Genomic DNA, 1,153,433 nt, shown 5'->3' with positions numbered 1-1,153,433 from the left:
CTTTTTGCAATGGGACAGTTCAACACCAAATTATCCAGTTTAACACAGTTCTGTAAGTGCACAGTACCCGGTTTAATGAGCACGATATCCTGTTCGTGACGCCAAATATAGCTCCCCATCGGTGTTTTGAGAGAAAAGGAGTGAGAGTCCTATTTCTAGGGTGTCCCCCTCCGCAGTTAGGTACCCTGGCTGAGCTCCTTCTCAAAGCCCCTGGGCCCAGTAAAGGCCAAGTTTTCCAGAGATGTCTTGCCAGAACTATGGTCCTGACGGGTCTTCTTTTGATGTGCGTGTGTTGTGCCTATTTCTACCCCAAGTGGAACCCGCCCCTCCCAGGTGGCTGGCTTCAGTGACCAGGAAGTCCCATGATCGTATGGCCACCAGTCTGCCTACCCTGAGCCAACCCACTCTGAAGACTCCTAAGTAGAGTTGAGCGCGGTTCGTGGTTCGTGGTTCTCCAGTTCGCGGCTCGAGTGATTTTGGGGCATGTTCTAGATCGAACTAGAACTCAAGCTTTTTGCAAAAGCTCGGTAGTTCTAGAAACGTTCGAGAACGGTTCTAGCAGCCAAAAAACAGCTAAATCATAGCTTGGTTTCTGCTGTAATAGTGTAAGTCACTCTGTGAATCAAACTATTATCACATTTCAGTGTATAGTGTGCGTGAACAGCGCCTTCAGATCACTGCTGTTTCTATAATGGCGATCGCCATTTTTTTTTTTTTTTTTTCTTGTCTTCCTTCCCTAAGCGCGCGCGTCTTGTGGGGCGGGCCAGCATGTCAGCCAATCCCAGACACACACACAGCTAAGTGGACTTTGAGCCAGAGAAGCAACGGCATGTGTGATAGGATCTGCATGTCACATGTCCCTGCATTATAAAACCGGACATTTTCTTCACGGACGCCATTATCTGCCTTCTGCGTCTTTGGTGTCAGACATCACTGTCGCAGCTCCGTCTTCCTGAGTCCTATAGCCGATACAGCTGTATGCGCTGCATACACAGCGTTAGACAGCTTAGGGAGAGCACTTTATAGCAGTCCTTTTAAGGGCTCCAACCGGCAGGGTCAGAGAGCCATAGGTGACAGGTCCTGCAAACAGCAACAGCGTCTGTGTAGCCCAGGTCAGGGATTTCCTACCTGCATTTCACCATTAGGAGGGAATAGAAAGGCAGTCTTCCATTCCTCTACCCAGAGCACCACAATCCTGCCACTGTACCCTCTTGTCCTCTGCACACTCCAACTGATAACTAAGCCATTATACTAGCAAACACTCAGTGTACCTAGTGGCATCCTATACGTGGCTATTGGACTTTGCTATAGTCCCACTAGTGCAAAGACATTTGCAGAGCGCGTCTGCCTGCATTGCACACTACAACTCATTCTAACCAAGCCATTATACTAGCAAACACTCAGTGTACCTAGTGGCATCCTATACGTGGCTATTGGACTTTGCTATAGTCCCACTAGTGCAAAGACATTTGCAGAGCGCGTCTGCCTGCGTTGCACACTACAACTCATTCTAACCAAGCCATTATACTAGCAAACACTCAGTGTACCTAGTGGCATCCTATACGTGGCTATTGGACTTTGCTATAGTCCCACTAGTGCAAAGACATTTGCAGAGCGCGTCTGCCTGCGTTGCACACTACAACTCATTCTAACCAAGCCATTATACTAGCAAACACTCAGTGTACCTAGTGGCATCCTATACGTGGCTATTGGACTTTGCTATAGTCCCACTAGTGCAAAGACATTTGCAGAGCGCGTCTGCCTGCGTTGCACACTACAACTCATTCTAACCAAGCCATTATACTAGCAAACACTCAGTGTACCTAGTGGCATCCTATACGTGGCTATTGGACTTTGCTATAGTCCCACTAGTGCAAAGACATTTGCAGAGCGCGTCTGCCTGCGTTGCACACTACAACTCATTCTAACCAAGCCATTATACTAGCAAACACTCAGTGTACCTAGTGGCATCCTATACGTGGCTATTGGACTTTGCTATAGTCCCACTAGTGCAAAGACATTTGCAGAGCGCGTCTGCCTGCGTTGCACACTACAACTCATTCTAACCAAGCCATTATACTAGCAAACACTCAGTGTACCTAGTGGCATCCTATACGTGGCTATTGGACTTTGCTATAGTCCCACTAGTGCAAAGACATTTGCAGAGCGCGTCTGCCTGCGTTGCACACTACAACTCATTCTAACCAAGCCATTATACTAGCAAACACTCAGTGTACCTAGTGGCATCCTATACGTGGCTATTGGACTTTGCTATAGTCCCACTAGTGCAAAGACATTTGCAGAGCGCGTCTGCCTGCGTTGCACACTACAACTCATTCTAACCAAGCCATTATACTAGCAAACACTCAGTGTACCTAGTGGCATCCTATACGTGGCTATTGGACTTTGCTATAGTCCCACTAGTGCAAAGACATTTGCAGAGCGCGTCTGCCTGCGTTGCACACTACAACTCATTCTAACCAAGCCATTATACTAGCAAACACTCAGTGTACCTAGTGGCATCCTATACGTGGCTATTGGACTTTGCTATAGTCCCACTAGTGCAAAGACATTTGCAGAGCGCGTCTGCCTGCGTTGCACACTACAACTCATTCTAACCAAGCCATTATACTAGCAAACACTCAGTGTACCTAGTGGCATCCTATACGTGGCTATTGGACTTTGCTATAGTCCCACTAGTGCAAAGACATTTGCAGAGCGCGTCTGCCTGCGTTGCACACTACAACTCATTCTAACCAAGCCATTATACTAGCAAACACTCAGTGTACCTAGTGGCATCCTATACGTGGCTATTGGACTTTGCTATAGTCCCACTAGTGCAAAGACATTTGCAGAGCGCGTCTGCCTGCGTTGCACACTACAACTCATTCTAACCAAGCCATTATACTAGCAAACACTCAGTGTACCTAGTGGCATCCTATACGTGGCTATTGGACTTTGCTATAGTCCCACTAGTGCAAAGACATTTGCAGAGCGCGTCTGCCTGCGTTGCACACTACAACTCATTCTAACCAAGCCATTATACTAGCAAACACTCAGTGTACCTAGTGGCATCCTATACGTGGCTATTGGACTTTGCTATAGTCCCACTAGTGCAAAGACATTTGCAGAGCGCGTCTGCCTGCGTTGCACACTACAACTCATTCTAACCAAGCCATTATACTAGCAAACACTCAGTGTACCTAGTGGCATCCTATACGTGGCTATTGGACTTTGCTATAGTCCCACTAGTGCAAAGACATTTGCAGAGCGCGTCTGCCTGCGTTGCACACTACAACTCATTCTAACCAAGCCATTATACTAGCAAACACTCAGTGTACCTAGTGGCATCCTATACGTGGCTATTGGACTTTGCTATAGTCCCACTAGTGCAAAGACATTTGCAGAGCGCGTCTGCCTGCGTTGCACACTACAACTCATTCTAACCAAGCCATTATACTAGCAAACACTCAGTGTACCTAGTGGCATCCTATACGTGGCTATTGGACTTTGCTATAGTCCCACTAGTGCAAAGACATTTGCAGAGCGCGTCTGCCTGCGTTGCACACTACAACTCATTCTAACCAAGCCATTATACTAGCAAACACTCAGTGTACCTAGTGGCATCCTATACGTGGCTATTGGACTTTGCTATAGTCCCACTAGTGCAAAGACATTTGCAGAGCGCGTCTGCCTGCGTTGCACACTACAACTCATTCTAACCAAGCCATTATACTAGCAAACACTCAGTGTACCTAGTGGCATCCTATACGTGGCTATTGGACTTTGCTATAGTCCCACTAGTGCAAAGACATTTGCAGAGCGCGTCTGCCTGCGTTGCACACTACAACTCATTCTAACCAAGCCATTATACTAGCAAACACTCAGTGTACCTAGTGGCATCCTATACGTGGCTATTGGACTTTGCTATAGTCCCACTAGTGCAAAGACATTTGCAGAGCGCGTCTGCCTGCGTTGCACACTACAACTCATTCTAACCAAGCCATTATACTAGCAAACACTCAGTGTACCTAGTGGCATCCTATACGTGGCTATTGGACTTTGCTATAGTCCCACTAGTGCAAAGACATTTGCAGCACGTCTGCCTGCGTTGCACACTCCAACTAATTATAACTAAGTTGCATTGTCAGGGATATTTATTCTTTATTATTCTGCTGTTAATAAAGCTAGACCACCACTGCAATCTTCACCACCTCTCAATTTTTACTACCACATTTTCAGTCCACAATCTTGTCGCAATCAACATGAGTGGCAAAATGACAGATGCTGGTGGAAAGGGGAAGAGGCGTGGTGGAAAAGGCAAAAAAGGTTTTGTCCGTGGGGAAGGTGGCAAAGCTCCATTATCATCTGCTGAAGATAGACCATCTACCAGCAAAAGTAAGATGTCTACTACTTACCGTGGACAATCCGATGTGCTCCCTTTTTTACGGACACGAACAACAGGAAGAAAGGTAGATGATGGGCAAAAAAGGAAAATGCTTGAATGGATCTCAAGTGGTCCAACAAGTGCCCTCTCAGCCACTTCAAGTACCGCATCCAAAAAACACCAGTCCTCTGAGTTGTCATCCCAATCACACTTGATTTCTCCCAGCTCTGAAGTCTCCATCAGCCCTGCACAGTATGGTGGAACTGAGATGGCTGAGTCTGCAGAGCTGTTCAGTCACACTATAGCCTGGGAATCAGAGGTCTGCTCCCAAGCTACAGTGAGTACAGAACAGGAAATGGTCTGCAGTGATGCCCAGAACCTTTGTGACTCAGATTCAGGCCGTGAGGACCAAGTTTCTGAGCATAATGTTGACCCTTTGTCACAAACTGTAACACCTGTGGTTATAGACAATGAGGAACATACTGATGAAGATGAGACGCAGATACCCGATTGGGATGACAACTTAAATATTCCGTCAGGGCAAGAAGAGGCTCGGTCTGAGGGGGAGGGGAGTGCAAACACAACAATTGATGATGACGTTCTAGATCCCACCTACTGTCAACCCCCAGTCAGGCACTCGAGGAGGTCAACAGAGGCGGTGGAGGAGGATGCAACCGACGACGAAGTTACCTTGCGCCTTCCTGGACAGAGTCGGAGCACTGGTAGCACGTCTACAACTGCATCCTCAGCCACCACTCTGCCTATGAGCATTATTCGGGGTGGATCAACAGGTCGCATGGCCTCTAAGCCTTGCCTAGCCTGGTCCTTTTTTCACATCGAAAAAGATCGCCCAACTCATGTGATATGTAACATTTGTCATGATTCTCTTAGTAGAGGTCAAAAGCTCAGCAGTTTGACAACTTCTTCCATGAATCGTCACATGAATAAATATCATAAGTCCCGGTGGGAAGCTCACCGTGCTGCAATGCGGCCTAGCGGAGCGAACCATCCACCGCCCGCCCCTTCCACTGCATCCGCGCGCTCTTCATCTTCTAGGACTGTGGGGACAGCTGCCACACCTGTTTTTCCACGCAAAACTTCCACCACTGTAACCGCAACAGGCAGTTTGCTTGTAAGGTCGTCAGTTGGTTTGGAAGGGGAAACAAGTGAGTGTGTACAGCTCTCTCAGACATCGATAGCACCAACGTTGGATGAAGGCAACATCATGTCTCCGCCTGCACTTTCCTCACAAACCTGCATTTTTCCAGGGACACCCTACTCAACACCGTCTACACACAGCAGCCAGATCTCTGTCCCTCAGATGTGGTCAAATAAAAGGCCACTTCCTCCGACCCATGACAAAGCTAAGAGGTTGACTCTATCCCTCTGTAAGCTGTTGGCTACCGAAATGCTGCCTTTCCGCCTAGTGGACACACAGGATTTTAGAGACCTTATGTCTGTCGCTGTGCCCCAGTACCAGATGCCTAGTCGCCACTACTTCTCTAAGAAAGGTGTGCCCGCGCTACACCAGCATGTCGCACACAACATCACCGCTTCCTTGAGAAACTCTGTGTGTGAACGGGTGCATTTCACCACCGATACTTGGACCAGTAAGCATGGACAGGGACGTTACATGTCGCTGACTGGGCACTGGGTAACTATGGTGATAGATGGTGAAGGGTCTGCTGCACAAGTCTTGCCGTCCCCACGACTTGTGTGTCAATCCTCTGTCTGTCCAAGTTCCGCCACTGCTTCTGCATCCTCCACCTCATCTGGGTCCTCCACCTCCGCCCCAAGCCTGCCTGGTCAGGCCACCAGCGTTCTCACTGCGCAGAAGGAATCACGCACCCCTCATTACTATGCTGGCAGCAGAGCGCAACGGCATCAGGCGGTCTTTAGCTTGACATGTCTTGGTAATAAGAGTCACACAGCTGAGGAGTTGTGGTCAGCTTTGCGGTCCGAGTTTAATAAATGGTTGTCTCCACTCAAACTGCAGCCTGGTAAGGCCGTGTGCGACAATGCTGCAAACCTGGGTGCGGCACTTCGCCTGGGCAAGGTGACACACGTACCTTGTATGGCTCACGTGTTGAACCTTGTCGTGCAGCAATTTTTAACACACTATCCCGGCCTAGATGGCCTTCTGAACAGGGCACGAAAACTGTCAGCTCACTTCCGCCGTTCAAGCGCCGCAGCAGAGCGACTTGCATCGCTCCAGAAGTCTTTCGGCCTGCCGGTTCATCGCCTGAAATGCGATGTGGCGACACGCTGGAATTCAACTCTCCACATGTTACAGCGACTGTGGCAGCACCGCAGAGCCCTGGTGCAATACGTCATGACGTATAGCCTGGGCCAACGAGATGCAGAGGTGGGGCAGATCACCCTGATGGAGTGGTCTCAGATCAAGGACCTATGCACCCTTCTGCACAGTTTCGACATGGCGACGAATATGTTTAGCGCTGACAATGCCATTATCAGCATGACGATTCCAGTCATTTACATGCTGGAGCACACGCTAAACACTATTCGGAGTCAGGGGGTGGGACAACATGAAGGGGAGGAACTACAGGAGGATTCATATGCGCAAGGGACAACAACATCACCAAGGTCCAGACGTTCATCATCACCAACGCAGCAGGCATGGGACCATGGGGGACAGGGATCGACAAGGGCGCATAGTAGCAGGCGAAATGTTGAGCAAGGTGCAGGAGAACATGAAGAAATGGAGGACGAACTGTCCATGGACATGGAAGACTCAGCGGATGAGGGAGACCTTGGTCAAATTTCAGTTGAAAGAGGTTGGGGTCAGATGTCAGAGGAAGAAAGAACGGGTAGCACCTCTATGCCACAAACACAGCATGGACTTGGTCCGCATGGCTGCGCAAGACACATGAGTGCCTTTTTGTTGCACTACCTCCAACATGACAGTCGTATTGTCAAAATTAGAAGTGATGATGACTACTGGATTGCCACACTATTAGATCCCCGGTACAAGTCCAAATTTTGTGACATAATTCCAGCCATAGAAAGGGACGCACGTATGCAGGAGTATCAGCAGAAGCTGTTACTAGATCTTAGCTCGGCTTTTCCACCAAACAACCGTGCAGGTGCAGGGAGTGAATCTCCCAGTTGTAACTTGACAAACATGGGACGGTCTCGTCATCTTCAACAGTCTACCCGTACCAGTAGGACCTTTTCTGGTGCCGGTAACAGCAATTTTATGGAATCTTTTCATAATTTTTTTAGACCCTCTTTTGCAAGGCCACCAGAGACAACAAGTCTGACACATAGTCAACGGCTGGAGAGGATGATACAGGAGTATCTCCAAATGAACATCGATGCCATGACTGTGCAACTGGAGCCTTGCTCCTTTTGGGCTTCAAACCTACAAAAATGGCCAGAGCTCGCAACTTACGCCTTGGAGATTTTGTCGTGTCCAGCTGCCAGCGTTGTCTCTGAACGTGTATTCAGTGCTGCTGGGTGTGTGCTGACAGATAAGCGCACGCGTCTGTCCAGTGACAATGTGGACAGACTGACGTTCATCAAAATGAACAAGTCATGGATCCAGAAGGAATTTACTACCCCTGTGTCATCCTGGGGAGAGTAAATGCTTGTGGATTTGGAATGTGCTTGATGCAAATCAAAACATCCTGTTTGCAACTAGGGCCCAAGTGCTGCCACTGATGGGGTGGGTGTCTGTGTGGCCCAATTTTTGGAAAAAAGGGAGACTCCGCTTGGAGTAACCCTTGCTTGCTGTGTTTTTAAAAGAAGCCAAGATGAACAGAGCTGGGATCAGGAAAGACTTTGCTACCTACCCCGGTGTCATCCTGGGGACGGCTAAGAATAGCGTATTTTTGAATGTGCTTGATGCAAATCAAAACATCCTGTTTGCAACTAGGGCCCAAGTGCTGCCACTGATGGGGTGGGTGTCTGTGTGGCCCAATTTTTGGAAAAAAGGGAGACTCCGCTTGGAGTAACCCTTGCTTGCTGTGTTTTTAAAAGAAGCCAAGATGAACAGAGCTGGGATCAGGAAAGACTTTGCTACCTACCCCGGTGTCATCCTGTGGACGGCTAAGAATAGCGTATTTTTGAATGTGCTTGATGCAAATCAAAACATCCTGTTTGCAACTAGGGCCCAAGTGCTGCCACTGATGGGGTGGGTGTCTGTGTGGCCCAATTTTTGGAAAAAAGGGAGACTCCGCTTGGAGTAACCCTTGCTTGCTGTGTTTTTAAAAGAAGCCAAGATGAACAGAGCTGGGATCAGGAAAGACTTTGCTACCTACCCCGGTGTCATCCTGGGGACGGCTAAGAATAGCGTATTTTTGAATGTGCTTGATGCAAATCAAAACATCCTGTTTGCAACTAGGGCCCAAGTGCTGCCACTGATGGGGTGGGTGTCTGTGTGGCCCAATTTTTGGAAAAAAGGGAGACTCCGCTTGGAGTAACCCTTGCTTGCTGTGTTTTTAAAAGAAGCCAAGATGAACAGAGCTGGGATCAGGAAAGACTTTGCTACCTACCCCGGTGTCATCCTGTGGACGGCTAAGAATAGCGTATTTTTGAATGTGCTTGATGCAAATCAAAACATCCTGTTTGCAACTAGGGCCCAAGTGCTGCCACTGATGGGGTGGGTGTCTGTGTGGCCCAATTTTTGGAAAAAAGGGAGACTCCGCTTGGAGTAACCCTTGCTTACATTGTTTTTAAAAGAAGCCAAGATGAACAAGTCATGGGTCAGCAAAGACTTTGCTACCTACCCCGGTGTCATCCTGGGGACGGCTAAGAATAGCGTATTTTTGAATGTGCTTGATGCAAATCAAAACATCCTGTTTGCAACTAGGGCCCAAGTGCTGCCACTGATGGGGTGGGTGTCTGTGTGGCCCAATTTTTGGAAAAAAGGGAGACTCCGCTTGGAGTAACCCTTGCTTGCTGTGTTTTTAAAAGAAGCCAAGATGAACAGAGCTGGGATCAGGAAAGACTTTGCTACCTACCCCGGTGTCATCCTGGGGACGGATAAGAATGGCGTATTTTTGAATGTGCTTGATGCAAATCTAGCTGTGAAGTGTACAACTGGGGCACAACTGCTGCCACTGAAGGGGTGGGTGTGTGGGGCCCAATTTTTGGAAAAAAGGGAGACTCCGCTTGGAGTCACCTTGCGGTGTTTTACATGACTTTAGAAGGGCGTGCCATGCCTATATCTGTGTGTCCTCCTCTTTTTCCTTGTCCAGCTGTTTTGTTTTCGCATGAGTACATGTCCTTGTCACTTTCCCATGTGTTTGTGTTGTGTTGTGAGTTGTTTGTCACCTTTTGGACACCTTTGAGGGTGTTTTCTAGGTGTTTTACTGTGTTTGTGATTGCCTGCCATTGTTTCCTATGGGCTCGAGTTCGGTTCGTCGAACGTTCGACGAGCCGAACTCGAGCCAGACCCCCCGTTCGGCGAACCGCCTCGAGCCGAACCGGGACCGGTTCGCTCATCTCTACTCCTAAGCTGTATGTAGTATGTGAATGTGGAACACTGGTGATTAAACCCCCTGAGATAGATACAGCACCTTAATTGAGGTGCAGTACCCTGTGGCGACCAGAGCCTCAGGAACCCCACACTACCACCCCTATTATCCTCCCTGGGGACAAGCTCTGCCTGTGGAGAGCTGTGACACCAGAGCTGCATTACCATCCACCCCAGAAGAGAGATGTCCCGCAGCGGTGGCTAATAATTGTCTGCACACCACAGGTGGCGTCACTAACAACTACCCCCATCGTCCCCATCTCCAGCTTTATTGACACCGCCGGTCACGGAACCGGGCAAGGCCATCACGGTGACCCAGGAGAAGAACCGCGTGTAACAGTGTGCCCCCCCAGCCTGCACCATAATGTAAGCAAGCCTCCAGCAGTATTGTAACAGCATGTCCCTCCCTGGCCTATGTCTCTAGACTTTTATGTAATCAGTTATTCAACTAGGGGTCCTTAGTTAATGTGCACACTTCATTGAACACTATTACCACAAACCAGTCTGGGGTCAACCCCAGCTGGGAAAGAAGTGAATATACACCACAAAGTTTCTAGAAATATAATTCAATTTTTATTCATAATAAGTTTCATTCATATACAAAAACAGAAGTGCCACCTGGGGGGCGCAGTGAAATCCAGATATAATTATTACAACTTATATCTACCAATCTACCAATATAGAAGGAAAAACCCATTCACGTATTACAATTGCCATGTCACCAGACAATTACTCTAACTATTGGCTCACATGGCATAAAATATCTATAAATTAGATTACATTTTTATCATATACCGCCATATTTTTGCCATTGATTATAATAAGTTATTAGAGATCTATTAAACAGGTAATAACAACAATTAATGCATTAGTGACCCCGAAATTGATAGAATAATACACAGTATTGCTAAATAGTTATAACATATACACAGTATATAGTAGAAAAAAATTATGCACATTACTTCAGTATCTAGGAAAGCTTACCGAAAGTCAGCTATATTATGTGCTAAAATCAATCTCCACTTAAACTGTTTATTTAGATAATCCAATGTTAACCCTACATACATTGTCATATATCTCTGTATAATTGTTTGAAAAAGGTATCAGGTGTATATTAATCAATCACACAGCAGCCAGTTAGTGACATGTGTGTCCATAGCAGTTATATAAAGACTTATACAGCCATGGTATCAGTGACAACATATGCCGGGTACACAACTCTATCAAACCTGGTTTCACACAATAATAATTCAATACTACTGAACAAATCATATAGTGAATTGACTACCTGGATAAGTGGTTCCTTAATGGAGTATCTGGCCACGCGTCCCGCCACACCTGATGTATGTTTTGCCGTTCGCTTTCTCAAAATACTGTGTATATGTTATAACTATTTAGCAATACCGTGTATTATTCTATCAATTTTGGGGTCACTAATGCATTAATTGTTGTTATTACCTGTTTAATAGATCTCTAATAACTTATTATAATCTAATTTATAGATATTTTTTGCCATGTGAGCCAATAGTTAAGGGTACTTTACACACTGCGATATTGGTATCGATATCGCTAGCGAGCATACCCGCCCCCGTCGGTTGTGCGTCACGGGCAAATCGCTGCCCGTGGCGCACAACAGCGCTAACACCCGTCACACTACTTACCTTCCCTGCGACGTCGCTGTTGCCGGCGAACCACCTCCTTTCTCAGGGGGCGGTTCGTGGTGCGGCGTCACAGCGATGTCACACGGCAGCCATCCAATAGCAGAGGAGGGGCGGAGATGAGCGGCTGGAACATGCCGCACACCTCCTTCCTTCCTCATTGCCGGTGGACGGTGGTAAGGAGATGTCGCTCCTGCGGTGTCACACATAGCAATGTGTGCTGCCGCAGGAACGAGGAACAACATCGCTACTCACCAGACAACTATATTTGGTGTTTGGACGACCTCTCCAACACCAACGATTTTTACCACTTTTGCGATCGTTGAAGGTCGCTCGTACGTGTCACACGCTGCGATGTCGCTAACGACGCCGGATGTGCGTCATAAACACCGTGACCCCGACGATAAATCGTTAGCGATATCGCAGCGTGTAAAGCACCCTTCAGAGTAACTGTCTGGTGACATGGTAATTGTAATATATGGATGGGTTGTTCCTTCTATATTGGTAGATATAATTTGTAATAATTATATCTGGATTTCACTGCGCCCACTAGGTGGCACTTCTGTTTTTGTATATGAATGAAACTTATTATGAATAAAAATTGAATTATATTTCTAGAAACTTTGTGGTGTATATTCACTTCTTTCCCAGCTGGGGTTGATCCCAGACTGGTTTAATGTAATCAGGCATAGGTCAACATCTAGTGGGTGACTGTGTCTTTGTTCTTCTCCACATGGGACTCATCCAATAGCAGCCTGTAGTTCCTGGAAACCTGTCCATATAAAGTCACATACTCAAAAGTGGGTGTGAACCCTTTCCCATCCAGTGGGTGGATCTAAGGAGAGGTGGAAGAATCAGCCACATGTTTTTTAGTTTAGTGGATGCTTTGTTGGGTGAACGGTGAGGATCTGTGCTGAGGGCAGGTCCTGGTGCCTGTGTATGGACTATGGGACATTGAAGATCAGCTGCTATGTGGGATTGTGTTGTCTCAGCCACACTACCGGATTTAAGGAACTCATCTAAGGCTGGTTTCACACTACGTTTATTTAACATCCGTCCTTAACGTTATTTTAGCGGACAAGCGGATCCAGTGCAAATGCGTTTTCATTTCAATGCATTTGCAATGGACTCGCGTTAACATCCGTTCACCTGCGTTTGCGTGCGTTATAGTGAGGATCCAGTGACTTGCAGTTTTTTAACATGTTTCAAAAACGCTACTTGTAGCGTTTTTGAGCTCCGTCCAAATACTGCAAATTGCTGGATCCTGACTATAACGCACGCAAACGCAGGTGAACGCTGGCGTGCTGATAGACAGGATCCTGCTTTTGTACTGAGCATGCCCAGAAAGTACTGAGCATGCCCAGAACCAGTCTCGCGTGATCTGTCTCTCTCCTCCTCCCTCCCTCACCCTCTCTCTCTCTCTATCTCTGTCTTTCCCCCTTCCTCCCCTTCCTCTCTCTCCCACCTGAGAGCTGCGGACACTCGTAACTAAGGTAAATATCGCGTAAACACTTCTCTTAGTTACCCGATGTTTACGTTGGTTACGTGTGCAGGCAGCCCTGCTCCTAGCAGCTGCAGACACTCGTAACCAAGATAAATATCGGGTATCCAAGCCCGATGTTTACCTTGGTTACCAGTGTCTGCAGCTGTCAGAAGCCTCCTCCCAGTCTAGTTCCCCTCACTCCCGATCACATGACTCCAATGCCCGCCCCTAAACATCCAGTGCAGGATCCTGCAAAATAACAGATGCGTTTGCATACGTTATTTGCTGTAAAAGCAGGATCCGTATTTCCGCTAAAAAAACGTTTTCAACGGATGTTAAAAAGACGTAGTGTGAAACCAGCCTAAGGACTGTTGTTGCATTTTCCTTGGCGTCGGATTGCTGGGTGGTGCCCCGGATTTGGTTTCTTTGTGTGGACTTATTGTGGACTCTAAAGAACCATTTTGGATATTGGATGTTTTATGCTCCCTGCCCCAATAAAACTTGTTGAATTGTTCATCGGCCTGGTGTCCCTGCCTGCTCTGTCGCATAACCCATCACAAACTGGTTAGCAGTGGAGGGATCAGAGCAGAAGGAATGGAGGACACCAGCCCATCAACATCTGGAACCAGAACCTCAGAGTACATGAACTGGACTTTGTTGAGCCTACAAACAAAGGCCCGTGAATTAGGAATTCGCTACAAAGGACTCTCCAAGGAGCAACTAATTGAGGCTTTAGAACAGGGGTGGGCAATTAATTTTCCCATGGGGCCGCATGGGAAATTGGGATGGTTTTAGAGGGCCGGACTAATATAATTAACTCAGTTTTACCCAATACTGTATATAGTATATATATTATCCATTCATAAACAAACAGTGAGTTAAACAATACAAAGATTGAATGATAATATGGAGGTCCTAATTACATCATTATTTAATGAGATAATGAACTTTAATGAACTTGTCATTGTTCACTTTAGAAAATTGACAACTTTACAGTGTTTAATAAACTAAACATCACATCTTGACCTAAAATAGCAAGTTTTTCAAAGACCGGCATCCCTTTAATAGATTTTTTGCAACTATATTAGTAAACAATATGTGATAACTACAGAGCAACAAATATTATACCGGACGAATATTATCCTGTATATAATATCTGTATATAATATCTGCAGGGGCATAACAATCAAGGTAGCAGAGGGAGACATCATGACGAGGCCTGTGGAGTTAGGGGGCTGCCAGTGGTATCTCTGTCTTCAGCTTCAGGGTATGTGCACACGTGTGCGTATTACATGCAGTTACGCTGCGTTCTGCACCGCAGCGTAACTGCATGCGTCCTGCGTCCCCTACACAGTCTATGGAGATTGTGCAGGGGCTGTGCGCACGTGGCATGTTAGAACGCAGCGATTCGGCTGCTTGCCGAATCGCTGCGTTCTAAGAAGTGACATGTCACTTCTTTCGTGCGTTCTGCATGCTGTCTATAGGGAGAGGCAGCATGCAGAGCGCACAAATCTGCCGGCACCATGCGCTTCAGAACGCAGCTTTTCAGCTGCGCTCTGAAGCGCACATTTTCGGTGCGGTGCAGAGCGCACACGTGCGCACATACCCTAATGTTTTGTAGTGACCGCACACCTATCAGAGACCGGCAGCTGACGTTAGCATGCTCATCATACAGGGCATGAGATCACTGCCAGGTGCTGCTCACCATCCCCTTTGCGTCTATTATGGAGGAGAAAGAAGAAGCTGCTCGCCGCAGGATCAAGGAAAGATGAGAGGAATTGTTTATTTCTTGTGTTTAAATGTGTTTGAGGAAAGTGCCAGGATGGTGGCATTATTGTTTGAAGGGCCCATGAAGGGACATTATAAGATAACGGGTGATATTATTACACACAGGGCCTAGGACAGGGACCTTATTACATGACGAGGACGTTATTACATATAGGCCCAGGACAGAAAAGTTATTACAGGACGGAGACATTATTATATACAGGGCCAGGACAGACACGGCGGAGACATTATTATATATGGAGAGCACAGTAAAGGGACATTATTACAGGAAGGGGACATTGTTACAGATGGGGGACCTTATTATAGGATTTGACTAACATGCTGGTGGGGGCCCTGCATCAATTTTTGGACCATATTTATGCACAGACATCAGATGGTGAAAGGTGTACATTACAGCACAGCTAGTATTCAGATTAGTATATACTATACAGTGGCTACAGACATCAGAATGTATATAATGTGTACACTGGAAGTGTTATACTGGGCACAGATGTACAATGATTTGTGCAGTGACTGATCTGATACCTGCACCAGGAGCTCACATGCTGTAATATCTGGGTCTATAAACTTTATACTATATGACGTCTTGTAGCCAGGCTGAGGATCAGACCGTGCAGGACGCTGTGCTCTACTGTCTGCCGTCTCTATACTTTCACTGTGAGTTATTGCTGCAGACTTATTGTGATGCTGGAGCCGATGACTCCCACTGACAGCCGACGAGATCTGTGTCAAAGTTCACCTGTTGGAATATATCAGAGTATGCCTCAGATAGAGCGACTGCCCTGCAGAAAGCTGCTGAGAGCATACCGGGAGAGCCGGGTCCTGTCACCTCGTCACTGTGGGAACATCTGAGACTTCCTGCCTGCCCGACCCTGTGCTCACCTCCTCCTGCACACAGACTCCTCTCCTGCCGCAGGCACGCTGGGTGAGAACAGCAGACGCTGCCAACCACCCAGTACAGTGTGGGCGTGTCTGCTGTACTGGGTTGCGGCCGGCGCTTTTGCAAGTTTAAATAAACAGTGTGCGGTCAAAATCAAGAGACACCTGCTGAGACTCCAGCCCAGGCCAGCCCGCCCGCAGGACAACTACGACGCTTGATCTGGCTCTGTAATAGCAGTCTACCTGGCAACGGTGTATCTGGTCGGTATCTGCGTCTGCTCTCAGTAGTGTAGATCAGGCCACGCCCCCAACTCTGAGCTAAGACAGAGGGGCCGGTCACAGACAGTAGGCGGGCCGTATGCGGCCCACGGGCCGCACCTTGCCCAGGTCTGCTTTAGAAGATGCTAGCCTGCATGATGGCACTGAGGAAGTATTTCCACAGCAAGGGGAGGAAAGACGGGAGCTGGAGGTAAATACCCAAAAAAGTCAGTGGCTTCTGTTGTATGAGGAGGAGGCACTGCTTGGAGATGAGGTCACCATTGAATATAAGATGGATGTGTGAAGCCCCGCCGGTGCTGTATCAGTGCATACCTTCAGGGACTCCACGTAGCTGGTGCTGGTCACAGGTAGGGAATCTTCAGTTTTGATCGTGACGCCACTCTCAGATTTGCGGTCAGAGGGGACCGCCACTGCAGATTAGGAGGCACCTGGGGCTGATGGTGGGTGCAGTCGGGTGTAGTAGCCTCCTGAGAGTGAGGCAAGCCCCAGGGCCCTTTGTAAAGCTGTAGTACCACAAGTCGCAGAATGACCACACACAGGCAAAGTGTCTTTCAGGGTTTTTACTCACTTCAGGTGGCAGGGTGAGTAACCCGGGCGTAGCTGGGATGAACCAGGTGGGAACCAGGTATCCTTCCGGCTGACTGTATGAGGGTGACTACAAACTCGCCTTCCTTAGCCCTTGGTGGTTTGGGGTGACCCCGACTTTGAGTCCCTATGGGGGTCACCCAGGGAAGATGCTCCAAGCCTCTCTCCCCTTCTTGTTTTGCCGTGTGCTTGTTCCCCGGGCCAGGCCACTCCAGCCTCTTGCCTCCTGTGACCTATGGGCCCTACTTGCGGTTACGTGGCTGCGGCTTTTGGTTGTTGTGGTGTGGGCTGTAAGAGCCCCACACCGGCAGGTTTAGCAGGGAAAGGTGAATCTATCCTCGCTTCGGGATCTGCCGCCCGGTTGGGCCTGGTGCTCTCTAGAAGTCTCCTTACTTCCCACTCCGTGCACTCTCTAGCTGAAGCTGGCTTTCAGGCAGCACTTCTAGTTGACCGTTCTCCCCCGTCTGTAGCCACTGCGCGGGCGCTGTTAGACAGCATCAACCCCACAGGTCTGCTCCTCACTGAGCCCTCTGGAGTTCTGCTCTAACCGACTCACTGGTGGGTTTTTCCATCTCTGCTCTTTCTGCTGACATCTCCTCAGTCCGAGCTCCCAGCTCTAACTAACTCCTCCTATCTCTCTTTCCTTCCCCACTTGTGTCTGCCTACGCCACCTAGCAACCAGACTCTCCACCACACCCCTTGAGAGGAGATGGAGGCTTTTTTAACCCCCTGCCACTATTCCAGTGGAGGTATAGGCTTTGCCCCCTCCTGGGATCCCCAGGGGTCCTCTCATGGGTACATGTGTGAGACCTGATCACTATGCGCCTGTGTTCCACACCCCTGTCAGCCTTCTGGATTACCTGTATTGTACTGTCCCCAGCATGGGTGCAGTACTCAGTGGTGCCTGACCAGGTCAGGGGCGCCACAGATGCCATTCGCAAAGCTCAAGAGAGGGCATTTTTGGAGAGGAGGCTTGCTGTGGAAGCAGCTAGAACCTCCAGACAGACTGTACCCACAGCACCTACCATGAGGGAATTCTCCAGAGTGTCCCGCAAGGACTTTAAGCCATTTAATGAGGCTACAAACGACATTGATAACTTCTTCCAGGACTTTGAGCATCAGTGCCGTTTGGGAGAAGTCCCAGGAAGGGAGAGAGTCCGACATCTGGTGGTGCTCTTAGAGGGTGGAGCTGCTGAAGCTTATAGAGCTATAGACCCTCGGTGGAACTGCGATTATGGAACCATTAAATAAACCATATTGGAACATTATGCCGTGACCCCAAATACATACAGCGCTCAGTTCCGTACTTTAGCCTGTGATGGGGAAGGGTCTTTCAAAATGTATGCCCACAGACTCAAACAAATATGCCATCACTGGCTGGAGGGAGAGGGGATCTTAACTTGGGAGACCTTCTTCCATGTCAACCTAAAAGAACAGTTCTATGCTAAGTGCCCTACTGAGATCTGGGAATGGGTGATTGAGAGGAGACCAGAGACAGTGGAACAAGCTGCCGCTCTAACTGATGAGGTTCTCACCATTAAACCACAGTGGAAAAAACTACTAGTCGGTGAGAAAAAAGCTACCAGCTCCCCAACACTGACAACCCCTTCTCCTTCGGCCTCTAATGTCCACTGTCCCACTAGACTACCAACGCATGGCGAACCCTGTGGGAATGTGCCTCCTATTACTCCTGCCTCCTCTTTGGGAATATGACGTGGAGAAAAAATCATAGAACGCAGATGTTATGGATGTGGGCAGCCTGGTCATCTGCAAGCTCACTGTCCAGATGTTCGGAGGCAGAACAGTTACAGACCCCCTTTGCCTGTCTATTATCTACAGACACCCTGAACAGGAGAAGAGCTGGATTCACTCCCTGATGATTTGCCAAGTGACTCTGATATGTTAACTTCCCTACCAGGAGTCTATGGGGTGTGAGCCACAGCCACCTGTTCCTCTGATCTTCAGCATAAACATCTACAGGTGGTCATGCTGCATGGCCAAAAAGTTGTTGGCTTTCGTGACACTGGGGCTTTTCTCACCATAGCCGATCCTCGAGTAATTCAACCAGAAGCAATTCAAAAGGGACCAGGAATTGCTATTGAATTGGCTGGAGGTACTCAGAGATATGTTCCAAGAGCGAGTGTAACCCTGGATTATGGCTTTGGGGCAAAACAATGCATAATCAGTGTGATGAGCCGCCTTCCTGCAGAAGTTCTTCTAGGAAACAATGTGGGGAACCTTCAATGACACTTTGTCGGTGTGGTAACCCAAAGTCAAGCCAAGAGAGCAGCAGATGTGGACGTGTTCAGCCCATCAATGGAGATTAGGCCACCAGAACCGTCACAGCCGGTGAGTGATTCTTCTTGTGGGGATCATATGAATGTCACTTGGGATAAAGTTCAGTTTTGATGATAGGTAGAGACTGACCCCACCCTAGATAGCTTTAGAGCTCAGGCTGAAATAGGGCAGTTAGGGGAAACCGGGGAAAAAATTATCAGAGAAAATGGACTTCTATATCGGGTTACCAATCCGGACTCCCTAGATAAACCCTGGACTTATAGCAAACAGCTGATTGTTCCCCAGAAATACAGAGTTTCCCTATTACATCTTGCCCATGACATCCCTACTGCTGGCCACCAAGCGAATATCCGCACCGAGAGATGATTGACTCAAATTTTCTATTGGCCTGGGATTTCTCAAACAGTGGCGCATTTTTGCTGAACTTGCGACATATGTCAGCGAAGAGGGCGGCCAGGAGATAACCCAAAGGCACCTTTGTAACCGCTCTCCATAACAGAAGAACCCTTTCAAAGAGTAGCTGTTGATATCATTGGACCCCTGGCTAAACCAAGTAAATCTGGAAAGCAGTACATTCTCACTGTTGTGGAATATGCCACCCGATATCTAGAAGTCGTGGCCTTATCAAGGATTTCTGCAGCCAAGGTGGCCAAGGCCCTGGTTACCATTTTCAACAGAGTAGGATTCCCAAGTGAGATCCTGTCAGACCAAGGCTCCCAGTTCATGTTGGAGTTGGTGCAGTTTCTGTGGCCACTTGTGGAGTAGGAGCAATCCAAACAACACGTTATCATCCTCAAACAAATGGACTTTGTGAACGATTCAATGGCACTCTGAAGAATATGCTAAGGGCCTTCACTGACAGGGATTCAGACTGGGAGAAGTACCCGTCTCCTATTTGCCTATCGGTAAGATCCCCAGGAGTCCACTGGGTTTTCTCCCTTTGAGCTACTCTATGGAAGAAAGTTCAGAGGGCCCTTAACCCTGCTGAAAGAATATTGGAAGGGCCAAGTTGAGGATATAGGAACCCCTGTCATCCCATATGTCTTAAAGCTTCGGGAAACTCTGGCTCAACTTGCTAGTTTTGCTCAGGATCATGTGCGGATGACTCAAACGAGACAGAAGACATGGTATGACCGCAGAGCATGTTATTGGGAGTTTGCAGAAGGACAACAGGTCTTAATGATTGTTCCCCATCGGCAAAATAAACTGCAGACAACATGGGAGGGTCCCTTCCGGGTTCTCAGAAAACTTAATGATACTAATTACCTTCTTGCTAAGACAAAAGACTGTCCATGTGAATATGATTAAGGAGTACCATGACCAGACACTACCAATGATAGCAAGCTGTCGGCTGGCTTCAGAGAACAGTCAGGAGGAGGATGACTCACTACCTGATCTTGTGGAAGCTGCAACATGTGTCGCGGGCGGACGAGGGGACGCCACGCTCTCCCACTGCTACTCGGGTCCGGCTGCTGCGGCTGCTGCGGCCTGCCGCTGCTCGGTGGCTCGAGCGATGGGCCGGATCCCGGGGACTCGAGCGGCGCTCCTCGCCCGTGAGTGAAGGGGGGTTTTTGGGTGTGGGAATTGTTTATTGTCCGTGACGCCACCCACGGTTGTGGTGATTTGTTGACACCACCGCTGCTCTGTATGGGGATCCCGGGAGGGATGGTATGGAGCAGCCAGTTGTTGTGTTGCCCCTCCGTGGGTAGGGGTTGGTGATCCCGGGGCCCAGTGATGAGGTGGGAGATGCAGGGCTTGGTGGGCGCAGGGACGCGGCGGCAGCGCTGTGCCTTGCGGCACTGTGGTACTCACTCAGCCTGAGACGATGACACAGTTCTCGGTAAAACACACGGCTGGAAAGACGGTTCCCACGGACGGCTGCACTTGCTTTCCCCAGTAGGTGACGGTGACGGTCCCTCTGTCCTGCACCTAAGTTGATAATGGTTGCGATGGGTTCCCACCGGTAACCCGCTCCCCGGCTTGGATATGGGCCGGAGGAGCCCTACTTTGCCCGCAGGCGCTGGCCCTGAGAAACTGATGCCCTGGCGGTGGCGGCGTCTCTCTGTTACGGTTGGACTGTTGCCTTCAATCGGGACTTGGTTGTTAGGAGACAGACGTCCCCTTCACTGACGGATTTGGCAAATTATGGCGACTCCTAGCCTTGCCGGGATCCGAAAGGCCCCTGCCCTGGTGCTGACTGTTCTTCGTATACTGCTCCAGACCGTCGGGCCACCACCCGTCCGCGGTCCTTCCAGCAACCTCCGAGCAGTCCCCCTGCAGACTATCACCGCCGTCTGCTGACCTTGCTGTCACTGTCCGGGGCACACACCCGGACCAACTTCAGGCTCTCTTACTGTCACTTTTACTCCTTTTCTCAAGCTCCTCTACTACTTCCTTCTACTTCCTCCTCCTAAACTGAACTCCTCCTCAGACTCTAGTCTGGCTTCAACTGCCTGGTTCTCCCGCCTCCAGGGCTGTGAACTCCTCGGTGGGCGGAGCCAACCGCCTGGCCCACCCCCTGGTGTGAACATCAGCCCCTGGAGGAAGGCAACAAGGATTTTGGTAGCCTTGGTGTTCCTAACTGGGGTGTAGGGTGTGGTGGTGTGATGACCTGTGACCCCTGGCTTGCCCAGGGCATCACACATGTTCCTCTGAGAGATCACCTGAATTCCTTACAGGAAAAACAAATGCTGGGAGTGCTCCATCAGAGACGGGCTGCTTTCTCATCCCAACCAGGTCGAACCACAGTAACCCAACATCATGTGGACAGTTCGGACATCCGTCCCATACAACAGGCTCCTTACCGGGTACCAGAATCCGTTAGAAACACCATGCAGCACGAAATTGAAGAGATGTTACAACTTGGGGTAATTCAGGCCTCACATAGCCCTTGGGCCTCTCCTGTGGTGTTATTACCCAAGAAAGATGGGAGTACTAGATTTTGTGTGGACTATAGATGACTAAATGACCGTACCATCAGTGATCCTCACCCAATGCCCCGTATTGATCAACTCCTAGACCGGCTAGCTGGGGCCCGATATGTCACTACCTTGGATCTCAGTAAGGGATACTGGCAAATCCCTCTAACGGAGGGAGGGAGAGAAAGGTCAGCTTTTATAACCCCCTTTGGCCTGTATGAATTTCTAAATATGCCTTTCAGAATGAAGAACGCCCCGCAACCTTTTAGAGAATGGTGGACCAGATCCTCCGGGGATGCGGTGACTTTGCTTGTGCCTACTTGGATAATATCGCTATCTTCAGCCACACGTGGGAGAAACATCTGAATCAAGTAGCTGTTGTTCTTGACCGGATTCTCGCAGCAGTCCTAACCATTCGACCCGATAAATGCCAGTTGGGAATGGGTGAAGTACAGTACCTATGGTATAGAGTAGGAGGAAGGAGCTACGTCCTGAACCTGCCAAAATCCAGGCTATTAAAGATTGGTCTGTACCCCAAACCAAGAAACAAGTTATGGCTTTTTTGGGCACTGCCAGTTATTACTGAAAATTCGTTTCTCATTTCAGCACTGTGGCCAAGCCCCTTACAGATCTCACCAAGAAAATGATGCCTCGAGTGGTGACCTGGACTCCAGCCTGTGATGAGGCTTTTAACCTGCTGAAGGACGCCTTGTTCTGTGACCCTATTCTGGCTGCTCCAGACTACAAGAGGAGATCCATTGTGCAGACAGATGCCTCTTCTTATGGACTGGGAGCTGTACTCAGCCAGGTGAATGCAGATGAGAGGAGCACCCCATTGCCTACCTCAGCAGGAAGCTGCTGGAACGAGAAGTGGCCTATGCAACTGTTGAGAAGGAATGCCTGGCAGTAGTATGGGCCCTTAGAAAACTAAGGCCGTACCTGTATGGACGAGAATTCACTGTGGTTACTGATCACAATCCACTCACTTGGCTGAACAGAGTCTCTGGGGACAATGGACGCTTACTACGATGGAGCCTTGCTCTTCAATCCTATAATTTTACCATACAATATAGAAGAGGCAGCCAACACCAAAATGCAGACGGATTATCCAGGCAGGAGGAACCCTGAGTCATGTCACCCATGACTCGTGTACTTGACAAGCAACCTGTAGACGTCACTAGTCCGTACACAACTTGAGGGGGGAAGGTGTTGTAACAGTGTGTCCCCCCAGCCTACACCATAATGTAAGCAAGCCTCCAGCAGTATTGTAACAGCGTGTCCCTCCCTGGCCTATGTGTCTAGACTTTAATGTAATCAGGCCTAGGTCAACATCTAGTGGGCGACTGTGTCTTTCTTCTTCTCCACATGGGACTCATCCAATACCAGCTTGTAGTTCCTGGAAACTTCTCCATATAAAGTCACATACTCAAAAGTGGGTGTGAACCCTTTCACATCCAGTGGGTGGATCTAAGGAGAGATGGAAGAATCAGCCACATGTTTTTTAGTTTAGTTGATGTTTTGTTGGATGAAAGGCGAGGATCTGTGCTGAGGGCAGGTCCTGGTGCCTGTGTATGGACTATGGGACATTGAAGATATGCTCCCTGCCTCAATAAAACTTGTTGGATTGTTCATCGGCCTGGTGTCCCTGCCTGCTCTGTCGCATATCCCTTCACACCCAGTGTGACGGAGTAACCCCCAGACCCGGTAGGGGTGTCATATGGTCCATGGAAAATCGTGGAGTTTTTGATTGAAGAGTTGTATCAAAATCGGCAATGCAAATCTATAGGCCTTCAAACTGTCAGAAAGGAGGTTATAAAATCTCTTTTTTCTCTACTTACTAGAAAAGCTGATGACGGTCAGATCAAACACTGATCAAAGTCTCATCAAAAAAATAGGTCTCTTTTTTTTCTCATGCATGGAAAAATCGAGCAGTTGAATCAGCCTTTATTTTGTTTTGTATTCTCATTTCAGCACTCACTGTATGGGATAGTTAAAAAGCATATGAATTGAGATGTTATCAGGGGGCTGTCTGTTACTATCAGTCAGGAGCAGGCCCCTGATCTGGGATGTAATGTCCCAGAAGGGAGGGGAAGCACCAAGGAGCAGATCCCCAGTCACACACAGCAAGCACTGTCATCATTAGAAACAACACTACTCATGTTTTTATAGTTCATGAACATACGACCATACTTTTTATCTCCTCGGAGTACCCCTTTACGGTTAGCGAAAGGATGGCAGAACTCACAATCCAGCAAATTAAAAATAGGAAGAGAAAGCCCTAAAGCAAATACAAATATAGTAGTATGTGAATAATAAAAAGATTTAATTAATAAAGTTAGAGAGAAATAGGAGAGGTGCAGGCAGCAGTGCCAGACTAGGTGTGATCAGTGATATAGTGAGGCTGGCATTTGTACATCCTGCATTTGAGTTATCATTGCAAAAAATCTGAAATTAATGTCAGACGGTGTTCTTGCTTGTCACAAGTGACTGTACTGCAATTCGGAATTTTTTGTACAATTGTTTTTGTGAAGTGGGTAGAATTGTTTTATAAACTTGCAAAAGAAAATTCCCTAAAATCCATACATTTAAATGGCAGTCTGTCACCTTGGCTATACAGTGTTGTAGGGGACTTAAGCACTATAATATAATAACCATATTGGCACTATACCTGTTACTAGTACAGTGCATGAAAAATAGCTTTTAATCCATATGCAAATGAGCGGGCTTTGGTGCACCCTTGGCTTGGCCAACAGTTTAGTGCACTGCTTAATTTACATATTAGGGCTTTCTTCCACTTCTGAGTGAATGTGCTTGCTTTCCAGAGCGAGCACTGTCTGAGTGCTGCCACCGATATGTGTGCGGCTGTGCCTCTGCACACAGTGGAACATGTGTTCTGTGCCTCACTGTGTCCTTTTGAAGTGGCCGCAGGTCTGACCGCGTCTGAGTTCCCATAATCTGCGCCAACAAAATCCCCACGCTCAGATTTTATGCAAGGGTACATTTCTTTACTGGTAAACATTTCAATGACACACGCAGCTGGCTTAGCAGCGCACATAATCAGAGTTTGCTATCCGGGTCTCTTACCTCGGACACACGGCACAGAACACAAAAAAAACAGCAATGATAAACAAGAATTCTGTCCCTGACTTGCCCTATGGGTTACATTACCAGTCCAAAACACAAGGAGGGAGGGCTCCCACGTAGCAGGCCTGGACTCCGGGTAAACAGCGGCGACTCCAAGGAGCAGAGATGGGGAAATCTTCAGCCCTCTCACCAGAGGACTAGCATACAGTCTCTTGGAATGGAGGAAGGAGGCGGTCCGGAGGTCCCTTGAATCCAGTATCACATCTGCAGCAGTTCTGGCAATCCCTCACACTTCAGCGATGAGGGCAGTCCGAGGCAGGTCTGCTCTGATACAGCTCCAGTGGCTCAGTGTCCTTTTTCCCACACTTTTTCCTGAACAACCAGTGTCTGTGGGAGGGGATCAGATTTTACAGTGTCCGCCCCTCGAGCAATTTCAGCACTTGTCCACAAGGTGGCAGCACCATCCTGTGTAATGTCAGTCTCCATGTCCTTTTCAGTCCAAAAACAGTCAGAGCTGCTCGCCTCATTACATATCCCCCCACTGAAAGGTTGGCAGTCCCTGTCAACATTCACAGGTTCCAGGGCAGCGAGGACTGAGGCTGTAGCAGGGGGAGGCTGAGAAGCGGGCCATACACACTGGTCCCTATAAGACTGCCCAGGAGGAATCCCGGCAGTGGTGCGGGTAGTACGCCGCAGAGGTTGATTTCCCTCCACTCTATCACCGGTTACAGTCTCTACCTCCGTCAGTTCCCTAGAGGGAGAGCCAGTCTGCGCAGGTGGGTAACCAGTCCCGGAGTCAACAAGGTCACTATGCTGAGTAATGTCAATGGTGTCAGTCATGTCAGCAGTGTCGTCCTCACCGGGTACTGTGGTCAGGGGGTCAGGCTGGGATCGGCAGGTGCGCAACATATTCCGGTGCAAGGTGCGAGAGTTGCCGCTATCTTCGCCCCGGACTCTGTACACATGACCATCAGGGTAGGGGCGCTCAACTATCCGATAGACTTCAGCTTCCCACTTAGCTCGGAGTTTTCCTTGAGGCTTCTTAATACAAACCAGGACTAGCTGTCCTACTTCTAAGGGTTCTTCCTGTACGGGGAGCGGGTCAGCATGTCTCTGGCCCCGGATTTGTTGGCCTACCAGTCGGTATACAGTTTCCATCTTCTGACGATGAGTGTGTAGCCAGGATGGATAGGTACCGCTGGTATCTTTTTCAGGACTGGTCAGGTTTAGGTCATGGACCCCTTTTCCTGGGCGGCCAAAGAGAAGGGTGTGTGGGGTAAAACCCGTCACAGAGTGGACTTGATTGTTGTAGGCCCACACTAGATCCGGGAGGAATTGGGGCCATTGGTCTTTCTTGTCATCGGCTAAGGTGCGGATCAACTGCAGTAGAGTCCGGTTAAAACGCTCACATGCACCATTGCCCTGTGCGTGGTAAGGGGTGGTTCTGGACTTCTGGATCCCATACATCCGATGCAGCTCCTCGATAATTTGACCTTCAAAACAAGCCCCCTGATCAGAGTGCAACTTCTCCGGACACCCATAGACCTGGATGAACTGTCGACAGATGGCCCGCGCAGCTGACTCGGCAGTCTGATCTTTGGTAGCAACAGCAACTGCGAATTTTGTGAAATGGTCTACCATAACCAGACAGTATTGGTAGCCACCACTCGCCGTCCCAATTGACAGGTAGTTCACCATCAACAGCTCAAGGGGCCGGGATGTCTCAACTGTTTGGACAGGTGCACGCTGTTCAGCGGACTTGTAAAGCTCACAGGTGCGACAGGCTTGCAGACATCTTCAACCAGCTTGCGGAGTCCCGGACAGTAGATGGACTGTTGGATCCACCGGAAGGTCTTGTCTATTCCAAAGTGGCCGTTCCTCTTGTGTGCTTCTCCCACCATCTCACGGGCCATTTGGGCCGGCACTACAACCTGTAGGCACTCCTCCAGCATGTGGGATAGGAAGATCCTCCGGTATAGCACTCCTTCTCTCAGAATCAGATGATTCCATTGGCTGAGCAGGGTCAGGGCACTGGTGGACAGTCGTGACCGCGTGTCAGAGGACGGCTTCTGCTGCTGCTTCACCCATTGTTTAAGTAGGGCACATTCAGCATTCCGGTCCTGGATTCTGCACCATTCCTATGGGGACAGTGGGAACCCTACTGGAGTGCCAGCCTCATCCACAGCATACTGGCGGCAATCCATCATCTGCCGGGCTAATCTTGCGAAGTCAGGCATCTCGTCTCCTTCCAGCTCTTCGTCCCGGTCCTTAGTGGGCGAGGGGGATGTCCTTCTGGACAGGCTGTCCGCATTCTGATTTTCAGCCCCAGCTCTATATTTAATCTTGTAGTTAAACTTGGAGAGCAGAGCCATCCATCGCTGCTCCATAGCCCCAAGTTTCGCATTTTCTAAGTGGGCCAACGGGTTGTTGTCCATCAGGACTAGTACTTCTGCCCCCGTCAGATATCCTGCAAATTTCTTAGTCATTGCCCACATCAAGGCCAACAGCTCCAGCCGGAATGAACTGTAATTGGTGGGATTCTTTTCACCTTCATGTAGGGACCTACTGGCATAGGCTACAACATGTTCCTTGCCTTCTTGTACCTGTGAGAGTACTGCCCCCAGACCCTGTAGGCTGGCGTCAGTACGTAATTGAAAGGGTAGGGTGTAATCTGCATATGCCAGGATGGGGGACGACGTCAACCCTTTAGAGCTTGGAAGGACTCTTCTTGGGTAGGCCCCCAATTGATGCGGCGTCCTCTGGGACTGTTGGTGGTCCCTCGAAGCAGGTCATGCAGTGGTGCGGCAAGCCGGGCGAAGTTCTTGACGAACCGACGGTAGTAGCCTGCCAGTCCCAGGAAAGCCCGGACCTCCTTGACAGTTGTGGGCTGTGGCCAGTCCCGTACAGCGGCTATTTTCTCCGGCGATGGTTGTACACCTTCGGCCGAGATCCTGTGCCCCAGGTAATCGATCTCCTGCTGTAGAAGACGGCACTTGCTGGGTTTCAACTTCAGGCCATGTTCCCTTAGCCTCTGGAACACGTGGCCCAGCTTCTGTAGATGTTCTTCGAACGTGGCTGAATAGACCACAATGTCATCAAGGTAGATGAGGGTGAAGTCGAAATTGAAGTCTCCCAAGCAGCGCTCCATCAGCCTCTGGAAAGTTCCCGGCGCGTTGTTCAGGCCAAAGGGCATCCTGTCAAACTCGTACAGGCCCATGGGTAGGACGAAAGCGGTCTTTTCTCTGTCCTTTTCGCTCATGGGTACCTGCCAATAGCCGCTGGCCAGATCCAGGGAGGAAAAGTACTTGGCTTTCTTCAGAGCCGTCAGGGATTCTTCGATCCTCGGCAAAGGGTATGAGTCCCGGGTGGTGCAAGCATTCAGGCGGCGGTAGTCCACACAGAACCTCAGGGATCCGTCTTTCTTTTCAACTATTACCACCGGTGCAGCCCAGGGGCTCTGGCTCTCTCGTACCACTCCGGCATGGAGCATGGAATTCAGGAGGCTTTTCACTTCTTGGTATTGCTGGGGTGGTATCTGCCGGTATCTCTCACAGATAGGAGAAGCGTTACCCGTAGGGATCTCGTGTTGGATACTGGTGGTGCATCCAAAGTCGGTGTCATGCCGGGCAAAGGACGCCTGGTGTTCCTGTAGTAGTTTTTCCACCTGTGACACTTCCTGTTTAGAGTATTGGGATGTATCCAGCTGACACTTCTCTAGCAGCTCCTTTCCAGCTTCAGTGTCATCTGTGGCGGTGGCCATGGCGGAGACAGTCACTGTCCAGTCTCCCTCTGTCGATGGGGCAAACTGGAAGGGGCCCCTGGGATTCACCTCTGTAGGTAGGGCATAGACTCTGGTGAGCTGTGTCCCCGCTTCTAGGTCGACGCCTACACTACCCGTATTGCTCAGACGGACAGGGATCCTTCCCCTCCTCACGACAGCCAGAGTGCGAGCGACTAATGGGTTCAATTTTCCCTCCCTCGGGGTTTGCGGCTCAATCAGTACCTCCACGCCTTCAAGCGGTCTTGTGGTGCTAAGGGGTAGCGAGATAATTGTCTCCTTTTCAGCCGGTAAGGTGATCCTAGTGTGGCGAGGCACGGTGATAGTGGCTATGGGCCGTTGTTCCTCTGCCATTTGCTGTAGGCTGCAGGCCCGAACCACTCTTCGGAATGCTCGGCGGGTGGCCCCGTGTGTGGTAACTTACTGCCAGTACTTGGGTCCCCGCTTGGTAAACAATACCAGGTCCAGGTCTTTCAGGATGTTCATCCCAATAATCATGGGCGTGTCCGAACCGAAGCCTTCTTTGACCACGATTATCCACCTCTTCCCGAGGTCCTGTCCACACATTTCGGTGCTCATCCAAGCTACTCCCGTTACTGGAATGGGTATATTATTGGCCGCTTTGATCTTGATGACGGTATTCGGGTCATAAGCAGCCCGTGGTTGTAGATATTTCTCGTAAAACTGTTCTGAGATGGTGGACACCTGGGATCCAGTGTCCATTAGTCCTTGCACGGCAACCCCCTCTAGCATTACTTTCAGTGTAGGGCTGTTTGATGCAAGCTTGCTCCTTTGTTGGCTCCTTTTCTCCGTGGTCTTCCCGGTCGAGTGAGCCTCCTCAGCCGGGGTGTCTAGTTTAAAGGTGCCCGCTGTTGAGTGGCATGGCTTGGCGGTTCTAGTGGATAGGCCTGGGGTTCCATCCGCTGTTTCGAGTGAAACTCCGCTTGCTGGGGTGTTTGAGAGTCCATTTGAACGGCTGCGGGTCGGGTTGGAAGGAGTTCTGGGGGCAACGGTTTGCTCTGTGACGGGGGTCACCACATGTCCAGCACTTCCCCATAGGCCGGCTAGGTTGCCGTTTCACTTGCCTATCCGCCTGTTGGTCTAATGGGAGCTGCAGCACCTGCTTCTGTAAATCCGCCACCATCTGCTTCAGTTCCTCCGTGTCACTGTTCGGAGTATTTGTACTGTACATGGATTTGCAAGTAGCGGTATAAGTCTCTGTTCCCGTAACAGGTCCCCTAGAACGTTCTATGGCTTCTTGTTTAACCTCAGCAAATGTAAGGGCTGGATTTATCCGGAGTAAGTCCTGCAATGAGCGGTTGAGATACGGATCTCTCAGTCCTATTACGAATTGGTCCCTCAGCACCAGGTCGCTGGAGGATGTACCAGCTAGATTTTCTCCATTTTTGCAGGCTTGTTCCAGCAGTACTTGGAGGGCGTTCGCATATCGGGGAATGTCCTCCCACTCGAGCTGTGTACGCTGGAAGAACATGTAGCGCAGTGTTCCCAGGTATCTGGTCGGCCCATAGGTGTTCTCTAGCACCCGCACCAAGTCACCAAGTACGCTGGCCCCTAACCGTCTCCAGTCTGACCGTCGTCCATGCCTCCCCCTCTAACGTCAGCATAGCCATTTCCGCTAGGGTCTTAGGATCAACATTATACATTTCCCCCACTATCCTAAGTTGTTCCGCCCATTCAGGTACAGGGTAATTCCGTCCATTAAACTTTCTCACTTGATTTACAATAGACGCCGGAGGAGCTGTCTGACTATAAGCTACCACCGGGAGGGGATTTTGCTGGTCACAGATCCTGCCGACTACGCCAGATGAAGTGTCCGCAGGTCTGACCAGGGCTGAGTTGCCATAATCTGCGCCAACAAAATCCCCACGCTCAGATTTTATGCAAGGGTACATTTCTTCACTGGTAAACATTTCAATGACACACGCAGCTGGCTTAGCAGCACACATAATCAGAGTTTGCTATCCGGGTCTCTAACTTCGGACACACGGCACAGAACACAAAAAAAACAGCAATGATAAACCAGAATTCTGTCCCTGACTTGCCCTATGGGTTACATTACCAGTCCGAAACACAAGGAGGGAGGGCTCCCACGTTGCAGGTCTGGACTCCGGGTAAACAGCGGCGACTCCAAGGAGCAGAGATGGGGAAATCTTCAGCCCTCTCACCAGAGGACTAGCATACAGTCTCTTGGAATGGAGGAAGGAGACGGTCTGGAGGTCCCTTGAATCCAGTATCACATCTGCAGCAGTTCTGGAAATCCCTCACACTTCAGCGATGAGGGCAGTCTGAGGCAGGTCTGCTCTGATACAGCTCCAGTGGCTCAGTGTCCTTTTTCCCGCACTTTTTCCTGTACAACCAGTGTCTGTGGGAGGGGATCAGATTTTACAGTGTCCGCCCCTCGAGCAATTTCAGCACTTGTCCACAAGGTGGCAGCACCATCCTGTGTAATGTCAGTCTCCATGTCCTTTTCAGTCAAAAAACAGTCAGAGCTGCTCGCCTCATTACACTTTCTCCTGACACTGCTCGGTACACTAATACACCCAGAAGTGCTGAAAGCCCCAGCAAATAACAGCTGACTAGTGGGGTTACCGGGTGTCGAATCTCCAAATGCATACATTTTAGGTTAGCTAGTACTCATGCACAAATACTGGGCCCGGAGTTCCTTCTCTTCTCCACATATTGAAAGAAAGAGAATAGGGATAGAGCACGCGCATTATACTTACCAGTCTCTACGGCTGTAACGCTACTTCCGGGGTCGCTCATTAACCTCATGCATATGCACTGCTTCCCCCTCCCACCGGCAGTCCTGATGTCTCTGATTGGTTGCAGTCAGACCGTGCAGGCAATTGAAGGCAGGTAGTTGGGTAGAGGTGTGAGGAGTCTTCCCTTCCTTTCCACTAGGTGAAGCAGACATGACCAGAGCGCTCCAGGGTGGATGGATTCAAATGTACACACGCTGAGGTGAAGCAACGGTGATTTATTTTTCCTCCATGAACAAAAACGTGCAGCAGTACAGTGATCAAGTGGCTATAACAGTGGTATTCATGTAATGATTTTCCTAGAGCTGCTACTGGTCAAAAATAGAAGAGATGGAGGGCGTGGCTAGCTATGGAGGTGTAAGGCTGCTTTTTCTGGAGCTCCTGCTTCACCCTAACAAATCCACCGGCATCCACCTTCATTATGGGTAAATCGACCCGGAAAACCAGGTCCAGGGCTTCCTCACAGCCCCCCACCATTAAGGGGGAAATCGTTACACTGCTCACCCGGCCCAATCCCCCCCGCATGAGCTCCATGATCCCCCGTCGGAGACGCATGGAGGAGACTCACCACGCGGCAGGCACATGGAGGAGCCCGCGGTCAGTGCGTCCATCCACCAGACTCCCCTGAGGCAGACCGCATCCCCGCCACCGCTGACTTGCAGTGACGGAGCAGCCCTCCGGCGGTCACCCACGCGGCTGGAGGAAGGAAGGGAGGCAGCAGCTCAGGATGGCGGCCCCCCACGTGACGGAGCGGCCGCTAACACGGAGGCGTTTGTTCGTGTACAGGTCGGAGCGCACGGGGGAGGGCCTGGGGGAAAGTCCCAACCGCCGACCGAGGCACAGCAGCAGCCGGACCCCGCACAGAGAAGGGGCAGCATGGAGAACCGGCAGGATGCGGAGGCGCTGGATGAGGTGAGGCGCAGGGAGGGAGGGAATGGTAGCGCTCCCCCGACCCACATAACAGAGGCCCACAGGGAAACACATGTCTCCCCACCACAATCACCAGGGGAGAGACAGGTGTGCAGGGGGCCGCAGGGTGCTGGAAGTACCTCTAAAAACATAGGGCCCCCCCCAAGCCTTGCAACCGTGGGGTGGAATTGCAGGAGTGGGGAACGGCTGAGGGGGGGTCGTTGCCTACCTGTTCCTTGCGCCCACCCACAGAGGCACCTGAAAAACGCATATAATTTCCCAGATGCAGCTGAGGCCCCAGGGCTAACTCCACAAGAGCCCACGTTGCAGGAAATGTGGACCGACCCCCCTGGTTTACACACCACTACATCTCTGGCTCGGTGGTCAACGGGATCCTCGTGGCCCTCGGTCTCCCCCAGGGATAGTAGTGAGATAGAGATTGAGATGAGGCCAACACCACCTCGACAAGAGAAACAGATGACAATAACGTGTCCAGAACACAGTGAGGCCTCGGCGGGCCTGATAAGCAAACCCTCATCTCCCACCAGTGGTGACCGGAGATCCCCTGTGAATACAATGATGCCTAAACTCACAACATCAGAGGAAAACAGACCGGTAACCCTGGCAGATCTTCGCATACTATTAAAATCGCTCCCCACTAAACAGGACATAACTAACCTAACAACTCAGATTGTCTCTCAATGCAAACAAGATTTTGCCATATTTCGCTCTGAGTTATCGGATCTCTCAACAAAAGTTGACTCAATCAACTAATCTCGTGACTCCACGACAATTACCTTACAAACACTGACGGAAACAGTTAACCGTGATTCTTCTCAAATACAAAACCTCCAATCCACCCTAGACGACCTCGAAAACAGGAATAGGAGGAACAACTTAAGGATTAGGGGCCTGCCAGAATCCATCTCTACTGCAGATATCCCGGCCACACTGACTTCCCTTTTCAATGGCCTACTACGGCGCCCTCCGGGCACTTTCATTGAGCTAGACAGGGCCCACAGAGCCCTCAGGCCCCCAGATCCAAAAAACCCACAACCAAGAGACATAATCTGCCGGATCCATTTTTTCCAGCTAAAAGAATTAATCCTACAAGCAGCACGCCAGAAACGATCACTTTCTTATCAAGGCCAGCCTATCCGAATCATGCCGGACTTATCCCGCTATACATTGGCCCAGAGAGCGGCTCTCAAACCGTTACTCACCCTCTTACAGGAGAGGGAGATTCCCTTTAGATGGGGGTTTCCCTTCTCCCTGTCGGTACGAAAGGGCCCACAGACTTTTACGCTACGCACACCAGGAGACCTGCGGGATTTCCTATCCGGACTGGGCCTACCTACTATCACATTGCCTGACTGGGTGGTTCTCACGGAGAGCGGCATGAGCCTTCCTGGGAGACCCCCAAAATCAAGGGATCATCCTCCCCTGGGCCCTCCCCCCAGAGACAGATCAAAGGGAGGAGATAAAAGAGAACCGACAGCGGGTCGACGTATCACAACCTAACGCTTTAACCTTTACGGGAGACAATAGCACCACTTTAGAACTGTACATAAACCTCATGTGACCAACTGCCAGGAAAGGCCAAGAGGTGTAAATGGAAGAAGAAAGAAGGAAATGAACCTGAAATCTGCAATTTTGACATTACTTGTTGTGTCGGTCGTTCCTTCCTTGGACTTACCGGATACCTTATAGTATTTAGTAACAAGGAGACCGATATATAATACATAACTCTCTTCAAGTTTAACGGTTATCTTTTACAGGACCTGAGATATAATTCTCCTCTTACCCAAAGACTAATTGCCATATCACTTAGCCGGTGGATATTCAGTTATATCAGGTTATAATGTTATACTAATTACAGTGTGTCGCAGGCTCCTGTGCTACCTTGTCACTTGCTAGACTAGACTTCGCCCCACATAGGGTGTGAGCCTCTGTCCCACCTTTCAGGGTTGCACAAGCTCCTGTTCTACGTTAGTACCTTTATAGTTTTTCTACTCAGAGGCTATACCTCTGTTTCTTGTCGTTATCTGAAACTCTGTCTCTTTGGTTCTACTATACGCCCTAATCTATCTGCCTTTACTTCCCTTACGACATCGCACGAAACCCTACATTCATCGGAATCACTCTACTGTTCAGCCTGAATGACAGAAGTAAGAATTGCCTCCTTCAACGCCAAAGGTCTGAATACACCGGAAAAAAGAGCACAAATCCTACAACATTTTCACCGACAAAAGGTACAGATAATATGTTTCCAAGAAACACACTTCAAAGAAAATCATACACCTAATATTAAACACAAACACTATACCACTTGGCATTTTGCCAATAATCCCCTCAATAAATCTAAGGGAGTTGCCATTGCCATCCACAGATCCCTCCCCCACCAACTGATCAGCTGCACGGTAGACAGAGAGGCCAGATACATTATTCACACTTTAAAAATCGAAGGCCAAACATTAACCTTGCTAAATGTATACGCCCCTAATCAGGATCAAGTCAACTTCATATCAAACCTGGTAGATGTCTCCTCCCCCTTGATACAGGGGACAGTAATCTTATGCGCCGATCTCAACCTCACACTAGACCCAGTACTAGATAACTCAAAGAAAAAAATCGCACCTTTTGTATAGAACCATTAAATACATCAAGAAAGCCCTTCTTAGGCTACAGCTTTGAGATGCCTGGAGACTACAACACCCAGCGGTCAGGGACTATACTTTTTATTCTACACCACACGATTCCCATAGCTGGATTGATTATATCCTAGTCCAACACTCAGCCCTCCCATGGGTATCCTCCACGGCAATCGGTAACATACTCTGGTTGGACCATGCTCCAATCTACTGCTCCCTGGCGATCCCCTCCCACTCTAAAACGGTACGCCCTTGGCGCTTAAATGAAAACCTGCTTACTGATCCTGTATGTCGGTCAGACATACAGGACACCATAGAACACTTTATCACAGACCACTCCTCCGACACAACTGCCCCTATTTTCAAATGGGAGGCACTCAAATGTGTGCTAAGAGGGGTCTTTATCAAACACGGCTCACGCCTGAAAAAAGCAAAAGCCCAAGCCTTGTGCTCTGCCCTACAAACCATTGCCAAACTTGAATTAGCCCATAAAAATGCGCTCTCGACAGAAACATTAAGAAATCTCCTCAAAGCAAGACAGGAAGTTAAAAAATTATTAGACGATTCTTATAAGCGATACCTCCAAATAGGACACAGCCGCTTTTATGAATTCGGCAATAAACCTGGGAGGATGCTTGCTAGAGCTTTACGCTCGCAATGCACCCAAAATTTTATCCCCTGTGTCAAGGGACCTACTGATACCATGGTCCATACAACAGCGGAGATATCAGACACTTTTCGTACATACTACTTGAATTTATACAACCTCCCCAAGCCGGTGAACACCTCTCACTCAATCACATCCCCCTTCAACATCCCGAGTCCGGAAGCGATAGCGGACATAGAAAACCCTTTTGACCACTCAGAATTATCAGATGTAATAAAAAACCTACCGAGCAATAAAAGCCCGGGACCGGATGGACTTACAGGGAAATTCTACAAAACATTTGCAGACCTATTGTCTCCATTGATGATGGTCGCATTCAACGCTATCTCCGAGTCCTGCCCATTCCCGGGTCAATCCTCGGCTGCTTATGTAACAGTAATCCCTAAACCAGGAAAAGATCCGCATATCTGTAAAAGTTACCGTCCTATTTCCCTTTTAAATATTGATTTAAAAATGTTCGCTAAATTAATAGCTAATAGGCTAAATTCACTGCTCCCCTCACTGATCCATGCGGATCAGGTGGGCTTTGTCCCGGGAAGAGAGGCAAGGGACAATACCCTAAAAACTATTGATATTATACACTACGCAAAGACCCATAAAATACCGCTGATGGTTCTATCCCTTGATGCCGAGAAGGCATTCGATAGAATCTCATGGCCTTCCCTCTCACAAACTCTTACACATATTGACCTCGGTCCCTCTTTTTGCGCTAAAATTCTCTCACTATACAAATCTCCAGCAGCCAGTTTAAAAATTAATGGTTCGATTTCAACCCCCTTTGCCATCCATAACGGTACCCGACAGGGCTGCCCCCTAACCCCCCTTCTTTATATACTAATCATGGAACACCTTTTGACCGCCATCTGTAACAACCCTGAGATTCGTGGAATCAAAGTAGCTGGTAAAGAATATAAATGCTCCGCATTTGCCGACGATCTCTTAGGCGGGCTTTGCACACTACGACATCGCAGGTGCGATGTCGGTGGGGTCAAATTGAAAATGACGCACTTCCGGCATCACATGCGACATCGTAGTGTGTAAAGGCTCGATGATACGATTAACGAGCGCAAAAGCGTCGTAATCGTATCATCGGTGCAGCGTCGGCGTAATCCATAATTACGCTGACGCGACAGTCCGATGTTGTTCCTCGCTCCTATGGCAGCACACATCGCTGTGTGTGAAGCCGCAGGAGCGAGGAACATCTCCTACCGGCGTCACTGCGGCTTCCGTAGGATATGCGGAAGGAAGGAGGTGGGCGGGATGTTTACATCCTGCTCATCTCCGCCCCTCCGCTCCTATTGGCCGCCTGCCGTGTGACGTCGCAGTGACGCCGCACGACCCGCCCCCTTAACAAGGAGGCGGGTCGCCGGCCAGAGCGACGGTCGCAGGACAGGTGAGTCCATGTGAAGCTGCCGTAGCGATAATGTTCGCTACGGCAGCTATCACAAGGATATCGCTGCTGCGACGGGGGCGGGGACTATCGCACTCGGCATCGCAGCATCAGCCTGCGATGTCGCAGCGTGCAAAGTACCCCTTAATCTATATAACCAACCCAACGTCCTCCCTACCTAACTTGGTGGATCTCCTGGAGGGATTCGGTAGATGGTCCAATTTTAAGATCAATATGGACAAGTCCGAGGCCTTGAATGTGTCTCTCTCCAACGAGACGGTTCAGGTCCTGAGGTCGCACTATCCCTTTAAGTGGCTTACGGACAATGTAATAACCTACTTGGGCATTCGACTACCCTTGGATCTCTCCAGATTGTTCCCTCTGAACTTTCAGCCTTTTCTCTCCAGACTGGACACTAATATAGCCACATGGGAGCGGAGGAGTTTCTCATGGTTCGGTCGCATTAACATATTAAAGATGACCATTCTGCCCAGACTATTGTACTTACTTCACACAATCCCCACCTACATTCCAGCATCGTTTTGGGATGGAATTCGGCGACAATTTAGGAACTTCGTATGGGCGTTAAAACACCCGAGACTCCGTTGGGAAACATTAACTCGACCCAAAGACGCGGGTAGGACGGGCTTACCGGATTGTCGTCGTTACTATCAAGCAGCAGCTCATGCTCGAGTATTGGACCTAATCCACAATTATTCGACGAAAATGTGGGTCCGCATGGCAACGGATAGATGCCAGATCTCAGTGGGAACCCTGCCCTGGCTTCGCTCTCCCTCATTGCCAAACAACCTAGAAATATCTTATACAACAGCCAATACGCTAAAGACTCTGAATGTCCCCTCTATGAAAAAAGGGTTGGTGGACAGGAATGGTCCCCTGTTTCCTATTTCAGGCAACCCCAAGTTCGAACCAGGTTGTGTCGCTCCGATATTTCTAGGCCACCCCAAATCCCGCCTTCTGCGTTTTCACCAGGTGGCCCCAAACGGGATATTACTGTCTCTTAACACGATCCTGGGAGAAACCCCCCCACGCCACGACAAGAATATGAATATACCCAGCTCCAGCACTTTTTTACATCAATCCCCGAAAAAGAAACATTGATACGCCCATTATCTACTTTTGAAACGCTGTGCCTCACAAAACCTATTATCCCACATACGACCTCGGTTATCTACAGGCTGCTCTCGGAAAAAGATCTCCTCTCCCTGCCCTCTTATTGTAAAGCATGGGAGTCAGAACTGAATAAAACCTTCACGAAAACCAAATGGGACAAGTGTTTCTCCCTCTCTCATAAATCAATCATAGCATCTAAATCACAAGAAACGAGTTATAAAATAGTATCGAGATGGTACAGGGTTCCAGTAACATTGAACAAATGGTTTCCAGGGGTGCCGGATACGTGTTGGCGATGCGGGGCAGAGGCGGGAACGATGGTACACATATGGTGGTCATGCCCAACCCTGAACACTTTTTGGAACGGAGTCCTCAGGATAGTGCTGGAAGTGACGGGAATTTCAGTCCCTCCGTCCCCGGAAGCAATTTTGCTTTATATGTTCCCCATATCCAAATCTAAATATAAAAAATCACTGCTTAGACATTTACTGCAGGCAGCGAAAACCGTGATCCCCAGACATTGGAGATCCATGGATCCCCCGTCTCTGGAGGAATGGTTTGCGGAGGTGGGCCTGACACACCGCATGGAATTACTGGTGGCTGGGTCCCAACAGGAAAGGGATACAGTAGCAAAGACCTGGTTTCACTGGGAGGCATTCTTGTCTTCTCCATTATACCACCACATCTTGAAATAATGTGCGATGTCCTAAACTCCTTCTGTCTTAATTCTTCTCTTACTTTCTAGCTCGCTATATTTCTTGCTCTACTTTAGTTGTTCTCTCTCTTCTGGTTTAATGTAGAGTAGATTACGATTGGAAATTTATATGATTATATATAAGACCAGAAAAATTGTTTTTGCAGTTCCATCCTATTACCAGACTGTGAATATCAGTTTTATCAGAAATGGTTTATAATGTGATACCGTGTTTCCCCGAAAGTAAGACAGTGTCTTACATTCTTTTTACCCCCAAAAGTGCCACTATGTCTTACTTTCGGGGTATGTCTTATATTGGAAAAAATCCCACAGCAATCGCAGCAAGTCTCCATGCAATGTACCGTATGGGGACTTGCCGCGATTGCGCCCTAAGTGTACCGCAAGTTAAGGAAACTTAACCACCAGCAGCTGCACATGAGGGCACTGAGGCTGCGTGATTTTGTATGTTGTCCATGGTCCTGATGGACCACGGACAACATTACTGCAACATTTCAACATTTCCCGGTAGCCGAGCATTCAGCTGAGCGCCTCGGCATGTATCAGCTCTCAGCTGAGCGCTCAGCCGCCGGCATGTCAGGGCATTCAGCTGAGCGCCAGACCGCCGGCATGTGTCAGCTCTCAGCTGAGCGCTAAGCCGCCGGCATGTCAGGGCGCTCAGCTGAGCGCCCGACCGCCGGCATGTGTCAGCTCTCAGCTGAGCGCTAAGCCGCCGGCTTCTCAGGGCGCTCAGCTGAGCGCCCGACCGCCGGCATGTGTCAGCTCTCAGCTGAGCGCTCAGCCGCCGGCATGTCAGGGCGTTCAGCTGAGCGCTCGGCCGCCGACATGTGACAGCTCTCAGCTGAGCGCTCTGCCGCCGGCATGTCAGGGCGCTCAGCTGAGCGCTCGGCCGCCGGCATGTCAGGGCATTCAGCTGAGCGCTCGGCCGCCGACATGTGACAGCTCTCAGCTGAGCGCTCTGCCGCCGGCATGTTAGGGCGCTCAGCTGAGCGCTCGGCCGCCTGCATGTTAGGGCGCTCAGCTGAGAGCTGTCACATGCCGGCGGCATGTCAGGGCGCTCAGCTGAGCGCTCGGCCGCCGGCATGTTAGGGCGCTCAGCTGAGCGCTTTGCCGCCGGCAAGTCAGGGCGCTCAGCTGAGCTTTGCCGCCGGCAAGTCATGGCGCTCAGCTGAGCGCTTTGCCGCCGGCAAGTCAGGGCGCTCAGCTGAGAGCTGTCACATGCCGGCGGCATGTCAGGGCGCTCAGTTGAGCGCTCGGCCGCCGGCATGTTAGGGCGTTCAGCTGAGCACTTTGCCGCCGGCAAGTCAGGGCGCTCAGCTGAGCGCTAGGCCGCCAGCATGTCAGGGCTCTCAGCTGAGCGCTCGGCCGCCGGCATGTCAGGGCGCTCAGCTGAGCGCTCGGCCGCTGTAACTGTACTGTAAAGAAGAAAAAAAAAAAATTTTTGCTAAGTCTTACTTTCGGGGTACGTCTTACATTAGCCGACCCCCCCAAAACCCCCACTACGTCTTACTATCGGGGGTGTCTTACTATCGGGGAAACACGGTAGATTAGATAGCCAAAATGGCTTCAGTCGAATTTCACGGTATATTAAATGTTTATGACTTACTCCAATCTATACGTGAATCAATCATCATTCTTTAATGTTTTCCATTTCCTGTATTAATAATTTGAAACTCAATAAAAATGTATTGTTTAATAAGTAAAAAATAGAAGAGATGAATCCAGCGAGCCAAAGTTGTAGTAGATAAAAAGTTTCTTTAGTCTTTATTTCAATCATTGCCATTATCAATTGCCAAGGCAATGATAAAGGTTTAGCCGAAACGCGTCTTGCCATGCGCCAGCAGTAACTTTTCCTACCTCTGTCTGTCATCATTTATGCTGCTATGGACAAAGACTTTTTTTAATATGATTGAAATAAAGACTAAAGAAACTTTTTATCTACTACAACTTTGGCTTGCTGGATTCATCTCTTCTATTTGTGCTGGTAAGAGCTTCTACCATATACCCGTGCTAAGAGCCTCTATAATCATAGCAGCTTGATCCTACAATATATTGGGTAAGCTGGAAAAACTTTTTCTTTTTTATACTGGTCAAAAATGTTTCATTTCTGAAGCCCACGATGCACTGACTAAAAGTGAAACTAACCTGGCGGCAGGATGTTAGGTCATCTATAGGGCTGAAAACACTCCCACAGGCTGGACTAAAAAGAACAATTGGAGCAGAATGGTCTGACTAGTAGATGGCAGCAAAGGACAAACATGAATGTATATACATTGAATAACATTAATTAAATAACAGTGGATATGATAATTAAAGGTTTTAAAGAAAAACAGGTAGGAACAGCACATTCCCCGTCTGAAATTCACTTTTGGGGATTTCACTATTAAGTCCTTGAAATAACAACCTGTAAGAAAAGGCATGTTAAAATGCAACATTAAACAGTCCATATCACTGACGATGACTCAAAGTTCAGGTCCCGTAGCGTTCATCCCATAGGGACAATCTCTATGGGCAACAGCAGAACACGTTAGTGGATTGGCCCTGCAAAGATCTTCGTCTCACCTTTCCTGATGACCTTCAGTTCCACTTTCTGTACGTTGCCGTCCTGGCTAGGCAGTATCCTAGTAATCAGTCCCATAGGCCAGTTAGTCCTTTCTGTGGTCTGGGCTTTCATGAAGACTTAAGTCCCCGTTACACGCGTTGATTTATCGGGAGATATGTCGTCGGGGTCACGGATTCCGTGACGCACATCCGGCATCGTTTGCAACGTCGTTGTGTGTGACACCTACGAGCGACTCTGAACGATCGCAAATAGGATGAAAATCATGGATCGTTGACACATCGTTTATTTTTAAAAAATTGTTCGTTTTGGGGAAGCAGCCGACATATTGTTCCGTTTGACACCCTGCTAACATCGAACAACATTCAAACGACCGCCTGGGTCCAACAATATATCATTGATTGCTGATGCGTCGATTTTGAGATCGTTACGTGTGACAGCAAATAAAAGACCAATATGCGATACCAGCAAATCGTAAATACGATCTGGGTGTGTCACGTCGCACATGCGATCACCCGATAAATCGACGCGTGTAAAGCGGCCTTAGGTCTTCTTCTTTGAGGTTCAGCTTGTGATGTCGCCACTTCCTTCTTCCTTGAAGAGCGTTAAGGTATTCCTTCCTCCATCGGTTCCAGAAGTAGAAGCCAAGTATTGAACCCGTTTCCATTGTTTTTGATAAGTGTTTCCATGGATGGACTCTCCACTGGGCATTACCGCGTTGCCAGTCTTTGTGGTAATAAGAATGGCAGGAGTCAATATGGTTGGTGTTTCTGGATCCATGGTCACCAACACAAGGGGTCTTGAGTTGATGATGGCTGAGACTTCAGCTAGAAGGGTGACTAGGGTCTCATGTGTGAGTCTTGAGGAGTTGACGTCCATTAGCATGGAGTTCAAGATGTTGTGTGAAATCCTGATTATCGTCTTCCATGTGAGAACTGTGAGGGGGATTAAAGATCCAGGTGCAACCTTTCTCTGCCACTTGATCTTGGATAGGCTTGGTGTCGATGTACAGTTCTCTACATGCACCAACGAAGTTGCTTCCACGGTCAGAACTCAGCTGTTTCACTGGTCCTCTGATGGCCAGGAACCTTCTCAAGGCATTAATTAGGCTGGAGATGTCCATGGACTCTAACACCTCAATGTGAACGGCTCAAAACCTCATGCAGGTGAATAATACAGCCCACTGCTTACTGTTTGCTTGGCCGCTGCGAGTTCTGCGCGTGGACACCATCCATGGTTCGAAAACGTCTAGGCCAACGTAGGTGAAAGGTGGCTCTGTAGAAAGTCTGTAGGCAAGTCAGCCATTTGTTGGTAGTCGTTTTCCCCTTGATTTACGGCAGTGCACACAATTGTGCAGTATTTGTGCTACACGTCTCTTCATTCCAATAATCCAGAGGCCTGCAGACCGTAACGTGCCCTCAGTGATTTGCCTGCCTTGGTGTTCAGTCTTTTCATGGTGGTGTCGGATCAGCAAGACTGTAACATGATGTTTGTTGGGAATGATGAAAGGATTTTGTTCTGCAACTCTGAGATGAGCTTGGTTTAAATGACCACCAACTCTCAGTAAGCTGAAACTGTCCATAACTGGGTTTAAATTGATGATAGGGCTTCTTAATGGAATCTGCTGTTTGTTGTATAAACACTTCCATTCCGTGGCAAATTCACTCTGTTGGAGGTGGAGTACTATGAGGAATTCACTATCGGAGATGTCCTCAGCAGAAAAGGGTTTGTGGCAGACATGCCGGCGATGACAGTCTTTATATTCAAGGTCCTTACGATAGCATCTGGCGCTATGCACTAACCTTGCGACAGTCCTGACTAGTCTCATCCAGCTGGAGAAACGTTCAAAATGTTGGCAACCGAGGCTGGAGGTTTTCTTTGCACTAGTGGCCAGGATGTTGACTTCAGCTTGGACTTCTGGTTCGTTGTCTGGATCTAGGATGCTGAAGGCTTCCTGGACACTTTCTTCTGACTGTCTCAGCAGGAACTCTGGACCTGTAAGCCAAGAAGAGTTAGCAAAAGAACTAATGGGTGGTTGTTGCAACAACTGTGTGGTTGTTGCAGACTTCCTTGTCCATACAGGCGATACTGTGTTCTCTCATTTCAGGCTTGCTGTTCATGGAACGCTGAAGAGAGTTACACCTAGTCTGAGCACATTCTCAGTTGTTTGGGAGTCTTACCCTGGTAGATCGGAAGGGTAATGGAGAGACCCAGTGGTTGGTTTCATCCTTTGAAAACTCAGAGTCCATTATTTTGACAAATTCTTTGTCCTCTACTGACGAGGCTACTTTATCATTATTCTTGGTTGTGAGGAAGACTGATCTTCCCATGTTGCCGATATGCAGAGAAGAAGTCATGTCAAGTAGCTGTATGGAGTGTGGAGACTTCTCTTTCACTCCATAGTGATGAGGACATGGCTTTAAACAGGTGGTGCGCCCATCTCCACGCATATAAGTCTTGAAGGAGTAAATTCCAGATCGATCAACGCACACATTTCCTATGACTACCCATCGCAAGTCCAGTCTCTGGGCGTATGGTGCATAGTCAGGCCCATTATACTGTTGTCGAACCTTGTGTACCCTTAGATTGTCTCTGCCGAGCAGGAGTAGAATTTCTGCATTGTTGTCCATAGGTGGGATAACACTTGCCAGGTGTCTTAGGTGTGATTGATGAAGTGCAGCTTCGGGGGTAGGAATCTCATCCCTGTGGTTTGGGTATTTGGTCACATTCAACGAGTGTTGGTTAATGGTATTTCGATCTTCCCGCTGATAGGAGAAGCAATGAATTCCTGTGCTCTTCTGCCGCTAGTTTCTATGCAACCCAAGCAGTTGTTGAAGGTGTATGGTTCTGACGGTCCTTTAATTCCAAAGGCTTCAAAGAATTTCTATCCTGCAAGGGGTCGCTTGCTTTGGTTGTCTATGATGGCATACACCTTCATTGCCTTTTCTGGATGTCCCTCTGGATAAACCTTGATTAGGCAAATTCAGGCACAACATTTCTCCATTTGGCCCTCTCCACATACCTCTGAGCATGAGCAGGAGACGGCTGTGGTGGTTACATAGTTACATAGTTACTTAGGTTGAAAAAAGACCTAGGTCCATCTAGTTCAACCTTCCTCCACCAGTTCTACATTTGGTCACTAAGTCATTTATAACCAACAATGTTTTGTGTACTGAGGAAATCATCGAGCCCTTTTCTAAAAGCTATTATAGTATGTGCCATTACTACCTCTTGTGGTAGGGCATTACACAGTCTGACTGCTCTAACGGTAAAGAACCCTTTCCTATTTAGCTGTCGGAATCACTTTTCTTCCACTCGCAGTAAGTGCCCCCTGGTCCTTAGTATTGTCTTTTGAAGAAATAAGTCATGTGCCAGTCCTTTATATTGACCACACATATATTTATACATATAAATGAGATCTCCTCTGAGACGTCTTTTTTCTAAGCTAAACATATCTAACTTTTTCACCCTGTCATCATATGGGAGGCCTTCCATTCCTTGTAGTAGTCTAGTTGCCCGCCTTTGAACTGACTCTAACTTCTGAATGTCCTTTTTAAAATGTGGAGCCCAAAACTGGATCCTATATTCCAAATGTGGCCTTACAAGTGATTTATAGAGGGGTAACAATACGTTGGGATCACGGGATCTACTCTCTCTTTTTATACACCCTAGAATCTTGTTTGCTTTTGCAGCTGCTGCTTGACATTGAGTGCTGCTGCTCAGCTTATTTGTAATGAGAATACCCAAGTCCTTCTCCTGTTCTGTAGTCTCGAGTTTACTTCCATTTAATGTATACGCAGTTATAGTCAGTCTGGTGTCAGTCTGATTCTTGGGAGCAGTGGTGACTGCAGCCGGTGTGTCTTTAGCGACTGGGGTTTTACTGGGGTTGATGGATTTACAGTCCTTGGCCATGTGTTCCAGGGATTCGCAGCATTTGAAAAATACCCCAATCTTGGTGAGGACTGTCATGCTCTCCTGTAAGGTTTTGGACCTAAACCCTCTGCACTTGTTCAGTGAGTGTGTTTTTTTTATGGATAGGACATTCTTGATTGAAAGATTTGGCTCCTGATGAGTTGGTGTACTGTTTATTGGAGGGTTTTGTAGGTGATGGTAGCTCAGTCTTCCTAACACTCACAGCACTCTTAACATCTCTGTGTTTGTGTATGTGTCACGCTCCCCGGGTCCCCTGCTCTGCTCCCCGGCTCACCTGCCACGCTCCCCGGCTTCCCTGCGTCGCTCCCCGGTTCTTCTGTCCGGTCTCCGCCACTCCCCGGTCTCCAGCCTCCATTGCCTGCGCTTCCCAGGCGTCCTGGTCCCCGCTCCCGGCGCCCGTCGGCTTCTCAGCCCCAGCCCGGCTCTGCTGCTTCCTCCTCACCGCTTCCTGCTCTGGCTTCTGGCGCCCGGGACTCGCGCATGCGCATTAGGGCGCGCGCGCGGTCATTGACCCTTTCTTAAAGGGCCAGCGTCCACTGACAGGAAATGAAGCACACAGGTACAGGGTATAAAGGGGTTTAGTGTCCAAGTGGGCGGGGCCTGTTCTTCGTGTTTCCCAAGCTAGGAGTCAGGTCTCCTTGTGTTCCTGTGAGATACTCACCTCTCTCTCTTCTAGAGCCGATCCTGCCTTGCCATCCGGTCCTGCCGAATCCCGAACCCCGAACGCTGCCTATCTGCCATCCTGACAGTCCGTACCATCTCTGATCCCTGCGGTGACCTGTCATCTTGCTCCATTGGTTCCGGACTCCGCCTGACAACATCTCGGCTTCCGAACCTGAGCTCCGTCACCCGGACTACCATCAGTGACTCTGTGGTCCCAGGGACTTCTCCATTATACTCTTGTGCACGGACTGTCTTGCTACCTGTAGTGCTCCAGCTACTGGACCCCTTACCATCATCAAGGAGTTCGGCCCAGTGGATCCACCTCCTGGGTCTGCCCGTCCACCTGGCCCTAACAGTAAGAACAGGCCATGGATCCCGCTGAAGCACTAGCAGCCTTGCAGGAGGAACTCACACGCCAGCGTGAGACTCAGACCCGCATGGTGCAATTCATGTCTTCTGTGGACGCCCGCCTGAACACGCTACAAGCGTCAGTTACATCTTCAGCATCTCGGGCTTCCACTAGACAATCCACGGCTCCAGCTCCCGTGGCAGCCTCTTCGGATGCTTCCAGACTTCGTTTGGCCTCACCACCCCGGTACGCCGGAGATCCCAAGACCTGCAGGGGATTCATAAACCAATGCTCCCTCCATTTCACGCAGCTGCCGCATTTGTTTGCCTCCGACCAAGCCAAGGTCGCCTTCATCATGTCCCATCTAGAGGGTGAGGCACTGGCGTGGATGAACCCCTTGTGGGAAAGGGAGGATCCTGTGACCACGAACATCCAGGAGTTCCTGCAGGCATTTCGTGGCACCTTTGACGAGCCCGGACGCGCCTCCGCGTCTGCCTCATCTCTTCTCCGGTTACGTCAGGGGACTCTGACGGTGGGTCAATACGCCATCCGTTTTCGCACCTTGGCTTCGGAACTCGGGTGGAACAACGAGGCCCTAACCGCCGCCTTCTGGGAAGGACTCTCGGGTCGAATTAAAGATGAGCTGGCTGGTCGTGACGTACCGTCCACCCTGGATGCCCTGATTACCCTAGCGACTCGAGTGGACATTCGCTTTCAGGAGCGATCCAAAGAGGTGTCCCGTGAGAGACGTCCGGTACGGCATTCTTCTCCTCCGCAGAAGCCCACCGTACTTCAGTCAACGGCATCTGGTGTCTCCGTCCACGAGCCCATGCAGATCGACCGTGTGCGGCAGTCTGAACAACGTCGAGCAGAGCGGCTCGCCAAGGGCCTCTGCTTCTACTGCGGAGAGGGCACACACCTGCTACGCTCCTGTCCAGAGAGGCCGGGAAATTCCAAAGCCTAGGGTTGGTAGGAGAGGCCACCCTAGGTGCTGGGACTCTCTCAGACCCGGTTACGTGGACTGTGCAAGTGACAACGGGAGAGACGCGGTTCACGGCTGAGGCGTACCTCGATTCTGGGGCAGCAGGCAATTTCATCCAGCAGGCCACGGTGGACAAGTACCAGGTGCCTGTTACTCCACTCGACAAACCCCTCGTGATTGCTTCTGTGGATGGGAGACCCCTTTCTGACACCATCTCCTGGATCACCAGGCCGGTCGAACTGCGTATCGGTGCCCTGCACACCGAGAACATCGCTCTCTACGTCCTTCCACACATGTCCCATCAAATCCTGCTGGGACTTCCCTGGTTACGGACACACGAACCATCAGTCAGCTGGGGCACTGGTGAAATCACCCGATGGGGCTCTTCTTGCCATGAGAACTGTTTGAAGACCATACAACCCATCCGACGACCTCCGGTTCCAGAGTCCCTACCGGGACTGCCCTCGGCCTATTGGTCCTTCGCGGACGTCTTTGATAAAAAGGAGTCAGAGGTACTTCCGCCACATCATCCTTACGATTGTGCCATCGACCTGCTCCCGGGAACTACACCACCTCGAGGACGGATATATCCACTGTCTCCAGCCGAAACAGGGGCCATGTCTACTTACATCACAGAGAGCCTGGCAAGGGGATTCATTCGGAGATCCTCCTCTCCTGCTGGAGCAGACTTCTTCTTCGTTAAGAAGAAAGAAGGCGACTTACGCCCATGCATAGACTACCGGGGATTGAACCAAATCACCGTGAAAAACAAGTACCCCCTGCCGCTCATCCCCGAATTGTTTGATCGGCTTAGAGGAGCTCGTGTGTTCACCAAGTTGGATCTTCGGGGTGCCTACAACCTGGTCCGCATCCCCTCTGGGGACGAATGGAAGACCGCATTCAATACTCGCGATGGGCACTATTAATACTGTGTGATGCCCTTCGGCCAGTGTAACGCACCAGAAGTCTTTCAAGAATTGGTGAACGACGTTTTCCGGGACCTTCTCTACGTCTGTGTGGTGGTGTATCTTGATGATATCCTTTGTCTTCTCTCCGGACCTCCAGACCCACAGAGAGAACGTGCAGCTGGTTCTACAAAGACTGAGAGAGAATCGTCTGTACGCCAAGTACGAGAAGTGTGTCTTTGAGCAGTCTTCTCTCCCCTTCCTGGGTTACATCATCTCCGATACCGGACTGCAGATGGATCCAAAGAAGGTCTCCTCCATTCTCAACTGGCCTCCTCCTTCTGGACTGAAGGCAATCCAACGCTTTCTGGGATTCGCCAACTATTACCGCCAGTTCATCCCTCACTTCTCTGCTCTGACTGCTCCTCTCTCCGCCTTGACCAAGAAGGGGGCTAATCCAAAGGACTGGTCACCTGCGGCCGACGCCGCGTTTGGCTCTCTGAAGCGGGCATTTGCCTCCTCTCCTGTACTCCACCGTCCGGAGTTAAACCGACAGTTCACCTTGGAGGTGGATGCCTCCTCCTCGGGAGCCGGAGCAGTGCTCATGCAGAAGTCCTCCTCCGGGAAGATGGTGACTTGCGGTTTCTTCTCCAAGAGCTTCTCAGCGCCTGAACGCAACTACACCATCGGTGACCGAGAGCTATTGGCAGTCAAACTGGCTCTGGAGGAATGGCGCTACCTTCTGGAAGGAGCAGTGTACCCAGTTATTATTTACATGGACCACAAGAACCTGGAATACCTGCGGTCTGCTCAGCGACTGAACCCACGGCAAGCCAGGTGGTCCTTGTTCTTTGCCAGATTCGATTTCCAGCTCCATTTCCGACCCGCGGACAAGAATGTACGCGCTGATGCCTTGTCCAGGTCTTTCATGCCCATGGAGCAGGAGGAGGAGACATCCCAACCCATCATCTGTCCTAGTAAAATCATTCCGGTGGCCCCTGTCACCCTGGCCCAGATACCGCCCGGGAAGACCTATGTCTCTGAGACTGACAGGCAAAAAGTGTTACACTGGGGCCATGCCTCGAAAACAGCCGGTCATGCTGGTCAGAAGAGAACATGGAGTGCGATTGTACGTCATTACTGGTGGCCATCCCTTCGCACGGACGTCGCTTCTTTTGTCTCTGCCTGCTCCTCTTGTGCCAGGAACAAGACGCCCAAACACCTGCCATATGGCCGTCTTCTGCCTCTGCCTATACCCTCAGTTCCGTGGCAACACATTGCTATGGACTTTATTACGGACTTGCCATTGTCCTCCGGACACACAGTCATATGGGTCGTGGTGGATCGGTTCTCCAAAATGGCTCATTTCATCCCTATGGCTGAACTGCCCTCTGCCCAGGAACTCGCTGACGCCTATATACATCACATCTTCCGCTTGCATGGCTTTCCATCACACATTGTGTCCGACAGAGGAACTCAGTTCACCTCCCGCTTCTGGAGGGCTCTCTGCAAACATCTGGGAGTGACTCTGGACTTTTCTTCAGCCTACCATCCTCAGTTGAACGGCCAAGTGGAACGGGTCAACCAGATCTTGACCTCCTTCTTACGTCACTACGTCAACGCCCATCATGACGACTGGTCCACGCTTCTTCCTTGGGCTGAATTCTCCCATAACCACCACGTCAGTGAGTCCTCCTCCAGCTCTCCCTTCCATGTCGTTTACGGACTTCAGCCTTCCATCCCATTGCCTGTATCCTCTTCCTCGGATGTCCCTGCTGCTGATGCTGTAGCCCGTGACTTTACAACCATTTGGGACTCTGTTAAGGCGTCCCTTGCACGTGCCTCCCTGCGGATGAAGAGACATGCAGACAAGAGACGTCTGGACCCTCCGTGTTTCTCTCCTGGAGATCTCGTCTGGCTTGCTTCCAAGTACGTCCGATTGAAGCTACCATCCTACAAGCTGGGACCTCGCTACATCGGGCCGTTTAAAGTCCTCAGCAAGATCAATGAGGTCTCCTACAAGCTACAGCTCCCGGCCACGATGAGGATACCCAACTCCTTCCACGTCTCCCTGCTCAAGCCGGTTGTCCTTGGTCCCTTCTCCGCTGCTGCCAGTTCGGCTCCTCCTCCTATTGCCGATGACGACATCTATGCGGTAAGGGATATCGTGGCCATGAAAACCGTACGGGGTCGACAGTTCTTCCTGGTGGACTGGGCAGGGTATGGTCCTGAGGATAGGTCCTGGGAGCCCCGGGAGAATGTGGGCACTCCTCTGATCTGTGCCTTCCTGTCCCGGTTGCGGGGAGGGGGGCGTGGGGGGGGTACTGTCACGCTCCCCGGGTCCCCTGCTCTGCTCCCCGGCTCACCTGCCACGCTCCCCGGCTTCCCTGCGTCGCTCCCCGGTTCTTCTGTCCGGTCTCCGCCACTCCCCGGTCTCCAGCCTCCATTGCCTGCGCTTCCCAGGCGTCCTGGTCCCCGCTCCCGGCGCTTGTCGGCTTCTCAGCCCCAGCCCGGCTCTGCTGCTTCCTCCTCACCGCTTCCTGCTCTGGCTTCTGGCACCCGGGACTCGCGCATGCGCATTAGGGCGCGCGCGCGGTCATTGACCCTTTCTTAAAGGGCCAGCGTCCACTGACAGGAAATGAAGCACACAGGTACAGGGTATAAAGGGGTTTAGTGTCCAAGTGGGCGGGGCCTGTTCTTCGTGTTTCCCAAGCTAGGAGTCAGGTCTCCTTGTGTTCCTGTGAGATACTCACCTCTCTCTCTTCTAGAGCCGATCCTGCCTTGCCATCCGGTCCTGCCGAATCCCGAACACCGAACGCTGCCTATCTGCCATCCTGACAGTCCATACCATCTCTGATCCCTGCGGTGACCTGTCATCTCGCTCCATCGGTTCCGGACTCCGCCTAACAACATCTCGGCTTCCGAACCTGAGCTCCGTCACCCGGACTACCATCAGTGACTCCGTGGTCCCAGGGACTTCTCCATTATACTCTTGTGCGCGGACTGTCTTGCTACCTGTAGTGCTCCAGCTACCGGACCCCTTACCATCATCAAGGAGTTCGGCCCAGTGGATCCACCTCCTGGGTCTGCCCGTCCACCTGGCCCTAACAGTATGGCACCTTCATACCTTGACGATGATGTAGTTGCAGCTGCAGTGTTGAACTCTAGGAAGTCGAGGCTGGGGTCGTTCCTCATCTGGGCCTGCTGGTCGATGAACCTGCAGAAGTGAATAAATGGGGGAAAGGTGACGTCATGCACTCTTTTGTACCTTGAGACTGACGTTGCCCACTTCTCTTGCAGACTGTATGGCAGCTTCACCACGATTGGGTTAACTCCATGGACTGTATCCAGATAGCATAGCCCGGACAGACGAGGATCTGTTTTGGCGAGCTCCAGCTCCATTAGCAGATCACTTAGGTCTTGCAGCTTGTGGACTTCTTTAAGGTTGATTTTTGAGATGTCCGGCAGTCTTTTGAATAGGGCTTTCTCTAATGCGCTGCCAAAGGTGCGTTCCAGTCTTTGCCAGGCAGCAGCGAGACCTGTTTCTGCTTGTCCCACATAGACGGTTCTGAGGCTCTTGATTCGGTTTGTAGAGCCTGGGCCCAACCACTTGATCATGAGGTTGAGCTCCTGTTCTGCAGTTAACCCATTACTTGCCAAATTAGCAATTTTCATTTTTTTTTATTAAATGACAGATTTTTAATGATTTGGGTCCTAATGAATCAGAAACATAATTTGCCAAATTTTGAAAAAAAACTCGAAAATAGCTGTTTTGAAAACTCTTTGGGTGGAAGAATATTCAATTAAAAATGACAATGACATGATTTCCTGTTTTGTAAACATTCTTTTTACAAAAACAACACAAAAAATTGGACCTAATTATAAAATCTTAGTTGCTAGAAGTAAAAGATTAGGCGTCCCAAAAAAAGGACATTGGTAGATAATAGGTTAAGCTGAGATTGGCGATGGCTGTCTTGAAAGTAACTTTCCAGGCCCTGTAGTTCTCTGCATGATCATCAAATTTTGTGAGACTAGTATTGATCAGTTCTCTGCTCACCATGAACCTGGCAAACTCAGACATATCTGATTTCTCACCGCTTGTTGCTACGACGACTCGTGATGCCCTTGGGGCGTATGGGCTGCCTGGCATGAAAGGATGAGATGTTCCCGGGTAGAACGATGTTGCTGCAGGGTTGAGCTGTGGTTTAGCCTCTGTTGATTCTGATGACTGCTGCTTGAGCTGTGGAGGTGGGTCAGGAAACACTTGATTGCCATCTTGCTGTGACTGTGCTTGAGAAGGCACCTCTTGGTGACTGTTATTGACTTGCTCGGGTGCTGTTGACGGCACTGGCGCTTGTAGGGCTGATTTGGAGGTTTCAGTGTTGTCGGCTTGGACGGTACTGCAAACCGGGGTTGCTGCACTTAACTGATTCAGTACATAGTCTCTGGTGCGATCAACTAAATTGTCTGTTTCCAGTGGTGGCGAGTAGTCTGGATCAGGGCCTTGCCTCAAAGCTTGCTCAAGTAGTCTTACTTTAGCTAGCACAACTTCCTCTTCCATCTGAGACCAAATGATCTTTATCCGAGCCTCTGCTTCTGGCCTTTTGGCTTCTGCCTCTGCTCTAGCAAGGGCTTCCGCTTCTGCCCTCTTAGCTTCTTCTTCTACTTCTCTGTCTGTGAAGGAACGTCTCACCTTGGATTCCTCTGCTCTTATGCAGGCCTTTAGTTTTCTGTCGCTCAGGGCTGAGCTTCTTGAGGATGATGGCACAGATGATCGAGAGGAATGTCTAGATGAGGTTGATCGGTGTGATCTGGTTTCTTGCTAGTGAGAGATGCGGTGTTCTACTTTGTCAATGGCATCTTGCACCTTGGCGTCTCTTTCCCTGTCCACCTCTTCTGCATCGCTCAGGTCTGAAAGAGCTTCATCAATTTTAGAGTCTTTTAGAAAGGTAGTGTACCTTGTGGACAGTTTCTTGTATCTTTCTTGATCTGTATTCAGTCGTTCAATAGTGGCTTGTAAGCTTGCAGCATCACCTGAAGAGGATTCAAGTCTTGACATGTGATAGGAGACTCATTCCCATTGTCTTCCACGTATTCACATAGCTCATCTTTCATAGTGTGGTAGTTTTCATTGGCCTTTATCGTTGGTATGGACAACTTGGTCTGCTGGAAGCGTGGGATCTGCCTCCGGGGTTTCATAATGGACAGTATCAGGTTGTATTTGCTATGTTTCAGCAGTGAGGATCTGTCTGAGGTCTTTTTCAGCCATTTTGATTTAAGGTGTACTGTCTCTTTAACCCCTTCAGCCCCCAGCCTGTTTTCACCTTAAAGACCCAGCCATTTTTTGCAATTTTGACCAGTGTCAATTTATGAGGTTATAACTCTGGAATGCTTCAATGGATCCTGGCAATTCTGACATTTATTTTTTGTGACATATTGTACTTCATGTCAGTGGTAAATTTAGGCCGATATGTGTTGCGTTTGTTAAAATTTCGTAAATTTGGCGAAAATTTTGAAAATTTTGCAATTTTCAAAATTTGAAATTTTATGCCCATAAATCTGAGAGATATGTCACACAAAATAGTTACTAAATAACATTTACCACTTGTCTACTTTACACCAGCACAATTTTTGAAACAATTTTTTTTTTCGTTAGGAAGTTTGAAGGGTTCAAAGTTCATTAGCAATTTTTCATTTTTCCAACAAAATTTACAAAAAACATTTTTTAGGTACCACATCACATTTGGAGTGATTTGAGAAACCTAGGCGACAGAAAATACCCAAAAGTGACCTCATTCTAAAATCTGCACCCCACATTCTGATACCTCATATGTGGTGGAAAGTAATTATTTGGGTGCACGGAGGGGCTCAGAAGAGAAGGAGCGCCATTTCACAGTAAAATTGGTTGGAATTATTAGTGGACGCCATGTTGCGTTTGGAGACCCCCTGAGGTGCCTAAACAATGGAGCTCTCCCACATGTGACCCCATTTTGGAAACTAGACTCCCCCATACAAAAAAATATTAGTTTGGAAAAATAAAAAATACAGACGTCAGTAAAAAAAAAAAAAAAAAAAGGGCAAATATGAGCGCCTGCAACTGACACTAAGGCAAGTGCCACACGTAAGAGCGATGCACGACTCTCGCATCGCATCATCCAGCACAGCCGCACACTCCTGTCTGGAAGAAAGCGAACGTGCAGGATGATGCGATGTGAGACTCATGCATCGCTCTCACGTGTGGCACTGGGCTGACCCTTACAATATTCAGTAAAAAATACTGTAGCTGACGATTACTACAGCATAATTTTACTGGCCCTAAACTAAGTTTATTTGTATTTCTTTCTTAGTTTACAGAAAAAAAATCAGGACGCACGCATGGATGTGCTGCAAAAAGGGGGGGAGGACTAAGTGGGATGAAAAAAAAGATGGATGTAGGATGGGAGAGTGCGCGGCAGATGGAGGCGTGGCGAAGGATGGGAGAGTGCATGGCAGAGGATGGCAGAGGATGGGAGGGGGCTGGCAGCAGATCAGGGTGAGAGGTGGTGAAGGGGGCAGCAGATCAGGGAGGGTGAGAGGGGGTGGAGAGGGCAGAAGATCAGGAAGGGTGAGAGGTGGGGGAGGGGGAAGCAGATTGGGGAGGGTGAGAGGGGGCAGCAGATGAAAAGGATGGGAGGGAGCAGGCACCAGATCAGGGAGGATGAGAGGTGGGAGAGGGGGCAGCAGATGCAGGAGGGTGAGAGGTGGGAGAGGGGGCAGCAGATGCAGCAGATGCAGGAGGGTGAGAGGTGGGGGAGGGGGCAGCAGATGCAGGAGGGTGAGAGGTGAGGGAGGGGGCAGCAGATACAAGTGGGTGAGAGGTGGGGGAGGGGGAAGCAGATGCAGGAGGGTGAGAGGAGGGGGAGGGGGAAGCAGATGCAGGAGGGTGAGAGGTGGGGGAGGGGGAAGCATATGCAGCAGATGCAGGAGGGTGCGAGGTGGGGGACGGGGCAGCAGATGCTGGAGGGTGAGAGGTGGGGGGGGGCAACAGATGGCCAGATGCAGGAGGGTGAGAGGTGGGGGAGGGGGCAGCAGATGCGGAAGGGTGAGAGGTGGGGGCAGAATATGCGGGAGGGTGAGAGGTGGGAGAAAGCGGGCAGCAGATCGGGGAGGGGGGCAGCAGCTGATGGGGAGACCGGTGGCAAATGAAGGGGGGCAGCGGCTGATGGGGAGAGTGGTGGCGGATGGAGGGGAGCAGAGGCTGATGGGCAGAACGGTGGCAGATGAAGGAGAACAGCGGCTGATGGGGAGAGCGGTGGCAGATGGAGGGGGCAGCGGCTGATGGGGAGAGTGGTGGCGGATGAAGGGGGGTAGCAGCTGATGGGGAGAACAGTGGCGGATGGAAGGGGGCAGCGGCTGATGGGGAGAGTGGTGGCGGATGGAGGGGGGCAGTGGCTGATGGGGAGAGTGGTGGCGGATGGAGGGGAGCAGCGGCTGATGGGGAGAACGGTTTCGGATGATGGAGAACAGCGGCTGATGGGGAGAGCAGTGTCAGATGGAGGGGGTAGCGGCTGATGGGGAGAGCGGTGGCAGATGAAGGGGGGCAGCGGCTGATGGGGAGAACAGTGGCAGATGGAAGGGGGCAGCGGCTGATGGGGAGAGCGGTGGCAGGTGGAGGGGGGCAGCAGATGGCGGAGGGCGGTGGCAGAACGGAGGCAGTAGCGGTGGTGGATCGGGAGTGGTGAAAACTGCTGCTGCTACTGCGGTGGCTGAAAGTTGGCAGTGGCGGGGGCTGATCGGTTGTGGGGGCTGATCGAGGTAGACGTGGATCGGGGGCTGATCGGAGGCAGTGGTGGATTGGGGGCACTTACCAAATGGCACTTGCAGGGATCACTCTCCTTAGCTTCCACAGATGGAGTGAAACTGAGGGGAGTAGTCACCTACAAGTCACCGGCCCCAGATCCAAGGTTATTGGAGAGATCGGTAAAAAGGCCGGTCTCTCCAATCAGAGCTGGGGGCAGGTGAAACAGAGATCACCCAGCTCCAGCCAATGATCAGTGCTATAGCTGCACTGATCATGGCTGGATTTCAATGTTTCAGCCATTTTCAATGGCTAAAAACATCACAGTGGCTGTGATTGACTGAGCGGCATTCGTCAGAGAATCATAGCCTCCGTAGGTCAGGGGGAGAGACACCACTCCTCCAGAGTTCAGGCAGAGGTCCCCTCCTCCCCGAATCTAAGGTTTTTGCCCACCGATCGCAGCCACCGAGGCTCTGGGGCCGCAATTTTGCCATGACGTACTGTGTGCGTCATGGGTCGTTAAGTACCAGGTCACCATGACGTACCCAGTACATCATGGGTCGTTAAGGGGTTAAGAAACTCGACTTTAAAATTTGGGTCTGAAAACTGTTGTGCAGATCCATAAGGACTCCCTAATGAGATTCCCAAGGTGTTTTTAGCGAATCTTGGGGGTTTGCAGTCTGGCAATCTGCAGCGATGAGGTATAATATACTGCAAGCCTATAGAAGGGGTATGGCTAGAGGGAAACAGCAGGTGTATAAACTGTTCCTTTACAATGCAGGCAGGGGAGACTCAGGACGTGGCAGATGGGAGGACTTCCCCTTAAAGGCCCCGTCACACTAAGCAACATCGCTAGCAACATCGCTGCTAACGAACAACGTTTGTGACGTTGCTAGCGATGTTGCTGTGTGTGACATCCAGCAACAACCTGGCCCCTGCTGTGAGGTTGTTGGTTGTTGCTGAATGTCCTGGGCCATTTTTTAGTTGTTGCTGTCCTGCTGTGAAGCACAGATCGCTGTGTGTGACAGCGAGACAGCAACAACTAAATGTGCAGGCAGCAGGAGCCGGCTTCTGCAGAGGCTGGTAACCAATGTAAACATCGGGTAACCAAGAAGCCCTGTCCTTGGTTACCCGATATTTACCTTTGATACCAGCCTCCCCCGCTCTCACTGTCAGTGCCGGCTCCTGCTCTGTGCACATGTAGCTAGCTGCAGGACACATCGGGTTAATTAACCTGATGTGTGCTGTAAGTAGGAGAGCAGGGAGCCAGCGCTAAGCAGTGTGCACTGCTCCCTGCTCTGTGCACATTTAGCTGCAGCACACATCAGGTAATTAACCCCATGTGTGCTGTAGCTAGGAGAGCAAGGAGCCAGCGCTCAGTGTGCGCTGCTCCCTGCTCTGTGCACATGTAGCTGCAGCACACATCGGGTAATTAACCCGATGTGTGCTGTACTAGGAGAGCAAGGAGCCAGCGCTCAGTGTGCGCTGCTCCCTGCTCTCTGCACGTGTAGCTGGTCACTGGTTGCTGGTGAGCTCACCAGCAACTCGTGTAGCCACGCTCCAGCGATCCCTGCCAGGTCAGGTTGCTGGTGGGATCGCTGGAGCGTCGCAGTGTGACAGCTCACCAGCAACCTCCTAGCAACTTACCAGCGATCCCTATCGTTGTTGGGATCGCTGGTAAGTTGCTTAGTGTGACGGTACCTTAAGGCCCCGTCACACTAAGCAACATCGCTAGCAACATCGCTGCTAACGAACAACTTTTGTGACGTTGCTAGCGATGTTGCTGTGTGTGACATCCAGCAACAACCTGGCCCCTGCTGTGAGGTCGTTGGTTGTTGCTGAATGTCCTGGGCCATTTTTTAGTTGTTGCTGTCCTGTTGTGAAGCACAGATCGCTGTGTGTGACAGCGAGACAGCAACAACTAAATGTGCAGGCAGCAGGAGCCGGCTTCTGTGGAGGCTGGTAACCAATGTAAACATCGGGTAACCAAGAAGCCCTGTCCTTGGTTACCCGATATTTACCTTTGATACCAGCCTCCACCGCTCTCACTGCCTGTGCTGCCGGCTCCTGCTGTGTGCACATGTAGCTGCAGGACACATCGGGTTAATTAACCCGATGTGTGCTGTAACTAGGAGAGCAAGGAGCCAGCGCTAAGCATTGTGCGCTGCTCCCTGCTCTGTGCACATTTAGCTGCAGCACACATCGGGAAATTAACCCCATGTGTGCTGTAACTAGGAGAGCAAGGAGCCAGCGCTAAGCAGTGTGCGCTGCTCCTTGCTCTGTGCACATGTAGCTGCAGCACACATCGGGAAATTAACCCGATGTGTGCTGTAACTAGGAGAGCAGGGAGCCAGCGCTCAGTGTGCGCTGCTCCCTGCTCTCTGCACGTGTAGCTCCGTGCGGTGGTAACCAAGGTAAATATCGGGTTGGTTACCCGATATTTACCTTAGTTACCAAGCGCAGCAGCTTCCACGCGGCGCTGGGGGCTTGTCACTGGTTGCTGGTGAGCTCACCAGCAACTTGTGTAGCCACGCTCCAGCGATCCCTGCCAGGTCAGGTTGCTGGTGGGATCGCTGGAGCGTTGCAGTGTGACATCTCACCAGCAACCTCCTAGCAACTTACCAGCGATCCCTATCGTTGTTGGGATCGCTGGTAAGTTGCTTAGTGTGACTGGACCTTTAGGCTTGTCCAGGCATGCACTGTTGCAGGCAGATTACTGCATGAGCCCTGTTGCCAGCCAGATTACAGAGAGAGATACAAGGTCCTTAGGGATCTGAAGCCATCATATTGGGCTGATAATAAGTCTTCTGACTGATTTGGGCTCTAAGGAAGTTCTTGACTTCAGGCTGTAAAGGAGTTTTTGACTGATTTGGGCTCTAAGGAAGTTTTTGACTGTTCTGTCCCTACTTAGAGGCGATTGAAGGCAGGTAGTTGGGTAGAGGTGTGAGGAGTCTTACCTTCGTTTCCACTAGGTGAGGCAGACATGACCAGAGCACTCCAGGGTGGATAGATTCAAATGTACACACGCTGAGGTGAAGCAACGGTGGTTTATTTTTCCTCCATGAACAATGTTAGGTTGACCAAACGGTCACAGCTGTTGCCAGCGATGTCCGAATGCGGAGAGAGTACCGGTGACACCCCCCCCCCTCGGCTATTCCAGCTCAATGAAAACAGGCAGACGCTGTTAAACACATAAGAGTGGAGATGTGTGGCTCCCAATTAGAACTGTATTGATTTTGTTTACATTACAAAGTTATACAAAGTTGATTAAGGCGTAACTATGCAACATACATATTCATTAAAGGCGTGAATTACATATTCCCAGCAAGAGAAATTAACATAATGACTTATACTCCCATAACAGTCTATAACGTTTCTTCTTCCCATAACAAGATGTTTGTCAGTCGTTTCTAAGTCAAAACATTCTGCGTCCTTGAGTTTGGTCTCAGAATTTATTACGTAAATAAGTCTGGTTTGGTCTTGCAAGGGAGAATGAATTTCTATTATTTTTCTAAGCCAGTGAAAAAGGTTAACTCTTTCCTCACAACAAAAATGTGCAGCAGTACAGTGATCAAGTGGCTATAACTGTGGTAGTCTTAAGATGATTGTCCTAGAGCTGCTACTGGTCAAAAACCTTTCCTTTCTGAAGCCCAAAGGACAGAGATGTGCTCCTCATGATGCACTGACTAAAAGTGAAACTAACCTGGAGGCAGGATGTGAGGTCATCTATAGGGCTGAAAACACTCCCACAGGCTGGACTAAAAAGAACCAGGGGAACCGAATGGTCTGACCAGTAGATGGCAGCAAAGGACAAGCATGAATGTATGTACATTGAATAACATTAATTAAATAACAGTGGATATGATCATTAAAGGTTTTTAAGAAAACAGGTAGGAACAGCACACCCCCACCCTGTGTGACAGCATGTCTGACTGCAACCAATCCCAGACGCTAGGTGTATCCCTATTGTGGTGTAGAAATAAATTAATTAACTAAAACATTGGCGTAGAGTTCCCTCATATTATGATGACCAGCACAGATAAAGCATAAGGTTACAAGCTGCAGCCCCCAGCCCTGTGCTTATTTTGGCTGTGTATCAAAATGAGTAGGACCCCATGCAGCTTTTTTTTTAATTGTTTAAACAAATAATTTTAAAAACAGCATGCAGTTGTATCTATTAGGTATGACAATCCCGGAACTTTATCCTGCTCATACAGATTGCCCTGGTGCAGTGGCAATTGAGGTTATAAGGGGTTAATGACAGGTCATTCTTGCCACTAAACCCTAGATTAGTAATGGGAGGCATCTATGAGACCCCCCCACTATAAATCTATAAGTGAAAAGAAATAAACTCTCTCTCTCTTTCTCTCTCTCCCTCTCTTTCTCTCTCCTCCCGATCACATTGTCGACTTCCACTGACTCCCGATATCACATGACTCCAACGCCCGCCCATACACTGCAAGTGAAAGGAACCTGTCAAATAACACTTGCGTTTGCATCCGTTCAACAGGATCCAAACATATGTGGTTTGCGTTTTTTGGACGTCCTTCAAAAAAATGCTGATGTGAAACCAGCCTTACAGATTTAGTTAAAGCTGTTGTCCAAGACTTTAACATTGATGACCTATTCTTAGGATAGGTCGTCAAATGTACGATATACTTCACCCCTGCTGATCATCAGTTCCCAGTGCCACCGCCGTTTGGTCAGAACTGCTTAGCTGCAGAACTGCACAGCACAACTCCGGCAATGGAATAGTCAGCAGGGTTCCCCAACTCCAGTCCTCGAGGGCCGCCAACAGTGTATGTTTTCAGGATTTCCTTAGCATTGCATGGGTGTTGGAATCATCAACTGTGCAGGTGATTAAATTATCACATGTGCAATTGTCGCGGGCAGAGGAGGGGACGCTGCGCTCACCCACTGCTCGGGTCCGGCTGCTGCTGCTGCTGCTCGGTGGTGGCTCGAGCGGTGGGCCGGATCCCGGGGACTCGAGCGGCGTTCCTCGCCCGTGAGTGAAAAGGGGATTTGATTGGATGGTGGGGATTTGGTCATTGTCCGTGACGCCACCCACGGTTGTGGTGATATTGGTGACACCACCGCTGCTCTAGACGGGGATCACGGGAGTGGTGACAGGGAGCAGCTTTGTTGTTAGTTCTCCCCTCCGTGGGTAGGGGGTTGGTTCTCCCGGGGCCCGGTGATGGGGTAGGGATGGATGACAGGCGGGTTACAGGGCCTGGTGAGGTGCAGGGTCGCGGGGGCAGCGCTGTGCCGCACGGCACGGTGGTACTCACTCAGCCAATGATGAGGACACAGTTCTCGGTAAAACACACGACTGGATGGACAGGTCCCACAGACGGCTGCGGTGTTGTTTCTCCCGGCAGGTTGATGGTGACTGCCTTTCCCTGCACCTATGTACGGTAAATGGTTCCAATGGGTTCCCACCGGTAACCCGCTCCCCAGCTTGGATATGGGCCGGAGGAGCCCCTTTTGCCCGCAGGCTCTGGCCCTGGGAACGGTAGCCTTGGCGGTGGCTGTGTTTCCCTCTCATGGTTGGACTGTTGCCTTCTGTCGGGACTTGGCTGCTGGGAAACCCAGGAGGTTCCCTTCGCTGACGGATTTGGCAAATTCACGGCGACTCCTAGCCTTGCCGGGGTCCGTAAGCCCCTGCCAGATGGTGCTGACTTCTCTTTGTGTACCGGTCCGGAACCGCCGGGCCACCACCCGTCCACGGTCCTTACGGTAGACTCCGATAGGCCACTCCTGCAGACGGTCACCACCGTCTGCCAACCTTGCTGTACCGGGCCACACACCCGGACGCTGTCAGTTAGTTGCTCCACTACCATTTTCCTTCCTTCCACTTTCACCTCCAAAACTAAACTGTCTGCTTTTCCCGCCTCCAGGACTGTGAACTCCTCGGTAGGCGGGGCCAACCGCCTGGCCCACCCCCCTGGTGTGAACATCAGCCCCTGGAGGAAAGCAACAAGGGTTTTGTGTCTGACTTCGGTGTGCCTGACCGGGAGTGTGGGGTGTGTAGGTGTTGTTCTCTGTGGCCCCTGGCTTGTCCAGGCCGCCACATTCCCCCTTAGTAAAATGCAGACCGTCCGCGGGCTGCCCGTCCATCACCGGTTTTATTTTCACAACTGAAAAAGATAACGGTAAAACAGGGATTACAAGTAAAATAACATCTTCCCACATCGGGAGGTACTCTTACTTAAAACGTTGCTTAACGGTTACGGCTTCCGCTCTCTCCCACCCAAGTAACCTGGCCCTGATGCTGCCCCTAAGCAAACAGGCAGCACCCCTTGACCCCAGTCCAGCACAAGTTGCCCGAGCATGTTCTGTCCTCTTCAGGGGACCCACGTCCATGGGGAGCCCCTGAAACCCCCAGAGGATCGCCACCGGTTCCGGTGGTGGCTGGGCCCCAGCCTGCTCCACTGCGGGCCCTTCCTCCAATCTGCCTCTCCGGAGGCGGTAACGGTGAAAGCCACAGCAACATTTTTATTTACATGCCACAAGTTTGTGGTTGCCCTGCTAGTTCTCGGGCCTGTTCGTAGTAGTTTCTACGCATAATTTGAAAAGGGGGGTCCCAACGGGGACCAGTTGCCGGCCACGACCGGTTCTAATCAAGCTGCAAATCAGGTGAATCTTCTCGGGTAATTATTCTTTTTATTCATTTTCATACCTTTAACAGCACTTTTAACACACACACACCTTCTCCCCCTTTTAAAGAACAGTTTCCCTGTACCTAAGTGGGGGTCTACCTAGGTTGGGACGAGTGGACCTCCGGGGTCCAGTGTCAGTGGGGACAGGCAGCGGGGCAGAAGGAACAATCAGTTCCTCTTCCTTGCTATCGTGTGCGGAGGCATAGGGGAGCTGGGTACAGGTTCATCCCTGGGCACTGGCTCATGGTTGACCACTTCCATCACTTCCTCATCCACGGGTTGTGGGAACAGTATCACTGGAAGAATCACCGCGCCATTCTGTGTAGGCCAGTCCGCTGGAAAGTCACCCATCATGGTGTGGATTACCTCTTTTGCCTTCTCCGTCGGTCTAGGAACCGGAGCTTCAGCCGCTGCCCTCAATGCTGGTGGGCACCTCTTTAGATGGTCCCGGGAAATCGTGGCCAACGTGCCCCCTTGGTCACGACTGATCGGGTAGGCCTTCCCATCTTCCCATCCTGTGGGCTGTATGACATATGGGGTTTGCTCCCATTGATCATCCAGCTTGTGGGTCCTCCTCTTGCGCTTCAGCACTACATCTCCAGGCTGGAAAGGACCAGCAGGCGCCTTCTGGTTGAAGCGCTGCTCCTGTTGTTCCCGACTCCGACTCAAGTTCTTCTCAACATATTCCTGAATCTGTCGGTACTGCACCCTCCGCCGAGTGTCCCATTCAGCTGTCGAAGGGAGTGCTTCTGGGGCTTCCAGTCCCATGTCCAGATCCACCGGTAGCCGGCCGGGGCGAGCCCTCATCAGGTATGCTGGGGTGCATTTCGTTGAGCTGGAAGGGATATTATTGTACATATCGACCAAGTCAGGTAGCTTCTCCGGCCACAGGTTCCACTCTTCTAGCGGCAACGTCTTGAGGAGGCCCAGGACCAGGTGGTTCATCTTTTCACACATGCCGTTGGTTTGGGCATGGTAAGGCGTGGTCCGGATCTTCTTGCAGCCGTACAACTGACAAAATTCATGGAACACCTCCGCTTCAAAGGCTGGGCCTTGGTCAGTAAGCACCTTCTCAGGGTATCCATGTGGTCGGCAGAAATAAGCCTGGAACGCTCTAGCGGCGGTACGGCCAGTTAGGTCTTCGACTGGGACAACCACCATGAACCTTGAATAGTGGTCTACAATGGTTAGAGCGTAGGTGTACCCACTTCGGCTGGGGGTGAGCTCTACATGGTCCAGGGCAACCAGCTCCAGCGGTTGATGTAACGATCGGGTGTAGGGGCGCCTTCTGGCTGGCCTCGTCCTTCCTTCTCAGCGTGCAAGGGCCACACTCTCGGCACCAGGCCTCTACAGATTCCCGCATTCCACTCCAATAGAACCGCTCTCTCAACAGCATCTCTAGTTTCTTCCATCCGAAGTGTCCAGCACCATCATGGTATGCTTGCAGTACTGTGGGCACGTTAGCTTGGGGAATCACCAACTGGCGGATCTTCTCATGGGTCTTCGGGTTAATCAGCTCACGGTACAACTTCCCCTGGTGTAGATACAGCCGAGTCCGTTCTCGCCACAGGCGTTGGGCTTCAGCGGGGGCGGCAGGGTCTATTCCAGCAGTGCCTTGTTCCACCAAGATCTTGACTAAGCGGACAGTGGGTGCCTGGTCCTGAGCTTCTTGCCACTCCTGGCTGGGCAGCGGGTCCAGGTTTACCCGTTGTTGATAGACATGCACCTTCTCAGTTGGTGGCTGATGAAATGAGGGCAGCTCAATCTCTTCGAGGTCGTCATCCTCAGGCCCTTCTTCCGACAAGTGGGGCATCCGAGAGAGTGCAACGGCATTAACGTTGGCACGGCCGGCCCTGTACTTGATGGTGAAATCGTCTAGCCTAGCCACCCACCGCTGTTCCAACGCGCCCAGCTTGGCCGTGTCCAGGTGGGTCAGCGGGTTATTATCCGTGAAAGCAGTGAACTTAGCCGCTGCCAGGTAATGGCGGAACCGCTCGGTGATAGCCCACACCAGTGCCAGGAGTTCAAGCTTGAAAGAGCTGTAGTTCTCGAGGTTCCTCTCAGTCGGTCGAAGCCTTCGGCTCGCATAAGCAATCACTTTCTCTTTTCCGTCTTGGACCTGGGATAGGACTGCCCCTAAGCCTACATTGCTGGCATCGGTGTAAAGGATGAAGAGGTGGTTGTAGTCAGGGTATGCTAGGATTTCTTCTCCGGTCAGGGCCGCTCTCAGCTGACGGAAGGATTCCTCATGCCTTTCTTCCCACACCAATGGGGCTCCTAGGGGTCTACCACCTTTGGTCTGTCCCACGAGGAGGTCTTGCATGGGGGCAGCCATCTTCGTGTACCCCTTGATGAAGCGACGGTAATACCCCACCAGGCCCAGAAACTGCCTCACCTCCTTCACCGTGGTCGGCCTCGGCAAGTCCTGAATGGCGGGGATTGTATCAGGGTCAGGGGCGACACCCTCTGCACCGACCACATGCCCTAGGTACTGCACTTTGGGTTTCAGCAGATGACACTTTGAGGGCTTCAACTTCATCCCATATTTGGCAAGGGACGCGAACACCTCGGCTAGGTGCTCCAGGTGGGCTTCATATGTCTGGGAGTACACAATCACATCATCCAGGTACAGCAGGACGGTCACAAAGGTTAGATGCCCCAGACAGCATTCCATCAGCCGTTGGAAGGTTCCAGGGGCATTGCACAGCCCGAACGGCATGCTATTAAACTCACAGAGTCCCATGGGGGTAGCAAATGCAGTCTTCTCTCGGTCTTCTGGTGCCACAGCCACCTGCCAGTACCCACTGGTGAGGTCAAGGGTGGAGAAGTAATTAGCGGTTCTCAGCGCAGCCAGAGATTCCTCAATGCGGGACAGAGGGTAAGCATTCTTATGTGTTATCTGGTTAATTTTTCGGTAATCCACACACATCCGCATGGTGCCATCCTTCTTCTTAACCAGTACCAACGGAGCGGCCCAGGGACTACAGCTGTCCCTACTAACCCCTGCCTCCTTCATGTTCCTCAACATGTCCTTGGCACATTGGTAGTGTGCAGGGGGAATAGGCCTGTACCTCTCTTTGATAGGGGGATGCTCACCGGTGGGGATATGGTGTTGGACCCCTTTTATCTGCCCAAAGTCTAGGGGATGTTTGCTAAAAACCCGCTCATACTCCCGTACCACCCGGTATACCCCTTCTTTGTGATGTGTAGGGGTATCGTCAGTGCCTACGTGTAGTTGTCGACACCACTCGTCTAACTCCCCTTGGGATGGGTGAGTGCTGGCAGTAGGTGGTGAGGTTGGGGGAATGGCCTCGTGGATGGTATGGGGATCCAAAGTGAACAACTTGGCAAGGGTAGCGTACCGGGGAAGCCTGACTTCTTCCTCCCCGCAGTTCAGCACCCTCACGGGCACTCTCCCCTTCTTTACATCCACCACCCCTCGGGCGGCCATTACTGTGGGCCAGTGTTCAGAGGGCATGGGCTCTAACATGGCGGGGTAGTCACGCCCCTGGGGCCCCACCGCTGCCCTACACCAAATCATCATCTCGCTCCTGGGAGGCACAATCAAAGGGGCAACATCCATCACTCTCACCCCACCAATCTCTCCTCCTGTCGAGTTCACATGTTGGCGGTACATCAAGGCTCGGATCTCACGCTGCACAGCTCTCTGTCGGCTCCCCGCCGCCGTGGCGGCCAGCTGCTGCAGTAGGGTCAGCACGTCAATCGTACAATGCTCCATCACGTTGGTCCCTAGCACTACCTTCGGGTTATGATCACTGGGTTCATTCATTATCACAATCATACCCTGGTGTTGCAGTTCAGCTCGCCCCACAGTCATGGCCACTTGTTTGTATCCCACTTGGGTCAATGGGAGTCCATCAGCAGCAATCAGTGTTATACTGGCATCTGGGGGAGCCAATTCGTCTTTTCCCCAATACCGTTGATATAGTGTGTATGGTATGGTGGTTACCTGTGATCCAGTGTCCAGGAGAGCCATCACCGGTATGCGGTCCACAGCCACGGGGATGATGGGCCGGGCCCCGATGTACCGGTCTTGCCAGTCTGGGGGGCCATGGGGTTCTACTCCTGAGGATTGGCCCGTGGCCCCATGGGTTGCTCGTTTAACGGACACTGTCGGGAGTAGTGGCCGGGTTTGCTGCACCTGTAACAGATTGGGGGTCCATTCCGTGAATCATTGGCCCTTCTCCGCTGCATCCAGGGGACGTCCTCAGGGCTGTCGGCGAGCTGCATCTTCACCGGGGCCTGGGATCTGGTCGGAGGCTGGAGTGCGGCGAGGATCTTAGCGAGGTCCCCATCCATGCGGCGAACTTGAGCGGCAAGCTCTTCCATCGTTCCGCTTGGGGCTGCAGGCACTGGAGGTGCTGATGGGGTAGGGGCCACCACGACGGGAGCAGTCTCAATCGGCCACGGGGCTGGCTCAGGAGCTTCAAATGCGGGGGGGTTGCAGAGCTTTGATGGCCCGTTCCTTTAATATGGCAAAGTCCACATCAGGGTGTTCTAGGGCCCACAGCTGAAGCTGTTTGCGGTCCTCTGAGGACCTCATTCCCTGCACAAACTGCTCACTTAACATTTTGTTACTGTCCGCACTGTTGATGGTGTCCACCCGCTTCAGTGTGCGGAGTGCGGATTGCAGGTGCAGGGCATAGTCCCGAATGCTATCTACGGGCCGTTACCGGCATTGATAGAACTGCATCCGCAACTCGGCCTCGGTACGGGTCTCAAATGCAGTCTGCAGCTTTTCAAATATGGTGGCTACAGAGGACCGGTCCCCCTCGGCCCAGGACTCCGCCTCTTGCTCAGCCGCGCCGGTTAGCTGCCCCAGCACTAGCGCTGCACGTTGCTTATCAGTCAGGGGGTACAGTTCTAGTAGTGGACTAAGTTTCTTCCGGAAAACCTGCAAGGCATCAAGTTTCCCGTCGTACTGCGGTAGCCAGGCAGCTCCGGGCACATAGGGCAAAGAGAACGGCATCACCTGAGCGAGAGCTGGGGCCGCGGCGCCCCCCGCCAGCGCGGCCGGGACCTGGACAGGCCCATTCCCATCTACGGGTGCTCCCGCGGCTGCGTCCGCCTCTCTTCCAGCGGCTCCGTCGGGCGCAGACATCTTGTTTCCGTCCCCCTTAGTCTCTTTCCGGCTCCTCCTCTACAGGGGCGGGGTTTTGGCCTTCGCGCCTCCACTACTCGAGGACACGCTCGAGCGGGAATTCTTCGCTTCACAAATTTTTCAGCCGGACACCTCTGGTGGTCACACAAGGCGCACTTCCACCAGTTGGTAGAACGGTAGGATCCTGTTCGTGACGCCAAGTTGTCGCGGGCGGAGGAGGGGACGCTGCGCTCACCCACTGCTCGGGTCCGGCTGCTGCTGCTGCTGCTGCTCGGTGGTGGCTCGAGCGGTGGGCCGGATCCCGGGGACTCGAGCGGCATTCCTCGCCCATGAGTGAAAAGGGGATTTGATTGGATGGTGGGGATTTGGTTATTGTCCGTGACACCACCCACGGTTGTGGTGATATTGGTGACACCACCGCTGCTCTAGACGGGGATCCTGGGAGCGGTAACAGGGAGCAGCTTTGTTGTTAGTTCTCCCCTCCGTGGGTAGGGGGTTGGTTGTCCCGGGGCCCGGGGATGGGGTAGGGATGGATGACAGGCGGGTACGGGGCCTGGTGAGGTGCAGGGTCGCGGGGGCAGCACTGTGCCACACGGCACGGTGGTATTCACTCAGCCAATGATGAGGACACAGTTCTCGGTAAAACACACGGCTGGATGGACAGGTCCCACAGACGGCTGCGGTGTTGTTTCTCCCGGCAGGTTGATGGTGACTGCCTTTCCCTGCACCTATGTACGGTAAACGGTTCCAATGGGTTCCCACCGGTAACCCGCTCCCCAGCTTGGATATGGGCCGGAGGAGCCCCTTTTGCCCGCAGGCTCTGGCCCTGGGAACGGTAGCCTTGGCGGTGGCTGTGTTTCCCTCTCACGGTTGGACTGTTGCCTTCTGTCGGGACTTGGCTGCTGGGAAACCCAGGAGGTTCGTTTCGCTGATGGATTTGGCAAATTCACGGCGACTCCTAGCCTTGCCGGGGTCCGTAAGCCCCTGCCAGATGGTGCTGACTTCTTTTTGTGTACCGGTCCGGTACCGCCGGGCCACCGCCCATCCACGGTCCTTACGGTAGACTCCGATAGGCCACTCCTGCAGACGGTCACCACCGTCTGCCAACCTTGCTGTACCGCCCGGGCCACACACCTGGACGCTGTCAGTTAGTTGCTCCACTACCACTTTCCTTCCTTCCACTTTCACCTCCAAAACTGAACTGTCTGCTTTTCCCGCCTCCAGGACTGTGAACTCCTCGGTGGGCGGGGCCAACCGCCTGGCCCACCCCCCTGGTGTGAACATCAGTACCCTGGAGGAAGGCAACAAGGGTTTTGTGTCTGACTTCGGTGTGCCTGACCGGGAGTGTGGGGTGTGTAGGTGTTGTTCTCTGTGGCCCCTGGCTTGTCCAGGGAACCACACAATACTAAGGAAATCCTGAAAACATGCACTGTTTGCGGCCCTTGAGGACTGGAGTTGGGGATCCATGGAATAGTGGCAGCATGAAGGTACTCCATGTAGGCCCTCTATTGATTCGAATGGGGGATGGATATGCAGTATCCAGCCGCGACCATTATACAGTTGACAAAGCTGTGCAGCTCTGCAACTAAGTAGTTCCGGACGGCGGCAGTACTAGGAAGAGATGATTTGTGGGGGTGAAGGGTACCGCACCCTCACCGATCTAACATTCCAGTGTTAAACCCCTTTAATCTCATTTTATAGACAACAATGAGCAGGAAACAAACAAATGGTGAAAATTTTTAATGAAACAAAATTTAGCCCAATATACATGAATTTAGGTAAAAATAAAAAAAAAACTTTTTTCTGTAACATGAATCATGGACAATAATAAGATAGATAATAATGCTTCTCCAAAACATTAGTGATGACCAATATTTTTTTCCACACTGGACCTTTTACAAGCCCTGCGTCATGTATAGGCAGCCAGATAACTTGAAAAAGGTCCAGAATGGACAGAAATGTTGGCCATCACTAATGTTTACTATACCTAACACATGATAATGTCCCCAAAAAAACAGGTTTATCTGGAACTGCATATTCACTGTGATGGGTTTTCTCATATAATTACCTCTAAATAACAAAATCTTATTGAGCACCTCTGAAGAAAGGCCATGTTTGCCAACTAACCCTTTCCTTGTATATAACAATGTGTTAATAGCACAGAATATTTGATAGTTTACATATCACCAGCTCTTGTCTCCCTGCCGCCAATCCCTATCTGCTCTTATTCCTAAAATAACAATTTCACTGCCCATTAAGCTGTGCTCTGTGCTACTGGCAAAGATCAGGCCTAAATTACCAGATTATATTTTTCAAGAAGATGGATAAATGCCATGATGGAAATCCCACGCTCTTATAGTCAATGCTATTCATAGGGTGCCATTGGTGTCCCTCATTTAATGGATCTAGCACTGCCTTCAGGAAGTCTAATGGAATGCCTGGCCATTGCCTGTTATTTATTCTTTCTGTCATTAAAGGGTCTTCCAACAGGGCCTCCACCATGAGTGTGAGCGCATTTTCAATTAACATTTACAATGCATCACTTCCTTGATTAGATCTTCTTATCACTAGGGGGTATTATTCAAATTATCTCTCCAGGAATGGAGACAAACTCTAGCGCAGTGCCACCTATTGGAAGTAGCGATCCTAAAAGTCAAATGTGGATTTTTAACAATCCTTTGCATATGACTTAAGGTCCAGTCACACTAAGCAACTTACCAGCGATCCCAACAACGATAGGGATTGCTGGTAAGTTGCTAGGAGGTTGCTGGTGAGATGTCACACTGCGACGCTCCAGCGATCCCACCAGCAACCTGACCTGGCAGGGATCGCTGGAGCGTGGCTACACGAGTTGCTGGTGAGCTCACCAGCAACCAGTGACCAGCCCCCAGCGCCGCGTGGAAGATGTTGCGCTTGGTAACTAAGGTAAATATCGGGTAACCAACCCGATATTTACCTTGGTTACCAGCGCACGGAGCTACACGTGCAGAGAGCAGGGAGCAGCGCACACTGAGCGCTGGCTCCCTGCTCTCCTAGTTACAGCACACATCGGGTTAATTACCCGATGTGTGCTGCAGCTACATGTGCACAGAGCATGGAGCAGCGCACAATGCTTAGCGCTGGCTCCCTGCTTTCCTAGCTACAGCACACATCGGGTTAATTAACCTGATGTGTCCTGCAGCTACATGTGCACAGAGCAGGAGCCGGCACTGACAGTGAGAGCGGCGGAGGCTGGTAACAAAGGTAAATATCGGGTAACCAAGGACAGGGCTTCTTGGTTACCCGATGTTTACTGTGGTTACCAGCCTCCGCAGAAGCCGGCTCCTGTTGCCTGCACATTTAGTTGTTGCTGTCTCGCTGTCACACACACACAGCGATCTGTGCTTCACAGCGGGACAGCAACAACTAAAAAATGGCCCAGGACATTCAGCAACAACCAACGACCTCACAGCAGGGGCCAGGTTGTTGCTGGATGGCACACACAGCAACATCGTTAGCAACGTCACAAAAGTTGTTCGTTAGCAGCGATGTTGCTAGCGATGTTGCTTAGTGTGACGGGGCCTTTAGGACAGAGGTTCCCAACTCCAGTCCTCAAGGCACACCAACAGTGCAGGTTTTCAGGATTTCTTTAGCATTGCATGGGTGTTGGATTCAGCACCTTTGCAGGTGATTAAATTATCACCTTTGCAATACTAAGGAAATCCTGAAAACATGCACTGTTGGTGTGCCTTGAGGACTGGAGTTGGGAACCTCTGTCTTAGGATATACAGTGCCTACAAGTAGTATTCAACCCCCTGCAGATTTAGCAGGTTTGATAAGATGCAAATAAGGGTACCTTCACACTTTAGCGATGCAGCAGCGATCCGACCAGCGATCTGAAAAAAGGTCCGCTTCAGAGCGCAGCTGAAAAGCTGCGTTCTGAAGCACCTCACAACGTCTGTCATTCACTAATCTCTGTCAGTCGGTCACTATCTATGTCCCTCTCTCTCTGTCCATGTCAGGCTCTCTCTCTTACCCCCTCTTTCATATACTCACCGATCCCCGGCGCGGCACTGCACGGTATTCACACTGCTCCGGCGGCTTTTACTATTTTGAAAAAGCCGGCCGCTCAATAAACAATCTCGTATTTCCTGCTTTCCCCGCCCACCGGCGCCTATGATTGGTTGCAGTGAGACACGCCCCCCACGCTGAGTGACAGGTGTCTCACTGCACCCAATCACAGCAGCCGGTGGGCTGAGTTGTCACTGAGGTTACCCGCGACCACCGCTGTATCCAGTGACAGCGGGTAACCTCAGTGACAGCTCAAGCATATGAGAGAGGGCTGCTCACTTCAGTCACTCAGAAGTTTAGCGGTCACCGGTGAGCCCTTCACAAGTGACCGCTAATCAGGACGCGACACAGACAGAGCCACAGCAGGACCATGAAGTCGGGTGAAGTTCACCCGAGTTCATTCTGATCGTGCGGCTCTTTCTGTGTCTGCTGTCATCTGCCATTCAGCTCTGCTACATGGCTGTCTGTGTCTGCTGTTAGCGGCCATGTAGCAGAGCTGAATGGCAGATGACATAGTAAAAACGCATCACTACACATTACACGCGCTTGGCAAGTCAATAAATAAAAAAAAAAAAAAAAAAGGGTGCCCAATGCATACGTCACAGAACACATTATCTAAAGGATCGCACGCAAAATTGATCAATTTAACATAGACTACTAACGCTCGTGTGACAGCAAATGAACGACCTACGTGCAATCTCATAAGATCCCGTATGCAACCTGGGCGTGTCACATCGCAAATGCGATTGTACAACTAATTGCAACTTGTAAAGCAGGCTTTAAAGGGTATTAGGCATCTAAAGGAAAGGCTATTTTCCATTCATCCCCTTTCCTAATCTGAATCTATATGTATAAGAGCCGTTATGATTACTCACCAATCACGGCTCCCGCATATTACCACACGCAGTTACGCCCCCTGCACCCATTGCCACACGCAGCTCCGCCCCCCCCCACCATTACCACACGCGACTACGCCCCCCCTCCCGCCCATTACACACACATCTCTGCTACATCCACACTCTAAGGCCTTGTGCGCACTAGGCGTTTTTGCCGCATTTTTAGCGGCGTTTTTTACCGCGTTTTTGTGCTGAAAACGCTGTGACATTGCTTCCCCAGCAATGTCTATGGGTTTTCAGAAGTGCTGTCCGCACACAGCGTTTTTTTGTAGCTGCATTTTTGTGGTGACCACAAAAATGCAGCATGTGAATTATTTCAGCGTTTTTCACTGCGTTTTTCACCCATTGAGTTCAATGAATGTTCAACAACGCAATGAAAAACGCATATAGCCGCGTTTCTATGACTAAAAACGCAGCTATAAACGCAAGGGGTGGGTACTACAGTGACGTGTACAGGAAGAGGATTCCTTCTGTTGGTAAACACAGAAGCATGAATCCTCCCGGTACCGTCACCGCTGCTTCCACAACCCGCCCGGTGCCATGTCAGCTCCGTGCGGCGCCATGTCTGGGCGGGATGTGGAGGCAGCGGCGAAAACAAAAGTGAACAGGAGAAAAAAAAATGTCATATATACTCACCTGTCTGCAGGGTCCCGGTGCCATGCCCGCTCCCATCTCCTCCCGGTACCGCCGCTCTGGCTGTGTGCAGTCTCCCTGGGGCAGGACCTTGCTTGCAGGACCTGGCGGTGGATCACCTGATGCAGTCACCTGACGCATCAGCTGATCGTAGTCTCGCCGGCTTTTTCGCGCCCTGCCGGCTATCAGCTGATCCTGCCGTCAGGGGACTTCATCAGCTGATTACCGGCAGCTCCTGCAGCGATCGGACGGGATCAGACTCCTGTCCAATTGATCGCTCCAGGAGCTGCCGGTAATCAGCACAGCACATAAGGGGTGCTTCACACACAGCGAGCTCGCTGCCGAGATCGCTGCTGAGTCACGCTTTTTGTGACGCAGCAGTGACCTCATTAGCGATCTCGCTGTGTGTGACAATGAGCAGCAATCTGGCCCCTGCTGCGAGATCGCTGCTCGTTACACACAGCCCTGGTTCGTTTTCTTCAAAGCCGCTCTCCTGCTGTGACACACAGATCGCTGTGTGTGACAGCAAGAGAGCGACAAATGAAGCGAGCAGGGAGCAGGAGCCGGCGTCTGACAGCTGAGGTAAGCTGTATCCAAGATAAACATCGGGTAACCAAGGTGGTTACCCGATATTTACCTTAGTTACCAGCCTCCGCAGCTCTCACGCTGCCTGTGCTGCCGGCTCCGGCTCTCTGCACATGTAGCTGCTGTACACATCGGGTTAATTAACCCGATGTGTACAGCAGCTAGGAGAGCAAGGAGCCAGCGCTCAGTGTGCGCGGCTCCCTGCTCTCTGCACATGTAGCTGCATTACACATCGGGTTAATTAACCTGATGTGTAATGCAGCTAGGAGAGCAAGGAGCCAGCGCTCAGTGTGCGCGGCTCCCTGCTCCCTGCTCACACTGGTAACTAATGTAAACATCGGGTAACCATACCCGATGTTTACCTTAGTTACCAGTCTCCGCAGCTTCCAGACGGTGGCTCCGTGCAAGCGCAGCGTCGCTTGCACGTCGCTGCTGGCTGGGGGCTGTTCACTGGTCGCTGGTGAGATCTGCCTGTTTGACAGCTCACCAGCGACCATGTAGCGATGCAGCAGCGATCCTGACCAGGTCAGATCGCTGGTCGGATCGCTGCTGCATCGCTAAAGTGTGAAGGTACCCTAAGTGAGTATTATTTTTTTTTTCTACTGATGCATCAGCTGATTGTATAATCGGCTTTTATACAATCAGCTGATGTGTGATGTGATTCAGGCACTTGATCCTGACACATCATCTGATCGCTTTGCCTTCCAGCAAACCGATCAGATGATATTGGATCCGGATTGGACGGCGCGGGACCCTGACCCAGGATTACTGCGGAGGGGGGTTCTTTATTTCAATAAAGATGGAGTCACTAATTGTGTTGTGTTTTATTTCTAATAAAAATATTTTTCTGTGTGTTGTTGTTTTTTTTTTTTTATCATTACTAGAAATTCATGGTGACCTTGTCTAATATTGGTGTGACACCATGAATTTCGGGCTTAGGGCCAGCTGATAATATACAGCTAGCCCTAACTCCATTATTACCTAGCTAGCCACCCGGCATCAGGGCAGCTGGAAGAGTTGGATACAGCGCCAGAAGATGGCGCTTCTATGAAAGCGCCATTTTCTGGGGTGGCTGCGGACTGCAATTCGCAGTGGGGTGCCCAGAAATTTTGGGCACCCTGCACTGTGGATTCCAATCCCCAGCTGCCTAGTTGTACCCGGCTGGACTCAAAAATTAGGCGAAGCCCACGTCATTTTTTTTTTTTTTAATTATTTCATGAAATTCATGAAATAATTAAAAAAAAAGGGCTTCTCTATATTTTTGGTTCCCAGCCGGGTACAAATAGGTAGCTGGGGGTTGGGGGCAGCCCGTACCTGCCTGCTGTACCCGGCTAGCATACAAAAATATGGCGAAGCCCATGTCATTTTTTTTTTCTTTTTGGGCAAAAAACTGCATACAGTCCTGGATGGAGGATGCTGAGCCTTGTAGTTCTGCAGCTGCTGTCTGCTCTCCTGCATACACTAGTGAATGGAGGATGCTGAGCCTTGTAGTTCTGCAGCTGCTGTCTGCTCTCCTGCATACACTAGTTCTGCAGCTGTCTGCTCTCCTGCATACAATGAACATTTTGAAGAAGGAAATGACATCAGACCTTTTTTTTTTTTTCATCAACAATCTTTAATGGCATTGTGCACTGATTAAAAATGCAGTGAGCAAAAACGCAGCAAAAAACGCACCAAATCGCGGCAAAAACGCATGCATTTTTGCCGCGTTTTTTAGCCGCGGGTGCGTTTTTTGAGACAAAAACGCACATAAAAACGCAGCGTGAAAAAAACGCCTAGTGCGCACATACCCTAAACCCCTCCTGACCCCACACATAAACTTCACCTCATCCAGCACCATGACAACCAGCACAGCAGAGTCCTGCGCTGAGGAACTGATCTCGTGACCCCCTGACTCCTCCCCTCCATGTGTAGTGTAGTGTCAGGGTGATTATCCTGTCACAGTGATTAATCCTTACACCCCCAGCTATATACAGCTAGCTGTATACAGATCGAGGGGCTGTATACCCTTAGGGGGAGCTTTCAGAAAGGAAAATTAAAAAAAATTCCAGCATCCAGTTCCAGTAATTATATTAAAAAATTCTTATTTCAAAAAAGTTTAAAAAGTCATCCTTACATATTAAAATACATGCATCATAGCAGTATATAGAAATAGGTACGCGTTTCTGACAAACTGAGTCCTTAATCTAGTCTGGTCTCAGATTAAAGACGCAGATTGTCACAAACGCGTACCTATTTCTATATACTGCTATGCTGCATGTATTTTAATATGGAAGGATGACTTTTTAAACTTTTTTGAAATAAAGAAGAATTTTTTAATATAATTGCTAGAACTAGATGCTGGGAAAAAAAATTATTTGCCTTTCTGAAAGTTTATCAGCACTGGGCTGCTGCTTATAAATATCCGTGTACCGTCCTGGCTTCAATTAATCTATTTTCCTTTGAACCCTGGGGGCGCTGTATACCCTTTGGGGGAAGGACAGCTGTATACCATTGGGGGGAGGGGAGCTGAATACCCTTGGTGGGAGAGCTGTACACCTTTGGGGGGAGAGCAGTATACCAGGGAGGTGAGCTGTATACCCTTGGGAGGGAAGAGAGCTGTATACCTTTAGGGGGAGAGCTATATACCCTTGGGGGAGGGGGAGCTGTATACCCCTGGTGGAAATCTGTATACCCTTGGAGGGAGGGGAGCTGTATACCCTTGGAGGGAGGAGAGCTGTATACCCTTGGGGGAGGGGAGCTGTATACCCTTGAAGGGACAGCTGTATACCCTTGTGGGGAGGACAGCTGTATACCTTTGGTGGAGCTATATACCAGGGAGGTGAGCTGTATACTCTTAGGGGGAGAGCTGTATACCCTTGGAGAGGTGAGCTGTATACCCTTGGGGAGGAAAGCTGTATACCCTTGGGGAGGACAGCTGTATACCCTTGGGGAGGAGAGCTGTATACCCTTGGGGAGGAGAGCTGTATACCCTTGGGGGAGGGGAGCTATATAACCTTGGGGGAGGGGAGCTGTATACCCTTGGGGAGATGGGAGCTGTATACCCTTGGGGGGAAGAGAGCCGTATACCCTTGGGGGAAGAGAGCTGTATACTCTTTGGGGGGGAAGGACAGCTGTATACCATTGGGGGGAGGGGAGCTGAATACCCTTGGTGGGAGAGCTGTACACTTTTGGGGGGAGAGCTGTATACCAGGGAGGTGAGCTGTATACCCTTGGGGAGGAAAGCTGTATACCCTTGGGGAGGAGAGCTGTATACCCTTGGGGAGAAGAGCTGTATACCCTTAGGGAGAGAGGGCAGCTGTATACCCTTGGGGGGAGGGGAGCTATATAACCTTGGGGGGAGGGGAGCTGTATACCCTTGGGGAAATGGGAGCTGTATACCCTTGGGGGGAAGAGAGCTGTATACCCGTTGGGGGAAGGACAGCTGTATACCATAGGGGAGAGGACAGCTGTTTACCTTTGGGGAGCTATATACCAGGGAGGTGAGCTGTATACCCTTGGGAGGGAAGAGAGATGTATACCTTTAGGGGGAGAGCTGTATACCCTTGGGGGAGGAGGGATCTGTATACCCCTGGTGGAAATCTGTATACCCTTGGAGGGAGGGGAGCTGTATACCCTTGGAGGGAGGAGAGCTGTATACCCTTGGGGGGAGGGGAGCTGTATACCCTTGAAGGGACAGCTGTATACCCTTGTGGGGAGGAGTACCTTTGGGGGAGCTATATACCAGGGAGGTGAGCTGTATACCCTTGGGGGGAGAGCTGTATACCCTTGGAGAGGTAAGCTGTATACCCTTGGGGAGGAAAGCTGTATACCCTTGGGGAGGAGAGCTGTATACCCTTGGGGAGAAGAGCTGTATACCCTTAGGGAGAGAGGGCAGCTGTATACCCTTGGGGGGAGGGGAGCTATATAACCTTGGGGGGAGGGGAGCTGTATACCCTTGGGGAAATGGGAGCTGTATACCCTTGGGGGGAAGAGAGCTGTATACCCGTTGGGGGAAGGACAGCTGTATACCATAGGGGGAGGACAGCTGTTTACCTTTGGGGAGCTATATACCAGGGAGGTGAGCTGTATACCCTTGGGAGGGAAGAGAGCTGTATACCTTTAGGGGGAGAGCTGTATAACCTTGGGGGAGGGGGAGCTGTATACCCCTGGTGGAAATCTGTATACCCTTGGAGGGAGGGGAGCTGTATACCCTTGAAGGGACAACTGTATACCCTTGTGGGGAGGACAGCTGTATACCTTTGGTGGAGCTATATACCAGGGAGGTGAGCTGTATACCCTTGGGGGAAGAGCTGTATACCCTTGGAGAGGTGAGCTGTATACCCTTGGGGGAGGGGAGCTATATAACCTTGGGGGGAGGGGAGCTGTATACCCTTGGGGGGAAGAGAGCTGTATACCCGTTGGGGGAAGGACAGCTGTATACCATAGGGGGGAGGACATCTGTTTACCTTTGGGGAGCTATATACCAGGGAGGTGAGCTGTATACCCTTGGGAGGGAAGAGAGCTGTATACCTTTAGGGGGAGAGCTGTATAACCTTGGGGGAGGGGGAGCTGTATACCCCTGGTGGAAATCTGTATACCCTTGGAGGGAGGGGAGCTGTATACCCTTGGAGGGAGGAGAGCTGTATACCCTTGGGGGAGGGGAGCTGTATACCCTTGAAGGGACAACTGTATACCCTTGTGGGGAGGACAGCTGTATACCTTTGGTGGAGCTATATACCAGGGAGGTGAGCGGTATACCCTTGGGGGGAGAGCTGTATACCCTTTGAGAGGTGAGCTGTATACCCTTGGGGAGGAAAGCTGTATACCCTTGGGGAGGAGAGCTGTATACCCTTAGGGAGAGAGGGGAGCTGTATACCCTTGGGGGGAAGAGAGCCGTATACCCTTGGGGGAAGAGAGCTGTATACTCTTTGGGGGGGAAGGACAGCTGTATACCATTGGGGGAGGGGAGCTGAATACTCTTGGTGGGAGAGCTGTACACTTTTGGGGGGAGAGCTGTATACCAGGGAGGTGAGCTGTATACCCTTGGGAGGGAAGAGAGATGTATACCTTTAGGGGGAGAGCTGTATACCCTTGGGGAAGGGGGTATCTGTATACCCCTGGTGGAAATCTGTATACCCTTGAAGGGAGGGGAGCTGTATACCCTTGGAGGGAGGAGAGCTGTATACCCTTGGGGGGAGGGGAGCTGTATACCCTTGAAGGGACAGCTGTATACCCTTGTGGGGAGGAGTACCTTTGGGGGAGCTATATACCAGGGAGGTGAGCTGTATACCCTTGGGGGGAGAGCTGTATACCCTTGGAGAGGTAAGCTGTATACCCTTGGGGAGGAAAGCTGTATACCCTTGGGGAGGAGAGCTGTATACCCTTGGGGAGAAGAGCTGTATACCCTTAGGGAGAGAGGGCAGCTGTATACCCTTGGGGGAGGGGAGCTATATAACCTTGGGGGGAGGGGAGCTGTATACCCTTGGGGAAATGGGAGCTGTATACCCTTGGGGGGAAGAGAGCTGTATACCCGTTGGGGGAAGGACAGCTGTATACCATAGGGGGGAGGACAGCTGTTTACCTTTGGGGAGCTATATACCAGGGAGGTGAGCTGTATACCCATGGGGGGAGGAGAGCTGTATACTCTTGAGGGAGAAAGCTGTTACCTTTGAGGGGAGTTATATACCAGGGAGGTGAGCTGTAAACTTTGGGGGCAGGAGAGCTGTATACCCTTGAGGGGGACAGCTGTATACTTTTGGGGGGAGCCATATACCAGGGAGGTGAGCTGTAAACCTTTGGGGGGAGAACAGCTGTATACCCTTGGGAGAAAACTGTATACCCTTCGGGGGGAGAGCTTTATACGCAAAGCAGAGTCCTGCATACACTGAGGAGCTGACCATAAAGGGCATTAGCTGGCTGGAAACAGCTAGTAATTTTATATGCAGTATTCGATCTCATTTGGTTAGCCAATGTGTCCTTTAATAACTAATTGTAGAGATTAAGGATGAGAGGTAAGGTGTATTGATTTTCACCATATATTTAAATTTATATCATGATAGTAGAAGCACAGTCTCAGACCACCATATTTTTTTTACCAAAGAAAAGGTATTCCATACAAAAGAAGGAGATTGTATGCTATATAATCTATCATAGCCTAATGTACGAGCCACAATAAAATATAAAGCAGTTTACATGAGCAACCTAGTTTTTACCATCACCTCTGTATAGGGATCTGCACTTCACTGTATTGGTTCCTGCGGTACCTGCAGGCTCATGTAAAAGGCAGGTCAGAACCACACAGGTGAGGACAAAGACAAAATCCAACCAAAATTATAGTCAAGGAATAGCTATGTTCATATAGGGGGCTTAAAAAAAAAACACTAGGCAAAAAAATAGTAAAACAATTGACAAGGTCAAATCTGTATAGTTAGTTACACATACTATGCTGCTGAGTTAAATAGGTTGTCAAGAGTATAAATTGGATGATGAACCCACGCGTAATTGGCCCGTTGAAAAACAACCATTTTTATCGCTTGAAGAATTGTCAGTTATGGTGGCTTTCCTGGTGAGGAGCACTTCGAAACGCGTTAATAAACCACATTACACTAGTTGCGGCAGAGAACACGGGCCATGAGGCTGAGAGGAATCCAAAAGGAACCAGAATGGTGATGAGGTTGCCTATACATGATGAAATAGCCAATACGTAGAAACTGTCGCTTGATTCAGGGTTGTGTGATCCACAACCACACAATGCCCTATTTGCGCTTGTTTGTCAACAGTTCTTTTCATCAGAAGTTTATTGATTCAATGTCATGCAAATACAATGTCCATTGTTATAGTGTATCTGCATAGTGTATCTACACTGTCTCTGCAACACGAAATCCACTTGAGAATTGATGTTAATTAACATCACCATTGGAACACTATCTGAGGAGCGATTCCACAAACCACAAAGTTTACAACAAAGGAGAAAATAGTGGAAAATAGATGCAAAAGTGTGAGTATTTCCAAAAACAAAAATTAAAATATTGATATTACAATCAATAATTTAAATACAGTATGGGATGACAGGCAAAACACAACTGGTTGTTTACACAGCAAACACTAGATGCATAAATGCACCGTGGTCCCAATATTTAAATAATAAGATTAACCTCCTGAAACAACATGATATATAACTGAGACATGTGTAGAACAACAACCTGCCATTCAGTAATGCAATAACAGTCTGGCCTGGGGTAGGGTGACTTGTGTTTATCATCAAACCGCTTTCGGACTAGAAAAGCTTGAGAAAGATCCTTAGGCCATGTGCCCACGCTGCGGAAAATGCGCGGATTTCTCGCGGAAAAGCCGCGGATTTTCCGAAAATCTGCAGCAGCGCCACTTCCCAGCCATTTCAATGGCATTTTGGAAATGCTGTGTCCATGCTGCGGATTTTTCCGCGGCGGATTTGCCGCGGATTTTGATCCGGAAAAATCTGCAGCATGTATTATTGTTGCGGATTTTGGTGCGGATTTTTCCCATGCAAGTCAATGCAAGGTCGCTTATTCGGACTAGAAAAGCTTGAGAAAGATCCTTAGGCTATGTGCCCACGCTGCGGATTTACTGCGGATTTTGCCGCGGATTTACCGCGGATTTGCCGAAAATCTGCAGCAGCGGCACTTCCAAGCCATTTCAATGGCATTTTGGAAATGCTGTGCCCATGCTGCGGATTTTTCCGAGGTGGATTGGCCGCGGATTTTGATCCGGAAAAATCTGCAGCATGTCAATTGTTTGTTGCGGATTTTGGTGCGGATTTGGGTATAGAATGGGAAAAAAAAAAAAAATCTGCATCAAAATCCGCGGCAAATCCGCGGCAAATCCGCGGGTGCGGATTTACCACGAAAGTCGCGGATTTTCAGGCAGAAAAATCCGCAGGTACATTCTACCGTGGACACGCTGCGGATTTACCGCGGATTTTGCGCGGATTTTGCCGCGGATTTGCCGCGGATTTCCCGAAAATCTGCAGCAGCGGCACTTCCAAGCCATTTCAATGGCATTTTGGAAATGCTGTGTCCATGCTGCGGATTTTTCCGCTGCGGATTTGCCGCGGATTTTGATCCGGAAAAATCTGCAGCATGTCAATTGTTTGGTGCAGATTTGGTCCGGATTTTTGGTTTTGAATGGGGGAAAAAAAAAAAATGAAATCCGCATCAAAATCCGCGGTAAATTCGCGGTAAATCCGCGGGTGCGAATTTGCCGCGAAAGTCGCGGATTTTCAGGCAGAAAAATCCGCAGGGACATTCTAGCGTGGGCACATAGCCTAAGGTCTGATTATCACTAGTTTGGAGGGCTGCCTTCATTTTTTTTGTTCTAGATAGATAGATAAATGATAAATAGTAGATAGAATATAGATTGATTGATAGATAATGATTAATAGATTTATAGATAGATAATAGATAGATAACGATAGATAGATAGATAGATAGATAATAGATAGATAATGATAGATAGATAATAGATAGATAGATAATGATAGATAATAGATAGATAGATAGATAATGATTGATAGATAGATAATAGAATATAGATAAATAGATAGATAATGATAGATAAATGTGTAGATAGATAATAGATAGGATATAAATAGATAATAGAGATAGCTAGATAATGATATATAGATAAAGACAGACAGACATAGATAGATGGATAAATAGATAATGATAGATAAATGTGTATATAGATAATTGAATATAAATAGATAATAAATAGAGCATAGATAGCTAGATAATTATATATATATATATATATATATATATATATATATATATAGATATAGATAGATAGACAGATAATGATAGATAAATATGTAGGTAAGATAACAGATGGAATATAAATAGATAATAAATAGATGGAGAATATATAGTTATTTAATGATATATAGATACATAGATAGATAAAGACAGACATATAGATAGATAAATCGATAATAGATAGATATGATAGATAGATAGATAGATAATAGATAGATAGATATATGTAGGTAATGGATAAATTATAGATACACAGATAGTCAACTGCACTGCTGTAATATTGTCTATTCATGAATGATATTAAAATCTATACTTATTAATCTCTAGGTAGTGATGTCACTAGTGACAATTCCATCCCATAAGGCCCTATTAGACAGGAAAAATTTGAAATATAGCAATTGACGAGCGAATATTTATCGTGTGATCATGCATCCAAGCTCATTATTACACAAGCAAATGTTCACTGGAAAGATCGCTGTTGCGGTCGGTGGACAGTCGGTAAAAGCAGGTGGTAGCGACTTATCCACGGTGGAATTTTATGCTGAAAAGTGATCTTTTTTAAGCAAGTTGATAGATCTGGTTTTGCGATGATCCAATCATATTCCGATCACTAGCAGGTATTCTATACACTGCGCATATCGCTAATTTTCCAACAATATTGCGATTTATTTTTTTTGTGCGATTTTTGCCCCGTCTAATAAGGGCTTAAACTGTTTGTCATGTGTAAGAAAACCTCACAATGAGTTTCAGTGCAGTATTGTCTCCTTAGACCCTCCCCCAGGACAAAGTGTGGGTATTTATCACCTTCCACCACACAGTCCCTCAATATAATATACCATTCATTGGTAGGGACTCTACAACTGGCTTCAGATATTCTAAACATACTATATAGGCCTAAGAGGGACGCAACATACAGATGACAGGTGACATAACACGGCCTCATCTCTGAGCACTTCATCCTTAGTAGCCTATTCTTATTTGTAGCGTAATAAACAATATGTGTAAAGGATGATGATGACGATGGTGGCCATAGAGGAGGACGCTGCTTCAACCGGTCCTGATACTGCCTCATCTTCACTAATACAGGTCCTGTACTTATTTAAACGTGCCTTCATACGTTCAGCCTCCATACGTTCAGTCTCCTTACGTTAAGCCTCCATACTTTCAGTCTCCATACGTTCAGCCTCCAAACGTCCAGCCTCCATACTTTCAGTCTCCATACATTCAGCTTCCATACGTCCAGCCTCCTTACATTCAGCCTCCATATGTTTAGACTCCATACGTTTAGCCTCCATACTTTCAGTCTCCATACGTTTAGCCTCCATACATTCAGTCTCCATACGTTTAGCCTCCATACATTCAGCCTCCATACGTCCAGCCTCCATACGTTCAGCCTCCATACGTTCAGCCTCCACACGTCCAGCCTCCACACGTCCAGCCTCCACATGTTCAGCCTCCATACGTTCAGCCTCCATATGTCCAGCCTCCATACGGTCAGTTCATACTCAGTGTTATTCTGTGTATACGCTTGATTCATACCTTCTTATGGTATGTATGCCATTTTCGGAAATTCTCCAGCTCTGTGTATTCATTGTTGTTTGAATACAGTAAATCTCTCCTCATTATCATCTTCAAAACATGGCTGATATAAATAAATTGGAATAAACTAGAAAGAAGGAAGCTCGAAGACAAAAGCAGCGCAAAATAGCGTCTAATCTGGAGGATATTAAGGGGAGACACTAGAGAGGCTCACCACGATGGGGCTGTAAGTCACAACCAACTGTATCGGCAGAAACACACGAGTGCTGCAGCCCCACATGGAGCAAAGGAAAGCTGGGAACAGACAGGGTCCGATGCCCGCGCCATGAGAAAACACGAGCCCCGACAATTTGATGGAGATATATTTATCTATGCTTTTCGAAGAAAGCTTTATCATTCTGCAGGAAAATCACATACCTGGTTTTCCGGAAGGAGAAACTCTTCTCCGAAACCCATAGGAAAATAAATCACCATCAGATCATCCGAGATTGTTTTTATCATGGCGGCGGGATCAGACCCTGACTGTTCACCACTTTTACTTTAAATATGCTACTGCTAGTATACTTCATATTGAGTTTGTTCTAGTAAGACTGTGAAGGATTAGATAAATGTAAAAATATACTTCTCTCAATCTATATACCTGATATCTGTATCACCCCATCTATCTATCTATCTATCTATCTATCTATCTATCTTTCATCTATCTACCTATCTATCCAATAGCTATTTATTATTAATTATCTCTCTATCTATCCAATATCTATTATCTATATTCTATCTATCTATCTATCTATCCAATATCTAACTCTATATTTTATCTATCTATCTGTCTCTTCTATTAGCTATCTATCTATATCTTTCATCTATCTACCTACCTATCTATCCAATATCTATTATCTATTTTTTTATCTATTATCTATCTATCTATATATCATACATCTATTATCTATATATCTTTCATCTATATCTATTTATCATCTGTTTTTCTATCAATCTATCTACCTATCTATTATCTATTATCTATCATCCATGTATCCTTCTCCCTATCATCTATCTCTTTATTATCTAACTATTATCTATCATCCATCTAACCATCTCTCTATTATGTATCTATTTCTCTATTAGCTATCATCTATTTATTATCTATCATCCATCTATCTATTATCTATCTTTCATTTATGTATGTATCTATCAGCTATCAGCTATCTATCAATTTATCATCTATCTATCTATCTACCATTTATCAATCATCTATCTATGTATTATTTACCATCTATGTATTATCTATCTAACTAAAAATGAGGAAGATGATAAAGTAAAAGACATGGGCTAAAGGAAGATAGAGATAGATAGATATCGGATTGGTAGATTACTTATTGAATACTTTTTTTATCTGCATCAAATATTGTTCACAGACTCCTCAGCTACATTATTTTTTATACATTTTTGTATGTATATCTAGATTATTTATTGATTTAGCTCTATTTATTCTTTTTTTTGTTTGATTGTCTTTGTTTTACAAATGATAGTTCGACCGTCATGCAACATTTTATTTTAAACTACTAATGAATAATAATATCTTCACTCTGTAACTGAAGAATGTTTATTTTAAAAATATAGAGTTTCTTTCAGGTCATTGCAGGTATGATCTATACACATATTATATATATATATATATATCTATATATATATATCTATATATATATATATATATATATATATATATATATATATATGTGTGCGTGTGTGTGTGCACATAGATTTTTGGCAGGTCATGATTGTAATATATATGTAATATTAAAAACTGATAAACAGAAAACTAAGTGCATATAAAAATCTATTGTAACAGTGTAATGCTGCTGAATATTTATACTGTATATGCTGTCTGTGTGTGTGTGTGTGTGTGTGTGTATATATATATTATATATATATATATATATATATATATATATATATATATATATATATATATATATATATATATATATATATATATATATATATCATTTTGGTGTCTAAATATGTATATGTAATTATATATATGAAGCCATCCGTACACATACATGCATTATATTGTATATTACATTATACATTTAGTTAGTGAACATCGCATTTTTAAAATAGATTTTTTTCAGGTCATAGCTGCAATATATATATATACGGTGTGCGTGTGTGTATGTGTGTAAATGTATGTGTGTACATGTATGTGTGTGTGTGTGTGTACATGTATGTGTGTGTGTGTGTGTGTGTGTGTGTGTGTGTGTGTGTGTGTGTGTTGCAATCTTGACCTTAGAATCCAATGTTTTCGTTATGTGAATACAAAACATTAGCATAATGACATGTGATAAAGAGTGGGGATAGCGTTCGGGCAACCTTTAGCACCGATGAGTTAATAAACCACTCCTGGCAGGTAACATAAACATAGGAAATGTACAATTTGTTCATTTCAATATTTTTTTTACTCCATATGGAGAAAACACATATAAACAATAACAATAAATAATATATTAGATTAAATATTTACAACGAATACACAAAACTGAACATTTAAATAAGCATCATCCAAATAATCTCAAGTCCACTCAAAGCCACAAAACATACCACAACCATTCCCTTCCATAGTAGTGCTTGCAGAAAGTTCCATACATACATATATATGCATATGTAAGTCATTTCAAAGTTTTCACAGTCCATACTGGTGCAAGACCAAAGAGCTGCATTTCCTTGAGTCCGATAACAATTGCTCAGGTTCTGGTAATGTCCAGGTCCATAGAGCTCCTAGAAGCCACCAGGAAACCGCATGTGGCAGTACTGTCTGTTCCCATAGGAGCTGATCAGTGGCCCTCCACCTATGTTTAGGACTGCTGGGAGCATGGTGGCTGGTCTGTGAAGAAACTGGTTGTAGTTCCATGGCTGGGGAAAGCTTGGCACAGACCTCTCAGGTTCACTTTTCTTCATGATATTCTCTATAGTGAAGGACTTGCTTGGAGAACCACCTTGTTGACTGCCTAGAATCTGAGGCTTTAGATCTGTGTTGAGTCCTTGGATGTTGCTGGAAAGTCTCCCCCTTATAACATCCTGATAGGGAATATGATGACCAGGGATGACTAATCTTTCAGTTATTGGCACTGGTGCCAGGGCATTTGGTTGTACAAACGTTTGTGGTTGAATAGGTCTGAAGGACCTATAGCAATGCAAAGGAGGGTAGACCATTAAGTTGTCTTTAAAGAATTCGTTGTGATGTCTTTTAAATCTTTTCCTCCTTCTAAGAAAGCTCCCATTGTCAAACATGTCTTCAGAGGCAGGGTCCAGCGTCCAGTAATTGCCCTTGCCAGGGTTGCCCGGCTCCCTGGGAATCTTGATGAAACAGTCATTAAGAGACAAGTTGTGCCTAATGGAGTTCTGCCAGGCTGGGAATTTATCTTTGTAATATGGGAACTTGTTGCTGATGAAGTCACAGATGCCGCTCAGAGTAAGTTTCTTGTGGGGGCTTTGCAGAATAGCCATGGTGATCAGGGCTATATAGGAGTATGGGGGCTTCACCAGGGTCCTTTTGGATTTGCCCCCAACATTTAGAGTAGTGTCCTTAGTCTCACTCTCTCCAGAAGAGTCACTCTCTGACTCCAGGCAGCAGGGCTTTGTGGGGGACAGCTCACCAGCATCCGAGTCTGAGGATCTACTCTGCAGAAAATCACAGCTGTCATCATCTCCCAAGATATCAATCTCATCCTCCTCCTCCTGCATTCTGGAAAAGAGCTGCTGCTGTTCATCCATGGTGTCTTGTAGGGGCTTGGTAACGATATTGTGCTCAAGACCACTTCTCCAGTAGTGCCTAGTGGCTGGGGCTGACTGATCCAAGTACTTCTCCCCCTCCTCTTTATAAGCAATGTCTCCTAATGCATAGGCTCTTCCCTGTAGCCACTCAGCCCTGTCAGGTAGTCATCTGCACTTGAATTGGAGATAATCCGCTAAATAGGCCTTTTGAAGGGGTCTTGCACCTGGAAGGAGGGGCTGGGATCTATGCAGTGTCTGGTACTGGGTTGAGAATTAACACTTGCTGTGAATATCAATGCACTATAGCAAGTTTACTTATTCACAAAACATGCAATGGTTTGTTAGATCCAGTATTGTGGATTATTGTTTGTTCAAACTGTTTAATTAAATAACAATAGTGATTTTACATATCAGGATCAACAGAATAAACTGATTGCTAACCATGATTATAGTCAGAAATATTGTCTGATACATACATTATTACTATTGACTGATTCATCACAGAGATTATAGTAAGATTATTAATAAATCACATGTCAGGAAAATATGTTAGCACGAATTCTAATACCAATTATGTATGTATATAGTGGCCTTCACATAAAATCAATGAATCAATGCCATAACACTTCACTTATAATCCTAACTTCACCGATTTGCTAACTGTGAGGAATTTTATGTGCTGGAATGTTACATGGCAATATGTATATAAATATATATATATATATATATATATATATATATATATATATATATATATATATATATATATATATACACATACACACACACTACAGTTCAAAAAAGTCTGGGGTCACCCAGACAATTTTGACTTTTCCATGAAAAAATCATACTTTTATTTATCAAATGAGTTGCATAGTGAATAGAAAATATAGTCCAGACAATGAGTAGGTTACAAATAATGATTTTTACTTGAAATAATTTTTTCCTTCAAACTTTGCTTTCGGCACAGAATGCTCCTTTGCAGCAATTCCAGCTTTGCAGACCTTTGGCATTCTATCTGTTAATTTGGTGAGGTAATCTGGAGATATTTCACCCCATGCTTCCAGAAGCCCCTCCCACAAGTTGTATTGGCTTGATGGGCACTTTTTGCAACCATACAGTCAAGCTGCTCCCACAACAGCCCATTGGGTTGAGATCTAATGACTGGGCTGGCTATGCCATTACAGATAGAATAACAGCTGCCTGCTTCTTCTCAAAATAGTTCAATGTGGAGGTGTGCTTTGGGTCATTGTCTTGTTGTAGGATGAAATTGGCTCCAACCAAGTGCTGTCCACAGGGTATGTATGGCATGGTGTTGCAAAATGGAGTGATAGCCTTCCATATTCAAAATCCCTTTTACCTTGTACAAATCTCCCACTTTACCAGCACCAAAGCAACCCCAGACTATCACATTACCTCCACCATGCTTGACAGATGGCGTTAGGCACTCTTCCAGCATCTTTTCAGTTGTTCTGCGTCTAACAAATATTCTTCTGTGTGATCCAAACACCTCAAACTTTGATTCGTCTGTCCATAACACTTTTTTCCAATTTTCCTCTGTCCAATGTTTGTGTTCTTTTGCCCATATTAATCTTTTCCATTTATTAACCAGTCTCAGATATTGCTTTTTCTTTGCCACTCGGCCCTAAAGGCCAGCATCCTGGAGTCTCCTCTTCACTGTAGACGTTGACACTGGCGTTTTGCAAGTACTATTTAATGAAGCTGCCAGTTGAGGACTTGTGAGGCGTTGATTTCTCAAACGAGAAACTCATGTACTTGTATTGTTGCTCAGTTGTGCAGCGGGGCCTTCCACTTCTCTTTCTACTCTGGTTAGAGCTTGTGCTCTCCTCTGAAGGGAGTAGTACTGTAATGCCTGCCTGGATCAACAGACTCAGGTGGGATGTAATGGACAGACTAGAGGGAAGCCACTCACCAAGCAGGACACCCAGAACCCTGAAATCCTTTAACCCCTATACAGGGATTTGGAATTACACAGGGCCCTGGAGATCACTACCTTTGGAAGGCAGCAGTCCGATGAGAGTAGTCGTCAGGCAGGGTCAAACCAGGAATAGCAGAACAGGGACAGAATCGGCAGACAAGGACGTAATCAGAAAACATAGCAGAGGTCAAATCCAGATCGGGCAGCGACATACAAAAACAGCAGGCAGTAGGGTAGTCAGAAAACACGCAGAAGTCAGCACACAGGAATCACAAAACAGAATAGGGCAGACCAGGAGCCAGGAAATCAGAACTATCTCTGGCAGTGGTCATGTGACAGGAGGGGGAAGAAGAAGAGTGTGGTGTCTTCCCATTGGCTGCAGGTGAATGTTGGCAACTTCAGCTGGAAGACACACACCACCTACAGTCAGCCAGTGGTACTGCAGGTTCCAGGGAAACCCAGCCTAGTGGATGAGCGGAGCCTGTGCTCCGCAGAGCCACGGGCGCCGATTCCTCTCCCATCACCAGCACTATCCATGGTGGGAACATGGCGTCATCTGGCAATCGGAGCAGAAGTCGCAGGAGCGGATTCCAGTGGGGACATGACAAGTACACACCGTTGTAGGAAATCTTCAGTTTCTTGGCAATTTCTCGCATGGAATATCCTTCATTTCTAAGAACAAAAATAGACTGTCGAGTTTCACATGAAAGTTCTCTTTTTCTGGCAATTTTGAGAGTTTAATGGAACCAACAAATGTAATGCTCCACATTCTCAACTAGCTCAAAGAAAGGTCAGTTTTATAGCTTCTCTAATCAGCAAAACTCTTTTCAGCTGTGCTACCATACTTGCACAAGGGTTTTCAAGGGATTTCTAAACATCCATTAGCCTTCTATATATATATGTGTGTGTATGTATGTATGTATGTATGTATGTATGTATGTGTGTATATATATATATATATATACTAGAAGGTGGCCCGATTCTACGCATCGGGTATTCTAGAATTTACGTATTGTGTAGTTCATGTATGATTTTTGTTATAGATATATATATATATATAGATGTTGTTGTGTGTAGTTACCAAGTGTTTGTGTAGGGCGCTGTACATGTTCTGGGTGTTGTCTGGATGTGACGGGGGGTGAGAGCGGTGTTGTATGTGTGTTGCGTGTGTTGCGTTGTTTGTGGAGCGCTGTGTGTCTGTAGCGTTGTGTGTGTGTTGCGCGGTTTGTGTGTGTGTGGTGTGTTTTGGGGGGAGGTATGTTTTGTGCAATGTGTGTGTTGTGCGGTATGTGCGTATATTTGTGTGTGCCGCGGTGTTTGTGTGTTGGGTGTTGTGTGTGTGCAGCGTTGTCTGTGTGTGTGGGTGTCTGTGTAGGGCAGTTGTTTGTGGTTCCCAGTGTGTGTGTGTAAGGTGTGTGGTGTGTTGTGCAGTGCGCGCGCGTGTGTGTGTGTGTGTTGGGGGGAGGTGCGCACTCCCAAACGTGCTCCATCCCCCATGCAGCGCACTCCCCATCGTGCTCCATCCCCCATGCAGCGCACTCCCCATCGTGCGCCATCCCCTATGCTGCGCACCCCCCATCGTGCTCCATCTCCCATGCTGCGCACTCCCAAACGTGCTCCATCCGCCATGCTGCGCACTCCCAAACGTGCTCCATCCGCCATGCTGCGCACTCCCAAATGTGCTCCATCCGCCATACTCCGCACTCCCCATCGTGCTCCATCCCCGATGCTGCGCACCCCCCATCATGCTCCATCCCCGATGCTGCGCACCCCCCCATCGTGCTCCATCCCCCATGCTGCACCAGCATCAGCCTCTCTGCCCACAGCATCAGCTTCTCTGCCCCCAGCATCAGCCTCTCTCCTCCCAGCATCAGCCTCTCTCCTCCCAGCATCAGCCTCTCTCCTCCCAGCATCAGCCTCTCTCATCCTAGCATCAGCCTCTCTCCTCCCAGCATCAGCCTCTCCTCTCTGTCCCCAGCATCAGCCTCTCTCCTCCCAGCCTTCCCCAGCATCAGCCTCTCTCCTCCCAGCCTCCCACCCTCCCCCAGCATCAGCCTCCCTCTCCCAGCCTCCCCCAGCATCAGCCTCCCCCAGCATCAGCCTCTCTTCTCTCAGCCTACCTCTCCCAGCCTCCCTCCTCCCAGCCTCCCTCAGCATCAGCCTCCCTCTCCCAGCCTCCCCAAGCATCAGCCTCCACCAGCATCAGCCTCTCTCCTTCCAGCCTCCCCCAGCATCAGCCTCCGCCAGCATCAGCCTCTCTCCTTACAGCCTCCTCCAGCATCAGCCTCCCTCTCCCAGCCTTTCCCAGGATCAGCCTCTCTCCTCCCAGCCTCAGCCTCTCTCCTTCCAGCCTCCCCCAGCATCAGCCTCTCTCCTTCCAGCCTCCCTCAGCATCAGCCTCCCCTTCCCAGCCTTCCCCAGGATCAGCCTCTCTCCTCCCAGCCTCCTTCCTCCCAGCCTCCCCCTCCCAGCCTCCCTCAGCATCAGCCTTCCGCTCCCAGTCTCCCCCAGCATCAGCCTCCCCAAGCATCAGCCTCCACCAGCATCAGCCTCTCTCCTTCCAGCCTCCCCCAGCATCAGCCTCTTTCCTTCCAGCCTCCCTCAGCATCAGCCTCCCGTTCCCAGCCTTCCCCAGGATCAGCCTCTCTCCTCCCAGCCTCCTTCCTCCCAGCCTCCCCCTCCCAGCCTCCCTCAGCATCAGCCTTCCCCTCCCAGTCTCCCCCAGCATCAGCCTCCCCAAGCATCAGCCTCCACCAGCATCAGCCTCTCTCCTTCAAGCCTCCCCCAGCATCAGCCTCCCCAAGCATCAGCCTCCACCAGCATCAGCCTCCCTCGTCCCAGCCTCCCCCAGCATCAGCCTCCTCCTCCCAGCCTCCCCCAGCATCAGCCTCTCTCCTCCCAGCATCAGCCTCTCTCCTCCCAGCATCAGCCTCTCTCCTCCCAGCATCAGCCTCTCTCCTCCCAGCATCAGCCTCTCCTCTCTGTCTCCAGCATCAGCCTCTCTCCTCCCAGCCTTCCCCAGCATCAGCCTCTCTCCTCCTAGCCTCCCCCAGCATCAGCCTCCCCCAGCATCAGCCTCTCTTCTTCCAGCCTCCCCCAGCATCAGCCTCTCTCCTTCCAGCCTCCCCCAGCATCAGCCTCTCTTCTTCCAGCCTCCCCCAGCATCAGCCTCTCTCCTTCCAGCCTCCCCCAGCATCAGCCTCCCTCTCCCAGCCTTCCCCAGGATCAGCCTCTCTCCTCCCAGCCTCCGTCCTCCCAGCCTTCCCAGCATCAGCTTTCCCCTCCCAGCCTCCCTCAGCATCAGCCTTCCCCAGCATCAGCCTCTCTCCTCCCAGCCTCAGCCTCTCTCCTTTCAGCCTCCCCCAGCATCAGCCTCTCTCCTTCCAGCCTCCCTCAGCATCAGCCTCCCCTTCCCAGCCTTCCCCAGGATCAGCCTCTCTCCTCCCAGCCTCCTTCCTCCCAGCCTCCTTCCTCCCAGCCTCCCCCTCCCAGCCTCCTTCAGCATCAGCCTTCCCCTCCCAGTCTCCCCCAGCATCAGCCTCCCCCTCCCAGCCTTCCCCATGATCAGCCTCTCTGCTCCCAGCCTCCTCCAGCACGCCGTGCTCCTCTGCCGACACTCACACACCCGATCGCATCCACTCACACACACCCGATCGCATCCACTCACACACACCCGATCGCATCCACTCACACACACCCGATCGCATCCACTCACACACACCCGATCGCATACACTCACACACACAGACACTGACGATATCCCACATACGCGCTCACACTCACAACATCCGGAGATACCACATGCCTCTGGCCATGTGATCCTCCGTCAGGTCCTGGAAGGTCACAACAGCACAGTATCGAGGCCGAGAAGCAAGCGATATCGCCGGATGCTGTGAGTGTGTGGATGCGATGTGAGGTGTGTGTGAGAGTGAGTGTGATCTGATGTGTGTGTATGTTTGTGTGTGTGCTGTCATGTGTGTGCGTGTGGATCTTCCGCCGCAGCAGGACCTTGATGCGCTTGTAACCATGCGAGCATGGTTACCAACGTATCCACACCACTCCCGTGCGAGCGGGGGGCCGGGGGGGGGGGGAGTACAGTACTCACCTCCGTGACAGCCGTGTCAGTTCGGGGAATGCGCGGGGGGGGGGAAGGGGAGGGGGGAGTACAGTACTCACCTCCGTGACAGCCGTGTCAGTTCGGGGAATGCGCGGGGGGAGGGAGGGGGCGGGGCCAGAGCTAGCGTGCATTGCGTGAGGGGGGCGGGGCGGGGCCGAATTGCCAATGCCTGCAGGGTGTCGGGGCGAGAGGCCAATCTGTGGGGGGGGCGGAGCCTGGGCGAGCGGCTGGCCAATCCGTGTGGGGGCGCAGCCTGGGCGAGCGGCCAATCCGTGTGGGGGGGCGGGGCCATGGCGAGCCCAGCGGCCAATCAGCTTTGTGTCACCGTAAGGACACAATTTTGGAGCATGACAGACAGACAGATAGACAGACAGATAGACAGACAGACAGAATAAGGCAATTATATATATATAGAGATATATATATATATATATATCATTTTTATTTTCTGCATCTGTGTGTGTGGATAGATATATAGATAGATAGATAGATAAATAGATTTAACATTCAGTTACAATTAGGACATACATAAAATAAGGCATATGAGGGAATTTTCAGGGTAATAATTTTATGTAGGAATATTACATGATAATTGTAGTCATTTGTACATTGAAGTTTAAATATATTAGGGGAAATTTTCAGGTAGTGTAATTTTTTTTATGGAAAATATAGATAGATAGAGGTAGTAGATATGTAGATAGATACACAGACAGATGATAGATTAATAGACAAATAGATAGAAGGATGGATAGATAGATAGATAGACATGTAATAGATAGATAATAGACCGACAGACAAATAGATAGGCATATACAAACAGATGATAGATAGTTAAATAGATAGATAAATAGTTAGCTAATTAGATAGATAGATAGAAAGATAGATATATAGATATGTCTATAAACAATTGCCATTTAACATTCAGTTACATTTAGGAAATAAATAAAATAAGGCATATAAGGGAATTATCAGGGCAATAATTTTATGTAGGAATAGTACATGATAATTGTAGTCAGTCATTTGTACATTGAAGTGTAAATATATTAGGGGAAATGATTTGGTACTGTAAGTTTTTTTTATGGAAAATATAGGTAGATAGACAAACAATGATAGATTAATAGATAGATAGATAGATAGATAGATAGACGTAATAGATAGATAGTAGACAGATAGACAAATAGACATATACAAACAGATGATGAATAGTTAAACAGATAGATAGAAAGATAGATGATAAATAGATGATAGATATATAGATAGATAGATAATAGATAGATGATAAATAGATAGATGATAGATAGATAATAGATAGATAGATAGATAGATAGATAATAGATAGATGATAAATAGATAGATGATAGATAGATAATAGATAGATGATAAATAGATAACTAGATAGATGATAGATAGATCGATAAATAGATATATAGATGAATAGATAGATAGATGAATAGATAATGGATATATAGATAGATAGATAAATAGATGAATAGATAGATAGAGGGATAGATAGATGAATAGATAATGGATATATAGATAGATAGATAAATAGATGAATAGATAGATAGAGGGATAGATAGATGAATAGATAATGGTAAGATAGATAGATAAATAGATAGATGAATAGATAGATAATGGATAGACAGATTGATAAATAGATGAATAAATAGAGATAAATAGATAGATGAATAGATAGACAGATAGATGAATAGATAGATAGAAAGATAGATAATAGATAGATGAATAGATAATGGATAGATAAATAGATCGATAGATGAATATCTTGAGCATTTATATTGCGACCATTTGAATAGGATGATCTTTAATGTAGAATCTATCACAAAACCATGGATTGATTGATTGATTTCTACATTTTAAAGTTGCTCTTGTTGTTGTTTCTTTGGTTTTCTCTCAGTCTTGCTGGTTTATTTGCGGTTTCTTTTCAATCATTGAGCCCAGAAACCGCATAACTAGAGTATGCAAACTATAAGCGCTCTCCGGCGCTGCACAACTCTTATCATTCATCACAACTTCGTAATAAAGCATTCTCCTTATATTTACAAGTGCAAATAGAGTGATAGTATCTTTCGGCATTGTGCTGGACTGGAAATTAGCGGGGTTCTCAGCGTAGCCTTTTGTATGCAGTGCTGTGCATGGGGCGTGCAGCGCATAGAGATGAATGAGCAGGCACTTTACATAAGAACACAGGCTGCAGACCACGCCCGTCATTACTATGATGTGTGGAAAGCTCTCATGTTTTGCAAGTGTTTTGGGCAATGGAAATGGTAACCTGTAATAGGAGAACATCAGGCTTCCAGCTCTGCATAAGAAGACATTATAGGAAATGACTACCCAGCTGCAGTTTACTGATCACTCCAGGGGGAAGACACTCATAGACTAGGAGCAAAAACAGCTGAAAGCCCCCTATTCCTGGCCTAAGCAATCTGCATGGGGCTCACGCTGACCTCAATTACAGGCAATCCCTTGCTTTTTAATAGGAAAATACGACATGAACGTTATTGCCCAGTTGTCAATGCTGTTACCAACTGAACCCATTATTTACAGTATTTTACTACAAATTATTTGATTGGCAGAATACATTTACAAATGGGAATTTACCCAATCTTGTGTCAAGTCTACATGTTGTATACTTATTAGCTACTTACTAAGGCCCGCAACACACATCCGTGCCTCCGGTATGTGTTTGGTACGTTTTTGCACGTACCGGAGACACGTTGACCAATGTTACCCTATGGTGGATGGCACACACACGTAAAATCACACGGAACGTGTGTCTGTGTGCTTAGTACATGTGTGCGTTTTTCTGCACGGACAACATGTCCGTTTTTGGCCGTCAACATGCAGGAACGGACCCGCTATAGACAATGGGTCCGTGCCTGCACGGACGGCACACGTAGCATGTCCGTGTTCACCACGTACTGTCCGTGTGCGTTTTTAAACGAACGATGTCGGTTTTTTTTTTTTTTTTTTTTTTAATGTCAGTCTACTTACCTTTTTTCTGCTGTTCTCAATCATCGTCCCTTTGGCGCTCGGTCTGTATCTTCCCCTGTCACATAGTCACCGATCCCCGATCATCAGTGCGGCGAGGAACAGCTGTGCCAAAGATACGCGGCTTCAATTAATTTGAAAATGCCGGCCGCTTATTATTCAATCTACTATTCCATGCTTCCCCCGCCCACAGGCGAGGCGCCTATGATTGGTTGCAGTTAGACACGCCCACATGCTGAGTGACAGCTGTCTCACTGCAACCAATCAAAGCCGCCGGTGGGCGGGTATATACTGTGCAGTTAAATAAATAATTAATTAAAATAAAAAGACGTGCGGTCCCCCCAATTTTGATACCAGCCAGGGTAAAGCCATACGGCTGAAGGCTGGTATTCTCAGGATGGGAAGCTCCATGTTATGGGGAGCCCCCCAGCCTAAAACTATCAGCCAGCAGCTGCCCAGAATAGCCGCATCCATTAGATGTGACTGTTCTGGGACTCTACCCGGCTCTTCCTGATTTGCCCTGGTGCGTTGGCAATCAGGGTAATAAGGAGTTAATGGCAGCAACCCATAGCTGCCACTACGTCCAAGATTAATCATTGCAGGTGTCTATGAGACACCCCCAATGAATAAACTGTAATTTAAAGTTAATAAACACACACAACGAAAAATCCTTTATTTGCAATAAAAAACACAAACAAATACCCTCGTTCACCACTTTATTAAGCCCCAAAAACCCATCCATGTCCAGCGTAATCCACGGAGGTCCCGCGTTGCTGCCAGCTCTGCTACATGAAGGTGACAGGAGCTGCAGAAGAACACCGCTGCTCCTGTCAGCTCCACGCAGCAACTGAGGTGAGTAGCGCGATCAGCGATGACGTCACTGAGGTAACTCGCGGCCACCGCTGGATCCTCCAACTGTGACAGCAAGTCTCCCGAGTGACAGCAATGAAGTCACAGGTGAGTTGCGGTCTCGGGGGGAGGACTCCAGCTGGCCGCGGGTAACCTGAGTGACGGCAGCGCTAATCGCGCTGCTCACTTCAGTCACTCAGGGGATTTGCGGTCAGTCCTTCACGGGTGACCGCTAATCAGTATGCGACATCCAGACAGAGCCGCGGTATGACAATGAAGTCAGGAGAAGTTCACCCGAGTTCATTCTCATCGCGCAACTCTGTCTGCTGTCAGCCGACATGTATCAACGACATTTAGCACCACACACAGATCATTTCACACGGACATTACACGTACGCATAAACAGCCATTCCACACACACACAAGGCAAGCATACACCATCACACGGATGTCATACGTACCGGAATAACACCCATAAAAAACGGAACATGGACCCGAAAAACGGAACGTGTCACAAGTACGTTTTTTTATGCGAAAGTGTGTTTTAGGCCTAAATGACATTTTTTTTTAACCAGATGGAAAGAAATAGCTAAGGCTAAATGTAGGTCTTGGTTCGCACAGACAATATGTTCATGGAGTCTGCATGTTTATGTCAAGGTTACCCAGTTTTTCTTCCACATCCAACAATAAAGAAAAAAGTACTAAGATAGTCAAGTATTCTGGTATTCGCCCATTGAGCTTCAAGCACCCTCCCTGCATGTTTGGCGTCTCATTTTAAGCCACTAACATGCAGAGATTGCCTGCTAATACAGTAATACCGTAGCCATCTTTGCTACTGGCATTACTGGCAGGCGCAGGGAAAAAAAAAAATGACATGCAGTTCTCCTGGCTATTTGTGCTAACCAGCGCACGTAAAGTAGACAGCTGGGGACTGCAACCCAGCTGTGTGCTTTATTTTGGCTGGTTATCACAAATAGAGGTTTCTCCAGGATGTGTGGTTTTTTTTATTATTTAAATAAATAAAAAATAACAACTTGGGCTGCTGCCCATTTTTGATAACCAGTGTAGATAAATTACACAGCTGGGGATTAGTATTCTCAGGCTTGGAAGGTCCTAAAAATAGCAGCCCACAGCCACCCCACAAATTGTGGTAGCAATCGGGGTAATTTATGGGGCTGATGTCAGCTGTGATTTATCAAAAATCACAACTGCCACCAAGCCCTGGGTTGGTAAAGGAGAGACGTCTATGAAACATCCCCCATTACCAACCCTATAAGTAAAATAAAAATAAAATAAAAATGCTTAGCTGCTGAGGCATGGAGATGTACTGTGGACTAGCTGGACTACTGGGGGTCTACTGGGTGGTTGTGTGACGCCCTGGACTAGCCAGGTAGTCACAGGTAGGCCCTTACACAAACACCTTCCCCCCCTTAATAAAGTGAGAGCAGCCAAACTACAAAATCCTTGTCACCTCCCTCCGGGTTTGATGTTCACACCAGGGGGCGGAGCAAGGCGGTTGGCTCCACCCACCAAGGAGTTCACAGGCCCGGAGGCGGGAAAAACAGGAATCTAGTTGAGCTTTGACAGTGGAGTGGAGTGGAGTGACGTTCAAGGGCAGACCTGTGTCCAGGTCTGCTATAGTCTACAACAGGTGTCTGGGTTGGAGCCCAGTCACCTCTGGCAAGGAGGCAGACGGTGGTGACCGCCTGCAAGAGCTGGGATTACAGCCGGTGGAACCATAAGGACCGGGGACGGGTGGTGGCCCGCCGGTACTGAACCGGGGAACCGATTGGAAACCGGAGCACCAGAAGGGGTACTCAGACCCAGTACAAAGCCCAGAAACAACTGGGTTGAGTCAAATCAACTGATTGAGGACTGGACTTTAGGCCCTTTCCCACCTAAGACCCGACTGAAGACAACAGCCCAACCATAAGGGTAGAAAGCCACCGCTCAGGTATAGAGACCCAACGGGCCAGCGTCTGCGGGCAAAAAGGGTTCTCCCGGCACACACCAGGCTGGGGAGCGGAATACCATTGCTCAGGCATAGAAGTCATCATTTCTACACAAGTGAGGTGCAGGAGAAAAGCGGAAACCACCAACCTGAAAAGCGCAGCCGGCTGCGGGCACCGTCCACCATCTTGTTTGGTTTACCAGAGACTCCAGCGTGTTTGTGATACTGAGTACAGCAGTGCCTTCGGGCTGCGCACCGCACCACACCGCACCGCACCGACACGCCAGCACCATCCATTCCCCCGCCTCAGCACCTCCCTTGGGCCCCCGGGACCATCATCCCCCCTACCCACGGAGGGGTCAACACCAAGCTGCGACACACCGTCCCCGGGAGCCTAGTAAACGGCAGCGGTGGTGTCCATCCATTCACCACAACCCATGGGTGGCGTCACAAACTCAAATCCCCTACAAACAACCGCGGCTCCAGCCGTGAACCTCCCCACCGAAGTCCCTACGTGTAGCGCCAACACCCCCTTTTCAGAGCAACGGGACCCCCAGGTCCGTGAGGAGCTCGAGCGACCCACCGACAAGCACAGACCTGAGCGTCTCGGCAGCCGGCCAGCCCCGGGGCGGTACACATCGACTCTTCTGGCGTCACAAACAGGATTGAACCCATCCACTTACCTGTGGAAGTGCGCCTTGAAGTTCTTGTCAGCGGCGTCCCGCTGAAAAATTTCAGAATCCGCCATCTTGAAAAAATTCTTTCGGTCTAATATAGCGCAATAAGGATATATGCTGATATTAGTTATTTAAACTTTATTAATTAGGCGCTCCTATTATTACAACGCGTTTCAGCGGAATTGCTTTCATCAGGTAAAATAGGAGCAGTGACCTGATGAAAGCAATTCCGCTGAAACGCGTTGTAATAATAGGAGCGCCTAATTAATAAAGTTTAAATAACTAATATCAGCATATATCCTTATTGCGCTATATTAGACCGAATGAATTTTTTCATATACCCCCTCCCCATTGGGAATCGGTAATAGCTGCAAAGGACCTGCTGACATATCAAAAAATCCAGCTGGTAGCTAGAGGATTGGAGGAAAAAAAAAACTGAATTCCATGGTGCCGGTGGAAATCAGTAGCTGACAACGTTACCCCAAATCTGGACTCCTGAAGCCTGGTTACAGGATCTGCTCGGAGGAACTCCAGACTGATAAGCTTACACTGAAGTTGTGCGGGGGCGCACAACCAACAAAGGTGAGCAATTCTAATATTATAAACGCTAAAAGGATTCCACGGGTGCTTCTCATAGTGCGCTTGTTTTATCTATCTATTTAAGAATCCGCCATCTTGTCACTATCCTGTGGCGCAAAGTTTCCCGCCCAAGCCGTCTTCTCCAAGCAAAAGGGCGCGAAAGTAAAGCCCCGTCCCCTGAGAACAGAGCAGTGCAGAAAGAAAGCAGAGTGCCCCGAAAAGACCATGGGGGGGACGCATGGAAAAATGTACGCGTTCCCGGACGGGAGTGGAGAGGCGACCGCTGCTGGAGCGGCGGGACCCAGAAGGAGCAGAGGTGGAGTAGCCTTTGAGGATGAGGACTGCGGCCCGGGTGAGCTCCCTGCCGGAACCGCTGCCTGGTTGGAGCGGGAGCTGGGTCGATTCTGTGTGAAGGTGAGGGCGCAAAGTTTGCAGCAGGTGCTCGACTGGAAAGCGGAGGTACGGAGGATGGTTGCCGTGGTGTGGGCCCATGAGCAGAGGGCTGCCGCAGCCGTGCAGCGCCGAGATAAAGCCACGCAGACCCCCATTTCGTCCCTCATCAGCTGGGAGCTGGAGCCCGCCAGTACCGTGACCAGCGAGCCCGGGGTAGCACAACTCATGGAGGAAGAGGTACCGGCTACTCTGCCCCCGCCGCAGTTCCCGGTAGCAGCCTACAGCCCCGGAACTCACTGCACTTGGAAGGGGAAGCCGATAAACCGTCCGACGATGACGACGATGGCGCAGTACGGCCCCCTGCAATGGTGAGAAGTACTGCAAGTTAACCCCTGAAGTTTCAACGTTTTAAAGTTGCAATTTTTAAAAGAACCGCTCCTGTAGTAAACCCTCCTGCCTTTGTTGAACGTCCCCATGTTCCCGGGAGACGCCATCCAGCACACAGGTGGAAGGAGGAGGACCCTGCCCGACTTGTTGAACGCCGCTGCAGTTGGAGTCCCAGTGGGCGCCATCAGGGGTCGGAGCCCCTGGTGGAGGACAGCAGGGAGTTGAAGGAGAGAGGACAGTTCCCGTATCAGAGTCCGGTCTACCGTACCCGCACCGCAGGCAGTGGAAGACGGGGTCTTTGTGGACAGTGTCACCGTGAGTGAGTGTGGCATTGGGGACCCGTGCTGTCCTGTGGTGGACTGAGGGAAAGTGGCTGGAGGAGGCTGTGACGGCAGCGGAGTTTACCCTGTTGTAAATAATCCTTGGACCGGCCTGTTCCGCTTCACGACCTCCGGAGAGGCAGACTGGAGGATGGGCCTGCGGGAAAGTGATGGCCGAGGTCCCGTCACCAATGCAACCGGTGGCGATCCTCCGGGTCAGGGGTCCCCTGGACGTGGGGCCTCTGAGAGACAAACATGTGTGGAACCCTGTACCCGTTCCGTAAAGCAAACCTGGGCCCATTCCTGGACTGGGGAAAAGGGGTGCTGCCCGTTTTTTAAGGGCAGCATCAAGGCTAGGTTTGTTTGGGTGGGCAAACAGAAGGACCCTTTCCCGTTCCCGTTATTAATAAAAATGTTTGATTTTTGCAACGCTTAAGAATATGCCTCCTGTAAGGGAAGATTCCAAAATATGCTTGAATTGTACAAAGTTTATTATACTTGTAACATGTTTTACTCTTTTCCAGTTATAAAGCAACAAAATAAACCGGTGGTGGACGGGCAGCCCGCGGACGGTCTGCATTAAACCAAGGGGGAATGTGACGCCCTGGACTAGCCAGGTAGTCACAGGTAGGCCTTTACACAAACACCTCCCCCCCCTTAATAAGGTGACAGCAGCCAAACTACAAAATCCTTGTCACCTCCCTCCGGGTTTGATGTTCACACCAGGGGGGCGGAGCCAGGTGGTTGGCTCCACCCACCGAGGAGTTCACAGGCCCGGAGGTGGGAAAAACAGGAGCCTAGTTGAGCTTTGACAGTGGAGTGGAGTGGAATGAAGTTCAAGGGTAGACCTGTGTCCAGGTCTGCCATAGTCTACAACAGGTGTCTGGGTTGGAGCCCAGTCACCTCTGGCAAGGAGGCAGACGGTGGTGGCTGCCTGCAGGAGCTGGGATTACAGCTGGTGGAACTGTAAGGATCGGGGACGGGTGGTGGCCCGCCGGTACCGAATCGGGGAACCGATTGGAACCTGGAGCACCAGAAGGGGTACTCAGACCCAGTACGAGGCCCAGAAACAACTGGGTTGAGTCAAATCAACTGATTGAGGACTGGACTTTAGGCTCTTTCCCACCTAAGACCCGACTGAAGACAACAGCCCAACCATAAGGGTAGAAAGCCACCGCCCAGGTATAGAGACCCGATGGGCCAGCGTCTGCGGGCAAAAAGGGCTTTCCCGATACACAACAGGCTGGGGAGTGGACTACCGTTGCTCAGGCATAAGAGTCATCATTTCTACACAAGTGAGGTGCAGGAGAAAGGCGGAAACCACCATCTTGTTTGGTTTACCAGAGACTCCAGCGTGTTTGTAAATAGTGAGTACAACAGTGCCTTCGGGCCGCGCACTGCGCCGCACCACACCGACACGCCAGCACCATCCATTCCCCCGCCTCAGCACCACACTCGGGTCCCCTGGACCATTATCCCCCCTACCCACAGAGGGGTCAACACCATGCTGCGCAACACCGTCCCCGGGAGCCTAGTCAACAGCAGCGGTGGTGTCCATCCATTCACCACAACCCGTGGGTGGCATCACAAACTCAAATCCCCTACAAACAACAGCGGCTCCGGCCGTGGACCTCCCCACCGAAGTCCCTACGTGTAGCACCAACACCCCCCTTTCAGAGTGACATGACCCCGGGTCCATGAGGAGCTTGAGCCACCCACCGACGAGCACGGATCCGAGCGGATCGGCAGCCGGCCGAGCCCCGGGGCGGTACAGTAGCAGATTACCCGATGCAGCAAGAAACCAGAGAGGAATTGGAGAAAATAGAAGATGGTTTATTGAGGAATTGGTTAACAGACCAAATGGTGAGAGAGCCCAAATGGTCACGATGCAGAGCACCGGCGAGGGAAGCCCTATACAAGGTTTATCACAACACAACGATAATCCCTGTATAGGGGTTCCCACGCCAGTAACCCCCCTGGGGGGGCTCAGTATGAGTTGTCCTAGGAATCAGAAGAGTTCCAGAAGGAGCTGAAGGTTCAGACGGCAGTAAAGGAATCCAGAGCATAAGGTGAGACCAGGTTTAATGGACTGGCTGCTGAAAGTTCTGTGGAGAAAAATAAGTATCTTTGCAGAGCAGAATGCCGCACAGTCAGAAAGCGCAGAGCACAGCAAAAACGGGCCTTCACCCTAGCGATGTTCAAAAGGAATGAGCACGTTGCCCAGGCACCACCCATTGGGTACAGGTGCCTTATAAGCAGGAAGCAATCCTGCAATCAGAAACAGCACAAGCAGGAACAGGTGTACTGTTCCTTCAAATTACAGCTGGGTGTGGCGCTCGCTGCCTAAGTGTGCTCCCAGAGAACCTGCTGAGGTCACGCAGGTTTCTGGAGAAGAAGAAGGCAGGGTAATGCTCAGCATGGTGGACCGGGAGAGTGACATGCTGCGCTGCAGCGGTGGAGCCAGAGGCAGTGTCAGAGGAAGGAGTGGAGAACATCAATCTCCCTGTCCAGGGGAGACCGACCCCGCAACCAAGGGCATGACAAACAAACACACAAAATCCTGAATCCTAAATGGACTCGCTGCTGGACTGCCAGACTGCTGGATTGCAGGACATGTCGGCACAGCAGTCCAATAATCCAGCAGTAAGGTAGACATGTCCAACAATCCAGCAGTAAGGTATCCAGAGTTCACACTTTGGGCTCCCCCGCTGCACTCATAGAACTCAGTTGAATTCGCTGGCGGATTGCAAGACTGCTGTGCAGCCGTGTCCCACAATCCAACAGTGGATTCAGCTGAGAGCACCAGAGGAGCCCGCGAGTGTGAACTCCAGTGACCTGACTGATGGATTATGGACTGTCATATTGCAGGACACAATGGCACAGCAGTCTGACAAGCCAGTAGCTGTGAGATCTGGAAACCTTAAATGAGCCTTTATGGTTCCTGGCATTTCCAGCTGCTGGGACATCTGGAGGCTGTGAACTCTAGCGGTTGGTCCTGGTCCTGATGGCCCAGCAGTTGGTACCTCCAGGAACCTTAAAGGCTCCCTAAAAGGAGCCTTTACGGGAGACTTGTTTCCAGCTGCTGGGACATCTGGAGGCTCTAAACTTTTACCAGAATTCACAGCCTCCAGGAGTCTCAACAGCTGGAGACTCCAGGAACGTTAAAATCTACCTCAAAGGCTCCTTTAAAGGGGGCTTTACACGCAATGATATTGCTAGCGATATAGCTAGCGAGTGTACCCACCCCTGTCGGTTGTGCGTCACGGGCAAATCGCTGCCCGTGGTGCACAATATCGTTAGGAGCCATCACACGGACTTACCTGCCTAGCGACGTCGCTGTGGCCAGCGAACCGCCTCCTTTCTAAGGGGGCGGTTCGTGCTGCGTAACAGCAGCGTCACTAAGTGGCCGCCCAATAGAAGCAGAGGGGCGGAGATGAGCGGGCCGAACATCCCACCCACCTCCTTCCTTCCGCATTGCCGGCAGCCGCAGGTAAGCTGTAGTTCGTCGTTCCCGAGGTGTCACACATAGCGATGTGTGCTTCCTCGGGAATGACGAACAACCTGCGTCCTCAACAATCAACGATTTTTTGAAAAGGAACGACATGTAAACGATGGACGATTAGGTGACAGCCGGGACCACCCACAGTACGAGCACGGATCCGAGCGGCTCGGCAGTCACAGCCGAGCCCGCGGGGCAGTACACATCGACTCTTCTGGCGTCTGCGAACAGGATAAAACCATCCACTTACCTGTCGAAGTGCGCCTTCAGATCATCGCCAGCGGCGTCCCGCTGAAAAATTGGAGAATCCGGCATCTTGGGTGCGAAAAGTTCCCGCCCGAGCCGTCTTCCCTGAACAGAAAGGGCGCGAAAACGAAGCCCCGCCCCCTGAGAGCGGAGCAGAGCAAAAAGCAGGCGAAGTGTTCGGAAAACACCAATGGGGGGCGGGTGAAGATTCGGCCTCATGTGACTGAGGAGATAAAAGGCAGGGACGCCAGGATTCTGCTACCCGTCTGGTTCCTGGACATCCGACAAGCAACATGTCCATCCCGTCTGGCAAGCCCGCAACCCCGGAGCCCGCACCTGGAACAGCGGCGTGGATGGAAGCTCGGACTACCTTGATTTGTTGCCGCTTGCAGGCCCAGGTGCGATGCCTCATGGAGCGGTGGGTGGCCGAGATGAGGGAGATCGCGGCGGCCGTGCGAGCACATGAAGTGGAGGCAGAGTTTGGAGAGTGGGTAAGCGACCCACGCCCCTGTGTCCTTGAGGGACTGGTCATCGCGGCTGAGGGACCCGGTCTGCTGCCACTCCCGTTGCTGCTTCGCTCATCGCTCGTGCCGGTTGCCGCTGCACCCCCACTTGGTCTGCTGCCCACGCGACTGGCAGCGGAGCCCGTCCCGTCCGCCTGTGAGGACTCACCTGGGGAGGCAGCCCGCGGACGACCGCTTGCCCGGTCGGCACCGATCCTGCTTCCATGGAAGGTGCCCGTTCCCCAAGGAGAGCAGCCGGTCCCGGAAGTGACCACGCCCAGAGAAGTCCCGGCCCCGACAGTCCACCCGGCCAGGAAAATGAAGCATGCTGACTGGAAGGAAGCCCAGAGGGTAATGCTGGCCGCTCCCAGGTCCCAGGCCTCGGCTGAGGCAGCGGAGGCTTGTTGCTGCAAGGCAGCACGGCAGGCCACGACACAGCGGGGTTCCCCAGCTCAGATGATGCCGGTCGTAGCCGGCGCGGGGGAGCTCCGGCTGGGCCCGACCCCCGAGAAAGAGGAGCAGGCAGACGCTCCATATTGTGAGCGGCAGCAGAACCCACTGGGCCGGGAGATCGAGGCCCGGGAGAGACAGAAGGCCGAGGTGTTGGCCTGTACCATCCGGGAGAAGGAGCATCTCCGGAGCGCTACCTACAGGGTACGTGGCCCGAACTACGAGGGCCAGGTCCGGCAATTTGACCCCCGGCGGGGATGGGGGTTCATCTTTGAACTGGGCCTGAAGGCCGAAGTTTTCTTATCCCGGCGGGACGTCAACCCTCATCTCCCCCTGGGTCACCTGGATCGTGACCTGAAGCCCGGTGAGCTTGTCACCTACACCCGGCACTGCGGGGAGAGGAGCTGGTTCGCCCTGGATGTAAAGAGGAGGGCGAGCCGCAGCGTTCCTAGGCGGTTCCAGTCCCCTCCCCCACCATACAGCTCCCCAGAAAAAAGTTAAAGTGCGGTAGCGGTTCCCGGCTACCATGTTGAAGTCCCCGTTGGGACCCTGACTGCCCGTCCCTGTTGGGACTTTTGTTGCCCCGTTTTGCAAAAGACAAGGCCGAAAACTTGCAGGCCAACCCAAAAACTATTGGGCATGTAAATAATCCTTCCCTTAATCGGCCGTCCGGTTTCACCGGTTCCGGAGAGGCAGACTGGAGGATGGGCCTGCAGGAAGCTGTTGGCCAAGGCCCGCCACCACTACAACCGGTGGCCATCCTCAGAGTCAGGGGTCCCCTGGACGTGGGGCCTCTGAAAAGACGGTGAAACCTGCACCCGTCCCGTTAAACACATCTGGGCCCGTTCCTGGACTGGGGAAAAGGGGTGCTGCCCACTTCTTAGGGGCAGCATCAAGGTCTAGGTTGTTTGGGTGGGTGACTGAGGACCCGGTTCCTGTGTTATTAAAAATGTTATCGTAACGTTTAAGTATGTGCCTCCCGCAAGGGAAGATCCAAGAGATAAAAATGTTGAAATGTTATTATGCTTGTATTGTTTTTCCCGTTTTCTATTTTATAGAAACAACCAAAAAAAAAATAAACCGGTGATGGACGGGCAGCCCGTGGATGGTCTGCATTAAACCAAGGGGAAATGTGACGCCCTGGACTATTCAGGTCGTCCCAGGTAGTCACACACAACACCACACCCCCCTCCCGATTAGGTAACACCAGTCAAACTAAAAACCTTGTCACCACCCTCCAAGTTTGATGTCCACACCAAGGGGGCGGAGCCATGTGGTCAGCTCCGCCCACCGAGGAGTTCACAGGCCTGGAGGCGGGAACCTAAGTAGTCAAGTTCAAGTTGACAGTGCAGAGTAGTTTTCACAGTGAAGGAGAAAGGTTGAGTCCAGAGGCAGACCTGCGCTCAGGCCTGCCATAGACTACTCCGATGGCTGGGTCGGAGCCCAGTCACCATTGGCAAGGAGGCAGACGGTGGTGGCTGCCTGCAGGAGACCGGGAAAACGACTGGTGGAACCGTAAGGGACCGGGACAGGGTAGTGGCCCGCCGGAACCAAACCGGGGAGCCAACTGGATATCGGAGCACCAGGCAGGGTACTCAGACTCAGTGCAAAGCCCTGAACTGACAGGGCCGAGTCGAATCAACTGATTGCGGACTGGACTTAAGGACCTATCCCACACAAGTCCCTTTAGAAGATAACAGCCCAACCATACAGGGTAAAGCCACCGCCAAGACATAGAGACCCAAAGGGCCAGCGTCTGCGGGCAAACGGGCTCCTACGGCATAAACAAGTCAAGGAGCGGACTACCGGTGTCTAGGCATAGGAGTCAAACATTTACACACATAGGTGCAGGAGAAAGGCGGAAACCACCAACCTATTCTGGGAGAAGCTGCAGCCGGCTGCGGGCCCCGTTCATCACTCCATTTGGTTTACCAGAGACTGCAGTGTCTTGTGTCAGAGTGAGTACACCAGTGCCATCAGGCACTGCACCGCACTGCACCCCAACACTTCACCCTGCACCCAGGCCCTCGCCTACCGGGCCCCGGGACCAACACCCCCTACCCACGGAGGGGTCAACTCCTAGCTGCACCATTACATCGTTCCCTGGAGCCCCATACCTTCACCGCAGCGGTGGTGTCCATAATCACCACAACCCGTGGGTGGCGTCACGAACTATCATCCCAAACCAAACACCCAAATCCCGGCGTGTAGCGCCAACTCCCTTGCAGAGCGACGTGACCCCCGGGTCCGTGAGAGGCTCGAGCCACCACCTGCAGGACGAGCACGGATCCGAGCGGCTCGGCGGTCGCAGCCGAGCCCGCGGGGCGGTACACATCCCCTTCTTTGAATAAATACGGTGAATGTATGAATATGAATATATGGTGAGAGATGGCCCAGCTATTAAGGCAACGTTCACGCATTGCATTTTTGCAGGGGTTTTTTTGCACTGTTTTTTCATGAGTTTTATGCAAATTAAAAGCTGTTTTTTTAGCACTACCAGCAAAAGCTAGGAGATTTCATAAATCTAATAGACACAATTGTTTTTTTTCCTAACTGAAATGTAAATCTGCTTTGTTTTTTAAAGAAGCAGCATGTCAATTCTTTTAGCGTTTTTGCAGCATTTTCACAGCATTTTTTTTAATATCGAATGCAATGAGAAAGTGCAAAAATGCTACTTGTGAACGGAGTCTAAGGGATGGAAGAGGCGCTTTTTTTCTTCTTCACTTTTTAAATTGCCTTATATATTGTACAAGTCATCATACAAGAAAGGATGTTTCCTACAAAATTTTTGCTATAAAATCTATTTTATCTTCGGTTTTGTATGTTATATTGTTAATCTGTAAAAGTGGTAAAATACTCAGACAACATTGTTCACAGCAGCGACCTGGGAATCAGAGATGCAGCCAAGCGTTTTCTCCATGCTGGTCCCCTTCCTTTTGAGCGCTATTTCCATCTATTTTATAAATTTTACTGTTCCCCCAGACTACCTGGGAGGGTCTGCCAGAAAAATGCTCAAGTTTCCCATGGACTTCCACTAGATTATGTGCCAGCGGTGCTTTTCTTTTAGCACAACAAAGCATATCTTGACAAGAAAAAAAGCTGCTCAAAAATGTGCTTTTTTTTCCATACGTTTTTGAGTTTTTTCATGCTTTTTTTTTCATGCCTTTTCATATGTTTTATTTCATGTTTTTTTTGTGCTTTTTTTTGTCATGGCAGCCGCGGGGTTTCAGGCGCTGTACTCCTGCAGTTGCCACAGAGTTTCCAGCTGATGTTATAGCCGGGACCCAGATCTCTCTGCTCAGAGCGGTGCTCGCACCACTCCTGGCAATTTAACCCCCTGAATGCTGCGATCAGTGCGATTGCAGCAAATTAGAAGGCAGGGAGAGGGATCTTTTACCTTTCCCTGGCGATTGGGTCCCTGGAAAGTGATCACAGGGGCCCGATCGCTACTATAGTAACCCTGAGTCATCACTATGACGACCCAGGCTTACTGAACTAGGGATCGCCTTACAGACCAGGGCACCTATGTCACCGAACTTCCCTCCAGCAAAGTCCCACGGTAAAGACCGCGAGGCCTAGGTGTAAGGAAACCCAGTGATGTCACAAGGTGAATCGCGTTCATGCCGGTGGATCTGCAGGAAACCCTGGTGATCCAACAGCATGAATGTTATTCGCCTTGTGACGTCACTCAGGTTGCCTGCGGTCACACGTGAATGTCCAACTGTGACCGACACTAATCTGAGTGACGTCACCGCTGATCACGGCTCACTCTCTGCTTCATGATCATGTTTCATGATTGCGTGTTGTAATTTCAGATGTAGTAGTTTTGGAATCATCGTGGGACCTCGTGTGGATTATGTCAGACCTGCAGGGGTGTTTTGGAGGTTAATAAACTGGTGATATATGGTGTTTCTTTTATTTCAAATAAAGGATTTTTCTGTTGTTTTTGTTTATTTACTTTAACTTACAGAGTAGTGATGGGGGTGTCATAGATGCCTGCTATCACTAATCTAGAGCTTAGTGGCAGCTATAGGCTGTTATTAACCTCTCATATTACCCTGATTGCAACCGCACCAGGGCAGTCAGGAAGATCTTGGTAAAGTGCTGGGCTTGTCACATCTTATGGATGTGAAAATCCTGGGTGGCTGCAGGTTGCTATTCTTAGAATGAGAGGTGGCCTAATAACCATAGGACTCCCCAGGCTGAAAATACCAGCCCCCAGCTGTCAGGCTTTATCATGGCTGGATATCAAAATTAGGGGTGACCGCACGCTGTATTTTTAAATTATTTATTTAAATCATTTTTAAAAAGCCGCATGTGGTTCCTTTTGATACACAGCCAAGATAGGCGCAGAGCTGGGGTCTGCAGCTTGTAGCTGGCTTTATCTGTGTTGGTATCAATATGGGAGGAACCCTCCGCCAACTCTTTTATTTATTTATTTTATATCACGATATAGACCCTGAGACAGTGCCTGTGATTCGAACCAATCAACAGATGCTGTCTGGGGCGGGATCTGACTGAAGCCAATCAGATACTCCGGTGGGCGGGGAAAGTAGTGAATATTCATTGTCGGGCTGGGAAGTAATGGTGCAGCCGCTGGGACTCTAAGTATGTACTGCTTTAACCCTATTGCTTCCTTTTATTTTCTTTTTTTCTTTTTTACAGTGGACACTCAAGGCCATGCTTATACTTGACATGGCTGTGATGGGCAGGGAGAGGACGTTTTTTGCCATTTGATCATTTACCGATTCTTGGTAAGATCTTTCGCGGTAAATGATCGGATGACCAATCCCGATACGGCCAAAGATCGTAAGATTTTTTCCGATCTTTGCCTATCAGGATCGATCATCTCTATTGCAGGGAACGCCAGTGACATCAAAAAGCTCATAAAAAAGCAACGTGGGCATTACACATGCGTTTTTTTCCTGCATTTTTCACTGACTCCATTGAAGTCAATTGGGGGAAAAAAAGCAGGAAAAATTGCTAAAACTATTGACATGCTGCTTCTTTTTTCAGCAACAAAAAAGCAATTGTAAAGGCCCCGTCACACACAAAGATAAATCTTTGGCAGATCTGTGGTTGTGAAATCATGGACATATTGTTACATTTGTACACAGCAACAAACCTGGCACTGATTGTCCACAATTTCACTGCAACCACAGATCTGCTGCAGATTTATCTCTGTGTGTGACAGGGCCTAAAAAAAAAAAAAAGAAACGTGGGCACAGCAAGTCACGATTTTCATAGACTTTGCTAGGATGATTCTTCCTTGCTTTTATTGATTAAAAAAGCAAGGAAAAAAAGCTAGAAAAAAATGCAAAAAACCCCACTCTGTGGGCACAAGGCTTTATACTCTTTATGCGAGTAAAGGCCCCGTCACATACTCCGATATATCGTGCGATCGCACCCACCCCCGTCGTTTGTGCGTCACGGGCAATTCATTGCCCGTGGCGCACAATGTCGTTAACCCCCATCAAACGTACTTACCTCCCTCACGACGTTGCTGTGGGCTCTTCCTGAAGGGGGAGGGACGTTCGGCGTCACAGCGATATCACACAGCGGCCGCCCAATAGAAGCGGAGGGGCGGACATGAGCGGGACATAACATCCCACCTCCTTCCTTCCTCATTGCCGGAGGGATGCAGGTAAGCTGTGTTCGGCATTCCCGAGGTGTCACACGTAGCGATGTGTGCTGCTTCAGGAACGACGAACAAGCGGCGCGCAGAAGGGAACTGTGATGCCCTGGCCTAATAGGTCGTCACAAGGGTGCCGTGTAATCTTCCCTTCTGCATGGTACCCGCTTCTCCTTGGTTACGGGTCCTGTCACTTTGGTGTTGCTACCAACAGGAGTACACAAATCCTGAGGAACACTCTGCACCACACCCACTAAACACCCATTGGGCAGCCTGAGGGGAATAGGGCCACCCAGATAGGGGGCTGGTAGAAGGAGGGCAGAAGTGTCAGTGCAGTTGGAGAAGTTGAAGTTCAGCGGTGATAGTGAGAGGTCACGCTAAGGAGCTGGGCTCCTGTACCTGTCCCAGGTGCCAGACGTTGGCCTGGCCAGAAGGAGCTGGAACCCCGGTCGCAGGGGGTAGTGACAGGGAGCACGGTGCTGCTACAGAGAGCGGGCCGGCTACCTTGTGCTACAACCAGGCAGGGACCAGGGCACGATGGGGTACGCGGACCCCAGGCTGGGAAGTAGCTTTACGCAGCCCAGTAATTCACCCGACGGGAACGGAATATTCAATAACCGTTCCCCAACCACTCCAGAGGATAGGACTTCCCACAACCGTCCAGAAAATCCCAAGCGTGAACCCTGAGAGAAAGCTCACCCTGCTAGCCACGCAGGTGAGCGGGACCCGAAATGCTTCAAGTGTAAGGGATCCACATGTAGGACACACAGTGCCAAGGGACAAGGCTTCAGGTCAACCAGCAACACTAAAAGGGCACGGACCCAGCGTGCTCGCGCAAGGACTACAGAGTGCTCAAGAGTTTGGTTTACCTGGTGTCAGTGTGGCGCCCCTGAGGCTTCCGTCGCCACAGGTCATTGCACCCCATCCAGCGGTGTGATGCCCCATTCTGGGAGAGGAAGAGAGTGAACTCCGGTCCCCTGGTAAATCCACACTACACCCATTGCTAGGAACACACTGGGACCAGGGAAAGTGGCAGACAACCCTCTCATGCTGCATGCTGGGAGGGGTCGTAAGACCCATCCCTGCTCCAATAGGGTAGAACAGGGCAATTGGGGAGGTGGGAGGAGCCATCTGAGAGCAGACACAGAGAGGAAGGTCAAGTTTGGTCAGTTTAGAGAGAGAGTGGGGAGGAGGAGGAGGCCTGCTGGAGGCAGGCAAGGAGGAGAAGTAAAGAGGAGAGAAAAGCCCCAAGTCAGTCAGGGGCTAGAAAGAAGAAAAGAGACACTTCCTGGTGAAGATCCTGGGACCCAGAGGTCCAGGTGACACCACACAGAGAACAGAAGGAGTCGCAGGGCCACGGGTAGTCTGTAGAGCTGTCCAGGGCAGTTTAGAGCTGCGGTGGCCTGTTCCACAAGAACATCGGTGGAGGGATCAAGCTGCCACAGGGGACGGTCCCTAGAGACTGGAGGAGTGCAAAGATCATCTCCAAACAGTAAAAACCGAGGCCCAGGGAATGTTGTAAACTCCCCGGGCCAGAACCCATAGCAGACCTTTCAGAAAAGGGGTAATCAGCCGACAGGTGACCCCCCAGCCTGGAGGCTGTAGTGGAGGCCAAGCCAGGTTTATCCTATCAAGGGCAAGGCTAAGGAAGACAGCAGAAGATAGAGACACTAAAGAGAAGGGTACCGGCTTTTACTCTCAGAATCACCCAGAAACGGCGGAGGTCCCTGACAGTGGTCCCAGCAGTCCAAGGGCCCTGGGCCCAGACAAGAATTGTGAGTAAAGAACTTGAACTGCACCCTTGAAGTTGCCTCTGTTATTTCATCTGCATAGACACTCACAAGCACCAACAGTGCCCCGGGCATTGCTCCACCTGTGGGGAGCAGTACCACCATTGCTGCTATAACATCCCCCGGAGGCCTCATACAGCAGAGGCGGCCTATTAGCCGCATACCACAGGTGGCGTCACGAACACAAACTTTATTCATCTAGCCACATATAAAACTGACACCCACCAGGGCCACGGAGCCAGGCCCAGCCACCACTGACTACCACCGGACTAGTCCGGCCCGGCACCGGGTGTCCCACAGCCCTGGGGTGGAAGAGTCAACTTTGGCGTCACGAACAGGATTTCGTGCCCGGTCACACCGGGTACTGTGCGCCTGAAGAATCGTGAAATAGCCTGTGTTTACTGTGAGAAACTGCCGCCATTGAAGTCACTGAGCGCGGGAAGAAGGGGGGCGTGAAAGAAGAAAGGGCGCGAAGAGAAGCCCCGCCCCCTTGTCCAAGAAAAGAGCGCGAAGCGGTGCCCGCCATAGAAGGCGGAGGAAGAAGAAATGGCGACTAGATAAGCTGGCCGGCTGGCAGAAAGAGTCTAAATGCCAGACCAGCAGATAAAGAAAATGTACCTTATCGCAAGCGGAGTGGTGCCGGCCGTGATGGGCTGGGCGCCAGTCTGGCGCCAGATACTAGTGCAGCCTCCGGCCCCGCCTCCAAAAGGGAAAGGATGCAGCCGAGTGGCGTGGTCGAGCACCCGAGCAGTGTTCCAGTAAGTATTCCCCAGGTCGGCAGCATGGCGGAGGAGCTGCAGCAAGGTGCACCAGGGACCGGAAAAATGGATCCTGAGCTGGACCTGCTCCGGGAGGAGATGCGAATCCTGGCTCGGAGGCTGAGCAACGTGGAAGTATAGGCGGACCGGCAGAGGGAAACACCGCTGGTGCCGGAGGGCCTAGGTCAGTGGATGGATGCCGCGGAGCAGCAGCAGGGTGAGCAAAATGAACCCCCGACCCGTCCGGACCCATGGCCCCGCCAAGCGCCATCGCCTAGCCCCTTCACCGACCCACTGGCCTTCCCCGCCAGCCCCGCTGACGCCCGGTGGGGTACCGGAGGCCTGCCGGAGACCCCCGCAGACGGCGCCTGGGGTGGGGTGGACCCCGAACAGCTAGCGGGCCCCCTACCGAGTCCCCCTGTGAGCCTCCTGGGAATGACATCCCCGGGAGTGAACTGGGACGCAGCGCCCATTGCAAGTGGGGGACTTCAGCAGCCACTGCGCCCCAAGGAGACTCCTCTAGCAAACGAGCTGACTTGCCGGAGACTGGTGGCAGAGTACCAGAGGGAGCGGAAGGTCCGGGAGGAGAAGCGGAAGGCCAAAGAAGCCGCTAACCTGGCCTCCAAGGAACAGGTCAGGAAGGCCCTGAAGGGATCCGAGGGCCCAGTGAGACGGGGCCTAGTCATCGATTTCCGTCAAAAAGGCGGCTGGGGCTTCATCAGGGAGCCCGGTCTGGGCAAAGACGTATTTGTGGCCCGACGCTACATTGAGGAGCACCTGCCCAGAGGCCACCCAGGGAGAGATGCTAAGCCAGGTGATGTTGTGGAGTACACACGGCTGATGGGGAGCCGTGGCTGGTACGCGCTGCACGTGCGTATCCTAAGGGAAGAAGCGGCCCCAGAAGAACCGGAGTGGCGCCGCACGATGCAAGCGCGCAGCATCTCCCCTAGCAGCAGCACTACCTCAAGGCAGGCCCAGGCCGCAGAACTGAGCAGCGGTCCTGCAACAGCCACGCAGGAGACACAGACGCGGATCTCCATGGCTTGTGTGATGCAGGGTGAAAGACCAAAACAAGACCCAAAGGACCACAGCAACAGCCCCCTGCAGACGAGCAGCCCCCTGCAGCAACGCCGTATTGTGCCTGCAAGCAGCCCCACTCCAATCCAGGTTGCAGAGCAGCGCAGAAGGTCAGGGACCAGCGCCCAGGGGACCCAGACGATAATCTCGTCGGCATACCTGCTGCCAGGAGCAATGCCGGAGTGGGACCCCCGCATCTACCCTCGTGAGTAAAGAAGAAGAGATGCTGAACTGTAAATAGCCCCTGTCTGCCCCTCATTCTTTGTGAAGATGTCCCTTTTGTGCTGCCCTTATGTTCTTTTTGAAGATGACACCCTTTCCTGCCTTACTGCCCCTTGTACTTTTTGAAGATGTCACCCCCCCATGTTTATATGTACCGGGCCACGGAACTGGAATGTGGTCCCCGGTGAATGTTTTTGTGTCATGTCTTACCAGGCCACTGGACTTAGTGGCTGGTGTGTTGTTTATGTGCCTTGCGTTTAAAATGAAGCTGAACGAACTGCCAGGCTACTGGACTTGTTGTAGCCAAGAAATGTATATAGTTGCACCCGTTGTGCCCCCTACCAGAATTATGGGGGATGTGCCCGAACCGTGCAATGGCCTGGAAGTGCACACTTAGAGTTTTCTTTATAAGAAGTTCGTAACGTTCAAATCATTGTGCCTCCCATAAAGGGAAGAGATGTTTACTGTTTTACTGTTGTTCATAGCAAAAATGTTTTGCAGTTCTTCCACATGTTTTTGTTGTTTTTCAGCCCGAGGACGTGCTGGGATTTGCTGTGGGGGAGTGTGGCGCCCCTGAGGCTTCCGTCGCCACAGGTCATTGCACCCCATCCAGCGGTGTGATGCCCCATTCTGGGAGAGGAAGAGAGTGAACTCCGGTCCCCTGGTAAATCCACACTACACCCATTGCTAGGAACACACTGGGACCAGGGAAAGTGGCAGACAACCCTCCCATGCTGCATGCTGGGAGGGGTCGTAAGACCCATCACTGCTCCAATAGGGTAGAACAGGGCAATTGGGGAGGTGGGAGGAGCCATCTGAGAGCAGACACAGAGAGGAAGGTCAAGTTTGGTCAGTTTAGAGAGAGAGTGGGGAGGAGGAGGAGGCCTGCTGGAGGCAGGCAAGGAGGAGAAGTAAAGAGGAGAGAAAAGCCCCAAGTCAGTCAGGGGCTAGAAAGAAGAAAAGAGACACTTCCTGGTGAAGATCCTGGGACCCAGAGGTCCAGGTGACACCACGCAGAGAACAGAAGGAGTCACAGGGCCACGGGTAGTCTGTAGAGCTGTCCAGGGCAGTTTAGAGCTGCGGTGGCCTGTTCCACAAGAACATCGGTGGAGGGATCAAGCTGCCACAGGGGACGGTCCCTAGAGACTGGAGGAGTGCAAAGATCATCTCCAAACAGTAAAAACCGAGGCCCAGGGAATGTTGTAAACTCCCCGGGCCAGAACCCATAGCAGACCTTTCAGAAAAGGGGTAATCAGCCGACAGGTGACCCCCCAGCCTGGAGGCTGTAGTGGAGGCCAAGCCAGGTTTATCCTATCAAGGGCAAGGCTAAGGAAGACAGCAGAAGATAGAGACACTAAAGAGAAGGGTACCGGCTTTTACTCTCAGAATCACCCAGAAATGGCGGAGGTCCCTGACAGTGGTCCCAGCAGTCCAAGGGCCCTGGGCCCAGACAAGAATTGTGAGTAAAGAACTTGAACTGCACCCTTGAAGTTGCCTCTCTTATTTCGTCTGAATAGACACTCACAAGCACCAACAGTGCCCCGGGCATTGCTCCACCTGTGGGGAGCAATACCACCATTGCTGCTATAACATCCCCCGGAGGCCTCATACAGCAGAGGCGGCCTATTAGCCGCATACCACAGGTGGCGTCACGAACACAAACTTTATTCATCTAGCTGTAAGGGGTGGGCAGACCCCTTACAAAGGAAGCATAGTCTACCCGGAATGCTGTTATTAATAAAAATGTTTTTATTATTATTGTATTGTGTTAGTGGGTCCCCCTAGTGGCCGGGTGGGACGGCTGTCACCACAGTGGAAAGGAGGAGCCGGCAGAAGCAAGGGGAGGGAGGAGTAGTGTTAGAAAGAAAAGTTTGAGATCTGCAAGGCAGTTGTGTCCGGGACGGGAGAAAGAGAGCAGAGCCGGGGCAGAGTGTGGGAGCTGGAAGAATTGGGAAGCCGGAGAGAACAGGAGAGGACGGAATCTCAAGAGCGAAGCAGACTGGTGTGGGTCCGGTTTGTGGGTAGCCATAGTGGGAGCCGGGTGAAGCAGAGTAGCCGGGCACATCCCCACTGGAGAGGACGTCAGGGCAGGCTTTCCCCCAGCTAAGGAAGAACAACGTGAAGACATCTGCACCACCACACTCTGCCCCACCAAGACATCTCCTGTCCCCAAAGTGACGGCGGAGCCAGGGGTAAGCCTGATAGCAAGGGCCACGACTACAACCCCGGAGGCACCCCTGGCACCCCGTTACATGTGGCGTAGTCGGCAGGATACGGATTGTATGCAAAGGGTCCCACAAGAAGATGGAGATCAAGTGGTGCCTAGGGCACAGGATCCAGATTATTGGAGAAGATTCCCGATCCCATGGTGGGAAGAAGAAGCGGTGCCTGCAGCGTTGGACCGGGCACAAGATGGCGGCAAGATGGCCGTCGTCTTCAAGGACGTAGAAAGCGCGCGAAAAGTTGGCGCCAAAAGAAGAGCCTGGGGCTGGCCGGTGCCGAAAAAGAAGTTCGGAGTACTCCGCCCAAAGAGGGGAGGTGCCGGTCCCAGGGCACGAGTGAAGATATGTGAAGTGGGCGGTGTTCCAGAGAAAAAGAAGAACCGCCGCGGAGGGGTCGACCTGATGTGTGAGACTGGGGGTGGAGTATGCCCAAGAGCGGGAAAAACAGGCCCGCCTCCACTTCCTCCAGCATCTCCACTGACCCGGCCGCCATTACCAGAGTTGCCGAGTGCTAATGAGATGGAGACTTCCAGACAGCAGCAAGATGTGGTGGCCGCGCTGGCAGCCACTAACCTGGGCCGTGGACGTCCTAAGCAGGCTGCAGCTGCGGAAGCACTTTCTAGCAACATACCGGCTGTACCAGGAGGGCAAGAGCGCCCGACCAAAGTGACCTGGGTGACAACGTGGGACGCTGTGACCGGAGAGACCACGACTGAGGTCCGGGCGACGTACACCGCTCGGCTGCCGTTGGGGAATCGGCCCCTGGGAATCCCATACCCCTACCCAGACCTGGAGACACCCCCGCCAGTCGCGGTGGGACCGTCGACACCTGTTCCAGTGCAAGCTCCGGAAGATCCACACGCCCGGAAGCTGGAAAGAGACAACTGGGTTTTTTTTTTGGGACCCAATACAGCCGTCACCCCTACCTCAACGGAAGTCCCCGTCCCCAGAACCGGACCCGGTGAAGGAGCGACGTCTTGCCGAGACCGTGGCCCGGGAAATGATGGCCGGTTCCCAGAGTGAGGAGTTTGAGCAGCAGTGCTCCACAGGAGTTGTGGTGAAATTCAATCAAAAGGAGGGTTACAGCTTCATTAAAGACGAAGAGACCGGCGATGACTATTTTTATAACCGGGTACACCTGGATGTTGAAGGCTTACCCCAGCGCCTGCACACGTTGTATCCGGGGGAAAAGGTCCGGTTTATGCGAGAGGTGGGCTGCCGAGGCCTCTTAGCAGTCGGCGTAACCCGGATGCCTACCCCACAAGAGGCTGCTCAATGGCAGCAAGAGCTGGAGTGGGAGGAGTGCCAGTACCGGCGGCGGTCGCAGCCAAGACCGGTGCTGGCTGAACTCTTCTACCCGAGACGCACCTTAGCCGTAAACCCTGAAGTGATGCCCGGACCGACCGCTGACCCGGAGAAGGGAACCCCGGCGGTGCTGGCTATTAGTCAGAACATCACCACACATCCGGTAATAGTCATGGACATACCTCAGCCGCTGCGTGCAGCGACCCCGTCACCCCCATCGGGGGATGAGGAGACCAAAACACTGGAGCCCACCGTCGGGTACGAGCCTTTCCAGAGATTGCGACGGCTGCCCGGGCAGTCCCTGTCGGACTATGTGAGGGCTCAACGAGCCGAATGGAAACGAGTCTTACACCCGGAGTGAAGTGCCCTGATCGGCTTGTTTGAAGACCGGCGTTGTTTTGAACCGGCAGAAGTTTCACTGTTAATTACCGTTCAAGTTGTTAAGCGCGGAGAGAGCCTGCTGCTGGACTGAGCCAGGGGCTCCCTCCGCGTCATTGAAGAAGATGTTGCCGCTGTGTGTTCCCGCCATTTACCAACCAAGACCGGGAGTGCCTGCCGACGGCCTCCGGGCACGACTAAGACCGGGAGCTTCCAGGAGGAACTCCGGGCGCTGGACTGGTGCGCCCCTCGCGGTTGCACAAAGGTGACCTTGCTTGCAGTTTTATTGGAATGATGTTGTTTCTTTTTATGTGTAGTTTTAGATGTATGCCTTGCCGGGAGGCTCAGGCTTTAAGAGGGGAGGTATGTAAGGGGTGGGCAGACCCCTTACAAAGGAAGCATAGTCTACCCGGAATGCTGTTATTAATAAAAATGTTTTTATTATTATTGTATTGTGTTAGTGGGTCCCCCTAGTGGCCGGGTGGGACGGCTGTCACCACAGTGGAAAGGAGGAGCCGGCAGAAGCAAGGGGAGGGAGGAGTAGTGTTAGAAAGAAAAGTGTGAGATCTGCAAGGCAGTTGTGTCCGGGACGGGAGAAAGAGAGCAGAGCCGGGGCAGAGTGTGGGAGCTGGAAGAATTGGGAAGCCGGAGAGAACAGGAGAGGACGGAATCTCAAGAGCAAAGCAGACTGGTGTGGGTCCGGTTTGTGGGTAGCCATAGTGGGAGCCGGGTGAAGCAGAGTAGCCGGGCACATCCCCACTGGAGAGGACGTCAGGGCAGGCTTTCCCCCAGCTAAGGAAGAACAACGTGAAGACATCTGCACCACCACACTCTGCCCCACCAAGACATCTCCTGTCCCCAAAGTGACGGCGGAGCCAGGGGTAAGCCTGATAGCAAGGGCCACGACTACAACCCCGGAGGCACCCCTGGCACCCCGTTACATAGCCACATATAAAACTGACACCCACCAGGGCCACGGAGCCGGGCCCAGCCACCACTGACTACCACCGGACTAGTCCGGCCCGGCACCGGGTGTCCCACAGCCCTGGGGTGGGCGAGTCATCAGCGTCAGGGGATTTGGACTGTGTGAGTACACGTTATCCCCCTTGCACCCGACGGGCTCCCCACTCCATCCATCATCGGACCCCGGGACACCACTCCCCTGCCCACAGAGGGGTTAACAACTTAAGCTGCCACACACCAGCGTCCCCGGGCTCCCCAAACTGGCAGCGGTGGTCCCTCACATTACAACACACCGTGGGTGGCGTCACGAACATTACCCCAAAACCCCAAACTATCCCCCCATTTATTTCCGAGGGTGCCGCGTGACGCCGCCTCAGATCCGGAGACCCCTCGAGCCACTGCGGATCCAGGTCCGAGCAGCCCGCCGGCTGTCGCGGGGACGGCACAGAACGACATTATGAAAATGAACGACGTGTCAACGAGCAACGATAAGGTGAGTATGTTTGCTCGTTAACAGTCTTCAGAGGTGTCACACGGTACGACATCTCTAACAATGACGGATGTGCGTCACAAATTCCGTGACCCCCAACGACATATCGTTAGATATATCGTAGCGTGTAACGCCGCCTTTAAACCTGTACGAGCATCTGACCTGCTCAATTCGAGTAATGAACATTCAAGCATTTCAGTGCTCGCTCATCACTAGTTTCTATAAATGATGTCCACATTGCTAGAAATGTAAAATTCTGTGTTTATGACATAGCAAAAAAATTATACTTCAAAACTCACAAGTTCATTGTGGGTAACCTGATGGTTCAGACCTGCAAGGAACAAATAAGCAGCGTATGATTGAGATTGGAGAAATCTCATTCACTATGCTGGTAATGTAAAAAGCTGCATTTTTGTCTATGGAAAAAGCTTAGCAAAAAAAGCAGCATGTGAAGAAGCCTCAATCTACAGTGAGAATCCACAAGGAGTCCACATGTCCCCATGCTGCAGATTTTCAGCGCTGATTTTTTTTTTAATTCACATCTGGTTTTGTGTATCTGCATTTCCTTCCAGTGGTCACATTAAGGCTAGTACTCTTTATACTTATGGTTCACATCCTAGAGGAACATTTATTTTGTTAGCCAATATGCAATCAATCAGGAAACGTGTTTTCGGAGTAAAGTATATCATGGACATAACCTAAACCACTCTTTGTTTTCTTTGGGAAAAGCTTTGTTATCCTTTGGGTGATACGGGCCACAAAGGTGTAAGGGGCCAAGTACACAGAGCTTTCTTATACAAAAGAAAGTTAATTTCCCAAAGTCCACGGGGACAACCCCCTTCCTGTAGTGTGAAGTAGCAGCCCCATAGTGTTAGTAATCCTTATGGGTCCTTCCTGCAGACTTTCCATAAGAAAGGCCTCCTAGACACAGGTGCCAAGCTTTGCAAAGGTGCAGGTGCTAATCTGTGAAATGCCACATTGATGATGAGAACATTAGTCTCAGCTTGTGACTTTTGACATTGCTGGGTTGGAAGCAGGATCTATTTTCAGACATTTGACTAGTCTTTGCAGGGGGCTGCATGTTTTTTCTTTACTGGAGGTAAAACTGTAAGAATACATTAGTTTAGTTTATTTACCTTACTTCTTGTGATGTAAAACCATAATACAGAGGACAACTTAGAAGAAAATGTAGCCATGTCACCCACTTCAATACCACTCGCTCTATATACGGATCAAAGAAAGGCTCGGAGTATTGTACGTCCCATGTGTGAAGTAGATAAATCCAGCATGTAGGTCCATTCCATTTAGAAAAAGTCTTCTTTATTCCAGCATATTAAAAAGGGAACCAGCCAGCCGGATTGTCCCAAATAAAGTAAGGGCAGTGCCATACTGGCACTAACAAGGTGTATAAAATCATACTTTCAATTTTCAGATTGGCTTTTAGATTGCAGAATAAAATGTTGATAAAAGGTCCAAAAATTGGTGTATTGCTTGATTGACGTGTGCAATTGGCGGGTCTTTTTTTTGGGGGGGGGCAAATTCCTCCTCCAAGCTTGCCCCTTTTCTTTATTTAAATTTTGCACCGTGCCGCTGTTGCCAAGCACATGTGCATTGGTACAGTAATGATGTCTTCATTAAAATGGTGCGAGAATCAGCGCATGCGTGTACCGCGATCTCCGGCATCATTTTATTGAAGACACTGCAGAATACTATGAGCGGCATCGGTGCTTGCGCAGATTTACATTTTTTTTTCATCTACGCATGTGCCGATGACACTCCACAGTGTCTTCAATAAAATGGCTCCAGATATCGCTGTATGTGCATGCATTGACTCCGGCACCATCTTAATGAAGACATCATTACTGTACCAATGCGCACAGACAGACCATGGTATTGTAAGCAAATTGCCAAAGTGCCCCCTCAAAACCAACATGTTTCGGCAGTGCCATACGGCTATGCTTTAATCATTATTGGGCACTTTTGGAATTTGCTTACAATTTTTCTAATGTCACGGTCTGTCTGGATGGTTTAACTTTTGTTTTGGTACATTAAAAGCTTTTGGGGGAGGGTTACGTCTGCTAAATTGATTTTCCTGAAATCGCTGGATTTCTTTTATTCTCGGTATGATTTTAAGGTTGGGGCCACACGGGGATTAATGCAATCCTTGCATGACACTCACCTCACGCTGGCAGTACAGCAGGAGCAGAGTGTCATGCAAGTGTTACTGCGACTGAGGTCCGATCATGCAGGGGGACTGGCTGGCACTGAGGAGGGTGGGATTTCGCTCCCTCTCTCCTCCGTAGCCGGCTATTGCCATTCTCGCTCTGCACTCACAGTACACCATTGTACTGCGAGTGCAGTGCAATTTTTCTCTCACCCCGTAGACTTGAACGGGTACGAGAGAAAGTCTTGCATTAAAATCTCAACATGCTGCGATTGTTTTCTTGGTCCGATTGGGGCCGAGAGAATAATCGCTCGTGTGCTGGTACATAGGGTAATATTGGTCCGAGTGGAATGCAATGTTTTATCGCATTCTACTCTGTCCAATTTTCATGCCGTGTGGCTTAGGCCTAATCACCATGATAGCGCCAGTATGGCATTGCCTTTACTTTATATGGTAAAATCTGGGTGGTTGGTTCCTTTTAAATATCATGGTCTAAACCACAAGTACAAATTAAAACTGCAAATGCATTTCAGACGTCATTAAATATAGCCCATGGTTTTTTAGTTACCGTACAAATAAGTTTCATAAATAAAATGGGTCTAGATACAAGTGCTTCTCAATAAATTAGATCAAAACGTTTTTCAGTAATTCAATACAAAAAGGGAAACATGATATAGAGTCATTACAGAGTGATTATTTCAAGTGTTTATTTCTGTTAATGTGGATTATGGCTTACAGCCAATGAAAACCCAAAAGACAATGTCTCAGAAAATTATATTATATTATATAAAACCAAATTAAAACATTGGCCCACTGAAAAGTCTGCACAATAAATGCACAATACTTGGTCGGGGCTCCTTTTGCATGAATTGCTGCATCAATGTGGCATGGCCTGGAGGCGATCAGCCTGTGGCACTGCTGAGATGGTATGGAAGCCCAGGTTGCTTTGATACCAGACCAACAATGCAGACAAGCTGAAGGCTGCCATCTCATCTTCCTCTTGACAATATGCTATAGATTCTCTATTGGGTTTAGGTCAGGCGAGTTTGCTGGCCAATCAAATACAGTGATACTGTGGTTAATAAACCAGGTATTGGTACTTTTGGCAGTGTGGACAAGTGCCAAGTCCAGCTCAAAAATGACATTTCCATCTCCATAAAGCTTGTTGGCATATATACTTTTTTTAAAATGCTTTTAACCATGTGCTGTTTTCAATAAAAGCATTATTTATATTTAATTCTTTCATTATCAGCTGGTGTGCATTCTTGTGTATGAGCTTTTTTTTTTCTTTCTCCTTGGTTACATCTGTGTATAGTGTCTTGAAGCACTGACTCCAGCAGCAGTCCACTTCTTGTGAATCTCCCCCAAACTTTTGAATGGCCTTTTCTTAATCCTTTCAAGGCAGTAGTTATCCTGGTTGCTTGTGCTTCTTTTCCTACCACACTTTTTCCTTCCACTTAACGTTCCATTAATATGCTTGGATACAGCACTCTGAACAGTCAGCTTCTTTAGCAATGACCTTTTGTGGCTTACCCTCCTTGTGGAGTGTGTCAGTGACTGCATTTTAGACATTATCAAATCAGCAGTCTTCCCCACGATTGTGTAGCCAACTTAACCAGACTAAGCCCTGTTTCAGACGTCCATGTTTCAGGTACGTGTAACATCAGTTTTTAACACTGATGCCACACATACCCATGTTATTCTGTGGAGTTACTCATACGGCCGTGTTTTCACATGGACAGTGTGACCCCCTGTGGCCCCACACGCAGACATTTGTTTTCTGCAGCAGCACAGGTGTCACACGGATTGCACACTGATGTGATCCGTGTAATGTCAGTGTGACATGTACCGGAGAAAACATGTCTTTTAAAGAAAAAGATATTCTATATTTCCCTGTATTCAGTGCCGCTGTCTTTAACTCTGCTGCCTCCCGCTACTGATCGCCGCTCCTTATACGCATTGATTATTCACTGCGCTGACGAGCTGGAAGCCATAGCAGCGCTGGGGACTGCAGTGTTAGGGACCGCATCGCTGGGGCCAGGTGCACGCCTGCGCGTCAGTGTATGCACACCTACACGCAGTGAGGACCTATAAGCTGGAGCATCGCGGGGACAGCATCCAGGACTCAGTTCGCAATGAACTCTGATGAACCCGTGAAGTCACCGTCCTGACACCCGCTGTAGCGCAGGTATGTCAGAGTTCATTGACAAACACCAATGACCTCCTGGATGTCACTGCACACACAGATGATTGCTTGCTGACTACTCCCCTGTCCCCACAGTACTGTCCTCACTGGCACTGTCCCCGCAATGCTCCAGCTTCCAGCTCCTCAGTGCGGTGAATAATCAATGAATATAATGAGCTAGGGTCAGAAGCAGGAGGCAGCAGAGCCGAAGAAAACAGCGCTGGATACAGATAAATATATAGATAATCTTTTTTTCTTAGACCATTGTTTTCTCCAGTACCTGCACACGTATGCAAACAGATGACACACGTATGACCATAACCATGCGCGTTGCTTGTACCTGATTAAACACTGACATCTGAAACCGGCCTAAGGGACCATTTTAAACGCTTAGGAAGCCTTTGCAGGTGTAGTTTGGTAATTATTCGAATTTCCTGAGATAATTATGACTTTTGGGTTTTCATTGGCTGTAACCCATAATCATCAACAGTAACAGAAATAAACACTTGAAATAGATCACTACGATTGTAATTACTATATAATATGTGTTTCCCTTTGTATTGAACTACTGAAAAAAAAATTCCTTTGATATTCTAATTTATTGATATGCACCTGTAAATGCAAACAGTTTTCCTCTTAGGTTCTTGGTGTAGTTTTATGTACATTTACTCACTTAAGTAAGTCTTCTAGAGGAGAGTAATAGAGCAATATGTAGAAGTACTGTATATTCTGTGGGGGTTTTTTTGTGGAATGACGATTTACAGCATCAAAATCTCAATGTAGGAACTTGGCCTAAAAACTATTTGAGCTGCAGTCACCATTGGCAAACCCACCTATATCTGTACAGCCATCACCTGCATTGTGCGACCACCACCACATTAGGAAAGATATGAAATCCAAAATGATGAAGCAGCACAGAAGAGTATTACCATCAAAGGCCTGAAGCTTTATTTTAATAGTTTACATATTCATATTAATAACTATATACATAAACTGAAAAAATACAAAAAAAAACAACTAAAACCAGACAAACCAAAATAAAATAAAGCAAATCAGGAAAAAAAAAAAAAATATTTAAGTTTAGGAGATCCATGTTTTTCTTGAGGAGGACTTTGAAATGTATAACCTCCTTCCCTGGGTGGCAATCAGATCCCCATACACAAGGGATCATACATAAGGACACAAAAGCTGAGCCCTTAGAAAGTACATCTTTAAAAGCAGGCACTTCCTAAAGATTTTCAATGAGCCCCATACTATTTAGAGTAGACAACATTCATACCGTGACTTTTTTTTTATTTTGTTTTACACCTATATAGATTTTTGCTTTGTTTTTTTCCCCTTGGGACAGGTTTCTTTCTTTGCAAAAAAAAGTCTATAGACCTACTGCAAATTGTGACTACATACCAAGAACTTTACTCAAGGTGTCATGGAAAGTTCTAGAAGTTGAATAATTCAACACAAGAAGAAATTTATGGCGTTTATAAGTGAAGGCAGCCTCTTCTTGTAACCATTACCAAAGGAAAGTTGAATATCAGAAGGACAGAATTTAAGAAGTGCATATACTATTAATTGAAATACTATGTCCCAAGAATGACCAAAGTATTTTAGGAGTGATACCTTTATAGGCTAACCAGAAAAATTATATTCGCAAGCTTTCAGAGCATCAAGGCTCCTTCAGGCTAAAAAGCCTGAAGGAGCCTTGATGCTCTGAAAGCTTGCTTATACTTTTTTATAGGCTAACCAGATAAATTATATCACTCCTAAAATTCTTTTGTCATTCTTGGGACATAGTATTGCAATAGATTTTTCTGGCTAACACGGTACGACAATATTACCTTGTATTGCACAATATACTATTAAACTGAGTTGTGGACAAGGTTTTCTAAAGATTCGATGAGCCAAATCTCAAGTTGTAAAACCAACACCTAACTGATGTCTGGGCATGCTAGGAGTTGTAATCTCAAAGTAGTAGTAGAACCATAGTTGGCAGACGTTTTTTCCCACATTTGGAAAAGATTAGGCATGTTTTTGGAATCCTGTCCTATCCCTTCAATAATTAAAGTTTCAGTACATTGAACATCTAGGAAACAAAGTGTAAGATATTTATTGAATAGCAACTATAGTAAAATATTGTTGTAACCACTGCATCAAGATAGAACCTGTCTATCTGTTGAAATTATTTACTTTTAGAATTTTTTATAAAATTTTTAATAAAATACAAATTCCATGTTTTTGAGAAAACTGACATCACTCGAGGCAGAAACTGCCACAATGAGTTTGAGCCAGCACAAAACTATGGAGCGGCTGCAACGCCATTCAACTCCTTCACAGGAACTTCACCTCTTATGGCTTTTTTTTTTTTTCTTATATATTTACAGTTTTTTTTTCCATTTTTGATCATTAACAACATGATCTATTATTTATGACTGCATATCCACAGTGAATGCATATAATTAAATACTAAAAACATAACATTTAAAAAGGGAAAAATTCACTTCCTGACTTGTCAAAAAACAGCCGTTGTCTAATCAAATGGCAGGTCTAGGATGATGAAACCTAAAGGTGACTTCAGCAGATTTTCCCCTTAAAGTTTTTGCTCTCCTATGTCTTTACCGTATTCCATCTGTTATTGCACAGCCATTTTAAATTTTTAAATTGCCAGCTTTTAACATTTTAGATAAAGAGAATTTAATATATGATTACCACGCTAATGTTCAATGGTTAAAGTGCATTTTTTAGGTTCATCAGAGGAAACCACACAAGTAATGTTACTCAAAGCAGAGTTCGCCGCTTGTGGAAGAAGCATACAGGTTGACGACATACTACATGACCTCTCCTGTAACGCAGACATTGCATTTTTGTTTGTGAAATAAACAGTGGACTTCCTTCTACCACTTTTCCGATGGGACCAGCAACACGATCTCCATGGACACAACCTTCGGCCAAGTTGACGAAATTTATGCCGAAAGCTCCTATTGATCCAGAAGTAAACAAAGCAGTTGAGGAAGCCATTTCCACTTGGAAGCCACAAGGACACAAATTCCACCCACTCAGGAACTCTCTCACGGGAAATTGCTATAAAATAAAAAATAAATAAAATTCTAAATACGTGGTTAAACAACTTTGCTTTCAAATTTCAGTGCAAGCCTTCAAATAAAAAAGTTATAAGCTGCCTGACTTTTATAATTAAGCGTCCCTGATAACTGATATGTGCCAAGCAGCGATTATGTGAAATGATTAGTAGGGCCCAGTCCATGTCAGCAATCTGGGCCTGCTGGACAGGAGACCTGAGAGCCACCTCCCAGCATCTGAAGCTCTTTTATTAGTGTTCTGGTGTGACATATGTGCATCATGCTGCAACAGTGATGTCATACCAGAAGGACTAATAAAAAAAGAGAAGCAGATGGTGTCAGTTAAGAGGCAAATCGCAGTGCTCCTGTCCAACAGCCACTGATTAACAGTTCTAGTTGATAAACTAGCTAAATCAACTCACACCACCTCAAGAACTAAATAAGTAGTAGTTAAATTAGATAAAATAACGCTGACAAAATTAAAAAGGTTTTCCCACAAGACATTTATCAGTTATTTTTCAGATCCACCACAGGAACCCACAAATCACTAGAATGAAAATACTGAGCCCACCCACCCCTGGTCCTCCTCCATGAACTTCTCAGACTCCATTCCTCAACACAGTGAGCAAAAAAATTCAATAGAGCATATATCAGGCATCAGCCTGACTCTCCTTTTAATGTCTGCAAGACTGAGTGAAACAGTGGAGAACTCTACTTTGCTGTCTCAATCAACCTTATTGACTTAAAATGAAGCAGCATCATGAGTGCTCAACCACTGCCTATTTGAAGTAGTTTTCATGGCAGTTTTATTCATGATCATGAGGATCCCAATGGTAGTAATCAATCATTAATCCCAGTGGATTATCCTAAAAATGATGGGCCCATATGCAAAATGTTCAGCAGTGTTCCTACAGTACTGGTGTTACTATGCAAGCCAAAGACCTTTTGGGCTCCTCTATGCTCAAGGGTCCAGGTACAACCCAAATTTAACACCCATCTTTTGGATAGGTGATAAAGGTCTATGGTGGGAAAACTAACACCAGAAAACTCATCTTGATTAGATCCTTTTAGCGCAATTTAAGAGGGGTATCAGCACATTTTACTTGGTAAAGGAATGCACAGATTGTGGGAGCATTGTGAATAGTGTTTGACCACATTAGGGTAAAAATGAACAGGAATCTTTATACTAAGATATACAAAGTTCCATTTTAGATACTATGTTTAATACAAATTACTGATCTTGGGTTCCAAGGTAGACTGGTAAGGAAACAATTAAAAATACATATTAAAGGAACAAGGTGACTTACCATTATACAGGATAGTGACCATACATGGTGTCCAACATGCGTAGAATACACAGACTACTGGAACCAAGACCCTAGATGCAGCATCTCCCTTTCGTTGTCCTTTTTCTCCCACTTCCTTGGCTATAGGCACACTGGTATTTACCCCAAACACTTTTCTTGAAGGCACATTTTCACACACTGTAGGAAGTTCCCTTTTCTGATTTCTGCCAGCTAAGCACACACTCATCCGTCGGCTTTGCTTTTTTGCCACCAGCCATAGTCGAAGGTTGGCAAATGTGACTATAGCTGAACAAGGGAAAAAAATGAATGTTGTGAGGAGTAGCGAGTAAGTCATGTTACTGGCATAGTCTGGGTTACAAATAAGAGATGCCCGGGAAAAATAGACACGTATTACTCTTCCACCAGGGATGGAAATAGGAAACAAAAAGATTGGTGGCAACAACCAAGCTGCAGCAATCAATAACTTGACCCGGCGGCGGCTCATTACTCTGTTGTAGTGTAAGGGAAAGAAAACAGCCACATAGCGCTCCAGGCTAATGGTTGCCAGTGAGTAGATTGATGAGGCAAATACAGAAGAATTAACAAAGGCCACTGCATGACAATATGATCCAAGAGTAGAATTCATAGCATCTTCATCACCAGGTTCTAAGACAATGCTTCCATATAAATTGAGTGGGACCACTATCAAGGCCAAAGTGACATCGGTGCCAGTCAAGGAGATTAGAATATACCGGCTATTACTGGACCAGCCAGAAACTGATGAGGCAATGACTAAAAGAACAAAAGCATTCCCTAAGATTATTAGACAGCCCAGTGCTGTGATGATGCCCATTTTCAGTGCATGATTACCATCACTGCACCACCCTCCGGCCATGCGCTCCTGATTCATCTCAATGGAGCTTGCATTCCATGTTGATAGATTGGCTAAGGCTTTGACAAAAATTGATAGCATAATTGCATCAGAAACAGGTAGCCCAATGCAAGGAGTTCAGGAGATTGGCATATTCTCTACAAAGAAAGATGTGCAGAATTAGCATAACCATATTAGAAATAGGTTAAAAAAGGTTTCCCACATTATAAAGTGATAACATAGCTAGATCAAAATCCTGATACCCTACAAATCCTGAAAATGAAGTGGCGGCAGTGCTAGTTTAGGGCTGATTCGGCCAAGTTTCCTTCCATGGTGGTGCTGTGCAGGGAACTGCACCTGGCCTAATTGACTTCTAAAAAGCTGTGTTACATTCCCCAGTTATGCCCCAGGTAACTACTGTGCTGAGGAAACATTAAAAAGGGGACAGCACTGCACACCATTTATTTTCAAAGTTAATAGGGGTCTCAGATCAGATTCCAATGGATCATAAAGTGATTGGCTATCCTAGAGATTTGCAATCTAGTAGCCAAATGCTTGAATGGACCGTCTATAACAAATGATTATATATTAACTTAGCTGCATAGGTTTTGCATGGAATTTTGTTTTGTGCTTCCACAACAGCATTGGTTTCCTATAATGTAAGTGGATCGGCAACATTTTTTTTTAATAAAAATTTTCGCACTCAGCGCACAAATACGCTAGCTGTATGTGCATACAACCCCATCAGGTGCAAGACAGAATAATCACTAATTATTTTGTTTTTGCTGCAACTTCTACCTTAGACGTGTTTTTGGTGTGGACTCAAGGCAGCATTTCAATGGGGTTTTTTTTAAAAAAAAAACAAAAAACCCAAAACAGAAAAGCTTTGTTCTGAGCTCGAAAATACACCTGCATTTTTAATTTTGTCCCCTCTTATTTTACATGCCTCCCCTCCAGCACAAATACCTATGAAGGAAAAAAAAACAAAAAAACAAAAACCAAAACATAAACACCCCCCCCCCCCCCCAAAAAAAAAAAAATGAATACAGCTCATTGTGTAATGTGGGCATGAGTTTTTAGGAAGTCACTTTGCTGGGATAGTGAAACACCAGCTTTTCTGTTCAAAGAAATGTAATTGAGACGAAAATAAGTTATTTACTTACTTTAGGAACATGGCCTTATGGTTGTAGTGTAGTTTTAAGCTGCATAGTATGTAACTAGACTTAAAATATCCCCTTGGAAATATTTCAGTGTTCTAAATCTTGTACTATTTTCAGAGCAGAAGATTTTAATAAATTCCTACAAATCATGCAGGGAATGGCGCTAGGCGCTGAAGACAAACTTTAAATTGCCAGGTATAGGAGTACAGATATACAAAACTACAATCTCCAGGCTTGGAAAAAATACCTTAGCGCACACAGATAATTGTAAAAATTATATTAAAAATCATTCACACAAGTATTTTTGACCAGTGATTTTTCAGTACCTGGATGCCAAAGCCAGGAGCTTGTCCAAAACACAGAACAGGCCTCAATCTTTCAGTTTGCCCCTGTAAGGGGTGCTTCACACATAGAGAGATCGCTACCGAAATCGCTGCTACGGCACGGTTTTGGTGACGCAACAGTAACCTCATTAGCGATCTCGCTGTGTGTGACACTGAGCAGCGATCTGGCCCCTGCTGCGAGATCGCTGCTCGTTACACACAGCCCTGGTTCGTTTTCTTCAAAGGCGCTCTCCCGCTGTGACACACAGATCGCTGTGTGTGACAGCGAGAGAGCGACGAAATGAAGCGAGCAGGGAGCAGGAGCCGGCATCTGGCAGCTGCGGAAAGCTGTAACCAAGGTAAACATCGGGTAACCAAGGTGGTTACCCGATATTTACCTTAGTTACCAGCCTCCGCAGCTCTCACACTGCCTGTGCCTCCGGCTCCGGCTCTCTGCACATGTAGCTGCAGTACACATCAGGTAATTAACCCGATGTGTACTGTAGCTAGGAGAGCAAGGAGCCAGCGCTAAGCAGTGTGCGCGGCTCCCTGCTCTCGCGGTATGATCGCGGCTTCGGCTGCGGTGTTTGACAGCTAAGCAGCGATCATAACAGCGACTTACAAGGTCGCTGTTACGTCACAGAAAATGGTAACGTAACAGCGACCTCGTTGTCGCTGTCGCTTAGTGTGAACCAGCCCTTAGTTTCACTCCTGGCTTTGTCATACAAACACTGATGTGTGAATGAGGCCGTAAGGAATGTACACGCAACATCTTTTCCAGGAGAGTCTGCTCTGAAACCTTCCTGAAAAAGCAAAAATAAAATGTTAAAAATTGTGCATATGTTCAGACTTTGAGTTTCTCAATCACTTTCAAAAGAACCCTACCTTAAGGGTATGTTCACACAGATTTTTGAGGCACAAAAATATAGCACGTTTTCAAGAGAAATCCAGTTTTTGACAAGGTTCCCATTTTTCATGGATTTTTTTTGCCTTTCGTAAATAGATATTTATCTTAACTTTTCTCTTGCAGCCATTTAACAAAGTGTCAGGTTTGGTGCAGATTCCAAAAAGAATCCACAAAGTAGTAACAGGTCACATTTCCCATGATACTACTTTGTAAAACTATGTAAAAGGAGGAAGGTTGGTGTGTGCGCGTGGTGTGCGTGTGCGTGGCCCTACAGTTACTGCAAGGAGTACAAAGTACTTGGGTGAGGGAGGACATTATCTGCTACAATTCTAAACGTTTCCCCATCAGGTCTGCTTTGAGTCTGTAGGTGACAAAAAAAAAAAACCCCACAAAACAGCTTTATACACCATGCACTGCAGCATTAAAGCCCAGTGCAAGCTGGTAAAAAAAAAAAAAAAAAAAATTCATATGGAATTGTTAAAAAGAGGTCCCGGTCCCCACATTGTAGGGGGACTTACCAAAACTAGTGCCAGGAGATAGACAAACCGATGTCTAACGTTTTGATCAGGTGTGAATTGAGACACTTTGTACCTGGTGGCTCCATTTCTCCTGCATCAGTTTTTGTAAAAATTTGCAAAGTACAGATGATAACAATAGCACTAATGTCAATTACATACACATTATACATATGCAGTATATAACAGCGCAACACGATGAGCTTGATTTAGGACACAATAGAAGAGCTTTGCGTTGAGTTCTTACTTTTGGCTCTCTTGCAATCCTGCCTCACAAGTGCAGCCTTCTGTCATCATGAAATCCTTACCTGACACACAGAGGGGAGTCTGGGCAATAAAAGATTCCCAGCTGCCTTTAATTGCCTTTTATAGATCATCAAGACCAGCAGGGGCAGCAGAGAGCCCTACGTATCTGACCTCAAATCATACACAATTCTATGTTGTTCCTGTGCCAGAAACAGTGATGTAACAATACCCCTAACTTTTGAAGACTAGAAAGAGGGACAAAGAATGTGGCAGGCACCGTGGCAAATTTTGATAGCGACCATAGCCACACCCCAAGCCACACCAATTTGGCAGTGAGGGACATTCAGCAGATGCCCTGGACTGTTCATTAATTCATAGTCGTATCAGCCAGAACTTTTCATATTTATGTAAGCTTCACCATATGACATGTTGCTTTTTTGTGTCTGTGAGGCCCCCTTCACACATCCGTGTCTCCGGTACGTGTGACGTCCGTTTTCACACATACCGGAGACATGGGCACACGTCGACCCATTAAAATCAATGGATTTGCTCACATGTACGTGTTTTCACATGGACCATGTGTTCATGTGGAGCATACGTGTGTCCGTGTGCTCCACACGTAGACATGTCCGTTTTTGTCCGGAAGCAGGGGTGTCACACGGATGTGATCCGTGTGACATCAGAGTGACACGTACCAGAGAAAACACACGTGTCTGCGAAATAAAATGAATTTCTACACTCACCTTCTCTGGCACTGCTGTCTCTGCCACTGCTGTCACTTGTTTCCGACCCCCGCTCATAATGCTCATCGCATATGCACGACTCAGAGGACCGGAAGCAGCAGCAGCGGGGAGTCAACGGAGACCGTAGATCAGCACCACAGACAGCAATGCCAGGAGCAGGTGAGCAGAGAGTTGCTGTTCTCCGTGTGTTATCACGGATAGCACACGGAGAACACACATGTGCCAAAATCACGGCACACGGAGGGCCATATGCACCTTTTACACGTTCGTGCAAAACATGCGTGGTTTTCACGGACATGTGAAAGAGGCCTAAGGCCGTATTCACATTTTGCAGAAATTCGGTGTTTTTTGTTTTCTGCTACTTTTCGCACCAAATTATACAATAACAATCTTCTCTGATTATTGCATCTTTGCCGCATTTCTTATGCCTTTTCTCCACATTTTTTCATTTTTTTCATGCGCTTTTGATGCAGATGTGAAGGCACGTTTTTAAGTGTTTTATAGTACAGAAAAGCTTGGATTTTGCACTTAAAAAAATAACTGCAGTTTTTTCTATGCATTTTTTAAGGTCCACATAGAAGGATCTAGAGAAAAAAAAAGCATCAAAACTGCGGAGTTCAGCGGCGTCTTTTTCATGAAATCACCTTCACTTTGCTTGGACAGTTAAACATAGCAGAATTTAGGTGCAAAAAAAAGCTGCAGAAAAAAACGGCATTTACGCTACATGTGAACACGGACTAAATGTTCAAGCAAAAAGTGGATGTAATTAAATGAAATCTCCGCCCTCGGTTCATCTAAAGATGCTGCTGACCTGTGCAATTTGGTGTTTTTCTTTCTCTATATGATTCTTTGTGGAGCCTAAAAAAACCCACAAGCAAAACAATGCCATTGCCTTTTTAAATGCAGAGTCAAAGCTTTTCTGTAGTATTAAAATGCATTAAATACCCAGATTCACATCTGCATCAAACATGTATCAAATATCTGGGAAAGCGCATAAAAAACGCAGCAAACACACAATAATCAGAGAAGATTGTTATTGTGTTGCGTGGTGCGGATACCTGAAGAAAAAAATGCAGAATTTATGGCCTCAGTGATACATTTTGATTACATTTTTTATGGGTTTAATATAGAAAAATAATTAATTGTGCAATTTATTTCTGCCATTTACCAATCCCCATAAATAATTTCATCACTGTGTTGTTTGGGTCATACGATTACAGGGACATCAAATATGTCCTTGTTATTTGCTGATTTGTGATATTTATTTATTTTTTTTTAAATCGCAATAAAAATGATATTATACTATATTTTTATTATGTTTAGTAATCGTATTAGAAGAAAAAAAAATCTCTTACTCTCCCTATAGAATACAGACCATAGAGATGCACTGCTGTGTTCAATGATTTTCTATGTCCAGTGTAATCTGCAGCTTCAACTATAGAAAATCCTCCCCCTGACTTCAGCAGAGCTTGTTGCTCAATAGTTAGGGCTGCTGGAACATGTTTTAGACCCGCAACACACATCCGTGTAATTTGTACGTGTGTGGTACGTATTTGCACGTACCGGAGACACGTACACACGGAGTCCCATGTTATTCAATGGAAGATGGCACACGTACGTAAAATCACACGGCACGTGTGTCCATGTCGTAAGTACGTGTGTGCGCTTTTCTACACGGACGACATGTCCGTTTTTGGCCGGCAACAAGCAAGCACGGACCCGCTTTAGTCTATGGGTCCGTGCCTGCACGGACCGCACACGGAGTATGTCCGTGTTCAGCACGTATCGTCCGTGTCCGTTTTTCCAATTTAAATTTTTATTGAATTTTCATAAGCATACAATAAAAGAGCATGGGACCATGTAATGATAGATAGATTTCATCAAACATCTGGACAAAATTAAACTGTCATAGGAGTCATAATGGATTATAAGTCATTGTGGTGACACATAGATCCTCATTTTAAACCGTAGAAACCAGAAACACAGAGAGGAAAGACAGAAGAGAGTAGCAGTCATGATATGTAGGAAAGATAGCGTAAGTCGGAGAGAAAGGAGGAAAAATAGAAAGTAGAGCGCGGTGACCGGGGCTGATACACTGTCCGCTGGACCAAGACCATTCGAAAAGATGGTGTATGTCGTCTGAAGAAGGGAGGGGGCCGGGGGTTCCTGTTCCTCGGGAGTCATATTAGATCCAAGAATTTTTTACTAGACAGAAAAGATTCCCACTGGAGCCATTTGGTGGCTGTCTCCACTGTCTGCCCGCATGACTGAGCCATCACCACCTCCATACGGTGAATCACATTTACCTCCAATACCCACTCTTCCAACGAAGGGGGAACAGAGTCCTTCCATCGTCGTGGGATCACTGTCTTAGCTGCCTGGAGAAGATGGCCTAGGATAGAATTTTTATAGACCTTTTCGGATACATTAAAGATGTACAATAATACCGCCTCTGGGCGGCTCGGGACCACAACCCCGGTGACCTCATGAATGGCCACCAGTATTTTATTCCAAAAGGCCGACAAGCTCGGGCAGTACCACCAGATATGCGACATAGTGCCTCCCTGCGCTCCACATCGCCAACACGTGTCAGGGATTTCGGGATACCATGCATGAAGAGATGCTGGGACCCTATACCATCTAGAAAGTATTTTATAGCTGGTTTCTTGCATCCTGGTGGCCACCACGGACCTGTGGGTCAAACGGAAACAGCGTTTCCACTGATTCTCAGGGAAAGTCTGGCCGAGCTCCTCTTCCCATGCCGCACAGAAGCGGGGGGGAGACGTCTCCGCCTCGTTCGTCATACATTTGTACACCTTTGAGATTGCATGGCGTGCACCAGAGGACCCACCACAAAGGTTTTCAAAAGGCGTTTGGGGCGAGTGGTGGGCTATGTCAATGTCCTGGGAGGTTATGAAGTGTTTGAGCTGGGCATATTCAAAGTGGAACCGCAGTTTGAAGTTGCGGTTCTCTACAATCTCCCGGAGTGGAAGGAGGGATCCTCCCGAAACTACCTGGTTTAGTCTCAGGGGGTTTAGTTTCGTGCAACCCAGAAAGTTGTTAGACGATGCTCCCGGTAGAAACTCCGGGTTGTCAGTTAGTGGCATAAGGGGTCCCCTAGGCTGGATCATGAGGTTGCGTGATGATATAGAGTGTATCGTTCGTAGTGTTTGTTTGGTACTATAGGACATCTCAATTTTATGTTTGGTGAGGAGGGGCCAGGTCCACGGCAAGGTCGATGTCGATAAAGGGCACAGATCCTGTGCCAGGCAGACCCAGAGCTTAGACTTAGAGCAGTGCAAAAGGTCCAAGACCCTGGCATAAGCGGCTGCCATATAATATCGCCTACAATCGGGCAGACCTGTTCCCCCCGCGTTTTTGGTCCTGGTTAAAACGCTGCATCTCAAGCGAGCGCGTTTTTTGGACCAGACAAATTGGTTAAATATGCGTTGTATCTTGGCCCAATATGCTGCCGGGATATATACCGGGACCGTCTGGACCAGGTACAGTAATCGCGGCAGGGCGGTCATCCTGAGAGCGCCAATCCTGCCAAACCACGAAAGAGTGCCTTTTTGCCATGAGGCTAGGTCTCCCTCGAGTCTTGACAGAAAGGTTTGATAGTTTAATTGAAAGAGCCTAGTCAGATCGGAGGGAATCTTTATGCCCAGGTATTCAATGCTACCATGGGATGGCCATTTAAAGGGAAAGCTTGGTTTTAGGGCGTTTACCATTGTGTGGGGCAGAGAGATATTCAGCGCCTCCGACTTGTCAAAATTAATTTTGAAGTTGGACCATTTACTAAAGCGGTTTAGCTCCACTAGCAGGGACGGAAGGGATGTGAGAGGGTTACATAAATAAATAAGGAGATCATCGGCAAATGCGGCACATTTATGTTCCCGGTTGGCAACCCGAATGCCCTGAATATCCGGGTTAGCCCTAATGGCCGACAGTAAGTGTTCCATTACTAACACGTATAATAAAGGTGATAGGGGGCATCCTTGCCGGGTCCCATTCCGGATGGGGAAGGGCCTCGACAGAGTGCCATTAATCTTAATGTATGCAGTCGGAGAGTGATATAAAGCCATAATCTTAGAGGAGCAAATGGGTCCCAGGCCCATATGCTCCAATGTCTGTGAAAGTGACTGCCATGAGACTCTGTCGAAGGCCTTCTCAGCATCCAAAGATAACAGCATCAGAGAGAGTTTTTTAGTGTGTGCGTGTTGGATTAGGTCTAAGGTCTTTATAGTATTGTCCCTAGCTTCTCTGCCCTGGACAAACCCGACCTGTTCTGGATGGATCAGGTCAGGAAGCAAAGGGCCCAGTCTATTTGCCAAAAGCTTGGCATAGATTTTTAAATCTACATTAAGGAGTGATATCGGTCTGAAACTGCTACATATTGTGGGGTCCTTTCCAGCCTTACGAATCAGAGAAATATGGGCAGTGGTTGAATGGGGCGGGAAAGGGACCGAGTCCGAGATTGAGTTGAAAGAGAGGAGCATTAAGGGAGCTAACTGTTCCGAGAAGGCTTTATAAAATTTAGCGGGGAATCCGTCAGGTCCAGGACTCTTATTACCCGGTGTGTCACGAATCACCATCAACAATTCATTCAATAAAAATGGACTTTCCAGGTCCTCAATTGTGGAGCTACTAAGGCGCGTAAAGGGTGAGGGCATTGAGGGGCCTTCGGCAGGTAAATTATATAGCTTGGAATAGTAGTCATGAAACGTGTTGGAGATGTCGGGGGTGGCATAGAGTAGCTCGTCACGTGAGTTCTTGATCCAAGGTATAAGGGTGTGGGCTCTTCCCTCTCTCAATGCGTTGGCCAGTAATCTGCCCGGTTTATCTCCAAACTCATAAAACCTCCCTTTCCCTACCTGTATCAGGCGCTTATAAGAGGAATCCAACAACTTTTTGACCTCCATCCTGGCCTGTAGAAGGGCCTGTAGGTTCGTGGCCGATAGTGCTCGTTTGTGGATAAGCTCACGTTCAGAGACCCTACGAAGGGCTGTTACTATATCTTGGGCCCGTTCTTTTTTGATTCGGGACCCATGCTTAATAAAAATACCCCGTATGACACATTTCAATGCTTCCCACTTATAAGTGGGGGCTGTGTCATCAGTAAAGTGGTCTGCTACGAACCCCGTGATAGAGGTCTGAACGTCGGAAACACAAAGCTCATCCAGCAACAACGACTCATTTAGCCGCCACGAACCCCTGGGGGTCGGGAGGGAGGGTATCTCAACTGTACAATAGACCGGAGCATGGTCCGACCATAGTATGTTGTCCATCCCAGTGTGTCGAATCCAGGGGAGAGCGTTGTGTTGTAAAAGTATATAGTCTATGCGACTGTATGAGTCTTGAGTATGGGAATAGAAACTATAGTCCCTGTCGGACGGGTGTTTCAGTCTCCAGGTGTCAAACAGTTGAATACGCAATAGAGCTTTTTTGATACGTTTGATCGTGCTGTAGGCAATGTTAGATTTCCCCCTGGAGTTGTCCAATGTGGGGTCGAGGGTGACATTGAGGTCGCCACACAGAACCACTGTACCCTGTATCAGAGGGACCGCAGCGTCTACCAGGTGGGTGACAAAGCCGTCTTGTTTTTGGTTTGGGGCATATGCGTTAATGACTGTGAGTGTTTGATCTCCTACCTTCAGCGAGAGGATGATATACCGTCCAAGACTATCAGTCGTACAATTTAGGATTTGATGTGGGAGGGATTTATGGATGGCTATCGCCACCCCTTTAGATCGGGAATCCGGGTTGTCTGAGGATACCCATGTCTGATAAAACTTATTTTTGAAAATGGGGGCATGCCCTTGTTTGAAGTGGGTCTCCTGGAAACACACCATGCTCACCTTCTGTTTATGGAAGTGGTACAAGATCTGTGTTCGTTTCTCCGGAACATTGAGGCCCCTGGCATTAAAAGAGGCAATAGTCAGGTCCACCATCTAAAAGAGAGTGTGACATTAAAGATAAATGAGAGAGGGGATCGAACACGATCAGCCCGGCCGCCAAGAGAGGAAGGAGGAAGAGAGTTGAAAGAGGTAGAGTATGGCGAAGAAGAAAACAAAGAGAACATCAAAGCACAAAACCTTGTATGATAAACTAGATTCGAACAAACGTTCCTAGGGAACATATCCGCCTTTGCATGGCAGGACAGGGGATCCCAACCTATTTGGGGAAAAAGGATGTCAGACATAGCAAAGCAAAACAGAACTCCGGATATACTAAAAACATTAAGGATGACCATAAGCACCGGCTAAGGAATTGATGACCAATGTAATACGGGCAATGAATAGGTTTAAACTCAGCAGATGAACGTCACTTAGCTGTAAATAACTGTAAATAACTGTGTGTAGAATAAGTCATAAAGGCACACACGGCCTCAGGGCTTCTCTATGTCGGGTATTGAGAGCGTCCTGGGCCCTGGGAATGAGGTTGGTCTGGTGGATGTGATCCTTTCCCTGGGGGTCCAGGTCTGAAGCAGAGTAGTTGGCCAGGCTGCTATAGAAATTGTAGGTAGGCCCAGGCTCCTGATGAATGCCGGGAGGTCCTCTGGGGAGCGCAAGACCCGCCATTGAGAGTCTTTTTGCACCGCCAAGGAGAATGGGAACCCCCACCGGAACGGGAGTCCCTTTTCTTTCAGAACATCCAGAAGGGGCTTCAAAGTAGCGCGTTGGGCTAGAGTGTGTCTTGAGAGATCTGGCATTATGCGGATGGCAGATCCATTGTATGACAAGTTTGGCTTCTTCCTGGCTGCCTGTAGAATAGCCTCCTTTGCCACAAAGAAATGCACCCTACAGATCACATCTCTTGGGCGGGGATCATCCGGATCTGGGGGACGTAGAGCCCTATGTGCTCTATCGAGCTCTAGAGGGGCACCAGGCGGTTTCTTTAACAAATTATTAAAAATGGAACGGAGGACGCCAGGGATGTCAGGAGCAGCTATAGATTCAGGAAGGCCTCTAATTCTTAAATTGTTCCTTCTATTTCTATTCTCTTGATCATCCACGTGTTGTTGAAGGGCAAATAGCTGCTTAGACTGGTTTTGTACTGTCTCTTGGATAGATTGTATAGAGACTTGTGAATTTGATTGCTGCTCAGTGAGGGTATCAACCCTATGGGTGAGTGAGGAAAGATCAGATCGCAGTTGGATAAATTCTTGCTTACATTCCGCCACCACTTGATTAGCCAGTGCTGCAATGTCATTCTTGGTGGGGATCGCTTGTAGTAGTGATCGCAGATCTGCCAAGGACGCCGGGCGGTCCTCCCTTGTCGAGGCGGCAGCGTAGGATATATTGGGGTATGCACAGAAAGAGTCCTGTACAGCTGGACCGTATATCATTTGCTGTGTACTTTGGGGATTATTTATGCCGCTCCATGATGGTGATACGGTTACAAGACGAAGTGGGGCTACCCCTGACACCATGGGCCCCTTATTCATGGGCATCAGTGCACCCCCTTCCGGAACCCCGTCTGTGTCCCCCAGGCTCTCAGCCCAGGAGGATCCTGTGCACCAACTATTGGGTGAGGTGGGGGGCATTTCCATCTGGGGCGTCCCCCAGAACTCGGTGGCCGTCTCCCTGGATTCATGCGGTCCCCCTCCAGTCACTGGGTCCCCCAGGGGTTTTGTGTCCCTCGGCGAGGAAGTGTGGCTTATGTTGTTATTGCCACTACCAATATGGGCCCTCGTCAGCAAGTCCCCCCTCCAGCCCTGCACTGGGGGCCTGTGATCAGGCAGTCTGTTAGGGGTATCCGCTGCTCCCGTCTGGGCCTCAGCCGCTCTGCATGGAGCCTGTTCTCCCTGAGTCCGGGGCTGGAGCGGTGACTCATCCTCCAGGCCCGATCTCGCGTGCAATCCACGGCTGCACGCCGAGATCTCCCTGATCCCGCCGACACCAGCTGCGGGTGGGCTGCGAGGACTCACCGCTCCCATCCGCGATACAGCAGAGCGTGAGGCAGGCGAAGTCGCGGCTGCGAGTGTCCCGTCTTCCAGCTCCGGACCCTTGGGCTGCGGTTCAGGTAGGTGGGCGCCATCTTGTAATGGCGTCTGCAGCTTCACTAATTCCTCCGCCGCAGGGCTTTGTTTCTTGCTCACCGCTGCTGTGGGTCTCCCGGTGGGTCCTCTCGCATCATGGGGGGTCTCAGCTGCTTCACCCCTCTTTCGGGTCTCCGGCATTGCTGTGTCCTCAGGCATCCGGACAGGGGCAGGATTCATTTCAGATTCTGCAGGCCGCAATTCTTGCTCTGGCTGCGAGGTTGCCCCCGATTCCTTGGAGCGGGTAAAGTAGGCTCCAATATTATTCAGGGGTGCAGGTGGCCGTCCTGGGGTGCAGGGCTTGCCCTTTTTGGCCGATGATTTGCCCATTTTATGTATATAATAGCCGGCTTTATGGGGGATTATAAGGAGCTCCAGAGAAGCACGTCTTTACCCAGCCATGTCCAGCTCCGCCCCCCCCGTGTCCGTTTTTCATCACAAAATCTGAAATACTTGTTACCAAGCTATCAGGTCAATTGATGGTCATTAATTCTGGCGCCAAACATACATTTCCTGTCTCATTTGCACGCCAGACAGCAGCTGAGCACCTGTCCTCTCACTGCAAGGGAACTTTGAGCACAGAGAACAACACAGGTACTGAGCATGGTGCCCAGAAACGATACAGAGAGGCTGATTGGAGAAGTAGAGAGGCATCCAGAGCTGTGGGACACACGTGTTGATGGCTATCATGACAGGTTAATGGTGGAACGAGCATGGATGGCTGTGGCAGAGATAGTCTACCCTAGGAATGGATGGTCTCAATGTACCCCTGGAAAGAAAAATAGATATGGTGAGTACAGATATTTGCATTGCTCCTGTGTTTACCTACATGTGCACATTCTGTAGGCAGATTAGAAACATATCTGTATAGTTTGTTTTTGCATTTATTAACCCTTTAGTGACGGAGCTAATTTTCACCTTAATGAACAGACCAAATTTTGCAATTCTGACCAGTGTCACTTCATGAGGTTATAACTCTAGAACGCTTCAACGGATCCCGGTGATTCTGAGATTGTTTTTTCGTCACGTATTGGACTTCATGTTAGTACCAAATTTAGGACAATATTTTTTGCGTTTATTTATGAAAAAAATTGAATATTGGCAAAAATTTTGAAAATGTGCAATTTTCAACTTTTGAATTTTTATACCGTTAAACCAGAGATTTCTGTGACACAAAATAGTTAATAAATAACATTTCCCACTTATCTACTTTACATCAGCACAATTTTGGAAACAAAATTTTTTTTCGTTAGGAAGTTAGAGGGGTTCAAAGTTTATCAGCGATTTCTTATTTTTACATCAAAATTTACAAAACCATTTTTTTAGGGACCACATCACATTTGAAGTGACTTTGAGGGGCCTAGATGACAGAAAATACCCAAAAGTGACACCATTATAAAAACTGCACCCCCCAAAGTACTCAAAACCACATTCAAGAAGTTTATTAACCCTTCAGGTGCTTCACATGAACAAAAGCAATGTGGAATGAAAAAAAGCAAAAATTAAATTTTACCTAAAAATGTTGCTCTAACCCAAATTTATTCACTTTTAGAAGAAATAACACAACAAAATGGACCCCAAAACTTGTTCCCCACTTTCTTATGAGCACGCCGATACCCCACATGTGGTCAGAAACCTCTGTTTGGACAAATGGGAGGGCTCGGAACAGAAGGAGCAATATTTGAATTTTGGAAAGCAAATTTGGCTGAAATAGATTGCGGGCACCATGTTGCATTTACAGGTCCGCTAAGGTACCTAAACAGAAGAAATCCCTCCCAAGTGACACCATTTTGGAAACTAGACCCCTCAAGGCTTCTATCTAGGGGTATAGTGAGCATTTTAGATCCACAGGTACTTCACAGATTTTGTTAACGTTACGTTGTCATATTGAAAATTTTAATAATTTTCTCAAAAATGTTACTTTAGCATCAATTTTCTCACTTTTTCAAGAGGTAATTCCAAAAATTTGACCTCAAGGTTTGTTAACCACTTTTTTATGAGCGCGGTGATACCTCACATGTGGTCTGAAACCTTTGTTTGGACAAATGGGAGGGCTTGGAACGAAAGGAGCAATATTTGAATTTTCGAAAGGAAATTTGGCTGAAAAAGATTGCGGGCACCATGTCACATTTGGAGGACCCCTAAGGTACCTAAACAGCAGAAACCCCACACAAGTGACCCCATTTTGGAAACTAGGCCCCTCAAGGAATTTATCTAGATGTTTGGTGAGTACCCTGAACCCCCAGGTGCTTCACAGAATTTTATAACGTTGAGCCATGAAAAAAAAAAAAAAAATTTACCACAAAATTGTTATTTCAACCAGGTAGCTTTTTTTTTACAAGAGTAAAAGGAAAAAATTCAGCATAACATTTATTGTGCAATTTCTCCTGAGTTTGGCGATACCTTATATGTGGTGGAAATCAACTGTTTGGGTGCACAGCAGGGCTCGGAAGGGAAGGAGTGCCATTTGACTGCAAAATTGGCTGGAATCAATAGCGGACGTCAGGTTGCATTTGGAGAGCCCCTGAGGTGCCTAAACAGTGGCTGTCCCCCACAAGTGACTCCATTCTGGAAACAAGACACCTCAAGGCTTTTATCTAGGTGTATAGTGAGCAGTTTGAATCCACGAATACTTCACAGAATTTGATAAGCTTAGGTTGCCATATTGAAAATTTTCATTTTTTTCACAAAAATGTTGCTTCAGCATCAAATTTCTCACTTTTTCAAGAGACAACAACAAACCGTGGACCCAACAGGTTGTTATCCAATGTCTTATGAGCACAGGGATACCCCACATGTGGCCAAAAACCTCTGTTTGGATAAATGGGAGGGCTTGGAATGGAAGGAGCACCATTTGAATTCTGGAAAAGTTGAGATAAATTGCGGGCACCATGTCACATTTGCAGGGCCCCTTGGGTACCTATACAGCAGAAACCCCCCCACAAGTGACCCCATTTTGGAAACTGGATTTTATTCAGGAGTATAGTAAGCATTTTGAATCCACAGGTACTTCACAAAAATGTTGCTGTAGCAACAAATGTCTCACTTTTAGGCTATGTGGCCATGATCCAGCGACACGGCGTCTAGTATACAGTGTCAGCCTTCCTGCAGAGATGTGAGTGTTGTCCACGGGAGAACGCAGCTGCCCATGCCCACGATTTGGGTTCAGGCCGCTGTGGAGCTCTATGCTACCTGCAGAGCACACTCATCTCCGCAGCATAAATTGACATGCTGAGGCTCGGGAAGCTGCACCACAGGTCGGTTTATGCTGCGGAGAAGAGAAGCACAGTGGGCACGGGATTTCTAAAAATCCTTCCACTGTGCTTCTACTGCACAACGCAGCGCTATGGACGCAGGGAAAACACTCTGCGCCCAAAACGCTGCAAATCCCGATTGTGGGCGCACAGCCTAAAATGCTACAATGGATGAATGGATAGATGTCAAACAAATATAACGTCCCACCCCCTGCATATTCTAAGCTGGCGCCCTTTAGTGCCTTTCATGTGGCACTAAAGGGTGCCTAGCCTTGTATTTAGCCCCCCAAAAAATTAATAATTAAAATAAACGACGTGGGGTCCCCCCTATTTTTGATAGCCAGCTAGGGTAAAGCAGACAGCTGTAGCCTGCAAACCACAGCTGACAGCTTCACCTTGGCTGGTGATCAATTTGGAGGGCTCCCCAGGCGTTTTTTTAAAAAAAAAAACGTGGGGTCCCCCCCAAATTAGATCACCAGCCAAGGTGAAGCAGACAGCTGGGGTCTGGTATTCTCAGGGTGGGAAGAGCCATGGTTATTGGACTCTTCCCAGCCTAAAAATAGCAGGCCGCAGCCGCCCCAGAAGTGGCGCATCCATTAGATGTGCCAATCCTGGCGCTTCGCTCCAGCTCATCCCGCGCCCTGGTGCGGTGGCAGACGGGGTAATATATGGGGTTGATACCAGCTGTAATGTCACCTGGCATCAAGCCCTGGGGTTAGTGATGTCACGGCATCTGAACAGATACCCGACATTACTAACCCAGTCAAGTAATAGAAAAAAATAAAGACAAAAAAAAAATTTATTTGAAAAAAAAACTCCCCGAAACATTCCTCTTTTACCAATTTATTGAAAATAAATAAATTTCGGTCGCTGTAATCCATTTTGGAGGTCCCACGCCGACTCTGGATCTTCTAGAATATGGGGGGCACGTTCAGGGAACGTATCCCCCATTTTCTGGAAGAGCAAGCTCTCCATGAGCAGTGTGGGTGCAGTAATCTGAGAATACTGCACTCACACTGCCCCGGTCCAACCTAGGGCAGAGTGACCTGCAGTAACCTCATTCTAGAATATGAGGGGCACGCTCACAGAACGTACCCCCCATTTGCTAGAACAGCAGGCTCTCCATGTGAGGAGTGTGGCTGCAGATTACCGCACTCACCCTCCCCCGGTCCACAGTGGAGCAGCCTGTGCAGTAGCGACGTCATCATCCCTGCTTGCAGGGATCCAGCTGACAGCCGCTGTCTGCGCATGCGCCGCCAGCTTTCAAGAAGGAGGCGGCGTGATCGCGGGGCCGGAGCACCAGCAGCCAGGTAACGTAAAACCGGGGGCTGGGGGGGGTGACGGGGGGGGTGACGGGGGGACCTGGGGACTTGGGGACAACTTTCTGCCGCATGTGACGTGTCACATGCGGCAGAAAGAGCAGGATGAATGCGGCCGCCATCTTCCACACTCCGGAGGGGGGAGGGGGGGAGGGGGGAGGCGGCTCTGGAGAACCGGAGGGGGCTCCGGGGACCAGATATCTCCGGTGTACCGGAGGAGAGGTCAGGGGGAGGACATTTCCCTCCGATCTGAAATGTTTGATCATTTCAGATCGGAGGGAAATGAATGCAGAGGCGGCGGCGGTGGGAGTTTTCAGCGCGCGGCGGCGCCATCTTGGATTTTCCGGAGGGGGGGGGTAGGGGTGGTGGGGGGACTCTCCAGTACCGGGGGCTTTGGGGGCACTAAGGGCTCATATTTATTTCTCATCTGACATGTTTGATCACGTCAGATGAGAAATAAATCAATTTTACCGGCCATTTATTTTTTTTTAATGTTGTCGCCGGTTTACGGTGTATACCGGCAATCGCATTAACGGGGTCCAAAAAAAACACCCCGATTCATAATCTTGGGGGTCTCAGCTACCTCCGGTAGCTGAAACCCCCGAGAGTTTTCGTCACTGGGGGGCGCTACAAGCTTTTTCCAGCCTGACGTCTCAAGACGTCGGAACAGAATACGTACCCTGTTTTTCCGACGTCTTGAGACGTTAGGCCGTCGCTATGGGGTTAATGGGCCTGACTCATTTTGAGCTACACTGGAGACTCACAAACAGGAGAGTGTATTTATTTGGCCTTTTGAAGTATTCATTGCAGTTTACTAGTAATGTCAGCATGTGTATATGTGGTCCGCAAAGCATTTTATGCATGTACAAAAGGCATTTCAGGGTGGGGAAGCCACTATTAAACATGTTTTGGGTTTGTTTTGGTTTGCATTTCTGTGCTTTTTCTATTGCTAATGTGCTGTGAAATGTCTATACTTTTTGAGTTGTATTTCTATGTTTGGTTTATTATGCATGTTCCTTGGTGTCACCATGTCTGGAATGGTAACAGTAATGTGTAGTGTGTAATGGAAAATATATGTGGAACATATGGCACTTCATGGGTTAGTAGTCATTTTGTTGCTCATGGCTTACTGTAGGATAATTTTATTTTTTGTTTAAAAATTAAAAGGAGATGAATTCAGTGGTTTAAGATTTTTACTGGTGAACTTTTTTTCTTTCCCATGGTTATTGTGTTGTTATGTCACTATATGAGTGTAATGGGTTGTTGTTTTCATACACATGGATGTGTGTTCCTATTTTTTACAAATGCTGGAATACAAGACTAATGTCTAATTTCTTGGAATCTACAATTGTTAGAATTTGTGTTTTTTTTTTTTTGTTTTTTTTTACAGTGGATCTTGTCAAACGGCGATGGCGCTCAGCCCGTGACCAGTTCCGCAGAGAGTATAACTCTGTGGCCACCACAGCTGCCGCTGCAAAAAAGAAAAAATATGTCCATTATGAAAAACTGAGCTTCCTTATGCCCATTATGGAAGTACCAAAGTAAGTTTCTACCATTACATCACATGGTGGTTTTATTTAAAAGGCACACACTAATTTTTTTTTGTCATCAAAGTACAGAGGATAACCTGGAAGATAGTGAGGAAGCCCAGTCAGCAGTATTAACAGCGACCTCTGCTTCTGAGATGGAGCCAACCTCATATCAACCTCCACCAATCCCCAACACCAGCCAGCCAGACGCAGAAGAAATGTCCTCTGATTTGGGTTTGGGCACAAGTCAATCCACTAATGTAATTTCAGACCAGTCTACAGGGCAACAAAGTGGCCCTTCACCAGTTCTTGCAGAGAGTAGTCCACAGCAACATGCAGGCACACAGCCAAGAATATCAACTAATACCATGCGCACAGTAGCACAATCTATCCGTGGTCGCAGACATAGGCGTTATGAAGTTTTACGTTCACTGCCAGATATCATTGATACCAGAATTATACACATGATGAATTCACTGATACCTCTCTTGCATTGGTTGCACCTGATAGGCAGGACAGATTGAGGGCGCCCTTAATAACACTAATATCTGCTACCCAACGTGAGCCAGAACCCATTTATTGTTTTGAAGTGATAGAACAATGGAGAGCCAATCCACGTGGCCCACACACAAACACAACTCAACAAACTGTGGAAAGCCAAACTGATGAACATTACTCTAATTTTCAACTTAATCCTGTAGTGCAACAAACACATATACAGTGTCCATCTTCTTCTATGGTAACTGAAGTACAAATTAGGCCAACAGTTGTCCCACACCAAACAGGTACATTAATGACACAAAGGCCATCTCAACAGCCAACATTTTTCCCACAAATACCCCAACAAACACCAATGCAAACCTCTTTTAACTATCCTAGTATTGTTAGTAATGTTCATAGACTACCTCAAATGATTCAACAACCAACAGCATACCATGTTCCTAATAATCCACAACAACAGTACTTTCAACAACAGACTTACCCAAGTAACTTCACATACACACATACTCAGCCTCTTCCAACACATCATTATGTACCACCTACACTTGGTCTTCCATCTGCTCAAACAACTGCCTCATTATTTGTTCCAAGTACAACAACTGTTACTAGTGGAAACACTGATCAGTCACTCACTACAACATCTACGGTTGTGCAGCAAACATATTCTGTAGATGTCAATGCAATGGAGCCTACACAGGAAAACATCACTAGCCTAGAGGATTTAGTTGAATCATAATGTGATATTGTGTCACGCTCCCCGGGTCCCCTGCCCTGCTCCCCGGCTCACCTGCCACGCTCCCTGGCTTCCCTGCGTCGCTTCCCGGTTCTTCTGTCCGGTCTCTGCCGCTCCCCGGTCTCCAGCCCCCATTGCCTGCGCTTCCCAGGCGTCCTGGTCCCCGCTCCCGGCGCCCGTCGGTTTCTCAGCCCCAGCCCGGCTCTGCTGCTTCCTCCTCACCGCTTCCTGCTCTGGCTTCTGGCACCCGGGACTCGCGCATGCGCATTAGGGCGCGCGCGCGGTCATTGACCCTTTCTTAAAGGGCCAGCGTCCACTGACAAGAAATGAAGCACACAGGTACAGGGTATAAAGGGGTTTAGTGTCCAAGTGGGCAGGGCCTGTTCTTCGTGTTTCCCAAGCTAGGAGTCAGGTCTCCTTGTGTTCCTGTGAGATACTCACCTCTCTCTCTTCTAGAGCCGATCCTGCCTTGCCATCCGGTCCTGCCGAATCCCGAACCCCGAACGCTGTCTATCTGCCATCCTGACAGTCCGTACCATCTCTGATCCCTGCGGTGACCCGTCATCTCGCTCCAACGGTTCCGGACTCCGCCTGACATCATCTCGGCTTCCGAACCTGAGCTTCGTCACCCGGACTACCATCAGTGACTCCGTGGTCCCAGGGACTTCTCCATTATACTCTGTTGCACGGACTGTCCTGCTACCTGTAGTGCTCCAGCTACCGGACCCCTTACCATCATCAAGGAGTTCGGCCCAGTGGATCCACCTCCTGGGTCTGCCCGTCCACCTGGCCCTAACATATTGTATGTATTATATTACATTTTGGTATGTTTTCTAGGGTATTGCTGGTGGGGAAACATATCAAAATGTAACACATTACTTACGCTATATACATGTGGTCATATTTTTTGTTTTCATTTACAAAAATTCAATACAAATTACTCTTTCACTTCAAAAACAATACCTGCCTGTTAGAATGATGCCTTGCTCTGGACATGTTGTTTGGACCATCCATTAGAATAAACTGGGTTTAGGGAAAAAATGCACGCACATAAACTACTACACTAACATTCAGACACCTTTATTATTAAAAATCCAGCCACTATGCAGTATCTGCATATGGTCTGGTCCCATACTTGTATTCCAATAGTGTCAAACAAATTATGTTTGCGTGACATTATTGCATAATAAAGTATGATGTTTTGTATGGGCTAATGTCCCTGACAAAATTGTATTAAAAAAAAAAAAAATACAGGGTGTCTTGCAAAAGATAACATACATACATAGGTAAAATAATAATTCTGGACTAACTTTTTCAAAACAAAATTGCCATAATTTTATTAGTCATGTACATTCAGTAGTACTGTTTTTAGATTAACAAAAATTTCTGATGTTAAAACAATATAGTTATATCACAATAGCTTATGGGGACCATAAACACAACCAACCAACCAACCAAAAAACCACAAATTATACCTATGTATGGTCATTTTCTCTTTTGTAATACATATGTGTTTGTGCTTATGTACCCAAGTGTTAAAAAACTATAACAATGTCAAAATTATACATGACTATGGCGATTTAAACTAAAATAATCTTTAAACTGATTCCTCACTTGTAGACCAGAAGTGGACACAGTGGTTATGACACTACCATTCTCTACAAATGGTGCATTTAAAGCAGGCAACTCCTCAATGTCTTCGTCATTGCTTTCATGTAATCTACAGTAATTATGTAACACTACTGTCGATTTAATGACAGCCTTGACGGTGGTTGGTTGGAGTTGGATGGTGGTTTGATAAATGCGCCATCTTGAGACCAAAATGCCAAAGGCACGTTCAACATAGCAACGTGCTCTGGCCAATTTGCTATTAAATAGGGCTTTTGATCTGTCCAGCCCCCTTCTGGGATATGGACGCATCAAATGCCTAGACAATGCAAACCCCTGATCTGCAACCATTACAAAAGGGACAATTGGGCCATTATTACCAGACAATGGTCTTGGTGCAGGCAAACTTAAACTATCAGACATTAATCGTCTTGCTAAACGTGAGCTTTGGAAAATGCGTGCATCTGCGGCACTGCCATAGGCCCCAATATCAACAAATAAAAAGCAGTAGTTTGTATCTACCATGGCCAAAATAACTACAGAAAAAAACTTATGATAATTAAAATATTTTGATGCAGAGTTCGGTGGTTTCTTCACTCTAATGTGTTTTCCGTCAATGGCACCAATACAATTAGGGAAAGCTGTTTTCTCCAAAAAATCATCTGAAATGTGCATCCATTCCTGTGTTGAAGGCAGCTGCATAACATGATGCCTAAGGGTCTCCCATAGCACAGTGCAGGTATGCAGGATAATCTTGCCAATTGTGGACCTTCCCAATAAGAATTCGAATGTAGACTGCTGATGGATTGTCCAGTTGCTAGGTAACTGAAATAGAATAAAAACATGACATTACTTTGACTATTCATCAAATTGTCTCTCCAGTAAAGGAGACAAACTCTAGCACAGCGCCACCTATTGGAAGTAGCGATGCTAAAAGTCACAAGTGGATTTTTAACAATCCTTTGCAATATGACTCAGGATATATAAGCCAGATCAGAATCCCAATTAATTGGGATTCTGATCTGGCTTATATATCCTGAGTCATATTGCAAAGGATTGTTAAAAATCCACTTGTGACTTTTAGCATCGCTACTTCCAATAGGTGGCGCTGTGCTAGAGTTTGTCTCCTTTACTGGAGAGACAATTTGAATATTTCTTAGAGGGGCGTGGCAGCTATAAGTCCCCTTACTTGGCAGCCAGACTGGCTTGCAAAGTCTCCTTAAGGAGAATAGTGTTCCCCCGTGGTCCCCACATAGCTTTCTCATGAGCCAGATCAGACACCCCCATACTTTGCACTGACGAGGGGCAAGCACCCCGGAACACCGTGTCTGCAAATTGGGATTCTGATCTGGCTTATATATCCTGAGTCATATTGCAAAGGATTGTTAAAAATCCACTTGTGACTTTTAGGATCACTACTACCAATAGGTGGCGCTGTGCTAGAGTTTGTCTCCTTTACTGGAGAGACAATTTGAATATTTCTTAGAGGGGCGTGGCAGCTATAAGTCCGCTTACTTGGCAGCCAGACTGGCTTGCAAAGTCTCCTCTTTGACTATTCATGTAATTTGTATTTCACACCAAATATTTGTATCATCCAATGACTGGCGAGATACTGTGTATGTTTTTTTATTATTTCTTTGGTTGGTAAAAGCATATGTGATCTTTACTTTCCATATTGGAAAAATATTTAATTTTGTGTTTAATAAACAAGCTTGTTTGAGTTAAGCCTCTTGTTTCTTCAATTTTGGTAGAGAGAGAATGGTAGATGTGACTTCTCAGATCTTAATTTTAAATTGCACTATGGTTAAGTGATCTATAAAATGATGCCTTAGCGACTTAACATGTATTTCAATATAATCGTTAAAGCATGAGTATACATGACAACACCTACCGTAAAGTCACCAACAGTCGTTCCTCAGGGGAGATGCTAAGGCGCATAGAGGTGTCCTGATGCTTCAAACGATGGTACACAAGGCCAAGGATGTTGTCAAATGAATTCATGGTGAGATGGCAGTAGGCTTGGAATTTAGGAGGAAATTTCCGCATTTCTCCATATAAAATATTAAAATGCCATGTGTTTTCCTGAGCTTCACAAGGGGGTGAATCCACATCCTTTTCTCCAGTGGTGGCTCTTCTTCAATCATATGTCGCCTAACCCCAAATCTCCTAGATATCAACCAGAGCAAATACATGGTTGCTTCATTGGAGAGAGACATTTTGTAGTGTGTCTAATGTGAGAATGAGCTCTGAAGCCATGTTTTTAAGGTGTTTTAAACAAACTAAACAAATTGGGTAGTTAATTGACCAATTTAACACACAAGGAGCACATTTAGAAGGGCTAACAAGGTTATGTGTGTGAAAATATGTATCTGAAAAAACGGACGGCATACGTACTGCACACGTACGTATTTTGTGTCAATACGGACATTCCACACGTACACACGGCTCGCATACGCCATCACACGGATGCCATACGTACCGGAGAAACACCCCAAAAATACGGAACACGGACCCGAAAAACGGACCGTGTCATACGGACTTTTTTTTTGCGGAAGTGTGTTTTAGGCCTAAGAGAGGCTTTTTGAGTCCAAGAGGTGTTGAAAATATATATATATATTTTTGTAATTTTTTTCTAATTTTTTTGTAGTAGTTTTAAAGAAACAAAAGACTCTGACTTTTTCCTTCACCTACATAAAGATACAGTATACATCTATCTATATCTCTATGTAGCTGAATAATCTGCTTCTGGTTACTCAGCCTGCAATACAGGTCAAGATTACCAAATACTGCTAGGACCATTAGCATAGGCAGTGGCTATGGTCAAAGAGCTCATGAGCTCTAATCTAGAAAACCAGAGCAGATGAGAATTTAATTTATGCACTGTACAGAGTTAATTTATTCACTTCACTGAGAGGAGGAGCCAGGACAAGAGCAGTAAACAACGGGACTGTGGGAGTGAGCCCTCAAGTTGGAACAGTCCCACTGAATCCGGGACAGTTGAGAGGTATGTGTGTGGCGCCCTGGACAAGCCAGGTCGTCACAGGTACTACAACAACACACCCCACACCCCGAGATAGGCACATCAGTCACACACAAATCCTTGTTGCCTCCCTCCAGGGGCTGATGTCCACACCAGCTGGGGTGTAGCCAGGCGGTTGGCCCCACCCACTGAGGAGTTCACAGTCCTGGAGGCGGGAAAGGAAATCAGTGAACAGTTAGGGAGAGTGAAGTGGAGGAGTGAAGTGGCAAGTGAGGAGCAAACTGATCGTGTCCGGGTACGTGGCCCGGGCACCAAGAGCAAGGTTGGCAGACGGTGGTGGCCGTCTGCAGGAGAGGCCGATCGACGCGGAACCGTACGACCGGAGTTGGGCGGTGGCCCGCCGGTACCGAACCAGGGAGCGAAGAGAAGCCAGCACAAACCGGCAGGGCCTACGGACCCCGACCAGGCTTGGAGTCGCCGTTAAACCAGTCAAATCCGTTAGCGACTGGAACCTCCGGGGTTTCCTAGCAGCAAAGACCCGATAGAAGGCAACCGTCCAAACCGAGAAGGGGAATACAGCTACCGCCAAGGCTAAAATTCCCAGGGCCAGAGCCTGCGGGCAAAAGGGGCTCCTCCAGCCCATATCTAAGCTGGGGAGCGGGTTACTGGTGGGAAACCATCGGGACCGAAGATACACAACAGGTGCAGGGAAAGGCAGAGCCACCACCACCCGTCCTGGAGTAACCACCGCAGCCGGCTGCGGGACCCGTCCATCCAGCCGTTTGTTTTACCGGAGACTCCGTATACGTTATTGGCTGAGTGAGTACCTCCGTGCCGTCCGGCACCGCGCTGCCCCCGCGACCCTGCACCTCACCTACCCTGCCTCCCCATCTCATCATCGGGCCCCGGGACCACCGACCCCTACCCACAGAAGGGGAAAACAACATCCCAGGTGCTCCCTACCATCGCTCCCGGTATCCCCGTCACCAGCAGCGGTGGTGTCCCAACCTCACCACAAACCGTGGGTGGCGTCACTGACCAACTCCCCAAACCCAAACTACCCCCTTTCACTCACAGGCGAGGAGCGCCGCTCGAGTCCCCGGATCCGGTCCACCGGTCGAGCCACCGAGAAGCCATCGCAGCAGCGCCGGACCCAAGCGTTAGCGAGAGTGCAGCGGTGGCCTCCTCCCCGCCCGCGACATGTGTAACACATGTCATAAGACACACAAATTCAGTAAATTGATCTAATTGATTTACTAATGTTCACAACATTATTCTTCATATACTATCCATCCATTAACAGCTTTAGAGTTGCCACATTTATGTACTGTGAAAATACGTCAGAAATAACGGTAGGGGCAAATAGCTGGTGGTAAAAATGGACCGGTCTTGTCTGCAGATTGAGAACTTTTCTGGCCCCTTGCTTTTCTCAGTATAGACAGTTGTGTACCACCAATAGTGGCAGGGAACGCAAATGTTTTGGGGCTTGTGATCATGGAGAACCTGGTGCCAAATACCCCACCTCCTGCCTGGTGTCCAGTCACTTATAATGCTAATTCCACTCAGGGCCGGACTGGGACTGAAAATCAGCCCTGGCATTTGAGAGCAGACAAGCCCACCTACTATGAAGTGAATGTGAAGTATATTTGTTTGTTTGCTGATTGCTTGAGGGCTATAGCACAATTACAGCATCCAAACTGCTGTAACACAGAATTACACTGTATGTAATTTAAGTCGCACTACAGAAAATTTATATTGTTCTTAAAAGGACTCTGTCAAGAGGCAGGACTATATTTGTAATAAAAACCTCAATGGTCTTTATTACATACTGTCAAAAACAATTGCATGACATTCCAGGAGGGATTTTTCAATCATTGATTCCTGAATTACTCTCAATTACCACTACCCTGTATAAATAATACATGGACACTGCTTATGAATTGGTTGAATTGGCCACAGCAGCCCCTTTATTGCCTATTGTTTACACACTTAAGCTGGTGTCACACACAGCGACAACGACAACGACGTCGCTGCTACGTCACCATTTTCTGTGACGTTGCAGCGACGTCCCGGCGCTGTCGCTGTGTGTGACATCCAGCAACGACCTGGCCCCTGCTGTGAGGTCGCCGGTCGTTGCTGAATGTCCAGCTTCATTTTTTGGTCGTCACTCTCCCGCTGTGACACACACATCGCTGTGTGTGACAGCGAGAGAGCGACGAAATGAAGCGAGCAGGGAGCAGGAGCCGGCGTCTGGCAGCTGCGGTCAGCTGTAACCAGCGTAAACATCGGGTAACCAAGGGAAGACCTTTCCCTGGTTACCCGATATTTACCTTCGTTACCAGCCTCCGCCCTTGCTGCCAGTGCCGGCTCCTGCTCTGTGCACATGTGGCTGCAGTACACATCGGGTAATTAACCCTATGTGTACTGTAGCTAGGAGAGCAAGGAGCCAGCGCTAAGCAGTGTGCGCGGCTCTCTGCACTGTGACATGTAGCTGCAGTACACATCGGGTTAATTAACCCGATGTGTTCTGTACCTAGGAGAGCAAGGAGCCAGCGCTAAGCGCGGCTCCCTGCTCTCTGCACATGTAGCACAGCGACGTTATGATCGCTGCTGCGTCGCAGTGTTTGACAGCTAAGCAGCGATCATAACAGCGACTTACAAGGTCGCTGTTACATCACAGAAAATGGTGACGTAACAGCGACGTCGTTGTCACTGTCGCTTAGTGTGAACCCAGCTTAACACAAGGGGGTGCCGTGCAACGGGCGTCCCCAACATTTAACAATAGGTAATGGCATAATAATACAGTACGTAATACAATACGTAACCCTGGGTAGGCCCAGTCCAGAAACCACCTTCCACCACCAAAACATGATCCCTGGCCGCAACACACACCGGGCCGGAGATGAGGTATTAATCACCTACAGATCAATACCCCAACCTTGCAGGACCCCATGCCTGCAAGATCCCTGTAACTGGAGCCACTATATCCTACAAGTGACTCTCCAATCAAATAACATTATCCGTTAAACCGCCTCTGGACCAGACCTACCCCCACCACAGGACAGGCCACGTGACACCTTGTGTGGCCTGGACCCCCACAACTCCAACGCTAGCTCCTCCATCCTGCAAGCCAAAACCAACCGTCAAACCCTTCCATCCTTCAACTTAAACTCTGAGCCTCCCATATATTCACTAGCCAACGTTACCAATTCACCTTACAGCACCACACTCCCCTCATCCTTGGTGGCAGGACACCCCAACATAAATCACTTCGAACCTACCCGTGTCACAATTTATTTATTTTTTAAAACTGCCCTACAATACGGGCCACGCTGAACGACACACCATGACCACCCCATAACATGGCCACCAACTCATACCAAAACACTCTTGACAACACAATTTGGCTCCCAAGACAAATGTTCCAGAAACCACCTCATTGCTTTCCACACCATCATAATTAGAATCTGGTACCACCCCATAATACTAAACAACTTTAAAAGAACCCTGCCTCCTGCTAGACGGAAACACAGCCATGTCACTGGCTCCCTCTGGCTCCCTGGCTCCCTCTGAAGGCCACTGGCTCCCTCTGACGGCCTGACGGCCACTCAGGCACACCATGTCACAAGCTCCCAAACCATTCCTGAATCCCCGCCATGCCCCACCGGCATCAGTTAAACCAATTAAATGCAATACCGACGTACCGTCAGCCTCCCCATTGCTCACCAGATAACCAGTGTACTGTCACCATGCCCCTCCTCCTGTCACCAGCTGAACTCAACCGCAACTGGAGTTGAAACACAACAAACAGGATCACACTCACACTGCCTACTCGACAGGGCCACTTCGTACCCTGAACCAAGTTCCCCCTGGAAAATGGCTAAAGTGGCCCCCACTTGGTAATAATTGCGATCCATAGCCTCCCAATCTCCCCTAAAGCTGTCCTTGCAGCCTAACCAAGAGGTGAGGGAAATAGCCGGGGGGGGGGGTTCCGTCCATGCCCCCCGCAGACTCCCTAACACATGCATTAGACATACCGCTCCCCCAGACCAATAAAACACTACCGGTCTCTCCCGACCGATGTATTCCGTCATCAAACACTCTGAAAACAACAGAGGCTCAAGCTGTCTTACCCAGAAAAATTCCAAGAACCTTCCCACGTACTCAACCACCACACTATCGGACATTCTTCATCCAAATTCGGGCCCCCTTAACTTTCCATGAAGCCCACCCGGCCTAAGAGAAGCATGTCCACACCAAAGTTAGCACGCCCTCAAAACCAGATTGCAATCACCACCTTCGCCCTGCACCCATTGCTGAGGCAAATATGCCGAAGCATTACTTTCGATCCCCAAGGTCCCCAACAACACCTCACCAAACAATAATTCACGTTCCACTTCCCTCCATAAACACACCAACGACAAGTTCCCTGTACAACAATGCACACCGTAAAATTGCCCCCACACCACTAGCCCAATTGACTCCATATGCAACTATGGGCATCAGGAGACACAAACGTTTCCAAACACCATGTCCGGGCATTGTGTTCTTAAAGGAAACCCTGTAACACACAACCCCCTTTCAGCCTTCATATTACACCCCATGATAAATTAAAAAACCTGGCCACCCCGTAGTACCCGCTCAAAGCTGACCACCGTAAGGTGCACCACTTTTTCCGTAATGCATAACTGCACCCTCCAAACCAAATACCCTTCTGCCGTGAGACTGGAGTACCACAACTCCCTATGTAAACCCTTACCAAGAGCCACATTCCTACCTCCAGGCCACTCATTTTTCACACTTTTTTTTTTTTTAAATGTATACAAATATATAATAGAACTCCAACAGCCCGAATATGCCATTAGCCCAACCACTCAAAACACATAATAATAACAGATGTCCGTAAGCCGCATGACTTACACTCCATAAACCACACGGACCCAATCCTGAAGTCCGAACCATAACTTGTATAGCCCCCCCCCCCATAATCATGGATGTCCGAGGAACTCCATTGATCCATCTGCAGCCCACCATTGCTGATTAATCGAGTTCACCAGCAGCCCAAAGCTGCCCACCACCTGCGGCACCACCGATTCAGGCCCGCCGGATCCTCATTCCTCCCAGCATCAAACTCCATAATGGGATAACATGCTATCTACCCACGAATTAGCCACTTTGCTACCATCCACTAACACAATCCATCCAGCTCCCAGGACCAAGCCATGCTGCCCTCGTACTAACAATACCTGAAATGGTACCAAACAAGCCACACCCAAGATGCGGTTTTTAAACCCACAAACTCATTACCGCAATCAACATCTCACCTTCTCCCACATTTCCGCCCTCCTTTCTCCAATTATCCACAGCAACCCTTATGCTATACCGGAGCATCGCCCCCACACTCATCACTCACGAAATCCCCTGAAAACGTCCCGCACACTCCGTACCACGGGACCCCTTGCCCATTTACCTTGCCCATAGTAATTCATCCGATATGAACCACCGTGCATTATAAGATTCCCAATAAAAAATCACACCAGCGAACCTTCAAAACAAATGCTCAGTCTCCCCCCGCTCACACGTGCCGCAATCGTCAGCACCCATAACCAAGTCTCAAATTACCTAAAATGCGGCACAAGCCGGACCTCTCCATCCCCCATCCTGAAACTGTGACCACCGGACCTGACGCCACCTACGCCCTCACTGCTATACCGCCACAACACCACCCTGTCCATAACTCTGCCCCCCGGCCTCCAAGACATGACCCACACCCCCCAGGGACGTCACCAACCGACCTAAGAACTAACCACATGCTCCAACCCCCCAGCTGCTAAACATGTCACTAGTCACTTCTACACTATAGCGACCGTACCCACCACTACAAAAAGCTAAATACTTATGTGACGCCCTGGCATCGCCAGGTGGTCACACATAGAATAGGCCCCCGCATAACACCATCCCTCACCAGGTTACATCATGCCAATAAAAACCCTAGTCACCCCCCCAAGGAAGGAAAGGCACACCAGTTGGCGGGACCAGGCGGATGGAGAACGCGCACCTAGGGGTCTGGAGAACCCGGGGCGGGAAAAGAGGCAGTTAAGAGTTAGGAGTTAGGAGTTGAGTGGAGTGGAGCAGGAGGAGAGGAGAAAGTGAAGCTCAAGTGAAAAGGCAGAAAGGAAAGGCGTTGGGGTAGGAGCCCTGGAGTACTGGCTAGGAGGCAGACGGTGGTGCGTGTCTGTCAGGAGACGGGAAGACAGCAGCCGGAGATCCGAGGTGGACCAGGACATGGTAGGAGCCTGCCAGTACAGACACCGGAGAACCGACCCGGAAACCGTGCACAGAGGGAGTACTTGCACCCTGAAGCCAGGACCGGACCAACGGCCTCACTAATTAACCAATTGAGGGCAGGATTATAGGTCCTGTCCCAACCAAAGTCCCAAAAGCAGACAACAGCCCACCGCGGGGGATAGGGTTACCCCTTTTGCATTCCACAGTTGCTGAAAAATAAACGTTGGTGGTCGGACAGCCCGCGGATGGTCTGTATTAAATCAAGGGGGAGTGTGACACCCTGGCACCGCCAGGTGGTCACACATAGAATAGGCCCCTGCATAACACCATCCCTCACCAGGTTACATCATGCCAACAAAAACCCTAGTCACCCCCGCAGGGAAGGAAACGCACACCAGTGGGCGGGACCAGGAGAATGGCCACCTAGGGGTCTGGAGAACCCAGGGCGGGAAAAAAGGCAGTTAAGAGTTAGGAGTTGAGTGGAGTGGAGTGCAGCAGGAGGAGAGGAGAAAGTGAAGCTCAAGTGAAAAGACAGAAAGGAAAGGCATCGGGGTAGGAGCCCCGGAGTACTGGCTAGGTGGCAGACGGTGGTTCGTGTATCTCAGGAGATGGGAAGATGGCAGCCGGATATCCGAGGTAGACCGGGACAGGGTAGGAGCCCGCTGGTACCGACACTGGAGAACCGACCCGGAAACCGTGCACAGAGGGGGCACTTGGACCCTGAAGCCAGGACCGGAACCAACGGCCTCGCTAATTAACAAATTGAGGGCAGGATTATAGGTCCTGTCCCAACCAAAGTCCCAAAAGCAGACAACAGCCCACCGCGGGGGATAGGGCATCCGCCAGGGCCCGGTAGATCCCAAGGGCCAGCGTCAGCGGGAAAGGCACCCTACAAAAGTACCTGGAGCGGACTCCCGTGTTCCATACCGGGACGTCCAGAAACACCAAAACAGTGCAGAGGAAAGTAACACAGACCATCACTCCGGCTGAGGGACCAGAATACACCCGGCCACGGTGAACGCCCACCGACACCTTGGTTTACTGATTGGACTTGTGTGATTCATTGACTGTGAGTACACCAATATCCCCCGGTCTGACCGGGCGCGCTGGCCCCTGTAATCACCATCCTCAGCACAGAGACACTGGGCCCCGGGGCATCCATCCCTACCCATGGAGGGGTACACTCTCACAGGTGTAGAAAGCTAAGGTTAGCTGAGTTCATCATTTGCTTTTCCGGGAACAACAAAGTTTCTGAATCTGGGCCAAGTTTGCCTGTGACCTGATTGGCTCAGATTTAGTGTCAACGTGATAAGCAGATTGAGGACAAGGTACAACACAAACATGTGCAATAAAATCAGTGCATTCTTCCCTAAAAGTTCGGTTAAGTTTTTTTATATTTTGTACATTGTTGTAATACTGAGCATGACTTTTATGCATTGCTAACAGTTCTGCTTTTGCTCTGGGTGACCCATACAAAGTATATTTGCTGAAAAAGTTACAAAATGTTATTCAATTTCATGGCGCTGCAGATGCCGGGAGTCTCACCCAAGTGCAGAAGATTTCCTTTTAAATAGTTAAATAGTTTAAATAGTTAAATAGCTGTCTCTGCTATGTGACACTATCTATAACATTTCGTTTATATAAATTATATCTGATACATAACACAATTATCTATCACTTACATGGGTGCAATAATTATGGTCACAGGGATGAAATCATGAAAATTTTAAATTTGGAACTAAAGCAAAATGCTAGTGGAATCAACTGAATTTTTCATTCTTATGGCCCACTGTTTTAAAATTCTGTCAATCAACTGTGTTTTGCAAATACTCATTACACCACTATACTGTGTGCACAGTTATTAGGCAAGTGAGGTTTTTTTTATCATATACAGTAATCATTTTTATACATACTTCAAGCTATATACACTTGCATACTTAGGGTATGTTCACACAGGGCTTTTTTGGTGTGTTTTTGCTGTGTTTTGTAGCTGCAGATTTGCCTTGGTTTTATGCAGTGGCGTAACTGTGGCCAGGTCGTCACAGATAACACACAAACACCCCACCCCCACTAGACAGGGACACCAGCCAAACACAAAACCCTTGTTGCCTCCCTTCAGTGTCTGATGTCCACACCAGGTGGGGTGGGGCTAAGCGGTTGGCTGCACCCACCGAGGAGTTCACAGGCCTGGAGGCGGGAAAAGTGACAGATCAGTGTAGGAGTTTGAAGTGAGCACTTGGGTGTCTGGGTAGTGGCCCAGGCACCGACAGCAAGGTTGGCAGATGGTGGTGGCCGTCTGCAGGAGTGGTGGATCGATGCGGAACCGTAGGACCGGGGATGGGTGACGGCCCGCCGGTACTGACCGGGAGCAAAGTGAAGCCAGCACACACAGGCAGGGCCATCGGACCCCGACCAGGCTTGGAGCCGCCGACAATAGTCAGATCCGAATGTGACTGGAACCCCAGGGGTTTCACAACAGCAAAAGTCCCGATTGAAGGCAACCGCCCACACCGTGAGGGTATACAGCTACCGCATAAGGCTAGAGACCCAAGGGCCAGCGCCTGCGGGCAAACGGGCTCCTCCGGTACCCATACACCGGGGAGCGGACTACTGTTGGGAATCCATAGTAGTCAGAAAGAAGAACATCAAGGTGCAGGGAAAGACAGCCGCCATCACCTGTCCGGGGAGAAACACTGCAGCCGGCTGCGGGACCCGTCCATCCAGCCCTTTGGTTTACCGAGGACTTTGTACCTTTCTTGCTGAGTGAGTACATCCGTGCCATCCGGCACCGAGCCGCGCTGTCCCTGCGACCCTGCACCTCACCGACCCTGCCTCCCCGTCACAACATCACCGGGCCCCGGGACCACCGACCCCTACCCACGGAGGGGGAAAACAACATCCCAGCTGCTCCCTACCATCGCTCCCGGGATCCCCGTCACCAGCAGCGGTGGTGCCTATCTTCACCACGACCTGTGGGTGGTGTCACGGACTAAATCCCCCAAACCAACCACCCCTTTCACTCACGGGCGAGGAGCGCCGCTCGAGTCCTCGGATCCGGCCCACCGCTCGAGCCACCGAGCAGCCATCGCAGCAGCGCCGGACCCGAGCGTTAGCGAGTGCGCGGCAGTGGCGTCCTCCCCGCCCGCGACATAATAGAGTTTGATGGGCCCTGGTGCAAAATTTGGACCGGGGCCCCCCCTTCACGTACACCGACACTTAGGGTACGGGATTATGACACTGACACTCGGGGTACAGGATAATGATGCTGACACTTGGCTCTTACCCTCAGCACCCAGATTTCTCATGATCTGAAATCCCTCTATCAGCACCCAGCTCTCCTATGTTCTGATATCCATCTTGTCCTCGGCACCCAGCTTTCCCTTGCTCTGCTATACATCATTCCCTCAGCACCCAGCATTCCCATATCAGAGCATGGGAAAGTTGGGTGCTGGAAGATGTACAGCAGAGCATGGAAAAGCCGGGTGCTGAGGGAAAGAGCCTTTTTCCATCAGCACAAAACATTCCCATCCCATGCTTGTATCTTTGTCCCCACTCATATATAGTTCTCCAAATACTATAATGACCCTCACATAGCCTTCCATATAGTATAAAGGGTCCCACATAACCCTTCATATATTAGAATGCATCTCCATAGTCCTACATGTATTATAATGCATTTCCCATAGTCCCCTCCAGGGCCTCCATGTGTCCTGAAGCCAGCCCCCCCCCCAGGGCCTCCATGTGTCCTGCAGCCAGGCCCCCCCAAGGACTCCATGTGTCCTGCAGCCAGGGCCCTCCCAATGACTCCATGTGTCCAGCAGTCAGCCGCCCCAGGGCCTCCATGTGTCCTGCAGCCAGGCCCCCCCAGGGCCTCCTTGTGTCCTGCAGCCAGGCCCCCCCAAGGACTCCATGTGTCCTGCATCCAGGGCCCTCCCAAGGACTCTATGTGTCCTGCATCCAGCCCCCCCAAGGCCTCCATGTGTCCTGCAGCCAGGCCCCCTCCAAGGACTCCATGTGTCCTGTAGCCAGGCCCCCTCCCAGGACTCCATGTCTCCTGCAGCCAGGCCCCCTCCAAGGACTCCATGTGTTCTGCAGCCAAGCCCCCTCCAAGGACTCCATGTGTCCTGCAGCCAGGGCCCCCCCCAAGGACTCCATGTATCCTGCAGCCAGGCCTCCTCCAAGGACTCCATGTGTCCTGCAGCCAGGGCCCCCCCAGGGCCTCCATGTGTCATGCAGCCAGCCCCCCAGGGCCTCCATGTGTCATGCAGCCATGGCCCCCTCCAAGGACTCCTTTTGTCCTGCAGCCAGGCCCCCTCCAAGGACTCCATGTATCCTGCAGCCAGCCTCCCCATGTACTCACTGATTTATAAAAAAAAACTAAAAAAAACAAGTACTCACCTCTCTTCTCCTTCCACCGCAGTTCTGTCCTCACCTCTGCTTGTTTCACCGCTGCCCATCCTCACTTCTGTCCTAGTTTCCCCGGGGCTCCAGTCGGCGTCCTCCTGTGCTCTATGCTTTCACCCCACATAGCAGTCGCACAGGAGTGAAGTCACCGCACAGGCATGGGGGAAGCCTGATGATGCATAGAAAAGCGCCTGCCGCTCTATGCAATATCAAAGCAGTGCGTGGTGACGGGAGCGCGGTGAGTGATGGGAGCGCGGTGACAGGAGCGTGGTGACGGGAGCGCGGTGAGTGACGGGAGCATGGTGACGGAAGCGTGGTGATGGGAGCGCGGTGAGTGACGGGAGCGCGGTGACGGGAGCGTGGTGAGTGACGGGAGCGCGGTGACGGGAGCGCGGTGACAGGAGCGCGGTGAGTGATGGGAGCGCGGTGACGCCACCACTGACACCAGGCGGCGACCGGGTCATATAGCAGCCGCCGCGCTGCGTGGTCTGCGGCAGAACAGCGCAGCTCCTCTCACAGAAAGGAGTTGGCTGCTGATCTGCCGGGCGGCCGCGGGCCCCCAACCTCCTGGGCCTGGTCGCAATCGCGACCGCTGTGACCGCAGTAGTTACGCCCCTGGTTTTATGCAAATCCATGCTAGTAAACATATGCTATTTAGAGTCCCAGCAAAGTAACACAAACACTTGCAGATTTTTTCCTGTTTTGTCAAATACTTGTGTTTTTGCTGCAGATTTCAAAGAATGAGCATGTCAATTCTTTGCAGCGGTTTTTGCAACATTTTTTCATTGATACAACCCATTTTGTAGAAAAAAAGCACCAAAAATGCACCAAAAATGCTACTAAAAACGCACCAAAAACGCAGATGACTCAAAAGAGATTTCCTGCCACAAAATCAGGTTTTGGTCAGGGAAAAAATTTACCAAAAAAAGCCCTGTGTGAACAGCCTAAATGTGATATACCAGACAAGACTCTTGGTTACTCATATACAGTGGGGAAAAAAGTATTTAGCCAGCCACCAATTGGGCAAGTTCTCCCACTTAAAAAGATGAGAGAGGCCTGTAATTTACATCATAGGTAGACCCAGGGCCAGATTAAGGTTGGTGGGGGCCCCCAGGCAAAAAATCTGGTGGGGGCCAAATAACGTTAACATTTTTAGTCATAACATTAGAGTGCGAACTGTAGCATTTAGATATATATATATATATATATATACATATATATATATATATATATATATATGTATATAATTGCCTTATTCTGTCTGTCTGTCTGTCTGTCTGTCTGTCTGTCTTGCTCCAAAATTGTGTCCTTACAGTGACAACTTTCGGATTGGCCGCCAGGCTCGGCCTGGCCCCGCCCACCCCCACGGATTGGCTGCTTGCCTCCGCCTGGCCCCGCCCCCCGCATGGATTGGCCGCTCGCCCCGACACTCCGCACGCATCGACCGCTCGGCCACGCCCATTCCCCCGAATTCAAACGAAGTCCCGACTCCCCCAGCCCAGACATAACCTTGCGATGCTGGGACGTGATGGAGGCGGTGTACGCTGGTAACCATGATAAACATCGGGTAACTATATCATGGTTACCAGCGTACACCGGTGCGGTCAATAATGAAGTGTCATGCAGCGGTGAAAGAGTTAAAGACACTGCAAGACACTTCATCATAGGCAGCGGGCACCCCCAGAAGAGAGAAGATAGAAGAAAGAAGACCCCGCAGTCATACTCACCAGACGCCGACCGGGAGCAGGTGAGCGCATCAAGGTCCTGCAGCGACGGAACACACACACACACACACACACATAAGAACAGACACACACACATCAGATCACACTCACTCACTCTCACACACACCTCACACACACATCAGATCACATCCACACACTCACAACATCCGGCGATATCGCTTACTTCTCGGCGGCGATACTGTGCCCTGTGCAGTGACCTTCCAGGACCTGCCGGAGGATCACATGGCCGGAAGCATGTGGTATCTCCGGATGTTGGGAGTGTGTGAGCGCGTGTGTGCGTGTATGCGATCGGGTGTGTACGTGTATGCGATCGGGTGTGTGCGTGTATGCGATCGGGTGTGTGCGTGTATGCGATCGGGTGTGTGCGTGTATGCAATCGGGTGTGTGACTGTGGAGCACGATGGGGAGTGCGCAGCATGGCGGATGGAGCACGATGGGGGGTGCGCAGCATGGGGGATGGAGCACGATGGGGAGTGCGCAGCATGGGGGATGGAGCACGATGAGGAGTGCGCAGCATGGGGGATGGAGCACGATGGGGTTTGCGCAGCATGGGGGATGGAGCACGATGGGGAGTGCGCAGCATGGGGGATGGAGCACGATGGGGAGTGCGCAGCATGGGGGATGAAGCACGATGAGGGGTGCGCAGCATGGGGGATGGAGCACAATGGGGGTGCGCAGCATGGAGGATGGAGCATGATGGGGGGTGCACAGCATGGGGGATGGAGCACGATGGGGAGTGCGCAGCATGGGGGATGGAGCACGATGGGGAGTGAGCAGCATGGGGGATGGAGCACGATGGGGGGTGCGCAGCATGGGGGATGGAGCATGATGGGGGGTGCGCACAACACCCAACACACAAACACCGCGGCACACACAAATATACGCACATACTGCACAACACACACATTGCACAAAACATACCTCCCCCCAAAACACACACACGCACCCCACACCCACACAGACAACACTGCAGACACACAGCGCTCCACAAACAACACAACACACACAACGCAACACACATACAACACCGCTCACACCCGCCGCCACACCCAGACAACACCCAGAACATGTACAGCCCCTACACAAACACTTGGCAACTACACACAACATCTATATATATAATTTTTCAATAAAAAAGAGATTAAACATATATATAAGAAAAATCATACATTAACTACACAATACGTGAATTCTAGAATACCCGATGCATAAAATCGGGCCACCTTCTAGTATATATATTTTTATATATATATATATATATATATATATATATACAGTCAGGGCCAGAAATATTTGGACAGTGACACAAGTTTTGTTATTTTAGCTGTTTACAAAAACATGTTCAGAAATACAATTATATATATAATATGGGCTGAAAGTGCACACTCCCAGCTGCAATATGAGAGTTTTCACATCCAAATCGGAGAAAGGGTTTAGGAATCATAGCTCTGTAATGCATGGCCTCCTCTTTTTCAAGGGACCAAAAGTAATTGGACAAGGGACTCTAAGGGCTGCAATTAACTCTTAAGGCGTCTCCCTCGTTAACCTGTAATCAATGAAGTAGTTAAAAGGTCTGGGGTTGATTACAGGTGTGTGGTTTTGCATTTGGAAGCTGTTGCTGTGACCAGACAACATGCGGTCTAAGGAACTCTCAATTGAGGTGAAGCAGAACATCCTGAGGCTGAAAAAAAATAAAAAATCCATCAGAGAGATAGCAGACATGCTTGGAGTAGCAAAATCAACAGTCGGGTACATTCTGAGAAAAAAGGAATTGACTGGTGAGCTTGGGAACTCAAAAAGGCCTGGGCATCCACGGATGACAACAGTGGTGGATGATCGCCGCATACTTTCTTTGGTGAAGAAGAACCCGTTCACAACATCAACTGAAGTCCAGAACACTCTCAGTGAAGTAGGTGTATCTGTCTCTAAGTCAACAGTAAAGAGAAGACTCCATGAAAGTAAATACAAAGGGTTCACATCTAGATGCAAACCATTCATCAATTCCAAAAATAGACAGGCCAGAGTTAAATTTGCTGAAAAACACCTCATGAAGCCAGCTCAGTTCTGGAAAAGTATTCTATGGACAGATGAGACAAAGATCAACCTGTACCAGAATGATGGGAAGAAAAAAGTTTGGAGAAGAAAGGGAACGGCACATGATCCAAGGCACACCACATCCTCTGTAAAACATGGTGGAGGCAACGTGATGGCATGGGCATGCATGGCTTTCAATGGCACTGTGTCACTTGTGTTTATTGATGACATAACAGCAGACAAGAGTAGCCGGATGAATTCTGAAGTGTACCGGGTTATACTTTCAGCCCAGATTCAGCCAAATGCCGCAAAGTTGATCGGACGGCGCTTCATAGTACAGATGGACAATGACCCCAAGCATACAGCCAAAGCTACCCAGGAGTTCATGAGTGCAAAAAAGTGGAACACTCTGCAATAGCCAAGTCAATCACCAGATCTTAACCCAATTGAGCATGCATTTCACTTGCTCAAATCCAGACTTAAGACGGAAACACCCACAAACAAGCAAGACCTGAAGGCTGCGGCTGTAAAGGCCTGGCAAAGCATTAAGAAGGAGGAAACCCAGCGTTTGGTGATGTCCATGGTTTCCAGACTTAAGGCAGTGATTGCCTCCAAAGGATTCGCAACAAAATATTGAAAATAAAAATATTTTGTTTGGGTTTGGTTTATTTTTCCAATTACTTTTGACCTCCTAAAATGTGGAGTGTTTGTAAAGAAATGTGTACAATTCCTACAATTTCAATAAGATATTTTTGTTCAAACCTTCAAATTAAACGTTACAATCTGCGCTTGAATTCTGTTGTAGAGGTTTCATTTCAAATCCAATGTGGTGGCATGCAGAGCCCAACTCGCGAAAATTGTGTCACTGTCCAAATATTTCTGGACCTAACTGTATATATATATATATAAATCCAATGAGCATGTATCTTATCCTGTTCTGCCACATTCAGATTTACAGTACTACAATACAGACACAGTCCAGGATAACTCACAGCCATCACTTATACACAGAAAGTAGAGTTTCTCATATTTTTTTTTATTGATCCCAATATTAAGACAGCCAAGGAATAGTAAAAATACAGAAAGGGAAAGTTTTCAGCGGCAGCAATGGTCGCTAAAAATAACAATGTGCTCTCTATTGTATTATCTCCGGAGTAGTACATAACAGCTGAAGTCTGTACACAGTTTACCATATATACTGTGTGCAGAATTATTAGGCAAATGAGTATTTTGATCACATGATACTTTTTATACATGTTGTCCTACGCCAAGCTGTATAGGCTTGAGAGCCAACTACCAATTAAGTAAATCAGGTGATGTGCATCTCTGTAATGAGGAGGGGTGTGGTGTAATGACATCAACACCCTATATAAGGTGTGCTTAATTATTAGGCAACTTCCTTTCCTTTGGCAAAATGGGTCAGAAGAGAGATTTGACGAACTCTGAAAAGTCCAAAATTGTGAGATGTCTTGCAGAGGGATGCAGCAGTCTTGAAATTGCCAAACTTTTGAAGCATGATCACCAAACAATCAAGCGTTTCATGGCAAATAGCCAACAGGGTCGCAAGAAGTGTGTTGGGCAAAAAAGGCGCAAGATAACTGCCCATGAATTGAGGAAAATCAAGTGTGAAGCTGCCAAGATGCCATTTGCCACCAGTTTGGCCATATTTCAGAGCTGCAACATTACTGGAGTATCAAAAAGCACAATGTGTGCCATACTCTGGAACATGGCCAATGTAAGGAAGGCTGAAAGACGACCACCTTTGAACAAGAAACATAAGATAAAACGTCAAGACTGGGCCAAGAAATATCTTAAGACTGATTTTTCAAAGGTTTTATGGACTGATGAAATGAGAGTGACTCTTGATGGCCCAGATGGATGAGCCAGAGGCTGAATGTCACGGTCCCGCCTCCCCTTCCACATGACTAGGGGGAGGAGCCTTCTCCCGAGCCTCACTTCCGGAGCTTGGATGCTTTAAAAACTGACATCTCCAGTGAACCAGCGTCGGCTATATGCTTAGCGCTGCTTTGCCTGTGATTGCTGGTCCTGTAAGTGCTATCCTGATCCATCTGTGCCTGTTCCCCCGTGCCCTGTCTGTGTTTCATCCCCTTGTCGTAACCCCATTCCTCTGTCCCCTCTCCTACCTCCCCACTCGGTTGCTTCCTCTGGTACGGACCTCGGCCTGACCTCGACTTCACTTCTGCTCTTTCCTCCGGTGCTTCTTCTGCCCGTACTGTGCTTGACCCGACCCACCTGACCATTCTTCGCACACCCCGCAGCTCTGCTCCACAGCTGTGCTGTGAGGCAGTGTACGAGCACACACTGTGTATCTACGTCCTCGTTCTTGTTGATCCATGTAGTGTCTTCTGCTGCAGAGCTCCAGCTCCCCCTGGTGGCAGCTTGAGACTGGATCAGTAAAGGGCAGAGAGCTCCACTCCGACTCAGATGCCAGCAAGGTGGAGGTGGGGTACTAATATGGGCTGGTATCATTAAAGATGAACTTGTGGGACCTTTTCGGGTTGAGGATGGAGTGAAGCTCAACTCCCATACCTACTTCCAGTTTCTGGAAGACAACTTCTTTAAGCAGTGGTGCAGGAAGAAATCGGTATCGTTCAAGAAAAACATGATTTTCATGCAGGACAATACTCCATCACATGCATCCAACTACTCCACAGCGTGGCTGGCCAGTAAAGGTCTAAAAGATGAAAAAATAATGACATGGCCCCCTTGTTCACCTGATCTGAACCCCATAGAGAACCTGTGGTCCCTCAAAAAATGTAAGACCTACAGGGAGCCAAAACAGTACACCTTTTGGAACAGATTCTGGGAGGCTGTGGTGGCTGCTGCATGCAATGTTGATCGTAAACAGATTACGCAACTGACAGAATCTATGGATGGTAGGCTGTTGAGTGTCATCAGAAAGAAAGGTGGCTATATTGGTCACTATTTTTTGGGGGGGTTTGTTTTTGCATGTCAGAAATGTTTATTTCTAAATTTTGTGCAGTTATATTTGTTTACCTGGTGAAAATAAACAAGTGAGATGGGAATATATTTGGTTTTTATTAATTTGCCTAATAAATTCTGCACAGTAATAGTTATCTGCACAAATAGATATCCTCCTAAGATAGCCAAATCTAAAAAGAAAAACACTCCAACTTCCAAAAATATTAAGCTTTGATATTTATGAGTCTTTTGGGTTCATTGAGAACATAGTTGTTGATCAATAATAAAAAAATCCTCTAAAATACAACTTGCCTAATAATTCTGGACACAGTGTATAGTATCAGAGGTGGATCTAGGTTTTCCTGCCCCACAGGGTAAAAGTTCAGTTTGGTGCCCTTTCCTATACATGGCTTATGCGGTTTGAGTAGTCATCATGTGTACGCTCATGTCCCATTTTCACACTTAGCCACGTGCCAATGAGCTGCTTTTCCTAATGCGGGCGTCACACGATACGATCTATCGTGCAATCGCACGAGCGATCATACCCGCCCCCGTCGTTTGTGCGTCACGGGCAATTAGTTGCCCGTGGCGCACAAAGTCGTTAAACCGCCGTCACACGTACTTACCTGCTGAGCGCCGTCGCTGTGGGCGGCGAACATCCACTTCCTGAAGGGGGTGGGACGTTCGGCGTCACAGCGACGTCACACAGCGGCCAGCCAATAGAAGCGGAGGGGCGGAGATGAGCGGGACATAAACATCCCGCCCACCTCCTTCCTTCCGCATAGCCGGCGGGAGCCACGGGACGCAGGTAAGCTGTGTTCATCGTTTCCGGGGTGTCACATGGAGCGATGTGTGCTGCCCCGGGTACGATGAACAACCGGCGCAAAGAAAAATAAACGACTTTTTAAAAATGAGCGACATGTCAACGATACACGATTTGCGAACATTCTGCGTCGCTCGTAGGTGTCACAACGACGTCGTAAATTATGCCGGATATGCGTCACGAAATCCGTGACCCGACGACATATCGCACGATAGATCGTCTCGTGTGACGCCCACATAATTCTCTCAATATTTAGTGAAATACTACAGCCTATAAAGAGAAGCAGGAAGAGAAGCTTATTGTGACTAGAAGTATGAACATGACCTGCAAGTGGTCATGTGACGACTTCTGGAATTGGCAAGCAGAGCTGAATCCTTACATTGAGTATATTACAGATTGCTAGGATTGGGCATGCTAAGGGGCTTGATTTTTTTATTAAAGGGGTTGTCCAGGTCCACAATGAAAATTTGTAGTTATTCTGCAGACTTCTGAATTCTCACAGCTTAAGGACTGCACATTGTCATGATTTTCCCTTGCCATGATCACTTAGTTACGGGAGTGCAAGTATGCGATTTGTCTACTTCCGGCCACATTCAAATTAGACGTGTGCAGCCTTACTCAATATAAATGAATTGTGATTATACTTTTGTGGTTACGTGCACTCAAGCTCTCACTTCTGGCATCATAGTGTCCTGACAGTGTGCAGTGTGCACACGGAGGATTCAGAAGTCTGCAGTCACAGAGACTTTCATCACAAACCTGGACAACCCTTTTAATGCTACTAAAATAAATACTAATGTAGAAACCCTTGTGGTAATGTAATTTTACAAATTATAGATTGCTACATGTGTACAGGATAAGAACCAGTAAAATATAGGTATAAAAATACATCACCAGAATCATCAGCAGTACCAAAATAAATCACTAGCACCCTCATCAGTAAAGGAATATAGCACGAGAACCACCAATACATGACTACAGCAGCAAGTTTACTACAACAACATATTGTAATTTCATATCCCCATATACTTTTGTATAACATGAATTAACAACTCCCAGTATGTCCTTAACAATTGTAAGAAAATGCTGGGAGTTGTTATCAGTATTTATCAGATTTTGGACCATACAGGAACCACAGTACTGATGAGAAGCACTGAGTATCACAAACATACATTTACATCCAGGTACCTTGTGGGTGAAATCTTCTCTGATCGGAGTCATCTTATTCTTTCTTTTCCATCTTGTCCAGACGTCATGATGACTTTTCACATCCACAGCTCATCTCTGCAGACTTCCCTCACCCTCAGTACCAAAATCACTATACTGCACCTCAGTTTCACTTTCCCCCTTCTCAGCATACTGTGCCCTCCATACTGTGCCCTCACACTGGCCACCATGCTGCCCCTTTTCTAAACTGCTCCTCAGTCTCACATTCCCCCTCCTACGCATACTGTGCCATCACACTGGAAACCATGCTGCCCCTTCTCTATACTGCCTACCTCCTACACTATCCAGTCACTATACTGCACCTCAGTCTCACTTTCCCCCTCCTCAGCATACTGTAACCTCCATACTGTGCCCTCACACTGGCCACCATGCTGCCCCTTCTCTGTACTGCCTACCTCCTTCACTATCCATTCACTATACTGCACCTCAGTCTCACATTCCCCCTCCTCAGCATACTGTGCCCTTCATACTGTGCCCTCACACTGGCCACCATGCTGCCCTTTCTCTGTACTGCCTACCTCCTTCACTATCCAGTCAATATGCTGCACCTCAGTCTCATTTTCCCCTTTCTCAACATACTGTGCCCTACACACTGTGTCCTCACACTAGCCACCATGCTGCCCCTTCTCTATACTGCCTACCTCCTTCATTAGCAAGTCACTATACTGTACCTTCATCTCATATTCCCCCTTCTCAGTATACTGTGCCCTCCATACTGTGCCCTTATACTGGCCACCATGCTGCCCCTTCTCTATACTGCCTATTTCCTTCACTATCCAGTTACTATACTGCACCTTAGTCTCACATTCCCCCTCCTCAGCATACTGTGCCCTCCACACTGTGTCCTCACACTAGCCACCATGCTGCCCCTTCTCTATACTGCCTACCTCCTTCATTATCAAGTCACTATACTGTACCTTCATCTCACATTCCCCCTCCTCAGTATACTGTGCCCTTCGTACTGTGCCCTCACACTGGCCATCATGCTGCCCCTTCTCTGTACTGCCTACTTCCTTCACTATCCAGTCAATATACTGCACCTCAGTCTCATTTTCCCCTTTCTCAGCATACTGTGCCCTCCACACTGTGTCCTCACACTAGCCACCATGCTGCCCCTTCTCTATACTGCCTACTTCCTTCATTATCAAGTCACTATACTGTACCTTCATCTCACATTCCCCCTTCTAAGTATACTGCGCCCTCCATACTGTGCCCTCATACTGGCCACCATGCTGCCCCTTCTCTATACTGCCTATTTCCTTCACTATCCAGTTACTATACTGCACCTTAGTCTCACATTCCCCCTCCTCAGCATACTGTGCCCTCCATACTGTGCCCTCACACTGGCCACCATATTGACCCTTCTCTAAACTGCCTACCTCCTTGACTATCCAGTCACTATACTGCACCTCAGTCTTACATTCCCCCTCCTCAGCATACTGTGCCCTCACACTGGCCACCATGCTGTCCCTTCTCTATACTGCCTACCTCTTTCACTATCACTATCCAGTCACTAAACGTTTTCTGTAAGTCTTCACAAGGTTGGCACACACTTTTGGTGGTATGTTGGCCCATTCCTCCATGCAGATCTCCTCTAGAGCAGTGATGTTTTGGGCCTGTCGCTGGGCAACACGGACTTTAAACTCCCTCCAAAGATTTTCTATGGGGTTGAGATCTAGAGACTCGCTAGGCCACTCCAGGACCTTCATATGCTTCTTACAAAGCCACTTCTTCGTTGCCCTGGTGATGTGCTTGGGATCATTTTCATGCTGAAAAACCCAGCCACTTTTCATCTTCAATGCTCTTGCTGATGGAAGAAGGTTTGCACTTAAACTCTCACGATACATGGCCCCATTCATTTTTTCATGTACACGGATCAGTCGTCATGGTCCCTTTTCAGAGAAACAGCCCCAAAGCATGATGTTGCCACTCCCATGCTTCACAGTAGGTATGGTGTTCTCAGCATTCTGTCTTCTCCAAACACGATGAGTTGTGTTTCTACCAAACAGTTCTACTTTGGTTTCATCAGACCATATGACATTCTCCCAATACTCTTCTGGATAATCCAAATGCTCTCTCACAAACTTCAGACGGGCCCGGACATGTACTGCAGGATCTGAGTCCATGGCGGCGTTGTGTGTTACTGAAGGTTGCCTTTGTTACGGTGCTCCCAGCTCTATGCAGGTCATTCACTAGGTTCCCCCGTGTGTTTCTGGGATTTTTGCTCACCGTTCTTGTGATCATCTTGACCCCACGGGGTGAGATATTGCGTGGAGCCCCAGATCGAGGGACATTATCAATGGTTTGTATGTCTTTTCATTTTCTTATTATTGCTCCCACAATTGATTTCATCACACCAAGCTGCTTGCCTATTGCAAATTCAGTCTTCCCAGCCTGATGCAGGGCTACAATTTTGTTTCTGGTGTCCTTCGACAGCTCTTTGGTTTTCACCATAGTGGAGTTTGGAGTGTGACTGTTTGAGGTTGTGGACAGGTGCCTGTTATACTGATAACAAGTTCAAACATATGCCATTACTACAGGTAATGAGTGGAGGACAGAGGAGCCCCTTAAAGTAGTTACCTTGGATATTTGGTTACCATGGATATGGAAGCACCATGGATATTTGGCGGCTGTAACTCTGGTACTGGCACCCCTGCACTGTCCTGCCCTCCTCCCCCGGCAGGGATGGTGGCACACACGCCTACTGCTGAGAGATACTAGATATTTAAGGCATTCTTCCCCTATGGGAAGTGCCTGGGCAATGTGGTCTAATCTTAGAGATGCAGTGTTAGTTGTCAGGTCCCTTACATGTGTGCTGCTGCTTCTCCTGTATTTATTACACTTAAAATGTATTCTAGTACCTGCCGTACCACTGCTGCACCAATCCAAACCATCCATGCCTGTTGTAACAGTCATATCTGCCATACCTGCTGCACCAGCTGTCCTGTCCATATCTGCTGTACCAGGGCGTACCTTCTGCACCTGTCAGTACCTGCCATCCCGGCTACACCTGCTGTATCCGGCGATCCCTACTGTCCAGTCTGCATCAGCCTTCTGGCTGTACTTGTCCACATCAGACTGTCTGTGTCCATAGCTTGACTCCTTTGGCCAGCTATCGCAGTATTATGTCTCCTTGAGTAGTACCTGATGGCTACTGGCAGCCCAGACTATCCTCACCATCAGATCCTTGGGTCAAAACTAGGTGCGCCGCTGCTGCAGCCCAGTGGATCCACTCCCGCTCAAACTTGCAATAATTACAGCGGTGATAATTAGAGTAATTTGTTATGGGGTTGATGTCAGCTGTGAATTGACAACTGGCATCAAGCCCAGGGGTTAGTAATGGAGAGGCATGTATCAGATAGCCCCATTACTAATTCGGCAAGTAAATCCAATGGAGTCTAATAATGGGAACGTTAAAGAGATAAAAACAGAAAGGTTAAATAAATAAATAAATAAATAAAAACAAGACATAGTCACTTTATTAACTCCCAAAAAAACCCACAGTTTTTCTTTTAAATAGCTTTATGGATATGTCTATTAGTAATGGCTAGGGAGCTGTAAAATGGGGGTGTTAGAGTAAGGAAGGAGTTAAAAGTCCTCAAACCTGCCAAAACCTGTTTATAGGTGGTGAGAGTCAACTCTTTGGACAAAGAACTGCTTGAGGGGGGGTTGACTAAGCTGGCTGGATGCTGGGAGTGTTTTTACTTATTATGCAGTTATGTAGTCTACTATTTGCTATCATGTACAAAATGCCTACATTTATGCATAATATGACTATATTTCTGAGGACTATAAAAAGATGATGTTCATTAAAATAATTTGGAGAGCTTCAGAAATCACATGCCTGGGTATTTAATACTCATGGGTGCTGTACAATGAATCCCAGAAACTTTTAATTAAGTGATATATTTCAAGTGTTTATTTCTGTTAATGTTGATGATTAGGACTTACATGATGCGCTGATAAACGATCGCAAAAGCATCGTAAATCGGGGATCTGTGTAGCGTCAGACATTTTCATAATGTCGCACCAATAGGAGATACGATGTTGTTCCTCGTTCCTGTGGCAAAACACATCGCTGTGTGTGAAGCCACATGAGCGAGAACATCTCCTTACCTACCTCCACCGCCAATGCGGAAAGAAGGAGGTGGGCGGGATGTTTACGTCCCGCTCATCTCCGCCCCTCCGCTTCTATTGGCCGCCTACCGTTTGACGTCGCTGTGACTCCGCTGTGACTTAGGAAGAAGGCGGGTCGCCGGCCAGAGCGACGTCGCAGGGCACGTAAGTGCGTGTGAAGCTGCCGTAGCGATAATGTTCGCTACGGCAGCTATTACAAGATATCGCATGTGCGACGGGGGCGGGTACTATCGCGTTCGGCATCGCTAGCAACGGCTAGCGATGTCACAGCCTGCAAAGTACCCCTTAGTCTGGTTCAGTAGGCTACACAATCATGGGGAAGACTGATGACTAGAAAAATGTATAGAAGGCAGTCATTGACACACTCCATAAGGAGGGTAAGCCACAAAAGTTCTTTGCTAAAGAAGCTGGCTGTTCACAGAGTACTGTATACAAACATATTAATGGAAAGTTGAGTGGAAGCAAAAAGTGTGGTAGGAAAAGGTGCAAAAGCAACCGAGATAGCCGCAGCCTTGATAGGATTGTTAAGAAAAGGCCATTCAAAAATTTGGGGAAGATTCACAAGGAGTGGAATCTAATGGATGCGATAATCCTGGGCGGCTGCCGGCTGCTATTTTTAGCCTGGGGGGACCCAATAAGCATGTGTCTAACCAGCCTGAGAATACCAGCCCCCAGCTGTCAGGTTTTATCATGGCTGTGTATCAAAATTTAGGGGAACACACTCTGGGTTTTTTAATTAATTATTTAAATAATTAAAAAAAGAAATTTAAAAAGTTGCATGTGGTCCCTCTTATTTTGATACACAGACAATATAAGCGCATATTTATCTGTGCTGGGTATCCCTATTTATCTGTGCTGGGGGACCCTGCGCCAATTTTTTTAATTTATTTATTTTTACAATAATAGAAAGAGACACACAGTGTCTGTGATTGAAAGCAGTCAGACATGCTGTCACACAGGGTAGGAGCGCGTCTGACTGCAACCAATTATAGACGCGAGGACTACAGGTGGGCTGGGGAAGCAGTGCATATGTATTAGATTAATGAGTGGCCCCGGAGGTATAGCCGCGTGGGGACTCTGTAAGTATAACAAGCCTGCTCCAATCCCACGATCCCTTCTACCATATTTTTAAGCTCCTGATTTGGGTCCATAGACTTATCTGGGGGCCGGCATCCGACCAGATATTCGGGATCAATTCTGGGCTCAGACCAGGGGGGGTTTTATACCCGGTTATATCCGCTGATACCTGGTATGCAAATTTATCAATCACTAGTCATTGACATCAGACACCTCCCTGAGGCAGACATAGAAAAGATGCATTCAATTTTTCAAGTCCATTCTTGGATACCATACAGGTGCACAAAAGGCACAACTTTTACATCAGTTGTATCTGGCTAATGAGGAATAAAACTGGACACAAATGATGTACTATGAAAAATATAGTGTCTCTAAGGCAGACTACAATATCAATAAAGGAGATTTATGCACTTGGAAACTTAAAAAGACTCAATATCTGCCAAGGTTTAAAGGTAGAAATCGAGTCCAAAACTATCGAAAACAACTTTGATTTGTCCCCATATAAGCAATTTGATCAATAGTTGTACACAGTTCATAAAAGTTGAAAGATTTTTCAATATACAGGTATGTTAATCATTTACAATGAGAGGAATCAGTATGCCAGTATAAAAATGCGAAAAGCTAGAGGAGAAATTGGCATATCCCTGTTGTGTTCTCTCTGCATAGACCATGTGGTTTGTTCAACAGTTCCTATTAGTGTTTGTATTCTTTCTCATTTTTTTTAAGTACTTAAAATTGAGATGGAAGGCAAGAAGTCTTCCTCCTGGACCTTCTCCATTTCCATTAATTGGGAATCTTTGGACCATGCGCTTTAATTTGCATCCAGAAACATTCAATAAGGTACAGTATTGTCATTATTTTATATTTTTATCCAAAGTAATTCAACTTTATTATATATAACAAGTAAAAAGTTAAAGGGGACCTCTCAGACATTTTATGCAACTCCTACCATGGGCAGGATGAAACAGACACAGGCTTTTACTTTTCACTAAGAATTTCTGCAGCATTTCAAAGAAAACAAAGGGTTGTCCAGCCACAAGATATTGATGTGCTATCCCTAGGATAGGTCATCTTTAGCTGATCAGTTTAGGTACAATGCTCTGCCCCCTGACAGCCAGAAGCTTGGGCGGCAGCTGGATGTAAACATGCGCTGCTCCAGACTATAGTAGAGAACACAGGCTGTTCTGCAGTACCTGGCGACTGCTGCTACACATTGGCACCGACCCAACAATCAGCTGCTATTAGCTCTGGCAGGAGGTATCAGAGTTTATAACAACTTGCCAGTGATTTTTCCCATCCGTTATTGAAAAATAAAGCATGTGGTTTTTTTTAATCCATTTTAAGGAGAGAATACGCTCATTAACGTCTGTATACAATGCTTACAATATAGATGCATCAGTGCTCCTCAGTATATGCATTCATTGCTAAAATTTGTAAATGTTTTATAATTATGATGATCATTAAATGAAAAACAATCAATGCAAACACGTATCAAATATTTTTGAAATATTGATGCATCCAGTTAAATCATACATCCGCATTGCTATATCTGTATATGTTCATGTAAAAGTGGTCTAAAAAATTAGCTGCTCCATCTGATTTCTCCTGGCCCAGCATGGCTTCATTGATAGGTCTCTCTCCAGTTAGTGAACATTTAGGGGGCTACCTGTCAATCAAGCTGTGCTATGCAGACAGGAGCCAGACAGAAATGGTTATCTGCTTCCCTTTAAACTATAACTACATTTCTGCATAAGGGGCACGTTAGATCCCTTTATATTGAACCAATGGTTGAATATTATTCTTAAGCCTTCTCAAAATCCAAACTATCCCCTATCCCAGTGGTCAGAACCCTAGTGATCCCCGGAGCAAGGCTACAGAACACCGAGAATGGGAAACCCTGTCTCAAATGGAGCAGTGATGCTCATGCTCAGCCTCCACTCCATTCATTTTTATGGGGGAGCAGGAGAAAGTTTATGGCTATCCAATTGACAATGAATGGAGCAAAGGCTGAGCATGCGCATCTCTGCTCCATTCAAGACATGGCTTTGAAGAGCCCTATTCTCAATATTGTTGTGATTGACCCCCTAGAGATTAGCCAACAACAGTCCCAGGAGGTTGGACTCTTTCCTATCCTAAAATCTAAAATTTTTGTTACAGTTGACTAAACATTATGGGAACATGTACACTGTTTGGCTTGGTGAGACTCCTCTTATAGTACTACATGGATACAAGGCGGTGAAGAATGCACTTGTCTCTCACTCAGAAGAGATGTCAGGACGCCCAGTCACCAACCTTATGGCTGATGTTTCACATGGAAAAGGTAGGTTTCCTTCTCACTTGTCAAGTGCTAAGTGAGATAGTATACTAGTCAAAGGTACAAAACACTAACTTACACTTAGCCCCAACTTCTAAGGTAAAACATAACTATGCTCAAAATAGTGAAAAGTAACATTTTAATGTAAAAGTTTTTTTATAGGAGACTATATTACTAAAATGGAACATTTAACCCCTTAATACCACTTGATGAGTATAGCTTATCATGAGCAAGAGTCATTTCCTGCATCATGACATACCATACCAATCATGTACTTTAACTGTCACTGTGTGAAAACACACAGTGACAGCTCTGTGCAGGCAGCAGTCACTGACAGCTGACCGTCACTGCTAGAGTTGCAAGGCCAAGTACAGTGATCCCCATTTTCTGATTGCTATGTTTGTTGAGTCAAACTAAATGACCGATTACAGCATGGGATTGGCAAAAGGTGCTGAAATATTAGCACTTCCTGCATGATCACCGCCAGAGCTCGGCATAGCTGACAGCCAAGCTTTGGCGGTTAAAGACAAGGTCACTGCCAGCAGTGCCACAGCTGATTAACACTTCAGATGCCACAATCGATCGCAATTGTGGCATTTAGAAGGTTGGGAGAAGGAGGGGGCTCCCTCTATCACCCGCATCGCCCCCCCGTGATGACATCACAGGGAGCCGATGGTTGTCATTGCACCTGGAGGTCAAACAATGACCTTCTGGTGTGCCAGGTATGGTGGTACAACATAGGCAGGAAATAACAGGTGATCTACAGTGCCTACAAGTAGTATTCAACCCCCTGCAGATTTAGCAGGTTTGATAAGATGCAAATAAGTTAGGGCCTGCAAACTTCAAACAGGAGCAGGATTTATTAACAGATGCATAAATCTTACAAACCAACAAGTTATGTTGCTCAGTTAAATTTTAATAAATTTTCAACATAAAAGTGTGGGTCAATTATTATTCAACCCCTAGGTTTAATATTTTGTGGAATAACCCTTGTTTGCAATTACAGCTAATAATCGTCTTTTATAAGACCTGATCAGGCCGGCACAGGTCTCTGGAGTTATCTTGGCCCACTCCTCCATGCAGATCTTCTCCAAGTTATCTAGGTTCTTTGGGTGTCTCATGTGGACTTTAATCTTGAGCTCCTTCCACAAGTTTTCAATTGGGTTAATGTCAGGAGACTGACTAGGCCACTGCAACACCTTGATTTTTTCCCTCTTGAACCAGGCCTTGGTTTTCTTGGCTGTGTGCTTTGGGTCGTTGTCTTGTTGGAAGATGAAATGATGACCCATCTTAAGATCCTTGATGGAGGAGCGGAGGTTCTTGGCCACAATCTCCAGGTAGGCCGTGCTATCCATCTTCCCATGGATGCGGACCAGATGGCCAGGCCCCTTGGCTGAGAAACAGCCCCACAGCATGATGCTGCCACCACCATGCTTGACTGTAGGGATGGTATTCTTGGGGTCGTATGCAGTGCCATCCAGTCTCCAAACGTCACGTGTGTGGTTGGCACCAAAGATCTCGATCTTGGTCTCATCAGACCAGAGAACCTTGAACCAGTCTGTCTCAGAGTCCTCCAAGTGATCATGAGCAAACTGTAGACGAGCCTTTACATGACGCTTTGAAAGTAAAGGTATCTTACGGGCTCGTCTGGAACAGAGACCATTGCGGTGGAGTACGTTACTTATGGTATTGACTGAAACCAATGTCCCCACTGCCATGAGATCTTCCCGGAGCTCCTTCCTTGTTGTCCTTGGGTTAGCCTTGACTCTTCGGACAAGCCTGGCCTCGGCACGGGTGGAAACTTTCAAAGACTGTCCAGGCCGTGGAAGGCTAACAGTAGTTCCATAAGCCTTCCACTTCCGGATGATGCTCCCAACAGTGCAGACAGGTAGGCCCAACTCCTTGGAAAGGGTTTTGTACCCCTTGCCAGCCTTGTGACCCTCCACGATCTTGTCTCTGATGGCCTTGGAATGCTCCTTTGTCTTTCCCATGTTGACCAAGTATGAGTGCTGTTCACAAGTTTGGGGAGGGTCTTAATTAGTCAGAAAAGGCTGGAAAAAGAGATAATTAATCCAAACATGTGAAGCTCATTGTTCTTTGTGCCTGAAATACTTCTCAATACTTTAGGGGAACCAAACAGAATTCTGGTGGATTGAGGGGTTGAATAATAAATTACACTCTGAATAAACTTTTCACAATTTAAAAAAAAAAAAAAAAGAAATAACATTCTTTTTTGCTGAAGTGCATTTCACACTTCCAGGCTGATCTACAGTCCAAATGTCACAATGCCAAGTTAATTCCGAATGTGTAAACCTGCTAAATCTGCAGGGGGTAGAATACTACTTGTAGGCACTGTATATATCTATTACAATGCATTAGAAAAATATTAAAGTAAGTATATAAAGTTAAACTCCCATAGAGGGACAAAGTAAGCAAGTTAAAAAAGTAAACAAAAAAAAGCAAAATTTATTTAAAAATAAAAACCTACAAAATAAAGAACAAAATATATTACACCAATAAATATGAATATTTATGAAAAAACAAAAGTAAACTAATAAAGTACACGTTTGGTATTGCTGCGTCCAGAACCCACAGATCTATAAAACTGTCACACTATTGAACTACATAGTGAACACAGTAAAATAAGATAAAAACTATGCTTTTTTCATTGTACCGTCAAAAAAGAATGGATTAAAACGCATTTTAAAAAAACGAATGTACATAAAAATGGAACCTCTGAAACATCATTTTCTCCTGCAAAAAACAAACCACCATACAGCATCAGTGCAAAGAAAAAACTATAGCTCTCAGAATTCAGCATTGCAAAACAATATTTTCCTATAAAATTGTTTTTATTGTGTAGAAACGGAAATACATTAAGAAACTGATATAAATGTGGCATCTCTGTATTCATACTGACCCAAAGCATAAAGGCTTTTTCTTCTCATTTTTACCACATGGTCAACTGCATACATAGAGAAGGAAGCAATTTCTGAATTGATGTTTTTTCTTCATTCTGCTTCTCAAACCCTTGTTAAAATGTACGTTTTATTGATAATCATTAAAATCCCAAATTTACCACAAAACAGAAAAACACAAAATATAAATAGATATATAAATACTGGATCAGGTAAACCTTGTAATCACTCAAGTTAGAGCAACAAGGGCAAACGAATGGGGGGCTGCCATTAAGGGAAGTGCATTATCCAGTTTTCTTCCTATATTTATCCTGTTTTCTGGTATTTTTATTTGGGATAGATGCTATTGGCATATGTACTTAGTGGAGTGGTAGTAAATTTTCTGCAAAATCTTTATATATCCCAATGATTCAGATATATTATATACTAGCTATAGTACCCAGGCGTTGCCCAGGATAGTAACTGTCTCTCTCCCAGTCTCTGTCTGTGTGTCGCTGTCTGTCTGTCTCTCTGTCTGTCTCTTTCCTTATCGGTCTGTGTCTATGTCTCTGTCTGTCTATTTCTATCAGTATTTGTATCAGTCTATCTGTCTCCATCTCTGTGTCTGTCTGTCTCTATATCTCTGTGTCTGTCTCTATGTGTGTGTCTGTCTGTCTCTTTCCCCATTTGTCTCTTTCCCGTCTGTCTTTGTCTGTATCTTTCCAGGTCTGTCTCTTTCCAAGTCTGTCTCTTTCCCCGGCTGTCTCTTTCCCCGGCTGTCTCTTTCCCCGGCTGTCTCTTTCCCCGGCTATCTCTTTCCCTGGCTGTCTCTTTCCAGGTCCGTCTCTTTGCCCGGCTGTCTCTTTCCAGGGCTGTCTCTTTCAAGGGCTGTCTCTTTCTAGGGCTGTCTCTTTCCAGGACTGTCTCTTTCCAGGGCTGTCGCTTTGCCTGTCTTTCTCTTTGCCCGTCTGTCTCTTTGCCCGTCTGTCTATTTCCACGGCTGTCTCTTTTCAGGGCTGTCTCTTTCCAGGTCTGTCTCTTTCCAGGTCCGTCTCTTTGCCCGTCTGTCTCTTTCCAGGGCTGTCTCTTTCCAGGGCTGTCTCTTTCAAGGTCCGTCTCTTTGCCCGGCTGTCTCTTTCCAGGGCTGTCTCTTTCCAGGGCTGTCTCTTTCCAGGTCCATCTCTTTGCCCATCTGTCTCTTTCCAGGGCTGTCTCTTTGCCCATCTGTCTCTTTCCAGGTCTGTCTCTTTCCAGGTCTGTCTCTTTCCAGGTCTGTCTCTTTGCCCGTCTGTCTCTTTCCAGGTCTGTCATTTTGCCCGTCTGTCTCTTTCCAGGGCTGTCTCTTTCCAGGTCCGTCTCTTTGCCCGTCTGTCTCTTTGCCCGTCTGTCTCTTTCCAAGGCTGTCTCTGTCCAGGGCTGTCTCTTTGCCCGTCTGTCTCTTTTCAGGTCTGTCTCTTTACAGGTCCGTCTCTTTGCCCATCTGTCTCTTTCCAGGGCTGTCTCTTTCCAGGGCTGTCTCTTTCCAGGGCTGTCTCTTTCCAGGTCCGTCTCTTTGCCCATCTGTCTCTTTCCAGGGCTGTCTCTTTGCCCGTCTGTCTCTTTCCAGGTCTGTCTCTTTCCAGGTCTGTCTCTTTGCCCGTCTGTCTCTTTCCAGGTCTGTCTCTTTGCCCGTCTGTCTCTTTCCAGGGCTGTCTCTTTCCAGGGCTGTCTCGTTGCCCGTCTGTCTCTTTGCCCGTCTGTCTCTTTCCAAGGCTGTCTCTTTCCAGGGCTGTCTCTTTGCCCTTCTGTCTCTTTCCAGGTCTGTCTCTTTGCCCGTCTGTCTCTTTGCCCATCTGTCTCTTTGCCCGTCTGTCTTTTTACCCGTCTGTCTCTTTGCCCGTCTGTCTCTTTCCAGGGCTGTCTCTTTCCAGGGCTGTCTCTTTCCAGGGCTGTCTGTTTGCCCGGCTGTCTCTTTGCCCGGCTGTCTCTTTCCAGGGCTGTCTCTTTCCAGGGATGTCTCTTTCCAGGTCTGTCTCTTTGCCCGTCTGTCTCTTTCCAGGTCTGTCTCTTTCCAGGTCTGTCTCTTTGCCCGTCTGTCTCTTTTCAGGTCTGTCTCTTTACAGGTCCGTCTCTTTGCCCATCTGTCTCTTTCCAGGGCTGTCTCTTTCCAGGGCTGTCTCTTTCCAGGGCTGTCTCCTTGCCCGGCTGTCTCTTTGCCCATCTGTCTCTTTGCCCGTCTGTCTCTTTCCAGGTCTGTCTCTTTGCCCGTCTGTCTCTTTCCAGGGCTGTCTCTTTCCAGGGCTGTCTCTTTCCAGGTCTGTCTCTTTGCCCATCTGTCTCTTTTCAGGTCAGTCTCTTTACAGGTCCATCTCTTTGCCCGTCTGTCTCTTTCCAGGGCTGTCTCTTTCCAGGGCTGTCTCTTTCCAGGCCTGTCTCTTTGCCCGTCTGTCTCTTTCCAGGGCTGTCTCTTTCCAGGTCAGTCTCTTTTCCCGTCTGTCTCTTTGCCCCTCTGTCTCTTTCCAGGGCTGTCTCTTTCCAGGGTTGTCTCTTTGCCCTTCTGTCTCTTTCCAGGTCTGTCTCTTTGCCCGTCTGTCTCTTTGCCCATCTGTTTCTTTGCCCATCTGTCTCTTTACCCGTCTGTTTCTTTCCTGGTCTGTCTCTTTGCCCGTCTGTCTCTTTTCAGGGCTGTCTCTTTCCAGGTCTGTCTCTTTGCCCGTCTGTCTCTTTCCAGGTCTGTCTCTTTCCAGGTCTGTCTCTTTGCCAGACTGTCTCTTTGCTCGTCTGTCTCTTTCCCCATCTGTCTCTTTCCAGGTCTGTCTCTTTGCCCGTCTGTCTCTTTCCAGGGCTGTCTCTTTCCAGGTCCGTCTCTTTGCCCGCCTGTCTCTTTGCCCGTCTGTCTCTTTCCAAGGCTGTCTCTTTCCAGGGCTGTCTCTTTGCCCGTCTGTCTCTTTCCAGGGCTGTCTCTTTCCAGGGCTGTCTCTTTCCAGGTCTGTCTCTTTGCCCGTCTGTCTCTTTTCAGGTCTGTCTCTTTACAGGTCCGTCTCTTTGCCCATCTGTCTCTTTCCAGGGCTGTCTCTTTCCAGGGCTGTCTCTTTCCAGGTCCGTCTCTTTGCCCATCTGTCTCTTTCCAGGGCTGTCTCTTTGCCCGTCTGTCTCTTTCCAGGTCTGTCTCTTTCCAGGTCTGTCTCTTTGCCCGTCTGTCTCTTTCCAGGTCTGTCTCTTTGCCCGTCTGTCTCTTTCCAGGGCTGTCTCTTTCCAGGTCCATCTCTTTGCCCGTCTGTCTCTTTGCCCGTCTGTCTCTTTCCAAAGCTGTCTCTTTCCAGGGCTGTCTCTTTGCCCTTCTGTCTCTTTCCAGGTCTGTCTCTTTGCCCGTCTGTCTCTTTGCCCATCTGTCTCTTTGCCCGTCTGTCTTTTTACCCGTCTGTCTCTTTGCCCGTCTGTCTCTTTCCAGGGCTGTCTCTTTCCAGGGCTGTCTCTTTCCAGGGCTGTCTGTTTGCCCGGCTGTCTCTTTGCCCGGCTGTCTCTTTGCCCATCTGTCTCTTTGCCCGTCTGTCTCTTTCCAGGACTGTCTCTTTCCAGGGATGTCTCTTTCCAGGTCTGTCTCTTTGCCCGTCTGTCTCTTTCCAGGTCTGTCTCTTTGCCAGTCTGTCTCTTTGCTCGTCTGTCTCTTTTCCCGTCTGTCTCTTTCCAGGTCTGTCTCTTTGCCCGTCTGTCTCTTTCCAGGGCTGTCTCTTTCCAGGTCCGTCTCTTTGCCCGTCTGTCTCTTTGCCCGTCTGTCTCTTTCCAAGGCTGTCTCTTTCCAGGGCTGTCTCTTTGCCCATCTGTCTCTTTCCAGGGCTGTCTCTTTCCAGGGCTGTCTCTTTCCAGGTCTGTCTCTTTGCCCGTCTGTCTCTTTTCAGGTCTGTCTCTTTACAGGTCCGTCTCTTTGCCCATCTGTCTCTTTCCAGGGCTGTCTCTTTCCAGGGCTGTCTCTTTCCAGGTCCGTCTCTTTGCCCATCTGTCTCTTTCCAGGGCTGTCTCTTTGCCCGTCTGTCTCTTTCCAGGTCTGTCTCTTTGCCCGTCTGTCTCTTTCCAGGTCTGTCTCTTTGCCCGTCTGTCTCTTTCCAGGGCTGTCTCTTTCCAGGTCCATCTCTTTGCCCGTCTGTCTCTTTCCAGGGCTGTCTCTTTCCAAGGCTCTCTCTTTCCAGGGCTGTCTCTTTGCCCTTCTGTCTCTTTCCAGGTCTGTCTCTTTGCCCGTCTGTCTCTTTGCCCATCTGTCTCTTTGCCCGTCTGTCTTTTTACCCGTCTGTCTCTTTGCCCGTCTGTCTCTTTCCAGGGCTGTCTCTTTCCAGGGCTGTCTCTTTCCAGGGCTGTCTGTTTGCCCGGCTGTCTCTTTGCCCGGCTGTCTCTTTGCCCATCTGTCTCTTTGCCCGTCTGTCTCTTTCCAGGGCTGTCTCTTTCCAGGGATGTCTCTTTCCAGGTCTGTCTCTTTGCCCGTCTGTCTCTTTTCAGGTCTGTCTCTTTACAGGTCCGTCTCTTTGCCCATCTGTCTCTTTCCAGGGCTGTCTCTTTCCAGGGCTGTCTCTTTCCAGGGCTGTCTCCTTGCCCGGCTGTCTCTTTGCCCATCTGTCTCTTTGCCTGTCTGTCTCTTTGCCCGTCTGTCTCTTTACCCGTCTGTCTCTTTCCAGGTATGTCTCTTTGCCCGTCTGTCTCTTTCCAGGGCTGTCTCTTTCCAGGGCTGTCTCTTTCCAGGTCTGTCTCTTTGCCTGTCAGTCTCTTTCCAGGGCTGTCTCTTTCCAAGTCCATCTCTTTGCCCGTCTGTCTCTTTGCCCGTCTGTCTCTTTCCAAGGCTGTCTCTTTCCAGGGCTGTCTCTTTGCCCTTCTGTCTCTTTCCAGGTCTGTCTCTTTGCCCGTCTGTCTCTTTGCCCATCTGTCTCTTTGCCCGTCTGTCTTTTTACCCGTCTGTCTCTTTGCCCGTCTGTCTATTTCCAGGGCTGTCTCTTTCCAGGGCTGTCTCTTTCCAGGGCTGTCTGTTTGCCCGGCTGTCTCTTTGCCCGGCTGTCTCTTTGCCCATCTGTCTCTTTGCCCGTCTGTCTCTTTCCAGGGCTGTCTCTTTCCAGGGATGTCTCTTTCCAGGTCTATCTCTTTGCCCGTCTGTCTCTTTCCAGGTCTGTCTCTTTCCAGGTCTGTCTCTTTGCCAGTCTGTCTATTTGCTCGTCTGTCTCTTTGCCCGTCTGTCTCTTTCCAGGTCTGTCTCTTTGCCCGTCTGTCTCTTTGCCCATCTGTCTCTTTGCCCGTCTGTCTTTTTACCCGTCTGTCTCTTTGCCCGTCTGTCTCTTTCCAGGGCTGTCTCTTTCCAGGGCTGTCTGTTTGCCCGGCTGTCTCTTTGCCCGGCTGTCTCTTTGCCCACCTGTCTCTTTGCCCGTCTGTCTCTTTCCAGGGCTGTCTCTTTCCAGGGATGTCTCTTTCCAGGTCTGTCTCTTTGCCCGTCTGTCTCTTTTCAGGTCTGTCTCTTTACAGGTCCGTCTCTTTGCCCATCTGTCTCTTTACAGGGCTGTCTCTTTCCAGGGCTGTCTCTTTCCAGGGCTGTCTCCTTGCCCGGCTGTCTCTTTGCCCATCTGTCTCTTTGCCTGTCTGTCTCTTTGCCCGTCTGTCTCTTTACCCGTCTGTCTCTTTCCAGGTATGTCTCTTTGCCCGTCTGTCTCCTTCCAGGGCTGTCTCTTTCCAGGGCTGTCTCTTTCCAGGACTGTCTCTTTGCCTGTCTGTCTCTTTCCAGGGCTGTCTCTTTCCAGGTCCATCTCTTTGCCCGTATGTCTCTTTGCCCGTCTGTCTCTTTCCAAGGCTGTCTCTTTCCAGGGCTGTCTCTTTGCCCTTCTGTCTCTTTCCAGGTCTGTCTCTTTGCCCTTCTGTCTCTTTGCCCATCTGTCTCTTTGCCCGTCTGTCTTTTTACCCGTCTGTCTCTTTGCCCGTCTGTCTCTTTCCAGGGCTGTCTCTTTCCAGGGCTGTCTCTTTCCAGGGCTGTCTGTTTGCCCGGCTGTCTCTTTGCCCGGCTGTCTCTTTGCCCATCTGTCTCTTTGCCCGTCTGTCTCTTTCCAGGGCTGTCTCTTTCCAGGGATGTCTCTTTCCAGGTCTGTCTCTTTGCCCATCTGTCTCTTTCCAGGTCTGTCTCTTTCCAGGTCTGTCTCTTTGCCAGTCTGTCTCTTTGCTCGTCTGTCTCTTTGCCCGTCTGTCTCTTTCCAGGTCTGTCTCTTTGCCCGTCTGTCTTTTTCCAGGGCTGTCTCTTTCCAGGTCCGTCTCTTTGCCCGTCTGTCTCTTTGCCCGTCTGTCTCTTTCCAGGGCTGTCTCTTTGCCCATCTGTCTCTTTCCAGGGCTGTCTCTTTCCAGGGCTGTCTCTTTCCAGGTCTGTCTCTTTGCCCGTCTGTCTCTTTTCAGGTCTGTCTCTTTACAGGTCCGTCTCTTTGCCCATCTGTCTCTTTCCAGGGCTGTCTCTTTCCAGGGCTGTCTCTTTCCAGGGCTGTCTCTTTCCAGGTCCGTCTCTTTGCCCATCTGTCTCTTTCCAGGGCTGTCTCTTTGCCCGTCTGTCTCTTTCCAGGTCTGTCTCTTTCCAGGTCTGTCTCTTTGCCCGTCTGTCTCTTTCCAGGTCTGTCTCTTTCCAAGGCTCTCTCTTTCCAGGGCTGTCTCTTTCCAGGTCCATCTCTTTGCCCGTCTGTCTCTTTCCAGGGCTGTCTCTTTCCAAGGCTCTCTCTTTCCAGGGCTGTCTCTTTGCCCTTCTGTCTCTTTCCAGGTCTGTCTCTTTGCCCGTCTGCCTCTTTGCCCATCTGTCTCTTTGCCCGTCTGTCTTTTTACCCGTCTGTCTCTTTGCCCGTCTGTCTCTTTCCAGGGCTGTCTCTTTCCAGGGCTGTCTCTTTCCAGGGCTGTCTGTTTGCCCGGCTGTCTCTTTGCCCGGCTGTCTTTTTGCCCATCTGTCTCTTTTCCCGTCTGTCTCTTTCCAGGGCTGTCTCTTTCCAGGGATGTCTCTTTCCAGGTCTGTCTCTTTACAGGTCCGTCTCTTTGCCCATCTGTCTCTTTCCAGGGCTGTCTCTTTCCAAGGCTGTCTCTTTCCAGGGCTGTCTCCTTGCCCGGCTGTCTCTTTGCCCATCTGTCTCTTTGCCTGTCTGTCTCTTTGCCCGTCTGTCTCTTTACCCGTCTGTCTCTTTCCAGGTATGTCTCTTTGCCCGTCTGTCTCTTTCCAGGGCTGTCTCTTTCCAGGGCTGTCTCTTTCCAGGTCTGTCTCTTTCCAGGTCTGTCTCTTTTCCCGTCTGTCTCTTTTCAGGTCGGTCTCTTTACAGGTCCGTCTCTTTGCCCGTCTGTCTCTTTCCAGGGCTGTCTCTTTCCAGGGCTGTCTCTTTCCCCGTCTGTCTCTTTCCAGGGCTGTCTCTTTCCAGGTCCGTTTCTTTTCCCGTCTGTCTCTTTGCCCCTCTGTCTCTTTCCAGGGCTGTCTCTTTCCAGGGCTGTCTCTTTGCCCGTCTGTCTCTTTGCCCATCTGTCTCTTTGCCCGTCTGTCTCTTTACCCGTCTGTTTCTTTCTCGGTCTGTCTCTTTGCCCGTCTGTCTTTTTTCAGGGCTGTCTCTTTTTCCAGGTCTGTCTCTTTGCCCGTCTGTCTCTTTCCAGGTCTGTCTCTTTCCAGGTCTGTCTCTTTGCCAGTCTGTCTCTTTGCTCGTCTGTCTCTTTGCCCATCTGTCGCTTTCCAAGGCTGTCTCTTTGCCCGTCTGTCTCTTTCCAGGGCTGTCTCTTTCCAGGGCTGTCTCTTTCCAGGGCTGTCTCTTTCCAGGTCTGTCTCTTTGCCCGTCTGTCTCTTTTCAGGTCTGTCTCTTTACAGGTCCATCTCTTTGCCCGTCTGTCTCTTTCCAGGGCTGTCTCTTTCCAGGGCTGTCTCTTTCCAGGTCCGTCTCTTTGCCCATCTGTCTCTTTCCAGGGCTGTCTCTTTGCCCGTCTGTCTCTTTCCAGGTCTGTCTCTTTCCAGGTCTGTCTCTTTGCCCGTCTGTCTCTTTCCAGGTCTGTCTCTTTGCCCATCTGTCTCTTTCCAGGGCTGTATCTTTTCAGGTCTGTCTCTTTGCCCGTCTGTCTCTTTCCAAGGCTGTCTCTTTCCAGGGCTGTCTCTTTGCCCTTCTGTCTCTTTCCAGGTCTGCCTTTTTGCCCGTCTGTCTTTTTGCCCATCTGTCTCTTTGCCCGTCTGTCTCTTTACCCGTCTGTCTCTTTGCCCGTTTGTCTCTTTGCCCGTCTGTCTCTTTCCAGGGCTGTCTCTTTCCAGGGCTGTCTCTTTCCAGGTCTGTCTCTTTGCCCGTCGGTCTCTTTCCAGGGCTGTCTCTTTGCCCGGCTGTCTCTTTGCCCGGCTGTCTCTTTGCCCATCTGTCTCTTTGCCCGTCTGTCTCTTTGCCCATCTGTCTCTTTTCCCGTCTGTCTCTTTACCCATCTGTCTCTTTGCCCGTTTGTCTCTTTGCCCGTCTGTCTCTTTCCAGGGCTGTCTCTTTCCAGGGCTGTCTCTTTCCAGGTCTGTCTCTTTGCCCGTCGGTCTCTTGCCAGGGCTGTCTCTTTCCAGGGCTGTCTCTTTGCCCGGCTGTCTCTTTGCCCAGCTGTCTCTTTGCCCGTCTGTCTTTTTACCCGTCTGTCTCTTTGCCCGTCTGTCTCTTTCCAGGGCTGTCTCTTTCCAGGGCTGTCTCTTTCCAGGGCTGTCTGTTTGCCCGGCTGTCTCTTTGCCCGGCTGTCTCTTTGCCCATCTGTCTCTTTGCCCGTCTGTCTCTTTCCAGGACTGTCTCTTTCCAGGGATGTCTCTTTCCAGGTCTGTCTCTTTGCCCGTCTGTCTCTTTCCAGGTCTGTCTCTTTGCCAGTCTGTCTCTTTGCTCGTCTGTCTCTTTTCCCGTCTGTCTCTTTCCAGGTCTGTCTCTTTGCCCGTCTGTCTCTTTCCAGGGCTGTCTCTTTCCAGGTCCGTCTCTTTGCCCGTCTGTCTCTTTGCCCGTCTGTCTCTTTCCAAGGCTGTCTCTTTCTAGGGCTGTCTCTTTGCCCATCTGTCTCTTTCCAGGGCTGTCTCTTTCCAGGGCTGTCTCTTTCCAGGTCTGTCTCTTTGCCCGTCTGTCTCTTTTCAGGTCTGTCTCTTTACAGGTCCGTCTCTTTGCCCATCTGTCTCTTTCCAGGGCTGTCTCTTTCCAGGGCTGTCTCTTTCCAGGTCCGTCTCTTTGCCCATCTGTCTCTTTCCAGGGCTGTCTCTTTGCCCGTCTGTCTCTTTCCAGGTCTGTCTCTTTCCAGGTCTGTCTCTTTGCCCGTCTGTCTCTTTCCAGGTCTGTCTCTTTGCCCGTCTGTCTCTTTCCAGGGCTGTCTCTTTCCAGGTCCATCTCTTTGCCCGTCTGTCTCTTTCCATGGCTGTCTCTTTCCAAGGCTCTCTCTTTCCAGGGCTGTCTCTTTGCCCTTCTGTCTCTTTCCAGGTCTGTCTCTTTGCCCGTCTGTCTCTTTGCCCATCTGTCTCTTTGCCCGTCTGCCTTTTTACCCGTCTGTCTCTTTGCCCGTCTGTCTCTTTCCAGGGCTGTCTCTTTCCAGGGCTGTCTCTTTCCAGGGCTGTCTGTTTGCCCGGCTGTCTCTTTGCCCGGCTGTCTCTTTGCCCATCTGTCTCTTTGCCCGTCTGTCTCTTTCCAGGGCTGTCTCTTTCCAGGGATGTCTCTTTCCAGGTCTGTCTCTTTGCCCGTCTGTCTCTTTTCAGGTCTGTCTCTTTACAGGTCCGTCTCTTTGCCCATCTGTCTCTTTCCAGGGCTGTCTCTTTCCAGGGCTGTCTCTTTCCAGGGCTGTCTCCTTGCCCGGCTGTCTCTTTGCCCATCTGTCTCTTTGCCTGTCTGTCTCTTTGCCCGTCTGTCTCTTTACCCGTCTGTCTCTTTCCAGGTATGTCTCTTTGCCCGTCTGTCTCTTTCCAGGGCTGTCTCTTTCCAGGGCTGTCTCTTTCCAGGTCTGTCTCTTTGCCTGTCAGTCTCTTTCCAGGGCTGTCTCTTTCCAAGTCCATCTCTTTGCCCGTCTGTCTCTTTGCCCGTCTGTCTCTTTCCAAGGCTGTCTCTTTCCAGGGCTGTCTCTTTGCCCTTCTGTCTCTTTCCAGGTCTGTCTCTTTGCCCGTCTGTCTCTTTGCCCATCTGTCTCTTTGCCCGTCTGTCTTTTTACCCGTCTGTCTCTTTGCCCGTCTGTCTCTTTCCAGGGCTGTCTCTTTCCAGGGCTGTCTCTTTCCAGGGCTGTCTGTTTGCCCGGCTGTCTCTTTGCCCGGCTGTCTCTTTGCCCATCTGTCTCTTTGCCCGTCTGTCTCTTTCCAGGGCTGTCTCTTTCCAGGGATGTCTCTTTCCAGGTCTATCTCTTTGCCCGTCTGTCTCTTTCCAGGTCTGTCTCTTTCCAGGTCTGTCTCTTTGCCAGTCTGTCTCTTTGCTCGTCTGTCTCTTTGCCCGTCTGTCTCTTTCCAGGTCTGTCTCTTTGCCCGTCTGTCTCTTTGCCCATCTGTCTCTTTGCCCGTCTGTCTTTTTACCCGTCTGTCTCTTTGCCCATCTGTCTCTTTCCAGGGCTGTCTCTTTCCAGGGCTGTCTGTTTGCCCGGCTGTCTCTTTGCCCGGCTGTCTCTTTGCCCATCTGTCTCTTTGCCCGTCTGTCTCTTTCCAGGGCTGTCTCTTTCCAGGGATGTCTCTTTCCAGGTCTGTCTCTTTGCCCGTCTGTCTCTTTTCAGGTCTGTCTCTTTACAGGTCCGTCTCTTTGCCCATCTGTCTCTTTACAGGGCTGTCTCTTTCCCGGGCTGTCTCTTTCCAGGGCTGTCTCCTTGCCCGGCTGTCTCTTTGCCCATCTGTCTCTTTGCCTGTCTGTCTCTTTGCCCGTCTGTCTCTTTACCCGTCTGTCTCTTTCCAGGTATGTCTCTTTGCCCGTCTGTCTCTTTCCAGGGCTGTCTCTTTCCAGGGCTGTCTCTTTCCAGGACTGTCTCTTTGCCTGTCTGTCTCTTTCCAGGGCTGTCTCTTTCCAGGTCCATCTCTTTGCCCGTATGTCTCTTTGCCCGTCTGTCTCTTTCCAAGGCTGTCTCTTTCCAGGGCTGTCTCTTTGCCCTTCTGTCTCTTTCCAGGTCTGTCTCTTTGCCCTTCTGTCTCTTTGCCCATCTGTCTCTTTGCCCGTCTGTCTTTTTACCCGTCTGTCTCTTTGCCCGTCTGTCTCTTTCCAGGGCTGTCTCTTTCCAGGGCTGTCTCTTTCCAGGGCTGTCTGTTTGCCCGGCTGTCTCTTTGCCCGGCTGTCTCTTTGCCCATCTGTCTCTTTGCCCGTCTGTCTCTTTCCAGGGCTGTCTCTTTCCAGGGATGTCTCTTTCCAGGTCTGTCTCTTTGCCCATCTGTCTCTTTCCAGGTCTGTCTCTGTCCAGGTCTGTCTCTTTGCCAGTCTGTCTCTTTGCTCGTCTGTCTCTTTGCCCGTCTGTCTCTTTCCAGGTCTGTCTCTTTGCCCGTCTGTCTTTTTCCAGGGCTGTCTCTTTCCAGGTCCGTCTCTTTGCCCGTCTGTCTCTTTGCCCGTCTGTCTCTTTCCAGGGCTGTCTCTTTGCCCATCTGTCTCTTTCCAGGGCTGTCTCTTTCCAGGGCTGTCTCTTTCCAGGTCTGTCTCTTTGCCCGTCTGTCTCTTTTCAGGTCTGTCTCTTTACAGGTCCGTCTCTTTGCCCATCTGTCTCTTTCCAGGGCTGTCTCTTTCCAGGGCTGTCTCTTTCCAGGGCTGTCTCTTTCCAGGTCCGTCTCTTTGCCCATCTGTCTCTTTCCAGGGCTGTCTCTTTGCCCGTCTGTCTCTTTCCAGGTCTGTCTCTTTCCAGGTCTGTCTCTTTGCCCGTCTGTCTCTTTCCAGGTCTGTCTCTTTCCAAGGCTCTCTCTTTCCAGGGCTGTCTCTTTCCAGGTCCATCTCTTTGCCCGTCTGTCTCTTTCCAGGGCTGTCTCTTTCCAAGGCTCTCTCTTTCCAGGGCTGTCTCTTTGCCCTTCTGTCTCTTTCCAGGTCTGTCTCTTTGCCCGTCTGCCTCTTTGCCCATCTGTCTCTTTGCCCGTCTGTCTTTTTACCCGTCTGTCTCTTTGCCCGTCTGTCTCTTTCCAGGGCTGTCTCTTTCCAGGGCTGTCTCTTTCCAGGGCTGTCTGTTTGCCCGGCTGTCTCTTTGCCCGGCTGTCTTTTTGCCCATCTGTCTCTTTTCCCGTCTGTCTCTTTCCAGGGCTGTCTCTTTCCAGGGATGTCTCTTTCCAGGTCTGTCTCTTTACAGGTCCGTCTCTTTGCCCATCTGTCTCTTTCCAGGGCTGTCTCTTTCCAAGGCTGTCTCTTTCCAGGGCTGTCTCCTTGCCCGGCTGTCTCTTTGCCCATCTGTCTCTTTGCCTGTCTGTCTCTTTGCCCGTCTGTCTCTTTACCCGTCTGTCTCTTTCCAGGTATGTCTCTTTGCCCGTCTGTCTCTTTCCAGGGCTGTCTCTTTCCAGGGCTGTCTCTTTCCAGGTCTGTCTCTTTTCCCGTCTGTCTCTTTTCAGGTCGGTCTCTTTACAGGTCCGTCTCTTTGCCCGTCTGTCTCTTTCCAGGGCTGTCTCTTTCCAGGGCTGTCTCTTTCCCCGTCTGTCTCTTTCCAGGGCTGTCTCTTTCCAGGTCCGTTTCTTTTCCCGTCTGTCTCTTTGCCCCTCTGTCTCTTTCCAGGGCTGTCTCTTTCCAGGGCTGTCTCTTTGCCCGTCTGTCTCTTTGCCCATCTGTCTCTTTGCCCGTCTGTCTCTTTACCCGTCTGTTTCTTTCTCGGTCTGTCTCTTTGCCCGTCTGTCTTTTTTCAGGGCTGTCTCTTTTTCCAGGTCTGTCTCTTTGCCCGTCTGTCTCTTTCCAGGTCTGTCTCTTTCCAGGTCTGTCTCTTTGCCAGTCTGTCTCTTTGCTCGTCTGTCTCTTTGCCCATCTGTCGCTTTCCAAGGCTGTCTCTTTGCCCGTCTGTCTCTTTCCAGGGCTGTCTCTTTCCAGGGCTGTCTCTTTCCAGGGCTGTCTCTTTCCAGGTCTGTCTCTTTGCCCGTCTGTCTCTTTTCAGGTCTGTCTCTTTACAGGTCCATCTCTTTGCCCGTCTGTCTCTTTCCAGGGCTGTCTCTTTCCAGGGCTGTCTCTTTCCAGGTCCGTCTCTTTGCCCATCTGTCTCTTTCCAGGGCTGTCTCTTTGCCCGTCTGTCTCTTTCCAGGTCTGTCTCTTTCCAGGTCTGTCTCTTTGCCCGTCTGTCTCTTTCCAGGTCTGTCTCTTTGCCCATCTGTCTCTTTCCAGGGCTGTATCTTTTCAGGTCTGTCTCTTTGCCCATCTGTCTCTTTCCAAGGCTGTCTCTTTCCAGGGCTGTCTCTTTGCCCTTCTGTCTCTTTCCAGGTCTGTCTTTTTGCCCGTCTGTCTTTTTGCCCATCTGTCTCTTTGCCCGTCTGTCTCTTTACCCGTCTGTCTCTTTGCCCGTTTGTCTCTTTGCCCGTCTGTCTCTTTCCAGGGCTGTCTCTTTCCAGGGCTGTCTCTTTCCAGGTCTGTCTCTTTGCCCGTCGGTCTCTTTCCAGGGCTGTCTCTTTGCCCGGCTGTCTCTTTGCCCGGCTGTCTCTTTGCCCATCTGTCTCTTTGCCCGTCTGTCTCTTTGCCCATCTGTCTCTTTGCCCGTCTGTCTCTTTACCCATCTGTCTCTTTGCCCGTTTGTCTCTTTGCCCGTCTGTCTCTTTCCAGGGCTGTCTCTTTCCAGGGCTGTCTCTTTCCAGGTCTGTCTCTTTGCCCGTCGGTCTCTTGCCAGGGCTGTCTCTTTCCAGGGCTGTCTCTTTGCCCGGCTGTCTCTTTGCCCAGCTGTCTCTTTGCCCATCTGTCTCTTTGCCCGTCTGTCTCTTTCCTGGTCTGTCTCTTTGCCCATCTGTCTCTTTCCAGGGCTGTCTCTTTCCAGGGCTGTCTCCTTGCCCGGCTGTCTCTTTGCCCATCTGTCTCTTTGCCTGTCTGTCTCTTTGCCCGTCTGTCTCTTTACCCGTCTGTTTCTTTCCAGGTCTGTCTCTTTGCCCGTCTGTCTCTTTCCAGGGCTGTCTCTTTCCAGGTCTGTCTCTTTCCAGGTCTGTCTCTTTGCCCGTCTGTCTCTTTTCAGGTCGGTCTCTTTACAGGTCCGTATCTTTGCCCGTCTGTCTCTTTCCAGGGCTGTCTCTTTCCAGGGCTGTCTCTTTCCAGGTCCGTCTCTTTTCCCGTCTGTCTCTTTGCCCCTCTGTCTCCTTCCAGGGCTGTCTCTTTCCAGGGCTGTCTCTTTCCAGGACTGTCTCTTTGCCTGTCTGTCTCTTTCCAGGGCTGTCTCTTTCCAGGTCCATCTCTTTGCCCGTATGTCTCTTTGCCCGTCTGTCTCTTTCCAAGGCTGTCTCTTTCCAGGGCTGTCTCTTTGCCCTTCTGTCTCTTTCCAGGTCTGTCTCTTTGCCCTTCTGTCTCTTTGCCCATCTGTCTCTTTGCCCGTCTGTCTTTTTACCCGTCTGTCTCTTTGCCCGTCTGTCTCTTTCCAGGGCTGTCTCTTTCCAGGGCTGTCTCTTTCCAGGGCTGTCTGTTTGCCCGGCTGTCTCTTTGCCCGGCTGTCTCTTTGCCCATCTGTCTCTTTGCCCGTCTGTCTCTTTCCAGGGCTGTCTCTTTCCAGGGATGTCTCTTTCCAGGTCTGTCTCTTTGCCCATCTGTCTCTTTCCAGGTCTGTCTCTTTCCAGGTCTGTCTCTTTGCCAGTCTGTCTCTTTGCTCGTCTGTCTCTTTGCCCGTCTGTCTCTTTCCAGGTCTGTCTCTTTGCCCGTCTGTCTTTTTCCAGGGCTGTCTCTTTCCAGGTCCGTCTCTTTGCCCATCTGTCTCTTTCCAGGGCTGTCTCTTTGCCCGTCTGTCTCTTTCCAGGTCTGTCTCTTTCCAGGTCTGTCTCTTTGCCCGTCTGTCTCTTTCCAGGTCTGTCTCTTTGCCCGTCTGTCTCTTTCCAGGGCTGTCTCTTTCCAGGGCTGTCTCGTTGCCCGTCTGTCTCTTTGCCCGTCTGTCTCTTTCCAAGGCTGTCTCTTTCCAGGGCTGTCTCTTTGCCCTTCTGTCTCTTTCCAGGTCTGTCTCTTTGCCCGTCTGTCTCTTTGCCCATCTGTCTCTTTGCCCGTCTGTCTTTTTACCCGTCTGTCTCTTTGCCCGTCTGTCTCTTTCCAGGGCTGTCTCTTTCCAGGGCTGTCTCTTTCCAGGGCTGTCTGTTTGCCCGGCTGTCTCTTTGCCCGGCTGTCTCTTTCCAGGGCTGTCTCTTTCCAGGGATGTCTCTTTCCAGGTCTGTCTCTTTGCCCGTCTGTCTCTTTCCAGGTCTGTCTCTTTCCAGGTCTGTCTCTTTGCCCGTCTGTCTCTTTTCAGGTCTGTCTCTTTACAGGTCCGTCTCTTTGCCCATCTGTCTCTTTCCAGGGCTGTCTCTTTCCAGGGCTGTCTCTTTCCAGGGCTGTCTCCTTGCCCGGCTGTCTCTTTGCCCATCTGTCTCTTTGCCCGTCTGTCTCTTTCCAGGTCTGTCTCTTTGCCCGTCTGTCTCTTTCCAGGGCTGTCTCTTTCCAGGGCTGTCTCTTTCCAGGTCTGTCTCTTTGCCCATCTGTCTCTTTTCAGGTCAGTCTCTTTACAGGTCCATCTCTTTGCCCGTCTGTCTCTTTCCAGGGCTGTCTCTTTCCAGGGCTGTCTCTTTCCAGGCCTGTCTCTTTGCCCGTCTGTCTCTTTCCAGGGCTGTCTCTTTCCAGGTCAGTCTCTTTTCCCGTCTGTCTCTTTGCCCCTCTGTCTCTTTCCAGGGCTGTCTCTTTCCAGGGTTGTCTCTTTGCCCTTCTGTCTCTTTCCAGGTCTGTCTCTTTGCCCGTCTGTCTCTTTGCCCATCTGTTTCTTTGCCCATCTGTCTCTTTACCCGTCTGTTTCTTTCCTGGTCTGTCTCTTTGCCCGTCTGTCTCTTTTCAGGGCTGTCTCTTTCCAGGTCTGTCTCTTTGCCCGTCTGTCTCTTTCCAGGTCTGTCTCTTTCCAGGTCTGTCTCTTTGCCAGACTGTCTCTTTGCTCGTCTGTCTCTTTCCCCATCTGTCTCTTTCCAGGTCTGTCTCTTTGCCCGTCTGTCTCTTTCCAGGGCTGTCTCTTTCCAGGTCCGTCTCTTTGCCCGCCTGTCTCTTTGCCCGTCTGTCTCTTTCCAAGGCTGTCTCTTTCCAGGGCTGTCTCTTTGCCCGTCTGTCTCTTTCCAGGGCTGTCTCTTTCCAGGGCTGTCTCTTTCCAGGTCTGTCTCTTTGCCCGTCTGTCTCTTTTCAGGTCTGTCTCTTTACAGGTCCGTCTCTTTGCCCATCTGTCTCTTTCCAGGGCTGTCTCTTTCCAGGGCTGTCTCTTTCCAGGTCCGTCTCTTTGCCCATCTGTCTCTTTCCAGGGCTGTCTCTTTGCCCGTCTGTCTCTTTCCAGGTCTGTCTCTTTCCAGGTCTGTCTCTTTGCCCGTCTGTCTCTTTCCAGGTCTGTCTCTTTGCCCGTCTGTCTCTTTCCAGGGCTGTCTCTTTCCAGGTCCATCTCTTTGCCCGTCTGTCTCTTTGCCCGTCTGTCTCTTTCCAAAGCTGTCTCTTTCCAGGGCTGTCTCTTTGCCCTTCTGTCTCTTTCCAGGTCTGTCTCTTTGCCCGTCTGTCTCTTTGCCCATCTGTCTCTTTGCCCGTCTGTCTTTTTACCCGTCTGTCTCTTTGCCCGTCTGTCTCTTTCCAGGGCTGTCTCTTTCCAGGGCTGTCTCTTTCCAGGGCTGTCTGTTTGCCCGGCTGTCTCTTTGCCCGGCTGTCTCTTTGCCCATCTGTCTCTTTGCCCGTCTGTCTCTTTCCAGGACTGTCTCTTTCCAGGGATGTCTCTTTCCAGGTCTGTCTCTTTGCCCGTCTGTCTCTTTCCAGGTCTGTCTCTTTGCCAGTCTGTCTCTTTGCTCGTCTGTCTCTTTTCCCGTCTGTCTCTTTCCAGGTCTGTCTCTTTGCCCGTCTGTCTCTTTCCAGGGCTGTCTCTTTCCAGGTCCGTCTCTTTGCCCGTCTGTCTCTTTGCCCGTCTGTCTCTTTCCAAGGCTGTCTCTTTCCAGGGCTGTCTCTTTGCCCATCTGTCTCTTTCCAGGGCTGTCTCTTTCCAGGGCTGTCTCTTTCCAGGTCTGTCTCTTTGCCCGTCTGTCTCTTTTCAGGTCTGTCTCTTTACAGGTCCGTCTCTTTGCCCATCTGTCTCTTTCCAGGGCTGTCTCTTTCCAGGGCTGTCTCTTTCCAGGTCCGTCTCTTTGCCCATCTGTCTCTTTCCAGGGCTGTCTCTTTGCCCGTCTGTCTCTTTCCAGGTCTGTCTCTTTGCCCGTCTGTCTCTTTCCAGGTCTGTCTCTTTGCCCGTCTGTCTCTTTCCAGGGCTGTCTCTTTCCAGGTCCATCTCTTTGCCCGTCTGTCTCTTTCCAGGGCTGTCTCTTTCCAAGGCTCTCTCTTTCCAGGGCTGTCTCTTTGCCCTTCTGTCTCTTTCCAGGTCTGTCTCTTTGCCCGTCTGTCTCTTTGCCCATCTGTCTCTTTGCCCGTCTGTCTTTTTACCCGTCTGTCTCTTTGCCCGTCTGTCTCTTTCCAGGGCTGTCTCTTTCCAGGGCTGTCTCTTTCCAGGGCTGTCTGTTTGCCCGGCTGTCTCTTTGCCCGGCTGTCTCTTTGCCCATCTGTCTCTTTGCCCGTCTGTCTCTTTCCAGGGCTGTCTCTTTCCAGGGATGTCTCTTTCCAGGTCTGTCTCTTTGCCCGTCTGTCTCTTTTCAGGTCTGTCTCTTTACAGGTCCGTCTCTTTGCCCATCTGTCTCTTTCCAGGGCTGTCTCTTTCCAGGGCTGTCTCTTTCCAGGGCTGTCTCCTTGCCCGGCTGTCTCTTTGCCCATCTGTCTCTTTGCCTGTCTGTCTCTTTGCCCGTCTGTCTCTTTACCCGTCTGTCTCTTTCCAGGTATGTCTCTTTGCCCGTCTGTCTCTTTCCAGGGCTGTCTCTTTCCAGGGCTGTCTCTTTCCAGGTCTGTCTCTTTGCCTGTCAGTCTCTTTCCAGGGCTGTCTCTTTCCAAGTCCATCTCTTTGCCCGTCTGTCTCTTTGCCCGTCTGTCTCTTTCCAAGGCTGTCTCTTTCCAGGGCTGTCTCTTTGCCCTTCTGTCTCTTTCCAGGTCTGTCTCTTTGCCCGTCTGTCTCTTTGCCCATCTGTCTCTTTACCCGTCTGTCTTTTTACCCGTCTGTCTCTTTGCCCGTCTGTCTCTTTCCAGGGCTGTCTCTTTCCAGGGCTGTCTCTTTCCAGGGCTGTCTGTTTGCCCGGCTGTCTCTTTGCCCGGCTGTCTCTTTGCCCATCTGTCTCTTTGCCCGTCTGTCTCTTTCCAGGGCTGTCTCTTTCCAGGGATGTCTCTTTCCAGGTCTATCTCTTTGCCCGTCTGTCTCTTTCCAGGTCTGTCTCTTTCCAGGTCTGTCTCTTTGCCAGTCTGTCTATTTGCTCGTCTGTCTCTTTGCCCGTCTGTCTCTTTCCAGGTCTGTCTCTTTGCCCGTCTGTCTCTTTGCCCATCTGTCTCTTTGCCCGTCTGTCTTTTTACCCGTCTGTCTCTTTGCCCGTCTGTCTCTTTCCAGGGCTGTCTCTTTCCAGGGCTGTCTGTTTGCCCGGCTGTCTCTTTGCCCGGCTGTCTCTTTGCCCACCTGTCTCTTTGCCCGTCTGTCTCTTTCCAGGGCTGTCTCTTTCCAGGGATGTCTCTTTCCAGGTCTGTCTCTTTGCCCGTCTGTCTCTTTTCAGGTCTGTCTCTTTACAGGTCCGTCTCTTTGCCCATCTGTCTCTTTACAGGGCTGTCTCTTTCCAGGGCTGTCTCTTTCCAGGGCTGTCTCCTTGCCCGGCTGTCTCTTTGCCCATCTGTCTCTTTGCCTGTCTGTCTCTTTGCCCGTCTGTCTCTTTACCCGTCTGTCTCTTTCCAGGTATGTCTCTTTGCCCGTCTGTCTCCTTCCAGGGCTGTCTCTTTCCAGGGCTGTCTCTTTCCAGGACTGTCTCTTTGCCTGTCTGTCTCTTTCCAGGGCTGTCTCTTTCCAGGTCCATCTCTTTGCCCGTATGTCTCTTTGCCCGTCTGTCTCTTTCCAAGGCTGTCTCTTTCCAGGGCTGTCTCTTTGCCCTTCTGTCTCTTTCCAGGTCTGTCTCTTTGCCCTTCTGTCTCTTTGCCCATCTGTCTCTTTGCCCGTCTGTCTTTTTACCCGTCTGTCTCTTTGCCCGTCTGTCTCTTTCCAGGGCTGTCTCTTTCCAGGGCTGTCTCTTTCCAGGGCTGTCTGTTTGCCCGGCTGTCTCTTTGCCCGGCTGTCTCTTTGCCCATCTGTCTCTTTGCCCGTCTGTCTCTTTCCAGGGCTGTCTCTTTCCAGGGATGTCTCTTTCCAGGTCTGTCTCTTTGCCCATCTGTCTCTTTCCAGGTCTGTCTCTTTCCAGGTCTGTCTCTTTGCCAGTCTGTCTCTTTGCTCGTCTGTCTCTTTGCCCGTCTGTCTCTTTCCAGGTCTGTCTCTTTGCCCGTCTGTCTTTTTCCAGGGCTGTCTCTTTCCAGGTCCGTCTCTTTGCCCGTCTGTCTCTTTGCCCGTCTGTCTCTTTCCAGGGCTGTCTCTTTGCCCATCTGTCTCTTTCCAGGGCTGTCTCTTTCCAGGGCTGTCTCTTTCCAGGTCTGTCTCTTTGCCCGTCTGTCTCTTTTCAGGTCTGTCTCTTTACAGGTCCGTCTCTTTGCCCATCTGTCTCTTTCCAGGGCTGTCTCTTTCCAGGGCTGTCTCTTTCCAGGGCTGTCTCTTTCCAGGTCCGTCTCTTTGCCCATCTGTCTCTTTCCAGGGCTGTCTCTTTGCCCGTCTGTCTCTTTCCAGGTCTGTCTCTTTCCAGGTCTGTCTCTTTGCCCGTCTGTCTCTTTCCAGGTCTGTCTCTTTCCAAGGCTCTCTCTTTCCAGGGCTGTCTCTTTCCAGGTCCATCTCTTTGCCCGTCTGTCTCTTTCCAGGGCTGTCTCTTTCCAAGGCTCTCTCTTTCCAGGGCTGTCTCTTTGCCCTTCTGTCTCTTTCCAGGTCTGTCTCTTTGCCCGTCTGCCTCTTTGCCCATCTGTCTCTTTGCCCGTCTGTCTTTTTACCCGTCTGTCTCTTTGCCCGTCTGTCTCTTTCCAGGGCTGTCTCTTTCCAGGGCTGTCTCTTTCCAGGGCTGTCTGTTTGCCCGGCTGTCTCTTTGCCCGGCTGTCTTTTTGCCCATCTGTCTCTTTTCCCGTCTGTCTCTTTCCAGGGCTGTCTCTTTCCAGGGATGTCTCTTTCCAGGTCTGTCTCTTTACAGGTCCGTCTCTTTGCCCATCTGTCTCTTTCCAGGGCTGTCTCTTTCCAAGGCTGTCTCTTTCCAGGGCTGTCTCCTTGCCCGGCTGTCTCTTTGCCCATCTGTCTCTTTGCCTGTCTGTCTCTTTGCCCGTCTGTCTCTTTACCCGTCTGTCTCTTTCCAGGTATGTCTCTTTGCCCGTCTGTCTCTTTCCAGGGCTGTCTCTTTCCAGGGCTGTCTCTTTCCAGGTCTGTCTCTTTCCAGGTCTGTCTCTTTTCCCGTCTGTCTCTTTTCAGGTCGGTCTCTTTACAGGTCCGTCTCTTTGCCCGTCTGTCTCTTTCCAGGGCTGTCTCTTTCCAGGGCTGTCTCTTTCCCCGTCTGTCTCTTTCCAGGGCTGTCTCTTTCCAGGTCCGTTTCTTTTCCCGTCTGTCTCTTTGCCCCTCTGTCTCTTTCCAGGGCTGTCTCTTTCCAGGGCTGTCTCTTTGCCCGTCTGTCTCTTTGCCCATCTGTCTCTTTGCCCGTCTGTCTCTTTACCCGTCTGTTTCTTTCTCGGTCTGTCTCTTTGCCCGTCTGTCTTTTTTCAGGGCTGTCTCTTTTTCCAGGTCTGTCTCTTTGCCCGTCTGTCTCTTTCCAGGTCTGTCTCTTTCCAGGTCTGTCTCTTTGCCAGTCTGTCTCTTTGCTCGTCTGTCTCTTTGCCCATCTGTCGCTTTCCAAGGCTGTCTCTTTGCCCGTCTGTCTCTTTCCAGGGCTGTCTCTTTCCAGGGCTGTCTCTTTCCAGGGCTGTCTCTTTCCAGGTCTGTCTCTTTGCCCGTCTGTCTCTTTTCAGGTCTGTCTCTTTACAGGTCCATCTCTTTGCCCGTCTGTCTCTTTCCAGGGCTGTCTCTTTCCAGGGCTGTCTCTTTCCAGGTCCGTCTCTTTGCCCATCTGTCTCTTTCCAGGGCTGTCTCTTTGCCCGTCTGTCTCTTTCCAGGTCTGTCTCTTTCCAGGTCTGTCTCTTTGCCCGTCTGTCTCTTTCCAGGTCTGTCTCTTTGCCCATCTGTCTCTTTCCAGGGCTGTATCTTTTCAGGTCTGTCTCTTTGCCCGTCTGTCTCTTTCCAAGGCTGTCTCTTTCCAGGGCTGTCTCTTTGCCCTTCTGTCTCTTTCCAGGTCTGCCTTTTTGCCCGTCTGTCTTTTTGCCCATCTGTCTCTTTGCCCGTCTGTCTCTTTACCCGTCTGTCTCTTTGCCCGTTTGTCTCTTTGCCCGTCTGTCTCTTTCCAGGGCTGTCTCTTTCCAGGGCTGTCTCTTTCCAGGTCTGTCTCTTTGCCCGTCGGTCTCTTTCCAGGGCTGTCTCTTTGCCCGGCTGTCTCTTTGCCCGGCTGTCTCTTTGCCCATCTGTCTCTTTGCCCGTCTGTCTCTTTGCCCATCTGTCTCTTTTCCCGTCTGTCTCTTTACCCATCTGTCTCTTTGCCCGTTTGTCTCTTTGCCCGTCTGTCTCTTTCCAGGGCTGTCTCTTTCCAGGGCTGTCTCTTTCCAGGTCTGTCTCTTTGCCCGTCGGTCTCTTGCCAGGGCTGTCTCTTTCCAGGGCTGTCTCTTTGCCCGGCTGTCTCTTTGCCCAGCTGTCTCTTTGCCCGTCTGTCTTTTTACCCGTCTGTCTCTTTGCCCGTCTGTCTCTTTCCAGGGCTGTCTCTTTCCAGGGCTGTCTCTTTCCAGGGCTGTCTGTTTGCCCGGCTGTCTCTTTGCCCGGCTGTCTCTTTGCCCATCTGTCTCTTTGCCCGTCTGTCTCTTTCCAGGACTGTCTCTTTCCAGGGATGTCTCTTTCCAGGTCTGTCTCTTTGCCCGTCTGTCTCTTTCCAGGTCTGTCTCTTTGCCAGTCTGTCTCTTTGCTCGTCTGTCTCTTTTCCCGTCTGTCTCTTTCCAGGTCTGTCTCTTTGCCCGTCTGTCTCTTTCCAGGGCTGTCTCTTTCCAGGTCCGTCTCTTTGCCCGTCTGTCTCTTTGCCCGTCTGTCTCTTTCCAAGGCTGTCTCTTTCTAGGGCTGTCTCTTTGCCCATCTGTCTCTTTCCAGGGCTGTCTCTTTCCAGGGCTGTCTCTTTCCAGGTCTGTCTCTTTGCCCGTCTGTCTCTTTTCAGGTCTGTCTCTTTACAGGTCCGTCTCTTTGCCCATCTGTCTCTTTCCAGGGCTGTCTCTTTCCAGGGCTGTCTCTTTCCAGGTCCGTCTCTTTGCCCATCTGTCTCTTTCCAGGGCTGTCTCTTTGCCCGTCTGTCTCTTTCCAGGTCTGTCTCTTTCCAGGTCTGTCTCTTTGCCCGTCTGTCTCTTTCCAGGTCTGTCTCTTTGCCCGTCTGTCTCTTTCCAGGGCTGTCTCTTTCCAGGTCCATCTCTTTGCCCGTCTGTCTCTTTCCATGGCTGTCTCTTTCCAAGGCTCTCTCTTTCCAGGGCTGTCTCTTTGCCCTTCTGTCTCTTTCCAGGTCTGTCTCTTTGCCCGTCTGTCTCTTTGCCCATCTGTCTCTTTGCCCGTCTGCCTTTTTACCCGTCTGTCTCTTTGCCCGTCTGTCTCTTTCCAGGGCTGTCTCTTTCCAGGGCTGTCTCTTTCCAGGGCTGTCTGTTTGCCCGGCTGTCTCTTTGCCCGGCTGTCTCTTTGCCCATCTGTCTCTTTGCCCGTCTGTCTCTTTCCAGGGCTGTCTCTTTCCAGGGATGTCTCTTTCCAGGTCTGTCTCTTTGCCCGTCTGTCTCTTTTCAGGTCTGTCTCTTTACAGGTCCGTCTCTTTGCCCATCTGTCTCTTTCCAGGGCTGTCTCTTTCCAGGGCTGTCTCTTTCCAGGGCTGTCTCCTTGCCCGGCTGTCTCTTTGCCCATCTGTCTCTTTGCCTGTCTGTCTCTTTGCCCGTCTGTCTCTTTACCCGTCTGTCTCTTTCCAGGTATGTCTCTTTGCCCGTCTGTCTCTTTCCAGGGCTGTCTCTTTCCAGGGCTGTCTCTTTCCAGGTCTGTCACTTTGCCTGTCAGTCTCTTTCCAGGGCTGTCTCTTTCCAAGTCCATCTCTTTGCCCGTCTGTCTCTTTGCCCGTCTGTCTCTTTCCAAGGCTGTCTCTTTCCAGGGCTGTCTCTTTGCCCTTCTGTCTCTTTCCAGGTCTGTCTCTTTGCCCGTCTGTCTCTTTGCCCATCTGTCTCTTTGCCCGTCTGTCTTTTTACCCGTCTGTCTCTTTGCCCGTCTGTCTCTTTCCAGGGCTGTCTCTTTCCAGGGCTGTCTCTTTCCAGGGCTGTCTGTTTGCCCGGCTGTCTCTTTGCCCGGCTGTCTCTTTGCCCATCTGTCTCTTTGCCCGTCTGTCTCTTTCCAGGGCTGTCTCTTTCCAGGGATGTCTCTTTCCAGGTCTATCTCTTTGCCCGTCTGTCTCTTTCCAGGTCTGTCTCTTTCCAGGTCTGTCTCTTTGCCAGTCTGTCTCTTTGCTCGTCTGTCTCTTTGCCCGTCTGTCTCTTTCCAGGTCTGTCTCTTTGCCCGTCTGTCTCTTTGCCCATCTGTCTCTTTGCCCGTCTGTCTTTTTACCCGTCTGTCTCTTTGCCCGTCTGTCTCTTTCCAGGGCTGTCTCTTTCCAGGGCTGTCTGTTTGCCCGGCTGTCTCTTTGCCCGGCTGTCTCTTTGCCCATCTGTCTCTTTGCCCGTCTGTCTCTTTCCAGGGCTGTCTCTTTCCAGGGATGTCTCTTTCCAGGTCTGTCTCTTTGCCCGTCTGTCTCTTTTCAGGTCTGTCTCTTTACAGGTCCGTCTCTTTGCCCATCTGTCTCTTTACAGGGCTGTCTCTTTCCCGGGCTGTCTCTTTCCAGGGCTGTCTCCTTGCCCGGCTGTCTCTTTGCCCATCTGTCTCTTTGCCTGTCTGTCTCTTTGCCCGTCTGTCTCTTTACCCGTCTGTCTCTTTCCAGGTATGTCTCTTTGCCCGTCTGTCTCTTTCCAGGGCTGTCTCTTTCCAGGGCTGTCTCTTTCCAGGACTGTCTCTTTGCCTGTCTGTCTCTTTCCAGGGCTGTCTCTTTCCAGGTCCATCTCTTTGCCCGTATGTCTCTTTGCCCGTCTGTCTCTTTCCAAGGCTGTCTCTTTCCAGGGCTGTCTCTTTGCCCTTCTGTCTCTTTCCAGGTCTGTCTCTTTGCCCTTCTGTCTCTTTGCCCATCTGTCTCTTTGCCCGTCTGTCTTTTTACCCGTCTGTCTCTTTGCCCGTCTGTCTCTTTCCAGGGCTGTCTCTTTCCAGGGCTGTCTCTTTCCAGGGCTGTCTGTTTGCCCGGCTGTCTCTTTGCCCGGCTGTCTCTTTGCCCATCTGTCTCTTTGCCCGTCTGTCTCTTTCCAGGGCTGTCTCTTTCCAGGGATGTCTCTTTCCAGGTCTGTCTCTTTGCCCATCTGTCTCTGTCCAGGTCTGTCTCTTTGCCAGTCTGTCTCTTTGCTCGTCTGTCTCTTTGCCCGTCTGTCTCTTTCCAGGTCTGTCTCTTTGCCCGTCTGTCTTTTTCCAGGGCTGTCTCTTTCCAGGTCCGTCTCTTTGCCCGTCTGTCTCTTTGCCCGTCTGTCTCTTTCCAGGGCTGTCTCTTTGCCCATCTGTCTCTTTCCAGGGCTGTCTCTTTCCAGGGCTGTCTCTTTCCAGGTCTGTCTCTTTGCCCGTCTGTCTCTTTTCAGGTCTGTCTCTTTACAGGTCCGTCTCTTTGCCCATCTGTCTCTTTCCAGGGCTGTCTCTTTCCAGGGCTGTCTCTTTCCAGGGCTGTCTCTTTCCAGGTCCGTCTCTTTGCCCATCTGTCTCTTTCCAGGGCTGTCTCTTTGCCCGTCTGTCTCTTTCCAGGTCTGTCTCTTTCCAGGTCTGTCTCTTTGCCCGTCTGTCTCTTTCCAGGTCTGTCTCTTTCCAAGGCTCTCTCTTTCCAGGGCTGTCTCTTTCCAGGTCCATCTCTTTGCCCGTCTGTCTCTTTCCAGGGCTGTCTCTTTCCAAGGCTCTCTCTTTCCAGGGCTGTCTCTTTGCCCTTCTGTCTCTTTCCAGGTCTGTCTCTTTGCCCGTCTGCCTCTTTGCCCATCTGTCTCTTTGCCCGTCTGTCTTTTTACCCGTCTGTCTCTTTGCCCGTCTGTCTCTTTCCAGGGCTGTCTCTTTCCAGGGCTGTCTCTTTCCAGGGCTGTCTGTTTGCCCGGCTGTCTCTTTGCCCGGCTGTCTTTTTGCCCATCTGTCTCTTTTCCCGTCTGTCTCTTTCCAGGGCTGTCTCTTTCCAGGGATGTCTCTTTCCAGGTCTGTCTCTTTACAGGTCCGTCTCTTTGCCCATCTGTCTCTTTCCAGGGCTGTCTCTTTCCAAGGCTGTCTCTTTCCAGGGCTGTCTCCTTGCCCGGCTGTCTCTTTGCCCATCTGTCTCTTTGCCTGTCTGTCTCTTTGCCCGTCTGTCTCTTTACCCGTCTGTCTCTTTCCAGGTATGTCTCTTTGCCCGTCTGTCTCTTTCCAGGGCTGTCTCTTTCCAGGGCTGTCTCTTTCCAGGTCTGTCTCTTTTCCCGTCTGTCTCTTTTCAGGTCGGTCTCTTTACAGGTCCGTCTCTTTGCCCGTCTGTCTCTTTCCAGGGCTGTCTCTTTCCAGGGCTGTCTCTTTCCCCGTCTGTCTCTTTCCAGGGCTGTCTCTTTCCAGGTCCGTTTCTTTTCCCGTCTGTCTCTTTGCCCCTCTGTCTCTTTCCAGGGCTGTCTCTTTCCAGGGCTGTCTCTTTGCCCGTCTGTCTCTTTGCCCATCTGTCTCTTTGCCCGTCTGTCTCTTTACCCGTCTGTTTCTTTCTCGGTCTGTCTCTTTGCCCGTCTGTCTTTTTTCAGGGCTGTCTCTTTTTCCAGGTCTGTCTCTTTGCCCGTCTGTCTCTTTCCAGGTCTGTCTCTTTCCAGGTCTGTCTCTTTGCCAGTCTGTCTCTTTGCTCGTCTGTCTCTTTGCCCATCTGTCGCTTTCCAAGGCTGTCTCTTTGCCCGTCTGTCTCTTTCCAGGGCTGTCTCTTTCCAGGGCTGTCTCTTTCCAGGGCTGTCTCTTTCCAGGTCTGTCTCTTTGCCCGTCTGTCTCTTTTCAGGTCTGTCTCTTTACAGGTCCATCTCTTTGCCCGTCTGTCTCTTTCCAGGGCTGTCTCTTTCCAGGGCTGTCTCTTTCCAGGTCCGTCTCTTTGCCCATCTGTCTCTTTCCAGGGCTGTCTCTTTGCCCGTCTGTCTCTTTCCAGGTCTGTCTCTTTCCAGGTCTGTCTCTTTGCCCGTCTGTCTCTTTCCAGGTCTGTCTCTTTGCCCATCTGTCTCTTTCCAGGGCTGTATCTTTTCAGGTCTGTCTCTTTGCCCATCTGTCTCTTTCCAAGGCTGTCTCTTTCCAGGGCTGTCTCTTTGCCCTTCTGTCTCTTTCCAGGTCTGTCTTTTTGCCCGTCTGTCTTTTTGCCCATCTGTCTCTTTGCCCGTCTGTCTCTTTACCCGTCTGTCTCTTTGCCCGTTTGTCTCTTTGCCCGTCTGTCTCTTTCCAGGGCTGTCTCTTTCCAGGGCTGTCTCTTTCCAGGTCTGTCTCTTTGCCCGTCGGTCTCTTTCCAGGGCTGTCTCTTTGCCCGGCTGTCTCTTTGCCCGGCTGTCTCTTTGCCCATCTGTCTCTTTGCCCGTCTGTCTCTTTGCCCATCTGTCTCTTTGCCCGTCTGTCTCTTTACCCATCTGTCTCTTTGCCCGTTTGTCTCTTTGCCCGTCTGTCTCTTTCCAGGGCTGTCTCTTTCCAGGGCTGTCTCTTTCCAGGTCTGTCTCTTTGCCCGTCGGTCTCTTGCCAGGGCTGTCTCTTTCCAGGGCTGTCTCTTTGCCCGGCTGTCTCTTTGCCCAGCTGTCTCTTTGCCCATCTGTCTCTTTGCCCGTCTGTCTCTTTCCTGGTCTGTCTCTTTGCCCATCTGTCTCTTTCCAGGGCTGTCTCTTTCCAGGGCTGTCTCCTTGCCCGGCTGTCTCTTTGCCCATCTGTCTCTTTGCCTGTCTGTCTCTTTGCCCGTCTGTCTCTTTACCCGTCTGTTTCTTTCCAGGTCTGTCTCTTTGCCCGTCTGTCTCTTTCCAGGGCTGTCTCTTTCCAGGTCTGTCTCTTTCCAGGTCTGTCTCTTTGCCCGTCTGTCTCTTTTCAGGTCGGTCTCTTTACAGGTCCGTATCTTTGCCCGTCTGTCTCTTTCCAGGGCTGTCTCTTTCCAGGGCTGTCTCTTTCCAGGTCCGTCTCTTTTCCCGTCTGTCTCTTTGCCCCTCTGTCTCCTTCCAGGGCTGTCTCTTTCCAGGGCTGTCTCTTTCCAGGACTGTCTCTTTGCCTGTCTGTCTCTTTCCAGGGCTGTCTCTTTCCAGGTCCATCTCTTTGCCCGTATGTCTCTTTGCCCGTCTGTCTCTTTCCAAGGCTGTCTCTTTCCAGGGCTGTCTCTTTGCCCTTCTGTCTCTTTCCAGGTCTGTCTCTTTGCCCTTCTGTCTCTTTGCCCATCTGTCTCTTTGCCCGTCTGTCTTTTTACCCGTCTGTCTCTTTGCCCGTCTGTCTCTTTCCAGGGCTGTCTCTTTCCAGGGCTGTCTCTTTCCAGGGCTGTCTGTTTGCCCGGCTGTCTCTTTGCCCGGCTGTCTCTTTGCCCATCTGTCTCTTTGCCCGTCTGTCTCTTTCCAGGGCTGTCTCTTTCCAGGGATGTCTCTTTCCAGGTCTGTCTCTTTGCCCATCTGTCTCTTTCCAGGTCTGTCTCTTTCCAGGTCTGTCTCTTTGCCAGTCTGTCTCTTTGCTCGTCTGTCTCTTTGCCCGTCTGTCTCTTTCCAGGTCTGTCTCTTTGCCCGTCTGTCTTTTTCCAGGGCTGTCTCTTTCCAGGTCCGTCTCTTTGCCCGTCTGTCTCTTTGCCCGTCTGTCTCTTTCCAGGGCTGTCTCTTTGCCCATCTGTCTCTTTCCAGGGCTGTCTCTTTCCAGGGCTGTCTCTTTCCAGGTCTGTCTCTTTGCCCGTCTGTCTCTTTTCAGGTCTGTCTCTTTACAGGTCCGTCTCTTTGCCCATCTGTCTCTTTCCAGGGCTGTCTCTTTCCAGGGCTGTCTCTTTCCAGGGCTGTCTCTTTCCAGGTCCGTCTCTTTGCCCATCTGTCTCTTTCCAGGGCTGTCTCTTTGCCCGTCTGTCTCTTTCCAGGTCTGTCTCTTTCCAGGTCTGTCTCTTTGCCCGTCTGTCTCTTTCCAGGTCTGTCTCTTTCCAAGGCTCTCTCTTTCCAGGGCTGTCTCTTTCCAGGTCCATCTCTTTGCCCGTCTGTCTCTTTCCAGGGCTGTCTCTTTCCAAGGCTCTCTCTTTCCAGGGCTGTCTCTTTGCCCTTCTGTCTCTTTCCAGGTCTGTCTCTTTGCCCGTCTGCCTCTTTGCCCATCTGTCTCTTTGCCCGTCTGTCTTTTTACCCGTCTGTCTCTTTGCCCGTCTGTCTCTTTCCAGGGCTGTCTCTTTCCAGGGCTGTCTCTTTCCAGGGCTGTCTGTTTGCCCGGCTGTCTCTTTGCCCGGCTGTCTTTTTGCCCATCTGTCTCTTTTCCCGTCTGTCTCTTTCCAGGGCTGTCTCTTTCCAGGGATGTCTCTTTCCAGGTCTGTCTCTTTACAGGTCCGTCTCTTTGCCCATCTGTCTCTTTCCAGGGCTGTCTCTTTCCAAGGCTGTCTCTTTCCAGGGCTGTCTCCTTGCCCGGCTGTCTCTTTGCCCATCTGTCTCTTTGCCTGTCTGTCTCTTTGCCCGTCTGTCTCTTTACCCGTCTGTCTCTTTTCAGGTATGTCTCTTTGCCCGTCTGTCTCTTTCCAGGGCTGTCTCTTTCCAGGGCTGTCTCTTTCCAGGTCTGTCTCTTTTCCCGTCTGTCTCTTTTCAGGTCGGTCTCTTTACAGGTCCGTCTCTTTGCCCGTCTGTCTCTTTCCAGGGCTGTCTCTTTCCAGGGCTGTCTCTTTCCCCGTCTGTCTCTTTCCAGGGCTGTCTCTTTCCAGGTCCGTTTCTTTTCCTGTCTGTCTCTTTGCCCCTCTGTCTCTTTCCAGGGCTGTCTCTTTCCAGGGCTGTCTCTTTGCCCGTCTGTCTCTTTGCCCATCTGTCTCTTTGCCCGTCTGTCTCTTTACCCGTCTGTTTCTTTCTCGGTCTGTCTCTTTGCCCGTCTGTCTTTTTTCAGGGCTGTCTCTTTTTCCAGGTCTGTCTCTTTGCCCGTCTGTCTCTTTCCAGGTCTGTCTCTTTCCAGGTCTGTCTCTTTGCCAGTCTGTCTCTTTGCTCGTCTGTCTCTTTGCCCATCTGTCGCTTTCCAAGGCTGTCTCTTTGCCCGTCTGTCTCTTTCCAGGGCTGTCTCTTTCCAGGGCTGTCTCTTTCCAGGGCTGTCTCTTTCCAGGTCTGTCTCTTTGCCCGTCTGTCTCTTTTCAGGTCTGTCTCTTTACAGGTCCATCTCTTTGCCCGTCTGTCTCTTTCCAGGGCTGTCTCTTTCCAGTGCTGTCTCTTTCCAGGTCCGTCTCTTTGCCCATCTGTCTCTTTCCAGGGCTGTCTCTTTGCCCGTCTGTCTCTTTCCAGGTCTGTCTCTTTCCAGGTCTGTCTCTTTGCCCGTCTGTCTCTTTCCAGGTCTGTCTCTTTGCCCATCTGTCTCTTTCCAGGGCTGTATCTTTTCAGGTCTGTCTCTTTGCCCGTCTGTCTCTTTCCAAGGCTGTCTCTTTCCAGGGCTGTCTCTTTGCCCTTCTGTCTCTTTCCAGGTCTGTCTTTTTGCCCGTCTGTCTTTTTGCCCATCTGTCTCTTTGCCCGTCTGTCTCTTTACCCGTCTGTCTCTTTGCCCGTTTGTCTCTTTGCCCGTCTGTCTCTTTCCAGGGCTGTCTCTTTCCAGGGCTGTCTCTTTCCAGGTCTGTCTCTTTGCCCGTCGGTCTCTTTCCAGGGCTGTCTCTTTGCCCGGCTGTCTCTTTGCCCGGCTGTCTCTTTGCCCATCTGTCTCTTTGCCCGTCTGTCTCTTTGCCCATCTGTCTCTTTGCCCGTCTGTCTCTTTACCCATCTGTCTCTTTGCCCGTTTGTCTCTTTGCCCGTCTGTCTCTTTCCAGGGCTGTCTCTTTCCAGGGCTGTCTCTTTCCAGGTCTGTCTCTTTGCCCGTCGGTCTCTTGCCAGGGCTGTCTCTTTCCAGGGCTGTCGCTTTGCCCGGCTGTCTCTTTGCCCAGCTGTCTCTTTGCCCGTCTGTCTTTTTACCCGTCTGTCTCTTTGCCCGTCTGTCTCTTTCCAGGGCTGTCTCTTTCCAGGGCTGTCTCTTTCCAGGGCTGTCTGTTTGCCCGGCTGTCTCTTTGCCCGGCTGTCTCTTTGCCCATCTGTCTCTTTGCCCGTCTGTCTCTTTCCAGGACTGTCTCTTTCCAGGGATGTCTCTTTCCAGGTCTGTCTCTTTGCCCGTCTGTCTCTTTCCAGGTCTGTCTCTTTGCCAGTCTGTCTCTTTGCTCGTCTGTCTCTTTTCCCGTCTGTCTCTTTCCAGGTCTGTCTCTTTGCCCGTCTGTCTCTTTCCAGGGCTGTCTCTTTCCAGGTCCGTCTCTTTGCCCGTCTGTCTCTTTGCCCGTCTGTCTCTTTCCAAGGCTGTCTCTTTCCAGGGCTGTCTCTTTGCCCATCTGTCTCTTTCCAGGGCTGTCTCTTTCCAGGGCTGTCTCTTTCCAGGTCTGTCTCTTTGCCCGTCTGTCTCTTTTCATGTCTGTCTCTTTACAGGTCCGTCTCTTTGCCCATCTGTCTCTTTCCAGGGCTGTCTCTTTCCAGGGCTGTCTCTTTCCAGGTCCGTCTCTTTGCCCATCTGTCTCTTTCCAGGGCTGTCTCTTTGCCCGTCTGTCTCTTTCCAGGTCTGTCTCTTTCCAGGTCTGTCTCTTTGCCCGTCTGTCTCTTTCCAGGTCTGTCTCTTTGCCCGTCTGTCTCTTTCCAGGGCTGTCTCTTTCCAGGTCCATCTCTTTGCCCGTCTGTCTCTTTCCATGGCTGTCTCTTTCCAAGGCTCTCTCTTTCCAGGGCTGTCTCTTTGCCCTTCTGTCTCTTTCCAGGTCTGTCTCTTTGCCCGTCTGTCTCTTTGCCCATCTGTCTCTTTGCCCGTCTGTCTTTTTACCCGTCTGTCTCTTTGCCCGTCTGTCTCTTTCCAGGGCTGTCTCTTTCCAGGGCTGTCTCTTTCCAGGGCTGTCTGTTTGCCCGGCTGTCTCTTTGCCCGGCTGTCTTTTTGCCCATCTGTCTCTTTGCCCGTCTGTCTCTTTCCAGGGCTGTCTCTTTCCAGGGATGTCTCTTTCCAGGTCTGTCTCTTTGCCCGTCTGTCTCTTTTCAGGTCTGTCTCTTTACAGGTCCGTCTCTTTGCCCATCTGTCTCTTTCCAGGGCTGTCTCTTTCCAGGGCTGTCTCTTTCCAGGGCTGTCTCCTTGCCCGGCTGTCTCTTTGCCCATCTGTCTCTTTGCCTGTCTGTCTCTTTGCCCGTCTGTCTCTTTACCCTTCTGTCTCTTTCCAGGTATGTCTCTTTGCCCGTCTGTCTCTTTCCAGGGCTGTCTCTTTCCAGGGCTGTCTCTTTCCAGGTCTGTCTCTTTGCCTGTCAGTCTCTTTCCAGGGCTGTCTCTTTCCAAGTCCATCTCTTTGCCCGTCTGTCTCTTTGCCCGTCTGTCTCTTTCCAAGGCTGTCTCTTTCCAGGGCTGTCTCTTTGCCCTTCTGTCTCTTTCCAGGTCTGTCTCTTTGCCCGTCTGTCTCTTTGCCCATCTGTCTCTTTGCCCGTCTGTCTTTTTACCCGTCTGTCTCTTTGCCCGTCTGTCTCTTTCCAGGGCTGTCTCTTTCCAGGGCTGTCTCTTTCCAGGGCTGTCTGTTTGCCCGGCTGTCTCTTTGCCCGGCTGTCTCTTTGCCCATCTGTCTCTTTGCCCGTCTGTCTCTTTCCAGGGCTGTCTCTTTCCAGGGATGTCTCTTTCCAGGTCTATCTCTTTGCCCGTCTGTCTCTTTCCAGGTCTGTCTCTTTCCAGGTCTGTCTCTTTGCCAGTCTGTCTCTTTGCTCGTCTGTCTCTTTGCCCGTCTGTCTCTTTCCAGGTCTGTCTCTTTGCCCGTCTGTCTCTTTGCCCATCTGTCTCTTTGCCCGGCTGTCTCTTTGCCCATCTGTCTCTTTGCCCGTCTGTCTCTTTCCAGGGCTGTCTCTTTCCAGGGATGTCTCTTTCCAGGTCTGTCTCTTTGCCCGTCTGTCTCTTTTCAGGTCTGTCTCTTTACAGGTCCGTCTCTTTGCCCATCTGTCTCTTTCCAGGGCTGTCTCTTTCCAGGGCTGTCTCTTTCCAGGGCTGTCTCCTTGCCCGGCTGTCTCTTTGCCCATCTGTCTCTTTGCCTGTCTGTCTCTTTGCCCGTCTGTCTCTTTACCCGTCTGTCTCTTTCCAGGTATGTCTCTTTGCCCGTCTGTCTCTTTCCAGGGCTGTCTCTTTCCAGGTCCGTCTCTTTGCCCATCTGTCTCTTTCCAGGTCTGTCTCTTTGCCCATCTGTCTCTTTCCAGGTCTGTCTCTTTCCAGGTCTGTCTCTTTGCCAGTCTGTCTCTTTGCTCGTCTGTCTCTTTGCCCGTCTGTCTCTTTCCAGGTCTGTCTCTTTGCCCGTCTGTCTTTTTCCAGGGCTGTCTCTTTCCAGGTCCGTCTCTTTGCCCGTCTGTCTCTTTGCCCGTCTGTCTCTTTCCAGGGCTGTCTCTTTGCCCATCTGTCTCTTTCCAGGGCTGTCTCTTTCCAGGGCTGTCTCTTTCCAGGTCTGTCTCTTTTTCCGTCTGTCTCTTTTCAGGTCTGTCTCTTTACAGGTCCGTCTCTTTGCCCATCTGTCTCTTTCCAGGGCTGTCTCTTTCCAGGGCTGTCTCTTTCCAGGGCTGTCTCTTTCCAGGTCCGTCTCTTTGCCCATCTGTCTCTTTCCAGGGCTGTCTCTTTGCCCGTCTGTCTCTTTCCAGGTCTGTCTCTTTCCAGGTCTGTCTCTTTGCCCGTCTGTCTCTTTCCAGGTCTGTCTCTTTCCAAGGCTCTCTCTTTCCAGGGCTGTCTCTTTCCAGGTCCATCTCTTTGCCCGTCTGTCTCTTTCCAGGGCTGTCTCTTTCCAAGGCTCTCTCTTTCCAGGGCTGTCTCTTTGCCCGGCTGTCTCTTTCCAGGTCTGTCTCTTTGCCCGTCTGCCTCTTTGCCCATCTGTCTCTTTGCCCGTCTGTCTTTTTACCCGTCTGTCTCTTTGCCCGTCTGTCTCTTTCCAGGGCTGTCTCTTTCCAGGGCTGTCTCTTTCCAGGGCTGTCTGTTTGCCCGGCTGTCTCTTTGCCCGGCTGTCTTTTTGCCCATCTGTCTCTTTTCCCGTCTGTCTCTTTCCAGGGCTGTCTCTTTCCAGGGATGTCTCTTTCCAGGTCTGTCTCTTTACAGGTCCGTCTCTTTGCCCATCTGTCTCTTTCCAGGGCTGTCTCTTTCCAAGGCTGTCTCTTTCCAGGGCTGTCTCCTTGCCCGGCTGTCTCTTTGCCCATCTGTCTCTTTGCCTGTCTGTCTCTTTGCCCGTCTGTCTCTTTACCCGTCTGTCTCTTTCCAGGTATGTCTCTTTGCCCGTCTGTCTCTTTCCAGGGCTGTCTCTTTCCAGGGCTGTCTCTTTCCAGGTCTGTCTCTTTTCCCGTCTGTCTCTTTTCAGGTCGGTCTCTTTACAGGTCCGTCTCTTTGCCCATCTGTCTCTTTCCAGGGCTGTCTCTTTCCAGGGCTGTCTCTTTCCCCGTCTGTCTCTTTCCAGGGCTGTCTCTTTCCAGGTCCGTTTCTTTTCCCGTCTGTCTCTTTGCCCCTCTGTCTCTTTCCAGGGCTGCCTCTTTCCAGGGCTGTCTCTTTGCCCGTCTGTCTCTTTGCCCATCTGTCTCTTTGCCCGTCTGTCTCTTTACCCGTCTGTTTCTTTCTCGGTCTGTCTCTTTGCCCGTCTGTCTTTTTTCAGGGCTGTCTCTTTTTCCAGGTCTGTCTCTTTGCCCGTCTGTCTCTTTCCAGGTCTGTCTCTTTCCAGGTCTGTCTCTTTGCCAGTCTGTCTCTTTGCTCGTCTGTCTCTTTGCCCATCTGTCGCTTTCCAAGGCTGTCTCTTTGCCCGTCTGTCTCTTTCCAGGGCTGTCTCTTTCCAGGGCTGTCTCTTTCCAGGGCTGTCTCTTTCCAGGTCTGTCTCTTTGCCCGTCTGTCTCTTTTCAGGTCTGTCTCTTTACAGGTCCATCTCTTTGCCCGTCTGTCTCTTTCCAGGGCTGTCTCTTTCCAGGGCTGTCTCTTTCCAGGTCCGTCTCTTTGCCCATCTGTCTCTTTCCAGGGCTGTCTCTTTGCCCGTCTGTCTCTTTCCAGGTCTGTCTCTTTCCAGGTCTGTCTCTTTGCCCGTCTGTCTCTTTCCAGGTCTGTCTCTTTGCCCATCTGTCTCTTTCCAGGGCTGTATCTTTTCAGGTCTGTCTCTTTGCCCGTCTGTCTCTTTCCAAGGCTGTCTCTTTCCAGGGCTGTCTCTTTGCCCTTCTGTCTCTTTCCAGGTCTGTCTTTTTGCCCGTCTGTCTTTTTGCCCATCTGTCTCTTTGCCCGTCTGTCTCTTTACCCGTCTGTCTCTTTGCCCGTTTGTCTCTTTGCCCGTCTGTCTCTTTCCAGGGCTGTCTCTTTCCAGGGCTGTCTCTTTCCAGGTCTGTCTCTTTGCCCGTCGGTCTCTTTCCAGGGCTGTCTCTTTGCCCGGCTGTCTCTTTGCCCGGCTGTCTCTTTGCCCATCTGTCTCTTTGCCCGTCTGTCTCTTTGCCCATCTGTCTCTTTGCCCGTCTGTCTCTTTACCCATCTGTCTCTTTGCCCGTTTGTCTCTTTGCCCGTCTGTCTCTTTCCAGGGCTGTCTCTTTCCAGGGCTGTCTCTTTCCAGGTCTGTCTCTTTGCCCGTCGGTCTCTTGCCAGGGCTGTCTCTTTCCAGGGCTGTCTCTTTGCCCGGCTGTCTCTTTGCCCAGCTGTCTCTTTGCCCATCTGTCTCTTTGCCCGTCTGTCTCTTTCCTGGTCTGTCTCTTTGCCCATCTGTCTCTTTCCAGGGCTGTCTCTTTCCAGGGCTGTCTCCTTGCCCGGCTGTCTCTTTGCCCATCTGTCTCTTTGCCTGTCTGTCTCTCTGCCCGTCTGTCTCTTTACCCGTCTGTTTCTTTCCAGGTCTGTCTCTTTGCCCGTCTGTCTCTTTCCAGGGCTGTCTCTTTCCAGGTCTGTCTCTTTCCAGGTCTGTCTCTTTGCCCGTCTGTCTCTTTTCAGGTCGGTCTCTTTACAGGTCCGTATCTTTGCCCGTCTGTCTCTTTCCAGGGCTGTCTCTTTCCAGGGCTGTCTCTTTCCAGGTCCGTCTCTTTTCCCGTCTGTCTCTTTGCCCCTCTGTCTCTTTCCAGGGCTGTCTCTTTCCAGGGCTGTCTCTTTGCCCTTCTGTCTCTTTTCAGGTCTGTCTCTTTGCCCGTCTGTCTCTTTGCCCATCTGTCTCTTTGCCCGTCTGTCTCTTTACCCGTCTGTCTCTTTTCTGGTCTGTCTCTTTGCCCGTCTGTCTCTTTCTAGGGCTGTCTCTTTCCAGGTCTGTCTCTTTGCCCGTTTGTCTCTTTCCAGGTCTGTCTCTTTCCAGGTCTGTCTCTTTGCCAGTCTGTCTCTTTGCCCATCCTTCTCTTTGCCCGTCGGTCTCTTTCCAGGGCTGTCTCTTTCCAGGGCTGTCTCTTTCCAAGTCCGTCTCTTTTCCCGTCTGTCTCTTTGTCCCTCTGTCTCTTTCCAGGGCTGTCTCTTTCCAGGGCTGTCTCTTTGCCCTTCTGTCTCTTTCCAAGTCTGTCTCTTTGCCCGTCTGTCTCTTTGCCCATCTGTCTCTTTGCCCGTCTGTCTCTTTACCCGTCTGTCTCTTTCCAGGTCTGTCTCTTTGCCCGTCTGTCTCTTTTCCCGTCTGTCTCTTTCCAGGTCTGTCTCTTTGCCCGTCTGTCTCTTTCCAGGGCTGTCTCTTTCCAGGTCCGTCTCTTTGCCCGTCTGTCTCTTTGCCCGTCTGTCTCTTTCCAGGGCTGTCTCTTTCCAGGGCTGTCTCTTTCCAGGGCTGTCTCTGTGAAGCCCCGAGAACGCTGTGTCGGTGCATTACCTTCAGGGACTCCACTCTGCTGGATCCTGTCACAGGTAGGAAATCTTCTATTTGTCGTGACGCCACTCTCAGAATTGCGGTCAGTGGTGACCGCCACTGCAGGTTGAGGGTCGCCTGGGGCTGATGGTGTGTGCAGTCAGTTGGGATAGCCTCCTGAGAGTGAGGCAAGCCCCAGGGCCCTGTGTAGGTGTGTAGAACCACAAGGCGCAGAATAACTCCACACAAGCAGGATGTCTTTCAGGGGTTTTACTCACAGTTGATGGCAGGGTGAGTAACCCGGGCGTAGCTGGGATGAACCAGGCTGGAACCAGGTATCCTTCAGGCTGACTTCTGATGGTGACTACCAACTCGCCTTCCTTAGCCCTTGGTGGTTTGGGGTAACCCCGACTTTTAGTCCCTATGGGGGTCACCCAGGGAAGTTGCCGAAGCCTCTCTCCCCTTCGTTTGCCGTTTGCTTGTTGCCTGGACCAGATCACTCCAGCTGCTTGCCTCCTGTGAACTATGGGCCCTAACTGTGGCTACGTGGCTGCGGCTTTTGGGTGTTGTGGTGTGGGCTTTGAGGGCCCCACACCGGCAGGTTTAGCGAGGAAAGGTAGATCTATCCCCGCTCCGGGATCTGCCGCCCGTTTGGGCCTGGTACTCCTTACTTCCCACTCTGTGCTCTCTCTTTAGCTGGAGACGGGTTTCGGGTAGCACTCCTAGGTGACCGTTCTCCCCCGTCGGTAGCCACTGCGCGGGCGCTGTCAGACTGCAACAGCCCCAGGGGTAGGGGTCAGCTCCTCTCGGAGCTCCCTGGACTCTGCACTGAACCGGCTCACTGCTCCTCCTCTCCTGTTCTTGCCTACGCCACCTAGCAACCAGGCTCTCTTACCACACCCCTTGAGTGGAGATGGAGGCTTTTGGCCCCCTCCACTATTCCAGTGGAGGTGAAGGCTTTGCCCCCTCCTGGGATCCCCAGGGGTCCTCCCAAAGGTACATGTGTGAGACCTGATCACTATGCGCCTGTGTAGTCACACCTCGGTCAGCCTTCTGGATTACCTGTATTGTACTGTCCCCAGCATGGGTGCAGTACTCAGTGGTGCCTGACCAGGTCAGGGGCGCCACATCTCTTTCCAGGTCTGTCTCTTTGCCCATCTGTCTCTTTGCCCCTCTGTCTCTTTCCAGGGCTGTCTCTTTCCAGGGCTGTCTCTTTGCCCTTCTGTCTCTTTTCAGGTCTGTCTCTTTTCCCGTCTGTCTCTTTGCCCATCTGTCTCTTTGCCCGTCTGTCTCTTTACCCGTCTGTCTGTTTCCTGGTCTGTCTCTTTGCCCGTCTGTCTCTTTCCAGGGCTGTCTCTTTCCAGGTCTGTCTCTTTGCCCATCTGTCTCTTTGCCCCTCTGTCTCTTTCCAGGGCTGTCTCTTTCCAGGGCTGTCTCTTTGCCCTTCTGTCTCTTTTCAGGTCTGTCTCTTTTCCCGTCTGTCTCTTTGCCCATCTGTCTCTTTGCCCGTCTGTCTCTTTACCCGTCTGTCTGTTTCCTGGTCTGTCTCTTTGCCCGTCTGTCTCTTTCCAGGGCTGTCTCTTTCCAGGTCTGTCTCTTTGCCAGTCTGTCTCTTTGCCCATCTGTCTCTTTGCCGGTCGGTCTCTTTCCAGGGCTGTCTCTTTCCAGGGCTGTCTCTTTCCAGGTCCGTCTCTTTTCCCGTCTGTCTCTTTGTCCCTCTGTCTCTGTCCAGGGCTGTCTATTTGCCCTTCTGTCTCTTTGCCCATCTGTCTCTTTGCCCGTCTGTCTCTTTACCCGTCTGTCTCTTTCCAGGTCTGTCTCTTTGCCCGTCTGTCTCTTTCCAGGGCTGTCTCTTTCCAGGTCCGTCTCTTTGTCCGTCTGTCTCTTTGCCCGTCTGTCTCTTTCCAAGGCTGTCTCTTTCCAGGGCTGTCTCTTTGCCCGTCTGTCTCTTTCCAGGGCTGTCTCTTTCCAGGGCTGTCTCTTTGCCCATCTGTCTCTTTCCAGGGCTGTCTCTTTGCCCGTCTGTCTCTTTCCAGGTCTGTCTCTTTCCAGGTCTGTCTCTTTGCCCGTCTGTCTCTTTCCAGGTCTGTCTCTTTGCCCGTCTGTCTCTTTCCAGGGCTTTCTCTTTTCAGGTCTGTCTCTTTGCCCGTCTGTCTCTTTCCAAGGCTGTCTCTTTCCAGGGCTGTCTCTTTGCCCTTCTGTCTCTTTCCAGGTCTGTCTCTTTGCCCGTCTGTCTCTTTGCCCATCTGTCTCTTTGCCCGTCTGTCTCTTTACCCGTCTGTCTCTTTGCCCGTTTGTCTCTTTGCCCGTCTGTCTCTTTGCCCATCTGTCTCTTTGCCCGTCGGTCTCTTTCCAGGGCTGTCTATTTGCCCATCTGTCTCTTTGCCCGTCGGTCTGTTTCCAGGGCTGTCTCTTTCCAGGGCTGTCTCTTTCCAGGTCCGTCTCTTTTCCCGTCTGTCTCTTTGTCCCTCTGTCTCTTTCCAGGGCTGTCTCTTTCCAGGGCTGTCTCTTTGCCCTTCTGTCTCTTTGCCCGTCTGTCTCTTTCCAGGGCTGTCTCTTTCCAGGTCCGTCTCTTTGCCCGTCTTTCTCCTTGCCCGTCTGTCTCTTTCCAGGGCTGTCTCTTCCCAGGTCTGTCTCTTTGCCCGTTTGTCTCTTTCCAGGTCTGTCTCTTTCCAGGTCTGTCTCTTTGTCAGTCTGTCTCTTTGCCCATCTGTCTCTTTGCCCATCTGTCTCTTTCCAGGGCTGTCTCTTTCCAGGGCTGTCTCTTTCCAGGGCTGTCTCTTTCCAGGGCTGTCTCTTTCCAGGTCTGTCTCTTTGCCCGTCTGTCTCTTTTCAGGTCTGTCTCTTTACAGGTCCGTCTCTTTGCCCTTCTGTCTCTTTCCAGGGCTGTCTCTTTGCCCGTCTGACTCTTTGCCCATCTGTCTCTTTCCAGGGCTGTCTCTTTCCAGGGCTGTCTCTTTCCAGGGCTGTCTCTTTGCCCGTCGGTCTCTTTCCAGGGCTGTCTCTTTCCAGAGCTGTCTCTTTGCCCGGCTGTCTCTTTGTCCATCTGTCTCTTTGCCCGTCTGTCTCTTTGCCCGTCTGTCTCTTTCCAAGGCTGTCTCTTTCCAGGTCTGACTCTTTCCAGGGCTGTCTCTTTCCAGGGCTGTCTCTTTCCAGGGCTGTCTCTTTCCAGGTCTGTCTCTTTGCCCATCTGTCTCTTCCAGGGCTGTCTCTTTGCCCCTCTGTCTCTTTCCAGGGCTGTCTCTTTCCAGGGCTGTCTCTTTGCCCTTCTGTCTCTTTTCAGGTCTGTCTTTTTGCCCGTCTGTCTCTTTGCCCATCTGTCTCTTTGCCCGTCTGTCTCTTTACCCGTCTGTCTGTTTCCTGGTCTGTCTCTTTGCCCGTCTGTCTCTTTCCAGGGCTGTCTCTTCCCAGGTCTGTCTCTTTGCCCGTTTGTCTCTTTCCAGGTCTGTCTCTTTCCAGGTCTGTCTCTTTGTCAGTCTGTCTCTTTGCCCATCTGTCTCTTTGCCCGTCGGTCTCTTTCCAGGGCTGTCTCTTTCCAGGGCTGTCTCTTTCCAGGTCCGTCTCTTTTCCCGTCTGTCTCTTTGTCCCTCTGTCTCGTTCCAGGGCTGTCTCTTTCCAGGGCTGTCTCTTTGCCCGTCTGTCTCTTTCCAGGGCTGTCTCTTTCCAGGGCTGTCTCTTTCCAGGGCTGTCTCTTTCCAGGTCTGTCTCTTTGCCCATCTGTCTCTTCCAGGGCTGTCTCTTTGCTCCTCAGTCTCTTTCCAGGGCTGTCTCTTTCCAGGGCTGTCTCTTTGCCCTTCTGTCTCTTTTCAGGTCTGTCTTTTTGCCCGTCTGTCTCGTTACCCGTCTGTCTGTTTCCTGGTCTGTCTCTTTGCCCGTCTGTCTCTTTCCAGGGCTGTCTCTTTCCAGGTCTGTCTCTTTGCCCGTTTGTCTCTTTCGAGGTCTGTCTCTTTCCAGGTCTGTCTCTTTGCCCATCTGTCTCTTTGCCCGTCGGTCTCTTTCCAGGGCTGTCTCTTTCCAGGGCTGTCTCTTTCCAGGTCCGTCTCTTTTCCCGTCTGTCTCTTTGTCCCTCTGTCTCGTTCCAGGGCTGTCTCTTTCCAGGGCTGTCTCTTTGCCCTTCTTTCTCTTTCCAAGTCTGTCTCTTTGCCCGTCTGTCTCTTTGCCCATCTGTCTCTTTGCCCGTCTGTCTCTTTACCCGTCTGTCTCTTTCCAGGTCTGTCTCTTTGCCCGTCTGTCTCTTTCCAGGGCTGTCTCTTTCCAGGTCCGTCTCTTTGCCCGTCTGTCTCTTTCCAAGGCTGTCTCTTTCCAGGGCTGTCTCTTTGCCCGTCTGTCTCTTTCCAGGGCTGTCTCTTTCCAGGGCTGTCTCTTTGCCCATCTGTCTCTTTCCAGGGCTGTCTCTTTGCCCCTCTGTCTCTTTCCAGGGCTGTCTCTTTCCAGGGCTGTCTCTTTGCCCTTCTGTCTCTTTTCAGGTCTGTCTCTTTGCCCGTCTGTCTCTTTGCCCATCTGTCTCTTTGCCCGTCTGTCTCTTTACCCGTCTGTCTGTTTCCTGGTCTGTCTCTTTGCCCGTCTGTCTCTTTCCAGGGCTGTCTCTTTCCAGGTCTGTCTCTTTGCCCGTCTGTCTCTTTGCCCATCTGTCTCTTTGCCCGTCTGTCTCTTTACCCATCTGTCTGTTTCCTGGTCTGTCTCTTTGCCCGTCTGTCTCTTTCCAGGGCTGTCTCTTTCCAGGTCTGTCTCTTTGCCCGTTTGTCTCTTTCCAGGTCTGTCTCTTTCCAGGTCTGTCTCTTTACCAGTCTGTCTCTTTGCCCATCTGTCTCTTTGCCCGTCGGTCTCTTTCCAGGGCTGTCTGTTTCCAGGGCTGTCTCTTTACAGGTCCGTCTCTTTTCCCGTCTGTCTCTTTGTCCCTCTGTCTCTTTCCAGGGCTGTCTCTTTCCAGGGCTGTCTCTTTGCCCTTCTGTCTCTTTCCAAGTCTGTCTCTTTGCCCGTCTGTCTCTTTGCCCATCTGTCTCTTTGCCCGTCTGTCTCTTTACCCGTCTGTCTCTTTCCAGGTCTGTCTCTTTGCCCGTCTGTCTCTTTCCAGGGCTGTCTCTTTCCAGGTCCGTCTCTTGGCCCGTCTGTCTCTTTGCCCGTCTGTCTCTTTCCAAGGCTGTCTCTTTCCAGGGCTGTCTCTTTGCCCGTCTGTCTCTTTCCAGGGCTGTCTCTTTCCAGGGCTGTCTCTTTCCAGGTCTGTCTCTTTGCCCATCTGTCTCTTTCCAGGGCTGTCTCTTTGCCCGTCTGTCTCTTTCCAGGTCTGTCTCTTTCCAGGTCTGTCTCTTTGCCCGCCTGTCTCTTTCCAGGTCTGTCTCTTTGCCCGTCTGTCTCTTTCCAGGGCTGTCTCTTTTCAGGTCTGTCTCTTTGCCCGTCTGTCTCTTTCCAGGGCTGTCTCTTTGCCCTTCTGTCTCTTTCCAGGTCTGTCTCTTTGCCCGTCTGTCTCTTTGCCCATCTGTCTCTTTGCCCGTCTGTCTCTTTACCCGTCTGTCTCTTTGCCCGTTTGTCTCTTTGCCCGTCTGTCTCTTTGCCCATCTGTCTCTTTGCCCGTCGGTCTCTTTCCAGGGCTTTCTATTTGCCCTTCTGTCTCTTTGCCCGTCTGTCTCTTTACCCGTCTGTCTCTTTGCCCGTTTGTCTCTTTGCCCGTCTGTCTCTTTGCCCATCTGTCTCTTTGCCCGTCGGTCTCTTTCCAGGGCTGTCTATTTGCCCATCTGTCTCTTTGCCCGTCGGTCTCTTTCCAGGGCTGTCTCTTTCCAGGGCTGTCTCTTTCCAGGTCCGTCTGTTTTCCCGTCTGTCTCTTTGTCCCTCTGTCTCTTTCCAGGGCTGTCTCTTTCCAGGGCTGTCTCTTTGCCCTTCTGTCTCTTTGCCCGTCTGTCTCTTTCCAGGGCTGTCTCTTTCCAGGTCCGTCTCTTTGCCCGTCTGTCTCTTTGCCCGTCTGTCTCTTTCCAAGGCTGTCTCTTTCCAGGGCTGTCTCTTTGCCCATCTGTCTCTTTCCAGGGCTGTCTCTTTCCAGGGCTGTCTCTTTCCAGGGCTGTCTCTTTCCAGGTCTGTCTCTTTGCCCGTCTGTCTCTTTTCAGGTCTGTCTCTTTACAGGTCCGTCTCTTTGCCCTTCTGTCTCTTTCCAGGGCTGTCTCTTTGCCCGTCTGTCTCTTTGCCCATCTGTCTCTTTCCAGGGCTGTCTCTTTCCAGGGCTGTCTCTTTCCAGGGCTGTCTCTTTGCCCGTCGGTCTCTTTCCAGGGCTGTCTCTTTCCAGAGCTGTCTCTTTGCCCGGCTGTCTCTTTGTCCATCTGTCTCTTTGCCCGTCTGTCTCTTTGCCCGTCTGTCTCTTTCCTGGTCTGTCTCTTTGCCCATCTGTCTCTTTCCAGGGCTGTCTCTTTCCAGGGCTGTCTCCTTGCCCGGCTGTCTCTTTGCCCATATGTCTCTTTGCCTGTCTGTCTCTTTGCCCGTCTGTCTCTTTACCCGTCTGTTTCTTTCCAGGTCTGTCTCTTTGCCTGTCTGTCTCTTTCCAGGGCTGTCTCTTTCCAGGTCTGTCTCTTTCCAGGTCTGTCTCTTTGCCCGTCTGTCTCTTTTCAGGTCGGTCTCTTTACAGGTCCGTCTCTTTGCCCGTCTGTCTCTTTCCAGGGCTGTCTCTTTCCAGGCCTGTCTCTTGACAGGTCCGTCTCTTTTCCCGTCTGTCTCTTTGCCCCTCTGTCTCTTTCCACAGCTGTCTTTTTCCAGGGCTGTCTCTTTGCCCTTCTGTCTCTTTCCAGGTCTGTCTCTTTGCCCGTCTGTCTCTTTGCCCATCTGTCTCTTTGCCCATCTGTCTCTTTACCCGTCTGTCTCTTTCCTGGTCTGTCTCTTTGCCCGTCTGTCTCTTTCCAGGGCTGTATCTTTCCAGGTCTTTCTCTTTGCCCGTTTGTCTCTTTCCAGGTCTGTCTCTTTCCAGGTCTGTCTGTTTGCCAGTCTGTCTCTTTGCCCATCTGTCTCTTTGCCCGTCGGTCTCTTTCCAGGGCTGTCTCTTTCCAGGGCTGTCTCTTTGCCTGGCTGTCTCATTGCCCAGCTGTCTCTTTGCCCATCTGTCTCTTTGCCCGTCTGTCTCTTTGCCCGTCTGTCTCTTTCCAGGGCTGTCTCTTTGCAGGGCTGTCTCTTTCCAGGGCTGTCTCTTTCCAGGTCTGTCTCTTTGCCTGTCTGTCTCTTTTCAGGTCTGTCTCTTTACAGGTCCGTCTCTTTGCCCTTCTGTCTCTTTCCAGGGCTGTCTCTTTGCCCGTCTGTCTATTTGCCCGTCTGTCTCTTTGCCCGTCTGTCTCTTTCCAGGGCTGTCTCTTTCCAGGTCTGTCTCTTTGCCCGTCGGTCTCTTTCCAGGGCTGTCTCTTTCCAGGGCTGTCTCTTTGCCCGGCTGTCTCTTTGCCCGGCTGTCTCTTTGCCCATCTGTATCTTTGCCCGTCTGTCTCTTTGCCCGTCTGTCTCTTTCCAGGGCTGTCTCTTTCCAGGGCTGTCTCTTTCCAGGGCTGTCTCTTTCCAGGTCTGTCTCTTTGCCCGTCGGTCTCTTTCCAGGGCTGTCTCTTTCCAGAGCTGTCTCTTTGCCCGGCTGTCTCTTTGCCCATCTGTCTCTTTGCCCGTCTGTCTCTTTGCCCGTCTGTCTCTTTCCTGGTCTGTCTCTTTGCCCATATGTCTCTTTCCAGGTCTGTCTCTTTGCCCGTCGGTCTCTTTCCAGGGCTGTCTCTTTCCAGGGCTGTCTCTTTGCCCAGCTGTCTCTTTGCCCGGCTGTCTCTTTGCCTATCTGTCTCTTTGTCCGTCTGTCTCTTTGCCCGTCTGTCTCTTTCCAGGGCTGTCTCTTTCCAGGTCTGTCTCTTTGCCCGTCTGTCTCTTTTCAGGTCTGTCTCTTTACAGGTCCGTCTCTTTGCCGTTCTGTCTATTTCCAGGGCTGTCTCTTTGCCCTTCTGTCTCTTTGCCCATCTGTCTCTTTGCCCGTCTGTCTCTTTACCCGTCTGTCTCTTTGCCCATTTGCCTCTTTGCCCGTCTGTCTCTTTCCAGGGCTGTCTCTTTCCAGGGCTGTCTCTTTCCAGGTCTGTCTCTTTGCCCGTCGATCTCTTTCCAGGGCTGTCTCTTTCCAGGGCTGTCTCTCTGCCCGGCTGTCTCTTTGCCCGGCTGTCTCTTTGCCCATCTGTCTCTTTGCCCGTCTGTCTCTTTGCCCGTCTGTCTCTTTCCAGGGCTGTCTCTTTCCAGGGATGTCTCTTTCCAGGGCTGTCTCTTTCCAGGGCTGTCTCTTTCCAGGTCTGTCTCTTTGCCCGTCGGTCTCTTTCCAGGGCTGTCTCTTTCCAGAGCTGTCTCTTTGCCCGGCTGTCTCTTTGCCCATCTGTCTCTTTGCCCGTCTGTCTCTTTGCCCGTCTGTCTCTTTCCTGGTCTGTCTCTTTGCCCATCTGTCTCTTTCCAGGGCTGTCTCTTTCCAGGGCTGTCTCCTTGCCCGGCTGTCTCTTTGCCCATCTGTCTCTTTGCCTGTCTGTCTCTTTACCCATCTGTTTCTTTCCAGGTCTGTCTCTTTGCCCTTCTGTCTCTTTCCAGGGCTGTCTCTTTCCAGGTCTGTCTCTTTCCAGGTCTGTCTCTTTGCCCGTCTGTCTCTTTTCAGGTCGGTCTCTTTACAGGTCCGTATCTTTGCCCGTCTGTCTCTTTCCAGGGCTGTCTCTTTCCAGGGCTGTCTCTTTTTAGGTCTGTCTCTTTTCCCGTCTGTCTCTTTGCCCCTCTGTCTCTTTCCAGGGCTGTCTCTTTCCAGGGCTGTCTCTTTGCCCTTCTGTCTCTTTCCAGGTCTGTCTCTTTGCCCATCTGTCTCTTTGCCCGTCTGTCTCTTTACCCGTCTGTCTCTTTCCTGGTCTGTCTCTTTGCCTGTCTGTCTCTTTCCAGGGCTTTCTCTTTCCAGGTCTGTCTCTTTGCCAGTCTGTCTCTTTGCCCATCTGTCTCTTTGCCCATCTGTATCTTTCCAAGGCTGTCTCTTTCCAGGGCTGTCTCTTTGCCCGTCTGTCTCTTTCCAGGGCTGTCTCTTTCCAGGGCTGTCTGTTTCCAGGGCTGTCTCTTTCCAGGTCTGTCTCTTTGTCCGTCTGTCTCTTTTCAGGTCTGTCTCTTTCCAGATCTGTCTCTTTGCCAGTCTGTCTCTTTGCCCATCTGTCTCTTTGCCCGTCTGTCTCTTTCCAAGGCTGTCTCTTTCCAGGGCTGTCTCTTTGCCCGTCTGTCTCTTTGCCTGTCTGTCTCTTTCCAGGGCTGTCTCTTTCCAGGTCTGTCTCTTTGCCCGTCGGTCTCTTTCCAGGGCTGTCTCTTTCCAGAGCTGTCTCTTTGCCCGGCTGTCTCTTTGCCCGTCTGTCTCTTTGCCCGTCTGTCTCTTTGCCCGTCTGTCTCTTTCTAGGGCTGTCTCTTTCCAGGGCTGTCTCTATTCAGGGCTGTCTCTTTCCAGGTCTGTCTCTTTGCCCGTCTGTCTCTTTTCAGGTCTGTCTCTTTACAGGTCCGTCTCTTTGCCCGTCTGTCTCTTTCCAGGGCTGTCTCTTTCCAGGTCTGTCTCTTTGCCCGTCTGTCTTTTTCCAGGGCTGTCTCTTTCCAGGTCTGTCTCTTTGCCCGTCTGTCTTTTTCCAGGGCTGTCTCTTTCCAGGGCTGTCTCTTTCCAGGTTTGTCTCTTTGCCCATCTATCTCTTTGCCCGTCTGTCTCTTTGCCCGCCTGTCTCTTTGCCCGGCTGTCTCTTTGCCCGGTTGTCTCTTTGCCCGGCTGTCTCTTTGCCCGGCTGTCTCTTTCCATGGCTGTCTCTTTCCAGGTCTGTCTCTTTCCCCGTCTGTCTGTCTGTTTGTCTCTTTCCCCATCTGTCTCTGTCTGTGTCTTTGTCTGTCTGTCTTTTTCTGTCTCTCTATCCATCTCTCCACTAACATCATATAACCTCACGCATAAGCTTCAACTAACAGTTTATTTTGTTCCTATAGCAACCACTGACAGTTGTTATTAATAACCTATAGCTCCCCCCTCCATTCAGTTTAATGGCAGAAGGATTTTAGAGACTAACTGTAAAGCACAAGGTTAAATTTTTCTGTCAAAACATAGTCTACGACGTTCCCTGGGTCACATGGGGCGTCTGTGCAAAATTTCGTGATTGTAAATGCGACAGTGCGGATTCCTTTAGCGGACATACACACATACCCATACACTCAGCTTTATATATTGGATTAAAGCGTGCCAGAGTTATAACCTCATAAAGGGACACTGGTCAGATTTGAAAAATGAGGCTCGGTTATTAACGTACAAAGTGGCTTGGTCCTTAACCCTTTCACGACCGGCCGATTTTTCGCTTTCCGTTTTTTTTTCGCCATTCTTTTTCTGAGAGACGTAACTTTTTTATTTTTCAGTCAATATGGTCATGTGAGGGCTCATTTTTTTGCGGAACGAGCTGTACTTTTAAATGAAACCATCAGTTTTACCATATTGTGTACTAGAAAATGGCAAAAAAATTCCAAATGCTGAAAAATTGCAAAAAAAGTGCGATAGCACTATGGTTTTTGAGATATTTTATTCACTGTGTTCACTATATGGTAAAACTGATGTGTGGGTGTGATGCCTCAGGTCACTGCGAGTTCGTAGACACCAAACATGTATAGGTTTACTTTTATATAAGGGGTTAAAAAAAAATCGGAAGTTTGTCCAAAAAAAGTGGCGCACGTTTTACGCCATATTCCGTGACCCGTAGCGTTCTCATTTTTCGGGATCTTAGGCTCAATGACGGCTTATTTTTTGCGTCTCAAGCTGACGTTTTTAACGGTACCAGATGCTACGTTTTGATCGCCTCTTATTGCATTTTGCGCAAAAGTTGTGGCGACAAAAAAACGTCGTTTTGGCGTTTGGAATTTTTTTGCCGCTACGCCGTTTACTGATCAGATTAATTGATTTTATAGTTTGATAGATTGGGCGTTTCTGAACGCGGCGATACCAAATGTGTGTATATTTTTTATTTTTTTAACCCTTTAATTTTCAATGGGGCGAATGGGGGGTGATTTGAACTTTTAGGTTTTTTTGTTTTTTTTTAATTTTTTAAAACTTATTTTTTTACTTTTTTTTTTTATTTTACTAGTCCCCCTAGGGGGCTATTGCGATCAGCATTCCGATCGCTCTGCAGTATCTGCTGATCACAGCTGGAAGGCTGTAAACAGCAGATACGCTGTCTTTCTCTTTTGCTGTGCCCCGGGCACAGCGAAAGTGAAACCAATTCATGTGTAGTACAGGAGTCATCACATGACCCTGTGCTACCATGACAACTATCGGGAGTCACGTGATCGCGTCACGTGACTTCCGGTTTCGGCGGTAAGTAAAACTTTACCGCGATCGCGCTTATAATGGCGCTGTCAGGTTTCCGGGTTTTCCAGTTCTCTGTTGAAAAAGCTTGCCCTCAGTTAACATGGAGTTTACTGTTCTGTTGCCCTACTTCCTGTCCAGCTGCTTAAAAGGCCGCCTCTAAACCTAGTCCAGTGCCTGAGTATACTGCTTGCTGTGTGCTCCTGCTTTGCTGCTGCTAATCCTGTTAGCCTTTGGATCCTCCTAAAGACTACCGACCGACCGACTCTGGACCTTACCCGGTTTCTCAAGTTGTGCCCGGATTCCGTCTGCCATCTTCGGTTAGCACTCTGCCCGGTTCTCTCTGGTTCGTAACCACTCTGGACATTCATCCCGTACGGACACTCCTGGACTTTTACCGTTTGCCCCTTGTGTCCCGGCTGCTGCGCATTTAGGCCTTCCGGGGTGATTGCCGGACAGTCCCTGTATAGGGGTTCGCTCTGGTGGTCTCCCTGGGGGAGTCCGGTGCGTGGCCCCGGGAATTCCCTTCGCTCCGTTTTGGGAAAGTATTGTGTGTATTTGTACTGCTGTGTTTTCCGTTGTGTATCCGTGGTTACATATTATAAAATATCTTGTACCAAGAACTCGTCTCTGATTGTCATTGCCCTACGCTATCGAAATCCTCAGAACATATATAAGTATTACAGGCGCTGTCATGTATTGACAGCGCCATATAAGGGGTTAATCGGCATGAGCAGATAACGATTCTGCTCGTGCCTAGCAGGCACACATCTCAGCTGTGAAAATCAGCTGAGATGTGTGCCGATCGCGGCATGCTGCCGCCGGAGGACCGCGGGCAGTAAGATTATGTCATTTAGGACGTAATTTTACGGCCCGCGGTCGTTAAGGGGTTAAAGGCTTAAGATATTTCTCTAACAGTAAAACCACCCCTTAAAGGGAACCAATCACCAGGATTTTCATATATAAGCTAAAGCCAGTGCTATACTGGCACTATCAGGCTGATTCTCTACATACCTGTAGTGGGCAGCTCGGATGTTTAGGTTTTGAAATCCAAAAAAGTGACGTTTATAAAATGAGCAGCTTCTTGAGTGACAGTTGCACTGGAGCAGATCAAATATTCATAGTTATCCCCTCCCCCTGTTAGAATTAGCATATGTATTATACAAACTGCTCACTTTGTCTAGCAGGACCTGTGTGAGCTCATACCCATGTGACCTGGTATCCAGCTTTGGTGGCTGAGGCCCCGCCCCTTCTGGTCACATGGGTGTGACCTCACACAGGTCCTGCTAGACAAAGTGAGTCGTTTTTATAATGCTTATGCAAATTCTAACAAAGGGAGGGGATAACTCTGAATATATGATCTGCTCCAGTGCAACTGTCACTCAAGAAGCAGCTAATTTTATAAACTTCACTTTCTTGGATTTCAAAACCTAAACATCCGAGCTGACCACTACAGGTATGTAGAGAATCAGCCTAATAGTGCCAGTATAGCACTGGCTTTAGCTTATATACGATCATATTGGTGATTGGTTCCCTTTAACACCTTTAGCTATTGACCTTCTTATCTTATTCTCTTAGGAATTGTAGTGTCAAATGGACATAGCTGGAGACAGCAAAGACGATTTGGCTTAATGACCTTAAGAAATCTTGGATTAGGAAAACGTGGATTGGAATCACGAATACAAGAAGAAGCGCAGAATCTTCTTGAGATCTTAGCAGCACAAAATGGTAATTTTTATGACAATTTCTTTCCATGATTCCGATATGAATAGAAAGTTGGATCTTATTTGTGATACATCCATTAAGTGGATACATGAGAAAACTTTCCACACATATTCTATATTTCCACTTTAATACCTAAGTATTTCAGTGTGTAATCTCAGTTTTTTAATAATAAACCAATTTTATAAACTGCGCAATCTATTCATTTTGCTACTGTATGAGGCAGGGTAGGAGGATACTCGAATTACTTCACTCTTTCACTCTCATCTGTTGAGGAACACAGCTAAAACAAATTGAAGGGGTTTTCATTGAACAAAGGGATTGGAGCACCAGGAAACTAATCTGCAGATTCCCATTCTGGGAAGAAAGAAGAGTCTATTTTAGCTGAATGATTGCTGGGATTAGCTGGGTCTCGCTGCTTTGGCGACATTGCAAAACCAGGGATTGGAGCACCAGGAACTAATATGCATATTCTCAGTGCATTCTGGGAAGAAAGAAGAGTCTCCTTAAACTGAACAATTTCTGGGATTAGCCAGGTCTCGCTGCTTTTAGGACAGATCAAATCCAGGAATTGGAGCACCAAGACAATAAGCAAAGAATTGAGCCAAGTTAAAGGAAACCAAGTCCCCAGGTCCAGATGATTTACACCCTAGAGTCCTGAAAAAGATAGCTGAGGAAATAATAGTACCGCTTACAATAATCTTCAATAAATCATGGGAAAAAGGAGATGTCCCTCTAAATTGGAAAAGGACAAATGTGGTTCCTATCTACAAAAAGGGGGGAAAGGAGAATCCAGGGAATTACAGGCCAGTAAGCCTGACCTGTATTGCAGGAAAAAATCTTTGAGTAAATTGTCAAAGAACATTTACTTAGGTACCTGGATGGAAAGTCATTAATCAACCAAAGCCAGCATAGCTTTATGACTAATAAATCTTGTCAGACCAACCTGATTTCCTTCTACAACAAAGTCACTGAATGGTTGGACCAGTGGAATGCTGAAGATATAGTATACCTTGACTTAAGTAAGGCATTTAATAAAGTATCACATAACATACTCATTGAAAAAATGACCAAGTACGGAATTGACAAAAACTCAGTTAGATGGATTCACAACTGGCTTAATGATCGGGCGTAACGAGTAATGCTAAATGGATACACATCAACCGGGAGGAAAGTAAAAAGCGGGGGTGCCGGAAGGCTCGGTCCTGGGGCCAGTGCTGTTTAATATCTTTTTAAATGATCTGGATAACGGAATTATTGGGAAACTCATAACATTTGCCGATGATACTAAGATAGGAGGAGTAGCCAACACTAGAAAGGAAACAGAGCGTATTCAAAAGGATCTAGAACAATGGGCTGAGGAGAACATAATGGTTTTTAACAGGGACAAATGCAAAGTCCTACATCTGCATAAAAGAAATGTAAAAAGCATATATAATATGGGAGGAATAGAACTAGGTGATAGCACCGGGGAAAAGGACTTGGGCATAATAGTGGATCTCAGATTCAACAAGAGCCAACAGTGCGGAGCTGCAGCTAAAAAGGCCAACGAAATTCTGGGATGTATCAAGACAAGCATTGAATCTAGATCAAGAGAAGTAATTATTTCGCTATACTCTGCCCTGGTCAGACCCCACCTGGAATACTGTGTACAGTTCTGGGTGCCCCAATTCAAGAAAGACATCAATATATTGGAGCAAGTCCAGAGAAGAACAACCAAGATGGTAGTAGGTCTGCAAACCATGTCCTATGAAGACCGGCTAAAAGAATTAGGGATGTTTAGTTTGAAAAAGATGGCTGAGAGGAGACTTAATAGCGGTCTACAAATATCTGAAAGGTAGTCACAGTGCAGAGGGAACTACCCTGTTCTCATTAGCACAAGAAAGTACAAGAAGCAATGGGATGAAACTTAAAGGAAGGAGATTCAGATTAGACATTAGGAAAAACTTTAAAAATGAGGGCAGTCAGGGAGTGGAACAGGCTACCACAGGAGGTGGTGAGCGCTCCATCAATGGAAATCTTCAAGCGGAAACTGGATAAACATATAGCTGGGAGGATTTAGGAAAGCCTGCACTCACAGGGGGTTGGACCCGATGGCCCTTGAGGTCCCTTCCAACTTTACCATTCTATGATTCTATGAAAGTTAATTTCATTTTTATCATTAGATTTTGAAATAATAATAAGTTTCACAATTGGATGTGTTTAAAAAAATGTTCCTGTGCTGAGATAATCTTATTTATGTGCCCCTGCTATGTACTGTGTAATGGCTGTGTCTGACAATACAGGGACATGGTCTGATCATACCACATATCCTGGGCAGGGAAAGATGGAAAGAAGTATAAAGACATTACAGCACAAGATCACAGCTGATACATTTTGTGAGGTAAAACATTTCTCTGCCTGTTTTAAAAAAATGTTTTACCTCAAAGAATTATTTGCAATACCATGCTGTTGTGACGCCCTGGCCTATCAGGTTGTCACAGCGTATTGTGCAATCTGCCCTTCTGCACAGTATCCACTACTCCGTGGTTATGGATCCTGGTCCATTGGTGTTGCTAACAGCTTAGCCAGTCAAAATCCTATGAACACTTTGCACCGAACCTACCAGATACACCATTGGGGGGCCTGAAGGGAATAGGGCCGCCCACATGGGGGTTGGTAGGGGAAAGTGAGAAAGTGACTGAGAAGTGAAACAGGAGTGAAAGGAGTAGGAGGTGGAAGGTGACTCTCCGAGAGGGTGAGGTCACTGGTCTGAGCAGGGCTCCTGAAGTTTAGTAGGTGGCAGACGTTGGTCTGGGCCTGGTAGAAGCTGGAACCCCGGTCGCAGGGGATCGCGTCAAGGGGCACGGACAGCCGAGGAGGGCAGCCGACGGCCTTGAGCCATCACCGGTCAGGGGCCAGGGCACGACAGGGTACGTGGACCCTAGGCCGGGAAGTAGCTTCACGTGTCTCGGTAATTTACCCGACGGCGGTGAAGACTTCAAGATTCATCCCCAACCAGCTCCAAAATCGGGGTACTAGCGCACCGATAGGATAGGACTTTCCCAAATACAGTCCAAAGAAATCCTACGTGTGAACCCTGAGAGCAAGCTCACTCCGTTAGCCATACGTGTGAGCGGGACCTGAAAAGTTTCAAGGTTGAGGGTCTAACTAGTGAGAAGGAGCCACGGAAAAGGCCACAGGCTAACAGCAACACCAAGGGCACGGGTCCACATGTGCTCCCTCCATGCTGCAGCGGAGCAAAGAATTCTGGTTTACAAGTCATAGTTGTTATTCTTGGACTGAGTTTGTACGCTGAAAAGCCCCTTTCCCTCTACCCAACGACACCCCAGTCACCAACACCCAACGGGCCCCGGGGCACAAACCCCCTACCCACGGAGGGGTTCAACATCTGGCTGCTACACCTTCGCCACCGGGCTCCCCAACAGCAGCGGGGGTCTCCTACATTACCACACACTGTGGGTAGCGTCACAAACTTACACATCCCCTGTACATATCTATCCCCTCTCTTTTGAATTCGAGTGTCCGCGCGAACCCCCGGGTCCGGAGACCCCTCGGGCTACCGCGGCTCCGGATCCGAGCGGGAGGAGCATTTTTTATTTTTTAAACACATCCAATTGTGGAAATTATTATCCCAAGATCTGTTGATTACAATGAACCTTGTTCGTGGGAAACCCCCTTTAAATACCTTACTCAAACAGGGAATTACAAGTAGACAGTGTTTCAAATGTCCTATCTAATAAAGACCTGTAAGTTCAGCAGCATCAGCACTGAATCAAACAGGCAGCCTTTCTCTGCAGTGTCAGAGGGATGTGAGCACAGAAGAGTGCTAAAAGGCATAAAGGGGAAGATGTGTCAAACATGAAGGGGATTTTATTCATTTTTTATTTTTTAAATGTGCCGAAGCACTATCAGGCAGGTAGTTGCTAACTACCTTTTGTGCCCGGTGCCATTCTCCTTCAGCACAGATTGATCACAGACCCCTCAAGGCTTCCTGTGATTCAGCTGCTTCCATTGACGTTGCGTCAACAGAGTGGCAGCTTCTCATCCGCTCTGCTCTGTAGATGGGGTGGGACAGCCGATGTCATGCTTATTGATAGCCAATTCTCCCAGTTACGCAGCGGAGAGATGGCTTTCAATCAGCATGACATCGGCTGTGCCACTCAGTCTACAGAGCTGAGCAGAAAAGAACCACTGTTCGAACTGGTTATGCTATGTGCGCACTAGTGCGTTTTACCCGCGGATTTACCCGCGGATTTGCCGCGGAAATTTCTTGAGAAATGTCTGCAATCTGTGTGCAGACATTTCCCAGCAAATCCTATGTGAAAAAAAAATAGCTGTCTGCACGCTGCGGATTTTTCTCAAGAAATTTCCTTGAGAAGAATTTCTTGAGAAAATTTCTTGAGAAAATGAGCATGTCCATTATTTTCCGCAGGTACCTGTGGAATACCCCCGGAATTTCACTCCATTCACTGTAATGTAATCGCGAAATTCCGGGGGTATACCGCAGGTAGCAAATGATGTGCGGTATACCCCCGGTATAGCCGCGATTTACCTGCGGTAATGCTCATCGCTGCCTGCGGTTTTGCAGGAAGCGACGTCATTATGACAGAAGAGGAAGCGGAGCAGAGTAAACACAGACGTCACACTGCCTGGACGCCGCACAGAAGCACTTCCGTGCGACCTCCAGGTGCCCGTGCAGTCTGTGTCCCGCTCCAGCCTCGCGGCTGCCTGCACTGCAGCGTGTCAGTGTCTGCCCGCAGTGTCAGCAGCTTGTCACGCTGTAGCACAGGCAGACACTGACACAGGCAGACACTGACACTGCACTGCAGGGTGTCAGTGTCTGCCCGCAGTGTCAGCAGGCTGTCACGCGGCAGCGCAGGCAGACACTGACACCCTGCAGTGCTGGCAGCCGCGGGGATGACGATCGCTGCTGTCAGGAGGTGAGATCATTACCTGCTGTGACGATCTCCTGCCTCCTGATGTCTACGCGGTCACTGCTGTCTATGCCCGTCTCGCAAGCGGCCCGAGACTGTCACTAGCGGTGATGTCACGGGCTCTCGCCATACTTCTGACAACGCGGCGGGCATAGAAGTCAATGACAGCGCTGACGTCAGCAGTACAGGAGATGATCACAGCAGGTAATGATCTCATCTATCCTCCTGACAGCAGCGCTCTCCATCCCATGCAGTGACCTGGGCTATTGATGTTAGCTCAGGTCACTGCATTGCTCTCCCAGCCAATGGGGAACATTCTGTTCTTCATTGACTGGGACAGCGACTATGATATGGATCGCCGTGGGCCCCCCCTTATTGGATTACGCTGCACGTGGAATTGATTGTTCTTTTCAATAAATTGGTGAAAGAGGGAATGTTTTGGGGAGTGTTTTTTCAAATAAAACTTTTTTTGTTGTCTATTTTTTATTTCTTACTGACTGGGTTGGTGATGTCGGGTATCTGATAGACGCCTGACCTCACCAACCCCAGGGCTTGATGCCAGGTGACATTACACATCTGGCATCAACCCCATATATTACCTCGTTTGCCAATGCACCAGGGCAACGGGATGAGTTGGGGCGAAGCGCCAGGATGGCACGTCTAAAGGATGTGCCACTTCTGGGGCGGCTGCGGCCTGCTATTTTTAGGCTGGGGAGTGTCCAATAACAGTGGACCTCCCTAGTCTCAGAATACCAGACCACATCTGTCCGCTTTACCTCGGCTGGTGATGCAATTTGGGGGGGACCCCACGTTTTTTGTTTTAAATTATTTATTTAATGTAAAATAACAGCGTGGGGTGCCCTCTGTTTTGGATTACCAGCCAAGGTGAAGCTGCCAGCTGTGGTCTGCAGGCTGCAGTCATCTGCTTTACCCTAGCTGGCTACAAAAGATGGGGGGACCTCACGTTGTTTTTTTTTTTTAATTATTTATTTATTTTATGGCTTTAGTGCCACATGAAAGTCACTAAAGGGTGCCAGCTTAGAAAATGCAGGGAGGTGGGACATTATATAGGTCTTTCTCATCTATCTATCTATCTATCTATCTATTCATCTATCCATCTTTCCCTCTATCCATTATCTGTCTATCGATTATCTATATTATTTATTGCAAAACCGCAGGGACCAACCTGCAAATCCGCGGCAAATCTGCATGCGTTTTTCCCGCGGATTTTTCCGCAGGTGCGGAAATCTTCAACTCCCAGAAGTTTCTCAAGAAATTTTCTTGAGAAAAATCACTTTTCTAGTGCGCACATAGAGCCATTGCATCACAAGCAGGAGCGGTCCGTGACTGCTCCGTGCCAGTGAAGAATGGTGCCAGGCACAACAGGCAGGTATGAAGAAACTACCTGCCTGTTAGTACTTAGGCAAATTTTTTATTTTTTTTTATTTTGTATATACCCTATGTAATAGCATATTAGTTGAAACTGTGACTGTAAGGCCAAGTTCACATGACTATATTTTTCGGTTTGATTGCTGTTGTGAAAAAGTTAACTCTAACAACAGCAGTAGGACCAATGCTATTCAATTAGGCTGTTCTGATGAACATTTTTATTTTTCACTGACCAAATCTGCAAGTGGAAAAAATATTGCAGCACGCACTAGCTATTTCAATGTGTTGGATGAGGCTACGCAAAAAAAATTTTTTATCCCATACAGATCAACCGCATAGAAACTGATTTTTATGGATGCATGGTAATTCTTTAACATATGGAACTCTTCATTTTTATAATGGCTGATGTATAAAAAACAGATTTGAAAACTCTTGACACACCGAGAGTAATACTGCAGATCCAGGATCCAGAATGTGGGGCACCTGAAACAACGGATACAGGAGGCCTGTGGTAGCATTTCTTCTGTGTTATTGCTCTCAGTGTGTCAAGAGTGGGAGAAGAAACTCGCGTTGACAATTCAGCACAATGTGCAGCACTTTGAGAACATCCTTTAGTGGGTTACTGTCGTTGTTCCATGTCACAAACGTGTCAATAACTCGATAATGAATAAAGCTTCGTTAAAAATGAGCACACAGTTATTTTTCTTGTGCAATTCTCTATGTGTTTGATGTGTCACATGACCCACTTGCCATTGAAAAAAATTTAAATTGAATTCAAAATGGCGGCTTTGCAGATGGCTACCATGGACGTCACCCGGCCTCAAATGTTTGGCCCCTCCCATGTACTAAAATGCCACAAACGGTAAGGTGATATCAGCAACCACTTCCATTTTATCAGGGTGTATCCATACTTATGACCCACCCTGTACATTTCTAATTGAAGGTATTTGCTAATATTATTATTATTACACCTACTACATTTTGGGATAAGATTTTGGGAATACCCATTTAAGATAAGTGAGGGTCCCACAGTTCAGAACGTCTGTTATTTTGACAAGTTTATATTCTATATGAAATATGATGTTAAAATAGAAAAAAATATCATTGTTCAGAATATAAATTATAAATTTGCAAAGTGTGTTGTTAAGTTTAAGAGCTTAATGTATTTCTTTTGCATATAGGTGAACCAATGGATGTGTCAGAATTTATTACACATGCTGTTGCGAATGTCATTTCTGCAGCTGTTTTTGGACATCGTTTCTCCATTGATGATCCAACTTTCCAAAAACTCGTAGCAATAAACCAAGAACTCATAGAGGGCTTGGGCTCTAAATGGGGGATAGTAAGTAAATTTGTGTAGCTATCAATCTTTTATAAATAGTTACCGCAATGTAATTTCTAACATATCCAAAGTATATTTTACAAGTGTCATGAAAAAAAAGAAGCTTTTAAAGGGCTAGACAACCCCTTAAGCCTGCTTTACACGTTGCAATTAGTTGTACAATCGCATTTGCGATGTGACACGCCCAGGTTGCATACGGGATCTTATGAGATTGCACGTAGGTCGTTCATTTGCTGTCACACGTGCGTTAGTAGTCTATGTTAAATTGATCAATTTTGTGTGCGATCCTTTAGATCATGTGTTCTGTGACGTATGCATTGGGCACCTTTTTTTTTTTTTATTTATTGACTTGCCAAGCGTGTGTAATGTGTAGGGATGCGTTTTTACTATGTCATCTGCCATTCAGCTCTGCTACATGGCCGCTAACAGCAGACACAGACAGCCATGTAGCAGAGCTGAATGGCAGATGACAGCAGACACAGACAGAGCCGCACTGTCAGAATGAACTCGGGTGAACTTCACCCGACTTCATGGTCATGCTGCGGCTCTGTCTGTGTCGCGTCCTGATTAGCGGTCACCTGTGAAGGGCTCACCGGTGACCGCTAAACTCCTGAGTGACTGAAGTTAGCAGCCCTCTCTCATACTCACCAATCCCCGATCCCCGGCACTGCACGGCGTTCACACTGCTCCGGCGGCTTTTACTGTTTTGAAAAAGCCGGCCGCCCATTAAACAATCTCGTATTCCCTGCTTTCCCCGCCCACCGGCGCCTATGATTGGTTACAGTGAGACACGCCCCCACGCTGAGTGACAGGTGTCACACTGCACCCAATCACAGCAGTCGGTGGGCGTGTCTATACTGTGTAGTGAAATAAATAATTAAATAATTAAAAAAAACGGTGTGCGGTCCCCCCCAATTTTAAAACCAGCCAGATAAAGCCATACGGCTGAAGGCTGGTATTCTCAGAATGGGGAGCTCCACGTTATGGGGAGCCCCCCAGCCTAACAATATCAGCCAACAGCCGCCCAGAATTGCCGCATACATTATATGCGACAGTTCTGGGACTGTACCCGGCTCTTCCCGATTTGCCCTGGTGCGTTGACAAATCGGGGTAATAAGGAGTTATTGGCAGCCCATAGCTGCCAATAAGTCCTAGATTAATCATGTCAGGCGTCTATGAGACACCTTCCATGATTAATCTGTAAATTACAGTAAATAAACACACACACCCGAAAAAAATCCTTTATTAGAAATAAAAAACACAAACATATAGCCTGGTTAACCACTTTAACCAGCCCAAAAAAGCCCTCCATGTCCGCCGGAATCCAGGATGATCCAGCGTCGCTTCCAGCGCTGCTGCATGGAGGTGACCGGAGCTGCAGAATACACCGCCGCTCCGGTCACCTCCACACAGCAACTGAAGACAGCCGTGCGATCGGCTGAGCTGTCACTGAGGTTACCCGCTGTCACTGGATCCAGCGGTGGCCGCGGGTAACCTCAGTGACAGCTCATCTGATCGCGCTACTCACCGCCGCTCCTCTCACCTCCACGCAGCAACTGAGGTGAGTAGCGCGATCAGCTGAGCTGTCACTGAGGTTACCCGCGGCCACCGCTGGATCCAGTGACAGAGGGTGACCTCAGTGACAGCTCAGCTGATCGCACGGCTGTCTTCATTAGCTGCGTGGAGGTGACAGGAGCGGCTGTGTCTGCTGCAGCTCCGGTCACCTCCATGCAGCAGCGCTGGAAGCGACGCTGGAGCATCCTGGATTACGCCGGACATGGAGGGCTTTTTGGAGCTGATTAAAGTGGTTAACCAGGGTATATGTTTGTGTTTTTTATTTCTAATAAATGATTTTTTCGGGTGTGTGTGTTTATTTACTGTAATTTACAGATTAATCATGGAAGGTATCTCGGGGAGACGCCTGACATGATTAATCTAGGACTTATTGGCAGCTATGGGCTGCCAATAACTCCTTATTACCCCGATTTGCCAACGCACCAGGGCAAATCGGGAAGAGCCGGGTACAGTCCCAGAACTGTCGCATCTAATGTATGCGGCAATTCTGGGCGGCTGCTGGCTGATATTGTTAGGCTGGGGGGCTCCCCATAACGTGGAGCTCCCCATCCTGAGAATACCAGCCTTCAGCCGTATGGCTTTATCTGGCTGGTTTTAAAATTGGGGGGGACCGCACGCCGTTTTTTAAAATTATTTAATTATTTATTTCACTACACAGTATAGACACGCCCACCGGCTGCTGTGATTGGGTGCAGTGTGACACCTGTCACTCAGCGTGGGGGCGTGTCTCACTGTAACCAATCATAGGCGCCGGTGGGCGGGGAAAGCAGGGAATACGAGATTGTTTAATGGGCCGCCGGCTGTTTCAAAACAGTAAAAGCCGCCGGAGCAGTGTGAACGCCGTGCAGCGCCGGGGATCGGTGAGTATATGAGAGAGGGGGATAGACTGACATGGACAGAGAGTGAGGGACAGAGATAGTGACCGACTGACAGAGATTAGTGAATGACAGACATTGTGAGGCGCTTCAGAACGCAGCTCTTCAGCTGCGCTCTGAAGCGGACCTTTTTTAAGCTGCGGTGCAGAGCGCACACCTGCGCACATAGCCTCAGACACCAAAATCGTATGAGGGATGTCACACGTTGCAATTGACTAGGTTCGTGCAACAAAACGCTCAATTCTAGACAAAGATACGATGTGTTTGCGATCAACGGTTTTGCGTTCAATCCTGATCGCACGTAGCTGTCACACGCAGATACCTCACAAATGATGCCGGATGTGCGTCACTTACAACTTGACCCCAACGACGGATTGTGAGATATATTGAAGCGTGTAAAGTGGGCTTTAGGGGTACTTTACACGTTACGACATCGCTAGCATCGGCTAGCGATGTCGAGCGTGATAGTACCCGCCCCCATCGCACATGCGATATCTTGTGATTGCTGCCGTAGCGAACATTATCGCTACAGCAGCATCACACGCAGATACCTGGTCGGTGACGTCACGGTGACCAACGAACAGTCCCTCCTTCAAGGGGGAGGTGCGTTCGGCGTCACCGCAACGTCACTAAGTGGCCGGGCAATAGAAGCGGAAGGGCGGAGATGAGCAGGACGTAACATCCCGCCCACCTTCTTCCTTCTGCATTGACGGTGGACGCAGGTAAGGAGATGTTTGTCGTTCCTGTGGCTTCACACACAGCGATGTGTGACGCCGCTGGAGTGACAAATAACATCGTACCTGCAGCAGGAGCGACATTATGAAAATGAACAACGTGACACAGATCAGCGATTTTTGACTGTTTTGCGCTCGTTCATCGTCGCTCCTAGGATTTACACATTACGATGTCGCTACCGGCGCCGGATGTGCGTCACAACAACCGTGACCCCGACGATATATCGGTAGCGATGTCGCAACATGTAAAGCACCCCTTACAGTAGCATACAGAGCAATAGTCGTCTACTCTACAGTCAAAGGGCCATATAAAATATTCCACCCAGGCTGTGTCGAAAGTTGTCTTTTTATAAACAGTTTTAGTTGTATCTGTTAAGTTTTCTATGCGTTTTTTATTGATGTATTTGGACAAATATAAAATATAAAAATAGTTATTTTTGGTAAATACACATTAGTATAGGCATACATATGTGGCGCCCTGGACTAGCCAGGTCGTCACAGGTAACACACACACACCCCCACCCCCATTAGACAGTAACATTAGCCAAACACAAAACCCTTGTTGCGTCCCTCCAGGGTCTGATGTCCACACCAGGTGGGGCGGAGCCAAGCGGTTGGCCCCACCCACCGAGGAGTTCACAGGCCTGGAGGTGGGAAAAGTGTCAGCTAGAAGTTGGAGTTCAGTGGAGGAGGTTGAAGTGAGAGGAGAAAAGTGAAGAGTGTCTGGGTTTGTGGCCCAGGCACTGACAACAAGGTTAGCAGACGGTGGTGGCCGTCTGCAGGAGTGGTGAATCAACGCGGAACCGTAGGACCTGGGTCGGGCGGTGGCCCGCTGGTACCGACCGGGGAGCGAAGTGAAGCCAGCACAAACAGGCAGGGCCATTGGACCCCGACTAGGCTTGGAGTCGTCGTCAACAGTCAAATCCGAGTGTGACAGGAACCCCAGGGGTTTCCTAACAGCCAAAGACCCGTTAGAAGGCAACCGTCTGCACTGTGAGGGTATACAGCTACCGCCTAAGGCTAGAGACCCAAGGGCCAGTGCCTGCGGGCAACGGGCTCTTCCGGCACCCATACATCGGGGAGCGGACTACCGTTAGGGACCCATTGTAGTCAAAACAGTACACAAAGGTGCAGGGAAAGACAACCGCCATCACCTGTCCGGGGAGAGACACAGCAGCCGGCTGCGGGACCCGTCCATCCAGCCGTTTGGTTTACCGGAGACTTTGTGCATCTCTTGCTGAGTGAGTACATCCGTGCCATCCGGCACCGCGCCGCGCTGTCCCTGCAACCCTGCACCTCACCGACCCTGCCCCGTCACACCACCGGGCTCCAGGACCACCGAACCCTACCCACGGAGGGGGAAAACAACATCCCAGCTGCTCCCTGCCATCGCTCCCGGGTGTCCCCGTCACCAGCAGCGATGGTGCCCATCTTCACCACAACCCGTGGGTGGCGTCACGGACTAAATCCCCCAATCCAACCACCCTTTTCACTCACGGGCGAGAAGCGCCGCTCGAGTCCCCGGATCCGGCCCACCACTCGAGCCACCGAGCAGCAGCCACAGCAGCGCTGGACCCGAGCGTTAGCGAGCGCAGCGCCCCGCCGCCTTCGATACATACATGTACATAATGATACACGTCACAATGTAAAATATATCTCAGTTTCTACATATGCATATATATATATTTTTGCTTCTCCAGGGGTGTAAATGAGGTAGTATATAGGGCCCATCAGTAAAGTATCACTGATATACTGTACATACATTGCATCCCAACTATTTCCATAGCATTTGCATTGCATACTACCCTGCTACAGTTTATTATATGAACAAATGTATTGGTACCCACCAATTCTTCATTCAGTCCCATTTCCATAGGTGTATAAAATTTAACCTTTCACCATGCAGTCTGTGTTTAAATAATATTTCAGAAAGAATCTGTCAATCTAATGAGCTCACTGAATTTGAGTGTGGTGCTGAAATAGGATGTCACCAGTTCATAAAATGTAATTTCTTTTAACTATTCCACATGCAACTGTGATTAGTGTTATTGAAAGTGGAAGTGTTGAGGAACCACAGAGGCTCAGCCACAAAGTAGCAAACTATGTAAAGTTAAAGAGAAGGGTCCCCAACTGTTGAGGCACATAATGCTTAAAAGTCACCAATGCTCTGGTGACTCAATATCTGCAGATTCAAGTAAAGACCTCCACTGCTGCTGCAATGGTGGGCTACATTTTTCATATAACCCAAACCTGAGAACAGACAAGTTGAAGGAGTTACTCTGCTCCTTTCATCACAATTTTCTTTCCAGGTTATTTCTCAGTACTCTTGCTTGTGTTCCCACTTTTAAACATCCATACCATTAGAGTTTTTAAACATCTTTCCTGCAAGTGGTGGTTGTGTATCGCTATGGCCCCCATTACCAACCTCAGTGCTAATGACCTAGCCTCCTTTTTACAAGAAAAATATCAACCAAACCCATCAGTACATCTTCTCCCAATCTCATCACAGCTTGGATCCCTTTGCCTCTAATACCTCAAGTTCATTCCCCACCTTTGAACCTGTCAAAGAAGAAGTTAAAAGGATCCTCACTTCTAGGCCTACAACCTGCACCAGTGATCATATTCCCTCATATTTTCTTTAGTCTCTTTTCCCGGCTGTCACTTCCCACCTAACTAAATATTTAACCTCTTTCTTCTGGAATCTGCACATCCTCCTTCAAATATGCAGTGATAACCCATTTACTGGAAGAAAAAAAAAACATCCCTTGACCACAACTGATCTGCTAACTAAAGACCTGTGTTTCATCTCTCTTTCATTTCTAAATGCCTGGAATGCTTGGATTGTCTCTCCAGGGAGGAAGGATACAAACGCGCCACCTATTGGAAGTAGCAATCCTAACAGTCAAAAGTGGCCCTTTAACAAGCCTTTTCATATGACTTAGGATTTATGCCAGATCAGAACTCCAATTCACAGACACGTTGTTTTGGGGTGATTGCCCCTCATCAGTGCAAAGTATGGATAACTGATCTGGCTTATGAGAAGCTATAGTGGGGACCACGGGGATGACTATTCTCCTTGCGGAGACCTGACAAACCAGTCTGCCTGCCAGTGAGGGGACTTATAGCTGCAATGCCCCTCTGGGAAATATTCAAATTGTCTCTCCAGGGAAGAAGGAGGCAAACTCTAGCGCCACCTATTGAAAGTAGAATGCTTGGTTCACTCTTGTCTAATCTCTCAGAAAACTCTTTTCTTGACTGCTTACAATCCATTTTCTGCTTTTTACATTCTATTGAAACTGCCCTTACTAAAGTCTCCAACTAGGGACGCAACGTTCGCGGTCGCAGCTGAAATGCTTTTTGGCGGAAAAACCGTTGGGTCCCTGTACTGTGATACACACTGCCAGCCAAACAAAAGCCAGCAGCTTTCATCTGCACCCCAGTGACTTACGGCTGCACATGACAATGACATCATGCATTGCCATACCACCGATGACGATTAAAGCTGCCGGCCACTGTGCGCTGGCTATACAGGAGGACGCCACGCAATGTGGGAGCCAGGGAGGGTGAATTTAATGGGGAGGGGGGTTGCATTAGACAGAACAGAGACATATTTACCAGGATGGGGACATATAAACCAGGAGAAGGACAGTATATACCAGGAGGGCCTCAGCAGGGGGGCAGCATATACCAGGAGGGGGACAGTAGATACTAGGAGGAGCACAATATACACAAAGAGGTGCCAAGGAGGTGGACAGTATATACCAGGAGGGGAAGACTATATACCAGGAGGTGGAAAGTATATACAGTATATACCAGGAGCGGGACATAGATATCAAGAGGACAGGAGTGCCCCAGGTGGGTGACAGTATATATTAGGAGGGGGACAGTAGATACCAGGAGGGGTCAGTATATATCAGGAGGGGGACGGGACAGTAGATACCAGGTGGATGACAGTATATACCAGGATGGGGACATATATACCAGGATGGGGACATATACTTTCTGTATACCAGGATGGGGAATATTTTTACCAGAATGTGGCCTAGAATGGGGAACATATATATTAGGATGGGGGGCATATATTCCAGGATGGGGGACATATTTGACATGAAGGAGCCCAGGATGGGGTACATTAGAACAGAATGGTGGAAACGAATACATAATGGGCGGTAGGGCAACTCGTATGTCTTTATAGGATTTAGAATGCTAAATGTATACATATATATACATACATCTAACCAACATGTGTGGGAAGGCAGGTCCAAATTTTGCACTGTAGCCCATCGAACTTTAGTTACGCCACTGTCTCTAATGATCTATTAACAGCTAACAGTAATGGTCACTACTCACTGCTGATTCTTTGCTGAGTCTCTTGGATTTCTCTGCTGCACTTGACACCATGGCTCACAAGTTCCCACTGTGTTCCACTCTCTCAGCCTCAAAGAAAATGCTTTCTCTTAGTTTTCCTTCTACATCTCCTATCGCTCTTTCATTTTATCATTTGCCTGCTCTTCTTCCTCTCCCCTTCCCCTTACTGTTAGCTTTCCTCAAAGTTCAGTCTTAGGTCCCAATGTCTGTTCTCGATACAATGGCCGTATTGGTCAAACTATCAGCAGATTTAGTTTTGGTACCATCTATATGCTGATAACACTCATTTTTACACCTCTTCTCCTGACATCACTGCCACTCTAATACCAAATACCAGGTATTGTCTGTCTACTGGCTCTAACATCATGTCCTCAAAATATCTGAAACTGAATCTGTCTAAAACTGAGCTTCCTGTTTTACCCTCCTCTACTAAGCTACTTAAACCTGATATTGTGTTGGGTGGTTCAACTATAAATTCCAACCAATCACACTCACTGTCTTGGAGTCATATTTGACGCAGACCTTTACTCCCTATATCCAATCACTTGCTTGCTCATGCCTCCTGCATCTTATAAGCATCTCCAGAATACAAACTTTTCTTACCTTTAAAACTCTTACAGTTGCTCATGTTTATTCTCGTCTGGACTGCTGCAACCCTCTATAATAGGTCCCGCTCTTACTAAACTTTCTCCTCTCCAATCCATCATGAATGCTGCAGCCAAGATCTTGTTTCTATCTAGCTGATACACAGATGCCTACACCCTGTGCCAGTCATTGCACCGGTTGCCAATCCATTTCAGAGTACAATATAAACTTATCACCCTCACCCACAAAACTCTCCACAGTTCTGCACTGCCCTACATCTCCTCCCTTAACTCAGATTATCACCCTACCCATGCCCTCCATTATCCTAAAGACCTAATTATAACATCCATCATAATATGAACCTCCCACTTCAATCTCCAAGTCTTCTCTCAGGCTGTATGAGTTCTCTGGAAGACAATACTTCAAACAATCAGATTAATACTTAAGGGGATTTACATGCAGCGACATCGCTAGCGATGTCGCTGGTGAAAGCACCCGCCCCCGTCTGTTGTGTGTCATGGGCAAATCGCTGCCCGTGGCACACAACATCGTTAGGACCCGTCACACAGATTTACCTGCCTAGCGACGTCGCTGTGGCCGGCGAACCGCCTCCTTTCTAAGGGGGAGGTTCGTTCGGCATCACAGCGGCATCACTAAGCAGCCGCCCAATAGAAGCGGAGGGGCGGAGATGAGCGGGCGGAATGTCCCGCCCACCTCCTTCCTTCCTCATTGTGGGCGGCCGCAGATACAGTGTTGTTCCTCGTTCCTGCAGTGTCACACATAGCGATGTGTGCTGCCACAGGAACGACGAACAACCTGCAACCTCAACAACCAACGATTTTTTGAAAATGAACGACGTGTCAGCAATGGGCGATTTGGTGAGTATTTTCCATCGTTAACGGCCGCTCTTTGGTGTCACATGCAACGACGTTGATAACAATGCCGGATGTGCGTCACGGAATCCGTGACCCCAGCGATATATCGTTAGATACGTCGTTGCGTGTAACGGGTCCTTTAGACCCCACATGTTGAAGCATGCTTTAAAAACAAACCTCTTCCTAAATTTTTCTAAGACTCTGGCCGTTGCTACTCATCTATTTCCTCATCCTCTATGCACCCAATAGCACTTGGTAACTGTACTGATACAGATACTGGCTGATGACGGCTCATGCAACGTTATTTGAAGCCATATCATAATGATGGCTGGACCATACATGACAAACACTTTTTACCTACACCATGTTCCAAATTATTAGGCAAATTGGATTTAAGTATCATGGCGATTAATTTTTTTTTTTTTCAATGAAACTCATTGATGGTATTGTGTCTCAGGGTTTTTTGGATCACTGAAATCAATCTCAGATACCTTTGATAATTAGTTTGCCAGGTGAGCCCAATAAAAGGAAAACTGGATGTTCCACAATATTAAGCAGGCCACAGTTTTTAAGTAACATGGGAAAGAAAAAGGATCTCTCTGCTGCCGAAGAGCATCAAATAGTGCAACGCCTTGGACAAGGGATGAAAACATTAGATATTTCACAAAAACTTAAGCGTGATCATCGTACTGGGAAGAGATTTGTGGCTGATTCAGAGCACATACGTGTTCGTGCTGATTTAGGGCTCATGCGCACGTTGCCGAATTTCATGCATTTACGCTGCGTATTGCACCGCAGCGTAAATGCATGCGACCTGCGTCCCCTGCACAATATATGTAAATTGTGCATGAGACGTGCGCACGTTGCATTTGAGAGCGCAGAGATTTGGATGCCAAAATGTGGTTCCAAATCGCTGCGTTCTAAGAAGCAACATGTCACTTATTCCATGCGCTTTGGATGCAGCTCCTGTTCTGTCTATGGGAGAAGCTGCATCCATAGCACATGAAATCGGCTTTTTTTCTGCAGAAACATTGCATTCATTATGCAGTGTTTCTGCAGCGGTTTGAAATTTCTGCAGGGACACGACGCAACGTGCACATACAGCCAAAGGCAGAATGAGGAAGGTTTCTGTCAGGCAAATCCACCGGATTAAGAGAGCAGCTGCTAAAAAGCCATTACAAACCAGCAAACAGATATTTGAAGCTGCTGGTGCCTCTGGAGTCCCTTGAACCTCAAGGTGTAGAATCCTTCAAAGGCTTGCTATGGTGCATAAACCTACTATTCGGACACCCCTAACCAGTGCTCACAAGCCTAAACAGTTGCAGTGGGCCCAGACATACATGAAGACTAATTTTCAAACATTATTTTTTACTGATGAGTGTCGAGCACCCCTGGATGGTCCAGATGGATGGAATAGTGGATGATTAGTGGATGATTAGTGGATGGCGACCATGTCCCAACAAGGCTGCAACGTCAGCAAGAAGGTGGAGGAGTCATGTTTTGGGCCGGAATCATGGGGAGACATCTGGTAGGCCCCTTTAGGGTTCCTGAAGGTGTGAAAATGACCTCTGCAAAGTATATAGAGTTTCTGACTGACAACTTTCTTCCATGGTACAAAAAGCAGAAACGTGCCTTCAGGAACAAAATCATCTTCATGCATGACAATGCACCATCTCATGCTGCAAAGAATACCTCTGTGTCATTGGCTGCTATGGGCATAAAAGGACATAAACTCATGGTGTAGCCACCATCTTCCCCTGACCTCAACCCTATAGAGAACCTTTGGAGTATCATCAAGCAAAAGATCTATGAGGGTGGGAGGCAGTTCACATCAAAACAGCAGCTCTGGGAGGCTATTCTGACATCATGCAAAGAAATTCAAGCAGAAACTCTCCAAAAACTCAGTTCAATGTTCAATGGATGCAAGAATTGTGAAGGTGATATCAAAGAAGGGTTCCTTTGTTAACATGTAACTTGGTCTGTTAGGATGTTTTGGATTTAAATAGCTTTTTATTTCAGTGAATGTGACCTCCTAATGAGCATTTTCAGTTCTTTAAAACATATAAAATGTTTAGAAACTACTGTGCCTAATAATTTGGAACAGTGCATTTTGAGTTTTTTTAAATTTTGAAGATTATACTGTTATCATTGGGAGGTTTCTCGATGTATACTCTAATAGGTGATGACTGTTATTAGACTGACTGTCATTTACACCAACCATTAGGAAAAATCAGAGAAAAATATAATTTGCATAATAATTTGGAACATGGTGTATTGTGTCCCTCCAATTCCTTATACATTGTAAGCTTGTAAGCAGGGCCCTCACTCCTCCCTGTTATTGTTGAACTGTATTCTCTGTACATGTCCCTGTTTAATTGTAAATTGTTACGGAATAACATTATATGGTTATGTATAATACTAACATCACTGATTTTGCTTCACAGCTTTATGATGCCTTTCCTTGGCTGATGAAGCGCTTACCAGGTCCCCATCAGAAAATATTTAAAAATCAAGAATTCATGTACAACTTCATAAGAAATGAAATAAGAATTCACCAACAAAATGAATCGCTGGAGGAGCCTGATGATCTCATCGACCACTATTTGGCACAGATTGCAAAGGTATATAATGGCTAAATTTTGTAAAAAGAAATGGCTCCATGTATATCCATGAGCAGTGTCTGTTAATGTAATTTATCCTCTATTACTTGCATTCAGGATGCATTTACACAAACATATCGGACCAATTTTTGTCCAATTTGACCAAAATTGGTGTGTGAAAAATATCATTTTATCAGACAGAAAACACAGATGTGCTTAAAAATCTGTCAAAACATAATGTATCATGTATCATGTCAATGGATATCTGAAAGACAAATCCAATATATGGAATAGGAAGGTTTTATTTTAGGATAATTATAAAGGCTGAAGAAGAGAAGAAAATTAGTGTAAATGAATAAATTAGACCAGTTTTAGAATCTGTAAGATTGGTCTAATTGGTCAGAATTCTGTGCATTGTCACTCAGTCTCTGGACAGGTGTACAGTTGTTTTAGGGAGAAAAAAATAAATTTTTACAAATTACAAATTAATTGTACAAATTATGAATTTGTACAATTCAATTAAAGGGAATCTGTCACCAGGTTTTTGCTCCTCCATCTGAGAGCAGCATAATGTAGAGACAGAGACCCTGATTCCAGCAGTGTGTCAGTTACTGAGCTGTTTGATGTCATTTTGATAAAATCAGTGTTTACTCTGCTCCAGATTTAGCAGATATACAGAGCAAGTGAATATACTAGACTACCTGCCGGCAGACCAAGGAATCCATAATCTATCAAATTTATCAAAAACAGCCCTTTAATGATAATCTACTGCTGATTAATCAATGATTTTATCAAAATTACACTAAGCAGCTGAGTAAGTGTCACATTGCTGGAATCAGGATCTCTGCCACTACGTTATGCTGCTCTCAGAATACATAACCGGCCGAGCAAGAGGTGTGAATAAATGGGGTAACAATTTAAAATGTAACCTTAAATAAACCGATTAAAAGAGTAATAACCACACAACATAAATGGTTGTAATAAGATTTAGTAAGTGTTGTCTATATGACCCCGCTGAACACTGGTGACTGTGTCTGACAACCTTTTCAGTGTTGTCTCCATTTTCATTACCACAGAGGGAGGAAATCGGTTGTTCTTTCCCGCTTAATGTGCAGTTTGTCCTGAATTGGTAATATCAGGAGCCTGCAAAATTGCTCCTTTCTATTGGGTTGGTTTTACAACCATTTATGTTGTGTGGTTATTACTCTTTTAATCGGTTTATTAAAGGTTACATTTTAAATTGTTACCACATTTATTCACACCTCTTGCTCGGCTGGTTATGTAATATTGGTGGAGCATACGACACTATATTTATTGCTCTCAGAATAGGTGGCAAAAACCATGTGACAGATTCCTTTTATAGATCATACCTTCTGAAAAGTGCTATAATACAAACAGTGTTTCAGTTTGATGGAAGGTCTGTTTATATGGGTTGCTCCTCATATGCAGTATTGTGACACACATTATGATATATCTCAAATATTCATGCCATCCATGCATCGTAATTCATATACTAGTCATTAAAAAAATATGTATATATTTTACTTCCAGACAAGTGGTGATCCTGACTCCACATTTGATACACCAAATCTGCTTCAAGTAGTGGTGGATCTATTCACTGCAGGGACTGAAAGTACGGCCATCAGTTTGCAGTGGGCGATCTTGCTCATGCTGGCTTATCCTGATATACAAGGTGTGTAATCCTGAACTGAGGTTTAAGTGAAGTTCAAGTGAGGAAGGAAAAAAGATAATAGGATTGAGGTAGAGGAACAGCAATAATTCATGACCCAGTCTGCCCTAATAAGTAGGCTTTCTCCACTTGATCCTGAATGTCAGTCGATTGGATCCAGCTACAAAACAAACATTTAACACATGTATTTGTTATTTTCTTCTAAAAGTGTGGCGCCCCTGACCTGGTCAGGCACCACTGAGTACTGCACCCGTGCTGGGGGCAGTACAACACAGGTAAACCAGAAGGCTGACCGAGGTGTGATTACACAGGCGCATAGTAATCAGGTCTCCCGCATGGACCTTTGAGTGGACCCCTGGGGAATCCAGGAGGGGGCGTGGCCTCCATCTCCACTCAAGGGGTGTGGTAGAGAGCCTGGTTCCTAGGTTGCGTAGGCAGGCAAAGAGGGGAGGAAGTAGTGAGCTAGTTAGTTAGTGCAGGTCAGGGAGAGCAGACGCAGGAAGCAGACCCTGGAGCCTGGCACAATCTGACAACGCACGTGCAGTGGCTACCGACGGGGGAGATCGGTCACCTGGTAGTGCCGCCCGAAATCCACCCAAGGCTAGAAAGAGCAGAGGGGTGGCTGAGTACGGGGACTGCCAGGGAGGTACCAGGCCTGCTCAACCTGTAGGTGGAGGGGGTACTTGATACCCTCCACCCAACAACACAGAGTCTGGAGCCACGTAGCAAAGAGAGGGCCCATAGCTCACAGGAGGCAAGTAGCCAGAGTGACCTGGTCCAGGCTACAAGCAAACGGGCCGAAACGAGGGGAGAATAGGCTGCAGCAACTTCCCTTGGCCACCCCAGCAGAACTACAAGTCGGGGTCACCCCAAAAACACCAGGGCTAGGAGGGCGAGTCGGTAGTCACCCTCACAAGTCAGTCTGATGGAGTGCCTGGTTTCCTCTGGTTCATCCCAGCTACGCCCAGGTACTCACCCTGCCACCAATTGTGAGTAAAAAACCCTGAAAGACTGTCTGGACTGTGCCTGAGTCATTCTGCTACTTGTGGTTCTACACACACTCCAACCGGACCCTGGGGCTTGCCTCACTCTCGGGAGGCCACGACACCCAGCTGCACACAACACCAGCCCCAGGCGTCCCCTAACCTGCAGCGGTGGTCCCCTGACCACAATACCGAGAGTGGCGTCACGAAAATCCTAAAGAAGCAACCTACCTTTGACCAGACCATTCCATGTGGAGTCCCTGAAGGTAAATGCACCGCTACACATGTGGGGCTTCAAAAAAGCATATAAGCCTGGCTATGATTAGTTCCTGATACAAGCTGTTACACAGATTCCTAGTTCTTCTGGTACATAGCATTTGAGTTTTGCCTCTTATGGCATTGAACCGATGTTTCTATAGATAGAGGGAGTGCCCCTTTGTCTTTTGAGAGAGTTTAACATGAAATAGTTTTTGAAAATACTTTTTGTATGGACCATTTATGTACTTGTACCAATTAATAATGCAATAATGCCCTGCCCTTTAGATGTCTTTTCTCAAGACTAAATCAGTTGAATTATTTTAATTTTTCCTCATAGCCAAGGTCATCCTAAAAGCCCCTTATCAGTTTTGTGTCTCTTCTTTGAAATTTTCTAATGCCAGTATAGTCTCTCTATAAAATGCTGTCCAGAACTGAACTGCATACTAAAGATGAGGCTGAACTTTTTGAAAAGTGGCAGTATATCCTTATCTTGCAAGTCTATGTCTAAGGCCACTATCACATGTTCAGTATTTGGTGAGTTTTTTACCTCAGTATTTGTAAGGTTATGTGTCCACGATCAGGACCCGCTGCGTCCTGGACGCGGCGGATCCTGACCTGCGGGACCGCGAGTCTTCTCCACAGAAGAACACAGGATCACAGCTGCCCGTGCCCACGATCCGGGCTTGGGGTGCTGCAATCTCTCTCTTCTGTTCTCCCTGCAAAGGACGCATGCGACTCCGCAGCAAACAATTGACATGCTGCTGCTCGGAAAGCAGCACCACAGGTCAGTGGTTGTTGCAGAAAAAACAAGCACAGTGGGCATGTGATTTCTAGAAATCCCATTCACTGTGCTTGAACTGTACATCGCAGCGTTTTGGACGCAGCTGAAGCATGCTGCATTCAAAACGCTGTGAAAATTGATAGTGGGCACGCAGCCTAAGTAGTGATGGGCGGACCCGGACTGTAAAAGTCTGTATCCGCACAGTTTTAAACTTATCCGAGTGCTGGACCCGAGCTTGGGCGTTGATCTGTATGTGGCAACTCGGAAAATTAAAAAAAAAAAAGGAAAAGATAAGAATGAAGCAAGCGCATCATACTTACCAAGGCTCCAACACAGCTGTAAACTGCTCCTGCATCCTCTCCTTCACTTTAGGGGCCACTCATTGTTGCTCATCTATATGCACTACTTTCCCTGCTTTCCCCGCACACTGGCCATTCTAGCAGCTGTAACTGGTTGCAGTCAGACACGCTCCTAGCCTGTGACGTCTGCATGCAACCAATCACAAGCGCTATCTGCGGGTCTATATCGTACAGTAAAAATAAATAAATAAAACATTTACCCCCAATATTATAATACCAAGCACAAATAGCTACTTTTTATCTTCTTTAATTGTCCCCATAAAATAAACTTTTGCATATATCCATGCATTTTGCATATTTAAATAGTTAATGAATATTTTTTATGTAAATGAGTTCATTATCTCGTCAATTCTGCAGGAGTTTTCTGTGACTAGTCATTACGAGGGGCTGCTGATAAGTCTTTTACTTTTTGACCTTTTTTGTTTCTATGGTAACGAATGTTACATCACATGAAAGTCTCATGTGTCTAATCTATGTTTTCAAAATTTTGTGTTTGTTGCTTATGGCAACAGTGTTCTACGCATGCGGGAAAACAAAATGGCAGAGTATAGTGCGATATTCACAGCAACAGAGCAGAGGAGTGATAAAATACTTGTTTCTGCAAGGAACGTCCTTGAAGGATATTCATGGTGATATGACGCAGACATTGGGGGATCAATGCCCTTCATATTTCACAGTTAAGAACTGAGTTGCCAAATTTAAAATGGGCCACTTCAGCACCAATGACGAGGAACGTCCTGGACAACCAAGAGTTGTTGTTGTTCCGGAGATCGTCGATGCTGCGCTCAACCTCATACTGAAGAATTGACGAATTTCAGCTAAAGCAATAGCAAGCATCATTGGGATTTCCCGCGAACGTGTTTGTGTCATTATCCATGAACATTTGGACATGAGGAAGCTATCTGCAAAGTGGGTCCCCAAATGTTTGACAACAGATCAGAGAAGCATGCGACTGAAAACTTCCCGGTCCATTTATCAGCCTTTCCGGACTGATAAGAACTTCCTGGATCGACTGGTCACTATGGATGAGACCTGGATTTATGGAGTGGTTCTCCTTGTCCAAAGAAGTTCAGAGTGCAAAAATCTGCCACTAAGGTGATGGTGTCTGTGTTCTGGGATAAGGAGGGCGTGCTGCTAGTGGACTACCTTCAAAAGGGTTCCATCATCAATGCAAGGTATTAGATTGAACTTCTGGACCAATTGAAGGCAGCTCTGAAGGCCAAAAGGCGTGGCAAGCAGTGCAAAGGAATCTTGTTCCTGTAAGACAACGCCTCCGCTCACACTACACAAGCCACCACGGCAAAACTGGGAGAGCTGGGCATCTAGCAGGTTGACCACCCACCTTATTCACCAGATCTAGCTCCCTTCGACTATCATCTGTTTCCAAACCTCAAGAAACACCTCAAGGGTACCAAATTTCATACCATTTCTAATGCCAAGGCTGCTACAGTTGTCTGGTTTGAGGCACAACCGAAATCCTTCTTTTTGCTTGGCTTACAGAACTTGGAATACCAATGTAAGAAGTGTGTTGACATCAGTGGAGAGTATATGGAATAAATGTAAAGTTTCATCATCCTATCTCATTTCTTTCTGGGTAAAGCCAAAGACTTATCAGCAGCCCTCATATAAAAGCAATGGTGATATATATATACACGTGCTATGAGTAAGAACTACACATCCGAAATGTGTGATTCTTAAGCTTGCTTTACATGCTGCAATATATCTTACAATGTGTCGGCGGGGTCACGTCGTAAGTGACGCACATCCGGCATTGTAAGTTAGTGTGTGACAGGTAAGTGCGATTGCGATTGAACGTTAAAATGTTCATCGCATGCACATCGTTCATTTCTCTAGAATTGAACGTCAGATTGTTCAACGTTCCCGGGGTAGCGCACATCGCAGTGTGTGACACCCCGGGAACGATGAACAGATCTTACCTGCGTCCTGCGGCTCCCGGCCCACAATGCGGAAGGAAGGAGGTGGGCGGGATGTTTACGTCCCGCTTAGCTCCGCCCCTCCGCTTCTATTGGCCGGCTGCCGCGTGACGTCGCTGTGACACCGAACGTCCCTCCCACTCCAGGAAGTGGACGTTCGCTGCCTACATCAAGGTCGTATGGAAGGTAAGTACGTGTAACGGGGGTTAATCATTTGTGCGGCACGTTCAACAAATTGAACGTGCTGCACATACGATGGGGGCATTGCAAATCGCATACAATATTGTATGCGAAATTGCAATGTGTAAAGCAGGCTTTAGTATCCCTGAGGGGTATGAGGGAATGGACCCCCTCTTTTGTATATTGATGTCTTATTTTTAATCGACTATAGAATAAAGATTGATTTTATATGACCGGATGTGCTGCTGGAAAACCTCCTTTTGCCTTGGACCAAGTATACAGGTTCAGGCTGCAGCCCCAAGCCGTGCACTTATCTTGGGTGTGTATCAAAATAGGAGGAATCGTCTGCAGCTTTTTCTTTTCTTTTTTTTTTTTTTTAAATCTTGAAATAAATAATAAAAAAAAAAAACAGAGTGCGGCCCCCCCCCCAATTTTGATACCCAGCCATGAAAAAGCCCGACAGCTGGGGACTGGTATTCTCAGGCTGGGGAGACCCATGGTTATTGGGAGCCCCCCAGCCTTAAAATAGCAGCCTGCAGCCGCCCCAAAATTGTTGCATTCATTAGATGGATACCCGGCTCTTCCCGATTGCCCTGGTGCGGTAGCAATTGGGGTAATAAGGGGTTAAATGACAGACCACAACTGTCATCAAGCCCAAATTTAGTGATAGGTATGGGTCTATGAGACCCCCATCACTAATCCTATAAGTCAAAAGAAGTAAACACAGAGAAAAATCCTTTATTTGAAATAAAATATAGCACCCTCTTTCCCCTCTTTATTAACCCCAAAAAGATCGTTGAAGTTTCACCATAATCCAGCCCCGCACTCCCTCCCTCCGGCAGGCACTGTCACTGTTAAAGAGCTGGCGGGGTGAGGGGCACGGCCCTTCACTTTAAAAGTGACAGTGCCAGCCGGGGGATTAGTGATGGGAGGTCTACCCATCACTAATTTTGGGCTTGTTGACAATTGTGCGCTATCATTAACCCATGATATTACCTCGACTGCCACCGCACCAGGGAAATCGGGAAGAGTCGGGTAAAGCGCCGGGATTGTCGCACCTAATGGATGTGTTGTACCTATTCTGCTCTGACTCAAAGGTCAGCTTACGGGATCACCCGTCAGGTCCAAATTGAATTAGGCCTCTTAGATATCAAGAACTGGAGAAAGGATGATTCACACTTGTGAGCAAAACCAGTTTCTGTTTATTTACCAGTGCACAGATAATTTATACCATTTACAGTCCAATGTGATATTGCATAAATGCTTCTAGTGGAAATTTACCAATTAACCCCCTCCTGCAGCCTCATATGACCTGTAAGTCTCAGAAATACAGAGCTGAGTCTTGCATATGAGATAAGAAACAAAAAAAATAAGACCTTGAATTTTCAGACAGACTAGACTGCGGCTAGTATGTACTTAAACAAAATGTAGTAATGTAATAATAAAGTATTTAAAATCTAGAAATATAGAAACTATTAAACCTTTTATATCAGATGCAATAATTTTGGGGTGGCTGCAGGCTGCTATTTTTTGAGAATACCAGCCCCCAGGTGTCAGGCTTTATCATGGCTGGGTATCAAATTTGGGAGGGACCGTACGCTGTTTTTTAAAATCATTTAAATTATTAAAAAAAAAGTCGCATGCGGTTCCTCCTATTTTGATACACAGCAAAGATTAGGGCACGGCTCAGGGCTGCAACCTGTAGCCATAGGCTTTATTGATGCTTGGTGTCATTATATGAGTGGACCCTATGCCAAATATTTTATTTATTTATTAATTTTTACTGTACAATATAGACCCACAGACAGCGCCTGTGATTAGTTGCAGGCATGCACTGTCACACAGGCTGGGGCGCATCTGACTGCAACCAATCACAGACGCTAGGACGGCCGGTGGGCAGTGAAAGCAGTGCATGTACAATGAAAGTAATGAGAAGCCCCTGAAGTGAAGGAGAGGCCGTGGGGCCAGTGTTCAGCAATCCCAGAGCCTCGGTAAGTACAGCGACCCTGCTCCTATCCCCCTATCCTTTTCTATCAACATTTTTAATTGCCGGATTCTGATCCCCATAGACTTATATGGGGACTGGTATCCATCCGGGATCCAGATTTTAAAAACCAGATAAGAGGGACCCGCCGGTCTCGGTTATCTGCGAGTCTGCTCTTCACTATTTGTAAGCCAAAAAGCAAGACTGGATCAATCATAGGAAAGTATAATAGAAACATGGCATCACTGCTGTATTTTTCACCCACTCCTGGTTTTGGCTTACAAATACTGAGTTAAAATACTGACCAAATGATGAACATGTGAATGTAGACTGAGGCCGGTGTCACACTTGTGAGTGCCTTGAGTGTATCTCACACGAGTCTCATGTTGCATCACCCATCACAGCCACACACTCTCCGGACAGGAGCGTCTCAGCTGCATAGAGATGCATGCAACCGACCCGCTCCTGTGAGGAGAGTGTGAGTCCATGCCAGGTGATGCAATGCGAGACTCACGCGAGATACACGTGAGGCACTTGCAAGTGTGACACCGGCCCTATACTTTTCCTCTGATTGTTCCATTCCTGATTTTGGCTTTCAAATACTAATGTCAAACACTGACCAAATACTGAACATGTGAATGTGGGCTAATTTAGTACATGACAATATCCTGCAAGCCTTAGAAGCCGCTGATTGACATTGCAGGCTGGCATTTAGGCGGGCTTTGCACACTACGACATCGCAGGTGCGATGTCGGTGGGGTAAAATCGAAAGTGACGCACATCCGGCGTCACAGTCGATATCGTAGTGTGCAAATCCTTTTTGATACGATTAACGAGCGCAAAAGCGTCGTTATCGTATCATCGGTGTAGGTTCCGACTTTTCCATAATGCCGGTGCAGCGACAGGTACGATGTAGTTCCTCGTTCCTGCGGCATCACACATCGCTGTGTGTGAAGCCGCAGAAGTGAGGAACATCTCCTACCTGCGTCCCGGCTGCAATGAGGAAGGAAGCAGGTGGGCGGGATGTTTACATCCTGATCATCTCCGCCCCTCCGCTGCTATTGGCCGCCTGCCGTGTGACGGCGCTGTGACGCCGCACGACCTGCCCCCTTAAGAAGGAGGCGGATCGCAGGCCAGAGCGACGTCGCAGGACAGGTAAGTGCATGTGAAGCTGGCATAGCGATAATGTTCGCTACGCCAGCAATCACAAGATATTGCTGCTGCGATGGGGGCGGGGACTATCGCGCTCGACATAGCAGCATCGGCTTGTGATGTCGCAGCGTGCAAAGTACTCTTTAGACTGGGATCTACAAATACACCCAGATCCTTCTCTACAAGTGACTCGCCTAGTTTTACTCCCCCAAAGACATATGGTACAAGCAGTGTATCAGTGCCCAGATGCATTACTTTAGATATATCCACATTAAACCTCATCTGCCAAGTGGATGCCCAAACACTCAGTTTGTCTACGTTCGCTTGCAACTAATAAAAAATGACAATTAAATAATAATGATAACATATTATGTAAATACTTAATGAGAACCTGTCAAACTCTATGTCTAACTACACAGAGAAAGACAAAAAAAGACTATGATTGCTTCACACCTGGGTTTTCGATCAAGTAAAGAAAAGTTGTATATCAGCGCACGACAGTCCCCAGAAAATTGTCCACAAGTTCCAAGGTTGATGCAAGGATCTTCAAGGCCAGCGTCCGTAAAATTCCACAGGATAAGAAACAAGTGATGCAATCCAGCACCCAAAAAATATGGTTAAATAGTGAATTCATTTATTGGAATGTTTAAAATCCCAACATTGGAATAAGTGAAAAAACAGGTTCGCCCAGAAGGTGTACACTGTACACTGTACACCTTCTGGACTAACATGTGTTTTCACTTATTCCCATTTTTTTGGGTGCTGAATCACCTTACTTCTTTCATAACCTGTGTCTTAGATCTTCGACTAGTTTTGGTTTACAAACTGATTAAACAGTAGTGAAAAAACTGACCTGTGACTAAGACCTAAAAAAATTCTGTCACACTTAGGCTATGTGCCCATGGGACTATGTACCCGCGGATATATCCGCAGGTACGTCCGCAGGTTTCCCACAGCTGATCCTCGGAATCCGCAGCTATCCATTGCTGTGGGATTCCAGCGAAATATCTGCGGTAAACCTGCGGACATTCATGCGACTTACCTGCGGAAATCCCAGCCTCTATCTCCGTAGTGGAGGGTCGGGAATACCGCAGATATTTGCGCATGAATAATTGGCATGCAGTTACGTGCGGCTGCAGGACATCCGCAGCATATTCCGCAGCTGCACATACCGCAGCATGGACACAGACACTCCCCATGTCCCATAGGATAACATGGAGAGTGTCTGTACTTGCTAAAACCTGCAGATTTATCTAGAAAATGCAGATGAATCCGCAGGTTTTCCACAGCAAAATCCGCGGGTACATAGTCCCATGGGCACATAGCCTTAAAATGGTGTCTGGTCTGTAAGCAGCATGTTCTGAGCTATACCAACGGAGCCTAGGTACGGGAGTGCTGGCCATTTCACCCTACCAGTATACAAACCTTGGGCCTGTAGCCACTGCATGCCTGCATACCCCATTGAATCACCTATAACAGTAAGGCTGGAAACACATCTATGCGAGTAAAATCGATCCGACTGGGCTGAAAAAAACTCGGCTGATTTTAGTTCACGTTAGGTCCGAGTGCAACGCAAGTGCGATGCTTTTTCTGAATAAATTAATGATTTTACTAGCGTGTGTAATGCGTGTGTAATGCGTATTTTTTACTATGTCATCTGCCATTCAGCTCTGCTACATGGCCGCTGACAGCAGCCACAGACAGCCATGTAGCAGAGCTGAATGGCAGATGACAGCAGACACAGACAGAGCCGCACGATCAGAATGAACTCCGGTGAACTTCACCCGACTTCATTGTCATGCTGCGGCTCTGTCTGTGCCGCGTCCTGATTAGCGGTCACCTGTGAAGGGCTCACTGGTGACCGCTAATCCCCTGAGTGACTGAAGTTAGCAGCCCTCTCTCATACTCACCAAGCCCCGATCCCCGACGCGGCGCTGCACGGCATTCACACTGCTGCGGCGGCTTTTACTATTTTGAAAAAGCCGGCCGCTCATTAAACAATCTCGTATTCCCTTCTTAACCCGCCCACAGGCACCTATGATTGGTTGCAGTGAGACACGCCCCCACGCTGAGTGACAGGTGTCTCACTGCACCCAATCACAGCAGCCGGTGGGCGTGTCTATACTGTGCAGTGAAATAAATAATTAAATAATTAAAAAAACGGCGTGCGGTCCCCCCAATTTTAATACCAGCCAGATAAAGCCATACGGCTGAAGGCTGGTATTCTCAGGATGGGGAGCTCCACGTTATGGGGAGCCCCTCAGCCTAACAATATCAGTCAGCAGCCGCCCAGAATTGCCGCATACATTAGATGCGACAGTTCTGGGACTGTACCCGGCTCTTCCCGATTTCCCTGGTGCGTTGGCAAATCGGGGTAATAAGAAGTTAATGGAAGGCCATAGCTGCCACTAAATCCTAGATTAATCATGTCAGGCATCTCCACGAGATACCTTCCATGATTAATCTGTAAGTTACAGTAAATAAACACACACACACCTGAAAAAATCATTTATTAGGAATAAAAAACACTAACAAATTCCCTGGTTCACCAATTTAATAAGCCTCAAAAAGCCCTCCATGTCCGGCGTAATCCAGGATGGTCCAGGTCGCTTCCAGCTCTGCTGCATGAAGGTGACCGGAGCTGCAGAAGACACCGCCGCTCCTGTCAGCTCCACGCAGCAACTGAAGAGAGCCGCGCGATCAGCTCAGCTGTCACTGAGGTTACCCGCTGTCACTGTTGGAGGATCCAGCGGTGGCCGCGGGTAACCTCAGTGACAGCTCAGCTGATCGCGCTACTCACCTCAGTTGCTGCGTGGAGCTGACAGGAGCGGCAGTGTCTTCTGCAGCTCCGGTCACCTTCATGCAGCAGAGCTGGAAGCGACGCTGGACCATCCTGGATTACGCCGGACATGGAGGGCTTTTTGGGGCTTATTAAATTGGTGAACCAGGGAATTTGTTAGTGTTTTTTATTTCTAATAAATGATTTTTTCAGGTGTGTGTGTGTGTTTATTTACTGTAACTTACAGATTAATCATGGAAGGTATCTCGTGGAGACGCCTGACTTGATTAATCTAGGATTTAGTGGCAGCTATGGGCTTCCATTAACTCCTTATTACCCCGATTTGCCAACGCACCAGGGCAAATCGGGAAGAGCCGGGTACAGTCCCAGAACTGTCGCATCTAATGTATGCGGCAATTCTGGGCGGCTGCTGACTGATATTGTTAGGCTGGGGGGCTCCCCATAACGTAGAGCTCCCCATCCTGAGAATACCAGCCTTCAGCCGTATGGCTTTATCTGGCTGGTATTAAAATTGGGGGGACCGCACGCCATTTTTTTTAATTATTTAATTATTTATTTCACTGCACAGTATAGACACGCCCACCGGCTGCTGTGATTGGGTGCAGTGAGACACCTGTCACTCAGCGTGGGGGCGTGTCTCACTGCAACTAATCATTGGCGCCTGTGGGCGGGGAAAGCAGGGAATACGAGATTGTTTAATGAGCGGCCGGCTTTTTCAAAATAGTAAAAGCCGCCGCAGCAGTGTGACCGCCGTGCAGCGCCGCGCCGGGGATCGGAGAACGGTGAGTATGAGAGAGGAGGGGAAAATGACTGACAGACTGTGAGCGAGGGACAGAGATAGTGACGGACCAACAGAGAGAGAATAGAGACCGAGAGGGAGAGAATAGTGATTGACAGACATTGTGACATATCACTCGTTTCCAGTGTTTTAGGAAACATGCGAGAAATGTATTTAGAAAATCGCATGTCACTAGGATGGTGTGAGTGCCGTCCCGTGACATCCGATTTTTTTACACGCTCCCATAGACTTGCATTGGAGAGATTCGCAGTAGAAACTCGCAAAAAAGCAGCATGCTGCGATTTTTTTCTCAGTCCCATTTGGACTGAGGAAAAAAATCGCAAATGCGAGCTGAATCATTGACTAACATGTGTCCGATTCCAATGTGAGTTTTTCTCGCATTGCTGTACTGCGAGAAACTCGCAAGTGAGAAGCAGTCCTAATTCTGTGAACAAGGCAAAATGTTAGAGTGTGCTCATATATACAAAGCCATCACGTGGTCTTTTCCCTTTTTGGCATGTTTGGCTCTGTGAAAATTCACCATTAAAATTTTTCTCGAATTTCACTGGAGCAAAAAGACATCAGAAAATTGATATATAATTTTGTACAGGAAGATTCATAAAAATTGTATGTCATTCATTGAAATCCCTGCTCTGTCAATGCCTAGGAGTCCAGAAGGTAGTCCTGCTCAGTAACTGTTTAGGCTCTCAGATACTGATTAGTACCACCAAATGGACTTCTAACTAGAGATGAGCGAACCGGTCGCGGTTCGGCTTGAGGTCGGTTCGCCGAACGGAGCTCCCGTTCGAGTTCGGTTCGTCGAACGTTCGACGAACCGAACTCGAACTGCATAGGAAACAATGGCAGGCATTCACAAACACATAAAAACACCTAGAAAACACCCTCAAAGGTGTCCAAAAGGTGACAAACAACTCACAACACAACACAAACACAGGGGAAAGTGACAAGGACATATACTCATGCGAAAACAAAAGAGCTGGACAAGGAAAAAGAGGAGGACACACAGATATATGAGTATATGCAAGGAAACATCGATGCCATTACTGTGCAACTTGAGCCCTGCTCATTTTAGGCTTCCAATCTGGATAAATTGCCTGAGATTGCCACGTACGCCTTGGGGATCTTGTCGTGTCCTGCAGCCAGCGTTCTCTCGGAACCTGTCTTCAGTGCTGCTGGGGTCTGCTGGCAGATAAGCACACGTGTCTGTCCACTGACAATGTGGACATGGCTCTCAGAGGACTTTTCTTCCCCTGGGTCAGCCAGGGGAGGCGAAAGGCACGCGTATTTCTGAGAGTGCTTCATGCAAAGCATCTTTTTCTTTTTCAAAAGGGGAATTAACTGATGCCAGTCAAGTGGGGTGTGTGTGGCCCAATTAGTGGAAACGAGGGAGACTGTGGTTGGAGTCCCCTCGCTGTGTTTCTAAAAGAACCAAGATGAACAAGTCATGGCTCTCAGAGGACTTTTCTTCCCCTGGGTCAGCCAGGGGAGGCGAAAGGCACGCGTATTTTTGAGAGTGCTTCATGCAAAGCATCTTTTTCATTTTGAATAGCGGGGTCAAGTGATGCCAGTCAAGTGGGGTGTGTGTGGCCCAATTAGTGGCAACGAGGGAGACTGTGGTTGGAGTCCCCTCGCTGTGTTTCTAAAAGAACCAAGATGAACAAGTCATGGCTCTCAGAGGACTTTTCTTCCCCTGGGTCAGCCAGGGGAGGCGAAAGGCACGCGTATTTTTGAGAGTGCTTCATTCAAAGCATCTTTTTCTTTTTCAAAAGGGGGGTCAACTGATGCCAGTCAAGTGGGGTGTGTGTGGCCCAATTAGTGGCAATGAGGGAGACTGTGGTTGGAGTCCCCTCGCTGTGTTTCTAAAAGAACCAAGATGAACAAGTCATGGCTCTCAGAGGACTTTTCTTCCCCTGGGTCAGCCAGGGGAGGCGAAAGGCACGCGTATTTTTGAGAGTGCTTCATGCAAAGCATCTTTTTCATTTTGAATAGGGGGGTCAACTGATGCCAGTCAAGTGGGGTGTGTGTGGCCCAATTAGTGGCAACGAGGGAGACTGTGGTTGGAGTCCCCTCGCTGTGTTTGTAAAAGAACCAAGATGAACAAGTCATGGCTCTCAGAGGACTTTTCTTCCCCTGGGTCATCCAGGGGAGGTGAAAGGCACGCGTATTTTTGAGAGTGCTTCATGCCAAGCATCTTTTTCTTTTTCAAAAGGGGGGTCAACTGATGCAAGTCAAGTGGGGTGTGTGTGGCCCAATTAAAGGAAACGAGGGAGACTGTGGTTGGAGTCCCCTCGCTGTGTTTCTAAAAGAACCAAGATGAACAAGTAATGGCTCTCAGAGGACTTTTCTTCCCCTGGGTCATCCAGGGGAGGCGAAAGGCACGCATATTTTTGAGAGTGCTTCATGCAAAGCATCTTTTTCATTTTGAATAGGGGGGTCAAGTGATGCCAGTCAAGTGGGGTGTGTGTGGCCCAATTAGTGGCAACGAGGGAGACTGTGGTTGGAGTCCCCTCGCTGTGTTTTACATGATTTTCGAAGGGCATGACATGCCTAAGAGGTTGAGTTTCATCATCTACAACTTGTTGGCAACAGAAAGGCTGCCTTTACACCCTTTTGAGATCGAGGATTTTCGAGACCTTATGCCCATTGCAGTGCCCCAAGAGCCGATGGCCAGTCGTCACTCCTTCTCCAAGAAAGGCGCTACCACACCAGGTCGCACACAACCTCACCGATTCCTTGAGAAGCTCTGTGTGTGTGACAGGGTGCATTTCACCACAGATACTTGGACCAGTAAGCATGGACAGGAGAGTTACATGTTGCTGACTGGGCACTGGGTAACTATGGTGAGAGATGGAGAAGGGTTTGCTGTACAAGTCTTGCCGTCCACACGACTTGTGTGTCAATCCTTCATCTGTATGTACAAGTTCCTCCACTGCTTCTGCCTCCTCAACCTCGTGTGGGTCCTCCACCTCGGCCCAAACCCTGTGTGGTCAGGCCACCCGCGTTGTAACTGCGCCCAAGGAATCCCACACACCTCCTTACTATGCTGGCAGCAGAGCTCAAGGCCATCAGGCGGTCAAATGTTTACTTTGAAATGTAGGGGAAATGTGAGACACCGCTGAGGAATTGTGGATGGTTAGCTCTGGAGAGTGAGACCGAGTTTCATCAATGGTTGTCTCCACTCAACCAGCAGCCAGGGAAGGTCGGGTGCGACAATGATGCAAACCAGTCTGCGACCCTTCTTCAGGGCAATGTGGCACACGTGCCTTGTATGGCTCACGTGTTGAACCTGGTTGTCCAGCAATTTTTAAAACACTATCCCGGCTAACATGGCCTTCTGCAGAGGGCACGGTGTAACGCCTGCCTGGATCGACACACTCAGATGGGCTGTAAAGGATAGGCTAGAGGCAAGCCACTCACCAAGCTGGACACCCAGAACCCTGAAACCCTTTAACCCCTATACAGTGATTTGGAATTACACAGGGCCCAAGTTGATCAATACCTGTGGAAGGCTGCAGTTCCAGAGAATAGTAGTCATGCAGGGTCAAAAACATTAATTGAGGAAGAGGAACAGAATGGGATGGCCAGGACTTAATCAGAAAACAAGCAGAGGTGAAATGCGGATCGGCCAACGAGGTACATAAACAGCAAGCAGGAAAAGTAGTCAGGTAACAAGCACACAAACTCATAAAACTGAACTGGGGGTAACAGTAACAAGAGGTTCATAGCTTTGTCTGGCAGTGGTCTGCAGACAGGAGGGGCCTAAAAAAGGGTGTGGTGTCTTCCCATTGGTTGTAGCTGAATGATGGTACTTCATCTGTGAGATACCCACCACCAACATTCAGCCTGTGGTTCTGTATCTGTCAAGGTAACGCAACCCAGTGGGTGACCATAACCTGCGTCCACCTGCGCCGCAGGCATCGACTCCTTTCCCATCATCAGCACTATGCACGAAAGGAACACGTTGTCACCTGGCGACCGGAGTACAAATTGATTGAGTGGACTACGTTGGTGACTTAACAGCCGTGTGCGGCAATGATGCAAACCTGTCTGCGGCCCTTCGTCAGGGCAATGTGACACACGTGCCTTGTATGGCTCACGTGTTGAATCTGATTCTCCAGCAATTTTTAAAATACCATCCCGGCCTACATGGCCTTGTGCAGCGGGCACGCTGCTATGTGCTCACTTTCATCCTTCGCACCCAGCAGCTCAACAACTTTCATCGCTCCTGAAGTCTTGGGGTCTGGCGGTTAAACGCCGGAAATGCGATGTTCCGACACGCAGGAATTGGAATCTGCACATGTTGCAGCGTCTGTGGCAGCACCGCAGAGCCCTGCTGAAATACGGTATGATGTATACCCTGGGCTAACTTGATCCAGAGGTGGTGCAGATCACGCTGCTGGAGTGGTGTCAGATCAAGGACCTATGCACCCTTCTACACAGTTTACAAAGGTCGACGAAGATGTTTAGCACTAGCGATGCCATTATCAGCGTGACAATTTTGGTCATCTACAAGATGGAGCACACTGTAAGCATTATTCGGAGTCAGGTGTTGGTCCAAGAGGAAGGGGAGGAAGTACAGGAGGAGTCATATGCAGAAGGGATAATAAGATGTACAAGGTCCATACGTTGAGCGGCACCTAGGCGGCAGTCATGGTGGGGGATAGGGATTAACAAGGGCGCATAGTATCAGCAAAAATTGTTGAGGAAGGTGCAGGAGCCCATGAAGAAATGGAGGACGAACTTGCGATGGGCATGGAAGACTCAGCAGATGAGCTTGCTCACATTTCGGTTGTGCGAGGTTGGGGGGAGAGGGCAGAGGAAGGAGGCACAATTCTCACCTCTCTGCCACCAACAAACCAAGGACTTGGTCCTCCTGGATGCACAAGACACATGAGCGCCTTCTTGCTGCACTACCTACAACATGACCCTCGGATTGTACGAATTCGAAGTAATGCTAACTACTGGGTTGCCACACTGTTAGATCCCCGGTACAAGACAAAATTTGGCGAAATAATTCCAGCCATAGAAAGGGACGCACGTATACAGGAGTATCTGCAGAAGGTGGTACGGATTCTTAGATCTGCTTTTCCAGTAAACACCAGTGCTGCACAGAGTGAATCTCAACGCTTTGTCATGGATAGGAGGAAATGGGCTTTTACTTGTCCACATCTGAGGGACCGAGGGCTGGCTGCTGGGCTGAGATGGCATTGAGTACGGTGTCCCTGCAGAGTTGCACTTTTGGTCATATACCAAATGAGTTGAAAAAGGACAAATGCTGGTGGAAAGGGGAACAGGTGTGTTGGAAAGGGGAAAAAAGTTTTTGTCCGTGGGTTTGGTGGTTAAGCAAAAGTAACATTCGATGAAGAAACACCATCTGTTACGGTGGGACTGGCAGATTTGGATAAGGTGGTATATACTATGTTACCGGTATATAACGAAAATTAATAAGAAAAGAAAGAGAAAGGTATATATCCCCATCAGCAGTCAATGTCCACCGTGCTCCCAGATGGAAAAGGAGAGGTTGGCAAATGGAAGGTTAGGTGGAGGATACAGATCTGTGTGGCTATGAAACTAAGGCTATGTGCGCACGTTGCGTAAATACATGCAGTTACGCTGCGCTTTGTAGCGCAGCGTAACTGCATGCGTCCTGCGTCCCCTGCACAGTCTATGGAGATTGTGCAGGGGCCGTGCGCACGTGGCGTTTTAGAGCGCAGCGCTTCGGCTAGTGCCGAAGCGCTGCGTAAAAAGAAGTGACAGTCACTTCTTTCCTGCGCTTTGCCGGCAGCTCCTGCTCTGTCTATGGGAGGAGCTGCAGGCAGAGCGCATGGAATCGGCTTCACTACGGACATTTCTGCAGCGATTTAAAGCGCACATGTGCTCTTCAGATCGCTGCAGAAATTTCTGCAGTGAACTGTACGCAACGTGCGCACATAGCCTAATAGTTGCCTGAACCGAGTTAGACGCCACTCGGATCTTGAGACTGGGAGCCCTGTTAGTTTCACAGGGTCCACACGCCCACCCAGCCCAGGAACTCCCTGTTAACATCACAGGGGCCATTGAGTACGCTGACCGTGTGCATTGGGGCCACATCTGTGGACAGCAGGCGCATCAGCAGCAGCAGGCCTTTAATGCCACTGGACTGCACAAGCAGGACTTGTAGGACAGGAGCTGGTCTTAACCGTTCTGCGTTACCAACTGTGGTGGCGGCCTGCATCGACGCCCTATCCCTGCCTACCTCTGGCCTAAAGCCGCAATGGGTTCAACACATGGAGGTGTGCTCTTTCGGAGCATAATAGAAGACTGCGCACCTCCTTGTTGGCTCCAGCCCGTTTTATAACCTGGGTCCGCCCCAAACCAGGGTGGACCACAATGCACCTCCTGGAGACAAAAGCAGAGTGACACGTCATGAGTGGCATAACTAGCGTCCTATTTGGAACCGCAACTTCAATAATGACCTCATGGCTGCCACGACACAAACACCTCACCAGTCATCGTCTGACCATCAATAATGAGGTGACAAGTCATAGGGGCGGGCCTCTGCAAGCCATTTGGGAGTGGCCTGGCCACATCGTCAGGACACCTGATGCCCTGTGGTCTATATGGGCCCCCCCACATCAGGGGCAGGGCCAAAGAGTTCATTACCGGACCTAGTTTCTGATGCAGTAAGTGCCTGAGCATGGTCAGTTGCATGAAATAGAGTCTCTGAAAAAAGACTATCAGCTTTAGCATGGTGTCTCGGCACAAAACAGGACTTAGACCTGGCACGGAATGCAAGTACCTGTGCAAAGAGGCTTTTCACACTAAGTGTGGGAGCATGCGCTGTATCCCGAAATGAAGACTTAGCCTCAGGAATGGCACAGTCAGGCTGAGCATACTCACTAGGCGAAACACTATAGTTAGGCTGCAGCTGGGTTAAATCGGCACACGCATGCGCACTAGCTGCCTCTCCACACTTACACGTGGAGGAGAAATTGCTCTTCGGGTGTGGACTTGGAGATGCTGTCTATGAACAGAAGGAAAAGCTAAAAGGAAGCCTCACTTTCTATTCCTCTGAATTATCAAATGCAGCAATGAATTCCCTGAGTTTGCTATAACAATAGCGTAGCAAAATGTGCATGAGGGTGTCATGTAGAGGTGCTAGAAATAGCTTGGCATCAGTGGGACAATAATGGAATACAACATCCAGTTCTATGATGCCACTAAATGGCAGTATTTTTTGCTATCATTAGAGCTTATTAAAAACAGAGCAGGAGGGTGTCATGCAGAGGTGCTAGAAATAGCTTGGCACCAGTGGGGCACTAATGGAATATAACAGCCAGTTCTATGATGCCACTAAATGGCAGTATTTTTTGCTACCATTAGAGCTTATTAAAAACAGAGCAGGAGGGTGTCATGCAGAGGTGCTAGAAATAGCTTGGCACCAGTGGGACAATAATGAAATACAACAGCCAGTTCTATGATGCCACTAAATGGCAGTATTTTTTGCTATCATTATAGCTTATTAAAAACAGAGCAGGAGGGTGTCCTGCAGAGGTGCTGCACATAGATTTGCACCAGTGGGGCACTAATGGAGTACAACAGCCACTTCTTGTATGCCACTAAGTTTACTCAATTTTTGGTATTATAATGTCTTAGTAAGTAACAATGAGTTGGAGTGTGCAATGCAGGCAGACGTGCTGCAAATATCTGTGCACTAGTGGGACAATACAGAAGTCCAACAGCCACTTTTAGGATGCCACTAAGTTTCCTCAGTGTTTGCTAGTATAATGGCTTAGTAGCAATGAGTTTGAGTGTGTGTGGCGCCCCTGACTTGGTCAGGCACCACTGAGTACTGCACCCATGCTGGGGACAGTACAATACAGGTAATCCAGAAGGCTGACAGGGGTGTGGAACACAGGCGCATAGTGATCAGGTCTCACACATGTACCCATGAGAGGACCCCTGGGGATCCCAGGAGGGGGAAAAGCCTTGACCTTCACTGGAATAGTGGAGGGGGCCAAAAGCCTCCATCTCCTCTCAAGGGGTGTGGTGGAGAGTCTGGTTGCTAGGTGGCGTAGGCAAGAACAGGAGAGGAGGGGCAGTGAGTCAGTTAGAGCAGAGAACTCCAGAGGGCTCAGTGAGGAGCAGACCTGTGGGGCTGTTGCTGTCTAACAGCGCCCGCGCAGTGGCTACTGACGGGGGAGAACGGTCAACTAGGAGTGCTGCCTGAAAGCCAGCTTCAGCTAGAGAGAAAGCACGGAGTGGGAAGTAAGGAGACTGCTAGAGAGCACCAGGCCCAACCGGGCGGCAGATCCCGAAGCGAAGATAGATCTAGCTTTCTTCTGCTAAACCTGCCGGTGTGGGGCTCTCAAAGCCCACACCACAACACCACAAAAGCCGCAGCCACGTAACCGCAGTGAGGGCCCATAGGTCACAGGAGGCAAGAAGCTGGAGTGGCCTGGTCCGGGGAACAAGCAAACGGCAAACAAAAGGGGGAGAGAGGCTGCAGCATCTTCCCTGGGCGACCCCCATAGGGACTAAAAGTCGGGGTCACCCCAAACCACCAAGGGCTAAGGAAGGCGAGTCAGTAGTCACCCTCATAAAGTCAGCCTGAAGGATACCTGGTTCCCATCTGGTTCATCTCAGCTACGCCCGGGCTACTCACCCTGCCATCAATTGTGAGTAAAGCCCTTGAAAGACAATTCTGCCTGTGTGGAGTTATTCTGCGCCTTGTGGTACTACAAACCTACACCGGGCCCCGGGGGCTTGCCTCACTCTCAGGAGGCTATTCCAACTAACTGCACACACCATCAGCCCCAGGCGTCCCCTAACCTGCAGTGGCGGTCCCCACTGACCGCAATACTGAGAGTGGCGTCACGATCAAAACTGAAGATTCCCTACCTGTGACCAGCACCAGCTACGTGGAGTCCCTGAAGGTATGCACCGATACAGCACCGGCGGGGCTTCACATCTGGCGTCACGAACAGGATAAGGACTAGACCTGTCCAGACAGGTGACCATGTGCCTGGGCGGTCCGCTTGGAAAATTGGAAGCGCCGCCATATTGCCACCATGAAAAGCGCGCTGAAAAACAACAGCAGCCCGCGCTGGGAGAAGTTACCGCCCACGAAGAGGTGTGGCTACCCAGAGATCCCCTGCAGAGTTCTGACCTTGCCAGCTATGAGAGCGGAAGCGTCCAGAGACGGCGGGAAGGAAAGAGGGCCACAAGCCTGCTGCTGGGAGAGGAGCTGCTGAAAGAGGCAGAGCAGAAACTGAACAGCTTGCTATCAGAGGCAACGGCGAGTCCACAGCTGGAGAGTCGTGCAGAAGAGGGCGCAGAAGAAATGGCGTCTGACCGCAGAAATCCAGAACCGGGCTCCGCTGCCTGGTGGTATCGGGAGCTGGCCCAGTTCTGTGACCGACTGGAGAACCGGGTTGTGGAGCAGATCCGGGAAGAACGGATGGAAATGCTGGAGATGACCGCGGCGGTTCGGGCCTATGAAAGGAGAGCCGCGCGCCGAGTGCCAGACAGGACGGCGATGACGCAGACCCCGATGCTGCCACCGGTGGGTGAGTCGAGTGATGCCCCGGCCAGCGCAAGTGCCCCGACCCCTGCTGCCACGCCCGCGGTCCCCGAAGAGGCGTCCGGTGCGGCGACGCTGAAGCAGGCCGCAGCCACGCCAGGTGCGGCCTTCCAAGCCCCAGCGGCCGCAGCGGTGCCCTGCTCGGCCTACCAAGACCCGGTCCCTGCAGCAACGCCCAGTCCGGCCCGCAAAGAACCGGCTGCCACCGCGACCCTCATCCGCGCCGCAGGCGTAACGCTGACCCAGGCCGCCGCCCTGTTAGGCCCGGCCCGCCGAGACCCCACCGCCGCAGCAACGCTCGTCCGCGCCGCAAGTGAGGTGCTGAACCAGGCCGCAGCCACGCCAGGCGCGGCCCGCCAAGCCCAGACTGCTGCAGCGACGTCCAGCCCAGCCTGCACAGAGCCCCCTGCAACAGCGACACAGATCCAGGCCGCCGCCATGCCGGGCGCGGCCCGCCAAGACCAGGCCGCCGCCATGCCAGGCCCGGCCCGCCAAGACCAGGCCGCCGCCAGCCAGGGCGCGGCCCGCCAAGACCAGGCCGCCGCCATGCCAGGCCCGGCCCGCCAAGACCAGGCCGCCGCCATCCAGGGCGCGGCCCGCCAAGACCAGGCCGCCGCCATGCCAGGCGCGGCCCGCCAAGAAGAGATTACCTCATCGTTTACCCCGGCCTGCAAGGCCAGAGCAGACACCGCTCCCCAGTCCAGAGAGGTCCCTGCTAGGAAGACCCTGATAGGAGAGGACCCCGAATACTGGAAGCTGAAGGCTGATCTAGAGGCCCAGTTCCCACAAGAGATGGTGGATCGGTATCTGCTCCCTCCGCATACCCCCAAGGAGATTCAGGCAACCCCTGCAGCCGCGCCAGAGAGTCCACCGCCCAGACCAACTGAAGAAAGCCCATCCCCAGCACTGCCACAACCAGAGTGCAGCGAAGAACTAAGGGGGAGAGGAGGCCAGGAAGCTGAGGAGCTGACTCCGGAGCCACCAGCAGTGGATCTATACTCAGAGCCGGAGATGTTGCCCTATTCCCGTTGGGATGAGGAGGACTTGACACCGTCCGCTGACGAAGATCTGCCTAAAAGTCTCACATGGGAGTTTGCAAGCTGTACCACGCAGAGTTCAGGTCGCAGGACAAGGCGTCGCAACAGAACAACGCTGTCCCCTGCACCACAGTCTCCAGAGCAGAGAGAAGTCACAGCCAGAGACCTACAGGAGAAGAGGTTACTGAGAAGGTCCAAAGCCCAGGTTAGAGGACCCCTTTGCAGAGGAGTTGTGGAAGATTTCAACTTGAAAAGCGGATACGGCTTTATTGTAGCCCCTGGTATCAAAGAAGGATATTTGTCAACAGAAGAGATGTGAGCGCTCATCTGCCTAGAGGACACCCTGGCAGAAATCTAAAGATGGGAGATTCAGTCCAGTTCACTATGCATGAAGGCGAAAGAGGATTGTACGCGCTTGACGTAGCACTATGCACCAGCAAACCTTACAGCCACCCCATGCTACAAGAAAGAAAAGACAGAGATAAAGACACAGATGAAGATCAAGAGAGAAAAGACAAGGAACCTACAGATGAAACTACCTCAGACGACGACAAAGAGCAAGAAAGCAGCAGGTGCCGCAGCCCAACAGGCCAAAGCCCTGGTATGGAGGAGTAGAGAAAAGTAAAGTAAGAAGAGAAGTTAAAGTTTTGACCAGTTTGTTTTGCAACGTTCCCAAGTTTAAGCATGTGCCCACAAAAACTATTGTGAGAAAACCATAAACCTTAAGGCTATGAACTGGCTATAGCCACAAACTCTCGCAGTGTAAATAGTTACACCAAAGGGCACCACCGCCACCAGAGTCAGCCTGTTTAGGGGCTTGGCTCGTCTGCAACCAGGAGGAGCCCGTCCGTATATAGGGCCTTGGCTCACCTGCAACCAGAGAGCACGCCTGTTTATGGGGCCTTGGCTCACCACCACAAAGAGGGTACCTGGTCAGCACCAACTGTGGAGGCCGCCTCTGCATCCTGCCAGAAGAGGCTGAAGGCGCGGATCCACCAGGCCAGGTATACCCTGAAAACCACCAGCCCAGGAAAGCCGCCTCTACATCCTGCCAGAAGTGGCTGAAGTCGCGGCCAACGTGAAAGGGTTTTGGGTGGGTTAACGGACTTGTGGGTGGAGGGTGGTGATGTATGGTACCTGGTGCTTTTAAAAATGTTTTACATGTTTTAATGTTTATGCATTTTAAAATGTTGTCTTGCAGCCCGAGGACGTGCTGGTGATAACTAAGGGGGAATGTGGCGCCCCTGACTTGGTCAGGCACCACTGAGTACTGCACCCATGCTGGGGACAGTACAATACAGGTAATCCAGAAGGCTGACAGGGGTGTGGAACACAGGCGCATAGTGATCAGGTCTCACACATGTACCCATGAGAGGACCCCTGGGGATCCCAGGAGGGGGAAAAGCCTTGACCTTCACTGGAATAGTGGAGGGGGCCAAAAGCCTCCATCTCCTCTCAAGGGGTGTGGTGGAGAGTCTGGTTGCTAGGTGGCGTAGGCAAGAACAGGAGAGGAGGGGCAGTGAGTCAGTTAGAGCAGAGAACTCCAGAGGGCTCAGTGAGGAGCAGACCTGTGGGGCTGTTGCTGTCTAACAGCGCCCGCGCAGTGGCTACTGACGGGGGAGAACGGTCAACTAGGAGTGCTGCCTGAAAGCCAGCTTCAGCTAGAGAGAAAGCACGGAGTGGGAAGTAAGGAGACTGCTAGAGAGCACCAGGCCCAACCGGGCGGCAGATCCCGAAGCGAAGATAGATCTAGCTTTCTTCTGCTAAACCTGCCGGTGTGGGGCTCTCAAAGCCCACACCACAACACCACAAAAGCCGCAGCCACGTAACCGCAGTGAGGGCCCATAGGTCACAGGAGGCAAGAAGCTGGAGTGGCCTGGTCCGGGGAACAAGCAAACGGCAAACAAAAGGGGGAGAGAGGCTGCAGCATCTTCCCTGGGCGACCCCCATAGGGACTAAAAGTCGGGGTCACCCCAAACCACCAAGGGCTAAGGAAGGCGAGTCAGTAGTCACCCTCATAAAGTCAGCCTGAAGGATACCTGGTTCCCATCTGGTTCATCTCAGCTACGCCCGGGCTACTCACCCTGCCATCAATTGTGAGTAAAGCCCTTGAAAGACAATTCTGCCTGTGTGGAGTTATTCTGCGCCTTGTGGTACTACAAACCTACACCGGGCCCCGGGGGCTTGCCTCACTCTCAGGAGGCTATTCCAACTAACTGCACACACCATCAGCCCCAGGCGTCCCCTAACCTGCAGTGGCGGTCCCCACTGACCGCAATACTGAGAGTGGCGTCACGATCAAAACTGAAGATTCCCTACCTGTGACCAGCACCAGCTACGTGGAGTCCCTGAAGGTATGCACCGATACAGCACCGGCGGGGCTTCACATGTGCAATGCAGGCAGAGGTGCTGCAAATATCTGTGCACTAGTGGGACAATACAGAAGTCCAACAGCCACTTTTAGGATGCCACTAAGTTCACTCAGTGTTTGCTAGTATAATGGCTTAGTTATAATGAGTTTGAGTGTGCAATGCAGGCAGACATGCTGCAAATATCTGTGCACTACTGGGACTATACAGAAGTCCAATAGCCACGTTTAGGATGCCACTAAGTTCACTAAGTGTTTGCTAGTATAATGGCTTAGTTATAATGAGTTTGAGTGTGCAATGCAGCCAGACGTGCTGCAAATATCTTTGCACTACTGGGACTATACAGAAGTCCAATAGCCACGTTTAGGATGCCACTAGGTTCACTCAGTGTTTGCTAGTATAATGGCTTAGCTACAATGAGTTGGAGTGTGCAAAGGGCAGGAGGGTACAGTGTCAGGGTTGTGGGTCTCTGGGTACAGGAAAGGAAGCCTGCCTTTCTATCCCTCCTAATGGGGAAATGCAGCGAGGAAATCCCTGACCTTAGCTACACAGACACTGTCATCTTGTGTAGCTGTTAAACTCTGTTTTCAGGACCTGTCACCTATGGCTCTGACCCTGCCGGTATGAGCCCTTAAAAGGACTGATAGAAAGTGCTATCCCTAAGCTGTACAGCGCTGTGTATAGAGCGTACACAGCAGTATCGGAGATAGGAGCTGCGCCAGTGATGTCTGACACCAAGGACGCAGAAGGCAGATAATGGCGTGCTGGAGGAAAATGTCCGTTTTTATAATGCAGGGACATGTGACATGGACATCCTATCACACATGCCGTTGCTTCTCTGGCTAAAAGTCCACTTAGCTGTGTGTGTGTCTGGGATTGGCTGACATGCTGGCCCTCCCCACTACACGCGCGTGCTTAGGGAAGGAAGACAAGGAAAAAAAAAAGAAAATGGTGATCGCCATTATCCATACAGCAGTGATCTGAACGCGCTGTTCCCGCACACTATACACTGAAATGTCATAATAGTGTGAGTCACAGAGTGACTTACACTATTACAGCGGAAAGCCAGCTGGGAATTAGCTGTTTTTTTTGCTGCTAGAACCGTTCTCGAACGTATCTAGAACTATCGAGCTTTTGCAAAAAAGCTCGAGTTCTAGTTCGATCTAGAACAGCCCCCAAAATCACTCGAGCCGCGAACTGGAGAACCACGAACCGCGCTCAACTCTACTTCTAACCAAATAATAAGGAGAAATTTCTTTGACTAAAATACAATTTATACAATTTATTTTCCTACAAAACTGCTCAGCGCCTTCTGCTCTATACAATGGTGACCACAGATTTGACTTCCATGTACAAGGTGACTGGTTCCCTTTACGTTAATATATATTGTATGCAATTTACCTAATTAAAATTAATACATATGTGTCAAACTATGCCAGACATGTAGGATACTGACCGGCTAAATTTTCTAATCACAGAAAACATACACAAAGAGATAGATCAAGTTCTTCAGGACTCTTCTGCAATTACATATGAAGACAGGAAGAGGCTTCCTTACACCAATGCAGTAATTCATGAAATTCAACGATTTGGAAATATTGCAGCTGCTGGAGTCATTAGGCGCAGTGTAAAGGACATTTCTCTTGATGGTTTTTCTATAAAAAAGGTAAGTCAAAAAGTAAGGTAATGCTGAAACCATGAAGAAAACCTAAAAGACACTGTAAATAATATGGGCTATCACTAGCATATATATTTCTATCTATCTATATGTCACGGGTGTGTCACAGGTGAGACAGTATTGTGGTGTCCGGCAATAGAAGGTCAAAGCGTTTGGCTGCACAAAATGCTCCCTGACTTTCTATTGTTCCTGTTATCAGTATTCAGTATACTACTGTAGGAACTCCTCTGCTGGATTTTCATCCTTTTCCCTTTAAGACCCAGCAGAGCTCCTCTTCACGTTAGCTGCTAATTATCTGTATTTCCCCTTGGGTTTAAATACTCTCATTTTCCCTGGACTTGTGCTGATGATATTCAGTTAATTCAAGCTCTGGATGTGTGCCGCCCCCGTGTCAGCAGCCGGAACTGCTTGGATCCGGATCCGCGGTTCTGCCGCCTCGGGGGTCGTGCAACCACTCAAAACAAAAAAAAGGGAGGTATTTACAGGGGACAGTATGCTTAAAGTTCGTGACGCCACCCACGGTGTGTGGTAAGGTGGAGTACCACCGCTGCCGTTGGGAGCACCCGGTGGCGATGGGATGGCAGCCAGGTGTTTAACCACTCCGTGGGTAGGGGGGGATGCCCCGGGGCTCGGCGATGCTGGCAGAGGGATACCGTTAGGGAGGTAAGGGTCACTGCGTAATCACTCAGTCCAATAACGCTGACACCGACAACTTGTAAACCAAAGTTCTGAGCACCACTGCAGCAGGGAGGGAGCACGCCTGGATCCCGTGCCCATTGGTGTTGCTTGATAGCCTGTGGCCTTTTCCTTGGCACCTTTCTACACATTGGCCCCTGTAGTGTAGAACTAGTCGGGTCCCGCTCACCAGTGTGGCTAACTGGGTGAGCTTGCTCTCAGGGTTCACACTTGGGATTTTCTGGACTACGGATTGGGAAAGTCCTATCCCTCTTGTTGCGCTAGTACCCCGATTTTGGAGCTGGTGGAGAACAAATCCGTCCTCCTCAGGTAAATTACCAGGACGCTTAAAGCTACTTCCCAGCCTAGGGTCCACGTACCCTGTTATGCCCTGGCCCCTACCCGGAGATGGCACAAGGCCGCCGGCTGCCCTCCTCGGCAGTTCTGTGCCCCTTGTCACAATCCCCTGCGACCGGGGTTCCAGCTTTTACCAGGCCCAGACCAACGTCTGCCACCTAGTAAACGAGGAGCCCAGCTCCCAACCTCCTCTCACTTTCAACTCCAACACAACACTCTCTGACTTTTGACCTCTCCTCCTGAGAGTCATTCCTCAACTGACTGCTCCTGACCCTCCCTAACCAACCCCCTAAGTAGGCGGCCCTATTCCCTTCAGGCTACCCATTGGTGTGTCTGGTGGGTGTGGTGCAGAGTGTTCCTAGGATTTTGATTAGCTAGTTCTTAGCAACACCAAAGGCCAGGGACCCGTAACCAAGGAGGATGTGGATACTGTGCAGAAGGGCAGATTGCACAATACCCTGTGATGACCTGATAGACCAGGGCGTCACAGATGCAAGCAGGCAGCTTGCACTCATCTGAGGTATTGTTGCTGTAACTTTGCTGAACTTATGCCCCTGCCGTTTTCCAACATTTGTGAATTATATTTTTCACCATTTGGTGGGCAGGTTTGTGGTGGTTTATTTGGACGATATTGTGATCTATTCACCCGATATGGAGACACATCAGCTACATGTAAGGCCTAAAACACACTTCCGCATAAAAAACGTACGTGTGACACAGTCCGTTTTTCGGGTCCGTGTTCCGTTTTTTATGGGTGTTTCTCCGGTACGTTTGTCATCCGTGTGATGGCGTATGCTATCCGTGTGTGCGTGTAAAATGTCCGTGTGTGCGTGTTAAATGTACGTGTATGTGTACATGGAATGTCCGTGTGGAATGTCCATGTGTGTGATGTAAACTGTCGTTGATACATACCCGCTGACAGCAGACAGAGTTGCGCGATGAGAATGAACTCGGGTGAACTTCACCCGACTTCATTGTCATACCGCGGCTCTGTCTGTGTCGCGTACTGATTAGTGGTCACCCGTGAAGGACTCTCTGGGGACCGCTAATCCCCTGAGTGACTGAATTGAGCAGTGCGATTAGTGCTGCTGTCACTCAGGTTACCCGCGGCTAGCTGGATCCTCCCCCCGAGACCGCAACTCACCTGTGACTTCATCGCTGTCACTCGGGCAACTTGCTGTCATTGACTGGGATCGTCCAGAAAGCCTGAAAGCGTTACAGCACTTTCTAGGGTTTGCCAACTTTTACTGGAAATTTATTCAGAACTATTCGGTAATTGTAAAGACTCTCACTGACATGGCAAAGAAAGGGATAGATTTCTCTAAATGGTCGGACTCCGCCCAGCAGGCTTTTTCTGCTTTATAAAGATGTTTTTCCACAGCACCTATACTCAGTCAGCCTGATGTTTTGCAGCCTTTTATCATGGAGGTTGATGCATCTGAGGTGAGAGTTAGGGCTGTGTTGTCACAAGGTCTCTCGCCTGGTAAATGGCGTCCTTGTGCTTTCTTTTCCAAGAAATGGTCCTTGGCCAAGAGAAATTTTGGCAATAGAGAGCTTTTGGCAATAAAGTTAGCTTTCGAGGAATGGTACCATTGCCTGGAGGGGGCAGTTCATTCCATTATGGTAATCACAGACCATACAAATCTGTCATATTCTGAGTCTGCTAAGCATCTCAATCCCAAGCAGGCTAGATGGTCTTTGTTTTTTACAAGGTTTAATTTTACTGTCACTTACCGTCCAGGCATTAAAAACATCAAAGCAGATGCATTATTCTTCTCCCTGGTGGTGGTGATCATGTAAACACGGTATCCATTTTGCAAAAGGGATTAGTAATCTCAGCCTTGTGCCCAGACCTGAAGGGGGAGGTGTTGGAAGCTCAGGGGGAGGCCTCGGCTTCTCACCCTTCAGGGAGGTTGTTTGTGCTACCTAATTTGCTCCTTAATCTTATTGGGGAACATCAGGGATCTTTCCGGCCATTGGCTTTTCCGAATAGACCATGGACGCATTTATCCATGGATTTCCTTACTGACCTACCTTTGTCTTCGGGAAAGACTTGGTTTTGGTGGTTGTGGATAGTTTCAGCAAGCAGACACATTTCATCACGTTGCCAGCACTTCCAAATACCAAGACTCTGGCTCATGTGTTCATCAATGAGATTGTGAAGCTTCACAGGGTTCCTTACGATGTGGTCTCAGATCGGACAACCCAGTTTGTTTCCAAATTTTGGAAAGCATTTTCTGATCGACTGGGAATGCAGTTGTCTTTCTCTCCTGCCTTTCATCCTCGGTCGAATGGGCAGACTGAGCGCTTAAATCAAAATATGGAAACTGACTTTCCAGCTGCTTTGTCTCCGAGAACCAGGAGGATTGGGCGGATGTGCTGGTCTGCATGGAAGAAAAGATTTCCAAAGAATCTGGAGTATAATGAATGATAAACTGTTTTTTTCTCAATGCGCTTTGAACTATCTACTATAATGTCTTTATCAGAAGAAACCACAGAGAGACTATCATTCATTGTACCCTGGATTTTTGGATATCTTTTCTTCCATATTGACTAGCACACCCACATCCAACCGATCTCTACATTACAATGCACGACCGGTGGAACAGCAGCTGTATTTATATCTGGTGCCTATAAAGTATTGTGCTTTCTCACAACAACACCAGCTGAGCACTACCACATCACCACTTAACCCTGTTGTTTGGGTAATGCCCTATTGCACTTTTGCGTCCCATCCAGCTTTCAGTTATTACTCTAATGTGAACAGTGTTATACTGTACAAACAATTAAATGTGTATAAAATGTAAAATATTTTCTAAAAGGGGTGGTGCCACCATAAATGATAACTTAATTAAGCAGAAAACTTGTAAATTAATATTTTTGGAATTTACTGTACAACTATTCAAAATTATGCTCCGTTAAAGTAACAAACTTTCATCTTCTGAAATGTGTACCCTGTCGTTACTCCATCCATGAGTTTTAGCCTTCCATCCTAGAGGCTTTTCAGTTGGCCGAGCATGCGCAGTTCATTTCATCATAACAAATAACTCTTTGCATTTACATGGCTTTAAGCATGTGCACGATGCAGAATGCTGGTAAGCACAGAGAGTAGTGACTGTAGGCAGACACAGATCTCACAGTTGGGTGAGATCATCCTGCTTCATTTGCAAACACTGTCTGAGATCACGTTAGGTACTTTCTGCATCCTGCATGTGCTTTCAGAACTGTGTGATAGGTCATCATTAGGGATGAGTGAATGTATTCGACACCATTCGGTATCCAACAGATAACAGGCTATTCGCACCATTCGGTATCCGACGGATGAAACAACATTCGCTACGATATTTTCATTTCTGTCTTCCTGGCGCTTGTTTTCCAGCCAATGAACACATCTGATGTTGCTTACTCTCACAGTAACGCCGCAGCCATTTTTTTTGTGGTGTTACTCTGATTGGTTTGGCTGCACAGCGTCATCTACATACACGTTTTGCGCAATTTCCAGGAACGATACATATATAGTCCCCGCTGCTCCGGCTTCCAGCTCCACGGAGGGAAGAGAGAGAGAGAGAGACTGCGTTTTCCCATCCATTTCGGCCTTTTCCTTAGTCACCACAGCTCGCCGTTAGGTCCAACGTGAAATAATTCGGGTTTCCCATAAACTTGCATTGCGCGTCAAATATTCGCAAATAGTCGAATAGCGGTGACCTATTCATCGGATATTCGCGAAGTCGGATATTTTGGTATTCGATCATCAATTGTTCAGTCCTGGACAACTACTTTAAAGAAATATTATAATGTGTAGGTTTTCAGAGATATATTATAAGTAATATGTATTTTCTGGCTATCCTTGTTGTTTCAGGACATAAATATTTTACCCAATATTGACTCTGTGCTACATGACCCCATGTACTGGGAAACGCCATATAAGTTCAACCCCAAACATTTCTTAGACAAGGATGGAAACTTTAAACCAAATGAGGCCTTCCTGCCATTTTCTGCTGGTGAGTTGATATCAGTCTCCTTACATTACCGTGCGATGAGCCGAATACTTTCAGGACTAGCATTTCCATGTCAATTGGCTTCTGAAAGCTTTTGGGTTATTCTCAGCTCACACAGTTTCGAAAATAGGATGTGCACATTGTGCAGACTGGATGTTGACGTTTTCATTTTTATTTTTACTAAACAAATTGTTTCCAAACAAGCTAAAATAAAATAATAATATATACAGTATATATTGTAATATATTTCCTTTTCTGCTGTTACGGTCTACTGTTAAAGCCAAAATAAGGATTTCCATTTTAGAGACAGTTGACCTATAGATAAAGGATTCTGCCATAGCAGAGCAAAATGTTTTCTGACTCAGAGCCATGATACCTTTCATATGTCATTTCACCATACACTTCCAATACAGAGTGAACATAAAAATAAGACATCACTACATGATGTCATCAGCAACATATCCACTAACTGTCCAGAGGATGGGTGTACCCCAACTGTAGTGTGCAGTTACAATCACTGGCTGGCTGATGTGGATTTTTAAAATGAACACTATGCATTTGCCATTATGAAAACATCACCACAATGATGTCACCACACCACCTCTACATTGGCACCAATGTACACCAAAGCAATGACATGGCTCTGTGACGACAGCATGGGCTCTGGAATAACACTAATATAATGGGTGTGTCCCGCTCTGGGGGGTTACCTGTCGAGTGTGGGAGCAGAAGGTCACAGCACCTTAATGTGCACAGGTGTGCATCTTATATTTAAAGGGAACCTGTCACCAGATTTTTACCTATTAAACTAAAAGAATCCCCTTCTGCAGCTCCTTGCCTGCATTCTATGAAGGTGCACCTGATTCCCCTTCCAGACCCCAAAAATAACTTTATAAAACTTTGACGTTAAATATGCTAGTTACATGTGTTGGCCAGATGGGCGGGCTCATTTTCTGTTCCTTTCTCCCCTCCAGCCGCTGATCGCCGTCCTCCTTGCTTGATTGACGGGATGACACCTCCGTCATCCTTCTCGTCGTATTTTCAAATCTCGCGCCTGTGCAGTTAGGTTGGCTCGCGCAGGTGCAGTTCGCTCTGCCATATCGCGGGCAGAGCAGAAAACATAACTGCCCTTGCTTGCCCCGGTGAGCTAAATGTGCAGGCGCGACATTATGGGTATGTGACAGGTGCAGCTGTTTGTGACCATTCCCTTTCACTATAAGTAGTCACATGTCTAAACATATGATGTCGGTTATAGATTCTCTTATACAGTCCCTGACAGAAGTTTCGTTGCTTATCACTGTTATGTAAATAAAAGCTTAGAACCTGACTTTAAATTCATCCATTGGTTTCATAAATTACTCTTTTGAAAGCAGAAACCCTCCCAAATTTGGTTTAGGTTATGAAAATAGAGTTGCTGCAAAGCTAAAATATTGATCATTTAATGAACACAGAAAGGTCAGATTTTGGCAAGACAAAAGTTTTGTCGCCCACAGAAAGTAATGTGAAAGTCAAACAAATAATTAACTTCTAATACAAAGATATGTTGCATAACAATGGAGAATGAAGTTGTGGTGCTATTATATTTAATATTTTGTGTGACTTCCATGAGCTTGAGGGGCTGCATCCATGCGGTTCAACAATGATTCATAGAATTTATTGATGAAGCCATCAGGAATAGCAAAGAATGCAGTCTTACATACCTCCCAGAGTTCATCTAGATTCTTTGGTTTTGTCTTCCAAGCTTCCTCTTTCATTATACCCCAAACATGGTCAATGATGTTCATGTCTGGTGACTGGGCTGGCCAGTCCTTGAGCACCTTGATCTTCTTTTCCAGGAGGAACTTTGTTGTAGAGATGGATGTATGAGATGGAGCACCATCATGCTGCAGAATTTTACCCCTTTTATGATTGGGAATTTAAGAGGTAGCAAATACTTCTTGATATTTTAGGCTATTGATATTGCCTTCCACCTTGCAAATCTTTCGCACACTCACATACTGAATGTAACCTCAGACCATGATCTTTCCACCACCAACCTTAACTGTTTTCTGGATCCATATGGGCTCCAGTAGGTCTCCTGCAGTATTTGCGGCGGCTGTGGTGTAATTCAACTGAAAATTCATCAGAGAAAGCCACCTTCTGCCACTTTTTCCAGCATCCATCTGTTTAGCAGGCTGTGGGACTTGGCAAATGCCACACATTTTTTTAATTGCCTTTTGTTTAGTGCTGGCTTCTGGGCACTGATTCGACCATGGAGGCCATTTCGAGACAGAATCCTATAAACTGTTCTAGTTGACACAAGGATCTGAGGTGACCAGGCCTTTTGGAGATCTTCTGCAGTGGAAGAGGGGCTGGCTTTGGATTTTCTAACCAACAAATGTTCCTCTTGAGCAGTTGTCTTGCGGGGTCTGCTGGACCTGGGCTTGTCAAAAACATCTCCAGTCTCTTCAAATCTTTTTTTTAATTTTTTGTACTTGACGTTGAGACATATTAAAGGTGCCAGCTACCTCTGCAGTGGATCTGGTCTTAAGCCTCTTGATAATCAAGGCTTTGGTCGCAGGGTGGATTTTTGGCATGTTGTCAGAGGTCAAGTTGCAGTTCAACTGAAGGTCTGGGGTGCTGGGTTTCTTTTTATAAACACCCACTAATTAACCAAATATTTAGTGAGCACAGGTGAGGATGTAAACCAGGATTGGGTGCATTATATGACAAGGCGACAAAGCTTTTGTCTTGCCAAAATCTGACCTTTCTGTGTTCATTAAATGATCAATATTTCAGTTTTGCAACAACTTTATTTTCATAACCTGAATCAAATTTGGGAGGGTTTCAACTTTTAAAAGAGTAATTTATGAAACCAATGGATGAATTTAAAGTCAGGTTATAAGCTTTTATTTATATAACATGGATAAGCGAGAGAACTACTGTCAGGGACTGTATAAGATGTCAACTTTGGAAGGTGACAGTCTTTGGAAGAAGCTGAAGTTTTGTGACTATTGCAGATGCAGTGTTAGCTGCACTGAAGTTGCTTGGAGTGTTTTCCTTTTGTGTCTATTTTCCCCTGTCTGTCTTCCTACCCTTGTGTTGGAATAGATGGTAAGAAGGATCAAGACACCACGCTGCAATATTGAAGACACTGTCAGATATTATATTCAGTAATTTTATTTTCTACGCATTTCAGAGAACCTTTCTCCTTCCTCAGGAAAAATCACATACCTGGTATTTAATTTTTCCCGAGGAAGGAGAAAGGTACTCCACAAAACGCGTAAACAAATAAAATCACTAAATATAATATGTGACAGTGTCTCCAATATGGCAGCGTGGGTCTTGACCCTTTTTACTGTCTATCTCCATCTCCACATGGGTCAACAACCATTGCTGATGCTCATATAGTGGTTTTGTCTGACACAACCTTTCAAAATAAGGTTATTATAGTTGCAGTTATTATAGCTACAATATACCCGTGGTAAGACCTGATTTTGCAATCTCTCTGGTCTTTCAGCTATCCAAAGTACTGGTTATTCTGGTTATGGGTATTGCTTTCAACATTGCCTGACAACCATCCCTCCCAATGAAATCAGTAAGGCAAATACATTGGTCTTAGTTATGTTACCACATGGACTAATGTCCCAACAACTTATGTCCTATAGAATCCCCCGAATTGTGTCATCTCTTAGAAAGCAGGAATTTTGGCTCCCCTTTAACATCAAGCAATGAACCAAAACGGCTGCAGCCATTCCCAGCTGTAGTCATTTGACATGATCTCATTATAGATCACTCATCTTTACAGTGAGGACTGATGAAGATACATAGTAGGATATAACTGTAACAAAAAGTATATTCCAAAATTTTATTTTTTTTTATTTTGAAAATTTCTTTAGTTTTTTTTATTACAAAAAATGAGTCTACAAGGAATTGTCCAATAACAATAACCAGCAATTTAACTGTATGCACAAGATGCATGTCTATTACTTTATCCTACGCTCTATACACAATCCCTAACTTGCGTAATGAAGGGAAAGTGTATTTAACCACATTTCTTAACAAAGTTATTTTAAAAATGCACAAAAAAGATATGCAGGCTATCCTGGCTCATGGTGTAACAAAAGTTGGCGTACGGTGAGCCCAAAGAATTTTTAATTACATTCAATGTAAACGCCAACCTCAGTTCTCATCTTCAATACAATACGTTCACTTTTCATTGCAGAGTTGAGAAAATAAAGTGAATATCTGTTTTACTAAATGCATAGGTAATATCTCTTAACAAATCTATATATTGCATGTTTTTACAGGACACAGAGTATGTCTGGGAGAACAATTAGCGCGATTTGAATTGGTCATTTTCGTTATTACACTAATGAGGGCATTCAGATTCCGTCTTCCAAAAGGAGTGACAGAAGTTAATACAAACTATGTATTCAAATTGACCTTACAGCCTTATCCTTATAAAGTCTGTATAATTCAGAGATGAGACCTTGTCTATCCTTGACGTGCAGAAGAAAAACAACAGACGTCCAGAAAATCACTGCACACTATTTTAGAAATGTTAACTTTTAGGAAAATGTAAAGAAAAGCTGATAAATGACTTGCTCAATTAATTGCAAAATTTGCTCAGTATTGTGTAAGTTTATTAATACATTACATAACTTTTGTTATAATAATGAGTTACAACCGGTAACGCGAGCAGCATTCACAATTTTGAAGACTTCAGAGCTGTATTCCTAAACAATCCTTGCTATGTTTACAATGTACTATAAAAAATGACTTATTGTTTATTTCACTTTTACTGTGATTGTTTTATTATACAAATTTTGATCATATTTAGTATATTTTTCCATATTCTTATCTGTAGAAAAAAGAAGAAATCTTGCCATTTTCACATTGGACTCTTAGCCTAATAATAGACTCTTAAGTGGGCTTTACACGCAACGACATCGCTAACGAGATGTCGTTGGGAGTCACGGAATTCGTGATACACATCCAGCCTCGTTAGCGGCGTCATTGCGTGAGAAACGCACGAACGACAGTTAACGTTTACTAACCTAATCGTTGATCGTTGACACGTCGTTCTAATTTCAATTATCATTGCTGTTGCAGGACGCGGGTTGTTCGTCGTTCCTGCGGCAGCACACATCGCTACGTGTGACACCGTAGGAACGAGGAACATCACCGTACCTGCGGCCGCCCGCAATGAAGAAGGAAGTGGGCGGGATGTTCGGCCCGCTCATCTCTGCCCCTCCGCTTCTATTGGGCGGCTGCTTAGTGATGCTGCTATGACGCCGAACGAACCGCCCCCTTAAAAAGGAGGCGGTTCGCCGGCCACAGCGACGTCGTTGGCAAGTAAATACGTGTGACGGGTGTTAGTGATGTTGTGCGCCACGGGCAGCAATTTGCCCGTGACGCACAACTGACGGGGGCAGATGCTTTCACCAGCGACATCGCTAGCGATCTCGCTGTGTGTAAAGCCCGCTATACAGCCTGTTTTTTACAGGTGACTAGTCAGAGACAGTCGGCCTGTAGCCATGTGGCTCCTGAACAATACAGAAAGCATGAGCAATAGAGGAGGATGATATCACACTGTACAGCATATGAGAAGCCTAGTACTCCAACATGGTTTCTTATTGTCCCTTTATTTGTATACCAGTGGCCATTATTAAAATGTCAGGATTGTTTTCACATATTTTTTTAACATATATACACAAATAATAAAAAAAAATGATTTAACCCCTTATCTCTGCAGCCAATCTTTACTTTTATATGTTTCCTTCCCCTTCTTCTAAGGGCTATAGCTTTTTTAGTTTTCTTTGTACATAGATGTATGTGGCTTGTGATTTTTTAAGACTAGTTGTAAATTTGAAGGATATGGTAAAAATTACCGAAAAAACGAATTCTCTAGGTCAGATGAATACACGATACCAAACTTGCATTGATTTTTGTTTAAAGAGAACCTTTCTTATGGTCTTTGCCAAGGGGCTATATATTTATGCCGCTCTACATTATTACCCTGTTAGCCATACACCACTTTCTTAGGGCTGAATATATAGATCAATATATCTGGAATGATATTACAGATTTTAAAGAAAACCGAATACTCCTAGAAGCATAAACTAAAATAAAAGCAAACACTGGTCACTTTTGACTGGTCCTCATTATATTTCTTTGTCCCCTGCCATAGATTTTGCAGACGATGTCATAGAAATTCTCTAAGTAGTTGATGTTCCTCCTCAATTACATCACTCTTAAACATCACATATGCCGCAAAGTTTGCTGTGGTCAAGCCCGCAGAGTAATTTCTGCTTCTCTGTCTACAATTTTCTTGTTGCACCCCATGGCAGAAAAAAGGTGATAAAGGGAGATTGCATAAAGTGCCTTGCGAAAGTATTCGGCCCCCTTAATTTTTTTCAACCTTTTCCCACATTTCAGGATTCAAACATAAAAATAAAAATATAATCCTCCTGTGTGTAATCAAGTTTCTTTATAAATGCACCTGCTCTGTGATAGTTTCAGTGTTCTGTTTAAAGCGCAGATAGCATCATGAAGACCAAGGAACACAACAGGCAGGTCCGTGATACTGTTGTGGAGAAGTTTAAAGTCGGATTTGGTTACAAAAAGATTTCCAAAACTTTAAACATCCCAAAACGCACTGTGCAAGCAAGTAATGATATTGAAATGGAACCTCACTCAGCTCGAGCTGTTTGCAAAGGAAGAATGGGCAAGAATTTCACTCTCTCTATGTGCAAAACTGATAGAGACATACCCCAAGTGACTTGCAGATGTAATCACAGCAAAAGGTGGAGCTACAAAGTATTAACTTAAAGGAGACAAATAATATTGCACGCCCCACTTTTCAGTTATTTATTTTTTTTAAAAGTTTAAAATAAGCAATAAATTTTGTTCAACTTCACAATTGTGTCCCACTTGTTGTTGATTCTTCACCATAACATTAACATTTTTATCTTTATATTTGAAGCCTGAAAAGTGGGAAAAGGTTGAAAAATTCAAGGGAGCCGAATACTTTCGCAAGGCACTGAAGCTGCCAATGTGAGTATAGTATGTATCAACCGATCACAATAGGTAGGGAAAAAAATGTCCATATTATACTCCTAAATTATGGCCCTATCAAGCTGCAGAAGTTGGCACCCTATAAAATGCAAATGGTGCCCTTTCTCAACATAGACTGACCTTGAGGGTCCCTATTAATGGAACTATACAAGGAAGGGGGAATGGAAAACAATGGCCCATAGACAATGACACATGTATGCTTATTTCTCCCCAAAATGGCAGTAAAAATATTCAAGGCTTCAAGTGCAACACTGAAATAGGATTGATTTGCCAATCGCAAACAAATGTAAAGGTTTAGAATGATAAACAAGGCAAAATAGACCAATCAGCTATTATGAGGGGCTGCTGATAAGTCTTTGGCTTTGTGATTTTTTTTGTTTCTATGGTAACGAATGTTACATCACATGAAAGCCTTATATGTCTAACATTTTGTGTTTGTTGCTTATGGCAACAGTGTTCTACACACGCGGGAAAACAAAATGGCAGAGTATAGTGCGATATTCACAGCAACAGAGCAGAGGAGTGATAAAATTCTTGTTTCTGCAAGGAAAGTCTGAGAAGGATATTCATGGTGATGTGTCACAGACATTAGTGGATCAATGCCCTTCATATTCCACAGTTAAGAACTGGGTTGCCAAATTTAAAACGAGTCACTTCAGCACCAATGATGAGGAACGTCCTGGACGACCAAGAGTGGTTGTTATTCCGGAGATGATCAATACTGTACACAATCTCATACTGGAGAATTCCCAAATTTCAGCTAAAGCAATAGTAGACATCATGGGGATTTCCCATGAACATGTTTGTCTGATTACCCATGGACATTTGGACATGAGGAAGCTATCTGCAAAGCGAGTCCCCAAATGTTTGACAACAGATTAGAGAAGCATGTGAGTAAAAACTTACCGGTCCATTTGTCAGCATTTCCGGACTGATAAGAACTTCCTTGATTGACTGGTCACTATGGATGAGACCTGGTTTTATTTGTATGACCCTGAAAACAAAAAGCAGTCATACGAGTTGAGGCACAGTGGTTCTCCTCGTCCAAAAAAGTTCAGAATGCAAAAATCAGCCACTAAGGTGATGACATCTGTGTTCTGGGATAAGGAGGGCATGTTGCTATTGGACTACCTTCAAAAGGGTTCCACCATCAATACAGGGTATTACATTGAACTTTTGGACCAATTGAAGGCAGCTCTGAAGGCCAAAAGGCATGGTAAACTGTTCAAAGGAATCTTGTTCCTGCAAGACAACGCCTCTGCTCACACTGCACAAGCGACCACGGCAAAACTGGCAGAGCTGGGCTTCCAGTTGATTGACCACCCACCTTATTCCTAGATCTAGTGCCCTCCGACTATCATCTGTTTCCAAACCTGAAGAAACATCTCAAGGGTACCAAATTTCACACCATTTCTGATGCCATGGCTGCTGCGGATGCCTGGTTTGAGACAGAACCAAAATCCTTCTTTTTTTCTGGGTCTACAGAAATTGGAATACCTATGTAAGAAGTGTGTTGACATCAGTGGAGAGTACGTGGAATAAATGTAAAGTTTCATCATCCTAGCTCGTTTCTTTCTGGGTTAAGCCAAAGACTTATCAGCAGCCCCTTGTAGCTCCTCATACTGTATATATGCTTGACAGTATGCCAAATATAGAGCACAAAAGAATTATGATTGCTGTGTTATACTATTAGAGAAGAAAAAGCTAATACATCATCTTGCTCCAAGTGCACTTACTGAAAGTATGATAGATATGGGACATTACCATGATATACCAGTAATACATAAATACATTTTCATTCTTAGCTGAATTTTGGATTAAAAAATGCCACTATACAATGATAAGGTGCTGTAGTGTATATAACTACATAACCTTTAGCTTAACTATTCAGGATAAGGTGCAATAGGTTTTAGCGATAAATTTAAGTGTTCCTATATAATGATAAGGTGCTATAGTGCATAAATGGACATGGTGTCCTCAATCTCAAATACTTAGCTTTAGATTAAATAAGTCCAATACAGTGACAAGATGCTGCTCTTCAAGACAGACATGGTAACAGACAGTTGCTGATTAGTCCGGTGTTAACTTGTATGCATGTGGATGATGCCCATAACATAATTTACAAAAGAGCCAAGAGTGTGGATCCAGAAATAGTTCCAAGAGCAGAAGTGATATACAACTGGCATTCTAGTCAGGGCCGGCTCCAGGTTTTTGTGGGCCCCGGGCGGAAGAGTCCCAGTGGGCCTCATCCACACACAGACACCAATACGAACACGTACATATACATATTTAAAGACAAACTCACAAAAATACATATAAACAGACAAATCTATACAGTCATATACACTTACAGACACACACACACACACACAACTCTGCTACATACATACAGACAGACAAACACACACAACTCTGCTACATACAGGCAGACAAACACACACAACTCTGCTACATACAGACAGACAAACACACACAACTCTGCTACATACAGACAGACAAGCACACACACACACACAAGTCTGCTGCATACAGACAGACACACACACACAACTCTGCTACATACAGACAAACACACACAACTCTGCTGCTTTGTTGGGCCCGCACCCGCGGCTCGGCGGGGACAGCACCCGCGGCATCGGCTGGGACAGCACCCGCGGCATCGGCGGGGACAGCACCCGCGGCATCGGCGGGGACAGCACCCGCGGCAACGGCTGGCACAGCACCCGCGGCTCTGCGGGGACAACACCCGCGGCATCGGCGGGGACAGCACCCGCGGCTCTGCGGGGCCCGCACCCGCGGCTCGGCTGGCACAGCACCCGCGGCTCTGCGGGGACAGCACCCGCGGCATCGGCGGAGACAGCACCCGCGGCTCTGCGGGGCCCGCACCCGCGGCTCGGCGGGGACAGCACCCGCGGCATCGGCGGGGACAGCACCCACGGCATTGGCGGGGGGGGGGATTGGCAGGGCATACATCTGGGGGGGTAGAAGCAGCTCACGGGGACCCATAATGGGGAGGCGGGGAGGGCACTTACCCGATTAGGTCACGGTGGAGAGGGGGCCCACACAGCGCCGGACAGAAGCTCGCCTCCTTCATCTGTGGGACTGAGAAGGCGGTAGCTCCGCCCACAGATGAAGTTCAAACCAGGATGTCTGCGCGCCTTAAAGTGACGGCGCCGCAGATTGCTGCCGAGGACTGCGGTCCCCGGAACTCGGCCGGGGGCAGCAGAACTGTAAAGGCGAGTGGGCCCCGGCCAAGGGACAGGAGAACTGACGAGGCCGAGTGGGCCCCCCCGGCTCTCCAGGGCCCCGGCATTTGCCCGGGTTTGCCGGGTGCTGACGCCGGCCCTGATTCTAGTACAGGGGCACAAGCCCCAGAAGTGATTTATACCCCAAATCCAACCTGTCCGCATAATATAGACCCATGCTGAAATGCACCGCACTCCAGTCAGGTAGCACATGAACCAAAAGTTACTAACTCCTCGGTTTCATTGATCGATCGGGTGACCTCTTCTTAAATGGGTTTCCCTCTCTGCTCAGCCACAGCCTGTTTTGGTCTGTGTCCAACTGACTGCCGATGGTTCTTTTGTCTTTTCTTTCCTTTCAGGTGTCTCCTCTTCACTTTTTGAGTCTGTTCTAATGCATCTTGGGAGTGGCCATTTATACTCACCTTGCACAGGTCTTCTTTACTGTTGTTATGCCTCGGGATTTGATCCGCCAATCCTCTATGTTGTGATCTGTTTCCCTCTGCCTCATTATATTGTAATGTAGTTTTTCCTAATAAAGAGGTTGGAATACTTTGAAACGTATAGAAAATAAATCGCAAGAACAATCTTGTGTCTCCTGCATCTTTTTATCGGACATTCTCAGCAGCGCACATAGAAGTCACATTCATTTTCTATATTTATCTGTCACAATCCAGTTCGGTCTCTGTCACGGTAATGGTCATCTTTTGTTTGTGCTCATTCCTTTTCTGCCAGTAGGTGTTTTCCATGCTGTAATTCACCCTGCCTTATTACCTGGTGGGTGTAAGTATTTACAGCTTACCCTGGCTTTTCTTTCAGGCTGGTGATATTTTGAAGTGGACCCTGCTTTGAATTACAGTCTTTCAGCCAAATGCTATTCTTTGGTAGATTGTGATGTCTTTTGGTTTAACTTATTTTTTACGCTGCACCTTCCCCAGGAATCTTTAACAGGTATGTGATAGTGTCCTAATCAGCCATCAAGGGTATGATCTGAGAGGTCACCTTAGTCAGCCAGTTAGTGTTGTTTCAGTCTGCACAGGGGCCTTTAGGGACTGCGCAGCTGCAACATTTAGTCTGTACTAGAACCAGGCGGGTCAGATATTTTGGTGTTGAGTTAGACCTTAGTTTACATAATTTTGTCATGTGTGCACTATTATGCACATAACAACTGGCTATATTTCCAGGTGGATAGCTGTAGTTTCAGGTCTTTAGGTAAGGCATACCTCCCAACTTTTAAAGAAGGAAAAGAGGGACAAAGTTTGCGGCGCGCCTAGCGCGCCGCGGCAAATTTTTAGGCCACGCCCCCTAACCACACCCATTTCACAGTCACGCCCATATCCACTCCCCATCCACACCCATTCAGCACAAACACGCAGGCAGCCGGCGGGCCTCCAGCACGGACACGCAGGCAGCCAGCGGGCCTCCAGCACGGACACGCAGGCAGCCGGCGGGCCTCCAGCACGGACACGCAGGCAGCCGGCGGGCCTCCAGCACGGACACGCAGGCAGCCACAGTGAGGCGGCCGGTCGCCTTCACAGACAGGCGGCCGGCCGCCTTCACAGACAGGCGGCGGGCCGCCCGCACAGAGAGGCGGCCAGCCGCCCGCAGAGAGAGGCGGCCGCCCGCCCGCACAATGAGGCGGCGGGCCGCCCGCACAGACAGGCGGCAGGGGGGCGCCCGCACAGACAGGCGGCAGGGGGGCGCCCGCACAGACAGGCGGCAGGGGGGCGCCCGCACAGACAGGCGGCAGGGGGGCGCCCGCACAGACAGGCGGCAGGGGGTGAGGGGGGAGGGAGGGAAATCAGCGCTGGGGAGATTAGTTTACTGTACCAGCAGCAGCACAGGCAGCGCTCCTCTCTATGCCACGTCTACTAGGATGGTAGGAGGGAAAAGCAGGGAGGCGGAGAGAGAGTGGGTGGGCGGAGCCCGGGAGCCGGCCGTCCCGCCCGTGGCAACGGGACAAACAACGTAAAGCGTGAAAGTCCCGCTGTATCCGGGACGGTTGGGAGGTATGCAGCATGTTAGAATGTGTACATAAGATCCCGCTGGTGGTGGCCGCAGCTTATAGGCCCCAAATCTGGTGACAGGTTCCCTTTAAAGTGAACCTGTCAGGTGCAATATGCACTCAGAGCCAGGAGCAGTTCTGGGTGTATATTGCTAATCCCTGCCTAACCGTCCCTGTATACACTAGCATAGATAAAGAGATCAAGAACAAATATTTTTAAAGATCTTATATCTTATGCTAATGAGCGCGGGGACTAGTCACAAGGGCGTTACTTCACTTGGCTAGTCGGCTCGCATAGCATGTTAGCATGTTATTACGCCCCTGTGTGAGTACTAACACGCTATATGAGCCGACTAGCCAAGTGAAGTAACGCCCTTGGGACTAGTCCCCGCGCTAATTAGCATAAGATATAAGCTCTTTAAAAATACTTTTTCTATAGATGCCTTTATCTATGCTAGTGTATACAGGGACAGTTAGGGAGGGATTAGCAATATACACCCAGGACTGCTCCTGGCTCTGAGTGCAGATTGCACCTGATAGGTTCCCTTTAAAGGGAACCTGTCACCAGAAATTTAGCAAAAAAAATAAAAGATTCCCCTCTGCAGCTCCTGGGATGAATTCTGGAAAGGTTCCTGTTGCTATTGTGCCCCCTTTGAGACCTAAAATAATACTTTATGAAGTCTTACCTTTTTGTATGCAAATCTGTTTTTATGGTCACGGGGGCGGGCTGCCTGGCGTCCGTTATTCCCCCTCCTGCCGTTGTACGCCGTCCCCCATTGCTCATTTCCATACATGAGGACGCCTTCCTCATGTAACTGTCCTCCTGAAGTTTTGTGCATGCCCAGTGCCACTCTCGCGGGAGTAAGCACTGTGCAAAGTGTGAACGCTTTTGAGGTGATTGCGAAGGCGCGAGATTATGGGCTGCGCTGTGATTGTCATCAGCAGCGTCATCCAAGTACCTGCCCATAATCTTGTGCCCGCGCTTCTCACTCTGCCTCCACCGTTATGCGCAAGCACTGGCCATATGAACCACGTTACCTATTACCATGGGCGCGAGATTATGGGCGGCGCTGTGATTGTCATCAGCAAAGTCATCCAAGTACCCGCCCATAATCTCGTGCCCGCGCTTCTCACTCTGCCTCCACCGTTATGCGCAAGCACTGGCCATATGAACCACGTTACCTATTACCATGGGCGCGAGATTATGGGCGGCGCTGTGATTGTCATCAGCAAAGTCATCCAAGTACCCGCCCATAATCTCGTGCAAGCAGTAATAGGTAACATGGTTCATATGGCCAGCACTTGCGCATAACGGTGGAGTCAGAGGGAAAAGTGCGGGCACGAGATTATGGGCGGGTACTTGGTTAACGCTGCTGATGACAATCACAGCGCCGCCCATAATCTCGTGCCTGCACAATCACCTGAAAAAGCGTTCACATGCGCAAAACTTCGGGAGGACAGTTACATGAGGAAGGCGTCCTTGTGTATGTAAATGAGCAATGGGGGACTGCGTAAAGCGGCAGGAGGGGGAATAACGGACGCCAGACAGCCCGCCCCCGTGACCATAAAAACATATTTGCATACAAAAAGGTAAGACTTCATAAAGTATTTTTGTAGGTCTCAAAGGGGGCACAATAACAACAGGAACCTTTCTAGAAGCAGCCCAGGAGCTGCAGAGGGGAATCTTTTATTTTTATTGTGAAATTTCTGCTGACATGTTCCCTTTAACTGGTAGGGGAGCCAGGATAAAGCAGAGCTGAACCTGTTGGGAAGCTAGGACCCAGCAGCTCTGCTCCACAGGCAGGAGACCACTGATCGGTAATAGAAGCCTGCAGATGCCACTCTGCATAGGTTATTGTCACTGCTATCTGCAGGAGATAAGTGCTGATTGCACGGTCTCCTCAGCGTCCTGACTCCCCGCGTGTCTGCAGCAGTGAGAAGCCGCACACGGGGAGTCAGAGAACAGCTGCAGAGAAACGCAGGCTCCAGGACTGGGGGGGTCGGCTCTGGTGCAGGGGGGGGGGGGGCTCTGCTGCAGGGGGGGGTCGCTCTGCTGCAGGGGGGGTCGCTCTGCTGCAGGGGGTGATTCATACCTCAGCAGCAGTCACAGGAGTAGGTGCGCGCTCGGCTCTGTAATGAATAGTAGAAGGGAGAAACAGCGAGGCGGGGCTACAGTGGGTGGGTGGAGCCGTGACAAACAGCCTCACGGGCGGGACCCGGGATCAAAGGCTCAGAAGAGGGACTGTCCCGCTGTATCCGGGACGGTTGGGAGGTATGGGTAAGGGTTAAGGTGGCTTTACACACTGCAACATCGCAAACGACATCGCTGTAACGTCACCGGTTTTGTGACGTTACAGCGACCTCCCCAGCGACATTGCAGTGTGTGAAACACATCAGCGACCTGGCCCCTGCTGTGAAGTTGCTGATCGCTACAAATCGTTCAGGACCATTCTTTGGTCCTTTGTTTCCTGCTGTGCAGCAAAGTCTCAGTGTGTAAAGGGGACTTTACAGCAACTTCGTTAGCAACTTCCCTTTCAAAAAGCTGCTTTAGGCCTGCAACACACATCCATTTAAAACGTACGTGTTTGGTCCGTTTCCGTACATACCGGAGATACGACCAAACGTGCACATATTTTTTTTATGTTTAAAGGCACACGTGCGTGTTATTTGATCTTCCGAGAAATGTCCGTGTGTGATGCAAAATGTCGTTACTACATGTCGGAAGACAGAGTAGCGGGATGAGAATGAACTCGGGTGAACTTCACCCGACTTCATTGTCATGCCGCGGCTCTGTTTGTGTGCCGTGTACTGATTAGCGGTCACCTGTGAAGGATTCACCTTTGACCGCTAATCCCCCGAGTGACTGAAGTGTCCCCCCCTCTCTCATACTCACCGATCACCGGCGCTGCACGGCGTTCACACTGCTCCGGCGGATTTTTCTAATTTGAAAAAGCCGGCCGCTAATTAAACAATCTCGTATTCTCTGCTTTCCCCGCCCACCGGTGCCTATGATTGGTTGCAGTGAGACACGCCCCCACGCTGAGTGACAGGTGTCTCACTGCACCCAATCACAGCAGCCGGTGGGCGTGTCACTATGGAGTATAAAAATAAATAAATAAATAATTTAAAAAAACGGCTTGCGGTTCCCCCCAAATTTAATACCAGCCAGATAAAGCCATACAGCTGAAGGCTGGTATTCTCAGGATGGGGAGCTCCATGTTATGGGGAGCCCCCCAGCCTAACAATATCAGTCAGCAGCCGCCCAGAATGGCCGCATACATTAGATGCGACTGTTCTGGGACAGTACCCGGCTCTTCCCGATTTGCCCTGGTGCGTTGGCAAATCGGGGTAATAAGGAGTTATTGGCAGCCCATCCAATAAGTCCTAGATGGCGTCTCCCCGAGATACCTTCCATGATTAATCTGTAAATTACAGTAAATAAACACACACAACTGAAAAATTCTTTATTAGAAATAAAAAACACAAACACAAGCCCTGGTTCACCACTTTAATCAGCCCCAAAAAGCCCTCCATGTCCGGCGGAATCCAGGATGGTCCAACGTCGCTTCCAGCTGTGCTGCATGGAGGTGACCGGAGCAGCAGAAGAAACCGCCGCTCCTGTCACCTCCACGCAGCAAATGAAGAGAGCCGCGTGATCGGCTGAGCTGTCACTGAGGTTACCTGGATCTAGCGGTGGATGCAGCGGTGGCCGCAAGTAACCTCAGTGACAGCTCAGCTGATCGCGATACTAACCTCAGTTGCTGCGTGGAGCTGACCGGAGCGGCGGCGAGTAGCGCGATCAGCTGAGCTGTCACTGAGGTTACCCGCGGCCACCGCTGCATCCACCGCTGGATCCAGGTAACCTCAGTGACAGCTCAGCCGATCACGCGGCTCTCTTCATTTGCTGCGTGGAGGTGACAGGAGCGGCGGTGTCTTCTGCAGCTCCGGTCACCTCCATGCAGCAGAGCTGGAAGCGACGCTGGACCATCCTGGATTCCGCCGGACATGGAGGGCTTTTTGGGGCTGATTAAAGTGGTGAACCAGGGTATATGTTTGTGTTTTTTATTTCTAATAAAGGATTTTTCAGTTGTGTGTATTTATTTACTGTATTTACAGATTAATCATGGAAGGTATCTCGGGGAGACGCCTGACATGATTAATCTAGGACTTATTGGCAGCTATGGGCTGCCAATAACTCCTTATTACCCCGTTTTGCCAACGCACCAGGGCAAATCGGGAAGAGCCGGGTACTGTCCCAGAACAGTCGCATCTAATGTATGCGGCCATTCTGGGCGGCTGCTGACTGATATTGTTTGGCTTGGGGGCTCTCCATAACGTGGAGCTCCCCATCCTGAGAATACCAGCCTTCAGCCGTATGGCTTTATCTGGCTGGTATTAAATTTGGGGGGAACCGCACGCCGTTTTTTTTAATTATTTATTTATTTATTTCCATACTCCATAGTGACACGCCCACCGGCTGCTGTGATTGGGTGCAGTGAGACACCTGTCACTCAGCGTGGGGGCGTGTCTCACTGCAACCAATCATAGGCGCCGGTGGGCGGGGAAAGCAGGGAATACGAGATTGTTTAATGAGCGGCCGGCTTTTTCAAATTAGAAAAAGCCGCCGGAGCAGTGTGAACGCCGTGCAGCGCCGGTGATCGGGGATCGGTGAGTATGAGAGAGGGGGGGACACTTCAGTCACTGGGGGGATTAGCGGTCACTGGTGAATCCTTCACAGGTGACCGCTAATCAGTACACGGCACACAAACAGAGCCGCGGCATGACAATGAAGTCGGGTGAAGTTCACCCGAGTTCATTCTCATCCCGCTACTCTGTCTTCCGACATGTAGTAACGACATTTTGCATCACACACGGACATTTCTCGGAAGATCAAATAACACGCACGTGTGCCTTTAAACATAAAAAAACATATGTGCACGTTTGGTCGTATCTCCGGTATGTACGGAAACGGACCAAACACGCACGTTTTAAACGGATGTGTGTTGCAGGCCTAAAGCAGCTTTTTGAAAGGGAAGTTGCTAACGAAGTCGCTGTAAAGTCCCCTTTACACACTGAGACTTTGCTGCACAGCGGGAAACAAAGGACCAAGGAATGGTCCTGAACGATTTGTAGCGATCAGCAACTTCACAGCAGGGGCCAGGTCGCTGATGTGTTTCACACACTGCAATGTCGCTCGGGAAGTCGCTATAACGTCACAAAACCGGTGACGTTACAGCGATGTCGTTTGCGATGTTGCAGTGTGTAAAGCCACCTTTAGTCCTTCATGTTAAATTCCAGTTGTTTTCCCTGCAGAGAATCTGTGAATGATTCCCCTCCCGGCACCCCTTCCCTATCTTTTAGTTTTGGTGTCTGTGTTCTTTTGTTCTGTTATTTTCTTCTGTCTGTCCTGGGTTACTAGGTGAACACGTTCCTAACCCTGTGCCTCATCGTTTAGATATGTGTATGTACCGCCCCAGCAGCGGTCGAACCGCGTGGATCCGGGTGTCGCGCTACTCGTGGCTCGAGGGTCTCCGGACCCATGGGCTCAGGGTCACTCTAAGTCTGATTTCAGACGTCCGTGTTTAAGTACGTGTGACATCCGTTTTTAACACGGATGTCACATGTACCCATGTTACCCTATTGTGCACTCTCACACGGCCGTGTTTTCACACGGACGTTGTGGTCCCGCTATTTCACACGGAGACGTGCCCATTTTTTTCTCCAGCAGCACGGATGTCACACGGACCGCACACTGATGTGATCCGTGTGACATCAGTGTGACACGTACCGGAGAAAACACGGGTTTTTAAATAAAAAGATTTTCTATAGTTACCTGTATCCAGCGATTCTGTCTCCGACTCTGCTGCCTCCCGCTACTGACTGCCGCATATTATTTTCATGGATAATTCACTGCAGTGAGCAGCTGAGAGCAGGGGCATCGTGGTGATAGCGCTGGAGACAGCACCGCCGAGGACAGCATCGCCGAGGACATCACCACCAAGGACAGCATTGCTGGGGACATCGCTAGTGACAGGGGAGTATGCTGCCAGCAGTGTGTACGCAGGGACGTCCAAGAGGTCATCGGATTTCCCAATGAACTCTGATGACCTCCTGATGACACCCCTGCGACAACTGCGCTACAGCGAGTGTCATAATGGTGACTTCTAGGGGTTCATGAGAGTTCATTGGGAACTCTGATGACCCCCCCTGGATGTCACTGCACAAACTGCTGTATACTCACCTATCACCGGCGATGTCCCCAGTGATGTCCCCAGCGATGCTGTCCTCGGCTTTACTGTACCCAGCCTGCCCACGTGATGTTCTGGCTTCCAGATCCTCAGGCAGTGAATAATCAATGAAAATAATGAGCGGGGATCAGGAGCGGGACGCAGCAGAGCCGGAGACAGCATCGCTGGACACAGGTAAATATAGAACATCTTTTCATTGCAGAGACACGTGTTTTACCCGGTAAGTGTCACACGTATGCAAACACGGATGTCACACGTGTGACACACGCGTGACACACGTGTGACACACATGTAACACGTATGACACACATATGACCATAACCATGCGTGTGACTGGTACCTGATTAAACACGGACGTCTGAAACCAGCCTACAATGTGATGGGGGATTATTTACAGGGGATTAGATAGTTTGTGACGCCACCCATGGTGTGCGGTAATAGGGAGTACCGCCGCTGCCATTGGGAATACCTGGGGTGATGGAATGGGGGCAGCCATATGATGTTACCCTCCACAGGTAGGGAAGGCCCTGGAACTTTGGACGGTGGGATGGATTGCAGGGGAGCGCAGGCTCGCTGGGTGCAGGGGGATGATCAGATACTCACTCAGAAGGAAAGCAGACGCTGACAACATAGTAAACAAAGTCTCTGGGTGCCGCTGCCCTTTTGGGGAAGCTTGTCCAGGTCTCCATCTCCTGCAGTACTGCCTGATGGTCCGGAGCCTGCCTCCGTGCACAAATTTTAGTAGTGTCCAAGTTGCCCGTAAGCTTGAATCTGTCCGGGCCCTGCTCCCCAATTTTTTTGTGTGAAGGAACTGTGCTCTCAGGAGCTCACGCTTGGGATTTCAGTGGGCTTCTTTGTTTGGAAAGCCCTATACCCCTCGTTGCGCTAGTGCCCCCGATCTCTGAGCTTCGTGGGGATAGTCCATAAAGGCCCTATCCTCCGCAGGTTAATTGCCGGGTTGCTTGAAGCCTCTCCTCGACCTAGAGTCCAGTACCCCGACGTGCTTTCGATCCCGGACCAGCTATTGTACTTGAACTACCGACCGTCCTCCAAGACTAAGTCCAGGTACCCAGTCCCAATATCCCGCGTCCGGGTCTCCGACTCCTCCGGGGTCTGCAACCCAATCTTCTCCTCCCCCGGGAGCCACACGCTCCCTCCTAGCTCCTCACTGCTAGAGGGCTACCACTTCACTCTCTCTTCGCTCCCCTGGAGCCAACTGACTTGTCACCTCCCACCTCCCTGCCTGACCCCTAGGTGGGCGACCCTATTCCAGCTTAGCAGCCCACTGGTGTGCCTGACAAGGTGTGGTGCGAGGTGTGATTGAGATTTTTGGATGCTAATGGAGGCAGCGCTGCAGGTTGGGAACCTGGAACCAAGAGGGGTTGAGTCCTGCACTAAGAATAAAGAGCGTGCAGTCCCCTGTGACACCCTGACTAGTCAGGGACGTCACATGTATTTCATTTTTCTGTTATCCCTGTTTTCTGTAATGCACATTGACTAGTTAGGGTGAAGTTAAGGACACTCAAGGTCAGCCAATGTTAAGTGAAAGCGCCATTGCGTATGTTTAGAGTGCCAACCTCCACCGTTATGCAGGGACAAATCAGGGTCAGATTATAGACTTAATCTGAACAGGGTCCTGTTGGGCACAGGTGTTGTGTTTGTCATTTACTGTATGTAACCCATGTGAGTGTATTGGCACAATCGTAATAGTAACGAAGTGCCGGAGGTGACATTGCACCCCCCAACCAGAAGTGACACTGCGCTGCAATACTGGACGCAACTCCGGTTTGAAGAGAGTTATGAAAGGCAAGATGCCCTTCATTTGTAATGCGCAAGTGGTGGATATAATGTAACGGTCACCATGGTCGATCATTCACCAGACGCAGGCAAAAAGTGTGATCTTTCAGCCTCCATGTCTCCATGTGGCTGGTATTCAATTATGTAACTGTATAGAAAAGAGCATTAAATTATACTTTCCTATACAGGAGAAGACTACAAAGAGATGTATACCATGCTGTATACATCTCTTTAAAGTGGATCCCTATGGTGAACGGATGTCTCGAGATCCGTCCTGAAGGTGCACATTGATGGGCGCATACCCCCCAAGCATATGCACAAAAGCAATATACATCTGGCCTTAAGGGCACTTTACACAAAGCGACATCGCTAGCGATGTCGCTCGCGAAAGCACCCGCCCCCGTCGTTTGTGCGTCACGGGCAAATCGCTGCCCGTGGCGCACAATATCGTTAGTCTCTGTCACACGGACTTACCTACCTAGCTACGTCGCTGTGGCCAGCGAACTGCCTCCTTTCTAAAGGCCACTTTACACACAAAGATAAATTTGCGGCAGATCTGTGGTTGCAGTGAAATTGTGGACAATCAGTGCCAGGTTTGTGGCTGTGTACAAATGGAACAATATGTCCATGATTTCACTGCAACCACAGATCTGCCAAAGATTTATCTCAGTGTGTAAACTGGCCTTTAGGGGGCGGCTCGTGCGGCGTCACAGTGACGTCACACGGCAGCCGTCCAATAGAAGCGGAGGGCAGCCGAAAGAAAGTGACACCCACCTCGTTGCCGTAGGACGCAGGTAAGATGTTGTTCGTCGCTCCTGGGGTGTCACACGTAGCAATGTGTGCTGCCTCAGGAACGACGAACAACCTGCATCCAGCACCATCAACGATATTTCGGATTAGAACGACGTGTCAACGATCAACGGTAAGGTGAGTATTTTTGATCGTTAGTGGTCGTTCGAACCTTTCAGACGCAACGACATCGCTAACGAGGCCGGATGTGCGTCACGAATTGCCGTGACCCCAACGACATCTCGTTAGCGATGTCGTGGCGTGTAAAGCGGCCTTTAGTTAGGGTTGCTTCCGGAGCAGTATTAGCTGATCGAAAGTGTCAGACCCCACCAATTTTATTTTGAGATGAGTCATCAATTGTTAGGTCATGGACAATCCTTTTAACAATCTATGCAGCACATTTACAGCAGCACAAGTCAGCAGTATGTATTGGGTACTAAAATGATTGGGCACTAAAATGGCATATTTGGGGGGGGGCGTGTCCTGGCTATGGAGGAGTGAGGACGTGTTTGTCTCAGCTCCTGCCACCGGACTACATTACTGACAATTAAACCAGCCCAAGAGCCTGGAAGAAAAGGATATGCAGCGGAAGAGAAGGGAGAGCTCCCAGGGGCCCAGGAGAGGAGCGTCACGGACAGAGGAGAAGGGAATCAGAGGCTTCCTTACCGGGCCGAAGCAGAGGACCGCACAGCAGACATCTTCCAAGATGGAGAGGCAGGGGAAGCCCCAGCAGCAGCAGAGACAGAGGGAGGAAACCACCCGGGCAGTGGAGCAGAGGCAGCTGATAACCCCAGACAGCCAGCGTGCAAGGTCTCAGGTACAGGGGATCCCTGGAGCAGGGAGCATGGGTACAACCCCCACCATTGCTGATTGCAGACCTGCAGTGGGGAGGCCTCAGGGGGAGGAGAGGTGCCCTTACCCCTGTCACAGAAGGAGGACAATAATAAATCTCAAGCAGAGGCTGTTAATGCTGCAAATGGGGAACAGGGCCCTGCTAGTGGAAATCTCCTATCTTCAGTGAGACACAGCCTGAGTCAAAGTGTGTATGATATGGAAATGCAAGCAGAGTTAGAGCCTGCCACAAGTACAATAAGATCACATGAACCAGGAGTGCTGACAGAACTTAATGAAATCCGGGCACACATCTCTTCTATGCCCACCAGAAAAGAAATGGAGACATATATAGCAAGGCTGGAACAGGCATACCGCACAGAGCTGTCGGCCCTGAGAGGGGAGGTGGAAAGATTGGACACTCAGAACCAAATACAGGCAGCTAAAATACAGAATATAGAAGACACCACTCAGGCACAAGGGGCCATTTTGGATCAACACTCCCGCCAAATACAATATATGGTGGAAGCAATGGACGATGCTGAAAACAGGGGCCGGAGAAACAATTTAAGGGTCCGGGGTTTACCAGAGTCTGTTGAACCTAAGGATCTCCAGAGAGCCCTCCAAGTGATGTTTAATGAGATCCTGGGTGAACCATCAAGCCAACCCCTGGAGCTAGACAGTGTGCATAGAGCGCTTGGCCCTAGACCTACACAGAATGACAGACCTCGAGATGTGATTTGCAGGGTCCACCGTTATGTCCTTAAAGAGGCCATCCTGTTTAAGCTGCGCAGTGGAGTTTCACCAGCATACGAGGGGAGCCCAGTCCAGATTCTGTAGGACTTATCCCGTTTCACTTTACAAAGAAGGAGAGCACTGAAACCTCTCCTGGACATGCTCTGTTCATATGAGTTTAAATACAGCTGGGGATTTCCCTTCCGCCTGCAGGTCCGACACGCGGGAAGAATGCATGTTCTTAGGAACCCGACTGATATGCCATCGTTTGCTGCAGCCCTGGACATTCTGTTGGTGCCTATAGAGGAATGGCCGGTGTTTCCAATGGGGGGATGGGGTGCTGCCCCAGATGGTGATCGGATGCGTGGCCCTCGAAGAGGAAGACCAGTCTGATGTTTAAGGAGTTATTGGTTTATAAACAAAAATTCATTGGGTTGTTTCTCAATAGAATGTAGCTCCCAGTTTTGCCATAATTTTTTGTCAGGGGGGATTAAGTCTTTCTGATTATGAGGGAGGGGGGTTCCCTCCCGCCTTCCTGGAAGGGGGGGGCTGGGGGGCACCCCTTGACGGTGTATAACACAATATTCTCTCTAGACCTTATCTCCTCACATTATATAGGGCTCTGGCTGACAAACTAAGTTGAATAATTGCTTATTAGTCCGGGGCAGGGGGCTCCTTTGTAGAAAGTTCCCTCCCTGATTGCGATAACACGCCATAAAGGAGTGGCGTAGTCTCACCATCCCTAGGTTAGACAGTTTGGTATTCTCTTATACCTATACAGTCACTTTTAGTCTTTTTAGACCCGACGTTAGGGTCTTGTTGTGACCTTGCAGGCGGGAGGCACTCTGACCTCCTTGCCTTTGGTTTCTACTGCTTTGTTGGTAGTTTCTTTTGTATTCTCGACCTTCTTACCTCTTCTCTTTTATTTTCTCTTCTCTTTCCCTGCTCTTCCTATCCTACTTGCCTGCACATCTCTCTCTCTCCCTAATCCCCGAACCTATCCCTAGAGTCCCCACCATTCCTCCGCATTGGAATGACGCAGATTAATTGGGGTTCACTAAATGTGAGGGGACTTAATGTCCCGCAAAAACGCTCCCAGATATTTTTTGACATGCACAAAAAAAGAGTCCATATACTATTGATCCAAGAAACACATTTTAAAACGGGTCACCTCCCCCTCTTTAGAGACAGATATTACACTAACTGGGTCCACAGTTCCAACCCAGAGTCAAAATCCAAGGGAGTGTCTATAGGCATCCATAAGTCCTTAGTGCGCACAGCTCTAGATACACGGGTGGACACGGAGGGAAGATTTATATTCCTGACAATTAATGTTAACTCATCCATTTTTACCATTGTCAATTGGTATCTACCGAATAGAGATCCGGCGATGACCTGCTCCTCTCTCTTGTCATCACTGGATGAATTCGCAGAAGGGACCGTGATCGTGGGCGGTGATTTAAACTTCACTTTGGACCCTAAGGTAGACACAACGTCGGGACATAACTTTCTCTCAATAAGGAAACTAACAAAGGTTAAACGTTGTATACAGGAACTCAGATTAGTGGATGCATGGAGAACACACCCAGTAGACCGTGACTACACATATTTTTCCCCGGCTCACTCTTCGTACAGCCGCATAGACCTATTCCTTGTAAGTCAGAAGGCCCTCACATGGCAGATACAGGCCTCTATAGGCAGTATCTCTTGGTCAGATCATGCCCCCATATTTTTGAGCCTCACTATCCCGGATGGGCCTGGAAGGCCGTGGTCTTGGCGGTTGAATGATAGTCTGGTGAGGGACCAGGGATGCTTGAAAGACCTGCAGAACACAATAGATGAATTCTTGGAGATACACTCAGGAGACACTACTACCCTACCTGTTCAATGGGAGACACTCAAGTGTGTGTTGAGAGGGATTCTGATCAAACATGGTTCTAGGATTAAGAGGGAGAGAGCCCAAACCATTCTGTCTCTACTTCAGAATATTTCAGACCTAGAGAAGATCCATAAGCAGACATTATTCCCGGCGACACTGACAAAGCTAGTGAAAAACAGAGAGGAACTTAAATCCATTCTGGACCGACAATACGAGCGCCACAGGAATAGACTAAAAAGATTAATGTATGAATATGCGGACAAATGTGGCAGACCACTAGCTAGGTTATGACATCCGAGGGGGGACCCCAGTCACATCCCTACGATCAAAAAAATCGGACGGCCTTTTGACTCAGAAGCCAATCCACATAGCGGAGCAGTTTAAAAAATATTATAGTGACCTTTACAACATAAGGGGCAAATTTGGGGATATGCCACAAGAAGCTTTGGAGACTAAAATAAATGATTACATACTTAAAACAGCCCTGCCGACTATACCCAATACTGAAGTTGAAAACCTAGAAGCAGACTTTACAGAGACAGAAGTGGCATCTATTATCAGGGATTCTCCCTCAGGCAAAAGCCCAGGTCCGGACAGGTTTACCCCTAAGTTCTATAAAATTTTTCAGACTCAGTTATCCCCGTTCATGACCAAAGTATTTAACTCCATATCTGAAAACTCCCAGTGGGTAGCACAGTCTCTTGAAGCACACATGTGTTATCCCCAAACTGGGAAAGGACCACTTGCTGGTTACGAATTACAAACCCATCTCACTGATTAATTAAGATTTGAAATTTTTCTCTAAAGCACTTGCCAACAGACTTGCCCCATCCCTGCCTGGGATAATACATACGGACCAGGTGGGATTCGTAAAAGGCTGGGAGGCACGGGACAACACCAACAAATTGTTCCTCCTGATGGCTCGGTCGAAGGCTCAGTCTCTCCCCATGTGTTTACTTTCAGTGGACGCAGAGAAGGCCTTCGACCGGGTCAGTTGGAGCTTTATGATGGCAGCCTTGAGACAGGTGGGTTTGGGTCAGAAATGTTTGGGTAGAATTGCGTCCCTGTATACGAGACCCTCAGCAAAAGTCAGGACAAATGGGTTTCTATCATCATCCTTTCTGGTCCACAATGGAACGAGACAGGGATGTCCACTGTCGCCCCTCTTATACGTCATAGTCATGGATCACCTTGCGGTAGCCCTGAGAAACAACACAAGCATCCACGGGATAGAGGCGGGGGGAGAACCGTAAGCTGGCTCTATTCGCGGATGACCTTCTCATGTTCATTTCCCAACCACACATATCCTTCCCATCCTTGCTCAAGGAGTTCGAAGAGTTTGGCAACTTAAGCAACTTCAAAGTAAATTTTTCTAAATCAGAGGCCATGAACGTGACTTTATCGGCAGAAGACCTTGCGAGAGTATCACAAAACTTCCCTTTTAAGTGGTAACCGTCAGTTTTAAAATATCTGGGAGTTATGGTACCTAGGGATCCAGCAAAAATTGTACATCACAATTTTTTCCCCTTATTAGAAAGGAGAATCAGGGACTTAAAGAAATATGACAAAAAGAGATTGACGTGGTTTGGGCATATAAACGCGATAAAAATGGATGTGTTACCGAGGTTCCTGTTCCTGTTTCAGACAATACCCATACAGCTACCGCTAAGTTACTTCTCCAAGATCCGGACAGCCTTGTCTGGGTTTGTCTGGGGGAACAGGAGACCCCGAACAGGAATTAAAACTCTGACCAGACACAAAAGTGACGGGGGGCGGGGCTCCCAAATTTTCAGTTATATTACAAGGCAGCTATCCTAACGAGATTACTGGACTGGCATTTTCATGGTAATTCGAAACAATGGGTGGTGATTGAACAGGATATGCTGGGAACTCCCTTACATTAAAGGTCCAGTCACACTAAGCAACTTACCAGCGATCCCAACAACGATAGGGATCGCTGGTAAGTTGCTAGGAGGTTGCTGGTGAGATGTCACACTGCGACGCTCCAGCGATCCCACCAGCAACCTGACCTGGCAGGGATCGCTGGATCGTCACTACACGAGTTGCTGGTGAGCTCACCAGCAACCAGTGACCAGCCCCCAGCGCCGCGTGGAAGATGCTGTGCTTGGTAACTAAGGTAAATATCGGGTAACCAACCCGATATTTACCTTGGTTACCAGCGCACGCAGCTACACGTGCAGAGAGCAGGGAGCAGCGCATACTGAGCGCTGGCTCCCTGCTCTCCTAGTACAGCACACATCGGGTTAATTACCCGATGTGTGCTGCAGCTACATGTGCACAGAGCAGGGAGCAGCGCACACCGCTTAGCGCTGGCTCCTTGCTCTCCTAGTTACAGCACACATCGGGTTAATTACCCGATGTGTGCTGCAGCTAAATGTGCACAGAGCAGGGAGCAGCGCACACCACTTAGCGCTGGCTCCTTGCTCTCCTAGTTACAGCACACATCGGGTTATTTACCCGATGTGTGCTGCAGCTAAATGTGCACAGAGCAGGGAGCAGCGCACAATGCTTAGCGCTGGCTCCTTGCTCTCCTAGCTACAGCACACATCGGGTTAATTAACCCGATGTGTCCTGCAGCTACATGTGCACAGAGCAGGAGTGACTGTCACTGACAGTGAGAGCGGGGGAGGCTGGTAACAAAGGTAAATATCGGGTAACCAAGGACAGGGCTTCTTGGTTACCCGATGTTTACATTGGTTACCAGCCTCCGCAGAAGCCGGCTCCTGCTGCCTGCACATTTAGTTGTTGCTGTCTCGCTGTCACACACAGCGATGTGTGCTTCACAGCGGGACAGCAACAACTAAAAAATGGCCCAGGACATTCAGCAACAACCAACGACCTCACAGCAGGGGCCAGGTTGTTGCTGGATGTCACACACAGCAACATCGCTAGCAACGTCACAAAAGTTGTTCGTTAGCAGCGATGTTGCTAGCGATGTTGCTTAGTGTGACGGGGCCTTTACTTCCATGGTTGGAGAAAGAAAGTAGGATCCAGATAGCGAAAGGAATGGAGTTCACTTGGACAGCGATGGGGATGTGGGATGGAGAGATAAAAAAGGGATCTCTCTCTCAGGAGCAGGGCCCACTTACCCCCGTATTCGGTAATAAGAAGGTCCCCCAGGACTCCACTCCCATAGATTCGGGGGATTTACTCGGGCGGATGATACTCGTTTTTGTCACGTGCTCCAGGGCCACACCCTACCAACTTATACTTCCATGCAGGCCACAGGGAAAGAGATTTCCTGGATGGAATATATGCAGTTGATATCTTTCCTCTCGTACCAGGACAGGGAGAGAAGGATGAGGACACCCCCTACTCCTTTTGAGAAAGTATTTTTACAGGGGTCATCACCTGGACATGGCATCTCACTCATTTATAAAATGCTGAACCAGAGAAATAGGGTGGATAAACCTCACTTTGTCTGTAGGTGGGGAGAGGAACTGGGAGAGGATATTCCAGAGGACGATTGGAGCAGAGCGTACCTGTGGACCCACAAGCTTTCCTTGGCGTGCGCTGCTCAAGAGAAAAGCTATAAAATTCTCTCAAGGTGGTACCATTACCCGACTAAATTACATGCTATATTTCCCTCCGTGTCTGATGTGTGCTGGAGGTGTGGAACAGACACAGGTACGATGCTACACATATGGTGGAGCTGTACTAAGCTGCAACCCTTTTGGGACTCAGTGTTCTACCTGTACAAAAAGATGAGCGGAGGTGAAATAGAAAAGTCCCCCCCAGGTTGCCCTTCTTTCTATGCTCCCAGGAGCTATTAAAACACAAAGAAGGGACATGTTGCAATTTTTCCTGGCGGCTGCCCGTATGATTATCCCACGATTTTGGAAACAGACTAGATGCCCTATGGTGCTGGATTGGTTGGAGATGACAAACCTCCAGAGAATGGAGGAGCTGACAGCAGAACTAAATGGGAAGACAGAAAATTTACTACAGTTTGGGGACCATGGATTATGTTCATGGAGTCCCCAGAGTTTGTGGAGAGTTTGGCGAGTTTTTTGAACTGAGAAACGGTGGGGAGTCTCATTCCTTCCCCCCCTTTTTTCTTTTCTTTTCTTGCTTTCCCCCCTCTCACCCCTTCTCTCTAATTTCCTCTTCTTTATGCTTGTATCTTTCCTCTTCTTTCTTTCTTTTCTAAACATTAATCTGCATTTTTCTAGTTTCATTTTTTATATGAAAAGATTTATCAATAATTCATAAGACAATAGACATACAAGGAGAATGAGTATATTAGGATACGGGAAGTCAAAAGAAGTGGGAATTCTGACCTATAATTTATAAGTGGTTGTATGGTAATAGCACAAAGATAATTTGAAGAATTCCAAGAAATTTAGTAATGTAACAATTTCTGGATGTTATCCCGGCATTGAGAAAATGATGTTTATGTATTGTAATTGCACAAATGATATGTTTGTATGTTGACAACAGTTTCATCAATAAAACAGATTTGAAATAAAATGGCATATTTGCAATTTTCCAATTTAAAGTTTTATTGGTTTTCAAAGGAAAGAGTACAACAACATTGCAAACCATTGAATACAAATTTGATAAACAAGGAGCCATCACGGTGGCTAAAGGCCACAGGCTCAGTAATCTTCACAACTATCGTTGAGGAAATAATCAAACAACATGACTTACTAATAGAAAACAAGAAACCAAAGTAAAGGTAAAGAAGGAAGAACAAGGAAAAGAGTAGATCAGAAGTGGGTGGGGGAGACAAGAGGGGGAGAACCGTAGGGGGAAAGATGTGGATAGGAATATGTTGGCCGAGACTGGCGTCCCGTCTGTTGGGCGTGAACCTGAAAAGAATGAAAATGACTATGGAAGGTGTGGCTAGCTGAGGGTCTTGTTTACTGAGGGTCAACGAGGGCAAGAAACCTTGGGTCAGAGAGAAAAGATTCCCACTGATACCATTTAGAGGAGGCTTCCACTAGCTGGCCTCGCGATTGAGCCATTACCATCTCCATGCGGTGTATTACATTTACTTCTGTCACCCATTCCTCTATGGACGGGGGAGTAGGGTCTTTCCAATGTCGTGGGATTACTGTCTTGGCGGCCTGGAGCAAATGTCCGGTAAGAGATTTTTTATACACCTTTTCCGGTATTTTAAACATAAACAATAGGGCTGCCTCGGGGCGACTGGGGACTAAGATCCCTGTGACCTCCTGGATGCCCACCAGCACCTTGCTCCAGAAGGCCGCCAAGCTCGGACAATACCACCAGATATGGGCCATGGTACCTCCCTGTGCTCCGCACCGCCAGCATGTGTCAGGGATTTCGGGGCACCACTTATGAAGGGATGACGGGACCTTGTACCACCTGGAGAGAATTTTGTAGCAAGTCTCTTGCATTCTCGTTGCAACCGCTGACTTGTGGGTCAGGCGGAAGCATCGTTCCCATTGACCCCTGGAGAATGTCTGGCCGAGCTCTGCCTCCCAAGCAGCACAGAAGCGAGGAAGTGGTGTTTCTGCTGCTGCTGTCAAGATCCCATAAATCCTTGATATTGCATGTCTAGTGTCGGGAGACCCTGTACAGAGAAGTTCAAAAGGGGTTGGGGATGAGGGACAAGTTAGGTCTAGCCCCTGCGTGGTTATGAAATGTTTAAGTTGGGCATATTCAAAGTAGAACCGCATTTTGAAGTCTCTCTGCCCCACAATGGCCGGAAGTGGGAGAAGAACCCCTTCTGGTGCCACCTGTCCCAGTCTCAGGGGGTTCTGTTTTGAGCTTCCCAAGAAGTTATTAGACGATGCCCCTGGTAAAAAGTCAGGGTTATCCGTCAGTGGCATGAGGGGTCCCTGAGTCTGGAGCAGGCGCTTAATCCTTGGCATTGAGTGTACTGATTGTAATGTTTGTTTAGTGGTGTAGGACAGTCCTATCTTATGTTTGGTAAGAAGTGGCCAGTTCCATGGCATGGATAGAATAGATAAGGGGCACAGGTCGTGTGCCAGGCGGACCCAGAGCTTCGATCCAGAGTTATGTAAGAGGTCTAAGACCCTTGCATGGGCAGCAGCCAGATAATAACGCCGACAGTCAGGCAGCCCCACCCCTCCCGCCCCCTTGGTCCTAGTTAGGACATTCCTCCCGAGTCGGGACCGTCCCTTGGACCACACAAATTGATTAAACAGGCGCTGTAACTTTACCCAGTACGACGCCGGGACATATACCGGGACCGTCTGGAGTAAGTAGAGCAGTCTGGGCAGGGCTGTCATCCTGAGGGCACTGATCCTACCGAACCATGAGAGGGTGCCTCTATGCCATACAGTCAGGTCCCTCTCGAGTTTGGAGAGAAAGTTTTGAAAATTAAGCTGGAAAAGTCTGGTTACATCAGATGGGATAGTGATACCTAGGTAGCCGATACTGCCGTGTGGTGGCCATTTGAAGGGGAAGTTTGGTTTTATAGCATCTACTGTTGCTTGGGAAAGTGATATGTTTAGGGCTTCAGATTTGTCAAGGTTGATTTTAAAATTGGACCATTTGCTAAAACGATTGAGTTCACGCATTAAGGATGGAAGGGAAGTGAGTGGGTTTTGCACATAGATAAGTAGGTCATCCGCGAAGGCGGCGCATTTATATTCTTGAGTGGCAACTTTAATCCCCCGTATGTCGGGGTTAAGCCGGATGGCCAACAACAGATGCTCCATGACTAAGATATAAAGCAATGGGGATAGGGGGCATCCCTGTCGAGTCCCGTTATGGATATCAAAGGGACTCGACAGGGTGCCATTAATCTTTAGACGCGCGGTCGGGGAACAGTATAAGGCCAAAATTTTAGATGAGAAGGTTGGACCAAAACCAACATGGGACAAAGTCTGAGAGATAGAATGCCAGGAAATTCTATCGAATGCCTTTTCGGCGTCTAACGATAACATCATCATGGGGATTTTTTGGGTGTGAGCATGTTGGACCAGGTCTAGGGTTTTTAGGGTGTTGTCCCTTGCTTCCCTACCAGGAACGAATCCTACCTGGTCCAAGTGCACCAGATCTGGCAAAAGGGGATTGAGTCTGTTTGCAAGAAGCTTAGCGTAGATCTTCAAATCCACATTGAGCAACGATATTGGTCTGAAGCTGCTACATGCGGTAGGGTCTTTACCAGGTTTTCGGAGCAAAGCCACATGAGCTGTCGTGGAGTGGGGAGGGAATGGGGTCTCATCTGATATCGCATTAAAAGAAAGGAGCATTAGGGGTGCTAACTGTTCTGCAAACGTCTTATAAAATTTGGCTGGGAATCCATCCGGGCCGGGACTTTTGTTACCGGGTGTGTCACGGATTACTGACAGAATGTCCTCAAGAAGAAATGGCTTCTCGAGGTCCTCAATTGTGGACTTATTAAGAGGTTGAAAGGGAGAGGGCATTGTAGGGGGCTCGTGGTCTATCTCAGGAACCCGAGGGGTCAGATTGTATAATTTGGAATAGTACGCATGGAAGGCAGAAGAGATATCAGGAGTAGCATAGAGCATCTCGTCTCTTGTATTTTTAATGCAGGGAATTAGAGTGTGGGCTTTCCCTTCCTTCAGTGCATTTGCCAATAGTCTGCCCGGCTTATCCCCGAATTCATAAAATTTCCCCCTTCCCGCTTGCAACAGGCGCTGGTATGACGCATCCAACAATTTCTTGACCTGTAATCTGGCCTGCAAGAGGGCCTGTAAGGTGGTGGCTGATAGGGCCCGCTTATGAGCAAGCTCTAACCCCGAGACCTTGCGGAGGGCCTCTAATAGATTCTGGGCTTTTTCTTTTTTAATACGGGCTCCATGTTTGATGAAAGTGCCCCTCAAGACGCACTTCAGTGCCTCCCACTTAAACGTGGGGGCTGTGTCGTCTGCCAAATGATCCTCTGAAAATTGAGTGATCGTGGTCAGCACATCAGAAACACAGAGCTCATCCATGAGCAAAGATTCATTAAGCCGCCATGTTCCCGCAGGGGCTGGGAGGGAAGGAACCTCTACCTCACAGTATACTGGGGCGTGGTCTGACCACAATATGCTGCCTATTCCAGTCTGTCGGACCCAAGGGAGAGCATTGTGCTGTATGAAGATGTAGTCTATACGACTGTAGGAATCTTGTGAGTGCGAGTAGAAACTATAGTCTCTATCTGACGGATGTGTTATTCTCCAAGTGTCAAACAGCTGGATACTTAATAGAACCCTTTTGATACGTTTGATGGTGGTGTATGAAATGCTGGACTTCCCCTTGGAGTTATCTAATGTAGGGTCCAGAGTAGCATTAAGGTCAATACAGAGAATTGCTGTACCTCTAATTAGGGGCATCGCAGTGTGGGCAAGGCTAGCCAGAAAGTCATCTTGTCTCTGGTTTGGGGCGTAAGCATTTATGATTGTGAATGTTTGGTCTCCAGCTATTAGTGAGAGGATAATATACCGTCCCGTACCGTCTGATGTGCAGTTTATAATTTGATGTGGAAGAGACTTGTGAATGGCAATCGCCACTCCCTTTGAGCGGGATTCTGGGTTATCTGAAAATAACCAGGTTTGGTAGTACTTGTTCTTTAAGATAGGGGCGTGTCCCTGTTTGAAATGCGTTTCTTGAAAACATACTATTTTCACCTTGTGCTTGTGGAAGTGGTAGAGGACCTGTGCTCTCTTCTCCGGCACGTTAAGACCCTTAGCATTGAAGGAGGCGATTGTCAGGTTGGCCATCTGTAAAAGATTGAAGTGTTATAGGTACATGAGATATAAGGACGGACTAGCCCGTCTCGGCCACCATTTGGGGAGGGAGAAGGAAGTGTGAACTGTGGAAGGCAGATGAAGAGTAAAAAGAATAGGAGTTGAAGCAGAGAAAACAGCAGGGGTATAGCTCCCGCACAATACACTAGCTGAGAACAAACGTTCCGGGGGAGCTTGTCCGCCGCACCCGGGCAAGACAGAGGGTCCCGACCTACTTGGGGGAGAAAAAGATCAGACATAACCGTTGATAGCTCCGTAGTATACTGTTAACATTAGAGATTACCATAAACACTGGCGCATATAATCAAAAGTTTGAGTAATAAGGGCCTTGGGCACTCGGCAGGTTAGAAAGTAAAGTCTATGTACTTAGCTAGTTAAAGTTTACGATACATTGGGTAGTCCCCGATATCTTGACCTTTATCTCGGACGGCCCAATCTCCGGCCCCGAATCTCTCTCGGGGGGAGTCCCCTTGCATGAACGGGGGATGGATTTGCTTGAGGAGGGGCTGGGCGTTCCCTTGGGACCCACGGTTGGAGCAAGGTGGTGGGCCATTGAGAGATGGAGATTGGGGGTAGACCCAGGTTTGAGGTAAAGGATGGGAGGTCTTCTGGTGACCGCATTACCCACCATCTTGAATTTTTTTGTACCGACAGAGAAAAGGGAAAACCCCAACGAAACGGGAGACCCCTTTCTCTAATGACATCCAACAAGGGTTTGAGAACCGCCCTCTGAGCTAGGGTGTGTCTCGAAAGATCCGGCATGATGCGTATTGTAGATCCATTGTACGTTAGGGACTGTTTCTTTCGAGCTGCTTGAAGGATAGCTTCCTTTGCTGCAAAATAGTGCACCCTGCATACAATGTCTCTCGGGCGGGGGTCCCCTGGGTCCGGGGGGCGTAATGCCCTGTGGGCCCTGTCAAGTTCCAGGGGGGCCCCGGGTGGTCTTTTTAGTAAATTATTAAAGATTGAGATAAGGACTGAAGGTATGTCAGGAGGGGCAATTGACTCCGGCAGACCCCTGATACGCAGGTTATTTCTTCGATTTCTATTCTCTAAGTCGTCCACGTGCTGTTGGAGAGAGAATAGCTGCTTGGACTGAACCTGCAGTGTGGATTGGACAGATTGGATATCAGCTTGAGATGTTGTTTGTTGGTCTGTAAGGACATCCACCCTTTGGGTGAGTGAAGAAAGGTCCATCCGTAGCTGGGCAAATTCTTGCTTACATTCTGCCACTACCTGGTTGGCCAGAGCAGCTATATCATTTTTAGTGGGCATTGCTTGGAAAAGGGACCGTAGGTCTGCTAAGGATGCTGGACGCTCTTCATTTATCACATTAGTGGAGAAAGATGTTGTGGAAAAAGAGCCGATAGAGTCCTGCAAAGCTGGGTCATATAGTATTTGTGAACTTCTAGAGGTGCTTATATGTCCTCCCAAGTGTGCTACTGTGGTAATCTGTTGTGGAGGGGTCCCTGGTGCCCTGGGCCCATCATTCCACTGATCTTTAGTGGTTGCCACCATGCTACCTCCTGGGCCCGTCGGGCTATTTTCCCTTGAGGAGCCCGTGGACCACTTCGCAGGGGGTGTATAATGAGGGGGCCCTTGGAGGTTCCCCCCAGTCTGGTCCTGGGGCCCTTGGATGCTGTAGGATCCCCTCTGCTCCACATGAGTGCCCGTATATGGCGATGTTATAGGGGGGGCCGTCAGGTAAATAATTGTGCCTTTTGCAAATGATGGGGGGCTGCCGTCGCCAGCCATGACTGTGCCCCTTCCCCCCTCCCCCAGTCCAGTTAACGCCTGCGGGCTGGAGATTTTGGTATGCGGTGGGGCCGGGGTGCCCGGGCTTTGTTTCCTACCTCCATCGGTGGTGCTGTTGACAACGCGGGAGACTGGTGACCATATTTGCAATTTTCACCATTGCACATTAATTTCTGGAAAATGCCAGTGGGCTCAAAATAGTCACTACACTGTTAGATAATTTCCATGAGTCAAATTTGCAACATAGGACCACTTTTTGGGGATTTCTGCTGTTTCGAAAGCTAATCAGCCCTGCAAATGGTGCCCTCAAATTACCCCATAAAACTGCACTCCATCTCTTCTGAGCCCTGCCATATGCCCAAAGAGAAGTGTATGAGCACATAGGGTATTGCCGTACTTGGGAGAAATCACCTAATAATTTACGGGGGTACGTTTTTATTTATTGTCATGGTCAAGTTGAAACATTTTGATCTAAATCTACTTACTATTCTAACAAGTATATTTTTCATTTTCTCAGAATCCAATGGTAAAGAAATTGGTTATACACTCATAGGATAAAAAAAAAATTACACCCCCAAATAAATTCCTTGAGGAATGTAGTTCCTAAAATGGGGTCAGTTAGGGTGGGTTCCTCCTGTTCTGGCACCAACAAACTATTACTGCCAAAGTTGTGCTCCAAAAGCCAAATAGTGATTTTTTTTTTCCTTCTGAGTCCTGCTGTGTACTCATATAGTAGTTTCCTACCACATATTTGATATTGGTGCATTCGGAAGAAATTGTTTTATAAATATTTGGGTCCCTTTCCTCCAATTACTCTTTCTGCAAAATAAAAATTTGGGTCTAAAGCAACCTTTTCATGAAAAAAACGTAATTTTTTATTTTCATAGGCCAAAGTTATAAAATTATGTGAAGCATCTGTGTGTTCACTATGCTCACCACACGTCTGGGTGAATTCCTTGTGAGGTAGTGCTTCCAAAATGGGGTCAATTGTGAGAGGTTACTGCTCCTCTGGCAGTAGAAGGGTTCTACAAATAAGGTATTGTGCCTGGAAGCCATACAAGTATAGTCTGCTTTTCAAAACGGCATCCTCTTGTTGGCACTCTGCTGTGGCATCAGCGTACTCAGGAGAAATTGCAAAACAAATTGGGTGTTCCATTTTCTCCTGTTACTGTTGTAAAAATGAAAAAAATAAAGCTCAAGCAGCATTTTTGAGAAATAATTTTTTTAGAATTTCATGAAGCACCTCTTGGATTAAAATGCTCACCACTTTCGTACAGATTGAGACCGCTCCTTCCCCAGCTGATTAGCAATGACCAAGTGGGGTTCATTCTGGCGAGAGAATCAAGAGATAATACAATGCGCACCATATCTCTGATTGACAGAGTGAGGAGGTCTGGGTTACCCACGTGCATCCTGGTGGTAGACGCCGAGAAGGTCCTCGACAAGGTGCACTGGGACTTCATGTTCCAGGCTCTGTAGGCGGCGGGACTCCAACAAACTATGTTGCATAGAATCTTGGCTCTATACTCGACCCCCACAGCCTAGATAAAGGTTAATGGAGGCATCTCTCAACCTTTTGACATGAAAAACGGAATGAGGCAGGGATGCCCGCTGTCCCCCTGCTCTATATTCTCACAATGGAGCATTTAGCGGTGGCAATAAGAAATAATGAATCAGTAAGAGAAGTTCCGCCTCTGTGGAGGGAAGACAAGTTGGCTCTTTTTGCGGACAACCTTATGCTATTTATAACAAGCCCAGTGACAAGTATACCAAACATTATGCACCAACTACACAGCTTCGGCTCACTGAGTAACTTTAAAATGAATACACACAAGTCAGAGGCACTCAATATTTCCCTCCAGTGACAGGTGGTCGAACAGCTCCTTGAGTTGTTCACTTTTCACTGGCAGGAAAAATCATTGCCATACCTTGGCATTGAGCTGACAGCCGATGTTGCATCCCTGTATGGAGCCAACTGTCTTAAAATACTGGGGAAGGTAGAGTTGGACCTTTAGATGTGGAACAAATTACAGGTGTCCTGGTTTGGTAACATTAATACCATGAAGATGGATGCCCTGCCCTGCCTGTTATATTTCTTTCACACAATTCCCATCCTGTTGCCAGCGTCCTTTTTCTCCCGACTGAAATCGGCCATAACCAGGTTTATCTGGGCTCATAAACGCCCTCAATTAGCTTATAAGGCTCTGAGCAGACTCCGGTCTGCAGGTGGGATTGGCCTTCCGTATTTCATAATATACAGCAACGTCTCAATGGGGACATGTCTTCTCGACTTGTATCACAATGGAACCTCCAAGCGGTCGGTTGAGGTGGAGATGTCGCAGACTGACCACAGCCCCCTTGTAGAGGTGTGGTCATCAGCATCCCCACACCTGAATTCTCACTCTTGGCAGTTTCTCACCAAAAACCTTGTCCTTTTCCTCAAGAAGGCCAACACACTATTGAACATTACTATAATCACCAGCCCATTAACACCTATATGTAATAACCCTTTGTTTCTGGCAGGCCTATCTGGTAACATCTTCCTAAATAAAATCAGGGACTCAGCGTCAATAATCAAAGACTACATGTCCTGTGAGGGCATGAGACCTCTTCACTCCTTCTTTCCAAACAATATTGCTCCCGCAGACGCCTGGCTCTGCTATGAGCAGCTAAAGAGTTTTTTAAACTCCCTCTCTCCACAATCAAACATCTACAGGTCATTGACCTCAGTATAATATCTCCTTGCTATACAAGATGTTTCAGACTGGATCGTCTGACTCAGAGGGCGATCCCCTTTTCTTCTTAAAATGGGAGGACTTGGGGAGAACCCTTGCCCCTGAGGAACATTCGAAAATACTGCTCTTTACTCAGAAGTTGTCATTGGAGTCGTGTCACAGGAGAGGGTTTATAACATAGTCTCCAGGTGGTACCGCTGTTCTTCGAGGATTCACTCCATGTTCCCATCTGTTCCTGATACTTGTTAGAGATGCACAAGAGATCGTGATTCATACCTCCACATATGGTGGTCATGTCCACCTATCCAATGCTTTTGGAAAGACGTGTTCGACTTACTCAATAAAGTGTCATCTACTAGCTAGAAGCCAAAACCGGAATTGGCCTTCTTGTGTCTTGGCGATATTTCCATTGTCAGTTATTAAAAGGGCTTGCTAAGACACTTTCTGACTGGGGTAAGGAGTTTAATTCCCAGGTACTGGAAGCAATCTGATGTGCCTTCACGTGCGGAGTTTGTTGCCGAACTTAACATGATATTCCGAATGGAGAAATTGATTGGCCAGGCAACAGACTCGGTGGAGAGGTTAATCAGGCTGGGGACAGCATGGATCATGTTTAGGGAGACACCGGATTTGACATCCTTGCTTCAGGCCTTGGACTAGGGGTGCGAGAAGCAATAAAGCTTACTTCGCATACATCACCTTGCTGTAGAGGCTGTGGGCGGCCCAGACGAGATACCTTCTTTGTCCCTTTTTTCTTCCTTTCTCTACTTTCTCTTTCTTCTAATCTTCCTTTACTCCCAGTAACAATTTTATACCTCAACTGTTAGTTCGATGATATTATTTCTGTGTTTCTTTATTTGAGACAGAATATTTCCCGGTGGTTGTTGAGCTCGCCCAACACACAAAAGTAGCTAATTTTAAACTAAATTGATTTATAAGGTGTTGGACGATAGAGCAAGTTCGCGTTACTAAAACAATCACATAAGAGCAAATGGGTTATGCCAATTACTGTTCTCAAATCATTAAGATGTTATATTTCTTGATTTGTAATTTTGTTATATTACTGGAATAAAATTTGATTTAAACAAAAATGCTCACCCCACCCCTAGATACATTCCTTGACAGGCATAATTTCCAAAATGGGATCACTTGTGTGTTGTGTGGAGGAATGGCTTCTCTGTTGTTTTAGCACCTTGGCAGCTGTTAAAATGCAGCATAGCGTCTGCTGTCTATTCCGACCAAATTTGCTTTGAAAAGTCAAATAGCGCTACCTCCCTTATGTGCCCTTTCATGTGCCCAAAGAGTAGTTTTTTCCATATGGGGCATTGTTGTATTATTTTAAAAATGCACAACACACTGGGCTGTCCATTTTCTCCTGTACCATTGAGAAAAAGAAAAATAGGGGGTTAAAACAAAATTTTTGGGAACAAAAAAATGTAATTTTTCCTTATATTCTTCCATTTTGCTATTATTCTTGTCAATCACCTGAAAGATTAACAAACTTTGCGAATTAGGTCTTGAACAATATAAGGGGTGCTATTTTTACAATGGGGTCTTTTTGGGGGTTTTATCACATAAAGGACCCTTAAAGTCACTTCAAAAGTGAAGTGGTCTCTAAAAAAATACGATTTGTAAATTTCATTCTAAGAATGAAAAATCACTGCTAAACTTTTAACCCTTACTGGCTAAACGTAAATTCCTTTTATGAAGTAAACTTCCTTTTTCAGTCCCGGGGCTTATTAATTTGATAAAGATTATATTGCTCCCCAAATTTAACTATTTCCTCCAACATAGTGCAGTTTTATTCCCAAAATCATTCTTCTCATCCTTAAATACATGAATAACTGTATTTGTATGGGGTAATGCAAGACCAAAGTTAAAACTAACTACCCTCCATAGGTCCAAACAACTGGGAGGGACAGCATTGCCAGATTTCTTTTATTATTATTTAGCGATCCAATTGAAAGTGATATCCTCCTGGATGCCTGGCCCAGTCTTGCCTAATTTGGAGAGTAATTTGGCTCATGCTTCAGGGACAAATTGTCTACTTGGTCTCTTTGAGATGGGGGGAAGATCAGGGTCGTGGAAGTTGCTGCCCCTTCATAGGCTGGCACGACAAATGTGGAGGCAGTCGAAGAAGGCCCTACATTTTTCTGATGTTATAGCTGAAATGCCCCTATGGCAAAATATGTATTTCCCCACGCAGTCGGATCACCAGTCTTCCGCATTTCGGCGTGCGCATGGTATTTTCTATCTAAGTGAGACTTATTAGCAAAATGTAGTTATTCTTTGACCAAATCCGGTCCAAGTTCAAAGTCACTAGGTGTAATTTTTTCAGGTACTTGCAGCTTAGAACGGCAATCCAACACCACATGAGGGGGACTCCAGGGACCGTTGTTATCTCTTTTACCTTGATAAGGATACTTCGGTCCCAGGGCCCGAAAGGACTGATCTCATCTCTGTATACATACCTACTGTCTGTGGGGAATGAGTCCCAACCCTTGGCAGTTAAAGAAAAGTGCGGACTGCTGGTTCCTAATATGCAGGAGGATGACTTGGAGGAAGTCTTGTAATCTCCTACTAAGGTCTCCCCATCAATTAATAATAAAATGATTCAAATCTATATAGTACACCAGGCATATCTCACCCCACTGAGGTTGTTTAAGATGTGATGCCGTGAGACGTCAGAGTGTCCGCTGTGTTATGGGGAGGACGCAAACTTCGTCCATATGATCTGGGGCTGCTCAGTAATCGCTGCCTTTTGGCGTGAGGTGGTATCACTTCTGTCCTCCCTGGCTTCCTTCATTATACCTCTTGATCCACTACTCTGCCTGTTTGGAGTCCTGGAGGAGCCAACCTGGTCCCACCACCACAAAATATTTCTTTGGGAATCCCTATTTATGGCCAGGAAACGTATTGCCCTGCGGTGGATAGGCAGTTGCCCCCCCTGATGGTGCATGCATGGGTGGAGCTAGTAAATGAGGTAATCCCCTATGAACGAACAGTATATCACAATAGAGGTCGCCCTGGATAATACGATAAGGTCTGGGAGATGTTGAATTCCTCTCATCTGACGCTACCCGCCTAAGTGTAATAACTGTCTGGATTGTCTGTTCGCTCTTATATTGCAGTAAATATATCATGTCTGAATGTTCCTTGGTTGGCGCCTAACAGTCACTGTGATATTGTTATTATGTGTTTTGTGTTTCTTTTCTTTGGTTCTTTGTGTCTCATTAATGTGCATATGCACCCCGGGTATATGGAATATGTGTATCTCCGTACAGAATCCTTTTAAAGTTTCACATGTAAGCACTGTATATGTTCTTATTGTACCTGGTTGATATCTCGTTATTTAATAAACGAATTTAAAAAACGTTTAACCCTTCTAACTTACTAACAAAAAAATGTTTAAAAAAATGATGCTGATATAAAGTAGACATGGTAAATGTTAGTCAGAAACCACAAGATAATTAATAGTTGTCTTGAAGGCATAAAAATTCTAAATTAAAAAATTCTGATTATGATTTTTTCATATGTAATCGCAAATCAGATCGACCTAAAATGTACTTCTATAATGAAGTACAATCTGTCAGGAAAAAAAACCAATCTCTATGGAATTTGTGATGATCAAACAGGACATTGTAATGTTTTTTTGAATTGAACTTTCAATGCTGAATTCGTTTATGCCAGTGTTATATGTTGTTGAAAATTTTGAATAAAAATATAGTTAAAAAAAATAAAAACAATCTCAGAATCACTAGGAAATGTTGAAGCATTATAGAGTTATTAGCACTTAAAAGGACACTGGTCAGAATGGACAAATTTGGCCTGGTCAGGAAGGTGAAAAAGGCTTTGGGATGAAAAGTTTAATAGGCAAAAAATAAGGAAGTACTGGAAAATCTCTTTAAATTAATGTTTTTCTGGAACTGGTTCTCAATGAGCACGAAGAAAAAGTCATAATTTCCCAAACATTCCACTGCAAAAATATTATTTGTGGCAGTAAACCTGAAATGCTAATATCACTTGTCTAGTTTACGAATAGTGCTATTATTAGTTCTATAAATTTGCTGACACTACACTTAGTTGGCACAGAATATAGCATTTTGCGGTGATGAAGGCATTCAGAAGTTCATCAGTAATCACCGCCTGTAAATAATCTCAGAATTCACAGGATATGTTTTATTACAGATGTTAATTATTAACAATATATTACATATCTTTTACATGTCCAGAGATAAAATGTAGCACTGTTTTTAACAACAGGAAATCACAAATGCATAAACATGTTTTAGAAAAAACACTCGTCAACAATCGTCTTTATTAGGAATGGAAGTGTCAGCTTCTCAAAGTAGATTCAAAAAGCTGTTTGAGAATGTCTTTATCCAGATGTCGCCCTAAAAGAAAAACATTGCATTTTTTAGTGATGAAATTCATAACATGAAGTTAATTGAAATACTATGTCCCAAAAATGACAAAACATGAAGTTGGAATTCTGATACAGAAGCAGCAGACACAGAGTGGGCCTTATAATGACCTGCCAGGATTCTGATGGAGCCCGTATCATAGGTCATCAGTTTGAGATTGATGGGGGTCAGACATCCAGCAGCGACCGTAGCTAGGTGAACACAGCAAATGAAGGGAAGATACTGTAAGTGCAGTACTTGGCAGTTTCCACTTAGTGTATGGGACTGCTCTGTTCTGCCCCACACATCACTTATATCTGGCCACAGCACATATAAGGTGATCAATGGGGGTGCCGGATGTTGGACCTCCAAGAATGTCATTTTGATGATCTGTCCTACAAATATATCATCAAATGTTGTTCTGAACAACAACTTTAAGTAGGCAGCTACCATGGGCATTAGAGGCATTCAGATTACAAAAGAGTAAAGAAAGAAATAAAATGTCACTATGACTAAATTCATAAATACTTGCAAGTACCAAATCACATTTGCTTTGTCTAGTAAGGTAATCGTTGTACACTGACAAAAGGGTAACAATGTTTTGAATTTTCACTTTCAGGCTCCATATCTCCCCACCTACTATAGCTTTGAACATCTGACTACCTTTATTTTATAGATAATAATTTTGGCGATCTCATACATAAATTTGACTTGCAACTATTTAGCATATGATTAGTTATGCAGATTCTTGTCATGTCTCTGCATTGTTACTGTTTTGCTCCTAAAAAAAAAATCAAAATTGTAATTTTTATTATGTTTTTAGTATTTTGTAAATCCACCTTTGACTTTCAATACTGCCTGAATCCTTCTAGGTATGTTCTTGATCAGATTGAAGCATGTCTCAATCAAAATCTGATCCAAGGTCTCTTCTAAACATTCCAACAATGTTGGTGCATACTGGTTGACTCACTTGGGTACGTATGCAGCTTTTTCTTCAAGTCTACCCACAAGTGTTCAATTGGGTTGAGGTTTGGGGACTGTAGGGACCAATCTATCACCTCTACTTCATTGTCACTGAATCATTCCTTTGCCAATCTCGATGTATGCTTCGGGTCGTTATCCTCCTGAAACACTATGTCGTATATAGCTCAGCATTGAGATCATCATCGATTTTGGTTAAAAGTATCCAACGATGATTGCATGGATTCTGTAATCTCACTGTTACAAAGCATACAAGCCACCTCCTCTGTCGTGTTTGTCAAGCCAGAACTGATAGACCTTGTGATGAGCTGACTTGTTGACTCCGATATTCTGCCTGGACGTCCTCTTGACTTTTGATTGGATGGACGGACTTCATTTTGTATTCTTCCAACTATCATGGCACTCACATGATGCAGTTTGTCAATTTTATTGACCAAGAGACCACTATCGATGAGTTAGATGATACGGTTGTCTTTTTTTGGAAATCTTCTTCATGGCTGCTCCTCAATTCAAACCAGTCACTTTTTGCTTAGGAGTCAACCTAATAACACACTAAGCTATTAGTGAATGTAAGACCTGGGTGTAATTTGTGATATACAGGAAGAAAAATATTTTCCCACCACCTGGAGCAAAACAGTAAAATCTGCAAAACTAATCATGCTAAAACAGTGCAAGTCAAATTTATGTATGAGATAGCCAAGATAATTTTCTATAAAATTAAAGTAGTCACAGGTTCTAAGCTGTAGTAGATGGTGAGATATGGAGCTGGAAAGTCAAAAGTTCAAAACACTTACCATTTTGCTTGTCACTGTAGTACACTAAAATGATCATGTTGATAGACTGACAAAAACTGGTTCTATCATGTTAATAAGATAGGTGCTTGTGAATAGGACGTTCTCTCCTATTATGTGTAAGATGTACTACCAATGGGTATTCAAATGTCATACAAGACATACCAGAGGTGTGAGGTAAGAACAGGCTGCTCACACTGCTGACTACCCTGTCTTTCTTATCTAATACTGGAGATACCGAGGATCATAAGGTAGGCAGAGGCTGTTAACACTGCTGTCCATCTTGTCATTCTGATTTAATTTTGGACATACTAGGGATGCTAATGTAAGAAGAGACTGCTCACACTGCTGTCCATCCTATCTTTCACATATAAAACTGGAGATATCACGGGTGCTGAGATAAAAAGAAAACGCTCACACTGCTGTCAACCCTGCTGTCTGATCTTATACTAGAGATTAAAGGTGTGCTGAGGTAAGAGGAGAATGATCACATTGGTTGCCACCATGACTTTCTGAATCTTGAGCAGCTGCTGTGACTGGAAATTTAACCTATTCCACATACTGTCAAACTATCTTTAGGTCACAGGCCACAGAAGCTGCTCAACATTCAGAAAGGCAAGATGGACAGCAGTGTGATCATCTTCTTTTTACCTCATAACCCCTGGTATCTCCAGTATTAGACCACAAGAACAAAGTGGACAGCAGCATGAGCAGCTTCTTCTTATCTCATGACCCCTGGTACCTCAAATATTAGATGAAAAAGACAGGGTTGATGGCATTGTGAGCAGCCTCTTCTTACTTCAGCATCCCCGATATACACTACTGACAAAAAATTAGGGATATTTGGCTTTTGGGTTAAATTTATGTAAAAAGTTGATGCTGCAGTGATATTTTATCATGAAATTAGGACATTTAAGTTGAAGCCTGAAATGGTGATGTTTTCATCCCAAATAATTTATTGAAACAAAAGCCAAAAAAGTGGTGGAATACCCCCCAAAAATATCAATATTAATGTCTTAATAACTTGTCATGTGGCTGTGAGCATCAATTACAGCTTGACAACGACCACAGGTCATTGAGGTCCTGGGGTACAGAGTTACGAGTCTCTAAATGGCGACTCAACTGATCGCATAGATTTTCTATGTAATTCGGTTTTGGAGAAAGTGCAGGCCACTCTATTTGAGGTACCCAAGACTCCAATAGCAGTTCCTTAATTATGCAACCTCCATGAGCTGTAGCATTGTTGTCCATGAAGATAAAATTAGACCTGTGCCGTTCATCCAGAGGCACATTGACAGGATTAATGATATTATTCAAGTAGTAGGGGATTGTTACTGTACCATTCACAAAGTGTAGGGAAGTTCTGTATTGGCTAAACATACCTGCCCACACTATAACACCACCACCAAACGTCTGTTGACAACAGTGCTTGCTCTCTTGAGGTTTCCAACATCGTTGGCTGCCATCCTATCTGCTTAGCGTGAATCAACTTTCACCAGTGAACAGCACTGAGGCGTACTGGTCCCTCGCCCAGCAAAATGATAATGCATGTGCCTGGTGGTGTGGTCAGGTCCCTTTGCAGGTTATCTAGCATGCAGACCACGCTGATGTAAACAGCTTTGAATGGTCTAACGTAACACTTGGGTGCCTCACACCTTCATTAAATGTGCCTAGAGTTGTATGGCGCCCATCATCTGGTTATGAAGAGTATTGTTCATAATGAAGCAGTTATCAGTAAGGGATGTGGCCAAAAGACGTCCACTTCTATGCCTTTCTGTGACTCTTCCAATTTCTCTGTATATCTGTTGCAACCTGCTAATAACACTGTATGACACTCTAAGCTCAGTCGCCATTTCCGTCAGAGAATATCCTGCTTGAAGCCAATGGCGAAGTACCACTGATCAATTGTTAGGTGTCGTCTTGGTCTCATGATGTCAAAACGTGGTTTCATAAAGAAGTCGGGGATCAGCGCCGCGCTTATCACCATTCAATCCAAAGGATAATTTTCCAAGTCATTTATTAGGAAGCATGAACAAGTCTACGCGTTTCAGGGGTCTCTGCCCCCTTCCTCAGGACAATGCAACAATGACACAGAAGATAAATCTTCTATGTCATTGTTGCATTGTCCTGAGGAAGGGGGCAGAGACCCCTGAAACGCGTAGACTTGTTCATGCTTCCTAATAAATGATTTGGAAAATTATCCTTTGGATTGAATGGTGATAAGCGCGGCGCTGATCCCCGACTTCTTTATGAAACTGCTATCTCATTGTTACGGGTCCGCAGCTGTCTCCACTGACTTCTATGCTTCATGAGGTGTTGTGACTCTCACAACATCCATAGGTGAGTGCACCCTAATATCCCTTCTATTGTTTTTATCGGTTAAGACCCTATGCGCCTGTCTTTCCTCCACAGTTTATAAAAGATGTCAAAACGTGAACAGTAGAGGAGGAATGTTTAAATACCAATTCTACTTGAACCATGAAATTTATTGGGTGATTCATGACTCAAACACATGTTCTTTAATTTTGGCATTAAGCTCCTTGTTAGAAAGCAGCAAACTGTACAAAAAGTACTGAAACATTGAACAGTTGGACATGTGCATTCAGAAGTTTACAGAAAGTCACAATAAGCTCACCTGAAAAGGATAAAGAGTATTTTAGAATGATCCTAAAATTTCACCCAAAATCCAAATATCCCTAACTATTTGTGAGTAGTGCATATCTAGTGTTACATCAGAGCTGAGTTCAAATTGTCTCTCCAGGGAGGAAGGAGACAAACTCTAACGCCACCTATTGGAAGTTGCAATCCTACAAGTCAAAAGTGGCCTTTTAACAAGCCTTTTCATATGACTTGGGATTTATGCCAGATCAGAATCCCAATTTGCAGACACGGTGTTTTAGGGTGATTGCCCCTCGTCAGTGCAAAGTATGGGATCTGATCTGGCTGAATATGAAGCTATAGTGGGGACCACGGGGAAGACTATTAGTCTTCATCAGAGCTGAGAGCACATCATAAAACATGAAGGGGGTGCGAAACCTCCTACTGTACACGATCACTGGCAACTGTACTATTAACATTTTAGGAGAGGACAGCATGTAAAATGGCGGTGGTCATTTCAATGTACTATAGGGATTTTAAGAACATTAAGGACGGAGCAATTTTGTGTACTAACAGCTGTCAAAACCTGAATGTGGGCTTGTTGTTTTTTTTTCAAAAAGAGTGTATGATTAATAGCATCATTTTAAGCAATAATTTATATTGTTGAAATATTTTCAATATTTTTTTATGGTGTTCAGAAATAGAAAGAATATAAAAATCACTTCTTACTCTTCAAACAGTTTTATTCTTGCAGACCTGTGTTATTAATATTTTTTGGAAGATAAGGGGGGAAATGGCAGCTTTTAAAGCACAATGACGGTAAGAATTTAGGAAATTCCTTACTAATGCATGGTTTAGTAATCTTTGTACATTGGTTTTCCTACAATATTTGCTATGTTGTGTGCTCCCTCATTTTTCATTAGAATACCAATTAGAATAGAATTAGCTAATACCAAATATTGACCTAACCATCATAACATTGTTCTAGAATAGTCTAGTCTAAACTAGAAAATTTGGTGGGGGGTTTTTAGCACTATGACACCTGCTACATAGTGACTCTGATGCTATTTAGCTATTATGGTAATTTAACAGAGGAGAAGATACAAATTTGGGAATAAACTGTTCATAATATTATTAAAGGCAACCTGTCATGAAAAAAAAAAACCCAAACCTCTATGAACTTACAGATATGGGGTTAATCTGCATATTAATGGAATTTTGACACTAAGAGCCCTACTGTCAGGAGGAAATTAAGTTTATTCCTCTTAACAACTTTCAGTCATAGGTGAGGCTGGCGCATTTCAGTCACTGTTTTGTGCAGAGTGAGCGGCAGCTGTAAACATGCCCCGACACAGACTGACAGCCGACTCTGTACTGATGCAATGCTGAGCCGGCTGTCAGTAGGTGCCAAGGAAAGTGGTTACAGCTCACTATGCACTGACCGGTGACTTAAACCACGCCAGCACAATAAAGTTTTCTACAGTTTCTAGAAATGGTTCTTTACAACAGAGAATGCAGCGAACATCACATCAAATAAAAACCAAACAATTACCTATAAACACCATCCGATTTAGTCTTTCTCCTTCCCATATTACTTGCGTCTCTTCAAGGTCATACAGCTCATGGACGCCTTGCAGAATCACCTGCTGGTGCTTATTGTCTACTGCCACCAAACCCTAAACATACAGAAAATCTTATAAAGAACCAAACCAGATTTAAAGAAACATTCAAGTAAGCATACGTACATCATTACACTCCTAAAGGGTTTGTCCTGGAGCTTTTTTTGCCTGGACCATGTTTACTATGGATAAATTCAAAGTTTAGCTATAATAAAAATCCAACTCTCTTAACCAGTTCTAGACCAGGCCATTTTCCTGACCAAGCACATTTTAGTGTTTTATTTTTTACATACAGCTAAAAGAGCTGGCAATTTTTTTCTTGGTCAGATATTCAAATAGTTTTCATGTTTTTTTCTGACATGTGGAGCCTAATATTTATGTTATTAACTTCATACTCTTGGAAGTGTAGCGAGCAGCTCTGAATCTGAAGTCGCTCCCTACTATTCCAGATATACAGTTGAAACCAAAGTTTACATACATCATCTAAAAAATTATTTAAAAGAACTGAAGTTCTCAGTGGTTGATAATGACCAACTGAAAAGATGGTAATATTATTGTACTAGAAGGTGGCCCGATTCTACGCATCGGGTATTCTAGATTTTACGTATTGTGTAGTTCATGTATGATTTTTGTTATATATATATATATATATATATATATATATATATATATGTTGTTGTGTGTAGTTACCAAGTGTTTGTGTAGGGGCTGTACATGTTCTGGGTGTTGTCTGGGTGTGACGGGGGGTGAGAGCGGTGTTGTATGTGTGTTGCGTGTGTTGCGTTGTTTGTGGAGCGCTGTGTGTCTATAGCGTTGTGTGTGTGTTGCGCGGTTTGTGTGTGTGTGGTGTGTTTTGGGGGGAGGTATGTTTTGTGCAATGTGTGTGTTGTGCGGTATGTGCGTATATTTGTGTGTGCCGCGGTGTTTGTGTGTTGGGTGCTGTGTGTGCGCAGCGTTGTCTGTGTGTGTGGGTGTCTGTGTAGGGCAGTTGTTTGTGGTTTCCAAGTGTGTGTGTGTGTGTGTGATGTGTGGTGTGTGGTGTGTTGTGCAGTGCGCGCGCGCGTGTGTGTGTGTGTGTGTGTTTTGGGGGGAGGTGCGCACTCCCAAACGTGCTCCATCCCCCATGCAGCGCACTCCCCATCGTGCTCCATCCCCCATGCAGCGCACTCCCCATCGTGCTCCATCCCCTATGCTGCGCACCCCCCATCGTGCTCCATCTCCCATGCTGCGCACTCCCAAACGTGCTCCATCCGCCATGCAGCGCACTCCCCATCGTGCTCCATCCCCCATGCAGCGCACTCCCCATCGTGCTCCATCCCCTATGCTGCGCACCCCCCATCGTGCTCCATCTCCCATGCTGCGCACTCCCAAACGTGCTCCATCCGCCATGCTGCGCACTCCCAAACGTGCTCCATCCGCCATGCTGCGCACTCCCAAACGTGCTCCATCCGCCATACTCCGCACTCCCCATCGTGCTCCATCCCCCATGCAGCGCACTCCCCATCGTGCTCCATCCCCTATGCTGCGCACCCCCTATCGTGCTCCATCTCCCATGCAGCGCACTCCCAAACGTGCTCCACCCGCCATGCTGCGCACTCCCAAACGTGCTCCATCCCCCATGCTGTGAACTCCCCATCGTGCTCCATCCCCGATGCTGCGCACCCCCCCATCATGCTCCATCCCCGATGCTGCGCACCCCCCATCGTGCTCCATCCCCCATGCTGCACCAGCATCAGCCTCTCTGCCCCCAGCATCAGCTTCTCTGCCCCCAGCATCAGCCTCTCTCCTCCCAGCATCAGCCTCTCTCCTCCCAGCATCAGCCTCTCTCCTCCCAGCATCAGCCTCTCTCCTCCCAGCATCAGCCTCTCCTCTCTGTCCCCAGCATCAGCCTCTCTCCTCCCAGCCTTCCCCAGCATCAGCCTCTCTCCTCCCAGCCTCCCTCCTCCCACCCTCCCCCAGCATCAGCCTCCCTCTCCCAGCCTCCCCCAGCATCAGCCTCCCCCAGCATCAGCTTCTCTTCTCTCAGCCTACCTCTCCCAGCCTCCCTCCTCCCAGCCTCCCTCAGCATCAGCCTCCCTCTCCCAGCCTCCCCAAGCATCAGCCTCCACCAGCATCAGACTGTCTCCTTCCAGCCTCCCCCAGCATCAGCCTCCGCCAGCATCAGCCTCTTTCCTTCCAGCCTCCTCCAGCATCAGCCTCCCTCTCCCAGCCTTCCCCAGGATCAGCCTCTCTCCTCCCAGCCTCCGTCCTCCCAGCCTTCCCCAGCATCAGCTTTCCCCTCCCAGCCTCCCTCAGCATCAGCCTTCCCCAGCATCAGCCTCTCTCCTCCCAGCCTCAGCCTCTCTCCTTCCAGCCTCCCCCAGCATCAGCCTCTCTCCTTCCAGCTTCCCTCAGCATCAGCCTCCCCTTCCCAGCCTTCCCGAGGATCAGCCTCTCTCCTCCCAGCCTCCTTCCTCCCAGCCTCCCTCAGCATCAGCCTTCCGCTCCCAGTCTCCCCCAGCATCAGCCTCCCCAAGCATCAGCCTCCACCAGCATCAGCCTCTCTCCTTCCAGCCTCCCCCAGCATCAGCCTCCCCTTCCCAGCCTTCCCCAGGTTCAGCCTCTCTCCTCCCAGCCTCCTTCCTCCCAGCCTCCTTCCTCCCAGCCTCCTTCCTCCCAGCCTCCCTCAGCATCAGCCTTCCGCTCCCAGTCTCCCCCAGCATCAGCCTCCCCAAGCATCAGCCTCCACCAGCATCAGCCTCTTTCCTTCCAGCCTCCCCCAGCATCAGCCTCACTCCTTCCAGCCTCCATCAGCATCAGCCTCCTGTTCCCAGCCTTCCCCAGGATCAGCCTCTCTCCTCCCAGCCTCCTTCCTCCCAGCCTCCCTCAGCATCAGCCTTCCCCTCCCAGTCTCCCCCAGCATCAGCCTCCCCAAGCATCAGCCTCCACCAGCATTAGCCTCTCTCCTTCCAGCCTCCCCCAGCATCAGCCTCCCCAAGCATCAGCCTCCACCAGCATCAGCCTCCCTCGTCCCAGCCTCCCCCAGCATCAGCCTCCCCCTCCCAGCCTCCCCCATCATCAGCCTCTCTCCTCCCAGCCTTCCCCATGATCAGCCTCTCTGCTCCCAGCCTCCTCCAGCACGCCGTGCTCCTCTGCCGACACTCACACACCCGATCGCATCCACTCACACACACCCGATCGCATCCACTCACACACACCCGATCGCATCCACTCACACACACCCGATCGCATCCACTCACACACACCCGATCGCATCCACTCACACACACCCGATCGCATCCACTCACACACACAGACACTGACGATATCGCACATACGCGCTGATACTCACAACATCCGGACATACCACATGCCTCTGGCCATGTGATCCTCCGTCAGGTCCTGGAAGATCACAACAGCACAGTATCGAGGCCGAGAAGCAAGCGATATCGCCGGATGCTGTGAGTATGTGGATGCGATGTGTGTGTGAGGTGTGTATGAGGTGTGTGTGAGGTGTGTGTGAGGTGTTTGTGAGAGTGAGTGCGATCTGATGTGTGTGTGTATGCGTGTGTGTGTGCTGTTATGTTTGTGCGTGTGGAAGTCCCGCCGCTGCAGGACCTTGATTTACTGGTAACTATGCAAGCATGGTTACCAGCGCAACACGTCCCCCGCTCGCACGGGAGCCAACACCAGCATACGGCGGCGGCGTACGCTGATGTGGGCTCCCGTTGGTGAGGGGGGAAAGGGGGGGGGAGTACAGTACTCACCTGGGATTCGTGGCTCCGTGACCGTGTCAGTTCGGGCAATGCGGGGGGGGGGGGCGAGAGCTAACGTCTATTGCGTGAGGGGGGCGGGGCGTGGCGTGGGCGAGTTGCCAATGCCTGCAGGGTGCCGGGGCGAGAGGCCAATCTGTGGGGGGGGGCAGAGCCTGGGCGAGCGGCTGGCGAATCCGTGTGGGGGCGTAGCCGGGGCGAGAGGCCAATCCGTGTGGGGGGGGCGGGGCCATGGCCATAATATTATATATATATAGATTAGTTCCACATCAGATTTTGTGTTATACCGAGCCTGAAGAATAGACCTGAGAGTCTCGAAAGCTTGCTATTATTACCATCTTTTCAGTTAACCATTAAAAGGTATCAACCACTGAGGACTTCAGTTCTTTTAAATAATTTTTTATCTCTACTGGCTAACACAGTACAAAGATATATTTTACCTGTATCATACACTATCTAAGAAGACACATCTGCATGTTTTTCTCACTAACATGAAATCAAAATAAATCATTCCCGTTTTCGGTCCATTAGGATTACCAAAATTATTTATATTTGACAAATTATATTTGCCAGAATAATGAGAGAGATAATATTTTAAGGAATTTTTATTACTTTCTCCAAAGTTAAGAGTGCTATGCCTTTATACAATACGGGACAGCCCATATGATGATGTCATATCTTTGGAAGCTTCTGATAGGTTTATTGGCAACATCTGAGTTAATTAGAGACACACCTGTGGATGTATTTTAATGCACACCTGAAAACACACTGCTTCTTTGTGTAGCATCATGGGAAAGTCAAAAGAAATTAGCCAAGATAACTCAGGAATAGAATTGTAGACTTGCACAAGTCTGGTTCATCCTTGTGCAATTCCTTTGGTGCACTCATGTGTCTCTTTAGATTGTGTATGTAAACTTCTGGTTTCAACTGTATTAGTGTAGCGAGTAGCATCAGCAGAGAGACGACAGTGAGGAGAACACATCTGCCCACTGTTTGCAAATGACAGGGAACACACAGTACACATTTGCAAACGAACTGGCAGCATTCAGACAGTGCTAGCTTTAGGAAGTGAGCAATATCAATCAGCAACAAGGGAAGGCCTCCAATATGCAAATGATGAGCGTCTCAATGCACCACACTATTGGCCATGCCAAGGGTGCACTGAAGCCCTCTAATTTGCATATAAATTAAAAGTTATTTTCTCAGGCACTGTACTAGTAACAGGTTCAGTGCTGGTATGGTTTTTATAGTGGCTAAGTTCCCTACAGCATTGTATAGTCCATGTAAAATGCATTTTTTGAAAGATGGACTCCCTTTAATCTTTGGAAGAAGTCTTCCAGCTCCTTCCAAACTACACCAGCACCATTATAGCTGCTATGTTACAATATTAATTTTACTAAATCAGTTTTATAACTTAACTGTTTCACAAAAAAAGAGTATTAAAACATAAAACTTAAAATTATAAAATATATATTACTTCTGCCACCAAACGGTGGCTAGTGGGAAGCGACAGGGGTTGCTAGGCAGCGTAGGCAGAGGAAAAACGACGGTTGAAGGGGTGACAGTTGAAAGGAGTGAGTGAGAGGGATGTAAGGATTGTGAGGAGACCCCAAAGGGCGACTACAAGGTAGCCTGAGGGTAGACAGAATATCCCAGGTACTACACACAATGGGGTACTGGACCCCTTAGTAGACGACAGCTCCAGGTGGTCTGCTGATCCAGCCGCGTGGGGTGACTTCCAGGGTACCACGCCACTCATAGGTTCAGGAACACAGCCTCATATAGGACCCAGGGAGAGGGCACCGAGAAGTAACATACCCGACAAGGGACCGCGAGGCCTGTCATACTGGGCCCGGAAGAAAAGAGCGGAGCGCCGCAGGTCACTGACAGCATCAGGCAAGGGGACCATCAGCTCTGCATGTGCACGGAGGGCTTAACTAGGTCTCACGTCAGCACCGGGACAAAGGAAAGTCGGTTGACCAGCCATACCAAACTATACTTGCAACATCCAATGAGTAAATACCGGTTAATCTGCAAGAACTGTGTTGTGTCTGTTACTGGCGCACCACAAGGCGCAGCACACCTACATGGGACTTAAGCCCTTACTGGCCGAGAGCGCGAACACACTTGCTGCTATACCATATGTCCCTAAAACCACAGCAGCAGCGGGACATCTTATTACCGCAACCCGCCAGTGGCGTCACAAGTGACATACAAAATAAACCTGTTACCAAGCATCACGGAAGCGGGCACGACCACCTGTGACAGTGATCCCCATTATCCACCGCCCGGAACAGAGTATCCCAAGGGCGTGGTGTGGCACTGTATATATTAGCATCTTTCTTGAAATTCAAGGCGGGTGAGGGGACAGAAATATCTTTGTTTATTGATTTTGTAATTTGCTATAGCACACATTTAAGAAAGATTATGAAAGTCGATTTCATTTTCTACAGCCTGCTGTCAATCACTTTACCTACCTTTAATCTTATCACCTCCATGGGAACACCAATTCTATTTTTAACATTTTTCTCCCAAAGCAAATTCTGTGAAACCAAACATATACAGTTACTATAAAATAAAAAAAAGAAAAGTGTCATGATTAATTAAGACTGGCGTTGAAGTAAGAGGCATCTAATTAATTAAAAGGCACATACATTTCGAGAAAAATACACTATTGAGCAAAAGGGTAACAATTGTTTTGAACTTTTGAATTTCAGGCTCCATATCTCACCATCCACTACAGCTTTGAGCGTGAGACTACCTTCATTATATAGACAATCATCTTGGCCATTTCATACATAAATGTGACTTGCAACTATTTAGCATATACAGTAATTAGTTATGTAGATTCTTGTCATGTCAGTGCAATGTTACTATTTTACTCATCGTGTTTGAAAAACGTTTTTCTTCCAGTATAATAAAAAAATTACAACCTGTTCTAACATTCTCTAATAGCTCAGTGTGTTATTAGGTTGATTTCCAGCTCATTGATAGTGGTCTCTAGGCCAAGAAAATTTCCAAACTGCATCATGTGAGTGCCATGACAGTTGGAAGAATACAAAATGAAGTCTGTCCATGCATTCAAAAGCCAAGAGATGGACATCCAAGCAAAATATCGGAGTCAACAAGTCAGCTGATCACAAGGTCTATCAGTTCTGGCGCGACAAACACGGCAGTGGAGGTGGCTCATATGCTTCGTAATAGTAATATCACAGATGTCCATGCAAGCACTGTGCGAAGCACAATACACAAGTCTGGAATGGTGACCTGAAAGAAGGAGAAGAAGCCTCGACTTCAATATCCTCATAAGAAGCGTTGGCTCAAGTTTACAAAAAAGTACAGAATGGACAGCAGAAGATTAGAGACGGGTAATTTGGAGCTATGAGATGCAAGTCAATAGACTAAAGGCCACTTTACACACAGCGACATCGCTAGCGATGTCGCTGGTGAAAGCAACCACCCCTGTCGGTTGTGCGTCACGGGCAAATCACTGCCCGTGGTGCACAACATCGCTAACACCCGTCACATATACTTACCTTCCTAGCGACGTTGCTGTGGCCGGTGAACCGGCTCCTTTCTAAGGGGGCGGTTTGTGCGGCGTCACAGCGGCGTCACTAAGCGGCCACCCAATAGAAGCGGAGGGGCGAAGATGAGCGGTTGTAACATCCTGCCCACCTCCTTCCTTCCCATTGCCGCCGGCCGCAGGTACGATGTTGCTCCTCGTTCCTGCGGTGTCACACATAGCGATGTGTGCTGCCGCAGGAACGATGAACAACCTGTGTCCTGCAACAGCATCGATATTTGAGATTAGAACGACGTGTCAACGATCAACGATTAGCTGAGTAATTTTGATAGTTAGCGGTCGTTCATGTGTTTCACATGCAATGACGTTGCTAACAAGTCCGGATGTGCGTCACGAATTCCGTGACCCCAATGACATCTCGTTAGCGATGTCGTTGCGTGTAAAGCACCCTTAAGCTCTGATGGGTGCAAATGGGTGTGAAAGAGACAAGGGGTTGGATACTTGACCAGGATCGATGGTGGTTTCTGTGTTGAGTTATATGTAAGTATCCTATAAGATGAGTTTCTTCATACACTCGAGAACTAAGGGTATGAAAGGTAACAATGTTCCAGCAGGACGACAACAACCCAAAGCATATGTCGAGATTGCCAAAAAAATGGTTCAAGGGCAATGAAGTAGAGATGCTGGATTGGCTCAAAAGTCCGCACACCTCAATCCAATTGAACACTTGTGGGTAGAGTTGAAGAAAAAGCTGTGTACATACCCAAGTGAGTCGACCAGTGTGCACCAACATTGGAAATGTGTGGAAGAGACCTGGGATCAGATTTTAATCAAGACATGCTTGAATCTAGTCTATAGCATGCCCAGAAAGATCCAGACAGTGTTCAAAGCCAAAGGTGGATTTACAAAATACTAACAAAATAATAAAAATGTAAAGTTAGATATCTAGGAGCAAAATAGTAACAATGCAGTAATATGACAAGCCTCTGCATAACCAATCATATAATAAATAGTTGCAAGTCAAATTTATGTATGAGATAGCCAATATGATTGTCTATAAAAAGAAGGTAGGCTCACATTCAAAGCTGTAGTGGATGGTGTGATATGCAGCCTGAAAGTCAAAAGTTCGATTTTTTTTTACCCTTTTACTCATCAGTGAACAAGCCAATAAAAGGATTAAGTTTGCATGGATTATATGAACAGCCTGAGCCTCAATCTATTTGCCCATACTCCGCATGTTTTGGTGTAGCTTGCCGGAACTTCTGCAAAAATGCCAACTACAAGTTATGCAAGAATTTTGTGACACTTGAAAGGGCTTTACACCAGAAAACTGTCGAAAACACATTCATGTACCAGGGCCAAAGGGTTCTTACCTGTATAAACAAATGCAGATTTTCTTCTACTACATTTCCAAAAACCTCAAATGTAACGGTGACAATACTCTGTGGAAAATATCACAGTGTTAACACAAAAAGTGGAGGTGAGGAATTAATAGTTTGGATTTTATCTGTGTGCTGTCTATGATTTTTATGGACCCATAGACTTGTATAGAGGATGTTCATCGGTGTCGCTTACTAAACATGGACATGTGAGCAGCATCATGAACTATATTGGCACATTTTCTGTGCATTAAAAGCAATGATAAAAATAAATGTCTGCATGAGGTCTAAGGGGTACTTTGCACACTAAGACATCGCAGGTGCGATGTCGGTGGGGTCAAATCGAAAGTGACGCACATCCGGCGTCTTCTGTCGACATCGGAGTATATGAATCATTTTTACTACTATTAACGAGCGCAAACGCGTCGAAATCGTATGATCGGTGTAGCGTCGGTCTTTTCCATAATTTCCGAAGGACCGATGTTACGATATTGTTCCTCGTTCCTGCGGCAGCACACATCGCTGTGTGTGAAGCCGCAGGAGCGAGGAACATTGCCTTACCTGCGTCCCGGCTGCAATGAGGAAGGAAGGAGGTGGGCGGGATGTTTATGTCCCGCTCATCTCCGCCCCCCTGCTTCTATTGGCCGCCTGCTGTGAATTGGCCGTCGCTGTGAAGCCGCACTACCCGCCCCCTTAGGATGGAGGCGGTTCGCCGGCCAGAGCGACATCGCAGGGCAGGTAAGTGCATGTGAAGCTGCCGTAGCGATAATGTTCGCTACGGCAGCTATCACAAGATATCGCAGCTGCGACGGGGGCGGGGACTATCGCGCTCGGCATCGCTACCATCGGCTTGCGATGTCGTAGTGTGCAAAGTACCCCTTAGTGTTGTTATCTTTTGGTTCTGTGGCGGATTGTTGTACTGTTTGAGTGTTGTCACTGTGATAGGGCTAACTATCTTATGTTCGTATGTGTTGCCCATAAGTAGGATAAGGACGCATGCACACGTCCATCAAACTCAGTCAAAGCAAGGATGGCATGTACAATGCTAAAATGTTTGAGTTGGGAGACAATCCGAGCATTGCAATCTGAGTTTCACAGGCATCTTGATGAACCATTACTGTTCACGGTCAAGACACTATTGTACTATGCCCTCAGCTTGACAAGCATAGTACATAGATCATAATCGGGTGGGCCCATGCATTTGTCAAGGTTTGCATAGTACCGAAAAGATGATTGCACGGAAACACTCAGATACATTGCAATGTCACACATACACACATGGGAAAGTCAGAAAACAAATGCATAGAACAATTTATTTTTTTTAGGTATTGGCTGACTACTTTGCAGGTCACGGGGGAACACTATTCTCCTTATGGAGACTTTGCAAGCCAGTCTGGCTACTTTCAAGTAAGGGGACTTATAGCTGCCATGCCCCTCTGTAAAATATTCAAATTGTCTCTCCAGGACTGTAGACAAACTCTAGCGCAGCGCCACCTATTGGAAGTAGCGATCCTAAAAGTTAAATGAGGATTTTTAACAACCCTTTACATATAACTTAGGATATATAGGCCAGATGAGAATCCCAATTTGCAGACACGGTGTTTCGGGATGCTTGCCCCTCGTCAGTGCAAAGTATGGGGTGTCTGATCTGGCTCATGAGAAAGCTATGTGGGGATCACGGGGGAACACTATTCTCCTTATGGAGACTTTGCAAGCCAGTCTTACTTGAAAGCAGCCAGACTGGCTTGCAAAGTCTCCATAAGGAGAATCGTGTTCCCCCGTGATCCCCACATAGCTTTCTCATGAGCCAGATCAGACACCCCATACTTTGCACTGACGAGGGGCAAGCACCCAGAAACACCGTGTCTGCAAATTGGGATTCTGATCTGGCATATATATCCTAAGTTATATGTAAAGGGTTGTTAAAAATCCACATTTAACTTTTAGGATCGCTACTTCCAATAGGTGGCGCTGTGCTAGAGTTTGTCTCCAGTCCTGGAGAGACAATTTGAATACTTTGCAGGTGTGTGTCATTGGACAAACACAGAACAATCCAATCATACTGACAACCCACATACACTAAGGCGGGCTTTGCACACTACGACATCGCAGGTGCGATGTCGGTGGGGTCAAATTGAAAATGACGTACTTCCGGCATCGCATGCGACATCGTAGTGTGTAAAGGCTCGATGATACGATTAACGAGCACAAAAGCGTCGTAATCGTATCATCGGTGCAGCGTCGGCGTAATCCATGATTACGCTGAGGCGACGGTCCGATGTTGTTCCTCGTTCCTGCGGAAGCACACATCGCTGTGTGTGAAGCCGCAGGAGCGAGAAACATCTCCTACCGGTGTCACTGCGGCTTCCGTAGGATATGCGGAAGGAAGGAGGTGGGCGGGATGTTTACATCCCGCTCATCTCCGCCCCTCCGCTCCTATTGGCCGCCTGCCGTGTGACGTCGCAGTGACGCCATACGACCCGCCCCCTTAATAAGGAGGCGGGTCGCCGGCCAGAGCGACAGTCGCAGGACAGGTGAGTCCATGTGAAGCTGCCGTAGCGATAATGTTCGCTACGGCAGTTATCACAAGGATATCGCCGCAGCGACGGGGGCGGGGACTATCGCACTCGGCATCGCAGCATCGGCCTGCGATGTCGCAGCGTGCAAAGTGCCCCTAAGAATGCGACCAACCTATTTGGGCACCAATTCATAAAAAGAAGACCCTGGTGTTTCAAAATGTGCAAAGAAGAGCCACAAAACTGAAGAAGGGGCATGGAGGATCTTGGTAAGAGAAAAGAATAAAACAATTTTCTTATGAGACATCTTGGATGGGACATCATTAACTTATTAAAGTACATAAATTACCTGTTTAAAAAGTATTGTAAAATGTTGCTTGGTGTAAACCCCCCTCAAAATACAAGAGGGCATCCCCAAGAGAAAGAAATGTTAAATCTCCAGAGGTGACAGGTCTTTTTTACCATGAGAACCAGTAATCTGTGTAGTAATCTTCCTCATGAGCCGGTCACAGTGGGAATCATTGATGGTTTCAAAAAGGGCTTACATGATGTTTATTTTAAAATATGAAAATAACAAAATACTTATGTACATGTGTTAAGTTCTTGTTCTGAAGTTTCAGCCAGTCGATAAACACTCTGGGTCGGGAGGGAAAATCTGCTCTTTTAGGGCATGCTAGGTCATGGTTGTATCTATATCCCTTGCCTAGATCCTCACCCATACCTAGGTTTAACTTGATAGACAACCATACTATGACAACAGCCAAGTACAGTCACCTAAGACACAACACATTTTTACACAATTATTGCGACCACACCGACTACAAACCTGGACTGTATAGAGCACAGGTTTTACAGTAGAGTCAGTATTTTACCAACATATATCATATACAGAACATAGTAGTTTTACCACACTGGTCACGTTTAGTTAAATCCCAAGGACAAATCAATCACTTTACAATATACATGGCTATGTGTAAGGTTACAACCAGTTGGGCTACACCCAATTTGGCCATCATTTCATCTACTTTTCCAGAATCCTGTACAGTTATGCTCCTACATATCATCTGCTCCCATACAGCTACATAAGAAGCCAGGTCCGCCATCCGACAGCCGCCGAATAAGACCTACCAGAAGTATAATTGTGAATATATTGCTTGTTACCCAATTTTCATTGATGCTGCATGACACTTGAATATTCTTCAATAACAGAGAAAGCAGTCCTTAGTAAAAGGGATCCCCCATGAAGAGGCAGCTGTTTTTCTTATACCTTCTAACGGATGTGTGATTTTACTATGAGGAAATAGAGCTGTCACTTTTATTACCATATAGGATTCACTTAAGAAGCAGTAAAGGATCAATGAAGTTGTGCAGAAGCCCATTCATGTATTTGTTGTGACAGTAGTTCCCACCATCATTCCATGTCCTCGTTAAGACATATTATAGAAAGATTTTCCTTGGTGAGAAAATATTGCCCTCATTACACTTCATTTGAAGTAATTATATCCTTTAATCTGTTGGGCGCCAAAGTAAATAGTGATGTGTACTCGCAAACTCATTTCCACGTGACAAGAGAACGGCTATCTAAATAGGTTGCTGGTAAATAAACAAAAATCATTTCCTCAAAAAAACAATTGGACATTTCACAGAATGGATTCTCAACACCTTTTGGTGTTATGTTGTTCTTCTAAATACAATCAGATAGTATGCATTACTACAATACTTAGTAATGGGGAATCTCAACATGGAGCTCAGTGACAGGCAATGTGTTTTAGTCCTTATAACTAGAATGTGCAGCTTGCTTCATAACCATCTAAAAATTAGAATAGGTAATAAATGTTTATTTGGAATCAAATGTAGCAAAAACCCAAGATAGAAACAAAATGGAATGAGTATATAAGCTGCTGTAGGTAAGTATTATGCATTCTTATATAGCACTATTAATTCCACAACACTTTACAGACATCATCATCAATGTCCCCATTGGCGTTCACAATCTAAATTCCCTATCAGTATGTCTTTGACATGTGGGAAGAAACCGGAGAACTTGGAGGAAACCCACACAAACACAAGAGGAGCATGCAAACTCTTTGTAGATGGTGTCCTTTCACAGGACCCCAGCGCTCCAAGCTAAATCAATGAAATACTTAGCTCAGTGTAGTGTTAACCACTGAGCCCAGTAAAAAAGTAATACTTTTTGGAGTTAAGTATTTATTTATAGAGCTTCCCATGGCTGGGTGCCTGAACAGTTGGGCCCCAGCCCCAATTGGGGTATACCTTGTAATGGTGAGATAGCTTTTATGTGTTTGGATCAAAAACAGCTACTAAAAGCACCCAATATTAGTCATTTGTACTATTACTAATTACTTACTGCAGGGTATATGCTCATTTAGTTTCTATCTCAGGTTTTGTCTGTTTTTTGTTTTACCTTTAGTTTCTGTTTCTTCATACAAACAGGTACATCCCCCCCCATTTGTGGGCTAGTTATTTTATATATATATATATATATATATATATATATATATATATATATATATATATATATATATATATATATATATTTATATCTCCTCCCATGGGCAGGTGTCTGAACAGTTGGGGACCATTCCAGCTCTGCCCCATCTATACTGAGGTCATCTGACATAAGGTTAGGTTTTAATATTGGAGGTTAGGAAGGTCCAGATTAGGTACACCTTATAGTGGCGGTATGGTTTTCACGCTTTTTTTTTAATGAAAAACAGTGTTGTCATGAACCCAATGTTATTTATTTGTACTATTACTTTTTCTTTACTTAGAGCAAGGTATCTTGGGTTTTGTCACATATAATATACAGTATATATTACAATGTAGTGAAAAATGGGGAAATTAAATCTAAATTGATAGTGATGCTGTGAAGAAAAAAAACACACATGCTGTGGATTTTTGTTTTTTACTTTACGGCGTTTGCTGCTGCTGTGTGAGTCCATGTTTTTGAGGAGTCAGCTGTAGTTGGTGTACATACAATTTTTTGATCACTTTTTAATTCCATTTTTTGTAGTGACTGAAAAAATGCACTACTGAAGTTTTCTCCCTGACATTTACTGTATGGATTAAGGAATTATATATTTTGAAAGATTAGACTTAAAGATGTGGCTTTACCACGTACGGTAACTTTTTTATTGTTTTGTAATTGGAAAACTTTTAAGATTTTTTATTTTTAAGTTCAGGTTTCAATTTAAAGGAGCTTGTGTGAAGGTATGTGTATGTGACTTTTTTTAATTACCTTTTTTGTGCTGAATTGTACTTCAGAAAAATATCTAGCATCAACAAAACAAAAAAAAAATCTAGAATAAAAAAAGGAAAATAAATAATAATAATATAGCTAATAAATCACAATGATCAAACTTTAACATTTCCTGCCTTTACGGCTACGTTCCCATGCTGGGTATTTTGTCTGGAACGCGCCTGAAAACGTATTGCAAAACTGATCCTAAAAAGGAACAAAATGAACAGCAATGTTAGGCTATGTTCGCACGTTGCGTTTTTTACCGCGTTTCTGCAGCGTTTTTAGCAGCAGCGTTTTTGCGCTAAAACGCATGCATTTTTGTTTTCCAGCAAAGTCTATGGGAAAAGCAGAAATCCTGTCTGCACTTTGCTTTTTTTTCTGCAGCGTTTAATTTGCATATTTGTGGTCAAAAACCATGCTGAAAAAGAAGCAGCATGTCAGTTGTTTTTGCCATTTCTGCAGCGTTTCCTTAACATTGGAGTCAATGAGATTTGGCAAAATGCAACCAAAAGTACAATTCCTGCGTTTTTCATGCTTTTTACCTGCTTTTCCACTGCGTTTTTGGCTCCCAAAACGCATGCTTTTCTGGCCAAAAATTAATGGGTTCTAATGTTCCTTTACACACACACAATAACCGAAAATTTAAATGTTAAAAAATAATAAACTTTACCTATTTTTCTGTTAAAATGTGCATAACCACTATTATTTCATTAAAATTGATAATTTTCCATATAGTTTTATTAAAAGTTAATTTTATACTTTTTTTCTCTTTTTTCATTCTTTTTGACTATTTCAACTTTATTTCTCAGTGTCTTGATCTACAAAACGCATCTGCAGAAACGCAGGTGAAAACGCAGGTAAAAAGCGCTGAAAACGCACTAAAAACGCGGTAAATACGCATGCGTTTTTAGCGCTAAAAAATGGTCAAAAGCCATTTTGTCAAAAACCAAGGGAAGGAAAACGTGCAGAATAAACTGCAGGTACTCCGACGCAACGTGCGCACATAGCCTAAGAACGACACTGCTGTGCACATATTCAGACTTTCAGGGTAGAGCAAGAGACGATGGCAAAGCCGCCAGCGAAGCTGACTAAGGAAAGAGACTGTTGGCGTTTTGATTAAGTGGTTTCGCCTAGAACAACTCTGCGTCTCTGCCTTTGGAATACAGATGTCGTGTGCACATACCCGGATAACAGTTGGGCATAGGAATATGATAATTCGAAGATAAAATTATTTCCAGCTCGATTCAAAACAAGCTTTTTTTAGGGTAAAGACGTCAGTGGTGCTGCAAATAAAACTTGGTTTTCATGCATTTTTTAGAAGGCTACTTTCACACTTGCGTTGGACGGGATCCGTAGCATTGCGTTGTGTGACGGATGCAACGGATGCGTTGCATATAGTGGCACAACGGATGCTACGGATCATACAAAACAACGGAAAGATTTTTTTATTTTTTTTTTATTTATTTATTTTTTTTCTTTACAGTTTTACCGGCAGCAGACTATTGTGAACGATCAGCTGATCGCTCTCAATAGCCAGTCGCCGGGCACTCAGCTGAGCGCTCTCACATACCGGCGGGCGCTCAGCTGAGCGCTCTCACATGCCGGCGGCCGGTCGCTCAGCTGAGCGCTCTCACATGCCGGCGGGCGGGTGCTCAGCTGAACGTTCGGCCACCGAGAGACAAAAAAAAGTTTGTGATTTAAAAAAAAAAAAAGCATGCGCAGTGAAATCCTACAGATTGCACGGCTGAAAAAAACATTACATGCTGCGTTTCTTCCGCCCGACGCAGCGTCAAAATAACGGCGCTGCGTCGTCCAGCGGATGCAACTTGCGTTACAGTGCATTGTCCAGTGCGTTGTCCATACAAGTCTATGGAGAATAGCGACGTGCGTTAACGGACTGCGCTATTCTCCATAGTGACGGACTCCGCTGAACGCAAGTGTGAAAGTACCCTAAATTGTGTTTTTTGCCAACTAAAATCAATAGTAATAATTCAATAGCATAATCCAAAATTGGGAAAAAAAAAATTGTATGTGAATGGAAAATCCTATCTTTCGTTAGCTCACCGACAACAGATACCAGCTGTTGTTTTACCAAAAAGAGGGTAAATGACACTAAAATGCCCAGTGTAAAGCTAAATTTAGGGTACCTTCACACTTAGCGATGCAGCAGCGATCCGACCAGCGATCTGACCTGGTCAGGATCGCTGCTGCATCGCTACATGGTCGCTGGTGAGCTGTCAAACAGGCAGATCTCACCAGCGACCAGTGAACAGCCCCCAGCCAGCAGCGACGTGCAAGCGACGCTGCGCTTGCACGGAGCCGGCGTCTGGAAGCTGCGGACACTGGTAACTAAGGTAAACATCGGGTATGGTTACCCGATGTTTACATTAGTTACCAGCGCACACCGCTTAGCTGTGTGTGCAGGGAGCAGGGAGCCGCGCACACTGAGCGCTGGCTCCTTGCTCTCCTAGCTACAGTACACATCGGGTTAATTAACCCGATGTGTAATGCAGCTACATGTGCAGAGAGCAGGGAGCCGCGCACACTGAGCGCTGGCTCCTTGCTCTCCTAGCTGCTGTACACATCGGGGTAATTAACCCCATGTGTACAGCAGCTACATGTGCAGAGAGCCGGAGCCGGCAGCACAGGCAGCGTGAGAGCTGCAGAGGCTGGTAACTAAGGTAAATATCGGGTAACCACCTTGGTTACCCGATGTTTATCTTGGTTACAGCTTACCGCAGCTGCCAGACGCCGGCTCCTGCTCCCTGCTCGCTTCATTTGTCGCTCTCTCGCTGTCACACACAGCGATCTGTGTGTCACAGCGGGAGAGCGCCTTTGAAGAAAACGAACCAGGGCTGTGTGTAACGAGCAGCGATCTCGCAGCAGGGGCCAGATCGCTGCTCAGTGTCACACACAGCGAGATCGCTAATGAGGTCACTGCTGCGTCACAAAAAGCGTGACTCAGCAGCGATCTCGGCAGCGAGCTCGCTGTGTGTGAAGCACCAGTTAGGGGTGCTTCACACACAGCGAGCTCACTGCCGAGATCACTGCTGAGTCACGCTTTTTGTGACGCAGCAGTGACCTCATTAGCGATCTCGCTGTGTGTGACAATGAGCAGCGATCTGGCCCTGCTGCGAGATCGCTGCTCGTTACACACAGCCCTGGTTCGTTTTCTTCAAAGGCGCTCTCCCGCTGTGACACACAGATCGCTGTGTGTGACAGCGAGAGAGCGACAAATGAAGCGAGCAGGGAGCAGGAGCCGGCGTCTGACAGCTGAGGTAAGCTTGTAACCAAGATAAACATCGGGTAACCAAGGTGGTTACCCGATATTTACCTTAGTTACCAGCCTCTGCAGCTCTCACGCTGCCTGTGCTGCCGGCTCCGGCTCTCTGCACATGTAGCTGCTGTACACATCGGGTTAATTAACCCGATGTGTACAGCAGCTAGGAGAGCAAGGAGCCAGCGCTAAGCAGTGTGCGCGGCTCCCTGCTCTCTGCACATGTAGCTGCATTACACATCGGGTTAATTAACCCGATGTGTACTGTAGCTAGGAGAGCAAGGAGCCAGCGCTCAGTGTGCGCGGCTCCCTGCTCCCTGCACACACAGCTAAGCGGTGTGCGCTGGTAACTAATGTAAACATCGGGTAACCATACCCGATGTTTACCTTAGTTACCAGTCTCCGCAGCTTCCAGACGGCGGCTCCGTGCAAGCGCAGCGTCGCTTGCACGTCGCTGCTGGCTGGGGGATGTTCACTGGTCGCTGGTGAGATCTGCCTGTTTGACAGCTCACCAGCGACCATGTAGCGATGCAGCAGCGATCCTGACCAGGTCAGATCGCTGGTCAGATCGCTGCTGCATCGCTAAGTGTAAAGGTACCCTTAGATGTATGGTATCTGTGGAACTGTGATGATAGTAATGTGGACAAACACTGAAAGACCAGGACCATTGGAGACAAACACAAAGATAATTAACTACAGATCACAGACATATTAACACCAACATGCCCAATTAACTGCTAATCCTCTTTACACTTCATGCTGTAAAGAGGACACATTTGTGCACAGGAAGATTCCTGGATTTCAAGACACTTTTAAGTTTCAATTGTAATTACAGACAAAGAAAAAAAATCTAAGAAACTATTAAAGCCTACAATAAAGCTAAAAAATGATGAACAATTACAAAAAGAGTTGTTCCAGGTACACATTAATGATCAACTGCTCACTAAAGATCGGGTCAAGCTGATGTAAATATATTAGGATAAAGGCTACACGGTAATGGAACTCCTTTCTACTACAAGTAAAATATATCTTTGTACCGTGTTAGGAAGTAGAGATAAAAAAAATTGTTTAAAAGAACAGAGTCCTCAGTGGTGATACCTTTTAATGGCTAACTGAAAAGATGGTAATAATTGCAAGCTTTCGAGACTACTCAGGTCTCTTCATCAGGCATGGTATAACACTTTGTGTTATACCATCCCTGATGAAGAGACCTGAGTAGTCTCGAAAGCTTGCTATTATTACCATCTTTTCAGTTAGCCATTAAAAGGTATCAACCACTGACGACTTCAGTTCTTTCTACTACAGACAGTTTTCACTCTTCCTGACCAGGAATCCATTATGTTTCCCATATCCAATGAATCAGAAACTGCTCACGACACAGTGTACTTCGCTTATAAAAAAATATACCTATATAACGCCTATAACATTCAATGACCTCACTGCTTCACCACCACCACCACAGCTGCCGCCCCACCACTGTGCGGAGCTGCCACCCCACCACCGTGCGGAGCTGCCGCCCCACCACCGTGCAGAGCTGCCGCCCCACCACTGTGCGGAGCTGCCGCCCAACCTACACCCCACCTACTGTCTCCTCCCCAAAATCCTATAGAATGTAAGGCCGTAAGGGCAGGGCCCTCTTCCCTCTGTACTAGTCTGTCTACTGTAACATGTATATGTATTCTGTTTGTAACCCCCTTCTCATGTACAGCACCATGGAATCAATGGTGCTCTATAAATAAATAATAATAATATCCCTAAATTTACCACTAATATAAAGACAAAACATGCAGCACTTTTATTTCCTACATTTGTACCATTACGCTGTGTGCCCACCATGAGTTTTTGGTGAGTTAGTGACACTATATATTTTCACTGCATCAAAAATGCAGCGTCTTACAGTTCCAGCAAAGTGGATGGGATTTATGGAAGTCTCCTGTCCACTGGGCATCTCTTTTACTCAGCAAAAACTGACCATGTCAATTTCTCTTGTGGTTAGGTTGAGTTTTTGCAGATTTTCCCCATAGATGTGCATTACATGCAGGAAAAAATGCAAGTAAAAAAAACGTGTGCTTTTAGTGAATGGAAAAGCATGAAAAACGTATGTAATCCACACATATGTATATCAATACAGTTTTGTCAAAGCCAAATAACGGAACACGCAGCAGAAATCCCCACCATAAGTGACATTTTAGAAACTTTACCTTTCAAGGATTTATTATTAGATATTATTATTTATTATTTCAAGGATTTGATTAGTATCCTGAACCCACAGGTGCTTCTCAGTATAACATTGGGCTGTGATGATGGTAAAAAAAATGATTTTTTTATCCCAAATGTTTAATTTCACAAGGGATAGCAAAAGATAAATGAACCCCAAAAATGTGTTACTCAATTTTTCCTTTTGGTTGTTAATTTTCCCCCTGTTTGTCGTTACTTACCTGGTGTGTTGCTAGTGCATTGGTGAGATCTAATGAACTCCACCTGCCCCTCACTAGTCAGTGCTACTATAGGGTCCTGGTGAGGAGAGGAGGGACAGCTGCAGGTGTAGTTAGGAGGTGCCTACCTACCCCTCTCACTAGTTCCAGGGCCTCCCATTGCTTTTATGTCCCCGGTGCCCACTTTTCTTGTGCTTTTTGTTGTGTATCAGACGCACGTAGGTCTGAACGCACCTCGCCACGCTTGCTACACCCAGCAAGCGTGATAGATACATTACGTTTATCTAATCTCATAATACCAGAGTGTTATGCAGATACACGCATCTAATCCCAGTGCCTTAATACACTCCACGCCTCTAATTCCAGTGTGTGATACATTTTGTGTATCTATTCCCATAATCATTGCGTGATGCAGAGATGTGCATCTAATCCAATCACATTATACACTCAGCGCATCTAACACCAGCGCATTATACAGTCCACGTATCCAATCCCACTACATTATACAGTACACATATCTAATCTCATTTTTTGTGATACAATTTGCTGAGCCCTGTATCTAATCCCACCGTGTGTTGCAGATCACATATCTAATCCAAGAGCTTGATACACTACGTGTATCTTAGTCCAGCGTTTGATGCATACAGTGTATCTAATCTCAGATCGTAAAACACTGCCTATCAAATCCCAACACGATACATTGCAACTAGTTAGTCCAAGAATGCAATACACGCTGCTCATCTAATCCCAGTGAGAGATACACTTTGCGCACCAAATACCATAATACCAGAGCATGATGCAGAGAGTTTTCAAATGCCCAGAAGGGGAGGGGTGACGTCACACACGTGATCAGAATCCGCCCACATTTACAGCAGTCATAATGTGAGCTAACAGTACACTAGATACTCATGGCAAATTTTAGCAATTGCTCCCCCTAGTGTTTAAAAGTGGAAAATATCAAACCTTGTTAAAAGTATATTTCACATTTTAAACCATTAAAAAAATGTTAACATTTAAAAAAACTAAATAAATAAAACTAAATAAATAAATAGTATTTTACATTTCTTCAATTGATGCAATAAAAAAATATGGCACATTCCCGTTAAGTATTCAAAGCCCATACAGCCTTAAAGCCTTTTTCCCATAAAGCCTTTTTTATCCAAAAACGATTCTGCCTCTCTCTACGTGAACAGCGCCATTGGTTACCCTATTTTATTTATATTTTAGGTATTTCTTCTCCAAATGGCGTTTTTTACAAGCGCCCAGGATTTTGGGTTGAGCTACAGCTGACATACCAAAGTTTGGTTTGGAAACTATGTTGTACCTGGTAGTAACACATCGCAAAAAAAGTCAGTATAATACCTTACGCCTTTGATGATTTTGCCATTATCATTAATTTTGGAAGGATATCAGCACTATGGAGAGTTCTGTGTTTCTCCTTTTTCATTAGGTTTAATTTTTGAACATCATGCAGAAAAACTTTCAAAAAGGAATGTACAGTTACAGCCCCTTTCACACATCAGTTTTTTGCCATCAGTCACAATCTGTTTTCTCGATGGATCGACGGATCCGTCTCAGATTGTGGCTAAAGTTATGCGACTGATCCGTTTTTCGACAGATGCAACTAGCTGGGGGCTAAATAATAAATTGGAGCATGCTCAGTTAAAAAAAACGGAATCCATCGCCGGATTCCGTCATTTGACAGATTACGACGGATCTTGCACCCATAGGCTTCCATTCTACCAAACGACGGATGGCGACATATCCGTCACTGTCTGTTTTTTCGACGTAGACAAAAACGTTACTGTGGACGGTGTCTCCGTCCAACAGACAAACATTTTTCGATGGATCAGAAACGTGAGGCCATCCGTAGCTAATACAAGTCGATGAAAACTAAAAGGATCCAGCGGCATTCGTCGCCGGATACGTTTTTTTTCAAAATTCGACGGATTGTGACTGATGGCAAAAAACTGATGTGTGAAAGGGGCCTAAATTGGTGGCTTTCCTGAAGAAGACGTGAGGCTTCCTTTGAAACGTGTTAAAATAAACCACCTTTCATCTCATTATTTTCCAGCAGAGCAGAGACAACCACATTGTTCTTTTGGTCCTGTTTGGATAACAATGACAATGAGAAATAACACAGGAAAAAAGTATTGAACACACGTCGTTTACTGAAATTTATTCTATACTTTGTATAAAAGCCTTTGTTGATGATGACAACATTAAGATGCCTCCGTCATGGCGAAACTAATTGCATGCGTTCCTCAGGTATGATTTTGGTCCATACTTCCACACAAACACTCTTCAAATCCTGAAGGTTCTGTTGGCTCCTTCTATAAACTCTGAGCTTTAGTTCCTTCCATGAATTTTCTATTGGATTCAGGTCAGGTGATTGGCTGGGCCATTCTAGCAGCTTTATTTTCTTTCTCTGAAACCAATTGAGAGGTTCCTTGGCTGTGTGTTTGGGATCATTGTCTTGCTGAAATGTCTACTCTCTTTTCATCTTCATCATCCTGGTGGTAGATGGCAGCAGATTTTTATCAAGAATGTCCATTTGTCCATTCATCCTTCCTTCAATTATATGAAGTTTGCCAGTGCAGTATGCTGAAAAACAGCCCCACACCATGGTGGTCCCACCTCCATACTTTACTGTTGGTATGGTGCTTTGGGGGTAATATGCAGTGCTTTTTGGTTTTCAAACATGGTGTGTATTATGGCATCCAAACAGTTCAATTCTGGTCTCATCTGACCAGACTATATTCTCCCAATATTGTCTAAATGTTGCTGAGCAAACATTAAATGCACGTGAACATGCTTTTTGTTCAGCAATGGAGTCTTGTGTGGTGTGCATGCATGCAGGCGGAGTTGCCAACTTGAATTTTTTTTCTGGACAGCTTATAAAAAAATAAAAAAATCACAGACATAGTTTTCTAACAAGCTTGTAAAAAATTAACAAATCATTATGATTATAAGTGATACATGCCTCCAGCCCACACGTCTGATATGAAGACATCAGCTGCATTCACTGTAACCTGTGAAGTGATGATAATTACAGTAAAAATAATCTACATACAGTAAAATTATTCAGCTTCAACAAAAACAGACACCTTACATTTTTTTATGGACAAGGCAAAAAAGTGCCCTATTTTTATGGACTGTCCTGGAATTTCTGTACAGTTGGCAACCCAGCATACATGCCAAAAAGATTGAGTTCTCTCTTATTGTTTTCTTTGAAGATAAAAGGTATCAACCACTGAGGACTCTCAGTTTAAACAATTTTTTTTCTTTAAAAATAAACTGCAGGTTCCAGGTCTTTCTGTAGGTCTCCACAGGTGATTCTTAGCTCTTGGACAACTCTCCTGATTCTTTTCACTCTTCTGTCTTACATCTTGCGGGGAGCACCTGGTCGTGGTTGGTTTATGGTGAAACGTTCTGTGCACTTCTGGATTATGGTCCCAACAGTGCTCAATGGAACCTTCAGTAGTTTAGAAATTCTTCTGTAACCAATGCATCAAATGTTTTGCGATAATAAGGTTGTAAAGGTCATTAGTCAGCTTATTGGTTTTACCCATCATGAGATATTTCTTGTGTGACATTCTGGCAATGACAACTTTTTATAGGTCATCAATAAAACCAGCTGATATTATTTTTCACTAAGTGGCAGTATTGCTTTGTAATTACTAATACATTTCAGCTGGTGTCATCACTTTCCTTGGTTTTTTGCACCTTTCTTTCTTCATATTGAATACTTTTTCCCTGAGTAATTTCTCATTATTACACATCACTAAATTTACTTAGAAAATTGATTATATGTTCAATGCTTACTTCACTAGTTGTATCTAAACGCATCCCTCAATAAACATTTATACCATATTTAAAAAAACATGTTACAAAACAATGGATAATGCTATTTACTATGCACAACCAAAGTTAATTTTCTGCAACAATATTCGGAAGGAACATTGTGTGAAAATATACACAGTAGGAAAATTAATTACCTTTGTTCTATACTGCTGTGTCCACTCCACTGCCCAGGCATATATACTTAAGTAGGTAAGGCCTCCAATAGACATACTAATGTCAGTCGATATCGATGGGTCCAGACTACACTCTAATGTGTATGGGAGCTTTGGCCGCCATACAAATTAGATGGCAGTCAGCCAGCTCACTCATACCCAGATATGTCTTCAGGAGACAATATGATTGGCAATCCAAAATCGGACATGGCATATTAATATTTTCGCTCACAATAAATTGTCATAAAATGTATTGAACAGCTTGAGCTATAGCTAACATTTATTTCTGTGTAATGGACATGAAAATTAATTCTGCCATTTAGTAAAGTGGAAGGAGAAGGAGAATAGGGCTCCAGTAGCCCTTACAATGGCTTACTAGTGGAGGACACAGCGGGTGGGAAGGTCATTTAGCTTGGACAGAAACAGGGTGAAATAACAAAAAACATCCCAATTATTATGATGCAATGAGCTTGACTCAATGCTTGAAGGCCAGTTTTTAGGAAAATGGACCAACTACAAATTACTTTGCAAATACAAGGAAGTAATCGTGTATGTATACATGCATGGTATGTTTTTTATAAATGTACCTAATTTGAGTAATGAGAAATTGTAGGAAAAGTTTCAACACAGACATATGAGTATAGGTATGTTTACAATCCCAACAGCCAAGACTATTGTATGTAAATAGCCAAGTTGATCAGTTTTGTCCTACCATAAAAATGGCTTTCTCCCAGACATGGCTGCAATAACAATGAGTCCATTGCTACAGTACATAAGGACAGTGTACACAGTGCATTCTGCTAACTTTCTCTAATCTCTGAATTGTAACCGCATTTTAATGGAGTGGATCTGAAAGTACAATGGGAAACGGAAGGAACAGAATTCTCATATCATAGATATGTTACACCTAGCTGGAGGAAGTAAAGCAATCCCCTAATATATTCCTATCACCTAGATTCTTCATGAAAAGCACTGTAAAGGTCCTATCACACACATGAGATCGCTAACGAGATCGTTGCTGCGTCACCGTTTCTGTGACGCAGTAACGATCTCGCCAGTGATCTCGTTATGTGTAACACCTACCAGCGATCAGGCCCCTGCTGCGAGATCGCTAATCATTGCCGAAGGGTCCGGACCATTTTCTTCAAAGGTGATGTCCTGCTGGACAGGACACATCGCTGTGTTTGACACCTAACAATGACCTCCTAACAGGGTCCCACCGCTGCCGAGATCATTATACAGGTCGCTCATCGTTGGTAAGGTCTGACTGTGTAATATCTCACCAGCGGCCTCCCAGCGACTTACCAGCGATCCTTATCAGGTCGTATCGTTTTCGGGATCGCTGGTAAATTGTTAAATGTGACGGGGGCTTAAGGGCTCATTCACGCGACTTTTTCAGTCTCAGGCAATCTTTAAATAAGCAGACTACACACGCACAGCACTAGGACCAATGTTAGTGAATGGACCAGTGCATTTTTTGTTTGCTTGTTTTACTGACTGATTCTCAGTGTTAAAAAAAAAAATCACATTGTCCACTAATTTCTTCCGTGTGTAGGGTGACGCTTACACATTCAAGTCTGTGGGTGTGAAAAAAAATGGCTGTCGTAGAAAGCCAGTGCAGCATCCGTTCTTTACAGATACATAAGAAACTATATAGTGTCCTGTAAATTTTTAATAATTGTGGCTGGATTTTTCTTTGATTAGACATGATGACAAGAGAGAAAAAAATTGTCCTGAGTTTTCTGGATCAAAATGATTATTTATTTATTTTTTATATAGCCGAGTCAACCTGGCCTAATAGTGAAATGGAAAGGCTGAGCTCTAGCATATCCCTGAACAGGAGGGATGTCATGACATATTAATGGACTGTACCAGATCCTCTCCTTTCTTCTAGTCACTCCCTACTAAAAACAGTAATATAAGTATATTAGAGACTGAAAAGGCAAACGTTCAATGTAATCCTTGTAGAAAATCTCAGATAGCACTCTGTGGTTACAGATAAGTGACCTGCTAAGACTCTGACATCCAGGAAGCTGCACATTGTTATGTACCCGAGCATGTACATGAGTAAGGTTGTGCCCTGGATCTACATCTTTAAAATTAAGGCTCTCATTACAATGAAAAAAGAAATAGTGACTGTCCCCCAGCAAGTGTTCCCGAGCTGACATTGTGTGTCTCCAAAGTTATTATGCCCTTAGAAAACACTTCCACAGTTTAGGAAGCCTATTCTCATTGCTTGATTTGCAGCTGATAGGAGCTTAAGTGTCAATACAGGATCTTACAAATGGGGAGGAAATCATTATTGGCATTCTGTAGATACAGGTAAGACACAAAAGCTTTGTCTAAAAGCAGGCTGTAAAGGCCCCTTTAGGGGTGCTTCACACACAGCGAGCTCACTGCCGAGATCGCTGCTGAGTCACGCTTTTTGTGACGCAGCAGTGACCTCATTAGCGATCTCGCTGTGTGTGACACTGAGCAGCGATCTGGCCCCTGCTGCGAGATCGCTGCTCGTTACACACAGCCCTGGTTCGTTTTCTTCAAAGGCGCTCTCCCGCTGTGACACACAGATCGATGTGTGTGACAGCGAGAGAGCGACAAATGAAGCGAGCAGGGAGCAGGAGCCGGCGTCTGACAGCTGAGGTAAGCTTGTAACCAAGATAAACATCGGGTAACCAAGGTGGTTACCCGATATTTACCTTAGTTACCAGCCTCTGCAGCTCTCACGCTGCCTGTGCTGCCGGCTCCGGCTCTCTGCACATGTAGCTGCAGTACACATGGGGTTAATTAACCCGATGTGTACAGCAGCTAGGAGAGCAAGGAGCCAGCGCTAAGCAGTGTGCGCGGCTCCCTGCTCTCTGCACATGTAGCTGCATTACACATCGGGTTAATTAACCCGATGTGTACTGTAGCCAGGAGAGCAAGGAGCCAACGCTCAGTGTGCGCGGCTCCCTGCTCCCTGCACACACAGCTAAGCGGTGTGCGCTGGTAACTAATGTAAACATCGGGTAACCATACCCGATGTTTACCTTAGTTACCAGTCTCCGCAGCTTCCAGACGGCGGCTCCGTGCAAGCGCAGCGTCGCTTGCACGTCGCTGCTGGCTGGGAGCTGTTCACTGGTCGCTGGTGAGATCTGCCTGTTTGACAGCTCACCAGCGACCATGTACCGATGCAGCAGCGATCCTGACCAGGTCAGATCGCTGGTCGGATCGCTGCTGCATCGCTAAGTGTGAAGGTACCCTTACACACTTAGACTTTCTAGCGATCCCACCAGCGATCCCAACCTGGCCGGCATCCCTACAAAGTCTCTGGTGAGTCGCTGGTGAGCTGTCAAACAGGCAAACCTGGAAAACGACGCAACAGCGATACGGACCTGCAGAACGACCTAGCTAGTCATTGGGGACGTTGTAAAGCAGCTTTTTGAAATGGAAGTCGCTAACAAAGTTGCTGTAAAGGCCCCTTTACACACTGAGACTTTCTAGCGATCATGCTGCACAGCAGGAAACAAAGGACCAAAGAATGGTCCTGAGAGATTTGTAGCGATCAGCAACTTCACAGCAGGGGCCAGGTCGCTGATGTGTGTCACACACTGCAATGTCGCTGGGGAGGTCGCTATTACGTCACAAAACTGGTGACGTTACAGCGATGTCGTTTGCGATGTTGCAGTGTGTAAAGGGGCCTTAAGAGACTACCACCGCTCTGTGTGATATATGACAATTAGAACCAAGATTGGATACAGATCACACCTTTTACCGGGTCACCAAAAATGGAAACCCTTGTATATTCTTGGAAACAAATATGTATTTATTCTTTCAAATTTACAGTTTGTATTATTCCCACAGTTCTATTTCATGGATCACCATCAATACCTAGTTTCAGTGAGGTTACAATGTTCTACAATCAGAGAGGTACATTTCCTATTCTTTAAAAAAGTATAACAAAGCAAATGCGTAATTGTGCCATATACCTTATCCAGATGTGGATGACAGCTAGAGGTGATCAGCTTCTCCTGGAAACTACAAAAAAAAACAAAAAAACACTTTTTCTACATCATACGATCAACGTTAGAACTACACATAAGTCTAATTAATGTAAACCTTCACGTTGAATTGAAACATAACTATTCTGAGCTGTGATCCTTAAGAATTACCAAACAATTTGTGATTGCAATCATTTTCAAGAAGAAACTGAGTATTATCTGACAGAATTGCAGGGGTGCCAATACTTTTGGCCAGCACTGTATAAGGTGACTCCTGCTGCCCCAGCCACAGTCAGCATGAATAAGACAGGCTCCATCATTACAAGTATATATGTCATAAGATTTCAACACTAAGAAGGGAATGATGAAAATTCGGAGAATCACAGGATGGACAGACATGTTAATTATATGCAAATTAGGAAAAAAGAGAAACTCATTTCAAAGCATGTTGAATTTCACAGTATCAAGTAAGAGGGCCACAAGTAGGAATCCATGCATTTATACTCCTTGGCTGAAATCAATGAGGTTAATTATGGTTGTGGAAAGAATGTTCTGCCACACTGAATGCACTTGGGCACACAAATCATCAAGATCCACTGCTGGAAGCTCCCTTTTCAATTCCTAAACTAAAATGTCCCAGATGTGATCAAGACAGCTGTGGAGATGCTGCAGGTTATGGTAACATGTTTAGGCCAAGCAGTCTGCTTACAACAGAACAAGCAGCATGCGGCCTGGAGATGTAGTGTTGAAAAACTGGTCCTGGTACACTTGTACGTACAACTTGTTCCAAATCAATGTACAGCAGAGTGGTTATTGTACCTGGAATAAATACTAGAGAAGTCTGGCAACCGTACATCATGCCACCCCACATCATAATCCAGAAACAGTGTAATGCATAATCTCTCATAAAAGCCTCTTTGTGGACTTAAACAAGTGGTTTTCAATTGGAAAGCAGAAGCTAGAATGAGGCAATGGAGACTGGAATGAAGGTCTATCCTCTTCAGCAAAGAGTCCTACCCGCTTTTGTCTTGGACACAATGATAGCCGGAGATTAGTCTGGAGATCACATGGGAAACACCATCAAGAGGACTTTATACAGGTCCCACTCCCAGGATTATAGTGTGAGGTGGAAATATGTATGTTTGCCGGATCCCAATAGTTTTTATTCCAGTACACTAACAGATCGGCATTACATAGATAGGTACCAGTGGTATGGGAATTTCTCTAAAATTTCCAGGAGCCATATTTCAATAGAACAAAGCCAATCTGCATGTTACTGGTTGTAACACCCATACTGGCATCCCAGCGCTAACCTTCCCCCGCTTCAGTGGCAGGGGATGTTGCTTCTCTCACCTGCCAGGCTGCCCTGCATTGGCTGCCCCATCCTTGGTTCATGCTGCTGTCCCTTGGGGCCTGCACACATCGCTCAGGCTTCCTGGGAATGCCCATAGGGTGTGCACATGGCCACGCCCTTTTTCTTAAAGGACCAGTACACCCTGGCAAAGAAGTGCCTCTTAGGTCAACTGAGAGGTTTCAGCCATTTAAAGCACCTTTCCCTTTAGGGAAGTGCCTGGGCAACTAGTTCCTAACGTTGCTAGTTCTCAGATCCCAATGTGCTGCTGCTGTCATTGTGTTGTATTCTGCTGCTGATTGGTATCTGTGTTTCAGTGTGTTACCGGTCTGCTGCAACTATCCACGCCAGCCGTCTACCACAATATCCGATGCCACAAGTGTCCACATCAGCCGTTGCTACCGCATCCATCCCGGCAGAAACCACGACACCGGCTGCTACTACAACCAGAGACTGTATTGTACCCGTGGCGCCAGCTCCCGAGGTACCGCAGATCCCCTGGGGCTGCCCTCTCCGACTGCTTACCAGCATGTGTACCTATTGCCACCACCGGTGACTTTAATGAATACTCGGCGGCTGCTCCAGTTCGCACCTCCAAGCAGGTGAACGATATATTCAGTCCCGTGGACCCACTAATCCTGTGTTCGCTCCAGCATAACACTGGTGCTACTGTGAGCAGTCCGTGTGATCTAAATGAGCTAACATTACCTGAGCATCTACAGACTTGTCTCCCATCGACCATATCTGAGATTTCATTGGTCGGCAATTGCAAAAGAAATTGCCAGAAGCGGATGTTGATGACTTACATGATCTTGAGGAATGTTTAGCATGGCAGAACATTCCTTTAACCAACTATTAATATTGATAACATACAAAGGCATGTATTTCTGTGCATGGCACTCATACTGAATACTAAATAAATCAAGATTTTTTTAAAATGTTATTTCCATTCTTTTCTTCATTTGCCTATCATTATTAATATGTCTATCAATCCTGTGATTTCCAAAATTCCAGTACATTTCTTTCTTGATGTTGCAATTTCAATATTGAGGAGTGTATATATGGTTGTCTAAAACTCTGCGTCATTTCAAATAAACCATATTATGAACAGAAATGGGGGAACAAGTTGACTGACCAAACCAGTCAGGGAGGGAAGAGTCTGACTGGTTTCTCCAGCACAGCGCTGCTTGATGCAGAGATCTCTCCCCAAGATTTACTGACCGATCAGAGAGTGGGGTCCGCTGTAATTGACATCTCTTGCCATGCTGGTCAGCAATCGGTGACTGCTGCTGGCACAGAAATGTCACGGTGCATTTATAGAGTGACAGTTTAAATCAATGACGGACATAGCATGTTACGATGGAGGAACTGACACCTGCACATGATGTTCTATGTGTGTCATGGGGGTGTTACAGGGTTAGCTTATTTAAAAAATAATATATATATATATATATATATATATATATATATATATATATATATATATATATATTGTCACGCTCCCCGGGTCCCCTGTCCAGCTCCCCGGCTCCCCTGCCACGCTCCCCGGCTTCCCTGGCTCGCTCCCCGGCTCCTCTGTCCGGCGTCCCCCGCTCTCCAGCCTCCAGGCCTCCTCACCTATGATCCCCAGGCGTCCCGGTCCCCGCTCCCAGCGTCCGCCGGCAGCTTCTCTCCAGCCCGGCTCCCCTGCCTCCTGTTCGACGCTCCCTGCCCTGGCTTCTGGCACCCGGGCCTCGCGCATGCGCATTAGGGCGCGCGCGCGGTCATTGACCCTTTCTTAAAGGGCCAGCGTCCACAGACAGGAGATTGAACACACAGGTACAGGGTATAAAGGGGTTTAATGTCCAAGTGGGCGGGGCCTGTTTTTCTTGTTTCCTAAGCTAGGAGTCAGGTCTCCTTGTCTCTGTGATATACTCACCTATCTCTCTTCTAGAGCCGCTCCTGCCTCGCCATCCGGTCCTGCCGATTCCCGAACCCCGAACGCTGACTATCTGCCATCCCGTCAGTCCGTACCATCTTTGATCCCTGTGGTGATCCATCCTCTCGCTCCATCGGTTCCGGACTCTGCCTGACAACATCTCGGCCTCCGAACCTGAGCTCCGTCACCCGGACTACCATCAGTGACTCCGTGGTCCCAGGGACTTCTGCTTTCCACTCTTTTGCACGGACTGTCCTGCTACCTGTAGTGCTCCGGCTACCGGACCCCTTGCCTTCAGTAAGGTGTTCGGCCCAGTGGATCCACCTCCTGGGTCTACCCGTCCACCTGGCCCTAACATATATTATATATATAATATATACATACATACATACATACATACAGTGCCTTGCGAAAGTATTCGGCCCCCTTGAATTTTTCAACCTTTTCCCACATTTCAGGCTTCAAACATAAACATAAACATTTTAATGTTATGGTGAAGAATCAGCAACAAGTGGGACACAATTGTGATGTGGAACGAAATTTATTGCTTATTTTAAACTTTTTTAATAAATAACTGAATAGTGGGGTGTGCAATATTATTCGTCCCCTTTACTTTCAGTGCAGCAAACTCACTCCAGAAGTTCATTGAGGATCTCTGAATGATCCAATGTTGTCCTAAATGACTGATGATGATAAATATAAGCCACCTGTGTGTAATCAAGTCTCTGTATAAATGCACCTGCTCTGTGATAGTCTCAGTGTTCTGTTTAAAGCGCAAATAGCATCATGAAGACCAAGGAACACAACAGGCAGGTCTGTGATACTGTTGTGGAGAAGTTTAAAGCAGGATTTGGTTACATAAAGATTTCCAAAACTTTAAACATCCCAAGGAGCACTGTGCAAGTGATCATATTGAAATGGAAGGAGTATCATACCACTGCAAATCTATCAAGACCCGGCCTTCCATCCAATTTTCATCTCAAAACAAGGAGAAGATTGATCAGAGATGCAGCCAAGAGGCCCATGATCACTCTGTATGAACTGCAGAGATCTACAGCTGAGGTATGAGAGTCTGTCCATAGGACAACAATGAGTCGTACACTGCACAAATCTGGCCTTTATGGAAGAGTGGCAAGGAGAAAGCCATTTCTGAAAGATATCCATAAAAAGTGTCGTTTTAAGTTTGCCACAAGCCACCTGTCAGACACAACAACGAGGTGGAAGAAGGTGCTCTGGTCAGATGAAACCAAAAATCAAACTATTTGGGCACAATGTCAAACGATATGTTTGGCGTAAAAGCAACATAGCTCATCACCCTGAATACACCATCTCCACTGCCAAACATGGTGGTGGCAGCATCATGATTTGGGCCTGCTTTTCTTCAGCAGGGACAGGGAAGATGGTTAAAATTGATGGGAAGATGGATGGAGCAAATACAGGACCATTCTTGAAGAAAACCTGTTGGAATCTGCAAAAGACCTAACACAGGGACAGAGATTTGTCTTCCAACAAGACAATGATCCCAAATATAAAGCAAAATCTACAATGGAATGGTTCACAAATAAACGTATCCAGGTGTTAGAATGGCCAAGTCAAAGTCCAGACCTAAATCCAATCGAGAATCTGTGGAAAGAGCTGAAAACTGCTGTTCACAAACACTCTCCATCCAACCTCACTCAGCTCAAGCTGTTGCAGAGAAAGAATGGGCAAGAATGTCAGTGTCTCGCTGTGCAAAACTGATAGAGACATACCCAAAGCGACTTGCAGCTGTAATCGCAGCAAAAGGTGGCGCTACAAAGTATTAACTTAAAGGGGACAAATAATATTGCATGCCCCAATTTTCAGTTATTTATTTTTTATAAAAGTTCACCATAACATTAGAATTTCTATCTTTATGTTTGAAGCCTGAAATGTGGGAAAAGGTTGAAAAATTCGAGGGGGGCGAATACTTTCGCAAGGCACTGTATATACTGTGTATATATATATATATATATATATATATATATATACATACATACATACACACAATATATATATATATATATATGTATATCTATGTTTGAACTTGAAATTTTATACTGACCAAATAAATTAAATATGTTTTTTCTTTTATTTTTTCAATTGCAGATGCTAGAATTATCCATATCAACCTATCAACGCCAATATCCATGCACCACACCCACCAAGCTACTGATACCCTGAGGTGGTGTTTGGATGAATTTGTTTTTTTCTACATAGGGAAACACCTGTCAGTAAAGCAAAGACAACCAGGTGATGCCAGTGGAATAGTCGAGGTGGTTTTGCCAAGCACAGTTCTGACTGATAGCTTTCTCACTATGTGTGTATCGGGAGAGCCCTGTCAATTAAGCAGAGCCAGGAGGAAAGAACCTGATAAGCCCCCATTGACTAGTCTGCTTAGTCCTCGTTCCCAGCTATCTGTTCAAAGCATTTTCTTGGAAACAATGTAAAGCACAGATATTTTTAACTTTGGAGCCTGTCTGATTCATACTGCAAAAATCACCAGGGTCCCTTTATGTATTAAGAAATTGAAAGATACACCTGACCTTGAACTTTTTTTTTTTTTTTCCAAAAGGCAGGCATTGCTATAAGGTATTAAAAGAATATATACTTAACATATGCTAGTCTTATGGTCTCCACATGGAGTGAAAATGATAATGACCCTTTCTTCCTTCACCTTGTGCTCAAGGCTTGTAACAGGCTGTAACGGTCAGTAACATGACATCATCAGTGGGTGTTCAATAATTGGCAAACAATTCCAGAAAACTCACCGCTGCAGAAGCAGAGGATGTATATAAGAGGTTCATGAGTCAATGAATAAAAAAGGGGTGATAAGTGACCCTGGACTAAAGGGAAGGTAATCTAGCCTCATAGAGATCTTTGGGCACCTATGGACTATAAATCAGTATTACCTATCTCCCTGGACCTCTAAGATTGGAGAACAGTGGAGTCATCTCTATTGGATCTTTTGAAAATACAAGGACACTACCTCAATCTAAGCCCCGGACTCTAAGATATGTAATTTTTGAAAATGTATATTTATATGAAGAAATTGTTTGTTTACATTGGTCCCATATGATAACTTGTGAAAGGAGAAATCTGTTCGGTGGTCCCCTTCCCCTATGAATAAATAGGGTAGAAAATTATAAGGATAGCCACACAGGTATATGGACACCACTATAAATAGGTACCTCATATAGGTCCTCTCATTTGAGTAGAAAGAAGAGGTAGGATAATGATTGATCCATAGGACTAATCTTGGTGTGAATTTTATTATTGTATGTTTGAACACTTATTCACCTTTTTGGTTTTTTTCTATTTGGGGTGGAATTACTTACCTTTTAACTGAATTTAATAAAGGTGTATTTTAATTATCTACAGCTTTTTTATATTTCTGTGAGCATAACTTGGACCTGGAAATGATCTAGTAATAAATATACCGTAGTTACTCAACCTCTTACCTAGTATTTTTTTGGGGGGGAGAAAGAGGGGCAACTCCTTTGATCAACACAGAATTCTGAACATATTTAGGTTTAAAAAAAAAAAAATGTATGGTCACGTCAGTGGCTCGTGGAGGCTGTATGCAGGAGTAGACACAAAGTAGAGGGCCCCTGTGCAATAACAGTACATGGACCTATTGCTCATCATAATATACTTTTCTATTTGCAGGTGGTAGTGGGCCCCTTATCGCTTGGGCCCCTGTGCGGCTGCACTGGTTACACCAACAATGTGTCCATCCATGGCGGTATGTGTTCTTTAGTAAGAAGCCATACAGCTTCCACGTATTGCTGCATAGCACTTCCATACATATGGCATCCAATAGAGCGTGCCATGAGTTATTTTTTACTAGATTAAAAAAACTGAAGCACAAACTCGTACAATTGAGGGCTCATGCCAATGTTCTGCTGTGAATAGGCTGTTGCTTTGTCATTCTGCACTGATGTTTTAGGAAATTTCTAACATGTTTCAGTCCTGGGAGTCGTAATTGTGACCTATTTAATGAACTATTTAATAATGGCACTGTGATTCCCTTTTCAGTATGGATTTGCGTGAGGAGCATTGACTAAATAACTCAAACAATCCTTTCAAGATTAACCAGCTGCGTGGGCTTACACTTGACACCCTCCTTGCCACCATTCCTGCAGAGTGTCATTCACTCCCGCAGCTTGTCTACACATACACTTTGCCTCCCTTCTTTTAAAGCCACTGTTACCAATTTACCCCTCGCCGCTCTGCTTAGTCCCTGCAGATGTTTTGAAGTCCTTGCCAGCCCCCTGCCGCTGAGGGTATACTGCTGTTCAAATGGCCGTAATCTATTAGACAATATTTAGCTACAGATCCCACCGTGAAGGTTTCAGATTGTCTGCTGAAGAATTTCACATGGGTATATCCAGTTTTCTAGGACTGAACAGTTCCCTTTTTCCTTGCCTTGTTTTATTTTGTTTGTCACTTTGGTTTTTGAGGGTCCAAAATGTATTTTCTTTATTATGCAGGTTATATCATACAGATACTATATGAAGGGTAAAGATTTACTGTTGGATCAATAATCGATATTAAGATACAAGGGTGGCACAATGGTGCATGCAGTGCTCTGGATAAATGCAGTGCTCTGGATAAATGTAGTGCTCTGGATAAATGTAGTGATGGTCCATCATGTCATGTGGTCACCTCAACATGTTATTTGCTCCATCTTAAATCCAAGAATGAGGACTCCTTTTACTTTACAGCTCCCTGTAACATTAGATGTTATCACCTATCCATAGGTCAGGAGATAGCTTGTGTTTGGTGGGGTTGCCGGGTTCCTCACCCAGCCTGTGTCCAGGATATGTCTAAGCTGGGAATAAACCTTTACAAGTTTTCCCACCTAATGTTTTCATAGCAAGAGCAGAACCTTCTCTTAGATATTAAAGGATCTAAGTGGTTTGTTGGCTAATATACAATTTCACAAAAAAGGTGAAATATTATTATGGAAACATATTAGGAGTTTTGTTCGGGTGGAGTCTGGGCGTAGAGTCAAGAGCTGCCCTCTACTGAAGCTGAAGTCGATGCTTTCGGCTCAGTGTTGCTGCCCTTTTACTTTAGTGATCATGGTGGTGTAAAAACTTGGATCCCACCAAAACTTTCCTGATGACAGCTTCCCTTTACGTTTTAGAGATAACCATTTTCAAATCCATGTCTATTCAGGAAGTAGTAACAAAGCAATATCTGTACAATAATATTTTACCTAAATATCAGAGACCAAAGCTTGCTCTAATTGATTCCATTAACTATTTAGCTTCAGCGCACTGGCTCCTGTTAGTCCCTCCTCCCCCCACGACGCAACAGACGGATTGTGGCAGGTTGACATGGAAGCCTGCCGCCTAATAAAAGGCCACCATGGTAGTCAACTTTATCCACTTCCAAAGTGCACACTTTGGGTGGCCTTTAAAAGGAGGATGTAATTTTGCTTACAGTATATACTGCAATACCATCACAGGTTCAACACCTCTAAAAGGACTAAAAAAATGTGATTTTTTTTTTTCTTTTTTTTTCCCACTGTTTACATAGGAAAAAAAAATGTACAAGTTTGACATCACCATTGTCGTACTGACCAGTAGAATCATGTCGCGAGGACTTTTTTATCACACAAAACAAAGCCTGTAAAAGCCATGGTAGAATTGCAGGTTGTTGCTGTTTTTCCTGTTTTTTTTCACCATTGTATAGCACTTGGAATTCTTTTTCCGTCTTTCAGTAGATTATATTTTAAAGTGAATAGTGTTTTTCAAATCTACATCTTGTTCTGCTGTAATACACAAGCCCCAGTATGGCTATGTTCACGGAAAAATACACAAAGGTTCTTGGAAGAATGTAAACTTAAAGTGCATTAAGAAAAATGGTCAGTGGGAGGAAGCGGTTAAGGATAAAAGGATGACTCCGATCGCAAGCCATCATTAAAACGCATTCACACAAGAAGATTCTGAATGGATATCCTGTATATTCTCCCATGAACACAGAATAACACAACATGGTCTTCTCTACACATACATCTTGTGTGGGGATAAAACCCAGCCACAACAAAATTACTTACAAACTTTTGAAAGAAATTAGAAGAATTAGGCGACTTTCCTCCAAAAATAGCGCCACACCTGTCCTGTGGGTTGTGTCTGTTACTGCAGCTTCAGTGGAGCGGAGCCAAAATACCAAAACATAACCCATGGGCAGGTGTGGCACAGCTTCTGAGTGACAGCAGCATATATTTCCAATTCTCGACAACCATACAAACTGGTAACAAAATGAAAAATGCATTGCGTATACGTTACCTTTTTCCTGACAAACTATCAAACGCGTGTAAATCTAAAATCCCCGTTAAGTCCACCCTGGAAAATAAAAGCATATTAAAGATCATTGTAATATCATACCAACATAAAAAAGTAGGAAATATTTTACTCATTCCTTATACAGCATCACACTAGATGTGGGAATGATACAGTACAGGAGAAAAGTGAGTACACCTCACATTTTGTAAATATTGCATTATATCTTATCATGGGACAACACAGAAGATATGACACTTTGATACAATATAAAGTAATCAGTGTGCAGCTTGTGTAACGGTGTAAATTTGGTGCCATTTAAATAAGTCAATAGACAGCCATTAATGTCTAAACCGCTGGCAACAAAAGTAAGTACACCCTTAACTGAAAAAAGACAAATTGCGCCATGAAAAGAAATAGTAAAACATTTACAAATATGTGAGGGGTGTATTCCCTTTTGTGATGTACTATATTTCCAATCTTCAGTCCTTGTCCACCTTACCAACAGGCAGCATGTTTAATTAGAAAATTGCTTTTCATGCAGCTTGCACTTCTTAAATACAGAGGGAATGCTATTGACATAGCGAGATAATGAGGCATTAGATACATTGATTTTAGGTTAAAGTCATGGAAGTATGCCGTGTAAGTGGACATGACAGCCAATGCAAAAACTGATCAAACTCTGGAAAGTCCTGCCGGCGGGGTGCTAACTTACCAGCAAGTAGCCGGTTAGAAACAATATATACACAGGATGCACTGGGATTAAAGAGAAGCAGCAGACTGCTACAACACCCCATGTATATTTTAATAAACCCTTGAATAGATCTCTTGACATCAGATTATCATTGCTATCGTGCTTAGTTCCCATTAATGAAAACCTAGCTTCTGATCTACAGTTTTAGCCTGAGTTTTGCCCCAGAGATAAAAAGGGAACTGTGATGGTTACATAAAAGCATATGAACTAACAGGTCTAAAAGTGAAAAAAAAAAAGAGAAAAACTATTCTTAAAGGGAATTTATCCGCAGGATTTCACCCCCCCCAACTATATATATCCATAAGAAGCTCTTTCAAAGACAAACTCAGCAATGCCTTAACGAGACAGTGTGATCCTTGAGACCTGCAATCCTGTGGATCCTCATTACCTCATTACTATATAAATCGCACTTGTCCACATACTCAATCACACTCCAACCTCTCCACTATGGCCAAGACTAAAGAGCTTTCTAAGGACATCAGGGATAAAATTGTAGGCCTGCACACGGCTGAGATGGGCTACAGAACAATAGGCAAGAAGATTGGTGAGAAGGCAACAACTGTTAGCGCAATTTTTAGAAAATGGAATAAACTCAAGACGACTGTCAATCTTACTTGGTCTGTGGCTCTATGCAACAACTCGTCTCATGGGGTAACGATGATTTTGAGAAAGATGAGGAGTCAGCCCAGAACGACATGAGAGGACATGAAGATAGTTGGGACCACAGTCTCAAAGATTACCATTAGTAATCTACGCTGTGGATTAAAACACAGCATGATATGCAAGGACCCCTGATCATGCCAGCACATGTCCAGGCCCGTTTGAAGTTCGCCAATGACTATCTGGATGATCCAAAAGAGGCATGTGGACAGATAAGACCAAAAGAGAATTTTTTGGTATCAACTCCACTCGCCATGTTTGGAGGAAGAAAAAGGATGAGTACAACCCCAAAAAACACTATCCGAACCGTGAGGCATGGGGGTGGAAACATCATGGTTTGGGAGTGCTTTTCTGTAAAGGGGACAGGACAACTGCAGAGTGTTAAAGTGAGGATGGAAGGGGTCATATATCGCAAGATTTTGGCCAACAACCTCCTTCCCTTGGCATGGAAGATGGGTCAGGGCTGGGTCTTCCAGCATAACAATTTTCCAAAACACACAACCAGTGCAACTAAGGAGTGGCTCTCAGACAGATTAAGAACATTACGTTCAAAATGCGTCCTCCTTGTGGTCTTCCTTCGACCCTGGAATGGACTTTTTAACATGTATTTAAAATAAAGATTTATTATTTTTAAGAAAAATTCGCTTTGGATTGGCTTGCTGGAAACCTCCTCTCTGAACGTTATTTTCCCCACTGTATACATCTGAAGACAAAAAGAGGGAAGCTAGCAGTGATTGCATACGGGGCTTGCGTGATGTCTCCGTAAATGCCACACCGCTAGAATGTGTGTTGATGTCGATTTGATGTGGTGCGTTTTTTTACCAGTAGATATAGATTTGGTGTAGAAGTGTCTGCACCAAAATACTCAATGTGCACACATAGCCTAATCCTGCATTGAGTTCAATTACTTCACCTAAGGTGAGGTGACTGAGTTCAAGGAGTTAACCTCAGTTCAGTTCACCTGAGGTCACAGCTGCGGTACGTGGAAACCCCAGCTGTGATGTCAGGTGAACTCACTGATGTCACTGCTCACATCCCTGAAGCCGCAGTGATCGGTCACGTTTTCTAATGTGACCACGCACTGCGACCTCAGATGTACCAGGGTCGGGATTGTCGTGGAACCTCGTGTGGATTACTTCGGACCTACAGGGTGTTTTGGGGGTTAATAAATTGGAGAAATAGGGTGTTTTTTGAAATGAAAGGATTTTTCTGTGTGTTTTCTGTTTATTTCTTTTTGCTTATTCGATTAGTAATCGGGGGTGTCTCATAGACCCGCTCCCCACTACTAACTTCAGGCTTGATGACAACTGTGATTTTTTGACAATTCACAGCTGTCATTAACCCCTTATATTACCAAATTGTCACCACACCAGGGCAATCGGAATGAGCCAGGTAAAGAACCACAATTGTTACGTCTAATAGCTGCGCGGAAGGCTCGGTAAGTATAATTCTCCAGCTTTGCAGCTTCCTAGCCCTTACTAAGACCATTTTACAGCAAACATGTCCGGGTCCACATAGACTTATATGGGGTTCAGGCTCATGTTCAGGTTCAAGTCTGGTCTGCAAGTGGACCAAAACAATTTCAGTCTGAGACTCTTTTTCATTGGCCATAATGAGGGTGCATATTAGTGTTCACATTATAGCTTCAACACCCACATCTCTCAAGTTTTAACTTAAAGAGCATAAAAGGAATCTTTCCCTAGGTTTCTACCACCATATCTGAGAGCAGCATGATGTAGGGACAGAGACCCAGATTCCAGCATTGTTTCACTTAATAGGCCCAGTATTGTTTTTTGGTTTTTTTTTTATAAAATCCTTTTTTTTATCTGCTACAGATCTACAAGTTCTCTGAATGCTGAGCGCTGTATAACCCCCTACAACAATAATTGGTAAGCAGCTTTCTGTGTCCACTGTCCATAGGCAGAAATCTGCCAATCAGTGGTGGGGGCAAAGTTATACAGAGCTCATGAATATGGAGCACCACCTGGCAGCAGGTTTACTAGTCCTCCAGTGATAACGTAATGCTGATAAAACATGATCTAATTTTGGCAGTTCTATGCCATGAGTGGATACAGACTGGTCAAAAAATTGCAGGACTACTTAGTTTAGATGAAGCTGTGTGGAAGGAGGGCATTTCTTAAAGTGGTATTCTCAAGTTGTCTCTTGAACAGCTCAGAGCAATACAGTTTCCCTAGTCTCCTTACTTCCTGGTTGTTGTCAGAGTGGTCTCTGCTCCTTAAAGGGGTTCGCTGACAAATGTGATTAAAATAACTAAAATAGTTCAAAATATTACAAATTTGCTAAATACCTTTATTTAGCAAAAACGTACACATTATCTAATGCACTCTGACAGATTTTCAAAGATGGCAACTGCAATCTATCAGTGTGCAATCATTCTAGATTTCAGAGAAGCACTAAAACTGTCAGGCTGACTGAGATGGACGTTCATTCTCAGTCAGCTAAAGAAAGGTGTTTATCTTCTCTTTTAGTCCACTCCACTCAGTGTCCTGCCAGGTTGACTGTACACAGGAATGGGAGTTTATGACAGGACCTGATGTATGTCTGGAGTAGATGTTCTTAAAGCAGCCCATCTTTCTGCATGTCCTCTGAAATCCAGGACACCTGGCGTATTGACTCATGGCAGTTGCCATCTTTACAATCCTAACAGAGTGCATGACATGAAGTGTACCTTTCTGCTAAAGAAAGGTATTTTAAAAAAAAAAAAATTAAATGTGTATATTTTGTGAAAACCCCTTTAAGTGACAGTTCTGGTGAATAGTAGAACTGCAGTATAAGTAGAATTATAAAGCTCAGTACAAGTTCTGCTGTTACACATTGAACTATCAGTGGTTTGTTCTGCAGTGTGCACTGTTATCACAGTAGTTGCACATAGCAATAGCATTTGAAAAAGCACACCATTCAGGACAGTGAGAGCTGTGATTAAAAAAGCAGCTGTGATTTTGCAAGATTTATTACAGCAGCTCTTCAGAAGATGAGGGGGAGGGAGGTATCAGTCAACTGCTGTATAAAAATCAATGGGCTGGAGAGAGCTGACTTGGATGTTAAGAGTTAACCATTTTCCTGTAATTAAGCTACAGAGTACACTTGGCCAGGGAATGAAGAATAGATAGCCAAAAAGAAAGGCTGTTATTGCAGGAAAATTTGCAAGCTGTCTAACTAATTAAAGGGGTTGTCTAATCTTAAACTATAAGTCTGCAGTCACTCTATAATGTCAATCTATGTGACTGCAGACTTGAGACTCCTCACATCACACATACTTCGTGCTGTGAGGATTCACCAGTCCTGGCTGAGTCCTGGGCAGTCGTGTAACCACAAGTATGTGATATGCTAAATTCCAGCCAAATTCTGACTTAACTGTTTCCGGCCTTGCATATCGGGATTCTGCATATCTCATACTCGGGGTCACATGACCGCCTGCACCCAGTGCCGGGACCTGACAACTCTCACAACGTACAGTGCGCACAATGTGAGGGTCACAAGACTGCAGTAAGGTTGGTGTTACACTTGCGAGTGCCTCGCTTATATCTCGCGTTGCATCATCCGGCATGGCTGCACACTCTCCTGACAGGAACAGGTCGATTGCATGCATCTCTATGCAGCTGAGACGCTCCTGTGAGGAGAGTGTGAGTCCGTGACGGGTGATGCAACGCGAGAGTCGCGCGAGTTACACGTGAGGCACTCGCAAGTGTGACACTGGCCTAACAGAGTGACACAGAGTGTCTCTGGACCTGACATCACCTCCCTACTAACCAGAATCCCACAATGTCTGTCTTGCTATTTCATCCTTTTTCTCTGCTTGATTCCTGAAACTGAACATGGACAAAACAGAATTCATTGTCTTTCCTCCTCCTCATTCCTCATTCAACTCCCCCACCTGACATATCCATCAATGTCAATGGCTGCTCACTTTCCCCAGTGCCACGCGCTCACTGCCTGGGAGTAATCCTAGACTCTGATCTCTCTTTCAAGCCACACATCCAAGCTCTTTTCACCTCCTCCCGCCTCCAACTCAAAAATATTTCCCAGATCCGTACATTCCTTTCCCAAGAAGCTGCAAAAACCCTAATACATGTTCTTATTATCTTCCGTCTGCATTATTGCAACCTCCTGCTCTGTGGCCTCCCTTCTAACAGTCTCGCACCCCTACAATCTATTCTTAACTATGCTGCCCGGCCAATCCACCTGTCCCCCCGCTACTCCCCGACCTCTCCTCTCTGCCAATCCCTTCACTGGCTTCCCATTGCCCAACGACTCCAGTTCAAAACACTAACCATGACATACAAAGCCATCCACAACCTGTCTCCTCCCTACATCTGTGACCTAGTCTCCCGGTACTTACCTACACGTAACCTCCAATCCTCAAAAGATCTCCTTCTCTACTCCCCTCTCATCTCCTCTTCCCACCATCGCATCCAAGATTTCGCCCGTGCCTCCCCCATACTCTGGAATGCTCTGCCTCAACACATCAGACTCTCGCCTACCTTGCCAAGCTTCAAAAGGAACCTGAAGACCCACCTCTTCCTACAAGCCTACAACCAGCCATAACCCTCAGTCTGATACAGCGCCACACAATCAGCTCTACCCTAACCTACTGTATCCTCATCTATCCCTTGTAGACTGTGAGCCCTCGCGGGCAGGGACCTCTCTCCTCCTGTACCTGTCTGTGTCTTGTACTGTTTATGATTATTGTACTTGTCCCTATTATGTATACCCCTTTCACATGTAAAGCGTCATGGAATTGATGGCGCTATAATAATAATAAATAATAATAATAATTGCAGACTTGTAGTTTAAGACTGGACAACCCTTTTAAAACAATTTAAGACCTTGACAACATCCCTTTAAAAACATGATATTGAAAAGAATAAGAGGGATGTATGTTTTATCATAAAAATATATATTTTGAATATCGCCTTTTAGCTTAGAAACTTATTGAAATAATATAACCTAAAAATAATGTGAAATTTATTGTTCGGATCTATATAATCACAGACATCCCACACAAAACTTGTAAATGTAAAATACCTGGATCTTTGCGTTTCCAAAATTTTCACAAGTCCATTTATTGACCTTAAAGAAGAAAAGAAAAATGAATTTAAGTCACAAATACATATACAGTGAAACCTCGTCAAAAGAAGGCACCATTGAAAATAAACACACCCCTTTATCTTGACCAGATTTATTGTGACCAATTTTGTAGAAAATGTGTAGTGCCAACTCAGCAACACATGGAAGGTCATACATTCAAAAGAGAAAAAAACTCCATATCTTACCAAAGAGGTTTTCAGTTTGTCATTTTACATTACGTCAGAAACTATATACTCAGTTCTTATGTGTATTTAAAGTGGATCTGTCACCTGATTTCACAAAACAAACAGTGCACATTATTAAATGAATCTTTAGACCTAACAGGGCTGGTGTGCTTACTCTGAAAATACATGTCAACATCCTTTTTGAAAAATTTTAAAATCACGCAAGAAAAACTCTCAACAAAGTTTACAAGGCTATTTAGAGATTTTCAAGTAAGGTCACCAGCCATCAACCCCTGATGACTGCTGTCTTTTCACGAAGACGGTTGAGAAGACTTCTGATGCACGGCACATTATTAGAACACAGCAGCTCATGCACTGCACCCCCGATGGACAGGAACGTTACTAACAGCATCAGGCACTGATCGGACTTCACTGCGTCTAGAGCAGGGGTGGGGAACCTTTTTTCTGTTGGGGGCCATTTGGAAATTTCTACCAACCTTCAGGGGCCGCACAAAATTATCAATGTTTAAATGACCCTGCTATATTGGGTGAAACAATTAATTAACTGGGGGCATGGGGCTGGGGGCACGCACATCACACGCGGGGCTGGGGGCACGCACATCACACGCGGGGCTGGGGGCACAGACACCACACGCGGGGCTGGGGGCACAGACACCACACGTGCGGCTGGGGGCACAGACACCACACGCGGGGCTGGAGGCACAGACACCACAAGCGGGGCTGGGGGCACAGACACCACACGCGGGGCTGGGGGCACAGACACCACACGAGGGGCTGGGGGCACAGACACCACACGGAGATTGCACACAGGATTGGGGTGATTCGCTGCACACAGGATTGGGGTGATTCGCTGCACACAGAATTGTGTGGGGGTGCACACAGGACATTGGGGGGCTGCACACAGGACATTGGGGGGCTGCACACAGGACATTGGGGGGCTGCACACAGGACTGGGTGATGGGCATCACAAAGGACTGGGGGAGGGGTGCACATAGGACTGGGTGATGGGCAGCACATAGGACTGGGGGAGGGGTGCACACAGGACTGGGTGATGGGCTGCACATAGGACTGAGGGGGCTGCACACAGGATTGTGTGGGGGTGCACACAGGACATTGGGGGGCTGCACACAGGACTGGGTGATGGGCAGCACATAGGACTGGGGGAGGGGTGCACACAGGACTGGGTGATGGGCTGCACATAGGACTGGGGGGGCTGCACACAGGATTGTGTGGGGGGTGCACACAGGACATTGGGGGGCTGCACACAGGACATTGGGGGAGGGGTGCACACAGAACATTGGGGGGCTGCACACAGGACATTGGGGGCACACTGCGCTGAGAGTTTCATGCAACTCTGGGGGAGAAGGTTTACAGAACTGGGGTTTAGGCACAAAGCATTGGGCAGGGCACATAGCAGCAGAGGGTCGGCGCTGGACTCACAGCAGCATCACCGGAGTGCAGGAGCTGGACACACTGCATCAGAAGGAGAAGGCAGGCACTGATCTCCGGAGGGCAGGGGGCGTGCACACAACGCTGGAAGCTGTGAGGCTGCTGTGGACCCGCCCACAAAGTAAGCACTGGCCGACGGGAGAACACATTGCAGCACAAACAGCAATGTGTGGATTTAAAGGGCCGGCGGCAGCAAGACCGCAGTGACAGCACCAGCACCAGCACTGCCTCCCGCGGGAATCTGCCCGGGGGCCACATAAAAGGTCATGGCGGGCCGCATGCGGCCCGCGGGCCAGAGGTTCACCACCCCTGGTCTAGAGTGTTTGACAGGAGGAGGTGGTTACCCAATGGTAAGCTGAGAGAGCATTTGTCCAAAATACTGGAACACCAACACTCAGTAATGCTTTTAAATGCCCAGTGTTAGGATAGGGACACACAAGCATATGGCATCTGGTGCGAGTGCATTGGATGAGACTCTCGCCTCCCGCTGTGCTGTGAGTGTAAGCTGAGTGAAAAGGCTTGTTTTAAAAGCCACTTTTGACTTTTAGGATTGCTACTTCCAATAGGTGTGCTAGAGTTTGTCTCCATCCTCACTGGAGGGACAATTTGAATAATTCCCAGAGGGGCATTACAGCTATAAGTCCCCTCACTGGCAGCCAGACTGGTTTGTCAGGTCTTCATAAAGTGAATAGTCTTTCCCGTGTTCCCCACATAGCTTCTCATAAGCCAGATCAGATACTCACACTTTGCACTGACGAGGGGCAATCACCCCGATACACCGTGTCTGCAAATTGGGATTCTGATCTGGCATTAAATCCTAAGTCCTATGAAAAGGCTTGTTTAAAAAGCCACTTTTGACTTTTAGGATTGCTACTTCCAATAGGTGGCGCTAGAGTTTGTCTCCTTCCTCACTGGAGGGACAATTTGAATAATTCCCAGACAGGCATTGCAGCTATAAGTCCCCTCACTGGCAGCCAGACTGGTTTGTCAGGTCTTCATAAGGAGAATAGTCTTCCCCGTGGTCCCCACATAGCTTCTCATAAGCCAGATCAGATACCCACACTTTGAACTGATGAGGGACAATTACCCCAAAACACCGTGTCTGCAAATTGTGATTCTGATCTGGCAGTAAATCCTAAGTCTTATGAAAAGGCTTGTTTAAAAAGCCACTTTTGACTTTTAGGATTGCTACTTCCAATAGGTGGCGCTAGAGTTTGTCTCCTTCCTCACTGGAGGGACAATTTGTAAGTTGAGTGTCATGCCACTGTGATCCGATCCTGCGATCGGATCACAACTGCGGAGGAAAAGGTGGGCACTGTGGAGGAGATGGAGTATTAATCTCTCCATCTCCTCCATTGCCAGCTGATGCAATTATCGCACTGCACTCCGGTGTCATCCAAGTGCAGTGTAATGTTTCACCCGCACCCATAGACTTGTATGGGTGTGAGTGAATACGGAACAGATTCCACCCGCAGCATGCTGCAACTGTTTTCTTGGTCCGATTAGGGTTGAGAAAATAATTACAGATGGGAATGGCCCCATAGAATAAAATGGGACCGAGTGTTCGACGTGTGTCATAGCCCTTATATAACATTATGGATCTCTACATAAAGCTCCCCCAGGGAACAAAAAAAAAAAGTCTGATCAAGTTTAATAAATTTTGACTTTAGCTCTTTCTTGCTACACAGTCAGTGTTTATTTCTTGTCATTAATTTTTCCATCCCTACCTCCCTGGAGCAATAACTTTTTTATTTTTCTGTCAATATAGCTGTATTTTTGGGGCAGTTGAGTTGTAGTTTTAAATGCCATCATTTAAGATATCATAAGGGGGCTTTACACGTAACGACATCGCTAACGAGATGTCGTTCAGGTCACGGAATTCGTGACGCACATCCAGCCTCGTTAGCGACGTTGTTGCGTGTGAAACGTAAGAACGACCGCTAATGATCAAAATTACTCACTAATCGTTGATCGTTGATACGTCATTCTAATCCCAAATATCGTTGCTGTTGCAGGACGCAGGTTGTTCGTCGTTCCTGAGGCAGCACACATTGCTACGTGTGACACCCGAGGAACAACACCTTACCTGCGTCCTCCGGCAACGAGGTGGGCGTCACTTTCTTTCGGCTGCTCTCCGCCGCTTCGCTTCTATTAGACGGCTACCGTGTGACGTCGCTGTGACGCCGCACGAACCACCCCCTTAGAAAGGAGGTTGTTCGCCGGCCACAGGGACGTCGCTAGGCAGGTAAGTCCGTATGACGGGTCCTAGCGATGTTGTGCGCCACGGGCAGCAATTTGTAAGTGACGCACAAACGACGGGGACGGATGCTTTCACAAGCGTGTAAAGCAGCCTATACAGCGTATTGAAAAGATGAAATTAAAAAAACAAACGTTTCTGGGGAGGAATTGAAAAAAACCAAAACCTTAGGGTTTCTTTTTTTTTTATTATTATTTCATGTATGTGGAGGGAAAGGTAAAATTTTGTGTATATTTATATATTTAGTTTAAATGTGCTTGCTAGAGCTTAGGGCTCTTTCACATGACTGTGAAATTCAGTCCGATGTTGGATCGAAATGCGATTTATGAAGGTGCACCTTGTTCCTGGACTCTCCTTGCAGACCCCAGAAATACCTTTATAAAATCCGCCGCCACATATGTAAATTAACTGTTCTGGTCGTTTGGACGTCCTTTTCTTCAGCTCCTGTCCCTCCTTCTGAAGTTGTTCGCCGTCCTCCTTTCATTATTGATGTGGGTAACGCCTCCCTCATCATCCAGGTAGTTCTGCAAAATCTCACACCTGTGCAGAGTCATTCCCAGCTTGCACAGACGCAGTTTGCTCTGCCCCATCGGGGGCAGAGCTGAAAACATAGGTGCGCTTGCGCGAGCCAGTGAGGTCTTTGCGCAGGCGCAAGATTATGGCCAGTGATGTGGATGACGTCACCTGCGTCACCCTTGTACCCAACCCAATTCTCGCACATGCTCAAAGACCTGACCGGCTCATGCAAGCACACCTATGTTTCCGGCTGTGCCCACAATGGGGCATAGCGAGCTGCACCTGCGCAAGCCGGCAATGACTTTGGTCTGCAAGGGACGTCAGGGAACAAAGTGCCCCTTCATAGAATGCAGCCCAGGAGCTGCAGAAAGTGATACTTTTAGTTCAATTCTAAAAAACACTTTAACCACCCCCTGTAACCATTTTGATGTCATTGACACTATTGACTGCAGCATCTAAGTGGTTAAACAATCACAGTTAAAGCTAGCTCTGATCTCAGCAGTTTCGGACAGGTGTCAGCTGAGTGACAACTGGCTAAATTAAGAATTATAAACAAAACACAAGCCTCAATGGTAGAATTGCTGCTTATTTTTTACAACCTCACACATCCCCAACAAAAATAAATGTAAAAATAAATGATGTTTACCTTACAACAGATCTAACTTCCTCTAGTTCTTTAACAGAGACCAAATCAGTTTTGTTGATAATTATTACATCTGCCAGCGCCACTTGCCTGCAGTGGGGAAAAGACAATGGCTGCATGTTGGTTATTTTTTTCATTAACATTGGCAGTAAAGAAAAGACAATGGCTGTATTTGGTTATTTTTTTCATTAACAGTGGCACAGCATTGGCTGCTGATAAACAGCTCACAAAGTAAACATGACTATGAAACTTTCAGCAGGCAACTTTGCATCGAGTAAAGGCCCCTTTACCCACTAACACTTTCTAGCGATCCCACCAGCGATCCGTCCTGGCAGGGATCGCTGGAAAGTCTCTACATGGTCGCTGGTGAGCTGTCAAACAGGCAGATTTGGCCAATGACCAGCGACTAGCCACCAGCAACTCGTGTAACGATGCTGCGCTTGGAAACCAGGGTAAATATCGGGTAACCAAGCAAAGCGCTTTGCTTGGTTACCCGATATGTACCCTGGTTACCAGCGTACACCGCTTACAGGCTGCCACCGCTGGCTCCCTGTACACGTAGCAAGGGTATACACTGGGTTACTAAGCAAATCGTTTTGCTTAGTTACCCGATATTTACCCTGGCTATGTGTGCAGGGAGCTAGCGCTGGCAGCCTGTAAGCGGCGGACGCTGGTAACCAGGGTAAATATCGGGTACCCAAGCAAAGCGCTTTGCTTAGTTACCCGATATTTACCCTGGTTACCAGCGTACACCGCTTACACAGAGTCGGTGCTCGTTGGTCCCTGCTGTCAAACACAGCGATGCGTGCGGCACAGCGGGAAAAAATGGTCCTGAACAACTTGTAGTGATCAGCGATCTCACAGCGGGGGCCAGGTCGCTGATGCGTGTCACACACTGCAATGTTGCTGGGGAGGTCGCTATTACGTCACAAAACTGGTGACGTTACAGCGATATTGCTAGCGATGTTCCAGTGTATAAAGGGGCCTTAACTGTGTTGTTTCTGTTAAACAAGATCCTATGGGCCAGATTCATCGTTTTGGGGTTTGTTTTTCAAGTGACTTATTTAGTTTGTGGAATTGACGTTTTTGTGCCAAATCCTTGATAATGGTGCATGTGGTTCGTGAATTTTGCTCAAAATCAAAAGTTCTCTTTTTTTTGCACCTTCTGCAAAGAGTCGCACATTCCTTTAAAATGTCCAAAATTTGCAGACAAATTTCAGGTATCCATAAAATCAGTCCAGGTGGTACGAGGGTGCGAGAGACTGGTGGACATTTGCACAAAATTGAGACTCTTTAAAAAGTCACAATTTATGAATCGTCTGTAGTGAGAAAACAAACACCTGGTCCACAATAGCGAACAGAAAGAAAAGGTGAAAACATACTAAATGAACAAAAAAAATGGTGGAAATTAAATGAAGAATTTGGTACAAATTAAAAACAGGCTGAAAACAGCAAAGAGAATGAGCAAATGCAATAATAAATCAGGCCCTATGTTTCCAGGTAAGACAGCCAAACTGTGTTTATACCGCAATACAAGTAAAGCCAAGCTTCGCACAATTCAGGTTAGTTACTCCTTAAGTTAAGGCCGATTCACGTACCTTGAGGCTTCATTTATAAGACCATCTGTTTTCTCCTCAAGTATGTGCTTTAAAAGAAGTTAAAGAAGCAGTGTCTGAATTTTTTTTATTAAAGCAGTGTTCAAGAGCAAACATAACACCTAGTACGTTACTAATGTGAACGCCCTATCCAAAAAGTTGGAGCTAAATCTAGTGTAATTTAGAGAACAGCTCTGATCTGCGAATGTGGCTCAGCTGCTTGGTAGTATGCGCAAATGATAAAGGAAAGAGTAGTTGGAAACACTCTGATAACCGGACAAGGCTACGGCTTTTTATCCCTCAAAAAGTTGATTGCTTGTAATCCTTGACAACTCTAAGCATTTACAAGAGGAAATATTCAGATTTGAAATCACTAATGCAAATCGCTGAAAGTTCTCATTGAGCTAATCATTGTAAATTCACAATTTAGTTGCTTGATAGGAATCTGTCACCTGTTTTTTTCTACCAAATCTAAAAGCAGGATAATGTATAGAGAGACCCTGATTCTAGAGATGTGTCACTTACTGGGCTGCTTGATGTCGTTTTCATAACATCACAGTTGTATCAGCAAGAGATTATCATTAGAGGACTAGTAAACCTGCTGATATGTGGTCCTCCATATTCATAAGTACTATGTAACTCCACCCCCACAACTGTATTCTGTGAACACTGTGCAAAGAACTTCCAATCAGTGGTATGGGTGGCCTTAAAGGGGTGGTTCACCCCTTTTCATTACTGGATACATCGATATAATGTTGAGAAACAAGGTTTCTCTCAAATACCTTGTGTTGCTAATTGTACCTGTGAGCGGCGCTATTGCGGTCCACTCACCCCTTCGCATGACCCACAGGCTCCGTGACCTCCGATGTTCAGTAATGTCACGCCAACTAAGGCGGGCCGCAGTCTCCCTGAGTGACTGGGCTGTGGGCGGCGTTTCATTGTTCATCATTTCACTGTAGCGCGCACGCGAGATGCTGGGCTTCGACGCTAGGCTGTGACGAGTGGTGAAAGACTGCGGTCCACCTCAGTTGATGTGACATCACCGGACATTAGATGTCACGGAGCCCGGGGGTCATGTAAATGGGGTGAGCGGACCGCAATAGCGCCGCTCGCAGGCACTATTGGTAACACAAGGAATTTGAGAGAAAACTTGTTTCTCAACATATTATCGATGTGGCCAGTAATGAAAAAGGGTGAACCATCTCTTTAAATAAAGCTCAGCATTCAGAGAACTACTAAATCTGAAGTATATAAAACAGTGATCTTATCAAAACTGTAGTATGCAGACCAGTAAGTGACACATTGCTGAAATCAAGGTTTCTGCCCCTACATCTTGATGCTCTCCGATGGAGCACCACAAATCTCCCAATCCTTTTAAATAGGAGTAGGTGACCAATATTGAATCCCAGAGACATCTTCTCAGCCACCACAGGTCCTGCAAAATGTGTACATAGCCAGGACACCATACAGCTCCACAGACCATAGAGTGGCCATTCTCAGGTATTGCCATTCAGATCCAATATACTTCAATGGGAGCATGGCCACTGCACAATGTATGGAGGGAGCTGTTATGTACTGGCACTGCATTATAATCATCACTGTTAAGCTGGGGCCACACGGGGACTACTGCGATCCACTTGCATGACACTTGGCTCGTGCTGGCAGTACGGCAGAGCCGAGTGTCATGCGTGTGTCCTTGCAACAGAGGTCCGTTCGTGCGAGCAGACCTCAGCTGCGGGGGGCGGGCTGGCACGGAGGAGGGGAGGGAGGGATTTCTCTCCCTCTCTCCTGCGTAGCCAGCTATTGCCATTCTCGCACTGCACTGGCAGTACACCAGTGTACCGCAAGTGCAGTGCGATTTTTCTCTCGCCCCATTCACTTGAATATGGCCTAAGCCACACGGCTAGAAAAACAGTGCGAGTGGAGTGCAATAAAACATCGCATTCCCCTCGGACCAATTCTAGCCTGTGTGTCAGCGCACATGAGCAATTATTTTCTCAGCCCTAATCGGACTGAGAAAACAATCGCAGCATGCTGCGATTGTAATGCGAGACTCTTTCTATCGCACCCATTCAAGTGAATGGAGCGAGAGAAAAATCGCACTGCACTCGCGGTACACCGGTGTACCGCTAGTGCAGTGCGAGAATGGCAATAGCCGGCTACGCAGGAGAGAGGGAGAGAAATCCCTCCCTCCCCTCCTGAGTGCTGGCCTGCCCCCCGCAGCTGAGGTCTGCTCGCATGAACTGACCTCAGTTGCAAGGACACACGCATGACACTCGGCTCTGCTGTACTGCCAGCACGAGCCGAGTGTCATGCAAGTGGATCGCAGTAGTCCCCGTGTGGCCCCAGCCTTAAAGGGATTGTCCAGGTTTGGCATGAAAGTGTGTAGAGACTCTATGTAACTGCAGATTTGTGAATCCACACAGTTCACGCTGTCAGGATTCTCTGGTGACGGGGGGGGGGGGGGGGCAAGTATGTGATAGACATGCTTCCAGCCACATTTCAACTGGTAGTCTGTGGCCTCACTCAATTCCCTTGTATTGAAGAAGGCCACACAAGTTTAGTCAGAATGTGGCCAGAATTATGCATCGGTGAATCCTGACAGAGCACGCTGTGCGCACTCACAAGTCAGCAGACTTTTATGCCCAATCAGGACTACCCTTTTAACAAAAGTCTTTAAGTTGGTATAGTCAATAACAATGTTACATCTATGGTCACCTTCACATTGCTGAATCTCGGACAGGGACTGTCTCCCAATTCCAGAACAGTTTCTAAAGGGAGCACTGGAGCTTTTGGAAAGCAGCAAAATCAACCCCCATATCATGAGGAAAGGTGGCAAGCAATTATGGCACTAAAATTGTATGCATTTGACTGTAATCTATTGATTTATTACTTTATGTACAGAGATTAACAAATTATTTTTGATGTGTACACTTTATATAACATTTAACATCCATATATGCCCTCTTATATTGTTGTCTTTTCTGTATATGCTTTCCAAGATCTATTTTTGCAAAACTGGCCTCGAAGAATAGCATTTATCCATCAACGAGAGGAAATAAAATATATGTATATTTTGTACATGTCAGGTCTGGTAAGAAGAAGACTGTCATGTCATGTTGTCCAATCATTTGTCTATGATGAGAAAATAAATATTTCAGATCCGTGGGTGACAGTCTCATTAGAGTGATCGCCCATGATATCAATTACCCCTTCAGTTTCAATTTAGCAATGTGCTGAGATGGTGACGTCTCTCGGAGCGGCCTGTGGTGAGCCCGGTCTGTGAAGCATGACACTCTTTAAATTGCTCCCTATTGTTCTACTGTCACTGCTTGTATTGGCTTGAAAGAAATCCAGCGATTTTCAGCTATTGAGGTCAAGGCGTACAGCCAAAGGAATTGAACAAGTTAGCAAATCTACTGCAGGAAAGTGGAAAGTTACTTCTGGATGGCAGCTGAGCTTTCAGGATTTCTATGCTGATGACAGAATTCCAATTTAGTCATGATTGATAGTTATAGGATCTGATGGGACTCAAGAGGCTTACACGGATGCTTAAGTTTTAAGACTTATCTGCTACTGATATTGTTTTTCCACCTTGGCATTAATTACAGAGTAACCTTACAAGGTATATTAAAAATTAAAAAAATATAAAATACTCCTTAATGTTACCATTAGGAGTGGGAGAATGCCTTCTTTCCATCCCCCTCACTATTTGATACAATCTATGCCAGTGAAGTACAGTTGAGCAAAAAGATTTTCCGGAACCTGGTCCGGTGGCCACTTTGATGGTTTGTGGTTGCCGTTCCAAAAGCCTGCAAAGTTCCTGTTATCTGCTGTCGCGGGCGGAGGAGGGGACGCCGCGCTCTCCCACTGCTCGGGTCCGGCTGCTGCTGCTCGGTGGCTCGAGCGATGGGCCGGATCCCGGGAACTCGAGCGGCGCTCCTCGCCCGTGAGTGATAAGGGGTGGTTTGGTTTTTGGGGATATTGTCCGTGACGCCACCCACGGTTGTGGTGATTGTGTGGACACCACCGCTGCTCTGGACGGGGATCCCGGGAGTGGTGACAGGGAGCAGCTTTGTTGTTATTTCCCCCCGCCGTGGGTAGGGGGGTTGGTGGTCCCGGGGCCTGGTGATGGGGTAGAGATGGCAGGCGGGTTGCGGGGCCTGGTGAGGTGCAGGGTCGCAGGGGCAGCGCTATGCCGCACGGCACGGGGGTACTCACTCAGCCTAAGACGATGACACAGTTCTCGGTAAAACACACGGCTGGATGGACGGGTCCCTCGGACGGCTGCAGTGTTGTTGTTCCCTGCAGGTTGGTGGTGACTGTCTCTCCCTTCACCTAAGTTCAATGTTGGTAGCGATGGGTTCCCACCGGTAACCCGCTCCCCCGACCTGGAAGTGGGCCGGAGGAGCCCCTTTTGCCCGCAGGCGCTGGCCCTGGGAGACGGTTGCCCTTGGCGGTGTCTCCCCTTCTCGGTTGGACGGTTGCCTTCTGTTGGGACTTGACTGTTTGGAAACCCGGAGGTCCCCTTCACTAACGGATTTGACAAATTCACGGCGACTCCAAGCCTTGCCGGGATCCGAAAGGCCCCTGCCAATGGTGCTGGCTTCTCTTTGTATACCGGTCCGGTACTGCCGGGTCACCACCCGTCCACGGTCCTTATGGCAGACTCCAATCGGCCTCCACTGCAGACGGTCACCACTGCCTGCCAACCTTGCTGTCCTGTCCGGGCCACACACCCGGACCAAGTTCAGGCTTTTTCTCTGTCACCTTTCTCCTCTCTACTACTTTCCTCCTTCCACTTCCTCCTCCAAACTCGACTCCTCACTCCTTCACTTCCCTAGCTTAACTCTAACTGCCTGTGTTCTCCCTCCTACAGGACTGTGAACTCCTTGGTGGGTGGAGACCAACCACCTGGCTCCACCCCCTGGTGTGGACAACAGCCCCTGGGGAAGGCAACAAGGATTTTGTGTTTTGACTTCGATGTGCCTACAGGGAGTGTGGGGTGTGGTGGTGTTGTTACCTGTGGCCCCTGGCTTGTCCAGGGAGACACACTGCCAGAACCCCGGATCCTCATCTGATTAGTGTCATTTGTGTGTCATGCTGGAACGACAATGTCATAGCTGGCCTACTTATCTGAAGATGACAGCAAGTAGGAGGGTCCACTGGTTACTATCAAAGTTGCCACTGGACCAGGGTCCTTCAATTTGTTTTGCTCCACTCTACTGACAAGTGTAAAATATGAGACGCCTATGTCCAAAATGACTTATTACTCACCTGCATGGCATATTTGGCGTCCACCACCGATACAATGCCTGTAGAATGTATACACATATTTATAGTTAAAGAACTGTAGCACGATATGGTTTTAACTTAACAAGGCTTTGTCAACACGACTTCCATTTTCACAGGTGTTATTGACTAGATAGACAAGCACGGTATACCATGATGGAGCAATGGCCACCTTTCTGATTGATGGGTAAACAGAGCCTAATAGTTCTACGTTGCTTGGAATCATATGGTCCCATTCAGTTATATCCAGTCGTGACATTCTTTTTGTCCCTTCTAGCTAGAACAAAAAAGATGGACCATGTGTACGCCAAAACCCTCATGTTCAGCAGAACTTCTCTAAAGTTGCAGGTAAAACATTTCAAAATACTTGTATCGTTCTAGAATGACAAAAATCACAATAGTCTGGAAAAGTAAATGGGTTGTTCAGTTAAAAAAAATACGCTTAAAACGTTCCTAATATAATTGATGTTTGAAAATCTGCCCTATTTTTCAGCTACAAGACCTCGTCACAACAGGTTTTCTACAAGTCGGTGTTTGGCATATGACAGCATTTCCTGCGTCCAAATGTGAATGGACCCATGGATGGACGGATGGGATTTTTTGAGCAAAAGACGTTTAGTAAAAGTATCAGAAGGTTACATAATCTGTAAAATGCTCATTAAGGAAGAATGTAATCCATGAGATATGACACTGTGGATATGTTCACAAGAAAAACAAACAAACATTCTTGATTAACAATAAAAAATGAAATTAAACAACGTAAACTGGTTTATTTGCGGGAAAATAAGGGTTACAAAAGGTATATATTTTAGTAGAATTGGTCAGTGTGGAAGCAAAGGTACCACTCAACCTGACCTGAGCCCCCCATAGCCAACTAGGACCTGCGCTATAACCAGTTGGATGGCCGTTTTAATAGCAAAAGCAAGCCCCCTTCTGTGTCCCAGCCCATGGGGAATATAGCTACTGAAATGTGGCATTCTGCCAGCCGTTTCACACACAGCATTGCTCATGCACCAACACAAGAAATATACAATGGAAAGACACTGTCAGGACTGGAGATAGTAATATACTTCACATGTGAATGTGTAATTAAGTGATAGAACATGTACTAACACTTTGAGACCCTGCAGAGCCACCATGAGTTGGAGAAACAAATTCATCGACTACTATATCTCATCGGTGAGTATGAATATTAGGGGAACAATGTCATGTATTTTCGATTCAGAAAGTGTATAGTAAATCTAGAATGCTGTATCAATATAACCGCATAAACATCATGAAATAAAGCTTATAAGCACATCAAAAATGACAATCACATTCTCAATTGACCCCCATGTAGCACTTACCGTCCAGGTAGATGTCACTTCCTAGCTCAGCATCAACCCAGAACATGGAGGCAACAGAACCTACAAACAGAAAAAAAATATAAGGTCAGCCGTGTGAATGCTCTGGTCCATTCTAGAGGCCGGTGTCTGCACTGATTTGCGTTTTATCATATTGTATCGAAATCAGATCACATATGGTGACTTATAACAAGCCTATCACTAAACTTTCATACACAGTATACTCCATCTCCAACATTGACCCTTTTCTGCTGGGACAGTCTATGAGCTGCAACCTCAAGAAAACCATGCTATTCCAACTTTATTTTTCACATTTCATCTTTCCAAAGGTGTCTATACACAGATATTGTCTGAAGATTGATGGTTAAGAAATATCTGCCAACTGTCTAATGTGTATGGGGTCCTCGCGTCAAATGGGCAGATGAAAGGATTGGGCAGTATGAGATTAAACATCCAACCGCTTTGTTCTCCATGCAGATAAGCTACTGCCAGATTAGTCTGGTCGATCCAAGGGGTCATGTGTAGTTGGGAAGTCTGAAGAGATAGGCATTGTCTAACGCAGGGTTCCCCAACTCCAGTCCTCAAGGCCCACCAACAGTGCATGTTTTCAGGATTTCCTTAGCATTGCACTGCTGTTGGAACCAGCACCTGGGCAGGTAATTACATTAACACCTGTGCAATACTAAGGAAATCCCAGAAACCTGCACTCTTGGTGGGCCTTGAGGACTGGAGTTGGGGACCTCTGGTCTAACGGATCATTAGGTAGTTATTAGTGATTAGCGAGCGTGCTCAGCACTGCTCATTACTCGATCGAGCAGCAGCCTGATTAGGTACTTGCGGAGCTTGGCCGAGTATCATGGGTGATCGGATATTCTCGTCCACGAAACAACGACCACAACACACCTTCTTACTTCACTGCACTGTCTGAACTGCTCTCCCAGGGGATAAAAGAACAGTCTCAGACATAGTGTGACACAAAATAAATAAATAAATCCCGCCTTCCCTGCTCCAATGAAATGCTTTCCTTATGGCTGGCTGTATGTGGGAGGAGACCTGAACAGGCCAATCACTTACTTTCCATAATGCTTGTTACCTCCTCCGAGCATCTGACCAACTCAAGCATTTTAGTGCCCACCCATCACTAGTAGTTATCTAAGGTGTACGGGCACTTTAGGAAATGCTGAAGGTAAAATAAGGATGTAAGGTCATAGCCTCCCATCAAAGCCATCTCACGGGGCTAACATGTGCAAATATATTTTAAATGGCTGAAGTAATTCTCAACCACAAATGTGAACAATATTTAAAAAATATTAAATTATACACACACACATACGTACACACACACACACATACGTACACACACACACATACGTACACACACACACGTACACATACACGTACACACACACACACACACACATTCACACACACACAAACTATAAAAAATAAAACTAAAATGCAGTCATTAGTGAAACATTTGGACCTACTGAGTGGTTTGCAGCCCAAATATCTTTGTCCCTAAAATGCTGCTGATGCCTCTGGATCTCTCTAGAGGGGTTTTTTTCAGCACTGGATGGGTGCTTTCAGTTTAAGTTCTCTGTTCCCTGTATTATACGAAACTGCTGTCGTCTTCATCCCTTTACGGCGGCGCTTGAGTCTCACCGCGCCATCTTGTGCCCGTAACTTCTGACTGGCCAGAAGCTAGAAGGTACATCATAAGCTCTCAATACAAGTCTATGAGAACCAGAACGAGTCTCTCATAGAGATTTATTGAGCTGTGACCTCTGGCACACTCCATCAAACACAAATCACCAGAGACCATCTAGAATAGCACTGAAAAAGTATTAGGCGGGCTTTGCACGTTGCGACATCGCAAGCCGATGCTGCGATGTCGCACGCGATAGTCCCCGCCCCCGTCGCAGGTACAATATCTTGTGAAAGCTGGCGTAGCGAAAATTATCGCTACGCCGGCTTCACATGCACTCACCTGCCCTGCGACCGTCGCTCTGGCCGGCGACCCGCCTCCTTATTAAGGGGGCGGGTCGTGCAGCATCACTGCGACATCACACGGCAGGCGGCCAATAGGAGCGGAGGGGCGGAGATGAGCAGGATGTAAACATCCCGCCCACCTCCTTCCTTCCGCATAACCTACGGAAGCCGCGGTGACGCCGGTAGGAGATGTTCCTCGCTCCTGCAACTTCACACACAGCGATGTGTGCTGCCGCAGGAGCGAGGAACAACATCGGACCGTCGCATCAGCGTAATTATGGATTACGCCGACGCTGCACCGATGATACGATTACGACGCTTTTGCGCTCGTTAATCGTATCATCTAGGCTTTACACACTGCGATGTCGCATGCGATGCCGGAAGTGCGTCACTTTCAATTTGACCCCACCGACATCGCACCTGCGATGTCGTAGTGTGCAAAACCCGCCTTAGACAGGGGCAAACAAGTATCAGAAACGGGGCAGGGAACTTACATTTAAAGCACCACTCCAGAAGAGAAATAAAAAACAAACGCACGCTGGAGTGGTGCTATAAGCAAACAGCACATATGTGTCCTTCCCTTTTTTTTTGGCTCAATACACACAATATAAAGAGAAGTATCAGGACACACTTCCTTGATTGTTTACATTTTTCATTCACTCCCAGTGTATTAGATTCAGCCCCTACCATATAGTCTGCCTTTATAAACATGTGAAAGAATGGGTCCTTCTACAGAGCTCATTTCATTGCAGGCCTGTAATAGGATGCCACCCACTAGAGACGTCAGTTCATAAAATGTTTCCTTCATAGATATTCGCTTACAAGTGCGTTGTATTACTGAAAAACGGACGTAGGGCAGCAGGAAAAGTTCTAGAGCAAGGTCTGTGAATGCGGTGCATAGTGCATAGGTCACCAACGCTCTGCTGAATCAATAACCGCACAGTCCAACCCTCCTCAGGATCTCATGACTTGGGATTCCATGGCAGGGCAGCTGCATATAAGCCTTACATCACCAAGCACAATGGCAGGCATCAGAAATAGTGGTGTAAATCATACCGCCACTGGACTAAAGCATGGAAACATGAATCACACTATCTAGCAGTTTTCTGACTGAGTTTGGGTTTGGTGAACATTACTCGTCTGACTGCATTGTGGAGACCGTAATGGTTGGTGTAAGAGAAAAAAGGTATGGCTTGCTTTTCCAGGAGTCGGTCATAGCCCCTAAGTTCCAGTAAAGATAAAAATTAATATTAAGCATGAATGAATGGGGAAAAATTCCCAAAGACATATACCTCTTATGGAAAGCCTTCCCAGAAGTGTGGGAGCTGTTATAGCTGCAAAGTGGGGGCTAAATCTATATTAATGCTTATGGATTTAGAATACAATGTTATTAAAGCTCCTGTTAGGGGTAATGTGTAGGCGTCCTAATACTTTTGGCCATATCATGTGTCCTGAGATGTGTGAAGCAAAAAGAAAAACATGAGTTTGTGATAATGTTACAAGATGTCAATGATATATGCGTCTATGTTGTATATTTGTTTGGTGCAAAATTGAAGAACTTTAAAGGGGTATTCCCATCTCCAAGATCCTATCCCAATATGAAGTAGGTGTAGTAATAATAATAATAATAATATTAGCAAATACCTTCAATAAGGAATGTACTATAGTCCTCCTGATATAGCCATGTATCTTACCTCATGTGCACGGCACTGCAGCTTAGGTATCCATGGTTGCATCCATACATATAGTGACAGATAGTTACCATATTTTTCAGACTATAAGACGCACTTTTTTCCCCAAAATTTTGGGGGAAAGTGGGGGGTACGTCTTATAGTCCGATGGCTGCGGGGAAGGTGGGTGCGGTGGTGGTGGAGCGGTTTATCAGAGGCAGGAGCAGGCTGTAGCAGCTCCCACCATGACCATGTGGGCCCGCTCATTAGCCTCATTTCATATGCACTGCATCCCGACGCCCATCATCTCTCAATCCTGAAGCCAGTGCTGAGAGGTGGGCGGGATGGTGGGCGAGGGGTGCGCGCGTGATCATCCCTGGCTCCTACAGCCTCGAGTGATCATGTGTGGCTATATTCACTGCCCCCCACGTATCATTATCAGCGTGGGGGGCAGTGAATAAGTATACTCACCTTTCACTGTTCCCTGCAGCATCGCGATGACCTCCTGTCTGCCTGCCCGCTGATGTGTGTGGAGAGCGATGCGCACAGTGATGACGTCATCGCTGTGTGCACGGCTCCACACAGGTCAGTGGTGCTGCTGCTGGCAGTCAGGAAGACGAGTGATGCTGCGTGGAGTGAGGAAAGGTGAGTATAAACGTTTGTTGTTATGTGTGCCACAGGATGCCGGCCATATATCAGGATGGGGGCTATAATAATACATATACATAATAATATATAATACGATAATATACAAGGAAGGATGATCATTACCAGGATGGGGTAGCTTAGTAGAGAATTTGGGGACATTCCCCCCATAACAGTGTCAGCAGCAGATCCTCGCCCCATAACAGTGTATCATGACCACATTTTTTGCTGAAAATTTTATTTTCCTATTTTCCTCCTCTAAAACCAGGGTGCGTCTTATGGTCCGAAAAATATGGTAGTCAGTTAGTTGTTTGTGGTCGTAACCATGGACACCTAAACTGCAATGCCCTGCAAATGAGGTAAGAGACATGGCTATATCAGGAGAAATATACTACATTTCTAATTGGAGGTATCTGCTAATATTATTAAGCCTACATATTGGGATAGGATCTTGGAGATGGGAATACCCCTTTAACTAAATTAACCTTTTGGGGGTTTTCAGTTAAACAGTCATTTTACTAGATATTCTCTGCTTCATTAATGCTGGCACGTGCTACTAATTAAGTGTAGCAATGATCGTATAATCTGATTTTCCAGATCTTTCTACAGCCATATAGAAATACAAGGCTCCTATCTATGGAATCGTGTTTCTGGGCACCATGTTTGGCCCGCTGCACCATTTAATAAGCTTTGCTGTGAAAGTCCTGAGTGACGGCTGCCTCGTCCGGACTCTTGTAAATAATAAAACTCTGCCATTGCTATTTAAATAACTTGCTATAGGATGTCTCTTTGAGGAAACATCACTGCAGAGAAACACTGACAGCACATATAGCCATGGCGCTTTCTGAAAAGAATCACAAACACGTGCATGACAGGCCTGTCCAAACAGATGAGAGGCGATGGGAACGGGGCTCGCTGTGGCGGCTCAAGCTGTCCTCCTGACATGATCACATGTGGTCCTCCAAGCATCACTTTGTGTCAACATTGTAATGCCTGTCATCTGCTCCAGCGAGGGCTACAGGACCTGATCGTGTCCTGATGCCAATTGATTTCTGTCCCAAAAAGCTTAATCGTTTTCCAATTTAGCTGAAATGGACTTTACAAGTAACAGGGGCCAAATCAATGTCTTTTCCTTTAAAAGAAATTACTGTAGCATGACAATTATCTGGCTGGGAATCGGCATGTCACGGCTTTGAAGGAGAACTAACGGACGGGCCGGAGTGGATGGGATACCTTGTGACAAGAGGGCACCCAGATCTTCAATGTAAAGGACAAATAGAAACACAGAGCTGCAATTAGGGGAGATTATACTGTAATACTGGTCTGTGGGCACTATACAACTGCAATTAGGGGAGATTATACTGTAATACTGGTCTGTGGGCACTATACAACTGCAACTAGGGGAGATTATACTGTAATACTGGTCTGTGGGCACTATACAACTGCAATTAGGGGAGATTATACTGTAATACTGGTCTGTGGGCACTATACAACTGCAATTAGGGGAGATTATACTGTAATACTGGTCTGTGGGCACTATACAACTGCAATTAGGGGAGATTATACTGTAATACTGGTCTGTGGGCACTATACAACTGCAATTAGGGGAGATTATACTGTAATACTGGTCTGTGGGCACTATACAACTGCAATTAGGGGACATTATACTGTAATACTGGTCTGTGGGCACTATACAACTGCAATTAGGGGAGATTATACTGTAATACTGGTCTGTGGGCACTATACAACTGCAATTAGGGGAGATTATACTGTAATACTGGTCTGTGGGCACTATACAACTGCAATTAGGGGACATTATACTGTAATACTGGTCTGTGGGCACTATACAACTGCAATTAGGGGAGATTATACTGTAATACTGGTCTGTGGGCACTATACAACTGCAACTAGGGGAGATTATACTGTAATACTGGTCTGTGGGCACTATACAACTGCAATTAGGGGAGATTATACTGTAATACTGGTCTGTGAGCACTATACAACTGCAATTAGGGGAGATTATACTGTAATACTGGTCTGTGGGCACTATACAACTGCAATTAGGGGAGATTATACTGTAATACTGGTCTGTGGGCACTATACAACTGCAACTAGGGGAGATTATACTGTAATACTGGTATGTGGGCACTATACAACTGCAATTAGGGGAGATTATACTGTAATACTGGTCTGTGGGCACTATACAACTGCAATTAGGGGAGGTTATACTGTAATACTGGTCTGTGGGCACTATACAACTGCAATTAGGGGAGATTATACTGTAATACTGGTCTGTGGGCACTATACAACTGCAAGTAGGGGAGATTATACTGTAATACTGGTCTGTGGGCACTATACAACTGCAATTAGGGGAGATTATACTGTAATACTGGTCTGTGGGCACTATACAACTGCAAGTAGGGGAGATTATACTGTAATACTGGTCTGTGGGCACTATACAACTGCAATTAGGGGAGATTATACTGTAATACTGGTCTGTGGGCACTATACAACTGCAAGTAGGGGAGATTATACTGTAATACTGGTCTGTGGGCACTATACAACTGCAATTAGGGGAGATTATACTGTAATACTGGTCTGTGGGCACTATACAACTGCAATTAGGGGAGATTATACGTTAATACTGGTCTGTGGGCACTATACAACTGCAACTAGGGGAGATTATACTGTAATACTGGTCTGTGGGCACTATACAACTGCAATTAGGGGAGATTATACTGTAATACTGGTCTGTGGGCACTATACAACTGCAAGTAGGGGAGATTATACTGTAATACTGGTCTGTGGGCACTATACAACTGCAATTAGGGGAGATTATACTGTAATACTGGTCTGTGGGCACTATACAACTGCAAGTAGGGGAGATTATACTGTAATACTGGTCTGTGGGCACTATACAACTGCAATTAGGGGAGATTATACTGTAATACTGGTCTGTGGGCACTATACAACTGCAAGTAGGGGAGATTATACTGTAATACTGGTCTGTGGGCACTATACAACTGCAATTAGGGGAGATTATACGTTAATACTGGTCTGTGGGCACTATACAACTGCAATTAGGGGAGATTATACGTTAATACTGGTCTGTGGGCACTATACAACTGCAATTAGGGGAGGTTATACTGTAATACTGGTCTGTGGGCACTATACAACTGCAATTAGGGGAGATTATACTGTAATACTGGTCTGTGGGCACTATACAACTGGAATTAGGGGAGATTATACTGTAATACTGGTCTGTGGGCACTATACAACTGCAATTAGGGGAGATTATACTGTAATACTGGTCTGTGGGCACTATACAACTGCAATTAGGGGAGATTATACGTTAATACTGGTCTGTGGGCACTATACAACTGCAACTAGGGGAGATTATACTGTAATACTGGTCTGTGGGCACTATACAACTGCAATTAGGGGAGATTATACTGTAATACTGGTCTGTGGGCACTATACAACTGCAAGTAGGGGAGATTATACTGTAATACTGGTCTGTGGGCACTATACAACTGCAATTAGGGGAGATTATACTGTAATACTGGTCTGTGGGCACTATACAACTGCAAGTAGGGGAGATTATACTGTAATACTGGTCTGTGGGCACTATACAACTGCAATTAGGGGAGATTATACTGTAATACTGGTCTGTGGGCACTATACAACTGCAATTAGGGGAGATTATACGTTAATACTGGTCTGTGGGCACTATACAACTGCAATTAGGGGAGATTATACGTTAATACTGGTCTGTGGGCACTATACAACTGCAATTAGGGGAGGTTATACTGTAATACTGGTCTGTGGGCACTATACAACTGCAATTAGGGGAGATTATACTGTAATACTGGTCTGTGGGCACTATACAACTGCAATTAGGTGAGATTATACTGTAATACTGGTCTGTGGGCACTATACAACTGAAATTAGGGGAGATTATACTGTAATACTGGTCTGTGGGCACTATACAACTGCAATTAGGGGAGATTATACTGTAATACTGGTCTGTGGGCACTATACAACTGCAATTAGGGGAGATTATACGTTAATACTGGTCTGTGGGCACTATACAACTGCAACTAGGGGAGATTATACTGTAATACTGGTCTGTGGGCACTATACAACTGCAATTAGGGGAGATTATACTGTAATACTGGTCTGTGGGCACTATACAACTGCAAGTAGGGGAGATTATACTGTAATACTGGTCTGTGGGCACTATACAACTGCAATTAGGGGAGATTATACTGTAATACTGGTCTGTGGGCACTATACAACTGCAAGTAGGGGAGATTATACTGTAATACTGGTCTGTGGGCACTATACAACTGCAATTAGGGGAGATTATACTGTAATACTGGTCTGTGGGCACTATACAACTGCAATTAGGGGAGATTATACGTTAATACTGGTCTGTGGGCACTATACAACTGCAATTAGGGGAGATTATACGTTAATACTGGTCTGTGGGCACTATACAACTGCAATTAGGGGAGGTTATACTGTAATACTGGTCTGTGGGCACTATACAACTGCAATTAGGGGAGATTATACTGTAATACTGGTCTGTGGGCACTATACAACTGCAATTAGGTGAGATTATACTGTAATACTGGTCTGTGGGCACTATACAACTGGAATTAGGGGAGATTATACTGTAATACTGGTCTGTGGGCACTATACAACTGGCCCAAGAGGCGACAAAGTCCAGTCCCCAGCCTGCATAGTAAAGGAGAGCGGCTGCAGCATAAAAAAACTGACTTTTCTCCGTATTGCTATAATCGTACCCGTCCGGTTATCTGTGTCAGACGTGCTGATAATAAAATAGTATAAGCGGGACCTGGCAGCCCACTATCCTCCTCTTTGTATTACAATAAACATGGCTGATCTAATCTAAAAAGGGAAAAACAGCTGTTGGCTAGTATACATACAAGGCCGACAATAAACAGTGCCAATAGTAAGGCCTCATTCACACATCAGTGTTTTACATCAGTATTTGGCAAAACCAGGAGAGTCTCTAAAACACAGAACAGGCGTCAATCTTTCTATCATAGTTGTTCTCTTTAAGGCCTCTTTCACACATTAGTTTTTTGCCATCAGGCGTAATCCGGCGAATTGGGAAAAAAAACGGATCCGACACCTGATCTGTTTTTTTTCTCATAGACCTGTATTAGCGCCAGATTGCGATGCATGGACTCACGTTTCATACGTCGTACCACAGCAAAAATTATCTGTGTGGCCACCGGAAGCAACGTCCAAAGGAACGTTTTTTTGGGATCGGCGAAAAATGGAAGGAGACGGATCCGGCGCTGTCCGTCCGTCTTTTTTTTACAATGGAAGCCTATGGGTGCTGGATCTGTCGTCATCCATCAAATGACGGAATTCAGCGATGGATTCTGTTTTTTTAAACTGAGCATGCTCAGTATCACTACGGATCCGTCGAAAAAACGGAAGAAACTAATGGAAAAAACTGATGCGACTGATCCGTTTTTTTGACGGATTTGTCGCATCAGTCTTTACAACGGATTGTGCCTGATGGCAAACAACTGATGTGTTAAAGTAGCCTAAGAACCACTCCTGGCTTTGGATACAAACATTAATGGAAAATACTGACTTGTGAATGAGGACTAATAGTGGCTATATAATGTAGAATACTAGCCATGTAATAAAAACAATTTATATTTCCAATTCTCGTTTGGCGCAGATGTGAATCAGATACAGAGCAAAACCTTATGGTCACGACTACACTTGAATTAAAGGGGTTCTCCAACCATAGACAAAGATGGTACCCAAGTAGGATAACATTCTATGTAACATGGTTCTGTGTAAAAATATCTAAGGGGCATGGAGCTTTACCTGCCACTACAGCCCCTTCAATTCTTATGCTTGGAAAGCCTTATGAAATAATAGGATTTAGGAAAAACACCAAATGGCTAAACCTATTTGTATTTTGCTTTTCCATCAGACAAGATAGAAAGATCCTGTAATGGACACTATTTTACTTTGGTGGCATACTGTGGTAGATGTGTATATGCATTTACACACCAGTGAGACATTACCTGGATCTGCTAAACCCGTGGTTTCCAGCAGTATGTAGTCAAACTTGCCTTTCTTCTGCATTAGGTTTTCTATGGCTTTTAGTCCATTGTCCCTTAAATAAAAAGGTAAAATGTTTGTGCAGTTATAACATCTAGTAAACCACCGAATCTTAAGGGGAAAGGTAAGGTGCAGAATAAAAGATCTTCAGTCTTATTTCTCAGGATTACGCTTGTGTAGCCGTGTCCACTAGAGGGCACACTGTCTATGCAATAAACCTTCCAGGTTAACATCCTCACTGTTTAACCCCATAATGATCAGTCATTTCTTTTTCTAGTTTTTTGACTCTACAAATTTCATTAGGATTTCAGTAGTCATAACTTTTCTTATTTTTTTTAACTAACGAGGCTATATAAGCGGAAAAATATACATTTTTTAGGTGATGCTTTTGGATAATTTATATACTATATTTTTAGTACCATAGGGTTCACCTTACTAAAAGCCACACCCCTGGGTTTGACAAAAGATAATAGGGAAAACATATTTCCGACTAATTTAACTTTCCCTGTTGTCATGAAGTGGAGGGGTCAATTTTACAAATTTTAATGCAATAGAGTAGAATATGGAAGTAACAGATGTACTGTTAGTGTGTTTCTATTATACACATATAGCTTTACAGCTCTCACATTGTGTACACACTCTGCAGTGCACACATATACAGTGTGTGCACCCATATCCTTCCACCGACATTAACATGAGAATGATGGCAGCTATAGGCATAGAAGTGGTGTCTAGGTATAGTAAATGTATATAGTAATGAAACCACCTATAGCGCCACCTGGTGGAAAACAATGGAGTTAGCATTTTTATCTCGAAAACTGAATGAGATAGAGAAAAAAAGTGAATTACAAAGTTGTAGGGCATCATCAATTCAATACGAATCGACACCTTGCATACAGAAATGCTATGATTAGAACGTGTAAAACTCACAAGGCTGCGGACGTGAAGCGATACCTCATGGAGACCTTTCTACAAGTCATTGGGTATGGTGGCTGTGTGGAGAGGCCTCGACGTTCATCCGACCTGACCCCATTGGACTTCTTTCTGTAAGGTCACATCAAACAGCAGGTGTATGCGACCCCCTCCACCAACATTGCAGAACCTATGACGACGTATCACAGATGCTTGTGCAAACGTGTCACCTACCATACTTCACAACGTGCAGCAAGATACAGTATGCTGTCCAGAGTCCAGATGTGCATTGCAGCTGACGGTGGCCACTTTGAGCATCAAAGTTAAATGAGCGCCATATGCGTGACCAGCATTCAATGTTTTGGGGGGGGGTCATGGGTTTCATATCATAGAATTTCTGTATGCAAGGTGTCGATTCGTATTGAATTGATGATGCCCTACAACTTTGTAATTCACTTTTTTTCTCTATCTCGTTTTGTTTTTGAAATAAAAATGCTAACTCCGTTGTTTTCCACCAGGTGGCGCTATAGGTGGTTTCCTTGCGTAACGCATGGCTACTTTATTATACCTAGACACCACTTCTATGCCTATAGCTGCCGCCGTTCTCAAGTTAATGGCGGTGGACAGGATATGGGTGGACACACTGTATACAGCTCTGCTACATGCACACACACAGCCCTGTTACATGCAGATGCACAGCTCTGCTATATGCATACACACAGCTCTGCTACATACAGACACACAGCTCTGCAACATACAGACGCACAGCTCTGCTACATAAACACACAACACTGCTACATGCAGACACACAGCTCTGCAACATGCAGATACATGGCTCTGCCACATGCAGATACATAGCTCTGCTACATGCAGATACACACCTCTGCTACATACACAGCTCTGCTACAAGAAAACACACCTCTGCTACATACACAGCTCTGCTACATGAAAACACACAGCTCTGCTACATGCAAACAAACAGCTCTCCTACATGCAAACACTCATCTCTGTTACATGCAGACACACCTATGCTATATACAAACCCACAGCTATCCTACATGCAGGCACACAGCTCTGCTACATGCAGACACACAGCTGTGCTACATGCAGACACACAGCTCTGCTACATGCAGGCACACAACTCTCCTACATGCAGGCACACAACTATGCTACATGCAGGCACACAATTCTGCTACATACAGGCACACAGCTCTGCTACATGCAGACACACAGCTATGCTACATGCAGACACACAGCTCTGCTACATGCAGACACACAGCTATGCTACATGCAGACACACAGCTCTGCTACATGCAGACACACAGCTATGCTACATGCAGACACACAGCTATGCTACATGCAGACACACAGCTATGCTACATGCAAACACAGCTCTGCAACATGCAGACACACAGATCTACTACATGCAGACATACAGCTCTGTTGCACATTGTCTATACATGACCACATTTTTAGGTTCCTTACATGCAAGGATTTTCAACTAGCCAAAATCTGCATCTATGCAGATTTAATGACAAACAAGTACAGATAGCTTCCTCTCCTGCCCTGCACCAATCAGATTGACCAGTGACCAGAAGAACAGACAACTGTGCCACTGCATAGTTGTCCTGGTGAATGACAGTGTCGGTGTTCTCATCACTCATAGAATGCTGCATCCAAACTATAAGGGTATGTGTATATGTTAAGAAATTTGTGCAAACATTTCTGTACTATTTCTGCATCTCTTTGCAGTAAAAACACAAAAGCAGAAACATGCGTTTTTGGTGCACACTTTTCCCATTTATTAGTATGAGTGAAATCTGCAGCAAAAACGCAGAAAGAATTGACATGCTATAAATTTAAATCTGCATAAAAGCAAAGTTGGTCTTTATAGATAAGCCCTTTTAACCAGTAATTCCCAACTTCTGTCTTCAGCAGCACACAGCTCTCCAGTCTCTTCACTTTTTTGTTGCTGGAGAATGGGCACTCCTCCTTGAGTAACAGTTTGAGTCAGTAGCTTTGTCCTACTGCTGAGCTTTTCCTGCTACTGTGACCATTAAATAGACTTGTAGTTGATTCTTCTGAAAGCTACACTAAAGTACCCAGGCTACATATAAAGATAACAATGCCTTTGAATAATTGCAAGGCTCAATCAAATAATAAAGAGGAGAACTGCTTTGGAAAATGCAGATTGTAGGGCTTGTGATTTAATGAAACTAATAGCACAGTTAGGAGCTGATAGAGAGCAGGAGATGAGTAGCTGTCTAAGGTTATGTTCACACAAGTCGTTTTTGCAGAATTTTTTCCCTGACCAAAACCTGATCTTGTGGCAGAAATTCTCCTGACAGTCTTCTGCAGTTTTTGTGTGGTTTTGGTGCATTTTTTATGGCGTTTTTGGTGCAGTTTTTATGGCGTTTTGATGCGGTTTTGGTGGTTTTTTTAATGGTAACTGCGATGGATACAGTGGGGCACAGAACAAGTAATCGGCCGGCACTGGAGTCAGCTGATCTGAACTCAGCTGAACTCCTGACCACACAGCCCGCACACGCTGCGATGGATGCAGCGGGACACAGAACAAGCAGTCGGCCGGCACTGGAGTCAGCTGATCTGAACTCAGCTAAACTCCTAACCTCACAGCCCGCACACGCTGCGATGGATGCAGCGGGACACAAAACAAGCAGTCGGCCGGCACTGGAGTCAGCTGATCTGATTACTTGTTCTGCTGGCTATGAGGTCAGGAGTTCAGCTGAGTTCAGATCAGCTCACTCCGGTGCCGGCCGAACTCAGCTGAACTCCACAGCCTGCACACGCTGTGATGGATGCAGCGGAACACAGAACAAGCAATCGGCCGTCACTGGAGTCAGCTGATCTAAACACAGCTAAACTCCTGACCTCACAGCCAGCAGAACAAGTAATCAGATCAGCTGACTCCAGTGCAGGCCAACTGCTTGTTCTGTGTCCTGCTGCATCCATAGCAGCGTGTGCAGGCTGTGAGGTCAGGAGTTCAGCTGAATTCAGATCAGCTGACTCCAGTGCCGACCGAACTCAGCTGAACTCCACAGCCCGCACACATTGCGATGGATGCAGGGGGACACAGAACAAGTAATTGGCTGGCAGTGGAGTCAGCTTATCTGAACTCAGCTGAACTCCTGACCTCACAGCTCGCACACGGTCACACGTGATTGGCAGCAGGCAGTGATTGCTGTTTATCTGCATCCATCACAGCTTTTCCAGGCTGTGAGGTCAGGAGTTCAGTTGACTCCCGATCAGCTGACTCCAGTGTCGGCCGATTACGAGTTCTGTGTCGCGCTGTCATGTTGTCAGAGTTCCGGGATTTCCAGTTTTCTTTTGAAGGATCTTGCCCTTTGTTAACATGGAGTTTTCTGTTCTGTTGCCCTACTTCCTGTTCATCTGTTTAAAAGCCCGCCCCTAAGCTTAGTCTAGTTGCCTGAGTATACTGCTTCCTGTGTACTCCTGCCCTGCTGCTCTCATCTCCTGATTGCTGTTTGGATCCGGTTGAAACACCTGACACCAGCTCTGGACTTCACCTCTCATCCAACTGTGCTCGGACTCTGTCTGCCGTCTCTGGTCGGCACTTCTGCCCGGTCCCTTCCGTTCATATCCACCCTAGGACTCACATCACGTACGGACATTTTTTGGACTATATCTGTTGCCCTTTTGTGTCCCGGCTGCTGTACATTTGGACCTTCTGGGGTGATTGCCGGACAGCCCCTGTATAGGGGTTCGCTTCTGGCGGTCTCCCTGGGGGAGTCCAGTGCGCGGCCCCGGGAATTCCCCTTTGCTCTGAACCCGGCAGGTATTTACTGTGTTTATGTTCCACTGTGTATATTCTGTTCTGTGTACATATTGCGGTTACATATTACTGTGTATATTTCGTTCTGTTTACATATTGCGGTTACATATTATTGTGTATTTTCTGTTCTGTGCACATATTGCGGTTACATATTATAAAACGTCTTTTGCACCAAGAACTCGTCTCTGGTTGTCATTGCCCTAACGCAATCGAAATCCTCAGTACATACAATAGTATTACATTATACTCAGGCCAATAAGAGGATTTCGCTGGGGCAATGACTGAGACACGAGTAGATCAGCTTTTCTCCATGATTAACTCCTTGCAGCAGGACATGGAGGCGGTGCAAACTAAGCTTAAAGACGTGGAGGTACAGCTGGGCCATGATCACCAGGTACTGGGTCCGGCTATTCAGGATTTGCAAACCAGAGTGGAGGCTCAGGAAGCCGCCCCCACTACGTCCGTATCAGCTGCCGGTATGCCTAGGTTACCCCCATTTCGTTTCCGTGGTGATCGAAGTCAGTTCCGTGGGTTTGTTAACCAGTGTATATTGTTTTTTGATGTACATGCTGATTATTACCGGTCTGACCGGTCAAAAGTGTTATGTATAATCATGTTGTGAACCTCACGAGCACTGGCTTGGGCTAATCCTATGATAGAGAATCGTGATATCCGTTTAAATAACCTGGATGACTTTTTAACAGCAATGGCGCAAATGTTTGATGATCCTAATCGCCGTGCTACCGCTGAATCGGCTCTGCTTTCCTTACGTCAGGGAAAGCGGTCTGTCGTCGAATACGCCACTGAGTTCAAAAGGTTAGTGGTAGACACCGACTGGGGAAATAATGCGCTATTATCAGTGTTCAGAAAGGGTTTGTCCGGTACCATCAAGGACGAGTTAGCTCGTGCCGAATCTCCACGGGACTCCACTGTGTGCGTATCGATACGTCGTGAACACCGGCTCCGTGAGCGTTTGTGTTTCTATTGTGGTCAATCGGACAATTTTCTGATTGACTGCCCAAAACGTCCAAATCGCCCGAATAAGGTACTGGCAGCAATGGCAAAGTGTGACAACACGGACGCAGAGTCCGATATCTCTGAGGCAAGTTTACACCTGGATGCGGTATTTCCCGCGACATTGATGTCAACTTCACCTAAGGACCCAGAAGGGAAATACACCCATTGCTCGCTTCCCATTCAGATTCGGTGGGAGGGACAGTTAATTCCTACATCTGCAATGATAGACTCTGGGGCAGGGGGAAATTTCATGGACTCTTCTTTTGCCAGGAAACACGGTATCCAGACTCAACAAAGATCCTCACCAGTTACCATGGAGACGGTAGACGGTTCTCCATTAGTTTCCGGACCAGTTGATCGGGAGACAGTACCCCTTGAATGTGTGATGAAACCAGGTCAGCAGGAGACCCTTGTTTTCATGTTGATTTCTTCTCAACATTTTCTGATAATTTTAGGAATTCCTTGGCTGCGGTCTACAAATCCAGTCATCGATAGGGAGACTAAAGAAATATCCTTCCCACCCCAGAGTGGTCCGACCATTTAGTCCAACTGTACCGGTTCCAGTAACACCGAATGCGGAGGGCACTGTACAGGTACCTGTTCTACCCCCGGTTTATAATGACTTTGCTGATATATGCGACAAAAGAAAAGCAGATCGGCTTCCCCCGCATAGACCGTATGATTGTCCCATAGACTTACTCCCAGGGGCAGAGATCCCGTTTGGTCATGTCTACCCGTTGGCGGCACCTGAGTTACAAGCACTAAAAGATTACATCGATGAAAACCTAGCCAAGGGATTTATTCGACCTTCTACCTCACCAGCAGGGGCACCCATCTTTTTCGTGAAAAAGAAAGAGGGGACTCTGAGACCTTGTATCGACTACCGGGAACTAAATAAGATAACCATCCGGAACCGGTATCCATTACCGTTGATTCCCGAACTATTGGAGAGAGTACAACAGGCCAAAATATTTACTAAATTGGATCTCCGTGGGGCATATAATCTACTCCGCATACGTCCCGGGGACGAGTGGAAAACAGCGTTCAGATGTCGGTATGGACATTATGAGTATCTAGTGATGCCTTTTGGACTTTGTAACGCCCCAGCGGCTTTCCAACACCTAGTCAACAATATTTTTAGGGATATAATGGACCAGTTCATGGTGATTTACCTGGATGATATCTTGATATTTTCTGATTCCCTACAGGAACACCAGGAGCACGTCAAGACAGTACTTACCCGTCTGAGGGATAACCACCTGTATATTAAACTGGAGAAGTGCGAATTCCATTGCTCAAAGATACAATTTTTAGGATATGTCATCTCTCCTCAGGGACTGAACATGGAGTCTGTCAAGATACGGGCAATTCTAGACTGGCCAGAACCGGGAAACATCAAGGAGGTACAACGCTTTGTCGGTTTTGCTTACTTTTACAGACGCTTTATCCGTAACTTTTCAGAGATCGTCCGTCCTATCACTCTGTTAACCAAAAAAGGGCAGAAGTTTGTGTGGTCCGCCCAGGCCCAGGAAGCTTTCAATCGTCTCAAGGTTTGTTTTACCTCAGCACCAATACTAATACACCCGAATCACGCACTCACTTTTATTGTGGAAGTCGATGCTTCCGATTATGCATTAGGGGCTATCCTTTCACAAAGGACTGGGGACAAGAGTCTCTTGCACCCATATGCTTTCTTTTCTCACCGGTTGTCCCCTGCAGAAAAGAACTATGACATTGCGGACAAGGAATTGTTGGCGATTATTTCTGCTTTTAAGGAATGGAGACACCACTTACAGGGAGCAGCGCAACAAGTGATAGTTCTCACAGACCATCGTAACCTAGAATTACTTAAATCTGCCAGGTGCCTGTCTCCACGGCAAGCCCGTTGGAGCCTGTTCCATAACCAGTTTCATTTTATCGTTACATACCGTCCAGGGTCACGTAATGGGAAAGCCGATGCCTTGTCCCGAATCCACGCCATGGACTCCGTGCCTGGAACCCCGTCTCAGACCGTTTTATCAGATGCCAATTTTGTTGGAGTAATCCGGGACCAGGACTTGTGGAAGGACATCAAGCTGGCCTATGATGGTGACGTATTTCTTGCTGCCCCCCCGAATGATGTGACTCTTGTTCTTCGGAAGGGTGTGTGGTTGAGAGAGCGACGAATTTATGTCCCGGAGGCTGTAAGACTTCGGGTTCTCAAGTTGGTCCATGACTCCGTGTTGGCAGGTCATAGGGGGGTACAGAAGACGCAGGAATTTCTGAGTCGTTTTTTCTGGTGGCCTACCTGTTTAAAGGATGTGAAAGACTATGTCCACTCATGTGTGGTTTGCGCCCAGTGCAAGGTCCCTCGTGTGGCTCCTACGGGACTCCTTCAACTGTTACCCGTACCATCTCGCCCTTGGGGATCCATCTCAATGGATTTTATTGTGGAGTTGCCCGTCTCAGGCAGTAACAATACCATTTTGGTGGTGGTGGATCGGTTGACAAAGGCTGCTCACTTTATTCCATGTACCGGTCTTCCCTCAGCCGCAGAGACAGTGGATTTGGTTATCCAGAATATATTTCGATTGCATGGGGTACCGGATGAGATCATCTCTGACCGGGGCGTGCAGTTCACGTCTAAGTTCTGGAAAGGGTTTTGTTCGGCACTCCATATTGATGTCTGTTTGTCTTCTGCATACCATCCCCAGACAAATGGGCAAACCGAACGGACTAATCAAACCCTGGAGCAGTACCTACGATGTTATGTCAGCCATCTGCAGGACAATTGGTTGCAGCTGCTTCCTTTGGCGGAGTTCTCGTATAACAACACTCAGAGCAGCTCCACTAAGGTAACGCCCTTTTTCGCTAACTTGGGTTACCATCCGAATATTTTGCCTAGGTCACCGGTGGCGGTTTCGGTGCCAGCAGTGGAGGACAGATTGACGGAGCTACGACGGAATCTGGAGGTTTTAAAGGACTCTTTGGCTTAGGCTCAGGAGCGTTACAAGAAGTCAGCAGACACTCACCGGAAACAGGCACCCATGTATAAGGTAGGGGACTCTGTGTGGTTATCCACCAAAAATCTGAAATTAGGTGTTCCTTCGCAGAAGCTGGGGCAGAAATTCATTGGTCCGTTTAAGATCACCGGGATAGTGAGCTCTGTGGCCTGTCGGCTGAGGTTGCCGCACAATTTAAAGATACACCCGGTCTTTCACGTTTCTCTGCTAAAACCAGTTTCCCCTAATACGTTTCATGGTTGTATCGTGCCTCCTCCTCCGCCGGTGATGGTTGATAGCCAGGAGCAGTTCGTGGTTGAGGACATTATTGGCTCCATCGGCATCGGCTTCAGTATCTGGTACGTTGGCAGGGGTACTCCCCCGAGGACGATTCCTGGGAACCTGTGGGTAACATCCGAGCGCCCCGGAAGGTTGCTCAGTTTCATCGGAGGTACCCGGACAAGCCTGGCCCTGATCCGTCCTGAGGCCGTTTCTGGGGGGGGGGGGGAGTACTGTCAGTGTTCCGGGATTTCCAGTTTTCTTTTGAAGGATCTTGGCCTTTGTTAACATGGAGTTTTCTGTTCTGTTGCCCTACATCCTGTTCATCTGTTTAAAAGCGCGCCCCTAAGCTTAGTCTAGTTGCCTGAGTATACTGCTTCCTGTGTACTCCTGCCCTGCTGCTCTCATCTCCTGATTGCTGTTTGGATCCGGTTGAAACACCTGACACCAGCTCTGGACTTCACCTCTCATCCAACTGTGCTCGGACTCTGTCTGCCGTCTCTGGTCGGCACTTCTGCCCGGTCCCTTCCGTTCATATCCACCCTAGGACTCACATCACGTACGGACATTTTTTGGACTATATCTGTTGCCCTTTTGTGTCCCGGCTGCTGTACATTTGGGCCTTCTGGGGTGATTGCCGGACAGCCACTGTATAGGGGTTCGCTTCTGGCAGTCTCCCTGGGGGAGTCCAGTGCGCGGCCCCGGGAATTCCCCTTTGCTCTGAACCCGGCAGGTATTTACTGTGTTTATGTTCTACTGTGTATATTCTGTTCTGTGTACATATTGCGGTTACATATTACTGTGTATATTTCGTTCTGTTTACATATTGCGGTTACATATTATTGTGTATTTTCTGTTCTGTGCACATATTGCGGTTACATATTATAAAACGTCTTTTGCACCAAGAACTCGTCTCTGGTTGTCATTGCCCTAACGCAATCGAAATCCCCAGTACATACAATAGTATTACACATGTGAGGTCACATCCTATTTTTCAGCAGGTTTTGCCACCAAAACCTGATGAAAACTGGATGAATACTTTATCGGTCAGGTTTTACAGCGGTATTGGCACTTCCTCATTGTTCTCTGTGGGTACAATAACGCTGCAATACCGCGGCAAGAATTGACATGTTCATTCTTTAAAAACCTGACCCATACCGCAGATATTTGTCAAAACAGTCAGGAAAAAATTTGGATGTGTTTGTGTGTGTGTGTATGAGATTTCAGAAATCTCAGACTTTACTGGGACTGTAAAAACAGCATTTTATTAGCATGGATTTGTGTTAAACCAAGGCAAATCCACAGCTAAAAAACGCTTCAAATCCTGACCAAAAATGCCCTGTGTGAACATAGCCTAACTGCTGTAAAGAAATTAATGGGCTGGAAAGAGCTGACTGGGATCTCATGAATTAACTTTTCAGCCTGGTGGTTGTATTTTTTGGCAACAAGCTCTACACGGTGTATGATAAAAGCTCTCTTAGCAGTAGAAACACAGCAAAAATAAAAGTTAATTACAAAATTGATTAATTTCATGCTGTCTAACTATACCAATTTCATAACATGCAGAGACCTCTAAAGGGGGCTTTACACGCAACAACATCGCTAACGAGATGTCGTTGGGGTCACGGAATTCGTCACACACATCCGGCCTCGTTAGCGAAGTCGTTGCGTGTGACACGTACGAGCGACCACTAACGATGCAAAATACTCACCAAATCGTTGATTGATGACACGTCGTTCATTTCCAAAATGTCGTTGCTGATTTTGGACGCAGGTTGTTCGTTGTTCCTGAGGCAGCACACATCGCCACGTGTGACACCCCGGGAATGACGAACAACACTGTATCTGCATCCTCCAGCAAAGAGGTGGGCGTGACTTTCATGCGGCTGCTCTCTGCCCCTCCACTTCTATTGGACGGCTGCCGTGTGACGCCGCACAAACCGCCCCCTTAGAAAAGAGGCTGTTCGCCGGCCACAGCGACGTCGCTAAGAAGGTAAGTACATGTGACGGGCACTAGCGATTTTGTACGCCACGGGCAGCGATTTGCCCGTGACGCACAAACGACGGGGGCGGGTGCTTTCACGAGCGACATCACTAGCGATGTCGCTCTGTGTAAAGCAGCCTTAAGTATTTTCCTGACATATAGGTCAATATATTTGAAATACTTAAGACCGAGTCATACTGTGCCTTTTTTCTGTAGTAAAAATTGTTGCAATAATGTCTTTTATATTTGGGCTTTATTCTTTTATTTTATTTGTTTTTTTTTTTTATTTGGAAAAATCACAAATGATGAATCGGGGTTTTAATTATTTTCTGAAACACTAATGGTTGAACACTAATTACAAGATAAAAAAAAAAGGGTTAGTGGCTTCTGCCTCACAAAATTAAATGCTTCTTGAAATATTACTTACTTTACAGAGCAGCAGAGGCATCCATTTCTTAACTCCAACCACTCCTCATACAGCTCTCCAGCCTGACTTATGGCCAAGGACTTTTCCACAGCACTGCCTGTAAAGAAAAAAATAAGAACCTGTTGCAAGAGCTACACGGTGCAATCAAATTCTGTCACTCACATCTACAATGCAACAGTAAAATGTCAAACTGGGTAGACTGTCAAAAAGGGCCAAAGCTATTAGATCTTCTGCTTCTATAATAATCATCACTTACCTGTCGCTGTCAGATGCCACCTCAGCAAAACAATATATATCACTGATGCTATTCTATAAGGACATGACATGCAATTTAGAAACCCACAGTATTTCTTGGACTTTAAGTAAATCTGTCTGCAGGTTTCTGCTATGTAATCTGAGGCTAGCAAGAGATACGTTTGGTACGGAAAGTATTCAGACCCCTTAAAATGTTTCCCTCTTTGTTTCATTGCAGCCATTTGGTAAATTCAAAAAAGTTTCATTTCTCATTAATGGACACTCTGCACCCCATCCACCATCTTGACAGAAAAAAACCCAAATGTAGACATTTTTGGAAATTTATTAAATAAGAAAAACTGAAATATCACATGGTCATAAGTATTCAGACCCTTTGCACAGACACCCATATTTAAGTCACATGCTGTCCATTTCCTTGTGATCCTCCTTGAGATGGTTCTACTCCTTCATTGGAGTCCAGTGGAGTTGCGGCAAGATGCGGTCACATGCGATTGCGTGTATCATACGCAGCCGCATGTGACCGCATCTTGCCGCGATTCCATTGGAGATGAATTGAACTGAAATTAGTGTCTCTTTTCCTACATTATGCTGCTCTCAGATGAGGTAGCAAAAACAACTTGACAGATTCCCTTTAAGAATTTTTAGCAAAAAAAAAAGTATACATCTTATAGTCCGAACGTAGCTTGCTATAATCAGGTGATGTTGGATGGAGGTGTTTGTGAACAGCAATTTTCAGGTCTTATCACAGATTCTCAATGAGATTTAGGTCTGGACTGTGACAGGGCCATTTACACACATGAATATGCTTTCATATAAATCATTGCATTGTTACTATGGCAGCATGTTTAGGGTTGATAACCCATTTGAAGAAGGTGTAGTCTGTAACGTGGGGTCACTTATGTGGTGCTCTGCTGTACTAGCACCTCAGGGGTTCCGCCAATGTGACATGACACCCGCAAATCATGCCAAAAACATCTGCACTCTAATATGTCACTCATTCCCTTCTGAGAGTTCCACTATTGTGGAAAAGTAATTTCTGACCACATGTGAGGAATTATCATATTCAGGAGAAGTTGAGTAAAAAAATATGTGATTTATTTTCTCCTACTAGTTATTTTGAAATTTGGTGCTAAAACAACTATTAAGTGGAAAAAAAATCTAATTTTTTGTTTTCACAGTCCAATGCAATAAAATTATGTGAATCACCTGTGAGTTTAAAATGAACACCACATCTGTAGATGAATTCCACAAGTGGTGTAGTCTCCAAAATGGAGTCAGTTTTGGGTTTTCTGCTGTTTTAGCATTTCAGGAACTCTCCTAATGTGACATGGTGTCTACAATCTCTTGCAGCCAAAATTGTTCTCCAAAAGTCAAATGCTTTCTCCTTTCCTTTTGTGTGCCCAACCAGTAGTATCTGACCACATATGGAGTATCCCTCTACTCAAAAAAAAAATCACAACAATGTGAGGGCCATTTTCTTTTGTCACCCTTGCATAAGTGAAAAATTGGGGGCTAAAAACATTTTTGGCACAAAACATCATTTTTAATTTTCAAGGTCTTAAGGGGGCTTTACATGCAACAACATCGCTAACGAGATGTGGTTGGGGTCACGGAATTCGTGACGCACATCCGGCCTCGTTAGCGATGTCGTTGCGTGTGAAACGTACGAACAACCGCTAACGATCAAAATTACTCACCTAATCGTTGATCGTTGACACGTCGTTCTAATCCCAAATATCGTTGCTGTTGCAGGACGCAGGTTGTTCGTCTTTCCTGAGGCAGCACACATCCCTACGTGTGACACCCCAGGAACGAGGAACAACACCTTACCTGCATCCTCCGGCAATGAGGTGGGCGTCACTTTCTTTCGGCTGCTCTCTGCCCCTCCGCTTCTACTGGCCGCCTGCCGTTTGACGTCGCTGTGACGCAGCACGAACCGCCCCCTTAGAAAGGAGGCGGTTCACCGGCCACAGTGACGTCGCTAGAAAGGTAAGTACGTGTGACAGGTCCTAGCGATATTGTGCGCCACAGGCAGCGATTTGCCCGTGACGCACAAACGACGGGGGTGGGTGCTTTCACCAGCGACATCGCTAGTGATGTCTCTGCATGTAAAGCAGCCTTTACAGTGAGCAGCATAAGGTTTTATGGTTTTATAGTTATTGTGAGATCTGAACTATTTAAATTATGAGCTTGTGCTTCAGGTTTGATGACAGATGAGTAACATGGATATTGTTTCTATGCTTCTATAACACAACATGGGTTTTAATGGATTTGCTAATATCAAACTATATAATGATACGTGTACCTGAGAATCTCCTTTATATAGCTTTTGAAGAAAAATGCATATTGTTGAACTTTTGTTTCCAACTTCTGAAGATGTCTTTTTTTGGAATACATGTATTATTGTTGTGTAACTGCTTTCAATAAAACAAATGTATAAAAAAAACAACTTATGAATTACCTGAAGGGTTAATAAATGTACTGAGTGCAGTTAGAAAAACTTGGAGGTGGAGTGTGGGGGGTTGGGTGGGTGAGGTGCAATTTTTAAAATGGGGTCTTTGTGGGTTTTCAGGCTCCTCCAAGTCCCTTTAAAAGTGAAGTGGTCCCTAAAAATATAAATTTTGTAAATGCATTGTAAATATAAAAAACTGCTGCTAAATGTTTAATTCTTTTAACATCCCAAACAAAAATAAGTTGTTTTTTTGTTTTGATTTTTTTTAAATGATGATTATGTAATTTAGTAATTACTTTGTGTGGAAGCTTTTTCAAATCGGGTCTGTGTCACTTTATGTGGTAATAACCTCCACAAATCTCAGTGATGCTAAGGTTGAGTTTTTTGTGACACATTGTACTTTGTTAGTACGTAAATTTAGATCGAGATGATGTGCGTTTGTTTATGAAAATATCAAAAATGTGAACAAATTTTGAAAATATTAGCAGTTTTAAAACTTTTAATTTCTATGCCCCTAAATAGATACCACACAGCTGCTATTCTAAAAAAGTCTATATAAAGACAGCCAGGAATGCCCCATGTCTCTGAGTACTATGTATGGGAGAAATCAAAGCAAATGGTGTCCACACATTAGTTCAAAGTTAAAAGGGTTCTCAGATAATGAGACAAAATGACATCCCCGATATAATTCAAACTGCAACCCGTCCTACTCACGTGTCAGGGTGGGCTGCAGAATGAAGACAAACAGCTCCCGAAACCAGAGTCTCAACTGACAAGAGCTGTATAACACATAACTCAATCGTCAGCTGAGAGCACGCCTGTCATATGTGAAGAAATATATCTATTCCTTGCTAAGCACAAAGGGCTTCATCTTCTGCTTGTTGTCCAGTCGGGCGCAGTCACTCTCTGTGCACTGCTACAAAGCTGTCAAACTGATGGAGAAGGAGAATACAGCAGGAGATTTCCTCGATCAGCACAACATTGGTTAAAACATATTTCTTCACATATTGTAGCCGTGCTCCTGGCCACCAGAGAGGTATGGGTGATACAGCTCTTGTCAGTTGAGATACACATCTCGGGAGCTGACATGTGACTAGGACAGGCTGCAGTTTGAAATATATTATGGAATCCCATTTTATCTCATTCTTGGTCAACTTTTTTAAGTAAACATTAGAGATACAGTGTGCAGAGGGGAAAACTGATTATAATGCAAGATACAAGTCATATAATGGCCAGAAAGAGTGTTATGCCTAATGACATCTAAATCTAAAAAGTTCCTTAAATGACCCTGAAATGACAGGTACATATAAATGACTGTACAAACAGGGACATCTGTTCCCACCATTTATATATGTGATCTTTTGCACAATATTAAGGATTATAGTCACTAAATATAGTATCATACCTTCACCAAACTCATTCACAATGACAGCAATTCTTTTGTTGTGTTGTTCTGTCAAAATATAATTCAAAAGTGTTGTCTTTCCAGCTCCTAAGTAAGAAAGAAATTACTTAAACCATAGCAAGTAAAATATATATGTATATCATAATTATATATCATACACACACTAACAAAATACAAACATACCAACTAAGCAGCATGATGTAGGAGTCTTACATAGTCCATATTACAATAATTTTAGGATCATTTTACCTATTGAAATCAGCATAGTGCACCGCTGGGCAAAGTTCAGACCATGGACCACATTCGGCCCTCTGGCTATACCAGTCTGGCCAGAGGACCAATACAGCCAATGACACCCACTGTTCACCACTATCTGCATCCTGAGGCACAGCAGATGCCATGCTGTCACATCATCGTATGCTGTAGGGAGCGTCACTGCACTGGAGGCCGCAGCAGAGCGAGGTGTGTATGCAGTGATTTGTTTGTTTTTTTCATGTGTACGGGATGTCTGCAAGTATGTCGAAGGCTGCTAATAATGTGTTTAGGGGGATGTGTGGGGCTCATGATGTACATAGGAGTCTAAGTGGAACTCATAACATACAGGTGCATCTCAATAAATTAGAATATCATCAAAAAGATAATTTATTTTAGTAATTCAATATAAAAAGGGAAGCATATATGACATAGAGTCATTACACACAGAGTGATATATTTCAAGTGTTTATTTCTGGTAATGTTGTTGATTATGGCTTACAGCTAATGAAAACCCCAAAAGTCATTATCTCAGAAAATTGGAATAATTACCACAAAACACCTGCAAAGGCTTCCTAAGCGGTTAAAATGGTACCTTAGCCTGGTTCAGTAGGCTACACAATCATGGGGAAGACTGCTGACTTGATAGATGTCCAGAAGTCAGTCATTGATTGACACACTCCACAAGGAGGGTAAGCAACTAAAGGTCATTGAACTCAACTAAAGAAGCTGGCTGTTCAAAGAGGGCTGTATCCATGCATATTAATGGAAAGTCGAGTGGAAAAAAAGTGTGGTAGAAAAAGGTACACAAGCAACCAGGATAACTGCAGCCTTGATAGGATTCTTAAGAAAAGGCCATTCAAAATTTTACGGGAGATTCAAAGGAATGGACTGCTGCTGGAGTCAGTGCTTCAAGAGCCACGACATACAAATGTATCCAGGACATGGGCTACAACTGTTTCATTCCACTCATGACTAATAGACAACGCCAGAAGCATCTTACCTGGGCCAAGGATAAAAAGAACTGGACTGTTGCTCAATGGTCCAAGGTGTTGTTTTCAGATTAAAGTAAATTTTACTTTTCATTTGGAAATCGCACTCCCAGAGTCTGGAAGAGTGGAGAGACCACAATCCAGGCTGCTTGAGGTCTAATGTGAAGTTTCCACAATGATTGAGGGTTTGGAGAGCCATGTCATCTGCTGGTGTAGGTCCACTGTTTTTTATGAATACCACAGTCAGCGAAGCCGTCTACCAGGAAATTTTGGAGCACTTCATGCTCCCTCTGCCGACAAGCTTATTGGAGATAGCGTCATTTTCCAGCAGGACTTGGCACCTGTCCACACTGCCAAAAGTACCAATACCTGGTTTAATAAACACAGTATCATTGTGCTTGATTGGCCAGGAAACTTGCCTGACCTAAACCTCGTAGAGAATCTATGGGGTATTATCAAGAGGAAGATGAGAGACACCAGACCCAACAATGCAGATGAGCTGAAGGCTGCTATCAAAGCAACCTGGGCTTCCATAACACCTCAGCAGTGCCACAGGTTGATCGCCTCCATGCCATGCCTCATTGATGCAGTATTTCATGCAAAAGGAGCCCCAACCAAGTATTGAGTGCATTTACTGTACAGACTTTTCAGTACACCAACATTTCTGAGTTTAAAATAATTTTTCAGTTGCTCTTATATAATATTCTAATTTTCTGAGATAATGACTTTTGGGTTTTCATTGGCTGTAAGCCATAATCATCAACATTAACAGAAATAAACACTTGAAATAGATCCCTCTGTGTGTAATGACTCTATATAATATATGCGTTTCCCTTTTTGTATTGAATTACTGAAATAAATTAACTTTGTGATGATATTCTAATTTATTGAGATGGACCTATATATAGGAGGATATGTGGGGGCTCATTATGTATATAGAAGGCTATGTGGGGTTCAATGTATTTATGAAACTATGTGAGTGATCATGCTGTATGTAGGAAGCTATGTGGTGGCTCATACTGTATGTAGGAGACTATGTGGGGGCGCAAGCGGTATATAGGAGGATATGTGGGTGCTCATACTTTATATAAATGGCTATGTGGGGGCTCAAACTGTATATAGAAGGTTATTTGGGGGTTCACACGGTATACATAGGGGCTACGTGGGGGTTCATTATGTCTATAAGGGGCTGTATGGGGGATTATACTGTATACAGGGGGGCTGTGTGAAGACTCATCCTGTATGTAGGGAGCTATGTGAGGGCTCATGCTCCATAAAGGGGGCTCTGTGTAGGTTCATACTGTATATAGGAGATATCAGCATGCTTAATTCTGCTCAATGTTAAGTGATAAAATTAATATAAAATATTATTACGTAAATATTGAGCAGAATTAATTTCAGTCAATTGGTTTATCCCTCGACACAAGTCACTGTCTCTCATGTGGCCCTTCTGGAAAATGAATTGCCCACCCCTGGTATAGTGTATTACATGGGTCTGCTGCACAGCCTGCTATACCAGGATGCACCACAAGAATGTGCTATTGCATCATATTAAATAGAAGCATTGTTACAGGGAATCTGTCACCAGATTTAGGCTTCTTGCTGTAGTTGTGCTAAACATCTTTGTCTAACTGTACCTGAGCCATTGACTGAGCGCTTTGTCTACACTGTGCATAGGCACACATCTGCCAATCAAATGTCAGAACAGGAAAAGCCAGAGCTCAAGAGCATTGAGGACTAGACAAAAGGGAGTTTATCATTGAAAGGACAATTAGAGATGCAAAACATAAACTAAAGAAAAGTCCAATAAGTGACCCAGCGCAGGATCCAGGGTCTCTGTTCCTACTTTATACGGCTTTCAGATAATCTGTCACTAGGTTTTTTCTATGATATCATTAAATAGGACCTGTCACAGATTCAAAAGTGGCCTATTCTTGCTTTGATCATGTTCCCAATGCTCTTCTGAGGGTTGCTTTTTCTTGGAAATCCACCATATGGCTTCTGAGGTGTGAGACTTTTTATTTAATGCATTCTATTTAGTGTCAATTTTTATGTTCTTTAACAAGTGGGAGTTGCTCACATGATTCTCTGGGGGTGTCTTTAGGCTTCTCTTATTACCTTGCAAGTAACGCCACTTTAATAAAAAGCAAAAAAATGAAAACAATTAAAAGGGCCCATATCCATGGAACCAAATGGTGGATTTACAAAAAAAAAATAGAACATTTAGGGTAAAACAAGAAAAAATCAGCAGCGCAAATACTGATCATTTATGATCCAGTGTCTGGACTTCTTTAAGTGTGAAGCAATTATGAAAACATAAATAAACCGGAACTTGTGTTTAATCTCTATATAAAGCTGTAGTGCTGCTGCTGTATCATTCAGTCATTATGATGAACTCAACCTTATCGGTGGAGATATCGGCAAAATATACACAACACTATAAAGAGATAGAGAATAAATTAACTAGAAACACTTCGGCATTGTTTAGAAAACCCATGGATTTGATAACACTCATCTTCTGAACAACCTGAAGAGCACAAGTAATCCAGTACTACATGGAGCAGCTCTAGATCATTCTGCCGATATCATAGGAAACACCCTCTATATCACCCATACTTGCTTATTAACCATACAGTTAGATGGATGAAGAACGTTGATGCTGGATCCAATAAAGAGACTATTAATTCCTATATATACGCTATTCAGACTACAGAGTCTGGCACTTCATACTATGCTTTTTCTGGTGCTTCTGAGTTGCATAGGCAGGCTCGGGCGTTGAACAGCTGTGGATTCATTAGTGATCGGGATAGCAGGAGTTAATTTCTGCTAGCCTGCTGGTCACCGTAACTCCCAGCCTTTTTAAGATGGAGGATTCTGTCTTACCATGTCAACTATGGCTTTTGCTAAACCGGTCTGTGTATTGTTGTGCTCAAGTAACTGATGATTTACTGCCTGTTGCTTGGTGTGCAGTTGAATTCCTCCTGTTCTTTATTTTCCTCCTTATCATTTGTTGTCTCATTACTCTGAATGAGCGTGCTGCGTTCTAGAGTCTTGGTTTCTCCAGTTTGTCCATATATGTTGGTTGTTCCACTCCTATCCCGGACCCAACCCCCCTGGAGTGGGGAGGGATGGGGTACTAGATCAGAGCTAGCCAGGAGCAGGGCAAAGAAAGGGGCCCAAACATCGTTACCATTAGACGTAGCTTTGGGAGTAGGGACAGCTAGAGCCCCCTAGCCTGAGGTCAGTCTAGGAGCACTGGTCCCCGGTTATCCCCTCACACCCCGTGACAATTTTAAAGTGGATCCGTCACCAGATATCACACTATAAACTGCATACACTAAATGAGTCATTAAAACATGAAGATAGTCTACTTACTTTAAAGATCCTTGTCAGATTGACTAACATTCTGATATTAATATAAACAGAGAAACTCTCTAAAACCAGATATTTATTAATTAAAGTTAAAAAATATTATCAAAGCCATATAAACAGATAGCTATAACGGTCAATAACCACACAGCAACTGTTGTGCAGGGTTGAAAGCACTTTGGTAGGGTTATATACATATATATATATATATATATATATATATATATATATATATATATATTAGTGTACGCTGATTTGCTAATCTCTCGGAAATGGTATTGGAGTATTAGCTTATGGGGCTGGGCTACAATTCCCTAGTCTCACTCCTTCCTAGCCGCGGAGGTTAATACACCATAATGCTTTGGGCACCCAAATGGAGACCAATTAGTAGAGAGCTGCAATAGCATAAGCCATTTTTGAAAGAAAAAAAAAAAATATTTATATATGTTGTTCTTTTTTTTTTTTTTTTTAAAAAGATGGCTTATGACTATATATATATATATATCTATATATATATGCAGTATATATATATAACACGCAAAAGACACTCTTATAAACAAGGTGAATGTTTAATTATATAGACCACTATATTCACACATAGTAGACTTGATGCAGAAATTTCTGTGACTGTAGCATTCACCATTCATCTCACTATTGCTTGGAGGAAATGATATGTGCTTGCTACAGGAGAACAAACCATTCATACAGTGCCTACAAGTAGTAGTCAACCCCCTGCAGATTTAGCAGGTTTGATAAGATGCAAATAAGTTAGAGCCTGCAAACTTCAAACAAGAGCAGGATTTATTAACAGATGCATAAATCTTACAAACCAACAAGTTATGTTGCTCAGTTAAATTTTAATAAATTTTCAACATAAAAGTGTGGGTCAATTATTATTCAACCCCTAGGTTTAATATTTTGTGGAATAACCCTTGTTTGCAATTACAGCTAATAATCGTCTTTTATAAGACCTGATCAGGCCGGCACAGGTCTCTGGAGTTATCTTGGCCCACTCCTCCATGCAGATCTTCTCCAAGTTATCTAGGTTCTTTGGGTGTCTCATGTGGACTTTAATCTTGAGCTCCTTCCACAAGTTTTCAATTGGGTTAAGGTCAGGAGACTGACTAGGCCACTGCAACACCTTGATTTTTTCCCTCTTGAACACCAGGCCTTGGTTTTCTTGGCTGTGTGCTTTGGGTTGTTGTCTTGTTGGAAGATGAAATGACGACCCATCTTAAGATCCTTGATGGAGGAGCGGAGGCCTTGGCCAAAATCTCCAGGTAGGCCGTGCTATCCATCTTCCCATGGATGCGGACCAGATGGCCAGGCCCCTTGGCTGAGAAACAGCCCCACAGCATGAAGCTGCCACCACCATGCTTGACTGTAGGGATGGTATTCTTGGGGTCGTATGCAGTGCCATCCAGTCTCCAAACGTCACGTGTGTGGTTGGCACCAAAGATGTCGATCTTGGTCTCATCAGACCAGAGAACCTTGAACCAGTCTGTCTCAGAGTCCTCCAAGTGATCATGAGCGAACTGTAGACGAGCCTTGACATGACGCTTTGAAAGTAAAGGTACCTTACGGGCTCGTCTGGAACGGAGACCATTGCGGTGGAGTACGTTACTTATGGTATTGACTGAAACCAATGTCCCCACTGCCATGAGATCTTCCCGGAGCTCCTTCCTTGTTGTCCTTGGGTTAGCCTTGACTCTTCGGACAAGCCTGGCCTCGGCACGGGAGGAAACTTTCAAAGGCTGTCCAGGCCGTGGAAGGCTAACAGTAGTTCCATAAGCCTTCCACTTCCGGATGATGCTCCCAACAGTGGAGACAGGTAGGCCCAACTCCTTGGAAAGGGTTTTGTACCCCTTGACAGCCTTGTGACCCTCCACGATCTTGTCTCTGATGGCCTTGGAATGCTCCTTTGTCTTTCCCATGTTGACCATGTATGAGTGCTGTTCACAAGTTTGGGGAGGGTCTTAATTAGTCAGAAAAGGCTGGAAAAAGAGATAATTAATCCAAACATGTGAAGCTCATTGTTCTTTGTGCCTGAAATACTTCTTAATACTTTAGGGGAACCAAACAGAATTCTGGTGGTTTGAGGGGTTGAATAATAAATGACACTCTGAATAAACTTTTCTCAATTTAAAAAAAAAAAATAAAAAAGAAATAACATTCTTTTTTGCTGCAGTGCATTTCACACTTCCAGGCTGATCTACAGTCCAAATGTCACAATGCCAAGTTAATTCCGAATGTGTAAACCTGCTAAATCTGCAGGGGGTTGAATACTACTTGTAGGCACTGTATGTATGGGTTAAGAAGAGTTGTTGTCTGCAGTACCAAGTATTAGAGCCAAGGGTGTACTCACCTAAGTAACCTGTGATGATAGTGACTGGGATCTTGCTTGCTGGTTGCTCATCCTGCACCAAATCTTTGATGGGAACAAGTTCTGGGCAGTCTTCATCCTCCTCCATGAAGACAATGGGACCTTAGCCTAAAAAGATTTAAGACACAGTCAATATACTGTACTTCATTTTACTTCGGAGAATCCTAAAAACATTAAACTAGGCAATTTACCGTATAACATCTGTAAGGCATCAATATTTTAAAAGGAAACTGCCAGCAGGATCTAGGCTCCTAAATTTCCACCAATCTGGTTTCAAGGACTTTGATAGGTTCACAATTTATAATTGTCTATTTTCTGGCATAAGTGAGAAAATTTACTTTGATTGCAGGATTAAGTAGCCATGGTAGAGGATCTGGCAGGTGCTTTTCCAGGCGTGATTGTCAGATAATTCATGCCAAGTCAGTTTTAGTGGCATTTGGTGCAGGTACAGCTGAGGATGGTACTCCTCCCCTCACCGAGTCTGCACCAATTGCTGCTGGTGGTGGCCTGTGAAGATCTACTTGACCTGTGATTTAAGGAACCAAAATCTTTCAAATATGTTCCCTTTAAATCCTCCAATTAGATTTTCTGAATTAAGCTGGCAAGTAGTTTAAGACATAAATGACCTGGGCCTGCTGAATACCGTAGTATGATAGTACAGATAGTATGAAGAACATATGCCTGCTTACCAGCATTGAAACCTACTTGTTCTCTACAGCTATGTTACATTGCATAGTCTGCCCCCTTCCTTTTTTATTTCACTTGGTACCAGAACTCCTCCCATTTGGATAAAGTGTTTTAAAATTAGCATGAGAGGAGATCTGCCTATTTTGTTCACAGTGTTTTGTCTGAAATATGTGGAAGGTAAGTTTTTCAGCTCCTTTCACTTGGTGTTGTTGCTGTATATCAGTCATAGGTGATATGGTGTTGTGACTGTGAGGTGGTATAATCTGGAGTCATGGTTGCTTCACCATGTAGTATGGGTGCTATGAGGGTCCTGTTCACTCCCCTCACTATTGTGGTATAGTTTCGGCAGTGGTTAGCACATTTTGCCGCACCGTTACGGTTAACGACCCTCTAAGAGGTTCACCGTGATGTGACAGTGGGTTTAATAAACCTAGTGTTCAGTATTGAAATTTTTGTTTAGTCACAACAGATCAATGTATGTGCGGTCCATGGGCCCGGATTCATCAAAGCTTTTACAAGTGAATTCAGCTTTGGAAAGTCACAAACTTTTTGAACATTTGTAGCAAGGCACATATATAGAGAAGCATGCCACTCATCAGACATTCCTGATTCATTAAAGGGGTTGTGCAGGACTTTTTTTTTTTTAAATGGGTCTAAGTACAGACAGGGAGTTGTTAACTAACTGCTGATTGTGCCCGATGCTGTCACAGACATCAAATCAGTGGCTTCCGCCGATATCACATCAGAGCATCAGCTATTCTTCCACTCTACTCTGTTTATGGGGCATGATGGCCTATGCTCCGACAAAGCAACCCGGAAGAGGAAGAGCTGGTCTGTTGACATGGAGCAGCTGAATCACCGGCAGGAGCAATCGGTGACTACTCTGAGCCGGCATAGAATAGAAAAGGCAGGTAGTTTCCAACTACCTACCTGTTAGATTTTAGGCCCTGTAGAAAAGCAAAATGTTTTATATTATGAACATAAAAACACACACGTGTGGAAAAAAAAGAGAAAAGTGCAGCTGCATCCAACGGGCCCCTGTACAGCATAAAAGACCCTAGCTGCACAAATACCAGCACCATCTCGGACCTGGCTCCTTAAGAGGCTGTTGAGCAGTTTCTCATGCCTCCTTAATGACTAGAGGGGAGGCCGCCACACACTGCCTACAAGGTGAGAAGAAGGTGTGTAGAAACAAACAGAAAGCCAGTTTGCAATAAACTAAAACAAGTTCAAATAAGATGAAAGGATTAGGGATGGGAAGGAAGCACACCAACTGACAGCAGACACTCAATTGGTGTTTACTTCAAAGGTAAAACCCTAAACTGAGGAGATGGAACTCCCAGAAACAAGTCCACATTAGAGAATAGAGATACTGCACTTTCTTGCTGGCAATGCGGTAAGAGGTGAACATGCACAACTAACCCAGAATATGATAGTGCAAACAATAAAAGGAGAAACACCTGGAAAGGAGCAAGTCAGAAAGGAAAACAAAAGCTATAGGAACCATCAGCATTTAAACACGGAAGAAAAGGCAGAAGCCCAGCAAACCGAGGATCAAACCACAGGTCACAGGATTGAATGTCCAAACAGTCGCCATGACAGTAAAGTTCTGGACAGGAGGTATGCACCCCTGAGGTTGCGAGCCTCAGTGATGAAAGTCCTGGAAATGAAGAATGCCAAAGGGTTTTTAATGGGACCGGATTTTGGGTCCTAGGTTTAGGAGCGGCCATAGAGCCTGGGTGGGAATGGTTGCTCTCATACCTTCAAAGAGGCTAAATTGACTCAGGTAGGTGTAATGTGATGGAGCTGGAGAGTAACCAGTAATGGTGATCAGACTGAGCCTAAAGCAGGATCTGTATTGCTGTCTGCGTGAGACCCTGTTATTGCTTTGGCTTTTGGAGAAAGGTCTGTGTTTTTCATAGTTATTTTATTTTTGCTGGAAAAAGGCTGTGAAAGTTTATAAAGTTTAATAAACTTCACAGTTTGGATACAGAGAACCTGGTGCCTGTGTGAACTCTAGTGCCTACTAGTCAGTATTAACCCTTGCAGCCCACAGTCAAATTTAAAAAAAATAGTGTTGGATAAGCCCTTTAAGGTTTGCATCTTTTAATGAAACAAAAGTGTCTGACGCCAGCACACCCCCGAATCTAGACCAGCAAGAAAATTGCCAGTCTTATTGAATTAGGTCCCATGTCTTGTACAGCTATGCTATTCTTTACAGTAGTTTTAAATAGAGCGCAGGCTCATTATCCAAAAAGGTTATAAATCAGAAACATCTCCAGGGTTGCCGCTAACTAGGGAATTTCTTCTCAATTCTTCCTTTGTCGAAAAGAGGAGGCCGTCCTTCATACTTCTATTACTGGTATTGTGGCGACCTTCAACAACATAAATCTTTGTTTCTGCTTCCTTCCCCCTACCCATCGACATTGTGAGGCTGGCTCATGTGTCCTTGGGAAATTAAATTAAAGTGTCTCCGATCGCACACATCCTACTTGGTAGATAGAAATAACCAGAAATAACCACGAGGACCCATCTCCCAATGAAAAGGATGGAGCCTGAATAATCATTAAACTTTGGGTCCTCAAGGAGTAGGTACTTACTGCTTTCCAGCACTGGGGAGAAAGCCCGAAACATGATCAGACCAACACATACCCCCCTATACCCCAAAAATATACTGATTAATCTAGAAAAAAAGATTGATTTGTGCTTTACAATTTTTAGTCATGCCCGTAAAGCCCCTGACTGGTGAAGTGAAAGCGGATCAGTCATCAGAAGTTACAATAAGCTCTATACATTTAATAGATCTTTTAGACTGGCTGAGGCTGGTGAACTAAAATCCATGTCAGAGTGGCTGTATAATCCTCTTTTTCCACTTGATATTAATATTTTTAAGTCCAGCTTAGCTTTATTAACTCACTTTATTATCAGGCTGTGAATTTTTAAATAGGATTAAAGAGCCAATAAAAAAAAAATAGTCATAATAAGTACATCAGCCTCATTAAATCTAATAGCTATTAGGTTATGTATACAGTTTATATAATAAAATCTGATAACATCTTACCTGTCTTGGGGTAGGATATAGAAGACTCTTGAAGCTGATGTATTAAATCAGGAAGAGAGGAGTAAAGGCCACTAGCGATGTTGCTGGTGAAAGCACCCGCCCCCGTCGGTTGTGCGTCACAGGCAAATCGCTGCCCGTGGCGCACAACATCGTTAGTCCCCGTCACACATACTTACCTGGCTAGCGACGTCGCTGTGGCCGGCGAACCGCCTCCTTTCTAAGGGGGAGGTTCGGTCGGCGTCACAGCGGCGTCACTAAGCGGCCGCCCAATAGAAGCGGAGGGGCGGAGATGAGTGGCAGGAACAGCCCACCCACCTCCTTCCTTCCTCATTGCCGGCGGCCGCAGTTACGATGTTGTTCTTTGTTCCTGCGGTGTCACACATAGCGATGTGTGCTGCCGCAGGAACGACGAACAACCTGCGTCCTGCAACAGCAACGATATTTGAGATTAGAACAACGTGTCAACGATCAACGATATGTGAGTAATTTTGATCGTTAGCGGTCATTCGTGCGTTTCACACGCAACGACATCGCTAACGAGGCCGGATGTGCGTCACGAATTCCGTGACCCCAACGACACCTCGTTAGCAATGTCGTTGCGTGTAAAGCCCCCTTAAGGATCTGAGTGACTGAGAAGGACAAATTGTGATAGTTAAGTCTGTGTCATGGCATCTCCAAAATAGCAAGCAGGTCATTAGGGAGAGCTCCCAGTAATTAATACCTACCAAGGGTGGTCCGAGCAACGAAAAGGATGCAAAGGTTTATTAGACTAATAGATACGCATTGGGAACAAATGATAGCCCATCTGTTTCAATCCCATAGAAGAGTTGTCATAGCACAATCTACTACAAAGTTAAAGCAGGATCCACCCTCCTAAGCCATCTATATGGACATGCAAGTCATAGGAAGCTGAATAAAATGTTACTTTGATATCTAAGATCCAATGTCTTATTCCCGATGAATCCACATTCGTATATGTAAATGAGCTGTTAAGATCTATTGGCAGGATACAGATCTGCATGAGACTTTGTCTCCAGAGCTTATTTTAAAATGGAGCATTACTGGTGTGAGACATGTAATGACTGACAGTCTGATTTAATAATCACACACAGCTCTGCAGTGAGGAGAGAGCTAACAGTACAGTAGAGCTGAACTGTCTTATCCCATATATTTGCAGCAGCACTTGTCCTCTCATAGAGCTGTCAGCTTTGCTGTGCCTGATTACAGACAACACTGTACAGCAGACTTGAAACTTGTTTCATTACAAACACATCTGCAGCAGTCCTCTAACAGTGCTTTCAGTTCTGCTTTATGCCCCTTCACCACCCCAGTAGTCATGTGAGATGGAAGATGAAGCACTATGAAAGGACAGCTGCTGTACCAAATGTGTATACAATGAGATCACATTCTGCTCTGCTGTACTGTGTTGGAAATAATAACACCCAGCTCTGCAGTGAGATCAGAAGCGCAGTCAGTCAGTCATCACACTTTTTTTTTTTCTTAAAGGGACTGGCAGCACAGGATGACTCTTCACACCAAGTACAGGTGCTTGTGCATCATGGCGGGGATCATCATATAAGTACACCTCACCACCTGCTGGTTTTCTATATATCTTCTTTCTCTGGCTCCATAAACCCAGAGCTGTCAATCACAGAAGAGAAGAGGGTGGAGACTGAGGTGGGCAGGTGAATTTAAATGATTAGCCCCACCATGATGCATACGCGCCTGTACTTAGCTTGAACAGTCATTCTGTGCTGACAGAGTTCCTTTAATTGAGCGGAGGAGGCAGATTCTCGGGGAGATCTATGTCCGGCCCATAGATCTTAACAGCTCATTTACAAAATTAAGAAAAACATGTACGGTATTTCTCTAGAACAAAACATTTAATCGTACATTATAAGGTACCATCTTATTCAGCTTTCTATAAGTTGCATGACTATGTACACAACTTAGGTGGGCTGATAATACTAACACATTCCATTTGGTCATTTACTTCATGAAGTGGTAGAACCACAATGTAATATGAAAATAAGGCAACCAAGAAAAGGTAGTGTGATATTCTGGGCAATATTCTGCTGAAAAATGTTGAGTCCTTGCATTCACGAGGACTTACAGTATCTATAATTGTTGAAGACCAAGAACCCCTTGATGACAATGGTAATTTTTACAAAAGCATAATGCATCCTACAACTATTCATCAGGAATGGTTGCAGTTCCATGTATTGACTTGCCCTACAAACCATGGCGGTACAGCCTAGTAACTTTCAGTACTTAAAAGTTCTGTTGCTAAATAGCCCTGGGCACCTTCAGAAGCCTTGTGGAGTCCATGTCTCAGAAGGTTATTATTGGTCTGGTGAGACAATGTGGACCTAAACAATTTTAGGAAGGTGGCTTTAATGTTATGGAGATCCTTGTGGATGTGACGTCTGCCCAGGACCACAGACTCAGGATGGCTATCACAGTCAGACTAGAGGTAAGCAGGATCAAAAGAACCTGAAACTCTTTAACCCCTGTACAGAGGTCTGGAATTACTTCAGGTTCCAGGAGATCACTGCCTATGGAAGGCTGCAATCTAGAAAAGAATGGTCGTCCGGCAGGGTCAAAACCAGGAGGTACAGAAAAGGGACAAAATCAGCAGCCAAGAGAGTAGTCAAGAAATCAGACTAAGCTCAAAACGCAACGATAGCAACGAAGCACAAAACATGGCAGCCAGGAGAGTAGCTAGTGAACAGGCACAGGTCAAAAACACAGGGATCAAAAGTTCAAGAGCAGGGTGTGAACCAGAGGCACAGCAGTATACTGCAAGACTATATCTGGCGACGACCAGCAGACAGGAGGAGAAATAAGAAGGGTGTGGGGCCTTCCCATTGGCAGTGGCTGAAAGGTGGTACTGTCACATGCCACCATAGTCATCCAGTGGTACTGCAGGTCCCAGCGAAACCTAGCTTAGTGCATGGGCGGAGCCTGCACCCACCACAGCCACTTGTACTGACTCCTCCCCTATCACCAGCAATGCCCACAGCAGGAATACATCGACTCCTGGTGATCGAAGCAGAAATTGCAGGAACGGACTCTGGAGGAGATGTGACAGTGGAATACTGATGGGAAATTTCCCAAATCATAAGTAAAATCCTATCATGGGGGACCAAGTACTGGGACACCTATTGATCTTAAGAATGGAAGTCTGTAACCTCGAAATTGGGCTCTGGAGGATTTCTTCTTGAATGGAAGTGTTCATGACCAGCCTTCAATGGAAGCTGACTGGCGATTTTGGGAAATTCCTTGTAATGAAGGAAATACTGTGACTGTTGCCAATTAGAAAAGGCATAAATATGAGCATTGTGACTGGGTGCATTACTGGCGGCACAGCTACTGGCACTAGAGCTGTCATTGCTATGGGGGAACACAGTTACATGGGCAGAGCTAATACCAAAGGGTTGCACTTCTTTACAACAGATAAAACAAAGTGTGCTATGCATGCTAGGACAGAAATTACTCGTAAAAACAAGTCTTGTGCCAAGTAGGCACACCCTGGCTTGTGGTCTGGTCAATGTGCGCCTCGTGAAGGTGGTTAACACAATACGGCAGATGTTGTTTTGTTATCTGACTTATATCAAATGACATCCGCTTTCATCAAAGCAACATTATGAGGAACCTAACAGCTTCATCAAATATTGTACTTGGCTGTTCCAAAAATTTAATACACCATCTAGTAGCTTGTTACAAGTCAATTACAAAATATGTACCATACAGATATAAATGTCATTTTTAAGCTTTAAAAAAAAAAAAAAGACCGGAATGGAGATGAAGCAGAAGAGAAGCTGCGGATCTGCTGAGGTGATGTCACTGGAAGCTGCAGATAAAATAATCACTATTTTTTTTGTTTGTTTTTTTATTGCTTTCTAGTAAATGATAAATTTTAGCCGTTCTGTCTTACAAGGATCAGCTAAAGCACATACGATAAAAAAGCTTAGCTAAAAAGAGTGGCTGGTGGATGATTCATTCTTACAGAAATCAAGAGGGGGTCAGTGAGTATATACTGAAGCAACATACTGGTATATACTGGAGTGAGTCAGCATTACTAGGACTACATACCAGAGAAGACAGCGGACAGGACACAGCGCTGGCTCATCCATTTGTTACTTTTCATTTACTAAAGGGAGTCTGTCAGCAGGTTTCTGCTACATAATCTGAAGACAGCTGTCGCGGGTGGGGAGGAGGGGACGCTGCGCTCTCCCACTGCTCGGGTCCGGCCGCCGCTGCTCTGCGGCTACTGCTGCTCGGTGGCTCGAGCGATAGGCCGGATCCCGGGGACTCGAGCGGCGCTCCTCGCCCGTGAGTGAAAGGGGTGTTTTGTTGGTGGGGGATTTGATTAATGTCCGTGACGCCACCCACGGTTGTGGTGATTGTGTGGACACCACCCGCTGCTCTGTCTGGGGATCCCGGGAGTGGTGTTATGGAGCAGCTAGGTGTTGGTTTGCCCCTCCGTGGGTAGGGGATTTGGTGGTCCCGGGGCCCGATGACGGGGGTATAGGGCGGTGGACAGGCGGGTTATGGGGCCTGTGGAGGTGCAGGGACGCAGGGGCAGCGCTGTGCCGCACGGCACGGAGGTACTCACTCAGCCCAAGGATGATGACACAGTTCACGGCAAACAAACGGCTGGTTGGACGGGTCCCTCGGACGGCTGCGGTGTAGATGTTCCCTGCAAGTTAGCGGTGACTGTCTCTTCCCTGCACCTAGAAACGGTTGTTGGTAGCGATGGATTCCAACCGGTAACCCGCTCCCCGACTTGGATATGAGCCGGAGGAGCCCCTCTCTTGCCCGCAGGCGCTGGCCCTGGGAAACTGGTGCCTTGGCGGTGGCGGTGTCTCCCCTTCACGGTTGGACTGTTGCCTTCAATCGGGACTTTGCTGCTGGGAGACCCGGAGGTCCCCTTCACTGACGGACTTGGCAAATTACGGCGACTCCTAGCCTTGCCGGGGTCCGAAAGGCCCCTGCCAATGGTGCTGGCTTCTCTTTGTATACCGCTCCGGTACCGCCGGGCCACCACCCGTCCACGGTCCTTTCAGCAACCTTCGATCAGCCTCTCCTGCAGACGGTCACCGCCGTCTGCCAACCTTGCTGTCTCAGTCCGGGGCACACACCCGGACCAACTTCAGGCTCTGTTGCTGTCACTTTTCTCTTTTACTTCCACTCCTGTCACTTGCTCCTCTACCACTTCCCTCTTACTTCAAACTCTCTCTCCCTTCAACTGCTGGTTTTCCCGCCTCCAGGGCTGTGTACTCCTCGGTGGGCGGAGCCAACCGCCTGGCCCACCCCCTGGTGTGAACATCAGCCCCTGGAGGAAGGCAACAAGGATTTGTGTTCTGACCTTGGTGTGCCTGCAGGGAATGTGGGGTGTGTGGTGGTGTCATGACCTGTGACCCCTGGCTTGCCCAGGGCGTCACACAGCATGCTGTAAGAGTTAAAACAGAGAATTCAGCCCTGTGTCTCTTATCACAATGTCTGCTTTTACCTGCAATGTTAGTTTAAGACTCTTAGGGGCACTTTGCACACTACGACATCGCAGCTGCGATGTCGGTGGGGTCAAATCGAAAGTGACGCACATCCAGCGTCGCAGTCGATATCGAAGTGTGTTAATTCCTTTTTGATACGATTAAGGAGCGCAAAAACGTCCAAATAGTATCATCGGTGTAGCGTCGGTCATTTCCATAATTTCGGAAGGACCGATGTTACAATGTTGTTCCTCGTTCCTGCGGCAGCACACATCACTGTGTGTGAAGCCGCAGGAGCGAGGAACATCACCTTACCTGCGTCCTGCGGCTCACGCCAGCAATGCGGAAGGAAGGAGGTGGGCGGGATGTTTACGTCCCGCTCAGCTCCGCCCCTCCGCTTCTATTGGCCGTCTGCCGTGTGACGTCGCTATGACGCCGCACGACCCGCCCCCTTAATAAGGAGGCAGTTCGCCGGCCAGAGCGACGTCGCAGGGCAGGTGAGTGCATGTGAAGCTGCCGTAGTGATAATGTTCGCTACGGCAGCTATCACCATGATATCGCAGCTGCGACAGGGGCGGGGACTATCGCGCTTGGCATCGCAAGCATCGGCTTGCGATGTCGTAGTGTGCAAAGTGCCCCTTAGCGGTCTGAGGAGCAGTGAGCTGTAGTCCAACTCGGCCCCCTTCTGTGATAAGCAGCTTCTGTCTATGGAAATCTACACTGACAGCAAGGTGTAAGCAGCGGCAGCTCCCAGACCTCTGCTACATTAAGATCTCGAATTGTGTCAAAATAGTTGCACCCAGTAATCTAAGTGATACATCACTGGAATCAGGGGCTCTTCAGCTACATCATGCTGCTCTCAGATGAGGTAACAAAAACCTGCTGACAGATTCCTTTTAAGTGTTAGAAATAGTCTATAAGAGATTTCCTTTAGCAACAAACGAGCCTGTTATCTCAAGGTTACAATTTTAGTCCTTCTGAAAATGATTAAAGAATCATACAGACCCGTACTGTACCTCTATGCAAAGTATCAAAATATCCCGTTTATAGCTCTGTTGATCGTGGGGATCCGAGGCCTAAAGTGCCATTTAGACGCTGCGACATCGCTAACGATATATCGTCGGGGTCACGGTGTTTGTGACGCACATCCAGCGTTGTTAGCGACGTCGCAGCATGTAAAACGTATGAGCGACCTTAAACGATCGCAAAAGAGGCAAAAATCGATGGTATGTGAGACATTGTTCACTTACCAAAAATCGTTGCCTATTCAGTAGCGAGGTTGTTTGTCGTACCTGCGACAGCACACATCGCTTTGTGTGACACCGCAGGAACGAGCGACAACCTCGTACCTGCGGCCGGCCGCAATAAGGAAGGAAGGAGGTGGGCGGGATGTTCGTCCCGCTCATCTCCGCCCCTCCGCTTCTATTGGACGGCTGCCGTGTAACGTCACTGTGACACCGCACGTACCGCCCCCTTAGAAAGGAGGCGGTTCGTCGACCACATCGACGTCGCAGGGAAGGTAAGTCCGTGTGACGGGTGTAAGCAATGTTGTGTGCCACGGGCAGCGATTTGCCCGTAACACACAACCGACGGGGACGGGTATGCTCGCTAGCGATATCGATAGCGATATCGCAGCGTGTAAAGTACCCATAAGACTCCACTGCTAGCATATTAACGAGGTCTTCTGGATCCCTGCAGACATATAGGGTATGGGCAAAGTGCTAGGTTGTATCTTGAGGACAATGGAATTTTTTTTTTTAAACTAGCGCTGTGGATATTAAGATATTAATTCCAGTATACCAAAAAAAGTGAAATTCTGCAATTTGTGCAGGTTTTTTAAATGACTTACAGCGTTCATTTTACTATGAATCTGACCTGGCAGTATGATTCTCAAAGCAAGTGCGAATATGTAGATATCAGACATGTATATCTTTTGTTTTAAGTAATGAAAATATTCAGAAACTCAAGAAGCAAAAAATCAAAAAACGTCACGACTTTCTGAGAGCTGTAACATTTTCCATTTTTGAGATCTGGGACTGAGTGAAGGTTTAATTTTTGTGCCCAGAGCTGATCTTTTTATTGATATTATTTTGGGGTATATACGATGTTTTGATCGCCTGTTACTACATTTTTTCTGCTTTTGAAGCGGCCACAAAACTGCAATTCTGGCATTTTGATTTTTTTTTTGTCATTACGCTGTTTACCGATCCGATTAATTTATTTTATATTTTGATAGATCAGAGTTTTAAGAACGCAGAATACCAAATATGTGTATTTATTTATTTCTTCATTTTTAATGTGGGGGTGACTTGAACTTTAATTTTTAAACCTTTTTTTCTACTTTGTACTGCATTTAATAGACCCATTATGGGACTTGAACCTGCAATAGTCTGATCATTTGTTCTATATACAGCAAAGCGACAACATTGTTGTATATATAAGAAATAAGAAATTACAGTCTCCTATGAATGTCGGCCACTGGCTGGTTTTCTGAGGAGTACTGTATTGACAAACACAGACACAACTGACCCCTGGCTGTTGTGTCAACTCAATGGCGTCCCAGGCACGCTGATGAGGGCTCAGAACATTGCGACCCCCTGCAGATGCATGGCAGAGATTGATATTGGCATTTAACAAGGTTAACAATTACAGGCAGGTTAGAGGCAGATGAAGGCTGAATGATCCAGCCTTCATCTGCAGGGAAAGATGAGGGCTCGATGTGAAAGCCTGCATCAAAGGCAGGGAAACTACTTATTACGTCTGCAACAAATTTCTGTCAGAAATCTGCATCTGCTGGCAGAAAAATGTGTCAAAACAGCATAGCATTTTTGGTGCGTTTTTCAGCCAAGGGATGCAGATTTGGAGCAGAAATGTCTGCAACCAAATATTCAGTGTGCACACCTTGCCTACTTTGGCATGGCATTATTTCACTTCACCCGAGGTGAGGTCACTTAATTCACCAGAGGTCAGTTCACCGGAGGTCACAGCTGGGGTACCGTGGGAACCCCAGCTGTTACCTAAGGGTAAACTCAGTGAACTCAATGCCGGATTACCAGATTAGGCAATTTGTGAACATTGATCATTTGGTTGCAGACATTTCTGCACCAAATCTACATCTGGCAAAAAAAACGCACTGAAACTTTTGTATGCGGTTTCAGTGCGTTTTTCTGCCAGGATATGTAGTTTTGGTGCAGAAATGTCTGCAACCAAATACTCAGTGTGCGCATATCACCTAATCCGATAATCCAGCATTGAGTTCTATTACTTCACCTGAGGTGAGGTCACTGAGTTCACTTCAGGTCAGTTCACCTGAGGTCACACCTGGGGTACTGTGGGAACCCCAGCTGTGACCTCAGGTGAACTCACTGACATCACCACTCTCACAGCTGCGGCTCCGTCAGTGTCTCCCTGACGCAGCAGTGATCAGTCACGTTTTCTAATGTGACCACGCACTGCGACTTCAGAATATAGCAGAGCCAGGATCATCGTGGGTTATCATGTCTGTGGGTTTCTTTTGATTTACAGCTGTCATTAGCCCCTTATATTACCCCAAATGTCACCGCTCCAGGGCAATTGGGATGAGCCAGGTTAAGCACTATAATTGACAAATTTATAATATAATTGCAATTTTTAGGCTGGGGGGTCAATAACTATGGGCCTCCCCAGCCTGAGAATACCAGTCTCAAGCTGTCTGCTCTATCTTGGCTGGATATCACAATTGGGGGTGACTGCACGCCTGTTTTCTTAATTATTTATTTAAATTATTAAAAAAAGCAGGGTTCCTCATATTTTGATACACAGCCAAAATAACACACACAGCTGGGGGCTGCAGCCTGTAGCTGTCTGCTTTATCTGCGCTGGGTATCAGAATACGGGGGACCCTGGGCCAATTTTTCCAATTATTTATTTTTACACTCCACTTTGGGGACCCAGACAGCTAGTGTGAGGGCAATCACAGATGCTGACAATCTAACTACATCCAATCACAGACGCTGTCACAGAGGGTGGACGGGGGGGAAGCAGTGAATATGCATAAGAGCTAATGATCGGACCCAGTAGCAGTGTGACAGCTTAGCGAGCGACTCGGTAAGTATAACTTTCCTGCCGCGACCACCATTTTGCTTCCTTTTAACTTTTTTAATCTTTTTTTTTCATCCGGGTGGCCGAACAAGAACAGCAACACAGGCGTCCCTGCAAAGTCCATGTTCATGGTTGTGAACGGACATTAGGTGTCTGGTACGGACCCCGAACTTTAGAGTTCGGGTTCGCCCATCACTAGTTGTGACTTCCAGTGCGCTCCATGAAACACTGGCGCTGCCGGCAGGTCACAAGTCACCGCAGACCGACAGAGATGGAAGCAATGCTGAGAAAAGATGAAGATGCCGGTGGGCGCAGGAGACTTATTTTAAAGCACCACTTCAGCTGTGAAATAAAAAAAACAAACGCTGAAGTGCTACCTTAAAAAGGTAAGTGTATAGAAATAACTCCCTAATATACTGGGAGGGATTGATCAAAATAGCTACACAACGTTGCTGACATATATACATTGATATATTTGGCATCTGGACAGAACATAATATTCATGACGCATTGAAAAGGGGTTGTTTCATATCTAAAATGCCCTTTATAAATATATATTTTTAACCCCTAAGCACTTTTGTAGTTTCCTTTATTATAAAATACCTTACTGTTCTCTCTATACAGCTAATCTTAGATGTGCTTTTTTGTTACTTTACCTTCTAGGACATGTAATTTGAAGAAAGTCTCAAATGGGACATCACAGGAGGAGGACTCTGCAGTCACTTTCCCTCAGCTTCTATCACCTCATCTCGCTCCCCGCCGAAACAGGACGTCGTCAGGGGAAGGCACTGCAGTCATTTACCACAGCTTCTTCCATTGCCCACCTCTCATGCCACCCGGAAACAGTAGTGATGAGCGAAAGTGTGGGAGAGGTGAGCGCATCGGCAGCACGCTACTTCTGTCACCACCTACCCGCAGCTTGTTTCTCTGAGAGTAGCGAGAGTGACACCAGTACCGTCCTTGATTATAAATCGTTTCAGGGCAGTGATAGAAACAGGGTCTGTGACACCAGCGCTGCCGCCCGACGACAATTAATTTCAGGGCAGAGATAGAGGGAGGGTGAGTGACACCAGCGCCATTCGCTGATTATCCCTTTACGGGTAGTGAAAGAAGTAGAGTGAGTGACAGCAGCGCCGTCTCAGAGTTTCTATCACCGTCCTGAAATGAATAGGCATCAGAGGACGGTGCCGGTGTCACTCACCCTGCTTCTATCACCAATCCTGATTACGTTTTTTCAGAGAATCAGGCTGCGGGCACATAGCTGCTATCAGTGTTATTGATTCTGGATGTCATCAGAGGGTTACAACAAAAGGAAGTGTGAAAAGTGACCGCAGTGCCGCCCCCTCATAATGTTCTGTTTCAGGCGTAGTGAGATGTGACAGCATGGCCGTCCTCTTGCATTGTGTACCATTTTCTTCCATATTTTGGATGAGACTTTTTCAAGTCTATGAGGGTGCAAAACAAAAAATAAATAAATTGGATCCCATACGGATCTTATGTAAAACATCTGATTTTTGTGGATATATTGCTGTTGTTAACATAGGAAACTGTATTTGGTCTTGTAAATTTTATTCACTGCCAATGTATAAAAAATGGATGCCATAAAAATCAGCCATTAATTTTGGATGAAAATCAGAGAATTATTTTCATACAATTATGTGAAGTTAACCTTAGGGTATGTGTACCCGGTGTTAGGTTTTCTGAAGTGGCTTCGCCGTATTATAGTCGGCGTCTTTGCTGTCTGATTTTTCAAATAGAGAGCGGATATGCAGTATCCATTCGCATCAATTATACAGTTGACAGAACTGTGCAGATCCACAATTGAGTAGGTCTAGCCAGTGGCACGGGGCACAGCTGATAGGCAAGGGTGCCGGGTGTCACACCCTTACTGATCAGACACTGATGAGCCATCATGAGGATAGGTCATTAACGATGAAATCCCAGACAACCCCTTCAACACCTGGGGCACATTGCCTTGTTGCCCCCTTTTAACTATGCCCCTGAAACTACTATATTGGCTGAGAACACATTAAGAATTCTAATCGGTAGCTGAAATAGCTAATTACAGGGGTGTTCTCAAGTTTGGAAGTTATACATTTTCCATGGAGTAGGGGAGAACTTCTCGATCACTGAGATTCCCACCATTCTGAGTTTCTGAAAATCCCAGTTCTTGAGATCAGTGGGGGTCCCATCTCAGCGGTCGGACTTCGAGTGATCAGATAGTTATCTCCTCCTGTAGATATGGAATAACTCCTTAAAATGAGACTACCCCTTTAAGCATTCACATAGCATACAGAACATCCACTACTCACAAAACAGTTAGGGATATTTGGCTTTTGGGTAAAATTTATGGAAAACGTAAAAAGTTCACGCTACAGTGATATTTTATCAGGATAGTAGGGTATTTAAGTAGAATCATGCAATGGTGATTCCCTCATCTCAAACAATGTATTGAAACGAAAGCCAATAACAGTGGTAGGTATAACCCCAAGAAGGTCAAAGTTTCAATAAATTGCCATGTAGCTTTGAGCATCAATTACAGCTTGACAATGTCATTTAATGCTGTTCACAAGTTGAGGTATTGTTTGCTGAGGCATGGCAGGGCGGTCCTCAGGTCAAAATTATGAGCCTCTACATGGCAGCTCATCTGATCCCATAGGTTTTCTACGGGATTCAGGTCTGGAGAAAGTGCACGCCACTCTATTTGAGGTACTCCAGTCTCCAGCAGACGTTCCCTAATGATGCGGTCTTGATGAGCTGGAGCATTGCCATTCATGAAGATGAAATTAGACCTGTGCAGAAGCACAATGACTGGATTAATGATGTTATTCACGTAGTAGGGTCTTGTCGCTGTACTAGTCACAAAGTGTAGGGCAGTTCTGTTTTGACTAGACACAGCTGTCCACACTGTAACACCACCACCAAAGGCTCGTCTGGTGACAACAGTGGATGATGCATAGAGCTCTCCTTGACATCCCCAACATTGTTGGCAGCCATCATTTCTACTCGGCATGAATCAACTTTCATCAGTTCATAGAACTAAGGCCTACTGGTCCCTTGTCCATCGTAGATAACGCCTGTGCCTGATGGTCTGGTCAGGTGCCATGGCTGGTCACCTAGCATGAACACCACGCTGAAGTAAACAGTTTTGAATGGACTGACGTGACACTTGGATGCCTCTCACCTCCCTTAATTGTGCCTGGAGTTTTGTGGTACTTATCATCCGGTTCTGAAGGACATAATTCACAATGAAGCAGTCATCGGTGTGGGATGTGGCCAAAGGCTACATGCGCACGCTGCTTTTTTTCCTGCTTTTTTGCTGCTTTTTTGGCTGCAGTTTTGTCAGCTGAACTTTCTGACATCTGACTTCCCAGCAAAGTCTATGAGAAGTCAGATTTGTCATGCGCACACTGCAGTTTATTTGTCAGCGTTTTTTTTGTCAAAAGTTTGTGACAAAAAAAATGCAGCATGTTCATTCTTCCTGCGTTTTTGTCAACATTTGTCACCCATTGAAATCAATGAGGGCATCAAAAATGCAGGAAAAATGCATGCTAATCACAAGTGGTGCATTTTACCTGCCTTTTACCTGCGTTTTTGCTAGCAAAAACGCAGGTGATTTGTCAGGAAGTGAGGTCAGGCAAGTGGTCCCGTCCCGTCCTCCACGTGTTCCCCGAAGTACCGCTGTCCCCAGGGGAGATGATGTGGAGGACGGGACTATCAGCGGCGGCAGAGAGGGGGATGGACATTGGCAGCTGAAAACATTGATTTTTATCTCTCTCTGCTGCCGCCGCTGATAGTCCCGTCCTCCACGTGTTCACCGAAGTACCACTGTCCCCAGCGTGCACGCACAGGGGAGATGATGTGGAGGACGGGACTATCAGCAGCGGCGGCAGCGAGAGGGAAAAATCAATGTTTTCAGCTGCCAACGTCCATCCCCCTCTCGCTGCCGCCGCCGCTGATAGTCCCGTCCTCCACGTGTTCCCTGAAGTACCACTGTCCCCAGCATGCAGGCACAGGGGAGATGATGGACCCCTCTCACCGCCGCCGCTGAATGTCCCGGGCTCCACGCTCCTGCCGGCTACACGCTCCTGCCGGCTACACGCTCCTGCCGGCTCCACGCTCCTGCCGGCTCCACGCAGTAGCGCGATCAGCTGAGCTGTCACTGAGGTTACTCGCGGCCACCGCTGGATTCAGCGGTGGCCGCGGGTAACCTCGGTGACAGCTCAGCTGATCGCGCGGCTGCCTTCATTAGCTGCATGGAGGTGACCGGAGCGGCGGTGTCTGCTGCTTCTCCGGTCACTTCCATGCAGCAGAGCTGGATGCGACGCTGGAGCATGCTGGATTACGCCGGACATGGAGGGCTTTGTCGGGGTTAATAAATTGGTAATGAGGGAATGTGTTTGTGTTTTTTATTTCTAATAAAGGATTTTTTCTGGTGTGTGTGTTTATTTACTGTAATTTACAGATTAATCATGGAGGGTGTCTCATAGACGCCTGACATGATTAATCTAGGACTTATTGGCAGCTATGGGCTGCCAATAACTCCTTATTACCCCGATTTGCCAACGCACCAGGGCAAATCGGGAAGAGCCGGGTACAGTCCCAGAACTATCGCATCTAATGGATGCGGCCATTCTGGGCGGCTGCTGACTGATATTGTTAGGCTGGGGGGCTCCCCATAACGTGAGGCTCCCCATCCTGAGAATACCAGCCTTCAGCCGTATGGCTTTATCTGGCTGGCATTAAAATTGGGGGGGACCGCACGCCAGTTTTTTTTAATTATTTATTTATTTCTAATTTTTTTTTTTCAATTCAACAAGCTTTATGGGCTTGTTTGAACTGAAAAATACATGAAACAATTGTTGACAAAACTGCAGCCAAAAACACACCAAAAAAGCAGCAAAAATGCACCAAAAAAGCACCTACATTTTTTGTGACATTTCCAGGCTCTCTCTGACAAGGTGCAGTTTTGGCTGCAGTTTTGGCTGCAGTTTGTGAACACGAAAAAGAAGCAGCGTGCGCATGTAGCCTAAGCTCAGTGGCCACTTTCATCTGAGAACATCCTGCTTGAAGCCTCACAATGGTGAGGTACAGTTGATCAATTGTTAGGTGTCGTCTTGGTCTGATGATGTCAAAATGTGAACAGCATGATGAGGGGGACTGGTTAAATATCAATTACATTTGATCCCGAAATGTATTGGACGATTCATGGATCAAACACCTGTTGTGATTTTTGCCATTAAGCTCCTTGTTAGAGAACAGTAAGCTGGGCAAAAAGTACTGAGACATTGAACAGTTGGACATGAGATAGCGAGAGTTTAGAGGAGGTCACATTAGGGTCACCTGAAAAGGTTAGAGGGTATATTAGGAAATCTCCCCGGAAAGTCAAATCTCCCTAACTTTCTGTGAGTAGTGTATGTTTATACACATCATGCTTTCTGGGGTTGATGCACAGTGCAGACAGATGGCAATAATATTATGGGAATTATTGTATGGCTTCATGTACAGATAATGGATTACATATGTGTACTAATTAGGGGAGCTATATACACGGTTGTGGCTAAATCCCAGAGGGTAGAAGGACCTGTGGGCGTGGCCGGCTTGGTTAGTGGGCGTGACGGCTTGTATGTTGTTCGTGGTGGTTTCCTCCTATCCACTATAATCATGTAATCATATCCCCCCTGCACCCCTCCCATCTAGGGGTTTAACCCCCTTCTATTATAATTAACTCCATGACTACATGGACTTAAAAGGATACTGTATCTTCCTGTTATCGGCTATGTCGCGGAGGCCCCGCCCCTTTTGGGCACATGGGCGTGACGTCACAGCGGTCCCTCTGGCCACTGGGATTTAGGCGTTACCATATACACACACTATAGCCCGTCTCATGGTGGGTGAGTAAAGCGTTCCCCGCTGTAGGTGGCTGCTTTACTGCCCCCCAGACTGATATTACAGGATACCGCAGCTATAAGAAGCGATTCTAGGAATTGCCGCATACCTCACCGCACAGGACCGCTGCCGCACGTTATCCGGTGATCACAGCTGAGCCGTGCAGTCCTCGTGTCTTCCGGTGCAACCACCAAACACTTCCCCCAGAAACGGCGTGTCATGGCGTCCACAGGCAGGGTGCACAGTGCTGGGCGCTGGAAGTGACTGCAGACAGCATCATGGACCCTCCAGTGTCTGTACATACGTCGTAGTGATGAGCGCCATCATCTGCAGGGTGCACACATTATTCTAGTATATTTCAGCAGGGAGCACTGGTGTGGCTGTGATTGCAGTATATTGTCACACCACTGATAGTTCACAGGATATAATGACTGAAACCTGCAGGTATCACTGCTTGTTATAAAGATGACAAATTATCCTAATGGGGGTGAAATCTGTCAGTAACACCTTATTCAGACAGCTATTGTGTTTTTGCATAGTTTTTTAAGGTTCCCACCCTCTCCCACTCGTTATTGCTCCCACCCTCTCCCACTCGTTATTGCTCCCACCCTCTCCCACTCGTTATTGCTCCCACCCTCTCCCACTCGTTATTGCTTCCACCCTCTCCCACTCGTTATTGCTCCCACCCTCTCCCACTCGTTATTGCTTCCACCCTCTCCCACTCGTTATTGCTCCCACTCTGTCCCACTAGTTATTGCTCCCGCCTTCTCCCACTCGTTATTGCTCCCACTCTGTCCCACTCGTTATTGCTCCCACCTTCTCCCACTCGTTTTTGCTCCCACTCGTTATTGCTCCCACTCGTTATTGCTCCCACTCGTTATTGCTCCCACTCGTTACTGCTCCCACTCGTTATTGCTCCCTCTCTGTCCCACTCGTTATTGCTCCCTCTCTGTCCCACTCGTTATTGCTCCCTCTCTGTCCCACTCGTTATTGCTCCCTCTCTGTCCCACTCGTTATTGCTCCCTCTCTGTCCCACTCGTTATTGCTCCCTCTCTGTCCCACTCGTTATTGCTCCCTCTCTGTCCCACTCGTTATTGCTCCCTCTCTGTCCCACTCGTTATTGCTCCCTCTCTGTCCCACTCGTTATTGCTCCCACCCTCTCTGTCCCACTCGTTACTGCTCCCACCCTCTCTGTCCCACTCGTTACTGCTCCCACCCTCTCTGTCCCACTCGTTACTGCTCCCACCCTCTCTGTCCCACTCGTTACTGCTCCCACCCTCTCTGTCCCACTCGTTACTGCTCCCACCCTCTCTGTCCCACTCGTTACTGCTCCCACCCTCTCTGTCCCACTCGTTACTGCTCCCACCCTCTCTGTCCCACTCGTTACTGCTCCCACCCTCTCTGTCCCACTCGTTACTGCTCCCACCCTCTCTGTCCCACTCGTTACTGCTCCCACCCTCTCTGTCCCACTCGTTACTGCTCCCACCCTCTCTGTCCCACTCGTTACTGCTCCCACCCTCTCTGTCCCACTCGTTACTGCTCCCACCCTCTCTGTCCCACTCGTTACTGCTCCCACCCTCTCTGTCCCACTCGTTACTGCTCCCACCCTCTCTGTCCCACTCGTTACTGCTCCCACCCTCTCTGTCCCATTCGTTACTGCTCCCACCCTCTCTGTCCCACTCGTTATTGCTTCCTCTCTGTCCCACTCGTTACTGCTCCCACCCTCTCTGTCCCACTCGTTACTGCTCCCACCCTCTCTGTCCCACTCGTTACTGCTCCCACCCTCTCCCACTCATTACTCCCTCTCTGTCCCACTCGTTACTGCTCCCACCCTCTCCCACTCGTTATTGCTCCCTCTCTGTCCCACTCGTTACTGCTCCGATCCTCTCCCACTCGTTATTGCTCCCTCTGTCCCACTCGTTATTGCTCCCTCTGTCCCACTCGTTATTGCTCCCTCTGTCCCACTCGTTATTGCTCCCTCTGTCCCACTCGTTATTGCTCCCTCTGTCCCACTCGTTATTGCTCCCTCTGTCCCACTCGTTATTGCTCCCTCTGTCCCACTCGTTATTGCTCCCTCTGTCCCACTCGTTATTGCTCCCTCTGTCCCACTCGTTATTGCTCCCTCTGTCCCACTCGTTATTGCTCCCTCTGTCCCACTCGTTATTGCTCCCTCTGTCCCACTCGTTATTGCTCCCTCTGTCCCACTCGTTATTGCTCCCTCTGTCCCACTCGTTATTGCTCCTGCCTTCTCCCACTCGTTATTGCTCCTGCCTTCTCCCACTCGTTATTGCTCCTGCCTTCTCCCACTCGTTATTGCTCCTGCCTTCTCCCACTCGTTATTGCTCCTGCCTTCTCCCACTCGTTATTGCTCCTGCCTTCTCCCACTCGTTATTGCTCCTGCCTTCTCCCACTCGTTATTGCTCCTGCCTTCTCCCACTCGTTATTGCTCCTGCCTTCTCCCACTCGTTATTGCTCCTGCCTTCTCCCACTCGTTATTGCTCCTGCCTTCTCCCACTCGTTATTGCTCCTGCCTTCTCCCACTCGTTATTGCTCCTGCCTTCTCCCACTCGTTATTGCTCCTGCCTTCTCCCACTCGTTATTGCTCCCGCTCTCTCCCATTTGTTATTGCTCCCACCCTCTCCCGTTCATTGGGGCTTCCGCCCTAATGAAAACATGGAAAAATGAATGAATGAAAAAAACATTTCAGTATCATGAGTTTTTTTTCCGGTACCGAACACAGACGTGTCACACGGACATACGGATGTTACATGGATGACATGTGGATAACACACATGGAGACATGGATGGCCATATGGACCATGCAACACCACGTGCGATTTTTACCTCAATGTGGGAAGGGGGCCTAAAGGAGCGCAGTGATTACAAGTTGTTTGATATCAAGGCATTGGAGAGTGCACAGTTCAGGCCAGCACTGTTGTTCGCAACAACGTCCTCTTTCGGAGACAGGTATAGTTGAATACAATGGAAGAGCAGCATTCTTTCTAAATAAAAAAAAATGCTTTAAAAAATATATCTGAAAAAACAAACAAACCACTTTTAAAGAATGTATTAAATTTGTGGTGCTTTTTAAAAGTCAGAAAGAGTCAACAAAAAAATCCTTTAGGGTGCGTGCTCACAATGTCTTTTAGAAGCCGATGTACCAGTTATTCCTGCAAAAGACGCTACAGACGCAGTTTAGAGAACATCAAAAAGGTTGAACTTGTGCACAGCAAGTCGTTTTGACATTGCAGAGCATATCTTAAGTCTTTCTAGCATTTTTCAAGCCCATTATAGGCAGAATCCGCTGGCACAAGATGTTCTGATACGTACTCAAGGGACCTTTCTGCTGCATATTCTATTAGCTTATTTAACAACTGACAGGTACATTTCACAGGGCACAAAAACAGACCAAAAATGAGCAAATACCCTATAGTAAGTGAATAAATAAATATTAATAGAACATGTAAATTACATATTTAATTGAGATTTTGATCAAAAAAGTATAAAAGCCATCCCACTGTTATAAGGTGTACCTAATCTGGATGGTCTCTAACTCTTGTAATTCATCTTATGTGCCGGTAAACCTCAGAAGATGGGGCAGAGCAGATCCCAGATCCAGAAGCAAGGACTAGGGGAAACTATATGCAACTGGGTAAGGAATTGGCTAAAAGATAGGAAACAAAGAGTAGTCATAAATGGTACATTCTCTAAATGGGCTATAGTCAGCAGTGGGGTGCCGCAGGGATCTGTGCTAGGACCGATTCTTTTTAATCTCTTTATTAATGACCTTGTGGATGGGATTGATAATAAAGTGTCAGTCTTTGCTGATAACACCAAACTATGTAGGATATTAAAAACTGACCTTGATAGTACAATATTACAAAAAGATCTGGATAAGATGTCAGAATGGGCAGATACTTGGCAAATGAGATTTCATGTTGATAAATGTAAAGTAATGCACCTAGGACGGAGTAATCCTATAACTGCGTATACATTAAATGGAAGTAAACTCGGGACTACAGAACAGGAGAAGGACTTGGGTATTCTCATTACAAATAAGCTGAGCAGCAGCCCTCAATGTCAAGCAGCAGCTGCAAAAGCAAACAAGATTCTAGGGTGTATAAAAAGAGAGATTAGATCCCGCGATCCCAACGTATTATTACCCCTCTATAAATCACTTGTAAGGCCACATCTGGAATACGGGATCCAGTTTTGGGCTCCACATTTTAAAAAGGACATTCAGAAGTTAGTCAGTTCAAAGGCAGGCAACTAGACTATTACAAGGAATGGAAGGCCTCCCATATGATGACAGGGTGAAAAAGTTAGATATGTTTAGCTTAGAAAAAAGACGTCTCAGAGGAGATCTCATTTATATGTATAAATATATGTTTGGTCAATATAAAGGACTGGCACATGACTTATTTCTTCCGAAGACAATACTAAGGACCAGGGGGCACTCGCTGCGAGTGGAAGAAAAGCGATTCCGACAGCTAAATAGGAAAGGGTTCTTTACAGTTAGAGCAGTCAGACTGTGGAATACCCGACCACAAAAGGTAGTAATGGCAGATACTATAACAGCTTTCAAAAAAAAGGGCTGGATGATTTCCTCAGTACACACAACATTGTTGGTTATAAATGACTTAGTGACCAAATGTAGAACTGGTGGAGGAAGGTTGAACTAGATGGACCTAGGTCTATTTTTAACCTATGTAACTATGAACGTTCAGACATCTGCTCGTGGCAAGATACATAAAGACAAAATGCTGTATTTTAAAATACTAGCATTGTGAAGGAGATTTTATGGCTATGTGCCTACAATCGGGACCCACTACGTCCTGGATGCGGCGGGTTCTGACCTGCGGGGCCGCGAGTCTCCTCCACAGGAGACCGCAGCTGCTCGTGCCCACAACCCCGGCTCTGGCAGTTACGGTCTCTCTTCTGTTCACCCTGCAGAGAACACTTCCGTCTCCACAGCAAAGAATTGACATGCTGCTGCTCACAGAGCCGCACTGCAGCTCAGTTTATGCTGTGAGCCATACACACACAGTGGGCACAAGATTTCTATAAGGCTACTTTCACACATCCGGTTTGAGCAGTGCGGCCCAATCCGGCTGTGAAACCTATGCGGCAAAAACACCGCATCCTTTGCATAAGTTTTTACATGCGGCCCGTCATGTTTTTTTCCGGTTGCGGCACGCTACTGAGCATGCGCAGTGGAAAAAAACGCATGCAATGGCCGGATGCGTTTTTTCCGCATAGCGCCGCATTCGGCGTCCATAGGCATGCACTTAAAAATGCGCCGCAGCGGCCGGATGCGTTTTTTTTGCCGGACAAAAAAACGTTGCAAGCTACGTTGCCTCCGGCCGCCACTTTAATTAATTTTGCTGCATCCGGAAAAAAACGGATGCAACGCAAAGCCATCAGGCACAATCCGGTAACAATGCAAATCTATGGGGATAAAACGGATGCGGTACCGGATCCGTTTTACCCGTTTTTTTCCGGATTGTGCCTGATGGAAAAAAACCTGATGTGTGAAAGTAGCCTTAATAGCCATCCACTGTCCTTCTACTGTGCATCGCAGCGTTTTGGACGCAGCTGAAAAACACTGTGAACCCTGATCGTCAGCACTCAGCCTAAGAAACCTCATGCACAAAATAGCTACAAAATCTGCAGCATAGTCATCAGCTCTATGGATTTCAATTCTGAAGGATGACAATGTAATTTGCAGATGTTAATATAGGTTTCTCTCTTTGCACTACAAGGGTCAACTGCACCATTGTCAGGTCAGACTTTGCAGTAATTCTGCTGTGGGAAGTTAGCAGAAAATGGCATATGTGTGGTCACATCATACTGTTTATGGGGCAATGCAACCGTGAAGAAGGCGGTTGGTTGCTACTGCCGAAACGCGTAGTCCGCTACTGCGTGTATCTTGCACTTACTGTCATGAGCTCTGGAATATTTTAACCCGTGCTTAATAAAGTTGGCCACTATTTTTTACTGCCACCTGGAGTTTCCTCGTATTTGCTGGATCCGTTCATCTGTTTCAATATATATATATACATACCAGAATAGGCCCAGGCTGGGGGCCATGTATACCAGGATTGGCCCAGGCTAAGGGACATATATTTATACCAGGATAGGACCCAGGCTGAGGGACATATATATATATATACACCAGGATAGGGCTCAGGTTGTGGGACATATATACCAGAATGGGGGACATTACTACATAATAGAGGGGGAGCAACACATGTCTTTATAGGATTTAGAAATCTACAAGGGCCCATACATCTGACATCAACATGCAGGGGGATGGAAATTGGGAGGCAGATCCAAATCTTGCACCAGGGTCCACTGGGCTATACGGTAGTTATGCCACTGGTGTGGGGTGCTTTTTATACAGTGTGGAAGCTAATGGGGAGCCTTTATACAGTATAGGAGCTAATGTGGGGGGATATAATATTTATCTTTACCTTTTATCTATGCTAGTGTATACAGGGACGGTTAGGCAGGGATTAGCAACTGCTCGTGGTTCTGGGTGCATATTGGACCTGACAGATTCCCTTTAATACATAAAAGTCATTAATTTCTTGAATGGACTTAATTTGGGTTCATGGCACACGGACCCATAGACTTCCATTGACCCTTTTCATTCTTGCTGCTGGACACTGTTCATTGCACGTATCTGTGTGACTGACGCCCTATATTAGATCCTATTAGTGTGCAGTGTTATTCCGGCAACCTCCCCCTCCTGACAGATTAGGCTGGAGGTGGTTGTTGTATAGGCATTCTGCACCTGTGAAATTCCAACCTTTATCATGGGGGGCCGTATGCATCTTGCATGTGCTTTTGCCATTATCTGACCATTTTTTGGCTGGTGGCTATATTTTTGGTGAGTTTTTTTCTGTGAATTTATTTTTATTATGTCCTTTGATGAGTTTTTTTTGATGTGCATATTGGACCTGACAGATTCCCTTTAATACATAAAAGTCATTAATTTCTTGAATGCATTTAATTTGGGTTCATGTCACACGTACGGCACACGGATGGCACACGGACCCATAGACTTCCATTGACCCTTTTCATTCTTGCTGCTGGTAAAAAAATGGACATGTGTCCATGGAGTTCTCACAGACACTTGTGGTTCACACAGACACAAAGTCTATGTGAAAACATGGACATGTAAGCACCCCCATAGATTGTAATGGCTGTGCGTGTGTACGTTTCTCCGGTACATGTGAAAACAGTCACCACACGTACTAGTATCACTGACGTATGAAGTGAGCGGTTCAACTCACTTAACTGCCCTAACCATGTATCTAAATACCCTGCCAAGGCACAGTGGCTTGTTAGCATCTCCCCAGCTGACGGCGCACATTTCCATTTAGGGTAACACCCCCCTTCATTTTTACATTCTTAGATGAAAAAGGCATACAAGCTAGTATGTTAATTGTTACTCTATCCCATTTTTGTGAATGTGTATAGACACAAGATTCTGCTAGGCAGAGAACACCATTGTCTGTAGCGAAAGTATAATTTCTAGAATCTACTCACACTTCTGGAAAATAAAATGTACAGGGGGCCCATACCATGGAACATGCCCTAATACACACCCACGTGTGTATGCATCCGTGACCACAGACAGCTGCCACTGCTATGTCACAAGCATTTGTTTGGGCTTGTTTTGGTAGAAGTCACCATGTTTTGTATCATAATCTCATTAAGGTTCACACAGACTTTCTTTTTTTATGCTTAGTTGTTTAAAATATACTTTTAGATTTGGTGTTTTGGTTAAAGGGATTGTCCAGTTTCGCAGTAAAATATTTCTAAGGCTTGATCTGCTTGAAAATGACAAAATCCATTTTACTTACTTAGCGTCGCCCTTTTTGCTCCAGGCCATGTTCTTCACTGCTCCCCACCAGTCTTTGCTGACTTGCGTGCAGAGGTGACATCATGTCTACAGCAGGTGACTGCTTCAGCCGATCACTAGGCTCAGCGATCTTGTGCCATATCACTTAGTATGGCCATTGAGCCCAGTAACACAATCGCTACAGTGGTTACATGATGTGGATGTGTTGTAGCCATGTCTACAGAACTGTGAGGCTGGCAGCGCTGGAGTGACAGGGGCTTCAGTCAGTTAGTAATGCTGATGTTGCTATTTCAAGCATATCAAGCTTTTAAGATATTTTATTGTACAACCTGACAACCCACTTTAAGTCCACAGGTATCTGCAACTTACCTTAGGAAAATAAATTGGTGAAGCAGGGAAAGAGATGGGGAGTAGTTTTTTTTCCAAGTAAAGTATTTTTGTGTGTTTTTCTTTTCACTTATTGGCTTAGTAATGGGGTTGACTGATAGATACCTGTCCTTTACTAACACCAGGGCTTGATGCCTGCTGACACTACACAGCTGACATCAGCTCCAAGAACTAGTACCCTGATTGCCAATGCACCTGGGCGGTCAGGAAGAACCAAGGTGAAGCAACAGAATTTGTGCATCTAAAATGAGGTTCTACTTCCAGGGCAGCTGTGGGCGTCTATTTTTAGGCTGGGAAGGGCCCAATAACCATGAATCCACCCTGATAATAGCTGCTGTTAGCTGTCCGCTTTACCTTTGCTGGTTATCAAAAATGGAGAAACCACTCGGCGTTTTTTTTTTTTAATTATTTATTATGTTAAACCAGGCTAAACACTCTTTAGTGCCGCATGAAAGGGGTTAAAGGGTGCAAGTGTAATAACTAGGGGGTGCCTCACTTGTCAGAGAAGCACTGTTATGGATAACTATGATAAATCGGCCAATGAGTAGATTTCCTAATGTCTCAGCACTGACATATCATTGGATTGCAGCACTGGGGTCCTGAGTTCAAATCCCACCAAGGACAACATCTGCAAGGAATTAGCATATTCTCCCCGTGTTAGGTGGGTTTCCTCCGAGTTCTCTGGTTTTTCTCCCATACTCCAAAGACATACTGATAGGGAATTTGCATTGTGAGTAGGGATGAGCGGACCTGGACTGTAAAAGTCCAGATCTGCACGGTTTCAAAGGTGCCCAGGTGGCGGGCCCGGTATTCCGGCTATTTAGGGGTTATTGGGGACAGATACAAACGCATGGCTGATAAAACATGTTCATCAGGTCCGGACCTGTGTGTCAATGAATATATATGGCTAGCCATTAGAAATATTAAGTTGAAGATTCCTTTTTAGAAACTAGGTCCTATATTTATTGGAACGTATAAGGTGATTGCCGTTATTAACCCTGTGGCCTTTCATCTTGAGCTACCTCAAGCACTTAATATCCATAATGTTTTTCACAAGTCATTGGTCAAGAAATATGTTGCGCTTTGGAGTAATCACCTTTACTGCTGTCTCCAGTTATTGTTGATGGTAATTTAGAGTTTCAAGTAGCAAGACTCGTTGATTCTCGTTTTGGAAATCATTCATTGGAAGTTAATGCCAATAGGTTGGTGCATGCCTTCCATGCATCTCATCTGGATGAACCAGAGGCCCCACACAGAAGGGGTATACTATCACAAGTGTGTCACAGCTTGATGTGATCTCGGGGGGGTCTAGGATCAGAAGGTCACAGAGAATAATTAATCACAAATCCTTTTTAGTGCCCACTCAAAGTTTACCCCGAGTTTGAGCTTATTTAATTTCATCCAGTGCTAAAGGGCTCATTTCTATCCTGCTGTGAACTATTAGGAAGTTGTAATCTCAGCTGCAGTCATTCCCTTGTGCTACGAGTGTCCAGTCCTCACTCCTCCCTATGCCAGCTATAGTTCATTGTATATTGTCCACTCTGAAGGAGACTGTCTCTGGAGAAGCTTTGGTGTTTGTTTCTGTTGTATCTGAGAAGTTTCCTGCTTGAGGAGCCGTGGAGTTCAGTTTGTTGTGTCTTTCCCCACCTGTTTGCCTTACCTTCCTTGTGTTGTATTATTGCAGTGTTTCACTGGCCTTCACACTGGTCATGGTGAGTTCAGAGCCAGCGAGGGCCTAAGCATGTGAGGGGGAGAAGGATCTGTCTAGGGATGTTAGGGAGTGCAGGGATCATCCTCAGGTCAGTGTTAGAAGGTGACCCAGCTCCTCTCTCCCTAGCGCCAGGGCCTTCCGCTGTATTGGTTCCCTGGTTTTCCCTTTGTGTTGCGTCGCTCGTTGGGAGTCCATGCTCCCCTGGCATGACACTCAGCCCCATACAAAAAAAATAACCATAGTCCCAAATAACCCCTTTAAACCTGAGAACAATTTTCTAATATTTGATATTTTCCAGAGAACCACTGAAAAAAATGAGAGCTAAAATGACATTGTTTGCTATGGGAAACTGAAAAGACTTGCCATGTTTCCCAGGTCAGGTATGTTCACACCCGGCATCTTTTTTTTTACCACAAAGATGCAGCGTTTTTATCCCAAAAAACGCAACACGGAAAAAATGCATAAAAAAGCATGCGTTTTTGACGCGTTTTGACAGGTTTTTACAGCGTTTTGCCAAATGCGTTTTTTAAGTGAAATCTATTGACTGGAAGGGCTCAAAAACACTGGAAAAACGCAAAAAGAGTTGACATGCTGCATCTTCAAAAATGCAGCCAAGATGCAGCCAAAAAAAGATGCCCAGTGTGGACAACAAAATAGAAATTTCATAGACTTTGGTGGGAGAAGGAAACGCATGCATCTTTGTGACCTCAAACACACAGCAAAAGATGCCGTGTGTGAACTTAGCCTTACTGCCTACTTACATTAACTAAGTGCTATTGCAAAACTATGATGAGCTTGATGACAGGAGATGAGACGTAACTGCAGACATAATCGCATCATGACCAGTGGTTTAGAATTAAAATCGAAGGCCTCAGACACACGGTATGAAAATTGGAGTGAGTGGAATGCGATAAAACACTCTGCGAGTGCAGAGTGAGAATGGCAATAGCCGGCAACGGAGGTGAGAGGGAGATAATTCCCTCCCCTCCTCAATGCTGGCCAGCCCCTCCTCAGCATTGGCCAGCCCCTCCTCAGCGCCAGCCAGCCCCTCCTCAGCACCGACCCACCCCTCCTCAGAGCCGGCCTGCCCCCCGCAGCTGTGGTCCGATCACACGATCGGACCTCAGTTGCAGTGACACTTGCATGAGACTCAGCTCCCGCTGTGCTGCCAGTGTGAGCCGAGTGTCATGCAAGGATCGCAGTTAGTCCCCCGTGTGGCCCCGGCCTAAAAGAATTTCTAAGAAATTAGAGCAGTTCTCTAGCTATGCCAGTTCAGCTGAATTTATCTTCCCCTTAAGAACCTTTTAAAAGAGGTAGTCCCGGAATTAGAAAGGGCCTAGAACAGCACCACTCTTGTGTATGGGCTTTTGTCTGATATAGCAGCTTATAACAATTCACTTGACCATGGAGGAACTATACCAGACATTGCCAAGGACAATAGCGGCACTGTTGCAAGAAAAAAAAGCAGATCCTTTTTTTACTGATTCCGGACAATCCATTTAATACACGACCTATATTTCTTTTTTTATTCATGTCGTTTGTAGAGTCATCAAGCCCTGCATCCTGTTCATTTACATTGTACGCCGCACTTTTCAGGTTCCTTTCTTTGTTCTTGCTCACTAACAATAACCAGACATCTGTTTTGCTTCCTGCAATGACTTTATTTCTGGTAGGTCAGTGTTCTAGCCTGGCAGTCTTACTGCAGGTGCTTGACCGTGTCAATATACAGTTCTATATCCGGTCTTCTTGGAGATGTTTTGCCCTCAGTTGTCTTAACTTCTTTCCTGTCTTATTTTTCTTGAGCTGGAAAACACTTAACTGAAGATTGTCACAAAAGTGATGAGTAACTGAAGCAGAGGCACCTAGACTACTCTTAGACTGGGAACCCTGCACGGTCCCGTATCCCAGAGGTACACCCAATGATGGCAAGGTCTGGACCACCTGCGTGACCCTAACTGCTGGCCGAACCCTGGTCTAACACCCCTGGGAAGTGTCGGAACCGAAGAAAAAAGAACTCCCACAAATAATGCAGACAGGGGAGAACTAAAACACATACACACTACAAACAGACATAGGGGAGAGACAACACATGCACAGGAAGAAATAACATATAGAAAGGAAATAATCTGATGTCACACTTTTACAAGTAGTAGGCACGTTCAGACAAACAGATGTCTGAAACACAACAAAAACACACCTCAACAACACCACAGACAAGGGTGACACCAGGGAAACACTAACAACAGTGGGTCCTGGTACTAGTGAGAGGGTAGATGTACACTACCTGTTTTAACTGGCACTGTATTCTCGGAGCCAGACCCTATACAGGTTTCTCAACTGTTGCCGAGCAGGAATACCTGATGCTAAGGCGTGGGAGGTAAGGTACACTTGACCCACTGATGCACTAACACAACAGGAGGGAACGTGAGAAAAACAACCGAAATGTAGAAAATACGTCTCAGGATGAATCCACAGCAGCTCTTTCCACCAAAGTGGCTAGCATAGAAATTGCTTTGTATAATCAGCAACGATTGCTGGGCAACCTAGCTAATTAAACACAACTGGGCATGGCAACAAAGCAGCTACAGCTGAAAAATACTGCAGGAAAGCTGCTAGCAGCAAAACTGACATTGACTGTTTCTGCACCAAGAGAAACAACACCACATTTTGAGTCCAATATGGAGATGAGAGGATCCAATCCAAAAGCTGTCACTAGTCTCTAAATGCAGGGAGACGACCGTGACAACAGGAATATTTCAACACAACACAAGGTATCGTACAACTGATAACCAAAAACTGGAACACACACTAAGGACCGGAATGGCTGGAGGTATAATTGGTGATGAGGAATGGTATCCAGCACCTTATAAAGGGTGGAAGCAGCTGAGAGTGGTCATTAGCAACCAGTGCTCCTAGCAGCAGTTCACAAGTCAGCAGGAATTAACTCCTGCTGGACTGAATAGAAGTGAACAAGAAATATCCAACACCTGGCTGTGGCTGAACCACTAAGGCTGTGTCCGCACTTTGCTTTTTTACCTGCTTTTTCGCTGATTTTTCAACTGCAGCGTGTTAATGCCAAAAAGCATGCGTTGTGCTTTTCAAGCATAATCTATGGGAATTTGGGCTTCTTGTGCGCACTATCCTGTTCAAAACGTTGTGTTTTTGTGGCAGAAATTTGGGCAAAAACTCTGCTTTAGGCTATTTGCGCACTTTGCGTCGAGGTACTTGCAGTTCAAAATGCAAATGACAAAAACAATTGACATGTTGCTTCTTTAAAAAGCAGAGTTTTTGCCCAAATTTCTGCAACAAAAACGCAGCGTTTTGAACAGCAAAGTGCGGACAAGAAACCCAAATTCCCATAGACTTTGCTTGAAAAGCAGAACGCATGCATTTTGGCATTAAAACGCTGCAGTTGAAAAAGCAGCAAAAAAGCAGGTAAAAAAGCAAAGTGCGGACACAGCATTAAACGCTGCAGTTGAAAAAGCAGCGGAAAAGCAGGTAAAAAAGCAAAGTGCGGACATAGCCTAAAAAATAATTTGGGGGGCCGCATTCTTTGCAGGACAAAGTGACATTTTTATTGGTACCATATATATTTTATTTTTTCTTACACACCTTGGGATCACTGATTTTGAACATTTTCACTTGTTCATTATAGCAAACGTGCACATTCTTTGTTTAAATATAAACATTTTTTTTTTATATATATATTTTATTCCTTTCTTGTAACTAATAGTCTTACAATTAGCACTATATAGAAATTTTGACCAACATCTTTTAGTAATGTTCCCCATATTGTTGTAACGTGCCCATCCTTGTCCCCTTGTAGTATTGTGCCCCATCCCACAGTAATGTGCCCATCCTTGTCCCCTTGTAGTATTGTACCCCATCCTAGTCCCCATCCCACAGTAATGTGCTCATCCTTGTCCCCATCCTAAAGTAATGTTCCCCATCCTTGTCCCCATTTTGTAGTAATGTGTTCATCCTTGTCCCCATCCTATAGTAATGTCCCCAATCTATGGTAATGTGTCCATCCTTGTCCCCATCTTATAGTAATGTTCCCCATCCTTGTCCCCTTGTAGCAATGTCCCCATCCTATAGTACTGTCCCCATTCTATAGTAATGTGCCCATCCTTTAGTAATGTGCCAACCTTGTCCCCACCCTATAGTAATGTCCCCAGCATTATCCCTATTCTATAGTAATGTTTCCCATCCTTGTCCCCTTGTAGTAATGTCCCCATCTTATAGTACTGTGCCCACCTTGTCCCCATCCTATAGTAATGTCCCCAGCCTTGTCCCCATTCTATAGTCATGTGCCCATACTATAGTAATAATGTCCCCATCCAATAGTATTGTGCCCATCCTTGTAATGTCCCAATCCTATAGTAATGTCCCCATCCCCAGCCTTATCCCCATCTCATAGTAATGTGCACACTTTGTCCCCATCCTAGTCCCTATCCTATAGTAATGTCCCCATCCTAGTCCCTATCCTATAGTAATGTCCCCATACTATAGTAATAATGTCCCCATCCAATTGTATTATGCCCATCCTTGTAATGTCCCAATCCTATAGTAATGTCCTCAGCCTTGTCCCCATCTCATAGTAATGTGCGCACTTTGTCCCCATCCTGTAGTAATGGGTCAGCAGCTCCCCTCACCTTCCACAGACGCCGGAATGAAGCTGATGGGAGTGGTCTGCGGCCCCAGATCCACAGTGATTGGAGAGATTGGTCACAAGGCCGGTCTCTTCAATCAGAGCTGGGGGCGGGTGAAACACAGGTCACCCAGCTCCAGCCAATGATCAGGGCTACAGCTGCACTGATCATGGCTGGATTTCAATGTTTTCGTGATTTTCAAGGGCTGAAACATTAGTGGCTGTGATTGGCTGAGCGGCGTTTGTCAGCCAATCACAGCCTCCGTAGGTCCGGGGAGGAGACACCACCCCTCCTGAGGTCCCCTCCTCCCCGAATCTAAGGTATTTTGCAGCGATCGTAGGCACCGGGGCTGTGATTTCGCCATGACGTACTGGGTACGTCATGGGTCCTTAAGTACCAGGGAGCCGTAACGTACCCAGTACGTCATAGGTCGCTAAGGGGTTAACGTCCAACACACACACACACCATTCTTACCTGTCCCGCCCTCCCTCCGCTGCCTCATCTCTGCTTCGTGCGGCACCCAGGCCCGTGCCACTGTTTACTATCGCGGCAGGTGCAGTGTCACTGTCAGTGATTTATGTGAGATGATTGTATTGCCGGCGCGAGAGCACAGCGGCGGCAACACATTCATCTGACATAAAGTGCAGACAGTGGCTGCGGCCCCTGCACCTGCCGCGATAGTGAACAGGGGCACGGGCCTGGGGGCCGCACAAACTACCCTGAGGGGCCGCACGCGGGCCGCGTGTTTGAGACCCCTGATATAGACCGATACCACTAGCCAGCGCTCATGCTATTCATATAGATTTCCGGGCAATTACTGCTAAGGCTGCTTTCACACTACGTTTTTTTTAACATGCGTCATGAACGTTTTTTTTAAATGCAAAAACGGATCCAGTGCAAATGCATTTTCATTTTAATGCATTTGCAATGGACTCGTGTCAACATGCGTTCACATGCGTTTGTGTGCGTTTTAGTGAGGATCCAGCGACTTGCAGTTTAACTTTTTTCAAAAACGCTACTTGTGTTTTTTGAGCTGCGTCCAAATACTGTTTTTCACTGGATCCTGACTATACTGCACGCAAACGCATGTGAACGCTGGCATGCTGATAGACAGGATCCTGCTTGCTTTACTGAGCATGCCCAGAAACCAGCCTGGCGTGATCAGTCTCTCTCTCCCCCTCACTCTCTCCCCCTCCCTCGCTCTCCACTCTCCCCCGCCTGAGAGCGGCGTGCGCTCGTAACCAAGGTAAATATCGGGTAACCAAGCAAAGCGCTTTGCTTAGCTACCCGATGTTTACCTTGGTTACGTGTACAGGGAGCAGGCAGCCCAGCTCCTAGCAGCTGCGGATGCTCGTAACCAAGGTAAATATCGGGTATCCAAGCAAAGCACTTCGCTTAGTTACCCGATGTTTACCTTGGTTACCAGCGTCCGCAGCTGTCAGATGCCGGCTCCCAGTCTATCACGTTCAGTTCCCCTCACTCCCGATCACATGACTTCAATGCCCGCCCATAAACTTAAAGTGACAGGATCCTGTAAAATAACACATGCGTTTTTCTTTGAAATACAGGATCCACTTTTACAGCAAAAAAACGTTCATGACGCATGTTAAAAAACGTAGTGGGAAAGCAGCCTTAGATGAAGCCATAAAATAATTTATAGTGCTGCAGCCTATAGGGTCCAGAAAATAGCAGGGTCACTTCACAGCACAAATCATTTACTAACATTTACCTCTTTTCATCTGAGAACTATATAGTTTTTAATTCATTTGCTCATGTTTCTTTGTAGAGCAAGTCACCATATATAATTTCATATTTGTATATCTTGGGGGAAGAAGTAAGAAAAAAAACACTATACCATTCTTTTTTTTTATGTCTGAAATAAAATAAGTATAAATATACTTATTGCACAGGTTGTCACAAATACGTCAATTTTTTTATTAAAATGAGGTGCGATACTTATCTTTTACTCTATATTGTGCCTGTATAATACAGACGTCTTCCCGCCATCATACATGTAGTGCGCGAGTCGGAAGTATATGGAGTGGACTCACGGCAGGTAATGGCTGTGTTTTACAGCCAAGACCTGCCTATAACAATCAGAGGTGGAGCTCCACTCAACCCACGGCTGTTAACCTGTTAAATACCACTGTCAAACTCTGACAGCGGGATGTACATGCACCGGCATTTAAGAATGCCAAAATTGTTTTGTTTTCTTTTTTTTTGTTGCTACCCCAAAAAAAACTGGAATAAGAGATAAAACGTCATATCTATTCCAAATTGATATCAATAAAAACTTCAGCTCACCCTGCAAAAAATAATATAATATCGAAAGAAAATTGAAAACGTTACGGGTCTTTGAAAATGGCGATTCAAACCCCCCCCAATTTTTTTTTTCTTTTTTTTTTTTTCCAAACTTTGGGTCCAACACTAAAATAATAAAAAAAAATTGACTTGCTTGGTGTCATCATAATCATACTGATGGGGATAATCTTATTTTCAGGTTAGTTTTAACACACTATGTATACCATAAAAAAATCACGTCAGAATTGTAGTATTTTTTCACAATTTCTCCAAATTTGGATTTTTTTTTTGGGGATATTTTCCAGTACACTATGTGGTAAAATTAATGGTGTCATTCAAAAGTACAACTTGTCCCTGCAAAAAACAAGCCTTCTTATGGCTATATTGACGGAAAAATGAAAAAAGTTATGGTTCTTGGAAAAAACGTAAAAGTAAAAATTGGCCCTATCATGAGGGGGTTTAGCCCTTGTATCCGGAGGAGAGTATAGGCTTTTTTATGTTAATGGGGCAAACATGGGGGATGAGAAGGTGTTGTCCTAGGAGTGGTCAAACCCTTTAAAATAATAATAATAATAATGACGATAATAAAACTGGAAACCACTTTTGATGAACGCTTTAATCATACTCGCCAAACACGTATATTGAACCAGAAAAATTCTGGAAAGCAAAATGCCAAGAAGCAATAATATATGGAAATGAAATGTAAGGCTTCCATAGTAAATACCTAAAATAGCAGCATGATGGAGTATTTATGTGTACAGTAACTTTCCAGCAGACTTCTGTGTAATGTTTACTTGTGCTGTATAAATGGAGCTTCTGGAAATTGCCACCTACCAACATGGTCCATGCTGACCAGGCAGTATTTTTAGATATCTTACTTCGGTAAATGGCAACTACACACCCAGGAAGGCCGGAAAGCAAAGATAAACTTTTTGTGGATAGTGCAGGACATTGCAAAATTATATTTTTTGATGGCAACGTAAACGTTCCACTTCTATACTCCAGTATGTGACAACACAGGGAAGATGTGTCCATAGTGACGTCACATGGTAGCTCCTGCTGCAGAACCTCACTGCTCAGACATCACTGTGTGCTCAGTATCACTGCGGCCTAGTGCTCACATAGGAGGGAGAGGAAAATGTCACCGTGCGCAGCTTGCAAAGTTCTTTGTTTTGCACATTAGCAGGTTTTTTAAAATAATTCTAGAAAGTGCACTTCGCGTTGCATCAGTGCTCATCTGGCTGTCAGTCAGTACGGGGAACACAGTTATAGCTGGCTGTCAGTCACTGCGGGGGGGCGGGTATAGCCGGCTGTCAATTAGTACATGAAGCAGTTACAGCCGACTGTCAGTCAGTGTGGGGGGTTACAGCCAGGTGTCAGACAGTGTTGGAGACGATTACAGCCGGCTGTTATTCAATGCAGGGGCACAGTCAGCCGGCTGTCAGTCAGTGTGGGTGGCACAGTTACAGCCGGCTGTCAGTAGATGCAGAAGGCGCAGTTACAGATGGTGGTCAGTCAGTGCAGGGGGCGGTTACAGCTGGTTGTCAATCAGTGTGGGGGACAGTTACAGCTGACTTTCAGTCAGTGCGGGGGGCAAGGTTGTAGTCAGCTGTAAGTTAGTGCAGGGAGCGTGGTTACAGCAGGCTGTTAGTGCGTGGGACAGTTTCAGCCAGCTGTCAGTTCAAGGTCTGTAGTTACAGCTGGCTGTCAGTCAGTGCGGGGCAGGTACAGCCGGCTGTTAGCAAGTGCGGGGGCATGGTTACAGTCTGCTGTCAGTTCAGTTAGTACTGAATGGCTCGGCTACAGCCGGCTGTCAGTTAATGCAGGGGGCATGGTTACACAAGGATGTCAGCCAGTGCGGGGGGCAGTTACAGTTTTCTATCAGTCGGTACAGAGGGCATGGTTACAGCTGGTTGTCAGACTGTGCAGTGGCGGTAACGGCCAGCTGTCAGTCAGTGAGGGGGTGTGCGGTTACATCCGGCTGTCAGTTAGTGTGGTGAATGTGGTTACAGCTGGCTGTCAGTCAGTGGGGAGGTGGTTACAACTGGCTGTGAGGTGGGTGCTGTTACAGTTGTCAGTTAGTGCAGGTGGTGTAGTTACAGCTGGTTGTCAGTCAGTGGTGGGGCGGGGTTGCAGTTGGCTGTCAGACAATGCGGGGGTTGGTAACAGCCGGCTGTCAATTAGTGAGGGGGACACAGTTACAGCCAGCTGTTAGTCAATACAGGGGTTAGTTACAGCCAGCTGTCAATCAATGCACAGGGGGATGGGGTTGCGGCGGTTACAGCTGGCTGTCAGTAATTGCAGTGGGTGGTTATAACCGAGAGTCAGTGCGGGGTGTGGTCACAGCTCTCGCTCACCATACACAGAGCAGTGACTGCGCCGGCACCACCCCTATAATTGAGAGCCCAAAGGAGGAATAACATTTATTCGGGGGGGGTTAAGTGTGGGTACCGTACATGTTCAGAATGCTCTTAACTGGCAAAATAACGCCATATCTGCAAGTTAATAGCGGGGGGTTTTTTACATGACCAGTTCCATTTAATTCTGTAGTCTTTTGGCTGGAAAAAGATGTATATCCTAGAAATGATTGGGGTCCTATAAAATAAAGGTCTCATTGATGTGGCTGGCAGACATACATGGATTGGCCAATATGTGCCCTAATTCCCTTAATTTTTTTAGCTATTTTCTATTTAGCAGGAATGCAGCTCATGTTTCATATATACAGTGTTTGCATATGTCAAAATATATACAGCGTGATGCTGTATTCTTTGGTTTGTTTGTATAATGATAAATAGATTTATGTATTATCTGTGGGTGGCACGGTGGCTCAGTGGTTAGCACTGCAGTCTTGCAGCGCTGGGGTCCTGGGTTCTAGTCCCACTAAGGACAACATCTGCAAGGAGTTTGTATGTTCTCCCCGTGTTTGCGTGGGTTTCCTTTGGGTTCTCCGGTTTCCTCCCACACTCCAAAGACATACAGATAGGGACTCTAGATTGTGAGCCCCAATGGGGACAGTGTTCCTGATGTATGTAAAGCGCTGTGGAATTAATAGTGCTATATAAATGAATAAATATTATTATTATTATCTATGGATAAATAGATGATAGATCAAAGATAGATAATGGATGATAAATACATACTACTGTAGATCGGTAGATGACTGATTGATAGATATGTGATGGATAGATATTCGCTGATAGATATGTGATGTATAGATATTAGCTGATAGATATGTGATGGATAGATATTAGCTGATAGATATGTGATGGATAGATATTAGCTGATAGACATGTGATGGATAGATATTAGCTGACAGATATGTGATGGATAGATATTAGCTGATAGATATGTGATGGATAGATATTAGCTGATAGATATGTGATGGATAGATATTAGGTGATAGATATGTGATGGATAGATATTAGGTGATAGATATGTGATGTATAGATATTAGCTGATAGATATGTGATGGATAGATATTAGCTGATAGATATGTGATGGATAGATATTAGCTGATAGATATGTGATGGATAGATATTAGCTGATAGATATGTGATGGATAGATATTAGCTGACAGATATGTGATGGATAGATGTTAGCTGACAGATATCTGATGGATAGATATTAGCTGACAGATATGTGATGGATAGATATTAGTTGATAGATATGTGATGGATAGCTATTAGCTGATAGATATGTGATGGATAGATATTAGCTGATAGATATGTGATGGATAGATATTATCTGACAGATATCTGATGGATAGATATTAGCTGACAGATATGTGATGGATAGATATTAGCTGATAGATATGTGATGGATAGATATTAGCTGATAGATATGTGATGGATAGATATTAGCTGATAGATATGTGATGGATAGATATTAGCTGATAGATATGTGATGGATAGATACTAGCTGATAGATATGTGATGGATAGATATTAGCTGACAGATATGTGATGGATAGATATTAGCTGATAGATATGTGATGGATAGATATTAGCTGATAGATATGTGATGGATAGATATTAGCTGATAGATATGTGATGGATAGATATTAGCTGACAGATATGTGATGGATAGATATTAGCTGATAGATATGTGATGGATAGATAATAGCTGATAGATATGTGATGGATAGATATTAGCTGATAGATATGTGATGGATAGATATTAGCTGATAGATATGTGATGGATAGATATTAGCTGACAGATATGTGATGGATAGATATTAGCTGATAGATATGTGATGGATAGATATTAGCTGATAGATATGTGATGGATAGATATTAGCTGATAGATATGTGATGGATAGATATTAGCTGATAGATATGTGGATAGATATTAGCTGATAGACATGTGATGGATAGATATTAGCTGATAGATATGTGATGGATAGATATTAGCTGATAGATATGTGATGGATAGATATTAGCTGATAGATATGTGATGGCTAGATATTAGCTGATAGATATGTGATGGATAGATATTAGCTGATAGATATGTGATGGATAGATATTAGCTGATAGATATGTGATGGATAGATATTAGCTGATAGATATGTGATGGATAGATATTAGCTGACAGATATGTGATGGATAGATATTAGCTGATAGATATGTGATGGATAGATATTAGCTGATAGATATGTGATGGATAGATATTAGCTGACAGATATGTGATGGATAGATATTAGCTGATAGATATGTGATGGCTAGATATTAGCTGATAGATATGTGATGGATAGATATTAGCTGATAGATATGTGATGGCTAGATATTAGCTGATAGATATGTGATGGATAGATATTAGCTGATAGATATGTGATGGATAGATATTAGCTGATAGATATGTGATGGATAGATATTAGCTGATAGATATGTGATGGATAGATATTAGCTGATAGATATGTGATGGATAGATATTAGCTGATAGATATGTGATGGATAGATATTAGCTGATAGATATGTGATGGATAGATATTAGCTGATAGATATGTGATGGATAGATATTAGCTGATAGATATGTGATGGCTAGATATTAGCTGATAGATATGTGATGGATAGATATTAGCTGATAGATATGTGATGGATAGATATTAGCTGATAGATATGTGATGGATAGATATTAGCTGATAGATATGTGATGGATAGATATTAGCTGATAGATATGTGATGGATAGATATTAGCTGATAGATATGTGATGGATAGATATTAGCTGATAGATATGTGATGGATAGATATTAGCTGATAGATATGTGATGGATAGATATTAGCTGATAGATATGTGATGGATAGATATTAGCTGATAGATATGTGATGGATAGATATTAGCTGATAGATATGTGATGGCTAGATATTAGCTGATAGATATGTGATGGATAGATATTAGCTGATAGATATGTGATGGATAGATATTAGCTGATAGATATGTGATGGATAGATATTAGCTGATAGATATGTGATGGATAGATATTAGCTGACAGATATCTGATGGATAGATATTAGCTGATAGATATGTGATGGATAGATATTAGCTGACAGATATGTGATGGATAGATATTAGCTGACAGATATGTGATGGATAGATATTAGCTGACAGATATGTGATGGATAGATATTAGCTGACAGATATGTGATGGATAGATATTAGCTGATGGATATGTGATGGATAGATATTAGCTGACAGATATGTGATGGATAGATATTAGCTGATAGATATGTGATGGATAGATATTAGCTGACAGATATGTGATGGATAGATATTAGCTGACAGATATGTGATGGATAGATATTAGCTGATGGATATGTGATGGATAGATATTAGCTGACAGATATGTGATGGATAGATATTAGCTGATAGATATGTGATGGATAGATATTAGCTGACAGATATGTGATGGATAGATATTAGCTGATAGATATGTGATGGATAGATATTAGCTGATAGATATGTGATGGATAGATATTAGCTGATAGATATGTGATGGATAGATATTAGCTGACAGATATGTGATGGATAGATATTAGCTGATAGATATGTGATGGATAGATATTAGCTGATAGATATGTGATGGATAGATATTAGCTGACAGATATGTGATGGATAGATATTAGCTGATAGATATGTGATGGATAGATATTAGCTGATAGATATGTGATGGATAGATATTAGCTGATAGATATGTGATGGATAGATATTAGCTGACAGATATGTGATGGATAGATATTAGCTGACAGATATGTGATGGATAGATATTAGCTGACAGATATGTGGTGGATAGATATTAGCTGATAGATATGTGGTGGATAGATATTAGCTGATAGATATGTGATGGATAGATATTAGCTGATAGATATGTGATGGATAGATATTAGCTGATAGATATGTGATGGATAGATATTAGCTGATAGATATGTGATGGATAGATATTAGCTGATAGATATGTGATGGATAGATATTAGCTGATAGATATGTGATGGATAGATATTAGCTGATAGATATGTGATGGATAGATATTAGCTGATAGATATGTGATGGATAGATATTAGCTGATAGATATGTGATGGATAGATATTAGCTGATAGATATGTGATGGATAGATATTAGCTGATAGATATGTGATGGATAGATATTAGCTGATAGATATGTGATGGATAGATATTAGCTGATAGATATGTGATGGATAGATATTAGCTGATAGATATGTGATGGATAGATATTAGCTGATAGATATGTGATGGATAGATATTAGCTGATAGATATGTGATGGATAGATATTACCTGACAGATATGTGATGGATAGATATTAGCTGACAGATATGTGATGGATAGATATTAGCTGATAGATATGTGATGGATAGATATTAGCTGATAGATATGTGATGGATAGATATTACCTGACAGATATGTGATGGATAGATATTAGCTGATAGATATGTGATGGCTAGATATTAGCTGATAGATATGTGATGGATAGATATTAGCTGATAGATATGTGATGGCTAGATATTAGCTGATAGATATGTGATGGATAGATATTAGCTGATAGATATGTGATGGATAGATATTACCTGACAGATATGTGATGGATAGATATTAGCTGACAGATATGTGATGGATAGATATTAGCTGATAGATATGTGATGGATAGATATTAGCTGATAGATATGTGATGGATAGATATTACCTGACAGATATGTGATGGATAGATATTAGCTGACAGATATGTGATGGATAGATATTAGCTGATAGATATGTGATGGATAGATATTAGCTGATAGATATGTGATGGATAGATATTAGCTGATAGATATGTGATGGATAGATATTAGCTGATAGATATGTGATGGATAGATATTACCTGACAGATATGTGATGGATAGATATTAGCTGACAGATATGTGATGGATAGATATTAGCTGATAGATATGTGATGGATAGATATTAGCTGATAGATATGTGATGGATAGATATTACCTGACAGATATGTGATGGATAGATATTAGCTGATAGATATGTGATGGCTAGATATTAGCTGATAGATATGTGATGGATAGATATTAGCTGATAGATATGTGATGGCTAGATATTAGCTGATAGATATGTGATGGATAGATATTAGCTGATAGATATGTGATGGATAGATATTACCTGACAGATATGTGATGGATAGATATTAGCTGACAGATATGTGATGGATAGATATTAGCTGATAGATATGTGATGGATAGATATTAGCTGACAGATATGTGATGGATAGATATTAGCTGATAGATATGTGATGGATAGATATTACCTGACAGATATGTGATGGATAGATATTAGCTGACAGATATGTGATGGATAGATATTAGCTGATAGATATGTGATGGATAGATATTAGCTGATAGGTATGTGATGAATAGATATTAGCTGATAGATATGTGATGGATAGATATTAGCTGATAGATATGTGATGGATAGATATTAGCTGATAGATATGTGATGGATAGATATTAGCTGATAGATATGTGATGGATAGATATTAGCTGACGTGCAGATGTCAGTATTAGCCCCAGTGAGATAATGATTAGAGAAGTTTTCTTCCTGAAGTTGTTGTGAAAAGCAGAAGCGGCTGTAGCCCACGTGGTTAGGCTCTGGTTAACTCCTCCACTGCCAGCAGTAACCTGCGCCGCGGTGAGGGGCGTGGAGCCGTGACGGCCTCCCCTCCCATACATGCCACTGGCGTGGATTCTCTGCGTGATAGTGGTGTGTGCTCCCCATATGATGTGTGACCGCAGCTCGCCCTGGGGAGCACAATGAGGTGACAGTGTGGCTGGTGCCCTCCCCCCTCCCCAGTGCTCTGGGTGGCAGGAGCGGAATACGGAAGTGTGCAGTGACAGCTCGCTGACAGTGAGGGCATGAAGCGGCGCGCTGCGGCCAGTGTGCGGCACTGACTGGGCTTAGCATGGCGTCGCTGTCCAGCGCCGAGCGGAGGGCTTTTGCGAACAAGCTGAACAGGTCAGTGCATTGTTTTCATGGCATCCACGTGTGCGGCAGCTGAACTTGGAGCGGTGGAGTCTAGGGCTGAGCTGTGCAGTATGCGGAGTCTCGGCTTGTAGCTACATGTAGCGCTCATACATAACTGATCTGCAGGCCATGTGCATCTACAGCTGAAGCACAGAGTCTGAAGACAGCACACATCTCATCACTGATCACATATCACACATCAGTCATCACAAAACAGATATCACACATTAGTACCACATATCACACATCAGTTAGAACACTCATCACTCATCAAATATACAGTATCACTCATCACATATCACTCATGCATGGCCCATATTAAACATCATATATCACTCATCAAATATAGCACTTCACTTATCACACATTACTTGTTACATAACACTCAAAATATAGCACTTCACTTATCAAAATCACATATCACTCATTGCGTGTCCCATATCACTTATCACACATCACATTTCACAAACACATCACTCATCAAATATAGCACTTCACTCATCACTTATCATGTCACTCATCAGGTATCACACATCACTTATTACTCATCACATATCTCTCATAACATATCACTTATGAAATATCCCATATCACCCATCATGTATCATACATCAGTTATCACATATCACTCAGCACATCCAATATCACTCATCACCTCTCACACCATCAGTTATCGCTCATTACTTCACATATCACCCATCATGTATCACATATCACACACCCTTCATCTATCACACATGACTCTTCTGTATTCAGCTGTTAGGATTCTGTCTTGGGAACCAGCATTATATCTCAGGTGTTTTCTATGGTCAGTGTAGATCTGCATTAGGTGTTTATTACTTATGTCTCCCATCATATTTCTCGCTACAGTTATTCTAAGTGAGGACCCACTCCAATTTTTTGTGGGCCCAAGGCGAGTCTCAGTGGGCCCGATGCACACACATACACAGATACAGTATATACACATACATACATAAACATATTTAAAGACAAATTCACAAAAATACATAGAAACAGACAAAAATCTATACACAGCCATATATACTGACATACATAGTTACACATCGTACATACACACACAGACACATTGCAGATATTTTTAAAACGGGGAAGCCGGCAGCAGCCGCCTCACTTACCTCCCCCGCTTGCATCTGCCAGCAACTCCCCGGCATGTGCAGGGCTATCATAGCCCTTACTAACAGACACCACCGCAAACAGTGCACACTGAGACTGTTGTATATATATATCACAGGAGGGGCTACAGTATGTACAAGTGCATCTCAATAAATTAGAATATCATCAAAAAGTTAATTTATTTCAGTAACTCAATACAAAAAGGGAAACATATATTATATGGAGTGATTACACACAGAGGGATCTATTTCAGGTGTTTATTTCTGTTAATATTGTTGATTTTAGCTTACAGCCAATGAAAACCGAAAAGTCATTATCTCAGAAAATTAGAATAGTTACAACAAAACAGCTGCAAAGACTTCCTAAGTGTTTAACCCCTTCACGACCGCGGGCAGTAAAATTACGTCCTATTTTAACGTGACTTAACGACCAGGGACGTAATTTTACTGCCTAAACTTCATTTGATTGCCGTGGCCATAGCAACGGCTTTCAAATGATGTCCCCTGCTGTTTCTTACAGCAGGGGACCTTTGCTTGACCCCAGGGGGGGCGGCATTGCCACCCCCTATCGACGATCAATGTGATTAGCTGTTCAAATCTGAACCGCCAACCACATCGTTCGCACTAATTTCGGCAGAAATAATGCCTGAATTAGTGCTATATTGTGAGATCCATCTATGAGATGCCGCAGCTGCTGCAGCATATCATAGGTGGACCTCAAACATGCCGCCCCCAGCCCCTGCAGCACTGATTGGAGCGATCGCGCTATGACGCGCAATCGCTCCAATCAGTGTGCAGTGGGGCGGTCTGATCTGCAGGTGGCCGCCCTCCCCAGGCCTGTGCTGGTCTGGGGAGCCTGCCCCAACATGTCTGCAGCGTGCAGTGGCTGGTACTTGTGGTACCACGCCACCGCTGCTGCCGCCACCGTAGCTGAGGTCACCGCTCCTGCTGCATGTGAGTACTGTGCTCACCTTGCAGCCCCTGCGCGCTCCCGTGTTAGCCCCTGCCCGTGCCCCCCTGCGATCTGCCCCCCGACATCCCGATCTGCTCCCCCCCTTCGACATCCCGATCTGCTCCCCCCGCGATCTGACTGCCTCCCCCATTATCTCTATTCTGCTTCTGCAGCTCCCTCTCCGGTCTCCCCCTCTGCTCTCCCCCCTACCCCTCTGCTCCCCCCCTCCCCCTCTGCTCTCCCCCCTCCCCCTCTGCTCTCCCCCCTCCCCCTCTGCTCTCACCCCTCCCCCTCTGCTCTCCCCCCTCCCCCTCTGCTCTCACCCCCCCCTCTGCTCTCACCCCCCCCCTCTGCTCTCCCCCGACGTCCTCTTACCTGTCTTCACCGGCCCGATCACATCTGCCTCCATCGCTGTGTCCTTCCTGGGCATTCTGCTGATCTGCCTGCTGCTCCTGTAAAGCTGTCCATCTCTCTGCCATCTGTTCCTCCTGTAGCTCTTCTGGTCAGTGATCCTCTGGGTACTGTGAGTATAACTTTTTTTTTCTTTCTTTCTGTATCCCCTGTCCATGTTTACACCTCATCCTTCCGTGCGTCCCGCTGAGCGCTGATCAGGGATGCAGATAACGTATCTGCATCCCTGCTCAATTTTTGGCGTGACTTTTTTGCGTATCCGCAATGCTTTTTGTATCCCATCCGTCCGCGCGTCCCGCCGAGCGCTGATCAGGGATGCAGATAACGTATCTGCATCCCTGCTCAATTTTTGGCGTGACTTTTTTCCGTATCTGCGACGCTTTTTGTATCGCATCCGTCCGTGCATCCCGCCAAGTGCTGATCAGGGATGCACATAACATATCTGCATCCATGGTCAATTTTTGGCGGGACTTTTTTTTTTACGTATGCCCGACGCTTTTTGTATCGCATCCGACCGTGCGTCCTGCAGCGACCGATCAGTGCACTGCGTCTGTGCGTTTGAAAAGTCAAATGGCGTTTCTTCTCTTCTGAGCCCCACCATTTGCCCAAACAATTACTTTCTACCACATGTGAGGTATCTGCGTACTCAGGAGAAAATGCACAATACGTTTTATGGTGCATTTTTTCCTGATAGCCTTGTGAAAAAAAAGCTACCTAGTTGAAGCAACCATTTTGTGGTAAAAAAAACAATTTTTTCTTTTCACGGCTCAACGCTATAAACTTCTGTGAAGCCCCTAGGTGTTCAAAGTGCTCACCAAACATCTAGAAAAATTATTTGAGGGCTCTAGTTTCCAAAATGGGGTCACTTGTGGGGGAGCTCCACTGTTTAGGCACCATAGGGGGTCTCCAAACGTGACATGGCATCCGCTAATGATTCCAACCAATTTTGCTGTCAAATGGCGCTCCTTCTCTTCTGAGCCCCGCCATGCGCCCAAACAATTACTTTCCACCACATATGAGGTATCTGCGTGCTCAGGAGAAAATGCACAATACATTTTATGGTGCATTTTTTCCTGATAGCCTTGTGAAAAAAAAGCTACCTAGTTGAAGCAACCGTTTTGTGGTAAAAAAACAATTTTTTCTTTTCACGGCTCAACGCTATAAACTTCTGTGAAGCCCCCAGGTGTTCAAAGTGCTCACCAAACATCTAGAAAAATTATTTGAGGGCTCTAGTTTCCAAAATGGGGTCACTTGTGGGGGAGCTCCATTGTTTAGGCACCTCAGGGGGTCTTCAAACCCGACATGGCGTCCACTAATGAGTGCAGCTAATTTTGCGTTCAAAAATTCAAATGGCGCTCCTTCCCTTCCGAGCTCTGCCGTGCGCCCAAACAATTGATTTTTACCACATATGGGGTATCAGCGTACTCAGGAGAAAATGCACAATAAATTGTAGGGTGCATTTTCTCTTTTCTCCCATGTAAAATTGAAAATTTTATGGCTAAAGTAACATTTTTGTGTTAAAAAGTAACATTTTCATTTTTTCCTTCCACATTGCTTTGGTTCCTGTGAAGCACCTAAAGGGTTAATAAACTTATTGGATGTGGTTTTGAGCAGTGTGAGGGGTGCAGTTTTTAGAATGGGGTCACTTTTGGGTATTTTCTGTCACCTACCGTGTTTCCTTGATAGTAAGACACCCCCGATAGTAAGACGTAGTGGGGGTTTTGGGGGTGTCGGCTAATGTAAGACGTGCCCCGAAAGTAAGACGTAGTAAAAATTTTTTTTTTTTTCTTCTTCTTTACAGTATAGTTATAGCGGCCGAACGCTCAGCTGAGCGCCCTGACATGCCGCCGGCAAAGCGCTCAGCTGAGAGCCCTGACATGCCAGCGGCAAAGCGCTCAGCTGAGCGCCCTGACTTGCCGGCGGCAAAGCGCTTAGCTGAGCGCCCTGACTTGCCGGCGGCAAAGCGCTTAGCTGAGCGCCCTAACATGCCGGCGGCCGAGCGCTCAGCTGAGCGCCCTGACATGCCGCCGGCATGTGACAGCTCTCAGCTGAGAGCCCTGACATGCCGGCGGCAAAGCGCTCAGCTGAGCGCCCTGACATGCCGGCGGCTTAGCGCTCAGCTGAGAGCTGACACATGCCGGCGGTCTGGCGCTCAGCTGAACGCCCTGACATGCCGGCGGCTGAGCGCTCAGCTGAGAGCTGACACATGCCGGCGGCTTAGCGCTCAGCTGAGAGCTGACACATGCCGGTGGTCGGGCGCTCAGCTGAACGCTCGGCTACCGAGAAATGTTGAAATGTTGCAGTAATGTTGTCCGTGGTCCATCAGGACCATGGACAACATACAAAATCACGCAGCCTCAGTACCCTCATGTGCAGCCGCTGGTGGTTAAGTTTCCTTAACTTGCGGTACACTTAGGGCGCAATCGCGGCAAGTCCCCATACGGTACATTGCATGGAGACTTGCTGCGATTGCTGTGGGATTTTCTCCAATATAAGACATACCCTGAAAGTAAGACATAGTGGCACTTTTGGGGGTAAAAAGAATGTAAGACACTGTCTTACTTTCGGGGAAACACGGTAGGTCTCTCAAAGTCACTTCAAATGTGATGTGGTCCCTAAAAAAAATTAGTTTGTAAATTTTGTTGGAAAAATGAGAAATTGCTGATGAACTTTGACCCCGTTCTAACTTCCTAACGAAAAAAAAATTTGTTTCGAAAATTGCGCTGATGTAAAGTAGACAAGTGGGAAATGTTATTTAGTAACTATTTTGTGTGACCTATCTCTCAGATTTATGGGCATAAATTTTTAAAGTTTGAAAATTGCGAAATTTTCAAAATTTTCTCAAAATTTCCTAAATTTTCACAAATAAACGCAAAAAATATCGGCCTAAATTTACCACTGACATAAAGTACAATATGTCACGAAAAAACAATCTCAGAATCGCCAGGATCCGTTAAAGCGTTCCAGAGTTATAACCTGTCAAAGTGACACTGGTCAGAATTGCAAAAAATGGCCCGGTCATTAGGGTATTTTAGTGGCCGGGGGTGAAGGGGTTAAAATGGTCCCTTAGTCTGGTTCAGTAGGCTACACTATCTTGGGGGAGACTGCTGACTTGACAGATGTCCAGAAGGTAGTCTTTAACACACTCCACAAGGAGGGTAAGCCACAAATGGTCATTACTAAAGAAGCTGGTTGTTCACAGAATGCTGTATCCAAGCATATTAATGAAAATTTGAGTGGAAAGAAAAAGTGTGTTAGAAAAAGGTGCACAAGCAACCAGGATAATCGCAGCCTCAATAGGGTTGTTAAGGAAAGGTCATTCGAAAATTTGGGGGAGATTCACAAGGAGTGAACTGCCACGACACACAGATGTATCCATTACATGGGCTACAACTGTCACATTCCTTCTGTCAAGCCACTCATGACCAATAGACAATGCCAGAAGCGTCTTACCTGGGCCAAGGAGAAAAAGAACTGGACTGTTGCTCAGTGGTCCAAGGTGTTGTTTTCAGATGAACGGAAATTTTGCATTTCATTTGGAAATCGCGGTCCCAGAGTCTGGAGGAAGAGTGGAGAGGCCACAATCCAAGCTGCTTGAGGTCTAGTGGGAAGTTTCCACAATCAGTGATGGTTTGGGGTGCCATGTCATCTGCTGGTGTAGGTCCACTGTGTTTTATCAAGACCAAAGTCAGTGCAGCCATCTTCCAGGAAATTTTAGAGCACTTCATGCTCCCCTCTGCCAACAACCTTTTTGGAGATAGAAATTTCATTTTCCAGCAGGACTTGGCACTTGTCCACACTGCCAAAAGTACCAATACCTGGTTTATTAACCACAGTATCACTGTGCTTGATTGGCCAGCAAACTCGCCTGACCTAAACCTCATAGAGAATCTATGGCGTATTGTCAAGAGATGCACTTGTACATCACAGGAGGGGCTGAGGGCTACACTTTATACATCACAGGAAGGGCTGGGGGCATAGACATTACTCTAGGGGCATACACATTACTGGGGAGCATACACGTTGCTGGGGGGAAAATGCATTACTGAGGAGTATACACATTACCGGGGAGCATAGATGTTACTGGGGGGCATACAGATTACTTTGGGGCACACATGTTACTAGGGGGCATACATATTACTGGGGTGAGGGCCTCCTTTGTAGGAACATCATATATTAAGTGAGGCTGTAGGTGGACATATTAGTGTGTGGGGTACTATGTGGGGATTTCCTAGCTCACGATGGGCTGTGTAAGGGAATAATATTATGTGGGGGGACTGTGTGGACATTATGGTGGGTGGGGACATGATAGTACATGGGCGTCTAGTGAAATCATCCTGCGTGCAGGGCTTTGTAGGGACATCTTACTGCATAGGGGGCTGTGTGGGGACATCACCCTGCATGGGGACTACATACTACATAAGGGTATTTTAAAGAAACATACAGTACTTGTGATGGTTTTTGTGTGGACATCATACTGCATGGGGAGCTCTATGGGAATATCATACGGCATGGGGGCTGTATGACGGCATCATTCTGCATGGGCTGTGCGGGACCTTAATACTGTGTGGTGGGCTGTGGGGATATCATTCTGCATGAGGGGCTTTATTTGGACATCATACTGCGTGGGGTGAAATCATACTATGTGGTGGGCTTTGTGGGGGCATGTCACTGTTTGTGGGGCTTTTTGTGGACATCATACTCTGTGGGGAGCTGTGCAGGGGGACATAATACTGTATGAGCTGCTTTGTGGTTGTTGGTTCGACCTTTTACAACATTCATGCTCTCTTATGTGGCCCCCTTGAAAAAATGAATTGCCCCCTCCTGTTCAAGATGGTGAAGGAATAGTCCCATCCTCCAGTCTTTGTTGTTGACAATTATGTAACTGACAATCTGTTTCATAGATGCGATGAGGTTGAATTGTTAGTAAGCAAATGGACTTCTGAAAGCCCCATACAGATCAATGGGGCAGTCACAAATGTTTCTGCAACATATTTGCTGTGTGTGAATCCCTAGCAGAAAATAAAAAGGATACAGTAATTATTCCCCTGCATAACAATGGACTGTGTGAACCTTTCAGGGTTAAATTGGATGACAATCTTCATACAAAGTTACGTTATGTCTATTATGCTCGGGCCCACTGGTCCAGGAAACCATTATCCAGCCCCATTTCCGTGAGATGGTTGGATTGTCATTGTAAATAAGCACTTGAACCTTGCCTCTCCCCCCATCTCATTGTAGATTGTAAGCTCTCACGAGCAGGGTTGTATTTTTTTTTCCCCTCTAAATATTGTATTTCTATAACTGTTACTTGTTTGTATATGATCCTCCTGAATTGTAAAGCGCTACGGAATATGTTGGCGCTATAGAAATAAAGATTATTATTATTATTATTATTATTATTATTATTATTATGCAGTTTAATGGTCTTCATGAGTGGTTTTCCACCCAGCATCTGTCACCATGTGGGAGACCAAGATAAGTCAGACCACTAAAGAAGTCATTGAAGGAGAAAACTGTGTGATATTTTTACTATTGATGTGTGCGTTCTTTCTACAGCATGACACTTATGACAAGTTTAGGATTATACTTTGCACAAATTGTATGAAGAAAAAACAAAAAGCCAGCACCAAATGTGCACTTCAGCACTAAACATTCCAAACTGTACTTATAAAAATTTTATGATTTTTGGCAAAAAATTGCAATTTCTTGAGCTGCTTCGCCACGTCACGGCAAATCTCATTTGAGGCAGTCCTACACTAAAATATTTTTATAAAATGTGCCATACGGCCTCACATATGAATAGTAGAACTGCTCTTAGCAGCACTCACCTGGTCTATTTCAATCCCGTACCCATGACTGAGTCATGGCTGTGGGCGGGACAGGTCCAAGCAAATGCTGCATGAAGTAAAAAACTGTGTGATATTTTTACTATTGATGTGTGCGTTCTTTCTACAGCATGACACTTATGACAAGTTTAGGATTATACTTTGCACAAATTGTATTTAGATCAAATTACAATGAGCAACAAAAACAGTTTTCGGCCATTTCTCAATTTCCTTCCGAGGTTATGAATTGTGGTACACAAGGAACCTAATGGAGATATTGTGAAAGTTCTTGTATGTTGTAATTGCTATACACAGTACTTCCATACAGTATTTCCTGGCATGGGTTTTCGGATCTGATGGCACTATCTAAGGATCTGTTCACATCTGTTGTATCTGATTCTGTTCTACTCCATCATAGGAACAGAACGTGGTGTCCAACTCTTCACTTGACAAAATAGCACAGTATTCAGTACTATTTTGCCCAATATCTGTCTGCGAGAGATTCACCAAACAAGGTATTCGACACCGATGTTGACAGAGCCTGTTTGTTTTCTTTGAACAATGCATCCCTTTTTTTAACCACTTTTTCAGCTTGATCTTGATCCATGGCAACTTGGTTGAAGATCGATTTTGTGCAAGCCTAGATAGGTCCACCAGGGTCTTCTCAACCATTGGCTTGCTGGTCCCACTCTTCACCTGGTTCCATCTACTCTTTTGACCATGATGTTCTTCTCCAGTGATTGCTCTCTTCGTATGATGTGTCCAAAGTAGGCAAGTCGTAGCTTGGTGATCATTGTTCAAGTGACATGTCTGCTTGATTTGTTCCAAAATTGATTTGTTTGTTCTTCTTGCCATGCTATTGATAACATCCTTCTCCAGCGCCACATTTTGAAGGCATGAATTCTTCTTCCATCTATTTTTCCATTCTATTTTTCAACTTTTTATTTTTGAAAATTTTACAACAGCGTAACAATTACATAAAGGATGGGAAATACTTATCTGGTATTTGGAGGTGAGCATATTATTAAATCCGTACACCTCAAAGTAGACAAAGATCTATAAAGGCTCAAATGAAGACCATGCCAATTCAGGGAGGACAGATCCTGAAGATAGAGTGGCGCTGTACCACCCCACCCTCAATTACGGGCATCTTGTTTCATTATTGTGCAGGTTAAGCCGCATCCCTGTTATTGCTACTTTATTGGCATCACCACTGAGCTCAGTGAACAGTTGCAGCACTTAGGTGGTCAGTAGTTGTGACATCACTGCTGCAGCCTGTCAATATGAATCAGAATAGCAGCATGATTGCATTGCTAGGTCAGGGGAGGTTAAGTAACAGCCGAGTTATTGATTTTTACTATGCGCACACTGATAGGAATAAAAAAACCTATTCCTAGAAAACCCCCTTTAACAGAGTGTGTTTATCATTGTTTTATGTTAACTAAAAATTATTTTTATCTTAAGATACACTGATTTTTCTAGAAGGAGAGTCTTTGATATTGCGTCTCCTTCAGTTTATTGGGCATATATATCACATCCCAATCTGGTCAGTGCTGATTTTATCATTTTTATAAGCTAAAAATAATATTTTCCAGATATAATCCCAATTTATTATTCATGCAGTGGGTGAACCAGGAACTGCAGGGTCCACAAATCGCAGATCAGCAATGTGGCACCACTTGATCTCCCTAGTGAACTTGAATAAGTGGTGTCACTCCAAAGCAGTGGTCCCCAACCTTCCTTACTGTGAGAGCCACATTCAGCTCTGAGAGATGGTCAGTAGCCACTTTCAGCTCTGAGAGATGGTCAGGAGCCACATTCAGCTCTGAGAGATGGTCAGGAGCCACATTCAGCTCTGAGAGATGGTCAGGAGCCACATTCAGCTCTGAGAGATGGTCAGGAGCCACATTCAGCTCTGAGAGATGGTCAAGAGCCACATTCAGCTCTGAGAGATGGTCAGGAGCCACATTCAGCTCTGAGAGATGGTCAGGAGCCACATTCAGCTCTGAGAGATGGTCAGGAGCCACATTCAGCTCTGAGAGATGGTCAGGAGCCACATTCAGCTCTGAGAGATGGTCAGGAGCCACATTCAGCTCTGAGAGATGGTCAGGAGCCACATTCAGCTCTGAGAGATGGTCAGGAGCCACATTCAGCTCTGAGAGATGGTCAGGAGCCACATTCAGCTCTGAGAGATGGTCAGGAGCCACATTCAGCTCTGAGAGATGGTCAGGAGCCACATTCAGCTCTGAGAGATGGTCAGGAGCCACATTCAGCTCTGAGAGATGGTCAGGAGCCACATTGAGCTCTGAGAGATGGTCAGGAGCCACATTGAGCTCTGAGAGATGGTCAGGAGCCACATTGAGCTCTGAGAGATGGTCAGGAGCCACATTGAGCTCTGAGAGATGGTCAGGAGCCACATTGAGCTCTGAGAGATGGTCAGGAGCCACATCCAGCTACCCCACCACCATAGTGGCACCCAGATCATGGTATAAAGATAGCCAAAGTTCCCATGAAAAGTACACCAAGACCATATGTCCCCTACCTTATCGGCAGTATACGGACATCCAGTGGTGTCCACTTTACCCTCACTCAGTATTTTTACATCAAACATATCACACTATCTGGCAATACCACCCTATCTCCCCCCCACCCAGTATGTTGGCATGCAGATCTGCTCTTCTTTGGGTGGCTTCTCACAAAATTCATAATCTGGAGACCGTCTCTTAATAGTTGTTTTCTAGACCTGATGCTAATGCACCAAGCTGGCAGACAGCTGCGAGCCACACATCATGGTCTTGAGAGCCACATGTTGCTTCCAAGCTACAGGTTGAAGACCCCTGTTCCAGAGGGATAAATAAAATGCTGATATCGTTTTAGTAGGATAATGTGCACTGTAATGTAGCAACACAGGCAGGGCCGTATTTACCATTAGGCACCCGTGGTCCCGTGCCTGGGGCGGCAGGATGCAGGGGGGCGGCACCTTCTAGCAGTAAAAAAAAAAAATTTTTTTTTTTTTACACATTCATTAAATCCGCTGTATTTTCGGAGGAGGGAGGGGGTAGAGGCGCACCTTTATTTATTTGTATCCGCATCAATTAAGACGCGAATGCAGACAAACTGCGGCAGCCGGGCACAGAGAGCTGATTGACCCCGGAACTGCCGGCGCCTGCACTTCCGGGGTCACAGGCGCGCCAATCAGCTCCTTCCTCTGTGCTGCGTCCAATGCTGTGTGGATTTCACATTCAGAGCTCACAGCAGGACGCCGCAGAGGACGCCACGATGGAAGCCGGTGTCAGAAGAGGATACTCACGTGAGCCAGGAAGATGACGGCGGGCCCTGGAGCAGGTAAGTGATCGCAGAGCTGAAGATTCAAAAGGAGCGTGGGGGTGTCTCTAATGCAGACTGGAGATCTGCGTATGGGGTGGGAGGAGAGAGGCTGATACTGGGGGAGACTTGGGGGAAGAGAAGCTGATAATGGGGGAGGCTGGGAGTAGAGAGTCTGATACTGGGGGAGGCTGGGAGGGGGGAGGCTGATGTTGCGGAAGGCTGGGAGGGGGGAGGCTGACGCTGGGGGAGGCTGGGAGGAGGGAGGCTGATGCTGAGGGAGGGGGGAGGCTGAGAGGAGAGAGGCTGATGCTGGAGGAGGCTGGGAGGAGGGTGGCTGATGCTGAGGGAGGCTGATGCTGGGGGAGGCTGGGAGGAGAGAGGCTGATGCTGGGAGAGTTTGGGAGGAGAGAGGCTGATGCTGGGGGAGGCTGGGAGGAAAGAGGCTGATGCTGAGGGAGGCTGATGCTGGGAGAGGCTGATGCTGCGGGAGGCTCAGAGGAGAGAGGCTGATGCTGAGGGAGGCTGATGCTGGGGGAGGCTGGGAGGAGAGAGGCTGATGCTGGGGGAGGCTGATGCTGGGGGAGGCTGGGAGGGGGGAGGCTGATGCTGGGGGAGGCTGGGAGGAGGGAGGCTGATGCTGAGGGAGGCTGATGCTGGGGGAGGCTGGGAGGAGAGAGGCTGATGCTGGGGGAGGCTGGGAGGAGAGAGGCTGATGCTGAGGGAGGCTGATGCTGGGAGAGGCTGATGCTGCGGGAGGCTCAGAGGAGAGAGGCTGATGCTGAGGGAGGCTGATGCTGGGGGAGGCTGGGAGGAGAGAGGCTGATGCTGGGGGAGGCTGATGATGGGGGAGGCTGATGATGGGGGAGGCTGGGAGGAGGGAGGCTGATGCTGAGGGAGGCTGATGCTGGGGGAGGCTGGGAGGAGGGAGGCTGATGCTGAGGGAGGCTGATGCTGGGGGAGGCTGGGAGGAGGGAGGCTGATGCTGAGGGAGGCTGATGCTGGGGGAGGCTGGGAGGAGAGAGGCTGATGCTGGGGGAGGCTGATGCTGGGGGAGGCTGGGAGGAGAGAGGCTTATGCTGGGGGAGGCTGGGAGGAGAGAGGCTGATGCTGGGGGAGGCTGGGAGAAGAGAGGCTGATGCTTGGGGAGGCTGATGCTGGGGGAGGCTGGGAGGAGAGAGGCTGATGCTGGGAGGAAAGAGGTTGATGCTGAGGGAGGCTGATGCTGCGGGAGGCTGGGAGGAGAGAGGCTGATGCTGGGGGAGGCTGATACTGGGAGAGGCTGGGAGGGGGGAGGCTGGGAGGGTGGAGGCTGATGCTGGGGGGGCTGATGCTGGGGGAGGCTGGGAGGAGTGAGGCTGATGCTGGGGGAGGCTGGGGGCAGAGAGGCTGATGCTGGGGGCAGAGAGGCTGATGCTGGGGGCAAAGAGGCTGATGCTGGGGGAAGCTGGGGGAGAGAGGCTGATGCTGGGGGAAGCTGGGGGAGAGAGGCTGATGCTGGGGGAGAGAGGCTGATGCTGGGGGAAGCTGGGGGGAGAGAGGCTGAAGCTGGGGGAGGCTGGGGGGAGAGAGGCTGATGCTGGGGGACGCTGGGGGGAGAGAGGTTGAAGCTGGGGGGGCTGGGGGGAGAGAGGCTGATGCTGGGGGAGAGGCTGCTGGTGAAGGCGGGGGAGAGCGGCTGCTGCTGGGGGAATGGGAGAGAGGGGCCAATCCTGGAGACAGAGGACAAGGGTTGAGGGATAGTGCAATGACAAAATCGATGGGGGGGAGTGTAAGGACTCAGAATGAGAGGGGGGCAGCATTGGGAGCTCATTATGGAGAAGGGGCAGCATGTGTGGGCTCAGTATGGAGTAGAGCAATGTAGGGGAGTCAATATCAAGAGTGGGGTAGTGTGTGTGTGTGTGTGTGGGAGGGGTGTCTCAGCATAAGCGTTAGTGTGGTGGTCTTAGTATGATGAATGGGGCAGCATGGAGGTGTCATTATGGAAAAGAGGAAGGCAGCATTAGGAGCTCATGGAGAGGGGCAGCATGCATGGGACATTGTGAGGAGGGAACAGCATGCATGGGAAACTGTGAGGAGGGAGCAGCATGCATGGGACATTGTGAGGAGGGGCAGCATGCATGGGACATTGTGAGGAAGGGGCAGCATGCATGGGACATTGTGTGGAGGGGGCAGCATGCATGGGACATTGTGAGGAGGGAGCAGCATGCATGGGACACTGTGAGGAGGGGGAAGCATGCATAGGACATTGTGAGGAGGGGGCAGCATGCATGGGACACTGTGAGGAGGGGGCAGCATGCATGGGACACTGTGAGGAGGGGGCAGCATGCATGGGACACTGTGAGGAGGGGGCAGCATGCATGGGACACTGTGAGGAGGGGGCAGCATGCATGGGACACTGAGGAGGGGGCAGCATGCATGGGACATTGTGAGGAGGGGGCAGCATGCATGGGACATTGTGAGGAGGGGGCAGCATGCATGGGACATTGTGAGGAGGGGGCAGCATGATGTGAGGTCAATGTGCAGATCATATTTCATAATTGAGGAAAGTGTGGTGGGTATAATTTATAAGGGAGGGCAGTGTGTAGTTTATTAGGGGCAGTGTAACAGTCACAGTATATAAGTGGGGACGGTGTGGTGGGATATTTTATACTCGTGCTATGTTTTGATGTGTCCGTGGTGATCCCCATGGTGGGGGGGTTAGTGCCCTTCGTTTCTCATTGATACTTTTTCAAGTGTTTTACAGAGTAGATCTGCCTTAAACAGATGTCGTGTGCGAAAACTCAGTGTTACGTTGTCACTAAGGGGCGCGACCAATTAAAGTGCCTAGGGCAGCATGAAGGCAAAATACAGCCCTGAATACAGGGTCAATGTGCAAAATGATCTCAGAATGCAGTAATAGTGTGATGTCGCAGTTCAGGGATATCTGTATTGCTGCCTGCCCTTCCTGTCCCTGCTTCAGTCACCTGGTGGCGTTGCATTCTTGTTGCAGGCGCTGTGGGGCCATAACTCTGGTTCTGTGTCCTCTGGGACTTAAAGTATAGTTCCATTCAGGCTGGAAGCTCAGGAGTTAATTTCTGCCAGTGTTTGCTTACTGCGGTGTTACCTTGTTGGGTGCAAGCTATTTAGGCTCCTGAAATCCTGTTGTCCACTGCCAGGTATAATTTGATTAGCTTTAGTGAACTCATGTGTGCTTTGCTTTTGTATTCCCAGTGGATATTCCTGATTTTGACCTCAGCTCATTTAATCACTATTCTCCTGCTTTATGATTTTGTCTATGCATGTACCTCCTGGTTCTTACACAGCCTGCACTACCGCACCATTCTTACTGCCAGCCTACACCACCAGCCAGCAACTGCTCAGAGGACTGACCTGAAATCTGACCATGTATATGGGTCCTTAGTGTTTAAAGGGGTTTTCACTTGTATACATGTAGGTACTCATTTTTTTTGGTCCAGCACCAGCTCACTGTCACTTCTGCACACGTCTGGATTTTGGTTGCAGAAGTTCTGTCATGTCTACTGCACGGATTAACACTGCAGCCAATCACTGAGCTCAGCGGTAATGCTGATGTAGAAAGCACAAGCTACAGCACATGAGTAAAGCCCAGCAAGAAAAGTATAATGCAATGATGTTATAAAGAATAATATGAAACAAAATGTGGCAGAGTAGTGCTAAGGCACATAACAGATGTATCCTCATTGATACATATAGATCAGACAAGTTTCACTCCAGAAAGATCGACATCTATAAATATTATATGTGTATTTATTTGTTTGCAGACCCCTTCTGATAACTGTGGAAATAGGACCATTCTTTCTTTAGACACAACCAAAGGTGCACGTTAAAACAGGATTTGCCACTGCATTCATCTCTTCTATTCAAGTCCTAGGGCTAGAGTGTGGGCAATGATGAGCTATCATGACAGTTTAGGCTGCATAGGGGCACGCAGCAGGGGTACCGTTTGTTGCCTTTGCGGTTTGCCCTGGCTGTGCCACTAGTGCCAACTATTAAGGCTATGTGCGCACGTTGCGTATTTACATGCAGTTACGCTTTGATCTGCACCGCAGCGTAACTGCATGCGTCCTGCGTCCCCAGCATAATCTATGAAGATTATGCAGGAGCCGTGCGCACGTGGCGTATTAGAGCGCAGCGCTTTGGCTGCTGCCCGAAGCGCGCGTTCTAAGAAGTGACATGTCACTTCTTTTGTCTGTATTGGTTGTAATGTCGGTCTCTCTCTCTCTGTCTGTCTGTCGGTCTCTGTGTCTCCCTGTCGGTCGGTCTCTCTCTCTCTCTCTGTCGGTCTATCCCTCTCCCCCCCCTCTCTCATACTCACCGATCAGCTGCATGGCTGTCACACTGCTCCGGCGGCTTCTCCTGCTTTTGAAAATGCTGGCCGCCCATTATTCAATCTCGTATTCCCTGCTTCCCCGCCCACAGGCGCCTATGATTGGTTGCAGTCAGACACGCCCCCATGCTGAGTGACAGCTGTCTCACTGCAACCAATCACAGCCGCCGGTGGGCGGGTCTATGTAGTGCAGTAAAATAAATATATAAATAATTAAAAAAAAACGGCGTGCGGTCCCCCCCAATTTTGATACCAGCCAGGGTAAAGCCACACGGTTGAAGGCTGGTATTCTCAGGATGGGGAGCCCCACATTATGGGGCGCCCCAGCCTAAAAATATCAGCCAGCAGCCGCCCGAAATCGCCGCATGGATTAGATGCGACAGTCCCGGGACTGTACCTGGCTCATCCAGAACTGCCCTGGTGCGGTGGCAATCTGGGTAATAAGGAGTTAATGGCAGCAGCCCATAGCTGCCACTAATTCCTAGTTAATCGTTGCAGGCGTCTATGAGACACCCCCAATGATTAACCTGGTGAAAGTAAATAAACACATACACCCGAAAAATCCTTTATTTGAAATAAAAGACAAAAATCACCCTCTTTCACCACTTTATTAAAATCCCCAAACACACCTCCAGGTCCGGCGTAATCCAGAGGTCCCGCAACACATCCAGCTCTGCTACATGAAGCTGACCGGAGCGGCAGTAGAACACCGCCGCGCCTGTCTGCTCCATGCAGAAACTGAAGTGAGTCGCGCTGTCAGCGGGGACGTCACTGAGGTAATGCCGGTGTGTGTGCGGTGATGATGAGGGCTGTAGTGTCGGAATGTGTGCGGTAATGCCGGGATGTGTTCGGGGATGTCGGGATGTGTGCGGGGATCTCGGAGGTAACGTCGGGATGCGTGCGGGGATGTGTGCGGGGATGTCGGAATGTGTGCGGAGATGTCGGAATGTGTGCGGGGATGTCGGAATGTGTGCGGGGATGTCGGAATGTGTGCGGGGATGTCGGAATGTGTGCGGGGATGTCGGAATGTGTGCGGGGATGTCGGAATGTGTGCGGGGATGTCGGAATGTGTGCGGGGATGTCGTGATGTGTGCGGGGATGTCGTGATGTGTGCGGGGATGTCGTGATGTGTGCGGGGATGTCGTGATGTGTGCGGGGATGTCGTGATGTGTGCGGGGATGTCGTGATGTGTGCGGGGATGTCGTGATGTGTGCGGGGATGTCGTGATGTGTGCGGGGATGTCGTGATGTGTGCGGGGATGTCATGATGTGTGCGGGGATGTCGTGATGTCTGCGGGGATGTCGTGATGTGTGCGGGGATGTCGTGATGTGTGCGGGGATGTCGTGATGTGTGCGGGGATGTCGGAGGTAATGCCGGGATGTGTGCGGGGATGTCGGGATGTGTGCGGGGATGTCGGAGGTAATGTCGGGATGTGTGCGGGGATGTGTGCGGGAATGTCGGGATGTGTGCGGGGATGTCGGGATGTGTGCGGGGATGTCGGGATGTGTGCGGGGATGTCGGGATGTGTGCGGGGATGTCGGGATGTGTGCGGGGATGTCGGGATGTGTGCGGGGATGTCTGAATGTGTGCGGGGATGTGTGCGGGGATGTCGGGATGTGTGCGGGGATGTCTCTCAGGTTACTCGCGGCCACAGGTCTCGGGTGGAGGACTCGAGCTGGCCGCGGGTAACCTGAATGACGGCAACGGTGATCGCGTGGCTGACTGCAGTCACTCAGATTTGCGGTCACAGGTGAGTCCTTCACCTGTGACCGCAAATCAAGCTGCGGCACACGCACAGAGCCGCACTATCACCATGAAGTCAGGTGAAGTTCATCCGAGTTCATTCTGATCGCGCGGCTGTCTCCCGCAGCCAGCCATGTGCTCTTTTTGACATTCCAGTCCCAGTCGGCTCTGCTGCAAGTCTATGGGGATGCAGCAGAGCCGAGTGGGACCACACTGTCAAAAATGTGCGCTCTGGATGCTTTTCCCATGGCAGAGCAAGCATCCAGAACGCATGAATTCTGCAGGAATGTGCGCACGTTGCGTTCTGCCGAATGCGTCTCAGAACGCAGCTTTTTGGCTGCGTTCTGAGACGCACATGCAGTGACTATTTTACGCTGCGTAATAGAACGCAACGTGCGCACATAGCCTTAGGTCTTCAAAGTCAATATAAGGATCTGTAAATGGCTATGTTGGCAGTAAGATCACATGTTATGCTGACAATGGCTTCCTTTTTTGGGAGATACTTGTCCATCTTTGGAGGCAGTCATGACTGAGTCACGGAGCGTGTTGCATCACTCTGTCAGAGTTTGACAGCGCAATCTAAGGGGTTAACAGGTGCGGGTGGATCTCCGATCCACCTGTCACAGGATGACAGGGAATAACAGAGGATCGCAGCTCCTAGACTGGCCCTCAGGCTAGGGTGCTCTTGCTGTCCCTACTCCCAGAGATACGTCTAATAGTGACGATGTCTGGGCCTCCTTCCTTACCCTGCTCCTGGCCAGCCCTTATCTAATACCCCAGGGGAGGCCCGGGACAGGAGTGATGAACCCACAGATATGGACAAATAGGGAAACCAAAACTCGATCACACAGCTAGCACACACGGAGATATAATACTATATGCGATCAAGAGGAAATAAAGAGCAGGAAGAAAATAACCAGATGATGAGAGGATTTCCACAACTCACCAAGTAGCACACAGTAAATCACCAGCAACAGGCACACAACAGCACACAGATCGGGTTACTGAAAGTTAACATTGACATGGGAAGACAGATTCCTCCATCCTATAAAGGCGGGGAGTACCTGTGATAGGTCTCCCACAACATGTGATCCAAAAGGTAACCAGCTGGCTTGCAGAAATTAACTCTTTATAGTCTAATCACTAATGAGCACACAGCTGCTCAATGCCTGAGCAACTCAGAAATGCCAGAGAAGGCATAGTATGGAGTATGGAAGTCTGTAGTCTGAACCACGTCTGATGCCGCCATTACACTCGGCGAGTTTAGAGCCAAACACCGTGTGACACCACCTGTAGTTGTTAGCCACACCTGTCTTCTAATCAGATCAACACATGTGCAGGGAATAATGCGGGCTCGCCACATTAAAGGGGGAGAAGCGACCTAGGACATATAAGTATGTTCTAGTTTGTAAGGGGGTTAAGCATGGGGGTGGTTCAATCATGCCTTGGGGTTGAGTTGCAGACTATGGCATGGCAAACATTTCATGAAGCGAGGGAAGAATTGATTCAATGAAATTTCAACAAATTCTTGATGCAAACATAACACCACCTTTAAAAAAGCTGAAGTTGAAAAGAGGATGGCTTCTACAAATGGATAATGAAACCTAAAAAGCCCTCACAGTTCCCTGAGAACAACATCATTGAAAATCTGTGGCTAGACCTCAAAAGATCAGTGCATGCAAGACGACTCAGGAATCTCACAGAACTGGAAGACATTTTCAAGGACGAACGGAGGAAAATCCCTCGAACAAGAATTGGAAGACTATTGGTTGGCTATAGAAAGTGTTTACGAGCTGTGATACTTGCCAAAGGGGGTGCTACTAGGTACCAACCATGCAGGGTGCCAAACTTTCGCAGCAGCCCATTTTTTTTTTTTTTTGCCTAAAATACAAAGAAAATATGTAATCTCTAACTTTATGCCTTTTAGAAATTATTTCATTTTCAACTTGCTTAACTGTTCACAATAACAGTAATTTTTGGACGTCATTGTAAATGCTTTATTTAAAGATCATATATAGAAAAAGGTTCATTCAAGGATCAAACTAGAAATATTTTAATGCAACAAGGATGATGAGGGCCTAGCCCTCCAAAACTCATAAGGGTGATGGGGGCTCTTGTCTTCCTAAACCCACAAGGATAATGGGGGACTAGTTTTCCCAAAACCATGAGGATGATGGGGGCCTAGCTGTCATGAGTGTGTCATCGGTGGCACAGTACTGTAGTGTCTGGCAATAGAAGGCCCACAGCCTTTGGCTGCGCAAAATGCTCCCTGACTTTCTATTGATTTCGCTGTCGGTATTCAGTGGTACTAGGTAGGTAGCTGCCTTGCTGGTTTTTCATCATTTTCCCTTTAAGACCCAGCAGAGCTCCTCTTCGCTTCAGCTGCTAATCATTTGTATTTTCCCTTGGGTTTAAATACTCACATTTTCCCTAGACTTGTGCTAATGGTATTCAGTTCATTAAAGCTCTGGATGCATGCAGGTGGCTTGCACTTATCTGAGGTATTGTTGCTGTAACTTTGCTGAGCTTCTGTCTGAGTCATCTGTGGATAAGTAGTTTATGCACTTATCCCCTGTGTGTCCTCCTTGTTGTCTTCTTTTTTTTTAAATTCTTTATTTTGAAAGCCAAACTCAAATCAGTACAGGGTATCTCCTACTCCACACCGGGCAGCAAATAATCATTATAGAAAAATTAACATTTAACAATGACATGCATAGTATCAGTCTGCTCGCAAACACAGCTCTCGACCCCGCACCTGCTCGAGTCTGACCCATTTTAAACTTTTTATAACCCATCCCAACAAAAAGAAGATAGAATACACAGTTGAAAGAAGATAGCAAAGCCAGAAAAAAGCTTGAAGCGAAGAAAGAGAGAATTAAAAGGAAAAAAGAAAAGAGGATGTGGGGTAGAAGGAGTTGCGGAGTGGAGAGAGGAGGCGGGAGGGGGGGTGGTGTTTCTCCGGAGCCTCACGACTGCCGCGGAACAGAGAACAGTCTAGTGTAATCCGCCGAATAGGTGAACTCTAACCAAGAAAACCAAGTCCTATGGAACTCATCCTGGCGGTCATTGATACAGGAAGTCAGGTCCTCCATATGCATGAGATCGTTCACCTTAGAGACCCACTGTGTCAGTGTGGGGGGGGGGGTAGTGGACTTCCAGCCAAGCGGAATGCAAGACCTGGCAGCCATGACCAGGAATCTCAGCAAGGAATGCTTGTACTTAGGGGCCGGAAGTTCCGATAACTGTAATAGAAACAATTCCGGGCCCAATGTGACATTCGTGCCGGTCACCAGTACAATGACATCCCCCACCTCCGACCAGAACCGCTGTAGAGAAGGGCAGGACCAGAAAATGTGCACATATTCACCCTTCCCTGAGACACATCTCCCAACAGGTGGGGACAACTGAGGGGAACATCCTATGAAGTCTAGTCGGGACTCTGTACCATCTAGTCAGTAACTTGAAATTGGCCTCCAGCTGTCTGGAACTAATTGAAGTTTTATGCGCCAACAGTAAGATGTTATTTCTTTGCGAGTCAGCGCGATCCCTAGGTCCCTTTCCCACTGCAGTAAGTAGGCCGGGGCGGGCAAGTTCCTGGGATCCGATAACAAGTCGTACGTCAGGGAAAGTGCGTGCCGCACGGCCCCCTCCCCCAGACACAACTTCTCGAATCTCGTAAGGGGCCCGGCATACCGAATGAAGCAGGGAAGGGAACACATAAAGTGCCTTAACTGCATAGCCCTCCATCTCCCCAACGGGTCAGAAGGCAGGAGACCACTAAGAGCTGACAGAGATGGCCAATCTCTCTCTCCCCCCAAGTGACAGGCTCTGAATCTATCCTCCTGAACCCAGCTTCGAAACACAGGATTTGAAAGGCCAGGACGGAAATCCGGATCGCCTAGTATGGGTGACATGGAGGAAGGCACTGGCAAGAGGAGGTGACGAACCTCACCTCTCGAGCAACATTCCAAGGTAGCGCCAATAGTTGGATGAGATCTCAGAGAGGACGGTGGCAGACTCGAGAGCCAAGGAGTGGCTGGAAGAGGGGTGTCCGAAAAACTCTGTTCCAGGGCGACCCACGGCTTTATCCCAGCATGGCGGCATCAATCCAGAACCCTGACCATGTGTGTAGCCAAATAATACTTTTTCATATCTGGCATCCCCAGGCCACCCTTGCTCTTAGGTCTGCACAAAAGGGAACGGGAAAGTCTCGCCGGCTTATTCGCCCAGATGAATCTGGTGTGTAGTGAAGCCAGTTCCCCTTGTTGTCTTTTTTAGTGTTTAATGGGGTTGATGAAGAGCTCATCCCAACCGTTCCCTATTTAGGGGCCAGCACTAGGCATAGTTATCCGGCTCGGCGCATAGGTGCGAAACCTATCTAGAGTGGTAAGCGACCAGTGGTAGGTTTGGTTAGGGATCACCATCTCCCTTTCCCTAGACATAAGGTTTCCCTTCCATTTCGCTGTTTGCTTGGTACTTCACCATACCTAGCGTGACACTAGCCCTCCCAAACTCACAAGGATGATGAGGGCCTAGCCCTCCCAAACCCAGGCTGATGATGGGGGCTTAGTCCTCCCAAACCCATTACCATATTTCTTAGATGCACAATTTCAACATTTTAAGGGATGTGATTAACACAATATTGAGAATATTACAGGAGCTATACTGAAATACTACCTCGGAAGTGAGAATTTATTGATTTCTTTAGAAATTAATTGTATGAAAGAGGGTTTGAAAGAAAACAAAGTAATAACATGCTAATTTTTACTTCAATAAACTCTATATGAGAACAAATTAAACCGGGACCGGGTCCTTACCGAGTTCACCCCCATTTGGCAGAATCATTGTCTTCCAGAATTTATGAAACTGGATGGAACCCAATGGAAAGACAGAGGTACATGGAAAATAGCCAAATTGCTGTCAAACTATGCTTGTAAATCATTCAGGATCCTATAAAATAATGTGCCGGGCAAAAATCACAAAGGTATGGAATAAAATAGTAAATTTTATTGAATCAATTAAAACAAATAGAAAAACCATACATACAAAAGGTAGCCGCACAAGAAAGTAGACTGGTGAGTGAAGTAAATAATGACTCGGTAAATATACAAAATGACAATACACTGTGTGCAGAATTATTAGGCAAATGAGTATTTTGATCACATGATACTTTTATACATGTTGTCCTACTCCAAGCTGTATAGGCTTGAGAGCCAACTACCCGTTAAGTAAATCAGGTGATTTGCATTTCTGTAATGGGAAAGGGGTGTGGTGTAATGACATCAACACTCTATATAACGTGTGCTTAATTATTAGGAAACTTCCTTTCCTTTGGCAAAATGGGTCAGAAAAGAGATTTGACGGGCTCTGAAAAGTCCAAAATTGTGAGATGTCTTGCAGAGGGATACAGCAGTCTTGAAATTGCCAAACTTTTGAAGCGTGATCACTGAACAAGCAAGCGTTTCATGGCAAATAGCCAACAGGGTCGCAAAAAAGGCTCAAAATAACTGCCCATGAATTGAGGAAAATCAAGCGCAAAGCTGCCAAGATGCCATTTGCCACTAGCTTGGCCATATTTTAGAGCTGCAATGTTACTGGAGTATCAAAAAGCACAAGGTGTGCCATACTCAGGGACACGGCCAAGGTAAGGAAAGCTGAAAAACAACCACCTTTGAACAAGAAACATAAAATAAAACGTCAAGTCTGGGCCAAGAAATATCTTAAGAATGATTTTTCAAAGGTTTTATGCACTGTGAAATGAGAGTGACTCTTGATGGGCCAGATGGATGAACCAAAGGCTGGATCAGTAAAGGGCAGAGAGCTCCACTCCGACTCAGACGCCAGCAAGGTGGAGGTGGGGTACTTGTATGGACTGGTATCATCAAAGATGAACTTGTGGGACCTTTTCGGGTTGAGGATGGAGTGAAGCTCAGCAGCTTGTCGTAGGTGATTTCGGAACCGAAAGCAGCAAACCCCCAAAACCGCTGTGGTGTGTGTCTGGGACCCACCTCTATGCGGCCCAGGTGTTTTTTTCAGTTTGCCGCCATCGCACGGGAAGCCACGCCCCTAAACGTTCAATCTGGGGTGTCTTCGCCAAACTTTTTTCCCCTAAAGGAAGCGAAACGGGGTCTTCCGGCTCCAGCAGATGGTACCCCTTGGTCTTGGCGAAAAACTGGCCAAGTTGCGAATCGGTCGCACCTTCGGTTCCCTAGGGGCGTGGCTTTGCGAATTTTGGCCTTATATGCGAATCCCTAATATCTGCTAAACCGTGACTCCAATTTGCTCATGTAAGGCTTCATTACGACCGGTTTGCTGAGCCGGATGATTCGACACTCAGCTCGCGAATTCGCCACAAACGGGGACCCCGCAAATGCCCCCAAAAGTTTTGGCCATCTTGAATTCTTCAACTTTTGCCCCCAAAATTTCAGGGACTAGACCTTCGAAACCCCTGTGGTGCTTCTCTGGGACCCACCCCTATGCGGTGCAGGTGATTTTTTAAATTTTCCGTCATCGCACGGGAAGCCACGCCCCTAAACATTCAATCTGGTGTGTACTCAACAAACTTTTTTTCCCTAAACGAAGCAAAATGGGGCCTTACGGTTCCAGCAGATGGTACCCCTGGGTCTTGTTGAATAATGGGCCAAGTTGCAAATCGGTCGTGCCTTCAGTTTCCTGTGGGCGTGGCTTTGAAAATTTTGACTTCATATGCAAATCCTCAATATCTGCCAAACCGTGACTCTGAGTTACTCATGAAAGGCCTTGTTACGATCAGTTCACTGAGACAGACAATTCAAGACCCTGTGTGTGAATTTGCCACAAACGGGGACCCCACAAACGCCCCCAAAAGATTTCGGCCATTTTGAGTTTTTCAAGTTTTGCCCCCAAAATTTCCGGAACCAGACCTATTACACCTACGTGCTTCTTAAGTTTTGTGTCAAACCCTATCCTGAGTCTCTGTGCCAAAAATCGAGAGCCTAGGCTGCAAAGTTACCCCGGGGGAGCCTCTCCAGATTCCCTTGATTAGCCAATCGCTGCTGTTTTTTTCCCTTTTAAAATACACATCTCGAAAAGTTAGAATCAGAAGTAGACCATATTTGGAATAATTGCACAGTAAGACACCATGCACTGTCCCTTCAAATATGGGGTGCGTGCCCTGTACGCTTTTGGCACAGTGGGGTGTCAAAATCCCCCTCTTTTGCAATTATAGCAGAAGTTATGAATATTTAAGGCTCTGTGGTCTGATATTCGTAGCTTCTAGTGGTATAATCTTGGTGGCAGTCCGTTCGACTTAAACAGAGGATCAATTTGAGCCCCTACCTGTCAACATGAGACAAAGGGCGGAACCGAAGAACGCTTTTCACTAAGTGGTGGAGGTTTAAAACGCGACGACAATGTTTATTTTCAATTTTATAGGCCCAAATTTCTACGGAACCAAACAATGTGAACTCATGAGCTTTTGAAGGTGTGTACTTGACTCAAAACTGAGTCAGAATACCAAAACTGGTGACCCTGCACCCAAGGAAACCCCGCAAAAACCTCTCCAGCGACCCTAGTTTACCCATTGTGCTACAGCTTAAGGTTATTTAAAAATTCATATCTTGAAAAATAAGCATCAGAAGGCCACACAATTTGGCATCCTGCATAACATAATCCATATGACAATCCCTGAAAATATGGAGTGGCTATGCTGAATGCTATGGATTCAGTGACCCCCCCCCAAACTCAGGCAACCACAGTGACATTTTATAGAAAAATGAATTGGATTTTCCTATATCACTTTTACCAGAATTTCTCCAGAACCAAGGGTCCAAACAAAAATCCAACAGAAAGGTTGTTTGGGGAAGACCCTCAGCTTTCAGACGAGACCTAAACTGAGTTCCAATGATGCTTATTCAGAAATCTGTGACCCCACAAAAGAAGCGACCAGTGAGACAATTCATTCAAAATGAATTGGTTTTCCTATACCGCTTTAACCCGGGTTTTTAAAAAAACAACAGTCCAGTTAAAAATCTGACAAATATGTTTTGGGGGACATCCTCAGCTTTCATATGAGACCTAAACTGAGTTTCTAGGAGTTTTATTCAGAACTCTGTGACCTCCCAAATGAGGCGACCACTGAGACATTTCATCGTCCCCTGGAGGCTTCCAGTCCCACAACTTGTCCCCTAGATCCTGCCAGGGCCATACACTGGCCCCTGGAGGCTGCCATTGCCACACACTGGCCCTCGGAGGCCACCAGACCCACACACAGGCCCCTGGAGGCTTCCAGGGACACACAATGGCCCTTGGAGTCTGCCTGGCCCATGAACTTGCCCCTGGAGGAAGGCGAGCAAATGAACTGGCCCCTGGAAGCTGCCAGACCCATGAACTGATCTCTGGAGGCTTCCAGGCCCACACACCGGCCCCTGGAGGATGCCAGGTCCACATTCTGGCCCCTGGAATTTGACAGGCCCTTCCACTAGTAACTGAAGGATACCTAGCCAACGCATTGGCCCACTGGCCCTTGGAGGCTGCCTGGCCCATGAACTGATTTCTGGAGGCTGCCAGGCTCACACCCTGGCCCCTGGAATTTGCCAGGCCCTCCCACTGGCCACTGGAGGCTGCCCACCCAATGGACTGGACCTTGGAGGCTGCCAGTCCCATGCACTGGAACTTGGAGGCTGCCATACCAACATACATGCCCCTGGAGGCTGCCAGACACACACATGGGTCCATTGAAACAGCCAGGTACACCAACTTGCCCCTGGAGGCTGCTTGGCCTACGCTGTGGTCCTGGAGGCTAAAAGGCCCACAAACTTGCCCCTGGCGGCTGTCAGGCACACTCATGAACCCCTGGAGGTTGCCAGGCCCACACAAGGGCCCCTAGAGGCTGCAAAGCACCCCCATTGGTTCCTGGTAGCTGCCAGGCCAATGCACCCACAAACTTGCCTTTGTAGGTCTTCAAGCCACCTACTGGCCCCTGGAGGCTAATCAGCCAACGCACTGGCCTCAGGAGGCTACAAGGCCCACCCACTGGCCCCTGGAAGCATGAAATGGCCACTGGAGGCTGAAAAGCCCTCAAACTGGCCCGTGGATATTTCCAAGTCTACCAACTGGCCCTTGGAGGATTCACAGAAAACGCAGTGGCCCCGGGAGACTGACAGGCCCAGCCACTGACCCAGGAGGCTGCCCATCCAACACACTTGACCCTGGAGGCTGCCCATCAAGTACACTTGCCCCTGGATGCAGCCAGACCAATCCACTGGTGCATGGAAGCTGCTAGGCCAACGCACTGGCCCCGGGAGGCTTGCAGGCCCACCCACTGACCCCGGGAGGCTGTCCAGCCAACACGATGGCCCTCTGGAGGCTGCCCAGCCAATTCCTGACCCCTGAGGTTGCCAGGCCCACCCACTGACCCCGGCAGGCTGCCCATCCAACACACTGTACCCTGGAGGCTGCCCATCAAGCACCCTGGCCCCTGGATGCAGCCAGGCCCATCCACTGGTCCATGGAGGCTGCCAGGCCAATGCACTGGCCCATGGAGACTTCCAGTCCCACACACTGGCCCTTGGAGACTACCAGGCCCACATACAGGCCCTTGGAGGCTGCCGGGACAACATACTGTTCCCTTGAGGCTGCCAGGTTCACACAATGACCTCTGGAGGCTTCTGGGTCCACTCAATAAACCTTAGAGGCTGTTAGGCCCTCACACTGGCCCTTGAAGGCTGCCGGGCCCACTCAATGTACCTTGGAGGCTGTCAGGCCCTCACACTGGCCCCTGGAGGTTGGCAGGCTCACACAATCGCCCCTGGAGGCTTCCAGGCCCACTCAATAGACTGTGTAGGATTTTGGGCCCTCACACTGGCTCCTGGAAGCTTCCAGGCCCACACAGTGGCCCCTGAAGGCTGCTGGGCCCACTCATTGGACCCTGGAGGCTGCCAGGCGTTGACCCATGCTCCTGAAAGGTTCCAGGACAACAGCCTGGCCTTTGGAGGCTGTGCGGCCCACACACTTTCCCATGGAGGCTGCCAAGCCCCCATACAGGCACCTGGAGACTGACATGGCAACACAAAACCCACAAGCAACACACAACCTGAAGGCTGCCTGGCCCACTAACTGGCCCCTGGAAGCAGCCCAGCAAATTAACTGGCCCCTGTATGCTGCGTGGCCCACACCCTGGCCCCTGGATACTGTAAGGCCCACCAACTGGCCCCTGGAGGCAGTCAGGTGCACTCAAGGTCCCCGGGAGGCAGTCAGGTCTACACAAGTGCCCCTGAATGCTGCCAGGACACACCCTGGCCCTTGGAATCTGCAAGGACCTCCCACTGGCCCAGCCAACGCATGTGTCCCTGGATGCTTCCAGACACACACACGGGCCTCTGGAGACAGCCAGTCACACCCACTGGCCCGTGGAGGCTGCCAGGCCAAAGCACTGGCCCCTTGAGGCTGGCAGGCACACCCAATGAACCCGGGAGGCTGCCCTGCCAACACACTAGCCCTTGGAGCCTGCTCAGCCAATGCACTGGCCTCTGGAAGCTGCAAGGCCCACCCACTGAACCGGGGAGGCCTCCCAGCTATCGCACAGGCCCCTGAGGCTTCCTAGAAAACACACTGGGCCTGGGAGGCTGCCAGGCCCACACCTTGGCCCCTGGTGGCTGTCAGAGCCACACACGGGCCCCTGGAGGCTGCCAGGGCCACACCATGTCCCCTGGAGGCTGCCAGACCCACACCCTAGGCCCCTGGAATTTGCCAGGCTTTCCCATTGGTCCCTGAAGGCTGCCCAGCCAATGCACTGGACTTTGAGGCTGCCAGTCCCATGCACTGGCACTTGGAGGCTGCGAGACCAACACATGTGCCCCTGGAGCCTGCCAGACACACACACGGGACCCTGGAGGTAGACACGCACACCCACTAGCCCTTGGAGGCTGCTAGGTTCACGCACTGCGCTCTGGTGACTGTAAGGCCAACAAACTTGCCCCTGGAGGCTGTCCGGCGCACTCAAGGGCCCCTGGAGGCTTCCCAGCCACGCACTGGCCCCTGGAGGCAGACAAGGAAAGCACTGGCCTCTGGAGGCTGCCTGGCCTATGCACTAGCCCCTGGAGTCTGCCAAACCCATGAACTCACCCCTGGAGGCTGTCCAGCCAATGCACTGGGCCCTGGAGGCAGATAAGCAAAACACTGGCCCCTGGAGGCTGTCCGACCCATGCACTGGCCCCTGGAGGATACAAGGCAAACATGCCCTTGCAGGCAGCCAGGCCCACACACTGGCCCCTGGAGTCTACCAGACCGATGAACTCGCCCCCAGAGGCTATCAAGCCCACACACAGGCCTCTGGAGGCTGTTGAGCTAACAAACTTTTCCTTTGAGGCTCCCAGGCTCAAACAATGGACCCTGGAGGCTGCTGGGCCCTCACATTCACCCTTGGAGGCTTCCAGGCCCACACAGTGGCCATTGGAGGCTGCAGGGCCCACTCCATAAATATGGAGGCTGGCGGGCCCTCATATTGGCCCTAGAAGGCAAACAGGCTCACACAATATCCCCTGGATGCTTCCGGGCCCACTAACTGGACCCTGGAGGCTGCGGGGCCCTCACACTGGCCCCTGGAGGCTGCCAGACACACACACACGCACCCTTGGAAGCAGCGAGGTATGCCCACTTGCACGTGGAGGCTGACAGGCCCACGCTCTGGCCCTGGATGCTGTAAGGCCCACAAACTTGCCCCTGGTGGCTGTCGGGCACAATCAAGGGCCCCTGGAGGCAGCCAGGCCCACACAAGTGTCCTTGAAGGCTGCAAAGCACACTCACTGGTTCCTGGAGGCTTTAAAGCCCATGCACTGCACTATAAAGCCCACAAACTTGCCCCTAGAGGCTGTCAAGCCCTCTCACTGGTTCCTTGAGGCTGCCCAGCCAACGCAATGGCCTTGGGATGCTGCCATGCCCACCCACTGGCCCCTGGAAGCTTTCAGGCCCATGAAATAGCCACTGGGGGCTGACATCCCTCACCCTTGCCCCTGGAAGTTTCTGGGTGAACACCTTGGCCCCTGGAGGCTGTGGGGCTCATACACTGGCTCCTGGAGGATTTCCGGCCCACACACAGGCAGCTGGAGGCTGCCAGGGCCACACCTTGGCCCCTGGAGGCTGCCAGGCCCAGGAACTGGCCCCTAGAGGCAGCCCAGGAATGAACTGGCCCCTGGAGAAATTCGGGCAAATGAAGTCTGAAGGCCCCTGGAGGCTGCCAGGCCCACAAACTCTCCCATAGAAGCTGCCAGACCTAAACATGGGCCCCTGGAGGCTGCCAGGCCCACACCCTGGCCCCTGCAATCTTCCAGGCCCTCCCACTGACCCCTGGAGGTTGCCCACCTAACGCACTGGACCTTGGAGGCTGCCAGCCCCATGCACTGGCACTTGGAGGCTGCCATACCAACATACATGCCCCTGGAGGCTGCCAGACACACACGGGCCCCTGGAGGCAGACAGGCATCTCCACTTGCCCCTGGAGGCTGCCAGGCAACACACTGGGCCCTGGAGACTGTAATGCCCACAAACTTGCCCTTTCAGGCTATCTGGCACACTCAAGGGCCTCGGGAGTCAGCTAGGCCCACACAAGGGCCCCTGGAGGCTGCAAAGCACACCCACTGGTTCCTGGAGGCTTCCAAGCCCATGCACTGGGCTTTCGTGGCTGTAAAGCCCACAAACTTGCCCCTGGAAGTCGTCAGGCCCACTCACTATCCCCTGGAGGCTGCCCAGCCAACGCACTGGCCTCGGGACGCTGCCAAGCATACCCACTGGCCCCTGGAAACTTTCAGGCCCATGAACTGGCCACTGGAGGCTGGCAGGTTTCCAAGTCCTCCACTGGCCCTTGTAGCATTTCCAGCAAATGACCTGGCTCCTAGAGGCTGCCAGGCCCACCCACTGGCCCTTGGAGGATTCCCAGTAAACGCAGTGACCCCGGGAGACTGACAGACCCAGCCACTGACCCGGGAAGCTGCCTAGATAATGCACAGGCCCCTGGAGGCAGCCAGGCCCTTCCACTGGCCAACGGAGGCAGCCAGGCCCACCCACTGGACCATTCAGGCTGCTAGGCCAACGCACGGACCCCAGGAGCCTGCCCAGCCAACCTACTGGCCCCTAGACATTGCCCAGCTATCGCACGGGTCCCTGGAGGCTTCCCAGCAAACACACTGGCCCCAGAAGGCTAACCGGCCCACACCTTGTCCCCTAGAGGCTGCCAGGCCCACACATGGATTCTTGAAGGCAGCCAGGTCCACACACTGGCTCCTGGAGGCTCCTAGGGTCACATACTGCCCCTGGAGGCTTCCAGGAGAATACAGTGGACACTGAAGGCTGCCAGGCCCACTCACTGAATCCTGAAGGCTGCCATGCCCTCACCCATGCCCCTGGAAGGTTCCAGGCCAACACCCTAGCCACTGGAGGCTATGTGGCCCATACACATGGGCCCCTGGAGGCAGACAGGAATCTCCACTTGCCCCTGGTGGATATTCGGCACACTCAAGGACCCCGGCAGGCAGTCAGGCCCACAAAAGGAGCCCCTGGAGGTTGCACAGCACACCCACTGGCCCCTGGAGGATACCAGTCCCATGCACTGGGCCCTGGAGCCTGTAAGGCCCACACACTGGCCCATGGAGGCTGCCCAGCCAATGCATTGGCCCCTGAAAGCAGACAAGCAAAATACTAGTGCCTGGAGGCAGCCCGGCCCATGCACTAGCCCCTGGTGCCTACTAGACCCTTGAACTCACCCCTCGAGGCTGTCCAGCCAATGAATTGGCCCCTGGAGAAGACAAGCAAAACACTGGCCCCTGGAGGCTTTCCGACCCACGCACTGGCCCCTGGAGGATGCAAGGCCAACAAACATGCCCTTGGAGGCTGCCAGGCCTACCCACTGGCCCCTGGAGCCTACCAGATGCATGAACTTGCCCCCAGAGGCTACCGGGCCCAAACACAGGCCTCTGGAACCTACCAGGCTGACAGACTGTTCCCTTGAGGCTGCTAGGCTCATACAATGGCTCCTGAAGGCTGCCAGGCCCACACTTAGGTTCATGGAGTCTGCCAGACCCACACCCTAGCCCCTGGAATCTGCTAGGCCCTTCCACTATAAACTGGAGGCTGCCATGCACTGGCACTTGGAGGCTACCATACCAATATACGTACATGCCCCAGGAGGCTGCTACTCACTGAACCTGGGAGACTGCTGGGCCCTCACACTGGCCCCTGGAGGTGAACATGCTCACACAATGGCCCTGGAAACTTCAAGGCCCACTCAATGAACTGTGTAAGATTCTGGGCCGTCATACTGGCCCCTGGAGGCTTCCAAACCACATAGTGACCCCTGGAGGCTGCCGGGCCCACTCACTGAACCCTGGAGACGGCCAGGCCTTCACCCATGCCCCTCAAAGGTTCCTTGCCAACACCCTGGCCCCTGGAGGCTGTGCGGCCCACACACTGGCCCCTGGAGGCTGTGAAGCCCAGGCACATGCACCTGGGGGCTGACAGGGCCACACACTGGCCATTGGAGACTGCCCGGCCCACAAACTGAATCCTGGAGGCAGCCCAGCAAATGAACTGGCCCCTGGAAGTAGGCAAGCAAATGAACTGGCCCATGGATGCTGCCAGGCCCACACTCGGGTTCCTGGAGGCTGTCAGGCCTACATCCTGGCCCCAGGAGACTGTAAGACACACACACCTGCCCCTGGAGGCTGTCAGGCACAGTCACAGTTCCAGGGAGGCAGCCAGGCCCACAGAAAAGCTCCTGGAGGCTGCCAGGCCCACACTCGGGTTCCTGAAGGCTGCCAGGCCCACCCAATGGCAATTGGAATCTGCCGGGCCCTGACTCTGGCCCCTGGAGGCTGCAAGACCAACACATGTGCCCCTGGATGCTGCCAGACACACACAGGCCCCTGGAGGCAGCCAGGCACACCCACTGGCCCATGGAGGCTGCCCAGCCAACACACAGGCCTCTGGAGGCTGCCTGGCCCACGAACTGGCTCCTGGAGGCAGCCTAGCAAATCAACTGGCCCTGGAGGCAGGCGAGCAAATGATCTGGCCCATTGATGCTGCCAGGCCCACACTCAGCTTCCTGGAGGCTGTCAGGCCCACAAACGTGCCCCTGAAGGCTGTCAGGTGCCCTCAAGGTTCCTTGGAGGCAGCCAGGCACACACAAGGGCTCCTGGAGGCTTCCAGGCCCACATTTGGGTTCATGGAGTCTGCCATCCCTCCCACTGACCCCTGTAGGCTGCCAGACCAATACATGTGCCCCTGGAGGCTGTCCGACCCATGCACTGGCCCCTGGAGGATACAAGGCAAACAAACATGCCCTTGGAGGCAGCCAGGCCCACCCACTGGCCCCTGGAGCCTACCATGAAGTATGAACTCACCCCCAGAGGCTACCATGCCCACACATAGGCCTCTGGAGGCTACCAGGCCAACAGACTGTTCCCTTGAGGCTGCTAGGCTCATATAATGGCCACTGAAGGCTGCTGGGCCCACACTCAGATTCCTGTAGTCTGCCAGACCCACAGCCTGGCCCCTGGAATCTGCTAGGCCCTCACACTATAAACTGGAGGCTGCCCACCCAACGCACTGGACCTTGGAGGCTGCCAGTCCCATGCACTGGCACTTAGAGGCTGCCAGGCCAACATACATGCCCCTGGAAACTGCTGGACACACACATTGGCCCCTGGAAGCACACAGGCACACCTCCACTTGCCCCTGGAAGTTGCCATACCCATGCACTGGGCCCTGGAGACTTTAAGGCCCACAAACTTGGCCCTGGAAGCTATCCGGTGTACTCAAGGGCCCCGGGAGGCAGCCAGGCCCACAAAAGGACCCCTGGAGGCTGCACAGCACACCCACTGGCCCCTGGAGTATGCCAGTCCCATGCACTGGGCCCTGGAGCCTGTAAGGCCCACACACTGGCCCATAGAGGCTGCCCAGCCAACGCACTGGCCCCTGGAGGCAGACAAGCAAAACACTAGCGCCTGGAGGCTGCATGGCCCATGCACTAGCACCTGGAGCCTACCAGACCCATGAACTCACCCCTGGAGGCTGTCCAGACAACGCATTGGCCCCTGGAGCAGATAAACAAAACACTGGCCCCTGGAGGCTTTTCGACCCACGCACTGGCCCCTGGAGGATACAAGGCCAACAAATATGCCCTTGGAGGCTGCTAGGCCTACCCACTGGCCCTTGGAGCCTACCAGACGCATGAACTTGCGCCCTCACCCATGCCTCTGAAAGGTTCCAGGCCAACACTCAGCTCCCTGGAGGCTGTGTGGCCCACACACTGGACCCTGGAGGCTGTCAAGCTCACGCACAGGCACCTGGAGACTGACAGGGCCACACACTGGCCACTGGAGGCTGCCCGGCCCCCAAACTGGCTCCTGGAGGAAGCCCAGCAAATGAACTGGCCCCTGGAGGTAGGTGAGCAAATTAACTGGCCCATGGATGCTGCCAGGTCCACACTCGGATTCCTGGAGGCTGTCAGGCCCACACCCTGGCCCTTGGAGACTGTAAGACACACAAACATGCCCCTGGAGGCTGTCAGGCACACTCAAGGTTCCTGGGAGGCAGCCAGGCCCACACAAGGGCTCCTGGAGGCTGCCAGGTCCACACTCGGGTTCTTAAAGGCTTCCAGGCCCACCCAATGGCAACTGGAATCTGCCGGGCACTGACACTGACCCTTAGAGGCTGCAAGACCAACACATGTGCTCCTGGATGCTGCCAAACACACACAAGCCCCTGGAGGCAGCCAGGCACACCCACTGGCCCTTGGAGGCTGCCAGGCAAACACACTGGCCTCTTGAGGCTGGCAGGTACACCCAATGACCCACGGAGGCTGCCCAGCCAACACACTAGCCCTTGAAGCCTGCTCAGCCAATGCACTGGCCTCTGGAAGCTGCCAGGCCCACCCACTAACCCGGGGAGGCTTTGCAGCTATCGCACAGACCCCTGGAGGCTTCCTAGCAAACACACTGGGCCTGGGAGGCTGTCAGGCCCACACCTTGGCCCCTGGTGGCTGTCAGGGCCACACACAGGCCCTTGGAGCCTGCTCAGCCAATGCACTGGCCTCTGGAAGCTGCCAGGCCCACCCACTGACCTGGGGAGGCTTCCCAGGTATCGCACAGAGCCCTGGAGGCTTCCTAGCAAACACACTGGGCCTGGGAGGCTGCCAGGCCCACACCATGTCCCCTGGAGGCTGCCAGACCCACACCCTGCCCCTGGAATTTGCCAGGCTTTCCCACTGGCCCCTGGAGGCTGCCCAGCTAATGCACTGGCACTTGGAGGCTGCCAGACCAACACACGTGCCCCTGGAGCCTGCCAGACACACACACGGGACCTTGGAGGTAGACAGGCACACCCACTTGCCCCTGGAGGCTGCTAGGTCCATGCACTGCGCCCTGGTGACTGTAAGACCCACAAACTTGCCCTAGAGACTGTCCGGCGCACTCAAGGGCCCCTGGAGGCTTCCCAGCCAACGCACTGGAACCTGGAGGCAGACAAGCAAAGCACTGGCCTGTTGAGGCTGCCCGGCCAATGCACTAGCCCCTGGAGTCTGCCAGACCCATGAACTCACCCCTGGAGGCTGTCCAGCCAATGCACTGGGCCCTGGAAGCAGATAAGCAAAACACTGGCCCCTGGAGGCTTTCCGACCCATGCACTGGCCTCTGGAGGATAGAAGGCCCATAAACATGCCCTTGGAGGCAGCCAGGCCCACCCACTGGCCCCTGGAGCCTACCAGACCAATGAACTCTCCCCCAGAGGCTACCAAACCCACACACAGGCCCCTGGAGGCTGCTGAGCCAACAAACTTTTCCTTTGAGGCTCCCAGGCTTATACAATGGACCCTGGAGGCTGCTGGGCCCTCACATTCACCCTTGGAGGCTTCCAGGCCCACACAGTGGCCATTGGAGGCTGCAGGGCCCACTCCATAAACCATGGAAGCTGGCGGGCCCTCATATTGGCCCTGGAATGCTAACAGACTCACACAATATCCCCTGGAGGCTGTCAGGCCCTCACACTGGCCCCTGGAGGCTGCCAGACACACACACGCACCCTTGGAAGCAGTGAGGTATGCCCACTTGCCCGTGGAGGCTGCCAGGCCCACGCTCTGGCCCTGGATGCTGACAGGCTCACAAACTTGCCCCTGGAGGCTTTCAGGCACACTCAAGGGTTCCTGGAGGCAGCCAGGCCCACACAAGTGCCCCTGAAGGCTGCAAAGCACACCCACTGGTTCCTGGAGGCTTTAAAGCCCATGCACTGGGCCCTGGAGGCTATAAAGCCCACAACTACCCCTGGAGGCTGTCAAGCCCTCTCACTGGTTCCTTGAGGCTGCCTAGCCAACGCACTGGCCTCGGGATGCTGCCATGCCCACCCTTTGGCCCCTGGACGCTTTCAGGCCCATGAAATGGCCACTGGAGGCTGCCATGCCCTCACCCTTGCCCCTAGAAGTTTCTGGGCGAACACCTTGGCCCCTGGAGGCTTTGGGGCTCATACACTGGCTCCTGGAGGCTGTCAAGCCCAAACACAGGCAGTTGAAGGCTGCCAGGGCCACACCTGGACCCCTGGAGACTGTCACGCCCAGGAACTGGCCCCTAGAGGCAGCCCAGGAATGAACTGGCCCCTGGAGAAATTCGGGCAAATGAAGTCTGAAGGCCCCTGAAGGCTGCCAGGCCCACAAACTCTCCCATACAGGCTGCCAGACCTAAACATGGGCCCCTGGAGGCTGCCAGGCCCACACCCTTCCCCCTGCAATCTTCCAAACCCTCCCACTGGCCCCTGGAGGTTGCCCACCTAACGCACTGAACCTTGGAGGCTGCCAGCCCCATGCACTGGCACTTAGAGGCTGCCATACCAACATACATGCCTCTGGAGGCTGCCAGACACACACTGGCCCCTGGAGGCAGACAGACATCTCCACTTGCCCCTGGAAGCTGCCAGGCCAACACAATGGGCCCTGGAGACTGTAATGCCCACAAACTTGCCCGTTGAGGCTATCTGGCAAACTCAAGGGCTTCGGGAGGCAGCCAGGCCAACACAAGGGCCCCTGGAGGCTGCAAAGCATACCCACTGGTTCCTGGAGGCTTCCAAGCCCATGCACTGGGCTCACACAATGGTCCTGGAGGCCTCAAGGCCCATTCAATAGACTGTGTAAGATTCTGGGCCCTCATACTGGCCCCTGGAGGCTTCCAAACCACACAGTGGACCCTGGAGGCTGCCGGGCCCACTCACTGAACCCTGGTGACGGCCAGGCCTTCACCCATGCCCCTCAAAGGTTCCTGGCAAACACCCTGGCTCCTGGAGGCTGTGCGGCCCACACTGGCCCCTGGAGGCTGTGAAGCCCACGCACAGGCACCTAGAGGCTGACAGGGCCACAAACTGGCCACTGGAGACTGCCCAGCCCACAAACTGAATCCTGGAGGCAGCCCAGCAAATGAACTGGCCCCTGGAGGTAGACAAGCAAATGAACTGGCCCATGGATGCTGCCAGGCCCACACTTGGGTTCCTGGAGGCTGTCAGGCCCACATCTTGGCCCCAGGAGACTGTAAGACACACAAACCCCCGGAGGCTGTCAGGCATACTCAAGATTCCTGGAAGGCAGCCAGGCCAACACAATGGCTCCTGGAGGCTGCCAGGCCCACACTCGGATTCCTGATGGCTGCCAGGCCCACCCAATGGCAACTGGAATCGGCCGGGCCCTGACTCTGGCCCCTGGAGGCTGCAAGTCCAACACATGTGCCCCTGGATGCTGTCAGACACACACAGGCCCCTGGATACTGCCAGACAGACACAGGCCCCTGGAGGCAGCCAGGCACACCCACTGGCCCATGGAGGCTGCCCAGCCAACACAAAGGCCTCTGGAGGCTGCCTGGCCCACGAACTGGCTCCTGGAGGCAGCCTAGCAAATCAACTGGCCCTGGAGGCAGGTGAGCAAATGATCTGGCCCATAGATGCTGCCAGGCCCACACTCAGCTTTCTGGAGGCTGTCAGGCCCATACTCTGGCCCCTGGAAACTGTAAGGCCCACGAACATGCCCCTGAAAGCTGTCAGGTGCACTCAAGGTTCCTGGGAGGCAGACAGGCCCACACAAGGGCTCCTGGAGGCTGCCAGGCCCACATTTGGGTTCATGGAGTCTGCCAGGCCCTCCCACTGACCCCTGGAGGCTGCCAGACCAATACATGTGCCCCTGGAGGCAGCCCAGCCAATGCACTTTCTCCTGGAGGATACAAGACCAACAATCATGCCCTTGAAGGTAGCCAGGCCCACCCACAGGCCCCTGGAGCCTACCAGACGCATGAACTCACCCCCAGAGGCTACCGTGCCCACACACAGGCCTCTGGAGGCTACCAGTCTGACAGACTGTTCCCTTGAGGCTGCTAGGCTCAAACAATGGCCTCTGAAGGCTGCTAGGCCCAAACTCAGGTTTCTGGAGTCTGCCAGACCCACAGCCTGGCTCCTGGAATCTGCTAGGCCCTCACACTATAAACTGGAGGCTGCCCACCCAACGCACTGGACCTTGGAGGCTGTCAGTCCCATGCACTGGCCCTTGGAGGCTTCCAGTCCCATGCACTTGCACTTAGAGCCTGCCAGGCCACCATACATGCCCCTGGAGACTACCGGACACACACAGGCCCCTGCAAGCACACAGGCACCTCCACTTGCCCCTGGAGGCTGCCAGACCCACGCACTGGGTCCTGGAGACTTTAAGGCCCACAAACTTGCCCCTGGGGGCTATCCTGCCCCTGAGGGCTATCCGGTGCACTCAAGGGCCCCGGGAGGCAGCCAGGCCCACAAAAGGACCCCTGGAGGCTGTACAGCATACCCACTGACCCCTGGAGGATGCCAGTCCCATGCACTGGGCCCTCGAGCCTGTAAGGCCCACACACTGGTCCCTGGAGGCTGCACATCCAACGCACTGGACCCTGGAGGCAGACAAGCAAAACGCTAGCGGCTGAAGGCTGCCTGGCCCATGCACTAGCCCCTGGAGCCTACCAGACACATGAACTCACCCCTGGAGGCTGTTCAGCCAATGCACTGGCTCTTGGAGGCAGACAAGCAAAACACTGACCCCTGGAGGCTGTCAGGCAGTCTCAAGGGTTCCTGGAGGCAGCCAGGCTCACACAAGTGCCCCTGAAAGCTGCAAAGCACACCCACTGATTCCTGGAGGCTTTAAAGCCCATGCACTGGGCCCTGGAGGCTATAAAGCCCACAAACTACCCCTGGAGGCTGTCAAGTCCTCTCACTGGTTCCTTGAAGCTGCCTAGCCAACGCACTGGCCTCGGGATGCTGCCATGCCCACCCACTGGCCCCTGGACGCTTTCAGGCCCATGAAATGGCCACTGAAGGCTGCCATGCCCTCACCCTTGCCCCTAGAAGTTTCTGGGTGAACACCTTGGCCCCTGGAGGCTTTGGGGCTCATACACTGGCTCCTGGAGGCTGTCAACCCACACACAGGCAGTTGAAGGCTGCCAGGGCCACACCTGGACCCCTGGAGACTGTCACGCCCAGGAACTGGCCCCTAGAGGCAGCCCAGGAATGAACTGGCCCCTGGAGAAATTCGGGCAAATGAAGTCTGAAGGCTGCCAGGCCCACAAACTCTCCCATAGAGGCTGCCAGACCTAAACATGGGCCCCTGGAGGCTGCGAGGCCCACACCCTGGCCCCTGCAATCTTCCAGGCCCTCCCACTGGCCCCTGGAGGTTGCCCACCTAACGCACTGGACTTTGGAGGCTGCCAGCCCCATGCACTGGCACTTAGAGGCTGCCATACCAACATACATGCCTCTGGAGGCTGCCAGGCACACACGGGCCCCTGGAGGCAGACAGACATCTCCACTTGCCCCTGGAAGCTGCCAGGCCAACACACTGGGCCCTGGAGACTGTAATGCCCACAAACTTGCCCGTTGAGGCTATCTGGCAAACTCAAGGGCTTCGGGAGGCAGCCAGGCCAACACAAGGGCCCCTGGAGGCTGCAAAGCACACCCACTGGTTCCTGGAGGCTTCCAAGCCCATGCACTGGGCTCACACAATGGCCCTGGAGGCCTCAAGGCCCACTCAATGGACTGTGTAAGATTCTGGACCCTCATACTGGCCCCTGGAGGCTTCCAAACCACACAGTGGACCCTGGAGGCTGCCGGGCCCACTCACTGAACCCTGGAGACGGCCAGGCCTTCACCCATGCCCCTCAAAAGTTCCTGGCAAACACCCTGGCCCCTGGAGGCTGTGCGGCCCACACTGGCCCCTGGAGGCTGTGAAGCCCACGCACAGGCACCTAGAGGCTGACAGGGGCACACACTGGCCACTGGAGACTGCCCGACCCACAAACTGAATCCTGGAGGTAGCCCAGCAAATTAACTGGCCCCTTGAGGTAGACAAGCAAATGAACTGGCCCATGGATGCTGCCAGGCCCACACTTGGGTTCCTGGAGGCTGTCAGGCCCACATCCTGGCCCCAGGAGACTGTAAGACACACAAACCCCCGGAGGCTGTCAGGCATACTCAAGATTCCTGGGAGGCAGCCAGGCCCACACAAGGGCTCCTGGAGGCTGCCAGGCCCACACTCAGGTTCCTGAAGGCTGCCAGGCCCACCCAATGGCAACTGGAATCTGCCGGGCCCTGACTCTGGCCCCTGGAGGCTGCAAGTCCAACACATGTGCCCCTGGATGCTGTCAGACACACACAGGCCCCTGGATACTGCCAGACACACACAGGCCCCTGGAGGCAGCCAGGCACACCTACTGGCCCATGAAGGCTACCCAGCCAACACACAGGCCTCTGGAGGCTGCCTGGCCCTAGAACTGGCTCCTGGAGGCAGCCTATCAAATCAACTGGCCCCTGGAGGCAGGTGAGCAAATGATCTGGCCCATAGATGCTGCCAGGCCCACACTCAGCTTTCTGGAGGCTGTCAGGCCCATACTCTGGCCCCTGGAAATTGTAAGGCCCACGAACATGCCCCTGAAGGCTGTCAGGCGCACTCAAGGTTCCTGGGAGGCAGCCAGGCCCACACAAGGGCTCCTGGAGGCTACCAGGCCCACATTTGGGTTCATGGAGTCTGCTAGGCCGTCCCACTAACCCCTGGAGGCAGCCCAGCCAATGCACTTGCTCCTGGAGGCAGACAAGCAAAACACTACTGGCTGAAGGCTGCCTGGTCCATGCACTAGACCCTGGAGCCTACCAGACACATGAACTCACCCCTGGAGGCTGTCAAGACAATGCACTGGCCCCTGGAGGCAGGAAAGCAAAACACTGGCCCCTGGAGGCTGTCCGACCAATGCACTGGCCCCTGGAGGATAGAAGACCAACAATTATGCCCTTGGAGGTAGCCAGGCCCACCCACAGGCCCCTGGATCCTACCAGATGCATGAACTCACCCCCAGAGGCTACCGTGCCCACACACAGGCCTCTGGAGGCTACCAGTCTGACAGACTGTTCCCTTGAGGCTGCTAGGCTCAAACAATGGCCTCTGAAGGCTGCTAGGCCCAAACTCAGGTTTCTGGAGTCTGCCAGACCTACAGCCTGGCCCCTGGAATCTGCTAGGCCCTCTCACTATAAACTGGAGGCTGCCCACCCAACGCACTGGACCTTGGAGGCTGTCAGTCCCATGCACTGGCCCTTGGAGGCGTCCAGTCCCATGCATTTGCACTTAGAGCCTGCCAGGCCACCATACATGCCCCTGGAGACTACCGGACAAACACAGGCCCCTGCAAGCACACAGGCACCTCCACCTGCCCCTGGAGGCTGCCAGACCCACGCACTGGGCCCTGGAGACTTAAAGGCCCACAAACTTGCCCCTGGGGGCTATCCTGCCCCTGAGGGCTATCCGGTGCACTCAAGGGCCCCGGGAGGCATCCAGGCCCACAAAAGGACCCCTGGAGGCTGTACAGCATACCCACTGACCCCTGGAGGATGCCAGTCCCATGCACTGGGCCCTCGAGCCTGTAAGGCCCACACACTGGTCCCTGGAGGCTGCACATCCAACGCACTGGACCCTGGAGGCAGACAAACAAAACGCTAGCGGCTGAAGGCTGCCTGGCCCATGCACTAGCCCCTGGAGCCTACCAGACACATGAACTCAGCCCTGGAGGCTGTTCAGCCAATGCACTGGCTCTTAGAGGCAGACAAGCAAAACACTGGCCCCTGGAGGCTGTCCAACCCATGCACTGTCCCCTGGTAGGGACACAAGGCCATTAAACATGCCCTTGGAGGCTGACAGGTCCACCCACAGGCCTCTGGAGCCTTCCAGACTTATGAACTCTGCCCCAGAGGCTACTTTGCCAACACACAGGCCTGTGGAGGCTGCCAGGCCAACAGGCTGTTCCCTTGAGGCTGCTTGGCTCAAACAATGGCCCCTGAAGGCTGCCAGGCCCACACTCAAGCTCCTGGAGTCTACCAGACCCACACCCTGGCCCCTGGAATCTTCTAGGCCCTTCCACTATAAACTGAAAGCTGCTCACCCAATGCACTGGACCTTAAAGGCTGCCAGTTCCAAGTACTGGCACTTGGTGGCGGCCATACCAACATACATGCACCTTGAAGATGCCAGACCCACTCAATGGACCTTGGAGGCTGTCAGGCCCACAACCTGGCCCCTGCAATCTGCCAGGCCCTCCCACTGACCCCCGGAGGTTGCTCACCTAACGCACTGGACCTTGGAGGCTGCCAGTCCCATGTACTGGCACTTGGAGGCTGCCATACCAACATACATGCCCCTGGAGGCTGCCAGACACACACACACGGGCTGCTGGAGGCAGACAGGCATCTCCACTTGCCCCTGGAGGCTGCCAGGCAACACACTGGGCCCTGGAGACTGTAATGCCCACAAACTTGCCCCTTCAGGCTATCTGGCATACTCAAGGGCCTCGGGAGGCAACCAGGCCCACACAAGGGCCCCTGGAGGCTGCATAGCACACCCACAGGTTCCTGGAGGCTTCCAAGCCCATGCACTGGGCCATGGTGGCTGTAAAGCCAACAAACTTGCCCCTGGAAGCCATCAGGCCAACTCACTGGCCCCTGGAGGCTGCCCAGCCAACGCACTGGCCTCGGGATGCTGCCAAGCCTACCCACTGGCCCCTGGAAACTTTCAGACCCATGAACTGGCCACTGGAGGCTGGCAGGTTTCCAAGTCCTCCACTGGCCCTTGGAGCATTTCCAGCAAATGACCTGGCTCCTAGAGGCTGCCAGGCCCACCCACTGGCCCTTGGAGGATTCCCAGTAAACGTGACCCTGGATGCTGTCAGGCACACTCAAGGTTCCTGGGAGGCAGCCATTCCAACACATGTGCCCCTGGATGCTGCCAGACACGCATAGTCCCCTGGAGGTAGCCAGGCACACCCACTGACCCATGGAGGTTGCCAGGCAAACACTCTGGCCCCTTGAACTTGGCAGGCACACCCAATGAGCCAGGAAGGTTGCCCAGCCAAGGCACTGGCCTCTGAAGACTGCCCGGCCCACGAACTGGCTCTTGGAGGCAGCCTAGGAAATCAACTGTCCCCTGGAGGCAGGCAAGCAAATGATCTGGCCCATGGATGCTGCCAGGCCCACACTTGGGTTCCTGGAGGCTGTCAGGCCCACATCCTGGCCCCAGGAGACTGTAAGACACACAAACCCCTGGAGGCAGCCAGGCCCACACAATGGCTCCTGGAGGCTGCCAGGCCCACACTCAGGTTCCTGAAGGCTGCCAGGCCCACCCAATGGCAACTGGAATCTGCCGGGCCCTGACTCTGGCCCCTGGAGGCTGCAAGTCCAACACATGTGCCCCTGGATGCTGTCAGACACACACAGGCCCCTGGATACTGCCAGACACACACAGGTCCCTGGAGGCAGCCAGGCACACCCACTGGCCCATTAAGGCTGCCCAGCCAACACACAGGCCTCTGGAGGCTGCCAGGCCCAAGAACTGGCTCCTGGAGGCAGCCTATCAAATCAACTGGCCCCTGGAGGCAGGTGAGCAAATGATATGGCCCATAGATGCTGCCAGGCCCACACTCAGCTTTCTGGAGGCTGTCAGGCCCATACTCTGGCCCCTGGAAACTGTAAGGCCCACGAACATGCCCCTGAAGGCTGTCAGGCACACTCAAGGTTCCTGGGAGGCAGCCAGGCCCACACAAGGGCTCCTGGAGGCTACCAGGCCCACATTTGGGTTCATGGAGGCTGCCAGGCCTACCCACTGGCCTCTGGAATCTGTCAGGCCCTCCCACTGATCCCTGGAGGCTGCCAGACCAACACATGTGCCCCTGGAGGCTGCACAGCCAATTCACTGGCTCCTGGAGGCAGTCAAGAAAAACACTAGCGGCTGGAGGCTGCCTGGCTCATGCACTAGCCCCTGGAGCCTACCAGACACATGAACTCACATGAACTCACCCCTGGAGGCGGTCCAGCCAATGCACTGGCCCCTGGAGGCAGACATGCTAAACACATGAACTCACCCCCAGAGGCTACCTTGCCCATACACCGGCCTCTGGAGGCTACCAGGCCGACAGACTGTTCCCTTGAGGCTGCCACGCTCATACAGTGGCCCCTGGATTCTGCTAGGCCCTCACACTATAAACTGCAGGCTGCCCACCCAACGCACTGGACCTTGGAGGCTTTTAGTCACATGCAGTGGCCCTTGGATGCTGCCAGTCCCATGCACTGGCCCTTAGAGGCTGACAGGCCAACATGCGTGCCCCTGGAGACTGCTGGACACACACATGGGCCCCTGAAAGCACACAGGCACCTCAACTTGCCTCTGGAGGCTGCCAGACCCACGCACTGGCCCCTGGAGGCAGACAAGCAAAACACTAGCGGCTGGAGGCTGCCTGGCCCATGCACTAGCCCCTGGAGCCTACTAGACCCATTATCTCACACCTGGAGGCTGTTCAGCCAATGCACTGGCCCCTAGAGGCAGACAAACAAAACCCTGGCCCCTGGAGGATTTCCGACCCATGGACTGGCCCCTGGAGGATACAAGGCCAACAAATATGCCCTTTGAGGCTGCCAGGCCCATCCACTGGCCCCTGGAGCCTACCAGACGCATGAACTTGCCCCCAGAGGCTACCGCGCCCACACTCAGGCCTCTGGAGCCTACTAGGCCAACAGACTGTTCCCTTCAGGCTGCCAGGCTCATACAATGGCCCTTGAAGGCTGCCAGGCACACACTCAGGTTCCTGGAGTCTTCCAGACCCACAGCCTAGCCCCTGGAATCTGCTAGGCACTACCACTATAAACTGGAGGCTGCCCACCCAACGCACTGGACCTTGGAGGCTGCCAGTCCCATGCACTTGCACTTGGAGGCTGCCATACCAACATATATGCCCCTGAAGGCTGTCAGACACACACATGGGCCCCTGGAGGCTTACAGGCCCACTCAATGGACTGTGTAAGATTCTGGTCCCTCATACTGGCCCATGGAGGCTTCCAAGCCACACAGTGGTCCCTGGAGGCTGCTGGGCCCACTCGCTGGACCATGGAGGCTGCCAGGCCCTCACCCATGCCCCTGAAAGGTTCCAGGCAAACACCCTGGCCCCTGGAAGCTGTGTGGTCCCCACACTGGTTCCTAGAGACTGTGAAGCACACGCACAGGTACCTGGAGGCTGAGAGGGCCACATGCTGGCCACTGGAGGCTGCTAGGCCCACAAACTGGCTCCTGGAGGCAACTCAGCAAATGAACTGGCCCCTGGGGGTAGGCGAGCAAATGAACTGGCCCATGGATGCTGCTAGACCCACACTCAGATTCCTGTAGGCTGTGAGGCCCACACTCTGGCCCCTGGAGACTGTAAGACACAAAAACTTGACCCTGGATGCTGTCAGGCACACTCAAGGTTCCTGGGAGGCAGCCATTCCAACACATGTGCCCCTGGATGCTGCCAGACACGCATAGTCACCTGGAGGTAGCCAGGCACACCCACTGACCCATGGAGGCTGCCAGGCAAACACTCTGGCCCCTTGAACTTGGCAGGCACACCCAATGAGCCAGGAAGGTTGCCCAGCCAAGGCACTGGCCTCTGGAGACTGCCCGGCCCACGAACTGGCTCTTGGAGGCAGCCTAGGAAATCAACTGTCCCCTGGAGGCAGGCAAGCAAATGATCTGGCCCATGGATGCTGCCAGGCCCACACTTGGGTTCCTGGAGGCTGTCAGGCCCACATCCTGGTCCCAGGAGACTGTAAGACACAAAACCCCCGGAGGCTGTCAGGCATACTCAAGATTCCTGGGAGGCAGCCAGGCCCACACAATGGCTCCTGGAGGCTGCCAGGCCCACACTCAGGTTCCTGAAGGCTGCCAGGCCCACCCAATGGCAACTGGAATCTGCCGGGCCCTGACTCTGGCCCCTGGAGGCTGCAAGTCCAACACATGTGCCCCTGGATGCTGTCAGACACACACAGGCCCCTGGATACTGCCAGACACACACAGGTCCCTGGAGGCAGCCAGGCACACCCACTGGCCCATGAAGGCTGCCCAGCCAACACACAGGCCTCTGGAGGCTGCCAGGTCCAAGAACTGGCTCCTGGAGGCAGCCTATCAAATCAACTGGCCCCTGGAGGCAGGTGAGCAAATGATCTGGCCCATAGATGCTGCCAGGCCCACACTCAGCTTTCTGGAGGCTGTCAGGCCCATACTCTGGCCCCTGGAAACTGTAAGGCCCACGAACATGCCCCTGAAGGCTGTCAGGCGCACTCAAGGTTCCTGGGAGGCAGCCAGGCCCACACAAGGGCTCCTGGAGGCTACCAGGCCCACATTTGGGTTCATGGAGGCTGCCAGGCCCACCCACTGGCCTCTGGAATCTGTCAGGCCCTCCCACTGATCCCTGGAGGCTGCCAGACCAACACACGTGCCCCTGGAGGCTGCACAGCCAATTCACTGGCTCCTGGAGGCAGTCAAGAAAAACACTAGCGGCTGGAGGCTGCCTGGCTCATGCACTAGCTCCTGGAGCCTACTAGACACATGAACTCACATGAACTCACCCCTGGAGGCGGTCCAGCCAATGCACTGGCCCCTGGAGGCAGACATGCTAAACACTGGCCCCTGGAGGCTGTCCAACCATGCACTGGCCCCTTGATTATACAAGGCCAACAAACATGCCCTTGGAGGCAGCCAGGCCCACCCACTGATCCCTGGAGGCTGCCAGACCAACACATGTGCCCCTGGAGGCTGCACAGCCAATTCACTGGCTCCTGGAGGCAGTCAAGCAAATCACTAGTGGCTGGAGGCTGCCTGGCTCATGCACTAGCCCCTGGAGCCTACCAGACACATGAACTCACCCCTGGAGGCGGTCCATGCTAAACACTGGCCCCTGGAGGCTGTCCAACCATGCACTGGCCCCTTGATTATACAAGGCCAACAAACATGCCCTTGAAGGCAGCCAGGCCCACCCACAGGCCCCTGGAGCCTACCAGATGCATGAACTCACCCCCAGAGGCTACCTTGCCCATACACAGGCCTCTGGAGGCTACCAGGCCGACAGACTGCTCCCTTGAGGCTGCCACGCTCATACAGTGGCCCCTGGATTCTGCTAGGCCCTTACACTATAAACTGGAGGCTGCCCACCCAACGCACTGGACCTTGGAGGCTTTTAGTCACATGCAGTGGCCCTTGGATGCTGCCAGTCCCATGCACTGGCCCTTAGAGGCTGACAGGCCAACATACGTCCCCCTGGAGACTGCTGGACACACACATGGGCCCCTGAAAGCACACAGGCACCTCAACTTGCCTCTGGAGGCTGCCAGACCCACGCACTGGCCCCTGGAGGCAGACAAGCAAAACACTAGCGGCTGGAGGCTGCCTGGCCCATGCACTAGCCCCTGGAGCCTACTAGACTCATTATCTCACACCTGGAGGCTGTTCAGCCAATGCACTGGCCCCTAGAGGCAGACAAACAAAACCCTGGCCCCTGGAAGATTTCCGACCCATGCACTGGCCCCTGGAGGATACATGGCCAACAAATATGCCCTTTGAGGCTGCCAGGCCCATCCACTGGCCCCTGGAGCCTACCAGACGTATGAACTTGCCCCCAGAGGCTACCGCGCTCACACTCAGGCCTCTGGAGCCTACTAGGCCAACAGACTGTTCCCTTCAGGCTGCCAGGCTCATACAATGGCCCCTGAAGGCTGCCAGGCACACACTCAGGTTCCTGGAGTCTTCCAGACCCACAGCCTAGCCCCTGGAATCTGCTAGGCACTACCACTATAAACTGGAGGCTGCCCACCCAACGCACTGGACCTTGGAGGCTGCCAGTCCCATGCACTTGCACTTGGAGGCTGCCATACCAACATATATGCCCCTGAAGGCTGTCAGACACACACATGGGCCCCTGGAGGCAGCCAGGCTCACCCACTTGCCCTTGGAGGCTGCCAGGCCCATGCACTGGCCCTGGAGGTTGTAAAGGCTACAAACCTGCCCCTAGAGGTTTGTCAGGAGCACTCAAGGGCCCCTGTAGGTTGCCAGGGCCACACAAGGGACCCTGAAGGCTGAAAGCACACCCACTGGTTACTGGAGGCTGCCAGGCCCATACACTGGTCCCCCAAAAGCTATAAAGCCCACAAACTTGCCTCTGGAAGACGTCAGGCCCACCCACTGGCCCCTGGAGGCTGGCCAGCCAACGAACTGGCCTCAGGAGGCTGGCCCCTGGAAGCTTTCAGGCCCATGAACTCACCACTGGAGGATGGCAGGTCCACAAACTGGTCTGTTGATGTTCCCAAGTCCACCCACTTGCCCTTGGAGCATTCCCAGCAAATGACTTAACCCCTGGAGGCTAACAGGCCCACCCACTAGCCCTTGGAGGATTTCCAGAAAATGCAGTGGCCCCGACAAAATGACAGCTCTAGCCACTGACCCGGGAGGCTGTCCACCCAACGCACTGGACCCTGTAGGCTGTTCACCTAATGTAGGGGCCTCAGGAGGCTTCCCATCAAGCACACTGGCCACTGGATGCAGCTAGGCCCACCCACTGGTCCATGGAGGCTGCCAGACAAACGCACTGGCCCCTGGAGGCTGACGGGCCCACTCATTGACCCCGAGAGGATGCCCAGCCAACACACTGGCCTCTGGAGGCTGCCAAGTCCACATACTGGCCCTTGGAGGCTTCCAGACCCACACCCTGGCCCTTGGATCCTTTCAGGGCCACACAGTTGCCTCTGAAGACTGCAAGGGCCACACACTGGCCCTTGGAGGCTACTAGGCCCACACACAGGCCTCTGGACACTGCCGGCTCGACATACTGTTCCCTTGAGGCTGCCAGGCTTAATGGCCCCTGGAGGCTTCTGGGCCCACTCACTGAACCTTGGAGGCTGCTGGGCCCTTACACTGGCCCTTAAAGGCTGCCGGACCCACGTATTGTGCCTTGGAGGCTGTCGGGCCCTCACACTGGCCCCTGGAGGTTGACAGGCTCACATAATGGCCCTGGAGGCTTCCAGGCCCAAACAGTGACCCCTGGAGGCTGCCGGGCCCACTCACTGAACCCTGGAGACTGCCAGGCCTTCACCCATGCCCCTCAAAAGTTCCTGGCCAACACCCTTGCCCCTGGAGGCTGTGCAGCCCACACACTGGCCCCTGGAGGCTGTCAAGCCCACACACAGGCACCTGGAGGCTGAGAGGGCCACATTCTGGCCCCTGGAGGCTGCCCGGCCCACGAACTGGCTCCTGGAGGAAGCCCAGCAAATGAACTGGCCCCTGGAGGAAGGCGAGCAAATGAACTGGCCCATGGATGCTGCCAAGCCCATACTCGGGTTCCTGGAGGCTGTCAGGCGCACTCAAGGTTCCAGGGAGGCAGTAAGGCCCACACAAGAGGTCCTAGAGGTTGCTAGGCCTACACTCAGTTCCTGTAGGCTGCCAACCCCACTCTCTAGCCCCTGGATCCTGCCAGACCCTCCCACTTGCCCCTGGAGGGAGGCTACCATACCAACACATGTGCCCGTGATGCTGCCAGACACACACTCAGGCCCCTGTAGGAAGCCAGGCACACCCAATGACCCTGGGAGGCTGCCCAGCAAACACATTGGCCCCTGGAAGCTGCCAGGCCCAATCACTGACCCTCGGGAGGCTGCCCAGCTATTACACAGGCTTCTTAGCAAACACACTGACCCCGGAAGGCTTCCAGGCCCTCACCTTGGCCCCTAGAGGCCGCCAGATACACACACGGGCCCCTAAAGGCTGCCAGGGCCACACACTGGCCCCTGGAGGCTACCAGGGCCACATACTGGCCCTCGGAGGCTACCAGGCCTACAAAGAAGCCCGTAGAGGCTGCCGGGCCAACACACTGTTCCCTTGAGGCTGCCAGGCTCACACAATGGCCCCTGGAGGCTTCTGGACCCACTCACTGAATATTGGAGGCTGCTGGGCCCTCACACTTGCCCTTGGAGGCTGTTGGGCCCTCACACTGGCACCTGGAGGTTACCAGGCTCACACAATGGTCCTGGAGGCTTCCAGGCCCACTCAATGGACTGTGTAAGATTCTGGACCCTCACACTGGCACCTGGAGCCTTCCAGGGTCACCCCGTGGCCCCTGGAGGCTACCGGGCCCACTCCCTGGACCCTGGAGGCTGAGAGGCCCTCACCCATGCCCCTAAAAGGTTCCATAGCAAATTAGGCAAGTCAGGCTCTACCACTCAGTGGGTAGGTGCTATTGAGGTAAACATATATACTACAATAATAACATCTTTGTACCATGTTAGCAAGTAGAGATAAAATAATTTGTTTAAAAGAACCGAAGTCCTCAGTGGTTGATACCTTTTAATGGCTAACTGAAAAGATGGTAATAATAGCAAGCTTTCGAGACTACTCAGGTCTCTTCTTCAGGCTCAATATAACACAAAATCTGAAGAAACAGATACAGATACAAAACAAGTTGAGAACAAAGCCAAAACTTGACACAAAAATTACAACAATACTACTACAGACTACGAACCCTTCTGATCCACAACAAGGAAAAGAAACTACATATACTGCGCCTCAATTCAGGACTTAATACAAACAGGTCGAAAACAATGCCAAAACCTGACATACTGCCCCATTCTATGTCCTGTTGTGTATAAATATGTGACTCTTCAGATTTTGTGTTATATTGAGCCTGAAGAAGAGACCTGAGTAGTCTCGAAAGCTGCTATTATTACCATATTTTCAGTTAGCCATTAAAAGGTATCAACCACTGAGGACTTCAGTTCTTTTAAACAAAATTTTTAATAATAACATCAGCACTCATATATGGACAAGAGAAAATTTTGAACATTTCAAAAATCTTTATTTTATTTTTGATAAACTGCAAAAAGGTAGAGCAAACCCGACGTTTCTGCTATGTAAGTCTCTCTCGAGGTTTTGCGTGGAGAGGAAGAACAATAGATACAAGTCCCAGGCGAACCACCAAGCAAAGTAATTTCAGAATTTAATTTAATTTCAATAATTTGCAGAACAAAAAGATCAACCAGGGATCATGGGCGTGTAGAGCACTATGTGGGGCGTACACATCGCTATGTGTGGGTGAAGAGCGCTATGTGGGGGTATAGAGCGCTATGTGTGGGGTGCAGAGCATTATTTGCGGATGCAGAGCGTTATGTGGGGCTGGAGAGCACTATCTGCGGGTTGCAGAGCGCTAAGTGAGAGGTGCAGAGAGCTATTTGTCGGAGCAGAGCACTATGTGGAAGTGTAGAGTGCTATATGTTTGACCAGAGCGCTATGTGGGGGTGCAGAGCGCTATGTGGGGGATGTATAGTGCTATGTGTAGCGTGCAAAGTGTAAATGTTGCGTGCAGACCATGACATATTTTCCAAAATGAATGTTTTTTTTGGGTGCAGACCCCTAATTGCTAAATACTACCTCCACAGCTCTGAGATTAATGATTCCTGTTTTTATGTCCCCCAAGTGATATTTTCTTGGCTAGAAACACATACTTTATGATTTTAATAAATGAGCCTTTTGTATGGCCTATTTGTACCATATGTGGTAGAAAAGGCTATTTGGCAGCAGTTGGACCATTAGGCATCCATTTCATCAGTGTCTTCTTAGTCTGAAAGACCATAAGCCCAAGTACAAAAATTGCCTGAAGTAGGGTCTGGTAACCTGGAAGTGACCCCATAAACCAGAATGCAGAATGTTTTCTAAGTCTCAAAAAACTGTTTCTCGGTTCCCATTGCCGAGTCCGGTCAAGAATGAACTGTTTCTTGGGTCACATTGAGTTCATCCCAAAAATGGTTAGCGGCAGCAATAACCGCTTAAGTTTGGTAATACGGGGCGTGTAGAGCACTATGTGGAAAGTTCAGAGTGCTATGTGTAGATGTAGAGTGCTATGTGGGGGGTGAAGAGCGCTATGTGGGGGTGCAGAGCGCTATGTGTGGGGTGCAGAGCATTATCTGCCTATGCAGAGCACTATTTAGGGTTGGAGAGCGCTATATGGGGGGTGCAGAGCGCTATGTATAAGGTGCCGAGAGCTATTTGTCGGAGCAGAGCTCTATGTGGGGGGGCAGAGCGCTATATGGGGGATGTATAGCGCTATGTGTGGTGAGCAGAGTGCAAATGTTGGGTGCAGAGCATGACATATCTTCCAAAGTGAATGGGATTTTCGGGGGCAGCCCCCTAATTGCTAAATACTGCCTCCACAGCTCTGAGATTAATGATTCCTGTTTTTATGTCCACCAAGTGATATTTTCTTGGCTAGAAACACATACTTTATGATTTTAATGAATCAGCCTTTTGTATGGCCTTTTTGTACCATATGTGGTAGAAAAGGCTATTTGGCAGCAGTTGGTCCATTAGGCATCCATTTCATCAGTGTCTTCTTAGTCTGAAAGACCATAAGCTGAGGTACAAGAATTACCTTAAGTGTTCTCAGAAAAATGAGGGGGTGTCAGGCAGGAAGTGGTAGCTTGACAAGAATTGCCTGAGGTGGGGTCCGGAAAAATGGAAGTGACCCCATAAACCAGAGTGCAAGAATTGCACCAGAGACAGCAAGATGACAGAGACAGCAAGATGAAAGACAGATGTAGGGCTGGTGCTCCCAGACCCCTGGCGCTACAGGCCTTGCCCTCCACCCCCATATAATCATTTTTGCTCCCTCTTCCTGTGCCGCCCCCACAGTCAACCGACTTAGACACCGTAATTACTAGTGCAAGAATAGATCCATTGGAGGTCTGAGAAATATGTGGGGATGTCAGGCACCAAGGGTCACCCACCAGGGGCCCCATGTGATTTTTTTTCTCGGTAACTGTCACATTGTGGGGTACATTTCAGGAGACATATTTTGGGGTGCAGACCCGAAATTGCTAAATACTGCCTCCCACAGTCCCTATATTAATGACTCCTGTGTTTTGTCCATAAATTGATTTTTTTTCTTGGCTAAAAACAGATACTTTATGATTTCATTGAATCAGCCTTTTGTATGGCCTTTTTGTACCATATGTGGTAGAAGAGGCTATTTGGCAGCCTTTGAACCTTTAGGAATCCTGTAATTCAGTGCCTTTTTAGTCTGAAAGGCCCATAAGCTGAGGTACAAGAATTATTCTCAGAAAAATGAGGGGGTGTCAGGCAGCAAGTGGTAGCTTGCCAGGGTACCCATAAGCCCAGGTACAAGAATTAGCCCAAGCAGGGTCTGATCACCATGTGATTATTTCTAGGTAACTGTCCCATTGTCGGGTACATTTGAGATTTGAGAAAGAATTGGAGTCGTCGAGCAGTTAGTAATGTCCCCAGTTAAGCCGGACCGAGGCAGAAAAGTACCGCAGTTCCTGGAGCTGCCAGGTGGATGCAGCAGTCAAATTCAATCTCGTGTTGGTTCTTTTGATTTTTCTGCTCATTTCAGGTACTGCAACCGAGGATCCGCAAAAATGTCTGGAACTGACGGTCGGATTCGAGTTCAGAGAGGTGCCCCTGGAAACTCCATAAGCCAAGAACAAACATATGATAAAAAAGGGACACTTTGACTTGACCACAAGGAGCCTTTTTCAGTCACCAGGGCGGGCCAGACACCCCTCCCAGATAATGGAAGTCCGAACATTTTGAAACTTTTTCTAAGTCCCAAAAAAACTGTTTCTTGGTTCCCATTGCCGAGTCCGGTCAAGAATGAACTGTTTCTTGGGTCACATTGAGTTCATCCCAAAAATGGTTAGCGGCAGCAAAAACCGATTAAGTTTGGTAATGTGAGGCGTGTAGAGCACTATGTGGAAAGTTCAGAGTGCTATGTGTAGATGTAGAGCGCTATGTGGGGGGTGCAGAGCGCTATGTGTGGGGTGCAGAGCATTATCTGCTTATGCAGAGCACTATTTGGGGTTGGAGAGCGCTATGTGGGGGGTGCAGAGCGCTATGTATGAGGTGCCGAGAGCTATTTGTCGGAGCAGAGCGCTATGTGGGGGGGGGCAGAACGCTATATGGGGGATGTATAGTGCTATGTGTGGCGAGCAGAGTTCAAATGTTGGGTGCAGAGCATGACATATCTTCCAAAGTGAATGGGATTTTCGAGGGCAGCCTGCTAATTGCTAAATACTGCCACCACAGCTCTGAGATTGATTCCTGTTTTTATGTCCCCCAAGTGATATTTTCTTGACTAGAAACACATACTTTATGATTTTAATGAATCAGCCTTTTGTATGGCCTTTTTGTACCATATGTGGTAAAAAAGGCTATTTGGCAGCAGTTGGACCATTAGGCATCCATTTCATCAGTGTCTTCTTAGTCTGAAAGACCATAAGCCAAGATACAAGAATTGCCTGAAGTGGGGTCTGGAAAACTGGAAGTGACCCCATAAACCAGAATGCAAGAATTGCACCAGAGACAGCAAGATGACAGAGACAGCAAGATGAAAAACAGGTGAAGTTCTGGTGCTCCAAGACCCCTGGCGCTACAGGCCTTGCCCTCCACCCCCATATAATTATTTTTGCTTTCTCTTCCTGTGCCGCCCCCAAAGTCTACCGACTTAGGCACCATACTTACTGATGCAAGAATAGATCCATTGGAGGTCTGAGAAATATGTGGGGATGTCAGGCACAAAGGGTCACCCACCAGGGGCCCTATGTGATTTTTTTTCTCGGTAACTGTCATATTGTGGGGTACATTTCAGGAGACATATTTTGGGGTGCAGACACAAAAGTGCTAAATACTGCCTCCCACAGTCCCTAAATTAATGACTGCTGTGTTTTGTCCCCCAATTGCTTTTTTTCTTGACTAAAAACATATACTTTATGAATTCAATGAATCAGCCTTTTGTATGGCCTTTTTGTACCATATGTGGTAGAAGAGGCTATTTGGCAGCCTTTGAACCTTTAAGAATCTCGTGTAATTCAGAGCCTTCTTAGTCTGAAAGGCCCATAAGCTGAAGTACAAGAATTACCTTAAGTGTTTTCAGAATAATCAGGGGGCGTCAGGCACCAAGTGGTAGTTTGCCAGGGTACCCATAAGCCCAGGTACAAGAATTAGCCCAAGCGGGGTCTGATCACCATGTTATTATTTTTAGGTAACTGTCCCATTTTAGGGTACATTTGAGATCTGAGAAAGAATTAGAGTTGTCGAGTAGTTAGTAATGTCCCCGGTTAAGCCGGACCGAGGCAGAAAAGTACCGCAGTTCCTGGAGCTGCCAGGTGGATGCAGCAGTCAAATTCAATCTCGTGTTGGTTCTTTTGATTTTTCTGCTCATTTCAGGTACTGCAACCGAGGATCCGCAAAAATGTCTGGAACTGACGGTCGGATTCGAGTTCAGAGAGGTGCCCCTGGAAACTCCATAAGCCAAGAACAAACATATGATAAAAAAGGGACACTTTGACTTGACCACAAGGAGCCTTTTTCAGTCACCAGGGCGGGCCAGACACCCCTCCCAGATAATGGAAGTCCGAACATTTTGAAACTTTTTCTAAGTCCCAAAAAAACTGTTTCTTGGTTCCCATTGCCGAGTCCGGTCAAGAATGAACTGTTTCTTGGGTCACATTGAGTTCATCCCAAAAATGGTTAGCGGCAGCAAAAACCGATTAAGTTTGGTAATGTGAGGCGTGTAGAGCACTATGTGGAAAGTTCAGAGTGCTATGTGTAGATGTAGAGCGCTATGTGGGGGGTGCAGAGCGCTATGTGTGGGGTGCAGAGCATTATCTGCTTATGCAGAGCACTATTTGGGGTTGGAGAGCGCTATGTGGGGTGTGCAGAGCGCTATGTATGAGGTGCCGAGAGCTATTTGTCGGAGCAGAGCGCTATGTGGGGGGGGGCAGAACGCTATATGGGGGATGTATAGTGCTATGTGTGGCGAGCAGAGTTCAAATGTTGGGTGCAGAGCATGACATATCTTCCAAAGTGAATGGGATTTTCGAGGGCAGCCTGCTAATTGCTAAATACTGCCACCACAGCTCTGAGATTGATTCCTGTTTTTATGTCCCCCAAGTGATATTTTCTTGACTAGAAACACATACTTTATGATTTTAATGAATCAGCCTTTTGTATGGCCTTTTTGTACCATATGTGGTAAAAAAGGCTATTTGGCAGCAGTTGGACCATTAGGCATCCATTTCATCAGTGTCTTCTTAGTCTGAAAGACCATAAGCCAAGATACAAGAATTGCCTGAAGTGGGGTCTGGAAAACTGGAAGTGACCCCATAAACCAGAATGCAAGAATTGCACCAGAGACAGCAAGATGACAGAGACAGCAAGATGAAAAACAGGTGAAGTTCTGGTGCTCCAAGACCCCTGGCGCTACAGGCCTTGCCATCCACCCCCATATAATTATTTTTGCTTTCTCTTCCTGTGCCGCCCCCAAAGTCTACCGACTTAGGCACCATACTTACTGATGCAAGAATAGATCCATTGGAGGTCTGAGAAATATGTGGGGATGTCAGGCACAAAGGGTCACCCACCAGGGGCCCTATGTGATTTTTTTTCTCGGTAACTGTCATATTGTGGGGTACATTTCAGGAGACATATTTTGGGGTGCAGACACAAAAGTGCTAAATACTGCCTCCCACAGTCCCTAAATTAATGACTGCTGTGTTTTGTCCCCCAATTGCTTTTTTTCTTGACTAAAAACATATACTTTATGAATTCAATGAATCAGCCTTTTGTATGGCCTTTTTGTACCATATGTGGTAGAAGAGGCTATTTGGCAGCCTTTGAACCTTTAAGAATCTCGTGTAATTCAGAGCCTTCTTAGTCTGAAAGGCCCATAAGCTGAAGTACAAGAATTACCTTAAGTGTTTTCAGAATAATCAGGGGGCGTCAGGCACCAAGTGGTAGCTTGCCAGGGTACCCATAAGCCCAGGTACAAGAATTAGCCCAAGCGGGGTCTGATCACCATGTTATTATTTTTAGGTAACTGTCCCATTTTAGGGTACATTTGAGATCTGAGAAAGAATTAGAGTTGTCGAGTAGTTAGTAATGTCCCCGGTTAAGCCGGACCGAGGCAGAAAAGTACCGCAGTTCCTGGAGCTGCCAGGTGGATGCAGCAGTCAAATTCAATCTCGTGTTGGTTCTTTTGATTTTTCTGCTCATTTCAGGTACTGCAACCGAGGATCCGCAAAAATGTCTGGAACTGACGGTCGGATTCGAGTTCAGAGAGGTGCCCCTGGAAACTCCATAAGCCAAGAACAAACATATGACAAAAAAGGGACACTTTGACTTGACCACAAGGAGCCTTTTTCAGTCACCAGGGTGGGCCAGACACCCCTCCCAGATAATGGAAGTCCGAACATTTTGAAATTTTTTCTAAGTCCCAAAAAAACTGTTTCTCGGTTCCCATTGCCGAGTCCGGTCAAGAATGAACTGTTTCTTGGGTCACATTGAGTTCATCCCAAAAATGGTTAGCGGCAGCCAAAACCGATTAAGTTTGGTAATGTGAGGCGTGTAGAGCATTATGTGGAAAGTTCAGAGTGCTATGTGTAGATGTAGAGCGCTATGTGTGGGGTGCAGAGCGCTATGTGTGGGGTGCAGAGCATTATCTGCTTATGCAGAGCACTATTTGGGGTTGGAGAGCGCTATGTGGGGGGTGCAGAGCGCTATGTATGAGGTGCCGAAAGCTATTTGTCGGAGCAGAGCGCTATGTGGGGGGGCAGAACGCTATATGGGGGATGTATAGTGCTATGTGTGGCGAGCAGAGTTCAAATGTTGGGTGCAGAGCATGACATATCTTCCAAAGTGAATGGGATTTTCGAGGGCAGCCCGCTAATTGCTAAATACTGCCACCACAGCTCTGAGATTAATGATTCCTGTTTTTATGTCCCCCAAGTGATATTTTCTTGACTAGAAACACATACTTTATGATTTTAATGAATCAGCCTTTTGTATGGCCTTTTTGTACCATATGTGGTAAAAAAGGCTATTTGGCAGCAGTTGGACCATTAGGCATCCATTTCATCAGTGTCTTCTTAGTCTGAAAGACCATAAGCCAAGGTACAAGAATTGCCTGAAGTGGGGTCTGGAAAACTGGAAGTGACCCCATAAACCAGAATGCAAGAATTGCACCAGAGACAACAAGATGACAGAGACAGCAAGATGAAAAACAGGTGAAGTTCTGGTGCTCCAAGACCCCTGGCGCTACAGGCCTTGCCCTCCACCCCATATAATTATTTTTGCTTTCTCTTCCTGTGCCGCCCCCAAAGTCTACCGACTTAGGCACCATACTTACTGATGCAAGAATAGATCCATTGGAGGTCTGAGAAATATGTGGGGATGTAAGGATCCAAGGGTCACCCACCAGTGGCCTCATGTGATTTTTTTTCTCGGTAACTGTCACATCGTGTGGTACATTTCAGGAGACATATTTTTGGGTGCAGACCCGAAAGTGCTAAATACTGCCTCCCACAGCCCCAAAATTAAGGACTCCTGGTTTTTTTTCCCCAATTGATTTTTTTCTTGGCTAAAAACACATACTTTATGATTTCAATGAATCAGCCTTTTGTATGAGCTCTATGTGGGGATGCAGAGCGCTATGTGTGAGATGCAGAGCACTATGTGTGGGATGCAGAGCATTATTTGCGGATGAAGAGCGCTATGTGGGGTTGGAGAGCACTATCTGGGGGGTGCAGAGCACTTTGTGAGAAATGCAGTATGCTATATGTCGGAGCAGAGCGCTATATGGCAGTGTAGAGCACTATATGTTGGAGCAGAGCGCTATGTGGAAGTGCAGAGCGCTATGTGGGGGATGTATAGCGCTATGTGTGGCGCACAGAGTGCAAATGTTGGGTGCAGAGCATGATATATCTTCCAAATTGAATGGGATTTTCAAGGGCAGCCCCCTAATTGCTAAATACTGCCACCAAAGCTCTGAGATTAATGATTCCTGTTTTTATGTCCACCAAGTGATATTTTCTTGGCTAGAAACACATACTTTATGATTTTAATGAATCAGCCTTTTGTATGGCCTTTTTGTACCATATGTGGTAGAAAAGGCTATTTGGCAGCAGTTGGACCATTAGGCATCCATTTCATCAGTGTCTTCTTAGTCTGAAAGACCCTAAGCTGAGGTACAAGAATTACCTTAAGTGTTCTCAGAAAAATGAGGGGGTGTCAGGCAGCAAGTGGTAGCTTGACAAGAATTGCCTGAGGTGGAGTCCGGAAAAATGGAAGTGACCCCATAAACCAGAGTGCAAGAATTGCACCAGAGACAGCAAGGCCCATGAAAGGCCCATAAGCTGAGGTACAAGAATTATTCTCAGAAAAATGAGGGGGTGTCAGGCAGCAAGTGGTAGCTTGCCAGGGTACCCATAAGCCCAGGTACAAGAATTAGCCCAAGCAGGGTCTGATCACCATGTGATTATTTCTAGGTAACTGTCCCATTGTCGGGTACATTTGAGATTTGAGAAAGAATTAGAGTCGTCGAGCAGTTAGTAATGTCCCCAGTTAAGCCGGACCGAGGCAGAAAAGTACCGCAGTTCCTGGAGCTGCCAGGTGGATGCAGCAGTCAAATTCAATCTCGTGTTGGTTCTTTTGATTTTTCTGCTCATTTCAGGTACTGCAACCGAGGATCCGCAAAAATGTCTGGAACTGACGGTCGGATTCGAGTTCAGAGAGGTGCCCCTGGAAACTCCATAAGCCAAGAACAAACATATGACAAAAAAGGGACACTTTGACTTGACCACAAGGAGCCTTTTTCAGTCACCAGGGTGGGCCAGACACCCCTCCCAGATAATGGAAGTCCGAACATTTTGAAATTTTTTCTAAGTCCCAAAAAAACTGTTTCTTGGTTCCCATTGCCGAGTCCGGTCAAGAATGAACTGTTTCTTGGGTCACATTGAGTTCATCCCAAAAATGGTTAGCGGCAGCCAAAACCGATTAAGTTTGGTAATGTGAGGCGTGTAGAGCACTATGTGGAAAGTTCAGAGTGCTATGTGTAGATGTAGAGCGCTATGTGGGGGGTGCAGAGCACTATGTGTGGGGTGCAGAGCATTATCTGCTTATGCAGAGCACTATTTGGGGTTGGAGAGCGCTATGTTTGGTGCAGAGCGCTATGTGTGAGGTGCCGAGAGCTATTTGTCGGAGCAGAGCGCTATGTGGGGGGGCAGAACGCTATATGAGGGATGTATAGTGCTATGTGTGGCGAGCAGAGTTCAAATGTTGGGTACAGAGCATGACATATCTTCCAAAGTGAATGGGATTTTCGAGGGCAGCCCGCTAATTGCTAAATACTGCCACCACAGCTCTGAGATTAATGATTCCTGTTTTTATGTCCCCCAAGTGATATTTTCTTGACTAGAAACACATACTTTATGATTTTAATGAATCAGCCTTTTGTATGGCCTTTTTGTACCATATGTGGTAAAAAAGGCTATTTGGCAGCAGTTGGACCATTAGGCATCCATTTCATCAGTGTCTTCTTAGTCTGAAAGACCATAAGCCAAGATACAAGAATTGCCTGAAGTGGGGTCTGGAAAACTGGAAGTGACCCCATAAACCAGAATGCAAGAATTGCACCAGAGACAGCAAGATGACAGAGACAGCAAGATGAAAAACAGGTGAAGTTCTGGTGCTCCAAGACCCCTGGCGCTACAGGCCTTGCTCTCCACCCCCATATAATTATTTTTGCTTTCTCTTCCTGTGCCGCCCCCAAAGTCTACCGACTTAGGCACCATACTTACTGATGCAAGAATAGATCCATTGGAGGTCTGAGAAATATGTGGGGATGTCAGGCACAAAGGGTCACCCACCAGGGACCTCATGTGATTTTTTTTCTCGGTAACTGTCACATTGTGGGGTACATTTCAGGAGACATATTTTGGGGTGCAGACACAAAAGTGCTAAATACTGCCTCCCACAGTCCCTAAATTAATGACTGCTGTGTTTTGTCCCCCAATTGCCTTTTTTCTTGACTAAAAACACATACTTTATGAATTCAATGAATCAGCCTTTTGTATGGCCTTTTTGTACCATATGTGGTAGAAGAGGCTATTTGGCAGCCTTTGAACCTTTAAGAATCTCCTGTAATTCAGAGCCTTCTTAGTCTGAAAGGTCCATAAGCTGAGGTACAAGAATTACCTTAAGTGTTTTCAGAATAATCAGGGGGCGTCAGGCACCAAGTGGTAGCTTGCCAGGGTACCCATAAGCCCAGGTACAAGAATTAGCCCAAGCGGGGTCTGATCACCATGTTAATATTTTTAGGTAACTGTCCCATTTTAGGGTACATTTGAGATCTGAGAAAGAATTAGAGTCGTCGAGTAGTTAGTAATGTCCCCGGTTAAGCCGGACCGAGGCAGAAAAGTACCGCAGTTCCTGGAGCTGCCAGGTGGATGCAGCAGTCAAATTCAATCTCGTGTTGGTTCTTTTGATTTTTCTGCTCATTTCAGGTACTGCAACCGAGGATCCGCAAAAATGTCTGGAACTGACGGTCGGATTCGAGTTCAGAGAAGTGCCCCTGGAAACTCCATAAGCCAAGAACAAACATATGACAAAAAAGGGACACTTTGACTTGACCACAAGGAGCCTTTTTCAGTCACCAGGGTGGGCCAGACACCCCTCCCAGATAATGGAAGTCCGAACATTTTGAAATTTTTTCTAAGTCCCAAAAAAACTGTTTCTCGGTTCCCATTGCCGAGTCCGGTCAAGAATGAACTGTTTCTTGGGTCACATTGAGTTCATCCCAAAAATGGTTAGCGGCAGCCAAAACCGATTAAGTTTGGTAATGTGAGGCGTGTAGAGCACTATGTGGAAAGTTCAGAGTGCTATGTGTAGATGTAGAGCGCTATGTGGGGGGTGCAGAGCGCTATGTGTGGGGTGCAGAGCGCTATGTGTGGGGTGCAGAGCATTATCTGAATATGCAGAGCACTATTTGGGGTTGGAGAGCGCTATATGGGGGGTGCAGAGCGCTATGTATACGGTGCCGAGAGCTATTTATCGGAGCAGAGATCTATGTGGGGGGGCAGAGCGCTATAGGAGGTTGTTCATTAGGCATACTCTGCCATTACGTGGGGTCCCAGTGACTAGTCAGGTGCCAGAAAATCCTGGCGGAAGTCAAAAGATGTAAAGTGTCCCGAATATAGATTTTCAAATTATTAACAATTGGTTGGAGATATAAATCCACATACGCACAGGGTCTTTCATTAAGACCTGCTATTTTTGCCATAATGGGCCTACCTGGTGGATTGATGAGTGACTTATGAACCATCGGGAGAAGGTAATGTGGAAATGGTAGGATTAGATGTAGTCAGGAAATCTCTTATAAATAACTCAACATGAAAAGGCATCCATTAATTAATTTAAATTCAATGTCTTCAGAAAGGAAAGTGGGATCTGATGGAAGAATCATCTAGAGACCTGGGTTATGTAGTTGTCTCTTTGCCTCCATAGTAGAGAAATCAATAGGCCAGAGAACAAGTTCCACTCTTGTCAGCCTCTGTTACAACAAAGGACTGGTTGCTCTTGAGAGCTAAAATAGCCTCCCTCTCATCCTTAGTTCAATTCTCCTGTGTCTTTCTATGGATTTTAAGTGCTTGAATGTCATGAACCATGGTATTAAAAAGTGTTGATGGTGGGAAAGATTGTAAAAGGTGTGTTGAGATGGAAGTTTAAGATGAAATGGGCTCCCACCTGAGGGTTCCTCATTTTCAGGTAGGAGATCCAGCAGATCTTGAAGAAGGTTTGATGCTCAATATCTGAAATAGTGTTAGTGACTGTTGGATTATGGTACAGAAACTTGAAGGTGAGGTTTTCACAAAAACCTTACCTATCTTTAATAAGTGTAAATTTATCAATAGTCTGCATGGGAGAAAAAGAGACCCTTTTCCAATACAGTTCTCTGTTAACTCATAGCAGGACAAATTGACAATATGCAAGTTGTGCTCACCAGTCACTTCTAATGCGTTAGACTTGTAAGTCTGAACCTGGTCCAACTGGAGTCAGTTTACTGTGACCAGCAATAAAGAGTTTGGGTAAATTCACATTCTTTTCTTTGCCATGGCTGCTGCCTAAGAGATCAGAAGTGTCTAATTAAGCACAAGACATTTAAAAAAAAAAAAAAAAAAAAAAAAGTGTATACATTTTATACATCCCTATTAACTATGACTTTAAGAGATCCAAAGGTCTATTGTGAAGTAACAAGACTTTTTTTTATCTCAATAAGCACATCTATTACAAATATAAATACATGGTTTGAGGCCTTATGGTTCAAAGGACGAAAAACAATGTTTCCAGAACACCTCATGTTTTCTTAAAAGATGAGGCCTGTCGCCCCTTTTTTCCAGATAGGAGGACATGTTCCAAAATTTTAATTAATTTGTTAATGTAGATCTCAACAGTGGTATCTCTGTCGCACATTAGTATTGATATGTGCTCTATGTTTAGGCCTTGTACACACAAGAATGCATTGGCTGACAACTGCGAGAGGAGTACAATACTACTCTACACTTCCAATATGTTTGTGCTTAATTTATTAATTTACATTGCAAACCACATTATTTCCTCAACACAACTTAAGAGCTCAATTCAGGAGAAGGTCTAATGTGGAAATGGTGCAGCTGAAGACAAAGTCCTGCACCGCCTGCCCTGAGGTTACCTTCAGGTTCAGTGGCACACGTGCTGATGATTGTGGTGTAGCGCTCAATATACTTCAGGCGCAGCGTGCTTGTCAGATAGCAGGATAGCCATGAAATCCAGCAAAGGAAGGAAGAAAACTGACCGCATATAGCTGCTATGCCGAAAGATTTTTATTCAAACATTTTCTCCATGGGTGCAGATAAAAATGCGGGAGGTGGCTTGGATGCGAGTCCCTCCAGGAGGACGACGGCCGTTTCGTCTGTGAATCAGACTTCTACGGGTCTACATGTGGGAGCGTCCGTACACACCTTATAAAGGGGAGTGCATCCAGGTCACGTCACCGCACATTAAAAACAGAGAAATCACCACAACTCAGTGATTTGCATACATGCAAACAGATGTTTCACTTAAAAACATGTTTAAATAAACAGTGTAACAAACATTTCCATAAAAAACACATCTAACAAAAAAGGAAAAACCAGAGGTCGCAAGGGCATAATAAAATAACATATCATGACATGTGACATCATGTTCATATTACTATTCTTGATGATATGGTTATTCATTTATTAAATACTCAGGACTAGATTACCTGCTCTAAACAAAATTATAAGAACACCGTCAAATCGTTACGGTCATTTAAACCCAGGTTTCCCTGTGCTCCAAATTTTATTATCAATTTTGCTTCCTTTTGTAGCAACAATTTATGGAGATCGCCCCCTAATGTGGAAATGGTAGAGCGGCAGTGACCTACTTAAAGAAAAAACGTGTCTCTATTTCCTGAAGAGAATGGCTACTGACAATTTTGGTCCCATGTGGAGACGCCTCTCCAACTGGAGTCAGGCTGCTGAGGAAACAGCCATACAGAGTTTGGGTACCTTCCCCCATAGTTTTCTTTGCCAGGGCTGCTGCCCTATGAAAGTTGTAGGTACATGGGATACCCCTCCCTGATGAAGACTCTTTTCCATGCGGCGATGCGCATTGGAGAACACTAGGCAGTCCAAATTTCAATAAGGGTCTCAAGATAATAAATTTCTATTATTTCTGCATATTTTTTCATGCTTTTCTTTTGAGCAGCACATAGGCATTTCAAAAATGATGGCTTAGTCATAATAAAGAGCCTTCAGCTTTCCTGTGGTACTTTTAATGAATCTCTCAATGCTGAGTACTTAAAATGAGGGGAGAGCACGTGATTTTTATTTCAATAAAGTATAGTAACATAAGAAAATATATAAAAGTAACATATCAAAATATAGATGGCAATATAAACTTAATGTCAGGTTTTTTGTTGTTTTTTTTTATTAAGACATGACTATGCTATGATTAAAAAGGAAGTCTAGGAACTAGGATTAAGGCCTCTCACACATACGTGAAAATCACGCACGTGCAGCGAGACACGTATTTTCCCTGCGTGTTGCGTTTGGTAAGTACGTGTCTCTGGTACGTGCGGGCCACATGTGTTCTACGTGTGCTATCCGCGATAACACATGGAGAATTGGTAGTTTGAATACTCACGTGGTAGATGCTGCTGTCCAGGGTACTGATCTTCGTCTCCAGCCACGCCCACTCACCGCTGTTGCTGCTTCCGGCCGAGCGGAGGGGCGGAGATTAGCGCCCGGGACATCATGCCCACCTCCTTAACATGCTCATAATGAGCGGCGGTTGGCAGCAACTGTTTGCAGCGGAAGATTCTGCAGGGCTGAAGGAGGTGAGTATTTTTTTCTTTTTAAAAAATAATGACATGTGTTTCTCCGGCGCGTGGCACACGGGACCGCATCCACACTACATCCATGTGGTATGGGTGCGGGCCGTGTGACACCCGTGATGCCGGCAGAGAAACGGACATGTCGGCGTGAGGAACACACGGACACGCGTAAGTATGGAACGGACACACATTCCATTCCAAAATACTTACGTGTGTCCAAACAATTAGGAATACATTGGTCCACGTGTGTACGTGTCTCTGGTACGTGAGAAAACTGCCAAACACGTACCGGAGGCACGAACGTGTGACAGAGGCCTAAGGCTATGTGCGCACTTTGCGTTGAGTTACTTGCAGTTGTAAACGCATCCTATGTCAGAAATTGTCTTTGTCATATTTGGTTTTGACCACAAAAACGCTAAAAATACGCTCGTGTTTTTACCACGTTTTGGCCGAGTTTTTACAGCGATTTACATGCTTTTTCATTGCTTAAACTCAGATGCATTTTGAATACAAATACACTACTAAATAAAGTTTTAACATTCAAACAGTATGGAAAAAAAGAAAAAAAGGATTACAAATATCATGATTAAAATCATATACAAAATAGATTATTTTATTAAAATAATAACTGTGATCTAATATTTATGTATAAAATTCCGTCAATTTATTGACTTGCTTTAATTTAATTGTCAGACTATGTGTGTGTGTAAAGGGACATATCATGCCCATAATATAATGTCAAAAACGCATGCTTTTATTTTGGCAAAAAAAGCATGTAAAACGCTAGGATTTTGATTTTAAATGCGTTTTGAAACTTCTCATTGACTATAATGTTAGCAAAACGCTGCCAAAATGGCAAAAACAATTGACATGCTGCTTCTTTAAATGCAGAGACTTTGACAAAGTTTCAGCATCAAAAACGCTGCGTTTTTAACAGCATTGTGCGCACAAGAAAGCACAATTTCCCATAGACTTTGCTTAAAAATCAAAACGCATGCTTTTTGCATTAAAACGCTGCAGCTCAGAACGCTGCAAAAAAGCATGAAAAAAAACAAAGTGCGCACATGGTCTAAAGGTGAATGTAACAGAGACAATGCTGATGGGGCTTAGATAATGACTCCTTTCATATGTAACGTTTGTGTCAAACATGGTGTGAATAATGGTGCCTCTAAGGTGTCAATGCATCTGCAGGCAGCTGAAGTTATATGTCCCTGTTTTAATGAAGTCTTCTGCTTACAAGTCATATAAAATTATAATAAATGGTTAAATTGTTTAAGAACCTGAGTCCTCAGTGGTTGATACCTTTTAATGGCTAACTGAAAACATGGTAATGGCAAGCTTTCGAGACTACTCAGGTCTCTTCATCAGGCGTGGTATAGCACAAAATCTGAAGAGTCACATATTTATACACAACAGGACACAGAATAGTGCAGTAAATAAGACTGGTACATTTTGCAATGTAACAGCACTTAATATATCATTTTATATTTAAAGATACATTACACGCAATATGGCCTTCATATAGGTCTGAATGTTATTCAGACCTATGTTAGGTGTAGTAAATTCAAACAATAATAGCAACAATCTGATCTTGTAAACCAGATTATGTCCTTAAGGCTGGACTCACACGAACGTAAGAAAAAACGGTCCCATTCTCATCCCATCTATCCATCCATCTATCCATCTATCTATTCCTCTAACTATCTATCTATTTATCTATCAATCTAGTATCATCTATCTATCCATCTATCTATCCCTATCTCTATCCATCCATCCATTATCCATCTATCCCTCTATCCCTCTATTTATCTATCTATCCCTCTATCTATCCCTTATCTATTCATCTATCCCTCTATCTATCCATCTATGCCTCTATCTATCATCTATCTATCTATCCATCCATCTATCGATCTATCTATTTATCTATCTATTCCTCTATCTATTTATCTATCAATCTAGTATCATCTATCTATCCATCTATCTATCCCTATCTCTATCCATCCATCCATCCATTATCCATCTATCTATCCCTCTATCTGTCTATCTATCTATCTATCTCTCCCTCCCTCTATCTATCCCTTATCTATCCCTTATCTATCCCTCTATCTATCCCTCTATCTATCCCTTATCTATCCCTTTATCTATCCCTTATCTTTCCCTTATCTATCCATCTATGCCTCTATCTATCTAGCTATATATCTATCTATCTATCCCTCTATCTATCCCTTATCTATCCATCTATCCCTCTATCTATCCCTCTATCTATCCCTTATCTATCTATCTATCTAGCTATCTATCCCTCTATCTATCCATCTACCCATCTATCCCTCTATCTCTCTATCTATCTCTCTATCTATCCCTCTATCTATCTATCTATCTATCTATCTATCTATCTATCCCTCTATCTATCCATCCATCCATCCATCCATCCATCCATCTATCTATCCCTCTATCTTTCCCTCTATCTATCCCTCTATCCATCTATCTATCTATCTATCTATCCATCTATCTATCTATCCCTCTATCTATCTATCTATCCCTCTATCTATCTATCCCTCTATCTATCTATCTATCTATCCCTCTATCTATCCATCCATCCATCCATCCATCCATCCATCCATCTATCTATCCCTCTATCTTTCCCTCTATCTATCCCTCTATCCATCTATCTATCCATCTATCCATCTATCCATCTATCCATCTATCCATCTATCCGTCTATCCGTCTATCTGTCTATCTATCTATCTATCTATCTATCTATGCCTCTATCCCTCTATCTATCTATCTATCTATCCCTCTATCTATCTATCTATCTATCCCTCTATCTATCTATCTATCTATCTATCTCTCTCTATCTATCTATATATCTATCCCTCTATCTATCTATCTATCTATCTATCTATCTATCTATCCCTCTATCTATCCCTCTATCAAATCAAATCAAATCAAATCAAATCAAATAAGCTTTATTGGCAGGACCAAATACAAATTAGTTTTGCCAAAGCAAGTGTACATTAGGGGCTGGGGCTGTGGGGATGGTGGGTGGGGACTGTAGGAAGGATGGATGGGGCTCATCCAGGGTGGGGACTGTGGGGGCACTTCTAGGATGGGGGCTATGGAAGTCCATGGCTTATGATGGGGCATATCCACGGTGGGACTGTGGTAACGGTGGATGGGACATATCCAGGGTGGGGATTGGGGGGGCCACATCTGGAATGGGGGGCTATGGAAGTCCATGACTTATCATAGTTCTCTTTCTCGAAGTCTATGGCATTCGCTCACATACTGCGCTGCTATCTCCACTGCGCTCTCTTCTTCCCCCAGCAGGATATATATTTTCTCTTCCTCCTTCATGGAGCTGAAATCCGGGAAGAGATGGGAGAGTCCTGAAGTGAGTGTCCCTCACTGCTGAGTACTTGGTGCAGTGTAGCAGGAAGTGGGTTTCATCCTCCACGGCCTCCAGGTCACAGTGTTGGCACAGTCTGTCCTCCCTTGGCTTGTAGCTCTGCTTGTGTCGGCCGGATTCGATGGCTAGACTGTGGGCACTGAGTCTATATCGGCTCAGGGTCCTGCGGTCTCTGGGGTCCGGGATTTTCTCCAGATACGGGGCCAGTCTGTAGTCTCTCTGTAGTCTCTTGTACGTGGTCAGTTTCTGTGAGGTGTTGATGTCGGTCCTCCAGTCACTGACATACCTCTCCTGGCCCTCGTCTACCATCTTCCTGATTCTGGTTCTTGTCAGGCTGCTGTGATTGGTTATTTTGTCCAGTTGTGTTTGGGAGGGCTGTGCCCGGGGTCCTGGTTCATCTATCTATCTATCTATCTATCTCTCTATCTATCTATCTATCTATCCCTCTATCTATCCCTCTATCTATCCATCTATCTATCTATCTATCTATCTATCTATCTATCTATCTCTCTCTCTATCTATCTCTCTCTCTATCTATCTATATATCTATCCCTCTATCTATCTATCTATCTATCTATCTATCCCTCTATCTATCTATCTATCTATCTATCTATCTATCTATCTATCCCTCTATCTATCTATCTATCTATCTATCCCTCTATCCCTCTATCCCTCTATCTATTGAAAATCTGAAGAAAATCTGCAGCTTGTCAATTGTTGGTACATTTTTGGCCCTCCCAGCCATTGACTTCACTAAAAAAAAAATACATGGGGAAAAAAACACACCAAAGCCACATGAATTTATTGGTGCATTTTTCTACCAGAAGGTGCAGAAAATGTCATTATGACTTTTGCATATTTGGACAGTTTCTGAGCCTTATAATGCAGTTCTCTGATTCAGGTAAGCTGGCTATAGTTTTTTTTTCACTCTGTGCTGTGCTGCCGACTTCCCCCAAAGAAAACATCTCATTATCTCATTACCATTCAATGTGTTGTCACACAAAAGTGTCAATAAACAAACTCTTATCCCCCTCCTATCCTATCCCAGTGGGTTGCTTTGCTTTAAAAGCAAAGCAATGGATCTCTATTTTCAGATTGGACTTTCAGTTTTTGTTTGATCATTCCTAAAGTGTGGAAAGACAAAATTAATGACTGTTAGTACACATAAGGAAATGTATATGCAATTTTTATAAAACACCATATGCAATTATTATTGCATATGGGGTCCACAGTATACGCAATAGGTATATGCCTTGGTGGAGCAATTCTTATAGCTCAGCTTATGGGCGGTACATTAAACTCATAAAGTATGTGTTTTTAGTGAAGAAATAAATCACTTGGGGACATAAAAACAGGAGTCATTATTTAAGAGCTGTGGGAGGCAGTATTTAACACTTTCAGCCTGCCCCCCAAAATATGTCTCCTCAAATGTACCCCACAATGTTACAGTTACCAAGAAAAAATCACATGGTGATCAGACCCCACTTGGGGCAATTCTTGTATCTCGGCTTATATTATATTATTATATATTATTATAATATTATCAATAAATATAACAATTTTAATTGGAATTTGCTATCTCACTTCTCTATAGGGACCAACAAAGTACCTTTCCCTTTTGAAACTATGCATTCTGTTAAATGAACACAAGATAGAGATACACCTGTTCTTTTGCTAATAAACTGAATGGCTTAAACTCTGCTATGGTGAAAACTGTATGATACGAGCTTGGTTTATTGGTGGTATTTTGTGAAATGAATCAAGCTTATAACATAATTATAGGACCCAGTATAATATATTGTATTCTTTAATAGTCAAACGTAATGAAAAGCTCACTGTCCCCCCTGCTCATAAGCTATTTGTGTTTTTTCAGTTCTTAAAAAAAGACTTTTCATTCATTGTGCTGAACTCAAAACTTCCCCCTAAACAAGCAATTAAGATTCATTGTCTTTTCACACACAAGGTTCAATGTACAAACTCTTAGCCCCCTCCCCCTCCAAGCAATGCATGGAGAGCAGGTAATGTTGCCATCTACTATTCATTTTTAAACTTTCACTATAGCAGATGTATGTCCATATCACCATCGGTTCACTCTTCAATATACAGCTCAAAATAAAAAAATTAAGTGAAAATACACAGTCAGTTGTGTATATGCAAGATAAAGCACAGGTGGACTGGCTGGTGCAAACATAGAGCTGTGTGTTAATATTATAGTAAGGATATTAATAAATCTTTTTTCAGTTATTTTCTTGTTATTTTTATGGTGTAATTTTGTTATGTAAGCATATTATTATTGACTACCCACAGTTTACATTTATTATCGGATGTGCTCTTCTGGGTGCAGACTTCAGGGGCCACATCCTAAAATAAATATGCACTCTGGGGCCCAGATTGCCTTTTCTGATGGTAAGTGCTAGAGAAAGTGGGTCACAGTGTCCCCAGGAAGCCCAAAGCCCCCTCTACAAACATCTTTGTTGGTTGTCGATCAGACCTCTGACTCATACGAAACCTGCACAGGTCTTTCATCCCCTTTTAGCGCCGAAGCCATGGAAGCTAGAAAGTCAGGGCACCACTCAAAAATTAGGGCTTCTTAATTGATGTACAAAGACATAAATCCATGTGACATATTCATTTCTGCTCTGAATGTATGCAATATTAGAATCTTTTCACTGATTATGGGGTATCCCAGGGCACTGCAAAGAAAGACATGTCACCAGGACATTCAGGTGCAAAAGATGTGGCACCCCAATACCAGATAAAAGAGGATAAATCCAAAAAGCTAATGCGCAGCTTTTAAATTTGGGTACCCCAATGGGTGACCCAGTTTCACATAGACACCCCAAATGGTGAACACAAAGTAAATGCAATATTAGAATATTTTTAGAATCTTTTCACTAATTTTGGGGTACCCCATGATGTGCCAAAGACAGACATGTCACCAGAACATTCAGGTGCAAAAGATATGGCACCCCAATACCAGATAAAAGAGGATAAATCCAAAAAGCTAATGCGTAGCTTTTAAATTTGGGTACCCCAATGGGTGACCCAGTTTCACATAGACACCCCAAATGGTGAACACAAAGTAAATGCAATATTAGAATATTTTTAGAATCTTTTCACTAATTTTGGGGTACCCCATGATGTGCCAAAGACAGACATGTCACCAGGACATTCAGGTGCAAAAGATATGGCACCCCAATACCAGATAAAAGAGGATAAATCCAAAAAGCTAATGCGTAGCTTTTAAATTTGGGTACCCCAATGGGTGTGCCAGAGACAGATATGTCACCAGGACATTCAGGTGGAACAAATGGGGTACCCCAATACCAGATAAAAGAGAATAAATCCAAAAAGGTAATGCGTAGCTTTTAAATTTGGGTACCCCAATGGGTGACCCAGTTTCACATAGACACCCCAAATGGTGAACACAAACTAAATGCAATATTAGAATCTTTTCACTGATTTTGGGGTACCCATGACCCCAATACCAGATAAAAGAGAATAATAAATTCATTTGGAACACAAATTTCAAGTGTGTGAGGAAAAGAAGATTTAGAAACCAGAGGGTGACGAGAGGTTAAACATGAAACTCAGTCACCCCCACTTCTGAGGGCGTCCCGGGGCACCCAAAACACCGATATATCACCTGGATACTCAGGGCTGTAAAAACAGACAAGGAAAAATACTTGTAGCTAGTATGTAACGTCTGTGTTACAAAAGAAGTAACGACTATGTTACAAAAGGAAAAACTGGGCGCGCCTGTGTTACAAAAGAAGAAGCATAAAACACACAACTCCCAGACCTACTGCCAGTTTCTGGAAGACGACTTCTTCAAGCAGTGGTACAGGAAGAAGTCGGTATTGTTCAAGAAAAACATGATTTTCATGCAGGACAATGCTCCATTACATGCATCCAACTACTCCACAGCATGGCTGGCCAGTCTAAAAGATGAAAAATAATGACATGGCCCCCTTGTTCACCTGATCTGAACCCCATAGAGAACCTGTGGTCCCTCATAAAATGTGAAATCTACAGGGAGGGAAAACAGTACACCTCTCGAAACAGTGTCTGAGAGCCTGTGGTGGCTGCTGCATGCAATGTTGATCGTAAACAGATCAAGCAGCTGACAGAATCTATGGATGGTAGACTGTTGAGTGTCATCATAAAGAAAGGTGACTATATTGGTCACTAATTTTGGGGGGTTTTGTTTTTGCATGTCAGAAATGTTTATTTCTAAATTTTGTGCAGTTATATTGGTTTGTCTGGTGAAAATAAACAAGTGAGATGGGAATATATTTGTTTTTTATTAAGTTGCCTAATAATTCTGCACAGTAGTAGTTACCTGCACAAACAGATATCCTCCTAAGATAGCCAAATCTAAAAAAAAAAACACTCCAACTACCAAAATATTAAGCTTTGATATTTGAGTCTTTTGGGTTGATTGAGAACATAGTTGTTGATCAATAATAAAAAAAATCTTCTGAAATACAACTTGCCTAATAATTATGCACACAGTGTATGTACTGTATGAAATATATTTAGCGGACATAGACAACTAGGGTACAAGGTTAATAAATAAATTAAGAAAAGAGAGTGCACAATGGCAAAATCATGCTATGCTGTCTATTATAGCGCACACAAAAAAAAGATGTATCATCATGAAATGTTCTGATTTGTGTTATACTCCATTTGTCATGCCATTGGAGGTTGTCGAGTTCTCATATGTTGGCAAGAATAGCATGCAGTAATGTATCAGCCAGTGGTGTAACTTGAGGCTTGTGGGCCCCAAAGCAAAATCTTTAAAACAGGGTCCCTTATGATCACATGCTTAATACTATTGGTAGTGTTTGGACTGTGGGACCAATCAGCGTTGGCTTCTCTCTCCTCGCATTCGGACGTAGGAGGCAATCAATAGGAAGTGAGCGGGAGCCGCAGCGTTCACTTCCTGTTCATTAACTCAAATGTCTAAAGGCGGGGAGACAGAAACTGGCGGAGCTTGTGTGACTTCAGAACCTCACATGAGCCCCGGATGTTTGAGTCCCAGCACTACTGGAGGTTAGTATGAGCTTTCTTATTTTAATCGGGGGAAACACGTTAGCTCATGGGTTGAACTCGATGGACTTAAGTCTACTTTCAACCTTAAACACTATGAAACTATGTGGAATGAGAAGGGTTGTCCTAGTAGTGGACAATCCCTTTGAGGGCACTTTAAAATTCTAGTAATAAAAGTGAAAGTAGTTAAAGTAGGATGTTGTCTCCTGACCTTTCTACCACATACTGCGCACCTGCCTGCTGATCTAGGTATTTCCATCAGATTTTCTGCTTATACTTCTGCATTTGTTAATGTTTACCATACTGCACCCTATACACCTCAATGTAAATGTATTCAAAGTGCCCTAATCCGAAGCGTATGGTGGGGCCATGTCTGATGCTGATTTACAATTTACCATTATTAATTAAATATCTTCGTAAAGGACCTCATATAAAAGATAATTGGCGTGTCTGACAGAGAGTTTGTGTATTAGATATATTTTTGCGGACCATTAGGATATTCTGAGACCAGATATTCTATACACCAGAGCGCTTTCTGGAGCTTTGATGCAGCTTTTTCTGTGCACTAACCAAAAACAGAAGAATTTAATAGAAGATAAACTTAGTACATCTCCTCTAAATCAAAAAGCAAACAATAAAGAAATCTTGGCAGCGGCCTAAAGGGCCATTCCCTTTAACCACAGCCATAGAGACACATATGCTCTATAAACCTGAGAGGCCACATGCACACGTTGTGAATTGGGTGAGGTTTTTTACCACAAAATTTGTAGCCAAAACCAGGAGTGGAACAGTCAGAGGAAGGTATAATAGAAACACGGGCTCCACTTCTGTATTAATTACCCACTGCTGGTTTTGGCTTACAAATACTGAGGTAAAAAAAAAGTCACCAAATACTCAGTGTGCACAGAGCCTAAGGGGTACTTTGCACACTACTACATCGCAAGCCGATGCTTGCAATGCCGAGCGCGATAGTCCCCGCCCCCGTCGCAGCAGCAATATCTTGTGATTGCTGCCGTAGCAAACATTATCGCTACGGCAGCTTCACATGCACTCACCTGCCCTGCGACGTCGCTCTGGCCGGCGAACCGCCTCCTTCCTAAGGGGGCGGGTCGTGCGGCTTCACAGCGACGTCACACAGCAGACGGCCAATAGGAGCAGAGGGGCGGAGATGAACGGGACGTAAACACCTCCTTCCTTCCGCATTGCAGCCGGGACGCAGGTAAAGTGATGTTCCTCGCTCCTACGGCTTCACACACAGCGATGCATGCTGCTTGCTGGAACGAGGAACAACATCGTAACATCGCTGCTGCTAAATCATGGAAATGTTGGACCCTACACCGATCATACGATAACGACGCTTTTGCACTCGTCAATCGTATGTAAAAGGATTTGCACACTACGATATCGACAGCGACGCCGGATGTGCGTCACTTTCGATTTGACCCCACTGACATCGCACCTGCGATATCGTAGTGTGCAAAGTACCCCTTAGGGCTAATTCGGACATCAGTTTTTCTCATACGAGTTCTTTCTTAGGTTTTTCACTCGTAGCACTTATCTGTGATTTTTTTTTTTTTGCAGACAAAAGCACTGAAATATCTGATTTTAGTCCATGTCTCGGATAAGTCACTAATGCAAGTTTATGGTTCCTTGAAAAAATCAATAAGCACTCGAATGACATCTGTTTTCTATCCGTTTTTGTAGAAATACAGATTATGAACTGCAGCATCAAATATTGTATACTCATCAAGTAAATTATATAACTATATATGGGCGAATAGTCAAATATTCCGGTTCGGATTTTTCGTGCAGACTAATTTCTATTCTTTGTGTATTCGTACTGAATAACAAACCTAATGCTAGTGAATAGGAAACGCAAATAATTTTCTGGAGGACCTTGGAAATAGGTCTGGAAGGGCTGTAAAAATGCTGCGATGGATGGAAAAGTGCTAAAACTGAATGGGAACAGCATGGGGAAGATGACTGGATGGATTTCTGACTCACATTTGTTTTCTGGGAATAATGTTGTCAGAGTATTACAAGGACTAAAGCAGGAGAATTATACTTACTGAGATTCCCCGCAGCTGTCACACTGCTTCCTGGTCCGATCACTAAAGTTTATGAATATGTACTGCTTCCCCTGCCCACCCTCTGTAACAGTGTCTGTGATTGTTCACAGTCCTGCTTCCCCCACCCACCCTCTGTGCCAGTTTCTGTGATAGGTTGCCTTCACAAAAGCGGTCTTGGTCCCCGATGTAGAGTGTAAAAATAAATAATTGGAAAAAATGACGTAGGGTTCCCCGTATTTTGATAACCAGTACAGATGAAGCAGACATCTACAGGCTGCAGACCTCAGCTGTCTGTATTATCTCGTCCCCTTCAATTTTCATACCCAGCCAAGATAAACAGGCTAGCTGAGGGCTGGTATTCTAACACTGGGGTGGCCTATGATTATTAGGCCCTCCCCTGCCTGAAAATAGCAGCCTGCAGCAGCCCCAAAATTGGCGCATATATTAGATGCAACAATTTTGGTGCTTTTTCCACCTCCTCCCGATTTCCCTGGTGCAGTGGCATTTGGGGTAATATAAGGTGTTAATGACAGCTGTGAATCAAGCCTGAGTTTAGTAATAGGGAGGGGTCTATGAGACCCCCTATTACTAACCATGTAAGTCAAAAGAAATAAACACAAAAAAACCTCATCTTTCTCCAATTTATTACCCCCCAAAACACCCCTGCATGTCCGACATAAGCCACAAACACAACGTCGCACAACGATCTTGGCTCTGCTACATCCTGAGGTCGTTGTTACCAAAATATGTCACACATGGGGGAATAACCGAAATGTCTGATGGTATCAATATACCATCATATCCCCTATTCAATATATATATGGAAAGGCTATAAATACAAATCATGTACCCCTATAAGCAAAAAATAGCCAATGCAAAGTAGAGACAATAAAACTAAGTCTTTACACGCTGCGACATCGCTAGCGATATATCGTCGAGGTCACGTCGTTAGTGACGTACATCCGGCGCCGGCAGCGACATCGCAGCATGTAAAACTTCTGGGCGACCTAAAACGATCGTAAAAGAGGTAAAAATCGTTGGTATTGGAGAGGTCGCTCCAACACCAAAAATCGTTGACAGGTGAGTAGCGAGGTTGTTTGTCGTTCCTGCGGTAGCACACATCGCTATGGCTGTATGTATGGCTGGAACATTACAGTGGCTGTAATTGGCTGAGCGGCGTTCGTCAGCCAATCACAGCCTCTGTAGGTTCGGGGAGGAGGCACCACCCCTCCTGAGGTCAGGCAGAGGTCCCCTCCTTCCCGAATCTACCGTTTAAGTAAATAAATTTCACTCCCCGGGGCTCCGGGACCGCGATTTCGCCATGACGTACTGAGTACGTCATGGGTCGTTTAGCACCATGTCACCATGACGTACTCAGTACGTCCAAGGTCGTTAAGGGGTTAATAAAAAAATTTTTTAACTAACAATTTTTTTCATATTTTTTATATACACATAGGGGCCCCTGAAACAACCTATCCATATAATGGTGGTCTCACTTCAATCCCATTAAAGAGGAATAAACGCAACTTCAAAAAACCTCCATTAACACACACAAAATCATATCGGAGTATGTCATCAAATAACTTATAGCATATTTCATCACCAAGTCATAATTTGCAGAACTACAAGGTATTAAAAAATGATAAAGAAAGTCGAGGACTTATGCTAACACGCTATATTCTCATACTACATCATATCACCTGCAATGTGTCAATTAATATGAAGAACATATACACGTCATCCAATAATCCAAAAAAAGTGAAGACTATTGTGGAACAAGGGGAAAGAGGAGGGAGACAGAACATACATACCATGTCACCATCCTCTGTCACCACGTCCATACAGCACTAAGGGGAAAAGAACCAAAAATTAAAGGGAACCTGTCACCAGTCTTATGGCCTATAAGCTACGGCCACCACCAGTGGGCTCTTATATACAGCATTCTAACATGCTGTATATAAGAGCGCAGGCCGCTGTGAGAACATAAAAAACACTTTATAATACTCACCTAAACCGGTCGCTGCGGTGCTGGTTGGCCCCATGGGTGGCGCTGTTCTCTGGGACCGGAGCCTCCTCTTTCGGCCATCTTTGTCCTCCTTCTGAACCCTGTGTGCATGACGCATCCACGTCATACACACTCACCGGCACCGAGGTCCATTATAATTAGTGAGAAGTATTATCTTGCTTTAATGACCACACGTCACTTTTTTTTTTTGTTGTTCACTGTACCTCCCAGTCAGTAATGCCCGTAGCAAGGATGGCTATGGCATTGCTATGATTGGTAGGCTATCCCAGCATGTTTAGTGGCTTAAATCAGGCATCAAACATGTGGGCAGGGGACTCAAAACTCACAAGGCGAGGACCAAAATAATACGAGTAACGAATATTGTGAATAACTTAATATTCGTGCGAGTAAGGAATAGTGCCAAATATATTCACTCATCACTAATCATAACCATTAAAAGAGAACTAATGAGAATCCTGAGTCTTATAACACTGAAGAGAGGAAGAAAATCTAATAACATTTTTCTAAAATAGATAACCTCCCTGGTGTTTTATTAGGGATTCAGTGTTATTTATTAGGCTTCAATGTGCATCTGTAATGTGTGAGTATGAAAGCTTTCTATTTATATATGTCAATTTCCTAATTATTACCAAATGGAAATCTTGGCTAGGGCATCATAATGTGATGTTGTCGGATATTGTGCCACAGTAACATCATTCAGCCATATGGTGATTGTTTTTTGCCTTTGATAAAGAAACAGACTGTTATTATTGTATGTAAAAAAAACAGTTCGTTCTTGCATATCATGGTATTCAACTGCTCTATCAGTTTTTTACAGTTCTATTCAATTGAATTGGTGATTTTGAGTAGCTATGTGGATGAAAAAACGGATATAGAAAGTGATTGCATTAAGGTTTAACCCTACAGTGCTCAGGATAAATTACCTGAACGCACCCTCCGATCCTCATAAGAGATCCTTCTCACCTGCCTCTTTTCTCGTCTTCCCATAATCTGTGACGGTACGGGTAGGCGTGACTAAGTGCCTACCCAGCCTTCACCAGAGACTCCAATGGTAATGGTGGACTTGACTGACGATAGGCGCTAGGTACCATTCCAGGGCAGCTCCAAGTTGTCGCGCTTCACCAAGGTCAGCGCAAGGTGGGATGGGAGAAGGGATACACAGCCTCTAGGGAAGGATAAGGGAGGTAACCCCTGACACTTACCCTAAGCAGCCCTGAGCTCCCTGACATCCCTAGACGGGTTTTTTCACCCCGTGCACCAATCATGTACCTAACCCTCTCTTTCCCTGGACACAGCCCTGTCTAGTGAGCAGGCAGCGGGAGCACAAGCCCTGCTTTAGGTTAAAGATGCAGAATGGATAAGACAGACTGGTAAAAAAAACGGCAATCCTACAAGGCACTCGAAACAACAGGAGGGTATAATGTGGAATGGGCCAGTGAGGCAAACCGAAAAGGGATAAGGAAGGGAACAATACAACACAGCTTTCAAACAGCAAACTCCAGCAACGGATCTCCGAGTGACTTCCTGGTCCACAGCTCAAAGGTTTCCTCTAGAGGCAAGCTTAGCAGAAGCTATGACTGGCATTTACCTGGGCTGGGAGAGGCTTCTTTATTGCAGAGGTAATTAGAAGCTCAGCACAGTTGAGTCCAGCATTCATCCAGAGCATAGGACACCACTGGAACTTATTAATCCTAGCAGCACCGGATAAAAGAGAATCTGCACAACCGACAGTATTAACAGCAGAAAATATGTAAATAGTCCTGCACTGTGATCTCCTGACACCAGAAATAGGAGGGACCACTCCCTGTCATGGTACCCTCATGACATAATTACATACAAGATTTCTCCCGTACATCTCCATACTCTGGAACTCTCTACCCTAACATATCAGACTCTTGCCTACCATCACATTACAAGAAGGAAAAAGATGGGGGATTCAGCTCACCCATTCCAAGTCCATTAATAGTGGTCAGTGCACGGGCAAACAGGCTATGAGTAAGAGCTCTCACTAGCTTGAAACGCGTAACACAAGACGTGTTTTTAAGCATGATTTTAAATATGCACAATAAAAGTTATTTCTTATGAAATGAAGAAGTCTGACATGGATTAAAAAGTCAAATTGGATGGTGCTGGACAACCCCTTTCTTGAATTTTTGCCTACCATGTAAACCTTCAGAAGGAACCTGGAGACCTACCCCTTCCGATAAGCCTGAAGAAACCCTCATTCCACTATACCTCTGCATGACCAGATCTACCCTCACCTGTATCCCATCCCTTGCATACTGAGAGCACTCATGGACCAGGTCCTCTCTCCTATACCCCGTTCAAATGATTTTTATTAGGTTTTGTAATCTCTCTCCTATACCCATCTCTCGGAAACTGTGAGCCCTGTGGGGCAGGGTGATCTCTTCTCCTGTAGCCATCTCTTGTAGACTGTTAGCCCTTGCAAGCAGGATCCTCTCTGCTGTTGTACCTATCCTTATAGATTGTGAGCCATCGAGGTTAGGGTCCTCTCTCCTCCTGTACCACTCTGTGCCTTGTATTGTTCATGAGTATTGTACTTGTTTTTTATTATGTATACCCCTTTTCACATGTAAAGTGCCATGTGATAAATGATGTTACTTGGAAAAGTAAGACTTTAATCAATATCTTACTGAATTCATGAAGAATTTCCCAAAATTTTCCAAGACTGAGTTTTATAGAATTTTTTTTAACCCATATCATAACCATAAAGTTAAAACATGACTTTCCTGAAAAAAAATCTTCAGTCTTACTCAAGTTAGTTGATGCAAATATGAGCACACCCCACATCAAAAACTACTACATTTAGTATTTTGTGTGACCTTCATGATTTTTAAGGACAGGAGAAAGTCATCTTGGCATGGAGTGAAGTAGTTGGCGACACATTGCAACATCTATCTTTTTCCATTGTTGAAGAATGACCTCTTTTCTAGGCTGGATGCTGGATGGAGTGATGCTCAACTTGTCTACTCAGAATTCCCCATAGGTGTTTCTTTTGGGTTCAGATCATGAGACATTCTTGGCCACTGATTCACTTTCACCCTGTTCTTCAAAACTGCAACAGATGTGCGTTATGCAACATTGCCATGTTGGAAAAGTGCACATGTACGAAGCGCATGTTCAAAAAATATATGGTGCTTACAGTGAACTATGATGATGGCAATGTACTTATGTAGGACTGCATACGTGCTCCTGATGTTGGGAGCTACCTTTCATTGATGATATGAATTCACAGAAATACTACCTTATTTGAAAAAGAAGGTGCTACCATCACTCTACCCTTGATGGACGTGTACTTTTCCTATATAACAATGATCCAAAGTACCCATATCTTGGATTTCTGAAGAAGAGGGTGAGAGTGATTCAGGTCCAAGTATGTCTCCTGATCTTAACCCAAGTGAAACACCTTTTGTGTAATTCTGAAAACACAAGTTGAGCATCACTCTCCATCCAGCATCCAGGCTCTAAAAGAGGTTGTTCTTGAAGAACAGAAAAAGATAGATGTTGCATTATGTCGCCAACTTGTTCAGTCCAAGTCCAAGTCTTCATCTTCTTGTTCATTAGAAGACTTGGTGTTGTTTTTTTAAAGCTGATGGTGGTTATTAGAGATGAGCGTACCCTATTGAAGTTCGGTTTGTTGGGTTCAGCCAGACTTTATCTAAAGTTCTGTTCTGGATCCGGACTTGACCTGAACCGCAATGGAAGTCACTGATGGGGCAGTTCGGGTCTCCGCCCACATTCAGCCAGCCATAAATATAACACTTCCGTGGAAGGGTGGGCTGCCGTTTATCATTTTTATTGGGGGGGGTACACACTACATACGATAACGCTCTTGTTACCCCTCGTGCGAGCCATTCAAAGACTGCATGTGGCTCCCATTGAGCTGGGCACTGAGTGTACCCGAGCACAGTGATGCTAGAGTGAGTGGTTAGCATATGTAAATCACCCAAACTCTGAACTCGAGCGCTGTTTTTTTTGGGTAAAGTCCATATTCAGTGCGAGTGCCAAATTTTGCTTTTCTCTTGTGGTCATACAAAATACTAGATGTAGTAGTTTTTGTTGTGCGGTGTATTCATTTTTGCGTCAACTAATTTGAGTAAAAGGGAATTAAGATTTTATAAAGTCATATTGTTAACCTTACAATGTTGGAAATAGTTTGTGTGTTAAATGAGATATTGAGTAAAATCTTACTTTTCAAAAGGGTGTACTTATTTCTGCTGAGCATTAAGATTTATACGGAATAATAAATGAATTATCTACATAGATTGAAATGATATTTCTGTGAAATATGACTCTTCTGTTAGCAAACCTTTCTGTTCAGCTGTTGTGTGGCTGTTAAATATTTCCTATTGACTTAGTTACAGGGCTGTCATGACGGCACAGGTACAGGCATGAGTGTAGATATTTCACACCCCTCTACCGCATCAATCGTGTTATATTTCACATGACAATAAGACATTTGCTTCATGTGCTCCAGATATTATGATTGCCGCACCAACTTATTTAACCCTAACAGACGTTCATGATGGTTGCATCCTTTTGCTGTTAATTCAGATTGCCTTCTTCATACTTTTTCCAGCGTTTTTAAAGGTAATCAGTCAGCAGTTTTTTGCTATGTAAGTTGTAGCTAGCATACTGCAAGGGTTAACAGAAAGTTCAGGCCTGCTTGTTTTGTCACAGTCCGATCTTTTGTTTATTTGCTATTCTTTTTTTAAGCAGCAGGACCGTTAACATTACAGCTCCCTGGGCTCAGCTGCATGCTTAAAGGGAACCTGTCAGCAGAAATTTCGCCCAAAACCTAAAAGCTTCCCCCTCTGCAGCTCCTGGGCTGCATTCTAGAAAGGTCCCTGTTATTATTGTGCCCCATGTGAGACCAAAATAAAGACTTTATAAAGTGGTACCTTTTTGTATTCAGATACTGTAAATGTGACACGGGGGCGGGCTCTCTGCCGTCCGTTATTCTGCCCACTGGTCCTGTATGCCGCCCCCATCGCTCCTTTCCATAGCTGATGCACCGCCCACTGCTCCAGCCATCCTCGCGCATGCCCAGTGCCAGTCTCACGGGACTGAGCAGTGTGACCGCTGGTGACGTGTGCGCAGGCAAGTGATTATGGGCGGGGCTGTGATTGTTATCAGCAAGTACCTGCCCATAATCTCGTGAGCGCGCAAACCTCACCAGCGGTCACACTGTGCTCAGGGTAGTGCTAGACTGTATGGGCTGCTTCCAGGGATGACGTCCCTTTTATCACGTGACAAAAGGGACGTCATCCCTGGAAGCAGCCCATACAGTCTAGCACTACCCTGAGCACAGTGTGACCGCTGGTGAGGTTTGCGCGCTCACGAGATTATGGGCGGGTACTTGCTGATAACAATCACAGCCCCGCCCATAATCACTTGCCTGCGCACACGTCACCAGCGGTCACACTGCTCAGTCCCGTGAGACTGGCACTGGGCATGCGCGGGGATGGCTGGAGCAGTGGGCGGTGCATCAGCTATGGAAAGGAGCGATGTGGGCGGCATACAGGACCAGGAGGCAGAATAACGGACGGCAGAGAGCCCGCCCCCGTGTCACATTTACAGTATCTGAATACCAAAAGGTACCACTTTATAAAGTCTTTATTTTGGTCTCACATGGGGCACAATAATAACAGGGACCTTTCTAGAATGCAGCCCAGGAGCTGCAGAGGGGGAAGCTTTTGGGTTTTGGGCGAAATTTCTGCTGACAGGTTCCCTTTAAACCTAAAAAATTCAGATTGTGTCAGAACGGCTGCAGCCAGTAACCTAAGTGATATATATCGTTGGATTCAGGATCTCTTTGCCTACATTATGCTACTCTCAGATGAGGTAGCATAAAACTGCTGACATACTCCCTTTAAATACTTTATAAAATGCCATAAGTTTCAAACATTTTCATACCATTTTACTTTTAATGGCTTTTTCTTTGTTTCTATGCGTTTTTCCAGGCTGTTTTCATGTTCTATAAATCAAACACAAGAATAAATGTTATACCATTCCATATGGCATACTTTGTGAAATGCACTTATTCCAAATATTTCACAAAAAGATACACACCGGGAATATTTGGTCACAATGCTTTTAGCACAAAAAAAAACCCTACTAAGGCTATGTGCGCACTAGAAAGTGCCTATTTCTTAAGAAAAAAGTGAACCCTCTTAAAGAATCCTGCACCGCGGTAAAAAAACGCACCAAAACCACAACGAAATCTGCATGCGGTTTTACCATTGTGTGCCGCGGATTTAACGCATTTTTTCCACAGGTTGGTCCCTGTGGATTTTTACCATTATCTATGGCAAAAACCGCAGGTACCTGCAGAAAAGAAGTGACATACTCATTAAGGCTATGTGTCCACGGTAGAATGTACCTGCGGACTTTTCTGCCTGAAAATCCGCGACTTTCGCGGCAAATCCGCACCCGCGGATTTGCCGCGGATTTGCCGCGGATTTTGATGCGGATTTTTTTTTTTTTCCCATTCTATACCCAAATCCGCACCAAAATCCGCAACAAACAATTGACATGCTGCAGATTTTTCCGGATCAAAATCCGCGGCAAATGCGCAGCGGAAAAATCCGCAGCATGGACACAGCATTTCCAAAATGCCATTGAAATGGCTTGGAAGTGCCGCTGCTGCAGATTTTCGGTAAATCCGCGGCAAAATCCGCGGTAAATCCGCTGCGTGGGCACATAGCCTAATTCCGCAGCGGAAATTCCGCGGGTATGAAATAACGCAGTGTGCGCACAGCATTTTTTAAAACCCATTGGATTTGCTGGGGAATGACTGCTGCAATGTTATACTGCGGATTTGCTGCAGAAAATATGTCTATCTGCAGCGTGCGCACAGGGCCTAAAACAGAACCAAAATATCAACTAAATGCCAGGGAAAAAAAAGCTTTTTCTTAACGTCTTAGTATATGGTATTTTTTTTTTCTTCATCTGATTTTAGATTCCCATTTCATGTGATGTGTATAACCCGACAGAAGAGTTCATGCTCAGCTTAACTAATTTTTTATCTTTGGGATTACAGGGAACACAGCGTTCAGTAACTTTGCTGGAAGGTTTTTTTCCTTATTAAAGTGGAAAAACTGCATTCTGCAAAACATTCTCAAACATCTCCCTTGGATTAGCACCCAAACCTAAATGACCTTCAAGAATGTAGAAATGTGATACAAGCAGACATATCAGATTTTATCTTTTGGGCTGTCAGAATATTTGCATCTTTATTAGCATCTTTATTAATCTTGAAATGAATATAAAACAAGGAATTACTCCCTTTAGGCTATGTGCGCACTAGAAAGTGACTATTTCTTAAGAAAAAACTGGACCCTCTGAAAGAATCCCGCACCCGCGGTTAAAAAAAAAAAAAAAAAAAATCGCACCAAAACTGCAACAAAATCCGCATGTGGTTTTGCTGCGGTTTGTTGCGTTTTGTTGCTGCGGAAAAGAAGTGACATGCTCATTAATTATTACAGCGGAAATTCCGCGGGTAAATCCGCAGGTATAAAAAAAGCGCAGTGTGCTTTCAGCATTTTTTAAAACCAATAGGATATGCTGGGGAATGACTGCAGCAATGATAGACACATTTTCTGCAGCAAATCCACAGCAAAATCTGTGGTAAATCCGCAGCGTGCGCACGTAGCCTTAGGATCCACGGATAACTCTTAAAGAAACCGCACCAAGCTTCCCTGTGTGAACATGATTTTTTTTTTCGAGGGGCTACCCACTTTATTTATTGTTATAATAGTGGAAGGGTCAACATCACTACACCAGTAACACAAGTGAACAGATCACGAGATGTATTGAAGGAAAATGTGGTGATCATGATTAAGGGCAGATCTGCCTAAAACGCGTAGACGGACACCTGGTCTACGCATGCTGTAATTATGGACTTTTTTCTCTATTTTTAATGTTTTTCTTTTAAAAGTCTTGTTTTAATTTTTACTTGACGGTTGCTGGATTCCTTCTATTTTTGTTCATCACTACACCAGTGCTAACCAGCACTGTAAACAGCTGTTTTTGCCTGCCCCATAGACCTTGACAAGAGCATCAGTTCAAGCGTGTCTCTGTTTTCGAAGGTGGGGTGCTTAGGTCCCACCTTTTTGTGATTGTTGACTATTTGAGTGGTGGAGCCTTTATAAGTAGCAATGGGCAGACCCGAACTGTAAGGGTACGCACACACGATCAGTGTTTGCAGCGTTTTGGATGCAGCATGCTTCAGCTGCTTCCAAAACACTGCGTTGTACAGTACAAGCATAGTGGATGGGATTTCTAGAAATCTCGTGCTCACTGTGCTCGGATTTTACGCAGCAAACACTGACCTGCGGTGCAACTTTCCAGACTGCAGCATGTCAATTGTTTGCTCCGGATTCGTACAAGCAGCTGCAGTCTCCCGCGTTCTCCTGCGGAGGAGACACGTGGCCCCGCAGGTCAGGACCTGCTGCGTCCAGAACGCAGCGAGTCCTGATCGTGAGCACATACCCTAAAAGTCCAGATCCATGCGATTTCAAACTTAGCTGAGTGCTTGGCCCGGGATTCTGGATATTGATCCGGAAATTCAGGAAATAAAAAAAATAAAGGAAAAATAAAGAAAATAAGAATGAAGCAAGCGCTTCATACTTACCAAGGCTTCGGTGCGGCTGTAATGCTCTCGCGGTCGCTTATTCTCTTCCAGGGTGGGGCCTTCATTGCATATGCACTGCTTTCCCCGTCCACCGGCCGTCCTTGCGTCTGTGATTGGTTGCGGTCAGACGCGCCCCCAGCCTGTGTGATAGCATGTCTGACTGCAACCAATCACAGGTGCTGTCTGAGGAACTCTTATAATTTAGTTAAAAATAATGCGCAATTGAGCTGATCCACCACTTTTGGGATTCCTCGAATTCTGATATTATTGCATCTTCGTGTATTCTCAATGTCGTCCATAAGATCTGTCAAACACTCCAGTTGATATGAGTGAAATGTGATGGTCTGCGCATGAAATTTAGTTTTTGTGCGATAGATCCCAAGACACCCTCTTTATCCACTGCTGTAACTCTCTCCCCTGATAGCTGTGGACTCCGCTCTGTATGAATCTTCAAGCCTGGAAATGTAATTCTCCATATCTTCATTAAGAGGGTGGTTGTCTCCTGTGCATAATGGTATTTCTGCACTCACCAGTGCACTGTGATGTGTCCTCTCCCTCTGTTCATTCTACCGTAGATGCGGAGCTTCTGTGGGCGTTAGTGGAGAGGAGATTAGTCCCCTAGGATCTTCCTTCCCACATATCGGGGAAGACACTCATTTTGTAAGGTAAACCATTGCCATCTTAGGCGCTGCAAGCTCCGGTAGGGACCCTGCTAAGCTTCCCAAATAGCTGGTGATTCCGGCTGGAGGGACCGCAGGAGGGTCAGACTGGTGCCTTTTATGCCTCTTTGCCAGCATTTGATTACAGTGGGCCAGATAGGTGCTCTCAGGCCATGTCTAAAATCACCCCTGAAGCAGGAGCTGAAGGAAGAGCTACATCACTGCTCCATATCAACCCGACACACCACCCAGGAGCCATTTTTCAACGTGACAACACCAGACCACATGTTGCTCATGCTACCGTGAACAGGTCGTGTGGCCTGAACATGTTACAATGGCCAGCAGTATCTTCAGACTTGTATGCCATCAAACACATCTGGTACATCATTGGTCAGCATTTGCAAAGAGAGATGCCAAAAGCAGATATTGGTGATTTGCCTTCCCAAGTGCATTTAGCGTGGCAGAACATTCCTCAGACAACCTCACTGACAGCATGCCAAGGCATTTAAGAAGGATCAGTTGTGGAAATGAAAGGATTAATACTGCGCTGTGTGCAGGACCAAAGACTTCAAAGGTTCATTGATTGATTCATTTTTTTATTCTATGCGTTTCAGGGCAGATAAGTGCCTTCTTCAGGATTAAATGACAGATGTACATCTTTCCCTTGTTGCAATTTCAAAGTTGAGGAGTGCATATAATTTGCAGAATATGTATATACAAATAGATATATACTGTATGTAAGTGTTAGCAACATAGTCCCCATAAATTGTTGCCTTTGATTACTTCTTGTGCAGACCAAGACAGGATATTTCTGCACCTGACCTGGGTAATTTCAGTGCTACTCAACTTACTAATAAATAATGGCGTTGTGACACTGATGACTGAAGGGCAGTAACAAAGTGATCTTCATAGCTATTTATCTGAATTTTCATTCATATAGCCTAATTGTTCAGCTAGCTTGAAAAGTTGATATGCTCGTTATATCTTACAAAACTTCTCGAAATCACAAACTGGGTTAAACTAATATTACTGCAGTTATAATGCTGCAACATCTTGGGTCTCCCACTGGTCTCTGTATCACTGTCTTCACCGATGACGTTTTGACATGGCCATGTGACCACAGCAACCAATCGCTGTCTGCAGCAATCGTGTCTGTGTCATGTAGTTATTACTGGAGGCCAGGAAGCAGAGACAAGTGGGGGACAGGGAAGCGTAAGAGGATAGGCAAGGTGAGCATTATTGAGTTTGGCATAAAATAGCATTATTGAGTTTGGCATAAAATGATACCATTATAATCGTTTGCTCAATAAATTCAAGAAATTGGAAAACCCACTTCCATCTAAGTTATATACATTATCTCATGTGAGGGTAAAGTAGGCCAGTTATACAGACATCATAGCATGATATGATGGTGGATCAGGAAAACCCACATTGACTTGGTGAATAATTAGAAATCTTTACTTTGTGTTTTCTTTTTAAGGTATTCTTCAGCAGAAGTCCGAAAAAATGTCACACTTCATAGCACTGGGTTTATACATCAACGAAGCCTCAGTACACCGGTCTCATCTTCCCTCCAGCTAGTAAGTAGCAGTTTTAGTTCCTTTACTATGTGTGATTGACTGATAGTCTGTTTATATCCAACAGGTTTACATTCAATAGGTAACTTAATGAATAGAAGTTTTAGGCTACGTGCGCACGTTGCGTTCTGTCCCTGCAGAAATTTCTGCAGCGATTTGAACAGCACACGTGCGCTTCAAATCGCTGCAGAAACAGTCCGTAATGAAAAAAAAGCCGATTTCATGCGCTCTGACTGCAGCTCCTCCCATAGACAGAGTGGGCGCTGCATGCACAGCGCACAAAATAAGTGACATGTCACTTCTTAGAACGCGCGCTTCGGGCAGCAGCCGAAGCGCTGCGCTGTAATATGCCATGTGCGCACGTCTCCTGCATAATCTTCATAGATTGTGCTGGGAACGCAGGACGCATGCAGTTACGCTGCGGTGCAGATCGCAGCGTAACTGCATGCAAATACGCAACGTGCGCACATAGCCTTACACCAAGCCACCCGGTAAATTAATAATCTATAAAATGCATCCTTGTGGTACTATGTGGAACTACCAAGAGTTCAGGCATAGCAGGGGGCACCACATCCCATCACTAGTAATAATAGGTGATTATGGAGAGAAGGGTGGCAAAAGAAGGAAAAGCAACAGATAATAGAATATAGAGCTCTGAATTATCTAGGAAGTACAGGAAAAACAAAAGAGAGCACAAGAGAGTGGTGTTTTAATGCCGCGCCAATAGATCACTTCAGATGATGTTCAGACCAGTGTTACTTTATTGTTTTCCAGGTCAACGCGTTTCTGGGGCATCTGCCCCCTTCATCAGGACCACCAAAGAAACAGATAACATCCAATCTGTCTAGTACAGACAATGTATACAATATATAGACACATTGACATCACAGGCACATCCCCTAAAGAAAAAAACGAGCGGGAAGGACTGCCACGTTGCATGGAATGACGTCAAACAACCACTTAACATAAAAAAAAAAAAAACCAACACAACAAATAAAAATAAAAATAAAGATTCATCCATATTTGACATGTATTAACATATATTTCCTTATACAGGGATACACATTATTTTCCGTATTGTGTAAAAGAGAAATAAATATATATATATGTGCGCAATAAAAGACAAATAAAGAAAAGTGTGTAAAACCATTCATCTGCAATATGTGAAATAATACGTGTACACCCATGGATATTAAACTTGTCTTATACGCCGGACAAGTCAGCGATTTCACAAGGGAGGGATGAGAACCCTCGATTTAATATGTGTAATCCACTTCAGACATTTCAAAGCCACGGCATTATAACCTGCCGCCACCTGTGCTTTTACATCTTTCAACCACCACCATGAAACAGCAAGTGCAGTGTGCCTAACAAAAGAACTAAAGAGATTCAGAAGAACCGCTTCTGATCTGTGAACTCAGACCGCAGTTCAACCCAGGACAAGACCGTGGGAAAAAAAGCAAGAGAGCATGCGCCGAAGCAAAGTACAGGTAATGAGCCGGCACAAGTTCACGGGAGTGCAGGAGCGTGGGAACCAAAACCATTACGCATGCTCAGCCAATCTAATTCATAGACGCCCTGCAACAACCTATAGAACCCGTATACCCTCAGACTTTGAGCCGACCATGAGATTACTCATGATCGCGCTAAGATCATACTAGGGTCAAAGAAACCACAAAACTAACAATAGTGATTTAAAAGCACATCGCCTGTGAACCGGCGAGAATCACAAACCCCCGTGTGGGACAAACAGATAGAATATGGTACAACCTTAAAAATCAGGGTATTTAACCAACATATAAATATAAAAAATTTTGCATAAGCAACCATAAATATACACATATACAAACAGTAAAACTGGTGGTCCACTAAAACCGATACACAGAATTTCACAAGTTATGACAATAAAAACAACATAAAATCGCCTAAGAAAGCATAAAACATACACCAAACAAATATTAAAATACATCAGTGAAATAGGTCTGTGACCTCATTGAGGCCATGGGGTTTTAACGTAAAAAAATTTTTTATATTTATATGTTGGTTAAATACCCTGATTTTTAAGGTTGTACCATATTCTATCTGTTTGTCCCACACGGGGGTTTGTGATTCTCGCCGGTTCACAGGCGATGTGCTTTTAAATCACTATTGTTAGTTTTGTGGTTTCTTTGACCCTAGTATGATCTTAGCGCGATCATGAGTAATCTCATGGTCGGCTCAAAGTCTGAGGGTATACGGGTTCTATAGGTTGTTGCAGGGCGTCTATGAATTAGATTGGCTGAGCATGCGTAATGGTTTTGGTTCCCACGCTCCTGCACTCCCGTGAACTTGTGCCGGCTCATTACCTGTACTTTGCTTCGGCGCATGCTCTCTTGCTTTTTTTCCCACGGTCTTGTCCTGGGTTGAACTGCGGTCTGAGTTCACAGATCAGAAGCGGTTCTTCTGAATCTCTTTAGTTCTTTTGTTAGGCACACTGCACTTGCTGTTTCATGGTGGTGGTTGAAAGATGTAAAAGCACAGGTGGCGGCAGGTTATAATGCCGTGGCTTTGAAATGTCTGAAGTGGATTACACATATTAAATCGAGGGTTCTCATCCCTCCCTTGTGAAATCGCTGACTTGTCCGGCGTATAAGACAAGTTTAATATCCATGGGTGTACACGTATTATTTCACATATTGCAGATGAATGGTTTTACACACTTTTCTTTATTTGTCTTTTATTGCGCACATATATATATATTTATTTCTCTTTTACACAATACGGAAAATAATGTGTATCCCTGTATAAGGAAATATATGTTAATACATGTCAAATATGGATGAATCTTTATTTTTATTTTTATTTGTTGTGTTGGTTTTTTTTTTTTTTTTTTTTTTTTTTTTTTTTTTTTTTTTTTTATGTTAAGTGTTTGTTTGACGTCATTCCATGCAACGTGGCAGTCCTTCCCGCTCGTTTTTTTCTTTAGGGGATGTGCCTGTGATGTCAATGTGTCTATATATTGTATACATTGTCTGTACTAGACAGATTGGATGTTATCTGTTTCTTTGGTGGTCCTGATGAAGGGGGCAGATGCCCCAGAAACGCGTTGACCTGGAAAACAATAAAGTAACACTGGTCTGAACATCATCTGAAGTGATCTATTGGCGCGGCATTAAAACACCACTCTCTTGTGCTCTCTGTTATCTACCGTTTTGGTGGCTGCAGCCTTGGATTGTGTGATACATGCGATTACAGTAGTTGTGGCTTCTCACAACTACATCTGGTGAGTAGTTTCACTCCCCCACCCCCACCCCTCACATATTGGGGTAAGACCCTATGCGCTTGTTTTTCCACAGCTTTTTCTCCAGGAAAAACAAAAGGGAATAGTATTAGTTATAGAGGTTTTCCACTACTAATTTCACAGCTTCTCATATGACCTAACTCTTCCTAATAATCATTTTCCTAATATACTTGTATTACCTGTCCTGCTCCTGTAAGCTTGTGTGGCGCCCTGGACAAGCCAGGACGTCACAGGTACTGCAACAACACACCCCACACCCCGGTTAGGCACATCAGCCGCACATACAAATCCTTGTTGCCTCCCTCCAGGGGCTGATGTCCACACTAGGTGGGGTGGAGCCAGGCGGTTGGCCCCAACTACCGAGGAGTTCACAGTCCTCAAGGCGGGAAAAGGAAGTCAGATAGAGTTTGGAGTAGTGAGAGTGAGGAGTAGCAGTAGAGGAGCAGTCTGACCGTGTCCGGGTACGTGGCCCGGGCACCTAAGAGCAAGGTTGGCAGACAGTGGTCACCGTTTGCAGGCGAGGCCGATTGACGCACAACCGTAAGGACCGGGGTCGGGCGGTGGCCCGCCGGTACCGGATCGGGGAGCGAAGAGAAGCCAGCACCATTCGGCAGGGCCTACGGACCCCGACCAGGCTTGGAGTCGCCATTAAACTGGTCATATCCGTCAGCGACTGGAACCTTCGGGGTTTCCCAGCAGCAAAGACACGACTGAAAGCAACCGCTCAACCGTGAAGGGAAATACAGCTACCGCCACAGCTAGAGTTCCCAGGGCCAGAGCCTGCGGGCAAAAGGGGCTCCTCTGGCAAATACACCGCTGGGGAGCGGGTTACCGGTGGGAAGCCATCGGAGCCGAAAACACACCGCAGGTGCAGGGAGAGACAGTCACCGCCAACCTACCGGGAGTGACCATTGCAGCCGTCTGTGGGACCCGTCCATCCAGCCGTTTGTTTTACCAGAGACTTCGTGTACGTTACTGGTTGAGTGAGTACCACCGTGCCGGTCTGGCACCACGCTGCCCCCGCGACCCTGCACCTCACCAAACCCCGCCATCCACCTGGCAGTCACCATAACCGGGCCCCGGGACCACCAAAACCCCCCTACCCACGGAGGGGAGAGAAACCTCTCAGCTGCTCCCTGTCATCGCTCCCGGGATCCCCGTCCAGAGCAGCGGTGGTGTCCCATTATCACCACAAACCATGGGTGGCGTCACTGACTACATCCCCAAACCAAACCATCCCTTTCATTCACGGGCGAGGAGCGCCGTTCGAGTCCCCGGATCCGGACCACCGCTCGAGCCACCGAGCAGCAGCAGCAGCGCCGGACCCGAGCGTGGTGAGCGCAACGCCCTCCCCGCCCGCGACACTTGTCTGTGTGGCTGCTCTACTACTCAGTTGTGATGCTACTTCCGATCTGGGGATCGGAATCGGACAACCTGGTGGGGGCAGGGCTACTTCTCGGTGAGTGACAGTAGGCTGAGCATGCATGCTTCCATTCTGTCGATGATTTGAAGTGCCACCCCTTCAGCTGACAAGCGCTGTGATGTGCTGCTTGTTATTAGAAAGCATATCACAGGGATTGTCAGCTGAGGTGACAGCACTTCAAAGCTTCAGTCAGTGTGCACCACGCATGACCGAGCTCAGAACATGCTTCACCCTCATCTCCCTCGATCATGGTGAAGCTTTCAACTGTCATCCTCTATACGGACTAGCCCGGTGTCAGCTGAAGAGACAGCACTTGAAAGCATCGGTAGTATGGAAGCAGAGAAGAGTGAAGTCTGATCTGAGTGTGACATTTCCTGTTCAGTTTGTCCAGTTCCGGTCCCAGGTCGGAAGTAGCCTCGCTACATCACAATAGAGTAATAAATTAGTCACACAGATATAGGCTTACAAGAGCAGGGCACGTAATAGAAGTATATTAGGAAAATGATTATTAGGAAGAGTTAGGTCATATGAGAAGGGGTTAAATTAGTAGTGGAAAAACCTTTTTAAAAATGAATACCAGCTCTGCCTATATCTGCCTGCATGATTTTACTTGTAAGTGTTTAATGGTTTCTAACACAGTTCTGGGTTTTTTATGCCACTATGTGGAGCTGCTATAGAGTATGGAGTGTCTGTGACACTGTTGTCTTAAATTACGAGAAACAATGTATGTATACCTTATATAATGTGTAATGAGATGAAAAATTCTGAAAAATAAATATATAATTTTATATACAAAGTATACATATAGCTGGACAAATAATGCCAATAGGACAAATCTGTGAGTAGCAGAGAAATTATAAGAGCAAGAAAGAACCAACCGTACTGTCCATAAATAACACAATTGTTAACAATGTAAATAGTTTATTAATGATCAAGGTTAGTAAAAAGTGGATATACAAAAAAAGAGGAGGAACACCCAAGCATTAGGAAATATAAATAGAATATGCATATAAAAACATATACAAAAGGGGAGACATATTGGTATATGCAGTAATGAGACCATGAAATGAGATATCTAAAGAATAATTATGACAATATGCCATATAATATGGACAGCTAAAGTCATGGCTAAAAGTGTTGGCACCATTGAAATTGTTCCAGAAAATTATTGTAATTACATGTTTTGTTATACATGTTTGTTTCCTTTCTGTGTATTGGAACACCAAAAAAAAAAAACAGAGCACAAAAGGCATATTGGATAAAATTTCACACAAAACTTGAGTCAGACAAAATTGTTGGCACGCTCCACTTAATATTTGGTTGTATACCCTTTGGAATAAATAACTGCAATAAATCGCTTCCTATTACCATCAACAAGCTTCTTACACCTCTCACCTAGAATTTTGGACCACTCTCCTTTTGCAGACTGCTCCAGGTCTCTTATATTTGAAGGCTGCCTTCTCCCAACAGCAATTTTAAGGTCTCCCAACAGGTGTTCAATGGGATTTAGATCCGGACTCATTGCGGACCCAGGGGCAGGCATATAATTTGTGCAACCTGTTCGGCCATACAGGGGCCCAAGAGGTAAGGGGCACATTTATATTTCCAGAGTAGGTAGAATTGTGCATTATGAGCCCATATATTGTTCATGCGCAGGGGCAACCTTCTGTCTGTGTCCGCCACTTTGCTGACCACTTCAAAACACTCCAACGCTTTGTTTCCATCATTACTTGGTGCTTCTTGAAGTATGATTGGTGTCATAGTCCTGCTGGAGGACCTATGACATAGGATGCAAACCCAGCTTTCTGACATTGGGCACTACTTTATGACCCAAAATCCTTTCGTAATCTTCAGATTTCATGGTGCCTTGCAGACAGTGCCACCGGAAGCAAAACAACACCAAAACATTGTTGAACCTCCACCACATTTGACTTTAGGTACTATGTTCCTGTCTTTGTAGGCCTCATTCCTTTTCAGTAAACAGTAGAATGATGTTCTTAACCAAAAAAACTCTACCTTGGTCTCATCTGTTCACAAGACACTTTACTAGAAGCTTAATAATGTACATTTTGCAAACTGCAGTCTAACTTTTTTGTGTCTCTGTCTCAGCTGTGGGGTCCTCCTGGGTCTCCTGCCATAGCGTTTAATTTCATTCAAATGTCAATGGATAGTTCACCCTAAACTGATACACACTGAGCCTGCAGGACAGCTTCTGAATTTCTGGAACTTGATTGGGGCTGCTTATCCACCATCCAGACTATCCTGTGTTGCAAACTTTCAGCATTTTTTTTTCTGCCGTACGCGTCCAGGGAGATTAGCTACAGTGTAATGGGTTGTAAACGTCTTGATTATGTTGCACACCATGGATGATGGAACATCATGATCTGTAGAGATGGACTTCTATTCTTGATGTCGTTTATATTTTTCAACAATTTTGGTCCTAAAATCCTCAGACAGTTCTCTTCTTCTTTTTTTTTTTTGTTCTCCATTCTTAGTGTGGCACACATACAGACATACAATGCAAATTTCGAGTCAACCTCTACCCTTTTTATCTAGTTTCAGATGTGATTTTCATATTACCCACACTTGTACTTGCCACAGGTGAGTTTGAACAAAGATTGCATGCTTGAAACAAAGTTGTTTACCCACAAGTTTGGAAAGGTGACAACAATTTTGTCTGGCCCATTTTTGGGGTTTTATAAGGAGTTATGTCAAATTGGCCTTTTTTTCTGTGTTTGTTTAGTTCTGTGTTGTTGCAGAGGAAATAAGCATGTGCCTGATCCAGGGCCGTCGGGGTACCCGGTCCCGGGCTTTTAGTTTTCAGAGGATTGTCACAGGTGGCTGTGCCTGGTCTCGTGACCCTGGTGGCAGTTAAAAGAAGTCTGGTGAAAAAAATAGTAAAAATAAATAAAATAAAAGTGTCTTGACGCCACGTATGGTTCCCGGTAATATTACCAGCGCTACTTCCAGACCTCCGGGTGATGAGATAGTAACTAGTTTGTAACGCTCCCCGTAGGTGGAGTGATGTCCCCGGAGCCTTTGGGAAGGATCAGGATTTTACACACAGGGAGGCAACTTACAACACGAGTCTTGATTATCGGTTTCTTCAAGGCCACTGATGTGCGGCTCCCCATGTTCAGGCAAACGAAGTCCATAGTGAGAGCTGTACTTTTGATAACAATAACTGTCACACACACACTGGGTCTTTCTTTCTGTACCTTTACTGATGATGTTGGCAAAGTTAAGTCCTGGGTACAGTATGGGTGGTCAGGTGGCAGTTAAGATTTTCACATTCGTGAGTTATGAGGCCTCCTTGTTACTGTAAATTTGTTTAAGTCCTGGGCTGTCTAAAACCTGGCCCTGACCTCTCTTGTATCTCTCACTTGTATAGCAGGCGATGAGAACCATTCTCCTGGGCACCACTAACTCTGCTGCAGTCCCTAGCTCTATTGATGGCGGTGCTACAAGTGTTTATGCGTCAGGAGACTGAAGTACCCTTTGCTCTCCGTTTTTTTCTGCTGGGCCTGACTGAACCCGTGCAGACTCGGACTCCAGTATCCGGGTTGTTTTTCTGGGGTGAACCGCACTGGTCCCTCCTCCCCTTTTTTGTATCGCCTCACCTCCAACCCTCACACAGGATCCATCACACTTCACTCGACTCGACTCAGTCTGCCAACTCTCTCTTTTGACTGGCTCTGACTGGCACTAACTGGCTTCCCGCCCACTCACCTCAGACACCTCACCCACTAAGCTCCAGGCTGGTTTCAGGGACAGTGCTCACCACTATAAAAGCTCATCTGCACTAGACCCTAACCACGGTTTAGTGGGGTGTTGTGATGAGTCTGTCTGTGTGCATGTGTCATGTGAATTCTCCTAATGTGGAAATCCATTCCTGCACCTACCAGGTGTTACTGTGGCTACTTAACCATAGGGTGCCACACATGTGTATAGCAAAACACGTGTAATTGCAATAATTTTTGGGGAGAAATACTTCATTTTCTGGAACAATTTTAAGGGTGCCAACACTTTTGCCCATGAGTTTATGTGGCATGTAAATTATTGTAAATATACAGTTGGTGCATTGGTAAAAAAAAAGGTAATGATTATATACCGTAATATAGTGAGCTTTATGGCCTAGTAATCCATATGTACAAAATATGATATGTACAAAAGGGCTGTCCCTGTTAAAGAAGTTATTGTGAGCGCTGCATAAATACATACTCAGGATTTGGGGACTCTCCTGCTTGATTGCGCCCACCCGGTCACGCATTTCGGCAGATGCCTTCATCAGGAGGATACTTTTGTATTGCCTGGATCTCATCCTCATAGATGTCTCTTGTGGTATATGCCCTGACCTATGTTACCAGCCCTTGTGATGATATAAGGCTAGTTTCACACTTGCGTTGGGCGAAATCCGCTGGGTCCGTTGCTGCGTCATTTTGACGCATCCGTTATTTTTGTGATGTCAACAGATGCAACGGATCCGTTATTTCACAGGAATCCGTTAGCTGATTCCTGTGAAATAACGGACCCGTTGCATCTGTTTGGCGTCCGCTCGGCGTCCGTCTAATGGAATGCATCGGCTCTGTTTTGTGGGGTTTTTTTTCATTTTTTTCATTCTGGGCATGCTCAGTAGAAATTAGCGGAATCCAGCAGCATATTCCGTTGTAAAGAACTTTGCAACGGAATCCGCTACCATAGGGAGCCATTATAAATTTTAACGGAAGCAACGGAATCCGCTGGTCGTCGTCATTTTGATGCAAGCAAATAACGTGGCATTCAGCGTTGCTTCCGCTCGGCGGAACCAACGGAGCGTAGGCCAACGGAAGCAACGCAGGTACTTTTGGCACAATCCGTCATCAATGCAAGTCTATAGGAAACAGTGGAATCCGTTAACGGATTCCGCTGATTCCCAAGACAGCGGATTGCGCAAAAAAAAAAACCAGAATTGTGAAAGTACCCTTAGACGTGTGCTTCTGTTATTTGCCCACTTTGGCCTGATATTCTAGTACCACACTAGCTCTACTTTTATAGCTCTGCCCTGTTTGCTTCTGTAGTTTTATCACTGCTCCATAGTACAGCAAAGGGTGGGCAGTGATCTACAGAACCCTGATTCCTGCTGGAAGAAACAATACAAGAAATAATTATTGATGTTCAGGTAGTTAACACATTGTGGAACCAAGCTTCAGTGGGTCAGCTCCAGTTGCCAATTGCAATACTTTAGAAGCTTCTTTTTATCCCTTTCCTTTAATGCTGACCACCACTATGGCTTAAGGGGAAGTGATTTCATCAGTACATGAGGACATCTTCTGCTGACTGTGCCTGCTGGGATCATTTTTGCTTCTATTTCCTCTGGCTTTTTATAATTCTCTACTGGATATCAGCAACAACACATGTGGTCTGTTTTTTGGCATCCGTCGCAGATCTTTGTTACACCACTTCCGCATCACATCATGTATGCTGCCTTTGCTGTAAAGGGAAGGTCTAGATATTGACTAGCAAATCGAATCTGTGTTTCTGTGAATGATTTTCTGCAAACATAGTCTCCACCTTCACAACTTTCTGTTGGATCAGGTACGTCATGTGAATGGACACATTCACCTCCAACACTATTCCCATCCTAAGCAGAACCACTCAACTGGCAAGGAAGAATTTGATGGGTCTTCTCTCATTCATTTCTAAAACTAGTCTGTTAAAATGAAATGAAAGCTAAGCTCTGATTAATATGGACTCCAAAGACAGGCCCAATACGTATCCTGTACAAACCTGAAAGAATCCGGTTAGTTTTTGTGGCCCACCCTGTATGACCTATTTGACAGCTACCCATGTGGTCACTGTTTGCTGGGACCAGTTGACTCCAAGTAGCTTGTTGAGGGATAATGGGGCTGAGGGAAAATTTATAGGAAAGTAGGCACTAAATATATTATCATCATTGGTGCTGTAAGACCTCCTTACTCAGACTCCTTTTTTTCTATGCGCTGTTCATATTGCAGATTCTGAGACTCCGCCCGATAGTTTCTCTGGTGTCTGGGGTCAACACAGACATACTCAGTCGTCGACCTGCTGTGTGTTGATTCATAGGCAGGCTAGCAAGAGTTAATCTCTGCTGGCCACCTTGCTCCTTTGGTCACATGTTGTTAGGAGGCCTATCACATCTGCTCCCCTCCTGTTTATGCTGTATTAAATGTAACACCCATGCCAGCTATAATTTTTTTCTATGTTGGCCTGTGAGATGTGGTGTCCTAGACTTAGGGGTACTTTGCACGCTGCGACATCGCTACTGCGATATCGTCGGGGTCAAATCGAAAGTGATGCCCATCCTGCGCCAGTAACGATATTGCAACGTGTAAAGCCTAGATGCGCCGATAAACGATCGCAAAAGCATCGTAAATCGGCGATCTGTGTAGCGTTGGTCATTTCCATAATGTTGGTATGATGTTGTTTCTCGTTCTTGCGGCAGCACACATCGCTGTGTGTAAAGCCACAGGAGCGAGGAACATCTCCTACCTGCGTCCACCGGCTATGCGGAAGGAAGGAGGTGGGCGGGATGTTTATGTCCCGCTCATCTCCGCCCCTCCGCTTCTATTGGCCGCCTGCCGTGTGACATCGCTGTGACGCCGCACGACCCGCCCCCTTAGGAAGGAAGCGGGTCGCCGGCTAGAGCGACATCGCAGGGCAGGTATGTGCGTGTGAAGCTGCCGTAGTGATAATGTTCGCTGCGGCAGCTGTCACAACATATCGCATCTGCGACGGGGGCGGGTACTATCGCGCTCGCCATCGCTAGCATCGGCTAGTGATGTCGCAGCGTGCAAAGTGCCCCTTACTGGTGAAAGCTGTGCTCATTGCTTGGTGCGGTTGTGGAGTTCACCCCTGTTGTTTTGTAGCTTCCTTCCTGCTCTTGTTTTTCCTCCTGATCCTCTTATTGTCTTTACCTTTGTGTGTGAATGCTAGGTGACAGAGTTTTGGTTTTCCCTTCTCTATCTTTATCTGTGAGATTTCATCACACTTCTGTCTTGTCCTTTTCTGGGTGAGGGGGAGAGGGAATCAATTCAGGATTGGTCATGAGCAGGGCCAGGAAGGATACTTAGGCATCGTCCCCATCAGGAGTATTCCTGAGATTAGGGATAGCATACGGCCCCCTAGCTTGAGGGACAGCTTAGAAGCACTGGTTCCCTGCTATTCCATAGTCATTGTGATACGTTGCTTATTTTTTTCTTCATGATTTGAAGCCGTTTCAATACTTGCAGCATGTCATTTCTCTTTCCATTTTGCAGCGTTTTTCATCCACTCTATTAAATAACAAACAGCGCATCAAAAATGCTCATATTTTACACAGCGTTTTTTGCTGCCAACACGCCAGTGTATGCAAAAGAAAATACGGCTGCAAGTACTGAACGTGTGCACATACCTTTAGGGAAGAATGAAGAAATAATAGCTACTGCGCTGCATATCTGGATGGCGCCTTAAGAATAGTGATAGGAACTAAGAAGATGGAGAGCACCACTATGCCCCTGGGATCACCCCTGGCAAGGAAGAGTACAAATGCACAAGAGAAAAAAGATTTCCAGCAAATGAGGGATCAACCAGACAATTTTAAGGTAAAACATTGAATGCTGGTCACGCATATGGCGCTCATTTAACTTTGATGCTCAAAGTGGCCACTGTCAGCTCCGATGCACATCTGAACTCTGGACAGTATACTGCATCTTCCTGCACGTTGTGCAATATGGTAGGTGACATGTTTGCACAAGCATCTGTGATACATCGTCGTAGGTCCTGCAATGTTGGTGGGGGGGTCGCATACACCTGCTGTTTGATGTGACCTCACAGAAAGAAGTCCAATTGAGTCAGGTCAGGTAAGCGTGGTAGCCACTCCATGCAGCCACCATACCCAATGACTTGTAGGAAGGTCTCCATGAGGTATCGCTTGACGTCCACAGCCTTGTGAGTTTTACACGTTCTAATCATAGCATTTCTGTATGCAAGGTGTTGATTCGCATTGAATTGATGAGGCCCTACAACTTTGTAATTCCCTTTTTTTCTCTCTCGTTCCGTTTTTGAGATAAAAATGCTAACTCCGTTGTTTTCCACCAGGTGGCGCTATAGGTGGTTTCATTGCGTAGCGCATGGCTATTTTACTATACCTAGACACCACTTCTATTTATATAGCTGCCGCCATTCTCAAGTTAATGGCGGTGGACAGGATATGGGTGGACACTGTATATTGTCAAAGTGACCTATGTCAGTAACCTGTATCTAATAATGGGTGGTGATGTCACTGATGCTTTGAGGGTTAAATGCAACATTACTTATGTCACTAAAATTCAAGATCTAGTGCGTTACAATTGGCATTTCTAGTTCAGCATGCAGAATTACACTATGCTGCATGCCAGGCTTTAGGAATTTTAAGCAGATGTTCCTTATAAAGACAGCTTTGTCAAACTTCTTACTCTGAAACAAATGTTTCTATAAAGTGGAGATTTTCTCTTACATTATGTCCGGATCCTTACATGACATTTCAACTTTGGAGACTCTTGGGGCGATTAATTAAAGTATTTACGCTAGAATTAAGGTGTAAAACATTTTAATATGTTGCAATATTTTTGCGCAACTTGGAAGTTGGCACATTTAGCGTTTACACACCACTCTGAGCCAGCTACGCCACTGGCGGACACAGGCAGGAAGGAGCCCCTGTGCAAGAACAATATATGGGCCCTTTGCAGCCCAAGAGCTCATCATAATGCACAATTCCACCTACTTTGGACGCAGAAACGGGTACCCCAACCTCCTGGACCCCTGTGCAACTGCATAAGCTGCACTAATTATATGTCAGCTCATGAACTATGCCAGTATAGGGCATGGATGGTAGGGTGATGTGTCTACTCCTGACCGGAGTACTTTTCTAGAGGCGGCAACGCCTGTCTTCATGAATCGACACTTTGTTTTCTTAGGCCTGCTCCACACTTCTGCAATTCACCGTCCACGTATGGGAATATAAACTTATGATGACCTTTGACACATTCAGAGCAGGAATGAATGTGTCACGTGGATTTATGTCTTTTTACATCAATTAGGCTGCTTTCACACTATGTTTTTTTAACATGCGTCATGAACGTTTTTTTGCTGTAAAAGTTGATCCTGTTTTTACAAAGAAAAACGCATGCAAACACATGTGTTATTTTGCAGGATCCTGCCACTTGAAGGTTATGGGCGGGCATTGAAGTCATGTGATCGGGAGTGAGGGGAACTGAACGTGAGACTGGGAGCCGGCATCTGACAGCTGCAGACGCTGGTAACCAAGGTAAACATCGGGTAACTAAGCGAAGTGCTTTGCTTGGTTACCCGATATTTACCTTGGTTACGAGCGTCCGCCGGTCTCAGGCGGGGGAGAGAGAGAGGGAGGGGGAGAGAGAGACTGATCACGCCAGGCTGGTTTCTGGGCATGCTCAGTAGAGCAAGCAGGATCCTGTCTATCAGCATGCAGCGTTCACATGCATTTGCGTGTAGTATAGTCAGGATCCAGTGAAAAACAGTATTTGGACGCAGCTCAAAAACGCTACAAGTAGCGTTTTTGAAAAAAGTTAAAAAACTGCAAGTCGCTGGATCCTCACTATAACGCACGCAAATGCATGTGAACGCATGTTGACACAAGTCCATTGCAAATGCATTGAAATGAAAACGCGTTTGCACTGGATCCGTTTTTGCGTTAAAAAAAAACGTTCATGACGCATGTTAAAAAAAACGTAGTGTGAAAGCAGCCTTAAGAAATGTGCTCCTCAGAGCATCTGGGGGCATCACAACTCTGGACGAGACCTCAATCAGAGGACAATAAAACTTTCACACTGCTTATCTATGAACTTCAGCAATATTTATGGCCACAACAGTTTGTCCCCTTGCCATACTGATTGTTCTGTTTCACATAGAATGGAGTAGTATATATGACAACCTATGTCCTGTTGTGTATAAATATGTGACTCTTCAGATTTTGTGTTAGGCACACGGCATGAAAATCGGTGCAAGTGGAGTGCGATAAAAAAAAATCGCATTTCACTCGGACCAATATTAGCCTGTGTGTCAGCATCCATGAGCGATTATTTTCTCAGCTCTAATCGGACCGAAAAAACAATCTCAGCATGCTGTGACTGTAATGCGATCATTGTTTCTCTCGCACCCATTCAAGTCTATGGGGCGAGCGAAAAATCGCACTGCACTCGCGGTACAACTGTGTACCGCGAGTGCAGTGCGAGAATGGCAATAGCCGGTTACGGAGGAGAAAGGGAGATAAATCCCTCCCTCCCCTCCACAGCACGGGCCCTCCCCTCCTCAGCGCCGACCCTCCTCAGCACCGGCCCGCCCCTCCTCAGTGCCGGCCCGCCCCCCGCAGCTGAGGTCCGCTCACAGTCGGACCTCAGTCGCAGGGATACTCGCATGACACTCTGCTCTGCTGTACTGCCAGCGTGAACAGAGTGTCATGCGAGGGGATCGCAGTAATCCCCGTGTGGCCCCAGACTTATACTGAGCCTGATTAAGAGACCTCAGTAGTTGGGAAAGCTTGCTATTATTACCATCTCTTCAGTTAGCCATTAAAAGGTATCAGCCACTGAGGACTCTCAGTTCTTTTAAACAATTTTTTTTTATGAATATGGGAATAATTTTTTAAGGGAATGGCTGTAGTTAATTTAGTTTCATTCATGGAGACATGTTTGCGAAACAGAAATACCATACTTGCCTCTTTTTTTAAAATGTTAATTTTCGCTTTTCAAAACCTTCCTGGAGGGTGGCCATATTGGAGACACTCCCTTTCTGCATTGAATCGAGTATATCACAGTGATAGGCTTTGTGAAAGGAATGTCTAGCTTCTGCTAAACTCTCTCTGATGTAGCTTTTCTTTTATTTTTTTCTTTAAAAATAATATAAAATAAGGATAAACTACGGCTATGGAAGGAAAGGGAAAGGCTAGCTTTGTACCATGCTTTGTACCAGAGAGTTGCATACATCTGGGGCATAGAAAGACTGAGTACATGGTAGAATTTACTAGATTTGTAGATCTCTGTAATGCTCTACCTTTAGAGTTAAGAAAACGTCCGTCTTAAGACGTATGTCAAGGCAGTCACTTCCTTATTCAGAATCTGTGGTGACGAGCTAGTTTCCTTTCTCTGCTCGCTTGTGGTATATTTTCAATATGAGTAAACCGTCAGTGTATGCACCATAGCGTTCTGATCAGTTTCCTGAAGCAGCCATCTTGAAGGACACCTGGCGTAAGTCTGCATGCCAATGAGCTGCTTCTCGGAGAGGTATGTTGACATATCGGCCAGTTAATAAGGCAGCTTTACCAAATCATCTTTGTGCTTCCACGAGGGACGTTCTCCTTCCATCTATCGCTGACTGTAACGTGGACTTCATAATACGACCACGTAGTGAAGAGGGTTTTCTGTGTGGTTCCGGTAATTTGTTTCAGATTGTTTCTGTTTGTTGCTTTACCAGAATTCTGTTTTCAAGTGTCCTTTTTTTTTTTTGTTAAATCAGATACATTTTTATTGCATTTTAAAACTATCATAAACATAACAAAAATTGTGAGGGGAGGGTAGTCCTCACACATACTCCCCCCCTCCCCCCCTCTTCCGGTCGACAGTCTCACCCCTCCACTCTCTACATCCCTCTTTATTCACATAATGACCTGCCCTCCTTATTTCTCAGCCACTGCGATCTTTCCTTTCCTACCTATAGTCTAAATATCCTATCTTTCAGTAGATCAAATGACGCTAATCCTGTAAAGTGCAGCCACTTGCTCCAGATCTTCTCATATTGAGTTCTCCTTCCCCTTTTAATATAATATAATAATAATAATAATAATCTTTATTTCTATAGCGCCAACATATTCCGCAGTGCTTTACAATTCAGGAGGAACATATACATATCATATACATAAACATATACAAACAAGTAACAATTATAGAGGATACAATATTTAAAAGGAAAAATGGCAACCCTGCTCGTGAGAGCTTACAATCTACAATGAGATGGGGGGAGGGGCAAGGTACAAGTGTTTATTTAAAATGACAATCCAGCCAGCTCATGGGGGATAGATGATGGCTTCCTGGACCAGTTGGCCAGAGCCTTGAGATGCATTTGGGTGCCATGGAGTTTGACGTGGGGTTATGTTCTGAGAAGTTGTAGAGGGATTAGGTGAAATTAGTTTGGCTAGGGAGTGTGATAGGCCACCCTAAAAAGATGCGTTTTTAGGGAGCGTCTGAAGCTGAGTAAGTTGTGATTTGTCCTAACTTCTTGGGGTAGAGCGTTCCAGATGTTTGGTGCATCTCGGAAGAAGTCTTGGATTCGGGAGTGGGAGGTTCGAATTAGTGTGGATGTTAGTCGAAAGTCATTTGCAGAGCGTAGAGAACGGGTGGGATGATAGACAGAGAGGAGGGTGGAGATGTAGGGGGGTGCTGCACTGTGGAGAGCTTTGTGGGTGAGAACAAGCAGTTTGAATTGGATCCTGTGATATATGGGCAGCCAGTGCAATGACTGGCACAGAGCATTTTTCTCCATATAAATAATATAATTAACTTTTTCAACAAATTCCTTACATGTCGGTGCTTTTTCAGATAGCCAATACAAGGCAATTAGTTTCCTTGCTGCATACAACAATTGTGCCACTGCCAGCTTCTCATGTTCATCCACCCCCACTTCATCCACCTAGCTCAGCACACACACCAGCGGGTTTCAGGGTAGGTCCACTTGCATCACTGATTGAATTAAATTTTAGGCTATGTGCGCACGTGTGAGTATTGCATGCAGTTACGCTGCGTTCTGTAGCGCAGCGTAACTGCATGTGTCCTGCATCCCCAGCACAATCTATGAAGATTGTGCATGAGACGTGCGCACGTGGCGGATTAGAACGCAGCGATTCGGCTGCTGCCCGAAGCGTGCGTTCTATGAAGTGACATGTCACTTCTTCCGTGCGCTTTGCATGCTGTCTATAGGGAGAGGCAGGCTGCAGAGCGCACGAATCTGCAGGCACCAGGCGCTTCAGAACGGAGCTTTTCAGTTGCGCTCTGAAGCGGACCTTTCGTGTGCGGTGCAGAGCGCACACGTGCGCACATAGCCTAACACTGTGATCCAGAACCCTTGTAAACACGGGCATTCCCACAACATGTGCATGATCCCTGCTTCCTCCACAGTACATTTTGGACATTTGGAATCCGTTCTCACTCCCACTTTCTTCATCCACACGGGGGTTCTATAAACTCTGTATATAACATATAATTGCAATAGCCGTTTCGCCTCGCTCAGAGATATTTTGTTGATATATTGCAAAATAGACTCCCATTTCTCCTCCCCAATTTCTCCCAAATCTTCCACCCACCTTGCATATGTCAGGACAGAAGTCCCCGGTAGACCATCGATATACATCCTGCCGTCCCTCTCTGCGTCCCTAATACATTAATTACACTATCTGACTGTATAACAATTGGTGTTATTCTGTTCTGCGATTCAAATGTGTGACGTAGCTGCAGGTATTTATAAAACATACTATGTCCCAGTGGGAAGTCTTTTAGCAGTACTTCAAAAGTCTTAAATATGTTTCCATCCATCACTTGGGAGAGGTACCAGATACCAATTCTCCTCCATTGCCCAAATTCTTTAAGGGATAACAATTCCGGAATGTTGGGGTTGTCCCACATGGGGGTATATCTAGTGAACCCGGTTACCTGTCTCACCTGTTTGATCTTACCCCATACTTTATCAACTGTATAGTAGGATATGATGCAGAGTGTGGACGAAACTTTCCCGCCTCCAGACTTGCCAGCAGAGGACCTTTTCCGATCACTTACTGTAATATTTTCCCCGCCGAGGTGTCCAAACCTGTCGCACCCCATCCCACCATGTGTTGACTCTGGGCAGCTAAGTAATAGCACCAAGGGTTAGGTAGAGCCAATCCCCCTTTGTCTTTCGGTCTCTGTAAATATTCTAGCCTCATCCGTGGGCGCTTCCTTCCCCAGATTAAGCCTCGGAAAATAGAATTTATTTTATAAAACCTATTTTGTAGTAGCCATACCGGAGCGTTATGGAGCACATAGAGCAGTTGGGGCATTAGTATGTTTTTAAGTGTCTTTAACGTGTGGAATGATGTTAAAGGGGTATTCACGTCTTCAAGATCCCATCCTAATATGTAGTAGGTGTAATATTAATATTAGAAAATATCTCCAAATAGAAATGTATTATAGTTCTGATTTACTAATTCACTTACCTCATGTGCAGGGCATTACAACACGCATATAGTGACAGTTAGTTGCTAGTGGTCATAACCATGGATCCCTAAGCTGCAATACCCTGCCCATGAGGTATGAGACATGGCTATTTCAGGAGAACTATACTACATTTCTAATTGAAGATATTTGTGAATATTTTTATTATTACACCTACTACATATTGAGATAGGATCGTGGAGATGGGAATAACCCTTTAGGCTTCGCATTATTTTTGCATATGTACAGGTAAATAAGCTCATACAAAACCCCCTTTAGGAATTATCTTACTTCCTTCTCTCATGCCAATATATAAAAAAAATATCAACTCCGGTATCCAAAATGCGAGGCAAATATTTATAAGTAAAGGGCAAAATTAGACTTTTTCTGCTAGAGTCACCCTTCATTGTATTTTTATTCCCCTACCCACTTAATAAACGTCAGAGGAGTTTTGACATTTGTCAAGGTGATTTTGAAAAGTATTTATTGTACTTTTCCGTGTTGTGACATTTAGTAAAAAATCGAATATGGGAGCATATAAGCAACATGTCATTATATGCCTAGCATACATTGGAGCCTTTCATCAGAGATACTAGTTGAAAAATCCTACTAATATGTACCCGGGACTGAAAGCTTAAATGCAATGTGCAGAGAGACGTATATATTCTGGTATTTAATTCTTTTCTATTTCCATAGCCTCCGTTTTACGACGCTGTGGATCCAGTAGATTTTGAAAACTATCTAATGACACATTTGAACAGCCACAATTATGAGCTTCTTCAAGATCTTGGCGATTTCCCTGAAGATGATTTGGACCTTGTAGCGAAACCTAAAGACTGTAGAACACTTCAGCCTTCTCTACCTGAAGATGGGTATGTATGTGGCGAGACCAGTGGTGGAATAACCATTAACTGTAGGGCAACATTCACATGAAATGACTAGTGATGGGCAAACTCACAGATAATCAGGACCGACTGATCTAACCGTATTAAAAAAAAAAAAATCCGTTTTCGGCTCAGAATCGATCACGGATATTTGGCCAGATGCCGATCCCCATATAAGTTTATAGGGACCAGATCCCGCCGCGTAATAATGGTGGTAGAAGGGATATAAGAATTGGAGCAAGCGCTTCATACTTAAAGAGTCTCATTCTTTTTCCAGTGCTGCTCATTATTGTTCATCCATATTCACTGCTTTCCCCGCCCAACAGCAGTCCTAGCGTCTGTAATTGGTTGCCATCTGACGTGCCCCCAGTCTGTCTGTGTGACTGCTTGCAATCACAGACCTTGTCTGCGGGTCACTATCATGGTTTTGAATATAAATTGGCATAGGGTCCGCCCATATTATGATACCCAGCACAAATAAAGCAGATGGCTACAGGCTGTAGCCCCCAGTCGTGCACTTATCTTGACTGTGTATCAAAATAAGAGGAACTGCATGTGTTGTTTTTTGTTGTGGTTTTTTTTTCTAAATATTTAAATAAATAATTTAAAAAAAGTCATGTGATCACCCTAATTTTGATACTCAGGCATGATAAAGCCCAACAGCTGTGAGCTGGTATTCTCAGGCTGGGGAGACCCCTGCTTATTGGGCCCCCCCAGCCTAATAATAACAGCCTCCAGCCCCCTGGAATTGCCACATCCATTAGAAGCGACAGTCCTGGCACTTTACCCAGCTCTTCCCGATTGCCCTGGTTGCGGTGTCAATCGGGATAATAAGGGATTAATAACAGCTCACAGCTGCCACTAAGCCTTAGATCAGTAATGGGAGGCATGTATGAGACCCCCTTCCCTATTACTAATCTGTAAGTCAAAATAAATAAACACAAACACTCCAAAGATGCTTTATTTGAAATAAAATACAAAAAAACACCCTCTTTCACCCCTTAATTAACCTTCAAAACACCCAGGCCCGGCGTAATCCACACGAGGTCCCACGACAATTCCAGCTCTGCTACATCTGAAGTCACAGTGAGCGTCTATAGAACATGACTGCACGCTGTAACTTCAGGAGAGAATGAGAAGCGCGATGAGCGGTAACATCACTCAGGTTAGTTGCGGTCATAGCTGGAGGTTCCCATGGTCCTCCACCTGTGATTGCAGGTAACCTGACCTCAGGTGACCTCAGAAAACTCAGTGACCTCACCTCAGGTGAGACCTGCATCTTCTGGCAGAAAAGCACATTTTTTTTGCCAAGAGACATAGATTTGGTACTACAAATTTGTATCTCTTGGCCTAAAAATGCAAAAAAAGGTATTGATGCCATTTCGGTGCAGTTTTCTGCCAGGAGGTGCAAATTTGGTGCTGAAATGTCTGCACCAGAAGTCAGCACCAAATTTCCATCTCCTGGCAAAAACAATGCATTTTTGCATTTTTGGGAAAAGAGATGCAAATTTGGTGATGAAATTTTTACACCAGATTCATGTACCCAATCTACACGTCCTAGCAAAAACACCGCATGCGGTATGATGCGGCAGTGATGTGGTTTTTTTTGCCACTAAGTGTAGATTGAGTGCAGGAATGTAGCGTAAAAATTTCAGCACCAAATCTACATCTTTGGGGAAAAAACGCGCTTTTCTGCCAAGAGATGCAGGTATGTGAACCTGAGTTTACCAAGGTCACCTAAGGTCAGGTTACCTGTGATCACAGGTGGAGTACCGTGGGAATCTCCAGCTATGACCGAAAATAGCCTAGTGATCTCTAGACACAAGTCCTTACATATATGTCTTTGTAAACAGAAAAATAATAAAACTCTATGACTATTGGAAGAAAGAGATGGGGGGAAAAAAAATTAGCTGCTGCGAGAAAGTGTTAAAAAAGTTTTCTTAGGACATTTATTTGATATCTAATATAAGCTGTGAATGATTGATTAGTGATGTGTAACCGACTGATCACTAGAACCGAGTGGCAGTGGTCCTAGGAAAGCTTAGGGTCCCCCAGTCTTAGGAGTCTGCTTATCGTTTCTTATATGTTCTTACTCACAATAGAAACTTACAATGTGAAATAAAAAAGTGAGTGAAGACTGTGTATATTTCCCTTCTCCGTTAATCTCACATTTCTTGGTAATATTTATTTTGTCAGGGCTGAGCTGGATCAACATGTCAGGGATTGTATTCAGATATATCTACGAGACTGGTTGATTGTGAACAGAAAGTAAGTATATGCAGTTACTCTATAGACTGTTCAGTAGTTTCCGTTTGCATTTTCTATTAAAAGATGCTAATAATTGACAGGACGTTCAGCAAGTACGATCTACTGTTTATTACGTTTGTGTCATTGTGCAATATACAAAAACAGCGCATGCCCAAGGAGTCAGCAGTGACGCAGGACTTAAAGGGGTATTCCCATCTCCAAGATCCTATCCCAATATGTAGTAGGTGTAATAATATTAGCAAATACCTCAAATTAGAAATGTAGTATACCGTATTTTTCGGACCAAAAGACGCACTTTTTTCCCCCCCAAATGTTGGGGGAAAGTGGGGGGTGCATCTTATGGTCTGAATGTGGCTGCGGGGAATCGGGGGCACGAGCAGGCTGTAGCAGCGCCTGCCGTGACCACGTGGGCCCGCTCAATACATATGCACGCCCATCCTCTCGCCCATCTCTCAGCGGTGAAGCTGGCGCTGACAGGTGGGCGGGGGATGCGCACATAAGTAACAGCCGGCCCGCATGATCACCCTTGGCAACTACAGCCTGGAGTGATCATGTGCGGCTGTATTCACTGCCCCCCGTGCATCATTATCAGCGCGGGGTGCAGTGAATCAGTGTACTCACCCGTCACCGTGTGTGGAGCTGTCCCCCTGCAGCATCGTGATGTTTTCCTGTCTGTGTCGGTCAGCTGATCTGTGTGGACACTAGCGGCGCACACAGCGATGACGACATCGCTGTGCGCGCCGCTAGTGTCCACACAGATCAGCTAACCGACACAGACAGGAAAACATCACGATGCTGCAGACAACGGTGACGGCTCCACTCAGCGGCGCTGCAGCTGAGACAGAGGAAAATGATCGGTGCTGCAGAGAGTGAGGGAAGGTGAGTATAAACGTTTATTTTTTTTTCTGTGCCATAGGATACAGGCCATATACTAGGATGGGGGTATTTTATGAGCAGGATGGGGGGTATATGAGCAGGATGGGGGGTATATAGCAGGATGGGGGTATATGAGCAGGATGGATGGGGGTATATGAGCAAGATGGATGGGGGTATATGAGCAGGATGGGGGTATATGAGCAGGATGGGGGTATATGAGCAGGATGGGGGTATATGAGCAGGATGGGGGTATATGAGCAGGGTCATATACAAGGCAGGAGAATCGTTACCAGAATGGGGTACCTTAGTAGAGAATCTGGGGACATTACCCCCATAATAGTGTCAGCAGCAGATCCTCGCCCCATAACAGTGTGTCATGACCACATTTTTTAGTTAAAATTTTATTTTCCTATATTTCTCCTCTAAAACCAGGGTGCATCTTAGGCTATGTGCGCACGTTGCGTACAAGCCCTGCAGAAATCTGAAGAGCACATGTGCGCTTTAGATCGCTGCAGAAATGTCCGTAGTGAGCGCCGATTCCATGCGCTCTGCCTGCAGCTCCTGCCATAGACCGTGCAGGAGCTGCCGGCAAAGCGCAGGAAAGAAGTGACATGCCACTTCTTTTTGCGCAGCGCTTCGGCAGTAGCCGAAGCGCTGCGCTCTTAAACGCCACGTGCGCACGGCCTCTGCACAATCTCCATAGACTGTGCAGGGGACGCAGGACGCATGCAGTTACGCTGCGCTACAAAGCGCAGCGTAACTGCATGTTTTTACGCGACGTGCGCACATAGCCTTATGGTCAGGTGCGTCTTATAGTCCGAAAAATACGGTAGTTCTCCTGATATAACCATGTCTCTTACCTCATGTGCAGGGCATTGCAGGTAGGTATCCATGGTTATGTCCACTTATATAGTGACAGTTACTTGCTCGTGGTCATAACCATGGGTTATATCAGGAGAACTATACTATATTTCTAATTAGAGATATTTGCTAAAAGTATTAGTATACCTACTACATATTGGGATAGGAGCTGGGAATACCCCTTTAAGAGATTTGCAAAGATCCAGTGGTAATGGCTGGCTGACTCCTGCATCACCACTGAGTCCCTGCAAATCATGTCATCACTCTTAGAGGGGTGTGATAACATAACATGATTAGTGGTAAGATTAGACCAGGAAAAACAATGACTAGTCAACCACTAATTAGCATCTCGTATTTGCAGTTATAAAATAGATTTTACGGAGATTCAAAAATCTATAAGCCATGAAAAGGGGCATGTTAGGAAGTACATAAAGGGTGCAATAAACACATGGCAGCAGATAGGGGGACCCAGTGGAAGCTGGCAGGTTCTATTTAGTGAATGGTATACATTAATAAATAAAGTAAATAAAGCCATACTCGATATGATTTTGTGTCATGTACTAGTATATCCTGCAATTTCTTTTATTAATAACATGCACTTTTTAGCAAGACTCCGACTTACTCACCGCACTGCCGGGGTCACATTATCCCCTGCAACACCGCACCCCCCACCCCCCCCCCCGCGCTCCCGTCCACGTGTGCTGCTGCCTTGGTCCCCTCCTGGGCTAGTGCACGCAGCCCATGTCGCCCTGGGAGTGTGCTTAAGGCACGTGCACTCATACTGACCCTCCTCTTAAAGGGCTGGTGCACCATCTCCCAAGAAATGCCTCTCAGCTTATGGTTGAGAGGCACTATGTATTTAAGGCACCCTCCCATTAGGGGATTTGCCTGTGCAATTCCTTTAGTTAGTCAGTCTCCAGTCTGCTAGCTGGTTAGTTGTCAAGTCCCGAGCTCCTGTCCCATTATCCCTATGTTTGTCGCCTGTATCTGTCTGTCTCCCATACCTATCCGTCCGTCCCATGCCCACCATATCTGTCCATACCCACCTGCCTTTCTGCCCCAGCCATCCGCCTATACCTGCCTGCACCTGTGCCCATACCTGAGTCCATCTCCTGCCCTGGAAGTCAGCTACCAGAGTCCCGGTCACTGCCCTGGGAGTAGAACCTAGCATCCACCTCGTGGTAGGTATCGCTCTACTTCTGCTGCCTCTACTCTGGCTGTGAGCGTTACAAGCTTCCTATCATTGAGAAGAACCATGACACAATGTCCTTTCAAATCACTGCGAGAAGTCTGCAACAGCACAGCTCTAACCTCCAACTGATCTATCTGATTGGTGCAGGGCATGAGATGGAGCAACCAGGACTTGCACATCACTTCAGGTCAAATCGTCAGTCACATGCATGGAAGGAACTTACTGAGCTGAGGCGTGTGTGTGTGTGTGTGTGTGTGTGTGTGTGTGTGTGTGTGTGTGTGTAGTAGATCTATTACCTCCCCTTTCTTTTTCGCTCTATTGGGAGACCCAGACAATTGGGTGTATAGGCTATGCCTCCGGAGGCCGCACAAAGTACTACACTTAAAAGTGTTAGGCCCCTCCCCTTCTGCCAATACACCCCCCGTGCTCCCACGGGCTGCTCAGTTTTTTGCTTTGTGCGAAGGAGGTCAGACACGCACAGCACAGCTCCACAGATTAGTCAGCAGCAGCTGCTGACTAGGTCGGATGGAAGAAAAGTGGGCCCATATAGGGCCCCCAGCATGCTCCCTTCTCACCCCACTTTTGTCGGCGGTGTTGTTAAGGTTGAGGTATCCATTGCGGGTACGGCGGCTGGAGCCCACATGCTGTTTTTCCTTCCCCATCCCCCTTAGGGCTCTGGGTTAAGTGGGATCTTATCGGTCTCCAGGCACTGAGACCGGGCTTCATCCACAACTCCTGTGGAGCCTGATGGATAGGAGCCGATACCGTTCAGGGACATGGCCCTGCATCTTAAAGGTACTCTGTATCCCTATGGGGACCGCGCACGGCATCACCTCAGCTTTGCTGGGTGTGCTAGTGCACCGGGGACCGCGGCGCTGACCGGGTCTATATGTGCCATTACACACTCAGCGTCGCTGAGTGTGTTTATATGTAAGGGCTACCGCACTGACCGCCGTTGCCACGGGACACTGCGACGCGGCTGGGACTTGTAGTTCGCCGGGGACTTTCACGCGACCGCGCTTTTACGGCGGCCGCGTTTATTACTACAGTCCCCGGCTTCATTGCGGCCTAGTTTCCCTTTTTTTCTCCCGCCCTCAGCCCTGACAGGCAGGGGAAGGGCGGGACGCTGCACGGAGCGAGCAGCAATGAGGGCTGGAGTATGATTTACATGCTCCACTCCCCTCACTGTACACAGTATGAGCGCCCGTTTCGCGCTCTTTCTAGGCCACGCCCACAGCTTTCTCAGCTCGTCAGGACGCCGCAGCCATTCCTGTCAGCTCCACCGACGCTGCAGAGAGGGACATATTCATGGGAGACCCAGACACGGTCTCTGGTGGCCTCACAACCGCTTAGGCGGCTGGTAAACAGCACATGTGGTGCTAGCCCCATGGTGCTGTATTGTATGGGTACATTATTTGTGTACTGTATATAATTTACACTGTATGAGCACAGTTCTTTCTGGCTATATACCCTATTGTGTTACTCAGGGAAAACTATAGCATGGCGCCCATAAAAGGCAGGGGTGCCAAAACACAGGCTTATTATGTTGCCTGCGCCGCATGTAAGACCCAGCTACAGGCAGGTTCCACTGACCCTCATTGTGTACAGTGTTCGACCCCTGTGACACTTCCTCAGCCGGATCCTCTGCTAAGAGGGGCCCAGGGGGAGCCACCTGTTGACACTGTCCAGGTGACGGGGACTGAGTTTGCAGCCTTTAAGGATCAACTCTCTGAGACTATGGCTAAGATACTAGAAGCCTTGCAGTCCAGACCGGTATCTCAGCAAAGGGACTCTGTTGAATCATTGTTCCCTGACCCCCCTCAGTTGGACCAACAATGTCCTCACGGGGTATCTCATACATCCCAGACGGAGGGTTCGGACTTAGAACCTAGCCCCAGATCGTCTAAGCGAGCCCGCTTAGAATTTCCCTCAACATCATATTGTTTAGGGTCTCAGCGGGGGGATTCTCTGGTTGATGATGCGGAAACAGCTGATCAGGATTCTGATCCTGGGAGCGCTCTCAATCTTAATTCTCCAGACGGGGACGCCATAGTGAATGATCTTATTGCATCCATTCATCAGTTGCTGGATATTCTTCCCTCAGCCCCTCCGGCGGAGGAGTCTGATTCTCAGCAGGAGAAATTTCGCTTCAGGTTCCCCAAGCATACACAGAGTATGTTTCTAGACCACTCTGATTTCAAAGAGGCAATCCAGAATCACCATGCTTGTCCGGATAAGCGTTTCTCTAAGCGCCTTAAGGATACACGTTATCCTTTTCCCCCGGAAGTGGTTAAAGGTTGGATTCAATGTCCCAAAGTGGATCCTCCAATCTCCAGACTGGCGGCTAGATCCATACTTGCAGTGGAAGATGGGGCCTCGCTTAAAGATGCCACTGACAGGCAGATGGAGCTCTGGATGAAATCCATCTATGAAGCTATCGGAGCTTCTTTTGCCCCAGCATTCGCAGCCGTATGGGCGCTACAAGCTATATCAGCAGGTCAAGCGAAAATTGAAGCGGCCGCGCCACAAGTGGCTTCCATTACCTCCCAGACCTCGGCAATTGCGTTTTACGCTATGAATGCTGTCCTGGACTCTGTGAGCCGTACGGCAGTTGCGACCGCCAATTCGGTAGTAGTTCGCAGGGCCTTGTGGCTACGGGAGTGGAAGGCAGATTCCGCTTCCAAAAAAGCGTTTAACCGGTTTGCCAATTTCTGGCGACAGGCTCTTTGGCGAGCGCCTGGATGAAATCATCAAACAATCCAAGGGAAAGGATACATCCTTACCCCAGCCCAAGCAGAACCTCTCCCAACAGAGGAGAGGGCAGTCGAGGTTTCGGTCCTTTCGGGGCGCGGGCAGGTCCCAATTCTCCTCGTCCAAAAGGTCTCAGAAAGAACAAAGGAACTCTGATGCATGGCGGTCTAAGTCACGTCCTAAAAAGGCCATTGGGAGCACCGCTAACAAAGCGGCTGCCTCATGACTTCTACCTCCTCTAGTAGCATCCTCGGTCGGTGGCAGGCTCTCCCGCTTTTGCGACACCTGGCTGCCACAAATAAAAGACCGCTGGGTGAGAGACATTCTGTCTCACGGTTACAAGATAGAGTTCATCTCTCGTCCCCCGACTCGATTCTTCAGGTCTTCTCCGCCTCCCGAGAGAGCCGAGGCTCTTCTGCAGGCGCTGGGCACTCTGAAGGCAGAAGGAGTGGTGGTCCTTGTTCCTCTTCATCAACAGGGCCACGGTTTTTACTCCAACTTGTTTGTGGTCCCAAAGAAGGACGGGTCTTTCCGTCCTGTCCTAGACCTGAAACTTCTCAACAAACACGTAAAGACCAGGCGGTTCCGGATGGAATCCCTTCGCTCCGTCATCGCCTCAATGTCCCAAGGAGATTTCCTTGCATCGATCGATATCAAAGATGCTTATCTCCACGTTCCGATTGCCCCAGAGCACCAGCGCTTCTTGCGCTTCACCATAGGAAACGAACACCTGCAGTTCGTGGCACTGCCATTCGGCCTGGCAACAGCCCCACGGGTTTTCACCAAGGTTATGGCTACTGTAGTAGCGGTCCTCCATTCTCAGGGTCACTCGGTGATCCCGTACTTGGACGATCTGTTGATCAAGGCACCCTCTCTAGAGGCATGCCAACACAGCCTCGACGCTACCCTGGAGACTCTCCAGAGTTTCGGGTGGATCATCAATTTTCCAAAGTCAAATCTGACACCGGCCCAATCGCTCACATACCTTGGCATGGAGTTTCATACCCTCTCAGCGATAGTGAAGCTTCCGCTGATCAAGCAGCGGTCACTACAGACAGGGGTACAATCTCTCCTTCAAGGCCAGTCACACCCCTTGAGGCGCCTCATGCACTTCCTGGGGAAGATGGTGGCAGCAATGGAAGCAGTCCCTTTCGCGCAGTTTCACCTGCGTCCTCTTCAATGGGACATCCTACGCAAATGGGACAGGAAGCCGACGTCCCTCGACAGGACCGTCTCCCTCTCTCAGGCGACCAAAGCTTCCCTTCGGTGGTGGCTTCTTCCCACTTCATTGTCGAAGGGGAAATCCTTCCTACCCCCATCCTGGGAAGTAGTCACGACGGACGCAAGTCTGTCAGGGTGGGGAGCGGTTTTTTCTCCACCACAGGACTCAGGGTACGTGGACCCGGCAAGAGTCCTCGCTTCAGATCAATGTTCTGGAAATTCGGGCAGTGTATCTTGCCCTGAAAGCGTTCCAGCAGTGGCTGGAAGGCAAGCAGATCCGAATTCAGTCAGACAATTCTACAGCGGTGGCATACATCAACCACCAAGGCGGCACACGCAGTCGACAAGCCTTCCAGGAAGTCCGGCGGATTTTGATGTGGGTGGAAGCCACGGCCTCCACCATATCCGCAGTTCACATCCCAGGCGTGGAAAACTGGGAAGCAGATTATCTCAGTCGCCAGGGCATGGATGCAGGGGAATGGTCCCTTCACCCGGACGTGTTTCAGGAGATCTGTTGCCGCTGGGGGGTGCCGGACGTCGACCTCATGGCGTCCCGGCACAACAACAAGGTACCAACGTTCATGGCACGGTCTCAAGATCCCAGAGCTCTGGCGGCAGACGCCTTAGTTCAGGATTGGTCGCAGTTTCAGCTCCCTTATGTGTTTCCTCCGCTGGCACTGTTGCCCAGAGTGTTACGCAAGATCAGGGCCGACTGCCGCCGCGCGATCCTCGTCGCTCCAGACTGGCCGAGGAGGTCGTGGTACCCGGATCTGTGGCATCTCACGGTCGGCCAACCGTGGGCACTACCAGACCGACCAGACTTGCTGTCTCAAGGGCCGTTTTTCCATCTGAATTCTGCGGCCCTCAACCTGACTGTGTGGCCATTGAGTCCTGGATCCTAGCGTCTTCAGGGTTATCTCAAGAAGTCATTGCCACTATGAGACAGGCTAGGAAACCAACGTCCGCCAAGATTTATCACAGGACGTGGAAAATTTTCCTGTCGTGGTGCTCTGCTCAGGGTTTTTCTCCCTGGCCATTTGCATTACCTACTTTTCTGTCCTTCCTTCAATCTGGACGGGAAAAGGGTTTGTCGCTCGGTTCCCTTAAGGGACAAGTTTCAGCGCTCTCTGTGTTTTTCCAGAAGCGCCTAGCTAGACTTCCACAGGTACGCACGTTCCTGCAGGGTGTTTGTCACATCGTTCCACCTTACAAGCGGCCGTTAGAACCCTGGGATCTAAACAGGGTGCTGATGGTTCTTCAGAAACCACCATTCGAGCCAATGAGAGATATTTCTCTCACGCCTTTCGCAGAAAGTGGTTTTTCTAGTAGCAGTCACTTCACTTCGGAGAGTGTCTGAGCTAGCAGCGTTGTCGTGCAAAGCCCCCTTTCTGGTTTTTCACCAGGACAAGGTGGTTCTACGTCCGGTTCCGGAGTTTCTCCCTAAGGTGGTATCCCCCTTTCATCTCAATCAGGATATTTCCTTACCCTCTATTTATCCTCATCCAGTTCACCAATGTGAAAAGGATTTGCACTTGTTAGATCTGGTGAGAGCACTCAGACTCTACATTTCTCGTACGGCGCCCCTGCGCCGCTCGGATGCACTCTTTGTCCTTGTCGCTGGCCAGCGTAAAGGGTCACAGGCTTCCAAATCAACCCTGGCTCGGTGGATCAAGGAGCCAATTATCGAAGCTTACCGTTCGGCTGGGCTTCCGGTTCCCTCAGGGCTGAAGGCCCATTCTACCAGAGCCGTGGGAGCGTCCTGGGCTTTGAGGCACCAGGCTGCGGCTCAACAGGTGTGTCAGGCGGCTACCTGGTCGAGCCTGCACACTTTCACGAAGCACTATCAGGTGCATACCTATGCTGCGGCGGATGCCAGCCTAGGTGGACGAGTCCTTCAGGCGGCGGTTGCCCACCTGTAGGAAAGGGCCGTTTTACGGCTCTCTTACGAGGTATTATTTTACCCACCCAGGGACTGCTTTTGGACGTCCCAATTGTCTGGGTCTCCCAATAGAGCGAAAAAGAAGAAGGGAATTTTGTTTACTTACCGTAAATTCCTTTTCTTCTAGCTCTAATTGGGAGACCCAGCACCCGCCCCTGTTTTTTTGTGTACACATGTTGTTCATGTTGAATGGTTTCAGTTCTCCGAGTTTCCTTCGGATTGAAGTTAAACCAGTTTATAATTATTTTTTCCTCCTTCTTGCTTTTGCACCAAAACTGAGCAGCCCGTGGGAGCACGGGGGGTGTATTGGCAGAAGGGGAGGGGCCTAACACTTTTAAGTGTAGTACTTTGTGCGGCCTCCGGAGGCATAGCCTATACACCCAATTGTCTGGGTCTCCCAATTAGAGCTAGAAGAAAAGGAATTTACGGTAAGTAAACAAAATTCCCTTCTTCTCTCTTCTACTCTAGCATAGTAAAATTAGTAATATTGACCCCTGAATTCTTTACACACCCAGGAGAGTTTTATTTAGTAGGAAATGTGCTGTCAAAACATATTTTATTAAGGTGCGTCCTACAGTCTAAAATATATGGTAGGTATTGGAGGTTCTTCTCCCTTCCTTACTTCCTTACTATTGTCTGTCCTTGATTTATTTGACAAGTTGTCTAGAAAAAAATAAAAAGTCAAATTGGTCAACCTGGATAAAACCATTCTACATGCATAGCTAGCAACTACCAAACCTGCACTGTATCTAATTTGGAAGAAAATAACGTCTTACTCAGAATGATCTTGGTAGATGCGTCATCACAAAAGGTGGCCCAAGCAAAAAAAATCTTTCCAAACGTGACACGATTATACAACTATGACCAACATACATCTTTGTCCAAATATTGTAGTATCTTAGAAATCACTGCCATTTTGTTTTTTACTTGTAGGACACAAGAAAACTCAGGTACAAGTAACTTTAGCAGAAGTGGCTCTAGAAAAGACTTCCAAAAAACTCTTCAAAAACAGATATTTGAGTCTGATGAGTCAGAGTCTAGACAAAATGATCAGGTAACTTTGTTAACTTTTTTGCTACAGTATTTTATAGGTCCAGATAAGAAATACTCTGCCATCCACAAAGCAAGTGTGTATACTGTATATGTATGTATATACAGTGCCTTGTAATCGGCCCCCTTGAATTTTTCAACCTTCTCCCGCATTTCAGTCTTTAAACATAAAGATGAATTTTTTAATGTTATGGTGAAGAATCAACAAGTGGGACACAATTGTGAAGTTGAACGAAATTTATTGCTTATTTTAAACTTTTGTAAAAAAGAATAAACTGAAAATTGGGGCGTGCAATAGTATTCGTCCCCTTTACTTTCAGTGCAGCAAACTCACTCCAGAAGTTCATTGAGGATCTCTGAATGATCCAATGTTTTCCTAAATGACTGATGATGATAAATATAATCCACCTGTGTGTAATCAAGTCTCCGTATAAATGCACCTGCTCTGTGATAGTCTCAGTGTTCTGTTTAAAGCACAGAGAGCATCATGAAGACCAAGGAACACAACAGGCAGGTCCGTGATACTGTTGTGGAGAAGTTTAAATTCGGATTTGGTTACAAAAAGATTTCCACAACTTTAAACATCCCAAGAAGCACTGTTCAAGCGATCATATTGAAATGGAAGGAGTATCATACCACTACAAATCTATCAAGACCCGGCCGTCCCTCAAAAATTTCATCTCAAACAAGGAGAAGACTGATCAGAGATGCAGCCAAGAGGCCCATGATCACTCTGCATGAACTGCAGAGATCTACAGCTGAGGTGGGAGAGTCTGTCCATAAGACAACAATCAGTCGTACACTGCACAATCTGGCCTTTACAGAAGAGTGGCAAGAAGAAAGCCATTTCTCAAAGATATCCATAAAAAGTGTCATTTAAAGTTTGCCACAAGCCACCTGGGAGACACACCAAAGATGTGGAAGAAGATGCTTTGGTCAGATGAAACCAAAAATCGAACTTTTTGGGCACAATGCCAAATGATATGTTTGGCGTAAAAGCAACACCGCTCATCACCCTGAACACACCTTCCCCACTGTCAAACATGGTGGTGGCAGCATCATGGCTTGGGCCTGCTTTTCTTCAGTAGGGACAGGGAAGATAGTTAAAATTGATGGGAAGATGGATGGAGCAAATACAGGACAATTCTTGAAGAAAACCTGTTGGAGTCTGCCAAAGACCTGAGACTGGGACGGAGGTTTGTCTTTCAACAAGACAATAAAACAAAACATAAAAGAAAAATCTACAATGGAATGGTTCACAAATAAACGTATCCAGGTGTTAGAATGGCCAAGTCAAAGTCCAGACCTGAATCCAATCGAGAATCTGTGGAAAGAGCTGAAAACTGCTGTTCACAAACGCTCTCCATCCAACCTCACTCAGCTCGAGCTATTTACAAAGGAAGAATGGGCAAGAATTTCAGTCTCTCGATGTGCAAAACTGATAGACACATACCCCAAGCGACTTGCAGCTGTAATCGCAGCAAAAGGTGGCACTACAAAGTATTAACTTTAAAGGGGACGAATAATATTGCAAGCCCCAATTATCAGGTTATTCTTTTTTACAAAAGTTTAAAATAAGCAATAAATTTCGTTCAACTTCACAATTGAATGATTAGTCGTTGTGTTGACTCTCATGTTAAGGGTAAGGCCCGGGATATGCGCACACAACATTATTAATCCGAAAGCGTACCCACCGCAGTTTTATACTCAAAGCCGTTTCTGGAAAAAGACAACTTTCATGGCTCTGCCTGCAATTTTTTGGTTGTTTTGATAGAGGCTCCACCACCGTCATCTTCCTTCTTAGTCTTCTGTAATAAAAATGGATTGGTTACTTCTTTTAATCACTCACTGGTTTCTGAAGCAGTTCAAATAAGGCTGCTTTCACACATTTGGTTTTAGCAGTGCGGCTCAATCCGGCTCAAAAACCTATGCAACAGATGCGGCGAAAAAACCGGATCCGTTGCATAAGTTTTTCCATGCGGCCTGTCCGTTTTTTCACGGATGCGGCTTGATACTGAGCATGCGCAGTGCAAAAAACCGCATCCGGCGGCCGGATGCGGTTTTTGCCACAGGGCGCCGCATCCGGCGTCCATAGGCTTGCATTGTAATTTGCACCGGATCCGGCGCGATGCGTTTTTTTCGGCGCACAAAAAAGTGCCAGGCAACGTTCCATCTGACCGCCGCATGAGCTAAATATGCTGTATCCGGCAAAAAAACGGACGCAACGCAAGGCCATGCGGCACAATACAGCGCTAATGCAAGTCTATGCGGGAAAAAAACGCAACCGGCGGCAAAAAAAAACGTTTGCGTTTTTTCTGCAGAGCGCCGTATTGTGCCGCTCAGCAAAAAACCGGATGTGTGAAAGCAGCCTAAGTGACATAAGACAGAACATGTGCACAGCAATGTCGTATTCACATTGCTGTGCATTATATCCATTTTTATGTGCCGTTTTTTCAGGCGGGTTCCAGATGAAGTAGTTCTGATTCAGTCCCACGTGCAGTTTTTGCATAAAAACAGTTCTTTTTTTAGATTGGTTGGCCCACATTTAATAGAACAATTACATCAACATGGAAAACCAATAGTTCTGATCCTGCTGCACAATATGCGATCATAAAACACACTTGGTTATGTGAAATTTGTATCAAGACTTCATCGCAACTGCACCATCTTGTCATATTCTATAGTATTGTAGAGAGTCTTGAGGGATCCTTCTGCCACAACAGCCTCTTGGGCAACCATATGCTCTGCATTGCCTAAAGCCACTAGAATTATTGTAATTCAGCACAATGGCTATTTTGTGTAAGTTCTTTTTAATACAATTCCTCTTGAACGTCAGACTGAAATATGTTTTCTATATGAGAATAACAAAAGTGGGAGTATGTCTTACTATAAATTATATTCATTTTGGTGGCTGCTACTTGTAATCTAATATTTAGGGGTCTGCCTGATATTTTGCTTCATTGGAGTTAAAGAGAATCCGTCACCAGCTCAAAAATCTCCATTGTTTTTCTCTTAATTTATTCCTACAGCTCCCCTATGTATTCATTATTTTTCTTTTTAAAAATCTGCCATGCGGTTCCATAGATATAAGCCTTAATATTTAGTAATAATTTCTATGGTCTTTACCCTGGAGGCGTGACTTACAGGGTAATTATGCAGATCCACCCATAGACACGCCCCCAGAGAATCCTGTGAGCAACGCCCCCTGATAAAAGACTTTAAGGATTAGAACTAAATAAAAAAGGCTCATATCTCTGGAACAATATGGTGGATTTTTTAAAAGAATAAAACAGAATACTCAGAGGATCACCAGGGATCAAGTGAAAGCAAAAACTGAACACTTTTGATCTTTTGACAGACCCCCTTTAAGTTGTGGATGTATATTTCTTGTTTGTTTCTCTTTCTCCGTAGAGGTAAGGGGGCTGGGAAAAAGCTGTAATTTGAACACTTCCTTAGAGAACAGCTACCTCATGTATTTGACAAATTATTTCAGCTTATCACAGGATTGTCCTTTGTGGTTTATTACTGCACTGTCTTCTAATGAAGTAGATTGCAAAGCAACTTCTATTATGAAGCGCCAGCCCACAATATAATGGCCTGATTGTTCTGTGTATTTTTTTGTAGACTGATGGGGGTCTCGTAATGAGGTTGTCTGGTGAATCTGAAAAATCTACCAATGCTTCCTGTGAATTTGACCTACGTGGCTTAAATCCAGAAACTCGTCTAAAGAATCTTCTCCAACTTACAAATGTGGATGACTTGGAGAAGCAAACTGAGGAAGCTCGTAAAGCCAACCGACATGCAGAGATTTTTGCCCTTAGTCCACCAATGGATGAGGTATATACATACATATTCCAGTTACTTCCTCACTTTATCCTATATATTTTACATGTCATCTTTTATCAATTTGTTCCTGCTTGTTATCTTTTTTTTCCCCCATAAATCATTATTAGAGATGGGCAAATGGTAACTATTTGTTTTCAAATAATGCTTACCGAGTACTATTCCAGTATTCGTCACGGCAAGAAAAATAATTGTTATTATTATATTAATATTATTCGTTTTGCAATAATGCTTACCGAGTACTATTCCAGTATTCATCACGGCAAGAAAAATAATTGTTATTATTATTCGTTTTGCAATAATGCTTACCGAGTACTATTCCAGTATTCGTCACGACAAGAAAAATACTTGGGTTCCCAATTGACTTTGCATTAGGTTTGTTGGGATTCGTTACAAATAATCTGAACACGAATAGTTACTATCACCCATCACTGTTTATTTTTTCAAGACCCCACCAGGCTTTTCTTACGCCTTCGTCCCATGTGAAGAAACGCGTACATTGTACGCAGCATTTTGCCTGCCAATACTAATTTGGTTCAGAAAAAAAAAGTTACAACAATGCATCATATAAGTAAGAACATACATGGAGCATTCGTGCATTAGTGGGAAATGTTTTTTTAATTAAAGCCACTTTTCTGATAAAAAATAAAGTATCATGAATATTTAGTACATTTTGTCCCTAATGCTCACTACATACATTTCAGGAGGATACTGTTGAAATACGCCCTATACCAGACTGTCCAAAGGAACATATGGGATACAGGATAATGGTCAAGCTACACACTCTAAAGTACAGTAGAAAACATTACTTTATTATCGGTTCTCATTTCTGAATGTCTGTTTTGTAGGAATATCTTGAATTTGTCTTATGAAAGATGTTTTATCTTAATAGTATTGAGGAATGTTTGAGCGTTACAGAATATTTCCCCCGAAAATAAGCCCTAGCATGATTTTACAGGATTATTGGAGTATGCGGTAATATTAAATAACCTGTCTCTCTAGTGCCATCTATTGGTAGCTATGTCATCCTGCTTTTTCCTGGAAGACTCACATAGACCCTGTACCTTCCAATAACTATTACTGAGTGGCTAATCTTAGTTTCTATAAAGATAAAAACTCATTTTTACAAAACATTAGTGTGACATCTAGTGGCCCGAGTGAAAATAACAATTGTAGAGAGATTGACAGCAGTTAAGGGGGCTTTACACGCAACGACATATCTAACGATATGTCGTCGGGGTCACGGAATTCGTGACGCACATCCGGCGTCGTTAGCGATGTTGTTGCGTGTAACAGCTATGAGCAACGATCAAAAATACTCACCTAATCATTGATCTCAACGTGGTTCATTTTCAAAATCTCGTTGGTCGTTGTGGACGCAGGTTGTTCGTTGTTCCTGAGGCAGCACACATCGCTACGTGTGACACCCCGGGAATGACGAACAACACCTTACTTGCGTCGACAAGGTGGGCGTGTCATTAATGCGGCTACTCTTCGCCCCTCCGCTTCTATTGGTCGGCCGCTGTGTGACGTCGCAGTGACGGCACACGAACCTCCCCCTTAACAAGGAGGTTGTTCGCCGCCCACAGCGACGTCGCTAGGAAGGTAAGTACGTGTGACGAGTGTTAGTGATATTGTGCGCCACGGGCAGCGATTTGCCCGTGACGCACAAACGACGGGGGCGGGTGGTTTCATGAGTGACATCGCTAGCGATGTCGCTGCATGTAAAGCAGCCTTTAGTGTTGCATGGGCTGATCTTTCCAATCACATTTACTATCCCACATGTAATATAATGTATATCAGTGCCAGAATCAGTGGGTGATACATCCGTGAATATGTCATGACCACTGATATAATCACCTAGGACCCTCAGTGTCTGAGGCTGTATTGATATATAGACTTTTGGGTTCTGTATGATTTGTCATTTATGATGGTATCCCATTTCAATGTGAGCTTCGGAGTCCAGTGGGCAGTTTTATCTAGTGATGGATCGCCATATGTGTATGCAATGAAAGCTGTAATTTACCAGCTAATATTGCCCATTAGGCTAGGGTCACACGAGCGCATATACGAGGGGCTGCTGATAAGTCTTTGGCTTTACCTACAAAGAAATAAGATAGGATGATGAAACTTTACATTCATACATCCATTCGTAAAATATCAGCCCCATTCTCATCCAGAAAAGTGCTGTCTGTGTGCTATTGATCTGTTACAGGACCATTTACAGTTTCCCATTTTACAGAATTGTAACATATCTGTTAAAATCAGTTGCCAAACTAAGGGGTACTTTGCACACTACGACATCACAAGCCGATGTTTGCGATGCAGAGCGCGATAGTACCTGCCCCCGTCGCAGCAGCGATATCTTGTGATCGCTGCCGTAGCGAACATTATCGCTAAGGCAGCTTCACATGCACTCACCTGCCCTGCGACGTCGCTCTGGCCAGCGACCCGCCTCCTTCCTAAGGGGGCGAGTCGTGCGGCGTCACAGCGACGTCACACGGCAGGCAGCCAATAGAAGCGGAGGGGCGGAGATGAGCGGGACGTAAACATCCCGCCCACCTCCGTCCTTCAGCATAGACGTCGTCAGCCGCCGTGACACAAGTAGATGTTCCTCGCTCCTGCGACTTCTCACACAGCGATGTGTGCTGCCGCAGGAACGAGGAACAACATCGTACCGTCGCTGCAGCTACATTATAGAAATGTCGGACCCTACACCGATGATACGATTACGACGCTTTTGCGCTCGTTAATCATATCAAAAACGCTTTACACACTACGATATCGACAGCGACGCCGGATGTGTGTCACTTTCGATTTGACCCCACCGACATCGCACCTGCGATATCGTAGTGTGCAAAGTACCCCTAAGGGTCCGTATGAAATCTGATTTTTTTTTTTCCCTCATAATATACTGATTTTGTAGTCAAATCACAGCATACTGATTTTTTTTCTCATGTCACATACAGCTGAGAAAAAAAACCCGATCACTGAATAACATTGGTCCGAGTGTAATCCCTTTTTCTATCGAATTGCTCTTCTCTAATTTATCCTCTGATTTTACATGCACGGATCAGATATCCTTGCTGGATCTCCTGATCTGAGCTCACTGGCTCATATATGCCTATGAGAAGAGATGGAAGAACCATTTTGCAGGATCCAGGACCAGCAGCCAAGCCAGTGTTATGGGACCACTAACAGGAGGCCTGCAATTTACCTCTTACTGCATCCACGGCTTCTTTTTTGATTAGTCAGTTGGGCACGGTGTTGGGTGTCCATCAAACTGTAATAATGACTTCACGTCAGCCCAGCTAATCAAAAGAAGAGCCGTAAATGCGGTGAGGTAAGAGGCGATTCGCAGGGCTCCCATCCAGCGGTCATAAAACACTGATCTGGTTGCTTGATCATGGTTCTGCAAATCATGTCTCCCAGCTCTACCGTGTTTTTCCAAAAGTAAGACACGGTCTTCTATCTTTTTTGCACCCCAAAAAAACACGAGTGCTTTTATTTTTGGAGGAGTTCTTATTCTTCGAGAAACACGGTTGGGGGGTAAGTTTACCCCCCAAAAAAGCAGACCCCCCAACTTCCCAGGAGACTCATACTCACCAGACCCGGACGTCTGCATGGCTCCCAGGTCCATCCTGTGATATCCGGTGGGTGCTGCACGCCGTCCTCCCCTGCTGCTAGCTGACACGCTGACACACACAGCCGATCGCAGACACACACAGCAGATCACATACACACACACACACACACACAGCCGATCGCGCGTACACGCACACACAGCAGATCGCACACATCACATCGTACACATCACATCCAGCGCTTCCGGCCACAGGGAATGATGGGAGTATTGCGGGCTTTACACGAGACGATAGATTGCGTGATATGTCGTCAGGGTCACGGTTTTTATGACGCACATCCGGCATAGCGCATGACGTCGTCTCGTGTGACACCTCTGAGCGACGCAGTATCGCTCACAAATCGTGAGTCGTGTACTCGTCGTTAACTTTCATAATCTCGTTTATTTTCATGGGTGCAGGTTGTTCATCGTTTCCGTGGCATCACACGTTGCTCCGTGTGACACCACGGGAACGATGAACACAGCTTACCTGCGTCCCACGGCACCCGCCGGCTTAATGGAAGGAAGGAGGTGGGCGGGATGTTTACATCCCGCTTATCTCCGCCCCTCCGCTTCTATTGGCTGGCTGCCGTGTGACGTCGCTGTGACGCCGAACGTCCCTCCCATTTCAGGAAGTGGACGTTCGTCACCCACAGCGAGGTCGTCCGGAAGGAAGCGATTTGCCCGTGACGCAAAAATGACGGGAGCGGGTACGATCGCTCGTGCTATCGTATGATAGATCAACTCGTGTAAAGCAGGCTTAAGTCATGTGTCCGGCCACAGGCCTTGTTCTGCAGGTCCTTGTGCTCCACCGCACAGCCTCTCAGGATTCTGCCGGCGAGAAGAGATCGGTGTCATTGGATGTAGTGAGTATGTATGCGATCAGATGTGTGTGCGATCTGATGTTTGTGTGTATGATTTGATGTTTGCGTGTGATCCGATGTTTATGTGTGCGATCTGATTGTGTGTTTGATCTGATGTTTGTGTGTGAGATCTGTTGTTTTGTGTGTGCGATCGGATATTTGTGTGTGAGATCTGGTGTTTTGTGTGTGCGATCGGATATTTGTGTGTGAGATCTGATTGTGTTTGTGTGTGTGAGATCTGATTGTGTTTGTGTGTGTGATGTGTGCAGAGGTGCGATCACTGCAGGTCCTGCCGCTCGGCGTCTGGTGAGTGTGATGTTACTGATGTAGGGTGTCCGCTGTCTATAATGAAGGGTCCTGCAATATCTGTAACTTTTTTAGCCTCACAGACACTTCATTATTGATCCGTGACTAGGGCTTATTTTTGGGGGGATGTCTTCTATTTAAGCCTAGCTCTGAAAATTCTGAAAATCCCTCCTAGGGCTTATTTTTGGGGGAGGTCTTATTTTTGGAAAAACACGGTAACTATGAGATAACATTGTAAATGATAAGGTATACATATAAAGCTTTTCCGTTCATCTCCTCCCATACTGTAAGGCTATGTTCACATAATGCGCTTTTGCTGGCTTTTTTTTTTCAGGAAAAACCTGCTCTCTTGGCATTAAAGAGACTATTTGCAAAAAGCAGGTTTTGCTTAATCTTTTGTTGCATTTTTGCTGTGTTTTCTGATGTAGCCTATGTTTATTTTGTCTACAGTACATGTTTTATTAATCAAAAATGCAGCATAAACACATGTTTGCATTTTTTCACACTTCTTGCTTTCCATGATGAAAAATATATGAAAACAAACTGCTGCAAAAACGCTGAAGAATCGACATTCTGCAGTTTTCATAAATGCAGCACTTTTACAGTTTAGTCGGGGATAAAAACAATTGTGTGCATAAGATTTCTGAAATCTCACAGATTTTTCTGATACTCTAAAAAAATAAGTTATTGATTTGCATTAAAAATGCAGCAAAAAAAAGCTGCAAAAATGCACCGTGTGAACATGGCCTTAGATGCTGCCCACAGATAATGTGCTTGCTTGATGTGAAGGGTTTGCTTAAAATCACATATGAATGTATATACTTCATGGAGTGTAACTCTTCTCTCTTCCTCTTTTCTAACAGGTTTGACATTGACATTGAGCCAATGTTTGCAACTATTGCACTTTATGATTGTAAAGAGAGAAAAAAGGTAATAAAATGTAGTATACTGGGAGACGTCATGTGTAAAGCTCATTTATACTGCACTAGAATGAAAATCTATGCATCTGTTTTTGGCCAATTATTTTTTTCTTGCACTATACAACTTAAGGCCTCCTCCACACGTCCGTGTCTCCGGTACATGTTTGGTCTGTTTCCTCACGTACCGGAGACACGGGCACGCGTAGACCCATTAAAATCAATGGTACTGCGCTCACATGCATATTCTGCCTTGGACCGTGTGCTCTACACGTAGAGATGTCCGTTTTTCTCCGGCATCACGGGTGTCACACGGAACGCAAACGGGTCAAACGGATGTGTTCCGTGTGACACGCACCAGAGAAAACGCATGTGTCTGCGAGAAAAAAATAAAAACCTTTACTCGCCTTCTCCAGCCCTGCTGTCTCTGCCGCTGCTGTCACTTGCTGCCGACCGCCGCTCATTATGCTCATTGCATATTCACTTCACTGCGGCCAGAAGCAGCAGAAGCCGGGAGTTGGCAGGACCAGTGTCCGAAGATCAGCACCACGGACAGCGACGCCAGGGACAGGTGAGTAGAAAGTTCCCATTCTCCATGTGTTATCACGGATAACACACGGAGCACACACGTGTGCCATAAACACTGCTCACGGAGGGCAATACGCACCTTTGACACGTGCGTGATTTTCACGGACGTGTGAAAGAGGCCTAAGTGATTTCTATCATATATAGAAAGCCATACATGGTCTAATATAAAGCATATCAATGCGTTGTACACATAACTTTCTTTAAAGGGATATTTTCATTTATGGCATATCCACTGTATGACTTAAATGCTTGACAGCGAGGGCTGCTTGCTTGGCTCTTTCTGTACGTGCTATAGATTTCAATGGAGGTGGAGCTTGTAAGCACGGCCACCATACCACTGAAGTGTATGGAGATTGCATTTTCTGGAAATCACTGCGGTCACCACCAGTGGCGTAACTAGAGTTTGATGGGCCCTGGTGCAAAATTTGGATTGGGGCCCCCCCTCCACGTACATCGACACTTAGGGTACAGGATAATGACGCTGACAATCAGGGTACAGGATAATGATGCTGACACTTGGTTCTTAGCCTAAGCACCCAGTTTTCCCATGATCTGAAATCCCTCTATCAGAACACATCTTTGCCATGTTCTGATATCCATCTTGTCCTCGGCACCCAGCTTTCCCATGCTCTGATATACATCATTCCCTCGGCACCCAGCTTTCCCATATCAGAGCATGGGAAAGATGGGTGCTGTGAGATGTATAGCAGAGCATGGGAAAGCTTGGTGCTGAGAGAAGATGTATAGCAGAGCATGGGAAAGTGGGTACTGAGGGAAAGAGCCTTTTTCCCTCAGCACAAAACATTCCCATCCCATGCTTGTATCTTTGTCCCCCCTCGTATATAGTTCTCCAAATACTATAATGGCGCCCACACAGCCTTACATATAGTATAAAGGGTCCCACATAACCCTTCATATATTAGAATGCACCTCTATAGTCCTCCATGTATTATAATGCATTTCCCATAGTCCTCAATGTTTTATAATTCACCCATAGTTCTCCATATATTATACTGCACCACAGTCTTCCATGTTTTATAACGCACCCCCATAGTCCTCCATGTATAAAGTAGCCTCCATAGTCCTCCATATATTATAATGTAGCCCCCATAGTCCTATATGTATTACAATGCAGCCCCATAAACCTTCATATTACTCCTCAATGTATAATGCACCCATATAGTCCATGTATAAGGTGTCCTTCATGTTTATTATGCAGCCCCATAGACCTCCATGTATCATGCAGCCCCATAGACCTCCATGTTTCCTGCAGCCAGCCCCCCCCCCAGGGCCTCCATGTGTCATGCAGCAAGCCCCCCAAAGTCTCTATGTGTCATGCAGCCAGCCCCTTCCCAGGCCTCCATGAGTCATGCAGCCAACCTCCCCCCCCAAGGACTCCATGTGTCTTGCAGCCAGCCCCTCCCAGGGCCTCCATGTATCCTGCAGCCAGCTCCCCCCCAGGGCCTCCATGTGTTCTGCAGTCAGGGCCCCCCCACAGATCCTCCATGTGTCCTGCAGCCAGCCCCCCCCCCACAGATCTTCCATGTGTCTTGCAGCCAGCCCCCCCCAGGGACTCCATGTGTCCTGCAGCCAGCCCCCCCAGTGCCTCCATGTTTCCTGCAGCCAGGGCCCCTCCAAGGACTCCATGTGTCCTGCAGCCAGGCCCTCTCCAAGGACTCCATGTGTCCTGCAGCCAGCCGTCCTGTGTACTCACTGATTTATAAAAAGAAAAAAGAAAAAAACAAGTACTCACCTCTCTTCTCCTTCCACCGCAGTTCTGTCCTCACCTCTACTTGTTTCACCGCTGCCTGTCCTCACTTCTGTCCTCGTTCCCCCGTGGCTTTGGTCGGCGTCCTCCTGTGCTCTGTGCTCTCACCACACACAGCAGTCGCACAGGAGTGACGTCACCGCGCAGGCACAGAGGAAGACTGATGATGCATAGAACGGCGCCGGCCACTCTATGCAATATCAAAGCAAGCAGTGTGCGGTGACAGGAGAGCGGTGAGTGACGGAAGCACGGTGACGGGAGCGTGGTGAGTGACGGGAGCGCGGTGAGTGACGGGAGCGCTGACACCAGGCATGGGGGCCTGGTGTCAGGGGCGGCGGCCGGGTCATATAGCAGCCGCGCTGCGTGGTCTTCGACAGAACAGCGCAGCTCCTCTCACAGAAAGGAGCTAGCTGCTGATCTGCCGGGCGGCTGCGGGCCCCTAACCTTCCGGGCCCGGTCGCAATCGCGACCACTGCGACCGTGGTAGTTACGCCCCTGGTCACCACAATATGGCTTCTGTGTGAATCCATCACATCTATAATTTTATGTTTGGGCACTTCAGACAAGGTTGGAAAAGCCTGAGTAACAGTCGAAACCATTACAGAAGTTACTGGCCAGGAACTTTAGGAGGACATCAAAAGAACCCCTCTACATAAAATTTATGAACAAATGTATGGGGACACTGCTCTTAATTATGGAGGTTGGGCTCTTCATTTAGTCCTACTGGCACAGGTATATAAAATCAAGCCCCCTAGCCATGTAATCTGCCTTTACTAACATTTGTGAAAGAATGGCTTGTTCTAAAGAGCTCCCTGAATCTAAGTAGGGTACTGTTATAGGACGCCACTGGTTTAACAAGTCAATTTCTGAATTTTCTTCTCTCCTAAATATTCCACATAGAACTGTCAGGGTGTTATTGAAAGGTGGGAGGATTTAGGAACCACAGCAGCTCAGCCGCAAAGAACTAGACCATGAACAATTACAGAGCGGGGTCTCGGAATACTGCGTTGCATAGTGCAAACAAGTGAGCAAAGCACTGCTAACTCAATAACTGCAGACTTCAGAACCTCATCTTTTATGAATATCAGCACGAAAAAATGTGCACTGGGTTCTTTGTTGACATGTGTTTCAATGACCGAACAGCTGTATAAATGCCTTATATCACCAAGCCCAATGGGATGGATTGAGTGTCCACCACAGCACTCTGGAACAGTGGAGACGTGTTCTATGGAGTGACACTTTGCTACATAGCAGTCTGATGGACGAGTATAGGTTTGGTGAATGCCAGGAGAACATTACCTTTTCTTTGTCGCTCCATTGGGAGACCCAGACAATTGGGTGTATAGCTTCTGCCTCCGGAGGCCACACAAAGTATTACACTTTAAAAAGTGTAACCCCTCCCCCCTGCCTATACACCCTCCCGTGCATCACGGGCTCCTCAGTTTTGTGCTTTGTGTTGAAGGAGGCACACATTCACGCAAGCTCCACATTTTAGTTAGCAGCAGCTGCTGATTATATCGGATGGAAGAAAAGAGGGCCCCAGGGCCCCCGGCATGCTCCCTTCTCACCCCACTAAGTCGGCGGTGCTGTTAAGGTTGAGGTACCCATTGCGGGTACAGAGGCTGGAGCCACATGCCGTTTTCCTTCCCCATCCCTTAGAGGCTCTGGGAGAAGTGGGATCCTATCCGGTCATCCAGGCACTGGGATCGGGCTCCCTCCGCAGCCCCTGTGGGAATCTGCCGGACAGGAGACTTAATATCATCAGGGACAGGCCCTGCATCCAAAAGGTACTCTGTGTCCCCTTGGGGACGGTGTATGGAGCGCTCGTGTCACTGACACCGCAGCGGCTGCTGTATTTTTATGACGGCCGGGACTACCGCGCCGACCGGGCCTGTTTGTCGGCCGCGGTATTAAATTTAGTCCCCGGCTTCTGCGGCCTAGTACCATAACTCCCGCCCCCGGGCCTGCCAGTCAGGGGTAAGGGCGGGACGGTCGACTTGACGTCGACAGTGAGGGCTGGAGCATACTTTAGATGTCCTCCTCCCCCCTCACTGATCACTGTGGGGCACCAGATTCCCGCACTTTATTAGTCGCCGCCCACGGCCCCCTCCTCCCCTGAGAGCTCCGGCAGCCATTTTTACATCATTCTGCCGGTGGAGGATTTCAGGAACGAGCTCTGCAGCTCTGGGAGGCCCAAGGCAGGGAATCTGGTGGTCACACAACCGCTTGGGCGGTCGGTAAGCCACACCGGTCACCGGTGCTGGTCCCCCTGGGGTGCCGAAGTGTATATATTTATAGATATATCTGTATACATTTTCTCTGTTCGGCCGCATTGTTTTTTGCTGGCTATATACCCTCAGTGATCACTCTCCTAGGACACAACAGCATGTCGTTCACAAGGAGCAAGGGTGCCAAGACACAGGGTTATTTTGCAACCTGTACCTCTTGTGCGGCTATGTTACCTGCAGGTTCCACCTACCCTCACTGTGAGCAATGCGCGGCCCCTGTTGCACTCGCTCAGCCGGAGCCTCGGGCACTGGTGGGACCCTCGGCTCAGGTAGAACCGCCGGCTGCCCCTATCCAGGTGACAGGGACAGAGTTTGCAGTTTTGGCTGAGAAACTCTCTGAGTCGCTTTCACAATCCATGGCTCAGTCTATGGACAGATGGTCTGCTAAGATACTAGAAGCCTTGCAGTCCAGACCGGTCCTTACACAGGCCCCGGGCACTGTAGGATCATCGCCCCCAGGGCCCTCTCGGGCTGCGCCGCAGCGTGCTCCTGGGGTGGCCCCTAGGTCTCACGTGGAGGACTCCGGCACGGACCGCAGTCCCAGACCGGCTAAGCGGGCTCGCTGGGAATCTTCCCCGACTTCATCACGCTGTTCGGGGTCTCAGCTTGATGACTCTCTGGAGGATGAAGCGGACGTCGCAGCTCAGGGCTCTGAACCTGACGTTGCTCTCAATCTTGATACACCTGAAGGGGACGCCATAGTAAATGACCTTATAGCGTCCATCAACCAGGTGCTAGATCTCTCTCCCCCAACTCCACTTATAGAGGAGTCGGATTCGCAGCAGGAAAAGCACCAGTTTAGGTTTCCCAAACGTACACGGAGTGCGTTTTTCGATCACTCTAACTTCAGAGATGCTGTCCAGAAGCACAGAGCATTTCCGGACAAGCGCTTTAATAAGCGCCTTAATGACACACGTTACCCCTTCCCCTCTGACGTAGTTAAGGGTTGGGCTCAATGTCCCAAGGTGGATCCGCCAGTCTCTAGATTGGCGGCTAGATCCGTAGTTTCAGTGGCAGATGGTTCATCGCTCAAGGATGCCACTGACAGGCAGATAGAGCTCCTGATGAAATCCATCTATGAAGCCACAGGTGCGTCTTTTGCCCCGGCCTTCGCAGCCGTGTGGGCACTCCAAGCTATCTCAGCTTGTCTGTCTGAGATTAATGCGGTCACACGTACCTCTGCTCCGCAAGTTGCGTCCTTGACTTCTCAGGCGTCGGTATTTTCATCCTACGCCATGAATGCCGTCCTGGACTCTGCTAGCCGTACAGCGGTAGCGTCCGCCAATTCGGTGGCAGTCCGCAGGGCCATGTGGCTACGCGAATGGAAGGCAGACTCTGCTTCCAAGAGGTTCTTAACCGGTTTGCCATTTTCCGGGGACCGATTGTTTGGCGAGCGATTGGATGAAATTATTAAGCAATCCAAGGGAAAGGACTCGTCCTTACCCCAGTCCAAGCCAAACAGACCTCAGCAACGGAAAATTCAATCGAGGTTTCGGTCCTTTCGGCCCTCAGCCAGGTCCCAACCTTCTTCGTCCAACAGGCCACAGAAGAGCCAGAGGAACTCTTATTCATGGCGGTCTAAGTCACGTCCGCCAAAGGCCGCCGGAAGCACCGTCTCCAAGGCGGCCTCCTCATGACTTTCGGCCTCCCCAAACCGCATCCTCGGTCGGTGGCAGGCTCTCCCGCTTTTGCGACGCCTGGTGGCCAAATGTCCAAGACCGATGGGTGAGAGACATTCTGTCTCACGGTTACAGGATAGAGTTTAGCTCTCGTCCCCCGACTCGTTTCTTCAGAACATCTCCGCCCCCCGAGCGAGCCGAGGCACTTTTTCAGGCGGTGAACACTCTGAAGACAGAAGGAGTTGTGATCCCCGTTCCCCTTCAGGAACGTGGTCGCGGGTTTTACTCCAACTTGTTCGTGGTGCCAAAAAAGGACGGATCATTCCGTCCCGTTCTGGACCTCAAACTGCTCAACAGACATGTGAGAACCAGACGGTTTCGCATGGAATCTCTCCTCTCGGTCATCGCTTCGATGTCCCAAGGAGACTTCCTAGCATCAATCGACATCAGGGATGCGTATCTCCATGTGCCGATCGCACCAGAGCATCAACGCTTCCTGCGTTTCGCCATCGGGGACGAACACCTTCAGTTTGTGGCACTGCCGTTTGGCCTGGCGACAGCCCCACGGGTCTTCACCAAGGTCATGGCATCCGTTGTGGCGGTCCTACACTCTCAAGGCCACTCGGTGATCCCTTACTTGGACGATCTCCTAGTCAAAGCACCCTCCCGGGTGGCATGTCAACACAGCCTGACCGTGGCTCTGGAGACTCTCCAGAGATTCGGGTGGATCATCAATTTCCCAAAGTCAAAGCTGACACCGACCCAGTCACTGACTTACCTCGGGATGGAGTTTCATACTCTCTCAGCGATAGTCAAGCTACCGCTTGACAAACAGCGTTCGCTGCAGACAGGGGTACACTCTCTTCTTCGGGCCCAGTCACACCCCTTGAGGCGCCTCATGCACTTCCTGGGGAAGATGGTGGCAGCAATGGAGGCAGTCCCCTTTGCGCAGTTTCATCTGCGTCCACTCCAATGGGACATTCTCCGCAAATGGGACAGGAGGTCGACGTCCCTGGACAGGAACGTCTCTCTTTCCCTGGCAGGCAAAACCTCTCTTCAGTGGTGGCTCCTTCCCACTTCTCTGTCGAAGGGAAAATCCTTCCTGCCCCCATCCTGGGCTGTGGTCACGACGGATGCGAGTCTGTCAGGGTGGGGAGCGTTTTTTCTCCACCACAGGGCTCAGAGAACCTGGACTCCGACAGAGTCCTCCCTTCAGATCAATGTTCTGGAAATAAGGGCAGTGTATCTGGCCCTGAAGGCGTTTCATCGCTGGCTGGAGGGCAGGCAGATCCGCATATAGTCGGACAGCGCCACGGCGGTCGCGTACATCAACCATCAGGGCGGCACGCGCAGCCGTCAAGCCTTCCAGGAAGTTCGGCGGATTCTGCTGTGGGCGGAGGCCACAGCATCCACCATCTCCGCAGTTCACATCCCAGGCGTAGAAAACTGGGAAGCAGACTTCCTCAGTCGCCAGGGCATGGACGCAGGGGAATGGTCTCTTCACCCGGACGTGTTTCAAGAGATCTGTTGCCGCTGGGGAACGCCGGACGTCGATCTCATGGCGTCTCGGCACAACAACAAAGTCCCGGCATTCATGGCACGGTCTCAAGATCACAGAGCTCTGGCGGCGGACGCATTAGTTCAGGATTGGTCGCAGTTTCGACTACCTTATGTGTTTCCTCCTCTAGCAATGCTGCCCAGAGTGTTACGCAAGATCAGGTCCGACTGCCGCCGCGCCATCCTCGTCGCTCCAGACTGGCCGAGGAGGTCGTGGTACCCGGATCTGTGGCACCTCACGGTCGGTCAACCGTGGGCACTCCCAGACCGACCAGACTTGCTGTCTCAAGGGCCATTTTTCCATCTGAATTCTGCGGCCCTCAACCTGACTGTGTGGCCATTGAGTCCTGGATCCTAGCGTCCTCAGGGTTATCTCAAGATGTCATTGCCACTATGAGACAGGCCAGGAAACCAACGTCCGCCAAGATCTATCACAGGGCTTGGAGGATCTTCTTATCCTGGTGCTCTGATAAGGGTTTTACCCCCTGGCCATTTGCCTTACCCACCTTTTTTTCCTTCCTTCAATCCGGAATGGACAAGGGTTTGTCTCTCGGCTCTCTCAAGGGACAAGTTTCGGCGCTTTCCGTGTTTTTTCAAAAGCGTCTAGCCAGACTTCCGCAGGTCCGCACGTTCCTGCAGGGAGTTTGCCACATAGTCCCACCTTACAAGCGGCCGCTGGAACCTTGGGATCTTAACAGAGTGCTAAGGGCTCTTCAGAAACCACCCTTCGAGCCGCTGCAGGATGTCTCTCTATCACGTCTTTCGCAGAAGGTGGCTTTTCTAGTGGCGGTTACGTCGCTCCGAAGAGTGTCGGAGCTGGCAGCGTTGTCATGCAAAGCCCCCTTCCTGGTTTTTCACCAGGATAAGGTGGTTCTGCGTCCGGTCCCGGAATTCCTCCCTAAGGTGGTATCCCCGTTTCATCTCAATCAGGATATTTCCTTACCTTCATTTTGCCCTCATCCAGTTCACCAATGTGAAAAGGATTTGCACTTGTTAGATCTAGTGAGAGCACTCCGGCTCTACGTGTCTCGCACGGCGCCCCTGCGACGTTCAGATGCGCTCTTTGTCCTTGTCGCTGGCCAGCGTAAAGGGTCGCAGGCGTCCAAGTCAACCTTGGCTCGGTGGATCAAGGAACCGATTCTTGAAGCCTACCGTTCTTCTGGGCTTCCGGTTCCTTCAGGGCTGAAAGCCCATTCTACCAGAGCCGTGGGTGCGTCCTGGGCATTGCGGCACCAGGCTACGGCTCAGCAGGTGTGTCAGGCGGCTACCTGGTCTAGTCTGCACACTTTCACGAAACACTATCAGGTGCATACCTATCCTTCGGCAGACGCCAGTCTAGGTAGGCGAGTCCTTCAGATGGCGGTTGTCCACCTGTAAGAGGGGGCCGTTTTCGGCTCTTTTTATCGAGGTATTCTTTTACCCACCCAGGGACTGCTTTTGGACGTCCCAATTGTCTGGGTCTCCCAATGGAGCGACAAAGAAGAAGGGAATTTTGTTTACTTACCGTAAATTCCTTTTCTTCTAGCTCCTATTGGGAGACCCAGCACCCGCCCCTGTTCCCTTCGGGCTGTTGTTCTGTTGTGTACACATGTGGTTCATGTTGAATTGTTCCTTTGGTTCATAGTTTCAGTTCTCCGAACATCCTTCGGATTGAATTTACCTTAGACCAATTTATAAGTTTCCTCCTTCCTGCTTTTGCACCAAAACTGAGGAGCCAGTGATGCACGGGAGGGTGTATAGGCAGAGGGGAGGGGTTACACTTTTTAAAGTGTAATACTTTGTGTGGCCTCCGGAGGCAGAAGCTATACACCCAATTGTCTGGGTCTCCCAATAGGAGCTAGAAGAAAAGGAATTTACGGTAAGTAAACAAAATTCCCTTCTTTTGACTGCGTTGTGCGTACTAAGGTTTGGTGGAAGAGGAATAATGATATGGGGTTATTTTTAAGGGTTTGACCTAGGCTCCTTAGTTCTATTGAAAGGAAGTCTTAAAGGGACTCTGTTAGCAGGTTTTTGCTACTTAATCTGAGAGGCGCATAATGTAGCAAAGATACCCTGATTTCAGTAATTATTATAGCGCCATTTATACCATGGCACTTTACAAGTGAAAAGGGGTATACATAAGAAAAACAAGTTCAATAATCATAAACAATACAAGGCACAGACTGGTACAGAAGGAGAGAGGATTCTGCCCATGAGAGGTTACTCTCTACAAGAGATGGGTGAGGATACAGTAGGTGAGGGTAGAGCTGGTCCTGCAGGCGTATAGTGGACTGATGGTTACTGCAGGTTGTAGGCTTGTCAGAACAGGTAGGTTTTCACAATCCTTTTGATGTTTCCATGGTAGGTGAAAGTCTGATGTGTTGCGGTAGAGGGTTCCAGAGTATGTGGGATGTATGGGAGAAATATTGTATGCAATTGTGGAAAGAAGTGATAAGATAGGAGGTGAGAAGAAGATCTTGTGAGGATTGAAGTTTACGTGCAGGAGGAGACAGTTTGTGGATGGCTTTGTATGTCATAGTTAGGGTTTTGAACTGGAGTCTTTCGGCAATGGGAAGCCAGTGAAGGGATTTTCAGAGTGGAAAGGCTGGGGATAGAGGTGAATTAGTCTTGCAGCATAGTTTAGGATTAGAGGGGTGCAAGAATGTTAGTAGGGAGATCGCAGAGCAGGAGGTTGCAGTAATCAAGGAGGGAGATGATGAAGGCATACACTAGTGTTATTGCAGAATCTTGGTTAAGGAATGTGCGGATACAGGAAATATTTTTGAATTTTAGTTGTCAGGTGCTTGAAAGGGTTTGAATGTATGATTTAAAATAGAGCCAAGTGTTACCCGAGGCAGCAACCTTGCATGAGTGAGGAGAGTGAGCAGCCATTCACTATGATGGATAGGTTTGTTGGGGAAGTTGAGTGAGATGGGGGAATGAGGATGAATTCTGTTTTGTCCACGTTAAGTTTTAGAAATCAAGCCAACATTGTGGGATTCTGGTTAGTAAGGAGTTGATATAGGGTCCAGGCAGGTATATCTGAGTATAAACAGCATAGAGATGATACTGAAAGCCGTAGGATTCTTATGACGTGTCCCAGAGCGAAGGTGTAGATGGAAAAGAAGAAGGGTCCAAGAACGGAACCTTGGGTGCCACTGACAGATAGGTAGCGATATGATTTTTTGACAAAATCACAGTTTTTATTAGCAGATTATAATTAGAAGACCAGTAAACCAGCAGGTTTATGTAGTCTTCCATATTCATGAGCTCTGTATAACCCTATCCCCACCAGCATCACTGATTGGCAGCTTTCTGTGTGCAATGTACATGAGCAGAAAGCTGCCAATAAGTGGTGTTGGAGGGCATATACAGAGCTCTAAATTCAGAGAATTGCAGATAAATGAAAATCTCAGCAAGCAGCCCAGTAAGTGAAACCTCGCTGTAATCAGGGTATCTACCTCTACATTATGCTGCTCTCAGATGGGGGAGCAAACGCCTGATGTCAGATTCCCTTTAATGCCTACCAACATAATTTGGACAACTGTATGCTTCTAACATTGTGGGCACAGTTTGAGGAAGGCCGTTCTCTGTATAAGTACGACTATGCCCCCGTGTACAAATCAAGGTCCATAAGGCATGGTTGGGTGAGTTTGGTGTTATAGAACTTTACTGGTCGCACAAACCTTGACCTTAATCCCACCTAACACTTTCTGATGAACTAGAACAGAGATTGCACGCCAGGCCATCTCCAACATCAGTGTCAGAGCGCACAAATGTTCTTCTGGATGAATGGGCAGAGATTCCCATGGACACACTCCAAAATCTTGTAAAAAGAATTCCCAGAAGGGTAGAAGCTGTCATGGCTGTGATGGGGAGGAGAGGGGGGGGCGTCAACTCCATAGTAATGGCTGAGGATTTGGAATGGGATGTAATAAACATTCCTGTAGGTATAATTTGTAGGTGGCCCAATTAGTCACAGGCCTTTAATATTAAATTGCTATTCCTCAGTGCTTATAGCTTTTTGTTACAATTATTTTCACTGCAGCAATTTTTATTGTAAATTTTATTTAGGTTATCTAGAGGAATTATTTTCAGTGTTGTGTTATAAATATGATGAAATTAAACTTAACGTTGTATTTTTTTTGCTAGATTTCAGAGAATTTTCACTGTGATTTGAACTCTGAAGCATTGAAACAAAATCTCCGAACTCATACACCCGTTGTGGCTCCTTCAAGCCAAGCAAGAAGTGCGATGTTCTCCATTACCTATCCTTCCCCAGATATCTTCCTAGTTGTTAAGGTAAGCATGAGGTACATAGGATAACTTGTATCTGTTTGCTTGCTTGTTGCCTTTTTGTTGTTACCTTCCTGCTCTTGCTTTACTCCTGAGTCTCTCATTGTCTATTCCTGTGTGTGTGTGTGTGTGTGTGTGTGTGTGTGTGTGTGTGTGTGTGTGTGTGTGTGTGTGTGTGTGCAGTATGTCAGATTTTTTGTTTTCCTTTGTCTGTCTTTATCGGTTTTCCATCACACTCCTGCCCTGTTCTTCCCTGTTGGGGGGTCGGGGTACCAGAGTAGTACTGGTCAGAAGTATAGCCAGGAATGGGACTTGGGCATCGCCACCATCTGGAGTAACCCTGAGGTTAAGGATGGCCTAGGCTCCCCAAGCATGAGGGACAGCATAGGAGCACCTGTCCCCTGCTATCTTAACAGTCACCTCGTGACAAAGTCCTGCTTCCATTGGGTGCTTTCTGCTGTCCGTGTGCACAGTGAAATGCATAGAGACATCACATGGACCTTATAGCCAATGTGATAGAATACATGGACCTATTAGGGTATGTGCACACAATGTCTTATTCGGGCTGGTCAACCCGGGAACCCTCCTGAAAAAGCTCTCAAAAGAGTGAACATTTGCATTTCTACATAAATCGACTTAATGTGCATATGTTCAGGCTTTTGAGCATTTTTTTTAAAGAGTAATAGTTGTTTTATATTTTATTTCATAAATCAATAGTACACAGGACAATAAGCAAGTTGGTAATACATCTTATCAGGCAAATCTGCTTCTTTCTCTTCCAGAATTGATCAGTCAGTATCAAAATTCTCAGTTCTGAGGTAAAATCTGTATTCAGTGAAGACTTTCCCATTACTGAGAGAGGAGATGGCCGTCACCACTGATAGGATTTTCTGTTTGTGGGAAGGGGAGGGATCATTTTTCCTCTATTTCCTCCTCTTGTCTCTTCATAGAATCTTATCTTGTCTTTATGTAAAAGAAAAATATGAAGAAAAACAAAAAAAAAAGAATCTTATTGGTCGTAACTGTTATCTTTGATAAGATTTATTACAAAGTTGCTTTTTTCATGTGTATAATTGATGTCTAGCAATAAAAACTTAGAGCAACAATTACTGTTTAAAGGGGTTGTCCACTACTCGCACAACCCCTTCGCATTGCCCATATTAAAATAGAAAAACATATACTATCCTCCCGTGCTGGCACCATTCCAGCAGTGCTGGCGCTCTCATTCCCGATGCTAATGTGAGGTTGTGACATCACCCAAGTCCTACGCCCAATCACCGCCGGCTTCACTGTCACCACCTTCGGATGTATGAGTAATCAACAGGAAGTGAGCGCTGCGGCTGGTCCCTCAATTCCCTTTAATTACTCAGACCGTGGGGAGAGAGAAGCCGGCGATGATTGGACGTGGGGCTCGCGGGATGCTGGAATTCTGCACAATCAGTTAATTTTGCTGGGAAATAACTGTTTCTCCTGCAAGCCTGTGCAATCGATTGTCGTGGCCACCCAGCTCTGCAATGGAACCAGCTGCATCCCAACTACATTAAAGGGAACCTGTCAAGTCCAATATGCACCCAGTACTGGGTGCATATTGCTAATCCCTGCCTAACCGTCCCTGTATCTGGTAGCAAGGATAAAGTAGATAAAAGTATTTCTAAAGATCTTATATCGTATCTTAATGAGCGAGGGGACTAGTCCCCTGGGCGTTCGTTCCCGTGCTAGTCAGCTGCATTAGCATGTTACTACGCCCCTGTGGGTGTGCTAACATGCTAATGAATGTGCAGCGTCAGAGGATGATCTTACCTCTCCGCCGCCATCGCTGCCCGATGCTGGATTTCAGCTCTGTGCGCAAGACCCCGGAGTTTGGGTCATGCACACTATGTAGCCGGGTATATGCGTCCTGGCTTCAAACTCATGTAGTGTGCATGACCGGAAGTCCGGGTTCAAGCGCACTGAGCCGAAATCCAGCGTCAAACGCAATGGCAGCGGAGAGGTGAGTGAGATTATCCTGTGACACTCTGTATTCATTAGTATGATAGCACACCAACAGGGATGTACTAACATGCTAATGGAGCCGACTAGCCAGGGGAACTAACGCCCAGGGGACTACTCCCTTTGCGCATTAGCATACGATATAAGATTTTTAGAAATGCTTCTTCTAAAGATCCCTTTATCTATGCTAGTGTATACAGAGATTAGCAATATGCACCCAGAACTGCTCGTGGTTCTGGGTGCATATTGGACCCGACAGGTTCCCTTTACCTTCTTGTGCGGGGGAGCAGTGAAAAGACTGCAGTAGTACAGGGCTGCTGCGAGTTCGACTGCAAGGCCTTCTCTTAGTGTGAATGCAGTCTTAAATTAGCAAATCTGTTAACAGCAACTTGATAAACGTGTTGTCCAGGATTTTTTTTAAAAAAATGTATAAGAACAAGAATGTTGAAAAAATAGAGTAATTCTGAATTACCTGTTAAATTGCATACAGTGTTAATTTTCCTCCCGCTGCTCTGGTAGCCCTGGTCGTGTTTTCTTTGCGGGTGCACTCATATACCATACAGCCATGTGACCACTAGGACTAATTAGTGGCCTTGTTGCTTTCATTCTTTACATGTAGCCATTACCGCTGGGAGCAGTGATTGGCTGCAGCAGCCGCGTAGATTTTGGACACATTTTCCTGGCTTGTTGCGGTACTGTTGGCGGAGTCCTCCCTCCTAATGAGCTGTGCTCCAGTGTGCCCCTAGCATGACCAGAGCAGATTTTTATCCCCTGGAAGTAAACAATGACGGTTCCTATTGAATGGCTATAAGAACAGATCTTTAAAAGTGCAAGTAGTTGGCGCGAAAAGCCTATTTTTACATTTCTGAAGCTTTTTATTGTACGAGTTATCTATAAATCCTGAAAGTGGAATACACCATGTAACTTTTGACATTCACTCCTAATTTACATCAAAGTGGTAATAAATCCTCCTTATATGAGATGTGACAGCTAAAGATGACCTTTAGTGGATTCATTCTGCTTTTGTCTTACAGATTGAAAAAGTTCTTCAACAAGGAGAAATCTCTGACTGTGCTGAGCCGTACATAGTGCTAAAAGATTCGGAGGGCGGAAAGGTATATATTATATCCTGATAATGCATGTAGGCTTACTAATAACTGGAAGGGGATAGATCACGTATTTAATTGTTTTATCCTGTGAATAGATATAATCTGTGTTTTTTTTCTTTGGAGGCACACGCTTCCTTCCTGTATTGCTATATCGACAGTGCAGCATCGTGTGTGTCTAATGACCACGGAAATTAAAAGGAGTGAATAGCAAGTGAAATGTCATAAATTATTACTATATCCAGGATATTAATGAGTACAGAAGTTACCAAGAGACCAAAGTGTGATAGGAGAGATGGACATCACCTTATCTTTGTGTACAGCAAGGACCAATAATCAGCAAAGTGAGGACGCTCATTCCTGATTATCGTCCCATGTAAATACGCCAGCAATCAGTGGATGGATGAATGCTTCACTGGTTGGCTAATTATAGCATTTAAATTGTCGTCGTCAATAGCTTGACGTGTTGAGTAGACATGGGATGTGCTGTCGACAGTATCCGTATGCGGACAGGCCTATTGTTTTTTTTAAACTCGTTTTATTGAAGGTTAAGTAAATCATTACATTGAGGGATAAATCAGCAAAATGTACAGTACAAGAAAAAAATACCTGTAAACTGGTTGATAATCAGAGTAATAAAGCATCAATAATCAAGTCAACGTCTATTACTTTCAGCATGGCCTTAGTACATTAAACATAACAAAGGTGTCAGCTCGCGAGGCATATCCATCCTGAGGCATAAAGCCCATGTTAACAAGGAACGTGCAACCCAGGTTTCAGGGACCTCATCATAATCCTGATACAGTATATCTTGGATCACATGTTTCTCCTTTCCTCTCACCGGGGCATTATTGATTATTATTGCAATAATACCGACTGTAGGTTATCAGCTAGGGAGCCGGGTGATCCTCCGGTCAAGGGCGATCCCAGCCATTTACCCCATATTTTGTCGAATTTATGTAATGAACCTCTTGTCTTATAAACAAATTGTTCTGACGGGATTATAGCATTTACCAATGCAATCCAAGAGGCTCTAGTTGGGGGATGAGTGCCCATCCAATTTAATATAATGCCCTTCCGGGCCAGAAACAATACCTTTTTTATTAATAAATTTTCATCTTGGGACCAGGAGTGTACATCCACCACCCCAAATAGACACAGAATTGGGCACAGAGCAACCCCTTTTTGAAGTATGGTGGAAAGAGTCGTTACAACCTCACTCCAATAGGAGAGAATGGCCCGGCAATCCCATATCATGTGCCAGAAATCAGCACCGTCTCTCCCGCATCTCGGACAACCCACCCCCACCAAATTATTCGCCTTTTTCATCTTGTTTAGTCTCTGGGGAGTGATATAACTCTGGTGTATTATATATAACTGAATCAGTCTATTATTAATTGCGGGAGAGACCAGCGTGTGGGATTCGACAATATCGTCCTACACTACATCATCAATTTCAGGAATCCTGGCACTCCACTTCTCCCGAATAGAAAGAGGACTGTTCATGGCCTTGGCCCGAGGACAGGCCTATTGTATTAATGATCATCCTCACGCCATACAGTTTTGAAGGCCGGTGTGAACGAGGCCATAAAAGAACGATTATGAGATGAAATCAGTCTGTTTAAAGGCCCAGTCACACACAACGACTTACCAGCGATCCCAAAAACGAGGCGACCTGATAGGGATCGCGGGTAAGTCGCTGGGAGGTCGCTGGTGAGATGTCACACAGTCAGACCTTTCCAACGACTCAGTAACGATACAGGTCGCAGTAGCGACCTGTATAACGATCTCAGCAGTCACTGTGACCCTGTCACACAGTGTCAAACACAGCGATGCGTCCTGCTCAGCAGGACATTGCCTTTGAAGAAAATGGCCTGGACCATTCTGCAATGACTAGAGATCTCACAGCAGGGGCCTGATCGCTGGTAGATGTCACATTGAATTGCTAGTCCTGGATATCACTTATCTACTACTTTAAATGCCTCTATTCTGTATATTTTTTGACTTGTATATTGTTTTTTTGCAGACAAAAGAAAAACTAGAAAAGCTTAAATCTCAAGCAGAAAACTTTTGCCAGCGCTTAGGAAGATACCGGATGCCATTTGCTTGGATACCGATTAGCCTCCAAAGTTGTATTAATGTTATGACTCTGGAAAGAGAATCCCTAGAATCAGAAAATGGGAATGGTATGTCCAAACTGTTTCATGGTATCTTGTTAAAACCGCAGTCATATGCACATATCTACACTTAAAATGTCCATGTTTTACAAAATGTGGCAACCATGGATGGATGTCCCGGGTCTTCCCTCTGGTGCGTTGGGTCAGGTTCACATTAGATCATCCGCGATTATGTTTGCAATGAAGAGAATTGTTTTGGAGCTAAGGGTCTGGCTAACCTATATGTTGTCATGAACTAAGGGGGTGCCTGGGGAGAGATTGAAAGGGATTGATTTGATGAGCAGGTGGGAGGGAGAGGGGCGGACATAAACAGGGATATACTATGTAGTGACGCGGCTGGCAAACAAATTTCAAGCTGGACACAGGCACTGTTGTTAAATCTAATCGTAATTTTTTTTAATTTGTGTTAATCTATGCAGTTAGGTTGTTTAACTGGGTTTTTTTTGGAAAATTAAAATAGTCATGTACATTTGTACGGAGGGAAGGTTTGTACCTTTTCAGAATATTACGACACTTAAATTTCTGTGTTATAAGTGTATACACGTCATGGACTGTCTATTGTTGTTTGCTCCGTACCAATACTGTATGTATGTAATGATCTGATTTTTTAAAAAAAGAAAAATGTCCATGTATTTTTACCTTCTTTACACAGGTAGGACACCCACAGCTGATCGGAGGTCCTCACTAGGGCCGTCAAGGAGAGGGAGCTCAATAGACGAAGGCTCAACATCACCATTTAAGCCCACAACCATTACACAAACCACTTTCTTTAAGCAGGTGAATGATATTTCTGTCTTGAGTATGCCTTATCTTGTATTGTAATGGGTCGTGTATTTGGTAGATATCAGCATACACATTCTCTTTCCATATGTAAAACCTCACATGTTCATGTTGTGCAAAAAAAATTGTTTAAAAGAACTGAAGTCCTCAGTGGTTGAAACCTTTTAATGGCCAACTGAAAAGATGGTAATAATTGCAAGCTTTCCAGACTGCTCAGGTCTCTTCTTCAGGCTCCGTATCTGAAGACACCTGCGTAGTCTGGAAAGCTTGCTATTATTACCATCTTTTCAGTTAGCCATTAAAAGGTATCAACCACTGAGGACTCTCAGTTCTTTTAAACAATTTTTTATCCCTACTGGCTAACACAGTACAAAGATATGTGTTACATGTTGTGCATGCATTTTTCAACCACTTTAACTTGAATTTTTTCCCATTCATTTGAATGGGTGAAAAATGCTGCAAAAGCGCTTAAAGAATTGGCATGCAGCAGCTGTAAATATGCAATGAAAACAGAATCCGCTTGTGCCAGAGATTTCAGAAGTTTCATTCACTTTTCTGAAGCTGTAAAATGCTGTGGTTTTTTTAAATAGGAATAAAAAAAAACACAGTAAAAATGCAACGTGTGAACAAGTCCTTAGGTCGGTCGTATACATAAGATTAAAGGGAATCTGTCCACAGGTTTTCTTTGTCGCTCCATTGGGAGACCCAGACAATTGGGTGTATAGCTTCTGCCTCCGGAGGCCACACAAAGCACTACACTTTAAAAAGTGTAACCCCTCCCCTCTGCCTATACACCCTCCCGTGCATCACGGGCTCCTCAGTTTTATGCTTTGTGTGGAAGGAGGCACACATCCACTCATGCTCCCATTTTAGTCAGCAGCAGCTGCTGATTTTATCGGTTGGAAGAAAAGAGGGCCCCCACAGGGCTCCCGGCATGCTCCCTTCTCACCCCACTAAGTCGGCGGTGCTGTTAAGGTTGAGTTACCCATTGCGGGTACAGAGGCTGGAGCCACATGCCGTTTTCCTTCACCATCCCTTAGAGGCTCTGGGAGAAGTGGGATCCTAACCGGTCATCCATTCACTGGGACTGGGCTCCCTCCGCAGCCCCTGTGGGAATCTGCCGGACAGGAGACTTGTATCATCAGGGACAGGGCCCTGCATCTAAAGGTACTCTGTGTCCCCATGGGGACGGTGCATGGAGCGCTCGTTTCACAGACGCTGCAGCTGCTGCTGGTTTTGTGACGACCGGGACTTCCGCGCCGACCGCGCCTGTTTGTCGGCCGCGGTATTAAATTTAGTCCCCAGCTTCATGCGGCCTAGTACCATAACTCCCGCCCTCGGGCCTGCCAGTCAGGGGTAAGGGCGGGACGGTCGACCTGACGTCGGCAGTGAGGGCTGGAGCATACTTTAGGTTTCCTCCCCCCCTCACTGATCACTGTGGGGCACCAGATTCCCGCACTTTACTAGTCGCCGCCCACGGCTCCCTCCTCCCCTGAGAGCTCCGGCAGCCATTTTTACAACACATTCTGTCGGTGGAGGATTTCAGGAACGAGCTCTGCAGCTCTGGGAGACCCAAGGCAGGGAATCTGGTGGACACACACCGCTTTGGGCAGTCGGTAAGCCACACCGGTCACCCGGTGCTGGTCCCCCTAGGGTGCCGAAGTATATATATATATATATTTGTATATATTTTCTCTGTTCGGCCGAGTTGTTTTGCTTTTGGCTATATACCCTCAGTGATCACTCTCCTAGGAGACAACAGCATGTCGTCCACAAGGAGCAAGGGCGCTAAGGCAAAGGGTTATTTTGCAACCTGTACCTCTTGTGCGGCTATGTTACCTGCAGGTTCCACCTACCCTCACTGTGAACAATGTTCGGCCCCTGTCGCACTGGCTCAGCCGGAGCCTCGGGCACTAGTGGGACCCTCGGCTCAGGCAGACCCGTCTGCTTCCCCTGTCCAGGTGGCAGGGACAGAGTTTGCAGTTTTTGCTGAGAAACTCTGAGTCACTTTCTCAATCCATGGCTCAGTCTATGGACATATGGTCTGCCAAGCTACTAGAAGCCTTGCAGTCCAGATCGGTCCTTACACAGGCCCCGGGCACTGTTGGATCATCGCCTCCAGGCCCCTCTCGGTCTGCGCCGCAGCGTGCTCCCGGGGTGGCCCCTAGGTCTCACGTGGAGGACTCCGGCACGGACCACAGTCCCAGACCGGCTAAGCGGGCTCGCTGGGAATCTTCCCCGACTTCCTCACGCTGCTCGGGGTCTCAGCTCGAGGACTCTCTGGAGGATGAGGCGGACGTCGCAGCTCAGGGCTCTGACCCTGACGTTGCTCTCAATCTTGATACACCTGAAGGGAACGCCATAGTAAATGACCTTATAGCGTCCATCAACCAGGTGCTAGATCTTTCTCCCCCAACTCCACCTATAGAGGAGTCGGCTTTGCAGCAGGAGAAACACCAGTTTAGGTTTCCCAAACGTACACGGAGTGCGTTTTTCGATCACTCTAACTTCAGAGATGCTGTCCAGAAGCACAGAGCATTTCTGGACAAGCGCTTTACTAAGCGCCTTAATGACACACGTTACCCCTTCCCCTCTGACATAGTTAAGGGTTGGGCTCAATGTCCAAAGGTGGATCCTCCAGTCTCTAGACTGGCGGCTAGATCTGTAGTATCAGTTGCAGATGGCTCATCGCTCAAGGATGCCACTGACAGGCAGATAGAGCTCCTGGTGAAATCCATCTATGAGGCCACGGGCGCGTCTTTTGTCCCGGCTTTTGCAGCCGTGTGGGCACTCCAAGCTATCTCAGCTTGTCTGTCTGAGATTAATGCGGTCACACGTACCTCTGCTCCGCAAGTTGCGTCTTTGACTTCTCAGGCGTCGGCTTTTTCGTCCTACGCCATGAACGCCATCCTGGACTCTGCTAGCCGTACAGCGGTAGCATCCGCTAATTCGGTGGCAGTCCGCAGGGCCATGTGGCTACTCGAATGGAAGGCAGACTCTGCTTCCAAGAAGTTCTTAACCGGTTTGCCGTTTTCTGACGACCGATTGTTTGGCGAGCGATTGGATGAAATTATTAAGGAATCCAAGGGAAAGGACTCGTCCTTACCCCAGTCCAAACCGAAGAGACCTCAGCAACGGAAAATACAATCGAGGTTTCGGTCCTTTCGGCCCTCAGCCAAGTCCCAATCCTCCTCGTCCAACAGGCCAGAGAAGGGCCAGAGGAACTCTTATGCGTGGCGGTCTAAGTCACGTCCCCAAAAAACCGCCGGAGGCACTGCCTCCAAGGCGGCCTCCTCATGACTTTCGGCCTCCCCAAACCGCATCCTCAGTCGGTGGCAGGCTCTCCCGCTTTTGCGACGCCTGGTGGCCACATGTCCAAGACCGATGGGTGAGAGACATTCTGTCTCACGGTTACAGGATAGAGTTCAGCTCTCGTCCTCCGACTCGTTTCTTCAGAACATCTCCGCCCCCATCTCGGGCCGGCGCACTTTTTCAGGCTGTGGGCGTCCTGAAGTCAGAAGGAGTGGTGATTCCCGTTCCCCCTCAGGAACATGGTCACGGTTTCTACTCCAACTTGTTCGTGGTGCCAAAGAAGGACGGATCATTCCGTCCCGTTCTGGACCTCATACTGCTCAACAGGCATGTGAGCACCAGAAGGTTTCGGATGGAATCTCTCCACTCGGTCATCACTTCGATGTCACAAGGAGACTTCCTAGCATCAATCGACATCAAGGATGCTTATCTCCATGTGCCGATCGCACCCGAGCATCAACGCTTCCTGCGTTTCGCCATCGGGGACGAACACCTTCAGTTCGTGGCACTGCCTTTCGGCCTGGCGACAGCCCCACGGGTCTTCACCAAGGTCATGGCATCCGTTGTGGCAGTCCTACACTCTCAGGGCCACTCGGTGATCCCTTACTTAGACGATTTCCTAGTCAGGGCACCCTCCCGGGTGGCGTGTCAACACAGCCTGACCGTCGCTCTGGAGACTCTCCAGCGGTTCGGGTGGATCATCAACTTCCCAAAGTCCAAGTGGACACCGACCCAATCACTGACTTACCTCGGGATGGAGTTTCATACTCTCTCAGCGATAGTCAAGCTACCGCTGGACAAACAGCTTCCGCTGCAGACAGGGGTGCAATCTCTTCTTCGGGGCCAGTCACACCCCTTGAGGCGCCTCATGCACTTCCTGGGGAAGATGGTGGCAGCAATGGAGGCAGTCCCCTTCGCGCAGTTTCATCTGCGCCCACTCCAATGGGACATTCTCCGCAAATGGGACAGGAGGTCGACGTCCCTCGACAGGAACGTCTCTCTTTCCCTTGCAGCCAAAACCTCTCTTCAGTGGTGGCTTCTTCCCACTTCTCTGTCGCAGGGAAAATCCTTCCTGCCCCCATCCTGGGCTGTAGTCACGACGGACGCGAGTCTGTCAGGGTGGGGAGCAGTTTTTCTCCACCACAGGGCTCAGGGAACCTGGACTCCGACAGAGTCCTCCCTTCAGATCAATGTTCTGGAGATAAGGGCAGTGTATCTAGCCCTAAAGGCGTTCCATCGGTGGCTGGAGGGCAGGCAGATCCGCATACAGTCGGACAACGCCACGGCGGTCGCGTACATCAACCACCAGGGCGGCACGCGCAGCCGTCAAGCCTTCCAGCGGATTCTGCTGTGGGCGGAGGCCACAGCCTCCACCATCTCCGCAGTTCACATCCCGGGCGTAGAAAACTGGGAAGCAGACTTTCTCAATCGTCAGGGCATGGATGCGGGGGAATGGTCTCTTCACCCAGACGTGTTTCGAGAGATCTGTCGCCGCTGGGGAACGCCGGACGTCGATCTCATGGCGTCACGGCACAACAACAAAGTCCCGGCATTCATGGCACGGTCTCAAGATCACAGAGCTCTGGCGGCGGACGCATTAGTTCAGGATTGGTCGCAGTTTCGACTGCCTTATGTATTTCCTCCTCCGGCGATGCTGCCCAGAGTGCTGCGCAAAATCAGGTCCGACTGTTGTCGCGCCATTCTCGTCGCTCCAGATTGGCCGAGGCGGTCGTGGTACCCGGATCTGTGGCATCTCACGGTGGGTCAACCGTGGGCTCTCTCAGACCGCCCAGACTTGCTGTCACAAGGGCCGTTTTTCCATCTGAATTCTGTGGCCCTCAACCTGACTGTGTGGCCATTGAGTCCTGGCTCCTAGCGTCCTCAGGGTTATCTCAAGATGTCATTGCCACCATCAGACAGGCCAGGAAACCAACGTCCGCCAAGATCTATCACAGGTCTTGGAGGATCTTCTTATCCTGGTGCTCTGATAATGGTTTTGCTCCCTGGCCTTTTCCCTTACCCACTTTTCTTTCATTCCTTCAATCCGGAATGGACAAGGGTTTGTCTCTCGGCTCTCTCAAGGGACAAGTATCGGCGCTATCCGTATTTTTTCAAAAGCGTCTAGCCAGGCTTCCGCAGGTCCGCACGTTCCTGCAGGGAGTTTACCACATAGTCCCACCTTACAAGCGTCCGCTGGAACCCTGGGACCTTAACAGGGTGCTAACGGCTCTTCAGAAACCACCTTTCGAGCCGCTGCGGGATGTCTCTTTATCACGTCTTTCGCAGAAGGTGGCATTTCTAGTGGCAGTTACATCGCTCCGTAGAGTGTCGGAGCTGGCAGCACTATCATGCAAAGCCCCCTTCCTGGTTTTTCACCAGGATAAGGTGGTTCTGCGTCCTGTTCCGGAATTTCTCCCTAAGGTGGTATCTCCTTTTCATCTCAATCAGGATATCTCCTTACCTTCATTTTGCCCTAATCCAGTTCACCAATGTGAAAAGGATTTGCACTCATTAGATCTGGTGAGAGCACTCCGGTTCTACGTGTCTCGCACGGCGCCCCTGCGCCGTTCTGATGCGCTCTTTGTCCTTGTTGCTGGCCAGCGTAAGGGTTCGCAGGCTTCCAAGTCAACCTTGGCTCGGTGGATCAAGGAACCGATTCTTGAAGCCTACCGTTCTTCTGGGCTTCCGCTTCCTTTGGGGCTGAAAGCCCATTCTACCAGAGCCGTGGGTGCGTCCTGGGCATTGCGGCACCGGGCTACGGCTCAGCAGGTGTGTCAGGCAGCTACCTGGTCTAGTCTGCACACTTTCACGAAACACTATCAGGTGCATACCTATGCTTCGGCAGACGCCAGTCTAGGTAGGCGAGTCCTTCAGGCGGCGGTTGCCCACCTGTAAGAGGGGGCCGTTTCGGCTCTTTTTATTGAGGTATTCTTTTACCCACCCAGGGACTGCTTTTGGACGTCCCAATTGTCTGGGTCTCCCAATGGAGCGACAAAGAAGAAGGGAATTTTGTTTACTTACCGTAAATTCCTTTTCTTCTAGCTCCTATTGGGAGACCCAGCACCCGCCCCTGTTCCCTTCGGGCTGTTTGTTCTTTTGTGTACACATGTTGTTCATGTTGAATCGTTTCTTTTGGTTCATGGTTTTCAGTTCTCCGAACATCCTTCGGATTGAATTTACCTTAGACCAATTTGTAAGTTTCCTCCTTCCTGCTTTTGCACCAAAACTGAGGAGCCCGTGATGCACGGGAGGGTGTATAGGCAGAGGGGAGGGGTTACACTTTTTAAAGTGTAGTGCTTTGTGTGGCCTCCGGAGGCAGAAGCTATACACCCAATTGTCTGGGTCTCCCAATAGGAGCTAGAAGAAAAGGAATTTACGGTAAGTAAACAAAATTCCCTTCTTTTCCACCTAATCTAAGATTAGCATAATTAAGAGATCGTAGACCCTTATTCCAGCGATGTGTCACTTACTGGGCTGCTTAGTGTAGTTTTGATTAAAATCACTTGGTAATCAGCAGGAGATTATCATTAGAGGACTACTTGTCATGCTGGCAGGTAGTCCAGCATATTCATGAGCTCTGTACAACCCCATCACTGATTGGCAGATTTTTATGTGCACTATAGATGGGTAAAAAATAACTGGTAGATCTGCAGCAGAAAAAACAGTATTTTATCAAAATGACAGCAAACAACTCAGTAAGTGACACATCACTGGAATCAAGGTCTCTGTCTCCAATTAATGTTTCTGTTAGATTTCATAACAAAAACCTGGTGACAGATTCCCTTTAATGCCAGACAAATATACTACAGTTACTTCTCCTGAACCATAAATATGTACTCACGGGACGGGCAAGCGTCCATGTTTCTTTAATACTGCTCTGGTTGGCGATCAACTTGTATGTTCTATAATGCAACCAAAGCAAATATGATTCCAACTCCGCCATCGGTTATTTTATAAGTATTCTAGGGGCCTCTCTGTGCATACTCTACCTTAGAGCGCACTAATGGAACATGTGAGGAAAGCATTAGGCTTTGATCTCCATGGTATTATGACAGGGAAATTCTCCTTTCAGCTTAATGTCAAAAAACCTCGCCGTCCTATTAAAAGTAATACAGTTAGATGATACTCATCTTTCACAGTTCAAACCATCTGTCTCCACCACTACTTCAGTGATTGTTTATAGGCAGCAATGGTGACACAGCGCTGCAGCTAATCACTAGACTCAGCGGAATTCCCAATGTGAATAGTACCTAGTGATGGGTAGCAGTGCTGTGGATGTGACATCACCGCTGCAGACTATAAACAATCAGCAGTGAAAACGCAAAACTGGACCCTGGGAGGATTAGTAACAGCTAGTTTTTTCTTTAATAAGGGGATGAAGATTTTGCACAGAAAGTTGATAGAAAACCCCTTTAAGTTCTGCTACATAAAAAAAGGGTATTCTAAAGTTGTCTCTTGAGCAGCTCAGTTTGTAGCCTCTTCACTTGTTGGTTGAGTGGAAGTTCTGCTCAGTTTCCTTCTGCTGCTGTCAGTGTTGTGCAGTGTACACTGATATCACTATATTTACAACTAGCTGTACTACCCGGCTTCGCCCGGGTTAATAACTGCTGTTAACAAAATAGAATGTATTAACAAAAATGTATTCTGCACACAAAAAACACAAAACAAATAGATATAAATGTAATTATAATGTCTGTCTCCCCCTCTGTATATATCTCTCTGTCTCTCTCTTTGTCTGTCTGTCTCTTTCTCCGTCTTTCCCTGTCTCTCTTTCCCTGTCTCTCTTTCCCTGTCTCTCTTTCCCTGTCTCTCTTTCCCTGTCTCTTTCCCTGTCTGTCTCTTTCCCTCTCTTTCCCTGTCTGTCTCTTTCCCTGTGTCTGTCTCTTTGTCTGTCTCTTTACATGTCTTTGTCTCTTACCCTGTCTGTCTCTATCCCTCTCTTTCCCTGTCTGTTTTTTTGTCTGTGTCTGTCTCTTTACCTGTCTGTCTGTCTCTTAACCTGTCTCTCTCTTTCCCTCTCTTTGTGTCTGTCTCTTACCCTGTCTGTGTATGCCTCTTTCCCTGTCTGTGTCTGTCTCTTTCCCTGGCTGCATTGTGACACGCCAACATTTCATTTAAGGGCGTGGCTGCGCATTCTTCTGAGGTTCTGGCTGCACTGTGGCTCCCAGCTCCATTCGCTTTAATGTAGGCATGTTTTTTGGTGAATAACTGTAAAGCGCAGGGTTAAAATTTCCCCTCAAAACATAGCCTATGACGCTCTCGGATTCCAGAAGTGTGAGTGTGCAAAATGTTGTGGCTGTAGCTGCGACGGTGCAGATGCCAATCCCGGACACACACAGACAGACACACATTCAGCTTTATATATTAGATACGCCACAAAAGTGAGTGCACCTCTCACATTTTTGTATTTTTTTATTTTATATTTTCATGGGACAACACTCAAGATATGACACTTTGATACAATGTACACTAGTATATAAACACAGCCATTAATGTCAAAACCACTGGCAACAAAAGGGAGTACAGCCCTTTGTGAAAATAGTCAAATTGTGCCCAAAGTTTCAATATTTTGTGTGGCCACCATTATTTTCAAGCACTGCCTTAACATAGCATGGAATTCACTAGAGCTTGAAAGGAGCCACTGGAATCCTCTTTCCTTCCTCCATGACAACACTAAGGAGCTGGTGGATGTTCGACACCTTTTGCTCCTCCACCTTACATTTGAGGATGTCTCAAAAATGTTCACTAGGATTTAGGTCTGGAGAAGATTGGTTAGTTAAGCACCTTTACTATCAGTTTCTTTAGCAAGGCAGTGATCATGGCGGTGTGTTAGGTGTCGTTATCATGTTGCAATATTGCCCTGTGGCCCAGTTTCAGAAGGAATCATGCTCTGCTTTGGTATGTCACAGTACATATTGGCATTCATGGTTCCCTCAACGTACTATAGCTGCCCACAACTGTCAGCACTCATGCAGCCCCAAACCATGACAACCACACCACCATGCTTGACTGTAGGCAAGACACAATTGTCTTTGTACTCCTCACCTGTCTGTCCCCACACATGCTGACATCATCTGAACCAAATAGGTTTATTTTGGTCTCATCAGACCACATGACATGGTTCCAGTAATCCATTTCATTAGTTTGATTGTCTTCAGCAAACGGTGGACTTTCTTTTGCATCTTCTTTAGAAGAGTCTTCCTTCTGGCACAATTGACATGCAGACCAATTTGAAGCAGTATGCAGCATATGGTCTGAGTACTGCCAGGCTGACCCCCCCTACACCACACATACCCTTTTAACTTCTGCAGCAATGCTGGCAGCACTCATGCTTCTATTTTGAAAAGACAACCTCTGTATATAATACTGAGCACGTGCACTTAGCTTCTTTGGTCAACCATGGCAATGTTTGTTCTAAGTGGAATCTGTCTTGTTAAACTGCTGTATGGTTTTGGCCACCGTGCTGCAGCTTAGTTTCAGGGTGTTGTCAATCTTTTTACAGCCTACATTTTTATGTACAGCAACAATTTGTTTTTTTTCAGTTCCTCAGAGAATTACTTGTCCTGAGCTGCCATGTTGAACTTCAAGTGACCAGTATGAGCGAGTGTGAGAGAGAGAACACTAAAATCTTACACACTTGCAACAACCTTCACACCTGAGACTTTGTAACATTAATGAGACAAATAAGGCTAAGTTCACATTTCCGTTGTTTTGCATCAGTCACATGCGTTGCTTGACGCATGTGACTGATGCATTGTACAACGGATGACAAAGAAAAGAATTTCATTGTCGGACTCAGTTGTGTTCGGGGGGCGGAGTTCGGGGGGCGGAGTTCGGGGGCGGAGCTGAGGACGTCAGTGCCGCGGTCTGCATGGCTGGGGACAGGTGAGTGAGTGTGTGTGTGTGTCTACATGCGTGTGTACATGCGGGAGGGGACGGAGTGCGAGGGGGGACAGAGCCGAGCGGGGCCGTGGAGCTGAGGACGTCAGTGCCGCGGGGACTGCAGGGCTGGGGACAAGTGAGTGTGTGTGTGTGTGAGAGTGTGAGTGTGTGTGTGTGTGAGTGTACACATGCGGAGTGCGGGAGGGGGCGGAGCCGAGTGGTGAAGTGTCGGCCTCCGTGTGCACTGTATCCAGGGTAAATATCGGGTAACTAAAAGCAAAGCACTTTTCTTTGTCGCTCTATTGGGAGACCCAGACAATTGGGTGTATAGGCTATGCCTCCGGAGGCCGCACAAAGTATTACACTCAAAAGTGTTAAGCCCCTCCCCTTCTGCCTATACACCCCCCGTGCTCCCACGGGCTCCTCAGTTTTTTGCTTTGTGCGAAGGAGGTCAGACACGCACGCACAGCTCCACAGATTGGTCAGCAGCAGCTGCTGACCATGTCGGATGGAAGAAAAGTGGGCCCATATAGGGCCCCCAGCATGCTCCCTTCTCACCCCACTCTTGTCGGCGGTGTTGTAAGGTTGAGGTATCCATTGCGGGTACGGAGGCTGGAGCCCACATGCTGTTTTCCTTCCCCATCCCCCTCAGGGCTCTGGTGGAAGTGGGATCCTATCGGTCTCCAGGCACTGAGACCGTGCTTCATCCACAACTCCTGTGGAGCCTGCTGGATAGGAGCCGGGTATCGTTCAGGGACATGGCCCTGCTACTTGGAGGTACTCTGTGTCCCCGTGGGGACCGCGCACAGCAACACTCCAGCTTTGCTGGGTGTGCTAGTGCACCGGGGACCGCGGCGCTGACCGGGTTAATATGTGCCATTACACACTCAGCGTTGCTGAGTGTGTTTATGTATAGGGACTGCCGCACTGACCGCCGCTGCCATGGAAACACTGCGGCGCGGCTGGGACTTGTAGTGCGCCGGGGACTTCCACGCCGGCCGCGCTTTTACGGCGGCCGCGTTTATTACTAGAGTCCCCGGCTTTTTGCGGCCTAGTTTCCTTTCCTCCCGCCCACAGCCCTGACAGGCAGGGGAAGGGCGGGACGCTGCACAGAACGAGCAGCACTGAGGGCTGGAGCATGCTTTGCATACTCCACTCCCCTCACTGTGCACAGTGCAGGCACCAGTTCCCGCTCTTTCTGGGTCACGCCCACGGCTCCCTCCTCTCCTCAGGACGCATTCCTGTCAGCTCCTCGGACGCTGCAGAGGGGGACAAAATCTGGGAGACCCAGGCAGGGACTCTGGTGGCCTCACAACCGCTTTAAGCGGGTGGTAAGCAGCACCTGTGGTGCTAGCCACATTGTGCAGTAGTGTAACATTATATGTTTATTTTACACTGTATAGTGCACAGTTGATTTCTGGCTATATACCCTATTGTGTTGCTCAGGGAAGATAATAGTATGGCGCCCACGAAAGGCAGGGGTGCCAAAACACAGGCTTATTATGTTGCCTGCGCCGCATGTACGACCCCGCTACCGGCAGGTTCCACTGACCCTCATTGTGTGCACTGTTCGGCCCCTGTGGCTCTTACTCAGCCAGAGCCTCTGCTAGGGGGGGCCCAGGGGGAGCCACCTGCTAACACTGTTCAGGTGACAGGTTTGGAGTTTGCAAAACTCTCTGAGACTATGGCTAAGATACTGGAAGCCTTGCAGTCAGACCGGTATCTCAGCACAGGGACTCTGTTGAATCTTTGTTCCCTGGCCCACCTCAGCTGGACCAACAATGTCCTCCTGGGGTGTCTCATGGATCCCAGGCTGAGGGTTCTGACACAGACCCCGGCCCCAGACCGACTAAGCGAGCTCGCTTAGATTTTCCCTCGACATCATCATATTGTTCAGGGTCTCAGCGAGGGGAATCTCTGGTTGATGACGCGGATGTAGCTGATCAGGATTCTGATCCTGAGGCCGCTCTCAATCTTGATACTCCGGACGGGGACGCCATAGTGAACGACCTTATTGCGTCCATCAATCGTATGTTGGATATTTCTCCCTCAGCTCCTCCGGCGGAGGAGTCGGCTTCCCAGCAGGAGAAATTCCGTTTCAGGTTTCCCAGGCGTACACCGAGTATGTTTCTGGACCACTCTGATTTCAGAGAGGCAGTCCAGAATCTCCATGCTTGTCCAGATAAGCGTTTTTCTAAGCGCCTTAAGGATACACGTTATCCCTTTCCCCCTGACGTGGTCAAGGGTTGGACTCAGTGTCCCAAAGTGGATCCTCCAATCTCCAGACTGGCAGCTAGATCCATACTTGCAGTGGAAGATGGGGCTTCACTCAAAGATGCCACTGACAGGCAGATGGAGCTCTGGTTGAAATCCATCTATGAAGCTATCGGCGCTTCTTTTGCCCCAGCATTCGCAGCCGTATGGGCGCTACAAGCTATCTCAGCAGGTCAAGCGCAAATTGACGCAGCCACACGCACGTCCGCGCCACAGGTGGCGTCCATAACCACTCAGACGTCGGCATTTGCGTCTTACGCTATTAATGCTGTCCTGGACTCTGCGAGCCGTACGGCGGTTGCAGCCGCCAATTCGGTGGTACTCCGCAGGGCCTTGTGGCTACGGGAATGGAAGGCAGATTCTGTTTCCAAAAAGCGCTTAACCAGTTTGCCAATTTCTGGCGAACGATTGTTTGGCGAGTGTTTGGATGAAATCATCAAACAATCCAAGGGAAAGGATACATCCTTACCCCAGCCCAAACCGAACATACCCCAACAGAGGAAGGGGCAGTCGAGGTTTCGGTCCTTTCAGGGCGCGGGCAGGTCCCAATTCTCCTCGTCCAAAAGGCCTCAGAAGGATCAAAGGAACTCTGATGCATGGCGGTCTAAGTCACGTCCTAAACAGACCACCGGAGGTGCCGCTACCAAAGCGGCTTCCTCATGACTTTCGGCATCCTCACTCCGCATCCTCGGTCGGTGGCAGGCTCTCCCGCTTTTGCGACACCTGGCTGCCACGGGTAAAAGACCGTTGGGTGAGAGACATTCTGTCTCACGGTTACAAGATAGAGTTCACCTCTCGTCCCCCGACTCGATTCTTCAGGTCATCCCCGCCTCCCGAGCGAGCCGAGGCTCTTCTTCAGGCGCTGGGCATTCTGAAGGCAGAAGGAGTGGTGGTCCCTGTTCCTCTTCAGCAACAGGGCCACGGTTTTTACTCCAACTTGTTTGTGGTCCCAAAGAAGGACGGGTCTTTCCGACCTGTCCTGGACCTGAAACTTCTCAACAAACACGTAAAGACCAGGCGGTTCCGGATGGAATCCCTCCGCTCCGTCATCGCCTCAATGTCCCAGGGAGATTTCCTTGCATCGATCGATATCAAAGATGCTTATCTCCACGTACCGATTGCTCCAGAGCACCAGCGCTTCTTGCGCTTCGCCATAGGAAACGAACACCTGCAGTTCGTGGCACTGCCGTTCGGCCTGGCAACAGCCCCACGGGTTTTCACCAAGGTTATGGCTACTGTAGTAGCGGTCCTCCACTCTCAGGGTCACTCGGTGATCCCGTACTTGGACGATCTGTTGATCAAGGCACCCTCTCTAGAGGCATGCCAACACAGCCTCGACGCTACCCTGGAGACTCTCCAGAGTTTCGGGTGGATCATCAATTTTCCACAGTCAAATCTGACACCGGCCCAATCGCTGACATACCTTGGCATGGAGTTTCATACCCTCTCAGCGATAGTGAAGCTTCCGCTGATCAAGCAGCGGTCACTACAGACAGGGGTACAATCTCTCCTTCAAGGTCGGTCACACACCTTGAGGCGCCTCATGCACTTCCTGGGGAAGATGGTGGCAGCAATGGAGGCAGTTCCTTTCGCGCAGTTTCACCTGCGTCCTCTTCAATGGGACATCCTACGCAAATGGGACAGGAAGCCGACGTCCCTCGACAGGAACGTCTCCCTCTCGCAGGCGACCAAAAGCTTCCCTTCGGTGGTGGCTTCTTCCCACTTCATTATCGAAAGGGAAATCCTTCCTACCCCCATCCTGGGAGGTGGTCACGACGGACGCGAGTCTGTCAGGGTGGGGAGCGGTTTTTCTCCACCACAGGGCTCAGGGTACGTGGACCCAGCAAGAGTCCTCGCTTCAGATCAATGTTCTGGAAATAAGGGCAGTGTATCTTGCCCTGAAAGCGTTCCAGCAGTGGCTGGAAGGCAAGCAGATCAGAATTCAGTCAGACAATTCCACAGCGGTGGCATACATCAACCACCAAGGCGGCACACGCAGTCGGCAAGCCTTCCAGGAAGTCCGGCGGATTCTGCTGTGGGTGGAAGCCACGGCCTCCACCATCTCTGCAGTTCACATTCCAGGCGTGGAAAACTGGGAAGCAGATTATCTCAGTCGCCAGGGCATGGACGCAGGGGAATGATCCCTTCACCCGGACGTGTTTCAGGAGATCTGTTGCCGCTGGGGGGTGCCGGACGTCGACCTCATGGCGTCCCGGCACAACAACAAGGTACCGGCGTTCATGGCACGGTCTCAAGATCCCAGAGCTCTGGCGGCAGACGCCTTAGTTCAGGATTGGTCGCAGTTTCAGCTCCCTTATGTGTTTCCTCCGCTGGCACTGTTGCCCAGAGTGTTACGCAAGATCAGGGCCGACTGCCGCCGCGTCATCCTCGTCGCTCCAGACTGGCCGAGGCGGTCATGGTACCCGGATCTGTGGCATCTCACGGTCGGCCAACCGTGGGCACTACCAGACCGACCAGACTTGCTATCTCAAGGGCCGTTTTTCCATCTGAATTCTGCGGCTCTCAACCTGACTGTGTGGCCATTGAGTCCTGGATCCTAGAGTCTTCAGGGTTATCTCAAGACGTCATTGCCACTATGAGACAAGCTAGGAAACCAACGTCCGCCAAGATCTACCACAGGACGTGGAAAATTTTCCTGTCGTGGTGCTCTGCTCAGGGTATTTCTCCCTGGCCTTTTGCCTTGCCCACTTTTCTGTCCTTCCTTCAATCTGGACTGGAAAAGGGTTTGTCGCTCGGCTCCCTTAAGGGACAAGTCTCAGCGCTCTCTGTGTTTTTCCAGAAGCGCCTAGCCAGACTTCCACAGGTACGCACGTTCCTGCAGGGGGTTTGTCACATCGTCCCTCCTTACAAGCGGCCGTTAGAACCCTGGGATCTGAACAGGGTGCTGATGGTTCTTCAGAAACCACCAGTCGAGCCAATGAGGGATATTTCTCTCTCACGCCTTTCGCGGAAAGTGGTTTTTCTAGTAGCAGTCACTTCACTTCGGAGAGTGTCTGAGCTAGCAGCGCTGTCATGCAAAACCCCTTTCCTGGTGTTTCACCAGGACAAGGTGGTTCTGCGTCCGGTTCCGGAATTTCTCCCTAAGGTGGTATCCCCCTTTCATCTCAATCAGGATATCTCCTTACCTTCTTTTTGTCCTCATCCAGTTCACCAATGTGAAAAGGATTTGCACTTGTTAGATCTGGTGAGAGCACTCAGACTCTACATTTCTCGTACAGCGCCCCTGCGCCGCTCGGATGCACTCTTTGTCCTTGTCGCTGGCCAGCGTAAAGGGTCACAGGCTTCCAAATCAACCCTGGCTCGGTGGATCAAGGAGCCAATTATCGAAGCTTACCGTTTGGCTGGGCTTCCGGTGCCCTCAGGGCTGAAGGCCCATTCTACCAGAGCCGTGGGCGCGTCCTGGGCTTTGAGGCACCAGGCTACGGCTCAGCAGATGTGTCAGGCGGCTACCTGGTCGAGCCTGCACACTTTCACGAAGCACTATCAGGTGCATACCTATGCTTCGGCGGATGCCAGCCTAGGTAGACGAGTCCTTCAGGCGGCGGTTGCCCACCTGTAGGAAGAGGCCGTTTTACGGCTCTCTTACGAGGTATTATTTTACCCACCCAGGGACTGCTTTTGGACTTCCGAATTGTCTGGGTCTCCCAATAGAGCGACAAAGAAGAAGGGAATTTTGTTTACTTACCGTAAATTCCTTTTCTTCTAGCTCTAATTGGGAGACCCAGCACCCGCCCCTGTTTTTTTGTGTACACATGTTGTTCATGTTGAATGGTTTCAGTTCTCCGATATTCCTTCGGATTGAAGTTACCTTAAACCAGTTTATAATTCTTTTTCCTCCTTCTTGCTTTTGCACCAAAACTGAGGAGCCCGTGGGAGCACGGGGGGTGTATAGGCAGAAGGGGAGGGGCTTAACACTTTTGAGTGTAATACTTTGTGCGGCCTCCGGAGGCATAGCCTATACACCCAATTGTCTGGGTCTCCCAATTAGAGCTAGAAGAAAAGGAATTTACGGTAAGTAAACAAAATTCCCTTCTTTGCTTGGTTACCCGATATTTATCTTGGATATTAGCATACACCGCTTAGCGCGGGCTCCCTGCACCCGTAACCACTGTAAATATCGGGTAACTAACCAAAGCGCATTGCTTGGTTACCCGATGTTTATCCTGGTTACGGGGGCAGGGAGCCAGAGAGAGCATGTGCAGCAAAATCCTACGGATTGCGCTGCTCAAAAAACGTTACAGGCTGCGTTGATCTCGCCCGGCGGTCAGTTAAAAAACGACTGACCGCGACACAGCGGATGCAACGCAGCATCATCAGTCGCAATCCGTCACTAATAGAAGTCTATGGCGAAAAACAGGATTCCTGTAAAATATTTTGCAGAATACCGTAATTCCTCAAGGCGACGGATTGTGACTGATGCAAAACAACGGAAGTGTGAACTTAGCCTAACACAGGGGATGAAAAATGGCTATTCGGGCACAATTTGGCCATTTGAATTTTGGTGTGTACTCACTTTTGTTGCCAGTGGTTTAGACATTAATGGTTGTGTGTTGAGTTATTTAGAGGATACACCAAACTTACACTGTTATTCAAGCTTTACACTAACTACTTTACATTATTTCAATGTGTCATATCTACAGTGTTGTCCCATAAGATGTAATAAAATATTTACATAAATGTGAGGGGTGTACTCTCTTTTGTGATATACTGTGCATATCAAGAGATAGGGTTTTTGAACAAGCGTACAACTCAGGTAAGTGAGTGCGAGAATTAAATGTACCGCTCTGTAAATTCCCCATGCTGCAAGCCGTAGGATTATGGTTATGCAGAAGTGATGAAGACAGCCATCAGGAGCTAAGAGGAAGGGGGAGTGAGATGAGAAGCTAACTGTATAGAAATCAGTGCGTTTTAGCAAGGTGGCTGGTTAATTCCTCAAATAGAACTACTATACACAGTTGGCCAGGTTCTGGTGGTTGATCTCGTTGGAAGCAAGCTGTACACTATGTAAGAGGAAGGCTCTCACGGCATGAGAATAAAACAAATACAAAACACAAGTCCATTGCAAACCTTCTTATTTTTATGCTGTGTAACTAATTAAAGCAATTTAATAATAGGAGAATGCCCCTATTTTCACAGACAGATGAATATTGTATGCATTATTTTATCTGGTAAAGAAATGGAAACGTGATAATACTCATTGTACTGTAAGTCAGTCTGTCCATCAGTGCTCAACGGTTTGTTTTACTCTATGAATTAAGCATATGTACACACATACAATGTGCACAATTTTATGTCTGTATGTGTTTTGTTTTTTACTAGGAAGGAGATAAACTAAGTGATGAAGACTTATTCAAACACTTGTCTGATTATAAAAGATCACTGCAAAAGCGGGCAAAATGTATACCAGGTGAGGGCAGCAGTGCCATGTTTGACGATGTGAACTTTGTACTGACTAAGGAACAGTATTCCAATTGTTTTATGGGTTGCTTATAATGCTTCAATACAAGCCTTTGTTATTGATTGGGAAAATCACACAATGACACACAATGATAGAGCTGCTTCACTTCATATATACAGTAGGGAAAATATGATACACTGCCAATTTTGTAAGTTTCCACTCCTACAAAGAATGGAGAGGTCTGTAATTTTTATCATCGGTACACTTCAACTGTTACAAACAGAATAAAAAAAAATCCGGAAAATCACATTGAGTTTAAATAATTAATTTGCATTTTATTGCATGAAATAAGTATTTGATCACCTACCAACCAGCAAGAATTCATTCTGCTCTCACAGACCTAGTAATTTTTCTTTGAGAATCGCTCCTTCTCTGCACTTATTACCTGCATTATTTGCACCTGTTTAAACTAGTTCCCTGTATAAAAGACACCTGTACACACTCCAACCTCTCCGCTATGGCCAAGACCAAAAAGCATCAGGAACAAAATTGTAGACCTGCAGAAGGCTGAGAGAAGATGCAGGACAATGGGCAAGCAGCCTGGTGAGAAGGTAACAACTGTTGGCACAATTGTTAGAGAGTGGAAGAAAGACAAGATTACTGTCCATCTTACTTGGTCTGGGGCTCCATGCAAGATGTCGCTTCGTAGCATAATAATGATTCTGAGAAACGTCAGGAAATGGCCCAGAACTTCACGGAAGGACCTGGTCAATGACCTGCAGAGAGCTTGGACCACAGTCTCAAAGATTGCTGTTAGTAACATACTATGCTGTCATGAATTAAAGGGAACCTGTCACCACTTTTTTGGTGTATAAGCTGCGGCCACCACCACTGGGCTCTTATATACAGTACTCTAATATGCTGTATATAAGAGCCCAGGCCGCTGTGAGAACATAAAAAACACTTTACAATACTTACCTAACGATCGCTCGGTTGGCCATATGGGTGTCTCCGGTGCCGCCTCTTTAGGCCATCTTCGTCCTCCTTGTTCTCTTGCCGCGGTGCATGACGCGTCCGACGTCATACACACTTGCTGGCATTCAGGTCCTGAGCAGGCGCACTTTGATCTGCCCTGAGCAGGGCAGATGAAAGTATTATAGTGCGGGACCGGCGAGTGTGTATGACGTAGACGCGTCATGCACACAGGCTTCAGAAAGAGGACGAAGATGGCCGAAAGAGCCGACACCGGAAAACAGAGACGCCCATATGGCCAACTCAGAGACCGTTAGGTAAGTGTTATAAAGTGTTTTTTATGTTCTCACAGCGGCCTGGGCTCTTATATACAACATGCGTGGTGGTGGCTGCAGCTTATACGCCAAAAAAGTGGTGACAGGTTCCCTTTAAAATCCTGCAGGGCACGCAAGGTCCCCCTGCTCACGCCAGTACATGTCCACGATCATTTGAAGTTTGCCAATGGCCATCTGGATGATCCAAAGAAGGCATGGGAGAAAGTCATGTGGTCAGATGAGTCCAAAATAGAACTTTTTGGTATCAATTCCACTGTGTTTGGAGGAAGAAGGATGAGTACAACCACAAGAACACCGTCCTAACCGTGAGTGGAAACATCATACTTTGGGGGTGCTTTTCTGCAAAGGGGACAGGACGACTGCACTGTATTGAAGGGAGGATGGATAGGGTCATGTATTGCAAAATTTTAGATCTTCTATCCTCAGTTAGAGCATTTAAGATGGGTCGTGGTTGGGTCTTCCAACTTGATAATGATCCGAAACACACAGCCAGGGCAACTAAGGAGTGGCTCTTTAAAAAGCATTTCAATGTCCTGGAGTGGCCTAGCCAGTCTCCAGACCTGACCCCAACAGATAATCTTTTGGAGGGAACTAAAACGCAGTGTTGCCCAGTGACAGCCCCGAAATTTGACAGCTCTAGTGAACATCTGTATGGAGGAGTGGGCCAAAATCCCTTCTGTAGTGTGTGCAAACTTGGTCAAGAACTACAGGAAACATCTGACCTCTGTAATTGACAACAAAGGTTTCTACCAAATATTAAAGAGAATCTGTCACCAGGTTTTTGCTACGCCATCTGATAGCAGCATAAAGTTTAGACAGAGACCCTGATTCCAGCGATGTGTCACTTACTGAGGTATTTGCTTTCATTTTGATAAAATCAATGTTTTCTCTACTGCAGATCTAGCAGTTATACAGAGCTCATGAATATGCTGGACTCCCTGCAGCACCCCAAGTAGTCCTGTAATGATAATCTACTGGTGAATAAACATTGATTTCTTTGTCGCTCCATTGGGAGACCCAGACAATTGGGTGTATAGCTTCTGCCTCCGGAGGCCACACAAAGTATTACACTTAAAAGTGTAAAGCCCCTCCCCTCTGCCTATACACCCTCCCGTGCATCACGGGCACCTCAGTTTTTATGCTTTGTGCGAAGGAGGCACACATGCACGCAAGCTCCACAATTTAGTCAGCAGCAGCTGCTGACTATTTCGGATGGAAGAAAAGAGGGCCCCTAACAGGGCTCCCGGCATGCTCCCTTCTCACCCCACTCTGGTCGGCGGTGCTGTTAAGGTTGAGGTACCCATTGCGGGTACAGAGGCTGGAGCCCACATGCTGTTTTCCTTCCCCATCCCTTAGGGGCTCTGGGTGAAGTGGGATCCTAACCGGTCACCAGGCACTGGGACCGTGCTCCCTCCGCAGCCCCTGGGGGAATCTGCTGGACAGGAGACCGGGTATCATCAGGGACAAGGCCCTGCTACTCTGAGGTACGCTGTGTCCCCTTGGGGACGGCGCATAGAGCGCCTGTGTTATGGACGCTGCAGCAGCTGCTGGGTGTGTTGGTGCGCCGGGACTACCGTGCTGACCGCGCTTGTTTGCCGGCCGCGCTTATAACTTTACTCCCCGGCTTTTGCGGCCTAGTTCCGCATATTCCCGCCCCCGGGCCTGCCAGTCAGGGGTAAGGGCGGGACGCTGCACTGAACGTCAGCGCTGAGGGCTGGAGCATACTGTGTATCCTCCTCCCCCCTCTCTGAGCACTGTGGGGCACCAGATTCCCGCACTTTTGCAGGCACGCCCACGGCTCCCTCCTCCTCTCTGGACGCTGGCAGCCATTGCTATCAGCACTTCTGAAGAACTTCAGAGGGGAGACAACGCTGAGCTCCACAGCTCTGGGAGGCCCAGGCAGGGAATCTGGTGGTCACACAACCGCTGCGGGCGGTCGGTAAGCCGCACCTGTTACTAGGTGCTGGTCCCCCTGGGTGCCGTAGTGTATATTTATATGCTTATACTGTATACATTTACTCTGTACGGCCGCACTATTGCTCCGGCTATATACCCTCTTTGATTGCTCTTAAAGGAGACTACAGCATGTCGTCCGCAAAAAGCAAGGGTGCCAAGGCACAGGCTTACTTTGCTACCTGTACCTCATGTGCGGCTATGCTTCCTGCAGGTTCCACCTACCCTCATTGTGTGCAATGCTCGGCCCCTGTGACACTCACTCAGCCGGAGCCTCTGCCACGGTCGGGACCCTCGTCCCCGGTGGGACCACTTGCTGCAACTGTCCAGGTGACAGGGACAGAGTTTGCAGTATTCGCTGACAAACTTGCTGAGTCTATGGATAAATGGTCTGCTAAGATACTAGAAGCTTTGCAGTCCAGACCGGTAATACAGGCCCCGGGCACTGTTGAATCATTGACCCCAGGCCCCCCTCGGTTGGAGCAGCAAAGTGCTCCTGGGGCGACTCATAGGTCTCACGGTGAGGACTCCGACACAGACCGCAGTCTCAGACCGACTAAGCGGGCTCGCTGGGAGCTTCCCTCGACTTCATCACACTGTTCAGGGTCTCAGCATGAGGACTCTCTGGAGGATGAGGAGGAGGTGGCAGATCAGGGCTCTGATACTGACTCCGCTCTCAACCTTGATACACCTGAGGGGGACGCCATAGTGAACGACCTTATAGCGTCCATCAATCAGGTGTTGAATCTTTCCCCTCCAGCTCCTCCGATTGAGGAGTCAGCTTCTCAGCAGGAGAAATTCCGTTTTAGGTTTCCCAAACGTACACGGAGTGCGTTTCTTGATCACTCCGACTTCAGGGATGCAGTTCAGAAACACCGAGCTTTTCCGGATAAGCGCTTTACTAAGCGCCTTAATGACACACGTTACCCCTTCCCCGCTGACGTAGTCAAGGGTTGGGCTCAGTGTCCCAAGGTGGATCCGCCGGTCTCTAGACTGGCGGCTAGATCCATAGTCGCAGTGGAAGATGGTGCATCACTCAAGGATGCCACTGACAGGCAGATAGAGCTCCTGATGAAATCCATCTATGAAGCTATCGGCGCGTCCTTTGCTCCGGCATTCGCAGCCGTATGGGCACTCCAAGCTATCTCAGCTTGTCAGTCTGAGATTAATGCAGTCACACGGGCCGCTACCCCACAGGTTGTGTCCTTAACATCTCAGGCGTCGGCGTTTGCGTCCTACGCCATGAATGCTGTCCTGGACTCTGCTAGCCGTACGGCGGTAGCATCCGCCAATTCTGTGGCAGTCCGCAGGGCCATGTGGCTACGTGAATGGAAGGCAGACTCTGCTTCCAAAAAGTTCTTAACCGGGTTGCCATTTTCTGGCGACCGCCTGTTTGGCGAGCGATTGGATGAAATCATTAAACAATCCAAGGGAAAGGACTCGTCCTTACCCCAGTCCAAACCAAACAGACCTCCACAAAGGAAGGTTCAATCGAGGTTTCGGTCCTTTCGGGCCTCAGCCAGGTCTCAATTCTCCTCGTCCAACAGGCCACAGAAGGGTCAGAGGAACTCCGATTCATGGCGGTCTAAGTCACGTCCTAAGAAGAACGCCGGAGGAACCGCTCCCAAAGCGGCCTCCTCCTGACTTTCGACCTCCCCAAACCGCATCCTCGGTCGGTGGCAGGCTCTCCCGCTTTTCCGACGCCTGGTTGCCACATGTCCAAGACCGATGGGTGAGAGACATTCTGTCTCACGGTTACAGGATAGAGTTCAGCTCTCGTCCTCCGAACATCTCCACCCCCCAAGCGAGCCGATGCTCTTCTTCAGGCGGTGAGCACTCTGAAGGCAGAAGGAGTGGTGATCCCGGTTCCCCTTCAACAATGGGGCCACGGGTTTTACTCCAACTTGTTTGTGGTGCCAAAAAAGGACGGATCTTTCCGTCCCGTTCTGGACCTAAAACTGCTCAACAGACACGTGAAAACCAGGCGGTTCCGGATGGAGTCTCTCCGCTCCGTCATCGCCTCAATGTCCCAAGGAGACTTCCTAGCATCAATCGACATCAGGGATGCGTATCTCCACGTGCCGATTGCACCAGAGCATCAGCACTTCCTGCGCTTCGCCATAGGAGACGAACACCTTCAGTTCGTGGCACTGCCTTTTGGCCTGGCGACAGCCCCACGGGTCTTCACCAAAGTCATGGCAACAGTGGTAGCAGTCCTACACTCTCAGGGACACTCGGTGATCCCTTACTTAGACGATCTGCTTGTCAAGGCCCCCTCTCGGGTGGCATGCCAGCACAGCCTGAACATTGCTCTGGAGACTCTCCAGAGATTCGGGTGGATCATCAATTTCCCAAAGTCAAAATTGACACCGACCCAATCACTGACATATCTTGGCATGGAGTTTCATACTCTCTCAGCGATAGTGAAGCTTCCGTTGGACAAACAGCGGTCACTACAGACAGGGGTGCAATCGCTCCTTCGAGCCCAGTCGCACCCCTTGAGGCGCCTCATGCACTTCCTAGGGAAGATGGTGGCAGCAATGGAGGCAGTTCCATTTGCGCAGTTTCATCTGCGTCCACTTCAATGGGACATTCTCCGCAAAATGGGACAGGAAGTCGACGTCCCTCGACAGGAACGTCTCCCTGTCTCGGGCGGCCAAGGCCTCCCTTCAGTGGTGGCTTCTTCCCACTTCTTTGTCGATGGGGAAATCCTTCCTGCCCCCATCCTGGGCTGTGGTCACGACGGACGCGAGTCTGTCGGGGTGGGGAGCGGTCTTTCTCCACCACAGGGCTCAGGGTACATGGACTCAGCCAGAGTCCTCCCTTCAGATCAATGTTCTGGAGATAAGGGCAGTGTATCTAGCCCTAAAGGCGTTCCAGCCGTGGCTGGAAGGCAGGCAGATCCGAATTCAGTCGGACAATGCCACGGCGGTGGCATACATCAATCACCAAGGCGGCACACGCAGTCGGCAAGCCTTCCAGGAAGTTCGGCGGATTCTGCTGTGGGTGGAAGCCACAGCCTCCACCATCTCCGCAGTTCACATCCCGGGCGTAGAAAACTGGGAAGCAGACTTTCTCAGTCGCCAGGGCATGGACGCAGGGGAATGGTCTCTTCACCCGGACGTGTTTCAAGAGATCTGTTGCCGCTGGGGGAAGCCGGACGTCGACCTTATGGCATCCCGGCACAACAACAAGGTCCCGGCATTCATGGCACGTTCTCAAGATCACAGAGCTCTGGCGGCAGACGCGTTAGTTCAGGATTGGTCGCAGTTTCGACTGCCTTATGTATTTCCTCCTCTGGCTCTGCTGCCCAGAGTGTTACGCAAGATCAGGTCCGACTGCCGCCGCGCCATCCTCGTTGCTCCAGACTGGCCGAGGAGGTCGTGGTACCCGGATCTGTGGCATCTCACGGTAGGCCAACCGTGGGCACTACCAGACCGACCAGACTTGCTGTCTCAAGGGCCATTTTTCCATCTGAATTCTGCGGCCCTCAACCTGACTGTGTGGCCATTGAGTCCTGGATCCTAGCGTCCTCAGGGTTATCTCAAGAGGTCATTGCCACTATGAGACAGGCCAGGAAACCAACATCCGCCAAGATCTACCACAGGACGTGGAAGATCTTCTTATCCTGGTGCTCTGATCAGGGTTTTACTCCCTGGCCATTCGCCTTGCCCACTTTTCTGTCCTTCCTGCAATCCGGAATGGAAAAGGGGTTGTCTCTCGGCTCACTTAAGGGACAAGTCTCGGCACTCTCTGTGTTTTTTCAAAAGCGTCTAGCCAGGCTTCCGCAGGTACACACGTTCCTGCAGGGGGTTTGCCACATAGTCCCTTCTTACAAGCGTCCGCTAGAACCCTGGGATCTGAACAGGGTGCTAACGGCTCTTCAGAAACCACCTTTCGAGCCAATGAGGGATATTTCTCTTTCACGCCTTTCGCAGAAGGTGGTCTTCCTAGTGGCAGTCACATCGCTTCGGAGAGTGTCTGAGCTAGCAGCGCTCTCATGCAAAGCCCCCTTCCTGGTATTTCACCAGGACAAGGTGGTTCTGCGTCCGGTTCCGGAGTTTCTCCCGAAGGTGGTATCCCCTTTTCATCTCAATCAGGATATCTCCTTACCTTCTTTTTGTCCTCATCCAGTTCACCAATGTGAAAAGGATTTGCACTTGTTAGATCTGGTGAGAGCACTCAGACTCTACATTTCTCGTACGGCGCCCCTGCGCCGCTCGGATGCGCTCTTTGTCCTTGTCGCTGGTGTGAGACTGTGACCGGGGTTATCTATGACGGCCGGTATGTCTCGCCCCGGTTGTGCTCACTCCATGATAATCCACTATAGGGTTAATGCTGTTTTCCCTACAGGCTGAAGGGAGGGATAAATAGATTCAGGAACAAAGGCAGGTGTGCCGGGTGTGAGGGGGTGATCACATCTCCCTGAGTTCTCTGCCGGAAAGGCACCTATGTACTATTGTGAACTTTTTCTTTGGAATAAACCGTGTGCTGTGAACCTTGGTGCCTGGATCCCGTGTCTTCTGCAGCGCAGCCGACGACGCTACCTCACATATGGTGGAGAATGCGGGCATGACAGCCGTGAGGTGTAGCATCCATCCCTGGTGACCCAGCTGCGCATGTCCTGGATTCGAGCGGCTATACTACAGCCCAAACCCGGCGACGCCATGGAGGACATACTAAAGCATTTGGCTCAGGCTAATGCACAGCAGCAACAGGCTAATGCACAGCAGCAACAGACCAATGCACACCTGCTCCAATCCTTGCAAATGCAGGAAAAAAAATTCCAAGAACAGATGGATCAGGCCAATGCACGTCAGCAGCAATCCTTGCAAGTGCACCAAGAACAGATGGAGCAGGCCAATGCACGTCAGCAGCAAGCCTTGCAATTGCAGGAAAAAAGGCACCAAGAACAGATGGTTCTCCTGGCCAAGTCGATCCGTGCCAGACCGGCAGCAACAACCCCGGGACCGGATGACGACGGCAGCGTCCGGAAAGCGGTGAGACAAGCGTTGCAAAAGATGACCCCGGGTGATGATGTGGAAGCGTTCCTGGCGGTGTTTGAGCGGGTGGCCGAGCGGGAAAAGCTGCCGACCCCGCAGTGGGCTGAGGTATTGTCGCCCTATCTGACGGGGGAACCCCAAAAAGCGTACCTGGACCTCTGTACCGAGGACGCCATTGACTATGTGACCCTGAAAGCCGAAATACTGGCTCGGTTGGGGGTGAATACCTATGTACGGGCTCAGCGGGTAAATCAGTGGTTCTTTGAGGAAGCCAAACCCGTACGCTCCCAGGCCTATGACTTGTTGCATCTTGTAAAAAAGTGGTTGCAGCCTGACACTCTGAGCCCGGCGCAAATGGTGGAAAGGGTAGTAGTGGATCGTTTTGTGCGCACTTTACCCGTCACCGTTCAACGGTGGGTCGGACAGGGTGACCCGAGTACCCTGGACCAATTAGTGTCCCTGGTAGAGCGGCATGTGGCTACGCAGGACTTGATACGGGACACTGAGACTTTGCGTACCGCCCGTCGGTCCGGCCCCTCCAAGCCTAGGGCCAAGGACCCACCGCTGACACCGGTGCGGGAGTCCGCTACCGTCCCGTCTGAAACCGCACACTCCGTCCCTGAGGTCCGGAAAACTATGTACCCTAAACGACAACTCGTCAAGGGGGTGTCCTTCCCTATTAGATGTTGGCGGTGCCAGCGGGTGGGACATATGGAAGCCCAGTGTCCACTCACCCCGGAGCCCATGGATTGTGGGGTTACCCGGCGGGGTTCAATGTATGCTCAGGTGGTGTGTACCGCTGACCTGGTCTACCCAGAGACTGAGCCCCACTTGTGCCAAATTCAGGTGAATGGATGTCCGGTTACAGGCTTGTTGGATTCCGGAAGCTTAGTGACCCTTGTGCGATCAACCCTAAGGGCTAAAGTAAAGGCCACAGGACGTACCGTGGGGGTGGTTTGCATACATGGGGACCGCCGAGACTATCCCACGGGGATAGTCACCATCACAGCACCTTGCGGTCAGGTGCAACATGAGGTGGGACTTATTAATACTCTTCCCTATGATGTGATCCTAGGAAGGGATCTGCCCTATTTTTGGACTTTATGGAAGGGACCTCCTAAGTCCCCTCAGATATTGGTCAGTCCGGGACCTGAGCCCTACAATCCTGAATCCGGGACGCCTGCCGTAGGGGTCCCCATGATAGGGACAGGATGTGAACCTGATAGGTCGCCCCTAGAGGTATTGGCAGGAGAGGCTGAGACGGTCGAGCCCATCCCGGAGTTGGAGGCGTCCCCGGATACGTTTGGGACAGCCCAACTCCAGGACCCTACATTAATACATGCCCGGAGTCGGGTGACAGTAGTTGACGGGGTGGCACAGCTGCCTGGTGCCCAGGTAAGATACCCCCATTTCGCTCTTAAGCAGGATTTACTCTACCGGGTGGATGAAATACGGGGCGTAGGGGTGGAGCAGTTGGTGGTGCCCCAGCCGTATCGCCGGCGGGTCCTCGACTTGGCTCATAAACACCTGATGAGTGGTCACCTAGGGGTCAAGAAAACGCAGGAGCGAATATTGCAAAGGTTCTATTGGCCCGGGGTCTTTGGGGAGGTAAAATGGTTCTGCGAAACCTGCCCGGAGTGTCAGCTTACCGCACCCCTGACCCACTTTCGCAGTCCGTTGGTACCGTTACCCATTATAGAAGTCCCTTTTGAACGGATAGGGATGGATCTGGTGGGGCCCCTCGTAAAGTCTGCTCGAGGGCACCAACACATCCTAGTGATCGTTGACTATGCCACCCGGTATCCAGAGGCGATACCTCTCAGACATACTGCAGCCAAGCTTATAGCTCGGGAGTTGTTTGCTGTGTTCTGCCGGGTGGGGTTGCCCAAGGAGATCCTTACGGATCAGGGGACCCCATTCATGTCTAAAGTTACCAAAGAGCTATGCCGGCTACTCCAGATCAAGCAGTTGCGTACGTCTGTGTATCATCCTCAGACGGATGGTTTAGTGGAACGATTCAATAAAACCCTTAAAACCATGCTCAAAAGGGTGATTTCCAAAGACGGGAAAGACTGGGATATGATGCTTCCCTATTTGATGTTTGCCATACGAGAGGTGCCACAGGCATCCACGGGGTTTTCGCCTTTTGAATTGTTATACGGGCGACATCCCCGGGGATTGTTGGACCTGGCAAAAGAAACCTGGGAGCAGGAGCCCACCCCCCATAAAAGTGTGATTGAACACATTTTGGGTATGCAGAACCGCATAAGCGCGGTCATGCCAATTGTGAAGGAGCATTTACAGGAGGCTCAGGCCGCGCAAAGCGGCCGCTACAATAGACAAGCCACCGTGCGGACCTTTAATCCCGGGGATCGGGTGTTGGTATTGATTCCCACGGCGGAGAGTAAATTCCTGGCTCAGTGGCAAGGCCCCTACGAGATAAAGGAAAGAGTCGGGGTGGTTAACTATAAAGTATTGCAGCCCGGTAGGCGGAAACCTGAACAAATATACCATGTCAACCTATTAAAACCTTGGCAGGAACGGGAAAGCCTGATGGCTGTTTTTTCCCCACCTCCCTCCTCTTCGGGTCGTTCACATCCGGCTCCAGCGACCTCCGGAGAGGACGAACCGGAAGTAAGGATTGGAGAAGCCCTCACCAAGACTCAGAGGCGAGAGGCCAGACGGTTGGTTCAGCAGAACCCCGATGTCTTCTCCGAGCTGCCCGGTAGGACCAGTCTGATACGACATGATATTGTCACCGAGCCCCACCTGAAGGTACGCCTGAAGTCATACCGAGTACCGGAGGCTCGACGACAAGCCATATCGGAGGAAGTAAAGACAATGTTACGCCTGGGGGTCATCGAAAAATCCCGGAGTGAATGGGCTAGTCCGATTGTCCTAATACCAAAACCCGATGGCTCCTTAAGGTTCTGCAATGACTTTAGGAGATTGAACGAAATATCCAAGTTTGATCTCTACCCCATGCCCCGGGTGGATGAGCTGATTGATAGGCTGGGACAGGCGCGATATTTTACCACGCTCGACCTGACCAAGGGGTACTGGCAGGTGCCACTAACGGAGTCCGCCAAGGAGAAAACCGCTTTTGTTACGCCGGAGGGTCTCTTCCACTATGTTGTCTTGCCTTTTGGGTTACATGGCGCTCCGGCCACGTTCCAGAGGTTGATGGACTTAGTGCTGGAACCCCACCAGGCGTATGCATCAGCGTACCTTGATGACATCATTATTTACAGCTCCGATTGGCAGACCCACTTGGAACAGGTACAAGCGGTGGTGGACGCGCTTCGAACAGCCGGATTGACAGCCAATCCCAAGAAATGTGCGTTGGGACTCACGGAAGCCCGCTACTTGGGCTACGTGATAGGCCAAGGAGTGATTAAGCCCCAAATTAACAAGGTTGAGGCGATCCAGAAGTGGCCTAGACCCCTGACCACGAAACAGGTTAGGGCCTTCCTGGGTATCGTGGGGTACTACAGGAGGTTTGTAAAAGATTTTGCGGGACTATCAGCCCCCTTGACGGACCTTCTCAAAGGCAAGAAGTCCGTCATGGTGCGCTGGACTCCGCAGGTCGAGGACTCCTTCCGGGCCCTGAAGGAGGTCCTGTGCGGACAGCCCGTTCTGGTCAACCCTGATTTCCGGAAGGAGTTCATAGTACAGACTGACGCCTCGGAGGTCGGCCTGGGGGCAGTGCTGTCTCAGGTGGTTCAGGGGGAGGAACATCCCGTCACCTTTTTAAGTAGGAAGCTCACCCCTCCCGAGCGGAATTATAGCGTAGTGGAGAAGGAGTGCCTGGCGATCAAGTGGGCCTTGGAGTCCCTACGCTATTACCTGCTGGGACGTCAGTTTCGCTTGGTGACGGATCACTCTCCACTGGTCTGGATGGGGTCCGCCAAGGAACGGAATGCCCGGGTTACCCGGTGGTTCCTTTCTCTGCAGAACTTCCGGTTTACGGTTGAACACCGGGCCGGTAGATTGCAGGGCAACGCCGATGCCTTGTCCCGCGGCCCGTGTTTGATGGCAGGAGTTCAACCCCGCACGCTTGAACTGAGGGGGGGGGTATGTGAGACTGTGACCGGGGTTATCTATGACGGCCGGTATGTCTCGCCCCGGTTGTGCTCACTCCATGATAATCCACTATAGGGTTAATGCTGTTTTCCCTACAGGCTGAAGGGAGGGATAAATAGATTCAGGAACAAGGGCAGGTGTGCCGGGTGTGAGGGGGTGATCACATCTCCCTGAGTTCTCTGCCGGAAAGGCACCTATGTACTATTGTGAACTTTTTCTTTGGAATAAACCGTGTGCTGTGAACCTTGGTGCCTGGATCCCGTGTCTTCTGCAGCGCAGCCGACGACGCTACCTCACACTGGCCAGCGTAAAGGGGCGCAGGCTTCTAAGTCAACCTTGGCTCGGTGGATCAAGGAACCAATTCTTGAAGCCTACCGTTCTTCGGGGCTTCCGGTTCCTCCAGGGCTGAAGGCCCATTCTACCAGAGCCGTGGGTGCGTCCTGGGCTTTGCGGCACCAGGCTACGGCTCAGCAGGTGTGTCAGGCGGCTACCTGGTCGAGTCTGCACACTTTCACGAAACACTATCAAGTGCATACCTACGCTTCGGCAGATGCCAGCCTAGGTAGGCGAGTCCTTCAGGCGGCGGTTGCCCACCTTTTACCGAGGTATTCTTTTACCCACCCAGGGACTGCTTTTGGACATCCCAATTGTCTGGGTCTCCCAATGGAGCGACAAAGAATAAGGGAATTTTGTTTACTTACCATAAATTCCTTTTCTTCTAGCTCCAATTGGGAGACCCAGCACCCGCCCCTGTTCCCTTCGGGCTGTTGTTCTTTGTGTACACATGTTGTTCATGTTGAATTGTTCTTGGTTATGGTTTTCAGTTCTCCGAACATCCTTCGGATTGAATTTACCTTAGACCAATTTATAAGTTTCCTCCTTCTTGCTTTTGCACCAAAACTGAGGTGCCCGTGATGCACGGGAGGGTGTATAGGCAGAGGGGAGGGGCTTTACACTTTTTAAAGTGTAATACTTTGTGTGGCCTCCGGAGGCAGAAGCTATACACCAAATTGTCTGGGTCTCCCAATTGGAGCTAGAAGAAAAGGAATTTACGGTAAGTAAACAAAATTCCCTTCTTTATCAAAACTTCACTAAGCAGCCCAGTAAGTGACACATCCCTGTAATCAGGACCTCTGCCCCTACATTATGCTGCTCTCAGATTAGGTGGCAAACACCTGGTGACAGATTCCCTTTAACTTCTTTTTTATGGTATCAATTATATATTTCATGCAATAAAATGGCAATTAATTATTTAAATATCATACAATGTGATTTTCTGGATTTTTTTTTTTTTTATTATTTTTTTTAATTCTGTCTGTTTCAGTTGAAGTGTACCTGCAATAAGTTACAGACCTCTCCATTCTTTGCAGGTGGAAAAACTTGCAAAATCAGCAGTGTATCAAATACTTATTTTTCCCACTGTAGTTGATCAGGGGAGACTATGGAAATATAGATGAAGTTATGGGCATAGCTGGAATTTATTATATTACAATACATTCAGTTTTTTATTGTCTAATAGAATAAATCACATTTATTTTTAATTTAAATAGTACTCTTGGTATTGTTACACTAATATACAGTCAAAATAGAGGTTTTACAGAGTCACACAGTTCATGTGCTGCCATATGCGGGCGTTACACGATACGATCTATCGTGCGATTGCACAAGCGATCGTACCCGCCCCTGTCGTTTGTGCGTCACGGGCAATTAGTTGCCCGTGGCGCACAAAGTCGTTAAACCCCCGTCACACGTACTTACCTGCTGAGCGACGTCGCTGTGGGCGGCGAACATCCACTTCCTGAAGGGGAAGGGACGTTCAGCGTCACAGCGACGTCACACAGCGGCCGGCCAATAGAAGCGGAGGGGCAGAGATGAGCGGGACATAAACATCCCGCTCACCTCCTTCCTGCCGCATTGCCAGCGGGACGCAGGTAAGCTGTGTTCAGCGTTCCCGGGGTGTCACATGGAGCGATGTGTGCTGCCCCGGGAACGATGAACAGGACGTGCGATTTTTAGAAAATGAGCGACGTGTCAGCGATGAACGAGAAGGTGAGTATTTCTGCTCGTTCATAGCTGGCACACGCTACGATATCACTAACGAGGCCGGATGTGCGTCACTTACGACATGACCCCGCTGACATATGGCATGATATATCGTCTCGTGTGACGCCCGCATTAGAGTGCATCTTTAAAGCACCATATTCTCCCCTAGAAGTATTGTTTAAAGGCTTGGAACATGCTACACTTTTTTAAATTTTTCACAGATTTTTCACAGATACCATCCATGTTGGTATAGAAGAAATAGCTTCTATTTTTGATCACAGGCCTACAAAGGTACAATATTGCCGATATGTCCACCGTATCATGATCATTTTGCAATTGAGATGTAACATGTCGGGTTGGGTGTAATAATATCACACTAGAGGCATTTTTCTGTACATAGAAATTAGAGAGTCTGTCTAACCCACCCATCTCCATCCCTCCCCCCCAAAATAAAGAGATAGGCATTACAGTTGTTGATGTCCCGTTCTCAGCAGTGGCCACTACACATTGCAAAAGCCCCATTCAGTGTTTGTATCTGGCCACTGCAGAACCTCATAATAGCTGATCAGCGGAGGATCCCTCCCCAAGCAATCTGATATTGATGACCTACTTATTCAATATTTAGTAGCCACTGTCGGGTACTGCAGATCTGCTGATGTCCCGTTCTCAGCAGTGGCCACTACACATTGCAATAGCTCCGTTCAGTGTTTGTATCTGGCCACTGCAGAACCTCATAATAGCTGATCAGCCGAGGGTCCCACCCCAAGCAATCTGATACTGATGACCTTTCCAAGAATGGGTCATCAATATATGACCAGAGAATTATAAATCTTATACAATTTTAAGAATGTAATTAGTAAACAACATTTCTTTGATTTTTGTTTTTAATTTTAAAAAATATTTGTTAATTTAGACAGTAGTTTTAAGACGTTTCTCATACAAATAGACTCATTCTTCCTTCTTTCTTAAGGTATGCTGAAGCTTGAAATCTCCCCAGCCTACGATGGCTTGATTGGGTGTCTCACGCCTGAGTTGCTTCCAGTTAGGCCATTTCCTGAAGGTCGTGCCCGTCTTATTAAGGAGGTCCTTGAGTTTCCTATCAGAGAAGTTTATGTTCCTCACACCTTGTACAGGTAGGATTTCCATTCACGCGGTCATTATGCAGTAGACATGTTTTTTCTGCACTTTGTCAGTGCTGGGTTATATTGTTTTCTTGGAAACAGATGGAATGTTCATTTCTGATGTATGTAACAGTTGTACAGTGGGATCATTAATCCCTTTGGGTTTTCCCTGTACATACAGGCATCTTTACTGGAAAAGAGAAGGAAACAAAGGGCCTGTATTTATCTGTGAATTCCTTCCTATGTCATTAAATTGTAAAATGTGCAAAATCCAGCAAGACGTACCCTATGTCCAATTCCAGTGATCATACTATACATATTGGAAACTGAGCCGATCCTCTATGTAACTGATTCTCAACCATATTTTATTCCTCTGCTGTATATATCAGCCATATTTTATTCCTTTTAAGAAAAACATGTCATTGAATTAAAACTTCATTTTATAAGGCTGGTTTCAGACGTCTTACATTCAAGATCCGAGTATTAACCCAAATGTCCAGACCGTCCTAGGTCTGCGGAGGTTTGATTAGAAGACCTGAGGCCAGTCTGTACCATTGTGGTCCGTATTCGGACTGTGAATGTCAGATGTCTGATACTGGTGTCACTCATATAATAGAAATATACCAGTAGATACAGAATTCAGGCTGATAGGACACATACATTTGTGAGGGTGAATGGCAGATCTCACAAGAATGGAAAAAACGCTTTCTACACTCCTGGAGATGTTCTCTATTGTTTACTGAGGCCTCATTTAGACGTCAGTGATTTCCCATATATGTCAGATACGGTCTGACTTTCATCAGTGTTCTAGAGCTGATCTTTATAAGTGTTTTATCATTGTGTTACTTGTTACCATCGGTATTTCATCAGTAATTTTCACGTATAGATAAATTGCAAAGCTTCTTCTATTCTTTATAATGTTACGAAAGCCCTTCCATTGTGTTGCTGTTTTTTTTTTATTAAACCTGTGCATATAATGTAGTGTGTTTATGATAATATACTCCCCTACTGCCTTGTTCTCCAGTATTGAGTGCCGTTCTTCTCTACTGAACGACGTCTTCACCCTTCAGATCATACCAAGCTCCGTGTGACCCAAGAGTAGCTTTTACATTGTAAGTCTATAGAGCGTGAGAACAACGCTCCATAGGCCATCATCGTAAAAGCCACTTCCAGCTCACGCATAGAGTGAAAATATTAACACACACACACACACACACACACACACACACACACACACACTACACTGCATACATCTATAAGCTCAGTGTATGTGTGTGTGTGTGTGTATGTCCGCTAAAGGAATCTGCACCGCACAGACGCCTCATGTGACCCAGGGAGCATCGTAGACTATGTTTTGACAGAAAAATTTAACTTTAAAATCCTCCCGCCATTAAACTGAATGGAGGTGGGAGCTATAGGTTATTAATAACAACTGTCAGTGGTTGCTATAGGAACAAAATAAACTGTTAGTTGAAGCTTATGCGTGAGGTTATATGATGTTAGTGGAGAGATGGATAGAGAGACAGAAAAAGACAGACAGACAGACACAGACAGAGACAGCCCTGGGAAAGAGACAGCCCTGGGAAAGAGACAGCCCTGGCAAAGAGACAGCCCTGGCAAAGAGACAGCCCTGGCAAAGAGACAGCCCTGGCAAAGAGACAGGCCGGGCAAAGAGACAGGCCGGGCAAAGAGACAGGCCGGGCAAAGAGACAGGCCGGGCAAAGAGACAAACCTGGAAAGAGACAAACCTGGAAAGAGACAAACCTGGAAAGAGACAGCCCTAGAAAGAGTCAACCGGACAAAGAGACAGCCCTGGAAAGAGACAGCCCTGGAAAGAGACAGCCCTGGAAAGAGACAGCCCTGCAAAGAGACAGCCCTGCAAAGAGACAGACCTGCAAAGAGACAGACCTGCAAAGAGACAGACCTGCAAAGAGACAGACCAAGACAGACGGAAAAGAGACAGACAGACACACACATAGAGACAGACACAGAGATAGAGAGAGCCAGACAGACACAGAGATAGAGACCGATAGACTGATACAAATACAGACAGATAGACACAGACAGACAAGAAAAGAGACAGACAGAGAGACAGACAGACAGCGACACACAGACAGAGACTGGGAGAGAGACAGAGATACAGTTACTATCCCGGGCAACGCCCGAGTACTACAGCTAGTTACATATACGTCTGAAGGCGGGGAGAAGGAAGCTAGTGCTGATTGAGCTTGCGTGACGTAACAACCTAACATGAGCCCTGAGAGAGCGAGTGCCGGCACCGATTTAACGGCTCCGTGATGGGAGAGGAGTATAAGCTTTTTAATTTTAAGGGTGCCAAATATGCAGGATGTCTTAGTAGTGGACAAACCCCTTTAAGACAAGCCCTTTCTAAAATGAATGAAGCTGGGGCAGTGATCAGCGGATTATCCCAGGTTTTTCTTCTCTCAATCCTCATTATCTGCTGTAGGTTACAGCCAGGCATAGATTTCCCCTGCATGGTTGTAGCATTTAATGATATCCAAATGCATGGATGCCCAAGAGCTTTACCAAAGCAGGTGTCCTTTGTGCCACATAGCTAAATCTAAAAGACCAAATTTAAAACAAATCTAAAGTGATTTAACAATACCAAACAAGTATATCTGGTAACGTCTTTATTTACATCCATATAAGAACAAAAGTCAAAACAAGAAACAGTGCGTATCAAAAACTGCTAACAGAAAAAGCATAACCTATTGTGACACAAAAGCAAGAAATGCTTACAACTACAGTCAGCATAAATAAGGTAAAAAGTTACAGATATAAAACATTAAATAGGAATTGTCACAGTGCAAAGGTGCAAATGCCAGTGGGCAGTTAGAAAATGGCAGTTAGAAGAGTCAAGAATATCCCAAATTACAGGGACTCTTCCAAAAAGGGAAGAGAGACGCCGTCTAACTTCTTAACATGAGTCGCGATGGTATATTTTGTAGTCAGCACCTGAATTTAGCACCCTACAGCAGAATACATCTCTGCTGCTTTATTAATACTGAACAGTACTACTCTTATGGATCTGTATAATATGGATGTGCCATATTTGTAGATACATTTTGTGCTATTCTTTGCCTTTACTGTAGTATTAAAAATCATTTAGAAAAACTGTTGGTTGGGAAGAAGGAATCGGCACCCTGTGGCGTATCACCAGTTGTGAAATCACAACCCCCCTAGTATTCCCTGACCTCTGAGGATGTTGGGTAATTTTGGGGATTGTAGTTTCACAACAGCTAGAGTGCCTAAGGTTGCGGAATAATCTAGTGGCCAATCATATAGCACTTAGGTAAGAAAGACGTCATGGCTAAAACCCCTTTGGTCTCTTCTATAGATGAACAGTAGACTGGGCTGGGCCATTTATAGTGTGCACTTTGGTGTGGCGCGCAAAATGGAAGTTCTTTGGTTGCTCATGAGAGAAGGTGCTTTGAACTTATAGTCTACTTCTGTGATAAATAACCGGTCGGTGATGCCAGCACTTGGCCACTGAAGCTACCGATTGGTAAAGCCCGCCATCGCTGGAAGCCTGCATTCAACTGGTGGAGGACCACCAAGCATCTTTTGCCAAATCAGCAGGAAATTGAAGAATATATACTGCTCCTCTGTTTGGAACTCAACCCTTTTATTTTCATTGATCTAAAAAACATTAATGTTACTTCTGTGTATGAACCAACTCTTTAAATTGATATATTTTAAGTTTAGTGAAGATATATAGCCATTGGTCCTAATTAGTGATGAGTGAGCACCACCATGCTCGGGTGGTCGATACTTGTAACGAGCACTAGGGACTCTTGAACGGGCTCGACTCGTGTACTAAGTATAATGGAAGTCTATGGAGAGCTCCGGCATTTTTCCGGAAAATCTTCCTGAAAAATGCTCAAAATCCCCTTTGACTTCCATTATACTCTGTACACGAGTCGAGTCCGGCTGCTTGTTGTGAGTACCGAGCATCCGAGGATGACAGTGCTCTCTCATTGCTAATCCTAATATTTTGTAACGTCTTGTTATAGAAGTATAATTATATAAAAATGTTATCTCTCAAAAGGAACAGAGGAAAATATATAAAAACATGTTCTCCAGACTGAGGTCACAATACAGTAAATATTTCCTGGCTGGAGAGTGATTAATCTATGTGTATCAAAAGTCTCCCTTTTTAGTATTGTTTATTGTTACTCGATACTGTGCTTTGTCTGCTCGGTGGTGATCTGCTGAATGGGTACTAGATGTATTCAGCAGGAAGATGAAAAGTGCACTCAGCGCTCTGAACTTCGCCCTACTTGGCAGCAACTCTGTTCTTCCACATTTACATGCATGACGATAGGGGCGTTACTGTATGTCGAAATAGCAGTGAAGAATTACACTTACGGGATCCAGGGACTTAAGAGCAAGTAATAAATACATACTACACTATATTTTGAAATGTTGTACACAAAATCTGCAGATGTTATATAGGTCTTTTGGGTTTTTGTACGACAAGTTACTTATTTGATGGATTACAGAGTAAAATTGCTCTAATTTGACCAAAAATGGAACAGTAATTATTTGAGATTGTACCAAAAGTTCAAAAGAGATTTTTGGAATGATACAAATTACTGTTTGTAACCTTTGGTCATGTATATATGAGCTCTGGCAATACACATTTTATGACATTATTGTAATGTCTGTCCATGTTACATCAGTAGATACCAATCCAAAAACAGGATTGGAGAGTAGAAAAACTTTTACATTTGCTTAACATTTCAGACCCTGGGAGTATATGATCCCTCATGATATTTTTTAACTAGTTTGTCTGAAGTGGCCATTCCTTGACTTTATGACTACTAGAGCAATATGGACATCACGGAGCATAGAGGTGTCCTTTAAAATTTAGAATATGTATAATATCGCCCTTTAAGGGTTTCCCCCACACCCAAACAAAACCAAACAAGTCAAGAATGTGGCTGAAGGACCCTGAATGAAGTGGGGAAAATGCATGGCCTTTGGTCCATTCATTGTCTATGGCATTGCTGAGCACAACCAGTCCCATAGACAATGAATGGAACAGAGGCTGCACATGCACACCTCCACCCCATTCAGGCAGGATAGGGTATTACCTGTTTTGTTTTTTTGGGGTATAATCCTTTAATTTCAGTTGGCAGCACCAGTTACTACTCCCTCTCCATTAATTCTTTCAGCTTTGTGCTTGCTGCACAGACACGTTTGGATTCAAATTAATTTATTTATTTTATTTTTCATTTTAACCCTTTAGAAAATGTATCCAAACCTTTGCATTGGAGAACATCTGATGCAGAGAGATCCTGTAACATTGGGATTTCTGCGTCACCCAACCTTCCTTTCCACTCATGGCCAACAATTAGTTAAAGGGAGACTGACAAGTGGATAGTTGCTGCCCGATTCATGGACCATGGCTGCCAAATTCCAGCCTCGTATGTTTAACTCTAAAACGTTGCAGCGTTTCAGAGAAGTTGTAAAAATCAGTCCCCGGTGTCTTCTGCCCACCCGCTTCCCTTGAGTGACAGGTCTCTCTATATGCGTGTATAGAAACGATGAGGCTGAACAGATAAAAGGCGCAAACCTTGCGTCTTATCCTGTTGGGAACCCATTTCTTATCTTCCACTGATTGATATGTGCGTGTATAGAGAGAGACCTGTCAGTTATTGCCAACGAACGGCGAGAAGCCACCGGTGGCCCACCTGTCTGACTACTTTCCCATGCCGCTCTATCCTGGGCTTGCTTAAAGTATGCTTTTCTCTAAACACATATTTCTGAAATCTTACCGTCCGTAGGATTGAGTTTCCTGTGGATCGGGCAGCATGTATCAACTGACAGGTTCACTTTAAGAAATCCAATTTTTAATGGTCAGCAGTTCTACTTCTGGCACTTTGCTGCGTTTACAGTAATAAGATTTTCTAGGATTTGTAATCCACTCTGCACTGCTGAGCAGCCTAAAAGCTACCTTAGTACCTCAGGACCTGTTTTTGATCATGTCCTATATTCACAAAGATCTATAATCAGTCATTTAAAAAAGATATGTTGATGTCTGCCTATTAGCGTACGGCTACTTGATGGCGTAGTGCCAGTGAGGCTGAAGCTCTGTCTACCCACAGTGGGCCAATAGCCACACAACTGTGACACAAACGTCATGCAGTAATTCTCCATAGCGGTGGGGGAGGTTTTGGCCACATGTGGACCACCTGGCCCTCCCCTTGTACAGTCTTCTACTCCATTAGTACAATTATGTGCCAGAAGCTCAGTCTCGACTTATTTTATCAGGTCACTGTTCCATTCTTGTTACCAACCTCACAGCTACCAGGAAACCAAGCGTTGAGCCAAGCTTCATGACACAGATGATCGGAATGTGCTTTACTCGGATCAGAAAAGAGTCTTCAGTAACTCATGGTCTACTAAACTCCACTGAAGAAAAGATAAAGCATGCAGAGAAGAGAAGACTGATGGGTTATCTAATTCAGTACTGGAATTGGTCAGCTTTGTAAATTCAAAGCGGGAAGTTCCAAAGAAATAAATTATAGCTCGGTTCTTCATGAACTAATCGTGTGACCGAGAGGGCCAGCGCGTCCTCTTCATGTCTAAAATTTTCAAGTAAGCTGTAACAAGCAGACAAAATAAGAATTAGTGTAGAAAGAACCAAAAGGACATATGGCAACTGATCATGTTATAGGGGTGTAAAGAAGGGTTTTTTATCATATTTCTACAAATATGCATGTACTATATTCTGTATGTACATATACATTTATAATAGATGTTTAGCATAAGAACAGTGTATTTTAGAAGAATACTTACTGTAGGAGGTCCATGTCTCACTCAAGCTTGGCTATGTTCCCGATCACCTAGATTACGTCTCTTTTTGGACTTTGATTTGGTCTGTGGGATAATGAACACCATCCTTAATAATTAGATCTTAGTTGCTAAACTGTTCAAAGGCAATTGTTTTCTCAATTCCATCCATAATATATCCATTTTTTTTTGTTCCTCCTTAAAGTAATCCTTCATGTATACCCCCAACATATACACCTAACATATGCCTTGGTTGTTTACTTCAGCCATTGGCGATAAACACCGTATAGGAGAATGCTGTACGCACTGCTTTCCTAACAATAAGGAAAATGGTTTGCTAGCGCATAACACGCCAGTGAAGGCCAATAGGACACTCTCTGGACCTCCGTCTGGTGAATGGAGGACTATGCCTACATTTATTGTATGCACCAGGAGCATTCCAGACAAATGGGCCAAGCATGTTCACATAAATGGGTTTTGAACATAGCCTTAAATGTATTCATTTTCAGTTTGACAATCATCAAGGCTGTGTGAATGGTTGCATCACTAAATCTCAAGCAAAATGATTTTTCAAATGATGGCCAAGGCTTGAGCCCTACTATGTATCTCAGTAAAGTAATTTCCCTTAATGGACTAAATGTAGAAATACACACCAATGTCTAAACTCGCCAAATTTAGAAGTACCTGTCTGTTTAAAGTGTTTGGGCTAGTTCTGACTTTACCCTGATGGCAGGTGTTGGGAGAAAGAAGGATTTTAGCATCCTGATGCTTTGTTTTCAGAGGAGTGTGAAACCCACTTTTTCACTATATCCCTGTATGCATATTTGACCAAGTCATGTACCTATGGGGGGTCAGGAGCATAGGTAGCCATATTATTGATGCAACCAATTCAGCTGTACAGGCTCCCAAGAGGTAAGGGGGGCCATACCCACCTTAAAAGCATGTGAAGTAGTGCATTTACATGAGTTAAACTAAAAAGGGCCCATATACTGTTCTTGCACAGGGGCCCTTTTCTTTCTGTGTCCACCAGTGGTCAAGAGTAATAAGTGATGACCAAACGGGTTTAGCCAACAACTGTCTAAAGGTATATGGCCACCTTAAGGCTACAAGCATTCTACAAGCATTCTAGTACTAAAATGTGCGCTTTGGATCAGCCAGTAGCAAAATTCTAACTATGAAAGTGGGAATACGAAACTGCTTCAAAACGGTAGCAGTCCAAACTTATAGATGATGCGTGCCTAACCCAACGCCTCAATAAGGCAAGCTTTTTTGACAAGTATCTTATGAACATATCTCATTTTTGCAATCTGTTAACTGGCCAAGTAATAAAAAAATAATCAATGCGGCCACAATTCCCGTTCCCTAGTGATGAAAAAGAGGCTCCAAGTCCCCATTGCTCAATGTGGATTGTACGTCCAGTTATGAGTGGAAGCAAGAGAAAAAAGCCAAGCATCCTGTGCAGCTGACAGGTCATAAGAGTGAAATATGGCCAGTCTCCGGATAATCCTCTTGGCTAACTTCCAAAATCCACCCCCCAAAAAATCAGGAGCAGTCACCCCAAGTACTCTTTTCAAGCCAGCAAGCTTATACATTTGGCCATTAAAGAGAAGGCACACTTATTCATGATATAGAGCCCTCTTTCAATATGGTGGTTTTTCTATATTTTTAATAGTATTTAATTGCAATTTAATTTGTATGTATCTACCATTTATGGTGTCAAAATGCTACATCTAAAAAAAAATCCATATCACCAATTCATTTTCCCACCCCTTCTTCATAACGTTATCCATTGACCCTGTAGTAAATGTTTTATAAAAATGTTTATATTCATGGAAGATTACAGAGCATGACAAACTTGTGTTATTCCCAGTAATGCTCTAAATATAGCCCTGAGCACTAAGCGCGAAGTAAAAAATATTGTTTTTTTTTTCCAGTAAGTGTACCGTCACTCATTTCCATATTTCAGTTTCACAATTACCTTACCTTCTTTTGCAATCTTTGAATTTTAGCTTCCTGGGAATTGATTTTGTCTTGGTGACTGTCCACTATTGCTTGAAGCGAGAGGATTTGCATGTTTTGCCTTTCTATAGATGCCTGTGAAAATGTGAAAAGGAAAAGCAGCGATTAATATTGGTTTCTGGGAATCCTAACACAGAAATGTGATTTCTTCTTTTTAGCAAGTAGTGCCATTATACTTATTCTTGCCTAAAGATATACATACTAATCCTTCATGACATTCATATGAAATCCAACCAAGTTCCGAAATGTATAATTGATGGAGAAAGGTTGAACTAGATGGACCTAGGTCTTTTTTAACCTATATAACTATGTATTACACCACATTATAAATTACTCCATTCTGGAATTTTGGAAATATCCACCAATCTTACAGTTTAAGTTCCCCCTCTGGAGACACTACCTTGATCATTGATAAGTAATCATAGATACCTACCAGGATCTCCGAGGTGTTGAGCACAGGTTCCCTCTCATGCCTTACGTCCAGGGCACTTATCTTGCTTTCTAAAGGCTTGATTTTGTTGTCCAGGAAGGATTCTTCTTCTTTCAGTCTAGCTAGTTCCTCTGAAATCTCAGCAAGCATCTCAAACAGCTTAGCAGTATCTTCAAAGTTTCTAGTCTTCTCCCCCAGTTCTTCTCCAAGTTTAGTCGCTTGATTGACTTGTCCAGAGAGTTTTGCCAGAGATGTGTTGAATTGATTCAGTTGCTGGAAAATGCTTTTGATTTGATGTTTCGTATGGTTGAACTCCCTTTTTAATCCTGACCCAATCTGGAGAAGACCTTCAGAGAGTAGTCTGATTTCATCCTGAGGATATAAGCTCAATTCTCCACGAGCGCCCAGAATTGGAGGAGCTAAAAAACACAATGAGGAAAGCAAAGAGAACAGCGTGCAAGTGCCTCTCATTGTGTACATGAACTAAGTAGTGGCTCACAAAGGGAGAACGTGTGTGATCGCTCTGGTCCTTCCACTCCTCAGCAAGAGATCTTATTCTATGAGCCACAGACAGCAAGACAGGCAGAATCAGTGTTCTCCAAATTCCACAGGTTAACTCTTTGTTGGCTGGTGGCAGCTGTCCTGACTAGTGAGCAAACCATCTGTCACGGTGACACACTGTAAGAATGAATGTACCACGCAGCACATGAAGGGAGGAATCCAGAAGTACAGTATCACTTCCCTTTTCAGGGTGGAGTAGTAGTTTGCTAACATTTGATGCACAAGATACTTCAATCTCATATAGGATGCTGACTTAATTTCTGTAAAAGTATCTTTCTTTTCTTTTTTCTATGTTTCTTAATTGTCACCTTTCTTTCTCCTCTGTGTTTCTTCTTTCTATACTTTCTTTCTTTTTCTGCTTTTTATTTTCTGTGTATTCTTTCTCTTCTCTCCTCATTTTTTCCATTCTTTCTTTTTCTTTCTATTTATTTTTTTTCTTGTAGAAAAGAAACTCCAGCAATGAGACATACCATCAGGTATACTAGTTCATAGCCATGAATAAGGCTTTGCCGAAACGCGTAGGTCCATGATCTGTGTTGGTATCGCATTCATGCCATGGTGCGAATTTTAAACATAATAAATATGAAGTTTTATTCAGTATACCGAATGGTCTTTCTCATTGCTGGAGTTTCTTTCATTTCCACATTAAGCCGCGCATACAGCTGTTACCTGGGTGTCTCTATGCAGATCATCGGTATCAGGATTTCGTAAGCTAACCTGTTCTTTTGTTTATTTATTTCTTTTCTTTTTCTCATTTTCTTTCACTTTATTGTTCTGCTTTCTATGTTATATATTCTTTTGTTCCCTTCCTTGCACCCTTCTTCTTTCTCCTCTCTTTCTATTCTTTCTTTGTCTTCCCTCCTCCATTCTTTTTTCTCTTCTTTTTTTCTATTATTTCTTTCTTTCTCTTCCTATTCTTTTTTCTTTCTTTTTCTATTTATTCATTTGGGGGTTTTTTTCCTTTCTTTTCTTTTTCTTCTTTTCTTCTTGGCTTTCTTCTGTCTTCCTTTTTCCCATCAGCGTTGTTTCTTTTTTTCTGTCTTTTTTTTCTGTCGGTGACACCGGTGATTTTGTCCTGTCCATTGTGAACATGCATCAGACTAAGGGAACATCTAATATATAAAGCTGAGTGTATTTATGTATGTATGTATGTATGTTTGGAATCCGCACCGTCACATGAACAATCACAAAATTTTGCACAAACACTTCATGTGACTCAGGGAACGTCGTAGACTATGTTTTGAGGGGAAAATTTAACCACGCGCTTTACAGTTATTCGCCAAAAAAGCTTCTTCCATTAAAGTCAATGTAGCTAGAAGCTACAGGACATTAATAGGAGCTCTGGTTGGTTGCTATAGGCGACAAAGGACTTTCTTAGTATAAGAAGCTTCTGTGTGAGGTAATATGATTTTGGTGGAGATGCGGATAGATAGAGAGACAGACAGAGAATGAGAGACAGACAGAGACAGACAGAGAGAGATAGACAGATGCAGACAGAGAGAGAGAGGAAGACAGAAAGAGAGACAGACAGACAGATGGAGAGATGGATAGAGCGAGACAGACAGATGCAGACACACAGGGAGAGAGACAGACAGACTGTTAGAGAGACAGACAGAAAGACGGATAGATAGAGAGAGACAGATGAAGACAGGGAGAGACAGACAGAGATACGGATAGATAGAGAGACAGACAGAGAGAGAGAGGAAGACAGGGTGAGAGACAGACGGATAGAGACAGACAGAGATGGATAGAGAGAGAGACAGATGAAGACAGGGAGAGAGACAGACAGAGAGACGGATAGATAGAGAGAGACAGATGCAGACAGACCGGGAGAGAGACGGACGAAGAGAGAGACAGACAGAGACGGCTTGAGAGAGACAGACACAGAGAGAGAGTGGGAGAGAGAAATTTAGTTACTATCCCGGGCATCGCCGGGTACTACAGCTAGTACAGTATATCAGTCCTCTTGTATGACTGTCCTTATCCACCCTTTATATCAATGGTGACTGATAAAAAAATATCCAAGGGCACCATTATCTTTAAAGTATAATTGTCGTTTTAATTTTTATTTAATAAATCAATAGTACACATGAAAATAAGCAACTTTGTAATATAACTTATCAGGCAAATCTGCTTTTCTTCTCCTAGATTGACGTTTCTCTCTTTATTCATGTATAAAATCTGTTTTTAGTGACTATATATTCTCCCATTACTAAGATAGGAGATGAAAGATGGTGCTTTTAACATTCAATGAACAGGGGAGGAACTAAAGGCAGACACAGACCTTCTGCAGAAAGTTCACTTTAAATGACAGAGTCTATGATTGATTGGAGGTGGGAGGAGCTATAGGCAAAGGGAGGGGCTAGAGGCACAGCTCTGCCCCTCCTCACTCTTCTATCTACATAGAATCTCATCAACACCAACTGCCATCTCCTATCTCAGTAATGGGAAAGTCTTCACTGATACAGATTTTACCTCAGTATTGAGAATGTTCATAATGACTGATCAATTCTGGCAGAGGAAGAAGCAGATTTGTCTGATAAGATATTCTACAAAGTTACTTATTTTCACATGTACTATTGATTTGTTAAATAAAAATTAAAACGCTTACAATTTAACCAAGTGGTAGAAAATGTTCTTACAATATTTATTTCATTTAGTTTGAACCACTACAGATCTTAAAAAAATATAATAGAAGTGTTAGGCTATGTGCGCAATAGAAATGAACTTTTTCTTCAGGAAAATCTGGACCCTCTGAAAGAATCCCGCACCTGCGATAAAAAAAAGCAACGAAATCCGCATGCGGTTTTGCCGCAATTTGGTGCGGTTTGCCGCGGTTTTTCCACAGGTTGGTCCCTGCAAATTTTTACCATTATCTATGGCAAAAACCACAGGTACCTGCGGAAAAAAGTGACATGCTCATTAATTTCGCAGCGGAAATTCCACGGGTAAATCCGCGGGTATAAAAAAACAGTGTGTGCACAGCATTTTTTTATACCCATAGGTTTTGCTGGGGATTGACTGCAGCAATATTAGACACATTATCTGCAGCAAATCCGCAGCGTGCGCACATAGCCTGAAGGAGCAAATACTGCATTAGTCTATTGTACCATATGACACTACAAAGGCATGATAGCGAAAACAGTAATACAAATACACTAGTACATACAGTATATCACAAAAGTGAGTACACCCTCACATTTTTGAAAATATTTTATTATATCTTTCCATAGGACAACAGAGAAGATATTTTATATAATGCAGTTGTATAGCTTGTGTAACAGTGTAAACTAAATAGCTCAACCTACAACCATTAATGTCTAAACCACTGGCAGCAAAAGTGAGTACACCCTTAAATAAAAATGGAGAAATTGTCCCGATTTAGCCATTTTTTCTCCTCAATGTCATGTCACTCATTAGTGTTAAAAGGTCTCAGATGTGAATGTGTTACGTTTGATGTCATCGCTCCACACTCTCTGATACTAGTCACTGGAAGTTCAACATGGCACTCTAAAACTGAGCTGCAGCATGGTGGCCAAGACCATTCAGCAATTTAACAAAACTGTCATATGCAGAGGCTGTCTTTTCAAAATAGACGTATTAGTGCTGCCATAATTGCTGCAGAGGCTAAAGGGGTCCGCCTGTCAGTGCTCGGACCATACGGCGCACAATGCATCAAATTGGTGTACAAGGCTGCCGCCTCAGAAGGAAACCTCTTCTAAAGATGATGCACAAGAAAGCCTGCCAACAGTTTGCTTTTGACAAGCAGAATAAGGACATTGATTACTGGAACAACGTCTTGTGGTCTGATGAGATCAAGAAATACTTATTTGGCTCAGATGGTGTCAAGTGGAGTCTGGCAGCAACCAAGTGAGCAGTACAAAGACAAGTGTGTCTTGCCTACAGTCAAGAATAGTGGTGGGAGTGTCATGGTTTGGGGCTACATGAGTGTTGTCTGGTGCAAAAAATTGTTAGCCATAATATATATATCACACTTAGGGGAGCCACTCAGTGGGGCCCCCTAGGGTAAGAGCCTACTCCATGAATTATGTGCAAACGGAGAAGAAGGGAGATAAGGCAACACTTGAATTTAGAAAAGTACATTTTATTGATTAAAAACAATTATTAATATTGTACTACAAATACAAGTCATGGGATACGTCTAACATGTATGTGAGAATGCAGGGATGGTCATGTGGGAGCGATCACTTGCCTCACAAAGCCAGCCAATGGTTGTAAAGGGGAAAAGTTTAATGTGCCACCATATTCATGAAAGATGTAATGGTAAAAAGTTGCAGTGGAGTGACAACCCCATAGAAAGGGGGGGGAAATCAGAAATGTTATAGTTTCTGCATGCAGGCAAAATACAACAATATAATACACCCCAGGGGTTCACTGCAACAGCAAAAATCAGGAGATATGACCCAGACACTGTGCAGACCCACAGGCAAGGATGAAGGTAACCAGTAATTCACAGCATAAGTATGCATATAAGTTACCCAAGCCTGGGGTGCTGCACAAGCAGAGAAAATCAACTAATATGCCACCATGTTCATAAAGGATGTAATGGTAAAAGGTTGCAGTGGAGTGACAACCCACATGGAAAAGGGGTGGAAAACGGGAAAACACAGGAGTATTCTAGTTTCTGTATGCAGGCAGAGTACAACAATGTAATACACCCCAGGGATTCACTGCAGCGGCAACAAATAAGGGATGTGACCCAGACAGTGAGGAGCTACAGTTTTTTGAGGGAACTATGAATGCCAACATGTACTGTGATGTATTGAAGCAGAGCATGATCTCCCTGCTTCAGAAACTGGGCGGCAGGGTAGTATTCCACCTTGCTAAAGAAACTGAGGCTAAAATTTCTGGACAGGCCAAGTATGTCTCCAGACCTAAACCCTATTGAGCAACTGTGGTGCATCATAAAACGCAAGGTCTCTAACATCCATCAGCTCCATGATGTTGCCATGGTGGAGTAGAAGAGGATTCCAGTGGCTTTTGTGAAGCTGTAGTGAAATGCATGCCCAAGGGAGATAAGGCAGTTCTTGAAAATAATGGTGGTCATACAAAATATTGACACTTACGGGCACAATTTGGCCATTTTCACTTGGGGTGTACTCACTTTGTTGCCAGCGGTTTAGATATTAATGGATGTGCGTTGAGTTATTTAGAAGGCACACCAAATTTACACTCTTATACAAGCTGTTCACTGACTACATTACATTGTATCAAAGTGTCATGTCCTATTGTCCTATGAAAAGATATAATAAAGTAGTTACAGAAATGTGATATAGTGCATACTAATACATCTTGATTTTGTTTCTTTGAATACCACAACTCATTATATGGTAACCTGAAAACAACATTTATTTCCACACCTAACTTGTCATAATATTTTCACCCTGCGTGATTTAGCAATTGGTAGTAATTTGCTTGGCATTTGCCCTTGTTGTGTACCCAACCACACAGGGTGATCTCCTGCGCAGCAGGCCAAAGTACATTTAGGTGGAATATTTTTGCACTTGGGTTAATGACCCTACAGAGTGTATTCTTGTTTTTGATCCGTGTGACTTTCACTATTTGCTTAACATTAACAACACTAATGCTGAACTTTGTATCTAAGAGCACATTGTATTTTCTTGTAGGTGGCTATGGGTTATACATAATTTCAATCTATTAAAGGGTTAAGTTATTCTAAATAAAAAAAAAAAAATAGCGAAGTAACTGCATATAGGTTAAAAATCTCCCACTGTTTTGTGTATACAGTTGCTATGCAGACCCATGTGTCTCCATGGTTACAAACTACAGATAAGTCTGCAAGAAATAAATGACAGATGTGTAATGAGTGTGTCCCGCTCTTGGGAGACCTCTGGCGAGTCTGGGACAAGGAGGTCACAACGCCTTATTGTTTGCAGGTCTACAGTTTGTATTTCAGTGAATCTACTTTTTCTTAGTAAGGGTTAAGGACTCTTTCCTATCTGGCTATTCTTTGTAGCCTTAATTTCAGGTGCAGCTCTTTTGTGATCACTAGAAAAAGTCATGCATCTAAATATGTTCATAGATTTTCAGTCTATGATGTCCACTTCGAAAGGAGCTTATCTCTGGAAGAAGCTGAGGAGTCGTGACTAGTGCAGCTGTGGTATTTAGCTGCATTGGAGGAGCTTGGAGTGTTTTTTTTCCTTTTTGTGTTCCTTACCTTGTGTTGTATTATTGCAGTGGTGAGACTAGTGTTGTAGCCAGCCTTCTCACTAGCCAGGCTGAGTTCAGTGCAAGCGAGGGCCTAAGCACATGACAGCAACGGGAGGGCGAAGCACCCATATAGGGATCTTAGGGAGCAAAGGGTACAGACTCAGGTGAGTTGCATGGTGTCCCCTCTCCTTATCGCTAGGGCCTTCCTTCTATACCATTCCCGTTGTTAACCCTTGTGTTGCACTGCACGCTGAGCGTCTGTACGCTCTGGTGTGGCAGGATGTGAGGGTGTATGACAACTACAACTGGTTTAATTAGAATACAGCAGTAGTAGTAGATTTTAATTGCGATAATTTGTAAAAGTGTTTTAACTTTTTTGATGTAATGAAGCAATAACATACTGTCTAAAGTATAAATGCCCATTAGGCTACGCTTACGTGTGCTCTATTATGGCCAGTAAAATGACACACACCATGACGGAGCTTTTCACAAGCCGCTGTTCGTGTCGTGTAATGTAACAGATCTAACTCTGACATTACTTTTGTTTTTCTGTTTCTATAGCAGAGCTGAACAATTAAAATATGGTGTGAACTAAGCCTTATGTTTTCCCAACTGTTGCAATAGCAACATTCAGTTTAAACATTGCCTGTGGTTATATTTTATTTTGGGATAGAGAATTAAGAAAGAAAGCAGTTTTTCCCTGCTGTCCATTGCTGTTTTTTTGTTCTGTATTATTTTTTCTGAGAAGCGGATGAAAGGATGGAGAGGAAGCGATGGGATTTTTCATGGTTCCCTGTTGTGTGTAAACAAGTTATTTTCTCCTCAAGGACTTCTTTGTTACATATAGTCTGCATCGTATTCATACATTCTGTTCTGCACACATCTGAAGGAATTGTTCATGTAGAAAGATTATTTACCAACCTCTTTCTGCTCATAAGACATATACGTTTCCATTAGCCCTATAGATTTTCAAACAGGGTCACAAGCAGGGCTGTGGAGTCGGTAAGCCAAACCTTCGACTATGACTCTTCAATTTCCCTTACTCCGACTCCACGACTCCGACTCCACAGCCCTGGTCACAAGATCCCTGTTTATTGGGGACTCCATTAGAGGGAATCCCAGGAAAAAGCAACTTATTGAAAGGACAACCACTACTTAGACAACCCCTTCTAAAATATTGTATTCTTCATTGTAAACTATGAATAACACTTGCCTCCCGCATCAGCACCATCCCAGCGATGTTGTAGCCAGGTCTCCAAGCACTCGCATAACGTTGCTCTGCCATGTAAGCACTGCAGCCAATCAACGGCCTCTAATGGGCTGCTTCATTCACACTCTCCTCAGGCGCAAAGCAGACATCCAAGGGAATTCTGAGAACTGTAGTCCATTAACTGCCACAGATTGGCTGCAGCACTCACATAGCAGAGTAGTCATTGGGCACTGGGAGACCCGAAGCCAGGATCTCTGGAATGGTGTTAATGGTGAGTATCTGAAAAAAATACCCTGGAGACAGGGGGAGATAGAAAGAGACAAACGCGGCGCCAATCTGAGTGTAGTGGTTTTTATATATATATATATATATATATATATATATATATAAAAAACATATTTTTCACCGGCTTAGAAGACGCACCCCAAAGTTAGACATAAAATTAAAAAAAAAGAAAAATGGGGTCCGTCTTATAATCCGGTGTTCTCTTACCGGAGGGGGGAAGCAGTGGTGGTGAAGCGGGGTCACAGGAGGCAGAGGTTGTGCTGACAGGCATGGCAGGTCAGTGGCAGCGCGGTCCATGGTGGCAGGTGGCGTCCGGGGTGGCAGGAGCCGGGGGACCCGTGGTGGCAGGAGCCGCGGGGCCCGTGGTGGTGGCGGCAGTGGCGTCGGCGGGTGAGTCATGCAGCAGGCCGGTGCAGTGAGTGTACCAGTGTCCGCGGTCCCGGTTCAAATAATGGCGCCTGCGCAGATGGAGCTCTCATCCAAGGGCTCCGCACGCGATGACTCCCGGGGGAGCGCGTGCGCAGATGGAGCTCTCATTCAAGAGCTCCATCTGCGCACGCGCCCGCTGCCATCATTTGAAACTGGGACCGCGGACAAACTGGGTAACTTGCTGCACAGCCGCCCACCCCGCACGCACTGAGTGGCAGCCAGCAGGCTGCCCGCCCACCCTGCGTGAAAGTGGCCGGGTACCTGTGCTTTTTCTCTCAATTATACCTGAAGAAGGCTGAAGGATAAAACATCCGAGCAGAAACCGAGCCGTTGTATAATTAACCATATTTTGATGTACAAATAAAATATCTCTTTACTTATTTGTATATTGGTCCAGTCATATGACCAAAAATCATCCAATATGTTCAACCATTGGTAGCAGGAGCGCCGCAAGACTGGTAATTGCCTTTGGAATGGTGAGTATCTGTTATTTTTATTTAACAATCGAGAGTACGGTATTAAGAAAGGTGATATCCTAGTAGTGGACAATTCATTCAAGGTTTAGGTTGGCTGTTATTAGTCTACTGTAATATTCTTGATTATGAAATCATTAAAGAGGGGTATTTGATTCTTCTGAAGCCTGGGATGTGGTTTCACTAGAGATTGGCAAACCCGCAGATGTTTGGGTTCATCGGGTCCAGCCGGACTTAAAGCCAGTTCAGGACCGGACCTGAACCCGAAAATGAGCCCAGATGCCGAACCCCATATAAGACTATGTGGACCTGAACATGTGTGTTGTAAAATGGTGCTAGTAAGGGCTAGGGGGCTGCAAAGGTGGAGAATTATACTTAATGAGTCAACCGTGCGGATGTCACAATACTTCCAGATCCGCTCAAAAAATGCACTGAAACGGTTTTGATGCTTTTTTTTTTGCCAGGAGATGCAGATTTGGTGCAGAAATGTCTTCACCCAAATACTCAATGTGCACACATTGCTTAATCCAGTAATCCAACATTGAGTTCAATGAGTTCACCTAAGGTCAGCTCACCTCAGGTCACACCTGGGGTACCGCGGGAACCCCAGCTGTGACCTCAGGTGAAGTCATTGAACTCCATGCCAGATTACCGGATTAGGCAATGTGTGCACATTGAGTATTTGGATGCAGATATTTCTGCACCAAATCTGCAACTCCTGGCAAAAAAACGCACCAAAATCATGTGCTTAGATGTTGTTTTGGTGCTTTTTTTTCTAGGAGATACAGATTTGGTACAGAAGTGTCTGCCCCCAAATACGCAATGTACACATTGCCTAATCTGGTAATTCAGTAGCTTCACATGAATGAGGGGAGGTCATTGAAGTCACCTCAGGTCAGTTCACCTGTGGTCACAGCTGAGGTACCGTAGGAACTGCTGGCTGTGACGTCAGCTGAACTTAGTGAAGTCACCGCTCACAGCTGCAACTCAGTTAGGCTATGTGCGCACTAGAAATGTGAATTTTCTCAAGAAAATTTCTTGAGAAACTTCTGGGAGTGAAAGATTTCCGGACCTCCGGAAAAAAATCTGCACCAAATCCGCATGCGGATTTGCCGCGGATTAGCCGCGAATTTGCCGCGATTTTCCCGCGGGTGGTTCCCTGCGGATTTTGCAGGCTGTACTGCCGAAATCCGCAGGGTACCTGCGGAAAAGAATTGACATGCTCATTTTCTCAAGAAATTTTCTCGAGAAATTCTTCTCAAGGAAATTTCTTGAGAAAAATCCGCACAGTGCGCACAGCTAATTTTTTTTCTCATAGAATTTGCTGGGAAATGTCTGCACAAAGATTGCAGACATTTCTCAAGAAATTTCCGCGGTAAATCCGCAGGTAAATCCGCGGGTAAAACGCACTAGTGTGCACAGAGCCTTAGTGTGTCAGCGTGTTTCAGAGGCCACAGTGAGAGGTCACATTTTCTAATGTGGCCACATACTGCAAGCTTAGGATGTAGCAGAGCTGGAATAGTCGTAGGACTACGTCTGACCTGCAGGGTGTTAATAAATTAGAGAAAGAGTGGGGTTTTTTTTTGTTTTTTTAAATAAAGGATTTTTCTGTGTTTTGTGTTTATTTCTTTTTACTTACAGGGTTAATAATGGGGGTCTCATAGACCCCTCCCCATTATTTACCTGGTGCTTGATAGCAGTTGTGATTATTTTTTTTTCTTTTGTCAATTCACAGCTGTCATTAACCTCTTATATAATCTGATTACCACTTCACCAGGTCAATTGGAATGAGATGGGTAAAGTGCCGGAATTGTCACATCTAATGGTGGGACACTCCTGCGTATCTGCATACTGCTATTTTTAGGTGGGGGGTTCAATAACCATGGGCCTATCTAGTTTGAAAATACCAGCCCCCAGCTATCTGCTTTATCTTGGCTGGGTACCAAAAATGGAGGGGACTGCACCCTGCTTTTTTTTAAATTATTTATTTAAATAATGAAAAAACGCTGCGTGGGGTCTCTCGTATTTTGATACATGGCCAATTGAGGCGCATAGTGGGGGCTGCAGCCTATAGCTCTCTGCTTTATCTGTGCTGAGTATCTAAATCCGGGGGATCCTACGTCATTTTTTCAAATATTTATTTTTCTACTCCACAACCAATCACAGACGCCGGAACACTGGCAGTCTGAACCAATCAAAGACAGTGTCACAAAGGGCAGGGAAGCACTGAATATGCATAAGGGTTAATACGTGATCCTGGAAATAGTGGTAAGTAGAGTTCTTTCTGCTTTAATCTGTAATTTGCTTCTTTTTAACTTCTTTTTTCATTTTTATCCGACCAAACTTGAAAAGTAACAGACTTCCCTGAGAAGTCCATGTTCGGGGTCCGTTCATGGACATTAGGTGTCCAGTAGACCCCGGACTTTACAGTTCGGGGTCACCCATCACTAGTTATCACCATAGCTCTAATTCATTTTACAGTTTTCACGAGAATTCTGTGGTAAAGCTGTTTGAAATGTCACATAATTTAGACACAACGTTCAGTTTTTTTGCCAGTCCAGCGCCATCAGCTTTCTGGAAAGTGGGTGGGGCTTTGTGGGGAGGGGGTGTGGTCTAGCACAGCCAGCAAATTCATAATTATGCTACGAAAGTGTCGGAAATTACAACAGAAATGTTCTCCATTCTATGGCTGTAGTACTTTTGGTTTTTTTTTGCGGTGGCAAAGGACAGAAAGGTGCACCAAATTCATTAGGGGGGTGGAGGTTACTCCAGCTCACCCCTTTATAAAGACTGACGTGAAGAACGTGATGAATCCAGCTCCATACCTTTCCAACTTTACTGTATAATAAATTCAACATTCAGTTGATGAATCATGACTGATGAGTTACATAGCAGTTCTGCATAAAATTGAGAAAGGTTACATTTTTATTTCATAGATGTCATTTTTCATTTTAAATACACTGCACAAAACGGAACCATGGGCTAAATAGAGGATGAAGTGATAGCATTGTGCGTCTGACACTGACATCTTTGTGTGGGAGTGGAAGTCTCAGTGCTATTATGCTCGGATGCTGATTACGGGGGATTACCAGAGTTCTAGCATGCCTTGAACTTTGCCTTGGTTGGCAAGAAAGTAAGCCTTCACTCCATGACTAAATGCTATGCAGCCAAAAGCTGTGCTTCCAGGATGGGAGAAAGCTATGAAAATAAAACCTGCTGACGTTACATCACTGGACGTGCATGGGGTATACTGTAATCTAATATCCTTTCATTCCAAGCAGTCATTCATCCTTATGTTGTACTGTATAGCATTCCTTCTATGTATCTATACTTCATTGTTTATTATTTATCTATTAATAGTCACGGATACCCCCTAGAAATAGAACCCTATAGTGAAAATGATAATGGGGCCAAAGTGTTTGAAGCCACTTATTCTTCATCTACAGAGGACAGATAGTTTGGACCATCTGCTTCTGCTTATCTGTAGGCAAGAAGGATGCAATGACCACTGGACCAGCTTCCGCTACAATTGCCAGCATTATAATAATTATTATTATTATTATAGCGCCATTTATTCCATGGCGCCTTACAAGTGAGAGCGGGTATACGTACAACAATCATTAACAGTACAAGATAGACTGGTATAGGAGGAGAGAGGACCCTGCCCGCGAGGGCTCACAGTCTACAGGGAATGGGTGATGGATGGTACAATAGGTGAGGACAGAGCTGGTTGCGCAGTGGTGTACTGGACTGAGGGTTATTGTAGGTTGTAGGCTTGTTGGAAGAGGTGGGTTTTGAGGTTCCTCTTGAAGCTTTCCACGGTAGAGGAGAGGGAGGTATTATAATCATGTATTCTATCAAACAGACCATGTGTATTAGGGCCAAACTGAGCTGGCGTCTTATTCAGAGGCCTCTTAGCTGCTGAAGGGGCTATCTTTGGGTTTTGTACATCCCATGTCTTCATTTAATTTTAAACCGCATGAATGAATATTAAATATTTGCTTGAAGCAAAGTAGCTAAGCAATAAAGGAAAACAGGAATAGTAAGAATTCATTAATGTTGCACACATTGCAACAGGAATGAGTAAGCTAGCAAACTGACTTCTGAACCTAGTTAAGGCACTTTAAAGTCATTTTAACTCTTTGTGCTTTAATGCTGGCTGTTTCACTGAGTATTGGAGATGCAGGGAGGACCAGGATACCCTGTTTTGTACCTGAATTTAGCTGAGTGTAGTGCAGCATCCTTAATGAGAACCTGTCACCAGATTTGGTTCCTATAAGTGGCGGAAAATGCTGTATATAAGAGCCCAGGCCGCTGTGTAGAATGTAAAAATCACTTTATAATACTTACCTAAACTGTTGCTGCTGTGGAGTTGGGTCATGGGCATCTCTGTTCTCAGGTACCGGCACCTCCTCTTTTGGCCTTCTTTGTCGTCCTTCTTCTGAGGCCAGGGTTCATGATGCGTCCTACGTGATCCACACTCGCCGGCATTGACGTCCTGCGCAGGCGCACTTTGATCTGCCCTGAGCAGATCAAAGTATTGTAGTGCGCCTGCGCGGGACCGGTGAGTGTGTATGACGTAGGACGCGTCATGCACGCAGGCTTCAGAAGGAGGACAAAGGTGGCCGAAAGAGCAGACTTTGTTTTACCTAAATCAGTGACCAGAGTAACATCTGACAAAAAGATCTAAAAACATGGAAGCAGCAAACTAAAATCCAATATTTGTGTCAGTCTTAAAACCTGACTGTATGATGATGATGTTATAATTTTCTCATGTTGGAGATGTTTCTAAGCCCCACCTTTTTTTCTTTTCATATCAAAGGAGAATGTCATTTTGTAGCTCATGACTTCCTAGGTTGGGTTCAGTTTAAAGGGAATCGGTCATGTTTTTGCCACCTACTCTGAGAGCAGCATAACAAAGGGGCAGAGATCCTGATTCCAGCGATGTGTTACTTACTGGGCTGTTTAGTGTAGTTTTGGTAAAATCACTGATTACTCAGCAGTAGATTATCATTACAGGACTAATTACCAAGCTGCCAGGTAGTCCTGCATATTCATAAGCTCTGTATAACTGCTAGATCTGCAGCAGAGAAAACATTGTATCCAAATGACAGCAAACAGTAAGTGACACATCGCTGGAATCAGGGTCTCTGTCACTACCCTATGCTGATCTCAGATGGGGAACAACAACCTGGTGACAGATTCCCTTTAATGTGCACATGCATGTGTGTTACCTTCAGAATTATTCCACTGATGTTTTGATATTCTTGCTTGTTTACGGGAGGGATTCCATGTTCACACTTATTAACTGGATGTTAGTATTGTTCCCTTTATATGAAAAATAAATAATTCCTGTAGATACAATATTTTGGAAGAATTTTAACGCTCTATCAATATACCAGAAGGTAAACAAAATAATTTCCCATATTCTAATATTTGATCATAAATAGCTGTACGGAATTACCAACCTACCTATTTGTTGTCTTTGCTTTCTGGTATGATCCGCTCCTCTGGGGCGTAACCAATGTAAATCAATAACTGCTGGTTGTGTAAAATCGAGTGGTTATTAATGTCTAATGCCATGTAGAGACTGAAAATTGAGGGGTAACCGCCATAAACACAAATGCCCCAATTCATCAAAGTGATTATACCAAAATTCCATTAGAAAAGTCGCAATATTTGTGTCCAACTCGGATTTGCACAATACCTTTCTGACTTTTGGCGTTTTCTTGCCAGTTTCTAAGACTGGTGAAGCTGGAACAGTGGTATGATGCCACAGAACGTCTAATTTATGACTAGCTGTGGCATACCCTGAATGGAGTAAAATTTGTGGCGAGACACATGGGGGCGCACGCCACTTTTCTGAAACTCCTTAATTAATCATAAGCATCTGACTCCAAAGCAACCCTTTACCAATGCCTTGTTAAATGAGGGACTAAGTTACCTATGTCACCCATAAAAAGTAAGTTTTATTTGATTTTGTCTTTCAGAAACATTCTCTACGTATATCCACAGAGGTTGAATTTTGCAAATCGACTTTCATCTGCAAGAAATATCACAATCAAAATACAGTTTATGTGTGGAGAAGATGCGAAGAATGCTTTGCCGGTAAATCTTTATAGACACAAGAAACATAATTCACTTTATTCTCTCAATTCACACACATGGCCATTTAATATATCTAGCAGGGAAGTTTATGAATACTCGTCCAGGAAATATGGAGCAGTTGTCCATAATAAATATTAAGGTTGCTACTTTAAAGAGGTTCTTTCAAAGAAAATAGATCAAACTGTGATGTGTTAAAGTCTTGAATGCGTTATTCCTATGTCTTGGCAGTGCAGCAAAATATAGAACGCCCATCCCACTGATGCCTTTCTGGCATGCTGTACACCCATAGTTATGATAGATATGAAAATAATACACACTTATCCTACAAAAATAGTCATGGGCAGGGGCGTAACTACCACGGCCGCAGAGGTCGTCACTGCGACCGGGCTCAGAGGTGCAGGGGGCCCTCCTGCCCCAGCCCCTGATTCAGATATATGTGTGCCTGAGGGCACACATCCAGCTGAAATACATTGCAGCACAAAGACCCATCAGGTCACTGCACTGCGATGTGCCGCCGCTGATTAAGGTCATGAATGTTCATTGCTCCCCACCACACAATCCTGGGCATGGGGAGCAGAGATCACGCTGACAGCTGCCGGTGCTGTAAGTGCTTGTGCATGACAATGACGTCATGCACAGCGCTGCTTACACGCTGGTCAGTTTCAGGGATGCCAGCGTCACTAGAGGACGCCAGGGGAGCACAGGGTAGATGAGTACAATCGTTTATTTATTTATTTATTTTTTACTGTGTGTGGGTCTATATTCCAGGATGATAAAAGCGATATAGCATGATTGGGGCTCTATACCAGTATGGAGGGCTATATACCAAGATAAGGGTTCTATATAGTATGATGGGGGCTATATACCAGGATGAGGGGACTATATATTACAGGATGAGGGGGCTATATACCAAGATGGAGAGGTTACAGTGCCTTGCAAAAGTATTCGGCCCCCTTGAATTTTTCAACCTTTTTACACATTTCAGGCTTCAAACATAAAGATAAAAAATGTTAATGTTATGGTGAAGAATCAACAAGTGGGACACAATTGTGAAGTTGTACGAAATGTATTGCTTATTTCAAACTTTTTTAAAAAATAAATAACTGAAAATTGGGGTGTGCAATATTATTCGTCACCTTTACTTTCAGTGCAGCAAACTCACTCCAGAAGTTCATTGAGGATCTCTGAATCCAATGTTGTCCTAAAGACATACAGATAGGGAACCTAGATTGTGAGCCCCAGTGGGGACAGTGTTGCCAATGTATGTAAAGCGCTGTGGAATTAATAGCGCTATATAAATGAATAAAATTATTATTATTATTATTATTATTAAATGACTGATGATGATAAATATAATCCACCTGTGTGTAATCAAGTCTCTGTATAAATGCACCTGCTCTGTCATATTCCCAGTGTATTGTTTAAAGCGCAGATAGCATCATGAAAAAAAAGGAACACAACAGGCAGGTCCGTTATACTGTTGTGGAGAAGTTTTAAAGCCGGATTTGGTTACAAAAAGATTTCCAAAACTTTAAACATTCTAATGAGCACTGTGCAAGCGGTCATATTGAAATGGAAGGAGTATCATACCACTGTAAATCTACCAAGACCCGGCCGTCCATCCAAACTTTCATTTCAAACAAGAAGACTGATCAGAGATGCAGCCAAGAGGCCTATGATCACTCTGGATGAACTGCAGAGATCTACAGCTGAGGTGGAAGAGTCTGTCCATAGGACAACAATCAGTCGTACACTGCACAAATCTGGCCTTTATGCAAGAGTGGCAAGAAGAAAGCCATTTTTCAAAGATATCCATAAAAAGTGTTGTTTAAAGTTTGCCACAAGCCACCTGGGAGACACACTAAACATGTGGAAGAAGGTGCTCTGGTCAGATAAGACCAAAATCGAACTATTTGGGCACAATGACAAACGATATGGTGTAAAAGCAACACAGCTCATCACCCTGAACACACCATCCCCACTGTCAGACATGGTGGTGGCAGCATCATGGTTTGGGCCTGCTTTTTTTCAGCAGGGACAGGGAAGATGGATAAAATTGATTGGAAGATGGATAGAGCCAAAAACAGGACCATTCTTGAAGAAAACCTGTTGGAGTCTGCAAAAGACCTGAGACTGGGACGGAGATTTGTCTTCCAACAAGACAATGATCCCAAACATAAAGCAAAATCTACAATGTAATGGTTCACAAATAAACGTATCCAGGTGTTAGAATGGCCAAGTAAAAGTCCAGACCTGAATCCAATCAAGAATCTGTGGAAAGAGCTGAAAACTGCTGTTCACAAACACTTTCCATCCAACCTCACTGAGCTCGAGCTGTTTGTAAAGGAAGAATGGGCAAGAATTTCAGTCTCTCGATGTGCAAAACTGATAGAGACATACCCCCAAGAGACTTACAGCTGTAATCGCAGCAAAAGGTGGCGCTACAAAGTATTAACTTAAAGGGGACGAATAATATTGCACGCCCCACTTAGAACTTATTTATTTTTTAAAAAAGTTTAAAATAAGCAATAAAAATTGTTTAACTTTACAATTGTGTCCCACTTGTTGTTGATTCTTCACCATAACATTTAAAATTTTTATCTTTATGTTTGAAGCCTTAAATGTGAGAAAAGGTTGAAAAATTCAAGGGGGCCGAATACTTTTGCAAGCCACTATATATACTAGGATGGGGACATGCTTGGAACATATACCAGGATAGGGCTATATACCAGGATGGGAACATGATGGAGCCATATAAACCAGGATGGGGATATGATGGGAGCATACATACCAGGATAGGGCCATGATGGGAGCATATATACCAGGCTTGGGCCATATATACCAGTCTGGGGCCATATATTACAGGATGGGGCCATATACACTAGGATGGGGCCATATATACCAGGATAGGGCCACATATACCAGGCTATATCAATGATCGGGGTCATACACCAGTATGGGGCCATGATAGGGACCTACTGTATACCAGGTGTGGGCTAGATATACCAGGCTATATCCATGATCGGAGTCATACACCAGGATGAGGCCATGATAGGAACATATTCCATGATGTGGCCATATGTCAGGCTATATCCATGATCAAAGTCATTCACCAGGATGGGGCCATGATAGGGACATATTTCAGGATGGGGCCACATACCAGGATATAGGCATGATGGGGTCATACACCAGGATGGAGCCAGGATAGGGCCATGATGGGGACTTTGAGTAGGGCAGATCAAAGTATTGTAGTGTACCTGCGCGGGACCTCAATGCCGGCTAGTGTAGATGATGTAGAACGCGTCATCCACACTATCTTCAGAAGGAGGGCAAAGATGGCCGAAAGAGAAGGTGTGAATCCGGAGAACAGAGACACCCATGCGACTAGTCTGCTCCGCATCGACCGTTAGGTGAGTATTATAAACATCCGGTGAGAGGTTCCCTTTAATTAATTAATTAATTAATTTGGCTGTACCATTTCCTGACAGTCACCAATCATATGGTGGCTTCTTTCGGAATTGGTTGGAATTGGTATGTTTTAAATTTCCAGCTGTCATATTGTTGCCTTTTTTTTTGTACCAATGGGAAGGGTGTTAAGCATGCCAGAAACGCGTTGGTGGCAAGGGTGTTCTATATTTTCCTGCATTGCCCTTATTGATACTGGAAAGAAAGTGTTTTTTTTATGACACATTCCCATCAGCTGGATCTATATATTTATTTATTTTTTTTATCTTAGGCTATGTGCGCACGTGTGCGTAATTCATGCAATTACGCTGCGCTTTGTAGCGCAACGTAACTGCATGCGTCCTGCGTCCCCTGCACAATCTATGGAGATTGTGCAGGGGCCGTGCGCACGTGGCGTCTTAGAGCGCAGCGCTTCGGCTGCTGCCCGAAGCGTGCGTTCTAAGAAGTGACATGTCACTTCTTCCGTGCGCTTTGCCGGCAGCCCCTGCTCTGTCTATGGGAGGAGCTACAGGCAGAGCGCACGTTCTCTGCCGGCACCATGCGCTTCAGAACGTAGCTTTTCAGCTGCGCTCTGAAGCGCACCTTTTAGGTGCGGTGCAGAGCGCACACGTGCGCACATAGCCTTAATCAAAATTGTTCCAAGATAGTGATGTGGGTCCAAGCCCCAGTGTAACAGGCCAGAGTATACCCACAGTCCAAACCTAATCTTAAAGTGTTGTAGACTAGATTCTTCTTTGGGGTATACATTGGCCTAGGTCAAACTATACCCCTCAGGTCCTATTATACTCCCATAAGTAGCATTGAGTGATATACACAAGAATTACCTAACTTTTCAACACTTTATTGGGGATTCAGCTTTGTCTGGCAAGTTAAGTGAGAAAGCTAAATGACTTCATTAAATCTTTAAACGCTAAACAGACTTTCATTACTATAACAAAAAAAACGTTTGGTGTCATTGAGAGCAGAGAGAAACAGACATAACAAGTTACAATACATAACATTAACTATGTACTGATGGGACAGCGCCATATACTGTCAGTTCAATGTAAGCACTGTACTAATTTACACCACCGAGTAAAGAGTTAATCCATCGGGGTATACTGTGGCCTGGGCCAGACTATACCCGGGTTCCACATCAGATGGGTATATTCTGGCCTGGAGGAGTATAGTTTGGTTTAGGACAGTTAATCCCTGGGGTATACTCTGGCTTGGGCCAAACTATACCCAGGCTTAATCTGGGAAGGGGTTAATTTGGCCTGCTACACTGGGATGCCAGGGTTATTTTCTGTGAGTGGGCCTTTGTGATTTAATTATTTTAAAGAGGTTATCTAGTCTTTATATAAAAAAAATGATGATAAACCATCAATGTTAAATTGGCTATCAACTCTATCAACTGTTTGAAGAGGACCTAGTGCAAGCCTCTCCAATTTTTACAGCAGTATTTTCTTGTCCTGTATTATTTTTTTGGCACCCCACAAGATATTGTAACATTCTTCCATTCACTTCAATTTCTTATACAAAAATCAAAGAATTGCCGGCACTTCCTAAAGTTAAGGTCCAAACTGAACATAAGATATATAAAAAACAGTTGCACTCAAATAATGTGAAGGGAAAAAAACTGAAGGACATGAGTAGTGAACATTGAAATGTGAATATGGATTACTGCCAAGAAACATGAAAAATATTTGTAGAAAAAATGAGTTACTTTGCAAATAAAAATGGCCAAATTTACTTGAGCCCAGTTACTACGCCAAGGTGTAAAGGGGGCTTTACACGCTACGATATCGTTAATGTTTTGTCGTCGGGGTCAAGTTGTTAGTGACGCACATCCGGCGTCATTAACGATATCGCAGCGTGTAATACTTACCAGCGACCTTAGGCGACCTCAAAAATGGTGAAAATCGTTCACCATGGAGAGGTCGTCCCAAACTCAAAAATCGGTAATGGTTGTTTAGCGTTGTGATTCATCGCTCATGCGGCAGCACACATCGCTATGTGTGACACCGCATGAGCGAGGACCGTCTCCTTAACTGCCACCGGTCGCAATGCAGAAGGAAGAGGTGGGCGGGATGTTTACATCACGCTCAGCTCCGCCCCTCCGCTTTCATTGGCCGGCCGCTTAGTGACGTTGCGGTGACGCGAACGTCCCTCCCCCTTGAAGGAGGGATTGTTCAGCAGTCACAGCGACGCCGCCGACCAGGTAAGTATGTGTGACGCTGCGTAGCGATTAATGTTCGCTACGGCAGCGATCACAAACAATCGCATGCGCGACGGGGGCGGGTACTTACACGCTCGCTATCACTAGAAATTGCTAGTGATATCGCTAACGTGTAAAGCCCCCTTTACTCTCAACTGATTCCTAATCAAATTTCTGCCTCTCCTCGTGTCTAAACTGCCCTCTTATATGGGCTAGAGAAGGATTTTTTGAGGCAATTTCTTATACAGTCACTATATATATATGACATTGTCGGGTTTGAACCAGCCTGCATCTGTCCAAGCATCACAGAGGATGCATCACTAACATTAGTTCCACAGCTACTTCAATCCGTTGGTTGGAGAAAGTGCCAGTAGATGGACCTCGAAGTATCTAATATAAACGGTATACTCCAACGATCAGTTTTTAAAACCTGATTAACACTTTCAATTTTCTGAGGATCTTTTGGATAAAAAAGGTGAGAGAATTTGGTTATATTAGATATAACCTAAATATAATAAAGAGAAAATTCATCATAAATACAGTTCACTAGTGTTTCTGCATTCTCCAATAATAACATAGTAGCCCTTCTAACCCTTCTTGTGACTCTTCAGTCATAATATGTTACGACAACCTCTACATATACTCATTTGTTATGAAAAGAAGTTTTTGCAATTTATTACTTTTTACTGCCTAAGGCACCAGGACAAGGACTGACTTGTAATGTGCAGGAGGCTAAGATTAGAGAGATGTGTATGTCTTGCTAGATATAGAAGTAGGATATATAAGATGCCCTATGCTTGTAAGGTAATAATTAGTAAGCATATAGAAAATACAGCAAACGTAGTACACAGAACCAAAAGTCTTTATGGTGGGATAAGTTAAGGGCCATGGATAGAGGCCCCAATTATATCACTGCATTGCAGTCGTTAAACAACCATTGATTAGCTATAGTCATACCCAGCAGTCTTAGCCTGTTTACACAGGGCAACCACACTTTCATGCAAACTGAACGATCATTAACAAGCCTTTTTGCTTGTTGTTTGGGTGGTTGGCAACCTGATTAGACAGGCTGATTATCAGGAAATGACCATTCCTAGGAACAGTGGAGCGCTCGTTCTAGACTATCAGCCAGTGTACCCTAAATCTTGTTTTTTTTTTGGGGGGGGGGGGTTTGTGGCTTTCTCACCTACTTCATCTTGCTGAACTAGGGACTGTCAAAAGAAATATCCATGCTTACCCTTGCTGACAGTCCGGAACCAATGATTCCTATCTGATGAGAATAGGGACCTATGAGTAATCACTCCTTAATGCATATTTTGAGTCGTTAGACCTTTCTAAGGGGTTGTCTCACAAAAAACTCTATTTAACAGGCCTGGCCATCACATTCCTGGCATACAGTTGACATTGCTGTCTGCTAGATATTTTCCTTGCAGGGTAAGGTCTGCTTCATGCCTTGACCTCGATGATATTATTATGGACAGTTAAAAGGGTTTTCCACTACTTTAACATTGATGGCCTATCCTTATGACACCCAGCATCTCTGCTGATCAGCTGTTCACGGTGCTGGCAGCAGGTGGTCAGAAATGCTCAGTTCCAGAGCTGCCTCGTTGTCTGATAGCGGCCGTGGCCACTACTATGTGCCCACGGGAGCTTGCTTCTGCGGATTTTGCCGTGCAAAACCTGCGGATTTATCTGGATTTTCCAGATAAATCCTCAGGTTTCAGCAAGTACAGACACTCCCCATGTTATCCTATGGGACATGGGGAGTGTCTGTGTCCACGCTGCGGAATGTGTGACTGCGGAATATGCTGCGGATGTCCCGCAGCCGCACATAACTGCATGTCAATTATTCCTGCGGATTTACCTGCTGAAATCCCATCTCTTCACTATGGAGATAGAGGCTTAACTGCCTTGGTCCCATACTTACTTAGCAGACACCCGAGTCAGGACGGCAGTGGAGCTAGGAGCATGAAGGAGGAGGGGGGCGGGGCCTGCACGAGCTCCGGTCATGTGACAGCCATAGCTAGTTCAGGCCCGCCCACCTTCTCCTGCACAGTGCAGACGCTAACATACAAGGCCGGAGAGTGGTGGATGGAGGTAAGTATGAACTCCCCAATCACTCAGCACTTGTTCTGCATTGAGGATGCAGTGCCGAAGCCATGGTACTGTATCCTCAATGCAGAATGCCCGCACCATATCCGCAGGACATTCCGCAGCACATCTGCAGCATTGAAACAGACAAAGTTATGCTGTGGATTTTTGGGAGCTCCTGCGGAATGTCCTGCGGATAATACCGCAGGACACTTTCCCCGTAGGCACATAGCCTTAGAAGGCAGGGCAGCTCCGGAACTGAGCATTTCTGGCTGCCTGCTGCCACCACTGACACCAAAAACATCTGATGGTGGGTGGTGGACCCCGGTCAATGAGACATTGCTGACCCATACTAAGAATAAGCCATTAATATTAAAGTACTGGACAACCTCTTGAACCATGAAATACAGTATGCTGTATTTTACACTGCGCTGTTTCTTTAATTTCTATGGGAGTTTGGGAAACCACACTTAAGCCTACTCTACAGGTCCTGTAGTCGTGACCCCCTGCGGCTGCCACACATAGGTACATTTTACCACTGAGCTTGATATATCTATTTAAGAACAATACCTTTAATATTTTGTTTCCTATATTGTTTAATAACGAAGAATGTATCTGTAATAATTACAGTAGTACACATTATTATATTATGACATCTTTTCACCATATAGGTAATTTTTGGGAAGTCCAATGGTCCAGAATTTCTGGATGAGGTGTGCACCGCTGTCACATATCACAACAAGTAAGTGGAAGCTGTCTTGTACTTATATATAACTACACTCTCTGGCTTTTTTTTGCTATAAAAAGGATTTGACAGGTTAAACAATATAAGCAGTAGAATATTTTGCATGTCTCCAAAACACCTGTGAAAACCTAGAAGTCACTTTGTGAAATATAAAAAAAAGCTATGGCTCTGATTCATCATTTGCATTTTTCCAAGTCACTTTTCTTTTTTGCCTTATTGCATTCATTGCCATTTTTTGCCAAATTCTTTTAAATGGCTGTAGATGTAGCAGAGCTCAGAATGCGAAGTTGTGTATAACTCCACCCACACCCTTGATTAGCACCTTCCTGTGTACACAGCACATTGCCAGCAAACTACCAATCAGTGGTGGGGGGACGGATTATACATATTAGTTGGTCTGGCCTACCAGGGAGACATAGTCATTTAATGATAATCTCCAGCTGAGAAAACACTGATTGTATTGAAACTACAGCACACAGCCTAATAAGTGACACATGCCTGGAATCAGGCTTTCCTACCCTGTATTATGCTGTTTTTAGATTAGATAACAAAAACCTGCTGACAGATTCCCTGTAATTTCACTTTAGAAAGTTATGTTTTCATATGTTACCACCATGGAAAGTATACTGTATGTGTGTACCTAGACCTGTATTAGTGAACATGTCAATACATCCAGAGCAGATGTCAATAGTGGGATTTCTGATAGTTTTTTACAGATAAGATCTTTTCATTCGCATGACACTAACCATACCTAATATTTACTATTATTGTACTGTGTGGCATCTCAATTACGGTATATAACAAGAATTGTGTGAACAAATGATGCATTCACAGGATACTAGGAAATATTTATCTATCGAACAGTCAGCATAGCTATGGAACATTCTGTGTAATTGAGGCGTGCCGAAGAAATAGGGAGACGTTCAGGAAGACAGTTATAGTATTAGGGAAATCCAGTATAGACAGATAACTTTTGGAATAGAGACAGCTTCATTACAATAAAGAATGGCAAAAATGAGAATTCAGGAAATGGAAGAATCCCTACTTTCAAGGGTAAAGACGCTGCACTTTACAGTACCAACAATGTAAATGAGATTTCTGAAATCTTTTCCTTGTAAATTTGAATCATCAAAGCATTTTTCCAAATCTGCAGCATGTCAATTCTTTAACATTTATCACACATTGAAATGAAAAGGGAAAAAACACAAGCAAAAAAGCATCAAAGACATAAGTAAAAATGAGTCATAAACGCGTGTATTGTGCACTGTGGGGTTTTGTTCTTGCCAGAAAAATGTACTGTAAATGCTCAACGTGTGCACATACCTTAATATGGCGTGTAACGGAGCACTGTTTCTAAGACCCCTGTCCTCACAACCCCCAAACAGATCTTGTTTTCAGATTTCCTGACAACCTGTAGCAATTTCTCACGCTTCAAAACAAGATCTGTTGGGGGACGGAAAGCTGCGTACCTTTGTGTAAAATCAGAGACCTTGAGGTCCCACTGCATGCTCTGAACACATTATTGAGGATCCACATGATAAGGATGAAAGTACAGTTGTGTGCACATGGCCAAAAAGGTTGTCTCATGTCCATCTACTTTATTCTCGCTCTCATACATTTTATCACTGTTTAACATACGTTCTTCAATAATGCCAGAAGGGTCCCACAATGAGGAGAAGCTTGGTAAGGCCACATTCACATGCTCCTGATTCCACTATGTTGTAAGGGCCAGGAGGACGGGTAGGCCCAGGAGGTGGATCCACTGGACTGAGCACCCCACCGAGGGCAGGGGGTACCTGGTAGCTGGAGCACTACGGGTAGCAGGACAGTCCGTTCAGAGGACCGGAGTGAAGAAGTCCCTGGGACCACAGAGTCTCTGAAGGTAGTCCAGGGGGCGAGGCTCAGGTTCGGAGGCCGGGATGATGTCAGGCAGAATCCGGAACCAGCTGAGCGAGGGGGTCGGTCACCACACGGATCCAGGGATCGGAGACGGGAGGGACAGAAGAGATGGCGGACAGTCACCCTCTGGATTTCTGGAACCGTCAGGACCGGTTGGCGAGGCAGGAGCGGCTCTACGAGACAAATAAGTCAGTAGTGGACAAGGCACAGGGGGACCTGACTCCTAGCTTACGCAACACGAAGAACAGGCCCCGCCCACTTGGAAAATAAACCCCTTTATACCCTGTACCTGTGTGTTCAATAGTGTGCAGTCCCCCCCATTTTTTATAACCAGCTAAAATAAAGCAGACAGCTGAGAGCTGATATTATCAGGCTGGGAAATTCCATGGTTATTGGGCCGTTCCCAGCCTAAAAATACCAGCCCTCAGCCACCTCTGAAGTGGCACATCACATTAGATGCACCAATTCTAGTACTTTGTCTTGTCTCTTCCCGATTGCCTGGTGCTTTGGCAAACTGGGTAATGGTTTATGGTTTGATGTCTGTGTAATGGCAGCTGGCTTCAAGCCCTGGTGTTAGTAATGGAGGGGCACCCCCATTACTAACCCAATAATAAAAAAAGAAACACACAGAGAAAACAAGTACTTTATTAAATACTCCCCAACTATTTTCCTCCCCTTGCTTATCACGTTATAAAAGGTACGCCGTAGTATAGGGAATCCTGTAAAAAAAAAAAAAAAACAGGAACAGAAAACACAGAAAAGTAAAACAAGACACTTTCACTTGTTCACATCTTTATCCACCCCACCCTCCCCCCAAGAAAAAAAAATTCCCAGCATGACTTACGTACGGTAGTCAAGAGCAAAGAGCAAAGGATCATTGTTCTGATACTCCATAGACTGGTAATCTTACTGCTCATCAAACATTACGGGTCACACTGCGCTATGCAAGACCTGCCGATGATGAATAGCGGTGACATTGGTAACGGTACCGCTCATCATACATTCTGGGTCACGCTGCACTATGCAAGGCCTGCCGATGATGAAAACATTGGCAACATCAGTATAAAAATGGAACATGCTCCACGTGCATTTTTGTATGTTCACGTATGAAGCAGACTTAAATAGGAGTTTATAAAAGGCCCTTTTTTGCAGCATTTTCTTATCTTCTTTACATTTCGTACAGCGTCCCAACCTTTTTGCAATTGGGGTTATACTTAAGTCTATACTCTTTGATTATACGTGTAGGTTTTTTGTTTCCTTTGCAATCTCTTCTAGCTTCTGTTTTCATGCCCAAGATGGGCATACTAGATTGTGAATGAAGAATAAGCAATATATAAGGCTATGTTCACATCTCGTTTTTCAGGCAGGTGAGAAGCATATTCCAAGCGTCTTCCCTGACGTATGCCTCTGATGTAAGTCTGCAGTGGCAGACGTCTGTCATTGACTCCCATTGTAAAAAGGAATGTTTACCGCTTGCTATACAGGACACACTTTTGGCATACACTAGCAGTATAAAGCTTATGGAAAAGGCAAAGTGTATATTGGGGAATACTTCCGACATATACCCCCATTGTACCTGAAATCAAGATATAAATGGAGCTGTAGGTGTATATAAAGTATCAGATATGTATTTTGTGTAGTATTGGTATAAAAGAGCTCATGAATTTGGGTATTTATCCTTTGATTTCAGGGCCCCTGATTTCTATGAAGAAGTTAAAATCAAACTACCTGCCAAGCTAACAGAAAAGCACCACCTCCTGTTTACATTTTACCATATCAGCTGCCAGCAGAAACTGGGCACGTCAGTAGAGACTGTTCTCGGATATTCTGTAAGTGAGACGATGTGTTTTCTGTAATATCTTATGTTATATAATACATGTGTTGTTTCTGTTACTTGTTATACATTCATTCCTGCTTCTTCCTTAGTGGTTACCAATCTTGATAAATGATCGGCTTCAAACTGGACATTACTGCCTCCCTGTGGCGACTGAAAAGCTGCCCTCAAACTACTCGATGCATTCTCCAGAGGTAATCCAAGATGATTTTCAGAACGGGTTCGCTCTCAGGTTTCACACTGGGTGACCTTTTCAAGTCTTTCTACAGTTAATAGAGGCACTTAGTGGTTTATTGGGTCAAATTCACATGGCCAGTTTATTGGCGCCAAAGCAAAAAAACTGCCAAAAAAGTACTGTACAGAGGAACAATTTACATGTCTACTTTCTTATTTGGCTCTACCACAGTTTCTACGCCATATCCAGGATCGGGTACAAAGTAGAGAGGTGACGTGTTTAGTATAGTTTTCCTTTCTTTGGTTTAAGAAAACAGTATCAAAACTGCATATGTGAATTCAGCCGTATGTAGTCACAGTTGGTTTGTCGGAATGGGAAGATCAGAACAGGACTGTCCTGTAGCGCACTGGCTGGCTGTGGTTGATATATAAACTACTAAGTTGTATACAGGCCAATATGTGAAAGGATCTTCCAGAATTTTTTTTAATTGTACAAATAGTATTAGCATAAAATAATTTGTATATTTTTCTCGTAAATTCCCCTCTGCTTCTACACCACTTTTCTGGTTGTTCCGCTGGTCTTAGCTGCTGACATTCTGACTACCAACCTGACCACTGCAGCCAATCATTGGCTACTTGTGTCACGCTACGTACGGGGAAGAACCAAGCGAACGGCAAAAGGGAAAGCACTAAAGAAGACACAGGGATAACAAACAGGGGGAACGTACACAAATAACTTATCTCCATATAACTCAGGGAGTTTAACTGCAACAACCACAAACATTCCGCAGATGTATGTTAGTCGACTGCTTGCACTGAAGACTTGTTAAGCGTATAAGAGCTACCAGCACCGAGTAATATTATGTGAAGGTATATAAAGACATCAAGGGAAGTGCAGTTGAAAAGCACCTGAAATGCTGAGGAACTCTGCAGGGTCCTAAAGGGAAAGGTATGAAAACCAAGCAGAAATAGTAGAAGGTCAGAGAGCAGCAAAACACTGTGACCTTCTATAGCTGTATACAACAGGACTGTCTGTCACCTGTGACACACCCATGACACTAGTCATGGAAGAGCTGTGCAACCAGCTCTTTTAATGCCAGTGATTTGCTGCAGTGGCTTGTGTGGGTAATCAGGAGGCTAACAAAAACCATCGGGGAGCTAGAACAGTGGAAGATTTACCAGAACAATATAAATATTCTATTAATACATGACCAACTATTTGCCCATTTTTTGTATTTTGAAAACAAAATCAACACTATTATATCCATATTAAAATAATATCTCATGTTATATTTGCAGCAGGATTTAATAGAAATAATCATCCTGTACTTCGGCACTGATAATTCACCGAAGCTCTTTATAGCATCATATCACATCTGTTCAGAGGGTGCAGGTCTGGACCCTCACATTCGTTATTGGCAGGCTCATATATCTGCACCTTTGCAGTATTTTCTCCAGTCAATACTACATGACTAGCATGAATTTTATATATAGTCAGATATTTCGTCAACCACAGTACTTGTTACCATTGCAATGATGATTGTGTTCCCAAAAATCCCTGCAAGGTATCTAATATAGTCTATTATAATAATTCCATTGCAATGGCGGTCATGTTAAGACTAGTGAGATCTTTCAGAATACAAACAATGCCAAGCTGGTTGCAGCAGTAACATGTTTATAAAGTAATTATCTCCTATATTTATACATGACACTGCTTACGGTAAATCATTTTGACAGCAAAACATCTTTCTTTAGTCAATATGTTGCAAGAAATCTCCATGTCAGGTTCATTCTGATTCATCCAGCCCTGCGCTATACGACACTCCCATTCTGTCTTCACAGCCACATCCAATCTGTACAAAATGGGAAGATAGGCAAAGGAGGAGGGAACCTAGGAGCCACTATGTAATGAAGTCTTATACCTGCAAACCAACAACTGCGAATCTTCCATTAAGGTCCATTCTTGGTGGCTGTGTAATTCCTTGTTGTGTTCAGGTGAGCACAGCATGTGGCTAAAGGATTTAGATGACCTTGTCATTTCCACTCTAAAGCTAAACACTTTTCGTCTGTTAGGGTAATGTTTTCACCCCAAGAAAGCCTCGTTTTTTGAGGTGTAGGACTGTTCAGTAGGACAGTAAAGCGGGCTTTACACGATACAATATCGTTAATGAATTATCGTCGGGGTCACGGTGTTTGTGACACACATCCAGTGTCATTAATGATATAGCAGCGTGTAACACTTATGTGCGACCTTAAACGATCGCAAAAGCAGCCAAAATCGTTTGCCGCGGAGAGGTCGTCCGGAATCAAAAAATCGTTTTCCTCTCATTAGCGATGTTGTTCCTCATTTTTCGGTCTAACAGGGTAGTAAAAGACCGATGACTAGCAAGCAATTAACGGTCTATATTTGTTTAATGCTGCATATTGTGCCATGTGAATGAACCCTTAGTTATCAGTTCCATAATGTATGATAATGATTGATTACTGTAATTCATGTGTATTTATATTGTTTGCATCATTTACAGAAATTACCAGCTCAACCGATACCTATTAAATGGGTGGAAGGGCACAAGGGGGTGTTTAACTTGGAAGTACAGGCCGTATCTTCAGTGCATACTCAGGTATTATAGCTTTCTAATATGAACTGTGGAGAAAATGATGTAGAAAAGGACACTAAAGATTTGTAGTTCCTCATTTCATGAATATTAATCTGTAAAGATAGCAGACTGTGCTGTCTTGCTTTAATCTGCGCATGGTCTACAGCCATATGATCCAAGTTTTGAATCTGTTGCACCCTATATGGATGTATACAAGTATGGACTTCTATGCCTCACAACTTTGATCTTATTTGTAAAAAGTCTAAGGCGGGCTTTGTACATTACGACATCGCAAGCCGATGCTGCGATGTCGAGTGCGATAGTCCCCGCCCCCGTCGCAGGTACGATATCTTTTGATAGCTGGCATAGCGAAAATTATCTCTACGCCAGCTTCACATGCACTCACCTGCCCTGCGACCGTCGCTCTGGCCGGCGACCCGCCTCCTTCCTAAGGGGGGCGGGTCGTGCGGCGTCATAGCGACGTCACACGGCAGGCGGCCAATAGCGGCGGAGGGGCGGAGATGAGCAGGATGTAAACATCACGCCCACCTCCTTCCTTCTCATTGCAGCCGGGAGGCAGGTAGGAGATGTTCCTCGCTCCTGTGGCTTTACACACAGCGATGTGTGCTGCCGCAGGAACGAGGAACAACATCGTACCTGTCTCTGCACTGGCATTATGGAAATGTCGGAGAATACACTGATGATACGATAACGACGCTTTTGCACTCGTTCATCATATCAAAAAGATTTTACACACTACGACATCGCAAGTGACGCCGGATGTGAGTCACTTTCGATTTGACCCCACTGACATCTTACCTGCGATGTCGTAGTGTGCAAAGCCACCCTAAGGCTAAGACCCCACTTTGATTTTTACCTGTTTTTTACCTGCTTTTTACCTGCTTTTTCAACTGCAGCGTTTAATGCCAAAATGGTTGTGTTCTGCTTTTCAAGCTTAGTCTATGGAAATTTGGGTTTCTAGACCGCACTATGCAGTTCAAACTGCAGCCTTTTTGTGGCAGAAATTTGGGCAAAAACTCTAAAACTTTCTAAACGCAAAGCAGTTTGACATGTCAATTGCTTTTGCCATTTGCGTTTAGAACTGCAAAGCAGAATTTTTGCCCAAATTTCTGCCACAAAAAGGCAGCATTTTGAACTGCATAGTGCGGTTTAGAAACCCAAATTCCCATAGACTTTGCTTGAAAAGCAAAACACAACCATTTTGGCATTAAACGCTGCAGTTGAAAAAGCAGGTAAAAAGCAAAGTGCGGTCTTAGCCTAAAAGTTCAATGCTTGTTATAAACATCATAACTGTATAAATGCAAAGTCTTCACATATATGGTATATGTACCAGTCAAAACAGCAGAGCCGTATGACAGGATCAAGATGCAATCCTCTAGGAATTTTGTTCTATCACCCACCATATGTAGTATGAGCACAGATGGACAACCTCATGACACCACAGTGGTACCCCTGGCTTTTGAGGGACTTTCTAAATATCATATTTCTGTTCTCAGGATAACCACTTGGAAAAATTCCTTACTCTCTGCCATGCACTGGAAGGTCCCGTGACTTTCCCTATTCGAGTCTTGGATCAAAAGATCGCAGAAAACTCCTTGGAGCATGAACTTAAACTGAGCATAATTCAGCTAAGTTCCTCCAGACTAGACCCACTGGTGCTTTTCCTCCATCTTGTTTTGGACAAACTGTTTCACCTTACTGTACAGCCGATGGTGATTGGAGGGCAAGCTGGTAAGATCATATGCACTACTCATTGTCGTTAGGATATACATAGATGGAACTCATTAGTTATGGGTACTGATAATTTATGTTTTGTTTAGATTGTGAAAAAATGTACGAACTAGCTTATAATTAAAACATTTATCCAAATTGGTCAACCCCTTCTGAAACTAAACCCACCCCTCCCTAGGTCCTGATTCTCTGTCCGTCAGAAATCGGGTTGACCAACTGGTTCATATTGTAAGAAAATGTACAATCTGGCATGTTTATAACTTTACGTGGTCTACCCCTTCGTAGTTGCTTTGGCTCCTAACTTCGATTTTTCAATAATACCAAAATTTAGGAGGCAAAAAATGTGATGTAATGACTGGTTACAATGGTGACATCCTATTACAGTACCACAATGAAATTCAGTGATCTGTTTAGAATGACCCTTTCTTTCACAAGTTTTAGTATAGACTGCATGGCTAGGGGTTTTGGAACAGACTGAAACACGAGCATTCAATTATTAAATAGACCCTGTCGTGATGATAATGGTATCTGATCTGCAGACAGGATGGTAAAGACTAGGAGGAGCTGATCAGATATTATTTTTTTGTGAAAAGTTTCAGTAAAACTTACATTTGATTCATTGAAATAACCGGTATTTATTATTATTATTATTATTATTTATTATAGCGCCATTTATTTCATGGCGCTTTACAAGTGAAAGAGGGTATACGTACAACAATCATTAACAGTACAAAACAGACTGGTATAGGAGGAGAGAGGACCCTGGTCCTATCCAGTGATCGACAGGTTTCCCTGTATGATTATGCATGCAGAGATAGCGATAAATCACTAAGTAGGACCACCCACTGGACCGTTATTCATACAAATACCAGTGATTTCAATAATTAAAATACTATATAAACTATATTGAATCTTTTCTAGGAAACAGGGTTTGCTGAAGAATGTTGTGCTGTGTATAACTGTCTACACAAGTGATTGGCAGCTTTCTGTGAACACTGCATAGGCACAAAGTTGCCAATCAGTGGTGGGGTTATACAGAGCTCATGAATATAAAGTACTATATAGCAGCAGGTTTACTTCTCCTCTAGTGATAAAATCAATGTCTTACCAGTAGGAGATTATCAAAACTACACAAAGCAGCCAAGTCAGTAAAACATCCTTGGAATCCGGCTATATTTCTTCATTATGCTGCTCTCAGATTAGGTGGCAAAAACCAAGTGCCAGGATCCCCTTAAGTGGCGTGCCCCCAGGACTTCTGCCTTAAAGTCTAAGTATCTTTAGTGTATATATTTAATATATTTAACTTGCTTGCAGTATTCGGTAACTACTATGACAATGTAGATCTACACTTTAATCCCTTCCAGACATATGATGTACAGTTACGCCATGTGTCATGTCCCTGAATTATTCAGCCATCATCTGCGGAAGAAGTTGCGCTCTGCCTGCGACTGTTAACATGTTAAATGTCACTGTCAATCTCTGACATTTCACATGCACTGTCAGATGAGCATGCTATTCCACGTCCACGATATGATTGTGGAACGCTGATGAGTTACCATGATAGTCAAAGATCTGCCGAAGTCCTGTGCTGGTCATAACGAGTCTCCGAGTCAAACCCCCATATGGTTATATGGATGGAAAAATAAAAAATGTTTTGGCTTTTGGAATAAGGGGAGGAAAAAACAGAAATAGCCCGGTCCTGAAGTAACGGGTTAAAAGGTACTTCTAAGGCTACTTTCACACATCAGTTGTTTTCCATCAGGCACAATCCGGAAAAAAACGGATCTGGATCCGTTTTATCCCAATTGATTTGTATTAGCTCTGGATTGTACTGGATGGCATTGCGTTGCATCCGGCTTTTGCCAGATCCGGCGTAATTAGCTAATGCGGTGGCCGGATGGAACGTCTCTTGTAACGTTTTTTGTCTCTGACAAAAAAACGCATTGCGCCGGATCCAGCGCGATATGGCCTGATTTACATTCAAAAAAGGGATCCGGCACATCACTTTTTTGGCATCAGGCACAATCCGGTGCAGAATATGCAAAAACGGATGTGTGAAAGTAGCCTAAGGCCCGTTTCACACATCCGGCATTTTGCCGGATTGCTGTATCCAGCACACTCCAGTACAGTGTAATACTGTACAATGGCATCGCGGAAGGCTCCGGTCACATGCTGTCATGTGACCGGAGCTTGCCGCGATGCCATTGTACAGTATTGCACTGTACTGGAGTGTGCCGGATACAGCAATCCGGCGAAATGCTGGATGTGTGAAACAGGCCTAAGCAGGATTTCACCCCCACCTCTACTATTTGCATGTCAATTCGAACACTTATTTCTCAGTAGTAGTGGTGACCTGACCAGCCATGTAGAGGTATTACTGGACTTGTCTGTGATGAGCTACATGCACATATAAATACTTTGGGGGTGGAAATCCAGCTGACTTATTCCCTTTAAACCATAGCCCGTGTTACTAAAGGATCAATGGATTTTACAATCATCATTTTTCTAAACAGTATTTTTAACTTTATAAAATTGATTAAAACCATTGTTATCATTAATGTTAATTAAAATGTTATAAATATGGTCACTAAAGTTATCAAAAATACAAGTTTTTCCCCAAAAGTCCACAGAAATACCTTTTATACCTATTGTAGGAAGATCAAGCTGTATTTCTTTCCTTTGCCAGCTGATGGCAGTAATGTTCTGCGTATAAATGACTGTATTATCTTTTCCTCAGCTACCTTTTCCCAATTTACCTTTGAATCGGTGGTTTCCATAGTGAGTAGCCTTCATAATAGTAAAGACCTCAGCAAGGACCAGCATGGAAGAAATTGCTTACTGGCATCGTATGTGCATTACATATTCCGTCTTCCAGAGGTTCAGAAGGACATGTATATAGCAGGTACTGTGTCCACACCACATCCTCTAATGCCAGTTATCGGTCTATTATCTATCCATCTATGTATATATCTTTCATTTATCTATCCATCCATGTATTTATCTGTCCATATCTCTACAGTTTCTACAACCTTTTTATTCATTTTGCTTCATTTTTATTCTGTAGGTGGAAATATGACAGATGTACGTTACAACACAGTTGGCCGCACGTCTGCTACTACTGTTGGGTCAAAACTGGCCCAGGCAAGGTCGATAAGCTCGAGTAATCCAGATATTGCAGGGATGCCAAGTGCAGATGACGAAGTCAAAAATATCATGTCCTCCAAGGTGAGACTGGCATGTCATGCAATCATCATTTTGTCAGTATTATATAAGAGTATAGTTAGTTTGCTGAGATTCGTCCTGAAGAAGGTGTGTGTTATACTCTGAAATGCATTGACATAAAAATCACATATTCAGGACTTCTGGCTCAACTGTATTCCTTTACCTGGCAGCACGGCTTAACCCTATTTTCCTACTTCTGGAATTGGAAACGATGTTCTGGCCATTCAGTCACCTGACTACTAAGGCCACTGGTTGGCTGCAGAGGCAGGTGATGTATTGACTGGGCATCTTAACTTCCATTTACCGTGTAGAGCACGGAACTGGCAACACTGAATTGGTAAGGGATTGGAGTGATAAATTACATTTCTTTTTTATTTTATAAAGTTCCCTTCCCTCTCTCTAGTTTTGAAATAATCTTGCATAATGCCTTTAAGACATAATCAGAAATAGTAATGTCCATAAGTCTTTAATCCGAATCTTCTTTGTAAGTAATATGACTGTTAGATTTGCTATTGCAATAGAGCCTCTGGCGGCGGCCATTAGGAAATCGAAGGAGATCCATGGATTTTAGATATGGGCATTTAGAGGAGAAAATAGCTCTTTATGCTGACGATTTATTACTTTTCTTGGGGGATCCGTCAGCCTCATTGGATCATGCTATGCAGATAAAAGAGAAATTTGGAGAAGTTTCGGGACTGACCATTAATTGGTCTAAATCGAGCCTCTTTAAAGTGGATGGGGAAGTAGCCTGGACAAATGATGATACTGGGGCTAACAAATTGAAGAGTGTGGACGAATTTAAATATCTAGGTGTCCAGATATCTCTGCCAGTAGAAAAATACATACAGGTGAACTTATGGCCGCTTCTTAAAAAATTGAGAGCCAAAGTGGATGCCTGGAACAAGCTACATTTGTCAGTTGTTGAAAGGGTTAATGTACTAAAGATGGTAGTAATGCCTAAACACCTATACATACTGCACAATGCCCCTGTTTGTATTTCAAAGAAAAGATTCAAAGGGATAAATTCGCTGTTTAGGGACCTGGTGTGGGGTAAAAAGCAGCCTAGGGTGCAATTAGAGACTTTACAAAGGCCGAAAGATGAGGGGGGTCTAGCAATCCCAAATCCGGAATTGTATTATATAGCGGCGCAATGTCAACACCTCAGGGGTTGGTCTGATCGAGAGAAAGATGGGGGCATTAAAGAAGTGCTGGAATACATAGTGGGTAGAAGTCCATTGGTAATGGGACTAGAGGATGGTGCGGTGGGGATCTTGGGTGGAACGTCTCCTACAATGGCACTTATAAACAAGACCTGGGATAGGCTGAAAAGGGTGAGAGGGGTGACCCGGTTAACTAAGTCTACACCTATCTGGGATAACAGCAATCTCCCGGAGATTGAGAAAATGGGGAATATTGAGGAATGGAGACGCAAGGGTGTAATATACATGCATCAGATATTGGACGGAGGAATTTTGAAATCGTTCCCACAGTTACAGAGTGAGTTTCAGTTACCGGCGTCCGGCTGGCTCCACTACAGCCAATTAAAACATGCGATTGCAGCCCAAGCGGCTAAAAAAAAGTGTGGACATACAGACTGACCTGGTACTGGAGTATGTGTGTAAGGGGGGAGGAAGCACTAAAGGGATCATTTCTGGCACATATAATGATATACTACATACCTTTCTTTTAGACTACCCAATTAAAACTAAATCTAAATGGGAGGAGGAAGTTGGGCCGATAACGGAGGAGGTGTGGGAGCGTATCTTAGAGTATGTCCCTAAACTTTTCATGAGCGAACCGGCCAGACTATCTCACCTATACGTGATTCACCGGGTATATAGGTCTCCTTTACTGATGTTTAAAATGGGGTTGAAAATGAATTCGGAGTGTCCAAGGTGTCAGGGATCTGACGCAGGTATTTTTCATATGATGTGGTCTTGTCCAAGACTGGTCTCCTTTTGGACTAAAGCGGGCTTTACACGCTGCGACATCGCTAATGCGGAGTCGTTGGGGTCACGGATTTTGTGACGCACATCCGGCCGCATTAGCGATGCCGTTGCGTGTGACACCGATAAGCGATTTTGCATCGTTGCAAAACAGTGCAAAATCGCTAATCGGCGACACGGGGGTCCATTCTCAATTATCGTTCCTTCAGCAGTAACGAGGTTGTTCGTCGTTCCTGCGGCAGAACACATCGCTGCGTGTGACGCCGCAGGAGCGAGGAAGCTCTCCCTACCTGCCTCCCGGCCGCTATGCGGAAGGAAGGAGGTGGGCGGGATGTTACGTCCCGCTCATCTCCGCCCCTCCGCTGCGATTGGGTGGCGGTTCAGTGACGTTTCAGTGACGTCGCTGTGACGCCGCACGGACCGCCCCCTTAGAAAGGAGGCGGTTCGCCGGTCACAGCGACGTCGCCGGACAGGTAAGTATGTGTGACGGCTCTGGGCGATGTTGTGCGGCACGGGCAGCGATTTGCCCGTGTCGCGCAACAGATGGGGGCGGATACCCACACTAGCGATATCGGGACCGATATTGCAGTGTGTAAAGTAGCCTTTAGGTTATCCACAAGATAGGAAGAACATATGGGTGTGTCCTTCCCAGGGAACCATTGCTATGCATATTGGGATATGTTGAGGAGCTTGGGGTGGAAAATACTATGAAAATTGCCATTGCTAGGCTGCTGTATGCGGCAAGAAAGCTGATCGCCAGGTCCTGGATTAAAAAAGACCCCCCGACCAGGGGAGAGTACATTAAAAGGGTGAAATGTATTCTTCAGCTGGAACAGGGAGTGTATGAAAGAAGGGGCAATGTTAAAATGTTTGAGAAGCTATGGTCTCCTTGGCTGCAATGTGAATAGGACGAGTGATGGACCAGTAAACTGGTCTGGGACCGGGATAGCCGTCGGAGACCTCTGATGTGTGTGTTTTTTTTTATTTGTGTTACTAGTAGTTCCTCCTGCACGTCGGGATGAACGGGATGGTTGCTATACTGCAGTTGGAGGGTATTCTAAGTGTGTACTAAATGGGATGTAGTATCGGGGAGAAGTGTTGCTGCCGGGGTGGGAGAGTTAAAGGGGTAATAGATGTGATAAACTTAATTTGGATGCCGATTTGTTATTCTGTTGTATGTATTCTGTTTTAATAAAAAAGTATCTGATTTAAAAAAAAAATATATGACTGTTAGAAATTGTAATTGTATGTTAAAGGGAACCTGTCACCAGAGTTTGGCCCTATAATCTGAGGCCACCACCAGTGGGCTCTTATATACAGTATTCTAATATGCAGTATATAAGAGCCCATGCTGCTGTATAGAACATAAAAACACTTTATAATACTCACCTAAGGGATCGGTGTGGTGAAAACTGGTCAGATGGGTGTCTCCATTCTTCGTGACCGGCGACTCGTTTTTTGGCCATCTTTGTCCTCCTCCTTCTGAAGCCGGCAAGCATGACGCGTCCTACGCCGGCATTGAAGTCCCGCGCAGGCGCACTTTCATCTGCCCTGAGCAGGGCAGATCAAAGTATTGTAGTGCACCTGCGTAGGACCTCAATACCGGTCTGTGTGCATGACTTAGGACACGTCCTGCACCCAGGCTTCAGAAGGAGTACTAAGATTGCCGAAAGAGGAGGCGTCAGTCCCGAAGAATGGCGCCACTTATCTGACCAGTTTGCACCACACCTACCCCCTAGATGAGTATTATAAAGTGTGTTTTATGTTCTACACAGTGGCCTTGGCTCTTATACTGTATACAGCATGTTAGAATGTTGTATATAAGAGCCCACTAGTGGTGGCCGCAGCTTATAGGGCCCAACTCTGGTGACAGGTTCCCTTTAAGCCAGTTTTAACCATTCTAATATATGTGGGAAAAGCTACCCTGATAGGGTACGGTTCGACTTGCGATTTGTACAGACGAGTGCAATCTGATAAAACATCGGATTGCTCTCACTCTAGTGCAAAACTATGGGACAGTGTCCATCTGTGATTAATATCTCATGCCACAGCGGCATGCAAAATAAATTGCAGCATGCTGCGTTTGGCAGCGATTCTTGGCTCACGCACCCCCATACAAGTCTATGAGTGTGTGTGAAACATCGCACTGCACTCGCATGTTATCCAAGAGCAGTGTGATGTAGAGAAAGTGCTCCCTCCTAGTCTAGTTAGATATGATGTTCAGATTTAGTCCTTAGGGTTTGTAGTGCTGCGCTCGGCTATACTGCCAGTCCCATAGACAATGCATGAAGTGGAATTGCACTTGCGCGACCTCTACACCATTTACACAGGCCTCGTTCAGACTGTTTTATCAAAAGAGAAGTTGAGATGCTGACAAAGATCCCATTCTGCAGCCATGAAATACTGAATTGGCTGAGCAGAGTCTTACAAACTTACTTGCTTATTTCTAATTGCAACAATGTAGACACAGTTTGCTTACTTAAAAGATACTCTGTCACCAGGTTTTTGAAACTCCATACAACAGCAGCATAATGTAGGAGCTGAGACCATGATTCCAGCGATGTGTCAATTACTGGGTTGCTTGCTGCAGTTTTTATAAAACACCTGTATCACTAGGAGATTATCAGTAGAGTCCTAGTAAAAATACTGCCATGTAGTCCTCCATATTAATAATCTCTGTATAACCGGCCCACACCAATGATTGGCAGCTTTCTACTTATGTACATTGTACACTGAACACTGTCAGTTAGTGCTGTGGGCGGGGTTATATGAAACGCGTCAATGAGAGGACTAGCAGAACTGAAGCAGTTAAAACTGTGTTGTATCAAATCTACAACACACAGCTCAGTAAGTGATACATTGCTGGAATCAGGGTCTCTGACTACATTATTGTGATCTTAAATGAGGCAGTAAAATTATAGTGACAGATTCCTTCTAAGGAAAATATTTACATATATTTCTCAGGAAACCTTTCCGAAAGTCTCCCTTAAGTCGCTTTACAATTCTCTATGGGGAGAGTCCGCATCCCTTTAAGTCCAATACATATTACAGCAGCAGTTAGCAGTGTGTTGTTACAATATATCTGTCAAAAATGTGTATGAGCAAAATGATAGACATATAAAATATGTCAATTTCTGAAATCAACCATCTGTGACTAGTGAGTAGTACCACCATGTAGCCCCAAACTTTTCTGGGTGACTACAGAAACAAATATGAAACCCATATAACTATAGGATGTATTATGTATGAAGAGTAACCTTGTTATGTGTCTTAGGGTTCTGGACGTGGCTGCAATCGCATGTCCTTCTTCATTGAATCTAGTAATGACCTACAGAACACCATGGCTAGCACCAGACCATCCAGTAAAAAGGTATATTAAACACTTTATACCTCAACTCTGAAAATGTAAATAATTTCCACATATACCCTTCATGACAGTTAGGGCGGCTTTGCACACTACGACATCGCAGGTGCGATGTCGGTGGGGTCAAAGTGAAAGTGACGCACATCCGGCATCGCATGCGACATCGTACTGTGTAAAGCCTAGATGATACGATTAACGAGCGCAAAATCATCGTAATCATATCATCGGTGCAGCGTCGGCGTAATCCATAATTACGCTGACGCGACGGTCCGATGTTGTTCCTCGTTCCTGCGGCAGCACACATCGCTGTGTGTGAAGCCGCAGGAGCGAGGAACATCTCCTACCGGCGTCACTGCGGCTTCCGTAGGATATGCGGAAGGAAGGAGGTGGGCAGGATGTTTACATCCTGCTCATCTCCGCCCCTCCGCCGCTATTGGCCGCCTGCCGTGTGACGTCGCTATGACGCCGCACAACCCGCCCCCTTAGGAAGGAGGCGGGTCGCCGGCCAGAGCGACGGTCGCAGGGCAGGTGAGTGCATGTGAACCTGGCGTAGCGATAATTTTCGCTACGCCAGCTATCACACGATATCATACCTGCGACGGGGGCGGGGACTATCGCGTGCGACATCGCAGCATCGGCTTGCGATGTCGCAACGTGCAAAGCCCGCCTTAAAATCGACATTTTCTGTGTAACTTCCCAGTAGTGTTGACTGTCTGTCACTTCATGAATGAGGAGTGCCAGACTAGTGGCATATTCCTGTGTGTGCCTCGTCACAAACCCTACTCCAGCCCTTGCAAGAGTAAGATATCTAGCATAGTGACTGTGGAGACACGGGGCTCAGTAGGTGCTCTCGTCCGCTGATCCGGCCGCCTTTAGAAAGACAGCATGGCCCAGGGCTCATCCCAACTGAACGCCCGACTTCCTTAACCGTGAGCGGAACACTACTCAGACAACACAGGATGAGGGAATCACAATATTAAGACTTTATTGGATCCCCAAACAATTAACGACATATGGCACATAACCAGCAAAACCACAAAATTTAACCGGCAACAGTTTCTCACCCTTCCGCTGGCTCACCCGGGATTAGAATGTCCGTGCCTTAGAGCTTCCAGGGCTACTTACTCCAAACCAGCAGCACCCCGCTTTCGGCAGACACTCACCGAGAATGGAATAACACCAGATTTAGGAAGCTGTCTGAGGACCGCAAAGCCTGTAGTCAGGTGACTGGATTGTCCCAAGCTGGATTCCTTCCTTAGGTAATCTTTGATAGCTCAGCCGAATCCTTGCATTCGATGCTGAAGTCCATGTAGTATTATAATCCAGGTTCGGTTATGGCTTGCCAATCAGATCTGCAGGTCCTAGATTGGTAGCATGTAGCAAGAGTCTACCTGGGCAATGGACAGTCCTCCTTCTTATATCCCTGAGCTCTCCATTCAGACCATTGGGATCTTCACGATTGGTGGATAAGACTGGGCTCTTATTGGCTAGATTTCAATCCGTATACAAAATATCCCTAGTAGTAATGATCTCTGGCAGAGACGAGAGAGAGACAGTTAAGTTACATCGCAGTACAATGGGAGGTTCGCATCATTGATTTGTCTAGGTATCTGACCTTCATTGGCCAAGGCAATTACATGAGTCAACAAAAACTGTTACACTAGACTCTTAAGAGTCTTGTAGAAACAATGAGGGGATGAATTCTAAGAAATTTAACCCATGCTAGGCACTGACAGAGTCCATGTCGTCACAGTGAGCACTGCTGCTCATCATAAATTTGATGAGCGGTGGACGCCACAGCTATGTCCCAGCCCTACTCTGCCCACTTTTATGAGCGAAAATGGCATGAGAACGGCAGAAGTTGCTTTATTTTAGCACAGCAATGACTTGTGCCAAAAATATGCAACTTTTCAAAGCCTATATATATATATATATATATATTATTATTATTATTATTATTATTATTATTATTATTATTTATTATTATAGCGCCATTTATTCCATGGCGCTTTACAAGTGAAAGAGGGTATACGTACAACAATCATTAACAGTACAAGACAGACTGGTATAGGAGGAGAGAGGACCCTGCCCGCGAGGGCTCACAGTCTACAGGGAATGGGTGATGGTACAATAGGTGTAGGTATAATATAATATATAATATAATATTATAGCATCTTCTGATTCACCATGATTTTCCGCTTGGTTTTGGTCATGCTCTTATAACTGAATTGTAGTATAGGCAAAAAAGAGTGTAGTATGATTGGCTTTATTCCACAGTATTGATGTGTGGGTGGTGGGGGTCAAAAATTTTTTTTCGCCAGATACAGACTTGTTTTATATTGCTACAATGGGTGTTTCCATCTTGGAAATTTTATGGCATACTGTTACGGGGTCCTTCTCCCATATCACACGATCAACAGAGCGAGAGATGAGTGAGCAATCCAAAGCATATTTATTCCAAGCAATCCAGAATGTCCATCAAATAATCCACAAAACAGGGTAAAATTAGTCCAGTAACACAAATATAGTCCGGTAAGCAATAAATAAACGTCCAGTTTCTCTCTGAGAAGCCGCAGCTTCTCCCATTGGATCAATCCTTCTCTCCTGAAGTTCTCCAAACAGACTCCCAATTCTTCAGGTAAGCAGAGTGTTTAGGTGGATCTCACGCCCCCTCCCCCAACTTAGGAACAAAAGCCCGGCAGGGGAGGAATTAAACCTGCAAATAGGACAATGTACAAGAAACACAGAATGGACAGTGAACTACACCCAAACATTAACTCACACAAAATGGTACACAAGCCACAATATTCCACCATCACACATACCAATATACTTAATACTTGCTTTGCAATTTTCAATGTCTCCATAAATGGACATTCTCGATAGTGTGCCATGGGGCCAGTTCTCGAAATTTGGATAGATGATAGGTAACCTTTATCTATTGGACATTTATGGCATATCCTCATACTGAGGACTTGCTTGAAAGTTCTCAGAGCTCCAATAAATGAATGGAAAGACTGTATACGCTCTTCCAATTCTCCATTCTAGACAGCGTGTTATGGGACCTCATCTCAATATTCTGCTAGATGTCTCTGATCTTTTGGAATTTTATGCCATATCCTGTCAATATCCCATATTTGTCTCTGATGGAAAAACACCGTTAAAGGGTATCCCATTACTAGGAGAACTGATTCACATGTTTGCCACATGAAAATATAAAAGCTTATGCTCACTTCCCATGCTGGCGCTGTTTCACTGATGTTGGCACTCACGTTCCCGAGGCTCTCATGAGATTGTTACGTCACGCAATCCCCGAGTCCCAATCACTGCCGGCTTCCATGTCCCTGCCTTCGAATGTATAAGTAATCATCAAGAAGTGAGCGGCAGCCCCAGTTCCAACTTCCTCTTGATTACTTATACATCTAAAGGTGGTGACAGTGAAGACGGCAGTGATTGGACATGGGGCTCGATTGACGTAACAACCTCACATGATCCCCGAAAGAGTGAGTGCCAACACCAGTGGACGCAAACACTATCGACAGTGGAGGTAAGTATACGTTTTTTGGGGTTTTTTTAACATGGGAAATAAGAAGGGGTTGTCCAGGTAGTAGACAACCCCTTTACGCCAATTAGAAATTCACTATCTTTAATATATATTTGTGACATATTTCTTATTCAAGTATGTTTTATGTTTTCTTATAAGCACTTTCATGAGGAGCTGGCTCTGCAGATGGTGGTCAGCACCAACATGGTGAGGGAAAATGTCTTCAAATACGCCTGGTTCTTCTTTGAGCTATTGGTAAGATCTATTAACCTTATTGCCCACTACTTATCTATTACACTTTACAAGGGGTCCATTAGGAGCCATGTGCAGTCACAGGGTATCTGATGAATTTTGCTGTTACCACCATAAGTGAGAATCTTTCCTCATTTATAGTACTTTTTGCTTATTAAGAAAATTAAGTTAAGAAGCACAGCATGTACCTTATGATATGTGTTGTGTTCCCACATCTATGGATGACTACAGAAGACATTGGCAACTGACTTTGCCAAAAATCGTGGGGAAAATTCACTCTTTTTAACGTTTCTTAACTTACGGTATTTATTACCTTGCTTATTTCTATATTAGATTACTTATGTGTGTGATTTGAATTAATTTCTTCTTGTTTTCATCCAAATGCTCGTACAAAATACTTCTTTTTTTAGATACTAAACCTAAAGGGAATGTATCACCAGAAAATTAACTATGATTATATCAGTTTTTGTGTTTCTTAAATATATATATATTTTTTCAAATGTTGTCAATGATTTTTTTTTTTTCATTTAACTATATACCGTATTTTTCGCTTTATAAGACGCACTTTTGTTCCCCCAAATTTTGGGGGAAAGTAGGGGGTGCATCTTATAATCCGAATATACGGGGGGGGGGTATATATATATACACTGCAGGGTCCAGGGGAGGTGGGGGCAGCTCTGGAGCGCTGCTGGGGGCAGGTGAAAGCTGCGGGCGGCAGCGTTAGATCTCCTGCTCCCGCTCATATAATATGCACAGCCGCTGTCCATCACCGTGGTGCTGAAACCGCACCGCAGTGATGGGCTGGGGCAGCGGCGCATATTATATGTGCCTGCGCCCCCCTGTGATGGCACATGCCCCCCCTGTGTTAGATATGGCCCCCGTGCTGCTGCTCATCCTAAAATAAAAAAGCTTTACTTACCTCCTCCAGCGTTTCTCCCCGGTGTCCCTGCTTCCACTGTGATCAGTCACGCAAAGATGATATCACTCTGCTGTGCCGATCAGATGACCGGCACCGAGAACCAGGGAGTGGAGGAGGAGCAGAAGCACGGAGGGAGACCGGAGGGAGGACAGCGCTGAGAAGGTAAGGAAGAGTGTTTTATTTTACTATGGGCAGCAGCATGGGGGTGATATCTAACACAGGGGTACTTAAGCGATCTATAGGGGCCATGGGCAGCACAGGGGGACGTGTGCAATCCATAGGAGGCCATAGGCAGCACAGGGAAACGTGTGCAATCCATAGGGGGCCATAGGCAGCACAGGGGAATGTGTGCAATCCATAGAGGGCCATAGGCAGCACAAAGGGACGTGTGCAATCCATAGGGGGCCATAGGCAGCACAGGGGAATGTGTGCAATCCATAGGGGGCCATAGGCAACACAGGGGAACGTGTGCAATCCATAGGGGCCATAGGCAGCACAGGGGAACGTGTGCAATCCATAGGGGGCCATGGGCACCACAGGGGAACGTGTGCAATCCATAGGGGGCCATAGGCAGCACAGGGGAACGTGTGCAATCCATAGGGGCCCATGGGCAGCACAGGGGGATGTGTGCCATCCATAGGGGGCCATGGGCAGCACAGGGTGACGCGTGCCATCCATAGGAGACCTGTGCCAGCTGTAGGAGACGTGTGCCATCCATGGGAGACCTGTGCCAGCTGTAGGGGACATCTGCCAGCTATAGGAGATGTGTGCCAGCAATAGGAGACTTGTGCCAGGCTGCCAGCAATAGGGGACGCGTGCCAGCACAGGGGGACATGTGCCATAAATAGGGGATGTGTTCCAGCAATTGGGGACGTGTGCCATCAATGGGGGACATGTGGCATTACTGGGGGACATGTGCAGCACAAGGGGGCTATATTCAATATAAGGGGGCCATATCCAGATTAAGGGGGCTAATTATAGGATGTGGCGGCTATGAGGGACATATACCCTATATGATTTGTTAGATGGACACTGGCATTATAAGATGGACCCCATTTAACATTAAAAAAAAAATTCTCTTTAACTTCACCAAATTTGGGGGTGCGTCTTATAATCAGGTGCATCTTATAAAGCGAAAAATACGGTATATTAAAAGAAACAAAGTTAGTAATGCTGCTATTTTTACACTGGTCACTGGGGCTTTTTTTATACTTTCTGTCCCTGCAGGAAGAATTTTTAGTAGACTCTCTATTGCACAGACTGGTTTACAATTACAGGTAACATCTCTATACACAGCTGCACAGGATCCACCAATCACAAAAGGTGATATTACAGATTCCCCAGTGAACTTTACTCAGGCTCAGTAAATGCGTAAAGCGTTATTCCCATCTCTAAGATCATATCCCAATATGTAATAGATATAATATTCGCAAATCTCTCCAATTAGAAATGTAGTTTAGTTCTCCTGATATAACCATGCCTCTTACCTCATGTGCAGGGCATTGCAGCTTAGGTATCCATGGTTACAACTACTCATATAGTAACAGTTAGTCAGTTGCTCGTCGTAACCATGAATACCTAAACTGCAATGCCCTGCACATGAGGTAAGTGACATGGCTATATCAGAAAAACTCTGCTACATTTCTAATTAGAGGTATTTGCTAATATTATTATTATTTCACCTACTACATATTGGGATAGGATCTTGGAGCTGGGAATATCCCTTTAAGTATAAAGACATGTGCACAGATCGAGTATTTGGTGAGTTTTTTACCTCAGTATTTGTAAGCCAAATACAGAAGTGGGTGATAAATACAGAAGTGGTGCCCATGTTTCTATTATACATTTCATCTGATTTTCCACTCCTGGTTTTGGTTAAATTTTGAGGTAAAAACTCACCACATACTGAGGTAAAAAACTCACCAAATACTAAGGTAAAAAATTCACCACATACTGAGGTAAAAAAAACCTCACCAAATACTGAGGTAAAAAAACTCACCAAATACCGAGGTAAAAAACTCACCAAATACTGAGGTAAAAAACTCACCACATACTGAGGTAAGAAACTCACCACATACTGAGGTAAAAAAACTCACCAAATACTAAGGTAAATAACTCACTACATACTGAGGTAAATAACTCACCACATACTGAGGTAAAAAAACTCACCAAATACTGAGGTAAAAAAAGTCACCAAATACTGAGGTAAAAAACTCACCAAATACTGAGTTAAAAAACTCACCAAATACTAAGGTACGAAACTCACCAAATACTGAGGTAACAAACTCACCACATACTGAGGTAAGAAACTCACCAAATACTCGACATGTGTACTTGGCCCAGAATATACAAAATATAGGGAGGGTCACAGTCTGTTCCCTGTTGCTTATGTACATGGGGATATACTAAAACAAGACGTTACATTGTACAAAATCCCCAGTGGCAAGTGTGAAAATTGCAAAATTTCTATCTTTTTATATATAATACAGATTGTTATATGGGAAAAACATTGGCAAATAAAAAAAAAACCATTTAACACAAAAATAGGCCATTTTTCTGATGACACATTGTTTTTAATCACTATATTTTCTTTCCTTTATATAAAACTGAATGTTATTTTTTTTATTTTCCATCCAGATGCGGACTTGACCTCTTCCTACTTAGTTACTACACTTAATCACTACGGTAGATTTGGTTTCATATATGTAAATGTAGTTTTTCTTGCTTACATTCAGATGTTAGGCTTTTAAATCTTTCTCTCTAGTTACTCTCCTTAAAAGGGTTATTCAGTTAACAAAAAAAGTCCCCAAGGGGATAAGACCCCCAAAAATGACAAATGTAATTATGCTCACCTAACTGTACCACAGATCATTCAATGGTTTGCGCTGATTCTGAAAAGGAAATGTCACTTTTCCACCAACTGAAGGACCACTGATAAGGAGAAATTCCAGTTTCGGGAAATCTTCTTCCTAAAGCTGGTGTCACACATAACGACGACGACAACGACGTCGCTGCTACGTCACCATTTTCTGTGACGTTGCAGCGACGTCCCGTCGCTGTCGCTGTGTGTGACATCCAGCAACGACCTGGCCCCTGCTGTGAGGTCGCCGGTCGTTGCTGAATGTCCAGCTTCATTTTTTGGTCGTCGCTCTCCCGCTGTGACACACACATCGCTGTGTGTGACAGCGAGAGAGCGACGAAATGAAGCGATCAGGAGCCGGCACTGGCAGCTGCGGTAAGCTGTAACCAGCGTAAACATCGGGTAACCAAGGGAAGACCTTTCCCTGGTTACCCGATATTTACCTTCGTTACCAGCCTCCGCTCTTGCTGCCAGTGCCGGCTCCTGCACTGTGACATGTGGCTGCAGTATGCATCGGGTAATTAACCCGATGTATACTGTAGCAAGGAGAGCAAGGAGCCAGCGCTAAGCAGTGCGCGCGGCTCCTTGCTCACTGCACTGTGACATGTAGCTGCAGCACACATCGGGTTAATTAACCCGATGTGTACTGTACCTAGGAGAGCAAGGAGCCAGCGCTAAGCGCGGCTCCCTGCTCTCTGCACATGTAGCACAGCGACGTTATGATCGTTGCTTCTGCTGTGTTTGACAGCTAAGCAGCGATCATAACAGCGACTTACAAGGTCGCTGTTACGTCACCGAAAATGGTGACGTAACAGCGACGTCGTTGTCGCTGTCGCTTAGTGTGACACCAGCTTAAGCGTGAATGTCTGCTGAAATCTCAAATCGAGAGTTACTGAATGTCAACAGGAGGAATTCAGACCACACAAAGGCTGCTGGTATAAACTCCTCATTCAGTAGGAGGTGCACACTCAAGTGCTTTTTTATTATTATTACACAAGCCTTTGTATAGCAGTAGTGGGTTGATCTCATAGAAAAAAAACTCCCAGCAGTATTCCATTGGTAAAACTAGAAGAACATGCAAAAGCATATTAGGTTTATGTCCATATTTGGGAATTTATTCTTCTGCTCTCCATAACTCACAGGGTCCCTGTCACATAGCTGCGCAGATGCAGTCAGTCATCATTATCAACTTCTTCATTACGTTTCTTTGTATCAGTCATCAGCTGCAGGCTTTTAGGCTCCATCTTGCTCCTCATATACAAAAGAAAGCTTGGTTATAGAAAAGCATATAGAAAAATATATATATATTGTACTCTCACAGTAGAAAAGCATATAGAAAAATATTTTGTATTCTCATACCACTGTGGACTCTGATTGGTTGCAGCAGTCAGGTGAGTTGAGCAGCAAATCATCAGATATTATTTTGATCCAGCACTGCTCAAGTCATCTGACCATTGCAGGCAGTCACAGACTGCTGTTGGTCAAATGGTGACATTTCCTCTTGTGTCAACGCAAACCATAAACCAGCTTGCGTCGAATCTAGGTGGGCGACGCTAGGCAAGTGTCACCTAGTTTGTTATTTTGTATGGCTTTAAGACCCTCAGAAATGTTTATTTTTACCTGGAAAACACCTTTAATTTCTCTAGAAGGTTAGAGCAGGAATTGAACATGATTGTGATTCGTTGGACATTTATTATGCTAATACAGAAGCCTTAACAAGACGTTGAAAATACATTACATCTTCTTGGTTCCAGGTGAAAAGCATGGCTCAGTATGTTCACATCGTGGACAAGCAGGAGGTCCCAAGAAGAAGTCGCTTCTCCAACCGTTTTAAAGATGACATAAGTACTATTGTTAATGTGGTGACATCTGAAATAGGAGCACTTCTAAGCAAGCCAGTAAAGGTATGGACTACGATAATAGGGAGATTTTCTTTACCTCTTTACCCTATATTTACTATTTAAAAGATCTAGCCAAAGCTCATAATCCATAGCTGTAATCCCCTATCACTGATATGGTGTGTATATGTGTGTGTATATATATATAATATATATATATATATATATTTATATTCTAATCTGCTGTCATGATTGTTGACTAGTTCCTGCTCATGCTAAAACTGCTAATAACTAACCCCCTTTGTATGAGATATTGGGTGCAATGAAGTTCAAGTCCCCTAATGGAACCATAATATAAAGTGAAAAAGTTAAATAAAGTGGGGCTGCTCCTTTTCACAGGAAGAACTGGGTAAGATTTTCCTTCTGGTAAGTAAGTCCTCATTGAACGCAGTATCCCAGGAGAGGAGCTATAAGGTGATGACTCGGTGGTATAAATGCACGGTCGCGATCCATGCTGTGTTCCCCTCTGTTCCGGACACATGCTGGAGGTGCGGCCTGGAGACTCGCACGTTCACACACATCTGGTGGTCATGGCCAGAAGTGCGACACTTCTGGGATGATGTGTTTTATCTACATAATATGTTGTCGATTAGACAGGTTGAACCTTCTAAGGAGTTGGCGTTGCTCTCTCTGGGAGACATTACGTTGGCAGGCTTCAAGAGGGGTCTTTTGAGACATTTGCTTACAGCAACTAGGAACCTGATTCCTAGACATTGGAGACAAGCTGAGGCCCCATCTAAAGTGGATCTGGCAGGCTTCAAGAGGGGTCTTTTGAGACATTTGCTTACAGCAACTAGGAACCTGATTCCGAGAAGTTTGAGACAAGCTGAGGCCCCATCTAAAGTGGATCTGATAACAGAGCTTAATGATATATGCAGGATGGAGACCCTGGTAGCTCAGGTGGTGGGAAATACAGAATAGATCAATGGGGTGTGGCCGCCGTGGATGGTCTTTCGAGAATCCCCGAAGGTGGGCCTCTGGTTGCGTCAGTAGCGGAGGGGTATGTTGGGTGTGTGTGGGGGTGGGATGACATGTCGGACCAGGTGAGCATGATCCCTTTTTTCCCTTTCCCTTTCCTCTTTCTGTGAATCTATTCTTGCCTCTGTAATATCTTTCTTCTTGCTTCTTACTCCTTTCTCCTTCTATTTTCTGGATTCATATTTTTTCTCTCTGTGTCTTCAATAATAGAATTGAAATTTGGTCAAGGTCGATTGAATTCTTCCCTTAATTTATTAGAACTGTTATTTGTAATACCAGCATATGACATGACAACGATTATATGTGATTTAACTGTTCTTGATTTCAATAAAAATTGATTTTCCTAAAAAGTTAAATAAAATGTAAAAACGTGAAAACAGTTAATAAACCATTAATTTGTATCACCACTTCTGTAACACCCTCCCCTATAAATAAAGTCAAGTCATTGAAGCCATTTTAAGTTTTTTGCTTTATATTTTCCCTCCTCTTCTTACAAAGAGCTATAACCTTTGCATTCTTCTTTTGGCATAGACCGTATGACGGCTAGTTTTTTGCGGGGCAAGTTGTAGCTTTGAAAGATTTTTACTGTAAAATGAGAAAAAAATTACAGTTGTTCTTATGTGGTTGACAAAATTACAAAAATACGCAGAAAGAAGGAAAAAGATGAGCAGTCTGTGACGTGTGTATCTTTCTTATCCTTTGTGTGTATTATATGTTTTTCTACACACTGCCCCCTAGAGCTATTGTGCCCGTTTCACCTATCAGTGATTTAATGGGGTTTTTCACCATTTTTGCATTGATGGCCTATCCTTAGGCGGGCTTTGCACACTACGACATCGCAGGTGCGATGTCGGTGGGGTCAAATCGAAAGTGGCGCACATCCGGCGTCGCAGTTGATATCGTAGTGTGCAAATCCTGTTTGATACGATTAACGAGCGCAAAAGCGTCGTTATCGTATCATCGGTGTAGGGTCCGACATTTCCATAATGCCGGTGCAGCGACAGGTACGATGTTGTTCCTCGTTCCTGCAGCAGCACACATCACTGTGTGTGAAGCCGCAGGAGCGAGGAACATCTCCTACCTGTGTCCCGGCTGCAATGCGGAAGGAAGGAGGCGGGCGGGATGTTTACGTCCTGGTCATCTCCGCCCCTCCGCTGCTATTGGCCACCTGCCGTGTGACGTCGCTGTGACACCGCACGATCTGCCCCCTTAGAAAGGAGGCGGATCTCCGGCCAGAGCGACGTCCCAGGGCAGGTGAGTGCATGTGAAGCTGCCGTAGTGATAATGTTCGCTACGCCAGCAATCACAAGATATCGCTGCTGCGACGGGGGCGGGGACTATCGCGCTCGACATCGCAGCATCGGCTTGCGATGTCGCAGCGTGCAAAGTACCCCTTAGAATAGGTCATCAATGTTTGATCGGCCAGGATCCGACACCCCACAGCCCCACCGATTAGCTGTTCTCGATGGCAGCGGGCGGCCAAAATTACTCCGTTCCGGAGCTGCCCTGTCTTCTAATAGTGGCCACTGCCAGGTACTGCACATTTTCCTCCTATAGATTTCAATGGGAGGCGGATGTGCACTACCTGGCCATTATCAGAAGACTGGACAGCTGCAGAACTGAGCATTTCCATCTGCCTACTACCACTGAGCAGAGAACAACTGATTGTCGGGGGTGCCAGATATCGAACCCCTGGCAATCAGACATTGCTTACCTATCATAAGGATAGGCCATCAATGTAAAAGTAATGGACAATCTCTTTAATCACTGGTATGCAGGGGTGCCGGGTGTCGGACCCCAGCCGATGAGACATTGATCACCTATCTTAAGGAGAGGCCATCAATGTAAAAGTAATGGATAACCTTTTTAATATAAATTTCATGCATTTTGTCACCAGCCATTTGAAAGGGTGAGAACCGCTGCAAAAACATTGAAAGACTTGACATGCTGCAGATTTGAAAAAAAAAACATTTGATGGTTAAAAACTGCAAAAAAATAAAAGCAGCATGTGTTTGAGATTTCAGAAATGTCATTCACCTTGCTAGTACTGTAATACGATGGGGTTTTTTATTCCACAGTAAAAACAAGTCAAAAATACAACTAGTGAACAAGCCCTGATAAAAATGAAAAAAAAAAAGTTCTGAGTCCTCAAAGCATGAAATAGCGTCGTCCTAACGCGGTTAAGTTGTGCCTAAAATAAGCTGAAATGTAACCTGCTCCTACGAAATACCTGAGTGATTGATCTGTCTATGATTTCAGGAAGCTGAGCATGCAGAGAAAATGAACATAAGCCTGGCCTTCTTTTTGTATGATCTACTTTCCCTAATGGATCGTGGCTTTGTTTTCAATCTCATCAAGCTGTACTGCAATCAGGTACAAACATCTATAAGCGTTTATTATGTGCCTCATACTGTACACATAATATTCTGGAATAAGACGCTAGCACAGTGTTATCACTACATTTCACAAAATGGTCCACAGTGTCATCTCTAGTCAGATATCTAGTTTCCCTTGTTCTTCAGCTATGTATGAGGCCAAGTACACAGCAATTATTCCTGTATTCAGATCAATGCGTGTAAAAAAGCAGAAATCTAGGATTATTTTACTACACATGTATGTGAAAGTTTATTATCAAGAGCAGCCTAAACTATTTTCATCTATCTTTATATAGAAGACCCTAGATATTTCAGATACATTTTCAGAATAATTCACAGGTGACAGCAGTGGGTGTGTGTGCGTGCGTATATATGTGTGTGTGTGTGTGTGTGTGTGTGTGCGCGTGCGTATATGTGTGTGTGCGTATGTATGTGTCTGTGTGTGTGTGTGCGTGCGTATATGTGTGTATATGTGTGTGCGTGCGTATGTATGTGTGTGTGTGTGTGTGTATGTGTGTATATATATATATATATAATATATACACTGTATATCATGGGTGTTATGTCATTTATATTGGACATTTCAGGCTGCTTGATTACTATAATTTTCTGATATGCGGGGCAGATCTTTATATCATACATTTATTAATACATCCTTCAGGTGCTGTACTTTTACAATTAAAGTAATTTGTTTTATTAAAACTGGTGAGAACATTTGAGACTCCTAAATCTTATGAAATGTTGATACCAGACTAAAGCCTGCTTTACACGCTGCAATGTATCTTACAATTTGTCGGCGGGGTCACATCATAAGTGCGCACATCCGGCATCGTAAGGTACATTGAAGTGTGTGACAGGTACGTGCGATTGTGCTTGAACGTTAAAACGTTCATCACACGCACATCGTACCTGTCTCTAGAATTGCATGTCAGATTGTTCATCGTACCCGGGGTAGCGCACATCTCAGTGTGTGACACCTCGGGAACGATGAACAGATCTTACCTGCGTCCTGCGGCTCCCGGCCCACAATACGGAAGGAAGGAGGTGGGCGGGATGTTTACGTCCCGCTCAGCTCCGCCCCTCCGCTTCTATTGGCCGGCTGCCGCGTGACGTCGATGTGACGCCGACGTCCCTCCCACTCCAGGAAGTGGACGTTCGCCGCCCACATCGAGGTCGTATGGATGGGTAAGTACGTGTGACGGGTGTTAATCGTTTGTGCGGCACATTCAACAAATTGAACGTGCCACACATACGATGGGGGCGCCTCACATCGCATATGATATCGTATGCGAAATTGCAACGTGTAAAACAGGCTTAATAAGCCCACTTTAGGATTTCTATATAAAATCTGAAAAAAACTATATTTTCATTGTATTGGGGTATGTAGTACTTATTTTATTTAGCTGGCATAATGGAATTATTTCTGTTTGAACTATTCTTTTGATTTCCAGTTGTCAAGCAAATTGAATTCCCTTCCAACCCTGATCTCTATGAGACTAGAATTTCTGAGGATTCTCTGCAGTCACGAGCATTATCTTAGTCTGAACCTCTTCTTTGTATCATCATCCACAGCTGCTTCTCCGTGTCCCTCAATTTCTTCTGAGGTATGCAAAAAATAATAAGTAGCTTAAAATATTTTACAAACTTTTTTTTTTTTTTTACGCTTCATTTGGATACACACTGCATTGTAAAAAGAATTAGTGAAAAATTACACTGGGGAACGCAATTTTTTTAGGAGTTAGGTCAGACAACTGTTTTTAATTATTTTTTGGATGCTGAATCCAGAAATGATCTCAGTTTTTCTCTATCACGTCAAGTTTTTGAACTATAGGATTTTTGTCTTCTCAAAAATATGTAAACTACTGTACCTAAAAAGTGGTTGCTTTTTTTTTTTTTTTAAATAGTACAAATATGAACAAAAAATGAAATATATAAGAAACCACACTGTCTCAGTTGTGACTACTCTTACAATTTGCCACGTAGCTCTATAGGAGTCGAATTGTACTCAGATAACAAGTCTTATTACAGAAATCAGTGCAATTGTGCTTCTATGGCAGGTAAGTTGAGGAGGAAAAACTTGACGTGATAGAAAAAAACTGACTACATTTTTGGAATCGGCATGCCAATTTTAGTATAAATCAGCTCAAAAACCTAACTCAACAGAATTTTTTTTTCAAATTGTTCCCCAGTGTTATATTTGCATTTTCATGCATTTGTCCCACTTTTTGCTTCTTAGCCGTTTTAGAATTTTTTCATTGGACATAGACTTTTCTAATTGCAGCTTTTGAGAAAAAAAAATATTTCAGTATATTTAAATATAAAATATAATGTTAAAATATAGGTTTTTTTTATATGCCGAAATAAGAAAATAAGTTATTACAATTTTCATGTAGTACATGTACTGCACCATGGAATCAATGGTGATACTTTAATAATAATAATAATAATAATAATAATTATTATTATTATTATTATTATTATTAATGTAAGAAATTATAGACTGATGTTGTTCTAATTTTTTAGTCTTCCTTTTAAAAGTTCCATTGTGGTAACCATTTTTGATATGTTATTATTTTGGCCTAATTTTGCTGCATGTGCCCTGTACAGAACTCCAGCTCCTGCTCCAGTTTCCAAGATCACAGGATCGCCAGCATGTTTGACCTCTCCCCAGAATTCCGACAAAAGCATTTCTTAACTGGGCTCCTCTTCACTGAACTGGATGCTGCACTGGACTCCGAGGCTGAAGGGTTTGTTGTGTAAAGATATAGAGCACAAGCTGCACATAACAATACCCCGTCACACAATATTTCACTTATGATTCTAGAGAAAAGGACGCTTTTTTTTATTCTTGATGAAGCGGAGGTGTAGAACAATATTTCATTTTATTTTCTGGAGAGTGTATAGGGTTTGATCTGTCCTTAGGTGTCAGAATCTCATGGGAGTTTTTTTGTTATCTGTGGAAAATCTAAATATACAGTGATGACATACTGACTAGTTGAAATCAAACCCAAGGTCGCAGTTTTATGAGACCGCAAATTTAGGCTGTGTGCCCAAGATAAGTTTGTGGTGAGTTTTTGACTCTTATTTTAGCAGCATCAAAAATGCAGTGTCTTAAAGGGAATCTGTCACCAGGATTTTGCTCCCACATCTGAGAGCAGCATAATATAGAGACAGAGACCCTGATTCCAGCGATGTGTCACTTACTGAGCTGTTTGCTGTCATTTTAATAACGTCAATATTTCTCTGCTGCAGATCTAGCAGTTATACAGAGCTCATGAATATGCTGGACTACCTGGCAGCATGCCATGTAGTCCTCTAATGATAATTTACTGCTGATTAACCTGTGATTTTATCAAAGCTACACTAAGCAGCCCAGTAAGTGACACATCTCTGGAATCAGGACCCCTGCCCCTACGTTAAGCTGCTCTCAGATTAGGTGGTAAAAACCTGGTGACAGATTCTATTTAAAGTTCCAGCAAAGTAGATGAGATTTATAGGAATACAGTATGTGCTTCTTTAGTACTCAGCATAAACTGACCCATGGTGCGTGTTTCAAATCTGCAACATGTACATTCTTCTTGTGTATACACTGAGTTTTCTGTGCAGATTTTCCCTATATATTTGTATTAGATGCAGAATATCTGCAAATAAAAAATGCACATTCGCTTTTAGTGCGTTTCTGCTGCGGAAATGTATGAAAAACGCATATTATCTGCACATGGAGATCACTAAAGTTTTGTCGAAGCCAAATACCAGGAAGTGTCAAAAAACAAAGCAGCTTTGTTAAAACATGACATACCAAAAAGAGACAAAAACTGCAGCCGCAAAAACGTGATAAGAATGTATGTTAAAAAATGCACACAAAAGTTCTTGTACAAAATCACAAATCACCTAATTTACATAATAGGTGCAGAAATTCAAAAACTCATCATGGGAACATAGCCTTAAACATTTTGTACCAATCTATGTAAGGCCTGATTCAGACGTCAGCGATTTCTTTGTCGCTCCATTGGGAGACCCAGACAATTGGGGTGTATAGCTTCTGCCTCCGGAGGCCACACAAAGTATTACACTTTAAAAAGTGTAACCCCTCCCCTCTGCCTATACACCCTCCCGTGCATCACGGGCTCCTCAGTTTTATGCTTTGTGTGGAAGGAGGCACACATCCACTCATGCATTCTCAGATTAGTTATATCGGTTGGAAGAAAAGAGGACCCCCACGGGGTCCCCGGCATGTTCCCTTCTCACCCCACTAAAGTCGGCGGTGCTGTTAAGGTTGAGGTACCCATTGCGGGTACAAAGGCCGGAGCCTCATGCCGTTTTCCTTCACCATCCCTTAGTGGCTCTGGGAGAAGTGGGATCCTGACCGGTCATCCATTCACTGGGACCGGGCTCCCTCCGCAGCCCCTGTGGGAATCTGCTGGACAGGAGTCTATTCTTCCTCAGGGATCGGGCCCTGCAACTATAAGGTACTCTGTGTCCCCATGGGGACTGTGCATGGAGCGCCTTATTCCCGGACGCTGCAGCAGCTGCTGATTTCTGAAGACCGGCGGACTTCCGCGCCGACCGAGCCTGCTTGTCGGCCGCGGTCTTAAATTTAGTCCCCGGCTTCATCGCGGCCTAGTAGTAAAAATCCCGCCCCCGGGCCTGCCTGTCAGGGGTAACGGCGGGACGGCCGGCCTGACGTCGGCTGTGAGGGCAGGAGCATCCTGTATGTTTCCTCCCCCCTCACTGATCACTGTGGGGACCCCAGATTCCCGCACTTTTCTAGCACCGCCCACGGCTCCACTCCTCCCCTGAGAGCTCCGGCAGCCATGTTTTTGGCATTCTGCCGGTGGAGGATTATCAGAGAAGAGCTCTGCAGCTCTGGGAGACCTAAGGCAGGTAATCTGGAGGACACACACTCCGCTTTTTAGCGGTCGGTAAGCCACACCGGTCACCCGGTGCTGGTCCACCCCCAGGGTGCCGGAATAGATACGTATTTATATACATAATTCTGTTCGGTCGGGCTGTATACCCCTTCCCATATACCCTCAGTGATCACTCTCCTAGGAGACAACAGCATGTCGTCCACAAGGAGCAAAGGTGCTAAGGCACAGGGTTTTTTTGCGACCTGTACCTCTTGTGCGGCTATGTTGCCTGCGGGTTCCACCTACCCTCACTGTGAGCAATGCTCAACCCCTGTTTCGCTTGCTCAGCCGGAGCCTCGGTCACTAGTGGGCCCCTCGGCTCATGTAGACCCCCCTGCTCCCCCTGTCCAGGCGGCAGGGACAGAGTTTGCTGCGTTTGCTGAGAAACTCTCTGATTCACTTTCGCAATCCATGGCTCAGTCTATGGACAAATGGTCTGCCAAGCTGCTAGAAGCTTTGCAGTCCAGACCGGTCCTTACACAGGCCCCGGTCCCCGTTAGCTCGTCGCCTCCAGGCCCCTCTCGGTCCGCGCCGCAGCGCGCTCCCAGGTTGGGCCCTAGGTCCCACGCGGAGGACTCCTGCCCGGATCTCAGTCCCAGACCGACTAAGCGGGCTCGCTGGGAATCTTCCCCGACTTCTTCACGCTGTTTGGGTTCCCAGCCCGAGGACTCTCTGGAGGACGAGGCGGACGTCGCAGCTCAGGGCTCTGAACCTGACGTTGCTCTCAATCTTGATACACCTGAAGGGGACGCCTTAGTTAATGATCTTATCTCGTCCATTAACCAGGTGTTAGATCTGTCTCCCCCGCCTCCACCTGTAGAGGAGTCTGCTTCTCAGCAGGAGAAACACCAGTTTCGGTTCCCCAAACGTACACGGAGTGCTTTTTTCGATCACTCTAACTTCAGAGATGCTGTCCAGAAGCCCAGAGCGGTTCCGGACAAGCGCTTTACTAAGCGCCTTACTGGCACACGTTACCCCTTCCCCTCTGACGTAGTTAAGGGTTGGGCTCAGTGTCCCAAGGTGGATCCTCCAGTCTCTAGATTGGCGGCTAGATCTGTAGTATCGGTGGCAGATGGCTCATCGCTGAAGGATGCCACTGACAGGCAGATAGAGCTCCTGGTGAAATCCATTTTTGAAGCCACGGGCGCGTCTTTTGCCCCGGCCTTTGCAGCCGTGTGGGCACTACAAGCTATCTCAGCTTGTCTGGCTGAGATTAATGCAGTCACACGTAATTCTGCTCCGCAGGTTGCGTCTCTGACTTCTCAAGCAACAGCTTTTTCTTCCTACGCCATGAACGCAGTCCTAGACTCTGCTAGCCGTACAGCGGTGGCATCCGCTAATTCTGTGGCAGTCCGCAGGGCCATGTGGCTGCGCGAATGGAAGGCAGACTCGGCCTCCAAGAGGTTCTTAACCGGTTTGCCGTTTTCTGGCGACCGATTGTTTGGCGAACGATTGGATGAGATTATTAAGGAATCCAAGGGAAAGGACTCCTCCTTACCCCAGTCCAAACCTAAGAGACCTCAGCAACAGAAAATTCAATCGAGGTTTCGGTCCTTTCGTCCCTCCGCCAAGCCCCAGTCCTCTTCGTCCAACAGGCCGGAGAAAGGCCAGAGGAACTCCTATGCGTGGCGGTCTAAGTCACGCCCACAAAAGGCCGCCGGAGGCACTGCCTCCAAGGCGGCCTCCTCATGACTCTCGGCCTCCCCGAACCGCATCCTCGGTTGGTGGCAGGCTCTCCCGCTTTTGCGACGCCTGGTGGCCACAAGTTCAAGACCGATGGGTGAGAGACATTCTGTCTCACGGTTACAGGATAGAGTTCAGCTCTCGTCCTCAGACTCGTTTCTTCAGAACCTCTCCGCCCCCCGCTCGGGCCGACGCACTTTTTCAGGCAGTGGCCACTCTGAAAACAGAGGGAGTTGTGATCCCGGTTCCCCCTCAGGAACACGGTCGCGGCTTTTACTCCAACTTGTTCGTGGTGCCAAAGAAGGACGGATCATTCCGCCCCGTTCTGGACCTCAAATTGCTCAACAGACATGTGAGCACCAGACGGTTTCGGATGGAATCTCTCCGCTCGGTCATCGCCTCGATGTCACAAGGAGACTTCCTAGCATCGATCAACATCAAGGATGCTTATCTCCATGTGCCGATCGCACCCGAACATCAACGCTTCTTGCGTTTCGCCATCGGGAACGAGCACCTTCAGTTCGTGGCATTGCCTTTCGGCCTGGCGACAGCCCCACGGGTGTTCACCAAAGTCATGGCATCCGTAGTGGCGGTCCTACACTCTCAGGGCCACTCGGTGATTCCCTACTTAGACGATCTCCTAGTCAGGGCACCTTCTCGGGCGGCGTGTCAACACAGCCTTACAGTCGCTCTGGCGACTCTCCAGCAGTTCGGGTGGATAATCAACTTCCCAAAATCCCAGTTGACACCGACCCAATCACTGACTTACCTCGGGATGGAGTTTCATACACAGTCAGCGGTAGTCAAGCTACCGCTGGACAAACAGCTGTCCCTGCAGGCAGGGATACAATCTCTTCTTCGGGGTCAGTCATACCCCTTGAGGCGCCTCATGCACTTCCTGGGGAAGATGGTGGCAGCGATGGAGGCAGTGCCGTTCGCGCAATTCCATCTGCGGCCACTTCAATGGGACATTCTCCGCAAATGGGACAGGAGGTCGACTTCCCTCGACAGGAACGTCTCTCTGTCCCTTGCAACCAAGAAGTCTCTTCAGTGGTGGCTCCGTCCCAATTCTCTATCGCAGGGAAGATCCTTCCTACCCCCAACCTGGGCTGTGGTCACCACGGACGCAAGCCTGTCAGGGTGGGGAGCGGTTTTCCGCCACCACAGGGCTCAGGGAACCTGGACTCCGGTAGAGTCCTCCCTTCAGATCAATGTTCTGGAGATAAGGGCGGTGTATCTAGCCTTATTGGCCTTCCATCGGTGGCTGGAGGGCAGACAGATCCGTATACAGTCGGACAACGCCACGGCCGTCGCATACATCAACCATCAGGGAGGCACGCGCAGTCGTCAGGCCTTCCAGGAAGTCAGGCGGATTCTGCAATGGGTGGAAGCCACAGCCTCCACGATCTCCGCAGTGTACATCCCGGGCGTAGAAAACTGGGAAGCAGATTTTCTCAGTCGTGTTTCTCAGACGTGTTTCGAGAGATTTGTCGCCGCTGGGGAACGCCGGACGTCGATCTCATGGCGTCACGACACAACAACAAAGTCCCGGCCTTCATGGCACGGTCTCAGGATCACAGAGCTCTGGCGGCGGACGCATTAGTTCAGGATTGGTCGCAGTTTCGACTGCCTTATGTGTTTCCTCCTCTGGCGATGCTGCCCAGAGTGTTACGCAAGATCAGGTCCGACTGTCGTCGCGCCATTCTCGTCGCTCCAGATTGGCCGAGGCGATCGTGGTACCCGGATCTGTGGCATCTCACGGTGGGTCAACCGTGGGCGCTTCCAGACCGCCCAGACTTGCTGTCACAAGGGCCGTTTTTCCATCTGAATTCTGTGGCCCTCAACCTGACTGTGTGGCCATTGAGTCCTGGCTCCTAGCGTCTTCAGGATTATCTCAGGATGTCATTGCCACTTTGAGACAGGCCAGGAAACCAACGTCCGCCAAGATCTATTACAGATCTTGGCGGATCTTCTTATCCTGGTGCTCTGATAATGGTTTTTCTCCCTGGCCGTTTGCCTTACCCACATTTCTTTCATTCCTTCAATTCGGAATGGACAAGGGTTTGTCACTCTGCTCTCTCAAGGGACAAGTATCGGCGCTCTCCGTATTTTTTCAAAAGCGCCTGGCCAGGCTTCCGCAGGTCCGCACGTTCCTGCAGGGAGTTTGCCACATAGTCCCACCATACAAGCGTCCGCTGGAACCCTGGGACCTTAACAGGGTGCTAACGGCTCTTCAGAAACCACCTTTCGAGCCGCTGCGGGATGTTTCTTTATCACGTCTTTCGCAGAAGGTGGCATTTCTAGTGGCAGTTACATCACTCCGAAGAGTGTCGGAGCTTGCAGCGCTGTCATGCAAAGCCCCCTTCCTGGTTTTTCACCAGGATAAGGTGGTTCTGCGTCCTATCCCGGAATTTCTCCCTAAGGTGGTATCCCCTTTTCATCTCAATCAGGATATCTCCTTACCTTCATTTTGCCCTAATCCAATTCACAAATATGAAAAGGATTTGCACTCATTAGATCTAGTGAGGGCACGCCGGTTCTACGTGTCTCGCACGGCACCCCTGCGCCGTTCAGATGCGCTCTTTGTCCTTGTCGCTGGCCAGCGTAAGGGTTCGCAGGCTTCCAAGTCAACCTTGGCTCGGTGGATCAAGGAACCGATTCTTGAAGCCTACCGTTCTTCTGGGCTTCCGATTCCTTCAGGGCTGAAAGCCCATTCTACCAGAGCCGTGGGTGCGTCCTGGGCATTGCGGCACCGGGCTACGGCTCAGCAGGTGTGTCAGGCAGCTACCTGGTCTAGTCTGCACACTTTCACGAAACACTATCAGGTGCATACCTATGCTTCGGCAGACGCCAGTCTAGGTAGGCGAGTCCTTCAGGCGGCGGTTGCCCACCTGTAAGAGGGGGCCGTTTTTCGGCTCTTTTTATTGAGGTATTCTTTTACCCACCCAGGGACTGCTTTTGGACGTCCCAATTGTCTGGGTCTCCCAATGGAGCGACAAAGAAGAAGGGAATTTTGTTTACTTACCGTAAATTCCTTTTCTTCTAGCTCCTATTGGGAGACCCAGCACCCGCCCCTGTTCCCTTCGGGCTGGTTGTTCTTTTGTGTACACATGTTGTTCATGTTGAATTGTTCTTTTGGTTCATGGTTTTCAGTTCTCCGAACATCCTTCGGATTGAATTAACCTTAGACCAATTTGTAAGTTTCCTCCTTCCTGCTTTTGCACCAAAACTGAGGAGCCCGTGATGCACGGGAGGGTGTATAGGCAGAGGGGAGGGGTTACATTTTTTAAAGTGTAATACTTTGTGTGGCCTCCGGAGGCAGAAGCTATACACCCCAATTGTCTGGGTCTCCCAATAGGAGCTAGAAGAAAAGGAATTTACGGTAAGTAAACAAAATTCCCTTCTTTTCTCATATATAAAAAGCAGTTTGATTTCAGACAGTTTTTTGGTTCAGATTCTCTAGTCAGTGAGTCAGTCTTTACCATCACTGATTTTCTCATATGCAACAAATATAAAACAAAGCTTCTCCTACCGTTGCAATGTTAAAGACACAGCACACAGTACACTGGTACACATAACTGGTTGATTTGGCCCCGTGGCTTTATATTTCTAAAGGTGCTATTGACATGAGTTTCACACCAGATGTCAATAACAACCCATCCAATCCACACAGGCAAAGCAATCAAACCATGGATTTCCATAAATTTAGTGATGTGTAGTAATGAGAAATCACACAAGGAAAAGGGATTGAACATGGTTACTGAAATGTATTTAATACTTTGTATAAAAGCCTTTATGGAGAAACTAGTCGCATGCATGGCTCCAGTGTGATTTTGGCCCATTCTTCCACACACTCTTCAAATCCTGAAGGTTCCTTGGGCTCCTTCTATGAATTCAGGGCTTTAGCGCCTTCCTTAAATTTTCTTTTCAATTCAGGTCAGAAGATTGTCTGGGCCATTCTAGCAGTTTTATTTTCTTTCTCTGAAACCAATTGAGAGATATCTTGGCTGTGTGTTTGGGATCATTGCCTTGCTGAAATGTCCACCCTTGTTTCATCTTCATCATCCTAATAAATGGCAGCAGATTGTTATCAATAATGTCTCCATACTTTTGTCCTTTCATCCTTCCTTTAATTACATGGATTTTGCCACTGCCGTATGCTGAAAACCGGCCCCACTCCATGATGTACCCACCTCCAAACTTCATTGTTGTTATGGTATTTTTGTTTGATATTCGGTGCCTTTTGGCCTTCAAACATGCTGTGTATTATGGCATCCAAAGAGTTCACCTTTGGTCTCAACTGACCAGACTATATTCTCCCAATATTTCATAGGCTTATCTACATGTTTTGAGCAAACTTTAGACGTGCTTGAACATGCTTTTTGTTCAGCAATGGAGTCTTGCATGGTGAGCGTGTTTACAGGTCAAAGAGGTTGAGTGCATTACTTATTGTTTTCTCTGACATATTTGTACCTCCTGATTCCAGGTATTTCTGTAGCTCTCAAAAGGGGCATTGGCGCTTGGACTACTCTTCTGATAATTCTTTTTATGGCTCTGGCTGAAATTTTACGCTGAGCACCTGGTTGTGGCCGGTTTATGGTGAAATGATGTTCTTTCCGCTTCAGGATTATGGCCCAAACAGTGCTCACTGGAACCATCATTAGTTTAGAAATTCTTCTTTAACCAATGTCATCAGTATGTTTTGCAACAATAAGGTTGTGAAGGTCTTGAGGCAGCTCTCTGGTTTTACCCATCAGATGATGTTTCTTGTGTGGCACCTTTTTATAAGCCATCAGTTGAACCAGCTGGTGCCATGACTTTCCATGTCTTTTTGCACTTTTTTTTATTCATGTGTTCAATACTTTTCCTTGTGATATTTCTCATTATTACACATCACTAATTTCATGGACATCTATGATTTGAGTTCTTTGCCTGTGTTTAATTTGGATGGGTTGTTACCGACATAGACATGGTGAGAAATTTATGTCAATAGCACCTTCAGAAATGTATTTACTTAGAAACTTGTGACTTTTTTAATACTTATTTTACCCACTGTACATTCACACAGTTTTTGGAGGAACTTGGCAGGGAGGTTGCACCAAACATCTTGAGAATTGACCACCGATCTTCTGTAGATGTAGGTTTTCACAAATCCTTCTGTATCTTCATAAAATCTCAGAGAGACGTGAAGATGTTGAGATCACGGATCTTTGAGGGCAATATCATCACTTCCAGGAATCCCTTTACTGTTTACTTTGAAAATGGTTCTTATTGACATTATGTTTGGTGTTACTGTTTTGTTGTAGAATAAATTTTGAGTCAATCAGACTCCTCCTTGATGGTATTGCACGATTAATTCTGCCTGTATTTTTCAACTTTGAGGGTACCAAAAATATTGACCAAATCCTCAATGCAAGGCCCAAAGAAGTCTCCAAGAGTCTTCATTCTTGCCTGCAAACACTTATCATTGTACCACTCTCCTGGCCCTGGGGAACAAACTGCCTTCCATTACAATATTCAAAAATAGTAGTTTCCCTCAAGTAAAGGGAAGGAGAAAAAACAAGATTGTAGATGGTGAATATTGGAATGTGAATAGTGAATAATGCTGATAAAGTATCAGGACTGTAGAGTACATCAGAAAACATAATTGAATTCTATTTTACTTTCCCAGAATTAGTAAAGTGCAACGAAAGGCCATCAATGCTGTACATAATCTTCTGAGTTCACATGATCTGGACCCCCGCTGTCAGAAAATAGAAATAAAGAACAAAATTGCTGCTCTGTATTTGCCTTTGGTCAGCACTATTTTAGATGCCATTCCTCAGCTACATGATTTTTCAGGTAAATTAATGTATTTCTTTTTTTTTAAGTCTTTATTTTAAGACTAATATAACAAGAAGGAAAAAATGTAGTTTGTTCTATAGCAATAATATACAATATTAAAGTTTTATGTTAATGCTTAAAGGGGTTATCCGGCTTCTTTTGACTTTTTTTTTTTTTATTCCCCTATTGGGCTACATTGGGGCAGGTAAGTAGATAGAGACCACTTACCTGCCCTGCTGTCAGCCCCTCTCCCCCGGCTCAGAGCATTCATGTGACCGCTCCTGCCGCGATTTTGCTGCTTCCGGTCATTTCATGTCAACATGGGCTGGACCATGTTGACATGCAAATCTGGAACAGCATGTCGCCTCCCTGCTGGGCGGCTACAGTGCAATGAGCCCCGCCCCTTTTCCTGCACCCTCCCACACATTCCCCCGCACCCCGTACTCTCCCCACAACCTCCCCCAGCACTGCTGTGGGGTCCGTCACCTGGGGGAGGGGCCTGGCGGCGGATGCCGTGGTATCAGCACCAGCACCGGGCCCCTGCTCAGGATCGCACATTCAAATGTATCGGCATCACAGATCACAGATGCCGGTACATTTGAAAGCGCTGATGAGAGGGAGCGTAGCTTCTCATCACTGCCCGTGCAGTCTGTGTCTGACAGATCAGGACAGCGGTGACTTCACTACTGTGCTGATATGTCCAGAGCACAGACAGCGCGCGAACGTGCAGGAGCGGCGGGGACCGAGGACGGGTGTGTATGTATTCCCTACATGTGTTCCCTATGGGGGTGGGGGGGGTCGGTGCAGAGCGCCGTGTGTGTGTGTGTGTGTGTGTGTGTGTGCAGAGCCCTGTGTGTGTGTGCAGTGCAGAGCCCTATGTGTGTGTGTGTGTGATTCAGAGCCCTATGTGCGTGTGCGGTGCAGAGCCCTATGTGCGTGTACAGTGCAGAGTCCGATGTGCGTGTGCGGTGCAGAGTTTCGATGTGCGTGTGCGGTGCAGAGCCATGTGTGCGGTGCAGAGCCATGTGTGCGGTGCAGAGCCATATGTGCGTGTGCGGTGCAGAGCCATATGTGCGTGTGCGGTGCAGAGTCCGATGTGCGTGTGCGGTGCAGAGCTCTATGTGCGGTGTAGAGCCCTATGTGCGTGTGCGGTGCAGAGCCCTATGTGCGTGTGGGGTGCAGAGCCCTATGTGTGTGTGCGGTGCAGAGCCCTATGTGCATGTGCGGTGCAGAGCCCGATGTGCGTGTGCGGTGCAGAGCCATATGTGCGTGTGGTGTGCAGAGCCATATGTGTGTGTGCGGTGCAGAGCTTGATGTGGTGTGGGGTGCAGAGCCTGATGTGGTGTGGGGTGTAGAGCTCGATGGGGTGTGGGGTGCAGAGCCCGATGTGGTGTGGGGTGCAGAGCCCGATGTGGTGTGGGGTGCAGAGCCCGATGTGGTGGGGGGCGCAGAGCCCGATGTGGTGGGGGGTGCAGAGCCCGATGTGGTGTGCGGTGCAGAGCCCGATGTGGTGGGGGGGTGCAGTGCCCGATGTGGGGCTGTTATTTGCCATGCTGTAGTGATAACAGGTCAGGTGCTGGGGAAGAATACTGACATGGAATGTGTGTGCAGGGGGCGGGCAGGGGGCGAGGCTGGACACTGGGGCGGGACTGGACACTGAGGCCGGGCGGTGCCAGCTCTGACTGGGAAGTTTTGCACAGGAAGTGGTCATGTTTGCTTGTGCTGAATGTAAACAAAGAGCTGCAGAGAATAAGGCTATGTGCGCACTAGGCCGTTTTACCCGCGGATTTACCCGCGGATTTGCTGCGGAAATTTCTTGAGAAATGTCTGCAATCTTTGTGCAGACATTTCCCATCAAATCCTATGAAAAAAAAAATAGCTGTGCGCACGCTGCGGATTTTTCTCAAGAAATTTCCTTGAGAAGATTTTCTTGAGAAAATTTCTGGAGAAAATGAGCATGTTAATTCTTTTCCGCAGGTACCTGCGGATTTCTGCAGTACAGCCTGCAAAATCCGCAGGGAACAACCTGCAGGAAAATCGCGGCAAATTCGGAGGTCCGGAAATCTTCCACTCCCAGAAGTTTCTCAATAAATTTTCTTGAGAAACTTCACATTTCTAGTGCGCACAAAGCCTAAAGGGATAATTCAAGAGGAACAAAAGTTAGAAAACAAAAAATAACAATGTAGGGGTGTTTTATATGACAATACAGCACAGATTAGCTTACCAAAAATATTTGAGTTTATGTCGGACAACTCCTTTAAAGGGAACCTGTCAGCTCAAAAAAGCGTTCTGACCTACAAGCAGGAGCCTGTGTGAGCTATTAACCCCTCCCTACTCATGCCTGTGTTGTTATATTTTGTAATATGAAAGTAATAAAATAACGTTTTATTACTTTCATATGTCCTATGTAAATGATAGTGTCTCTAGCCCCATGGGCGTCTACATGCTTTCCATGGTATCACGCCCATGTGGGCGTGATACCATGTATTTACATCAGCGACGTGACCGTTGCTCCTTTAAAATTTTGCGTGCGCGCGCGCTTACCATTCTCACCGCCTCATCCTGGCTCTTGCTTCTTGGCTTCTGACGCGCACTGCGCATGACCGGAACCACAAGCATCTTCTGAGCATGCGCAGTGCACGTCAGAGGCCGAGGAGCAAAAGCCAGGATGAAGCGGTGAGAATGGTAAGCGCGCGCGAGATTCTAAAGTAGCAACGGTCACGTCGCTGATGTAAATACATGGTATCACGCCCACAGGGGCGTGATACCATGGAAAGCATATAGACGCCCACAGGGCAATGAGACGCCCATGGGGCTAGAGACACTATCATTTACATAGGACATATGTAAGTAATATAACATTATTTTATTACTTTTATATTACACAATATAACAACACAGGGATGGGTAGGGAGGGGTTAGCAGCTCACACAGGCTCCTGCTTGTAGGTCAGAACGCTTTTTTGACCTGACAGGTTCCCTTTAACGAAGAGTTCAGGAGTAGTTTGTGCAAAGTTTTGTAATGACACTACCTTAATTCAAGTATCCTCTTCAGAAGGAAGAGGATTTGATCTCTGGCGCCATGTGTAACAATCCTAAAAGTCAAAATCGACCCTTTAGGGTATGTCCACACGCTGCGTTCTGGTATGACAACAAAAATGCAGCCTCTGGCAGACTCTTGACAAATGTAAACACTGTGTTTGAAAATAAATCCGCTATAAAACGCATGCGCTTTTGATGCGTTTTCGCTGCGTTTTCCCTGTGTTTTGGACAGTGCGTTTTTAAAGAAGAAATAAAATATGATAGGATAGGATTTGATAGATACCTAGAATACATAGATAAAGGGCTAGATAGGAAAAATAGATAAAAAGAATAGATAGCATGATTGCCCGCTGACAGCAGACAGACAGATCCATGCGATGAGAATGAACTCGGGTGAACCTCTTAGGTCAGTGCCGCAACACAGATAGTAGTGCGGGGCCCGCAGCTGTGAAGTTAGAGCTTCACCCGAGTTCATTTTCATCGCGCAGCTCTGTCTCTGTGTCGTGGCCTGATTTGCAGTCACAGGTGAAGGACTCACCTGTGACCGCAAATCACCTGAGTGACGTCTTGCTGATCATGCGGCTCACTTTAGTCACCCGGGTGATTTGCTGTCACAGATGGAGGACTCCAGCTGTGGCTGCGGGTAACCTGAGTGACGTCACCGCTGATAGCGTAACTCACTTCAGTTGCTGCATGGAGCTCACAGAGAGCAGTCGTGCTCTATGGCCTCTCGCTGTCCACTTCAGATGTAGCAGTGCTGGAAGCGTCATGGGACCTCGTGTGAATTATGTCGGACCTGGAAGGGAGTTTGGGGGGGTTAATAAAGTGGTGAAAGAGTTTTTTTTTTTTTGTCTGTGATTCCAAATAAACTATTTTTTGGGTATATGTGTTTATTTACTTTACTTACAGATTAATCATGGGGGGTGTCTCATAGACACCTGCCATGATTAACCTAGGACTTAGTGGCAGCTATGGGCTGCCATTAACTCCGAATTACCCCGATTGCCACCGCATCAGGGTAATCGGGATGAGCCGGGTAAGGTCCAGGGACTGTCCCGTTTAATGGATGCAGCAATTCCGAGCAGCTACTGGCTGATATTTTTAGGCTGGGTGGCAACCTAAAAACGATAGACCTCCCCAGTCTGAGAATACCATCCAGAAGCTGTAAGGCTTTATCTTGGCTGGATATCAATTGGGGGGCACCGCACATTGTTTTTTTAAATTATTTATTTATTTATTGTACTGCACGATATAGACCCGCCCACCGGCGGCTGTGATTGATTGCAGTCTGACAGCTGTTACTCAGCATGGGGGCGTGTCTGACTGCAACCAAGCATAGCGCAGGTGAAGCAGTGAATGAGATGAGCCTAATGAGCGGGTGAAGTGAATATGAGATGAGCCTAAGGACCGGCAGGCACTTTCAGAAGCAGGAGAGGCCACGAGAGCAGTGTGACAGCCGTGCCCTTTCGATGATCGATGAGTATGAAGGAGGGAGAGGGAGAGACCGAGATAGAGAGAGACCTGCATTTTTGTTGACAAGAACGGATCCAAAATGCAACCAAAATGCAGTGCAAACGCACAGCTAAACATTTTGCTCTATGGAGGTTGACCGGGCATTGATACCATCTTGCCAGTAGCTTAAAGCTCTTTTCCTGGGCATTGCATGCTACTGAGATCTTGTGGGAGAACACATACGCCTTTTGTTTTTCTTCCTCAGTAAGGCTGAAACCTAATTCCGATTCCCATCTTCCAATGTAACTGGGGTCCTCAGAATAGAGGTTCCTGTTCATCATATTGCAAATGAGGGAGATCTGGTGCGTCGGAGGCAAACTCTGCAGGAATAAGTGTTCAAATGGGGTGGATGTATCCGGGGAGGGGGGCCTCTTCCCACCCAGCCAGGATCGCACAAAGGAGTGAAGTTGTATGTATTCGAGCCACCTCAATCTCAATCCGGGGAAAGCGGCCTGAAAGTCTTCAAAAGGGGGCAAGTCTCTGCCCTGTAATATCTGCCCCAGTCTAATATCCAAACTTCGTTTCCAGCCCAGAAATCTCTCCACCGTACACCCCGGAGGGAAGCCCGGATTGCCGAACAAAGGCATCAGAGGAGTGGACGAGCCAATCAGGCCGCTTTTCAGCTTTGTGGCCTCCCATACCTCCAGTGTCGCCCTGAGCAAAATCCCATCAGGCCTAGGCAGCGATTTTAACAAATATTTGTCAAATAAAACGCTGCCTAAAAAAACGCAACTTGCGGATTGAAATTCTGATTTCTTTGTCGCTCCATTGGGAGACCCAGACAATTGGGTGTATAGCTTCTGCCTCTGGAGGCCACACAAAGTATTACACTTTTAAAAAAGTGTAACCCCTCCCCTCTGCCTATACACTCTCCTGTGGATCACGGGCTCCTCAGTTTTATGCTTTGTGTGGAAGGAGGCACACATCCACTCATGCATTCTCATACATAGTTATGACGGATGGAAGAAAAGAGGACCCCGATGGGGTCCCTGGCATGTTCCCTTCTCACCCCACTATGTCGGCGGTGTTGTTAAGGTTGAGGTACCCATTGCGGGTACAGAGGCTGGAGCCACATGCCGTCTCCTTCACCATCCCTTATTCGGCTCTGGGAGAAGTGGGATCCTAAGCGGTCATCCACGTGCTGGGACCGTGCTCCATCCGCAGCCCCTGGTGGAACCTGCCGGACCGGAGCTTCTTCACCCCCAGGGACCGGGCCCTGCAACTTGAAGGTACTCTGTGTCCCCATGTGTGGACTGTACAGGGAGGGAGGTCGCTCCTTCTCCCCGGAAGCCGCGGTAGTTCCGTCCGCAGTTTTTTTCGGCGGACTTCCGCGCCGACCGTGCCTGCTTGTCGGGCACGGCCTTAAATTTAGTCCCCGGCTTCGCCGCGGCCTAGTCGAGCAAAATCCCGCCCCCGGGCCTGCCTGTCAGGGGTAAGGGCGGGATTACCGACATGACGTCGGCTCTGAGGGCTAGAGCATCTTTGCATGTCTCCCCCCACCCTCATTGACCACTTGGGGACTCCAGATTCCCGCTCTTTGCTGGCGCCGCCCTCGGCTCCACACCCCCCCTGAGAGCTCCGGCAGCCATTTTTAGCATTCTGCCGGTGGATGCTACTCAGCGGCAAAGCTCTGCAGCTCTGGGGGATCCACGACAGGGAATCTGGAGGACACACTCCGCTCGGTAGCGGTTGGTAAGCCACACCGGTCACCCGGTGTTGGTCCCCCTAGGGTGCCGGGATATATATAGATATATATATCTGTTCGGAAAGGCTGTATACCCTTTTCCCATATACCCTCAGTGGTCACTCTCCTAAGAGACAACAGCATGTCGTCCACAAGGAGCAAAGCTACTAAGGCACAGACTTTTTTCGCGGCCTGTACCTCTTGTGGGGCTATGTTGCCTGCGGGATCCACCTACCCCCACTGTGATCAATGCTCGACTCCTGCCACGCTTGCTCAGCCGGAGCCTCGGGCACTTGTGGGCCCCTCGGCTCATGTAGATCCCCCGGCTCCCCCTGAGCAGTCTGCAGGGACAGAGTCACCGTCGTTGGCCTCTTTCGCTGCGACACTCTCCCAGTCACTTTCTCAATCCATTGCACAGTCTATGGACAAATGGTCATCTAAGCTCCTTGAGGCTTTGCAGTCCAGACCGGGCTCTTCACAGGCCCCGGCCCCTGTTAGTTTGTCTCCTCCAGGCCCCTCTCGGTCCGCGCCGCAGCGCGCTCCCAGGATAGCCTCTAAGTCCCAGGCGGAGGACTCCTGCCCGGATCGCAGCCCCAGGCCGGCTAAGCGGCCTCGCTGGGACTCTTCCCCGGCCTCCTCACGCTGCTCTGGATCCCAGCTTGATGACTCTCAGGAAGACGAGGCGGACGTGGGAACTCAGGGCTCTGACCCTGACTTCACCCTTAACCTTGATGCCCCTGAGGGGGACGCCTTGGTAAATGATCTTATCTCGTCCATCAACCAGGTGCTGGATCTCTCACCCCCACCTCCTCCTGCAGAGGAGCCGGCTTCTCAGCAGGAGAAACACCAATTTCGATTCCCCAAACGTACGCGCAATACGTTTTTTGATCACTCTAACTTCAGGGACGCTGTCCAGAAGCCCAGAGCGGTCCCGGACAAGCGCTTTGCTAAACGGCACACTGACACGCGTTACCCCTTTTCACCTGAAGTCGTTAAGGGCTGGGCACACTCCCCCAAGGTGGATCCTCCAGTCTCTAGATTGGCTGCTAGGTCCGTTGTGTCTGTTGCCGATGGCGCATCCCTGAAGGATGCCACTGACAGACAGACAGAGCTCTTGGTGAAGTCTATTTATGAGGCCATGTCTGACTGAGATTAATGCCGTCACGCGGAATTCTGCTCCGCAGGTTTCTTCCTTGACCTCTCAGGCATCAGCATTTTCGTCCTACGCCATGAACGCCGTCCTGGACTCCGCTAGCCGTACGGCTGTGGCATCCGCTAACTCCGTGGCAGTCCGCAGGGCGATGTGGCTGCGCGAATGGAAAGCAGACTCTGCTTCCAAAAGGTTCTTAACTGGTTTGCCTTTTTCTGGCGACCGTTTGTTTGGCGAACGGTTGGATGAGATTATTAAGGAATCCTCGGGAAAGGACTCCTCCTTACCCCAGTCCAAACCTCAGAGACCTCAGCAGAGAAAAATCCAATCGAGGTTTCGGTCCTTTCGTCCCTCCGCCAAGACCCAATCCTCGTTGTCCAACCGGCCGGAGAAAGGCCAGAGGAACTCCTATGCGTGGCGGTCCAAGTCACGCCCCCAAAAGGCCGCGGGAGGCACTGCCTCCAAGACGGCCTCCAGATGACTCTCTGCCTCATCTAACCACATCCTCGGTCGGTGGCAGGCTCTCCCGCTTTGGCGACGCCTGATGGCCACACGTTCAAGACCGATGGGTGAGAGACATTCTGTCTCATGGTTACAGGATAGAGTTCAGCTCTCGTCCGGCGGCTCGTTTCTTCCGAACCTCCCCACCCCCCGCACAGGCCGACGCACGTTTTCAGGCAGTGGACGCTCTAAAGATAGAGGGAGTTGTGATTCCCGTTCCCCTTCAGGAACGTGGTCGCGGATTTTACTCCAACTTGTTCGTGGTGCCAAAAAAGGATGGGTCATTCCGTCCCGTTCTGGACCTCAAGCTGCTCAACAGACATGTGAGAACCAGACGGTTTCGGATGGAATCTCTCCACTCGGTCATCGCCTCGATGTCACAAGGAGACTTCCTAGCATCGATCGACATCAAAGATGCTTATCTCCATGTGCCGATCGCACCCGAACATCAACGTTTCCTGCGTTTCGCCATCGGGGACGAACACCTCCAGTTCGTGGCATTGCCTTTCGGCCTGGCGACAGCCCCACGGGTTTTCACCAAAGTCATGGCATCCGTCGTGGCGGTCCTGCACGCTCAGGGCCACTCAGTGATCCCTTACTTGGACGATCTCCTAGTCAGGGCCCCTTCTCTGGTGGCGTGTCAACAAAGTCTTACCGTCACTCTGGAGACTCTCCAGCAGTTCGGGTGGATCATCAATTTCCCGAAATCCAAGTTGACGCCGACCCAATCACTGACTTACCTCGGGATGGAATTTCATACCCAGCCAGCGTTAATCATGCTACCGCGGGACAAACGGCTTTCTCTGCAGGCGGGGGTGCAGTCACTTCTTCGGAGTCAGTCACACCCCTTAAGGCGCCTCATGCACTTCCTGGGGAAGATGGTTGCAGCCATGGAGGCAGTGCCGTTCGCGCAATTCCATCTACGGCCACTCCAATGGGACATTCTTCGCAAATGGGACAAGAGTGCTGCTTCCCTCGACAAGAACATCTCTCTTTCCCTCGCAACCAAAACATCACTTCAGTGGTGGCTCCTACCCACATCCCTGGCCCGGGGAAAATCCTTCCTACCCCCAACCTGGGCCATGGTCACCACGGACGCGAGCCTGTCAGGTTGGGGAGCGGTTTTTCTCCACCACAGGGCTCAAGGAACCTGGACTCCAATAGAATCGTCCCTTCAGATCAATATCCTGGAGATAAGGGCAGCATATTTAGCCCTATTGACTTTCCATCGGTGACTGGAGGGCAGGCAGATCCGAATCCAGTCGGACAACGCCACTGCCGTCGCCTACATCAACCACCAAGGCGGCTTCGCAGTCGTCAAGCCTTCCAGGAAGTCCGGCGGATTCTGCAGTGGGTGGAAGACACAGACTCCACCATCTCCGCAGTTCACATCCCGGGCGTAGAAAACTGGGAAGCAGATTTTCTCAGTCGTCAGGGCATGGACGCGGGGGAATGGTCTCTTCACCCAGACGTGTTTCGAGAGATCTGTTGCCGCTGGGGAACGCCGGACGTCGATCTCATGGCGTCACGACACAACAACAAGGTCCCGGCCTTCATGGCACGGTCTCAGGATCACAGAGCTCTGGCAGCGGACGTTTTGGTCCAGGATTGGTCGCAGTTTTGACTGCCATACGTGTTTCCCCCTCTGGCGATGCTGCCCAGGGTACTACGCAAGATCCGGTCCAAATGCCGTCGCGCCATTCTCGTCGCTCCAGACTGGCCGAGGCGGTCGTGGTATCCGGATCTGTGGCATCTCGCGATGGGTCAACCGTGGGCACTTCCAGACCGCCCCGACTTGCTGTCACAAGGCCCGTTTTTCCATCTGAATTCTGTGGCCCTCAACCTGACTGCGTGGCCATTGAGTTCTGGCTCCTAGCGTCTTCAGGGTTATCTCAGGATGTCATTGCCACCATGAGACAAGCCAGGAAACCAACGTCCGCCAAGATCTATCACAGCACTTGGCAAATCTTCTTATCCTGGTGCTCTGATAACGGTTTTCCTCCATGGCCGTTTGCATTACCCACATTTCTTTCATTCCTACAATCTGGAATGGACAAGGGTTTGTCCCTCGGCTCTCTCAAGGGCCAAGTGTCGGCGCTCTCCGTGTTTTTTCAAACGCGTCTAGCCAGGCTTCCGCAGGTCCGCACGTTCCTGCAGGGGGTTTGCCACATGGTTCCACCTTACAAACGTCCGTTGGAACCTTGGGATCTTAACAGGGTCCTGACGGCTCTTCAAAAGCCGCCTTTTGAGCCGCTGCGGGATGTCTCTCTCTCCCGTCTTTCTCAGAAGGTGGCCTTCCTGGTGGCAGTCACATCACTTCGCAGAGTGTCTGAGCTTGCAGCGCTGTCATGCAAAGCTCCCTTCCTGGTTTTCCACCAGGATAAGGTGGTTCTGCGTCCTGTCCCGGAATTTCTCCCTAAGGTGGTATCCCCTTTTCATCTCAATCAGGATATCTCCTTGCCTTCCTTTTGCCCTAATCCAATTCACCAGTGTGAAAAGGATTTGCACTCTTTGGATCTAGTGAGAGCACTCCGGGTCTACGTGTCTCGCACGGCGCCCCTGCGCCGTTCAGACGCGCTCTTTGTCCTTGTCGCTGGCCAGCGTAAGGGATCTCAGGCCTCCAAGTCAACCTTGGCTCAGTGGATCAAGGAACCGATTCTCGAGGCCTACCGTACTTCTGGGCTTCCGCTCCCTTCAGGGTTGAAAGCCCATTCTACCAGAGCCGTAGGTGCGTCCTGGGCATTGCGGCACCGGGCGACGGCTCAGCAGGTCTGTCAGGCAGCTACATGGTCTATTCTGCACACTTTCACGAAGCACTATCAAGTGCATACCTATGCTTCGGCAGACGCCAGTCTAGGTAGGCGAGTCCTCCAGGCGGCGGTTGCCCACCTGTAAGAGGGGGCCGTTTTTCGGCTCTTTTTATTGAGGTATTGCTTTACCCACCCAGGGACTGCTCTTGGACGTCCCAATTGTCTGGGTCTCCCAATGGAGCGACAAAGAAAAAGGGAATTTTGTTTACTTACCGTAAATTCCTTTTCTTCTAGCTCCTATTGGGAGACCCAGCACCCGCCCCTGTGCCCTTCGGGCTGGTTGTTCTTTTGTGTACACATGTTGTTGATGTTGATTTGTTCTTTGGGTTCATGGTCTTCAGTTCTCCGAACATCCTTCGGATTGAATTTACCCTAGACCAATTTATAAGTTTTCTCCTTCCTGCTTTTGCACCAAAACTGAGGAGCCCGTGATCCACAGGAGGGTGTATAGGCAGAGGGGAGGGGTTACACTTTTTTAAAAGTGTAATACTTTGTGTGGCCTCCAGAGGCAGAAGCTATACACCCAATTGTCTGGGTCTCCCAATAGGAGCTAGAAGAAAAGGAATTTACGGTAAGTAAACAAAATTCCCTTTTTCTCATAGACTTTCCTGGGTAGCAAAGCGCATGCATTTTGTCATTGACACAGTGCAGTTTAAAACGCAACCAAAAAGTATGGAAAAACGCAACATGCGGACAGACCTTAAAAGGGAACCTGTTAGCAGGTTTTTACTATATAAGCTGAAGCCAACATGCTGCAAGGCTTAACACAAAAACCTCAGAGATGCCCATCTTCTTATAGTCCAATCAGCTGTTTATTTGCTATGTTTGTTTAAGCAGCAGGACCCTTATCATTGCTGGGACTACAAAGTCAGCTGCATGCCCCCCCTGTAATTGACAACTCACTGCCAATGTACAATCTCTATTGAGAGCCTGGTGTGGACGGGGCAGCTCTCTGGACTCAGCTACATGACTAAAGCTAACAATTCTGATTTTGGGGTGTTACCCCTCCTCAGTGCAAAGCAGGAGAACGGATTTAGCTGAATGAGCGGTCTCTGACTGCAAGTCTAGGAGAAGATGTTTTTGGGGACAATGACATGCTGGAAGAGACTTAATGGCCATGCAGTGCTCCTCTCTGAAATTAAATATGCAAATTGCCTCTTCAGAAGGAAGAAGATTTGATCTCTGGCACCATTTGCTGGATGTAACAATCCTAAAATCAATATCAACCTTTAACGAGCCTTGCCACATGGCTAAGGATAAAAATCAAAACCATAAACTCCATATGCAGACACATGTCTCTATTTGCCTTTGACTGGGAACCTGAATGAACGTTAATCCTTGTGGAATGTAACATGCCGGTGTAAGGAGACTTTTAGAACATGCAATGCTCCATTGGGAAATTAAATATGCATATCCTCTTAATTATTGCATATTTACTATCCACGTATCTCTCTCCACAAGAAGGGAAAGCTCTTCTCCTTGGGGAGACTGACACAGCATGCCAGTGGTGAGGAGACTTTAAGCCACAATGGTGCTCAGAGAAATATGTAAATTGTCTCTTAAGTAAGGAAGTAGACTATCTCTAGTACCACCTATTGGAGGTAGCGATCCTAAAAGTCAAAAGTGACCCTTTAACAAGCTTTGACTTAGGATTTATGCCAGATCAGAACTTCAATTTGCAAAAATGGTATTTCCTCCTATAGGTGTCACTAAAGTTCATCTACTTCCTCACTGAAAAGATAATTTGCATATCTCCACAAGAAGAAACGTTCCCCGTAGACACCCAGTCAGAGGCGTCTTGTCTAGCTCAATCAGATCTCCTGCTTTGCACTGAAGAGGGGCAACACCCCAAAACATGTGTATGCAAATGGAGATTCTGGTTTGCCTTCTTATCCTACGTTGTGGCAAGGCTCATTAAAGGGTCAATATTAACTTTTAGGATTGTTACATCCAATTGATGGCACAAGAAACCAAATCCTCTTCCTTCTAAAGGTGCTATATGCATATTTAATTTCCAAGAGGAGCATTGCATGGCTTATAAGCCTCTATACACTGGCAGGTAAGGCATGTTACTCTCCACAAGGTGAAACATTCTCCCTTAGACCCTTTAATTTAGGTATACATTGAAACAATATATCCTATAGCCTTCACAATGATATATGCATGTAACCGTCCATTTTACTGCTTTTTTTTTAAAAAATGAGTGAAACATTTTATGTCATTGTGCTTTTGACTGTAGGAAAGATGGGTTCTGACCAAATCTTGATGCGTTTCCTATGGCATGTACAGGGTTTTGGAGTGGGGGGGGGCAAATAAGTTCACTAATCGGAGCACCGATTTCAAGGAGGGTTGAACAGTGGATTTCTAGCTCAGGATAATGATTTTGCAGGTACAATAAAGGAGAAATCTAACAAAAATATAAATGCAACATACTATAGTGTCATGAGCCCAGTAGCTTCAAGAGCTGAAGACCAAAGTAGTAGAATTCCGCTACGAGGCCTTATGGCATGAAGGAAAGTGCCCTCTTCGGTTTGACATGTAAAGCATAGGTTGCTATTAGAAATCCCAAGGATTTTAATTTGACAGGAGTTTAGTAAACTTTATGTAGGAATTTATATTGGATTAAGATATCCCTGGCACTAAAAACGGAGCTTAGGAAGTAATCCATAGCATCCTTTTCATCATCGTCAGAGAACTCAGGGCTGTCATCTTTCTACTTAAATATGTCAGATAATAAAGTGAATGATGTAAAAGTAGAGACACAAGTTAAATACTGTATTTATGAGTTTCTGCACGTTTTCTCTTGAACAAATGACTTCATATATTATAATGATGTTATAATTGATCCTATTGCCATCTAGATTAATTGGATAATATTTATTATTAAGTTTTAGACTCAAAGTCTGGAAGAACACGCAGTCCAGAGGAAGAACCAGAGACTCCAAGTCTGATCAACCCAAATGTGGCCATGGCAGTTGCAGGAAACCAGTTTGGTCTAAAACCTTCTCCAGTGACTCTGTCTTCAGTCGTAAGTGGAGTTTATCAGTCATTATTTATGTGTTTACTGGTTATTAAATAGCAGTATGGGCAATTTTCTGTATAATAGTAAAACCTAAAAGATTACTTGTGTTCTGAGGTGGCAGTACATAAGAAAAATCTGTAGGTGACGTGACCTACTGTATCCTCGCCCATCCGTTTTAGACTGTGAGACCTCGCGGGCAGGGTTCTCTCTGCTCCTGTACCCATCCCTTGTAGACTGTGCGCCCTCGTGGGCAGGGTCCTCTCTGCTCCTGTACCCATCCATTGTAGACTGTGAGCCCTCATGGGCAGGGTCCTCTCTGCTCCTGTACCCATCCCTTGTAGACTGTGAGCCCTCGTGGGCAGGGTTCTCTCTGCTCCTGTACCTATCCCTTGTAGACTGAGCCCTCGCGGGCAGGGTTCTCTCTGCTCCTGTACCCATCCCTTGTAGACTGTGAGCCCTTGTGGACAGGGTGCTCTCTGCTCCTGTACCCATCCCTTGTAGTCTATGAGCCCTCGCGGGCAGGGTTCTCTCTGCTCCTGTACCCATCCCTTGTAGACTGTGAGCCCTCGTGGGCAGGGTCTTCTCTGCTCCTGTACCTATCCCTTGTAGACTGTGAGCCCTCGCGGGCAGGGTCCTCTCTGCTCCTGTACCCATCCCCTGTAGACTGTGAGCCCTCGTGGGCAGGGTTCTCTCTGCTCCTGTACCCATCCCTTGTAGACTGTGAGCCCTCGTGGGCAGGGTGCTCTCTCTTACTGTAATCATCCCCTGTAGACTGTGAGTCCTTGCAGGCAGGGACCTCTATCCTCCTGTACCTGTCTGTGCCTTGTTTTGTTTATGATTATTGTATTTATTCTTATTATGGGTACCACTTTTTCACATGTAAAGCGCCATGGAATAAATGGCACTATAATAAATAATAAGAAGAATTGACAGTTGAGTCTCGGGAAAGGATTGAATTAGTCACCACAGCTTATATCTGGCTTGTCCAAATGATTATGTGGAAACTTGAAATCCCAAACAGGTATTTTCCCTTATATATGGCTTCATGAAGGTTGTTAGGCTGCCGACATATGCATTAGGTTCTGACTCTAAAATGTTTACGCTTCACTTTCTGACCTATATGTAATATTATGCTAGCAATGTATATACCCATAGCGTCCTGTCAGCTAGACATTTCAATACAACTATAGTCCGAATAAATTTGCGCTGTGCAGTATATGTTTATATACTGCATGAAAATGAAGAGTAAAAATAATCATATCTTTGAGAAAAGTACATAAAACATCAGGTAACATTAGAAAAAAAACATAGAAATAGGGTCAAAATACAAAGACACAAAGAAATGTTGAGCCAATAAAGATAGCAAGTAGCAAAATGTACAAAAAAAGGAGTTGCTCTTGAATAATGTGATCATAGAACATCTGCAAATCTTGTTAAACTCATCATGTTCATCCAACTTTAACTAATGTGTATGGGTATCTTTATGTGCCAAGACGTCTGTAGTCACGCACATACAAACCAGGTCAACTATAGTAAAGGGTATTTTACACGCGGCCCAGAGATCACATGATAAATGATGAAATGCATCTTTTATTCAGACACAAAACTTGTTTTATCGGCAGTACATAATCTCCAGTAAACAGAACATGTGCTGTTGAGAATAATGTAATAAGTTTTATGTGATGAACAGTTTTTGCGTGACTGATTGTTTTTATAAACCCCTTGCAACATGTAAATGTTCTTAAAGGAGCAGCTATCGATTTGCTAAATTGTCATTTGGGTCTTTTGTAAGTTATTTATCTGTCCATGTAAGCAAGAAACCGACAATTAACCTGTGTCCTGCCTGTTTAGACAGTATCTGGTCCACTGATCTGATATAATGCAGTTACAGAAATTGAAGTGTACATATTTGTTTCCTATCTCCAGCCTCTAAAAATGTACACAGCTCTGAGTCCAGAATCTACCCGGAATCTCCTCACATGCTTCTTATGGATCATGAAAAATACGGAACAGAGTGTGATCCAAAAGTGGTTGGCCTACCTCCCCGCTCTACAGCTAAACCGAATACTGGATTTACTCTATATGTGTGTCTCCTGCTTCGAGTACAAGGTACAGATTAAGATTCCATTTTTATTTCACAGATGTTTTAGTGTCATTTTACTTAAATTTAAGGACAATAAGTTGGGGGCAGTTCACATGTATTTATTTTATGACTATTCCGGGACACTTAAGGCCCAGTCACACACAACGACTTACCAGCGATCCCGAAGACGATGCAACCTGATAGGGATCGCTGGTAAGTCGCTAGTGAGATGTCACACAGTCAGACTTTACCAACGATGCAGGAACGATACAGGTCGCAGTAGCGACCTGTATAATGATCTCAGCAGTTACTGTGACCCTGTCACACAGTGTCAAACACAGCGATGCGTCCTGCCCAGCAGGACATCGCCTTTGAAGAAAATGGCCTAGACCATTCTGCAACGACTAGCGATCTCACAGCAGGGGCCTGATCGCTGGTAGGTGTCACACATAACAAGATCGCTAACGGGATTGCTACTGCGTCACAGAAACCGTGACTCAGCAGCGATCTCTCTAGCGATCTCGTTATGTGTGACGGTACCTTTAGGAAAACTGTTAAAAAAAAGGAACACAAAGTGCCAGAATGGAGAGATAGTCATACATGTGCATTATCCCTCAATTCATTGTCTATGTGATACCATATCTCATTTCTTCATCGTTCCTTATGGAAGACCCAGACCATGGGTGTATAGCTTCTGCCTCCGGAGGACACACAAAGTACTACACTAAAAGTGTAGCTCCTCCCTCCGAGCATATACACCCCCTGGATGACAAATCTAACTAGTTCAATGCTTTGTGTTCAGGAGGTCACTCACACACATGCATTCTCTGATTTTTGATTTTTTCATTTCAAAGATTTGGAAGAAAAGCGGGTCCAATATGGACTCCCGGCATGTCCCTTCTCACCCCACTGTGTCGGCGGTGCTGTTAAGGTTGATTTTACAAGGCTGGAGCCTTCACATGCCGCGCTCCTTCACCATCCTCTGAGGCTCTGGCTTGAAGTGGGAGCCATCACGGTTCTCTCTGCTTTGCAGGAGACCGGTCTCCATCCGCAGCCCTGTCAGGATCCTGCCGGACGGAGCGATCACTCACTACTCGGGGACCTGGCCCTGCGTCTCATAAGCTAAGTATTGAGACGTTATTCAGGGGTCCCTTGTGCATTTATTGTGGGGAGTTGTGTTATTTCACTTTGTTTGTGATTTCCGGCCGGTTCTCTGGTTTTTTCCTGAGAACCGCGCCGAGGGTGCCTGCTCGTCGGCCGCATGTAAAAATCTAGGCCCCGGCTTCAGATGCGGCCTAGTTTTGATTTCACTGCCCCTGCATGTCAGTCATGCAGGGAAACAGTGCGCCGCCGCCCACCGGCCGTTCAGCAGAGGGGAGGACACTCCTCTCTGAGGAGATGTTCCCCTCCCCTGTATTTCTCCTTGGCCCTCCGGTTCCCGCTCCTGGACTCAACCCCGCCCCCCTCCTCACTCCGGCGCCATTTTCTCAGCGTTTACACACTGATCGGCGCTGGCTGCTGCTGCTACTGCATCTGTCTGGGGGTCCAAGCTGTGGAACCGGAGGGCACACAAAAGCGGTCTGGTAAGCCACAACCTCTGGTTGTGGACTTTATTATACACTCTCTGGGGGTCATTCTGACAGACTGTATTCTTTACTGCAGAGCTTCCACCTCAGCAGCATGTCTCTCACTAGGAGCAAGGCTGCAAGGCTTTATTCTATTTGCACTGCATGTCAGCTCATTCTGCTGAACCGAGCACATATCCACATTGTGATGCCTGCTCTAACATGGTAGTGCCTCAGCCTGGAGCCTCCTCCTCAGGGGTCTCTCCGGCTGCTCCAGTCCCGGTGGCTGAACCCCCGGCTTGGGTAGCATCGTTTTCTAAAGCTATCTCCCAGTCCTTTGCCGACTCCATGGGACAGCTGTCCTGGACTCTGCTGACCATGCATCAGCCCCCTTCTCAGGGCGCTTCTGCGGCACCGACTCGCTCTGCAGAGCTCTCAGAGGATTTTTTATCTGTTCCCGGACCCCGTCCTCCTAAACGGAGACGCAGGGACTCTTCTCCTTCCTCGTCCCACGGCTCTGATTCACGAGCTGAAGTGCAGGGCGAGGAGGATGCCTTTACTGTGGGCTCGGACGCTACCTCTATGTACCCTATTGATCTATCTGAGGGTGATGCGGATGTAAGTGATTTGATTGCGTCCATTAATTCCGTACTGGACCTCAATCCACCAGTGTCAGAGGAACAAGCCTCTCTGGTAGAAAAGCACCAGTTTACCTCACCTAAGAGAGCAAGGAGTATGTTTTTTAACCACTCCAGTTTTCAGGCCACTGTGACCAAGCCCAGGGCCTGTCCTGACAAACGCTTCCCAAAGCGTAGTTCTGATGACCGTTTTCCCTTTCCACCAGAAGTGGTCAAGGAGTGGGCTCATTCACCAAAGGTAGATCCTCCGGTGTCTAGAATCTCAGCCCGGACAGTTGTATCTGTGGCTGATGGCACCTCACTTAAAGATCCCACTGACCGCCAGGTTGACCTTCTGGCCAAATCTGTCTGAGGCGGCAGGGGCTTCGTTCTCCCCGTCTTTTGCAGCAGTGTGGGCTCTTAAGGCAGTCTCTGCTTCTCTGGCGGAGATACATTCCCTCGCCAGGGACTCTATGCCCGAAATGGTTGCCTTAACTTCCCAGGCTTCGGCTTTTTCATCCTATGCCATGTCTGCCATTCTGGAGGCCTCTCACCGCACGGCAGTGGCTTCCGCTAATTCCCTCGCGATCCGCGATCTTGTGGCTTCGAGAGTGGAAAGCAGACGCTTCTTCCAAGAAGTACCTTGCTGGGCTCCCCTTTGCAGGGTCCCAGCTGTTCGGTGAACAACTGGATGAAATCATTAAGGAAGCTACTGGCGGGAAGAGTACTTCCTTGCGACAAACTAAACCCAGGAAACCTGTCCAGGGCAGGAACCAGTCGAGGTTTCGTTCCTTTCGTTCCTCTAACTGGTCATCCTCTAAGCCCTCAGCCTCGTCCACTAACTCAGCCAAGGATCGAAAACCCAGCTGGCGCGCGAAGCCGCGTCCTCAGAAGAGCGGAGGAGCCGCTGCCACTAAGGCAGCCTCCTCTTGACTATCTGGCTGCGCCAGCAACGTCCTGGGTCGGTGGTAGGCTCTCCCACTTTGGCGACGTGTGGTTTCAACACGTCTCCGATCAGTGGGTGCGGGATATCATCTCCCACGGCTACAGGATAGAATTCTCTTCCAGCCCGCCAAACAGATTTTTTCTGTCCACTCCCCCCTGCTCCAATGCCGCCACTTTCTCTCAGGCCGTGGCATCTTTGCAGGCCAACGGAGTAATTGTTCCGGTTCCCGCCCGGGAACGGTTCAGAGGTTTCTACTCAAACCTCTTCCTAGTCCCCAAAAAGGACGGTTCCTTCCGGCCCATCCTGGACCTCAAGCTTCTCAACAAGCATGTTCAGGTGCGGCACTTTCGCATGGAATCTCTGCGATCGGTCATTGCCTCAATGACCCAAGGAGATTTTCTAGCATCCATCGACATCAGAGATGCCTATCTGCATGTGCCAATTGCAGTTTCACACCAGCGTTGGCTACGTTTTGCAATTGGAGAGGAACATTTCCAATTCGTGGCTCTCCCCTTCGGGTTAGCCACGGCCCCTCGTGTATTCACCAAGATCATGGCAGCAGTGGTTGCGGTTCTGCACCTCCAGGGGTTGGCAGTGATTCCTTACCTGGACGACCTTCTAGTCAAGGCTTCATCCAGTGCAGACTGTCAGCGGAGTGTCTCGCTCACTCTCGCCACGCTTGTTCAATTCGGGTGGCTTGTCAATCTGCCCAAGTCCACTCTGACTCCGACCCAGAAACTTACGTACCTAGGGATGCAATTCGAGACTCTGCCGGCACTTGTGAAGCTGCCCTTAGTCAAACAGCAGTCCCTTCATCTGGCGGTGCGTTCTCTATTGAAGCCCCGCCGTCATTCCATCAGGCACCTCATGCAGGTGCTGGGTCAGATGGTGGCATCAATGGAAGTGGTTCCCTTTGCCCAGTTCCATCTGCGTCCTCTGCAGCTGGACATTCTCCGCCTTTGGAACAAGCGGACCTCTTCCTTGCACAGGCTAGTGGCTCTGTCGCCACAGACCAGGAGCTCTCTTCAGTGGTGGCTTCGGCCCCTCTCTCTGTCTCAGGGACGCTCCTTCCTGTCTCCGTCCTGGGTGATCCTCACCACGGACGCCAGTCTCTCCGGCTGGGGAGCAGTATATCTCCACCACCGAGCACAGGACACTTGGACTCCGTCCGAATCAGTCCTCTCGATCAATGTGCTGGAAATCAGAGCTGTGCTCCTAGCTCTCGTAGCCTTTCACCACCTGTTGGCGGGCAAGCACATTCGAGTCCAGTCGGACAATGCGACAGCAGTTGCCTACATCAATCACCAGGGCGGGACTCGCAGCCGCCTGGCGATGTTGGAGGTTCAACGCATCCTTCAGTGGACGGAGGACTCCAAGTCCACCATATCCGCAGTCCACATCCCAGGCGTAGAAAACTGGGAGGCAGATTATCTCAGCCGTCAAACCGTGGACGACGGCGAGTGGGCTCTGCATCCGGCAGTGTTCCAGTCGATCTGCCGCAAGTGGGGCACTCCGGAAGTGGATCTAATGGCATCCCGGCACAACAACAAGGTCCCGGTTTACGTGGCTCGCTCCCACGATCCTCAGGCCTTGGCAGCGGACGCGCTGGTTCAGGATTGGTCCCAGTTCCGTCTGGCCTACGTGTTTCCCCCTCTAGCTCTCTTGCCCAGAGTCCTGCGCAAGATCAGAATGGAGGGCCGTCGGGTCAAAATCATTGCTCCAGACTGGCCCAGGCGAGCTTGGTACCCAGACCTGCTCCGTCTGTCCGTAGAGGTGCCATGGCATCTCCCGGACCGCCCAGACCTTCTCTCTCAAGGTTCGTTTTTCCGCCAGAATTCTGCGGCTCTCAGATTGACGGCGTGGCTCTTGAGTCCTGGATCCTGACGGCTTCAGGCATTCCTCCCGAGGTCATCTCCACTATGACTCAAGCTCGGAAGTCTTCCTCGGCCAGGATTTACCACAGGACTTGGAGAATTTTCATGTCCTGGTGTCGCTCTTCCGGCCATGCTCCTTGGCCTTTTTCCTTGCCGACCATCCTGTCCTTTCTGCAGTCCGGTCTGCAGCTAGGACTATCCCTCAATTCCCTCAAGGGACAGGTCTCGGCGCTGTCAGTGTTGTTCCAGCGGCGTATCGCCCGACTGGCTCAGGTGCGCACCTTCATGCAGGACGCATCTCACATCATTCCTCCTTACCGGCGGCCTTTGGATCCCTGGGACCTTAATCTGGTCCTCACGGCCTTACAGAAACCCCCCTTTGAGCCTCTTAGGGAGGTTTCTTTGTTTCGACTTTCACAGAAAGTGGTCTTTCTGGTGGCCATAACTTCTCTTAGGAGAGTCTCTGATTTGGCTGCGCTCTCTTCGGAGTCACCCTTTTTGGTTTTTCACCAAGACAAGGTGGTTCTCCGTCCGACTCCGGACTTTCTCCCTAAGGTGGTGTCTTCTTTCCACCTTAACCAGGACATTTCATTGCCTTCCCTTTGTCCGGCCCCTATGCATCGCTTTGAGAAAGCATTGCATACTTTAGATCTGGTGCGGGCGCTCCGGATCTATGTGTCACGCACCGCCGCTCTCAGGCGTTGCACCTCTCTGTTTGTGCTAACCACAGGTCAGCGCAAGGGTCTCTCTGCTTCTAAACCGACTCTGGCTCGTTGGATTAGGTCGGCCATATCCGATGCCTACCAATGTTCTCAGGTGCCTCCCCCGTCGGGGATTAAGGCGCACTCGACCAGAGCTGTCGGTGCCTCTTGGGCTTTCAGGCACCAGGCTACGGCTCAGCAGGTCTGTCAGGCTGCCACTTGGTCTAGTCTGCACACCTTTTCGAAGCACTACCAAGTGCATGCTCATGCTTCGGCAGATTCGAGCTTGGGCAGACGCATCCTTCAGGCGGCTGTCGCCCATTTGTGAAGTTAGGTTTTGCCTACTTCTCAGTTTTCTGTTTATTTCCCACCCATGGACTGCTTTGAGACATCCCATGGTCTGGGTCTCCCATAAGGAACGATGAAGAAAAAGAGAATTTTGTTTACTTACCGTAAATTCTTTTTCTTATAGTTCCGACATGGGAGACCCAGCACCCTGCCTGTTGCCTGTTGGCAGTTCTTGTTCCGTGTGTTTTCACCGGCTGTTGTTGTAGACAGAGGTTCCGGTTATTCCGGGTTTTACTCTATCTCTACTTATGGGTGGATGTCCTCCTTCAGCTTTTGCACTAAACTGGTTAGATTTGTCATCCAGGGGGTGTATATGCTCGGAGGGAGGAGCTACACTTTTAGTGTAGTACTTTGTGTGTCCTCCGGAGGCAGAAGCTATACACCCATGGTCTGGGTCTCCCATGTCGGAACTATAAGAAAAAGAATTTACGGTAAGTAAACAAAATTCTCTTTTTCAAACATGGGACTTGTTCTCTGGATCCCTCTGAATACCACCAGTCAGACACTTATCTTACCTTGTGAATAGGTGATAATTTGTTATGCTTTTTAAATGCTTTAAGCTGGGTTTACACACTGCAACATCGCAAAGGACATCGCTGTAACTTCACCGGTTTTGAGACGTAACAGCGACCTCCCTTAGTCTCTGCTAAGTCGCTGGTGAGCTGTCAAACAGGCAAACCTGGCCAAAAACGCAACAGCGATCCGGACCTGCAGAGCGACCTAGCTGGTTGTTGGAGACGTTGATAAGCAGCCTTTTGAAAGGGAAGTTGCTAACAAAGTCGCTGCAAAGTCTTTCACACACTGAAACTTTCCAGCGATGCATGCTGCACAGCGGGAAACAAAGGACCTAGGAATGGTCCTGAACGATTTGTAACGATTACAACTTCACAGCAGGGGCCGGGTCGCTGATAGGTTTCACACACTGCAACATCGCAAACAACATCGCTATTGCGCCACAAAACCGGTGACGTTACAGCGATGTCGTTTGAGATGTTGCAGTGTGTAAACCCAGCTTTAGAGTGTCTGTACACTGCTCAGGCAACTTCTTATCAATCCTTATGTTTTCCCCTAGTGAAAGAATAACCTCTATACTCACCTGCGGTGCCATTGCTGTTCCAGTGGTGTCCACACTGCCTCAACCGGGGATCACGTGACATATTATGTCACTTGATCTCTGCAACCAATCAACACTGGCTTTACTCTCCCCTCTTTCTGATGTAATTGACATCTGTAGGAAGTGGGAACTCAGCAGCAGCTCTCACTTTCATCAGAAGTGTTGATTTGTCCAAAGGAGGGGACAGTAAAGCCAGCACTCATTGACCACAGGATTGACCACAGGGGTCGTATGACATAATGTCATGTGATTCCCAGGAGAGGCAGTGCTAAACAACTGTAACAGCACTGGCACAGGAGCTGAGTATAGATGTTATTGTTTTACTGGGGAAAACATTGTGAACATTGTGCCCACTACTCGTACAACCCCTTTAAAAACTTAGACTGAAAAGTCCGGCCAATAGAATTTTTTGCAATTTCTTAATGAAATAACTGAAGATATTTAAATAATATATACAATTTATTGATATTTAAATGTATTTCCTTGACTTAATGAGAATCTGTCACCAAGTTTATGCAACCCCCACTGACAGCACTATAAAATTAAGACAGAAACCTTGAATATTTTGCTAGGTAACTAACTAGGCTTCTTGATAGAGCTTTGATAAAATACAATTTTAAATGATCACTTCTAGTTCTGTGAATGGTAAGCTATGTAGTCCTCAATATTCATGAGCTGTGGATAATCCTACTATTGAATTATTGATTTGTACCATTCTGCTTACACTCAGTGCAGGTAGAAAGCTGTCAATCAGTGGCAGGGTTGGGGTTAAACAAAGCTGATCACTGAGAGCACTTGCAGAACTGCAACTGCTAAAACCTTTATCAAAACTACAGCTAGGAGCCCAGTAAGTAACACCATGTTCCCATTTTATGCTGTCATCAGACTGAGAAGCATAAACCTGGTGGGTAACAGTTTTCCTTTTAAGCCTTGATGACCTCTCTTTCAGATAATTCATTAGTGATTGGTGGAGGTCTTTCCTCCAGGAGCAATAATATCTGCACAACGAAGGGCTTCTTGCTTGCACCATGTTGCCTAATTGTTCAGTTGTGCACAGCAGCCTATCCTATGGAAAGCCCATCGATGTATACGTCTCAGGCAACTCTATTGAAGGTGGATATACCATTCAAAAATAGAAATCTGCACTGGAGTCACACCAGCCATTACAACCTTAATTATTACAACTGTTATCTTATTGATCAGTGAGATATAATTTAGAATACCCACGAGGTCTGACATCCTTCATAATGAATTATGACCTCCTTGCCTATTTCTTTGCAATATGTACTGGAATGGATCTCAAATAGAACATCCTATGCACTGGAGATCACGGACAGAAGAGGGCCCAAGGCAGAAACAATATATAGGCCCTTTGTAGCCCAATATCTCATCATAATACACAATCCCACCTGTTTTTCTGTTAGAAATGGGCCTTCAACGTCTTGGGCCCCTGTGCGGCCGCATAGGTTACACCAATGATGTGTCCACCCCTGACTATGACTGATTGTATAATAATATAGAACATTAATGACATTCTTGTTCATATTATTTCCCCCAGGGTAAACAGTCTCCAGACAAAGTGAGCACTTTGGTTCTTCAGAAGTCCAGAGATGTCAAGGCCCGTTTAGAAGAAGCTTTGTTACGTGGAGAAGGAGCCAGAGGAGAAATGATGAGGCGCTGGAAAACTGGTACATAGCAGTACATTCTAAATTACTACTGTATTCATCTCAGAGTGTCACCGGGATACGTGGCTCCTAAGTGAGCTCTGTATTCTTACCACAGCTAGTAATAATAATAAGGGTGCGTGCCCACCTTAGTGTTTGCAGCGTTTTGAATGTAGTGAGTTTTCGCCGTGTCCAAAACGCTGAATTGTACAGTACAAGACAAGCATAGTGGATGGATTTCTAGAAATCCAGTGTCCAATATGCTTCTTTTTTCCGCAGCAAACACTGACCTGCGGAGCGTTTTTCCAGACTGCAGCATGTCAATTGTTTGCGGAATTGCCTGCGTCCTCCGTAGTGAGAACACAGCAAGAGATCGCAGCACCGAACCCAGATCGTGGGCACAAGCAGCTGCGGTCTCCTGCGTTCACCTGCCGAGGAGACACGCAGCCCTGTCATACAGGACCCGCTGCGTTCTAAACCTAGTCCTGATGGTGGGCACATACCCTAATACTTCTATTTCTATAGCACCAACATATTCCACAGCCCTTTACAATTCATAGGGTCCAAGTGCAAACCATGTCAGACATTAGAGAGTTACACAATTCAATAATGCAAACAATAGAAGTAAGGGGCCTGCTCACAAGTATACAAACTATGAGGAAATAGGGGAGCTCAAAAGGTAAAAAAGTGCTTGTATTTTATAGTGTCCAAACATCATCTATATATATAATTGCCTTATTCTGTCTGTCTGTCTGTCTGTCTGTCTGTCTGTCTGTCTGTCTGTCATGCTCCGAAATTGTGTCCTTACGGTGACACAAAGCTGATTGGCCGCTGGGCTCGCCATGGCCCCGCCCCCCCACACGGATTGGCCTCTCGCCCCGGCTCTCTGCAGGCCCCGCCCCCCTCACGCAATGCATGCTCGCTCTGGCCCAACTGACACGGAGCCCCGATTCCCAGGTGAGTACACACACACATCAGATCACACTCACTCTCACACTCACTCTCACACACACCTCACACATCACAACATGCTGGGATATCTCTTGCTTCTACGCCGGCTCCGTCAGGATCCCAGCAGCGCCAGACATAACCTTGCGATGCTGGGATCTTCACGGAGGCCGTGAAAGCTGGTAACCATTATACACATCGGGTAACTAAGGTCCCTTAGTTACCCGATGTGTATCATAGTTACCAGTGTACACCGGCTCACACTCACTCTCACACACACCTCACACACACATCACATCGCATCCACACATCAAGGTCCTGCAGCGGCGGAAAATACAGACACATAACAGCACACACATAACAGCACACACATAACAGCACACACATAACAGCACACACATACACACACATCACATCGCATCCACATACTCACAACATCCTGGGATATCGCTTGCTTCTCGGCGGCGATACTGTGCTGTTGTGATCTTCCAGGACCTGCCGGAGGATCACATGGCCAGAAGCATGTGATATCCCCGGATGTTGTGAGTATAAGCGCGTATGTGCGATATCGTCAGTGTCTGTGTGTGTGAGTGGATGCGATCGGGTGTGTGTGAGTGGATGCGATCGGGTGTGTGTGAGTGGATGCGATCGGGTGTGTGTGAGTGGATGCGATCGGGTGTGTGTGAGTGGATGCGATCGGGTGTGTGTGAGTGGATGCGATCGGGTGTGTGTGAGTGGATGCGATCGGGTGTGTGAGTGTCGGCAGAGGAGCACGGCGTGCTGAAGGAGGCTGGGAGCAGAGAGGCTGATCATGGAGAAGGCTGGGAGGAGAGAGGCTGATGCTGGGGGAGGCTGGGACGAGGGAGGCTGATGCTGGTGGAGGCTGATGCTTGGAGAGGCTGATGCTGGGGGAGGCTGGAAGGAGAGAGGCTAATGCTGGTGGAGGCTGATGCTTGGGGAGGCTGATGCTGGGGGAGACTGGGAGGGGAAGGCTGATGCTGAGGGAGGCTGGGAGGAAGGAGGCTGGGAGGAGAGAGGCTGATCCTGGGGAAGGCTGGGAACGGGAGGCTGATGCTGGGGGAGGCTGGAAGGAGAGAGACTGATGCTGGGGGAGGCTGGAAGGAGAGAGGCTGATGCTGGTGGAGGCTGATGCTTGGGGAGGCTGATGCTGGGGGAGACTGGGAGCGGAAGGCTGATGCTGAGGGAGGCTGGGAGAGGGAGGCTGGGAGGAAGGAGGCTGGGAGGAGAGAGGCTGATCCTGGGGAAGGCTGGGAAGGGGGAGGCTGATGCTGGGGGAGGCTGGAAGGAGAGAGGCTGGAAGGAGAGAGGCTGATGCTGGTGGAGGCTGATGCATGGGGAGGCTGATGCTGGGGGAGACTGGGAGCAGAAGGCTGATGCTGAGGGAGGCTGGGAGGAAGGAGGCTGGGAGGAAGGAGGCTGGGAGGAGAGAGGCTGATCCTGGGGAAGGCTGGGAAGGGGAGGCTGATGCTGAGGGAAGCTGGAAGGAGAGAGGCTGATGCTGGGGGAGGCTGGAAGGAGAGAGGTTGAGGCTGGGAGGAGAGAGGCTGATGCTGGGGAAGGCTGATGCTGAGGGAGGCTGGGAGGGGAAAGCTGATGCTGGGGAAGGCTGGGAGGACGGAGGCTGGGAGGAGAGAGGCTGATCCTGGGGAAGGCTGGGAGAGGGAGGCTGATGCTGGAGGAGGCTGGAAGGAGAGAGGCTGATGCTGGCGGAGGCTGATGCTGGGGAGGCTGGGAGAGGGAGGCTGATGCTGAGGGAGGCTGGGAGGAGGGAGGCTGGGAGAGGTAGGCTGAGAGAAGAGAGGCTGATGCACACACACACACACACACACACACACACACACTGGGAACCACAAACAACTGCCCTACACAGACACCCACACACACAGACAACGCTGCACACACACAACACCCAACACACAAACACCGCGGCACACACAAATATACGCACATACCGCACAACACACACATTGCACAAAACATACCTCCCCCCAAAACACACCACACACACACAAACCGCGCAACACACACACAACGCTACAGACACACAGCGCTCCACAAACAACGCAACACACATACAACACCGCTCTCACCCCCCGTCACACCCAGACAACACCCAGAACATGTACAGCGCCTACACAAACACTTGGTAACTACAGACAACAACATCTCTCTATATATATATATATATATATAACAAAAATCATACATGAACTACACAATACGTAAATTCTAGAATACCCGATGCGTAGAATCGGGCCACCTTCTAGTAATAAATAAGGGCATTAAAGTAAACCTGCTGAACCGGTCACCAGCCAGTATCTGTATGTGTCCAAATGCAAAGTGCTATTGAGTGCATAGAGGGTGTGGGAACACATGATGGAAGAGACAGATTCTAAGGAAAATTTTGGAAAGGAGAACAGAAAGCAGTTCTTTAAACATTGGATTCTGGTAATAAATCAGATTGTTTGGGGTAGTGAGGGAGTAAGAGGATCGAATTATGGAGTCTTATTAGTCTTTTTTTTGTGTTATGTAAAGCAAAAATCCTTTCAAGAAGAATCATTTCAGAATGGAAATCTTTTTTTTGGGGGGTGGGGCAGGTGGAAATAAAAAAATAAAGAACTAAAATATTGTGATTTCATAAATATGCATTCCCTTAAACAAATATGTTGTTGAATTACCCTTTGAATTTATGAGAGTCCAGTCTTTTTGGGTAGGAGTCTATCCCCATTTCACGTTTAGAACTGGCAATCTTTGCCCAGTCCTCTTACAGTAGCAGTCCAAGTCTGTCCTATTGCGAGAACATGCACTGTGCACAGCCTTCTTCAGGTTGACCCAGAGACTTTCAATTGGATTAAGATTTGGGTTCAGGCTGGGCTATTCCAGAACTTTAATTTTCTTTTGGTGAAGCCATTCTTTTGTTGATTGGTATGCTTAGGGTAGTTGTCATGCTGAAAGGGGAAATTCCTCTTCATCTTCAACTTTTCAGCAGAGGTCTGAGGATTTTGCTGTAAAATTTATTCATGTTGGAACTATTCATAATTCCCTCCCCTTTGAATAAAATGCTACAGTGTCAGCTACCGAAAAACATCCCCAAAGCATAAAACTGCCTCCACCATGCTTCACTGTGGGTATGGTGTTCTTTGTTGATGCGCTGTGTTGGCTTTGTGCCAAACATACATTTCTTTGTCGCTCCATTGGGAGACCCAGACAATTGGGTGTATAGCTTCTGCCTCTGGAGGCCACACAAAGTATTACACTTTTAAAAAAGTGTAACCCCTCCCCTCTGCCTATACACCCTCCCGTGGATCACGGGCTCCTCAGTTTTATGCTTTGTGTGGAAGGAGGCACACATCCACTCATGCATTCTCATACATAGTTATGTCGGATGGAAGAAAAGAGGACCCCGATGGGGTCCCCGACATGTTCCCTTCTCACCCCACTATGTCGGCGGTGTTGTTAAGGTTGAGGTACCCATTGCGGGTACGGAGGCTGGAGCCACATGCCGTCTCCTTCACCATCCCTTATGCGGCTCTGGGAGAAGTGGGATCCTAAGCGGTCATCCATGAGCTGGGACCGTGCTCCATCCGCAGCCCCTGGTGGAACCTGCCGGACCGGAGCTTCTTCACCCCCAGGGACCGGGCCCTGCAACTGGAAGGTACTCTGTGTCCCCATGTGGGGACTGTACAGAGAGGGTCGCACCTTATCCCCGGAAGCCGCGGTAGTTCCGTCCGTTGTCTTTTCGGCGGACTTCCGCGCCGACCGTGCCTGCTTGTCGGGCACGGCCTTAAATTTAGTCCCCGGCTTCGCCGCGGCCTAGTCGCGAAAAATCCCGCCCCCGAGCCTGCCTGTCAGGGGTTAGGGCGGGATTGCCGACATGACATCGGCTTTGAGGGCTGGAGCATCCTGCATGTTTCCCTCCCCCCTCATTGACCACTGTGGGGACTCCAGATTCCCGCTCTTTGCTGGCGCCGCCCTCGGCTCCACCCCCCCTGAGAGCTCCGGCAGCCATTTTAAGCATTCTGCCGGTGGATGCTACTCAGCAGCAAAGCTCTGCAGCTCTGGGGGATCCACGACAGGGAATCTGGAGGACACACTCCGCTCGTTAGCGGTTGGTAAGCCACACCGGTCACCCGGTGCTGGTCCCCCTAGGGTGCCGGGATATATATATATATATATATATATATATATATATTATATATATAAAATAGATATATATATCTGTTCGGAAAGGCTGTATACCCTTTTCCTATATACCCTCAGTGGTCACTCTCCTAAGAGACAACAGCATGTCGTCCACAAGGAGCAAAGCTACTAAGGCACAGATTTTTTTCGCGGCCTGTAACTCTTGTGGGGCTATGTTGCCTGCGGGATCCACCTACCCTCACTGTGATCAATGCTCGACTCCTGCCATGCTTGCTCAGCCGGAGCCTAGGGCACTTGTGGGCCCCTCGGCTCATGTAGATCCCCCTGCTCCCACTGAACAGGCTGCAGGGACAGAGTCACCGTCGTTGGCCTCTTTCGCTAAGAAACTCTCTGTCACTTTCTCAGTCCATTGCACAGTCTATGGACAAATGGTCATCTAAGCTCCTTGAGGCTTTGCAGTCCAGACCGGGCCCTTCACAGGCCCCGGCCCCTGTTAGTCTGTCTCCTCCAGGCCCTTCTCGGTCCGCGCCGCAGCGCGCTCCCAGGATAGCCCCTAGGCCCCAGGCGGAGGACTCCTGCCCGGACCGCAGCCCCAGACCGGCTAAGCGGCCTCGCTGGGACTCTTCCCCGGCCTCCTCACGCTGCTCTGGATTCCAGCTTGAGGACTCTCAGGATGACGAGGCGGACGTGGGAGCTCAGGGCTCTGACCCTGACTTCACCGTTAACCTTGATACCCCTGAGGGGGACACCTTAGTAAATGATCTTATCTCGTCCATCAACCAGGTGTTGGATCTCACACCACCGCCGCCTCCTGCAGAGGAGTCGGCTTCTCAGCAGGAGAAACACCAATTTCGATTCCCCAAACGTACGCGCAATACGTTTTTTGATCACTCTAACTTCAGGGACGCTGTCCAGAAGCCCAGAGCGGTTCCGGACAAGCGCTTTGCTAAACGGTTCACTGACACGCCTTATCCCTTTCCACCTGAAGTTGTTAAGGGCTGGGCACATTCTCCCAAGGTGGTTCCTCCAGTCTCTAGATTGGCTGCTAGGTCCGTTGTGTCTGTTGCCGATGGCGCATCCCTGAAGGATGCCACTGACAGACAGATAGAGCTCTTGGTGAAGTCTATTTATGAGGCCACGGGCGCGTCTTTCGCCCCGGCCTTTGCGGCCGTGTGGGCTCTCCAAGCAATCTCGGCATGTCTGACTGAGATTAATGCCGTCACGCGGAATTCTGCTCCACATGTTTCTTCCTTGACCTCTCAGGCATCAGCATTTTTGTCCTACGCCATGAACGCCGTCCTGGACTCCGCTAGCCGTACGGCTGTAGCATCCGCTAACTCCGTGGCAGTCCGCAGGGCCATGTGGCTGCGCGAATGGAAAGCAGACTCTGCTTCCAAAAGGTTCTTAACTGGTTTGCCTTTTTCTGGCGACCGTTTGTTTGGCGAACGGTTGGATGAGATTATTAAGGAATCCTCGGGAAAGGACTCCTCCTTACCCCAGTCCAAACCTAAGAGACCTCAGCAGAGAAAAATCCAATCAAGGTTTCGGTCCTTTCGTCCCTCCGCCAAGTCCCAATCCTCTTCGTCCAACCGGCCGGAGAAAGGCCAGAGGAACTCCTATGCGTGGCGGTCCAAGTCACGCCCCCAAAAGGCCGCAGGAGGCACTGCCTCCAAGACGGCCTCCTCATGACTCTCGGCCTCATCTAGCCACATCCTCGGTCGGTGGCAGGCTCTCCCGCTTTGGCGACGCCTGGTGGCCACACGTTCAAGACCGATGGGTGAGAGACATTCTGTCTCATGGTTACAGGATAGAGTTCAGCTCTCGACCTACGGCTCGTTTCTTCAGAACCTCCCCACCCCCCGCGCAGGCCGGCGCACTTTTTCAGGCAGTGGACGCTCTAAAGATAGATGGAGTTGTGATTCCCGTTCCCCTTCAGGAACGTGGTCGCGGTTTTTACTCCAACTTGTTCGTGGTGCCAAAAAAGGACGGGTCATTCCGTCCCGTTCTGGACCTCAAGCTGCTCAACAGACATGTGAGAACCAGACGATTTCGGATGGAATCGCTCCGCTCGGTCATCGCCTCGATGTCACAAGGAGACTTCCTAGCATCGATCGACATCAAGGATGCTTATCTCCATGTGCCGATCGCACCCGAACATCAACGTTTCCTGCGTTTCGCCATTGGGGACGAACACCTCCAGTTCGTCGCATTGCCCTTCGGCCTGGCGACAGCCCCACGGGTTTTCACCAAAGTCATGGCATCCGTCGTGGCGGTCCTGCACTCTCAGGGCCACTCGGTGATCCCCTACTTGGACGATCTCCTAGTCAGGGCTCCTTCTCGGGTGGCGTGTCAACGAAGTCTTTCCGTCACTCTGGAGACTCTCCAGCAGTTCGGGTGGATCATCAATTTCCCGAAATCCAAGTTGACGCCGACCCAATCACTGACTTACCTCGGGATGGAGTTTCATACCCAGCCAGCGTTAGTCAAGCTACCGCGGGACAAACAGCTTTCTCTGCAAGCGGGGGTGCAATCACTTCTTTGGAGTCAGTCACACCCCTTAAGGCACCTCATGCACTTCCTGGGGAAGATGGTTGCAGCTATGGAAGCAGTGCCGTTCGCGCAATTCCATCTACGGCCATTCCAATGGGACATTCTTCGCAAATGGGACAAGAGTTCGGCTTCCCTCGACAAGAACATCTCTCTTTTCTTGCAACCAAAACATCACTTCAGTGGTGGCTCCTACCCATATCTCTGTCTCGGGGAAAATCCTTCCTACCTCCAACCTTGCTGTGGTCACCACGGACGCGAGCCTGTCAGGTTGGGGAGCGGTTTTTCTCCACCACAGGGCTCAAAGAACCTGGAATCCAATAGAATCGTCCCTTCAAATCAATATCCTGGAGATAAGGGCAGTATATCTAGCCCTATTGGCTTTCCATCGGTGGCTGGAGGGCAGGCAGATCCGAATACAGTCGGACAACGCCACTGCCGTCGCGTACATCAACCACCAAGGCGGCACTCGCAGTCGTCAAGCCTTCCAGGGAGTCCGACGAATTCTGCAGTGGGTGGAAGTCACAGGCTCCACCATCTCCGCAGTTCACATCCCGGGTGTAGAAATCTGGGAAGCAGATTTTCTCAGTCGTCAGGGCATGGACGCAGGGGAATGGTCTCTTCACCCAGACATGTTTCGAGAGATCTGTCGCCGCTGGGGAACGCCGAACGTCGACCTCATGGCGTCACGACACAACAACACGGTCCCGGCCTTCATGGCTCGGTCTCAGGATCACAGAGCTCTGGCAGCGGACGCCTTGGTCCAGGATTGGTCGCAGTTTCGACTGCCATACGTGTTTCCCCCTCTGGCGATGCTGCCCAGGGTACTACGCAAGATCCGGTCCGAATGCCGTCGCGCCATTCTCGTCGCTCCAGACTGGCCGAGGCGGTCGTGGTATCCGGATCTGTGGCATCTCGCGGTGGGTTAACCGTGGGCACTTCCAGACCGCCCAGACTTGCTGTCAAAAGGCCCGTTTTTCCATCTGAATTCTGTGGCCCTCAACCTGACTGTGTGGCCATTGAGTCCTGGCTCCTAGCGTCTTCAGGGTTATCTCAGGATGTCATTGCCACCATGAGACAAGCCAGGAAGCCAACGTCCGCCAAGATCTATTACAGGTCTTGGCAAATCTTCTTATCCTGGTGCTCTGATAATGGTTTTCCTCCATGGCCGTTTGCTTTACCCACATTCCTCTCATTTCTACAATCTGGAATGGACAAGGGTTTGTCCCTCGGCTCTCTCAAGGGCCAAGTTTCGGCGCTCTCCGTGTTTTTTCAAAAGCGTCTAGCCAGGCTTCCGCAGGTCCGCACGTTCCTGCAGGGGGTTTGCCACATGGTTCCACCTTACAAACGTCCGTTGGAACCTTGGGATCTTAACAGGGTCCTGACGGCTCTTCAAAAGCCGCCTTTTGAGCCGCTGCGGGATGTCTCTCTCTCCCGTCTTTCTCAGAAGGTGGCCTTCCTGGTGGCAGTCACATCACTTCGGAGAGTGTCTGAGCTTGCAGCGCTGTGATGCAAAGCTCCCTTCCTGGTTTTTCACCAGGATAAGGTGGTTCTGCGTCCTGTCCCGGAATTTCTCCCTAAGGTGGTATCCCCTTTTCATCTAAATCAGGATATCTCCTTGCCTTCCTTTTGCCCTAATCCAATTCACCAGTGTGAAAAGGATTTGCACTCTTTGGATCTAGTGAGAGCACTCCGGCTCTACGTGTCTCGCACGGCGCCCCTGCGCCGTTCAGACGCGCTCTTTGTCCTTGTCGCTGGCCAGCGCAAGGGCTCTCAGGCCTCCAAGTCAACCTTGGCTCGGTGGATCAAGGAACCGATTCTCGAGGCCTACCGTACTTCTGGGCTTCCGCTCCCTTCAGGGTTGAAAGCCCATTCTACCAGAGCCGTAGGTGTGTCCTGGGCATTGCGGCACCGGGCGACGGCTCAGCAGGTGTGTCAGGCAGCTACGTGGTCTAGTCTGCACACTTTCACGAAGCACTATCAAGTGCATACTTATACTTCGGCAGACGCCAGTCTAGGTAGGCGAGTCCTCCAGGCGGCGGTTGCCCACCTGTAAGAGGGGGCCGTTTTCGGCTCTTTCTATTGAGGTATTGTTTTTACCCACCCAGGGACTGCTCTTGGACGTCCCAGTTGTCTGGGTCTCCCAATGGAGCGACAAAGAAAAAGGGAATTTTGTTTACTTACCGTAAATTCCTTTTCTTCTAGCTCCTATTGGGAGACCCAGCACCCACCCCTGTGCCCTTCGGGCTGGTTGTTCTTTTGTGTACACATGTTGTTGATGTTGATTTGTTCTTTTGGTTCATGGTCTTCAGTTCTCCGAACATCCTTCGGATTGAATTTACCCTAGACCAATTTATAAGTTTTCTCCTTCCTGCTTTTGCACCAAAACTGAGGCGCCCGTGATCCACGGGAGGGTGTATAGGCAGAGGGGAGGGGTTACACTTTTTTAAAAGTGTAATACTTTGTGTGGCCTCCAGAGGCAGAAGCTATACACCCAATTGTCTGGGTCTCCCAATAGGAGCTAGAAGAAAAGGAATTTACGGTAAGTAAACAAAATTCCCTTTTTTTGAATTCTGACTAAAAAGTTCAATCTTGGTCTCATCAGACCATAACTATTTGCCAGAATTGTAGGCTTGATGTAGACTTTGGCAGAACATAGCCAAACTTTGATATTTTTTCTTTGAAAGAAAAGGCTTCCATCATACCACCTTACTACACAGAGGCCTGATATATGAAAAATTCAGGAGATTGTTGTCACATGCAACTCACAGACATTGCTTACCAAACATTCGTGCAGCTCCTTCAATGTACCTGTAGGCCTCTTTGCAGTCTCCCAGACCAATTTTTGAAGGATATCCAGTTCAAGATAATGTCATGGTGTGCCAAATTTAAGTCACCCTTGATCAGTCTTCACAGTGTTCCATCTAATGCCTTAGAAATTATTTTATGTACCTTTCTCTTGACTGATAACTTTCAACAATGAGATACTACCTTTGCTTTGTTGTACACTGTTTACGGACCATGGCTTGTACTGTACAATGCAACAAAAAAAATGTCAGGAAAATTCTACTACAACAGCTAAACTTTATACGGCGTTAATCAGAATCACTGTAAATGATGGCAGCTTAGTGAGTAGCTAATTCTGAACACAACCACATCCATAATTATGAGAATGTTCACATTTATGCAAACACATTATTTTAGTTTTGTTAGGTTTTTTCCCTTCTCAAAATTGCTTCCGTTTCAGATTATGGGTTACTTTAAAGCTGGAAAAAGTTATGAAATGATTTTTCTCAGATAATTGTTTTTTATATGATGTAAAACTGACATTTTAAAAGGGGTGTGTAGACTTGTTATATCTACTATAGATCCTTAGTAGAATGGCGAGAACAGGTAGGGTGGTAGACAGAGATGAGAAAGGAGATGATGGTGATGAAGCACCATGGAGGGTTTTGTGGGTGAGAGTGATAATAAGTTTATATTGGCAGCAGATGGACAACCAGTGAAATAGCTGGCACTGGGTGGAGGCATAGTTGTAATGTCTAGATAGAATTATGAGCCGGTCTGCTGCATTCAGGATAGATTTGAAAGGGCCAAGCCTAGTAAGAGAAGAGCGGATTGGGAGAAAGTTGCAGTAGCCCAGATAAGAATAAATCAGCGTACCAGAAAGAGTTTTTGCTGTTTCAAAAATAAGAAAAGAGCAGATGTTTCTGAGGTGCAGGTGACATTAGCAAGCCAGCAAGTGGATAAGGGGAGCGAAGGAAGGATCTGAGTCAAATATAACCGAAGTCAGTGAGCCTGCTGCTTAGGAGTTATGTTAGAACCACCCATGGAAATGGTAATATTGGGTTTAGGTAGATTAGTAGAGGGAACAAACAATAGGAGGTCAGTTTTTGAAAAATTCTGTTCCAGATAGAGGGACGACATGATGCAATAGGCATCATCTTAGTAAGCATCTTTGTGTTGTGAATCTTGTAAATGGATGCTTTGAAGGTTAAGTGAAACATTAAATTTATGTATATATCGTATTTATTTCTCAATAGTTTCCAGACTAATGGTTTTAACAAAACCTCCTTTTTCAAACAAAATTATGCCTATATTGACAGCATGTTCCTTAAAGATCAGTAATGATGTTTTCTACTTTGAGGGGATCATTATCACAGATATGTGCTTTTACGAGCCTTCTGCAATCTCAGGCCAATGTCTTGATATGTGATGCAGTTTTGCCATCAGGTTAGATGGCAGGTCAGACCAATGAGACTTTCTAAGACTTTGTAAAACCCAAGTAGTCTACCCTTCACACAGCTAAGTGTTGTAATCTATGTTGCATTGTACTCTTGTTTTTGCTCGGTCAGCTTCTCATTATGTTTTATTTTTTGTAGCCGCCATAAGGTTTCATTCTTGTTCTGACTCCATAATTGCCATGTGTCTTTCAACAAATCATGTCCAAGAGTCATATATCCTGAGCATGGGCTGTCATTAGTACATGGAAATTACAGGTGACATTGTCCTCTTCTGTAGCAGGAAATGACAGATTCGCTGGACTTAATGAAAACCTGAGGTGGAGGAAGGAGCAGACGCAATGGCGCCAAGCTAACGAGCGACTAAATATGTGAGCACCTTTACTTTTTTCATGATAATGTTACCTGTACTGAGGAGAACTCAAAATATTACCATGTACTGTACAAAGCTCCGCATCCAGACAAAAATGTAAATCAACACAAAGCAAAATGAATAGGGACTAATATCACATTGAGCTGGTCTTTATTTAACACCTTTCCAGTCTCCTCTATTTCAGTATTCTTAAATTTAAAAAAAACAAGCAGAACAACATGTTTTTCATGGTATCTGTTGTAAAGGAGCCTTATTGGTTTATACTCACAAATTTGATGGACTTTTATAATAGGACCAAGGCGGAAATGGACCAAGAAGCCATCATGTGTGGAAACCTGGCGACTGAAGCCAACTTGATCATTCTGGATGGGCTGGAAACTATTATTCAGGTAGATCAATAGATATTTTTATTGTCAGGGGGGTCAGTAATTTGATGGCAAGAAAAGTAACAGTGCATGTAGCACTATGTTTGCCATCATATAATTCAGTAGGCAGTGTCGGGATCAGTTAGGATTAGCTTGAAAACGGATCCACCAGCTGCCATGGCATCGTCAGGATTGTAAGCCACTGTTAGCACAACCCACACTGGAGCCAGGTATTTAGATGATGTAAGGCTGCTTTCACACTTGCGTCATTTTGCATCAGTTGCAATCTGTTGTGTGACTGATGCAATGGCTGCGCTGCAGATAGTGGCACAACTTATGTGACTGATGCTGCAAAAAAAAATCCGTTTTTTTATTTATTTTTTTTTTTACTGTTTTACGGGCGGCTGGCTATTGTGAACGATCAGCTGATCTCACGGCAGCCGGCCGATCAGCTGATCAGTCACAAAAGCCGCCGAGACAGCTAATTGTTCGGCCTCCGAGAGAGAGAGTGAGACATTGATTTCAATGATTAAAGGGAACCTGTCAGCAGAAATTTTGCAATAAACCTAAAAGATTACCCCTCTGCAGCTCCTGGGCTGCATTCTGGAAAGGTTCCTGTTGCTATTGTGCCCACTTTGAGACCAAAATAAATACTTTATAAAGTCTTACCTTTTTATATGCAAATCTTTTTTTCCTGTACACGGGGGCGGGCTCTCTTGCGTCCATTAGTCGCCCTCCTGCCGCTTTACGCCGTCCCCCATCGCTCATTTCCATAACTAAGGACGCCACCCAGTGCTCCCAAGGTCTCTCGCATGCGCCGTGCCACTCTCGCGGGACTGAGCACTGTGCACAGCGTGACCGCTGGTGACGTGATTGCGCAGGCGTGAGATTTTGGGCGGCGCTGTGATTGTCATCAGCAAGTACCCGCCCATAATCTCGTGCCCGCGCTTTCCCCTCTGCCTCCACCGTACATTGGGGAAAAAAAACGTTTAGTGCTTTTCACTTTGCAGAAGACAATGTGTGCCTTTGTTTGTTTTTATAGTTTTGTTTTTTTTACTGTGTACGTCGGTAAGCTCCTCTCCACATCTCCTCTCGACTGGTGCTGCGCTGCTCCGCTCCTCCTATCTATTTCCTGCTCCAGGGAAAGATGGGTAAGTGGTGACGTGGGTTCATCTGGCCAGCGCTTGCGCAGAACGGTGGAGACAGAGGGGAAAGCACAGGCACGAGATTATGGGCGGGTACTTGCTGATGACAATCACAGCGCCGCCCATACCCATAATCTCACACCTGCGCAATCACGTCACCAGTGGTCATACTGTGCACAGTGCTCAGTCCCATGAGAGTGGCACGGCGCATGTGCGAGACCTCGGGAGCACTGGGTGGTGTCCTCAGTTATGGAAATGAGCGATGGGGGACGGCGTAAAGCGGCAGGTGGGGGGGGCGACTAACGGACGCAAGACAGCCCGCCCCCCGTGTACATAAAAAAAGATTTGCATGCAAAAAGGTAAGACTTTATAAAGTATGTATTTTGGTCTCAAAGGGGGCAGAATAGCAACAGGAACCTTTCCAGAATGCAGCCCAGGAGCTGCAGAAGGGGAATATTTTAGGTTTATTGCAAAATTTCTGCTGACAGGTTCCCGTTAAAGACAAGAGCTGAGCATGCGCAGTGAAAACAAACGGATTCCACTGCTCAAAAAACGTTACATGCTGCGTTCCTGCTGCCCGATGGTCAGTCGTTCCACGACTGATCCATCAGGCGGCGGATGCAACACAAGGCCATCAGTCGCAATCCGTCGTCCATACAAGTCTATGGGGAAAAAACAAAATCCTGCAAAATATTTTGCAGGATACAGTATTTCCTCAAGGCGATGGATTGTGACTAATGCAAAACAATGCAAGTGTGAAAGCAGCCTAAATTAAATTAAAATAAAATCTAAACACAATTATAATGTCAAATAACCCACTGTTCACATCTTTTTTAACCGATCCAGTATTTAAAAATGTGGATTGCTTACCAAGTTGTTTTTGATCAGGCTTACATAAAAGGATACAAGCTGAAAAGGGGGCAAAAAATACATTTTTTGACACTTCCATCCCATTCAAATGAATGTGTCCTATAATGGAACACTTTATTTCCGTTTTTATGAACCCAAAATGGATCCCAAAACATAAATAACCACATAATTAACCTTTGGACATGTGATCAGAACCTAATCAATGTAATGCTAAAAGAATTCACAATAGTATATGTTTTCATTATTAATTATTGCAGCGTGTGCAAATTCTTCTACCATATGGCAACAATAGAACATTGACAGGGTTTCCGCTGGCTATTGTTTTCCGGCACTCTTATGTTGCTGATGTTAGTCATGTGTTTGGGAAGCTACAATTACAAAATGAATTATTGAGACCTTGATGATTTTCATTCTGGATCAATTCATCCATGTTAAGCCGATGTTTACCTACTAAATAACCCTTTCGGGCCTTTACAGGGGTATTCCCATCTTCAAGATCCTATCCCAATATGTAGTAGGTGTGATAATAACAATATTAGCAAATATCTCCTATTAGAAATGTAGTATAGTTCTTCTGATATAGCCATGTCTATTACTTCATGTGATGGGCATTGCATCTTAGGTATTCATGGTTACATCCACTCATATAGTGACAGTTAGTTAGTTGCTCATGGTTGTAACCATAGATACCAAAGCGGCAATGCCCTGCACATGAGGTAACGTACATGGCTATATATCAGGAGAACTATACTATAACTCTAATTGGAGGTATTTGCTATTTATACATTATTATTACACCTACTACATATTGGGATAGGATCTCGGAGACAGGAATACCCCTTTAACGTCATAGGTGGTTCTTATCCTACTCCTCCCACTTTTCCTTTCGCACCTTTTCTTTGTGGATGATTTGTGAATTAGCTCATTCATCACTTTCCTCATTTATATTCTCATAATATTGTAATGTGGTTTATTCTGTCTATGTTAAAAAATAAATAATTCTCAATATTATTTATGTTGAGGTGCTCTGTGAATTACCTTTTATAAGGTACATATTAGCCTAATGAAATTTCTATTTTCTCTTTAGACAGTATTTCCCATGTTATAATGTTCAAGATTTAAAACACCTTTAAACTTCTGTACTAATTTTGCTTTTTGTGTGCCTTAGGTCAATTTATCAGTGGATTGCAAAGACAACCTTTTAGGAGGAATTCTTAAAGTACTGGTGCACTCTCTTAGCACTAATCAGAGCAACACTTATTTGTTTCACTGCTTCTCCTCCATCCGTCTCCTCATTATCAAGGTATCATATTTCTCTTTAAATAAGTTAGTAGTATTACTATAATTACAATAGCGTCCTCCGCTGCTGGGAGGAAATGATCTTTATTTCTCCCAGAAGCTTGACCTTTATGTCATAGGGGCACGGTCTGCAGGGTGTCAGTCAGCAGCACGGTGTCAGTCAGCAGCACGGTGTCAGTCAGCAGCACGGTGTCAGTCAGCAGCACGGTGGCAGTCAGCAGCACGGTGGCAGTCAGCAGCACGGTGGCAGTCAGCAGCACGGTGTCAGTCAGCAGCACGGTGTCAGTCAGCAGCACGGTGTCAATCAGCAGCGGCTGTAACCACAATCTCAGCACTGACTGACAGCAGGCTCTGTACTGATGCAATCCTGAGCCAGCTGTCAGTTAGTGCTGGGATTGTGGTTATAGCCTCCTCTCACTGTGTACTGAGCTGTGACTGACACCACCACACCTGCTGCGCCCCTACGAGTGCAAACCGGGGCGGCCGAGAGGAATAAAGTTCATTTCCTCCTGGGAACAGGCCTTTCAGTGCAGTAAACACTATTAGGCTATGTGCGCACGTGTGCGTATTGCATGCAGTTACGCTGCGTTCTGCACCGCAGCGTAACTGCATGCGTCCTGTGTCCCCAGCACAATCTATGAAGATTGTGCAGGAGCCGTGCACACGTGGCGTATTAGAGCGCAGCGCTTCGGCTACTGCCCGAAGCGTGCGTTCTAAGAAGTGACATGTCACTTCTTCCGTGCGGTTTGCATGCTGTCTATAGGGAGAGGCAGCATGCAGAGCGCACAAATTCTGCAGGCACCAGGCACTTTAGAACGGAGCTTTTCAGCTGCGCTCTGAAGCGGACCTTTTGTGTGCGGTGCAGAGCGCACACGTGCGCACATAGCCTTAATCTGCATATTAACCCCATAATAGCATTAATAGCTTTTTTAACGACAGGTTCTCTTTAGTAATGCACTGATACTGAATGGAATTAACACTATATACTATTACATACAGAAATATTAATAAGAGTTGCTATCAAGATTATGCAACCCTTAATGCAAATTAGATTTATTTGCAAAATGTACACATTTTCTGCTCTCTGCAATAAACCAATAAATCAAGAACAATTTAATTGGCCTCGGCGCTGACTATCTGTGTGTTAGTTTGTGATTAGTCTAGCAGGCGTTAATTTCTACTGGACTGCTGCTTACCTCTGAGATCGCATGCGGTGGGAAAACCTATCACAGCAACTCCCTGCCTTAAGATGGTGGAATCTGTCTTCCCATGCCAACGATAGCTTTGCTACACCGGTGCATGTACTGTCTTATCCCAGTTCTCTGGTGATTGTATTGCTTTGCTTGTGGTGTTGTTGTGGAGTTTTCTCATTGTCTTGTTTCCTCCCTGCTCTTATTTTCCTCCTTATCATTTGTTGTCTAATACCTATGTGTTAGCGTGCTGTGTGATCAAGTTTTGGTTTCCCCTGTTTGACCATATATGTGGGTTCTACCACTCTTGTCCTGGCCTTCTTCTGGGGTGTGGGAGTGGGGGATATTAGATCAGGGCTGTTCAGGAGCTAGTCTAGGAAGGGGGCTCAGACATCATCACCATTAGATGTATCTCTGGGATCGGGGACAGCTAGGGCCCCACTAGTTTAAGGGTCAGTTTAGGAGCCCTGGTCCTTGGTTATCCATCACACCCCACAACAGAATGTCAGTGCTTAGTATGCGCCTTATTGTGCAAACTTACCACTTGCCTCCTGAGTATCTGGAAACAGGCAAGGTGATAGCTTGCGCTTTCTGTCCCACCGTGGAAGTATAGCCATTGTTTCTTTAAGTTTGAATTTGCAACTATCTTTAGGAACATTCAATGTCTTTACTATATATTTGTATCATTTTCCTTGTTCGTACAAGCCAATGATCTTAACTTTTTGGACCACTCTGTTGACATCCCAAGAATATTAATGAACTGGAGGCCATTACCCGCGAACAGCCTAAGATTCCACCATTCCATGGCTAAGCATGACAATTGCAGTATATTTGCATCATAGTTTATTTTAACTCAGAAAAGTAAAAATAGTGGCAACATTCAAATGAAACATTATGACATGTAAGTTTGATGTGTCAGCACCTATTGATTGGTTGAGAACCTGGGCTACGGCCGCTTCTGAAGTCTCGCTTTGATATAAGAGTAACTTGGTTTAAGAGCTCGCTTCCAGAACCAATTACAGTATGCTCGTAATCCAAGGTTCCACTGTATCCTGAAATGAAAGACAAAGCTCCATAATACAGTATCATCAATTCATAATTATCAGTACACATTAATGCAGTTTGCTTCCTTTCTGGCGGTATAGACATGATCTTTATGAAGCTGAAGGGGTGAACTCATTTGTTAATTGCAATTAACACAAATAATTTTTTATTCATAATAAAAAATTTACGGTATTTATTTCCGAATAAGGGCCCTTTCACAAGTTCGATATTTCCACGTACGAGGAAAAAAAGGACCGATTTATTGTAATCAGAGTTTGATCAGAGTGTAGTCTGAGTGTTATCCGTTTTTCTCATGTGGAGAAATAAATAAACAGTTACTCCACTTTCTCCATTCTGTCAGTCCTTGAAAATTGGACTGCACTTAGATGTCATCGCAGTGCGGTCAGATTTTTTCACACATTGGCTTGCACTGCAGCGATATTCCATTCTCAGTCCGCAAAAAATCACACACCTCTGAATCACCCCATAGACTATTACAGGTATGGGTGCAAACCATGGGGAGCAGTCATACGTGGAAATCGGACATGTCAATGAGGCCTTAATTGTTTGATTCCCTCCTTTAGTTTGGAGACATCTTGTTTGAAGAGGAAGTGGAGCAATGCTCTGATTTGTGCCAGAAGGTTTTACATCATTGTAGTAGTGCCCTAGAAAGTACAAGAAGCCAAGCCTGTGCAACCCTGTACCTGATAATGAGATACAGCTTCAGCAGTACCAGTGTAAGTTGCTACCTTCCTTTCTTCACACTGATTACATCCGTTTTCTATAATCATTTTTGTAAATATTTTATTTATCTTTTCATGGGACAACACTGAAGATATGACACTCTGATAGAATGTAATGTAGTCAGTGTACAGCTTGTATAACAGTGTAAATTTGATTTGCCCTCTAATAACTCAACACACAAATTGAGTCATGCTCAGCTTCTTTATGTCATAGTACATGACTTTGTGTATATATACTGTATATACATGTGTGTGTGTGTGTGTGTATATATATATATATGTATATATATGTGTGTATATATATATATATATATATATATATATATATATGTATATATATATTTATTATTATTTTTCTTTGTCGCTCCATTGGGAGACCCAGACAATTGGGTGTATAGCTTCTGCCTCCGGAGGCCACACAAAGTATTACACTTTAAAAAGTGTAACCCCTCCCCTCTGCCTATACACCCTCCCGTGGATCACGGGCTCCTCAGTTTTATGCTTTGTGTGGAAGGAGGCACACATCCACTCATGCATTCTCATATTAGTTATGTCGGTTGGAAGAAAAGAGGGCCCCCACGGGGCTCCCGGCATGTTCCCTTCTCACCCCACTATGTCGGCGGTGTTGTTAAGGTTGAAGTACCCATTGCGGGTACAAAGGCCGGAGCCTCATGCCGTCTCCTTCACCATCCCGTAGCGGCTCTGGGAGAAGTGGGATCCTGAACGGTCATCCAGTTGCTGGGACCGTGCTCCCTCCGCAGCCCCTGTGGGAATCTGCCGGACCGGAGTCTATTCAACCTCAGGGACCGGGCCCTGCAACTCTAAGGTACTCTGTGTCCCCATTGGGGACTGTGCAGGAGCGCACCTTCTTCCTGGACGCTGCGGCAGCTGCTGAATTGAGAAGACCGGCGGACTTCCGCGCCGACCGTGCCTGCTTGTCGGAATGCGGCCTCAAATTTAGTCCCCGGCTTCATCGCGGCCTAGTCGCAAAAATCCCGCCCCCGGGCCTGCCTGTCAGGGGTAAGGGCGGGACTGCCGACCTGACGTCGGATGTGAGGGCTGGAGCATCCTGCATGTTTCCTCCCCCCTCACTGATCACTGTGGGGACCCCAGATTCCCGCACTTTCCTGGCGCCGCCCACGGCTCCACTCCTCCCCTGAGATCTCCGGCAGCCATTTTTTGGGCATTCTGCCAGTGGAGGATTCTCAGGAACAGCTCTGCAGCTCCGGGGGACCTAAGGCTGGGAATCTGGAGGCACACACTCCGCTTGTTAGCGGTCGGTAAGCCACACCGGTCACCCGGTGCTGGTCCCCCCTAGGGTTCCTTGAATAGATACGTATTTATATATATATTTCTGTTCGGTCGGGCTGTATACCCTGTTTTTGCCCATATACCCTCAGTGATCATTCTCCTAGGAGACAACAGCATGTCGTCCACAAGGAGCAAAGCTGTTAAGGCACAGGGGTTTTTTGCAACCTGTACCTCTTGTGGGGCTATGTTACCTGCGGGTTCCACCTACCCTCACTGTGAGCAATGCTCGACCCCTGTTTCACTTGCTCAGCCTTAGCCTCGGTCACTAGTGGACCCCTCGGCTCATGTAGACCCCCCTGCTCCCCCTGTCCAGGCGGCAGGGACAGAGTTCTCCTTTTTTGCTGAGAAACTCTCTGAGTCTCTTTCACAATCCATGGCTCAGTCTATGGACAAATGGTCTGCCAAGCTGCTAGAAGCTTTGCAGTCCAGACCGGTCCTTACACAGGCCCCGGCCCCTGTTGGATCGTCACCTCCAGGCCCCTCTCGGTCCGAGCCGCAGCGCGCTCCCAGGTTGGGCCCTAGGTCCCACGCGGAGGACTCCTGCCAGGACCACAGTCCTAGACAGGCTAAGCGGGCTCGCTGGGAATCTTCCCCGACTTCTTCACGCTGCTCGGGTTCCCAGCTTGAGGACTCTCTGGAGGACGAGGCGGACGTCGCAGCTCAGGGTTCTGACCCTGACGTCGCCCTTAACCTCGATACACCTGAGGGGGACGCATTAGTGAATGATCTTATCTCGTCCATCAACCAGGTGTTGGATCTCTCTCCCCCACCTCCTACTGTGGAGGAGTCGGCGTCTCAGCAGGAGAAACACCAGTTTCGATTCCCCAAACGTACACGTAGTGCGTTCTTCGATCACTCTAACTTCAGAGACGCTGTCCAGAAGTCCAGAGCAGTTCCGGACAAGCGCTTTACTAAGCGCCTCACTGACACGCGTTACCCCTTCCCCGCTGAAGTCGTTAAGGGGTGGGCTCAATGTCCCAAGGTGGATCCTCCAGTCTCTAGATTGGCGGCTAGATCTGTGGTATCAGTGGCAGATGGCTCATCGCTAAAGGATGCCACTGACAGGCAGATAGAGCTCCTGGTGAAGTCCATCTATGAGGCCACGGGCGTGTCTTTTGCCCCGGCCTTTGCAGTCGTGTGGGCACTCCAAGCTATCTCGGCTTGTCTGACTGAGATTAATGCTGTCACACGTAATTCTGCTCCGCAAGTTGCGTCTTTGACTTCTCAAGCGTCAGCTTTTTCTTCCTACGCCATGAACGCAGTCCTAGACTCGGCTAGCCGTACAGCTGTGGCATCCGCTAACTCTGTGGCAGTCCGCAGGGCCATGTGGCTGCGCGAATGGAAGGCAGACTCGGCCTCCAAGAGGTTCTTAACCGGTTTGCCGTTTTCTGGCGAACGCTTGTTTGGGGAACGATTGGATGAGATTATTAAGGAATCTAAGGGAAAGGACTCCTCCTTACCCCAGTCCAGACCCAAGAGACCTCAACAAAGGAAAATACAATCGAGGTTTCGGTCCTTTCGTCCCTCCGCCAAGCCCCAATCCTCTTCGTCCAGCAGGCAGGAGAAAGGCCAGAGGAACTCCTATGCGTGGCGGTCCAAGTCACGCCCCCAAAAGGCCGCAGGAGGCACTGCCTCCTCGGCATCCACTGACCGCATCCTCGGTCGGTGGCAGGCTCTCCCGCTTTGGCGACGCCTGGTGGCCACATGTTCAAGACCGATGGGTGAGAGACATTCTGTCTCACGGTTACAGGATAGAGTTCAGCTCCCTTCCTGCGGCTCGTTTCTTCAGAACCTCTCCGCCCCCCGCTCAGGCCGAAGCACTTTTTCAGGCGGTGGACGCTCTGAAGACAGAAGGAGTTGTGACCCCCGTTCCCCTTCAGGAACGTGGTCGCGGCTTTTACTCCAACTTGTTCGTGGTGCCAAAAAAGGACGGATCATTCCGTCCCGTTCTGGACCTCAAACTGCTCAACAGACACGTGAGGACCAGACGGTTTCGGATGGAATCTCTCCACTCGGTCATCGCCTCGATGTCACAAGGAGACTTCCTAGCATCGATCGACATCAAAGATGCTTATCTCCACGTACCGATTGCACCCGAACATCAACGCTTCTTGCGTTTCGCCATCGGGGACGAACACCATCAGTTCGTGGCATTGCCTTTCGGCCTGGCGACAGCCCCACGGGTTTTCACCAAAGTCATGGCATCCGTCGTGGCGGTCCTACACTCTCAGGGCCACTCGGTGATTCCCTACCTAGACGATCTCCTAGTCAGGGCCCCTTCTCGGGTGGCGTGTCAACACAGCCTTACAGTCGCTCTGACGACTCTCCAGCAGTTCGGGTGGATCATCAACTTCCCGAAATCCAAGTTGACACCGACCCAATCACTGACTTACCTCGGGATGGAGTTTCATACACAGTCAGCGGTAGTCAAGCTACCGCGAGACAAACAGCTTTCACTGCAGGCAGGGGTGCAATCACTTCTTCGGAATCAGTCACACCCCTTAAGGCGCCTCATGCACTTCCTGGGGAAGATGGTGGCAGCGATGGAGGCAGTGCCGTTCGCGCAATTCCATCTACGGCAGCTCCAATGGGACATTCTCCGCAAATGGGACAGGAGGTCGGCTTCCCTCGACAGGACCGTCTCTCTTTCCCTTGCAACCAAGACATCACTTCAGTGGTGGCTCCTTCCCAATTCTCTATCGCAGGGAAAATCCTTCCTACCCCCAACCTGGGCTGTGGTCACCACGGACGCGAGCCTGTCAGGGTGGGGAGCGGTTTTTCTCCACCACAGGGCTCAGGGAACCTGGACTCCGATAGAGTCTTCCCTTCAGATCAATGTTCTGGAAATAAGGGCAGTGTATCTAGCCGTATTGGCTTTCCAGCGGTGGCTGGAGGGCAGGCAGATCCGTATCCAGTCGGACAACGCCACTGCCGTTGCATACATCAACCACCAAGGCGGCACTCGCAGTCGTCAAGCCTTCCAGGAAGTCTGGCGGATTCTGCAGTGGGTGGAAGCCACAGCCTCCATCATCTCCGCAGTTCACATCCCGGGCGTAGAAAACTGGGAAGCAGATTTTCTCAGTCGTCAGGGCATGGATGCGGTGGAATGGTCTCTGCACCCAGAAGTGTTTCGAGAGATCTGTCGCCGCTGGGGAACGCCGGACGTCGATCTCATGGCGTCACGGCACAACAACAAAGTCCCGGCATTCATGGCACGGTCTCAGGATCACAGAGCTCTGTCGGCGGATGCGTTAGTTCAGGACTGGTCTCAGTTCAGACTGCCTTATGTGTTTCCTCCTCTGGCGATGCTGCCCAGAGTGTTACGCAAGATCAGGTCCGACTGCCGTCGCGCCATTCTCTTCGCTCCAGACTGGCCGAGGCGGTCGTGGTACCCGGATCTGTGGTATCTCACAGTGGGTCAGCCGTGGGCGCTTCCAGACTGCCCAGACTTGCTGTCACAAGGGCCATTTTTCCATCTGAATTCTGTGGCCCTCAACCTGACTGTGTGGCCATTGAGTCCTGGCTCCTAGCGAATTCAGGATTATCTCAGGATGTCATTGCCACCATGAGACAGGCCAGGAAGCCAACGTCCGCCAAGATCTATTACAGGTCTTGGCAAATCTTCTTATCCTGGTGCTCTGATAACGGTTTCTCTCCATGGCCGTTTGCCTTACCCACTTTTCTTTCATTCCTCCAATCCGGAATGGTCAAGGGTTTGTCACTCGGCTCTCTCAAGGGTCAAGTGTCGGCGCTCTCCGTATTTTTTCAAAAGCGTCTAGCCAGGCTCCCGCAGGTCCGCACGTTTTTGCAGGGAGTTTGCCACATAGTCCCACCTTATAAGCGTCCGCTGGAACCCTGGGATCTTAACAGGGTGCTAACGGCTCTTCAGAAACCACCTTTCGAGCCGCTGCGGGATGTCTCTTTATCACGTCTTTCGCAAAAGGTGGCCTTTCTAGTGGCAGTTACATCACTCCGGAGAGTGTCTGAGCTTGCAGCGCTATCATGCAAAGCCCCCTTCCTGGTGTTTCACCAGGATAAGGTGGTTCTGCGTCCGGTTCCGGAATTTCTCCCTAAGGTGGTATCTCCTTTTCATCTCAATCAGGATATCTCCTTACCTTCATTTTGCCCTAATCCAATTCACCAATGTGAAAAGGATTTGCACTCTTTGGATCTGGTGAGAGCACTCCGGCTCTACGTGTCTCGCACGGCGCTCCTGCGTCGTTCAGATGCGCTTTTTGTCCTTGTCACTGGCCAGCGTAAGGGTTCGCAGGCTTCCAAGTCAACCTTGGCTCGGTGGATCAAGGAACCGATTCTCGAAGCCTACCGCTCTTCTGGGCTTCCGCTTCCTTCAGGGCTGAAAGCCCATTCTTACCAGAGCCGTGGGTGCGTCCTGGGCATTGCGGCATCGGGCTACGGCTCAGCAGGTGTGTCAGGCAGCGACGTGGGCTAGTCTGCACACTTTCACAAAACACTATCAAGTGCATACCTATGCTTCGGCAGACGCCAGTCTAGGTAGGCGAGTCCTTCAGGCGGCGGTTGCCCACCTGTAAGAGGAGGGCCGTTCGGCTCTTTTTATTGAGGTATTCTTTTACCCACCCAGGGACTGCTTTTGGACGTCCCAATTGTCTGGGTCTCCCAATGGAGCGACAAAGAAGAAGGGAATTTTGTTTACTTACCGTAAATTCCTTTTCTTCTAGCTCCTATTGGGAGACCCAGCACCCGCCCCTGTTTCCCTTCGGGCTGGTTGTTCTTTTGTGTACACATGTTGTTCATGTTGAATTGTTCTTTTGGTTCATGGTTCAGTTCTCCGAACATCCTTCGGATTGAATTTACCCTAGACCAATTCATAAGTCTTCTCCTTCCTGCTTTTGCACTAAAACTGAGGAGCCCGTGATTCACGGGAGGGTGTATAGGCAGAGGGGAGGGGTTACACTTTTTAAAGTGTAATACTTTGTGTGGCCTCCGGAGGCAGAAGCTATACACCCAATTGTCTGGGTCTCCCAATAGGAGCTAGAAGAAAAGGAATTTATGGTAAGTAAACAAAATTCCCTTCATTTCTTTATTTATTTTTGCATAATTTGTTCATCAAGAGATTTCAAAGATCTCAGCGGAACATTTTTTGTTACTTTATCTTTTTTTTTTTTTTTCTTCCCACTGCAAGTGGGGAGTCTATAGCTGCCTCATTTACAGGGGAAAACCGCTCATTACAGTGACATAAGTTTAGAGTTTAGGTCTGGAGTCATGCTTGGCTAGTCCAGCACCTTTACCTTCAGTTTCTATAGCAAGACAGTGGTCGTTTGGAGGCGTGTTTAGAGTTATCATGTTGGAATACGAAGGGAGGGAATCATGCTTTGCTTCAGTATGTCACAGTACATGTTGCCATTCATGGTTCCCTCAATGAACTGTAGCTCCCCATAGTCGGCAGCACTTATTCATCCCAAAACCATTACACTCTCACCACCATGCTTGACTATAGGTAAGACACACTTGTTTTTGTACTCCTCACTTGGTTGGCGCCACACACGCTTAACACCATCTGAACCAAATAAGTTTATCTTAGTCTCATCAAACCAAATAACATGGTTCTAGTTATCCATATCCTTAGTCTGCTTGTCTTCAGCAAACAGTTTATGCTTTCTTGTGCATCATCTTTAGAAGAGGCGTTCTTCTGGAACAACAGCCATGCAGACCAATTTGATGCATTGTGCAGTGTATGGTCTGACAGACTGACCTCCCATCCCTTTAACTTCTGCAGCAATATTGGCAGCACTCATGTCAAGTTTGAAAAGACAATCTCTGGACATGACGCTGAGCACGTGCCCTCCACTTTTTTGGTTGACCATGGCGAGACCTGTTCTCAGTGGAGCCTGTTGTGTTAAACCACTGTATGGCCACCATGCTGTAGCTGAGTTTCAGGGTGTCTGCAATCTTCTTATAGCCTAGGCCATCTTTATACAGAGAAACAATTATTTTTTCAGATCCTCAGAGAATACTCACTTTTATTGCAGGTGGTTTAGACTTTAACCCCTTCACGACCATGGACGGAAAGATCCGTCATGGTGCCCTGGGCCTTAACGACCAAGGACGGATCTTTCCGTCATGGCGTAATCGCGGCACCGGAGCCTCCGGTGACTGCGATCGGTTAACACAAACCGCAGATTCGGGGAGGAGGGGACCTGTACCTGACCTCAGGAGGGGTGGTGCCTCCTTCCCGTACCTACGGAGGCTGTGATTGGCTGATGAACGCCGCTCAACCAATCACAGCCACTGTAATGTTACAGCCACTTAAAGTGACTGAAACATTGAAATCCAGCCCTGGCCAGTGCAGCTATAGCACTGGCCATTGGCTGGAGCTGGGTGACCTCACTGGATCACCCTCCCCCAGCTCCAATAACTCTGATTGGAGAGATCGGCCTTGTGACCGCTGTCTCCAATCACAGTGGACCTGTTGCCAGTGACCGCCCCATCAGCTTCACTTCCCGTTCCCTGGCCTGCAGCACAGTGAGTGTACACAGTGCAATGGCAGGGCGACAAGCTCCAGTCCCATGCTGTTATGGGACCGGAGCATGGGACCCGGAAGTTGCCGCGCTGCCATTGCACTATATGAAACCGGCCTCCCGATCCGCCGCTGCCGCTGCCCTCCGCGATCTGCCACCCGCACCCCCACCCCTCGTATCTGCTGCCCGCACCCCCCACCCCCACACCTCCCGATCCGCCGCTGCCCTCCGCGATCTGCCACCCGATCTGCTGCCCGCACCCCCACCCCCACACCTCCCGATCCGCCGCTGCCCTCTGCGATCTGCCACCCGATCTGCTGCCCGCACCCTCACCCCCACACCTTCCGATCCGCCGCCCTCCATCTGCCACAGTGCCACCGGTCCCCCCCGATCTGCTGCCTGGCCCCTTTCCCTCGTGATCGGCTGCTCGTCCCCTCACCTCCGTGATGAGCTGCCAGCCCCCTCCACTCGAGATCGGCTGCCCGCTTCCTCCTCCGTTATGTGCTGCCCGGCCCCGCCCCCTCTCCTCCATTATGTGCTGCCCGCTCCCCCCCACCTCTCACCCCCGTGATCGGCTACTTGCCCCCTCCCCTGTCACCCCCGTGATGTGCGCTCCCTCCCCTGTCACCCCTGTGATGTGCGCTCCCTCACCTGTCACCGCCGTGATGTGCGCTCCCTCCCCTGTCACCCCCGTGATGTGCGCTCCCTCCCCTGTCACCGCCGTGATGTGCGCTCCCTCCCCTGTCACTGCCGTGATGTGCGCTCCCTCCCCTGTCACCCCCGTGATGTGCGCTCCCTCCCCTGTCACCCCCGTGATGTGCGCTCCCTCACCTGTCACCCCCGTGATGTGCGCTCCCTCCCCTGTCACCCCCGTGATGTGCGCTCCCTCCCCTGTCACCCCCGTGATGTGCGCTCCCTCCCCTGTCACCCCCGTGATGTGCGCTCCCTCCCCTGTCACCCCCGTGATGTGCGCTCCCTCCCCTGTCACCCCCGTGATGTGCGCTCCCTCCCCTGTCACCCCCGTGATGTGCGCTCCCTCCCCTGTCACCGCCGTGATGTGCGCTCCCTCCCCTGTCACCGCCGTGATGTGCGCTCCCTCCCCTGTCACCCCCGTGATCTGTGCTCCCTCACCTGTCACCCCCGTGATCAGCTGTCTGCTCTCCCTCACCTCTCACCCCCGTGATCTGTGCTCTGCTCACCTGTCTCCTCCGTGATCTGCGCTGCGCTCCCTCCCCCACCTCCCCGATCTGCTGCCTCCTTCATCTCCTGTGATCCAGCTGCCTAGATCCATCCTGTAGGGTAACTATCCCCAATCTCACCTCCCACTCCCCTTCCCACCCATCCCCCCTCCCCCCATCCTCTGCCGCTCCTGCATCCACTGCGCCCTCTCCCATCCGCTCCCACCCTATCCCAGCCGCCGTCTCACAATCACAGATGCTCCCTTTATATGCCGCTGCCCCCCCATCTGCCGCCGCCCCATCTGCCGCCCCCCCCCCCCATCTGCCGCTGTTTTTTTTTTTCTATGCCATGGGGGTCTAGTTTCCAAAATGGGGTCACATGTGGGGGAGCTCCACTGTTTCGGCACCTCAGGGGGTCTCCAAACGCAACATGGAATACGCTAATTATCCCAGACAATTTTGCGTTTGAAACGTCAAATGACGCTCCTTGCCTTCCGAGCCCTGCTGTGCGCCCAAACATTTTATTTCCACCACATATGAGGTGTCTGTGTACTCAGGAGAAATTGCACAATACATTTTATGGTGCAATTTTTGCTGATACCCTTGTGAAAAAAAAAGCTACCTGGTTGAAGTAACAATTTTGTGGTAAAAAAATTTTTTTTTATTTTCACGGCTCAACTCTATTAACTTTCGTGAAACCCCCAGAGGCTCAAAGTGCTCAATAAACATCTAGGTAAATTCCATGAGGGGTCTAGTTTCCAAAATGGGGTCACATGTGGGGGAGCTCCACTGTTTCGGCACCTCAGGGGGTCTCCAAACGCAACATGGAATACGCTAATTATCCCAGACAATTTTGCGTTTGAAACGTCAAATGACGCTCCTTGCCTTCCGAGCCCTGCTGTGCACCCAAACATTTTATTTCCACCACATATGAGGTGTCTGTGTACTCAGGAGAAATTGCACAATACATTTTATGGTGCAATTTTTCCTGATACCATTGTGAAAAAAAAGCTACCTGGTTGAAGTAACAATTTTGTGGTAAAAAAATTTTTTTTTATTTTCACGGCTCAACTCTATTAACTTTTGTGAAGCCCCCAGAGGCTCAAAGTGCTCAATAAACATCTAGATAAATTCCATGAGGGGTCTAGTTTCCAAAATGGGGTCACATGTGGGGGAGCTCCACTGTTTCGGCACCTCAGCGGCTCTCCAAATGCAACATGGTGCGGCTAACGATTCCAGCTAATTTTCTGTTCAAAAAAGTCAAATGGCGCTCCTTCCCTTCCGAGTCCTGCCGTGAGCCCAAACAGTGGTTTTTCCCAACCTATGAGGTATCTGCGTGCTCAGTAGAAATTACCCAACAAATTTTGGGGGTTCATTTAATCCTGCTACCCTTGTGAATATGCAATATTTGAGGCTAAATTAACATTTTTGTTGCAAAAAGTAAAATGTTCATTTTTTGCTTCCACATTGCTTTAGTTACTGTGAAGCACCTGAAGGGTTAATAACCTTCTTGAATGTGGTTTTGAGTAGCCTGAGGGGTGCCGTTTTTGGAATGGTGTCACTTTTGGGTGTTTTGTGTCATGTAGACCTTTCAAAATCGCTTCAAATGAGATGTGGTCCCTAAAAAAAGTGGCTTTGTAAATTTTGTTGTAAAAATGAGAAATTGCTCATAAACTTTGAACCCCTATAACTTCCTTAAATTTTTATTTTTTTTTCCCAAAATTGTTCTGATGTAAAGTAGACATGTGGGAAATGTTATTTATTAATTATTTTGTTTCATATGTCTCGTTGGTTTTAGAGCATAAAAATCCAAAGTTTGAAAATTACAAAATTTTTGCGAAATTTCCGTTTTTTTTCACAAAGAAACGCAAAAAATATCGGCCTAAATTTACCACTAACATGAAGCCCAATATGTCACGAAAAAACAGTCTCAGAATCACAGGGATCCGCTGAAGCGTTCCAGAGTTATAACCTCATAAAGTGACACTGGTCAGAATTGCAAAAAATGGCCTGGTCTTTGGGGTCAAAATAGGCTTGGGGCTGAAGGGGTTAATGGTTGTGTGTCATTTAGAATTATATAGAGGGCACCAAATTTACATTTACACAAGCTACACACTGACTACTTTACATTGTATCAAAGTGTCATATCTTCAGTGTTGTCCCAAGAAAATATCTAAGGTTTTCAAGGTTATGTCTCAATCTCTAACAAAATATTATTCTTTTGTTAATGCAGAATTTTGCGAGGGTAAAAATGCAGGTAACTATGTCTTTGGCTTCATTGGTGGGAAAATCCCAAGATTTTAATGAAGAGTACCTGCGGAAATCACTAAGGAGCATACTTGCATATGCAGAAGAAGATGAAGACATGCAGTCCACCATGTTTCCAATGCAGGTAATTCACGCCTTAAAGTTATACCCTCACATGACCTTATAGGTGATCTATACTAGTCAATATCATTTCTAAATAGCATTTATATAACTTGGAGTTTTACAGTTCACATGGTCAGTCTGTTTGTGAACTTTTCTATGATTTTACATAAGTTTTAGTTGGCGCAGTCTGTGTGTATGGGAAATTGCTATTGTACTAATTCATGAAACAGAAGAGCATTCCAGCAGAGTTCTTTTTTCTAAAATACTGTTCTCTAAGAGGGATTCCACAAAATTGCACATGCCTCCATATTGATAGATGATCTGTACCTCTATGCCCACGTGTACCCCAATATAACCGGAATCATTCAATAAAATTAGCACGGCAATATCCACTTTATTGACCCAATAAATGGTACAAATGGACTGATCCTCTGTGTTCATTTTAAGGTGAAAGAACTTTTGCACAATCTGAACAGTATTCTCTTAGACACAGTGAAAATGAGAGCTTTCCAGAAGGACCCAGAGATGTTAATGGATCTGATGTACAGGTACGTGTCGAGTTACTTCTCAGGGCTAATTACGTGTCATAAATTTATTGATCTGAAGTCTTCCAACAACTGTCTTAAAGCTGGTGTCACACACAGCTACAACGACAACGACGTCGCTGCTACGTCACCATTTTCTGTGACGTTGCAGCGACGTCCCGTCGCTGTCGCTGTGTGTGACATCCAGCAACGACCTGGCCCCTGCTGTGAGGTCGCCGGTCGTTGCTGAATGTCCAGCTTCATTTTTTGGTCATCACTCTCCCGCTGTGACACACACATCGCTGTGTGTGACAGCGAGAGAGCGACGAAATGAAGCGAGCAGGCAGCAGGAGCCGGCGTCTGGCAGCTGCGGTAAGCTGTAACCAGCGTAAACATCGGGTAACCAAGGGAAGACCTTTCCCTGGTTACCCGATATTTACCTTCGTTACCAGCCTCCGCCCTTGCTGCCAGCGCCGGCTCCTGCTCTGTGCACATGTGGCTGCAGTACACATCAGGTAATTAACCCGATGTATACTGTAGCAAGGAGAGCAAGGAGCCAGCGCTAAGCAGTGTGCGCGGCTCTCTGCACTGTGACATGTAGCTGCAGTACACATCGGGTTAATTAACCCGATGTGTACTGTACCTAGGAGAGCAAGGAGCCAGCGTTAAGCAGTGTGCGCGGCTCCCTGCTCTCTGCACTGTGACATGTAGCTGCAGCACACATCGGGTTAATTAACCCGATGTGTACTGTACCTAGGAGAGCAAGGAGCCAGCGCTAAGCGCGGCTCCCTGCTCTCTGCACTGTGACATGTAGCTGCAGCACACATCGGGTTAATTAACCCGATGTGTACTGTACCTAGGAGAGCAAGGAGCCAGCGCTAAGCGCGGCTCCCTGCTCTCTGCACATGTAGCACAGCGACGTTATGATCGCTGCTTCTGCTGTGTTTGACAGCTAAGCAGCGATCATAACAGCGACTTACAAGGTCGTGGTTACGTCACCGAAAATGGTGACGTAACAGCGACGTCGTTGTCGCTGTCGCTTAGTGTGAACCCAGCTTAAGAGCTGAAACTCAAATATCAGCAAATTGCAATTAAGAGGGCCCTCTTCACTCTGTACCAGTCTGTCTATTGTTACTTGTATATGTATTCTGTATGTAACCCCCTTCTCATGTACAGCACCATGGAATTAATGGTGCTCTATAAATAATAATAATAATAATAATAATACAAAAATCTGCTTTGCAGTTAGCAATCTGCCTTTTTCTTGGGAGGGATGAAACAAAGGTTGAGGCTTTGAACAGGGAGTGAAACAAGGTGATATCGACTCAGGGGAAGGTGAAGGAGGCACAAAGTGGCAGGACTTTGTGAGGGAACACAGCATAATGGAGCAGCAAGATGCAGATGTAATCTGGCAGGAGCTCTACAGCAGTACTGTCCTTATTGCCAGAATGGTGGCGCTGCCTGTGTTGGTGTCCTCCCAAAGGATATTTGCACTTTGGAAAACTTTTTTTTTCTTTTTTTCAAAAGTAGAAATAAAGATAGTCCACTTGGCTAACCAGCAAATGTATTCTTTTTGAAAATGACTAGAGTGGTTTGCCCCCAAGTGGAGTTATTCTACATTTAGAGCCTGCTACACATCATATCCCTATGGTCAGGGGTCTTAGAATAGAACTGTACAGTTATCTGTTAACAGAATATGATGGACCACTCCTCAAACTAATAGGTTTCAATGTTGTTGAGTTGTAATTGGGTATATGTGTGCGTGTGTGCGTGTGCGTGTGTGTGTGTGTGTGTGTGTGTATATATATATATATATATATATATATATATATATATATATATATATTTATATATATATATATATATCTCTATATATATATATATATATGCTTATAGTCTTTGGCTATGTGATCCTTTTTTGTTTCTATGGTAACAAATGTTACATCACATGAAAGCCTTATGTGTCTAATATATGTTTTCAAAATGTTGTGTTTGTTGCTTATGGCAACAGTGTTCCACGCACGCGGGAAAACAAAATTTGCGGCATGTAATGCGATATTCACAGCAACTGAGAGCAGAGGAGTGACACTTAATTTTGCAAGGAAAGTCCGCAAAGGATATTCATGGTGACGTGTCGCGGACATTGGAGGATCAATGCCACTCATATTCCACAGTTGCCAAATTTAAAACGGGCCACTTTTGTACCAATGATGAGAAATGTTCTGGACAACCGAGAGTGGTTGTTGTTCCGGAGATCGTAGATGCTGTGCACAACCTCATACTGGAGAATCGACGAATTTCAGCTAAAGCAATAGCAGACATCATGGGGATTTCCCATGAACGTGTTTGTGTCATTATCCATGAACATTTGGACATGAGGAAGCAATCTGCAAAGTGGGTCCCCAAATGTTTGACAACAAATCAAAGAAGTATGCGAGTGAAAACTTCCCGGTCTATTTCTCAGCATTTCCAAACTGATAAGAACTTCATGGATCGACTGGTCACTCTGGAAGAGACCTGGATTTATTTGTATGACCCTGAAAACAAGGAGCAGTTGCATGAGTGAAGGCACAGTGGTTCTCCTCGTCCAAAGAAGTTCAGGGTGCAAAAATCAGCCACTAAGGTGATGGCGTCTGTGTTCTGAGATAAGGAGGGCGTGCTACTAGTGGACTACCTTCAAAAGGGTTCCACCATCAATGCAAGGTATTACATTGAACTTTTGGACCAATTGAAGGCAGCTCTGAAGGCGAAAAGGCGCGACAAGCTGTCCAAAGGATTTTTGTTCCTTCAATACAATGCCTCCGCTCACACTGCACAAGCGACCATGACAAAACTGGCAGTAGCTGGGCTTCCAGCTGGTTGACCACCCACCTTATTCACCAGATCTAGCTCCCTCTGGTTATCATCTGTTTCCAAACCTGAATAAACACCTCAAGGGTACCAAATTTCACAACATAACATTTCTGATGCCATGGCTGCTACGGATGCCTGGTTTAAGGCACTATCAATATTCTTAATTTTGCTAGGCTTACAGAACTTGAAATACTGATGTAAGAAGTGTGTTGACATCAGTAGAGAGTATGTTGAAAAAATGTAAAATTTCATCATCCTATCTCGTTTCTTTCTGGGTAAAGCCAAAGACTTATCAGCAGCCCCTTGTATATACTGAGATAATATCATAATATCCAAACTACTGGCATTAGGTCCCCTCTCCTGATGAGATTTGGCCTCAGCTTTACAGCCTTTCAGTTCAGGATAATAACTGATAACTGAAATGTCAGCACCCAGTCCAAATTTTGGGGTCTCAATCTTATGCCACTCTTTTTCTGGATTTTAAGGCTGGGGTTTTTTGCCTTGTTTTTTCACATTTTTTGGTGCAATTGCTTTTTTTTTTTTGCCTTCAGTTTTGGGATGACAAAAAAAATGCAGCATGTCAATTCTTTGTGTGTTTGTGTCCTTCATATTTTAGCCCTTCCAGCCATTTATTTCACAAAAAAAAACACATGGAAAGAGTCGTGCAAAAAACTCATGTGGTTTTTCATTGCCCTTTCTGGCAGAAGGTGCGTTTTTTCCACAAGGGGCAGTTTTTTTGTGAACAAATTTTCTGCAGCGTGCACACATAGCCTAAGGGGTACTTTGCACACTACGACATCGCAGCTGCGATGTCGGTGGGGTCAAATCGAAAGTGACGCACATCCGGCGTCGCTGTCGATATCGTAGTGTGTAAATCCTTTTTGATACGATTAAAAAGCGCAAAAGCGTCGTAATCGTATCATCGGTGTAGTGTCCGACATTTTCATAATTTCGTTGCAGCGATGGTACGATGTTGTTCCTCATTCCTGCGGCAGCACACATCGCTGTGTGAGAAGCCGCAGGAGCGAGGAACATCAGCTTACCTGCGTCACCGCGGCTCACGCCGGCTATGCGGAAGGACGGAGGTGGGCGGGATGTTTACGTCCCGCTCATCTCCGCCCCTCCGCTTCTATTGGCCGCCTGCCGTGTGACGTCGCTGTGACGCCGCACGACCCGCACCCTTAGGAAGGAGGCGGGTCGCCGGCAAGAGCGACGTCGCAGGGCAGGTAAGTCCATGTGAAGCTGCCGTAGCGATAATGTTCGCTATGCTAGCTATCACAAGATATCGTACCTGCGACGGGGGCGGGGACTATCGCGCTTGACATCGCAAGCATCGGCTTGCTATGTAGTAGTGTGCAAAGTACCCCTAAGAGTGCGTGCAGTTTCAGAAAACTGATCTGTAAAGGTGTAGATGAGGAGACCAATGGCTAATATAAGTTGTAAAAAAACTCCCAAGCAGTCACTGGTTTTGTCTAAAATGAAGCACTTGCTTTCTCTACAGTCATTCTCCAGTCTCAGAAGAATCAGTTCCTTCTACCCCCTACTATTAACTTGTATGGGAGTCTGAGTACCTGGACCGCCACTGATCAAAGTTAGACTTTAATGAATACCTCCCATTCTCATTGACACGTGGCCTACTTGCTGTGTGTAGTTTTCTAAGTTATAGACACATAAAAATTATAATAAACCCAAAAAGTTATTCTTTAATAGGACTGTAGAATGGTGTTCGATGCATAGAAACTTATTATTAATTGCTGCCATTTTCTTGTTATTTTTATCAGAATTGCAAAGGGATATCAGACTTCTCCAGACCTGAGACTGACATGGCTACAGAACATGGCAGAGAAACACGTAAAGGTGAAGTGTTACACAGAGGCAGCCATGTGCCTGGTACATGCCGCCGCTCTGGTTGCTGAATACTTGAGCTTGCTGGAAGATTGTAGCTATTTGCCTGTTGGTAGTGTCAGCTTTCAGGTAAGGGAAATTATATTGCATACTTGTACATTGATCTTAGATTGATTAATGTTTGGTTTAATATAATACAGTGTCAGTAATACCTTTAAAAAGGGGGGTCCAAAGGAAAGTAATTTTCATTTTAAATCCCTATCTGTTTGGTAGCATAATCTAAATTATTTTCTAATATACTTGCATTAAAAATTGCCTAAATATTCCCTAACTACATTATCTAACTGCTATTCTAATGTTTTCCCTACTTCGTTTTTGATGACGCTCCATTTGAACATCCCAGTGCATGCTGGGATACTCAGTGTCATCAGGCAGCAGAGGCTGTGAATACTACCACAGCCTATACACCCTCACTGAAATGTGCGTCCGCAATCTTTTCTCTCCCAAATGCCGCTAAAATTCAAATGGTGCTCCTTCCCTTCCGAGCCCTGCTGTGCACCCAAACAGTAGTTTTCCACCAAACATAGGGTATCTGTGGACTCAGGAGAAATTGCGTAACAAATTGTATGGTCCATTTTCTCCTGTTACCCTTGTGAAAATGAAAAATGTGGTGTCAGAGCAAAATATTTGCGGCAAAAATGTTTTGTTTTTATTTATTTTTACAGCTCAATTATAAAATTTTGTGAAGCGACCTATGGTTTCATGGTGCACCACACATTCAATAAATTCCTTGAAGGGTGTCATTTTCAAAATGGGGTGACTTGTGGAATTTCCCCTGTTTAGGCACATTGGGGGCTCTGCAAATGCGACAAGCGACCGCTATCTATTCCAGCCAATTTTGCACTCTAAAATTCAATTAGCACTGCTCCCCTTCTGAGCCCTGCCATGCACCCAAATAGTTTTCTATCACATATTGGTTATTGGTGTACTTAGGAGAAATTGCACAACAAATATTATGGTCTATTTTTCTTCTGTTACCCTTGTCAAAATGAAAAATTTGGTGCAAAAGCAATATATTTGTGTGAAAAAGCAAAATATTCATATTTTTGTTACATTTCGCTTTAGTTCCTGTGAAGCACCTAAATAGCTATTAAACTTCTTGAATGTGGTTTTGACCACTTTGTGAGGTGCAGTTTTTAAAATAGTGCCACTTTTGGGTATTTTCAGTCACACAGGCCCCTTAAAGGGAATGTATCGTCAGAAAAAAAAAAAATTCAATGACTGAAAAAATGTAACGTAATAATGTTTTAATGTTTTGTTTAAATATTATTATTATTTTTTAATTGAGCAAAATATTAAAAAAAAGTTTGATATTTTCCATTGTTTCCACTGTTAAACACTAGGGGGAGCAGCTTCTGAAATCCTACAGAAATTCCACTGTATAAAAAAATCGCATTACAGCTGCAGTAAAGTGGGCGGAGTCTGCTCTCCTGTGTGTGATGGCACGCCCTCCCCCCTCCTAATCTGAGTGTTTACAACAGATAACAGAGAATGACATGTAGGGACATAGTGCAGAGCCATTTTGTTGGTGACCAGAAATGTCTAAAGTGTCACCAAGGACAGCAGGAGTATCACACGGGATAGGATTAGATACACAGCTCAGCAGACAGTATCACACAGGAGAGGATTAGATACACAGCCGTGCAGACAGTATCACACAGGATAGGATTAGATACACAGCCGTGCAGACAGTATCACACAGGAGAGGATTAGTTACACAGCTCAGCAGACAGTATCACACAGGAGAGGATTAGATACACAGTCGTGCAGACAGTGTCACATAGGAGAGGATTAGATACACAGCCGTGCAGACAGTATCACACAGCATAGGATTAGATACACAGCCGTCGCTGACAGTATCACACAGGGTAGGATTAGATACACAGCCGTGCAGACAGTATCACACAAGAGAGGATTAGATACACAGCCGTGCCGACAGTACCACACAGCATAGGATTAGATACACAGCCGTGCAGACAGTATCACACAGGAGAGGATTAGTTACACAGCTCAGCAGACAGTATCACACAGGAGAGGATTAGATACACAGCCGTGCAGAGAGTATCACATAGGAGAGGATTAGATACACAGCCGTGCAGACAGTATCACACAGCATAGGATTAGATACACAGTCGTGCTGACAGTATCACACAGGGTAGGATTAGATACACAGCCGTGCAGATAGTATCACACAGGATACACAGCCATGCAGACAGTATCACACAGGACAAGATTAGATACACAGTCGTGCAGACAGTATCACACAGGATAGGATTAGATACACAGCCATGCAGACAGTACCACACAGGAGAGGATTAGATACACAGCCGTGCAGACAGTATCACACGATAGGATTAGATACACAGCCGTGCAGACAGTATCATACGATAGGATTAGATACACAGCCATGCAGACAGTATCACACAGGATAAGATTAGATACACAGCCATGCAGACAGTATCACACAGGAGAGGATTAGATACACAGCCGTGCAGACAGTATCACACAGGAGAAGATTAGGTACACAGCCGTGCAGACAGTATCACACAGGATAGGATTAGATACACAGCCGTGCAGACAGTATCACACAGGAAAGGATTAGATACGCAGCCATGCAGACAGTATCACACAGGAGAGGATTAGATACACAGCCGTGCAGACAGTATCACACAGGATAGGATTAGTTACACGACTCAGCAGTTTCACACAGGAGGATTAGATACACAACCCTGCAGACAGTATCACCAGTACACACACAGGCCGACAGGTGGCAGGCGGAAGGGGAGGGGTTGAACGGGGGGTGTTTTTGGAGACAATAGCAGCGGCGGTACTCACATGCAGTGGCACACAAACACACACACACACAGAGCAGCGGCGGCGGGTAGAGCGGAGGGAGGGGGTGTCATTAGAGACGGTAACTTTTGGCGGCAGTAGCGGGGGCTGGGGAGACCGAAGGGAGGGAGGGGGTGTCATCGGAGACGGTAACTGCGGGGGGGAGGGGCGGGGTGGTAGCAGTAGCGGGGGCTGGGTAGAGCGGAGGGAGGGGGTGTCATCGGAAACGCTAACGGGGGGTGGGGGAGGGGAGGCGGCCCGTACTCACACATCCCGGCGGGTGACAGGTGTAAAGTGGAGCAAACAGCATATGCTGTGAGCTCCACAATCATGGCGCTGATCTCCTCCCTCTGCTGTGATCTGGACAACCCAGGGGGCGCGTCCAGGTCACAGCAGACGCCCACTGTAACGTAAATGATGGGGTCGGATCTCGACCACTGTTCTCTATGCACAGGGGCTGCCATAAAGGAGTGAGTAACTGTCGTTACACACACAGCAAATCCAGCATGGCAGCCCCCAGTGCCTTCAGTAAAATTCGAATTACATAAAAACTAAATAAGCTGCGATTTTCATTTTGTATTAAAAATACTTGATTTCATAATCACTATTTTTAATACAAAAATAAAAAAACGCAATGCATTCCCTTTAAAGTCACTGAAAATGTGATGTAGTGCCTAAAAAATTAATTAACAAACATTTGACATTTGTCTACTTTACATCAGCACCATTTTTGATATATATATCATATTGGTTTTGTAAATTTTGTGGTAAAAATGAGAAATTGCCGATAAACTTTTAAGCCTTCTAAGTTCTTTTTTAAAAAAAAAAAAAAAAAAATATATATATATATATATATATATAATATATATAATATATATATATATATATATATATATATATATATATATATATATATATATATATATAATATTTTTTATAAAAAAATTAGAAAGCTTGAAAGTTTATCAGCAATTTCTCATTTTTACCACAAATTTACAAAACCAATATGATATATATATATATATATATATATATATATATATATCAAAAATGCTGCTGATGTAAAGTAGACAAATGTCAAATGTTTGTTAATTGCTTTGAGTGATATAACTGTCTGGTTTAAGAGGATGCAAATTCAAAGTCAAAAATTGCAAATTTTTTCAATGTTCTGTCATATTTTCATTTTTTATTTATTTTTTTAAATAAATAAACACAAATCACACCAAAATTTGTCACTAACATGAAGTCCAACATGTCACGAAAAAACAAACAATCTCAGAAACACTGGGAAATATTTTAAGTGCTTCAGAGTTATTACCACATAAATTGACACTTTTCAGAATTGTAAAATTTGGCCTGGTCAGAAAGGTTAACAGGCTTTGGGGGTGAAGGGGTTAATAGATACTCACAACCTATAGTTTGCTGTGGGAAAGTAATACAAATATTCCCAATTAACTTTCTAGAACATTTCATCCAATGTGATAGAGGAATCAGCAGTATCTGATGACATTTTGACCCCAGATGAAGATGGAGTATGTTCTGGAAGATACTTCTCGGAGACTGGGCTAGTTGGCCTTTTGGAACAAGCTGCAGAGCTCTTCAGTCAAGTAAGTGATCTTAGATATATTAACTATACTGTACAGAAAGCTGTAATACCTTTATAGACATCTAATAGATTCCCTTTTCAACCCCATCATGGACGATTTTCCATTTTTGTTCTTTTATTTTTCAGCCTCTGCTTTCCACAGCCATATCTTTAAAATTCGGGAAACCTAGCCATAAGAGGGCTTGTTTTCTACAGAATAAATTGTCGTTTTGAATGACACCATTCATTTGATCTTGAAATGTACTAGAAAATGGTTCAAAAATTTCCAGTAGTGTAAAAAGGAAATGTAATGTGCCCGTTGTTTTTATGGGGCTTTGTTTCTGCAGCGTTTATTGTGCCGCTCAGTATGAATGTGGTGATTACAATTATGGTGATTCCAAACTTCTAAGGGTTTTTTTTAATAAATACTTTTGTGGTTAAAAAAAAAAATAAGAACTTCAAAAATATTTTTTTTTGTCATTATTCTCTGAGACTAACTTTTTTTTAGTTTTTCCGTTAATAAACCTACGTGAGGGTTTGTTTTTTGCACAACCAAATGTAATTTTTATTGATACTTTTTGGGGTACATACTGCATTTTTATTGCTTACTGTTGTTTTTTGTAAGGAAGTGCAGTGGCCCAAAAACAATATTTCTGGCATTTGGATTTTTTTTTCAGCCGCCATTTTGCTTAATTCACACTTACACAAATTACAAAAAATCCGCATTATGGTGGATGCAGAACATCTATTCTGTGGACAGATATCAACTTATACTCTGGCTCATGTCCTTGGTTTTGCCTTGGATGCAGATTTTACAAAATTTGAGTAGAATTTAATTCTGCTCCAATTTATTCACTCATCTCTAAGGCTATGTCCGCACGTTGCTTTTTACCTGCTTTTTACCTGCTTTTTTGCTGCTTTTTCAACTGCAGTGTTTAATGCCAAAATGGTAGTGTTCTGCTTTTCAAGCAAAGTCTATGGGAATTTGGGTTTCTTGTCCGCACTATGCAGTTCAAACTGCAGCCTTTTTGTTGCAGAACTTTGGTCAAAAACTCAGCTTTGCAGTGCAAAACCCAAATGGCAAAAACAATTGACATGTCAGTTGTTTTTGCCATTTGGGTTTTGCCCTGCAAAGCTGAGTTTTTGAACAAAGTTCTGCAACAAAAAGGCTGCAGTTTGAACTGCATAGTGCGGACAAGAAACCCAAATTCCCATAGACTTTGCTTGAAAAGCAGAACACAACCATTTTGGCATTAAACGCTGCAGTTGAAAAAGCAGCAAAAAAGCAGGTAAAAAGCAACGTGCGGACATAGCCTAATAGTAATCCTTTGACACTATGTAATTATGACGGACATGGGGAGGCCAATGGGATCCAGTAAATTTAATTGGTGCTGTCGGTGATTGATAGTGCCATTTAAATGAATAAACGGGAGCAATCAGATGTGGTTCCAGTCGCTGGTGTTACCGCTAGATGCCGACTGTGTAACACAGCTGATATATAGAAAGATGAAGCGGTCAGCTCACCCTTTGCAAATATGATATGCAGTAGGGTTCAGTCTCGGCTCAAATCCAGAAAAGTAGATAAGGCTGCTTTATTGTCTTCATGTTTTAAAAATCATGAGCCATATGTAAAATCACCAAAATACAGAGTATAACTATATGTATAACACGTTTCAGGCTGCTGCTACCCTTGCTTTTATGTACTATGAGGACCACAGGGGTATATTTACCATCGGGTGCCATACAAAACTTCAAAAGGTTATCTTTTGAATGGGGTATTATTTTAATTTTTTATTTGTAAAATGCAACATCTCTGCAGTATTGACAGCATTATACAATGGCACAACCCCTTTAATAGACAGTTGAAAACTGATGGATCGGTCCAGTCATATAATGGCTAGAAGTATTGTTATTCCTTCTGTACATGCATATGACAACTGATTCTGCAAAGTCATCTGAAACAACTCTTTAAGATTACAACTGACTGAAAATGTATTTGTTTAGCAATCTTACCTTAAATACATCATTTTCTATAGGCAGGATTCTTTGAGACTGTGAATGAAGTTTACAAAATTGTCATCCCTGTTCTTGAATCTCATCGAGACTTCCGAAAACTCTCTTCCACGCATGAGAAACTGAAGAAAGCATATGATGCCATAATAACCAAGGTGCCTAGTCCTGATTTCTTTTCATAATGTGTGTGAACAAATGTTGGAAGCAGGAGCTTATTGTTATTATTATTATTGAAATATTAATAGTATAACATTGGCAATGGAGTTTGAATAGAATGTGGTAACTGTGAACACTACTGTACAATGCAATATCTGATCAGATGTTTGGACATTCCATAACTTAAAGGGTTGTTCTCATCTTTATATAAGGACTAGCTGTAGTACCCGGGCGTTGCCCGGGATAGTAACTGTCTGTCTCTCTCCCAGTCTCTATCTGTCTGTCTCTCTGTCTCTTTCCCTGTCTGTCTCTGTGTGTCTGTCTGTGTCTATGTCTCTGTGTATCTCAGTCTGTTTCTGTATCTGTCACTCTGTCTCTCTATCTCTGTGTGTATGTGTGTCTCTCTATTTCTTTCCCGTCTGTCTCTTTGCGCGTCTGTCTCTGTCTCTTTGCGCGTCTATTTCTGTCTGTCTCTGTCTGTGTTTGTCTGTCTGTGTCTGTTTCTGTCTCTTTGCGCGTCTATCTCTGTATGTCTGTCTGTGTCTGTCTCTGTTACTTTCCCTGTCTATCAGTGCCTGTCTCTGTCTCTTTGTCTGTCTGTCTCTGTCTGTCTCTATCCTTCTCCACAGACATCATATTACCTCACCCATAAGCTTGTTATACTATGAATGTCTTTTGTTCCTATAGCAACCAATCAGAGCTGCTAATAATAACCTATGGCTTCCAGCTGCATTGACTCTAATGGAGGCAGGATTTTTGGAGAGTAACTGTAAAGCGGGGGGTTAAATTTTCCGGTCAAAACATAGTCTATGACGTACCCTGAGTCACATGAGTCGTCTGTGCAAAATTTCGTGATTGTAAATGCGACGGTGCGGATTCCTTTAGCGGACATACATACACACACACATATACATATACTCAGCTTTATATATTAGATGTTGTAAGAAGAAAGAGATTGTAAAATCAATTATTTTTGAAATCAACTGTTCATTAAAATTTTCAGGTGTTCCTGAGATATTAACACTTTTCATTGCTTCTGGACAGAACATGTGCAGTGCTTTGTTCTTTTGAGAACAAAAGCTGCCCAGCTTCACTGGAGTGCACTAATAAATTCTAATCCTGGCCAGAGTCAATTAAAGCACCACACCAGCGATCTTTTATTATTTCACCAGTAGAGTGTTGCTTTAAATCTAATTCCTCTGCCCCTTGTTTTATACTCACCTTCCAACGCTTCACCTTATATGTAGCTCTGTTTGGTCTCCAGTGATTTGCGACCTGCCAGCAGCTCCAGTGTTTAATGGAGCACCCCTGAAGTCATAACTCAATACATCTCTATGCCTCGTTCTGGCCTCATTGTGGCTCTAGTAGAGATGCATTTGGTGCTTGTGACGTAACTTTTGTTTTGTGGGCAGTCAGAAGTTACAGTCACAAGATGGCGCCGCAAGACCGGTGTGGGGTCGGCAAGGCTGCTTTCACACATCCAGTTTTTCCTGTGCGGCACAATCCGGCGCTTTGCAGAAAAACCGCAATCGGGTTTTATTGCCGTCGGTTGCGGTTTTTTTGCATAGACTTTCATTAGTGCCGGATTGTGCCGCATGGGCTTGCCTTCGGTCTGTTTTTTGCCGCATGCGGCAGATTTAGCCGATGCGGCGGCCGGATGAAACGTTGCCTGGCACGTTTTTTTGTCCGGCAAAAAAAAACGCATTTGCAATGCATGCCTATGGACGCCGCATGCGGCGTCCTGCGGAAAACACCGCATCCGGCCGCCGCATGCATTTTTTTCCACTGCGCATGCTCAGTAGCATTGCGCAAGCGGTAAAAACCGAACGGGCCGCATGTCAAAAATTTATGCAAAGGATGCGGTTTTGTCACCGCATCCGTTGCATAGGTTTTAGAGCTGGATTGGCCTGCTCTGCTAAAACCGGAGGTGTGAAAGCAGCCTAAAAGGTGAAGCCACCAGAAGGTGAGTATATGACAGGGGCTTAGATTTAAAGTGCCACTACAGCTCTGACAAAAAAATGCTGGAGTGGTGCTTAAAGTGTTGAAGAGCTAGAGAATACCAGTGGTCGGTCTCCAAGGCAACGAGCTGTAAATAAACGTTAAGTGTTACTATTTTAATAACGGCTGTAAATTTTATTAAAAAGTAAGTTATGAAAGAGCTTGTGTTAACTATCCAACAATGCCTATCTATGAAGATAAGAATAACCTTTTACATGTGTATAGTTTTGTAATGTATCCATAGATATCTGGACAAGAATAATGAAACTTTGTTATTTGAATGCAACAGGGACAAAAGAGAATGTTTGGCACATATTTCCGTGTAGGATTTTATGGCGCAAAGTTTGGTGACCTGGATGAAAAGGAGTTTATTTACAAAGAACCAGCAATCACTAAACTCCCCGAGATTTCCCACCGACTGGAGGTAACATATCTTTTTCATTCTCATTCTCCTTTTCTATATTGTGAAATATATATATATACATATATATACAGTTAGGTCCAGAAATATTTGGACAGTGACACAAGTTTTGTTATTTTAGCTGTTTACAAAAACATGTTCAGAAATACAATTATATATATAATATGGGCTGAAAGTGCACACTCCCAGCTGCAATATGAGAGTTTTCACATCCAAATCGGAGAAAGGGTTTAGGAATCATAGCTCTGTAATGCATAGCCTCCTCTTTTTCAAGGGACCAAAAGTAATTGGACAAGGGACTCTAAGGGCTGCAATTAACTCTGAAGGCGTCTCCCTCGCTAACCTGTAATCAATGAAGTAGTTAAAAGGTCTGGGGTTGATTACAGGTGTGTGGTTTTGCATTTGGAAGCTGTTGCTGTGACCAGACAACATGCGGTCTAAGGAACTCTCAATTGAGGTGAAGCAGAACATCCTGAGGCTGAAAAAAAAGAAAAAATCCATCAGAGAGATAGCAGACATGCTTGGAGTAGCAAAATTAACAGTCGGGTACATTCTGAGAAAAAAGGAATTTACTGGTGAGCTTGGGAACTCAAAAAGGCCTGGGCGTCCACGGATAACAACAGTGGTGGATGATCGCCGCATACTTTCTTTGGTGAAGAAGAACCCGTTCACAACATCAACTGAAGTCCAGAACACTCTCAGTGAAGTAGATGTATCTTTCTCTAAGTCAACAGTAAAGAGAAGACTCCATGAAAGTAAATACAAAGGGTTCACATCTAGATGCAAACCATTCATCAATTCCAAAAATAGACAGGCCAGAGTTAAATTTGCTGAAAAACACCTCATGAAGCCAGCTCAGTTCTGGAAAAGTATTCTATGGACAGATGAGACAAAGATCAACCTGTACCAGAATGATGGGAAGAAAAAAGTTTGGAGAAGAAAGGGAACGGCACATGATCCAAGGCACACCACATCCTCTGTAAAACATGGTGGAGGCAACGTGATGGCATGGGCATGCATGGCTTTCAATGGCACTGGGTCACTTGTGTTTATTGATGACGTAACAGCAGACAAGAGTAGCCGGATGAATTCTGAAGTGTACCGGGATATACTTTCAGCCCAGATTCAGCCAAATGCCGCAAAGTTGATCAGACGGCGCTTCATAGTACAGATGGACAATGATCCCAAGCATACAGCCAAAGCTACCCAGGAGTTCATGAGTGCAAAAAAGTGGAACATTCTGCAATGGCCAAGTCAATCACCAGATCTTAACCCAATTGAGCATGCATTTCACTTGCTCAAATCCAGACTTAAGACGGAAAGACCCACAAACAAGCAAGACCTGAAGGCTGCGGCTGTAAAGGCCTGGCAAAGCATTAAGAAGGAGGAAACCCAGCGTTTGGTGATGTCCATGGGTTCAAGACTTAAGGCAGTGATTGCCTCCAACGGATTCGCAACAAAATATTGAAAATACAAATATGTTGTTTGGGTTTGGTTTATTTGTCCAATTACTTTTGACCTCCTAAAATGTGGAGTGTTTGTAAAGAAATGTGTACGATTCCTACAATTTCTATCATATATTTTTGTTCAAACCTTCAAATTAAACGTTACAATCTGCACTTGAATTCTGTTGTAGAGGTTTCATTTCAAATCCAATGTGGTGGCATGCAGAGCCCAACTCGCGAAAATTGTGTCACTGTCCAAATATTTCTGGACCTAACTGTATATGTGTGTGTGTGTATACTGTGTGTGTGTATGTGTATATATATGCGTGTGTGTGTATATATATACTGTGTGTGTGTGTGTGTGTGGGGGGGTGTATATATATATATATATATATATATATATATATATATATATATATATATATATATATAAGAATATAAATATGTGTGTATGTATGTGTGTATATATATATATATTTATACTCTGTGTGTTTGTGTGTGTGTGTATATTTTATATATATATATATATATATATATATATATATATATATGTTGATTTGATTTACATTCCTCTTTCGATCACTTCCTTTGCATTTTGTTACATGTACACTTCTATTTTTGAAAGCATTCTCACTTTGCAGCATTTCTTCCACACTAGCTAAAACATTTTGCACCAGTATATAATAAAATAAATGTCCTGTATCTAGAATAATAATGACAAAATAAATATAAAGGGCAATTATTTCCACTGTAGGGATTTTATGGGAATTGTTTTGGAGAACATCTGGTGGAAGTGATTAAAGACTCGGCTCCTTTAGATAAGTCAAAACTGGATCCCAACAAGGTAATAGAAATATCGTAATTCAGTTTACCTTTTTCCATGGTCACCAGGAAAATGTGTTACTTAAATGTTTTTTTTAAAAATTAAATTATTAGGTTCAATATTCTGCTCTGATTCATTTGATATCAAAATTCCTCTAAATTTCCAAAGTTTTATCCGCATACAGGTCAGACACTAAAGAAAAGGAACACAGGAGCTTATTGCATACACATTGCTTTTAAAGGGGTAGTCTCAAGTTGGGGAGTTATCTGCTATCCATGGAGTTGGGGAGGACTTCCCGAGAGCAATATGTGAATGAAGCATTTGACCATCACGTGCACTACCACTCCTTTCAGTCTTTTTGGCATCGCCAAAGATAGCCAAGCACTGCGCCCAGCTGGTCTTTTGCACTCTTAAAAGAATGTAAAGAGCAGCAGTGCTCATGATCATCTACCACTTCATTGAGATTAGGCTCTTCAGAGCCCCGGTTTTCGGATTGCTAGTGTCTCAGTGGTCAGACCCCATGAATTGGGAACTTATTCACTATCCTATGGAAACTTGCGAACACCCCTTTAAATACAGAGTAAGCTATATAAGTACATATGCAGTAAGCACCCTTTGTTGTGGCTGCAGTTAATCTACAGCTGAGGTGGGAAACCTTTTTTCTGCCAACCTTTTTATACCATCAGTCGGCCATACAAGTTGATCAACTTAAAAATGATCTTGCTATATGGTCATACAATTAAATCACCCATAATATGATGACTGGAGCTGCTTCTCATTGATGCAGCATGTGATATTAGGTGGTATTGATGATGTTGCTACTCACAACTACTTTTCCAGGTTTGCGTCCATCTGGATTGCAGTGGAATCTTTGTAATAAGTTTTGTAAAGAACTCACAGCAGTAAGTTGTACCGAACACAAATGTATATTATACTGTATGGCTCCAAAAAGTGGAAAATGTATCACTTTTCATGTTACATTGCTGGAACTCAAGCAGTGGGAGGTCTGCTGCATAGATCACACAGGAGACACCAAGACTACTATACACATCACGTAGGAGATGCTGAGACAACTGTACACATCACATAGGAAACACTGAGGCTGGAGCATATACATCACATAGTTGACACTGAGACTGCTGTATACATAAGATAGGATACACTGACACTGCTGTACACATCACATAGGAGCTTGGGCTGGAGAATATACATCACGTGGGACCACTGGGGTTGCAGCATATACATCACATAGGAGACACTAGGGCTGGAGCATATACATCACATAGCAGACATTGGAGCTGGAGCATACACTGTACATCACATAGGAAACACTGGGGATGAGCATATACATCATATAAAAGACACTGGGGCTGCGGCATCCACATGACATAGTAAACACTGAGGATGGAGCATATACTTCACATAGGATACACTGGGGATAGCACATATACTTCACATATGATACACTGGGGCTGGAGCATATACATCAAATAGGATACACTGGGGCTGGAGCATATAGATCAAATAGGATACACTGGGGCTGGAGCATATATACCACATAGGAGACACAAAGCGTGCTACCTCTGCCGGAGGTTTTCCAACCATTAACATATAGTATTAAACAAATCCTCACAGTATTTTGGATCCAAATAGATTTCAAAAAGTCAACATGGTTAAAAATGTAGGCTGAAGTGTAACACTTGTAGCAGTTCTTTACTGAATTCATATAATTTAAAAAGAATAAGTAGAATAGCTTGTACTTTCTACCTCTTTTTCATTCTCTACAATTCCTGTCAGGCCTACATCCAGATTACATTTGTGGAGCCATACTTTGAGGAATATGAAATGAAATACAGGATGACCTATTTTGAGAAGAACTATAATCTTCGCCGATTTTTGTATACCACACCCTTTACTCGTGATGGACGTCCACGAGGGGAACTCGGTGAACAATACAAAAGGAAGACCATTGTAACCACATTGCACGCTTTTCCTTACATCAAGACCCGCATAAATGTCATCCAGAAGCAAGAGGTAAAGTAAAATATAGAATAATAGATGAATAAACCCGTAAATGAGCTATAATCTCTGGTCACAAACGTTGAAATGAAATTTTCTGTTAAGGAGACTACTATAACTAATGAGACAGAACACTATTGATCCTGACAATGTCACAATGTGTTCCATGGTGTATACATTGGCAGCCATAGACTGCCTGGGGACAATGGGCTTATGTTGACTTAAAGATACAGTATGATGGCGGGAGCCCGATGACAAATATTGTAAACAATGGCAAGCTATTATACTGGAAACAGATGAAACGCTTATTACTTCTGGCAGCTGTATTGAGTGAGGAATATAATAACAATGGGACAAACTGCATATACATGTTGTATAAGTTCACATGTCTATTGGACAACAAAGGGGTTGTCCCACAAGCAAAGTACATTTTAAACAATAGAACTTCAAATAAAAATAAGTTCCTCAATTAGATATGATTAAAAAATGTTCCTATGCTGAGATAATCCTATAATTGTTCCCCTGCTCTGTACTGTGTAATGGTTGTGTCTGACCGTACACGACCATGGTGTCATCATTGCACATCTCCCGGGCAGGGGAAGAAGCAATAAAGCATATAGGTAGGACAGCATAGATCACAGCTGATCCTTTCTGTGAGTTAAAACACTTCCCTGTCTATCTAAAAACAATGTTTTACCTCACAAAAAAAAAATCAATTGCTATCTCATGCAGTACAGTCTTTATACTCTTGTTTTCCTCCCCTGGTCAGGAGATGTTGTATGTGTCATTACACATTACATATCAGGGACAAATTTACAAGATTATCTCAGCACAGAAACACTTTTTTAACTAATCCAATTGTGGAACTTAATATTATTCCAAGTTCTGTTGATTAAAATGTACTTTGTTCATGAGACAGCCTCTGTAATGTCTTGATTAGCAGGTCAGGTAGTAAAGGATAGTGTGTGCACTGAGAGAACTGCACACAGGAGGTAGCAGGTAGAATTTGGCAGTATTCACTTAGCACAATTTCTATGGACAATACAATTATCAGTAATTTTACTGACAACGGAAGACAAACTTACTAGTGGCCGTGCTACGCCTATACATGGGCAATTACCAATGAATATTTGCAAATAATGGTTGTTGTATGTCTGGTATACTTGCATATTGACTTTGTTCATGCCTTTGGTTTTAAGAGGCTGGCGGCCTGGATAGTACTTATGTATAATTCAGCACGATTCATTCTAATATGTGACGTGTTATTGTATTCTGCTTAATCCCCCCCCTCCAACCTTCCTAAAACCTTTGCACAGTACTGTACGAAGAGTTAACAATACTGTGTAAATGTTTTTGGCAGTTGTGGGGAAAGTGTTGCAGAATATATTAATACATGTCACATACGAGAATCTGTCATGCCAAATTACTGCATCTGATAACAAGAACACCATGTTCTGTATTGAATCAATCTTCATGAAAACTTTCACAAATACTAAACCCGACAATACAGACGAATAACTTAAAAAAAAAAAAGCCAAAAATAAGTCCTAGCAAAAATTTTCAGCATTTCATTATAGAAAGCAAACACCCCCAAAAGAAAGAAGAACCCGCAATCATACTCACCAGATGCCGAAGGGGAGGACCTACAGTGAAATACCCACCTAAACACATCATCTCACACACCCACACAAGCAACAGATCGCGCACACAATCACACATCAGATCGCACGCACAATCACACATCAGATCGTACACACACACAAACTCACCACATCTTGCGATGCTGATCATTTCTGGTCGGCAGGGTAAGATGGCACGCAGTGCAGTGGAGCACGAGGAACTGTGGTGGAATGCATGGAAGACTCAATGGTGGAACACATCGATGCGTTCCACCGCAGGTCCTCTATGCATTCCACTGCAGGTCCTTGCCGACCAGAAGCAATCAGTATCGCCAGATGTGGTGAGTTTGTGTGTTAAATCTGATGTGTGTATGAGTGTGTGCGCGCGATCTGATGTATGTGAATGTGTCGACCAGAAACAGGGGAAGAACGCGTGGAGTATACATGCTGAGAGAGCCCACCAAAGATCGCAGGAGGACCTGGGAGCCACGCAGACGTCTGGTAAATATGATTTTCCTGGGAAGGGGGGTCTGCGGTTTTTGGGAGGGAAACTTACTCCAAACAGTGTTTCCCTAAAAATAAGCCCTACCCCCGAAAATTAGCACTAGTGCTTTTTTCGGGGCAAAAAAATATATAAGATAGTGTCTTCTTTTTGGAAAAACACGGTAGTGCCAGTAACACGTGGATCCAATATGCCTAATCATACAGATTGTCAACCCATTACTTTTCTTTGATAACAGTGCCTTGTGAAAGTATCCGTCCCCCTTGAATTTTTCAACCTTTTCCCACATTTCAGGCTTCAAACATAAAGATAAAAAATTTAATGTTATGGTGAAGAATCAACAACAAGTGGGACACAATTGTGAAGTAGAACGAAATTTATTGCTTATTTTAAAATATTTAAAAAAATAAATAACTGAAAAGTGGGGTGTGCAATATTATTCGTCCCCTTTAAGATAATACTTTGTAGCGCCACCTTTTGCTGCGATTACATCTGCAAGTCTCTTGGGGTATGTGTCTATCAGTTTTGCACATGAAGAGACTGAAATTCTGGCCCATTCTTCCTTTGCAAATAGCTCGAGCTGAGTGAGGTTGGATGGAGAGATCTCTGCAGTTCATCTAGAGCAGGGGTCAGGAACCTTTTTGGCTAAGAGAGCCGTAAACGCCACATATTTTGAAATATAATTCCGCGAGAGCCGTACAATATGTTTAAAGGGCCATTGACAGATCAATCGCTCCAATGTTCACTTAGTACAGCAAGGAATGCTCCTCCCTGCTGTATAAAGCCACAACTGGACTGAAACAATGGTACTACACTCTGCTACAAACAGACACACAAAACTCTGCTACAAACAGACAAACACAGACAACTCTGCTACAAACAGACAAACACACACAACTCTGCTACATACAGACACACACAACTCTGCTACAAACAGACAAACACACACAACTCTGCTACATACAGACAAACACACAACTCTGCTACAAACAGACACACACAACTCTGCTACAAACAGACAAACACACACAACTCTGCTACATACAGACAAACACACACAACTCTGCTACAAACAGACACACACAACTCTGCTACAAACAGACAAACACACACAACTCTGCTACATACAGACAAACACACACAACTCTGCTACATACAAACACACACAACTCTGCTACATACAGACACACACAACTCTGCTACAAACACACAAACACACACAACTCTGCTACAAACACACACACAACTCTGCTACAGACAAACACACACAACTCTGCTACATACAAACACACACAACTCTGCTACATACAGACAAACACACACACAACTCTGCTACATACAAACACACACAACTCTTCCACATACAGACAAACACACACAACTCTGCTACATACAGACAAACACACACAACTCTGCTACAAACAGACACACACAACTCTGCTACAAACAGACAAACACACACAACTCTGCTACATACAAACACACACAACTCTGCTACATACAGACAAACACACACAAATCTGCTACAAACAGACACACACAACTCTGCTACAAACAGACAAACACACACAACTCTGCTACATACAGACAAACACACACAACTCTGCTACAAACAGACACACACAACTCTGCTACAAACAGACAAACACACACAACTCTGCTACATACAGACAAACACACACAACTCTGCTACATACAGACAAACACACACAACTCTGCTACATACAGACAAACACATACAACTCTGCTACATACAGACAAACACATACAACTCTGCTACATACAGACAAACACATACAACTCTGCTACATACAGACAAATACACACAACTCTGCTGCTCTGTGGGGCCTGCACCCGCGGCTCGGCGGGTATAGCACCCGTGGCATCGGCGGGGCCAGCACCCGCGGCATCGGCGGGGCCAGCACCCGCGGAATCGGTGGGGCCAGCACCCGCGGAATCGGTGGGGCCAGCACCCGCGGAATCGGTGGGGCCAGCACCCGCGGAATCGGCGGGGGGGGGGGATTGGCAGGGCATACATCTGGGGGTTAGAAGCAGCTCACCGGGGCCCATAATGGGGAGGCGGGGAGGGCATTTACCCGATTAGGTCACGGTGGAGAGGGGGCCCACACAGCGCCGGACAGAAGCTCGCCTCATTCATCTGTGGGACTGAGAAGGCGGTAGCTCCGCCCACAGATGAAATTCAAAACAGGATGTCTGCGCGCCTTAAAGTGACGGCGCCGCAGATTGCTGCCGAGGACTGCGGTCCCCGGAACTCGGCCGGGGGCAGCAGAACTATAAAGGCGAGTGGGCCCCGGCCAAGGGACAGGAGAACTGACGAGGCCGAGTGGGCCCCCCCGGCTCTCCAGGGCCCCGGCATTTCCCCGGGTTTGCCGGGTGCTGACGCCGGCCCTGGACGCAGGTGCGTGCTTGCAGACGGCGCGGCTATGCAGGGAGTTATGGGAAATGTAGTCCATGCTCCCTGCCGCTCACCACTGCCGCCAATGCTTATCAGGCCATCAAAGAACTACCAATATCAGCGTGCACCGCGGCCTGATGGAGCGCGGTGCATGCATCCTTCCCATAGACAGGTAGGAGCCCTGTCTGCGAGCCAGATACGGCCATCAAAAGAGCCATATCTGGCTCGCGAGCCATAGGGTCCCGACCCCTGATCTAGAGTGATCATGGGCCTCTTGGCTGCATCTGTGATCAGTCTTCTCTTTGTTTGAGATGAAAGTTTGGATGGACAGCAGGGTCTTGGTAGATTTGCAGTGGCATGATACTCCTTCCATTTCAATATGATTGCTTGCACAGTGCTCCTTGGGATGTTTAACGTTTTGGAAATCTTTTTGTAACCAAATCTGGCTTTAAACTTCTCCACAACAGTATTTCGGACCTGCCTGTTGTGTTCCTTGGTCTTCATGATGCTATTTGCGCTTTAAACAGAACACTGAGACTATCACAGAGCAGGTGCATTTATACAGAGACTTGATTACACATAGGTGGCTTATATTTATCATCATCAGTTATTTAGGACAACATTGGATTCAGAGATCCTAAATGAACTTCTGGACTGCGTTTGTTGCACTGAAAGTAAAGGGGACGAATAATATTGCACTCCCCAATTTTCAGTTATTTATTTTTTGCAAAAGTTTAAAATAAGCAATAAATTTCGTTCAACTTTATAATTGTGTCCCACTTGTTGTTGATTCTTCACCATAACATTAAAATTTTTATCTTTATGTTTGAAGTCTGAAATGTGGGAAAAGGTTAAAGCCGAATACTTTCGCAAGGCACTGTACGTTGTTATACAATTTGTGATGGTTACAAGTTAATACAAATGTGGGCTAACTTCAGAGCCAATTGGCTGACATATGTAGAGGCATCAGTCAGACCTAGAAGTTTAATATCTAACATGATTCATCACATAATTTGTTGCCTTTAGAATTAAGTGTGGGAGAATGCATTTGTACTTTTACCCTATAGAATATCTGACGGGAAACTGTTAGGCGGGCTTTACACGCTGCGACATCGCTAGCATTTGCTGGCGATGTCGAGCGCGATTGCATCCGCCCCCGTCGCATGGCCGATATGTGGTGATCGCTGCTGTAGCGAACATTATCTGCTCTGCGACGTCGCTGTGACCGGCGAACCGCCTCCTTTCAAAGGGGGCGGTTCGTTTAGCGTCACTGAACCGCCGCCCAATAGAAGCGGAAGGGAGGAGATCATGCGGCCGGAACATGCCGCCAACCTCCTTCTTTCTTCCTTTTCCGGTGGACGCAGGTAAGGAGATGTTTATCGTTCCAGAGGCGTCACACATAGCGATGTGTGCTGCCGCAGGAACGACAAACAACATCGTATCTGCAGCAGCACCGACATTATGGAAATGAACGACGTGTCAACGAGCAATGATTTTGCACGTTTTTGTGCTCGTTGATCGTCGTTCATTTGTGTCACACGCTGCGATGTCGCTACCGGCGCCGGATGTGCGTCACGAACGACGTGACCCCGACGATATATCAGCAGCGATGTCGCAGCGTGTAAAGTACCCCTTAGGGGTACTTTGCACGCTGCGACATCGCAAGCCGATGCTGCGATGCCGAGCGCGATAGTCCCCGCCCCCGTCGCAGCTGCGATATCCTTGTGATAGCTGCCGTAGCGAACATTATCGCTACGGCAGCTTCACATGGACTCACTTGTCCTGGGACGTCGCTCTGGCCAGCGACCCGCCTCCTTATTAAGGGGGCGGGTCGTACGGCATCACTGCGACGTCACACAGCAGGCGGCCAATAAGAGCGGAGGGGCGGAGATGAGCTGGATGTAAACATCCCGCCCACCTTCTCCCTTCCGCATATCCTACGGGAGCCGCGGTGACGCCGATGTTCCTCGCTCTTGCGGCTTCACACACAGCGATGTGTGCTGCTGCTGGAGCGAGGAACAACATCGGACCATCGCGTCAGCGTAATTATGGATTACGCCGACGCTACACCGATGATACGATTACGACGCTTTTGCGAATCGTATCATCTAGGCTTTACACACTACGATGTCGCCTGCGATGCCGGATGTGCGTCACTTTCAATTTGACCCCACCGACATCGCACCTGCGATGTCGTAGTGTGCAAAGTACCCCTTAGTCTTCACGATACATATGTGAATATCGGCTGACATATATCTGTGTACTGCCAGGTTAACTTTCCTTAAAAAGAAGCCATTGTTTACATTTTTTTATTTTGTAAATCAATAGAACACATTTTTAAACCAAAACTGTATGTCTTCTAGTGTATTCTGACTCCCATTGAAGTTGCCATAGAAGATATGCAGAAGAAAACACTTGAATTAGCTGTTGCTACCAACCAGGAACCTCCAGATGCAAAAATGCTTCAGATGGTGCTGCAAGGCTCTGTAGGAGCCACGGTGAATCAGGTTTGTGGGAATCAATTATTCAGTGTAATACTGGCATGGAAATCAATTATTTCAAAGCAACGTAACAATTTTTAGTAGATGTATTAAGGAGTGATTATAGCGAACCTTGTAGAATTTAACCGCCGTTAATCCATATTTATACTTTGGCGCTGCTTGTGATTATTAAGTGCAAATTTTTTGAAGGCTTGTACTAAGGCGTAGCATCCCAGAAAATTATTACAATTACACATGTTTTGTTATATACGTTTATTTTTTTTGTATTGGGACAACACAAGAAAAAAAAGGCAAATTGGACATAATTTCGCACAAAACCCCAAAATTGTTAACACGTTTCCAAAATTGTGGGTAAATAACTTTGTTTCAAGCATGTGATATTCGGTCAAACTCACTTGCGGCAAGTAGGTGTGGGCAATATGAAAATCACACTTCACACCAGATAAAAAGGAGAGAAATTGACTCAATATTAGCATTGTGTCTGTGTGTGCCACACTAAGCACGGAGAACAGAAAGAGGAAAAGAGAATTCAATTAACAATCTCAAGCTTACAAATGCATCTCCAGAGATCTTGATGTTCTTTTGTCCAGAGTTTGCAACATAATAAAGAAGTCTACAACCCATAGCACTATTGTTAAGCTCGCTGGATGTAGACTCCAAAGAAAAATTGCTGAGAGGTAGCACTGCAGGATAGTCTAGATGGTGGATAAGCAGCCCCTATTAAGTTTCAAAGAAATTCAAGCTATTCTGCAGATAATCACTTAGTGACTCTCTAAAGAAACCACTGAGATGTCAATACGTCATAAAACCTCATTTTATTATAACACTTAAAATCAATGACAGTATACATTCAGCAAAAATAGGGCAGTGAAAATTACAAGTGCAAATCCCTCCTAACAGAGAAAAGGTGAGTGCGGGCGCACCGAAACATCAGTACAGGACAGTTATAAATAAAACATCCTCATACTGTTATGCTATCAATCATACAGTCCGTTTAACCAAGTAAGTTAGAGTAACAAATCATAAGTATAATAACAGACTATGGATCACCAGCACAACAGTACCAGGCACAAAAGTCACAATCCATTTTACTAACAGTTAGACTAGACTATAGATTGTATATATAGGGAGAGAGTCACAACTCATAAATCTGTAATAGAGCATTACAAGTCAGGGTGAGCCTGTAGGAAGGGTACTGCCCTTATGTTAATCGGTATTGCATACCCCAAATGGTACAATGCTTAGGGCATACACCCTCCTACCGGACCCAACCTCACTGTTACCTAAGGGTTAATTTCCCTATATTCACTCTTCCAGACCATATGGGAGGTAACACGATCATAAATCAAACTAATAATCAGTCATTATGGCACCGTATTGTGAGCATTCCTCCCCCAAAACAAGTCCAGCTTTACTGCATATAAAGAGTTAATGAGACCACATAATAATGATAGTACACAGACCTGACCGATGTGCAGAGTATGCCCGCAGCCGCCTCACTCCGGATTCATCCGTTTTCGTGCAAACTATCCATCGACATTTGAAATGAAATGCTATGGCAGGAGACCCAAGGGAACCACACTGCTGACACAGAGACATAAAAAGCTAGAATGCTGTTTTCTATAAATGTACGTGAGTAAGCCAAAATCCTTCTAGGAAAGCATCTTGTGGACAGATGGGACCAAGATAGAGCTTTTTGGTAAAGTGCATCATTCTTCTGTTTACCAAAAATGGAGTGAGACCTAGAAAAAAAATAACAGTACCTACAATCAAATATGGTGGAGGTTGAAATATGTTTTGGGGTTGTTTTACTGCTTCTGGCACTGGGTGCCTTGACTGTGTGCAAGAGATCATGAAATCTGCTGATTACCAAAGTATTTTGGGTTGCAATGTAGTGCCCACTTCCTAGGTCATGTGTATTCCAGTAAGACAATGACCCCAAACATACTTCAAATGCCCCCAGAAACGGATGGAAACAAAGCCCTGAAGAATTCTGAAGTGGCCAGCAACGGGTCCGGATCTAAATCCCATTGAACACCTGTGGAGAGATCTTAAAATTGCTGTTGGGAGAAGGCACCTTTCAAATATAAGAGACCTGGAACAGTTTTCAAAACAAAAGCGGTACAAACCTTTAGTTGAGAGATGTTGGTGGTTATAGGAAGTGATTGATTGCAATTTTTTTATTCCAAAGGGTGGGCAACCAAATATTTAGTTGAGGGTGCCAACAATTCTGGGATTTTTTTGTGTATTGTTCAAATACACACAAAAGAAATAAACATTGGAATTACAATTCTTTTCTGGTAGAAATGCTTCATTATCTGGAAGAATTTCAAGAGTGCCATCACTCTGGCCATGAATGTATATATATTTTCAAAGATTTCTGGGGAACATTTTTTTTTTTTAACCCCTTCAGCCCCCCAGACCTGGCCATTTTTTGCAATTTTGACCAGTGTCACTTTGAGGTTATAACTCTGGAACGCTTCAACGGATCCTGGCGATTCTGACATTGTTTTTTCGTGGCATATTGGACTTCATGTCAGTGGTAAATTTAGGCCAATATTTTTTGCGTTTATTTGTGAAAATTTAAAAAATTTGGCGAAAAATTTTGCAATTTTCAAAATTTGAAATTTTATGCCCATAAATCTGAGATATGTCACACAAAATAGTTACTAAATTAAATTTCCCACTTATCTACTTTACACCAGGCCAATTTTCAAAATAAATTTTTTCTTTGTTAGGAAGTTAGAAGGGTTCAAAGTTCATCAGCAATTTCTCATTTTTTCAACAAAATTGACAAAAAAAATGTTTGGGTACCACATCACATTTGGAGTGATTTGAGAAACCTAGGCGACAGAAAATACCCAAAAGAGACCCCATTCTAAAATCTGCACCCCTCACTCTGCTCAAAACCACATCCAAGAAGTTTATTAACCCTTTAGGAGCTTCACAGCAACCAAAGCAATGTAGAAGGAAAAAATGAAAATGTAACTTTTTTACACAAAAATGTTACTTTAGCCATAAAATTTAGCATTTTCACAATGGTATCAGGAAAAAATGTACTATAAAACGTATTGTGCAATTTCTCGTGAGTACACCGATATCTCCTATGTGGTGGAAATCAAGTGTTTGAGCGCATGGCAAGGCTCAGAAGGGAAGGAGCATTATTTGATTTTTTTTTAAAGCAAAATTTTCTGGAATCATTAGCGGATGCGATGTTGCATTTGGAGACCCTTTGAGGTGCCTAAACAATGGAGCTCCCCCACAAGTGACCCCATTTTGGAAACTAGACCACTCATGGAATTTATCTAGATGTGTAGTGAGCACTTTGAATCCCTGGAGGCTTCATAAAAGTTTATAATGTTCAGCCGTGAAAATATATATATTTTTTTTTACCACGAAATTGTTATTTCAACCAAGTAGCTTTTTTTTCACAAGGGTATCAGGAAAAAATGCACCATAAAACGTATTGTGCAATTTCTCCTGAGTACGCAGATACCTCATATGTAGTGGAAATCAATTGTTTGGGCGCACAGCGGGGCTCAGAAAAGAAGGTGCACCATTTCACAGCAAAATTAGTTGGAATTATTAGCGGACGCCATGTTGCATTTGGAGACCCCCTGAAGTGCCTAAACAATGGAGCTCCCCCACATGTGACCTCATTTTGGAAACTAGACTGCACCCATGCAAAAAAAATAGTATGGCAAAATAAAAAATACGGACGTCCGTAAAAAAAAAAAAAAATATATGAGCGTCTGCAACTGACACGAAGGCAAGTGCCACACGTGAGAGCGATGCACGAATCTCGCATCGCATCATCCGGCACAGCCGCACACTACTGTCTGGAAGAGAGCGACCGTGCCGGATGATGCAATGTGAGACTCGTGCATCGCTTTCATGTGTGGCACTGAGCTGACCCTTACAATATTCAGTAAAAAAACTGAAGTTGACGATTACTACAGTATCATTTTACTGGTTCTAAACTAAGTTTATTTGTACTTCTTACTTAGTTTACATAAATAAAAAAAAATCAGGACGCACGCACGGATGTGCTGCAAAAAGGGGGGGACTAGGTGGGATGGAAAAAAGATAGATGGAGGATGGGAGAGTGTGCGGCGGAGGATGGGAGAGGGTGGGCAGCAGATCAGGGTGAGAGTTGGTGGGCGGGGCAGCAGATCGGTGAGAGGGGATGAGAGGGGGTGGAGGGGGCAGCAGATTGGGGAGGGTGAGATGGTGGAGAGCGGACAGCAGATCGGGAGGGTGAGATGGTGAAGAGCGGGCAGCAGATTGGGGAGGGTGAGCTGGAGAGAGCGGGCAGCAGATTAGGGAGAGTGAGCTGGAGAGAGCAGACAGAAGATTGCGCAGGGTGAGCTGGAGAGAGCGGGCAGCAGATCGCGCAGGGTGAGCTGGAGAGAGCGGGCAGCAGATCGGGAAGGTGAGATAGCCGAGGGCGGGCAGCAGATCGGGGAGGTGAGATGGTGAAGAGCGGGCAGCAGATTGCGCAGGGTGAGCTGGAGAGTGCGGGCAGCAGATCAGGAAGGTGAGATGGTGGAGAGCGGGCAGCAGATCACGCAGGGTGAGCTGGAGAGAGCGGGCAGCAGATTGCGCAGGGTGAGATGGTGGAGAGCAGGCAGCAGATCGCGCAGGGTGGGAGAAGGTGGAGGGGACAGCAGATGAGGATGGGAGAGAACGGGCAGCAGCTCACAGAGGGGGGCAGCGGCTGATGGGAGAGAGCGGTGGCAGATGGAGGGGGCTGCAGCAGATAGTGGAGATCGGCGGTGGATTGGTGGCAGGGGATCGGGGGCAGGGCGGCCGATTGGGGGGTCAGGGGCTTACCAGGGCACTTGCAGGGATCGCTCTTTTCAGCTGCCGTCCACGGATGGAGTGAAGCTGAGGGGAGCGGTCACAGGCCCAAGATCCACGGTGATTGGAGAGATCGGTCACAAGGCCGGTCTCTCCAATCAGAGCTGGGGGCGGGTGAAGCAGGGATCACCCAGCTCCAGCCAATAATCAGTGCTACAGCTGCACTGATCAGGGCTGGATTTCAATGTTTCAGCCATTTTCAATGGCTGAAACATTACAGTGGCTGTGATTAGCTGAGCGGCGTTCGTCAGCCAATCACAGCCTCCGTAGGTCCGGGGAGGGGACACCACCCCTCCTGAGGTCAGGTAGAGGTCTCCTCCTCCCCGAATGTAAGGTTTGTGTGAACCGATCGCACTCACCCAGGCTCCGGGGCCATGATTTCGCCATGACGTACTGGGTACGTCATGGGTCGATAAGCACCATATCACCATGATGTACTCAGTACGTCATGGGTCGTTAAGGGGTTAACGTTATTGATCTCTTCTTTTTTTCTTTATCGTTCCTTCCATGGGAGACCCAGACCATGGGTGTATAGCTTCCGCCTCCGGAGGACACACAAAGTACTACACTCAAACGTGTAGCTCCTCCCTCCGGGCTATATACACTCCCTGGATGACAATCTACCCAGTTCAATGCTTTGTGTTTCAGGAGGTACACACACTTGCATTCTCTGATTTTTTTTTTTTCATTTTTATTTTGATTTTCAAGATTTAGAAGAAAAGCGGGTCCAGTCTGGACTCCCGGCATGTCCCTTCACACCCCACTCAGTCGGCGGTGCTGTTAAGGTTGACTTTACAAGGCTGGAGCCTTCACATGCCGTGCTCCTTCACATCCTCTGAGAGGCTCTGGTTTGAAGTGGGAGCCATCACGGTCCTCTCTGCTTGCAGGAGACCGGTCTCCATCCGCAGCCCTGTCTGGTTCCTGCTGGAAGGAGCGTTCTCCCCCCCTCAGGGACATGGCCCTGCGTCTCAAAAGCTAAGTATTGAGACGTTTTTTCAGGGGTCCCGGGTACTTTTATTAGGGGGACAGTATGTGTTTTATCGTTACTGTAAATTCCGGCCGGTTCTGGGGGTTTCCCCTGAGAACCGCGCCGAAGGTGCCTGCTCGTCGGCCGCATTTTAAAATCTAGGCCCCGGCTTTAGTTTGGGCCTAGTTTCGGTTTCGGCTTCTCTGCATGTCATGCATACAGGCGCCGCCCACCGCTCGGCCAGCAGAGGGGAGGGCACTCCTCTCTGGGGAGATGTTCCCTCCCCTGTATCTCTCTATGCATCTCTCCCTGGCCCTCCGTTTTCCCGCTCTTGGCCTAATACCCGCTCCCCTCCTCCTTCCAGCGCCATTTTCTCAGCGTTCTTACACTGGACGGCGCTGGATGCTGCAGCTGCTGCTGTTTAGGAGGGCTGACGCTTCACTTGGGCTTTGAGCTGTGGAATCCGGAGGGCACACAGAGAGCGGTCTGGTAAGCCACAACCTCTGGTTGTGGGCTTTTTATTACACTCTCAGGACATTCTACAGGAGTGTTTGCTTGCTGCAGAGCTTCCACCTCAGCAGCATGTCTGTCACCCGGAGCAAGGCTGCAAACATGTACGCTATATGCACTGCATGTAAGCTCATTCTGCCAGAGCCAAGCACATACCCACATTGTGATGCCTGTGCTAATATGGTTGTGTCTCAGCCTGGAGTCTCCTCAGGGGTTCCTCCGGCTGCTTCGGCCCCGGTGGCTGAACCCCCGGCTTGGGTAGCATCCTTTTCACAAGCTATTTTCCAGTCTTTTGCCGACTCCATGGGGCAGCTGTCCCGGACACTGCTGACCATGCATCAGCCCCCTTCTCAGGGTGCTTCTGCTGCTCCTAGCTCTGCAGAGCTCTCAGAGCATGTCCTAGGACCCCGTCCCCCTAAACGGAGACGCAGGGACCCTTCTCCTTCCTCTTCCCACGGCTCTGATTCACGTGCCGAGGTACAGGGCGAGGAGGATTCGTTTACTGTGGGCTCAGACGCTACCTCTATGTACCCCATTGACGTGTCTGAGGGTGATGCGGATGTTAGTGACTTGATTGCATCCATTAACTCCGTACTGAACCTCAACCCACCAGAGTCAGAGGAACAAGCCTCTCTGGTAGAGATGCACCAGTTTACCTCACCTAAGAAAGCTAGGAGTATGTTTTTTAACCACTCCAGCTTTCAGACCACTGTTACCAAACCCAGGGCCTGTCCTGACAAACGTTTTCCGAAGCGTAGTTCAGATGACCGTTTTCCTTTTCCACCAGAGGTGGTTAAGGAATGGGCCCAGTCCCCAAAGGTAGACCCTCCGGTGTCCAGAATCTCAGCCCGCACAGTCGTAGCTGTGGCTGATGGCACTTCTCTTAAGGATCCCACTGACCGCCAGGTTGACCTTTTGGCCAAGTCTGTATATGAGGCGGCAGGAGCCTCGTTCTCCCCGTCTTTTGCGGCAGTGTGGGCTCTCAAGGCAGTCTCTGCCTCTCTGGAGGAGATACATTCCCTTACCAGGGACTCTATTCCTGAGAGGGATGCCTTAACTTCTCAAGCTTCGGCTTTTGCATCTTACGCCATGTCTGCCATCCTGGAGGCTTCTCACCGCACGGCGGTGGCCTCCGCTAACTCCCTCGCGATCCGCAGGATCTTGTGGCTTCGAGAGTGGAAAGCAGACGCTTCCTCTAAGAAGTACCTTGCGAGTCTCCCTTTTGCTGGGTCCCGGCTGTTTGGGGAACAGCTGGATGACATAATTAAGGAAGCTACTGGCGGGAAGAGTACTTCCTTGCCTCAAACTAAAGCCAGGAAACCTGTCCAGGGCAGGATCCAATCGAGGTTTCGTTCCTTTCGTTCCTCTAACTGGTCATCCTCTAAGCCCTCGACCGCGTCCACTACCGCAACCAAGGATCGTAAATCAAACTGGCGCGCAAAGCCGCGTCCTCAAAAGACCGGAGGAGCCGCCGCCACTAAGGCAGCCTCCTCTTGACTATCTGGCTGCGCCAGCAACGTCCTTGGTCGGTGGCAGGCTCTTCCACTTTGGAGACGTGTGGTTCCAACACGTCGCCGATCAGTGGGTGCGGGATATCATCTCCCACGGCTACAGGATAGAATTTTCTTCCAGCCCGCCAAACAGATTTTTTCTGTCCACACCCCCCTGCTCCAAAGCCGCCGCCTTCTCTCAGGCCGTGGCATCCCTGCAGGCCAACGGGGTAATTGTTCCGGTTCCCGCCCGGGAACGGTTCAGTGGTTTCTACTCAAACCTCTTTCTAGTCCCCAAGAAGGACGGTTCCTTCCGGCCCATCCTGGATCTCAAGCTTCTCAACAAGCATGTTCAGGTGCGGCACTTTCGCATGGAATCTCTGAGATCGGTCATTGCCTCAATGACCCAAGGAGATTTTCTGGCATCCATCGACATCAGAGATGCCTATCTGCATGTGCCTATTGCGGTCTCACACCAGCGTTGGCTACGCTTTGCAATCGGAGAGGAACATTTCCAATTCGTGGCTCTTCCCTTTGGCTTAGCCACGGCCCCTCGAGTGTTCACCAAGGTCATGGCAGCAGTGGTTGCGGTCCTGCACCTCCAGGGGTTGGCAGTGATTCCTTACCTGGACGACCTTCTAGTCAAGGCCTCATCCAGTGTAGACTGCCAGCGGAGTGTCTCTCTCACTGTCGCCACGCTAGTTCAGTTCGGGTGGCTTGTCAACCTGCCCAAGTCCACTCTGACCCCGACCCAGGTACTTATGTACCTAGGGATGCAATTCGAAACTCTGCCGGCACTTGTCAAGTTGCCCTTAGTCAAACAGCAGTCCCTTCGTCTGGCGGTGCGCTCTCTGCTGAGGCACCGCCGTCATTCCATCAGATACCTCATGCAGGTGCTGGGTCAGATGGTGGCGTCAATGGAAGCGGTTCCCTTTGCCCAGTTCCATCTGCGTCCCTTGCAGCTGGACATTCTCCGCTGTTGGGACAAGCGGATCTCTTCCTTGGACAGGCTGGTGGCTCTGTCATCACAGGCCAGGAGCTCCCTTCAGTGGTGGCTTCGGCCCCTCTCTCTGTCACAGGGACGCTCCTTCCTGACTCCGTCCTGGGTGATCCTCACCACGGATGCCAGCCTCTCCGGTTGGGGAGCAGTATTTCTCCATCACCGAGCACAGGGCACTTGGACTCCGTCCGAATCAGCCCTCTCGATCAATGTGCTGGAGATCAGAGCTGTGTTTCTAGCTCTCCTAGACTTTCACCACCTGTTGGCGGGCAAGCACATTCGGGTTCAGTCGGACAACGCGACAGCGGTTGCCTACATCAATCACCAGGGCGGGACTCACAGCCGTCTGGCGATGTTGGAGGTTCAACGAATCCTCCAGTGGACGGAGGACTCCAAGTCCACCATATCTGCAGTCCACATCCCAGGCGTGGAAAACTGGGAGGCCGATTATCTCAGCCGTCAAACCGTGGACAGCGGCGAGTGGGCCCTGCATCCGTCAGTGTTCAGATCGATCTGCCGCAAGTGGGGCACTCCGGAAGTGGATCTAATGGCATCCCGGCACAACAACAAGGTTCCGGTTTACGTGGCTCGCTCCCACGATCCTCAAGCCTTCGCAGCAGACGCACTGGTTCAAGATTGGTCTCAGTTCCGTCTGGCCTATGTGTTTCCCCCTCTAGCGCTCTTGCCCAGGGTTCTGCGCAAGATCAGAACGGAGGGCCGTCGAGTCATACTCATTGCTCCGGACTGGCCCAGGCGAGCTTGGTACCCAGACCTGCTCCGTCTGTCCGTAGAGGTGCCGTGGCATCTCCCGGACCGCCCAGACCTTCTCTCTCAAGGTCCGTTCTTCCGCCAGAATTCTGCGGCTCTCAGATTGACGGCGTGGCTCTTGAGTCATGGATCCTGACGGCTTCAGGCATTCCCTCTGAGGTCATCTCCACCATGACTCAGGCTCGGAAGTCTTCCTCGGCCAAGATTTACCACAGGACTTGGAGGATTTTCCTGTCCTGGTGTCGCTCTTCCGACCATGCTCCTTGGCCGTTCTCCTTGCCGACCATCCTGTCTTTTCTACAGTCCGGTCTACAGCTAGGTCTGTCCCTCAATTCCCTCAAGGGACAGGTGTCGGCTTTGTCGGTATTGTTCCAGCGGCGTATCGCCCGACTGGCTCAGGTGCGCACCTTCATGCAGGGCGCATCTCACATCATTCCTCCTTACCGGCGGCCCTTGGATCCCTGGGACCTTAATCTGGTCCTCACGGCCTTACAGAAACCCCCTTTTGAGCCTCTCAGGGAGGTTCCTTTGTCTAGACTTTCACAGAAAGTTGTTTTTCTAGTAGCCATAACTTCTCTCAGGAGAGTTTCTGATTTGGCTGTGCTCTCTTCGGAATCCCCCTTTTTGGTGTTTCACCAAGACAAGGTGGTTCTTCGTCCGACTCCGGACTTTCTCCCTAAGGTGGTGTCTTCTTTCCACCTTAACCAGGACATTTCATTGCCCTCTCTTTGTCCGGCCCCTGTGCATCGCTTTGAGAAGGCGTTGCACACCTTGGATTTGGTGCGGGCGCTCCGAATCTATGTGTCACGCACCGCCGTTTTTCGGCGGTGCACCTCACGTTTTGTGCTAACCACGGGTCAGCGCAAGGGTCTCTCTGCTTCTAAACCGACCCTAGCTCGTTGGATTAGGTCGGCTATCGCCGATGCCTACCAGTGTTCTCAGGTGCCTCCCCCGCCGGGGATTAAGGCGCACTCGACCAGAGCTGTCGGTGCCTCCTGGGCTTTCAGGCACCAGGCTACGGCTCAGCAGGTTTGTCAGGCTGCCACTTGGTCCAGTCTGCACACTTTTTCGAAGCACTACCAAGTGCATGCTCATGCTTCGGCAGATGCGAGCTTGGGCAGACGCATCCTTCAGGCGGCTGTCGCCCATTTGTGAAGTTAGGTTTTGCCTACTTCTCAGTTTGGTTTATTTCCCACCCATGGACTGCTTTGGAACGTCCCATGGTCTGGGTCTCCCATGGAAGGAACGATAAAGAAAAAGAGAATTTTGTTTACTTACCGTAAATTCTTTTTCTTGTAGTTCCGACATGGGAGACCCAGCACCCTCCCTGTTGCCTGTTGGCAGTTTTTTGTTCCGTGTGTTTCACCGGCTGTTGTTAGTAGACAGAGTTCTGGTCTTGCCGAGTTTTACTCTATCTCTACTTATGGGTGGATGTCCTCCTTCAGCTTTTGCACTGAACTGGGTAGATTGTCATCCAGGGAGTGTATATAGCCCGGAGGGAGGAGCTACACGTTTGAGTGTAGTACTTTGTGTGTCCTCCGGAGGCGGAAGCTATACACCCATGGTCTGGGTCTCCCATGTCGGAACTACAAGAAAAAGAATTTACGGTAAGTAAACAAAATTCTCTTTTTTTTGCACTGCAAGTGGGGAATTTATAGAAACCTCATTTATAAGGGAAAACAGACCATTGCAGTGACATAAGTGTAGGGTTTAAGTCTGGAGTCATGCTTGGCTAGTCCAGCACCTTTACCTTCTCTTTCTTTAGCAAGGCAGTCCTCACCATGGAGGTGCGTTTGGGGTCATTATTATGTTAGAATTCTGACCTGCTGCTCAGTTTTTGAAGGGAGGGCACCATACTCTGCTTCAGTACGTCACTGTACATATTGGCATTCATGGCTCCCTCAGTGAAATGTAGCTCCCCACAGCCGGCAGCACTCATCCAGTGCCAAAAATGACACTCCCACCACCATGCTTGACTATAGGCATGGCACACTTTTCTTTGTTATCCTCACATGGTTTCCACCACTTTTATCTTTGTCTCATCAGACTACAGGACCTGGTTCCAGTAATCCATATGCTTTGTTTGCTTGTCTTCAGCAAACTGTTTACAGGCTTTCCTGTGTAAAATGTTAAATTGTTGCATTTTTCACTCTTGCCTCTGAGCCTCATAGTTCTGCACAGATCATTTTCAGTAGTCATCTAATCACAGATAGAAATACAGTGATAAGTAACCTCTATATAGTGTTCTAGTGTACAACTAGGATCGTCCGATTCAGAAAGGGTGATAATCACAGCTCACCAACCCGCTCTAATAGTGGCCTCTGCACAGGTCCCAAAGTAGGCTTAGAACACTTTTCTATAGAAATTGATGAACATCTTCAGACTATCACTTCCTATGGTCAGTGTGTTTCTGTAAATTATATATCTGAATGGTAAGCGTAGGAAAGCTCACTCTATCATCAACATATACAGAAAATAAAACAAAAGTTCTCCAATCAAAAAATAATTAAAACATATATTGATAAATATTTTTTTAATCATTTTTTAAAGGGGTTGTCTGCTCACAACCTACGTATATCATATACGTATAACCTACGTCATCAATATGAAATCTGTGTGTTTTTGACATCTGTCATCCCTACTGCTCAGCTATTAACAAAAGAATAGGAGCTGCAATACCTGATACTTGTAACTGATTGGTTTGGGTTCTGAGTGTCTGATATTGATCCATAAGATAGTTAATCAGCATGATGTGACCAGACAACCCCTTCAAAGGATATATACTGTACTCGTATATAAGTGATGCAACACTTTACAAACACAGTTACAAGTTGTGGCGAAAATATTTCTTAATATTTTATGCTAACATTTCTTTATTGTCATGTGTGTTTAACAGGGACCACTAGAGGTAGCTCAAGTTTTTCTGGCCGAGATCCCTGCTGACCCTAAACTATATCGACATCACAACAAGCTGAGACTGTGCTTCAAGGAATTCATTATGCGGTATGTGTCTCGTATCTCAGCTCTAGGCGGTTTCCTGTGTTATTTTGCCTGTTATTTATACATGCCGTACTTTATTGAGGCTCGTGATGGATAGGAAGTGAGCTTACTCTCTTTTATCGGTTTATTGTTTTCATTATATTTCTTTAGAAGCCAAGCAAATATAGTTTCAGGACTTTCTAGAGAATTGGTGGACATGTACTACCCCAAGTTTTTTTTTCTAGTTGAAAAAATGTGACATGTTGTCTAACTCACCTAACTTGATAGGATGGCGGGTTCAGAGTCAACAAAATCTAAACCTTGCACATTCTGCTAACATGATTGGCTCTGATTAGGAGTTTGTGCTACTGAGGAGCTTGTGCTATGAGGGTACCGTCACATTTTAGCGACGCTCCAGCAATCCCACCAGCGATCTGACCTGGTCAGGATCGCTGGTGTGTCACTACATGGTCGCTGGTGAGCTGTCAATCAGGCAGATCTCACCAGCGACCAGTGACCAGCCCCCAGCCAGCAGCGACGTGTGGAAGTGATGCTGCGCTTGGTAACTAAAGTAAATATCGGGTAACCAAGCGCTTGGTTACCCTATATTTACCTTTGTTACCAGCGCACACCGCTTAGCGCTGGCTCCCTGCACTCCTAGCTATAGTACACATCGGGTTAATAAGCAAACCGCTGTGCTTATTTACCCGATGTGTACTCCGGCTACGTGTGCAGGGAGCCGGCACTGGCAGCCTGAGAGCAGCAGACACTAGTAACCAAGGTAAATAACGGGTAACCAAGCAAAGGGCTTCGCTTGGTTACCCGATATTTACTTTGGTTACAGCTTACCGCAGGCTGCCAGACGCCGGCTCCCTGCTCCTGCACATTCAGATCATTGCTCTCTCGCTGTCAAACACAGCGATGTGTCTTCACAGCGGGAGAGCAACGTCCAAAAAATGAACCAGCACTGTGTGTAACGAGCAGCGATTTCACAGCAGGGGCCAGATCGGTGCTCAGTGTCACACACAGCGAGATCACTAATGAGGTCTCTGGTGCGTCACAAAAAACGAGACTCAGCAGCGATCTCGCTAGCGATCTCGCTGTGTGTGAAGTACCCTTGAGACAGAACATAAATGGGTAGGTATGTTAGCCAGTAGCCAAAAATCCCGTCTACCTTCACAAAAAGTTCATATTCGTGAAGTGAGAACTTCACCCTATAGACAGACTTTTGTTTTTTATATAATAAATACTTTGATTACCCCATAATCAATATGGAGAAAACATTTCAGTCATCCTTCTGACTTGCAGAGCTCGTACCCTACTGCTATATCCAATTGTCCAATTTAATAGCTAACATTTCTCCTGAAAAACTGTTTTAGAGGTTTTTGAAATGGATCCATCACCAGATTTCACAATAGAAACAGCATATGCTCATATTAATAAGATCTCTTCGAATCGATGAGGCTAGTGTACTTGATTTGAAAATCCATGCCAGAATGGCTGTATACAGTTTAAAGGAAACCAGCAAGCTTTTCATATATAAAGCCAATGCTGTATTGGCACTAGGATGCTGAATGTAAGCATACATTTTGTACAGAGATTGGATGTTTTATTTAAAAAATATGTGCAAGTAAAGTTCCATCAATGCACTGCTATTTGATTGACAGGTGCAACAGGAAGAGAATATGTGGGTCTTGTCTTGTTATCTATACCTGCCCCGGTCTGTCAGCATGTGCCTTAATTAACGTCTATGTCAGCAATAGGGGGAGGAAGGCCAGGCAGGCATACAAGTGTGGGAATAGATAGCAAGTCCTGACCCAAAAATCTCCTGGATTGCTTTCACAGTATATTTTGCGTCATTGTCCTTCTATACTGTGAAGAGCCGTCTAATGAATCTTGCTGCATTTGGTTGAATCTGAGCAGAAGGTATAGCCCTGTACACTTCAGAATTCATCCACCTGCTTCTGTCTTCAGTCATATCATCCATAAACACTAGTGACCCAGTGCAATTAGAAGCCATGCATGCCCATGCCGTCAAACTGCCTCCACCATGTTTTACAGAGGATGTGGTGCTCTTTGGATCATGAGCAGTTCCAAACCTTCTCCATACTTTCTTCTTCCGTTCAATCTGGTACAGGTTAATCTTAATTTCATCTGGCCAAAGAATGCTTTTCCAGAACAGGGCTAGCTACTTTAGATTTAGTGAACGTAGTGAACCCTCTGTATTTGCAGTCATTAAGTCTTCTCTTTATAGTAGACTTAAAATATTTTTCGGACTATAAGACACTTTTTTTCCCCAAATTTGAGAGGAAAGTGGGTGTGCGTCTTATAGTCCGAAATGTACCTGGCTTCGCTGTGGGGGAAGGCGGCAGTGGAGCTGAGTCACTGTAGGCAAGAGCAGGATTTCCGCTGCAGAAAGCCGACGGCTGCAGGAGTGGGCTGATTACGTGTGCCTGCCATTATAGGCAATGAATATTCACTGCTCCCGACTGCCAAAATTCCACCCACCTCTCGATACCAAGTTCAGTGATAGTAAAAATCTGTAGTCATTTACTATCACTGACTCCGGCGCCATGATGATTTTGAGCCTTGGGAGCAGTGAATATTCGTTTTGGAAAAGACAGCAGCTGACATCAGAGTGTGTGTCAGAGCTGCAACGTTACTGGAGTATCAAAAAGCACAAGATGTGCCATACTCGGGGAAATGGCCAAGGTAAGGAAGGCTGAAAAACAACCACCTTTGAACAAGAAACATAAGATAAAACGTCAAGACTGGGCCAAGAAATATCTTAAGAATGATTTTTCAAAGGTTTTATGGACTGATGAAATGAGAGTGACTCTTGATGGGGCAGATGGATTGGCCAGAGGCTGGATCAGTAAAGGGCAGAGAGCTTCACTCCGACTCAGATGCCAGCAAGGTGGAGGTGGGGTACTGGTATGGGCAGGTATCATCAAAAATGAACTTGTGGGACCTTTTCGGGTTGAAGATGGAGTGAAGCTCAACTTCCAGACCTACTGCCGGTTTCTGGAAGACAACTTCTTCAAGCAGTGGAATAGGAAGAAGGCCCTGTGCACACTCCGTTTTTACCCTCGTTTTTGTGCAGAAATGTCTTGAGAAAATGGTTGAAACCTTTCTGCAGACATTCCCCGGTAAAACCTTTGGAAAAAAAAATAGCTGTGTGCACACTGCGTTTTTTTCTCAAGAGAATTCTTTCAGTAGATTTTCTTGAGAAAAAGAATGTGCATGTCACTTCTTTTTTGCAGCTAACTGCGTTATTCACTCCATTGACTGTAATGTAATCTTGAAATAGCGCAGGGAATAACGCAGGTAGCAAATTATGTGTGTTTCATTTGCGTTTTCCTGCGTTATTCCTGCGTTATTTCACGTTTTTTGGGACATAATGTTCATCACTGCCCTGCGTTTTGCAGGGAAGGGATGTCATTATGACAGGAACAGGAAGCTGAGCATAGAGTAAACACACACATATCACACTCACACTCACACACATACACATACATATAGAATACACAAAGAAATCAAACGTACATATGAAAAATAAAAAACGGAAAAAAACCGTGGGCTCTGCCGTATTTTTACAGTTTAGCCAAGGTAAACACACAGCGGCGGCCCAGTATTCTCGCCCTGGGGAGGGCGAGGGCCAGGGTTAATGCCCCTCCCGCAGCCGAGAATATCAGCCCTCAGCTGGCCCAGGAATGTCTCATCTATTATGCAACAGTCCCGGTGTGTTACCGGCTCTTCTCGATTGCCGTTATGCGGTGGCCATCAAGGTAATAACGAGTTAATGGCAGCGCATCGCTGCCACTAAGTCCTAGCTTAATCATGGCAGCGTCTATGAGACAGCTTACATGATTAACCCGTAAGTAAAGTGAATAAACACACACCGAAAAATCCTTTATTTTAAATAAAATAACAAAAAAGCCTCCTCTTTCACCACTTTATTAACCCCCCCAAACACATAGATCCACACAGGTCCCACGACACTTGCAGACTGCTGCAGCCGCGTCTGACACACAGTACTTAATGCAGCCTCGTAACGAGACTGCAGGGGTAATTACAGGTCATTTCTCACGGTCGGTAATGTGAACATTGATTGATCTGTCCTCTATCTATTGATTATCTATCCATCTATTTATCTATTCCTCTATCTATTCATCTATCCATCTTTCTATCTATCTGTCTATCAATTATCAATCTATTATCTATATTATTTATTGCTGTTAAAGCATTAAAAAACACAGGGACCAACCTGCAAAAAAAGCACCAAAACGCGGTAAAAACGCATGCGTAAGGTTAGGTTCACATTTACGTTGTTTTAAATCAGTCAGGTCCATCAGCAACGGATCAGTCGTTTGTTAGATGTCAACTGACGCAACGGATGTGTTTTCCGCAGGATTCCTTTCAAAGGAATCCTGTGAAAAAAACTGATCCGTCGCATCCGTTATATCCGCTGCGCGTCTGTTTTTTGACAGATCAGTCATGATCCGTTTGTGTTTGGGACAGCCCAGTGGGTGTGCCAAACATGCTGGGTATGCTCAGTAGAGCATGACGGAAGCCAGCACCATAGACATACATTACAAGCTTGACGGATTCCTGCGCGGTGCGTTAATTTTGACGGCCCGAAAAACATTACATCCTGCGTTGCTCCCGCCCGGCAGTCAGTCCAAAAATGACTGACCGCGACGCAGCAGATGCAAGGATGCAATGCAAGATAATCAGTCGCAATCCGCCACTAATACAAGTCTATGGGACACAACGGAATCCACTAAACAGATTGCGTTGTTTACCATAGCCGCGGATTGTGACTGATACATTTTAACGGAAATGTGAACCTAGCCTTATTCGGTGCGTTATTGGTGCGTTTTTTTAATGCAGGTGCGCTAATCCTTCACTCAAGAAATTTCTTAAGAAAAATCCTTTTTCTAGTGCGCACAGGGCCGAAGTCGGTATCGTTCAAGAAAAACAGGATTTTCATGCAGGACAATGCTCCTTCACATGCATCCAACTACTCCACAGCATGGCTGGCCAGTAAAGGTCTAAAATATGAAAAAATAATTACATGGCCCCCTTGTTCACCTGATCTGCACCCCATACAGAACCTCTGGTCCCTCATAAAATGTGAGATCTACAGGGAGGGAAAACAGTACATCTCTGGGAACAGTGTCTGGGAGGCTGTGGTGGCTGCTGCACACAATGCTGATCGTAAACAGATCAAGCAACTGACAGAATCTATGGATGGTAGGCTGTTGAGTGTCATCATAAAGAAAGGTGGCTATATTGGTCACTAATTTTTTGGGGTTTTGTTTTTGCATGTCAGAAATGTTTTAAATTTTGTTCAGTTATATTGGTTTACCTGATGAAAATAAACAAGTGAGATGGGAATATATTTGGTTTTTATTAAGTTGCCTAATAATTCTGCACAGTAATAGTTACCTGCACAAACAGATATCCCCCTAAGATAGCCAAATAAAAAAAAAACCACTCCAACTTTCAAAAATATTAAGCTTTGACATTTATGAGCCTTTTGGGTTGATTGCGAATGTAGTTGTTGATCAATAATAAAAAAATCCTCTAAAATACAACTTGCCTAATAATTCTGCACATTGTGTATGTACAAGGATGATGAATATATATACCAGGAATGGGCCCAGGATGGGGGGCATTAGTACTGTATTGAGGGACATTACCCTTATTACAGTGTGTCATGACCACATTTTTTGTTTCAATTTTTTTCCCCTCTTTTCCTCCTCTAAAACCTAGGTGTCTCTTATAGTCCGAAATATACGGTAGATACTGAAACACCTTCTTCCTGGAGAGTGTTCATCATTTGGGTGAATATTGTAAAGATTTTTTTCTCCATCATGGAAAGGATTCTGCAATCGTAAACCACTATTGTCTTACATGGATGTCCAGGCCTTTTTGAGTTCCCAAGCTCACCAGTGTGCGCTTTTTCTTTGCAGAATGTACAAAACTTTTGATTTGGCCACTCCTAATATTTTTGCTTTCTGATGGATTTAATTTCTTTTACGGCCTAATAATGGTCTGTTTCTTTTCTGTTGAGAGTCCCATTGACCACACATTGTGGGTTCACAGCAACAGCTTCCAAATGCAAATGCTACTCATAGAATCAGCTCCAGACCTTTTACTTAATTGATGAGGGAATAGTCCATGCAGCCCATTAAAGAGCTTTTGAGATAATTGTCCAATTACTTTTGGTCCCTTGAAAAAGCGGGAACTATTTTTTTAAAGAGCTGTAATTCCTAAGCCCTTACTCCAATTAAGATGTACCCTCAAATTAAAGCTGAGAGTCTGTACTTTAAGCTCATATTGATTATATAACTTATTATTAAAGATAGTATCCTGTCCCAGAATACAATAGCAACAAATTTGTTATATTCTTTGTAATAGTAGTATCTTATACAGTGTGAATTGTATTCTTTCTGATTATTTTTCTGCATTACATTTGGATGTTTTGAAGTGCATCGCTTATATCATATTTTATTAAAATGTAGAACTTCTTACTCTCCTTAATTTAAACTGTGTAAATTGACTTGAAGGTATGATTATTAGGACTTGTATTTGACATTTTTGTGACCATTCCTGAAAAGGTTTACTTTTTTGGCAAATATTAATGATATTACCATCTAAATAACAGTTGCAACTACCATGTGTCCTTTTGCAGATGTGGAGAGGCAGTAGAGAAAAACAAAAGACTGATAACTTCTGAACAGAAGGAATATCAGCAAGAGTTGAAGAAGAATTACAATAGGCTGAAGGAGAATCTCCGACCCATGATCGAGCGCAAGATTCCTGACCTGTACAAATCGGTAGTGAAGCTTCCAAGTAATTCAAGGTGAATGTTATGGAGGAGCCGATCTTACTGTACATGCAGCATATACAGTACCATGGTGTCCGGTTGCAGCCGTATTGCGTTTTACTACATACCCATTTCTCCCGCACTTACTGAATACTCTAGAAATAATGGAGCTTACTCAATTGGCAAATCCATTAAATAGCTGCATATCAATACAGAGATTTTATTACATTAGAGAACATAAAGACCTATCCAATTCCATTTCTATAGCCTAGAATTATTGGCGTTAATCCAAATAAAGGTGTGCAGGTTTCTCATAGATTTATTTATTTACTTTATTCACTTATACAGCGCTTTACAGATGTGATCATCACTGTCTCCATTGGTGTTAATGATCCAAATTTCCTATCACTATTCTTTGGATGATAAGTTAACCTTTTCCTATCCAATACAATTTCTTGTTTCGCCCATTGAAAACCTATGACAGGTCGTCATCAGTTATATTTATTCCAGCGTTCGGTAGTTAAAATGGAATCTGCTCAAACCCATTGGCAGAAGATGACAGTAAAACGCGTATGAAATATTGATGTCCCCTGCCAGGGGACAAAGGAGCTTAACACTAGACGTCCAAGAGAGGGGTCATTTAACATTTCTACCATTGAAACCCTATTGAGCTCGAAATTCCTGGGACTTCTAGTGTTAACGGATTATTTTGAATGTCCCCCCTGGGGGGACTCCGGATAGGAAAAGGTTAATACCCAGTAAGGTTATTTTTTGGCTTCCAATCTACTCTTAGATTTTTGTAAAAGCTACATTTGCCAGGACAGTTGATAGGATGCTGGTGGTTCATGCTGATCACAAGAACAGGGTAGAATGTCTTCCATTTTAATAGAATAATGCATGCATCTGCCTTCAAAGCCTAAGCGACTATATTGGAGATAGTCAAGCACTGTGCTGAGCTACATTGGTCAGTTTCAAAACGCTGCTGTATTTATACCGCATAGTGGTCCTTTCGGACAACTAATAATCATTACTTTAACTGCTTTGGCACTAGTAAAGTAGGTAACCCATCACTGTGCCAGACCACCAGGGACTTCACTATGAATCCATTCACAGACATTATAGGCATCAATTGGGCACACCATGGCAGTTTTATTTGGGCATTATATGGTAGTATTTGGATGCTATAAATATTATATGGCATTCTAAGGGGTTATTCCAGTATGATAATTCAGTTAATTCATATGTATCAGTGTTTTATATGTAAATATGTAGATTTTCTATTAGGCAACCATCTGTCCTGTGAAGGGTTAAGGTGACTGACGATAGCAGTGAATTATTTATTTGTTAGCTCAATTTCAGGTGTAGCTTTCCAAATTCCTGGTGGAGGTGAACATCTCATGTATGGTCAGAAGTATGTGCCTGGCACCTGGATTGTATAAAATGTCTCACATTCTTATCTCCCCACTACAAATACTTGAAATATTTTGCTCTTGCCATGTTTTTTTCTTTATCCTTGATAAAAAAAAAAAGCCTGTATAAATCACCAGCAAATGTCAAAGAAGTATTTCTGCTGATTCTCTGTGTGTCCTGTAACACTTGCTCCTTCCGTCCATTCTCAATGTCATTGCCAGCGTGACACAGTCTGTTTGTTCAGTGGGAAACTTGTTGATGCTTTGAATTTGTTTGTGACGAACAAATGGTTTGGTGACAATGGAGCCATTATTTCTATGGATTGTAAACAGACTGTGGATTCTCAGCGTTGTGGGCTGGACCCTTCCTTCACTTCACAGATGGTTGGAGCTAGGTGAAAGTATTCCAGGCATGCAGGGAATTGCAAGGGAGCTTGCGCTGGGTTTTGTTCCTGGCATGAAGTAACTAATTAACTGAAAACCCAACTCTGCTTAGAACCTTCTACACCGATGAATGGTACAAATAGTCACAATGACATAAAAAGGCTGGACCCACTGAGGATGCAGAACTGATAATTATAGATCAATTATTAAATATGGCAACTGACTCTCTGAAGGTAATGCTATTGGAGAGAGGCGGCTGGCAAGGAGTCTTGGCTTTCCCCTTCTAATTTTATTTAAATAAAAAGCACACACTTCTACCCTAAAACAATATGCTGCATTTTTTAATCTGTCTCTTTCTCTGATCGTGTTGGACTCCCCCGCTGGTCTCGCCTTCCTTGAGCTATTATGGGCATGTTACCACTGCAGCCAAACACCGGCCACAGCGGTGATCAATGCACCACCTTTGCAGTGAGTTCAGTACGGAATGTACGGAGACTGACCCTGCTCTGTGTGTTTTAAAGAAATAAATAAAGTGTAGACAACTCTATAAGGCAAAGGTATGGGGAAAAGTATGCAAAATAGTTCTCCAGAAGAAAAAAAAATTCTAGTGCCACCTATATCAGATAAATGACTGTCCATAAGAGGCACTACCTTAGAGATAGTTTTCTGCATTAATATTGATGAACTAATTACGGTGTAATACATATTGCATAAGACATATCTTTTTCTCTTCCAGGGGAATCCTTCATAGATCCAGCTTCAGAAAATATGACTCGCAGGTCTCGCAGAGCAGCTGATTGCTCAATGTAGGGAGAGGAGACGGTGATCAGAGAAACCATCGAAATAAACAGATCTAATCAGCATGTCTTATCTACTGATACAGCAGAAGAGATTATAGCGGATAGGTGGCTTTCACATTGACATTTTTTTATGCAGACTGAATTATTTTGATCTCATTAAGGCCAAATTGCAAGACAATTGAAATTCATAAGAACATAAATGTGGGTCATCTGGTAAGCCTTAACGTCTAAAGCCCGCTACACACGCTTCAATATATCTCACAATCCGTCGTTGGGGTCAAGTTGTAAGTGACGCACATCCGGCATCGTTTGTGAGGTATCTGCGTGTGACAGCTACATGCGATCAGGATTGAACGCAAAACCGTTGATCGCAAACACATCGTATCATTCTCTAGAATTGAGCGTTTTGTTGCACGAACCTAGTCAATTGTAACGTGTGACATCCCTCATACGATTTTGTTGTCTGATGCTATGTGCGCAGGTGTGCGCTCTGCACCGCAGCTTAAAAAAGGTCTGCTTCAGAGCGCAGCTGAAAAGCTGCGTTCTGAAGCGCCTCACAATGTCTGTCATGCACTAATCTCTGTCAGTCCGTCACTATCTCTGTCCCTCACTCTCTGTCCATGTCAGTCTATCCCCCTCTCTCATATACTCACCAATCCCCGATCCCCGGCGCTGCACGGCATTCACACTGCTCCGGCGGCTTTTACTGTTTTGAAAAAGCCGGCCGCCCATTAAACAATTTCGTATTACCTGCTTTCCCCGCCCACCAGCGCCTATGATTGGTTACAGTGAGACATGCCCCCACTCTGAGTGACAGGTGTCACACTGCACCCAATCACAGCAGCCGGTGGGCGTGTCTATACTGTGTAGTGAAATAAATAATTAAATAATTAAAAAAAACGGCGTGCGGTTCCCCCCATTTTTAAAACCAGCCAGATAAAGCCATACGGCTGAAGGCTGGTATTCTCAGGATGGGGAGCTCCACGTTATGGGGAGCCCCCCACCCTAACAATATCAGCCAACAGCCGCCCAGAATTGCCGCATACATTATATGCGACAGTTCTGGGACTGTACCCGGCTCTTCCCGATTTGCCCTGGTGCGTTGGCAAATCGGGGTAATAAGGAGTTATTGGCAGCCCATAGCTGCCAATAAGTCCTAGATTAATCATGTCAGGCGTCTATGAGACACCCTCCATGATTAATCTGTAAGTTACAGTAAATAAACACACACACCAGAAAAAATCCTTTATTAGAAATAAAAACACACACATATACCCTGGTTCACCACTTTAATCAGCCCCAAAAAGCCCTCCTTGTCCGGCGTAATCCAGGATGATCCAGCGTCGCTTCCACCGCAGCTGCACGGAGGTGACCGGAGCCACAGCAGACACAGCCGCTCCGGTCACCTCCACACAGCAAATGAACACAGCCGCGCGATCAGCTGCTGTCACTGAGGTTACCCGCGGCCACCGGTGGATGCAGCGGTGGCCGCGGGTAACCTCAGTGACAGCAGCTGATCGCGCGGCTGTGTTCATTTGCTGTGTGGAGGTGACCGGAGCGGCTGTGTCTGCTGCGGCTCCGGTCACCTCCATGCAGCTGCGGTGGAAGCGACGCTGGATCATCCTGGATTACGCCGGACAAGGAGGGCTTTTTGGGGCTGATTAAAGTGGTGAACCAGGGTATATGTGTGTGTTTTTATTTCTAATAAAGGATTTTTTCTGGTGTGTGTGTTTATTTACTGTAACTTACAGATTAATCATGGAGGGTGTCTCATAGACGCCTGACATGATTAATCTAGGACTTATTGGCAGCTATGGGCTGCCAATAACTCCTTATTACCCCGATTTGCCAACGCACCAGGGCAAATCGGGAAGAGCCGGGTACAGTCCCAGAACTGTCGCATATAATGTATGCGGCAATTCTGGGCGGCTGTTGGCTGATATTGTTAGGGTGGGGGGCTCCCCATAACGTGGAGCTCCCCATCCTGAGAATACCAGCCTTCAGCCGTATGGCTTTATCTGGCTGGTTTTAAAAATGGGGGGAACCGCACGCCGTTTTTTTTAATTATTTAATTATTTAATTATTTATTTCACTACACAGTATAGACACGCCCACCGGCTGCTGTGATTGGGTGCAGTGTGACACCTGTCACTCAGAGTGGGGGCGTGTCTCACTGTAACCAATCATAGGCGCTGGTGGGCGGGGAAAGCAGGGAATACGAAATTGTTTAATGGGCGGCCGGCTTTTTCAAAACAGTAAAAGCCGCCGGAGCAGTGAGAAAGCCGTGCAGCGCCGGGGATCGGGGATTGGTGAGTATGAGAGAGGGCTGCTAACTTCAGTTACTCAGGAGATTAGCGGTCACCGGTGAGTCTTCACTGGTGACCGCTAATCAGGGCGCGACACAGACAGAGCCGCAGCATGACAATGAAGTCGGGTGAAGTTCACCCGAGTTCATTCTGACAGTGCGGCTCTGTCTGTGTCTGCTGTCATCTGCCATTCACCGCTGCTACATGGCTGTCTGTGTCTGCTGTTAGCGGCCATGTAGCAGAGCTGAATGGCAGATGACATAGTAAAAACGCATCCCTACACATTACACACGCTTGGCAAGTCAATAAATAAAAAAAAAAGGTGCTCAATGCATACGTCACAGAACACATGATCTAAAGGATCGCACACAAAATTGACCAATTTAACATAGACTACTAACGCTCGTGTGACAGCAAATGAACGACCAACGTGAAATCTCATAGATCCCGTATGCAACCTGGGCGTGTCACATCGCAAATGCGATTGTACAACTAATTGCAACGTGTAAAGTGGGCTTAAGAGTTATTCCCAGTATTGAAAGTTTTTCTGATTAATATAGGTCTTGGCACTGGAATCCCCACTGTTCCTCAAAATGGGGCTCTGAAATGCCCTATCGGAAAGGGCCAGTGCCCTCACATGCATTCCACTAATCCATTTATTCACTGTGGGAATGGCTGAGATATGAGATGGCTGAGTACAGCACTCCATTCCAGGAGGGATTTTCAAAGAGGACCCAAACTGGATGGGTGATCATTGTCAATGTTGGGAATAACCTCTAAACTTAGGAACAACCAGCCTACCAGTGGTAAACAACAATGTTAAAACAGATTTCACACCTTGCGCACCTTACGATGACCAAAACATGCACATTTAAACCTCATTATGATTGGGTTGAAAGTTGTATGTTGTAATTTGTATATTTAGCTCTTGCAATTTCATTTTTTTTTCTTTACAAAGAATAGACATATAGTATACACTATGTTTAAGGATAACATGACTGAATAGAGCAGCTGAGGCCCCCTCATTTTCTGGATACCAAGGGGATTCAGTACCCTACTAGCTTTACTCACCATAGCCTTATATTCTGAAAATTCAGAAATCTGAACTTCAGTAGATAAGTGGAGGTACACTATAACTGCCTTAATTTGTCCTTGTGCCTTGCGAGTATTTATAGAGGTGATAGCACATGCAAGTATAGGTACATGCAGAGCGGTAACTGTATGCTAAGGTACTGTATCTTTGGAGTACTATAATGCTTGAATTACTGAGTTCTTAGCAGCAAACAGGCTGCCTGTATTTATAGAAAAACCACTAAGTTATCTCATTAATAGAAAACTCATGACTGCCAGAGACGGGACAATTGATCCCTTTTATGTCTGCAAGGTAGACAGTAGGGTTGTAAATATAAGAATATGAATAACTTGCCTTTAGATTGAGCTTTTGTTTTTAAATTGCTGATAATGGAAAACCAACATTTTCAATGATACAAGCTACAGTGTTTTTATGAAACCTTTTTTTACTTTTCATATACAGTATATAGTTGTATAGATTTTTTTCAGGTACTATGGTTTGCACTGTGTTTGTAAGACTGTCAAGCAAGATTATCCTTATAGCTGTATATATTTGAATTGCTACATTCATTCAGTATTATTTGTGGTAGTTTTTCAATGACAATAATAAGTACAAATACAATATACTTAATTTACAGATAGACAACTCCTTGTGCATTGCCCTATTCAGGTGTTCAGTCTGTGACAGCCGGTCTTCACTTTCCGCAAGTTAACATGCCAGGCTGCGCATTCTTGGTTCAGAAGTCAAGACTGTCTACCATAGAGGAACAGACCGGCAGACTGGACGATCACCAGGGCAGTGTATCTCTAAATTTACTGTATTATGTAAACCAAACATGGTTAATGTACATGTCATGTCATGTAAAAAATACCAAGTTTTATGTTTTGATGTTTTTAAATCATTTTTACGATTGTGAAACTTGTGGGACCATTAATATTGTGAAAAATTAAAGCAAAGTCCTTTCCTATGCATACATTGGAAGGTGTCTTTTGTGTTATTACACTTTTTTTTGCTATTTAATGCCATGATGGCTCAAGGAGAAATACTTTTTATGACTATACTGATGGGCTCTATGTTATCTACATGTCAGTGATATGATTATAATGACTGATGTCTTTATAGAAACAAATGATTTCTGAAGGTTATATTCAATTTTTCATGACATGTTATTTCTTTTTTTTTTTTTTTATACCCACTTCCAAGTTTTGGCTTAAAGATACTGACCAAAATGCTGCCATTTGAAAGTGGCCATGTTACTCACCTTTCTTGGCTCCTGCGCTGGGTCTTGCTTCCTTCGCCTATGGCTCGCATCCTTTGTGTTTTTCTGCAACGGTTTACTGTGGTATCCCAGCAAGTACCATTGATGTCATCATCATAGGCCTTTTTAGGCAAAGTATAATTCTCAGCAACCACATGTTTGTCAGGAGTTGTTTCATTTTCTACTTGGCTCAGCTCCAGCCAGCCTGTCCAATTATCTCCTTTACTATTTTTGACTTCAGTTCTACTTTCAGCATATATTTCCAAGCTTTGTCCAGTTTCTATAGGTGCTGTCCACACCTACAATTCTGCTATTCACAATTAAAGTGAACCTGACAGCTTTCCCAGGTCCCCCAAACCACCACTATGTACTTATTACTATGTTAATACATTTCCTATTAATTTTTATTGTCTAGTTGACATTTGCATATTGCAAAAAACTTATAACTGTGCTGGCAGGGGTGTTGTTATCCCCAGGCTAGCTATCCTACATATCATATGATCATGATTTGTAAAAGTGATGTCCCCACCAACTCTTTGCAAACCTCTGCTTCCCTGACAATATGCATTGTAGCTAGGTACATGCACCCTGACTTCATCTGTTCACTGCACATGCCCAAGGAAGCCCGGTATTTTAACAGATTGTTAGGAAAGGTATTAGCATAGTAATAAATACATTGTGGCAGTTTGAAGAACTCAGGCAAGCTGTTAGATTGTCTTTAAGATTCCAGATTACCAACTTCTCTCAACTGTTCTTGATGTTCTCACTTATGTGTTACTGCATTTCTGCAAGCAAGCTACCAGTTTGCCAGTACATATGCTATTTATGTGAATACTGCACCTCTGCAAGCAAGTTACCATTCGCCAATACATTTCTGCTATCCTGCTATTAACTATATTCAGTAGCTGAACTAGAGCGGGTGCAGAGAAGAGCAACCAAGGATATTAAGGGAATGGATGGACTCCAATACCAAGGTAGATTATTAAACTTGGGGTTATTCAGTTTGGAAAAACAAAGGCTTAGGTGTAGTCTTATTACAATGTACAAATCTATGACGGGACAGTACAGAGACCTTTCTAATGATCTTTTTACAATCAGACCTATGCCGTTGGCATCCTCTATGTCTAAGCGAAAGAAGGAATAATCATAATCACAATTTATTAAGTATAAGTACAAGCCTTATCAGGTAAGTACAATCCTTATCAGGTCTAAGAAATCAGTGTCATAATGTTTGCCCTTTTTATTGGGAAATCTGGTGACGGATCTGCTTTTTCCCTTTTTATGTAAGATACAGTTCATAGGTGTTATCTCACCTAGTAAGGTGGATTCTCAAACCCTTCTGTCAGAATTACTTTTTGTAGTGGAACATGTATAGATGATGTTGGTGAAGTGTAATTAATCGACTGAAGCATTGGACAAAAAGGAAATATTCAGCAGTCCTAGAACAAAAGTAAATTAAAAAATTACATTTATCAAGAGTCCAATAAAAACACGGTGCAAGGTGACAAAAAACGTGAAATGTAAAATCACATGAATGATGTGTTTCAAACTAAATAGTTTTTAATTATAGCCATAATCACACAGCTTGCCAAGCAATATACGGTATATGTATAAGAACAGAGGAGGTAAAGGGATGAGAGAGGAAAAAGAGCAGGGAGGAGTAACAAATTCATTAGTAAACAAATTAAGCAAATTAGCAAACAAATATTTTTGTCAGTACTCCATACAGAAACCACCTGGGATTTTCACATCTTTGCATGCCTCTAACAATTAATGAATCCATGAGCCGTTTTAGACCAAAGGAGTGCTGATGAAGAGGAAGTTTTGGTACAATGAGCTCTTCATGCATCAGGGTAGGACTGTGGATGGGGTCTTCGGCTTTGACAAGGCCCCTAAGCTGCCTCTGGTGTTCATATATGCTTACTGTTTAAAGCTTCGCAGTAGCGCCAACCTAACCATGGGTGGCACTTGCGCATACTGACATCCCAGTGGGCTTTAGTAAAATAGCACTGGTGTCAAGGGGCCAAAATCTCAATCTGCACATGCGGCGACCTCAGTATCATTTTATTGAAGCTGGCCAAGAGGTCAATGTGCACAAGTGCCTCTTAGGCCCCTTTCACACATCAGTTTTTGCCATCAGTCATAATCTGTCTAATTTTGAAAAAACGGGTCCGGCGACTAATGCCGCTGGATCCGTTTTTTTCATCAACTTGTATTAGTGACGTATTGCGATGGATGGCTTCAGGTTTCGTCGAAAATGTTTGTCCATCGGATGGAGACAACGGCCAAAGTAACGTTTTTTGTGGACGTAAAAAAAAACAGCGACGGATCGCCGTCCATCATTAGGTAGAATAGAAGCCTATGGGTGCAGGATCCGTCGTGACGGAATCCAGTGACGGATTTCGTGTTTTACCTGAGCATGCTCCAATTTATTATTTAGCCCCCAGCTAGTCGGATCCGTCGAAAAACTGATCCGTCGCATCAGTTTAGCCACAATCTGTGACCGATCCGTCGAGAAAACTGATTGTGACTGATCGCATAAAAATGATGTGTGAAAGGGGCCTTAAGCTGGGTTCACACTAAGCGACAGCGACAACGACGTCGCTGTTACGTCACCATTTTCGGTGACGTAACAGCGACCTTGTAAGTCGCTGTTATGATCGCTGCTTAGCTGTCAAACACAGCGACGCAGCAGCGATCATAACGTTGCTGTGCTACATGTGCAAAGAGCAGGGAGCCGCGCTTAGCGCTGGCTCCTTGCTCTCCTTGCTAAAGTATACATCGGGTTAATTACCCGATGCGTACTGCAGCCACATGTGCACAGAGCAGGAGCCGGCACTGGCAGCAAGAGCGGAGGCTGGTAACGAAGGTAAATATCGGGTAACCAGGGAAAGGTCTTCCCTTGGTTACCCGATGTTTACGCAGGTTACAGCTTACCGCAGCTGCCAGTGCCGGCTCCTGCTCGCTTCATTTCGTCGCTCTCTCGCTGTCACACACAGCGATGTGTGTGTCACAGCGGGAGAGTGACGACCAAAAAATGAAGCTGGACATTCAGCAACGACCGGCGACCTCACAGCAGGGGCCAGGTCGTTGCTGGATGTCACACACAGCGACAGCGACGGGACGTCGCTGCAACGTCACAGAAAATGGTGACGTAGCAGCGATGTCGTTGTCGCTGTGTGTGACACCAGCTTTAGGATCGCGCTGCTACAAGGTTTAAGGCTATGTGCGCACTGGGAAATGGAATTTTCTTGAGAAAGTTCCGCATGCTCTCAAAGATTACCGCACCCGCGGTAAAAAACCGCGGCAAACCGCACCCGAAAACCGCATGCGGTTTGCCGCGGTTTGCTGCGGTTTCACCTCGGTATTGTTCGCGGTATTGCCGCGGTTTTGCCGCGTGCGGGTTGGGATGTGCTTTATTGCATTCAATGCAATAAAGCACATTGAAAAAAAAAGTCATTTAATTCTGAGATAGTAGATAGATAGACAGAAGAATAGATAGAGGGATAGATAGATAGACAGACAGAGGGATAGATAGATAGATAGATAGATAGATAGATAGAGGACAGATCGGTACATTTCCCACGGTCGGCAGTGAGTTCACATTACCGGCCGTGGGAAATGACCGGTAATTACCTCTGCTGTCTGCTGCATTCATTCAGCGCTGTGTCTGTGACAGTCGCGGCTGGATGTAAGCAGCGCAGGACGTCGGAGCTGTGGATTACGCCGGAGCTTTGGTGCGGGAGGGGTTAATAAAATGGTGAATGAGGCTTGTTTGTTTTATTTAAAATAAAGGATTTTTCGGTGTCTGTGTTTTATTCACTTTACTTACGGGTTGATCATGTCAGCTGTCTCATAAGACGCTGCCATGATCAAGCCTGGAGTTAATGGCGGTGGTCCCCCACCATTAACCCCTTGTATTACCCTGCTGCCACTGCTACACGACGGCAGGAAGAGCCGAGGACACGACGGTGCTGCCGCATAATGCATGCGACAGTCCCGGGGCAGCTGCGGCTGATATTCTCGGCTGCGGGAGGGGGAGTGAGGCGGGGGACATTAACCCTGCCCCTCTCGCTCCCCAGCCTGAGAATACCGGGCCGCCGCTGCGTGCTTACCTCGGCTGGACGGTAAATATGCAGCGGAGCCCACGTTCTTTGTTTTCTATATTTCCGTTTTCTTTCTGTGTGTCTGTGTCCTGTGTTCTATGTCTGTGATGTCTGTGTGAGTGATCTGTGTGTGTTTACTCTCTGCACGGCTTCCTCTTCCTGTAATGACATCACTTCCCTGAAAAACCGCAGACAGGCGATGTACATTACCGGAGGTAAACCGCGAAATACCGCAGGGAATAGCGCAGGAAAACGCAGTGAACCGCACAGAATTTGCTTCCTGCGTTATTCCCTGCAGGATTTCACGATTAACATTGGAGTCAATGTAGTGAAATCCCGCAGCGACGTGCGGAAAAGAATTGATATGCAATTGTTTTTGTTGTTTGTTGTAAAATTTAACCAGCAGGAGGGGTACGGGTTCATCCGCGAGGTCGACACGGGGGATGACTATTTTTACAATAGAGTCCACCTGGATGTGGAGGGCCTGCCCAAGAGACTCCATACTTTGTACCCGGGCGAGAAGGTCCAATTTCTCCCGGATGCGGGAAGTCGCGGCCTGTTCGCCGTTGGTGTCACCCGGATGCCGACCGCCCGGGAAGCGGCCCAGTGGCAGCAAGAGCTGGAGTGGGAGGCACAGCAGGAACGGCGCCGGAGCCACCCAAAGCCGGTACCGACCGCGCCCTCTCACTCCAAGCGCACCGTGGCAGTTGCTCCGGAAGCATCATCTGACCCGGAGAAGGTTACCCCGGTAGTAGCTGTGAACCAGAGCGTGACCAATAGACCGGTCATCGTCCTAGATGTGCCGCCACCTGCACCACAACCACCCCGGGCAGCGACGCCATCACCACCGCCGGGAGCGGAAGAAGCTGCGTCAGCAGAGCCACCTTTTGCCCCCGTGTCGTTCCGGAGGCTACGCCGCCAGCCAGGGCAGTCCCTGGGCGCCTACATACAGGCACAGGCGGAGGAGTGGAAGCGGTCCTGGCCTCCGGAATAGAGCTCTAAGATTCCTTGCTTAAAGACCGGTATTGTTCTTGGACCGGCAGAAGTTTTTGTTAAAAGTTCTACGGGCCTGTTGCCCGCCACCTAAGACCGGGAGCGCTGTTGAGCCTCCGGGCGCCATCTCAGACCGGGAGCGCTGTTGAGCCTCCGGGCGCCATCTAAGACCGGGAGCGCTGTTGAGCCTCCGGGCGCTATTGCAGGACCGGGAGCGCTGCTGAAGCCTCTGGGCGTTCCCAAAAGACCGGGAGCGCTGTTGCGTCGCCTATGCTGAACTGGTGCCTTTGTTGTTGAGAACTGGTCCAAAGGTTTTTTTTTATGTGTGCTTTTAGAGAAGAGCCGTGCCGGGAGGCTCGGGTTTTAAGAGGGGAGGCATGTAGTGGGTGCTTATAACCCCTACAAAAGAAACATCATCCGGAAATGTTAAAGTTGTTTTAATAAAAGTGTATTTGAATATTGTATTGTATTCTAGTGTTAGGGCACCCCCTAGTGGCCGGGTGGGACGGCTGTTGCCACCGGGGAGGAGGAGTCGGCTGAATGTCTGAATGTCCGTTGCTCCGGCGTCCCCTGATGTTCCGCTCATACACACTGCCACCGATGGTCACACACTGCTGTCCCGGATCCGACTCTCTCCCACACACACAGACCTTCCCTAGACATTCAGCCGACTCCTCCTCCCCGGTGGCAACAGCCGTCCCACCCGGCCACTAGGGGGTGCCCTAACACTAAAATACAATACAATATTAAAATACACTTTTATTAAAACAACTTTAACATTTCCGGATGATGTTTCTTTTGTAGGGGTTATAAGCACCCACTACAATGGCCACACTTTTAGTTTAACATACCTGATCCTGATGACAGGTTCACTTTAAGTGACTCAAAAATATAGTAAGATTCAGCAATGTAGGAGAGTTCAGTGACATAGTGTAGCAAACACATGCAATCTGATATGAGCAAGTGGTGAACACACCTCAGCATCTGAATTCTCAAGTCAGCGTGTCGCCAATTGAGCCAGCCTATAAGGCTTGAGAGTATTGTCTCAAAAGATGTGAGGTAAATTATCATCTAAATCGACTTTCACACAGAGATCCAGCCGCAAGGGGATGAAGGCAGAGAACATGGTTCTGAGATGGGTATATAACCATAGAGTTGTATAAAGCAGATATATGACAAAAGTATCCTTTTCTGTGGAAAAGTTTAAGCCAGTATAGCCCAAAACAATTTCAGAGTAAAGGTCCTGTCACACACAGAGATAAATCTGCGGCAGATCTGTGGTTGCAGTGAAATTGTGGACAATCAGTGCCAGGTTTGTGGCTGTCTACAAATGGAACAATATGTCCATGATTTCACTGCAACCACAGATCTGCCAAAGATTTATCTCTGTGTGTGACGGGGCCTTAAGAATGCTTCCAAAAATAAAAGTAATACTTTATTTGTATGAGTTAACACAATGCAAAGTGAATGAACAAAAGACAAATACAAACTTATCAATATTTTGTGTGACCATCCGATGACTTTAAAACAGCATCAATTCTAGTTACATTTGCACACAATTTTTGAAGAAACTTGGCAGGAAAGGTTCTTCCAAACATCTTGGAAAGCTAACCACAGATTTGCTGTTGATGTAGTCTTGCTACTGTCTCTTCTTGTAATCCCAGATAGAATCTATGATACTGAGATCAGGGTTTTGTGGGGGTCATATCATCAATTCCAGGACTTCTTGTTTCTTATGTTAAAGATATTTATTTATGACATTGACTGTATGTTTAGGGACGTCCTGCTGCAGCATAAATGGCATTGCATGAAGGTATTGCATAATGGATAAATCTGCCTGTATTTTTCAGCATTGAGGTCTCCATTAACCCCTTCACAACCGATGATGTACAAGTACCTCCTAAATCATGAAGGGATGATCACCGCCAGCTGCTGCGGTAAGCCTGCGGCGATCCCCGCACACATTAGCTGATTTGTGCAGCAGACGTGTGCCTTGCAGGTGCAGATGGATCCACGATCCACCCCAACCTGTTAACCCCTTAAATCGTACTGTCAAAATGTTACAGCGCAATTTAAATGCCCGTAGCGGGTAACGTGCACTTACCCGTCGCCATTGGAAGCCCCGTGACGTGATCATGGGGAGCCAATAGTTGCCATGGTAGCACAGGGTCATGTGATGACTCCTGTGCTATTATAACTCACTTCCTGTATCAGGCGGCCGAGAGCTGGCTGTTACAGAAGACGAGCATTTCTGGTGATCTGAGCTGTGCAACTCTGATCTATAGAAATGAATGAGTAATCAGACTGCTGATCCTTATAGTCCCCTAAGGGGACTAGTAAAATAAAAAAAAGTTAAAATAAGTTTTCAAAAATTAAAAAAAAACTAAAAGTTCAAATCACCCCTCCCATTTGCCCCCTTGAAAATTAAAGGGTTAAAAAAATAAAAAATATACACCCATTTGGTATCTCTGCGTTCAAAAATGCCTGATCTATCAAACTATAAAATAAATTAACCTGATCAGTAAACAGCGTAGTGGCTAAGAAATTCCAAACGCCAAAATTACGTTTTTTGGTCATTGCAAATTTTGCGCAAAAGGCAATAACAGGCAATCAAAACATAGCATCTGCTCAAACGTTGTACCATTAAAAACATCAGCTCAAGACACAAAAAATAAGCCATCACTGAGCCTCATATCCCAAACAATGAGAACGTTACGGGACACGGAATATAGCGCAAAAAGTCCGCCTTTTTTTGGACAATCGCTTGAATTTTTTTAACCCCTTACATAAAACTAAACCTATACATGTCTACGAACTCATACCGACCTGAGGCATCACACCGACACATCAGTTTTACCATATAGTGAACACTGTGAATAAAATATCCCAAAACCCCTCATCAAAAACACTTTTTTTTGCAGGTTTTCCGTACTTAGAATTGTTTTGCCGGTTTCCGGTATATTATATGGTAAAAGATATGGTTTAATTTAAAAGTACAACTCGTCCCGCAATAAACAATCCCTCATATGGCAAGATTATCGGAAAAATAAAAAAGTTACAGCTCTTGGAAGAAGGGGAGCAAAGAACAAAAACGGAAAATTGCCCGAGGCTGAAGGGGCTAATCTTGACCAAATTGCCAACACTATTTTCTAAAATGTCGTTCCCAAACTTGCAAGGAACGTTTTGTCCTTTTTTGCTTCACTGTTGTCTGCAGGCACTCATAATTGAACTGCTTGCCAGCCCTTCAGTGAAAAAAACTGCCATTTTTCTGCACTTCAGTTCTTATGTTTTCATTCATAGTGGATATATACTTTTGGCCATAATTTTTTCATGAAGACCACATTTGGCCAGATTTCTCCAAACAGATGAGTGTAAATAGGTCTCACTGATGGCTCTAAGGCGGGCTTTGCACACTACGACATCGCAGGTGCGATGTCGGTGGGGTCAAATTGAAAGTGACGCACATCCGGCATCGCATGCGACATCGTAGTGTGTAAAGCCTAGATGATACGATTAACGAGCGCAAAAGTGTCGTAATCGTATCATCGGTGCAGCGTCGGCGTAATCCATAATTACGCTGACGCGACGGTCCAATGTTGTTCCTCGCTCCTGCGGCAGCACACATTGCTGTGTGTGAAGTCGCAGGAGCGAGGAACATCTCCTACCGGCGTCACCGCGGCTTCCGTAGGATATGCGGAAGGAAGGAGGTGGGCGGGATGTTTACATCCCGCTCATCTCCGCCCCTCCGCTCCTATTAGCCACCTGCCGTGTGACGTCGCAGTGACGCCGCACGACCCGCCCCCTTAATAATGAGGCGGGTCGCCGGCCAGAGCGATGTCGCAGGGCGGGTGAGTCCATGTGAAGCTGCCGTAGCGATAATGTTCGCTACGGCAGCTATCACAAGGATATCGCATGTGCGACGGGGGCGGGGACTATCGCGCTCGGCATCGCAGCATCAGCTTGCGATGTCGCAGCGTGCAAAGTACCTTTAAGGGCTGAGCTGATGGCACTGCTGGATATCTTCCGATTTCAGATATAATCAGGCCTGATGTGTTCTTCATGTGCTGTATTGTTTCCTTTGCTAATCAACTATGGGCCTTAATTTTGCCCATTTGTTGGTGCTTTTTCAAAAGAGGTTGAACAGTACATCTTGAAACTGCAGTCTGCTTTTACATCTTTGCATTGGAGAGACTTAGCTGATGCAGTATAATTACCTTGTGTTTTGTTTCTGTGCTAAGTCTTGCTATGGTGTTTAATCAATCAATTTTTATTAAGGTTTTCAAGGAAATACAGAAAAAAACAAAGGGAAAAGTCCTAATATTGTTAATAGAACATGTCGACCACACCGGTCTATTACATAACTGTATTTGATGAGGAAGTACCAGACAAAACAACCTAACATTATAGAGAATTGCTGGTAATGTGACAAGATGTTATTTTGGCTGAATACATCAGGGTCTACACCTCTTACTGCCAAATCAACTCTGCCGGGTCCTGACAAAATGTTCCAGAAAGGAAAAGACAACGACAAAGAGAAAGACACAAAAGAAAGCAGGGGAGAGAAGGAAGGTAAAAGGGGAGGGGACAGGGATGTGAGAGTGAGCGCTGCTACCGGAACAAAAGGCGAAAGTCCACAGACTCCTTAAATAGAATCCACGGCTGCCACAGGCTAACAACTTTATCATGTGAATCCAGGAGCTCGGATGCAAGTTCCTCCATATGAAATATATGTGAGAATTCCTTCAACCATTCCATCATGCTGGGGCAGACCGCTGAGCACCAATGTCTTGGAATGACTGCACAAGCTGCAATCAGGCAAAATCTCAATTATCTCTGTTTCTGCTGCCCAATAGAGCCGTGAAGAATTGAAAGAATTGCTATTTTAACAGACAGAGAGATGTGCTCCCCTGACATTTGATTATATCGCTGAAACATCTGGTTCCAAAAGGGAACCAGCCCTGGACACTCCCACCTGATATGTGCCATCGTTCCCTGCCCCCTATCCTATTGCCAACAAGACTCCGAAGGCCCTATATATCTTAGTGGGACATTGGTACCATCTTCTTAGAACAAAGCTCCGGCACACTCCAAAAAATAGAAGATCATAATATTGAAGTATTTTTGTTTTTATTTAATTTGGGCATAGAAAAGTCCAACGTTTCGACCTTGATTCAGGTCTTTATCAAGGACATTCTGATAAAAAAGATAATAGGAAAAAAAAAATATATTAGACAGTGTACATCAAAGATATATTCACACAATCAATGTTTCGCACCTGATATGTACACACACACATCATATATGCAATCAGGGAAATCTTATACGTACCATAAATAGGGGTCACAAATTAACTACATGTTCAATATGAGAGCTGAGATATCATAATGTTTCCAATCTCAGTATATCAATATGCATATGAAACAAAGGAAGAACACAGAAAATAACATACAACCTCGAAAGGGACATATGACAAAGAAACAAAGAGGGGATACTGTATCTCAACCCACCTAAAACACAGTCAATGATTGAGGGTTGCTAGGCAATGGCTGTTGCATCCGATAAAGGTAGTTTATAAGATGGTATGCCTGAGATGAACAGAACAACATGAGAATACAACAAAAAAAAAATATTTTCACAAATCCACATAGGTAAAACATGGGAAATTAGTCAAGGTCCACTAGGGGGTGCAGGGACCAGGAGAGAGGAACCAAGAAGTTTCCATGGCATAGGATAAATATCTACCTTGTGATACTGTATATCGGGAAAAGGGACACGAAGGTCCCCAAAAAGGACTGATATATTTGGCTCTTTAAATCTAGACAAAAAATGCATGGTTGCATCATTAGTGTTAGTAAATGTAAAATAAATGATCATAACTTCCTGTAAGATTCTAATACCTTATGTCAAGAATTCGGATGAAAATCCGGAAAAAGAAAAATAGGTGAAAACGCTGTATGAGCGTCCTAACCACTCCCAGGCTCCTCAAGTGTCTATAGGAAGAGATTGAAGGTTCATGTTATAAAAGGCACATAGAACAGGAGTGCAACATTAGAGTGGTATAACAGGTGAACTTACTTAGGTCTGAGTAGAATATAGGTACTCTGGCTGCAGAAATATCTTGTGGGATTATGCAAAAGTGCGGCTACATATTCAGCCTGAGGATCATAATAAGATACAATTGAAGACAATGGGAACTACAGATAGTAGTATTACTAGGGCAAAATGCTACGAGCCCCTGGAGAGTGTCAGTACTGGCAGTAGTGGCAGTAATGCAGTAATGGCAAGTGTCAGTACTCTGACATATATGTTAGTTAAATAATTAGCAAGCACCTATGGGCAATGTGACTATAGGGGAAATGTACCATATATAAAGGAACATTAATGGCAAAAGCATCACAAACTTTAATAGGGAATGCCACTATATATAAAAAAAATGTTTTAAAATACTGGGGGCATAAACAGGGCATAGGAGACAACCAGATAGATATTATCGTGATAAGTAATGCCACTATGTGCAGCCAATTTGTCATGCTAAAAGTATAGAACCATAAGGGCATGAGACATCAGATCAATAGACTAATAACAGACTGTAGTGAGAGCGGTGCCAAAAGCAGAACTCTAGCCAGTACATACCTTCAGTGGTGGTTCAAGGCGTGATACCTATGGGAGTGGAGTATAGGTCTGTAATTATCAGACCTACTTATATCCGTGCGGTGAGGAGCGTCCATTTCCCATTTCCTGGGAGTGGAACGCAGCGATCCGGTCAGTGAGACACACGCCGCGCATGCGCAGAGCATGCCGCCGTGCGGCGCATGCGCGGTGCACGGCAGACAGACCGGATGCATGATATAGACAGGTGAAGGAATCAATAGCGTCCACTTCCTGTTTACAGGGAGTGGAACACAGCGTGCTGGTCGGTGAGACGCGCATGCGCAATGCACATCGCTGTGCGGCGCATGCGCGGTGCACGACAGACCAGAAGCAACAGGGTAAATTCCAGTGAATGGGCAGTGCCAGTAGAATGATATGGAAGCCGATAGTGTCCCGTAGTGATGCTGGCAATCAGTGTACAAAGGTGAAAAATGCCAGTCAGTGGTGCCTGATGGACGGAACAAAATTCAGGTGACAAGTGGAGCCTGGAAAGAGGGAGAAAAAAAATAGGAATTAGTAAAAAAAAGAAGAATTATAAGGCCAAATGTTAAATCTCATGTAGATACTTATACAAATACCTGCAAGGGAACTTATGCTGGTTTTTAAAAAAAGAACAAATTATAAACATGTAAATACACATTACATTCAAATGACATTTGTGTACAGATAGGAGATCATGCAAAAGAAGATGAGATGTATATGGGATAATCTCGTAAATATGTAAATCCTGAGTTATTCAGGAGACCTGTGTGGTCCAAAAGTACGAATGAACGCAATAAATCCGTGTAAGTCATATATAGTCAAAACAAACACCTCGTATTCCCTATTGAGGCCCCTAGGCTCCAACGTCTTAAGTGTATGTATCCAATATGCTTCTTTTTCTTTAAAGATGCGAACCCTATTACCACCTCTACGCATGAGGGGCACATGTTCTATTATCTGATTTTTTTAATTGCACAATAGTATGGCCATGAGTGATGAAATGATGGGGTATAGGGATGAGGGTCTGTTTACACCTAATTGTTGACTTATGTTTGCGGATTCTGTCTCGGATATGTTGGGTAGTCTCCCCAACATATCCGAGACCACAGGGACATTTTATCAAATAGACAACGAAAGAGGATTCGCATGTGAAAAATCCCTGAATCAGGAACACACGTCCCGATAAGGGATGGGTAAATGTATCACCTCTGGTCAAATTATTACACTGTATACAATGATGGCAGGGAAAATTACCCTTCCTGGGAGTACCAAGAAAGGTCTGACGGAGGACTCCCTTTTGAGAACCTATATCAGCTCTGACCAAATTGTCTTTGAGATTTCTTGATCTCTTGTTACAGAAAAGCGGAGGTTCAGAGAACTCGTGTATCATAGGATAGGCTTTCTGTAAAAGTGGCCAGTGTCTGTAGATAATATTTTTGACTAAAGGTGAAAAGGGGTGATATGTGTTAACACATGGTATCCTTGCCGAACCCTGTGTAGCGTTGGACCTACGGGTACTGTTGGACCTAGCGACATCTTCGGGATAACCCCTTTTTAAAAATGTCAAGGTCATTTCATTAGATCTGATGTTACGTAAATCAGGATTAGATACTAGTCTTTCTACCCTTTTATGCTGGGAAATGGGTAAGCCAAGTTTAGTGTGTTTTCGGGGACAGCTGGTATAATGGAGAAGATTATTCCTGTCTGTGGGCTTCACATAAAGGTCTGTTTTTATGCATCCATTATCAGTGAGGATAACCAGGGTGTCAAGGAAGTTGATCTGATGAGGGTCCGAATGAATCGTAAATTTAAGGCCCGTTCTATAGGAGTTAATGTCATGATGAAATTGATTCAATGAACTTATGTCGCCACGCCAAATCGTGAAAATATCATCTATGTACCTATACCAAATTATGGCATGGCTAGTCCATAAGGGATGAGTATAGATGAAGTCGTTTTCAAAGTGCACCATATATATATTGGCATAGGAAGGCGCTAGGTTTGACCCCATTGCTGTCCCTTTTCTCTGTAAGAAAAATTTATCCTGGAAAAGGAAGAAATTATTTTCAAGGACCAATTGGAGAAGTTCTTTACAAAAAGATTTCTGAGTGATAGAAAGGGAACTGAATTCTCTCAGGAACCAGTCCACTGCTGAAAGGCCATCATGATGCTCAATACTGGTGTATAAGCTGTTTACATCAAAAGTGACAAGGAGGCTACCTGCTGGAATAGACTCTAAGTGGTTAAGATGGGATAAGAAATCTGAAGTGTCTCTCAGGAAGGATTTGATCTTGGGAAGCAACGGAGTTAGAATTTTCTCAACAGTAATGGCCAAAGGTGAGAGAACAGAGTCGGTGGAGGCCACTATGGGATGACCTGGTGGCTGTTGGAGATTCTTGTGGATCTTGGGAAGGGTATAAATGACCGGTGTGATGGGTGTTGTGAATGTTAGTTATGTTTTGGCTGCTGGGAGGCTCCCTCTGGTGACCAGGAATGGTTTGGACTTGGACCGGGTGTGTTGTGCAATGGGCGTTTCCTTTGCTAACTCTCTGTTTATTTAAATCCTGGTCTGATTGCAGGCTGTTGCCGGATGTCAGTTGTTCTTTGTATCTCCAGCCTGCTTCATCCTGCTCTACACCACATCTACTCCAGATAAGTGCTTGCTCTTTATTTATTTATTTATCTTCTTTTGCTTATCTGGGTTTGTCATTTGCTGTGGTTGTTTTCAGTTTATTTGCTTGCAGAGATTTTCCCCCCTCAGTGGTTTGTTGGGGCACTCCCTGCAGTTCTGTGTGGAGTATAGCTCCTTTGGGTCCATGTGTTTGTGGCTTGTTGAATTTGTTATGATTCTTGTTTTCTGTTCATTGGTATGACATGGGCACCTGGTATAGGACGGAGTTCAGATCGTGCGATCTGAGGGCCTTTTTGTACTATCAGGAAGTTGGTATTTTGCAGGGGTTTCTCTGGCCACCATCAGTCCCTTTCCTGTCCTTTCCTATTTTAGTCAGCGGGGGCCTCACCTTTTGCTAATCTTGTCATCTACCTGTGTATTGTGTTTTTCCTATATCACCGCAGTCTTTGAATGTGGGGGGGCTAGCTATTCTTGTCTATTTTCTGAGGCAGAGAGTTATTCATCTTTCCTACCTTTAGGATAGTTAGTTCTCCAGCTGGGTTCGCGGTGCACAGGATGTTAGTTCACCCCTCGGCTACTTCTAGTTGTGATGGTTAGTAAGGGGATGGCGGCCAGATTAGTTGCCAATGCTCTTGTCACCTTTTGCCAATGATTTGTGGTGGTCTTCCATGGTTCCGGATCATAATAGATGGGATAGGCTTTAATGAGGTTTTCGGATAATTTATTATCAATTGTTCCATTATGTAGATATAAGTCAACCAAGTGTCTGATGAGGGATTGTACATGGGACGTGGGGCCCCTAGAAATGGGTTGGTATGTGTCTCTATCTGCCAATTGACTTTGTATTTCCTGAATGCAGTAAGCTTTGTCCATCACCACGATGGCCCCTCCCTTATCTGCCGGTTTGATAATAATGCGTAATGAGTACTTTATTTTTCTCCGAGCACCCACTTACTGAGTGAGCCAGGTTTATCTTACCTTATTGGTACCATCTTGTCAGCAACTTATAGCTTTTTTCTTGAGCGCTATGCGCAACTGATATTTTATGGGACAATAGGTAAGCCTTTTGCTTCTCTTCCTCCAATAGGATGTAGCAGAGTTCCACTTCCCATGCTCGAATAACTGCACAACCATGTTACTGGTTTAGTAAGTTACAAATAAGCGAGATCTGATGCATAGGTGGAGACTCTTGTGGAAAAAAAGATTTTCAAATGGGGTGGGTGAGGTCGAGGAAGAAGGCCGCCTCCCCACCCGAAATCGGGAGTTAACAAAGTAGCGGAGATGCACATATTCTAGCCATTGTAGCCATTGAGAAGGGAACAGGGCTTGTAACTCTTCAAAGGATGGGAAATAGTCGTCCCTTAACCCCTTCAAGACCGGACGATTTTTCGCTTTCCGTTTTTTTTTTTCGCCATTCTTCTTCTGAGACACGTAACTTTTATTTTTCAGTCAATATGGTCATGTGAGGGCTCATTTTTTGCGGAACGAGCGGTACTTTTAAATGAAACCATAAGTTTTACCATATAGTGTACTGGAAAACGGCACAAAATTCCAAATGCAGAAAAATTGCGAAAAAAGTGCGATAGCACTATTGTTGAAATATTTTATTCACGGTGTTCACTATATGGTAAAACTGATGTTTGGGTGTGATGCCGCAGGTCAGTGCGAGTTTGTAGACACCAAACATGTATAGGTTTACTTTCATATAAAGGCTTAAAAAAAAATCAGAAGTTTGTCCAAAAAAAGTGGTGCACGTTTTGCGCCATATTCCGTGACCTGTAGCATTCTCATTTTTCGGGATCTATGGCTCAGTGACAGCTTACTTTTTGCATCTCGAGCTAACATTTTTAACTGTGCCATTTTTGCGCAGATGCTACGCTTTGATCGCCTGTTATTGGATTTTGCCCAAAAGTTGTGACGACAAAAAAAGTCATTTTGGCGTTTGGAATTTTTTTGCCGCTACTCCATTTACTGATCAGATTAGTTGATTTTATATTTTGATAGATTGGGGGTTTCTGAACGCGGCAATACCATATGTGTGTATATTTTTTATTTTTTTAACCCTTTAATTTTCAATGGGGCGAAAGGGGGGTGGAACTTGAACTTTTATGGTTTTTTGTTTTTTTTTTAATTTTTTAAAACTTTTTTTTTTACTTTTTTTTTTTTTTTTTATTTTACTAGTCCCCCTAGGGGGCTATAACGATCAACAATCCGATCGCTCTGCCCTATCTGCTGATCACAGCTACAGAGCTGTAAACAGCAGATACGCTCACCTTCTTCTTCACTCGGCTCCAGGCCGAGTGAAACTGAAAGTAATTCATGGCAGGTACAGGAGTCATCAGATGACCCTGTGCTACCATGACAACTACTGGAAGTCACGTGATCACGTCATGTGACTTCCTGTATAAGGCGGTAAGTAAATGTTTATCGCGATTATGTCGCTGTCACATATTAACAGCACCATTTAAGGGGTTAAACGGCATGAGCAGATAACTGTTCTGCTCGTGCCTAGCAGGCACACATCTCAGCTGTGAAAATCAGCTGAGATGTGCGCCGATCGCGGCATGCTGCCGGCGACAGACCGCAGGCAGTAACATTATGACCGCTAGAACGTAAAATTACTGCCCGCGGTTGTTACGTGGTTAAGATACTCCCCAGCCGGATGTCCGATCCAGTGTAACAACCAAAAAATCTATCTACTGAGCAACCCGGGGGAAAATTTGGGTTATCGAATAAAGGAGCCAACAGAATGAGGGCATTGGAAAGATCCCCTTTAATTTTTATGAGGTTCCAAACTTTCAACGTGGCTTTAGGCAAGATCCCTTGAGATTCAATCTGGACTTCTTGCAGAGGAGCGATCCAGTGGAGATTTTTAACGGTGTTGGAGAGCATTCCTGCTGAAGTATGACCCACTGCTTAGATTGAGAATGGAAGTGCCAATCGATCACGCGGGCCGTCAATGACGCTTGATGGTACAATCTTAAGTTCGGCAGTCCCAAAGGGCTCAAATTCCTTCAAAAGTGAGGGGAAGGAGACCAAGGTTTGGGATATATATAGCAGGAGGTCATCCGCATACAGAGATGCTTTATATTCTTGCTGACCTGGGCACAGACAATGTATACTGGGGCATCCTCTGATCATGTTTGCTCCATAACTATGACATACAGGAGTGGCGATAAGTGACACCACTGCCGGGTGCCGTTTCTGATCGCAATAGGGTCAGAGAGGGAATCATGGGCTTTGATACGGGCTGAGGACCGGGAATATAGGGCCAATACTTTACTGAGGAAATTCTGGCCCAGCCCTATCTGCATCAGCGCGGACCTCATAAACCCCCAATACACATGGTCAAACGCCTTTTCTGAAGGCGACTACTGAAAGGAGCCCCAAGGGTTTGGCCATGGAGATAGCCTTTGCAATTAGAATTGTTTTGTTTATGTTGTCCTGATCCTCTCTGCCCTACCTGGTTTGTATGGATCAGAGAGGGAAACAGAGAAGTTAATCTATCAGCTAGAAGTTTTGCAAACAATGTCCTATCTATATTTATTAAAGAGATGGGTCTGTACTTGGAGATCATTGCCGGGTCTTTCCCGGGCTTTGGAATTACCGTAATGTGCACTTCAAGAGCCTGTGGGGCAAAGGAGGACTCATCTGACACCGAGTTAAATACTTTGGTAATAAACGAGGTAATCTGTTCCCTGAAAACTTTATGAAACGCGTGAGGAAAGACGTCAGGCCCTGGACTTTTACCCACTGGATTATTTTTAATGACTGCGTCTATTTCTCCCTCTGAGAACATATTATCTAGGTGTGCTGTATCCTCCTCGCCCAGAACTGGGAGGGAAGTTTCCATGATGCAATTGTCGATACAATGTGTAATTCCTGATGAGCCATGTTTGCGTATTTCCCTTGTATATTGTATAACCGTAATAGTACTCCCTCAAAATGTTCAAAATCTCAGTGGGATCAAAGGTGTGTTTAATATTCTTTGTTTTTAATTTGGGGATATATAGAGTGTGGTTACGGGGGTGGAGAAGGTGCGCTAAGGGACAACTACATTTATCAGAGTGACAATATAGAATTCTTTTATATTGTTTTTTGAATTTAAGGAATTTACTGTCTAAAAGGGAGCGAAGATCTTGTCTAGCCTTGGTCAACTGGGCTAATAAGTCTGGGGAGGGGTTAGCCTTATTTGCCGTTTTGAGCATGTTGATCTTCTAGAGGCGCCCTGCAATCTTGCAGGATCTTTCCTTTTTAAGCCGTGTCCCGTGCTTGATCAGGACCTCTCATATTACACACTTAAAAGCTTCCCATTGGAGGGGTAAGGACGTGGGATCCAATGAATGTGAGGATATGAAGAAATGAATGGACTCCTTCAGGTCAGAAATACAAATATTGTCTTGCAGTAGTTTATCATTCAATCTCCAGGTCCAGGCCCAGTTTGGACAATCAGGAGGGGAGATATCTAGAAAAACAGGCGCATGGTCTGTCCATAACATATTTCCAATGGTAAGATCCGAGTGCCATGACAGAACCCACTGGCTAACTAAAAGAAAGTCGATCCTACTATAGGATTGATGAGGGTTGGAGAATAAATGTATAATCTCTCCCCTGAGGGTTTATGATCCTCCATACATCTGTCAAGTGTAAATTGTGCAACTCATGCTTCAGTGCGGCCAATCCCCTTGGATGAAGAGCACACCTCCTCGCCGACGCATCCATCTGCGTATTTAAAGATAGGTTGAAGTCTCCACCCAGCAGCACCATTCCCTCTGCGAAGTCTGAAAGGATCTTCAGAAAGGAACAACAAGAAATTGTTTGATTTTGATTAGGGGCATATCATCCAGCTACTGTATATACAGTGGAGAAAATTTTGATTTTAAGTAACACATATCTACCCCCGTCATCCACCCACAAATCCAACACCGAGTGAATCACCGTTTTATGCAGAGCTATTGAAACTCCTTTCGATCTAGATTCACGGTTGGTACTATGGTACCATTGTGTGTAGTATTGGTTGTGGATGTCAGGTACATGGTCAGATTTGAAATGTCTCCTGCAAAAGCAGTATCTGCATTTTCTATTTATGCATGTTATATAAGATCTGAGATCTTTTCTGAGGAACATTAAGTCCCAGGACATTCAGAAATCCAAACTTTACCTTTGGTATCTTGCTCCGCGGCAGCGCCACACTATATAAAAGGAACACACAAGAGGATGAGGGAACACGAAAGGATAAGAGAGAGAAAGAGGGGAAGTTAAGTAGAGAAAAGTTTGAAAATATAAAAAGTGAGAATAGGGTTATGTAGGTAACCTGGCCACCCTATAGGGGTAACCGTGCTCACCACATACAATTGAGCTTGTATCACTAGTGAGGTGGAGGGTCAAAGTATCTTAACTATACCCCAACTAGCGAGTAATAGTGCCCTCAAGTGGGGATGCGCTTTCCAAGGAGAGAGCCTCCCCCTGAGCGGGATTGCTCCCTGGAACTTGTTGCTACATTCGGGACAAAGCCGTCACAATACACTGGTTTGAGATGAAAAGTCAATGGAAGCAGTTAAGCTTTTAACAAAGCAACCTTTTCAACTCACAATTCTGTATAACCATGCCCCTGCCTCAGGCACATTTCAATGGTGTCGACCAGGGCGGGCCATTCCCTTGGGGAAGTCCATCGGGTGTACCACCATCTATTCAAGAAATGGTCCTCCCCTGGCCAACAACATCCTACAAAAGCCAACAATATTGGAGTCTACCATCCTCCTGAGTCAGCTGGGAGTCTATCTAAGAGAAATAACAGTATAACACAGCTTTAGCCTACATTCCAATTTTGAATAAAGTATCACAGGATTTCCATTAATTCCCCTCTATCCATTACCCAACATGGAACCAACGATCAATGCAAGCCATTTGAGGAAAGCAACAAGCTTCCCAACACTAGGTGATACCCCAAACGGAAGCTACCGCAGCAAGCTCTGGATCGCTAGTCTGTCTCCAAAGCAAGGATTTAATTCAGGGGGACAAACACTTTACACATTCAGACCCAGTGGCCAATCCCAGGGACCTCACTGGTCAATCACTCCTCTCCGCTGTCTTCTTCTAGGCTCTCTTCAGAGGAGTGGGAAGATGGTGTTTGGGAGCCGAAACAATGTTCCGTTATCTCCTCCCTGGCCGTGTACTATGTACAAACATTAGTGCCTGAAGGCTGCTGCATTAGTGTCTCCCTGCCATATTGCTACTCTACAAATCAAAAAGTCCGTGGAGCCTCTGTTAGGAGTCTCAACACAGAAACTAGCCGGATATCCCTCCGGGAAGGACCTAGCCAAGGATTGGCTCTTTTTAGGAAACCACCATAACCACTATATTAAGTGGCCCTTTTATTCAAGGGGGCAATGCACCTAGGATTTCACTGTCTTGAGCGCCCTTGTTGGCTGCTGGCAGTGTTTTCTCTTGCTGGTCTCCCTGAGATCAGTGATTGTTTTGTCTTGTTGGTCTACTAGGCATTGCTCCCACCTGGCCAGAATCCTACTCCACACTGATGAGGGGCAATACCCCGAAACAGCTGTCTGTGGATGGATACCTGGCCTTAGTAATTCCCTTGTCATATCTTTAAACTTGTCAAAGAGTTGGATATTGACTAAAAGGGCCACTTAATATGGTGGTTTCCTAAAAAGAGCCACTCCTTGGCTAGGTCCTTCCCGGAGGGATATCTGGCTAGTTTCTGTGTTGAGACTCCTAACAGAGGCTCCACGGACTTTTTTGATTTGCATATTTCCCAGGGGGCAATGTACCTAGGATTTCACTGTCTTGAGCGCCTTTGTTGGCTGCTTGCAGTGTTTTCTCTGGCTGGTCTCCCCGAGATCAGTGATTGTTTTGTCATATTGCTACTCTATGCTTCGCTGCAGGCCCACTGATTCTAGCTGCTTTAACCCAGCTGCAGTGTCGGAGCCTGTGGCCAGCCCCACACCCAATCTCACCGCTCCCTCTGCTGCTGTTGTCTTTGGAGTCCCCTTGTCCAGGGTCCCGGTGCCATTTTGCTGCGATGCAGTGACGGACACTCCACATGGGGGAGGCTAGACAGGTTGAGACATCTCTTCGGTCAGGTCTGGGGGTGCTGTGTCACATGCTGACATTCCAGGAGCTACTGCCAGTGTTCCCCTGCTGTCTTGCCGCTGCGACTCCATTGTGGCCTGTTCCCGACGCTTTCTGTCTGCTTGGCTGGGGCCTGTCAGTAACCTCTCTATTCCCTTTTGAAGCGGTGGGAGGGTAACGGTGGGCACTGCCTGAGCCCCCTTCTTTCTCCTAGCACCTATTTGCGGTGGAATAGACGGCTGTCGGTTCGGTGCTCTTATTTAATCCTCAGCTCAGGACAGGAGCGATGTGCACACACGTCCTTACTCCTAAATAGCCAGGCCACGCCACTTTGCTATGGTGTATGTCCTGTCCTATGACATGAAACTGTTACACAACCTCACCTTTATAGTACTGTTTGCCTGTCCCTCACCCATTTTAAGCCTTCTACACAGCTGATTCTGTTTCAGTTAATTACTGTTTCACTGTGCACATAAAAATGATCATTATCACTGATGTATGTAAAGTGCTGTGGAATTAATAGCGCTATATAAATGAATAAAATTATTATTATTATTATTATTATTATCACCTGATTGGTATAGTTGGTTATTGAGACACCTGACAATAATGGTACAAAATTCCTGACTTTGTGCATGTGTGCATAGAAAAACTTCTCTTGTCTTTTAGGGTTAAGGGTGGTAACCCTAACTATTGATTTGATGTAGATTTTTCTTTTGTTCATTCATTTTGCATTTTGTTAACTGACAAAAATAAATTATTAGCACTTCTATTTTTTTAAGGGAAGAACTTTTCTCCTTGCAGAGACTGACAAACCAATCTGGCATCTATTTTTTTAAAGCATTCTTACTTTGTAGCATTTTTCCCCATCTGCCTAAAACGTTTGCACAGTGTTGTAGATCTATATATCCATCGTTGGACTGGCCCAGCGGAGCACTGGAGGAATCCTCCAGTTGACCCCCATGCTTTATATTGTGCGGGATACCGCAGGCTTGTTATTGCGGGCTGGGCAGTGGTGTTTAGTGGGCAGACTGGGCCCCTATGCTCTGATAGGCCCCCAGCCTTTCCATCATAAACTGCAGTGATCGCACAGAATAATCTGTGCAATCTCTGCAGTTTCCGCAGTTGTAGCAGGACCTGTGGTGACATCACAGTCATGTGACTCACTAAAAGTCCTTGCAGTGCGGGAGTCCTCAGGCCTGCACATAATGATGTGCGTGCATGACCTGCAGACTTCCCCTCTCATATCCAACTGTACAGGCGTCTTTCAGGCGCACGTACATTTGAACGGTGCGGTGCCAGGACTGAGGCAGAAGAGTTCCTTAGCACCGCACCAACATCTGTCATCACCGGGACTGCACGGAAGAAGAGGACTCGCAGGCACCAGGTAAGTGCTTCTGTCTCCCCTTGCAGTGAGCCTCCCCTTGTAGTGAGCCTACCCTTACTGTGAGCCTCCCTTTGTTGTGAGCCTCCCCCTGCTGTGAGCCTCCTGCCTCCCCTTGCAGTGAGCCTCCCCTTGCAGTGAGCCTCCCCCTGCTTTGAGAGTCCTGCCTCCCCTTGCAGTGAGCCTCCCCTTGCAGTGAGCCTCCCCTTGCAGTGAGCCTCCCCTTGCTGAGCGCCTTACCTTGCTGTGAGCCTCCCCCTGCTGTGATCCTCCCGCTGCTATGAACCTCCCGCTGCAGTGAGCCTCCAGCTGCTGTGAGCCTCCTGCCTCCCCTTGCAGTGAGCCTCCCCATGCAGTGAGCCTCCCCCTGCAGTGAGCCTCCTGCCTCCCCCTGCAGTGAGCCTTCCCCTGCAGTGAGCCTCCTGCCTTCCCCTGCAGTGAGCCTCCTGCTTCAGTGAGCCTCCCGCTGCAGTGAGCCTCCTGCCTCCCACTGCTGTGAGCCTCCTGCTTCCCGCTGCTCTTAGCCTCCCGCTGCAGTGAGCCTCCTGCCGCTGTGTACGCCCCTAGTACTGTGTGCCACCAACCCAGTGCTGTGCCACCCATGGTGTAGAAATTGGGGGAAAAGTGAGGAATGTGCTCTGGGAGGGATCAGCTATAGATGACTGTGTTTTTTTTCTGCAGAGTCGCGTCATGGCAGGAAGAAGTGATGGCGGTCAGTGCCGGATGAAGAGTTAAAGCGAAGATGAATAACCTCAGCTAGAGACGTCACAGGTAAGTCAGTGTATTACATGTACACACACACACTATACACTATATACACAGCTCCTGTGTATAATGTCACTAATTAATGTCACTGGTGATCACTGTATTACCTGTACACTGACACTATATACAGAGCTCCTGTGTATAATGGCACTGATGGTAATATTTGTGTTATTAGTATTGTAGTTTTTATTCATGATCATTATTGTAGTATTATTCGGGCACTGTGTGGTGGTAATATGTGGTCTGGTCACAGTGTGGTGGTATTTCTCTGTTGTATGTGGTATTATTTTGTCATTTATGTGGTCTGGTCATTGTGTTGAGGTATTTTCTCCCTTGTATGTAGTGATATTTGGTCACTATGTGTTCTGATTATGGTGTGGCAGTATTTCTCTCTTGTATGTGGTTGTATTTGGTTACTATGTGGCGGTAATATATTATTGGTCACGGTGTGGCAGTATTTCTCCCTTGTATGTGGTATTATTGGTCTTGGTAGAGTGGATTTTGTTGTGTCTGGAGAACATTTTTTTTTCTCTCTTTGTCTAGGGAAGATTATTTCCAGTAGAGATTAAATACGTGAATGTTTAACCCCTCCCTGTCCTGTTACTATTACACTGTAGCAAATATGCTAAGTAATCGCCTGTTCTAAGGCCATGTGCCCATGTTTGGTATCTGGTCAGTATTTTACCTCAGTACTTGTTGCCAAAACCAGGAGTGGTAAAATCAGAGGAAACGTCTAATAGAAACACCCCTGCATTTTTAACCCACTCCTAGTTTTGGCTTAGAAATACTGATGTAACATACTGACCAAATACTGAATATGTGAACGTGGCCTTAGGATAAGTGATAACTTATTCATCTGTGGGGACCAATTGCTGGGACCTGCACCGATCGTGCAACTTTTATCCCCTTGAAAGTGGAGCTGATGTCCGACTCGTCCCCTGATCCATTCATTCAATAAGTGATCACCTATCTAACTTGTGGATCGGTGATAACTTGTTTTCACCAAAGATCCCCTTACTGCAAACTACTGTAATTGTACATTAGTTATTGTGTGTGCACAGGAGATGTGCAGAAGCCACCTGTCTTTCACCGTCGATGCTCCACTATAACGGGGATAATGGCTAACAGGTATTTGCATATCGCTGTAGGGTGAGCCCCTGGGGTTAATTTCTCTGGTGGGCCCCAGACACCCCAGTCCGATGCTGTATATATCTTTTTAGTACAGAACTGAAAAGTTTAAGCTAAGTAATATGGTGCAAGTCATGAAAGACAGGGTGGTTTGTTTTTGCCGCAAATTATGCCAACATTTTGGTGCATTTAGCTTGATAAATCTCCCCCAATAAAGTTTAATCTACATTTGCTAAAGTTGATCCCATTTTATCTGCTGCTCATGGTATTTGCTTGTGTTTAGATCATAGGCAGGGGCAGACATATCATTGGTGCAACCTGTATAGCTGCACAGGGGCCCGAGAAGTCAAGGGGCCTATTTCTACCTCCAAAGCAAGTGCAATTGTGCAGTTTGATGAGTTCTTGAGCTGCAAAAGCCCCATATACTGTTCTTGCTCAGGGGCCCTATGCTGTCTGTTTTTGCCAGTGATTATAGGGACTTACTTTTTGGACTTTAGCTAGCTTACATGTATTATTGTGTGTTGTTGGCCTCCACAGTGTAAATACTGTCAGTGTACACAGTCGCTATGAGTGGTGACCCTTGTCTACTTTGCACAATAGTAGATTGTTCTTATCCCTCCCCCTGACAGGGTTCACATTGAACTGAATGGTTAGAACAGTCTCCTGAAGTTAAGATATTTTAATCCTGCTTCAGAAAAGGTCAGCTGTATCCTTGAGATCTGTAGTCACCCATTATTAAAATGGATTTCATTACAAAGAACTAGGAAAACAGTTCACTGCATAAAGCTTACATAAGCCATAGGTGATATGAGTAAATCTTTCAGCACATTTTTGCAAAAGTACTGGAAAGAGTAAAGTGATTAAATGGATGTTCTGCACTATATGGACAAAGGTATTGGACCACACCTCTTAATAACTGAATTTAGTATTTTCAATCAGTGTTGTTGCCACAGGTATATAAAATCCAGCCCTTAGCCATACTGTTAGCTTCCACAAAAATAAAGTGTCATTCTTAAGAGCTCACTGAATTTGAGTGTGGTACTGTCACCGTTATAATAATTCAGCTTTTTTATTTCCTTTGTGCTTTTCCCTGCAGGGGTCCACATCAAAAAATGCAATAGTAATCTGTTTAGATTGTTACTGTCATGGGGTATGTTATGACGGGACAGGTGATCCTAGGCTGGCCCTCAGACTAGAGTCCCTGTGCTGTCCCTTGTCTTGGAGGTAGGTTTGATGGTAACCAGGTCCAAGCCCCCAATATGACCCTAACTTCTGTCCGAGCCCTGATTTTACTCCCCCTCTCTCACACCCTGGGGGCGGGCCGGAAAACACAAAGACAAAACCCCACAAAACAACACTGACAAGGTAGAACGGAAACTCATACACACTGCACTGAAAACACACAGGAGAGACAATATGTGTACTGGGAAACAATGGAAAAAAGGGGGGAAGTAACGTATAACAGGGGAACACACACACCACTCAGAAGCACAGCATAGATCACCATAAACAGGAAAATCACCAAGACCGGGACGCAGGAGCATACAGCTGAAGCTATCATCAGCATAAACAGGAAGAAAACCATGCTGAGTGGGGACAGCTGCACGAGACAATTAGCAATCTGAGCTCCTAGGTCCTGTTTACCAGTCTGCAGGAATTAACTCTGTCTTCTATTGGGAAGTCTGATGAACGAGTCTGGGTTTACTGAATACTAGAAAAATGTAAGGCGTTCAGGTCAATTCATTTCCAATAGAATTGCGGCAAGATGCGGTCACATGTAATTGTGTATGATACACGGAACCCATGTGACCGCATCTTGCTGCGATTCCATTGGAAATTAATTGAACTGAAACGCATTTGTAACGGATCCGGTTTTGTGGCAAAATATCGCTGATGTGAGTTGAGCCTTACCTGTCTGACCGCGTTGCCCCAACTGTAAGGTTTGATGGATGAGGGATAATGCTATGAGGTTGATTTCTGAGGGATGCCCCTAATAGTTCCAGTGAAAAGATATCTTAGTGTATCTTACTTTGAATAATTGTATGCTTCCAATTTTGAGAGAAGTGTGGGGAGGGTCCTATTCTGTTCCAGCATGACTGTGCCCCAGTGCACAAAGCAAGGTCCATAAAGGCAGGGTTGGGTGAGTTTGACATGGGAGAACTTGGAAAATATTTGGGGTGAACTAGAATGGAGATATCAGGCCAAGCCTTCTCATACAACATCCGTATAAGACCTCACAAATGTTCTTCTCGATGAATGGGTACTAACACACTTTTAATTATCCCTTGAACGGTGGAAGCTGTTATAGATAAAAAAAAATGGGGGCGTCCATATTGATACCTATGTATTTAGAATAGCATGTCAAAATTTTATGTAGAGGTAAAGTATAAGTGTCCCTATACTTTTGTCCATGTAGTGTACATACTGTAGCCTCTTCTATTGTGGTCTCTAAATATGAAATGTGAAAGAGGACAGCCACTTATGCTCTATTTTTCAAGCTCATGTAGTTTTTATACAGTGTCACTTAAAGGGAACCTGTCACCAGGTTTTTCACATATAAACTGCCACCACCATTGAGTCCTTATGTACAGCATTCTAGAATACTGTATAAGGCTCTGTGCGCACTGGGAAATGAAATTTCCTTGAGAGAATTCCGCATGCTCTCAAAGATTACCGCACCCGCGGTAAAAAACCGCGGGAAACCGCACCCGAAAACCGCATGCGGTTTTCCGCGGTTTGCCGCGGTTTTACCGCGGTATTATTCGCGGTATTGCCGCGGTTTTGCCGCGTGCGGGTTGGGATGTGCTTTATTGCATTCAATGCAATAAAGCACATTGAAGAAAAAAAAAAAAAAAAAATACATTTAATTCTGATAGTAGATAGACAGAAGAATAGATAGAGGGATAGATAGATAGACAGACAGAGGGATAGAGGGATAGATAGAGGACAGATCGCTGCATTTCCCACGGTCGGCAGTGAGTTCACATTACCGGCCGTGGGAAATGACCGGTAATTACCTCTGCTGTCTGCTGCATTCATTCAGCGCTGTGTCTGTGACAGTCGCGGCTGGATGGAAGCAGCGCAGGACGCAGGAGCCGGAGCTGTGTGGATTACGCCGGAGCTTTGTTTGGGGGGGTTAATAAAATGGTGAACGAGGCTTGTTGGTTTTATTTAAAATAAAGGATTTTTCTGTGTCTGTGTTTTATTCACTTTACTTACGGGTTGATCATGTCAGCTGTCTCATAGACGCTGCCATGATCAAGCCTGGGGTTAATGGCGGTGGTCCCCCACCAACATTAACCCCTTGTATTACCTTGCCACCACTGCTACACGGTGGCAAGAAGAGCCGAGGACACGCCGGTGCTGCCGCATATTGCATGCGACAGTCCCGGGGCAGCTGCGGCTGATATTCTCGGCTGCGGGAGGGGGAGTGAGGCGGGGGACATTACCCCTGCCCCTCTCCCTCCCCAGCCTGAGGATACCGGGCCGCCGCTGTGTGCTTACCTCGGCTGGACGGTAAATATGCAGCGGTGCCCACGTTCTTTTTTTTCTATATTTCCGTTTTCTTTCTATGTGTGTTCTATGTGTCTGTGTCTGTGTTCTGTGTCTGTGTGTGTGTTTACTCTGCACGGCTTCCTCTTCCTGTAATGACATCACTTCCCTGCAAAACCGCAGACAAGCGATGCACATTACCGGAGGTAAACCGCGAAATACCGCAGGGAATAACGCAGGAAAACGCAGTGAACCGCACAGAATTTGCTGCCTGCGTTATTCCCTGCGGGATTTCATGATTAACATTGAGTCAATGGAGTGAAATCCCGCAGCGATGTGCGGAAAAGAAGTGACATGCACTTGTTTTTGCTGCGGGATTCCCGCAGCAAAACATGCAGCTGTCAAATTCCGCCCAGTGCGCACAGGATTTTTTTTCTCCATAGGATTTGCTGGTGATTCACTGCAGAGATGTTATGAACATTTTCTGCAGCGAAACATGCAGCAAATCCGCGGCAAAATCCGGTAAGTGCGCACATAGCCTAAAAGTGCCCAGGATTTAGTTTCAGTTTTTATTCCAATTTATGCATTGCCTGACTACATCACATTATGGCTCTGTTCAAACTAACAGTTGGATCCTATAAAGCTTTACATAATCAAGCTTATTGTAAAGTGCTTCCTCCCTCCATGAAAAATGCAATCCTACATTTCTTCTAATACAGGGGTTCCATTTCCTATAGAACACCAAACAAACCAATCCCCTTACATGTACATACGTGGTCAAAATTGTTGGTACCCCTCGTTTAATAAAAGAAAAACCCACTATGTTCACAGAAATAACTTTAATCTGACAAAAGTAATAATAAAAAATTTATGAAAATTAACAAATGAAAGACATTGCTTTTCTGCCTCCACAGAATTTATGAATTTAAAAAAAAATAGATAGGTCTGGACAGAAATGATGGTATCCTTAACTTAATATTTTATTGCACAACCTTTTGAGGCAATCACTGCAATCAAACGATTCCTGTAAGAGTCAATGAGACGTCTACTCTCCAAGAGTAAGCTGCTCCAGTTGACTTGTGTTTGAAGGTTGCCTTTTCCAGACATGTTTCAGCTTTTTCCAAAGATGCTCCGTAGGATTTAGGTCAGGACTCATAGAAGGCCACTTCAGAATAATCCAATGTTTTCCTCTTAGCCATTCTTGGGTGTTTTTAGCTTTGTGTTTTGGGTTATTATCCTGTTGCAAGACCCATGACCTGCGACTGAGACAAAGCTCTCTGACACTGGCAGGATATTTCTCTCTAGAATCCCTTGATAGTCTTGAGATTTCATTGTACCCTGTACCAGATGCAGCAAAGTAGCCTCAGAACATAACAGAGCCTCCTCCATGCTTCACAGTAGGGACAGTGTTCTTTTCTTGATATGCTTCATTTTTCTGTCTGTGAACATAGAGCTGATGTGCCTTGCAAAAAGTTCAATTTCTGTCTCATCAGTCCATAGGACATTCTCCCAGAAGTTTTGTGGCTTGTCAACATGTAGTTTGGCAAATTCCAGTCTGGCTTTTTTATGATTTGGGTTTTTTTTTTCAACAATGGAACAATGGTGTCCTCCTTGGTTGTCTCCCATGAAGTCCACTTTGACTCAAACAACAATGGATGGTGCGATCTGACACTGATGTTCCTTGAGCTTGAAGTTCACCTTTAATCTCTTTAAAAGTTTTTCTAGGCTCTTTTGTTACCATTCATATTATCAGTCTCTTTGACTTGTCATCAATTTTCCTCCTGCGGCCACATCCTGGGAGGTTGGCTACAGTTCCATGGATCTTAAATTTCTAAATAATATAATAACTGTAGTCACAGAAACATCAAGCTGCTTGGAGATGGTCCTATAATCTTTACCTTTAACATGCTTGTCTATAATTTTCTTTCTAATCTACTCAGACAACTCTTTCCTTCGCTTCCTCTGGTCCATTTTGAGTGTGGTACACACCTTGTCACCAAACAGCAAAGTGAGAATCTGTAGCCCTGTATACAGGCCCACTGACTAGATTGTAGTCACTTGTGATGCTAATTAGTGAACATACCTTGATTTGACTTGTCCCATCGACTGCATAACCGAGAAGCAATGTGGATTCTCAAATTAGAAACGAGAATTCCAATAGGGATGAATATTAAATCAGAGCTCTCTTATATTTATTAAATATGATAAAACAGCATTACTGTGGTTATAAGGTATGTATTATATTCATATATATTTCCAACAGGTTAAAAAAAATAAAAAATGAGTCCATGCCCCAGTTCTACCCTTGGGCATGGACTCATATTTTATCATAAAATTCCTGGTATACTTTGATCCCTGCACCGCCCTGGATAATTGCACCTTCTGTGGATCTCTTTAACACTTGCATGCAGATTGAGATGAAAATTACCTTTTTTTTATTTAGAGAGTATTTGGGGGCTCCTACTGTATATAGGAGGCTTTGTGAGGACTCACACCGTCTACAGGAGGATGTATGGCTGCTCATGCTGTATATAGGAGGATGTGTGGGGGCTCATGCTGTATATACGAGGCTAAGTAGGGCTCCTGCTATGTATAAGAGGCTATGTGGAGGCTCATGCTGCTTATAGGGGGGCTATATGTGGGCTCATACTTTATATAGGGGGCTATGTGATGGATAATAGTGTCTATAGGAAACAACACTTGCATTGAGCACTAGTTGGTTTCTGGTCAGGAGTATGACTGCCTGCTGTGACATTAGGCAGAAACTGAGCTGTGCAATGAACGGTGACATCACTTAGGTTATTTCTGGTCACAGCTGAAGGTTCCCACGATCCACCACCTGTGACCACTGGTAACCTGACCTCAAGTGACCTCACTAAATTGAGTGACCTTATATCAATCATAGAAAACACAATCACAAAGGCTTACAGTTGAAATTTACATCTTATGGTACATAGCTTTTGACGTGGAGCCAGATTAACTGATAATTTTTCAATATTAAACACAGCAGTTGGTTTCCACATAGATTTTTTCAGTTCACTGAGTTCAATGAATTCAGGGAGTTCACCTGAAGTCACAGCTGGGGTATCTTGAACTCACTGATATCACCACTCTCACAGCTGCAGCTCCATCAGTGGTTCTCCAATTCCGCAGTGCTCGGTTGTGTTTTCTAATGTGACCGCGCACTGCGGCCTTAGGATCTAGCAGATCCTGGATCATCGTGATGTGGATTACGTTGAACCTTCAGGGATGTTTTGGGGGTTAATTAATTGGAGAAAGAGGGTGTTTGTGGTTTGTTTGTTTGTTTATATAAAAAAAATGTAAAGTGGAAAAAAATGCTTTATCTTCATACCTCTAAAATAAATAAATAAATGGAATAAAATGCAATCAAACAGACGAATGGAAATACAAATGGTATTACTGAAAATGTAATTTTGTCCTGCAAAACAAACAACGTGCCATACAGCTCCATAAGTAGTAAAATAAGAAAAACTACAACTCTCAGAATACAGTGATGCAAAACAATACTATTTCTATAAAATGGTTTTCATTGTGTAAAAGTGTCAAAACATAAAAAATATATAAATGTGGTATCACTGTAGTCCTACTGACCCAAACAATAAAGCTGTCTTTTCACTTTTACCACTTGGTGAACGACATAAAAATAAATAAATTCTAAATTGCTGGTTTTTGTTCATTCTGCATCCCAAAAATCAGTATAGAAAGTGATCAAAAAATATTATATGCCTGAAAATGGTACTAATAGAAACATCAACTCATCTTGCAAAAAACAAGGCCTCACATGAGTCGACAGAAATCTAGAAATGCTATAACTTGCAAAATAAGGTGATGCAAAACCTTTTTTTTTCTTTTTTGTAAAAAAGATTTTTTTTGTGTGATAGCAGCCAAATAAAAAAACATTAAGAAAATCAAAACGCATGCCTTTTGGCATGAAAAAGGTGCTTCCCAAAACAGACCTAAAAAGCACCTAAAACGCAGGTAAAAACGCAAAGTGCGTTCCTAGCCTAAGACCGGTTTCAGACATCCGTGTTTTTAATCAGGTACCAGTCACACTCATGGTTATGGTCACACGTGTGACATCCCTGTTTGCATATGTGTGACAGGTATCGGAGAAAACACGGGTCTGTGAAATAAAAAGATTTTCCATATTTACCTGCTTTCTTTGGCTCTGCTGCCTCCCGCTCCTGACTGCCGCTCATTATATTCATTGATTATTCACCGCACTCAGGATCTGGAAGCTGGAGCATCGCGGGGACAGCATCGCGGGAACAGGTGAGTATTCTGCAAGCACAGTGACATCCAGGAGGTCATTGGAGTTCCCAATAAACTCTGATGACATCCTGATGACCCCCCTCGACACTCGCGCTACAGCTTCACGGGTTCATCAGAGTTAATTGGGAACTGTGATGAGTCCCTGATGCTGTCCCCGCAATGTTCCGCCTTCCAGGTTCTTCACACACACACACACACACACACACACACACACTGCTGTACACTCACCCAGCGATGCGGTTCCCGGCACTGAAGTCCCCGCGATGCTCCTGCTTCCAGCTCCATAGGGCACTGAATATTCAGTGAGTGTAATGAACGACGATAAGGAGCGGGAGGCAGCAGAGCCGGAGACAGCATTGCTGGAGATATGTAAATATAGAAAATCTTTTTAGTAAAAAGACCCGTGTTTTCTCCAGTACGTGTCACACTGATGTCACACGGATCACATCAGTGTGCGATCCGTGTGACACCCGTGCTGCCGGAGAAAAAACGGACATGCCTGCGTGTGTGTGTGCAGGGTCATGAGAGGTCACATGGTCCGTGTGAAAACACGGACGTGTGATTTAACCGCAAATAATAACATGGTTACATGTGGCATCCGTTTTAAAAACTGATGTCACATGTACCTGAAACACGGACGTCTGAGACCAGCCTTAGTTTTATTAGTACGTATGTGGCCTACCTCTGTAAAATGGACTGGATAGAGTCCTTACTTAGCATAGAAAAACTCACCAAATGTTTTTTTCTTACATGGTCTTATTTTATTAATGTTCAGCAAATCATAGAAAAATGTCCCATTAAAATATAACTTTTAATCAATACTTTAAAAAGTCAAAGACCATCTTGATCACAATAAACAGAAACATTTAGATCCTGCAGAGTGTATAATAGCACAAAAACCCAGGCGGGAGAGTTAGAATGTAAACTGGCCCTAAGGTCTCTGCCACACTTCCGCAAAAAAAGTATGTGTCTTACGTTCCGTTTTTTGCGTCCATGTTCCGTTTTTTATGGGCGTTTCTCCGGTAGTGTGACATGCGTGTGATGTCGTATGCTCGCCATGTGTGCGTGTGAAAGGTCTGTGTATGCGTGAGATACGTATGTGTAATGTCCGTGTGGTGTCCATTTGAAATATACATGTGTGTTGCAAAATGTCGTTGCTACATACCCGCTGACAGCAGACAGCAACGCGCGATGAGAATGAACTCTGATGAACTTCACCCGACTTCATTGTCATACCATGGCTCTGTCTGTGTGTGGCGTCCTGATTAGCGGTCACCCGTGAAGAACTCACCGGTGACCGATAATCCCCTGAGTGACTGAAGTTAGCGGCGTGTTTAGCACTGCTGTCACTCAGGCTACCCGCGGCTAGCTGGAGTCCTCCACCTGAGACCGCAACTCACCTGTGACTTCATTGCAGATGGCGCAGCTCACTTCAGTCACTTGGGCGACTTGCTGTCACAGTTGGAGGATCCAGCATTGGCCGCGAGTAACCTGAGTGACGTCATCGCTGATTGCGCGGAACAGCTCAGTTGCTGCGTGGAGCTGACAGAGAGTGGTCATGGTATGTGGCTGCTCCTGTCACCTTCATGTAGCAGAGCTGAGAGCATCGTTGGACCTCCGTGGATTACGCCAGACATGGAGGGCTATATGTGGCTTAATAAATTGGTGAAAGAGGGTGTTTTTTTTTTTGTATTTTTCCAAATAAAGAATTTTTTGGATGTGTGTGTATATTTTCTTTAACTTACTAATCATGGAAGGTATCTCGGGGAGACCCCTGTCTTGATTAACCCCTTATTACCTCGATTGCCAATGCACCAGGGCAATTCGGGATGAGCTGGGTAGAGTCCCGGAAATGTCGCATTTAATGGGTGCGGCAATTCTGGGCGGCTGCTGGCTGATATTGTTAGGCTGGGTGGCTCCCCATAACGTGGAGCCCCCCATCCTGAGAATACCAGCCTTCAGCCGTGGGGCTTTATCCGGGCTGGTATCTAAATTGGGGGGGGACTGCACGTCGTTTTTGTTTATTTATTTTACTGCTTGATATAGACACGCCCACTGGCGGCTGTGATTGGTTGCAGTGAGACATCTGTCACTCAGCGTAGGGGCGTGTCTGACTACAACCAATCATAGGCGCCGGTGGGCGTGGAAAGCAGTGAATACGGGATTGAATAATGAGCGGCCGGCATTTTCAAAACATTAAAACCCGCTGGAGGTTTTTAACAGCTGTGCAGCGCCGCGCTGGTGATTGGGGATCGGTAAATATGAGAGAGGGGGAGAGACAAGACTGACGGACAGAGAGAGAGACAGACAGAACAACCATCTGACAGCAAAAGATACTGACCGACCGACAGAGGGAGATTGACCGACATCTCTTCCAGAATTAAATAAAAAAACGCACACGGACGGTACGGGTAGCACACGGACATGCTACGTGTCACATACGTGCAGACACGGACCCATTGACTTTAGCGGGTCCGTGCCTGCGTGATGCCGGAGAAAAACAGACATGTTGAGCATGTGGAAAAACGCAAACACGTACAAACTACATGGACACACGTTCCGTGTGGTTTTACGTGTGTGTGCCTGTTACCAGAGGGTAACATTGGTGTACATGTCTCCGTGCCGCCGGTACGTGCAAAAATGTACCAAACACGCATCGGCAGCACGGATATGTGTCAGAGGCCTAAATAAGCCCTAATAGAAACTCTCCCTACCTAGCAATGGAGGGTATGATGCCCTAAAGGTTCTGGCGCCCCCATTCACCGACAGGAAACCCTATATAGCCCTGTTCAGCCCTGCACAGATCAAAAAGCACAAAAATATCCAAAAGACTACCATCTAAATAGATGGAAGGTCAAAAAAACTTATCTGAAATTTTTTTAAAGACAATGGCCCAAACACAACAAAAGACCACCATCCAAAAAGATGGAAAGTCAAAAAAACTTATCTGAAACAGTTTTGTCCAGAGGCAGCGTCCCGAGTTGTTTCCTCCCAGGTATAGCCGGGAGTCATCAGGGGACAGTCGGGTTCTGGAGCCAATGCAGCGATACCCCTGAAAAGTCAGATAAATGGTGCAAGAGGGTGATATCTTTTATTTATTCTAGTTCAAAACATTAACCATGACATACAAAGCCATCCACAACCTGTCTCCTCCCTACATGTGTGACCTAGTCTCCCGGTACCTACCTGCACGCAACCTCAGATCCTCACAAGATCTCCTTCTCTACTCCTCTCTTATCTCCTCTTCCCACAATTGTGTACAAGATTTCTCCTGTGCCTCCCCCATACTCTGGAATGCTCTACCTCAGCATATCAGACTCTCCCCTACCGTGGAAAGCTTCAAGAGGAATCTCAAGACCCACCTCTTCCAACAAACTTACAATAGCCCTCAGTCCAATACACCGCTGCACAACCATCTCTGTCCTCACCGTACCATCACCCATTCCCTGTAGACTGTGAGCCCTCGCGGGCAGGGTCCTCTCTCCTCCTATACCAGTCTGTTTTGTACTGTTAATAATTGCTGTATGTATACCCTCTTTCACTTGTAAAGCGCCATGGAATAAATGGCGCTATAATAATAAATAATTATAATAATGTTCAACCACTGTCCACACGCCAAGCGGTGAATGACTGTTTCCAATTCACTGATTGGTACAAGAGGGAGCACATTTCTGGCAGAGTTCCTGTTAGGCTAGTTTCACACATCCTGCTTTTCGACGGTTTGCCGGATTTGGGGCACACCAGTACAGTGTATACAGTACAATGGCAGTGCTGTAACTTCCGGGTCACATGCTCCAGTCACATGACAGCATGTGACCGGAGCTTGTCGCGCTGCTACTGTACTGTATACACTGTACTGGCGTGCGCCGGTATCGGCACCCCGGCGAATGTGTGATGGGTAAAAAATAATATATAATATATATGTGGTATCGCTGTAATTGCACCAACCCAAGAATAAAGCCATCTAATCATGACGTAACAAATAAATGTATATTCTGCTTCCCAAATATCGCAGTAAGGCTCAGCCCACATTTATCCTGCGCTTGGGCCTATGATCCAGCCATCCCTGTCTTTTCAGGCAAGAATAAAAGTACAGTGGACTACATCTTTTGTGCATGTTTTAAAAAAAACAAACCAGATACTGCCAAAGAGAAGCCACACTCCAAAGTATCTCTGCTGCCTCATTAGTGAATGGATCCCTTGGGTATTTAATTTGAATCAAGTATTTTGTAGATATAGATGGAAACCCCAATTTAAGTGCTCAGCATAGAGCACAGGATAAATGTGAACTGATCCAAAACGTTATGTACCCCCAAATACAACCAATAAAAGTTTCTACTCAACCCACAAAACAAAAGTCCACACTAAGGTCCGTCATCTATTAACAGAAATGTAGGGTGCTTTCACATTACTGGTAACACAAAAGGTCTAGAAAATTGCCATGGATCCCCCTACCACAAAAGAAATCCATGGAAATCTATGCTGCCAAATCTAAATGTGTCTAAACCACAGTTAACGTCCACATCCTTGGCATTTTTGTAGTGAGGAAAGCCCGCTTAATGTATGGGATGTTTGTCTCCAAAAGCATGAGCCAGGCACAATGTACTGGGTACCAAAAAGGGCTTATTTGCAATTTGAAATTTTGCAATATTCACTAAGTTTGACTCCATGGGTATTTTTCAAAAACAAAATTGTCACTACAACAGAAGATGAATTCTCAGACATCAGACAGGTGTAATTTCTATTGTTCTGGCATTTAGGGGATCTTTAAATGTAGTTTGCAAGCTATTCAAGGAAAATCTGTGCTCCAAAAGTCATATGAGGCTCCTTCCCTCCCGAGCTCTCCGTGTGGCCAAACAGTATTGTACAGTCACATGCAGAGCATTGCAAAGTTCAGAAGAAATTGTGTAACACATTATGTGGCCTTTTCTAGCTATCCCCCTTGGGAAAATTGGAAATGTGGGGTTAAAACAACACTTTAGTGGTAAAAATGCAATTCTTTTTTTTTTTTTGCCATACCAATAGTATAAAATTTTGTGACACACCTGTAGTGCCAATATGCTCCTTGCACCCCTTGATGAATTAATTGAGGGGCGTACTTTGTAAAATGGGGTTACTATGGGGGATTTACTTTTTTGGCATGTCAGGGACAAACCATTCCAACTAAATCTGAACTCTAAGGTACTCCTTCACTTCTGAGCTTTGCATTGTGTCTCATAAGTAATATGTGACTACATATGGTGTATTGACAAGCTCAGGAGAAATTATACAACACATTGTATGGTCTATTTTATTCTATTACCCTTTTTGAAAATTCAAAATTTGGGGCCAAAGCAACATTTTAGTGGAAAAAAATTGTATATGTTTTATTTTTACAGTTCAATGTTATACAATTTTGTGAATCACCTGAGGGTTAACATTGCTCAATACATCCCAATGTTGAGGAGAGCCATAAGATGAAATACTTACTTAACTTCTTGACAAGGGATTGTGGGAAATATGTCGATTTGCCTTACGTAATTCAGGTTTCAGATCATATACATGACACAGATATAAAGATGGCTGCTATTGCCTGTTTCTCCACACCTTGCCTGGAATGCAAGGAATGTCCAGGTGTAAGAAGATACCATATAAGGGAAGACCCCTGGTAAAGCTAGAAGACATCACAGACCAAACCATCAGCATGGATGCACCAGATGACGTCCCTCTCATCACCATCACCATGGATCCATCCAATGATGTCATAGACCCGCCTACAATGACGCCCACCAATCAGCTCATGGACTAACACATTGTTCGACCTACTGACCAATGAACACATCCGGACATGCCCCTTTGCAAGGTTATATCAGAGCAAGCTCAGTTGTAATAAAGGCAGAGCATGGGCTGACTTCTGTCGAGGAAAGATGAATATCCGACTGTGTCTGATCTAATTTTTCAAGCATGCACTCGATCCACACCATTTAGACCAGGCAGTAGGCAACTAGTGATCTCTGGTTAAGAGTTCACCTTAACATTATTGGTGCCCAACGTGGAGCCAATAGACGGAGACACATGAAATCCTGATGAACCGGCAACTGGAATGGCATGACGTGCTGGACACCCCAGGAAATTGATCACTTCCAAACGAGAGTACGGTAGGTCTGCTGATTTTTCATAATCTGTAGTCTTCCCGTGGTCTCGGTGGGGTGTGTGGCACTGATTGCCTGACTGTGTCCGGTTTGTTGGGGTATCTGTTGACGGGCAGACGGGTCTCACGGCTATTGGCCATATTAATCTCGGAAGAACCGTCACATATTCAGTTGCCTGCTGCCTGTTGTGTATTTGTCTTGAGGAGAGATTGACTGGTAGTTAAGAGAGCATGTGGGTTTATGAGTTCTGTTAGTTGTCGCCTGTGATATGGTTTGTGGTTCTAGTGGAAACTTAAGTAGTTAATACGGTTTGGTACAAGACCTAGAGATATAGGGCAGGTTTTAATTGGTCAGGTTAGGCACATGTTTTTCACGGGCTCTCAAATTTGTTGATATGGTAAAGGATATTGTCTGTGGTATAGTATACGGTTGTCGCCTGTGGTACAGTTTATGGCTCTGTGAGGAAATACGTGGGACTGCTGGTACGTGGTAATCTTGGGGCCTAGCGCAGTGTAGCGTGGAATGGCTGGTACGGATACCATTGGGGCATAGCGTTTAAGTTGCGCATTGTGGCTGGTACGTGGCAGTCTTGGGGCCTAACGCTGGACATGAAATGGCTGGTACGGATACCATTGGGGCTTAGCGCAAGCTTGGGTGATATAATTGGTATGAGGTGTCTTGGGGTCTAGAAAAAGCGCTGGACGTGAATCGGCTGGTACGGGCACCTTGTAGCCAGGGGTGACACCATTGGTGTCTTTATGAATTACGGACCATGTAGAAACTGGGCAGGGACACCGTGACAAGGCGCCTGCTGCAGACTTAACAAAAACTTTACTTAGTGTTCAAGTTGTGTGTCAGTTGTGAGTCATCTAGTCCTGTGTTTGTTTGTTGGTTTTGTTGATATTGTTTATCTTGAGAGAAAGATGGAGAAATTGATGAAGTTGTGTGTAGTTGTGGTCGGAAAAAATCCGGATGAGTGGAATGTGTTGAGATGTGAGGACTCTAGGCTGCAATCCTGTGATAAACCATGTGCTAGCCATGGAGGCAGACATTTTAGGTAAGATTTTAAAATGGTGGACGAAGCACATGGCTACAGCATGATTGAGACAAAGAAAACGAAGTGAGTCAGGGGTTTGTGTGAAGAAGACCATGTGCTCTGTAAATGTTTGAGCAATGGATTGGATGGAGTACTATATACTTAGACCGAAAAATAAGTGTTTTTATCTATAATTAGACTTAGATCTAGGACATATGTGTGTGTGTGTATAAATATATATATGTATAAGTACAGACTATAGAAAATGGGGAGACAGAGTTTGAGCAGATGTGAGGTCAATTTTCCCTTTTCTCTGCCACATGTTCCTACAGATTTTAAAATGGTGGATGAAGCACATGGCTGAGGCATGACTGAGACAAAGACAGAGAGTGAGTGGGGGATGTGCAATGGTGGGTATGTATAAAATCCAGACTATAGAATATAGGGGGAAATAGTTGAAAAAAAAAAGTTTACCTTCCCCTCCCCCACATGATGCTACAATCCCAACAAAGAAGGAATTCACGTGCTGTGGGGTCATTTTCTATAGGCCTCAGTGGAGCTGACAAAACTGCAGCCACTGAATAACATGAAGTGTTAGTAAATGTTTATAGCACTAAAAGATGGAACATTGAATGATTGGGTAGTTGTGGAAGACACTTAATATAGATCCAGTGTGCAGGTTGGATTGAGTCAGGACAGTCACAAGGAGGAATATCTTATTAATTCGTAAGCAATAAAATTAGAAAAAAAACTTAAAATAACGTACCTTTGCAGTAGAGGTCATGATAAAGAAGTAAATAATAAATATTTCCGTTATGGATCTGATAGATTTATCCTGAGAGTTGCATGTTTTAAAAAATAAAAATAAACAAATAAATCAACAGAAGAAGGGAAATGTGACTAGTCTCCTGCAGCTGAAGAAGCCTCTTTCCATCTGGTTTTGGGGGGAGGAGCAATCTTAAAAACTTGTGGAACAGGGTTTTTTTGTCTCCCCTTGGAATCTATTGTGAGAGCAGCCCAAAAGAAAAAAAAAGGGGCTTCCTGCAGTTAATTAATTGCAAATTATATTGGAAAAAGGTCATTGACAATAGTTTTATTTTACTAATTTTATCCCAAAGAAATAAAAGTCAACTGTGGACATGTTTACATTCATTGATAGCTTTTCAAGCATAGAGGTCTGTTAGATAATTTTTCTATGGCAAATCAACATTTTGTTTTTCCACATGGCCAGTTTATTTGTTCTAGATTCTTTTATCCCTTCAAGTTATAGGACAGTATCACAGAGATGCTGATAATCTCCTCAATGTTTCAAATATGAACGCCCCTACATCCAATATCCAGAGGTTGTGCTACGTTATTATTATAGTTATTAATAATAATAATCATAATAATAATTTATTAATAATTACAATAATTTGATTTAAGGAATGTGGATTATTTATGGAATTCTGTGTTTTATATTTAATGTATTGAATAATCTGCTTTCTTTTTATAGAAAGAATGATTGCAATGCAGATTTCTGTGGTCCAAGCAAAGGTTATAAAAGCCATTGAAAGGGTTTTCCATTATTAAGTTACAGATAAAAACAATATTTCTGGTGTTCCCGATTAGGTACAATCTATACAATGTGACTTTTATGTCTAAATGTAGAGCTCTGGGGCCACACACTTTTTGAATCTAATTATGTTTTGGATAATAGATTCAAAAAGGGGGGAAATATGGTGTGGAAAATCACACATATTATTTAAGGTTTTAATTTGTTCATCGATTGAGGTTTTTCTATTAAGTTGTCTTTATATTTTTATCTGTAAGGAGGATACAGCAGACATACATATATCTCATGATTGCTCTGATGCAACAAGAATGGTCAGGTTTTGAACATGTCTCAGATGAGGCCATTGCTAATGCAGATTTTGAGTTTTTCCGTAGATGGATCCAGATACCAAGATGCTGGTTGATTCTGCACTGGATATGCTGAGGTTACGCAACATGAGGTATTAAAAATCAAACCACTCCTCTCTCATCGGAATAGGAGAATGAAATGAAGATTTGCGATCACTGTGGTTCGTAGAGCGGAAAGGGGTAAGATAGTCAAAATGTGGATATAGGCAGCAGCCGGAGGAGATGCTCGCACAAGTGCACAACAAAGAAGCAGTGAATGGGCCTAGAGTTGAAAGTCCTTATACAAAGCAGACCAGTACCTCGGTGGCTCCTGTCACGTCGTCCGTGACATTGGTCACTCCTTGTGTTCTTAAATCCTTACAGGAACAAGCGATTCAGCAAGGAACAGAGTGTGAGACGCAGGGAGCCAGTGACTGAGGAAGGTCTGTGGATAAAGGGCGGTAAGCTTTCTCTGCCATGAGCGCTCTACTCAATAATGGCCCAGGTAACCCATGTGACAAAGGTGTTGGGATGGACAAGATATGGGCGGCACCACTGCTTAGTACCCAGGTGGCCAGACACCTCCAGTCTTGTAAGACATGTGTCTATTAAGGTAGAAAAACTGTAAAGACCTCGTAGAAACACCCCCTCATCCGCTCTACTGCTCCGGTGATTGCAGATTAGTCATATACATCTACCATGAGTAAGTTTATATAAGTTTTGTGCGTGTTGTGTGAATGTCTTTTCAGGCCTGCTCTGAAACATATCCAGTATGGAAAACATTACTGCTGAAAAACTCATGATGCTGGTGGTATGTAAAGATGGAGTTCCTAAAAAGTGGTAAAAAGTACATATTCTAGAGCACAGGTCATTATAAAGATCTTACAGTACCTGGGGATGCCCCTGATGAACCCCTGTCTGCCACTGCGAAGAGGGGAGAAATGCGTTGCGCTTCTTTCATGCTAAGTGGCTGATAAATATGCGTTTATTTTATTAGCCTGAGTGTGAATTGGACAGTGGAGGGTCTGTGATTGGACAAGATCTCCTCATGACTTTACCTGGCCTTATTATTATTATTATTATATTGATACAGTGGGTACATGTTATACATGTGAGATATTTAATTTATTTTAGGGTTTGGTCCTTCAATTTTGCTGTATCATATTGATTTAAGCTACCAAACAGCTATGTAAATACAGAGTGTGAATATGTAATCTTTGGGAATGAATTGGATATATATAATTGCATAATGACGCCTCTTTATCCCTGTATCTCACGGTTTCTATATTCCCTCACTGACATTAGCAGCACATATTAGCATTAGCAGTGTAGGGATAGGAAGGGTGAGCCATCGGTGAGCGGGGGCACCAATTCGCCTTACAGGGTGCCGACCTCCGCTGCGAGGTAGGGAGCGTTTAGGGCTATTGCCCCAATCCCTGCCCCCTCCTGTATTGGAATATCTTATTGTGTCTATAGTCACATGGGTGTATGTTGTTTGGAATTTTAATGATTATAACATAAACATGTAACGATCCACAAGATAATGGTGAATGCTGCAAATCATGTAACAAATTTTCCTTTTTCTTAATAATTAGATCTTTATATAAGATATTTTTGGTTTAGCACCTACAATGTGATTATATTTCTTAGATACTTTAGATACAGTGTGATGTCCTGACTAGTGATGTACGAGCCGTATACGACTGCCTATATAGTGTGTTAAACATGTGTATCATCCAATTCCAGATCCTAAATCAGTGTCAGGAGCACGTGGTCTCCAGCCAGGAGACTGGGTGATCCTAAAAAGACAAGTCAGAATGAGCCATGAGTCAGAATCAGATGGGCCGATCCAGCTTTTCCCAACCACAGCAACTTCCATGAAGCTTGAGGGAAAACCCATCTGGAGACAACAACCACTGTAAAGAGTCCATTGTACCAGCAGAATGAGGGTCACAACACACATAGTGCTGGATTATCTCACATAGAACCTTATGGAGAATTTCTAGTTGGGGATGATACATGGGAAATAACCATAAGGGAACAATGGGTACAGGAACATTACGCAAATAAGGGCTCATGGTGGGAAAAACATTATCTGACCTGAACCAATCAATTATTTTAAGGGTTTAAGTGACTTAAGGATAACATACACTTAAAGGTAACTGGTATTGTTTTATTTGTTGGTATTTGAAGCCGTAAAAGTGCTACTCTGTGCTACTGAAGGTAATCGGATCCATGTGTAAGGGAAATCTTGTTAAAGGCCTCCTGGTGGTAGATTATAGACCCGAGACAAGAAGAGAGCCATTAGAGTTGTGCTACAATCAGGTGTATTCGGGTAGAAAAGTCTCGAAAACGCGGACAGCACTCGGATATTGACTGAGAATCAGCCTTTCAGAAACAGTAATGCTAAAAGCTGCAGCATAACAGTAAGAAGCTTATTCTTACAATTGCCTTACTCTTTCTAATCGATTAATCTCAAATTCTGAGTAAGCTCTTCAGCCTTAAATAAATCTGTTCTAGTTACCTGTGCCTCTGTGAACTGTGTGCGCGGGATGTGATCAACTCTCTGATCAGCAGTCTGTACCAGGCAAAGGCTTAGTATTGCTTGTATAGTGGATAGAAAAATGAAAAAAGGTTGCAGTTAAAGCATTAGAGCTGATGTGTTAGAGGACCATGGTAGGGTCAGAAGGTTAATAAAGTATTTAGGGGGGACTGTTGAGGAGAGCCATAAGATGAAATACTTAATTAACTTCTTGACAAGGGATTGTGGGAAATATATCGATTTGCCTTACGTAATTCAGGTTTCAGATCATATACATGACACAGATATAAAGATGGCTGCTATTGCCTGTTTCTCCACACCTTGTCTGGAATGCAAGGAATGTCCAGGTGTAAGAAGATACCATATAAGGGAAGACCCCTGGTCAAGCTAGAACACATCACAGACCAAACCATCAGCATGGATGCACCAGATGACGTCCCTCTCATCACCATCACCATGGATCCATCCAATGATGTCATAGACCCGCCTACAATGACGCCCACCAATCAGCTCATGGACTAACACATTGTTCGACCTACTGACCAATGAACACATCCGGACATGCCCCTTTGCAAGGTTATAGCAGAGCAAGCTCAGTTGTAATAAAGGCAGAGCATGGGCTGACTTCTGTCGAGGAAAGATGAATATCCGACTGTGTCTGATCTCATTTTTCAAGCATGCACTCGATCCACACCATTTAGACCAGGCAGTAGGCAACTAGTGATCTCTGGTTAAGAGTTCACCTTAACACCAAGACGAATTCCAGAACAGGTGTAGTTTCCAGATTGGGTTCACGTGTGAGGGATTTCTGCTGTTTTGGCATGTGAGAGGATCTTCAAATGTGACATGACATCTGCAATCTATTCCAGCCAAAATGGCTCTCCTTCTCTTCCGAGCCCTTCCGTAGTTTTCCATTATACATAGGGTATTAGTGTACTCAGGAGATATTGCACACCAAACTGTATAGTGCATTTTCTCTGGTCACCCTTGTGAAATACAAAATTTGGGGCTAAAACAACATTTTTGTGGGAAAAAGTTATTTATTTATTTTTATGGCTCAACGTTATAAAATTCTGTGAAGCACCTTGCTCACCACACATCTACATAAATTCCTTGAGGGGTGTAGTTTCCAAAATGGTGTCACTTGTTGGGGGTTTCAACTGTGTAAGTACCGTACTTTTCGCTTTATAAGACGCACCTGATTATAAGACGCACCCCCAAATTTGGTGAAGGAAAAGAGATTTTTTTTTTTAATGTTAAATGGTGTCCATCTTATAATGCCAGTGTCCGTCTATCAAATCATATAGGGTATATGTCCCTCATAGCCCCCATCCTAAAATTAGCCCCCCTTAATCTGGATATGGCCCCCTTATATTGAATATAGGCCCCTTGTGCTGGGACACATCCCCCTTTGCTGCCCATGGCCCCTATAGATGGCAGACCTCCCCTGTGTTTGATATGGCCCCCATACTGCTGCCCATGGCCACTATAGATGGCACATCTCCCCTGTGTTTGATATGGCCCCCATACTGCTGCCCATGGCCACTATAGATGGCACATCTCCCCTGTGTTTGATATGGCCCCCATACTGCTGCCCATGGTCACTATAGATGGCACCCCCCCCGTATATTCGGTTTATAAGATGCACCCCCTACTTTCCCCCAAAGTTTGGGGGAACAAAAGTGTGTCTTATAAAGCGAAAAATACGGTACATCATGAGCTCTGCAAATGTGACATGGCGTCCACTATCGATTCCATCCAATTTTACGTTCCAAAAGTCAAATAGCACTCCTTCCCTATCGAGCTCTGCCATGTGCCCAAACAGTAGTTTTCCCCCACATATGGAATGTCAGAGTACTGAGGAGAAATTGCACAACAAATTGTATGGTGTATTTTCTCTTGCTACCATTGTAAAAATGCAAAATGCATGTGGAGTTAAAATAACACTTTTGTGTTAGATATGCCCCCCATACTGCTGCCCATAATAAAATAAAACACTCTTTCCTTACCTTCTCAGTGCTGTCCCTCCTCATGTCTCCCTCCTTGCAGTTGAGCTCCGGCTTCCTCCACTTCCTGGTTCTTGCTGCCGGTCATGTGATCGGCATGGCAGAGTGATATCATCTCTGCGTGCCTGATCACAGACAGCAACAGCAGGAGACCGGGAGATCAGCGCTGGAGGTAAGTAAAGCTTTTTTTTTATTTTACTATGGGCAGCAGCATGGGGGCGATATCTAACATCTGCGATCAAATGGGAGCGCAGGCAGATATAATATACCCCGCTGCCCCAGCCCATCAGCGTGATGCGGTTTCAGCACCACACTGATGGACAGCGGCAGTGCATATTATATGAGCGGGAGCAGGAGATGAAAGGCTGCCTGCCGCAGCTTCACCAGCTCCCAGCACCGCTCCAGAGCGGACCCTGCAGTATATATATATATATATATATATACATCCCCCCGTATATTCGGTTTATAAGATCCACCCCCTAATTTCCCCCAAAGTTTGGGGGAACAAAAGTGCGTCTTATAAAGCGAAAAATACGGTACATCATGAACTCTGAAAATGTGACATGGCATCCACTATCTATTCCAGCCAATTTTACGTTCCAAAAGTCAAATAGCACTCCTTCCCTATCGAGCTCTGTCATGTGCCCAAACAGTAGTTTTCCCCCACATATGGAATGTCAGAGTACTGAGGAGAAATTGCACAACAAATTGTATGGTGTATTTTCTCTTGCTACCATTGTAAAAATGCAAAATGCATGTGGAGTTAAAGTAACACTTTTGTGGTAAAAAAGTAAAATTTTCATTTTTTTCCTTTCGCATTGCTTTAGTTCCTGTGAAGTATCTGAAGGGTTAATAAACTTCTTGGGTGTGGTTTTAACCAGGGTGAGGCATGCAACTTTTAGAATGGTGTCACTTTTGGGTATTTTCTGTCATAGAAGCCTTTCAAAGTCACTTCAAATGTGATGTGGTCCTTAAAAAAAATAGTTTTGTAAATTTTGCTGGAAAAATGAGAAATTGCTGATAAATTTTAACCCTTCTAACTTCTGGACAAAAAATGTTTTCAAAAATTGCGGTGATGTAAAGTAGACATACGGGCAATGTTATTTATTAATTATTTTGTTTGACATAACTCTGGTTTAAGGGTAACAAAAAGTCAAAGTTCAAAAATTTTGAAATTTTGTAAAGTTTCGCCAAATTTCTGATATTTTTACAAATAAATGCAAAAAAATCATTCTAAATTTAACACTATCATGAAGTACATGTCATGAAATAAACAGTGTGAGAATCACTGGGATTTGAGGAAGCGTTCCAGAGTTATTACATTATAAAATAACACTGGTCAAAATTGAAAAAAATTGACCTGGTCAGGAAGATAAAATCAGGCTCGAACGTGAAGAGGTTAAAGGGAGTCTGTTATCAGGTTTTTACCACCTCACCCGAGAGAAGCATAATGTAGAAAAGATACCCTGATTCCAAAGATGTATCACTTAGTTTACTGGGTGAAGCAGTTATGACATAATCAGAGTTCTTAGATGTAGCAGAGCTAAGAAACCTAACCCCACCCAAACCACAGCTCTCTGTATACATTGTATATCGACAGTGAGCTGCTTCTCAGAAGAGGAGCCATGGTCTGACACCTGCTCACAAGTCCTCTAGTCCTGGCAGTAATCATTTCTTGCTGATAAAACCTCATTGTGTGGAAAGACCAGCTCACAGCCTAATAAGTGACAGATCCCTGAATTCAGTGTTTTACATCATTTTGTCCTCAGATTACATAGCAAAAGCCTGCTGACAGATTCCTTTTAATGATGACATATTGGAGTGTGTTTGCACTACTTTCACAAGTGTCAATTTACGTGTAATCATAGTTTATTAGTGTCAACAATTAGGACTGTTCCTCGTTAAAAGAACTAAATAGTTGTCCACTATTTGAACAACCCCTTCCTGTTCCCCATGTTCACCCCCATAATAGTAACAAAGCCTATATTCCTCTCCAGTTCTGGTGCAGGCCCAGCAATGTTGGAACTCGCATTCCCGGGGCCCACATTGTTATGACACAAGAGCCTTGCAACTAATTAGCTCTAGCTTCCTTCTCCCCAACGTCATATGGTTAAGTAATTACAGAAAGTGAGTGGCAGCCGCAGCGCTCACTTTCTGTTAATTACTTACATGACTGAAGGAAGCCAAAGCTAATTGGTCGTGGTGGTCGTGTGTCATAATGTCACGCGAGCCCCGGGAACACAATTTCAGTCATCGCTGGAATCACGCCAGTACCCGGAGGTGAGTATAGGCTTTATTTTTACAAGGGTGAACATGAGGAATTAGAAAGGGTTGTCCAAATAGTAGACAACCACTTTAAAGTTAGCATAGACAGTATATTTAGGGTCCCAATAAGCATGAAATCCGCAGTATGATCTAACATTATGCTGTGAATGATTCTGAAGAAGTACGGACATCAGCTTCATATAGAAATACTTTAACATTTCAAAATAAAACCCATTTTACAGCACTCTAAAAGCTATCTGATTTTTTTTCTGCAGTGGTTAGGGTAAATATTCATATATTGGTATGTGAGCAGATCAGGAAAATAACCTGGCTTTGTTAATTATTAAAGGGAACCTGTCATCAGAAATTTTGCTTTAAACCTAAATGTTTCCCCCTCTTCAGCTCCTGGGCTGCATTCTAGCAAGGTTCCTGTTGCTTTTTTGCTCCCTTTTAGACGAAATATAATACTTTATAAAGTTGTACCTTTTGGGATGCAAATTTTCTAAATCGTCCATGGGGGCGGGCTCTCTGGTGTCCGTTATGTCCCTCCTGCCGATTTACGCCGTCCCCCAACGCAGCATTTCATACTTCCAGGATGCCGCCCAGTGAGCCCGTGGTCCGGCGCATGCGCAGTGCCACTGTAGCGGGACTGTGCACTGCGTGCACAGTGTGACCGCTGGTGACGTTTGCGCAGGCACGAGATTATGGGCGGCGCTGTTGTCATCGCAAGTGCCCGCGCTTTCCCCTCTGCCTCCAGCGTTCTGCGCAAGCGCTGGCCAGATGACCGCACGTCCCCTCTTTCCCATCTTTCCCTGTAGCAGGAAATAGATGGGAGGATCGGAGCAGGACACCACCGGTTACGGCCAGCGCTTGCGCAGAACGCTGGAGGCAGAGAGGAAAGCGCGTGCACTAGATTATGGGTGGCCACTTGCAATGATAATCACAGCGCCGCCCATAATCTCGTTGGGGGACGTCGTAAATCGGCAGGATGGACATAACGGACACCAGAGAGCCCGCCCCCATGGACGATTTAGAAAATTTGCATCTGACTCGCCCACCCCAGGGCTATGGGACACCCGGTGCCGGGCTGGACTAGTCCGGTGGTAGTCAGTGGTGGCTGGGCCCGGCTCCGTGGCCCTGGTGGGTGTCAGTTGAATATGTGGCTGATGACTTTAAGTTTGTATTCGTGACGCCACCTGTGGTCTGCGGCTATTAAGCCGCCGCTGCTGTGTGAGGCCACCGGGATGATGTTATAGCAGCAATGGTGGTACTGCTCCCCACAGGTGGAGCAATGCCCGGGGCACAGTTGGTGCTTGTGGAAGTCTATGGTGTTGTGTGACTAACACGGTGCAGAGCCGACAAGCAATGAAAGAAACAGGCACAAACAGTAGTCTCTTTACCTTCTCCTCTTTTACTCGGCAGAAACTTAGTCCAGGGAGACCGTCACAGATGGTAAAGATGATCCGGCCGGCCTGGAAGTGCCTGGGGTGATCTTTGGCCAGTTGAGTATGAGGCCTACTCCTTAATCTTTCTCTGCTGTTTTAGGACACTGCACTTTGGGTTAGCAATTGCCCTCTTGCTGCTGGGACTTGTTGTTCGTCCCCTTTTCTGTGGGGTAGACTGCGCAGGCCCTCTCTGGTGCTTCTCTGCTGAAGTCCACACCGGGCCCTTGGAATGCAGCTGTACCTTCAGATTACTTCTGGGCCAGGGGCTTGCAGCTCTCCTGCCCTCCGGATTCAGCTACCAGGGATGGATTTTATGCCCTGGCAACTACAGACTCCGATGTCCGAGTCTCTGCTGTGCCTCACTGCTCCCCTTGCTTCACTGGGCCAAGCTATCCCAGCTCTAGGCCCCAGTTTCACAAGGCAGCACTACTCTGCGTCTGCACTCTTTCACTCCTGTGTCCAGACTAACCACTACTTCCTCCCTTCAGCCAGACTTAAGGAATGCTCCCTGAAGTTCCAGGTTCAGAGCTCCCTCTGCTGGCCGGAGGGAGAACTGTGTTGGGTGTTAACTTACTGGCCAATAGATCTCCCAATTACCTCCAGGCTCAGCATTAACCCTTTGGGAGGGCAATGCTGTTGTGGCGACCAGGTCCTGGGGCGCCACACATCCCAAAAGGTACACCTTTATAAAGTATTATATTTGGTCTAAAAGGGAGCAAAAAACCAACAGGAACCTTGCTAGAATGCAGCCCAGGAGCTGCAGAGGGGGAAACATTTAGGTTTAAAGCAAAATTTCTGATGACAGGTTCCCTTTAATTCCTAAGAAAAATCATACTCTGTTGTAGAGGATGAATAATACAGCGCCCCCTGTATTGCGGTGGTCATGTTCCTGATGTTTTTATTAAGCTTGTGGAAGGATTGTTGCACTTTGGAGTTTCATAGTTTATTTATATGGGGCATTAACAAGTACTTTCATTTGTCACAGCTTTGCAGTTTCCTTTATGATGATGCATTAAAACTATATGAACTGATGCAAGCACAGCCAGATTTCTAGAACAATGATGGATGACCAAATAAAAATGATGGCAATATTACTGGATGATGCACACAGTGAACATGAGCTAAGCAATAAAGCACTTAAATAAGGAAAGCTGCACTATTTATAACATTGGTTATTTTCAATTACATAGGTAATACAAGAGACAGGCTAGTTTACAGTGCGTCTGCGGCTTTTCTGCATGTTAGTTTTTATACATACATTTATTGGCAATGTAAAGAAAAACAAAAATTTGATCTATGGGATTCCACAACAAAGGAACTAAGTCACACAGAGCAACACATATGCTCAACTAAACTGAATTTTATAGTAATATAAATAATATTGAAATAAAACATTGGCACATTTTGTGCAAAGGATGAACTACAGTCTTATAGCACCATAAGCCTTTCTTTTACATCACTGCAGTTTTATCCAAGGCCAAAGTGCTTGTCCCTAGTGCAATGCTGCATTCTTTGTACAATACGTATGCTCATCCATCTCAGTACAGGGCTGCTTTGCACCTTTAATAGACAAAAGTACTGGGACTCCTTCATATTAGGCCGGGGCCACGCGAGGCACTAGTGCGATGCTCACATGACACTGGGCTTGCGCTGGCAGCACAGCAGGAGCCAAGTGTCATACGAGTATCCTTCCGACTGTGCGAGTGGACCTCAGCTGCGGGGGGCGGGCCAGCACTGCGGACGGGCGGGCCGGCATGGAGGAGGGGAGGGATTTCTCTCCCTCTCTTCTCCGTAGCCGGCTATTGCGATTCTCGCTCTGTACGCGCGGTAGATCGGTGTCCTGCGAGTGCAGTGCGATTTTTGTCTCGCCCCATTCACTTGAATGGGTGCGAGAGAAAAGAGTCTCGCATTACAATCGCAGCATGCTGCGATTGTTTTCTCGGTCCGATTAGGGCTGAGAGAATAATCGCTCATGTGCGCTGGCACACAGGCTAATATTGGTCCGAGTGGAATGCAATGTTTTATCGCACTCCACTCGCACCGATTTTGTCGCCGTGTGGCTTAGGCCTTGCACCTACAGTAGCTTTTAAAATCTAAATCCAGAGGCATTAATATGGAGCTGGTCCTCACGTTACTCCTAAAACCACATCCATTCTTTTGGAGAAAAAAAAAATTTTGGAGTGTATCTGAGGCACAACAATTAAAGATGAAGTTCTACTTTGACCTTTTGGATCATCAAATTGAACAAGGTTTTCAAGTGGAGAACTCACTCAAACTTAATTCGATCTCAATCTGCCTCTTCTCTCTTGAGTACCAACTCCCAAGCTTCAAGTGGTGGATCCGTCATTTCAATCCAGACCAGATCCAGACAAATTTCGGCAACTAATGGATGTTAATTGTTATCAACAATTGTCAAAGGATCCAACAAAACACTTTTAAATTAAAGTTTTCCAGGCTTTAAATTTTGCCTTTAGACATGGCCTCATCCCAAATCTATTTAGAAGGGCCTTAAAGTACACCCTTCCACCAATTCCTCACAGCATTTACTGACTAAAATACATAAAGGTGTATGCAATTCAACACGTAGACTTGACAATAGCAGTTTTAATTAACCTGTGGTTAAATTGCCATCTAATATTAGAGACCCAACAGTGTTTATTTAACGACTGGATGAGGTTGTGTTGGTGGAACCAGATATATATATTTTATGATGTGCAGTGGCGTAACTAGAGTATGATGGGCCCCGGTGCAGTGTTTGAGCCTGCCCCCCCATATGTTCGTCAGATATATGGGCCATTGTAGCATTGTAAATCCTATAAAGACATACAAGTTACCATCCCCCTTCATTGTGTAGTAATGTCCCCCATCTTGGGCCACTGCCTGGTAAATATGTCCTCCATCCTGGTAAAAATCCCCATCATGGTATATGTCCCCATAATGGCCCCATCTGGTGTATGACCCCAGCCTGGTGTAAGACCCGACCATGGATATTGTCTGGTACATATGGCTCCATCTTGGTATATATGGCCCTATCATGGCCCCATCCTGATATATACAGTATGTTCTCATCATAATCCCATCCTGGTTTATATGGCCCCATCTGGGTATATGTCCCAAACATGTCCCCATCCTGATATATAGCCTCATCCTGGTATATAGCCCCCCCATCCTGGTATATAGCTCCTCATCCTGGTATATAGCCCCCATCCTGGTATATAGCCCTAACATCTTGGTGTATAGCCCCCTATCCTGGTATATAGCCCCCATCGTGGTATATAGCCCTCCATCATGGTATATATCCACCCATCCTGGTATATAGCCCCCATCATGGTAAATAACCCTCCATCCTGGTATATAGCCCCCTCATCCTGGTATATAGCCCTCTATTTTGGTATATAGCCCTCCATCCTGGTATATATCTCCCATCCTGGTATATAGCACCCATCTTGGTATATAGCCCACTCATCCTTGTATATAGTCCCCTATCCTGGTATATATCCCCCACCCATGTATATAGCCACCCATCCTGGTATATAGCCCTCACATCCTGGTGTATAGCCATCCATCCTGGTATATAGCCTCCATCATGGTATATAGCCCTCCATTCTGGTATATAGCACTCCATTCTTATATACAACCCCCTCATCCTGGTACATAGCCCTCATCCTGGTATATAGCCCCCACCATTCTGTACACAGTAAAAAAAATAATAAACGATTGTATTCACCTACCCTGTGCTCCCCCCAGTGTCCTCATGCGACTCTGGCATGCCAGCAACTGACCAGCGTGTAAGCGTCAATGTCATGCGCGGTCACTTACAACAACGGCAGCTGTCAGAATATTCTCTGCTCCCCATGCCCAGGATTGTATGCTTCGGGAGGAATGAATATTCATTGGCAGCTGGCACATGTCAGTGCAAGGACCCGACGGGTCTCTGTACTGTGATGTATTTCAGCTGGATGCGTGCCCTCAGACATACATCCATCTGAATCAGGGACTGGGGCAGGCGGGCCCAGGCCTGGTTGCAGCCACGATCTCTGTGACCATGGTAGTTACGCCCCTGGTGATGTCATGTGGAGTACAGCTACATCTGTATAGACCACACACATGGCTTGTGTGCCTTTTATGTTCTTTTTATTTGTCTATGATAGTTTGTTTTGACACAAATACTTTTTTTCAAAGATAGTTTTCTTATCTAAAAAAACGTAGAGTGATTATGGGTACAATGTTCGTGCCCTCAATTTGTTTCTTGATCTGTGGGAAAGACACCATGTTTTAACAATCTTCTCATCAATGGCAGCTCATTTATATTGTGGCTACTTTTTATCATCAACATTTCTTTATTTGGCATGGCTCAAGAGCTGCTTTGGAACCTATTGTGGCAAATCTTAACATCAAACTTCCTCATCAAAATGATCCAAAATCCATTGATTTCTTAATCCACAAATTTTGGAGGGGTCATTCACATCACCATATTTTGCAAAGTTACGAGCATCAATTCTTGTCTACACATATCTTCTGCACATCTGCATACTCTGGTCATCAGGCAGTATCTAAGTAGAGTTAACAAGTGCAATTTGTGTGCATGCAGAATGTGGACAGAGATGAATCAGAGGGACCAGATTTTGAGGAAAATGTAAAATGGTGGAACAGGGAAGAGTTATGTTAGTAAAGTGATAGGCCTGTCTAAATAGATGTGTTTTTAAAGCACTCTTAAAAATATGGTGCTAGGTACTAATGTTAATATTTGGATTAGTGTATATCAGAAAACTGGTGCAGCCCAAGAGAAGTTTTGGGAATGGAAGTTGGAGGTTCAGATTATGGATGATGTAAGTGTCGCGCCCAGGGATATGTGGTACTTGGTCCCGGGCAGTGGGAATGTAATGGTCACTGGACGCCACACCTGGTTTCTCCCATACGGACCTGTTTAAGATACTGGTTGCTGTGGTTCCTTACGGTTATTCCTAGCCCCATTGTGGGACAGCAACTAGGATTTGTTTTGGGTACTTGTACTCCTCCTCTGATATTGGTGGCTGCATAAGCTTTACATGGCCGTTGGTAAATAGGTTACCAGTCGAAGATATTCACTTTGGCTGATGTATATAAGTGCAATTGTTCCTACTATGGGCTAGATGTATTTAGCCACACCCCACAGTCCTTATTCTGAGCAACGTAACGTATACTCCAGGGTGGATTAGGCACAAATATTCCAGGGTCCAGTTTTGATTATGAATATTATTATTAATTCGTGAGTAAGACAGGAACCTCTACTTAGAAAGGTGAATAAGTCATCCTGACAAGCCCCATGATAGACCAGCTGAGTAGGCAGCTTATTATCATCCTATACCCCTCTGAAGTGAACAATATTTACCACTGCTGATTTGTTCAAAATTGGATACTTCGTTCAAGAACATGTTGAAAAGCCCCTGATGAGCCCCTGAATATTGACAAGGGCGAAATGCGTCGGGCATTTCTTGAACTAGTTTATATATGGAATATGAACTATGTCTATATTTGACAAAATTGTATTGTGGTTATAATCAATGTGACTCTTACTTCTAACATTTATACTGAGCACATGGACTCATAAATACATGACGACTTCCCTAGGCCCCATACCCTCACTCACCCAAGTGGTGATACAGACAAATTAGCCACTGTGGACTGAGCACCTCTTCCTCACTGTGGTGTTACTACTTTAGGGGTTGATTCTATCTAATAGGGGTCACACCTTACCCGTGAGGGAGGGCCTTACTCAGGGTTAGCCGTCGTGGAACGGGGGCGTCTTCACATTAGGACGCCGACCCCCGTCGTTGAGGAAGGGCTAGGTTAGGGAAGTTCTTTCTTCCTCCCTTTCTCAAACCTCCATTTTAATACGTGTTTGTACGTGATTTTGATTAATAAAATTCTTTATATTTTTTTTAAAGTAGTTAGACTCTGGTTTTGGCTAAATATCTACTTTACGTAATTTGTATTGGTATATAAAATAAGGAATGTAATGGTGGTGGCCATTGCCCGGTTCCGTGCCCTGGGCCCTTTCTGTAATGGGGATATTTACAGGGGAGAATAAGATAATGTTCACATGTGACGGCTCTTGCGGTGTTGCGGCTAAGTGTAGGGAGCCGCCACTGCAGAATGTCTCTACTGGGGCTGGTTGAATTGGCAGCTAGAATGGTAGACCCCCACAAGTAGGGTTTGGCTCCAGAAGGTGTATGGTGCAGTGGGCGTCGGAAGAAGGTAGTCCACACAGATGTTCAGTACAACTGGTTTACTCACTGCTGATAGTTGTTGACTGGTTGCCTGAGGCCGGCTGGTTTCGCCTCCACGTCCCCTTCGTCCCAGTGCCAGTTTGGTTCTCTGGTACCTTCTTCCCCTGCACCTGTCTCTGGTAAGTGGGTCCCCGTGGTATAGAACAACTGGGGGTCCCCGTTCTGTGGTTTGTCCACTTCTGTCCGCCTGACGGTAGAGTGAACCCTGTGGTGTTGGAGTCTCTGGTCCTGTCCCCGGTTCTCCCCTTGCTACTGAGTCTTCGGATTCTTTAGGGTTACCAAGGTCCTTGATGGTCCCCTTGCTGTGCATGTGTTAACAGGTCGGCTTGGAGCTCTTTCCTGTCTTAGGGTCCTGTACCCAGTCGGTGCGTAGTTCCGAGAGTACTCCACCGGCAACTACTTCTCCTGGGTACCAGGTCACCATTAACCCCAGTCAGGACGTCGCTTCGCTTCCACCCTCACTCCTCGCCTGTCTCACACTTGTCTCTCTACTCTCCACAGTCTGCCCCTCCCACCTGGTCAACTAGTGGACTGGATTGGCTCCACTTCTAGGTGGCCATCCATGGTCCCACCCTAGCTGGGTAACATTGTATGGGGTATTGTTGGGGAAAACTGGGATTACCTGGGTTTTTGTTGGTACGGGCACTGGGGTTCTGGGTCCCTAAGGGGGTAGGCCCTGCATCCTTGTGGGGATGCAGAACCTTGTAGCACCCTGATGGTTTCAGGGGCGCTACATGAATCTTAGATAAGTTGCAGAATTGAGAGCATGGATAGGATGTTAGACAGAGATGTGAGGGGAGAAGTATGGTGGTGCAGAACTATGGAGATCATTGTGAGTGAGAGAGATAAGTTTATATTGTGCTCTGTAGTGCAGAGGCCTCAAACACGCAGGCCGCATGCTTGCCCTCAGGCTGCTTCTTGCAGCCCTCAGGCTGCTTCTTGCAGCCCGCAGGCACGTGCCCCCCTTGACAATCGTGGCTGGTGCAAGGGCTGCAGCCGTCACTGGGGTTTATTGGCGCTGTGCAGAGTCAAGTTCTCTATGCGTATGATGTCACCTGCTTGCCTCTGATTGGCCAGAGACTGCCATTGGAATAGTTCAGAGAGAGCTTGACACTGCGCAGTGGCAAAATGTTCATCTGAATTTTAGCTGAAGTGCTCACAATAGCCGTGATCTTTAAGGGGGGCTCGTGCCTGCGAGCCACAAGAAGCAGGGAAGAGGATGCCGAGGGAACGGAGGACAGGTAAGAGAAGAATGTGTGTGTTTAATGACACAATAGGGGACCAGGATGAGACATTGATACAAGAAGAGGATCAGTTGGGACATTACTAGTGTGTGTGTGTGTATGTGCATTTGTATTTAATGGCACTATACGGCACCAGGATGGGACATTGCTAGTGTGTGTGTGTGCGCGCGCGCGTGTGTGTGTTTAATGGCACAATAGGAGACCAGGATGAGACATTATATATGTGCATGTGTGTGTGTTTAATGGCACAATAGGGGACCAGGATGGGACATTGCTACAAGAAGAGGATCAGTTGAGACATTACGTGTGTGTGTGTGTGTGTGTGTGTGTGTGTGTGTGTGTTTAATACCACTATACGAGACCAGGATGGGACATTGCTAGTGTGTGTGTGTTGTGTGTGTATAGACTAGCACAATAGGGAACCAGGACGGGACATTGCTAGTGTGTGTGTTTAGTGGCACAATAGGGGACCAGGATGGGACATTGCTAGTGTGTGTGTGTGTGTGTGTGTGTGTGTGTGTAGACTAGCACAATAGGGGACCGTGATGGGACATTGCTAGTGTGTGTGTGTGTGTGTGTGTGTGTGTGTAGAAAGGCACAATAGCGGACCAGGATGGGACATTGCTACAAGAAGAAGATCAGTTGTTAGGGTGAACACACTTTGAAATGTTCACTAGTTTCCTGCTCCGGACCTATTTGATATGGATCAACAGCATGCACAAAAGAATTGACACCAGACAAATAGCTAGATGTAAGCCTCTCCTTCATCAGAGTATGGCACAGATCTAAGAGAGCTTTATTTCAACAGAGCATTATATAAACTAGGAAAAAGGGCATGGTCGGGTCTACAGTGGGCATGCCCGGATGTGTCCATTGGTCAGTGGGTTAGTCCACGGGCTGATCAGTGGATTGGTCCGTGAGGTCATCAGTGGGTTGGTCCTCTAGGTTGGTCAGTGAGTACTCTCCTTATATGGTGATCTTCTTACATCTGGACATTCCTTACATGCCAGAGCAGAGTGTGGAGAACAGGAAATAGCAGCCACCTTAAATGTGTTACACGATGATATATCTGAACTGACTTATGTAAGGAGAAACAATTTCATTGGACATTTTCCCACAAACCCCTATGTCTCAAGGTTAATTAAGTATTTAATCCAATGACTCTCCTCAAGGGAAAAGTAAAGGGAACATTACTACAAGAAAAGTACCTGCATGGGTACATTAGTAAGGTTGGGCACATTACTACAGGATGGGGCACATTACTACAGGATGGGGTCAAGGATGGGCACATTACTACAGGATGGGGACCAGGATGGTAACATTACTGCAAGAAGGGGAACAGGATGGGGGTGTCAAGGGAGGGGAGCAGGTAACAGGTAATATGAATGGGAAGGAATGGAGGTAATCGGGAATATGACGGGAAGGAACGGAGGTAATGGGGAACAGAGGCTCCTGGACTAACCCTCAGGCTAGGGGACCCTAGCTATCCCTGATCCAAGGATTACCTCTGATGGTGAGGATGCCCGGGCTGCCACCCTGGTTCTACTCCTCACCAGCCCTGATCTAGTACCCCCTCTCCCACCACCCAAGGGGAGAACTAGGATCAGAGCAGAACCTGAACAAATTGACAAATGGGGAAAATGAAACTTTGTCACACTGCACCCATACACAGTGTTATAAACAACAAATGATAAAAGAGAAACACCAAAACAGGGAAGAAAGTACAAGACAAGGGGTAACTCCACAACAACAGCGAGCACTCAAAAATACTTGCACAGTAGCTGCTAAGCAACTCCCTCTCTCCATGGGAGACCAGCTATAAATGATTCTATCAACTGCAGGGAAGAGGTGGTTGATGGGTCTTTTTAAGGAGGAGGGGAGTGGCCACAAAAGGCTACAGCTGAGAAACTTGCAGCAAGGGAAAAACAGACATTAATCCTTGCTGTGCCAGCGCGGAAAGCAAAGTCATTTAATATCAACATGCAACAAAGGGGAAACTGAAATAGAAAAACCGTCACAAATCTCTCCATGCTGAGAGATACACATGACAGGGAGACAGTATTAAAAGATGTCCAAAATTACTATATTTCTTACAAGAAAGGGATAAAATGTAAACAAAAAAAAATAAATGTAGCACCCAGAGATATGGGGTACTCGGTTTCGGGCAATGTATCTCTTGTGGGATGTTACGGTGGTGGCCGTTACCAGGTTCCGTGCCCTGGGCCCTTTTTGTAATGGGGATATTTACAGGGGAGAATAAGATAATGTTCACATGTGACGGCTCTTGCGGTGTTGCGGCTAAGTGTAGGGAGCCACCTCTGCAGAATGTCTCTATTGGGGCTGGTGGTATTGCCAGCTAGAATGGTAGACCCTCCACAAGTAGGGTTTTGCCCCAGAGGTTGTATGGTGTATTGGTCGTCGGAAGAATGTAGTCCACACAGAGGTTTAGTGCAACTGGTTTACTGACTGCTGGTAGATGTTAACTGGTTGCCCGAGGCCGGCTGGTTTCGCCTCCAGGTCCCCTTCGTCCCAGTGCGAGTTTGGTTCTCTGGTACCTTCTTCCCCTGCACCTGTCTCTGGTAAGTGAGTCCACATGGTATGGAACAACTGGGGGTCCCTGTTCTGTGGTTTGTCCACTTCTGTGCGCCTGACGGTAGCGTGAACCCTGTGGGGTTGGAGTCTCTGTTCCTGTCCCCGGTTCTCCCGTTGCTACTGAGTCTTCCGATTCTTTAGGGTCTGCAAGGTCCTTGATGGTTCCCTTGCTGTGCAGGTGTTAAAAGATCGGCCTGGAGCTCTTTCCTGTCCTAGGGTCCTGTACCCCGTCGGTGCGTAGTTCTGGGAGTACTCCACCGGCAACCACTTCTCCTGGGTACCAGGTCACCGTTAACCTGAGTCAGGACGTTGCTTCACTTCCACCTTCACTCCTCTACTCTTGTCAACTCACGGATTACTCTCCACAGTCTGCCCCTCCCACCTGGTCAACTAGTGGACTGGATTAGCTCCACCTCTAGGTAGCTATCCATTGGTCCCACCCTAGCTGGGTACCATTGTTTGGGGGATTGTTGGAGAAAACTGGGATTACCTGGACTTTTGTTGGTATCGGCACTGGGGTTCTGGGTCCCTGAGGGGGTTGGCCCTGCATCCTTGTGGGGATGCAGAAACTTGTAGCACCCTGATGGTGTCAGGGGCGCTATATAAATTAAGCATGAAAATTTTTTTACCATCAAAAATGTTTTTGTTTATATATTTATATACATACACACACACACACACACACACACAAACAAAAGTGCATGTTTGTTATAATAATTGAGCAAAAAATGTTCGAAAACAGTAATCCAAAGGTGTAGCGGAAAAAAAATGTGATACTAATAAAAATATCACTTGGTCCTGCAATCAATGCAGCCTCCCAAATTAATCTTTTTCTATGTGCGGCCCATACACCCAGCCAAGTTTGAGACCCCTGCTGTAGTGGATGGGCAACCGACTAGTATAAATGTAGCAGCCAGAAATACAGAACTACAACCCTGGCTGCTACATTCAGAATGGATTGGAGAGGAAAAAGTTTGTTAAGAGAGAGACTGGTGAGTATGAGTGGAGAGTTGTGGTAGTCTAGATGAGAATGACTAGGAGGGACTAAGAGTTTTTGCAGTTTCAAAGGTGAGAAAAGGTTATATTCCGGAGATGTTTTTAAAGTGTAGATGACATGAACGGAAAAGAGGTTATGTAGCACCCAGGGATATGGGGTACTTGGTCCCGGGCAATGTCTCTCTTGGGGGATGTCACAGTGGTGACCGCTGCCCAGTTCCGTGCCCTGGGCCCTTTTTGTAATGGGGATATATTTACAAGGGGTTAGATTAGTGTTCATATGTGACGCCACTTGTGGTGTTGCTGCTAGAGGTATAGAGCCACCGCTGCAGAATGTCACTACTGGGGCTGGTGTTATTTGCAGCTTGGATGGTAGGCCCTCCGCAAGCAGGGCAGGCCCCAGTGGATAAGTGTTGTGATGGGTGCTAGAAGAAGGGAGTCCACACCAAAGTTCAGTGCAACTGGTTTTACTCACGGCTGGCTGGTAATAACTGGTTGCCCAAGGCCGGCTGTTTTCACCTCCAGGTCCCTTCTTTCCAGTGCCAGTTTCGGACCTGCAGGGTGTTGGGGGTTAATAAAGTGGTGAAAGAGGGTTTTTTTTTGTCTTTTATTTCAAATAAAGGATTTGTTCGATGTTTGTGTTTATTTACTTTCACTTGCAGATTAGAAACGGGGGGGGGGGGTGTCTCATATCTAGGGCTTAGTGGCAGCTGTGAACTGACATTAACCCATTTATTAACCTGATTGCCACCACAGCACGGCAATCGGAAAAAGCCGGGTAAAGTGCTGGGATTGCCGCAACTAATGTATGCAACAATTCTGCTGCAGGCTACTATTTATAGGCTGTGGGGCCATGGGTCTCCCCAGCCTGAGAATACCAGCCCCCAGCTGTCGGGCTTTATATTGGCTGGGTATCAAACTTGAGGGACCGCATGCCGCTTTTTAAGAAATATTTATTTAAATAATTACATTAAAAAAAAAAGCCAAATGCAGTTCTTATTTTGATAGTGTGAGAGAATACAATCCATTTTGTATTCTATAGAAAGCGTCTTGTCTTATAACTGAATTATGTCATAGGCTTCAGCTTACACTGATGGGCGGGAGTTTTCATATTTCTATACACACCCCTGCGGCTCTAATTGGTACATGGTAATTTGTTTGTGTGATGGACTATATAAGCTTTTTCACATGATGTAATAAAACGGAAACCTTCAGTACACAACACTTGGCTGTGCTGTGATGATTTCTCCAAATGCTTGTAAAACAAATCCTATTCATTTGGAGTTCCAAGGGCATAGAAGTAAAGTATTTCACTCACAATAGACAGCCAAGATAAGAGCACATTGGGGGCTGTAGCCTGTAGCCGTATGCTTTATCTGTGCTGGATATCATCCTACACCAAATATTTTATCTATATTTTTAGTTTTATACCACGATAGACGCACACAGCGTCTGTGATTGGAAGCAATCAGCTGCCACGCTGCAACTCGGGGTGGGGGCGCATCTCACTACAACAAATGACAGACGCCGGTGGGAGGGGAAAGCAGTGCATATGCAATTAAGGTAATGAGCAGCCTTGGCAAGTACAGCCCACTTGCTCATATCCCTTCTATCACCAATTTTAATTTCCAGATTCTGATTCCCATAGACTTTTATATAGGGACCGGCCTCTGGCCAGATATCCTGGCCGGAATTGTTTTTTGTTTTTGTTTGTTTTAACCTAGTTAGACCCCTAGACTCGATCTGCGAGTCCGCCCATCACTATTCACCATTAACATGAAGTACAATATGTCACAAATAAACACAATCTCAGAATCACCAGGATCCGTTGAAGTATTCCAAAGTTATAACCTGTTAAAGTGACACTGGTCAGAACTGAAAAAATAGCCTGGTCATGAAGGTGAAAACCATAATCTGGGGTAAAGGGTTATTGTCAGTGTGTTGAGTTATTTAGAGGGCGCATCAAATTTACACTGTTATACAAACTGTACACTGACTACTTTACATTGAACCAAAGTGTCATATCTTCAGTGTTGTCTCATGAAAAGATATAAAAAATAAATATTTACAAAAATGAGAGGGGTGTACTCACTTTTGTAACATACTGAATGCAAAGTCATACCATAAAATTCTCGACACAGTTTTCGCTGATGTGAATCTCAGAGGAGGAATGGAATTCTGTAGGAACTGAGTCAGCAGAGCTTGGTGACTTACATGCACTATGCGCCTCAGCAATCAGCGACCTACTATCTAAATTTACATAGTCTGCCACTTTGTAGCTGATCTGCTGAGTTTCCTAGATGCTTCCTCTTTTCAATAATGCCACTTACAGTTGATCATGGAATATTTAAGAGGGAAGAAATTTAAAAAAACTAATATAGTTGCCTTGTATTACATGACCAGACTCAAATTGTGTGGGCTCTGAAGAATGAGCACTTCTTTCACAAATATTGGTAAATGCAGACAATATGATTCAACACAGGATTTTATACACCAGAGGCAATGGGACTGAATGAAATACAATAATTAAAGCACCCCTCCACCATTTTTTTTCATCCACAGCTGGAGTGGTGCTTTAAATGTAAGCCCCCTGTATTATACTTGCCTGACGCTATCTTCATCTTTTTCCAGTAACGCTCCTTTCGGTCTCCAGCAATTTGCGACCTGTGTTTCATGGAGGCCCCGGAGGTCACTCTACAATACATCTCTGAGAGCCTCGTTCTAGGTTTCATAGCATTACATATAGCGCTTGAGGTGTAACTTCTGACTTCTGGACAGTCAGAAGTTACGGGCAGAAGATGGTGCCGCAGATTGGAGCGGCACCAAAAAAGAATGTAGCATATGTATCTATGCTCAGTACAAGGCTGCTTTAGGCAGTGTTAATATAATGCTTTTGCATTGCAATTTTACAGCATTTTTCTGAAAATTTGGTATCAACACAGATTTGATCTCATTTTTGGAAAAATATCACAATAATCTGAATTGGGAACACATTGTGTGAACACAGCCTTATACGCGACTAGACGATGCTCAGTACAGACATGTTTTAGATGTAATTACTCTAGTCTCAGTGCAGAGCTACTTTATATGTAACTATACTCATCTCACTTGAAAGATGCTGTACACTCACCTCAGTGCAGAGCTTCTTGAAGGGGTTTTCCGGTCTTCTGGAAAAACTGCCTGCAGTCACTATGAAGTCTCTTCTAAATCCTGAAAGCATGGTGTTGTGTGAATGTAGGAACTCATATAACTAATTATGTTATTTGCTTAAATGCGGTCACATGCTGATTTGACATGCTCAGCTGCTCTCAGTTCACTTGTATTTAGAAAAGCCAGCCATGGGGAAAGATTAAAGCTTGCTCGTGCATGCGCACTTCAGAACTTTGATCTGCCCTCAGCAGGGCAGATCAAAGTGCATGTGCACAGGAGCCAGGGCTAGACTGGCCCACCGGGGCACCGGAGGATCCCCCGATAGGCCCCAGGTCCTTAGTGGGGCCCCCCAATCCCCACCCCTCATGCTACATATAGTACTGGTAACCGCGGGTTGGGCTATGGCAGGGGGCCCAAGGCGGCTTCAGTAGCGGCACTGATGAGGCCGCTATGCTGCTTGTTTCATTGTCCGCCGGGACTGCACTGCGCCTGCAATTGTTTGTGTGCCTCCTTGACCATGTCATAATTGACAGACTCAACTGTGTCTGATAACTGTGACGTCACTCAGCACGCCCTGCACTGCCACTTCCTGTCGGAGAGGATCTTCAATGGAGCCTGCGGGCCAGTCCGGATTAAAACCAGGGGAAGGTAAGAACTCCTCTAATATGTGTTTGTGTATACCTATGTCTGTTTATATGACTTTTTTTTATAAATGAGTATAATCTATGTACATCTGTGTATGTCTGTACATAAGTGCAAGTTCCTGTCTGCATTCTTATGCCTGCATGCATGTGCCTATCTGAATTCTTGTACATGTGTCTGTCTGCATTCTTGTTCCTCCATGCATGTGCCTGTCTGCATTCTTGTGCATGTGCCTGCATGCATGTGCCTGTCTGCATTCTTTTGCATGTGTCTGCATACATGTGCCTGTCTGCATGCATGTGCCTGTCTGAGTGCATGTGCCTGTCTGCATTCTTGTGCATGTGCCTGTCTGCATACATGTGTCAGCATGCATGTGCCTGTCTGCATTCTTGTGCATGTGCCTGCATGCATGTGCCTGTCTGCGTTCTTGTGCATGCATGTGTCTAATGTATTTGTGCTTGTCTGTGCATGTGCCTCACTGCATTCTGTGTGCATGTATGTGCCTACATACAGTATGTGTGCATGCTCGTGACTGTTTGTCTGTGCATGTGTGCGCAGGAAGATGAGGAGAATATTTTTGTTCCGTCATCTGTGAATGGACAGGGTAGTGAAAATAGGAGCCGAGTATGATGCAGTATAGGTGTCTAGTATAGGGCAGTTTAAGAGCCCAAGTTGGGGGAACATAGGGGCCTAGGATGAGAGACATTACTAAATACGAGGGCCCAGGAAGGGAGACATAATTAAATAAAGGGCCAGGATGGGAGACATTATTAAATATAGGGTTCCAGGAAGAGGGACAATATTAAATAAAGGGACCAGGATGGGAGACATTATTAATTACAGGGGTCCAGGAAGGGGGATATTATTAAATAAAGGCAGCCATGATGGGGGACATAATTACTATATGGGGCCAGAACGAGGAACATACTGGAGTGAAGCTGAGGGGAGCGGTCTCCGGTCCCATATCCACAGTGATTGGAGAGATCGGTCACAAGGCTGGTCCCTCCAATCAGAGCTGGGGGCGGGTGAGACAGAGGTCACCCAGCTCCAGCCACTGCTCATGGCTGGGTTTCAATGTTTCAGCCATTTTCAATGGCTAAAACATTACAGTGGCTGTGATTGGCTGAGCGGCGTTCGTCAGCCAATCACAACCTCTGTAGGTCCGAGGAGGAGACACCACCCCTCCTGAGGTCAGGCAGAGGTGCCCTCCTCCCCGAATCTAAGGTATTTGCAAAGCGATCGCAGCCACCGCGGCTCCGGGGCCGCGATTTCGCCATGACTTACTGGGTACGTCATGGGTCCTTAAGTACCAGGGAGCCATGACGTAACCAGTAAGTCATAGGTCACTAAGGGGTTAATGCGCCGTCCTTCACATACACACAAAACCCACCCCCCAAAAAAACACCATTCTTCTCACCTGTCCCGTGTTCCCTCGGCTGCCTCATCTCTGCTTCTTGCTGTCTGCAGGCCCATGCCCCGTTGACTATTGCGGCAGGTGCAGGATCCACAGCCCCTGTCAGCAATTTATGTCAGATGAATGTTTTTCCGGCACTGCGCGTGCAGAGTCAAGCTCTCTATGCACAACGTTTCCAATGCAGCCGTAGCCGTCCGCCAATCAGAGGTAAGCAGCTGAGGTCAGGCAGTTTCCATTGGAGGAATAGTTATGCACAGAGACCTTGACTCTGAGCGCGCAGCACCGGCAAAACATTCATCTGACATAAAGTGCAGACATTGTCTGCGGGCGGCTCCTGCACCGGCTGCGATAGTCAACAGGGGCACGGGCCTGGGGGCCGCACCAAGCAGCCTGAGGGGCCGCATATGTGTTTGAGACCTCTGCTCTATATAAGGGTTTATTCATGCTGGCCGCAGCTTATAGTGGAAAAACCTGGTGACAGGTTTCCTTTAAACATGTGAAATGCATGCTCGATGGGGTTGACCTCTGGTGATTGACTCGACCATTGAAGAATATTCCACTTCTTTGCCATAAAAAAAACTCCTGGGTTACTTTCGCAGTAAGTTTTGGTACTGTTAGGTGCTGTTCAATCAACCTTGCTGGTTTTGAGGAAAAAAATGTTCCAGAATCAGCTCACCTCTGAACTTGCTGTGGCCGATATCAGTGATCAGTGCACGGACAGTCAGCGGGCCGGTTCCTGGGAGTTGCAAGGCAAAAAAAGAGTATACTTCCAGCACCTGAAGATATATTATTCCAATTCCAGGATATTCACGGACTTGATAAAATCATTATAAATTTTATTGGTGTATGAAAATACAAATAATTAAAATCATTGCGTCTTACGCGTTTGAAGCCGAACAGGGCTCTTACTCATAGCATAACATAAATGAAAAGACTAAAACACTTTATACACACTACCAGGAAACAGAAAAACAGAAAAATCACCCCACCTCTAATTAATTGATCCATGCATCTAGACAAATCACCAGGGTGTGAACATGTAATACACATTAGATGTCCAGAGACTCAAAAAAAAAACAAAAAAACCCCCTCTAATACTGAATGGGTGTATGACAAATACAAACACCAAAGATTTATATACAGTTAGGTCCAGAAATATTTGGACAGTGACACAATTTTCGCGAGTTGGGCTCTGCATGCCACCACATTGGATTTGAAATGAAATCTCTACAACAGAATTCAAGTGCAGATTGTAACGTTTAATTTGAAGGTTTGAACAAAAATATCTGATAGAAATTGTAGGAATTGTACACATTTCTTTACAAACACTCCACATTTTAGGAGGTCAAAAGTAATTGGACAAATAAACCAAACCCAAACAAAATATTTTTATTTTCAATATTTTGTTGCGAATCCTTTGGAGGCAATCACTGCCTTAAGTCTGGAACCCATGGACATCCCCAAACGCTGGGTTTCCTCCTTCTTAATGCTTTGCCAGGCCTTTACAGCCGTAGCCTTCAGGTCTTGCTTGTTTGTGGGTCTTTCCGTCTTAAGTCTGGATTTGAGCAAGTGAAATGCATGCTCAATTGGGTTAAGATCTGGTGATTGACTTGGCCATTGCAGAAGGTTCCACTTTTTTGCACTCATGAACTCCTGGGTAGCTTTGGCTGTATGCTTGGGGTCATTGTCCATCTGTACTATGAAGCGCCGTCCGATCAACTTTGCGGCATTTGGCTGAATCTGGGCTGAAAGTATATCCCTGTACACTTCAGAATTCATCCGGCTACTCTTGTCTGCTGTTATGTCATCAATAAACACAAGTGACTCAGTGCCATTGAAAGCCATGCATGCCCATGCCATCACGTTGCCTCCACCATGTTTTACAGAGGATGTGGTGTGCCTTGGATCATGTGCCGTTCCCTTTCTTCTCCAAACTTTTTTCTTCCCATCATTCTGGTACAGGTTGATCTTTGTCTCATCTGTCCATAGAATACTTTTCCAGAACTGAGCTGGCTTCATGAGGTGTTTTTCAGCAAATTTAACTCTGGCCTGTCTATTTTTGGAATTGATGAATGGTTTGCATCTAGATGTGAACCCTTTGTATTTACTTTCATGGAGTCTTCTCTTTACTGTTGACTTAGAGACAGATACACCTACTTCACTGAGAGTGTTCTGGACTTCAGTTGATGTTGTGAACGGGTTCTTCTTCACCAAAGAAAGTATGCGGCGATCATCCACCACTGTTGTCATCCGTGGACGCCCAGGCCTTTTTGAGTTCCCAAGCTCACCAGTCAATTCCTTTTTTCTCAGAATGTACCCGACTGTTGATTTTGCTACTCCAAGCATGTCTGCTATCTCTCTGATGGATTTTTTCTTTTTTTTCAGCCTCAGGATGTTCTGCTTCACCTCAATTGAGAGTTCCTTAGACCGCATGTTGTCTGGTCACAGCAACAGCTTCCAAATGCAAAACCACACACCTGTAATCAACCCCAGACCTTTTAACTACTTCATTGATTACAGGTTAACGAGGGAGACGCCTTCAGAGTTAATTGCAGCCCTTAGAGTCCCTTGTCCAATTACTTTTGGTCCCTTGAAAAAGAGGAGGCTATGCATTACAGAGCTATGATTCCTAAACCCTTTCTCCGATTTGGATGTGAAAACTCTCATATTGCAGCTGGGAGTGTGCACTTTCAGCCCATATTATATATATAATTGTATTTCTGAACATGTTTTTGTAAACAGCTAAAATAACAAAACTTGTGTCACTGTCCAAATATTTCTGGACCTAACTGTATATATAAACCATTATCAGTAAAAAACGTCATATTGACCGTCAATTTAAGCATATATTCTATGGTTTCAATATAGACTGGTTTATGACCAACCTTAATAATAATACAGTAGGTCCGTCTTGTAATTCAAGCCAGATGGGCTACTAGTCTGGGGGCATGAAATACAAAAAGCCTCTCTAGCCCTCAGGTGAGAGATCCAATCTCCACCCCTACATGAGCACAAGACTTTTTCCAGGGCTGACACAGTCAATCCCTCCGTGCAACCATCGTGTTTCTCAAGAAAATGGCATGATAATCCAGACATATGTTTTTTACTGTGCCTGTGCCCGAGTTGCAATCAGCTACATGTTCTGATATACGAACTTTAAGCTTGCGCTTCGTGGAACCAACATAATGCAAGTGACACAAGTCACATGTAACCACATATACAGTGTATGTCGTATTACAATTGACAAAATCATTTAAAGTATATTTTTTTCCAGTAGTGCAGGAATTAATAACGGCTCCATTTTTTATATATTTGCATAAACTACACCTTGGTAAGCCACATTTGTAGCTACCCCGTTGCTGTAACCATGTTTTCTTTACAACTCACTTCATTTGTATATATACTTGGTGACAGTAACCAAGTTACCTAGATTACTAGCTCTTTTAGGGACAAATTTTACTCCCTTGTTCAGAATGTCAGTTAATTTTTCATCCTGATACAGTGCTGGCAAATGTTTTTAAATTATTGCCACAATTTTATTATACTCATGAGAATATGTTGTGGAAAAGGTTACTTTAGACAAAAAAGGAGCATCATTACTCTTGGTCTAACTATTATAAAGAAAATCATTACATGTTGCAGATATCGCAATATTGTTTGCCCTATTCAGACATGTAGCGCTATATCCCCGTTTTTTCAACCTACTCACGATGATTTTAATTATTTGTATTTTTATACACCAATAAAATTTATAATGATTTTATCAAGTCCGTGAATATCCTGGAATTGAAATAATATATCTTCAGGTGCTGGAAGTATACTCTTTTTTGCCTTGCTGGTTTTGGTTGAATCTGAGGAGAAAGTATAGCCCTGTACACTTCAGAATTCATCCGGCTACTTCTGTCTTCAATTATATTATCAATAAACACTAGTGACATAGGAAGCCATGCATGCCCGGCCATCACACTGCCTCTACCATGTTTTACGGATGATGTGGTCTGCTTTGGATCATGAGCCATTCCAAGCCTTCTCAATACTTTTTTCTTCCTATCATTCTGGTACAAGTGGATCTTCGTTTCATCTGTCCATGGAATGCTTTTCTAGAACTGGGTTCGCTTCTTTAAATGTTTTTTGGCAAAGTCTAATTTGGCCTTTCTATTCTTAATCTCTTTACGACACATGACGTACTGGGTACGTCATGGATCGTGTCAGGGTAATCACCGCCGGCTGCTGTGGTGAGCCTACGGGTAGTCCCGCACATGTCAGCTGATTTGAACAGCTGACGTGTGCAGCTATCAGGTGCAGGTGGATCCGCGATCCACTTGCACCTGTTAACCCCTTAGATCGGGTTGTCAAAATGTGACAGCTCGATGTACATTTCCGCAGCGGGTAACGCACACTTACCCGCTGCCATCGGAAGTCACGTGACGTGATCACGTAGAGCTGATGGTTGCAAAGGGTTATGTGATGACTCCTGTAGCTATCATGAGTCACTTCCTCTTCCTGCTGGCAGAGCGCTGAATCCTAGAGAAAAGCAGCATTTCTGCAGATCGGAGCGATGCAGCTGTGATCTACAGAAATGAACAAGTGTTCAGACTGGTGATCCTTACAGCCTCCTAGGGGAGTAGTAAAATAAAAAAAAGTTTAAAAAAAATCAAATCACCCCCCATTCGTGCCATTGAAAATTAAAAGATTAAAAAAATAAAAATATACACACATTTGGTATCACCGCGTTGAAAAACTCCTGATCTATCAAAATATAAAATCAATTAATGTGATCGGTAAATGGCGTAGCGGGAAAAAATTTCCAAATGCCAAAATTACATTCTTTTCAAATTTTGCTCAAAATGCAATAACAGGCAATGAAAACATAGCAAGTGCGCAAATATGGTACCATTAAAAATGTCAGCTTGAGACGCAAAAAAAAAGCCATCACAGAGGTCCAGATTCCGAAAAATGTGAATGCTACAGGTTTCGGAAAATGACGCAAAAAGTGCGCAACTTTTTTCAATAAACTTCTGAATTTTCTTTAACTCCTTAGATAAACGTAAATCTATACATGTTTGGTGTCTACGAACTCGTACTGACCTAAGGCATCACACCGACACATGAGTTTTACCATATAGTGAACATGGTGAATATCCCACAAACAATTGTGCAATCTTTTTTTTTTTTCAATTTTTCCGAACTTGGATTTTTTTTGCCGTCACAAGTACACTATATGGTGGTAAAACTAATGGATTAATTCAAAAGTACAACTCATACCGCAAAAAAATAAGCCCTTATATGGAAAAATTGACAGAAAAATAAAAAGTTATGGCTCTCGGAAGAAGGGTAACAAAAAAACAATGGAAAAACAGAAAATCGCCTGGAAGTAAAGGGGTTAAGGATGATTAATGGTTTGCACCTTGAGTTGAACCCTCTGTATGTACTCTCACAAAGTCTTCTCTTTATAGTAGATTTATTTACTGAGACACCTACTTCCTGGAGAGTGTTCAACAATTTTGTGAAGACGTTTTTCTTCGCAGTGGAAAGGATTCTGCGATCATCCACCACTTTTTGAATTCTGCAATATCCATGCTTTTTGAGTTCCAAAGCTCACCACTGTACTCTTTTTCTCTAGTCACCCTCCACAACAGCACCACAGGAGTTAACTCCACACCCTAATAGGGATAGAAAACACACAGAGGTTAAATAACCCCTCCCTTCCTCATCTCCAGAGTTGTTTCCTGTCCCTACTGGGGCACGAAGAGGACCTGTGGTGCTCTGCGGCCACTAATTAGAGTATTATTGGGAAAAAGACGATAAACCTTACCACCGTGCATCTGAAGTCAGGGCTTGACGCTTCCCTCCTCCATCGCTGCTCCTGTCTCTCCTGGATTTGGGACCTGCCTGCCTTCCCTGCACCTCACACGAGGTACAGCAGAGCATGGCCGACTCGCCAGGGGGCTCCACGAGCTCCCCGATACCTCCTCTTCGCTAGTGTGTGGTGTTGAGTGGCGTGCAGGAAGTGACGTCACCGGCACCTGCCGCGATAACGTACTTCCGGAAATATGCATTCCACCCTGGAACACACGCGCAGTTCCATCCCCGCTGCAGCACTAATGGGTTCGCCTTATCCCTGGAGACCTACCCAGACGGTCTGCAGGGGAGGAGTCACCCCACATGGGATTATAGCGCTGGGGCCTTGCACTCACATATACGTGCCTGGCCTGAAGACTTCCTAAGGTAGGATTGCATAATGGAGGGTGATCTTCCCCGCTCTGTATCTGTGGAGCCCAGTGCAACCCACGATCCAGTAAGTAGACTGTAATGGGGGGACGGTCGGGACACATTTATATATGCTACATGTTCTCCCCATTTTTTAAGGTTCTCTCTGCCTTGGAGCAGTGCCTTAGGGCCCCACTTTTTTCAGGGAGACAAGACACCTGCCCCCCAAAAAGGAGAAAACTTCTAGCTGCAAGTGTGTGATCAGTGAAAAGAAACTCCCATCTTCCCACAGTAAAAAGCTGTGTCAACCCTGCACTGATCAGGTGGTCATGGAAGAACAACCTTCCCTTATTAGTGAAATAAAAAAACTAGTGCACCAGGAGGTGCAATCCTCTATGGCCTCCTTCTCTCAAACCCTACCCTCAGCAGGCCCAGCCCCGAAGAAAAGAAAGCCAAACCCCATTCAGTTATTGGACTCTGACTCGGGAGAGAACCCACACTCCTCTCCCAGACCCTTATGTGAAGACGACGACCTTGTGTCAGAGTCAGAAGGAGAGTCTGACAACACATGATACTTCTTCTCATCAGAAGATATGGAGGAGCTGCTGGGGGCGGCACGAAACACCATGGGGTTGAAGAAGAAAAGACTACTAAATCAGTGCAGGAGGAAATGTTCGGAGGCCTGAAAGCCCAAAAGAGAACTGGATTCCCTGTCCATAAGAATATCCAGGACTTAGTCCTGCAGGAATGGGAGGCTTCGGAGAGACGCCTGGGCATCTCATCAGAGCTTAGACACATATTCCCACTTGAGGACGATACTGCCGGAACTTGGGAAATTCCTAAGGTTGATGTCTAGGTCTCTAGAGTTGCTACTTCCTTTTGAAAACTCTTCACAGATCAGGAATCCAATGGATAGAAAAATAGAAAGCCTGTTGAAGAAGTCATGGGAAACCTCATCTGTTCTAAGGAACATTAATGTGGCTTCCAAGTGCGTAGCAAGATCACTATCCAAATGGCTGGGACAACTTGAAGACAATCTATCTCGGGGCACCCCAGAAGAAGACCTACTAACTTCTCTCTCACTACTTCAGAAAGTCACAGGGTTCCTAGCGGACGCCTTGGCTGATCAGTCCGTGTCACTGCTAAAGTGGCCGTACTATCTAACTCAGCAAGAAGAGCCCTATGGCTCAAACTCAACTTCAAAGATTAATCTCTGTTCCATCCTCTTCCAGGGAGAGTACGTTTGTGGACACATTCTAGACGACCTTCTGGGAAAAGCCACTGATAAGAAAAAAAAAAAAATCGCTTCCAGAACAAAAACCCAGGAAATGTTTTTGTCCCCCTCAGGGACAATCCTCCCAGTATAGAGGGAAGGGAAAGTAAGGGCGGTGTAGCTATACCAACTGAGGGAAAGGCAGGTGTATCTTTACCTCCCAGAAAATGGAAGATCGTACCTTGCGCTAAGATAGTCAATGACACCAGTATAGTAGGATGCCTATCAAGATTCTTTCCCCAATGGTCAACAGTGTCATCAAACCAGTGGGTTCTGAACACCATCAAGGACGGACTGAAGATAGAGTTACCTCCTTTCCTCCAAGTCGCCTGGCTATCACCCACACTTCCACTCAAAGCTGTCAGAAAGCACTCATGTCAGGCCTTCAAGACCTGCAAACCTCAGGGGTAATGTCACCAGTCCCAGAGGCAGGAATCAGACAAGGTCATTACTCTCAACTGTTCCTAGTGAAAAAGCCCAATGGCTCTTACAGAATTGTCATAAATCTGAAACCCATGAACAAGTTTGTAGCTTACAAGCGGTTGAAGGTGGAATCAATCAGGACCATAATCACTCTTATTGGACCAGGATTCGTAATGGCAACAGTCGACAAAAGGGATGCATATTACCACATCCCAATCCAAACATCCTACATGAAGTTCTTACGGTTTGCGGTATCCCACGAATATCACATACTGCACTACCAGTACAATCTCTTCCATTCAGCGTCTCGAGTCTTTACCAAGGTGCTGGCGGAAGTGTTCCTCAGACAGCAAAATGTCAGTATAGTACTCTACCTCAACGACTTCCTGATAATTGCTCCCTCAGCCTCGACTTTCGAGCAGCATGTTCAAATGTCACCTGTCTGGGCGTCCTGCAGGGATTCTCTCTATGTCTCATGCTGCTGCCTCCAGGTGCATCTGTACACCATGCCGTTTCAGCTTTTGTCCTTAGGGCACGCCTGCGGTCACATCCCTTTCTTAAAGAGCCAGTACCCTGTTACCTGTAAATGCTTCCCAGGTCAGCTGGGAGGCTGTATGTATTTAAGGGTGCCTAGACCTATGCTTGGTGCCTGTGCAATGAGTTTAGTCATTGCTAGTTGTCAGGTCCTATGGCACTGTGATGCTGCTATTCTCTGTTGCCAGTCATATTGCTCATGCTGGTCTGTATTGCAGAGTTCTGTTGCTGTTCACACTATCTGCTGTGAGCCATCTGTCCATCCATCCATCCTGGACAGAACAACTACACCAGCTGCTGCCATCCGTCCATCCATCCATCCCAGACAGAACTACACCAGATGCTGCCATCCATCCATCTGTCCATCCACTCATCCCAGACGAAACCTCTCTACCAGCTGCTGCCACAATCCTATACCAGACTCTGTCATTCCCATACCCCGGGGGCCAGCCGACGCAACACCAGTCTTCCCGTGTGGCACCTGGACCAGTCCTGCAGCGCAACACCTCCACCATCAGAAGCTCTGGTCAAAGCCAGGTTCGGGTCCGTAGTCAAGCCCCTCTGGGTTTTCTGTGTGTTACGGCCCAGTGGGTCCACTATATCCCTGCTCGACCGGCGACCATAACAGAAGTACCTTCTATCTCTCTCCGCATTCCATCTGAAGGACTCCGCGAACATCCAGGCAGACTTCCTCAGTCAAACAGATGTTCACCCAGGCGAATAGGCTCTAAATTCAGAGGTGTTTCAGACCTTAGTAGAGCGATGGGGTGATCCAAAAGTAGACCTCTTTGCAAGCCAGCAGAGAGCAAAAACACACCGCTTCTTTTCACTAAACCCAAAAGATCAGTGCCTGGCTGTGCATACTCTTTCCCATCGTTGGAATTTCAAGCTTGCCTATGCCTTTCCTCCAATTCCAATGTTGGAAAAGACGCTACAGAAAATTCGGATGGATTGGGTCACCACAATCCTGGTGGCCCCAATGTGGCTGAAGAGAAGCTGGTTTGGGACTATTACCAGTCTAGCCTGCGATGAACCTATTCTGCTACCTCAGACATACGACCTTCTACCTTCTTCATCAAGGCCCATTATTCCATCAAGAGCTTCACAAGCTCAACCTAGTAGCCTGGCTTCTGAAATCAAAATCCTAAATGCCAGAGGCCTGTCCGACAAGGTGATTGGGACACTATAGAAAAGCCACTGTAAATATATGATAGCGCATATGAGAAGCACCCGTGGGATAGAATGTTATGTTTGTTTAACCCAACTACTCACCTTGTTAGGTTGTGCGCCCTCGCACAACCTGGGTGATGGGTGTGTAAATCCTCTGGAGGATGAGGGGCTGTCTCGGCTGGCGTTATCCAATGCTAGGCTGGGTGGACCTGGAGGGATGTCCGCTGGTGGTTCCTGGTTCACCGACTCCTGAAATCCTGGAACCTCTTGTGGCCCTGCAGCCTCCCGCTGGGGTATTCAGAGTGAATGAATTAAATCTATTGCTTTCAGCAGCTCTATACCGGAATCCCTTAAGGGAGTGAGCATATGTGGAAAGTAAAAACCGGTCTTTTGAGCGCTAGTAATAGATCTATTAGTCTTTAGTTTTCTTGGATTTAATAAAGCTTTTTTTCGTGACAGAATATAATAAAGCTCTTGTTTTCACAACGCATTTCAGCAAGATCCACTTGCCATCCTCAGGTGTAACAAGAGCCAATACACATATTAAATTTATAGATAAAAAAGCCTCTTAGGTAGGGCTTATGGGTGTGTCATGTGTTGACACATGACACACCCATAAGCCCTACCTAAGAGGCTTTTTTATCTATAAATTTAATGTGTATTGGCTCTTGTTACACCTGAGGGCTGGTTCACACTAAGCGACAGCGACAACGAGGTCGCTGTTACGTCACCATTTTCTGTGACGTAACAGCGATCTTGTAAGTCGCTGTTATGATCGCTGCTTAGCTGTCAAACACAGCAGAAGCAGCAGCGATCATAACCGCGAGAGCAGGGAGCCGCGCACACTGCTTAAGCTGGCTCCTTGCTCTCCTAGCTACAGTACACATCGGGTTAATTAACCCGATGTGTACTGCAGCTACATGTGCGGAGAGCCGGAGCCGGCAGCACAGGCAGCGTGAGAGCTGCGGAGGCTGGTAACTAAGGTAAATATCGGGTAACCACCTTGGTTACCCGATGTTTACCCTGGTTACAGCTTACCACAGCTGCCAGATGCCGGCTCCTGCTCCCTGCTCGCTTCATTTCGTCGCTCTCTCGCTGTCACACACAGCGATCTGTGTGTCACAGTGGGAGAGCTCCTTTGAAGAAAACGAACCAGGGCTGTGTGTAACGAGCAGCGATCTCGCAGCAGGGGCCAGATCGCTGCTCAGTGTCACACACAGCGAGATCACTAATGAGGTCACTGTTGCGTCACCAAAACCGTGCCGTAGCAGCGATTTCGGTAGCGATCTCGCTATGTGTGAAGCACCCCTGAGGATGGCAAGTGGATCTTGCTGAAACGCGTTGTGAGAACAAGAGCTTTATTATATTCTGTCACGAATAAAGCTTTATTAAATCCAAGAAAACTAAAGACTAATAGATCTATTACTAGCGCTCAAAAGACCGATTTTTACTTTCCACTACAGAAAAGCCGGAAGCCGGTAACTAATGCTATATATGGGAAAATCTGGAAGATTTTTTCCTTCTGGTGTGGAGCTGAACTACCAGATCCATTCTATTCTAATGTTGCACAGATCCTGGACTTTCTTCAAAATTGCCTAGACAAACGGGGAGGTTGCGCCCCAGACAAATTAATCTGGTCCCTCCGTGGGACTTGAATATAGCACTTAAGGGCCTAACAAAACCACCTTTTGAGCCTATCACCTCAAAAGATCGGAGAACTCTGTCCTAGAAAACTGCGTTCCTGGTAGCAATTATATCAGTCAGACAAATGGGTAAATTACAGGCAATAACTGCTAGAGAGCGATACCTAAGAATCCTGGACGACAGTATTATCTTCCGTCAAGACCAGTCATTTCTTCCCAAAGTAGTATCTGAATTCCACAGATCTCAAGATATAATACTACCATCCTTCTGTCAGAATCCATCGAATGATAAAGAAGAGGAATTTCATTCCTTGGACATACGCAGAGCGGTTGTAAACTACCCCCAGAGAACCGAAGATGTAAGGAAGGACCATAATGTTTTGTCCAGATCATGGGGCGAAATAAAAGGTAGAAAAGCGGCCAGGAACACAATTGCCAGCTGGATTAAAAGAGCAATCAGCGAATCTTGCAAAAATCAAGAACTATCTCCTCCAGAGGACTTCACAGCTCATGCTACCAGATCAGTGTCCGTCTCGTGGGCCGAGAAGGCTGACACTTCCATCAAGCAGATATGCAGAGCCACCACCTGGTCATCAGTCCATATCTTCATAAAACACTATAGACTGAATTTACTGTCCAATAAGGACTTAGCTTTCGGCCGGAAGATCCTTCAGGCTGTTGCCCCCCTAAAATATATCCATTGGTACTACTCCTGTGGTGCTGTTGTGGAGGGTGACTAGAGGAAATAGAATTAGTTCTTACCGGTTATTCGGTTTCTAGGAACCCTCCACGACAGCACGGATATTTCCTCCATGCGTGTTGCAAATTTAATGGTTTATGGCTGAAGTAAATATAGACCATTCATGTAGGTGTAGTTACTTGGAAAAAAAACACTGGGGATGGGAGGAGGGGAGGGGTTATTTACCTCTTTGTGTTTCCTGTCCCTATTAGGGCATTACATTAACGCCTGTGGTGCTGTCCAGAATGTACCAAAATGTTGATTTGGCCACTCCTAACATTTCTGCTATCTCTCTGATAGTGTTCCTGTTTTTCAGCCTGATTGTTTCTCTTCCATTGAGAATTCCCTTGAACACGTTGTGGATTCACAGCAAATTGTATATAGGGGGACTATGTGGGGGCTCATACTGTACATAGGGGGCTATGTGGGGGCTTATGCAGTATATTGAGGAACTTTGTGGTGGCTTGTACTATATCTTCGGGGCTGTGTAGGACTTATACTGTATATAGAGGGCTGTGTTTGGTCTTTTATTGTATATAGGGGGCTGTGTGTGGGCTCATATGGCATGGGTGTCAGCATACTTAATTCTGTTCAATAATAAGGGACAATTAATATTAATATAAAATAATAATTAGTATGTTGATATTAATATTGAGCAGCATTAATTTCAGCCTATTGATTAGGCTTTCCACAACTGTCAAGGTCTTTCATGTGGCCCCTTGAGAAAATGAATTGCCCATCCCTGGATAAAGGATAAAGTATAATATTTGTGATATTGAAATTGTAATTCATGGCTAGCAAACAATATCAGAATGGACGGCAATCTTTGAAATGCAATCGCTACATCGTACATCATACTATCGAACATCATACACTGGGTTCGCACAGACAAATAATCTGAAGTGCAGGTATGTTATTGTATTTTGTACAAAAATTTCAGGTAATATTTTACAAAAAAAGTATTCAAATTACAGAAGCGTACATATTTTGAATAATCACATATACAGTGCCTTGCGAAAGTATTCGGCCCCTTGAATTTTTCAACCTTTTCCCACATTTCAGGTTTCAAACATAAGGATAAAAATTTTAATTTTATGGTAAAGAATCAACAAGTGGGACACAATTGTGAAGTTGAACAAAATGTATTGCTTGTTTCAAACTTTTTTAAAAATAAATAACTGAAAATTGGAGCGTGCAATATTATTCGGCCCCTTTACTTTCAGTGCAGCAAACTCACTCCAGAAGATCATTGAGGATCTCTGAATGATCAAATGTTGTCCTAAATGACTGATGTTGATAAATATAATCCACATGTGTGTAATGAAGGCTCCGTATAAATACACCTGCTCTGTGATAGTCTCTGTGTTCTGTTTAAAGCACAGAGAGCATCATGAAGACCAAGACCACACAACAGGCTGGTCCGTGATACTTTTGTGGAGAAGTTTAAAGCCAGATTTGGTTACAGAAATATTTTCAAAACTTTAAACATCCCAAGGAGCACTGTGCAAGCGATCATATTGAAATGGAAGGAGTATCATACCACTGCAAATCTACCAAGACCCTGCCGTCCATCCAAACTTTCATCTCAAACAAGGAAGAGAATGATCAGAGATGCAGCCAAAAGGGCCATGATCACTCTGCATGAACTGCAGAGATCTACAGCTGAGGTGGGAGACTTTGTCCATAGGACAACAATCAGTCGTATACTGCACAAATCTGGCCTTTATGGAAGAGTGGCAAGGAGAAATGTGACGCCCCTGACTCTATCAGGGTGTCACAGGGAACTGCACCCCTTTCTCTTATGGTGCAGAACTCACCATCCATGCTTCTGGGTTCCTACACACTGGTATTGCTTCCATCAGCACTCAAATCCTAACCACACCTCACACCACACCCTGTCAGGCACACCAGTGGGTGGTCTAGCTGGAAAAGAGCCACCCGCCACCCGCCTAGGGGTCAGGCAGACTGGTGGGAAGGAGGAAGTGAGTTCAGCAGGAGCTCCCAAAGAGTGAGGAGCTGGGAGTAGCAGCTCCCTGGAGTTCAGAAGTAGCCCTCAGAGAGTGAAGAGCTGAGGGAGTTGTAGCTCTCTGTGTGACCTTGGTTGGGTCGCAGACAGTGGTCTGGGACCAGAGGAGTCGGAGACCTGGTTGCAGGGTACTGGAAAAGGGTGTACTGACTTAGTTTTGGAGAACGGTCGGCACCGAAAAGTCCAGTAACCGGACTAGTACCGTGCACGGCAGGGTACAGGACCCTAGATCAGGGTGTAGCTTCACGCAACTTGATAATTCACCTGTGGAGGATAGTCTCTTTATGAACTTTCCCCAAGAGCTCAGAGATCAAAGGCACCAACACAACGAGAAGGATAGGGCTTTCCTGCTTATGCGGCCTACAGAAATCCCAAGTGTCAGCCATCGAGAGCACAGCTCCACTATATCACTGGAGGGAGCAGGACCCTGACAGCTTCAGGACGAAAGGTCACTTAGGAAAATCTACAAAATTGTGCATGGTGGCAGGCTCCGGACCACTAAGCAATACATGCGGGAACGGATACCCGTACGATCTTCCCCGAGTGGCAGCGGCACCCAGAGACTTGGTTTACTTCTGTGTCAGAGTCTGCTTAATGATTGCACTAATGTCTACACAACCTGAGTGAGTACACTGTACACCCTGCATCCTGCCTGCCCGCATAGCCTGCACAACGCTATCCGCCACTTATCTCCAGAGTCCCGGGATCTCCCCTACTCATGGAGGGATCACCATCTGGCTACCCCACTCCATCTCCCCCGGGTACTCCCATCGGCAGCGGCGGTACTCCCCTTACCGCGAAACACAGGTGGCGTCACAAACTATCCATTGTAAATAACCCCCTTCACATTTGAAGTGGCGGCAAGCCCCCGGGTCAGGAGACCCTCGAGCCACAGCAACCCCGGATCCAAGCAGTTTGACTGCTGCAGGGGCGGCACAGAAAGACATTTTTCAAAGATATCCATAAAAAGTGTTATTTAAAGATTGCCACAAGCCACCTGGGAGACACACCAAACATGTGGAAGAAGGTGCTCTGGTCAGATGAAACCAAAATCAAACTATTTGGGCACAATGCTAAACGATATGTTTGGCATAAAAGCAACACAGCTCATCATCCTGAACACACCATGCCCACTGTCAAACATGGTGGTGGCAGCATCATGGTTTGGGTCTGCTTTTCTTCAGCAGGGACAGGGAAGATGGTTAAAATTGATCGGAAGATGGATGGAGCGAAATACAGGACCATTTTTGAAGAAAACCTGTTTGAGTCTGCAAAAGACCTGAGACTGGGACGGAGATTTGTCTTCCAACAAGACAATGATCCCAAACATAAAGCAAAATCTACAATGTAATGGTTCACAAATAAACGTATCCAGGTGTAAAGCCCGCTTTACACACTACAATATATCTTACGATGTGTCGGCGGGGTCACGTCGTAAGTGACGCACATCCGGCATCGTAAGGTACATTGTAGTGTGTAACAGCTACGTGCGATTGCGAGTGAACGGTAACACGTTCATCGCACACACGTCGTTCATTCCTCATGAATTGAACGTCAGGTTGTTCATCGTACCCGGGGTAGCACACATCGCATCGTTTGACACCCCGGGAACGATGAACAGATCTTACCTGTGTCCTGCGGCTCCCGGCCAGCAATGCGGAAAGAAAGAGGTGGGCGGGATGTTTACGTCCCGCTCATCTCCGCCCCTCCGCTTCTATTGGCCGGCTGCCGCCTGACGTCGATGTGACGCCGAACGTCCCTCCCACTCCAGGAAGAGGACGTTCGACGCCCACATCGAGGTCGTATGGACGAGTAAGTACGTGTGACGGGGGTTAATCGTTTGTGCGGCACATTCAACAAAATTGAACGTGCCGCACATACGATGGGGGCGGTTACGATCGCATACGTTGTCGTATGCAGAATCGTAACATGTAAAGCAGGCTTTAGAATGGCCAAGTCAATGTCCAGACCTGAATCCAATCGAGAATCCGTGGAAAGAGCTAAAAATTGCTGTTCACAAACGCTCTCCATCCAACCTCACTCAGCTCGAGCTATTTGCAAAGGAAGAATGGGCAAGAATTTCAGTCTCTCGATGTGCAAAACTGATGGACACATACCCCAAGCGACTTGCAGCTGTAATCGCAGCAAAAGGTGGCGCTGCAAAGTATTAACTTAAAGGGGACAAATAATATTGCACGGCCCACTTTTCAGTTATTTATTTTTTAAAAAAATTTAAAATAAGCAATAAATTTCGTTCAACTTCACAATTGTGTCCCACTTGTTGTTGATTCTTCACCATAACATTACCATTTTTATCTTTATGTTTGAAGCCTGAAATGTGGGAAAAGGTTGAAAAATTTAAGGGGCTGATACTTTCGCAAGGCACTGTATGTACGCATTCATTTAAATGCTCAATTTGCTGAAATATTTATTGCCTTGGAACATGATCAATCTATTTAGGGAATCTGTCACCACGTTTTTTTTTTTCTCATCTGAGAGCAACATAATATAGGAAAAGAAACTCATCTTCCAACACAATTTACTGGTTAAAACAGTTGTAACACAATCAGAGTTTTTAGATGTAGTATAGCTCAGAAAGGTAACACTGCTCACACCACAACTTTCTGTGTACATTTTCTTTTGACTGAAAGCTGCTTATTAGAGGAGTGGACATGGTCAGTATATGGCTCATGGGAGCGGTAGTCCTGGCAGTGATAACCTTCTGGTGATAAAACATTTGCTGTATTGAAACAACAGCACACAGACTAATAAGTGACATCACTGAAATCTGTGTCTCAACCCCTACCTCATGCTGTCCTCAGACTACATAACAAAAATCTGCTGACAGATTTCCTTTAAATTCCCACACCTCTTATTTGCCAGTCAAGTCACTTAGCAAGAAAACAATCTTAATTGACATTTCATGAATGTTGAATGTGAGATTGTTTTTACATATTTAGTTGCACAATCCATTCACATTACAGAATCCCCATGAACAATGGATCGTTAATGTTAGAATCTTACTAGTGATGGGCAGACTCGCAAATACCCGGGATCGGGGGATCTAACTGGGTTTAAAAAAAAAAAAAACGGTTCGGGCTCAAAATTGATCCTGGATATCTAACCAAACCCTAGTCCCCATATAAGTCTATGGGAACTGTAGTGGCCCGGTCCAGATTGTGTATGTTTCTTTAAGTACATTCACTTATATGTAATATTATGCTATATGTTATAAGTAAAGCATTTTTCATTTGTTGTGTTCTAGCACCATCTACTGGTGAAAACTGTAAGAATCTGAAGTGTTCATTGGGTGTTATCCTATTGGCCAGTTCTTGGTCACATGGTTCAATAGGTGGAGCTATTCTCCAGCCTCTGTCTGGAAAGAACTGGAATGAGCTGGTTCTGGCTGAGTCTCCTCTGAGGGAAGACATTATGTGGAGTTTCTCTTCACCACAAGACTCCTGCTAGGCCCGAGGCCTAGAATTTCACCATTTACTGACTTTTACAGCCAATATACTGAAGGCTTCCCATCATGAATCCTCACTGGCCAGATATACATGCATCTCTTCAGACAGTAGGGCATACTAATTATATACAAGATCGTACTGCACGCAGATTGGGAAAGTTTTAGGGTCTCCCACCCCACTGCAATATTAGTGGCTTTCATGCCATTGTCCACGCACCAGCCGTCCGGTCCCCGTAGCGCGCTGGGCAACTATCTACATTTGCTTACAAGTACTGAACGTGTCTGAACTAGCAGTGAAATTAACCCCAGGACTCCAGGTCTGTACAATCTTATTATATCTACCCTCTAAGCTCAAGAGACTCTGAACCTGCTTCTAAAGGCATACCAGTATTACATCTGAAGCAAAGTAAACATCTTAAAGCTACAGAACCCTAATTACACTTCAGCATTCAACACCAAGCTGTATTTGCTGTGGCCTACCCACAAAAGACCGTGAAACATACTGTATATTCCGTGTTGTTTTCCTTTGTTCCTGCTGTATTAAAGCAACTGTTATCCCCAAGACCGTGTCTGTGGACTGTCCATCAGCTGTGGATACTGTGTGGGGGTGGATAGCAGGGAACATCAGGGCCTTGTAGACCACCCAGGGAACATGGCCCCTGCACCCTTGTGCCAGAACAGCAACTGTGACATATAGAACATTTGAGGTCCTCTGTCCCTGAGCCCTTACCATAATCAAGCACTTAAAAATCGTGGTAGAAGGGATAGAGGGATTGGAGCAAGCACTTTATACTTACCAGTCTCTGTGCGGCTATATTTCTACTTCCAGGGCCGCTCATTATCCTTCATGCATGTGCACTGCTTCCACTGCCCACCAGCAGTTCCGGTGTCTCTGATTGGTTACAGTAAGACCGCCCCCCACCCTGTGTGACAGCGTGTCTGACTACCTTCAATCAGAGGCACTATGTGCATGTCTATATTAGTGTAAAAATAAATAAATTCTGATACCTATCACAGATAAAGCATACTGCTACAGGCTGCAGCCCCCAGTCATTCGCTTATCTTGGCTGTGTATCACAATAAAAAGGACTGCAAATGGCTTTTTTTTTTTACATTATTTAAATAATTTTAAAAACAGAGTGCGGTGCCGCCAATTTTGATACTCAGCCATGATAAAGCCAATAGCTTGGAACTGGTCTTCTCATGTTGGGATGACTCCTGCTGATTGGGCCCCCATAGCCTAAAAATAGCAGCCTGCTAGGTATCAAAATTGTTAGGGACCGCACGCCGTTTTTTAAATTTTTTTTAAATAGTTAAACAATAAAGCTGCATACGGTCCCTCTTATTTTGATACATAGTCAAGATAAGCACATGGCTGTGGGCTGCAGCCTGTAGCCATATGCTTTATCTGAGGTGGGTATCATAATATGGGGGGACCGTAAGCCAATTTTTAAAAAAAAAATGTATTTATTTTTTCTCCTATATAGACACTCACACAGCACCTTTAATTGAAAGGCATCAGACACACTGTCACACAGAGTGGGGGTACGTCTGACTTCAACCAGAGACGTGGTTACTTCCGGTTGGTGGGGGAAGCAGTGCCTATGCATGAATGATAATAATCGGCCCTCGGGAAACTCTAATTATAGCGTGCAGCGTTGGACTGGTGTACTCTGGATCCACTAGAGAAAATCACTCTTGGAGCCCACTATGTACAGTGCCTACAAGTAGTCTTCAACCCCCTGCAGATTTAGCAGGTTTGATAAGATGCAAATAAGTTAGAGCTTGCAAACTTCAAACAAGAGCAGGATTTATTAACAGATGCATAAATCTTACAAACCAACAAATTATGTTGCTCAGTTAAATTTTAATAAATTTTCAACATAAAAGTGTGGGTCAATTATTATTCAACCCCTAGGTTTAATATTTTGTGGAATAACCCTGGTTTGCAATTACAGCTAATAATCGTCTTTTATAAGACCTGATCAGGCCGGCACAGGTCTCTGGAGTTATCTTGGCCCACTCCTCCATGCAGATCTTCTCCAAGTTATCTAGGTTCTTTGGGTGTCTCATGTGGACTTTAATCTTGAGCTCCTTCCACAAGTTTTCAATTGGGTTAAGGTCAGGAGACTGACTAGGCCACTGCAACACCTTGATTTTTTCCCTCTTGAACCAGGCCTTGGTTTTCTTGGCTGTGTGCTTTGGGTCGTTGTCTTGTTGGAAGATGAAATGACGACCCATCTTAAGATCCTTGATGGAGGAGCGGAGGTTCCTGGCCAAAATCTCCAGGTAGGCCATGCTATCCATCTTCCCATGGATGCGGACCAGATGGCCAGGCCCCTTGGCTGAGAAACAGCCCCACAGCATGATGCTGCCACCACCATGCTTGACTGTAGGGATGGTATTCTTGGGGTCATATGCAGTGCCATCCAGTCTCCAAACGTCACGTGTGTGGTTGGCACCAAAGATCTCAATCTTGGTCTCATCAGACCAGAGAACCTTGAACCAGTCTGTCTCAGAGTCCTCCAAGTGATCATGAGCAAACTGTAGACGAGCCTTGACATGACGCTTTAAAAGTAAAGGTACCTTACGGGCTCGTCTGGAATGGAGACCATTGCGGTGGAGTACGTTACTTATGGTATTGACTGAAACCAATGTCCCCACTGCCATGAGATCTTCCCGGAGCTCCTTCCTTGTTGTCCTTGGGTTAGCCTTGACTCTTCGGACAAGCCTGGCCTCGGCACGGGTGGAAACTTTCAAAGGCTGTCCAGGCCGTGGAAGGCTAACAGTAGTTCCATAAGCCTTCCACTTCCGGATGATGCTCCCAACAGTGGAGACAGGTAGGCCCAACTCTTTGGAAAGGGTTTTGTACCCCTTGCCAGCCTTGTGACCCTCCACGATCTTGTCTCTGATGGCCTTGGAATGCTCCTTTGTCTTTCCCATGTTGACCAAGTATGAGTGCTGTTCACAAGTTTGAGGAGGGTCTTAATTAGTCAGAAAAGGCTGGAAAAAGAGATAATTAATCCAAACATGTGAAGCTCATTGTTCTTTGTGCCTGAAATACTTCTTAATACTTTAGGGGAACCAAACAGAATTCTTGTGGTTTGAGGGGTTGAATAATAAATGACCCTCTGAATAAACTTTTCACAATTAAAAAAAAAAAAAAAAAAAATAGAAAATAACATTCTTTTTTGCTGCAGTGCATTTCACACTTCCAGGCTGATCTACAGTCCAAATGTCACAATGCCAAGTTAATTCCGAATGTGTAAAGGTGGTGTCACACACAGCGACGACGACAACGACGTCACTGCTACGTCACCATTTTCTGTGACGTTGCAGCGACGTCCTGTCGCTGTCGCTGTGTGTGACATCCAGCAACGAGCTGGCCCCTGCTGTGAGGTCGTTGCTCGTTGCTGAATGTCCTGCTTCATTTTTTCGTCGTCGCTCTCCCGCTGTGAAGCACACATCGCTGTGTGTGACAGCGAGAGAGCGACGAAATGAAGCGAGCAGGGAGCAGGAGCCGGCGTCTTGCAGCTGCGGAAAGCTGTAACCACTGTAAACATCGGGTAACCAAGGGAAGACCTTAGATATTTACCTTCGTTACCAGCCTCCGCCGCTCTTGCTGCTAGTGCCGGCTCCTGCTCTGTGCACATGTAGCTGCAGTATGCATCGGGTAATTAACCCTATGTGTACTGTAGCTAGGAGAGCAAGGAGCCAGCGCTAAGCAGTGTGCGCGGCTCCCTGCTCTCTGCACTGTGACATGTAGCTGCAGTACACATCGGGTTAATTTACCCGATGTGTACTGTAGCTAGGAGAGCAAGGAGCCAGCGCTAAGCAGTGTGCGCGGCTCCCTGCTCTCTGCACTGTGACATGTAGCTGCAGTACACATCGGGTTAATTAACCCGATGTGTACTGTAGCTAGGAGAGCAAGGAGCCAGCGCTAAGCAGTGTGCGCGGCTCCCTGCTCTCTGCACATGTAGCGACGTTATGATCGCTGCTGCGTCGCTGTGTTTGACAGCTAAGCAGCGATCATAACAGCGACTTACAAGGTCGCTGTTACGTCACAGAAAATGGTGACGTAACAGCGATGTCGCTGTCGCTATGTGTGAACCCAGCTTAAACCTGCTAAATCAGCAGGGGGTTGAATACTACTTGTAGGCACTGTAGCTACATAGAAATAAATGTAAAACCACCAATTGCGTGGTAAAACATGCTAATATCAGGGTATAATAAAAGGTAATACACTTCTTAAGGCACCTCTCTAGGTTTTTTTTTCTTTTACCGCTTGAGTGGTGGTTCTCATCTAAGGTCCCCTGACCCTACTCTTATACTCCCCTTCTGGCATCTTCACCCTTTAGTGCAGATAAGCTTGTGGGTCTCTGGGAGTTTGTGACCTGCCGGCTGCTCCAGTGTTTCATGTCACACATCAATACAATTCTATGAGAGCCTCATTCTGGCTCTCATAGACTTGTATTGAGCACTTGTGAAGTAACTTATGATTTACGGACAGTCAGAAGTTGCACTCATAAGATGACGTCACAGGAAAAAAAAGGTGAAAATGCCACAGAGTGAGCATAAGACAGTGGCACAGACATTGGATTAAAAGCACCACTGCAGTAGTTAAAAAAAGCAAAATCCTTTAGTGGTGCATTAATGTTATAGAATGGGCTGGCGCCCACATTTTGGAGAAAACTCAATGATAAATCCCCTGATGTGTATTAACCACTAAAGAATGTGTCAAATTATGTTGCGGATATTCACCAGTGATTTCATCCTTTGCAACACAAAGGAAGAGGTCAGTTGTAAAGGTGAATGAACCATTTACGTACTAGTAAACGCAGCAATATCTGCACAATATTTGCGTGGATATTACCGCTGTTAATTTATTGTGGAATTTCCACTGTATAAATTCTGCAGCAAATACATAAACTGAATGTGCATAGAGTAGGTCCTAAAAGTGGTGGGGACCCTAAATCAGTTTCTTTATCGCTTCATTGGGGGACACAGAGACCATGGGTTGTATTCTGCTGCCACTAGGAGGCGACACTAAGCAATAAAAGGTAAACTCCTCCTATGCAGTATACACCCACCAACTGGCAATCATTCCTCAGTTTAAGCTTAGTGTCCATAGGAGGTGGACACACTTGGGGCTGCTCTCAGCCCCCCAGGTTTGTATTTTTAATATATCCCTTTTTCTTTTACAGACACGGCTTGTCGGGCGACAGGGTGTAATCGCTCACCCTGCTCTCCCCCCTAGAGACCGGTCGCACAGAAGTGGGGTCCGTCCACCACTTCCGTTGTCCTCCGTCTGGCAGGACCCTACCCCCCTAACACTTTCAAGACGGTTTGGGGGGCATCCGCACAGAGGGACAGGCGGATGGTCCTTGCCCCCCTCCCCCTGCACGCTTCCACAGCCGGCCTGATCAGGGAGGGAGACGAAAATCATACAGGCAGGACGACCGATGCCCGTCTCCCTATATCTATTCCAGGATCAAGGAGGGACTATCAGCCGTCAGGACAGGTACTCTCCCGTTCCCCGGGCCATGGGGGGCTCCGTTTATAAAAAAAAAAAAAGAGGATCCATGAAATTAACCCTCCTTACCCCGGGTCAGTTCCCCTCCATGCAGGCTGTGCGCTCGCCCTCCCTCCACAGTCCCGACCCCGTCCTCGGCGCTGTCCACCGTTTCCTCCTGCGGCCTCACTTCTAATTTAGTCCGCGGCTTCTCCCCGGCCTAGCTCCCATCCGGCCCACGCCCCCTCCCGGCCAGCCTATCGCGCGAGTCCTCGCTCCCCAGCAGGCCCGCCCGCTCCAGCAGCCAGTCACAACAGGCCTCTCTGCGTGCCCTTTCCAGCCAATTACGGGCGCTCTTCCTCTCGGCCGTCCCTGAGCCAATCCCTGCAGGTTTACCTCTGCTGCGCGCCTGTTTTGCGCGCTCTTTTCCGGCTCCTCCCCCGGTCCGGATGCTCTCAGCCTCTCCAGCTCCATCGCAGCCCTGCTGTTACTCTGTGCGATGGCAGCGTTCCACGTGCAGCCACCGGCCTCATACCCCTGCAGCTCCCCGGAGCCCCCACCTCTGCTCCCTCTGCCTGCAGTCTGACACACCAGCGGGACACAGCGCTAGCAGACATAGGACGCCAGAACCTGGGTAAGCCCTGCCACTGGGAGGCAGCTCCTTCCCCAGTACCCCATCCACCTGGCATCCTCCGGTCTGTTCTCTCTCCTCGCTCTCTCTCCCTTCTGTCCCATGTCCAGCACAAGAGCCTCCCGCTCTCAGCCACAGGCCATAGTCCTACACTTCGCCTGCACCTCTTGTTTAAAGAAGTTTCCCTCAGGGCAGTCCTCTCCCATCTGCCAAGCCTGCAGCACCCCCAGCATGACTACTACGGAGCCCCCCACTGCCCATAACAAGGACTCTGCCTCCACACCTGAGTGGGCTGCAGCTCTCTCACAGTCCGTGGACAACCTAACTAAGGTATCTCAAACCTTGGTTTCAGCCATAGAGCGTCTGCCCGCCTCCACCTCTGGAGCCCCCCCGGTGGCCCAGAGCGAGTCTGAGCCCGCAATGCTACTAGGCCAGCAGGGCAGGACGCACAAGAAGTCTAGGAAGCGGTCCTTCTCGGGATCGTCTTCCAGCTCTCCTAACCCCTCCACGGCCTCCAGAGTGGTACGCTCTCCCTCTCCTACCTCATCTGCGGCAGCACCAGATTCGGACCAGGACCCTGATTCAGACTCCGATCTGGACTCTGAACATACCTCCAGTATGATGGACAGTCTGGTTATTGCCGTCAACCAGACCCTAGAGGTAAAGGATGTAGATCCGACCCCTACCAGTCAGTCGGTTCCTTTCAAAAGGGCCAAAAAACCGCCAAGGATCTATGGCAACCATAGGGAATTTGAGGACATTTTCTCTAGACAGTGGGAACATCCCGATAAGCGTTTCCAGAAGCGCAAGCGGGCACAGGTCCTTTACCCCTTTGCACTGGAACTTCTCCAGAAGTGGTCAGCGTCTCCTTCAGTGGATCCTCCAATCTCCCGACTTTCATCTAGTACCACCTTACTACTCTCTGATGGTGCCTCCCTTAAAGACCTCTCTGACAGGACCATAGAATTCCTTGCCAAGTCGGCCTTTGAGGCCTCCGGTTCTGCCATCAATCCAGCCTTTGCATCCACCTGGGTCTCCAAGGCTGTCTCCGCCTGGGCAAAGCTACTCCGGCGTGGTATCCTGGCTGAAGCTCCCGGTCCTGAGCTGGCGGATCTGGCAGATCAGATCGCCCATGCCGGAAAGTATCTAGTTACTGCGTCCCTCGACTCCGCTGCTTCTGCAGCTCTGGCAGCCGGTAACATTGCCGCAATCCGCAGAGCCTTGTGGCTTAAGGCGTGGAACGCGGACTCAGCATCCAAAAAGTCCCTCACCAGTCTCCCCTTTTTCGGGGCCAGACTCTTCGGAGAAAAGCTGGACAAGATAATTTCTGAGGCAACAGGGGGTAAGAGCACCTTCCTTCCCCAGCGAAGGGTTCCTCGAGCCCCTCCCAAACGACGGGCTTTTCCCTTTCGTCCCTTTCGTCAATTTACTGCCAACAGCAGCACCCATTGAGAGCGGTCGCCAGCACGTCAAGAGAGACGGAAGCCCTCCTTTAAGGCAACACCCCACTGGCGTTCCTGGCGTTCCCGTGGTCAGCAGTCCAAGACCTCCAGCTCCAGATCCAACAGATTCTCCTCCGCATGACTGGGCTCCCATTCCCGGATTCTCATCCAGGGTCGGCGGTCGCCTCCGGCTGTTCAGAAGCGTGTGGCTTTCCATGATAGACGACGCCTGGGTCCGAGACGTCATCTGTCACGGCTACAAGATAGAGTTTTCTTCTCTCCCACATTCACGCTTCGTCAAGTCCAAAACCCCCAAGGATCCCTCCCTCACCAAGGGTTTCTTCGCGGCCATCTAGTCCATGCGAGATTCTGGGGTCATCACCCCCGTCACCCCTCAAGACCGATTTCGGGGGTTTTATTCAAACCTTTTTGTTGTTCCTAAGAAGAATGGCACCGTCCGCCCCATTCTGGACCTGAAGCGGCTCAACAAGCGTGTCCGTCTCCGTCACTTCCGCATGGAGTCTCTGCGCTCAGTGATTGCATCCATGGAACCCGGGGAGTTCCTTTGTTCAGTGGACATCCAGGACGCCTATCTTCACATCCCGATCTTCCCAGCTCATCAGAGATTCTTACGTTTCGTGGTCAGGATCAACACTTTCAATTCACAGCCCTCCCATTCGGGCTCTCAACGGCTCCCAGAGTCTTCACCAAGATAATGGTAACCGTCATGGCTATTCTTCGGACCCGGGGAATTCTAGCCGTCCCGTACCTGGACGACATTTTAATCAAAGCTCCCTCGGCATCGGAGTGTCGCGAAAGCCTCAGCATCACCCTGGATACTCTAGCCCGTCTCGGCTGGTTGATCAACAGACCAAAGTCATCTCTGATCCCGGCACAACGCATCTCATTCCTTGGCATGGTCTTCGACACCGCACAGGCGAAGGTTCTCCTGCCCGAGGTCAATCTCTCGGCTATTCTCAGGGGAATTTGGAAACTCCAACACGCTCCCCATTGCTCTCTCCGGTATTGCATGAGCATTCTCGGGAAAATGGTGGCGTCAATGGAAGCGGTGCCCTACAGTCAATTCCATACACGTCCTCTTCAGGGTCTCCTTCTATCAAGATGGGACAAGTCCCTTCACTCCCTGAATCGCCCAGTCGCGCTCCCTCCACGAGTCAGAGAGTCACTGGAATGGTGGAAACGCTCTCCCCTCATCCTCCAAGGGAGATCATTTCTTCCCCCTCGATGGAAGGCTATTACGACAGACGCCAGTCTATTAGGCTGGGGAGCCACATTCTAAGACCTTACAGTTCAGAGTCGCTGGACCGAGCTGGAAACGAACCTTCCCATAAACATTCTAGAGCTCAGGTCAGTTCGATTGGCTCTCCTACACTGGGAGACCCTGCTCCTAGGACACCCAATTCGGGTACAGTCCGACAATGCGACAACTGTGGCCTACATAAACCACCAAGGCGGAACACGCAGCTGAGCGGCAATGAAGGAGGTGTCTCAGATCCTCGACTTGGCCGAACAGAATATTCCAGCGATCTCAGCGGTCCACATTCCGGGAGTGGACAATTGGGCCGCCGACTTCCTCAGCAGCCGAGAAGGCCTCGACGCGGGAGAGTGGTCCCTCAATCCCAGCATCTTCCAGCAGATCTGTTCCAGGTGGGGGACCCCCGACGTGGACCTCCTGGCCTCCAGGTGGAACCACAAGGTGCCCCAGTTCGTGTCCAGAGCAAGAGATCCACTGGCGGTCGCAACGGATGCCCTAGCGATCCCCTGGTCGCAGTTCTCTCTGCTGTACCTCTTCCCTCTGCTTCCGCTCATCCCCAAATTAGTCAAGAAGATCATATCAGAAGGAGTCCTGGTGATTCTCGTGGGCCCGGATTGGCCCCGTCGTCCATGGTATGCAGAACTCGTGCACCTTCTTGCCGACGTCTCGTGGAGACTACCAGACATCCCGGACCTACTCACTCAGGGACCATTCCTCCACCAGAATTCACAGTCGCTCAATTTAACTGCATGGCTGTTGAAGCCGCAGTACTAAACTTCCTCAGGATTCTCAGAAAGGGTCGTTCAAACAATGATTAGAGCACGGAAACCCTCCTCCTCCCGCATATACCACCGTACGTGGAAGGCCTACTTCCGGTGGTGTGAAGCTAACCAGGTCGCAGCCATGACCTTCTCCTTACCAGTTCTGCTGTCTTTCCAGCAGTCTGGTCTGGATGCGGGGTTGGCACTCAGCTCTCTTAAGGGGCAGGTGTCTGCTCTTTCCATTCTCTTTCAGAAGAGGATTGCCTCTCGCTCACAGGTTCGCACATTCATCCAAGGGGCCGCTCATTCTGTTCCCCCCGTCCAGCCTCCAGTGGAGCCTTGGGACCTCAACTTAGTTCTGTCCGTTCTTCAGCATCCCCCCTTCGAACCTATTCAGGAGGTGTCTCTACTGTTCCTTTCTTGGAAGGTCGCCTTCTTAGTTGCCATCATGTCAATCAGGCGTGTATCTGAACTAGCGGCGCTTTCCTGCCGCTCCCACTATCTCGTCTTCCACCAGGATAAGGTAGTCCTTCGGCCGGTACCGTCCTTTCTTCCGAAGGTGGTCTCCTCTTTCCACCTTAATGAAGACATTGTTCTTCCCTCCTTTTGCCCAAACCCGTCTCACCCTCGTGAGATTCTTCTCCACAAGCTGGACTTGGTCAGAGCCCTCCGCCTGTACATTTCCAGGACGTCTCATTTCAGAAGGTCAGATTCTCTATTCGTGCTTCCATCCGGTCCGCGCAGAGGCCTCCCCGCTTCCAAGTCCTCCATTGCGCGATGGATCCGTTCTGCCGTACTAGAAGCCTACCGGGTAAGGGGCAGAGCGCGCCCACTCAGGATTACGGCCCATTCCACCAGGGCGGTGGGAGCCTCTTGGGCGGTCCGTCACCACGCTCCAGCGTTGCAGCTTTGCAAGGCTGCAACCTGGTCTTCGCTCCACACTTTCACGAAGTTCTACAGGGTTCACACTTTCGCATCCTCTGATGTGAGCCTCGGTAGACGCGTTCTGCAGGCTGCAGTGGACCGAGGTCAGCCCTGAGAGTAACAATAGACCCACCCGTGGGACTGCTTTAGGACGTCCCATGGTCTCTGTGTCCCCCAATGAAGCGATAAAGAAAAATAGATTTTGGGTACTCACCGTAAAATCTCTTTCTTGGAGCCTTCATTGGGGGACACAGCACCCGCCCTTGTGTTGGATACATGTTACTGTTGAATGTTGATTCTAATGTTCACTTCTGTAAAATTGTTTGTTCTTTCTTGTTGTCTCCTATTGCTTTCTCACTAACTGAGGAATGATTGCCAGTTGGTGGGTGTATACTGCATAGGAGGAGTTTACCTTTTTTTGCTTAGTGTCGCCTCCTAGTGGTAGCAGCATACAACCCATGGTCTCTGTGTCCCCCAATGAGGGCTCCAAGAAAGAGATTTTACGGTGATTACCCAAAATCTACTTATTGTGTGACATTGGAGTAATATCAAAAGAGCTTTCCCTCACATGCACCATACACTTTACAGAAATCTCTCTGTCACCTATAAGGACATAACGTTTTATGAAAAGCCTTGTTTTGTTACTGGTGGGTTAAGAAAACCAAAGTCAGTCAGAGGTTATACAGTGGGAAGGGAATAGTCAACATAGTCAGTCAGGGGTTATACACTGGGAAGGGACGCAGTCAGTTAGGGGTGATACAGCGGGAGGGTGCACAGTAAGTCAGTGGTGATACAGTGGGCGGGGACGCAGTCAGTCAAGGATAATATAGGGGAGGGAACGCAGTCAGTCAGGGGTTATACAGGGGGAAGGGACGCAGTCAGTTAAGCGTGATACAGGGGGAGGTTACGTAGTCAGTCAGGAGTGATACAAGGGGAGGGGATGCAGTCAGGGGTGATACAGGGGGAGGTAATGCAGTCAGGAGTGATACAGGGGGAGAGGATGCAGTCAGTCAGGGATGATACAGGGGGAAGGGGGCGCAGTCAGTCAGGGATGATACAGGGGGAAGGGGCAGAGTCTGTCAGTGGTGAAGCACATTATGGTGACCGATTCACGCAGCTGATTTTGAATCCCCTACTAAACCGTTGGCTAGACCATATAAGACAAGCTTTTCTCCCCCCATTCACCTTTTGTGCCTCCCCTATTTCCTCATAGACTGTAAGCTTACGAGCAGGGCCCTCATTCCTCTTGGTATCTGAATTTTGTTATTTTGTCATATTGTCTGTACATGTCCCCTCTAAATTGTAGAGCGATGCGGAATATGTTGGCGCTATAGAAATAAAAATTATTATTATTATTGCATGCAAATTAGCCATGTGTAACTTGGCTATAACTGGGGCCAGGTGAAGAGGGGGCCTGGCCTGGGGCTTAACAAAGCATAGTAAGTACCCTGGCCAGGCCTGGGCCCCTTTCTTCACCGGGCCTCATCAATAAGGGTAATAATATCCTGATAATGGCCCTGTGAGCAGGTGCCAGTGTCTGAATCCACCAGAGGATCCTCTGCTTCTTTGGTGGGCCAGTCCAACCCTAATAGTGCAACAGCTTTCCCCTTTTTTTCTTATTTTTAATTTATTTATTTTTTTATTACCCGAGTTTCCGGATCGTTACCTGGAGTTCAGAGAGAACTCCGGGCCCGTGGTCGGTACTCGGGTTCTTTTGAAACTGCATGGATCCGCCAATCATTATATATCTGACAGATTTGCTGCAAAGATAGAATTATCAGTTACCGTAACTACAGATTGACAGGATCTCAGACAACAGCCCTCATAAATGATGTACAGACATCAAGTTGCAGACACATCTCAACATTAACTCACTAGAGGAATGTGCAAGAAGCAAGACTTCACGGTCGAATAATTGCAAAGGAGCCATTACTGAGGACTGCACTGCAACATTGGAACTGGATATTAGATCAGTGGAAACCTGAACTGTGGTATTATGAGTCAAAATTTGAGAATTTTGGCACCAATGGTCAATGTAAACTGAATGTGCCTGCAGTGGTCACGTTGAATTTGTTACACAATTTGAGGCCTGGCAAAAACAACTATGGGAGGCTGGTTTGTAATCTCAGGTTCTGTTGACTTGAAGGGGAGAACAAAGCAGAAAATTAAGGGGTAAATAGGTCAGAGAGGGGTCAGACTTTATTGGAGGGTGGAGAAATGGACTGTGGGGGATAATTAGTGATACAGATAGTGTGATCAATGTGTTACAAACAAACAGTTAAGACAAATGTGCCACAAAATTTCAGTAATTAGCATTTCTGAAAGTGGATGTGAAAAACTAGACAGAAACTTAGTATATATATGAGTCTAGTAAGTAAAATGGGAGCGCTTAAGGCCTTGGTTACTGTTTTTATGTAGTTGGTGTTGCTGAGACTCTGCACATAATTGGACTGTGAATCTTCCTGTTTTATGTTCTTTTTGAAAAACAGGGCAAATCAGAAAGGAGAGAATGTCTGTAGTTCAGGAGATAAAAAGATGGTGGGAGGAGATTAGGAGTAAATTGAAACCTTGTGGGAGAATAAAAAAAGATAGTTAAAGGGGTTATCCGGCTTCTTTGACATTTTTTTTAATTTCCCTATTGGGCTACATTGGGGCAGGTAAGTAGATAGAGACCACTTACCTGCCCTGCTGTCAGCCCCTCTCCCCCGGCTCAGAGTGGTCATGTGACCGCTCCTGCCGCGATTTTGCTGCTTCCGGTCATTTCATGTCAACATGGGCAGGGCCATGTTGACATGCAAATGTGGAACAGCATGTTGCCTCCCTGCTGGGTGTCTACAGTGTGATGAGCCTCGCCCCCCTTCCCTGCACCCTCCCACACATTCCCCCGCATCTCCAGTAACCTCCCCCTGCACTGCTGTGGGGTCCGTGACCTGGGGGCGGGGCCTGGCGGCAGCTGCCGTGATGTCAGCGCCAGCACCGGGCCCCCTGCCCAGGATCACACATTCAAATGTACCGGCATCACAGATCACAGATCACCGATGCCCGTACATTTGAAAGTGCTGATGAGAAGCAGCGCAGCGCTGCTTCTCATCACTGTCCCTCCGGCTGTCTGTGCTCTCTTCAGCACAGCGGTGACGTCAGAGCACAGACAGCGCGCGAACGTGCAGGAGCGGCGGGGACCGAGGACAGGTGAATATGTACTCCACATGTGTTCCCGAAGGGGATGGGGATGGGGGGGGGGTTGCTGAGCCATATGTGTGCGTGTGCAGAGCCATATGTGTGCGTGTGCAGAGCCATGTGTGTGCGTGTACGGTGCAGAGCCATATGTGTGCGTGTGAGGTACAGAGCCATATGTGTATGTGTGCGGTGCAGAACCATATGTGTGCGTGTGCGGTGCAGAGCCATATGTGTGCGTGTGCAGAGCCATATGTGTGCGTGTGCGGTGCAGAGCCATATGTGTGCGTGTGCGGTACAGAGCCATATGTGTGCGTGTGCGGTGCAGAGCCATATGTGTGCGTGTGCAGAGCCAAATGTGTGCGTGTGCGGTGCAGAGCCATATGTGTGCGTGTGCGGTGCAGAGCCATATGTGTGCGTGTGCGGTACAGAGCCATATGTGTGCGGTGCAGAGCCATATGTGTGCGTGTGCGGTACAGAGCCATATGTGTGCGGTACAGAGCCATATGTGTGCGGTGCAGAGCCATATGTGTGTGTGTGCGGTGCAGAGCCATATGTGTGCGTGTGCGGTGCAGAGCCATATGTGTGCGTGTGCGGTGCAGAGCCATATGTGTGAGTGTGCAGAGCCATATGTGTGTGTGTGCGGTACAGAGCCATATGTGTGCGTGTGCGGTGCAGAGCCATATGTGTGCGTGTGCGGTGCAGAACCATATGTCTGCGTGTGCGGTGCAGAGCCATATGTGTGCGTGTGCGGTACAGAGCCATATGTGTGCGGTGCAGAGCCATATGTGTGCGTATGCGGTGCAGAGCCATATGTGTGCGGTACAGAGCCATATGTGTGCGGTGCAGAGCCATATGTGTGCGGGTGCGGTGCAGAGCCATATGTGTGCGTGTGCGTGTGCAGAGCCATATGTGTGCGGTGCAGAGCCATATGTGTGCGTGTGCGGTACAGAGCCATATGTGTGCGTGTGCAGTGCAGAGCCATATGTCTGCGTGTGCGGTGCAGAACCATATGTCTGCGTGTGCGGTGCAGAGCCATATGTGTGCGGTACAGAGCTATATGTGTGCGGTGCAGAGCCATATGTGTGCGTGTGCGGTGCAGAGCCATATGTGTGCGTGTGCGGTGCAGAGCCATATGTGTGCGGTGCAGAGCCATATGTGTGCGTGTACGGTGCAGAGCCCGATGTGGGGCTGTTATTTGCAATGCTGTAGTGATAACAGGTCAGGTGCTGGGGCAGAATATACTGACAGGGAATGTGTGTGCAGGGGGCGGGCAGGGGGCGAGGCTGGACACTGGGGAGGGGCTGGACACTGAGGCTGGGTGGTGACAGCTCTGACTGAGGTTTTGCACAGGAAGTGGTCATGTTTGCTGGATCTGAATGTAAACAAGAGCTGCAGAGAATAAAAGCTGGGTTCACACTAAGTGACAGCGACAACGACGTCGCTGTTACGTCACCATTTTCGGTGACGTAACAGCGACCTTGTAAGTCGCTGTTATGATCGCTGCTTAGCTGTCAAACACAGCAGAAGCAGCGATCATAACGTCGCTGTGCTACATGTGCAGAGAGCAGGGAGCCGCGCTTAGCGCTGGCTCCTTGCTCTCCTAGGTACAGTACACATCGGGTTAATTAACCCGATGTGTGCTGCAGCTACATGTCACAGTGCAGAGAGCAGGGAGCCGCGCGCACTGCTTAGCGCTGGCTCCTTGCTCTCCTAGGTACAGTACACATCGGGTTAATTAACCCGATGTGTGCTGCAGCTACATGTCACAGTGCAGAGAGCAGGGAGCCGCGCGCACTGCTTAGCGCTGGCTCCTTGCTCTCCTTGCTACAGTATATATCGGGTTAATTACCTGATGTGTACTGCAGCCACATGTGCACAGAGCAGGAGCCGGCACTGGCAGCAAGAGCGGAGGCTGGTAACGAAGGTAAATATCGGGTAACCAGGCAAAGGTCTTCCCTTGGTTACCCGATGTTTACGCTGGTTACAGCTTACCGCAGCTGCCAGACGCCGGCTCCTGCTCGCTTCATTTCGTCGCTCTCTCGCTGTCACACACAGCGATGTGTGTGTCACAGCGGGAGAGTGACGACCAAAAAATGAAGCTGGACATTCAGCAACGACCGGCGACCTCACAGCAGAGGCCAGGTCGTTGCTGGATGTCACACACAGCGACGGGACGTCGCTGCAACGTCACAGAAAATGGTGACGTAGCAGCGACGTCGTTATCGTTGTCGCTGTGTGTGACCACCAGCGGGTGTGGTGCAGAGCCATATGTGTGCGTGTGCAGAGCCATATGTGTGCGGTGCAGAGCCATATGTGTGCGGTGCAGAGCCATATGTGTGCGTGTGCAGAGCCATATGTGTGCGGTGCAGAGCCATATGTGTGCGTGTGCGGTGCAGAGCCCGATGTGGGGCTGTTATTTGCAATGCTGTAGTGATACCAGGTCAGGTGCTGGGGCAGAATATACTGACAGGGAATGTGTATGCAGGTGGCGGGCAGGGGGCGAGGCTGGACACTGGGGTGGGGCTGTACACTGAGGCTGGGTGGTGACAGCTCTGACTGAGGTTTTGCACAGGAAGTGGTCATGTTTGCTGGATCTGAATGTAAACAAGAGCTGCAGAGAATAAAGGGATAATTCAAGAGGAACAAAAGTTAGAAAACAAAAAATAACAATGTAGGTGTGATTTATATGACAATACAGCACAGATAAACTCAAAAATTTTTGTTAAGCTAATGTCGGACAACTCCTTTAAAGGGAACCTGTCAGCAGAAATTTTGCTTTAAACCTAAAAGTTTACCCTTCTTCAGCTCCTGGGCTGCATTCTAGCAAGGTTCCTATAGTTTTTGTGCCCCCTTTTAGACCAAATTAAATGCTTTATAAAGTTGTACCTTTTGGTATGAAAATCTTCTAAATTATCCATGGGGGCGGGCTCTCTGGTGTCCGTTACTGTCCTGCCGATTTACGCCGTCCCCCAACGCTCCATTTCATCCTTCAGGACACCGCCCAGTGCGTCCGAGGTCCCGTGCGTCACGCAGTCCAAAAGTCCGGCAGCGAGTCCACCTGCAGACACAGTTGATGACTAAGGCCATGTGCGCACATTGCTTTTTTCCTGCATTTTGACTACATTTAAAACTGCATTGTGTCATTGACAAAATGTATGCGTTTTGCTTCCCCAGCAAAGTCTATGAGAAGTCAGAAATTTTCATGTTGCTTTTTTTTAGGCAGCGTTTTGTTTGTCAAATATTTGTCAAAATCGTTGCCTAAAAAAAAGCAGCAAAAGCAGCATGTCACTTCTTCAGTGCGTTTTGGTTGCATTTTCCAACCATTGAAATGAATGAGGTGTGTCAAAATGCAACCAAAATGTTTAGCTGTGCGTTTGCACTGCATTTTTGTCAACAAAAACGCAGGTCTCTCTCTCTCTGTTTTTTTTCTCTCCCTCTCTCATACTCACCGATTACCGTCGCGGTGCTGCACAGCTGTCACACTGCTCCAGCGGCTTCTCCTGCTTCTGAAAGTGACGGCCGCTCATTAGGCCATCTCATATTCACTGCTTCCCCCACCCACCGGCGCCTATGATTGGTTGCATTCAGACAAGCCCCCACGCTGAGTGACAGCTGTCTCACTGCAACCAATCACAGCCGCCGGTGGGCAGGTCTATATCGTGCAGTAAAATAAATTAAAAAGAAAACGACGTGTGGTCCCCCCAATTGATACTCAGCCAAGAAAAAGCCACACAGCTGGGGACTGGTATTCTCAGACTGGAGAAGCCTATCGTTTTTAGGCTGCCCCCCAGGCTAAAAATATCAGCCAGCAGCTGCCCGGAATTGCCGCATCCATTAGATGCGACAGTCCCTGGACCTTACCCATCCCTTCTCAAATTGCCCTGGTGCATTGGCAATCAGGGTAATAAGGAGTTAATGGCAGCCCATAGCTGCCACTAAGTCCTAGGTTAATCATGGCAGGCGTCTATGAGATACTCCCCATGATTAAACTGTAAGTGAAAGTAAATAAACACATACACCCAAAAAAATTCTTTATTTGGAATAAAAGACAAAACAAACGACCCTCTTTCACCACTTTTTTAACCCACCAAACACCCCTCCAGGTCTGACGTAATCCACACGAGGTCCCACGACGGTTTCAGCTCTGCTACATCGGAAACTGACAGCGAGCGGCCATAGAGCACGACCACTAGCTGTGAGCTCCACGGAGCAACTGAAGTGAGTTGCGCTTTCAGTGGTGACATCACTCATTTTACCCGCGGCCACAGGTGGAGTCCTCCCCCTGTGACAGCAAATCACCAAAGTGACTGAAGTGAGCCGCACGATCAGCGGTGCCCTCACTCAGGTAATATGCGGTCTCAGGTGGAGGACTCCAGCTGTGGCTGTGGGTAACCTGAGTGACGGAACTGCTGATCGCATGGCTCACTTCAGTCACTCAGGTGATTTGCGGTCACAGGTGAGTCCTTCACCTGTATATGCAAATCAGGCGGCGACACAGAGACAAAGCAATGACAGTGAAGCGCTGACCTCACTGCTGGGGACCCCGCACTACTGCCTGTGTCCTGGCACTGACCTCAGAGGTTCATCCGAGTTCATGACAGCACACAGAGACAGTGCAGCACGATGATAATGAAGTCGGGTGAAGTTCATACGAGTTCATTCTCATCGCGCGGCTTTGTCTCTGTCTGCGGGCAGTCATGCTCTACGGTGCTGCTGTGACAGAACAGGGATGTCGCAGAGCTGAATAGCCATGGGACCGCACTGTCAAAAATGCATCCAAAACGTATGTAAAATTCATGCAAAACACATGCCTTTTTTATGCATTTTGTTTTGTTAAACGCAGTGTTTACAGTTGTCAAAGTCTGCCAGAGGGTGCATTTTTTTTGTAAAATCAAGAATGCAGCGTGCGGACACACCCTAACATAGAGGGTACTGTGGGAACCACCAGCTCAGATGAACACGCTGACAGACTGCTCTGCTGCTTTGTCACGCAATCTCACATTCCAGCAGTGGGTTCACCTGAAGTCACAGTTGGTACAGTGGGAGCAACCAGCATTGACCTCAGGTGAATTTGTTGCTGAAATGCTTTGCCACCGTGTAACTCAATCCGACAGTCCGGTAGCATGTTCACCTGTGGTCACAGAGGGCGGCTCACACATAGGTTACTATGGGAACCACAAGTTGTGGCCTCAGGTGAACTTACTGCTGGACTGCTCTATTAGTGTGTCATGCAATACAACAGTAAAGCTCCGACAGTGAGTTCCCCTGCGGTCACAGTTCATACTGTGGGAAAAAACAGCTGTGAACTCTGGTGACCTTACTGACGTGACCGCTTCTCAAAGATGTGCCTCGGTATGTTCTGGAGGCTGCAGTGACCGGTCATGTTTTCTATTGTCATTGCGCACCGCAGCCTCCGTAAGTAGCAGAACCGAGAATTGTAGTAGGAAGTCGTTGTGGAATAGATCGGGCCTGCGGGGGTATTTTGGGGGTTAATGGGTGAAAGAAGATGTCTGTTTTGTATTTTAGATTAATTATTTTTCTGCGTTAGTGTTTATTTCTTTTGACTTAGAAGGTTAGTAATGGGGGTGTCTCAGAGACGCCTCCGCATTACTAGCCTAGGGTTTGATGACAGCTGTGATTTTTGACACCGCACCAGGGCAATCAGCCGGGTAAAGACGGCTAAAGGATGTGTCAATTCTGGGGCGGCTGCAGACTGCTATTTTTAGCCTGGGAGGAGCCAAATATCCATGGCTTTTTGCACCCTGATAATACTAGACACCAGCTTTCCGCTGGCTGGTCATCAAAAATGGGGTGTACCCCAAGTTGTTTTTTTTTCCCAATTACTGTATTCATTTATTTGTCTAAGATGTGGGGGTCCCCCCTATTTTTGATAGCCAGCCAAAGTAAAGCTGACAGCTGGGCACTGCAATTATCAGGGTGGGAAAAGCCATGGATATTGGCCTCTTGCTATGCTGATATCTGCCCCCAGGTGCTGCTTTATCTTGGCTGGATTACAAAATAGGGGGGGACCCAATCCTATTTTTTTTACATTTTTTTTTTGGAACAGCCTTACCAGCATCCCTGCACGGTCCTGCCCCCTCCCCCGGTGGGGACGCCAGCAAACTCAACTTCCCGGCCGCTCAGCGGTGACTGCTCCGTCCCTGCTGCTGTCTCCCAGGGTCCAAACATGCCGCTCAGGCCTCCTGAGGCGCATCAGGTATCTAAGGCACCCTCATCTTAAGAGAGGCGCCTGGGCAATATGGTATATACATTGCTAGTTGTCAGATCCCTAAGTGCTGCTGCTGTTTAGTGCTATGCTCCATATTGCTAATACCTGTCTGTGTTCCACATGAAGAGAAAGAAGATAATCCAGCAACTCGTCTGTAAGTAAAATCAATCTTTAATCCATCAAGTTAAAGCGTCTATGAACAAAGACTGTGCTCCAGTACCTGACATATCCCCTGCTGCTGCATTTATCCACTCCGGCTTAACCTGCTATACCAGCCGCTGCTGCATCATACCCTGTTGGTCAAGTTCCCTATACTGGCTGCTGCAGCATCATACCGTAAGGGCCAAGTCTGGTACACCGGCCGCTGCTGCATCGTACCCTATGGCCCAAGTCTTCTATACTGGCCAGTGCTGCACCGTACCCAATCGGCCAAGTCTGCTATACTGGCTGCTGCTGCATCGTACCTATCGGTGAAGTCTGCTATACCTGCCTGCCTCATCAGAGACTGTCAGTATCCTTACCCATGGGGCGAACTGTTGCAGCACCAGTCTCCTTGTGTGGCACCTGGCTTCTACTTGCTGCACAACACCTCACCATCAGAGGCTATGGTGCAAACCTGGTGTGAACCATAGTCAAGCCCCTTATGTATTCTGTGTGCTGCGGCCCAGTGGGTACATTCCCTGCTCACATTTGCGAGCATTACAGTGTACCCAGGCCATGGATCACGTTGGCTCCAGTGATGTCCTGCTTATCGGACTGCAGCAAGAGGTGGTCTGGCGGTGAGAACAACAGGACTGGATTCTGACTCATCCGCAGTCACTGGATACTCGTGTTCAAGCCTTGTCTTCGCCTAGCTCGATACCAGCTGCTACTCCAGGTCCAAGCCCCGGTCCTTGTCTGTCTACTCCTCCATGGTTTTATGCCAACCCCCACCTATGCAGAGGCTTCATAAACCAATGCTCCTTGCACTTTGAACTCGTCACATCAACTCATCTCGGATCGGTCCAAAGTGCTGTTTATGATGTCACTACTCTCTGGCGAGGCCCTTGTCAGGATCATTCCTCTCCCACAGTTGATTGATCCAATCATCCAGAACCTGCCGATCTTCTTCGAAGAATTCCACAGGGTGTTCGATGACCTGGGTCGAGTCTTGACGGCTGCATCCTTGCTCCTTAGACTCCACCAAGGGAGTCTCATTGTATGCTGGCTGTTTCCACACACTGTCCTCCAAACTGCAGCCCCCAGCGGTGTGCATTATCTTGGCTGTGTATCAAAATACGAGGGACCCCATGCGTTTTTGTTTTTTTTAAATAAATCATTTTATAAAACGGCGTGAAGTGCCCCCTAATTTTGATACCCAGCCAAGATAAAACAGACAGCTGGGGGCTAGTATTCTCAGGCTGGGTATGTTTATGATTATTGAAGCCTTCCGTAGCCTGCAGCTGCCCCAGAATTGTCATAGCCATTAGATACACCAATCCTGGCACTTACCCGGCTCATCTTGATTACCCTGAAGCGGTGGCAATTGGGGTAATATAAGAGTCTAATGACAGCACGATCTAACACGTGTCCGCTTCCACTGGCAGTCTCATGACATGATCCTGTGGTGCCGATGGGTTGTCATAACAGTCGAAGGTCAGCTGATGACACCTGTTGCTGTCATGATCAAGTTCCTGTCAATGCCGTCTGAGCACCGGCATTCACAGGAGATCATCATCTCTGCTGTGAATGGACAGTACAAGGTTTCAAGTCCCCTAAGGAAACTAGTAAAAACAATAAAAAGTTAAAAAAAATATGTAAAAAGTAAAAAAAAACCCACAAAAGTTCACATCACCCTCTCTTTTGCTGTATTGAAAATAATAATAAAAATACACATTTGGTATTGCCGTGTTCACTTCAACAGATATGGCTGCGCACAGTGCACACTAAGACTGCGGTATATACATCACAGCAGGGGTACAGTATATACATCCCAAGAGAGGCTTGGGGCTACAGTATGTACATCACAGGAGGGCCTGCGGCTACAGTATATACATCACAAGTGAGGCTGGGGGCTACAGTACATACATCATAGGAGGGGCCTGGGGCTACAGTATATACATCACAGGAGAGGCTGGGGGCTAGAGTGAATACATCACAGGGGAGGCTGGGGCATAGACATTACTGGGATGGGCATACACATTACTGGGAGCATACACATTACTGAGGTGCACATACTACTGAGGTGTATACACGTTATTGAGGTGAATACAAGTTACTGAGGGGTATACACATTACTGTGAGGTATACACATGACAAGGGGGCATACAAATTACTGGGGGCACACATATTACTGGGGGCATAGATGTTTCTGGCAGGGATAGATGTTACTTGGGGGCATAGACTTTACTGGGGGTCATGCACGTTACTGAGGGGCATACACATTACTGGGAGAGCATACAGCTCTGAGAGGCCCATGCAGCTTTGGGGGGCCCATACTGCTCAGGGGGAGGGGAACATACAACTCTGTGGGGACCATACAGCTCTGGGAGGGTCACATACAGCTCTGGGGGGCATACAGCTCTGGAGGGCTTATACAGCTAGGGGGAGGCGGAGGGGCACATATAGCTCTGAGCTCAAGTGACGCTGCCTGGCACTGCAGCTCCACTCTTTCTAGTCTTTATAGACGCACATGCTTACCGTTCCACTGTACACACACACACACACGCTGGCGCACAACTCCATTATACACACAAGTGCACAGCTCCGCTGTACACACATGCACATGCTCAGCCACACTGTGCATAGAGTCGCATGCTTACAGCTCCACTGTACACACACACACACACGCTCACAACTCCACTGTACATACACGCAGAGCTCGCTGTACACACACACTCAGCTCTGTTGTACATTGACCTTCACCCCCTGAAGAAGGTACGCCGAAACATACGTTGGGGAGGGTGACACACATGTACATCGGACATCTTGCATTTAATCTGTGCTATCATTGCACATTATCCTTTTTTTGATTGGCAAATTGTGGGGTCTACCAGGGATTCTTGTTTACATTGCACACGTCACTTTGTTACTTTATACCATCTTGCTGCACTGGTGCTGTCACTATTTGGGATTACATATGGTTGCCATGCTTAGACATCTAAGGCTACTTTCACACTTGCGTTGAACGGTATCCGTTGCATTGCGTTGTGTAACGGATGCAACGGATGTGTTGCATATAGTGACACAACGGATGCAACGGATGCTGCAAAACAACGCAATTCGTTTTGATTTTTTTTTTTTTTTTTTCCCGGTTTTACCAGCGGCAGACTATAGTGAACGATCAGCTGATCGTTCCCTGCAGCCGGCCGCTGGGTGATCAGCTGATTGCTCCCAGTAGCCGGCCGCCGGGTGATCAGCTGATCGCTCCCGGCCGCCGGGTGATCAGCTGATCGCTCCCTGCAGCCGGCCGCCGGGTGATCAGCTGATCGCTGTCACTTGCCGGCGCCCGGGCATGCCGGCGGGCGGGCGCTCAGCTGAGCGCTGTGACTTGCCGGCGGCCGGGCATGCTGGTGGCTGGTCATTCAGCTGAGCGCTGTCGCTTGCCGACGGCCGGGCGCTCAGCTGAACGTTCGGCCACCGCGAGCCAAAATAAAGTTTGATTTAAAAAAAAAAAAAAAAAAAAAAAAAGAGCATGCGCAGTGAAATCCAGAGGATTCCGCTGCTCAAAATAACGTTACATGCTGCGTTCCTCCCGCTGGGCGGAAGCAACGGAGCGTCGCCCAGCGGAAGCAACGCAGCTCCTTTTGGTACAATCCGTCAACCATACAAGTCTATGGGAAACAGCGGAATCCGTTAACGGATTCCGCTGTTTCCCAAAAGGGCGGATTGTAACGGAAGGAAAATAACGCAAGTGTGAAAGTACCCTAACACTCCAGCACTTTATTATCAATAGTGACTACACATTACCATCTGCTGCTATAGATATATATCTTTACCAGAAGCCATTATTTGGTACCACCTACTGCTATGTAGTGTATTTACAATCACATCCTGGCTTTGTTTTACAGCACTTTTTATTGTTTTAACTAATGGAATATATTTAAATACAATGATACACTTTTTTGTTTATATGTTGTAGTACTGTCCAGGATCTACTTGGTGTCATATGTACACATTTATAATTGTTGCAGCAGTAATTTAATTGATTAGTGGATTCCTTGTATGTTATTTTGTACAGTGCCTCTGGTTTTTGCACCTACCATTATTGCCATTATTATATGGAATACTTGATTGTATACTATTACCTGGTATAATTTAAATTGTGCATTATTCATATTTCATTATTCATTCATCATTCATTATTTCATTGTGTTCATGTGGTTTTTACCTGTACCTGTTTTTTCTTATATTTATTAATAAACATTTGTGATTTTATTCATACTAGACCTCATGTTGGTTTTTCTTTTTCGGTGAATTTGGTTGGACACACATACGCACATGGTCAGCCACACTGTATATAAGCGCGTACACGCCAGGTCTACTTTACTAACACACTCAGCTATGGCGGACACACATGCACGTGCTTAGCGACACTGTGCATAGAGTCACATGCTTACAACACCACTGTACACATACACGCACAGCTCCGCTGAACACACACACTATACATGAACGCACACACATGCTCAGCCTCGCTGTACATACACATGCATGCATACAGTTCCACTGTATACACACACGCAGGCGCACAACTGCGCAAATCATACACAAGCATGTGCAGAACTCTGCTGTACACAAATATACACGTGATCCACCCCACTAAACATACACTACCCTTCAAAAGTTTAGGGTCACTTAGATATTTCCTTATTTTTGAAAGAAAAGCACTTTTTTTTTCAATGAAGCTAACATTGAATTAAACAGAAATACACTCTATACATTGTTAATGTGGTAAATGACTATTCTAGCTGCAAACGTCTGGTTTTGAATGCAATATCTACCTAGGTGTATAGAGGCCCATTTCCAAACACCACCACTCCAGTGTTCTAATGGTACATTGTGTTTGCTTACTGTGTTACAAGGCTAATGGATGTTTAGAAATCCCTTGAAAACCCTTGTGCAAGTATATTAGCATATTAGCATATTTGCACAGCTGAAAACAGTTTTGCTGATTAGAGAAGCTATAAAACTGACCTTCCTTTGAGCTAGTTGAGAATCTGGAGCATTACATTTGTTGGTTCCATTAAACTCTCAAAATGGCCAGAAAAAGAGAATTTTCATGTGAAACTCGATAGTCTATTCTTGATCTTAGAAATGATATTCCATGCGAGTAATTACCAAGAAACTGAAGATTTCCCACAACGGTGTGTACTACTCCCTTCAGAGGAGAGCACAAACAGGCTCTAAACAGAGTAGAAACATAAGTGGGAGGCCCTGCTACACAACTGAACAAAAAGACAAGTACATTAGAGTCTCTAGTTTGAGAAATCGACGCCTCACAAGTCCTCAACTGGCAGCTTCTTTAAATAGTACCTGCAAAACGCCAGTGTCAACGTCTACAGCAGAACTGGGCAAGGGGCGGCTCGTGGGCCACATCCGGCCCGCCTACTCTCTGTGACCGGCCCGTCTGGCTCAGGGCGTCCTTGCTGGCCGGTCATGATGAGGGCGATCTGACCTGTTGTCCGGAGCTCCAGGCTCCGGGAGGCGCGTGGTCAGATTGCCCTCATCACACGCTGCGTGCCGGGTAGGAAACAGAGGACAGATCCTGCAGCTCCGCAGTCAGTGCAGGCAGCGGAACGCAGGAATCTCTCCTCTGTTCCCTGCAGCAGCTTTTCTCTGTGACACACGCACGCCCTGATAACGTCAGTACGGCGCGCGTGTGTCATTTGAAAAGTTACCGCCCGGCAAGAGAAGCTGCAGCAGCGGCGGGGGCCGTATGGAGAGAAGCAGCGGCTCCTAGGAATACAGCGTCGGCGCAACCTGGGCATGTGAAAGAGAAGCCGCTCAGCGGTTGGCTCGTACGGAGGTGCCTGAGGAGGGGACAATAAGAAGAAAGGTGAGTAGTTACTAGTAACCTGCGGGGGCAATGGGGGGGGGGCGGGTTAACTGTTGACAAATATTTGGGGTGTAGTGGTTTAGTACATGGGAATGTAGTTTTACAGGTGTGGTATATGGGGGGGTGTAGTGGTGTACTATATAGGGGTGTAGTGGTGTAGTATAATACAGGTGTATATAGGGGTGTAGTATAATACAGGTGTATATAGGGGTGTAGTGTTACATCTCGTGGCTCTCCTGAGGCAAGGACTGAGGCAGTCTCCCATTCCTTGCCTGCCACGAGCACTCCTGCTCTGCAGCGCCGAAGGTCTGCCAGACTGCGCAGTGTGCAGGAGATACCTTCTCAGAGAGGCAGCAGAAGGGTGACACCTAGTGGTTCTCCTGTTACAAGGAGTGAAGCGGTCTCCCATTCCTGGCCTGCCGCAGACTCTCCTGCTCAGCGGCCCCGAAGGTCTGCGAGGCTGTGCAATGTGCAGAGGTTTACTGCTCAGGGAAGCAGTGAGATTCCCGTTATCTCTCCACATTGTGAGACCGAGGATCCCGCCTCTATTTCCCAGAGGCAGGAGGGTGAGCATGTGCAATGCGTGGTGAGTCCTGATTCGCTCACTGACGTCACACGGCTTGATGACAAGGCTGGTGACGTGGTGAATCCTGACTGGCCAGGCTGGGACGTCGTGGACCCTGATTGGGTCAAGTCCTCGCGCCCGCCCTCGGGTGGAGCTGCACCTCCTTAAAAGCTCCCCCTGCCATCATGGCGGCGCGCGACCGTCCTTCTATGTTTGGATGTCTGGCAGCGTGCTGCCACGCCACTGCTCAGGCATTACTGTCTCTTGTGGGCTTGGCCCTTGCTGCTCCGGCAGTACCTCGTTTGCAGGCTGTGTTCCTGCCTTGCTGCTCTGGCAGTACCCCCGTCAACAGGCCGTGTTCCTGTCCCAGGTGAGCTCCTCAAGTCTCCATTGGACTCACCTGGTTATTGAAAGCACACGTGCGTGGGCACCTCTGTGCTACCCTCGTGCCATATTCTCGTGACTTCCACTGGCACACGTGCGTGGGCACCTCTGTGCTTCCCCGTGCAACAGGTACACCGAGCCGTGAGATCTGTGCCATACAACCCTCACGGGTTAGGGCAGATCGGTGTACATAGATCGTCTGTGACATTCCAGACGATCGCTAGCAGCAACCCGCTCACTCTTCACCCACCATAGCGGCGGTCCCTTACACCGCACAGTGGACCTTGACCGGCGGAAGCAGTCCATTTCCCATCTTGGCACGCTTCCCCGGGTCCCCCTCGTAACATTACGGTCGCGCCAAAGGTCTGGCTATGGCTGAAGAGCAGCAGCAGTTGCTGCGTTATGTGCAGCAGTTGGAGTCACGATTGGCAGCAGTCTTCCTCCGATAAGACTACTCTGACGACAGTCGCCACCCAGGCGGCTACCCAGGCTGTGCTATTGGGCGGAAGGTCTCCTCGCCTTGCGCTTCCAGAGCGCTTTAGCGGCAACAGCTCTGAGTGCCGTGGTTTTATAAACCAGGTTACCACCTACTTAGAGCTGTCCGCGACTCTTTACGCTACCGAGAAGGCGAGGGTAGCCTTCGTCCAGTCCCTGCTCACAGGGAGAGCGCTGAAGTGGTCCACGCCGTTGTGGGAGCGCGGAGATCGTGTGGTGAATAACTTAGCAGCTTATCTTGGGGCCATGAGAATGGTGTTCCTCGGGCCTCAAGTCACCCACGATTCCGCGCTGCGCCTCCTACGACTTCGGCAAGGGTCTGCTTCAGTCAGGGACTTTGCTGTACACTTTAGGACACTGGCCGCAGAGCTGGACTGGCCGGATAAGGTCCTTGTCCCTGTGTTTTGGGAGGGCCTGGCAGGGTTTGTCAAAGACGCACTGGCCACACGTGAGGTGCCTGCCACTTTAGAGTCCTTGATTCAGGTTGCCTCTCGCATAGACATCCGCCAGGCGGAGCGAAGGCTCGAGGTCTCTTCAGCACCCACGTCTTCTCGGCCTAAAAAGCGTCTGACTCCCGTCTTCCATCAGACAGGTCCCCCAGCCAGTCCTGTAGGCGACTCCGTGGAGTCAATGGAGGTGTCCAAGGTGGTCTCCTCTGCCCCAGGTTCTCGGTCTTGTGTCATCTGCTTTTCCTGTGGGCAGAGGGGACACATAGCTACCCTATGTCCCAAACCGTCGGGAAAAGACAGCGTCTAATTTCTATCAGAGGGGGGACTCTAGACGCTACTTCTCCCTCTAGGTTGACTATCAGCGCCCAGTTGCAGTTCGGCACTACTCTCTTCTCTGCCCTGGCTTGCTTGGACTCAGGCGCTGAAGGCAATTTCATCTCGACCTCCCTGGCAACCCGATACTCAGTTCCCCTGGTTCTGTTGCCCAAGCCACTCAGGGTCCGGGTAGTCGACGGGTCCATACTACTCGATCCTATCACCCAGATCACCATCCCTCTCAGGATGGATGTACCACCGGGACACCATGAGCAGGTGTCCTTCCTGGTGCTTCCAGGGGGGACGGATGAGATCCTACTGGGCCTTCCCTGGTTGAGACAGCATGCTCCTATACTCAACTGGGCAACAGGGGAGATCTCATCCTGGGCAGGATCCTGTAGAGAGCACCTCGTGACTACCGAACCACCCGCTACCATTAGGTCGGTTGGGTCCTCAGGGAATACTGAGGGGCCGGGTTTACCGACACCTTATGAGGCCTACAGGGATGTCTTTTCCAAAAGGGCCGCAGATACTCTTCCTCCCCACCGGCCATATGATTGCCGAATAGACCTGAAGCCAGGCTCCGAGCCCCCTAGGGGCAGAGTGTATCCACTCTCTGCTCCAGAGACGGAGGCTATGTCCAAATATATTCAGGACAGCCTGGCGAAGGGGTTCATTCGCAAGTCTTTTTCACCGGCTGGTGCAGGGTTCTTTTTTGTGCAGAAGAAGGAAGGGGATCTGCGCCCCTGTATCGATTACAGGGGATTAAATGCAATCACAATCAAGAACAAATACCCTTTGCCCCTCATTACTGAGCTATTTGATCGATTCCGCGGGGCAAAGGTCTTCACAAAGCTGGATCTACGCGGGGCGTATAATCTAGTGCGAGTCCGAAAGGGCGATGAGTGGAAGACCGCCTTTAACACCAGGGACGGTCACTACGAGTATCTAGTAATGCCCTTCGGACTCTGCAATGCCCCCGCCGTATTTCAAGACTTTGTGAATGACATTTTCCGGGATTTGTATCTTTCCGTGGTTGCATACCTGGATGACATTCTTATCTTCTCCCCCGATCTTACCACCCATCGGAGGGATGTCATCCGAGTACTTAAGAGGCTCCGCACCCATTCGTTATATGCTAAGCTGGAAAAGTGCGTTTTTGAACAGGAATCCTTGCCGTTCCTGGGGTACATAGTGTCCAGTCAGGGGTTAGCAATGGATCCGGGGAAGTTGGAGACAGTGATGAACTGGCCTGAGCCCCGCTCGCTGAAGGCGATCCAGCGATTCTTGGGGTTTATCAATTATTATCGCCAGTTCATTCCCAACTTCTCGACGGTGGCAGCACCCATCATTGCCCTTACCGCAAGGGCGCTAATCCCAAAGCATGGACACGGGAAACGGTAGAGGCATTTCACACTCTCAAAACTCACTTCTCCAGAGCTCCCATCCTTCAACGTCCAGACATCTCCAAACCCTTCCTACTAGAGGTAGACGCCTCTTCGGTCGGTGCAGGTGCAGTCCTGTACCAGAAAAACGAACGAGGAAGGAAACATCCGTGTTTCTTTTTCTCCAAGACCTTTTCTCCGGCCGAGAGGAACTACTCCATAGGGGATAGGGAGTTACTGGCGATGAAACTAGCACTCCAGGAATGGCGGCATCTCCTGGAGGGTGCAAAGCATCCATTTGAGGTTTTTTCGGACCACAAAAACCTCACATACCTCCAGACAGCACAACGCCTGAACCCAAGGCAGGCCCGTTGGTCTTTATTCTTCTCCCGGTTCCGCTTTATTATCCGCCACCTGGCCGGTGAGAAGAACGTACGGGTCGATGCCTTGTCACGTTGTATGGTTGTGTTGGAGGAGGACGAGGAGGAGCCTCGTCTTATATTACCCCCGGACAGCTTGAGGATGGTCACTCCCACTTCTTTGGACCAGGTGCCACCTGGCAAAACCCTCGTTCCCCCTGAACTACGGAACGAGGTGCTATCGTGGGCCCATGCCTCCAAGGTCGGGGGTCACTTCGGGGTCAAAAGGACCAGAGACCTGGTGACCAGGCATTATTGGTGGCCGAGACTACCCCAGGACATACAGGAATATGTGGGAGCCTGTATGTCGTGTGCTCGGAATAAGCCGTCCCGGCAGAGACCGGCAGGTCTTCTTCACCCACTGCCAGTGCCGGATCGTCCCTGGGAAGTGGTGGGGATGGACTTCCTGGGAGATCTGCCCAAGTCAGCAGGGCACAGGGTCGTATGGGTCATCACGGACCACTTCTCTAAAATGGTCCATTTGGTGCCTCTCCCACGACTCCCGACGTCACGTGCTCTCGCCACCTTGTTCATTCGGCATGTATTTAGGTTGCATGGCATGCCTGACAAGGTGGTGAGCGACCGGGGTCCCCAGTTCGCGTCTCGCTTCTGGAGAGAGCTCTGTAAGCTCCTGCAGATAGAGCTGAACATCTCCTCCGCATACCATCCCGAGACCAATGGACTAGTGGAGAGTAGTGATGAGCGAGTACTAAAAAGCTCGGGTGCTCGAAGCTCGGGCCGAGCCTCCCAAGATACTCGTGTACTCGGGCCGAGCAACGAGCCCAATGTTATCCTATGGGAGACCCGAGTATTTTTGTGAAATGACCCCCCGGCAGCATGGAGAAACCCTAAAAATGGCACAAAAGTCTCAGAAGAGTGCTCAAATGACATGGCAACAGCATGGGGAAGACCCCTTGAAGCATTTATCACTGAAAAGTCACAGCTGTGAACAATTTTGTCCGCGTTTTACGCCATTTTTACGGACTCACCAGAAAACCTTCCAAAATGACCCCAAAATGATTTTTCATGGCGGAAATGTTAAGGGCACATACCCAATAGTGAGATAGAGCTGGTGTATGTTACTTTTTGAGATTAATACATGAAAGATTTTACGTGAAAACATTGTGTGGCACTCCGATGTCCCTGAGAAGAGACGTACATGAAGGCCTCTTGAGTCTAATGTGCCCATTTTGAGGAAGTGAGTCTTTGTAGTATTTTCCTTTGCCAGGGCAGTCCAAAATTGTGAGGTTCACCAATGCCCCTGCATACAGACGTGCATGAGGGCCTCAAAACATTAAGTGTCCATTGTCAGGAAGTGGGTGTATTATAGTATAGCCCTTAGGCAGGGCAGCCAAAAATTGGGAGGCTCCACGTTGTCCCTGGATAGAGACGTGCATGAGGGCCTGTAAACCTGAAGTGCCCATTGTAAGGAAGTGGGTGTATTATAGTATAGCCCTTAGGCAGGGCAGCCAAAAATTGGGAGGCTCCACGTTGTCCCTGGATAGAGACGTGCATGAGGGCCTGTAAACCTGAAGTGCCCATTGTAAGGAAGTGGGTGTATTATAGTATAGCCCTTAGGCAGGGCAGCCAAAAATTGGGAGGCTCCACGTTGTCCCTGGATAGAGACCTGTTAGGTTCTTAGTGCCTCCGTGCTTGCATTTAAAAACCGCACGTGTGTGCCTGTTGGTGGCAGCTTTCCGCTGCATTTGTGTGAGTTTTGCAAAAACTTGGATATAACGCACAAGTCTAGTGTACACATCAGCACAGCATTGCAAAATGCGCAAGGGCGTTGTCAACGAACAAGGAAGTGGACGTGATGGTGGTGCAGGCAGAGACCGAGGTTGTGTGCAAGCTCTAATTTCGCCACAACAAAGGGCCACATCTAGTCGCTCGCACGTCCTGTCCCAAATTCTTGGGGACCGCAGCAGTACACCGCTCTTGAATCAAGACCAGTGTCAACAGGTTGTTAGTTGGATAGCGGATAATGCTTCCAGTCAGATTGGCACCACCACAAACACTCTGTCTTCCACACGGTCAAGTGTCAGTAGCCGTGATACTGCACCGCACATTTCAGAACCTGATCCTCCTTCCTACCACCAGGCCGAGTACACGTCCACGGACATTACTGATCCCACACTTGGACACTCGGAAGAGCTGTTCGTTCACGTTTCCATTCACAAATTCTGGCCTCTCGCCAGCTCCTGTTGAAGTGGGCCATGACGAGATTGTATGTACAGATGCCCAAATATTTGAGCAGCCACGTTCTCACGAAGTTGGCAACGTGTCTCAACAAGGGGTGGACGATGATGAGACACAATTGTCAGGAAGTCAGGAGGAGGAGCAGGGTGCGGAAGAGGAAGACGACGTGGTGGATGATCCAGTAAATGACCCAACCTGGCAGGAGGATATGCAGAGCGAGGACAGCAGTGCACAGGGGGAGGGAGGCGTAGCATCACAACAGGCAGTAAGAAGCAGAGTGGTGGCCCCAGGCAGACGTCAGGCAACTGTTCCCCGGAACAACACGACACAAGGTGCCTGTACAAATGTTAGGTCTTCCCGAGTCTGGCTGTAATACTATTGTATGTATTGAGGATTTCGATTGCGTTAGGGCAATGACAACCAGAGACGAGTTCTTGGTGCAAGACGTTTATAATATGCAACCAGCAAATATGTACATAAACGGAACAAAAACACAGTAGAACATAAATACAGGAAATACCTTCCAGGGACGGAGCGAAAGGGAATTCCCGGGACCGCGCACCGGACTCCCCCAGGGAGACCACCAAGAGCGAACCCCTATACAGGGACTGTCTGGCAATCACCCCAGAAGCCCTAAATGCGCAGCAGCCGGGACACAAAAGGGCAATAGGTAAGTCCAAAAATGTCCGTACGTGATGTGAGTCCAGAGTGGTATTAAACGGAAGGAACCGGGCAGAAGTGCCGACCAAAGACGGCAAACGGAGTCCGGGCACAGCTAGATGATACCAGATGAAGTCCAGAGTCGGTGTCGGTTGTTTTCCAAGAGGATCCGAATAACAATCAGGAACCAAAAGCAGCAGGGCAGGAGCACACAGGAAGCAGTATACTCAGGCACTGGACTAAGCTTTAGGGGCGGCTTTTAAACTGATGGACAGGAAGTAGGGCAACAGAACAGAAAACTCCATGTTAACAAAGGGCAAGCTCTTTCAAAAGAAAACTGGAAAACCCGGAATTCTGACACTGGCAGTTTTTTAAGTTGGCTCCAGATGATTCTAAAAAGGCCATTTGCAACACCTGCCATGCCAGCATCAGCAGGGGTACCAAAACTAGCAGCCTGACCACCACCAGCATGATCAGGCACATGTCAGCCAAGCACCCGACTTTGTGGGAAGTAGAACAGAGTCGAGGAGCAGTGCTTGCTGATGTCACTGCTACGTCTTCGCTGGTTGTGCATGCGAGCCAATCCCCTGTCCATGCTGCCTGCGAACAAGCCTCCTCCACTCCTGCACCTGCAGTTGCCTACGCAGAAAGAACACCATCATCAAGCACGTCCTTGTCCCAGCGCAACGTTCAGTTATCCATTCAGCAAACCTTTGAACGCAGGCGCAAATACACTGCCAACACCCCACATGCCACAGTTCTAAATGCTAACATTTCGCGACTGCTTGCGCTGGAAATGTTGCCTTTTAGGCTGGTTGAGACAGAAGCATTCCGCGACCTGATGGTGGCAGCTGTCCCACGTTACTCGGTCCACAGCCGCCACTATTTCTCCCGGTGTGCCGTCCCCGCATTGCATAACCACGTGTCACAAAACATCACACGAGACGGCCAGAGAGCCCCATAGGGGTGAACAGGCCCATGACGATCGGGAGGGTTAGGGTAGGAAAGAGTTAAGTGCTAAGGTTGTAGGCACATAGGGGCTGCCTGATTGGTGGGAGAGTCGGGAAAAGGGATTGGGTGAGGGACAAGATATGGGAGGGTTGGTGTGTGGGTATAAAGGGGGCTGTGCAGAGGTCACTGCCCCTTTTGACCTACAGACAGCGTGTCCCCCCTGCGCTGCTGCCTCCCTGACTGAAGAATGGTGGCGGTGCTGGAGCTGGGGGGGGGGGCATCTGAGGACATCGGCGAGGACGCGTCTGCAGGGCTGGAGCGGCTTCTCTGCTCCTGCGCCCGGACCTGCGCTGCGCGCTCTGCGGGCGCGACCGCCGGAGCGCTACTCCGCCGTCGGGGGGGGAGAAGACAGATTTAGGAGCCCCTTCGGGGACCCTCCGGGGCAGCGGAGTGCACCTCACCTTCTGACGTGTCTCCGGCCGCCGGGAGGAATCCTCGTCGGAGATTCCGCGAGCCGGGGGTGGGCGGAGCTTATGCGAGGCCTACTTCCGGTCTGCGGCCTGCACGGCCACGGACCAGAGCAGCGGCAGCCCCCAGTGAGGTGCGGGCTGGGGGTGGCGCCCGGCACCACAGAGCGGACGGGGAGACTCCCTGCAGACGGCAGGGGAGAGAGCATGGATGGAGGGGCGGCACGGATCGGAGCGGTAGTCGTAGGGGGCTGGTGGCAGGGTCATGCAGTCGGCAGGGCCCTTGCGGCGGTCTGTTATTACGGTACCTCCCAGCAGGGATCAGGCTGGGGGGTGTTCCTGGCATCCGGGCGGAGAGGCACGGCCTTCCTGCAGTCGGCAGGGAGGGGGACCACCGGGAGCTACAGAGATTACAGCGGTGCAGCAGGAGGGGGCAGCAAAGAAGGGTGGCGGCAGGACGCCGCGCCGCGGCATGAAACAGAGGACAAACAGGAGGTGCACGGAGGAGCAGGGTGCGGTGACCGTGGGGGTTGACGGCCGCAAGGTGCGGGCTGTCCCCTCGCTGGTCCCCCCAGCGGACTTCAGCAGCTCTTCTTATTCGGGCGAGGAAGAAGGACCGGAGGAGGCGGCAGGACGGATGAACGGCAGCAGGATGTTCGCGGTACGGCTGCTCCGGATTCGGTTCAGAGGCAGCCCGGTGAGAGAACAACCAATATGTTTAATGTTGTGGGTTGTGTTAGCGGGGACGGGGGTTTCACCGCGGGGAGTGGTTTGCCGGGGGTTTAGTGCGGTCGGTCAGTCGGGGTTACCCGGGGCGGAGTTTTGGGGGCAGCTGCTAGGGGTGTTGCAGGGATTGTCGGCTGAGCGGTCAGGTCGAAGCGGGCCTGGGTACCTGGCGGGGGGCGTGGGTGGGTCCCACGGTCGGGGTGGCTGCCGGTGGTACCGGTGCGCGAGGTAGAGACTTTGGAGGTTGTGCCGGCGGTCGTTGCGGGTCAGGCGGACGGCGCGGCGGCCGTGGCGTTGGTTAGCGAGGACGTGGAAAAGGATGCTGAGGTTGTGCGTTTGGATGATAGGGCACGGAGCGAAGTTACGGGTGCTTTGGGAGTCCGTTAGGGGTGCATTTAAAAAAGGAGGTGAGGGAGTTGATAAGAAAAGGGGAGTATGGGGAAATAATTTCACTGCTTCCCTAGGAAAAGTTTAATTTGGATACATTGAAGGCAAGTGAATCTAAAAGATAAGGAGGATAAAAAAGAAAAAAAAAAAAGGGGGAGGTGTAGGTTGATCCCGAGGACGTTTACTAACTGGCATTGGAAGGCTATGCGGCCGGGCATCTGGTGGGAACACAAAGATATATGTTTGGGGATGCATTTGATAACGGCTCTGGCGCAGCCCTTTTGAGGTGGTGCCAGGGGCCCGGGTGCGAGTGGCGGGTCTTTGGCTGGAAAAAAGAAAGGGGCGTGTTGGAAATTTTAGTGAGGGGCAATGTAAGTTTGGGGGCAGCGTGTCAGTTCAAACACGAGTGTTCCGGTTGTGGAAGTTTTTCCCACTCTTTGGACAGGTGTTTCAAAGGGGGAAAGGAAAGTCGGGGGTAGGTTTTGGTAACAGGGAGGACGCTAGTGAGGGTCGAGGGATGCGTCCCTATTTAAATAGATATCCGGATGACCGGGCGGCGGAGCTGTTTGCTACGGATTTTATGGAAGGTTTCCGGGTTCTGTTTGATTTTGGGGCGCCGGTGTTTCGCCCGGGTAATTCGGGGTCCGAAAAAGGACATCCGGAGGTGGTGACGGAAAGGCTGCAGAAGGAGGTGGAGCGGGATGGATGGCGGGTTCTGGTCCAGGACCCGTCACTCCCCAACTTGAGGGTTTTCGCTGCTGGGAGTGGTACCCAAGAAGGAGTCGAACGAGTATCGGCTCCTTCATCATCTCTCTTACCCGGCTGGGTTGTTGGTGAACGGCGGGATTTCACCCGAGTGCCGGCGGTCTGTTATGTATCGTTTGACAAGGCGTTGGAGTTAGTGTGGGTAGTGGGTAAGGGGCCCCGATGACCAAGGCGGACGTGGGAGCAGCTTTACGGATATTTCCGGTGCACCCGGAGAGTTTTTTCACCTTTGGGGTGCAGGTGGGATGGGCAATACTATGTGGATCAGTGCCTGCCCATGGGTTGTTCTATTTCGTGCGCTTAGTTTGAAGCGTCAGTTCGTTTGTGGAATGGGTAGTCAGGGAGGTGGCGGGTGTCCACTCAGTGATACACTATTTGGATGAATTCTTTTGCGGGGGCCCAGTGGGCTCCTCGGTTTGTTCCTTGCTGTTATTTACATGAGAACGCATTGCAGGAAGCCTGGGATTCCGGTGGCACGGGGGAAGACAGAAGGGCCAGTGACGTCCCGGTGTTTCTTGGGCATTGAAATTGACACGGTGGCTATGGAATGCCGATTGCCGGAGGACGAGCTGCGTGTTTTGAAGGTGTCGGTGCAGTTGTTGCACTGGGCTAAGAAGGTGCGGTTACAGGATTTCAGTCGGTCCTTGGGAAGTTGAATTTTGCCGGTCGCACTAGGCCTATGGGGCGAATATTTAACAAGCGTCTGGCGAGCGCAATGGCAGGGGTGATTGCTACAAATTCTTTGTCAGAGTGACAATGACAATGAAAGGAGGTTTGCTGGTGTGGGGCTGCATTCCTTGAATGATACAACGGACGGACGTTATGGGTGAGCAGGGCAGGATCAGATAGCCAGCTGGAACTGTTTATTGATGCGGCAGGGGCATCAGGTTTTGGGGCAATTTTAGGACGCATTGGTGTGTGGGCTAATGGCCACGGCTTTGGGTGGAAAAAGGGGTTTGTGACATATTTGGCGCTGGTGGAAATGTTCCCCCATCATAGTGGCGATGGAGTTTTGGGGCCCAGAATTTGCGGGCAAGAAGCTTGGTGTGCATTGTAATGACATGGCATTGGTGTATTTCGATCAATTCATGGTCGTCAAAATCGCCCCCGGTGGTGTGCTACTTGAGACATATGGTGTTGGGTTGCTTAGAACTCATCAGGTGCGTGGTGGTGCAGCATGTGCCCGGAGTGCAAAGTGAAGTGGCTGATGCGCTCTCGGTTTCAGTCTCACAGGTTCAGGTGACTGGTGCCAGGAGCGGACAAGGTTGGAGAACTATGCCCGGCATGGCTGTGTGACCTGGTGTCGGGTAGCATTTGAGGGAATCAGGAGACCGGTGACTGAGGCTACTTGTGCCGATACCAGGCTGTGTGGCGGGAATGGGAGGAATTGGAGAAGGCGGATTTTATGGAGCTTGGTTAGACAGGCCGAGTGCTGGGGGTTTTGTCATTGATTAGCTGGGATTTTTCAGCAGGCCGGTCCGTTTCGGTGATGATTACAAGTTGGGCGGTGTTGGCCTTCTTGTTAAAATGCAAGGGGTTCGGGACGTGGCAAAGGATTTTCTGGTGCGGTAGGGGATAAAGGGTTTTCAAAGGACGCGTGGTCGCGAGACAGGAGACGGCCACTATTGTTTCAGTCGTTGATTGGTTGGTGATGTGTTTGGGGGATATATGCTCGTCCGATTAGGTACGAGGCTGTTTAGGGTTGCCTTCGTATTGGCATTTTCGGGGCTTTCTGTATCAGAGAATTTGGTAGCCCTGCCAGGCATGCGGTAGGCGGGCTGTTATTAGAGGTTGTTACGCTTGGTAAGGATGGCGCGAGTGCCGGTATGGTTTTCGATAGACAGACCAAGTAGGTGGGGGACGTCTGGTGACATTGTTGGAATTGCCTGGGCACCACCTATGCCCAGTGGTTCAGGTGGCGGAATTCGTGCAGGTGTGGGGTGGCTACCCCGGTGTTTCTTTAGACATGTGGATGGATCTGCCTTATCGTGATTCCAGTATGGCAGTGTTGAAGACGGCTTTAGTAAGGGCCGGGGGAGTAGCCAAGGGATTATGGGTCCCACCCCTTTCGGATTGGGGCAGCGACCGAAGCGGCTAAGTGGGGGGGCTGAGTGAGGATTGGACCCGGTGGATTGGGAGCTGGGATTCCTCCAGGTTTCGTTTGTATATTAGACCACATCTGATTAGGTGATGTTTGGTGACAGGGGGGGGTCCTTTATTGAGGATGGTTTGGTGGGCAGTCTCTTCGTACGGAGCGGCGATGTAGGAAGCCCGTGTGAAATGGCTCGGAGTTCGGGGCATGACTTGGAGTAGAGTTCGCCCTGAATTGGTGTATTATAGCCGGATTGACAAGGAACCTGTTGTTGTAATGCTGCATGTGGGGGGGGAATGACTTTGGAGTGTGGACGGCGTGAGAGTTAAAAGGGAGAGCAAGTTGGACTTACTTCATTTGTGGAGGGCGTTCCATAGCATTGTGATTGTGAGGTCCGATATGGTAGCCCGAATGCAGTGGCGTTTTAGGAGTGGATCGGATTAACAGGGCCTGGAAAAAAAATTGAACCGGGCGATTGGCAGGTTTGGAGCGTGGAACGGAGGTTGGTGGTTCGATTCGAGGAGTTGGAGAAGTCCACCGAGCAGTATTTGAGGCATGATGGGGTCCATTCTCATGGATGGCGGTTTGGATTTGTGGACGTTGGGTTTGAAGGATGGAATGGAACGAGCATTGGGGGTGTGGGGGGCCCGGGCCAAGTAAGGTGTCACTTGGCCGGTCTGTGGCGGGGTGATAGGTCCGTTCAGAGAGGTTTGGTGTACCGACAGTAGGTTTGTTGGTATGAAGCCACTCAGGGGGAGTGGCTTTGAGTTGGATGGGAACTTGTAGGCGGAGGTCCTGCAGGTTCTGGGGAGGGGTAATTAACGATGGAATGTTAATTACCCTACACCTCGGGTCGGTTGGTCACGGCCGAGGTGGTCCCCTGGGCCGGTTGGAGGTTACGGCCGGGGGATAGGAATGATGGTTTGGCTCTCGGATGGACCTATCAGGTGTCATTTTGTGGAGAATATGTATATATGTACAGGTTCAGGTGTTAATGGGGTGGCATGTTGAGCCACAAGTTTGGTACATATATACTGTTGAATAAAGCTGTGGCCATTCGGCAATAAAGTTGGAGTCTGTGTCGTTAATAATATATTTAAATTAAGGGGAAGTTTGTCACTGGAGACCCGTTTATCCCTTATAGATACGTCAAGACGGCCAGAGAGCCCCATAGGGGTGAACAGGCCCATGACGATCGGGAGGGTTAGGGTAGGAAAGAGTTAAGTGCTAAGGTTGTAGGCACATAGGGGCTGCCTGATTGGTGGGAGAGTCGGGAAAAGGGATTGGGTGAGGGACAAGATATGGGAGGGTTGGTGTGTGGGTATAAAGGGGGCTGTGCAGAGGTCACTGCCCCTTTTGACCTACAGACAGCGTGTCCCGCCCACCCGCCCTGCAATAATGTAAAAAAAAAAAAAAAAAAAAAGAAATATATAAATAAATAAATAAATAAATAAAAATGATAATAATAATAAAAAGAATAAAGAGTATATAAAAAAAAAAAAAAAAAAAGAAATTAATAAAAAATGGAATAATAAATGTGAAATATATAAAAAAAAAAAAAAAAAAAAAAGGATGTTGTTTTCTTTTGAGTTGTTGTCACAGCGGGGTGATAGGTCCGTTCAGAGAGGTTTGGTGTACCGACAGTAGGTTTGTTGGTATGAAGCCACTCAGGGGGAGTGGCTTTGAGTTGGATGGGAACTTGTAGGCGGAGGTCCTGCAGGTTCTGGGGAGGGGTAATTAACGATGGAATGTTAATTACCCTACACCTCGGGTCGGTTGGTCACGGCCGAGGTGGTCCCCTGGGCCGGTTGGAGGTTACGGCCGGGGGATAGGAATGATGGTTTGGCTCTCGGATGGACCTATCAGGTGTCATTTTGTGGAGAATATGTATATATGTACAGGTTCAGGTGTTAATGGGGTGGCATGTTGAGCCACAAGTTTGGTACATATATACTGTTGAATAAAGCTGTGGCCATTCGGCAATAAAGTTGGAGTCTGTGTCGTTAATAATATATTTAAATTAAGGGGAAGTTTGTCACTGGAGACCCGTTTATCCCTTATAGATACGTCATGCCCTGAACAACGCTGTTTCAGCCAAAGTCCACCTAACCACAGACACGTGGACAAGTGCATGTGGGCAAGGCCGCTACATCTCGTTGACGTCACACTGGGTTAATATTGTGCAAGCTGGGACCCAGTCTGAGCGAGGGACGGAACACGTCCTTCACACACCAAGTTTTGCAGGCCCTACCTCAGTCAGGGTTTCACACACACTCTACAGCTCCGGAATGTCATGCTCCTCAGCCTCCTCCTCCTCCTGCGCATCCTGATCCACTTTACCCTCCACACCAGTCCCAAGCTGGAAGTGTCGCGGGCGGAGGAGGGGACGGTGCGCTCTCCCACTGCTCGGGTCCGGCTGACGCTGCTCTACGGCTGCTGCTGCTCGTTGGCTCGAGCGATGGCCGGATCCCGGGGACTCGAGCGGCGCTACTCGCCCGTGAGTGAAAAGGGGTGGTTTGGGTTTTGGGGATATTGTCCGTGACGCCACCCACGGTTGTGGTGATTGTGTGGACACCACCGCTGCTCTGGACGGGGATCCCGGAAGCCTGTGACAGGGAGCAGCTTTGTTGTTATTTCTCCCCTCCGTGGGTAGGGGGGTTGGTTGTCCCGGGGCCTGGTGATGGGGTAGACATGGATGACAGGCGGGTTGCGGGGCCTGATGAGGTGCAGGGTCGCAGGGGCAGCGCTGTGCCGCACGGCACGGAGGTACTCACTCAGCCCAATGATGATGACACAGTTCACGGTTAAACAAGTGGCTGGATGGACGGGTCACTCGGACGGCTGCGGTTGTTCCTCCCTGCAGGTTAGTGATGACTGTCTCTCCCTGCACCTAAGTTAAGTGTTGGTAGTGATGGTTTCCCAACGGTAACCCGCTCCCCGACCTGGATATGGGCCGGAGGAGCCCCTTTTGCCCACAGGCGCTGGCCCTGGGAGACGGTTGCCCTTGGCGGTGGCTGTGTCTCCCCTTCACGGTTGTACGGTTGCCTTCTATCTGGACTTGGCTGTTTGGAAACCCTGAGGTTCCCTTCACTAACGGATTTGGCAAATTCACGGCGACACCAAGCCTTGCCGGGATCCGAAAGTCCTCTGCCAATGGTGCTGGCTTCTCTTTGTATACCGGTCCGGTACGGCCGGGTCACCACCCGTCCACGGTCCTTACGGCAGACTCCAATCGGCCTCCACTGCAGACGGTCACCACATCCTGCCAACCTTGCTGTCCTGTCCGGGCCACACACCCGGACCAACTTCAGGCTCTTTGCTGTCACTTTTCTCCTCTCTACTACTTTCCTCCTTCCACTTCCTTAGCTTAACTCTCACTGCCTGTGTTTTCCCTCCTCCTCGGTGGGTGGAGACCAACCGCCTGGCTCCACACCCTGGTGTGGACAACAGCCCCTGGGGAAGGCAACAAGGATTTTGTGTTTTGACTATGATATGCCTGCAGGGAGTGTGGGGTGTTTAAGTGTTGTGCTCTGTGGCCCCTGGCTTGTCCAGGGCGACACAGAAGCACTGCAGCACTGCCTCGGCGAAGCGGCAACAGGCAGTGCTGAAGCTAATCTGCATAGGTGACAAACCCCACAATGCAGAAGAGGTGTGGACAGCTCTGAAACAGCAGGCAGATCACTGGCTCACAACTCTGAACCTAAAGCCAGGAAAGGTCGTGTGTGACAATGGCCGGAACCTGGTGGCGGCTTTGAGGCAGAGGCCAGCTGACACATGTTCCATGCGTGGCCCATGTGCTCAACCTCGTGGTTCAGCGGTTTCTAAAGTCATACTCAGAGCTGTCTGATCTGCTGGTAAAAGTTCGCCGCCTGTCTGCACATTTTCGAAAGTCACCTACTGCTTCAGCCGGCCTTGCCGGCTTAAGACGCCGTTTGCATCTTCCGGCACACAGACTGGTGTGTGATGTCCCCACGCGTTGGAATTCAACTCTGCACAAGTTGGTCAGGATATGTGAGCAGAAGAGGGCAGTTGTTGAGTACCTGCATCACCTAAGCCGTCGGGAAATGGGTCAAACTCCACACATAACACCTGAGGAGTGGAGATGGATGTCCGACCTATGCACCATCCGCCAAAACTTTGAGGACTCCACCAAGATGGTGAGCGGCGATGACGACATTATTAGCGTCACCATACCGCTTCTCTGCCTTCTAAAATGGTCCTCTGCTCAAAAAACAACCATGATGCATTGCAGGCGGAGCGCGATGAGTTTGAGCAAGAAACAGTAGTGGGTGTGGGTGATGATAACACACAGCCCAGCCTCGTCTCATCACAACGTGCAGTGGAGGACTATGACGAGGAGGAGGATGAAGACATGGAGCAACTCTCTGGCCAAATTGAGGATATGACATGCAGTCATATCCTCGGTTCAGCGTGGCTGGCCAGAGGACAGGGTAGATGATGAGGAGGAGGAGGAGGAGGACAGCATGTTCAGTCATCGTGTTGGTCAGGATACTGAAGTGATGGCTGTTAAGAGTCTGGCACACATGGCTGACTTTATGGTAAGCTGCCTGTCTCGTGACCCTCGCGTTAAGAACATCTTGGCCGACAATCATTATTACTGGTTGGTAACACTGTTAGACCCACGCTAAAAGGAGAACTTTATGTCTCTTATTCCCGAGGCGGAGAGGTCAGGCAAAATGCAGCAGTTCCAGAAGGCCATAGTCACGGAAGTAGGCAAAGCATTCCCCTCACAAAACGCTAGCGGCATAGGTCATGAATCAGTGGACAACCGAGGCGTACAGCCGAGAGAGGCACAAGTCCAATCCGCCAGAGGTAGGGGAACAGTCTTTAAGATGTGGGACAGTTTTCTCAGCCCCTCACGTACCACAGCCCCTGAGGTGCGGGGTAGTGCCACAAGAAATCCTAAGTTTGCCCAGATGCTGAAGGAGTACCTTGCAGATCGAACAACTGTACTCCGACATTCCTCTGTGCCTTACAATTATTGGGTATCCAAGCTGGACACGTGACATGAATTGGCTCTCTACGCCTTGGAAGTCCTGGCCTGCCCTGCTGCTAGCGTTTTGTCAGAGCGTGTTTTTAGTGCCGCAGGTGGAATCATTACAGATAAACGCACCCGCCTGTCAACTGAAAATGCTGACAGGCTGACTCTGATCAAGATGAACAAGGGTTGGATTGGGCCAGACTTCACCACACCACCATCAAATGAGAGCGGAATTTAAAGTTTGCCCATGTACCTCCACTCACCCATGGGTACACACTTCTGGACTTTGGATAATCGCTGGACTGCTCCTCCTTCTCCTCAGGCGCCACCATGATGATGACCGTTACAAATTGCAATACTTAGGCCTTTGTTTCAGGTATACCCCCAGTGGTAAATTTTTTCGCCCATTCTTTGCAGAATGGACATTACAATGACAGGAGACCCGCTCCTTTGCAATGGGAACAATGTTTTGAGGCCCTCATGCACGTCTCTACCCAGGGACAACGTGGAGCCTCCCAATTTTTGGCTGCCCTGCCTAAGGGCTATACTACAATAGACCCACTTCCTTCCAATGGGCACTTCAGGTTTACAGGCCCTCATGCACGTCTCTACCCAGGGACAACGTGGAGCCTCCCAATTTTTGGCTGCCCTGCCTAAGGGCTATACTACAATAGACCCACTTCCTTCCAATGGGCACTTCAGGTTTACAGGCCCTCATGCACGTCTCTATCCAGGGACAACGTGGAGCCTCCCAATTTTTGGCTGCCATGCCTAAGGGCTATACTACAATAGACCCACTTCCTTCCAATGGGCACTTCAGGTTTACAGGCCCTCATGCACGTCTCTATCCAGGGACAACGTGGAGCCTCCCAATTTTTGGCTGCCCTGCCTAAGGGCTATACTACAATAGACCCACTTCCTTCCAATGGGCACTTCAGGTTTACAGGCCCTCATGCACGTCTCTATCCAGGGACAACGTGGAGCCTCCCAATTTTTGGCTGCCCTGCCTAAGGGCTATACTACAATAGACCCACTTCCTTACAATGGGCACTTCATGTTTACAGGCCATCATGCACGTCTCTATCCAGGGACAATATGGAGCCTGACGCTGCCACCGACTGCCACACACATGCTGTTTTTAAATGCAAGCACGGACGCAATAAGAACCTAACTGGTTTTTAGGAGCGACAATTACTGAGAAGTCTGACACTATCAGACACTGCTGACTGACGTGTATTATACACTAGACTTGTGCGTTATATAATAGTTTGTGCAAAACGCGCACCTGTACGCTGCCACCGACTGCCACACACGTGCTGTTTTTAAATGCAAGCACGGACGCAATAAGAACCTAACTGGTTTTTAGGAGCGACAATTACTGAGAAGTCTGACACTATCAGACACTGCTGACTGACGTGTATTATACACTAGACTTGTGCGTTATATAATAGTTTGTGCAAAACGCGCACCTGTACCCTGCCACCGACTGCCACACACGTGCTGTTTTTAAATGCAACCACGGACGCAATAAGAACCTAACTGGTTTTTAGGAGCGACAATTACTGAGAAGTCTGACACTATCAGACACTGCTGACTGACGTGTATTATTATACACTAGACTTGTGCGTTATATAATAGTTTGTGCAAAACGCGCACCTGTACGCTGCCACTGACTGCCACACACGTGCTGTTTTTAAATCCAAGCACGGACGCAATAAGAACCTAACTGGTTTTTAGGAGCGACAATTACTGAGAAGTCTGACACTATCTGGACTGTTTTACACTGTGTACACCAGCCCCAGATATGATGAAGGCTGGTATACGGTCACCACTACCCTGCCTGCCTGCCTGTATACTGCTACAATAGTCCTGACAAGGACTCTTCTGGTCACTAGCCTGTATTCCGACCTGGCTATACCCTGCCTGTATATAGCAACAATAGTCCTGAGAAGGACTCTGCTACTGTACTCCGACCTGGCTATACCCTGCCTGCCTGTATACAACTAGAATAGTCCTGAGAAGGACTTCTGGTCACACTGTTTGCAGCCCTGCTCCGGAACTAACTATAAAGGGCCGCAAAGCTTTCCCTGAATCAGCGACACTCTCCCTGCACTGACTGTCTGGATAGTTGTGAGCAGAGCACAGCGCGCCGGCCGATATAAAGGCTCGGTCACGCTGTGCAGGCCGGCCAATCACTGCAATTCCACAACTAACAGGGCTGTGGCATTGCAGTGGTCTGCCAGCCAATCCCTGCATGAGGGCTGGCTCTCAAAAGAGCGCCAACATGCAGAAATGAAGACCACGAGTACAGCACGAGTATCGCGAGATTACTCGGTCCCCGCCGAACAGCCCGAGTACAGCGATACTCGTGCGAGTACCGAGTAGTGACAAGCATGCTCGCTCATCACTAGTGGAGAGGACTAATCAGACCTTGGTAACTTACCTCCGCCATTTTATATCCGCGCACCACGACAACTGGGCTAACCTCCTTCCTTGGGCCGAATTTGCCATTAACAATTCGGTCCATGAATCCTCTGGCCAGACTCCGTTCCTACTCAATAACGGACAACATCCCAGAATCCCGGTTCCGATGCCCATTACGTCACCCGATACTAGAGTGGAGGATTGGGCGACCAAGGCCCGGGAGATCTGGGATGACACCCAAGAGGCTCTTAAAAGGGCTAAAGACCGGATGGTGACAACGGCTGATGTTCGCCGCCGCCCTGCACCATCCTTCGCCCCTGGTGACCTAGTATGGCTGTCCTCTAAGAATGTTAACCTACGGGTACAGGCAGCCAAATTCGCCCCTAGGTATCTGGGTCCGTTTAAAGTACTACAGCAGGTAAACCCAGTGGCATATCGACTCCAGCTCCCTCCACGCTGGGCTATAGCCAACACCTTTCACGTGTCCCTCCTGAAACCCGTACGACTTAATAAATTCTCGGGGTCCCTGCCGGCTCAAACCGACTCCCCGTCTGACGACCCTGAGGTGGCAAAACTTGTGGAGACAAAAGTCATACAGGGCAAGAGGTACTACCTCGTGGAGTGGGCCGGCCGTGGTCCGGAGCATAGATCCTGGGAGTTGGAGGATCATATCCACGCCCCGGGTTTGATAGCGGCCTTTGAGCACGGACAGGGGGGGGGCCTAGACGGGGGGGTAATGTTACATCTCGTGGCTCTCCTGAGGCAAGGACTAAGGCAGTCTCCCATTCCTTGCCTGCCACGAGCACTCCTGCTCTGCAGCGCCGAAGGTCTGCCAGACTGCGCAGTGTGCAGGAGATACCTTCTCAGAGAGGCAGCAGAAGGGTGACACCTAGTGGTTCTCCTGTTACAAGGAGTGAAGCGGTCTCCCATTCCTGGCCTGCCGCAGACTCTCCTGCTCAGCGGCCCCGAAGGTCTGCGAGGCTGCACAATGTGCAGAGGTTTACTGCTCAGGGAAGCAGTGAGATTCCCGTTATCTCTCCACATTGTGAGACCGAGGATCCCGCCTCTATTTCCCAGAGGCAGGAGGGTGAGCATGTGCAATGCGTGGTGGGTCCTGATTCGCTCACTGACGTCACACGGCTTGATGACAAGGCTGGTGACGTGGTGAATCCTGACTGGCCAGGCTGGGACGTCGTGGACCCTGATTGGGTCAAGTCCGTCATCTCCGCCTCGCGCCCGCCCTCGGGTGGAGCTGCACCTCCTTAAAAGCTCCCCCTGCCATCATGGCGGCGCGCGACCGTCCTTCTATGTTTGGATGTCTGGCAGCGTGCTGCCACGCCACTGCTCAGGCATTACTGTCTCTTGTGGGCTTGGCCCTTGCTGCTCCGGCAGTACCTCGTTTGCAGGCCGTGTTCCTGCCTTGCTGCTCTGGCAGTACCCCCGTCAACAGGCCGTGTTCCTGTCCCAGGTGAGCTCCTCAAGTCTCCATTGGACTCACCTGGTTATTGAAAGCACACGTGCGTGGGCACCTCTGTGCTACCCTCGTGCCATATTCTCGTGACTTCCACTGGCACATGTGCGTGGGCACCTCTGTGCTTCCCCGTGCAACAGGTACACCGAGCCGTGAGATCTGTGCCATACAACCCTCACGGGTTAGGGCAGATCGGTGTACATAGATCGTCTGTGACATTCCAGACGATCGCTAGCAGCAACCCGCTCACTCTTCACCCACCATAGCGGCGGTCCCTTACACTGCACAGTGGACCTTGACCGGCGGAAGCAGTCCATTTCCCATCTTGGCACGCTTCCCCGGGTCCCCCTCGTAACAGTGTAGTATAATACTACACCCCTATATACACCTGTATTATACTACACCCCTATATACACCTGTATTATACTACACCCCTATATACACCTGTATTATACTACACCCCTATATACACCTGTATTATACTACACCCCTATATACACCTGTATAATTCCGGTGTATATAAGGGTGTAGTATAATACAGGTGTATATAGGGGTGTAGTGCTGTAGTATAATACAGGTGTAGTATATAGTGGTGTAGTATAATACAGGTGTATATAGGGGTGTAGTGCTGTAGTATAATACAGGTGTAGTATATAGTGGTGTAGTATAATACAGGTGTAGATAGGGGTGTAGTGGTGTAGTATAATACAAGTGTAGTATATAGGGGTGTAGTGATGTAGGTTATCACAGGTGTAGTATATAGTGATGTAGTGGTGCAGTTTATTACAGGTGTAGTATATAGTGATGTTTTATACTACAGGTGTATATAGGGGTGTAGTGATGTAGTATATAGTGGTATAGTATATAGAGGTGAAGTTTATTACAGGTGTAGTGTATAGTGACGTATATTACAGGTGTAGTATGTGGAGGGTGTAGTGATGTAGTATATGGGGATTGTGTGTGTATGTATGTATACATTGTGTGTATGTGTATATATATATTATATACACACACAGTATATATGTGTGTGTGTGTGCATATATATATATATATATATATATATATATATATATATATATATATTGTGAGATGCCGAGGGGAGAAGTACTAGAGAACAGGTATGTTTCCCCTCGGTTCATTTCATATGTCTCCATGTATTGATTGTGGAGCGATTGGCCCATGCAAATGGGCTGGGAAAAGTTGGGAAAGTTATATCTGGCTCAGCAGTAAGTTAGTCACTGAAGCCTGTTTATTTCATTGTAAATTTTCGGCTCGGTTTTTCCTGGAGCAATCAGTAGGAATGGCAGTGGGACTGGTTGCTCCCTTCTCCACATTCAATCCAGGGTTTTGATTCCTCACTGGATCAGCTGAAATAATCAGGAGGCATTCAGGCATCTGGGATACATCATTGGTAGAGGAGTTATAAAACCTCAGGCAAACAAAGTGGACGCCATTCAGAATTGGCCACAACCGGTCACCAAAAGACAGGTCAGAGCCTTTTTGGGGATCGTTGGTTATTACCGGCAGTTCATCAAAAATGTTGCTACCATCGCAGCCCCACTCACGAATCTTACCAAGGGGTCAACCTCTGTCTCAATAAAGTGGAACGCAGAAGCAGAGGACGCCTTTCAAAGGTTGAAAAAGGCTTTATGTGACCAACCAGTGTTAATTACCCCAAACTTTACACGGGAATTTATTGTTCAAACAGATGCCTCTGGTGTTGGCCTCGGTGCGGTGTTTTCACAAGAAGTGAACGGCGAGGAATACCCAGTGGGCTATCTAAGCAGAAAACTTACAGAGGCAGAACAAAAATACAGTGTGGTTGAGCGAGAAGCCTTAGCTGTGAAGTGGGCCCTGGAAACCCTATTATTTACTAGGACGCCGATTTAGGCTAGTGACGGACCATTCACCCCTGACATGGATGTCCCAGGCAAAAGAGGGCAATGCACGGGTGACACGCTGGTTGTTGGCGTTACAAAATTTTAAATTTTCAGTGGAGCACAGAGCAGGCACGGCGCATGGGAATGCAGACGCGTTGTCTAGAACGCACTGCTTGCTAAGTCATTGTGTCTGACCCCACGGGCTCGAACAGAGGGGGGGGGGAGTATGTGAGATGCCGAGGGGAGAAGTACTAGAGAACAGATATGTTTCCCCTCGGTTCATTTCATATGTCTCCATGTATTGATTGTGGAGCGGTTGGCCCTTGCAAATGGGCTGAGAAAAGTTGGGAATGTTATATCTGGCTCAGCAATAAGTTAGTCACTGAAGCCTGTTTATTTCATTGTAATTTTGGGCTCGGTTTTTCCTGGAGCAATCAGTAGGAATAGCAGTGGGACTGGTTGCTCCCTTCTCCACATTCAATCCAGGGTTTTGATTCCTCACTGGATCAGCTGAAATAATCAGGAGGCATTCAGAACAGAGAGGCTGCTGAGGAGAGGTACAGGCTCATGGCTGCTGGGGCTGAGACTCCATACCTCCACTGGCTGTGCTGAGGAACCCACACAGTAAGAGAATACTGTTTTGTTTGTTACATAGGTTTATTTTGTAGTTAGCATTCTGTTGTTAGTTAGTGGCCAGACGGCCTTAGACGTTTATTTTCCTGTTTTTGCATGTGTAACACTGAGGGATAAGTGTACACAATAAACACGGCAGTGGCCGTATCTGTTTGGAACCTGTCAGTCTGCCGCTGTCATCTGTGAATCCATAGCCACTCGCTTGGACCAAAGCAAAGATCCCAGCTGAGCTATATTCCCTGTCTCACAAAAGGTGTCTCGAATGCGGGCATTAGTGGCTATTGGACTGTGACTGCAGATAAACCGTTCTATGGGCATTATCTCTTGTTAATGTCCTGGCTGAAAGCTCCTGTGCTGCTGAAGAGCCAAGAGACCAGCAATATGGAGGAGCTGCTGAAACAGTTGGTGCAGGCCAACATTAACCAACAACAGACCAATGCCCAGCTACAACAGGCCAATGTCCAGCAACAACAGGACAGTGCCCGGCAACAACAGACCAATACTTACCTCCAGAAGGCGCTGGAGCAGCAGCATCAAATGCACCAAGAGCAGTTAAATGCAATAAAGGAGGCCTTGGTTCGGCACCCGCGAGACGCGGAGGACCATGCACAAAGCCCTGCCTGTGTGCGGAAAGCTGTACAAAAGACTTTACTTAAAATGACTGCTGCTGATGATGTGGAATCATATCTGGCAGTGTTTGAACGTATTGCAGAACGTGAGAACTTACCGGTGGACAAATGGGCTGAAGTGGTCGCTCCATTCCTGATTGGAGATCCGCAAAAGGCATATAATGATCTAAGTGGAGCTGATGCTATGGACTATAGTAAACTAAAAGGCGAAATCCTGGCAAGGCTGGGAGTAAACACATATGTACTGGCACAGCGGGTACATCTATGGACTTTTGTGGCACATCAGCCAGCTCGTTCACAAATGCATGACCTCATCCATCTGGTAAAAAAGTGGCTGCAACCAGAAACTTTGACGCCCGCACAGATGGTGGAACGTGTTGTTCTAGACAAGTACCTGCGAACCTTACGGGCTAAGATCCAGAGGTGGATCGGACAGGGTGACCCATCTAGCACTGACAAGTTGGTGAATATGGTCGAGCGTTACAGCGCTTCTGAAAGCCTACTCCAGGGGACGCTTTCACCTTGCTGGGGTTCTAGGAAATCGCCTGAAAGTCCTGCTAAAACTACTCCTTTTCCAAAAGAGAATGTTGCAACTAGGGGTAGCAGGTCCACAAAGGACTATGTTAGTGGTGTAATTTCTCAGCAAGTCACCAGGCCCAGACTGAGGTCCCCAACTGGGAGGCAAGGGCCTATACAGTGTTGGCGATGTCGTGGGCTCGGCCACGTAGCTGCTAACTGCCCATTAACTACAGAGCCTATGGACTGTAACACTACAAGGCGTCTGTCATTATACGTACAGTCAGTCTGTGCTGCGGAGATCCTCACAGGAAATGAACAACATGTGTGTTGCATTGAGGTCAACGGCTATAGTGTGAATGCCATCTTAGACTCTGGCAGTCAAGTAACCTTGGTACATGCTAGCTTGGTGGACCCTGGAGTAATAGCAGGTTCAACTGTGGGCATTAGTTGCATACATGGCGATACTAAAAACTACCCCACGGCCTGGGTAACTCTTTTTTTTTTAAATTCTTTATTTAACAATAAACATGGAATCGTAGCAATCTGAGTCAATTGCGATACAATTCACAACCAATGCATGATAGTGTATAACAGAGTAGCTGTGACACCAGAAAATGTACAACAATAAGACCTCTCCATGTTTATCAAAGGTTTTATATAACGGGAATACCAGATTGAGAAGAGAAAAGAGAGAAAAAATAGAAAAAAAAAAACAAAAAACAAGGGAAGAGAGAAAGAAGAAGCGAGTAAGACAAGAAAGGTTTAGCAAGAAACAGTAGGGAAAGGGGTACGTAAGGGGAACGAGGGAGGGGAGGGAAAAAACACTGGGACACGAACAAACACATAGCAGGGATCCACCCTCTCAGAACAACTCCTTCCCACGGCGTCCACGTGCCCCCCCTTCAATCTGGGGGAATCCATGTGCCGTATTCTTTAGAGTATTTAAACTCGATCCATGGGAACCAAGTCTTGTAAAAAACCTCATGTCCATCGTGGACAGACGCTGTCAGGTCCTCCATATACAGCAGTTCGTTCACCCTACTTGCCCACAACGATAATGTCGGCGGAGAAGGGGATCTCCATCTCAGAGGGATGCACGTCCTAGCGGCCATCACCAGGAAGTTTAACAGAGACCCTTTGTACGCACGGACAGAGGACTCAGATAGTTGGAGCAGGAAAAGTTCCGGGCCCAGAGTCTGCGCGTATCCAGTCACATGCCTGATCACTCCCCGTACCCCCTCCCAGAACTGCCGTAGCCCCGGACATTCCCAGAAAATGTGTAGGAAGTCTCCCTCCCCTGTGCCACATCTCCAGCACCCCGGGTCCACCGCGAGGAACATCCTGTGTAATTTTGTAGGGACCCTATACCAACGGGAAATGCATTTATAATTGGCTTCTTGGAGTTTTGAACTGATGGATGCTTTGTGAGTAATGGACAGAACCTTGTTCCTCTGCGTGGCCGAAAGTGTGAGGCCCAGGTCAGATTCCCACTGCAGGACGAATCTAGGAGGTGGCACATCCGAGGAGTTGTCTAGCATGGAGTGTGAGATGGACAGTGAGTGTCTAAGGGTCCCCCCCTCCGAGCATAGCTTCTCGAATTCCGTAAGGGGCCTATCAAACTGACTGTATTCTGGTAGAGAGCGCAGAAAATGTCGAAGCTGCATAGAACGCCACAAGCCTAACGGTCCGGGAACCCGGAAATTCCGGAGTTCCTCGGTCGTTGGCCAATGCCCCCCGACCCCAATTTGGCAAGCTCGAAATCTATTTCGGGAGATCCATAGGCGAAACACCGGGTCAGAAAGACCCGGGGAGAAATCTGGATTGCCAACGATCGGGGTAAGGGGGGAGGGTAAAGGAATCAGGGATTTCCGGACCCCCTCCTGAGAGCAACAGGAAAGCGTAGCGCCAATCGTGGGGTGAGTCCTAAGTCCTGTACTAAGTGGGGAATTCACCCATGGGAGCGCCGCTAGTGGAATATCAGTGAAGCTCTGCTCCACCGACACCCAGGGTTTAGCCTTGGAGTGTCTACACCAGTCCACCACTCTGGCTAAATGAGTGGCTACATAGTATGATTTGAGATCCGGGAGGTCCAGCCCACCCCGGGTTCTAGATCTGCACAACAGCGACCGTGCCAACCTCGCCGGCTTGTTTGCCCACAGAAACTTCGTTTGCATAGAAGAGACTTCTCTAAAAAAGGTCTTGGGTATCCCGATTGGCATGGTCTGAAGGAGATACAGCAATCTTGGGAAGATATTCATCTTGAGAATCGCTGACCGTCCAAACCATGTGAACGTGCCCCTTGACCAGGTTTCACAATCTTCTTTTATGTTTTGGAGGAGAGGGGTAAAGTTCAACTTGAATAAGGAGCTCACATCTGCTGACAATTTGAGTCCCAGGTATCGCAGGTACTGTGGGGCCCATTGAAAGTCAAAGGCTCCCCGCAGCTGCGAGACTACTCCCATGGGGAGGTTAACGCTCAGTGCCTCCGATTTAGACAAGTTGATCTTAAAGTTCGAGAGTGAGGAGTAGCGTTTAAATTCCTGCATTAGCGCTGGGAGCGATGTGGTTGGGTCTGTGATGAAAAATAATAGGTCGTCCGCAAAGGCCGCTACCTTATGGGTCACGTTACCTATCTTGGGACCTTTGATGCTTGAGTTTATCCGAATACAGTTAGGTCCAGAAATATTTGGACAGTGACACAATTTTCGCGAGTTGGGCTCTGCATGCCACCACATTGGATTTGAAATGAAACCTCTACAACAGAATTCAAGTGCAGATTGTAACGTTTAATTTGAAGGTTTGAACAAAAATGTCTGATAGAAATTGTAGGAATTGTACACATTTCTTTACAAACACTCCACATTTTAGGAGGTCAAAAGTAATTGGACAAATAAACCAAACCCAAACAAAATATTTTTATTTTCAATATTTTGTTGAGAATCCTTTGGAGGCAATCACTGCCTTAAGTCTGGAACCCATGGACATCACCAAACGCTGGGTTTCCTCCTTCTTAATGCTTTGCCAGGCCTTTACAGCCGCAGCCTTCAGGTCTTGATTGTTTGTGGGTCTTTCCGTCTTAAGTCTGGATTTGAGCAAGTGAAATGCATGCTCAATTGGGTTAAGATCTGGTGATTGACTTGGCCATTGCAGAATGTTCCACTTTTTTGCACTCATGAACTCCTGGGTAGCTTTGGCTGTCTGCTTGGGGTCATTGTCCATCTGTACTATGAAGCACCGTTCGATCAACTTTGCGGCATTTGGCTGAATCTGGGCTGAAAGTATATCCCGGTACACTTCAGAATTCATCCGGCTACTCTTGTCTGCTGTTATGTCATCAATAAACACAAGTGACCCAGTGCCATTGAAAGCCATGCATGCCCATGCCATCACGTTACCTCCACCATATTTTACAGAGGATGTGGTGTGCCTTGGATCATGTGCCGTTCCCTTTCTTCTCCAAACTTTTTTCTTCCCATCATTCTGGTACAGGTTGATCTTTGTCTCATCTGTCCATAGAATACTTTTCCAGAACTGAGATGGCTTCATGAGGTGTTTTTCAGCAAATTTAACTCTGGCCTGTCTATTTTTGGAATTGATGAATGGTTTGCATCTAGATGTGAACCCTTTGTATTTACTTTCATGGAGTCTTCTCTTTACTGTTGACTTAGAGACAGATACACCTACTTCACTGAGAGTGTTCTGGACTTCAGTTGATGTTGTGAACGGGTTTTTCTTCACCAAAGAAAGTATGCGGCGATCATCCACCACTGTTGTTATCCGTGGACGCCCAGGCCTTTTTGAGTTCCCAAGCTCACCAGTCAATTCCTTTTTTTCTCAGAATGTACCCGACTGTTGATTTTGCTACTCCAAGCATGTCTGCTATCTCTCTGATGGATTTTTTCTTTTTTTTCAGCCTCAGGATGTTCTGCTTCACCTCAATTGAGAGTTCCTTAGACCGCATGTTGTCTGGTCACAGCAACAGCTTCCAAATGCAAAATCACACACCTGTAATCAACCCCAGACCTGTTAACTACTTCATTGATTACAGGTTAACGAGGGAGACGACTTCAGAGTTAATTGCAGCCCTTAGAGTCCCTTGTCCAATTACTTTTGGTCCCTTGAAAAAGAGGAGGCTATGCATTACAGAGCTATGATTCCTAAACCCTTTCTCCGATTTGGATGTGAAAACTCTCATATTGCAGCTGGGAGTGTGCACTTTCAGCCCATATTATATATATAATTGTATTACTGAATATGTTTTTGTAAACAGCTAAAATAACAAAACTTGTGTCACTGTCCAAATATTTCTGGACCTAACTGTATGTCGCAACAGGGGTTCTAGAGTAAGTATGAAGATTAATGGGGAGAGAGGACAGCCCTGCCGCGTGTCATTGGCTATTGGGAATCTTTCTGACAGCACCCCGTTAACTCGTATGCAGGCCGACGGTGAATTATAGAGAGATCCTATCCATCTGAGCATGTTGCCCCCCAGTCCCAGAGAGGCAAGGACTCCATTCAAAAACATCCAGCCGACTCGGTCGAACGCCTTTTCGGCATCTGTGGACAACAGCATAAGCGATCCACCCCCCGACCTAGCCCTGTGGATCAGGTTGATGGCCCTCGTGGTGTTATCTCTAGCCTCCCTGCCCAACATGAAAGCCGCCTGATCTGCATGGACTATACCCCCTAACATGGGGGACAGCCGATCAGCTAGAATCTTAGCAAACATCTTTAAGTCCACGTTGAGCAGGGAGATCGGACGATAGTTGGCACAACAGGTGGGATCCCTCCCCTCCTTGGGAATGACCACGATGTTAGCCGCAAGGGAGTCCCTGGGTAATGGAGAGGACGTGCACGCTGAGATGTTATTAAATGCTGCCAAAAAGTGAGGAGATAGAATAGGACTTAACCTCTTGTAGTAAGACAGCGGAAGTCCATCCGGACCCGGTGCCTTACCCGTGGGGGATTTCTTAAGGACCGAGGCGAATTCCGTTTCTGTAATCGGAGCCTCCAATATCTCTATGTCTTCCGGTCTAAGCCTCGGGAGGCCTGAGGATCTTATGTAGTCCTGGATGCGTTCCCTGGCTGTCTTCGTATTGTCCTCCGTCAGGGTGTCGTCAATAGAGTATAGGGCAGTGTAATAGTCCCTAAATGCTGAAGCTATGTCACCTGGAAGTGAGGCCCTCTCCCCCGATTGCTTCTGTATATGGGGGACATATCCCCTCAGCCTCTGGGTCCGCAATGCCTTGGCCAAGGTCCTACTGTTTTTGTTACCGAATTCGTAAAAGTGCCTCCGGCAGCGCGCTAGCGAGGCCTTAGCTTTATTAGAGAGTAACGATTTCAGCTTTTCTCTTTTTTGAATGAGAAGGGTTTTGGTCCCGTCGTCTAACCGGTCTTTGTGGATCCTCTCCAGGGCTTGAATGTCGACTAGTAAAGATTCCATCTCCGCATTCCTCTCCCGCTTCATACGGGCTCCATGTTTTATAAACAGTCCTCTAACTACACATTTATGAGCTTCCCACGTTACGGCGGGTGTGGTATCACCCCCCGCGCAGAGGTCAAAATATTCTTTTACCGCAGTCTGTACGTCCAGCATAGTCATCTGGTCAGCCAGTAGCGAAGTATTCAATATCCACTGACCCTGTTTAATAATCGGGCACGTCAGGGAGACATTAAGAAGTATCAAGGCGTGGTCAGAGAACACTATTTCATCTATTTCCGCGTCCAGCATGCAGTGTAGGTCTCTATGTTTGATAAAGAAGTGGTCTAGCCTTGAGTAAGAGTCATGAACCGCGGAGTAAAAGGAGTAGTCCCTGTCTGCCGGATGCTGCAGCCTCCATGTGTCTACTAACTGGTGTTCGTGTAAACCGCGCCTGATCCGACTGTGAGCGGCCCTGGGCAAGTTAGAGACCCCCTTAGAAGTATCCACCTCTGGGTCCATAACAAAGTTAAAGTCCCCTCCAATTATCACTATGCCCTCTGAAAACTCGTCCAGGGTGTTCAGGAATCGCAACAGGGCGCCACACTGTCCCGTGTTGGGCAGGTAGAGGGCCGCAAAAGTGAAGACCTGGGACTGGATCCGCCCCTTTATTAGTATCTGTCTCCCCTCCTTGTCCGTGCTGACCTCTATCAACTCCCATGGTAGAGAGCTCGCAATTAGGATGCTGGTCCCCCTGGACCGCGAATCAGGAGATGGGGAATGGTAAACCGTAGAGTATCTCCGGTCTGAAAGCTTGTAAGGTTTGTCTAAACAGTAATGCGTTTCCTGTAGAAAGATTACCTGAAGTCGCCTTCTCCACAACAGATTCATGAGGATTGAACGTTTCTCTGGACTATGAAGGCCCTTGACATTTAGGGATCCTACTCTTAAGTCAGGACTGGATGACTGCTTAATGTCGGTGATGAGGGCCTACGGATAGACGACAAGGGAGAGACAGACACACACACCACCAGGGAGGGCTCTGAGGAAGGAGGGAAGAAGGGGAAGGAAGGAAGAAAGACGAAGACTGTGAAAGGGAGCGGAAGTATGGAGAGAGGAAAGGGGAGAAGTTAGAAACGAAAAGAAAAAGGGAGAACAAAGAAGCTAAAAGAAAGAGAGAAAAGAATAGACAGCTCACGAGGAGCTCGCAGACCTATGGACCAGCCCTAGGCCTACTAGGATACAACCGGCGGGGTCGGGTATGAACACTCATATGTAACCCCCCCACCCACCACCCTTAAGTTATCTGACTACCGCCCCTTTGCAAGTGCCAGAGGCGAGACTAATATTAAACTCTGACGGCCTCTCCTCCGTCACCCCCCAATCTATGCACCATCCCAAGAACCCCCCACCAACGAGGCGAAGAGGGGTGCAACAACACATGCCCCTCCCAAAATGATAGGCCAGGGGCCCTTTCCAACATAAATGGGCACAGTTTAACCTCCCCTGCAACTAGAAACAGTGCCGAGCTGACTTTTCAGCCCCATCCCCCTGATGTCGACGGTGTTGAATCCTTTTCTCTCCTCCGCGTCGGGGGGCCCATGGACTCCCAGGATAGCCAATCAGGGATGTTAAAGACAGGCAGTTCCAAAAACTTGAACAGTCCCGATAACTCCGCAGGGCGTCTCAGCAAGAATGTAGATGGGCCCTTCCGGACAATGAGGTGGAACGGGTGCCCCCAGCGATATGAGGCGTTCACCTCTTTGATTTTTGCCAATAACGGATGAAGCTGACGTCTCATGTAGAGCGTGCGACTGGAAACGTCCGGGAAGAGCTTGATGGTCGCCCCCTCCATCTTCACCGGACCGAACTCCCAGGCCTTCCTCAGGATCTGTTCCTTATCCGTATAATAATGTAAGCGGCAAAGGACGTCTCTTGCAATGGAGGAATTGGCTCCTTGATAGGATCTAGCAACTCTGTGGACTCTGTCACATAGGTACGTGGCATCCGTTGGTCTGGCGGTGATTATATTAAATATTTCTTGCACTTTATGGCGGAGAGTCTCTGCCGGCCAGTCCTCTGGGATACCCTTTAATCTTATATTGTTTCGGCGGCTTCTATTCTCTTGATTGTCTAGCAGTAATGCCATGTCCCTGGACCGGGTGTTAAATGCCTCACAGTCCTTTTCCAGGCGAGCTACTCTGCTTTCCAGAGACTCCTGCTCTTGTTCAGTGGCCGTGACTCTATCTTCTAGGGCACCTATCTCCTCCCTCACTGAAGCAATGGCTTGCTGGTGGGACTGCTCAATTCTGCGAACTAGAGCATCCAGGTCACTCTTGCTTGGAAGGGCCAGGATGAGCTCCCTCAGTGCCTGAAGGTCTTGTGTGGCCTGGGGGAGGTGTACTTGCGATGAAGAGGTGGATGGGCTGCCCAGGGGGGGACCCTCCCCGCGGAGGAAAGCCGCCGGGTTATCCCCTCCATGCGATCCTTCAAGCAGGGGCCGAGGGCAGCTTTCCCTCTCTGGGCTCTGGGGCGGCATAGACAGAGGCCCTGCCAGCGTCCCTCCATTCAGGCCCCCCCCCCCACTGCTTCGGGTCACCTCACCTTCCTCCATGTGGAACCGCACCTCCCCCATCGCTGACCTGTGTAAATCTCTGCAGACCTGCTCCCTGCCGCCTTCATTCTCTGTCTGCGAGGTCCCAGACACCGCTCCGACTCCTGGCTCCACTTCCTCCTGCCGTCTCGCTCCTGTGACTGCCAGCTTCTCCCGGACCGCTGCGCCTGGGGATTCCCCTCCTGGAGGACGCATTGTGGGGGTCGGCGCCATCTTGCCGCCGCTGCTCGCCGCACACTTCAGGGCAGGAGAGGGCCCGCTGAGGAACCGCTCCATCCTCCCTCCTGTTTTTTGGGTCGCTGGATCGGGCCCCGCAGTGAGTACTACCTGGGGCTTCCTTTTGGGAGGCATTAGTCGGCGGAGAGGCCGAGATATAACTGTATTTAAGCGGTGGGTGAAGGAGCTCTGCAAGGAGACGTCCTCACACCATCATGTCCAGGCCACGCCCCCGGCCTGGGTAACTCTTGCCACGCCCTTTGGGGCCAAAAGACATCAGGCGGTGATTGTAAAGACTATGTTGCATAGTGTAATCCTGGGGAGAGACTTTCCCTTATTCTGGGACTTGTGGAACGTTAAAAATGGCGTGAACACCCAGGTTGAAGAAAAACTGGTGAACGATACCCTGGGGTTAGCCCCTGAGCCACTGGAGCAAGATGATAGGGGACCCAACACAGGGGTAGCGCCAGAATCTGTAGACTCTCATCTGGCTGTGTTTGCAGGCGAGGCGGACACGCTAGAGGATGTTATAGAGATGCCAGGTCTTGAGGTGGTCCGTGATAATTTCGGGACCGCTCAACACCAAGATCCAACTTTAACAAGGGCATGGGAAAATGTGAAGGTCTCTGAGGGAAACCCAGGGTACCCAGGGGCTCAAAATGTGTTTCCACATGTGGCAGTGCAACAGGGCATGCTATACCACATTGACAAGATGCAAGGAGTGGTGGTGGAACAGCTAGTGGTGAACAAATTCTTTCGTCAGGTGGTTTTAGACCTGGCACATAAACATCCCTTGGGGGGCCACCTGGCTGGAGAAAAGACAAAAGACCGTATTCTGCAACGTTTCTTTTGGCCGGGTCTGGTGGGAGATGTAACTCGGTACTGTCAATCCTGTCCTACATGCCAGTTGACTGCGCCTATGACACATTTTAGAAGCCCCCTGTTACCCTTGCCAATAATAGAGGTACCCTTTGAGAGGATAGCAATGGATATAGTCGGTCCATTAGTTAAATCTGCCAGGGGTCATCAATACATTTTGGTGGTACTGGATTACGCCACCCGTTATCCGGAGGTTGTACCCTTACGGAATGCCAATGCAAAAGCAATTTCAAAGGAGCTTTTGAACATGTTTTCTCGCACAGGCATTCCGAAAGAGATACTTACGGATCAGGGGACCCCCTTTATGTCTCGTATTCTCAAAGAACTATGTAAATTACTAAAAATCTCCCACCTGCGTACCTCAGTGTATCACCCTCAGACGGACGGTCTGGGCGAGCGTTTTAATAAAACTCTAAAGGGGATGTTGAAAAGGGTAGTGGATAAGGACGGGAGGGATTGGGATACTCTCCTGCCATATCTCTTGTTCGCCATACGAGAGGTACCCCAATCCTCCACAGGCTTTTCACCTTTTGAATTGGTCTATGGGCGGTGTCCCAGAGGCCTGTTGGATATTGCCAAGGAGACTTGGGAGCAAGAGATGACTCCTTACCGCAGTGTAGTTGAACATATAACACTTATGCAGGACAGAATTGCGGCAGTTATGCCAATAGTCAAAGAATGTTTGGGCACAACGCGCCCAAAGCAGGGTGTACAACCGGGCGGCTATAACACGAGTTTTTCAACATGGGGATCGAGTGATAGTCTTGGTACCTACTGTAGAAAATAAATTTCTTGCAAAATGGCAGGGGCCATACGAGGTGCTGGAAAGAATAGGTGAAGTGAATTATAAGGTGCACCAACCAGACAAGAGAAAACCCCAACAAATCTACCACGTAAACTTGCTTAAGTCCTGCCGGGACAGAGAGAATCTGGTAGTGGAAACTACCCTTGATAGTGGGCCTCAAGTGGCACCAACATCTGAGGTAAGTAAACCCCAAATAGTACCACCAGAGGTGGGTATTGCAGACACGCTATCCAAGACCCAAATACAAGAAACCAAGGAGTTCGTACAGAGAAATGCAGATATTTTTTCAGAACTACCTGGCCGTACTCACCTAATTAAACATGACATTGTCACCGACCCTCAGACACGTGTACGGTTAAAACCGTATCGAATTCCTGAGGCTCGGAGACAAGCCATTGCCCGGGAAGTAGAGAAAATGTTGCCGCTCGGGGTTATTGAGGAGTACCGGAGTGAGTGGGCTAGTCCTATCGTGCTGGTGCCCAAGAACGATGGGACTATCCGGTTCTGTAACGATTTTCGCAAGTTGAATGAGGTATCGAAATTCGATGCCTACCCCATGCCAAGAGTTGATGAACTTATAGAGAGACTAGGTTCAGCCAGATACATATCCACTATTGACTTAACAAAAGGTTATTGGCAGATTCCCCTCACTGACTCTGCCAAAGAGAAAACTGCCTTTGTTACGCCACAGGGACTGATCCAGTACCGGGATATGCCATTTGGTTTGCATGGAGCCCCAGCCACCTTCCAACGACTAATGGATATTGTCCTAAAGCCCCATGTCCAGTATGCATCCGCATATTTGGACAATATCATTATCTTTAGTGATAACTGGGAAACTCATTTGCCAAAGGTGCAAGCTGTCTTGGACTCTCTAAGGACTGCCGGCTTGACTGCCAATCCCAAGAAGTGTACATTGGGGTTGGAAGAAGCTTGCTATCTGGGATACATCATTGGTAGAGGAGTTATAAAACCTCAGGCAAACAAAGTGGACGCCATTCAGAATTGGCCACAACCGGTCACCAAAAGACAGGTCAGAGCCTTTTTGGGGATCGTTGGTTATTACCGGCAGTTCATCAAAAATGTTGCTACCATCGCAGCCCCACTCACGAATCTTACCAAGGGGTCAACCTCTGTCTCAATAAAGTGGAACGCAGAAGCAGAGGACGCCTTTCAAAGGTTGAAAAAGGCTTTATGTGACCAACCAGTGTTGGTTACCCCAAACTTTACACGGGAATTTATTGTTCAAACAGATGCCTCTGGTGTTGGCCTCGGTGCGGTGTTTTCACAAGAAGTGAACGGCGAGGAACACCCAGTGGGCTATCTAAGCAGAAAACTTACAGAGGCAGAACAAAAATACAGTGTGGTTGAGCGAGAAGCCTTAGCTGTGAAGTGGGCCCTGGAAACCCTATTATTTACTAGGACGCCGATTTAGGCTAGTGACGGACCATTCACCCCTGACATGGATGTCCCAGGCAAAAGAGGGCAATGCACGGGTGACACGCTGGTTGTTGGCGTTACAAAATTTTAAATTTTCAGTGGAGCACAGAGCAGGCACGGCGCATGGGAATGCAGACGCGTTGTCTAGAACGCACTGCTTGCTAAGTCATTGTGTCTGACCCCACGGGCTCAAACAGAGGGGGGGGGAGTATGTGAGATGCCGAGGGGAGAAGTACTAGAGAACAGATATGTTTCCCCTCGGTTCATTTCATATGTCTCCATGTATTGATTGTGGAGTGGTTGGCCCATGCAAATGGGCTGGGAAAAGTTGGGAATGTTATATCTGGCTCAGCAATAAGTTAGTCACTGAAGCCTGTTTGTTTCATTGTAATTTTGGGCTCGGTTTTTCCTGGAGCAATCAGTAGGAATGGCAGTGGGACTGGTTGCTCCCTTCTCCACATTCAATCCAGGGTTTTGATTCCTCACTGGATCAGCTGAAATAATCAGGAGGCATTCAGAACAGAGAGGCTGCTGAGGAGAGGTACAGGCTCATGGCTGCTGGGGCTGAGACTCCATACCTCCACTGGCTGTGCTGAGGAACCCACACAGTAAGAGAATACTGTTTTGTTTGTTACATAGGTTTATTTTGTAGTTAGCATTCTGTTGTTAGTTAGTGGCCAGACGGCCTTAGACGTTTATTTTCCTGTTTTTGCATGTGTAACACTGAGGGATAAGTGTACACAATAAACACGGCAGTGGCCGTATCTGTTTGGAACCTGCCAGTCTGCCGCTGTCATCTGTGAATCCATAGCCACTCGCTTGGACCAAAGCAAAGATCCCAGCTGAGCTATATTCCCTGTCTCACAATATATATATATATATATATATATATATATTGTAGAACCGAGTTAATTATATTAGTCCGGCCCTCTAAAACCATCCCAACTTCTCATGCGGCCCCATGGGAAAATGAATTGCCCACCCCTGGTCTACAGTGAAGATGTGACTCCAGGGATGCTGGCCTTCAGGGCAGAGTGGCAAAAAAAAGCCATATCTGAGACTGGCTAATAAAAGGAAAACATTAATATGGGCAAAAGAACACAGACATTGGACAGAGGAAGATTGGAAAAAAGTGTTATGGACAGACTAATCGAAGTTTGAGGTGTTTGGATCACACAGAAGAACATTTATAAGATGCAGAACAACTGAAAAGATGCTGGAAGAGTGCCAGGTGCCATCTGTCAAGCATGGTGGAGGTAGTGTGATGGTATGGGGTTGCTTTGGTGCTGGTAAAGTGGGAGATTTGTACAATGTAAAAGGGATTTTGAATAAGGAAGGCTATCACTCCATTTTGCAACGCCATGCCATACCCTGTGGACAGCGCTTGATTGGAGCCAATTTCATCCTACAACAGGACAATGACCCAAAGCACACCTCCAAATTATGCATGCACTATTTAGGGAAGAAGCAGGCAGCTGGTATTCTATCTGTAATGGAGTGGCCAGCCCAGTCACCAAATCTCATCCCTATTGAGCTATTGTGGGAGCAACTTGACCGTAAGGTACGCAAAAAGTGCCCATCAACCTAATCCAACTTGACTTGTGGGAGGGTCTTCTGGAAGCATGGGGTGAAATATCTCCAGATTACCTCAGCAAACTAACAGCTAAAATGCCAGGTCTGCAAAGCTGGAATTCCTGCAAAGGGAACATTCTTTGACAAAAGCAAAGTTTAAAGGAGAAAATTATTATTTCAAGTAAAAATCATTATTTCTAACCTAGTCAATGTCTGGACTATATTTTTTTTATTCATTATGCAACTCATTTGATAAATAAAAGTATGACTTTTCATAGAATAGACAAAATTGTCTGGGTGACACCAAATGTTTGAACTGTAGCGTACATGTGTACAGCTCCACTATAGGCACAGATCTACAAACATGCGTAAGTGCACAGCTCCATTGTACGCACGCACACACATAGCTAAGCTGTACATACACACACAGCTATGCTGTACATGCACAGCTCCACTGCACACACACATGCACACACAGCTCCTATATAAATACACACATGCCCATACTGCTGTTGTACTCAAGCACCTGCATGGCTCCGCTGTACACACGCACAGCTCTGTGTATATTCCAGCTCACAGCTCTGCTGTACATGAACACACAGCTCTGCTGTATGCACATACAACTTTGCTGTACACACACAGCTCCCATATACACAATACCGTAGTTCCACTGTACACACGCACAAACATCTATGTTGTTCACACAAACAGCGCCGCTGTAAATATTTGCGCACGTGTACAGTGCTGCTGTATACGCCTGGCTTAGATTTACAAACGTGCACACGCAGAGCCCCATTGTACACGCACGGCTCTGCTGTACAAACATGCACACAGCTCCACTGTACATGTACACATAGCTTCACTTTGCTGACAGCCAGACTCAGAGAAACTGCAGGGCATGCCTCCCTGTGATCAACTGTACCTGTGTCTTTCAGACGCGAGTACAATTGAACCCTGACAACCAGCACTTCTGGGTAAGGGTGACATCAGCAGTGTGATCTGGTCAGCCAATGACGCTGCTGATGTCACTGGTCGACGCCGCAGGGGCAGCAAATAGCCCACAGGTACCGAAGAGGAAAAGAGAGGGTGAGGAGGGGGCGAGGGGAGTATATACACGGACACAGTATGGGGGGAGGGGAGGACTGTATATGTGTCAACAGAATGGGAGGAAGAGAGAGGGGAGGAATGTATATGGGCCACAGTATGTTGGGAGAGTAAGGGGGGAAGTATACATGGACAGAGTATGTTGGGGAGGTGAGGAATGTATATGCGGCCACAATATGGGGGAGGGGAGGAATGTATATCAGGAGACAGTATATTGGGGGGGTGAGTGTAGGAATGTATATGTGGCCATAGTCTGGGGGGGGGAGGCGAGGGGAGGAACGTATATGGGCCACAATATGTTGGGAGGGTGGAAGTATATACGGACACAGTATGTTGGGAGGGTGGAAGTATATATAGACACAGTATGTTGGGTGGGTGAGGGGAGGAATGTATATGCGGACACAGTAAGGGAGGAGTGTGAGGGGAGGAATGTATATGAGCCACAGTATGTTGGGAGGGTGAGGGAGGAAGTATATATGGACACAGTATTTTAGGGGGGTGAGAGGAGCAATATATATGAGGCCACAATATGTTGGGGGTGAGGGGAGGAATATATATGCGGCCACAGTATAGGCAGAGAGGGTGGGGAGGGGGATATATATGGCCCCAGTATTGGGAGGGGGAATACAATATATATATACATATGGCCACAGTGTGAAAGAGAGAATGTATATATAGCCACACAGTATGTGGAGAGAGGGCAGAGAAGGGGGATGTATATATGGGGAAGGGGGTGCATATATGGCCACACAGTATTGGTATAGATGGTGGGGAGGGGCACGTATATATGGCCACACAGTATGGGGAGAGAGGGTGAAAGGGGAAGGTATACAGACATAGTATGGGACGCGAGGGGGGTGGAGTGCATGCAAACACAGTATGGGGAGCAAATGGGGGGAAGAAATTTTGAGGACACAGTATGGGGAGTTTTGAGTACACGGTATGGGAAGCAAGCGCCCAGAATGTGTGCAGACACAGTATGGGAACGAGGAAGAAATGTACTGTATGAGGACACAGTATGGAAAATGAGGGGGAATAAGTGCAGAGGTAGTGAGAATACAGTATGGGATGAAAAAAATGTGAGCCATAAAATATAGACTGCGTAGTGGGGATATGGAAAGGGGGCAGCATGAGGGGGACAGTGTGAGGCAAAGCAAGGAGGGGTGTGTGATGAGGGGACACAGTATAAAGACTGGGCAGTATAGTCTACACAGTGTAGAGGACAGTGTGAAGAGGGGACCCAGTCTGGAAGGAGAGGGCAGTGTGGAGGGCATGTACCATTAGGACAGTATGTGCATCATATTTTGTGCAGAGAACGCAGTGAAGGGCCGTTATTAATTTTAGGCGTACAGCATAGGACAAATATTTTTATATAAGGGTATTATAATTATTCTGCTATTTTTAAGGGTATCATGTCAGAATGTGCTGCAGAAGATCAGAGAAGATGGAAGTCTGCAGAGACGAGCTGTGGATGTGAAAAGTCATTATGGTGTCTGGACAAGATGAAGAAAAGAAAGATGCCTTGGATCAGTGACATCATCAGCTCTAATGTACCTGGATGTAAATGATTATTTGAGATACTAATTCTCATCAGTACTGAGGTTCCTTTATGACTGAAGACTAATGATGACTGATAACAACTCCCAGTCTCTCTTTACCATTGATAAGGATGTACTGAAAGTTGTAGGTTCACACGATACAAATGTATATGGGATTGACCTGACATTACAATTGATGTACCATGTACTGATGGTGGTGTTGGTGATTTATTCCTGTACTGATGAGGGTTTTAATGCTCAGTTTCTGTACTGATGCAGTTATATGAATGTATTTCCTTACTGTTGGTGGTACTGGTGAAGAATTTGTGTACTGCTGGTGGTTTTGGGGAGAAATTTCTGTACTGCTGGTGGTTCTGGTGAGGAACTTCTGTACTGCTGGTGGTTCTGGTGAGGAACCTCTGTACTGCTGGTGGTTTTGGTGAGGAACTTCTGTACTGCTGGTGGTTTTGGTGAGGAACTTCTGTACTGCTGGTGGTTTTGGTGAGGATCTTCTGTACTGCTGGTGGTTTTGGTGAGGAACCTCTGTACTGCTGGTGGTTTTGGTGAGGAACTTCTGTACTGCTGGTGGTTTTGGTGAGGAACTTCTGTACTGCTGGTGGTTTTGGTGAGGAACTTCTGTACTGCTGGTGGTTTTGATGAGGAACTTCTGTACTGCTGGTGGTTTTGATGAGGAACTTCTGTACTGCTGGTGGTTTTGGTGAGGAACTTCTGTACTGCTGGTGGTTTTGGTGAGGAACTTCTGTACTGCTGGTGGTTTTGGTGAGGAACTTCTGTACTGCTGGTGGTTTTGGTGAGGAATTTCTGTACTGCTGGTGGTTCTGGTGAGGAATTTTTGCACTGCTGGTGGTTCTGGTGAGGAATTTCTGTACTGCTGGTGGTTATGGTGAGGAATTTCTGTACTGCTGGCGGTTCTGGTGAGGAATTTCTGTACTGCTGATGGTTCTGGTGAGGAATTTCTGTACTGCTGGTGGTTCTGGTGAGGAATTTCTGTACTGCTGGTGGTTGTGATGCTGTGATTCTCTTCTGATGGGGGTTCTAATTATGTATTACTGTACCTCTAGTGGTTCTGGTGATATATTCTTGTGCTGTTATTAGTTCTGATCCTGTAAACAAGTAACAATTCATAACTTGTAAGATTATGTTATACATGACTATATTAAAGAGCTTGTCCACTACTTTAATATTGATGACGTAACCTTAGGGCGGCTTTGCACGTTGCGACATTGCACGTGCGATGTCGATGGGGTCAAATCGAAAGTGACGCACATCCGGCGTCGCAGTCGATATCGCAACGTGTAAAACCTTTTTGATACGATGAACGAGCGCAAAAGCGTCGTTATCGTATCATCGCTGCAGCCTCCGACATTTCCATAATGCCGGTGCAGCGACAGGTACGATGTTCCTCGCTCCTGCGGCAGCACACATCGCTGTGTGTGAGGCCACAGGAGCGAGGAACTTCACCTTACCTGCCGCCGGCTGCAATGAGAAGGAAGTAGGTGGGCGGGATGTTTACATCCTGCTCATCTCCGCCCCTCCGCTTCAATTGGCTGCCTGCCGTGTGACGTCACTGTGACGCCGCACGACCCGCCCCCCTAAGGAAGGAGGCGGGTCGCCGGCCAGAGGGACGTCGCACGGCAGGTAAGTGCGTGTGAAGCTTCCGTAGTGATAATAATCGCTACGGCAGCTTTTACTAGATATCGCACGTGCGACGGGGGCGGGACTATCGCTGCAGCATCGGTAACACATTGTTACCGATGTCGCAACGTGCAAAGCCCGCCTTAGAATAGGTCATCAACGTCTGATCGGACAAGGTCCAGCCCACCTGCCAATTGTCTGTTCTAGGCACCAGCGGTAGCAAACGGCTGGAGCGCTCAATTCTGCTCCTTTTTTGATAGTGGCCGCGCCTGAGTATTGTACATTTGCTCCTATTCAAATTAATAAGGCAGATGTGCAGTCCCAAGCATACTTATGCTCACATGACCGTCCACTCTCGCCATTGGCATGAGAGAATCATAAATGTGTGCAGCGCATGTGTTGTGAGAATTCAGAAGTCTGCAGTCACCATAAACCTGGACAACCCCTTTAATTATAAAATTAAGCACTGTAGCCCAATCCTAACAGTATGTAATATACTCCCTGTCAGGATTCAGCTCTGCTCGAGGCTCCAGCAGTCATTACATGGCCTCTGCACTCATACACAATTATCAGATTTAGCCCTGTGACAATTAGCTTCTCTTTCTACTTCTCTGTTTTTCATTGAACATTGAGAGTTAGGAACAGCAGCTCGTCTGCACGTGATGTGCAAATCATATATGAATGAGTGGTCACATGACAACTACCCAAACGGGAGGGGGTTGGGCGCCAAACAGAATTCTTGCCCCGGATAGCAGAAGGCTTAGGCCGGTTTCACACATCCGGCTTTTCGCCGGTTTACCGGATCCGGCGCTCTCCCATACAGTGACTACAGTACAGTGACAGCGCTGTAACTTCCGGGTCACATGCGCCGGTCACATGACAGCATGTGACCGGCGCTTGTTGCGCTGTCACTGTACTGTAGTCACTGTATGGGAGAGCGCCGGATCCGGTAAACCGGCGAAAAGCCGGATGTGTGAAACCGGCCTTAGATACATCTACGAGTAACCTTAGTGCAGTTCTGCTGTATCTCTGACGACACCTCAGTAAAAGGCTGCTATAACTGACTACAATCACCTTATTGCAAGGCTGCTGTATCTCTGACTACACTCACCCTGGTTCAGAGCTGCTGTATGTGTGACTACACTGATCTCAGTTCAGGGCTGCTTTATATATGACTTCTCTCACCTCAGTACAGGGCAGCTGTATCTCTGACTTCACTCACTTTGGTGAAGAGCTGCTTTATTTGTGAGCACACTTAGCTCAGTGCTGGGCTTCTGTAGCTGTGACTACACTCACCTCAGTGCAGGGCTGCTGTATCTGACTCCTCTTACCTCAGTGCTGACTTTCTGTATCTAACTACACTCACCTCACCCCAGGGCTGCTGTATCTGTAACTACTCTCACCTCACCTCCGGACTGCTGTGTCTGTGACTACCCTCACCTCACCTCAGGAGTGCTGTGTCTTTGACTACACTCACCTCACCTCAGGACTGCTGTGTCTGTGACTACACTCACCTCAGGACTGCTGTGTCTGTGACTACCCTCACCTCACCTCAAGACTGTGTCTGTGACTACCCTCACCTCACCTCAGGACTGCTGTGTCTGTGACTACCCTCACCTCAGGACTGCTGTGTCTGTGACTACCCTCACCTCAGGACTGCTGTGTCTGTGACTACACTCACTTCACCTCAGGTCTGCTGTGTCTGTGACTACACTCACCTCACCTCAGGGCTGCTTTATCTGTGACTACTCTTACCTCAATGCAGGGCTTGTGTGTCTGTGACTTCACTCACCTCAGGGCTGCTTTATCTGTGACTTCTCTTACCTCAATGCAGGGCTGCTGTATCTTACTATTCTCACTTCCTCAGGGTTGCTGTATCTCTGACTACACTCACTTCATTGCAGCACTGCTTCTGCTCTTTTGCCCTGTCCGTACTGATCCTCCCCTTGTCTCCCCCACACCACACAGCGTGTGAAAGTCCGGGCAGGAGGGAGGCTTGCTGGCTCCAGTGCGCATGTGCAGTGAGCGCCTCCTGTTACAAAGACAGATAACAGGGGAGAGGTGCACGCTGCGGAGCGGAGGATGCCGCACTCACTACTCCGAGGACAGGAACTTTTTACTTTGCTCTTCTGAGCTCTTGGTGGGATTTCTTGGCACACTCGGGAGCTTTCAGGACTTGCTGGGAGTTTTGCTGTACTTGGTGAGGTGAGTAGTGATCGCTCTATTTACCTGATGTTGTGTGCTTGGAATGGCTGCACTGTACCTGCTGATGTATTGGTCATGGTGGAGGCTATCTCTGCCCAGCCTGGTGATCTATTGCTGGGTATGACCGGGTCCCTGAGGATGGATGGTGGCAGCAGGTGACACATGGCAGGGAAGTACTGGGAAGTGTACTCCTTCCTTACCTCTGGAGGAAGTGTCCGATATTTCCCAGCTGTAGCTTCAGGGCATTCCCACTAGCCAGAGCTGGAGGGTAGCTAGTGTGGGCTAGGGTTAGTGATGTGAGGAGCCAGAGCCCGAGGGTAGTCAGTGATAAGAGAAGGAGCCAGAGCCCGAGGGCAGCTAGTGTGGGCTAGGGTTAGTGATATGAGAAGGAGCCAGAGCTGGAGGGTAGCTAGTGTGGGCTAGGGTTAGTGATGTGAGGAGCCAGAGCCCGAGGGTAGTCAGTGATAAGAGAAGGAGCCAGAGCCCGAGGGCAGCTAGTGTGGGCTAGGGTTAGTGATATGAGAAGGAGCCAGAGCTGGAGGGTAGTCAGTGATAAGAGAAGGAGCCAGAGCTGGAGAGTAGCCACTATGGGCTAGGGTTAGTGATCTGAGAAGGAGCCAGAGCCCGAGGGCAGCCAGTGTGGGCTAGGGTTAGTGATAAGAGAAGGAGCCAGAGTTGGAGAGTAGCCACTATGGGCTAGGGTTAGTGATATGAGGAGCCAGAGCCCGAGGGCAGCCAGTGTGAGCTAGTGTTAGTGATATGAGAAGGAGCCAGAGCTGGAGGGCAGCCAGTGTGAGCTAGGGTTAGTGATATGAGAAGGAGCCAGAGCTGGAGGGCAGCCAGTGTGAGCTAGGGTTAGTGATATGAGAAGGAGCCAGAGCCTGAGGGCAGCCAGTGTGAGCTAGGGTTAGTGATATGAGAAGGAGCCAGAGCTGGAGGGTAGCCAGTGTGAGCTAGGGTTAGTGATATGAGGAGCCAGAGCCCGAGGGCAGCCAGTGTGAGCTAGGGTTAGTGATATGAGAAGGAGCCAGAGCTGGAGGGCAGCCAGTGTGAGCTAGGGTTAGTGATATGAGAAGGAGCCAGAGCCTGAGGGCAGCCAGTGTGAGCTAGGGTTAGTGATATGAGAAGGAGCCAGAGCTGGAGGGCAGCCAGTGTGAGCTAGTGTTAGTGATATGAGAAGGAGCCAGAGCTGGAGGGCAGCCAGTGTGAGCTAGGGTTAGTGATATGAGAAGGAGCCAGAGCTGGAGGGCAGCCAGTGTGAGCTAGTGTTAGTGATATGAGAAGGAGCCAGAGCTGGAGGGCAGCCAGTGTGAGCTAGGGTTAGTGATATGAGAAGGAGCCAGAGCTGGAGGGCAGCCAGTGTGAGCTAGGGTTAGTGATATGAGAAGGAGCCAGAGCCCGAGGGCAGCCAGTGTGGGCTAGAGTTAGGGATCTGACAAGGAAAGAGAACTGGGGGTTGGTCAGCATGGGCTAGGGTTAGTCATCTGACAATGAGCCAGAGCTGGGGTTGGCCAGTGTGGGCTAGAGTTATGCGGGCGTCACACGAGACGATCTATCGTGCGATATGTCGTCGGGGTCACGGTTTTCGTGACGCACATCCGGCATTAATTGCGACGTCGCTTCGTGTGACACCTACGAGCGTCTCAGAACGATCACAAATCGTGTATCATTTACACGTCATTTATTTTTAAAAAATCGTTTATTTTTCTTTGCGCCGGTTGTTCAACTGGGGTAGCACACATAGCTCCGTGTGACACCCCGGGAACGATGAACTGCAGCTTACCTGCATCCTGCCGGCAATGCTGAAGGAAAGAGGTAGGCGGGATGTTTACGTCCCGCTCATCTCCGCCCCTCCGCTTCTAATGGCCGGCCGCTGTGTGACGTCGCTGTGACGCCGAACGTCCCTCCCCCTTCAGGAAGTGGATGTTTGCCGCCCACAGTGACGTCGCTCAGCAGGTAAGTACGTGACGGGGGTTTAACGACTTTGTGCGACACGGGCAGCGATTTGCCCGTGACGCACAAACGACGGGGGCGGATACGATCGCTTGTGTGATCGCACGATAGATCGTATCGTGTGACGCCCGCATTAGTGATCTGAGATTGATTAGCTCAGTACATTACTTAAATAATGAAGCAAATGTGTCTGTAACTGATGGTGGATAAATGTCACTTACTAACCCTTATCTGCTGATTGCATGCCACTAGCATCAGTGCATCTTGGAAATCAGGGGTTTTGGTGCATTTGATTCATAAAATGATTTGTACAGCCATTTGCATACATTTGCACCGTAGTCTTTTTCTTGTTGTTTATACTGATATTTTGTGTTGCTGTTGTGTTTTTTTTTTTTTTTGTTTCCCTACTTTTGGCAAAAATAATACCTGCTGCACCCAGATGTTAAGGTGATAGCTGTAGGAAAAATGTTTTTGTCTTTCTTATCTAGCAGTTTCCTTATGTTTGCCCATATAAAAACCATGCATGAGTATGGAATTACAGGGAAAAACTCATGACATCAGTGGACCCTTGATTATTTTTTTTATAGCTATAAAAAGCGGAAGGCTGGAGCCATTCACACTGTTTTGGTATTTCATGTATTCCGTATAAATCTTAGAACAAATGGGAATATTTTGTATAAAGTAAAAAGTGGTGTTTATTTTTGCCTTTAACCTCTTTCCAACTTTGTAGCTAAAACAATTCTTAAGGTTTGCAAAAAATTCAACCATACATAACATCACCACTACATCTGCGACTTTTTGAAATTCTCAAATGTTGAATTGTGTGAAAACATCTAGAAACTGAAATTTTGCCCAAAGTGGTGTATAAAAAATGACAAACACGTAAAATGGGGCAAAAAAAGTCAATATGAATATGGCACAAAGTAAAAAAAAAAAGATGCCAAAACTTTGACAAAAAAAACAACAAAAGGAGTGAAAATGCAATACTTAATGGGGTCTAAGTTCTTGTGCCAAATATTACCAACTCCACCTGAAAAAAGCAGAGATGGGTTCATTAGGACAGTTTCTCATCGCACTTTATAGTTTCTTTTGCATCGTGTGTTTTATGGCGTTCACGGATGGCATATGAATTGTGTCTTACCAACCTTTTCCATTAGACTAGGCTATAGAAAAGGTCAGCTCTGTGGTTGCGCTATGCATTGCCACCTGAACACTGACTATAAAATGTGATATTGCTTTTGACCAATTAATGACAGTCCACCATATTGTGTTCTGTATGGGGAGAGGAGAGAAAGCAGCTTCCAGCCACTTCTAGTAAAGTTTTATATTCCTGGAAAATGAAAGGATCCGCTGTGGATTTCAGACTGCCCAACCCTTCCGTAATCTGACATAATCTGTCAGAGGGTAAGGGAATGTCCACCTGCAGCAAAATGGGCCCCAAAATGTAAAGTGCACAACACTAAACTCATTGGGCATGTGCTCTCCCTGGATCCAGCTTTGGCTCCCTGCGTAACGTGACGTCACATCACCATTGTAATAAGTCACTGAGCTCAGTAACGTGCAGTCAACCTCTACACGATCACAGCTCGGTGAGTGGCTAGAGCCGTGACGTGCGGTGGACATGATATCGCTTCTTTAATCACGGCAGGTACCTGATGAGTTTATTTTATTTATTTACACACTTTGGGGACCACTTTTCTGAAACTGGAAATCTTTTAAGTCCAGGATGGATAACATAAATCTGATATTTATAGGGGGTTTGTAGATAGTCTAAAAAATGCTCCAAATTCATTAGTGTCCCATGATGGATAAATCTCCCACTTCTTTACACCTTTTTGTCTTCTTTTACACCTCTGGTTGGTTAGCATTAGAGTTGAGCGTATAGTGTAAAATCCGGGTCCGGCGGCTACCCGGCGGGTTAAGGAAGAAGTCCGGAACCGATCCGGAGTTTGGCCCCATATATGTCAATGGAGAGTGGAATCCGGGAAGGGGGGGGGAGAGACAGAGAGAGAGAGACGGATCGTGCACCTGGAATCCCTTGCGTCCGGATCTGACTCGGATCGGGTGCTAAAACCGTGTGGATCCGGATTTTGCCGATCCGGATCCGCTCACCACTAGTTAGCATACGTTGCACCTGGTTTTATGCGCCTACATTTTGGTACGATTTGTAACACCTCACATTGTAAGCCGTGCCACTTTTTCAAAACGTGCCTCCCTGTCAAATAGTTCACAAAATAGCCTGATGCATAAGAAGTAAATCCAAAATGTTCTGCTACATAATGCATCAAACTTTGAGACAATACTTAAGGTCTAGGGGCATACATTTTAGTTTCTGATCTTTTTTGCCTTGTTAAAAGAAATTCATGCATTTTTCATGTTCTTTAGAAATGCCTATGGGAAAGTGGCAACAATCATTTTATAGCAACATTCATTGAAAAAAATAAGAAAAACTGCCCCACCTCACTTACAACCCCCCCCCCCCCCCCCCCTCAAACCACCAACCACTAGGAATTTTATGTAAAAGCATCCAAAGGTCATTCTTCTCACACATGTACATATGCTGCTTGAGTTCGGTACTTCGCTCACCAACTTTGCCTCCTGCTGCATTGACGGGTCACTCTTCTCTTCTCATAGTGATCTGGCTCCTCTGTGCAGGCACCATCATTGCCTACGTTGGTTTCATCAGGAGTGGCTGGGTCAGCGCAGTGAGCTCCCCATGATGTTGTAAGATCAAAATGCTGGCACCCACAACGTCATTAGTTCATTTAATGATTGCCGATTGGTGAACATTTACCATTCTGCAGTGTTATTGTGCCGCTGGTTAGTACGTGTAAACAAATCAGTGTTTGGTCAAGTGTCAACTCTTACAGATTTTTTTTTTTTTTTTTTTTTTTTTTTTTTGGTGCTTAAAGGGAAAAAAAAAATCTGCAAAGCTTTTCCTCAAGATTACATTATGAAGCCTCAGTTACTCGTTCAATTTTCGCGTATGAGTGCTAGCTTGGTTTTCACGGATAGCCCTCGTACCTGTGATAGTCTATGGGGCAAGTCACATGTCCTTGATTTTTCGTAGCCCGAGAGATCCTCATGGATTTCATGGAAGAACTGGCCATCTACTGGCTGTATTTGTGGAGACTGTTCCCTTACATGATCTGTTTGCGTGCCATGTGTTCATTTCGAGCCATCTACTCCTTCCATTGCTCCATCTTTATCCGTCCTCGTCTGTAGGCCTCCATATATTGTGTGTATGTGTATATAATATATAGTGCCATTTATTCCATAGCAATTCTACATGTGAAAAGGGGTATACATAGACAAGTGCAATAATCATGAACGATACAAGGTACAGGAGGAGAGAGAACCCTGCCTGAAAGGGCTCACAGTCTACAAGGGATGGGTACGGGAGGAGAGGGAAGACCCAGCCCGCCAGGGCTCACAGTCTACAAGGGATGGGTACAGGAGGATAGAGGTCCCTGCCTGCCAGGGCTCACAGTCTACAAGGGATGGGTACAGGAGGATAGAGGTCCCTGCCTGCCAGGGCTCACAGTCTACAAGGGATGGGTACAGGAGGATAGAGGTCCCTGCCTGCCAGGGCTCACAGTCTACAAGGGATGGGTACAGGAGGATAGAGGTCCCTGCCTGCCAGGGCTCACAGTCTACAAGGGATGGGCACAGGAGGATAGAGGTCCCTGCCTGCCAGGGCTCACAGTCTACAAGGGATGGGTACGGGAGGAGAGGGAAGACCCTGCCTGCCAGGGCTCACAGTCTACAACGGATGGGTACGGGAGGAGAGAGAGGACCCTGGGGATGGGTGATTTTATGTTACACCAATGGTTATACTCTGTACTCCTATTGTAGGGGTATGCTTAACCGCTTTCGGGTCAGACACAAATGGTTGTTTGGTTTGTATGTATATTTTATTTTTTTGTCTTGAGTTAATGTGGATTGGAATTCATCAATAACATTTGTATAATTTTTTTGGGGCATATTTACTCTTTTTATTGGATATGCCGCATTTTAAAGTGTACTTTTTTTTTTTTTCCTTATTTTGTGATGTACCTATTAATAGGTAATTCTTTTTTTTTTTTTTTTTTCTTTGTGTCCCCTATTGACCCTTCCAGTTGTTTTGTGATGGATTCATATTTTCATACATTTGGCAGAGCTTCATATCCTAGATCTATTGATTTTCTGACAACCACATTTACTGTAAGAGGCAAGGTTTCTTGTAAATGTGAACAATGAACCCAATAATTGTACTGATATGTTGCTTTTCTGTGGTGTAAAAGTCTTAAAGGGGCTGTTCACTCCTTTAAATATCTTGCATGTATTAGTAATTCTATTCTGTATAACATACCTTTTGTGCTTCTGTTAGTAAAGCTGTACAAATGTCCTTGTTTCACCTCGAGTCCCATTCACTACGCTTCCAGCTCTCTTCTCCATACAGGTATGAGCCAGCTTTTTGGGCAAAAGTGGTAGTGTGAACTGCAGATACACAACTCCGATCACTGTAGAGGCAGGTTCAATAAATCATAGGGATACTGATAAGTTCTTGTTTTTAATAAAAGTGAAGTATTCGATATGATGGCGATGGGGTATTTTTTTTTTTTCCTTAGTCAATAGGAAATGGTGTCAAATATTTATCCTATTATACACCGTGTGCAGAATTATTAGGCAAGTTGTATTTTAGAGGATTTTTTTTTTATTATTGATCAACAACTATGTTCTCAATCAACCCAAAAGACTCAAATGTCAAAGCTTAATATTTTTGGAAGTTGGAGTGTTTTTTTTTTTTTTTTAGATTTGGCTATCTTAGGAGGATATCTGTTTGTGCAGGTAACTATTACTGAGCAGAATTATTAGGCAAGTTAATAAAAACCAAATATATTCCCATCTCACTTGTTTATTTTCACCAGGTAAACCAATATAACTGCCCAGAATTTAGAAATAAACATTTCTGACATGCAAAAACAAAACCCAAAAAATTAGTGACCAATACAGCCACCTTTCTTTCTGATGACACTCAACAGCCTACCATCCATAGATTCTGTCAGTTGCTTCATCTGTTAATGATCAACATTGCGTGGAGCAGCCACCACAGCCTCCCAGACACGTTCCGAGAGGTGTACTGTTTTCCCTCCCCGTAGATCTTACATTTTATGAGGGACCACAGGTTCTCTATGGGGTTCAGATCAGGTGAGCAAGGGGGCCATGTCATTATTTTTTCATCTTTAAGACCTTTACTGGCCAGCTACGCTGTGGAGTAATTGGATGAATGTGATGGAGCATTGTCCTGCATGAAAATCCTGTTTTTCTTGAACGATACCGACTTCTTCCTGTACCACTGCTTGAAGAAGTTGTCTTACAGAAACTGGCAGTAGGTCTGGGAGTTGAGCTTCACTCCATCCTCAACTCGGAAAGGTTCCACAAGTTCATCTTTGATGATACCAGCCCATTCCAGTACCCCACCTCCACCTTGCTGGTGTCTAAGTTGGAGTGGAGCTCTCTGCCCTTTACTGATCCAGCCTCTGGCCCATCAAGGGTCACTCTCATTTCATCAGTCCATAAAACCTTGGAAAAATCAGTCTTAAGATATTTCTTGGCCTTGACGTTTTATCTTGTGTTTCTAGTTCAAAGGTGGTTGTTTTTCAGCCTTCCTTACTTTGCCCATGTCCCTGAGTATGGCACACCTTGTGCTTTTTGATACTCCAGTAACGTTGCAGCTCTGAAATATGGCCAAACTGGTGGCAAATGGCATCTTGGCGCTTCATGCTTGATTTTCCTCAATTCCTGGGCAATTAATTCACGCCTTTTTTGCCCAACACGCTTCTTGCGACCCTGTTGGCTATTTGCCATGAAACGCTTGATTGTTCGGTGATCACGCTTCAAAAGTTTGGCAATTTCAAGACTGCTGCATCCCTCTGCAAGACATCTCACAATTTTGGACTTTTCGGAGTCTGTCAAATCTCTCTTCTGACCCATTTTACCAAAGGAAAGGAATTGCCTAATAATTAAGCACACCTTATATAGGGTGTTGATGTCATTACACCCCACCCCTCCTCATTATAAAGATGCACATTACCTTATTTACTTAATTGGTAGTTGGCTCCCAAGTTTATACAGCTTGGAGTAGGACAACATGTATAAAAATTATCATCTGATGAAAATACTCATTTGCCTAATAATTCTGCACACAGTGTATATGTAGGGTCCAATCTAAATTACATTCCGGTTTACTTGCATTATGTTTGAGAAGTACATGTAGTAGCTTATCTCTTTAGGCTGCGTGACTACCATCAATATTACTAGCATTCTAGATCAGCGTGTTTTTGCTGCGTCCAAAACACTGTGTTGCACGGTGAATAGGATTTACAGAAATCTCCTGCCTACGGTGTTTCTTTATTACACTGCGTAAACTCACCTGCGGTGCGTGTTTCCGAGCTGTAGCATGTCAATTTAGTCTTGTGGAGATGCTGAGTCTCTTTGCGCATTTTCCCATAGACTTGCATTAGATGTGGTAAATCCGCAGTTTACATAAAACACATGCGTTGTGTGTTATGGAGCGTAAACGCACTTTGAAAAACATTTTTAAGAGGAGAAGCATCGGAATTGGCGCATCTAATGTGATTTGCCACTTGTGGGGCGGCTGTGGGCTGCTAAATTTTGTAGGCTGGGAAGCGTCCAATAGCCATGGACCTTCCCATGCTGATAATATCAGCCTTCACCTGTCTGCTTTACCTTTGCTGGTTATCAAGAATAGGGGTACCCAATGTTGTTTGTTTTTGTTTTAGTTTATTAGGTTAAATGAGACAAAACACCCTTTAGTGTCAGATGAAAGGCACTAGGTGTAAGTTTATAATATGTAGCGGATGGGACATTACTTTTGTCAACTTCCTGTAGTTCTGCTTCCTGTCTTTCAACCAACTTTGTTTCAACAAACACATAAAAATACGTAAGTGAGCTGAAGTGCGAGATTCGTGCGGAAATTTCAACTGGGTGAAAACCTGAAAAAACAAAGATTGTGGGAAAGTACCCTTAGGCTATGTGCGCACGTGTGCGTATTACATGCAGTTACGCTGCGATCTGCAGCGCAGCGTAACTGCATGCGTCCTGTGTCCCCTGCACAGTCTATGGAGATTGTGCAGGAGCCGGTCGCACGTGGCATATTAGAACGCAGCGATTCAGCTGCTGCCCGAATCGCTGCGTTCTAAGAAGTGACATGTCACTTCTTCCGTGCGCTTTGTCGGCAGCCCCTGCTCTGTCTATGGCAGGAGCTGCATGCAGAGCGCACGTTCTCTGCCGGCACCATGCGCTTCAGAACAGAGCTTTTCAGCTGCGCTCTGAAGCGCACATAGCCTTACAGTATCAAATAAAATTACTAAAAACCTTATTGGGTGTGTTTTATAGATATCTAACACACACACACACACACACTTATTTTGATCCCTTGCTGATTTAGTAAGTTTGCCCATGTGGGCAGTCTATAATTTTAAGGGTAGTTTAAATTTAACAGTGAGCAGTGAGAGAATATCAAAAATAAAATCTAGAAAATCACATTGTATAAATTATATAACTTTATTTGCATTTTGCAAAGAAATAAGTATTTGATCCCTCTGGCAAACAAGACCTTATACTTGGTGGCAAAACCTTGTTGGCAAGCCCAGCAGTCAGACTTTTTTTTTGTAGTTGATGATGAGGTTTGTGCACATGTCAGGAGGAATTTTGGTCCCCTCCTCTTTGCGGATCATCTCTAAGGGTATGTGCGCACGTTGCTTTTTACCTGCTTTTTTGCTGCTTTTTCTTCTGCGCTGTTTAATGCCAAAATGGATGTGTTTTTCTATTCAAGCAAAGTCTATGGGAATTTGGGTTTCTTGTTCACACTATGTTGTTCAAAATGCTGCCTTTTTGAGGCAGAACTTTGGTCAAAAACTCAGCTTTTCAAAGAAGCAACATGTCAATTGTTTTTGCCATTTGGGTTTTGCACTGCAAAGCTGAGTTTTTGACCAAAGTTCTGCTACAAAAAGGCAGCATTTTGAACAACATAGTGTGAACAAGAAACCCAAATTCCCATAGACTTTGCTTGAATAGAAAAACACATCCATTTTGGTATTAAACAGCGCAGAAGAAAAAGCAGCAAAAAAGCAGGTAAAAAGCAACGTGCGCACATACCCTTAATCATTAAGATTTTGAGGCTGCCGCTTGGCAACTCTGAGCCTCAGCTCCCTCCATCCAGGTTTCTATGGGATTAAAGTCTGGAGACTGGCTTGGCCACTCCATGACCTTTTAATGTGCTTCTTTTTGAGCCACTCCTCTGCTGTATGTTTTGGGTCATTGTCATGCTGGAAGACCCAGCCATGACCCATTTTTAATGTCCTGGCAGAGGGAATGAGTTTGTCACTCAGGATTTTATGGTACATGGCTCCATCCATTGTCTTATTGATGCGATTAAGTAGTCCTGTGCCCTTAGCAGAAAAACACCCCCAAAACATAATATTTCCACCTTCATGCTTGACAGTGCGGACAGTGTTCTTTGGGTCATAAGCAGCATTTCTCTTCCTCCAAACACAGTGAGTTGAGTTAATGCCAAAGAGCTCAATGTTTGTCTCATCTGACCACAGCACCTTCTCCCAATCACTCTCAGAATTATCCAGGTGCTCATGGGCAAACTTCAGAGAGGCCTGCACATGTGCCTTCTTGAGCAGTGGGACTTCGTGGGTGCTGCAAGATTTTAATCCATTACGGCATAATGTGTTCCCAATGGTTTTCTTGACAGTGATCCCAGCTGGCTTGAGATAATTAACAAGTTCACCCTGTGTAGTTTTAGGCTGCTATCTCACCTTCCTCATGATCCTAGATACCCCACAAGGTGAGATTTTGCATGGAGCCCCAGATCGATGTCGATTGACACACATTTTGTATTTCTTCCATTTTCTTACTATTTCACCAACAGTTGTCTTCTTCTCACCTAGAGTCTTACTTATGGTTTTGTAACCCACTCCAGCCTTGTGCAGGTCTATGATCTTGTCCCTAACATCCTTAGGCTAAGGCTACATTCACATGATCGTTCCGTTTTTGTGGGCCGCAAAAAAACGGTTAGTTTTTTTTTTTTCACGGATGCATCCATGTGACAAAGTTCAGTTCCGTATACGGTCCATGTGTCATCCGTGTGCCTTCCGGTTTTTTTTTTTTTTTTTTTTGCGGACTGCAAAAAACGGAAGCAGCAAGAAAGATAAATAGATGAGTAGATATAGAGATGGATAGAGAGAGGGATGAATAGATGAGAGACCTGTATAATGTCCCACCTCCCTGCATATTCTAAGCTGGCACCCTTTTGTGACTTTCATGTGGCACTAAAGGGTGCTTAGCCTTGTATTTAGCCTAAAAATAAATAAGAATAAAAAAAAATGACATGGGATCCCCCCCCTATCTTTTGTAGCCAGCTAGGGTAAAGCAAACGGCTGCAGCCTGCAAACCACAGCTGGCAGCTTCACCTTGGCTGGTAATCCAAAACAAAGGGCACCCAACGCTGTTGTTTTAAATTAAATAAATAATTTAGAACAAAAACACGGGGTCCCCCCCAAATTGGATCACAAGCTAAGGTAAATCTGTGGTCTAGTATTCTCAGACTAGGGAGGTCCTCTGTTATTGGATACTCCCCAGCCTAAAAATAGCAGTCTACAGCCACCCCAGAAGTGGCGCATCTATTAGATGCGCCAATCCTGGTGCTTCGCCCCAGCTCATCCTGGTGCGGTGGCAAACTGGGTAATATATGGGGTTAATACCAGATGTGTAATGTCACCTGGCATCAAGCCCTGGGGCTAGTGATGTCAGGCATCTATCAGATACCTGACATCACAAACCCAGTCAGTAATAAAAAAGAAAAAAATAGACGACAAACATATTTTTATTTGAAAAAACACTCCCCAACACATTCCCTCTTTCACCAATTTATTAGAAAGAAAAACAAATCCATGTCTGGTGTAATCCAAGGGGGTCCCACGACGATCCATAAGATAGTCACTGTCCCAGTAAATGAAGAACAGAATGTTCCCCATTGGCTGGGAGAGCCATGCAGTGACCTGAGCTAACATCACTAGGTCAGCCCAGGTCACTGCAGGGCATGACTAGTGCTGCTGTCAGGAGGTTGGCGAGGTACATTACCTGTGGTGATCGCTGAACTCCTGACAGCAGCGCTGTCATTGAGTTCAATGACCGCCGCCTTCACAAACAAAGTATCGTGAGCGGCCTGTGACATCACCGCTAGTCACAGTCTCTGTTCGACAGTGAGAGGGGATGTGACAAGTGGCGGGCATAGAAGTCAGTGACGAGCGCTGACGTCAGGAGGGCAGGACTTCATCACCGCAGGTAATGAACTTTACTAACTATCTGACAGCAGCGCTCGTCATCCCCGCAGCTGCTGACACTGCTGTGATGGCAGCTGAGGACACTGACACTGCTGTGCGGGCAGCCCTGGAGCTGCAGCGGGACACAGACTGCACGGGCACCCGACGGAAGTCACACGGAAGTGCTTCCGTGGATTTTGCGGACCCATTGACTTGTATTGAGTCACGGTCTGAGACTTGTATTGAGTCACGAACATCCTCTTCTTGAAGGGGGAGGGATGTTTGTTGTCACAGCGACGTCACACAGCGGCCGCTCAATAGAAGCGGTGGGGCGGAGATGAGCGGGACGTAACATCCCGCCCACCTCCTTCCTTCATCATAGCCGGTGGGACGCAGGTAAGTTGTTGTTCGTCGTTCCCGGGTTGTCACACGTAGCGATGTGTGCTGCCACGGGAACGACGAACAACTGGCGCGCAGAAGGAGGAGCGACATTATGGAAATGAACGACGTGTCAACGAGCAACGATAAGGTGAGTATTTTTGCTCGTTAAGTCGTTCGGAGGTGTCACACACTAAGATATGTCTAACGATGCTGGATGTGTGTCACAAATTCCGTGACCCCCGACGACATATTGCACGTTATATCGTACCGTGTAACGCCACCCTAACAATAGAGACGAATGAGTTTTGGGGAAATCTCCGCTAGTCAGATAGTATTGGCATGCGAACAATCAAAAAAGTAATATACATTCATAGACATAATGAGTATATAAATGCATGCATATCCACATTAGAGAAATTGCACGTGTAAATGCAGCAAGATGTATGGCATAGGGAAAAAGTGGAAAAAATTGCAAACAAACATATCAGTGCACCAATGGTGCATACGGAGGCAAAGCATCGCGATATATAGAGCTGTCAAAAGTATATAGTGGTACATCGGCGGGATTACCTGTTAGTAGCAATGAGAACTTCTGAGAGAGCAAGTGGCTCGTCTCCTTTGGAGTGTGTAGGGCGGCAATGTTAATGCCTGCACCCCATTATATGGGTATAGTCTGCCAATGATTAGTCCCGGCCTAGAAAATGAAAATGGAAGCATGCACAGAAAGCATGTAGATATGGGGGCTTGCAGTGACGAGCTGTGCATGCGCGTAGTGTCACCGTAACTGTGGCCAATAGGTTGTCTGCATCAAGGTCAGTCAGTTCTTGCGTAGTAGAACGTACTGCGGTGATGGTGATTATTTCTGTTAGGCTAAGTTCACACATCCTGTGTTTTCAATCCGTCAGGTCCGTCAGCAACGGATCAGTCATTTTCAAGATGTCAACTGATGCAACTGGTGTTTTTCACAGGATTCCTTTCACAGGAATCCTGTGAAAAAACGGATCAGTTGCGTCCGTTACATCCGCTGTGCGTCCGTTTTTTGACGGATCAGTCATGATCCGTCTGTGTTTGGGACAGCCCAGTGGGCGTGCCAAGCATGCTGGGCATGCTCAGTAGAGCATGACGGAATCCTGCGCTGGATTCCGTTGTAAGACGGATTACGACGGAATCCAGCACCATAGACATGCATTACAAGCTTGACGGATGGCGACGGATTCCTGCGCGGCGCGTTAATTTTGACGGCCCGAAAAACGTTACATTCTGCGTTGCTCCCCGCTCGGCGGTCAGTCAAAAACGACGGACCGCGACGCAGCGGATGCAACGCAGGGTCATCAGTCGCAATCCGTCGCTAATAGAAGTCTATGGGGAAATACAGGATTCCTGCAAAATATTTTGCAGGTTACCGTAATTCCCCAAGGCGACGGATTGTGACTGATGCAAAACACAGGATGTGTGAACTTAGCCTTACGGTGACAATATGAAGGGCAATGAGCGGCTGTATCTGGTCATGGAAATTTGGATGTCAGTACAGTTGTAGGATGCTGTGCATGTGTTTGGTATATTATGTAAATGGGATCAGGGGACCCATCCTCTTCCAGGATGTCTAGCAATTTTTTTTTTTTTATTATGTATTGTACATTTATGTGTGTGTGTGTGTGTGTGTGTGTGTGTGTATATCATTTCTGCTGTTAGTTTATGTATTTTGTTTATATGTAATCTTCCACATTTTCTCTTTACCTAACGACCACATGAATAAGTCCCAGAAGAGTGAAACATTCAAGACGTGTCGCTCACATTTCTTAATAATTCTAACCAGGGGACACAACCCTATTGCCATCAACCACTGAGCGCAAACCAACTTTGTCATAGCTCTGCTGAGCTGACTGTCAATCAAATTGCCGGTGCATATTTATGGCCTCTGGTCATAGTATAGTGCGTGGTAACATTAGCTGCAACGGCACGGCTGTATGCAAGCTGGCAGCTCCCAGTTATTTTTCTCCCAATTGCCATACTTTCCGAACTGCGACTTGTCACCTTTCCAACACTGTTTCCCACAAGATTAACACTGTATCTGCAAGTTTATGGCCTTATTGGAGCTGATAGTTTACATTTTTTTTTTTTTTTTTAAATAGATTTAAACTAAAAATCAGAAGATGACACTAACTCTGATTTAGCCCTATTAAATGTTTTTGGTTATTTTTTTTTTTTTTTGCAAACAAATGGCAGTTCAGACTGACAGGCAGAAATTGGAGTATTGACCATGAATTTTATTTTCCACTTCCGTGTTTGCAATATTTTATTTAACACATTACATATATTACAATTATGATTCTTTGCTTGCCCTAGACCTTTATGGTTTGTGACGGCGTGCAAGGAAAATTGCTGCAACGTTTGTTAATGGGAATCTGTCAGCAGGTTTTTGTTACCTCATCTGAGAGCCACATGATGTAGCATATATCCCAAATCCAGTTGTGTAACTTAGTTTATTGGTTGTGGCCGGTCTGTCATTAACAGTTTTTAGATTTAGCAATGCAGCAGAGCTGCGAAACCTGCCCTGCCCACACCAGGCTCTCTGTATACATTCTCTATAGATGTTAAGCTGCTAGTGACAGCGTGCCAGACTAGCTGAACTGTTACTGACCTAGTCTGGCAATAATGATCTCCTGATCATCCATAATATCATGGTGCTTAAATACCACTTCCTTCTCTGGACTGGTGCTGGTGATATTTTTCAGTTCATTCAAGCCTTGGTTGCAAGCAGGTGGCTTGTACGCGTTGTGACTTTGCCGAAAACTCGTGGTATTGTTGCTGAACATCTACCTGTGTCATCTGTAGATAAGTAGTTCATGCATTTTACCCCCCTGTGTGGCCTCCTTGTGTCACCTATAGTGTTTAGTGGGGTTAACGAAGAGCTCATCCCATCCGTTCCCATTTTATGGCCCAGTACTAGAAATACTTAGGTTCCACATCTATGCGAAGAGCCAGATACTTAACCCTATCTAGGGTGGTGAGGGACCCCAGGAACCAGCAGTGGGTTTAGTCAGGGGGTCACCATCTTCCCTTTCCCTACACTCAGGGTTTCCCTTCCCTTTTGCCATTCGCTTTGTACTTCCCCATACCTAGCGTGACACTGATTCATTAAGAATGGCATTGTGAGCCGAGTGTCATGCGAGGATCGCACTAGTGCCCCATGTGGCCCCGGCCTTAGAAGCACCTCCACTATTGATTAGTTTGGCAGGCGTAGCCATGCCATATCCCGCCCTGGTTAATCCCCAGCTCTGTTTATTCTGGTAGAGAGGACCAAAACTGGTGTAAAAATGCAGTCTCAAAATGTTTGCAGAACTTTGAGTTGCGCAAAAATTTCAAAGCGTTTTACCCAGATTTTCTGAATAACGCTTTGAATCAGGGCCTATATGGCCAGACTTGGGTGCAAGCTGCTTGTTCCATTGTAACATCACTACTTTTAGCACAATGTAAGCTAGTAGCATTATGGCCAGTGATCAAGCCGATGTTCATTTGAATGGGACAAGATGCAGATGGTTAGCTTGGTTCTGTTGCTTCTCAGTGGTGGTTAAAGAGAACCTGACAGCTGATGTGGAGGTCCTTTCATGTTCTGTAACCCAGCTGATCCGGGGGAGAGGTGCTGCCCTTTAATTCAGTAGGTTTCCTGTCTTTGTGGGGTGGACCCCCGCTCAAGTGATGCTGTCATGGGCCCTGGAAAATCCCATTACCGGTAAGTAATTTGATCTTTTTCAGTCTCAGACTGAATGTGAAGGATGCAGTTGATTGCATTAGACTATGCTTTTTCATAAAAGGATCTTGTATACTGTAGAAAAACCTTTATTAGAAACAATATTTTATGGATGACTGATGCAGCTGTATGACATTAATCACAGGCATCCATTTAACACATACATCAGTTTAGCTTTTCCTGATTTAGTCATGTTTTAGCCTATGGCTGACTGATGACAGATAATAAGCTTATCCATCCCTAAAGATTCAGTTACTTGGTCACCATCGATAAGATCACCTCCCTCCCCTATTCACCACACACACTTTAATGCTGACTACTCATAATCATGAGTGTGTGCCCAATAAAAGGAAAAAAATTCCTTTGCTTTTGACTTTTTGTCTAATAGTTGTCTGCTCGATCACAAGCCATGGTAACTAGAAATGAATGCTGGATCTTGTGCAGACCTAGATAGGTTCACCAGAATCTTTACTTTATCACGTCATCGGGTTGCTGGTCTTCGTCTTCGCCTTGTTTCTTCTATTCTTCTGACTATTATGTTTTTCTCCAGTGATTGCGCTCTTCATATGCTGTGTTCCAGTTAGTCAAATCGTAGCTTTGTTATCCTTGCTTTGAGTGACATGTCTGGCTTGATTTGTTCCAAAATTGATTTGTCTGTTCTTCTTGCCACCCGTGGTATTGATAACATTCTTCTTCAGCACCACATTTTTAAGGTGACAATTCTATCTTGTTTCTTCATCATCCAGGTTTTGCATCCATATGTTACTACAGAGAAGACCAGACTATGTGCAAGCTGTGTCTTCGTCACCAGTGACACGCTCCTTGATTTTAAGGACCTTGTCCAATGACTTAATTGATTGGCTCTTATTCTCCTATTGATTTTTGGTTTTGTCGCTGCATCTTTATTGATCATCAATCTGAGTATGTTGAAGTCCTCTACAACTTCCAGTTTGTCGCCGTTCATCTCAAATGTGTCCCAGTCGTACCTGGCAGTAGTCAATATCTGTCTTCTTTGCATTGACTAGGAGTCCCATGTTCGAGCTTTCGATCTTTACACTCCGTAATAAGTCATTCTTTCTATATACGTTTGTTGCTATTAATGTTGTGTCATTGGTGTATTTAAGTATCATGGAGTGTGATGGAATAACTGGGGACTGGGGGTCCTAAACTGGCCCTTAGGATACTTGGGCCCTAGCTGTCCCTGATCCCAGAGATATGTCTGATGGTGACACTGTCTGGGCTGTCTTCCTGGCCTTATTCCTGGACAGCCCTGATCTAATAACCCCTCTCCCTCACCTCAGGGGAGGGATGGGCAGAGGTGGTAAAACCCACTGATAAGGACAACAAGGGGGAAACCAATACTCGATCAGAGTACGCTCAGACAGAGGTATTAGATAGCAAGTGAGAAGGAGGAAAATAAGAGCAGGGAGCAAACAGAAGACGAGAGAACGCCACACACAAAGTACTACAATCACCAGCAGGACTGGGATACAACAGCAGACCCACTGGTGTAACTAAAGCTGTAGTCGGCGTGGGAAGATTAGCGACTCCATCTTAAAATGATGAGGAGTGACTGTGATAGGTCTCCCACAACATGTGATCCAAAAGGTCACCAGCAGGCTAGCAGAAATTAACTTATGGAAGCCTGATCACTGATGGGAACACAGCTGGACGACGCCCGAGCCGGTCTGTGTAACTCAGAATCACCAAAGGAGGCATAGTGAGGAGTGTCAGACTCTGCAGTGTGAATAGTCAGATGCCGCCATGACACTCGGCGTGTTTAGAGCCAAACGTTGTGTGACATTAAAATTGTCGTTGATACATCAAGAGCAATTTTGATTCTCTTTTTTTTGGCAAATCCAGCCTTCCTGAAAATAACTGCTGGATATAACTTGAAGAGACTTGAGGTATTATATTTTCCTTGTTTTGCTCACTCATTCCTTTTGGGGAAATGAATCATCTTGTTTATTGCGGGGTGGTCGTCTGAGAAGTGCAGCAACCTTTTGTTCTTGAAGTGTATTGGGTAAATATTTAAGGCCCATTTACACACAACACTATCGCTAACGAGATATCGTCGGGGTCACGGTGTTGGTGACGCACATCCGGCCTCATTAGCGATGTCGTTGTGTGTGACACCTTTTTGCGATCAGTAACGATCGCAAAAAGGTGTCAAATAGTTCGTCGTGTACACATCGTTCATTTTTAAAAAATCGTTCCTCGTTTGGAACGCAGGTTGTTCGCCGTTCCAGCGGCAGCACACAACTCTGTGTGACACCGCAGGAATGAGGAACAACATTGTACCTGCGGCCGCCGGCAATGAGGAAGGAAGGAGGTGGGCGGCATGTTCCGGCCGCTCATCTCCGACCCTCCGCTTCTATTGGGCGGCCGCTTAGTGACGCTGAAAGAACCTCCCCCTTAAAGGAGAGATTGTTCGGCGGCCACAGCGACGTCGGTGAACAGGTAATTGCGTGTGACGCTGCCGTAGCGATATTGTTCGCTACAGCAGTGATCACCCCGTGATGCGCCACCGACGTGGGAGGGTGCTATCGCTAGCGATGTCCCAGCGTGTAAAGCCCGATTAAGTTGCTTAGGAGTCAGGCATGATGATCCGTGGGGAATTTTAATAGGTATGTCACAAACAACATTTTAATTGACAAGTTATTCTAGAATTTGGGACTTTGTGTATTACCACAATAACTATATGGCTATTAATGTCTTTCTGACCGAGCATGGAATTGAGATTTTTTTTTTTCTAGTGCATATTTTTCTGATCCTTTTTCATGGTTTGTGGGGTACGGTAATTAAAAAACCAAACACATTTTGAGAACTGAATTAGTACAAACATGCATGGGAAAAATGCCTACATCAATTATATCTGTCTTGTGTTTTTTTTTTTTTTTTTTTTTTTTTTTTTTTTTTATTGAAAATTTTAAACAGTAAACAATAGTATTAGCATTCCCAAACAAATATAATAATAATCTTTCATCCAGTACGCAGACTGGGATAACATAGCTTGTAAATACAATAGATTTATGATAAGCATTATTGGAAACTCCTTTATCACAAATTGGGAAAATGAAAAGTGCCGTTAGATTAAGAACATACAAACAATAAAATAAACCAAACCAACATAACAGCCATCTCAGTTAAAAGAGGGAAAAAAAAAATAAAAAGGGTTGGGGTATGTGAAGTTTTTCATTTCGTCACTTAGGGGTACTTTGCACGCTGCGACATCGCTACTGCGATATCGTCGGGGTCAAATCAAAAGTGACACACATCCGCTGCCGGTAACGACGTCTCAACGTGTAAAGCCTAGATGCGCCGATAAACGATCGCAAAAGCTTTGAAAATCGGTGATCTGTGTAGCGTCGGTCATTTTCATAATGTCACACAAATAGGAGATACGATGTTGTTCCTCGTTCCTGCGGCAGCACACATCGCTGTGTGTGAAGCCGCAAGAGCGAGGAACATCTCCTTACCGGCCTCCACCAGCTATGCGGAAGGAAGGAGGTGGGCGGGATGTTTACGTCCCGCTCATCTCCGCCCCTCCGCTTCTATTGGCCGCCTGCCGTGTGATGTCGCTGTGACGCCGCACGACCCGCCCCGTTTGGAAGGAGGCGGGTCGCCGGCCAGAGCGACGTCGCAGGGCAGGTAAGTGCATGTGAAGCTGCCGTAGCGATAATGTTCGCTATGGCAGCTATCACAAGATATCGCATGTGCGACGAGGGCGGGGACTATCGCGTTTGGCATCGCTAGTGGATGCTAGCAATGTCACAGCGTGCAAAGTACCCCTAAGTCACGTTCTCTCACAGTTTAGCTACCTATCCAGAGTTAACCTACTTTATTTTTTTTAGGTCTTCCATAATATACTATGCAGTCAAAGTAAGAGGTTGGACCACTTTTTTTTTTTTTTTTTTTTTTTTTCCCCTTATTGGAATATTTTACTACATACTGCTTCCATTTTAATAGAAATCTACCTGCCTGTGCTTCCTTATTTGTGAGTGTGTTGCCCTGGCTCAATCTCCATATAATGAGTAGTAGTTGAGTTATCAGTTCTGAGATAGAGGGAACGTAAGGGGTGCTTCACACACAGCGAGCTCGCTGCCGAGATCGCTGCTGAGTCACGCTTTTTGTGACGCAGCAGTGACCTCATTAGCGATCTCGCTGTGTGTGACACTGAGCAGCGATCTGGCCCCTGCTGCGAGATCGCTGCTCGTTACACACAGCCCTGGTTCGTTTTCTTCAAAGCCGCTCTCCTGCTGTGACACACAGATCGCTGTGTGTGACAGCAAGAGAGCGACAAATGAAGCGAGCAGGGAGCAGGAGCCGGCGTCTGACAGCTGAGGTAAGCTGTATCCAAGATAAACATCGGGTAACCAAGGTGGTTACCCGATATTTACCTTAGTTACCAGCCTCTGCAGCTCTCACGCTGCCTGTGCTGCCGGCTCCGGCTCTCTGCACATGTAGCTGCTGTACACATCGGGTTAATTAACCCGATGTGTACAGCAGCTAGGAGAGCAAGGAGCCAGCGCTAAGCAGTGTGCGCGGCTCCCTGCTCTCTGCACATGTAGCTGCATTACACATCGGGTTAATTAACCCGATGTGTACTGTAGCTAGGAGAGCAAGGAGCCAGCGCTCAGTGTGCGCGGCTCCCTGCTCCCTGCTCACACAGCTAAGCGGTGTGCACTGGTAACTAATGTAAACATCGGGTAACCATACCCGATGTTTACCTTAGTTACCAGTCTCCGCAGCTTCCAGACGGCGGCTCCGTGCAAGCGCAGCGTCGCTTGCACGTCGCTGCTGGCTGGGGGCTGTTCACTGGTCGCTGGTGAGATCTGCCTGTTTGACAGCTCACCAGCGACCATGTAGCGATGCAGCAGCGATCCTGACCAGGTCAGATCGCTGGTCGGATCGCTGCTGCATCGCTAAGTGTGAAGGTACCCTAAGATGTTATATTTAAGGATCAACTTATCAAATCACTGTCTATATCAGAGTTTTCCCAGGACTGGGGAACAAAATGCTAGATTGGGTGTTGTCTCTGTACTCCTCCCCATCAGCCAAAGTGTGGGTGAACGGAATCCTATCGGACTCCTTTAATATATCGAACGGGTCTGGACTGGGCTGTCCCTTGTCTCCCCTAATCTTCATATTAACCATTGAGCCCTTTTTGCGACATATTCGGTGCCTGTGAGTCACATTAAGAGAGTTTTTAGTTTTAAATGGGCAACACATACGCTAAACTACCTGGGAATAAAAATTACTGCATTTCTTCCGTTGTTATAATAGTGCAATTTCCCTGGACTTCTCAAGATTATAGATTATTCGGGCGGATTGTGAGAGGTAGTCCAAATCTGCCTTCACTTGGTTGGGAAGATGTCAAATTTCAAAATGATTATTCTCCCGAGAATCTAATGTTTATTGCAGGGACTTCCCATCGCAATCCGATCAACTTTCTGTAAAACAATAAATGCAATTCAGATGAAGTTTGTTTGGGGGTAATAAAGGAGCCTGGATAAAACTCTGTTCCATGTAGACCTAAAGCAGAGGGCGGCATTGGCCGACCGAGTCTTAGGGGTACTTTGCATGCTGCGACATCGCAGGCCGATGCTGCGATGCCGAGCGCGATAGTCCCCGCCCCCGTCGCAGCAGCGATATCCTTGTGATAGCTGCCGTAGCGAACATTATCGCTACGGCAGCTTCACATGGACTCGCCTGTCCTGCGACCGTCGCTCTGGCCGGCAACCCGCCTCCTTGTTAAGGGGGGCGGGTCGTGCAGCGTCACTGCGACGTCACACGGCAGGCGGCCAATAGGAGCGGAGGGGTGGAGATGAGCGGGATGTAAACATCCCGCCCACCTCCTTCCTTCCGCATATCCTACGGAAGCCGTAGTGACGCTGGTAGGAGATGTTCCTCGCTCCTGCGGCTTCACACACAGCAATGTGTGCTGCCACAGGAGCGAGGAACAACATCGTACTGTCGCGTCAGCTGCACCGATGATACGATTACGACGCTTTTGCGCTCGTTAATCGTATCATCGAGCCTTTACACACTACGATGTCGCATGCGATGCCGGAAGTGCGTCATTTTCAATTTGACCCCACCGACATCGCACCTGCGATGTCGTAGTGTGCAAAGCCCGCCTTAAGTTGTACCACGGTGCGTGCCATTTAGCTCGGATCGGTGACTGGTGTAGAAACAAATGCACAAATGCAATAAGGCCAGATAGAACAGAGCTTTTCAGACTCACCATTGTGCACCCTCCCTTGGGCTGTTTTGGCCGCCCCTAGCACTTTGAAAACGCACCACGCAACGATCGGGCCCACGCTGAAAACTTGTCTGGATCCGTTAGTATGCAGGATAGTGATTTCCCCCCCCCCTCCCCCCTAACCTTACACCGATAATTAGCCACCAAGGTTTTAGCCCAGGCTATTCTGACCCTGTTTTTAAGATATGGAGCAAAGCAGGGTTTGACAGAGTGACTGGTTGGAGTGGAGACTCACTGACAAATAAGGGGTCACGCAGTGATTCAGTCTCTATTGAGACTTAGGGCTACTTCACACACAGCGAGATCGCTACTGAGATCGCTGTTGAGTCACGTTTTTTGTGACCTCATTAGCGATCTCGCGGTGTGTGACACTGAGCAGCGATCTGGCCCCTGCTGTGAGATCGCTGCTAGTTACACACAGCCCTGGGTCGTTTTTTTATTGTTGCTCTCCCGCTGATAAGCACACATCGCTGTGTGTGACAGCGAGAGAGCAACAATTCTGAATGTGCAGGGTGCAGGAGCCGGCGTCTGACAGCCTGCGGTAAGCTGTAACCAGGTAAACATCGGGTAACCAAGGTGGTTACCCGATATTTACCTTAGTTACCAGCGTTTGCAGCTCTCACGCTGCCAGTGCCGGCTCCTGCTCCCTGCACACGCAAAGCTAAGCGGTGTGCGCTGCTAACTAAGGTAAACATCGGGTAACCATACCCGATGTTTACCTTAGTTACCAGTGTCTGCAGCTTCCAGACGCCGGCTCCGTGCAAGCGCAGCGTCGCTTGCACGTCGCTGCTGGCTCGGGGCTGGTCGCTGGTGAGATCTGCGTGTTTGACAGCTCACCAGCGACCATGTAGCGACGCAGCAGCGATGCTGACCAGGTCAGATCGCTGGTGGGATCGCTGCTGCGTCGCTAAAGTGTGACGGTACCCTAAATCACTGCCTGACCCCTTATTAATCAGTGAGGATCATCATCTGCTTTGTTCTCCAAGTCAGTGTCTTGCCTCCTAAGAGAGCTGTTTCTGTATAGATCATTTATACTACGTAATACCTATTTCATTATGTGCACAAGCGATTGATGTCGCATGCTATCGTTAAGGACTCAGTTTAATCTCTGGGCTATCTTTTCATCTTGCTTCTTCAAGAAACAAGCAATCATTCCCGCTTTATAATCTGATTCTTCAGTCGGTTTCCTGATTTACATAACCTCTATATACTTCCCGATACATTAAAATTGATTTTTTGATCACTTTCTTTCTGACATTTCCTTATCACCCTTATACAGATAGGACTTCTGATGAAGGTCAGCAAATTGACCCAAACCTTTCCACCGAACTGTTTGATGTGAACAAGAAAAGTTTTTTTTTTTTTTTTCCTACTTCTCATTTTGGAGTGCCTGGTTTAATCTTATCTCGGAAGCTGACAAAAGGCCTAGGGCAACATTAAAGGAGCTGCAGGAATCACTGGCAAGTATTGGTTATGTACTGCATGTGACGAGCAATCTCCTGTACTCTTCATATGTCTGACCTGTGGGGTAAAGTGACAATAAATAAGCCCTTTTTTTTTTTTTTTTTTTTAAGAGATTTTTTTTTAAAAAACTTCCATGCCCAGCTATGTTTTTTCAAAACCTGCATAAAGTCTGCCAGAAGCACCTGCAAAAAAACATTATGGTCTGAAGAAGTTGAACTTTTTGGCCAGAATTCTAAAATGAATGTTTGGTTAAAATCAACACTGCACAAGACAAAAAGAGCACCATACTCACGGTGAAGCATGGTGGAGGTAGCATTATGGTTTGAGGCTTTTTCTTGACCACTGGAACTGCGGCTCTAGTCAAGGTGGAGAAAATTATTAAAAGCTCCAAAATATTCAATTCTACGTCAAAACTTTGAGACCTTTGCTTAAAAGCTAAAGAGAAATTTCATCTTTCAGCAAGACAACAACCCAAAACATACCTCTAACCATAAGAATGGCTTTGCCAGAAGAGCATCAAAGTTTTCGAATGACCGAGCCAGACTAGAATACAATTGAAAATGTGGATTGACCTGAATAAGGCTTAACAGAAGAGGTACCCTCACAATCTGAAACATTTTTCCCACTCCCAAAGATTTCAGTATCAAGTAGAAAAAAAGTTCCTAAAAGATGCAAGAATGCTGTTGTTGGTGTGTTGTCGTTTTTTTTTTTTTTTGTTTTTTTTTTTTGTGTGTATATATAAAGACAAAAATTTGCATTATAGCAGGGGTGTGTAGACTTTTTATATCCACTGTAGACGAGCAAAGCATTTGTGATCTATCAAAGATCTGGAAGTTGAAAAAAAAACAAAAAACCCCAAAACCTCCCAAAAGTAACATTCTACGAATTATACTATTCTTTTTGCAACATATTACCTTACCATGGCCTCACAAAACAAAACCCTCAGATACTTCTTACCTCTTTTAGCTTCCTTATGCTGGGCCTCTAGCTTCATGTCCTACTTTATCTCTCTTGACCTGCTGCATCTTCGCTTATGTCATCAATATTCTAATCCATACATAGTAAATTTTAAAGCTAGTGTCTGACAGAAACATACAGAAAGGGGAAAAAAACCCCACATCCAATATTTTTCTCATTTAAATTAAAATATAATACATTTGTTTTTCCTATGAATGAAAATCCTATTGCAGATGTAAACATATCCAAACTGGTAAGACATACGGAAAGTGCAAAGTTTACTGTTCTTACACCTCTACACAGTTTTGGAGAAAAAAAATCATATTGTTAAAAGGGATAAAATTGCAGTGTGTGTGTGTGTGTGTGTGTGTGTTTAGAAGCAGAGAGGCTTATTGTGTATATGGAAGATATCTACAGTACACACCAAAAGTTTGGACACACCTTCTCATCTCTAGAACAACTATTAAGAGGAGACTTTGTGCAGCAGACCTTCATGGTAAAATAGCTGCTAGGAAACCACTGCTAAGGACAGGCAACAAGCAGAAGAGACTTGTTTGGGCTAAAGAACACAAGGAATGGACATTAGACCAGTGGAAATCTGTGCTTTGGTCTGATGAGTCCAAATTTGAGCTCTTTGGATTCAACCAACGTGTCTTTGTAGAAAAGGTGAATGGATGGACTCTACATGGCTGGTTCCCACCGTGCAGCATGGAGGAGGAGGTGTGACGGTGTGGGGGTGCTTTGCTGGTGACACTGTTGGGGATTTATTCAAAATTGAAGGCATACTAAACCAGCATGGCCAACACAGCATCTTGCAGCGGCGTGCTCTTCCATCCGATTTGCGTTTAGTTGGACAATCTTTTTTTTTTTTTTTTTTTTTTTCTTCTTTTCAACAGGACAATGACCCCAAACTCACCTCCAGGCTGTGTAAGGGCTATTTGACTAAGAAGGAGAGTGATTTGCTGCTACGCCAGATGACCTGGCCTCCAGTCACCAGACCTGAACCCAATCGAGATGGTTTGGGGTGAAAAGGGCCAACAAGTGCTAAGCATCTCTGGGAACTCCTTCAAGACTGTTGGGAAAACCATTTCCGGTGACTACTTCTTGAAGCTCATCAAGAGAATGCCAAGAGTGTGCAAAGTAGTAATCAAAGCAAAAGGTGGCTACTTTGAAGAACCTAGAATATAAGACATATTTTCAGTTGTTTCACACTTTAAGTATTTCATTCCACATGTGTTAATTCATAGTTTTGATGTCTTCAATGGGAATCTACGATTTTTAGACTCATGAAAACAAAGAAAACTCTTTGAATAAGAAGGAGTGTCCAAACTTTTGGTCTGTACTGTACATATACAAGGCTTTACAGCCACCAAATCAGAATTTTAGCAAAATATCAAATCAGAAATTAAATGGACATGAATCAATTAGATAATTTAAAAATCCTCTCCTTTCTCAAGAACTGAGGGATTTTGAATTCTATAATTTACTATTCGTTGCCTAGGTTACTAGCCACCTCTGCCATGTATTGTACTGTAAGTAGCCAGTTTCCTATGCAATGAGCGTGGGCTTTGCTTTAAAACTTACAAGTGCTGACCTGAAGCTGTCTAGATTTGGCCAGCTTCAGAGTCATCATGCCCCCTCCCCAAGCCCCTCTGATGAAGGAGAGGCAATATGGGCTGAAGTAAGGTAAAGCCCAACTTTTGAACCAGCAGCTAAAGAACAATGCTGTTACAAACTGTATATTCAGAACTTACAGATGGCAGAGGAGCAGTGTGCTCCTGAACACTAAAGAGGAGTACAGTGCTTTAACTTTATATCTCGTATTGCCTAAGGAGAGTACATTTCTCCTTGCGGAGACTGACAAACAAATCTGGCTGTCAGTGGTGAGGAGTCTTATAGCTGCAATGCTCCTCTGGCATATATTTAAATTGTCTTTCCAGTGAGGAAGGAGACAAATTCTACCCACCTATTGGAAGTCGCAATCCTAAAAGTCAAAAGTGGCTCTTAAACAACCCTTTTCATATGACCTAGGATTTATGCCAGATCAGAACCTCAATTTGCACACACGGTGTTTCGGGATGATTGTCCCTCGTCAGTGCAAAGTATGAGATCTGATCTGGCTGTTTGAGGAGCTAAAGTGGGGTCTAAGGGGAGAACGTTTCCAATACATGGCACTAAAGTTAGTCTTCTTCCTTCCTGAAGAGACAATTTGAATATCTGGTATTGCATCTGTTTTTTTTTTTTTTTTTTTTTTTTTATATATAGAATTCTTTATTTATCTTGACAGCAATAACAAAACATACAACGTTGGGTTTCCTTGTAAGAAAATGAATACTTGCAATTCAACAATCATCACAGGAACTAAAGTTGGTTATACAATGTGATGTCAACAATTTTACTAGGATGTGAAAAAACCCTGTCCCACGGTAGGCAGGGAAGTGAAGAAGCCAAGCCAGAAGGAGTAGACTAGAGATAGGCAGGGGAGGAGAACTAAACGAGTGAGAGGAGCAGAAGAAAGAGACGAGGGAGGAAGAAGGAGAGAAAGGGGGGAAAAAAAAAGGGAGGGAGCATGTAAGGTGAAGGCATATACAGAGAGAAAGGAGCGGGAGCGTCTAAACCCCTAAGAGTCCACAAGCAGACCCAATCCCCAACTTATCTCAGTGCCTCCTTGTATTTTTCTGTTTGCTGAAAGTAATACCAAGTGGCCCAAAATTTATCATAGGGGTCGGGGATCGAAAAAGTCAAGTCATCCATGTGCATAATGTCATTGACTCTCGAGATCCAGAGAGCCACAGATTTCTCCCATAAAACTCGTTAATGTGCGAGTAATTTGAATTACTCTATTCCAGAAGGGCTGCAACATGCTACAGTCCCAAAAGATATGCAGGAAAGTGCCGTCTTCCCCGTGCACCGCCAACACTACTGCAGGAAACATTGAGTGTAGTCAAGAGGGGACTCTGTACCAGCGCGCGAGGAGTTTGTAATTCGCCTATTGCAATCTTGAGCTAATAGAGGATTTATGATCCAGATTAAAAATCCTGGCTCATTGCTCCACAGAAAAGTTTATGGTTAAGTCACTTTCCCATTGCAGGATGAATGATGGGGGTTAGCTGGTCTGGGGGCGAGATCAGCAGAGCGTATGACATTGAAAGTGCATGTCGCATTGGCCCCGACTCTAAACTCAGATTTGGTAAAATTAATCTTGAAATTAGAGAGGCCTGAGTATCTCCGAAATTCTGTCCTCAGATTAGGGAGAGAGGTTCTGGGGTTGGTGATAAAGAAAAGCAGGTCGTCTATATAGGCTGCAATTTTGTGTGTAGCGGGTTGTCTATATAGGCCGCAATTTTGTGTGTAGCGGAGAGAATTTTGACTTCACCAATATTGCTATTGCCCCAAATATGCAAAAAGGGCTCAATGGTTAATATAAAGATTAGGGGGATAAGGGACAGTCCTGTCGAGTCCTGTTTGATATATTAAAGGTGTCCGATAAGATTCCATTCACCCGCACTTTGGCCAATGGGTGTTGTTTCTGTATTCCTCCCCAATCTAGCATTTTGTTCCCCAGTCCTGATGGAAAAAGTCTGATATAGACAGTAATAGAAGTATATGTATGTATTCCAAGACTTTTGCACACTATTTTATTGCTGTCCAAAAAGTTGATCCTTAAATTTAACCTCTTACGTTCCCTCTATCTCAGAACTGATAACTCAACTACTACTCCTTATATTGAGATTGAGTCGGGGGCTACGCACTCACAAATAAGGAAGCACAGGCAGGTAGATTTCTATTAAAATGGAAGCAGTAGTAAAATATTCCAATAAGGAGGAAAAAGAAAGTGGTCTGACCTCTTACTTTGACTGTATGGTATATTATGGAAGACCTAAAAAAATAACCTAGGCTAATTCTGAATAGGTAGCTAAACTGTGAGAGAACGTGACTAAATGAAAAACTTCACACACCCCCACCCTTTTTATTTTTTTTCCTCTTAACGGAGATGGCTGTTATGTTGGTTTGGTTTATTTTATAGTTTGTATGTTCTTAATCTTACTGCACTTTTCATTTTCCCAATTGGTGATAAAGGAGTTTCCAACAATGCTTATCATAAATCTATTCTATTTACAAGCTATGTTATCCCAGTCTGCGTACGGGATGAAAGATTATTATTACGGTATATTTGTTTGGGAAATGCTAATACTATTTTTTTACTGTTTAAAATTTTCAATAAAAAAACCCAAAACAGATCTAAATGATGTAGGCATTTCTCCCATGCATGTTTGTACTAATTCAGTTCTCAAAATGTTTGTTTTCTTTTAATTAACCCACAAACACTTTAATGAAAAATTATCAGAAAAATATGCACTAGAAAAAAAAATCTCAATTCCATGCTCGGTCAGAAAGACATTAATAGCCATATAGTTATTGTGTTAATACACAAAGTCCCAAATTATAGAATAACTTATCAATTAAAATGTTGTTTGTGATATACTGATTAAAATTCCCCATGGTTCTTCATGCCTGACTCCTAAGCGACTAAATGATATTTACCCAATACACTTTAAGAACACAAGGTTGCTGCACTTCTCAGACGACTTCCCCGCAATAAACAAGATGATTCATTTCCCCAAAAGGTATGAATGAGCAAAACAAGGAAAATATAATACGTTAAGGCTCTTCAATTTAAATGCAGTAGTTACCGTATTTTCAGGAAGCCTGGATTTGCCGAAAAAGAAACAAAGGAATCAAAATTGCTGGATATAGACGGGAGGTTGGTACAATGACACACATTTGGTGGGGGTGTGACGGAGTTCAACAGTTCTGGCAGAAAGTTCTTACTATCAACTCATAACTGGGAAAACAGTAGAGAATTGTCCCAAGATACTTTATGCTCATGATGCTTACTTCTAAACTCCTAGATAAAGATAATAAGGAATATCATCTTGATGAGTTCTGATTGCAAGTTTAACCGAGGAACAGAGAAACTGCTTTACATGTTCTCCCTCATTTTACATGTGGTAATTTCTACTCCAGGGATTGCCCTTTTTAGTATTAGCAACTTGAGTATTTCCTATAAGTATCTGTCTTGCAATTGCAATGAGTTTGTTGATCATTAATACATGTCTCAGTAGCTAGGAAAATAACTGATAAGTGATATGCTTCTTGACTGTGACATCGGCTAGCTGCTCACTTTACATGACTCTTTATAGGACTTTGTCTGTGACTTTACTCTGTTATTCTGTTAATAATTTCAATAAAAATAGATTGAACATAAAATTGCTTGATGTATCAACGACTATTTTAATGTCACACGACGTTTGGCTCTAAACACGCCAAGTGTTATGGCGGCATCTGACGCTATTCACACTGCAGAGTCTGACACTCCTCACTATGCCTCCTTTGGTGATTCTGAGTTACACAGACAGGCTCGGGCATCGTCCAGCTGTGTTCCCATCAGTGATCAGGCTTCCATAAGTTAATTTCTGCTAGCCTGCTGGTGACCTTTTGGATCACATGTTGTGGGAAACCTATCACAGTCACTCCCTGCCTTTTTAAGATGGAGCTCATCTTCCCACGTCAACTACAGCTTTAGTTACAACAGTGAGTGTGCTGTTGTGTCCCAGTCCTGCTGGAGATTGTAGTGCTTTGTGCGTGGAGGTCTCTCGTCTTCTAGTTGTTTGCTCCCTGCTGATATTTTCCTCCTTATCACTTGCGGTCTAATGCCTCTGTGTGATCGAGTTTTGGTTTCCCCCTGTTTGTCCTTTTATCAGTGGGTTCTACCACCCCTGTCCTGGCCCTCCCCTGAAGTTTGGGAGAGGGGTTATTAGATCAGGACTGTCCAGGAATAGGGCCAGAAAGGTGGCCCAGACATAATCACCATCAGACTTATCTCTGGGATCAGAGACAGCTAGGGCCCCACTATCCTGAGGGCTAGTTTAGGAGCCCCGGTCCCCAGTTATTTCATCACACTCCGTGGTACTTAAATACGCCAATGACACAACATTAATAGCAACAAGCGTACACTACAGTTCAAAAGTTTAGGGTCACTTAGATATTTTCTTATTTTTGTAAGAAAATTACTTTTTTTTTTTTTTTTCAATGAAGCTAACATTAAATTTAAACAGAAATACACTCTATACATTGTTAATGTGGTAAATGACTATTCTAGTTTCAAACGTCTAGTTTTTAATGCATTATCTACATAGGTGTATAGAGGCCCATTTCCAACAACCACCACTCTAGTGTTCTAATGGTACATTGTGTTTGCTACTATGTTAGAAGGCTAATGGAGGTTTAGAAATCCCTTGAAAACCCTTGTGCCAGTATGTTATCTGAAAACCGTTTTGCTGATTAGAGAAGTTATAAATCTGACATTCCTTTGAGCTTGTTGAGACTCTGGAGCATTACATTTGTTGGTTCCATTCAACTCTCAAAATAGCCAGAAAAAGATAACTTTCATGTGAAACTCGATAGTCTATTCTTGTTGTTAGAAATGAAGGATATTCCATACGAGAAGTTGCCAAGAAACTGAAGATTCCCTACAAGGGTGTGTACTATTCCCTTCAGAGGTGAGCACAAACAGGCTCTAACCAGAGTAGAAAGAGAAGTGGGTAGCCCCGCTGTACAACTGAGCAACAAAACAAGTACATTAGAGTCTCTAGTTTGTTAAATCGACGCCTCAGAGGTCCACAACTAGCAGCTTCATTAAATAGTACCGTGTTTTTCCAAAAATAAGACCTCCCCCAAAAATAAGCCCTAGCAGGGATTTTCAGCATATTCGGAGAAAGGCTTAAGTATAAGCCCTCCCCCGAAAATAAGGCCTAGTCGCGGATCAATAATGAAGTGTCCGTGCAGCTAAAAAAGTTAGATACTGCAGGACACTTCATTATACACAGCGGCACCCGGCAATTACTCACCCGATGCTGAGCGGCAGGACCTGCAGTGATCACACACCCGCACACATCAGCACACACACACACACACACACACACACAAAATCAGATCTCACACACACATCAGATCGCACACATAATCAGATCGCACACACAAACATCGGATCACACGCAAACATCAAATCACACACACACAAACATCGGATCACATACACACTCACCTCATCCAGCGACACCGATCTCTTCTCGCCGGGAGAATCCTGAGAGGCTGTGCGGTGGAGCGTAACGAACAGGACCTGCGGCCGGACACGTGACGTGCTCTCATTCCTTGCTGCCGTAAGTGCTGGATGTGATGTGATGTGATTGTGTGTGTGTGTGTGTGTGTGTGTGCCTGCGATCGGATGTGTGTGCCTGCGATCTGCTGTGTGTGTGATCTGCTATGTGTGTCAGCTAGCAACAGGGTAGGACGTCGTGCAGCACCGACCGGAGATCACAGGAGGACCTTGGAACCACGCAGACGTCCTGGTCTGGTGAGTATGAGTCTACTGGGAAGTGGGGGGGGGGTCTGCTTTTTTGGGGGGTAAACATACCCCCAACCGTGTTTCTCCAAGAATAAGACCTTCTCCAAAAATAAGCCCTAGTGCTTTTTTGGTGGGGGGTGAAGAAAAATATAAGACAGTGTCTTATTTTTGGAAAAACACGGTACCTGCAAAACGCCAATGTCAACATCTTCAGTGAAGAGGCAACTCCAGGGATGCTGGCCTTCAGGGCAGAGTTGCAAAGAAAAAGCCATCTCTGAAACTGGCTAATAAAAGGAAAATATTAATATAGGAAAATATTAATTATAAAATATATCCAGCTCATGTTTAGAGTGAACCGGGTAGTCTGAAAAAGGCTGTGTGTGGCTCATATCGCAACGACTGGTTAGCAGCTGTCCTGACAGAAGCTTGCTATGTTCATGTTTTTCTAATCAGCTGACACCCTTCTGTCAGGAGAGCCACTGGCCAGTCCAGTCAATGCGATCCTCGTGGCGCAAGTCACTCAAGTGTGACTCCAGCTTAACGGTGACTATCAGACTCTCTACGCTCTGTTCTGTACATCTTTTATAATATAAGCTTATGGAGGCTCATTCTAACGCTTCATACATTGTAAAAAGACACTTGTGTAGCATACAAAGTAGTGACCTGGAAAGTCTAAAGCAGGGGTGGGCAATTAATTTTCCCATGGGGCCGCATGAGACACTGGGATGGTTTAAGAGGGCCGGACTAATATAATTAACTCAGTTTTACCCAATACTGTATACAGCATATATACTATCCCTTCATAAACAAACAGTAAGTTACGGACTGTGTGACCCCTCGTGGCCCTGCACGTACACAAGCAGACATGTCCATTTTTTTTCTCCAGCAGCATGGGTGTCACACGGATCGCACACTGATATGATCTGTGTGACATCAGTGTGACAAATACCAGAGAAAACACGGGTCTTTTTAATAAAAAGATTTTCTATATTTACCTCTCTCCAGAGCTGCTGTCTCTGGCTCTGCTGCCTCCCGCTCCTTATCAACGCTCATTATACTCACTGAATATTCACTGCAGTATATACTGCACCTGTAATATACATCGCTACACTCCTATATACTGCACCTATAATATACATCACTACACTCCTATATACTGCACCTATAATATACATCACTACACTCCTATATACTGCACCTGTAATATACATCACTACACTCCTATATACCACACCTGTAATATACATCACTAGACCCCTATATACTACACCTGTAAAACTACATTCCCATATACTACATCACTACACCCAAATATTACTCCCCAGTTACCCCCCCCCTTGTCCCCTCAGGTTATTACTCACCTCTCCCTCCTCAGGTACCTCCGTACGGGCCCCCGCCGAGATGCTTCTTCTCATGTAGGGGCCGCTGCTGTTCTTGTAGGGGCCCCGCCGCTGCTGTTCTTGTAGGGGCCCTGCCGCTGCTGTTCTTGTAGGGGCCCTGCCGCTGCTGTTCTTGTAGGGGCCCCGCCGCTGCTGTTCTTGTAGGGGCCCCGCCACTTCTTCTCTCCGTACAGGCCCCGGCTTCTGCAGCTTCTTCTCCTGCCGGGCGGGAACTTTTCAAATGACACACACGCGTGCCGTACTGACGACATCAGGGTGCGCATGTGTGTCACAGAGAAAGTTGCCGGGCAGGGAACAGAGGACAGATTCCTGCGTTCCGCTGCCTACACTGTGCGGCGCTGCAGGATCTGTCCTCTGTTCCCTGCCCGGCACGCAGCATGTGATGAGGGCAATCTGACCACAGGCCTCCCGGAGCCTAGAGTTCCGGACAACAGGTCAGATTGCCCTCATCATTGACCAGCCAGAAAGGACGCCCTAAGCCAGGCGGGCCGGTCACAGAGAGTAGGCGGGCCGGATGTGGCCCGCGGGCCGCCCCTTGCCCAAGTCTGGTCTAAAGAGTGGGGACGTCCCTTTGAAAAGAAGTAGAAGAACGGTGCTGGATCCCGGAGAAACCCCAATGAGTATATCTAGACTTATTAGTAAAATGCACTATACTTTCTTTACTCATAGATTTAGTTACACCGGTTGAAAAAAGACATAGGTCCATCTAGTTCAACTTTCCTCCACCAATTATTTTATGTTTTGTTTTCATTATTCTTGAATATATATATATATATATATATATATATATATATATATATATATATATAATATAATTATATTTTAATTTATTTTTTTTAATTCTTTTGACAGATTTATTTTTTGCTTTTTCTTTTCCCTTCAGCAATTAGTCACATCAGAAGTCTTTTACATGGTTGTTAGATTGGGGTTCTTAGCTGTTGGCCAAGCGATGGTCCAGATGACAGCTTGCTAATGGATGTCACTGCATTTGTTTCAGATGAGTCATGAGAATTGAGTTTGTTGTTGGCTTCAATCTAGTTTGTAAACTAAATCCAAAGTATAATGAATTTTAATGCTGCTATAATACAACAGCTTTATGCTGAAGATGCGGAAGAAATTACCCATGACATGGTATGCCATGCATGTAGCATGCGTTTTATTAGGTCTTTTACAGACTCCTATTGTTTTTTGCAACAGCCACATTTTGGGACATTTGTGAGGAGAAAATAAATGTGAAGCGTCATAATTTTTCACTGTTTTTCTGAAGTTTGCCCAAATTAATTAAGCACTTAAAGGGAACTTGTCACCAGATTTGGTGACTATAAGCTGCTGCTGCCACCACCAATGGCGAGAACTTTGGGTCAGTGTAGTAAATGGTGATCCCCAATTGTTCCTTAACTTACAAAACCCTCCACCATGCTTGAATCCACCAAGGAAAACATGGGTTACTCTAAATCGTATCAGAACAAACTTTGGCGTCTGTGCAGATTTTATGTATAAGTGGGGAAAATATGACTCTCCCACCTGTGACTGTGGAGCAGATGGTCAAACTATCCAGCACATTGTTGAGGAGCTCCCCCTAAGATCCTACCATGGTGACAAGAAGGATTTCTATAAATCATGTAAATGATAATGCTATTGCATATATAGAAAATCTTGATATTCGACTTTGATTTTTATCCTTATGACATTTTTCAATCATGGTCTATTGACTGTTGTTTATTTTTATATGATCGTAAGGTATACGTTCAAACGATGAAATAAAACCACCACTGGGCTCTTATTTACAGCATTCTAACATGCTGTATTTTAGAGCCCAGGCTGCTGTGTAGAATGTAAAAATGACTTTAGGTAAGTATTACAAACAGTCGCTGCGGTGCAGATGGGTCAGGTGGGTGTCTCTGTTTTCCGGTGCCTCCTCCTTCAGCCATCTTTGTCATCCTTCTTATGAAGTTAGGGAGCATGACGCGTCCTACGTCATCCACACTCGCTCGCATTGAGGTCCTGCGCAGGCGCATTTTGATTTACCCTGAGTAGGTCAGATCAAAGTATTGTAGCGTGCCTGCTCTGGACCGGCGAGTGTTTATGACTTAGGACGTGTCATGCACACAGGCTTCAGAAGGAGAACGAAGATGAGCGAAAGAGGAGGCGCCGGAGAACGGAGACGCCCATATGACTCAACTCCACCGCAGCGACCGTTTAGGTAAGTATTATAAAGTGATTTTTAGGTTCTACACAGCGACCTGGGCTCTTATAGACAGCATGTTAGAATGCTGTATATAGGAGCCTACTGGGGGTGGCCGCAGCTTATAGGCCCCAAATCTGCTGACAGGTTCCCTTTAAATAAAGTTACACATTTTTAAAAACCTTTGCTTGTCTTTCAAAATGCTCTCAAACCAAGTTACCCTTAATCCAAGGTTCCACTGTATTTGTAAGCAATATGTACCTGCTTTGTCAGGTTTGTGCGCTGATCATGAGCATTGCATTTGCCACATATGTAGCAGATATTGTCCGAATTGTTAACTACAGATGAGCGAATCCGAACTGTAAAGTTCGGGGTTTGTACCAGACACCAGGTGTTTGGATCTCAGACTCGAATATGGACTTTAAAAATAAAATTAGAGCTTGGGACTGTTTGTGTGTAAATACAATTTGTTAAAATGCTGCAGTACAGCAACTCAACAAGCATTATTGCGTGCAGTAGTTGCCTGTATGATTTAGTGAACAAGTTAAAAAAAAGTGGGCTCCCACCTATGTATGTTGATAACGAGCAGACGGCTGTCAGCTTTACTTTGTCTGGTAATCCAAAATAGAAGGGATTCCATGATGCTTCCCCCCCCCTCCATATCTTTGATACTTATTTGACCCCTCTCATCCTAAAAATACCAGCTCACTGCCGCCCCAGAAGTGGCGCATCCATTCGCAATTAGATACACTAATTGTGCCGCTTTGCCCTGCTCTTCCCCCGATTGCCGTAATGCGTTGACAATCAGGGTAATATTTTTGGGGGTGATGTGTCCTGTGAATTGACAGCTGGCATCAAGCTCAGGCAAAATTAATGGGGAGGTGCCAGACACCTCCATTAGTAAATTAGTAACCTGGCACACACACACACACACACACACACACACACACACACACACACACACACACACACACACACACACACACACACACACACACACGCACACGCACACTGTAAAAAATAGATTTGAATAAACACTTGCCTATATGCCCTCGTTAACCAATTTATTGAATTAAAATAAAGCAATCCTCTATGTTTCGGCATAATCCAATTGGTGAATAAAGACTCTCCCCTACTCCCTTGTTCACTTATTAATTAAAAAGAAATCTTGGAAGTTTCAACGTAATCCAATGGTGTAATGTCCCACAATGCCCATCGATTCCTATGGCGCTTCATTCTGCGAATGTTTTCATAACGAGGCTCCATAGGTCACTGCTGGTCAGCAGCAGCCTGGAATACGTCACGCTCATGTGGGGTCAGGGGTCAAGTCAGGGTCCCGAACCATACTTTTAACCCAAGTCCAGACAAACTCGAACTTCCACGGGTCCACTCCTCTCTATTGTTAACACATTTGCGTATATCCATCTTAAGTTTCAAAACTGATAGCGGTACAACAGATCACGTTATCGAACTCTGTCCAGCTTGCTTTATATATTTAGTGCTTCTCAATAAATTAAAATATCATCAAAATGTTAATTTACTTCAATTATTCAATACAAAAAGTGAAACGCATACATTATATAGCCATAGTCCTCAACATTTAACAGAATTAAACACTTGAAATAGATCACTCTGTTTGTAATGACTCTATATAATGTTTGTTTTTGTTTATTTTTTGGGTTTTTTTGTATTGAATTACTGAAATTTAACTTTTTGCTGATATTCTACTTTATTGAGAAGCACTTGTACTTACTGCTGACATCAGCCAATGGACCTGTCTGAGCGCGTCTGGACTGATCCAGGCATGTTAGTTCTAATATTAATGCATTCTATATTGGAAATATTTCAAGTGACCAGGATTTGCATAAATAACTTAAAATCTAGTTATATCGTTTTAAATTAGTATTTCATATTTAGAATCAGCGCATTCAATTTAGTATAAATTACTAGTTGTTCTCTCAGTAGCAATATCATTGTTGCATGGTGCATTAAGGCAACTTTCTCAAATACTTTGTGTAACAATGAATTAGCTGTGTTTGTTTTTGGGTTTGTTTTTTGTTTTGTTTTTTTTTCTATTGAGAGATTAAGATTTTTGTAGTCGGAGGTTCCTAATAATATTATCAGCACCCGGGAAAACTCTGTCAAATGCCGGGGCCCTGGGTTGCCGGGGGGGCACACTCGCGGTGGCAGGAGTGGCGTACTGCTTGTCAGTGGGGCCCGGTGCCCGTGCGGTAACTGGCCTCACCCTCACCCCTTGCCGAGGATCGCACTTTCAATTGTATCGGATTGCAGTTGCCGATACTATTGAGAGCAATGATGAGATGGAGCGGCGCACTCCCGCTCTCATCATTCTCCCGCTCTGTCTGTCGGCGCTCTGACAGATCAGCAGCGGAGCACGGTGACGTCATCACTGCGCGCTTCCAGTGAGGTCAGATTGACAGCAGTGGACACGCTGAGGAGACCAGAGCAGTGGGGGAACGAGGAGAGGTGAGTATGTAATCAATCACTGTGGCCAGATGACCATGGAGGCTGTATACTACATGAGGATGCCTAATACTATCTGGGTCTGCACTGTGCTATATAGGGGCTGTGTACTACGTGAGGATGCCTAATGCTATCTGGGTCTGCACTGTGCTATATAGGGGCTGTGTACTACTTGAGGATGCCTAGTGCTATATGTGGGCTGCTTAATATTTTATGGGGGCTGCATAGTGCCATATGGGTACTGCATAATACATGGGGGCTACATAATACTATATGGAGGACTATGGGGGCTTCATAACACTACATGGAGGAATATGGGGGCTGCATACTACTATACCCCCAGAGTTGTATATCCCTCCACCCCAGTGCTGTATACCCCCCAGAGCTGTATGCCCCCCAGTAATGTGTGTGTGTGTGTGTGTGTGTGTGTGTGTCCAGCCTCTCTTGTGATGTATATACAGCAGTGTCAGTGTTCTCTATGTACTGCCATATCTGTTAGTGAATGCAACCAATCAGCGTGGCACAGACGCATGCCCAGGAGGAGCTGGATGGAGACAAGCGGGGGAGGTGAATGAGGCTGTTGCCGCCTTCCCAATATTAACGCACCTGCGTTATTGGTGCATTTTTTAACGCAGGTGCACTAAAAATCATTTTTCTAGTGTGAACATAGCCTTATTGCTTTCAATGGTGGTAAAATGCTGAAAGAATTAAACTGCTCCTTTCAAAATTGCAGCAGTTTTCCATAAGTCAGGAAAAAAAGCAATTGTGTACATGAGATTTCTGAAGTCTCCATAGCTTTTGCTCGTAGTGTGAAAAACAGCCTTTAGGCTATGTGGGCACTAGAAAGTGCCTTTTTCTTAAGAAAAAAAGGACCCTCTGAAAGAATCCCGCACCTGCGGTAAAACCGCACCCGTGTATTTGCCGCGGATTTTCCGCAAGGTGGTCCCCGCAGTTTTTACCATTATCTGTCAAAAAACGCAGGTACCTGCGGAAAAGAAGTGACCTGCTCATTAATTCTGCAGCGGAAAATCCGCGGGTAAATCCGCGGGTATAAAAAAAAAAAAAATGCAGCACAGCATTTTTTAAAACCCATAGGATTTGCTGGGGAATGACTGCAGCAATGTTAGACACATTTTCTGCGGCAAAATCCACGGTAAATCCGCAGCGTGCGCACATAGCCTTAATTTGCATACAACTCCTGACGAAAGGTTGCAAAGAAATGTAGCAAAAATGCAACGTCTAAACATCGCCTTTGGGCTCCTTCAGACAGAATATGCATGTAAAGAGTGTTTTTTTTTTTTTTTTTTTTCCTGGGTAGATCACTTGCACAATATAGTTTTGTGCTATTCACATGTTCTTGTATTTCTGCAGAGACTTGTGTGTTTTTTTTTTTTTTTTTTATCGGAGTCACAGATCAAACTTGCCCATTCAATTTAATGGCTCCATGAGAAGAACAGAAAGCACGCGGCTGCCATCTGTTTGTCATCAGAGTGCTGTAAATGTTTATAATGTGTGATGGGTAGGTGAGTCTTTGGAAAAGTATGAGAATGTATAGTGGATATAAAGTCTACATGCCAGGTTTTGTCATGTAAAAAAAATCATAGCAGAAAGGAATCATTTCAGAACTTTTTTCACTTTAGTGTCACCCATAATCTGTACAAATTTATTAACCTTTTCCTATCCCGAGTCCCCCTGGGGGGACATTCAAAATAATCAGTTAAGCTTCTTTGTCCCCTGGCAGGGGATATCAAGATTTCATACGTATTTTACGGTCCTAAAGGTCCAGTCACACTAAGCAACTTACCAGCGATCCCAACAACGATAGGGATCGCTGGTAAGTTGCTAGGAGGTTGCTGGTGAGATGTCACACTGCGACGCTCCAGCGATCCCACCAGCAACCTGACCTGGCAGGGATCGCTGGAGCGTCGCTACACGAGTTGCTGGTGAGCTCACCAGCAACCAGTGACCAGCCCCCAGCGCCGCGTGGAAGATGCTGCGCTTGGTAACTAAGGTAAATATCGGGTAACCAATCCGATATTTACCTTGGTTACCAGCGCACGGAGCTACACGTGCAGAGAGCAGGGAGCAGCGCACACTGCTTAGCGATGGCTCCCTGCTCTCCTAGTTGCAGCACACATCGGGTTAATTAACCCGATGTGTCCTGCAGCTACATGTGCACAGAGCAGGAGCCGGCACTGACAGTGAGAGCGGCGGAGGCTGGTAACAAAGGTAAATATCGGGTAACCAAGGACAGGGCTTCTTGGTTACCCGATGTTTACTGTGGTTACCAGCCTCAGCAGAAGCCGGCTCCTGCTGCCTGCACATTTAGTTGTTGCTGTCACACACAGCGATCTGTGCTTCACAGCGGGACAGCAACAACTAAAAAATGGCCCAGGACATTCAGCAACAACCAACGACCTCACAGCAGGGGCCAGGTTGTTGCTGGATGTCACACACAGCAACATCACTAGCAACATCGCTGCTACATCACAAAAGTTGTTCGTTAGCAGCGATGTTGCTAGCGATGTTGCTAGCGATGTTGCTTAGTGTGACGGGGCCTTAAGTCCCTTCTAGGGGGCCACTGAGTGGTAAGTCCCTTTTCTAAGCATAGTAGGCAGGACTTCGCGCATAGTGATATTTTTGGCAGCCAATGGTTGCATCTGTTCTTCACGACCTTTGACCCAATCCAGTTTCGTTGTCTTCTTGTTTTACAAGTGAAAATGGCTAAGATATAGCGAAACGAAGGTGTGTGAATCTGCACGAAGTAAGGCAGCGTGTAATCGATACTAGTGAAAGTAGTAATAGTGAGAGAGATTCGGACGATGGAAGTGAAGTTGTAGAGTTGGAACTGAGTGATGTTGAAAGCATTTTTTTTTCTACCAATGTCAGCGACGAAGATGACGAGGGTACGGAGGTCGACGCCATGGGTGGCAACGAATGTCGTCTTCTGCCAACTGGTTTGAGCAGATTCCGTTTTAACTACCAAACGCTGGAATAAATATAACTTATGACGACTATAAAAGGTTTTCAATGGGCGAAACAGGAAATTGTATTGGATAGGAAAAGGTTAAGAAACCAGCTGAAATATTTTTGAGAGGGTAATGAAAATAGCAAAAAATAATGTGGTTCTATAAGGATGAATACCTATTTTATAATTTGGCTACAGTACAAAGTTTCTTTCCTAGTAGGATTTTCCTGACCATTTCTTAGTTGCATTTTACAGCAAAAGCCATGTAAACCGCTTGCAACAAAGCAAAGGGTTCTCATTGGTAAATGTTATCAGTCAGGAAAACGGTGCAAAATTTTTTCCAAAGATATGGAACACCGTGAAGATGTCATCAATAAGTGATTGAAATTTGGCATAACTGTGACCTTGCCTAGAACTTCCCTCAAAAATTCATGAAAAGTCAGAAGAAAATTAACTTGAAAAGCTGCCAAGAGGCCCGTGGTAACATTAAAGGAGCTGCAGGAATATCTGAGAAATACTGGTAGTGTATTGCACATTAATCAAATCAAACCTGCCAAAAGCATTTGGGAAAACATGTTTTGGTCTGAGACCAAATTTGAACTTATTGGCGATAATTCCAAAAGGTATATTTGGCACAAAGCCAGCACTGTGCATCACCAAAGGAACACAATGCCCACAGTAAAGCAGGGTAGACGTAGTGCTCTGCTTTTGAGGCTGTTTTTTCAGCAGCTGGGGCTTCAGTCAATGGGAAGGGAATTCTGATCATTTCAAAATATCAATTTTCTAATAAAAACCTTTTTATGGGCCATAATATAAAGCTCAAGATTAGGAGGAACTAGCTGTAGTACCTGGCGTTGCCCGGGATATTAACTGTCTGTCTCCTTTCCCTGTCTGTGTCTTTCTTTCTCTATACCAGTCTCTGTCTGTGTCTTTATCTCACTGTCTTTCCCCATCTGTCTCTTTCCCCGTTTGTCTCTTTCCCAGGTCTGTCTCTTTCTCCATCTGTATTTGTCTGTCTCTTTCCCTGTGTTTGTCTCTGTCCCAGTCTGCCTGTCTGTCCAGGTCTGCCTGTCTGTCCAGGTCTGTTTCTCTCACCCGCTGTCTCTTTTCCCTGGCTGTCTTTCTCTCTTTTCCTGGCTGTTTCCTTCTGTCTGTGTCAGTCTGTCTCTATCCGTCTCCCCACCAACATCCTATTGCCTCACACATAAGCTTATTATACTATGAATGTCTTGCGTTCCTATAGCAACCACTCACAGCTGCTATTAATAACCTGTGGCTCACAGCTCCATTCACTTTAATGGAAGCAGGTTTTTGGAGAGTAACTGTAAAGCCTTGTGTTAAATTTTCCTGTCAAAACATGGTCTATAACGTTCCCTGAGTCACATGAGGCGTCTGTGCAAAAGTTCGTGATTGTAAATGCAACGGTGCGGATTCCTTTAGCAGACACACACACACACACACACACACACACACACACACACACACACACACCTTTTATATATTAGGTTTCACCTTTTAGAAAAACAACCCTGAGCATACCTCCATATCAACAAAAGAATTGCTTCACCAGATGATCCATTTGAAATGGCTCAGCCGAAACCCAGACCTGAATTCAACTGACAATCTGTGGGTTGACCTGAGGGCCTATACATATGAGATTCCCTTGTAATCTGATTTGGAACACTACTTCAAGGAAGAGTGGGCAAAGATTGCCAATTCTAGATGTGCCATGCTGATGGACACCTACCCAATAAGACTGAATTATAACTTTATTTTCATAGGGTACTTCAGCAAAGTAGTAGTGGATATTTTCAATTTAATTATGCAGATTATAGTTGAAGGTGGAAACTGTTCTGATACTAGTCCTATTGCTTGTGTAGGTGTTTTTTTTTGTTTTTTTTTTTTTCTCTGCTTCAGACGCGCACTGCGCATGATCAGAAGACTTCTGTGGTTCCGACCAAGAGCAGAGCGTGTCTGAAGCCAAGAAGCAAGCACCCGGGTAATGAAGCTGCGGGAATGGCAAGCACGCATGCGGGGGATCTCCAGGAGCTGACTGTGACGTCGCTCATGTAAATCCATGATATCATGCCAGCACGGGGCGTGATACCACGGAAAGCATGCAAACGTCCACAGGGCGATGCGACGCCCAGGGGGCTAGAGCCTCTGATCATTTTACATAGGGAAAATGTAAGTAATGTATTTTTATACATTCATATTACACAATATTACAACACAGGGATGGATAGGAAGGGGTTTCTAGGCCACACATCACCCTGCTACTAGGTTAGAGAGCATAAGGGACCTGACTGGTCCAAGGTCCAAAATTCCATTTAAAGGGAACCTATCTTCTTTTGCAAATGTTGCAGGTCCCTCACGCGGATTATCAATGGGGATGTGTAAGCCCCCGTGATGAGAGAGGGAATGTGACAGGATAGTAAGTGTGAAAGCAAAGTGATCCAGGAATTGGTTTGTTTTGTATGGAGGGTGATACATAACAGCCATTCGTAGAGAGAAAGATTTGAAGAATACTTCGTGCCTACAAGTAGTATTCAACCCCCTGCAGATTTAGCAGGTTTGATAAGATGCAAATAAGTTAGAGCCTGCAAACTTCAAACAAGAGCAGGATTTATTAACAGATGCATAAATCTTACAAACCAACAAGTTATGTTGCTCAGTTAAATTTTAATAAATTTTCCACATAAAAGTGTGGGTCAATTATTATTCAACCCCTAGGTTTAATATTTTGTGGAATAACCCTTGTTTGCAATTACAGCTAATAATCGTCTTTTATAAGACCTGATCAGGCCGGCACAGGTCTCTGGAGTTATCTTGGCCCACTCCTCCATGCAGATCTTCTCCAACTTATCTAGGTTCTTTAGGTGTCTCATGTGGACTTTAATCTTGAGCTCCTTCCACAAGTTTTCAATTGGGTTAAGGTCAGTAGACTGACTAGGCCACTGCAACACCTTGATTTTTTCCCTCTTGAACCAGGCCTTGGTTTTCTTGGCTGTGTGCTTTGGGTCGTTGTCTTGTTGGAAGATGAAATGACGACCCATCTTAAGATCCTTGATGGAGGAGCGGAGGTTCTTGGCCAAAATCTCCAGGTAGGCGGTGCTATCCATCTTCCCATGGATGCGGACCAGATGGCCAGGCCCCTTGGCTGAGAAACAGCCCCACAGCATGATGCTGCCACCACCATGCTTGACTGTAGGGATGGTATTCTTGGGGTCGTATGCAGTGCCATCCAGTCTCCAAACGTCACGTGTGTGTGGTTGGCACCAAAGATCTCGATCTTGGTCTCATCAGACCAGAGAACCTTGAACCAGTCTGTCTCAGAGTCCTCCAAGTGATCATGAACAAGCTGTAGACGAGCCTTGACATGCCGCTTTGAAAGTAAAGGTACCTTACGGGCTCGTCTGGAACGGAGACCATTGCGGTGGAGTGCGTTACTTATGGTATTGACTGAAACCAATGTCCCCACTGCCATGAGATCTTCCCGGAGCTCCTTCCTTGTTGTCCTTGGGTTAGCCTTGACTCTTCGGACAAGCCTGGCCTCGGCACGGGTGGAAACTTTCAAAGGCTGTCCAGGCCGTGGAAGGCTAACAGTAGTTCCATAAGCCTTCCACTTCCGGATGATGCTCCCAACAGTGGAGACAGGTATGCCCAACTCCATGGAAAGGGTTTTGTACCCCTTACCAGCCTTCTGACCCTCCACGATCTTGTCTCTGATGTCCTTGGAATGCTCCTTTTTGTCTTTCCCATGTTGACCAAGTATGAGTGCTGTTCACAAGTTTGGGGAGGGTCTTAATTAGTCAAAAAAGGCTAGAAAAAGAGATAATTAATCCAAACATGTGAAGCTCATTGTTCTTTGTGCCTGAAATACTTCTTAATACTTTAGGGGAACCAAACAGAATTCTAGTGGATTGATGGGTTCAATAATAAATGACCCTCTGAATAAACTTTTCACAATTTAAAAAAAAAAAAAAAAAAGAAATAACATTCTTTTTTGCTGCAGTGCATTTCACACTTCCAGGCTGATCTACAGTCCAAATGTCACAATGCCAAGTTAATTCCGAATGTGTAAACCTGCTAAATCTGCAGGGGGTTGAATACTACTTGTAGGCACTGTATGTTCCTCCTTCTTGGCCTATATCGTTAACAAAAATACTGATCGTGGGATAACCTTGATAACCCATTCTGACGAAGGAGCAGACAAACACCTCCATCTTATCTGCTCTCAGTTCTAGGAGTATGTGGAAATTTTGGTGCACTATGCAATAGAGCAGCAGTGGTGGGGTCCTTCTTGATCCAAGTTTCAGTGAAAACCAGAAGGTTAAGGGAATTAGGAAGAAGTTGTGGATATAGAGGTGTTAGTTCCGGGGGTGGAATGAAAACAGACCGAAGAAGCCTTTTTTTAATTAATGTTTATAAGATTAGCAGAATTTCCATGTGCAGACAGGAAAGTCATATTTTACTAGGTAAAGGAGGGCCATGTTTAGGGAAGATGTTCCGGCTACTTAGGAGAATATAGAGAGTGAGCAGGATGTTCAGTGATTTGTGCAAGCATTTCATATGTGTATGGTGGTAGTGGATGGTTTGGTGTATTTCAGAAATGTGTGTAGAGCCTGAGACCTCTACATGCTAGACAGGAGGAGAGTGGGACAAATGTGATGTGAAGAGAGCGCACAGAATATATAGAAGGGCAATAAATGTGAAACAAAGTATCTGCTAGGACATAGATGAAGAAAAGAGCTATGGAAAATAGATTATGCAACACAATTAAACAAGATGCATGTTTCTTTGAATATTATAGCTTAACCTGTCTCCTGCCCAACTGCACTGTTAAACTGCATACAGTTGACAATATGGCACACAAGTACCCAACACATGTGCTTTGCTTAGGCCACATCTGAATATATAGGGAGAGACCTAGGCTCGTTAAACAATTAATCAATTAATCTGGAAATTAGGCAATTCTGTTGAAAATGTTGGGGGGTTTTTTGTGTTCAGACCCCTGATATCTGTCGTCTAACTCTCAGAGAATCTTGATTTACAACATTACAAATGAGAATTGCCATGTGCCTCTCCCTCCTTTTTTATATATTTTAGGAGATATTAATTCTTAGCTGTCTTTTCATATTCCGCTTTTATATTGTATTAAAGCCTTCTAGTCTATTAAATGTGTGTTGTGTATCTCTAAGAGGGCATTATCGATCTTTTAATGGTTATTATTTGATTAACACTGTGATAGCAGAGGATGTTTAGGATGTCGAGCACTAACAATAGATTCACTATCTGAAGCAGAATTGAATTGTCAGATGTGTACAAATGTAACTGCCGGTATAAATTATGCCACTGCAGGGTGCAATGAATTCAGCAGCGCTCAATGACCCTAAGCGTTTCATCTTTAAGGGGCTGGGGCTTATGAGCTCCTTTAGACCAATTTCTAGGGCTGGTTTATGTAATCTCCAAGCTCTACCCATCACTTTAATGAATAAGAGTGGAGGGCACTTTAGAAAGATTAGATACTTGAGCTCTGCGGTGCTTTTGTATGTATGAGAGCTTCTTTTTTCTTTTCTTTTTTTTTCTCCCCTCTCTCTTTTTTTCTCTCTCTGTAATGGACACCTCCTATACATTTTTGTTGGCCTGGCTGCAGAGGCTTGATTTATTTTATTTTTTTTTATGTAATTAAAAAGACCCCCAAAACTCCAGACTGGCTAAAATTGTGAAAATAGCTAAGATTTTCTTTTCAATTTCAACAGCTGATGCTGTAAAATAGAACGTTTTTCATTATATGTTAAAATCGGTTTACAGACTATAAATATGGAATACCTCTACAGATGCACTCAAATAGGTAGCAATTCAATGCAAGTTTACCATTTTTGATACATGTGATGATTTAAGGTCAAATCCTTTGACGATGTTGATCACCAGAAACTTTGTAATGCTATGAAGGATATTGGTGTGCTGAACCTTCTAATCTGCCTCATTAGAAACCTTTACATCATCAACCAAGAAGCAACGGCCAAAACGGAACATGGTGACATAGCATGGTTCAAAGTAGAACGAGGTGTCCGATAAGGCTGCATCCTGTCACCATATATCTTCAAATATATATATATACAGAGGCTATTCAAGGAAGGTTCCCCCCCCCCCCCCCCCCCGCCCAAGCCTGGTTTTCACCTTCATGACTAGGCCAATTTTTTCAATTCTGACCTGCGTCACTTTATGACCTAATAATGCTTCAATGAATCAGAGAGATTCTGAGATTTTTTTCGTGACCTAGTACTTCATGGTAAATTTAGGAATACATTTATATGTATATTTGTATATAATATATACACCCTGAGCAGGGCGGATCAAAGTGTGCCTGAGCAGGACCGCAATGTCTGCCTGTGTGGATTGCGTGGGACTTGTCATCCATACTGGGCTGGGTAGAAGGAGGACTGCGATTGCCGCAGTTAAGAGTCTCCAAATGGGAGAGCAACGACACTCATCAGCAGACTGGTACAGGAGGGGAAAACCCTGCCTGTGAGGGCTCACGCTCTACAACTGATGGATACAGTAGGTGAGGGTACAGCTGGTTGTGTAGCGGGATAGTGAACTGAGGGTTACTGCAGGTTGTAGGCTTGTTTTGAATAGGTAGGTCTTCAGGTTCCTTATTATATTATCCTTATTATTTTGAAACTACAGGTGTGTTACAAAATGTTATTATATTGGGTGAAGAAAAATAATTCAATTTTTACCACTAAAATGTATTAACCCCAGATTTACAATTTGCACAAGGGGAAATGGTAAAAACAAGGCCCCATAATATGTACACAATTTCTCCTGAATGTGGAAATACCCCACGTGATTATACAGTACTATTTGGCCACATGGCAGTGCTTGAGAGGGATACAGCGCCATTTGATTTTTGGAGCACATATTTTCCTAGAATAGTTTGTGGACTCCATTTCCAGAACCCCTAAGTGCCAGAACAGCAGAAACCCCCTCAAGTGACCAAATTTTGGAAATTATACCCCTCTGAGAATCCATCTATGGGGGGAGTGACTATTTAGTCAATGGAAAACGCCCATGGTGTCAAATGCAGTGAATGTTGTAGAATTAAACTACTAGCACATTGTAGTAACCATACATTGTACCCAGCTTGTGCTTCTGGAAACCTGCACCCTGTAAATTTAAGCAGGCTCTCCTCACTATTATGCCAAACATGGGGGGGTTAATTTTGGGTTTAGGCACATTGTGGCGCATTGTGATTTGAAAGGTCAGATTCTGCTGTGTGTTTTTGGTTTTTGTTTTTTTTTTTTTTTTTTTTTTTTTTCTTTTTCAAGGGGCAGGGAGCTATTGTTTTTTTCCAAAACCTTAAGCCTGCTTTACACGGTACGATCTATCGTGCAATTTCACGATCGATCGTACCCACCCCAGTCGTTTGTGCATCACGGGCAATTAGTTGCCTGTGGGGCACAAAGTCGTTAACCCCTATCACACGCACTTACCTGCTGTGCGATGTCACTGTGGGCGGCGAACATCCCCTTCCTGAAGGGGGAGGGACGTTCGGCGTCACAGCGACGTCACACAGCGGCCGGCCAATAGAAGCGGAGGGGCGGAGATGAGCGGGATGTAAACATCCCGCCCACCTCCTTCCTTCCGCATAGCCGGCGGGTGCCGCGGGACGGAGGTAAGCTGCTGTTCATCGTTCCCGGGGTGTCACATGGAGCGGCGTGTGCTACCCCGGGAACGATGAGCAACCGGCGCTATTTTAATTGAGATTATGAAACCGAGCAACGAGTACACGACTCACGATTTGTGAGCGATACTGCGTCGCTCGGAGGTGTCACACAGCCCGACGTCGCAAGCGATGCCGGATGTGCGTCACAAAAACCGTGACCCCGACGATCTATCGCACGATAGATCGTCTCGTGTAAAGCACCCTTTAGTGCTACCAGTAACATGAAAGACCCCCTTCCCTTGAACAGCTGATGGATGTGAGTGGGGACTTTTGGGGACTGTTTTCGTGGGTTGAGTTGAATGCTATCTGGTGGCAATTTTGGGGTACAGAACATTTTTGATCAGTTCACATTTATCTATGCTGGGCACTTACATCAGAGTTTCCATGTACATCTTCGAAATCTGTGATTCAGGTGAAAAGCCCAACGGATCCATCCACTACGATGAGGCAGTAGTAGAGTTACTCTGCACTCAGTAACTCAGTGTTTGGCCTCTGTTTCATGGTGTGTCTTTTCAAAGGTGGGCAAAATTGTTGTTGACCGCATTTTCGTGCAGACCTAAAAAGACTCAGCATAGAGCACAGCACGTGAGCTACACCGTACTGCAATCTTTGGGAGGCAGAATGAATAAATCAAGAACAGTTGAAGAATTTGCTTTATTTTTGACGCCATACACCTTGTAGTATATGTGATAGGGCGGCTTAATTCCTGTGGCAGTACGGTTACAGCAACACCAGATTTATATAGGTTTTTTTTATTTAGGTTTGGGTACTATCAAGATGCAGCGATGACACCAGAAGTCAATAGGTGACTAGCTATGGACAAATCAACAATGAAGTCACTGGACAGGCTCTTCAAATTGAGAAACATATTTTAATGGTGCTGAAAACACGGCTTGTACATGGTCTGTTTGTATTTTTTCTTTGGTAACATATGGATGTAAAACCTAGACGATTAAGAAACAAGACAAAAAAGAATTTACGCCTTTTTGAATTGTGCCGCTGGAGAAGGATGTTATCAATAACATGGATGGCAAGAAGAACAGGCAAATTTAATGTTGGAACAAATCAAGCCAGACTTGTCACTCGAAGTAAGAATCACCAAGCTACGACTTGCCTACTTTGAACACATCATACGAAGAGAGCAATCACTGGAGAAGGACATCATAGTCAGAAGAATAGATAGAGCCAGGTGAAGAGTGAGACCAGCAACCTAAAGGCTTGGTACTCTCCAGCTGGGCCTATCTAGGCATGCGCAAGATCTTCCTACAGAGCGTTCATCCATCAAGTCGCCATAGCTCAATATCGAGCTGAATGCCTTTTAAATAATAAAATAATGTAACAGAGTTCTGTCTTTGGAAAACTATTGTTTAAATCAAGATTTTGTGCTTAAAGGGGTATCCCCATCGCAAAGATCTCATCCCAATATGTAGTAGGTGTAATAATGGTAAATACCTTCAATTAGAAATGTAGTATAGTTCTCCTGATTAAGCTATTTTGCTTACCTCGTGTGCAAGGCATTGCATTAGCTAAGGTAGCAATTTATTTATTTTGTATTGCTTATATAGCGTTATCATATTTTGCATATTTTCCATTTCTAGTTGGAAGTATTTGCTAATATTATTGGAATAGGATCTTTCAGATGAGAATACCTCTTTAACTGTTATGTCCTTCTTTTTTTTTTTCTCTTTCTTCCTTCCCCTTTCCTCCATATTAAAATCTGTATTAAGAGATTAAGCAACTGAGATGACTTGTGTCAGCTGCCATTGAGTGGCCGTACATGACACAAGAAGTCATCACTGAAATGGTGCCATTACAGGAGGTGTAAACATTGGCTCTTTTCCTGATTAGAGAGAACATATTACATTATGAAATCTAACATAAAGACTTAGCTGTAATACTAATTAAATTGATAGCTTTGGGGAAGAAATTTGCTTTCTTGTTCTTCTTTAACCACCATTTGAAGTTTTCCACTAATTAGATTTCGGTGCACAGGGGCCAGACTCTACCCTGGGTCTTTTCCTCCCTGTTTGTGGTTCCACCGCCCCTCTGCAAGCCTCTGGTCTGTGAATAGCCTGACCTTCTCTGTTTGAAATCTCAGCAGTGACCTGTCATTCAAAGATTGAAGGGGCCGGGGAATCACATACAGGGAGGAGAAGATCCAGTGTACAGTACCGCACCTGTGCACCAAAAGCTGATTGACAGAAAGCTTCAAATAGTGATTAAAGAATTAGCATATTTCTTCATCAAAGGTATCAGTTTAACCAGTATTACATATAACTGAATAGGATAACTGAAGTGAGCACTAATATATATATTATGAGTGCAAGCCAAAAATTACATACTATATACGGATAAGGCTGCACATCAAACTTAGATAATGGTATAATGCCTCAAGCATATGGACAAATATTGGAATATACAATGAAAAATGCTACTTGCTAATTTGAACATGTGAATAATGAATTGCATACCTGCCATGAATATTAGGAAAAAGGAGATATTTAGCAATCGCATTGATCAATGTAACTGAGCCCCAAGGCCTCGTCAAGGCATATCTCTATATTGGGGTCCCTAGCTCTGTGACCCTAACTGTGTGTCATCTCATTGCAATATTAGGAAATATTTTTTCCTAATATTCATGGCAGGTATGCAATTCATTATTCACATGTTCAAATTAGCAAGTAGCATTTTTCATTGTATATTCCAATATTTGTCCATATGCTTGAGGCATTATACCATTATCTAAGTTTGATGTGCAGCCTTATCCGTATATAGTATGTAATTTTTGGCTTGCACTCATAATATATATATTAGTGCTCACTTCAGTTATCCTATTCAGTTATATGTAGTTTTTTTTCTGAATGTGAACACAGCTCCGCCCCTTTCGGCCATGTTTTTTCCATCTCCTATATAAGAAAGTCCTTAGTTACCCCTCTCCACCCATAGTAGTTTTTAATTGCAATGAGATGACACACAGTTAGGGTCACAGAGCTAGGGACCCCAATATAGAGATATGCCTTGACGAGGCCTTGGGGCTCAGTTACATTGATCAATGCGATTGCTAAATATCTCCTTTTTCCTAATATTCATGGCAGGTATGCAATTCATTATTCACATGTTCAAATTAGCAAGTAGCATTTTTCATTGTATATTCCAATATTTGTCCATATGCTTGAGGCATTATACCATTATCTAAGTTTGATGTGCAGCCTTATCCGTATATAACCAGTATTACAGACATGTTTTTAATTTACATAACGAAATTGTGCTGGCAGTTTCTCTTTTTAAGCTCATACTGTCCAATAGTGTATGACCCCTTTTTGTAAATAATATAAAATTAATATTTTGCAATTTTTCACTGTGTACCCCTAGGAATTTTTAGGCTCTCTAACTTCTGTTTTACACACTAGACACAATGATTGGATTCTGACCCTATAATTTTAATATAGAAGTATCTACAGTCATATGAAAAAGTTTGGGCACCCCTATTAATGTTAACCTTTTTTCTTTATAACAATTTGGGTTTTTGCAACAGCTATTTCAGTTCATATATCTAATAACTGATGGACTGAGTAATATTTCTGGATTGAAATGAGGTTTATTGTACTAACAGAAAATGTGCAATCCGCATTTAAACAAAATTTGACCGGTGCAAAAGTATGGGCACCTCAACATAAAAGTGACATTAATATTTTGTAAATCCTCCTTTTGCAAAAATAACAGTCTCTAGTCGCTTCCTGTAGCTTTTAATGAGTTCCTAGATCCTGGATGAAGGTATATTTGACCATTCCTGTTTACAAAACCATTTCTGTTCAGTTACGTTTGATGGTCGCCGAGCATGGACAGCCGCTTCAAATCATCCCACAGATTTTCAATGATATTCAGGTCTGGGGACTGGGATGGCCATTCCAGAACATTGTAATTGTTTCTCTGCATGAATGCCTGAGTAGATTTGGACCGGTGTTTTGGATCATTGTCTTGCTGAAATATCCATCCCCTGCGTAACTTCAACTTCGTCACTGATTCTTCCACATTATTGTCAAGAATATGCTGATACTGAGTTGAATCCATGCGACCCTCAACTTTAACAAGATTCCTGGTGCCGGCATTGGCCACACAGCCCCAAAGCATGATGGAACCTCCACCAAATTTTACTGTGCGTAGCAAGTGCTTTTCTTGGAATGCCGTGTTTTTTTTTTGCCTCCATGCATAACGCCTTTTTGTATGACCAAACAACTCAATCTTTGTTTCATCAGTCCACAGGACCTACTTCCAAAATGTAACTGGCTTGTCCAAATGTGCATTTGCATACCTCAGGCGGCTCTATTTGTGGCGTGCTTGCAGAAATGGCTTCTTTCGCATCACTCTCCCATACAGCTTCTCATTGTGCAACGTGCACTGTATTGTTGACCAATGCACATTGACACCATCTGCAGCAAGATGAAGCTGCAGGTCTTTGGAGGTGGTCTGTGGATTGTCCTTGACTGTTCTCACCATTCTTATTCTCTGCCTTTTCTGATATTTTTCTTGGCCTGCCACTTCTGGGCTTAACAATAACTTTACCTGTGTTCTTCCATTTCCTTACTATGTTCCTCACAGTGGAAACTGACAGTTTAAATCTCTGAGACAATTTTTTGTATCCTTCCCCTGCACAACTATGTTGAATAATCTTTGTCTTCAGATCATTTGAGAGTTGTTTTGAGGAGCCCATGATGCCACTCTTCATAGGAGATTCAAATAGGAGAACAACTTGCAAGTGGCCACCTTAAATACCTTTTCTCATGATTGGCTACACCTGCCTATGAAGTTCAAAGCTCAATGAGGTTACAAAACCAATTTAGTGCTTTAGTAAGTCAGTAAAAAGTAGTTATAAGTGTTCAAATCAAGAAATTGATAAGGGTGCCCATACTTTTGCACCGGTCAAATTTTGTTTAAATGCGGATTTCACATTTTCTGTTAGTACAATAAATCTCATTTCAATCCAGAAATATTACTCAGTCCATCAGTTATTAGATATATCAAACTAAAATAGCTGTTGCAAAAACCCAAATTGTTATAAAGAAAAAAGGTTAACATTAATAGGGGTGCCCAAACTTTTTCATATGACTGTAATAAATGTGTTCAAAGGTCAATGTGAAGGGAGGGGGAACAAGGTCAGGTGTGATATGATCTATTGTGATGGGTAAATCCTGTGTTTATCAACAGTGTATAAAGGTGTTATCAATCATTGTACATGATTGTGAGCGAAATACACTCCTTCTATGCCATTGGAACTCCAAATTAGTAAGATTTGTTTTACAAGCGCTTGGGAAATCAATGCAGCACACACGCTTTGTGGTGTACTGAAAGTTTCTTCTTTTATTACATCATGTGACCAGTTTATATAGTATCCCAAACAAAGAAATAACTTCTTAGAACTCTGCACCAATAAAAGCGGCAGGGGTGTGTGTAGAAATGTGAAACTTCCCGCCCATCAGTGTTACCTGAGCCCTATGACATCATTGTTATAAGACAAGATAGTTTCTATAAGCACAAAATGGATTGTGTTGTCTCACATGATTGTGTTGTATAATTAAAATGTAACAAATATGGGGGGAATAGAAAAATGTGCTGAATGTGTCAGAGACTGCTGATAGCAGTGTCTATTCCCTTTTTATTAGGAGTGATCCTCAGCCTCAAAATTTGTCATCCAATGTTGAAGCAGTATAGAATGGGGTTGTCACAAGGTGTTGAGCTCAAAGTAGGGCCTTTGGAGAAAGCTAGGTATACATGGGTGTAACAAAACTATCCTGTGCTGCTTACAATTGATTATAGCTGTTGACCCCAATGTTGTTAACTGCATATTTTAGCAAAATTGCAAAGGTGTCACCTGTAAGTCAAATATTTGAGACTTTGAACAATATAAAGTCTGGACCCTGTACTTTGTACAACTTTGTACAAGATATGTAAAACTATTTTTTTTTTTTTTCATTTTTTTATTATACTTTGTTTATTTGTACTTTTTTATATTTTTTTTTTTTTCCAAATATCATTGAACTGATTTTACCTAAATATAATTAAATACAAGTGTAAATCCGATGCTTAAGAGAAGCTTTGAAAAAGGCCATGAAAAGCCAAAGTTCACAGTGTGTCTAACATGTTAGCAGAGCTAATATACAAAGGAGCCCCAGTATTTACCTAAAAGCAAGGCCTGGGTGCTGGCCAAATATCCATTCACCCCAGTCATGCTTTGATCTCCTGACTAATCGTTTCCTCATACAAATTAGGACACCAGAGAAGGACTTTGAGTATTAGCCAGCTGTCACAGCCCCGTGTGGATTCCTTCTATTTCTACTTGCTTGATTTGTTGAAATTTTTTATTTTATTTTTTTTTCCTTTTTGGGTTATTCCTTTTCTACAGCATACCGAAAATGATTTCCTTAATGCTAGAACTTGTAACTGATGTAGTCGATTTACAATTTTTTTCAAAGTTGTTAGGAACACACAAGATTTTTATATGGATAGGAGAGTGCAGAGGTAATCTACTAAAATAATTCTAAGTATTTCGGCGAAAAATAAGGGGTGACCCGTAATGCTGGTAGACTAATCGGTGAAACAATACACGGAAAGATGCTCCAAGAGGAAGAAAAAGAACCGATGTGTAGTCAATATAGAGGATAAATAAAGCAATTTTTATTGATGACAAGTAAAATGTTGCAGTGAGTTACAACCGAGAAGGGCAGAATCGCAACAACCAAAATTTGTAAGAAGAAATAATATACATTTCTAGGAATAACCACAAGCAGAATGTCATAGAATAGAAATAATATTTTGCTTAATGTACACAGGAACCCTGTATATGACACATGAAATAAAGAAACCTAAATGGGTGAACAGAACCAATGTGTTGTATGGAAGATGCTGCAAAACATGTATTGTAAAGTGCTATGGTCATACATGTAAGCCTGCTTTCACACTTCCGTCTTTTTCCATCAGTCACAATCCGTTTTGTGACTGATGCGAGTGATCCGTTGCGGATAGTGGCACAATTGATGCGACGGATCCTGTGAAAAAAATTGATCCTTTGTACAATGTTTTTTTAGCCGACAAAGGTTATTTGCCATGGAAAACTTATATGAATCCATCCCCGGGATGAGAGGGAGAGTTTACATGCTCGGTTGCTAAAAGATGGATCCATCACCTGACGGATTCCAACGGTTTCCGACGCCCATAGGCTTCCATTATAACACACAATGGACGCCGACGGATCTGTCGCTATCTGTTTTTTCAACGCACACAAAAAGGTTACATATTGCGCTGCTTCCGCTCAACAGTCATTTCACGACTGATCCGTCGCCCGACGGATACATCGCAAGGCCATCCGTCGCAATCCGTCGTTAATAAAAGTCTATGGGGAAAAAAATGAATCCTGCAAATTATTTTTCTCAAAGCAACGGATTGTGACTGATGGAAAAAGACGGAGATGTGGAAGTAGCCTTAAGTAAATGATATACAGTTATAAAGTGCATGTGCTATAGCAGCAATGTGAGTGGTGCCATACTAAACTATAATGGTACAGACAAGCAGCATAAGTTATAGAAAGTAAATTGCTGCGTGCGTATATGTACGGTAATGATTGTGTGGAACGCTACAGCAACAATGTGTAAAGGACCATAAGAGAACTGTATACACAAGTAAAATGTCATAAATGGGTGTAAATATAAGGTTCTGGTGACAAGAATATGTACAGACATTTACAATGGAGATGTGGCAAATGGTAAATACAGGTGCATCTCAATAAACTAAAATATCAAAAAGTTAATTTATTTCAGTAATTCAATACAAAAAGGGAAACGCGTATATTATATGGAGTAATTACACACAGAGGGATCTATTTCTAGTGTTTATTTCAGTTAATGTTGATGTCTATGGCTACAGCCAATGAAAACCCAAAAGTCATTATCTCAGAAAATTAGAATATACAAGACCAACTGAAAAAAAAATTATTTTAAACTCAAATGTTGGTGTACTGAAAAGTATGTACAGTAAATGCACTCAATAGTTGGTCGGGGCTCCTTTTGCATGAAATACTGCATCAATGCGGCATGGCATGGAGGCGATCAGCCTGTGGCACTGCTGAGGTGTTATGGAAGCCCAGGTTGCTTTGATAGCAGCCGTCAGCTCATCTGCATTGTTGGGTCTGCTGTCTCTCATCTTCATCTTCCTTTCATCTGTCATCATCATCTTGGTTTTGGTCAGGTGAGTTTGCTGGCTAATCAAGCACAGTGATATTGTGGTTATTAAACCAGGTATTGTTACTTTTGGCAGTGTGGACAGGTGCCAAGTCCTGCTGGAAAATTTAAATTTCCATCTCCAAAAAGCTTGTCGCCATAGGGAAGCATGAAGTGCTCAAAAATTTCCTTGTATACGGCTGCGCTGACTTTGGTCTTGAACACAGTGGACCTTCACCAGCAGATAGGCGTTGTTTATTGGTCATGAGTGGCTTGACAAAGGAATGTGACAGTTGTAGCCCATGTCCTAGGTGTGTGTGTGTGTGTGTGTGTGTGTGTGTGTGTGTGTGTGTGTGTGTGTGTGGTGGCTCTTGCAGCACTGACCCCAGCAGCAGTCTACTCCTTGTGAATCTCCCCCAACTTTTTGAATGGCCTTTTCTTTTAAGGCTGCAGTTATCCCGGTTGCGTGTGCACCTTTTTTTGCCATACTTTTTCCTTCCACTCAACTTTTCATTAATATGCTTGGATACAGGACTCTGTAAACAACCATATTCTTTAGCAATTACCTTTTGTGGCTTACCCTCCTTGTGAAGTGTGTCAGTGACTGCATTCTCGACATCTGTCAAGTCAGCAGTCTTCCCTATGATTGTGTAGCTTACTGAACCAGACTAAGGGACCCTATTAAATGCTTAGGAAGCCTTTGCAAGTGTTTTGTGGTAATTATTCTAATTTTCGGACATAATGACTTTTGGGTTTTCATTGGCTGTAACAACAACATTAACAGAAATAAACACTTTCAATAGATCACTCTGTGTGTAATGACTCTACAATATATGCGTTTCCTTCTTTGTATGGAGTTACTGAATTAAATTAACTTTATGATGATATTCTAATTTATTGCGCTGCACTTGCTATTCAGCCAAGAAAGCTTAAAGTATATCCACCATACTGGAATAAGAAGTTACAACACCATGTGTTAGAGGAGACCTCCTGTAGGTGTGCAATGCCCAGCGCGTTTTGTCTGATGAATGTGACGCTGATCATTGGGGCTGGGCTTGCGTACAATCCTCTGACACATTGGGTTTTAACTTCTTATGCTCCTCTTGAAGCACCTTTTCGAATATGAATGCTTGTAGGGTTGAAAATTGATGACTTCGTGTGCCTAACAGATGATATTTTTACTAGTACAATCTGCAAGGCACCTTCCAGTTTGCTGTACACTTTAATGTCCCCAGACACATTAAAGGTCAGCCAACTGTCGATTTTGGTAGTATCAACTGACCATCCTAACTGGGCTGATAACCAGTCAAAGGTTTGTACAAATGTTGCCAGTCATTGCCTTGTCTACACATGTCTGCAGATCAAACAAGATGCCTGTTTGTCATTTACTACTGCTTATCTTTGAACTACAACAATATTTATGGCCACAACAGTTTGCCCCCTTGCCATAGTGATAGTTCTGCTTCACATAACTTGTTTATTTTTTTTTTTGTTTTTTTTTCCTGCACTATTCTATGTCCTGTTGTGTATAAATATGTGACTCTTCAGATTTTGTGTTATACCATGCCTGATGAAGAGACCTGAGTAGTCTGGAAAGCTTGCTATTATTACCATCTTATCAGTTAGCCATTAAAATGTATCAACTATTGAGGACTCTCAGTTCTTTTAAACAAACTTTTTTTTTTTTTTTATCTCTACTGGCATAGGGGTACTTCACACACAGCGAGATCGCTACTGAGATCGCTGCTGACTCACGTTTTTTGTGACCTCATTAGCAATCTCGCTGTGTATGACACTGAGCAGCGATTTGGCCCCTGCTGTGAGATCGCTGCTCGTTACACACGGCCCTGGTTCGTTTTTTTATTGTTGCTCTCCCGCTGATAAGCACACATCGCTGTGTGTGACAGCGAGAGAGCAACAATCCTGAATGTGCAGGGAGCAGGAGCCGGCGTCTGACAGCCTGCGGTAAGCTGTAACTAAGGTAAACATCGGGTAACCAAGGTGGTTACCCGATATTTACCTTCGTTACCAGCCTCCGCAGCTCTAACGCTGCCAGTGCCGGCTCCTGCTCCCTGCACACGCTAAGTTAAGCGGTGTGAGCTGGTAACTAAGGTAAACATCGGGTAACCATACCCGATGTTTACCTTAGTTACCAGTGTCTGCAGCTTCCAGACGCCGGCTCCGTGCAAGCGCAGCGTCGCTTGCACGTCGCTGGGGGCTGGTCACTGGTCGCTGGTGAGATCTGCCTGTTTGACAGCTCATCAGCGACCATGTAGCGATGCAGCAGCGATCCTGACCAGGTCAGATCGCTGGTCGGATCGCTGCTGCATCGCTAAAGTGTGAAGGTACCCTAACACTGTACAAAGATATATTTTACCTGTATTGTCATTTACTAGTGTCTTTTAAGTGGACAGAAGATCCTATCCTCGAAATACACAGACACACATCATACACATGCGCGCACAACCAGCGCGCACAACACATGCACATACACACATCATACATATATATATATACACAGCTACACTTTTTTTGCTTCATTTTACTAAGACATGTAAAACTGACAGTGAAGGACCGATAACGTTTTGGTTCCCGTGCCTTCCTTTTAATGTTGCTGTTTTGTTTTTTTTCCTTTTTACATAATTCATGTGATTAAAAGATCTGGCAATTTAGAAGTTCGTGTTTTAAAATCATATAATTTTCTAATGTGAAAAATGGAACAAAAGTCACCATAAACATTACAGCTTTAAATAAAAAAAAACCAAACAAACCCCAAACAGCTTGGTGTATTTCTTTCATTAAAAAAAGTAAAATAAAAAATTAAATACCACTGGAGAAAAAAAACCTTACTCTAATAAAATTACAGGAGGGCACTTATCAGATCTGGCTGTTGAACAAAAAGTGGTAAACTTAATTAGTTATCTTTGTATTAAGGTAACCTAAGGGGCTTTTGCCCACTAATATCATGTTCTTATTTATTCACAGATTTAAAAATACATTGATAATTTGTGGGGCATTTGTATTTTATTCTGAGGCTCTTGGTAACTTGCAAACCGTCCAAATGGCAGCATTAATGTTACATACGTTCCGGCACCTACCCTACTACTTCTTGTTCACTGTGAAGAGGACTGTTGTGCATCTCTCACCTAATTGTATTGCAGAAAAATGTGGATTATGTGCTGAAACATTAATCCATTCAACAAATCCCGTCATGTAACAAAAAAAAAAACTAGTCCTAATCAGTGCCTGGACTTGGCACATACTTTAAATTCTTTACTAGGGAAAGGGAAGGCAAGATAAGTAGAGCTCTAAATAGGACTATGGCCGATAGAAGTGCTGAGCAGTTGTCTCCTTTTATGCCTTTGCCATTTGTATTAGGATGTATTTTCATACTCCACTTTCTTTCTCACACAACTGTTTGTTTCATACTTTTTTATTTCTATAGTTTGTTCTGATTTTGTTTTGGCCGTGAAAAAGATTCACCTTTTTAAACCTCTAAGGACGGGAAGCATGAGGAACAAGCTAGAGAGAAACGGAGGGAAAAAGAGATCGGACGACTCTAGTCCATCAAGGACTGATTGAAGGCCTGGTGCTGGTGAGGTAGATATTGGCCAAAATGATTGTCTGGAAGTTGACTTCATTTTGTTTAAGAAGGTTGAAATACAGCAGTCGTAGGCTGCTTTCACACATCCGGTTTTAGCACTGCGGCTCAATCCGGCTCAAAAACCTATGCAACGGATGCGGCGAAAAAAACTGATCCGTTGCATAAGTTTTTCCCTTGCGGCCCGTCCGTTTTTTGACGGATGCGGCTTGATACTGGGCATGCGCAGTGCAAAAAAACGCATCCGGTGTCCATAGGCTTGCATTGTAAATCGCGCCGCATCGTGCCGGATCCGGCGCGATGCGTTTTTTTCGCCACACAAAAAAACGTGCCAGGCAACGTTCCATCCGGCTGCTGCATGGGCTAAATATGTATAGCTATATATCCGGCAAAAAACGGACGCAATGCAAGGCCATGCGGCACAATACGGCGCTAATTCAAGTCTATGCGGGGAAAAAATACAACCGACGGCAAAAAAAAACCCAGTTGCGTTTTTTCTGCAGAGCGCCGTATTGTGCCGCACTGCAAAAACCGGATGTGTGAAAGCAGCCTTAAACACCTATAACTTGGCTATCCCATGCAGAAGTTAGTTTTCTTTTGCAACATAAGGATTTAGTTATAACTTCAGTTTAGGTGTGTTAAAAAAGGAGGTTTAATTTTTAATGCTTCTCAGGTTTTTACATTTTTTTTTTTTCCCTTTTGTGTCCATAATCTAGCTGTTTTATAGGTATGTCTTTAAGGGGTGCTTCACACACAGCGAGCTCGCTGCCGAGATCGCTGCTGAGTCACGCTTTTTGTGACGCAGCAGTGACCTCATTAGCGATCTCGCTGTGTGTGACACTGAGCAGCGATCTGGCCCCTGCTGCGAGATCGCTGCTCGTTACACACAGCCCTGGTTCGTTTTCTTCAAAGGCGCTCTCCCACTGTGACACAGATCGCTGTGTGTGACAGCGAGAGAGCGACAAATGAAGCGAGCAGGGAGCAGGAGCCGGCGTCTGGCAGCTGCGGAGGCTGGTAACTAAGATAAACATCGGGTAACCAAGGTGGTTACCCGATATTTACCTTAGTTACCAGCCTCCGCAGCTCTCACGCTGCCTGTGCTGCCGGCTCCGGCTCTCTGCACATGTAGCTGCTGTACACATCGGGTTAATTAACCCGATGTGTACTGTAGCTAGGAGAGCAAGGAGCCAGCGCTCAGTGTGCACGGCTCCCTGCTCCCTGCACACACAGCTAAGCGGTGTGCGCTGGTAACTAATGTAAACATCGGGTAACCATACCCGATGTTTACCTTAGTTACCAGTGTCCGCAGCTTCCAGACGCCGGCTCCGTGCTAGCGCAGCGTCGCTTGCACATCGCTGCTGGCTGGGGGCTGTTCACTGGTCGCTGGTGAGATCTGCCTGTTTGACAGCTCACCAGCGACCATGTAGCGATGCAGCAGCGATCCTGACCAGGTCAGATCGCTGGTCGGATCGCTGCTGCATCGCTAAAGTGTGAAGGTACCCTAAAGAGGACAATTAGTTTTCTTACACTTCTTGTATCTCTGATGGAAAGGAATGCTTTGTGTAAGCAGCCTAAGAGCTTCATTGACCCATAGATGGCCTCTGGCAGTGACCCTCTTGCTAAAGCTAATATTTACGTACGTGACGTAGGCTTTCATGTTGCTGATGTTCTGGAATGTGGAAGCAAATGCTGCTTTTTTGGAATGGCATGTGTACACATGTATTAAAGGGGGGTTTATAACCTATTTCTATCTTATACCATTTGTTGTGTTTTTTTTTTTTTTTTTTTTCTTTTTTTTCCTTTTTACATTAATGTTAAATCCCTTGAAGCACTCATGAACCTGAAAATGGGTGTTAGGGCTCAGGCGTATGTACCTGCAGAATATTCTGCAGCGATTTGACAGCACATGTGCGCGTCAAATCGCTGCAGAAACACTGTATAATGAATGCAGTTTTTTTTGTTTAAAAAAGCCGATTTCATGTTCTCTGGCTGCTGCCCCCACCATAGACAGAGTGGGAGCTGCATCCAAAGCGTATGGAATAATTGACATGCTGCTTTTATGAACGCACGGATTTGGGTCAAAATTTTCGCATGCAAATCGCTGTGTTCAAAAAAGCAACATGCACATGGATTATGCACAATCTACATAGATTGTGCAGGGGACGCATGCATTTATGCTGCAGTGCAATACGCAGCATAAATGCACGGGAGTACGCAACGTGCGCATGAGCCTTGAAAAGTCTCAGCTGGCGAGGTGGATTCTCTAAGCCAGAGCTGGGACTGCAGTGCCTAGGTCTCTAGTTGGGTTTTTTGGTTGGTGGCTCACGCAACCCTGGATTTTATGTACCATACAGGCGAGTGTCAGGAAGCTCTTTATGAGCTGAGTTTGCACGCGCTATGCTTCGGCTAGGAGTTGTATGTGGCAGTTGCAGTGTCTTCTATGTGACTTGTATACAGCAGTCTCTGGGTCTCCTATGTGACTTACCACTGCTTGCATTCTATAAAGATTGCGTGAGCAGTTATATACATCTCTTTTTTTGAGGTGATATGCTCTGAATAACTTACTGCTGCAAGCAGTTCTTTTAAAAACTTGCCATTGTAAAGAGTTGAGTGCTTTTTAGACTGATGCAAATCTGACAATGCAGTTGTATCAACATCATCAATACCACCTAATTTTACCCACCTCATCCAAAAAAATAGCAGATCCAGCCGTCACATTTGGAGTAGGGCTTATATTTCAAGCATACTCCAAATATCCTGTAAAGACATGCTAGGGCTTATTTTCAGGGGAACCACATTAGATGAAGCTGTGTGCAGATACATAGAGGAACAGTGACTGTATAAGTCTGGAGTCACACCAGCGTATAGCATCCAATGTGAGCGCATTGGATGCGATATACTAATCACTGTCAGCTCCCGCTCTGTTGCGACCATGAGCCAAGTTTCATACAACTCGCGATGAGATCACAGTTGTGGAGGAGAAGGAGGGAGTGAGCTCTGCATCTCCTTCATTGTCAGCCTGTGTGTTTATCACACTGCACTCGGATCACATCTGAGTGCAGTCCGATGGGTGTGAATGATCTGAGACTCGCAGACAATTATTGCATGGGTAAAGCGTCCTGTGTTCGGGGTTGTGTGCACGAACACCATGTGTTCGGTATGGACCCTGAACCCTTTAATATTAATATATATAGATATAGATATATATATAATATATAAATAATCTCCCAGTCCGATTTAGGGCTGAGGAAAAACTCACAGATCTGATCTGCAGCATTCTCCTACATGGAGATTTCCTCACATTGCACTCACACTTGTCTCTTCTAGCAGGATTTGCAGTTAACCAGAGAACAACCAAAGAGTAAATTTACTTAATCTTTCAGTAGGGCAATGGTTAATCGTAATTTTGCATGCATACAGGGTCTTGTAGCAAGGAAATGGCTAACCGCAAAATGCCAGTGAAGTATAGGCAGACTGGTGACTTGCTTGAAGAGATCGGTTACTTTGATTGCTAGATGTGAACAACACTGGGACAAATTGATTGCTAAGTGGCAAATATGAAAAACCCAAGCTGTACTGAGCTTAGAAATGAAGCTGGTTGTCACATGGAGGTGAAGAGTAGCAGATGAGATGATGGACACTTAGCTGGTGCTGAGCCAAGTGAAATAAAAGCAATGTTCTGACAAACTTGAGCCAACTATAGACCATTCTACTCCATACCCAAGTACCTTGCCTCTGACTGAACTGGCCTTCATAAACCTAGAGAAATCATGTCTGAGGCATTTGCCGGGTTATATGAGCAACCCAGTGTCACCTACTGCAAAGGGAGGTGATCATCGTGCTAAGAAAGAATCAAATAAATGAGTAAAAATATTAGACTGTAAAAATTGAGGAAAATAATATCATGTCTGAATCGTTGCTACCAGTGTCTGGTGTAACCCCCTTCCTTGTGCAGCTGTACCTGCATTTAAACTTTTCTTGTAGTAGTCCTGCACACCAGTTTGGAGTCAGCCCATTCCTTCCTACAGCAATCCTTCAACTGTGTTATGGTGTTATATTTTCTTTCATGAACTGGTCACTTCTTCAGGTCCACAACATTTCTATAGGATTAAGGTCAGGACATGACTTGGCCATTCCAAAACGTTAACTATATTTTTGAACCATTCTTTTGTAGAATGACTTTTGTTTTAGGTTGTACATGATCCACATCAACAGATGTCCAGACATTATCCTTTACAAATCGCTAATAAAATTGACAAATCATTGTTTCCTTAATCCTGGTAAACTGTCCTGGCACAGATCCCGTGAAACAGGCCCCGACCAGCACACTACCACCACCATGTTTCACAGATGGAATGAGGTTTTATTCTGGAATGCATCCTTTTTCTTTATCCAGACAAAAAGTTTCTCATTTAAACCAAAAAGCTCTATTTTGGTCTGGGACAGCTACAAAACTTCTCCAATAGTTTTCTGGCGTGTGAAGGTGATCTTTAGCAAACTACACACGGACAGCAATGTTCATTATGGAGATCGATGGCTTTGTCTTTGCAATCCTGCCTTTCACACCATTGTTGCTCAATGTGCTTTTAAGGGTGGACTCATGAACATTAACATTATCTAGTGCGAGAGAGGCCTTTAGTTGCTTAGAGGTAAGGTACGGTATTTTTGGGTTTCTTTGTGAACTTGAAGACTATTATACTACTCGCTCTTGGAATGATTTCTGTGGGTCGACAACTACTGGGGAGAATACTAATGGTCTTGAATTTACTCCATTTGTACATAGTCTATCTGACTGTGAATTTGTAAAACTCTTCAGAGATGGTTTTATAACTTTTTCTATTTTGAAGAGCATCAACAGCTCCTCTTCTGAGGTCCTCAGAAATCTCCATCTGTTCATGTCATGATATACTTCCACTGATCAGACTTTGATTCCTGTTCTTTAAATAAAACAGGTAATCCACTCACTACTGATTTGTCATCCTATTGATTGAAAAGACCAGACTTAAATTACCATTCTCTCAGGGGAAGCTACTGCTCACCCTCAGGAAAAGAGGCAAACATTCTAGAAATTTAGTAAAGGGGCTGAGAGGGATGAAAATTTAAACATAGAAAGAATGAATATATATATATATATATATATATATATATATATATATATATATATATATATATATATATATATATATATATATATATATATATATATATATATATATATATATATATATATATATATATATATATATATATATATATATATATATATATTATATAATATAATATATAATTAATATAATATATAATATAATATAGTGTATATATATATATAATAAACACTGGCAAGTGAATTTGGGGTTTGATGTGACAAACTCTGTCCTTTTTACCCCTTGTATTAACCGGCCTCTTTCATCAGTTTCATTTTGAATACTGGCATTTCTGAGGGCATGTGTATATTTTTATTCTATTTAAGGCTGTGTGGCAGATGCAAACAGATTCTGTCATTTGAATTTGACAGCTGTGTTCACTGAATTTCTGTTATTATACTCAAAAGGAATTGCAGAATTCCAAATGCAGATGTATAATGAGCTTTACAGTACGTGCCCACGATCAGGACCCGCTGCGTCCTAGACACGGCGGGTCCTGGACCTGCGGGTCTACGAGTCTCCTCTTCAGGAGACCACAGCGGCCCATGATGAGCGTTCGGGGCGCTGCGGTCTCTCGCTTGTGTTCTCCCTACAGAGGACGCTTGTGACTCTGCAGCAAATAATTGACATGCTTGTAGCTCGGAAAGCCGCACTCCAGGCCCGTTTTCTCTGCGGGCCATACACACACAGTAGGCATGGGATTTCTAGAAATTCCATCCACAGTGCTTGTATTGTTCATCGCAGCGTTTTGGACACCAGGAAAACGCACTGTTTCCAAACAGTATTAATTAATGACTTTTCTTTAGGACAGGTCACCAATGTCTGGCTGGTCGGGGTCCGGCACCTGGCACCCCCGCCAATTCCCTACTCTAGGTGTCGGTGGTGGCAGGTGGCCGGAAGTGCTCAGTGCTCACATCAGAAGCAAATCCGCAAGTGGGACCAAGGCCTAATGATAAGACATAGTATCACAAATAAACATTTACATTCAGGTACCTTTTATAGATGATGTTGTCTCTAGTCATTTCTTTCTATTCTTATCTTGTCCTGACGCCATGATGACTTTTCACATTCACATCTCGTCCCTGCAGATTTCCATCTTCTCCAGTCTTCTGTAACACATCCCGACACGATGGCCCTAAAAAAAAATAGCAAAATGATTATAATACTTCTACTTAAAAATATCAGACCCACACTGTTCCCCTGAATAAATAATGGCCCCTCACAGTATTCTCTGCTCAAATTATGACCCACACTGTCCCTCTTATGGTACATGCCCTCCATATTCCCTCTTTCCAAACAGAGCCTACTGTTTAGTGTCTTTTACACTGTGTCGCCTTATACTGCCCAGTTTTTATACTGTGCCCTCATCACATTCCCCCTCCTTGCTATAACCTCACACTGTCCTCCCATTCTTCCCCCTCTCTATACCACCCCTCCACTACCCAGTCTTTATTCTCTTTCCCCTCACATTCTTCTCATCCCTTCCTGTCTCCTCACTACCTCCTGTGTGTCCATATACTTTTCCCCTCACTCCCCATCCTGCCCACTTGCTCCTCATACCATGTCACTCTTTATTCTGTGTCCTCAAAATTTCTTTCCAGTTTGCTCCACATCCTCTGTTTCCATGCATGAAACCTCATCCTCTCTGTCCCCATGCATGAAACCTCATCCTCTCTGTCCCCATGCATGAAACCTCATCCTCTGTCCCCATGCATGAAACCTCATCCTCTGTCCCCATGCATCACCCCTCATCCTCTGTCCCCATGCATCACCCCCTCATTCTCACTGTCCCCATGCATGAAATCTCATCCTCTCTGTCCCCATGCATCACCCCCTCATTCTCACTGTCCCCATGCATCACCCCCTCATTCTCACTGTCCCCATGCATGAAACCTCATCCTCTCTCCCCATGCATGAAACCTCATCCTCTCTCTCCCCATACTGTGTCCAAAGATACTTCCCCCTCCCCATCCTCTCTTCCCACCATACTCTGTGCACAGATAGTTCCCTCCCCCGCCCATACTGTGTATATACATATTGCCCCCTCCCCACCATTTGTCCCCCCCAAAGTGTGTTCACAGATGGTTCCCATTCCCCACCCTCTGGCCCCCCCCCCATAGTGTGTCCACAGATGATTCCCATTCCCCACCCTCTGTCCCCCCCCATAGTGTGTCCACAGATGGTTCCCATTCCCCACCCTCTGTCCCCCCCATAGTTTGTCCACAGATGGTTCCCATTCCCCACCCTCTGTCCCCCCCCATAGTGTGTCCACAGATGGTTCCCATTCCCCACCCTCTGCCCCCCCCAAGATGTGTCCACAGATGGGTCCCTCTCTCCCCCATACTGTTTCATAAATACTCCCCTCTTACCCCATAACGTTCCTCCTCCATGTCTTCTTCAGCTCCACACTGGAGCACTTCTCAGCGTTTCTCTGCCTGCTCTGCGCTGCAGTGCTGGCTTCCTGGTCAGCAGTCTGATCACCTGACCTGATTACATGACCGCCGTCGCGCTGACCCGCAAGTCAGCGCCAGGGATCACCGCTTCAATTGTCCTCGCGTCTGACAGATGCAAGGACAATTGAGCAGTGGAAGCCGCGTGCTGCAGCTTCTATGAGTGCGGCTGTCAGCGTGACAGCTGCGCTGAGAGAATAGCGGCTCCCAGCCCAGCAGACTTCCATACCGCCGCATCAGGCAGCCCGACAGCGCCCCCTAGAGACGTCTCTGGCTTGTGCCTCCGCTCCACATGGCTAATTTGTATAGTTTACAAATTAGCCATGTGGACAGAGCCAGAGGCGCTCTTCAGATTTTCCGGTATGCCGTACCGGCGCGTACCACTGCTAAAAAAACCCACTGACCGTATGTTTTTCTCATTCAAGAAAATCTGATCAATTATGCTAATCCCACTCTCCTCAAAGTGTGATCCGATTTTTTTTTTTTTTTTTTTTGTATGTGTTGAAGGTAAGAGAAGCCATTTTTCATGGCCAAGTGCCATCTGATTTACAGAGGCAACCTAGGTGTGTGTGTGTGTGTGTGTGTGTGTGTGTGTGTGTGTGTGTGTGTGTGTGTGTTTTTTTTCTTTTCTTTTTTTTTTGTTTTTTTTTTGTTTTTCCTTTTAGATTTCCATTATTATAAAACTTATTCTTGAACATGTTTCCTTTTTATATTTGTGTTACACACCTGTTTAAAGGGAACCTGCCACCAGTTTTGGGGCCTATAAGCTGCGGCCACCACCAGTGGGCTCTTATATCCAGCATTCTAACATGCTGTATATAAGAGCCTAGGCCGCTGTGTAGAGCATAAAAATCACTTTATAATACTTACCTAAATGGCTGCTGCGGTGGAGTTGGGTCATATGGGCGTCTCTGTTCTCCGGAGCCTCCTCTTTCGGCCATCTTTGTCGGCCTTCTTTTGAAGCTGGGGTGCATGAAGTGTTCTAAGTTATCTACACTCGCCGGCATTGAGGTCCTGCGCAAGCGCACATTGACCTGCCCTGAGCAGGGCAGATGAAAATATTGTAGTGTGCCTACGCGGGACCGGCGAGTGTGTATGACGTAGGACGCGTCATGCACACAGGCTTGAGAAGGAGGACAAAGATGGCCGACAGAGGCGGCACCGGAGAACGGAGACGCCCATATGGCCCAAGTCCACCGCAGCGACCATTTAGCTAAGTTTTATAAAGTGATTTTTACGCTGTACACAGCAGCCTGAGCTCTCATATACAGCATGTTAGAATGCTGTATATAAGAGCCCACTGGTGGTGGCCGCAGCTTAGGCTAGTTTCACACTTGCGTTGGACGGGATCCGTAGCATTGCGTTGTGTGACGCATGCAACGGATGCGTTGCATATAGTGGCACAACGGATGCTACGGATCGTACAAAATAACGCAATCCGTTAGTTGTTTTTTTTTCCTTGACTTTACACATCTGGGCTTGCGCAGTTGTGTAAAGACGGATGCGTTAACGGAATCCGTCAAATGACGCATTCTAACGGAATCCGCCACCATAGGCGTCCATTATAAAAACGGACGCCAAACGGATTCCTGTAGGTTGCGTTTTTTTGACACTCCGCCAAGCGCAGAAAAACTACATGCAGCGTTCCATCCGCCCGACGCAACATCAAAATAACGACGCTGCGTCGTACAGCGGATGCAACGCAGACACTTGCGTTACAGTGCGTCGTCCATATGAGTCTATAGATAATAGCGCAGTGCGTTAACTGACTGCGCTATTCTCCATAGTGACGGAATGCGCTGAACGCAAGTGTGAAAGTAGCCTCATATGCCCCAAATCTCGTGACCGGTTCCCTTTAATGCCAGGAATTGTATGTACGCAGATTCATGCCTACAGCCTTGATTGGACAGTTTTCGATTGTAGGAACACACTACCACAATGTAATACTGGATTGTCAAGGGTTGCATAATTACATAAGAAAAGGGCGACTGTGGAAGAAGTACAAGGCTTCCATTAAGGTACTGTCACACTAAACAACTTACCAGCGATCCCAACAACGATACAACCTGATAGGGATCGCTGGTAAGTTGCTAGGAGGTTGCTGGTGAGAGGTCACACAGTCAGACGCTCCAGCGATCCCACCAGCAACCTGACCTGGCAGGGATCGCTGGAGCATCGCTACACGGGTTGCTGGTGAGAGGTCACACAGTCAGACGCTCCAGCGATCCCACCAGCAACCTGACCTGGCAGGGATCGCTGGAGCATCGCTACACGGGTTGCTGGTGAGCTGTCACCAGCAACCAGTGACCAGCCCCCAGCCAGCAGCGACGCACTGAAGTGATGCTACGCTTGGTAACTAAGGTAAATATCGGGTAACCAACCCGATATTTACCTTGGTTACCAGCGCATGCAGCTACAGTGCAGAGAGCAGGGAGCAGCACACACTGCTTAGCGCTGGCTCCCTGCTCTCCTAGCTACAGTACACATCGGGTTAATTACCCGATGTGTACTCTGCTACACGTGCAAGGAGCAGGAGCCGGCACTGACAATGAGAGTGGCGGAGGCTGGTAACGAAGGTAAATATCGGGTAACCAAGGACAGGGCTTCTTGGTTACCCGATGTTTACCGTGGTTACCAGTGTCCGCAGAAGCCGGTTCCTGCTGCCTGCACATTTAAGTCCCCTTTACACACTGAGACTTTCTAGCGATCATGCTGCACAGCGGGAAACAAAGGACCAAAGAATGGTCCTGAACGATTTGTAGCGATCAGCAACTTCACAGCGGGGGCCAGGTCGCTGATGTGTTTCACACACTGCAATGTCGCTGGGGAGGTCGCTATTACGTCACAAAACCGGTGACGTTACAGCGATTTCGTTTGCGATGTTGCAGTGTGTAAAGCCACCATTACAGTACAGGTGGCTGGAAGGGTCTGTCAAATCTGCTGCAGGAGATTATTCTGATAAGGGGTCTTGCACACCATTGTAGAAATCAAATCAGTGCTATCCAATTTATTTATTTTTTTGGATAGTGCTCGGACCAATGTTATGCAATGGGGCAGTGTTGATGACTGATTTTTTTTCACTGACAGAATCTGTCAGTGAAAAAATTTACATCCTGCTACGATTTCGCTCTGAAATCGGATGGGTGCAGCAAAGAAATTGGATGCCATACTGAGCCATAGCGTAGCATTGGATTTTTACAGATACATTACAGTTCTGTAGCACAAAAACCTGTAAATGATAATCGCTACCGAGTAAAAAAAACAAACAAAATCGGATTGCATATGGACAGCAAGTGAGTAAAAAGTCTGACCAATTTGTTAATTTAATTTTTTTTTCTTAGCGCAGCGGTCACACAAGTGTATTAAGTAGAAACTTCACGGAGGACCCTGGTGCTGACTCTTCCACTGCCAGCATCAGTACTTCAAATTAGTACGTTCTGATACAGGCAAATAGACAGGGAAAAGCAAGGGTTTGGAAGCTGTATACATGCTATTATATATTTATTTATTATATAATATAAAAAAAGATATAATTGTATTTTAAATGCCAAATTCCATAATAAAAGGGTTTACAATGTCTTCATGGTGAGCAACATTATTGGACAAACCCCCCCCCCCCCCAAAAAAACCCAAAAAACTTAGTTTCGCTCTAATTTACACTGATGATTTTAGACACCAGGCAAGTTGGAAGGACCCCTAAATAGGATTTGCATATGCATTCTGAAGAAAAAAACGTGATCCTCATACATGTGAACGTGAACATTCCAGACACTTGAACTAAGTCGCTTGTCTGCTTCCGAGTACTTTTGTGCCAACTTCCTCGCATCCTGCTGCATGGTCTGTATTGTTCAAAGAGCTGGTGAATAGGATTCACTGAGACCTGTCACACACAAGTCTTCAATGAGGCCATTCATCAGCGTGGGGGATGGGGTCTGTATTACATTTCATCTTTTTTTTTTTTTTTTTTATGTAACATTTCTATCCCTCTTAGTTCAGGTTCCTTAGCTCCAAGCTTTCCAAGATCCTTGTTTTATTGTGGCAAAATCAATATCTATCTAATAGAATAATCTCTTTATTCTTTCCTAGGCCCAGTGAAGAGACCTGAGTAGTTTGGAATGCTTGCTATTTACAGTATTACCATATTTTCAGATAGCCATTAAAAGGTATGAACCAGTGAGGACTCTCAATTTTTTTGATCCCTGCTGCTGCAACGAAATTAACTGTAATCTTCCCGGCAGCATTTGGGTAGTTTGTGTATGGAGAGTGGCAGCTGTAGCCACGCCCACAGCTTGACTGATAGCAGGTTCGTATGCTGAGCAGCTGTCAGCGTGGGGGAGGGGTTGTTACAGCGGCCTACACTGGGCAGTGACTAAATCCACAACGGCACCGCCCCCATGACTTAAGACCCGAATGCTGCCGGGAGGAGTAAAGTTAATTTCCTCCTGGCAGTGGGGTTCAATGTGAAAGTGCTGGGAAGGATTCAAACACTATTAACCTACAGATTAACCACATACCTGCAAGTTCATAGGGACTTTACATGTGACAGGTTCCCTTTAAAAGCAATTTAGAAGGGACTCCATGAGTTGCATTATGATATATAGAAAATGAAAAATAAAAGTCTCTGGTATCATGTTACATGTAATCAAATTTCCCTAAATTTTCACCCACCATTATCCTGACATTTGGACTATTTGTATTGACTTTATAGATGCCACCATAAAAAATAAACACCGCCCGATTTTAGATCCCTGTATCAAAAACCTATTTATCTGTACATAGCTCAGATCAACTCCCTACCTAATTTCATTAAAAAGTTGACTGTCTATAGCCAAGACATCAGATATAGTTGTATCTGTTGCAGCCCAACAGCCATGGGTGAAAACTTCAATTATCTTAAAGGGAATGTGTCATCAGAAAGTGACCTATTGTTTAAATCAGAGTTTTGTGTCTAAATGGATTTTTTTTTTCCCAATTTGAATTAAAAATTAGAAATCTTGCCGTTTTTAGACTCTTAATTTCCTGTTATTTGAGGAAATCCTTATGCAATAGAATGAGTAACATTCTATCTTTTGTATTAATGCATATAATGAGCCTGTGCGGAGATTATAAAGGGAGAGGCAGAAGGGTCATCTCTGACTTCTCCTACTATGATTGGGGGATCCTATGTTATTAGCTGTGTAGCTATAAGATTTCTGCTACATTCACATTTTCTACATCCAATGTGGGGTACATTGACGAATCCGCCTCTCATTGTGTCCCATGGACACAGTGAGTGACAGATCAGCAGCCCAGTAGTTGGCAGGGTCATGCTGAGCTGTAAGTATCACGAATGGGATAACCCAGTCGCCCAATCAGGTTCTAAGGCGTGTGCTGACTATCGTCATGCTATTCACGGACTGCCCAGCAGGCAACCAGGCTGGGCCTGCTAAGTTTCGTCTAGGGTCAACCTTTCTGGGTGATTTGTCTCACAAGTTAGCGGTCTCTCTATGGTCAGACCATTGCCAGTCGTTCTTTAGCTCAGTGGTGTGTGCTTTTGTTCTTTTGTGTCTTGCAGTTCTGATCTCTTGCTACCTCAGACCTTGCCTCTGACTATTCGTTTGCCTAGCCCCTCTAGTCTCTATTCGTTACCGTTTTGAACTTCTGACCTCGGACTGTGACCTGTTTTCTCTTTTGTCTTGCCCCTCTGCCTTTGACATTGGTATTTGACTCTAGACCTCTTGACTCTCCTGCCTCACGACTTGTCCATGAGTAGTGACTATAGCCAGCGTCACAATATCTTCGTGTAGGCCTCTATGGTCATGGCAATTTAGTGTGCTCAAGTTAGAAAGTTATCTCCTAAACATTAAAAAAAAAACCCCAAAACATTCCAGAATTCTTGCCTTTTTGTCACCTTTAGCAATGCAAAATTACGGTAGTACGGTAGTAAAAATGATCAAAAAGTTGAATTTGCATGAAAATGCTGCAAAACAAACCTCACTTAATATGGCAAAAAAAACCAAAACATCCATATGGCTTTTTTTTTTCTTTTTCAAACCCAATAACAGCCAAATAATGGAAAATTACAGCAAGTGGTCATTGCAGGTGTATGGACATACCTGACAAAGGCCAGCTGTGTTGCACAGCCAGCATTTGCCTGTAACAGCAGGTTTAAGATCTTTATAGAAGAACCACAGGTTCACTATATACTGCGATACTGTAGTATTATGGTTGTCAGATTGCTTATACCATATACACCATAAGTTCAAGTCCTGTAGGAGGACTAAAAAACTGAAAATACTTAAAAATAAATATATATTTTTATTTCGCACCTGCATATAATTTCCAATATATTATATGATAAATTAAAGGGCAGCAATAGAAAATATACGCATACACCTATGTCATCGGAAAATAAAACAAAATGATCTTGGAAGGTGTGCATAACCAAATGAAAGCTGCACCATGAGGACTCCTAACTTCTGCATAGAATCTGTCCCAACTTTCAGCGCTCATAATTTGGTGGTTATGGGATTGGCACGGTTTAGGTCATACTTGGTGTCTCTGTCCACTGGTAGAAGAACACTTTTTTTTTTTTTTTTTTCTTTCTCTCCTTCCTCTCTCTGCCTTTCATGTATTCGGTTTCCTTTCTCTAAAGGAACCATATTGTCATGGTGACGGCGGCTGGTAACGCCATATCGCATCTCTGCCTTGTATTAGGTTACCGTCCCTCTGAATGAGAGAAATGCACTTTGGTCTCAGGTAGGACACACTCGCTCATAAGCGTGTTAATTCTTCACAGGGATTTGATGAGGGTTTTTTTTTTTATTATAAAGCGAAGTATAGTTTTGGGAGAAGTTGTGACAGTGTAGAGACAAAGATAGGGAATGTGTGGAACATGGAGCAGTGCACAGGCCCTTTTACCTTTACATGGAGTCCTCACGCTACTCTGTAAGCAAGTTTTCTTAGAAGTGTCTGATCCCTAATTATTAATATCTATAGAGCTATAAAGACATTTACAGTGTATGGCTTCTTATATTGCCTTCACTGGTAAAACTTCTATTAACTACAAAGACCAAAATCCCTATAACAGTTGTCTGGACTGAAATCCTCCTGCAGTTGGCAACTTGTTCAATAAAAATAGCCCAAAAGCACTTAACCTCAATACACAGTTACCAATAGGACATGGCAGCTCATTCTGGCAGGCCCAATGATACTCTTCACAGGTACATATTTTTCTGATTACTACCTGCAGCACACATGTGATGGTCAGATGCACCAAAAGCTGCCCAATATGTACTTTAGTCTGCTCTTCTCACTGAAGTGAGTCGGTCCCCAGATTTCTGTTAACTCATCTGAGAGCAGCATCATGTAGGGACAGATTCCAGCGCTGTATCACTTGCTTTACATGGTTGCTTGCTGCCGTTTTGATTCCAAATCTGATTTACCTACTGCTGCAGATCTACAAGTTCTCTGAAAGTTGAGCTCTGTGTAACCTCCCTCACACAACTGAGTGACAGATTTATGTACACACTGTGCATAGGCAGAAATACGCAGATCACTTGTGTGGGCGGGGTTATACAGAGCTCATCAGTAGTGAATGGCGAACCCGCAGATATCCAGGATTGATGGGTCCAACTGGGTTTAAAAAAAACAAAAAAAAACAACCCCAAAAAACTGTTTGGCTATGTGCACACACTGCGCCTTTTGACGCTGCGTTTTTGTGCGTTTTTGGCCGCTAAAAACGCACCTGCATGGAAAAAACGCATAAACGCATGCGTTTTTGCCGCGATTTGGTGCGTTTTTGGCTGCGTTTTGATCTCGGCGTTTTGCTGCGTTTTTCAAATGCATTGCATGGGCGGAAAACGCAGAAAAACGCAGGAAAGAACTGACATGTCCATTTTTTTTTTTTAACTCTAAAACGCAGGTAAAAAAAACAGATGTGTGCGGACAGCAAAAATGAAAACTCATAGACTTTGCTGGGGAAGCAAAGTCCTGCAGTTTTGAGGCCAAAAACGCACCCGAAAAACGCGCAAAAACGCCGCGAAAAACGCACTGTGCGCACATAGCCTTTGGGCTCGGAATTAATCCCAGATAAGATAAGTCTATGGAGACCTGAATCATGCTCTTTAAAATGGTGGTAGATAGGGCTAGGGGGATTAGAGCAGACATATTATACTTACCAGTATCTGCTTGGCTGTAACACTTCTTCTGAGGCTGCCCATTATTCCTCATGCATATGCACTGCTTCCCCCTGCCCATCGGCAGTCCTGGCTTCTGTTATTGGTTGCAGTCAGACTGCACTCCCACCCTATGTGATAACGTGTCTGACTGCTTGGAATCACAGACACCATGTGTGTGTCTATAGTGGTGTAAAAATAAATAAATAAAAAAATTGGGTCAGGGTTCCACATACTATGATACCCAGCACATAACAGCACACAGCTGGGGACTGCAACCTGTATGCTTTATCTTGGCTGTGTATCAAAATAAGAGGAACGATATACAGCTTATTGTTTTGCTTATTATTTTAAACATCCCCCCCCCAACTTTGATACCCAACAGTTATAAAGCCAACAACTGGGGGCTAGTATTCTCACTCTGGTGAGGCCCATAGTCATTGGGCCCCATCAGCCTAAAAATAGTAGCCTGCAGCTGCCCAGAATTGTTGCATCTATTAGGTGTGACAATCCCGGCACTTTACCCAGCTTGCCCTTGTGGTGGCATTCTGGGTAATATCAGTGGTTAATGAGAGCTTACAGCTTCCACTTGGCCCCCCCCGCACAAACACTGAATATAATAATAATAATAATAATACACTGAATATAATCCAAAAACCCACCCTCTTTTACCCTTTTATTAACCCCAAACACTCAGTTCTGATGTAATCCACACGAAGTCCCATGATGATTTCGACTCTGAAGTCACAGCACGCAGGTACAAAACATGTCTGCACACTGTGGCTTCAGGCCGAGACTAACTGAGCCGCAGTGATGTCATTCAGTTTATTTGCAGTCACAGCTGGCGGTGCCTGTGGTACCTCACCTGTGACCGCAGGTAAACTGACCTCAGGTGACCTCATTGAACTCAGTGACCATAAGTAAGGTCACGGAGTTCAGAACTGCATCTCCTGGCAGAAAACTGTTTGGTTTTTTTTTTGCCAAGAAATGCAGATTTGGTGCTAAAACTTACACACCATATTCCTGCACCAAATCTGCATCTTTTGACAAAAAAAAAATAGCATCATAACGAATGCAGATTTGATATGATTTTTTGCAGGAATTTGGTGTCTAAATTACAGCACCAAATCTGCATCTCTTGGCAAAAAAATGGAATAAAAACTTTTGACGCTGTTTCGGTGCTGTTTTCTGCCAGGAGATGCAAATTTGATGCAGCAATCTGGTGCAGATATTTCAACACAGCATCTGTGATTCCAAACAGTTGGATACGCTGTCATACAGGGTGGGGGCGAGGTCTAACTGCAACCAATCACAGATGCCAGGACTGCCGGTGGGCGGGGAAAGCAGTGCATATGCATGCGAGTAATGAGCAGCCCCGGAAGTAGCGTGTACAGCCGCACGGGAGATTAGTAAGTATAATATGCCTGCTCTCTTCCTATTTTCTTTCTTTTTCCTTTTTATTTATTTATTTTTTTTAATTACCCAGATGACCGTATCTGGACAGTTACCCGGGCCGGTTTGCCCATTACTACTCATCAGACTACCTGGCAGCAGGTTTACTAGACCTCTAGTGATGATCTACTGCAGCTAAAGCAAAGATGTCTATGAAAAAATACACTAATCAGCTTCGTAAATGACACATTGCTGGAATCTGCATATTTGACCTTAAATTATCCTGGTATCAGATTAGGTAGCAAAAAAACGTAGTGACACTTTCTTTAATAGCCTCTATCTAAGGGTATGTCTCCACAATCAGTGCTAGCAGCGTTTTGGATGCAGCGTGTTTTCTCTCCTGCCAAAATGCTGCGTTGTACGGTACAATACAAGCACAATGGATGGTATTTAATAGAAATCCTGTGGCTTTTCGAGCCACGGCATGTCAATTTATGCTTGCAGAGACGCAAGTGTTTTCGGCAGGAGAACATAGAAAAAATCTGCTGCCCCCCCAAATCATGATCGGGGGCACAAATCCTGCGTGGTCTGATATAAAACATTAGCATCTCCGGAAGTGGAATGACACTGTGTCTTGAATGGAGCATGCCCGGATCGTGGGACGGTATCCTTATTTTACTTGTGAACAGTCAATTATGTTACTGATGTGCCAACAACACTCTCCTTACAAGCTTGCTACTCTCGTTGACTGCTAAATAGTTATCAATGCTTTTTTTTCGTTTTTTATTACTACCGTATTATTATTATTTTTTAGGTGTTTGACAGTAAGCCTAGAGCTATACTACAAGGAGATGCCAGTGTAGTCCTCCTGGCAATTAATGAATCCAAAGGAATTGTCTTTGTTTGCATGGTCACAAAGAGGACAACATAAATCAGCAGGGAAAGAAATATGTAGCCTGAATTTCCTGTGCCTGGAAAGCGTAATCCCTTACACTAAGAAAAGAGCCTTTTTTTTTCATTTTCAATGTTAAACCTTAGGGGAAAGTATAGAAGCAGCTTAGCAGCATTCTGGATTGTGCTCATTCTTTTCCATGGACTTTGCTTGTTTAAGTCCTTGCCCCTTTTGAAGGTCACCAGTCCATCATTGTGCGGTGTACATGGCTAATACCAGCTATAGCCGTCTTACAGCGAGGCAATAAATGTCAGCTCATGTGACAGAACCTACGTACTAAGCTGACGTTCATAAGTAAGGAAGCGTTACACTTAATTTACTGCTGCTGCTTAGTTTTTTTTTATTGTTCGTTGTTTTTATTCTGGGTAAATGTTCTTTATGGCCACACTTTGGAGTGCTATTCTATGTTGCACACCTTTGTACTTTGGAGGTATCTAGAGTTATACATTGTTTAGGCATAGTTCAGATGTATTAGCTGTGTACTATATAGTTTATTTTTATCCGTAGTTATACTTCTGGCAAATTTACTACATGGCAGTGTGATCACAAATACTCATAATAGTTTGTTTTTTCATCCTGCGTGAAAAGAAATCAATCAACATTCATGTACCATTAAACCCCCATTCCGCCAGGTAAGTAGCTGCATTACTTTATTTGCATTCTATTTTGATTTAATAAAAATGTAAGAATTATTATATTTTTGTAGCATAATCCTGTACTCTGTAGCGTCACCCTTCATTGATGTCATGACTGAACTCTTCCAATGGGGCATCATCAATGTCTGCCTATAGTTCTTTCAAAGATTGTTGTCCAATTCCACACAAATGCAGGGCAGGAAGTGATGATGTTAGTGGCATCATTTTGCCAATTTCTGTACTGCCACGTAACTGGCAACACTACTTCATATACAGTTAGGTCCAGAAATATTTGGACAATGAAACAAGTTTTGGCATTTTAGCTGTTTACCAAAATATATTCCTGATACTGCTGTTTAATCAATATGGGCTTAAAGTTCAGACTCCTAGGATGTCAGTACCATCAAATTAAACCAATTTGGAGTAAAGATTTAGGAATTGCAGGTCTAATATGTAGCTACTTCTTTTTCATGGGACCAGAATTAATTGGACAATTATCTCAAAAACTCCTTACAGGTAACCTGTCACCAGGTTGTTCCCTTATGATATACGCCCATCATGAGTGAGATCCTATATACATCATTCCAGAATACTGGATATAAGAGCCCAGGTCGCTCTGTAAAACATATCGAACGCCTTTATAATACTCACCAGTCCGATGGGTTTCACTGCTATCGGTCTGGCAACTCCTCTATCTTGGCAGTCGCTGTCCTCCTACCCAATACCGTGTGAATGATGCATCCTATGTCATCCACATGGAGGCCTACATTGCGCTCTTGCGCATGCACACTTTAATCTCCCCTGCTGATGGCCAAGCAAAGTACTGTAATGCGCAGGCATGAGGAAAGGTGAAAGACTACCCACACATGTGCAGTACAATAATATGATCTTCCCTCAGAGTACGGAATGTGTGGGAGGGTGCGGGGGAAGGAGGTGGGGATTCCGGTGCACTGTACATGTCCAGCAGGGAGGCTACATGACGTCGGCTGTGACACCCGTCTACAAGGAGAGCATAAGCTCCTGTCCCTGTCAACGTGACATCACAGGAAGTAACAAAATCCCGGCATGAGCAGTCACATGACTACTCTGAGCCTGGGGAGAGGGGCTGACAGCAGCGCAGGTAGGTAGTTGCTATCTGCCTATCTACCCCTATGTAGCTCAATAGTACAATAAACAAAAATAAGCCAGATAACCTCTTCTAGGCAGAAACAGGCAACACCTGAAGCACCTGAAGTTAGCTGCAGTACAGGCCTGGGAAAGCACCACAAAGGAGAAAACTCAGTGTTTGGTGATGTCCATCGCTCCCAGACTTTGCATGCAAAGTATTCTCTACAAAATATTTAAACCGGAATATTTTATTTGTTAGGCCTCTTTCATACATCTGTGAAAAATGTTTGTGTTTTGCATGGCTGTGATGTAGGTGCGTATGGCTCATCAGTGTGCCGTGATTTTGGCACACGTGTGCTGTCCCTGTGCTTTGTGTGACATCCAAATAGCACATGGACAGCCTGAACCTCTATACTTACCTGTCCATGGTGCTGCTGTCTCCGGCGCTGCTGCTGCTTTCGGGTCTGCGAATTACAAAATGCTTGTAATTCCTAAATGTTTCAAAGGATATTTCTGTTCCACCCTTTTTAGTTAACCTCTTCACGACCTTTGATGTAAGTGTATGTCTTGGTAGGGCAGGGGTTCCCAACCTACAATGTAAACTTAAGTCACAGCGACCTTGCAGGAACAGGAGCTTGTGCCTACACAATCGCCGCTGGGAGCTCGGCATTAGTCCCTTGGCTGTTTAACCCCCCACATGCCATGATAAATAGTGATTGCAGCATTTAAGAGGCTGAGAGAGGGAGTGCGATCCCTCTCCAACCCAATCAGGACCCCTGCAACATGATCACGGGGGCCTGACCATTGCCATGGTAACCTGAGGTCAAATGACCTCCTCAGGTTAGCTGACTATGGTGGCCTGATAGAGCATACTAGTAGCAAGGTCTAACAGGCATTCTCTGTGCTCACGGTGTCTTGGGTGCTGACTGTAACCACTCACTGCAGATGTTTTCTTCCACTCATCGTGGCAGTGAATACAACTGTATTTTCTCCCTATAGTTAGGCAGCTAGACATATGATTTACAATAGAACTGTACTGTCAACAAACTTGGCATAGATCAATAGTACAGGTTAGTATAAGAAACTTTGTTATGTCTTTATCAGAGAAATCTTTCTTCTTGACTCCTGAACTTATCATCCACTCTGAAAAACCAGCTCAAATGTTTTGCTCAGGCATGACAAACTGTAGGAGTTATGACATAGCCCATTTTACTCTGTGAGTATTGGAGGAGGAGTGAGACGCAAGTAGAGTAAACAAGCAGAGGGAAAAAATAAACATCATGGTGAGCTTTTAGATTTTGTCTTTTACCTCACCCCAGAGTTGATGCTGTATATTTTCCTTCATGTTAGGCCTGACTCCCACTTGCATTTTTATACGATCTAGTACAGTCGATTTAAAAATTGCTCTTGTGCCAATGTTAAACAATAAGGTACTGTTCATCAGTGAGTTGAAAAATCACAGCATGCTGCGTTTGGCAGTATATCTCGGATTATACGCACCCATACAAGTCTATAGGTGCGTGTGAAATATCGGACTGCACTCTGATGTCATCCGAGTGTAGTCTGATATACACAGAGACAAGCAGTGGAGAAGATGGAAAGAATCTATCCCTCTTCTCCGCATCTGTGATATGAATCTCGCATGCGAACGAATTGGAGCATAGTATCGTAGATGACACACCACTCAGACTCTGCTGCGAATGTGAGCAAAGTGTCATTAGCATATCGCATCCGATGCTTTCGCATCAGATGATGTACGCTAATGGAGCGAGGCCTTACGGCAGCTTTTCACCGTATGCTAACATAGGAATGAAGAGCAGGAATCCCTCTCTGTTGTGTAGGGGAGAGATCATGGTAGAGGATTCCCCCCCCCCATCATATCAGAATGGATTGCAAATTAAAAGATTGCGCATGCAAAAGAAGAAAACTGATAAAAATGTCACTTATAGGTCATGCAATGGGCAAATATATTGTTATCCTTCACGTAGTTACACTGGACAGTTTTATTATGAAAAGTTACTTTAAATCTCATTAAAAGAGCAACTATATTTTGAAGGGAATGTGTCAGTATGTTTTTGCTACCTAATCTGAAAGCAAGAATTAGGGCTAAGCCACACGGCGAGAAAATCGGTGCGAGTGGAGTGCGATAAAACATCGCATTCCACTCGGACCAATTCTAGCCTGTGTGTCAGCACACATGGGCGATTATTTTCTCAGCCCTAATCGGACTGAGAAAACAATCGCAGCATGCTGCGATTGTAATCCGAGACTCTTTCTCTCGCACCCATTCAAGTGAATGGGGCGAGAGAAAAATCGCACTGCACTCGCAGTACACCGGTGTACTGCCAGTGCAATGCGAGAATGTCTATAGCTGACTACGCAGGAGAGAGGGAGAGAAATCCCTCCCTCCCCTCCTGAGTGCCGGCCCGCCCCCCGCAGCTGAGGTCTGCTCGCACGAACGGACCTCAGTTGCAAGGACACACGCATGACACTCGGCTCTGCTGTACTGCCAGCACGAGCCGAGTCTCATGCAAGGGGATCGCAGTAGTGCCCGTGTGGCCCCAGCCTTAGCTTGAGTTCCATAAGGATACAATAATAATGGAAGACCAAGATGGGAGGAGCCCGCAGGTCAGCAGCAGCTCATATTAACATTTTGAACTGAAAAAAGCACCATGAGCAAAAATTGCTGAATGATAGTAAATAATTTTATTTAATACAATATATTTTTTAAAGTGCACAGTCCATATGATATTAAAAGTAAAATACAGAGGACATAAATAAGGACGAGGAGAAACAGGCAATAAGAAAAAATCTGCAATTAAAGTGCAAACCAGCTGCAAGGAAGTAAAATTTAATGTAACAAGTGCAAATTCTTTTTTTTTAAATTCTTTATTTTAAAGACAGACTCGAAGCAATACAAGATATCTCCTGCTCCACACAGAGCAGCATACATTATATCAAATATTTAATATTGACATGTATCCTGACAATCTGCACACATGTACAAATCCCATCCCCACAACTGCTTGAGTCTGGCCCGATTTTAAACCTTTTATGAAAAACAAGTGCAAATTCAAGAAATATCCTCTTAATGGATGGAAATGGTAATAAAGGTCAGTACCAATTTATTGAAAAAAGCGGAAGATTACATCACAAAAATGTTCGACCAAGGTCAGTCAAACAGCTCTTACCTTCCCCTTTGATGAAGCGGCTGGCTTTATGGCCGTAAGCCGCGAAATGTACATCAGGGGTGTTTCCCCACTCTTCAACTTAACAGTAATGCCATCTTGATTGTTAGGGGTTCTCCCCACTCTCTAATGTAACGGTAATGCCATCCTAACTGTTCTTAACTTGTGCTCTCCAGCTCCTAGGCTTTACACCTATTTACTGTGCATCTTCTGTTTCCATTACAATGTGTTCCCTTGGACGCCCTGGCACAACCAGGTAGTCACAGTTAGGCCCCCGCATTACACCTTTCCCTCATTAGGAAACACACAGCCAACCATTAAACCCCAGTCACCCCCCCTTAGGGACAGTTAGACACACCAATGGGCGTGGCCAAGCGGTTGGTGCACTCCCACCCAGGGGTTTAAACTGCCCGGGGCGGGAAAAGCGTCAGATCAGTTTGAGAGTTGAGTAGTGGAGGTCAGGCCTGCGTGTCAGGCCTGAAGTAAACTGACAGGTACCAGGGTAGGAGCCCTGGTGCCACTGGCTAGGAGGCAGACGGTGGTCTACGTCGACAGGAGACTGGAAGACGGCTCGGTGGAACAGAGGTGGACCGGGCCAGGGTTGTAGCCCGCCGGTACCGACACGGGGAACCGACCCGGAAACCGTAGCACAAAGGGGGGTACTCAGACCCTAAAGCCAGGAACCAGAACCTACTGGAACTGGTCAATTAACTGATTGAGGCCAGGACTAGAGGTCCTGTCCCACTCAAAGTCCCTCATAGAAAACAACAGCCCACCGATTAGGGATAAGAGGTCACCGCCAAGGCCCATAGAGCCATGGGCCAGCGTCTGCGGGCACGGCTCCTTAGGCCACATCCAGCCGGGAGCGGACTCCTATGTTTCATACAAGGAAGTCTTTTCTACTAAAAAAAGGTGCAGGACAAGGATAGAGACCACCAGCCGGGTGGGGGATCCCGAACGCAACCGGCCACCACCATCTTGGTTTACCAGAGACTTGTGTGTGTTTTCCTAACTGTGAGTACACCAGCACCCTCTGCGGTCGTCATTTCCCCCTGCACCAGAGCCATCGGGTCCCGGGGCCACCATCCCTGCCCACGGAGGGGTTAACATCTTGCTGCACAACATCTTCCCCGGGTGCCCCGTAACAGCAGTGGTGGTGTCCCACCTCACCACACACCGTGGGTGGCATGACGAACCTATCTCGTACATCTACGTCCCCCATTTTATTCGGCGTGTCCGAGACCCCCGGGTTCGGAGACCCTCGAGCCACCACCCCTGAAGGTCCGGATCCGAGCAGTGGCGGCTGCTGGCATGGGGGCGGCACACCCTCTTTCTGGCTGAGCTATTCTGCTATTGTACCTTTTTATTGTACTTACATTCTTGATATACCATCATTCTGTGACGTTTCTGTCCCACCAGTGGGTATTTGGGTTGTGGACACTGCGCCATATCACACAATTTTTTTTTTCCCCAGAGGTTGATAATGATTGATCTTATTTTTGTCTTTAGACTCCTAGTCAGTATACCTTTGGACACCCAAATTTACTTTAACCTCTATTTTCATGTCCATTACTCTGAGCTCATTTTCCCCTCCCTCCCCCTATTTCACTGACCCTTGGTCGGACATTTTTGTAATGTAATCTTGCTCTTTTTTTCAATATAATTGGTACTGGCCTTTAATACCATTTCCATCCATTAAGAGGATATTTCTTGAATTTGCACTTGTTAAATTAAATTTTACTTGCTTGCAGCTGGTTTGCACTTTAATTGCAGTTTTTGTCTTTTATTGCCTGTTTCTCCTCGTCCTCATTTATTATGTCCTTTGCATTTTACTTTTAATATCGTATGCACTGTGCACTTTAAAAAATATATTGTATTAAATAAAATTATTTACTATCACTCAGCAATTTTTGCTCATGGTGCTTTTTTCAGTTCTAATCTGAAATCAGCATGATGTAGGCAGAGAGACCCTGACTCCACCAATGTATCACTTAGTTTACTGGGTGCAGCAGTTAGTTTTTTGACTTGGCATGCAGCAGAGCTGAAAAACTACCCACACCAGTCTCTTTATATACAATGTCTTTCGACAGTGAGCTGCTAATCACAGAAGGGGCGTGCCGGACTAGCTGACTTTTAGTTAATCTAGTCTGGCAATGATAATGTTCTGAAGCTAAAATATACATTGCAGTTAAACAACACGCACACAGTTTAATAAGATACATAACTGAAATCTATGCGTTAACTTTTACAGCATATTCTTCACATTACATCGCAAAAACCTGCTGATAGAATCCCTATAACTGCAGATTGCATGGTAATATATCTACAGGTAAAATAGTGTTTCTGAAAGTGACAGGTTCCCTTTTAAAGAAACGCTCCCACAATTTTTTCTAAATGTATTTGTAATGTAGTATAATTGCATTACTATAATCAATGATTTCCGGACTCACCGGTTTCCAGCACCGTCAAGGGAGCTCTTCACACTTACTTTACTGAAATTTTGACCAGATCACAATGGGGTTCATGCATGAATTGGCTTTTACTATGGAACATCAGAACAAGGGTCCATTTAGGCAACTTTCGGGCTGACACATGAACCCCAGTGTTATCTGACGAGTGGGAATTTCAGTAATGTGAGCAAGAAAATGATCGAGGCGGCACTGGAATGTTGGGAAAGTGGTGGTTGGGAAGTATATTCCTGCACTTGCGCTACTTTACATATACATTTACAGAGCTTTAGGAAATAAAATCTTTGATGGGACTGCTTCTTTAAGCTTGTGCTGGGTCAGTAGTCCTACTACCAGATGGCATAATTACAATGACAGGTAACACGATTATTATACAGCTGAAGACAGATGACTGGGGAGCCATCACTGAAAATAGATGATGGACCAGCTCACGATCTTTTTCCTCTTTGTGCACCGTGATCTCAGTGGTTGAGACTTTGTTTAATTAACATGTTGTTCAAGAATAAACCTTTTTATCACGTAGATATTTATTGAGGGCGCTTAAAACTGCAAGATGTTTTGTGGGGTCTGGATCAAGCACACCAACCTTAAGGTCCAGTCACACTAAGCAACTTACCAGCGATCCCAACAACGATAGGGATCGCTGGTAAGTTGCTAGGAGGTTGCTGGTGAGATGTCACACTGCGACGCTCCAGCGATCCCACCAGCAACCTGACCTGGCAGGGATCGCTGGAGCGTGGCTACACGAGTTGCTGGTGAGCTCACCAGTGTAACGGAGTGCCAGGGGTGCCTCCGGCCTTGTAGTCGTGGCCCTTGCTGACAGGCTTACCCCTGGCGTCGCCGTCACTGGGGAGACAGGAGGTGCCTTTGTGGCGCAGAGTGTGGTGGTGCAGGTGTTGTCCGGCGCATAAATACTCTTCAGGCGTGGGTCAATGCAAACAACAAACATCTTTTATTCTTCACAGTTCTTCACACTTGGCAGTAATAAAGCACAATGCTATGGCGCTTCCTTCAGCTGAGGGGGAGTCTACTATAGCGTTCCCTCAAGTGGGCGACGTGCCTGACTACTTCACTTCGCCCGGCTCCCACTTCTGGCTACCCGCAGCCCGGACCCACACCGGACTGCTTCACCCTACGAGGTTCCGCCCGCTCCTGTCTTCTCCGGCTTCCCTGTACTTCAGCTGCCACACTCTGCCCCTGGCTGTTCCTTCTTCTTTCCTGTCCCAGAGACAACTCCCTTCCTCACACACTTTCCTGCCTCCTAAACTGCCGGCTCCTCCTCCCTACTGTGGTGACAGCCGTCCCACCCGGCCACTAGAGGGTACCCTGACAACAGCATACATGAATACAATATAAAACATTTTTATTAATAACGTTTCCGGGTTAACTAGACTTCCTGGTGAGGGGTCTACCCACCCCTTACACCAGCAACCAGTGACCAGCCACACGTGCAGAGAGCAGCGCACACTGAGCGCTGGCTCCTTGCTCTCCTAGTTACAGCACACATCGGGTTAATTACCTGATGTGTGCTGCAGCTAAATGTGCACAGAGCAGGGAGCCGCGCACACTGCTTAGCGTTGGCTCCCTGCTCTCCTAGTTACAGCACACATGGGGTTAATTAACCCGATGTGTGCTGCAGCTAAATGTGCACAGAGCAGGAGCCGGCACTCACAGTGAGAGCGGCTGAGGCTGGTAACAAAGGTAAATATCGGGTAACCAAGGACAGGGCTTCTTGGTTACCCGATGTTTACTGTGGTTACCAGCCTCCGCAGAAGCCGGCTCTTGCTGCCTGCACATTTAGTTGTTGCTGTCTCGCTGTCACACACAGCGATCTGTGCTTCACAGCGGGACAGCAACAACTAAAAAATGGCCCAGGACATTCAGCAACAACCAACGACCTCACAGCAGGGGCCAGGTTGTTGCTGGATGTCACACACAGCAACATCGCTAGCAACGTCAGAAAAGTTGTTCGTTAGCAGCGATGTTGCTAGCGATGTTGCTTAGTGTGACGGGGCCTTAAGACCGCTCCTGTCTAAGTGCGTGCAGAGATGGGTACAGATTCAGTAGCAAGCATGGCCCTCAGATGTTGTCACATAATATATTTATTGTTCACTTTCCAATAATTGTGTAACTCTGTGTTATATTGTGACTGTTTATATTGTTGGGGCGAGCCTTAACTTGTGAAACCAGCAGCTTACACGTTCTTGACATCTAGTCATGTTGGAGCATGTCTTGTCATAGTGATGACTTTATTTTATTCTGGGTCTTCCCCTTTATGAAGTATTCCGCACAGATTGACTCCCCATCCCACTGGATAACCATTCTTTCTATTTTATCAGATTATGGGGTCAGTGTGATGTAGCTGTTATGCAACATAATAGATGTGCAGAAATGCACATTGTGCTTCTTTGTCGAGGCACTGGCAAAAACAGTTGGCAGCTACGAGCATCCACAGTACAGCACTTCTAGTTTGGGTGATGAAATGGCATCAATGTTATTTTAGCCTCCTTTTGTAAGAGTCTGGGTGCTGTGTCCCCCCCCCCCCCCTTCCAATGCTAAATTAAATGCTCAGATAAGTGCTGTACTTCTCCAAGACTTTTAGAAAGAAGACTCCTGTAGGATGTGTGTTATTTGCATACAGATCGCAGTGTGTGACCCTGGCCTTAACATGTTTAGCAATCAAAAAATAATTTTTCTTTTTTTTTTTTTTTTTCTTTTTACGAGTTGCATTTTTTATGATAACTGAAATCATTGCTCGTCATGAGCACATCCTTTAGTGTATCTGTATGTGATGACGAATGATCACAAAAATGATCATAGTTACAAAAACATAATTTAATGTTGTGCATCAATGCAATTAAATTGGCACTGATCAACTTGGTAGATGATCACTTAGGCACATGTCTGCCTATGTGTAAGGCTATGTGCCCACCTGAAAATGTACACACGGATTTTGCCGCAGAAAACCTGCTTATTTATCTGGATTTTTTAGATAAATCTGCAGCTTTTAGCAAACACAGACACTCCCCATGTTTTTCTTATGGGACATGGGGAGTACTGTATGTACCCATGCTGCGGTATGTGCAGCTGCGGAATATACTGCGGATGTCCTGCAGCCGCACATAACTGCATATCAATTATTCCTGCAGAAATACCTGCAGAATTCCCGCCCCTCCACTATGGAGATAGAGGCCAGGACGTCCGGAGGTAAGTCGCACGAATGTCCGCAGGTTTACCGTAGATATTTCGCTGGAATCCCACAGCAATGGATAGCTACGGATTCCGGGTATCATCTGCTTGAAACCTGCGGACGTACCTGCGGATATATCTGCTGGTACATAGTCCCGTGGGCACATAGCCTTAGGGTCCTCCAAGGGGGTGGCTTGTTTTAGGCAAGTTCCTTACCTATGAGGAGCTGGCCATGCACATTTGTTTTGTATAGCGAAACATAGGCTTACATTATCAACATATCTTCATATACTGAAGGGAAATTCTTTATGGATCATGTTCCAAGCCCTGTATGCAATGATTTATACTCGTATCTATCAGTTCAGTCAGTAGTACTTGTTCTGAAGATTGCTGATCACTCACTTATGTACTATTTGGTGGACTTGAACTAGATACAATGTATCCCGGAGAAGAATTCTCATTTCTCTGCACCCTGAATAGTCACGTCATAGCTGTTGTTGTTGACTCTGACAGTTTATCTCTGTGTGACAACCTTTTGCTGCTCATTTATGCCGAGTGCAGCAGCTGGTAACTATTATTAGTTTTGTTTTTAGTTTGTTTTTTTTCTTCTGTTTTCTGTTATCTTCATGGTTTTCATACAGGTAAAATGTGTCTATGAAATTACTTTTTTTGACAACTCTGTTCATGTTCAGGCCCCTTTCAGACATCTGTGTTTAAACATGTCCAAGCTGCACACATGGACGGTATGGTCATCCGTGTGTCATCTGTGTGATGTCTGTGTTTACATACGTGTGACTGGTACCGGTAAAAAAATACATGATACTGAAAGGTATGGTTTTTTAATGTGTAAAAGATGTGCAAAGCTGAAAAATTATAGATAGATGGATAGATAGGATAGAACAGATAAAATGGAGATATAGAAAGACAGAAAATAAGAGAACATATAAATAGACAGAACAGATAGAATAGCTCAATAGATATAGAGATAGCTAGCTTGTAGCATTTTTATTTTTTAAATTAAAAAAAAAATGACTTGGTGTGCCACCCAATTTTCATATCCAGTACAGGAACAGCAGCAGCTGCAGGCTGTAACCCTCAGCTCTCTGCTGTATCTGGCTAGTTATTAAAAATAGAGTGGATCCCAGGTTTTTTTTTTTTTTAATTTAAAAAAAAAAAAATGATTTGGGGTTCCCTCCATTTTCCTAAAAACAGCCAAGGTGCAGCAGTCAACTGGGGGCTGATATTATTAGGGTGGAAAGGGCCATGGTTATTTGGTCTTTTCTAGCCTAACAATAGCTGCCCATAGCTGCCCCAGAAGTGGTGCATCCATTAGATGCGCCAATTCTGGTGCTGGACCTGGTTGTTTCCATTGCCCTGGTGCGGTGGCGAACTGGGTAATATTTGTGGAGTTTATGCCAACTCCAGCTGGCATAAAGCCTTGGTATTAGTAATGGGTGGCGTCTAGCAGATACCCCCATTACTAATCCAGTAGTTGAAAGTAGAATAAAAAGTTTATTTGAACAAAACCCCCCTGACTCCAGCCCTCGTTCACCAATTTATTTGTTTTTTCACAGAAAAAAAGAGGTCCGCCGTAATCTATAGTGAGGTCCCACGACATTCCCCAAAAGCGAACCTGAAAAAACATAAAAAGAGAAAATTATTCAATAAAGACAAGACACCCTCTTTTCCAATTTATTTCCCTGTCAAAGCCCTTATCCTGGTCCCCTGAAATCCACTTAGAGGGGTCCACATCGATCACATACTGCTAGCACATTCAGTGGAAAACAGAACATTCCGCTTTAATTGGTTACGACACCCTGTGACGCCCGTGCTACAGCGAGTGTTGCGGCAGTAACGTCACAGGTTTATCATAGTTCACAATGAACTCTGATAAACCGGTGAAGTCACTGTCGCGACAACAGCGGTAGCGCGGATGTCATGAGGGTGTCGTCAAGAGGTCATGAGAGCATTGGGAACTCCGATGAACTCATGACATCATTGCCGCAGCTGCACACACACTGCTGGATGCTCACCTGTCCCCTGCGATGCAGTACCCGGCGCTGCTGCTGCTTCCAGCCCGAGATTCAGTGCATATGCAGTGAGCTTAACAAGCAGCGGCCGGAAGCAAGTGTCAGGAGATCTGGAGACTGAAGCACTGGAGACAGGTGAGTATAGAAATTCATTTTATTTCAAAGGCACGTGTTTTCTCTGGTACATGTCACACGGATAACATCTGTGTGCAGGCCCTGTGACATGCACGTGTGACTGAGTCCATAGAATAGCATGGGTACTCGTGGCACCTCTGTAAAAAGCAGATGTCACACGTACCTGAAACACGGACGTCTGAAACCGGCCTCATAGACAGCTCTGTATATTGTCTTATTTTTTTTTCTCGTTTATTTTCTGACGTGCAAATATTCGTATTTGCATTGAATTAAATGCTACATTTTTTTTCAATAATTTTGCAGCTATTGTAAAAACATTGCTTATCTTATACTAATATCTTTGCCCACCACTTAATATTAAACCATCAGAATAGATGTTTCCCAGCAGTCTTGGGGTATGTGCCCACGTTGCATATTTGCATGCAGTTACGCTGCGTATTGCACTGCAGCGTAACTGCATGTGTCCTGCGTCCCCAGCACAATCAATCAAGATTGTGCAAATTCCATCCGCACGTAGCATTTTAGAACGCAGCGTTTCGGCTGCTGCCAAGACGCTGCGTTCTAAAAAGCAACATGTCACTTCTTTTGTGCGTTTTGGTTGCAATGTTGGTCTCTCTGTCTGTCGGTCTCTATCTCCCTGTCGGTTGGTCTCTCTCTCTCTCTCTCTCTCTCTATCTCCCTCTGTCTGTCAGTCTATCCCTCTCCCCCCTCTCTCATACTCACCGATCACTGACTGAACACCGGCGCGGCGCTGCACGGCTATCACACTGCGGCGGCTTCTCCAGCTTTTGAAAATGCCGGCCGCTCATTATTCCATCTCGTATTCACTGCTTCCTCCGTCCACCAGTGCTTATGATTGGTTGCAGTCAGACGCGCCCCCATGCTGAGTGACAGTGGCTATGTAGTGCAGTAAAATAAATAAATACATTAAAAAAAAAAACGGTGTGTGGTCCCCCCCAATTTTGATACCAGTCAAGATAAAGCCACACGGCTGAAGGCTGATATTCTCAGGATGGGGAGCCCCACGTTATGGGGAGCCCCCCAGCCTAAAAATATCAGCCAGCAGCCGCCCAGAATTGCCGCATTGATTAGATGCGACAGTCCCGGGACTCTACCCGGCTCATCCAGAATTGCCCTGGTGCGGTGGCAATCTGGGTAATAAGGAGTTAATGGCAGCCCGTAGCTGCCACTAATTCCTACGTTAATGATTGCAGGCGTCTGAGACACCCCCAATGATTAACCTGTAAGTGAAAGTAAATCAGTTTTCACAGCATTTTGGACGCAGCATGCTTCAGCTGCATCCAAAAGGCTGCGATGTACAGTACAACAAGCATAGTGGATGGGATTTCTAGAAATCTCATGCCCACTGTGCTTGTTGTTTCCTCAGCAAACGCTGACCTGCGGTGCGGTTTTCCGGGCCGCAGCATGTCAATTGTTTTCTGTAGAGCCCACAGGTATAACAGAAGAGAGACTGCAGGAGCCAGAGACCGGATCGTGGGCATGGGCTACTGTGGTCTCCTGCGTTCTCCTGCGGAGGAGACTCGTGGCCCCGCAGGTCAGGATCTGCTGCGTCCAGGATGCAGTAGGGTACATGCTGATGATCAGGACCTAACAGGTAGTTGTAATTTCAGTTGCAGTTACTCCCTTCAGATAGAAGTATCCACTTATCACTCCTCTGTGTGCTTGCTATAGTTCATATCTATGCTGTCCACTCTTATTGCAGTGGCAGGACTAGCGTTTCTGTATTCTTCACTAGTCAGGGTAAGTTCTGGGCCAGCGAGGTCCTGGGCACCTGATGGAGCACAATGAGAAGGACCCATCTAGGGACCTTAGGGAATTAAAGGATCAGCCTCAAGTAAGTGTTATGAGGTGACCACTCTCCCTAGCGCGAGGACCTTCCATTGTATTTCTTCCCTGGTTTCCCTATGTGGTACGTCGCTTGCCAGGAGTCCTCTCGTTCCTGACGTGATACTTTCCAATGTTTTCCAAATGTCCTAATAGAGAAAATTAACAAGTGTTACTAAATTTCTTTAATGGAGTAAGGTAACTTCAATTTGTAGTTTGTTTTTTTGTTATCTCCCCCCCCTCCCCCCTCTTCCATACTGATTTATGGAAACTAATCAGGGAAGGGTGTGAATATGAACTCTTAAACAGGTTTGGTCACAATCTGCAGTAGCTGCATGCTATATATTTTATTTTATTTTATGTGCAAGCCCCAAATTGATCCTGATTTTGTAAAGGTGTCCTTCTACATAAGACTAAATTGGGACAATTTTGGCTGAAGTAACTAACCAACTAATGGCAGGAAGACTTGCTGTCATTCATATTTTCATGCCTAGAAGCAAAGTATTCTAACACTTTTTATAGTAACACTACACACAAATTCTAAAAAAAAATCCAGCTATTACTGTGTAATCTGTTGTTTGTTTTTTTTTTAAATCTTATTTCCTCTCAAATTAAATTTTAAATAATAAAGTGATATTATAAATTATTTCTATGTATGAAAATTGCTTAGCCTTGTCCTCCCTCCTTGTCCGGCTCCTTTCACATTGCGTTCTCTACGACCACAGGTCCCGTCGGGGCATCCGTCCGGACCGCCCCTCCCCCACTCTGCAAAGCGTGCTCCGGACGCATGCGCCCGACAGGGCCATTCACTGCTATGGAGCGCACTGCGTTAGCGCGTGCTCTGTTTTGTGCCATTTTCTGCACATATACGTTTCTGCAGACTGATACCCGAACGTAGGTGGTCTACGTTCGGGTGTCCGTCTGCAGAAACGTATATGTGCAGAAAATGGCACAAAACAGAGCACATGCTAACGCAATGCGCTCCATAGCAGTGAATGGCCCTGTCGGGCGCATGCGTGCAGAGTGGGGGAGGGGCGGTCCGGACGGATGCCCCGACGGGACCTGTGGACGTAGGGAAAAACACAATGTGAAAGGGGCCGTTGGCTGAAGCAGAAACATCTTTGCTGCGCCCCGTATGCAGTAGGACAGAAGATTGCAAAGTCCCTCTCGCTGGCTAGCGGTGTAGGGCTTTCCACCAGCGGCCAAGAGAAGAGGAAACTAATGGATAGCAGAATAATTCCTGCAGGATTTCTGTATTTCCTACTGGACAGCCCCTTCTTAATGGGCTTAGGAAGATGAAAAAACCCAAACCATACTCATACTCTCCTTCTGCACTGTCACAGCTCCTCCATAATTTCTGCTGTATCCCCCTCAAGTTTTCTGACATCAACATTTAGCAGGGGCAATGCATGAGCGCTACATGGTCAGAGGCCGCTAATCAGTTGCAGCGGTCTTATTCTGGCCAAGCGGAAGAAGTCTTCTTGGATGGAATGTGAACATTTTAGTAAATTGGCAAGTGCTGATTAGATACATTGCTTTTGTGACTCCCCTCCTCTGGATCTAGATGCCAGTGTTGTCTGCAGAGGAATAGCTCCGGTCTGGGAGGTTTTATTTCACCACTTTGAGCCCATTTTAATAAGGGGATAACTATAGTGGATAACGCCTGCAAGCTGGCCACATACAGGATGGTTGTTTGCCAAACGTTCTCGCTCTTTCAGTTCCCAGACACACGTGCTCAGCTGAGTGTTCTTGTATTTTCAATGGGGAGGGAGAACAACAAAAGAATCGGGTCTTGAAATTCCAACTGTCTTGGTCCTGTATCTGTTTGGGGAGAGTCGGGAAACCCCTCTATAGATCAGATGGTCATCCAGTCCTACCTAAACTGACAGATTTGCCTGCTTCTATCTAATGTAATGTTATGTAGGAACCACAGTTCATTATGAACATTTTTTATGTATGGCATGACCCCCTATTAGAATCTCTATTGAGACTGTCTTTTATTAAATCATTGCATTTTGATACATCCTATTACACACAAGTGCTAACCACTTACAGTATAGCTGTAACTTCTATCATATATGTTGCACAGCTTAATCCATTTTATGACATTTTTATGGAATTGAAAAGGTCACTCTGCACACTTTAGAAATGGCTGCATTTTTCTGCTCTCTAGAAGTGAAGGAGACATGGCCACATTTAAAGTTCAAAAAGTATGGAGAAATTGTAAAGAAAAAATAAGTAAATCAATCATCATTGCAATACACATACAAACATGTCATGAATGTACCCGACGAGATCAGAATAAAAACATTGCATGCTATTCACAGTGGGAGAGGTAGGAATCTGTCAGTGTGAGTGACTGCTACTGAGAGCTGGGAGCCTGCAGGCACACTGATACGTCAGACCGCTCTTTCCTGTCTGAACGCAGAAGAAAATGGAGCACTGTCAGCTCTTCTTACTTCAGAGCTACTATCTAAAGGCCATGGCTTTGTTCACACTGCATTTCTGCAGTTCGTTCAGATGATTCTGTCTGAATCCCCTTAAAAATGAGATTCAGACAAACCCATAGACTGCAATGACACAAGAGGAGTTCAAAACACAAGAGGAGTTCAAAACACAAGAGGAGTTCAAAACACAAGAGTTCAAATAAAGTTTTTTGTTTTTTTTTACCCTGAACATGTCAGTTTGTTCAGATTGGTGCAGAAATAAAAAAAAATATATAATACATCATTCTCCAGGGAGTTTTTTTTTATCATAGGGCACAGTTCTTTATTCTCTGCTTTACTATCACTGTGATTAATGACCTGGATAAACCTCCGCCAGTAAAATCTGGTGTCCCTAATGTCATTTATGAGACTGCATATGATTACTGCTCCTGAGGGTAAATCAGGCTCTCTGCCCCTACAGTATCCTGCTCTCAGATCTGAGTAGCAAACCTACTAACAGATTTCCTTTAAGTGGTTGCAATGTTGATGTAGTGGTCCCCTTCCAATATTTCCCTGCATAGCAGCACCATCCGATGTGCAAGGAACTGTAACTGGTACTGTTAGCAATGTGATTGCACTTCAGTTCCCGGCAGTCAGGTGGTCAGGAGGCCCTGTGTCAGAGAATATTGTGAAGGACTCTGCGCTACACCTTCACTGTGTCCCCTCAATATCCTGGGGGGGAGGAAGGCCTTTGGGACAGTACGGCTCTAGTCCCTCTCCAATCTGCCTTCTCTCCCGGCCTGTCACTACGTTATGTGATTATTGTGTTCCTTTTGTGAGGCCAGGGATGAGGCTTTCTTCGGAAACTGCCTAACTCTTGCTGCGTTTCCGCCTCTCGTGACTGTGTACATTGCTTGCCTGGTGAAAGTTGAACAATTGTACAAGTTAACATGTGTGTTTGCGCTGTGTTTATGATGACTTTTACCTCTGCTGAGAGGTTAAAACAATGTCGCACAAAGAACTAGGGAGCAAACAATTAGATGGCAAGTGCTGGAGGGCTGCACTTACTGACTCCATCCATCAAGCTCCAGAATCTTTTGTTCGCGTGCACAATCTGTTATTCACTGATTCAACCATTGGAAAAAAGCTCGGCTGAAAGTCGGTTATGCTTGTGATTTTCCATCCGTCCTGTGTTTTCTTTATTCCAGCTTGTGTGTGACTATTATCAAATTCATAGGAGCGACTGAAGCAATATTAAAGGGATGATACAGCCTAATGAGGAAATGGTAAGTACTAAGATCACTACTGCAGGCTCCATGGCATATTCTCATTCAGGACTGTGTACATAATGGACGTGGACTGGATGAATAAAAAGCAGACCCTTTTCATGTGTATTAGGTGGATGCATGAAAATGGGACCGAGTAAGGTTATGATAATTCTCAAAGGCTAATAGAGATTATTAGTACACCATTTACACCACACGTGGTGCAATATGACATAGAGGAGAATAATGGGTTCTTTGTGTCCTGACATAGCATCGGTCTATTAGTGATGGGTTTTTTCAATACAAGTATCAAATGAACATTTATTCCAAATGATCAACAAACTGATCTATATTTATGTTGGCCTAACACAAGAAAAAACTACTTTTTAAGCAGGTTTACAATCCAGAGACGTAGCGGAAGCAAAATGCACAAAGAGAGGATGACAAAAGCTGGTGGTATTGTTAAAGCAGCGAGGGGAAGACCTTTACGTGATCTGATGAGGCATGAGCAAAGGAGTACAATAAAGTGATTGACGAAGCTAGACTACGGAGGACAGAAGCAGGGATATGTCGGCCCCAATTCATTAAGACTGGCGTTTTGTAGGCTGAAGTAAGATGCGCCTAATTTGTTAATACAACTACCGTGCTCCTCTCCCCGGAAAGTTACTCTTACCAGGGGCTGGCTTACATTACTGGCAGAATTTTTTTGACTGTTTTGTGGGCTTTGCCACAACCCTGTCCCGTTCCAGCGTCACAAACTTTTCTGTAAAAATTGTCTAAGCTCTCTGGGACTGGCATTAAGAAAATGACAATTTTCAGTTTCATATTTTGGAAACAATTCTTCAAGTCTTACCACAGAATTCTGTCAAAAATCACTTCATGAATCTGGGTAAATGTACAGTTCACCTTTGTTGTATGAATAATAGTAAATGCATTGGACTCCTGATTAGAGATGAGCAAACCTCAGGCTCAGGGTTCGGGTTCGGAAAATGTGAAAATCACCCTGGTGAGTATCATGCTGTGCTGGTGTCTGAGTGATGCCCAGCATTGTGCGAGCTGCAGGGAGTGTATGATTGGCTCAAATGTGACTTTGTGACTTACATTCTACGTTCTTCGGTGTATTGTTCACAGAGAATAAAATAAACAAAAACAAAAAAAAAAAACACACCCACACACCTCCGGAAGTGTTTTGCTATGGGCCAAAACCAAAACACTTCTGGATGGGCGGTGTTGTGTTTTTTGTTTTTTTTTTAAATTCATCGTGAACAATACATCTAAGAACGTTGAATGTAAGTCACATTTGAGCAGATCACACACTTCCTGCAACTCGCATAATGCTGCAGATCACTCAGACACGAGCACAGCGTGATACTCGCCAGGGAGATTTTCACGTCATTTTACGAGCCTCGAGACTGAAGGTTTGCTCATCTCTACTCCTGATACCAATTGATTTGGATGTTAGAATCCAGTTGAAATGATCTTGTGCGATACTTTGATATGCTTGACAAAATTCATGTTGCGGTATACAACAGCAGAAGGAGCAGCTTGGTCAGGCTTTGAATGGAACATGTAATGATGTCTATGCAGTCCAAAATTATAAGTAGTTTTATGGGGAACAAAAATACCCAGCATAATTTGTGCAGCGTGGACCACAAATAAAACACACACCCTTTTCACCCGTTGTGTGGTTTTGCCCTTACCGCTTTCATTTTACCAGAGTCTTAAGAAGTGTATAGAGACTGTTTCCTTCGTTGCCATTCTAGTGTAGTGTTGTACTTAAGTGTGTCAAACATGCCAAATTCTTTTCTACAAATATAAGTGGAGGCTAATGGACAAACTCCATTACCGAAATACAGGATTGTGTCTGAACCTTCCTGCTCTAGCAAAGAGTAGTTATATACAGATTGGTCGGACGTGATGTAGGACAAGATCTCTGGCTGATGCCATAAAATGGACAACTGCTTGTTTAGACACCCCATCGTTGGTGCAAACATCCAGGAGAGGGTTATGATAAGCCCAGGAAGATCTTCTGGAAAAATGCTTGAGTTTCCCAATTATTTCCTTTATACTCTGTACTCTAGTCAACTCCGTACAAAAGTCCTACCTGCTCATTTCGAGTAACAAGTGCCCGAGCATGGTAATGCTCGCTCAGCACCAATCGTAACAGAAGCAAGAATGTTTCCATGCAATATCAGCAAGCCGAGATTGAAAATATGAGGCATTAAACTAAGATTTTACTTGAAAGTTGCAGAACTTTTTTTATTTTGTAATGATTTGTCATGATCCAAAGCTCGAAATTTTCACTTTGAATGGTGATGGGTCTTCACGACAATGCTCCAGATGTATACAACAGAGATCTATAGATATAACCTCCGGGCCTTTTTTGTGAGGAGGGGAATAACTTTATATAATTTCCATTATGTATCATTTTGTTCTGAGGTTTCCATATTGCAATGGAGGGAGGAGATCCAACTGTATAAATATGTTCTTGAACACATTCACAGTTCTAATGGGTTTTTGTCACATTTTTTGAGCTGGCAAATACATAATGTCCACCATTCATCATCAAGCAAAATAATCTATAGGAAAACATGTACCTCGAGTCAAATATAAAATCTCAATTTTACCACTTTCTTTTAATATTTACCTCTCCAATAGGTGGAAATCCTATTAATGATCAGATTTTATTACTAACCCCTCCCAGCCCCCTACCATATATTAAAACATGAGATGAGCGGGTTGCTTAGCACAACCCCCGGCCATGGTCCAGGTCACTACTCTTTGGTTGTAGACAGGAGCTGGCCAAATTTTCTTACCCTCCAGGATCCTACACCCAGTTTGATCCAATGTGCGCCACACTACACACCAGGTTGGTGAATCAAATGCCGCTCTGGTCAACCTAGAAGGGCAAGAAATTTACATAGCTACCGTCCACAGCCAGAGACCATTGATCAAGAATGTGATCCACTCATCTGCAATTACAACCTCCTGTACATTAATATGTCCATTAGCACGGGGTAGGACATGTTTGGTAATGTGGAGTAGATGGGTCTTTTTTTGTTATGTCTTTAATAGCAATACCTAGGTAACTGACGTGACCTTGAGCTCGTATGCAGACATTCCTCTAGGCTGTGCTGGTCAGTCATTTACTACATTAACTTTACACAGGATTCATTCAGGTCTGTGCAACTTCTGGAAAGGGGACAAGTTGTCTTTATCTTGCTAGGAGAAATTTGAAGGTAAGCATTTGTCTTTTATTTTGACAGTGTGTAGTGAAGTAGAGGTGATAAGGTAACATATGGCCTTGTGTGGGAGGAGGTGGTTGGAGAATAACACCGCTCACCTGTATTTGTACACTCAGAAACTGCCTCTTACAATATTGATGGTGTATAGTGAACACATCAAACTGATTGCAGTTCCTCATTTTCCTTTTTCCAATGTTAAGTTACTTTTTGTTACTTAGGTGCCTGAATGTGAAGTGTCCATTAACCTCCGTAATATACAGTTGACAGTCTGCTGTCACTAAACCCATGATTAAAATAATGATATATTATAGTGCATTCTGCCCTTGATCTGACATTCAGTACATGAACGTTTTTAATTTTTTAGTTGTTTTTTTTTTACATAGTTTTGTAATGTTTATTGATCTACTATTAAAGGTAATCTATCAACCCTAAAAATGCAAATTAAACTAGCAGTAAAAGGATACATTGGACATAGCCCCTTTAATATAATCATACAAGTGCTGTACCTCTTAGGGCCATTTCACATATCCGGCTTTTCGCTGGATTGGCGGATCCGGCGCACTCCAGTACAGTGTGATACAGTACAATAGCAGCGTGACAAGCTCCGGTCACATGCTGGCATGTGACCCGGAAGTTGCCGCGCTGCCATTGTACTGTATCACACTGTACTGGAGTGCGCCGGATCCGCCAATCCAGCGAAAAGCCAGATTTGTGAAATGGCCTTTAGTGATACGATGACTGTGAGAAAATTACTCTTAAAGGGAACGTATCACCAGATTTGGTCCCTATAACCTGCGGCCACCACCAGTGACCTCTTATATACATCACTCCAGAATACTGTGTATAAGGCTATGTGCGCACTAGAGCAAAATACCCGCGGATTTACCCGCGGATTTGCCGCGGAAATTTCTTGAGAAATGTCTGCAATCTTTGTGCAGACATTTCCCATGAAATTCTATGAGAAAAAAAAAAAGCTGTGCGCACTGGTGCGGATTTTTCTCAAGAAAGTTTCTTGAGAAAAGTTTCTCGAGAAAGTTTCTTGAGAAAATGAACATGTCCATTAAATCCGCAGGTATCCCGCGGATTTCTGCAGTACAGACTGCAAAAATCCGCAGGGAACCACCCGCGGGAAAATCGCGGCTAATCCGCGGCTAATCCGCGGCAAATCCGCATGCGGTTTTGCCGCGGATTTTTTCCGGAGGTCAGCAAATCTTCACTCCCAGAAGTTTCTCGAGAAGATTTTCTCGAGAAACTTCACATCTCTAGTGCGCACATAGCCTTAGAGCCCAGGCTGCTCTGTATAATGTAAAAAAATCCTTTATAATAATAAACAAGTAGGCTGCGGTCGGGTCCAATATGTGTTGCTCCTCTTGGTCCGGCGCCTCCTCCATCTTGTATGATCGCCTCCCACCTGCCCAGCCCTGTGTGCATGACGTGTTCTAAGTCATTCATACAGAGGTCTTCATTGCATGCATGTACACTTTGATCTGCCCAGCTGAGGGCTGAGCAAAATGCTGTAATGTGCAGGCGCGGGAAAAATTCAAAGATCCAGGTGCATGTGTGACGCCCTGGGCAAGCCAGGGGTCACAGGTCATCACACCACCACACCCTACACCCCAGTTAGGAACATCAAAGTTAACCCAAAATCCTTGTTGCCTTCCTCCAGGGGCTGATGTTCACACCAGGGGGTGGGCCAGGCGCTTGGCTCCCCCCACCGAGGAGTACACAGCCCTGGAGGCAGGAGGAACCAGGCAGTCAGCTCAGGGAAGAGCTTGAGGGCAGTTGAGCCCAGGCAGGGCTTGAGTGAGGAGTAAACAAGTAGAACAGTCAAGAAAAGTTAGGAAGTGGAAGGAGGTGAAGTGGTAGAGGAATAAAGGAGAAAACTGGAGAAAAGGAGTAAAAGTGAGAGTAGAAAAGCCTGAAGTTGGTCCAGCTGTGTGCAGGACAGAGTCAGCAAGGTCAGCAACGGCGGTGATTGTCCGGAGGGGTGACCATTTGGAAGTTCCTGGAAGGACCGCGGACGGGTGGTGGCCCGGTGGTCTGGAGCAGTGTACAAAGGACAGTCAGCACCAGGGCAGGGGCCTCTCGGACCCCGGCAAGGCTAGGAGTCACCATAATTTGCCAAATCCATCAGTGAAGGGGACGTCTATCCCCCAACAACCAAGTCCCGATTGAAGGCAACAGCACAACCATTACAGTAGAGACACCGCCACCGCCAGGGCACCAGTTTCTAAGGGCCAGCACCTGCGGGCAAAGAGTGGAACTCCTCCGGTCCAGCTTGAAGCCGGGGAGCGGGTTACCGGTGGGAACCCATCGAGACCATCAACAACATTAGGTGCAGGAAAAGGGACATCACCGTCACCTACTGGGGAAAGCAAGTGCAGCCGTCCGTGGGAACAGTCTTTCCAGCCGTGTGTTTTACCGAGAACTGTGTCAACGTCTCAGGCTGAGTGAGTACCACAGTGCCGCAAGACACAGCGCTGCCCCCGCGTCCCTGCGCCCACCAAGCCCTGCATCTCCCACCTCATCACTGAGCCCCGGGATCACCAACCCCTACCCACGGAGGGGCAACACAACAACTTGCTGCTTCACACCATCACTCCCGGGATCCCCACACCGAGCAGCGGTGGTGCTAACAAATCACCACAACCGTGGGTGGCGTCACGGACAATAGACTATATCCCAAAACCCAATCCCCTTTCACTCACGGGCGAGGAGCGCCGCTCGAGAACCCCCGGGATCCGGCCCACCGCTCGAGCCACCACTGAGCAGCAGCAGCCGGACCCGAGCAGAGGGGTGAGCGCAGTGCTGACACCCTCCTCCCCGCCCGCGACACATGCGCACTACAGTACTTTGATCTGCCTTCAGCCGGGAAGATCATAGTGCGTCTGCTCAGGAGCGCAATGGAGGCCTCTCTGTGAATGATGCAGGAAGCGTCATGCACAAGGGGCTGGGCAGTAGGACAGCGATAGTACAAGATGGAGGAGGCGCCGGACTAATAGCAGCGATCCACATTACACCGGACTGCCCCCCTAGGTCAGTATTCTAAAGGTGTTTTTTACATTCTACAGAGTGGCCTGGGCTCTTATATACAGTTTTCTGGAATGCTGTATATACTGTAAGGGCTCACTGGTGGTGGCCACAGGTTATAGGGAAAAACCGACAGGTTCCCTTTAATTAAAGTGCAAATGAGGGGGTTTCAGTGCAATGTTAACACCCCCTCAATTATATTCTTGGGGATTTTTAACCTCCCCTCCCATCGCTTTTGATTATTAGCGCTCGCCCAGAGCGAGGGCTGCCTGAACTCAGTCTGTGTGTCTGAAGCCGCTTGCGCACGATGATTCCCATGTGTACCAGTATAGCGAGTAGGGACCACAGAGAGGAGCCAGGGTAGGACAGTGTGCCCGCTCACACTGTGTATGCCACTTCTCAAGCAGCGTCAGTGCGCTCGCACAGATACAGGGAAGCTTCAGGCAGTACGATACTTGTTTTGAGCAAAAAAGTGCTTTCTCTCAGATTCCTGGCGAAGTGCCAGCACTTCTGTCCATAAATGTCTGCTGGCGGAGAATCGTGTGACTAGACCTGTCAATCAGCCTCTTCCAATAGAAAAGCAGCTCTCCGTTGTGAGGAGTTTTACAATTGGAGGAGGCTGATGGACGGGTCTGGTCACATGCTTCTCCGCCAGCAGCCATTGTATGGACAGAAGAGCTGGTCAATGTGTGAGGAAAGCTATACTAACAAGAGAATGTGGTTGACTTCTTTAAGAGGTTAAGAAAGTGATGTGGCAGGATGGATATTTCCTTTGCATTACAATTTATAGAACATTTCTACGTAAGCTGGATCCAATCTACTGAAGCTTGCACGTCAAATGCAATAGCTCTACAAGAGATGGTGGAAACTAATTCAAATCAGTTACTGTACGTCATTTGACCCGTTAGTTTATTATTAGTAGCCGCCAAACACTACTGTATAGTAGTAGTGTTACACATTAAAAGAGCACTTCAGTATTATTAACAATGTCCTGTTTGGGCATGTACTATATTTAACTCCTTTATTCTGCGTCACGACACAATCTATGCACGCCTTACATTATGGGATGCCCAAAATGAATATAAGAAACTTGTATGACGGTCGTCCACCATGAAATGTTGTGTACAGAATTGTTCATTGAAACTAATACCATTCATGCTCTGTAGCAGAAGCTATTGTAAGGTATCATGTTCTCTACGTCATTATCGTAACTCCTCATCAGTTGACTTCAAGTAATTGTCAAGAAGATATGTTCTTTGCATTTATTTATTTTTTAGCTACTGTGTGACTATTGAAAGGAATCTGTCACCAGATTTTTGCTACCTACTGAGAGCATCATGATGTAGAGACAGAGACCCTGATTCCAGCGATGTATCACTTGTGCTGCTTAGTGTAGTTTTGATGCAATTACTGTTTTATCAGTAGGAGATGATCATTAAAGGACTAGCAGGCCCTGTGCGCACACTGCATTTTAACTGCGTTTTTTTTTGCATGTTAGCTGCAGAAATTTCTTGAGAAAATGGCTGTAACCTTTCTGCAGACATTCCACAGCAAAACCTATGGAAAATAAATATAGCTGTGCGCACACTGTGTTTTTTTTTCTCAAGAACATTCTTTCTGCAGAATTTCTTGAGAAAAAGAATGTGCATGTCACTTCTTTTCTGCAGGTACCTGCGGTTTTTGCCATAGATAATGGTAAAAATCCGCAGGGACCAACCTGCGGAAAAACCGCATGTGTTTTTTGGTGCATTAGCGCACTTGCGTTCAAAAAACACACCAATAATATTTTAGACTCAAGAAATTTCTTGAGAAAAATCCTTAAGGCTATGTGTCCACGTTGCTTTTCCCTACTTGCAGTTCTAAATGCACGTTTTGTCCTTAATTGAATTAGCCAAAGTTGCCTTTTGCAGAACTTTAGCGCTGAAAACGCATGCGTATTTGCCGCGTATTTGATGCATTTTTAGCGCTTTTTGAATGCTTTTTGACACATGTGTTTTGAACATCAAGACACTGATAAAGTTACAACAGTCAAACCAAATGAAAAAAGAGAAAAAAAAGGGGCACATAAATATATGTATGAAAAAAAGAAAATAGCAAGATTTAATAGAATTATAGCAGTTATTTAATAAAAAACGGAAATATAGCAATAAAATGATGGTTTTCTTTAAATAAATTGTCGGACTATGTGTGTGTGTAAAGGGACATATGAAATCATTATTTTGATGTGCAAAAAGCATGCGTTTTAGTAGTCCAAAACGCATGTTTTCTGCACCTAAAAAGCAGGTAAAACGCTTGATTTTTGTTGTTTCTTGGTTACTCCGTGTTTCTCATTGACTTCTATGTTATCTAAACGCACCTCAAATGGCAAAAACAATTGACATGCTGCTTTTTTAAATGCATGGTTTTTGCCACAAAATATGCAAATTAAACGCAGCATTTTGAACTGCACGGTGGGCACAGGAAAACCCTATTTCCCATAGACTTTGCTGGGAAATCAAAACGCAGCCATTTGGGCACTAAAAAGGGGCAGTTGAAAACGCTGCAGAAAAGCATGAAAAAACGCACCGTGGGCACATAGCCTAAATCCTTTCTAGTGTCCACAGAGCCGTAAACCTGCTGCCATCTTAGCCTCCATATTCATGAGCTCTGTGTAACCACACCACTGATTAGCATTTTGCCCATGCACTGTTCACATAAAGCTGCCAATCAGTGATGTAGGTGGGGTCATACAGGGCTCAGAGTTAAGAAAACTGGTTGATCTGCAGCAGAGACAACAGTAATTTTTAACAAAATGATAGCAAAGAGCTCAGTAAGTGACACATCACTGGAATACGGGTCTCTGCCCTACATTATGTTGCTCTCATATGAAGCTGCAAAAACCTGGGGAGAGATTTCCCTTAATACTGTATGTACACCAGTACAATTTTGGGTCCAAAAATCAGGAAAACATTCAAGTTAGGCATAGACACATTTTGTGTGTGTGTGTGTGTGTGTGTGTGTGTGTGTGTGTGTGTGTGTGTGGGGGGGGGAGGGATTGGTACAGTGCGCTCCTCTTTCTTTTGAATTTTGCTACTTGATTATGGTTGGTCAGCATAGTACAAAGGGAAGCACATGCCTCCAGTGAAAATTTGTTTGGGAATACCCACATGAGCTGAAAAGAATTGTCCACTACTAGGACAACCCCTTCTCATTTCCCAGGTTTTACCCCGTTAAAATATAAAAGCTTATACTCCTCTCCCATTTCGGCACCATTGCAACGTTGTCAGCATTCACGTGAGGTTCTAACATCACATGAGACCTGCGCCCAATCACTGTCTGCTTCACTGTCCCCGCCTACAGACGGATAAGTTGTCAACAGGAAGTGAGAGTTGCTGCCCATTCGCTTCCTGTTACGTTTATGTCCAAAGGCTGGGAGAGGGAAGCTGGCGGTGATTGGGCAGGGGGCTCAAGTGATGTACCAACCTCATGAGAACCCCGGGAGCGAAGGTGCCGGTACTGGAGGGGAGTATAGCTTTCTCATACTTTAAAGGGGGCAAACATGATGAATAAGAAGGGGGTTTCCCAGTAGTGGACAACCCTTTTAAATGGATTTTCCAGGAATAGAAAAAGAAAAAAAAACTAAAGGAAATGCCATTATAAATTCCTACATACATTTATTTTGCAAATTATAATCGTTTCATCATCTTGTTACACTGACAGAAGCCTTTCCTAGAATGTTAGAACAGATGCCTGTTAACATATATAGTAGGAAGCTCCTTTGCTGTGACCTGGTGATACTTGCATTGTCATGCAAAATGATACTGTGGACAGTAGTATAAGCAGCCTCTACTTACCTCAGCACCTCTTATATCTTCTTATATATAAAGGATGGCGGATCTTCCTACTGCACATGCTCACCAGCACTTATAACACTATGAGGCTGGATTCACACGATCGTATGGTGTCCAATGCGAGTACATGAGATGCGATATGCTAATGACCCTCGACTCCTGCTGTACTGCCAGCATAAGCCAAGTGTCATGTAACTGGTGTCATGCAACTATTATACCATCCTGCGATCGGATCACAGCTACGGAGGAGAGGGAGGGATTAATCTTCCCATCTCTTCCCATTTCCCATCCTAGTGCAATCCAATGTGTCACTCGCACCCATAGACTTGTATGGGTGCGAGTGACACATCTCTTGATGACAATTGCACATGTTGCAACTTTTTTTTTTCTCTCATCCAGAATCTGGATGAGAAAAAGCTGACCATCTGCTTTCTCTTATCTAATAGCATTGGTCCAAGTGCAATGTGAGCAGAATACCGCTGATATGAAGCCGATATTACACTGACAGAAACCTGTATTGGGGTACGCTCACACGAGCATATGACTTGGACAAGTGCAATGCGAGAATCTCACACTGCACTTGTCCCAAGTCATATGCTCGTGTGAGCGTACCCCAATACAGGTTTCTGTCAGTGTAAGGCCGGCTTCATATCAGCGGTATTCTGCTGCAATGCTGGATCCAGCACAAATGCGGTACAGTGCAATACAGTTCAATGGAATCACGGCAAGATAAGGTCACATGCGGCCGCTTACCTTGCCGCGATTCCATTGAACTGTATTGCACTGTACCGCATTTGTGCCGGATCCGGCATTGCAGCAGAATACCGCTGATGTGCGCCCAGCCTAACAGTGCAGTGACCAATGTAATTCTATAGTGATTACCTCCCTAGACAAAAAGATTGGGATTTGCTAATTTATTGTATTTAGGAAATTAATTCTGACATTTCGTTTTATTTTTTTTCTATTCCCAGGGAACACTTTTTAATGAAAATTAACTCATTAGGGGCCAGTTATTTGGATTTGATACAATCTCCACAACAGAAAGGGTAGATTTAAAAAAGAAACAAAAAAAGTTTTAGGCTATGTGCGCACGTGTGTGCTCTGCACGGCACCTAAAAGGTGCGCTTCAGAGCGCAGCTGAAAAGCTCCGTTCTGAAGCGCATGGTGCCGGCGAGAACGTGCGCTCTGCCTGCAGCTCCTGCCATAGACAGAGCAGGGGCTGCCGGCAAAGTGCACGGAAGAAGTGACATGTCACTTCTTAGAACGCAGCGATTCGGGCAGCAGCCGAATCGCTGCGTTCTAATATGCCACGTGCGCACGGCCCCTGCACAATCTCCATAGATTGTGCAGTGGACGCAGGACGCATGCAGTTATGCTGCGCTACAAAGCGCAGCGTAACTGCATGAATTACGCAACGTGCGCACATAGCCTTATTCTGTTCTGCAGCCATTATTACATCTTGTGTGAGAGGACCTTTCACCAGTTTGCAGCTAATTCATCATGTGGCCAGTTTATCATGCTCAGAGCTGGATGCTTGTAGACATGTTCCTGGTCTTGATGCCTGTGTAGTTAGTTTTCTGAGTACGCAAAAAATAATTTGGCTGTCCCTGTAATAAGTCCCCATTGCCCGTTGCCTTTTAAATTTTCGTTTTTAGCTTCGCTTCACCTTGAAGCTACCCTTGTGGTTTTTGTTATTGTTTGCAGCTCTGAACTGCATTTCCCAAGAGACAGAGCAATATCTGTTCTACAGATACATATCTGTCATACTCCCCACCCTCTGTGCCCATCAACGTCGCCTACAAAGAACCATCTAGAGACTGCTATACCATTTCAAGATCTGCCTGGACAGTGTCCCCTTCCTAACATTCCTTCCACCTCACCTAGTATATACTATAGTGACATTTCTGCGCTCAGTAATGGTACATTTGCTGACACTGGCTGGCTCTGTGTACTGTAGAGGAGCAATGAATCACATAATGTAGTGAGTTATTGTGATATAACCTAGCAATCTGGAACCCAAAACGGTCGCCTCTAACCAGTCGAAAGCTGGTAAGATTACTTGTTCTGCAATGTGCTCTCCCTCCCTGTGCACTTCTCCAGTCACTCTAAGCTTTGTGACGATCAACAGACTATATACCCCCCCATGACCATGTTCAAAGCTCACTGCTGTTTGAGCTATTCAACACATAGATAACTCTCTCTGCTCTGAACAGACTGAAGCAGGTAATAAGGAAGTTGGGGTCTCATCACGACATGTGACGGCTCAGAAATAGCACTGTCATGGTTCCACCTCCCCGTCCACATGACTAGGGGGCAGAGCCTTCCTTCGGGCCTCACTTCCGTAGCTTGGATGCTTTAAATTGTCATCTCTGCTGAACCAGCGCCGGCTATAAGCTTAGCACTGCTTTGCCTGTGATTGCTGGTCCCTGTAAGGCCTTGTGCGCATTAGGCGTTTTTGCCGCGTTTTATAGCCGCGTTTTTTACCGCGTTTTTGTGCTGAAAACGCAGTGACATTGTTTCCCCAGCAATGTCTATGGGTTTTCAGAAGTGCTGTCCTCACACAGCGTTTTTTTTGTAGCTGCGTTTTTGTGGTGACCACAAAAATGCAGCATGTCAATTATTTCTGCGTTTTTCACTGCGTTTTTCACCCATTGAGTTCAATGAGATGTTCAACAATGCAATGAAAAACGCGTATAGCCGCGTTTCTATGACTAAAAACGCAGCTATAAACGCAATGGGTGGGCAGTATAGTGACGTGTACAGGAAGAGGATTCCTTCTGTTGGTAAACACCGAAGCATGAATCCTCCCGGTACCGTCACCGCTGCGTCCACCTCCCGTCCTGTGCATGTCAGCTCCGTGCGGCGCCATGTCTGGGCGGGAGGTGGAGGCAGTGGCGAAAACAAAAGTGAACAGTAGAAAAAAAAAAAATGTCATATATACTCACCTGTCTGCAGGGTCCCGGTGCCATGCCCGCTCCCAGCCCCTGTCTCGGTCCCGCCGCTCTGGCTGTGTGCAGTCTCCCCGGGGCAGGACCTTGCTTGCAGGACCTGGCGGTGGATCACCTGATGCAGTCACCTGACGCATCAGCTGATCGTAGTCTCGCCGGCTTTTTCGCGCCCGGCCGGCTATCAGCTGATTACCGGCAGCTCCTGCAGCGATCGGACAGGATCAGACTCCGCTGCAGGAGCTGCCGGTAATCAGCACAGCACATAAGTGAGTATTATTTTTTTTTTCTACTGGTGCATCAGCTGATTGTTATAACCGGCTTTTATACAATCAGCTGATGTGTGATGTGATTCAGGCACTTGATCCTGACACATCATCTGATCGCTTTGCCTTCCAGCAAACCGATCAGATGATATTGGATCCGGATTGGACGGCGCGGGACCCTGACCCAGGATTACTGCGGAGGGGGGGGTTCTTTATTTCAATAAAGATGGAGTCACTAATTGTGTTGTGTTTTATTTCTAATAAAAATATTTTTCTGTGCGTTGTGGTTTTTTTTTTTTTATCATTACTAGAAATTCATGGTGGCCATTTCTAATATTGGCGTGACACCATGAATTTCGGGCTTAGGGCTAGCCGATAATATACAGCTAGCCCTAACTCCATTATTACCTAGCTAGCCACCCGGCATCAGGGCAGCTGGAAGAGTTGGATACAGCACCAGAAGATGGCGCTTCTATGAAAGCGCCATTTTCTGGGGTGGCTGCGGACTGCAATTCGCAGTGGGGGTGCCCAGAAAGCTTGGGCACCCTGCACTGTGGATTCCAATCCCCAGCTGCCTAGTTGTACCCGGCTGGACTCAAAAATTAGGCGAAGCTCACGTCATTTTTTTTTAAATTATTTCATGAAATTCATGAAATAATTAAAAAAAAAAAAAAAGGGCTTCTCTATATTTTTGGTTCCCAGCCGGGTACAAATAGGCAGCTGGGGGTTGGGGGCAGCCCGTACCTGCCTGCTGTACCCGGCTAGCATACAAAAATATGGCGAAGCCCATGTCATTTTTTTTTTCTTTTTGGGCAAAAAACTGCATACAGTCCTGGATGGAGGATGCTGAGCCTTGTAGTTCTACAGCTGCTGTCTGCTCTCCTGCATACACTAGTGAATGGAGGATGCTGAGCCTTGTAGTTCTGCAGCTGCTGTCTGCTCTCCTGCATACACTAGTGAATGGAGGATGCTGAGCCTTGTAGTTCTCCAGCTGCTGTCTGCTCTCCTGCATACACCAGTTCTGCAGCTGTCTGTCTGCTCTCCTGCATACAATGAACATTTTGAAGAAGGAAATGACATCAGACCTTTTTTTTTTTTTTTTTTTCCATCAACAATATTTAATGGCATTGTGCACTGATTAAAAACGCAGTGAGCAAAAACGCAGCAAAAAAACGCACCAAATCGCGGCAAAAACGCATGCGTTTTTGTCGCGTTTTTTAGCCGTGGGTGCGTTTTTTGAGACAAAAACGCACATAAAAACGCAGCGTGAAAAAAACGCCTAGTGCGCACATACCCTAAGTGTTTCCTGATTTGTCCTTCCCCTGTGCTCTGTGTTCTGTCCCACCTCCTTCCTTCCCAGTCGTTCCCCCTTCTCCTACCTCCCCACTTAGTTGCTTCCTCTGGTACTGACCTTGACCCTGCTTTTGTTCGTTCCTCCAGTCTTCTTTCTCACCATACTGTGTATGACCTGGCCTGTCCCACCATCCCCCGCACGTCCCGGGGCCTCTGCATTCTGGCTGCAGGGCAGGGCTCTAGCACACACTGTGTGTCCACCTCCATGCTGATTCAGCTCTGTGTAGTGTCTTTTCCTAAAGGGCTCCAGCTCCCCTTAGTGGTAGCCGGACAAGGGCATACTTTTAACAACAAGTAAATGCTGACGTTTCTTGATTTCCGATAAGCTTGAATCATTTTAACAAAATTTAGTTATTTATATGCTTGTCAAACACACTTTAACTACATCAATTCTTATAGCTTTTTATATTGTTCACAATTATTTACTTGTCTGTGTGCCCCTTTTTCACATGTAAAGCCCCATCAAATAAATGGCACAATAATTGTAGTAATAATAATATTACAAGAACAACATAATTGCACTTGTCATAGTCATTATATAGTACAGCCCCAATGCCATGAAATGACTACACTTTTTGATTAATTTAATATGCTTGATCTCCTATCTGCTCCTATTCTAGTTTCCTAAAAGGGTTTGTCTGGGTCTTAGGCTATGTGCACACGCTGCGTTTTTTTGACGCTGCGTTTGTGCGTTTTTGGCCGCTAAAAACGCACAAACGCACCCGCGACAAAAAAACGCGGAAAAAACGCATGCGTTTTTGCCGCGATTTGGTGCGTTTTTGGCTGCGTTTTGCTGCGTTTTTGATCTCTGCATTTCTCTGCGTTTTTCCAATGCATTGCATTGCAATGCGGACAGCAAAAATGAAAACTCATAGACTTTGCTGGGGAAGCAAAGTCATGCAGTTTTGAGACCAAAAACGCCGCGAAAAACGCACTGTGTGAACTTACCTTTATATTGATGGCCTATCCTTAGCATAGGTCATCAATATCTGATGGTTAGAGGTGTGGCACCTGACACCTCCAACGAGCAGCTTATCTGAGTGCTGGCAGCCAGATGTGCACAGTTGCAGAGCTGCACAGTACTGTAAAAGGTAATGCACATCCACCTCCTATTTATTAAAATAAGGGGTAGATGTGCAGTTGCTGTACCTTCTACAGTACTGCGCAGCTCTACAACTGTACGCATCCAGCAGCCGCTGGCACCAGGAACAGCTGATTGGCAGTGGTGCCAGGTATCCCACACTGCTGATCAGATATTGATGACCAATCCTAAAGATGGCTCACCAGTGTAAAGGTCCCAGACAACCTCTTTTAAGTTTGTTCATTGTATGATCTCTGTGCTTGATGTTTCCTGAAGGGGAGACTCTTTCCTTGCTAATGTTTAACCATTTGAAAAGGAAAAGTCTGTCTCCATAGTAAACACAAGCTGCGCTTTAGCTCATGCCCAATCAGCGCTTGAGATTAACCTTACTATGGTTGCAGCAGCCGTGTGTTGCTAACTTTTATCTCTAAGTTTTTGCGCTTTTATCTGTTTGCAGCGGTTGCAAGTTCCCCTCTTATCGTAGTGATTAAGTTCAGCCATACGTTCAGACCCCTTTACTCAAGTGGCGGCTAGAAAAGGCTGGCACCAGCAAGATCATTGTGGTGAGAGGACATGTAGATAAGAACAAGGTTACCAACTTAGAAGAATTTACTTGTGAAACACAGGTGAATACCTTGGATCATCGAAGCGTGCTATACAAGTCAACATTTATCAAAATATCCATTCTACATGATATAAGGTGGTTCATATTTTATTACTTTGGCTACCGGTATAAACATTGGTTCCATATAAGATTTGATGGCCTAATACTAGCCAGGTAGTTAAGGGTTTTTTCCAGCTTTAATTGGTATTTTAATACTTGGGTTAAAAAAAAATATTCACCAGCACTAACTCCTCTGGCTCAGTTGCAGGTGACTTTGGTGACCTCTGATGTGATAAAAAGCAATATTTCCCTGTTCCGCAGTCAGTGGACAAGGTCTATGATTGGACGAGCCCTGGTTACAGTTTGTCACCTGACCGCTGTATCCAATGACGTCCCATTCCAGTCATCTGAGCGCTGCAGCCAGTCACTAGCTACTGCGGTCAGGTGGCAGAGAAGCAGAATGTTTTATAGTCTCTTGTCCTGGCTTGGGGCTATGGTGATTAAAGCAAATGAGTACATTATTTATTATATTTATTTTTTTTTCACTAATCCGAATGAATGATTAAAAAAAATTTAAAAAATAAAAGAATGTTTAGCAAACTATTTAAAGGAAGAGAAGAAGGGAATTGTGAATATTTAAAGGGGTTGTCCGACATAACAAAAATTTTTGAGTTTAAGCTAATCTGTGCTGTATTGTCATATAAAACACCACTACATTGTTATTTTTTGTTTTCTAACTTTTGTTCCTCTTGAATTCACCCTTTATTCTCTGCAGCTCCTTGTTTACATTCAGCTCCAGCAAACTGACCACTTCCTGTGCAAAACCTCAGTCAGAGCTGTCACCGCCCGACCCCAGTGTCCAGCCCAACCCTCTGCCCGCCCCCTGCACACACATTCCCTGTCAGTATATTCTGCCCCAGCACTGACCTGTTATCACTACAGCATTGCAAATAACAGCCCCACATCGGGCTGTGCACCGCATACACACACATCAGGCTGTGCACCGCATACACACACATCAGGCTGTGCACCGCATACACACACATCAGGCTGTGCACCGCATACACACGCATCAGGCTGTGCACCGCATACACACGCATCAGGCTGTGCACCGCATACACACGCATCAGGCTGTGCACCGCATACACACGCATCAGGCTGTGCACCGCATACACACGCATCAGGCTGTGCACCGCATACACACGCATCAGGCTGTGCACCGCATACACACGCATCAGGCTGTGCACCGCATACACACGCATCAGGCTGTGCACCGCATACACGCGCATCAGGCTGTGCACCGCATACACGCGCATCAGGCTGTGCACCGCATACACGCGCATCAGGCTGTGCACCGCATACACGCGCATCAGGCTGTGCACCGCATACACGCGCATCAGGCTGTGCACCGCATACACGCGCATCAGGCTGTGCACCGCATACACGCGCATCAGGCTGTGCACCGCATACACACGCATCAGGCTGTGCACCGCATACACACGCATCAGGCTGTGCACCGCATACACACGCATCAGGCTGTGCACCGCATACACACGCATCAGGCTGTGCACCGCATACACACGCATCAGGCTGTGCACCGCATACACACGCATCAGGCTGTGCACCGCATACACACGCATCAGGCTGTGCACCGCATACACACGCATCAGGGTGTGCACCGCATACACACGCATCAGGGTGTGCACCGCATACACACGCATCAGGCTGTGCACCGCATACACACGCACCAGGCTGTGCACCGCATACACACGCACCAGGCTGTGCACCGCATACACACGCACCAGGCTGTGCACCGCATACACACGCACCAGGCTGTGCACCGCATACACACGCACCAGGCTGTGCACCGCATACACACGCACCAGGCTGTGCACCGCATACACACGCACCAGGCTGTGCACCGCATACACACGCACCAGGCTGTGCACCGCATACACACGCACCAGGCTGTGCACCGCATACACACGCACCAGGCTGTGCACCGCATACACACGCACCAGGCTGTGCACCGCATACACACGCACCAGGCTGTGCACCGCATACACACGCACCAGGCTGTGCACCGCATACACACGCATCAGGCTGTGCACCGCATACACACGCATCAGGCTGTGCACCGCATACACACACACACACACACACACACACACACACATTGCTCACCCGTCCTCGGTACCCGCCGCTCCTGCACGTTCGTCCGCTGTCTGTGCTCTGGACATATCAGCACAGTAGTGACGTCACCGCTGTGCTGAAGAGAGCACAGACAGCCGGGCAGTGATGAGAAGCAGCGCTCCTTCTCATCAGCGTTATCAAATATATCGGCATCTGTGATCTGTGATGCCGGTATATTTGAATGAGCGATCCTGAGCAGGGGGCCCGGTGCTGGCGCTGACACCACGGCAGCCGCCGCCAGGCCCCGCCCCCAGGACACGGACCCCACAGCAGTGCAGGGGGAGGTTGTGGGCAGAGTACGGGTGCGGGGGAATGTGTGGGAGGGTGCAGGGAAGGGGGGCGGGGCTCATTGCACTGTACCTGCCCAGCAGGGAGGCGACATGCTGTTTCCAGATTTGCATGTCAACATGGCCCTGCCCATGTTGACATGAAATGACCGGAAGCCGCAAAATCGCGGCAGGAGCGGTCACATGACCACTCTGAGCCGGGGGAGAGGGGCTGACAGCAGGGCAGGTAAGTGGTCACTATCTACTTACCTGCCCCAATGTAGCCCAATAGGGTAATAATGAAAAAAACTCAAAATAAGCCGGAAAACCCCTTTAAGAATGCACAAATAAAAAAAAAATCTTTTGATCAAATTTTATCTCATTACATTTAAAACTTGAAATATGCCTAACACAAGGAATATTTCCTTATTTAATTGATATTCCCAGATGAGCATTGCATAGCCTATAAGTCTCCTTACACCACCAGGCTGGCACTCTCCATAAGCAGAAACGTTTCCCCTTAGGCTCTGAAGGATGCAAATGGGTCTGGAAGAAATGAGGGGCAAAAGGGGGTAACTGATCAAGAAATTGAAGGAACGGTCAAGTTTGATGGACGAAGCCTAATGATACGGTGTTGTTTCACAGCCAAAGGCATTGGATACTTGACCAGTATTCGTGGGGGTCTCAGTGCTGAGTTATTTGTGACTTTCCTACAAGTAGAGTTACTTCATATAGTCGACCACTGTGGGTATGAAAAGTACAACATATTGTTCCAGCAGGACAACGACTTGAAGCATATGTTGAACTTGGTGAACAAATTGTTCAATGACAATGATGTAGAAGTGCTGGATTGACCTCCACAGTCCCCAGACCTAAACCCATTCAAACACTTGTGGGTAGAACTGAATAAAAAGCTGTATACATACACAAGTGAGTCAACCAGTATACACCGACATTGAGAACACATAGAAGAGACCTGGGATTAGATTTCGGTTGTGATATGCTTGAATCTGATCGAGAGCATGCCCAGAAGGATTCAGGCAGTGTGGAAAGCCAAAGGTGGATTTACAAAATACTAACAAAGTAATAAGAATTAAAATTTTGGATATTTAGGAGCAAAGCGATACTAAGGTAAAAACTTATCCAATACCCAACTCACCAAATACCAAACGTGTGCATGTGGCCTTGCATGCAGTTTTCAGCAAAGGAATAAAGGAAGTACAGTATATTCCATCTGAAATTAACTTCACAACATTGGCTATTACAAAGTTTGCAAATTTATTAAACACAGATCCCTGATCATGTTGTCATTGGGATTACAAGTAGGAGAATACTAAAGGATCCTAGTGAGTGGAAGTTGTACCTCGAGATTGGGAACATTTCATGAAGGGCCCATTTCATCTTCCTATCAAAACATTTCTCTGGCCTCTTACAATGTAAGGAAAGGACACAGATCTTCACCTATTTATGCTTCTTTGAACCTCTGAAAATGTCGAGGAAGATGTGCACTCAGTCAGCACCACATATTTGCCAAAACTTTCATTTGCAGTGCCAACTGATTATTAAATGATAGTACACAATGGCGCATTATAGGAATTCTTAGAATGTCAGTGAAGAGTTGGCTTCACTTACCCTGTGACCACATCCTATAACAACGCATCACTTGTTCAAGAAATCGTTATCACCTTGTGTTCTCATAGAAAAGCAAAGTTTTATTATTTTATCCTATTGAAAAAGAATGGCTGACAAAATGTAGGAGCTGTGTTTTCTCAGCTCACCGTGGGACCGTGTATTCTATAATAATTTATTATCGAGTTTACAATAAATGGGATTAGAGAGTTATAGGGGATTTCCCATGTCAAAGATCCCTATCCCAGTATGGAGTAAATGTAGTAATTAGCAATGGGCGGACCCAAACTGTAAAAGTCCAGATCCGCGCTGTTTGAAAGGTGCCCGGGTGCCAGACCAAGTCCCAGGTTTTCAGATATTGATCTGGATCCGGCACTCAAAAAATAAAAAAAAAATAATTAAGAAAATAAGAATGAAGTGAGCGCTTCATACTTACTAAGGCTCCGCCGAGGCTGTACACTTCTCCCGCTGCCTCTCCTTCACTTCCTGGGCCACTTATCATTGCTCATTCATATGCACTGCTTACCCCGCCCACTGACCATCCTGGCGTCTGTGATTGGTTGCAGCCAGACATGCCCCCAGCCTGTGTGACAACATCTGAAGGCAACCAATCACAAGCAAGTAGCCATGCACTCCAAAGTAAATTGTAATATATTTATTAATTCCAATTAAAATTCAATCCAGTAAATGAAATGAAGACATTTCGGTCGGTTAGACCTTCTTCTGTACATTTGCTGGGAGTATACAGATTGTGAGGGATGCTGGTAGTAACATAAGTGAACATACAGATATAATCACGGGGTGTATTCAGCAGCGTGCTGGGGGTGTACAGATTGTGTTTAACGCTGGTAATAATGTATAAAGCGGTGTCCATAATGTATAAAGCATTCAGATGCTTCGTCATGCAAGTGGTGCTCAGGTTAAGAACATTTATGCCTTGCTTCAGACTCTAACGACACAGTTTGCAAACCACCTGTGTCTTTCCAGCACATTACATGAAGAAATGCCATGCCAGGAAGCACCTTTTGAGCCGCTTTTGGTATGCTCAGTCTGTTGGCATGGTGCGAAGTAGCAGATGATTGACTGGCTATGGGCCGACCACTGTGCTTTTCCACCTTACTCTCTCCTTTGCTGGGGCAGCCTGACCTCCACTTCTTCCTCCGAACTGGGCATGTCACTCGGGTGGCCCTGACTCCATGTGGGGTCTAGGACCTCATCATCCCCCACATCATCTCCCATCCACTCCTCATCCCTGCACTCTGTCAGTCCACACTTCAGTTGGCACCTGTGTTTCGTCATCATCCGAGATGTATGCGATGGTCCTCTGACTATGTGCACTAGCATTACCATGTCCTCCTCCTCAAACTGAACAAGTCCTTGGGCATCCGCGCACTCAATCTGCCACTTCTGGGACAGGGCCAGGTGGATGGCAATGGAAACTAAGCCAGCGGTGTCTCTCCTATATACAGGAGCATTCGCTTTGCTTTGAGAAGGCCGTTGCCTGTCATATTTCTAGAAGAACAAAAGGCTCAACAGTGTGAAGTCATACATGCAGGATCCTTTAACACTTCGACAATTGCCTGTTGCTCAATACACGTTACACAGTTGGTAGTGGCAAGTTCAGCCAACATTAGTCTGTGTATAGGGGACTTTAGTTTAAGGTTACATCTCCACCATATGTTGCATGTGGAAAATGCAACCCTTCAGAGTAAAAAAACAAGCTCTCATATATAATTAAGTTGATCGAAAAATACAAGAGTTAAAGCTCTTGGAATGCAACAATAGGAAAATAAATGGAAAAATTACTTAGTCGAAAAAATCCCTCTAAACATGATGGGCAGCAAAAGATTGTGAACAAACGCAGAACAGCTTATGGTGGAGGTTCATACCCACCCATGAATGTACAATGAGAGGGGGTAACTTTCTTCTCCTGTGTTACTGTTCCATAACCTTGCTGTGTACAATATAAGCATGAGTGGATGGTTAATAACACCTTGGGTGTATGTGTACTTGAGGATAGATGTGTAGGTGTGACCAAGTGTCAGAATATAAAATCATCAGGGTGTGAGAGGTGTAAGAGAAGGTGAGGAAAACCAGTTTATTTATGTTTTAATCTGTGCGAACCTCAGCCAAATGTGCTACTTTCCCAATATGATAATGTCAATGTGATGTGATATCCACAAAAGAATAGTTCTCCTCTATTAACAATACCTACTAGGGAAGAAGTCCTAGCCATCAGCTGTTTGCCTGGCAGTAAGGGTTCAATTAGAGGGAGCCAAAAGGGGTAATCTACGTTTTATGCAATGTCCATTCAAATCAATGGGTTATTTTGTGTATTAAAGGACAAGGATGGTCATTCAGAGAGAGGGAATGCTCTTTGTAACCACTGTGACCTAGAGATGAGGATACTGACCATTGTATTACCCATTAGCTTAAAATTCCCTAACTGTATATAAAAATGTATCCGCTATTATCACTGAGGGGTACATTTCAGTACAAGTTAGGATGCATACGTTATGTGGATAGAGCCTAAGCCCAATGATCCCTTTTAACCGGTCTACTGCAGTAATGCTACTTTTCATCTATTACAAAAATTTCTCAGAAACTTTACTGCATCCAACAAACTGTGAAATTATTTTTTTTGCCTTAATCCATACAGAGGAAACTATTATCTAATATAAAACACATCAAACTAATACTGCATTATATTTCTCGCCTTTTCATTGGGGGACACAGACAGTGGGTAGTATGGTGTCTCCAGGGGAGGCGTGACACTAGATTGAAAAAGTGTTAGCTCCTCCTCCCACAGCATATACCCTAGCTAGGCAGGAAACTAGCTCAGTTTTTTCTAGTGTCAGCAGGGAGGCTGACATGTCTGGCCTTGCCCTACCAGGTGCCTCAGGACAGCTTATTTTGTTTTTATTTTTTATTTTGTTTTTTCTTATTCATTCTATTTTTGATTATGGGGTAATACCAGGGTGCCTTGCCACCCTTGTTCCCCCCCGCTTACGGGCAGAGGAAACCTGGCGTGCACAAGCCGTCAGTCTTCCCTCGCACCCAAGTGGTCGGGTCTGCGTACCCCTCCAGGCTCCCTGGAAGCACCTCACACCAAGGTAGCTCCAGAGGGCTAAGCAGAGCCGAGGACCTGCTTCAGCCTTGAACCGAAGATGCGTCCCTGAGATCCCCACATCCATCATCGACGCGTCTTCAGACGGAGCCAGGAGCAGGTAGGGAGACGACGAGTCATCTGTCCCCTGCATCCAAACCGCCACCTAGAAAGGCGCCGGTGGGACGATGCAGGCCGTGATCCCGGGGAGCGGAGCATCATTAATTTAGCCCCCGGCTTCGGCCTGCATTCTAGCAACTCCCCCTCTCACTGCTCTGGAAGCCGCTCCCTCACTCAGGAGCAGCTCCTTTCCGATTAGCCGTCACGCTTAGTCCCAGCCCTGAGACCAATCAGTCTCCGGGGGCCGTCTCTCTCCTCCAGGCTGCCAGGAACACTGGACGCCATTTTCCATGTGGGGAGCAGACACGGGTGACATCGCCTCCTTGGCTCTGCACTTCTGCAGCACTATATACCGCTCTGCTCAGCGGTATATCGCTGTCTCTCTAGCAGTGTGCGCCTGCTGGCTAGCAGTGTAAATCAGCTACTAGCGGTATATACTGGCTCTGCCTGCAGATAAATGCCGACTGTTTGACAGTATATGCCATTTTGCTATCGGTATATACCGGCTCTGCATAGCAGTCACTTTATAATACTGCTAGTGGCTCCTCACTCATACTAACAGCGGCATATCCCTATACAGGGCTGTAGGACTCTGTTGCTGACATGCGTAACCGCAAGGGTGGTAAAGCTTCCCAGGCGTTCTCTACGGACCTGTACTATGCTTGTACCACCTGTGGACGCTCGTTTTCTAATGGCCGAAGCTATCCACTATGCCGGGGCTGCGATGCCCCTACTACCATGTCACAACAGACCCAGTTGCCGGACCAGGAGGCCGCGCAGGTCTTGGATTCTGCCCCGGCCAGGCAGCACCCCCGTCTGATGACGTTCTTCCTGCATGGGCTCTTCTAATCTCTAAAAGGATTGATGACCTTGTCACTCAGATATCCCAAACCTCAGGCAGCCTTCCCCCGGCTCAGCTCCTTCAGAGGAGCCCGCCTGCTTCGTCTGGTCCCTCTTCCCCAGAACATAAGGCTGCTTCCAAGAGGCGCCATTGCGACCTCTACGCCTCTTCCGACTCGGATGATCGTCAGTCTGACCCGGACTCTGTGACTTTTAGTAGTCATGATTACCAAGACTCTGACTCTGATTCAGATGTTCCTTCCGAGTCTAGGCATATAGAAGACACACTAATTTCGGCTGTCAATCACTCTTTGTCGATTTCTGATCAGCCTCCGGAACCGACTTCTCAGTCGGCAATCAAGCGGGCCATGAAGCCTCCTAAGTCCTTTGCCCAGGATCCGGTTTTTTGTCAAATCATGTCTAAACGGTGGGATCACCCTGATAGAAGGTTTAATAAAAAACCTTTCACTTCATTCGCTTATCCTTTTCCATCTGAAATGGTTAAGACCTGGTCAGTACCCTCCGTTGTGGACCCGCCAGTATCCAGGCTGGCTAAACACACGGTTATGTCCGTTTCAGACAGCGCGTCTCTCAAGGACTCGTCCGACCGCGCAGTTGATGCGGCGGTCAAGTCTTTTTTCCAGGCTTCAGGCTCCTCTCTTCGCCCCCTGTTTGCCTTGACATGGGTCGCGAGAGCTATGGGTGAGTGGAGTAAGAACCTACGCAGGATGCTTCACTCCCGGAGGCTTTTGAGATCCTTGATTTGATCTCCCTAGCCTCTAATTATTTTCTTCACGGCTCCCTAGATGCAGCTAGTTTGTCAGCCCTAACGGCAGCCAATGCTGTTTTTGCCTGCAGAGTCCTGTGGCTAAAGATATGGAACGCAGACAGTGCCTCCAAGAAATCCCTGTCCACACTCCCCTTCCATGGTCTTCGCCTGTTTGGAGAATCCCTGGACAAACTCATATCTGAGACGACGGGTGGAAAAAGTACCATTCTACCACAAAAGCAGCCTGTATCCAGGAATTTTAAAAAAATCTTCTTGGCGCAGGCAGTCCTTTCTGCCCGTCTCCCAAAAACCTTCAGTACAAGGATCGTCACAACGCTCAGATCGAGGATCCGGCCCCTCAAGGGGCTCTTCTTGGCGTTCCCACTCCAAACAACTTAAACCTAAGGGATCTCGCCCTGCACAGGCCCCCTCAGCATGACGCCAGGTATCCCTCAGATCCGACTCCTGTTGGAGGGCGGCTTCTGCTTTTTCGGGATATCTGGCTAGACCACACTCACGATGCTTGGGTTCGAGAAATCGTCACCTCAGGTTACTAGATCGATTTCCATTCCCTGCCGGCCAGCAGGTTTCTGCGTTCTCGCCTCCCAAAGTCCGAAACGCAAAGCCAGGCCTTATTTCAGGCCATAGCCTCTTCACAGAAGGCAAACGTTATCATTCCAGTGCCCCTGGAACAGCGCGGCAAAGGTTTCTATTCAAACCTTTGTGTCGCTCCCAAAAAAGATGGCTCTGTCCGCCCTATCCTGGATCTCAAAAGACTGAACAGATCCTTATGCATTCGGACCTTTCCGAATGGAGTCATTGAGAGCAGTACTAGCCGCCATGGAACTGGAAGAATTCCTAGCCTCCATAGATGTTAAAGATGCTTATTTACACATTCCCATATGTGTATCCCATCAACGGTTCCTTCGTTTTGCCGTAGGACACCGTCATTTCCAATTCAGGGCCCTCCCCTTTGGACTGGCCACTGCGCCTCTGGTCTTCACAAAGGTCATAGCGGCCGTCATGTCCATTTTGCACCCCAGAGGTGTTCTGGTCGTTCCCTATTTGGACAACCTACTTGTCAAGGGGAGCTCTCCTCAAGTTAGCTCAGAAAGCGTGCAGATATGCTTAGACACGCTGTCAAGGCTAGGGTGGCTTATCAACTTCAACAAGTCATCCCTCATTCCTCGTCAGCGCATCACCTTTTTAGGTATGCTGATAGACACGGCTCAGTCCCGGGTTTTTCTTCCAGAAGACAAGAGGTCTTCCCTCATCCGGGCCGCCCAATCCCTCCGCTCCCGCCGTCACACGTCTATTTGGAATGGGATGAGAGTGTTAGGCAAGATGGTGGCAGTCATGGAAGCCGTGTCTTTTGCCCAATTCAATCTGCGCCCTCTACAACTGGATCTTTTATCCTTCTGGGACAAGAATCCAGCTTCTCTAGACCGGTCAGTCCGCTTATCTCAGATTGCGCTCTACTCCCTCGTCTGATGGACTCAAGTCTCATCCCTATCTCAAGGGAAGTCCTTCCGTCCTGTCCACTGGCAAGTAGTCACGATAGATGCGAGCCTCATAGGCTGGGGAGCGGTGTTTCTCCACCACACTGTTCACGGATGGTCTCCCTCTGAACGCTCCCTTCACATCAACGTTCTAGAGATCAGAGCCATATTTTTGGCCCTTCAGAACTTTCAGCCCTTGCTATTGGGTCTCCCTGTTCGGATCCAGTCAGACAATGCCACGGCTGTGGCTTACATCAACCGTCAGGGAGGAACTCGCAGCAGGGCAGCGATGAAAGAAGTATCCAGGATTCTTCTTTGGGCAGAGATGCACATTCCCATTATTTCAGCTGTCCATATTCCGGCAGTAGACAACTGGGCCGCAGACTTTCTCAGCAGACAGGGTCTAGCGGCAGGGGAATGGTCCCTCCACGACGAAGTGTTCCATCAGATCACTCTTCGTTGGGGACTCCCAGATGTGGACCTCATGGCGTCTCGGATGAACGCCAAGGTACATCCCTTCATATCCCGGTCGAGAGACCCGCTAGCGCTCGGCTCTGACGCTCTAGTCTTCCCGTGGTCGCAGTTTCACCTGCCCTACATCTTCCCTCAGTTTCCTCTCTTTCTGAGAGTAATCAAGAAAATCAAGGCGGAGGGAATTCCCGTGATCCTCGTGGCTCCGGACTGGCCCAGGAGAGCCTGGTACCCAGAGCTTCTCCAACTTCTCAGCGACACTCCCTGGCGGGCGTTCTGCCCGGATCTTCTGTCGCAAGGTCCAATATTCCACCAGAATACAGCACAGCTGCATTTGACGGCGTGGCGCTTGAATCCTTGATTCTAGCAAAGTCAGGTCTTTCTTCTAAGATAGTTCATACCATGCCAAATGCTCGGAAGCCCTCCTCCACCAGTATCTATCACAGGACCTGGAAGACCTATCTTTCCTGGTGTGACCGTCATCACCGGTCGCCCCTTGTTTTTTCAATCCCTGATGTGCTTGCCTTTCTGCAAGACGGTCTGGACTCGGGACTAGCCCTCAGTACCCTTAAAGGTCAAGTTTCTACCTTGTCAATATTTTTCCAGAAGCAGCTGGCTTCTCGCCCTCAGGTCCATACCTTTCTTCAAGGGGTAGTGCTTTTGGTCCCTCCTTATCGCCACCCCTTAGATCCCTGGGATCTGAATCTGGTTCTCGGAGCTCTTCAGCTTGCTCCTTTTGAACCTCTGAGAGAAATCTCTCTTCAACGTCTCTCTTGGAAGGTTGCCTTTTTAGTCGCCATTACCTCTATCAGGCGAGTGTCCGAACTAGCGGCCCTTTCCTGTCGCTCACCTTACCTGATATTCCATCACGATCAGGTGGTCCTTCGGCCTTCCCTCGCCTTTCTTCCGAAGGTCGTATCTTCTTTCCACTTGAACGAAGACATTGTGTTGCCGTTATTCTGTCCGGCCCCGGTCCACTCCTTTTGAAAAAGCCCTTCACACGCTAGATCTCGTTAGGGCTCTGCGGATCTACATCTCCAGAACAGCGCCGTTGCGCGAGTCCGATGCCCTCTTCGTCCTCTCAGAAGGACACAAAAAGGGCAACCAGGCTTCTAAATCCACAATTTCTCGATTGTATCAGGACTGCCATCTGTGAGGCATACAAAGCACGATGTTCTGTTCCCCCTCAATCTGTGCGGGCCCACTCTACGCGAGCAGTGGGTGCTTCCTGGGCTATCCGCCATCAGGCTTCGGCGGCCCAACTTTGCAAGGCCGCTACCTGGTCCAGTGTGCACACGTTTACAAAATTCTACAGAGTGCATACGCATGCCTCCGCGGATGCTGCTCTTGGAAGACAAGTCCTTCAGGCGGCAGTGGCCCATTTATAAGTGGCCACTGCTCGGTTTCTTGACAGTGATATGTGTTCACTGCAGTTGTTAGTCAGCTCTTAGGCGGGCTTTGCACGTTGCGACATCGCAAGCCGATGCTGCGATGTAGCACGCGATAGTCCCCGCCCCCGTCGCAGGTATGATATTTTGTGATAGCTGGCGTAGCGAAAATTATCGCTACGCCAGCTTCACATGCACTCATCTGCCCTGCGACCGTCGCTCTGGCCGGCGACCCGCCTCCTTCCTAAGGGGGCGGGTCGTGCGGCGTTATAGCGACGTCACACGGCAGGCGGCCAATAGCGGCGGAGGGGCGGAGATGAGCAGGATGTAAACATCCCGCCCACCTCCTTCCTTCCGTATAGCCGCCGGCGGCAGGTAAGGAGATGTTCCTCGCTCCTGCGGCTTCACACACAGCGATGTGTGCTTCCGCAGGAACGAGGAACAACATCGTACCTGTCGCGGCACCGGCATTATGGAAATGACGGTGAATGCAACGATGATACGATAACGACGTTTTTGCGCTCGTTCATCGTATCATCTAGGATTTACACACTACGACATCGCAAGTGACGCCGGATGTGCGTCACTTTCGATTTGACCTCACCGACATCGCACCTGCGATGTCGTAGTGTGCAAAGCCGCCCTTAGTCTGATATTATACACTGTTAATAGTTCAGATCCCACCCAGGGACTGCTTTGGGACGTCCCACTGTCTGTGTCCCCCAATGAAAAGGCGAGAAAGGAAATGACATTTTTGTGTACTCACCGTAAAATTTCTTTCTTGGAGCCTTTCATTGGGGGACACAGCTCCCACCCTTGTGTTTTCGTTGTTCTTCTACTGCTTTTACACCAAATTGAGCTAGTTTCCTGCCTAGCTAGGGTATATACTGTGGGAGGAGGAGCTAACACTTTTTCAATCTAGTGTCACGCCTCCCCTGGAGACACCATACTACCCACTGTCTGCGTCCCCCAATGAAAGGCTCCAAGAAAGACATTTTACGGTGAGTACACAAAAATGTCATTATCTGTGACCAGACATAATGGGTTATACCGTGCCTGAATTTTCACGTATACATTACCATTTCCTATAATTCTAGACAATTTATAATACAGCCAAAAGAAAGATGCATAGAAGAAATCTAACAATTAAAACGGGAAAGTCCAGGTCAAATTAACAATTTCTTATTTTTCTTGAATTTCAAGTACACAGGACATCAGACACAACTTTCAACTTTCACAAGGAAACAGTTATAATGGCGTATGCAACTCTTTCTGCGATGGCGGCTCATCCTATATGATTGCTGCATTCTGTGATTGATTGGCTTAAGTGGGCGAGACGATATTACTTTAGAGCAGGGTACAAACTGGCATAGGGCCAAGATTTGTTTATTTTAAAGTTCGGATTATCTATCTCAAAATTGTGACTTCATGATTTAACTTTTTTATTAACTATATACAGTATGTTTGTGTAAAATATATATATCCACTTAGTAGAAAGAAGGGCATTAACCACCATGCTTCTATGCCAGAGAAGCACAGACGTGCGTCGTCCTCCGTTTGCCTTTCCTCACCTCCCCTCTACCTTGATGTACCTGCTCCACTGAAGGGTGCTTTACACGCTGCGACATCGCTAGCGATCTTGTTAGCGATGTAACAAGCCAGATCGCACATACGATCTGCCGAGATCGCTCATGTGACCGGCGCTACAAAAATTGACCTATGTGCGATCTCGGCAAATCGTATGTGCGATCTGGCGTGTTACATCGCTAACGAGATCGCTAGCGGTGTCGCAGCGTGTAAAGCACCCTTAGGAAAAATAAAAAATTCTCTTGCACAGAAGCATGGTGGTTGCTGCCCTTTTTTCTACTAAGTGGATCTATGGTCTGGATGAATTCTGGGATTGTGCAGCCATGCTGTCTGCAGTATTGCGAACGTTTGGGAGAACTAGAGGTGCCCGGTGCTCTCTTGCTATGAATATATATATATATATATATATATATATATATATATATATATATATATATATATATATATATATATATATATATATATATATATATATATATATATATATATATATATATATATATTAGTGCTGGCCAAAAGTATTGGCACCCCTGCAATTCTGTCAGATAATACTCAGTTTCTTCTTGAAGATGATTGCAATCACAAATTCTTTGGTATTATGATCTTCATTTATTGTGCTTGCAATGAAAAAACACAAAAGAGAATGAAACAAAAATCAAACCGTTGATCATTTCACACAAAACTCCAAAAAATGGGCCAGACAAAAGTATTGGCACCCTTAGCCTAATACTTGGTTGCACAACCTTTAGCCAAAATAACTGAACAACCGCTTCCGGTAACAATCAATGAGTTTCTTACAATGCTCTGCTGGAATTTTAGACCATTCTTCTTTGGCAAACTGCTCCAGGTCCCTGAGATTTGAAGGGTGCCTTCTCCAAACTGCCATTTTGAGATCTCTCCACAGGTGTTCTATGGGATTCAGGTCTGGACTCATTGCTGGCCACTTTAGTAGTCGCCAGTGCTTTCTATCAAACCATTTTCTAGTGCTTTTTCAAGTGTGTTTTGGGTCGTTGTCCTGCTGGAAGACCCATGACCTCTGAGGGAGACCCAGCTTTCTCACACTGGGCCCTACATTATGCTGCAAAATTTGTTGGTAGTCTTCAGACTTAATAATGCCATGCACACGGTCAAGCAGTCCAGTGCCAGAGGCAGCAAAGCAACCCCAAAATATCAGGGAACCTGTTCCATGTTTGACTGTAGGGACCATGTTCTTTTCTTTGAATGCCTTTTTTTTTCCTCTAAACTCTATGTTGATGGCTTTTCCCCAAAAGCTCTACTTTTGTCTCATCTGACCAGAGAACATTCTTCCAAAACGTTTTAGGCTTTCTCAGGTAAGTTTTGGCAAACTCCAGCCTGTCTCTTTTTTATGTCTCGGGGTAAGCAGTGGGGTCTTCCTGGGTATCCTACCATACAGTCCCTTTTCATTCAGACGCCGACGGATAGTACGGGATGACACTGCTGTACCCTCGGACTGCAGGGCAGCTTGAACTTGTTTGGATGTTAGTCGAGGTTCTTTATCCACCATCCGAACAATCTTGCGTTGAAATCTCTCGTCAATTTTTCTTTTCCTTCCACATCTAGGGAGGTTAGCCACAGTGCTATGGGCTTTAAACTTCTTGATGACACTGCGCACTGTCAACACAGGAACTTTCAGGTCTTTAGAGATGGACTTGTAGCCTTGAGATTGCTCATGCTTCCTCACAATTTTGGATTCTCAAGTCCTCAGACAGTTCTTTGGTCTTCTTTCTTTTCTCCATGCTCAATGTGGTACACACAAGGACACAGGACAGAGGTTGAGTCAACTATAATCCATGTCAACTGGCTGCCAGCGTGATTTAGTTATTGCCGACACCTGTTAGGTGCCACAGGTAAGTTACAGGTGCTGTTAATTACACAAATTAGAGAAGCATCACATGATTTTTTCAAACAGTGCCAATACTTTTGTCCATCGCCTTTTTATGTTTGATGTGGAATTATTTCCAATTTGGCTTTGACATTTTTTTTTTATATTTTTTTCATTGAAGAAAAATTAAAGGAAGATAATAATACCAAAAAAATTGTGATTGCAATAATACTCAGTTTCTTCTTGAAAATTATCTGACAGAATTGCAAGGGTGCCAATACTTTTGGCCAGCACTGTATGCATGTCTGTATGCATGTCTGTATGTATGTAAATATTAGTACAGACCAAACGTTTTGACACACCTTCTCATTCAAAGAGTTTTCTTTATTTTCATGACTCTGAAAACTGTAGATTCACTATGAAGCCATCAAAACTATGAATTAACACATGTGGAATGAAATACTTAACAAAAAAGTGTGAAACAACTGAAAATATGTCTTATATTCTAGGTTCTTCAAAGTAGCTTCCTTTTGCTTTGATTACTGCTTTGCACACTCTTGGCATTCTCTTGCTGAGATTCAAGAGGTAGTCACCGGAAATGGTCTTCCAACAGTCTTGAAGGAGTTCCCAGAGATGCTTAGCACTTATTGGCCCTTTTGCCTTCACTCTGCGGTGCAGCTCACCCCAAACCATCTCAATTGGGTTCAGGTCTGGTGACTGTGGAGGCCAGGTCATCTGTCGTAGCACCCCATCACTCTCCTTCTTAGTCAAATAGCCCTTATACAGCCTAAAGGTGTGTTTGGGGTCATTGTCCTGTTGAAAAATAAATGATGGTCCAACTAAACGCAAACCGGATGGAATAGCATGCCGCTGCAAGATGCTGTGGTAGCCATGCTTGTTCAGTATGCCTTCAATTTTGAATAAATCCCCAACAGTGTCACCAGCAAAGCACCCCCACACCATCACACCTCCTTCCCCATGCTTCATGGTGGGAACCAGGCATGTAGAGTCCATCCGTTCACCTTTTCTGCGTCGCACAAAGACACGGTGGTTGAAACCAGAGATCTCAAATTTGGACTCATCAGACCAAAGCACAGATTTCCATTGGTCTAATGTCCATTTCTTGTGTTCTTTAGCCCAAACAAGTTTCCTCTGCTTGTCGCCTGTCCTTAGCAGTTGTTTCCTAGCAGCTATTTTACCATGAAGGCCTGCTGCACAAAGTCGCCTCTTAATAGTTGTTCTAGAGATGTGTTTGCTGCTAGAACTCTGTGTGGCATTGACCTGGTCTCTAATCTGAGCTGCTGTTAAGCTGCGATTTCTGAGGCTGGTGACTCGGATAAACTTATCCTCTGCAGCAGTGGTGACTCTTGGTCTTCCTTTCCTGGGGCAGTCCTCATGTGAGCCAGTTTCTTTGTAGTGTTTGCTGGTTTTTGCCACTGCAATTGGGGACACTTTCAAAGTTTTCCCAATTTTTTCAACTGACTGACCTTCATTTCTTAAAGTAATGATGGCCACTCGTTTTTCTTTACTTAGCTGCTTTTTTTCTTGCCATAATACAAATTCTAATAGTCTATTCAGTAGGATTATCAGCTGTGTATCCACCAGACTTCTGCACAACACAACTGATGGTCCCAACCCCATTTATAAGGCAAGAAATCCCACTTATTAAACCTGACAGGGCACACCTGTGAAGTGAAAACCATTTCCGGTGACTACCTCTTGAAGCTCATCAAGAGAATGCAAAAAGTATGCAAAGCAGTAATCAAAGCAAAAGGTGGCTACTTTGAAGAACCTAGAATATAAGACATCTTTTCAGTTGTTTCACAATTTTGTGTAAAGTATTCCATTCCACATGTCTCAAATTATAGTTTTGATGCCTTCAACGTGAATCTACAATTTTCAGAGTCCTGAAGAAAATAAAAAAAAAAGTCTTTGAATGACTGTGTGTGTGTGTATATATACCGTATTTTTCAGACTATAACACGCACTTTTTTCCCCAAATGTTGGGGGAAAGTGGGGGGTGCTTCTTATGGTCTGAATGTGGCTGCGGTGGAGCGGGTTATCGGGGGCACGAGCAGGTTGTAGCAGTCTGCCGTGACCACGTGGGCCCGCTCATTTCATATGCATGCCCATCATCCCTCAGCGCTAAAGCCAGCGCTAGCAGATGGGCGGGGGGGGGGGGGTGCGCACATAATTAACAGTCGGCCCGCATGATCACCCCTGGCAACTACAGCCTGTAGTGATCATGTGCGGCTGTATTCACTGCCCCCCGTGCATCATTATCAGCGCGGGGTGCAGTGAATCAGTGTACTCACCCGTCAGTGTGTGGAGCCGTCCTCCTGCAGCATCGCGATGTCATCCTGTCTGTGCTGGTCGGCTGATCTGTGTAGAGAGCGGTGAGCACAGCGATGACGTCATATATATAAAAAAATTATTATTATTTTCAAAAAGACACAAATTCACAAGTTCAGCCTTGCTCATCAAGCTATATATTATGCAGTGCTCCATAATTTAGAGCCCACAATACTTTTTTTTTTTTTTTTAATTATTAAATGAGAAAAGCATCCAGTCCTTTTTAAAATGTTCTTATACTCTAGTATCTGCTATTAGTACCTCTTGGGGAGGGCTTTCCAAAATCTGGCTGTAAGGAACCCTTTCCTTAGATGCCAAAATTGCCTTTCCTCTCCAGCTCAGAAAATAAAATGGGCATGCTGCAGAATTTAGAACCATAACCTGGTCAATTTATCTGCAAGAATTTTAATACTCTTGTTTTTCACCTGGAAAATTCATAGCAGGTCTCTCTGTGTGAATATGCCGTTCAGTTTATCAATGCAATGCAAGGAATAGTAGAACATGGTATAAGTACTGTTGCAATGCAAGTCATCCAACACGGTAAGGTCTTGCAAACTGTGTTGCTGCTAAATAAGCCTGTCAGACGTGGTGATGCTCTATAGTAGCTAAATATTATGTCCTTCTGTAATTGGCCGAAAAACTGGTTATGCTATATACGAATATCAGCCTCTGCATGCTCTTCACGCATGTGTTGGCCATCCTACACATGCTCATTAGATCTACACATTTTAGTTCTATTCAAGGGGCTACCAAAAAAAACCTGGAATTCTCTTCTGCATTGTGGGGTGCTTGTTGTACGGTCTTCCACTGACCGGTGCAGTTTTGATTTGCATTTGGCTTCAGTGATACTTTTTTTTTTTCTTTTCTTAAGTTGCTCAAACTCCTCTATTTTGGGGTGGTTGAATGACATGAACAACGTGTGGCTATGAAGTTTTGTTTCAGGAGAAAAGTGCTGGGAACGGTTATTATGCTACCAAAAGCCCAATGGAAGCTGCAATGAATAAACTACAAGTTTATGAATAGTTTTCCCATTTTTAAACAAGGTGAAATGCAAACAGATGGTCAACCTCATACCAAACGTCCTTCAACCGCCTCAACTAATGGAAATGTGGTGAAAATTCATCACGCCATTTTGGAACATTGCCGTAGGACCATTGATGTACCCGTGGAGTTAACTGGTGTTACAATGGCGTTCTAGTTAGCAAATTTTAATGAAAGATTTTGGCAAGAAATGAGTGACAGTACAATATGTGCCTCGCAACAGAAATTTGTGTTGCTTATTTTACCAAAAGGAATCAAAACTTTATAGCCACTCATTATTCATGTGAATCTGCATCACAAAATAGACAAGAATTATCAACTTTTTGAAAAAAGAAAGTCACTTGAGCTAAATCCATTATTCCCCAACAGTGTTCAGCTGATATACTGACTGAGAAGGGTTCTGCGAACATACACCCATTGACAGAAGCCTGTACTGTAAGAGCCCCGCTCGCCAGAAGACTATTCCTGTTTTTTTCGGGTGCCCCTTTGTGCATTCTACTTGGAGCAGGATGGGCCATGTGAGCTCAAGATGTTCCATTTGATCCTGACAACAGAATATCAAGACCACCCTTTTTCTGTGAGCAGTGGAGCCACCAAAAATCAGGTGTTTATCACCCATCCTGTCGATAGGTGATAAATGCCTTTGTTGACAAAAACACAAGAAGCAGCCTCCACCACGTAATAGAATGGTACAGTTGCGAATGGCTGTTCTGTTCTCTGTGAAATCTGTGAACAGCTGTAGAGATGGTTTTCAAGTGACTAATTGGCATTGCTATAATTTGCCAGAAATTATGTTAGGAAATCCTCTGACTGTGGGAACAAGATTATATGCAGTGGATTAGAAGAACACGATGTGAGCTGGAGAATATGCTCTTCAGAAAAGGAGATGCTAATATTGCTAACTAAACCTCAACAAGAAAAAAAGGTGGTGTAGCCATTACGTGACACTTTCTACTTCTGTAAATGCCATTGTAAGGCTGCTTTCACACCTCCGGTTTCTGCAATGCGGCACACTCCGGCACTTTGCAGGAAAATCGCAACCGTTTTTTTTTGCTGCCGGTTGCGATTTTCCTGCATAGACTTTAATTAGTGCCGCATGGCCTTGTGTTCCGTCCGGTTTTTGCCGCATGCGGCATATTTAGCCGATGCGGCGGCCGGATGGAACGTTGCCTGGCACGTTTTTTCGTGCGGCAAAAAAACCCGCATTGCGCCGCATTCGGCCGATGCGGCGCATTTTTCAATGCATGCCTATGGCGGCCGGATGCGGCGCGATGCGGCAATAACCGCATCCGGCAGCCACATGCGGTTTTTGCCACTGCGCATGCTCAGTAGCATGCCGCAAGCGGCAAAAAAACGGACTGGCCGCAAAGGAAAAACTTATGCAAAGGATGCGGTGTGTTCACCGCATCCGTTGCATAGCTTGCACAGCCGGATTGAGCCTCAGAGCTCAAGCCGGATGTGTGAAAGCAGCCTAAGTTATAAAACAATCATGTTTTGACATACATCTTCTAATGAAACCTGTTTGTGAACTAGAAGATTTATTGCACATAAAATGGGCCCGTTGGGATTTACATCCTTAGTGAAATTGTAGATGTGTTTGATTGCTCTCAGTGAGAGAAACAAAATTAAAATTTTGTAGTTCTGATACCTTTTAATGGCTAAAATAAAAATAAAATATGATGTTATAAAGAATCTTGTAACTATTGTAGATGTGCACTCTGCAAAAAATGGGTCCTCAAGGTTATAGACATTGGCCGCATGGAGTAAACTGGGTGTTTTTAAAGGGAACCAACCAGCAGGATGTTCATATAAAAAGTAAAGCCAGTGCTATTCTGGCACTAGGATGCTGAATGTAACCATACTTTTTGTTCTGAGACTGGATGCTTTATTTCAGAAATGTGTGCAAGTGAAGTTACAGCAATGCACTGCTATTTGATTAACAGGTGCAACAGGAAAGGAATATGTGGGTCGGATCTTGCTATCCATTCTCATCCCTGTCTGTTCGCCTGCACCAGAATTAATGTGTATGACAGCAACAGGGGAAGGAAGGGCTGGCAGGCAGACAGACGGGGCGGGAATAGATAGCACGAACCGACCCACATATTCTCTTCATGTTGCACTTGTCAATCAAATAGCAGTGCATTGCTGGAACTTGCACATATTTCTGAAATAAAACATCCAATATCAGAACAAAAGATATGCTTACATTCCGCATCCTAGCACTGGCATAACTTTTGCCAGAACTGTATAAAGTAAGGAGACCGCTGCAAAATTGTCAGTTTTTCATATTTTTCTCTTTATAGGTATATTTTTTAGTAAAACGTAAATTGTTCTTTTATTCTATAAACTACTGACAATATTTCTCCAAATTTCCAAGCAATAAATTAATTTATTTTCTGAAAATGAGAAATGGTCAGAATAACAAAAAATGCATTGCTTTCAGACTCCTCAAATAATGCAATGAAAGCAAGTTCATAATCATTTAGAAACAACAACACTAATAATGTTTTACATCAGGAAGAGTTCTGAAATCAATATTTTGGAACAATGATTTTTAATCACAGCTTTCATGCGTCTTTACATGCTTTCCACCAGTCTTTCACACTGCTTTTGGGTGACTTTATGCCACTCCTGGTGCAAAAAACTAAGCAGTTCTTCTTTGTTTGATGGCTTGTGACTATCCATTTTCTTATTTATTACATTCCAAAGGTTTTCAATGGGGTTCAGGTCTGGAGATTAGACTGGCCATGACAGGGTTTTGATGTGGTGGTCCTTCATCCACAGTTTGATTGACTTAGCTGTGTGGCATGGCGCATTGTCCTGCTGGAAAAAAGTCCTCAGAGTTGGGGAACATTGAGCAGAAGGAAGCAACTGTTTGGCTTGATTCATACGTCCTTCACAAAGTTTAATCTGCCAAATTCTAGCCTTGCTGAAGCATCCCCAGATCATCACCGATCCTCCACCAAATTTCACAGTGGGTGCAAAACACTGTGGCTTGTACGCCTCTCCAGGTCTCCGTCTAACCATTAGACAACCAGGTTTTGGCAAAGCTGAAAATTAGACTCTTCAGAGAAGATTACCTTACTCCAGTCCTCTATGGTCCAATTGGGCAGATTAAACTTTGCAAAGGACGTATGAATTAAAAATTTCCGAATTGCTGTTTCTTCTGATTCTGCCTTACAAAAAGTGTAATAGGAAGTGGTCAAAATATTTTGTGGCCAAAAATAGTACCAATTACAACTCCAACTCATTCCGCAAAAAACAAGCCCTCACGTAACTGTCGGCAGAAAAATAAAAAAAACTATAGCATTCAAATTTCGGTGATGCATAAAACCTTCATTTTGTAAAAAAGGAAAAAAAAAATGTTGTTTTTTTTTTTTAGTGTGATAGTAGCCAAACCTTAAAAAAACTATATAAATCTGGTATTACTGTAATCGTACTGACCAGAGGAATAAAGTCACATACTCACTTATACCGCAAGGTATATGGTGTAAGCAAGAAATAATGTAAATTCGTCATCTGCTGTTGATTTTCTTTATTTAAAAAGTGAAGAGCTGTGGAAAGATAGCACAATAGGGTCTTACCCCAATATATGCGGGGTGAGGTCAGGGAGCAATAATACTCACCAGATGGAGTTGTGAAAGTCATAACTACTGTAAGCGCATGGAAGATTTGACCATGGCAGCAGCAACCCAAGCGGCAGATAACAGAGAGAGGTAGAGAATGGTCTTCATAAGCCGCGCCAATGATCACTGTTGAAATGATATGATTAATGTATCTTTATTTTGCACAGGTCTACGTGTTTCAGGAGGCTCAGCTCCCTTCCTCAGGACAGTCAGGCACAAGAAAACATCAAATCTACCGTAGTAGAACACAGATACTGAATAAATACATATGATGACGTAAAAAACCCCGCCCCTTCTTGAAAAAAAACGGGCGGGAAAGGGTGCATTGCAGTACATTATGACGCAATATACATAACTTCATGATTAGTGAGCAAAACCAAATGACTTGTCACAGACATGATTAAGATCCTGAATCGACATACAATAAAATTTGTGAAATTAAAAAAACACCAACACACGAGTCTTAATGTGTACATAGTATAAAAATTTTATGTATGTATGTATGTATGTATGTATGTATGTATGTGTATGTATGTAACAGATATATGAGATGAGCCTTGAACTCACCCAAATGTGTCAGCAATGAAGATCAAGTGAACCTGAATCAGGTAAGTGGAAGCCTGAAACCACACCACCACAGAGCGTGTTGTGCTTCGGGATGTGAGGAAGAAGGAAAAATCAAATAATCCATAAGACATCAGTGAAGAGAAAATAATATTCTGAAAAGAAACAATTGTGAGTGCAAAAGCAAAAAATGGGGATGTGAAGGAATCACTCGTCCTATTGCAGTGAAAGAGTTCATAGGAGTTCATGAGCGTGGGAAAAAGACGAACCGCGCCTGCGCAGGAAGTAGGTACCAGAGCCAGCAAGGTAAAGTGAGTTCAGGACCGTGGGAAAAACTGCACAGCGCATGCGTAAGTCAAAGACACTGAGCAAGTAAATCGATTCAGAAGGGGTGACCTAGTAATAGCCAAAATGCTAGCTTATCAGCAGAATTGAGATATTCTGCGGGTGACTATATATTAAAGCCGGGAAAATCATGTTATAACCAGAACCCCATAAAAAAACAGAGAATACAAGGTTGATCAGAGACACCGGAAAAATATTTTCTATAAAGAAATACTTCAAGACGTAGATGGGGAGGGATAAAGTGACCGTGGATCCCGTATGCCCAGGTACGATCCCATATGAGGAGTGTTACAGAGAACCCAAAGGATTAAGGAGATAATACCGCTACTCCAAAGTAGTGAACCAAAAACTCGGGTATAAACATTCAAAAAAGACAAGTGATTAAACAACAAAGACTGTGTCCTCTCAAGAGAAGAAATATATATAAAAAAAAATGTAACCAACGTATTATCATGATAAAATATACGAATAAAGAACTAGAGCAGTTATAAAAAAACTGTCGGGGAAAATACCCCGAGAGAACCTCTACGCATGAATAAATACAAATAATTCTAAAAACATCAAAAACTGTAAAGACCTGGCAAGTTTATAACAATTATATAAAAAAACCTTAATACAAACCATAAAGGAATATATACCGTATATATAAAAAAAATATAATAAATATAATAAAAACATGATGAAAAGAATGACAGATAAATAAACACCTTTAGAGATCATACTGAAATAAAAACAAAACCGGATAATATTTAATGAAATAAATCAGTGACCTCATTGAGGCCCTGAGGTTTTAGAGTATTAAGTTTATATATCCAATAGGTTTCCTTCCTATTGAGAACCTCAATCCTGTTGGGTGTATATGGGGGTAACTTTTAATTTAATTTTCCTTTCATGACATAGGGTTACATGTCGAGATAAACCGTGGAGCATGAATCCTACCTTAATGCTATGCCTGTGGGAGTTGATTCTGTTATGCAGTGCCTGGGTAGTCCGACCAACATAACGTTTTTTGCAGTCACACTCTATTAAATATATAACGAATTCAGATTGGCAAGTGAGGTGTCCCTTTATCAAAAATTTCACTCCCCCCGGGGCCAAATCAAAACTGACCCTCTCATGTTGAATTATTTTACAACACAGACAATTTTTTTGCATAGCACTTATAGGACCCCATGGGTTTATTGATGGTTATAGGATTGGAATGATCCCTCAGCCTGCAAGGGGCCAATTGATTTTTTTTAAGCTAGAGGCCCTATGGTATGTGATCCCTGGGTGGGTAGGTAACACCTCTTTGAGGTATGGGTCATTATGAAGGAAGGGGCATTTTTTTTGCCGTCATCATATGTATTTATTCAGTGTCTGTGTTCTACTACGGTACATTCGATGTTTTCTTGTGCTTGACGGTCCTGAGGAAGGGAGCTGAGCTTCCTGAAACGCGTAGACCTGTGCAAAATAAAGATACATTAATCATATCATATTTGAAAAGTGATCATTGGCGCGGCTTATGAAGACCCTTCTCTACCTCTCTTATTTATTTAGACTTCCATAGATCACAGTACGGCGCTGCTCATATTTATCCTGCGCTTTACGCTAAGCGCTTATATCTGGGATTATGTGTCAATCTCTGAAAAACGTCATTCAGACAAAATTCCCAATGGAAAGATCACTGTAATGAGGCATAGGGCGTCACTTTGAACTCCTGTCTGGCCTGTAGTCCTGCGGTGACATGCACAAAACTGTGGTCATCAACAGTTTTGTGCACCTTTTTTGAAGAAAAAAAAGAAAAGACGGACGCTGGTCAGAGGACAGATTCCAGAGTAACTTTGCTGCCTCATTATAGTGAATGGATTTGTCAGGGGTTTCACCTGAATCATGTATTTCGGAGATGTAGATGGAAACCACAATGTAAGTGCTCAGCATTGAGCAAAGGACAAAAGTGAACTGATCCAGAATGTTCTGTTTCCCAAATAGCATTCAACTCAACCGACAAAAACCCAAGTCTGCACTCGGGTCCGACATCTGTTAATGGAAATATAGGGGTCTTCCATATTACTGGCAGCACAAAGGCTCTGAAAAAGTGCTAGGGCTCCAAAATTAAATCCAGCAAAATCTGAACTCCCAAATCCAAATGCACCCTATCTTCGGAGCCCCACAATGTGCCTAAACCACAGTTAGTGTCCACATGTTTTGCATTGTTGTAGTGAGGAGAGCCCACTTAATTTACGGGGTGTGTGTTTCCAGAAGCACTACTTGCGCACAATGTATGAGCACTACAATGTACTGGGCATGATAAAGACTTATTTACAATTTTTAATTCTGCAGCATTCATTGTGTTTGACTTAATGGGTGTTTTCCAGAGACTACATCACTACACCCTTAGATAAATTCCCAGAGGGGTGTAATTTCCAAATCTTGGTTACTTGAGGGAGTTTCTGTTGTTCTGGCACTTTAGGGCTCTGCAGTTGGAGTCCGCAAACTATTCTAGGAAAATATGTGCTCCAATAATCAAATGGTGCTCCTTCCCTCCCGAGCCCTGCGGTGCTGCCAAACAGTACTGTAAAGTCATGTGTGGGGGGTATCGTCATGTTCAGGAGAAATTGTGTTACACATGATGGGACCTTTTTTACCTATTCCCTTTTGCGTGAAAATTAGAAATCTGAAATTAAAACTTTTTTTTTTTTTTAAATGTACCGTATTTTTTGCTTTATAAGACGCACCTGATTATAAGACGCACCCCCAAATTTGGTGAAGGAAAAGAGAATTTTATTTTTTTTTAATGTTAAATGGGGTCCATCTTATGCCAGTGTCCCTCTAACAAATCATATAGGGTATATGTCCCTCATAGCCCCCATCCTAAAATTAGCCCCCTTACTATGGATATGGCCCCCTTATATTGAATATAGCCCCCTTGTGATGGCACACGTTCCCCTGTGCTGCCTATGGCCTCCTATGGATTGCATACATTCCCCTGTGCTGCCTATGGCCCCCTATGGATTGCATACATTCCCCTGTGCTGCCTATGGTCCCCTATGGATTGCACACGTTCCCCTGTGCTGCCTATGGCCCCCTATGGATTGCACACGTTCCCCTGTGCTGCCTATGGCCCCCTATGGATTGCACACGTTCCCCTGTGCTGCCTATGGCCCCCTATGGATTGCACACGTTCCCCTGTGCTGCCTATGGCCCCCTATGGATTGCACACGTTCCCCTGTGCTGCCTATGGCCCCCTATGGATTGCACACGTTCCCCTGTGCTGCCTATGGCCCCCTATGGATTGCATACGTTCCCCTGTGCTGCCTATGGTCCCCTATGGATCGCACACGTTCCCCTGTGTTAGATATCGCCCCCATAGTGCTGCCCATGGCCCCTATAGATCGCACAAGTCCCCCTCTGTTAGATATCGCCCCCAGGCTGCTGCCCATAGTAAAATAAAACACTCTTTCCTTACCTCCTCCAGCGTTTATCTCCCTCCTGTCTCCCTCCGTGCTTCTCTTCCTTACTTCCTGGTTCTCAGTGCGGTCATGTGATCGGCACAGCAGACTGAGATCTCTGCGTGCCTGATCACAGTGGAAGCAGGGACACCGGGGAGAAACGCTGGAGGGGGTAAGTAAAGCTTTTTTATTTTAGAATGAGCAGCAGCCTGGGGGCCAAATCTAACACACGAGGCGCATGTGCCATCACAGGGGAGCGCAGGCTCATATAATATGCACCGCTCCCCCAGCCCATCACTGCGTGCGATTTCAGCACCACCGGAGATGGACAGCGGCTGTGCATATTATATGAGCGGGAGCAGGAGATCTGCCCCCACCTCCCTTGGACCCTGCAGTGGACATATACCCCCCGTATATTCGGCTTATAAGACGCACCCCCTACTTTTCCCCAAAATTTGGGGGAGCAAAAGTGCGTCTTATAAAGCGAAAAATACGGTAATTATTTTTTCTTCACTGCCCATTATTATAAAAATTTGAAACACAAATGTAGTGTCAATATGTTCACTGCGCCTCTTGATGAATTCCTCGAGGGGTGCAGTTTGTAAAATGGGGTCACATAGGGATTTCTGCTGTTCTGGCACCTCAGGAGCTCTGCCAATGTGACATGGCACCCACAGACCATTCCAGGAATTTCAGTATTCAAATATGGCACTCGTTCCCTTTTTCACTTTTGTACTGTGCCTCAGAAGTAGTTTGGGACCGCATATGCGGTATTGGCGTACTCAGGAGAAGTTGCACATCAAATTGTACTTTCCTTTACTTCCTGTGACTTAAGGGAAAATTAAAAATTTGAGGTTAAGCAACATTATTGTGGTTAAATATGTATTTTTTCACTTTCACGGCTCAACATTATAAAATTTTGTGAAACACCTGAGGGTTCAAGTTGCTCACCAAACATCTAGAAAAATTCCTTGAAAAATATGGTTTCCAAAATGGGGTCATTTGTGGGGGGGGTTTCCACTGATTGGGCACATCAGGGGCTTTTGCATGGCGTCTGCTAATAATTCCAGTAAATTTTTGCATTCCAAAAGTCAAATAGACCCCTTCCTTTCTAAGCCCTGCAATACGACCAAACAGTAGATTTCCACCACATTTGGGGTATCTGCGTATTCAGGAGAAATTGTACAAATTGTATGGTGCATTTTCTCCTTATACCCTTGTGAAAATGCTAAATTTGTGACTAAAGTAACATCTTCACGGGAAAAAGTAAAATTTTCTTTTTCCATCCACATTGCGTTAGTTCCTGTGACGTACCTAAACGGTTAATAAACTTCTTGAATGTGGTTTTGAGCAGTATGAGGGGTGCAGTTTTTATCATGGTGTCACTTTTGGATATATTCTTTCATAAAGGCCTCTCAAAGTCACTTCAAATGTCATGTAGTCCCTTAAAAAAAAATATGGTTTTGTAAATTTTGTTGGAAAAAATGTAAAATGCTGGTAAACTTTGAACCCTTCTAACTTCCTAATACAAAGAAATTAGAACTTGAGATTAGTGTAGATCAACACAAGGTGCTCATTCTTAATAATAATTTGGATTTATTTGAAAATTTTGTTTAAATTTGTCATCTTCTGCAAATCATTAACATGTCTATTGATCCTTTTGATTTTTACTTCTTGGTGTTGCAAATTCAAATTTGAGTGTGCAGAAATACCGACAAAAGTTTTCTTTATTAGTTCTAGTAAAGTTTTGTTGGCTAACTATCAGATTGTAGGGTTTGTACTTTGGTACAATTGCAAAAAGTATTTTTGCCTTAGGATGTAAGAAGAAAGAAACACATACTTTAAATGTAGAAAAATTCTTTCAAGGTGCTTAGCTTGACTATGCTCATAAAAAAAAAAAAAATATTATCTCATCAATCTTTGTACGCATTGCAAAATATTTTGTAAACTCTCTAGTGCTGTTCATCTGATAAAAATGTGGCTCTAGAAGCAAAACAAACAAATTGAACCATATTAATCAAATTCAGTGAAAAGGTCAGACGCCAGTATGAAAATCTGCGCTTAACACTAGAAGTCCCAGAAATGTTGAGCTCTATGGGTTCCAAAGGTAGAAATGTTAAATGACCCCTCTCTGGGACTTCTAGTGTTAAAGGGAACCAATCACCAGGATTTTCGTATATAAGCTAAAGCCAGTGCTATACTGGCACTATCAGGCTGATTCTCTACATACCTGTAGTGGGCAGCTCGGATGTTTAGGTTTTGAAATCCAAGAAAGTGAAGTTTATAAAAATTAGCTGCTTCTTGAGTGACCGTTGCACTGGAGCAGATCATATATTCATAGTTATCCCCTCCCCCTGTTAGAATTAGCATAAGCATTATACAAACTGCACACTTTGTCTAGCAGGACCTGTGTGAGGTCATACGCATGTGAACAGAAGGGACGGGGCCTCAGCCACCAAAGTTGGATACCAGGTCACATGGGTATGACCTCACACAGGTCCTTTCACAGCCAAAGTGAATTGTTTGTATAATACGTATGCTAATTCTAACAGGGGGAGGGGATAACTATGAATATTTGATCTGCTCCAGTGCAACTGTCACTCAAGAAGCTGCTCATTTTATAAACGTCACTTTTTTGGATTTCAAAACCTAAACATCCGAGCTGACCACTACAGGTATGTAGAGAATCAGCCTGATGTGTCAGTATAGCACTGGCTTTAGGTTATATATGAAAATCCTGGTGATTGGTTCCCTTTAAAGAGATAACTTTAACTTATAAACATAGTAGTGTGGTTGTGTAGTAGGAGCTTGTCCCTCAATAAAAACAATACCTTTATTTTTGTAGTGATCCAGTGTTTTGGTCATGAGAAACCTAGTGTGAAAATTCTGCTTAAGGGGGCGAGTCAGTAAAGCCGGAAAAAGAAGTTTGAGTCGATTGACGCACCCCCAGTTCACTTCCAGCCTTAGTATAAATACTATATGCAAATATGTCATATCTCTACAAAAAGGTATATTTTTATTGGGGAACATGCTGAAAAATTTCCTTTAAAGACTTGTAGGTCAGAACTGGCCAGTTTTTGATTGTTATTTTTCCTTTTGCCCCTCTTAGTGTTTCATATTTGTTTCATATTTGTTTTTTCTTTTTTTTTTTTCTTTGTTTTTTTTTTTTGCTTACTTTTATGATCTTTACAAAGGACTGTTGCACACAGAGCATCTTAAAGACATGCCCCCATAGACTCCTGTGAGCCACGGCCCCTTGGTAAAAAAATACAAACAGAATTGTGTAGTTAATAAAAGGGCCTATACCTTGAAACTGTATGGTCAATTTAAAAAAAACTAAATGAATACTCAGTTGAGCAGCGGGAATAAGATGAGGGCAAAAAGTGGCCACATTTGAAAGGTTCTTTTTTAAAGACCACAAAAGTTAGTTTCATTTACATTAGTGTTTGAGGGAAAAACAATCCACTAAAGTATTTAAAAATATATTTATAGACCCTTCCTTTCCTATTCTTAAGAGCCAAAGGTGGATCTAGCAGGAAGGAGCAGTATATAGAGCCTTCCTTTCCTGCTCCTGTGAGCCAAAGGCAAAAGTGGATCTAGCGGAAAAGAGACGTATATAGAGCCTTCCTTTCCTGCTCCTGTGAGCCAAAGACAAAAGTGGATCCAGTGGGAAGGAGAAGTATAGAGAGCCTTCCTTTCCTGCTCCTGTGAGCAAAAGGCAAAAGTGGATCTAGTGGGAAGAAGTATAGAACCTTCTATTCCTGCTCATACAAGTCAAAGCCAAACGTGGATCTAGCAGGAAGGAGAAATTTAGATTCTTCCTTTCCTTCTCCCATGAGCCAAAGTTTGAGGTGGATTAAGAGATTTATCAAATTTCAGTTGTGTGTTTCCAACACATGCTGGTATATGACCAATGCAGCCAATCTGTGACCACAACAATGACTCCTTCAACGCTACAGGGATTGACTGACTGCAGTGGTCACCTAATGCCTCTGGCAGCTGAGAAGACTCATAGACTGGCAGAGAGCATTATAGTGGTTGTTGGCACGTGAGTTCTTTCTTATAATCATTTGGGCATGCTGTGGCATTTGACACGAAAAAAACTAAAATAGAAAAATAAAAAATCTGGATAAGGACAACTCCTTTTAAAGTTGCAATTTATTTTTGAGGGTGTGGACGTGTTACTACAAATATATAAAAGACTGTATATAGCAGTGATGGCGAACCTATGGCACGCATGCCAGACAGGGCACACAGAGCCGTTTGTGCTGGCACGCGCGCTGTCGCCACACTGCGCCAGTTTGATCTGCTGGTGTGGTCGCGCCAGCAGCTCAAACTGGTGTTTAGCAGAGGAGACACGCCTCCTCTCCTGGGCTGCAGGCCTGTTGCTTAGGAGACGTAGGAGCGTCAGTAGGCGGCGCCGGTGTCTTGTGGCCGCGCGGGAACTGAAGTGACTGAGGACGCAGCAGTGAAGGAGTGGGGGCCAGAAGGTGAGTTTTTTTTTTATTTTTAGCCTCTGTGCTGCTGTGCCAAGATGTGGGGGTGGGACAGAGCCTGCACGGGGGAAACATGCAGCGCACGGGGGACACATGGGGAGCACGGGGGAAATATGCAGCGCACGGGGGACAGAGCCAGCACGGGGGAAACATGGGGAGCACGGGGGACAGAGCCAGCACGGGGGACAGAGCCAGCACGGGGGACAGAGCCAGCACGGGGGAAACATGGGGAGCACGGGGGACAGAGGGAGCACGGGGAAACATGGGGAGCACGGGGGACAGAGCCAGCACGGGGGAAACATGGGGAGCACGGGGAAACATGGGGAGCACGGGGGACAGAGCCAGCACGGGGAAACATGGGGAGCACGGGGAAACATGGAGCGCACGGGGAAAAAGCCAGCACGGGGGAAACATGGAGCGCACGGGGAAACATGGGGAGCACGGGGACAGAGCCAGCATGGGGGAAACATGGAACGCACGGGGGAAACATGGGGAGCACGGGGACAGAGCCAGCATGGGGGAAACATGGAACGCACGGGGGAAACATGGGGAGCACGGGGGACAGCGCCAGCACGGGGGAAACATGGGGAGCACGGGGGACAGAGCCAGCACGGGGGACAGAGCCAGCACGGGGGACAGAGCCAGCACGGGGGAAACATGGAGCGCACGGGGAAACATGGGGAGCACGGGGGACAGAGGGAGCACGGGGAAACATGGGGAGCACGGGGGACAGAGCCAGCACGGGGGAAACATGGGGAGCACGGGGAAACATGGGGAGCACGGGGGACAGAGCCAGCACGGGGAAACATGGGGAGCACGGGGAAACATGGAGCGCACGGGGAAAAAGCCAGCACGGGGGAAACATGGAGCGCACGGGGAAACATGGGGAGCACGGGGACAGAGCCAGCATGGGGGAAACATGGAACGCACGGGGGAAACATGGGGAGCACGGGGGACAGCGCCAGCACGGGGGAAACATGGGGAGCACGGGGACAGAGCCAGCACGGGGGAAACAGGGGAAGCACGGGGGACAGCGCCAGCACGGGGGAAACATGGGGAGCACGGGGACAGAGCCAGCACGGGGGAAACAGGGGAAGCACGGGGGACAGCGCCAGCACGGGGGAAACATGGGGAGCACGGGGACAGAGCCAGCACGGGGGAAACATGGGGAGCACGGGGACAGAGCCAGCACGGGGGAAACATGGGGAGCACGGGGACAGAGCCAGCACGGGGGAAACATGGGGAGCACGGGGGACAGAGCCAGCACGGGGCAAACATGGGAGCACGGGGGACAGAGCTAGCACGGGGAGAACATGGGAGCATGGGGCATATACAAACAGAGCACGGGGAAAACATGGCTGCAAAGATGGGGGAAACATGGCTGCAAAGATGGGGGAAACATGGCTGCAAGGATGGGTGGAAACATGACTGTAAGGATGGGGGAAATCATGCCAGGATGGGGTACATTTAGCAGGAAGGGAAACAAGCCAGGAAGGGGTACATTTACCAGTATGGGGGGTACATTTACCAGTATGGGGGATACATTTACCAGTAAGGGGGATACATTTACCAGAATGGGGGGAAACATGAAAGGATGGGGGGGAAACATGCCAGGATGGGGGTACATGAACATGCCAGGATGAGGAAAAATGCCAGGATGGGGAACATTTAGCAGGATGGGGTCATTTAACAGCATGGGGGAACATGCCAGGATGGGATACATTTACAATGATGGGGTACATTTACCAGGATGGGGTACATTTGCCAGGATGGGGCCATGATGTGGACAAATATACCAGAATGTAGGAAATATATATCAGGATGGGGGACATGTTTACCAGGAAGTGGCCCTGGAAGGGGACAGAACTACACAATGAAAGGGGAGGGGAGCAACTCGTACGTCTTTATGGGATTTCAAAATGTTCAGACTTTGAAATGTAGATGTGGATTACAGGGTGACATCTGATTGCATTCCATGCTAAAATCTCTGTCTAATATGCTGCAATTTATTTCCAGAAAGATCAATCCAACTGCTGTGTCTGGAAAGGGCTCAGCTTCAATGTGTGGTAAGCACGAATGAGCGTGATGCCCCCTGCTGGAGGGAAGAGAAGACTGCAAAGGTAAGGTTAAAATCAATTATTTACATAATAGGATTGGTTGGCACTTCGGAAAAAAAAAATGGGTTTAGAACTACAGTTTGGGCACTCGGCCTGTAAAAGGTTCGCCATGACTGGTATATAGCCTATCGTAATAGGAGTGAATCTATTCGATTTAGAACGGCAAGGGTTTCCGTATCCTTCTATTCCATCCGTAGCTGCCAATCATATTCTCTGATTTAATCCGGGCTATATTGATGGGAATGTCTGACAGCTCTGCTGTTGTCAGCAGTTTTAGGAAGCCAAGTGTCAGTGACAAGTGATCTCCTGAACAGGAAGGTGTATGCGCTGAGTGTCGTGCTTGCTTGGGGCTTAATCACTGCCTGTGGCTCCCATGCTGCTCTACAGTTAATGAACAGCTAGGGAGTGTGAAGGATTGTCACACACACACTCCGCCAAAGGCGAGGAGCTGCTGTACAGGAATGTCCTGCATTTCCACCAGCTGTTTTCTTAAACCTGTAGCCTGAGCCAAAAAGGAAGTTACCTGTGCACCGTCCCCTGTTAGCTCCCTGCAAGATCCGATTAGGGTCATTCTGGAGGTAGAAGCATTGCTTCCCAGGCTTCTTAATTGACGGTGTCTGTCATCCTCACGCCAGCCAAGTTTTGGATGTAGGATGCCTCTCGGCTAAACTTAGCAGCAAAGCTAAATCTGCTGCCGTGTATGCGGGATCTGCATTCATGGTGTCACTTGGAGTCATGTTGCACCTTACTGGTAATACTTCATTTCTTACCCATATCAAATAAGTACGGTCTGTCCAGGTAAGAATCTGGCTAGTTTTTAGAGAGATTAGTTTGGCATTGCACATATTGACTCTTTAACTTAGCTGGTGTGTGTATGTATATGATGTGTATAGCTTCTTATTTACATGCTAATATTGTAGAATTGTTAGTGGGTGGTAGTTTTTGATTTTATGGCAGAACATTCCTAGCTAATCTGCTGAAGTAAAAAATTCCTTGTAGAGCGTTAGCTAGAAGCATATTGCAGAGCTGGCTATGTAATCCGCTCAATGGAAAACTCTGCACTTCACCAATCTAAATGTCAAAGTTAAGATGAAGAAAGTATACTGCAGTCCCAAGTAAATTCTTCCACAAGGTGCAAATCTGGGCCATATAACCAGTGCACTTGTCAAGCTCTGCTCCACTAAACCTGTTGATTTTGTATTCGGTTTCTTATTTGTCCGGAGCTGAAAAGTGTTGACAGTATAACTGTAGGAAATAGGCTGCATGTTCCAGCGGTGTTATGTGATCACTGATGAATGACATGGCTCGCGCCTATACACAACAGGCTCAAAAGTTCTGAATGCTACATTTTTATTTCATAGTACAGTGATTGATGACATTTTGGATGTTAGGATTCATATAATATGTAAAAAGATAAATCCTCAATGAATAAATTGTGCTGAAGTAATAGAAGTAAAGACAGTATATATTATTGTCCTCATTCAATGAATGAACTATGTGCTGTGGACAACGTTCTCCTGTACACGTAGACCTTCCTGTTCATACTTTGTCTTCAGAGAATGCGTTTTTAGATAAGAGAAGAGTACTGTCATGAGTCCTCCTTCAGGTGTGCCTGGATGCGGTGAGTAAACCAGAAAAAAGGGGCCTAACATAAAACTGAGCACACCACTGTAAATTAACAAGTTTATTCTCATACAATTACTTAAAACACCTAAAAGCACATACATATAGTTACAAAAAGGATAGCATCCACCTACAATGTCAAGTCAGCCAGATCGGTACGGAGTACAAGTGCAAACACACTATCCCTATCTGATATATTCAATATTAGACAAATGCAATAAATAACCCAACACCGACTCTCACATACTGTAATGGAAGTTGTTCATAAATGAGTCTGAGCCAGGGTATAAAATGGTAAAGAGTAGCACATTGCAGCATAAAGTGATAAAACACTAAATGGCATCAAGGTGCTAGCACAAACCGGATCCAAAATGCAGAATCCTACATAAGAGGTGGACGCTCATCCCCACACGTATTGCTGCTCATAGCGGCTTCATCAGGGGAAGGCAATGTATTGTAGGTAGATGCTATCCTTTCTAGACATTTTATGTCCTTTTTGTAATTATATGTATGTGCTTTTAGGTGTTTTTAGCAATTGTATGATCACAAATAAACTTTTTCATTTACAGTGGTGTGCTCAGTTTTATGTTTTGGTTTCTTCATGCTACGTACTGGTCCAGCAATGAACACCCTTTATGCTATCATTTATTTGTCATGATTGTTGCTGTGAATCTCTCAACTTGTCTTCTGGATTTGGTGAGTGACAGTTCAGCTGTCCAATCATGGGCAGGGGTGTTCTGAGCTGACAGTATGGTTATGGACCGTTCAGCCATCCAGTCAGGGCTGGGGTGTGTGAGGTTTCCTCCATGTGTCTCCTTTTTGGAGCAATTACTCTAATTAGCTGGTTCTCTGCCTTTTTAGTAAACTGCCAGTTGTAGCTCTGCTCAAGTGGTGAGTGCTTGCTCTGTGCTCTGAGTTTGTATAGCCTGACCTTTGCTGCCTGACTTTGGATTTGCCATGATCATCCATTTGTCTTGCCATTTTGTCTTGATCCTCTACCTTCTTGGAATTCTGACCCTAGACGGTTACCTCTCTACGTTTTGTCTCACCCCTCTGTGACGTACCCACCTAGCTTTTGACTACTTGGCTTCCCCGACTCACGGCTCATCTGTAAGAAGTGACTGTGTCACCTTACAACAGGCCATAACATTTTTTTCCTTCCTATTAGTATGGATCCTTTTCATATACTATACTGGTGATGACTCTGACCCACGTGGTTCAGGATCTGGCCAGGGAGCACTAGAGATGTTGCAGGCTCCGTTATCTTGCGCGATGTCTGCCTCCAAGAGTCCTTTGGTGCTGGCAGTAGCTTTGACACCTGTATCTTCTGATGTGCATTTGGTCTCTGCTAAACTAGTAATGGCCCTCCCTGACAAATGTTCAGGAGAGAAAAAAAACAGTTTAGGGTGTTCAGTGAGAGCTGAAGGCTAAATGTTTTACTTTGTGACCTTGGTCATCAGGGAATGAGTACCAGTGGGTATAAATAATCCTGTCCTGGGTATTTTCTTTACCCCCACAAGCACAAGACGGTCATTTGTTGACGCCTTGGGGTTAATTTATTTACTACAGAAAATTTATTAGGAGTTATTTTCCAATTGTCAAATCACTTGCTGAGCTATCAAATAAATAATTTTTCCCCAGACTGGCCAGATTTAACTTTTCTATAGATTCAATTTTTCTATCACTTTCATGCCGAGGTCCAAGAATGTGAGGGCTGACTCTTTGGCATACAACCTTGTTTCAGTTTCTCCTCCAGAACCTCCATTCTTCCTCACGGCATAGCGTTTATGGGGCTCCTTTTTTGCGTGGGACAAGTTATAATATAATATATTACAACGGGAAAAAAATTGAGTGCTTTGAAATTGTAATATATTCTCCGGTAATTCTGCTATTGTTTTTTGAGGGCTTTTGTTTTTATATAGTTCACTTTGTAGTAAAAATCGCCTGTTCTCCTGGTCAGTTTGATTAGTGAGAACAATCTTGTCTCTTGGTCGTCTTTTCAACTACGATTTGTGTGGTGAAAAAATATTGAACGTTTCTTTTATTTGTTTAGTATTTTTCTTTCCGTACTTGGAGACTTGGGAGGGCTTGTGTTGTGTTCTGAGCTGATGTTTTTTATTTTGGGGTACATGTGATATTTTACACTTTGCCAATATTCTCCCTGTTATTTTTGAACTAAAGGGTTGATTAACCTTTTTCCTATCCAATACAATTTTGTGTTTTTCGCCCATTGAAAATCTATTATAGGTCGTCATCAGTTATATTTATTCCAGTGTTCGGTAGTGAAAACGGAATCTTTTCAAACCCTTCAACAGAAGACGACATTCGTTGCCACCCATCAGCGCCGACCTCCGTACAGTCGTCCTCTTCAACACTGACATTGGTAGAAAAAACGCTTTCAAATTCACTCAGTTCCGACTCTACAACTTCACTTCCATCGTCCGTACCACTCTCACTATTACTGCTTTCACTAGTATCGATTACACACTGCCTTACTTCGTCCAGATTCACACACCTTCGTTTCGCTATATCTTCGCCATTTTCACTTGTAAAACAAGAAGAAAACGAAACTAAGATGGGTCAAAGGTCGTCAAGAACAGATGCAACCATTGGCTGCCAAAAATATATCACTATGCGCAGAGTCCTGCCTGCTATGCTTAAAAAAGGGACTTTCCACTCAGTGGCCCCCTAGGAGGGACTTAGGACAGTAAAATGCATATGAAATATTGATATCCCCTGGAACAAAGGAGCGTAACGGATTATTTTTAAATACCCTCCCTCCCCCCCGGGACTCGGGATAGGAAAAGGTTAACTCATAAGTGGGTGTGTTTGGGTTTTTGTTTTTTTCGTTTATTTTTTATTTATTTTTAGTCCTTTAGGAATGGCTTATACTATATTCTGATAAACCCCATTATTGGAGTATACATTACAATTGCATTTCTGCTATAAAGCCCAGAATGTAGCTTAGCTTAACAGAAGGACTCACCTAACAGTTATGGGAGCCATCAGCAGTCCCCAGATGCCATAAATAGAGGTAAATAGGCAAAATATGACTCATAGATGGCCAGTGTCTCGATCAGAGTAGTAGTAGACGCTCCCCGCGCCAATAAGAGGGGTGCGGACAAATTTGTTTTATTCATCAGAGTGGATCTCTGTACGGAATATTGATGAGCTGCAGCCTATCCGCAGCCACTGATTGGTTGTAGCAGTCACGTGATCCAACAATGTTACGTGACCTACTGGGAACAGCAGTGCCAACAATGCTGGAAAGGTGCTGCTGCAAGAAAACTGTATTTATTGTTTTGTTTTCCTTTTTTATTTTCTATTGGGCCCTAAATTGATTAAGGTGGGATTCTCTTTTAAGGCTTTGATGACCTGATATGGGAAAAAAATATTTCTACATGGTGCACATACTTCGACTTCACGGGGGCCCCATGATTCTTCGGAATGAAAGTTTTAAAACCATTCTTTTTTTTTAATTTTTAGGAAAATAATCTATATCATAGGTGTCCCCTTTGCCCATTTATGATTAAAAAGGACGTTTTTTTTGTCAGTTCGCTGGTCCATTATTTTTGGTCCATTTTTCTGCTTTTGCAATCCGTGTATTATCCATTATTATATCCCCTCCCAAAATAAAACAAAACTGAACATGCATTCCCACGCTTCGCTTAAACTGTTACCATATGCAATCTTTTTTTCTTCATTTTTTTTTTTCTTCGTGAATGGGTGAGTTTTGTTGACCAGGGTAGTTAATGCCCTTAATTTACCGTATTTATGTGAACCATTGGTCAGCAAAAAGAAAAATAGAAAACAAAAAAACCCAACAAACTGACTTTAAAAAGTCAGGAGATAAAAAGGGGAGAAGTTAACTCATTCTTTGCATAGTGTGTCATTGTGTGCCTCATTAAGCCATTTGAATGAAATGAAACAGCATGGCAGGAGACCCAGGAGGACCTTTCTGCTGACAGCGACCTAAAATAGCTATACTGCAGTTTGCCAACATGTACATGAGTAAGCCAAAATCCTTCTGGGGCAGCATCTTGTGGACAGATGAAACCAAGATAGAACTTTTTAGTAAAGCACATTATTCTACTGTTTACCGAAACAGGAATTAGGCCTACAAAGAGATAACCACAGTACCTACCGTAAAATAGCGTGGCAGTTCAAACATGTTTTGCTGTCCTTGGTACTGGATGCCTTGACTTTTATGTAAGGCATCATGAAATCTAAAGATTACTACCGTGTTTCCCCGAAAGTAGGACCCCCCCGAAAGTAAGGCAGGGTGGGGGTTTCGGGGGGGTCCGCCAATGTAGGGCACCCCCCGATTGTAAGGCAGGGTAGCGGGGGGGCCGGGGAATGTAAGGCCGCCTATGGGTGGGGGTCCCTGGGGAAAGTACAGGAACTTACCGCTGCCGATGTTCCCTCAATCCATCCAGGCCTTCTCCAGTCTCGTGCCACCCGTGGTCCGCCTCCGGTGAATGGCCCCCGCAAGGCTCCCTGCTGGCCATCAGCTCGAGCTGCGATTGGCCAGTCAGCCGGCTCGCAGCTGATTGGCCCTCAGCTCGAGCTGCGATTGGCCAGTCAGCCGGCTCGCAGCTGATTGGCCCTCAGCTCGAGCTGCGATTGGCCAGTCAGCCGGCTCGCAGCTGATTGGCCCTCAGCTCGAGCTGCGATTGGCCAGTCAGCCGGCTCGCAGCTGATTGGCCGAAATCAGCCGCGACGTCACCGCCTGCAGCTGATTGGCCGAAATCAGCCGCGACGTCACCGCCTGCAGGCTCGCTCCGATTTCGGTAAGTTCCGAAACTCTGTGTGTGTGTGTGTGTGTGTGTGTGTGTGTGTGTGTGTGTGTGTGTGTGTGTGTGTGTCTGTTATGTGTATGGGTGCCGTATGGGGCTGTATGTGTCAGTGTGTGTGTGTGTGTGTGTGTGTTATGTGTATGGGTGCCGTATGGGGCTGTATGTGTCAGTGTGTGTGTGTGTACGGTACCGGTACGATATGTGTGTGGGTGCCGTGTGGGGCTGTACCGGTACCGTATGTGTCAGTGTGTGTGGTGGCAGAGTGGGGGGCAGAACCACTGTATGGGGAGGCTGCAGGGGGGAGGATGGGGTGGATGCCGGATCTCAAACAATGGGGAGGCTGCAGGGGGGAGGAAGGGGTGGGATGCCGGATCTCAAACAATGGGGAGGCTGCAGGGGGGAGGAAGGGGTGGATGCCGGATCTCAAACAATGGGGAGGCTGCAGGGGGGAGGAAGGGGTGGATGCCGGATCTCAAACAATGGGGAGGCTGCAGGGGGGAGGATTGTCATTTTTTTTTCCAATGTAAGGCCTCCCCCGAAAGTAAGGCAGGGTGGGACTTTTGAGGGTAAAATTAATGTAAGACAGGGCCTTACTTTCGGGGAAACACGGTAAAGGCTTTTGGGTCGCAATGTAGTGCCCAGAGTCAGAAAGCTGAGTTTGCAGTCTAGGTCTTGATCTTCCAGCAGGACAATGACCCCAAACATACTTCAAAAAGCATCCAGAAATGGATGGAAACAAAGTGCTGAAGAGTTCTGAAGTAGCCAACAATGAGTGCGGATCTAAATCCCATTGAACACCTGTGGAGAGATCTTAAAATTCCTGTTGGGACGAGGCGCCCATCAAACCTGAGACTTGGAGCAGTTGACAAAACAAGAGTGGTCCAGAATTTCACGTGAGAGGAGGTGTAAGAAGCTTGTTGATGGTAATAGGAAGTGATTTCAGTTATTTATTCCACAGGGTGTGCAACCAAATATTAAGTGCGATCAATTTTGTCATCCCCATTTTGCAGGTTTTGTCTAAACATATGTCCAATTTGCCTTTTTTTTTTTTTTTTTGGTGTTGTTCAAATACACACAAAGTAAATAAACGTACACAACAAAACGTGCGTAATTGCAATAATTTTCTGGTAGAACTACATTTTCTGGATAAATTAAGGGTGCCGCCACTTTTGGCCATGACTATATATCTAAACCGTTTTTTCATTTTAAAATGTAGACCTCTTCACTTGTGCTTTTTCTTGATGCTCTTGTTGTTGTAAAGGCAGATCTTTGACTTTCACAATGTGCTGCGTTAACACATTCTCCACACATTTGCTTATCGTGCTCCTGGAGACTTCTGTAGATTGCAGCAATGGAGGCAGCATTGTTGACAAATAGCTACATGCGTCACGTGTAATAACTTATTAATTTAAGGCTATGTACCCATGTTGCTTTTTGTGTGCTCCTGTTCTGCACTTAACAAAAGCATGTTTTGGCAGGAAAAACGCACCAGAAACAAAGTGTATTTTTTTTATTGCGTTTGCGCATATTTTCATATGCGTTTTCCATGCTTTTTGTGCTTTTTTTTTTTTCTTTTTTTTTTAAGTCATGGCGAACGTGGGGGTTCAGGTGTCGTACCCCTGTGATCGCTGCCAGGTCTCCGGTTGATGTCACAGCTGGGACCCAGCTCTCTCAGCTTGGACCGGTGCTTGCATGGCCCCTGGAAATTTAACCCCCTGAATGCTGTGATCAATGCGATCGCAGCATTCGGAAGGCAGGGAGAGGGATTAATTACTTCTCTCTGGCTATCAGGTCACTGGAATGCAATTACAGGGACCCATTCTCTGCAATAGTAACCCTGGGTATCACCATGATGACCCCGGGTTACTGAGCTTTGAAGAGCCTCACGCACCATGCTGTATGGTGTGTGAGGTGAGGTGAAGTGCTGAGCTACGATCCCATTTTGTGATAAAGCATTGCAGGGCATTATAGAAATGTAGAAAATTAAATGCTGAAACAATTAACATGCTGCTTCTTTTTCCAGCAACAAAATCTGCAAGGAAAAAGAAGCAGCATGTGCACAGCAAGTCAGGATTCTCATAGATTTTACTGGGATGCTTTTTCCTTTTATTGCTTTAAAAAAAGGAAGAAAAAACACACACAAAAAAAAATGCCACGTGGGCACATAGCCTAAATTCCAATGTATGTCTACCATCTGAACTCTTAGGGGTACTTTGCACACTACGACATCGCAGCTGCGATGTCGGTGGGGTCAAATCGAAAGTGATACACATCCGGCGTCGCTGTTGATATCGTAGTGTGTAAATCCTTTTTGATACGATTAACGAGCACAAAAGCGTCGTAAATCGTATCATCGGTGTAGTGTCCGAGATTTTCATAATTTTGCTGCAGCGACGGTACGATGTTGTTCCTCGTTCCTGCGGCAGCACACATCGCTGTGTGAGAAGCCGCAGGAGCGAGGAACAGCAGCTTACCTGCGTCACCGCGGCTCACGCCAGCTATGTGGAAGGAGGGAGGTGGGTGGCATGTTTACGCCCCGCTCATCTCCGCCCCTCCGCTTCTATTGGAAGCCTGCCGTGTGATGTCGCTGTGACGCCGCACTACCCGCCCCCTTAGGAAGGAGGCGGTTCGCCGGCCAGAGCGACGTCGCAGGGCAGGTAAGTGCATGTGAAGCTGCCATAGCACTAATGTTCGCTACGGCAGCTATCACAAGATAGTCCCCGCCCCCGTCGCAGCAGGTATATCGTGCTCTGCATCGCAAGCATCGGCTTGCGATGTCGTAGTGTGCAAAGTACCACTTAGAGTATGTGCCCACGACCTGCGGGGCTGCGGTCTCATCCGCATGAGAACGTAGGAGACTGCAGCTGCATGTACCCACGATCAGGGTTCAGTGCGCTGCGGTCTCCTCGCTATGGTGACGACCCAGGGTTACTATGGCAGCGATCGAGGTAAGAGGTCCTACACCCAGACTCACATAGGACAGCCTTGATAGATTAAAAGTTATATTTTAGCCTCTGAATGCTAATTTCTCTAATTTGAAGTGGCTTATTCTCCTACATCAGGAGCTGCTGTTTGATAAGATATGCAGCAGGGAAAACTGTTACTGTCATAACTGCTACACCAAGTAAATTGTGATTCGTTGTTGGAATTGGGGTCTCTGTCCACACCTCATGGTCCTTTCAGATTACATAGAAACTACCTGCTGACAGATTTCCTTTCATATCACATGCTGCTCCACCTCTAATAGCAATCATTTCTACCTGACCTCTCCAGCTACTTGATATCCATCTGACAACCCCTTTGCAGTTCTGTTCTCTGGACTATGCATATTTTTAGCAAGTTTGTGTTCCAGAATGTTTACATATGCAAAATTGAGTAACTTTGCGCATTGTCTGGAATAAGTATTTTCTACCACTTGACTGACCCACTAAAAGTAACACAAATGGTTAGTCTTATCCTGCAGTCATGTTTATTTTCCATGTAGGGGGCCATATACTCATACATTAGACTAGAGTCAAGGGTATTTTACACGCTGCGATATCGCTAGTGAGCGTACCCGCCCCCGTCTGTTGTGCATCACGGGCATATTGCTGCCCGTGGCGCACAACATCGTTTATACCCGTCACATGGACTTACCTTCCCTGCGACATTGCTGTGACCGGTGAACCGCCTCCTTTCTAAGGGGGCGGTACGTGGTGCGTCACAGCGGCGTCACACGGCAGCCGTCCTATAGAAGCAGAGGGGCGGAGATGAGCGGGACGAACATCCCGCCCACCTGCTTCCTTCCTCATTGCGGGCGGCTGCAGGTACAAGGTTGTTCCTCGTTCCTGCGGTGTCACACATAGCGATGTGTGCTGCTGCAGGAACAACCTTGCTACTGAATAGGCAACATTTTTGGTAAGTGAACGACGTCTCGCATACCAACGATTTTTGCCTCTTTTGCGATTGTTTAAGGTCGCTCATACGTGTTACACGCTGCGACGTCGCTAACGACGCCGGATGTGCGTCACAAACACAGTGACCCCGACGATATATCATTAGCGATGTCGCAGCATGAAAATGGCCCTTTAGTGGGATCTAATGTGTATGAAGCTACCTACACTCGCACATCTGTGTGACACATCTTAGTTCTGTCCATTTTTTTTCCCTAGAACCACACACTGACTCATAGTTTGTGATCTATACACACATAAGAAGGGATCTGTGTCACCTGTACATAAAAATAAAAGCATGTCCTATTCTCACCATTTTGCAGATGATACTCTGTACAAAACAAACTAAACTTTGCAGATGTACTTTAAGGTAATATTTCTGCAGATGTTTGCTACCTCATCTGAGAGTATCATAATGTAGGCAACGGTTATGCAGCGGTTCTGAGACAATGTGAATTTTTAGCTTTAGTAATGTAGCAGAGTCCAAAGGGCCGTCCCGCCCACACCGGGCTCTCAATAAAGATTGATCACTCACAGTCAATGTACAATCACAGGGGGGACGTGTCAGACAACATGGCAGGAGCCATCTAGCCACAGCAATAAGGGTCTGACTGCTAAAATAAAGGTAACAAATAAACTAAAGATCGGACTGTGACAACACAGGCATGCCTGAACTTTCTGTCTTAACCCTTACATCGTGCTGGCTTCTGCTTATATAGTGAAAACTGCTGGCAGATTCCCTTTAAGAGGTCAATTGTAGTTTCATCCTTTTTTTAACTGATCCTTTGCCAAGAATCATTGGATACAATGGCTGAACTTTTTCATCTCCATCGGTGGAAAAAAGAAACTGAAGCAAGGGACGCCAGAAAAACAAATAATTCCATATCTCTTGGATGATAACACTCAGATACGTGAATGTATCCTTGGGGTATTATCACATGTGGCATTTTTGTTGCGTATTTTACTATGCAGCATTTTACAGTATCAGCAAAATGAATGCGCTTTCTGACGTCTCCTGCACACTTTTTCTATTTTCCCATTGTATTTTGAGCCCTGCTGAGTTTTTGCCAAGATGGAGCAAGTCAATTCTTTAAGCATCTTTCACCCATTCAAATGAGTGAAACATTTAGCAGTGGCTTACTCCTCATATTTTCTACACCATGAAACCATGGGTTTTATCTACCGATTTAATGTCAGGTAGTACCTAATGTCTGAGTGTTGTAACCTGTTGCTACGGTTCTGTGACAATTCTGTGCCATATACACATGCAGTGTATGGAATAAAGGCCAGGTGTAAGTTTGGTATTATGGACCTGTAGGCATGCTTTGTATAAAAGTCTCTGTATGCCTCTATGTAAAATTGGAGAGCCACAAAAGTAGCGTAAATTTCACGAAATTTGTGACGCACATCTGGTCGCTTTAGCGATGTCTTTGCGTGTGACACCTTTGAGTGATTTTGAATCGTTGCAAAACGGTCAAAATAGCTCATTGGTGACATGCCCGCCTAATCTCGAATATCGCTGCTGCTTGGTGTACGAAGTAGTTCGTCGCTCCTGTGGCAGCACACATCGCTATGTGTGACACCACAGGAACGAGGAACCTCACCCTACCGGTGGCCGCCTGCAATGAGAAAGGAAGGAGGTGGGCGGGATGTTCCGGCCGCTCATCTCCGCCCCTCCGCTTCTATTGGGCGGCGGTTCGGTGTCGCTGCTGTGACGCTGAACGAACCGCCCCCTTAGAAAGGAGGCAGTTCGCCGGTCACAACAACGTCGCTAGGCAGGTAAGTAGTGTGACGGGTCCGCGCAATGTTGTGCGCACAACCGATGAGGGCGGGTACACACACTAGCGATATCGGTCACGATATCGCAGCATATAAAGCGGCCTTTAGGGTCCAGATATATCGATAATCCAGTCCTGTGTACGAGGCCTAAAGCGTTTCACAGCAAGATCATACCAACTGTCAATTAGTATCGGCATTCTTTAGAGAACGCATTACTCAACTAAGTGTAGCGTACAATATACAAGTCTTAAATTGCCATTGTGGAGCAAATCCACATTTTACACAATCTAGGGTGTGTGCACCAGTCTTCCCACATCTTACTGTCTCTAAGCGTACCGTACACCCACGTGAGTGCTTGTGTTGATGTAGTCCTGCCTAGACAGACCCTATGACATGAGATGAAGTAACCAATTAGTCTGTAATTGTATTATCTCTGCGATTGTTATTATTTAGGATGGCGTTCTGCATCACTGACGCTTTTTGCTGCAGGGCGGAGATTACGGATTATATAACTATGAGATTTAAGCTTTACATCTTTTCTGCTGGTAATTCATTGTTTTACCCATCTGTTTTATTGAGGGTGTTCTGCCCTCTCCTGGCAGAAGAGAAGACTCAATGTCCAAACCAGATTCTTGTGAAATTTAGAAAATCAAGTCTGATCCAGAAAACAATTGTGGGAATTCTCAAAGTTTTCAGTTTTCCTCTGTTGATAAAAGGGAACTTGCTAATTGCTCAGGTCTGTTCATTGCTAAATTCAGGAAAATCTAGTCCAAGTCATAAGCACTTCATGGTTACGTCAGTGACGTTTAAGTCAAATACCTCCTTAGAGGACATGGATTCTTGAGAACATTTGTTTCTTTCTTAAAAAGTAACTAAATGTTTATTTTTTTTATTTGTTTATTTTTTTTGTCCAGCATAGAAAGTTATAAAACTTTGCAATTCACTTTGTTTTTTCCCCCCATTCCTATAAAATAAAATAAAAAATTATAACATGCAAGTCACTATAGCAACACTGCTTTTTCCCCAATCTAGTTGCCTGACTTTAACTGCATTGATATGATAATCGTTTGGAGTACAGATGATGGCAGTGAAGGGGTCAGCTCATCACCTCTGCTCTTTTTAACTCTGGGGATTAGCTGCTGCAGGAAATTGTTCTGATAAGGCTTCACTCAAACTAGCATAGGGCATTCTATGCCCTATGTCAGGGGGTCTCAAACTGTCCTGGGTGTATGGGCCGCACACAGGAAAAAAGATAATTTGGGGGGGCCGCATTCTTTCCAGGACAAAGTGAAATTTTTATTGGTACTATATATATATATATATATATATATATATATATATAATATAATTTTTTTTTTTTTTACACACCCTTTGGATCACTGATTTTGAACATTTTTCACTTGTTTATTATAACAAATGTGCACATTCTTTGTTTAAATATAAAAAAAAACATTTTTGATGGTAAGAAGGTCATACATTTTTTTGTTTTTACATTTTATCCCTTTCTTGTAACTAATAGTGTTGCAATTAGCACTATATAGAAATGTTGGCCAACATCTTTTAGTAATGTTCCCCATATTGTTGTAATGTGCCCATCCTTGTCCCCATCCTACAGTAATGTGCTCATCCTTGTCCCCATTCTATAGTAATGTGCCCCATCCTTGCCCCCATCTTATCGTAATGTGCCCATCCTATAGTAATGTGTTCATCCTTGTCCCCATCCTATAGTAATGTTCCCAACCTATAGTAATGTGCACATCCTGTAGTAATGGGTCCATGCTTGTCCCCATCTTATAGTAATGTTCCCCATCCTTGTCCCCATGTAGCAATCTCCATATCCTGTAGTACTGTCCCCATCATATAGTTGTCCCATTCTATAGTAATGTGCCCATCCTACAGTAATGTCCCCATCCTACAGTAATGTCCCCAGTCTTGTCGCCATCCTGTAGTAATGTCCACATCCAATAGTAATGTGCCTATCCTTGTCCCCATCCTATAGTAATGTCTCTATCCTACAGTAATGTCCCCAGCCTTATCCCTATCCTATAGTAATGATTCCCATCCTTGTCCCCTTGTAGTAATGTCCCTATCCTGTAGTACTGTGCCCATCCTAGTCCCTATTCTATAGTAATGTGCCAACCTTGTACCCATCCTATAGTAATGTCCCCAGCCTTGTCCCCATCCTGTTGTAATGTCCCCATCCCATAGTAGTGTGCCCATCCTTGTAATGTCCTCATCCTTTAGTAATGTCCCCAGCCTTGTCCCCATCCTATAGTCAGGTGCCCACCTTGTCCCTATTCTACAGTCATGGCCAAACGTTTTGAGAATGCTACAAATATTAATTTTTACAAAGTCTACTGCTTAAGTTTTTCTAATGGCAATTTGCATATACTCCAGAATGCCATAAAGAGTGATCAGCTTAACAGCAATTACTTGCAAAGTCAATATTGGCTAAGAAAATGAACTTCAACCCCCAAAACACATTTCAACATCATTGCATTCCTGCCTTAAAAGGAGAAGCTAACATTGTTTTAGTGATTGTTCCATTAACACAGGTGTGGGTGTTGATGAGGATAGGGCTGGCGATCAATCAGTCATGATTAAGTAAGAATGACACAACTGGACACTTTAAAAGGAGGCTAGTGCTTGGTATCATTGTTTCTCTTCAGTTAACCATGGTTTTCTCTAAAGAAACACGTGCAGCCATAATTGCTCTGCACAAAAATGGCCTAACAGGGAAGAGTATCGCAGCTACAAAGATTGCACCTCAGTCAACAATCTATTGCATCATCAAGAACTTCAAGGAGAGAGCTTCCATTGTTGCCAAAAAGGCTCCAGGGTGCCCAAGAAGGACCAGCAAACGCCAGGACTGTATTTTCAAACTGTTTCAGCTGCGGGATCGAACTTCCAGCAGTGCCGAGCTAGCTCAGCAATGGCAGCAGGCTGGTGTGAGTGCTTCTGCACGCACTGTGATGCGGAGACTGCTTGAGCAAGGCCTGGTTTCAAGAAGGGCAACAAAGAAGCCACTTCTCTCCAGAAAAAACATCAGGGACTGACTGATATTCTGCAAAAGGTACAGGGAGTGGACTGCTGAGGACTGGGGTAAAGTCATTTTCTCAGATGAATCCCCTTTTTGATTGTTTGGGACATCTGGAAAACAGCTTATTAGGAGAAGAAGAGGTGAGCACTACCACCAGTCTTGTCTCATGCCAACTGTTAAGCATCCTGAAACGATTCATGTCTGGGGTTGCTTCTCAGCCAAGGGAATCGGCTCACTCAGTCTTGCCTAAAAACACAGCCATGAATAAAGAATGATACCAGAATGTCCTCAAAGAGCAACTTCTCCCAACTGTCCAAGAGCAGTTTGGCGCCCAACAATGCCTTTTCCAGCATGATGGAGCACCATGCCATAAAGCAAATGTGATCACTAAATGGCTCATGGAACAAAACATAGAGATTTTGGGTCCATGGCCTGGAAACTCCCCAGATCTTAATACCATTGAGAACTTGTGGGCAATCATCAAGAGACGGGTGGACAAACAAAAACCAACAAATTCTGGCAAAATGCAAGCATTGCTTATGCCAGAATGGACAGCTATCAGTCAGGATTTGGTCCAGAAGTTGATTGAGAGCATGCCAGGGAGAATTGCAGAGGTCCTGAAGAAGGGTCAACACTGCAAATATTGACTTGCTGCATTAACTCATTCTAACTGTCAATATAACCTTTTGGTACTCATGATTGCAATTATATTTCTGTATGTGATTTAAACATCAGACAAACACAATTAAAAACCAGAGGACAACAGATCATGTGAAAATATAATTTTGCTGTCATTCTCAAAACTTTTGGCCATGACTGTATAGTAATGTGCTCACCTTTTCTCCATCCTATAGTAATGTGCCCAGCCTTGTCCCTATTCTATAGTAATGTCCCCATCCAATAGTAGCGTTCCCAGCTTTGTAATGTCCCCATCCTTTAGTAATGTCCCCAGCCTTTTCCCTATTCTATAGTAATGTGCCCACCTTGTCCCCATCCTATAGTCATGTGGATGCGGCAGCTGAAAGGGGGCAGTGGCGCTATAACTTACCGATCGCTCTCCTTAGCTTCCACAGACGCCGGAGTGAAGCTGAGGGGAGCCGTCTCCGGCCCCAGATCCACAGTGATTGGAGAGATCGGTCAAAGGCCGGTCTCTCTAATCAGAGCTGGGGGCGGGTGAAACAGAGGTCACCCAGCTCCAGCCAATGATCAGTGCTATAGCTGCTCTGATCATGGCTGGATTTCAATGTTTTAGCCATTTTCAATGGCTGAAACATTACAGTGGCTGTGATTGGCTGAGCGGCGTTCGTCAGCCAATCACAGTCTCCGTAGGTCTGGGGCGGAGACACCACCCCTCCTGAGGTCAGGCAGAGGTCCCCTCCTCCCCGAAACTAAGGTATTGCAAAGGGATCGGGGCTCCGGGGCCGCGATTCGGGCCATGGCGTACTGGGTACGTCATGGGTCCTTAAGAACCAGGGAACCATGACGTACCCAGTATGTCATAGATCGCTAAGGGGTTAATGTGCCATCCTTCACATACACACAAAAAAAACCAAAAAAACATTCTTCTCACCTGTCCCGCGTTCCATCGGCTTCGGCTGCCTCATCTCTGCTTCTTGCTGTCTGCAGGCCCGTGCCCCCGGTGACTATCTCAGCCGGTGCAGGGGCCGCAACACCTGTCAGCGAGTTATGTCAGATGATTGTTTTGCCGACGCTGCGCGCGCAGAGTCAAGCTCTCTATGCACAACGTTTCCAATGCAGCTGTAGCTATCCGCCAATCAGAGGTAAGCAGCTGAGAGCCAGCAGCTTCCATTGGAGGAATAGTTGTGCACCGAGCGCTGAACTCTTGAGAGCACAGCGCCGGCAAAACAATCATCTGACATAAAGCGCAGACAGTGGCTGTGGCGGCCCGTGCTCCGGCCTCGATAGTCAACAGGGGCACGGGCCTGGGGGCTGGATGAAGCTGCCTGAGGGGCCGCATGCTACCCGCTGGCCGCGTGTTTGAGACCTCTGCCCTATGCTAATGAACCTTGGCTCAGGCTCTGCTGCGAGTCATTATACTGTGATTTACGATTGGATCATGGTGCAGAGAAGTTGGAGAGATTAATTTCCCCATCTCCTCCATTGCCGGTCTCTGCATATTTTGCACTACACTCGGATGACATCGGTATAGTCCAATGTTTTACTAGCGCATTATGTAGCAATTTTTTTTTTTTTTTTTAAATTCCCTCATTTTGATTAGGGTTGAGGAAAACATTGCAGATCTGAGCTACATTATTTACTAACATTGGGCCTAGAGCAATGTGATATTTTCTTGCATTGCACTCGTGCAAGTTATAAGTCAGTGTAACTCTACTCGAAGGCTCAGTTCATACACTATAAAAAAAATTAAAAATCAGTATTCATCCATCAAGTTCAAACGATTTTTTGTATCACTTTGCACATGGATTGCACATTAATGACATCTTTCTTTACAGCACCAATTATTTATAATATGTAAGAGCTTTTAAGTTTCCTATTTTACAGAATTGCCACATAAACTTGAATGCTATGCGTTACTGCTAAGAAAATAGATATAAAAATGTAGATACTTGGGCTCATATAAAACTGGCCCTTTTTATATGCCAAGTATCTACATTTTTATGTCTTTTCTTAGCAGTAATGCATGTTCATATTCCTATATTCATTGTTAACATATCTAAGCATTTCAGAGTGCAACTGTCTGTTATAATATATCATGTTCAGTTTGCACTTGTACACACCTACATGTTATGAAGCGCCATCATTCTTTTTAGTTCAATTATGGAGTCATGTCTTCTGATTGAAAACTCCTCATCAGTCTGAGGCAATTTTATTTCTTTATTAACAGGTTGCTATCCGCCCATAAATTAGAGGGTTTTTTTTTTTAACGCATTAGGTTAGACACTGACCCAACATAAGAGATACGCCTTGACGTTGGGTGTTGGGCTCACATAAAACTGGCCATTTTTATGCTAAGTATCTCAATTTTTTTTTCCTTTTTTTCTTAGCAGTTAAGCATATTATTGATTGTTAACATATCTCTGCATTTCAGAGTGCAGCTGTCTCTATTTGTTATAATACATTTCATGTTCAGTATGCACCTATCCACACTTGCGTGTTACGAAGTGCTATCCGTCTTTTTACATAAATTTTTAATGAAACCTCATTGCAAAAATTATTTTTAGCCGTGTACATGTGTTCGAATGGAAACAAAAGCACACGAATGACTCCTCATTGAGGATTGTCTTGTAAAAAAAACCTTATTTTCTTTTTCCCTCAAGCAAAAAATTGCCTTTCTTCTCCTG

General features: G+C 46.7%; 7 protein-coding genes across 11 annotated transcripts in view; 3 read left to right on the top strand and 4 right to left on the bottom strand.

Annotated features, from left to right (window-relative positions):
- Positions 1 to 86,362: 86,362 nt before the first annotated feature.
- On the bottom strand, positions 86,363 to 88,141 carry LOC142296406 (forkhead box protein D5-like). The gene has a single exon (XM_075340015.1). It carries the CDS (start codon positions 88,076 to 88,078, stop codon positions 87,083 to 87,085), a length of 996 nt encoding a protein of 331 aa, XP_075196130.1. The 5' UTR covers positions 88,079 to 88,141; the 3' UTR covers positions 86,363 to 87,082.
- A 40,749-nt stretch (positions 88,142 to 128,890) lies between these two features.
- On the bottom strand, positions 128,891 to 131,513 carry LOC142313531 (D(4) dopamine receptor-like). The gene is made up of 2 exons (XM_075352407.1): positions 130,562 to 131,513; positions 128,891 to 129,258 (listed from the first exon to the last, which is right to left on the bottom strand). Exons 1-2 carry the CDS (start codon positions 131,511 to 131,513, stop codon positions 128,891 to 128,893), a joined length of 1,320 nt encoding a protein of 439 aa, XP_075208522.1.
- Positions 131,514 to 180,617: 49,104 nt separating this feature from the next.
- On the top strand, positions 180,618 to 290,660 carry CYP2E1 (cytochrome P450 family 2 subfamily E member 1). Its single transcript, XM_075340003.1, has 9 exons — positions 180,618 to 180,788; positions 182,106 to 182,268; positions 234,173 to 234,322; positions 241,824 to 241,984; positions 253,441 to 253,617; positions 255,148 to 255,289; positions 280,963 to 281,150; positions 286,054 to 286,195; positions 290,482 to 290,660. The coding sequence occupies exons 1-9, from the start codon at positions 180,618 to 180,620 to the stop codon at positions 290,658 to 290,660; spliced, it is 1,473 nt and encodes a 490-aa protein (XP_075196118.1).
- A 37,476-nt stretch (positions 290,661 to 328,136) lies between these two features.
- LOC142296397 (zinc-regulated GTPase metalloprotein activator 1B-like) lies at positions 328,137 to 444,261 on the bottom strand. Of its 2 annotated transcripts, none has more exons than XM_075339977.1 (16): positions 444,155 to 444,261; positions 424,816 to 424,941; positions 417,838 to 417,924; positions 413,726 to 413,822; positions 402,275 to 402,366; positions 391,894 to 391,953; positions 390,533 to 390,570; positions 385,259 to 385,305; positions 383,664 to 383,750; positions 378,548 to 378,592; positions 372,094 to 372,150; positions 362,496 to 362,544; positions 343,019 to 343,087; positions 340,600 to 340,665; positions 334,304 to 334,427; positions 328,137 to 328,372 (listed from the first exon to the last, which is right to left on the bottom strand). In XM_075339977.1, exons 2-16 carry the CDS (start codon positions 424,919 to 424,921, stop codon positions 328,314 to 328,316), a joined length of 1,083 nt encoding a protein of 360 aa, XP_075196092.1. In that variant the 5' UTR covers positions 424,922 to 424,941; positions 444,155 to 444,261; the 3' UTR covers positions 328,137 to 328,313. The 2 variants fall into 2 exon arrangements, with proteins under 2 accessions (XP_075196092.1, XP_075196103.1); XM_075339988.1 differs by lacking the exon at positions 444,155 to 444,261 and adding an exon at positions 425,025 to 425,339.
- A 24,920-nt stretch (positions 444,262 to 469,181) lies between these two features.
- DOCK8 (dedicator of cytokinesis 8) lies at positions 469,182 to 829,350 on the top strand. 3 transcript variants are annotated; one of them, XM_075317746.1, is made up of 48 exons: positions 469,182 to 469,471; positions 558,153 to 558,252; positions 577,898 to 578,073; positions 580,282 to 580,353; positions 590,127 to 590,247; positions 593,868 to 594,080; positions 594,791 to 594,876; positions 599,741 to 599,807; positions 611,746 to 611,895; positions 614,913 to 614,993; positions 617,011 to 617,170; positions 617,814 to 617,938; positions 635,750 to 635,837; positions 651,188 to 651,350; positions 675,747 to 675,864; positions 684,289 to 684,359; positions 687,952 to 688,090; positions 688,188 to 688,289; positions 690,795 to 690,890; positions 692,384 to 692,618; positions 695,356 to 695,520; positions 695,683 to 695,843; positions 701,061 to 701,156; positions 704,854 to 704,949; positions 710,480 to 710,629; positions 713,861 to 713,974; positions 715,428 to 715,580; positions 716,584 to 716,723; positions 726,241 to 726,410; positions 739,979 to 740,118; positions 742,039 to 742,221; positions 750,919 to 751,048; positions 763,205 to 763,295; positions 763,590 to 763,686; positions 766,846 to 766,980; positions 769,795 to 769,947; positions 781,173 to 781,331; positions 781,757 to 781,857; positions 786,468 to 786,660; positions 790,887 to 791,030; positions 793,045 to 793,176; positions 795,465 to 795,599; positions 797,796 to 797,885; positions 799,662 to 799,898; positions 806,784 to 806,927; positions 819,413 to 819,519; positions 826,196 to 826,366; positions 828,860 to 829,350. In XM_075317746.1, exons 1-48 carry the CDS (start codon positions 469,419 to 469,421, stop codon positions 828,918 to 828,920), a joined length of 6,264 nt encoding a protein of 2,087 aa, XP_075173861.1. In that variant the 5' UTR covers positions 469,182 to 469,418; the 3' UTR covers positions 828,921 to 829,350. The 3 variants fall into 3 exon arrangements, with proteins under 3 accessions (XP_075173861.1, XP_075173871.1, XP_075173879.1); XM_075317756.1 differs by lacking the exon at positions 701,061 to 701,156; XM_075317764.1 differs by lacking the exons at positions 469,182 to 469,471; positions 558,153 to 558,252 and adding an exon at positions 574,184 to 574,246.
- LOC142296395 (uncharacterized) lies at positions 653,983 to 661,274 on the bottom strand. The gene is made up of 4 exons (XM_075339961.1): positions 660,610 to 661,274; positions 660,141 to 660,251; positions 658,164 to 658,244; positions 653,983 to 657,967 (listed from the first exon to the last, which is right to left on the bottom strand). Exons 1-3 carry the CDS (start codon positions 661,084 to 661,086, stop codon positions 658,185 to 658,187), a joined length of 648 nt encoding a protein of 215 aa, XP_075196076.1. The 5' UTR covers positions 661,087 to 661,274; the 3' UTR covers positions 653,983 to 657,967; positions 658,164 to 658,184.
- A 157,948-nt stretch (positions 829,351 to 987,298) lies between the features above and the next one.
- KANK1 (KN motif and ankyrin repeat domains 1) overlaps positions 987,299 to 1,153,433 on the top strand; it is a 301,259-nt gene continuing 135,124 nt past the window's right edge. The window contains exon 1 of one of the 2 annotated variants that reach the window (XM_075317723.1): positions 987,299 to 987,425. The gene's annotated coding sequence lies outside the window, so the exon portion shown is untranslated. Of the gene's footprint in view, positions 987,426 to 1,135,501; positions 1,135,739 to 1,153,433 lie in introns of those variants that run through there. The other variant, XM_075317714.1, reaches the window with a different exon arrangement.

Source organism: Anomaloglossus baeobatrachus, chromosome 1, assembly GCF_048569485.1.
Source record: "Anomaloglossus baeobatrachus isolate aAnoBae1 chromosome 1, aAnoBae1.hap1, whole genome shotgun sequence".
NCBI classification, from domain to species: Eukaryota; Metazoa; Chordata; class Amphibia; order Anura; family Aromobatidae; genus Anomaloglossus; species Anomaloglossus baeobatrachus.
Note: the sequence above shows the minus strand (reverse complement) of the source record. Positions and strands in the feature narration are given on the sequence as shown.

Excerpts from the sequence above, each read along its gene's own strand:
- CYP2E1 (XM_075340003.1), top strand. The coding sequence starts at position 180,618 with ATGTGGTTTGTTCAACAGTTCCTATTAGTGTTTGTATTCTTTCTCATT. Across the intron at positions 241,985-253,440 it reads TGGGCTCTAAATGGGGGATA|CTTTATGATGCCTTTCCTTG; the intron begins GTAAGTAAATTT and ends TTTGCTTCACAG. Across the intron at positions 255,290-280,962 it reads GGCTTATCCTGATATACAAG|AAAACATACACAAAGAGATA; the intron begins GTGTGTAATCCT and ends TTCTAATCACAG.
- LOC142296397 (XM_075339977.1), bottom strand. The coding sequence starts at position 424,921 with ATGGAGGAGGATGAAGACTGCCCAGAACTTGTTCCCATCAAAGATTTG. Across the intron at positions 390,571-391,893 it reads AAGTGACATCTACCTGGACG|GCATTGTATCGGTGGTGGAC; the intron begins GTAAGTGCTACA and ends TACATTCTACAG. Across the intron at positions 385,306-390,532 it reads ACGCCAAATATGCCATGCAG|CACATACTTGAGGAGAAAAC; the intron begins GTGAGTAATAAG and ends CTTCTTTTAAAG.
- LOC142313531 (XM_075352407.1), bottom strand. The coding sequence starts at position 131,513 with ATGCTATCAATTTTTGTCAAAGCCTTAGCCAATCTATCAACATGGAAT. Across the intron at positions 129,259-130,561 it reads GGTCACTATCCTGTATAATG|CAATTTCCCGTGAGAGAGTT; the intron begins GTAAGTCACCTT and ends TTTATTTTATAG.
- DOCK8 (XM_075317746.1), top strand. The coding sequence starts at position 469,419 with ATGGCGTCGCTGTCCAGCGCCGAGCGGAGGGCTTTTGCGAACAAGCTG. Across the intron at positions 611,896-614,912 it reads ATATCTTCCTAGTTGTTAAG|ATTGAAAAAGTTCTTCAACA; the intron begins GTAAGCATGAGG and ends TTTGTCTTACAG. Across the intron at positions 690,891-692,383 it reads TATCTTCAGTGCATACTCAG|GATAACCACTTGGAAAAATT; the intron begins GTATTATAGCTT and ends TTCTGTTCTCAG.
- LOC142296406 (XM_075340015.1), bottom strand. The coding sequence starts at position 88,078 with ATGGATGAACAGCAGCAGCTCTTTTCCAGAATGCAGGAGGAGGAGGAT.
- LOC142296395 (XM_075339961.1), bottom strand. The coding sequence starts at position 661,086 with ATGTACACAATGAGAGGCACTTGCACGCTGTTCTCTTTGCTTTCCTCA. Across the intron at positions 660,252-660,609 it reads TCAACACCTCGGAGATCCTG|GCATCTATAGAAAGGCAAAA; the intron begins GTAGGTATCTAT and ends ACATTTTCACAG. Across the intron at positions 658,245-660,140 it reads TTCAAAGATTGCAAAAGAAG|ACCAAATCAAAGTCCAAAAA; the intron begins GTAAGGTAATTG and ends ATTATCCCACAG.